General features: G+C 39.7%; 3 protein-coding genes and 1 long non-coding RNA gene across 11 annotated transcripts; 3 read left to right on the forward strand and 1 right to left on the reverse strand.

Moving 5' to 3' along the window:
• Nucleotides 1-238: 238 nt before the first annotated feature.
• On the forward strand, nucleotides 239-114,070 carry WAPL (WAPL cohesin release factor). 4 transcript variants are annotated; one of them, XR_010920637.1, is made up of 20 exons: nucleotides 239-318; nucleotides 5,762-6,282; nucleotides 44,663-45,709; nucleotides 52,818-52,936; nucleotides 77,910-78,005; nucleotides 84,099-84,251; nucleotides 84,511-84,647; nucleotides 86,285-86,396; nucleotides 91,270-91,497; nucleotides 95,516-95,627; nucleotides 101,318-101,415; nucleotides 101,831-101,907; nucleotides 103,276-103,451; nucleotides 103,781-103,896; nucleotides 104,975-105,136; nucleotides 108,144-108,351; nucleotides 109,817-109,905; nucleotides 111,125-111,220; nucleotides 111,627-112,109; nucleotides 113,942-114,070. XR_010920637.1 is itself a non-coding variant. In XM_067552520.1 (19 exons), the coding sequence occupies exons 1-19, from the start codon at nucleotides 248-250 to the stop codon at nucleotides 111,690-111,692; spliced, it is 3,684 nt and encodes a 1,227-aa protein (XP_067408621.1). In that variant the 5' UTR covers nucleotides 239-247; the 3' UTR covers nucleotides 111,693-114,070. The 4 variants fall into 4 exon arrangements, 3 of the variants coding, with proteins under 3 accessions (XP_067408621.1, XP_067408622.1, XP_067408623.1); XM_067552520.1 differs by having other exon boundaries at nucleotides 111,627-114,070; XM_067552521.1 differs by having other exon boundaries at nucleotides 280-616; nucleotides 111,627-114,070.
• Nucleotides 114,071-128,375: 14,305 nt separating this feature from the next.
• Nucleotides 128,376-130,058, reverse strand: LOC137156198 (pancreas transcription factor 1 subunit alpha-like). Its single transcript, XM_067552935.1, has one exon. It carries the CDS (start codon nucleotides 129,970-129,972, stop codon nucleotides 129,295-129,297), a length of 678 nt encoding a protein of 225 aa, XP_067409036.1. The 5' UTR covers nucleotides 129,973-130,058; the 3' UTR covers nucleotides 128,376-129,294.
• Nucleotides 130,059-138,372: 8,314 nt separating this feature from the next.
• Nucleotides 138,373-145,061, forward strand: LOC137156200 (uncharacterized). The gene is made up of 3 exons (XR_010920692.1): nucleotides 138,373-138,436; nucleotides 144,009-144,121; nucleotides 144,951-145,061. It is a non-coding gene; the product is annotated as an uncharacterized lncRNA (long non-coding RNA).
• An 83,375-nt stretch (nucleotides 145,062-228,436) lies between these two features.
• Nucleotides 228,437-938,855, forward strand: GRID1 (glutamate ionotropic receptor delta type subunit 1). 5 transcript variants are annotated; one of them, XM_067552528.1, is made up of 18 exons: nucleotides 228,437-228,660; nucleotides 231,070-231,225; nucleotides 518,400-518,684; nucleotides 624,031-624,236; nucleotides 773,735-773,788; nucleotides 790,305-790,478; nucleotides 804,434-804,595; nucleotides 805,679-805,798; nucleotides 866,167-866,268; nucleotides 867,409-867,606; nucleotides 869,149-869,473; nucleotides 871,286-871,424; nucleotides 904,244-904,439; nucleotides 914,828-914,994; nucleotides 916,798-917,038; nucleotides 917,267-917,353; nucleotides 927,050-927,085; nucleotides 937,541-938,855. In XM_067552528.1, exons 1-18 carry the CDS (start codon nucleotides 228,582-228,584, stop codon nucleotides 937,967-937,969), a joined length of 3,156 nt encoding a protein of 1,051 aa, XP_067408629.1. In that variant the 5' UTR covers nucleotides 228,437-228,581; the 3' UTR covers nucleotides 937,970-938,855. The 5 variants fall into 5 exon arrangements, with proteins under 5 accessions (XP_067408629.1, XP_067408625.1, XP_067408627.1 ...); XM_067552524.1 differs by lacking the exon at nucleotides 917,267-917,353; XM_067552526.1 differs by lacking the exons at nucleotides 917,267-917,353; nucleotides 927,050-927,085.
• The last annotated feature ends 214,578 nt before the right edge of the window (nucleotides 938,856-1,153,433 follow it).

Below are 1,153,433 nucleotides of genomic sequence, written 5' to 3' on the forward strand. Positions count from 1 at the left end.
GCTTGCTGGCAATGTCACTAGCCATCAATCAGCCCTGCAATGTCACGGCACTCTCCCACTTTCCTCCTTAGCTAGAGGCAATGCCCAGAGAGGTAGCACGCAACAGACGTGCTTGAGCACTTGGCAGCACTGAGAGGAGGATTTACATTCCTGCAGCTCACCCCCCACGCCAAAGGAAAAAGGCATTGGAGACTCGGGGGGAGGAGCGAGGAAATTCCCCCCCCCATTTTCTAAAACTACAGGTCCCATGATGCTCCGGGAACGCGTGCGCATTGACGTTCAAGCGCACTTTCGGGGCGCATGCGCTGCGGCGTGCGGGTCGGTTGAGTAAGGCGGGGTGCGATTGGCTGCGGGGAGGTGGCCGAGTGTGGGAAGCGCAGTGACGGAAGAAGTGGGGGGCAAATGGCGGAGAGATGGTCCAGGGCCCTGTTCAAAGAGCAGCGATAATCCTGGTGCGGAGAAAGCGGCGCCGTAGGAGGCGGCGCCGGGGGCCTTAGCGCCAGCGCCCACCCCCCACCCCGGCGAGGGAGGCTCCGCTGGGGGGAGGGACGCGGAGGAGTCGCGTTGGCGAGCGCGTCCGCAGGGCAGGCGAAGATTCGGGGCCGAGGAAGCCCAGGTAGCCGCGTTCTCGGGGGCGAGTTCAGAAAGTGTCGAGAGCAGGAGACAGGCCCCCCCCCGCCGCCTCCCTCCTCCCTGGGTGAGCTCGAGGTAGGTACCGAGCGGCAGCGAGAGACGGGGGTGGCTGCCCGGCTCCTCAGGCCTGCGAGGCCTCCAGCCCTAGGTGAAGGCCCCATTGCCCCTTGTACCGGGGCTACTCCCCTCCCCCCCCGTCTCCTGCTCTCCGTCGCGGGGGGGAGCTGTACCGCGAGGGGAGAGGGGGCTGGAGAGTCCGGGCCGCGGGGGAAGGGGCAACTTTCTTTCAACGCAACACCAGATCTCTGCGAGCCGGCCAGGCCCGGAAGTTGGCGGGGCGGGAGGTGGGGGGAAGTTGAGGGAACTTTCCCCACCTCCCCCAGCAACTTGGAGCCTGGCTTCTGGTGCTGCTGGCCGTGGTGTGCGGAGGAGCAGGTGGCGCTTAATCCGAGGTGGGTGGCGGAGCCTGCTGTTGCTGCTTCCTGTTCACTGGGTGGGGAGCCTCCTTCGTCACTAAATACTCTGGGCAGCTACTTTGGTTCCTACTGCTTGGAGGTGAAGAGGCCTGGGGTGCAAGGGCAGGGAAGGGAGGGGGCACCACATCTCCAATGGAGTCTGTGTGGAGGCGGGATGATGATGTCTCCCCAGCCCCTTTAAAGGAAAAAAAAAAGCCTCATGACATTTCATCAGCTTCATATGTCTGGTATTTAACCTATTTTTGTTTCCTTTGATTATGAAGGGAAATGATAGGCAAAAGAGTAGCAAATAAAGAGAAGTGGGCTACTTTCCTACTTTAAAATGCACAGTCAAGTCTGGTTGGGCCTCAGAATTAGATTTTCAGAAAACAGTATTTAAAAAACCACATAAGGAATAAGGTTCTTAAAATTGTTTTTAATTAACAGATTGCAATGGACAATTGCTTTGCATTTATATTGCCTGCATTATTTGTGGCCCCAACGTTGCACCATTGTGCTAGAGTAGGAGAGCTAGAAAGGGCTATAGCATAGAAATGAGAGAGTGAAGCTGGAAAATATATTGTTGAAGCTGAGTGAAAAGCAAGAAGAGAATCAGCATTAATAGATGAAAGTTAAATTAGTTTTTAAATATTTTGTATTAATGAACTAAACAGGTAAGGAAATGTTTTTGATGTATTTTATAAACTGATTCTGAACCTTAAAGATGGGCCTGGTATTTATAATGTAATGAAATATTCACTTAATACTCATCTGTTTACTTATTTATATTTAACTAATTGAGTAGCACAATGCAGAATTGCTGTATACTTGTTTAGTTTTATACATTTATTAGAATTTTCAGATAAGACAATTGAGCATATATGAAGCATAACAGTACATTTTATTATCAATATAAGGAGGATAGTCCACAGAGTAGGGTTTTATAGTCTGAAATTAAATGACTTGGTAATTTGCTGCTTTTTAATATTTTTGCAGTGTTAAAATGTAAAGTGCTATAAATCTTTTAATTAGGGTTTGACAGAACTTGTGTTGTTGGTAAATAAAAAAATATTTTTTCCTAAGTAGGAGCTTTGTAAGTTATCAATTTCTACAAAATTCAGTTTATTTAAATATTTTGTTTCTAGACCTTATGGTTGTAAAGATGGCATTTCAATTATGAACTGCTCCTGTACTGCCTTTTTGAGTCTTCAGACACAGATTAGTTGCCTCTCCTGTTACTCATTCGTGAGCAGCAACATAGTAAAACTAATAATTCTGGTAAGCTTTGCTGCTGTTGTTTTCAAACATGTGGAGCAATTAGTACTGAGGATCACCTCAGATTCACTCAGCTGCTTGAGGGGAAAATGGAACAGCAGAGGCAAATATTGAACTATTTACAGAGGAGACAAAAATGAGTTTTAGAGAGTGAAAGGAGAGTAGCTGCTGCTCAACAGCCAGGAGGTTCTAGATGGGTGTGAAGGGGGAGAGAGAATCACAGAGCACTCTAATTCTACCAGTAGCCAGAGGTGTCAGTTTCAAATTAATCCTGCACAATAGCAGAAGTGAAAGATGGAGCAAAGTTCAGGAGCAACATCTGTAAATCCTGTTATCATCCTCTGTATTAACTATTATAAAGATGGAATTTTCAAGAGGATGTTAAAATGATGTGACATTAACAGTTTGTAAACTTCTTGAATTCTAGCATGGTGTATTTTTAGTTGTTTTTGGCCAGGAACAAAGACTCTGTTTAATAGGTACAGGACAAACACAAAATGTTATCTATTACCTTTTCTGGCCATAAGTGGTATCTTTCAAATTATGGTAAAGGGTTTCAAATTTGTAACTATTAAGAAATGAGGACACTTCTCAAGGCAACTTAGGCCAATTTAGGATTTGTAGGAACAGATTTTTACCTAAAATCAATGGAAATTTCCCAAAGTTTAAAACAAAACAAAAAAATCAGCAAGCTGTTTAATCCTGTCCCCCATATCATTTGCAGAGCTGAAGAGCTGTGTTTGCAGAGCTGAAGATGGACTTAAGTTAAAATTTACTGTAACAAAATCTAACTCGATCTATTATCAGTGTCCACGCTGAGAAAATCAAAAAATTAACGTATATAAGGAAAATAAGTTTTGTATTTTTAATAATGTAACATATTTTTCAAAAAATAGACAAGGTATTTGTTTAATTTTTTTTACCTGTCTCCATCTTCAAATTAAAATATGGGCAGCAGTGAAGCAGAGGCAAGGAAACTGTTCAAATGTATTTTCCATTTAACCTGTTTTTATAACTTTGTTCACTGGCCATTGTGGATGTGGCTAAGTTGTTTCAGGTACACTCTTACATTTCTATAATGGCAAGAGCATTTAGGGCTGGAAGGACCTCGAGAGGTCATTTAGTTCATCTTTCTGTGCTGAGGCAGGACCAAGTGTACTTGGACTATACCTCTTAGGTATTTGTCCAACTTGTTCTTAAAAACCTCCAGTGATGAGGATTCCAAAACCTCCCCTGATAACTTATTCCAAAATTTAACTTTCCTTATGATTAGACAGTTTTCCTAATAGCTATCCTAAATCTCTCTTGCTGCAGATTAAGACCATTGATTCTTGTTCTCCATGTCCACTGAAGGTAGAACAACTATTCCCTATCCTTTTTATACCATATTTGAAACTATTATGATGTTCTCTCTCAGTCTTTCTCCAGTTTGTCCACATCTTTCTTAAAGTATAGCGACCGAAAGTGGACACAGTACTCAAGGGGAGGCCTCACCAGTGCCGAGTGGGACAATTACCTTCTGTGTCTTACATTTTACATTTCTATTAATGCAAATCAGAATATTAGCCTTTCTTGCAACTGCATCATGTTGTTGGCTCATGTTCAATTTATGATCCGGTATAACCACCAGATTCTTTTTAGCTGTACTATCAAATAGCCAGTTGTTCCCCATTTTGTATTTGTGCATTTGATTTTTTTCCCTTCCTGTAGGATTACTTTGCACTGTATTGAATTTACTGAATTTTATCATGTTGCATTCAGAGCAATTCTCCAATTTGTCAAGGTTGTTTTGAACTTTAATCCTGTCCTCCAGAATGCTTGTGACCTTTCTCAGTTTGGTGTCATCCTCAGATTTTATAAGCATACACTCTGAATATGCCATTATCCACGTAATTATTGAAAATATGAATATTATCAGAATCCAGGACAGATCCCTGTCAGACCCTACAAGATAGGTCTTCTGTGACAGCCCACCATTGATAACTACTGCTTTCAATCAGTTGTGCACCCACCTTAGAGTAATTTCATCTAACCCTCATTTCCCTAGTCTGCTTATGAGAATGTCCTGTGGTACTATGTCAGAAGCCTTACTAAATCCAAGTATGTCATGTCTGCTACTCTTCCCCCCATTCACCAGGCTAGTAACCCTGTCAAAGAAGGAAGTTAGCTTGGCTTGGCATGATTTGTTCTTGACAAATCCATACAGGCTAACACTTATAACCTTATTAACATCTAGGTGCATACAAATTGGTTGTTCAGTAACTTCTAATATCTTTCCAGGTTTAGAAGTTAGGCTGATTGGTCTATAATTTCCTGGATCCTCTATTTCCCCCTTTTTAAAGATAGGTACTATGTTTGACCTTCTCAAGTTATTTGGGACCTCATCTATCCTCCATGAGTTGTCAAAGATAATCTTTAATGGTTCTGAGATTTCTTCTGCTAGTTGTGTTAAGTACCCTAGGGAGAATTTTGTTAGGCCATGATGACTTGAATACATCTGATTTACCTAAACATTCTTTAACATGTTTTTTTCCTTATTCTGGCTTTTGTTCCTTCCCCCTTGTTAATATTAATTGTGTTAAGCATCTGATCACAATTCACCATTTTAGTGAGGTTTGGGTATCCTGAACAGTATTAGAAATGTATTCAGCTAGACTGGTATACTTTGTTCCTGGATCATGCAAAAGATTATTTACAAGCTATACTTTACATGTTTGGGGATTATGACAGTGGTCTTTTTCCAGTTAATAACAGTATTTGTCTTTACCTGCAAAGATAGGGCAAAACACATCATAGCACTATTGCTAACTAAGTCTTGCTTCAGTATTGTGAAATGAGCAGTAGAGTGAAGTTGTCAGGAAGGCAACTACAGAAATGTGAAATATTAACACTTTTCTTATACTACAAAAACTATCTTTTTAAAACCAGATAGAGAAGTTAGAATTAGTGTGTCTAACGTGAGCTGCACATATAAATGAAGAATGAAAGTTAGGGAAAATCCACTCAACCTCTCTAATTTTTCATAATAGTAATGCCCACAAAACTTGGAAGTAGAGGTATTATGTAGGAGTTATGATATGAGAATAGAGCAATACAAATATTTATTCATAGCACATAGTTTTTACAGGCTTGGGGTGGTGAATTTCTACTAAATACATGGGGACAAGTAACTGACATTTAAATTGATAGGCATGACACCTGTTGCAGAATTCACTTTAAACAATACACATGTACATGAAGTGAATTATGCTAGTCAAAAATAAATAGGCTGCTGTGTACTGTAATAACTTAAAAATTAAATTTTCTTGTGTGCGCTGATAGAGTGGAAAAATAATCACTTGTATTAAAAAGCAGCAACATATAAAAGCTAGTTCATCTTATTCTTTCTCTTCCCGCAGAGAATATGAAACAGTTGTCAAAATGACGTCCAGATTTGGAAAGACATACAGCAGGAAAGGGGGAAATGGCAACTCAAAGTTTGATGAAGTCTTTTCCAATAAACGGACCACCTTAAGCACAAAATGGGGAGAAACCACATTTATGGCCAAATTAGGACAGAAGAGGCCCAACATCAAACCAGATATTTCAGAAATTCCTAAAAAACCCAAAGTTGAAGATGAGGTAACAGAAGATCCATTTGGATTTGAGAGTGATGAAGAATCTCTGCCAGTGTCTTCAAAGAATGTGTCTCAGGCTAAAAGCTCCTCTCAGCTGGAACCCATTGAAGCTGCTCAGTCTGAGGACTTCACTTCTCTACTTGAAGCTAATAGCAGAATTAATCAGCCAATCAGCGGAGACAACATTGTGTCCAGCAAGAGCATATCTTTTGACAATACTGTTCATGGCTTAAAAGAAGAGAGCACAAACAGACACATAGAGGATGGGGAAAGCAAAAGCAGCAGAGTTAAACTCATAACAGGTAAATTTAGATGACAATGTAATAGTACTAATTCAAACATACTGTGATTTTTAGTAATCTGTGTACAACTTTTTTTTAAATTGCTGCATCTCCTGAGGTTTGGTTAAGTGTTCTAATCAAACTGAGGCCAAATACTCTTGCATGTTGAGAACAAAAGCTAACTATGGATACAGAGAGGCATAGTATTTTTTATGTATCAAGCATAAGTTAAAAAAGCACATGCTGTCTTGATAGTAATAATTTGGGTAAGGAAGCAGCTACCACTCTGTACAAAGACTAGCATTGCAAGCAGTTCTGAGGTTTATTCTTCCTTCAATATGCATGTATACTTTCACATAGCAGCTGCCTTCAAGTGCAGTTAGGAGTTGCTTTGCTTCTTGCATATGTGATATTATGAAGGCCATGTAATTCAAGGGATTGGTGACAATCTTTGTTTTTAGGTAGCCGGTTCAAATTTGGTGCAGACAGGTAGTGATAAGTTTTACATCTGTCTGGCAACTGACTTGTATGAAGAGTCAGTGCACTGAATTTCCTACTGCACAGATGTATACATCACAAAACCCTTCAGAATTGGCATATTAGTGTCAATGTGAGAATTAGAGACGTGTAGATTAAAGTTCCCTCTAACCTTTGGCCGTTTCAGCTCAGGATTCAGGTAGCATAGAGGATCTGGCATTGTTTTTGGCTGAATAGACATAATTCTTTGGAGCACAATTGATAAGCACTATATTCACTTTTAAAATGTTTCTTAAAATGATCTTTAGTCTCACTTCCATTTACTTTAGAGTTTTGACATAATTAGTTGATCAGATTACAACTACTAAATCTGCAACTTTCTTTTTACCAATTCAAGTTTTGGACAACTGTGATTCTTAAAATGTAATAGGCCATACTAGACCAAACCCTATCAAGGTGAAGCCTTGCTATATTATCTTTACTTGGAATATCTCAGTACCTTTCTGTAAAAATTTGAGCCCTGGTATGTAGTTAATTTTCATTTATTGTTAACTGACCAGAAAAATAAATGGACCCCAGTCTGTTTGCCATGCAGTAGACCAAGATGGTATTTAATGGCTTAAGATGAGTGTAGCTGAGGAGTTTGCAAGTGAGACACTAGTATTGATGGCAAGGTAGAAAAGAAACAAAATTAACATAGTATTGTCTTGTTGGGTTTTCTGCTGACAAATATCTATCATTTTCTGAGGGAGAAAACTACTTGGCAAGAAGCAGTAAACTTTCACTTAGATATACCGATTGCGTAATGCTAATTTATATTTGCGATGACCCAATACTAAAACATATTTAAAGTCTGGACTTACAATATGAGTTTACTACTGTAAGTTAATGAATGGATTTTTCCCTAATATTGACAAAACATTAGGACTGTGGATAAACTGAAAATTCTAAATATCTCATTTTATTGGCTATTGACTAAATTACAACAGACAATGCAGGCCCAATCAAACCAGTTGTTAATTATGTAAATATCCTAACCTGCTTCACACTTACTATCTGTATTTTTAGAAATGTAACTCAATAAAGTACGCACCTTAGCAAAATAACCTGTCATGGGGGTATTAAATAAGGTTGAGGAAACCAAGACAGCAGAAGCAATTTGACTTTCAGGGGTAGTGTTTATTTTGGCTAGTTACTGCAAATGAAACAGATAGTTGAGCAGCCATTATATTTGTATATGGGTTTATCCAAAGCAAAGAAAAGTGCACTATGCAAACATCAGCTAGAGCATTGAGCCAGTGTAGAGAGAGTGCAGACAGCCACTATAACTACTTTAGAGACTTGCTTGTTACATTGATTACTTAAGTAAGAAAACTTGAAGATATAAGGCTGCTTTTTGAGCCCAGAGAGCTTATTTTATTGATCTTGGGACACTGAAGCAAAGAAACTTGCTTTACTGTTGGTGACTAACCTGTAATCACACTTGAGACCTCATCTTAATGTGCAACAAAGGTGTTTTTCAGTCATGTTAGGATCAGAGTTTAGCACAACTGAAAAGCCCTCTTAATGCTTTTTGAGGCTTTGACTAGACTAGGATTTAAAGGTGTAAAGTTAGCATGTGTGAGCATCACACCTTTAAAATTTAGTCTAGATGACCTAAAATGCAGGCTACCACAGTAGACACCATGTTGTTTAATCTAAAACACTGTCAGCTAACTTGGCTTCAGATGTTACCCTTTCTTAATGAATGTTAAGAATCATACAAGAGAAGACTTCTAACATACTTGATTGAGCTAACATACTAAGGTGGAAAAGAGCATCATTTTTTGCTTGCTTTAAAGTTGTCTGTTTGCTCACAAATTTGTTGCATTGTAACTCATTTTTTACTTGTTATGACTTTAGTAACCTTCAGATAAAAAGGTTGTTGAGGGCTACTAATGTGGTAAATCCCCTTGTTATGATACATTGATGTAAAGATGGGATGACTTAATTCTGCTTTGAGGAATGTTCAGTAAGACTGCAGTATATTGAACTGTAATATAGGGATTCTAACAGAAAACTTATGGGTAAAAGTTGCTATTATGTAATAGATATAAGTTTTGTCAAAATATACTTATGCTTGAGAAGATCAGCTTTGGGTCTGTGTAGAAAAAGCTAATTTTAATTAGGGCTTTACTTTTTAAAGTAACGTGGTATAAAACACTAATCCATACTAAGGAAAAACCAGTTGCTTAATGATAGTCAGAAGGTAAACTTGTATTGGGATCAGATAAAATCCCATGGAGCAGTACTTACCTGGGTTCCTGACATACTTTATAGAATAACATGTAATCACCACCTTCTCTAGGGCACAAACCCAAAATAGGTATTGAACATAAAATGTACATTTATGTGGAATGTTAATATTAACGTTTTAAAACTTAATCTTTTGTCGCTGGAATGACCTTTTTTATTAAAGGTTGTACATGAGGCTCTTTGTTTTCTTTAATGTTGAAATATATTGGATTTTCAGATGCGATTTAAAATGAGATCCTGATTATTTGTTGTCAATAAATATTCTGTAGCACTTTTCGCAAGAGGTGATGGTATTTGTTAGTATGTTAGTCATGGGTAAATTCCAATTTGTGTAATTAAATTATACCTTCCTTAAATATCCCTGTAGCTTGAAATGAATGCAATATTACTTCCTCCCTTAAATTGTTGTGTAATGTTGTTTGGTAACTTCGCATTTCAAATCTGTGGTGGATGCACTTCACTAGTGGCTGAAGAGATTATTTTATAGTAAGTGTGACAGCTATGACAATATCCTGAACAAACCTTAAGGAATTAAGATATTCCTTATGGAATTAAACTTGATTTCAATAAGGTTTAATTTGAGTATTGAGGAAGTTCATTGTATTGAAAATGAAAATGTATGTGTGCTATTGTGAGATTGTACTTAAAGTAAGTTAAGAGGAAGGAAGAATTAATGGAATCTGTGGGAGATATTAGGAATTTCAGAGGATAGTTTAGGACAATAAATGTGAGGTAGATTTCCTAAGAAATAGCTGGAGGGTGAGGAGAATACAAATGACCCACCTGAAATCCATCATTTTGAAGCTGCATTTTGAGCAGAGATGCATTGTCTGGCTGTTTACCTATTCATGGTCTATTCAAAGAGCCAAACTGGATAAATGAGTGACTCTTACGCATGATTGTTCTTGTTCAGAGCAAAGGATGTAATGAATTGAAACTACAGGAAAACATGTGAGTCGGAGTTGAAGGTATGTATATTGCAGTTGGGATGGTCTCTGATGAGCTTGTTAGCATGCACATAGGTTCTTTTATTATTTTCTGTATTGCTTTTAATTTAAGAATAAAATATATTTGCTGAGAAAGAACTGTGGTAATTTTTATAACTGGGCAATTGCACTGTGTACCATGTCTGAGGAGAGAAGCAAAGCAGGCCGGCTTTGGGAGGGAATAGTGACGGCAGGGAACTGTTCAGACTGGAAATACATCACTCAGAAGACAGAGAGATTTCGGTCTCCATCCAAGAGAGGAGACAGCTGGGAAGCTGGAAGCCTAGAAGGGGTGCCCTTGCTGAACCATAGGGAAGTACAGGTGCAGTTGCCCTGAACTGTGACAGTAAGTAAATCTCTTTATAAAGCTTTTTTTCAGAAGTGGCTGATGCATATCGTCGTCTTTTAGTTACCCACTTCTGTAATGAGATCTTGCTCATTTTGATTACTCAGCATATAACTGGACCATTTCTTAAGGGATTCCATTGAGTTGTTGAGGGTGTCTTTTACAAAATATTGTGGCCAGCCAGCTTCCGTTTTAAGTTCTGTTTTAAATAAATAACTTTTTTGTAGTTGTAGCTGGAGTAAGATGCACTTCAAAATGAAAACTATACTTCTTCAAGCTGGTCAAGAGATTATTTAAAATGTGATAGAACAGTGTCTCTAGAATTTCTTACATTTGTCTCTGCAGACTATAATACTGAAGAGATCTTTGTTAACTTAGAGAAAAATCACACATCTGATTGTACATCAATTGTTTTGAAAATATTTCAAGTGAAGAACTCTTAATAGGACATAGGCCTAGTCTAGGTCTGTCTGATCTACTTTACAGCTAATTGGTTTAAAATCTTCCAGATTATAAAAATAGAAAAATAAGATGATAAAAGTAGTAATGTCTTCAGAATCTACAGAAATATAGTAATGCATAACTCCTCTACCTACCTTGCAATATTTAACTATTCCATCTCCTGGAGTTGTTGAAATAGAAGCTGTTGTCCAGGCAACGTCTTTTGATTGAGGTAGTTTGAGTATAGAGCAGTTGATGCATACACATGCAATATTTTTGAAATGTGTAGTAATATCTATTTTTCCATAAATTGTTTTCTTTATTAGATGTTCTGAAATGGGTTCCAGTTCTGTCAATATTTCCACTCCTGGTTGTGTAAGAAAATATTTTGCTGGTGGTGTGTAATCACTTGTAGCCCAGCAGATATTCTACCTGGAATATTCAACAATGAACAAACTGCTAAGAAATCTTAATTTTTGGGCAGTTATTTCTAACGTCCCCATTTATCAGTCAAGAATTATGCATTCCTGCCTACTGGCTCATTGCCTCCTTCCCTGCACTGCCTGTGCACACAAGCATAATGGCATAGCTGCACTTAACTGCTTTTGCACTTAGCTCTTATGCTCTTAATACACCTGTAGCTCAAAAAGAGTATTTGAGTTAATTTCAGTGGTGAATACTTCACAGAAAATGGGTGTAGCTCTGACGAGGAGGTAGTTGAAAGTCAAATCTGTTCCCTACTGGCTCCCTTGATACTGTGTGCACTTACCAGGGCACTGCCTTCTGCATTCTGTTTGTGTGGGTTGGGGAACTCCTGTCTTTGGTGTTCAAGTTTAAATTCAGCAGATGAAACTGAGTGCTATTTCATAACTCTCTTGGCAATAGAAGGTTTATTAGATTCTTATTTTTAAATTGCTTCATATCTTGAGTTTTTTGTTTTTAATTATGGCATGGGCACATAGGTTCATAAAAGTAAGTAATTAGACCTATTATATCATCTACTGCCATCACCCTGTTACTGGCATTGTTTGTTTGATATAGTTCACTTTCTAATGCTTTGTCCAATCTTTCTTTTAAATGTGTAGTGGAGAGGTGAAAACTGTTTAACTTAAGACACTATTGCATAGTGTAATAGATATCACTGTTGGGAAGGCTGAATACCTGGAGGGCCATCATTTTCTTATAATGTCATCTCATTAATCCTTATTTTTTATGGGCCTCTAAGATCTCTTCTCTTGAGAGTGGGGGCGATCTTTGTTTTAAGTGTATTCTTGGCCACCTAACTTTGTTACATAGCAGTTAACCTTACATTTTTCTACACTTCCTGAAATAAAAAAAAAAATCACACTAGCTGGAAGTATGGGGAAGGAAAAACAGAAGCAGAAATCTGAAGGATGTTGGCAGAGTGGGGTTGGCTGTTCAAATGATAGCTGGCAGCTGCCATGATTAAAGAAGGGAACTGCATCTATGCACTGGCTGGTACAAAGCATGAGGAAAGGTCCCCAGTGGGATGGGGAGAGAAGTGTGTTGAGAGGGAAGATTGCAGAGCTAGCCAGGTTATAGGCTCAAAGGATTTTGGGGCTCTGGGAATTGTTCCCAATACACCATTTTAGTCAGAACTAAGCAGTTAGATTGGTAGTACAATACACACTCTCTTCTGGAATTTTTTAAATCCCCTCCATTTGCTTTGTGGTGTTTTCCTTTTTTGTCCCCTCCACACCACTTTCCTCCCCAAGAACAGCCAAATTGAGGCTGCTATATTAGTATGAAACTGACTATTGTTCAGTTTCAATCTGATGCTCCTAAGATAATTCGCTTTGTAGGTTTTTCTTTCAAAAGTGTGCTGAGAATGGGTTAATGACTCTACTGAATTTTAAGCACCTGTTCCTAAAATTTAGTGTTATATTAACATAGGAAACAAATTTATCTACGTTTTAATAAATTGACATAACTATGGCAAGTATTTGTTCTGTACAATATATATCATGTAAACTACTTTATCAAATGTGGTTGCTTTGTTCATTGGCTTAAATTAATTTATGCTTAATGTTGCAGAAAATACTTCAACAAATTGCTGTTACTCCTCTGTTAGTCTAGAGCTCATTTAAGTTGTGAACACTTCATTATTTACCTAAGCTTTTTGTTTTTCTTTCTCTACTGGTATGGAGATTCTTTTCCTTTGTCAAAACCGGTATTGTAAAACCATTAATTTTAAGGGGCTTGTACTTAAGGGGCAGTTAAGTTTAGGAAGACTAAATATTTGACTGCTTCCTCGCTTCTTTTATATTTAAGAAGTTGATATGGCTTTGTTTCCAAAATAGTTATTCAGTGCTTCCAGAAAAATTAGTTCCATTAGCTGTACCTTACAATAACAGGTCAGTTTGTGCACATTAGAAGAAAAACAACTTGGTAAAAAAATCATTTCAGCTCCAAGTTGTCAGGATTTTTGTGTGAAAAATAGTGTGTTCTAAAATTCAGATTTCATTACTTCATGTGGCTATTGAAGACCATCTTTAAGTTTAAAACTTTCTAATATTGGAAAAAAGTTTTTTTTTTTTCTAAAATGCAGAAGCACAGGGATATAGTTCCCCAGCGCTATACAGTTAGCGGTTAGAATCATTCTACTTGTAAGTAGAACAAGTGGAACTTTTCCTTTGACTTATTAGGAATTTTCCTTATGTCATGTAATACATAGCAGCACTAGTGTCTTCATAACTCTTTCTGACAAGATGGCTTATGTTACATAAATCCATTAAAAAATGGCAGTTTTCTTGGCATGTTCCAGCTTCTCAGGTTGTCTCGTTGCCACTTTGCCTTGTGTTTTCTTCACAACAGGGGAGTCAGCTGGCTTCCTGGATCTCCTTCCTGCCACTGTGCTAGAAGACATTGGGGAATGTCCTTCTGATATTCAGAACAGCAGTGAAGACTAATATATCTGGCCGCACTAGATTTTTTCAGTGGGAGGTGGCTATGGGGCAAAATAAATTGGAGCCCCTAAATAGTTAAGCTAAACTTCTGTGGGATGTAGCAGCTCTGCCAAACAGCTGCTTTGCTTGCTGCTCATCTTCTAAGAGTCCTGCAAGGAGCCCTGTAGCTTAGGAAGTGGTTGCTCTTGCAAGATTTATATTTTGCTGTAATGCAAAATAGATTAGTTATTTCCACTTTTTGGGGTATTTTTTGTCAATAAAAGCAAAAGTTTTGGTTTATTTCATAGTTAATATTATTATGCAGTTTCCTTAGAAACTGGAATTGGGCACCTTTATTAATTTAGGGCTGATGTGCCACGTATTACTCTGGGCTTTATTACAGATGATAAAAAAAATGAGGGCCTGTATACTATATACTTTATATATGTTACGATGTTCTTAAAGTACAATGTGAGATGATAAATGCTGAGAGGATAAATAAGGAAGGTGAAGGCGATGGGTTAAACTAAACTAAATATCCTGTAGATGATATGATTAGTTAAATGTGCATTTTAATGTTTTGATGAATTAAAAAAAGTAAAATACTTATACAGGGAGATGAGAGGGGTAAATCTAGGATTTTAAGGCGTTCTAGAAGGTTTAAAGAGAGGATAGGAGAACAAGAGATGGAGGCATGACAGACAGGGTCACCCAATGTTCTAGGCATAGGTGAGGTGAAGACAAACCATGGGAGTGGGTAGGCATGCAGCATAGAGATAGTCAAGGGTAAAGTGTGCATGATCTTGTAAGGAGAGGGTTTTGAAGTTGGAAGATAAGAAGAAGCCAGTGAAGGAATCTGTAGAGGCTGGACGCTGCCGTTAGTACGCAAGTTAGGATCCTCTTTGCAGCTGTATTTTGGATGAGTAATTTTTGTCTTAATTCATTTGATTTTTGAGAAGATTTGTAGCAGTCTTATACTGCCTATGATAGCTAATCTTCATAAAGTAGCTCTTAGTCATATTTTTTTCAAATTTAATTGTGCACTGAAAAAAGCTGTGTTGTTCAGAGATTTTCATCATTCACCTAGTGCCAAGCTAAAAATGCATTTATACTTTGATAAGTGGAACGAGAAAAATGCAGTATTTTTTCAGTCAAAATAATCCTGACTTTTCTTCGTGTAGTGTTTCTCATTGAATGAGGGCATATAGTATTTATCAAGGATTTGAAAATTGAGCAGCTAATGGATTCACCAATACTAGCACAATGTCCAGCACCTCAGATCAATTTCAGGCATATGGAATGGAAATAAATGCTTATCATGGGTTTGGAACACTGCACAATCAAATTAAGACTGTATTATCACCCAACAACCAGTTAATGATCACTCCTAGTACTCTATTATATATCTAGAAGAAATGGTTGCATTGAGTTCAGAAATGGGCTCTTTAGAAGGATTACCGCATGATTTGGGGTGCGTCTTACACTGTTTGGTTAGCCTCATGACTATTTATGGAAAGTTGAGTACTGCCAATTAAATGGACTTAGATTCAGCTTAATTTGCAGCTTTTCTGTTTGGAAGGTTCAGCTAGATTGCTGAGGTTTGGAATAAGAGAGTGAAAGGAGAACTGAAGAGTCTGAAATCAGTTGTTTTTAAGTTCGGGGCAAGATAGAAAGGAGTTCAGTTTGGAAAGAAGTTAAATACATTTGAGGAAATCCTAAGACTTACAATGCAGTATGGAGCAGTGTTTAATAGCGTGTATAAACATGTTAATTGTGTCAGAGAACTCTTTGATAGAGTAAGTTTGGAAAATCTCAGTAAAAGTTGTTCACTCTCCTTGAATGGGACATCATTTTACATTTACATAGCATCTCTTATACCACAGACTGTGTAAGGATATGCTGGAATTGGAAGATACAGTAGGATTCAGGCTTTATTTCATATTCGATAAATCTTTCTAAACAGTGACTTTAGGCTTTTTTAAAATATAATTCCTTTAGAAGTACAGGTGTTTTTTTGAAACCTAGTAGTTGAACATACAAATCATTCTTACAAGAGGCTCATTTTAAAAAACTCCATGAAGAGTACAAATTTGAAATATGGTCACTTCAGAATTATCTACAGGACTCTTGTATGAAGCAAGACTCTTAGAAATTAAGAACTTCCTTTTGTGCAATATCAAACACTATCCTGTGCAGAGCTACATTACATGTAAACTTGAGGGGAATAATTTTAATAATAACTAGCTATTTTAAAAGCTTTAATCATAGCTATGTGGCTATCTTGTAATTAATGCTCCAGCTCAATGGTTCTCAACCTATTTACCACTGTTGTGTTATGTGGGCAGCATCCATAAAATATATAGTATATGCTACCTGTACATCACTTAACATCACTTAAGTCACTTCAAAACTAGCTCAATCTATTTATTGAAATAAAGGGTTTTTTCTGTTCACACATCGGTCTATACAGGTGAGGGCTGTCTGCGTGTGCATGTGTATGAGAATGAGCAAGTGTGTGTGTGAGAGCCAGGGTGTGAGTCATGGGAGACACACTACCAGGTGCCATGATATATAATACTTTGCGGTAGAGGTGAATCACTGGAGTGCTATCCAGACCAGAGAGGGTCCTGATTTGGAGGGCATTAGAACCCTGTAGCAGAGAATGCAGGGGAGTGGGAGAGGGCTCCTCCCCTCCCTGCCTGCTGTGGCTGCTCGGTTGGGCATATGTACCTCGATGTCTTCTCCCAGACAGTCTGGGGTAGGGATGATCCTACCCACCGAGTCATGGGGAACCCTAGCTGGGAAGCTGCCCATGGGACAATTTTCCATCCCTCACCAGCTACACTCCCACCTCCCCCTGCGAGACGGGACTTTCATGGCAGCCTCCTGCTCTAGCTGTGAGCTCTGGGTCTGGACATGACCAGCAGAGAATGGGTAAGTGAGTGCTGTCTGCTGCAGGCAGCCCAGGGCATGCTACAGCCTGCAAGATGCTCATCCCTCCTCCCACCCCTCCAGAGGCAACATGTAGCTCGGGGGAGGGAGGCACTTGTCCAGATGACTGTCACGGAAGCCCAGAAGCGAGAAGGAAGTGCAAGCACTCCCCTTGGTGGCAGTACTTCTCCTGTCATCCCCTTCTCTTTTCTCAGCCCCCTTCCCTTCCCCTTTCTGTCCTTGCCCCATACCCTCCACCCCACTTCCTCATTCCCTTCTCTTCCTGCTGCCCCATCCCCTCTCTCTTCCTTCCCCTTGTCCTGCATCCCCACAGGCACTCACCTTGTACAGGAACAGGATCCAGCACAGCTAGAAGAGGTCAAAGATGACAGTCACTAAGACACGAGGCAGTGTCCAGGAGCTGCCATCCTCATCTGGGAAGAGGGGCCAGGCGAGCCTCCACCCTCTCCCTCCCCCCACCCCCCGCCCCAACAGGCTAAGCAGCCTGCTGGCAGGGACGGCTCAATCAGGGCTGCACGGTGCGATTTCTCCCTCAGCCGGCCCTGCTGCCTTCCAGGATCTGGAAGCAGCAAACTTTTTAAAAATTTTTTTAGCAGACAGCTAATAATTGGGTCATGGGTTGAGAACCATTGCTTTAGTTATTATGAAATTTCAAGTAGGCCATAAGAGTAGTCTTGGTCTTTAGAATTAATCTTTTGAAGTTCTCAGGTGTTGTATGTATTTCTGCATTTTTACAGGCAGCCCTTCATCTCCTGATATTACAAGGGTTCAGTGGGCAACAGTCAAGAGAAGAGATGCGTGAAATTTGCTTGCTACTCAGAACATTAGAGGCTTGTGTTCTGTCAGTTTACTTCTCCAGGTTCCCTTGCTATACACTTCCAGCTATGGCTTGGGAAGTGAGGGAGACCTGGATATATGGGGTCCAGTTTATAGCCATGTCCATTCTCTTTACTACCAATATTAGATTGCCCTTGTTGCAGGAATGGAGTGGGAATGATGGAAACTACAGTGGGTTCCACCCCTTCCCTGGGAAAGAAGCCACTAATTTCCATAGTGGGAGAAGGAGCTGTTTCACTTACTCTTCTTCCTCCCCATCTCAGAAGTGGGTGTTCATCTTTTATTTATGCTATTCTCTTTTAGGAGTGAGCAGAACACATGCACCTAGTGAGACATCTCCTTGAGGATAAATCTTAATTGGCTTCTCCATAGTGGGTCTAGTACTTCGATTTTTTTCTCCTCTTTTGGCAATGTCACAGTGGCCATAATTTGCACTTCAGAGGATGTGTGATGGTACTGAGGAGCATGGACAGGGATGTAGAACAAGCCCAGGCCATTCAAGAACCACGGGCAGAGGAGTGCCATGATAACATACCTATACCTTATCTGAGTTATGTCCTATCGGGTCTCTTCTGGCATGCAGGCAACGAATAAATGGATGGAATGTCCTCGTAGTGTTGGGACTCTGCAAGTAGTGAGAGTCCCTCTATTGTACCTCCATTTACTTCAAGATCTCCTTTCTTTCATAAGAACGACATTGCCATTCCATGTGCTCTGGCTTCTGCCTCTGATCCTGAGCAAGTGGGAGAGAATAGAGTTTCCCTTTGAAAGAAAGGAGTGCTCTAAAAGAGGGACCAGCATAGGCCCTGATCCTTTGAAGACTTGGCACTTATGATTAACCTTGTGCATGTCACCTTGAAGTCTATAGGATTACTCACATGCTTAAGTCTTTGTAAGATCCAGGCCTCGCTCAGAAGATGGCCTTCCAGTGTATATTCAGTTATTATTTATGTTGCCTTTAGTATAAAAAGAAGACTTACTATTTGTTATGCTGTCAGTTGTGAAGAAACACAGGTGCATGAGTGAATTGGATTATTTTCTGGTTCACATCAACATAATTGACAAGTTCATTATAGGGCCATCTGTGTAACTACGATGTCTTTGTTTACACTCTGCAGAGAGCTATAGGTTTTCACAGGTATTACTTTGTATATACTTTGATGGCACATGTAAATGAAGGTGGTGTTTATAGAAAGTGATACCAAAAGCAAAGATAGACTTTGATCCAAAGTTGAGTTAGTGGTACTGATAGTTAATGTAGAAAAACCCTTTATTTGTAAACACAGTAAACTTGATGTGAAAACTGAACCCACATATACAGAATCCATAGTGCAACTCATAACAAATGTTCAGAGTAGAATTTCACTTGAAGACGTAAAATGTTTCAAACAGACCATAGTCTGTGCCCAGTATAATTTTTCCTAATAGCGAATGCTCATGGTACTATAAGAAAGATCTCTGTGGCTGAACCTAGAGCAGAGGCGTAGACTATTCGTGTTTAACTGCTTCTGTATATGTATAGCCCTGGCTATGAAGTGCCACTCTGACTTCGGGCAGTTGTAATTGATGTCTGTTTTTCAGACACTTACTATTAAGTCTAGTTCCCCAAGTGATTGTGTACATATACATTCCACTATAGGTGTATGTACACCCAGTACACTAGAGTCAGATTTGGGCCAGCAGTACCACTAACTGAGACCCTGCTCTCATGCCTAGCTAAGGGCATAAAAGGGGCATGACAGTGGCCTCCTCAGTTCCTCCCAGCTGCCTGTGGTAAGACTTGGGGCTCCCTGTTGCTGTTTAGCTTTGGTTCACGAGCCTCTGTAAAGAGAGCATCTCATTGTATATAGTGGTAGTTAGTATATGTGTTTCAAGACCTGATGGATTTAAAATAAAAAAAATCCCCAAGATTTAAACTGTGCCAGTTGCAGGGCTATGATAGCGGTCACAAATAGGCACAAATGCTGTTAGTTTAATTCCTTTAGATGAGAGACAAATGCTTGATTTGTACCTCCTTGTCTACCAGAACAAAGAAAACAGGGATTTCCACCTCAGAGTCCACCTTGTTCAATGTGTCCCTCTCTGGAATCGCACCCTACCACAAGAGGATGGACTCTTTGTCCACAAAGAGTGTCTGTCTAGTTTTAAGGCCTGAATTCAGGGAGAGATGCTGCTCCTCATCCCTAGTGGCCTCTTCAAAATGCTCCAAGCATTTATTGTCCAAGGCTGACAGACAGTCAAAGCCCTGCACTACGCCTCACAGAATAGTCTCTAGAAAATCACCTTGTGCTAAGTCGAGGTCTGGTCACAGGTTAGTTAGAGCTAGATATGAAACAAAAGGGGTGGGGAGGAGTAAGACACTCACCAGTGTTAACTCACAGACTGGGATCTGCTATTAGTGTGCTCAGGAATTGACACGACTCTCGTTCGATAATGACAGAAAGGCTTTAATTACTATACTTATAAACATATAAAATGAGCCCCCAAACCAAAAGTCCAGTATATTTTAGCTGCAAAAGCAATTATCCTCACCAGTGTAGGCAAGAGGCAGTGATGGTTTCTTAGCAGCTTCCCACCAGAGCCTGGATCCCTGGTCTCAGAAGACAGCTGGGCAAAATGGCAGGTCTTGTCAGTTTCTTGTCCAGAGTGACTCTTCACTCTTGAAGCTTGCTTGCCTTGCTTATTTCCATTGCATCTCTTATATTCTTAAATTCAATGTTTTTCAAAGCATTTTGGTAATTTACATGAGTAAACACAGGAATTCCTGAAAACAATACGAGAGAGAGACCCATATGTTTTACTTATTTAAAAGATGCTATCCACCTAGATTTGTTGTTTAGTTTCTGTGTTCCACCCTTCAAACAAAGGGATATTGGGGTTGTTGTGATTAAATTGAGCAATACCTGGGGTGGCATCCAGCCATGGGCTTTGATCACAAGGTATTTTGAGAGATCTGGATCCATGGAGGTCTAGCACGCCCTGCATTTAACACATTTCTGTTTACTGCATAGATCAGTTACTCCCAGAGGATAAGTTCATTAGAGAAGATGGCCTAGACAAGAGAGGCAATTAATAAGCAGTTATCTTAATGAAATACCAGGCATACTTTGAAAATGGAAAGACAGCATGGGTGTGTTGCAATGAGAAACAACCACCCCTTTTCAAAAAGGACTCCAGCTACCATTTCGCATACGCAATATGCAACTTAGTAGTATTTGGTAGCTTAATTTTATAAATAGGCCCAGCCTAGCTGAAAGTTCATGGTCTACACTAGTGAGGTCTGGAGGTGGTGTCCTAACATCTTATGTTCAAGGAAGAAGAATGCTAGGATTTCTTAAAGTGTGCTACCCATGACCTTGTTTGGGTTCCATCTTGTATATTATAATTTAAGTTGTAGGCATCTGGAACTTGAATCTAAATCCACTACTTGATACTGGAAAGAAGGAATACTGTCTTCTCAACTTCAGAGGCTTCACTGGTTTAAAGGGAGGGTCTCCATTGCTTTACTCCTCTCCCAGAGCCTCCATTGACTTCTGTGAGAAGTGAAAAGAAGAGATTTCTATTACTTTTCTCACCTCTCTCCCCCTGTCCATTTTTGGGTCTTTCTTCCCTGTGATTAACTCCTGTACTGTTGCTTGGAGGCCCTTCTAGAACAGAGATCATGATCACATTTAAGTTCACACAGTTGTAAATGCCACATAGGGTGAACCATGACCAGGAACCAATGTTTGTCCTAAGACAAATATTTGGAATGTTTATTTGTATTTGGCATGCTACAAACATTGGTTCCTCGTCATGGTTTACCCTCTGGTTGAATTTTCAGTTAACTTGATTTAATTAGCAAATGAGTAACTAGAGTTACAAGATGACAAATTCTAGGATAACAAAGCCATAGCTTGTCTAGCAGCAGTGAAATTAACACTTTTTTTTTTTGACAGTTTCGTTGTTGCACAAGAAGTTCCGTAGCAGCAATGAAACTATCCAAGCTAGTGTTAGGTTTGCTCTACCTCTGCTTGATAAAACTAAGGAGCTGTGGAGACTATCAGTGATCTAAAGGTTCAGTTCAGAGTGGGGTGGTGATATTTGGATAGATGAGGGCAAGAAATTTCATCCAAATGAAAGCTTAAATTCTGGCAGAACTGATTACCCCGTCATGGGGTGAGACTGGCCTGTTATACCACTTTCTGGCAAAGCATAGCACTTCAGCTACCCCCTGCTTCAGTTTCCCCTCCCCTGGGTTTTCTGTTGCTCCCAGGGATTCACATGGCACAGCGTTCCAGCTGTGTCACTTACTTCAATCCTCTTTTTGTGGGCAACACAAGTCCAAATAATCAAAACACTTTTGCTTTACTTGGGCTCCTCTTTAGCTTCCCCTCCTGCCTCAGTTCCCACTCCCTTTTATGGATTATCTTTCTGTCTCTGGCTTTGGGATAGAGTATTGACTCTCAGGCTACTTCTCTGGAGACTTCCTCCAGACTCTACTTCAGGGCCTTCCACAGGAGTCCAGATTTCTCACTGTGGTTCCTCCCCAGACTGAGTTTCCTTCTCTTTTGAGGCTCAAGTGTTTAGCAGGTTGTCACCTGAATCCAAGTAGTCCTGTCCTTAGGTTGTTAGGCAGTTAATTATGGTAGAAGTAGACTGATTAAACAGGACTGGCTAGCCCCAATCCTCCTATTCCTTATGAGACTGGCCCTCCTATTACACTCACTAGGGAAAGCATGCTGATTTTTCCCTGACTTGGGTAGTAGAGGAAATTACAATTTGCAATCAGGTGCAGTAGCAAAATATCTTACTTACTTCCAGGTTCTGGAGTGACTTGGGTCAGTCTCCTCTTGAGGCTTTAAGAACATTTGTAGGTCTGACCTCACTAAGTCTTCAAGTCAGACTCAAAATGCTGGTGGTGAATTTAAGAGCTTTTATAGCTGACAACACCCAAAATTGCCACAATTATTTAAAGACTTTGTACATGGCACAAGTGATTTCTTAGGCTGCCTGACTCCCACCACATTAGTCTGACTGTGATGGGAGTGACATCTGTACCTCATGTTCACCCCTTTTACAGTACTATGATAAACTTTGTACAAAATATGCCTTGTGAGGTAACATTTGAAAACTCATAATTTGCTGATCCATGTCCTGGTGAAATATGCAATGTTGTCACACGTAAAATTATAAGATTCCTTTGTATATTATTACTAAGACATGTTCCAAGTCTGGGGGAACAGCCACAAACCAGTTCCCCAGAGACAAAAGGCTAGTCAATGCCTCAGTCAGGTGTCAACAAAATCAAATGGACCATCATCTCGTTAAGTGGCCATTGTTTGGTGGAAAAGAGGATGTGGGCAAAAATCTACATCTTGACAAAGAAACAGCAGGAGGGAGGGAGGTTCCTGTCCACGCAGACTTTGTTTCCTGAACCCCGGCTGGAATAATTTTCAAAGAAGAGAAAGAGCTATAAGGAGGAGGAGCAGAAAACCAGATTGTCTCCCTTTCTCTTTACCCACCACATAGACAAAACTTGAAGAACAAAGGAAGCAGCATCGGTCGGGTGGGGGGTGATCTTGACTGAAAGAAATTCAGCCAGTAAGACTGCTGATATGTGATGAGAGAAACCTTTGCTCTGAATTCACTTGGTTTGTTAGCATTAGTTGTGTTTAATTTTATTTTCTTCTAACCGGTTCTGACTTTTATTCCTCATTAATTATAATAACTTAAAATCTTGTCTTTTTTAGTGAATAAACTTGTTTTATTGTTTTATCTACACCATTGTGTTTGGATTAAAATGTTTGGGAAACTCCACTTGGGATAACAGGATTTGTACATATCATTTTCTGTTAATAAAATGATGGACTTTATATGAGTTTGTATTGTCCAAGAGAGTGCTGGCAGTACAAGGTGTACATTTTTTGGAGTAAGTCTGGGATTGGGAAATTGCTGGTGTTGCTCTGCATTGTAATTCAAGAGTGGCTGGTTATAGCACTCACTCACTATAACTGGGAGTAACTTAGATGCTGAAGGCTGTGTGAGAGCAGACCTGGAGTGGTAGCTCTCAGAGCGAAGCAGTGTAAAAGGCTGGAGAACTGAGGGGATGCTGCTGTTCATCTATCCAGATTTTACCCTGGGTAATGTCACAGTGGGTTCTCTGTAACCTATAGCAGTCATGGGTCCTGCAGCTGTGGTGAGTAGGTCTTGGGAATCTGTTTACTTGCCATCCCTGTGGTCTGCCTTACTCTTCCAAACTGGTCATTGGATGCCATGGCTCATCACTTCTTCATGAGGTGTTGAAGGTGCTGGTATGGTTCTCATCTTCAAGACAAAAAGCAAGAGGGAAGTTGTGGTGGGTAAGTTATGAGATGCCTATGTTTTTTGGGTTCTAAAACAAATTGTTTTCCAAATGACTCCAAAGCAAAACCTTTTTCATCTCCATATTTCATCTCCAGTTGTACACAGACAGGACAAAAATTAACCAGAATTACAAGACTTGTAAATATAATTTGATAGTCAGAAACCAAAAGATGGTCTCTTAATGGTCTTTCCTTCAGCAGTTAAGATCATTCTCCAGCTCCCAGAGTACAAGAACTCCTTTAGAGATTTTCCCCATATTGGGAAAAAACCTGCATTAAGATCCATAGTTCTGTTTATATTGTACAGGTCAGCCTGCTTTGATTCCTGAAAGAGCTAATAAACTTTCATGTTCAGTCTTAAAACAGTAGCTTTAAGATTTGTAAGATAAATAAAATACAAATTTAGTAGCACATTGTAAGTTGTCGTCATACCTGACGTTAAAGCGTTGAGTGTCTCATTAACAACTGATCTGGTTTTCTTGCAACACCTGTACATCAATCTATACTATGGGTGACTGCAGGGAAAAATGTGTTTGTTGTTTTACGATATATAAAAACAGGGTTGAAAGGCATTAACAGCTTTTCTATATGTACCTTGCATTAGAAATTCTGGTTTTTGTGTATGCTGTCATCAGAGATAGCAAGTTCTTTAAGTCAGGGGCTGTTGAATGTTTGTATAGCACCTAGCATAACAAGGCTGTGATTGTTTGGGGCGTCTGGTTGCTACTAGAATAGAAATGAATGCTACTTTGGGGGAAGACTCTGGCCAACTGGAGAATTAATAGCACTGACTTTGGAATCTGATTAAAAGGGGAAATTTTATTTGGATTTAAGTAGATTTTTAAATCACTTAAACTTTAACATCTGAAACAGAATAAAGTATGTATTTGTTAGAGATTCAGCCACTCTTGCTCTAGTTGACGTCAGAGACATCCCAATTAATCTGAGTTAATACTCAAGTCCTGCAAAACCAGAGAAGACTGGCTCGACACTTCCGATAGTTCTAATGTAAACAACCAGAAAGCTTTCATTAAATATCAGGACTTTATCTTAAAGGACTAAAGTATAGCCCCACCTTTTTTCCGTTGCAGATCATCTTAGGTACAAATGAAAATACTCATATCAGGAAATGCATATGTTTGATTCCCATAGCTACATTACTGAAGCCAAAATTCTGTTGGGGTATTGCACTGGGCTTCAAAATTTGTGTTTCCTAATGGAAAAGGCCTTGAATCTGCAGTTGAGATTCACCACCCCAGTGTACATTGGCCTGACGTGACAAGGAGTGCACCTCCTGCCACGAGGCCTGAATCAGGAGCAAAGGTGTCTTCCCCCACAGATCCCTTGACACGGTCTTGTTGGGAAAGCAGGGAGCATTCTCATAAGCCTAAGTCTTCCTCCACATCCACTTCGAAGATTGGATCCAGCCCAAGAGACGGTAAGACATACTATGTCTCAGATGCATGGTAAGAGAGCCTGCAAATTTAGTGCTCTGTTGGCACCAGATTGCAGTCTGGTGTTACCAGTGCTTCTGGTACTTCTGAAACACAAACCCAGGATCTGCCATCACACATTAAGACCAATTGCCAAGAGCATTGGCCACCTGTGGTTCAGTCTTTGTCTCCAGTGGCTGTGATGCACATTCTCTCTACTCTGGCTCCAGCAGTTCAGGCAGACAGGACCACTATCACTCTGGGAAGAGCCAAGACCTACACTCCTCATAAGGACATCTTTGCTGTCCCAAACCCAGAGTCTCCTACTCCTTCTGGTCCCTCTCTTTGGAGTGGGGCTGACTCCATGATGAGAGCTGGCCTTTGGAAGGAGTTTGTCTCCCATTCCACCTTCAGGCTATGTTTTCCCTTCAGCAGCACTCTTTGTAATGCTGTTGGATCTGAAATATGTTTTCTTCTCAGGAGATTCTGAATGGCCCAGTGAAGTGTTATGCTCTCCTCCTACAACATGCATCTTTCCAGTCAGAAAACTTGGGCCAGCTTGTGACTAACAATTGTTGCCTCATCCACCTTGGAATCCTGTGCCTTTGGGACAACTACAAACCCCATTAATTCCTCATGTTCTGGGCTCTGGGATCAGTACCATTTCACAGAGTCTGTCTGGTCTGCTAGGGAGTTGCCTGTCTCTCCTTTTTGATGGGAGCTGACCCTGGATCGTACTGAGGAGTTACACGCTGGATCTGGTGGTTCTACTGGATCCAATAAGACTGCAGTCTTCATTGCCACATGAGATGGTGACTCTCCTCCTCTCCCCCTCCCTCCCTCCTCTTCCCCCCCCCCCCCCCCCCCCCCCGTTCATTGATGACTAAGTGGTTCTAGGAATTGATTTGCAGGAGAGTGGCACATTGCTCTTGAGAAGGTTTGGGATCCTCAACACAAGCTCCTGGACATCCTTCATTCCTCCAGCTCCAGTTGAATTAATCAAGCCATCCTGGAACCAGTTAGTGGTCTCACATACCACAACTCATACCTCACAGAGGATAGAGAAATGGTATTATATCCCAGCAAAGGGGGTGGAATTTGTTTTCTCACTGTTCGTAATTCTTTAGCTGTCTAAGCTGCTTCCAATTAGGCAGCGACATCCCCATCTATCCTGACTGATAAAAAGGGCAAGTGTCTCGACTTACTAAGAAGGAAGGTCGTCTTCTCGCCTCCAGTTCAGGATAGCCAATTATCAAGCACCACTGGCTATGTAAAACTTCTTTAACTGTTCAAAATTTGCAGACTTTATTGACGGTCACTGCCACAGCAGGACAGAACTTGTTTCCAGCTCTCATAGAAGAAGGCAAAATGGTTATCAGGACGGTTCTCCAATCAGCAGTAAGTGCAGCTGATACATCTTCCAGGGCAATGGCTACTGCCATGGTGATGCACAGGGAGTTGTGGCTCTGTTTTGGGATTTCCCAGAGAGGTCCAGAACACCATTGAGGACCTTCAGTTTGATACTCATTTGTTTAATCAGAAGAAGGATGAGTCCTTACTTTAAAGGACTTCAGGGGCACTGTCCACTCCATTGGAATATATACACCTGCTTAAAAGACAAAATTCCATTGGCAACAATACAAGCCTAGACCAGTGGCTCAACAGTTCTTCCACTGGAGATTTTATGAGCCACCCTTTAAAAGGCAGAGAGCTCAAAAGCCCCACTCTCCTCACTTTTGGGCAGGCTCTTAATTCCAATCCCAGCCCTCAGCTAAACATGACTTTTGACAGATGCTCAAATGCTGCAAACCACTCAGTCCAACACATCCCAGTTCCCATGCACCATTTAAAAAAAAAAAAAGGGGTGGTCAGTGTCATCCATTCCAGCTATCACTGTTTACGATCCTACCCCCTACTACACCTCCTCTTGGGGCCACTCTCCCAAGAACATTCTTAAGAAGTGGAATCTCTTAAATCAATGAGTGATAGAGCTGGTTCCTCTTCAGTACCAAGGGAGAAGTTTTTACTTTATTTCTTTAGTCTCCCAAAAGAAAGGCGGTTGGAGATCCATTCTTGACCTCTGCCATCTCAACTGCTTTATTCACAAACTTAAGTGTCATATGGTAACATTGCCATCTATTATTCCATCCCTGGAAAAAGACATAATTTACAGCTCTCGACATGGATACATATTTTCATGTGGACATTCACCCCACTCAGCGACATGTTCTCAGGCTCATACTTGGCTTTGACCACTTTCAGTACAGAGTACTCCCTTTTGCCATTGCTGCTGCCCCAGTGTCTTTATCAAGATGTTCTCTCTGATAGCAGCCTGGTTTTACAGTCTTTCCCCTATCTTGACAGTGATGCCAAGAGGCTCAGGTGTTGACTTTGACAGTACTACAACTGCTTTCTGGGGGATCAGCATGAACACTGAAAAATTCATTCTCACCCCTGCGCAGATTTTGGACTTCATTGGGGCATCTTTGAATTTAATTACAGCAAGGGCTTTCTTGCCGAAAGACAGGTTTCAGGCTATGAACATATCATAGATCAGATAATAACCAACCCCTGACTGCCTGTCAAGACTTACCTCTTTCTTCTAGGCCATATGGCCTCATGTAGTTATGCCATACCTTTTGCAAGACTCCAACTTTGTTGCTAACAAGTGTGGCTTCAAACTGTGTACATGCCAAACTGACAGGGCAATCAATGTTTTAGAACTATGAGGAGTTCAGAGGGCTTACAAAACCTTTCTCCTGTTCACTCAAGGTCACCTGCCCTCATAAAGTCAGACAACATTATGAATTTATTTTACATCAACAAATAGGGAAGAGCAAGCTCCATTTCCCTGTGTGCAGAAGCCGTCAGTTGGTGAACTGGTGCATTGGCAGTCAGATCATCCAGTCTATCCCTCAGGAAACCAGAATGTGCTAGTGAACTCTTTTAGCAGACACTTTGCAGTTGATCATTAGTGGGAACTTCATAACTTTGTGTTTAAACAGTATTTTTTGCTTTATGGGAGACTCCCACAGGGACCTGTTGGTCTCCCAAACAAATACTATTCCAGAGGAGCCCTGGGTTGCCCCACACAGGGGTGATGCTCTACTCATTATATGGTCAGATCATCTGAACTATTCCTTTCCTCCACTTACCACTCCTGCTTTAAATTTTGCACAAGATTCAGCAGGACAGGACACGAGTTATTCTTATTGCTCCAAACTGACCCAGACAATCTTGTTTCCTGACTCTCCTATGCATGTAATCTTGGGTACTGATTATTCCTACATTTCCTGATCTCCTCCTCACTCAGAGGAATGGCAAGATCAGGCATCCCAAGCCATAGCCACTTCATCTCAGAATCTGGTTTTTGTCCTTAGACCCGTCATGTTCTAATGTACAAAACACCGTTTCTAATAGTAGAAAGAATTCCACTAGGAAATGTTACCTAGTCAGGTGAAAACGTTTCTCTATCTGGGTACATTAAGACATATTTCTCCAGAAGCCAGACATTCACTTCGTTCTGGACTCCATTCTTTCCCTGAAGACGGCAGGTTTGCCTGTCAGTTCCTTTCAGGTCCCCTCAGCAGCAGTCAGTGCATACCATTCATCTTCACTGGGCTACTTGATCTTCCCACTCCCTCTGACTAGCCAGTTCTAGAATGGCCTAATCAAAACCTTTTTGTCTACTTTAAAAAAAGCAGCCTACTCTTCAATGAGACTGGAACCTTGTTTTCTCAGTAAACCTCCTTTTGAAACATTAGCTTCTTGGGAGAAAGTTTCATTACATTTACACCCTATATTCACCCACAAAAGTCTGAGGGTATGTCTTCACTCGTGGCGGCACTGTTAGTGCTGCCAGATTGATTCTTTCGGGATCAATTGAGAAGCAGTGGAGACTCACTCAATCGATCCGTAAGTCAACGACATTAATCCACCCCCACAAAAAGATTAACGCTGCATCTGATGGGAGGGCATTTAACATGAGCTTAGGAGGGAAGGCTATGAGAGTTAGAGGCACAGCAATAGTGACCCAAAGAATGGAGGAGCCCATGAAGATGACTGGATGCAGAGCCCAGGAGAATAGGAGATGACTCACAGAAGACTGCAAGTAAGAACAGAAATGTGAAGGCCTGAGAGTCATATCAGCACCTAGAAAAGGCAGATATATGTGACTGGGGCCTCGATATCCACAAAAGCAGTGTGAACAGGGCTCTTGAATTCTTGTGCCTTCTCAATAAACTAATGTGCTACAAAGATTTGCTCTGTCATAGAACAGCATGGAATAAGGCCAGCTTGTGGTGGTCTTCCCTTGCTCCTTAAAGTATCAGTGGTTCTAGCCAACAGTACAGAAGGAAAAACTTCCCCTGGGAAGGATAGAAAGGAAGTGCCATGATGATCTCATTTGCTGCCTTTACATTTCCAAAGTGGTAAAATAATGTTTTTCTCATTCAGCCGTGACCAATTCTGTTCTCCAGGTGATACCGAACAGCATGTGCAGCCATAAAAGAATATCTAATCCAATGTTTAATGGTTCTGTAGAAATTCCACAGCTTCCTGACACTTTACTTCTGTCGTGGAAAAGAATCACACTGCTACATTTTAGAGTTGGATCGGGTGCAGCTTTAATTGTGACACACACAATCACATAACCATAGCTATGGGGAATACTATAGCCATAGGGAAAACCCAGGTGGCTATAGGGAAGTCAAGCAGCATGTCTGGATGCTGGGCAAATGTACTTCACCTGGCTACCAGATACAAAAGACTTATATAGGGGTTGCTTAGGTTCATTTACACATTGATCATATAGTGGAATTTGATTAACAGTTTATACTTAACAGGAAAGACAATCACAATGCACAGTGGGGCACACCAGATGCCCTCACAGGAACGTCCAATGAGTCACTTGATTATACAATCAGGTTTTCAGGGACCCTGGCTAACACCCGAAGATGGGTGGTTACACAATACCTGTTCAAATGCTAATTTCTATGGAGTAAGTTTCTATGGGGCCAGTAAGACAAAGGGGGGCAGGTACTGGTACTTATCAAAACAGTTGAAGTCTGTTCAGACTTCAATAAGGCTTAAGGCTCATAACAGAGACTTGCCTCTCGGGTGTGGTTCAGAGACCTCTTGTGGGATTTTAACATCTTTATCCTAATTTCAGTTGAGGCATTCTGTTAATGGTTTAGCCTGGGGCTTCTATTTCAGTTTCAGGCTACAACTTCAGGCCAGGCCTTCTATGACCAGTTTCAGACCAGGCATTCTATTAATCAGTGTTATGATTAATTCTTTGATTCCACACTTCCCTTAAGCTTTTTTACATCTCTGTGGATTTTCATTCATAGTGAATTGGCCAGGAACATCTTGTGCAGAATGGGTCAATTTGGCAGCAGCCCGAAGAAGGTGAGGGTGCATTTAGCAGCTGGCTCAAAGGTTTACTCTAGTGTCCCATGCACTTTGCTTCTGTATTGATTAGCTGGCCAGAACTGGAGTAGACCACACTGAGTGAATTACGTTTCTTGTCAGTAATGTCACACAAGTGTTTTATGGAGGTGATGTCATTTCTTGCAAAAGGATCCATGAGTGCGGTGACTTTGGCTTCCGTAATAATTTGTGGTCAGTATTTATTGCTTTATTTACAGGTGCCATGTGGCTTACAATGTGTGACATCGCCTCTCAAATGAGCGGTGTGATGGTGAAGGCATTCATGGAGATTTGGGGATTCTTTGCTTTTCCTTTTTGACCAGGCATGATTGTAACACATTGATTATCTGGGATCTGAAGTCCATTCAGGCAGATTCAATGTTGTTACGCTCTGGCAGGCCCTCAGACCAGTTCAAGATCTCAACTGCAGAGCAATTTTTGAATGCTATCAATTTTTAGGATAATTACTTCAAAGTTTTGGTAACCCAATTGTTTTGCGTGCACTTTTCAATCTCGGAAATTTACAGAGATTAATTTATCGTTGGTGCTGCTTAGCTTGGCAGACCAATAAATTCTGCAGTAATTAATCTGTTTTTCTTTTCTGGCTCATAACTGAACAGCAATGGTTTACCATATTCTGTGACAATTGAGGGAGCTGGTTGGAGAACTGGAGGGACAGTGATGAAGGCAGTTGTTCTTGATGGACGGTCAGAATGACCGAGCTTGGGTTTTGTAGTTGCTTATGTGTTGGGTTGGGTTTAAAAAAAAAAAAAAAAAACAACAAAACAAGATTTATAAGTAGTGGAACATGCTGAATGTAAAATGTGCCACACCTCTCTCCATTGAAGAGAAATTGATGTAATGGAATCTGAACTGTTGCACAATCCTAAAATTGACCACTGTTTGTAAAATCCATGTTTTCAATTAAAATATGAAATAGTGTGTACTAAAATACTAATTATTTACTAATATATGTTTAGTATATTTATCTATATGGAAAGTAACTTTCTCTTCATTTCTAAAATACTACTGGAGAGTTTCACACTTGGTTGCATTTGCAGGTAGAGCTCATTTTACACACCAGAGGTTCCTTGGAGTCCTTTTTTTAGTCTGTGTTTATTATAGTAGTGCTGAAGGCCATCTGACAATGGGATCCCATTGTGCTAGGTGCAGTAAAATAGAGGCGCAGATGGTCCCTATCACTGAAGAGCTTATAATCTAAATAGACATGACAGACAAAGGTTGGGGGAATGGGTATAACGCAAGCAGAGTGAACAGTGTGATGGTAGCAGATGTCATGTTAGTTCTGTGATTCTTATTTTTTTTTCTGGGTGGTTTACTTAAGAGCAGTGTGCTAAATGGAAAGGAAAGGAAAGGGGGCAAAAGGGTTACGGCAAGGGAGAAGAGAGCAGGAGTGGTGGGTGTGGAGTGAAACTGTGATGAAGACTGAGGGGGAGAGCAGGATAATTGGAGCAAACAACCACTTAACAAAGCAGAGAAAAGCCAGTCACAGCTGTAGAAAGCTTTCCAGCTGGAGAGATCCAAAGGTCCTGCTTTGGCTACTGCCACCTTTATTGGCTGGACTCCAATGGTTGACTCCTCTCTGCAGCTCAGATGGTGGGTTAGTGTATGTGGTGGGGAGTAGCACACAAACTAGGTCTTATGTGCCAAGGATGAGAGGCTCTCCCTTGCAGTGTTCTGAGTCCAGGAGAGTTGTCAGGGCCACTCCCCATTTATACACCCCTTTCCCCACCCCCCAGTGCAGCAGTCCCTATTTTGGCTGCTTCTTTCTTTACTGGCTGGAGTCTCTGACTGGTTCCATTTCCCACCCAAGGTCTATGGGCCACTTTCCCATGCCCCTCTATTCCAGGGACTTCCTGCAACACTTCCACTCCTTTTTGCATGTGTTTCTCATTATTCCTCCCCTCCATGTCAGGGTCCTGCATTGTCCCCCATACAACAGGCTGTGTGTGGCGCCCTTCTTTCTTCTGCCATGTGCCTGGGCTCTATGTGCGCCCCTCCTTCCCCCCCTCCCCCATTCCTTTTCTCTCCTAGACAGAAAAGAAATGAGAAGGGGAAGAAGTTATTCAGGCCAGGTCTACACTACACACTTGTATCAGTATAACTTGGTCACTCGGGTGTGAAAAATCCACACCCCTGACTGATGGTTATATCAGCCTAACCCCTGGTGTAGACAGTGCTATGTGGATGGGAGGGCTTTTCCTGTCCACATAACTATTGCATCTCCCAGAGGTGGATTAGCAATGCCAATGGGAGAAGCTCTTCTGTTGGCCTAATAATGTTTTCACTAAAGCACTACAGCTGTGCAGCTGCACCAGTGCAACACTTCAAACAGTATAGGAAAAAAGAGTAGAATTGACAGGATGGGTATTGTTACGCTGGAAGATGTTAATGGCAGCCAACTGGTAGTTTTGTTATGTAGACAATTAACAGAGGTGGTTGAAGATGCCGGCTCTGCCAGTCAGATGCTATGGGCTGAGCATGTCCTATTTCCTCCTTTTGTTTTCTGATTTTTTCACAAAAATCAAGATGGTTCTGCCCACTGATGCCTAGAACATTACTTGAAACATTGGAATTGATTGTGTGGGGCATTCAAATTTATTGGGTTACAGACAAATGCTATCAAGTTGAGTTAAACCTCACTTCACTTAGCCAAAAAGAGAAAATGTTTTATCTGGCATTTATTTAGATTGGTTTTCTGGTTTCTTGCTAATTAAGTTTGAGAGTTAAACAGAGTAAGCAAAATAGTCTCACAGATGGATGCTGTAGGAGACATTATGGTTCTCAAGAAAATTGTGCTATACTGGACAGAATACTCTAGCAGATTACGTAATTATAAACTTATCAGTGATCTAAAATTACTTGGAAGACTTCATCTAATGTATGTGCCCTAAAAAAGCTTTAATTGCAGTTAAAATTGGGAGGAGAAATTACATAACTTTTTTTAAACTGCAGAATCTGCAATCATATTGTTCTGAATTTTTTTGTGCTTTCTGCTTCAGTAAGTAGAATGAAATAGTATATGTTTTGTAATGTCTCTTTAGCATCAGTTATAATTGTAAGTTCAGGCCGGATCATTTTAAAAAATATATAGTCTTGAGATCTGGATGCATTTGCGATTAATGATTTGACTAGTTGCTCACTACTCTATTCCTCAAATCTTGTGTTCTATGAACCCATAGTAAGGGCTCTGGACCACTTGTGGCAGAAGGCCACAGTTTGAGAACTGTTCTTTAATATCCAGATATTATTTATGGTGCTGCTGCTGCTTCTTCCATTCATGCACTGTAATAATTGGTTTAAATTAAAAGACGAATTTTCTAAGTTTTACAAAGGAAGTAAGTTTAATGGCAAATTATCTAGGAACCCTTCCGACCTAGAAATGACCAATGTCTTATGCTTTGTACTTCAGAACTCTTGGTAACAGTAGTATTGCTAGCATGTTACTATAACTTCCTTAAGGCATTTGCAGAGCAGAAGGAAGGCACAGGTTTAAAATTTTTAAATTGATTTTTTTGTGTGTCTAATAAGATTGAACAAGTGGCAGCAAATCCATGCTTTCCTGTTACTTCTGACTCTCATTGATCTCAAGGTAATTTAATTCAGTGTTTAAATTTACTGTTTTGTCATAAGCAAAGAACAAGCAAGAAAGTGGCAGGTTTTTAAACAAGATTTTGGGCCCATCAGACACCTGATGGGTACATTAGTCCTGATTCAGTAACAGGACAACTGAAACAATATTTTGATATTGAATATGCTATTAATGATGCATTTTTGACTGTTAGGATCACTTTTTGGAATTGCTTTGGACATTGCTTGTCTTTCTGATGAGGCATGCAGTCCACTTAATTCTCCTCCAAAGTTATCTTAAAATAAAGAATGCTCTGCAGCTTGTATTTGAAAAAGTAAAGAGAGAAACCACAAGAATCCCACAAAATAGGAAAATTCTAGGGAGAAAAAAGAATGTGGGAAGCCTTATGTAATAGTTGGAACATGGTTGATATATTCTCCTTAATATTTTAGACAAAAAGGAAAGAACTTCTTCTTTTCCAGACCTTCTTTTGCAGGTCACCTTTTTAAAAAAAAAAAAAAAAAAAAAAGTGTTTTTTTTCCTTCCATTTTGTTACTTATCTACATAATAGAGAAGGCTTCAGTAGCTTGTTCTTTTCTGCTTAGTTGGAGGATTTGTTAGATGTCTGAATGTTTCATGTGATCATTCATACTTTTATTGAAAGGCAACAGTTATTGAATCTTTTATTTTAAATAATCTTTCTATTCAGAATGGTAGTTAAATGTTAGTAAAACAAATTTTGGATTCTGCTCAGGTTTTTATACTGCACCTGTTGCTGTTTTATCTGAATGTTTAAACAGTGATTTAAAATCCCTTCTCATTTTTACAGTTTTCATTCTTGACTCATTATTTTAACATTTCACTGTCTTCTGGTTATCTTCTTCCAGGGAAGGCCAGACGTAACTTTCTAATGGCAGAGTCCATTGCCTTCATATAGGGATGTTAGTCTGGATCGAGACTCTGGGAAGTTTTTGACCCATCCACCACCCAGATATGACTACCCAGGGGACAGACTGATAGTACCCACTGCCTTGGGCTCATCTCCCATCCTGTTGATCCTTCATACTGGCCCTATTGGGACCCATAGGATCCCTATTCTGGGCACTCCAGTTCTCTGTGCAAGTTCCGCCAGCTCTCCCCTCCTAGCCAACACCAACTGGCACTGTCAGAGTTCCAGTGGAAGAAACTGAGCTAAGTCCACTGGTACCCAAGGGCATGTCATTCTCCTTACCCAGTGAGATAAATGCCCCAACCCTGCCTTATGACCACAGGCAATATCACGAGTTCTTGCTGAAGGTGGTCCAGGGGTCGGTCCTGGGCCTGGTTTTGTTCAACATCTTTGTCAGTGATCTGGAGGATGGGGTAGATTGCACCCTCAGCAAGTTTGCAGATGACACTAAGTTAGGGGGTGTGGTAGATACCCTGGAAGGTAGGGATAGGATACAGAAGGACCTAAACAAACTGGAGGATTGGGCCAAAAGAAATCTGAGGAGGTTCAACAAGGACAAGTGCAAAGTCCTGCACTTAGGACAGAAGAATCCCATGCACAGCTACAGACTGGGGACCGACGAGCTAGGCAGCAGTTCTGCAGAAAAGGACCTGGGGGTAACAGTGGATAAGAAGCTGGATATGAGTCAGCCGTGTGCCCTTATTGCCAAGAAGGCTAATAGCATATTGGGCTGCATTAGTAGGAGCATTGCCAGCAGATCACGGGAAGTGATTATTCCCCTCTATTCGGCATTGGTGAGGCCGCGTTTGGAGTATTGTGTCCAGTTTTGGGCCCCCCACTACAACAAGGATGTGGACAAGTTGGAGAGAGTCCAATGAAGGGCAACAAAAATGATTAGGGGGCTGGAGCACAGGACTTATGAGGAGAGGCTGAAGGAACTAGGCTTGTTTAGTCTACAGAAGAGACGAATGAGGGGGGATTTGATAGCAGCCTTTAACTACCTGAAAGGGGGTTCCAGGGAGGATGGAGCTAGGCTGTTCTCAATGGTGGCAGATGACAGAACAAGGAGCAACAGTCTCAAGTTGCAAGGGGGGGAGGTCTAGGTTGGCCATTAGGAAAAGGTTTTTCACTAGGAGTGTGGTGAAGCATTGGAATGGGTTACCTAGGGAGGTGGTGGAATCTCCATCTTCAGAGGTTTTTAAGCTGCGGCTTGACAAAACCCTCGCTGGGATTATTTAGCTGAGGTTAGTCTTGTTCTGAGCAGGGGGTTGGACTAGATGACCTCCTGAGGTCCCTTCCAACTCTGATTCTGTGATAGGCAGCATAGACTTTGGGACATCTGGCTCCAGTAATAGTCCACTGGCCCCAGTAAGCTGGCCTTTGCAGTAAGCAAGGCCATCATGGAACTAGCCAGAGCAGTTTGGCTTACTCCTGCTTCCAGCTGCCCCACTCTGAAAAGAGCTGAGAGGCAATATTTTGTAGTAGCTAAAGGACTGTTTGTCAGTCATCCTGCCCCAAACTCTTTAGTGCAAGCAATCCTTAGAGATCCAGCCTGCAGCACTCCCAAGGAAACTCCTGTGGGCAAGGAAGCTAACTACCTTTACCTTCTAAGGAAGAAGGTATTTTCATCCACAAGCCTTCAGTTTATAATTGCTAACTATCAGGCGCTGTTAGCAAAATATGATTTCACAAATGACTTCAAATTCTTGGAGTTCAAAGACCAACTCTCTCAAAAGGACAGGACCCATTTCCAAGCCCTCACTGAAGAAGGTGGACTGGTAGCTAAGACTTCTATTCAAGCGGCAGTGTATGTTGCTGATGCTACGTCTAGAGATACAGGTACAGAGATACAGGTGTCACAAGTAGGTCCAGAGTACTGTGGAGAACTTGCTCTTTGTCAAGTCTGAATTCTTCAACAAAGACTGAAGAGTCTGTATGCTCATTAAAAGACTCCAGGACAACCCTCTGCTCCATGGGCATTTATCCGTGGCCTGGAAGAGAGAAAATCACAAACAGGTGTATAAATCAAGATCCTTCCCTCAGCTGTTCTATCACTGGAATTTTTACAAACTGCCACACAAACATCAGAGGATACAAGGACACAGATATGCAGCTTCCTTCATCCCAATGGCAGCTACTGAGCCCCACTTACCAGTCTGGGGTTACTTTTGACAGGATGTTCAAGAACTGCATACCATTATTAAGGTTAAGATTTTTGTCAAGGTTATTTTGAGTAAAAGTCACAGACAGGTCATGGGCAATACACAAAAATTCACGGAAGCCATGACCTGTCCGTGACTTTTACTCAAAATAACAGGGCTCGGAGCTGCCCAGGGAGAGGAGGCGGCGCAGCTGGGAGCTAGGGAGCCAGCACAGGTCCAGTGGGTGGCAGCTGGGGGTCCAGGCTGGGGTCCTCTACAGTAGCTTGGGGTTGCAGGGTCCCCCAATTGCAGCTGGGAGCTCCAAGGACCCCTGTCCTCAGCCACCACGGGTTGGTGGGGACCCCAGAGTTCAGCTGCCGTGAGCAGTGGAGGGGCCCCGAGGCTCTGTCCCCCTGCTACCTGTGGCTCAGAGCTGCGGGACTGCTGCCTGCACCAACTTGGGGCTTTGGGCTCCAGGGTTTCCCCATGATGGTGCATTCCCCTGCCGCCCACTCCGGCTAGAAGCCATGGGGTCCCTGCCATCAACCCCACCCACCACCACCAGTGGCTCAGAGCCCCAGGGCCCCTGTTGTCCCTCTCCCGCCCCAGTGCCAAGCTCCAGGATCCCTGCCATCTGTCCTGGCTGATAGCATTCCTCGATCCTGGCTGGGGATCCCTGCAGCTGCTGAAAGTTGCTGCTGTTTGAGAGCTCCGCAGCCCCCAGAAACTGACGTCTTCCGCCCCACAGCCCAAGGTCACGGGGTGGAAGCTGAAAATCTCAGAGACCTCCATGAAATTAGCCTTTTCAGCATCCAACTCATGGTAGTCTTATCCCTAATTAACCAATTGAAAAACCAAAAATTGAAAAACCAAAAAATTGAAAAACCTTTTTTAACCAATTGAAAAAAGAGAACCTTTGGGGTTAGTGTCACCTTTTCGGTAAATAGCCATTCCATGTAATGTGACACTATCTACTTTTAAACTTCGATTCTTGTGTAATGTCTGATTTAAATTTTTTTGGAGGGAGAGGATTCCTGACTAATTTCTCTGCACCAGTACAGTTAGTTGTATGAAGGAGCTGTCCATTATCTAACATCTGTAATCACTTTGCACTGTATTGGTGTATCACTGTATTGGTGCCCCGAAGTCAGCCAAGTTACTCCCTTTTCCATCTCTTTAGTTCTTGTAAATACAGAGCAGCAGGATTAACCTGCTGTATGTGCTTCAGCTTACTTCTTTTACTGTGCTTCCCTTCCTGCCCCTCACTAATTCTTCTGATTTTGCTTCCAGCAGAGCAGCAATAGCAAGCAGAATATCTAGAAGACTAGAGCAAACTCTAGTTGCCTGTTGCACAGTACAGATAACATATCCAGTAGGGAACTGTGGTGCTGTACTATGGCTTCTGAATAGAGCATCACCTTTTGAGAAATCAAAGTATACATCAGGGTGGCCAAACTCTGGCTCGTGAGCCTCATGAAACTATTTTACAGTTGAAGTGCAGCTTTTGCAAAGCCTCCTGTGGTGGTTTCCCCTCTCCCCTTCCCCACCTACATCCTCCAGACTGGGGTGGAAACCTCAAAACTTCTGCTCTGTGGCAGTGTGGCTTAGAGGGAGGTTTTGAGTAAGTTTGGCCACCCTGGTATATATGAAACTGCAATTAATTCTCTTCTGGCCAGTGCCATTTGGGATGTGTCTGCAACCCAAGGGAGACAGTCTCCTAGTCTCCTGGGTCCCTAGAAGTGAAAAAAAAAAGGAGATAACTGAAGAAAAGATACAGGACCCTCATCCTAAGAACATCAGTTAGCTGGGTAAGGCAGAGCACTGTTTCCCAAAAGCGTTGGTCTTACTCAACCAGCTGTCTTGTTTACCTTTTGGATACTTTTCCCTGGCCTTGCTACTTCAGTACCCGTCTGTTCAGGGAAATTAGTTTGTCTCAACCATAGGGCATAGAGTTTTGGCACAAACTCTGCATGTATAAGAATCCCATTCAGCTGAAATTGTGGCAACTAGGCACATAGGGAGATTTTTCATATTTGATAATTTTGTGCTCCAGTTCTAGTACAATTCCCTTTCTTACAAATTACAGGATTGTGTGTTGTATTTCTTAGTCACTAGTAAGGTAGAGTTGAGTTTCAGTTCTGGAAGTCCTTGGTGGACTGGAGAGAAAAAGGATCCAAGGGTGTGACTTGCAGACAAAAGGCTGCCAAAATCTAGAGCTTCTGAGTGTTGGTTTGGCTATGTACCTTCTGGATGGAGAAAGGAATATGTTCTGTTGCCCATCTTTAAACATTATTTTTACTTGGTTTCTAATAAATTTAAATGGGTATGGCTGCTTATTTCCTTGTTTGTGCATCAGTGTCATAGTGGCAGGGTCTGACACAGTTTAAAGCAAAAATTATAGCAAATATTGTACTGTAATTTACATATTTACTAAAGAACTATATAAAAAGGAATTTAGGTCAATTTTTAAAGTCATTTTGTCTCTACTGAATGAGACTTTTCTCAGACTATGGCTGCCATTTTAATGTTACAGCATTGTTATTGCCCAGCAGGAGAGCCTTCCTTTCAGGCAGATAAGTATTGAGACCGTTTCAGGTATAACCAAAATCCATTTGAAATAAGTTTTAGTTATTAAGTAAATTCATCTTTAAAAAGATGTAACTGCATAAAAACAAACTGTTAGCCCCAAATTTAAACCAATTATGGAACTTAAAAAACAAAAAAACCTTGTGAAACTCTTTATTTCCAAAAACTAGAGTCCTGTAGCACTTTAAAGACTAACAAATTTCTGCAGGCATAAGCTTTCGTGGGCTGAAAACCACTTCGTCCGTCACATGCATCCCAGATGCAGACGAAAGCTTATGCCTGCAGAAATTTGTTAGTCTTTAAAGTGCTACAGGACTCTCGTTCTTTTTGCTGTATACAGACTAACATGGCTACCCCTCTGGATCTTTATTTCCATAACTTTCTAATGCGCCAGCGTTTTCAGGCCTAATCTCCTTTACAAAACTTTCAGAAAGGCAGCTTCTTGTTTGCTCCATTTATAATTTACACTTAAGAAATTGTATACGAATTTATTCTTAGTAATTAAAGGTAGAGATAGGTATAATTAACAGCTTTCCAGCAATGATGGGGATTTCACATTTCTTTTGCCTTTTCTTGTTATGGTGTATTTATAATTGTTAAATACAAATAAACATAAATATATACCCCCCCACCCCCAAAGTACTTTAGAGTGGCTTGTCCCTTTCCAGTTTAGTATTTTGCAATACCATTGTAGGTAGCATAGTTTTTGCTCCAGGAGTCCTCCTTTAAAACAATCAGAATCCTGCTGCTGCTTCCTCACTACAATGGATGTAGACGTGACTTGGGAACTTCGTGCTGCTCCTACGGTGGATGGATTTCTTTACTGAACAGAGCCAAATATAATGGGATATAGTTGATATCTTTTTAGAAACTGTGGAGATGGGGGATTTAATTTAAATGTTTGTGGTTATGAATAATACTATTAAAGCAGTAACTATTGGCAGCTGTATAGAATAGAAGCAATTGCAGTTTGGGACTGTAAAGAAAAAAATTTGGTGTAATTTTTTTCACATTGAATTTGAATTTTTAAAAACTCTCAAGTCTAGATTTAAAGCCACTTTACTACTACTAATTAATATCCAAATATTAGAAAAGAACTTGGTTTTCTACACCCTCAACAACTTGAATGGATGGAATGGTCCTTCATAGCAACATGCTTGCAATCTGGACAGCTACTTTAGGGGTCTTTCAGGGCCTCTTTCCTGTTAAGTTTCTTTACCAGGGTTCTTTCTTCCTCTCTTTATGAATGGTACTTTTCAAATAAATATATGAGGAAAGGATACTTACTCTCAGCCATGTCCCTGGGCTCAGAAAACAAACCTGTGAAATCTGAGGCCTATCTGAACTTATGTTTACCGTTTGGAAAGTTGGGGTTAAAAATTGTGTACTGTAGAAAACACTGCTTCTCTGGAGGAAGAGGAAATTTCACTCTCGTCCAATGGTGTAGCAGAACATCAAGTGGCAAGGAAATTTAAGGCAGAAGAGTTGCTCAGCCACTACTTTAAGTCCTGCATTTCTCTTCACATTCAAGAAAGCCTCAGAGTGATGACAGTGACCTGTAAAAGTTCTGCTGAAAACTAAAAACCCTTGTGTGTAAAATTCCCAAAGAAGGGAGGAAATGTAATTCGACCTAAAAATGGAGACAATAGCCAGTCAGCGATATCTTGTATAACACATGGCTTCCAGATTATTTCTGGATACAATTCAAAGTGTTAGTGATGATTGTTAACCAAGAACAAAACAGGGCTTTATCTGTGAGATTTTACTACTTGTAATAGGACAAGTAAAAGCAACCATAGAGCTCATACAGAGTGTCTCTAGTTCTGTATGGCTGGAGGAAAGGATGCTTTTGGTTGAGGATCCTCATCTTTAACTTCTGAATTCACTTCTGAAGTTTTATTCAAAACTTATTACAAATATGTAATCTAAGTAGTTCTGCCTCTTTTATGAGCCACCACTTTGTCTGCTTGTTATAAATATTTACTTTTCTAATTTACAAAGTGTGAATTTTTAACTTTACAAGACAACGTGTTTTAGACCATCTATGTAAGGAAGGCTTGCAGGTTTCACAGGAGGTTTTCTGTCACTGAGCAGTTATAACACTTAAAAGAAAAATGAAGTTCTCAAGCAACTTATTTAAAGCTGAAGTAAAGATTGACCAGATGTACTGCTTTCCTTCTTGGAGAAACATCTTGAAAAACTCAGCTTTGGAAAACCTGTAAAACCAAAGTTAAGGTTTCACTTCAAACAATCCTTCCCTCACCACAGAACAACCAGAAACTTTTGACAAATTTATCTGCCAGGAGCACAGAGATGAGGCTCATCAATGACCTAAGAATTAAGAAGAAATCTTATTAGAAAATACTTTATTCTTAATCTTACACTGCATGCTGGAAGTATCATTGAAACCATAAGAAATGAAAAAATATTTTTAAAGTTGACTATATTTTAAAAAGTGTAGGTATGAAGGGAAAGACAAGTTGAAGATGAGTGGTTGGAAGTAATGTGTGGAGATATGAGGTTGGCCTTACTTACACTACCTCTGTGTTTGTCATTAGAAAGCCTGAAGTCCAAAGAAAACTCCATATAAACTATAGATTTTTAATAAGGCATCTTTCGTTTGAGCAGATTTAATACTACCCTTTTTAGGAAAATCCGTTTACCTGATGTTTTGTAAAGGCATTTTTAAAGTTTGAATAACAACTTGGGAATTTTCTATAGGAATTAAAGTGGGTTTAGGGTAATCACATTCTAGGCTACTTTAGTCTTACGACATTGTGGTTAGTTAACGCTACTGTACAGTTCAGAGCCCTTTTCAAGTAGAAGACCTCATCCTAGTCAAAATCGAAAATATCGAACAGTGCACCCTAAATAGTTGACTAATTCAAAAGTAGGAAGTTGACAAAGGTTTTAAAAACCTGTTTTTATTCCCGTTCTGCACCTTGTATGTCTCCTTTCCTCTTGCTCTTTGCAGTATTCTCTCCCTTGCTTGCAACTGCCCAGGTTTACTCCTTTGGTCCCCATCCTTATTAATGGACATCATCCCACTTGAAGCAAAACCTTGTGTATCCACAATTTTCTCCCTGCATCTTCATCAGCTACTTAGGTTAATTTTGTATTAAAAGTAAGCAGAAATGAAAAGTTGGTTGAATAGTGAATTAATAGTGCAGTCACAGTTTTCTAAAGGTGACTGAAAGAACAGTGCAAATTTTCAGAAAACAGGGGTTTCAGTACATTGTGGACCTGCTCAGGAAACTCTCAAATACACACTTCAGTGTTCAGGGGCCTCTTGTTCTCATGTACAGTATTACTGTAGGAGACTCAGGTTTCAGTTTCATGGACTGTAAAATGGATACAGAGTCTTTCTCAGAGTGCTGAAACAAAATTATGAATATTCTATGTAACTTAAATCTATTAAATGCCTTTAGATTTTAAGTATCACTTCTATCAGAACTAGAATTAACTGCAGCTCAGTGAATGCTGTTGTACTGTAAAATGAAAGCTTGCATTTGATCAAACAGAGGAAGAGTAGAAGTAGAATATTAGGGTGTTTATGGCCACAGGAGCACTACTATGTTTTAAAGTTGTCAGTTCTTTAGTTGAAAGTATTTCAGAGGTTTTTTGTATCTTCCTTTCAACTCCCACTCCCTTACAATATCACTTGAAGGCTCCAGCCAAGATTGGGGCCTCATTGTGGTAGGCACTATCCATATATATGACTTGTCCACACTCATAGTGCATCTTGTTTATAATACATGCTAGCTAACACAAAATTAATCACCACTTAACATTCAGTGTAGACAAGGACTGTTGTATTTTTGAATGTCAGCTGGTTGATGTTGACCCTAGGATCTAATGTATCTTCTCACGTATTTTAAATTCTCTTCAAGATACCAAAGGATAAAGCGCATCCTATAATCAAAGTTTAAACTTCTGAAGAGCAAATTATGAAACTCCCCTTGTTTATCTTCAGGGAGCCTGACGAAGGTGGTTTTTTTGTGATCTGGTTAGAAACTCCTCTAGGATTGTTCCCTTCCTCCCTCACTCTTAAGCCCTTATCATTCATCTTCACAAGATATTTCAAAGGTGTATGCGTAGAGAAATTTTCACATGGAAAACTAAGTTGATGATAAATTAAATTCTGTTTCTATTGTTTGAACTTGATTTAATTTAAAACACTGAGATTATACATTCATTGTTAACTGTGTTTAACTGGATTTATTACTGATTTTCCTCCTCTTTCCTTTTAAGCCATATAAATGGTTGACTAGTTACAAAAAGAGGATTTTTAAACATTCTGGTTTAATGACAAGAACCTCATGCAGAGAGCTAACATTTAAGTTGGCAAAGTTATTCTTCTATTAGGAAATTACTCATTAGATCAGTGTCATGGGGAAAGAATTTTGCTATATAAAAAGGGAGAAGTTTGTATATATTTTGAAGATTGGAAATAAATAAATTTTTCTAAATCTTAAATTTGCTTTAACTTATTAAAAATCAGTAATTTTTGGATAATTTCATTGGGACTATGACTTCATTGTTTTTTATGCTACAGAGCGTTGAAACTTCCTTCTGTTACATTGAGATGAGTCACGGCTGTTCAGCTTTATGTATTGGAGTTGATGGTTATAATATGGCTCTATTTGTATTACTTGTATACTAATAATTTCCCTCCTTTTTTTGTAGATAAAATACAGATTTTTAGTGAAGATAATGAGAACAACAGTCACTTCATCTACAAGAATGCTGAAGATGGTGGTAAAACCAATGCTGAAACCACAGACATTTCTGGATACAACATAGAAACCAAGTACTCACATGACTCTTGGGACTCCTGTATTGGGAAAAGGTCAGACTCTCCATCAGAAATGTCTCAGACCAAGGGGCCATTAAGAACTCATTTGTATGACTGGGAGGATGAAGTTGAAGACTCCACAACTGGAGAGTATATGTTAGATTTTGATAGTGAACCTTTCTCAGAAATTAAGAACAAGGATGACGAGTTTGATAAAGAAGATATGGAAAATCCAAAGGAAGCCATTAGTGAAGAACTTGTGCAAACTGTTCTTAGGCCAAGCAACTGTAGGACATATTGTAGATCCAACAAAGCAAAACAAGGGGCAACAAATTTTGATAAGCTAATGGATGGCAGTAGCCAGTCTTTACCCAAAGCAAATAATGAATCAAATAATGATGGTCTGAACCCAGCAAGAAAAGCTGCTTTGAGTAGTGGGACCAGTTTTAGAGGGACAGTTGGGCGGACTAGAGACTACACGGTTCTCCATCCATCTTGCTTGTCAGTTTGTAATGTTACTATACAGGATACAATGGAACGTATTGATGAATTCACCACAGCAGCTCCGACTGACTTGGGAGAGGCTGGGCGTCTAAGAAAGAAAGCAGACATTGCTACTACCAAGACTACAACCAGGTTTCGACCTAGCAATACGAAATCCAAAAAGGATGTCAAACTGGAGTTTTTTGGGTTTGAAGACCATGATGAAGGTGGGGGAGATGAAGGAGGCTCCAAAAGCTCTGGGAGTTCCAATTATAAAATTAAATACTTTGGGTTTGATGATTTGAGTGAAAGTGAGGATGATGAAGATGACTGGCAGTTAGCAGAAAGGAAACCTAACAAAAAACGAAATAGAACAGCACCATCTTCCTCGTTTCAGTCAAGTTCTGATAACAATGAGAATTTTTCCCAAGACACCCAATTGAGCGCTAATGCAGGTAAGCAATATTCTTTGGGATTTGGTAACATTTTAAGGCTTAAATCTACTTAATTTTACATTGTTGTAACCTGTTTGTGATATCCTTAAGATTCGTAGTGTCTTGAATTACAGTACTCACTAGTTCAGAAATAGTAGGAGTTTAGCTCCTGTTTGTGTCTGTCATGGGTGCCTGCTTCTTCATAGTTATCACAAAAATGGTTTATCTTCCTTTTAATCTCATGCCAGAGGAAAAGATTATTCTTTTTCCTACAATCAGGTTCCACCTCCTAGCATATAAACTATACTGCAGCTATGTTACTTTCCTACAGTTCTGTCTCTATGCCTGGAAGGCAGAGGTCTTTCTACTAATGCCCAGGTTCAGCCACAAGAGTTATTGGGCTCAAGACAAAACGTTCTGTGTAAAATTTTGTGCCCTGTGCTACACAAGAGGTCCATTTAAATGATCACTTCTGGATTTAAAATTTATGAATCTAGGTTCACCTTTTGAACTCGGAACTTGTTAAGGGGGGGAGGGGAAAGCCGCCTGGATTTTCTTGCTGGTCCCTTCTACCAGACTGACACTACATTGAGGAAGAAGGGACAGAGATTTGAAGGAGCAGGAAAGGAAAGCTGTGGAGGTCCTTAGCATTAACAATCAGACCCCTCTACTGGAGATCAAGGGGTTAATGGCTTCTGTTCCCAGTTTCTGCACATGAGCTGGCATCTCCCTTTTTCTCACAAATACAAAAAATATATTTTCATTGTTTGGGTCAGGATTTGGAGAGCACTGGTGTCCGGTCATTTATTTATTTTTTTTATTTTATTTTTTTTAAACCAGGCTGTCTTTCTGATAGTCTATGGCCCCATCTGATGAACAAATTTAAACTTATCAAACTTAAAGCTTTTTGCTGATATGCTGAATCATTTTGAAGACAGGGACAATCATATATACCCTTACAGTTTAGACTGTCCTCTGCAAAGGAGGAATCATCCACAAAATATAATCAAGGCATATCATTTCATCTGTTAGCAATAAAATAGACACTGGACAGACTGAGAAGCACAGATGTGACGATTTGTTTCAGGAAGCTTGACATGCAGCAGACCCTAAGACACTACACGTTTTTCAGAGCTCAGAGCACTCAGATTTTTCCTTATTGAATCTTCAGGGTCATAATCTCCTAGAGATCTCAAACATTTTAGTAAGTGTGAATGGAAGTGGAGTATATCTTTCCCCTCCAACCTATAGCAGGAGACAACATAAGGATTTCAGAACAGTAGAATGTGGCTTAGTTTTTCCTTCAGACACTAAAAGTGTGAACTACATTGCTTAGCATTGTTGTCATCTCATAAAGGTATTAACTCTAAAGCTTAGTGGTACTTGGATGTGAGATTTACCTGTTCCATTGCTCATCATTTGAGCAGGGAGAAGCAGACGGGAGTGAATCTCAATGGGGTATGGACACTGAATATTGTTAGAGAATGAAATGCAGAAGAAAGAATGTAAGGGAGATAAACAGGAGGGTGAAAGAGGAAGAAAAAGATAGGACCACTGGTGTTTCTGCACTAAAAGTGAACATATTTTGCCACTGATATAGAACAAGATAAGGTACTGGGGGAAAAAATGCCCCATACTGCAGACAGACTATATTACACCCTGACTTGGTGCAAAGCTCCCATTGGCATCAGTGGGAGTTCGCTGTGAATTGAAGGCAGTATGTAATATTGAATTTTATACCCCAGTTAACAGCATATTTAAAAATTGAATTTGGCTCTCTACCGAACCCATGCAACACTTCTACCATGCTCCAGCTTGGTTCCTGATCTGTCTAAACATAAATGCCATTGGTTTTGTAAGACTTCAAACAAAAATCTGTGCCAAATTACACAACCCTAGAAAATATTCTTAGAATAACATTCCGACTAAGTGGAAATGCACTATTCCTTTCAATTAACGTTGACAGATGGAAGGAAAAAAAACTTACATGCAGTACTATAAACTTAAAGGTCTCTGGAGTTATTCCACTGGAAATAAGATTTAAGGTAGTACAAAAGACTATAAACAGGCAATATTAGTGCAAAAAGGATTCACAGTGAATCAGGATGTTTTCCTGAATCAAGTCCCTTCCAGTTATTACTCTTATTCACTTCTGTACCTGAAGAATTGGTCCACCTAAGGGCAAAAAACACTAATGGATAAATCTTCCAGGCTCCAAATTTCTTGTCCTTTCCGTAGAAACAATGTTTTCCAAACTCTGAGGCATTCTGGAGTTGCTTTAAGCCTGAGATCGAGTATCTCTGCTTTGACTTCCAGTTAAGAATTCCATCCTGTCCAGTTCTTCAGTTGCAGCCCAGGATGAGAGGCAGTCTAGCACCAGAATGGAGAAACCTGCTTTCACTCCCAGTTGTCCTACAAAATTGCAAAAGAAAGATGCTACCTGATTAACTTCACCAGCAAGAAAGTAAACAAATTGTTTGCTTTCACTAAACCCAAAAACCCATCATGTTAAAACAATGCCAATAATATTTCAATGGCCAAAGTACAATGTAACTTTATGAAGGCAGTGCACCTAAAATGCTGATTACCAGGACGGATTGGCTACACAGGTTGAAAATCAAAAGAAATGGTCTCTCAAGCAAGAGGAATTTTAGTTACTCACTAGGATAGGCAGGCCTTAATCAAGAGGAATTTCAGATTCTGAGATTAAGAGAAAAATGAAACTAAGCATGCTGTCTCACAACTATGGAATTAATGTCTATTCTTTTGTCCTTCCATAGATTCTACGAAAGAGAAATTCCTGAGTTTTGGAAATTCTAATACTGCTATAGGAGTATTATTCAGCTTTTATTTTCCATTTCACTTTGTAAGAGTGTCTCTTGAAGATTTTCTTTCTCTTCCCCATATTCCAGTTTCTCAGTTTGTTCTGGAATTTTGTGAATTGCAGTGGTCCTTCAGACCATACAGAGAAGTAAGAGAAACACTCATTTGGGATTAGGAGGATTCACATTTCCCAGGGACACTTTTCCAAAGATGTGTGAGAGAAACAGCCTATGAAAATAGACCTTACATAAAATTGAAATCATACATTATATATGTTTTTACTTGAGATGCTTTGAAGAAACTTTCTATCAAGATGAAACTTCAGGAGATAAGCTTTTTTGACTGATAGCCCAGTTCTAAATGTTACTGTAAACTTGTCATCTTCCTCAAAAACAGGAAAAGTTGTTTGTAAATTGGTTCAAATTCAAAAATGTTGTTTGCTTGCTGAGCGAGTATTGCTAAGAACTTTTAAAAAATACTGAACTTTCCATCAGTGGTGACTCATCGCCTCAAGCAAGATCTTTTACCATCATAACACTGTCAGCTTTCTCAGAGATTTTCATGTTTAGATTTTTGATATTTTGAGAGCAGGGAGTGTCATAGGTTTCAGTCTCTGGTATGTAAACTCCCAAATATTTTAAAAATCAATTAAATGAGACTTTTCCAGAATTGACTGGCTAAAGATGGCCTAACTTAAATTTCATTGGATGAAGTTGTGTGGTTCCAAGGTAGGCATTGTGCCTGATTTGTCTGAAGACCGAGGGAGAGCTGTGCTACTAAATAAACACAGTTTGTAAACTATAAGAATCAAGGGAAGAGCAGAGGAAGTTTTTGCCTTTTGATTTAAATGAGCTGTAGAAAGGCGAATGTTCCTTAAATCCTAAGCTTGGCCACCTTGGGGAGAGGAAGTAGAGACATCGACAAATGGGCTACTCCAGCCTTTGACCAGTCTCTCTGCATATGAAGCTGTTCCACTAGTGTGAAGTGCTGTGTCGGCAACATCATCTGGTTTCTGGACCATAGTCCTAACTTCTGCTCTGCAAGAGTCTAGAAGACTGCAAGAGCTGAGGAGTTTTATCTTAAGATGTCTTTCCCCTTTTTATTATGTAGGAGATTGTCCCCAGGTTTATTTTTTTAATTATTTAATTTTAAGATGAGGATGTGTGTGAGAGTACCTGTAAAATCCACCCAGGGAAGGGGCCAGAGAGAAAGTCCTTCCTCAAGTCTAAATAGCCCTGAAAATATCATTTAATGTAACTACTCCTTAATGTTTTGTATCCTAGAAGACCTAATTTCAGTAACTGAGAGTTGTCAAACTTCCCTTTATCAAAGGTGTTGTGTTAGTCAGAGATTACATCATCTCTTTTGGTGGGTAGATAATGGGAAGGACTAACCATCACAAGAGAAGGAGGCTTAATTGGTTTTGAGATTGTGGTTCTGATACTGATTTGGCCACAATACTGAGTTTTAACCTGCTCTAAGTCATACATTTTATTGACTTATATAGATTGTTTAGTCAGGAGTGACAGCTGATGGCAGCAATCTTGTTAGCTTTCTCTTTAGAATTTACAAAGATTGACTATTTCTAGAACTAATCTGCTGATTTAACTCACTTTGTGATTTAATTCTAGTCCAGTGCTGAGGCTAATTGGTAGACTTGACCTTGATTTCGTACTTAACCAACTAAACAACTAAACATAACTATGATTTTAACATTAATAACAACTTAGCTATGGTGAGATATTCCTTAAAATTTCTAAAAACATACTATCTCACTTATGTTAGTAAGCAACAACTAGTCATAAATCCTTGATGACCAGTGGATATTACATTTTCAACCTGAAAGTCCAACTAGTTTTACCCAATTATATATTCTTAACTGCAAAATATTGGTGATACTTTTGCACTGCATAACTGAAATAATCTGTAATTTAAGTCTGATTTGTGTAACAGACTGTATACCTGCACCTGTTTAGATATTGAATATAGATAGTAATGTCAAACATGTACAGTAACTTTTAGTAAACACATCAGAAAAAGTTTCCTTATTTGCTGACATTGACAGGCACTAGCTTGGTGGGCTCCTTGAATACTATCAACTGAAGTCATCTTGAAGAGTGAATGAAAACAATCACAAACTTCAAAATGCACTTAATGGAGCACCAGTAAAAAAAACCAAACAAACAAACTAGTATGTTGGATTTTTGATAAATGGATCAAGGAATATGAAATGCAGATGAGTTAGTTTTTCTTTGTCTAACTAAATGCAGTTTGAAATTGAGTTGGATCTCTTAAGATGACCTAATTAGGCAGTATTTGGCTTGCTTTTGATGTTTATCAGATTACCTAAGAAATTGACACCCTTTCAGATCCATTTACTGGTTATGTAGTTGCACAGAGAAGGTATGACAACGTGATCATAATCAATGCCATTAGAATACATCTGTTATCATGGAATCCTGCTGGTATGAAACTCAGTGCATGCTCAATAAGCCAGCCGCGGTAGCAGCACTGCAGGCTTAATGCTTGCTTTTTTTGCTTCTATTACTATAGCTATGATTGTATAATTGCCTACCAAGTGGCAAATCAGTTTTTTAATGGCACATTAGGCTCATTGATTCCCTTGGGCTAATGATGAATTTTAAGACTTTTGTATTATTATACCATAATGAAAAAATATTCATAGAATCGTAGGACAGGAAGGGAGTTTGACAGGTCTTCTAGTCCAGTCCCCTGCACTCAAGGCAGGACCAAGTATTATCTAAACCATCCATGACAGGTATCTGTCCAACCTACAATACTGTATTATTGAAGGACTTAGATCTCTAGTAGAGTGGAATTAGAATTGTTTCAAATAAGATTATATTTAAAGAAACTATTTTGCATGTATCAATTTAACAATTTTCAAAAAGCATCTGAAAATGTTACTGATCTCTACATGCATAGTGAGTTCAGATACATGTATCATGGAAAACATATTGCCTAGTGTTCAATACTTGGTGTGTGGGTGTGGAAAAGCAACAGTTGTTTAATAAAAGCAACTGATTCAGCATGTTTTACAGTTTATGTATTATAGTTCTAAAATATGGGTAGCTCACTAGGAATAAATCCATGATTAGTTGTTTTTATTGAAATTATATCAGTTTAATTTTGCTTTCTCTGTTCCTGCATCCCCTTCCTAAGTAAAGTCTGTGATAACATCTGGGTAGCACCAAATCAGAGAAGATGTAGACTAGTTTCCAAGCCTTTATGCTTAGGACACTACACCACAAGTGAAAATTCTTGACTCCTATAGACTCCAGCTTGGAGAGAAGGTCATATCAATTAATTTTGGAGGTCTTCAACTAAAACTTTGAGTAGCAGAGGGATCTGCACAGCAGAGACCAAGTGTACTGAAAAGAGAACCCTGGGACTACTGCCAACGGATTCCTTCCATCCACAGTGATGGCAGCACAATTTTTCTCACCTATTTTCAACAGGTTATATATTAAGAGGGAACACCACTAGAAATAGTTAAAACATTCAAAAGTACATCCACTATACTTCAGAGTAATATCTGCTTTCCTCTCAAAATTGAGGTATGAACATAAATTTGTATAAAAGGTGAATTTAAGTAAAGCAATTTTTTACAAAGCTTCAGATTAGTGACTAATTTAGAAACCTTGCACAAGAATATAAACTTGTATGGTCCTAAAGTGTGGAATTACTAATTCCCGCACTGAGTCTGTGCCAAAAAAACCTGTCGATATGAAAGACCAAAGTCAGTTTTGAGGTCTGGTATATGAATTCTGAAGTCACTCTTAATTGTTAGTTTTCCTGTAGTGTACGTTTGTTTCCAACCTTTGCCCATTGCAAGGTAATGTACTTTAAAAACATTGACTATCATCTTGATTTATTTCACTTCTTTTCCAGTATACCTTCCATTGATCTTGTGAAATATTAGCTTTATGAAGAACTTAATTTCTGCTATTCTAACAACCTGTTAGAAACAGTATAAATTCTTTCAAGATTGGTTAACCTTTTCAAATATAGGTCTTGGGACAGAGTTTGGGTAAAAATTTGAAATGAAAATTGTCTCATTCAATAACAATTATAAATTAAAACTCTTTCAATATGAGGTTTTTGGCAAATGTTTAAATATTGTATTGGGGTCTCAAGCAGTTTCAAAAATGAATATAAATTTGAGAATGATTAACTAATGTATAATTTCAGCACTTGTAAATGCAGCAGTCTAGGTACAAGAAACAAGATTTTGTCAAAAGTGGTTAACTGCTATAATATCTTTTCATTATATTTACCTTTACAGATCTATTGGATTTTTCAGAGGATTCATCTGGTATACCTGAAGGCAATAAGAAATCCGCAAGTAAACAAGGTGATAAATCTAAGGAAAACACCAGGAAGATTTTCAGTGGGCCAAAGAGGGTAAGTGGTATAATGAACTTAGGCACACTTTGTTTTGTTTTATTCATCACTGTGGTGTTAAGAGCCTCTTGTAGTATATGAATGGTAGGACTGGAAAGGGGCCCCAAGAGATCATCTAATCCAGTCCTTTCCATTTAAGGCAGGACAATGTATTATCTAGATTATCTCTGACAGGTTTTTGTCTAACCTGCTCTTAAAAATACCCAATGACTGAGATTCCACAACCTCCCTAGGCAATTTATTCCAGTGCTTAACTACCTTGACAGTTAAGAAGTTTTTCCTAATGTTCAACCTAAACCTTTATTGCTGTAATTTAAGCCCATTGCTTCTTGTCCTATCCTCAAATTGTTCTCCTTAATCTTTCTCCCTCCTCCTTATAACAACCTTTTATGTACTTGAAAACTGTTATGTTCAGTCTCCATCTTCTTTTTTCCAGACTAAACAAACCCAATTTTTTCAATCTTCCCTCATAGGTCATGTTTTCTAGACCTTTAGTAATTTTTGCTGCTCTTTTCTGGACTTTCTTCAAATCATCCACGTCTTTCCTGAAACGTGGTGCCCAGAACTGGACACAATAATTCATTTGAGGCCTAACCAGTGTGAAGTAGAGCTGAAGAATTAATTCTCGTGTCTTGCTTACAGCACTCCTGCTAATACATCCCAGAATGATGTTTGGTTTTTTTGCAACAGTGTTATGCTGTTGACTCCTATTCAGCTTGTGATCCACTATGACCTTTTGATCCCACAGTACTCCTTTCTAGGCAGTCATTTCTCATTTTGTATGTGTGCAATGGATTGTTCCTTCCTAAGTGGAATGCTTTGCATTTGTCCTTGTTGAATTTCATGCTATTTACTTCAGACCATTTCTCCAGTTAGTCCAGGTCATTTTGAATTTTAATCCTATCCTCAAAAGCACTTGCAACCCTTCCCAGTTTGTATCTCTAATCTTATCCCATTTGGTATCTTAACCTGGATGTGGACTTTGGATGCAATATTTAATGCATCTTAAAATTATTATAAAGCACCTAGGATTATTCAGTTATTAAACAATTTGATTACCTGTGTATTCTGGTATTCTTTTGAGGTCTTTTTTTTCTGGATTGATGTCACTGTGTTTTAAGGACCTATCTTTGACTTTAATATTACAGTACAAAACAGTTTCCATTATAATGCCCTTTTTCATGTACTCATGGCTTGAGATTTTTAATATTTGGGTGGCAATTTTTTGTGTGTTTGTTGCCTGAAGGTATTCTTCTGTTTCAGAAGGCTAAAGCAAAACCTCTTCAGTTATTGTGCTGAGTTTGGGGGAGTGGAGAAGAGACTACTTTCCCTGTTATGGTGCTTATTTATTAAAAAAAAATGTTTTTAGTCATGCTTTTCTGAGCAGGGCTATGGAAATAAAGATAGAAGCTTGAAATGTAGCATAGATTTTGTCCTCAGTTCTTCTTGTTTTGTTTGTGTGTCAAAATTACCAATTAAGTTTTTAATGAAAAAATCACTATTCAGAATGCTCAATAGGAATCTCTTTTAGCAGAATCTAATAAAACTCAACTTCTTTTGCAACACGGTGTACATTTTTCTTGTCCAGTTAGTTACTGTATTGAGTATTTTGGTTTCTGAAAATACACCTGGAAACGGGAGTTATCTGTATGAATAGATGAAACTTTAGAACAGTGAGAGTTAATAGCTTCTATTAATGAAGGTCCCATATCTCCTGACTTTCAAGATGTCTTTCTAAGGCCTCAATCCCTTGGCATATGCTCTTTTTCTCCTGAGGAGTTAATGTTATATTCATAGAATCCTAGAAATGTAGGGCTGAAAGGAACCTCAAGAGGTCATCTAGTCCATCTCCCTATTAAGGTGTAGGACCAAGTATATTTAGACCATCCTTACAGGTGTTTGTCTAACCTGTTGTTAAGTCTCCAGTGACTGGCATTCCACAACCTCCTATGGTAATCTAGTTCAGTACTTAACTATCCTTTATAGTTAAAAGTTTATTCTAATCCCTAACCTAAATCTTCCTAGCTGTAGATTAAGCCTATTACTACTTTTTTTTACCTTCAGTGGACATGGAGAACAATTGATGGCCATTTTCTTTATAACAGTCCTTAACATATTTGAAAACTGTTATCAGGTCCCCTCTGTCTCCTTTTTTCAAGACTAAACATTCACAGTTTTTTAACCTTTCTTCCAAGGTCAGATTTTTCTAAAACTTTTATCATATTTGTTGCTTTCCTTTGGACCTTTTTCTTAACTGCATCACACTGATGGTTTGTAGTGAATGTGTGATCAATTATAACCTCCAGATTCTTTTCTGCAATACTACTGCCTAGACAGTTATTCTCTATTTTCTACCTGTGCATTTGATTTTTCTTTCCTAAATGTATTGTGCACTTGTCTTCATTAGATTTTATCTTGTTGATTTCACGCCAGTTGTTGCAGTTTGTCACTGTCACTTTGCATTCTAATCTTGTCCCCCATGCACTTGCAACTTCTCCCATGTTGGTGTCATCTGCAGATTTTATAAGCATACACTTTCTCCATTATGAAAATATTGGATGGTACCAGACCCAGGCCAGATCGCTATGGACCCTATTTGATGCATTCCCCTTCCCTATCCCACTTGGTTGAACAGCAGACCATTGATAACTACAACTTGAGTATGAACTTTGAATTAGTTGTGTTCTCACTTTTATAGTAATTTTGTCTAGATGCCGTCATTTTCTCCAAAGTTTGGCCTTGTCTACACTAGCACTTATGTCCGCAAATCTTTTGTCGCTCAGACAGAAGACACCTGAGCAACGTAAGTTTTGCTGGCATGAGTGCTCATGCGTACAGCACTGTCTGTGGGAAATGCTCTTCTGCCAGCATAGGTAATGCCACTCATTGAGCTGGTTTTATTTATGTGGACGGGAGAGCTCTCTCCCATCAGCATAATGAGACTACATGAGTGCTTCTGTTGGCAAAACTTGCATGATTCAGTGGTGTTTTTTTCACAGCCTGAGTGACAAAACTTTTGCTGACATAAGTGCTAGTGTAGGCAGGTCCTTTTTATTTTTCAGATGACAAATTTATTAAATAACATACTTATCTTTGTGGACTATCCACTGCCCCAGATGTACTCAGTAAGGAGTATGGAAGACAGCACAACTGGGAGGGAAGTACACTCATGGGAATGTAGAGGGCAAGAAGGAATGGAAAGCTGGAGTTATATGCACATCAACTTTGCACTGCTCCATAGTGGTAGAAAGCAGCTAGAGCATAGTGATGACTCTGACCCTAAAAGTTAAAATAAAAAACATTGTTTGATATTGCGTAACTTGATTAGAAATACTGCATGGTAACATTCCCGTGTTTGTGTTTACTGTTGATGTATGAAATTTTCAATTAAAAATAAAATGCTCAGCAAGTACATTGAATACATATCAGTAATTAAGGGTAGAATACCTTACAGTGATGTTGTAACTTTCTCTATGGTGTTATAAACCCAGGGAATTTAGAGTTAAAAATAAACTTAATAGAAATCCAAAAATTTAGAGTATGGAAACAACCAACAACTCCTCCTTCCATTGCCTCCCTGGTATCCTTATTCATAGACTTTTTAAGGTCAGAAGGAACCATCTGATCTCCTGTACATTGCAGGCCACAGAACCTCACCCACCCACTCCTGTAGTTAGAATGCAGAATTTACTAGTGCCATTCCATTGTAATACTTTGAGTAATGCTACCAATTTGGTTATTTGCATGGTTGCACTAAAAAGCTTCTAGTGCTTGTTTTGAGGACAATTACAATATCTATAATGTATTTTACCTTAAATTACTGAAATATATATAAAAAACAGTAAACTCAATTCTAATGTAACTTTTTTTTCTGGCAATATGAAGATGGTTGATCCTGAGTAACAAATTGATATATAAAGACCTGTAAAATTTCACCTGTGCTGTCAAGATTTATTTTGTGCTGGAATTGTGGAATGTCAAATACCAAAAATGATGATTTGTACAATAGAATGACACTTTAGAAGTGATTCTTTCCAGAAGACAAGTTTGTCTCTTCTCAGGTTTACAGCATTTACACCACTGCATGGTTTAGTTTTTTCAGCTTCAGTTAACATCTTAGGAAGTTGATGAGCAAAATTTGAGGGTGTTTTCCATGTATCCCTAGGCTTGCCATAAACATTAACCCTGTTTCAAATGGAAAACTATTGTAAAAATGAAACTTAGTGGTGATCCATGAAAATTGTTACGTTGAGTAGCTGTGCTTACCTTTTTACTGAATTTCAAAATTTGACTATATATCATCTGGTATCTAGGTAGTTATGTTCAGTGAAATCTGGCCATTGTATCTTGTCTGGAATACAGTAGCATTATAGGTACGTGCTATGCAGTTTACTAACAAGGCACACTTCTTGTACTTCAGTGCTGTCACAACATGACAGGGTGGTCGTGCATTAATTTAGGTAGAATGAGTCCAAAGAGTCAAAGATGTTAACATAACCTTGAAACTGTGTAACATTAAAGAGCTTTAAACAAGGTTTGTGGGTTGTCTTAGAGACTTCAGTTTGTGTAGTTCTCTGGCAAACATGCTAAAAATATATGCTAAAGTTTGAACATTTATTGACTATGATACACCAGAGAAAAGGGGCTAAACAAGTCATAAAGCACTAAAAAACTGAAATACATTTTGGCTAAGTTTTTGTTTTACATAATCTAACTCCCTTTTTAAAAGTGAGGATATCCACTAGGGACGTAAAGTATCAAACAGTTAAATGGTTAACTGGTAAGAATTTCAGGCTGTGAACCAAGAAGGATAGACAGTAGGCTCAAATTCCTTCTGATGGAAGAAGCACTTCGCCCAGTATTTGGCTGCCAAACTGAATCGGCACCATCCACAGCCTCAGCAAGAAGCACCCTGTCCTCAACCATGAAACTCCAGCACAGGTCAAGATTCCTGGCACTGGGACCCACTTGGCACCAACTTCCCTTGCCGCCACTGAGGAAATTAGCATTAGCAGAGCAGCACTGCTCAACATCCCTGGTGCCGTTAAAGAAGGCGGGGAAGACAGATGGGTCACTCCCTGTCTAAGAAAGCATGACAGGTGAGATCTGTGCCTCGGGGCCTTGCCATGGGCACCATTTACTCTGGCTCAGACTGAAGAGCCGTCGAGTCCGGTATGTCGGGACTCTTTCTGGGAGGGGGCCTTGTGGGGGACTCTACCCTTGTTCCCCCCACTACATCTGAGGCATTTGAGGCAGCAGAGAGCCTGATATCCCTCCCAACGCCTCTCCCTCCCTCCTCTCCCCCAACCCCCAGAACTGCTTACTGGGGGAACCGGCCCAGATGCCACAGAACCTTACAGGGTTGAGGCAAGGCCTAAGTATGGGGAAATAGTCTACCATGATGAGGAGATGATTCCCTTCATGGGAGACCTTTAGAAATGGTCCCTGACAACACTCAAGGTGTTGCTCTGGGTGCTCAGGGTCTAGGTGCCGGTCACAATCAAGACACCGTTTGAGCTCTTGGAGTTATCCCAGTCTTTGACCATGATCTTGGCACCGCTCAACTTCAGGGCCGTGCTCCACTGCTTGATACCTATCGGACTCATGATGCTGATCCATCTCTCAGCACCACTTTTCTTGATGCCACTCTCCATCGTGGTACCAAGACACATCATGACACTACTCTGCATCAGTTCAATGCAGATCGACATCTCAATGCCCCATAACACAACGGCACCATAAGGCACGGTGCCCCCATATTCTAGAAGCAGATCCTCACTCTGGGTTTATTGCAAGATCCTATGTATTGCGGAGAGAAAGGAGGCAGGCACTTATACCATCGTGGCTATCGCCTCAAAAGCAAGCCCCGTCACAGTGGCCAACTTAGGCCCAACAAGGCTCAATGAAAGGGCAATCTCAGTCAATGCCTCTGAGGGCAGAGCACCTCCACCATCACCCTCGGAAAGGAGCTCAGTGATGGAGGCAGAGGTGTTTGGTTCCCCATGTTGTACCGGTGGACAATACACCAGCCCAACAGGAGGTACAGGATTCTGAAGTACCCAGGGCCATATCCTCCTCCTCCCTGGATGAGGCTATATCGGGTACGACACTAGAGCCGATACAGGATAATTCTAAGTCACACTAAGAACTCCTATGGAGACTAGTTCAGGACCTCGGATTAAAAATTGAGGAGATAGAGGAGTCAACCTTGCTTCTAGTGGACAGCTTGGTGTCCTCAGGCCAGTCTAGGGTAGCCATACCACTAAATGAAGCCATTGCACAGCCCATCAAGGCGTTATGGCAAACGCCCGCTTTCCTCCAGCCCACTGGTAAGCGTGTTGAGAGGAAATACTTCGTACTTCCTAAGGGATACGAGTATCTATACACCCCCCACCACCAACTGCAGCCAACGAGAGGGAGAGGCAGGGACAAGAAGGTCCCTCACTGAAGGCGAAAAACGCCAAGAAATTAGACTTGCTGGGGAGGAAAATCTACTCCGGGGATGCCTGCAGTTAAGATTTGCAAATCACCAGGCCTTCATGAGTAGATACGATTTTAATTCTTGGCTCGCCATATCTAAGTTTAAAGAACTCTTGCCAGTGGTGTCCAGAGCTGAGTTCAGAGCACTGGTTGATGAGGTCAGCGCAATGGATGCAGCAGCCTGGGTGATTGCAACGGCAGTGGTCATGCACCCCAGTTCATGGCTTCAGTCTTCTGGTCTACCCCACGAAGTCCAGCAGACTGTGCAGGATCTCCCATTTAAAGGGCAGTTGTTCTTTTCTGAGCAAATGAACACATGCTTACATAGTCTAAAGGGCTCCCATGAGACACTGAAATCATTGGGGTTGCACAACCCAGCGCCCTCCAGAAAGCACTTCAGGCCCCAACCTCTGGGTAGCTTCTACCCACCTCACCAACATCACAAGTAGGACTCTAGAAGGAGAGGCAAGAAGGATTTTTGCAGGAGACCTCAAAACTCTGCAACCTCTTCCTTGGAGCCTGTGTGACAACAGGCAGGACAGAGGCAGAACTTTTGAGGGTGCATCTGAGTATAGCACACCAGTCAATACCCTGAATCCACTCTCCATGTTTGGGAACTGTTTTTATCCCCCTTTTACCATGTCTGGTCCAGTATTACATCAGACCAATGGGTACTCCGCACAATAAAGGTAGACTATACCATCCAATTCAATTCCTGTCCACCCCTCCCCTCCTGTTCCTCTTCAGGGACACTTCTCACGAGAGACTTATCACAAGAAGTGCAGTCCCTCCTAAAAGTAGGAGCGGTGGAGGCGGTCCTGACAACTATGTGACTGAACAAACTAGAATGAGCTTGCTATCTATCCTTATGGGGATTAAGAAGCAGTCATACAGGAGAGCGTACCTCACAAAGTGGAAAAGGTTTACGCTATGGGCAGTGTGAAAAGGTATCCCCCAGGCAAAATGCCTCCCCCTTATTCTGGTCTACCTACTTCATTTGAAAATGAAAGGCCTCGTGCTTTCATCCATAAAGGTCCACCTCACCATGATATCGGTCTTCCATCCACTGGTGGATGGTCGCTCGGTCTTTTTTAACCCGATCTGTTTGCGGGCTCTCAGCTCCCTTTTCTCCCTATTTTAAGTAGGTGGAGATGCTTGTGATGAGGATGCACTCTATTGACCCAAGGAGGACAGTGGCTGTAAGTCAGTCTGTTAGGTTGACTTATTTTTCTAGTGTAGACAAGGCCTTAGTGGGGAAAATCTGCAGATCCAGCCCACTCTGAACAAGGATTATTGTTCTGAAAGAGATTTCAAGTGTCATCTGTCATATGGTAGGTGGTGTGGAGTTTGAAGTTCCTCTGTAGGAGAAAGTGTTGATGAATCTCTTATTCTATCTAATTAGCTGTGAAGTAAACTTTTTTAAGGGTTTAGCTGTACTAAGTAACGTTAGAAGTGTTGAAGCTGGCTGGGTTTTTAGGGTTGTGGCCACGCCCAGCCTGCTATCTTGACAGGTCTGGTTTCTGTCTCCAAGGAACAAGACCCATTATGATTAAGGATACAATTCTGTCACGGAGGTCGTGAATTCTGTTTCCGTGACTACTTCAGAGGCAGGGCTGGAGCAGCAGCAGTCAGCCCCAGTAGAGGTTTGTTTGTCTACCTCTCTTACCTCTCCTACACTGCCCCAAAGTATTTTTAGTAAAAGTCAGGGACAGGTTACAGACTTCTGTGAATTTTAGTTTATTGCCCGTGACCTATCCCTGACTTTTACTAAAAATACCCGTGACAGAATCTTATTTTTAATTATAATTGATCTGCAGACTTTCTAACTACAAGAAAGCAAATTTTCAGGTAAGGCAAGATAAATTTTCCTTTTCTGCTTTTTGGTAGTGAAATATACTGAGGTTCATAACCATGACAACAGTTCAATAAGAAATGTTTTAGTTCTTTGAGTGCAATGATCAAGATGAGATGAAGTAAGGACAACATGCAATCTCCTTCTGGGGTATTCTCTCTCTAATTTGCTTAGTCAGATGTGAAATGTAAAAATAGATTCTGGTTAGTGATTTTAAGTTAAGGTATATTCCAGATCAACATTTTCAAAAGTTACTAATTATTTTGATTGTCTCAATTTCTGGTTGTCCAAACTGAGACACCTTAAAGAAGTCTTACTTCAGAAAATGCCAAGCACTTGCCCTCTGACAGTCCCTTTAAGAGGTTTTAAGTTGGGAGCTCAAAAGTCAGTCAGTTTTAGAAATCTTAGCCCTTATCACTAAAATGTGTTAATAAAGGCATGGTCTTATTTTGTCATGTTTATTTCATAATGCTTTCAATTAACATTAAGGCAGAATGTGTCTTAGTTTAAAAACTACCATTCCTTTGCACATGGAGCCTTTCATTAAGGATTTCAAAACATTTTAGTACATGCATGGTGCATCTGCAGCTGGGTGTATACATTGTCTTTCCCCGTATGAAGAGTGGTGAAAGGCTGTGTTCTCTCTCACACACGGGTTGCAGTAACGGTCACAGAACTTGTTACTATTCAGTGATCTGGAAGGAGTTTTGTTTTCCCTCAGGCCGCTTACTTGAGCTGAGCACTGTAACCAGGATTTTCTCCATAAAGCAAAGCACTTAATTAACTCTTTTCCCAGTGGTATTGATAAGTAGCTATTGATAAGTTATTTACTGTAGCACCCACAGGTCCAGATCAAAATGAGGACCGCATTGTGCATCTCTGTCATAAAACAGACAAAGCGGTCGGGGGGGAAGGGGAGGATAAGTATCCCATTTTTATAAACTGAGATACAAAGATTGATGGTTTGTTCCTGCAAAGACTTATGTGCATTTATTTGATTAAACAAGTAGTTCCATTAAAGTCAGTGGGGCTGCTCACAGGAATATCTTTAGTCACATTTGTAAGTCTTGCGTTGGGGCTTAAGTGACTTTCCCAAAATCACATATGAAGTCTGTGGCCAAGATGAGAGTTTAGCCCAGAGTTCTTGAATCCCAGCTCAGTGCCTTAACCACATAACCATTCTTCCTCGGGCTTTTCAAATACATTTAAATTTCGTATCCAAATGGTACAAAAACTTGCACATTTATAGAAAGTCTTGACTTAACTAACTTTTTGTGGGCCAGTTCTGTAGCTCATATTATGTCCCTAGCATGGTCCTTGGAGGGCTACTTGAAGACTGATCCAGCAATTTTACCCTATTTGTTTAAGTTGCCAAAGATATTTATTATCTGTAGATCTAATTACATAGTGTAAAAATAAATGTATTATTACCTCTGGATTGTCTTGTTGGTCATAGACTTTCATGAATTTGTAGTCTTGAGTTTGAGTCCTAGTATTAAGGTTTTTAGGCATGTAAACCTTTATTTCAAGGATTGAGATTTCAGAGGTATCATTCTGTTGCCACTAAGCAGATTTGCCATGACAAGAGTTCAGGTAACTTCTTTACATTAAGATTTGTAAATGTCATTTAATTCGGCAGTACTTCAAAAGGAATCCTAATTGGTGGAAAAGACACACTTCAAGTGTTATTTTTGTAAGTAGGTGTACCATTATGCAGGTGGCAAAGATTTTGTTCCTATTAATTCATTTCATTAATTCATTTCAGACTTTGAAATACTGTGTGTAGTCATTTGAAACGACACAATATATAGCTTCAGGTAAATGAGTTTGTGGTGCTATGGATATGTAAACAACTATATAAATGTAAAGTACAGCATGCATGCTGGCACATTTGTAGCTCAGCACTATTATTTAGTTCACCTGTTCAGAAAACTGAAAATACATTTTAAAAACTTTCACTACTGTTTTAAATTTTCTTGCAGACATACATTGGAGTGTTTATTGTTCACACACTTTCAAAGATGAGGTTGTAAGAAATTCAGACCTTTTGGCTCCTATTGTGATTTTGTCATTTAGGTCATAACTGTTAAGATATACATGAACAACATACGTAAAATAAACCCTCAGATGCTAGAGACCTACAAATGAGAAATTAAAGGATGCATTGTAAAATCCATAACTTTCTAATTGCTTTAATTGGTTACATTTTAAATTTTAAAGCATGATGTCTAATGTTTTTCCAATAATTTATTCTTTTTCAAGTGATATAGCACATTTTCATTCAATTCTTGGTGTGCGCATGCCCACACACAGTCACTGGAAATTTTTCCCTCCGTGGTACCTTTTGGGGTGGCTTGGGCGCCCTCTGCTGCTGTGTGCCACTAGTGCTGGTATAAAGCACACAGCTGACCCTGAAACCCCTCAGTTTCTTTGCTGGAACTGCTCTTGCCTTCCTAAGTTTTCTCAGTGCACTTTACTCTGTATATTGTAAGTAGTTTAGAGAACTTATTAGTTATCTCTGTTTATCACTTTTTTTGTCTGATGCCTGTTGCCGAGGGATGCCTCAGTCACTGTGCTTCAACTGAGTCTCCTGTACTAAGGCTATGCCCCTGAGTGACCTGCAGTCAAGGTTTTTGAGGTACTTGGGGGAAGTTCATACTGGGCACCATTGCCAGATCTGTAAGGACTTTAAGTCTCAAATGATGAAGAATGGGAAGGCCAGGCTAAAGTTCCTGCTCATGGAGGAGGCATTGAGATCTCCATCTGAGCCAGGCCAGTCAACAGATGCCTTCTTACTATCCTGGAGGGGACAGCTTTATTATTGCGCACCCTTCTCTCCCCAACCAAAATCCCACTTCATCACAGAGTGTTATTAAAGATAAAGTGGAACCACGCCTGCGTTAATTAATAGCCCCCAGCATGGTCCCATTCTGTGCTCTGCTAGACCTCTCAGTATTGACACCAGTCTTGCTCCCATTACATCTGGATCTGATCTCTCAGGACTACAGTCAGCTGCTCCACCCAAATCTAAGCTCTTCTCTTTTAAAGGCCTGGAATCTCTATGATTACGTACTAGAGAACAGGTTTGCTTAGAACAAGTTTGCCAGGTCTTACTAAGATGCCACCAGGGCCTCCTGCCTGTCAAAATGGAAGCAATTTTTGGTCTGGGCTTCACAAACCAGAGTCTTGCTGATGCAGTTATCTGTTAAAAATATACTCAACTATTTGTTACACCTGAAACAGCAAGGCTTAGCAATTTCTGCTATCAAGGTCCACCAGGCCCTCAGGTGGATAACTGGTCTGTTTTTTCAAAAGACAGTTGGACTCCTCAAAGACCTACAAAGATTGTAACCTCAAGTAAGGGAGCCTGTATCCGTCCCCTTCTTTCCCCTTTCCGTCTCGTCCATCCCGTCCCCCCACCCCCAGCCTATCCCCCACCAGACTTGAACGTGGTCTTGTCAAAACTTTTATGGGATCACCCTTTGAGTTGCTAGCAACATTCTCCTTACTATTCCTCACCTGGAAGGTGTCTTTTCTAATTGCCATCATTTTTGCCAGAAGAATCTCTGAACTCAGTGCCCTCCCATCGGAGCCACCATACACAGTCTTCTTTTTAAAGATAAGTTGTATTTATATCCTCTCCCCAAAACCTCATGCAAATAAGGATGAGCAACAACTCCATTCATCAGATGTTAGATGGCCTCTAGCATTCTATATAAAAAGGACTAAACCATTTTGGCAGTCCACTTAACTGTTTGTGGCTATAGCAGACAGAATGAGAGGTCTTCCAATCTCTTCACAAAGGATTTCATCCTGGGTAGCTTTGTGTGTTACGATCAGGCATGTGTTTTGCCACCAAGTAACCTGACTGCTCATTCCACAAGGTAACAAGCAACTTCCATGGCATTCTTGGTGCAAATCCCTATTCAGGACATTTATAAAGCAGCAACTTGGTCATCAGCAAACATGGTATCCCATTACACCATCACCAACTACCCTTGAGACTGCCAAATTTGCTTGGGCTGTGTTACGATCTGTGTGTACATGAACTTCAATCCCTCTGTCTATATCACTGCTTGGAAGTCACCAAGAGTGGAATGAACATGTGCAGTCACTCGAAGACAAAATAGTTACTGACATTTTGTAACTCTTCTTTGAGATGTGTTGCACATGTCCATTCCACGAGCTTCCCTCCTACCCCTCTACATCAGAGTTTCTGGAAAAAAGGATCTGAGGGGATGTGGGGCCTACTGATTGCTTTGTGCCAGTGCTAACAGCACGGGGCAGCAGAGGGTGCTTGAGGCACCCTGGTGAGTACCACTGAGGGAAAAGTTTCCAGCGTGGAATGGACATGTGAAACGTATCTCGAAGAACAACAGTTAAAAAGGTCCATAACCGTTCTTTTAATTTGCTTTAAATGGGACCAGCAAACCTTTTAAATAGTTTCAAATTGTCTGATGTTATGGTAACTCCTGTAAGTGATACTGTATCTTTCTCTTAAATGTGCAGCTTCTTAAAACCATATGCCAAGTCCGTAAGGGTATGTCTACACAGGGATAAAAAACCCACGGTTGACCCAGGCCAGCTGACTCGGGCTTGCGGGACTTAGGCTCCTTGGCTGAAAAATTGATATAAAGATGCTTGGGCTGGAGCCGTAGCTCTGGGATCCTGTGAGAGTGGAGGGTCTCCGAATGTCTACCATGTGACTTTTTTTTTTTTTTTTAAAAGCCCTGCAGCCTAGAGCCCTGCAAGCTTGAGTCAACTGACCCAGGCCAACTGTGGTCATGCTGCAGATCTTTTATCCCTGAGTAGACGTACCTTAATTTGTGTAACAGTCAGGAAAAGACCGTTCTATAATCCAAGGTAGTGTACAACTTTAACCCTTTTCTTTCTATACTATGTAGCTGGAATACTATATTTCAGACAATTGTTTTGTGGTACTTTAAAAAAATTACATTAAATTTTGATTGATGGGGAAGATTGCTGGTTGACTGCTGCTATTTTGACTCCAGTGAGGAATCAAGCTGGGTTCTGACAGGCAAAATGCTCTCTAAACTGTAAGCTCTTTATCTTTTTTGTTGCTGTAGCTCTTTATCTTTTTTGTTGCTGGAGGATGGCATTAAGCCAGCAGTGTACTTTATCAGCAGTCTCTGACAGTGAAAGAGAGAGACAAGATGGTGGTCAGAACTGGCAGTTGGTGACAGTGCACTGCTTGTTCTAAAGGACATCCCTTTCATGTCGTAGCTATGTTTCTGGCAAATGGTGTGGCCAACCATTAGATTGAGAGTTTTGGACATTTGTCTAGAAAGTATGTCAGGATTTGATTAGATGACTGGTAATATGTTTCTTGTAGCTAAACTATTGACCTGTGCCCTTCTGATTCAGTTCATATCCTACATAGCCTGTGTTCTTTAACGAGCATCTTTTCTATTGCCTGATTAAAAATGAAGGCTGTCTTTACAACGATTTGGTAAAACCACCGAATCATATTGACTTAACTATGAGTACAGGTGCCTCTGTAAGGAAACTCCATTACATGTATTACTAAAGGGTTGACTATTTGATCATTTGGTGATGGTTTTAATTATATAGGTATAAATGGACCCAAAGCAACCACAATAAGAATTAATCGCTAATTGGTTTTTAGAACTGGATTGAGCAGGATTGTATTCAGGATTGACTGAATTTTAAATTAACTATCTGATTGATGATTGTGTAATATGAAAGTAACCTCTGCACTTCTAATTTATGTAACTGGAGAGTAACAGCTACGAGCTGTCACCAAACAATAGTGGGGGCCAACAACTTTTGTCTATTAACAGGCTAGGTAGTGTTTTATTGGTTCCATACAGTAGGTTCTATTGTTTCCCAGTTCTTCTTATTAGGTTGGTGGTGAGCAGTGTCTGATGTGTTGCCATTTGTCCCACATTCCATCGGCTGAGTGGAGGCAGAGTTGAGATCCTCCTTGCTCTGTATGTTGAACTGGTTCCCTTCCACACCTTCCATAAGCAACTATTGCTCAGAGCTGCAGCAATGCTATGAGTAGCGTTGTCTTTGTACTCCCCCACTTGTGTAGACAAAAACATTATTAGCTGCAGCATTGCTTGGGTGTAAGGAGAAATGGGGCAGGGAAAGCCAACACATGGGTGACAAACAAAGATCACACATGGAGCAAGAGAGCAAAGATAATTAGATATGGACATCCTCTCATCCTTTCCCCTCCCCCGCAAACCCTGCAGGATAGGGGAAATATGGGGGTAAAGGAAAATGGAAAGTGCTTTAACTTGTGGTGAGAATTGTCTATCTTTGAGCTATTAATAAAATTAACCTTTTAGGATGAGTAGCTAAAAAACTCAATTTTTTTCCTATACATTTGAAAGTGGTTAGGAAAGGAGATGCCTCACCCCACACCTTCCAAAGACAAAATAAGATTAATGCCCTTGAATAGTGTCAATGTTTGTCATTTAGAAGAGAAGAAAATTAGTCTGGGGGAAAAAAATTAGTAAGATAGAAAATAAACTTCACATTCTTCAGTGAAATATGAGATTTGCCAGCTAGAGTAATTAAGAAAACACTGAACTACGTTAGGGCTTCTGTATTGAGAAGATAGTATTTCATTTTGAAAAGTGAGTGTTCTCAGTCCTAGTAACACTATTTAACAGTTTGATATTAGCAAAATCTTAAGTGCTTTAATTGGGTATCTCTAAAACGTATCTCCCAACACTTAAAGTAACTAAACTAGGATGGGTCCTGTGTGTGTGTTTCAGAGGGGTGTAGACCAAGACTGCAGCTGTGGCTCCTGTCCTGTGGGACTTGGCTCCCTACTCCAGGTGTTGCAGCCTGGTCCACGACACACAGGATTACAGCGCTGCTCAGGGTAGGCCTGCCCACCCTCTCCTCCCCTCGATACTAAGGCGGTGGGGGGTTGCTCAACAGCCAGGCCAGATTTTGAGTTAGCAGTGCTGCCATCCTGTCTGCAAGCGGCCCAGGTCATAGCACTTGGAGCAAGGAGCCAAGCCTAGCCAGCCCTGTGGGACAGGATTTACTTCAACTGGGACAGGAGTTTTTGTGGGTCAAAGCAGGGCAGCTGCAAAACGGAGGACTGTTTGGAGGTGTACTTAAAAACAAAAACAAAACACAAACTCCAAAACAAATCAGGAGCAAACTTAGTTTGTTTTTTCCATGATATCTATTAGATACATGGCAGGGAGGAAGATCTTAGCTGAATTCACTAGGAATCCTGAAAAAAATACAAGCTAACTTTTTGTTCCAGATAAAAATATTCTGCGCTCTTTCACAGAGGGAAAAGCAAACCACTTTTTACTTCCATTGGGCACTTTTCGGGTAGAACTGAATTTATGAAATACTACTACGTAACCTGTGTCAAAGCATAGGGTTGCTAGGTTCACTGTTTAAAAATAGTCTGAGGCAGTTTTTTCCCCAATTGGTGATATTTGGCTATAAATAGTGTAATATGTGGTAGTTAAGTGTAGGCACTTTCTTTGACTTCTTGAGTATAAATAAAAAATAATTTAAAGGTGACATACACAGGAGGGGGGTGAAGTGGTGACCTTCTTTTCCCAAATGCCTGGCACAGTTTGTCATGCAGTTGCCAGAGACTCATCACTGCAGGCTCTTCTCACTCATGTGACCAGACTTTCTGCTTTCTTAGAGAGGGAGTCAGCAGCTGATAACTTATAATGTGAATAGAAATATTACTTTTGTCTTATTATAAATTGTAGTCTGAGCTTGTGACTAGCAGTGCAAGATGCAGAGTTAAGTAATTTTGGGCAACATGAAGTTAACTGGGGAAAATGCTCCACTGCATTAGTCCTTCCTTAAATTGGGAATGCCAAAATGGCAAACCATCTAAGGAGAAAACAAAAAATGTCTTGCTGTACCCTTAACCAGTCTGTCTAGGCTTACTTAACGGAGCAGATGAATGTATAAAATTCACTACTTACAAACTAGTTAGATGTGTTTTCAGGACTCCAGAAAACCATCCATGGAGCACTTGGGCTCAATTATTGCTTAGTCTATAGCTTTTAGAATCACTCCATCTACTTCATCCTAACTGCAGTTGCCAAGAAATAATCCCTCAGTAAGGGAGTAAATCAGGATTGACTAAAAGAGCCAATGGGCTAAAAACTGGCAGGAATTCCTTCAAAAGTTATTAAAAGGGAGTGTTTGACAGTGAGGAATGAGGCCTACATTTAATGGGATTTCATGTCTCTTCTAGTTTAGTTCATAACCTTCACTGGGAAGTCAATCAGACCTGACCTTTCTTACTACTATTCTCCCTTGTCTTTGCAATTTCCAACAAAAGGAAGTATTTTCCAGTCCTTTGGAACATTTCTCATGTGGACTGAGCTTCTCTCGTATTAGCTGGGCTTCTCCCTAATACGCATTGTACAGACTGCTTCTCTTAGGCCTTGTCTAAACACTAACTTGCACTGGTTTAAATAGTGGTGTGTTTTTGTGTGTAAAGTAGACATGTGGAGGAGGCAAAGCAACAGGCAATGAACTAGTAGAAAAGACAGAGAAGATAGAATGTGGGGAGACGCATGGAGAGCAGATAGCCCCGCGGCTAGAGTCAGAGAGAAAGTGAGGGACAGCATTGGAGAAAGTTAGAGCAATAGTCAATAAAAAGAGAGAGTACACTCTGAACTAAGGATGGAATAGTGAGAGAACCTCAGAGTCTAGGAGATGGCACAGGAGTGTCCCTGCCACTGCCCTAAATCTTGCTGGAAGTGAGTCTGACTCCTCCCTCCTTAGTAAGTGGAATTTTCCCAATATGTTGCCTCTATATGGAGTTAACCCTTTCTCTCCCTCTTCACCCCACATTTCCCCATGTCTTCCTCATGTCTTTCTGTGTTTTTGTTTTTTCTTTTGCTCCAGACAAGTTGTGTGGAACAGGATTAATGCTTTCTGATCATTTTGTTTTCGTTCAAAAGCATGCATCTGTGGCATATCACTGGCTCTTCCTATTAACTGCTTTCACTGGTTCTGAGATCCACATGGTGAGGTGAATGCTAGTTACTGAGAAATACATTAGTTTTTCTTCCTTCATTGACTCAAATCTGTGTTCACTAGATTCTTTAATAACATTAGGTCTTCTTTACAGGTGTCATTGGTATTCATGGAACCAATATATGTAATGATACATACTTTCATTTAGTACAGGCTGCAGTTGTGAATAAAAGTTAAAGAAAAAAAGCACTCTCCTATTTTCACATTATTTTTCATATGGAAATATCATTAAAGCTCTGCCCCTTATCATTAATAGCAGGAATAAATAGATATTAGTGCAAAGTTTATATTTGGTCATTGGAGGAATTACCTGTAAGATCTGATAGTTTTAAATGTTTTAACTATTCTGACTCGGGAAAAACTGGTTTTGCTTGAGGAAATCTGAGTCCTGGTCTACACTGTGCGGCTCTGTCTATGCAAAGTACATCAATTACGTAACTGATCTGAACGTACCTTTCATCGAGCAGCTGCGCTGTCTTCACTATGTTGACAGGAGACGCTCTCCTGTCGATGTAGCATACGCTTCTTGTTCTGGTGGAATATCAGAGTCGACAGGAGAAGCACTTGACAATCGATTGTCTTCATTAGACCCGCTTGATGCCACTGCATCGATGGCTGCGGCGCTGACTGAGCTGCCTAGACATGCCTAGAAGATTGGTGTAGACTCTGTGATAGTAGTTGAGAAAGAGAGTGAACTTTGTTATGATGCTGGACTTCAGCCAAGGTGTGTACACTCAGCTATGTAGTGCTGGTCACTTCGAACATCACATCCCCTTAAGTTGAAGCATATACATTACTTTACCATTGTGAACAGAATTCCACGCTTATATGGTACTTTCAGGAAAACATCAATATTGGTTCAAAATATTAGTTTTCGTTACAAAGGTTTTATTCAAAGACTAATACATTAAAATTTACCTTGACACCTCTTTATTGGCCTTTTTTAAAATAAATACTGTGTTATAAATACTGTTTTTATAAATACTGTGTTATAAACCTCAAAAGAGGTACCTGCTATCAATTAGTAGTACCTGGCACCCAAAAAGTGACTTTGTTAAACATCATTCCTCTACTTGTATCCAAATAGTGAGATGAAATTCACGTTTTGACCTCTTGAGATCAGCAGTCAAACTTTGTTTTTATATCATTGCTGGTAGCTGCTAGCCTAAAAGAATTATGTCGGCTGAAGAATTCACAGTATATATTGCAGCCCAACTCTTCAGCCTATGCAGTGTCAGTGTTCTGTTTTCAGGTGGTTTGTTCTCTTAGCACTGAATAAATGTCTGTTCACTTCATAAGGAAAACTGTGCAGTGTGAGCAGGAAATGAGTTGTTTGCATATTGCTTAATATATTTGTGATTTTTTTTGTTGTCTGCAGGGTAGTGGATGCACACAAGATGACCTCATGTTTTAAAAAGAGAGAAAATAGACAATTATAAAATCCTAACTTAAATAATTTAGCATGTTAGCTTATGAAATGTCTTGTTTTGGATATTAAACATATAATTTTGATGAATGATTACTGTGTGGTCTTATCAAGTACTCTAACAGAAACCAAGCATTTATCAAGCTACATGTTTATTGTATACACAATGCAGTGGTTGTCTCCTGTATCTGGAACAGTGTTTTTGTTTGCCAATAGTTGCTACCTTTCTTTTTTTGCCAGCATTTTCAGCATGACTCATGCCACTGGTTTGTATTGTCTGCTGCTGTTACATAGTGAATGTCAGGCTATGCTTCACCAGGACGTGTAGAGTGCCAGCTCTTGAAATTTCTGTTCTGAAGCTTTTGAGGGTTAGGGATTAAGTATGACCTATAGTTTATGCCATTGGGAAATGATTTTTTCAAAATGACAGCCACAACTGCATGTTATGAAATCCTTGGTATTAGTTTTGCTTTTGCACGCCAACGCATCCAAAAAATCCAAACACACACAGCCCTAGAATAATATATTTTTCACATCCTCACTGAGACATTTATATAGGTTCAAGCAGCAATTTGTCTGAAAACAGTAGCTGTCTCTCTTATAAGCAAAGAGTTACACAATTTAATGGATGAAAAAGGAGAGAAGATCTCTCCACTCTGCTCTTGAGCAAAAGATACAGCTAATACATACAAGATTGCACAAATGACAATGCCCCTATTACACAACTGTAGGCTGGTGGCACAGTCCAGCTGGGGCGTCGCGACCCTTCCTCGGGTCCAAGCTCGGAGGAAAGCCACAGCGCCTTCCTTTAGGGAAATAAACAGTGCCTGTTTACAAGTCTTTAGCCCCAGCCCCCAGCGGGGTGGGCTAGCAAGCGGTCTGGTGCCCCCAACCCTCGGGCAGGGCAGGGCAGGCAAGTAGTCTATATCCCCCCAGCCTTCCCACAGGCAGGGCTGGTAAAGTGGTCTGGTGCCCCCGGCCCTCAGGCAGGGCAGGGCAGGCAAGCAGTCTATAGGGCCCGGCCCACAAGCGGGGCCGGGCTGTTTGGGCGGTCAACAGCCCCCAGCATTCCCACAGGCGGGGCTAGTAAAATAGTCTGGGGCCCCTGGCCTTGCAGGCAGGTGGGGCCAGTAGAACTCGGGATCCTCTGTCCCCCAAATGCAGAGTGTAGCACTCCCTCCTGGGTGGTTAGGGAAGGGGAATTCTGGCCCACCCGACTCCACTGCATCCCAGCCCAGGGCCCTATCAATGGCGGGGGTCCAGCTGCAACACACTGACAGGGTTTAGCCCCTGACTCAGCCACTTGCTAGTTGTGTGTCCCTGGGCCACTTCCTCCCACCCTGTCCCCAGGTACCTGCAGGAAGCAGTCTGCTTCCGAGTCGCTGGGGTAGAAGGCGAGCAGCAGTTCCACAAGTCCCTCACCGTAGACCAGCAGCAAGTCCGGGAACTCCTCTGTGGCGTCAGCAGAGGGCAGCTTCTCCGGGTCCCAGGGGTTCCTCTGATCCACCGGGTTCAGTCAGCTCCCGGGGGTCCCTGGTGTCAGGCAGCTCCTCCAGGTCAGGGCCAGCCTCGGGGTATTTCCCACCCAGGAGTCTCGGGTGCTTGTTCCAGCTACTAGGGCCTGGCGGCCCCATCCAATCACTAGGGCCCGGAATCCAGACAGGTTTTGGATGTGGGCTTGGTGGGGCAGTTGCTCCAAACAGCTGCCGGGTCTGCTTCAGGCCTAGGCCGCAGTCTCCAAGAAGACACTGCTGCCAGAGGCAGACACTTTTTCCCTACTGGGCTGCTAGGCTGGCCTTTTATAGTTCCCACTTCCTGCCTTGGCTCCGCCCCTTTGTTGCCAGGCAGTTTGGCCTGTAGAGCCCTGTTCTGCCCATCAGGGGCATCGCAACCCTTCCTCGGGCCCAGGCTCCATGAAAGGCCACAGCGCCTTGCTACAGCAACACTAAGATTTTTTTATAAATATCAGTGGAGATAATTACAGCACCCCAAAGTCCCAAACTAGTTTTTTATAGGTGAGACAAAATCAAGTATTAATGCAGATAGGACAAACATTACAATGCTGTCACTTTAAGTCATCTTAGATATCAGTAGATCTTGTAGTATCCTTCATGTAAGTAAACTGAAAAAATGGTGGGTTAATCACTTTGTAATCCTGTAATCCCTATGGATTTGTTATAAAGACTGTGTTCTATTTTGGGGAGAAATTAGAACAGGTTCACAAATTACCAGTGCAAATAAAGTCAGTGTTGTAACAAGACTTTTCTGAGGAATCTGGCATTTTGAACTGTTTCAACAGGTGAGGTTTTTTTCTTTTCCTTGATCAATCCCTTTTAAATAGGCTTGCCTTAGCAACATCACTTAAGTATAAGTGAGCTGTTTCTCAATTCTAGTTTTGCTGTATAGTAACCTGAGACAAATCTCCAAGATGAAAGTCAGTCTGGTTTTTATGGTCACTTGGTGATGGCTCATGACTTCTTTACAGCTGATTCTTGCTCTGTGTTGCAAGGAAGAGCCCGGATGCCTGTAGAAGCAGTGGTTAAGGGGGAGCAAATATGGTAGCTTCCACTAAGACGACTTCAGTTATAAAATGATGGAGAGGGTCCAAAGCACCAGCAGAACTGGAACCAACAGCTGACAAAAAGTATTTAATTGGAAAATGGTGCTCTGGAGAGGAGAGTTGGAGCTATGCAGGAGTGAATGTACCTGGATCTGTGTTTCTGCTGAGCTGTTTAGCGTTAACATGACACATAATAACCTGGACCAGGGACTGAAGGAATCTGGGGAGCTCATGGTGAAGAATTTAGTTTGATAAGTGTACATGTACAGATTAATGAAGTACTAGAGTTATCCCTGGGAAAGTATGGCATCATAAATGGGATTATTTAGAGGTTGAGATAGCAGGTAGTCTAAGAGGCATGAATGGTCCAAGATAGGAAAATTTGAATAACACATTTTTCAGTTCAGACTCCTGGCTGGGAGTACATTAAAATGAATATTTCCTTTTGCTTTAGAGTAGCCATTTTATAGTATTTCGTTAATCCATCTGTCTGTCCTTTCTATAATTCAAAACTATTGTCACTAAGTTTCATTAATGGAAAGGTATTAACAGGATTTTACACACACACTGGAAGAAACTTCATCTGGGGAATCAGTGTTTCTTAACATGTTTATGTGAAGTGCTATTTTCCTGTAAATTAAGACCAGTCTTGCAAAGTTATGTAGAATCATGGACTTCCTTTGCAATTCCAAGATAAAACTGACTCTAAATACATTCTGTACCAAAGTGCATGTTCACGCACACTCTTTTTAGAAGCAGGTCTGTAGATTTGAATCTAGGAAACTACATCTCACATGTCTTCAGTCACAAATGACAGTTTTTGCCATATTGTGGTTATCTGTGGACTACTTTACATCAAAGTTACCGCACCTTCCTGTCTTGATTAGTAAACCAAATTTCAGAAATGTAAAACTGGAAATACAGAAGGTTACATGTCAAGATTGAATTAGAGGTGAAGGAAAATCTGCCACATCTCCTGGCAAGCTTCAAATAATCCCTTATTTTTCATGAATACCCAGTTCACTTAAACTTTGAGAAAATAAAATGAATCTCCAGAAAATGTCCAATTTTTCAGAAAATTATTTACTTGAATTGGGCTACTTCTAACAAATGATTTTTTATTATGATCTTGAAAATGAGATGTGAAAATGTGAATGTATTTTATTGGTTTTACTAGTTTTGGTCAGTACAAAGCAGTACATGTACTGGGCTCCATTTTCTTAGATATTAAATCCCAGGCTTGTAAATTCATTTTACCAGTGTCTTATGAGTAGCTTTCATTGGAAAGAATGGAACTGCAAATCAGTTATCTGCAGCATGGGATTTCATTTTTTAAAACTCATGGTTACACAAATAGCTTCCCAAATATAAGCTGGTGCAGTGTTGTCTGAGGGTATGTCTGTATATTGACGGTGGCACTGTTGGTACCTCCAGCTTAATTCTGCGAGATCGATTAAGTGGCAGTGGAAACCCACTCAATCGATCTGGAAGTTGACGCTGTTAATTCACCCCAGCAAGAATATTAATGCTGTGTTGAAGGGAGGGCATTTCCTGTTGGTGCAGCGTAGTAGGGATGCCGCACTACATAGAAATTAGGAAGTGGATGGGAGATATGCAAGCTACTCTACGTAGCTTGCATATCACCGGTTGACTCCTGCTGAATTTTGCCGGCAGTGTGGACCAAGCCTGAGTCTGCAGACAGTTTTGGGTAAGTTCCCCATGGAGGAATAGAAAGGCTTTGCAGGAGGGAAAAGACGAAGCTCCTCCCTTCTGGGAAGTAGAGGAGTGAGGGTATGAAGCTTTATTTATCTCAGAGAGATTTCAGAGAAGATGGACCCACTAAGCAAATTCCTGGAACAATGCCCCCTCCCTCCCCTTTGCACCGCCCAACCAGCAGCTGGGCCAAGAGGGGATCAGGCTTCTCAAAAGGAAGTTGCTGCTGGATCTTGCTGGTTGAATACCTCTCACCCTCTTTTTCCATGTGTCTGATAAATAGATAATTTTCTTTCCATTCTCACTAAATTTATCTCTGCTGAGGAGCAAGTTTTTTTTTTCTGGAGCAACTTATGTGGCCATGTAAGGTTATGTCTACACTGCAATTAGACACTTGCAGCTGACTCGGGCTTCTGGGGCTCGGGCTGTGGAGTTGTTTAATTGTGGTGTAGACGTTTGTGTCCCAGAGCTCAGGCTACAACCTGAGCCAGAACATCTACGCTGCAATTAAACAGTCCTGCAACCCAGGCCCTGCAAGCCTGAGTCAGATGGCATGGGCCAACCATGCGTGTCTAATTGCAGTGTAGTCATACCCCTAATCGCATAAATGAAGCCCTAGTTTCAGCTATTGTTCTTCTTTTTTCAAATCCTTTCTTTTTCCTGTCTTATTGTGTTTGATTTCGACTGTAAGCTTTGTGGAGCAGGAGCCATCTTTCTCTTCTGTAAAAAGTGATGAAAAATTGTGGTGCTATACAAATTTCAATAGTAATATAGCTAATTGGTGTACATGCCACCTAATAAAAATTTCACTTCTGACATGAAATAAATTTGTTTCCAGTTAACATTGTTCCTAACCTCCCCAAAACTCCTTAAATTTGTGATAGTAGGAAACCTACCAATGTGTATAATGCCATGTTTACTGCAACTTCAAAGTGTGTGTGCATAGTCCAATAAGAACAGGGTTTTTAGGCATAAGATTACATTACTTTTTTGGTACAAGATTTTTTTTTCTTGTGCACGGCTTCCCTTTTGCTCACTTTTTAAATTCTAAAAATAGTTTTAATACAAGAGGGAAAAGCTACTTCACAAAAGAGGGGGCATATCTAAAGGGAAAAAAAGAACATACAGTTTACTGTTTGAATTTTATTTATGAAATCAAGTTTCCAGGCACATGTAAAAGAAAACATATTAGTATATTTATCTTTAGCTGCTTTTTCCTGTGTTAAGCTGTTTTCATTAAACTTCTGAGGAAAATTTTCATTTCATGTATCTTTTTTGGTTTGTCCTGATGTGTGTATGGGCAGCAATTGGAAATAGGTCTACTAACTTTATTAACACATGGTTGTGTCAATGGGATAAGGCATTTCATTTGAGAATTTCTATCAATTTAAGATAAATGACAAGATCCAAGTAAGTTGGTTTTACATTTTTAACCCAACCTTCAGTGTATATTTCTTCTGATAAGGTGGTGTATGTCCCTAAATCAGAAGGGAGGCTGAAAATTTTATTTTAATTAATAGAAGTTTTAATGTTGACACTCTCTTAAGAGGATATTTACTTTGAAGTATGTATTTATGTTCTTCAGAAATTCATGCTTTTACATCTAATAACATGAAATGAATGTTACCTGTCATTCTTAAAACTAGAATGGTCAGATGTCAAATCAAGTTAAAGCCATGTCAAGAAATTGGTATTGAAAGAGAAATTTTAATAAAGTAAAACTCCTGTGACATTGCAATGGGAACATGAGGAAAAGAGAGAAGTTTAATTTTGAAACACTTTTTTTTTTAAACTACATATTAATAACTATAAAATGTTAAGAAATTAGATTTCTTCTTGTTTTTAAAATATGCATTGATAAGTACTAGATTTCTACTAAAAAAATATAAAAAGCAATTATTTTGTTTTTCAGTCTCCAACAAAAGCTGTGTATAATGCTAGGCACTGGAACCAGCCAGAGTCAGAGGCTCTACCAGCACCACCAGTATTGAAAACTCCAGCCATCCCAGTGAGTAGGCTTTTTTTTCTCCAAAGCTTTATCAGTTCTCCCTAAACACTGACCAATATTTGGAAATGATCAAGACAGACTGGCAAGTATAGTAGTAACTCGGAATAAGTCTAGATGGTCATGTTAACCATTGGGTATAAGAGCCAAAAGAAATTGGATCAGAGAGGGAAGGGGATTCCTGTAGTAAATTCTAAAGGGAAAAACTTACTTTTCTCCTTTTTAATATGAAAATCAAGTATTATAAATTATCTATGTGAATTGTTCTAACCAGAGTTGTATAAAACAGATTTAAGAAACAAATTTTCTGCTCTGCTATCTAGGCTATATAGGCTGAACAAATCAGACATAACAAAAATGACCACAAAAATTGTTGATGAGTGGGGAGGGTGCTAAGTGCCATGAATCATTTTAAAAAAAAAAAATTCTGAATACAGTCTGTTCAAAAGTGTGCGGTGCTTTCCGACCAGGATTGTATCAGGGGATTGTGATTGAGAGAAACAAGAGGGCTGGACAGATTTGTCAATTTTCAGTGAAGAGAATTGTGTTGTTGCTAGATTGCATTTTAGTGACTGTGAGCGTGTCTACACTAAAAACTTACGTCTATCTGTTAGGTTGACTTACAGCCACTGCAGTTCATGTCCACACTACCCTTCTTCTATAGGTAGTGCGCATCCTCACCAGAAGCGCTTTCACTGACTTAAAAGAGGCATTGTAGGGGGCGGAGAGCCTGGGTGCTCAGCTCTGTGCAGAGCTACCTGCCAGGAGCTAGGCTGCCCCTGGGTGCTGCCCTGAGGCTCTTGGCTCCTCACCCCACACAGGGAGCATGGCTGCCTGCTGGGTGGCTGCCATGCTCCTGGGTGGTGAGCCAGGGGGTAGGGGGAAAGGAAGGGAGGGGCAGCTGTGTTTTTCACAGTGGGGCGGGGGCACCCAATGGGGTGCTGGGAGCACAGGAGGTTCAGCCCAACTCCAAGCAGGGAGACTGGGTAGATCCTGGCAGAGAGTCTCAGGGCAGCACCCAGGTTCTGGGTGGATCCCAGCAGGGAACCTTGGGGGGGAGGGATGGGACCAGTCTGGGAGCCAGGAGCTCCCCACCAGTCTGGCTTTCTTGTCAATTTCATGGCTTTAGCATACAGAAGTGAAATTGACAAGAATGACAGCCAATAGCGGATATAAGTAACCGAACAAGGCTGCATTGACCTAACTACACCAACATAAGCCCTCTTGTGGAGGTGGAGTTATTGTATTAGTGTAGCAGGGCACTTACATTGGTGAGAGCAAGGCTATAGGGTGTACACTGACACAATTAGGTCAACATAAGCTGCTTTATATTGACCTAACGCTGTAGTGTAGACCAAGCCTGTACCTTTGTTTCATGTTCCGGCAACTCAAGCAATCAAAGTGTAAATAATTTAATACTACTACCCCCCTCAGCATCCATTGTTTTCACTTATTTTCCACTTGAGCTTCTCTTTTTCCACCTTTCTATTTAGAGGTTGACAACTTTAGTCCATTGGATTTGGACTCCTTTTCATAATGGAGTCTCCCTCTAATGTTAACTACATTGCCTGGGAATTTTAAGTCACTCTTTAAAAGTAACTCTTAGTTATTAGCATTGTTGGGAAAAAGGAGAAGGTCTCAGAGCCATCATTCCTTCAACAAAAACTGTAGTGAGGCACAACATTCATAAATCTAAATTGAAGCTTATCCTTCACTGAATACACTGAAACTTTGTTTGCATAAATTAACAGAGTCAACCCTGAAGTCAGCTACTCATGTTGCAGCAAAACTGATTTCTTTGTTGTCCATAGCTCTTCATATATACAAAATCTTGGAGGCCTCCAAATCTTTCTATAGTTTTTAAAATAGAGGAGTAAATAATTAACATTTTTAATCTGTCCTCTCCAGATAAGGGACAGAGAGCTCAGTGTATGGGAAAGGCTTTTCATTTCCATCAAACTTTCACTTCATGTTTGGGATTCTGGCAATCAAAATATTACTTCAGCAATATGGTAGAGGTCTGATTAGTCTCAGTCCTTTAGAGGAATTTGTTGTTGGGACAAGAAAGTGAACAAGTCTTCCACGATCCTAAAGGTCTGTGTATATATTGAGTCACTAGATGAGAAAGTGTGCTCCCAAATGTGTTTTTAGTAGCCACATTATTGGCTTTATTTTTATAGCTTATATGGCCAAGGTTTAAGAATAGCCTCGGGATTCCCCTTTGGTCTAAAAGTTCATAAGTGATTTCTGGACTGCCTTCTTATTTTTGGCAGTTACCAGTTATATGGAATGCTACTATAGATTCCATAGAATGGTGGTGAGAAATGACAGCTTCTCCAAGTGCTTGTTCCTATGTATATTCCATATGTGGGTGCGCATGTGCCTGAGACTGGAAATTTTGTAGCAAGTTGTGTCAGTTGGATCATGCCTGTGCAGTTGCTTCCCTTGTGCTCTGAACTGAGGTTGCTCAGATTCTGAGTAGGACAGGAGCACTACCAGTTCAGAGTGCTCCTGTTCAGACTGGCAACAGCACCCAGGGTCTTCACAGTGGTCTTCTCAATGTTGGCAGCCCAGATGACATGAAATTGATACACTGTCTTTCCATATCTGGACAATTGGCTCCTGATAGGCAGATCCAGCCAGGAGGTCCAGTCAGTGATACTATTCTTGCTTCATTTTCTTTCATCCTTGGTGTGTGTCTGTGGAAACAATGAAAAGTTCACTTTGATACTCTCAAAAACCATAGACTTTTTATAGATGCAACCCTGAACTTGATGTCAGCGAAGGTCTACCTTCCTATGAACAGATTCCAGGCCACAAACAGCTTGATAAGGCAGCTGACCACAGATCGCCATCAGGGTCCATCTTTCCTAGTAGGGAAAGACACACGGCTGCATATATCTATGTAATGCCATTAGCCAGGATTCACCTCTGTTGCCTGCAGGCTTGGCTCTGATCGGTTTACTCACCAGTTAGACAATATGAATACCAAGGTGAAGATGGTGGACAAACCAGGATCATCAGGTGCATTTGGGAGTCTTTCCCTCCACCCACATGGGATGCAACCATAATCACAGGTGCATTTTCATAGGATGGGGAGCCTACATGGACAGTCGCACTACCCAAGGCACATGGTCTCCTCAGAATGCCAGCATGCATATTGACCACCTGGAGCTGAGAGCAGTTTGCCTAGTGTGCAGTGCGTTCCTTCCCACTTATATGGTTTTGTCACATCCTGATAATGTCAGATGACAAAGTGGAGGAAACAAGGTGGATCAAAATCATCTTCTTCTCTGTATAGAGGCAATCAGTTTATGGAACAGCAGCAGACCTACCAGGTGCACAGAATTCTCTGTCAGACAATCTCAGCAGGGAGTTTTCCACAGACCACAAGTAGGAGATACACAATTCCATCCTGAACTACATCTTTGCCCAGTGGGGAATGCCATCCTGGGACCTGTTCACCTCACAGATGGATAAGAAATTCTCAAGAGCAGCATAAGACTGGGATTCCAGGCACCCCTTCTATTATCCTGGGCAGAGACCAGCTGAAGTATGCCTTTCCACCCATCCCCTAGCTACCTCAGTGTGATAGTTTTGGGGATGCCCAGGGCTCCAAGTCACCTTGCTAACCTCCTGCCTCCAGCAAGAGAGAGGCTTGCTTATGCTTAACAGGATATCAGCTTCCTGACACTTCCATCTATTTAGCCACCCAAACAATCTCTTCTGGACTCTGTCAGCCTTTTCTTTGCCTTGCATGTTAACAGTAGTTACACTCCAGCCCCAGAGTGCCTTTGAAATGTTCCCCCTATAGTGTTCAGCCCATATCCACCATACACACTCAGTAATTTCAGGTCTGCTGTCCCCAAGGAGACAATTTACACACAAGCTTAAGTGGTCCAACTCAGTATCAGCATTTAATATCACAGCCCTGAGATATATTTATAGTGAAAACAATCATAAGTTTATTATTAAAGATTAAGATTTAAGAGTTAGTAAGGATAATAGAAACAAAAGGTTACATATAAAACAAAAATATGAAATGCTTTTTAGAGATTAAACTTAACTTTGATAAGCTAACCATCTCTCTGAAAGCTGTCGTACATACATGTCCTTTACAGTACTTCCAATAAGGGTGGGTTGGGATCCTGTTCTCATGAATGTAATCACAGTGCCTCGATTACTTCCTCAAGTGCAGGATAAAGAGGTGTCCCTTTGCCTTCTCCTTATATCCCCCAAAATTCAGTGTTTGTTCCGAATCAGGAAGCCCTCCTATGGCCTGTGCTCTGGTGTGCTGACTTCATATCCTTTCATTGACTTTGCATGTAAATGGAGTTTGCATTATGTTGGCTTACAATGCTTAATTTACCTGTAAACCAAGGTGAACAGGTCAATACACATACTTATCATTGTGATCTTGGCTCTTGTGTAAGACCTCACAGGATATTCTTTGTGGATAAATACTATGACAGCAGTGTGCTAGATGTAGTAAGTTTTCTAGGCCTGTCAGGTGTTGCCATTACAGAACAGTGAACCTTTTGCCAGCTGGCATTGAAGGATTCTTAGGGTCATGCTCAGGTTCTGCAAAATATTTGTTACAACAGGGTTGGGGGTCATTCTCATTGCATCCAATTGGCCCAGACAGTTCTAGTTTCAAGACCCTTCTCAGAGTGCTTAACCCATCATCCCATTGGACTCTTTCTGGACCTGTCAACTCAAGAGACCGGCAGGATCAGACATCCTACCGCAGACCCTTTTCACCTTACAAAGCCTGGTATTTGGATGAGTGTCAGATCTAGAGCTTTCTTGTTGAGAATAGGTTTGACCTATTCTAAATCCCAGCATAAAAGTCTCCACCAGAAAATGCTATTGCTAGCTAAATGGAGATGTTTCTCTACTTGAACACAAGAAGACCAGTTATACCTGCTATCTCCTATCTCTCAAGATGTCGACTTACCATTAGTTCATTGCAGGTTCACCCTCCCTACCACAGCTTTGATTCCTGAAAGGTCTTATGGACTTTTCCACCAGTGGTAAAACCCATACCTGTCTTTTTGGTTATGTCATAAGTCAAATCTAGGGTTAGGCCAACAGAAGCAGCCTGATGACAGGCTGGCATTGCTGCTTAAAGCAGCATTCTATTAAAATATACAGAGTAGGTGAGGAGGAAACCTGTAATACCATCCCAACGAGACAGCCAGGAGGCTGGGGATTTGCCAGATAGCTACAGTGAAACTGGCACTCCACTCCCCATTACTTTTAACAGTCGCACGCATGTACAGAGAGTAAGTTTTGTTATAGTTTTGCATGTTGTAAAATGTGTGTGCGTAAAATATAAATGTGAATAAATATAAAACCAGTGCAGGAAGAATAGCATTAATTTGCAAAAGCATCCTATATATATTGAAGCTTCCACAGTGCCCACAACACTTTCCCTCTACATTTTCTCTTGTGCTAGGGAAGAAGCTGGGAAACCTGCTACCTGCAGACAGGAAGCATTTTCTGGGGTCAAATGGCAGGAGAGAAATCTTCTGCTAGCAGCAGCCACAACCAGAACAGCAGCCTCTAGTAACTAGTGATGAGGATTGTAGGTAATATAATTTCCATCCCAGTCATGTTGGGACAGAGGTAAAAAATAATTGTCAAACCATAGATTAAGACTAGTTGAAAGTGTGCTAATAACTGAATATAGCAACCAGCTCAGTAATGCCTGGAGCCTCCAGGAATTAAGATGGTCAGTGCATGGTAAGAGGCAACCAAGATTTTTAATTATTTTGAAAAAACAAACTTGGTAATTTTACCTATCCTGATGATCAGCTAAAGTGAATCAGTGTGCAAAAGATTCCATCTCTTCTTTTAATTTTGAAATCCTACCAGACCATATCTTTTTTTCTTAAATGAAATGTTATGTTTAAAACAACATTTAAATTATCTGGCATATTCCAAACTTGAAGAATGGTGCAGTACACCTCGGGGGTCTCAGAAAACCCAATATTTTAATTTGACAAATGCACACACTGTTCTGTTTCCGTATGTATTTAGTGTATGTTTGTATGCTCAAAACATCTGCCCATTTTAGCACTTCCTTATTGATAGGTAAGGCTATCTTCAAAGGAAACCGTTCATAAAGATGATGGAGTTTTTAAGGCTCCTGCACCACCTCCCAAAGTGATAAAAACTGTGACAATACCAACTCAGCCCTATCAAGAGATAGTAACTGCATTGAAATGTAGGAAAGAAGACAAAGAAGTAAGTATTTTCAATACATTTTTCAGGTAATTATTGGTAATTCTTTTATATACTGAATGAACGGTGTCAAAGTGAAAGTTTAGCTTTCATCATTAAAGTTAATGGTTTTATGTCTAATTAATTGAATGACCTAAGTTGTCTTCAGTAAAATGTCATCAGTTAAAATCTGATTAGTTTTTTAAAGATAACATTAAGTGTTAATTTTATAATCCATTCTGACAGCAATTTATTGCGTTCAAAATATCTTTGTATCTTCCAGTTATACACTGTTGTTCAACATGTAAAGCACTTCAATGATGTAGTAGAATTTGGTGAAAATCAAGAGTTCACAGACGATATTGAGTACTTGTTAAGTGGACTGAAGAGCAATCAGCCCCTAAACACACGTTGCCTTAGGTGAGATATTTTAACATAAAAAACCTTGTATATGTTTCTTGTATTCAAAGGAACAGAGTGCATTAAATATATTTCTGTTAATATGTGATGTTAAAACATTAGTAGTTACCTGGTGTTTCTCTTGGCTGGAACAAAACAAATCTGAAAATATTGGAGATGACATGGACAGTGTATCATGAGTGTGAGTGTATAATGTGGGGAAGGATAAAAGAGTGCAGTAAAATTTTGTGCAGTAAAATTACATCCCCAAAGTTACTGTTATACTACTTGAATACAAATTTATTTATTGTAGTCTTTTTTTGTTTCGATATGATTGTAAGTGAGGAAGCATCTATGCACTGATCTTTAATAGAAAATTCAGTTTTTAAAGAATTATGTAGAAAGCATCCCCAGACACTGACTGTGATAATACATAATATCATGCTGAGGTTTCCTTCACTCTGCCAACTCTGTTCTTTATTTCCTGTTGAGAATACCATAGCCAACACTGGTGCTCCCTGCAGCTTTTGTAGGCCTGGGGTTAAGTAGCAATCCTTGTTAGGATTCTGGAGATGTAAAACATGAGCATTAGATTATAGTAATTCTTTTGTTAAATTTCGCCCATCTCTAGATTTGCATCTTGCATTGTGCATTTAAATCCTGTTCTGGATGAAAATGGAAATAGATATACGAATTCTCATTTTGAAAATGTTTTTTCATGCTCATTATTGTTTGTTTTCTATAGTTTTAGATCTAAAAAATATCAAGGAGAATGGTTCTATAGCCTTATCAAAATCCCTTTTATCTTCCATCCTTGTAAAATTCTTTTTTGTGTACAGCTGTGGCAAAACTACAATTATTGTAGAAGAAGAACTTGAACTGTAGATTTAGATTTAGGTGGCACAATCCCAATCCTAATTAGAGCTATGAAAAGCACTCTTTTTTTAAAGAAATTGTGTGTGGGGGTGGCGGGCAACAAAAAAACCCCAAATCCATGACTACCCATTCTAAGCAGGCATTTTGAACATTGAAGGGGGGAAGGCGAGATCTGAAGTAAGAGAGAGATGTGTATACCTGATGGTTTGATTGCCAAAGCAGAGCCCTTCTTTTCCTCTAGTTCAAAAATGACTTGTTGGGTTATTCCAAACTTTCCTCTCAAATCCTCCTCCTGGCTTCAGATTTGCTATGTAAAACTTCAGGCTAAAACTGATATTTCACAATATTGCCTGGGAAAGAGGGATTACAAAGAGGCATATAATGGAAGCAGTTTAACCTTAACTATGGTGTCTGTTTTCTTGGTCCTCTTCACCAAATTTGTATGTCTTACTAGTGAAGGTTTTTCTTTCAACTAAAAGTTGTTCCCAAAACACTTGATCTTATTCATTTGCAATCCTGTTGTAGCTGACGTTAAAAGAAGAAACCAGACTTAACCCAGCATGAGAAAGCAACACTAAAATAGAATGCTTCATATCTTTTCCATTTGAGATTGGAGGTAAACCTTACGAGAATATACAGAACAAGCCTTTTTATAAGCCCACCAGCAGTTGGACTTTCTGATATACACATTTATGTTTCTTAGACCTGTTTATTTAACTAGGCTTTTTCTTAAATAAATGTAGTCACTTTAAAACACACTAATGCCTGTTTGTTTTTTCCAGTGTTATTAGCTTGGCGACAAAGTGCGCCATGCCCAGTTTCCGAATGCACCTGAGAGCACATGGGATGGTAGCCATGGTCTTCAAAACACTGGATGATTCCCAACACCATCAGGTATTCAAATTTTGTGTATCATATGTAATTGGTTAGTTTCAGGTCACATTGGGATGGCGATACATAAATGACTGGAGATCATGGAAGTATAGAAATGCATATATTAGGTTTTTTAGGTTGATTATATTTTTTTAGTGTTTTTCTGGAAATAATGGCTTGACTTTAGAAGTCTACACAGAAACATAGCATGAGAAATTCAAGAGAATGAAGAGAATGTACATGATCTCTTGAATGCAATCAAAAGTGGCAGAAACTCTTGATTCTCCTCACGACACCTCTCCCCATACATTTTTGGGGCTTGATGAAGCTTATTTAAAATGCATAATCTTTTAAAAGCTTTTGTGCTGAGTTTAGGTTTGTGATTTCAAATCGTCTTTATACATTGAGTTTCATACTATTTTTATTCATCACATTTAGCTTAAAAGCAGTACTTAGAATATTATTAACTTTTCTAGTTTTCTTTCCAATTTCATTGTAATAAAAATAAAGAAGAACCTAGATATTTATCACCATACTTAAACTCTTTAGTATAAAACAGCTTAGATGTAGATGCTGTCCTTTTTCTTTATAATTGTCTATATTGTGTGCATCCTACACTGGTATTCTTAAGCAGTGCTGTAAGTTGTAGGATGGCACAACGTTAACTGTCAATGAAACATATTCTTGTAAGGGTGACCTGTTTACTTAAGATACACTAACCAGTGGGATGAAACTGAAGCTATATGAGTTTTCCTGTTACCCCAAACCTCACAAGTTGGGTTGAGCTTCAGTGGAAAACATTTCTAAGACTAGGGGCTGCCATTATTTTTTTCTCCCTAGACTTCTGTGGAGTATGCCATGAGGAGGGATGGTTACAGAAGCTGATTTTAGAAACATCCATTGGATCCTTTGTGTAGTTAATAAATCGCAAAATCCAACCATCTGTTTTTGATCTCTATTGTATTTTGTCAAGTCAACATGTGGGAACAGTGTTACATTTTCTGTCTTCCTGCAAGCTATCAAATAGTGATGATGAGTGGCATGGAAATGCTAATGAGTACATTTTAAAAGTAACAATCTCATACCTTTGTAGTCATGACACCAAGGCTAGCCAAACACAAGCCATTTCTGTGTTACAGGAAACTTTTTGAGGGAATCACTTGGAGCTCATTGTTTTGGCTGATGGGTGGTCCTCATATGCAATAATGTCTTGGGCTATGTTGTTTTTAATTGTTGCCATCGCTAGTTTATTTTCAGATGAACTAAAACACCAGTTTCAAAAGAGTACTTGCAATATTTGATTGCAGCAAAAAAACCATTCAAATTATTACTTTTTTCGAGAAATGTATTTGACCAATTCAACTTTCAATAAGTTGAAAAGAAAGTTAGGTTTTCATATGATGTCTTTTAAATGTATTTTAGATATAGGAACTACAATGTTCTGAACGGCTATATTCATATCACACAGAATAATTGACAAAGTCATTCTGTAACTAGAGATACATGCTTATACTTTAAATGAAATATCCCTCTGCATACTTTCTCACTGCTGTTGCATACCTTTACCATTAAACATTTGTGTTTCACTAACATTTTTAATTTTATTCAAATAATTAGAAATAGATTTTGTCCCTAAGTCTCAACACGAGTAACACAGATCTCAGGCCAGTCCAAAAGAAAATGGGGAAACAATTACTTCAAAATAAAAAAAATGAACTTACTCTTACCGTATGACCTGGTGTCCATTTGATGATCTGGGTAGTACTAGCTTCACTTGGATTTAGAAAGGTTTGAAAAAGGAAACTTGATATATGCACATTTTTGTAAATATTTTTAGTAAAATAGTTTGGGAAAGAGAGAAGCCTTTTCTCCAAATGACATCATAAATGGAAATAAATATGGTTGATCAATTACTTCCACTGCAACTATACTTTATTATGGATTTGAGATAATAAGATTGTTTGTTTACCTTATGAAGGTATGAAACAGTAGTTGCAATGAATAAATTATTTTGAACCCAGTAGGCACAATAAAATTACCACTTATCTGAGTTATCCCCAAATACAAACTTGCCATTTAAGTGGAATAAGTATTTTTCAAAGATGACCATTTGTATTTAAACTGCAGTTTCTTAATTAACTATCTTTTTCAGAATATGTTGTGAACGCTTCAGAGCACTAAATCAGTAATTTTAAAAACAAACGGTTTTTATGAAAATTGTCAGCAGTTGCGTACACAAGTGTGTTTCTAATCTTCAACATGTGACTAATTCAGAACTAGAGAATAAATTAAAATACAGTGCTGAACCTTTGAAAATAACTATCTGTTCCCACAAGCTGGAATATAAATAGAATGAGCAAGAGGAGACAAAGATCAAAATTATTCTGAGTGGGAGTAAGTGGCTGCAGTTTTTGGTGTGTATGTAACAAGAGCTGAAGACTTTTTTCCTGAATCCTGTTATGAAGGCATCAATTGCAATTCCATAATCAAGGTTGCCTTCAGATGTCTGTCATAAGCCCTATTTATTTTACCTATCTCACCATCTCTTCTCCTATTTCCCCTCCCCAATGTTTGTTAGGAGGAGTCTGAAAATCCTGCATTATTTAAGTAGCTTAAATCTAAAGAATATTTTCTGGGAAAACTTCATAGTCCAAAAATTCAAAATATATATATTGTGATGAATCCAAAAGTAGGATTTTATTAAATCTTGCACCAGTGACCCCCTTTCCGTACTCCCCAGCATCTCTTCTCAGCATAGGGTGGTGTTCAGAACTCTTAAACTGACACGGGTAGATTTCTGTGTGCATGTGCAGAATATTTTTCTGACATTGAGGCTGAATTTTTTAAACAAATCTTCAGTATGGACCAAATCCTGGTCAGGCAGGCCAGTGTATAAAGATGTACACATGATGTGACCGGGATCCATAATCTTTTTGAGGTATAAAATAGCTTTCCTTTATTAGCACGTAGTAGTTTAAGGAGGTTCCCATTACGGGGTTTTATTGTCCTAAGGTCCCCTGGCACCCATGTTATCTTTCTGCTTATTTCCCACATGGCCCCTGCCATCTCACCTACCTCTCTGCATTCCACATAGCTCCCAGCCTCTTTGCTTGCCTACTTTACTGAAGTCTTTTGGAGGCTTATCAGCTCCCTTTGCAGACTCATTAGCCTAAATAGGCTTTCTGTGTGCACATGCACAGAAACCTCCAGCTCTTCCATTGCCCTTTTCTCCTTGAACCCGCCCAACTCTACTTCCCTGTGCTGCTCAGTGACACCTCTCAACATATCTACTCTAATGCAGTCAATACCACCTCCCTTCCTTTACCCTCTTCCCCAACCCTCCAAGCTGTGTCCTTTGTTGTGGTTCAGTTTAAACATTTAAAACTGGACTGGGGAGCTGTAGAGAAAGGGCAGGAAATAGGGTGTGAGAATGGAGGGAGGGGACTGGTGCAGCATGGGTAGAGAACAAGCTGAATACTGGGAGTCCACTGGAGGGAATGGGCAGCAAAGGATGGCGGGTTTGCAAGAAGGCTTTTGAAGTTAGGGGTGACTAACCTCACAGAGACCTTAGCATGTCTGTAGATCAGTTGCCTTTAGGTGGTGGTGTAAAGGCAGTCACCCTGATCTTTTTAGGTCTGTATATGAACAACCAAGCCTTTAATTTCAACAAATACTTAATTCTCTATATTTCTGTTCCACCTGACCCAGCCCAATGTTGATCAGTTCCTTCCCCTTCAGATGTCAATAGAGTCAGCATCTTTTTTAAGGGTTTTTGGAAGGTGTCTGCCCAGCAGAGCTCTGAGCTCCATAAAAGGTTCTGCTTGTTGCTTGGAGTTCCACTGGAATGATGGACAACTAATTACAAACTCAAAAAAATGCTGACCTTGCATGATGAGAGGGCCAGGTGGGATTGGTAACCAATAGACTGACCTTTTTCATGTTTACTCTGTCCCTGCCTTCTATTCTTGGCACCCTGGCCCAAATCCACAACAATATTTAGGCTTCCAACTTCCACTGATTTCAGTGGGAGTTAGGAGCCTAAATATCTTTGCATCTGAGTCCTTGTGGCCTCCCTCTGCTTTTGAATCCCCATGAGGATTTACTCTTGTGGGGTTCTTGAGGACAGGTGAGGTGGTGTCCCTCTCTTTTCACCGAGGAGGAGCCATTGTTCACCCCCAGTTGTCCAGAAGGTGAAAACATTAGGGGAAAGACATTGGCTTTTTCTCACCTAGTGGAGGATGGGTTTTTGCCTGGCCTCTTATGGGCAAGATTGAGGAAGCTTTTACCCCAGTGGATAGGATAGGGTTTCCCTGGGTGTGAGGCTCTGTGCTAGGAAACCCCAACCATCTATAGACAGTGATTCCCTGCTCACTGGGGTGGTGTTTATATGACCCGAAGCTCATCCCTGCAGCTTCTTCCATTTTCATCTCTATCTCCTTTCTTGTATTCCTCCTAGCTAACCAAAATTTCACTCTCTGCCAGACAATATCCCCAGCACCCCTGCCGCCTCCCCTTCTTTCCTGTCCCTCCCATAATTCCCTTCCGCATTGCCACCTCCCTGTGAAGTTTCCACGTGCTATCTCTCTGCACCACTAACTGCTTTGGGGTACTTTCAAAGGCCTTGTTTCTCTAGCAGGATTTTGTAAAATGAATCATGTGATTTATGCTTTGCATACATTGGCCAGAGAAACTGTGTTAGTATCTCGCTAGAAAGAACAATATTCAGACACAGTTATAGTTATTAGCTTCAGTACTAGTTTAGGCAAAATCTGACCAATTTCTCCCCTAAATCACCAACTTTGTCTAATAAAAACTCTTCATGTTTAAGTGTTTGTGCATTCTTCATCTAGCACAGATGTTGCTACAATTTTATATTTGTCTTTTTGTTTTCAAGAATCTGTCACTTTGTACAGCGGCTCTTATGTACATCCTGAGTAGAGATCGTTTGAACATGGATCTAGACAGAGCTAGTCTAGATCTGATGATTCGACTTTTGGAGCTAGAGCAAGACGCTTCTTCTGCCAAGCTGCTTAATGAAAAAGACATGAACAAAATAAAGGAAAAAATCCGGAGACTCTGTGAAACTGTTCACAACAAGCATCTTGATCTAGAAAATATCACGGTAGGTTTCATGATTGGGTTTGAAGGATCTTTTTTAAAACTTATCCAAAGTGAAATACTTGGTAAATCGAAATTTATTAACAGCAACCATCTTTCAATTCCAGTCATAACTAAGTATTTACCTTGTGCTTTGTGATACTCTATAAGGATCCAAAAGTTGTCTGAAACTTCATATATTTTCTTTGTAGAATATCTTACGTGCAGTGCATGCTTTTTCATCCTTAAATTTTCAAATTCTTCTCTATTAAAGGGTACTCTAGTTTTGTATAGTAAACTACAATAGTTCAGCACTTGTCTGCAATTCACCAATTAATAGTCCTATCGTAGCTAGTAATAGATTAGTAATTTAATAAAAATAAATTAACATGAGTTTATAAAATTTTGATAACAGTATTTGGTTCCAGACTATTTGTGTCCCTGAGTTTTGATCTACTGTATACAATTAATATGTCATGTATCCAGATTAGGTAAAATCGGTAATGGTTGTGCTGTAGAAGGGGTAAAAATCACAATGAAAGCTGAAATTATTTTCAAGCTGCTCCAGGTGTGTTATCAAGTAGTTGGATAGCAATACTCAGGCATAATGTGATGAGGTAAAGATTTTGATTTCCCTTCTAAATATCTTTGCTTTTCTGGATCTTTTAAATTTCTTACAAAGAACTATCATCCCAGATCAGACCAGTGGTCCAAGTATTCCAAAGTCCTGCCTCCAATAGTGGCTAGTACCAGATTGTTCAGATGCTTTTTCCTTTGTTATGCAGTGGTGGTAGAAAGGCCAAAAAGATACTGAACAAGGAGGAAGGGGAAATTGTTTTGCTATTTGTATAGTGTCCAAATGTGTTTTGTCAATGGACTGACCAAGATTTAGCCAGCCCTTCTTGTACTTCTAATACACATTTCTAGCACTTTGAAGTGGAGAATATGTATAATTTTGATTTGATATAAAAACACGTGACCATCTTATACATCCTGTTTGATAGCACAGAATATACTGCAGTGTATTCATAAATTGTGTAGATATATAAATAGCACCTTACTTAGGTTTTTAGAAGATCTTTGATTACAACTGAACAAACTGATTTTTTTTTTTAAATTAAAATGATTAAAGCTGCTGGCTGACACTTCTCTTGCTAGTTTCACCCTAGAGCAAATAATAATGGATAGGTTATAAAGCTTTCAAAAATGTTAAGTTTAAAAGAATTGCGGACACACTGATTAGGACATTGGACTAGCTGGACCACTAGTCTGATCTGGGACAGTACAACTAATAGTATATTACCATTAGATGGTAAAACTAATATAGCCTGCATTTCAGTGTAACAATTGTTACTATAAGCTTTAGGTTTTTCTCAATGTTACATTGTGTAATGCATTCTCCTTAATGCTTTTTGAGTATTTTGTTTCTGAATTTTACTGCGGTTTTTATTAGTCTGATACTTCGTTTTTAATCAGTTTTTGTCAAAAATCTGTAGGTTGAAGTTTTTAGAGGCTTTATCTCCAGACATAATTTTTTGTAATATTGTCATCCTTCCACGCTGTTTCCTCAAACTTTCGTTTATGGAACAAATTGCTAAATTGACATTAGAAGACAGTATTCTATGTCAGTGAAAAGAGTTTGTTTTAAGGAAAATAATCTGACCATATAGCTGCAAGCTACAGTTAAGGGGTTTATGATGACATAACGCAATATGGTTGGCATTTTAATTTTAGGTTGATTAGAATTTCATAGGCTTTTATAGCACATGGTTATGGACTTTAGGAACATCTGAATACTGGAAAATTTTGAGTGAGGCTGAATTTGAGGTTGATTTTATTGTTTTAATTTGGCTGTTTATTTCACAGCAAAATTACCATCCTTAAGATATTGATGCTGAATAAATTGAATTTCCATAAACAACATCCAGTCCTGAAACGTCCAGCTACAAATTAGTGGCATGCTCAGAGACCTATTCCAGGTCTGCTCTGACACCAAGGAGGCTGATTTGGTTGACATAATTTTGCCAAAAAATAGTGCAAATTCTAATGGATTAAATTTTGCACTGAATATATGATGCCTTGTTTCAGGTGTCAGTATTTTGACTTAGAACTCAGTCTTTTAGGGCGAAGGAAACATTGATAAACATACCTTTGGAACACTTCCATCACAGCAATCTGCAGGACTGCTATCTGAAGTTCTCTTCAGAATTTTACACAGCATTACTCACTCCATTTGTTGTGGATTTGGCTTGCTTTGGAAGGGCAATTCTATATTCTTTGTTTAAATAGAACTCATTAATTCACCTTCCAAAATATTGTATTACTATCTTAACTCTCACCATTGAGACTATACGGAGGCAATGTCAAAGAAGAAAAGATGGTTATTTTGCCTGTAACTAGCTCTTCGGGAGGGGTGATTCTGTATATTCACACTAACCTACCTTCACCTCTTCCTTGAAGATCAACACTTAAAGAATGCTGGGCTTCAGTGGAAGCATCTAGGGACCCATAGGGTATGTCTGCACAGTGTTTTGGAGCCTGTGAAAGCCAAAGTCTTCCAGCCTGGGTTGACAGATTTGGGCTAGCGGGATTCACTCTCGCACTCCAAAATGCTGTGCACAGAATACCCCATGTAGCCCAAGATCATTCCACTGTAGAGTCCCTAGCAGTATCCATTCATTCATAGCTGCATAAACATCAACGTTTTAGCTCAGGCATGAAACTTAAAAGTGGAGTGGTCTGCAGTTATCTCCACTGAAAACTTCTCTTCTATCCTGCTCTTTTATTTGTTGTATTTATGTGGTATACATGAAATTATTAAATTGGTTTATGGCCTAGGGTTTGATTTACCTGCATCTTTAGTGTATGATGTAGATATCATTATTGTTTGTTGTCCAGTTCTGTGTAGCTTTAAATTATCTCTGCAAGATATGTAACCTGTCTTTGTTTCTGTTCATGGTTGCATTGACATTAGCCTTATTAAGGCAATCAGCAAAATAAAATCTAATATGGTTCAGCTCATGGATGCACAGGTTTTGGTAAGAACATGGCAGGAAGTTATTATTTGGTAAACTTAACATTTTTTTAATCTAAACTTTTTTATGGTAGGAATGAGGTATAGCGGTAACCCTCAAATTTTTCAGTGTTTGTGGCATTTCTGGTGTGTCCTAAGTATTCTTTAGTCTAACTATAGAAAATATTGTAAATGCTGGTCGGTTTTTCCCAGTGTGACTTTATTATAACTGGTGCCTGTCCTATTAATATTTTTTTGAATAGTGTAAAATCAAAATGCTTTCAGCAAGAGGGGAAAGCTAACATATCTGGAAAACAGAGAAGCAGTGTTTTCTGTGGCTTTTCTTATTTTCTGCTGCTGGCTGATTTGGCCATTTCCTTTTTCAGCTTGGTGTTTTGATAACAGGAAGTGCAACTGAAAGGAGACAGTTTGACTCTTCTAAAATACTGGCAAAATTAAGAAATATAAAAATGAAAGTGCAAAAGTATTTTTGCTCTTCCTTTGCCATTCAGTCAAGCTTCTTTTAAAGCCTTGCCAGTTTCTCTTGCTCCCTCTGGTGGCTGCTCTACACAGAAGAGAGAACTTTTCTTCAGTTAGGTCATGAGACTATAAACTTACAGTGAACTTATGGAGTTCTTTTAGTTAAACACTGAAATGACTTTATTTTGACAGTAGCCATGACTTTTTTCTTAAGTTCCCTGAAATATAGACTTTGAACTACAGGATTCACTCCGCACCTCTCTAGTTGTGATACTGTATTGATGGCTTCCAATAGACTTGTGGTGTGGATACCTTTGGGGGACAAGAGAGACGTTCATAACACTTGTCAAACTGTTGTTCACTCAGAAAACTATTTCCGTAGCTAAATAGTAGTACAATTTCTTCTTAACTCATGGATTCAGAATTATTGCATATTCTAAAGGCTCTAAGATTATTTTTATATAAGGTATTTTTCATGTGCTATGATGCAGTTGTCAATAGTTGTTGGTGATGGAATTACTTTACTAATTCTAATTTCTGATTTTTTCAGACTGGGCATTTGGCAATGGAGACATTACTGTCTCTCACCTCAAAACGAGCAGGGGACTGGTTTAAAGAAGAGCTGCGACTTCTGGGTGGTCTTGATCATATTGTAGATAAAGGTATATATTGGATATGTTTCTTTTTGACGCATTGAAAAGTATTAATGAATTAGACAGGGATGTATGAGGGGAAGATTTTTCTTTAAGTTGCCAGCTTTTCTGAATTTCTTTTATCTGGTGAGAGGAAAGAAAAAATGTATATCTTGTACTTAAACTATCAAAAAGTACTTAAAATTCCACATCAGATTGTTGTGAAAAATTAATGCCTCATTAAAGTATAGCATGTTGCATTGAAAACAGATTAATTACTAAATACATAATGGGTGTATGTTGTTATTTCAGCTGGATAATAGGATACAAGTGGGGTAACTTAGGAGTTTGGGTTTGGGGGCATTGTCTTTCTTATATACTGTGTATGGGTACTGGAATTCTGTTACTTCACAAGACACCAATGATACCCCCTTTTAGAATATTGTCCTATTCCAGGCTCATTTTCTTCTTCTTTGAGTGCTTGCTCATGTCTATTCCCAATTAGGTATATGTGTGCCACATGCACCAGTGCTGGAAATTTTTTCCCAATGGTAACCGTAGGTCAGGCTTTAGCACCCACTGCAGTGGCGTGTGTATGCATCAATATAGAGGGTGCTGCCAGCTCCCTTCCCTCTCAGTTCCTTTTTACTGCCTGTGACAGTGCTGGAACGTTCTCTTGCTGCGGCAAGTTCTTCCAACCTAGTTTTTCACTGTTCCTCGGTCTACATAGTTTAGTTTATTTGTTTAGTGTTCGTGTGTTAGTTTTAGTATAGTATTATACTATATATATAATATATATATATACTATATATAATACAATATAATACTATATATATATAATATTAGTTTTAAAGAAAATCAGCCCAGTGACGGGGCATGCCCTGGTGCAGGAGTGGTGCAGAATTTGTAAAGGCTTCAGGCCCTGCACTAAGAAGGATCGGGACATTAGATTATAGGCACTTCTAATGGAGTCGGCTTGGCACTTAGACCAGCATTGGAACTGTGCTGGTCAGACTCGGTGCTGAGTAAATCAGCTTCGGTGTGGAGCACCCCTCCCCGCCCCCAAAGCACTGTCTTGTTCCTGGCATGGATCACCATCCCCAGTGCCACAGAAAAGATCAAAGAAGCAATTGTCCTTGTGAACCCATGGCTGGATGGAATCCCCATGGGTTCTAAAACTGCCATGGCATGGGCCACTGCCCTTGTGGCCAGATTCCCATCGGGGGTGCCACGGGGAAGCCTGCAGCTGCAGTAAAAGACTGCCCCTTGTCCAAAGAAGATGCATAGTGAGTGGGGGCACTTGCCAGCACCAAAAAAGGATAAGAGAGGCACAGGAGACCATGTGAGACCTGCATCCGGCCACCAATCACTGCCGGTCCTTGGGCTGGGGGTGGGAGGGTGTCCTAACCCGTCTGGCCTTCAAGCCTTATCCCAGACCAACTGCCGACTCCTGGGAGAAGCAAGGGCCTTTGGTACCTTGCGGTGTCCACTACACTGGAGGCATTCCAGGCCGTAAAGGACCTTCTGGCAATTCCCATGCCCCCGACATCTTGGGAGGGGCAGCCTCCTCACTGGGACCAAACACCATCAACTGTGGGGCTATGCAGGGAAAAACCTGCAATGAGACCACCGCAATGATCCCTGACACCAAGGCATTGGTCTCTGACTTGCCAGTGGTCACCAGACCCGCAGCGCTGGTCCCCAGAACCACACTGTGGTTCTCACCACCAGTATCCGGACCTCCAGCACTGGTCTTCGGAGTGCCACTGGTCCCCGGAGCCCTGGCACGGGCTGAAGGACTCCAGGGCTACTTTGTGCTCCGTGAGTCTATACATCTTATCATCCGCCAGAAGACGCTTCAGGCCCCAGCAGCCGCAGAGGTTTGGGAGTCAGTTCCGAGGAGATCATACAAAAATAAAAACAAGTTATAAAAGGTACTAGGACAAATCCCCAGTTGCTGCTCCCAGTCAGGCTCGAGCAGTTACGCTAATGGGGGCAAACAGACCTTTTGAAGGTGCCCCTGAAGGCGAATTACCAGCCACTACCCAGGATCCAGTCTCCTGGATCTGTTCAGCCTAAAAAGATATCTCAAGAAGTTGAAGTTCCATATGGTCTCTCTAGCCTCTATAATTCCCTCTCAGGATCCGGGCAGCTGGTACGCTGCCCTCGACTTAAGATACCTACTTCCATATTTCCAGGCCACAGGAGGTTCCTCTGCTTCATGGTTGGAAAGCAGCACTATCAGTTTGCAGTGCTTCCCTTTGGCCTATCAACTGCACCGTGCGTGTTTACCAAATGAATGGCAGTTGTCACAGCCTACCTACAGGTTTTTCCTTACCTGGATGACTGGCTCATCAAGGGTTGCTCCAACACAGCATTGACATTGTTCCGATCACCTGCCAAGCACTGGGCCTGTTAATAAACAAAGAGGAATCAGTGATGATTCTGGTTCAGAAGATGGACTGCACCAATAAATTCTTAGACTCCACCCAAGCCAGAGTGTTCTTACCAGAAGCCAGATTCTTGGCCATATCGGAGCTCATAGCCCACCTGCTTACCACAGCGAGGGTGTGCCTCAGGCTGCTGGGTCACATGGCAGTTTGCACCTACATGGTCCAGTATGCCAGGCTGCACTTCAGATCTCTGCAGATGTGGCTGGCAACGATGCACACTTAATTTGGGAACCATCTGAACGTGGTCCTCATGGTCCCTCCACTGATACTTACCTCCCTATCATAGTGGACAAAGCCACAGCACATATGGGAGGTGTACCTTTTGTGGCTGCTTTTGGACATGTCAGATGTAGGCTGGAGGGCTCACCTTAATATCCTCAAGACCCAGGGTCCCTGGTCCACAGCGGAGCTAGTGTTGCATATAAACATCAGGGAGTTGAGGGTTATCCAACTGGCCTGTGAAGTGTTCCTTCCCCAACTGTCCGACCAGGTGGTTCAAATATTGATGAACAATACAGCCTCAGTGTATTATATCAACAGGCAAGGGGGAGGCAGGTCCCTGGCCCTTTGTCAGGAGGCCCTACGGCTGTGGAGCTTCTGCGTGGATCACCAAATCCACCTTGATGCTGTGGACCTTATGGGGGTCAGAAACACATTAGCAGATCACCTCAGCAGATCCTTTTTTTCTCACCACGAGCGGTCCTGGCACCTGGAAGTGGCCAACTTCATTTTCTAGAGACAGGGCACCCCCCGAGTGGACCTATTCACCACCAGGTAGAACAGGAATTGCAACCACCTCTGTTCCCTGCAGGGGCTCAACAATGGCTCGATGTCCAACTCCTTTCTCCTGATATGGTCGGGTGACCTCATATACACCTTCCCACCAATGCCACTGATCCACAAGGTCCTCATAAAGATCAGGAGGGACAAGGCACAGGTCATCCTAATAGCCCCTGGCATGGCCACATAGCACTGATTCAGGACGCTGCTTGATCTGTCCGTAGCCCGTCCTGGGCACTCCCATCTTGTTCAGACTTCCTCTCTCAGGACAACGGCCAGCTGCTTCATCTGAACCTAGTCTCTCTGCACCTGATGCTCCCTGGCTCTGCCAGGAAGAGCAGACTTGCTCCACATATGTCCAACAGGTCCTACTAGGTAGCAGAAAACCTTCCACTAGGTGTCATACCTGGCTAAGTGGAAACACTTCACCTGCTGGGGAACTTATTGCAATATCTCCCCATCTAAATCATCTATCCAAGCTACCTTGGACTAACTTGATCCATCTAAACCAAGAAGGTATGGTCTTGTTATCAATTGAAAAACACCTTGTGGCCATATCAGCTTTTCATCTCTCTGTACAGGGCAGAATGGTCTCCTCTCATGAGAGGACAGCCAGATTCCTCAGAGGCCTGGAGATGCTCTTTCCACCAGTGTGGGATCCAATCCCTCAATGGGACCTCAACCTAGTTCTTTCCAGGCTTCCTGGACCCCACTTTGAGCCCTTCGTAGCCTGCTATCATATGCACCTATCCTGGAAGGTTGCGTTCCTAGTGGCAATCACATCGGCGAGATGAGTCTTGAGACCAGGGCCCTGACCACTGAGCCCCCTTACATCGTGTTTTATAAGGTGTGCCCACAACTGGCATTCCTGCCAAAGGTAGATATCCCAATTCCATGTCAACCAGGCTATTTTTCTACCGGTCTTCTTTCCGAAGCCCCATAATTCCAGTGAGGAGAGGTGTCTCCATACACTCAACATCAGGAGAGCTCTGGCTTTCTACATCAATAGGACCAAGCCTTTCTTTAGATCCACGCAGCGCTTCGTTGCAGTTGCTGAATGGATGAAAGGGGTGTCATCCCAGAGAATTTCATCTTGGTTCACAGCTTGCACCCAAGCTTGCTACAAGCAGGTGGGAGTCATGCCTCCGGCTTCACTGATGGCCCACTCAACAAGAGCCCAGGCATCCTCAGCAGGTTTCCTGGCTCCGGTCGCAATACAGGACATCTGTAGAGCTGCAATCTTCAGTGATTCCTTCGCATCTCACTATGCCATTAAGCAGCAGGTCCGAGACGATGCTGGCTTTGGCAGAGCAGTATTACAGTCAGCATGCCAATGAATTCCTGCCCACCTCCGCAGATACTGCTGGTGAGTCACCTAATTGGGAATAGACATGAGCAAGCGCTTGAAAAAATAAAAACGGCTACTTACCTTCATAACTGTTTTGTTCTTCGAGATTGATGCTCATATCCATTCCACAACCCACCCTCCTTCCCCTCAGTCAAAAGGAACTGAGAAGGATGGGGGCTGGCAGTGCCTTATATACTGGCACATACACGCACTGCTGCAGAGGGTGCTAGAGCTGGTTCTACATATACCCCTAGGGGAAACATTCCCGGCATTGGTGCATGTGGTGCACATATACATAATTGGTAATGGATATGTTCTTTGATATGTTTTGCTCAACAGTTACGAAGGTAAATAACCGTTCTTTTTAAAGACAGCCCACAGAAAGCCAGCTCTTCAAGAAGACATGAATTTGAGCTCCTTTTAGATACCTGTTGGTTCACTTTGCTCAAAGTGTGGTGAAAATTTGGGAAGGAAGGCATTTGTTGAAACAAATGTCAATGAATTGAAGAAGGCTAGCTCTTGGAATTGAGTAAAAGAAAATAAAGCAATGAGGTGGTGCTGAGAGTTTAGAGATGCAAGCTTGCCAATTCTTTGTCTGTCTTTGGTTTCACTTCAAAGGTTTGTATTGTACATTGTTGGATATCTCTGCTTCTGTAATAATATAAAATGTGCTGAGTAATCTACAATTCTGTGCCGTGGGAGTTTGCTGCAGAATCTCTTCTTGGTCAATAAGAAAATAAACTTAGGTTTGTCATGAGGAAAGGGAAACCATCTAAAGTGTTTTCCACCTTTTAAGTAGTAGTATGGAAGAGTCTGTATTCACATCAGTGTTGTTGGGCAGTTGATGTTTTGTGCTACAGTGGCACACAACCATAAAATGTATGAGACCATATCAAAAGTGTTTCTTTAAAAAGACTTTAATCAGATAAATGAAACACTTTTTGAAATACTAATTCATTTGATGATCATGCTCCTGTTAATAAAGCATCTTTGTAAAGTGTGACAAATAGGGTTGATGAGGTATTGGGAGAATTGCCATTAGTGTCTGTATTGCTGTTTGTACTTTTCGAAGTAAAGGTTTTAGAAAGGACCTCTTTAATGCTGCTGATAGTGTAACAAAGCCTCTCTTTGTTACCTAGTCAAAGAATGTGTGGATCACCTAAGCAGTGATGAAAATGAAGAGAAATTGGTTGCTTCATTATGGGGAGCAGAAAGATGTTTACGGGTCTTAGAAAGTGTAAGTATGAACAGATATATACTGTCTTCCTGATGGGATAATGGATGATTTTTTTTCTGTTCCACTATGGCACAGAGCTGCTCTGTTTGATACCAGAGATGGACTTGTGTGAGAATTGGTCTTCAGCATGAGATGGTGGGGTTCTGAGATGGGCATTCTGTGGTGTTCTGTGGGCCAGATACAAGAAAAAACTTGGGACTACTGTCTCCAAAAAAAAAAAAGAAAATGCACTTGGAGCATGAGATCTTCAAATAGCAATTTCACTCTTGCCTTCTGACTGTAAGGTTTTTGTAAATACTGATGAGGAAATAAAGTAGTGAGTAAAGAAGAGAAATATTGCATGTTCACTCTTCCTTCCCCCTTCCAGCAAAAGGTTAGTCCTAATACTCTAATATTGTGTTTTTTTCCTTTGTAGGTAACAGTACATAACCCAGAGAATCAAAGCTATTTGATAGCATACAAAGACTCACAGCTCATAGTCTCATCAGCTAAGTAAGTTCTCATAAAAAGACATTTCAGGCATTCCTGTACATGGTATGACAAAAATAAATACAGGCCATGTCTACACTGTATACTTATTCTCCTAGAATTTCCCAGTATTGCCACAACCCATGGAACCGAAATGGTGATAGCAAAGTGAATATAGACAGAATACTAACAATTGCCTGGAACTCTCTCTACACTAATGCTTGGAGTGGTGGGAAATTGAAGGCGGGGAAGAGGGGGAACAGGCTAATGTAAACATAGCTTAAAAATACTAGTGTTTTACTATAATTTTGTTTAATAGTTTAGAATAAAACTATTATTGCTACTATTTCTCTTAATAACAGAAGTAGTAAATATTATGTGCCAAATTCCTTTCTGTGCCAAGACTTTATTTCTGAGCATATGTGGTATGGGGCTATTAGGAAGGCAGTTCCGGTTACCTGAATTGCAAGCTGCCTGGGTTCTGACATAAGTAAGAGCAGCTGGCTGTGTTCCACAGGAAATCACATACCAGCTTTACAACTGGCATAGTGGGATTCTGTTCTTCCCTACACTTTGCCATCTGTGGAATTGGGAGAAATTCTCAACTGGCCAGTTGCTGTTAGATTGCATCTCTTTCGTGCTACTCGGAGGGTGCAAAGCAAATAACTGGGCTGAGAATCTGGCTCTAACTTAGCCAATGGAAGCATGCTTTGATATTAGCATTTCAAGCATTGTTGGTAGGTGAATCAGATATCTTGAGTACTTTAAAAAAAAAAATCCACTATGTAGTGTTACATTTAGACCTTTGTGTATTTTTGATTGAGGCCCTGGTTTTCCACTGCATTTTCCCAGCTTTGTCTGTAACTCAACTGAAATAAGTGAAATTTTGTGTTATGCCAAAATGAACTTGATCTAATGAAGTAAAGAATTAAACTTATAGTCTAGGGCTATGTTCAGACTGACGGCGGCAAAATCGCCACCGCCAGATCGATCTTTCTTGATCGATTGAGCGGTCAGTGAGACCTGCTCAATCGATCAGGAAGTCGACTGAGTAAGTCCACCCCCTCAAGTAGCTTAGCGCAGTGAGAACAGCGCGCAGAAAGGAAGCAGAGCAGTTGATGTCAGTTATGCAAACTACTCTGCGATTAAGTGTATTGTATCCTGGTGGAAAGCCAGTTGGTATTTATTTCATTATTGTGAAATGGAGATAATTAATTCTGACAAATACAGAACAAAAGATTGATTTTAGTGTATGTTTAGATAATATAGAACACATTTTGCATATATTTCACACTTACACCATTTTCTTCATCATGCACATAGTGCTAGGGCATTTTACCTTTCCCAATGTTAGTTAGATATTTATGTCTTCTCTGCATTTTCCATCCTCAGGGCATTGCAGCATTGTGAGGAATTGATCCAGCGATATAACCGTGCTGAAGACAGCATCTGTTTACCAGACAATAAGCCTCTGCCTCACCAGAATGTAACTAACCATGTGGGTAAAGCAGTGGAAGATTGTATGAGGGCCATCATTGGTGTCTTGCTCAACTTAACAAATGATAATGGTAAGGGATCTTTCCATCGCTTGTACTTGTGTATCAAAATAGTATAAGATAGGCCATTCCTACCAACTGTGTTCAGCCGCCTAAGCTTTACAGTAATTTGCTCATGTATGATAGATCTTAGCAATGAAATAACCAGTAATCGTCACCAGGAATTGTTTGGGGACTGGGAAATAGAGTGTTATCCTTTGTTAAAGGGACTTCTCTTGTTGCCAGTTGATTTTTAGAAATGATTTGTTTTGTTAATGTTTGCATGATATTTAAAAAACAAAACCTTAAATTTGTTAAACTTAGAGACCTGACCACCTTACTTTTTTTTTTTGCCCCCACAGAGTGGGGCAGCACAAAAACGGGTGAACAAGATGGTCTGATAGGCACAGCTATGAATTGTGTGCTTCAGGTTCCGAAGTTCCTACCTCAAGAACAGAGATTTGATATTCGGGTGTTGGTAAGATAGCATTCTTTAAACAAAGAAAAAGCCTTTCTTTTTCATTAATATAAAGAATGTGTTTGCCCTAGTCCTATGTATATTGAATTACTTCAGTATTTCACGGTGAGGGCCGTATCCTAAAGTTTTCTTTACTGAGCCTTTACTCAAGAAAATGTTGCATGGACGTCAATAGAAGTATTACTTGTGTACAGTTTGAGCAAACACTGTTTAATGTCTTAAGCATTTGGTGCCTAAACATTACCCAAATTATGAAAAATAAGAATTTCAGAAGTAACCAACACTGCATTTGAAGGAATAAACTGCCGTTGTAAAAGGATTTTTAAGGTGCCCATTATGTGACTACAGTCTGTAACAAAGCTTTTACAAATTATTCAAATTCTATGTGCACAAAGAATGCCCAGCAACTTTTTTACAAATAGATGTTTGATGGTACAAAATGAGAATTTAGAATGAAATGGGAGCCCTGCAATACAAAATCTTCTACGTAATCCTTATCTGTTCAGTGTGATAGAAGTTCAGTTAATTGAGTCAACAAGAGACATCATCTTACTCATTTTCTAAGAAAATAGCTGTCTCGTTTCAGTGTCCATTCCAGTTTAAAAGTACAATATATGTAGTCAGTTTGGGACAGGTTTTGTTTGAGAAATCTGCTTTGCCTCTGTTTTCACAATACTGAAGGAAATCTACGTGACATAAACGGCAAAAGATAAAATGCATAGGCCAAGTTTTTTTAAAAACGTAAGCCAAACAGTAGGCTCCTAAATCTCTATTATAAATAAGGGGCCAGAGCTCCAGAAGTGCTGAGAGATGCTTTGTACTCAGCATTCTTGAAAATCTGGTCACTTATACAGGTGCCTAAATATGGATGTAGGAACTTAACTTCTGACTTTTTTTTTTTAAATTTGGCCCTATTCTGTACGTCACATCTTTTGATAAGAGTGCATGTACCTTGGTGAGCACCAAATAGTTAAAGTATAAAAATGATATTTATCATTATATGTGACACGTAAGATTCTTTTATTTGGATGCTTTTTTTTTCATTGTATGTAATCTTTTTTTACTTTGATTGTTCCAGGGCTTGGGTCTGCTGATCAATCTGGTAGAGTATAGTGCTCGGAATAGGCACTGTCTTGTCAATATGGAAACATCATGTTCTTTTGATTCATTCTGTTCAGGAGAGAAAGATGATAGCATAAAGATAACTGGGCAGATTGATGCTGTCCAGGCTTTAGTACAGGTAAGTAGCAATTTTAGTCACAAAACAGTTCTCTTCGTGTAATATTGAAGTTATTTGGTTATGAATCTTTCATGGAGGAAGTGTGAGTTAAGTGGTGGTGTCCTATCAAGGGTTTTTTTCCCTGTGAACATTACAAAATACTGAACATACTGTAGCTTTTCCCACAGCTTTCACTTTGTTACCCACTTACGATATTTTCTGTTTTTCATTGCCCTTTATTGCAGAAATAGTTTTTCATATAAAGGACAATAGTACCATTATTTCTTTCATTCACACTACTGCTTTTTTTAGTATCCAATTTATATCCAGTTTTGTTTAAACCAGTTGTAGTTCTCATAAAATATTGTGAGCTATGTTTGTCTTGCAGACCCCACTTCCATAAACGGCTTTTCAAAATTCTATCTTTATTGAATTTTAAGAAATTTATTTTGACATGTTATTTATCAGTATATAACACACATCACAGTAGCTTCAGAATATCAGTTTCAGTGCATCAAGATGTGCACATTACTCTGTTGCCGATCACATTGACTAAATCATAAAAACAAAAAACCCATGAAGAATTATTCTATCATGAAAGAGGCTCACACTGAATATTGGCTTATCAGACACACACTAGAGCTGAAGTAGCTAAATGGATTTTAATTCACACCTTTAATTATTTCAGTGGTAGTCTGTGTGTGGAAAGTTTAATAGGACACTCTTAATCTGAAATGTCTGTATACAGACTTCCTCTGAAATAACTAAAGGTGTGAATTAAAACCCATTTAGCTATTTCAGCTCCAGTTTGTGTATAAACAAGTCCTTAGGTCAGTATCTGTACAAAGTGAAGTGTATATGTTGCGATAATTTTGGAGGTCATTTTCAGATTTTTGCTGTTTCTTGCGGGTTGATATTTTCTCTCAGTTGTGAAATTGAAGTCAGTTTTGTTTTATTCAGAAACCTATAGTGTGTCATGTGGGTACAGTACAGATACAACAGCCATCAATTGTCAAGGTACTATACAGAGTAATAGAAAAGAAGAGTGCCTAAATTTACCTCTTTGCAAAAGGCTGCTCAAAAAGATGTCTTGTGCTATGATCTAGAACAGTGGTCCCCAAAGTTTTTAGGTCGTACACATCTCCTCCCTCTCCCCGGTGCACGTGCGCGTGCAGCTGGGGCCGGGAATGGGGCCATTATCGGTCACTGAGGCCGCAACCCTAGCTGGGCCATGGCTGTGGCCAGGTGCTGCAGGCCGGACACCAGGGGCTGTGGCAGCTGAGGCTGGGAGCGGGACCAGGGGCCAAGCCAGTGAACTGCAGCCGGCAGTCAGGTCAGGAGACGGGGCTGGGAGCTGAGGCTGGAGCCATGACTGGGGGTTGGGGCTGGAGCAGAGCTTGGGGCAGAGCAGAGTGGTGCTCCCTCCCCACCTCCTATGGGGGCTGGCCCAAGCCCTGGCATCCTCCCAGCCCCCAACATTTCTCTGCACCCCTCCAGGGGGGCCGGGCCCCACAGATTGAAGACCTTTGGTCTAGAGGTTAACAGACTTAGAATTCAAGTACAAACAGTGAGTTTACCACTTACCCAGTAGCCCCAGTACAGAACTTGTTAACTGCACTTCGCTGGTCTACTCATGCATGGAGTGGATCTTTTTGGAGAGCTGGAGCAAGCTGGGGGGAGGGCAAAAAACTGACATAAAAATAAACTAAAACAGGAATTAGGAGGGAACAAAAAGGAGAATTTACAGAAAAAGGTGATGATGTTCCTGGAAGTAAAAGGAAGGATGGGGGAGAACAGGAAAAGAAAGTCAGATGCAGAGATTCCTATAAGAGCAGTACCATGCTGAACATTTTACAAATTAAAAGTGCAATTTGGGTATTCTAGTGTGTCTCAGAAAAATTTGTGTTTGTTACTCAGGAAAAGGTTTGACTCAATTAACCTGTTAATATGTATTTTTACCCTTCAAAGTGGTGAATTGGGTTGCCTTTGATCTTTTCCATGGGGCATTTCACCCTGATTTTTCATGAATGTATATAATCCTGTATAAAAGAGGATAAAAATCATAAAAATGTGGGACTTGAGGGAACCTTGATAGATCATCTAGTGCAGTCCCCTGCACTGAGGCAGGACTAAACCACCCCTGACTAGACCACTATCTTAGACCACCCCTGACATGTCTCTGTCTAACCTGTTCTTAAAATCCTCCAATGATGTACATTCCACAACCTCCCTAGTAATTTTGTTCCAGTGTTTTTAACTACCCTTACAGTTAGGAAGTTTTTCCTAATGTCTAACATAAATCTCCCTTGCTGCAATTTAAGCCCATAGCTTCGTGTCCTGTCCTCACTGGCTATGGAGAATAGTTTGTCACCCTCCTTTTCATAACAACCTTTTATGTTCTTGGAGACTTATGTCCCCTCTCCATCTTCTCTTCTCCAGACTAAACAAACCCAATTTTTTCAATCTTTCCTCAGAGGCTATGTTTTCTCGAACTTAAATAATTTCTGTTCTCATCTGGACTTTCTCCCATTTCTTTCCCAAAATATGGTGCCCAGAACTTGACACTATGCTCCAGTTGAGGCTTTATCAGTGCTAAATGGAGTGTGAGAGTTACTTCTTGTGCCTTGCTTACACTTCTACTAAAAGATCCCTGAATGATATTTGCTTTTTTGCGACATTATTAGATTGTTGACCCATATTTAGTTTTTGATCCAGTATTCTACCCAGATACTTTTCTGCAGTACTCCTTCCTAGGTAGTCACTTCCCATTTTGTATTTGTGCAATTGAGTATTCCTTCCTAAGTGTAGTACTTTGCATTTGTCCTTATTGAATTTAATAATTTATACCACTTCTCCAGGCATCAAGATCGTTTTGAATTTTAGTCCTGTGCCCTAATGTCTTTAGTAAGACAAATATTGAAGAATAAAACCATGAGAGGCTTTAGGCATGTGAAGGGGAAATGACCTTTCAAAATATTAGCATATGGGTTGGCTTATAACTGAATATCTCCTCACATTTTCCTATTAGCTATTCCTTGAGCGTGAACGAGCAGCGCAGCTGGCAGAGAGCCAGACAGATGAGTTGATCAAAGAAGCTCCTACTGCGCAGCATGATAAGAGTGGAGAATGGCAAGAGACAAGTGGGGAGATTCAGTGGGTCTCCACAGAAAAGGCAGATAATACTGAAGAGAAAGATAAGAAGGAAGAGGATGATGAAGAACTTGACCTTAATAAAGGTGTGTCAGTTGGTTTCGGTCGGCTGAAGGGAGGGGAGGAGCAGCGTGATTGCAATATAGCTGCCTCTGTAGTGAAGATTGCATAAGAGTTTCCATTCCAATCTCCGCTTTCCAATGACATATAACCCCTTGGGCTGAAATTTCCTCAGATTGGTCTCTGCCCACCTGTGAAACTTTTCTGAAAAATTTGAACAAAAGCATTCAGTTGATGTGAAAAGTATGAGGAGTGAAGGAAGCAGTCGTACTTTGTTCACTTTGCTGGATCCTGATCTCAATTCAGATTCTTTTCTGAAGTCTTTGTTTCATTGACACATTAATTCAATAATATTTCCTGTGTAATGTTCTGGTGGCCCTTTGCATACTTGCCTGAACTATTGTTAAACTTGAAATTGGCCTTTCTTTCTCTTTTCCCTTTATTTAGTCTCACTTCCTTCTCGTTTCCGTTATTCTCTTTCCTTTTTGGTTTTCTCACTTCATGTAATTTTTCTGCTCATCTCTTTGCTTCTTCTTTATGTCCCATGTTTATTTCTCTTCCACTGTCTTGTATCTCCATTTCCCTTTTTCTCTATTCCTTTCTGTTCCCACAATATTGCTTTGGCCCTCAGAATCTTTCTCTCTCCCTACTCACTTTTTACAGCAGATCTCCTCTCTCCCTCATCCTCTCCCAATCCCCATCCATTTGCAGGTGCAGCAAGGATATGTATATGGAAGTGTTTTAAGGCCTGGTGCCCTCTGTCCTTGGGGAATGACTCCCAGGAGCTCTGGTATTTTCAGGACCAAATGGCCAACTACCTGCTTCATCTCTGAAGAATGAAGATCTTCATTCATTTGGCTATCCCCCACCCGCTCATTCCTCCCCCTCTGCCTGTCTTTTTTGTCTCACCTTCTACATTTCCTCCTTGTCCTCTTCTTCCCTTCCCCCAACTTCCAATTCTGTCTTCTAGTGCTTGGTCCAAGGTGTGTCCAAAAGTCTTCTGGGGTGTCTGGAAGACACTATATTAATTATATTAAAGAAAATTCATGAAGGATAATGACATTTAGATTAGTTGGGGGGCAGATGGTATATCCTTCCAGGTTTACATGTATTCCTATATTTGTATTGTGTTGTATTGTGTGTGTACCTTACTTGTATTATTATCAAGTTTATAATAACGATATTTAGAGAGCTTTTGAATAACCCTGATGTTTGGGCCAGTATTCTCCCTCGGTAATTAGTTCCAATATCCAAGGCCATGTGTGAAATTGCTGAGTATGTGCTGGATGCCATGTTTAAGTATATATTATATTTTTCATCTAACTTAGTTTTGTAAAGTCCTTTGAGATACCTGGTCTGTGGAAGGAATTTACTTTTGTTCTATAATAATTCTTTGAAATGACACTGAGCAATTTAGATATATTTCTAATAAGAAAAAAATTTGCTTTATGAACAGTATATACTGTCTAAGCAATTCTCTTACTTTTGCAGCCCTTCAACATGCTGGGAAGCACATGGAAGACTGCATTGTGGCCTCATACACAGCATTGCTTTTGGGCTGTCTCTGCCAGGAGAGTCCAGTAAGGAAATGAGTTGATAACTCATTCTAAAATGGTTGTAAATGTTCATTGAAGTAACCACTGGCAGTCATGAAGTGTTTTTGTTGAGAGGATTTTGGGGAAATTCACCACTGCAGTGGGAGGGTCATGTTGGTGCATATGTAGCTCAGTGAAAGGTTTGTGGAAGTATTCCATTCTAAACCAGTCTTCACTTACTATATACTTTTAGTTCAATAATAACTGATGATCATGTTGGGGGCTGACTTTCTTGTGATTTGTCTCAGTCGACAGGTGAATTTATTCAGGAAAATTAGAAGGAAATAAGCCAAGATGTTTATAATTATAAGCTTACTGTGTTTCAATATGAGTTAAATGTTAGAGCTTTTCATAGTGTGCTGTCATAGTGCAATGAATTTCATTTTTGCCAATGATTTTTAGAACACCAAATTGTACATGACCACATTCTTTGAGGATGATTACCTCTATCAGATTGGGAAAGAGTCTGCAGAGCTGAAATTTAAAATTTAGGAATTCAGAGACCTAAATATAAATTAAAATTGTATATAATTGTATATAATTATAAAATTATATTTAAATAATATTTAAATACTAATTAAATAGTAATATATTTATAAAAGTTATATTTTATAGTTATAAACATATTAAATGTTTAAATAATATTAATATACTAATAAATTAATATGCTCAGTTGTCAGTTGTGTTCAGAAAGAAAAGAAGTGAGTGACTTTTTGACTAGATACCAGATTTGTCAAGATATACAGTGAGATTAGATATGGTCTGAAGAGCACTGTTCTGCAGCTTCTTGCTGATTTATTACGTAATTATCAGTTCTGGAACAGTTCAGGTACAAGGGTTAGTATTTCTTAGCTCTTAAGAACGAGAAATGTTATACAATTGGAAAGGATGGTTCTCACCATGCCAGTAGGATACTTTTGTTTGTCTGTCTGTCTAGCCTTTGAAAATCCTGGGCAGTCTGGTTTGACTTAACTGTTAAATATAGAAAACTGTAGCAACTGCGGTTGGCTAACTTGGCCATGAAAAGTCATCCACTGCCAGTGGAGATTGTGAGCACATCTTATGTGTAGTGAGAGACTTCAAATATAGACATGACAGCAGTAAACAGCTGAGGAAAACGTGTGTGTGTAAGAGACAGAGAGACTATTATATCATGCATACCGACCACAAATGTTAACTTAAAATAAATGTTTGACTTCCTTAGATCAATGTGACTACTGTGAGGGAATACTTACCTGAAGGGGACTTCTCAATAATGACTGAAATGCTCAAAAAATTTCTCAGTTTCATGAATCTTACTGTAAGTAGTGCATATATTTAAAATTGCCAGTTGTAGTTACTTTTCTTACTTTAAACTGCTCTTTCATTTCCAATCTCATACACGTGTGATGATATTAATACTGATAAAAGCATTCTAGCACTTCTGCTAGTGAATTGGGGGAAAGAACAAGGTGATATCTCCATATTTAATACAGAATGTCCATTTGGCAACTTTTTATTTTGCTAGTAAATGGAAAGGAAACTAATTTCTTATTCCACTTTGAATGTGACCCCTCAGTGGAAAATATTTCAGAAGCAGAGCCTTAAGTACATTTTATTGTCTTACTAACGTGCATTCTAAAATGAGCATAGCTTTTTCAGATTTTTATAATGTGTTATATATGCTTTTTTGTTACTTTCTTCTGTTTTCTGTTACTTGTTTTCAGTGTGCTGTTGGAACAACAGGCCAGAAATCTATCTCTAGGGTGATTGAATACTTGGAACACTGCTAGATACTTAACTTCCGCTGCAGGCACTCTAATACTGGAGCTACCCTTAGACAAAAGAAGAAATCATGAAAGAAGTCCTTGAAGATACACCAAGACCATTCATCTGTGTCATTCGTGTTCGGATTTTTAAGGCTACCTGGTCTCTTAACCGTGCATTCAGCATTTTCTAAAAGACAGTTACTACATCAATCTGCAACTATCAAAAATGAGGGAAATGGGTTCTGAAGAAAATAAATATAGAATTGATGCAGTGCAGTATTTAAATATTTTTGGCAGGGTTTGCCCTTCCTTTTTTTTTTTTTCTTGCTTTGTTCCTGACAAGTTTAAAGGGGAAAAACTTGCTGCTGATAGTGCAACTGCTGTTTACTGTTGAGCCACTGTTTCATGCCAGCCAGGTGCAAAGGCAGCTTAGCTACTGAGGTATCAAACAAATGTTCTAATAAAGAAGTTCTGGACAGCAGTATCGCTCCTATTTGAGTTTAATTTGCTCTTGCTTTTTTGTTACGCGATTATTCCAAAATCATAAAATATAAATTTTTAAATACTTTTGTGATTTTAACTACTGTCTATATTTAAAATTGTTGGAATCCAAAGAGGCAAGGATTGGATTGTTTATATTTTTATACTGTTTTGATTGAAATTAGGTGGTTGAACTACTTCTCAGTTCTAAAACTGTCATGGCCCACATACTGTAAACTGATAGTCCATAACACTTCATAGTTCTAAAAGGCATACAAAAACATAAACCCATCAAGCAGTTTGAGGGTATATTATCAAAAAATGCAGTAACTGTAAAGAGTTGTGCCCTGTTAAAGGACATAGTGAAATAATGTTCAATCCCAGGGTAGTTTACACTTCATACTAAGCAAAAACTTTGAAATGCTGTTTTGATTTGTTTCAAGGGAGCATTTGAGATATATTTTATAATACTCAATACAAAGAAATTGGATGTTTTAGGGGCGACTCAATAAAGAAGCTAAAACACCAATGGGGATTAATGTTTCCAGCTGACATAATCTTTCTATTTCATTCTTCTGTAGTATGGCAAAGTTAAATGCATACAACACAAAGCCTTAAAATGCTGATATAGCTAAGATTTTGTTCAGGCTGAGGTCTAGTTCACAAAGCATTGTGTTTGAAGACTTTAGTGGAACAAAAAATCCCAGAAAATACATTTAGATGTTTTTTTTTAATATTAGTGTTTTTTCTTGCACTCATTATTCAGACCAACAAAATTGGTAATTATTTTTATTATGCTGGTCTTGAATATTTGCAGACTCTTCGGAGGTCTGCATCATCAACATTTTTAAATACCTGTTTAGGTAGTTACATCATGTTACTCCACTGAATTTGTAAAACTTGAAGCCATAAAAATACTAGCTCTATGTATAATGAGGGGGAAATAACAGGAAATCTAACCAGCTTTTAGATCTTGTGTTATTTTCATGTATAAAGTTAGAAACTCGTGCTTTTGTATCAGTGCCAGCTGTAAATTTTTTTTACATACAGTGGCTGCCTTCTATGTCTTCCTATTTTTGATAATGCAGATTGTTGGGAATTCTGTAAGGAAGTAACTGATTAGAGGCAAAAATCCTATGTTGGTCATAACTTTTTGCATTTTCTCTCATCACCTTCTGAAAATTTAGCATACCAGTGTAACTTAGAAGAGATTTTGAGGTTGTGTTTCCCTTTGGGTAAAATCTTCAGTATAGAAAGAGAAACATAGTAAAATGATATACGTAAATGATTTCTAACAGGATGAAATTATTGGATATGTTTTGTCCATTTAGTCTTATGATTTTAAATTAATGGGTTTTCATTTACAGTTAGAATTCAAAAAGATTAAACAGTTACGTTTCTGTGGATAATGGCAAAGGATAATAAAATGATAGATGTAATACAGAAAAAGTCAGGGGCGACTATGTTTCTCTGTTACACTGGTAATTATTTGAATGGGAAGTGGTTTACCTCAGTGTTTAACAGTTGTTTTTTTTAAAATAACTAATTGTCAAGCACTGACAAATGCAGATTTTTTTTGAGGGTGGGGGGAGAAATCACCCTGTGAACTGCAGTGCATTTTTGTGTGTTAAACCCTCAAATAACTCTGCATTAAAGGGTACTTGAGGCCAACTTGCAAATTAAAGTTTTAAAGTAACTTTTTTCCATTGTATATATTTGTGTAAATACTCTTAATTGGAAATTAGAACAGTAGAGTACTTTTCTGAATCCAATCCTATTTTTATTTTATACAGTATTTCTCAGCTGTGATCTTTGGAGCAAAAGCCAACGGCAGGAAAAATAGTTTGTACCAGTTTCATGAAGTATGTCTTTGGGTTTTTGTAAATAATTTTAACTCAAATAAAATTGCTACTTTCAATACATATGTTGTCTTTTAACATGTAATAAAACATATTATCTGCATGAGAAATTGCAAAAGGAGAAGAAGGGCTGTCTCAGGTGAACTGCATAAATGAATGTTGGTGATGAGGCCTGATGATAGTGCTCCATTCTGCATTGGCATGTGAGATAACATCATTCAGTTGACAGTCCCAGCCAATCATTACCCAAATCTGCAGGAATTGAAGTGCTCTGGAGACATCACGCTTGGTTTCGTAAATTATGGAGTTCCTCCCACAACTCAATAGCAACTTTGCAACTGATTGGGAAGCAGCACATTTGAGGGAGTTGTGACGAGAACAATGAAAACTCATTAAAGCATGGGGGAAAATAGGGCAGTCCTCACTATATCTTCATGGATTTTACTGACTTCCTCCTCTCTTTTCAGTGGGAAGTAGGGACATTAAAATCAATATTGCTGTATTTATTAATCTGAATTATGATATTCTGATTTGTTCAGGATGGATTTTCTCAAACACCTCTTCTGTTAACTGATGCAGCTAAATCATTTCTGTCATACAACTGCAAAGTGCAGTAAAAATGAAAAGCTTGAGAGAACGTGCGAATGGTGTTGTCATCTCATTACCACTCTATTCTATTAACTAACATCAGCATAATGACATTTTCTGTTTGTGCCATAAAGAGCTGTTAATAGAGTTCCAAGTGCTGGAGCCATCATTCATAGACAGTACTGTAAAAGGCAATCATATAGTTATATAGTCATAAACGTGTCTCTAGAAATTCTTAGAAGATTCACTAGGAGAAATATTTCCACTCTGGTTGCTTTATATTTAGATACGTGTAATGGGAGCAGTAGATTTCTGAAATAACCTTGAAGAGTTTTTTCCGAATTAATAGCGCAGTTGTGAGTATCTTATAGAAGAATAAGATGTAATAGCCTATCAAATAAATAGTTTCAAGATTGAGGTTGAGACAGCTTTGCAACTTTTGATTTATATCCTGAGAGCGTAATGTGGCGCACTGTGCATACTTAATATAACAAAGGTAACATAGGGATTAATCCATCTCATTTTAACCACATGACCTCAGCAGTCATGTATCTTCTTCTTGAGTCCTTGTTTGACTGTGAGGACTTCCTCCATCCTCTTCTTCTTTTGTATCAAGTAACTTTGCCTGTGCTGCTCTCACAGAAGATCAAGATTTTCTCCTGTACCTGTGAAGAGGTGAGAATATTCTTCTGACACTATTGTTCTCTCCCTCTCCTGACCAAAACTAGACTGCTTACTTTGGAGGGCATGGAGAGAACCATACCCCTGAGTGTATTTTAGACAGCTCTTCCGGATAGGGGGATCCTTGTCTTTGTTAGAGCACCAAGCACATGTTTGGTGCTAAACAATATACATTAATCCATACTAGGGTTTTCCCTCTATATCAAGGAAGAGGTTCCAGGAGTGGTAAATAGTAAGTATGGGTCTCTATTCATAAGGATAGTGAAATGAGTCCTTACTCAGATCCAGTATCAAACCCTCATCTTCTAAAAGTCATACACAAGGTATATGGACACTAATAACCACAAATGCTGGAGCTACCTACTGTATAGAAGAAGTCCAGAAGAACAGCTCTGGCCCCAGACATCGCAATTGAACTTCCAAACTAAAAGATGCATCAAACAATACTAAAGGTATGATGAAGTCTTGTAGCAGTATCACTCTATGGTGAAAACGAGAGTCCTGTAGCACTTTGAAGACTAACAAATTTAATTTCTGCAGGCATAAACTTTCATTGGCTGCAACCCACTTTGTCAGATGTAAGGACTAGAAATCAAATAGCAGGTGTATATATATATATATACACATATCCAAGACTAAGGAACAACAATGGGGAAGTAGTTGAGGCCTATTCATAACCATTGATTAGGAGGTGAGAATGTGTGAACAGTGACTATTACTACTTGTAATGAGAGAACCATTCCAGGTCCCTATTTAGACCCATTTGATTGTATCAAGTTTGCAGATCATTTCAAGCTCAGCACTTTCTCTTTTAAGTCTGTTTTTGAAGTTTTTTTGTAGAAGTATGGCAACTTTCAAGTCATTTATAGAATGTCCTGGGAGACTGAAGTATTCTCCGACTGGATTATATATGTTGTTGTTTTTTGTTTGATTTATGTCCATTTATTCTTTTGCATAGTGACAGGCCGGTTTGGCCAATGTACATGGCAGAGGGGCATTGCTGGCACATGATGGCATATATTACATTAGTAGATGTGCAGGTGAATGAGCTCTTTATAGTGTCTCACATTCTCATCTCCTAAGCAACGGTTAGGAATAGGCCTCAACTACTTCCCCATTGTTGTTCTTTAGTCTTGGATATGTGTATATATATACCTGCTATTTGATTTCTATTCCTTACATCTGACGAAGTGGGTTGCAGCCAATGAAAGCTTATGCCTGCAGAAATTAAATTTGTTTGTCTTTGAAGTGCTACAGGACTCTTTTGTATACAGACTAACACGACTACTCCTCTGGAACTCTATGGTGAAGGGCTGCTTTCCTCAGTAGAGGGAGTAATAGTTGGAGTCTTCACAGGGGCTTGGTATTAGGTCCAGCATTTTTTCTGTTGCTGAGAACTGCATTTCTCATTTTTTTTCTGTACCATGACTGCATATTACAAGAAAACTTTGGGGCACCCATGAAAAGGGGGGTGTATCATGATTCCTAGTTTAAGAATCTATGATTTAACATACTAATTAAGTATGAAGTTATCAGATTGAACTAGTACAAACTAGTAGAAAAACTGACCCAACAAACACTTAATAGGAAGGATTAATAGATATTAGGTGATTGACTCCACAGGGTCTCAAGATTCCTTTCCACACCATGTTCATATGTTCCCAGAGTATTTACCTTGGTAAATCCAGTATCTGCCCTTTTTCAAGTAGATAACAATGTAAGTGTCTTTACCTCTGAGAACAGAGGCTAAACAGCTGGATGGGAGGAAGCACTAATGGAGCAATACCCTGGAGTAAAAAAGTTTAGTGAAGGCTAGATCAAAAGTCACTTAGGGTAATATAATTTCAGTATGGGATAGCACCTTAAAAAGAAATGTTCTCTTTCTGTTACAGGATCAAACTTCTCTGAGATCCAGCTCTTTCAATAACAAGTTAAATTTGCTTGACATATTGATTGCTTTTTTCTGTTTTAACATCACCCATGGAAATTAATTAAACCCTATGAAACTTTAAACCCTGTGAAACTTAACAAGAGGTGGTAAGTTTTTCTGAAAAATTAGATATCGCAAATACCTTAATTACCTGATCATGACTTTTCAGCTGATAACTGGCAAAATTGAATGATTAACAAACTACTCTGTATGATTGGCGACAAGCATGACACTGTTATGCTGTAATTCTGCTGACAAATAGTGGGTGTAGCTCTCATTTGATTCCTTTTTGCATTCCAGCCCTATAGTTGGTAAGAAATCTGTTTAGCATGGCCAGCAAAGGAATGTAATTTAGGGATCAAGTAAACAAGCTTAAAAAACAATGCGTATTTGATCATTTATTACTATTTGAATGCTGTTATCAATGTACAATAAAACCATTCAATGGAAATTGAGGTGAAGTTCATTTGAGGGGTGGGAATGGGAGGGCAGGGGAAAAGTGGTTGACTTGTTTTTTTGCACAATTGATAGTTTTGAGCACAGTTGTGGGCCCATAGACATGTACCTCACATCCACTGGAAATAGTCTGCCTGCTGAGGTAGTTGGTTATCTTCTGTTTTGTTGATGTGATGCCACTGACATTTTGTCAAGTGTGTTTTGCTCTTCTAGGCAGTGAGACACAAATACACCCAGTAAAGTAACCGGTTTGTGCCATTTGTATTTCAATATGCTAATTTACTTTATAGTCTGTATCTGAGTGAATGGAATTTAAATACAAACCAGAAGGAAAAACTTATTGTAGGAAATAATTTGTGCTGTAACTTTCCTCCGTTTATATATCAAAGTTCCTAAATATTTGCCTTGAGCACACTGAGCCATAACTTACAGATAGTTTAGCAAGGCTTTTATATAACCTGTTACGTTAAAATCTGATGTCATTTTACTGCACTCAGCTCCCATTGTTTCTGTATTATTTTCTCCTGTGGGTTTCAGCCAGCATTTTGAGGCTGAGGCTATGGCTACACTGACAATGGCAAAGTCGCTGCTGTCAGATCGATTTCTCTGGATCGACTGAGCTGTCGGTGAAGACCTGCTCAGTCGATCCAGAAATCGACATACTAAGACCACCTTCAAAAGTGTCAGTGCTGCATCGACGGGAAGATGGTTCCCATCTGCGCAGTGCAGTGAAGACGGCGCGCAGAAGAGGAGCAGAGAAGTCAACGGGAGTTGCGCAAGTTTTTTGCGTAGCTTGCGTAACTCCCGTCGACTGCCGCTGAATCCTGGAGGTAAGTGTAGACAGGATCTGAGAATACCTGATCCAAAAGGAAAACACTAGTGTATATATATGTCCAGATAAAAAAAAGCTGTGGTGAAGTTATATTCAGATGGGTGGGGGGAAACAACTTCTAGACAAAACTGCCTTAATAAACCATTCAAAAAACTTCTGTATGAATGCCTTAGCTATTTATACATTTAAAACCTGGCAAATTTGTTTTTAAGATGAAAGGTTTGATGCTGCTATGAAACTCAAATTAGAATTCCTATATGTTGAAGAGGCCAATGAGGTTCTACAGCTGATCTTCAATTGGAGCCTGATGCTGCAGAGTAACCCTTAGCTATGGCACTAGTGCCACATACGATTGACTATAGTGGGATTTCTCGCAGGAGTAAGGGATACTATTAATGAGGGTTTGCAAGATCAGGTCCTTGGTTTGAGCCTAACCAAAATGCTACAGAATCTTTCCACCTATCCATTCACTGTAGGTTATGTTGAACAAAGAAATAGAAACTATAACAGAATTTAAAAGAACCCAAACAACTAGGTCCATTGCTGGACAATAGGTCCATCAATGGCTATTAGCCAGGATTGGCAGGGATGCAACATCATACTCTGAGAGTCTCTAGCTTCTGTTTGCCAGAAGCTGGGAGTGGAAAACGGGATGGATCACTTGATTGTTCTGTTCATGCCCTCTAAAGCATAGTTTCTCAACCTGTGATACGTGTACTCCTGAGCTTAGGTGAGACACAGCACGAAGTACTTGGGGGGTGGGGGCAGGGAGAGAAGGGGAGGCAGCCAGCACGTGCCGACTTCTGGGGAAGCCTGGCGGCAGCAGCCCACTTCCCACCAAGTCCCAGCTCCTAGCTGGGAGATGTGCGGCAGCCCCTGGCTTCTGGGGAAGGCAGGCGGCAGTCCCCCCACTTCCTGCCCAGTCACAGCTCCCAGCTGGGAGGCAGGCAGCAGCCACTACAGTCCCAGGCAGCTGGGCTGCAGCTGCCTGCTTCCCGCCCAGTCCCATCTGAGGACTGGTTTACACTGGTGGCTTAATTTGAATTGATTACTTCCGCATCTACACTTGTGCATTGTTAATTTGAATTAAGTAGCCTTTAAAATTGAATTAATAAAACCACCTCTGCAAGCGGATTAGCGCCTGAAGTGCATTAGTTAATTGGCATTAGTGTGTGTGGGGACGCAATGGGACTTAATTTGAATTAATTGGCCTCCAGACTGTATCCCATGATGCCCCATTTCAGTACCCTCCCCCAAAGCAGCCCCTGGAAGATTTAAATCTTCATTTCCTGAGGTGAATGGGTTTAAAATCCAAGCTGCGATCACCCCCCCCCCCCCCACACACACACACACAACAAGCCCTTTGCAGGGCTTTAAGGGTTTGAAAATTTCACACACACCCCCACCCCCCGCATGGTGAATGCGTTTTAACTGCCCAGCAAGCCCTTTGCAGTTTGTCCCTTTAAGATTTGTCCCTTTGAAAGTTTAGCCCTTTAAAATTTGTCCCTTTGAAAGATTTCACCACCCACCCCCCTCCCGGCGTGGTGAATGCGTTTTAAATGCTAGCAGTGAGAGGAAATTCTTTGCTACATTGTTTCAGTGGCCAATCATGGAAATTGATACTTTAAGGGTTTATTCACAGTGCTGCATGTGGATACATTATATCATGCTTTCCATCAGTGAAATGGAAACATTTGTATCACTGTATTAATATACTAACTGACTCCGTTGTTATTTATCTTACATTCTACAGACACCTGTAGAATCAAAATCAAAGGCAAGCAATATACAGGGGATGGTAGGGGGAGCATAAATGGCAAACAGCATACAGTCCTAAAGTAATCCAGGATAAGCTGCAATGTATTTGTCACAGTCAAAATGAGAGCATAGTTCAGCTGGCTCCATGCGTCTGCAGCAATGGCGATCGGGGGAGTAAAAATACAGCATGAAAATCCTTTTCCTGTTTGTTTGGGGGTGGGGGAAGAGGGTGGGGGAAGCAGCACTGCATCCTGGGATGATGACACTCGTCACAGCAGCCTCTATGGTTAGTTGCACTGTGGGATAGCAGTGCAATGTGGGAAGCTTTCTAATTCGAATTAAGGCTGGCCAGTGTGGACACAAGAAACCAGCACAAACACTGTAGTGGGGACAGTCTGCAGCGCTTTCTATAAATCGCTTTCTGTAATTCAAATTAAGCTAATTCGAATTAATGCTGCAGTGTAGACATAGCCTGAGAGGCAGGCGGCAGCCTCCGGCTTTTCAGGAAGGCACGCGGCAGCCCCCAGCTTCCCACCAGGTCACAGCTCCCAGCTGGGAGGCAGGCAGTAGCCACCAGCTTCTGGCGGAGGTGGGCAGCAGCCCCCTGCTTCCTGCCGGGTCCCAGCTCCCAGGTGGGAGGTGGGCGACAGCTGCAACAGTCCTGGAAAGCCAGGCTGCAGCTGCCTGCTTCCCGGCCACTCCCAGCTGGGAGGCAGGCGGCAGCTGCCAGTTTCCTGCCAGGTCTCAGTTCTGAGCTGGGAGTGGGCAGCAGCCCCACACTTCCCGCCTGGTTACAGCTCCCAGCTAGGAGGCAGGCAGCAGCCGCTCGTTCTGGGAGAGGCGGGCAACAGCCCCCCACTTTCTGCCAGGTCTCAGCTCCCAGGTGGGAGCCTAGTGGTAGCCTTCTGCATCTTGTCAGCTGGGCTCACAGCTGGGTGACAGCCACCCGAACCTCGGCTCCAAGCTGAGGGACAGCCTCCAGCATCCCAGCTTGAAGATGGGCAGCAGCCATCTACCCTTATCTCTGGGTCCCAGCCGGCGCAGAAGCCTCCTCTGCCCCAGCTTGGATTGGGTGGCAGTCGCCCACCTCCCAGGCTGGCAGCCAAGCAGCAGCCGCCTGCAACTTGCCCAGGGGGCGGCCCCTCCCCCTCCCAAAGCCCAGTGCCCAGAAAACTTGTCAATTTCACTGCTCTATGACAGCCCCAGATTTTACCAGTTGCCTCTTTTCCTGTGTGTCTCTCTCTCGCCTTCCTTCCCTGTTGCTCTCTCATCCCTTCCTCCTCTCAAATCTATGGCAAAAAACTTGGCACGGTGCTTTATATTCCCCAGCATTGGCATGCCGCTCAAAGCCTTGTAGCTGTGGCCAACATCACCTCTAGCCCAGGTACGTACTTGAGTTGTGCACCCCAGGTGTAAAGGTGGTAACTACCTACACTAGATCTGACATCTGTCATATCACGGCCTTATATACTCAGCCCTTCTTCCAACATATGGTTCACATTAGTCTGTAAATATAAAATCCCATGGAAAATTGAGTGTTGGGGTACTTACTAAAATTTTCAGAAGTTAGGGGGTACTTGCTTCTTAAAAGGTTGAGAAACACTGCTCTACAGCACCTTGCTTTAGCTACCGTTGGAAGACAGGGTATGGGACTAGGTGGATTGTTGGCCTGACCCAGTATGGCCGTTTTTGTGTTCTAATATATGGCTAAGACCTTGTAGACAAATGTGAGTATCATGAAGCATTCCCCTTATTATACCTGGACATTTTAGTAGAACACAATATAATATTTTTGGTATGGCCTCATTCTTTTAATGGAATATTCCAGAATCTTAGGCCAGAGGTGTCAAACTCATCCTGTGGAGAAGGCTAAATCTTATTTTTAATTACGATCTTTTGGGCAGGGTATAAATTTAGAAATATCTACTACTGTCAGTCTACAGAAGGATCTCCACAGAAGGTATACACAAGGATTAAATATGTCTTAACTTAAAATTGTATAGTATTATATTGTCGTATGCAATATCCCTTTAGAGAAAACTGGCTTATTTAGGGCCATCTCTATTTCTACTCATTTCTTCCTTCCCCATCCACTTTTCTGTGTGTGCCCCATCCTTTGGGTGTCTCCTTCTGCAGTTCCTTCCCTTCAGTAATATCTAATTCTCTTCCCTCATTTCCCTGGTGTAGGATTCGCTCCAGCCCTGTTCCTCATCCTATCTGCTAAAATGATCACCAATTAAATAGTTAATGCTTACTTGTCAAGTCACCATTAGACTTGAACATTCTCATGATGGAAGTTTAGTGGGACTGGAGGAGTTTGCTACTCTCTAACATAGTTTGAAGCTGCCTGCTGACTCAGCCAACGCTGCATTAGTTTATGCTCAGCTCATATTTGGAAGACTATTTTCACAACTATGAGGGCTAAACCCTTATGATGGAAACTTAAATTCTGCAATATTTATTTATACTCTGTGGGCCACATAAATATATCATAGAGGCACTGTTTTATGTTCTAATCTAGCATATAGGACTAACACAGCCCTATTATAGTTTTCCTTGAAGTCTGGAATTTTACTTATGTTTACCAGGACTACTGTATTCTGCACCTAGAACCTTTAACACCTCATCATAATTCAGTGCTTTAACATTCTGATCTACAAAATCCTGGTTCAACTGTACTACACAGAATTTGAACCTGATCAGTATTGCTCTTTAATCAACCTTTTGGTCACTGTATGTGCCTTGGCATAGATTAGGTGAGCAGAAGTGCTGGCACCATTTGTCTGGGTCAGTAGCTACTTGTACATTGTACTTCACAATTGTCAGTGACTGGTACTGAGCTGCCCAAAGTCATTCTGAAGATTTCCCAGATGAATCTCATGGTAATGATCTCCAACAAGGAGACAGCTCTAATGGGAAATGGCCCTCAAGATAATTATGCAGTCAGCAAGCCTATTGTCAATCACTAGCTCACCTAAAGGCACCTGTTTAGCAAATTTTGGAATTGTTTAAAAAAGCCAAGACATGGTGCCAGTTTCTTTAAAAATGGCACAGAGGCTCGGACGTGAAAATACGGGCACTACTGGATTTAAGCGAGAGAGGGTCATTTATATATGGTATTACAAAGCACTGTATGTATCATTAGAGAGATGGCCAGTAAGGACCACTTACTTAAATAAAATCTAGCATGCTACATTATACCTTGAACTGGAATGTTGAGTATTAGTTAGCTGTTTGTTACTGCTGATACAATAGAGGCATATCTGTAAACTTGCAATGAATCCCTATGGTTGTATTACTTGCCCACTTGTACAGCACATCTCAGTCAGGTCGACGGTTAGGATTAAAGTAGTCATTATACTTTAAGGTTTTTTTAACTCATAGTTTCTCAACCTATGGTCCGTGTACCCCTGGGGGTATGTGAGACACAAGCAGGGGGGTACATGGCAAAAAACCCAGTGAAGAGAGGTGGGTGGCAGCTGCCCACTTCTGGAGAAGCCAGGTGGCAGCTGCCCATTTCCCACCCAGTCCCACCTCCTCGCTGGAAGGTAGACGGCAGCTGCCACAGTCCTGGGAAGCGGGGTGGCAGCTGCCGGCTTCTTGGGACACCAGGTGGCAGCTGTCGGCTTGGGCAGCAGCTGCTGGCTTTTTGGGAAGCCGGGTGGCAGCCACCCATATCTTGCCCAGTCCTAGCTCCCAGGTGGGAGCCTGGCGGTAGCCTCCTGTGCCCTGTGATCTGGGCGACTGCCACCTGTGCCCCTACTCTGAGCCGAGAGACAGCCTCCCATGCCCTGGCTTGAAGATGGGCAGCAGCTGCCTGCCTTCTGCCCACATCCCCAAGTCCCAGCATGCGTGGAAGCCTCCACTGCCCCAGCTCGGATTGGGTGGCAGTCGCCCATCTCCCTGGCTGGCAGCCAGGCAGCAGCTGCCTGCAACTTGCCCAGGTTGCAGCTCCCCTTCCCGGCTCAAAGCCTGGTGCCCAAAAAGCCAAACAGAGAGCCCAGCAGCTTGCCCAGTCCTGGAGTCGGGCTCTACCCGCAGGCTTACTTGTCAATTTCACTGCTCTGACAGGCCCAGATTTTACCAGTATAAAAATCTTAAGAGGGGCCCACACCCCCCTGCTGATGGCATGGGGAGCGCTGCTATCCACTCTGGGCCGCTAGTGCCTGCTCATACCTCACAAATTTCCGCCTGTGTGAGGAGAACACCACGTGACCCTGCCATCAGGCCATAGTGATTGGCTGGCATTGACCTTTGCTTCTATGTGGAGGAAGAAGAATGGGAGAAACAGCAGAGGGTTTTGTGATCTGCCACAGTCACACAGCACTGCAGAACTCAGAACTCTCCTGCTTTACAAGAAATACAGTCGTCCAGCAGTAAAGGGGAAAAAGACTGTATTTCTCAGAGTGAAAAATTGAGTGTTGGGGTACTTCTTAAAATTTTCAGAAGTTAGGGGTACTTGTTACTTAAATGGTTGAGAAAGAACTATGATCTTTTTAAAGGTGCCAACACAAATAGAGCTATATGCAAAGTATTCTGTGACTATTCCCCCATTTCATAGTGAGCCATATTGTACTGAGCATGTGCTGTTTGTTCTCTTCACAGTGAATGGAAGCTGTAGGAATTCAACCCCTCTGAAATCCATCCATGAGCTTTGCTGTAACCTGAAACATGACATATAGGACCAATTTTATCCCGGCTATAAATCCATCAATCACTGAGTCACAGTAGGAAGGAAATTGTCCCACAGTAGCATGTCTCTATCCCCACAAAATTAAAAGTGTTCAATTGAGTCAGCAGTGTGCCCTGGTTGTCAAGAAGGCTAATAGCATATTGGGCTGCATTAGGAGGGGCATTGCCAGCAGGTCACGGGAAGTGATTATTCCCCTCTATTCGGCGTTGGTGAGGCCGCATTTAGAATATTGTGTCCAGTTTTGGGCCCCCCACTACAAAAAGGATGTGGACAAGTTGGAGAGAGTACAGCGGAGGGCAACAAAAATGATTAGGGGGCTGGACTACAGGACTTATGAGAGGCTGAGGGAACTGGGCTTGTTTAGTCTGCAAAAGAGAAGAGTGAGGGGGGATTTGATAGCAGCCTTTAACTACCTGAAAGGGGGTTCCACAGAGGATGGGGCTAGGCTGTTCTCGGTGGTGGCAGATGACAGAACAAGGAGCAACGGTCTCAAGTTACAGGCGGGAGGTCTAGGTTGGACATTAGGAAAAAGTTTTTTACTAGGAGGGTGGTGAAGCACTGGAATGGGTTACCTAGGGAGGTGGTAGAATCTCCATCCTTAGAGGTTTTTAAGCTGAGGCTTGACAAAGCCCTGGTTGGGATGATATAGTTGAGGTTAGTCCTGCTTTGAGCAGGGGGTTGGACTAGATGACCTCCTGAGGTCCCTTCCAACTCTAATATTCTATGATTCTATAAGTTAAAAGCAAAAATAATTGGCTGTGGGATATCCTCTAGCTATTTTGCTATTCAGAGTTTATTTGGTTTTTAAATGGAAAAAATTTGCATTGTATTCCTTTAAAGAAATGCAGTTTTTGCACAGATGTTAAGTTTCGTCAACAAAAAATTCAAAGGCCTTCTACATGCAGACGTGAAGTAAGTTTGACCAGCTATGATTCATCTGAGAGCAAGGTATTATGCCATCCTTATGTTGTGTTAGTCTCCTCTCCTCACCCAATCCTCTGCAGTACCTGCTTTTAGAGCTGTAATTGTAAGTCTGAAAGTCTCTTTAGGGCAGGGACTTTCTTCCTCTTTGGTAAGTGCTTAGTGCATTTTGGGTGTTACTGCAATAATAAGGGCTTGGTACTGATCTGTATTAGGTAGAGAACTCTTGCAGCAACAGAATTGTTAACTAAGTTACAATGGGTGAGATTCATGAAGGTACTTAGGGGCTGCTGTCCTATTTATAGGCACCACTGCTATCCACAGAACTCCTAGACACCTAAGTTTTTGCAGTAAAAGTTCCCTAAGCGCCTATGTTTCTACCTACATGCTGCCTTATTCTAGGTGCCCGTCTCCCACCTAAGTCCCAAAGCATTCCCCAAGGAATCAGGGAAAAGATGGGCACTTGAGTATCTAAGTCACACATGGGGCCCGGTCAGGTAGCTGTGCTCCAAGCCCTCCTAACTCCACTCAAGCTAGCAGCAGGTAATGGACCTTCCTTACCCCTTTATTTAGACCAGTGGTTAGGGTACTCACCTATGCCCTATATTGAAGTATCCCTCTGTGGGAAGTGAAGGGATTTGAACAGGGATCTGTCCCGTCTCAGGTGAGTGCCCTAACCACTAGGCTATGGAACATACTGGGTGAGTATCCCTCCATCTGTCCTATTGAAGTTGATCCACTTTAATTAAATATTAATTGGGCAAGAGAGAATTTGACTATGCAGCCTAGTGGTTAGTCACTCATCTGACAGGTGGCAGATCTTGGTTCAGCTCCCTTCTCATCAGACAGAAAGGGGATTTGAACCAGAGGTCTTCCACATTCTGGGTGAGTAATCTAACCCCGGGGCCTAACAGTTATAAGGGAAGGCTGCTTTGTGTCTCCCCTCCCCTGAGTGCTTTTGTGTGGGATTAGTGGCCTCTGAGCCTGGTTTGTGGATTGCTAGCAGAAGTAAGTGCCTCCCTGCAGCCCAGACTTTGGTCCTGAACTCTGCAAGAGGGTCAAGGCTCAGCATGCACCTGCCTTGCTAGTTCTCAGAGCAGGATTTTTTGGGGATGGAGAGAAAGTGTGTAGGTCAGTAAATTTGATCTAGAGTGTGATGAGGGATGGCCCCTTATTAAAACCAAGGGGTGGGATAGGATGATTTTCCTTTTTTTTGAGGGAGTTGGCTAAATTGTCCCTGACCATTTACTGTGGGTTCTGTGGTTTTCTGTGCTGTGTCAGAATTTGGGCTTATAAAAGTGCTGGGGAGGAGCAAATATTTTGCCTGTAGGATAAACCACATAGTATTAAGTGCCATGATTTTAAAAATTAATTATTGTTACAGGATCGGTTTAGATTTGCAAAAAGGTCTGTACTGGGCTCCTATCTCTGTATTTTAAATTCTCTCACTGAAACAGTGGACTATAGTTAGCCTGTTTTCAGGACCAGAGTGCAAACACTTTCACTAAAAGCACTTAAAAAACACTGGGGCAGGAGTGCCTCCTTCAGTTGTGAGATGAATTTTCCCTTTACATAGGGAAACAAAGTAAAAGAGCCTTTTCCAGCTCCACAGAGGAATGATAGTGCAAGGCTTATCCTGGGATTCATGCAGGAGACCCAAGTGCCTTCTCTGCCACTGAGTTCTTTATGATCTTGAGCAAGAATCTTAGTCCCTCTGTGTGTCCAATGCCCATCTGTAAAATGGTATGATCATACTTTTCTACCTCAACAGATGGTGGGAACATAAATGCATTAAAAGACTGTGAGGTGTTCAGAAACTATTGTAAAGGGAGACCTTCCCTCTCCCTTTCTCCCTAAGTGCACATTCACTCTTCCCCATAGGGTTTATCACAGCAGGAATGTGGGAGCCCCTCATTAAAGAAGAGGCATCACATAACTGAACTGTAAATATATGACAAATATACAACAGGCAACGCATCTAGATCCCTGTCAGTTCCATTTCAAGTCAAGGTTCACTGGAGAGCTGCCTTTTACTGCTGCTTGAAGATGAAAATGAACTGTGCTGCTTGTCATCACTTTAGTTTCTTTAGTCAATTCACCCTTCTTTGTGAACAATATATAAATTGTACCCTCCTGTGCCAGTCCACCATGGGGGACTTAATGTTGGAGAAGGGTAGGCTACATTTGCCCTGCTGCCATCCTTCAGCGTTTCGCATGGAAAGGGTGGCTTTAAAAGCGCTGCTAGTGGGGCCTACCTGGGACACATGCTGAATCAGTGCATACCTTTTGTTCCCTCCTCGGTGACTGTCACTCTTGCACAAGCTAGCTCCACTTGGGCTACACCGGCAATTACAGGCAGTGCACCACTGCAAATTCTTTCCAGATGACTTTCCTCAGGCCAGAGCTCCTGGAACCTGGATTCAACATGTGGAAGCTGATCCCACCCAGGGCTGAGTCTAGCCCATAGACAGCTCAATGAATACAGAAATGAAGATAAACCACACACAAGTAGGGTGAAGTAACATTTATTAAGTGTCGTGATTTTTGCCTGTTCTCTGCATTGTCTTCCTTCCAGTGCTGAACGTTACTGTTCACTGGTGGTAGGAGAACTGCCCTTGCATTTGTCAGAAGCCTTTCCTCATTAATGAGACGTGACAGTGCTTGAACCATGTTTGAATTCTACCTGGAGCTAATTGGAAACAAAACGTTTTCTCCCTCCTGCTGTGCCAAGTTACTGAATCTGTTAAAGGGAATTCTAAAGTGACAAGAGGAGGTGAAGGACAATTCTCTGGAGAAGCCTCTATGGAAGACAGCTGCATGTCTAATTAGAGGCTGCTGGGCTACTACTTCTAAAGGAATGTAAAAGTTACTCCATACCGCCAGAAAAGCAGCAAGAGTGTTTTTCTCCTGGAGAAACAACCCGACCGAACTGAAAACAGCAGTAAGTGTGTGTGTTTCCTTTCGGCCTGGCAAAACCATGCTCCAGCGCCCTCTCCACACTGGCCTAGTTTGTCTCCTACCTGGCTCGTTGGAATCAGCCAGCGCTCTGGACAGTGTCCGAGTTGTTGAGTTTTTCCTAGGGCTCTGCTCCGCAGTCCGTCCCGCTGGCGTGTGTCGGAGTCCGTCCCGCTGTCCCGCCACCTCACCTGTCCCGTCACTTTCTGCCGATGCGGCGGTAGCCCCGACTTCTTTATTCTTCCCGTTACTGACTTTCTCTGAACGTGCCTGAGGGTTTCGTCCTGGAAAGGCCTCGCGACGCTTCCTGCGGCCAGCTGGATCGCGGTAGCGGTGGGGGCGGACGGGGAAAGCTAAGCGCTATCTCTGAAGGCAAAGGAGGCTTGCGCTGCCTGGCCGGGTCTGTCTGGCCCGATCTCGCTGGTGTCAGGACAAGGCAGGCGGGCTCTCGGCTCCACTGCAGCAGGCCGGAGTCAATTAAGAGCCCGGCGGGAGTTCTCGGCTGCTGGAAGTACAGGGCAGGGCTGGTTTCTCTCGGCGCTGGGGGGCGCAACCGTGCCTGTGCGCTGGGTGCTTCCCCCCTTCTGCGCGCCCAGCCGCTCCCCAGCGCCCCGCGGGCCGCCCGGGCCCTCTGCCCCCTGCAGCAGCTCGCTCAGCATGCAGATGTAGATCTTGGCCATCTGCAGCGTCTCCGCTTTGGACAGTTTCTTTTCGTTACGCAGCGCTGGGATGACGCTCCGCAGACGATCAAAGGCCACGTTCAAAGCCAGCATCCGCCTCCGTTCCCGGGCATTGGCTGCCAGCCGCCGGCGCCGTCTGATCCATGCCCCAGCTAAAGAATCGTATCCGCGGTCGGCCCCGGTTCTCTTCCTCCGGAGCCCGGCCAGGCCCCACGCTGCATCGTTTCCCCAGTCGGGGGTGCGCAGTGCCAATCCCTCCGGAGTCAGGCTCACGGATCCCTGGGGAAACCGGCGGTCGGTCCGTTCCCAGAGTGCAAAACCGGGCTGGAAATCCCTTGCCTTTCCCTGGAAACCTCTCCCCGCCGCCGCCGCCCTTCGCACTCGGGCTTTGCAGTGACAGGGCAGCGCCGAGCAGCTGTAGCTCGTACAGCCACCCACCCTTACTGGCTCGTGACTGCAACGGGCTTTCATTTTAGTCCGGAGCGGTTGGAACAGAGAATTTAGATTTTCCCTCCTCCCCTCTCCTGTCTCGGAGACACGTGCAAGTGTATCCAGAAACCTTGCAGGCTGGATTTGTTTATATTGCAAATGGGACACGTGGAGCGGCGGAAAAGGGTCCCTCCCCGGGCGGGGAAAAGTAGCTTTAAACAAAGCTCGTGCTCAAAGCTCAACCGTGAATAATTTGTCATTTATAAAAGAAAGAAAGCCTATTAAATACATGCATTCAGTGCGGATTAGTTTCTCTCCAGTGATCCCTTGAAGTGTGACACCAGGAATCAAAGAGACGTTAATCCTGTAATCTAAAATGCAATTAGATCAGGGGGTATCTTTTCCACTTGAAAGGCGCGCACGGTTCAGGTCTGCGGTGCAACAATTTAAAAGTAGCCTTTCCTCTCCCCACCCTCGACAGGAACAAAATCAATATTGGCGTTAACACGCTAATGATCTCCCGATCTGCCTAAGAAGGCATCTGGAGTTCCCTGGAGGAGACTCGCTTTGGATGGGTCTGGAAAAGGATTAAATAGTTTCGTGTAGTTTTCAATAATCGCATGTTTGTTTGTTTTTTTTAAAAGAGCCTGCAAAGAGTTCTGAAGCAGTAAAACAATGCTGCGCATGGTAACAGCTTCTGAGACACGCAGCCTAATGGGTCTGATGGGACTTCTGTTGCCTGATAGCTGAGCGGCTCCATACAATTGCCTGGGAGTTTAATAACTGAAGTTCATATGGTACAATAGCGCAAAAATCAGTGAATGTGTAGCAGTTTGGTTGAACGTTTATCTTTTCAACGTTTCTTCCCCAAAGGGCTTTGTCTCCTACTGGTACAAAGATGAGATGTATTAGGACTGTGTTATACTAGCAAATAAACCCTGCTCCTCACCTACCATTTTTTTTGAGAATTTAGTGTGCATGAAAGGTCCCAGACTGAGAGCCCTGTAGACTGAAGTCCCTCTTTCGGCAGCTGGGGTATAGTTCAGGTGTGGCAGTGCAAGCTTCTCCCACATCATCCTGCTAGCAAACTCTAGAAGACAAAGGGCAATAACCTTCCTATGCCAGTTTAGTAGTGCTCCGTTAATGACCTTTAGGACACTCTGCAAAGCACATTTGTTTTGTGGGACCGAGAAAGACACGGAGAATTCTGGTGAGAGATCATCAGATATGTTTTTAGCTGCTAGATGATTTATGTGACTTACTGGGGGAAGAGGTACTCCTAGCATAGTCTATTTGTGTAACTATTTTTAAGGGATCTGAAGATGCACATAAAGCAAAAGATAGGCTCTCCTTTTGTGGAATGTGTGTCTTTGCTGTCATTTGTGCTGGCGTTTGCACTTGTCCACAGGGACCTGGACTAAGACTGGTCCCCCTAAGTCCATTGAATATCTATAGGTATTAACTTTTGGTCATGGATTTAGTAGTGAGAGACTTCACATCTTATTATTCATCCCCTGAGCCATCTAATACATATATGTGCAGTGTTACCAACTCCACATATTCAAAAATCATGAGCTGAGAAAAAAAATCTCGTGTGGTTTAAAAATCATGGGATTTTAAAATAATAAGTATTCAGTTCTTTTTATTTGCTTTATGGTGTTTGAGCCATTAGGGATCATGTTTTCAATCTTAAAAACATAAGAACGGCCATACTGGATCAGACCAATGGTCCATTTAGCCCAGTATTCTGTCTTCCGACAGTGGCTTGTGACAGATGATTCAGAGGGAATGAGCTGTATCGAGTGGTCCATTCCCTGTTGTCCAGTCCCAGTTTCTGTCAGTCAGAGGTTTAGGGACACCTAGGACATGGGGGGTTACGTCCCTGACCATCTTGTCTAATAGCCATTGATGAACCTATCTGCCATGAACTTTTCTAATTATTTTCTGAACCCAGTTATACTTTTGGCCTTCACAACATCCACTAGCAATGAGTTCCACAGATTGTGTGTTGTATGTATGAAGTACTTCTCATGTTTGTTTTAAACCTGCTGCCTATTAATTTCACCTGGGTGATGATGATGCTATCAGATGGCTCAGCACACTGTGTATATGCTGCGATTAATTTAATTGGTTGACCCCTGGTTCTTGTGTTATGTGAAGGGCTAAATAACACTTCCCTATTAATTTTCTCCTCACCATTCATGGTTTCGTAGACCTCTATCATATCCTGTCTTTGTCGTCTCTTTTCTAAACTGAACAGAACCCGTCTTTTTAATCTCTCCTCAAATGGAAGCTGTTCCACTCTCTAATTATTTTTGTTGCCCTTTTCTATACTTTTTCCACTTCTAATATATCTTTTTTGAGATAGGGAAACCAGAATTCATGGTGTACCATGGATTTATATAGTAGCACTATATTTTCTGAATTCCTATATCCCTTTCCTAATAGTTGCTGACATTCTGTTAGCTTTTTTGATTGCTGCTGCACATAGAACAGATGTTTTCAGAGAACTGTCCATGATGACTCCAAGATCTCTTTCTAGAATGGTGACACAGCTAATTTAGACCCCATCATTTTGTATATATAGTTGGGATTATGCTTTCTAATGTGCATTACTTTGCATTTATCAACATTTCTCTGCAACCACGAGACAGAGAAATTTATACTTCATTTTAAATTAAATCTGAGATTCTTATATAATAACGTGACTCAAAGAACTGGGACTTACCAAAAATTGCAAGACTTGTGATAAAATTGTGAGAGTTGGCAATACTGATTCATTTCTTTTCTTCTTTAAGGTGTTATCAGACATAAAAGACCAGCTGGACTGACTTTGTTCACCATTGCTGTTCACCGGATTCTCCATGTATCAAGATTTTCCATTGTAGACCTGGCACTTGTGGTATATTCATTAGAGCTGGTCAGAAATTTTTTAATGAAACATTTTTTGTTGTTAGAAAATGCCAATTCATTGAAACTCAAACTGTTCTTAGGGAAGGGTCAGTTTTCATGAATCTACCTGTCATTGGGCAGGCCTTCAGCTACACACCCACTTGTGGTTAGACATCTTTCTCTGCCTCAGTTTCCCCAGTCAAGGGGCTTCTTAAATAAACTACATCTAGGCTTTCAGGAGCCCAGGGGCAATAGCTCTCCTTAGGTTCTGGTTTATAAACTTAAAGTTCAGAAACAAACACAAAAGGCTTTTCCCCAGCCTTAAACTGGGCACAGCCCCAAACTCCACTGGTCTCAGGGTCTTTCTTGAAGGAGCTTTTCTCACTTTCTGCAGTTTTTCTACAGCTTTCTGAGCATCCCCCAGCACTGCCTCCCTGCTGCCTTTTGTAGGGAAATCAGGTGATCCCTGTTAAAATGTACCTCCTTAGTAACTAGGATTGGGTAGCCCCAAGCCTCTAGCACTTAAGAGGCAAGCACCATTTTCAAAATGCATTTTTTATTTTTGGTTTGAATTTCAGTATGAAATTTTAGTTAATTGATACTTTAAAAAAGACTTTAAAAGGGATAACAAAATAGAAAATGTCAATCAAAACAAAACGTTTAGATTGACTGATTTGAATTTTTTTTTAAATGATTGAGTTCATAAAAGTTTTCAAGATTTGGGCTTTTCATCCAAATGCAGGATGAATTTTGAAATCTTGAAAACTCATGCATTACGGAAAATCCTTACTGACCCATCGCTAATAGTACTTAATATTACCCTGAGGCCCTCAGCTCCTCCGTGTTCCACCTGGGAGGAGTGAGTTTCTGCAGCAGGTAGAACCTTTATCACGGAAAGCTTGAAACTAGGGTTCTTTCCCTCTCTGCATAGCACAGTTAATCTGTGGTATCCTTTGATGGCTAACACCAGGATTTTTTCTTTGATATATTGTCTGCCTGCTATAGGAGTTGAGTTGATGTGTGAAGAGTTTATGTGGGGCTCACACCTCCTTTTGGGGGCATGTTACTTGTAGTTACCTCTTGTGAAGGAATGCAGAGGTCCTTGGGTGCCAGCACATTCCAATGTAGTGGTATTAATATTACTTCTGTTATTCCTTTAGTCCTCTCCCCCCCACATCTACAGGTTCATCTTTCTCTCTAACATGCCTGTCGTCCGTGTCCCGTCCCCCCCCCCCCCCCCCCCCCCCCCCCCCCCCCCACACACACACACACACACACACACACAAAAAACTCCTGTATCCCATTCTTGGTTGATACCAGTAATCATCTCAACAGGAACTCAGCCAGCCTCCTACAGAAATTCCTTTCCTGGCATTGTAGGAAGCACATCCTTCACTATCTCCAAAAACACAATCAGTGTCTAGTGCAGACTGTCTAGAAGCTCATCAAATTTGGGCTATTTCAGACCAACGGGAGGGGAAGCAAGTTCCAGAGTCTCAAATCCCTCACAGCACACCCTACCAGCTAGCCCCTAGCTTTTGCAATGAGGGGATCTGGCTGGAGCACTGCTGCTGTGGCAGTCTGGCCTGGTGAGAGGTGATCCCTCGAGTGGATCTGTCCCAAGCTACTGAGTGATTTATAGGTCATAACCAATATCTTAAACTCTGTGCTGAGACCAATGGGCAGCCAGTGCAGATCCCGGAGCACTGGTGTCATATGCTCCCAGCAAGATGCCCCTCTTAGTAGGTGAGCTGCTGCCTTCTGCACCAGCTTCAGTCTCTGAACGGTTTGAAAGAGTTGTTCCATGGAGAGCACATTGCACTAGTATAATATTGAAGTAATAAGACTATGGATAATGGTGGCAAGGACTATACCTGAAAGGAAAAGTTGAAACCTCCTAGCCAAACACAGATGGTAAAAAACTGACTGGGTCACTGCAGTAATATGGTCATTCAGCAGTTGCTGACAGTCTAAAGTTACCCCCACGTTGCAAACCTGACTAGCTAATGGCAGATGTACTCCCTCAATCAAAGGGCTTTACGTGCAGTTCACCCGCCAAAACCAACCTACTACCCCGCCCTTCCATTAATGGCTTTCAGAACAAGTTCTGTCTCTTCTGTCTCAGAGTGTCTGTGTCTAGGAGTTCTGGGCAAGGAGCAGCTTGGAGGTAGCCAGGGGACTGGGAAGCCTGGACCATTGGTAGATTTGGGGAGCCAAGCCAGGGTACCAGGGAGAGCAGAGAGGGAGTTTGAATGCAGCAGCGTTGTGAATGTTTCTGAGCAGCTGGCGGCAATGGAGGGTCTGGGAAAAACTGGAGCCTTAGGTGTTGCAGGGAGCAGGAAGCTTCTTGGTGGCCTGAAGGTTCTGTGGTATGATTTGGGAAAGTGAGGGTCAGAGGAGAATAGATGCTTGAGCTAGTCCTCTGAACAGTGAGTGACCAACCATTGTCATCCTCCCTTCACCTCCCCTGTTTTGGGTGTTTGCTGCTGCCTGGAGGCCAGCAGGGATAACAGTGTAGGCAGGAGCAGAGGCAGCCAGGCTAACATAGACAGTCATCTCCACATTAGCCCTACGTGTCTGAGGGGAGGCATTGAGGGAAGCCCTGCAGCCTCTGTGTAGCAGGGCTGGCCGCCCTGTCTCCCTATTTCCCTGGGTTTCACCCTTTGCACCCTTTGTTGGTTTTTCTGGAGGGGATGTGTTTCCTTTCCCTCCTACAGTTACCCTCACAGCTCTTGCCTACTTGTAATTAAACATCTCTTGGGACTTTTTGCAAGAACAAAGGTACTAGCTGGCTATGGTGTCCTGGCCAAGTTCCTGAACAGGATCATTCCATTCTAACTACTTAAAATTTCCTCTGTAAATCAATAAGAGACATCCACTCCCCCTTCCTGCCCTACACTAAGGTGTCCTAAACAGTTGCCTTGTCTCACTTGAGGGTTGGACAAACTGATTCATATGCCTATGGCCTGTTTCTGCTCCCACTGGAATCAGTGGCAAAACTCCCCTTGACTTTAGTGGGGGCAGCATTTGGACTATAATTTGTAAACTATTTCAGATTCTTAAGGATGAAAGGCACAACATGCCATACGTATAAGATCACCCTAATCTATTTTGATTTTTATACAAATGAGCCTGCAAATGTTTATCCTTTTCTGAATCACAGTCACAGAGCCATGGAAGGGCAGAACAAAGAAAAGAGCAAAATTGTATTTTCTTTCTCATGCAGTTTGCTGAAATATTGTAACTACAGACTTAGGACTCTGCAGGAGTCTAAATTCACAGAAGGGGGGTCACGCTCATAACCTTATTTTGTATTAGCCACTTTTAGCTTTTGACGTTTAAACAGGTTTCACCCTCACTTGGGTCATTTTCTAATTTCTGTTATTAAATAAGTCAGTAGGATACATAACTTGGTTTGTTGCTATTTCCTCCATCATCTGGCATGTTGACTAGAGAATGAAAAGGACCTTGACTCTGGGTGAGTTGCTGCTAACATTTAGACATGCTTTTCTATTTTTAAACTAGAAGCGTGTTGGATTTTTTACACTATATTTCTGCTGACTTGGCTGCAGCTATTCATAGTTCTTCATCCTCTGCCCAGACTGCTTTTAACTCTAATGTTCTATTTTAAAGAAAACTATATCTAAGCAGAAATATGTTCCTAATTTAGTCTTTCTTTCAGTGAAGATGGAAATTAAAATTGGTCTTGATGAGGGCAAGCACCTAGACCAGAACAACTCAGTGGCATTATAGCCCTATAATTCACTGCTTCCTGTGTCTTTTTACAGAAGTCCAGGTTGTGACTGTAGTTCAGGTTGAAATTAATTTTTCCACTTAGGGATTTAACTTCTTTGTTTTGTATAAAGATATACAGTATTTTACCCAAGTTTACAGCACAGATTATATGAGTGAAGACTGAATTTTCTAAGGATTTTAAGGTAAATCTGTTAGTTCGTTAACAATAATTAAAAATAGAGGTTTTCTTTTTCTGGTGAATCTCACATTTTTCCTATGTATCTAGCTAACAAACAATTTGTTACTACCTCTTCACACTTTCCATATCATTAAATTAGTCTAAAATGATTTTTTTAAAATTAAAAGTAACAATTGAGAGAGCTCCATGAGAGAGCACAGAGTGCATTTAACCTTTGGAACAGTCTGCGGCTACTGTGATAACAAAATGGCTGTTATCTTCGCATGCAAGCAGAGTTGTTAGAAATGGAAAAGTTCACAGAAAACAAAGTCAGCATGTTTCATAGCTACATCCACCGCAGGGTCCTCTAGTAAAATAAAGGTACCCTTAGGGCAGATTGTAAATCTGCATTGAAGGCTGTACTTTGCGATTCTGCATTGCAGCCCACCCCTACAATTTTATGCAGTGTCTTACATGAAGACAAGTGCTTCATCAGTCTTGCAGCAGACATCAAAGATCCAACATTTGAGATTTCTTTGCAAGTGGTGGGGAATGGAGGAAGTAAATACTTCCCAAGAAAAGCTTTGCAATTGCTTTTGTGACATGTAGTGCACAGTAAAAAGAAGAAGCAGATGTTTTTGAATGATAGCCATAGATTCTGAAATGAAGCACAGCAGGAAGGAAAATTCTGCAGAACTTATGAAAGATATTATATCCATCCACTACAGCAAGGTTAGCAGGGGCTTTCTTAAGCCTTTCAGTGCCATCTCTTTACAACTTAAGTGTTATGACATACTGTAGCTGTTTAGGAGAGACATGTCTAGCAATATTTTCCAGTTCTGATGAGCTGAGATGCTGGTATACATCATTTTATTACAATACCGAGGCAGAATGCTGGAATAGGAAGCCATTATCTCAGGAGTCCCTGATTTCTGTGCACTTAGCTGAGAAATTTTTTAGGGATTTTTGTTTGTGTTAAAGTGACACTGCCAGAATTATTAGGCTCAACATGTGATTTGTTGTTGCCCCTCTTAAGCTGCTTTCCTTTCTGAAAATCTTGTTGCAGAATTCCTGTCAGTCTTTGGGCCAGATCCTCTGCAGGTGTAAATAGGTGTACTCCATTCATTGTGATTTACACCCATTGATGATCTGCTCTTATGTGTGTAGTTATTATGTTCAAAGCACATACTTCAAGTCTTATATAAATAAAATCAACATCCAGTGGGAGAAAGCAATCCTTCAGTAATAGTCTTTTCAGTGCAAGTGGACACTTGGACTAAGGACAAAGATTTCAGTGTTCAACTTCCAAGGTATTCGTATGAAGCAGTAAAATTATTATAAACAGTAAAATTTTGGGGGTCAGGGAATTAACACCCCTATAGATGTTTTAAACATTTCTGCAATTATATTGGACTGATGTTCACAGTCGTATTACAATTTCTAAAAATACAGTTATGGGATCAGAGTCGGTGTTTCTAACGTATCAATAGTGGAAAGTGGCTCTTGGGATTAAAATGTGGAGCAATGTCCACTTTCAGAGCAAGTTTACCGAGATGCCTCTCCCCAAACAAAGGCTTTTTTAAACATCATTACATATTATTCAAGGTAATTTCCTCCTTCCAGCTGCATGAAGAGACTCTTCCGCTGGCTAAGCTGAGTCACAGAGAGAAGTTGGACAGCTCCTTGCTGACTGTATCTGAGGTATTTACCTTCTTTATGTGGACCTGTTCCATGGCAGTCAATGGGAATTTTATTATTGATGTTGAGAAGAACAAAACTGGCCCATATGTGTGGATATATATATATATAGTATGGCTGTGTTTCTCTCCCCTCCTTTCCATCTCTCACTATCTCTCTCAGCTGCCAGCCCTGATCATCAAATTGAATGACATTTTGCAGAGAAAATAGATACAAAATGATGCTAAACTAACAAGCTGGTTGGTAACCTGCTTGTTTTGAGCAGACATTGAAAAACTAATTGGTGGAGAGGCATGAAGCAGAACTGGCTGCCAGAATGCCTTTCATCACCCTGCCCCATGGCCCTCTCTGCCTCACTTGGAAAAAGAATGGCAACTTGTATCCACAGCCTTCAAATTAATCCTATTAGACGCTCTCCAGGAAGAAAACAAGAGACAGCCAACATCCACTTTGATTAATCCAATGAAAATCAATTGTCAGGATACTCCCCCACCCCCTTCTGCTGGCTCACATTTCCACATGCTTTTGAATGGAAATGAGCACAAGGTGGGGGGAAGCCTGGTTTGTTTCAGAGGTGTGGAAAAGTGGGGTGGTGGGAGGGCGATGATAGCCCTAGCATGCTTTGCTTATTCAATTAATAGACTGTCCAGGGAAGGGGAACCTCCCAGGAGATCGAAAAGGAGCTGTCACTGGCCTCCTTGTCCCCTGGTGGGTGTAATGCTTGAGTAAGAATAAACTGTTCACTGCTGGAGGTGAGGAAAAGTCCCCCTTTCTGCTACTGAAACATCCCAGCTGCTGTCTGTCCAAGCCTGTCCTACTCCCCAAACACCAATGCCTTCCTCAAGCAGGTGATGGTCTTAGGGGGGTAGATACGTTGGTCAACACTGTCCTTAGGCACAAGCCTTGCAATTATCCAATTGCTGTCTTTCTATGTATTAAAATATAACAAGGCACTGTGAGATCTTTGGATGAGAGGCACTCCACAAGGGCCAGGTATTATTCTTCAGGCCCTATATGCTACATCCTTACATAATTGACAAGGAAGCCTGCATTCCACAGTCACATGGGACATGGCTGCCCAGAATGGATTCCCACAGGCATCAAGAATCCTGAATGGGGTTTGTCTGTAACTGTCATTGGCAAAGAATGCTTGCTATTGAAATCTTTGGTAGTTTGCAGGTGCCAGTGACTCAGGAATTAGAAAACCTTCTTTCACATATGGCTATGGCGGTGGAGCCCTAGAATATTCCTACCAGAAATGGGCTGTGGAAGAGGATGGAGGGTTCTGTGACAGCAATGAACAATAAGGGGAAATGAGGACTTCAGTGACTGATACTTTCTAAAGTCCTGAAAGAAACGCATTATTTGATCATGTAGCACTTTAATGCAGCTCTGCTAGTTTCAGAGGAGTGGAGGATGCTTTTTCTTTATGCATTTAACTGAAATAATAACAAGAGGGACCTCTACTGGATTTCTGTCACTGAAAATAGAACCTGGCTGTGTTCCTGCTGCACGTTTGTTGCTGGGACTGTAGAAATGGTAGGCCTTGAGATGCTTAGACTGAGTTAATGTTTACTAATGCCCTCTAGAAGATCTCCAAAACACCACACCAGCTTTTTAAATAAATCACAGAAATAGAAAAAATACAATATATCACATATGATATAAGAGTAAATTCTATACACAAGAAAATTGCAAAGATGCTCACAAGCCAGTGAGATTAATTTTTCATCTCTGAATGATACATTATCGCCTCTTTAGTGCTGAGTGCTAGAGTTGCATAAACAAAAAAGATATGCTAGAACAGTGTTTTAAATAAACACAAGATTGTTCTGATCTTTCATTCGCTATGTGTATCACTAGATTTGCCTTGTTTGCTTAGTGAGGATGGAATAAAAAACGTTTCTGTTCACATCACATCACAATATGGTGCTTCATTCATTTTTATTAAGCCCAGCTCTTGACATCTGCCAAGCAACATTATTTTAAAGTAAATTTAGACCCATTTCTGATGGGCTAGTACTGTCTATTTATATAGACTATAATATAATCTAATTTTGTTTTGAAATGAGGGCTGTAGGAGATCTGCAGAGCTGGAAGTCTGCAAAGCAGTTTGGGTATTGTGCACACAGACATTAAGGGCCTGCTCCAAAGTCCACAGAAGTTAGGAGAAGACATTTCTATTGACTTCAGTGGGCTTGGGATCAGCCTCTTGTACCTGTTATTGTTAATCCACTTTAGGACAAATGCTTCCCACAGCCTCCTGCATATTTGTGCGGAGTTTAGTATGCCCCTGTCAGTCAATTTGTAGAGATAAAGACCAGGCATGAATCTGGATGCTTTTGTATCCAGGGTTATGGGCTGGACCTGTCTTTCAGTATAAAAAGAGATTTTAAACCTAGGGTTAGTATGAAAGGAGAAGGTTATTAAATCTGGTTTACAGTGGTTTAGCTTGTCCCTGTTAAATAACAGATGTGACTGTGGTTGGGTGTACTCCCCACACTGGCCCTGAGAGAGGAAATTAGGCCCAATTAACCTGTAGGTGGCACCTGGAGGGCTTGATTAATCAGAAAAGAGGCTCAGCTGGACAGGAGCAGATGAGGCCTGTATAAAGCCAGGTAGCTGGCAACAGAAGGGAGCTGCAGGAAGGTAGGCTGCAGTCACTCCCTGGGAGGTGTGTTGGGATTATAGAGGGTAGTTCACAGCTCCTTCCTGAAAGGAGGGAGTTGAGAGGTTGGCAAACCTAAAGAGGGGGAAGCCAAGAAGTTAGAAGAAGGCTCAGGGGGATAGCAGCGCAAGCTTTGGCTGCTAACTAGAGGGTCTCTGAGGTAGGACCCAAAGTAGAGGGTGAGTCTGGGCTCTCCTGACAGCCACTGGAGATGCAGCACATACTATGCAGAGGACAGTGGACTGCCTGGGATCATTTCTTCTGGAAAAGACTCTGTTAACCACCCACACCCACCCCTCCGGAAGGGGGAGCTATGTAGTGACCTAGCTGGAACGCTGAGCCACAAAGAGGAAACTGCAGTTCCTGAAGTGAGAGGGGCTGCAGGGTGAGAGGAGGATGGGAGAGACAGCACCAGGGGAGGGTGCAATGCCTGGCTGGAGCTAATTCCCAGGATGGCCAGCAGGCGGTGCTGCCGGCAATGAGAGTACCTCATGACAGGAACTTACACCTTCTGGGCACTTCAGCATGGCATTTACACAAACTTGAATTCACAGGCCCCACTTAAATCCATGGCAAAGCTCCCCTTGATTTCAGTAATGCCAGGATTTTACCCACATTCCCTAAACCCCTCACCGAAGTGTAAGTTACACCGTTTTATGCATTGCCTCCCTGTCTGCCCACTGAGTCTAACCTGTAGTCAATCACAATGAGGAGAAGCCAGAAGGGAGGGTGAAACAGGATAATAAACTAAGAGTAGGCCCTAATAAGGATTATGTTGAAATGTGATGTGTCTGATAGCACAGGACATTCTATTGCTTATAACTCCCCAGAAGACCATTGAAAATCAACATTTTTGTTAATCAGGTCCAACATCTACCACATAGATTTATCCATATTATTCTACCTTTTGGACCTGAATAGCATGTCGTCTTTTCCCCAAAGGGCTTAGAAGTTAGCTGGCTGGTGGTTTCCTTTTCTCTATCATTTAGATGAGTAATGAAATCCTTATGTGTTTATTTTTAAAACTCTCCAAATACCATTGTTCTGTGTTTGTGTTTTTACAAAAGCTGCCTATTGGCATACAAAAAAGACAAAAAGTACAAGTGGAAATAACCATATCTATCATGTTGCATCATTAAGTGAACAGGCTGATAAAATGTGTCATTTGGATGCCTGACAATTATGTAGATAAATTGATGTTGACCTTGCATCACCTTCAGTGACTCATCCTTCTTTTTGGGAAAATGGGTAAGAGGAATTTTTCTTTCAAGAAAGATTTATTGTCGTGTAGACCACAGGCAGGGAAAATGAGAACTAGTCTATTGCTATTTATTCCCTGATCACTTTCAATCCTAAGGCCACTCTATAAAGGCTGCATTATCCCATTCTTGCCAGATATTCATTTTAGGGTTTTTTCAGTGTAATCTTCCCTGAAACAGTGAAAATGTATTTATTTTACTGACTCTGTGTTAACATTCACAGAACACACAGTTCCAGGGCTTGGTTTATTAATAATGGTGCTAATGTCAAATCTGGGAGGACCTAACAAAACAAATTAAGATTAGGATTGTATTTTGGAAGGTTGGATCATTACACTTTCCCCCCATGCATCCTAATGGGTAAATCTATCACAAAGAAACCTTTACATCTAAGTTATAGCTGTACCCTAGCCACTGTGAACAATATCAGTGATACAATTTAAACCAAAATAGCCTGTAGTATAAAGGCCCAAATCTCAGATGGCAGCTATGGTGACAGGCTTCCCAGCCATAATGTAGACTTGCCCCAATAAATTAACCAGTAAATTGAATTCTGGAATATACCTCAATTCCATCTCTTCTGGACTTCTTAATGGAACAGAATACAGACTTTAAAGAGATTGCTTTCCTGGGATAAATGAATCTCAGAATTTTGTTACATTTTGTTCTTTTAATATTTTTCTATCGACAACACTAATTTACCATATAGCACAAGGCACCCTCCTCTTCTATCTCCCCTCTGCAGTCAGAGAGATAATAACATAATTTGAAATGCTTTTCATTCTTTACCTCTCCCACAAGATGAAGGAGGATCAATGAAAAGATGTATAGCAGGCCCAGCTGGTTTTGTAGTCATAATGTCTACCGATTGAACCAGCTGAAATTAAATCACTGTAATCACTCATCAATCACAGTCTTTTTTAGGAGCCCTGCTTCACAAGACATTCTCCCACTTGAATGCATTTTAAAGCAAAGGCCACAAAGCACTTTGTGGCATACGATGAGTTTCTTTGGCACATGGATGACAGCTGATCGCCATAATGAAACATTCAATAACTGCATTGAATTGGATGAACCCTGATGGTCCCACTGGGATCAGTTACAGAATGCTAGTTATTTGCAGCCAAGTGGGTGAGTAAGTAGTTAATCAGGCATGTACACTAATAATAGGAGACCTCTGTGTCCAAGGGCATGTAGTGGGCCTTGTCCCACTTGAATGGCTCTTCTATTAAAACGGCTGTATTACAATTAAACTTTTCTGAGCTTGTTTTCTTTTACATCAATATCCATTGTGTTTCTCTTGTCCTTTAATGACCTTACAATTGATCTATTTCCTCTTTGATCATAGTGAGCTGACCAGGGGACGTTGGCATTCTGTTTCAGTCACTTACTTGTGTATTTCAATTGTTTCAACATTTCCTTGGGCCATTGTTACTAATTTCCCTGGATTTAGTTTAAATTAGCAGATCAGAGGCAAAATTGCATCTCAAATCCTTAGTGTTAATTAGGAGGAGGGAAAAAAGAAAAGCTTCTCATATGAGCTATAAAAAGCATTATACAAACGGTGATCCAAAATAATGAGTGATTTTTTTTAAACCTATCATAAATTGCTGAGATCATTTCAGACTTGTTTGTATTTTTGAAACAGATGGCTGAATTCGTTTTGCTGAATGCTCCTGGCTGCTGAATTAATTCTGTATTTCCTGTAGGAAACCACATTGAGACTATTACTAATTCGATCATATGGTTAATCACTCAAAGGTAGGAAATGCCAAAGGTAAGGCTGACCATGCATGAACTTAACTCTGTCCCTGTGCGTGTGTTCATTATTATACTCTTTATAATTATAGGCTCACATGCTGTTTCTCAAATGTTAAAATTGTATACGGTTTTTTCTACAACCTTATATACCTATGTGTAGCATCTTGTAATATCTTTTCTTTATGTATGCCTCATACAAATTTAATTGTATGGGCCAGTTTATTTTTAGTAACGCTTTTTATATGAATTCTAGTTTCTGTTGACTATGGCCCTGATTCAGCAGGGTACTTATGTGTGTGCCTAATTTTAAGCACATTAGTGGATCTTTTGACATCAAAGAGTCAGTGGGAATATTCATTTGCTTAAACATCTTGCTGAATGAGGGTTTATGAAGCTAAATTAGCTATGTATTTATGAGTAGTATTTTTCCCAGCAAATTTTCGCTAACGTGCTTAATATGTACATTTTGTTCTTGCATTTTATACACAATTTTCTTATGATGTCCATGGATTCTGGAGTGCACAGAATGGTGCACAGTGCTGTAAGATGCTCTGCATGTTCATGGAAAAAAACCGATCTGTTGTATTTGACAAATAGCATGGCATCATAATGGGCCAGATCCTCAGCTAGGCTAAATAAGCTTAACTCCATTGGCTTCAGTGGAACTATTCCAGTAAACACCAGCTGAGGATCTAGCCCATAGTTTGTACAAATAACTGACTTTGGCTTGAAAGCTCTCAGGCCAGCAATTAATTTTATTTTTGAAAGTGAGATGCAAAGAGGCCAAATATGGGGATAATAATACTTATCTCCTTTCCAATGATTTCAGATCTATGGATGAAAAGCACGATAGAAGATACTAAATAATAACTAATATTTTTGGGCTCTGAATATTTAACACGTTTGTTTCTTGTGTGAAGTGTAATAAAGATGTAACACGAAGCTGGCTGGCTTGAACCAGCTCTGAACATAGAAGCACGTTTTAAACCCAATGCCACTCTTGAATAGTTGAGCTAGGTGCTGGGGGAGAAGCAAGGTAAAAGGGTGGGGTTGCATAGTAACTCCAAGCACACAGAGTAACTCCTTTGCTACTTTGGCCACATGGCTAGAATAGCTTTGTGCACCCCCAGTGCAGCCCCCTTGTAGGCCCGAGGGTGGAGGAGGAGTGCAAGAAAAGATCAGTGGTAGATCCCCATGGTCCTTCTCCAACTCACTGATGATCCACCACCATCAGTCCTCTGCACAGCTGGGCTCTGCACTGTGCAAGGCATGATGAGCCCCATCCCTTACATACCTTGGTTCCATTGTCTGGGGACTGCTGCATTCATGGAGATGGGGGTGGGGGCTAGACCTGTCCCTCAGCTCACTGTAATTTGGTGGATATTTTAGGTGGGCATGAGTGTTACCTAAAATAATGGTTAAGAATCATTGTAGACTGTCGGGTTGTATGCAGGGAGAATCTAACACAAACTACAATATGGTCAAGTGAATGTTGCATTATCAGATGCCTAGAGATGTGCTGGCCAAGGGGGCAGCTTCAAAAGCAATGTACCAATCCCTGCCTTCCTGTGCCCATTGATAGGGGAAGATCCCCCAGTTCAGTGAGTTGGGGTTACTAGACATCAAAAACTGCTGTTCAACAAAGGATTGTTAGAATAGTGAATGACACACTGAGGGGTTTCTGGGTTCATCCATCTACAGAGCCTCGCACTCTTCCCCTTCTGCTACTAGGGTGGTCAAGAGGCAATCCCTGCTCCATCTGCTGAATCAGAACCTCCACTAGGAGTCCTAGCTAGGATTTGGAGCTGCCTTTTCCCACTGCTCCAGCATAGTGCCTCCACTGGCACAGGAGAGTATTAACTAGACCCTTCCTTTGCACCCACAAATGTGAATTTGGACAGCTGTGTGCTGCCCCCCCTTCTGAATGGAAGTGGATGAGTCATTTGTTTGATTTTGGTTCTTGATCAATTCCTGAACGTTCTGGTTACAGATCACAATTTTCTCAAATTTATAGGTAATTATTTAAAATTACCTGATGAATTATTTTGATCACTAAGTCCTGGCCTCCGGTGTGTTCATGATCAGTTTGTGGTGAGTACTCAAGAGGAGACATTCAAAGAGTTTTGACTGGATACTTACGTCACATGGTGTGTTTCAGCTCCTTGATTTGGAGGAGCATAACTTTTAGAATTGCTTCCAGTGTGAATCCTCACATTTAATAATTCAAAATTCAATGAATTCCATGAATATTCTCCACTATTGGTTAAAATATACAATTTCTGCAAATATTCTTGTTCTGTAGAATGACTGTGGAAAGTAAACATAATAGGGGCATGAACACAGTCAAAGCAGATCTATCTAATGAAAGCCTCGAGCGTTAGATTTTTCAAAAGCACATATGGAACTTAGGAGCACAAATATAATTGAGTCCATGCAACTTATGCTCCTAAATCTCATACATGCTTTTGAAAATCTCCTAAATGAATAATCATAAATCTGAGTATTCAGCCTGCTTTTTTCTTCAGAGTGATCTTTCAGTAACAAACCAATGTTCTGAGCAAACCTTTGATAACAAGCAGTCCTGAAGAAGTCTTGTAATAATAAATCAGTGTGCTCACCATGGAGGGAAAACAAGTTCCAGAAATAAATAGGTTTCTCTTTCAAGCTGACACAGGATGATTATAAACAGCAGGAAGAAAAAACTGTTTATGAAAAATACTTTTAATGACACCTTGTTGTAAACTTGTCCTTTATGATGGCTAAGGACCAAATTCATAAGATTAAAAAATAAAGGTTGGATTCTTTTTCTTTGCCTTCTGGTTTCTGAGCCTGCAGGGTGCACTTGCTTTACAATTTCAAGTTTTCATCCACAATCACGAGGACTAGAAATGTAGGGCACCAAGGGATTTAGGTGTATATTTTATTATTTATACACAGTAATGACAGATGGTCCAGTGTTCCCTTTCAAGACCCTTATAAAGACATAGCCTGCCCAAAAGGGCTGATACTCCAGAAGTTAGGTGCAGAGAAGACAATAGGCCTCTAGGAAACACTGAAGAAAGTATTAACTTTGCACAATTTCCTTTAGTTGCCTTGCTCTAAAATGATGAGGTACAAAGGGCAGGAGAATTAGACAGGGTAGTGTTTATGCTGAAGAAGTGAATTTTCTAGGAAGAACTGGAAAGAAGATAGGGTGGAAGGGCTTTTTTCACCAAGATTGGCAGATACTAACTGTGTCTGCTAATTCTTTAAGGCAGGCCACAGACCCAGTACAGCCTTGGTCTTAGTCCAGTCCACCACCAAGATGATGGTTGTACAAGGCGGTTGTAGTTCATAAAAGGATCATGAGAATGCTGGGAAAGGAGGCAGGGCTATAGATAAACTCCCTTTTGGGAGTGAGAGAGTGGGGAAAATGAAAACAATTTTGTGAACAAGATCGCTGTATCATTTTAGTATAAAGCACTTGGTGGATGCAGGAAAAGGCCTAAAAAGACAACCAGATGGCTAAATAAGGGAGCCTGATGGAGATGTTACTTTGGGTAGAGAGTCAGACAGTCAAACCTTGAGAGGGGAATTAAGAAATGGGCAGAGCAGAGGAAGTAGCATTGGGGAGAGCTGGTTGTCAGACCTGATGCCAGCTTCTCTTTTAGGGGCCCCCAGCACTGGAGCTTGTGTGCTCCCTTCTGATGTATAGGAACCAATAAGGGCTGCTATTGCTGTATCTCAGATGGGGGATAAATGAAGATTGGCCAACTCTCCAGGGAAAAGAGTGGGTGAAGATTTCAGACTCTATTAGACTAGTTTAGACTTTTGTTTACCCCAGAATGTGTGTAATTTTTATTGTTTAGCCAGAATAGGGAAATTAAGGCAGCAACTGCAGTCAGATGAGTAAGAGTAAGCAGACTGCTACTGAGGTCATGCTATGCATGTTCTACAATCCTTTATGTATCCCTTTATTGACATTTATTTAGAAAAACAGGTTACTTCTCAGGAGATATGAGTTTATAAATGCTCACTTTGCTGCAACAGGACTCTAATTCAAAGCAAAGAGACCAACAGAAGTGATCAATGTTTAAAGTGCACAGGAGCTAGAGACAGATCTGATCGAAAGAGCCAAATTCTGCACCCATGTGACTCAAAAACTGCAGTTACTAGAAAATGATGCATTTATGAAGTGGGCTTTGAAATGGGAAAAAAAGTATCTTTTAAATTTGTTTTCTTGTGAGAGGTGGTTAATTTGACAGCTCTGGAGCCTGAAATCATGTTTATGTATAGACCAAATCCAGCACAGCATGCAATAGCACAAACTTAACTGAATTAGTCTATGAATATGCCTTTATCCTAGTTTAGAAAGTAGGATCCTGGGTAGAGGTGAAAATGTAGTTTATCCTCAAGCCTACCCTGCCCTTGGCCAACAGGGCACCAACTAGTGCTACCTACAGCGGTGAAGTGAGACCAGGGTTGCTGATCTTGCATTTTAGTTTTTACTGACATGAAGATCTGAAGTTGATTTTTTTTACTGACATGGTAAACTTTTTACTGACATCACTAAAAATATCATAAACAATACAATAATGTCACAAAAGTGTATACTCACTTGTGATATTCTGTACACAGGAATTCAGAATTACGCAATTGTTTTAGCTGCCTTTAATTGATCAATCGGGTTCTTTGGGTGTGTGCAATAATAGAAAACAGGAAACTGATAAAGTCATGATCAGTAGATTTATAATACAAGAAGTGATTCTGAATGACGACAATCAATGTCAAAATAAAATATGTTTTATTTCTCCCCACTTTCATGGACATTTTCATTTATTTATGGGTTTATGGACAGTGTTAAAATTGTACATCTTTTTACTGACTGCCCATAAATTTACGGACGGTTGGCAACCCTGATCTGAGTTGCCATATATGTAAGAAGTACATGCAGGATTAAGGATAGGTAGAGGTACATGGGTATGTATATCAGAACTCTTACTCTCTATTCCTATCCATTTGCTACAGTCATGTTCACACCAATTATTTTTGTGTGAATTGTTGCTCAGCAAAATCAAAGCAGTTCCACCATAATTTGTGAAATTAGTTAAGAGGCCCTAGTCTGAGGCATCCAACACAAATATAAAGCTCCTGGCAAAAATTAAAGAGAAATGTAACCACTTTGTCCTCCTTAAATCTAAGGGAGGAAAATGCATGGAGAGTGGCTGTAAAATAAGCGGCTTTTTTAGAAGGTAAAAAAGCAGTAATATGACATTTTGGAGCTACAATTTTTTAAACAATGCAGTATTACTCTCAAGATCACTGAAGTTTGAAATGGAGAAAGCCTATTAATCAAGTCCCTTCCCCCGCATGTGATGGATATAATTACCTGATATAGGATACAAGATTTATTAGATTATAGCACACTTGACATTGGAATCAGACTTCTAATATTATTTATTTATTTTTTCTATTTCCATAGTGTTTAAAAGCCCTAGCCAGGGAGTAGATCTGTTGTGCTAGGATTAGAAAGCTGGAATAATAATGCTGTTTTTCCCTGAAGCAAGGCAATATTTACATGTTATGGAAGCTTGATGGTCATACCACAGACAAGTAAAAAGAACAGACCATTGAAATTAATGTTCGAAACAACATGTAGTGTGAAAAAGACATTTGAATGTAGTACCAATACCTAGCTGTTATGTAGATCACTGTAGATCTCTAAGTGCTTTGCAAAGGAAGTAAGCATCATTATCCCCATTTTACAGATAGAGACTGGCACAGAGAGGAAAAATGATTTGCCCAAGATCACCCAGTAGACCAGGAGCAGAGCTGGGAATAGAATCCAGGTCTGACACCCAGCCCAGTGCTCTATTCACTAGGCAACACTGCCTCCATGTAAAAATGCTGGGTTGATGCCCTGTACTATTGATTGAATCTGTTGGGGGAAATCTGGGTCTAGCTGTGTCAATTCACAGCTCTGCAGGAACTTTGAAAGACAGAAGTGAGGAATGGTTCAAAACCGGAATCTCCCATTAGAATTTCCTTCAAATAACTAGATGTAGCAAACAGTGAATCGAGCAGTTTAGAGAGTGTGTATGTGTTTTAAGAGGGAGGGATATAAAGGTAAGCTATAATAATTCATTTAAAATCACATTTATTTTAGTAACTGCTTCTGCTGACTTAAAAATTACTTTTACACTAATGCACTGCCTTCTTATTAAATGCAGAGATAGCTCTCTTTCCTTTAGCAGGGAACTTCTCTGACCCATATTCTGCTCTTGTTCTGGGACTGCAGCTCCCATGACAGCATTGGGAGTTGCACGTCACTGGGGCCAGAACCGGGAGGTCCAGGGGCCCATGGCATCCCACTTTTAAAAGTCCGAGGGCCATGTTCCTCCCACCCCCAACTTTTTAACAAAGAAACATAAGCGCAGAATTCATGTCTCCCACAGATTTTTTTTCCCCCAGCAGAATATTTTCTGCTGGGGAGGTGCTGCAATGACACCTTTCTCCCACCAGGGGCTGGTGTGGCACCAGACGAAAGGGTAGCTGGCTTAGCACTGGAGCAGCCAGCCGTGGAGAGGGAGGGGGCACTTTGGCCTTGGTCCTCCCACTTCTATAAACGTTCTGGTGCCCTTGGCACATGTACATCAAGGGCCAGCTATGGTTGTATCTATCCTACTGTTTCTCTCTTCTCTGCCCCTCAAACTTTCTATAGTTGCTATAGATGATCCAGTTTTCAACACATTTTTCCTGTCAAAAATCAAATTTAACAAAAAAATTCATCAAAAATTTGGAATTGGGAAAATTTTGACTAGCTTTAGATATATGTTTGTACAGTACCTAGCACAATGGGCTACTTGGCCATGGTTAGGGCTTCTAAGTGCTATGGTCATATAAATAATAATAGTCTAACACAGTTTTAAGTTGGGAGCCTACAATAGAAGGCATTCAAAATCACGAGTCACATTGGAAAATCTTGGCCTTAGTTTTTAAAGCCTGTTTCTTATTTTCACCCCTAAACACACATGCGCACAATCATGGGGATCTGAAACAGTTTTGTTTTGAAAGCTTTGCTGTTCACCTCTAAGAAAGTTAGTTATAGTCATTTTTCCCTTTTTTCCTCTTCCTAAAATAAAATCAAAAGGAAACATAGGTACACAGGCTGCCTGATGTAAGGTAGTTCACTAAGCTTCCTTTGGCCGAGCTGTATTTCTTTTAGAATTTTAATCTCTGTAGTATTTTGTGTGTGTGTGTAATATTCTGCAACAAAGAAGTGCTTCACTGGGGCCATTTATCATCCTTTGCCTGCAGCAAAGTCTATACCATTATCTTTGTGCTTGTGATACACTGTAAAGTTTTATAATCCTGATATCTGCAGGCTCCTGGAACATATGCTGTGCATAGCAGAGGAAGAAGTGTATTAGAGAAAATGCATCATTGCCTCTGAAAATCCATCCTCAGAAGTTTACTTCTCTTTTAAAAAGTAAATTGTTTGTAGCCATTCATACTCCCTGCTTTAGAGAACCACCGACAAGTTCCTTTAAAACTGCACATGCAGGCTCACACTCTCTGCTACCTGATCATTCCTTTGCTACTCTGAGTTAGAAGCTGACCGATTGGTGTTGTGTGAATAGAGCCAGCACTGGACTGAAATAGAGCGATAGTCATTGGCTAGATATTCAGAACACTGAAGTCAGATAGTTTCAGCTGACTGAGTCCAGAACACACTGGATGGAATTCATCGGGTAGGAGGGCTAGCATGAGGCCCCCAGTGTTATTTAAGCTGCACATTGCAAGGAGGGGGAAGCAGTGGACGGGAGCTTTAAAGGCACTGAGAGAGTGCTCTGTGCCAGTCCTGTATAGGTAATGCAAAGGGCAATGATGGAGAGAAGCCAGGGAACGGGTCCCAGGAGGTAATGTGGATGCATAGCTGCCTCATGCTCCACCAACTGGTACAGAGGAGCTGAGGCTACTAGGTTAGGGACCATGTATTTCACCCCTCACAAAGTCGTCAGCCACACAAATAAAGCCTGAGTATTTGTGTTTTATGTGAGTGAAGTGAATATCACCCTCTGAAATAGGTAGAACTAAACCTCATGCTTCAAAATTGACAGCAGATTGTCAGTGAGTTTTGGGAGATCCTTCTCAACAATATTGTGACTTGGCCTATGGCATTAAAGGTGGTGGAATGAACAGGGATGTTTGTTACAGTCTGGGGGGGGCCTGATCATAATGTTGGTTGAATGCATCTCACTTTAATTCACTTCAGTAATCAAGCCCTGTGTGCAAGTTGGGTCAATAATATTTTTCAAATTCCAAATGTTTGAGAATTTTTCTGTTAAATTACATTTGTTGTGGTGGGGGAAGCTCAGGTTTCTTTTCTTGGACAAAAGATGTGTTGAAAATGTGCAGGGGTAGACTTTTTCTAGTCATCCTAACAGAGGTCTATATAGCAAAGTGGTGTAAGGTGTATTGATTTGGCATTCAGTGGGAGTGTGAAATGAGCAGCCCATATTGACTGGGTATTCTGTGTGGCCATATTCAACTCTGGAGGAAGCTAGTGAAATTCCCATTTAACTCAGTGGCACCTGATTGCACCAATGCTTACATCAAAGCTGGCATTCACCCTACTTTATTTTTGACTTTCCTGTAAGATACTTTTCCTCCTCCATTCCTTCCCTCTGCACGTTTGACCCATTGTTTCAGTTTTTCTGATCTCAAGCTGGATCATATATAATAAAAATAAATAAATGCAATCAACAAACTTTTACAGTGCATGGTTCAGCACAGGAATTTTGACTATGCGATTTCAGATTTTCATTTAACTTATAAAAGATTAAGTGTTTTTTGTAGCTTGGCATAGCTGAGCCAGTTAGTGATATGGATTCACTTTATAGCTCCTAGAACTGATAGAATGTGGTCACAGCTGGCTATTGCAGCCATTATAGCAACAGAAAACCAATAGTGTGGAACTGCTGCTCTTTGTGTTATTATGTAAAAGTTGCTGTTGTGCTGGAGGAGGATGTTGTTTAAAGTGTTCTAAATTGTGAAACTTTTGCCATGACAAGATTGCTCCTGAGGTTTTGACTTATTGAATCTGAAACATCAGTTATGTCCTGTTTGTCATACATTTATCTAAAAGTTCTTCCCAAAGTCATCAGCTTGGTAACAGGACCATCATTCAAACCAAACAGTTGGCTAAATACCAGCATTGAACTGAAAGACAGGTCCCAGAATACTCCCTGCTGTACTATGATGCCACATCCAAAGTGTTGCATGAGGATGCAGCTTGAGTTGATATATCTATGGAACTAGAGACAGGCTTTGAAAATGGATCTTCTCCAAATACCTCCTTTTTCCTCTAGAAACGTGGATGTTGAAACCCCATCTATGCCACTTGTCTGATCAAAGAGGAAAGACTCTCCAGTGGTTAGGGCATTTAGCCTAGGACTTGAGAGACCTGAGTTTGACTTCTTTATACAAGTCAGCTGCCTCTTTGTCTCAGTTCACAAACTTTAAAATGGAGATAAGCGCACTTCCTGACCCCATAGGGTTTTGCAAGGATAAATACTTTAAAAATTGAGATGCTCAGATACTCATATATTGAGCCATATAAGATAGATCTCGGTTCTCACGGCAAGTACTATTCCCCTTGTTTGGACTGTTTGTATTCTGAATTTAGTTAGTTAAGTAGTTGTTAAGTATAGTTAGAGATAAGGCAGTCCCAGCTGGGACTTCGCGCGGCTGGGGCATGCCCTGGTCGCCGGGCTTCAAGCCGTGTGCCTCCTGTGGGAAGGCCTTCCTGCTCAGCGACCCCCACGACAGCTGTCTTAAGTTCCTGGGGGAAGCCCACAGAAAGGATAAGTGTAGAATCTGCAAGGCTTTCAAACCAAGGACTCCAAAGGATCAAGAAATCCGGTTGACAGCCCTGCTGATGGAGGCAGTGATCCGCTCGGCGTCTGAGCCAACCTTGGTACTGAGTGTGGCATCGGTACAGAGTGCCGTTGGCACCGTCTGCAACTTGGCACCGTGTAGTTTCACCGGTACCCAAGAAGAATAGGAAGCAGCGCGTAGAGCGCGGACACTCCCTTGCGCCGTCGGTACCGTCGGGTCAAGTATTGAGATGCACCAAACTTGACCCATCGAGACCCTTTCTCCAGTGCCTGCATCTCCGAGCAGGGAGCCTCACCTGACTCCTGGGAGTGGGAGAGTGCTGCTGCCGATGCCGTCGACACTGGAGGCTTTTCAGGGAGCAAGAGCCTTGTTGGCCTTGCCTCTGCCGCCTCCGCTGCCTCCGCCTCCCTCTCTGCCAAGGGAGAAGGGGCCGATGTCATAGGGGAAACCCATGTTGGGTCCCCCTGAATGGCGGGGGAGATCCCCAGTATGGGGAGGAAGATCTCCTGCTAGACGGTCACCTAGGGTAGAGCAGAGCCGCTCCCCCAGTAGTCGCTCCAGGTTGGTGTCATTGAGCTGACCTGCACCAACATGGGATGTGGAATCTCCCACTCGTTGCCAATGTCGATCCCCAGCACTGGAAGCAGCGCAAGCCAGGAGGCAGCACCGGTCAAGGTCTGACAGGTGGTGCTCGGACAGCTCCTGTTCCTGCTGTCCGGCACTGATGAGTTCGCTTGCATCCAGGTGGTGCAGAACCCGATTGTCGTCATTGGAGGACCTGGCATCGATGAGTTCGCCTGCGTGGAGGCGGTGCAGAACCTAGTTGCTGGAGTCTGGCTCAGTACTGAGGAGTTTGGGACAACGCCGACCTTGGTCACAGAAGGCTGTTACAGAGTCGCAAGGCAAGCAGTGCCGGAAATCATCGGTACTGAGGCGATGCTCTGGTACTTCGAGCTCTTCAGAGCGCGACCCCGCTTGTTGGCACTGCTTGCGGCAGCGGAGGCAGTCATCGTCTTCCAGGTCAGATGCATCTAGGGGGTGTTCCCCGGCATGGAGGGGTGCCTATGACCTGGGACAGACATGGTATCACAAGTCCAGGGCCTCTGCCTTTGATACTGCTTTGGGGTCTCCCGGGGGGGCAGTCATCCAGGCAGTCAACACCCACATAAGGTGCCAGAGCCCATGGCACAGTTAGCTCCCGGCTGGCCCCAAGGACAGTGGCTACCCCAATGGCCTTATTGGGCCCCATGGGGTCTCCAGGTGGAACCTGGGCCCATCCATTAAATCTTTGGCAGTGCAGTCTGTGCCTCCGGTGCCGGAAAAGGCCCATCGGCACCACTCCTCAGTTGAGGAGTCAGACCCCCAGGAGGGAACCTCAGCAGGTACAACTGTCCTCCAGGAGGGGCCACACCCACGGGCTGCACCACTGCAATCCTCCTCCTCCTCACCAGATGAGGCAGTCTCCCAGGATCACTCTGCTCCACTGGATGATTTCAGGGCGCACCAGGAGCTGCTCAAGAGGGTTGCCTCCAACTTGGGGCTGGAGGTGGAGGAACTAAAAGAGACCGCAGATAGCCTCTTTCATGTGCTGATGGCAGCTGCCCCAACTCAAGTGGACCTCCCAGTCCATGAAGGGATCCTTAAGATTGTGAAGGCCCTGTGGCAAACCCCTTCCTTGGTCGCCCCGATGTCAAAGGTGGCCAAAAAGGAATATTACATCCCGGACAAGGGGTTTGAGTATTTGTTCACCCACCCCGCTCCAGGAACCCTGGTAGTAGACGCTGGGAACCAGCGGGATAGGCAGGATCAACTCAGGTCGACTCCTAAGAACAAGGACAATAAGAAGCTAGACTTGTTTGGGAGAAAGATTTATTCAATGGCAAGCCTTCAGTTTAGGATTGCCAACCAATAGGCTCTCCTGGGCAGATATAATTTCAACCTGTGGGACTGTCTCAGATGGTTCGCTGAGGCCCTGCCCCAGGATCAGGCCACAGACTTTAATACTATCGTGGAGGAGGGTACCACGGTAGCTAGAGCAGCACTCCAGACGTCCTCAAATGCTGCTGACTCGGTGGGCAGGGCTATAGCCTCTGCCATTTCTATGCGAAGATGTTCATGGTTGCAATCCTTGGGGCTGTCCCAGGAGGTGCAGCAGTCCATCCAGGACCTCCCCTTTGATGGGTTGGCCTTATTTTCGGACCAGACTGATGCGAAGTTGCATGGTCTGAAGGACTCCAGGGCCACGCTTTGCTCCCTGGGCCTTTACATGCCCCAGTTTTCTAGGCGTCAGTCATGCCCCCAGGCGCACCAGCAGCCAACGTCTCAGCCCAGACCTTTCCAACCCTATAGACAACGGGACAGAAATAGGGGGTTTAGAAGAAGGAATCAGCCCCATAGCTCGTCCTCAGTCCCCCAGCAAAGGCTCCCCAGGAGGTCGGGCAACCAAAGTAGACAATTTTGATGGTGCGCCCGAGGGTGGCGCCCCAACTGCTTTCCTGGATCCATCCCACCCCTTCCTAAACAGGCTAAGACCCTTCTACCGTGAATGGGCCAAAATCACTTCAGACCATTGGGTCCTTGGGATAGTCTCGGGGGGCTATGCCCTGCAGTTTACATCTACCCCCCCAACAACCCTCCCTCTCTGTCCCTCTTCAGGGACCCCTCTCATGAGCAACTCCTCTTACAGGAGGTGGATACCCTCCTCAACATAGGAGCGATGGAAATGGTCCCTCAAGGCAGAAAGGGGAAAGGTTTCTCTTCGAGGTACTTCCTCATCGCCAAGACGAAGAGGAGTCTGAAACCCATATTAGACCTGCGTTATCTAAACAAATATGTCAAAAGACTCAGATTTTGCATGGTCTCCCTGGCTTCTATAATCCCTTCCCTGGATCCAGGAGACTGGTATGCCATCCTTGATCTCAAGGACGCATACTTTCATGTGTCCATCCTCCCCAGCCACAGATGCTTTCTTCGCTTCATGGTGGCTGGCTCCCACTACCAGTTTACAGCCTTGCCCTTTGGCCTATCTTTGGCTCCGAGGGTGTTCATCAAGTGCATGGCGGTAGTGGCTGCCCACCAGAGATGAAAAGGTGTGCAAATTTTTCCTTACTTGGATGATTGGCTGATCAGAGGCATGTCCAGGGCCCAAGTGCAGGACAGTGTGACCCTCACTTGCTCCATGTGCTGTAGAATGAGGCTACTCATAAATGAACAGAAGTCCACATTAACCCCCAGTGCAATGAATAGAGTTCATTGGGGCTACCCTGGACGCTTCCCAGGCCAGAGCCTTCCTGCCTCAGCCATGTTTTGAGGCGATGGTCTCTATCATCGCCCAGCTGCACCGATGCCCCACGACAAGAGCCAGGCACTGCCTACAGCTGTTAGGCCACATGGCAGCCTGCACGTATGTAGTGAGACTCGCTTGCCTGAGACTCCCCTCTATTCGGCATTGGTGAGGCCGCATTTAGAATATTGTGTCCAGTTTTGGGCCCCCCACTACAAAAAGGATGTGGACAAGTTGGAGAGAGTACAGCGGAGGGCAACAAAAATGATTAGGGGGCTGGACCACAGGACTTATGAGGAGAGGCTGAGGGAACTGGGCTTGTTTAGTCTGCAAAAGAGAAGAGTGAGGGGGGATTTGATAGCGGCCTTTAACTACCTGAAAGGGGGTTCCAGGGAGGATGGGGCTAGGCTGTTCTTGGTGGTGGCAGATGACAGAACAAGGAGCAACGGTCTCAAGTTGCAGGGCGGGAGGTCTAGGTTGGACATTAGGAAAAGGTTTTTCACTAGGAGGGTGGTGAAGCACTGGAATGGGTTACCTAGGGAGATGGTGGAATCTCCATCCTTAGAGGTTTTTAAGCTGAGGCTTGACAAAGCCCTGGCTGGGATGTTATAGCTGAGGTTAGTCCTGCTTTGAGCAGGGGGTTGGACAAGATGGCCTCCTGTGGCCCCTTCCAACTCTAATATTCTATGATTCTATGAGACTCAGACCACTTCAGGCTTAGTTAGCCTCGGTATATGTTCTAAGCAGACACCCACTGGACTGGGTGGTCACAGTATCCCTGCCCGTCTTAGCCTCCCTAGACTGGTGGCAGACTCCCTGGGCAGTGTTGAAGGGCATTCCGTTTGAGAAACTGGTCCTGTCGGTCACCCTAATTTCTGACGCTTCAGATGAAGGTTAGGGGTGCCAACATCAACGCCAACCTAGGCACTCAGGGGTCTGGTCGAGAGAGGAGAGGCATCTGCACATGAATGTGAAGAAGCTGAGTGCCATTCGCCTAGTGGGCAAGGTGTTCCTCCGATTCCTGACAGTCAGGATGGTGCAGGTGCTGACGGACAACACCGCAGCCATGTTTTACATAAACAGGCAAGGTAGGAGTGCGTTCCTCAGCCCTCTGTGAGGACGCTATCCATCTGTGGGACTTTGCCATGAGGCACGATTTCCACTTGACTGCTTCTCACCACCTGGGAGTGAGGAACGATGAGGCGGATCACCTCAGCAGGTTGTTTCTACCCCGCCATGACTGGTCGCTACACCCAAAGGTGGCATCTATGATCTTCCGGAAGTGGGGTGTTTCCCCAAGTGGACTTGTTTGTGTCGGCCTGAAACAAGAAGTGTCCAAGGTTCTGCTCTCCCTGGGGTCGAGAGACCAGGTCGATTTCCGACGCGTTCCTCATGGACTAGATGGGGAACCTCATGTACGCGTTCCCACCCATTCCTCTCCTGCTTAGGGTCCTGCTGAAAATAGAGGGATGGAGCAGACATTATACTGATCGCTACAGCCTGGCCGAGGCAGCACTGGTTCAGCATGCTGCTGGATCTTTCGATCGCCCCACTCCTGGAGCTCCCAAGGCGGTACGACCTTCTATCCTAGGACCATGGTTGCCTGTTGCACCCGGACCTAGACTCCCTGAACCTCACGGCCTGGGGGCTCTGTGGCTGACGGAGGGAGAGAGAGCCTGCTTGGCAGCAGGAAGCCTTCTACATAGGTTGTGTATCAGGCTAAGTGGCGACGATTTACCTGTTGCGCGGAGTCCTGGGGTATCCCGCCTAGCCTCTCACCTATACAGGCGATCCTGGAGTACCTGCTCCAACTAAAGCTCCAGGGTCTGGTGCTGGCATCACTGAAGGTTCACCTGGCAGCCATTTCGTCCTTCCATCAGCTGCTAGAGGGGAGATCACTGTTCTCCCATCCCATGTCAGTCAGGTTCTTCAAGGGGGTGGAGAGGCTTTATCTGCAGGTCCGTAACCCAGTGCCTCCCTGGGATCTCAATCTGGTCCCCTCAAGACTCACGGGCCCCCCCTTCGAACCCATGGCTTCACGCCCTCTGCTTCTGCTTTCATGGAAGGTAGCCTTCCTGGTGGCCATTACCTCAGCTAGGAGGGTCTCTGAGGTTAGGGCCCTGACCTCGGGGCCCCCTTATATGATGTTCTATAAGGACAAGGTTCAGTTGAGGCCGCATCTGGCTTTCCTGCCCAAGGTGGTTTCCCAATTTCATTATAAACAAGATATTTTTCTCCCTGTGTGTTTTCCCAAACCTCACGGTTCGGAGGAGGAGAGGAGATGGCACTTGCTGGACATGAGAAGAGCCCTGGCCTTCTACATTGAGTGTACAAAGCCGTTCCAGAAATTGACACAGCTCTTCGTCGCAGTGGCTGATTGGATGAAAGGCTCACCTGTCTCCACCCAGTGCATCTCCTCATGGATTACATCATGCATCAAGTTCTGCTATGAGCAGGCGAGGGTGCCGCTTCCGGGAACCATCACAGCGCACTCAACCAGAGCTCAAGCCTCATCTACAGTCCACCTGGTCATCGGTGCATACCTTCATGTTCCACTATGCCATCATCCACCAGATGAGAGAGGAGGCGGGATTTGTGTTGAGTGCTGAGGGCAGCTCACCGGTAACTCCGACCCACCTCCGAAGGTATTTCTTGGTAGTCACCTATAGTGGAATGGACATGAGCAATCACTCAAAGAGGAAAACAAGGTTACTTACCAGTAACTGATGTTCTTTGAGATGTGTTGCTCATGTTCATTCCACAACCCACCCCCAGTCCCTGCCGCCAGAGTTGGCAGAAAGAAGGGACTGAGGGGTGTAGGGCCGGCAGCGCCTCATATACTGCGGCATGTGCACGGGACTCCAGGGGGCACTGGAGCCGGCCCTACGGGATCTGCTAAGGAGAAAAAAGTTCTGGGTAGCCATGCACGGAGGCATTCACACACCTGTAGTGTAATGGACATGAGCAATACATCTCGAAGAATAGCAGTTACTGGTAAGTAACCTTGTTTTTCTCGATACTTATCAAACAATGCACGTGTTCTGGAATGCCGTATTCAAATCCCTCTCAAAAACTTGGTGTTGCTATCTTTTCTTCTCCAAACTTGTGTATTTGAAGGGTGCTGGGTGAATTGGTATTTCCAGTGAACATTAAGAAATAGATTGCAGTTAGGATTTTAGTGGCCAAAAGTTATTTTGAGAAAGTGGAAATCTGCAATTCCTGACTTATACACAGACTGGCTTAGTGAGTTCTCCACTACTGCATTAACGGAAAAAATTACTCGGTCTAATAGAAATGCTTGGGGAAAAATATGAGAGTGTCTGGTTACCCATGAAACAATTATTTCATACTTTTGCAATTTAGTATATATTTGTCACCTATACTCAGAGGTGATGTTCTCACTTATTTATCTAATTAGTCGTTTTAATAATTTATGCTACCCTGCATGACCTCTATGGGTTCAGGTTTTTTGTTTTTCTTTTTTGTTTTGTTTTTGTTTTAGATTTTACTAATAAAGTGCTTTGAATTTTGTTATCTATATGCTATTTCCATCTTGTGCATGTATTTATATAGGTATGGTTCATTATGTGTTTATATTTTATATAAAAACAATAAAAATAAAGTTAAAAAAAAGAGTAAGGCACTTCACAAACCAACAACCTCGCTTGAACGTTAGTTAAGGTTACCCAGTGATGCTCCTGTGCACCTTTCCAACAAGAGGCAGCACTTAAAATAGATTCTTTCTTTATCACAGTGATGCTTTGCACTCATAGAGCATCATTATTCAAGGAGCATAAAATGCTTCCCAAATATTAAGTCCCACTACACTCTTGGGGAGTAGGAAAGTATTATGATGCTTCATTTTACAAATGAGGATGGCACAATCTGGCTTAGACCTTCTTTCTGGATGGACATAAATCTGTTGTGATGGGATCCAGCTGCTGAATTCCACATGGTTCTAAGCCCCAGGTCTGAGTAGTGAGTGATCACTGTTCCTAGCTCGGTGTCTCAGGAGCACTCCCAGTGTCTGATACCTTTCTTGGGCAGTGGGACCCCACAGTCTGACTACCAGCAGCCCAGAAACAGTTCTACAGCCCTCTCCAATCTCCTGATGCTTAGAAAAAATTCCCCAGAGTTCATCTAACTGTGGGAGCTCTGGTTTTCTAGTTACCTCCTTCAGGGACAACATAACAATAAAGTGAAAACACAGTGACTTAGCAGAGGAACCTATTCACAAACACTTCCTAAGAGAATAACAGACCCATGGAATACAATGAACTAAACGTAATCCCCCTCAGTGTCTTAATCAGCCTGTGAATCCTAGGTTTGGCCTGAATCCTAAGGCCAAGCAGGCATTCTTGGCCCAGCCATCTTGCTTCTGGCAGTGGAATGGCCTCCCTTGCTTAAACACGTATTCCTTTTAAAACCAGCTTTGTTCCCTGTTTGCCCAGGTGCTGTAGTCTGTGGGAGAGGAGGAGCCATGTCTTCCATCCCCCAGGCTTCTGAATATAGAGACATTCAAGTCAACAGCCCTTCTGGTAGAAAATTCATTGATCCAGTAGTGAAGAGTCATTTAATGTTGAGGGCCTTGACTGCTCTGATGTGGTCTGTCCACTAGATATAAAACCTCTGCTAGAGAATGGATCCTCCAATCCACAGTGACGGTTACAATCATTCACAAAACGGAATGGAATTCACAAGTTGACACAGACATATCCCTAAATTTCACAGAGGAAACTGAGGCTATGTCTATACTAGAGACCTTACAGTGGCACAGCTGTATCTCTGTAGCTGCGCCACTGTAAGGCCTCCCATGTAACTGCTATGCAGATGGGAGAGAGCTCTCCCTTCGGCATAGTTAAACCACCCACAGTGAGTGGAGGTAGATAAGTCGGCAGGAAAGTGTCTCCCACTGATGCAGCACTGTCCATACCAGTGCTTCTGTCGGTAAAATGTATATCGGTCAGTGGTGTGTTTTTTCACATGCCTGACTGACAAAAGTTTTACCAACAAAAGTGCTAGTGCAGACATAGCCTGAAGCCCAAAGTTTAAGTGACTTGCCCATGATCACACAGTGAATTAGTGGCAGGACTCTTGTTCCCAGTCTAGACCACACTCCCCTTGCCCTTCCCTTCTTTGTCAAATGCTATTTGGGACCAGATACTTTTGTTAGCTTTCTAATTAAGCACAGGGATGGACTCCCGTAGGGGGTGGAATATGCTTTCTAGGTTATCTCCTCTCCCTCCTTGTGTGATCTCATTGACCTCCTCCTTTTCCCCCTCCCCTTCTAATCCGTGTTCTCTGCCACAGCAACAGACTTCTCAAAGCATGGTTTAAATTGTGTGTCCTATTACAGCACCTGCTTCTCTAACAAAGGAATAAAGCAGCCTTCCAGAGACTAGATTTCATGAACGTGTTGGCATATATACAGATCTGAAGCTCTCGTGTTTGTTTATTTGGGGAGGAGAGACTGAGTATGAGTATATCCAGCAGAATTTAGGCAAACTTTTAAAAAGGTTCCTTAGCAAAAGAGCCCCAGACATAAAAGAAAGTAATTAAATTGCTGAGCATATATTACTGCTAGCAATAAACACCTTGTCACAAGAATTTCACATCTGCTAGAAGTCCTATTTCATCATACAGCCATGAATGTCCTTAAGGAGCACTGATGCCTCCTGGAAAACTTTGAAAAGCATTCTTTTTAGAGGCCATTCTACAGAAGTATCATATGTTCTCTTAATTTCTCTTCTCCCCATTAATTTTTTATAACCAGATACACTTGCATGAAAACAGGATCTTAGTTTTTAAGAGTTCATCTGTTCCTGCTGCTTATTCCCTATTTGAAGTCACAATCAATGTGTGACATCACAAACGGTTGCTGTAGAAATGCTTGTGTCACAAGATGACTTCAGGTTAGTTATAATTATACTGTTTCCATGCTAACTGCCTTTGTAGTATGAACAAGACATATACGTAGTGGTTAAAAAAGATTTGGTAAACTATCCTAAACTAAACTCCATATTCCCCAAGTGAGAAGTGGGTAAGTCTTCCGACAGTGGCCAGTGCCCAATGTGTCAGAAGGAATAAACAGAAATAGGCAATTATTGAGTGATCTATCCCCTGTTGTCCAGTCCCAGCTTCTGGCAATTAGAGGTTTAGGGACACCCAGAACATCGTGTTGTGTCCCTGACCATTTTGACTAATAGCCATTGATGGAACTGTCCTTCATGGATATATTTAATTCTTTTCTGAACCTAGTTATACTTTTGGCCTTCACAACATCCCCTGGCCTCAAGTTCCACAGGTTGATCATGAGTTGTGTGAAGAAGTACTTCCTTATGTTTGTTTTAAACCTGCTGCCTGCTAATTAGTTGAGTTACCCCAGGCTCTCATGCTATGTGACGGGGTAAATAACACTTCCTTGTGCACTTTCTCTGACAATGTATTACCCTGTGAATCCTGCTGTAGATGTTAGCAGGCACTGGTGTAATAATTATGTAAATCTTTCTGTTAGCAGGATATCATCACATAATGCAGTAAAAAAGAGGAGCAAAATGATTGCAGAATACCAGACACTGCAGCTTTGATTATAAGGAAACCAAATTATGGCTTTAACTTTGATTTTAAGAAGACAGCAAAGCATTCTGCAGCGTCTCCGATGAATTAATCACAACAGGGGAGAAACCTTGCAATACCTTCTCATGCATTCGTGAGCAAAACACATGGAGATACTCCACCTGCCCCCTCCACTAGTTCATTGTAAGTAGAATAACGAAAGTAGTTCTGGAAGGGCTCCTTTAGCCCAGCATTCAGTGTGTCCAATTAGCAAATATCCTGCATCACTGATTTTAGAATTAATGTGACAATAGTCCTCTAACTAGTTGCAACATATTGACTACCTCTTGAAGAGAATTAATTTCCAGTTGGCTGGGGGAAAATACGTGGAACAACAACAAAAAGGGTTTGCATGCATTATTGTTGCGGGCTTCTTTCAATGAAGATTTAGTCCTGTGCATCTGTCACACAATGTGACCTAATTTAAACTGCTGTAATCTACTCTCATTGCCTCACATTGCTCTAAACTGAATTACTGCCAGTGCACCTAATGTGGCTATTGTGAATGTTATTACAGGGACTCTCTCCCCGTATTTGTATTGTCAGCAGATGTCTTCTGAGTTTGTTTCTTGCTCTAGATATATTTATTATGTGGGGACAATAGATCCCTTATATCAGTGGTTCCAAACCTTTTTGGCTCGAGGGCCACAAATATCAATTTTACAACACTGAAGGACCACCAGTCTATCAACTCATTAAAAATGTATTGAGGACTACAAATCACTACATATTTAAAGTAAACATTTTGATGCTACTGTGCTCATTTTTACATTCACTATTTTACACCTACAGCTTACTCACAGCATGTCACACACTCACAGACAAAGCACTAGTGTAGATGAGTGGCTGTAACTATACATTAAAGCAACTGGCGTGGCAGCTAAGTCACAGTGGGTGGCCTGCTAAGTGCAGGTCAAACTGGAAGGCTCTGATTTTTAGAGTCCTGTCCCTCCTTAAGCATGGTAGGTCCTGGCTGTTCCACCGGCAGCCCCCTTCCACTCCCTGCTACAGCCAGATGGAAGGAGTTCAGCGAGGAGGCTGCCTCCTCACTGCTCTCCCATGTCCCTGTCTGCAGCAGGGAAACCGCACGCGTCCTGTAGCCCTGTGTGCTCCACTTGGGTCCCTAGTCAGTGGCTCCCTTCTGCAGCCAGGGGGACAGGAAATCAGTGCTGCCTCCCTCTGGCTCCAGCAGGGACCCCAGCACCTAGGGACCCAGGAGGAGCACTTTGCAACAGCCAGGGGGAGGGGAGCGCTGATCTTCCATTCCCTTGGCTGTAGCAAGGAGCCTGCATCCGTCTTTTAGGCCTGTGGCAATGCGCTCTGCCTGTGTCTTTAGGCAGCGGCTCCCTTCTGCAGCCAGGAGGAGGGGAGCGGCGGGCCACTTTGAAAGCCACTGTGGGCCATTTTTGGCCCCCGGGTCACAGGCTGGGAACCACTGCCTTATATTGATCTTCATAGACCATAGGAGGGATGCTTTACTGCATAAGGCATGGGGATTTAAGAAACAAGATTTTGATTCCCTGTTTAATCACAAACTTGTTCTGTAGCTATCATGTGCTTTAGCTCTCCATCTGTAAAAGGGGGATGATGATTCCAAGCCTGACGGGTACTGTGCAGTGCAATGATGGTGAGGGCTGTATAAGTACCTTAGTATATAGGAAGGATATATATTTAAACCTTCAGTATCTTAACCCAGTGGGAACACATGGGCCAACAATGAGGATGACAGCCGTTGAATTTTGGAGATTATTAATCTTCTGTTTGTGGCAATCCACTAGCCCCTTACTACTTCCCATTAAGGTAGCCTAGGGTTTTGATAAACTCAGTTCTTTCAATGAATCTTTTTTGTGCTCCTTTATAGAAACTTTGTTTAAAAATAAAAGTATATCATGTCAATGTGCATCCCTCGTAACCCTTTGTTATGTCCTCCCAGTATTCGCTTTTGTTAGTTTTAATCTGCCTCTTATGATCCATGAGTCCCAACTTTTCCAAATTTCTATGTAGAACGCTATGACATATCAGGGCAGCACTTCAGTTCTTCATTGGTCATTATTTCATCTAAATAGCATGCGTGAGGATGTCAATGTTTTGTCAAAATCCAGTGACATTTTACAAGTATCTAGAGACCATAGGAGTAAAAAATAATAATAATAAAAATTGGCTACTTAGTATTGAACTATCAACCTTAAATCTACAGTGCTCTTGAGTACGTTATTAGGCCACTTGTCCTTTGCATGTAATGCAGGATGTAATTCTAGTGATAGCTACTTTATGTATGCTTTTGTTCACTTAATTTCAATTTAATGATCCCACTTGTACTTTCTCCGAGGCCTCCTCTTTCAATTACTTTCATTCCAGGCGATTTCTTCCTGTTCTTATCTCATCTCTAGACAGACTATGTCCCTCAAGACTTAAGTGCCATTCATATTGCTTTTGCAAACATATTTCATTGAAGTCCAGGATGTTGCAGTTTCCTCTGTGCATAGATTTCTGATTCCTTTATTTTCTTTCTAATTTTGCTTGCATTTGGATACAGTCCCCTATTAAATAGCATAAGGTGCTTTGAAGAGTGGGGAAGGAAGGTTTAGACTAATTACATTATTTCTCTCTCAATTAATTAGAAGATAGCAGCAGGATGAGCCTGGATCACAACCTGGTCCATAGCTCCCCAGCATATTTCTTAGACCCTGTAACTGAGGTTGAGAAATCCTTCTATTTGTTTTTGTTAGCCCCTTTAAACTCCAACACCAGATAAACAGCAGGTAGAAAAGGGCATCTTTGTTAAATATTCAAACCTCCACTTCTTCACTTAAGGGCTGAGAAGCATCCTACTCCACATCTCTGGCTTGTCCAAGAAAATCTATAGCCAAATCAGGGAAGACCAGACCTGATGGTCCTAGTATTTTAAGGTAAAAAACAAGCAACATTTTATTTTTTAAAAAAAACCTTTTAGAATTGTTTTCCACATTATGGGAGGACAAGGGGCACAAACCTATTTCCCCCCCTTGTATAAGTTGCCTTTAAGGAGTTAAAATTAAAATACTTTGTTTGATTAATTCCTCTAGTTGGTATCTGTGTTATCTCTTTTCACTTATTTATAGACCTTAGAGAGTTTTGGACTGGCCACTACTAGCAGAGAGTGTTGTTTGTTTGAAAACTGACAGATGTTTCAACATGTTGATAGGAAGACCTTTGGCGACCACATGTGGTGCATGGACATAAGTATGAGAATCACTGAGCTACAGCATAGCTTTCCCACACACAAACTCTGTAATCATGTCAGCTGCCATCATGACATTGGTTTTTCTATGGGGGAAGCAGACTTAGACAGGTAGTAAATGCTACCTTTGCAACTGGCAAAAATGGTGCTGTCCTGGAGTCTAACTGTTCTCACCCATTGCAGGCTTCCTCTTCCTAGCATGTATTGAGCACTCAATTTCAGTGCCTCTGAACTGATGATAAAGTCTGAACACTGAGCATGTGGAGTGACTGACATTCATAAAGGTAAACATGGAGACTTATCACGCAGATGCTGCTGCTGTAGATTACATGTTGTCATCTCCCTATTGCAATGTCAATTAAAGATCAGAGACTACAATGTACTGGAAAAGAGAGTCCTCTGAACATGGATCAGCTTGTAACTGACCATAGTTTAATAGCTCTGACATGTACGTGACTCAGAGATGACTGGCTAAAAGTTCAGCCAACACATCAATTAAAAAAATTACCAAACTGCTCAAACAGTCTGAGAACTAAAACCATTTGTCCTTTCTACCTTCTCTTAGACTAACTGATTTTTTTCCTAATGCATGCGAATATTCTTATTTTTTACTAGACTGGGGATGGAGAATAATTTTGCATAGCCTATAGTTCAAGGGGCAATTCCTTTTTACACTCTGGCAGTTGGTTCACTGTACAGGACTAAGTAGCAGGTAACCAAGTTTTCTAACAAATGAGTGTTTAGGAGAAGAAACCTCTTCATCTACTGGGTTTCTTTTTAGCAGAAACTCCAGCACTTGGAGAAACATTGGATGTTGCTGATCATATCTGAGACACAATGGCAGTGCTGTAAATGCAGGGGAATGCTCAGATTTCCTGCCGATCACTACACCTGGCTTTGGCCTGTCCTGCTGTCCCTGCTCCTTAATGAATCACTCCCAGTATTCCAGTTCAGCTGATATGGAATACATGGTTAACCAGAGCTGGAAGATTTGAATGACACTGTAAACTCAAAAGTCAGAATTCTGATGAAATTTAAAGTGAAATAGGTAAGTTTCTAGAAGGAATGACTATCTTGTGAGGGAATTAAGTACTGAGGGGTGGAGTAGCTTTTGTTTTTCTTTCTTCTTCTGAGAACTTCCTGAGGGAGAGAGAACTTTTAGAGAATTTCTACATAGTATGGCCAACAAGAAAGAACTTTTCAATATTTTTGTTTTAAATGTTTTAACACTGGAATCTCTATAGTATACTTTGAACTTACATCTAGCATTTAAACAGTGCCATTTACCTCCTGGTTTTCTTAAGCATTGAAACAAACCAATATCACTACCTTACAAATACGCATGTGCTTAAATTTCCTCCCACAAGTGGTCCTAGAAGTCAGACAAGTTAAGCATGTTCATAAGTGATTGCAGGACTGAGAATTGGGATTACTACTTCATCCACCACTGATCTGTACTGATGTGTAAAATGCAGTACCTGTATAACTGGACCAAATGATGTTACACAACAAATTAGGGCAGGATTATAGTAATCCCCCCTCCACCCCGTCTCAGGGAGGGGACAGGAAAAGGTATCTCCCTTTGTTTTTGATTTGTAAATTTGTTTCTTTTTGTTTGGTGGAGGAGCACTCCTTAGACCTGCCCCAAGGCCAACCTGGAAAATACTGATGAGTGTAAACAGAGGGGGGGAAGACAAAGTGGACTGATTTACCTTAGGCCCTGCTGTGGCCAGAGAGGGAAGTGATAAGTGGTAAGACAGAGGAGGTGCCTTGCCACAGCACCTAAGTTTTAGGCCCTGAGGCATGTGCAGTGCTGTCTTTCGCTAGGTTCCTATGTATCTAATCCCCAGAGGAACTAATAAACGGGGGGGGGGGAAGGCATTTGTCCACTAAGTAGCATGCAGGGCTAATCCATCTGGTGGATTATGAGCATGTCATCTGGAGTGGTTCCCCTTCAAAAAAGAAAATCTAGTGGGGGGTGCTACCATCCCCCTTATGGCTTTTAGCCTAGTGGTTAGCACACTCACCAAGGCTGTGAGAGACAGAGTCAAATTCCCCCCTCTCTGCCACAGGAGGAGGGGATTTGAATAGGCATCTCCCAGCTGTCAGGAAGGCACTCTAAACAGTGAGCTACAGGATATTCTGATGTGGGCAATCCCACAATCTCATGTTGAAGCTTTTTCACTTTACCTAAATACTTAAATAGTCATTAGGTGAGGGAGTAGTAATAACTCTGCAGTCTAGTGGTTAGGGTACAGATGTGTGAGGCGGGAGACCCTGCAACCTCTCTATCTGCTCCAATCACTCTTTCATTATTTATCCACAGTGGTAAGTTGCTGATAATGTTCCTGTGATGGTACCACAGTAGCTGCTATATGTAAGATTGCAAACCACAGTGTGATAGAACTCCTCCATTGTCACATGCCCCTAACTTCCTGAAATGTTCCATGTTCTGGTTCTGCCTCAAGTGGGAAACTTTTAGGCAAAAATGAGTTAAACCTTTCTGGCTGTTAGTCACAAGAGAATTGGGAGGAGAAATACATTTTCCCCATATAATGAAATCTTGTCATGAGCTTCTGAGCAGGACAACATTACAATAGCTAGCACAGTGTCCAAGCCAAGTTTCATCCTTCTGCACAGACTATGTTGTTTTGTATGGAATATTATGATGGGATGTGCATCTTGTCAAGCTGTCCTGCAGTGGTTCAAAAGCATGAATACCAACTTCAGGGCAGACTGTTAAGCAGCAGAGCACATACTCCAAATTGGTTGTGAGTTCTGTACTTAGATTTTGCCAGCCTGTAATCAAGTGTGAACTCCTCAAGCACTGTAACAGCCTCTACATGGAGTCACACACAGTCCTCTTGGGGACTCCATTTTATCTTGCAACCCAGGTAAGCTTATCTTTGTGATAGATGCTCCCTTACACGAAAGATCACAGCAATATTCAGCTTACTCCCAGTCCCAAAGGGCCAGACACTTATCCCAGGTCACGTGCACCTTAGAGCTTACAACAAAGACAATGCTTGTAGGCAGTCCTATAATAAACTATATGAAGCTTTGTTAACTAAGAAAAGGATAAGGAAACCTTATTTACAAGGTTAGCGTATGTAAACATAGATACACACAAAGCAGATCCTGTCTTAAGTTTCAAAAGGTAATAGAAGTTTCTATAGTAAACAAGGTGTGTCTCTTAGAGCTAACCCAGACCAAGCATTAAAGCTATTTTGCTTAGGCTTCGTATCCTTACCCTTCAAAGTATAAGCAGTATAAAAGACACAGTTTCTGCTTGTTAGGGCCTTTTATTCCTTCTCCATCAAGTTGCAAGTTCAGCTGTTGAGAGGAATTCAGTGGCAAATCTCCTCCTCGTTGGAAGAGGGAACTATCAACAAAGTCTTTTATCCTTTGATGTTCTACAATGGTTCATCTGATGTTGATGGACCTTCTTTTGCAGGGCAGGAGATAACACCTCCTGTGGCAAACTAGTATTTCACAGTTGTTAATGCTTCTCTCCTGTCTGGCAATTTACAGTTACAGAGCAAACACTTAAATGTTACCCTATGACATGGGCTAGAGATATTATATGTGAGATTAATGCATGCAACATTTTACAAGCATTCCATAAAGATTAAATATGAAACACGTTTTTATAACTTCTACTACTTATTTTAACAACATTAACACACAGGTGAGCCACACTGATTTCAGCTCTGTATTTGTCAGTGTTCAGCTGAGGCCTAGGCATAAACTGGCACCTGGTCTGCCAGCATCACACTGCTCATTTGGGGCTCACTCGAATGAGTGGGGTTATATATGAACCCCATTACATTACACAATGTAGGGCTGTATGAAGGGGTTAAGAAGTAGCCAGGGTATTTAATGACACAGGTGGCCTGTTAATTAGCCCAGCCTGAGCTCTATAATAACCTGCGGCTAATCAGGCACAGTTGTGTGAAGAACTCTTGCTACAAGAACTATCAGGAGAGGGCTGAATGTTGTTGATTTCTTCAAGTTGTTTTCAGTGAAATGAGCATCTGATCTGTGACACCAGGTTTAAAAAAAAAAAAAAAAAAATAGAGGAGGGGTATTTTGCTGAATGCTGTTTTTAAACCTCTTGAGGACAGCTTTGTTTTCAGTCCTAGTTTGCTATAACTGTGCCTGCTTCTAATGAAGCCCTCCATGTGTTTTCTAGAAAGCTTTGTACATGTTTAAAAGATCTAAGAGATTAAAGTGACTTACAAAGTCCAAGATAGCAATAGATGAGTTTAAACTGCAAACCCTTATCCAGGCATGCTCAATATGTTGAGAGTGCAAGGAGTCTGGATGGTTTCTTGAGTGTCTTAAACTCAAGGCTGTGTGGAAAGGCTCTCCATTCTGTGTTCAGATCCATGTAGGTGGACCTTTGTACCCATGTGAAGCTCCGGTAACTTCAGTGAAGTTTTAGTAGTAGCCCTGATATCAAAGTATTTGTTTCTGCCAGCTACAGCATGTTGAATCTAAAAGTGCCTGGTTCAGTAAAGAGGTTTTTTAAGTGCTGACTAGGGAATTCTATTCCCCACCCCCCCACAAATGACATTAACACAATGTTTTATTTAATCAAGGGGTAATTTGCATGGTTAAATGCTTAGATGGCAGGAATGCATAAGGCTGAATCTGTATGCAGTATAGCTGTAGCCATGTTGGTCTCAGGATATTAGAAAGACAAGATGGGTGAGGTAATATCTTTTATTGGACCAACTTCTGTTGGTGACAGAGATGCTTTCAAGCCACACAGAGCTCTTCTTAGGTCTGGGAAAGGTACTCCCAGCATCAGAGCAAAATGCAAGGTGGAACAGATTGTTTAGCATAAGTAGTGAGCACCTACTGTAAGGGCCGATTCAACGCAGACAGCCCCGTTAACACCTCTGCAGTCATTCTACCTTGAATGGTCCCTTGCAAGATGTGCAAACTACTTGTGCTGAACAACCTATTTCACCTTGCCTTTTTCTGGGAGTACCTTTCCCAGACTGGAAGAAGAGCTTTGTGTGACTCAAGGCTTGTCTGTCTCCCCAACAGCAGTTGGTCCAATGACCAATATTGGACCCATCTTGTCTCTTTAAAGTTGGATTTGCAACTCTAACTTTGCCCCTTTGCATGCGTACTTTACGATAGTCTTCAAGTTCATACTTGTTAAGTAAATGCACACTGTGTATTCAAGATGGCAGAAAACCTGTTTTGTTTTTGTTTTGTTTTGTTTTAAAAAAGGGAGTTAGAAATGCTCACATAAAGATCACTGTTCTAATCAAGGAAGAGGGTTGTGGTTTCATATTCAACTTTCTCTTTCTGAACTTCTTTGCTTCCTTAATTGTGCACTGTTAGCACCATGTTAACCTAGTTTTTTTTATTCAATAAATCAACATCATAGCGATTCTATAACAGTTTTCTATTGTGATCATGGGCAAAAATCACCTTCAAAATGCTGCTTAGGGTCTTGCTGGGGCCTGTCAAAAGCCAGATACTCCAGAGTTAAACAGGAGCTTTCTCCTTTAATTTTTTGACCCGTCTAGATATTTCAGTAAATAGAGTATGTAAAATCATTACTATATGAGAGAGACTCTTGTACACGATATGAATAACTTTCAAGTTTTTGCTTTGTCAGCCCATGAACATAATTTGTCTGTGATCTGAGCGCTGTAAAAATAAGAGACTTAGAATAAAAGCTTTCTTGGAATTCTCAGAGGACTGCTTTACCCCCAGAATAAACCAAACTAATGTGAATGTTAAAAATTCAAGTGTGGGAATGCCTTGGGGAATATGTAAATATAGTACCTTCATATTTGGCAGATGAGAGATGCTAAACATGGGTTTTTGTGTTTTTTTGCTGTTTTGTACTTTCTTCATTGTACAACTCAAAAAGCTCTTGAAGAGTGAGCAGGATTCTCTTTGTCTTCATGCATAATCAATTGCATTGTTAACTAAGGTTCAACAGCAGAATGTTTATGTCAAGGTGTACATCTCCGTGCTTCTTAATTATACTGCAGCAGGGTCAGGTTTATGGATGATCAGCCAAAAAGGACACAGCCTGACTTGCAAATCTCAGGGTGAGTTTGTATAGCTTTTTGAAAAAAGATGACTTTACTTATAAACAAAACAAATATGACAGGCAAACTGATGAGACGTAATAAAAGTTGAATCTCATGATGTCATTTTGAATAACTTTTCAGAGTGGAACCAAACTTCAAGCTAATTCTAGACATCTGCTATCTCTGGGAACGTGAGAAAGCTGAGGAAATAAAAAAAGCTGCACAGATATCAACTGAGTTAGCTGTACACAGTACAAAATACCTAGAGGGCAATTTATATTCTTATTTCTGCAGAAGCACTAGTAAAAGCTGCTGCATCTAAACAGTGGGATTATTAAAGTGAACGCTGTCATGGTTTTATCAAAGATTAATTTTGTCAGAATGGTAATATGACCTTAGACTACTGTGAAATTGTTACTAACAATGCAATTCATTCGAAATATTAATCTCTTACTACGTGATTGAATTTGTATGCTGGGTGTGTAACAGACTCCTCAAATCTCTGAAGTCAATAAAATAGCCGCTAAGGGTATAATTCTTTTTGTTTTGAACTTTCCTGTGGGTTGTTGGTGCACGCTGAGCCCTTGTTTCTTGCATGAACTCCTACTGACACTTCATATCACCTCTTCTGTTTCTATTTCTAAAATCAGATGATGAAAGCACCTTCTGAACTGCACCTGTGTAGAGTGTAAAAAGTATTGTTGTATTAACTCCTCACACTGACCCCAAATGTGGCATGTGTGTCAAAGCAGTCTGTTGATTTCATGGTTTCTCTTGCATTGACAAAGGGTGTTCCTGGAACAGCATACCTGGGGAGGAGAAAGTAGAAAAGCAAAAGCTCCCAGCAGTTATGATTTTACTTTTTAAAAAGAATTCCCATTTCCAAAGAAGAATCACTTGATACTGAACATCTTTGAGTGCAATATAAAGCCACTAGCATAGGAAACAGAACCCCTGTGATCTATAAAGTAATGAGATATACAATATAGCCAGAAGGCAGTAAGTATACTGCACCGTCCTAGTGTCTCGGGGGGTTAATTTAAAAAATGCCTTATGACTTCCTTTTTTATAATAAGATTTAGGACAATTGCTAATTGGGCTTTTAAAAATGAAATCATGAAAGAGCCAACTAGATTTCCCTCTCCTCCTCAAAGAAGGAAGGAAGTCCTTCTATATTTCAGAAATAGCTGGCAACATTGAGGACTGTGCCTGGAGACTCTTGCAAATGCATGCCAATTTTCAAATTTTAACACTGCTAGAATTTAACTATATGAGTATCAACTGCTCCAAACCACATCCAGGAACAGAGTATGGACATGCTGAAATTCCAGTTGCATTCTGTAGCAGAAAAGTAACTACAGAAGCTTTCTGAGGCCAACAGAAAGCAACAATACTAACTGTGGTTATGAAATCTATTTATTGAAAAAGCTTATTTAAAAGCTGACCAGTTGACTCTGCCACAGCCAACTCATCACTCCTGATCTGCATTACATGGCTTCTCTAGAGCAGAGACCAGGTTGGCTGTATGGCTTCTGATGGAAAGAAAGGTGGTTGGAAATTTTTTTTTTCTAAATGTTTTTCAGCCAAATAAAAAAAGCCCTTCTGTCAAACTGAAACTCTTCAGAAGTATCAATTTCAAACATTTCTGGAGGGAAAATACTTGCATTTTAATTTTTCATTATCTTTATTTGACTAACATCATGTGTCAGTAATAGCTATGCATAACACTGCTGTCATGTCGTTATATAATAGTTGAAATATTTTTCTTTTAAATCACAAAGGGCAGCTGCTTCTTGATACTGATTGATTTTAGAATATAAAATCTTCAAAGTTTCAGGAGAAACTTTGATTAAAAAATAAAATAAAATACTTTGATCAGTAGGTAACAACTACCCTTAATGACTTGAAAAATAAAAAGCGTATTTCAACTATTGTCTCTTCAGTTGTAGTGCATAACCTGTAATCCTGCTAATTTACAGTATTTCATAATATAATAAAACATAAATGAGATCTCCATAAAAGCAAAACATAATTTCAGAATTCTTAAATAAAAATCAATTTCAAAATATTGACTCTTCCAACTAAACAGAAATTCTGAGTTTCAGCCAGTTCTGTTCTAATGTGCATTAATGGGCATATGTCTCTCTCTCATTAATGGGGTCTCTTTTAAAAAAACCCAAACAACTATTAAACTGTTTTATTTAAATTATAACCTGATGATTCAGAATTTCAAGCCCTGGCTCCAGCGGGGAGTTAGTGCATGAGGTGGCAGCAACACAAAAGTTTTCAGTTCCCATGAATGTCCAAAACAGCTAAGTATGTGGATTAAGGGGTGAGTAGGACCCCACTCTTTTTTAAATTGAATTACTTCCTATCTTGTTTTAACCGCTAATGGATTGTTTATTTTGAACACCTGTGAATGGCACTTAGGTACTGGCATAGAGAGCACACTTACAAAACTTGTGGACAATACCAAGCTGGGAGGGGTTGTAACCACTTTGGAGGATAGGATTAAAATTCAAAATGATCTGCACAAACTGGAAAAGTGATCTGAAGTAAATAGCATGAAATTCAATAAGGAGAAATGCAAAGTATTCCACTTAGGAAGGAACAATCAGATGCACAAATACATACAAAATGGGAAATGACTGTGCAGGAAGAAGTACTGCAGAAAGGGATCTGGGGGTTATAGTAGATCACAAACAAAATATGAATCTACAGTGTTACACTTACATTGCAGAATGATGTTTGCTTTTATTGCATCAGCAGCAGTGTTTTGTAAGCAAGACATGAGAAATCATTCTTCTGCTCTTCTCCATGCTGATAAGATCTCAACTGGAGTATTGTGTCCTGTTCTGGGTGCCGCATTTCAGAAATGGTGGACAAAGTTCAGAGGAGAGCAACAACATGATTAAAGGATCTGTAAGGAAAGATTGAAAAAATTGGGTTTGTTTAGTCTGGCAAAGAGAAGACCGGTGGGGGGGGACATAATAGTTTTCAAGTACATAGAAGGTTGTTACCAGGAGGAGGGTGAAACATTTTTCTCATTCACCTCTGAAGAAAGGGCAAGAAGCAATGGGCTTACATTGCAGGAAAGGAGGTAGGGTAGTTAAGCACTAGAACAAATTGTTTACGGAGGTTGTGGAATCTCTGTCACTGGAAGGTTTTAAGAACAGGTTAGTCAAATACCAGTCAGGAATGGTCTAGTTACTACTAATCCTTCCTTGAGTACAGGGGACTGGACTAGATGACCGAGGTCCCTTCCAGTCCTATACTTCTATGACTCGATGAGATCTCTTGGCTACAAATGTTCTATATGGAGGTATGTATTGTATAAAGAACTTGACCCTTTAAAATTTGCTCATGAAAGGCAAATGGGTTAAAACATTAATTTGCTACAGCAGATTTTCATGATGGAAAAATTCAAACAGTCTTCTATTGAGCTTTTCAGGTCAGGTGAGAGGTTGAATACTGAAATTAAAATAAAAAAGGATTCTTACATAATGCATGAATTGTGCATGACTTCAAAGAGAACTTTCCTAGAGCAAAGTCTTCCTCTGTTCTCGCCCAAATCCTGCTTCTGGGGGTGGCAGATGGGGAATAGGGAAACTGAATTGTTGGGAGGACTTCTAAAGTGATACAAAGTCTTCATTTCCACAATAGGTCATTAGTTTGAAACCACCAGAACGCCTAGTCAGCTGGCTGTTCAACAGTTTAATGGTGTGTTCAATTCTTTTCCTGGCAATAAGATGATGGCATCACAACAAACACTGATCTGGATTTGGAATGGGAACAAAAATTTGGGGTGAATATCAGGAAACTTTCTGACTGTGAGATCTATCCAAGCTGTGGAATAGCCTTCCAAGAGAAGTAGTGGAAGACCAATCTGTCTGACTCACTGTATCAATCTCCATGTCAGTTTATTTTAATCTATCTACTGTTTTCTTTTTCACACCCAGTCTTGCCATTCTATACAATGATTTGCCCCTGCTTCTGGAGGTTTCTGGGAGGCAAAACATTGTGTTCGTCTACCCTGAATCAGCAGATCCTCAAGGATCCAGGCAGGACATGATGTTTTGGTTCATTTCAGTATGAAGGCTGCTCTGAAGAGGAGTGGGGAGACACTGAAATCTAAAGTTATTTAAAAAAAAAAAAAAAAAAAAGTGGAGTTGAAGGTGCAGGACCAGTTCTCAGCTGGTGTAGATTAATGTAGTGTCACTAAATTAATAGATCTAACCTGATTTGCACTAGCTGAGATTCTGACCTGCAGAGTTTGTAATTGTTTTGTCATATCTGTCAAAACCCTTGACGTGAATCCAGTAGTGAGAATGCTGTCTATTTTGAGTCAAACAAAATGTTTCATTTGACTCTAAACAAAACAAATATTGGGGTGTTGTGGTTTTTTTTTAGCTGGGGGTTTTGCCACCAAACAAAAAATCAGTTATTTACCCAGCTGTAACAGGTGGTGTCTAGTCTTTATGTAATCCCAGCTATTTTATACTGTGCACTTGAATCAGTATCTATGTTAAAATTTACTTATTTCCAGTATCACAAACCAATCTGTTACAGAACCTTATTTTGTAAATTTATTTAAAAGTGCCAGAAAAGAACTCGATTGATCATCAGAGCTTTGCCATCCAGCTGGTCATTCATGAATGTATCTTGTTTTTGTGTGTATTTTCCCTTTGAGCAATGAATGTTACTCGTATAAAATGGCTGTTTTTTTCTGCATGGTGTAATTTGCACCCTCTGTGCTGGATGCCATTTACATCGTTTTATGATTGCTTCTGTGTTCATTACAAATAAACCTGCTCTCTACTTTTTTGTTAACCATTCTGTTCAATCGTCATGCCTTTATTTTTAATTAGATGCACTTTATTTTGACTTTGGGAAGTACAGATTTCAATAACCTTGCAGATATCTGCTCTTTGTGAAGTCAAGGTCTTTCTTGCAATAACTTAGCTTTTACTTGGTTAGCAGTTGTAATATAAACAATCCAGTCTCTGATTGGCCTGTCTGTTAGCCATTCAAATTTATGTGGCTTTAGCTTCATGTAGGTCTTGTAATATAATGGACTATCATCTCACCTGGGTCAAGGAAATGTACCTTTCACATGTGACCTTTTGGCAGAGATCAACCTACTCTTGAAACTTTGGAATAATTTCATTGAGCAGTTTGTCATTCCTTTCATACTCCCATTGGAAGGTATCCTAGACCTACAATGCCTTTGGACTTGCCACATGTGGTGGTGTGAAGGGTTTCACTCTCTCTGATGATCATTCTAAAAGCACTTGCTTCCAAGAAAGGCTGCAGTGCTTCCAAGTTTTCTCCATACTTCTCCGTCAGTTCTCTTCCAGACTGAGATGTTCCAGTGGCTTGACTTGGTCTGTTTTTGGCAAAGATTTAGCTTATTTCTGATATCGAGTGATAAAGATGTGACACAGGATCGCGAGGTAAGACTGATGGTTACAAAGGTCATAGAAATGTAGATCTGGAAAGGACTTCTAAAGGTCACTTAGTCCACTGCTCTGTTCTGAGGCAGGACCAAGTAAACCTACACCGTCCCTGACATGTGTCCAGCCTATTCTTAAAAACTTCCAGTGATGGGGATTCCACAACCTCCCTTGGATGCCTACTCTAGAACTTAACTCTCTGTATAGCTAGAGAGAATTTTTTTTTCTAATCGCTAACTTAAATATCTCTTGCAGCAGATTAAGCCGATTTCTTCTTGTTCTATGTTCAGTGGACGTGGAAAGCAATTGATCACTCTGTTCTTTATAGCAGCCTTTAACATATTTGAACAAAGCAAGGTCTGGGTTGAGACAGGGCAAGTGCAGGCAAAGCACCCCCACTGTAAACAGCTGTGCTGATGCACTTCACTCCTGATCTGAAGCCTCTGCTGCTCTTATTCCAGTCTTGCCTCCTGATATACAGCATGCTCTGCTCTTCTGATCCCAGGCAGCCAGTTTTATGGTAGCTTTCGGATGTGGATGTGTGCCCTATAGGTGGGGAGCTGGTGGGAAGTGACCAGATGACCCAATTTTATAGAGGCAGTCCCAATATTTGGGGCTTTTTCTTATGTAGGCTCCTATTACCCCTGTCTGTTATTCCACCCCCTTTTTTCCCCACACACACACATTCACCCACTCAATCCTGATTTTTCAGACTTGCTATCTGGTCATCCTAGGAGCTGGAGACCAAACCAACTTAATTTGTGTTCTCAATTAAAACAGGAAAAAACATACATCTTGTGGAATAGTTGCATCCAGCCCTGACATACTTACCATGAACCTTCAAGCTTGTGTATGTGACCCTTGGAGTTCAAGGCTCCTGTCATGAAAGAAAGGTCAATGCTGACTGACTCAAGCTACCTCTTTCTGTAATTTTTCTACTTAGCGACGCTATCCCCTCTCTTCAGTCTGTCTGTCTATCCAAGTAACTTTTCTGGTTGTCATCACCTCGGCACAAAGGATTGCACAACCAGGACCTTTGTCCAGAGAATCTCAGTATTGTGTGTTTGACTCTGGCGCAGGGGTGTCTCACTTGGATCCTGTCTTCGTTCCTAAATATGACTCATGGTTCCATAGATCCTCTTGTTCTGCTCTAGTATGAACTTTCTGAGGGCATAGGGTAGAGGGGTGGCACAGCTTGGATGTGCAGAGGGTGCTTAAAAATGTACCTCACTCGGTCTTTTGTCTGTTACATCTCCTATGATCCCCGCCATTGGGGGAAAACAAAGTATTAAAAATGTCTATTGCTCACTGGTTGAAATCCTGAATTCCCTATCTCATGCCACTGCTCAACAGCCTTGAAGGAATGTCCGCTCCTCTTCAGTGAACAATCTTGCAGTTTATGGGAAAAGAACATGGAACTTGGAAATGGATCCATTTCCCAACTGCTCACAGCTCTGGGTCTGCAGAGCTCCAGCTGCGCAGAATGCCAGAAGAGGGGCTTCTGTAGGGGTGCAAGGAGGAAATGGTACGTCCTGGCCAAGTACTCCTATCTTCTGCTCCCCTCAGCTCACATACATAGAGAGTATTGGGTTTCAGAAAACGTACTTCAGGGAATAATCCTGCACTAACAAGGGCAAGGACTAGATCTCCTAATGGACATCAGTGATGACAAAAAATGCTGTGATTTTTGAAATAGACAAAATTTTGATTTCCTCAGGTGTTCTGCCTCTTGATTATTAGAAGAAGCCAAGAACTGAACAGGCTTATAGACCAAACTGTGTTTTGCCCCTAGAGGGGTTTCTCCAAAGAGGACAGATGTAAACTTGGAGCGAATAGAATTGGGATGCACACATGAATGCTCACCGTGCTGTGCTAGTGGATGAACAGAGGACTCCATTTTCTGTTATGATAAAAGATGCCAGAGTGCCTCCTGTTTCCTTCTAGAACGAACTGGAAAGTGGAAAAACACATTCTTTTAGAAATATTCTATTTTCTGCAATAGATGTGTCCAAATAATGAGAATTGTTCATTCTGTTTAAACTTAAAATCAGAAATGAAACTTTTTTAAAGAAGAAATCTGTCCAGAAATGAGAAATTAAATGGTGGATCCTAAATTCCATTTTCCTGCTTTGACAGCTATTGTGCCAATGATCATCCTAACTCTGTTTAAAAGAAATTCACTTCTAAAGCATAGTTGTAAGATAGCTTCATGTTACCCAGGAACTGGGTATCATGCATGTAATTTTTCAAATTAATGACAAGACTTGGATGGAGTGTGTGCTCTTAGAACAAAAAATGGCTTGTTAAAAAGCACTGTGTTTGGACAGCTTGTAGCAAAAGGAGATTAAATTGCTGGATCGGCCTTTTATATGGCTTGATAGATGAGAAAACTATGCTGCTGTATTCATTGTTTATCAAATGTCACTTGGCCAGCAGTACTAACCAAAACTAATATGTATTGGATGCAAAATAAATACTGATATTGCAGTAATAAGAAGTGTGATTAGTTCCAGTAAAGATTTCCTGTATTTCTGATGATGTAAAAAGTTAAGGAATAACCAGTCACGCTGCATACTGGAACAATCGAAAGAGTGAACAATCTTTTGGGCATTTAAAATGCTGCTGCTTCTTCAGAATTTTTTCTTTTCTTTTAAGGGTATTGCAAAGGTAATTCCTATATCTGTGCGCACATGTGTGCTCTAGCAAAAACAATTAAAATTCTCCATTGTAACTCTCCAAAAATTGTTTTATATTTATTTATGTAAAAGATGCTGTCCGCATGGGATCATTTAATTCCTCATTAAAGAGAAAATGGAAGCCTTTCATTTTAAAATAAAAATGAATAACCATATGCACTGTAAGATACTATTCTGGGTTACACTATCAAAATGAGAATTAAACCTCAAAGAGCTGAAAAAATAGGATTATAATGTGGTCTTCTCTCTTTTTAAAAGTTGGCACTTGTCAAGTATTGGACATACTATAGCTCCCCCCTATTTCCCTCCCCCCCCACTTAGAATTGGAGATCTGTTGCAATGGTTTGTACTAGCTTTTCTTGTAGCTGGAGCAATAGAAGTTATGGAAAAACACATTCTATGCTCTTGGACAAAAAGCCGTGTCTTTTCAGTTAGTATTTTCCCTCTTGTTCTTTAAAATACTGATTTAAATTTTATATGGATAGAAATAAGACTAACTATTGGCTGCACATAGGTATAATGTTAAGGAAGCACTGTGCAAGTTTCCTCCTGTTAGTCTGTCAAGAAACCAGCCCTAACCTGCAATAGCTGTTACCAAGATAGTGTGTACCATTCCAGTCTAGGCCGAACAGATTAGCTTTGCTTGAACTGTTTTGTTTAGGGTTTCCCCCTCTTCCCCGCAGTAATTCTGAATATACTTCTATTTCTGGGAAAATAAAGAAACTCACTTACAGTAGCTAACTTAACACATGGTAATTACAACAGTTGGTAGTGAATGCTTCATATTTCAAAGATTGAGAGTTTAAATTTTGTTTAGCTTGTAGTTTTAGAAACATTGCAATGTGGTGCTTTTAGTCTCACCTCTGTCCCTCTATAAAGTACTGGTGCTAAAGCCAAAAAATGAAGAAAACTCGAACATAAACAATTAGCACTAAATTGCTCACCCTCCTTGGGGCCATGGGAGCTCTGAAATGGGGAGGGTAGTCCAACAGTGTCCTCTTTAACTTGACTGTTTTATATGTCTAATCCTCCTCCAACATGCCTGTCTTCATTGCAATTGCATGTTTTTGGTCACTGATCCTGCAATGAGATGCCTGGGCCTCCAAGCAGCTCATGGTAGGACTGGGAACTTAGACTGTAAACTCAGTGGGCTAGGGAATGTCACTTACTGCATGTCTGTGCAGTGCCTAGGACAATGAGACTCTGACTTCAATGACAAATGTTGCTGAACAGTTCTCTTTAACCCTGGTTTCTTTGTATAGTTCTGAAGCAGGTATAAAAACCAAAAGTGGTGATTTTAAGAGGCCGTGTGACAAGATAATTTGGCAGCAAAATGGGACACAGGGTACAAAATTCAGAAAACATTTTTCCTATCAGGGGAGAGAGAGAGAATATGCTGTATACATACATTTGGTAGCAGGGCTGTATGAGGGTGACCAGGCATACTATCAGCCTCTTAATTGCTGAGCAAAGAAATAGGTCAAATTCCACTGCAGTTTCAGAATGTGAAAATAGCTTATTTTGTAAATTACGTAGTATAAAGAGATTGGCAGATAAGAGAAGATTATTGGCTTCACACAGCAAAATGCTGCACAGAAACTGCTGTTCCAGCTGACTCAGAGTGCGTTAAGATGGGCTGCATCAAGTGTTCCTCATGGTGTGTCATCCCCCACATGAACAGCTGCCAATTTTAGATGGTTTCAGGCATCTTCTTTTAAAAGAATGAGGGCACTCAATATTAAGATAAACATCATCTAGTCTAGACACGGATAAGTCTGCAACTAAACTGAATTTTAGCATCTTAATTTCTTGTGGGTTACCTTGTTCTTTTTAAAAAGCCACTTGGTCAAGTTAGAATAGCTTTTTCTTTTTAATAGTATGGATGTGCTCACCGGTTTGCATAATAGAATAAGAATCTTCTCCCTCAGCAAATATTTGTCTCACCCTCAAAGTGAACATTTGAATCTGGAAAAATATCCAGTTGAAGTGCTGGTTCTTATCTGAATTCCATATGTGGTGTGATGAGCTGGAACTTGTTTGACGTAGTCTCCATTGACCTGCGTGCCATGCGTGGTCCATCTGGTTGAGTGTGAGGTTTTATGAGGCTGTATGGGTCCATGCCCCCGACAGTTCCCTCTTACCACTGCATGCCCAGAGTCGGAACACTTCTCCTCTTGCCTTCGAAAATGGAGTAGTGGGGGGAGAGGGGAAGAAAATTGAATAATAGTTCGTAGTTCATTAGTAAAATTGTTTGTTAATATAGTAGCTATCGTCGCTGGATCTTCTCTGGGCGTCCCACCTGTTTGGGGGACTATACCCTGGAAAGTCTGGTTTAAGAACTGTTTCTTGCCTGCATTCCTTTTTGGTCAGTGACAAACATAAATGCTGCCTCTGCTGTCTGGGTGAGACTCACGTCACAGCTCAGTGTTCCATTTGTCTCTCCTTCCCAATGAGACTCGTCAGGCTGGGGAATTGAGGCTTCACAAGCACCTCATGGAAGAAGCATTGCATCTGGGTGCGCACACTGGAGTGGCACCAACAGACCCCTGGAATGCCTGGTTGCACGTCCGTCCCTCACCAGTACACCACTGGCATTACTGGCAAAAACCCATCCGGCCCATAAAAAGCATAGCCATGGGCAAAAGGGGGTCTCCCTGGACTGGAGAGCCCCCAAGTCCAGTGGTCCCTCCCCCATCCGGGTGAGAAGCCACACGCTGACCCTGAGGTACCAGGTCTGAAGGGATCAGAAATCAAAACACCCGGACAGACCATAGTCTGCTCCCACCTCAATAACCAGCACGCCGCCAACAACTGCAGTCCCATCCACTCTGCTGGGTCTGTTTGGGCCTGTTTCAACTGGAGCCAAGCACACCCCCGGTGCCTCACATGCTGGGCAGACTTTCACCACTGACACCCATTGCAGAGTTGCTTCTGCCGCAGGACAGCTTCCTGCCATAGCACAGAGTGCTGGAGATTGGTTGCCTTCTTCTTTGGCGGATGAACCGCTGCTTCTACAGGTGCTGCCTCAAACAGGCGCAGACAGTTTCAGCACCACCAGCTCCATCGATTCCAACAGCTCCACCCTTCCCAGAGCATACTTGGATTTGGACTGGTCATTGGACCCGGAACCATCCTTTTCATTGGTGCATAGCCATTGGTATGGTCACCAAATGTACCTACCAGCATACGTGCTTCCAGCAGAGCAATGGTTCTGGTACCCAAGCGGCCCGCCGCCACAACAGGACTGGCATGCCTAGTCCTATTGGTATCATCGGGACCCCTATCGTGGCCGAGGAGCACCCACCTCAATATGGACACCCCCGCCGACACCCCCACCCCTCCCCACGAGTTCATTCCCTTGGCCTATGAGGATCCACAGAGGACTGCTAGGCCTTCAGTACTGTTGGAACTGACAGAGCCAGCAGAACTGCCTGTACCAACTGGTGCATCATCATCCCCAGATGAGGCATTTATTCCTCCTGCCCTCTCCCAGCCAGACGATCAAGGGCACTACCAGGACCTCTTATGCCGCCTGGCAATGGCCCTCAACCTCCTGGCGGATGCTGTGAAAGATCCCCAGGATGAGTTCCTGGATATTCATGGATTGCATTCCTCATCCACAAGGCAATCCTGCAATCAGCTCAGACAATTTGATACGTGCCAGCGTTATGCACGCCAACACAGAAACGCACTACTTCGTGCCTGTAAAGGACATGGATTTCTTTTTGTCTATTCACAGATCAACTCTTTAGTGCAAAGGGTATGCACCATGCTAGGCAGCAGCAGTTCCAGTCCACTGCCCTAGAGTAAGCAGCCAAGAAATTGGACCTCAGTGGAAGAAAAGTATAATCCTCCATAGCCTGCAGTTCCGTATTGCTAATTATCAGGTCATACTGTCAAAGTATAACTTTGTGTATGACCTAAAGTTGGTGGAGTTCCACGCCTCTCTACCAGAGGACAAACAGACAGCTTTCCAATCCCTCATTGATGAGGGCAAGCTGGTAACCCAGGTTGCACTCCAGACAGTGGTAGACACAGCAGCGCAGTCCCTTGACTCAGGGGTGGTGCTCAGATGGGACTCCTGATTTCAAACTTTAATTGGGATTCCCAGCGGAGGTCCAAACCTTGCTGGAAGACCTCCCATATGGTAATCAGAAGCTGTTCAGTGACAAGACTGATGAAAGCCTGCACTCTCTTAAGGACTCCCGGGCCACTCTGTGGTCACTCTATGCTCTAGCCCCCATCCGCTGTCAGAACAGACCATTCTTCAGAGCATGGTACCCCACACGACCTATCTACCAACCTTAGCCACTGTGCCAACAAGACCAGCTGTACGGCCATCAGCGATCCCAACAGCCTTGATTCTCAACTGCCTCTACCCCTACTATGTCAACCTCTCAGCAGTGCTCTTCAGACATCCCTTTTGACTCCTACATAAAGAACCATGGACCCACCCCCAACCATTCCCCGGTTTCCCTGATCATTTTCAGGGGCCATCTTGCTCTGTCTTGCCCACAACTGGAGCAAGATTATCACCGATCAGTGGTTGCACTGATATCATACATAGGGGATATTTTATAGAATTCTTGGACTCCCCTTTAATTTTCTAACCACTTGCACTTCCAGCCTCCAGCCAAGGTCAGAGACAGCAAGATCCTGTGAAAGAGGAGCTTATTCATCCTGTGTTTGACCCAGACAGAACAAGATGTTCTAGAAATCTCCTGGAAGAGATTCTGTTCTTGCAAGACTGCCCTTTCTCTGCCTCCAGTATCTAAACCTCCAGAGGGTTGGGGCAGAGTGGATGTTGATAGCAGAGTTTGGATAGTTATTTTTGGAATTAATTTCATCCCCCCATTCCCTTCTTATGAGATCTTCTGAATTTGGACACTTGGAACAGATCAACAGACCCTGATAGGACACTGAAATGATACTGGACTGAATCAATAGAACGTGTTTAGGGAAGGACGTCACAGTAAGTCAAACTGTGTCCTCTTTCTCTAGGCTTTTGTAATATGCCCATCAGCATGGTACCTGTGTTTCATCTAAGTTAATAGCTTATAGAGAGCTCTGATTTATTGCCCATCCATCCCTTCTTCCCACATTTCTAACCTTGTTCTGTGGGAGGTAGGAGCAGCTGCAGGGCATCAATCACAAGGCTTTATATTCTGTCTGACAGAAGGACTCTTCTGAGACTGGTCCTCTACTCCTCTTGGGCTCAGGAAGAGAGAACAAAATGCAACTAATATGACAGCTCTACACACACTTCAGTAGGATGCTGAAAGATGGGCAGACAAACCACACAGTGATGGGGGGAGGAGATGGGAGGGAAAACTCTCTCAACAAGGAAGTAAGAGAGTCCATGAGCAAAAGGCCATTAAAGGCAGGAGTCCAAAGGAGAGGAAATACTCTCCTTCTAACTACCACATCTTTAAGTACCACACTGACAAATGTGACTTGTCTCCACTAGGCCTTCCATCTTCCTCACAACAACTCCTACAGGCAGTTACATATTCTCCCATTAAATAAAATCCATAACTAACTCAAGTTGTAGCAGAACCCCAATATAGGAAAATAGCCGCAACCAGATGTGAACGGAATTAAATATTAAAGTGAATACCGGTCTCTATTGGTTGGAGAGCAGTGAATAAGTGGTAATTGACTCGTTAAAATGCTTAGAATATTTCAGTTATACGTTTAGGGTTTTTCAGCCCCATCTCTCCCTTTAGCTACCCTTACTTAGACATTCTACTTCCTTTCTGGTTCTGTTACACAAAGTGAACTCTGATGTTTATGCTCAAAAGACTAAACTCAATGTACCATAGTCCGTACTACCCCTGAGTTTTCATTTTCCTGGCTAGCTCACTGCTGGGATAAGATGAGCAAAGGAAGTCTATTGACCTGAATACTGAGTGAGATTGAGCTGTGAAAGACGGATATGCCAAAATCACTTGCACAAATCTTGGGGAAGATGGATGAGACTTCTTGGAGCAGGGGAGGGTGTAGAGAACCATTACAGAATCAGTTTGAGGTGAGTAGGAAGGTCAGAAATGTAATGAGTCAGATCATATGGACCCAGCAGGAAAAGGGGGATGGGGCCGTAAAGGGGAAGGACTACTATATGACAGGATTTGTGGCTGCCTGTGGATGGAGAAATCCTATACAATCCCTGGATGGGATATTACTAGGTAGGCAGTTTTTCCAGGTTCAGGTCATGGCAGAGAGCATTTCATACAGATGCTATACTATTCAATGCTTGTAGCCTGATAACTTTTATCTTGATCAGCTAGGCTTATGTTTGATCCCTAAATTCAGCCACATGTACACCATTTAATTCTTATTTGCAAACATTCTCTCTGATTATAGAAACCAAGCTTTATTTACAGGAACTTTTAATCTATCTACTCTTTCTGTGGGAATAATTGCTGTCCGTAACTTCTGGGGAAGTGAACCTCTAGCCTCAGAGAGGCAGAAGGCACCAGTTAGAGTGTTCAGACAAATGTGTGCACCCAAGTGTTGTGTTCCAATAGGAGCTGTGGCATTTGAGGGGCTTGAGGTGAAATGCAGCCACCCACATTTACACGGATAGACCTTCTATTCTGAAATACACATTAAATGTGCATATATCAAATCATGACTCTAAGTTATCCACACATCAGAGGGAACTTTACAAGGGGGAAGAGTCCCTATTGACAGCCTCTATAGAGAAGCTGCGGAACTAATAGGTTTAGAGGTTGGAATATCTGATCATCCTAGTCATGATTCTTAAGATGAAGGACAAGTAGGTGATATGGGGAAGCTTGCACTGCTTTGCCTGTTTTGTCTGTTCTATGGCTAAATAGAACTTCAGTTTTCAGGACTATCAGTCTGGCACTTCTCCAGTGAACTAAAATGCATGCCAAAAAGGTGAAAAGCTAAATAAATTGATAGATGTATATAATAGAGCTCACATTCTGCTTTTATTTTACAGAAGCAAATACAGTTTATAGCTACTTAGCTAGGAGCTTCCTGCTGCCATCTGTAGAATTTAGCAATTTTCTTTCCCTCTTGCTCTAGGAGCTGTGAGTCTCAGCAGCAGAAGAATTGTTGCCTGGATACTCAATCTTCTTTCTGCAGTTACTGATGGAAGTGTGTGCTCAATTTTGGTAACTTGATCATCACGACTTTTTTGCATAGATCTAAAAGTCTTTAGGAAAGGCAATTTCTTAAGTGACAGTTTAAATGCGGCAGATACACAAGAATTGCTTAATAATCTACTCAGAAGGAATGGAGCTGTGCTGCTATGAACATTTTGTTGATATAATAATTGTGGCATAAAATAAATTGCATGGAAACTAACCTATTATGAATCTGCCGGTACTGTACTGTCTCTACTTCTCTTCTCCCTGGAGACTAGACAACAACCTATCAACAGTCAGGTTGCTATCACCTGATTTGACCCATTTGTGGGCAGCTGAGTAAGCTTGTTTAATTTTTTTAACCTTGCTCACCATAGTTCCTTGCTTATTTTCTAGCATAACTAAGCTTCTAATAACTGATTTTCTGTATTATAAGTTTAAATCAATGTTTCTGTAGGTGACATGTTAAAATGTGTCAGTTGGATTTGCTGTGTTAAATGTATTGGTTTTTTTAATCTTTGCCTACAAACAAACTAGTTAGAGGTGTGCGTTTGGGGAAGGAAGATAAGAGTGGGGGAGAAGGTGCCTGAGTCTTAATGGGTCTAATCTCTTGATATATAGACTCAAACACTGAAGAAGCAAAACCTTTCTATCCCTCACACCTTAAAACCCAAGAGTTGAAGTCAGGAGTTCATTCTTGAGATAGATTGCAAATACTATATGGAGTAGTTTGCTTACCAACTCTATTTCCCCCCCTCCCCCCATATGCTTAAACTTAAGCAGGTGCTTAAGTGGTTTACTGGATTTGTGTGGCTGTGTCTGTTTTGAGTTAGGAGTTCCGTGGGACCAGAGGGACCCTGAGATGAGAAGAGCATAGTTAATGACTGCTAAGTCGAGTCCTGAATATTTTAGAAGGCTCTCCCTGAATATTTCATCAACTTAATTCTCCTATTTTCCCATCACCTGAGGAGGATGAAGAATAGAATCCAAACTGATTGGAGACTCTCTTGGTTCTGAGCAGTCTCAGGGACACGTCACCTTTGTCATGTATTTGTTTTTACTTCTCAAAGGGACTGACTCCTTCATTCTTTTCTCTCTTACTGCTGCTCCCTATGGGAGAGGATTAGGGGAGCTTGTTCACAGATTGGCAGAATGATTTTTGAGGGAGTCTTAATATTTGGTGGAACGCTGCTTTGTTTGAGGGTGTGTGTGTATCTGTTGCTTTGGTTTTTGTTGCACTGCCTAGGTTGACGTGATTCTGCAAAAGTTCATAAAATTCTCAAACACTGAACTTGTATACTGATGTCTTTTGGAAAACTAAAGAGAAGGTAGGTGTGTGGAGAATGTGGAACACCTAGAGCGGTTGTCTTTTATTTTGTCCATTGTGTAGTGCAGCACAGGAAAATAACAGAGGAAAGCCACCAGCAGACACATTCAGGATTCCTGGTTTATGAAGAAAACCTATAATAATACACGGAGTTGGAGGTTTTTGGGGTTTTCTTTCATTGCAATCTTATTTTAATTATTAGTTCATATGTTCTGTACTCTAATTCCACGTCAAAGAGTTGCTCCTGTGGGGCCATTTCTAGAATATCTGCTAAATAATTGAACACTGAATAAGTTGCCAGCTTGGGATGTGTGAAATGGTAGATGAATGTGCAAAATCAGCAGATGTAATGGTAGCTCCATAAACAAAGTGTGAATGAAGGTGATTGATAATCAAATTTAGAACCTCTTAAGAATAGTGCTGGTTCATTTTGGTTTAAATGGAAGAAAAATATCCGTGTAGCACCACGTATTATGTTTTCTCACATGTTTTAGAAATGAAGGTTTCAAGGCATATTCAAGTGCTTTCTACAATTGATCATCCTCAAGAACAGCTTTAGGAGCACTATTCCAGGTTATGGGATTTGGAACATATGATTGCAGGCATTTCTCTAGGAAGAGGTTGAATAGGAGCTTCTTTGGGTCTGTTCGCTGTCCGAGTGTGTGTTCGTTAGTAACTTTGTCTAGGAAATGTCTAACCTGTAGATACCTATAGGAATTATGAGAAGGTAGATGAAATAACTCAGTGTGTAAATTTTAAGTCCAGTAATGCACCAGAAAAAGTTTCCAATAGCTGATTAATCTTTGGCATGTCATTTTTAAAGTGTTTTCCTGTCACTGCAAGAAAAGCTGGTAACCTGCATATCTGAAGAGTCCATGCCAATATCTCCTTTTTGCAGAGTAGACACTAGCGCAGGATGTTTGGTCTCCAGAGAGACCAAAAGTGCTCGGTCCATAAATTAGGTTGCAAAGAATAATAATACTAATAATAATAAAAAGCAATATGCTGTTTCAATGCTTTGCCATAAAAGCCAGTTTTTGTGTTTCTGTAAAATGTAACCACTTTCAAACATACTGAATTATAGCTGCCCAGTTACAGAATTTCTGGTTGGGGAGATTAATATCACCTTTTATTTTCTGAATATTTGGAACCTGAACTAGCTGATTCTTTGTCTCTCTCCATGCCATTTAAAATTCTCTCTTCTACCAAATAGAAATACTGGGAGGACTTGAAATGCAACACAGGGAAAAGTATTCACTTTTATCCAGTTGACTTGACCAAACAGAGAGAAAATATTTTCCTAACACCATTTATTAGGCTTTAAAATCTTACTCCTTTGTTTTTAGTACTTGAACCGCAGGGTGTCTCAATCCTCCAATTCCCCAGTTTAATCCAAAAGAAATATTGGGCCATATATAGAATAGTGTAGTTTCACTGACAGTGATGTGAATTTACAACTACTTAGAATCTGGCCTGTTGTCCTTTTTGATAGGTTCCAAACCACTGAAACAGGGTTTTTAGCCCCATCTGCGGGGAACTGAGATATGGGAGGTGTCTTGGTTTGGAACTCACTATTGGCTCTTGCTGTGTGATTGATTTTGTGTAATAAAAAAAAAAGTTGTTGTGAAGAATGGAGTTTACTTCTGGGCATCATGAGCTTGATTCTCCACTGCCTTCCACCTTTTATAGTTGTGTAATTGGTAAGAAGCAGAATCGTTGCTTACCTAAAAAGTGGTAGGGCTGCCAAGAGGGGAGTCAATTGGGACTTAAAGTAAAAACATGATTTGCTGAGAAGGGCAAGAAGCGACTTGTTAGATATATTGATTAAAATCTCTTGCATGGATCAGATGGGAGGGAATATACTCCAGTAGACAGTAAAAAGTGTAGGGTTTTGTTTTAAAACCCTTTCAACGGGGAATAAGCAGTTTGTTTTTTGCTTTCTTCTCTGGGACCCTCTTGCTTAGCTACAAGGCAAAATTTAAAACCTCTTATTAGACACTGCCACTGAGAAATGGGACTGTCTTGGTCTTCCTTGATGCTGAAAGTAGAGGAAGTTTAACACAGCTACTATTCCAATATGTTGGCATAGAAAGGGAGATGATAAATTGAGGATAATGCCACTGACTGAGACCAATTGTTCACATTCCAAACAAATATCCCAATCCTGTGAAGACTGACCATATACATGAGTATCACCTTATGCACATAGTTTTCAGTGACTTTAATGGAACTCCTCAAGCATAATGTTAGGCAAGTACTTCACTATTTGCAGGATTGAAACCTAAATGTTGTATTACTCAGGTGCTGTGACTTTTAAGGATACTTCCATGCCTATAAGGATTCAACTAATTTACAAAATACATTGGACGCACTGCAGAAACACAGTAGGCTCATTTTGCCTTTTGAGCCTACATGATCGTGTATTAGATTAGATGTAAACTAAATTATTGACACCTCTTCCCCTGCACATCAGGCCTTGAAAATCCTATGGCACGTCTAGCAAGAGTAGGGGTCTTAGTCCTGTTGGTTTTGGTTGTGCGTAGCTTGAGAGTGGAAGGCTTTTTTTTTTCTTTGTGTACTGCAATTTTAAAACATTCCTAAAAGGTTCCTAAAAGCTATACTTCGCTGCAGCCATTTTGTTCGTTGAGTTGCTGCAGCCTATTTTGCTTGTAGGCTTTCTGAAGCAGGGACTGTTGTCTTTTTATTACGTGTTTTATGTAGCACGTAACAATGGGGACTCAGTTCATGAGAAGGACCTGTGAGAGCTACAGCAATAGAAATAATTAATTCAAAAACACAAAGGAGATACGCACACTATGCTCTGCTGGATATTTGACTTTTTATTATTCTCATTGGCTTTCCCATGAACTGATATGTCACTTTTTATATTGCATAACACCAAATTTTAATGAACATGCCAGCTGAGAACTGGACCCAAACTTGTCTTCTTTTCACAAACAATAAAACCTAACCTTGTCCTGTCCAAACTGAATTTAGTAGGGAAATGAATACTCTAAAACTCAGACTGAGGACAGGAAATACTATTCTTCGCTTCCTCACAGCAGGGGAATTTTGAAAGAGCTTCTGCATTTCACCTCTGACTGTCCCAGTGATTCTTGTATTTGCAGTCTGCTAAATTGACTGAATATTATAGGATCTTTGTGTGGTACCATGTTTATGTGGTGACAGAATTTATTATAATTTATTTAACATTTATATAATACTGTATTATTTACAGAAGAGAGCAAAGATAAATTCTGTCATCACAATAACAAATTTAATTTCCATACTGATCTGATTTGGTGCTACAGTTGTTTTTCACTCTATCCTGATCTGACATGTCCTTCTCGCTCAAAGTGCAGAGAGCAAACTGTTTGTATCAGAAGAGGTATACCAAGGTCTCCTGATTACTGCTGTTTGAAAATATTATCATGTATCATCTGACTACTGGAATATTTTCTATGCTTTTCAAAAACCTAGATTATTTTACTATAGCTGCTGTTTCATCTCTTTATGAATTTCTAAATGTTAATCCAATCTCTCTGACCAGTTTCTCATAATCAATTGTATGCACAGGATGAGTCACTTCAAATAAGGAAAATTCCATTGGTTCCATGTAGACCTCTGTATTGGCATTTTGACCAGTGCAGAAAAATACATTGTGCTATTCATGGATGGAACTTAAAACACACAAAAGATTGGCAAAGGTAGCCATTCAAGTGGCACATTTAATTTGTAAGCTTTAAAATCTCCGCAGTTTGTGTCAAGGGAAAAGCTTTCCCTGGATGTCCCCAAATGTGGTCTCTCTGCTGTCTAATGAACCCCCACACTCAAATGTTTTCCATGGAAAAACCAATATATTCAGAGTTCCTTCTGTGCCACATGAAACAACTATGATGTTGACCTGTTGTAAATTGTCATCAGCTGGCTGCTATTCCTCAAAAGCAGGTTAGAAAAACACCTGTCAGGGATGGTCTAGATGATTAGTCCTACCTGGAGTGCAGGGGACTGGAGCAGAAGACCTCTCGAGGTTCCTTCCAGTCCTATGATCATCTGATAGGAAGCATAACCCATGACCAGTACCTCACTTTGTAATGCAGTTTGTTCCATGGTTCCCATGTTTGTGATACAATAGGTTTTATGTGGTCTGATCTTGGATAACTTACTATTGCTCCTCCACAGATCAGTAGCAGATTGTTGGGGCTTTCAGGTCTCCTTCCTGTTAGAGGAGAAATCAATGATGCAGAGTCCCAGTATATTCTTAGTATAAAATAAATGATTTGTACTATTATATCCAGTCCTCGAACAGAAGGGTCACAAACAGCAGGCAAGCAAACTTCCCTTTCAGGAATCCAAGTCAAAACACCAATGTCTGGTCCTGAAAGAGCAATTCTGCTTCATGAGATTAAGCCAGAAAGCAAACTCTCTTGCTGCTTGCTACAGCTCCTGACAAAAGAGTTTGTGATTTACATATCATTTCTGCAAAGAAGGAACACGGCTCACCTGGTGACAACGAGAACTTTATCAGAACAACCTGGTGACTCCTACCATAACAATCTTCCCCCCCCCTCTCCAAGTGAGTTAAAAATGCTGGATTTACAATCCTGAAATGTGTGTGGCTTTTTTGGTTTTTTGTTTTTGTTTTGTTTTGCTTTGCTTTTCTTCTTCTTCCCCTCCACTCTGTGGATGCTGTGCCAACTTCCCCAACAGACTACTCCGCTTTCTCTTTCTTCCTTCCACATTGCTGAGACTTTCAGCAAAGGGACTGTCTACACTAGACATTTTACCTGAGGTTAATGGATTGCCAATTGGTTCAAGGTAGTTAATAACTTGTTTGTTAAACCTAGGGTAAACGCTACAGTTTTGGGGAGTGTCCACACTAGACTTTACAAGCATGTTAATTACCTTGGAATGGAATGGTAATCCAATTAATTTGAGGTAAAGTCTTGTGGACAGATCCTTAGAGCTAGCTGTGATGTGGCCACATGTCCACTACAAAACGAAGTCCAATTTGTTTAATACACTTTCAGCAGTTGGATATTGGTAACTCCTCTGTTTGTTCTCAACCCAGGCTGTATTTGAGTAAAAGATTAACCAGTCAACTAGTTAATCTAGATATCCCCTGTCAATCCTAAACCATCCAGCTCCTGTGTCTAGAATGTTTTAATGTGTTATCGCAGTTATGCCCCATGAAATCACTTTCAGTATGAGCTTTATGCTAATCATAACTGTATATTGGAATTAGAGCATTTAAAAAAATTGAAACTCGTGCTGAATGAGTATCTATGAGATTACAGAAGCATCCCAAAACTGGAAATGGGAGGTCTGAGACCTCTTGGAAGAATTCTTAAGGAAAGCTGGGGCAGTGGAGTGAAATAAAAGTTAGGCTTTCTTTCTGGATTTCCTTAAATGCTTTTCTCCCATTGCTTTCCATGCATCTGATGCCTTTTCTTCTTAGAGATGACTAGAGAAAATTGTGGAGTAGCTGCATGAAAGCAGCAAAATCTTCAGTCTTTCTGCACCAGCACTTATCTAATTAAATAATTGAAATAACCATCATTTCTGAATTCCAGTGAGCTTGTGCTCTAAAGGGTTGCATCCCCATACTATATCAGAGGAAGATGTACAATGAAAATAACTATTTATTTAAAAAAAAAAAAAAAATCTTCTGACCGCTTTTAAAAAGAGATATTGGACTCTGCTGAATGAAGATGATCAGAGCAAGAGACTTGATGAGCTATGCAGTTTTAGGGTTCCCTTAAAGTCACAGTGTAATAATGCTTGAGACACCAAGATTTCAGTATTCTGGAGGAGACAGAAGACTAGAGCTCCTGGGAAAGAGATCTTGCTATTAATCCAGCCTTCCAGTCTAATGTTCTACTGAAAGCAGAGAAGGCTGGAGAGAGCTATGAAAATAATCCTAGTTTCAAATGTACTTAATATTGTGGAGACTTGGGATATCAGTGTTCAGTAGTATAGTACTTTATGTATAGCTGTTTAGAATTTTGTGATTGAACACTTCTATTATTTCCTTCCTCCTCCTCCTTTTCTCCTCCTCCTCTCTTCACTTCCTCCAATGGAGGCAATTTAGCCTGGTAGCTGAGTTGTTCCTAATTGCAGTGACCTTCCTCCTAAAATACAGAATCTGCTTGCAATTCCATTGCCAAGCCCAAGGAATCGGTAATGGTGTATGACTAATAAATAAATCACATGACTACATTTGGGTCAGATTGCCCATCAGACTTTTGATGTGGAGAGAAAGAAAGTAATGGAAACTGCTAAAATCAGTCAGAAAAAGGCGTTGTTGTGTGCCTACGCAGCCACATCCGGCCCTTCCCTCTAACCCCATGAAACCCCTTTGTGAATTCTATGGCTCCATTGATTTGGACATATGGCTCTGTGCAGCAGCATCCCCTAACAAGACTGCAGAGAACTTCTTTATTTTCTGCATCCTCAGATGCACAGGGCATCCACCAGATTCTGCCATTTATTTTGGTCTTGCGCCGGTCTGTTCAGGCTTCTGAGTGTCATTTTTGAGAGATCTGGCTTCTTTCTCTATAGTTCTGCATAATGTTTTTCTTGGTTGCCATCTTTTTCTATATCCAGGTGGTGTCAATATTATCACTTAGATGTTTTTCCTAAATTAGAGAGAATCAGGTAATATTTTTTATTGGACCAACTTCTGTTGGCAGAAGGGAAAAGCTTTTGAGCTTTGTTCTAAATATGTCCATCATCATCATCTTGCCATATTTGATGCTTTAGATTGGTTTGCTCTACTTAAAATTTCTGATGCAAGAAACTCTATCCAATGGACTCTGAAGCTCTTCCATAAGCATTTACATTGGAATGAACTGATCTTTTGTATGGAATGTCTGTTGTAGATTTCCATAATTCTGCTCCATAAAGGAGGACAGACATGATGTTGATGTTAAAAATTTGTATTTTTGTGTCAGTGTTAATCATGCTACTTTTCCCACATCTTTTCAAGTTATGAAAGTTGATTGATGCTTTTGATGTTCATTGTTTGACATCCAGCATGGTGTTGCCATCATAGATAAAATGACTTGCTTCTAATTTTTTCTTTGTCTACTCTAATGATGTCTTTTGAGACGCTGATAGCAAAATATTTTTGTCTTCTCCTTGTTGTTGATTGAACAAATCAACTTCTTGTTTTTGTGTCTGCCAAAAGCTTGGTATTCTTTCCTATCAAGAGATGTGTTGAACTAAGCAGGACAATGTCAGCAACATAAACAAGGTCACCAATTGTGCTTTATCATTTGTCCATAAAATTCCTTGGTTGCTTTCTGCAGTTATTTTTCTCATGATATAGTTAATGACAAGTACAAACAATAGTGGGGACATAATACCCTCTTGTCTTACTCCAGTGTCACTACAAATCATTGGCTGATGTTGTCACCACCTCTGACTGTATGTTTAGCAGTATCATACAGATCCTTAATGATTCTAATTATTTTTGATGGTGTTCCATAGTATACAATAATTTTCCAAAGACTGTCTCTCTCTAAAACGCTTTCCAGAAACCTATAAAATCTATCACTAGAGGTGCTTGCCACTCTACATAATGTCTGAGAACAACAATATGGTCTGCACATATCAGTGGTCTAAAAACTGCTTGTTTCTCTCTGATTTAAAGGTCTATTTGTTTCCTGATATCTTCTAGAAAGTATGATTTCCTCCTCCCGCCCTCCTGCCAGGCACAGAGTAATGCAATTCCTCTCAAGTTATTGCAACTGTTAAGGTCATCCTTCTTTGGCAATTTTATTCTAAGGCCTCTGTTCCACTGGGTTGTGTTCTTTTACCTCACTTCCTATTCTATCCAAAAACACAAGGAAAGTCTGGAGGGCTGTTTTGTCACTTGCTTTAAGCATCTCTCCAGTAATGGTATCCTCTTCAGCTGCTTTCCCATTTTTTGAATTTACTGTTAGTTTTTTCTAACTTCTTCCATTTTAATATCTCCCAAATCAAAATCAAGATCCAATGGTAGGTCTTCCTCACATATTTCTAGAAGTTCACTTGAGCTTGATTTATTTAAAACAGCCTGAAAATGCTCTGCCCATTTTTTCTTTGCTATTCTGTACTAAGGGTCTTTCCATTTGCACCTTTAATAGGGTTTCCAGTACTACTAAAGTTTCCTGTTAGTTGTGTGTACAAGACGATCAAGGTTGTCAGGTCGCCTCTTTGCCTAGCATCTTCAGCCACTTGATGTTTCCTATCAGCATATGACCTTTTTAATCTTTTTTACTTCCCTATTTAGAGCTTTGTATTCTTCTTGCCACTTGCTTGTTTGTTCATATGTCCTAGCAGTCTCGAGTTTTTGATTTACAAGTCTTTCTTGCAATGCTGCCCAAGTAGCATCACTAGTCCATTCTTTGCTTATGTAGTTCATTATAAAAACTATCTTTGCACTTTCCAGTTTCTTTGTTTCTCTTTGTTTCCCCAAAGAGCATCATTGTCTTGGTTTTCTACAGGGAACTCAATCAGAACACTGAACTTGTTCTTCAGTTCAAGCTGAAACACACCTTTTGTGTTTGGATCTTTTAATTGTGTGCTGTTGATGCATGGTCTTTTAACTTTCCTCATCTTTAGCTTGATCTTCAATTTAGTGATACAAAGGTTATGGTCACTATCCATGTCTGTTCCCCTGTACTCATGTACATCTGCCAATGAGCTGCAAAACATTCTTGAAATCTACAAGTGATCTACTGGTACTTTGTAGTACCCTATGGGGAGTTCATTATGGATTTCATTGAGGAAATATTTGTTTCACCTATCACTATGCTGTGCACAGATCCATTTTGATTTATGTACAAACCCCTGGTGCACTTGCCCATAACTTTATCCAACTTTATCATTGTCACATCCAACAACATGCTTAGACAATGGAGGTCCAGAGCACCGATTTTCTCCATGTACAGCTTTATTCCAGGTGCCGAGGAGCTCACATGGTTATTATTGATCTGTTGCAGTCAGTTTAACTGAAAGCCACTGCATTATTTCTAGCCTTTTTGTTTAAATCATTCATAGTGACTATGTTATCATGTTTTAGGACTTTGGTTAACACACTGTGTAACAAATCATAAAAAGCATCTTTTTCCTCATCTGCCTCTTTGTTAGTTGTGTTACTGTTAGTTTGAAGAATCTAGTCTGAAAGTGAACTCTAATCAGTCTTCCATTGACTGACTGACTTCCCACTCAGTCAGTGCCTGATCTGCTACATTCGATCTTAGGACTCCTGTGCCAGCTTCATATCTACCATCCACATTCCCGGAATAGGTGATAGTATTAATAGTTTATTTAAAATATAGTTTTGTTCATGCCTTCCATTTCCACTGACTGTTTCCAAGGACATTAGGATGGTATCTATTCATTTCTTGAATTACTTGAGCAGTTTTAGTAGCTTCGTAGATTGTTTTCATGTTCCAAAATCGGATTTTCATTACTTTTCCATACCTGGGGTTCTTTATGGGTTTGACCAATGCCTGTCATATTCTTCGCGTGAAGTTGATCTTATGTTCAAGCCTGCTGCATGCTGCTCTTTGTGTTAATTTCTGTAGTCCGTTTATGTGGTGGGGTTACCAGCCCCATGCACAACCTTAGGCCTATGGGTCCTTATTCATTATTCATCCACACATGGACACTTCCCCATCCACTACCCAGGGGACATACTTGGTGGCTTTGGATGCTCCAACCTGTGGAGAACTGTCCCAGGTCTAATCCTGAACCTTTTATCATTAGTTCCTATAGACTCCTGATCTGTATCGGCAAATTCTGTTCTGGTGAGGTTCTTGTACTGTCCATCACTGTGGTATCAGAGTGCGTAAGGGGTAACGGACTCATTCACAGAGGCAAGAAGTCTCTGGAGGTATTGCTCCAAGTGGCTCTATGCTTCCAGGAGGGTTGGGAATGGATATATCCAAGAAGTGGTGCAGAGGGACCAGTTTTCTTTGTGGATATCTTGAGATTGCTGGAATTTCCTTGTGGATTTTAGAAATCCTATAAGTTTGGAGTACCACACCTTTCTGCTCCGTGCAAAGAGGGATGCACTCTCCTGCCCCATGCAACTTTTATGCTGGATGACTCCCCTAAAACGGAATATTACCTCAAAACTTTTTGAAGTTTCTTGTAAGGGTTTTTTTTTGTTTGTTTTTTTTTAATGCAGCTTGCCCTTAGTTGCTAATCACAAAGAAACTCATTTACAATCAGCATTCCACATGTGCAGCAAGTATCATGACCCTTCCGGTCCCATTAAGATGCCTTTATGTAAGTGCTTTTAAGTTGCTGTTCTGTATAGATCGAGCAGGTATCTGAGGAGGATTTTAAGCCTCTGCCTTTTTGAGAGAGAGACAATGATTTCTGTGAACAGGGGATGGCACTGTTGCACTGCTGCTTCTTAGCCTTCCATTCAAAATGTCTCTATTTATGAAAGGGCTCTGTACTTGCCAGGAAGGGAGCTGACAAGCCAGTTGTATTCTTGAAAATTCTTCTTGAATTGTTTTGCATAAAGTATCAAATCTAGGTTATTGGGAAGATTGTAACTTGCTAAAAACCCAAAAGAAAGGTGTCAAGATGTATTGGGAATCGAATGTTAGCAGGTGACTTGGTTTATGTCTCTATTTATTTAGGTTTAAAATAATAAAAAGATACCTGTCCAAGGCTGAAGGCACTTTAACACACATTAATAATACAATACAATACAATGCCAGCAATATTGAAGTAATTTATCTCAGTGGGAACAGAACCAGTCAGGCATTTTTTAGAAAATTCCTTTGCACCTCTTCATAATTCTGAGAAGCTAACTCTCTGCCGTCTCCAAAAGCCCTATCAAAAAGGTGTCTTTTGCAAAGCACCTGGAAGGTCACCAAATTTGGGAGGAAGCAAGTTCCAGAGAATGCCCTGCCAGATGCACCCTCCTTTTTCTAACTTGGGGCTCCAGCTCAAGCATTTTGGTTGACCACAGCTATGGCAGTATGTCATATAGGATGAAGGTAATCCCTTGGATTGGCCTGTCCTGGGCCGTTCACGGCTTTTCATGTCATAACTAATATCTTATACTCCACCTGAAGATGGGTGGGTAGCCAGTCCAGATGCCAGAGCACAGGTATCCTGAATTCCCACTTAGTAAGTGAACTGCTGTGTTCTGTACCAGTTTGTCTCGGCATGGTTTTAAGATGTAGTCCTATGGAGAGTGCATTGTAGGAGTCTAATCTTGAGGTAAAGAAGGCATAGATAACCGTGGCAAGGTCCACATCTGAAGGGATAGGTCATAAGAACATAAGATTGGCCATAATGTGTCAGACCAATGGTTTATCTAGCCCAGTATCTTGTCTTCCAACAGTGGCCAGTGCCAGATGCTTTAGAGGGAATGAACAGAACAGGTCAATTAGCAAATGATCCTCTTTGTCATCCAGTCCCAGCTTCTGGGAGCCAGAGGTTTAGGGACACCCAGAGCATGGAGTTGTGTCCCTAATTGTCTGGCTAATAGTCACTGATGGACCTATTCTCCATAAACTCATCTATTTCTTTTTTGAACCCAGTTATAGTTTTGGCCTTCACAACATCCCCTAGCAACAAGTTCCACAGGTTGACTAGTTCATTGTGTGAAGAAGTACTTCCTTTTGTTTGTTTTTAAACCTGCTGCCTATTAATTTCATTGGATGACCCCAGGATCTTGTGTTAACCCCAACTGTTGGTTGAACAGAAAGCATAACAGAATGGCACCTCACTCTTTGAGAGCTCTTTGGGAAGAGTAACTCTCCACAACTATCTGTTGAGGTCTGAGAAAAGAATGAAGCCATTGAAGGCCATCCACACCAGCCAGGGCTGCTGGTGACTCAGCATGTGAACTATCAAAGGCAGCTGATCTAAAAATGTCAGCATGGACAGCTGCTCTTCATCCATTGCGGGGAGATAGTCAACCAATGCGATCTCTCTTCCAAATCCAGCTCTGTATGCAGATTGATAAGGATCAGGAAGATCAAAGGCATATAGGTATTGGTGAGAGGTATCCCTTCTTGGGGAAGATTGTAGAGAAACAATATGATGATACTGGTCAATAGTTTGCTAAATCAGTAGTTAGACTGTAAGTGCCAAGTAATGATTTCTGGAGCAAAGGCTGCACTAATGCTTCCTTCAAAGCAATTAGCAGCTTGCCCTCTTCTGAGAGGTGTTGTCCCCAAACAAAGGATTCAGCATTTCACCCTGGATCCAAAGGACAGATTGTGTACTAAGTCCTTTCAATACTTCCAGTACTTCATTGTGTATCACTGGCTGAAACTTTAGCAGAGAAGATGAGGCCCTTGTTTCCCTCAAGACCTTGCTCTGCCACTACAGTAACACAGCCCATCCATAATATGATCAATCTTGACACAAAATAAAGCAATTTTCTCCTAACAGGAGGGACCAGCTATGGAGCTGAAACACTCCAGATTCACCAGGCTATTTACTACCCAAAACAAATCTGCTGCTCAAGATTTTGCAGATGCTATGGTGCAGGATGATAACTTCTTTTTAAAACTATATGCTGCAGCTGATCAGTCTGAACACAAGACATCTGCCACCAGCACATTAACGATCTTCCCTCTTGCTTAATTTGTCTCGTATCCTCCATAATCCAGGGTGACCTGTGGGAACAAAACTGATGAAGAGAGCATGTGGAGGCCACTCTATCAATGGTGGAGGACAAAAGAGTATTGTAACTGGTGGAGGGCACAATATTTTGGGGACTAATAGTTTATTCACCAAAAAATCCGTTTTTAGTTGACCTGAAACTAATTGTGAACTTGACCCGATTAGTTTCAGCTGGGAGAGTTTCCAAGGCTAACTGCAGAAAAATATAAGTTTCCCCCTTGCAACCTTTAGCTTGGTCATTCGGGCACTTGCCTGGGATGTGGCAGACCTGTGTTTGAGTCCCTGCTCCAGAGCAGAGATTTGAAATCTGATTTCTCAGCTGAGGAGCCTTCCCTCCCTCCCCCACACGTTTCAACTTTGTATTAATGTTTAATAAATATATACATAAACCTCTCCTGATATATTAACAATTTGCTACCTAACCTTAGTTATACTTTAAATATTTAATTATATGTAATATGAATAGTTAAAATATAAATCAATTATTTATATTACATGAGTTACAAACAAATTTTGTTTATAAAAATCTAGAAACTCCAAAACACTAGTTAAAGAAAAAATATTAAAATAAGATAAAGAATAGAAGCCAAACTTGGGGGGGGAAATAGAGATGGGAATGGGAAGAAGTGGATAGAGAGGAGGTGAAGTGGAGGGGGCCATGAACTTAATGGGATCATTCAGATACCTCCAGGAATGCATCCCATATCTTTCTTGAGTACGGTATGCACCCGTTTTTCTGTTACAGTATGCAGTTCTTTCCATGGTAGCCACACTATATGATGTCTATGCTCCAGTCTTCAACTGTTGGTCGCTTTTTCAATTTCCATTTTTTTAGAACTAGTCTTTTAGCAATTACTAGAGCTCTGCTTAGTCAAAGTCATTCAGATTTCTTCTGTTTGCAGTTAACATCCATTAGGTTTAAAATGACATTTTGTCTTTTAACATGATTTTATTTGATAGGAAAAAATTAACTCTTTAGTTCAGTTCTGCCCAAAACCTATGGGCATAGGAGTTTTGCTACACCATATGGGTTAAGTTAGCACGTGTTGAATCCCAGTGCTAGACTGCATTTTCCTAGTTTATGAGAATGTCATGTAGGACTGTGTCAAAACTCTTACTACAATCAAGATGTATTACATCTATTGCTTTCCTCCTACCCGCTAGGCCTGTAACCCTCTCAAATAAAGAAATTAGGTTGGTTTGGCATGATTTGTTCTTGACAAAATACTTTTAACTTAGGCAAAACTAAACAAACACGGAAATCCCTTCTGCTGAAATAGCAGAGGTTACAGCATGCTTTAATTTGACAAGGGATAGGAGAGTAAACATAACAAATATTAGCAAGGCTAAGCTGAATCATGACTATATGTTCCTTCCAAAGAAGTGGAAACAGGATCTATTAATGGTTGTGTTTGCATTTAAGGCAGAGGATTTGTTGGCTATTTACAACACCTAAAAGCAACTGCCGTTCATTTAAATTAATCTGAACAAAATGTAAAGTATGGGCACACTGGTAAATTACAGGTAATGTCTTTCAATTTACATCTTAGAATTAGTCATATGTCCTGAAAAATTTTTTCTCTTGGTTCCCACATCCCCCTCTTATCGTCACCTTTGTTGTACCACCTCTTTTTTTGTTTTGTTTTGTTCCTTTATTAGATATTAAAAACTAATTAAGGCTGGGCCTGGGCTGTGCTTGAATGGGAGATGAAGATAAAAGAAAGCGGTGACTTTAATGATTCAGAAAGTGGCATTTCGTAGAGGGAAATGTTTTGCTGCAAGTGGTACTGTTTTTTGGATTAGAATTACAACTGAAACCCTAGCTACTTGTGATCATAAAGATTCTATTATACCTTTCACAAGAGTAGAAGTCTGCAAAATCTATAAAATCTGTGAGTTGGCTCAATCTGTGAAGATTGGAAATTAAAACTTAAAATAAAATGAGTTAGTTACAGATTCCAAATTTGGCTTACAATCATAAAAAGCTTCTAAGTTTCAAGAGAACCCTTTCACTTTTCATAGAGTCCATGGAGGAATTTATGGTTTCATTAAACTCATGTAGGTATATCAGGATTTGACACACAAAGAGGAAACACATTGTTTTTGGAAGACTTAAATATTTGGGTTCATTCCAAGAATGTGAATTGAAATAAACAGAAAATAATCAATCACTCCTATCACATCTTGAATAATTGCCCTGGTGTCCTGGCCAAATTCCAATCTTTCCTGTGAACTGTCTCTTTTAAATGTGAGAAGTGGTGTGTCTGCTTTGTGGGCACCTATGTGAGGTGATTCAACATGGCTGCGGTTAGTGAGTTGTATGCTGTATCATGAAGTATTTGTGTTCATTTCTTGTCTGTTTTCCTTAGACTGACTGAGTTCAAGCTGAAAGCCCATGTTGCTCTTTGTGTATGGGGAAGGGAGGAAAGTGAAGGTGAAATTATGTTCAGAAATTATCCTTCCACTTTTTATTGGTTATTGTATTCTTCAACTTCCGGCCCTCAGCATTGGGAACTGTTAAACAGTGGCCAGACTATACTCTAGATAATATGGCTGAATCTTTACCATGGGTAAAATGAATCCTGCACCTGTAATATTTGGGAATCTTTCTGGGATGGGAGGAATAGCCTAGCACCTCACTCACCAGAGCCCTTTTGTGCTACATGATGTACAGACGAGTAATAGACCATCCCAGAGAGTGGACCACCTAGGTATTGGACAGGATGTGCCAATGTCAAATAAAGTAGGAGCTGGTTGGAAGGATGAGATAAAAAAATGAAGAGAGTTTAACAGAAACCAGAAGTCACAATTGTATACCACTAAGAAACTGGTAGAGGAAAATGTATCCAATACAATGCATTAGAGGGACACCTTTTTCAGAGTTGACTGTTTCCCTGAGCAGGGCTGAGCTCCTGCAACTCATGTTGAAATTGGTCAGAATTAGACCTTTAATGAGAGAAATAACCCACTCCAGTTTTATGATGATATGAATACACTGTGACACAGTGGAGCGGAGGGAAAAGAATCTATCACTATTTCATTACTGCATTAAAAGAGCAATTTATGTTCAAGGGAAACTAAGCTGTGAAAATGGGGCCATTCTGATAAGATTATTAAGTACAGAAGTCAATGAAAATCAGGCTTATTAGTTTTGATACTCTGTTGCATTCACCTTCATAATCATCGCCTTGTTCTAATAGCTAACATTTGAGAACAGGAAAGCCATGTGTCTATCGAGCCTAATTTGTAAATACTTCAAATGAGTTAGCTCTTAGAGTAGATGGATCTTGCTCAGAAGGTATTTATGCTTTTAAGAAGTATACTTTTTTTTCCTTCCTGTTTTTTTGTAAAGACTTAAGATCTCAATAAGAATTGTCACCATTTTGCCTGTGGTAGTTTTACATCTGATATGTGAGCTTTCCTCAAGAGACCCATTCTCTTTCAGAGATCAAAGAATAAATCCACTTCTGTCACATTTGTGGGTCATTGAAATATATCATTTCAGGTCTATTGTGCTTAGGAAGAGTCCTGTATATTTGAATAGTGATCAAAATCAATTATGTGCAAATGGTAAATCGCTTCTAAATAGATTAGGTTCAGAAGATATACAGTATATCTATCTATCTTATATGTAATATAACTCTTGATGTTTAATGACTCCACTATTCCTAACCAAAGGATGCTTTATTATTATATGTAGCATTCTTGGTGCAGAGTTGCAATTCCTGAACTGTCAGAAATCCTATCCATTGAAAAGAAACCAACAGATGGCATTTTATAAACCCCATGCTTCATTGTCCTACAAATAGAGATTATCAAGTGCATAATGAACACACAAGGAATAATATTCCTTGACTGTTAGCTACATCTATTAATCATAAGTAGGCAAGTAATACCTTTCTTTGCCTCTTACGGGTAATTCTATTTGTAACATACACAGTATTATAGGGCTGTGTTCCTTTGAGAGTTCATGTCTAAGTTTGATAACAACAATGTAACTAACACCCACATTTTTGCCTTTTGATGATTATGGTCCTATAATGTACGGATACTGGTATTATGATTGCATTGTTTCTCACTAGGACGTCACATGAAGGATAAATCTCAAGCAGCTGGAAATCCATGCTTTTTTTTTCTAGAAGGGAGGGTGGTAACTGGCAATCAAGTTTAACATAGATCTTAGTTGAAATGCAGTGAAAGAGATTGATTTTGAAATAATAATAATGCTAGGTAGACAGAGATTGCTTTATGGATGATGTAACCAGCTGTGTAGCAGAAATGTCAAAAGATTGTTATGGGACTACTTGGAATGTAGAAATACCAATCTTAAAGTGTGTTAAGATACAAAATTTGTACATATTATGTTGTAGCTTTAAGAAAATTATCCTATGTTCCCTCATTATGAGGTACTCTTGCTATAAAGCTACCCTACCTTTCTTCAATATCTTAAAATTACTTATAGCTTCTGGTAAGGAGAGAGCAATATGCTTTTTTAGCCAGGTAAGATGTAATCGGAGAAATCATCCAGCTAAAAGGTAATAGAATGGCAAGTCAAAAGTGTGCTTGTGAACAGAGAAATGAGGTAAAAATGGTTCCTCCTTTCCCTTCAGTCAGAAGATCATCTGCCTCTGCATTCAGAGTCCTGTCTGCTTGCATCAGGCTCTGTGCAGGCTATATCCATGTAGATAATTCCAGTTTGAACTCTCAGCAATTCCTTAGTGATTCTTAGTGAATCGGCCCCTCCAAAATAAGCAGATCATCTGAGACGCACACAAAGCTTTTGGGGAACTCTGGTTGAATTGTTTCCACTTGATGAGGTGGTCCTTGTTTTGGAGGCTGCCATTTTATACTCCAGATATATATATACAATAATATTTAAATTTAAGTCTGCATTGCTTAAGAGGCACAAAGAGACCCTTCAGATTGTGAACTTTGTACAAAGCAATGCAGTGTTATCTGCAGACTGAGGCAGACAGCGTGAAACCAATCCAGGTGCATGACCTAACGTATGCATTCTGAAACTTTCATTCTGCTGTTCTACAAGATGTGGACATGGGGTGCTGGAGGGATGGCATTCAAGCAATTGACCCTGTTCCGAGCAGAGGCTTTAGATCAAGGGTGTAATCCCAAAGTCTATTCGGTTTCAAATGTGATGAGACGTATCAAAAACAGGGCCTGATTCAAAGTCTATTGAAGTCTATCAGAGGCTTTCCGTTGGTCTGGTCCCTAGCATCCATCATTAATCTTATAATTTTATTAATCCATCATTAATCTTAATCTCTTTTATACTGGGAGTAAATTAAGAGGTTTTTGTTTTTTGTTTGTTTAAAAAAAAAAAGCCAAATCATAATCAGCGTTTATTAGCATATATCTGGCATATAACATTATACAAAACATACTATGTTACTTCTAGTAAACTGGCTTTGAGTCCCGTGTGAACACAGTATCATACACTTCTGTATTCTCTGAGAAACGAGTGAACTACCTCATTTGTATCAATGGGGTGTGAACGCTGAAGCTGGCTATTTCACTGCTAGACCAAGCACCTGAAGGGTGATCATACAAATGAGGCTCTGTACAGGGTACCATGAGTGGATAGAATGGAACTTAGGGGTGAAACCACTTCTACTTCCTTCCGAGCTGAGCACCTGTTGGCAGCCCCACGTATGTCTTTCCTGTGGGAGCTATGCTGCCAGGGGCTCTCACACCGTTTGGTTTCTCTAGAAGCTAACTCTGGGGAGGGATTTCACATTGTAGATGGGAAGGAATTTCAGCATTAACTTAACCACTCGAAGTCCAATAGTGTTGGTGGAAGAAGGGAAACAATGCCCAGTCCTAGATGCTAACTATGCATTTTCCCAAAGAGGTGTCTAAGGGGAGGAGGAGGAATGAGCCCACATTCTGGGATCTGCTGGGTTTTTTACTTCTGCCTACGGAGCAGATGATAAAGCCTCAAAGGAACGGTTGTCTTTTAAGATTCTGTGGTCTTTATAGAGTACATCTGAAACTGAATAGATTTTGGGATTACATCCTTGATCTAAAGTCTCTACTCTGAACAGGGTCAATGGCTTGAATGCCATTCCTCCAGCACCCCCGTGGCCACATCTTGTAGAAGAGCAGAATGAAGATTTCAGAATGCGTATACAGGAAGCTGAACTCTTTTCTGTTTTATGCATCATCAAAAGAATTGTTAATACAGTTCCAATGCAGGGTTAAATTCTCTTACCAGTTACACTAGTGCAGTCCCACTGGAGCCATTCAGATCTTACTGATGATGATGCAGGAGAGAGTCGGAACACAACTTGATTTTCAACTAGGGTGAGTTTGTCAGGGGGCAGCTTTTTAAAAGAAGAGTTTTTCCTTGCATATAGATTGTTACAGCTGGGTGAAAACAAAACTGAAAAGGCATGTGGGTGCTAAATCTATTGAGCTAAATTAAGTCTTGACTTTCAGATAAGGCAAATGGACTTATGGGGGGGATGAACGTTTCATAGGTATCTATTGGTGTAAAGGATCTTCTGTTCCTCATTAGGTGGTAACTTTTTTGCTGTCTGTTAGGGAAAATCATTGTTCCAGTGGTATACCCATTGCACCTGTAGAATAATGCTTGTGAATATTATGGCTCTTAAAAAAAAAAAAGGCAATAGCAACCATGTGGTTCATCCATGACTGTAGATAACTGAAGCATTGTCTCCTGCACTTCCAAACCTGAAATCTAAATGTATAAATATTTAAGTTTACATACTCTGAGGTCTGAATGCCAAGGCCCAGTAAAATGCGATGGAGACTATCAATAAAAATTTTTACAATGAAGGCAAGAGGAGAAGCCATGGATTTGTTCCAGTATCCCTGGCTGCCAGATATCGTGGAGGAAGAAACAGATGCATACACTCAGCTTGACCTTGAGGCAGGAAACATGGCCATTTTGTTATAAGAAATGAGAAGCAGTCACTGCACCACTGCTAGGCAAATTTCCAGGCTCAACCTCAAGCTGGAGGCACTTAACAGAAGAATTGCTCTAGTGCAGATGTGAATGACTTATAGGGCCAGGATGCAGCATCCTTGCTGGAGATTCAAGATAAAAAAAAAGATGTTGGCTAACAAAGACCTAGATGTGGAAAATCAAAGCAGATGTTTGAGTCTTCATGGTTAGTGGTAGCTTTTGAAGAACTCAATGCATTTACACAGGCTGGTCAGCCCCATATTACCCAGAGACCTTAACTCCCCAGTCTCTGCATTCTAGTTGGGTCCGTGCCTGTGAGATTTGAGGAAAAAGAGAAGATCCTACAATCAAAATGAAAGGCCTAAGATTTTGGGACAAGAAAGGAGTAGCTAGAACATTGGGCAGCCTGGACTATAATGGAAAGTGACTAACTCTTTTTTTCTCACAGCATAGTACAGATGGAATTCCCCTCTTCTCATTTTAGTAGCTTATCTGTCATGATCTGGGACCAAACTGACCTTGGTATACACATGACTTTTGTAAGCTGACCTTAAATGGTCAAGAAAAGAGACTGTTTGTTTGATCATTCTTTCAACATATTGCCAGACTCAGTTAATGCACAACTTATTTGTGCTCCAACTTTGGATATGATGGGATGGAAAAACAAATGCAGAGGGGGGAAAAGGTGCTAATGTGAAGGACCTGGCACTGGGAAAACAGTGTGTGTTGACTGGGTTTATTGAGGCTCTCCTTATAAGCTGATATAATGGACCAGGAACCATGGTTTTGCAGAGGCGGGTATGGTGAGCTACATAATAGAATAAAGGATTTCTGATGTGCTATGTGGAAAAAATTAGGGACTAGCTTGAAAGCTGGCTGTAAACACATGACTGTTAAGGGGTTGTTCTGATACGTATCATATGGTGGTGATTGGTCATTAGCTTGCACAATTTAAAGCTTTCGTGCTTTCAGAAGAAAACACCTACTTGGTCACTTTGGCAAAGAGAAGATCAAGTGACGATAGCAAATCAAGCCAGAAATTGCTCTCCAGCATCTGGTGGTGCTGAGATGGCAGGTCTGGGAATAGTCAATACACTAGAATGGGGATTCCCCCAGGAAATGGCATTCTAGTTCAGGCCTAACTTGATTTTAGTCTTTTGTCAAACTGTTGAAGGCTCCGTCATCCCTGCAAGGCTATAATCCAGTACTGAAAAGGGTGCAGAACAACACTTCTGCTGTGAGCTCTAGGATGGACTATGCCTATAGCAGGTTCAGCATCTCAGAGGCTGCCAGAGTTCAGGGGACACATGCCCACTGTGGCTCTTGTTTACAGTGGGGTGCATTCTATGCTCCTTGCTGTGGCCATTCAACTCAGCTGGCCTATATAAAAGTTATGGTGGGGATATGACTATGGCCTCATTTGTCTATTTGAACTGACCAGCATTTGTCTGGGGGTACAGCCTGTGAGCTGCATAAAAGGTGAAGGATGGGGAATGTTCTTGCCTCCCGGCTCAGGGCTCAACCGCAATCTGGCCTAGAGAGAGAAGGGCTAGTTCCAGACATGGCCTAGGAACGTCAGGAGTTGGTTTAATAGTCAGTCTGCAGATTCCTAAAAAGTCAGTATCTGTTTTTTAACGACTTTGTTGAACAAACATGTAACCAAATTATTTCTTTGGGCCCTGACCTTAGGTGAGCTGCTCTTTTAAAGGAAGCTTGCATCAGCTGTGATGTGCGTGCCCCGTCCTGGGTGGTGAAGCTGAAACTCTGAAAATGCAAATCAGATGTGGATGGTAAAATATAAATGGTTTATAAAGGGTAAGTCCATCAGAAGTGCAAGTGATTAATAAGAATCCTGACTTAGAGATGGCACTCCAAATGGGAACTGAAAAGGAATCTAAATTTATTGTAACATAGTACCACAAAGGTTGCTGTGTATTTGAGGAATTAGTGTTCTTGGTGCTTATAAGTTTTGAGAATGAAAATAAAGTTCTCGCTTCGAGTGATTGCTCATATGCATTCCAATATAGGTGAGTGCGCGCCCCGTGCACGAGTCTCCAGAAGCTTTTTTGCCCTAGCAACCCCCGCAGGGCCGGCTCCGGCACCCCCTGGAATGCCACGCTCATGCTGTGGTATATATGGCGCCGCCGACCCTGTGGGCCCCCAGTTCCTTCTTTCTGCCCGTGACGGTAGCTGGAACGCTTGCCCCTTGCTTCACTCAGCAAGTAGCAATCCCCATTTTCTTCTATTGTTATTGTTCTTACATAGTTAGAATTAGTGTTAAGTCAGTTTATAGTGTTAAGTAAGTAGATTAGAGTTAAGTTATAGGTAGTTAGCCCTTAGGGGCTTGGACTGAGTCATGCCAGGCTCGACGGGGTTTAAAGCCTGCGTGAGCTGTGCAAAGGCCTTCCCGGTCAGTGATCCGCATGACAGATGCCGCCGAAGCCTCGGGGAACTGCATCACAAAATGCATGGCGGTGGTGGCTGCTCACCTCTGCCGCAAAGGGGTTCAGATCTTCCCCTACCTAGACGACTGGTTAATCTGGGGCAGGTCCAGGGATCACGTTCAGAAAGAGCCTGGCACTGACGTGCGCAATATGCACCAGACTGGGGCTGCTCATAAACGAGCAGAAGTCCACCCTCACATCTGTACAATGCATAGACTTCATTGGGGCAACCCTGGATGCTGTTCAAGCCAGGGCCTTCCTTCCACAGCCCCGCTTCGAGGCAATGACCGCCATAATTACAGATCTCCACAGGTCCCCCACAATGACAGTCAGGCATTGCCTTCAGCTGTTGGGGCACATGGTGGCATGTACTTACGTGTGAGGCTGGCTCGTCTCAAACTCAGGCCCCTCCAGGGTTGGTTGGTCTCTGTATACGCCCCGGCCAGGCACTCTCTGAACAAGGTGGTCACTGTCCCGGCCCAAGTACTAGTGTCCCTCAGTTGGTGGACAGACCCAAGGGAGGTATTGAGGGGTGTCCCCTTTGCAGACTTGACACCCTCCATAACCCTGATCATGGATGCTTCCAATGTGGGTTGGGGGGCCCATATGAGCAGCGACCTCAGCACACAAGGACTGTGGTCGACACAGGAACAACGCCTCCATATCAATGTGCGGGATCTCTGGGCAGTCCACCTGGCCTGCAAGGTGTTCCTCAGGTTCCTGAGGGGCAAGGTGGTTCAGGTCCTGACAGACAATACAGCAGCCATGTTTTATATAAACAGGCAGGGGGGAGCTCGCTCCTCGGCCCTTTGCCAGGAGGCGGTGCAACTTTGGGACCTTGCGGTGAGGTACGACTGCCACTTGTCTGCCTCTCACCTCTCGGTGGTCAGGAACGACGAGGCAGATCGCCTCAGCAGGTCGTTCTTACCCAGCCACGACTGGTCACTGCACTGGGGGGTGACAACTTTTCTTTTCCGCAATTGGGGTGTTCCCCAACTGGACCTATTCGCGTTGGCATGGAACAAGAAGTGCCCGAAGTTCTGCTCGCTCCGGGGCGCGAGCCAGGCTCCATCTCCGACGCCTTCCTCATAATGTGGACAGGGCCCCTAATGTATGTATTTCCCCCCATTCCGCTGCTGCCCAAAGTACTCTTAAAAATCAAGAGAGACAAAGCAGATGTCATCCTGATCGCACCGGCTTGGCTGAGGCAGCACTGGTTCAGTCTGTTGCTGGACCTCTCCATAGCCACGCCAATACCACTTCCGAGACGCTACGACCTGCTCTCCCAGGACCAGGGTCGCCTGCTGCACCTGGACCTGGACTCCCTCCACCTAACAGCATGGAGGCTCTGTGGTTGATGGAGGGAGAGAGAGCCTGTTTGGCGCAGGTCCAGCAAGTCTTGCTGGGAAGCAGGAAGCTGTCCACCCAGGTGGTGTACAGGGCTAAGTGGAAGCGCTTCACTGTTTGGGCAGAGTCCCAGGGTATCCCACCAAGCTGTTCGCCCATACAGGCGATATTGGAGTACCTGCTCCACCTAAAGATGCAAGGCCTGGCACTGGCCTCCCTGAGGGTACACCTAGCGGCCATCTCGGCCTTCCACAGACCGATGGAAGGAAGGTCAATCTTTTCACACCCTATGTCCCTTAGGTTCCTCAAAGGGGTGGAGAGGCTATATCCGCAGGTCCATGAACCGGTGCCTCTCTGGGATCTGAACCTGGTGCTCGCCATGCTGACAGGACCCCCCTTCGAGCCTATGGCTACATTCCCGCTGCTTGTCCTCTTATGGAAGGTAGCCTTCCTGGTGGCCATTACATCGGCTAGGAGGGTCTCCGAGATAAAAGCATTGACCTTGGAGCCCCCCTACACGGTCTTCTATAAAAATAAGATGCGGCTGAGACCCCACCCAGCCTTCCTGCCCAAGGTGGTGTCTCAGTTTCACTGTAACCAGGGTATCTTCCTCCCCATGTTCTTTCCTAAACCACACAGTTCGGAGGAGGAGCGGAGATGGCACTCGCTGGACGTCAGACAAGCCTTGGCCTACTATATCGAGCGGACCAGGCCATTCCGGAAGTCGTCGCAGCTGTTCATGGCAGTGGCAGAATGGATGAAAGGCTCACCTGTTTCCACCCAGCGCATCTCCACCTGGATCCCTGCCTGCAAACGGACCTGCTACGAGCAGGCGAAGGGGCTGCTCCCAGGACCTGTCACTGCACACTCAACCAGAGCCCAGGCCTCATCCGCGGCCTTCCTGCAACGAGTGCCCCTGCAGGACATCTGCAGAGCAGCGACCTGGTTGTCGGTTCACACCTTCACATCTCACTACGCCATTGTACAGCAGATGAGAGAGGATGCGGGCGTCGGCGGAGCCGTGCTGAGAAGGGCTACTCGCCAGTGACTCCTATCCACCTCCAAGGTATGGCTATTTAATCACCTACATTGGAATGCATATGAGCAATCACTCGAAGAGAGAAAACAAGGTTACTTACCAGTAACTGTTGTTCTTCGAGATGTGTTGCTCATATCCATTCCAAACCCGCCCTCCATCCCCGCTGTCGGAGTCGGCAGAAAGAAGGGACTGGGGGCCCACAGGGTCGGCGGCGCCATATATACTGCGGCATGAGCGCGGAACTCCAGGGGGTGCCGGAGCCGGCCCTGTGGGGGTTGCTAGGGCAAAAAAGCTTCCGGAGACTCGTGCACGGGGCGTGCACTCACCTATATTGGAATGGATATGAGCAACACATCTCAAAGAACAACAGTTACTGGTAAGTAACCTTGTTTTCTATGACAGGAGAAGTAGAGACTGGTTTTTATGATGCACTAAATTAACATGCTTAGGGTTCAGGGGAAGGTGAATGGAATTACACTGAGTAGAGTAAATTGTAGGACCCGATGCTCTCTCCCTTTGTGGAGGGGAGAAAAATGGTCAGTGTGTGTAAAAAGGAGCAGCTTACAAAAGCCATTTTTCCCATTAGCACTATCATCTGTGGAAAGAGTGGACACAAGGCAGGGTTGTGGCTTCAATGCCACAACTATATAGGAAGAATTCATTTGGAGTTGATGCTACAAAGAATGGCATTAGCTCCAGTTCTGTGTCCACATACCCTTGAAGGGAGTACAGCAAGAATTAGTTAATGGCAGCATGGCTCTAAAGGAAGACCAACTGATAGGGAAAAGCTCAGCATTGCTATAGAACCAGTCTTTCCATTGAGTTAATGCTTCTTTCCCAAACAGACTTTGAAGGTTGCCTTCCTACCTCCTCCATAACTTTTCCAGGGTGAGCATTAGATAGGAACACTGCAAGGAGAAATTTCCTGAGCCCTGTCCCTAGCCATGGAAAATGGGCCATGCCATAATCTCTCTGTTACCATGTTCTAAATCCTATTTCTAAGCAATCTTAGAGATGTAAGTCTGGAAGGGACCTTGTGAGAGCATCCAGTTCATTCTCCCTTGCACGGAGGCAGGACCAAATATACCTAGACTGTCCCTGACAAGTATTTCTCTAACCTATTCTTAAAACCCTCCACTGATGGGGATTCCACCACCTCCCTAGGTAACCTCTTGCAGTACTTAGCTATCCTTATAGTTTGATGATTTCCAATAGCTAACTTAAATCTCCCTTCCTGCAAATTAAGCTGATTGCCTCTTGTTGTATCATTGGTGGACATGCTGAACAATTTTATCACTCTCCTTGTTATGGCAACCTTTTACATATTTGAAGACTTGTTATGTCTTCATTCAGTCTTCTGTTCATTAGACTAAATATGCCCTATGTTTTCACTCTTTCCTCATAGGTCATGTTTTCTAAATCTTTTATAATTTTTGTTGCTTTCCTCTGGACTGTCCTACTGGTTCACATCTTTAAGGAGTGGTACACAGCTGAATGCAGCAGTCCAGCTGAGGCCTCATCAGTTCAGAGTAGAGCAGACCAGTTACCTCCTGTGTCCCACATATGACATTCCTGTTAATACATCCCTGAATGACATTTGCCTTTTTTTTTTTTTTTTTTGCAGCATCCTACTGACTCTCATTCAATTGGCGATCCAATATAATCCCAAATCCTTTCCCTAATGCTACTGCCTAGCCAGTTTATTCCTTATTTTGTATTTGTGCATCTGTTTTTTTCTTCCTAAGTATACTACTTTGCACTTGCACTTATTGAATTTTGTTTGTTTAATTTCAGACCAATTCTCCAATTTATAAGGTCATTTTGAATTGTAATCCTGTCTGTCAAAGTGCTTGTAACTTCTCACAGCGTGGTGTTATAAAATTTGAGGATAAGTATACTTTCCATTCTGTCCTCCAAGGTGCTAATGAAAATGTTGAATAGTACTGGACCCAGGACAGATGCCTGTGGGACCTGTCTGAAATGTTCTCCCAGTTTGACAGAGAACCATTGATTACTACTCTGAGTATAGATCTGCACGTACCTATGTCACATGTAGCTAAAGAGCTAAAATGGCTAACGGATAGCCTGGAGAACTGTACAGAAGAACTAGTTCAATGGTGTACTGGAGCAGGGCTGCTGAAAGAAAGAGTACAAATCAGAATTGGCAACAAGTGATTTTTCTGCTTATTGTAAGAAACCCACCTTGCAAACCAGGAATGCTAGAAGCTGCCGACATGATTGGCCTACATAGGAATAAAATAGGAAATTTCTGTAGTCTTGGAAGCCAGGGAGTACTCTATAGCTAAAGCACAAGCCACAGGGAATCCCCAGGAAGCTGAAAGTAAAGGAAAGAGTTTAAATCTTTTTGGAATGGAGGAGCATGACACCAAATGAGGCTGGTCAAATAGGGGGAATCTTATTATGATGTCAATAAAGCTGGAGGATCCTGGAGTAAAACTGTTGTAATGGCTTTATACTTTAAAAAGTTAGGGTTTAGTTGGTATTATTGAGTTGGTATTTATTTGGTATTTAGGGTTTAGTTGAAAATTTGTCTTTTTATTTATTTTTGTCTCTATGGTTAATGGGAGCTGTCCCTTTTAAGGACTGGCTAGGTTTTGCAAGAGTCAGAGCAACATGTGATCTATCTTGCTTGTGCTTCCAGAAAGTGGAAGATGCTGCTTGCATATGCTCTAAAAGGTCGAAAACTCAATTTAATAAACTTCTCTCAAGAAAACAAGCCTGTTTCCTGAAGGTGTAACACCTAGCAACCGAGAGCTCAGTAACATGCAAAAGAAAGTGGTTTCTATAATGAAAGAGAGAAGAGCATGCTGCCAGCCTGCATTTCCCCTCCTAAGAACTTGTCAACTTCTAAATTAGCGAGCAGAGTGAATTTAACCTGTTTGTATCAGACAGTGAGAATTGGCCTTCCAGACTAAAGACTGGCACACCGTAAAGGACATGGATACTAACATGGCTAGTACTCTGATTAACCAAACTTGAAGTATCCAGAACTCTCTTATCTGAAACATGGGTGTGTCTCCCAATGTCTATCACTTATGCTGAAAATTCACTCCTTTATTCAAAACCTTGATTATATGAATTTATTTGATATCCCAGATGACATTTGGATAATCAGGGTTCCACTATATTTCCAGAAGGTCAAGAGGTGTATGAGGGGCAACCAGCTCATCATCCTTGACCTTCCCACTTCCCATACAGGTAATGAATTAGATAGCCAGCACAAACTGTTGACGTCATCTTTGGCTAATGCTAGGTCATTCACTTCATCTAGTTTATATACATCAGTAGCTCACATTCTTTTTGAACAATTATACTAATTTACCAGACTGAAACGCTACTGGATCTGCGCGTGCTAGCTGACATTCAGTCTCCAGGACAGGTTAGAATGTGCACAATTGCATAGGAGATAGGCAGCAGTGATATGTTGTTGTCCAGTAAATAGACTTATACGTTTAAAGAAGGGTAAAGGACACATTAACATCAAGTAGTGCTTGAAAACTATTTTCCCTCCTATTTTGCATGAGGAATTGGATAGTATATGGACTTGTTGGAGCACTTTTGCATTCAGAATGAGACTGTTTCTCCTTCAGGGGCACATAATGATAACTGCTTGACAACTGCTATGTTAAATCCACAAAGCTTCAACTTACAAGGTGAATGACTTCCCTTGAATGCTGGAATAGGAAGCTGTTAGTATGGGAACTTTCTAGGGTGATCATATGTCCTGATTTTATAGAGACAGTCCTGATATTCGGGGTTTTGTCTTATATAGGTGGCTATTACCTCCATCCCGATTTTTCACACTTGCTACTTGGTCACACTAGAACTTTCACACACGTGAACCACAGACTTATCTAGGGATGTCACTCTTGGACTACAAAGTGCATTTGCTGTATTTTAAAATGACTGAGCTGGATACCAAACCATGGCTTCAACTCAGGAAACAATCCCGGTTCAGAAAATGACTTAAGCATGTGCTTAACTCTCATTGAAGTCAAGGGGACTTATGAACATACTTAAATGCTGTCCTGAAGTAGGATCTTTATTTTGCTGTACCTAACTTTCAGCATGTGGGAATAAGCTAATAAATGGGGAAACCATTTTCTTCTTACTGTTGCCTGGGAGAAAGGGGACTGCCCAATGTTGGAAGATGTTCAGTAGTTGGGTTTACCTCTTGATATAGTTCCCTGAAAGGGAAAGAAACTGAAGGTGCAGAGTTGACTTTAATCTTTGAGTCATCTGAACATTTAATGCCCTCTTGTGTGTGCTTTTTCTCTCTCTTTTAAGCATTTTTAAAGTTGTGTAAACGTGAGGTGCTGAGAGCTAATTTTGCTCGAATTATACAAATATAAATCCTGAGTATCTCCACAGAAGTGGATGGAGTTACCCTTGATTTATCTACATCTCTGTGAGAGGAAAACTGCTAAACTAATGCAGGCCAAATTTGGCCTTGGAGTACCTATCTTCCATAGGCCATAAGCTGCCTTCAATTTTTTTAAGTGGGACTCCCAATCTGTTTAATTACGGGAAAATCAATATAGCTACATGTGACAAAATGATGACAAATCAAGCAATAAGAGCTGCAAACTTGTATTCAGCTCTATAACAAAATACATATTAAGTCAAGAGTACATTAAAATATATTTAATGGTATGGTTAAAGTTTTTTTTTTTTCTTTTCCCAAATATTAAGTTAATCTTAAAAATTTAATTTTTCAAAAAAGTGGCCACTGAAGCCCTAAACTTGGGCAGGTATGATCTCAATTTACAGACTGGGTAAATGAAGGTGACTTCTGCCTGGTCAGTGTAGGAGTGCTGCCTGTTGCATTGTTTGTCAAACTCTGCTCCAGAGTTCAGTTTATAAACCACATGGCTTTTATTTTAAAAGTCTACACTGTGGGTCCCAGAGCCTTGAAGTACAACCTACTTTCAGTCATAGTGTGTTAGGAAGGCTTTTTAGGTATATTTTACATCCTGCTCCATTGCCACCCATCCTGTTACCCCAGGTTCACTTAAGTTTTGCTGGGCCTCTGAGTTGGCTTATCTCAGGCCTCTTATACCTTTCCTCCAAGAGTAGGTGGATTTGAGTACATTGTGTGTAGAGTAATATCTCTACTTCCAAATTCTACCCAAAATACAGTACATAGAAGGTGAATGGGCATCAGTTCCTGAGGGCAGTGTCATCAAGAATTCCTGGGCACAGCACACCACATCTGTAGTGTTTATCCAGCTAATAAGTCTAAATATTCTTTTGACTTTTTAAATGCACTTGCTTCTTCAGGATTGTGAGCACAAGCGTGTGCACTATAGATATTCTAGTGCAATGTTATCTAAGCAGGAGCCTGTGAGAGCTAGATGATCATTGTGTTCTGGTTCTCCTCTTGTGTCTACTTGCTAAGCTGTAACAAGACGACAAAACTGAAAAGTTATTTAAACACTTTTACTTTTCCATGTAAAGGATGAAGTTATGTGGGCATGAATGAGAAAGGAGAGGTTCTGCACGGTTGTCTGACTGGGGAGACCATCTCTCTCTTAGCATGTGGTCTGAACTATGAAAAATTTGTGAAAGCCTGAATGAGCTCACAGCAGGAGTGTCTGTGGAAACAGCTAATTTTAAGTGTAGAATGCTTATGGAAAACCAATTTGGAATTAGTGAATTTACCAGCACTGCAAACCAGACTAGCAATTCTACTCCTCCAATCATGGAGTAGAAACATTCCATGTTACCTAGGTCACATCCCTAATAGTCAAGTTGTCTTGCTAGTTTTAATACTCATACCCACAGTAAGTACTCCCCAATGAGCTGCAGTCCAAGCACTATTTGTTGACTATTATTAAAATAATTTCAACAGTAAATGAATCTGAGAAAATTGTGGAAAAGAGGCTAAATTAATACATTACTTGCTACTAAGTGTCTGCCCAGCTGTCCCCTTCATACAGTCGTAGCCTCCCTCCAGCCTTGGTACGCTTCAATCTGTGAGGCAGCTAAAGGTCCTTTGTGTTCTAGTTTGCCCTTGAATTAGGCTCCAGATACAAGTTTCATGCAGAAGTCCATCCCATTAGTAATAGTGAATCAATGACTGAGGTGGTGATAGTCTGGGAGTCCTGGCTCCCCTGCTCTCTCTGCTAGATTATGCTTTCCTTTAAGGAAACTCATTTTTCAATATTGTAGTTAAGAAACATTATGAAAGTTCACCATACAGTTGAGCTTGGGTTTTTTCTGTTGGAGACAGAAATACAATAACTCAAGGCCTTTTCTAAGATAAGTTTTGAAGTCAGGCATACAGTATGAGTCAGGCTGATGTTTCTATTATAAAACCTCCACTTCATCCATTTTTTGAACCAATGGCATGAATGCTGAACTTGATGAAGGGCAGCCTTAAACAGAAGGAAACAAAAATCCCTGAGGGTATGGTATAGTCTCCTTTTGCTCCACATGGTGACTGCCATTATTGTTAGTGGAGTTACATGTGAGCACTGAAAGGAAAATACAATCCTGTCTGCACAACAGCTGTGAAGTAGGTGCTGCAAAAACTTACTGAAGAGAGAGAAGACTACACAACATGGCACTACCAGTCCAAAGAGAGACCTTGTCAGATTGAAGTGGTCTACTATAATAGTCAGAAAAGACAAGGTATTTAGATTTGACTGTAGGAGAGGATCAGATTTACCTGACGTGGAGGTGAAACTATTGTACACTTACTGTATCTTTCATGTGAAGTTTTCAAAGGACTTTGTAAATATTAACACCACTCCCGTATGGCAGTATATCCAGTTTATAAGTGGGCAAACTAAGGAATAGCAAGGTTGGGACTTGCGCATGCTCCAAGAATAAATCCAGTATAAATTAGAATGACTGAATAAATACTACTAGTACTACTAGTGACCTGCTGTTTGCCTGTAGACAGCATAGTCACCCCATAATTTAGATCAATCTTAACGTAATAACTGTTTTTAAAAATAAATGCGCACAAACAGATTTGAACACTATGATTTTTAAGGTGGATGACATTCCTTCTGTAGGAGGAAAATATTTGATGAAATGTGTATATGAAGTGAGGTAGGTGTCAAACATAACATGTTCTCCCTTAAGTAGAAACATTGATCCCATGTGAAACTGGTTGATATGAGTCAGAGAATAAATGGTATTGTGTGTGTGTGTATGTGTTTGTGTGGTTTTTTTGTTTTTGGCTTGGTTGCTGAACCAAAAAATTCATTTTTTTTTTTTGGGTCAAATGAAATGTTTCATTTGAAACAGTAAAAAAACACATCCAAAAATGAAACTTTTTCTTGTATGTTTTTTTAGCCATAAAAAAATTTAAATCTACCTCCTTTAATCTATGGCAGACTTCTAGGACAGGTCAACACTGATGGCATTAATGGTACTATATGGACAAAAAAGGCAACAGTATCAGGCTATAGTTATGGCAATATCAAGGTCATAATTTACAGCATGAAGAGTATAAGCCTGCAGATAAAGGCTATGCTTGTAGTGCTGTATAAAACATACTGTCAATTTTGATGATTTAATAACAATTAGAAAAGCCTATCAACTGCAGTTGGTAGACAGCTCTATGAAACACCATATACATGGTTGTGAATAAACATGCTCTTTTTGAGTTTCCTCTTTATCTAAGTGTTTCTAAAACACACATGCCTAAATGGAGATTAAATATATCACATAAAGCCATGTACTTCTAGACCTAAATTAAGCATCTGTTTATGGTCCTAGAAAAACATGGGAGGCTGGAAGACTATATATGAGAGGGCCAATTGTAAAGATGGCTGCTTTAAAAAAAATAGGACAGCTTGAGGAGGTGATGGTGGTGGGGAGGAAAAATACTTCAGAGCATAATGCAATAAATATTGAATGGATGAAATTAACCAAACAGAAGTATGAATTAAATCAAATACATGCTAAAGGCAAGTACGCATACTGTTGAATCAAACCAGTTAGAAATCTAAAAATAAGGTAGGCAAGCTGCTATCATCGTAAAAGAGAACATCTCAAGAAGCATAGTGGTTGTAATTTTCATTTTGTTAGTAGACACAACAAATATAATCAAAAAGTCAAGCATCCTGTTAAAAAAAAAAAAAAAAAAAAAAGTCAGAAGCCTCTAGCTCAGAGAAAATCCAGTCCATTACTTCTTCTGCAAGATATATCTGCATGTGCATATATATAAACATAAAATCTCCCTTGACCTTGGAAAAAGAAAAGAGGGGTTCACCAAACTAAAGGTGGGTGCAATCAAGCAATTTAAAATCAGGATAATTACTGGAGGAGGACCTCGGAAAATACCAAGTATCCCGTCCCTCAGACTTGAGGCTACAGAATGGAATTTTGGTTGCTGCAGTACTGTCCCCAGCCAGGAATAAAGCTTTTACTGGGAAACCCAATAAAATTCTAATTTTTAAAGTAATTATAAGCCTATTTTTTGTTTTGCAAAAGTAATTAAAATGCGGTAAACTGGATAATCTTGGTTTGTTTAAAAAAAAAAAAAAAAGAAGAGGATTTATATCCTAGAGAACAAGCAGTTAATAAGTTGGGATTCTTATTGCGTAAAGTAATAGGAATTGCTACTACTAGCTTCTCTTCTCTTTTGATGAGACAGAGTGGGGTATAGAATGTAAACTTTTTATGGGTCAGACCCTGATGTCCCAGTCAAAGCTCCATAGCCTAGCCATGGTCTGTGCCTCCACCTTATTAGGCAAATCCCAAAGGGCAGCCACCCCTGCTAACTCCCACTTCCCAGCAGTAGTTTTGGAGCTATTCTACAGCTGATCTATCCTTTTCCTGGAGCTGGATTCCTGACAACGTCCCCTGGTATATGTCAGAGTGGAATTATCATTGGGAAAGATGATGCTGCCTTGATGTCTCAGGATGTTGCTAGTCTCCTCAGGTAAGTGAGAACTAGGCAGTCTCCCCTCCTGACACTGTCCAGTATCTGCACCAGAGCTCTGTTGGCCAGAGCAAATGCTCTGTTGGCCAGAAGAGCTCTCTGATGGCAGTGGGGGAAGCACATTAATTTGAATTAAATTAATTAATTAATTTGAACAATAGAGTTGAGTGTGTGGGTGAATGGAAGAAGGGGTAAATTGGTGAATAAGGTCGAGTGTTTGGGAGGAATTGGTGGGGTGCAGGAATCAGAGGTAACTTGTGGGTAGGAAGACAACAGGGGGAGTTAGAAAAACAATTCTAGATTGGATGGTGGCAGGCGGAGGGTGAGAAGTGAGGTCTGGGACAAAGCTGTGAAGGAACAATAGAGGGATAAATAGCATCTTCTCCTACCACTGCCCTTTATTCTAAAATGTTGCAGTTATTCATTCAGGGAGAGGGTAGTGAGAGAGGGAAAAGTAGGATCATTTCTCTCTTCTTCCCCCTTCCCCTCCACTTCCCAACCAATTTCCATAATTCACACCAAACACCCCACACCGAACAACATCCCTGTTTTCATGCTGGAAATTTGGTTCAGCTATAGGATGAGAACGGAAGGTAGGAAGAGGAGGAAGAAGAAGCTGAACCTGCAGTCGCAACATTTACTTTTAGGTGTTAGGTGCCATATTTTTGCAAGAGTCTGAAATTGCTGTCCTCAAGTTGCAGAGCTCTCTTTCATCAAGCAGCTTTGTGCTCACTGTGGAGCAGGCTCAGTAAACATCATGCTAACCTGATGGGCACCCTGTGCAGTTGCAGGTTTGGCAGAACTATCTGAACTAGCTCTAGAGACCAGTGTTGGCATTTCCTGTGGCAGGAGAGAGAGAGAGAGAGTCCTGAATTCCAGACCTCTGTGGCTGGGAAGCCTTCCAGTTCACCTTTCTGAAATGTTCAAGAATTCTAATTCAATGAATTTTACAGAGCTTCATTCAAACTGTGCTTGTAGATTAGCTTAACCCATCAGCACAAATTTCATTTCACATTCATTCTGACAACAGAACTAAGTACAGCAATATCTCATGATGGGTTAGCTTAAAATCACCAAGGTGGTTTGCAGAAGTAGGTGAGCTTTATAACGGCACTCAGCACCTGAAGCCTCTGTTGCCAAGGTATTGAACTTTGAATAGTGAGTAGTGCTTGAGTGCAGGAGCTGCATTACCTATTTCTAACGGTATGCCAATCTTCCAGTGATACAGTAAATCCAGTGTGGTTCCTTATGTAATATGCAACAGCTCAGCCCCCTACAAATGATGATAGAACGTCAGGGTGAGTCATAATATTCTTACTATGCAAAATGCCAGCAAATGGATTAGCTTTTTAGTATGTAATGCTGTGGCTGAACTATGTATAGCCATTGCAGAATGTGATGATGAATGGAGGAACTGAAATGATTTCTTCCATTTATATGGGGCCTAAAGAATTCAAAGTCTGATGTACATAATTGTAATCTCATTGTTTCCCTTTGTAAAGAGCATTGTGAAAACAAAGCAATCCAAATAGAAGTTAAATATAAGCTGTGTGTCAATAATTTTAAATGTTGATTTAAAGCAAGCAAGTTAAAAAAAATCCAACATCAAGGTCTTGATCTTAGAAGTCCTCCAATTGCAGAATTTCTATTAAATCAATAGTACACCTCTACATGGTGGGCTAGCAGGAGTGGACCCCATCAGACACATCTCATGAAAGAGGCAAAGCATGTTAGCTGTGGAAGGTTCTGGGAAGACTGAATTAATCTAATATAGGCTCCAACCCTACACTGGGCTTTATGTGGATAGAACCTGGCACCCATCTAGATCCCCACTGACCTCAAGTGATGGGGCTTGCAGGTTCTGCCTCTTCTATTTCCCCCTACCTTCTGCCTTCTCCTTTTAGGCTGATCAATTTTCAAAGGGAAGACTGGGGCACTGAGATCCAGGTGCAGGTTTGGGGCCATAGTTAGCAGTCTGAGCACAATTTCAATTTGAGTTCGAGTTTCCTTTTTTAGCTGAGGTTGTACATCTACTTAAATTTTAGAGCTGTTTTTATGGAAGTCCATAATGATGAGCTGCAGATATCCTTTCTTTTAGGCATTATTTCTCATTCACGTGGTCATCCTAAATAAGACAAATATACGTTTGTATTCACATCTATTTCAGTTGGCCTATTTTTGTATAATTTGGGCTCCCTTATTTTATTTCCCTACTCTTCCCTGTTGGGAATCAATCCTTTATGTGAGTGAAGTAGTTTGCACTTCGATTTCCCTTGTAATTTATTTGGCTGGTTGTTTTTTCTTTAGTTATAGTTTAAACATTCTACATTACTGTTTTATTATTTACTTATTACAGAAGTGTCTAGATGCCCCAGCTGAGGTCAAAGATCCACCATACTAGTGCTGTGCAAACACAAAGTAGATGATGACCTTGCTTCAAAGAGCTTGCAGTCTAAATGAACAGTATTTGGATGCCTTTATAAATAGATGAGATGATATTTGTAATTCTATAGGATCCCACAGCACACAGTGAATTGCCACTCTCACAATGCTATGTTGTTAACCGCAAATGGAGGGACTAAGGCAAGGACAAGGGTTACACAATGGAATTATTTTCTTCCCATAAATCCCATATGCATACTACATAGTGTAATACACACGACTGCAGTGAATATGGAGTGTTTAACTTCATAAGTAACTAGAACAGCTCAGTGCCCTTCTTCACAGCATCAGTCAGTAAGTGCATATTGATTTGAGACAAATGTAAATTAGACTTAATTTTTACTTGCTAAAGTAATCAGATAAGGAAAGTTTCTATTGATCTTTGTCCCAGAAGCCAATTATCTGGATTAAGTGTTTTTATTACATGGAATATTGAGTATGGTATTTAATCGTTTTGTATTGATCAATGGGAAATTGCATGTGTAAAACCAAAACACAGTAAGTAAGAATAGTTAGTATGTGATTTATTTTAAAAAGTATATCTTGTTTCATTTACCCCCTGCTTCTTCCTGATCAAAAGCTGTGACTATAACAAACTCAATAGCAGGCTGACACAAATCGATGAGCAGAGATCCTCCCTGGTGCCATTTCAATTTCATCTTCCTTTTCTTTTGCTCTGTTCCATCCATTTGTGTGTTTCCTCCTTCCCCCACGATTGTAAAGCTTACCTGTTTTAATTACCTTTAGTGTCAAGCGTTTTTGCCTTGCTACAGAAACTCATTGCACCAATCCCTCTGGCAACTAGCCTGAAGTATCTGGAGAAACTAACAATAAACGTACAAGGTATTGGTTATAAAATGTATGCTACATTGATCTGAAATTACTGGTACACTAGAGGACAGGGGGAAATTAACCATTGGCATATGATGCTAGCACCAGAAAAGCAGTAGTGTGTGGACAAATTCCTTGATAACAAACAAGCAGGGGCCAGATCCTGTTCCCATTGAAGTGGGGTGGGAGTTTTTTCATGGACTTCAATGGGAGCAGGATCTGACATTAACGCTTTATTTCTAGTCTCTGCACTTGCAAGATGACCTCCAGTAATCTTGGTTCCGCCTCATATTGTCCGACCGCTGTCATTATACGTAGCTATTGCTAAAGTAGTTCAGGCTTCAGCCCCACAGCGATTTAATAATCTTGGTAACATCCTGCTCTCAACTCATTTTCCTGGCAATCGTTTTAATTACGTCTCAGGCTCCTGAATGAATTTGTTTTCCCGGGATCCTTGGCGTATTTAAACTCACATCACGTCTGGATGCCTGCAATCACTGATGCATTTGTTTTAGGGGATGAATTAGTCTTCTGAGTCTGAGCATGTCCAATTTATGAATTAGATTTCATTGAAAGCTTAAACAAAACTGAGAGAGAGAGAGAGAGAAGCCAGATCCGAGGTACCGCTTTTCCCAGCACAGGGGTAAATATCACGTTTTCGGTTAGATGGTCAAATGAAAATAAGATCCCGGTTCTGAGATTAGAAAATGAAACCTGGGATTTCATACTCTCCGCAGAAGCATCTTTATTACACCAGCCAAGCGCTTTTCTTTCCTTTTTCTTTTTACTTTGTAACACCAGATCATTTTGTCACGGAAGTTTAAAAACCAGGAAGTAAATGTTAAGATTTTTCTAAATCTGCTGCTTCCATTTACTCTTGCCTGTCCCTCCGGGCTTTTTATTTTTAATGTTAGTGACGCCATTGATGAATAAATTCCCCCCTCCCTTTCCGAGTGAAGCAGAAACCCTACATTTTTAATGCAACCGATCACTCCAGCTTCAAACTTTTAACCAGTGCTTCGCAATGTGAGGGGGTGGACTGGGGGGACGCCGACGCCAAATAAAGCAGCAGGGCTGAGATTCACAGGCGAAGTATCCAGACGGCGAGGGAAAGGGTCTGTAAGATTTCCAGGTATTTCAAGGAATTAAACTCACTCCATTGAGACGCCCAGATCTTCGTTGACGGCGCTCTTAACTTTAGAGCCCCCCACGGTAACGCAGAGGAGGGGGACACAGCCTCCTGGGGAAAGACTAGAACCAGCATCCTCTTCAGCCCCGGGAAAGTTGGATCCTATTGAATGGAGGAGCGTGAGTATATATCGTCTGCTGGGGCTAACGCAAGCCTGTGCATCTGGTGGCTAGGTGCATCTCCATAAATCCCGCGCTAACCTACGGGGGGAAAAGCTGTTCCTCTCAGATGATGGTGGATGGAGCGCTTTCTCCCTTCAACCCGGGAGCTGCTGGGATCAGCATCACCCCCCCCCCTTTATTTTAGAGCACCTCTTCTCCCCCTGTGCTCTCTGCTGTTCCGGTTGTAGCTAATGTCACTGATCTGGCATAGATCGCTCTCTCTCTCTCTCTCTCTCTCACAAAACCCCCTTCCTGTTGGAAGCCTCCTTAGAAGACCCCCCCCCACCCCTTTGTCCCCACAGGCCTTTTCTCCCATCCTGTGCAATCTGAGCTCTTCTCTCCCCACCCCCTCCGGCCCCCTTTTTGGCTAGCCTCCTGGGTGGAACTGGGCTTCACTGTTCCCTCCTCTACGCTGCTCTCTCCATCGCTCCGTGTCTTTTGCCCAGATTATATTGAGTGGCGAGGCTCTGCAATCACGTGGTCTGGGGAGGGGGCGGGGGGGAGAGGCGGTTCTCCGCAGTTTGCTGTGTGCTGGGGCTCAGACGCACACAGAGTGGTGAGGAGCTGCTGCTGCTGCTGCTGAAGTCTCTGCCCTGCTGCTGCTTTCTCGCGGCTACCCAGGATCTGTCTGTCTTCATCTGTATTTTAGCCCCAGCCTTTTTCTTCCGGTCGTCCCCCCGCCCCGGGCTCTCCATCGTCTGTCTGGGAAAAGCCTTGGGGTTTCGGGGCTGGGATTTTCTGGTCTGGTTGGTTTTGGTTTTTTTTATCTGGGGTTTTTCTTCTTCTTTCCCCGTACCTCTGTCTCTCCACCAAACCCGGGCTGATGCGCTGTACGAGAGGCTGGAAATGGAAGTGGTGATGCTCTGGCTTTTCCCCTGGATATTTCAGTGCGTTTCAGTGCGGGCGGACTCCATCATCCACATTGGTAAGCTGGGGGGGGAAGGGGGGGAGCAACAAATAAAAGAAAGGGATGGTGTCTCGTTAAAACCCACTAATGTCACGGACGGAGGGCGAGCGAGCCCCATTCGCTCTCCAGAGAGAGGGGCACAAAACCCACCCGCATCCGTCTAATCGCGAAGTTAGCAGCGAAAATGAAGTGACGCCGGGATTCTTTCTGGGTGCACGGATGCCGGGAGCACGTTAGGGCTGAATCGCGGCGGGGGTTTCTCCGGAGGCAGGACCCAGGTTTGCTGTTGCCGTTCGCGGCGGTGTAGTAGACTCCGGGCTGAGACCTGTTTGCGTGCGAGGTTTGCTCTCCCTTCCCCCGCCGCCCCCCGCAAACAAGACAAGAGAAGCAGAATATGAACCATCCCATAGGGGAAACTTTCGAAAAATCCCCCCCCCCCGCCCTTCCCAAGTCATAGCAGATGCCATAGCCCCGACGTGCGGGAGGAACAAGTTGTCTGGGAAAGGGTTAGGAGAAGCAGGTGTGGGAGGAAAGGCTGGGGCAATGAAGCGTACTGGACTGATCAGAACTTGTGTGGCTCCGAGGAGCAGGGTCTAGTAACGTCCAGGGAAAGTCTGGCAGGCCACATGCAAAGATCTGCAGTCACCCTTTGGCTGGCGTTGAAAGGTACCGGCACGCAGGCAGATGAGGGTGGGGGAAAAGAGAGGGATGAAACCCTCCACAAATCACTGAGACAAGGAGGAGATGGAGAGTGGCGATTCCCATCCGCCGTTGTGGGGAGGGGGCAGGGAGGAGGAGGAGGAAAATCCTCAGGGAGGAGGGACGCCATGGAGGCAGGGGAGGCGGGGTGGGAGTTTAGGCCGGAGCTGGAGCGAGCGCGCGGGTGTGCTGATGGACATGCGATGTAACAAGTTTCACCGGAGAGGAAGCTCCTGCAGGGGCCACATGTGACGAGGCCGGGGCAGGTGTGGGAACGGATTTTGAACCACCTGCTGTGGCGGCGGCGGGGGTAATGAGGCTGCTCAAACGCCAGCCCTTTAGGAGGCCGAGGGAGAGGGCCAAAGCAGCCAGCACTGCGGATCTATCAAAGAAAGAGCCCGAGGCAACTTTGACCGCTGTGTTAGGAAAACCCGGAGCTACCCAAGAATCCCGAGGGGGCGAGGGGGAAGGGCGCAGAGATGAGGGGAAGACCTAGTGGCGTCTCATCCTCTCCGGCACTGGACACGCGGGATTTCAGCTGCACTATGAGCGCGTCATTTACCTTGGATGCAAACTCCAGATTTCTGCCTTTTTCACGATTTGCTGAAGAGGAGGAAAACGCTCCCCATTTCTCAGCCGTGGAGGTGGAGAGGGGGAAGAAGGCCAAAGACATAGCAGCTGGCGGAGGCAAAACATTCTTGAAGCCTCTGGCCCTTTGCCCCTCTCCTGCCAATGGGAAATGTGAAGGCCAGCTAGAGACATTGGGCTTTTTTACCTGCACAAACTTCAGCCTTAGTGATACAACTTCTTCCAGAAATAACGGCTTCAAAAGATTGAAGGGGAATCCGGAACCTGTGAATTTACACGAGAATCTTTGTCAGACTTCAGGACACAGAACTGGTGTGAATACGCAATATTTTGTCAGGGTGGGAGGTAACAAATGTTTTTATTTTTTAACTTAAAAGTCCTTGATCTGCAGAACAAGCTAGTAAATCTAATGTGCACGGGTAGAGTATATTATGTAACACAACTCGCCAGATGTTTTCATGTTAGTGCATAAACACCACCCTGAAATTAGAAGCTTTCAGGTTCCTGAACACAAAGGCTGGCTCTACGTCAATGTGTGTGTGTGCAGCAGAGAAGCAAAAACCAAAACAAACTAGGTGCACAGCAGAAAAGCACTGAGCAAAGTTGGGTGTATTTCTAACACTTCTCTCTTTCGATTACGTTTACACTTACAAAGCACGGTTTCCTCCCCACTGGATTTGGTTAAAAACCAGTAAGTGCTAGGCAGAGAAGTATACATCACCTCTGGGGGAAGAACAGCCTTCATGGTGCAATTCTAGTTGTGCTGCACCTCTCCATTGCAGGCAGTACACGTGGAATGAGCCCTGGGAGAGAGATTGAATCCACCTGTACAACAACGATAAACCCGGGAGCGGGGAAGCTGGTTGTTGGTAACTTGTTTTGAAACGCCGAGCTAGACCCTGGCTCAACAGTGCTCTTTCCCGGTGTCCGCTGGAGCTGGCCGTGCTAAAACATCCTGCAGGCTAGGGGAGAAAGGGGAGCGAGGTAGCTGATGTATATACAATGAAACTCTGTAGGTACGGAAAAACAACCAAGAAAAGCGATGGAGCCTTAACTCTCCCCGTCTCCCCCATTACATTCCCCACCCCCCAGTCCTCGTGGTGGGAAAGATCAAATTCTGATGTGTTCATCCCCCAACAGGTGCCATTTTCGAAGGAAATGCTGCCAAGGACGACGAAGTCTTCAAGCAGGCGGTGTCCGATCTGAATCTCAATGACGACATATTACAGAGCGAGAAAATCACTTACTCCATCAAGCTGATAGAAGCCAACAACCCCTTCCATGCGGTGCAGGAAGGTAAGCGCGGCCGGAGCGCTGCTCCCAGCAGCGGGAGAGAAGCCTCCCTCCGGCCAGACCCTTGCAAGCGCTTCACCGCCCTCCCCCCGGCTGCTGTGTCGGGAGACTGTAGTGTGGGGGGGTGGGAACTCTGCGGCAGATGTTTGCCACAGGATCCAGCTGTGTCCCCGCGTGGGGACGTTATTTTCCCCTCCCCAGACTAATAATAAACGGGAATTGGGTGGGGGGAAATGTCGGCTCCGAAGAGCGGTTTAGGCCCCCCCGCTCCTGTCTTTTATTGCCAGGCCTGGCTGCTGGCGACCTGCGCGATCGGTTCTGGCTGCGCCTCGCCCCTCCGGGAGGTGGCCGAGGGGAGGCGGGTGCAGGGAGCCCCCGTGGCCGAGGCTGTTCTCTTCCGAAGGCGCAGGCGGCGGCTCTGCTGGGCTGGAAAGTTTCTCTCGGCCGAAGGTGGGCGCTGTTTTACCAGGAACGAGAGCGCAGAGCAGAAAAGGCTGCCTGGCATCGTGGGGCCTGGGGGAGGAGAGCAGCTGTAGAGTTCGTGCTAAACTCCCCCCGGGAGCCGGGGCCGCGTGTGTGAGCACAGCCGGCCCGCACGGTGCTCGTGTGCACGCTAAATACAGCACGCTGGGCTCTCGGGGCACACCGCCCCTCCGTGCACGCGGTCCCCCACCCTGCGTTTGCCTAGGCAGCGGCGCGTCTTCTCTGGCTGCAGAGATCAGTGGCAGGCTGGCTAGGCGGGCTCCACGTTGTCACGTTGCCTGGCCGGGAGTGAATGCAGCTCAGGCCCTGCAAAGGGGCGAGCTCTCCCCTCTCCTGCGGACTCTGGAGCAGGGCGATCCAGCCGAGCCGCCCTTCCTTGAGGTGCTTGCGCAGGGCTTTGGCACCTGTTGAAACTCAGAGAGGACGGGCACCTGTGGGGCCAGCCCACTTGAAATCTCTGCTCGCTGACAGAGGCTTCGGGTGTCCGGGGCGGGTGTGTGTGTGTGTGTCGGTGTGGTGGGGCACATCCAATAATTCTAAGGTGTAAAGGCAATGTAGTAAGAGGCAGTGAATTCTACCCAGGAGGGAATGGTTGGGCGTGAAGTGTGCGAGTGTGTAAGGGAACCGTGCGGTTCTACGGGGATAAAAGGCGGCGGTTACTATGCGATGTCTCTGAACGATTCATGCAGAGGGAGTGTGAGTTGAGCTTTTTTTTTGGGGGGGGGGGCACTCTCCTGTCGTTTGCCTCCTGAGTTGAACTCCCCATACACGCAGATCGCCTTGGATGGGCGCAGAGCAGGGGTGCTTGTGCATGCAAGAGAGACAGTAGCTCAAAAGGCTGCTTCCAAGAATCGGAATGGTCAGACGCAATTTGAGCGGTCTGGTTAAGAAACCAAAACACGTTATTGGTGCCCAAGCGTTTAGGCTGTCCCTTTGCCCCGTTGTGCCGTCTGTGAGGTCCATCTTATCGTATTGCGGGTAGAGTGAGAGCTGGAATGGAAGGAAATATTAAACATCCCGTCACTACAGAGGCGCGGTGTATCCTGAGTGTTAGAATGCGCAATGTGGGGATACTGCAATACATGTGAAACGTTGTGCAATGTCACCGGCCTTAAATCACCCACGCTAACACTTTTTTTAAAGCCTTTTTAAGGCTTTTTTCCCTCTGTGTCTGGAAGCGAATTTTGATTCAAAGAGAGAAGGATAGTCTGATTTAAAAACCGAGGCTACTGATTTTGAATATGTTTAGATTTTACGAGTCACAGGAGAGGATCAGATACAGTTGGACTATAAAAGAAGGACTAGCTGAGAGATTTAGAAATCTGTTTGGAATGGAGACGATGCTGTCCTTGTTTTCAGTTGCGTTTAATAATACTTTATGAGTATGTTAACTCCCTGTTGTGTGGATGAACGGGGAAGCAAGTTTTTGAAGTAGGGAGAAAACTGGGAACGTCGTTAGAAAAACAGCTGTTTTATTTCACTGTTTTGATTCCACTGAGGTTTACCTGTGTATTAAATGGGGTAGCTAAGTAACTGGCTGAACATTTTCCTAGCGTTTATAAGATCTGACAAGTACTTACATAGGTAAATCATTTCAATTAGCTTTTTTTTCAAAGGAAAATGTTTGAAATTAATCAGCTTGTCTTTACAAATAAGACTTTAAAAAGATGTTATTGGGGTTTGATGAAGAAGCCAAGGTTGATTATTGCCTGTTATTTCAGCAGTTATGCTTAGGAGTAATAATTATTCTAGAAAAGAGAGCTATTTATATACCCCGACAAGAGTATTTTTTAAAATGATTCATCACTAGTCTTACCCTTAATATTACAGAGCACAGGGAAAATAATTTTTTCCTGTGTGAAAATTTGCATTCATACATATGTATTTATGTGTAACTTGTGTACATGCAAATTATGGTTATAAAATTGCATCAAATATTCATTTTCATAAATCTCAAACAATTCCTTCTGATATCTTTTTGCCCCAGTGTATGCTGCTTTGCTGTCACGTAAATTCAAGTCAGCAACAAAATAAACTTGTTTAAGGGATTATTCCGAAACCCATTGACATAAATGGCATTCCTTCAATAAGCTTTGGATCAGACCTTAAATTCTTGAAAAGGGAGTAAGAAGGGTGTTTGTGAATAGGGAAAAAATATATATTCACAAACTGGAGAGAAAGAAAACCCCCTAAGGAATAGTAGGGTTCATTATTGGCAAAGACTAACTGAAGGATCATCTCTCCCTACATTTGCAAAATCTCTGTGTCCTATATTGGAGTTTATTCATATTCATGGAAGTGACAGTAGTTGGCTGGCTGAACAAAAAGTAAAAGCTTTAAACTATTTTGATCACATTGGGCTATAAATTGACAGTCTTGTGGACAGCAAGTCCAACTGCTGAGCTTGTTCTGAGAAACTTGACCAAACTAGAGAATACTACTTGATTTAGTAGTTCTCTTATTTTTCCTTTTAATCCTGCAGGAGTAGCAGTACCTTCAAGAAAGAAGAATATTACCAGAATAATAAATCACTGTGAAAACTGTGCATTGAAACAATAGGAAGGATTCTGGTTAGACGTCAATCTATTTGGTACAGATAATTAGGCACCACAGCATACCTTCAATGCCTGAATAAGTGTAGGATCCAGATTTTCTTGGAAATGCCCAGTGATGGACAGTGGGCACCTAAATTTAGAATCATTTCCTGCAGTTCTGATCATATGCTGGAGATCAGAGGAAATGTAGAATGAATGTTACAATTACACTGAAAAATCACCCACTGTGATCTCACTGTTAAGACTTATGTAGTCCTCTTCTCTCTGGGACCTCCAAATGATCCTATCTTCATCCAGTGTATGTCAATAACTTGCCACAATGGCTGAGTTAAAAACAGAGTGGCAGTGTTTAATTCAGTTTCATGGCTTTTTATTGGTTCAAGTCAGACCCGCACCCCTTTTTTGGGAATGAATTTCCTTCCTTTGCAACTGTTATTCAACATGCTGACAGAATGATGCATGGTATGCACCAGTAGCCATGCCCTTTGTACTACGCAGTATCTTTCAGCACTATATTACATGGTGTCATTCTTACTATTCAAAGTTTCATTGTAATCAGTTGTGCAGATGCCCTACCCATTTCAGTAGGACTTTGCTTACAGTAGTCAAAATAACCTGGAGCAAAATCAGCTGCTCAAACTGCTCACAGAGCATTGCTATTACTACATAAAATGCACTGACAGCCATGCTATTCTTCATGCACAGTGTCTTTCTAAGTGGTGCCATGGAAATCAGTGTTGTAAGTGTAAGTTCATTACAATGGAACTTTGTGTAGTACAAAACAATTTGGAGTAAAAATAATCCGGTGTGATATTACTGCCAGAGTAGCTCACAGAATCAGACAAGGCACACACTATTATTTTTGGTTTCAAGTACTTTTCTAAACAACATTACCCTGTAACATTGTGAATTATTCTTGAAGTCCTACTTAAATCAATGGTGCAAGCAGGCACTTCATTTCAGTGGTACTAAGGTAATATTATGAAAAAAATAAATACTCTATATGACAAGGCTTATTACACAGTAACAGGAACTTAATTACTGATAATATTTTTTTAAATGCACTTGGGCAATTATTTAATATATTAGTAAGATTGTTTTCATGGGCAGGAAAAAGATTGAAAAGCAGCAACTGCAGTATTTTCTCAGTAGGAGCAGTTCACTTTCAGGAATAATGGCTTACTAAAAGTATTTTATTTTCCAAAACCAAGCCATTTTCAACACTAGGAGATCTACAGATATACCTTAGACATTGGAAAAAGCTATTGGGACCTTTGCTCAAGAGAGTACAGTGATGGTGAAACCCCAGTAACTGTAATAGGTAAATGAGAGCCTAGTGTCTGTCTCTCTCTCTCTCTCTGACCCCCCTTTTTAGGTGGACTTCTATGCTAATGGGTTTACAGATGCCTGAGCATAGCAGTTAACAGGGAGCCTAACTCTAAAACATGATGCTAAGTGCTTCTGTAATCCCTGTCTGCTTAGTGTGGTTCTGTCTCCCTCTAATGGCACCTAGACCACCTAGATCTTGATGTCTTCTAGGGCCTTAGCTAAGTGCCATGTGACTTTTAATTCATGCAGTAGAGGCTCATACGCTGCTTCAGAGGTCCTAGGTTGGATCCTGCCCATTGTCAACAGGGGCTGTCAATCTTGTGGGGAAATCTTCCTCTTATCACTCAATAATAATTTGTATTACAGTAGTGCCTCATTGCCAATGGTTAAGGCCCCATTGTGCTAAGTGTTGTGCAAACAAGCAGCAAAGAAACAGTCCCTGTACCACAGAACTCACACTCTAGTTTTATAACAAGAAGATGCAACAAGTGGATGAAACAAACAAAAGAGGGCAGGGGAGGAGTATGAGATAACAGTGAAATCTAGACTCTTCTGTGTGTACGTTGAATAGGACTTGATTGTATATTTGTGTTCTTGAACTGGAATTACGCTTTGTGGAGTATTGTCTTTTATGCGTATAGCAATTAGTTTTCACTGAGGGAAAAATTCATTGTAAATAGCTGGCAAAAAATCAAAACCTGAGAATGGTTATTCTGGTTTGGCTGTTGTGTAGAAATCCGCAAAAGCCATATAAGCAATGTTAATTTAATTGTTGATCTCCTATGTTCTCTTCGTTGTAAGGAAATAGTGTGCTAAGTTTTAAACCAACATCTGTAAAAGTGCTGAGAGGTGAACTAGTGCAAGTAATTTTTTAATCAGTGACCATAGCAGTTCCTTAAGGTGCTGCTCATTTTCTTTCCTGAGCTAAGAAGTTTGAAAGCTCAAAGGTGTAAGAAACTCTTCTACTGATGAAACTATGAAATATTTGGAAAATAAAGTTTTCAATTCAAATTGTCATTTCTGAACTTGCTGACGGAGTGGCCATGTTGAGGAAAAGTGAGCGTGTGTTTGAAACAGGAGTCTAAATACAACTGTAAACCAGTTTCTATCCTATCTTGAAAATACAACTGTTAAAGGTTCAAAAAAAGTGTGTGTGTGTGTGTGTGTGTGTGTGTGTGTGTGTGTGTGTGTGTGTAAAATAGTTAAGCAGTAGATCTAAATGTTCTTAATCACAACTGGGGCATAGAGGTTAACAGCACAAAAAATGTTTTACCAACTTTCACAGCGCATTGTGGGGAGAGGATCTGGTGGAGGAAGTTATTCAGAAATCTTGAAACTGTTTTGAAATACCTGTTTCTTAATGAGTGTTGCAATACATATCCATGCAGCTAGAATTGCAGCTTGTTGTTCTGTTTTCATAGACAGTAGGTCCTTTCAAATGAATTATTTCTAATTTTGGCAACCTTGGTTGCTTGTGGAGGGAGGTTAAAAGGCAGTCAGCACCGGAAAGTGGAGCACACTTCGGAATTGAGATGGAGCATGATGTTCTATAGATTGATTGATTGTTTGTAGTTATTTCTTTATGCCATGAATGTTGCAGTGGTATATGACTCTCAGCTGCTTACTTTTCTTTCTTTTTCTTCTTTTTTTTTTGGTGGGGGGGAGGGTCAGGTCATGTTGTTGTGTACCTTGGAGTGAAGCTATTCTCTTGTCTTTTGCATGTGGGATTTAGTGAAGTTGGGGGGCGGGGAGGGGGAGTTCTCAAACTGCTGTAGCCATGTACATATGTTTTAAGTTACAGTTACGGCAGGCATTGAGAATTTTTGGTTGTTTAGATGTAAGTTGAGCTGCATGTAGATACCTAAATGTACAAGTGAAACAGGAGCATTCTTTGTTGTTCTAGGATTTGTTTGCCCAGCCAAAATTCAAAGCAGAACCTAAGCACATGCATAGCCTAAGGGTATAGAACTGTGGAGGCCAGGGACATGGATCAGCGTTCATGTTGGCTCCCCGGAACTACCCGGCCCGGGTTGGGGAAGCTAATGATCCAACCAGCAGACCAAATTCAGTGTTGAATCCTGGTCACGTGCCACCTGAGGCATGTTGTGCATATGGTAAGATGACGACTGTGGAGGCAGTATACTTAGTGAATTTCTGTGAGATTCTGGGTCTGTCTCCCCCCACCCACTCCCTTACAACTTTGGAGTTTATTTCAAGGTAGTGAAAGTGATACTCTGAGTAGAAGCTCATAAAGGAGGCAGAAGCTGTATTGCAATTACCCCTGGATAGAGCCTTCAGTTGCAGGGACTGCTTTCTCCTTGGGATGAGAGCAGATTTAAGTGCAAATGGCCATAAATAATAACTGGAGAAAGGCCTGCCACCCATGGTGAAAGTGCCCCCTCAGTCTTTGAGCAAGCTTAGGATAGTTCAATATATAAGCCTAGAAGAAAATTGGTGTCATGTAAACATGAAATTTAGGCATTCTGATTTGTTTGATTATCGCTTTTAGATGAAAACATGGCCTCAGAGGTGAAAGTCTGTTGTTTTGTTATGTTTTATATTTTCAAGATGTTTGGTGTCCAAAATGGGGAGAAAAAAGCGAGGTAGAATTGCAAACCATAATGGATCTCAGGAATCCTAATGTATTCTAGTTCCTGGTTTAAAAATATAAGATTGTATTGATTTGGCTGCCTTGGATGGGAAAATGTATTGCTTGGTTAAAAAATACTATGATGCCTCATACTTCAGATTCAATATTTAATAGTAAATATAGAAAGGATTCTAGCTCTTGTCTGCCAGGCTTGCAAAGGGTTGATTTTTATTAATGTACTCTCATTTAATTTTTTTGCTAGTTGTTTTTCATGTGTCTTTCACTATTATATAGCCTCTCCTTTATCTGCTATTCTCTTGCAGCTCGCCTGAACACAGATTTCAAGCTGGCTTCATTGGGATACAGTGTATTGTTTAGAACTTTTTGACAGCTAAACTCTGAGTTCTCCAGAGTGAACATATTGTTATATACATCATCTCTAGTTTCATTCTGAGCTTTCAACGCATTCTCAAAACCAGCCAGATACAGTGTAAGCAGGGGATTGCTCCCGTAGTCGTAGAGACCTGGCTGTGTAACTACACATTTTCTAACTAGTCTACTGTGGTTAAAAGCTGTTGCTCAGCCGGGTGAATGTGCTTAACATTTTTACCTCCTCATGCCTTCCGAGACCAAACTGAGACTTGTTAAGGACTGCCACAGTGAAAGCATCTGTGACACAGTCGTCTCATTCTGTCTGTGCTATTATGCTCTTTAGCTGTATGGCTCGATACAGTCTTTGGCTAGAATATTCCACAAAATTAAAGAAAACAATGTTTTGCAATCTCCCTCTTTCCCCACATGTGCGTTTTTGTTACGTGATGTTAATGGCAATGACCCTGTGGTTCCTTCAGTTTGAAACAAATATATGCCGATATTTCATAAACGGGAGCAGGCAACAAATACAAGTACCTCTAATTACAGCTGGGTATTTTGAGGCATAGCTGCTCATGTTAGTACTTACTGTTCAGTTGTAGCCTCACATTTTTGCACCTATCTTGCACCTGAGAGGCTACCATGCTGAAAATGTATCCCAAATATTTTTTATTTTTGTTTTGTAGAGCGCATATTGCCCAGGGATGAATTTACTTCTCTCTCAATCCACATCCTTCAATAGCAGCCACATCGTTTTGGCTCTGTATCACGTGTGATGTAATGCATTCATGCCTGTGCAGATCGAGGGGGAAATTGAATTTCCAGTCTTCTACTGCCCCCCGCACATGACATCAGTGGAGTTTCATGCTTCGGCTGTTTCTACGTATCAGTTTTGGGAAATCTCCCTGCTTTTCACTACTGCTGGTGCAGCTGTACCAATGATCATGACAGTGGGAGTGTTATCTATGCAGGTCAGGCACTTTCACCACTAGGTTGCCTAACTTTATTTAGGGTGTGGTGAAAAATGGCTGTGCCCATGAGTTAGTAAAGAAATTCTTCTAACTTATTTAGAGATCAAAATTCATTTTAACCGGCCCACTCTCCACAGTATCAGTACTTTCAGCTCAGGCACTTTTTCTCAACTTTCTAGAAAACTGATTTTATACAAAAAGCTAACTTTAATAGGAGTGATGGTGTGTTCTCACTTAGGAAACAAAAAAACTTATAACTAATTTATATAAATCTTTACAGACAGCTTTCCTAACAAGAAAGTGTCCATATATATGACACACTGGGAAAAGGATGTCAAAAGATAGATTACCAAGAGGAATGGGGTTTGAGCCATTAAAAAGCACCAACAATCTCAATCTGTAGCACAATAAACGAAAATTTCTTTAAGATACTGTTTCAGTGGTACTTTACACCAGTCAGGTTAAATATGTAGACTGAATGGGGGGAAATTTTGGAGAAATTGTGGTGAAAGAGGAGATTTTTATGCATATATGGTGGGTATATTCAGTTGTTAGAGAGTATTAGCTAGCAGCTACTTGGCTATTGGTAACCTCTCACTGGAAAAATAAAAATAGCCCAGCCATTGGGGGCTGGTTCAGAAAATAGGGGAGGCTGTGATTATGGAAAATTAACACACTGATTATATATCCAGTAAAATGGAAAGAAGACAGGTAGATATTTGGTTACCTTTTATTTAGTACTCAGACAAAACACATTCACCTGCCCCCCCCCCCCCCAAAAAGGCACATCTGTCCATTTTTAAAATTAACATTTGATAGACACACCTGCTCTGTTAACTATGTGCATATAGAGACTTCACTCAATTTAATAAAATCACTAGAAATGACATTGGTATTATAATGATGCTCACTCTGTAATATGGTAACACTGTTAAATGTCTATATTCCTGTGTAATGTCTCTTTAAACAAAAGCTACCTGTTGTAATGATTGTTTTGTTTCTGATATTTACAGGCAAGGATTTGTATACTTGTTAAAACTTACTAAATAGTTTTTTGTTTTTTGTTTTTTTTTTTTAAATGGCAGTACCCCATCTATTCTAAAACTCCCACTGTTACTATCATGGTGGAGTTCCATGAATGGCAGTATAACCATGGTCCTTGTTTACAGTGGGCTTGTTTCTGTTACACAGTTAGCTACTCTTGCCAGCTGTTACTAGCCAGTTCAGTAGAGCTGGTTTGCCAAGATGGTGGCTGCCTTTGGCTTCTTACAGCAGGTCTACATGACATGACACAGTGGTTAGAATGCTGAAGGTGCCTGGAATCCTATCTGCACTATTACTGTAACCCAAATGGAGCTGCATCCATCTTATCTGTAGTGGAAAAAGCTTCTAAAAAGTCTAGAGTAGACACAGTCTGGGTGATTTCCTGGAAAATGTTAGCCAAGGCAATACAGAATGAAGGCAGCATATGACCTACAGATGAACAAGATCAGTCTGTAATATAGGCTCTTTTCTACCTGCTAACACACAAACTGCTAATACCTTGATTTAGCAACCACTAGGTGTGAAGCAACCATAGATTTCAAGTTAACTTAATTCACTGAGTGGCTGCAGGATTGGCTCACTGTTCTCCTAGAATACCAAATGGTATCACCCTGCTTTTCATCAAAGATTTAATACCAAGAAGCTATTGTTGGGTGTTATACTACTTCCTTTATTTATACAAAATATGCTACAGTATTAATTAGCATACTGTGAAATATCATTTCAAATCAGAATTAAGCAGTGTTTATAAAAAAGTAAATGAACATTTGTGTCAATGAAGTTTCTTTATTTAAAAGAAAGTCCATTTTTTCTTGATCATTTGCCCACTTTGGTAATCCATGATGGGTCACCACACTCACTACTGTAAATTAGCGAGTTCTGCTATAAACGTGAAATGAGTTTTGAAGATATTCTCTCCCTGTACTTGTGCACCCTTGGTATTAGAATTGCTAAATCATATAACCCTAACTATTAAAATACACTGTGTATATGGTGTGTATATATGCAAATAATTTAGATGCTGGATATTATAAACCTCTTTTGCACTGAGTAGAAAAATGTCTTGAGCTTATCTCTATTCATACAGTCTAACTGCCAGAGGTGATTAAAGGAATCCTGTATTCCAAGAATGATATTTTAAATTGCATCTTAATATATAAGGAATGGGTGGGGTTTCATATTTTGATGTGATTCATCATTCTGTGGTCCAGACAGAGTGATAGGAGTTCAAACTATAGCTCTTTGAGCAGAGAGGCTATTACCATGTTTATTAAAATCATGCATGGCTTAGTGTAGTTGTATATCAAAAGATAAACAAAACATAGTGATGAGTTCTTCTCACAATAGCGAGCTCTAAGTTAATGTTGTGTTCAATGAGCCTATGGCTAAAATGGTTACTGAAGATGTAAGCAGAAGTTGATACCCTGGGGTCCCAGAGATCTCTTTTTTTGGATAAATAACTACTTGCTTGTCCATGACAAAGCAGTTAAAAAGGACATTGTTCTATGCTTTCAAATAAATGATATAGACAATATAAAAAGAGGTCTTCTCAGGTGGCAGGCACAGCAATATTAGGAGGCCAATTGATAAGCAGAGCCTCTCAGTTGAAATGTCAGAAGTTGTATCTTTTGCCATTTTAAGTAAAACATAAATCTTGTGTTGGACTTTCCTCAGCTTTTCTTGTAAAAATAAAAAGAGATATTTATTGATCGCTAGATAGATATAGGTATAACTTGCCATACATTTATCTAAAACTTACTTTTCTGGAAGGTTCTAAAAGGAATAGTTGCTGTATTTTTATTAGTCCCCTATGGAATGTTGTTACCTGATGCTTCTAATCTAACCCTTAGATGCACCTTCGCTAAAATGACTGACTGGAAGCATTGCTGCCATACAGTAGATTTTGTACATTGACTTGAAATCTACCTTTTCTTAGAGGAGGTTTTCGTTTATCTAAAACTGCCCAAGCAGAATGGAAATGGCCTGTTGAAAAATCACCCTTTGTGGCAATGGTCCCAGTTTCACACATGCTTTCCACAGTTCACAATGATGCATGCATACATATTTGCACATATCCAGTTTTATGTTTGGCAGCCTTCTCATGCACTTGAGCATACAACTTCTGTTCATATATCCAGAAATAAGATGCTTTTTATTCATTTTTAGAATTTAGTGCAGTTGTAAGGTGCTGGACTGTCAGGCCTGGAGACTGAAGTCAACTAGTCACGGGATACATATAGGGCATGAAGACCTGCAATCTTCCCTATCCAGTGCATTTCAACCTTGACATGTGGGAACAACCTCTAGAACAGAGAAGCCAGTTCATTCTCTGTGTCCCTTCAATTGCTGGTCTCTTGGGGTTGAGACTCAGAGCAAAGGGTCCAATTAATGCCAATTGTGAAAGGAGTGTTTGGTGATGTGATACTTGTCTGCTAGGGATTGGAGTGAGGCCACTAACTAGCATGCAACATTTTGAAAATCTATTTCATAGTGCATGAAGATGTGTCATAATTTCAGGAGAAGATTATAATGATATGTTAATATGCCAAGATTTCTCTCATTTACATAGCTTTAAGGCAATAAGTACATAAAATGAGAAACATGTTGAGAGGGTTTTCTTTTATGTACTTCCTAATGGCTTGTGTTTAATTATAATTTGGAGACTTGATTGCTGTGCTTGAAACTATTTTCAGGTTTGTGAGTTTTGAAAGCATTTAGTCGACTTGCAAGGTTTGCCTGATCAAAAACATTACTCAGGTTCTCTGGCGGGTAGCTTGCCCCACACCAGTGGTTCTGCTCTGAAATTCTCATTTGATTTTGTTGTGGCTTCTTGAGTACTATCTATTTCCCACCCTCCCCTTTTTAATGTTAAATATTCAGTAAGAAATGATATCTCAAAGCACTAATGATCTCCAGTTAAGGGTAAAAAGAACCAAGAGGCATTAAATTAAGTAGTGCTGTTTGGCTGCATTAAACCACCCAGCAGGGTTTCTACTGCTTGACCTTCCGGAGATCTACTCCCTTAGCAACCTTTCAAAGAGGGGGGAAAAGGGACAGTTAGAAGGAGGACCTGAAACTATTTCCCCTTACATTCAGCTGAATGATGTCTGAGGAATGACTTGCACTCTAACCGTCCCCCCAAACTACCCAGTGGGATCCTAGCTCTTGTTATTCACTCAGTATCTTATTTTAACTCTCTGTCTCCGTCTTTGAGATTTTAGCCAGCAACATCATTCATAAAATGCTCCGTAATATCATCATCTTGATCACGTTGGCCCTCTGGCTTGCTCTTATTTAGAAAATGAATAAATAAAAGGATTTTATGTCTGTAAAGTTAATGAGAATTGGTTTTGTCAGCAGGTGAATGCATCTGCAAGACCAAGGCTTTATGCTGTTGGCTCAGGTTGTGACTGGGAGGCGATAATCATCTTCCGCTTGTTTCCACACAGTATATATAGAACACGTAATGCTGCGGTGCATCATTGTCATTGCCCTTTGGGATGTCAGCATTACCCATGAGTAAGGGGGAGGGGGTGAAACTCAGTGGTTTTGGTTTATGGTGGATTTGAACCTCTTGAGTTCCATTCCATGTTGGCTTTACCCTCACCTGAATTTTGCTTTGTTTTAAATGAATCTTCCCAAACTCAAAGGAAAAAAAGGGAAACTTGGCTGCAGCTGATGAATTTTGCTTGCTTTTGTGTTGTTGAAATCAAGTGAAACAGAATTTTGCTTGATATGCATGTGTAACCACCGTCCAGAGGAGGAGAGGGTGGAGGCATAGTAGTATAGGTCAGAGGGGTTTCAAGTGCAATGGGGTGCATGGAAGAAGACACAGAGGTGAGGAGTGGTCTCTCCCTATAATGTATGTCCCAACTCCAATCACACAGCAATATACATTTTATTTTTACTCAGTGCTTGATCTTTTGTAGTCTCTCCCGTTTCTCTCTGTTTTCTTGTGTCTGAAGTACTTCAGTTACTATGGAAACAATAATGTTATTGGTATGGGTGGAGCTTTGTGACACCAGCAAGAGGAGACTAAAGCTTACTTATTCCATGGTTTGCTCAATATTCCATAGTGGGTAAGGTGACTGTAACTCATAGAGCTGGACTCGTAATGTGGCGCAGAAGGCCAGGGGAGAATACCTGCCTGCTAAGAGGAAATCTCGGCTAGTGTTCAGCTGGAGAAGGCAGCTCCTTCAGCAGCTGACCCCTGTGTAAGGGGAAGGAGAGAGTATTTCATCAGGGCATGACTGAGTGATCTCCATTATGCCTGGTCCTCTATTGGTGTAAGATCTCTGCCCCAGTGCATCCCTATCTTGCATTTGGGGGTGAGAGGCTCCCTGTGGCTGCCACTCTTGCTAGATCATAGTAGAGCATGAGGGCCTGTATCCGGACTGCATCATCTCACAAACTGAAACACATACAAAAATAACAATCTCAGAATTCATTGCTACTTGACTGGCTTTGAAAGAAGGGCTGAGAGGAACATGAGCATCTGTGAGAGCTACCATGGAATGCTCTTCAGGAGGAAAGACAGAAGCATGAGCTGTCTTTCAGTCAAGCAGTATCCTGAATGAGCCACAGCTTGGCACAACCTGACATACAGTATGTCATTCCTGCTAACGGCAGGGACTTGGCTCAGCTCAGGCTCTCCGAGAGCCATTGGAGCCCACAGGCAGAAATACTGTGAAGCATAATGAAAGGTTGAGTTATTTTACCAGGATGTGGTAGTCATCTTGCTCACCTCCCCACAATTTGATCCAGCAGCAAAGCCCATGCAGACAGTAGCACTGCTATTCTAAGAGAGGTTACAAAATTGAGAAAGGTCAATTTACTTGGGCTCTAGTGGATACAATTACATCTTGCTTTTACAAAACACAGACAAATGCAAATAGAACATAAAATCATAGCCACCAGCTAACAAAGCCCATAGCTAGTGTGAAATCATGTCCCTGCTGGAAAATCAATGCGAATTTGGCCATTGTCTTCAATGAAATCAGGGTGTCATCCCTAGGATGGAGGTCAGAGTGGACAACCCCTGAGATATGAGGAGATACTTCCGTTTTTTATTGGACATCTATTAAAAACTATAATTCCAATCCTCAAAGAGCTTTCTGACCACCTTGCCACTTCTTGTTCTCAAACCATCCCTTCTGCAGTGCTCTGCTCCTCCACTGGGAGCGATCTGCCTCCTGGAGCCTGTGTCTGCTGCTCCTGGCACTCTCGTCAACAGAAGATGTCACTTCAGCCAGCTCTAGTGTCCTTGCAGGCTACATAGAAGCCCTTGTGGCAGAGGTCTCTCTGGAGTGGCACTGATTTGGTGTATTTCCTGGCTATCTGAGGCACACATCCTCTATCTTGAGCTCTTCTCATTTGGGTGGCACTGTCTGAGCAGCCTCCCCATGGTGGACTTTCTGTCAAGGACCCTGTGCCCTAGTTTATACATACAGCAGATCCATCACCATTTTAACTCTGTGTCTCAGATAGATTTGTAAACTAGTTCTCCTAATCCTGATGTCTTTTTCCACTTTCTTCCTTCTTGCTATATCTCTCCTCTCGCCTCTTCTCACTCAGTAGCTTGGTGTGTCTCTGATTCTCTCCCAACCCCCATCTCACACTCAGTGCAATTGAATTTATGAACATGCTCCTTTTATGACTTACTGGATTATTATATTTCAATTGCATTTTAATCATAATTATGACAACATCTGTTGGCAGCAGTACACAGATGTTTTTCAGAGCACATTCCCTAGGATTTGGAAATGGTTATATATCTATGCTAGAGACAGCACCACACATTTCTTCCTTTTTGCCATTTGAACTAAAAGGAATGTGATTGCATTATAGGAAGTGGAAATGTGCCTTTCGAAAACTTGTTGCCTTGTTCAATGGCTTCCATTGCAATACTTTCTTACCTCCCCATAGCTGCCTTCTGGTTTATCTATACCAGAGAACCCTAGCGCTTGAATAGTGAAAAGCTTAAGTCCTCCTCCTCTTCCTTTCATTTACAAAACACACTCATTTTCTTTTGGTTTAATTTTGCTTTGGAAGCTGCATTTCTTTGACTCCATCAGAAAAAGGAAAGCATACACTTACAAACAAAACCTCATGCATCAATACAATACCCAAAGGAGAGGATCTGACGGTAGATCTACGGAGCAATTACCGTCAAGAAAAATCTAGAAAATAACATTGACGGCAGCAGTCAGTTATGTTTTCTACATAGCATGCTGTCCGCATTGACCATTAATTTCATGCAAATTAAAATATGGATTGGCCACTTTGATAAAAAAAAATACTTGATAACATGTCACTAATTTGATTGCATAACAGAAATACGTGCCTTCCCTTTTCTTTTCCTTTGTGCCTGATGGCTTCTGTATTGAATAATCCTGTATGTCTACTTTTGCTCTTTTGTCTCTTTGGGTTTATTGTCCAGCAGTCAAGTGGTGTTTTTGAATTCTGTGATTGTCATTTAGGCAGAACAGTAAACAAAGAGACTCCTCGTGGGTATACAATAGCTATATTTTGTCCAGCAAAGAAGTGGAGGTGGCTGGATGAAGGTTGAGTGGGGATATACTGCTGATCACTCTCTCATTCTGTGGATTTATGCCCTGATTCTGCAATGTATTCTGCACACTTGCCGGCGTCTACTCATCTGGAGTTGGTTGCAGGATTGGGGTCTTAGACAGTTCTTCGCCAGTCCTACCAACCCGTCTTCAATTCTTCACATCGACAGGGGACAGACTTCTGAAACCGAATCAGTCAGCTGGCCCAAAGGAGTCAAACTGCTTTAGATTGTTTCTTGAAGGCAGTGAGAGTGGTATCGTTTTTGAGGGGAAGACTGAAAAGGGAGACCATGAATCTTTGGAACAGGATTGGTTAGTTGTAATCTTGTGGCCCTGTTTCTGTTTGTTTGTTCAGACATAGCTTCATTTAGCTTTTGTAAAAATAAATAAAGAACAAATAAACATTATCTAAGTTAGTACATAAAGAAGAGGATTATTTTGGAACTGTCTTCTTCCCAGTTTATGAACAGAAGAAGAAATGTGTTTGAAAAAGCTCAGTGCCCTTTCTGCAAGCCAAAATGACAAAATTGACCTTGGAGTTCTGTGATTTGTAGTATGCCGGTTTTGGATTATAATCCCTATTAGTTGTGGCACTTTGTTTTTATAAACTGTAAAGTGTGCCCAGTGCTGTACAGGCACAATCTACCTTTGCCAAACAATTTACAATCACAAAGCGCAAAGTACAGACACAGTAAAATACAGTACAGAGCAAGTGCAGTGTTGTGTGATTTTGAAGCATTCTTTTCTTTTGAAATAGACTCTTATTGTGATGTGTAAATATGAGCAGCATCATATCTTAAGCTGTGCAAACAAATGATTCTTCAGTCCAGTGGCTGAATTGAAAAATAAAAAGTTTTTTTTTTTTTTTTTTTTGGGTTAACCTGAAATGAAAATGTTCCAAAATGGTCAGAGAACCGAAATGCTGAAAAACATTGTTTCATGCCAACCAAAAAGGTTTGTATTGATCCAAAATGATATGTTTCTTTTTGAAGTTTTAAAAATATTGTTTAAAATAAAGTTGAGAGAAATAAATGAAAAGATGAAATGTATTATTTCAGAAATGCTAAAATAAACCATTATTTCCAAAAATTTTTTGAGTGAAACAATTAACTAAAATTGACCCAAATTTGCAAACTTGTTTCCATTACCCCAAATATGCAGTTTTTGGTTAAAAAACGTTTCATAAGAAAAATTTCACTCAACTCTAATCATATGGCCTTGGAGAAGCAATGTGTATGGTAAATGCAAATGACATTTTGCCCTGATAGATTCAAGTGAAGCTAAGTCATAAGGACATGATGAAAAGAATGGGGGACTAGAGGGTGAAGCAGAAGAAAAAAGGCTCAAGCCTTTGTTACTTGAATTTGGTTGACTGGGAGATTTAACAAGTCAGGATTGGATTTCACAAAGTAAAAAATAAAGTAGAAGAAGTTTATTTGAATGTAGAAATGTGCAATGGCAGCTGAAAAGACTGTTGGCTTCAATAAATTTTGATTCCTAGTAGACAGGGTCAAAAAATGGGAACTTTTTCAAGAAAATTGCCCATTTTTGTTTTCGTCAAAAGATCTAATTTTTCTGACCAGCTCTACATCCCATCAAATATATGACATCACTAAATAAGCTGTTAACATCATGAGACCACAGCTAGATCTGAATATAGGTGCATATCTGTCACGATGTCATGAGACGTTCTTTTAAATAGGCAATTCATTGGATTGCTTTTTAAAATATAGACGTTCCTATATAAACTGCAATATGTCCAACCCAGAAGGTTTACAGGTAACACTCCATCCACAATTGGTATCCACATTTGCAAATAATGACTCACATGGGAAGTATGGCCTTCAATATAGAAGATTTTGAGCTTCAGTGCTTAACGAAGAAACAGCCTGCAGTGCACCCATCTGGAATAATCCCTAGATTATAGCCGAAGACAGGAAAAATTTGCTGGCAGCACTGGGTCCTGAGGCTGTCTTTTTCTTATTGAAATGCTGATAAAATTATTAATGCTAAAATAAAAAATATTTTGGAGGTGGTTTACAAATAGATTAATTGGTATAAGAAATGGACCATTTTCATCCTCTTCATCATCCCTTCCCTTTTGATTAGTTTTCATAGAGAATTTACCTTTGTCTATCTCCTTTTTATGTAGAAAAAAACATTAATTTGGGAAGTAAACATGTCAAAAGATTGGTTATCTTGGCACCTAAGCTTTAGTTCACCGCTAGTTCATATGTTTGAATCTGACACGATTAGTTAGTAGCTGAGAATCATTATCTGAAAACTCTTGGGCAGCCCATCTAATGGAAAGAGTAGTTTCAATCAAGTTTGTAGCAGAAGTGCAGAACTCCCTAAGTATGGAACATAAATATACTAACTCAAATTAACTTTCTGCTATTTATTTTCTTTGACATGGCCTGACATACTATTTAATTTGGCTGGGTGGTTTGCAGAGCTGAAGGTCTCTGTCACACCACTAGCCAATTACAAGGACTATTGAGTTTGACTATTTCTTTGTTGAAGTACAAGCAAGTATCCATGTCCTGGGCCTTGATGTAAACTCGCCCTCCTCCCCATACTTACTATTCTCAGGTACATTCTATAGGACAGGGTTTCTCAATTAAATTTCCCAGCGGAACCCTTTAGGCTCCGCGGGGAAATTACACTCATACTCGATACCCTCCGCCAAAAAATCCGGGACATCTTCCCTTTTTTGGCGGTGCGGAGAACAGCTGCTCTCGGCGGCGCGATATCACTTTCTCGTGGAACCCTAACAGTGTTCCTGTGGAACACCAATTGAGAAACACTGCTATAGGATAATATAGTCCAAAGAAGGACTGTTGTGATTCTTCAGAGGTAATGGACCTTGATGAAATGAGGTGGGTATAAGAATTCAGGAAATCTGACAGTTTTAAACTGAGATGCCTTTCTATTTGCTAAGCATAACTGGTTCACTGTCATAATGCAGACTAAAAATCTTAGATAGCTCTACTTCAATGCGAGTAAGCTAGTGATTGATTATTTTATCTCCTGTTTATATCATTCATCAAAGCATACGGTGTTGAGAAGGCCTGGAAAATTCTCAAGGGCTTTATCTCTGTTAATGCAGCACATGACAATGGAAAACATCTCATACTAATAGCATCCTCAAGAATTTATAATATCATATGGCTACAGTTGCAGTAATTTCATTGAATCTTATAGGTGATGCCTATTTCTCCCCACCCCCAATTTCACTGAAATGGTTGCAGGCAAATTCTTGAAATCTTCTTCCTTCTGTATGTTGCACTTGAATAATCTAAGGGAAAATGGCACATGTTTCTTGAAATCTTCTTCCTTCTGTATGTTGCACTTGAATAATCTAAGGGAAAATGGCACATGTTTCTGTGGAAATTCAGGCCAATTTCGTACTTAAAATTTTTTAAAAAAGATATTGTTCCTACCAGGCTCTTGATCAACTGATAACTCTGTATTTATATTTCCCAAATTCTAAAATGAAATCACTGTGTATAATAACTGTGTGTTTCTGTTAATTTTTTATTCTTCTCCCAATTATTTTTTTAGAAAAGTTCTTGCTGCCCAGTTTAATTCACAGAAGTCTAATTGAAAATCACAGTCTGCTTTCTTCCAGTTCATAGGTGCTTTGCTAAAATAGAATTTGCAGAAGTAAACTAACTAATTTGCTGTGCCTTGGAATCTAAACCCTATCACAGCTGAGGTTCTGGAGCATGAGTGATTAGTTTTAAACCCTTCTAAACTGTTTGAATCTCATGTACTTGATGGCTCAAGCTAGTTGGAAGTTTGGACATGGAAAATTCTCCAGATGTCACATGCATACGACCTTTTGAAGATGGCATCCCACAAATCCATGTTGTAGGCACTTGTAATACAGAGTTTGGGATTTTTTTCCTTCTGAGTTAGTCTGGTTCTTTAGAAAGAATCAGTGAGGGGGGCACAGAATTTACTTTAAAAGGACTAAATGCATGAATTTATATTGTTCATGTCTGTTCATTGCAGTCTATAATGGCATTTAGCTTTTCATTTGGGGCTTTTGTCAGTGTCTGTTGAATAACTGCAGTTTACTCTTTTAGGGCCAGATTTTACATGTGAGTTGATTCCGAGTTCCTTGTATGCATAATTGTTTGCTGAGTTGGGCCCATATTTCCTAAACAGTCAAACTGATGGAAAAATAGTTGCAGCTAAGCTGTATGGGCTAGCTCCAAATCCCACTGAAGTCCATGGGAGCTTTACCATTGATTTCAATGGGAAGAGAATTAGGCCAATGCTGAGTGTTTTTTGAAAATTCTACTCTAAAAATTCACATGCAAATAGTCATGTCACAAACATTTGCACATTCAGCCAGCCAGGGAATAGAAAGGATAATGTGTCACTTATACGACCAGTTACATTTAAGCCCTACACCTCAGATTTGCAATATTCCCCATCTGTTTGTAGAGGAAATGTATGTGAAGCGATTGATATCTAAATATGCAATTTGATAGCAGATATTCTATGTGCAGAGATAAAGACTGTGTGTGTTGAATAAATTATTTGTTGCAAATTATTCACTTGCTCTCCTTCTTAATATAAATTGGTCAGTAAACGTATTTGAATGTCTTCATTAGTCCCAGGAATGTTTATTGCAAGTCTGTTGCCATGAAACTCAAAGTGGATAAATGTTACATCTAAGTTATAGAATGTATAGTCTATTGTAGTAGTGTTGGGAAATGGTGCAAAGTCTACTGCTTTTAAAGGGCCTGATCCTGTGATATCTGAGCACCCTTAACTTCCATTGATTTCATTTGGGGCTGAAAGTATCCAGCCCTTCCAAAGAGGTACTTGGCAGAATTGAACCTATATCAGATGTTTTTCTCAGATGATAGCAGACTCTTACACAGAAGAAATCAAAAGCCAGCCAGAATTTAAGTGCAGATGACCGTGGAATTGCAGTAGACAATTCCACACAAGATTCTTCTAAGCCTTAGCGACAGCTGAATGATCTTACCCTACTGTTTTCCGTTCTCAGGAATATCCTAAAACTGTGATACAAGACAAAGGTTTCCATTGATTACAAATGCCTGGCTGTGCTTAAAATGATTTGATGACTTATTACTGCTTCTGAAATGGATACAGTTACTGAAACTCTTATGATTCCCTCTAAAAATAGCATCTTACCCTAGATATTAATATTCATTTGACAACCAATAGCATACTTGGCGCTGTACAGAACATAAAGGAGACTGGCCCTATGTGTGTGTATACATCGAATGTGAAAGTGTTCCATCGTATTGCATTGTTAATTATAAGTGTAAATTATATTGTTTAATTGTAAATTAGCTGTATAGCTCGGAGTGTATCAGCACTTTCATTAGGCAATCAGTACTATGAGAATAAAGCTGACTGAAAAGCCTTTTTGATCTCCCCCAAGAAAAAAATTGTTTGAAAATGTTCATGGTTTTTGTAGGAAATTTCAAACCAAAGTGAAAAATTTTAGTTTTGACTTTGGAAAGTCAAAGGAAAAAATATAATTCTTAATGAAAAAATATTTTTTATTTATAAACTTCCTGCTAGGGAAAAAAAAAGCCTCCAGACTTTTGTTGCCTGACATTTTTCTTACCAAACATTAGTTTTCAACATACCCTCTTTTTTGGGGTCAGAAATTGTTTTGGTCACACAACATTGACCAGCTCTACAGGGTGATGAGTACAGTAAAAGTATCCAGATAAATAATGCTTTCCTATATTGGGAGGGTCTGGGCAGTGTCAATCAATAGGCATGAGGCACCACTTGGCATGGGCCCTTCCCCCCATGTTAGATCTATTGTAAAAGAGTCCGAGACAGAACAATGAATCTATACAACATACTTCTTTTCTTGGGTGTCAGGGCTCCTTCCATCATACTTTTTAAAAGAATCAAACACATGGCAAGTGTGTTTCAAAGCTGTGACAGGCTTTGCCTTTACAAAAACAAATAACAAGGAAACTCCATAGTTGCAAAGGCCTTTCCTTTCAATCTCGGGGCCAGATCGTGGGTAGGGTTAGGGAAGCTTTCTACTGTTCCACCAATGGAAAGCTGGCTTAAAACAGGCTGGACCCTTGATTAGCAGATCTTCTAGTGGTATAGCTGTTTGTGTCTTTTCTTGCAACTGATGAATGGGGAATGATCAGGAGAAGAGGGATGTAGTCAAGATGTCCCTGTGTCTTGGCAGTTGCTGGCAGCAATAGTGACCCCTTGGAGCCCACAGAAAGCTGGCACAGGCTAGAACAGCCTACAGAATGCATTAATCTGAGCCAGGAGACTAACCAGCAAAAGCATCTCTAAGCCATCTTTACAACTCCCCTTCAACAGAGCTGTATAGAATAATTTTTTGCCAGAGTTGAGGATCTGGTCTCTTATTCAGCGGAAGGATCGCTGAAGTCAGTGTATTAGTAAAGTTAGGTGGAAATTATGCATAAGCAAAGACTGCAGAACTGAGCCCAGCAATAGAAAGCTGGGACTTTGGGCAAACCAATGACCTCCCATATCCTGCCCTTGTGGTGTTTAAATGTTTCATTAGCTAGAGAGAGGTACTGCCAGTAAATACCTTGAAATTAATGATCTTTGACAGAGTGTCAATGTAGAGATCTATGCTAACATTTGAAACTTCTCGTGTTCCAGGAGAAACTGGTTTGGAAATGGTGGAGATCATGACAGAGGAGCTAAAGGTGCTCACCCCTAGACAGAAAATGGGAACGTCAGATAACTTAACTCTATCCTCATTTGGAGACTGGCTGCTGAAAGACAATAGACATAAAAAGAAAAGCTACACTGAGATGTCAAACATCACTCTCTTCAGAGCTAGAAACTCCTTTCTTTTTCTGTAGCCTCTTACTAGATTCAAGCAGGTTTTTCAAATCCGGGTTCTGTCACCAAATTGCTCCTGAAATATGTGCTTTGTTAATGTTGTGAGATTCCATCAGAGGAGTCTCTTGATAAGACTCTAGCAGTTGAACTTCAAAACAGATAGATAGGCTGCAGCTGCCAGGAGGAGAGGGGGTTGTTAGATTCATAGCCTCCCTGGCATCTCAGAGTTGCCTTTCCTGACATCTGGCAAGCTCATTTTTGTTCATCTACAGGTCCTGGTGCCTGCAGCTGCTTTGACAGGGATCTAGTGTCGAAAGCATTCACAGACACACACTTCGTGCCCTTAAAAAGATTTCCTTTCTTATTTGTGCACAGCTATAATTACTTCAATATATTTTGGTAAGAGACTCCGAGAACCATTCTGAATGATTGTATTTATCATGAACTATTTATGAATGATCTAGTGTAATACCCACTGAAAATCTCTCTCTGGGGAGGCGTGTCCTGGCCTTGCAGAGGAGATGGACTCTATACTCTAATACATGTAAGCTCTAGTCCATTTCTAGTTGGAGCCTTTGAAAATATAGCTCTGATATATAACGCCATATGTGCTATAGCTTGCTGTGAAAGGAATGACTTACAATGCAGTGGTACAGGAGATAATGATATTTTCATGGAAAATATTTTCCTCTTGCTCTTTGCTCAGCCACATAGTCCAGGAACACTTCCTACAACTTCAGTGAGGATGCTATTGGCTTTCATACTGAAGGTCAGTAAAGGGGTTCCTGACTTATCATAATCCTGTTGCTAGATACTTAGATGGATAACTCTATCTAGAGAAGCAGATGGTCTCTCTCTTCAGATTATTGTCCATTAGAGAGTAGCTGTCTTGTAGGCTTCTCCAGATATAGGATACCTGCAGAGGGGCACTGATGGTTGATTGTGGTCATAATCAGTATATTCAACTTTCCCAGAGAAGCACATTAAAGGGACGGTGTCAAGGCTGATGGGTCCCCAAATGTAACCTAGTGTCTCTTTTAAAAACACTAGGTTAGATCCTCAGCTGGTATAAATCAGCATAGCACCACTAAAGTCAACTGAATTACACTGGTTTATAGTGGCTCGGGATCTGGTAAATTTGAATTACACTGGTTTATAGCAGCTCAGGATCTGTTTTCCCCCTTAACAGAATCCCTAAAATAGAACTCCAACAGAAAGAAAATCCCACCAGCAACAACAGACCCAGGTTTCAGGAATTTCTCTGTCATCCAAGGCCTTTTTATCAAGTCCATGCCTAGTGCACTATGTCATCTCTAAGTCTAATCCTCTCACCTTCTCCATTCATGTTAAAAGGAATGCAGTGAAATGTGCACAAACCCTGTTTTCTGTGCTTACATATTTGAGTGCACACTGGCTATTGCAAAACAAAACGGATCCAGTAGGCAGAATTTGGGACCTTGTCCTTCAGATTGTGTTTTATTTCCCCCATGGAGAAATACATGTCCTTTCCCAATTTAATGGGGCATGTTTAAATTCCATGAACACACACCTCTCCATGTCTGGTAATGACCAAATAATGTTTTTTTCAAAAGGCACTAGAAATCATTTGTGTATGCATTTGAAGAAACAATGTCTGTGATCGCTTTTTAGGGTTTTTTAGATCTCTATTTTGAAAAATTTCCAAGAATTAAAGGATTCTCCCTCTTCTGCACAGAGAAGAATGAGCCATTTTGGGCTCATTCTGACAGTTCTTATCTGAGATTGAATTAATACTCTCCCTGTGGAAACAACAGGTTACGTAGGTGCTCAGAAATTGTACTATGGGGGTGAGTGTAATAGAAACACCTACACAGATGAGTTAAGGGCTGGATTGTGTGCTCTTGACAGAAGCTGTGCTGCTTCTATTATGACATTACTTTCACTTTTGCTTGGGTGCTTTGGGGATGGGGCTGTTACCTGGTTCTCTCTGGCACTATTCCCTTGCTCAGTCTGGGGATTTCCCCATGGAAATCGTATCAGGAGGTAATGCTGCTTCAAGCAGCATTGATATCTGTGGACTCCCCCTTGATGGCTGTTACTGAGCAGCTGTAGGTGGACTCAGAAGGGGCAACATGAATCTGTGAAAACCGGAAGGATCTTTCTTCATATATTCCCACTTTGCAGCCCCTTCACAGCCCTCCCACCTGAGGGAATGTTTCCCCAAGAGCTCCGTGAGGTGACCAGCAAAGCGTTTTCAGATCCCTGTCTGTGAGAGTGGAAGATCTAGTCAAAAGAATAGTATTGCAGGACAGTGAATTTTTCTCATCTCCCCTGATGGTTGGGAATGACAAAGCATTCGAGTCGGTCTATTGGAAAGAAGGAGGCGTTTGCTTAGCCCAAGATTCCTGCTCCGGATAAATCCCCTCTGCGTTTTACATAACGCTTGTGTCAGTTCACGTTGCGTGAATCTAAAAGGGCTTTTATCAAGAAGGATTTAGATGAACAGTGAAAGGCAAGGCAATACCATTACCCACTTACTTCACATGTAGTCTTTGTCATTTTAGCAGTGTCAAAGTTGGTTACAGTCTAAATGTTTCAAAGAGACAGAAATATGTAAATACATTGATTGCTCAGAGTAGTTACAAGTTTCAAACTTGTCAAGGAGAGTTTAAAAATATCAATCTTTATTCACTGTAAGCAGCCTGCTGAGTTGCTTTCCAGTAAATCTGCATTTTAAAAAAAATTGAAATATATTTTAAACATATTGGAGTGTGTTTGATTATCCATTAGTGCATGAATATCATCATGATTGTTGTGTAGCTATAAACATAATGCATTCTGCCCTACCTTCTTTACAGGGGCATTGCGAGGATTAATTAGTAAGAGCTTGTATAGCATCTAGGCATCATAAAGTACTGTATTGTTGCTAGGGATTTTGATTTCTTAAGCATTTTGCAAAGAAGGTTCATGTTTTCTCTAAAAGAACCTCTCTCTTCTCCCCTCCCATACTAGAATAAAGAGTTAAATGATGTGACACCTCTACCTGAAAAATAAAAGGTTGCAGTCCTAGGAGTTGATTTGCATATATCCTTCTGTTGCATTGAGGGCATATCAACAGGGGATAAAGAGCTGACTGGAAATACTCCTCTTATTACCCCTCTGTGGTTTTGTGCCTAACATTTTCCTCTCTTAGCCATGCCTTTCTCAATGGCTGTATTTAATTTTTCCTCCACCAGATCTTGAATCTGAAAGGGAATTGATAGAATTCAACATGACCTAGCAAATGAAATAGCATCTTGGAAAGGTTATCTGTTGAAGTCTGTTGCCGCCGGGCTTCATGCTGATAACTGGTAGGAAGAGAATTATTTTGGGTTTTTTTATTGCAGTTATATTAATAACCAATGGTACTGGATATGTTTACCTAAACAATGAAAATAAATAACAAGTCAGAGAAACCGAGCCAGGGACAGCAGCAATAGGATCACTGTGTTCAGCAGCATAATTGTGTTTTAAACAGAGGTGGTGCCGGTCATCTCACCTTTCCCATTACTAATGCCTCTGCTATGCCCCTTTGCCACCTGCCTTTTCCTATGTCTCCCTGTGGTCAACCACTAGGTTTAGATGATCTTTATTAGTCAGAAAGCCTGCTGAGTGCCGGAGAAAGGCATGCTCTCAGACGGCTGGTATTTATATAATACAGACAGTGGGTTAGCTATCCTGTAAATCTCCTTGTGGGTGGTTGGCTGCTGTTGTTTGATTACGAACAATCCCTGTCCAATCCACCCGCCTTTTTAAATTCTCCTGAATCATCCTCCCGTTTTACTGCAGCCTCTCTCTCTTGCGCTCTCTGACTTCAAGGAGTTGCATCTGCTTACACCAGGGCAGAATTTGGCCCGCAATAGCTGCCTGAATCTCCCCAAAAGAATAAATTAAGACTGCACAGTTTCAGTTTACCTTTTAAACCGATCTTCATTTGGTACATATCTTTGATAGCTGCCAGAACGCATTGCTGGCTTCCTCAGTCCCTGAGTTTATCTCCCTTCAGATCTCATTATGATCTGCACCTCTGCTGCCCTAGGAAGCAAATTTATTTATTTCCATCATATCATCCTTTCTTCTTTTGCCAATATCACCGCAACTCCTTCCTCTCATTTCTCAGTGAGTGAATAACTGCTATTTCCCAGCACCTATTCACTTCATGTTCTGCAAATCAGTACTTCCCAACTTTCCTGGGTTGGAGCTCTCCTCATGGGATGGATTGATGCCTGGTTCTTCTAAGCTTCCCCGTCAGTCCCCACATCTTTGTGCTGTGCTATGAAGTGTTATCTGTTTTTTCCACCCCTCTCTCCTCCCTTCTCATTCTGTATCTTGCTGGTCTTGCTCACTCTCTGCCTGTTTTTTCAACTTTGCTGTTTTTTTGTTTCTGTTTATTCCTCTCCCTTCTCTTGCCCACTTCTGCTCTAAGTCTTTCCTCTCCCCACAGTAGTCTTACCTTGTCCCACTTCTCTGCCAGTACTGGAGCTGCATGATCTCCAGGTTGTGTGTTTTGTTTTTTGTTTTGGGTTTTTTTTAAATACCTGCAGCTGTGCTGCAGGCTGCCTGTTGCTATAGTGCCCAAAGGAAGCCTCCAGGAAGACATATCATTTACTGCCACCTAGGGAAGTCTGAGCAAAAGTGCAGCCAGCATTTGGCCGCTGCCTGTAACAAGCCATAAGGATGGGCATCACTCCCCATGGAGAAGTCTGGCAGCTCTCCCCAGGCTGGGAAACATCACTTGCTCTCGTCTCTGCTCTTAATACCCTCTCTTGCTTTCCCTTTTTGTCCTTGTTTCGTTCACTCTCGGATTAGATGTGTACAAATATGGCTAATATACTGGGTAAGACTACAATCCATTTAGAACTGACACAGGCCATCCAGACTTTTTGACATCATTTGTGCTTTGAGATCTCATGTATCCTCTCTCTCTCTAGCTTGCATTACCTATTTACAGCAGAAGAGCTGATACTTCTCATAAGAGATTTTTTTTTCTCAGTGTATCATCATGGCTAGATCTCTGTAACTGATATATTTCAAATGAATGTAGCATTCTTGCTGTTGCGTTTGTTGGTACAAATAATACTATAGTCACAAATAGGCTTTCACTATAGTCCCCAGCCTGGCTCTCTATGCCTCCCAACCCATCTTTCATTTCTAGTGTTCAGCTTACGCAGTAAATGTTATCTATAGACACAATGAGGTGATGGACGCTTTAGAAATGTATGTAAGAATAATGATACATTGTGCGTGCTATTCAGCATGAAATGGTAGCCCCTTTGGAATCTGTACTTCCATGTGAAAAGGGTGGCTTACAATATAAACTCTACTTTAGTGAAACAAATTCAGTTTATGCCAATTTTTCAAAAGAGTGAGCAAGTGTTTCATGTTATTAAACTGGCCTTGTGGGTTTTGTAAGTAAACATTAAATGCTCCGTTATTCTCTTGGAAAATTGAAAAGGAATTGTATTTATTTTGTTGAACCAGGAGGTTCTGTTACTTAGGGGGCACACTTCAGAAAATGTTAAATCAGAATGAATTGTATGGCTTCAAAATTTGTCACTCTCTGAGGTTCCACTCAGTTTAGAAAAACGTCTCTTCAGAAGGACAAGAAGGTGAAGAGGGATCAGATGACTAATGCTGATGTTTCTGAGATGAATCTCTTCCTTTTGCAGTTGTTGAAGTCCAGCACACTGTAAACTATGTCTGAGATGGATTAAAGTGGCAGGAGCACATCTGGAGAAGGGTGAGGCTCATCTCTAACCTGGTGGATGTACAGGGAGATGAGGATCATCTCTGCAGAGGCTCTCTGCACCCATGGCTGTTCTGGTATTACCTGGCTTCCTGGTAGTTCAGTGCCTTTGGGATAGTGCTACCATGAACTTATAACTGGGGGTGGAACACAAATCCAATTCTTCATTGGTTTTGCTGTAGAAATAGCAATAATTCCTGCTCCCTAACCTGTGTGTAACCTGGTTTCCTGATGACAGACCTTTTTCAGAAGCAGGCGCAGTAGAATGGGGAACACAGTATGTTGCCCTATGACATGTCAATTTTCTTTCTTTTACAGAGAGGTTAAAAGTCAACTGCATACTAGGGCAGGGGGTGAAATCTTGTTATGATCAAAAGTTATTTACTGTGATATTAAAATTATTAGAGCTGTTCACCGGTTTTTGACCCAAACATTTTCCTGTTGGAAAATACTGATTTCGACAATGTTTTCTGATTTGAGAAAATCAAACTAAAAAATTGTGTTGAGGCATTTTGATAGAAAATGTCAATGTTTTTAATTTTGATATTTCCAAATAGATTTTTTTCTGTGAAAATTTTTGATATTTAGATTTTCTGTTTCCGTTTGGGATGAAAACAAATGTTGAAACATCAGAATTTCCCATGAAATGGATGTTCTGTTTTTCTACTAGTTTAGCATTCATTCCATCTAAACACTTAGGACTCTGTTTTAAAATAATCTTTGTATTGATTTTAATAAGCAAATGCAACATCAGAAACCCTCCAGAGACTGAGAGGAGAAATCAGATGTAAATGACACATACTGTACAGACGAGGCTTGAAATTATAGATTCTCTTTCCTGTTTCTTAACACTGCTAGCTTCCCTAACCACATCATTCTAGTCTTCTGCTCTCTGTACCCAATTAATACAGAGCGAAATTCAAGGTCTGTGCTCTTAATATTAAAAAATTTCCATGACATTGGTCTCAGCTACCTATGCAATCACCTCTCCCTCCATGACAGCTATGTTCTATTGGCACCAGCGACCAATAGTGGAGTTTGGGAGATATCTGTGGAACTCACTAGAACAAGAGATAGTAATGACAATGGACCTTACCAATTTCAGAAATGAGGTCCTCATTCAAAGCCCACCAAAATCATTTGGAGTCTATCCATTAATTTTTTTGGATGGGCTTTTGGGTAATGCCCTGTATGCTGACCTCATTTCTCCAATTATCTTTGCTTCAATACATTTTTTACAATTAAAACCAAGCAAGCATACAAAAAATCCTCAACTGAAACAGAAAGAAAAATGCTATAATCAAAGCGGGTAGTTTATCCCTGCCTATGAGGAAGGGAGGGAGAAAGAATGTTGATTCTGACTAATTTGTGATAGGCATGGTGGATAAGCTCTAAAGGTCTTAAGGCCAAAACTAATACTGGGATAAGTAAGCACAGGTTAACAGAACTTCCCAGCATGCTTCTTTTCACACAGGCAGCATGGCATTTTAATGACATCTTCAGAGAAAAAGAATATGCGTTTGTTATGAAAATCGTGTTTGTCTGTCTGCTAAAAGTCAGTATTAAAAAATTAACCTTTATAGCTGCCAGAAATAGAGTCCTTTCATTGGCACATGCCTGTTGTACCGCTAAACATGCTTCTTGCTAATTACAATTTCACTGGCATTTTGGCAGAAGAGCAGTTGTTGCAGAGTTTCACCTGCACTGTGATTAGACTTATACGATCTGCAGAGCACCCGGAGAGGTCTATTGAACCCTTCTACATTTCACAGCTGTTAAGTGTTGGCTGAATTATATTGACAGAGAGCTTCTTTGCAGTTTTTTATAACTGTTTTTGGTCATGCCATGCCTGTTTGAGTGTAGTTAGACTCCTTGGACCTCTTTACCTATCATGTCTGTGCATTTATAAGTAACGGGAGTTATGATCAAGGAGACCAACTCTCCCCTACTCCTTTTCTCCTGGCCGGGTTTTCAGAAGAGTATTTCTATGCAGACAGTGTGCAGTTAACGTTAGGAAGGATTCTCCTGTTTTTCATCCTTCTAAAGACTCATTCCTCCCAAACAATTACTTTTTCACTGAGTGGCCTTTATTATGAGCTTGGCAAACAAACAAGCAGACAAAAGCAATGCAGAAGCTGACCAGTGCCCTGCTGAATACAAAACGGAAATTGCAGCTGCTCAAGTTGTAATAATCTTTCTTTTCCCTCATTCTTTGGACATTTTTATCTTCTCATGAACCATGAAGTGATCACTCTCTCTTCCCTCTCCCCTCTTTGCATCTAATCCATCAATCCACTCCCAGACAATACTATGTGGAGAAGGGTATGTTTTAAACACAATCTGAGTTGTAAAGGCTAAAAGCGTTTGACTGTTCCTGCTAGCGCAACACACCAGTAAGATCTATCCCATATACTCAGCTTCACCTACCCCGGCTCAGGGAGATATACCAAGTAGATAAGCCCTACCTATTTTTTATATTGGACTAGATAGGGGATTTTTATACCTCTCTATTTTCTCTCTCTTTATATTGCCACACTATCTCTTCCAGACATGATTTTTAGTCTTATTTTATTAAATTCTTTATTTAGTGTTGCTTGTGAAAAGCAGTTTTCTCCCCTTTGGAATATATCTGGCAGACCCAATTGGCATATACTTAGCAAAAGATTTCTGTAGAATGAGGTTCTCTTATTCCTTTTGAAGGACTTTGTCCGTCCTCTTTCCTCTCCAGATTACTTTGAACACTGGCTCTAGCAGTATAGAAGATACATCTATGGTTGTACATATGGCCTGGGTTGTCACCTTATGTCCTTAAATTCTGTTCTCATGGATATATCTAGTCCAATACTTTGCAAAAGGTAGTCTAAGCAGGTACTTTTTGTGCTGTTAGAGGGAAAAAAAGCAATACTTCCTCTTCCTAGAGAGCATGTACCTTTTCTATCCAACTTGCCCCTTTCTCTCTGACCCTCTCAGCAGGGTTGCCTATCAGACACAGCCTGTAGTCTATAGGTAGATGTATTCTCTCCCCCCTTTCCCAGACTTAGATTTCTCTTATTTCTTTGATGTGCCTGGTTTACTATCAGACCCTTTTGCCCCAAAGGTTTTGTCTAAACTAGGGTGTTTTAACAAGGAAAAAAAAAAGAAAAAAGATTCCCACTAGTGCTACTGTAGGTTTCACTAGACCAGTGGCAGTTTGTTGCTAAAATTCCTATAGCAGACAGAGCTAAAGGAGCGTAACACAGTGACTCTGCAGAGGGTGGATATTTACTGTTTATGGCACATGTTTTTCAAAGTCCTTCACTATTGTAACCACCTTTTTGGATAAGCAGTTTAGGCTCCTTTTTTCTGTATTACTTTTCACTTGCTATTTCTAAATAAGTACTTCCAGTGCATCTGCTCTTTATCCCAGGCTAGTGACCTTGCCGTGGCCTATAAATTGTCTGGGCTGAAGGTGTCCCAGCTCACTGTTTTGTCTCCTATGTGAGTTTAAAAAGACAAGGCTATAATTCTTATAACTTTCTCTTAACATTAATTCCACTCTCTCATACGTAAATTATTGACAGACCAATGCCAATCTGTTCCATCTGCCAGCTGAAAAGCCACTTCATATAGCAATTTTGCAATGTGGTAGGCTTTCTGGCTTCCTTTCTGGCTCATCCATTTGCACTAATATCTCGGGGACCTGGGGATAAATTGAAAAAAATTGACATGCTTGTCGGTGCTTAGAGTTTTTATTTGATTTGCATTAATTCAGAAAGGTTTAGGTGAGAATTGATCACTGTAGCATTCTTTTCAAGTTACATATTTCTCCTAATTAGTGCTATGATACTGCAGTTGACTTACAAAAGCAGGGATTCAGTTTTGTCAATTGTGTTGGTTTTCACAAAACCCCACGTTTCAGTTTAATCTTATAAATCTGAAGATAAGTGCGGAATGTTCTCCTATTCAGGTCACTTTCTAATTAGGAAGCAAGTTGTTTGAGACTCAAAACTGATTACAGGCTTCCAACTGTACTGAACAGCTCCAAAACTTTTAACCCACTGATTTCCAATTCAGGTTTCTATTCCCCAGAGAAGCACTTTAATTCACCTATTGGAAGAATTTCTTAGCTATTATTCAGGAGCATCTTTATGCTTCTTAATGAAATATAGAGAAACCGAGTGGAAACGGGAACTGCAGAATTACTATAGTCTGAGACAGTTTGCAGTTAGCTTTATATGAATCCAAGTTGCCTTAAGAAATGTTTGCTGTAGTGTTCTCTGCTATTAGAGGGTTTTGTGTATTGACTGATCTCTTAGAAGGCAACCTGAAGGGGAGTGGTGGCAACCTGCCAATGTTTTCTGTATTCACTGATGTCTTCAGAGGAGGTACAGATTGGAAGTGAAGAGAGGAAAAAATGCTTTGTGTGCTTTTAAAATGATCCACATCTACAGCCATATAGAATGCATCATCACAGGAAGGGAGGGATTAATGGATGCCAGGTGTCCGTGGTGGACTGATATGCTGTTTAGTTTTGGAAACCAGTGATAGTTTGAAATAAGTGTCAGACTCACTACATACAGAGCTAGAAAATTACCCACTGCGATTGTCAGTAAAAGGTCAATTTTTGACTCTCAGCAGCAATGCAGTAATTGACATACTATAGTATTTCTCTATCTTTTAAATTGAAAAATAACTGCAATGTCTCAAACTGTATGTGAGTAAATGTAAATATAATAAAAATTACTTTTGCATTTTGCATTTGCAATAGTTACTAGGAAAAAAACCTGATACATCCTCTGCTACTGCTGTGTAGTGAACAGCAGAGAACTAACTTACTTTTTTATGTCACTACGTAAAGTTATATCCTTCATACCTTTTTAGTTATGAAAAATTTCCCATTCACCTCAACAGGATTTTGTGTGTGAGGTGAGCGGGGTTTGGTTTGTAACGTATCAGAAGATTTAGGTTATAACCTTCAAATTGTTGTGGCTGTTAGTCTTTTATCCACGGGTAAAGATGCTGTTATCTGTGCAAAGGTTGGTCAAAGTATGGGAGCTTTTCTAGTTGACAGCAATTGCATAATATGGTGTGTGACTTATTTATTTTTTCTTGAGTTAAATATATTGGTAGAAGGATGCTGTTGATGGGCCAGATACTGCATTTCCTTTGTCTAAAAATCAGTTGTCTTTTCAAAGAAGGAGATCAGGTTGGACTGGCACCATACCTTTTGTAAAACCATGTTGTATTTTATCCCAATTACCGTTGACCTCTATGTCCTTAACTACTTTCTCTTTCAAAATTTGTTCCAAGACCTTGCATACAATTGAGGTCAAATTAACAGGCCTGTAGTTTCTCAGATCACTTTTTTCCCCTTTCTTAAAAATAGGAACTATATTAGTAATTCTCTGGTCATAGGGTATGACACCAGAGTTTACAGATTCATTAAAAATCCTCGCTATTGGGCTTTCAATTTCATGTGCCAGTTCCTTTAATATTCTTGGATGGAAATTATCAGGGCCCCCTGATTTAATCCCATTAAGCTGTTTGAGTTTGACTTCCACCTCAGATGTGGTAATTTCTATCTTGTATTCTCATTAGCCACCCTGCCACTATCCCTAAAGTCGTCATTAGCCTTACTAAAAACGGAGGCAAAGTATTTATTTAGGTGTTGGGTCATGCCTAGTTTATGTTTAATCTCCACCCCATCCTCAGTGTTTAGCAGTCCTATTTCTTTCCTTGTTTTCTTTTTTATTTACATGATTATAGAAATTAAAGTAACTCCTGCTGGAGTAAGGCACTACTCAGCATGAGTAAGGGTGTCTGAATCAGGCCCAATGATATAGAACCTCAAAATTATTCCCAGGGAAAATTCTCTGTGGATTTAAAAAAAAAACCCAACAAAAGATAGGATGCTTTTATGCAGCTCTCTATAAAAACACAATGTTTTGAGCCTCCCCCGCTGGTCTTGCAACAGTAATTGCCAAAGCAAAGCAAATACAATAGATAGACAGCATGCCTGTGCAAGTATGCACTGGTGGATGTTATGCTATATAAGTTGAAGTTATTCAACAAAAAATAGCCTTGATAATTTCAGTTCCATTCATAAAGGGAAGATAAAATCAATATTCTCAAGACTGGAAAAAAGGACAAAACAGGGATAAAGAATTCACTTCAGACTTTGAAGACGATATTACCAGCAATTGAGAGAGGTGAAAAGATCCTTTTTTATTTCAGAATCTGTCTCTTATGTAAAAGTGTGTGTTTGAAGTTAATTTGAGTAAATTATAATTTTGCAGAATTTGCTTTTGCTATTAGAGTCCCCGAACAGAAACAGAGAGAGCTACAGAAGCAGATACTGACAACTTTATTTTATTTTTACCATTTTGGCTTCATTTGCCATCTTAGATTTCAGTAAGAATTAGTAATTCTTTCCAATATCTCTGTTGAAGAGAAGTACTCCTCCTAATACCAAGTTATGAATGGAACAAACATAGGCCCCGGCCCTGCAATTCAATCAGTGTGGGCAGACCCCTGGACCCAAGTAATAGCCCATTGATGGGGTTTCACGCTGTTCTAGATGTCTGTGTGGATCCAAATGCAGGAGTGAAAATGGTATTAAAGGACAATATTGAGGAATCCTAATGATAAAAATATGCTACCTCCTCCTCTGATTTCTCAGGACTGCACCTTGTGATGGCTTTTATTTAATGAAAATATTCAGGTCTGATTTTATAAACCCTGAATATATATAGTACAGTTTCCCCCTTGATGGACTTTCATATGGGATTAGCATTAATGTTAAGTGAATAAACCCATAGGGACCAATTCTGCCATCAGCTGCCCATGCATGATTGCCATTGAATTCAAAGGACAATACATGCCAGAGACTGGGTACAGAATCTGGCTGTATAATGTAAATAAATTGGCAAAGAGAAAAGATGAGGATGTCATATGCTAGATCAAGAGCAGTTGCAGGCATCTTTTACTTGAGCTAGGATAAGAGCCTATTTTGTTCTCTTTAGGTTCATAATCCCAGAATTACTTTCAACAAAGATTGCTTACTGGAGCCAAATTCTGCCTAAATTTAGATTATGCTTTTTACAAATTTTTTAACTGAAGATGAGAATATGACTGAGGCTGCATTCAGTTCATTCAGAGCCTTTTAAATTACCAATTAACTTTGGCTTCAGTAGTATTAAAAAATGGATGATGATGTGCATTCTAGTGACTAATCCAGTGAGTGTTCCAGTGTTTTTATACTCTTAGACAAGTTGCAGTTCTAATACTGTTTGCGTAAACACAGTACATCTATTATTGCTTATTTCTGTGCATGCCCAGGGTAGCAGAATTCTGGAACTTTGAAATGGATGAACCCTTCATCGCATGGTAAGCATACAGGACACCTGCTGATTCTAAGGCTCCTACCCTCATGGTATCTAAACACCATTCAATAGTTAAGAAGCACTGTGTGTGCCCCCAAGGGCTATGATGTCTTTCTCTCCCCACTTTCCCAACAGATTTTTTTTTTTAATTCCTGATTAACAGTGGGATACATGAGAGGAGAATCAGGCCCAGGGTGTGTTACCAGCCTAACACCATGTTTTTGAGGAGAGTTTTCCATGCAACAGATTAATAATTTCCGGTTTGCATCATGTAGCATTGGTTCTTAGTCTTCTGGTCCAAGATCAAAAAGAGGGAAATTTGTTCTTTCTCCAGAAGTATAATTTAAGATTTTGTGGATTCTTTTCCATTCTCCCAGGATCTCACTTTTAGGGGGTTAAGCTTTAAGTGTCTCTGGGTGGAGTCAGGCTAGGATGATTGTTCTTTGTTCCTTATGAAAAGGCTGACCGTCACATCAACTGTTGGAGTTAATTCTGAGGAACTGATTACAGGCTGTGAGAATTCAGTTTTCTAAATGGCTATTTCCTCTATGGAGTAGAATTGGAATAAATGAACTATGTAAATCTTGTTCATACAGTGAATATTCCAGAAACCAAATATAGAAGTGCCAACAAATATCCCTTTTAACTTGTATTCATTTGCAGGCAGATCGTTGATGAATTCAATAGGTGCCCTTTTCTGTTCTTATACAAAAATTCAGTGTACATGTTTAAATGCAAATATCTTCCTGAGGTTGGTTAAACAGTGGCACTGATTCATTTTTACTGACTTGGAATTGCTGCTGATGTAAGAATTGTCTGCCTTTATGTATATAATTGCTATTCAGAGAGCTACATTATAGTGTGCTAATGCCGGAGACCAAGTTTCCGCTCCAAAGGCAGGTACAGTGTGAAGAATGGTGTTTACTGCTAACTACTCTTAGTTTGTAATTCTATCACTATATTGATTGGTACAAAGAAAGGTATTTGACATGCACGGCCCTTATTAGGCATTAAAAGCATATAGTCCATTGAAGGGATACTTCACATGTATATTTCAATTCATGCTTGGAAAAGGGGCACTGGCTGGGTTATGCTTGAGCATGATCTGTTACACTGTAATACTCTGTCATTTGGAAGATAAGTCTCAGAGCAAAAGTAGATGAGAGTTTGAGAGCATACTGGCTTTTTTAATTCTTTGGGATTAAAACACCATAGAAAATGAGGTGTTAGAATTTTCTCATCCCCATTTTGAGGAAAATGTAGTGTCCTTGTGCTCTCAGCGTGCTGTTTGCCTCATATCACGTTTACACTATTGTAGCTCGTCTCAGTCAACGTTGGTCCTCCTCACTTACACTAGAATCAGGCCCCAAGGTATACATACGGCAACACTTTTAAAAATTGATTTTAGCAATGTAAGTAAATAGACAAAACTTATCAAGAGATGTTCACATAGGTCCTATGTAAAATATCTCCAGAACCACTACCATACTAGGAGCAAAGTTCTTAGTACCTCACATGAGACTGTCCTTATTTTTAAAAATCTTTTCATTTCATTGAGGGTTTGGCAATGTAGTATAGACCTGGTAATAAGACTACATTAATAGCTTGTCAGCTGCTATCTCATTTTAGTGTGTGCTATATACACCATAGTTAGTGACTGGTACTTTAAGCATACCAGTCAAATACTGTCTGAGGCCTAGTAATTATGCTGAAACTGTGATTTAATACCCAAAGGCCAAAGACATTGCTTCACAAACAGTTTACCTTCCTAATCTATGGGCTACATTATACTGTGTTGTGGTTCAGTTTTATACCAGTTCCTGGTGAGGTTAAATGCTGTTGAAAGAAGTAAATGGTTAGTCTGCCTGTGTAAATTAAATTGTACAATGATTTTCAGGTTTGAAATAAAGGTCTGACATTTTTCCCATTTGTGCTATGTGTGAAATCTTCGACATCTTGCTTGAATGTTTGTTACTGAGGCATCTGTGATGCCACTTGAAAGATATTTTTCCAGTCTGTAACCACACCAAGTGAAAAACTAAGACCTCTGCCTTGTTCGCTAACCTCAGAAATAAGGTTTTTAAAGAGTCACTTAGGGCTTTGAAATTCTCGGACCAGTCTCTGCAGTTCTCAGCCATTAATTGTGCAGCGTCATTTAATTTTGAGAACTGAAATGGCTTTATTGAAGCTGCAAGGCAGCCAGATTGTGAAATGTGAGTGGCACTATTCTGAGCTGCCCACTGAGGGTATGTCCGAGAGCCTAGGCTCCAGCCTGAGCCTGAACGGCACACTTCAATTTTATAGCCCCACAGCCCTAGCCCCACAAACCTGAGTCAGCTGACAAGGCCAGCCATGGGTGTTTTGTTGCAGTGTAGACATGCCCTGAGGGTATCTCTCAGTGTGGGTAGTCAGATATGTGCTAGCTCTGCTTATGCTAGTGTGCAAAAAATAGCAGTGTGGACATCATGGCACGGGTGATGGCATGGGGTAGCTATCTCAGTAGAAGCCCACCTGACCCCCCGGGTCTGAGCTCAGGTGGCTAGCCTGTGCTGCCACCTGGCTGCAACGTCAACATTGCTATGTGTAGCACACTAGCTTGAACAGAGCTAGCCTGTGTCTGTCTGGGCTGGGAGGCACACTCCCAGTGTTACACAGGGTTCCTCAACCCAGTCATTTTTAGTCTCTGCGAGTTGGTATCAGGAAATAAACCAAGAGAAATGTGGTACCTCTGCCTGCTATATATGAACCAAGTGTTTTTAATTGTAAAGCTTTACTTAATGGTCCTCAGCAATTGGAATGCTTTCACTGGAAGTCTCCACTTATTAGTCTTAAGCACATACACATACAGTAGATATGAGAGTACCCCACATGTATAGTTACCCCTCAAGTCTGACGCAGTCTTCGAGTGAATCAGTCACAGATTTCAGGATGGCCGGTCCTGTTCCGTCTGTTCCTGCAGATCTTTCAATGTGTCCACGAAGTGATCCACCAGGCTCAGACTTGCTACCTTCCTCTTATACCCCAAAAGTTACAGAGACATGTCAATGAAAAGTATGACATAGCTAATCAAATGAAAACAATTGTGAAGCAAAGCCAAAGGTTCCAAGGAATGTCAAAACAGGATGCAGTTATGTGGTTTTGAGTAGTTAGTCTGGCAGATGTGCCAACTACCTGCTTTTTACTCTCATGCACAAAAGGGCATCGAGAATCAGGTTCACTGCCCCCACTCCCCTTCTGGCTTTGTCTTAGCTGAACTTGGTCACACACAAGAAAATCTACTGAATGACTACTCCTAAAAATAAGCAAATAAGCAAAATAACTGATAGTTCATCTCAGTAGCTGGCAATGGCCTAGGCACCTGGTGCTTTGCTAAAATGCTCCCCTTCACCACCTGCAGTGTAGACCTACCCTGTTTGGGTAGTTGTATGTATCCTGGAGATCTGGAGTCTGATGTGAAGCTGAAGTTTCTCTATGTTCTTTCCTTCCCAAAGTAGACTTGTTGTAGGTAAACTGAGTTTACTTGCCCCCATCTTTAGAAATATCCAAAATCTTTCTCTAGAATGAAATATCTGAGATAGGTTTAACCTTTCTTCTTTTGTCCAGTTCTTGAAAGTAAACCTAGTAGGAGATCTTGCATCAATATCCTGTAAGGTTTTATGACTAGAGCTCTATCTCTGCTACATTTTAAGAGAGGAGTTACAAGCCTCTAAGTTCCATTGAATTCCCTTGTGAACTGCCCCTATATTATACCCAGGGGAAAACTAATATAAATGATATTGTATGTGCAGCATTAAAGGGAAGATGATAGTTTTACTTTCCATTTAAAATACTGGAGAGCAAAATATTTCGTGTGCACTTGACTTCCATTAACCCCTTGCATGTCTCCCTGTTGTTCATGTCATTTTACAAGGCTTTTTTGAAGTGTGCTTAGGATGCAGCATGTGCTCCTGGTCATTCAAAGACCATTTATGTGTTGCTTTGCTGGAAGCAGTTTGTACTTGCAGGTTGACTCATAGCATTAAATAGTTAATGTTCTAAATGTAAATACTAAGATAGTAGGCAGTACTGAGCTCGTAGACTCTCTGTTTCTGTTTGGTTGTTTAGAATCTTATTTTTATTTACATTGCCTAATTGTGCAGTATAGTTTAAAACCCACAACCTCTTCCACTCTAAACTGTTCCACAATAGGCCATTTATTTGCTGGAGAAGTTTGTTGATCAAGCCAAACAGCTGTAGTCACAATCAGCTTGGCATTCATCTCATTATCAGTCTGTGTTGATTATGACACCCTTCAGAGGACTCTCATTTCTGGATTAAAACTAATTGCACACCTGGATTTAGTCTCTTCCAATGTGAATGCTGAAGTATAGTTATCAGTGTTGGGCTGGGAGGATGAAGATGAGGAGAAAGTTACTTCGCTGTTCTTCAAAAGTGTGTTTAAATCAAAGACACTTCTGCAAATCACTGGTGAATGTTCAAGTGGAAGTCAAAAATCTTATTACAATTTGTAGAAGGAGTAAGTGATGGTCTTGGTGTATGAGTAAATGTTCTCTGTCAATAAAACAGGTTCTAATTTCCAAGGATATGTGTTGTGCTTCAGAGCTGCCAAAAATTCAGAATTATTCAATCAAGTATTTAAATGAATTTCTTTGACTTTGTTCATGCCCCTTCTGTTAGTGTCCTGCAAATATTCTAGTGAACAATGTTAGCAAAGGGAAACTTTCAACAAGTTTGGAGAATATGCACAAACAGCAAATTTTGAATGGATGAGCCTTTAAACTAGAAACATCATTCTAAGAATTATGCTGATTTAAGGCTCGATCATGCAAAGTACTGAGCACGCCAGCTCTGATCCAGCAAAGCAATGAACTATCTATTTAACTTGCAGAATGTGAGAATGCATAAGAACAGTTCAAGTGGCATCAGTTGCTCATGTGCTCAAGATTAAGCATGTGCTTAAGTGCTTTGCTGACCTGGGAATCTAGTCTAGACTAGATTACTCCTTGTACCTTGCATATTTGAGTCACCAACTGGAGAATAGAAATATACCATGTGGCCTATCTGTCCTGTCACTACTAACCAACAGAGTTTGAACTAGGAGTATTACATACTTGTAATGAACTACTCTAAAATCAGATACAGGCCAAGAATTCTTCACAGAAATAATTCACCAAAATATTTCCAAGTATCTAATAAGCCTGAGAATTGTGAGGTGTCCCCTGACAATTCACAAACATAAAATGGTACTGGAAAACCTTACAAGCCTTGTTCATTTGAACCAGAAAGTCAAAATGACTCTGAGCATCAGATTGGCCTCCAAACACAATGAAATTCAGAAGTAAAACAGGAATGTTACAGATTGTCTGGAATGAATATTTGCACCTGTGCCTGCCCAGTCACCAGGCAGCCTATGAGCACAGCTGAGCCACAGCAGTCTTTCCTGATTGACCACTCTGCCTGACTGGCCCAGGAAATTAGCAAAACTGCTCCAGACCAACAGCAATGCCTTAGCTGTTGCTACTAGATTGTACATGTTTGCAGCTATGATCTCTCCTCTGCTTGCCCTGCTTTTAGCCTGGCTCCAGCTCTGTTCCTAGTCTTGCTCCTGTCCAGTCCACTTCCAGCCTTGCTTCTCTGAGTGGTTCCTGATTCCTGGTCTCTAACCCTGGCTCTGACCCTTGGTGCCTGTTCCTGGCTGATGACTCAGCTCTGACCACTAGTCTTGACTGCCCACGTCCTGGTTTGTGACAGATTAGAAAAAAGAAACTTAAAATTCTTTACAAAGCATACTGACTGGATTAATAACATAGGCAAATATCTCTTTAATATATAAGAATAAATTGTATAGTCATACCTGCATATGGATTTTCCATTGATTTCATTAGCAGTTTAAGGGTAGGACTTGACATATGACTTTTATTTTCACAGTTTCTTTTTAATAGCAGTAACCAAGTGTCAGTGAGGTATATCTCTACACTGGAGCAATATTAAAGTTAGGTCTATCCTGAGTTCTACCTACAGATCAGTAGGGAATGGTCAAAATGTGGGATTGTTTTCTGTTTAGTTATTACTGGCAAGTACTTTTAGAAATGTGACATTACCCCATGAGTCCAAAGAAGAAATGCTGTGATTTTGTGTGTTTGGTATCCCAGAATTTGCAATCTTTTTTTAGTCTAAAAGATTAAATTCTGTGTGGAGACTGTGTACTTCATTTAAAAAGCAATTACTGTAACTTCTGCCATTATGCTAGTCTAAAGGACTAATAGCTTCCATTTTTCCTAGCATGAATCTAACCACTTAAAATGAACTCTCATGGAATTTTCATAATAAAAATAATTCTGAGATGCTATCTTGCAAAGTAGCAGCTTAAAAGATGAAAACTGCACCTCAAGGATTGCTGTAATTCCTTGTGATTATAAGCGTGACTTATTTCTGCTACTCTCTTTTCACCAATCCTTTTTACAAGTCCCCATCCCTACCAACAGAGCCACAAATACAGAGGTTGCTATAGGTATCCTTGCCTCAGTTATGGAGACATTGATGTGTTACAAGATTCAAGTTTTCGGATATCTCAACCTTGAAGGGTGATTATGTTTCATAAATATGTAAGGCTCTTAATTCATGAGTGCTGAAGGTGCCAATGGCTTATTCAAGTCTTACTCATACGTGAAGGAGACATAATCACTCCTCACTTGTGCAATATTAAGCTATGAGAATAGATTTGCCTTTTCATTAGAAAAGCTAGTCTGTTGGTGCTATGTGCTTTCTGAGTTAGAATCAACCCTTTAAAACGTGTATGCATCATTAAGGCAGAATGAGCATGGAAAGTAAATGTCCTCACTGTACCTTGGGGAATTGCTGGGTGGGGAATTGCTGCAAAGGATTGGTGATTTAAGGCTTTCAGCTACTTGCTTTGTGGTTGGTGGGTTATGCTGCATTGTGCTGCTGTCCTTGATGTTTGTACATCAGTCTTCTTGTTGTGTTTTAAAGTAATGCCAAGGACATCTAGAGCATATGAATGGCTGCCCCTTTCTAGCTTTATGTATGTCTCAATAAATGGAGTTAGAGTTAGTGTGAGGATCAAACTTTTAAAGCTGAATGACAAGAGACTCAAATCAGTCTGTGGCGCTGGTAGCTATGCAACTGAAAGGAAGATGATGATGCTATTCTGTTTTCTTTGGCCTTCACCTTAAGGATAGAGAAGTCTATTTCCCTGTGACAGAAGCAGCCTGCTATTCAGTTCCAGTTTATCATGTTAGTGCCTCACCATCGTGAAGATGTTATATTTGTTCTTTTTGTTCTTTTCTTAATCTGAAATGCAAGATGTCCAGACTGTAAGAAGGATGAATTATAGTTACCAAGCAATGGTTTTGAACAAGTAGACCTTCGCTAATGTTGCTGCTTCTTTGGCCACCTATTTGGCTTGGATCCAAAATCATTGTTTCCTGTGCCTTGCTTCTTTTGAAATAAAGCAGCCTCTGTTAAGGATACCCAGGAGTATTTGTTGTAAGGTGTGGCGGTTTGTTTTCACATTGAAGTGTGCTGCCACTATTTTTACCAGTTCTACCAGTCTTCGTACTAAATTCTACCCCCGTATGCCTGAGGGAAGTTCTTATCGATGTCAACAGTAATTATCTGCATGCATCTAATAAAAGAATTTGGCTATAAACTTGTCCGGTCATAGGTGAAACAGGAAAATATCTGAAGCCTGAGAATCAAATTTGGGTTGAATGAGGATCATAAGATGCTCATAAGACTAACGGATGAGTTCAACCAGTACCCAAGAAGCATGCTGTAATGTGACTGCACATTCTGGAAGGTATTATGACATCTTTACAGTGGCTATTTTCATGTTTTGGCTAGCAAGTTGTGGCTGGTGCAATTATGATCTCCTAATCACTTAGCTCAGAATCATTATGTGCTATTTTAGATTGCTCTTTCCTCAGTTATTTTATAATTGTCAGACCTCAAGCATCCAAATACATTCATATGGTTATTTGACGATAAAAACATAAAATCCTATGGTTGGATTTATTTTCCACATTAATCTGTATCATACTAGCTTTGAATGCAGTAAAACTCTAGGATGACTAAGTACTGTCTGTTCACTGTGAATTAGTGCATTATGCATAGATTGTAACATTCCCTGAGCTGAATATCCTCTACATGTATCAAATCCTTTTTCCAATATGGTCTTCATTGTGGGAGTTTAAAACATCTATTTCTCTCTCCCCTCCTCGTCTCTTAATTGTTTTTCTGGAGTCATTTGAAAAGAACTTATAGCAGGCCACTCTCAAGCTTTTATATGTACTGAATCAGTATTAAGTGCATTTAAGTGACTAATGCAGTTTTAATCTCTGTTAAGCTTCTAATGGTTTTCCATCAGCACTGTCCATTTTCCTCTGAACTGAAAGGGAAATCTGGATTACAGAACTATCAAGTGCTTTTATAAGTGGGGGAAAGGTATGTCTGTGGTAAGATTAGTGATCATAATGAAAAGTGGATAGTGATTTACCTGTCTTTGGCTATTCAGTTAGAATAACAGGTTTCACACCTGCTGTCATACTGTACCAAGCCTCATGGAAGATGTACATTGGAAGTGATTTTTCTTAATAGACTGAGAAAATGCTTAAAACCCACACTTCTCTAATGAAATACATTCTTGGGGAAATGTACCGTTGATTCAGGATTCACTACTTCCTTTATGCTCAAGATAGTTAGAAAACAAGAAAAAATTGCCAGTATGACTGCAGCATTCACTGATGAAGGGAGAAAGGGTCCCTTTAAATGAACCCAAAGGTCTTTGAAATAGCACATTGTTAATGATCAAAACTGTACAAAATTGGCTGTATGTAATAAAAAGGTGTCAAGCTACTTAGCTGGAGCTCAGAGAATTAAATTCATTACAGGCAGGAAAACTAGATCTCCAATGAGCACAAGCATCCACTGATCAATATAGTGTGCTCTAAAGGGTGTAGGGGAAGGATCTGTTTAGAATGCTAATGCTATGCCACCTGCCAGAGAGCTGTTTCATGCTTCACCATGTATATCTTCTGCAAGCCACAACACAGTACAAAGCTAATAGCATGAGCCTAGTACAAATTGCATGTAAAGCTGTGCAGAGGGAATAGCAGATAACTGGAGGAGGAAAATGACCACTGAGGAAATAATGTTTTCTGTTTTTCCCATACAAGACTGAATTTTCCAACATGGTAGGGTTGCACCATTCCAGCACTGTAAAAGTGCCCTGGTATCAAAGTGACTCAGGATCTTTGGTTTTTTATTTTTCCTCAGATACCGGAGTGACTCTTGTAATAGCGGAATTAGGTGCCGAACAACTGCTGACTTTCAGCAGGAGCTAGGAGCCCAAATGCCCTTTGTGACTTAAAAATCTCACCCTCCTTTTTTCAGGACATGTTTACAAACCCATAGATTCTATCTCGTCTGCCAGACTGACTGTGTCTGACAGTCATCACTAATTTGCAGGAGGCAGACTAAAATTCTCCTTTGGTTAAAATGTAGCATGGGAAGTGGAGTCATTAGGGCAAAGTGTTTTGCACTGATCAAGCAGGAGACACATTTGGTCTCTGCTGCTTACCTCTGGGGAGTTGCAAGAGGGATGTGACCTTTCCCCTGCAGCATCTGACTTCTTCTATGGAGTGGGGGCATTTCCACACTAAACTATATGGATTTGCCAGTAACTGCTTCCAATTCAATAGTAACAGGTTGTTTGAACTTAGTGGTTTGACCCACTGGAAGCTGAATTGGGATTTATCTGTCTGGTTTCATCTGGTCTATCTTATCTAACTCTTGGAGCTTCCATTTTCATTGTAAGTGCCAGCACATTGTAGCAGCAATGCAAGTTGTGCTTCAATCTAGCTAAGACTTAATGGATGAATAACTTTACCCATGTGAGTAGTTCTGTTGAATAGATTGAGGCTACTTTTGAGCATAAAGTTAAACAAATTGCTTAAGTATTTGTAGGCTCAGGTCCTTGACTGGTTGCTAAGGTTTGCATTCATTAATACTAAGGGGTATTGTTTGTATCGATTGTCATTTGTGGCGCTCCACCATATTCAGAATATCAATATCTGGTGCAAAAATTCAAAACAGTAAAACTAGATGAACACCTTTATAAAACCTCAACACAATATTCACATCTCAGTTGTGCTAGGTGCTGTACAAATGCATAAAAAAGTGATCTATATTCTGAGTTTATAATCTCATTAGAGAGAAGGAAGAGAAAGTGAATGAGACAAATAATAGAAGGGAAGAAGAGAATGAGAATAACTTCTGCAATTAGCTAGGCTAACTATATGTTTCATCCAAAGCCCATTGATATCCATGGGAAGACTGGGATCAGGTCCAATGTATCCAGCTACATAGCTGATAATTACCAGTCATTTATTGTAATGATTAAATACTATCTACCAGAATTTCCCCTCTATCTTGCTATCATTAGTTGGCTGATTCTTTATAGGCATCCCAGCAGACATCTTTAGGAGAGAAACAAGGTATGAGCGTGTGATGGAATATACCTTACACACTGTTGTAATCTTTGTACACAGTATGCCTTGTAAAGCATCATTTGAAAACTCATAATGTGCGGGTCAGTATTGTCCTGATAAAATGTGTGGCAACATTGTACGTGAAGTTTATAAGAATTTCCTGTTTGATATTGTTAACACATGTTCCTAACCCCACATCCCTGCCCAGGCAGACATAAAGTCTGTCCTAAAAAAAGGAAGGAAAGTGTGCTTGCCTTAATTTGCATTTATGCAGTAAACACTTATCAAGCAGGAAGGGAAAACAAAGGAAGTTCCAACAAGTGGAAAAACCCAGCAGGGAATAAATATCCTTCCACACATCATGTTTTGGCTCCTGGTTCTCAACTAGAAATGTTTTTTTCAAGAGGGGGACAAAACTACAAAAAGAAGGGACAAACACCCTAAGACACCTCTTTCTCTCTCCACACTCGAGGCAACAAAAGAAAGCAGTCGTTGGATTCTGAGGGAGGGGTTTGGCCAGTAATCTGCTGGAGCATGTGGTGAGAAACTTCGCTCCAATCTAATATTATTAAGTTAGGTATCAGTAAGTGTGTTATCCTTATTTTTCTTGTAACTGTTTCTGATTTCTATGCTTCATTACCTGTACTCACTTAAAATCCATCTCTTTGTAGTTAAATGAACTTGTTTCACTGTTTTATCTAATCCATTGTGTTTAAGCTGAAGTGTGTGGATAACTGTTTAAGATATTAAGCCATCACATTATTCCCTTAAAGGAACAATGGACTTTGTACTATTCGGGAGAGAGCTGGGTAGTACAGGATATTCAATTTTGGGGGACTATCCAGGACTGGGGGTGTATTGGAGTCACTCTGCAATATAATCAAGGCTGGTGAGAGCCAGGGTGTAGCTGAAAGGCTGTTTGTGAATGACCAAGATGGGAGTGGCTACAGCAAAGAATTGTAAGGCACCAAGGTTGCAGGACAGGGGTGATCCAGCCCTCCCTCATCAGTCTGGATTGTGCTCTGGTATGTCTCAGTGAGGTATAACTTTAAATGGACCAACTTCTGTTGGTGAGAGAGACAAGCTTTTGAACTCATACAGAGCTCTTCTTTGGTCTTGAGGAGAAGACAGTAGTCTTACATGCCACTTCAGGGGAACATTCTGTACATAACAGCTGGCAAACTCATCAGCTATGGTCTTGTTCAGTTGGTAACATTGTTGAATTCTCTAATGATTGTGGTATAGGTAGGTGGCAATGCTGAATATGTCAAACTTCTACAAACTCCAGAGGGCATCCCAACAAGCCTACCTGTCTCAGCAGTCATGTTAAGATTTTGTTGTTGTTTCCAGTGACCAAGAATGTGCTAGCTGCTTTATAATAGATTTGATTTAATGAACACTGTAGTCCTAGGTCCTGATCTTGCAATTAGTAGGGAACTAGTATGCAAATATGAGATAAACTTCTTACTGGGGCAGAAGACTTAGTTGATCCAGGCTAACAGGGACAACACTGAACAAAAATGCAGGTGCAGTGGAGGACAGAAGCAAAAGAGATCAGGGTCAATTAGTTGAAGTGCTGAATCCACATGGGGATGATCCTGTGTGCTCAAACTGTTGTAGTGGAAGGAGATAGCAATTGGAAAGAGCTTGATTCTGAAGCTTCTAGCTGATAAGTGTTCCAGATGGCCAGGAGTAATAAATAAGTAAATGACGACTGGCAATGGGGGAAGAAATGATTAAGATATTGAACTGTAGCACAGTTCAAAGTTTGTGTGAAACAAATGACCTTGTAGTCCTGAGTTTTGAAGTATCTTAAATAAAGTGACAGAGACAACGGGCCTAAGTCTTCCGTGCCTTGCTTCTTGTGTAGTCCTTTGTAACCAAGTGAAAAGGGTGCACCATATTATCAGATCAGAATTCTCCACTCACATAAGTGGTAGCATTTTACGTCTGCTTTGCACAGGTGGAAATGACTACACAAGGGAGCAAAGCAATAGAGACTCAGGCCTTGTGTAGGTGTTATAAGTAATCTGTAGCCTAACTAAATTTCAGTAAATTGTGTGCTCCTTTGCAGATATAACCTTGTCAATATTTTGTTCAGTCAGTATAAATATTTTCAATGTAATATCTTCTAAGGTAAAATTTGGTGCATTAATGTTACAAATATATTGTGAACTGTGTTACGGGGTCCTGGGTAAAAGCTATCAATTGTCAAAATTGCAGCTTTTGCTTTTAATGGGCCAGATCTTTCGCATAGAGCAGTAGTCAAGTACATACTTGTGTGGGAGGTGGTGGTGGTGGGGAATTTGGTGTTTTTTCAGGAAATCTGTATTTCTGACATTGATTCAACTGTTAACAACAGCATCCTCTGAAGAAGAGAAGTTTCACTATATTATCTTCATTGTGTGTTGCAAACTTGTTCACTACAAGGATGTGATGTTAATATTATAGCATATAAATCTTGGCTATTAAGTGTTGAGAATAAGAGGCTTGTGTAATAGCACAGACTTATGGAAGGAACATAACATATGTGAATGTCTACAAAAGGAAGAGTCAAATACTGCCTATGTTCTAGGTTATTGATTTAAGTGGAAGGAAGTCTGAGGCTTTCCATGGACCAAACCGTTTCTGCAGGCTTTCTTTCATAGTTGTGAATTTCTTCACTTATAAGAACTTTCAAGAATTGTATTCATTAACTAAAGGAATTATTTTCTATACTTTTGGTTAGTATATAACCAAATTCACAGATCTGTGAGATCTTGATGGATATAGCTCATGGGGTTGGTGATCTTGCAATATTTTCAGATAGTAGAATCTAAAGTTCTAAACTGAATCTATGAAATTATCCAACTAGCTAGCAACCTGCAGTTTCTTTAAAATGGTCTGATGTGAGGTGAACCAAATTGGGGGAGCATGACTAATGTAGGAGCTGTTTCTACCTGGTAGTGTTTGGAGTGATGGTATGATCTTAAATTTCCCTTATTAGAAAACCTTTGGGGGGGGATTTGGGAAACCAGACATTCCATAATTCTGCATTAATCCTAGGCTAAATCTGCTAATAGAAGCCAAGAACTTGTATAGAGGAATGGTGTCAGGAGGTTAAAAAATCTTTAAAAATTGCATTCTAATTTATAATAAATGAATTCTCTGCTAGAATAAGCTATAGTGAAAACATACAACAGAAGTAAATCTGGTGCTGTAGGGTGCTGTATGCAAAATTCAATTGGAACCATGTATAATATTGAAGGAAGAAAGAGATGCTTTCTGTCCACAAAGTTATAAATTAAGATTATGGGGATATGCCATCAGTAATCCAGCTATCAGCCATATGGTGCCTCAGTTTATAAAATTCTTTTATAGCTAATATTGGCACTTACTGGGCACATTTTCATATTTTCACAGTAATCAACAAAGCACTTTCCTGGGTTTATTTTAATACAAATAACTATATTAAGTGGAACAACAACAACAACTACTCCGTCATAACCAATTGGATCTTGATGCCAATAACCTTAGCAGACCATTCCTTAGGAATGGACTGTTGGTAATTACAGTGGGGCTAATTAAATAGAAATACTTTTCCTGTTTCTGCAGAAACACGATTGCTTCTGGTCCCTTTCCTAATCTTGTAAAAAAAGTCCCCTGACAAGTCTCATTATACAACCTTGTTAGAGGGGGAGGGGGGGAGAGAGAGAGAGAGAGAGAGAGAGAGAGAGAGAGAGAGTGTGTGTGTGTGTGTTAGGGAGAGAGGTTAACTTTAGTCAAGGATAGTGTCATGTGCTACAGTTGCTAGGGTTTTTTTCTTTTTCCCCTTTACTCTTGATTACTTTCATTATGTGTTCCTGTTGTTCTGCTGCCCAAAACAATAGATGTGAGATGAGCGATCCAGAGCCAGCAATTCATCTACTTTGGTTGGTTTTTATTTAATCTGTGATGGTTTATTGAATTTAATTATTTTTAAATTTTTACCTTAAGATGAGCAATGCTTGAGGGAGATAGTAACCCCGAAACAAGTGCCTTGTAGTCATGTTCGTGAATCATGCCATGTGTTAGTTCTTACTGTAGAATATTAGGGGGATGTATTCTCCTTTGGATTCGTGGAGGTTTTATACAAGGAGCTCCCTGCACATCAAGCAGACTATCTATCATAATATTAGCAACAACAATTTCATATATGGTAGCTTCTCACATACCACGGTGAGAATATGACTTTTAGCCTTCGAAACAACACGCTGTTGGAGAGATGTTGAATGACCCTCATGTGTTATAAGGCTGAACATTTGTATGACTTAACATATTAATATGAAGTAACATATTTATAAGTGTCAGACACTATGCTTATAGGTTCAAGGGATGGTCTGAAAAGGGAGTCAAGTAGCTTAGCAATACCAGTGACTAATAATGTGTTGTTTAATTGACTGAAAGTGCAACAGAGGGTCCAAACATTTGTGACCACCAAGGAATTCACATTTGTTGCTATATTACAAAGCATACTTACTGAAACCTTCATGGAAACACTGGGAGCAGAACACAGGCCCTTCCTTCTTGAGCCAAAGGGTGAGTCTCTAACTATTAGCTGTATATGTTTATGACCAACCATTGAATAGTTCTGGTTCCAGCCAATGGAAGTCTACTAACCATTCCCTTAAATTGTTTTAACAAAGCACATTACCTGAGCTTCAGGTTAGTGAGTGTTTCTGGGTTATGGCATGGTGCAAGAGAAAAATACAGGCAAAGCCGTTAGAAAAGCCACTTGCTTATTAGTTAAATACATTCAGTGTGGGGTTATTAAAGTGAAATATTTCTCACTTCTAGGTTAAAAGCTCTCCCCCACCCCTTTCTCTATCTCTATCTATCTCTATATAAAAAAATTTCCCACCACTGTGAATTAACTTTCTCTTGGGTGAATTCCCTATGTCACGTTTTACAAATCTGAAAAATGTTTTGTTTTGTGTTTTTGCTGAATATGTATTTGGTAAAAAATTGTGGAATGCCAGCTTTCAAAGTCAATGTGCAAAGTGAAAAATCTTTAGCTTTGCACAGCTCTGCTCAGAAGGGAAAAGTTCATAACAGATTTAATGGGGATTAATTTTATACTAGAGCTAGTACTGTAGCAAATCTATTTTCTTTCCGTATAAGGTTTTAATAAGAGGTAATATGGGATTATATCTTCTTCTATTTTCTGTCTTTCTGCGCTTATAGGCTTTCCAGACATAATTATGGAAGTATGTATTTTTATTAGCTGGGGACTGATCTAATGCACAATGAGGTCTATAATCTTCAGTGGATATTGTATCAGGCCTCTAATGCTTGACCGAGAATAGAGAGAATACTATATAAAACTCTGAATCCAGTCACTTATATAGAGTTTAACAGTAACATGTATTAAAAAGGACTCCAGAGCCACTTCTGATGTTTCAGGAAAGTAAATGTCTACCTAAAATCCAAAGAGCATATTATTTTATTTGATCTTGAGTATCTGAAAGTATGTACATACGTATACACCCCCCCCCCCCATGGGCATGTTTTTATAAATTGTCAGAACTTTATTGGCTTTCTTAAAATAATTACAATAATAGTAATTAAAACACTTTGCAAGGGGTAGAGAGAATGGGAGTACTGTATCTCTGACAAGGACAAGCAATGCTAGAGGAGAGAAATGCAAAATATATTAAAATAGCTATTTAAATGAAACCAGGTCTTTTTAGGTTTGACAAGGAGACTGGTCCTGGTGTCCTTTCTGCTACCACCTTTTCACTTTGGTATCAAGTTGATATAATTCCACCATGCAGTCAAGGCCCTTTGAAGTAAATAGGAGCTTTTCTACAGGCTTTAATAGGCCCTGAATCAAGCCCTGAATGATGATTTTGATGGATCTGTCCAATTTGTCATGATGATTTTATTCAGGGCTACTGTGTAGTGTCCACTCGTCTTTTAACAAGTGTGGCAATAGATAAGAGTATATAGATAAGAGTTAATTTAGAGAAACATAGATTGAGATAATGGAGTGTCAAGATCCAGGAGGTGGTTAACCTGTAGAAGGATTTAGAGTGTACTAATTGATGTATTTAAGGAGTTGAATCAAAAAATTGTAAACACTACATACAAAGAAAACATGGTTTGGGGGGGGGGAACAGGGGGAAATAGAACACAAAGTGTTTTTGGATGTGACTGGCTAAGTTTGTTGATTTCAGGTGCATGTTACCTGGTACATGATTTCTGAGTGATATCTGAGAAAATATGAGAAGTGCCCTAAAAGCAGACAAAGTAAAAATACTTTGCTAAACACAGTATTTCATGATGACAAGATGATACTTTTTAGCTTAATTGATTTAATTTTTAGAAAACATTTTATAGAGGAGGAATGTCTTTTTAGGTCCACTAGTCATTTTCAGTGAAATTCTAGGACTCAATCTTGCAGTCCACACTCTAATTAAAGTCCTTGGGAATTTTGCCTGAATGAGAGCTACGGACTCAGACCCTTAATTATTTGATGTAAAATCTATTTGATTTTTTAAAACTTGAATACCTGTTCTTTTGGGCCATCCATATTCATTGTGTGGTAATGTCATGATTTAGAGCAAATTTCATTCTAGGAATGAATTCTATGGCATGAGACTAGAGGGTTTTTACATTGGTATATTTTCCTATGAATGGCTTATGTCATGCTGCAGTTTGCCTGTTTTCCTTTAAGGAAATTGAAGGTACATATACACTACAAATGATGGCCTGATAGTAGCATTTGCAGGGGCTTCAGGGCAGGCTAGCTGCCCCAGTATGTACCCACGCTCTCCAGCAGCTTGTACTGCGGAGGCCAGCCAGCTCTGAAGCTCAGACTGCCACATGTTTGCTACTATTGTTACTCATCCTAGTTAGATTAAAGCTAGTGTGGGTGTGCCTGCCTGCACTACAGTCACACTTTATTTGCTGTGTAGATGTACCTTAAAGGGAAAGGTTTACAGGATAGTGTTCTTATGAGTTAATTATATATTGGAGCTAATGTGTATGAATCTCCCAAATTGTACTTCTCAAAGCTTCATTTTTTAATGGTTGGGACTCAGATTTATCCCTTCCACTCTTGTGTGTAGAGAGGATATTGCTCAGGCAGATCACCCCAGGGAACACAGGAGCTGACTTTTCAGAATTGTGCTCTGCTCCCAACACAGGAATCTGAAGAAATTCTTCCATGTGATTTTGGGAGGTAGGAGTGAGAGGATGCACTGTTGTGGAATTCTCCCCTGCAAAAGGGGAGAATATGAAGATGAATATTTGTTGCCACTACCTCCACCACAGACCTGCTTTTGAGAGAAGACTAGATAGAAACCTTGAAGGTTCAATGTCATGGAATTCCCTGCCCCATCCCTTATGCCCCCTTCAGATATTTTCTAATTGGTGCACTTTTTGCCCTAGTTCTGCAGAGAGCTGCTCCTCTTTCTTCCCTTTTATTTTTTGTGTCTCTCTCCTCTAAACCCCTTTAGGTTTTGTGGGGAGAACGTGATTTTTAGGCATGAAGACTTCTGGGAAGAAGAGTTAATGGAGAGCAGAAGTATGAAATCTACATTTATGTGCTGCAGTATCCTTGTTTATGTAGTCTCAAAGTTTTTCTCCGAGCATCACAGGTCTATTAGCCTTCAGTTATTTAAATAACAATTAATTGCCTATTTCATAGTGTGGCATAAAATTAATTTTCTTGCTGAGTGGAATAGTGTCTGTGAAGCCTGCCATCAAACTGAAGTTAGCTTTGTTCACAAACCACAGATAGAGATATGCACTTGATGCACAGCCCAGCTCTCCTGGCTTCCATATCTCTTTCTCCCCCCTCCCCAATGTAATGTTATACTCCTTTCTTTCGTATTTCCAAATACATACATACACAGCCCCTCAGTTTGCTCTGGTTCTTTAAGGGGGCTTTCTTCTCTGACTGCTTCAAGTGACTGCTTTCACTGCTCTCATTACTTGTGTATGTCCATACACATACGTGGTGCTTTGCGAATGCACAGAAAGCAAGGTCCCTGTTCCAAGCAGTTCACAGTGTAACTTGGGCCTGGTCTACACCTAAAACTTAGGCTGACCTAGCTATCTCGCTCAGGGATGTGAATTCACACCCCTGAGCAATGTAGTTAGGTTGACTTAAGCCCTGGTGTAGATACCATTAGGTTGATGGAAAAATTCCTCTGTTGACCTAGCTACTGCCTCTCGTGGGGGTGGATTTAGTATAGTGATGGGAGAAACAATTTCTGTAACAAATGTCTGTGCTACAGTAGTGACAGCACTGTAGACATAGCCTTAGATGTGCATGAGACACAGGGTCACAGTTAAAGCAGGGAAGGTGATGTATGTCCTTTGAGATCAGGGTTGGAAGCCTTCAACAAATATTTGTCTTTTTTTTAGGAGCAAAGGATGGGCACATTGTAGATGTGAAGTGAGAGGTTGATTCAAGTGTGGGGGCTGGCATGAAAGAAGGCACAAAGCTGAGAACAAGAATAGGAAACAAAAGTATATGTAGGAAATACTGGGGGGAGAAATTCACTGAGCAGCTCCCGAGATAGTGAAAGCATCACAGTGCCAACACGTAGAGGGACTATGCATACTCCATATAGGCCAGTGTGGAGGGACAACTCAAGGAGGGGGTTTGGCCACTTAAATTGCAATTACGCAGTTAGCAGCCATAAACTGTGTGTGGTTAAGGCCTTGTCTAGATACATAATTGTATTGGTTCAACAAACGGTATGGCTTTAAAAATTATTTAGACCCCTGTGTATCAATTCCTTGATATAAGCCAGGTTTAAATTGTGTCATCACAGGATTTGCACTGGTTTTTAAACTGATTTTAAGGTTAAAGGAGTATAACTTTGAATATAGGCAAGGCCTAAGCATTATCCTTACTCCTGCATGGGTCAGTGGTTAGAGTACACTCTGCTAACTTCCAAGCTTCCAAGACGGAGCCATCTTGCTCGCTTGTAATGCAGTGTGAGGTGGGGCAATTCATCCCCAGCACAAGTATTATGCACATGTTAGTGGATTAACCGGGGACTTCAATTTCCAGTGTTCCCATTGCATAGCTTTCATGGGCACTGAATTCAATGATAAAACGCAGAAAAAACACCTGAGAAGTATTTCTGAACAGTAAAGACTTGGAAGAGCTGTCATGGACATGCAGAGGAATAAAAACAAAAGGTGTTTTTTGTTTTCCTTCCTGGAAGATAGTTGGACTCGACTAATGGGTGTTTCCGTTCTCTGCCTGGTGTATTGTGGTGGTGGCAGGTGGGCAGAATCATATATAATGGCTGCTGCTTTTTTGTTAAGCAGAGTCCCATAGATATTCTGACCGTGAACATATGACTAGTTGTTCTATGGATAACAACAAATGTTTCCCCTACCACATATTTGAATTTTAATACACATCTGCTACTTCACCAAAAGTTGTTCATGTGCTGCTATATGTAATCCACAGAGTTGGGTTTTTGAAGCAAATGTTTCCTATAGGCCCTTGCTTTCATCTCCGAGTACCATAGGGTGTTTATAAAATGTCTGTATCAGTAACTTTTTTATGTGATGCTTTGTTTACATGATGCTGAATACAATAGCATCCAGATGTTTTATAATCCGACCATTTTTGTAGCAATTAGGAAACTTTTATTGAAACTACTTGGATGAAGACTGAGCCTCTGGCCTCTTGCACTTCTGTGCAAATTGTGGGTACACTGCACTTTGCAGGATCAGGCAGTAAGATTCCATCACCTGCCTGTGCAAAAATTTTATGACCATTAAATCAACCTTGCAGAGTCAACTAAACCCATGTTAAAGGGGCACTGCTAAATTTTAAAGAATTAATCTCTTCTGGGTTTTGAAGACTATTGAATAGAAACGGTGTCCAGGTGCAGACTCACAAATGATGCATGCCCGACATTGAAAACAAAACACTTGAAAATCCATTCCTCCTCATTTCTTTGCCAAGACCCCAGCACTGAATTCCATGCTGTCATTGTAAATGGCAACATTAATATCTAAAGCATAGCCAAGGCACTGTTTTGGCTTTCCAGCTATTAAAAAAAAATCTTAAAAATAGATACTACCAATAAAAACCCCTTTTGATATTCATCTTTAAGAGAATATAAATTATGAGGCTATCAAAATGGAAAAGATTACAGTTCAGGACTCACGCCCGCCTACCAGTAATATAAGTATCTTGTAAATGAGCTAAAATTTGGGCCACATTCTGATTTCAGGGCTTGATCAGCTCCTTTAGAATATAATGGAAGTGAAATCCTGACCTCCTTGAAGTTAATGGGAGTCTTGCCATCGGCTCCAAAGGGGCTAAGATTTCACCCTCTGAATCTTGTGAATATGACTTCTTTTAATGGGAGCAAGCTAAAGCTTTCAGTTTCCATGGTTTAAATCTAGACTTCAGTAGAATTACTTTGGTTTTACACCAGCGTAACTATCAAAATCTGTACCTAGCCCTCCACAATATACCACAGTAGCTTTAATATCTAAAGTAGTGCCCCATCGTGCCTAGATAGAGGCATATTTGTTCTCCATAAGGAAAAGGTGAAGGCATTTTTCATTCTTAAAGCCATTTTCATACTCCTTGTTAATAAAGATTCCTTTGACTCCAGAACTCGAATTTTGTATTTTTATAGAATTAGATTTTTTTTAAACTTAGAACTATTTTTTTACTTTGTAGCACTTTCAGGCTATGGGGTTTTTTTCGGTTTTTTTTTTGTGTGTGTGTTTTTGTTTTTTTAAATAAAGGGTTTCTTAATTAGAAGACTATGTATAATTGCAAGGAGACAGGTGGAGAGATTTCGTGTTTGGGTACTAATATGAATGATGGACAGTTTTACTTTAATTGTGAAATTTTGTCCTTTTGGTGAGCTTACTTAATCCTCTGTTGTAAAATAGCATTTTTGTTGTAACCTCCCTTCCCCCCTGGGTGCTTTTTAATATACAGCCCTAATTTACATAATGAGCACAACTACATTTAATTATGTCATCCCACAGATGAAACGTGTAATTACAGCATTACAGTGAGCAATGACATCTAAAAATCCATATGAAACTTGATGGGGGGGGGGGGAAATATACTGGTGACACACAGCAGATAAATTTTAAAACAGCAAAAGCAATTAGGGCCCTGTAGGAAGGCGCAGTGGCCTTCCTCTGAGCCTGGGCCCGCGGAAGGGCCTCAGGCACCCAATCAGACTCTAGACTTGCCGGCAGCCCAGTCTGCCCGGCAACCAGGCCGCTGGGCCCCGATAGGTCCTGCCGGGCGGCCAACCCGACAGCAGGGGGGCGGAGCCTTAGGGAGGGCGGCAGCCATAAAGAGCAGGCCCTGCAGCTCAGAAAGGGAAAGGCTGCTAGCGGAGACAGACGCACTGCCTCCCCGGCTGCAGCAAGGGGCCGAACCACGCCAGACCTCCGCCTCAGGTAACCCTCTCCTGGCCTTGCGGCCCCCGGCGACCCGCCTCTAAGGCCTGGGTTGGGCCTCCGGGCCCCCTGGACTGGCCGAAGCCTACAGGCCTGAAGCACTGGGCCCAGCCTCAGGCCCGCAGCGGCTGGGACGAGTCCCCTGAACCGGAGAGCTGGGAGTTCCGCCCAGAAGCCGGTCCGGACCTGGAGGAGCTGCCAGACGCCCAATCCCTAGAGGCAGGATCCGACCTGGAGGAGTTGCCGGAGGCTGAACTGTACCCCCAGCCCTGCGATCTGGAGGAGCTGCCCCTCGCTGAGGAGCTTCCCAGTCTGCCCCCCATGGACGCAGAAGGACTGACTGGCCTACCCCGTGCGGTGTACCCCGACGACCCAGAGGAACCGACAGACACAGGTACCGGGGAACCCGGGGAGGAAGGAGCCCAGGGACAGCCAGAGGCGTGGCTGTACTAGGGGTAACGCCCCGTCGGCGTGTTGCGGCAGGAGCCCCGCCGACTGAGTGGCAACAGCCGTGCCACTGCTAGGGCCCTGGGCTGGGACGCAGTGGAGTTGGGTGGGCCTGCGTCCCCCTACCCTCCCCCCTGATCCTTGCCAATCCCCAAAAGGGAAATAGCCTCTACCACCCGCTGGACTTGAGCCCACTGCTCCTTGCTCGCCCGTCCTGCCTGAGGGCCGGGGCGAAAGACTCCTTGCTCGCCCGTCCTGCCTGAGGGCCGGGGCGAAAGACTCCTTGCTCGCCCGCCCTTGCTCGCCCGCCCTGCCTGAGGGCCGGGGCGAAAGACTCCTTGCTCGCCCGCCCTGCCTGAGGGCCGGGGCGAAAGACTCCTTGCTCGCCCGCCCTGCCTGAGGGCCGGGGCGAAAGACTCCTTGCTCGCCCGCCCTGCCTGAGGGCCGGGGCGAAAGACTGAAAGACTAACATTCCCCTGTTGAGTAGGAAGGCGCAGTGGCCTTCCGCCGAGCCTGGGCCTGCGGAAGGACCGCCAGGACTGGACCGGGCAGGAGCCCATCCTACACGCCCAATCAATTGTTTTTTTGACACTGATTTCAGTGCAGATAGGATCAGAATTTGCCTTTTTAGTCCAGCAAAATGTTGGGGTGCTGGGTTTTTTTTCTGTTTGAATTTGAAAAAGTGAAAAGGTGTCTGAATCTTGTAATTTGGGTGAGGTAAGATTTGGGAAGGGGGGCTGTGCAGGGGGAAAAATAGAAATGATGCTTGCATTTCAGAGAATTTAAATAAAAACATGTTTGAGGACACAGTGGGCTATAGATATTCTCTATTACCTCTTTTTTAACACAAGCAGCTAGTCAAAAGTTTAGGACCCAGGGAATGATCCACTTGGGGGTAGAAAATGATGATGGAGACTGGTATTTTCTTTTATGCAATCTTGCTTATTTACAATGAATGTATAAAGAATTAGTACACACTGGTGACTAGATATCAAGGAGGTACAGAGCCAAACCAGCATTTGGTGACTATTAAAGGCATTTTGTGCTGCTAAGGATTGAATGGCTGCATCCAGCTGAAACTGACACATTTTAATAGGCCCATAGAATGAGTGTCAAAGGTGTTAAGTGGGATGCTCCAGGCACTTCCGTTATGTCATAATCACTTGTGGCCATTCTTGTTCTGAAACATGCCACCTGTGCATCTGTGAAACTTTCCACCCACCCACACACACACTTCTTTGAAGTAGAAAAAATAGAATAACGTCTCATGACTAGGACTCTGCTTTGAATAATTTTATTCAGGTAATTTTTCAATATTCCATGTTGAGGGCTAGTACTCTATATATTTTTGGCTCACTCAGTCTGAGTAATGTGCTGCTGGTCCTCCAAGCTAACACCTGAGACCCGATTTGTCCTCTTTACAGTGGTGTAAATCCACTGACTTCAGTGATTTTTATGCCTGGAATAAGTGAGAAGGGAATTGGGGCTATTTATAATGGAAAATATTCAGTGCAGGCTGTCCTGAGTCCTTTATGACAAAGCACGGTGGGCAAGAGATGGGGGGAAATCCTGACTTTTGGAATATCAGGGTGAAAAATGCCAGAAGTTCTAACTATCCAGTGTTGGTTTAAAATCCTTTTTAAAAAACAATGACAGTTGCTTGCAGTCTTCTAAAGGAAGCAGAACTGGCCCAATTCCACCTTCTAACAACCCCTCTTCTGTTGCCTCCTGAGAGCTTCTTTTGCCTCATAAATGCAAGGTCAAAGCTTGATCTCATAGTGAGTTATCTTGTGACAGATAATCTTGTTCACAGGACTGTCTTTCTGCAGCACAGCCTTGTCAATAACCCCCTCTTTGAAGAATACTTCCTGTGATTCATTTTGCAGTTGCCACCCAGTTACATATAAATGGGCTTTCTCAGGCAGATGCTGGTTGTGCTAAATCCCACAGCAGTTAGAATACATAATAACTGAGCAAAGGTGGACTCTTCAAAAATAGACGGGATTTGTTGAATTTATTTATTTATTTTATTTGCTAATAGTCACAAAGGAAAAATGCCACACAAGGGTTTTACCTCGCTCTTCCCCTTCTCCACTCCAATCATCCCCTAGTAACTGACTTGGGCTATGTGCCAGCTGGCAGTTGGCATTTTTCAACTGTACACATGAAGTGAAACCTCCTGAATATTTTCAAATATGGACTTGATTTCATACATTGCTGTAGTAGGAGGAATATGATATGAGGCCATCGTCCATCACCATGTGCAAGCTATATGTATCAACTTCCTCTATGACAACTTCAGGATAAACTGGGAGCCTGTCTCTATCTCTTCCGAGTAGATTAGATCATAAAGAGCTTGGTGGGGGCAGGGGGATGAGGGAAAGGAGAGGGAGAGAGAGCTCAAGGCACACGCAGAACCTTATTTTCCTGTACAGTTATAAAATTATGGTTCAAAGTAATCTTCTAACAGATCAGGTTGAAAGCCTTTTGTTTGACCAAAATACCACAATGGGGAACAAATGATAGACACATTTAACTCCACAGATGTAATTAGATAAAACACACTGCTAGAGCATATGTTTTAAGACATGCAGCTGAGTTTTATTTTGTGAGAAATGTAAATTGGATTCACAGACCCAAGTGATCCAAGATTGATGTTTGAAATATCTGGGTTTGGTCTGGTGTATTTCCATTGTTTCTATGAAGATTTGACAAAACTTTTCTTTTAACCGTTCTTGGGAGACATTGATGACTGAACAGCTCTTAGATATTTAATGCTGGCTGCAAATTAGTCAGCCAAGTGAGTCTGGTTTAAAACATATATACACCCTTCGCGATTAAGAGGATTGTGTAGGGGAGGGAAAAGCTTTCCTCAATGAGTATAAGTATGAATGTGTAGACTGCTGTACATTTCCTCCCCCACACCTTAAACGGAGCACAGGACTCAGAGGAAGCTGCCACTGAATTGCTGTGTAAACTTCAGCATATTATTTAACTCTTCTGTGTCTGTTCTTAATGGATGAATGTAAGCTTCCTAACAGAGGGGTGCTTGTGGGAATTGTTTTCAGAACATCAGGATGTTCAGATGCAGTGTGCTAGGGAACACCAAGGAGAGTGAGTGATTTGATTAATTATTGATTAGACTATATACTCCATGCCAGGGAGTAGGAAGAGTAACAGTGTTTCTTATACCACTTGACAAGCTATCCAGGCCTGGGGCCAGGCACACAGGAGTAAACAGCACAGCTACACCCCTACTTACTCCCTGAAGTAGGTGGGTGGGGAGTCGGAGGGAATGAGGCCCAATCCTTGGGTATTTCCTCCCGTCTCTTACTCAGTTCACGGCTCAGTGCAGCTGAGCTTGCGAATGGGGTATCATAACAATTCCCTCCCTGCTTCTTCTTGCTGCAAGAGGCAGAGACTATGACTCAAGGATGTCTCTGCATTCTAGTGTATCCCATGCCTTATTCTGGGATTGTGCAGGTTCTGCACCACCCATTGCTCAGGGCTGTGCTTAGAGTGAAAATCTAGCCCATAGAAATTTGTTTAAAAAAAAAAAAAAAAAAAAAAAAAAAAAATTGAGACAATTAAGCTCCAGTATTATCTATGTGCTGTTCCCTAATTCTTTATCATGAAGATTTGCAGGAAAGCAGAATTTCTCTTTCTTAAGAATTAATCTGCACCATTTGTTTATTCCTATCTCAAATCACAAATTGAAGGTTATGATACCTGAACTGGCAGTTGTGGAACTTTTGATACCCTTACAAACAAGAAGTTGTTCTTCTTTCAGATGGGTAATAAACTTAAGTGAGCCGATGAATACTCAAGGAAACCAAGATCTGGTGTTCATGTAAGTCTCTCCAGTAACATACAACGATAGAGAGGAGAGAGAGAGACTATTAGAACTAGGTGAACTCTCCAGAATGAACACACCTAAACATCTGCAGGAGTAAAAACCCTTACATTTACTGTGCTGTTTATGGCTTTGTTTCTTTTTGAACCCATTTATACCAAAGATTTTACATTTACTTGCAAGAATGCTCATTGGAAGTGAAAGTCTCTTGAATTTATCTTAGTTCATGCAAAGGTTCATGGTAGAAGTGATTTCATGTTTGTTTTGAAATCTTTAATTACAAGAAGGGAAATCAAAGCTTAAATCATCCAATGAAGGAATAGAAAGAATGCCAACAGTGAAAGGGGAAAACTTTCTGAATAACCTGAGGCTGATGTAACTTCACATAGTTTTAAATTAAAACTTATACTGATGTTTACAAATGTCTTTTTTTGTTTTGTTTTTGTTTTGCAGGGAAGTCTCAAATATTTGTTGGATAACTTATTCATTAGAAATAGTTCACTCAGCTGTAAATAATATAATTAATAAAGACTTTTTCCTATGTAGTACATCTTTCAAAGTCTTATAATGTGAAAGGGTGCAAAATTCATGTGTACAGTGACAAAAAGCATATTACAGGTTCTGTTTTAGCTCTTTAATATTGAAAAATAATCCACTTACTTAGACATTCAGAAAAGGGAAAGGGAGTATATAAGATGTGAGAAGGTATAATGTATATTTTCAGTTGGTTTGCAGGTCTTTGAAAATGACATTTCTCTGAGGGGATGTTTGGAACGTCTCCCTCTTGTAGCTGCTATATTTTGTGTTCCAAGTGGCAGTACATTACTTCCCTGACTTGATGTGATATTGACAGTCTATCATGCTATTTCCCGGGAGACCATGACAGGTTACTTTGTAAGAAAGATGTGCCCTGGTGTTGGGTGATAATGTAAAGCTACGTTATTTATATTCAGTGACAAGTATGTGAGCACCAGGCTCTCAGACCAGATGCAGTACTTGAATTTGGGTTCACTGGTGGTTTAAGGGAGGCTATAGGTCAAGCATGGCCCAGTCATGGTTCATCATGGAAGAAGGTAATTCTGGGGGTTGTAGTCTCTAGAAAGAAACTGAGAATTATAGGTTGCTTCAAGGCATGCTGTAAGGAGTGCGAGGAATAGAAGAGCAGCCTTATCTCAGAAGAAAAGGAGACCACGAAGAGGTGGATCAGGGTGTAGTGCTACTCCAAGAATGTTGTGGAAAGAGTCCAGAAGAGGCTGTGAAATGGCCTCGGGAGAGGCAAGAGTCTGTTTATCCCTGCATCAACAGGATGGAAGATCTTCAGTCTCCCCAGGACAGACAAACATTTTGTGTTTTGATTGAGACTCCTTTGGTTGACACAGGAGGACAGGAATTTTGCTCTGGCTAGAGGGCAAATCTTCTGTGCTCTTCCCCCCTCAATCCAACTTTTAAATCTGTCTTATTACAGGAGGGAGAGTGCAGATCAGAAAGGAAATCGAGGCACAGCTCCAAAGGGTAAACCAAGACTCCTGCACATCCAACTCCAGAGAGTAAGAACCTACCATGCTAGAGAACAGATTAGGAATGTTGAGAAGCAAAGTGGATAGTTAGTATAAACTGTGATGTTAGCCAACACAGCCATATCAGCTAGTGCAGGACAAAGTCCTCTAAACCACTGCTTCTATTAGTGAGATGAGAACCTCATCGCACTTATTCAATGAGGGGTTGGTGAAGGTGAAGTATGTTAGTCAAGTTCGTCTTTCTGCTGATCTTACTACTAAGATTGAACCTGCCATGAAATAGTGTTCCCTAGTCAAACTGTATTAAGAGATTCCCCCTCCCCCCACCACACACACACAGATGTACTGTGCTCTTAAGATTGCTCGGCTGGCTGCTAAAAGACTTGATATTAACTACTCCAATGTGTTTGCTCCTTAAATCAGCTAGAACCTGGTCCCAAGCCCACTGAAGTCTGTGGAAGAAGAACTTCCACTGACTTAGCTGAAGTTTGGAGCTGGGCCTTAAAGAACCCCTCAACTCTTCAGCTGTCTTTTTTTTAGACATGCCAGACTAGTATAAAACGCTGTTAAGTGTTACATTTGAGTGAAAGAAAGCTGGACTGAAATATGCCAAGGATGATAAAATTCTGAGGCATTATGGCTTGTCAGGTATGTAATACCAAGAACTGAATATAATCAAATGTCCAACATAGGAAAATGTTAATGTTTCAGATCAAGTGGCAGTCTCAAAATCCAGGTACAAAAATAAAACAAACTGCAAGTTGAAACAGGAGGAATTTAAAGAAAAGCTATTACATCACAGAGAAACTTTCATATGCAAATCTGTCTTCTGCATCTCCTTGAACTTAAATTAGTCATGAATGCCTTCAACGCACCATCTTATAATAATTTCATCTCTCCTTGAACAGGTGCTGACAATTTACTTTGTGTTAGGGATAGCATAATGAACTATATACGTTGTCCTACATCTTATTCACTGTGTGACCTTGAGAAAGTGGCTTCAGTTCTCTGTTTTCAGTTTTCCTATCTGCAAAAGGGCAAACAACTCCCTTATTGGGGTGTTTCTTGTGGAAATAATAACCTCTGAATGCATCTTTGGGAAACATTCTCAATTCTTTGTGTAAAAAGCAATACAGTGTATCACATTTTAAAAATCTATTCTTACTCATCCTTAGTTTTTGTGCTCTAGACCAGCGGTTCTCAACCTTTTTTTCCGGAGTACCACTTGACCTGACTGTACCTGACCTGAGTACCACTCGGGGAAAAAAAAGGGGGGGGACTTTTGGCGGCGGCGGGGTTTCGTGGCGGGGCAGGACTTGCGGCGGGGTTTCGCGGCGGGAACAATGCCTTCTGCTGTTTGCCCCTTTTCGGCGGCAGGGTTTCGCGAGGGTGGGTGGGAGGGCACTTTTGGCATCCTGGAATAGCTCACGTACCACCCAGCCTTCTATGGCGTACCACCGGTTGAGAACCTCTGCTCTAGACAATTGCTCCTCCTGTTCCTTGTTATGATGGATTGTGATGATTTAAAGCTAACAAATTTTTCACCATGACAGGGTACACTTGGTGATCTGTGCACATAAAATGGGGTCTATCTATTGGGGTCTTTAGATAATTATATATATGGTGGAAGTATTTACCCCAGGCAAAGCTAATATTAAATAAAATTACTGTCAGTCAGTTTTCAGGCACTTCTACAATATGCGGAGCTGTTATGATTGGGTCATGTATCCTTGTTTATTGATGTCAAATTCTGATGTATTGTGTGAATAAACTGAAAGAAAAATATTAAATATCTATTATTAAACATCTAAACTTCAGTGGACTATGAAAGAGTATCTAAGGGTAAAATGCATTATTTGAAGTAAATATACCTGCTCACATAAGTGTATGTGAAATCCAGTAGCGAGTTGTCATGCATCCCCCTCCTCCCCAGTTGTAATGCTAGAGAACACTGGATAATACCTGGAGAGAATTATGTTTTTAGACAAACAAACTCCCTTCTTGTTTGAAGGACATATTAAGATGAATCAAATAGGTTGAGCATAGCTTCAAATAACAAATATTGACTAGCAGAGGTGCCATGCTATTCAAGATGTAGCTTTGGAACCTGAAGTTTTGATCCATTCATGTTGGGATAAGTGGAGACAAATACCAACACATTACCAAATGATGTTTTTTGAATCACTTTCATTTAAAATTTACTTTTGTAAATGAGTACAATACTGAAATAGGCCAAAATCAAAGTTAGGATTAAACATCATAAAAAAAATATCCCCACGAATTGGGATCCTCTTGAGCTACTTGGGGCCCTAAGCAATTGCTTAGTCCGCTTATGTCTAGTGCCACCGCTGGAGTTACCATCTAAGGTAAATATTACCCTGCAGCCTGTGCATCAATGGGGACATAGAAACTTCTACTGACTGTAACGCAGGGTACTGCACAATTCTGCACAATTGCTTCCCTCTTCTGTCACTCATAAAAATATGCTTCAGGACAGCACTGACTAAAGAAAGACTATTACCCAAAGGTTTGGTGACCCGTGTAGAGTATCGTACACTGGATTGGCACCACTTTTTGGAATTCGTATTATTTTAAATGAAGGGATAAATATCTGAAAGGATAAGACCCACATCCATGATAACAGCCTCATTACTGACAATGCAAAACTCTGAAATAGTTAAATATTGTAGAGAGATGAGAGCTCATTGTAAGATCAGGGCCCAAGGCATTTCAGGCTTTTGTGGCTGTTTGCTGTACCCTTAGCTGTGTGGTTTTCATCATATTATACAGGGAGCATAGCATCACAACACCTGATAACACCATGACTGGGAGATGCCCAATGAAATTCCTGCTCAGAATGCTAAAAATGCAGAACATCCTTCATTGTGGTTATAAGTACATATGGTGGTTATATGTGGTTATAACTAAATCTTGCACTTTATAGAATAAGATATACAGTTTTTTAAAACCAGTTTTTTTTTGTAAGTAAATTTTAATGCTCATGAAAAGTGAGTGAGTGATCACTCTCATTAGAGCTAGAAATAAAGCATGCACTGTACAACCTTCCTTTTTTTACTGTTCTCTCAATGCATCTTATTCATGAGTTTATTCACAATTCAGTATTCCAGTCCTGGGCTTTTATGGAGCCAAGATTGCATGTGACTAGTGGTTTTGTGATGTAGCCAAGTGATATCTGATCCTGCAGTCTTGAACATCCACTGAATCAATGAGAGTTCCATCAAGTTTTATCTTCAGATGGATTTGCAGGATCAAGCCCACAGGGGCTAAGCTTAGCTTGAGGTTGCTTAGCTACCTTTAAAAAAAATTCTGCTGGGTAGAACAGGACTAATATCCAGATGTGAAAGGCCATTGCTGTTCTGCTGTGCCACCTATCTACCCCTTGCTTTTTAAAAAGGATAAATATATTGTAGGGGTGTGCAAAGATGAGGCCATATTGGTGTTTGTTTTACAGAGCACAGGGACATTTCTATCCTAAAGACACTTTCCCAATAATATTAAATTGCATGTTTCAATCAAAGCTGAAGTGGGGGAGATTTCCAAACTTGAATACCAGGGATCTTTTATTATTATCTCCATCTGGTAGACCAGTAGGGCTACTCTAAAGCTGGAGATTGGTTCACAGGATACTTAAACTGATCCAAGAAGAAGAAAGAGTGAGTGAGAGATTGAATATAGGAGATGAGTGGGGCCCTTCTAGTCAACTGGCTGACTCTTCTTATTTATTGGGCAAATCGTTAAAATGTCAGAGAAGCCTAGCTCAAAAGATCATGCAGCAGAGCCCTGTCCGGAGAAGTTAAGGGAGCTTGCTTGTGAGTGTTTCGTTCTCATTATAGTACAGTTTCTCTTCAGTTGCTCAAGCAAGCTTTTATGTTGGTATATTCCTTCCACACAATGTAACAGTATTCTTAATAATGTCAAACCTAAGCTGTGGTGCATTACCATTAACTGGGCAGTGTTTTTTCTGTTTTAATTATGCATCATATCCTAAACTATTGACATGAAAATGGAGGTTCAAATAAAAACGAATTTAAGAGAAACTAAAACAATAAGCATGCCTTTAAAGCCAGAGATGAAGCTTTGTTTCAACAAAAATCTTTACTGCATACCACAGTAGACATTCATAAATATCTAGCATATGCCACATCACAGCATAACAGAATATTCAAACTAGCTTTCATAATTTTTTGCTAGAAAATGTCATAGACCAGCAGACTTACTTCAAAAGCTACATTTTTCACTCATTTTTGTTCAGCAGATTTACTGGGTGACATATAATCTTCAGATTCTCAATGCAATTTCTAACTACTATTCAGTTTCATGAGAAGCAATTGGGCTGCATTTTCAGGTTGACACTAAGGTAGCTGGGCGATGTGCATTGCCAAGAAAGTGACTTTCTGTATAATAACTACTCTCCCTTCCATAGATCCGAAGGTTGTGTGAGTGTTGTAAATTTGGCTTGTCTCTTTTGAAGCAGCTACATTTTCTCTGCGATAGAGAATTGCTACTAGCCCATTAGACTATTTCCTGACTCTTTTATGTGGTGGTAATGTGCATGATTCTTAACTTTTTTTGTCGGGTGAACAGGAGATTAAATTCATTTTCACTTAAATAACAGTCGGATCTGCATGAAAACAATGTTAATCTTGAGAGATTTGCCCCTTTTAAGTTCTAACCCAACACATATTACTGCTCTGGGATCTTATTGATAAGATTTGGCAATTTACTGAAGTCAGACTTGAGTTATAAACCTAGTATATAATGTACTAGTGTATGGTCACCTTTAGGACACTTTTTTGCTTGTACCTTACCTGGCTTTTGGTACTGCACTTTTCAGGTCTCTGGAACATCTCTAAGCATTTTAACATCTCTGATGTCAAAGGCCAACACAGCTAGACTCTAAGTTGTATAATGTCTATTTACTGAAATATTAACATAGCAATTAGCTTGGGGTGAGGGCAGACTGCAAAGACCAGAAGTCTAGTTTCTGATCAGTTTGAAAAATATGTTTCTTTGTTCTATCCCACATCTTTTCTTGGTACTCATTCCTTTTCTAAGTGCGGCACTAATCTTTGATAACAGAAGCTGTTTGGACGTGTATGGATGTGAATGATCTCACCCTATGTTCTCTCAATAGATAGTGGGTTCCATGAGGGGATTTGCCTCCAGAAATGGTTGTGTTTGATTTGAAAACATCAGTGGTACAGAATTCAACTCCCTCACCCCCTCTGGATTTTACTGTATGGAGCACTAGTACTGAAAAATTAGAAGCTCTATGGATACCAGAATAGAGGAATGGGTGTTGATCTACTAGTCTGTCACCTTTAGAGACATAGCTTCAAAGTATAAAAAGATAATCTTCAACTTGTGTCCATTGAGCTGGCGCCGCAATGGTAGCTGGCTTGTCCTCCAATTCCCCTGTAGGATTGCTCTAAATTATGCTAGTTGAAATTGGCCATTAGGGATTGTTTGCCATGATAGGATTTGATGGAGTGAATTGCACTCCACCTTTGGCCCCAACCCTTCCTTCCATCTCCAGACAGGCTTTACTCCAGTACAGGATTCCCTAATGCTGGAAGAAACCTTAACTGACCTGTCAGGGCAGCGTTAAAGTAATGTTGTGCTCCTGGAGTACAAAGTGGATTTAGAGGATCTGACTCATTAACTGCTTTCATTGGTTTGGACTCAGCATAGTGGTGCCAATGATGTATTGTTCAGGCTTCACTCTCACATGCAGAACCATGCAAAATAAATATTTCTGTACTTCAACACTTCAGCAAACTTCAACTTCTGAACACGTGATCCTAGGCAAGACTAGATCAGTTCTGCAGAGAAAACTTTCTACAAAAATAGCATTTTGTCAGAAAAGACTCATTTTCTGCCTTTAAATACTGTCTTTGGCTTTAAGTAGGATGAGAACAAAAATATTTTGCTTTTGTCTTGTGCTGAAGTCCAGGAGAACAAATTTCTGCTTCTACCAACCTTGCACAGAGATCTACACACCAGTTGTTGCTGCGCCTCAAGCCTGACCTTTAATAATGCCCTCTGCTGGTGTGCTTTTGTGTGGGTAATGTTGAACAGTGTCAGCTAATCGCATCAAATGTTGCGAGTTATATGATGCTTTTGTGATGTGAACAAAAGGGGGCAAGAATTATCTCCAAACTCATTTTAACTGAGGATTTGAACCCATTTTGATCTAACTGCTTTGCTGAGTTCCCTTTGTAAATATACTTTCAGGAGCATTGGATTTTACAGAACTTTTAGAGTAACTTGAAACTGGTTTGATTTTTAGGATAGGTTCTCAGTGGTGGCAGATGACAGAACTAGGAGCAATGGTCTCAAGTTGCAGGGAGGGAGGTCTAGGTTGGACATTAGGAAAATTTTTCACCAGGAGGGTGGTGAAGCACTGAAATGGGTTACCTAGGGAGGTGGTGGAATCTCCATCTTTAGAGGTTTTTAAGCTGCGGCTTGACAAAACCCTCGCTGGGGTTATTTAGCTGAGGTTAGTCTTGCTCTGAGCAGGGGGTTGGACTAGATGACCTCCTGAGATCCCTTCCAACTCTTTGATTCTATGATTCTAAGAAAAAGTAATGTAGAAATACTCCCAGTGAATTCAGCATTCTTAATTGGTAAACAACAGAGCTGTAACATTTTTATTTTGATTATATTCACTAACTGAGTAATTATCATTTTAATTGATATATATGAACAGGTGTTTATACTGAAAGCAGTTTCAAACTGGGATGTGTTATGCTTAAAAAGTAGCTTGGGTGGTTGTTCTCCTTAGCCAAACAGATGGCTGGACGTTTGCTTACCAATTTTATGAGGAGAGGATTATAATCCAGCAATATTTTACATAGTGTGAAATATTTATAAATCAATAAAAGATGAAATTTATGCTTTATAATAGTGGAGAGTAAAAGCACACAGCATGCTGGGGAATGGCATATCACTGATAAATATCAAACTACTCTTGTAATTAACTCTTCTGGAGGGTTTATTTTCAAGTGCAATGAGGCTAGAACATTGTCATGCTCAGGAGAATGCAGAAGCAGACCTTATCTTGACTGATGGATTTTAGTACCTAGCCTTGGGCACCTTGCATTTATCTATTTCATTCTGTTTTAGTGCCTTTTTTTTAAATGGACATGGGCTTCCAAAAAGGAGCTCTTCCCTCTCCGGCTGCATGTCAATGGGGCCCATGCTAAACAGTTGACTTGTGTGCTTTGGCCTGGCTGAAGATGAGGTTGTCTGGGGCGCCCAAGACCCTTAACTCTTGGCTACTATTTGTCTCAAAATCCCATCCTTTCCTCACAGAAACGTAACCCACTACTGCACTGTAGCAGTGTTGCTCCATTTGTGAGTGGGGATTGATGAGCCCTCTCATCAAAGTCAGGGTGTCATGGGCGTGGATGCCAAAGGGAGGTAGGCACTGTGACGCCGAGCGTCACAGTCCTTAATTTTTAGGTGCCCAGAAAATTGATGGAATTAGCAAAGTTGGAGTTAAAAACACCAAGACTCCCTATACAGTGCAAGAGGAGAGACAGGTGCCTTGGAATGCAATTCACAAAAGTCAGCTTGCTGGGCAGTGAGCTGTCTAAGGTAGCTAATGGGAGAGGCTGAGTGGAGTGTATGCTAAGCTCTGTCCCTCTCACAGAGGGAGACATCAGGAGCTCTCTTAGAAGTTAGGGCGTATGCTCTTTTTGGGTTGGGGCAGAGGAGGAGTACCTCCTTTTATCCCAGCAGTCAGGGCATTCAGGATGTGGGGGACCTATTGGTTCAAGTACCCACTTCCCTTGAGCCAGAGAAGGGATTTTACCAGGGATCTTTTCAAACCTCTGAGCTGTGGGATGTTCTGATGTTGGGTTCCCTCAATCTTTCCTGTTGAAGCTGTTCCACTGTGGATCAATAACAGTCATTGGCTAGAGAGAACGAGTGCATAAGCATGAGAATGACTCTGTAACCAGGTGGTTAGAGCCATTACCTGGGAAGTGGGAGACCCATATCCAGCCCCCCTGCTCCAGTGACTCTTTTTCTTTATCCAGAGTGCAACAACTTCAATAGAAGAGACTGAGGGGAGCCCCCCATCAGAATATTCCATAGCCCAGTGGTTAGAGCATTCACCTCAGAGGTGGTAGAGCCCTGTTCCAATCCTTTTTCCCCCTCAGACCCAGGGAAGAGTTGAACCACAGGTCTCCAACATCCTGGGTGAGGGTCCTAACCACTGACTCATTGTTATAAGGGAGGAGGAGCTGTGGCTGGTGTGGCAGTAGCATGTGAACTCATCTGAGGGGCCCGATCCAGAAGTTGCCCTCTGAGCCTGCCTAACAGATCAGGCCCTGCACGTGACTTAAGTGGCCAAATGCCTGTCTTCCCTTGGTTTGTGAATTGCTCTAGGGCTTAAGTGTGAGATAGGAACCTAGGCACCGAGAGGGGGAGGAAGCAGTGCACATACCCAGAGGCAGAAATGTAGGCACCTGAGGAACTTTTACTGAAAAAATGTAAGCGTCGAGCAACTTTGGGCACTTAAGTGAAAGTCTTGTGAATCTCTTTGGAGCCTAAAACTGGCACTTAGATTTACAAAAGTACTTGGGCACCTAGGCCATAAACTTTAAGCCATAAAGAACCTTCCAATCGTCTAGTTTGAGCTCCTGTATATCACAGGTCACCAACACCACCTAGCACCAGCACACTAAACCCAACAACTGAAATTAGACCACAGTATTGCAGCCCTCAGGAGACTCACCTGTTGTCAGCCTGTGCGTCATAATAGGTGGGACAGACATGCACCAGTGCCTGAGTCTTCTGCAATGGCAGGGAATTGATTCAGGTGTGGTGATGACTTTTGCAGTACTACTGACCCAATGAATAACTCCTTCCATTGGATACCCTTTAATTCCATCTCCTTGCATGCAAATACACTGTGCTACATCAACTGCACTTGTTCTTTAGTCTTGTGTGTAAAGAGCAGTTGATTCAGTACTTGAGGGAATTTTGGAGACCAGGGAGTGAGAATTAGCCTGCTCCATTTTGTGTTTCTCTTATCTTGTTCTGAATTATCAGGGATATATTAGCTCAAAATCAGGCCTTTTGTTTCCAGGCAAAGTTACATTGGTTTTATTCTCCTTTGTCTTCAGTGGAGCTCCTCCTGATTTACACCAGCAGTAGACTGATCAGAATCACGTCCAGGATCTCTGCTTTTTGTGGCCAAATTACACTGTATCAAAGGTAAATTTATCACTGATTTGAGGGCAAAGTTTAGCCCTTTTATCAGTTTCTAGTACTAATTTCCCCACTTGAATTCATCCAGTGTATTTGCCATTGCAATCATTTCCAGAAGAAATGACTGCAATATCCAAAACAGGAGTTAGACTTTTTAGGTGGGGAAAGAGCAGCTGGAGCTCTTAAGAAATGTAGGAGTTCTCAAGAAAGAAAATGTACATTGCGTTTGTAAATGTCCCTGGTAATGAAATGCTGAGGAAGAAAATAAATAAATATATAAATAAAGGCCAAATGCCCTATGAAATACATCATGTAAACGATGTTTGCTTCAAAATCTTCTGAGACATCTAATTTTTTTAAAGCTGCAGTATCCTTGTTAGATTTGAATTACTTAAATAACCCTATGACCAATAAGGTGGGGGCAAAGTTGCAGGTATGGCTTAAACTTGGCACCAGAGTGTGAATTTTTAGCTGGGCCACTGATACCTATCTTAGTTCTATATCTTCCCATTAGTGAAAGTGGCACTCAGTGCCATGCTCTGGCTGTCAGGCTGCTCAATATAATCTTGTTGTTCTCCTTTGCGTTCTGCTGTCTACATGACCAATTTATGTTGGTATAACCACGTTGCTCAGGGGTGTGGAAAATCTGACTTAATGTACTGACTTAATCAGTAGACAGGACTTTGTTGATGGGAGGGCTTCTCCTGTTGACATAGTTACTCCCTCTATGGGAGGTAGAGTTACCTATGCCAACAGGAGAAGCTCTCCTGTTGGCGCAGGTAGAATCTTCACTAAGCACTACAGTGGCGCAGTTGTAGAGCTGTCTGTGTAGACAAGCCCTTATGGAATGTGTAATATATTCTGGAGCACTTGCACCAGGTAGTTGCTTTGTCTGGAATAGATACTTTGTTAAATAAGCAGCTGTGAATGTGCCAGGGGATTGGGTGAAGATACATTTATTTTAACATGAATTTACATTCTCTCTTTGTTGAGTTGGTGCAATGTCCCAACTGGTACAGGCTCCAATACAGCAACGTGCCTGTACAGCAATGTTTTCAGAAAGCCTGTGTTCTTGCTCAGACTTTGCAGCTGAGACTCAGAATTCTTTTACTTCAGCCAGATTGCAGTGCATACTCATAGTGCATCTAAAATACGTCCACCTCCCCCTCAGCAACTTGGTGCCAAGAAATAGGGCACTTTCATGTTAGCCACTAATGCAAAAGCATTATTGGTTCTGAGCAGGATTCCTCCTGGACTGACGGTGCCAAGGGGTTAAGAGCAGTAAATCACACCAACACATTTTCTTATGTTTTAGCTGTAATAAAAAGGAGGTTTTATGTCCTGCACTCAGAAGAAAAGGCAAAAGCAAATGCTAAAAATGAGTTGTTTCAGTCAAAATATGACTAACAGTCCATTTTTCTAAAACTCGGTAACAAATCATTCTGTCAACAAACTGAAAGAACTTGGCCTTCTAAAGGGGATGATTGCCATGGTAACAATATAACAGATACTTGATTTTTCCCCAACCCTTTATTCATGTCATAAACAGAGTAGGAGGCCATTCTTCTTGTATTGGAGGAGGAGGAATATTTTCATGAAGGCTTGTTTCCTATTGCAAGGTCTTCACCGTCTTTGCATGTGGCAGGGAAAGAGCTGATAGGGCATATGATCGTACAGTATATGTGTCTATGTGTAGAGAGACTTAGTGAGGTAAGAGGTGGGACCAATTCTGTAAAGCATTTAAACAGTCCATAATGATTTATGAATTGCTGTGGGGAAAACATCGTGGAACTTCTATGTACAAGTGCTGAAAGATAAAAGCCAACTTTCTGCAAAGCTGGTAATCTTTATTTCCCATGGTGAATTTATCATCTTTCAAGGGCCCAAAGCTAATAAACACACACCTGGCTTCTTGAGTCATAATTTGTGTACTGAAGCCTCTCAATGCTAAGCTACTGCACTAGAGTGGGGGAGGTTATTTACCATTAATCTTCTTTTTGCTTGCATTTAGCATCTCCTTGCATTTCATCTGCAACTCTGATGGGCCATCTGTAGCAGTGAGATATGGGTAAGGGAGGGCAAGATCAGTAATATGTACCAGTGATGCCACTCTTTTATAACTTTGGTCCTCTTGGAAAATCCATAAAGTGTAGGCTAGGGAAGCCAATTCAGGTGGGTGGTGGATCTGCAGCAGAACACGTCAAATCCAACAGACACTTTAGAATAATTTGGATTTGGCTCTGAAAGACGGATAGAATTTCAGGCCCATCTCGCCAGTTTTATTTAAAATAATCCCACCAAAGCTTTCATTGTAACCAAGAACAAATTTTGAGTTTAAAGTTGATAAAAATTCACTTCACTTTTTTTTGTTTCATATCTGTTCCCCTCTATGACTCTGGCTCTGATGGGGATTTTGGGGCAAAACTATTTGAGGAAAAGCTGTTCTTGGCCTGGCCTGAAGCAAGAAATTAGCGAAGATCTCATGAAGGAGTCCTTGAGCCATAAAAATTTTAGGCAAAACTGGCAGTTCTAGTAGGCTTTGATCATGTAAATAAGCTACAGAGATGCATCCAAACATTAGGATGCTTATGTGAATCCAACTCTGATACTTTGGCATTTACTCTTCACTATGAACTGATATTTTAAAGGCATGCAGTCTATATAAGTGTTAGCACAAAAATGATTATAAATACTGTAGTTTGTGCTTAAGTTGAGCGATGAGTAAAATAAACAGAGAAAAGGTGAAAATTAATTGGTCTATTAAAATTTTTGGACAAATCCATCCTTTTTGAATTCCACAGAAATCAGTGGAGTTACAACAGAGATGAATTTGAATGTTTTTCTCTTAATAATAATAAAGATGTTAAGATGTTGCTGGTCATAGAGAAAAGGAGATTATGCTTGATGGTGTTCTTTGAAATGTGCTCTTCTTTTTTTTGGTTCCTTAACCATAGCATTTGATAGCAAAAAGCTGTCCCTGAAATTTCCATTTTTAAGCCCTTCCATAAATTGGCTGATTAAATTTAAAATAAAATGAAAGAATTAAAGGCATTTTATACTTAAATTAAGAGGTAAATAAAAATAGAAGATTCTTGTTGTGAGTTTTTTTTTGTTAACAGATGGATAATGGCGTCTGTTTACGAATAAAAGCATGCTTGGCAATAAGGGGTAGATTTTGGGCGTCAGATCCCCTTTGGACCTTTGAAAAATCTCCTCCTTAGTCCATAATATGTTGAGTAAGTTTAGGTTATTTAAAATTCAGTGCAGATAACTCTGTCCCAAGTGCAATATTCAGCTTCCACCAAATAGCTTAATCATCTGAAGCTGAACAGTTTGGCAGAGATGTGTATTTTGGGGAGAGCATCTGCACTTGCTGTGCCTTCTCTCTCCTTCCTTATGGCCAGTGCATGTGTCACTTTTAATCTCATTCTGGTCCCCAGTGGCAGGTCTGTCATCTAGATGTCATGTTTGCTGTTGTCACTTTTGTCCCAACCCTCTCTCTTAAAAGCATCCCACCCTCTCAGGAAAGAAGCCATGAACTCTGAAAGGTTGCAGGTTTGAGGTGCTGCTATAGTCTTTGAGGAGGTTACTCCATTTTATGCCTCACTTTGGTTATTTGTATCTCATAATCAACAGTTTTGCCTAATGAAGGCAGACATGATGATTATAAAGTAGATTTATTATCCCAGCCATCCAGGTCAGTAATTTAATCAAAAGAGCATTTGGAGCCAAGGTCTTCAACCTTTCTGGAGTGCATTAGTCCAGTTTCTACACAAATTTAATTGAACGATTTGTCTCTATTGGGTAAAGTCTGTTGGGGCCATTAACTAGAGCTGAGTGAATAGCTCATAACAAACAATTTAGTGGAAGAATTTCACCTCACTTTCTCTTTGTAAGATATCTGTGAACTGATCAAGATAGCCTCAGATTTACTCACTATTTGAAATTATACATTGAAACTTCTGGTGAGTTTTGTTACTTTCTATTTGAAGTCTGAAATCTAAGCTGTGTTTAGTTGTGGTTAGTCACACTGAATATTTTCGGATCCCTAAGCATGGTTCTAAGGAGATGCTCTTTTTCTTCAAGTCTTAAGATCTTAAAACTCACTATCTGTGAGCAGTCATTCTAGTTAAAACGAGGTCTGATGTGGAAAGTGAACATTTAAAGGGGTCTGAATGTATCTGATTGATTTTTTTTTTTTAAAACAAGTATGTGGAGACAATATTTTCCCCTCTTCCATTGTTAACAGGAATGCAAATTTTTTACCCACATATTGCAAGATTACAGGATATAAAGCTTAATGCTTTACATATTTGGCCTCTATTGATCTGGAATAGTTTTGTTTTGCCTCTGAGCCTGTAAGATAAACATAGTTAATCAAATTCTGTCTTCATTTATACCCAGGTAATCTTAATGCAGGGTTAGATTAGATTGATTACATAGAAAATTACTTGGTCAGGTAGATTTAGTTGGACCTTGTGCAGGTAAGTAAATGCCCAACTTGGCCTATTACATTTGAATTAAATCATTCCATTTTTACATATTTTCTTTCCATGAGGAAAAATAATTTCTGATTTCTTCTCCTATTTAATCCATCATTTGATTACACCATTCAGGGGTGTATTTACCACTCTGATAAATATTCCAGATCTTCTGTACAAACTTGGACTTGACAGGACAGGTAGCTGAGGTTTTTAGGCAGGCCCAAGGTTGAAACATATTGTTAAAATGCCGTTTTTCTATAGAGAACAAGGGTGGATTAAAAAGCCAATAGTTTGCATGAATTAGTCAGTAAGAAATCTGTTTGGAGGAAATTAAAATATATTTTTTAGCTGTGTGTACCTTTTGGTGATTTTTGACATTGTTTCACAAACATCTAAATTTTTTTCTGGAGAAAAAAAAACTGATATTACTGTATTTGAATTGCCAATTTAATGGCAGTATTTGCTGCTTCTTACTGATCTTCAGGTATAGCTTCAAAATCACTTTTTCAGATTTTGGAAAAAAAAACAAAAAACCTAAAATTAAAAGGATACAATGATTTTACAACTTCTGAGCATAATGCCCTGGACATATCCCCTTCTGTTGCAGGTTTCTGGATAGGACTTTGGAACAAGCAAAGAAGAAGCTACCCAAAGAGAATCCATCCCAGGTTCTACACTGGGTCCAGGGACTTGAGGAATTTTAGTCCATTATATATGGATACTTGTAAAATGTAGACACCATCAATAAATGTCACAATCATGTATCTATCAAACCCCATGGTTATGATTTGTGGAGCTCCCAGCCATCTGGGACACAACTCTGATGTTATTGTCCTTTTTGTTAAAATCAAGGTAAATTGGGTTCATTATTTAGTAGGACTTAAGCATGTAGCTGCTAATTGGGTAGGAGTTTAACACTTTAATATGCACTGTGTTTGGATATTGGAACAATTGTAGCTTCTTGACTGGGTACCAATCATTTATGGATAAGGAAAACTGATATTCTTTCTCTTCCTTTACACAGTTTTGCCTGGAACCTTGCTCATCTACTTCTTCCAGGCATCTAACTTATAGATTTAAAGAAATGAATGTACATAACCTTACACATCCTACCTTTTTGCTTTGGTTTTCCCCATCTTCTATTATAGTGCCCCTCTCTATGGCATGCTGTAATTGCCTGAAACTCTGTCTTTTATATCTCACTCTTTAGATATTATTTCTCCTTTCTAGCTTCTATCTATACCAGTTGATCTGTTGGTTGAAAGAGTTGACAGGAAAAAGAAATAGAAACAAACTTATTTTCAGAGAGGTCCCCAAAAGCCCTTTATTCTCCATGTATGCCACTGTATTTGCCACATAACACAGGATTGGAAAACAATTTCTCAAAGAACCTTGTGGAATTTGATATCCTCAGTGCAATAAAAGAGGTAATAAACCCATGTTTGAAGAAATCTTTACCACCTGAGATCTGAAAGTGGTTCGTCTTCTTTTAACAATTTGGAGGAATTTGGAGGACAAAAACTCAAGAGGACCATTGAGTCTGAAGGAAAGGTCTTGCCTTAAAAGGTTACTGGAAGTAATGCAGCAAAGAATATCATTCTCAAAAAAAGCTTTAGCAAAATCCAGTGACATGAGAATTGCATAGGGTAAAATGATCATTGATTTACTGACTTTCCTCCCCGCCTCCTGAAAGCATTAGAGAAATGATCATAGTGCTTTTTAAAATTTCTTCTCGTGCAATCCACTCTTTTGAGCATTTCTCCTACATTTCATATATGGGTGCAGATTGATAGCACTGTATTTTTCGTATTCAGTCCTTTTTCAGGATCAAACTGAGTACGTAAATGCCATTGAAGGTCTACACTTACTAATAGTTATTACATCACTACAAGGGGAACTGGTAACAACCCCTATATTTTAAATTGCCTTACATTTTCCATTCTAAAAGTTTGACTTTTTTTTTTTTTTTTTTTTTTTTGGAGAAACGTTAACACTTCCATTGTTTCAGCAGACATTTGAAATTGAAAAGGAGAGAGCCCTCGAGCTAGAGAACTGCCTTTTTTTTGTTCTATGAAATTCCACTGCAGTCCAATTTTGCTGAATTATAAACTTAAAAGTGGCTGTTTCCCTTCTCTCCCTTGTGTTCCTCACAAACTTGTTAGCGTCCTGTCAAAATAATAACTGAACTTGAACGTTCTAAAGAGTCAAGCCACATTACCAGAGCTGCAGTAGCAGCAGCACTCGTTGCCCTGGGAATACCTTGGGGAGACAGAGAAGCTGTACTGACAATGTGGGACAGAACTCGACTGCCCCTCTCAATCACACCCCTTGACCTGGCACGTGGCCCTAGTGCCCCATTTCCTGTCTCTGGGGACATAACATATGCTAGTAGCTCCTCAACTCCTGTAGGGAGAAGAACGTGAGAGCTGAGCTCCTCCTGAACAATCCCAAGACCCAGCACTTGACAGTATCCGCCAGTGCCCTGACTGGAGATAAGTCTTCTGTTCCTGTCAACTAATGGAATTGGTCTTGTAGCTCATATGGTAAAGTCTGTTCTGCAGCACCAAGGGCTTCATGTTCAAACCTGTTGCACGACTACATTTTGTTTGTTACAGTTCTACATACAGTAGCTGAAATTTTTTTTAAAGAAAAACAAACTAATTATGAAATTGCATGCAAAGAGCCAAACAAAAAACAGTTAAGATATTAATTTAGGTGGTAAAGTCCGGCACTTGAGCTATGAAATGCCAGATTTATGGTTGCCTAGGCAACTTAATTCTGTGCCTTTGTGTGTATGCATTATGTTAGTGTTAAATTACTTGATCATATACTGCTGTTTCCATGGGACCCTGCCTCAGCCAGTGCAGAGGATGGATGTACAAAAGGGCAGAAGGGAGATTGCATGAGAAATCTAAATCTTGCATTTCCTGACTTTTAAGTGCTTGACTTTGCTGCCAAATGTCAACTTTCTTTTAACTTAATTGTTTTGTATATAATATTAAAAATAACACTTATTCTAAGCAATAGGGAAATATCAGTGTCTTTAACACAACAGCATGTACTTCACTGTTAGTAAATCTTCACTTTTTAGAAGTGACAAGGGTACATGCAATGAAGTTAGCCATCAGTACTTACATGCATTATGTGATTTAATTTAGGGATTTAATTGGATTTAATAGCCTCGTTATCACTTGTTAAACTGTTGATTATTAAGACCGTATTGATCAGTTAACCATTGTATGTAAAGTAAATGTCTTAACTGTTAAACTTCATTAAATGTTTAATATATAATTGACATATAATTAACATATAGTAACAGCATGATTAAATCCAAAAGGATAATAGATCCAGTTAGCTGAACCCCATTCACTTGCTTCCCCCTCATTATGTTAGTCCCTGTACTATAACTGGTTTGCAGTAATAATTATTTGCATCATAAATACCACCAATTTTTTCATCGTATACAATCTCTGTGTGCCATTTCCCCACAGAGGTTGGTTCCCACCACCATGAAGTGCTCTTTTTGAACTCATGCTGTAAAACATTTGTAAAGTTCTTAGGTATGTACAAATTATTGCCTACTCCTGATCATTAAACATGCGTATATTGAGTTTTCAGTTTTTGTTCTAAATGGCCAGTGAACTGAATGGGGCACTCACAGGTTGGAGAAGGGTAGCATGAATGTTAATTTGGCCATATCTTCTTGAGAATTATCTATTATTTGTTTACCTACCTGTATGCAACATTTTACTTATTTTACATAGGCTGTAATTACTTATAGGGAGCAGCATTCTTTCTTTTCTCATTTAGTGCATTGCCAATCGTGGTTGGTTCCCCCCCTTCATTCTGATCCTTTCTTATCACAGCCATACAGCTGCCAAACTTCAGCATCCCTGGTCTACTGGGCTTTGCGGCCTCCTTTCTCCCTTCTCCTTCCCTCCATCTCTAACTTCTAACTATTCTTCCTTACCCTCTCCTTTTACACCAATCCCTTCTGTCCCATTCGTCTCCCTGACTTAAATCCCCAAACCCCCCTAAAGCTCTCCGAAGTACGTTCTTCATAATATAAATAAGGCTGCAGCTAAAAAACAGTGCGCTTATCATGTTGACTACTTTGCTTGTATGTTGTAACCCAGTGATACTCAGACCTCAATGGTTCAGGAGCCAAATTAATAATCAACATTACCCAAAATAGTGTGAAATCATTATTTAATTTACTATAGTACTGAATATTCATATTTAAACAGTACGATGAGAAATATTTAGTTTTTATATTTATAATTTATTCTCACAGTAAAATGGCTGACCAAGCATTATTTTTTCAACTACAATTGGTTAACAACATAGTAAAAGCATCCTGATTATTTAATAACTTAGATTAGTTAATAATTAAATCACACAGTGTTTCATTATTACGTGCTGAGCCTCAGTCTGAGTATCACTGTCCCATCTCCCCACCCTATGTATTTTTGTCTTTTTAGATTTGTAAGCTCTTTGGGGCAGGGATGTGGTCTTCCTATACCTGTACAGTGCCTTGCATCATAATACAAATAATTGTTCTGCCCAAAGATAATGAATAGACTCCAGAAAGTCTTTTATTCAGCATAACAAAACAAAATTCTTATCTAAACCATATTTAACTTTGTGCATTCCGATGTATATATCACTAAAAATTGTCAGAAGACAAACTACTCTATTCCACTTCTACTGAGCGATTGAATTCACTTATCAGTTACAGTGACATTTTACCAACTCCCATGCTGTTTCTGAATCTTTCATGCAGCTGTATTTTTGATTTTTGGAAGATTAATTTGTATTGGTTTGTTGCTTGGTTGGAGGAGAATGAGAGCTTGTGTTTCAGTCAGTGGACAAGGAGTCAGGTAGACATGTTATATTACTAACTGGGCCCACAGACTCACAAAATGACTGGGCAGGGAACTTACCTTCTCTGTCTTGGCTGACCCACCAATAAAATGGGGATAATAATGTGCTTCCACAGTAGGCATCATGGGATTGTTTGAGGCCAATACTCTACTACCCTTTTATTCAAGGATCTCAAAATATTATGTGTTTCAGATGACCTAGTTATTGCTGTATTACAAAAGGGGCTGCTTAACCATTCTCTGGTATGGTAATATTAATGTTAAGGGAAAGAAGATTAAAGTTAATGACATTAACTTTTCTGTTTTCCCTTTTTCTTTCTTATCTTCTAAACCTGGCAGCAATATTTAAAAAGAAGTGTTTAATAGATTAAAAGCTGGCTAACTGATAGGTCTCAATGTAATTGTAAACTGGGAATAGTGTTTCCAGTCCTTGGCCCTTGGCCCTATGCTGTTTAACATTATTATCAATAACCTGGAAGAAAACATAAAATCATCACTGATAAAGTTTGCAGATGACACATTCGTTGGGAGAGTGGTAAATAATGAAGAGGACTGGTGATTGATTCAGAGTGAACTAGATCCAGCCTTTTTTCATATGCAGATCCCTAAAAAATTTCAAATGGAGGTGCAGATCCCTTCGGAAATCCTAGACACACAGTCTGTGGATCCTTAGGGGTTCACAGACCACAGGTTGAAAACTACTGATCTAGATCACTTGGTAAACTGGATGCAAGAAACAATATACATTTTTATATGGATAAATGTAAATGTAGGCCATACTTACAGGATGGGGGATTCTATCCTGGGACTCAGTGACTCTGAAAAAGATGTGGGGTTGTGGGGAATAATCAGCTGAACATGAACTCCCAATGTGACATCATGATCAAAAGGACGAATGTGATCCTGTGATGCATAAACAGGAGAATCCTTGAGAAGTAGTAGAAAAGTAACTTTAACTCTGTATTTGGCATAGGTGCACCCATTGCTGGAATACTGTGTCCAGTTCTGGTATTAACAATTCAAGAAGGATGTTGATAAATTGGAGAGGGTTCAGAGAAGAACCACAAAAATGACTAAAGGATTAGAAAACATGCCTTATAATGATTGATTTCCTTGAGTCTATCTATTTAGCTTAACAAAGAGACAGGTAAGGGGTGACTTGATGACACTCTAATTTCCTACATAGGGAACAAATATTTAATAATGGGCTTTTTAACTGAGCAGAGAAAGGTCTGGCATGATCTGGTGCCTGAAAGTTGAGGCCAGACAAATTCAGAGTGAAAATAAGATGTAAATTTTTAATGGTGAGTGTAACCACTAGAAAAATTTACCAAGGGTCATGCTGGATCCTCCGTCACTGATGATTTTAAACCAAGATTGCATATTTTTTCTAAAAGATATACTGAGAAATTATTTTGGGGAAGTTATATGACCATGTTGCACAGGAGGTCAGACTAGATGATCATAATGATCTTTTTGGCCTTGGACTCTTTGAATATAGAAATGACTTCTGGTCCTTTTGAGTAACCATTTAGACCATGCTTCCATCATGACTTTTTTTTTTTTTTTTTTTTTTGCATGTGCAATAGGAGCATTCATATATTTTGCAGATGTGGATTAGTTGCTGAGTGTTGAAAATCTATTCCCTTTTGAAGAAAGCAATTTCATGTGGATCCCAAAATATTTGTTTTATTTTGTAAAAATAGAGCTTCTATAATTCTCACTATCAGTGCTGTATGTCTCATTAAGAGGCTAATTGTTAAATTCCATTATTCATTTGGCTAGTAAAGATTTAAAATATGATTTCCTTCCCAATTAATGTGACATCCCTAATCACCTTTCAGTTATCTAGGGGACTGATGATTATATATTGATTTCTGCCTAAAAAGTAATAGAACTAGGGTTCAGTTCTGCTTGTTTAATTTTCCAATTAAGATTGTAAGTGTATAGATCTTGTTTTGAAATTCTAATATAAGATATTCCTAAAGACAAATCAAACTTCATTCTTTAATAACAGGGAAAAGTTTTGCATCTATTTCTTTTAGGGGAAATTTTAAAACAAAACAAGCAGCCTTTGATTAGTTCAGGACGTTGGCCTTACCTCTACCTCTATCATTGTAGTAGTTCTCACTGGCTTTGTCTAATCGGTGAGCAACTCTGATTTATAGGAGTTGAATTTCTAGTTATTCTTTGGAAGTTGAGGTTTGCATGTGCTGGACTGTCATCTCTGGCAGAATTAACACTATTGGAGCATGGAATCTGCTTTTGAAAATTCTTTGGTGAGAATTCCTCAGTATGGTGGTTGTTACAAATTTATAGTAGAACAATAACAGAAGCAGCCAGACAACACCTATTAAGCCACAAACCAATAAAAAGCCTATGGCATAATGAAATAAACTGACAAGATATTTTATGTATGGATAATACAAGCAAAAACGGATCTGATCTTAGGACTCTATAAGCCCCCTGAGTGGGGGAAATAAACACACAAATGGGCTTCTCAGCTGACATTTAAAAAAGAAAAACTTAAAGGGTTACAAACTTTTCTTTGTGAAATGTAAACTTAAATAGTAGGGTTGAAGGGAACAGTTGAATTTTTCAGTAGGAGGAAGAAGGGGTGATTCTAAAGATTACTCCTCTCTTCCTCCCAGTTCTTTCATTTTGAAGTGAGCAAACTAAATTTGTGTGTGTAACCCGCAGAACAGTCACTCAAACATTCACCAAAATCTTTCTATCTAAAAGACAGATTGTGGTGTTACAAGAATGGATGGGAATTGATTAGGTTTAGAGAAGGGGAATAGTGGCAAAAGATTGCTTTGCAGGTCTTTTTACAGGTTTGGATGGTAGAGGAGTGAGGGAGAGAATTGTGGCACAGAGAATTAAATAGACTTGTCTGACCTTGGCCAAGTATGTGGAACAAGTTGGGAGTGGAACCCAAACTTGTTATCCCATGTGTTTAGCCACATAACCACTCTCTCTTTATTTTTCCTTTCACTTTCCTTGTCAGTTCCAATCTCTTGCTCATCTCCTTTTGTTTTTCTCCACCGTGTGTCTGTGTGTCTTGATCATATCATCTTTCTTTTATTCCTTGAGCAGCTATGGCCATAGTATCTAGGCGCCAATTACAATATGCAAATAGAAAGAACTGTTTGAAAAATGTAATTCCTATCCTGTGGGAAATTCAGAGATTTCAATATTTCGTTTTGCCCCCAAATCAGGACAAAAAGTAGGAATCTCGGAACTTCTTGAGAAACAAAATAGTGCAAAAATTTGTTTCAACCTTATCAAAAGTCTAACTTCTATAAGGGTAAAGTGTTTCATTTTGACTTATTTTAAGAAATAAAATAATATAGTTAGTGATGGTCAAAACAAAATATTTCAATCTTATAAAAGAAACATTTAAATATTTTCCCATAATTTTTTTTGAGGAAAATCAATATGTTGCACAAAACATTTCATTTTCATTTCATTTTCATCATCTTCCAACAGAAAAACATTAACGTTTTTGAAGAAGCTCCGCATATAAGCAAGCACTCTTGCACTCTTGTTGCCATTAACTCATAATAAGCTATAAAATTATGGCCAAAGTGTAAATAAGAGAGAGACCCTCAGATATCATTGGAAACTAACTGCTTTGGGCAGGACTATGTGCTATAGGGGATTGATTTCCTTTGTTCATTTGTCATTACTGACCTCGTGGCAGATTGCTACATGATATGGTGCTTTCTCTACCATCTTTCTCTCTTCTTCCAGAGTCAAGCAGATTTTTTTCCTTGTCACTTTTGATTTTTTTTTCTTTTGTGATTCTTGATCATTTGATAAAATATCTTTCTCCTATTTTCTCCTATTTTGTACATTAGAGTAGAAATGGCATCTCTGTCTCAATCTCTCCCCTGGCACACTGCACAATTGCCCCTGGGTTTGCACTGTACTTTGTGCCTCCTAGTTGGCAATCTGTTTTGCTTAGCAGCACATTCTCGTGAGAAGGCAGACTAGAGATACCATTAATTTTTACATTTCACACAGGCTGTGTGGTTTTATTTTTAAAGTGAAATTTGCCCTGCAGAAGATTAAACTCTTAACACAGTAGCTGCTTTGTCTTCATTTTTTTTCTGTTGTGCACTTCACTAATCATCAGAGTTCTCTTTTTGTGTGTGTCGAACAATAAAAGATTTATAATTCCAATTTCAATTTTTGACAGTAAGGGGGAAAGTCTCAGGCTTTTGTTGTCTATTCCATTCCAGTGGGGGGTGGAAGATCTTTTCCGAATCTTAGGTTATGCAATTTTTATTTATTTAATAATTAATGTGTGAACCAGAGCAAAGTAAGATGAAAATTCATTCCCACCAGGACTAACAGAAAGGTTTGGGCTCTAATGTGTACTACAGCAATCTGTGAAGCAGAGTTTTCATTGTGCCCCTACTGTATCTCCCCATTTTCAACTTGCCCATGCTGGCTTTTCATTGAAATAATTCCTGACACAACTACACCTTCTTTTCGACACCGAAAAGTGTCTGTTTCATTTGAAAAAAAATTAATTGCTTTTATTATGGATACTGCTGGGAAGCGAGAGTAGTTGGCGATCATTCTTGACTTTTATACTCTCCATTTTAGTTTTTGTAGCAACTAATTCCAAATAGATGAGGGAGACAATCCAAGGAGAAGCTACTGAGACGCTTTTAGAGCAAATGCTGGAGGATGGGCGATTTTTCCTTTCAAAAAAATGTGGCTTGCCAATCATATGATGATATGCTAAGGAGCGCCCCACTTGGCGATGTTTTCCTCTGCGGATTTAGGAGCAGAGAACAAATGTATCGCGGGGTGTGGATGTCACTGAAAGGGAGTGATTAGTAGTTGTTATAGTAGTTTAATCCCTCAGGGAAAGGTAACATGCTGCCTACATGAGTCTAATTCCCCTCTGTTAATGAGAATTATGTGCCAGTGTCAATGGAAGAATGGACCCTATATGTAAGGGGCTAGGAAGGGCATCTTTAGTCACAGGCAGGTGAGGGAGAATGGCTAAGTGTCCAGTGCTGCAGATGGTGTATCATTGCTAAACTGAAAATCTTCCTTTAAGATAAAAAAGTAGATTTATTGCAGCTCTGACATCTGCTTAAAAAAGGTCTAGACTTACAGAACAGGACCAGATGCTTCTAGGATCCCCAAGAAAGCAGGATCCTTTTCCTTTCAACCATTCCCTTTGCTATGATTGAATACGTTGCTGTATGTTGCGTTACTACCATCTCGCTCATCTCCCTTGTGGGTGATACTGCTGTACGCTATTCTTGTGCTCAAGACAAGCTGGCAAACTGATTAGCTCTGCATAGTGTGTTCCTTAGGCACTGAGCAAGACTCCAGTGATCTTTTCAGCTTGGGGAGCATTTTGGAAGCATAGATATTCTTTCCCCCCTCCCCTAAAAAAGGGGGGAGTTTGAGACTGAGCAATACCTGTCTGTCCTATCAGCCAACCTGGGGGTTTTGCGTGAAGGCAAGTCTAAAGGAATCATACTTTGGTTATGTCTTTTACAGCCTTTTGGCAGCAGGATTTTTTGGCTACACTTGCTGGCAGCCCCAAATGTTCCGTAACCTGATCGTGTCAGTGTTGATCTCTGGTAGCGTAGCTGCTGTGGGCAGCGAGAGATTGAAGGAGGTGAGTTTAAAGTGGTGGCAACCGGTGCAAGAGCTTGTTTGCTACATAGTGATTACACAGAAGGTTCAATCAGTCCCTGCTGTGTTTGATTCCAGCTTGTGTCTCTGGCTAAGTCAGGAGAAGCACGTGTCCACATGCTCAAAAGTAGCTTTTTCTCTTTGGGATGACTCAGTTGTTGGGTGCCCGGCTGCCTGAGGGCTTGACTTTTTTCCAGACGTGCTCAGCACCTGCTGCTCTGATTGACTTAATTCGGAGTTGTGTGTATCCAGAACCTCTGAAATTCAGATCCTAGGTGCCTTATGTTGGGCAGGCAAAACATGGGAGAGGAGAGGAGTAGAAGCTCCTGTAAATGCAGTGCTTTTCTAATTTTAGACGTCACTTATGCTGGGCAACGAAGGTGGCTTCTTTACTCTGTTTTACCTCCTGTTGAGTGTGGAGTCCTGTCTAGCAGTTAGCACAGCTCTGAAGAGAGAGCTCGACCTTAGCCATCAGACACCTTGAAAGTTAAACGTATTGTGGCAGCTGCTCTTCCCTCTTTCTCAATCGTTTCTGCTTCAGACAGCCTAAGTTATAAGGGAAGAGGAAGCCTCACCAGTCAAATGATTAGTTTAACGCCACACTTAGGGGTATGTTGTAAACAAAATGGGAGTCCTGTAAGCTGAATGAGTGTTTGGCAGTGGTTCTCAGCCTTTGGCCCACGGGCTGCTTGCGGCCCAATCAGCAAACAGCTGCAGCCCACGTGCCATTCTCAGGGCCATACAGGTAGTGTATGCGGCCCACATAGCACATTGTGGGCCACATATACGGCCCATAGTGGTAAAAAGGTTGAGAACCACTGGTGTAGTGTGTGCCCCATTCACTTTTCTTTGTCTAATCTCACTGCTGTTCCAGGGCAGTTTCCAGACTCAAACTGAGAAAACGAAAAAATGGTATTAACAAATAAGCATTTTTACATAATATACCATGTATCTTCTCTGTTAACATGAAAAAGCTGCTCTCTGTTATGACATGAAAAGCTTCACTTGGGCTGATTAATTTTTGCTGCATTATACTTTAAATAGCATGCAAAGTAGCAATGTGTGGATGAGACAAGCTGCTGACAAGTAAATTAGCTCTTTGGTTCATGAGCTGTGGGCATGTTTATGTATCAGATTATGGCGTGAGGTCGCTGGTAATAGTTCAGAATTTGTTTTTTATACAGCCGTGCTAGAACTCATTCTTCATAATTGTGAAATCCCCCCGTGCCTCATAAAATAATGAGGTTAGTTACCAGTTACGTCATACATGTTCAGGCAAGGGTGCCAAGCACACAATGCCAGTCAAGACATCAGTTCTGAGACTTTACTTACAAGTCCTCTTTCTCTTTTCGTCATCTGCAGTGCTGTCACTTGCACTTTGTTCCTGTTAGATCTCACAAGCTAAGTGGAGTTGGGATAGGAAAAAGGCAGTAGTTGGTCCTAATCTTCATTATTTTTATTAATGCTGAAGAAGGAAACTCTGCACTCAGCCTTGAGACAGTGTAACACAAGGTGAAGTCCTTATTATGTTAATCCCAGGCAAACTAATCTTTAGGGAGCACCAAGCTGATTATTTTTGCCACATTTGGCCCCCTTGCCCCCCAAAAAAATAAGGTTAATAGTTGAAAAGCCCAAAACATAACCTCTTATAACAATAAAAAGCAGATCCCTGGGTAATGGGTCTAAATGTGAACTGATCCCTCGTTTTGAGAGTATTTGAGACTAAAGCTCATCATAGTTCAACAGTCCAAAAGTTCTGTACGCTAAAAGTTTTTTAAGCCACATGGCATGATTCAACATTGTGGAAATAAATGAAAAAAAAGCAACATGCAAATTGGCAGTGGATGGGGCCCTCTCTCTATTTTGGAGCCAGATCTTTTAGAAGGCCAATGTGCCAAATTCTGCTCTCCATTACACCCTTACAGCCCCATTAACTTCAATGGGGTGACATGAATGTAACTGAGGGAAGAATTCAGCCTCGTGGTGTTTTTTTTGGCAGGGCTTCTGTCATTAGTGAGGCTGTTTCCCCATCTTCCAGTCATTTTTATAAGGACAAAGGAAATGTGGTTTAAGATGCTGGAGCCCACAACACATTAACTGTTATAACGGCTTGATTGCTGAAATAGAGACATTTACTCAAGTTGCTTATTGTAATTGTTATGTTGTGACCATATGGTTCTAGCTCAACCACCTTTTCAGCTAAGTGCACTAAAATGAAATGTTAAAGGGCTGAACTGGTACATTGCTATTCCTAATCTCTTTGGGGCTTCTCCGATAAACTGACATTTTCAGCGTGGCTGGAGTGAAATAAATGACCTAAGAGAAGAGCTGTTCAAAGGCCAGAATGGCAGGTTGACAGGGAGTGGCTTGTGAAGAAGGGAGGAATTTGTTTCACTCTGTATCTTAAAAGATAAGAAGTGTGGGTTAATTTCAAGGGTATTTTGTGGCCCTGTAATGAGAGTGGTAAGCAGCACTGTTCTGCAGTCGAATGATGATCTGGAACTGACATTGTGAGGTCACGACTGGTTGCATTTTTACGTGCAGTATATAGTGGCACACTGGGAAATCCAGACATTGTTTGGGTTTCCAAAAGTCCGCGGGTAAGGTGTTTGATGCTGAAAGACATGCCAGGTGGTGGGAACAGAAATAAGGCTAACTTACACAGTTTGACTAACCCCTCAAAAGTTACTGTCCTGAAACTGGGAAGATCAAAGCGTGACATACATATGGTGGCATAGTGACAAGTATTCCCAAGCCCAAACATGCAATCATTAGTCAGGTCTCAAATCATGTCATTTGGCTTAAAAATCTTGAAACTGTTTAAAACAATACCTTCTGGGTTATTTCTATTTCTCTTCTGGCGTCTGAGCCTTTGGGGTACATATGGTTCAGCTTTTCAAGCTTTTCTCCACAGCCGTGAGGGCTAGAAATTTACTTTTTTTTTTTTTTTTTTTAAAATGAAAGCTGAGATTCTTACCCAATAACCTGCCTGAAGGAGCTTTACGAAAAATACAGATATTTTGTGACTTGCAAGAAAATCACAAGTGTTTCAACACTGAGTGTCTGTGTGTGTGTGTCTCTCTCTCTCTTTTGATTTTGACACAATCAAGCCATGAATTTCTGAAAGCTATGAGCATTGTACAGGATACAAAACATGCAGGTTACCTGGTGTCTAGATTAATTTATTATTTTTTATATAGTGACCAAAATGTTCCAGACACTCTAAAATATTGAAAAGGATGGGGTCCCTATCCTAAATTCCTTGCAGTCTTGGTTCAGATAGAACAGTACAAGTGATAAATCAGATTTGATGTAATTGTAAAAAATTGTATTATAATAAATTGAGTTTAGAATATCCAATAAGAATGAATGTGCACTTTTTTTTAAAAAAAAGCCCAGTGGGCTACCTAAAGAGCTAAGATTCTAAAACAAATCATTACTTTTAGGGTCCTGTATTTATTGTTTAATGATATTTATTGAAGGGCAGGGAAATATATATTGGCCAAATCTTAGACTTTTCTCTACTCTATGGTCTTATGATCTGTTGGTCCTCTCCCCTGCCACCACTCCCTCATTAGAAAAACACTTTCTCCAAGCAGCACCCATGTTTGTTTTCTAAAGCAGACAGGTTATCTTCCCATGATTAGTTAGAGAGAAAACTACTGAGACAAACTTGTATATATTTCACAGCATGTGGAATCTCTCTCCTACTCAGTGCTCTCCAGGATCTGGTTCCTGTTTTGCAAAGTGCCTCCTGGGAGGTGCTGAATACCTTCAGCGCCTGTGAACTTCAATAGGAATAGGACTGAGTTCAGTAGAAGTTGAGTGCTTAGCACCTTGCAAATCAGGCACCAGAATATATTCACATCATCTTAGAAATACTTGGGTTTTTTTTTAAACTGACATTGACAAAATTAGCAAGCCCTATAAATTTTCTCCCTTAGCCATTCTTTTCACTTTCCTTGCATATCTATGTGGCCCCCTCATCGTGATTAAAGGATGTTAAGTGCTACAAGCTTATGGGTTTGGGCCAGGGTGTCTTGAGCTTGTGCCTTTAATAAAAGGCTGTGGCAAATCAGGATTTGACTGTAGCTGTAACACAGTGTATAATAGTTGCTTCTGAATTTTATGCTTTTAGTCAAACCAAATTGGCTCAATTTGTGACTTGCTCATGCCCAGAAAATTCTGTTTTGATTTTTTACAGATGGAAAGGTTAGGTTTCTGTCTTGCCATCAGTGGAGCATGTCTTAGGGTTACCTTACATGTAGGCTGAAAATGAAAAATAGCTGTATCCATGATCTTTCATCTGTAGGTTTTCCTTCATACCTTTTCACGCAAGGGTGCTCCTTGTTAATCTTATGGTGTATATATAATTGTAGAGCGGGGGGCTGTCCCTCCCTATCAGTTTTGGAGGGAGGCCACACCCACTCCCTACTCTGCTCCGGCGGGGATTGACCCAGCCTGGGCCAGAGAAACAGTCTCCGGTCTCGGGTGGGGCAGCCCAAAGACAGTAGCCTGAGACCCAGTGGGCAGCAAATAGTTCAGAGACTCCTGGGGTTGTCAGGGAAGGGGGAGGGGGACGCAGGCCCATCCGACTCCACTGCATCCCAGCCCAGTTCCCTAGCCGTGGCAGAGGGGTATGCCACAGAGTCAGCAGGGTTCCAACCGCAACACACTGACTCACTGTCCAGTCCCCTACTCCCTGGACCGGGTGTCCCCTCCCTTGGGCTACTTCCTGCCCCCTTTCCCTTGGGTACCTGGTGTGCCACAGGCCAGTTGACCTTGTCGGAATAGTTGCCCAGGGGCAGGTTGCAGAACCCCTTGATATCATCGGGGGTGGTAGGTCAGGCAGCTCATCGGGGAGGTCGGCGTAGGGCAGTTCCTCCAGGTCCAGCCCCATCAGGGCCGTCACCTCATCATCAGCCTCTGGCAGCTCCTCCAAGGGCAACTCCTCCAGGTCCTGGACCCTCTGGATCACTGGGTCGGACGAGGGGTTCGGCTCTGGGGGTACCTCTGGGCCCCTGGCCACCCACCACTCATTCGCCAGCGCCCAGATCCAGGTCCTGGTTTGCTTACCCAGGTACCAGGTCCCAGTCTGCTTGCCTGGGTAACATTTGTATATCTATTTATATTTAAAGGTAGGGGTATTCTAATTCAAGTTGCTATTTGTAGCTTAGCCTGTTGATTGCAAAGCCTCTTTTTCTTTGTACAGCAAAAAACAAAAGAGAAATTCCTGTTACAGTTCCAGGTGACTTCACCTGTATTTCCCCTGAGTTATCCGGCAAGGGCATGCACTCTGAAACTTCCCAGCCATTGCCTTTTTGGGTGGAGATCCACGTCTTTCTCCCTTCTGGCCAGGGTATTTCCAAGTTGCGCAGTTCCCTGCCTTTGCGGTGTTATTCCCAGCACAGACAAGTTGCCCGAGGACACCTACTTGCTTTCTTCAGAGACTTTTAACAGGTGTAATTGTTACAGTTACAAGGTACCACACAGAATGTCCTATGCAAGCCTACTTTACTCTTAAGGTAAAAAGCATTACAGAGAAAACTATATTAAAAACAATAAAAGAACCGATGCACATGCTAATAAGCTTACCAGAGTTCACTATAACATGGGTTCTCACAGGAGCAGTCTTTCACCTCTCCCTCCCCTCCACCCAAGAGGTTTCCTTGTGGTTATAAATTCATAACTGCTTCAACTCAGAACAAGCACTCAGCCTTTTAAGGTCCAGTCCTTCTAACTCTACCCAAAGGATTTGGGGCCTTCAGTGGACCAGGAGTGCTGTCTGTTTGCTGGATCAGAAAAAAGGCCAGGAGCTAGTTTATACACCAAAGTATTTAATCTAAACTCTTTCTTTGTCTGTTGGTCCTGTCCCTGGATAATTCAGTTTGAACTAGTATATGCCAGCTTCTCTAGGGGCTTCCAGGGGCTGATAATGGAGGAGGTACCTTAGCATCTCCCCTCCCTAATAGAGAAGGTTCATACACAGCCACAATAACATATTCACAATTCCATTTACCCTAATTCAATCAGATTTAATTTACTCAAGTAACATTTATCTTAACTCCAGAACAAACATCATGGATATTACAGGATATTGTCAGTCTGTTCCAATTCCAATATCAAGCAAAAAAAAAAAAAAAGCCATTTTCACAAACTCAACTTGTCATAAAAGGTCTTTATTTTTCCACTTGTGAAAACTGATATTTTTTAGTTGAAATGCTGAGCAAAAGTGAACAATGCTCAATGTTCTTTGAGGGGAAGTGAGAAGGGAGGAGGGGAGATGTGTAATTTTTTCCCCCAAAGGGGTATGTGTGTGTGGGGAGGGGATTGCACCTCCTAGTTCCAGCTAAATATTGGATTGCCATCTGTAAAACAATAATGATATCTCGCAGATAATTTTCTGAAATCCAAGGGTTTATCTTTTCTATTATTTACACATGCTGCCATAATTAACACATTTTAAGATCACCAAGAAAATCTGCATTTTTATGCAGATACCCTAAGAAAACAACAATGCAAGAATGCACATATACTTGGTGCAAAAGTTTACCATGGCATAAGTCAACCCTCTCTCCTCAGTACTGCTGCTTTTGATTATTCCATTTTCTACCACCCCTTCTGCAGCTCTCCTCTTCTCACGTACCATTAAATCTTTCTCAAATGCCTCAGCTCACCTTCCGACATGAATTGCCTCTGTGACACAGTTCTTAGTTTGGTGTGTTGCTCTTTACAATGTGCAGTGTATCTGTCTGTGTTTAGAGTACAATTTTCTCTGCGCAGGGACCATATCATCTGATGTTTCTGAAGTGCCATATGTATTAATGCACTTTGCAAATAACACTACAGAACCCCATTGGCACTGACTTTTCTCCCCCCCCTCCACCCTGAAGTGATGTGTTAAAATGAATATTTGCCCCTGCACTATAAAGATGAACTCAGGAAATCAGAAGCATTTCCATATTCTCTGATTACTGGCCATCTGTAAAATATATTTTTGTGTTTGATCAAAGTGATACAAGTGCTGCAGAACTAATTCATTAGGAAATCATTTTGATGTGCATACAGGTGCAGTCATTTAAATGTCACTGACTTAATTTAACATCACCCTGTGATATTACAGAGGCTGCCAACTCAACAAAATCATATTTATTGTTAAATTTATGTTTACAGCAGACACTTGGGGTTGCTTTGCAGATAATGTGTTTGGTTTTTTATTTCTCTTTACAGAGATTAAAACACATCTTTTGTAAAATAGCAGAGGTTAGAGCTTTTTGAAGGAGTAGATATTTTTTAAAACTTCAATTTTATATCCACGGAATAGTAAATAGGAAAAAGGGGAGACAGCTTCCCTGAAAGCAGCAATATTTAGATAGAAAATATTTCTTGCTACCATGTTGTATTTTAATAGGTGAACTCATATTTCTTAAAAGCTTCTTTGTAATTGCTCACCAGATCTAAAAATTGTGTGTGTGTGTGTGTGTGTGTGTGTGTGTGAGAGAGAGTGTGAGAGAGAGAGTGAGAGAGAGCAAGTGCAAGAGACTAGCTAAAGTACCGTGCATTTTTTGTAGAAGTATTTTAAACTTGATTTTCAAATCTAATGTTAGCTGTAATCCAGTCTTTTAACTGAATGTTTGCAGACCTTAAAACATGGACTGCTGCACAGTGGGCCTAATAACTTTGTCTACACTAAGTGGTGAGAACGAATGTAAAGAGGTGGCTACTGTGATGGATTACTTTTTGTGGCAATGTTCTCCGTTTTTGGTATATATTTTTGCTGATTAAATAGTGTTGTGAATTTATAGCCAGTTTGTTTTACTGACTTCGTAATGATACTGTTCCTCCGAGTGCTTTTTCCAGAGTGTAAACACTGTTCTTTCTCCGAACACTTTAAGAATAATTGTACAGGTGTAGTCAGGAAAATCTTTTTATTTCCCTACTTAATTTAGGGCCAAATACTGTGGTCCTTAATTGATCAATACTCCTATTACCTTCCATGAGAATTTCACTCATCTAAGGACCATGGAATTTGTTTGTTAGTTATTCAAGACCAGTTTCTGCCCCCTTCACTCTCGCTGAGTGGTATCTTACTCTGTGACTAGTTTCATGTGATTAATGGGCCTACACCTATGCTAAAATTAAACATGCATCTTTCTGAATCAGGACCAGAGTGCTCAGCACCTTGCAAGACTGCAGCCTAACAAAATTTCACACCAGTTAAATTGAAATAGGATTTCATTTTTATTATACTATGTGGGAATCACATATGTCAATATCTGCACATTGTGATGCAAATGTTTCAGGTCATTGACCTAATTTTTATTTAAATCTGGTAATTAAGATGTATGGAAGACCTTGTAGAAATAGCTATTGACAAAGAAATAGGTAAGGAAATACTTGGAAAATATGAACATTCGTGAAACAGGTTGATATGCATCCTAGAATATTAAGGGGTTTAGCAAAGGAACTAACTATATTATTTTAAATGTCATGAAAAATGGTAGGTATCAGAGAAATGGAAAAATATAAATGTCATACAGATTTTCAGTAAAGGAAATGTGTGATCTGAGCACTCATCGTCTTAGGAAAGTAATGGAGCAACTGTTAGGAGGCAAAGTCACTCTGGAGCATAATGGAACTATGGTCAAGAAGCATCATGGGTTTATAAAGAATAAATCTTGCTTGAGAAATGCCATTTATTGCAGAATTGTCAGGTGAAAAGAATGCTGTAGATGGTATATATGTTTTGATCTCAATACATTTCGTACAATCTCTCATGCAATTTTATTCAAAGGCCTTGATTCAGGAAAACACAGAAATATGTGCTTAACTTTAAGCACCTGCTTCATCCCTATTCAGCAAAGCACGTGCTTATAGTTAACCATGCGTATCAGTACATCCCTAAATAGGGATGCTTTCTGGAATCAGGGCCTAAATTAGTTCAAATTCAGTTGGCTATGGATGTCATGATTGTCATGCTGTCCGGACTGCCTATGTCAGGGCAGATGGTCCGAGAACAGGGCAGACAGCCCAAACTGGTGGTGTGGTCTATAATTAGATTTCACCAGTAACAAACGTGAACTGCTGGATCACTATACCAATCTTACCATGGAGTAACAGACAGTCCCCTTAGACTCTCCAGTCTTTCTTGCCACCCATTTCTTTGTGATAAAAGGTCACATATGCCAAAAATCACACCATTCAGGTTGCTCCCAGTTCCAAGAGACCAGTCACTTATGCCAGATCAATTGGTACCCTAGATCTTACATCAAAGACAATGCTGGTAGCCAATTCTATAGTAAACTCAGTGAAGGTTTATTAGCTAAGAGAAGGAAGTAAATTATTGAGAGGTTAAAGCAGATAAAATATATGTATACGTGAGTCACAGTCTATAATTCCAACTGGTAGCAGAGATGATAATCTGTCAGTTTCCCAAAAGTCTCTCAGCGCTACCCAAAATAACTTTGCAGATCTCCATCTTCTCATACAATTATTCTATCCTGTTAGATTCCAAACAGTCCAGAGATGAAAGATCTTTTCTCGAATCCATACTTGTCATAGCTTCTTCTCACAGAAAACAAGCTGACATGGTCACTACCCATATGGGCTCTTCCTTTGATGGAGAGTGAGGAATGCAGTTGGTCTTTCACCTCTGATCATCTCAGACAATGACCACTTATTTTGAAATTGGCACTTTTCTGTTAAAGTTCTTTATTTGCATTCCACAAGGCTTCTTTCTCATTTGATGGGTTATTTAGTTACAGGGGTATACACAATGTAAATGTTTGCTACTCTATTATAAGGGGATACAAATAAGTGAAAACACACAAGTAACATCCCATGAGTTTTCATGATGTTTAAATACCAAATACACTCTTATACACTTAACATCACTTTGATGTATACTACTACACAAATGAATAGGCCTGGGGCTTTGGCATGAGCTGGCACTTGGTTTGCCAACATCACAATGATAACTGATGGAAGGAGAATAAACAGAGTAATGGTAAATAGTGAAGTATTGAACTGGGGAGATGTCTTGTGGATAATGCAAAGATTTGTGATAGGTCTTGTTTTAAGTATCTTAATTTATATACAAGCAGGTTGAAAAATGTGAAAGCAATTCAATAATGAAACTAAGTGGGGAGGTCTTGCAAACATCGATGAAGAAAGAGAAGTAACAAATGGAGCAAATGTGGGCAGAAAATAACAAACTAAAGTTCAACTTGGAAAAAGTACAAGTTAATAAATCAAGGAAAAAATAATCCTGAACACAGACATTCATTAAGAAGAAGAAACCTGAAAAACAGTAGTGCTGAAAGAAACCTGTGGATCACAGGGAACGACAAATGAGGTAGAAGCTTGACATGCAAGAAAATGTCAGTGCAGTTTGGGGCTGTGTTCTCAGTAGCACTGCATCACTGATCAGAGAAATACTGTAATAATCTCTCTTTTTTTTTTTTTTTGAGGTCTGATACAAAGCCCATTGATGTTTATGGGTGCCTGAACCTATGGTACCTGAACCTGGGTAGTTCAAACCCAAAGCTTATATCTGTAAACCATCCCCATCAAACTGTTTTGCCCATTGCTAGAAACAAATTATTTAAACTAAAAGAAGAAGGCAGAATTGTAAGAGACATTATCATGTTTTCTTTTCCTAACGTGCACTATGTTAATATCTGAGCGTGACTGATGTTGTGGGTCAGTAGAGATGCCACAGGGGAACTGGACAAAGAGATTAATGGAGTGAGATTAAAGTAGGCTGACCAATTTGAGTACTGTGGCTAGGCTATGGAAGACTGTCAAGTTTGAAGGTGAGGTGCAGTCCGGATTGGGGTGTAGGTGATGAAAGAGTGTGAAATAACATCTCAGGGATGGTGTATGACAAGCGTATGCCACTGAGATGATACAATTGGGTTTTTAGAACAGTGGTGTGCCCTGCATTGTGTATGGTGCAGAAACATGGGAGACAGATGTCTTCATGCCGTAAGAGGAGTTACAGGAAGAGACCAATTTCAAAATAAAACTACGGTATTAGGATAGAAGTCAGTCTGTTACGTGGCTGACAAAATCCTGGAAGCATGACTTCTCTGGTGCGAATGCATGCTGATGATGAATGAAGGAGATTTGGTGAAGATAGCATGGTAGCAGGAGAAAGTGGTAGGAAAGAGACCTGACGGAAAGTTGAAGTGAAAGATGGTTTGCATCAAAGAAGATGGTAAGAAAGTAGACCTGAGAGCTGTCTCAGATAGATGAAGATGGTGGATGCTTGATCCGAGTTGATGGGAGAAGAGAGAGAAGAAGAAAAGTACTGTGTAATACATATGTAGTATAGCTAAATAAGAAATGCAATACAATATATTTGCTTAAAACTTTACTTGGCTGGAATGTTACAATCAGCTTTTCTGTTTTCGATACATTATCTCTTTTGCTTCATTTGCAGCCCTACCCTGAATATTTCTCTCTTGTCTCCCTATAGTGAAGCTGTGATCTTCCTAGCTGTAATTTGTGACCTACTGTGGTCAGTAATTTGCTTAAAAATTAATGAACAACTCTCCACACTGCATTATCTTCCTCAAAATGATGCAAGTGCAACCTCCTTGCCTACTTCCCAGACAAAGGGGGGGGGGGGGGGTTTCCCTTGCTGCACCAGTTAGTTTCTTTTAATGCTTAAGGGAATTACATTTGTACACTAAGAGAAGAACAAACCTTGTAGTTCACAAACATGATTTTTTTTTTTTATCTCTGGTTTGACCATTAGAGGGCCAGGCTGGCAGTAGAAACTTGCAAAAAATTTTCACTTTTGCATGCCAAATCAGGGATTTTTCACAAATTTCACAAGAAATGTCAAATTTAATATAATTATTAATGGCATTACACTAGTGCCTTGAAACATCAACTGAGATTAGGGCCTCATTGTACTCCATGCTGTACATACATGTAGTAAAAGACCGTTTCTGCTTAGAATCTAAAGAGATGAGAGGCAAAGGGTGAGAGAAAGGAAGTATTACATTTTACAGAGGGGCAGCTGAGGTGCAGAGAGACTAGCTCACTTGCTGAGCATCACACGGGTTTATGTCAGAGCCGGGAAGTGAACCTAAATCTCCTGACACCCCCACTTTAACCTCCCCTTTGCCCTTGGCCAATGCCTTCCACCATCAGACCATTCCTTTCCTCTAATTAGGCTTGTTCTGAAACTTCACTAGTGGAAATCCTGTATCAAGTTAGCCATAATCTGCTAGTGTACATATGCATGCTTTTCTCTCCCCGTACCCCGCAGGAAGCGTCTTTCTCCACTTCTGTAGTTGTGGAAGGCTGTCATTCTGCTATGCGTGTGAAGAATGTGGGAAGCCTACCTGACAAGTTTATCTGATGCAATGGCAGTTTGGGAGTGAGTTTGAGGTGGTGGCTTCATTACAAGTCTTCATAAGCCTCGCATGTAGCTGGGAGGATGAGCATGGGTGTCATGGAAGCTAGACAAGTCCTCAATCTGAAGTAGCAGCTAATGAATAGTTTCCTGGTGTCTCTGTAGCCCATAGGTGGGGAGGAATCTTGTGTTCTCAGCCTCTCCCTCACCTTCCCCAGTAGAATTCTCCATCACATAACCTGGTTATTTGGTTTCTACACTGGGAGTTGGATTTGTGCCTTACTGAATAACTCCTTACTGATGTCACTGGGGGCTCCGTGTGTAGCTTGAGGATAGTATGTAACTTAGGGGATGCAGCAGAGAATGACCACATTTCTTCTAGGGACATACTGTAACTTTTCAGAGATTTGGATAGGCAAGATTTTGCACCTGTCTTGCAATGACATTCCTATTTTGTGGGAAAATGTTCTCTTGGTTTTCATGGGAAAACAGTAGAATACACAAATACGTAAATAAAACATTTTAGACAAAAGCATGGCATTTTGCTTCTATGTGAAGCTGGCAGAGATTTTTTTTTGCCTGTATGGCCCCCCACCTACCTCCCAAGAGTGAGAATTCTTATTCACCCAGCTAAGTGCCAGATAGGTTCTGTTACTGCTTAACAGTATGTGATCTTTAAAAATGAAAACAAATTAGATAAAATTTAGTAGAGGTTGAACTAAATTGACCTGTGACAACCAACTCTCCTGATGTTTTAAAGAAATCTAGGAACTTGGCTAGTCTAGATTTGACTGAAAAGAAAAGTGTTTCATCCTTCTGCACAAAATGAACTCTTAGCTGAACCGAGTTTAGTTCCAACATTAAAAGCATCCTTTTTAATCCTCTGGACAATTTATAAGCTCTAAAACCTCTTCCCAACAGATGTATCAGAAAAGCTACAGACAATATTTATAAACCAAATATATACACACACAGAGCATAGAATAATCTGCTTGTATCTTTGTGGAAAGGTTTGGTCACACAGTCATTTTTGATTTTGTCACGTTAGGACAAAACATACAGTGCAGGAAAGCGGAAGGTGTTTTTCTTTTCTGTCAAGTGACCAGCAAACCTTTGAAGAGTTAATTTCATCAGTACAGGAATTTAATCAGAATCAAATAGCCCTAGAGCTTCAGCTCATTTGGTGAGATTCATTACAGTCAAAAGTCAAGCATTGTTTTTTGACAAAGCTATATTGATTTGTGGGAATGAGACAGAGACTGAGCAACTCTAGTAGGAGCTGTGAGTGTTCAGTCTCTCTCAAGATCAGGACCTAGGTGACTCATTCCACATCTTTTATTAATATGCACCCATCTTGTTTTTGTTTCTACCTTAGAATTGTATTGATTTCCAGGCATTCCAATTTTTAGGTGCAATACACAGGCTTTCCCAGGTTTATAGACTACAGGTATTGTAGATTGGGGTATATTTTTCTTGCATTATGAAGGGCAAAAGACTTGTAACTTAGGCTGTGTCTATGCTACAGAGACTATACTGGCACAGCTATGTTGGCGTAGCTATGCCGGTATATCCCTGTAATGTAGACCCAGCCTATGTTGAACGAAGGTTTTTTCCTTTGGTGTAGGAACACCATCTCTTCAAACGAAGTTAGCTATGTTGATAGAATCATTCTTTCATTGACATAGCTGCTTCTGTGCTAGAGTTTAGTCGGGCATAGCTCTGTCAGTCAGGGATTTGTTTTGTTTTTCATGCCCCTGACTGACGTTGCTATGTTGGCCAAACTTTTAAGAGTAGCACAACTCTTCAAATAGAGAGGCATGCTTCAGAAACAGTACAACCTCCATGTTCTCTGATTCCCCTCAACAGCGATAGATTAATTTGAACTGGAAGTGGACCTAAGTATTAGGCAATAACACACAAAGGGCAGCATCTAGCAGTCAAAAGTTTAAGAGAAAAGGGATGCACAGATTTTTTTCTTTTAACTAAAGGCTTGATCTTTTGCACAATTGAAGTCTGTGGAAATTTTGCCAATGAGAGTAGGATCAGACCATAACTGAGTTCATTTCCAATTAGGATTCATTCCTCTGCTTCGTTCTGGTCTGGTGGATACTCCTGGAATATTGTGTCCAGAGCCACCTCATCCATGCTGGAAATTTTGCCAGGCACCCTACCAGGATAGAATGAGAGTTTGGCATTGCTTGCCCTCGGATGCAGCGCACCGGAGATGGCCCTTTTAATCTCAGCTCAGGATGACAAAAGGATTGATCCAACAATGCTCCTAATGGGTTAATTCCAGTTTCTATTTGGGGTATTCCTTTAGAGATTGGTCACTTGTTTGACTAAGAGGGGTTTGAGACCTATCTGCAAGCAATTGTAAGGTGTAAATTCCAGAAAGAAAGAGAAGGGATTGGTTAGGATTGTCCTGGGGGTCATAGATAGGAATGAGCAAGAGCTGAGCAAAGGGAAAACTTAGAATGCATGTCAAAATGCAGGAGGGTTGTTATACAGTGGTGTAGGCTCCTAAAGGAATTGGTGGAAACTACATTACTTACATCATTTAAAATGGAACTGGACAAAGCTGTACATTCTACTGTAGGGAGCTGGCTTGCATTGACAGGGAAATGGACAATGTAATATTTCAAACCTTTCTCACTGTAAGAGGTTTTCAATCTGTTTTTTAAATGTGCTTTATATAATCATGTGAAGCACCTAGAGAGATAAATAAGCCCTTAATAAATCTAATCTAATAAATACTTTTTTGATGGAAGCTGATTGGACATGAGGTAGACTGACTGCATTCCGGACAGCATTACCATCTCAGAGAGGGATCTCTACAGTGGCCATGATTTTCACATGGGACTAGTAATTTTGGGTACCCAACTCGAGAGATGCATCATTTATTGAAAACCAGGCTCCTCTGAACTGCCTCAAGGTGTACCAAAATCATCAGTCATATTTGAAAAATCTTGGCCAATGTATTTTAAGTGAGTTTCCATTGCTAAGGTACTAGGGAGGTTTGAAGCAGCAGTCTATGATTTGGTGCAGACCTTTCATAGATGGTTAGAAGCTGTGGAGAATTCTGGTCAATTATTGGTGATTATCAACACTTCTCTTCAGGAAGGCAAGGTGCTGGCCTGTTCATCTAAATTAATCAGAGGTGAAAACTCAAAAAAATAATCTCTTGATGCTCACAAGCATGAAATGTACAAACAGAGCTGAGTGGGAAATGGTTCACCTGTCCCACGAGAATTTTCAAGATATTTTAAAATTTCCCATCCAAAACTGAGTCAAAATCTCAAATTTTCACAAACTGGAAATCTGAAAAGAATTATGGATGGGGTTAATGAATGATCAGTTTTGATTTTGACCTTTTACTTTTTTTACTGTAAATAATTATTTTCATTTTAAAATTTAATCTTTCCAAAATTGAACTTTTTCATTGAGAAAATGTCAAATGAGATCTTTTTTTTTTTTTTTTCCCCCAAAATAGGAAATTTGTTGAAAACAACCCTTTCCTGCAAAGAGTTTCAGTGTTCATGAATCAGCTCTGACAAACCTATTTGGATGAAAATTTCCTGACCAGCCCTATATATGAATACTATGGTTCGTCTGTTTGTCTGCTAGCTGACAAAAGTCATTGAGAACACAGCTGTGAGATGACTGTCTGATGTTACCTGGAGTCCTTATATTTTCTTTACCTTTTTTAAGACTGGTTTTAGACCTGTGTATGTAAGACACTCTTCATGTCACTTGAGTGTCCCCATTCTTTCCTCTCTGAGCAATGTCAGAATGTGCTATTGGGCAGCTTTTATCAGCTCAAAATGCTCTTTGCTTTGGAGTGGCATAAACTCTATTCTATCACCCTCCTACTCAATGTATTTTGAGACCCCAAGTGGAGATAGTTGAGACCCTGCTGTTAATGTGGTGGTGATACATTCCCAGCTCCTTGTCATCAGACCTGGTGATATAGAGTCACTTTGAATTCCAGTTCTGATCTAATTGCCCAGGGTTTTGCCCTGAGGGAATAAATGTAAGATTTGAGTTCTCCAGTTCAGGGACTCTTGAAAATTTTTGTTTTTATAAATGAATGTTATCAGTCATGTTAATTGTGTACTTTTTTCTTAAAACAATTTTAGTACATGCACCTCAATGTCATGATTATTGTATAAATTAAAAAATAACTAGAAGTTCTAACTCTGATTTTTCCCTCTTTCTCCTTGCCTGATAATAGCTCAGGTACCACGGATATAATTTGTAATGGGTTTCCAATTGGCCCTTAGAACAGTGCAGTAACACATGGACATGCAGTGACATTTCAAAAATGTCCTCCGATGTTTTAGTATTATGCCCACTAACTGTTAAACCACAAAGCTTACATTGCCACTGCTTGGAACCAGCATTTCATTCTCCATTACTTGCAGTAACCTTTTTTTTTTTTTTAAAGATACTGGCCCCATAGCACAATCAATTGGCTTTGATTTTAGGGGATATTGTTTAGAAATCATCTTTATGAATAATACTCAAATGTCACCTTGCATGTTCAATGTAAATGTTGCATAATTGCCATGGGTAAGTGAACATAAAGGTCCAACCTTCTGAGAAAGATGCTTTAGTGTTGGTGATCTTTAACCAATTACATTGGAACACTCTTTGAGAGAGCTTTTTTTTTTCCTTTTTCATTAATGCTGTGACACAGAAAAGTACTTGTGCTGTTTAGAAAAAATGAAAAGGAAATGTCAAAGTTTGCCTTATTAGTGCAACAGTGTCCATGTACCCTGCTGTTGAAATTGGGCCACTTGAGTCCTTTGTGATAATAGCTACTGAGAGAGAACACATGCAATACCTTTGCACTGATGGAGTTATAAATATTTCTGATTTCTGAATATGCAGAGGTTGTGAGTAACTTTCTCCCCAGATGCCACTCATAAAATGCCTTTGCTGTAATGCATCCCTTAAAGCACAGGCTATGACTCCTAACCCATTGGTAGTTTGATACTGTTTTCTTTCTGTTAAATTGGTCAGTGAATTTGTTGCTTAGGAGACAATGGCACCGGCCACAGTGAAGCACTGTATAGATGAGCATCCTGCAGACAAGCTTTGTGTAACCTTCTCCACAAAGCTCCACTAATAAATCTTAGTGCTTTTCTGCAGAGTCCCCTGCTCTTCAGTGCCAATCCTGAGTCTTAGCAAAAACTGTAAGTTATGCCATGTCATATGGTGGTTTTGTGAAATAGGCGCCCCACTCATTCAACTATGATCTTTGCCAGAAGTCAGATTTGCTTCTCAAGAAGCAAAAGGTTAATGCTGTATCTCACTGTGCCATCTAGCTCCATTTTCAGATCAATTTTAAGACACACTCTATTAGTAACAAGAAATTCTTCGCTAACTTCAATTTCAGAAGAGCTCTGCAATTTACTTGAGTATTGTAAACATGAACGTGGGCATGTCCAACCCATATTTTGTTGATGCGTATCAAAACCAAATTAGAGCTAGCTCAGAAAGTGTGCAAAGCTATAATGAATTGCTTAACATACAGCAGACAGCGTCTGCTGTCTGAAGGGTACTGAAGTGTGTAGCTCTCTCTTGGTCTGGGTTCTTGCTTCAGGCTGCTAGAATGTTGTCCATCATCAGTACATGTCCAAGAGCAGGCACTGTAGGCATTTATGGAAAGAGTTCGTAGGCAACTGCCTGCTTCAGACAATTCACTTTTAACCAACTTTTTCTTTAAAAAATGGTTTAGCATTATGCGTGCTGGTTTTGGAATCTGGTCCAGAATGCAGATAAGAGCTTACAGGAAATGCCATGTCCAAAGCAACAAGCTTACACAAAAGGCCTTACAAATCCAGATCCCATAATTTAAACCCAACCAAAACAACACAACCCCCTCCCCCATGCTGCCTTAGAAGAAGAGGGTTCACTCCATCCATCTTGGGAGACGAAATGAAAGTGAGCCCCTCATTGCCTGTGGATGTGTTTTGTTCCTAATTTATTATGAGTATTAACTTACTAAATGAGCTAAGCTAAGAATAATAGAGGCCCATGTACAGAAAATAGCTATAACTAGAAAACAGCAAAACCAAAACCTGTCCTTCTCTATTAATTTTTATCTGAAGAAGTGCTCTATTTCTGAAAGCCAAATGCCATACATATTTATGGTGTTTGCACATGGTATGCTACGTGCAGTTGGCCAGATTCTCTGTTGTGGCTGCTTTGTCACTCTGCCAACCCAAAGTAATCGGTCAGTTAAGCCTGGTTTAGGGCAGCTTTTCCTAACTGAAAGGGCACAAAGAAGCCAAACTGTACTCATGCATCTTGACCACTAATTATTTCCAAAAATGTATATCATGTGCCTAATAGAGGCCTTGACTCTCCTCTCATGTGCATCAGTTTTGCACTAATGAAGTTTATTAACTTCATTAACCTGTAAGGACCTGTAAATGAGTAATATTTTCTTTTTATCTGTTGCGATAGTAAGGTATGGGGGCAGGGACAGTCATTTGCTGCATAAACGAATAGCACTTAGCACAATGGGATCCTGATCTTGGTTGGATAGACACTACTGCAATTTACAGAGTAGTACCCCCTCTGTCAAAACAGTAATGGCAGATAGCGGACTTTGTTTCCAGGTAAGGCCTTTTGGCCCATAGCTTACTCTCTGCCCCTGTCTGCTGTGTGCAGCCCCAAACCATTTAGGATTCTGCCTCTGTGGCTCTTTTTTACAGCATGCTTTTGAACATCTAATCCCCATATATTCAATAGTTCAAAGCCTAAGGGACCTGTTTAGCATAGACAATAAAATATTCATATTCCCTTCAAACATTTATTTGTATAATATTAATATATTAGGCAGGAATGTGACCTTCATTAATAAGGAGGACAGTTGTCTGATACAACAGAACCTCTAATAGGTCTTAAAAAAAGAAATTACAAGAATCTAATACTTGGCTGCCTGTTTCTGATTTCTTTGTTAATGGTTTTCTTCTTTCAAGGTACTGAGATTCTCAAAATCAGTTTCAATCCTTGTACTCCTATTTCTTCATTGCACTTACTTTGAAGCCCTCATAATAGGGAAGGCTGACTGGCAGTAGAATGGGATTTTTCAAAGGGGGGTTAAGTGCTGAAATCTCATTGAAATTCAGCGTTCCTAAATCTCTTAAGGTATGCCTACACTGCCCAAAAAAAAAACCACACACACACCCCACAGCAGTGAGTCTGAGCCCAAGTGACTTGGGATCATGCTCTGGGGCTAAAAATAGCAGTGTAGATGTTCCAGTTCGGGCAGCAGTCCAGGTTCTGAGATCCAGTGAGAGGGGTGGGTCTCAGAGTCCAAGCTTCAGTCCCCATATCAAGTCAGTTGCCCTGGGCTCTAAGACTTACATGCTGTTCCATTGTTTGTTTGTTGGGTTTTTTGCAGTGTACACATACCCTTAGCTACTTTTGGAAATCCCAGAGTCGGCCTGTACTTGGGACACTTAGCAGCAGTCAGCAATTTTAAAAAGAGATGTAGCATCTTTTTCTCTCACAGCACTGTAGATAGAGTTCCTCAAGCATGTTTGCTAGCCCATTACTGAAATCAATAGCAGTTCTGCATCAACTGGCACTTCAAAGTTAGGGCTTACCCTTGTAAAGGAATGTCTCTTATTTAGGAGAGTTATTAATTGGTGAATTGAATAGTTAATTGTAATAACTAAAAAATTCAAATGTTAAAATTTTACAATTTAAGAGTTATGTTTTCATGTTCCCACACTGCAGAATGTATGTGTGTTGAAGTCAGTTTAGTTTATATTTTGTCAAAAGTATTTCTTCACCATTTAAGTTTTATGTTAGGATGTTTAATAACTGTTCCTCACTTTGCTTATTAGGGCAGTACTTAAAAATATTTGACTGTTATACAAATGCTTGGAATGAACAAGGAATCTGGAAAGTCCTAGGTAACTACAACTATAGAAAAAACATTCAGATCAGTAATTTTTATCCTGTCTCAAAGAACAGTAGAATCCTCTTCCCAAATCTGCATAGAAGATTCTTTGCTCTACATAGATGTATACAAGTCCCATTGACATCAGCTGGAGATTGTCATAAATGGGGAACACAATATTGGAGTTGAGATCTACTATGTAGTGCAGAGAGGAGAATTTATCCTAACTATGTCCACAAACTGCACTAACATCTGAACAACATCTGTCACAGTACTGCTCTGATCCTGCTTGGAACAGTGGTGCTAATATAAATAATTAAAAAGGTACTACTCCAAAGAGTATTGAAGTCAGTGGAAAGACACTTGTTGATCTCAGTGGGCTTTTGATCAAGCCCTAAGGTGCATTGGAATTGAAGAATAAAGAATATCTACAAAGATAAAGTAACTTTTATCTTCTGTGGGAAGGTGACTGAATAATAAACAGCTTTCTGTTTCATAATTAAAACCCAAATATCTGTCATTTTGTTTTATGTGGCTCTTAATAAATCACTTTTCTTTAGTTAACAAGCAATATGGCATAACTGTGAGTAAACATCTAAGTATAAGAATAAAGGCTGAGTGCAATCAAGGGAAAATAAGGTCAGTTTCATGCATTAACAGGAGCAAAGCTGTGAAGGGAAAACAAACTAGTTCTGAGTAACCAAGAGGTGCCAAAACTATATTAAAATATAGCTATGGCACCACTCTTAGTTGCTCAGTACTAGAGTTTGTTTTCTCATAGCTTCGCTCCTGGTATGATATTAATGAAGTGGTTTAGGGCTTCCTAGCTGAGTCCATTAGATAAAATTATAAAAAGTGAAAATTGCTTAAGAATAATCTGTGTAAGACAAAGTAGCTTGATCCTTGTGCCCCACTCAAATTGCTTAGGTGTCTCTTACATTGATTATTCTGGACCCTAGATGTTTCTAAATCTGGCAAGCAACACTTAAAAAAAAATTAGAGTAGAATTAAAAAAAACCCCTCTCTATACTATTGATACTGGTCCTATTTAAACCCCTAGTAGTATTATGAAATTTTTATTTCAGTCTTGTCTTCATTTAATATATTCAAAACTTCCTTGAAAATTCACTTAGCAGATTCAATGTCTACTGTTCCCCATAAATGAAACATACATTTACCGTTTGTTGTTGAGACCATTATAGACTGATAACAATTAAGAAATGATGTAAGTAATTTATCTTCCAGTCAAGTAATTGAGGGGTACTCTAGTACTTCCTATAGAAAATTGATTCTCTGGTGATGCCAAATCTGATTTGTGACCTTCAAGCTTCAGAAACTTTTCAATCCTTTATGGCTGGGATTTTAAAAGGAGTTTAAGGGAAGCTCCATGTTAATGGACTTTGTGTGGCTAATTTTCTTAGGCTCCTTTGAAAATCTCAGCCTATGCAAAACTTTACAAAAATAAAGTGTGTTCTCTCCAAAATTCCTTCCAAAGATGATGTGCTTGTTGTACAATCATAACCAGTCAATTGTTCTAAGCAAAAGTTTCCTGTGTCTTCATGCCAACTCCTTAAAAGCTTTTTCTATCAACTGGCTGTAAAAACTTATTTCTGTTTGGAATTTCACTTTCTTTTTTTGGAGAGCAGAAAGTCTTTCATTAGAAATTGGGTGGGAACTGGAATTTCTGTGCCATGCAAAGTTATGCATATCTGAATTGTAATGAAAAGTCAGATCTGTGAATTTTTTTGTGTGGGGGACACTTAAAAAAATAAAAAAGGAGAGGGGGGAGTCCATTTCAGAAAAGCTGGTCTGCCTGCCGGTTTCCACTGAAGGTTTTGATGGAAATGACATGTCCACACGGAACACTTTTGATTCTGTCTAATTAGTATTTACCAATAGAAAATTTTTGGCCAGCATGCATGCTTGCTCTCACCCCCCTCCATGGTTCATGTTTTCATTTGGCATTAGATCAGTCTGTGTCCCAGAGAGTCCTTTGTAATTGGTTCTATGCTTGCATTTACCGTTATTGGAGCCCTGCAAATCCACGGCACGGATTGGATGCATACACAAATTTTGTAGCCAGGCAGGACTCTATTAATTGCCCTATCAGGTCAGTTGGGGAGGGAAGCAGCTGCTTCTGCAAAGTCAGTCAGGAAGCCATGCTGACTTACCTTGTAGAAGCAGCTGCCTCCCTCTCCAACTGACCTGATATGGCAATGAAGTTGGGAGAGCTTTCCTGCTTAAACCGCGGCGACAGGAGCATGGACGATTTTGCTGTCTGTCTTGATCTATCACCTCCCCTTTTGCTGTATGTGGGGGGGGGGGGGGGAGGGGAGGGAAAAGAGGAAATATAGGATCTCGAAGATGGGAAGCAGCCTCATAGGCTATGAGCTGCAGATAGCTGCTTCCCTGCCTTTGAAATCCTATATTGTTATTCTTTTTAGTAAGACTGAAACTTGAGGGATATGTCAAGGCTCATTCAGTCAGAGCCATGGCAGTGTCAGTAGCCAACCTCCGGGCAATCTCACCAGACTAGATTTGCAATGCTGCAACCCTGAGTTCTCTCCATATATTCACAAAGTATTATTGCTTTGACAGAGTGTCATGGAGCGATTCAAAATGTGGCATATTTGTGTTGCAGGCATTATGACCAGGTAGTCCCACCATACTTAGCTTTGTGTTACCTTTATTTACAGCTCCATTTTCTGTATGCTCTTAGGATAGACTAAGTATTTGTAAGACTAAAGGGCAGTCCAAAGGGTCAATGGGATTACTTAGTGAGTAAAGTTCTACTCAAAGTAAGTTGTTTGAGGCACATTCAATATTTTAAATCTTTCAAATGACTAATAAAATATCTTCCTTTTTTATGTTGATAGCACATTGACTTTGTTATTGCTTAAACTAAAAATCTTTGCCTGTCACTTCTCAAGGCATCTCGACAAAATGGTAGTAAATTATTCTGTAGCCTGCTTCTTCACTGGTTTTCTACAAATTTTTACGGCTTCATAGGAGCACTTAGCTTTTTTGATCTCCCTGAAAATGCAGCATTGTGTGCAGACCAGAAAATGGAAATTTGTGCTTTTTAAACAAACAAATTGGTGTCTTTCCAAAATAGAGAGAATTCTCTGAACATATCAGTCCTTACCACTTTCTGGTTTGTCCAGGGATGGCATTTCCTCATGTTTGCAGCAAAAACTTGAGCTTGAGGGTTTAGAAGTGTGAAATCTAACCCATGAGCAAATCCTTGCACAATGATGATTTCCTTTGCCCCACGTGCATGCCTATGTCTGTGTAACAAACAGGAGTTCCATGGTGCTCCAATAATTTTTTTTATGTGGCAGTTAGTTACACTAGACTTTCAGAAACTGTGAGCCTAAAAAAATGGATCCTTTCAGTGACAGCGTTTTGTAAGCAAAGATTTCTAGAGGTGGGTATGTAAACCCATTCCTCACTTGCCTGATTATGCTCCTCCTTTGTATGCTGCCACGTTTGAAAAGAAGTGAGCATTCCGTAAAGGCTTAACTGTAGCTTTTCACCTTGTGGTGGAAATCAATCTACAAATCTCCTCCCTAGAGGTGTAGTGTCCAGCAGTGTCTCCATAGAGAAGTCCTATTTTTCAGGCAGAGAGAGTCTGTTCTCTGAACATAGCAGTGAATCTGTTGTCATTTTGCATACTTTTGTACCTGGAGTAGTGGTTGACCTACTTTTTGGCTTTGGTTTAAATGTACTCCTTTCTCCTGTAATTTTTCTTTCTTCTTTTATAAAGAGTTACTGTCAGTTCATCTGGCATGCTGGTGCCGATATAATCTGGACTATGAGTTGACTGACTTTTTTTTTGCGTCCTCTGGGATTTTAACTACCTGATATGGCATGTGGTGAACTATGCTGAAGTACAAGCTATGCTTCCAGAGGTCGGGCTTTGTTCTACTTTTTGGCTCCAACAGAATTGTTGACCGGAAACAAACAATAATAACCCCCCACCCCCACCCCCAAACAAAAGCACACTCAGTAGAATTCTAGGATGCCTCTGGGGACATTTCAAAGACATTGGCACTGATTCATTTTTGGATCAATTCTTAAAGCTTTTACAGAAAGTAAGTATAATTAACCTTTCTAGCTCTTATCTTTGTGGCACACATCCTGTGTAAAACTATATCCCTGTCTCCTCTTATTTATCTGGAATATATGAGATCGTCATGGTCATTATAAAATGTATTTTATTTCTAGGGGCAAACCCATGTCGAATGTGACCTTGGTTAATGACTCATATTAAGGTGAAAATGTTAGCGCACTCAGAGCAATTGAAGGAGACGTCCTCCCCCCTTACTATTTTAGTCTCCCTTGATGTTGCTTCTAAAGCCTGATGCAGTCTTATTTCTGGTGGGCCATAATTATTTATGTGGTTGCACTGCTGCTAACAGGCGTGATTCTTAAAAGGAGCTGAGCACCTCCAATTTTCATTGAGCTCAACAGGACTTGAAGGTGCTCACCAGATAGCAATATTATGCTGATGTTTTTGAGTGGTCGTCTTTTCCTTTTGATCCACATGCATCACCTCTATTAACGTTAGGGAGCACTGCACATCCACAGGAAGGGAAGAATTAGACCAATTTATGTATCAAACAGCAACAATTATTAGCTTCAGAGCATACTATATGACCAGCTTTTTGGTACAATGTTGCTATTTTTAAAAAGGCCTAGGCTTTATCGATGTCACAGAGAGAAATAAGATTCATCAAACTCCATTAACAAGGTTTGCAAACATTCATGACAAAAATACTGTAACTGCAATAGCACAAAATCATAGGCTCTCCATCTGTCACTGTTAGGGTGACCAGATAGCAAGTGTGAAACATCGGGATAGGGTGTGGGGGTTAATAGGTGCCTATATAAGGAAAAATCCTGAATAAATCCTATAAATTGTGACATCTGGTCACCCTAGTCTCTGTACACATTTTTGATTCAGGTATCAGACTTCTTGTGTGTGTGTTGAGTTTCTCTTTGGTTATAATTAAAAGGAAAATATGAACCTAGTACTGCTGAACTAGTAAACCTGATTTTGTTCTATAGTCAAGTCTTCAGTAATTAAAAGGGTTCAGTATCTTGGCACCGTATATTCGAGCGGGTTTCCCTCTTAGAGGTTTTACTATCCATTTAATTCCCTTTACTGGTACATTGCCTAATAAATCATTAAAACAGACTAGAATAGAGGGTCAAATGCAGATCTTGATCCATGTTTCTCCATCACATACTTGTTGATTATTATTTATTATTGAAAAAGAGGTTGTTTAGTGATGACAATGACAAATGTCTTAGACACCACTTTGACAAATGAGCTTCATTTCTGTTCTCTGCTTTCCTTCAATAATGGATAATTAATTCTGAATTCATACTAGGTATTTGTCCATTCCACAAAGTAGTGTGTCTTCCTTCCAGCATAACCTATAACAAATGCTACTTTGACTAGATACAGCCACATGACTTTACACTGGCTGCAGTGCGGTGATCCCATGTAGCTCTACAGAACCGAAGGCAACACAAACTATGTGCTAAGCTTAAATACCACATCCTTAGAGATGGAATAGATGCTTGATAGTGAGATGATTGAAATGTTACAAGTTGTAGACATGGTGAAGAGACTTTGATTTTCAGGCTTTATGTTTTGTCAACAGAGAGAAATGAAATGCTTCATTTGACTGAGTTCTGTATTAGATTCTACAAGTTGTGGGGGAGTAGGATATCTTAAGGGACTAGGAATCGGAGATTTTCAGCTCTGGGTCACCAACTCAAATCCAGCTCAAGTCAGTATCACTGAAAATCATTACTGTCAGACTGCTTTTTGTCTGTGAAATGAGTTGGGGCTCTCAGTTCAGTCTCAGATAGGATGTTTATCCATATTACTCAAGCCACCATTGTAAGGATGGTAATTATTAGCAGTCAAAGAAAGGAAGTGTGAAATCTGAATGAATATGGAAACTACTTTCTTATCCCTAAAGAATGGCTGGCTAGGTCAGCAACAAGGCAAAACTGGCAGAACAAATAACCTTGCTCTACTGCTATTTGCTATGTGTTCATTCTTAATGGTTAAAAGAAGACTCCATTCTCCAGAGCTGTCTATCTGGCATCTTTCATTAGCACTCAGTTCACCCTAAATAATTATTCAAGTTGCTGCTGAAGGAAATTGGATGTATCCTGGAGAACAGAAAAGTCTGTTTCCTGTGATAATTCAAAACCATTTGTCTTGACCCAATAGTCCAGATTTCTCTGAGTGCTCCAAATTGTCTTGAATTCTATGGCAGAATAATTTATGAACTGGTTCAATGAACCGGAGAAGAATAGGAGAAACTGTGCATAATTTTTTTTCATACTGAATGAGGGTCAACCATCACCTTCCCATCCCTCTCTGAAATTGATCTTGCTTAGTTTTTTTTTTGTGGATGTAAGAGATGCATGAATGATTTGGAGCTCCATTGTTTCAACTAGTAAGAGGCTTCCTTGTTAGACATGCCACCTAGAAGTTTCAGCCATGGGAATGTGTGGGGTAGATGCATGGTACAGCCTGCACCAGATGGAAAACTTTGCTAACTGATGAATTTTGCTTTAGTGTCTGGCCACTTGTTGACACCACAGCATAGAAGGTTCTGGATATATTCAGGAAGGAAGCTTCTGCTTTGATGGAAGAAGCCTATTTCCTGGTGATTTTTGTAACTTTATCTTCAAGGCTCCTCCCTTTTAACTCTGCATGGGTATTGTGTACTTTTTGAAGCTCAATTTAAGTTACAAAAGTTATTTTCCTTCATAGTGAGATCTGATACAAGTATCAGCCTCAGACTTGAGTAATAGCCATTATTATTATTACTTTTATTTGTATTACAGAGATACCTAGAGGTCCCAGCTGAGATCAGGATCCCATTGTGCTACACAAACACATAGGAACACAGTCCCTGCATTGAAGAGCTAACAAGACAGAGGGTAGGAGAAAAAGTATTATTTTCTGAGTTTTACACATGGGGATCTGAGGTGCAGAGAGATTTGAGATTTACCCCAAGATCACACAGGAAGTTTATTGGATTGCCAGATCTGCCGAGTCCAGTTCCTTAAGCATTAGACCATCCATCCTCTCTAACTTATGTCCATATAAGTGTGTCCCTATGATACTTTCTCAAATAAGGACACCTTTAACAGGCTTTCCAAATGTTTGACTATAAAGTATTGGTTTAGAAAATGGACATTTTTATAAGATTAAAATGTCTTCTCTCATAACAGTGCATTTGTGAGGTGTGGAAAATAGTTGTAATCAGATCATACGATCAGTTGTTACGTACCCATTGATATAGAGTTACAGAAAAATGAGAGAGGCACCAGAATACTGTACGCAGGGGAGTACAAAAACCTAGGCCAGGCTGAGCATTCCAAACTAAGCACATCCCTCTATTTCAAGGCCAACTAGAACACTGGCATTTTAGCAATGTTGAGCGTGTTTTCAGTTGAATCTTTTGCCCTAGCAATGTTTAAAGAAGCACCGAGGAGTTCTAGATGGAGGCTTTGCTATGGGTCATTTAATGGTGAGGGGAAGTAAGAGTCTCTCTTAAAAATCCTAAAGAAAAACATGTGGGGGAAAAAAAATCAATTGCCAGAATGTATAGTACACATGGGGTGTGTGTGTGTGTGTGTGTGTGTGTGTGTGTATTATATAGATATGATATAATTATTTAAATTATGTAGCATAGAACTTCTAATATTTGTAGACGTTTGCAGATAACGGACTAAATATTTATTGAATTTTCTATCCGCTCCTGTTTCTCTAGGGCACTTAGCTGTACCAGTGGGTGAGCCCAACTACAGTAAATTTGCATTTTTTAATTCAACATCATATTTTTTATAAATTCCTGCAAAAATACTGCTGCTCTAATGGGAGTGGGAGAAAACAAACAAGCTGTATTCTGCAGTGAATTCAGTGGAATGATTTAAAAGTTCTGAATTAAAGCTGGAACTGAGGCATTTCAGGCAACCTTACAACCTATTTTTTTTTCCTGATTATACAGATCAGATACAGCAGAGAGTGTGCATGTGTGTGCGTGCGCGTGTGATATATAAAAAAATAAATAAAAGGGCTGGGTGCCTTCTCTTCCTAACTATTGCATATTCATACTGCAGAAACTTGAACTGTGGCTTACATGATCAGAGGTTTCAAACTGGCACATGAGATGGACCACATCACCATGCCAGCGTGCCTAAGCCCAGACCTTTGCAGACTACTAGTAGGGATGGGAGATTAATTCAATATCCCTGCTCATTCAGTCTCTTATCTCTCTGAGACTACCAGCAAAGATGCCAAACATAGTATTTTTTGTGACAGTGGACACCAGTTCAGTAAGATCTGAATGGAGAGCACAATAGTCATTTCTCATAGGTCACCAAGATAAGATCCTTTTGTCATATTGGCCTGAGCTGAGTTTGAACTGACAACCTAGTGGGTAAAGACTTTCTATACCCATACATGTTCTCAGAGCTATCCATGTCTGCAATACCGTCCCATGTTTATTAGTAGTTTATCTGATTTACAGTTGTTATAGGTGGCTCTGTTCTCTGTGCCCAGCAGTTTTCAAAGATTTCTAAGATAATTAGTAGTGTCACCAAAAAATGGTAGACACAGCATAAAAGGGCAACTTATCTACTCTGTAGCTGTAGAGCATGATATATACATCTTCCTGTCCCTTTCTTTATCAATAAAGATGTGAGATAAAGGGCATCCTCTTGCCAATCACTAATTAAGTTGGCTACTACCTATGCCAAAAGAAAATCATTTTGTTCTTTTCTACAGAAGAAAACAATGAAGCACTGGGCTAGCACCACCAATCAGTTGTCATTTTAAGGATGAGAAGACAGAACACATGTCAGCAGCACCTGCTTCTCAAGGACTGAATACTGCTTGTAGCTGAATAAACACCACAAAGCAAATGAACGATTCTAGAAAAGGGTTTCCCACTCTACTCGGGTAGTGTAGCCAAACTGGAAAGGATCTTGGTTAGTGGTGTGATGGCTTGTGGGATGAGGAACAAAGGGGAGAATTTAAATATAATAGCCATCTTAGTCTTTGGGATATTTCTCACTGCAGTGGTCAAGATGGAAAACTTGCTTCTCTATGATAGTTTGGGGTTTCTAGTTGATTAAGACTTGATTATGGGCACAATCTCCTTGGGATGGTTTGACTTTAATCATCCATGCATGTTTTAAGCAGCAGCTCGTGGGTTTGTATTCTGCTTTATATTCTATTCTTTAAATGCTTAGGGTCCATCGCTACATGTAGCAGGAACTTGCCATGCAGCACACCTTATTTTCAGTTTAATCTGTTCTTTTAAGATAAAGCCTACATTTCAAATTTTGAGTTTGAATTGTGCATTAGAAATCATGCCTCCCTTCATCTTTATTCTGGTCCCTGTAAATACATGTAAGATGCAAGTTCAAAACCCAGCAGTGTCTCAGAATGTTGTTCTGACATAGCCTAATGCAAAGTCAGCTGCTATTGCTTCTGGTCCTGCTTTAATTTCTACATTCTTTGGGACTGATCTCTCATCCAAAACTTAAAAGAAACTAGGGACATCTGGAGGCTCTCCTTTCTGTGCCCTAGGAGAAAGCCAGATTTGTGCTACAAGAAATTAAACTGCTGGTGCAGGAAGTAACCAAACACCACAGCTTGCTGCATGGAGAACTGCCTAAAACCCCGCTACTGTCGTCGTCGTTGCCGCGCCCCCCCTCTCCCAGGGATCCTGTTAATGTTCTTGTCGACTGTACAAAATGGGGAGGAACTAAAACACCAGAGGGAAGAGAGCTTTGAAGAGTTAATCTAAAAGCTGTTTATCTCACACATTCTCATTCCTGTCTTGAGGATGCTTACAGCAACTTTCCACTCAAGCCATACAAGGTGCATAAAGAAAAATAGAATTACTTACAGGCCAGCTACATAACACCTTTTAAAACAGAGGGAATGCTATAGTAGCTCCCTTTAATGTTGTACATGACATTAGCATTGTCTAGCTAATGCTACCAACATGTTTTCTGATGAAAGCATATGATATGAAAGAACACTCTGGGAAGCCTTCTAAAATTCAGTCAATAGTGTATTTGTTAATGTTTTACAGTTGTATCACACATTAGTCAGACAGTGGGACTGAGTGCCACAGACATAGCCATAATAGACAATATCTGACAAACACCATTACTGCATTTAAACATACTCAAATTTTCATGGCCAGCCTAGAACTGCCTTCAATGGATTAAAATCATGAGGAAGATCTGCCACATAGTATAAGAAGTGGGTATCTAAAGCTTTCTCCATAAACTCCTTTGGAGATGCCTTTTCTCTTTTCATGTCTTTCTTGATTGCAAGGAAGATTGCTACTGCTCAGTGACTATATTCTGTACCAGTAAATAGGCAAATACTTTAAAAAACGAATTACGATCCCTCTTGTAGGTAAAATGGAAAATGTTAAAGGCTCTTAAATAAGGTCTGCTTTGTTTTGTTTTGTTTTCCTTCTCCTATGCATGGAAATCCTTCTTTTTTTAAAAGAATTCACATTTAGAGGTGGAGTTCCTGGATCCTGATCATAGAGACTCCTTGGATTTGTAGACTGAAGAGGAAGTTACCTTATGGACTTTCATATTCATGTGTGAAACCGAGGAAGATATACCACAGTGATGGCCTTAGAGAAGAATAGATAAAGTATGGGTAACTAGCCACTCCCATGTTATCTAAGAAACAGACACCATGGGACGTCATTTGGATTATTTATTCTGGCCCTAAATCTTTTTTCTATTCCAGCACCATTTGGCTTTGTCTGGATCTCCCAGGACTTGTCCTCTTGCTTATACTTCAATGTCCCATAAATCCCTTTGGGGAGAGGCTTTATTTCAGAATGACACACCACAGGATTAGGATGAAGGCAGTCAAGTAAGGGGGAGACAGGAATAAGTAGTGGTATGACCCAAGGAAAATTCTCCAAATGCAGTATCTTGTTTCTGATACTATCTGTGTGTCTATTTATTCCTTGCCTGAGTTGTTCAGGAAAAAGCTCACTGTCCCAAAGAATTTTTTTTCGTTTGTTTCAATATTTTTGTGGAAACGTATGAATTCAAGTTGAACATAGTGAATCTGTCACTCCTAGTAAATTTGCTGCTGTTGCGAAGTGTCTGAATGCATTGTAGCATGCCTCCTAGGATTCAGACTTAGTTGGCAGACTTACTATATCTGTTACCCTTAGGACAGAACTGATTTTTTTTTATTTTTAATATAATTTTTTTAATATACAGACAGAACCTCAAGCACATTGTGCAATACAGGATTGGAATGACTTTGCCTTGACCTCTCTTGTAACTGCCCAGGAAATAAATAGATCACAACATTAAAATGACTCTTCTACCCAGATAGACATGTTGGTCATAAATGGTCAGCCATTATTCATATGCTTATTGGTTTGTCCTCTCTGTTCAACATTAGTAAAGAAAGTAAGGAATACCTTGCTATTAACCATTCGGCTCTCCCATCTAGCATGAACTAAAGACAACTTCCTTCATCACTGATTCTTTTGCTCTCTATAAATACCCTTATAAGGAATGAAGATGCATAAATGTATATATATCTGTGTGCACAGGGCTCTATAAAATACATTAGAGAATGAACAATGTGTATAAAGCGAGATTGTATGTGTATATATGCCAGTGGAACATTTTGTTCTCCTTTGATCAGTTGCTGTTTTGTATAGACTTGCATCATGAGCTACATGAAATATTGAATCAGTCGCCACTGTCATTACAATGGTACTGCTATCAGGAGCTCTGTGCTGGGATAACCAGGATTTAAATGGAATCCTGAATTGGTGATGAATGTGCCAGTGGGAGAAGAAAATTAATTAGCAATTAAAAATGATTTAGCAAGTTAAATATTTATTAACTCTATATTCATTATGCAGAATAATATGGGGAAAACAAATTTGAACACTTTAAACATTTCAGCAGATTTCTAATAAAACTATCACTGTAGTAATTTACATAATGGCTAAAATAGTTGCATAAAATGCTTTTTATTTGCATCAAAATTTGTAATTGGGTACTTTAGCATTTGTTACTTCGAATTTAAATTTCCTATAGGGATAATCCATGTGCATTGAAGTGTGCTTCCATCAGTAAAATAGATATTCATATACTTAGCTTTCACATGCTTCACTACTTTCTAAATTATTTTGGTTTTCTGATGAACTTGCTGTTTCCTTAAACAAAAATAAGTAGCAGTAACAACATTTAGCTTCATTATATTCTCTTGCTGTTTTATAACACACAATTCTTAGATTAAAAAACAATGGCTATGTACTCTCAACAGACAAATGTAACAAATTATGTCCTGGTTATAAACTTCAGAAATATTACATTATCTGGATGGTTTGTTATAAATGTGTGTTTTCTGCAATATTTTTCTCTCCCACTCTTCCACAGAACTGGTATTGAGATATCACCCAAAAGCTATTTCTTTAAACATATACAAATCTATTTAATTTGTGTAACCTTCACAATTTAACAGAAGGAAACTTTATTGTTATCCTTTATTATCTTTTTCATAAATGTTACATGATTACTAGCTAGTGAAAATAATACAGCACCTGAGAAAACACAAAAGATTTAGAAGACCTATTTTTGCATGACCAAACTAAAGAGTCATGTTTAAATCGAGGTTGATAAGTTAGATTCCTCCTGTAAAAATCTGGAAATTCAGTCAAGGTTCCATTACCAACCTTAGCTTTGCCTCAGTATCATTTATCAAGTGAAATAAACCCAAGTTTGTCCCATTACATACATGAGTGACAAATGCATGGACTTAATGGTAGCTAGTATAATAACCCACACCTAGCCTCTTACTCCACATCCAGAACAGGGGATTCTGTGGCCCAAACTGGGAGGCTGCATGGTATATTGTGGGGTCAGCAGCCGTGTGTTGAGAGTTTATGGCATACAGGTGGTGCTCTGGCCTGCATTGGGAGAGACGGGTCTCTGACCTGAAGAAAGATGGTGAATGAAGTCAACTTAACTCTATATCCCAGTTGAGTCTTAAAAATGCAAAAGCATCTTGTTTTCTCCTGCTTTCTTTATCGACAGCTTCTCACACTCCTGCTAGTGTTCTCAAGTATGCATGACATTTGCACTTAATTACTCATGATCTTTTCAGTGAGTTTTAGTATAGCTTTCTGCTTTGCTCCATAACACTATGTACCCAACAAATGCCGTTCTGTACTATACATATGCTCCATACATTTCTGTACAAACATGGATGGCATAGACTCCATATGACTAACACTCTACATATGGATCCTCATGGTTTACAAAAATAAAATTACTAGTATCAGCTTTGTAAACTCAGAGAATATAACTTTAAGGCTCATTGTTACCGTACTGAGGACGGCACAGTACAAAATTTCCCACACTAATTGATTGCAGGTAGATTTAAAAAAATACAAGGTGGGAGAACTCTATTGGTGAAATCTTGCTCTGCCAAGTAGGAGACACGTGTGGCAAGTGCTCACGTATCTTGTACAATATACATCCTGCTGGTACAGGGCAAGATATCTCTGAACATGCAGCCCCAATATGATGCAGCCCATATAATGCTGCTGCTTTGCAAAGGAGCAATATGCATTCCTGAGGGCAGGATCATAGGGGCCATAGTGCAGTAATCCAGGGGCTGTTCAAATGCAGGGATGGCTGGGGCAGGGTGAAGGTGTGCTTGTTGTGTAAGGGCTTGATCGAAAGTCGATTTTTAAGCCAATGGAAATGCTCTCTGTTCACTTCTGCTGACATTGGATCAGGCTCTAAATATCTGCATTTATATGCCTGTGCTTACTTGAGCATCTATATGTAGCATGAAGTCCTATGTGACCACCCATGTAGAGAAGGTATGTATTTGTGCTTTCTCCATGAGCAGCTTACACCTCGATCCAGATGTGTGCTTCACTGATGTTAATGGAAATGCCATGTATGGACTGAAGGCCTCAAATGGGTCTCTCTATTTTAAAATATGCCAAATATCCCATAAAACTGGCAGGGTGTATGGTGCTTTGGCTTATGAAAGAGCTGCATACTAAACTGTGGCTCTGATGTGCTCACAAACATCATAAGAGTGGGGTAAATGTGAGACACACTCTTTTTGGGGCAAATTATACAGTGTAAGCAATGACATTTTATTTTTTTAAAGATCAGTTTGCCTAAAAGTAAAGAGTGCTGCATGGAGGCACAAGTAATAAGAATTGGATCTTGGTTAATAATAGGAGATAGGTATAAAAGACTGGTTAGTAATAGAATGGGCTTCGAGACACGTTGGAAGGGATATGTGGGGAGAGATCATCCATAATTGCCTAGCTTGTATCTGACTTTTAGATGAAGAGAAGTTTCCAGCCTCCTGAACTATCAATTCAGAAAATTTGACACGTATATTTTTTGGTTCAAAGCTATCTTTTTTTTAAGGACCAGGTTGAGGCTCTTTTATAGTGAGATGATGCAGTTTTTCAGTAACCTTGAAGAGTGTAACTCACAAAATGCATGAAATAGTCTGTCTTCTAGTTCACACAGTGAATAAAAGGAATAACTCAAATCTGTTCCCTGCATTCAACATGATTTTCCTATGAACAGCCTGCTGTGTCTGCATGTTAATATAGGATGTGCATATTCAGATTTCTAAGTTAAAAATACTTTTTTGTTAGAAATTATTTAAAGCTTCCAAAAATGATTTTCCTTTTAGTGTTTAGAGTACTACACATCTCAGCAAGATGGGTCTTAATACATTATAACATAGTGCAAGTACTGTGCTGGTAACATACTAACTCTGCCCATTCGTATGTGTAATTAATGCAACATATCACAGTGTGAATACTTCTTCCAGGAAATAAAAATGTGTGTGAGATGCTGGTAGATAATTAACAAGTAAAATATCCTGCAAAGAGTTGTAATTTAACTGTTACCCACTGGAACAAACCATGGCTGTTGAGGATGTAGTAAAGTACATCTCAGTAGTAGTAAAGTAAATTCTCAGACTTGCCGGCTAAGCAGCTGGAGCAGTGGCTTTAAAAAAATAAAAAGAATTGGAGGTAAAAGGATGCAACTTCGAAAGATCAGAAAAATTAAAACTCCACTGGGGTAGGGAAAACAATGAGGCATTATTTGAAGGTAGCAAAGGAGAAGAGGATTTGTTGGGACCTGAGACTTGGAGAAACTTTGCATCACTGATTTGGTTTTTATGTAGCCATATATCTCCTGCATGATGGAGATATTAAGCTTTATTGGCTATGTTAGCTAAATAGAGTACGCTTTATGCTTGTGTCTTGCTATTGAGATTTTGACATTTGGTAAGCAGTTTTGGAAATTGCCTTGCAGAGCTTATAGAAACACTTGAAATTAGCATTTGGCAAGAAGAGGGGGGGAAAAATCTCGTTTTGTGTTCAGAACATGGTGTTGCTCATCTTTTGTCAGATTGACCGTAAACGGTATAAAATTTATATATTAATGGGGGTTGTTGGAGTAGATTTGTTTCTTAACAATTATTAGGTTTTTTCAGTTCTCAAGAGTCTGTAGTTTTTTACCACTCTCTTTTCCTTACCCCCTCCCCCAGGACAAAGGCCAGGTATTCACATAAAATAGGAAAGATTGGGAGGGGTTGGGAAGAGGTGACCATTACCTAGCCATGTTCTTGCCCTGTGCAGCTGTTGGACACGATTCAATAGCCAAACAAAATATTGGGCCAGATTGTTCGCCCTTTGGCCCATGTGCTGGTCTCCCTCTTTCCTCATGGAAACAAGAGTCTACTACCTCCCATTGCACTCTCACCATCTCCACCCTTGATGGAACTCTTTCTGTGCATCCAAGGTCCATGCTGGGGGAGGGAAAGGAGGCTTAGCATGCCTTTGGAGAGTGCTGGGAAATGTATACTATTCTCCTCCTCCAGCCTTTACTTAGAAAATGTTGTATAGCTCCATCCCGTCTTACCTTTTTTGTGTAGTACCTCCTCCCTCCAGTCTATGGGGCTGTTGCAAGCAGAGGGCAGTCTGGATGTATTGTGGACTGTACAAACACATAGAGACTGGCCAAGTCTCAAAGAATATATAGCCTAAGACAAGACTCAACAAAAATGTTGGACATAACTGTCCATGGGGGGAGATAGGGAGGGAATAATTTCACTCTCTCAGCAAGGGAACTGGAGTCCTCACCAGTAGTTATTGTTACAGATCTATAGGCACCATAAAAAAGCTTCAGAAAAGGGAAAAAAGGTGCAGGTCAAGAAGGCTCCCCTTCATTGGGACACCAGATGCATTGCTTCGGGCTGCTCCCTGCAAAGCCTTCCAAAGCCTTGTTCCAGTAGCTGGGGATCACCAAACTGCACAGGTGCTCCAGCCACATGCATTTTCCTCAGCCACACCCTCTGTGCCCTGGAGAATACTCAACTGGCCTTGAAGTCTGGTTTGTGCCATCAGCGTGACACAAAGCAGACTTAAGGGATCCAAAGATCTGGCCCCAAATCTCTCTAACAGAAAATACTTCTGCAGCTACTGATGTTTTTTTCCTTTTAACATGTCTTAAGCATGTTTCAGTTCTTACAAAGAAAGGGATTTCCAATTAAGCAGAAGTCTTATGTGAAACTCCACTGGGAATCAAGAACAACTAAATAGGGAAGAACATACCACAGTAGTTCCAGTATCTTGTTGTTAAATGCTAATAGGCCTCAGTCCTTATCCCAAATTTTGAAACTTCACTTATTTCAGTGCCACTACCTTATGCCATAAAACACCCCCTGCCCTTCAGAGACGTACTAGTTCACGAGGGTAACTTGGATGTTTTTAAGGAGAATCTACTTCAAATTGCAGAAACCACTAAGCCCCTTGTGCAGATTAGAATAGCTGGCACGTCACATACTACAGATCAGACAGAGAATTTAGAAGTCAGAATTCCCAGCTAGTAAAGGCGACTTCAGTAAGCCCATCCACTGAAAAGTATACTTGAATAAGGCAACACTTCATCCTGATAATGCTAGGGGACTGCTTTAAACTGCCCAAGGGAATTCAAAGTAAAGGCTGTCTTCTCTATTTTAACCTCATGCTGTTTCAAGCAGGCATTGCAAATGTGTTAGAACAAGGGGAACACTTACTACTGTGAAAATGGTGGCAAATTTAAAAATGAAGTTGCGTGTCCTGAGTGCTCATGATTGTATTTTATATATATGGCAAGACAAGAAAGAATACATTGCAGTGGAAGAGAAAAGCCTAAATCTATTTCCTAAGAAGTTACAAGTATACAGATTAATGATCTCTATTGAGAAAACACTAGAATAGGCATTGTAGAGTACCATACATAGAATGAACTATTCTGAACTAACGAGCTGTAACTTGTTCTACCACAATGTCCTATGTTCAAAAACAAACACAAAAAATCCTCCCTAAATGTGCAAAATATTTTATATATGAAAAAATCCATGCTTACTACAGTCAGACCCACAGCACTTTATTAAGTCAGACCACTTTATATAGGTTTGCTTCTTGTTTTGTGATCTAAAGGGAAAACTGCAATAGCACAAGTACAATTTTCAGCTGGTGCCACATGAACTGTGTTTTACAATATCAAAGCTACTTAATCAGGTAAGGTTTTATTTGTCAGGGGTTGCTAAACCTTTTGGATTGGAGGCCAGCAATCATTAAAGTGAACTTCTGGTGGCAGCTATCCCAAAGGCTACAGCTTCTTTCTGTCTGCCTAAATGGTCTTTAACAGTGGTGCAACCACATGAAAGAAGTTGGACTTGGACTATAAATAAGAATGCATTGGTTCTGCAGCTGAATGGAGAGAAACAGAAACAGGATAGCGTAAGTATTTGTGTGTGTGTGTGTGTGTGTGTGTGTGTGTGTGTGTGTGTGTGTGTGTGTTGGGCCAGACATGCTACTTCCTTGTTGCTTCCCAAGTGGCTGTAGCTCTATTTATGTATTAAGGTTAAAGTGCTTTATAAATACTAATCTTGTACTACTTTTACTCTCGCACCCAATATAGGTCCTTGTTCAGCAAAACACTTAAGCATGTGCTCAGCTCCAACTGAAGTTAATGGGAATTAAGCTCGTGTTTACAGTTAAACACGTACTTAAGTTCTTCGATGAATAGGGATGGATTTAGGTGTGTCCTTCAGTGTTGTGCTGGATTGGGGCCAGAGTCTATATCCCTTATTTCCATTTTGCATGCTAAATACTGCTATTTTTTCTTTGTCCTCTATCTGTGCCTATCCTTAATAGGGCCTGTTATGTTATCTTCACTCATGGTGAGCTGTACTTCACTACACAATAAAAGGATGGTGGCAGAATAGGGCCTTTTATGTGGTAGTACTACAAGAATCAACAGAAGCAGGTTATTTTACACTTGGCTGCTCTGCTTGGCCCAGCTACTATGCAGATGGCTGAACACGTGAACAGCTTGACTGTGATGATCTGTCCGTGGTCCTAGAGTCACACTTTGGCCATCTCTTCTCTAACTAATTAAAAAAATTAATTTCCATAGTCTGGAACTCTCAGCAATCCATTCGATCCTCCACTTCACCAAAGAGCATCATCACAATTGGCATTGTGTCCTCTGCACCAGCTGGTCAAAGAAAAAAAAAAAGGGTATGTAGATTTGAGCTAGTGCCTTGGCCCTGATTTTGTGCCCATATTGGCAGGGTGACTTGGGGCGCTTGCATTAGCGCTGCCCTGTTGATTTTTGATATGTGGAGAAACACCCTCAATTTCCTGTGCTGTCAATCTTAGCATCGTTCATGCATTGTAAATTCAGTATATTTAAAGCAAAACAAAAAAAACCCTCTATGAGAAACGTGAAGTTTTGATGCAACATCTGCCCTCTGTCTGAATACAAGTTTAATGAATGTACCAATTTTAAAAAATCCTATTTAACTACTATTCTTTAACCCCATATTTTCATGGGTAGCAAGGGATTTGTTGCAGTCCCCATCTCTTGTTTGTTATTCAGCTTATGTCCTAGCATTCAGTACATTTGACGACAGTGTTCAGCTGTTTTCCAAGAACAGCTAGATTTATTTCTTCCAGTTTAAAAAAAAAAAAAAAAAAAAAATCAGAAAACAGGAAAAATATATGCAGGCTATTGGCTCTTTTCTATACTGCACCCAGAAATATGAGCAATTTCTCCTTATTGAGGTAGGGTTCCAGTCAATGCCAATGATTGAAGGAATAGCATTTGACAAAGGAATAATTTTAATAATACACTTTAATATGATTGCTGTTATTAGTTACAGAGTAGTTCTATTTCAATAGCAATTTGTCATTTAATATTGTAGTTACAAATTTTTCAGTATGTTGATCAACAACTGATACTCAAAATAAGATGACTTTAGTTTAACTGAGCTCCCCCCAACCCAAAAAATTGAAACTTACTTAACTGTTTAAAAAATAATACATTTTGTTTTTTCAGGCTCAGCTAATATAAAAATAGCTAAAATGAGTGCCCCCCTCCCAAACATTTACTTTTGGGTGGAAAATGAAGAGAAAAAATTTAGGCAAAAATGATTTTCTCATATTCCCCCGCCCTCATGTTGTTTTAATACCAATGCTTTGCTCTGCTCTTTCATCGCAACTTCTGTCTGAGGACTTCAGAGTCATTAATTCATTAAAATCTCCAGCAGATCTGTTAGGTAAATAGCTATTTATTTCGCAGATGGGGAAACTAAGGCAGAGAGGCTAAAGACCTTGCAGAAGGTCATACAAGAAGCCTGTAGCACAGCTGGAAATACAACCTAGATAGATCCCCTGATTACTCATCCTATGTTTTAGCCTTTGGGCCAGCCTCCTCCTGTCCCAAAAATGGTCTTATAAACATCTGAGTTATAATATTTTTAGCAGGACACTGATAGTTTGTCTGGTAAAGTGACTGAGTATCAAAATGCACCTTGAAACTACATGGTCAAACAATTTTGCTTTCCTTATACTGTTTTTCTCTGCTTCAATCTTTTTTTGCTTGTATTAGTTATATATCCTACTGTCGGATGGTTGAAAAGACCTCAAAGATAAGATGACACATCTATTAATAGTTTCTACTTTTTAAGGCTCTTTTAGTCCCTCTAACCTAAAATAGCTATCTCCAGCACTTGAAAAAGTAACCTATGTCACATCACTCTGTTCTGTTGCATCCAGACTTAAGTGAGGGAAGAGGGCTCTTTCCCCACAGATACCCCAGTAGTTAAAGGTAACATGTAAGGGGAACTTCCCCAAACTCAGCCAGAACTCTAGTCAGTTGACTCCACTTCCTTCTCAGTGCACTAGCTGCAAATCCATTCTTATCCCTTGTGCTGAGTAAGTACATAAAGCTAGATTTTTCAAATGAGCTCAAGGCCAGATTTTCAAAAGACTTCAGCTTGCATTTAGGTACCTAAATAAAAGCCATATTTTCAAAAGTGTTAGTACCTAGCAGGTCCTATTGTGACACTTACAACCAGAATCTCAGCAGAGCTCAACACCCAATGCACACCCAATATACTGCTCTCTTCTGAAAATCAGGTCCCTCTTTTTCTGGCATCTAACATGGGAGCTCACCCCTTCGGAAAATACTGGCCATATTGTTCTTATAACTTAGCACCATATGGGAATGAAACAGGACTTGGGGTATTTTGTGGTTCACAATCTACTGAGTGTGTTCCCTGGGGCAAGGATACCTGTCCACATGAAAGCATCAAAGATACATTGTAACATAACTTTTTGTGTGTGAGTGTGTTTGTGTGAGACACTGACTCTGTAGAGGATGGCTGCATGCTATCGAAAGAATAAAAGCCTTGTTACTATAGACACTTAATAACAGACATCCTCTTTGTGCTCAAGTGGCAGAGACCTGAGTACTTGGAGTGAAGGTGGTAGGCTGTTTCCCTAATGCCAAAACTCTGCAGTTCAGCTTGCAGCTGTGCTGTTTGTACCTATCACTGCATTACAGGTGACTAGCCAGCTGCTGGATTTGAACTGGTTTGAGTTCCATACTATCAAGGATGCGGTTAGTCTTACTGAAGTGTATTTGCACATTTGCGGTAACGTGAAGCGGGGACAGATTTCAGTAATGTACAGGACTAGTTTGTATGTATATCTCTACGTTCTTCTGGACAGAATGTCTGTCTGATCTGCTGAAATAGTCATGTTTATATTGCTCTCTGGTAGTTGCTGTCTACCAAGCCTAAAAGCCCTGGTAACTGGAGATGCTCCTTTAGCTGCTGTGGAAGGAACCTGTAGTTATGAAGCAGAAGGCTTGAGTTCTATCCCTAGTGCCACATATTTGGGATTTTAACTGCCATCATCTATCTGTTTGAGGATGCAGAGCATCGTAAATCACTCTCTGTTATGAGGGCTGACCAAGCGCAGGAACTGCTGTTTTAGGCTTGAATGTTGCTGTTTTCTTTAGGCATAAATCCTCACTTCGTACATTTGTTTAATGATATTTTAGGCTCTCTCTCCCTCACCAAGAAAATAACTTATTTCAAAACAGGCCTTCTGACTTCAGCACAGTTAATGGAATGTCAGGCTGCACCTGTCCACCACAGAAGTGGTGGGATAAAGGAGAACAGAGTGGCCCTTTAAAACCAGGTTTTCATTATGTTACAATGAAACAGTAACAACTGGCACACAGATTAATCCCCTAAAGTGCACAGAAATTAAAATGGTAAATGGCAGTTAAAGTGCAGAAACCATCAAGGGAGATGAACCTTTCCAAGCTTCCACCTGCACTCCCCATGGATTCTGCATCCAGGGTCATTCTTGGACATGCAGATATCACTTTCTTCCTCAGTGCTGTCTACCCTACAAATGCCCAAGCAGGACAGGAATCTATTTTAAAGGCCCCCAAATCCTCCTTTCCCCCAGAATGCTTTGCCACGGTATGAGGTCTTGACTTTCTTAACTGTAATACCCGTCTTCTTCCTTGGTGCTATAGTGCTATAGAGCACTGCTTGGCTTCATGCATGGCTTTGGACTTCAAAACACCAAAGCAGGGAAGGATACAGGAATTATAGCCAAAAACCTCTCCCTAGCTCCTTTGGCAGAGTGCCTGGGAAGGAAGAAAGAATATAACATCAAAAGAAATTGCAGGAATCAGAAATGAATTAAATTAGCCCCAAGAAATTGCTTTCTGTTTTTATTAGTGATTCGTGATGATGAGGTCCCGTTGAGAACTCTTCAGTGCTGGTCACTTTCTGATTTTTAAAGGAAGAGAAATATAAATGGAACATAAGGGCATGAGGAAAATTACTGGTACCCAATGTTTACTTATTCAAAAAGTGAGAACTTGAATCCGAATGCTTTGTTTAAGAGATGATCTTGTTGTGGGGTATGTCACGGTGCCTGGAATGACTCACAGCTGAGAATGCTAGACTCAGGACAGACTGTGATATATTATATTATTATTATATATAACTGGTGGTATATTCTATCATTAGATTTCACTAAACGAGCAATAAAAATGTATTCTTGGACAACTATACTAGTTTTACCGTGGAATTCGGACAGTCCCCTTGCGTTCCAGCCCCTTATTATCGTCCAGACAAACTGGACTTTTTGATTAAGGTTTATTAAAACAAAAGTTCACCATACACTGGGTTCTTCCAGTCCCAAAGGACTAGTCCCTTTCTCAAGTCAAAATATACTCCAGATCTCCTCAAAGATCATACTAGTAGACAATTTCTTTAGTATCTAAAACTAAAATGTATTAGCTAAGAGAAGAAATGAGAGTTATTAAAAGGTCAAAGCAGATAAAATACATTACAGCTGAAATAGAATATAGGAGTCCAGTTGTTAGCAGAGATACCATGTCTGTTAATTCTCCATAAGTGTCTTTGAGTCCTTCCATGAATCTTTCAGAGCGTCCCAAAATGTTTTTTCAGGGATCTCAGTCCGATGGCTCAAACTCCCCCTGTTTAGATTTCAGCAGATCAGAAATGTTGGATCAGTCCCATCAATCCATATTTATAGCTCTCCCACACAGAGAGCAAGCTGACGGGTTTCTTCACAGAAAACCCCTCACAGCATGTGCTTTCCTCTGACAAACAATAAATACTTCAACCTATGAAAAGCCCCAATGGCACTTGCTTTGAAGATTGACTACTTCAGCCTTAAGGCCTTGGTCTTCTAAACACAGTGTGATAGCCAAATAATTCTCCATTAAGTAAATTCACACCTAAATGCAAAATACATGACCTTTGATCTAATGACAGTTGAGTATAGTTGTATACATAATGTAAAGGTAATATAGAATTACAAGACACGAAAAGGATTTAGCGACTACAGGTTAATTTGGTTATGCTGGTATACATCTAACAGGACATAGGTAAATACAATTAACATCTATTTTTTATTTTTATTAACACAAGTGAATGGTTTTATGCCTACTAACCTATTTACATTCCTTTCTTAACCACACACCGTGAATAACTTGTCTTTGGGGTCGTGCCCTGAACTGGCTAGCTGCCAGTGCTACAGGGTTCACAATCCCAAAGGGGATGAGAGAAATGGTGCTGCAAGTTGTTTGTTCTTTTTTTTTTTTTTTTAGAGCTAGTATTCAGTGATAGAATAAAAGGGTAAGAAAAGCAAATGAAGGCCTACATCTGGGCAGAACCTTTTGCATAGAGAACAGAAAACTTAATGAACTTAAGGCTGGTCTGTACTACAGAGTTTTGTCAACAAAAATCAAGCTTTTGTTGCCAAAACAGCGCATGTGTACAGACTAAAATGCTCCTCCCACCGATGTAACTCCCCTGCTATGCTAACATAATAAAACCACCTCAGTGAGAGATGTAGGGCTTATGTCGGTGTAGTTAGGGTGACGCAGTGTCAGTGTAGACACTGCATCCCTTACATCGGCTTTGGGACTGTCATTCTTGTCAATTTCACACCCCTCCCCCCCACACCGCCCCACCCCCCTGGGATAGCTGAGCATCTGTTTCCTGCTCAGGGCTGAGCCATGAAATAGTTTGGCTTCCAGCTGGAAGCAGGTGACGGTGTGTGTGTGTGTGTGGGGGGGGGGGGGGTGTTGAGAAGCCAGGGCAGCTGGACCACATTCTCCAGGGGTGAGAAGCCCCGGGTGGCTTCCCCTTGGGAATGGGGAGAGAAGGGGCAGCCAGCGAGAACCCCACACTGAGACCAGGCTCTCAACTCCCCACACTGCTCTCCTGTTGGTGGGTGGAAGTGCTGCTGGTGAGGACGCACTCCACGGACCCAAGGAGGGCAGTCTGGACATCAGCCACTGCTGTAAGTCGACCTATGTTAGGTTGACCTATTTTTCTAGTGTGGTCAAGGCCTAAGGCGACATCTACGCTTGGAGCTGGGGATATGATTCCCAGCTTCAGGAGACATTCTCATACTAGCTCTCATCAAGCAAGCATGCTGTAAGCAGAAATGTAGCCATGGTAGCCTGGGCAGCAGTGAATGGTGGCATGGGTTAGCTGCCGTGAGTACAAACCTGTCCAGACCCCATGGTTATGTACTTGGGATGGCTTGTCTGTGCTACTATGCCTATGTGCTATTTTATCATGCTAGCTTGTGAGAGCTATTTCTAATGTCTACCTGAGCTGGGAATCACACCCCCAGCTCCAAGCATAGACATAGCTTTTCTGCCAAGGGACGCAATAGAAAGCATTTATTCTTTTAGAAAAATTGGATGAGTGCAGGAATTACAGAAAATAGCACAAGGCAAAAGTAGAAAAGCTGGTCCTGGAGGGGACATATTTAAACAAATTTTGGATTCCTTTAGGTCCTGCTAATGCTTCTTAACTAGGACTGGACCTAAGCACACACTGTGTTGGCATTGAAAGCATTATTACACTTTGTTTTGTTAAATGGCAGCCACTTCAACTTCGCAGAAGGTAACTTAGAAAAGTCCCTGCATCTTGTAGAATGAAAGTGGAGTCCACTTGTGTTCAGATGTATTAGTCATCTGCACAGCAAATGACCAATTAATTCTGTTCAGCAGCAATATCCAGTTCTTTACATATTTTAAAACATCCAGATTATGCTTAGGTAGATTCTGCAATTAACTGGACAATCAATTTGTGTTTTGTTTCACCAGTTTTGATTTCAAACAAATTCACCAACAGAGAAAGATTCAGTAAAACTGAATATTACCCTTATTAGATTACCTAAATGGTGATGGCACTCTGAGCAGAGCATGCTATCATTGGATAGACCAGCTGATACATGCTAAATGTATGCATATCCCACCAACTACTTTCCTTTGTTATCCGTTAACATAACTGATGTTGGAAGACTCTTAAGGATATCATTGCCTTTTGTCATCTCAATACTCTATTACATTTCAACATCTGGACTTAGATTATGGTTCTTCATACTTAATTGTTTTATCCATTTGTATTTCCTGAAGATGTCTTTCAGGAGCAGAAATTATGAATAGTTTTTGAGTTATTTGCTTGTCTGGGAGCTTAGGAGCATCTATTCCTTGTGTATGGAGAGCTGTACTTGGAAATGTATTGCGTGATGGTGGGGGGGAATAGATGTCACAACTGTCACTGTTTGGATCTTTCACCTTTGTTCAGAAGGTCCTATAGTGCTTTTCCTCCTCCTTCCTGAGGGTTGAGAACTCCAAAGAAGGAGGTTACATAAGTTCAGTGTGAGGTGAACACTGACAGTCAAAGTGTGTCTGAATTGCACTCAGTCATGCAAATCTGAACAGGATACTTGTCTGGTATACTCATCAACTTCAAAAATGATTATAGCTAGAGGGATTGAAGGTTGCATAGTGAAAGCATAGAAAGCCATCACTAATGTCTTCTAGATACAAGGATCTTTATGCTAGGTTAGATTGGGACCTTGGCTTTGATTCAGCTGGTTTACAGCATCTATGAAGTAATTAATGTACATTAGTCTTCGTTATGGATTTCCCTCAGAGCTGGAGGATAACAAAAGAGTGCATCAGCAGGAACAAAGCATTTATTGGCGTATAAAACACAAATAGGATCACTTCATTCACATGGACGGTTATAATCCAGTAGTTATTGTGCAAATGCATAAAGTGCAAGGGATGAGAATTTGGGGCAGAGAGCATTCACCTCAAAACTCTAAAGGGATCTCCTTGCAGTTTTATAAAATCATTAATCTGGGATTCATTTGTAGCTGTCAGAATCCATTTCTCCTCATCTGTTGTTTTCTCAATAATAAATATTTATGTGAAGAGAAGGCAACCAAGAAGGCACTACAAAGGCTTTATGTGGATGAGTTTAAAGTTTTTATACAGCAGGGACCTTGTTTATCCATCATGTAACACAACTGCAGTCAGCTAGAAGGGACAGCCCTCAGTTTTTTTTGACTTCTTACATAAGTGGGACTGAAGATATATGCCTAACCTCCCTTATTGGCTGTGACTACTAAAGGCTTAGTCTACTTCTGCTCTTCAGGGCTTCCACTGCCAGATTCATCTATCATCTCCCTGGCTGCTTTATTCCCTCTTTCTGCAATCTCAGGCTTCAGCAGAGAGAGTTGCTTCATTTCTTCTTGGAGCAAGGAGTAAGGAGAGAGAAGAGGCATGGTGGGGAAGGAAGGAAGAGAGAGAATTCCCCTGAGGGGAAGACATTGAGAGAAAAAGAGGGAGACAAGATGGGTGGTGCAGAGAGGAGGAGGAATGGGATTCATTATAGGTAGGGAAGAGAAAAGGTCAGATGTTCGCTGGCAGAGGTGGAAAGGAACAAGGAGCTCTCAGAGAGAGAGATTGAAACGTGCAGGCCTTCGGGAGAGGAGGAGGAGGAGATGGGCCACAAAGGTGCCAGATGAAGAAAATAGTCTTAACCACTCCCAACACATCAGAGGGAATAGCAGGCTACCAGGCCTCACCTCAGACCATAATAGACAGAAGAGAGCCGGACCCTGTTGAGATAGATAGGAATGTGTGTGCATGTGCACATTGAGGTTAGGGGAGGAGACGCAGAGGGGGAGGCTCTGGGATTAGGGGAGGACTATCCTAGTTTAGGTAGGCGTGAAAATATAGGATTTTTCTGGGTCTTTCCCATGATGGGTTTTGTAAGTGTTTTTAACATATAATGATTTTGTAAGTTTCCGTAGCTTGCATCATTGTCGTGAAATGTAATTGTACATCCTGCTGTGTTGTTGTGTGAACACATGGGACAGAGGAGATATGATTTTGGTCTGGTAAGAAATTCTTTTTAAGAACTACCTGAAATCTTTTTTTTTTTTTTTTTGAGGCCTTGATCATTAACATAGCCATAAAAATAGTTGAATGTTCATCCCAAAATACATGCAGCTGTGGCAACCCCCACACTTCTGTTTATTTGGAAAATTATCCATGCAAAAATGTCGTCTTTTGTAAGCACGGTGGTACTTAACACATTTTAGAATAGCCTATGTGCAAACTAACCTAAGTAACTTAGAGATGAGGGAATATTTTATTTAATTTTTATGAAAAATAAGTGAGATAATTTGCAAAGAGAGAAGGGATGTAAGTTTTATTGAATGCATACACATTTGGCTGGATGCAAGAGATTAATAATGTATGTGCTCTCCTTCCTCCAAAACAAATAAATAAATGTAAATAAGTGGCAGAGATTCCTACACAAATTAACATACATAAATAACGTTTTTCCTCAGGTGCTTATGTGGCTTCCACCACCATTGTATCTAAGTGCTTCACAATCTTTGTGTTTAGCCTCCTGACACTCCTGGGACATAAGGAAGTGCTGCTCTTCCCATTTTATAGATGGGGAACAGGGACACAGAGAGACTGAACAGCTTGCCCAAGGGAAACCTACACTTTCAGCCAAAACCTAAAAAGGGCTTTGATAACAGACAATTGCCAGCCTCTAGATTAAGGCTGCTGCATCCGGCTCTACATCTGCTATTGGGATGATGTTACAAAAGTAAAACCTTCTCGTGTGATTCTTCAAAGTAAAATTCACTGATCAGTTTTCTGCCTCTTATGCAATCTTCACTCCTCCTTAGATGTCGTGTAGAAGATGGATTTTTTTCCCCCACTCAAACTCCTTTCAACAATGGATGAAGGAGAAAATTGTCAAGTAACCATCAAGCCAGAAACCAGAGTTGTATTCTCTGTGGTGCTAAGATTGGAATAGACTAAGATGGGACAGAGGTTAGGTTATCGCTCAGCAGTATGTACTCACACTCTCAATTGTAGGAGTTAAAAGAACCTTAAATTGTGTTCAGTCAGCCTCCATTTGGAGTCCATGTTGTGTCTGGCAGAGGTGCAGGGTTTGGCTCTGAAGTATCTGTCCAGTTGAAGTATTCTCATGAATTTCTGAATTAGACAAATTTACACTTGGATATTCTAACAGCAGGAGGCATCTTGGATGTTATTGTAGTACAGATAGCATTATGTAAGGAGAACTGTGGAAAGGGATTTGGGGGACATAGTGGATCACAAGCTAAATAGGAGTCAACAGTGTAACTCTGTTGCAAAAAAAAGAAAAAAAAGCATTCTGGGATATATTAGCAGGAGTGTTGTAAGCAAGACACGAGAAGTAATTTTTCTGCTCTACTCTGTGCTGATTAGGCCTCAGTTGGAGTATTATGTCCAGTTCTTGACACTACATTTAAGGAAATATGCGAAAAAATTGGAGAAAGTCTTGAGAAGAGCAACAAAAATGATTGAAGGTCTAGAAAATATAACCTCTGAGGGAAGCTTGAAAAAATTAGGTTTGTTTAGTCTGGAGAAGAGAAAACTGAGGGAGGCTATTACAGTTTTCAAATACATAATATATTGTTACAATGAGGAGGGAAAAAATTGTCCTCATTCACCTCTGAGGGCAGGATAAGAAGCAATGGGCTTAAATTTCAGTAAGAGTGGTTTAGATTGGATATTAGGAAAAACTTCCTAAATGTTGGGGTAGTTAAGCACTGGAATAAATTACCTAGGGAGGTTGTGGAATCTCTGTCATTGGAGATTTTTAAGAGGAGGTTTAGACAAACACCTGTCAGGGATAGTCTAGATAATACTTGAGTGCAGGGGACTAGACTAAAAGACCTCTTGAGGCCCTTCCAGTTCTACTCTTCTATGATTCTATGATACTGCAATCCAGGGCCACTCTTCTGTCATGGAGAATGAGGTGCCACCCAAACTATCTGGATAATCTCCTCCTTTTCCAAATGCATTATTGTTTCAGTGATAGGTTAGGTGGCTTGGTGGGCTATATTATAACTTATCCCTGAGGAGTTTGGGGCGTTATTTGTGGTTATGACCCAGATTTTTAGGTGTTAAGGGCAGTCCCATGCAAGAAAAATGAACATGGGCCTAACTCCTAAGTCTCTTCCTACAACTGGCAAGAGTCAAGTTAGTTGGATATCTGCACTCTGTGCACTTGCCAGTGTACCCCAATCTGAGTCTGGTTTCAAAGTCACAGCAGCCAGTCCAGAGAATTTAAAAATGTAGGCGTCATACCATGATTCTGGGTCCTAGTCAACTACAGCTGTGATGATGGTGTTAACATCAACACAATTTGAACATTAATGGACTAATGCCCTTATCACTTTTCATGAGTAGCCTTAGCAGCTGAGGTTGGTCTGCAGGAAGTGCTCTACAGCACCCAGAATGGATGGAGAGTGTGTCATGGTATAAAGTTTGTATATTGGCACTGACTTTCCTCAGTGGGGGCAGGCTGTGACTGCTGTGAGTCTGAATCCTTACAGAGTTCTGGAATGGTTTGGCAGTTGACGCTATACTGGTGTAATATCTCCATCTCCGATACCCACAGGAGTCCATGCTCATGACCTGTATATTGTGTTGAGAAGGAAAAGTTTGGACTCCAGACTAAGGTCCTTCCTTTCTCCCTCTGCCGCACCTATCTCTCAACACCTAAGGTTCCCCCACAGTGTGGGAGGGTGAAATGGTACTTCCAAAATATCCCAGCTGAGTGTTCTAGGGAAATGAAAGTGGGTGCCTAAGTGCTTCCATTTATTCCTTAAAACTTAGCAGTGTAACAGGGCAGTATCAGTCAGCTGTCAGCTGCTGCAGACTTGCCCAATGCTGGTTGCTTTTGGTTCACTTTGGGACACAACTTTTGGATCTCTGGACATGCTGATTTGTGACCCGGTGCCAAGTCTGGAAATCCCATACAAGCTCCTAATATTTTGGTAGGACCCACAACCGCTTCCAGGAAGGAGCGACTGGTGCCTAGGCATTATAGACATACATTTCCATTTTAAAAGTGCTCAATAGTGCAATTTTTTCACTTGCTCTTTTTTTTTTTTTTTTTTTTAAAACAGGAACATAAGACAAGTTTAAACAAGCACATCTTTTGAAAATACAGCTGCTTTTGTCTTCTTTTTCCCCAAGGTCGAGGTATTCTCATTTAGTATTAGAGTAAAAAGTGTGATGAGTTATTGAGGTGAAACAGACATCCACAGGCATTTCACCTGTAGAGAAAAGGCTCATGCAGATAAGTTGTCTGTGTAACAAGTTAAGTATCAACTTCTCTCAAATATTTGGTGCTTTTGTCCTAATGAAACTGGTGATTCAACATTTGAGCGGGTGCAATGTCATCTTAACATATAGCTCTGAGTGTAGGGAAGTCAGAAAGATCATACATGAGCAGTAAGAGCCAGATGAACTGGGACTTTCCGGTCCAGCAATGTCAAAGTGTCTATATATGCAGGCAAAAGATATAAAAGGATATATCACGGATACTTCAGCTCTCAGCTAGATTAATTTTTAAAATCAAAACAAGATTTCTGAACCCACTTAGCCTGGAGGTCAGAGAAATCTGGATTTGTAGTCCACCCTCTGTTAGAATTAGCTAAAAATAATTTCATGGGATTAGAGCAGGGGTTCTCAAACTGGTGGTCATGACCCCTCAGGAGATTGCGAGGTTATTACATGGGGGGTCACGAGTACATGCATGAAACAGAGAGCAACTGCTATGAAATATATAATTTAAATCTAGTGTTTTAGAAAATTGCACACATTCTGTCACAATGTAGTGCATTGACTTTAAAAAGTATTGTGACTGTATAATGCAGTGATCATTGCTCCTAAACAAAATATATATTTGTATTATCACCACTTTAATGAAATTGGACTTGGGGGATTGCAGTATCGTGCATGCAGGTTTGTTGTTTTGTGACTAAAAGGGTGGGACTGAGGCAACATTAGAGGGCTTGATTGTTCAGCAGCTGAAGAATTGTATTAAACTGCAGACCAATCAGAACAGAGATCGGCAAAAAAAGAGTAAGTTATACTTTAACAGCTAGACACACAGATGGGGCAGCGCTAGGGGGACTATAGCCACCCCAAACTTTGCCATAGCTACTCCTCCCAGCGCAAAGGTCAAACATTACACAGAAGTAAGGGTGGCATGGTGTGGCATTGCCACCTTTGCTTCTGCAGTTCTGCACAGCTGCTGGCAGTGGAGCTGCCTTCAGAACTAGGCGCTCGGCCAGCAGCTGCTGCTCTCCGGTTGTCCAGCTCTGAAAGCAGCGTCTGCCACTAACAGCAGCGCAGAAGTAAGGGTGGCAATGGGGCACTAGTAAGTCTGCTGTGAAAAGTGATGTTGACACAGTTTCTTTATACTCCTCTAGTATTAAACAGTAACTATTTAAAAAACAAACAAACAAAAAAACCGAAACACTTTTCTGCTTATAATAATAAAATGTGTTTTAATCTTAATTTAAAAGGGATGAGAAAAGGTCAATTCATTTTAAAAAATAAAGATATAAATTTAGCATTTAAAATAGTATTAAATATAAAAGATGTCTTTTTAATGTATAAGGGGGAGGGGGGCACGCTCAGAGGCTTGCTGTGTGGAAAGGGTCGCCAGCACAAACATTTGAGAGCCACTGGATTAAAGTGTATATTAAACAGATTGGTTTTTTTTAAATATGAGTGTCCTCATAAAGAGCTGAGTCAAAAGAACTTTTAGGAGAAGTTACAGATATATTAGCACTGATCTTAAAAAATGAATCAGCATGACTGGATGACTCAAATGATTGATGATACAGTATGGTATGTTTCATGTCTCTGTCACTGGTGTGAGTCCATGGCAGATTACTAGTAACCCAAAGAGGTTAATATCTTGAGGATGGTTAGATGGCCTGGGTAAAATGTGCTGGTAGTTTCAGTCCAGTTTCTAATGAAGATTTTAGAATAGACTAGAGACACAGTGGACTAAATAAATAATTTAAATATTAAAGTTAACGAGGGGGAGGAATTTAAGGTAAGGATATCATAAGAAATAATTCACTGAAACTGGAAAATGAATCTTCTATAAACTTTCTAAAGTAGTTTTTCATAGTATAACAGTGAATACCTTGCTAAAGTAGGTACTTGAGGGGTACGAAAGTGGGTTAGATGGGAAAATATATAGTAAAGGGAACAGTACTACACTATGCAGGGGATTGGAGTAGGTTCTTCAAGAGGCTTTTTCCTGCTACATCATTTATAGGTTTGAGGTTGAAAAATACCCAGAAATGGTACCTGAATTAGGGCTAAGCGCCTTCTAATTTAGGATGACCAGATGTTCCGATTTTATTAGGACTGTTCGGGGCTTTTTCTTATATAGGTGCCTATTACCCCCCACCCCGACCCCAATTTTTCACACTTGCTATGTGGTGACCCTATTCTAATTACCTGGAAAAGAGCAGGCGTTTTGTTTATAATCTGCGTCTTGATGATACAAGTCATATAGTGTGCTGGAAATACCCTTCTCCTCTAGTTAATTTTGTTGGGGATGAGGTTCTTGATCTCACTTAGACCTTGGCTCTTATATTTCCTTCTTTCCTCGAAAAGATTCATCTTTATTTATTTGACCTTCTTTAATCATTGCAAATATGAACAGCTTTTTAATTGAAAGGAACATGTTGTCTTAGTTGTCCAGATGGTGCACAAACACATTACTATTGATTTCCCATTAGCAAAACCTCTGAATTAGTTTCACATATCTGTATATGTGAGCTTCAGCTCTCGCTGTGCTTAATTTAGTGGTGGCCCAATTACACCGGTCAATTCAGCTGAATAATACTGGTCAAAGGCAGGATTGTAGAAGATTTTTTCCTCCAGGCTTTGCTGGCAGCAAATACTAATTTTTGTGCTTGCTGTCAAAACTAACATCCAAATCTATAGCAGTATTTGTCTGTTGGGTTTTTTTCTGGTATTTGAGTCTTGCTTTTTCTGTGTCAGGTTTTGTTTCTCATTTCCAGTTGCCTCTTACTTCTCACATTCATCTTCATTTCTGCAATGCTTACTTTCTTCCCCTCATGATGATTCTCACTATAGCTTATTTCCCCTTAGATTGATAGGCAACACTGTGATGTATACATGGTACATGATATAGGATTTTTTTTTGCTAAATTCGGAGCGTTGATTAGGTTTTCTTCAGCTAACGTGGCCAGTTGCTTGGTCTAAATGTCTATTTGGAGAATAGAGACAAATGTGGCAGCATTTGTGGAACCCCCAGAGTAAAGTTACTGTTTATTGAGTGCTTTGAAGGTACCTGTAAAGTTGGGAGCATTTGTAATATGGACAATACTAAAAAGAGACAAAAGGTGAAATAAAAGTGACCTTGATCAGTTAAATTGGCACAGTCCACTTTACAAGCAACTCAGTTAATGTTGCACTAAAAGAAACTTTAGGCCAAACTCATCCCTCACATAACTTCAATAAAGTCAAGTGAGTTACACCAGAGATGAATTTGGTTCATTGTTTTGAGTGCATACCGTTGGGCCTGTTTTATTACCAAACTCTATGGAATCCCTCTGCTTGTCTTTTTTCATGTGCTTTCTTATTTCTGGCTTGCTGTACAATTCTAGAAGCCTGAAGAATATGCCCTTCCCTGATAGACTTTGATCGTAAATTGCTGCTGCATGAAACCTATGCATCACTAGTGTTGCATTAAATGTGATGGGCCAGATGTATCGCTAGTGTAACTCCATTGTGATAGGTTGAAATTCCTCTGTTCTGCTTTGCAACTGCGTTTTAGATGAAGGCTATGAGAAAAACAGAAATTAAAATGAGGGACATGACAATGTCTTCTAGAGACAGATGGTGTTAATTGAATTCAGTTTTTTCTTCACTTGCTTTCGTAAACAGGAAGTCAATAACCCATCCTTATAAGGAGAAGAATGTTCCTTATCTCTGATATTTAGGGAGGTTAGTTTTAAAGCCCTGTACGTTAAAGATCCTGAAACAGGATAATACATTAAGTGCACAACCTTAGAACATGAAGATTGACAGGACTAATGGGATAATTTCTACTTGGTTATCTGTAAGCCCTGGTTGTAGATTTTATTCACAAACATAACCAGAGCTCCTTACTATGCCACATGAATTCAATTTTATTGCACTTATTTAGGTTCTCTGTCAAGGATAACTGAGCAAGTGGCATCAGAGACAGTAAGTTTAAGAATGTGGGGTTAAAAAAAACAACGATTCTCTTATGAAAAATCTTTGTCCCTTTAAAAATAAAAATTTGACGCTGTGCCAGAATTAAGCTGGAAGAGCTAGTGCAGATAAAATAACTGAGTCAAACAAGCCTCTGCCACAACCTGCACTGATATCTTTTCCTTACATGGGAAATGCGCATATTTAAGTAACTACTTCTGGGATTTTGTTTTTGTTTTTCTCTCTTGTACCTCTCCCCCCTCAAGTATTTTTCAGTTACTGCGCTTCTTCTGGCTCAACTGGCAGCATGAAATGTTGGAATATCACCAAAAAGTCTGTTGTGACATTTCCAGCCTGATTTTACAGATGGAAGAGGCTTAGCTAAGTTTCTAAACTGTTGGGTGGTCTATTTGGACTGAAGCTCCAAATATTTTGCATTCACCTTGGAAAGTTGATATGTGGGCTGCAAATGTAACCAAAAGGGGTTTATCCCAAGTATGTGCCAGAACAGAGGTGTAGCCAGAACTGATTTTTTGGCAGGGCCTGTGGTTGACGAAAGTGGGCACAAGCCTTGTGTCACAAGCGAAACAGAGGCTGATAAAAATGCCAGATGAATTGCTTAAAATCTGATTGCGTGGGCCTGCTTTCAAAGTGGCCCACCCAGGCCCACCCGTAGCTATGCCACTGTGCCAGAAGTGGAGGTGTTTGCAAAGGTGGGCTGAAGTGAAGATCTGTGTTCCTTTCTCCATTCTCCCATTCCTATGTCTTGTCATGGGAGAGGATGAGTCCCTGCAAGTGTGCATACCCCTAAGATCTGTGGAGCAATCCACCGATTTTAGTGCTGCACAAGAATACTGGGCCGAGATTGTAGTTTTATGTCTGAAATGTAATACTGAACACAATAAAAAAAGTCTTTAACATAGAAATGGCTTTGAGAGGGTACAAAGTGATCAAATGCAACTGCATTTCTTATTCTCAAGGTGCTGTATGACAAAATAACAGTGCTTAGCTCTAGATTTAATCAGTAAGACAATGAGTTGGAAAAGCTGCGTGTTGGTGAGAACCCCAGTGGCAGTGTTGTAATTCTTGTAAAGATATCAAGGAAATAGATTTAAAATATAAGGCCCTGCTGTAGTTCAGAGGAAAGGGAAATCGAGGCATGAATCATCACTTCAGTGTTTCAGTAAGAAGTAGAAACTGAAGTCTCAAGACATTTTAGGCATAGTAAAATGATGACCTGCAAGAAGGTTTTGTATATGTGTGAGAGGATGAAACAGACAAGTCAAAAAAGGGACTCATGCCACATCTTGAATTTGTCCTTCAATTTTGTTTGCATGAGCCTTTGCAAGTGCAAATCTGCTTTTGAAAGAGAGCTCCCTGATCCATGGGCATCTGCTAGCAAACCACAATGCCAGATATGAGCATCTTGCTATTTGGACCCACAACTGAGACATTTTAAAAGAAAAGAGAGTAGAAATTTAGAGGCTATTTCTGAAAAACTGGCACACTCAACCTGCCAGTGTGGCATAAACCATTGAAGTGCGTCACAAATGACTGAAGTGTGAAAAGCCTATATTTGTTGTGTTACTATTGGAAGATTGGTTGTGAAGTATAAAACCAGTTTTTAAGGATGTTTCATTGCTGTGTGAATTAAATTAACTAATTTTATAATCATTAACAGATGAAGTTGGAGTACAGAGGAGGTCCCTGCCTATTTACAGTTGCTTTGTAACTTTGGGAGAGTATCTGCTTGTTCCTCAGGGCAAAAGGGAGAAGATGCCGACTTGGGGAACAAGGCAAGGGCCACTCCTAAGACTACAATATAGTTGATTCAGACCCCCTACTCTTCATTTAAGACAGCCCTATCTATCTGCAGGGCTCCACATCTGATGGCCCTAAGAAGGTCTTTGCACCTGCTCCTGGGTCCCTGCTCCCTTCTTTCTCCGCTCTATAGATCAGAGAAAGGGCAGAGATGCCATTTCAGATGGGGAGAAGGAGGGTAACTTTTAGGCACCTGAAAACTAGATTTTTTGAGGAATAATAACTTAGAAATTAGCTGTATCTTATTCCTATATAAAGAATGCAAATTAAATAAATATTTGACCCACTGACCTCTAACACTAACATGTTCTGATATGTTGTGTCAAGTCACTTAAGGGACACTGGTTAAGTTTAAAATTGTAATGTATATTTTTACTTTGTTACTAACTCTGGAATACAACAGTTGAAACAATTGTAGAAATATCTAAATTACGTTTTATCATTTAGGCTACTTACTTTTTGCAATTCACCAAGCCTGGAATAGATCATCTAACTTTTGGAAAAATCTTACTAGACTAGGACAAGGCCCATGAATTTATATTGCACCTGCCTTTTACAGTGGTACAAATAATAGACGAGAAACTGACTTTGAACAGGAATGAAACTGACACTTTAAATCGCTTTCACAATATTGTCAACCCCAAATGTTCCAAAATAATGAGACAGGCTCATCAAAATCATAAGATTGGCTTAAGAATCATGAGATTATGTAAAAACGATAGATTTGACGTTATTTGCCTTCTGCTTTTTGAGCCTTTAGGGTGCACTGGGGTTACATTTTGAAGCTTTCTCCACAGCCATGAGGGCTAGAAACTTACTTTTTCTTTAACATTAAAGACTGAAATGATTACATAGCCACTTGACCTCAGGAGCTGGGTTTTAAGGAAAACAATAAGTATCATGAGACTCATGACAAAATCATGAGAGTTGGTAATGCTGTTTTCACTTCTGTTTAAAGGTTCGTTACTTTCCAGAAGGCTCTTAAACACAACACTGCAGTGATTGAGTTGCAATTGTCAGAAGAGAATATTTAAAACCAAACAACAAGAAAATTCCACATTTTAAGGTTGAGAAAAAAAATGGAGTCTTCTGAGGTATATCAGGGCCACTGCAGGCAGGCAAAAGAAAATAAACAGGCACAGCAGCTCTGTGCAGCTCTTCCTCTTGAAAAAAAGTTGGAGGGTCAAATTTTCCAGTCCTCAATCAAGTAAAACTTCTATTGCCATCAGCGCCTCCACTCGTAGATATTAACGTGCTCAATAACTATACACTTCATACTTAAATATCTGAGCTATCTTATCCAGGGCTACACATTTTTATACATGTTGGCCCAGGGACTACATTTTCTGACGTACTCTGAACAGTGCTGAGCACACAGGTGGTGCCCAGTGAATAATACAAATCATGACAATAATCATCAGCTTTGTGGATGCAATTTCTGTTCTTTGTTCTGGAATTGGCCTGAATACAGATGAAACCCCGCCCCCCACTTCCTATTTCACAGGCTGATTTAAGACTTCCAGATCCTTAATTTAATCACCAGCCCTTTCTTATCTTAATCACCCTGCCTCTGTTTGTAACCAAAATACTGATTCCCTGGCCCAGGGGCACAAGCTGGGCGCAGCAAACTCACATTCCACACTCAGGCTAAGAGCTGCAGGTAAGAGCTCTAACTTGGGCTAGGATGTGGGCCTGGATCATACCTCCTCGAGGAAACTCAAGAGGAGGCAGGAGCCGCCCCCCCCCCTTGTTCCCTGTAAATGGCACTCCTGGGAAAAACAACGAGAATTCTGTAGCACTTTAAAGACTAACAAATTAAATTTATTATAACAACATCCATAAACCAGTCCGAAGAACACTTAAATCTCCCAGGGCACTCTGTCACTGATCTGAAAGTTGCTGTACTTCTCCAAAAAAACTTCAAAAACAGACTTGAAAGAGAAACTGCTGAGTTAGAAATTATCTGCAAATTTGACACATTCAAACTGGGTTTAAACAGGGATTTGGAATGGCTGTCTCACTACAAGAAGTAATTTGCTCTGATCACCCTTTCTCCCCTCCTACTTAATGGTTGTCATTAGGACTCAAGTACCCGGCTTTTATCCACCTACCCCATTGTTATCTATGCCTTTGGATATGTAAATGTTGCCTCCTATATATGTTATCTATTTGCTGTATCATTTCTGCCAACTGCATCTGTGGAAGTGAGCTGAAGCTCACGAAAGCTTATGCCTGCTGAAATTAAATTTGTTAGTCTTTAAAGTGCTACAGAATTCTCGTTGTTTTTGCTGTATACAGACTAACATGGCTACCCCTCTGGAACGCCTGGGAAAGGGTGTCCAGGAGATGACTTCTTTTCCAGATGGGAAGAACAGAGGGAGCAGCCTGGGCTGTAACATTGCTCTAGGAAGGAGGGGGAGGAGGAAATGTTCTAACCTGTGAAGTTCCCACCAGCTCAGGGCCTGCTCCTCCTCCGTCTTCCTCCTCCTCCTGTGAATAACATAGCAGCCAGCTTCCTTGCCCCCTCCCTACTCAAGAGCCTGTTGGCTGGCTTCTGGGCGCCCTCCCCACTTCTTGGAGGGAAGGAGAAGGGCAGAGAGATGTACAGAAAAGTCTTTCCCCTTTTTCCCCACCAGTCAGCTGCTGTGCCTCAAAACTCTGTAGGTCAGGGGAACAGGTAGGCAGAATGTACTGCTCAAGTGTACCATATTGTGGGGGTCTGATCCTACCTGAACCTGGTGGGGTAATACTTTGTGATCACATCCTTTCTCTTTCTGCCTCATTTTAAATTTTCTATCCTTGTTGAATGTCTTGCACATTATTTAATAAAGAAAATATCCCATGTGACTTAGAAATAATCTTTTCTCATTTATCTTATTAGGATACAGTATCACTGTAGCCCATGCAAATTATGATTAATAATATGACACAGTTTGGCTAGTTTAAGGATTTTGCTGGTTTCTGAACAAGCTAAAAGTGTGATGATTAGAATATTATGGGTTTATAAAGTAAAGCTCTGGATCCGGGAGGGAGGTGAAAAAACAGACAAAGAAGGGAGAAAAGAGAAATACTCCCACCGACTTTAACAGATGTTGGTCAGGCCCTATAATGTAATCATTTAAATTTGTGGATTTAAAAAAATTCAGTGGGAGTTTTAATGTGAATAAATTTAAATGTGCTGAAGTGTGTGAAGGATAAGGGCCTTGGATTGTAAACTCTGTGGATTAGTTATCACATTACATATTTGAAGAGCTCCTACCTCATTCTTGCTTGCTGGATATTTGGTAATAGTAATAGTGACTGTGTCTCAGAAATTTAATATAATACTTCACCCTTCTGTAGCAGTTTAAGTCTAAGGATCTCTGAGGACTGTGCAAATACAAACAAATTAACCCTCACAACATCCTCATAGGGCAGAGTATTGTTTTCCGTCTCATTTTACAGATAAGAAAATGGAGACAGAAGAGGATAAGTGATATTTGCCAAATCTGTGGTAGAAGCAGGACTAAAAGCCAGATTTCTTACCTCTCAGTTGCATACTCTAACCAACCACAAGACTACTTCCTTGGATTTAGAATATATGAAAACCTCCAGCACAACTCTTAATGTCTTTTCTGTGCTGCTGACATTGTAAGAGGTGTCAAAGTACATAAAAATCATATTAAATTATCTGGGGAATATAATTCTGAAAAATAAAACTGTAAAGATGGAGAGAACGAAAGGAGGAACTTCCATTGTGAGAAGCGGAAGTGGGAGCAGCAGACTCGGAAGCTGGGGCTTACCGAGGGGAAAAAGTATGTTCTAACATTATACCAACATATCCTTGAAATATGTATGTTAGAACAATATGTCCACCTGAGTGTTTTGGGGAGTAGGCAGATTACTTGACACTTGTTTTTAAAAAGGCCCAATAGTCTGGTAGATAAAGCAGAGGATAAGAGGTGTGAACTCAGGTATTCTAGTCACTGCTCTGCCATGACTGTGTGACTATAGGCAACTCACTGTGGTCAAACTCAGGTCCGTGGGGTACCTGAATCTCTAGTTAGGGACCCAGAATAGAATCTGAGCATTTAGTGGAGACTGTGGGTGTCTTTGGAAAGTAAAATCACTTCTCGTTATATATGCATATGGGTTTAGTTGCCTACCTTTAGACCAACCATATTTGAACACTTTGGTCTTACTCTGGTGTATCTGTTTTCTTGTCTGAGAAATTGGGGCAGTAATGCTTACCTCACCCAACAGCATTTTGTGAGGATTTGTTCATTTTCAGTACAGTTATGGATGCATTTTGGCCTAGACTGTGACTTGGATTATGCGCCCACTTGGGAGTAAAATGTGGCATTAATACCCTGGATGTGGGCTACTTAGAACTTCAGTCTCGTGCCTCCTAGGGCTGTCTCTGTGAAGAAGCAGCCTACGTCCCATCCCACTTCTCAGGGCTGTATCTGACGTCAGAATTTAGTCACACATTTAGTTATTTATTAGATTTAATATTTTATATTTCACTGGCTATTTTCAGAATCTTGACAGAATTACAGCATTGTGTATGCTCAGGAGTGCACTAGTTTTACACAGATGAAGACCATGCTATGTACTCTCCTTTTAAAAAATTAAGCTATTTATGAAGAGCAAACTTCTTCAGGAGGCTAAATGTTATTTCAAACCCAAATTGGAGTGTTTTTTGCTACTTCCTCCTGGAAATGAGCCATGTTTTTCAGGTGCAATCGAGCCTCTCAGATGCAGTTCAGGTTTCATTTTCTCCATCAAACAATACATCTTGACCGCTATTAAATCTGACAAACTTTAGAAATTGAACTTGCAGATGAACAGGTAAACAATTGTCTGCATTTGTTTGGTAGGATGGATTTAGTAGGATTTTACACTAATGCATGATATGTAAAGAGATTAGATTTCTGTCCCTTCTTTAAAGTTCCAGTCTCTTTTTAGACTCTTCAGACAAAAATATTTCACAGCAAGGATAACAGGTAATATATATTTTAATTCTCAGAACTATTTCCAAAGGTTCTGCAGTGAAAGTGATCGGGTATTGCATATTTTTTAAAAAAACATTTGACCTGTTTGAGAGGCAGAATATGACTTTGCCAGTTGAAAAACATTGGCTCATTTTTGCATCAGTGAAATCAGTAGCAAAACTTTGACTGATGTCAGTGGGAACAGGATTGGGCCTGCTGTAAGCATGGAAATGGACTTTCCATGGGATGTTCAGGCTCCAGACAGATATTTTAACATTGTGGAGGAAGATGTGACTGTGTATCTCCCACAACTCTTCCAGCTGATCTGTTTGCTTGTTAGTGAGAGAACTGATTGTTCATGTCTCTATGGGCTCTGTCCACCCTGGAATTATCTCAGGTTTCTCACATGGGCCTGACACATTCCTATTGATGTGAGTGGGGAATTTTGCTATTGACTGCAATGAGAACTGGGTTAATCCCAGAACCACCTGGCCCTTTTAGCAGATTATACTTTTCTTTGGTTGCCTCCCTGTGTTGTTGAATCATTTCTCTTGGTTTTACAGAGCTCAGGAAAGGATTGGCTAAGGAGCATGTTTATGGGCCGGCTGATGCAGGCTAACCTTAATAAAGAGGTGAGGCAAAGAGAACAGAGAATCTGCGCAGGCGTGATTAGTACCATGAGAGCCAGCTGTCTTGGAGCTTTAAAAAGAATATTTTGAACACCCGAGTTGCGGCAGTCATCACATAAAGCAGCTGGAACAGAAAACTTGGCATGCTTGTGAAACATGTTCGTATGCTAAATGTCAGCCTTCAAATACCGCCCTCTAAGAAAGAAGCATTTCACCAGCATATATTAGAACTATGTGGTTAACAAATCAGACTTAATTACTGCTTTTACTAATTGTAAATACACTCTTTTTATTATAAATACAGAATGCAATTAAAGCATAGCTCAGCAAAGCATTAATCATTTCCAGAGCTATCCCAGAGCAATAGGGCAACCACTTACCACAGTGAAAGGGGCTAGATGCAGGCAACATGAGGCGTGAGCTGAAATACTTGGGGAAATCCATTTTTTTTGGTTGATTCAATGCATTTTGGCTTTTGTGTTGAATTTTATGCTCCTCCTACTCAGAAAATGTGAAGGTAGAAGATAGTGTCTGTTGTGTTTATGTTCTGGAATTATATGTAAGAAATGAATGATGCTATTTCTCCTTTAAATGGACGATATGGATTGTGGGAATTTTGAGAGGCCTGAGTTTAATCCAGAAGTTGCTGATCTAGTTTTATGCTGTGAATCAAGCCCCTGGCTAGGCCCATACAAAGTACATTTATGGCCTGACACTCCCCTGACATGCGCCTTGTGTAGTTGTTTTTACCTATGCAGAGTGGGTGTAAAATGAAAGCAGCAAATTGAGTGCTAGAGTTGTACACCTGATTTCAGGGGTGTGATTATATATCAGGTGCAAGGCACTGAGTATTTTATGCATTTTTATGCATGCAATGCAACAATAGCCCCTTCTGAGAAACTGGAAGAAAAACAGCCAGTCAGACTGTTTGGGAAAACTTGATTGTTTTAATTCCAAATATAATTACTAAGGTATTGTATTAGGAAACCAAGAGCAACTTTCTTCAAGCACCAGTTGTGCTCTGTTGTTATTTTTAATGAGGTACATCTTTTTCTTGCAATTTAACAGGCAGCTAATTTTTATTCTCTCTCTATTAGATATCTTATTCATACAAATTACAAGTGTATGAAATTAAACAAGTTATACATTGCAGTGCCCTTATAATTAGCTCTTTGTGAACAGATTTCTTTTCATAGACTTATTGCAAATCTTAGTAATTAATTATACTGTGAGATAGTTTTGCGCCTGTTCTGGGTAAACTATTTCACCTTTTGTGGACATAAATGACATGTTGTGAATTACGGGATGTTGTTGTATTAATTTGTTTCACAGACTGTGGAAACATAAATATGTGTGAGAGGTCTATTAGATAGAAACTGAAGCTATGAGTTCTAAAACTACCTGTGCTTACATAAGCTCTTACAATTTATTCTGTGAGTTCTCTAATGTACTATACTGTATATACTTCCAACTGTGAAAAGTTTAGCATGGCTCATACTCGCTTATCCTAGGAGATTTTGCTCACATGATACAGCCACCATTTTTGAACTGCTGGTTTAAGTCCTGACTATGCACGTACACAAGTGTAGCCGCTGAGCCCTGTATTTTACATTATTTATAGGAATCACCTGTATGCTGCTTTGTAAACTCTGAGCTACAGTAGCCATCACTGATGGTCAGATGAGGAACATTAAACTACACTTCCTTTCAATCTGTCCCATTACGATTCATCATAGCAATCTGCATCTCCTGCCAGATCCAAGGAATGGTTTCTGCAATTATCAGTGATACCTACTGTAACTGGATTTGTGAGGGGGATGTCACTGCTAAATTTTGGTCTTCTAAAGCCAAATTTGCTAATTACGTGCACACAACTCCTTTTATGATTTGCACTCATTTTACTCTAGGGCTGAATTTGGCCCCAAACCTCTAACCAGCAGTTTTTATTCACAACAGCGTCCACACTTGCTCTGAGGAGAGATATTGAAAACTTTAGAAAAATATCTACAGTGCTATCCAGAACCTTCCGGTAGATAAGCAATTGCAAGATGCTTCTATTAGCAAGGGAGTGCATCGCTATAAACAATTCTGTTCATTTGAAAAGTCAGCCAGCAGCAGACTCAAGTTCAACAAACAGTTGCTCTCCAAAATTGCCTTTTTGCAGCCTTTTAGCATTTCCATGCCATGTGATTTTAAAAGGTTAGAATGCAGGATAGGAGATAAAGCAGATGCTAAGAGATGAGGCTGATGATAATGAAGAATTCTAAGACTCTGATGATGTATGAGATTTATGCCTTTGCAGATGCCAGTTTACATGGTTTATGTTAGCTGACGAGGATGTATGCAATATAAATTAACCCAGGAATACTGGATATGGTCCAGCACAAGAGGTCAGAGTTTCATTAAACTGTGTCTTGTCCAGTAATGGGAGAATGACTGGTTTGGAGACTCAGTGCAAACAAACAGTATTTTATTTTTTCTAGAACTGAATGTAGTGTAATTTTTCTGTCAAATTCATCTTTTAATAATCTACCAGGCATTTTCATTTGACGTCCAACAAATTGAGTTAAAAATTGTCTTCACTAGTGCTACATATTCTCTTTTTGCTAGTCTACACAAGAAAAAATTATTAGCGCTTCAATAATTTCTAGTTTTATTTTATTTGATACACTGCAGTACATATATAATAAAACTGACAGAGCTATTCTTAAGTTCCATAAGCAAACTACTACCAAATCATTACATTCACCCTTTCTTGAGTTCTTAAAGTCTTGTCAACCATGGTGGATGTACACAGAAAAAGGGGCTTTCGCGATAGCAGTTTTAGCAGTTTTCATAGCAACAGTTTCCTAACTTCGTAATGTCAGTCAGAATTCATAGCTTGTACATAGGTTCCCCAAATCATCACACAGGGTAAACAAGAATCCCTCAGAGTGAAAGTCCCACATGAGTCTAAACCTCCACTTCATGCTGCAGGGTTTCACCAGTCTTAAACACACAGAATGGGACTAATTTGATGGGTTTCCTATGCTGGTGAAAATGTGCAACGATAGATTACAGAGCCAGAGGTTAGGATGGCAGACAGGCTTATTTTGATTAATGGATTTTGACAGAGCAGCCAACTCCTCATGTAATCCCATAGGAAGTTTCTCTTTATTCAGGAAGAAAAATCTAGGGTAGTATAGCCAGCTACTCCCCCCAGCATTTTGGTTTTTTTTTTTACTTAAATAAAGCATTAGGTCTTAAAGTCTCTTCTACACAAAGTTTCCCTTTGTTCTTTCTCTTCTTGTATGAATGGCTTTTCTCTCTTTAGCTGCAAAGTTATTCAAGTTCCTGATTCTTCTAGAGGTAAAGTTCTATCTAATAAAAATGGGGCTCAGACACTTTGAAACTAAAAATGCAAAACCATCTTGCATTGTTATGTAATTTCTCTTCCAAATACATGGTAACTTTGAATGGAAATATATCCTATATAGTATAAAAATGATCCAGAAATCAACAGTGTATGCACACTGTTTCTAGTTATTAATTAAAAAAAGGAGAAATCTGTCAAATAACTTAATTGGCATCACAGATGGTGGGATAAGACTCATGACTGGTTTTTGGTAGAGAGGGGTATAAGTAGGGCCTACCAAATTCACAGTCCATTTTGGTCAATTTCATGGTCATAGGATTTTAAAAATAGTCCATTTTACAGTTTCAGATGTTCATGTCTGAAACATCACAGGGTTGTAACTGTGGGGGTCCCAACCCAAAATGAGGGTTGTAAGGGGGTTGCAAGGCTATTGTGGGGGGTGGGATCATGGAATTGCCCCCCTTACTTCTGCACTGCTGTTGACGGGGGTGCTACCTTCACAGCTGGGCAGCTGGAGAGCAGCAGCTGCTGGCTGGGTGCCCATCTCTAAAGCAGTAGAAGCAGTAGCAGTAGAAGTGACGGTCACAGGGTATGGGGTTGTGGGTTACCGTACCTCTGGGTTTTCTCGGCAGCCTCCTGCCTGGGTTGGGAGCTGACAGCTGGGGTCGTTGGCTCCTGCCTGGGTCAGGGGCTGACAGCCATCCTTACTTTGGTGCTGTCTTAAGAGCTGGGGTCCCAGTCAGAGGCCGCGGAGCTTACTGCAGCTCGGAGAGGATCCTGGAGATGGGATTGACCTGGCTCTGGGAATGGCCCCTGCAGGGGAAGAGGAAGTCTCATCCCTCCCCAGTTGGGGCTGGGACTAGTAGCTAGAGCCCTGCTCCTTCCCTACAACAGCCAGATTTCACTGGGGAGATCAGATTTCACAGTCTGTGATGTGTTTCTCACAGCTGTGAATGTGATAGGGCCCTTGGGATAAGTTGTTTTTAGGAAGGAGAGGCAGGAAAAAAAGGAAAGAGGTTTGCATTATACCCTTGTTCTGAGGTCCAGAAGGAGGTGAGAAGCAGACCAGTTGAAAGTCTCTGGGTAAAGATAAAAGGGGTACAAAACAGGGATGATGTCATGGTAGGGGTATACTACAGGTTAGGAAAAATTATAGGACATTAGATAAACTTCCTAATTGTCAGGGTAGTTAAGCACCAGAACAAATTACCGAGGGAGGTTGTAGAATCTTCATCATTAGAGGTTTTTTAAGAACAGGTCAGACAAACACCTGTTAGGGATGGTCTAGATAATACTTAGACTTGCCTCAGTGTAGGGGCTGGACTACATGACCTACGGAGACCACTTTTAATCTTACATTTCTATGGTTCTGTAATCCACCAAATCAGGAAGAGGAAATAGATGAGGCATTATCCAAATGAGAAATATCCAAAACACAAGACCTGATGGTAACGGTGGACTTTTACTAGCCAGATATTTGTTGGAAAAGTAATAGAGCAATACAGAATTTCCAGTTTTATTCTTGAAACGTAGTGAGGACAACTTTTTATTTCAGAAAGTGGAGGACATACGAGGGGAACAGCCATTTGACTTGATTCTGACCAACAGGCTGAAATTGGTAGCGAATCAGAAGGTGGAAGGCAATTTGGGTGAAAGTGATCATGAAATGATAAACTTCATGATTTTAAGAAAAGGAAGGAGAGAGCGAGAGCAGCAGAATAAGGATAATGGATTTCAAAAAAGGAGACTGATAGACTCAGAGAACTGGTAGTAGGTAAGATCCCATAGGAAGAAAATCTCAAGGGAAAAAGGAGTGCCTGGGAGCTGGCAGTTTCTCAAGGAGACCGTATTAAAAGCACAACTCCAACCTAATCTGAAGCAAAGATAAGAATAGTAAGAGGCCAATATTGCTCATTAGAAACTCTTTAATGATCTGACAGTCAAAAAGGAATCCTACCCAAAGTGGAAACATGGATGAATTGCTAAGGAGGAGCACAAAAGAATAACACAACCATGTAGGGACAAAATCAGAAAGGCTAAGGCACAAAATGAGTTAAACGTAGCAGGAGACATAAAAGGCCATAAGAAGAGGCTCTTTAACTACGTTAGGAGCAAGAGAAAAATGAAGGAAAGTAAAGGCCCTATACCTAGTGGGGAATGAGAGCTAATAACTGAGGACATTAAGATGGCTGAAGTGTTTAATGCCTATTTTGATGTCTTGCTGCTACGGCATAAGAAAAAGGATCCAAAGTATAAATTAGTAAATGTTATTGGAGTGTGTGTGAGTGCCTTTTGTCAGGTAAGAATGTCAGCTCATGAATGGTTGTTGGTAACAAAACAGTGAAGCAAGATGATCAGTTTTGCCATGCATAAAGCAAATGCAACTGTACTAACACACAGTAAGAAATAACCAGGCCCGCCGACAGGAGGTGGAGGGTGACAAAGGGGGCAATTGCCCAAGGGCCCAGAAATTTAAAAGGGCCCGGGGCCTCTTCTGCCTGCAGCCCTGCCCACACTCCACCTCCACTCCACCCCAGGCCCAACCCAGCTTCACTGCTTGCTGCATTGCTTCTTCCACCCCCGCTTGGCCTCTCCACTGTTGCTCGCTTCTTGCTTCCCTCCTCTGTCTTCTTGCTTGACCCCTAGCCTCTGCTTGTCACATCCCTCTTCCCCTGCTTAGCCCCCTCAGCTGTCACTCACTGCCTGGGAGAAGGAAGAGTGTGGAAGAGAGGAGGGGGACGCGGAGGGGGGCGGAACCTGAGGTGGGGACGCAAACGGGAGAGGCGGGATAGGACAGTTCTGTCCTGAGGCCCGGAATTGCTGTCGGAGGGCCTGGAAATAACCTTCAGTGGCATTTAAAATTGTCAAATGTTTTGGGGCGCTGGGGAAAGGAGAAGAGCAGTTTTAAATATTTTTGCATTTCACTTCAGGTACAAACACCTGTGCAATAATAGTATACTCCAGCCAGAGAGAACTTAACCATCTCATGAAGCAATAGGGGATGTTCTGGGTTTCTAAGAGTGTCATGGAACAAAATACTAGACTGATTAAAAATGTTTCAGAATGTTGGAGAAATCTTGGCTTCTGAAGTGGCTGTTAAGGTGCTGCTAATGACTTTTAACAGAACCTAGGATGTACACCATGCAGCTTATTTTTGTGCAGCGAACTGGCGCATTCTAATTACTTACTATCTGGAAGCTGCACTTATAATTAGCATCTTATTTACAACACATTAAATCTTAGATACAATATTGGAAGCTAGATTGTACTGTTCTCCATTATTACTGTATTCTCTGGGAATGCATATGGAGAAATAGATCTATCACAACTTGCTTGTAATTACCACATTTCCATCGTCTAAGTGTGAAAAGAAACAAACCACAAAGGTACTGATCTTCACTGTATTCTGTCGTCTGCTGAAGAAGGCAGAGGCACTTGAGCACTGGCAACCGTGTGCTCTCAGTGGGAAGGGCTGCTGGGCAGGAACCATGTAAGGTCTAGATCTTTGCTATATGCTGAGCACTTAGGCTCAAATCCTGCAAAGCATTTAAGTGCATGCTTAGTTTTAAGCATATGAGTGATCCCATTGAGGTCATTGAGACTACTTGCATGCTTAAAATTAAACACTTAAGTGCTTTGATAGGGGCTGGAGTGCTCAGCACCTTGCAGGATCAGGGCCTAAATGAAAGGAGTCATTCAATTTGGCCCTTATTCAGTATGTGAGTAGTTTCATTAGTCAGTGCAACTACTCATATGCTTAAACTTAGCCATGTACTTAAGTACTTTGCTGCATCGGGGACTCATCGAGTCAGAAGGATGTAGCTGGTAGCTTGATTTAAGCTGTGTGGTGAAGCCAACTGACTACAAATTTTAGAGCAAAATAAAAACTTGTTGCTGTTCCCTGTATGTTTCAGCCATCTCCCCTCAGCTTCTATTGACCTCAAAAAAGGTTGAGGGTGCTGCTAACTGACTTGCTACATCAGTCAGTTGTTGAATACAAGAACTCATGTTTGTTAAGGGGTGATCTTCAGGATGACTTTCACTTCAGTGTCTTTCATTATTTCAGTTGGAGCAAGAATAATATGTTTTCTTTTTATGGTGGTTGTTTTGTTTTACACTTAGGTTGTGTCTTTTATTTAGACCGGAAATAACCTTAATTTGGAAATAGTTTCCAATCTATATGTTGCATTAAGCTACTGCTCTTTAATAATAATATTGGTTTTTATTATTTTATTATTTTATTATTATTCGTAAGGTAGATAATAGTGGGACCTATTTCTCTCCCGTAGTCTTGCAAATGTTACATCCATACATCAGTATGGATGTTGCATATCAGTAAAGAATCTAAATCAATTTGACATACAACACAGTTCATTTCAAATGATGAATTCCTTTGTTAGGAAAATGCTTCCTCTAAAAAGTAGTGTGCTTCAGCAATCCAGAGCTTGATTAAAAAGCTGTATTTACAGGTGAAGGTAGCTGTTTTAACTGCAAATACAACATGCTGATCAGCATCTATAGGTTGCAACATCTAGACAAACTACTGTTAAAATTAACTTACTTGAAATATAAATATATTGCAATGTTAGCTTTTAAATACTGTATAAAATACACATAGAAAGCTGGTGCAGTTTCCCAATTTTTTTAAAAAGCCAACTTTAGTTATATATTATAAATTAGTCTCCTTAGAAGACTAGAGGGGAAAAAAGTTAGGAAGATATCTATAAATATATATAAAAATGAAGTACCTAAGAATTTTAAAGCCAAATAAATAAATAAAATTTAAAAAAAAATTAGATAAAAAAGCACATTATTTTTTATCAAGTATAAAGAAATTCATATTTTATTATAACATAAACACCTTAACTCTGACCCAAAAGATATACTGTTCTCACATCAGTAATCTCACAGTATAAACACATTGCCAGGCTATTCTGAAAAAGAAACATATTGGTAAGTCTCAAATCCACATACATAATTGGAGCTGGCTTGAAAAAAGACATTCAAATATTTACTATGAAAAAAGGGATACACTTTTTGTGAAAAATGTTGTGAAGTATTTTCCCATTTTCAACCAGTTCTGTACATAATTTCACCATAAATTAGTAGTTACTCATTTTCCTATGGAATTATATAAACGTTATAAGTACACTGCAATTCATTTTTGTCTATAAATGTATTAATTGATGTTTCCCATATAACATCCCATTAAAATACTTATATAAAGAAATTAACATGAGAACATTAATTGAAAAAAAATTAAACCAACATGGAACGTTAAAGTTGTTATGATGAAATATGAACACTTGAGAATGATAATGTGAATTTTGTCATTATTTGGGCAGTGAAAGAGTGCCTGGGTTTTGAAAATTAGGGCATACTGAGAGGCGACATTGTTTTCACTTAACAACCTTAAATTATTTGTTAAACAATATTTGTTTCAGAATAACTTTTTCCTTGTGTTATATGTTGAGAATACATGGGACATAATGATTTTATCAACATGTTTAGGATGGATGCATTACCCATGACTGACAAAACCAGGACATCTAAAATGCATGCCAATAATCCAGAGGTGATATAAAGGGTTATCATGTATTCTGTGTATGCAACACATTTTAGAGAAAAAAGGAATAAAAAGGAATGTTTTATAGTATTATTTTTATTGGGTCAATTTTTCATATCCTTCTGCCTACACAGTCAGGCTGCCTTAGTATCTGTACTCTGAGGGAGGGAAAAATTAAAACTTATAAATTGTTAAAACACCTCATGACCTAAAACAGCCTCACAATCTATAAAAATGTTACAAGTTGTAAGTCCAGTATCATTGGACATCCAGAGTTCGAACTAAATTCTATGTCTCACTGAACGGTTCCCATTTTTAATTCTGCAAGGTTATGTGATACCAAACCTTAAACTTATAAGTGGAGTGGGACTAAATATTGTCTTCCATAGTTTAAAGCAATCTTTTCCCCTTTCCCTTTTTTTCTTTTCTAAGGTGGGAGGAGGAAAAGAAATTCCTCTTTTGGGGGCAGGGAAACATTTTTTTCAAAAATTAAGTTTCTTTGAAGCTGCTCAGGAGGTTAGAGTGTTAAAAGATGTTTTGGGGAGATGGAATAATGTGAGAGAGGTGGTCAAAGGGGCATGATAAAATGTGTTGCATTTACCACATTCATATAACCTCCACATGGTGATGTATAAGTAAGTTTATATACAGAAAACACATGGACACCTAAATGCCTCAAGCTATAGGATTGTAAATAAATTAATTATAACTAGTATAGATGACTTAACTACTACGTTAATGGTAAGTACAATTTAATTGTAGAATTAAAATGAGTTTTCCTTATAATGCTTATCTGTTATTCTTGCTGACTTTCAGTTAATATACAGTGTAGGCTGTTTACATTTTGGGGGGTTATTTGCTTTTTATTGTGCGAATTATAGTGCTTTTTATCAGTGAAAATTGCCTGATTGACAGCCGTGAGGATTGCAAGCCTCTCTCAATTCCTGATGCAGGTTCTCCAACAAAGCTTGGTTTATATGCCACAGCTCTTTTTAGAGGAACCACCAAGAGTGGGAGGAGGGTTGTGCAGTTTCCATACACATTCAGTCTTTGGCTTCTCTGCTGAGAGTGTCAATAAAGGGGACCAGTGAAATGATGGTGTTTATGTGCATCTGCTAGAGTGCTAGACTGAGTTCACCCACCCATTTCAAACATGTCATCAAGTGGAGTTCTGGGATCCAACCCAATGAGATGCTCCATACCATCAGAGGCTGAGGTTGCTTAGCATCTTACAAGATCAGGCATCAGATGGCAACAACTTTTGCTCTCTACTGAACTGGACTAAGTTCAAACTAGTGACCTACAGAAGAAGCCATTGGCATCTTTTGTAGAATTTTCAGTGCCAAGATATTTCTCTTCAAGCGTTGGCAATCCTGCAGTCACTATTTTTGTGTGTGCTGCAAGCACAGCATCAGTCTTCCCATCATTTGTGTGATGTGAGGAGAGAACAGGGCATGCAAGATCAGCAATTGTGCTCGCCAGGACAACATTGCAGTATATTTAGAATGGAGAAGTAAAGCTCTAAAATGACCAGAGAGGGTGTGGAATTCAACCTAGTCAAGTCTGTATATTAGCTTCTAAGAAATTTTGTCTCTCTTGACTATGCAGTTCAGTAGGGAGTCTTGATAGCAATCAATTTCTTGCTATAGGGCATACATCTTAATTTTGGCAGATTTTTTTTTCCATTTGACCATATGGTAAATTGTAGGAAATGGTCATCTTATGCAAGGAAGAAAAATCCCTGTGTGCCTGAAATCCTACAGGAAGAAACAGATGACAGTTTTAAAGGGAACATGTCTGTGTCCCTGTTGCAGAAGTGTCTTTGTTAAATTTGTTAAATTAAATAGGAAGACTGCTGCAAGGAACAAACGCTCTCCACCTCCCCTTCCATTGTGAAAAGACCCTTGAGAGCTTCTAGTTCTTTCCAAGTACTGCAGTGACCAGATTTGGCATCCTTTGGGCAGTGGAGTTTTGGGTACAGTGAGGGGAAAGTCCTGGCGGTTGTTTGAGGAGGGTAGAGGGGACAATGGGATTCTGCAGCTCTTCCAGGCACTTAATTTTCTCAGGAGGCCCTTTGCACATCAGTGAATTCATGGTGGTGGTTGACAGCACTGTTGATGCAATCAGCTAACTCTGATGTGAGGACTGAGCTTCCCCCGTGTCACTCAGCTCATGTCACCAGCCCCAATCGGATGTCAGGAAAGGCGTGGTCTCAAAACTCTCTTCATGGAGAGACCTCTGTGCTTGCTCCTCCAGCCCCAGGATTGGAAGGGGGCTCTCTGGAGCTGATCCCAGCTAAGCTGAGCTTTGGCTGTGCTTGGCATCCCCAGAGCAGCCAGGGAAAGGACTGACCCAATGGGAGTCTTGCCATGGACTTCAGTGGGAGCCAGGGTCAGGCACTCTGTAAGAAGAGTAGCTTTTATTGAAGGAGTCTTCTACTGAGCCCACTTCAGACATAAGAAACTAATGGTTATTAGGGATTTAAAGCCTAAAGCTATCATCCTATTACTCTGTGCAAGTGTTAAATGATGTGATAGTTTATTTTCAGAGTGTAGTATTTAGCTATACATATACTGTACTTGCTTTGAAAAATAATTCATAATTCACTGTTTAAAATATTGAATATTGATTTATTTAATATTTGATATATACAATATAATATATTTATTTGCTATATAATATATTTAAAATACAGAATCTTCTCTCAGGCTATTATCTGGATGCTTGTAATCTTTCTAGGATGCTTTGGAAGACAGTTTAGAGTCTTCATCAAATTTGTATTTACAGCTCCCATTGGCCAGCTATGGCTTTTTTGCTGTCTTATCTAGCTTCCGACACAGCACATGGCTGTACCTGAAGCGAACAGGTCCAAGCTCTTGTATGTCTACCATTATTATTAATGCAAGCCTAATGTTACTGATGATTTTTAAAAAATCTAGAGAAATGGCTTGGGAGAAAAGGGCTGCAAAAGCTGTTCCCAGAATAAAGAATTCACTCTGATCTTGCTGGTTTTTTTGCCTTTTTGGAAATAGACTATATAGTCTCACATCCAGGCTGCTGAGAAATCAAAAAAAGAACATTTTTATTTCCATCACGTAAAGAACATTGAAGAACTCTAAAGCTGATACTCCAGTATGTTTGAAATAAAGCCCCAGTAAAGTTTGCATTGCTGTGACAAACCTGCACGCCCTGCTGCAAGAATAGAAATAAGAGACAGATGAGCCAAAAAGGTTAATTACTTTCCATTTTTCACCCTTACATATTTGTTTCAAATGCCCTTCTGTTTCAGTGCCTGAAGGTGGCCAATTAATCTTATGTACTTTCGTTTCTACCAAGAGAACTACTGCGGCACGTCTCGCTGTTCTGTATAAAGGTGTGAAAAGTTCTGTACTGTGAAACAATACCAAAAAGGACAGAAAGCCGGTGTGTTTCTCTATGGCTAAATGACTTGGATAACAATAGCTTCTTTTTCTTTTTCTTTTTTTTTAACACTCTTTCTGACACTTCATCTTGCTAAATTTGGTTTGTATGGAGAAGAATGAGGTTGTGCTCTGGCTACTGTCCCACATTTTTTTGTATATCTTCACTCTGGTTTTACAGGCTCATTGCTAAATTTTGTGTTGCGTTACTTCAAAAGCATATCACATAGTGTCTCCTTTCCCTACCTTAATCTTTATGTACTTTCCTTAAATCCACATAATTGCTCAAAGAAACAAAATCTCATTGTGGACAGGAGGCCCTTCTCCCACCTAATCCCAGTTAAACTAATTATTTGTGACTCCTCCATCTGTGAGAAACTGGAATAAATAATACATACCAGTGTGGCATTTGAATGGTTTATTCATAAAGAAGAGTCTGGAGATGTTCCAGTGTGAACTTGGAGAAAAAAATATGCTTTTGAATTCCTTTTTAAGTCTATCATCCAAGTGATCAGTGGCAAATTTAGCTTTGCCTTTTAGTTGTAAAACTTCGTACAAACTATAGATAGAATCTAAGGAGGCAGCACTGTTACTTTTGCTACATTGTTTGGAAAGCAGCAACGTTTGGAGAGGAAATTAGACTAGTTGAATCTCAGATTAACCTTTCCAGATATTTCTTTGTTTTTTAAAATGCTAATTGTCCTACAACTTTGCTTGCACGAAGTAGTGTTGCAGCTGCTCATTGCTCAGTTTCACAAGCCATGAGATTACTCTAGGTTGACAAAGAATCACTGGGATAGCAGGAAGCAGTATTGGAATGGAGCCAGCTCCAAGACTGATCTGTGAAGGACTCCTGGTGTCTTTAATAATGGGAGGTCAGTAGTCCTATGTCTGTTAGATGAACTACAGAGTATGGTGATGAGGTCTCATGACTCATGCAGAATAAGCATTGTGGTCTTAGCTGACTGAACAAATCCAATTTACAATTTGTAAGAGTCCCTCCTGTATTTTCAAATGGGAAGTTTGAACATTGCTTTCCCCACCCCCATACTCTCGCTTGCCTCTTGCTGCGCAGAACAACTGATGATTTATCATTTAAGACATTTCTAGATAAACTTAACTAAAAGGTAAGAACTCTAACAATATCTTGATCTGCAGTTTTGTTGTGGCCATGTGACCTGAAGGAAAGCTCCATGTAGCTCAAAAGCTTGTCTTTTTCACCAACAGAAGTTGGTCCAGTAAGAGTTATAACCTCACCCACCTTATCTCTCTGATTTGCAATATCTTTCCTGGTTTCGCCTTATAGATTGCATCAGTGCAATTTTTTAAAGTGAGAATAATGAGAGGAGAAATGATCAGTGAACTGAACTTTTAACGTAACAGATTGTTTTAAAAAAAGGTAACCTTGCTAACGCCTAAGTGCAGTCATCATTTTGGATATGTGGAGAATATAGGTCAAGTCATTAACAGGCTGTTCACTCAAAATACTGCTTCCTAGGTACTACAAATGGGAAAGTTGGGGGTAAAGAGGTGAGAGATTGAGCATTCAGTCAACTAATGTAATTTATATGTGCAAATGAGTCCAACAGTCTTTATGGTCTTTATATCTATTTTTTATTTATTTTAAAGTCTCTAGTCTTTTACACTTTAGGAAAATCCTGGAGTAGCACTGACCTTAGATTACTTTTGGTTACAGCTTCTACATCATGGGAGTAGCTGCCATTTTACCAAAATATTCTTAGCGTGGGCTGCTTATGCTAACAGGCTTTTAGAACTTGATTCTGAGCCACTGATGTCGTTGTGAACTTTGCCAGTGACTTCAATGAGTGTAGGATCCAAGCCCTTAATGAATCCTGTGGAGTGAGTTCTGACAATTTAACTGATCTGTTGAAGAGATATTGGGCCTGCTTCTGCTCCCATTACAGTCAACTAGGAAGTAACTTGCCGTTGGCTTCAATGCAGGACTGTCCTAGTGACCAGAAGGATTAGTCTGAAACCCTGTGGTTGAGCTAAACAGTAGAGTGGAGAATCTGTTTGCTTTTTTTAAAATAAGAAATCAGGCACTTTGACCAGGATAATCCCTACAGTTATTTCAGTGGGTTTCATGGGCCCATCTGTGCCCTTGCTGTAGCCTCTTTTTGCTACTCATGTGGTGCAAAAGGAACACAAGTCTGCATTAACAGTGCAGCTGAGGATTTCCCTTGGGCAGGGAAATCTCTAAATGGTGTAATGCTAGTGTAGCTAGTTCTATGCCCTACCCTCACTCCTGACCCTAATGTAGGGCAGGTTGGGACAGAACCAGAGCACCTTTCTTTCTAGCCATGCCTGCCAGAGTAGTGGATCCTAGGGAATGTTGCAAGCTGGTGCAAATTAGAGCATCCTGGAAGTTCTCTAATTTGTGCTTGGAGCTGAACCAGCCTTCAGTCGCACCCAAGATCTTAAGGTGTTCGATACCTTCTCCCTGCCCACTTGCCTGGGCCAATTGGAGGTCGGCTGGATCAAGGGAAGTATACCTTAATATATTCCATGTCATTCTCTCCTGCCTACTCCCATGCTGAGCAAGATTGATTTCATATATGGTAATATTCAAGGGCTAATATAGAGGTCCCTTCAGTGGCTGATCAAGAGACTGTGCTCTAGTTCTCTTCCGATATTCCTAGAATTCATTTAAGTGAACAAGTTTGAAGCCTTGCATCCAAATTAAAAGAAACTAATAGTATGAATGTCCAATTCAGCATGGTGTAGAATATGCATTGCATAGTTGCCCTGTCTTTGTGGGTGATGGCTTCAATGCAGCTGGTGAGTGTCTCTTGCTGTCTTATTAAAATAGCTACTGTGCTGGCAGTCAAGTCTGTGTAAAGGTTTTATAAAGCTGTTTATTTTCCAAATATATTATAAGCTGGAAAGGGTTTTGTATATTTCCAGCTGTAGCTTTATGCTTTGGGGCTTGCCTTACTTTTGAAAGGTCCTTTCTCTTTGTATTGCTTATAATCTGCGTTCCTAATAAGTGGGAGAGGCAGGTTCTTTCCTTATAGCTACAATATTTGGCCAGATTTGTATCTGTAAAGTGTTCCTGTTTCCTGATATTTCCATCTGTGTTAGCCTCTTATTGGTAAACACTGTTTGAGTTAAAATTCTATAGTGTTAAGGGGCGTTAGTGTAGGACAGTAGATGCTACACTAGGTTAGGATTCAGGAGACTTAGGTTCTGTCACTGACCCTTTGTGTGACCTAAGGCATAACCACTGCATCTTTCTGTGCCTCAGTTTCTCCCTCTTTCAAATGGGCATATTCAGTGCTGCGTAAGAGCTAACATTACTGTGCTTATATTAAAATGTTTCCTTTAAAAATGAGGAGACTCAGTTGGACAGCACCAACATCAGTCACTTTTAAAAAGTGTTTTTCCATCTGTTGCATGATTCAAACTCTTACACTTAATTCCTGGTGCCGAGAGCGTCAGTTTTCAAAGCAACAGACATTATTGCTTCTAGCATCCTGAACCCTCTGATTTCCTAAATTACAACAACTTCTTCTGCTGTGGCTGCTTTACCACAAGAGGCTGAGGTTGCCTCAGTCTCTCATTGCCCACTCTTTCCACACAGCCACTTGGACTCAGTCCATCTGATCCATGGTTTGGGTGAAGCTGAGGCGAATGATGCTGTGAATTAATTGTTCCTCTCTTCAGCAGGTGGTGTTGAGCAGCCTTCATTACGTGGGGCAGGCATGAAAAACATTCTGATTTGAATCGGATACCATTGCTCTAGTTTTTGGTCATCTTGCATTCTGGAATAGAGACTCCAGATTTTAATGCAGTGCTTTTCATAGCGCCTCCAGCAAGGGGTGCTGAAGAACCCACCATCTGGAATATGGTATACAGTGATTCTAGCTATATTTCAGACAAACTAAGGAATTGGGAGAACTAAAACTGAAGGAGGTGTTGAGTGGTGACAGAGTCCCTGAAGAAGAGAAGCAGCAGTGACAGGAGCATTCACATGGCTCCGTACAACAGTTGGTTACAGCGATGGAGGTTTATCACTGTCCAAGATCACTTGAGAAGAAGATGGAATCTAGAAATATGGAGGCATTATTACAAACAATCTTTTTTTTTAAAGAGGAATAATTTGTTTACCCCCATCCCAACTTGAAAATGTAGAAATTTCCATTTTAACCCTGTGGAAGGAAGTTAATCACAAACTAATGTGTGATGGAGTCGATGTATATTTATTACATAACCATTCAACACATTTTAATTTGCTGTGTAACACACAATAATTACTTTATTCAGTTTTAATTGAATGTGAAGTCATGCATATTAGAAACTCAATTTGCAGATTACCTTTCTGTCTGTAATGATTCTAATATGATTTTTCTGGGCATTTTAGCCTGTGTAGGCAAGATCCAGTACTAATTGTTTTGCTTTCTGTAAGGATTTGTGCTAGTCTAGTTCTCTCAGCCGATCAACCCTTTCTAACATACTGTACAGTAGGATTTGTAAGGCTGCAAAGCCAAGATTGAATTGTTAGGCAATGCCACTCAGAAGCTCTGCCAGGATCTACTTGGTAATCCCAGAAGAATTAGGAAAAAAGGGGATGAACCATGTCACATTCATTCACATCATCTCAGCTTGTCATTGGGTCACAGGCTAACGGGAGCAATTACAGAACTGCTAAGGCAGGCATGGTTCACATAGTCATTAAGGAACTCTGAATCGGACTGGCTGTTCAGCTATGTATGTGTACTGTCCTCAGTACCAGGATGGCTGCAAAGATCTTTGTATACAGCAGACTTTAAATTGTGGAATCCACCATTCAGAGTGATTTTTCAAATTCTACTCTAATAGAGCCAGATGGAAAATTTTTGAATAGGACTGCAGATATAATACTCTTGGCAGTTCAACAGTGTTTGCACAGGTTAAACATTCTGGATCATATGCTCTACAGTGGGGTAACAACTGAAGTTTATCTATCCCCTTATGCTTAAATACCTCCCACTACAGTAATGTTTTAGAGAAATTTTCCCCCACAGAGACTGTAAATATAAGTTAGTATTAAGAGGGCTGAAAGTTCTCTGTATTTGAGAATCCAAAGTGGGTTTCTGCAGTAGCAAAAATACTTGTCACATTAATTCATAAGCTTTTGAGGTTTCTTGCTAACTGAGCGTGCTGATAGAGGAAGAGTTTTGGAGACCCGTTGGCAGAAGATTGGGTATGGGGAAATATAATGGTGACTCTGAGCTTTAATTATTCAGATCTCTGTTGTTCTGAACTTCCAGATGGTATGTTATTCCATTCCTTCCAATGATGAGACATAACCTTTTGGGAATTTCCTTGGTGTGGAGAAACAGGTGTGAATCTGCATCCTATTCTCATACCCTGAATGCACGCTGTAAGCAAAGCAGGCTCTTTTTTCTGGTTTACAGATACAGTGAATTAGCATCTTGGATTAAGATTCCACATACCAAACTGACTTAGTTTCATTCAGCAGTCCCAAAAGAATTTAGTTAGCAGGCAAATGCAGTTTCATATTCAGAACAATTAGCAGACAGCATGAAACTCATCAAGTGTCAAAAGCTGCATTCTGAGGTACAGCCAAGAGTACTAACTGTTCTTCTGAAACATGGTTATCAACCTGACTGGAGTCACAATTCTGTGGGTAGCAGCAAAGAGGCTGAGGCCAGGTTTCAAGGAGCTGCAAGCCAACAGGAAAGGTAACCTGTGGTCAGTCAGAGAAATCTGGTCTGTATTCTCCCTTCTTCTCCCTATTTCTATCACATGCAGCATAAAAACTGAGTTCCTTTCTCACATACTGTACATACTAACGTGTGCACATAGGCATACACATTTCATAACCGTTATGCAAGATAGAACTAAGCCAGCTTTAGCTGAACCAACCAAAAATACTGTACAGTTCCAACCAACATACAGAAGTGAATACAGAATACTAAGAATGTTCTCTGGACTTGAAGAACTTCTGCTCTTCATGCTAAATTTTTTACGGAGCATTCTATTTGGAGACAATTCTGCTGCAGTCTATGTATTTTCTATTTTTCTTCCCTTACTCATTCTTTCTCCTTTGTTTATTGTTTTTAAATACTTTGTAAGGAAACAGGACCTCTTCTGCTCTGGAATTCATCTGCTCTTACTGTTTACTTCCCATAAAAAGCCCTAAGAATCTGTGTGAGGTCACAATTAGAGATAGAGTTGTGGCTAATTGTGATCTCACAAACAGGCAATTATGATTTTATAAGGGGAAGGCGTAACTAGAGCATAAACTCTTAAGCAGCAGAGGTCCTGTTTTTATGTATATGTCCTCAGACTAAGAGAGAGAGGAGGAATACTGATAATACATGCTATTCCATATCAGCAGGATTGGCTACATAGAAAGCTTTTCAGTTTTCAAAGAGGTGCCAGAGGCTATTTAGGCAGAACCTGTAATCCCAAAACACACATTCATTTCCCCACCCCTGAATCTCTTTCTTTCCAATATATGGTTGATGTGGGTTCCCAAACATGATTTTTTATCCTTCAAATTCAATTAGTTGGCAACTGGAATGGCTGTGCTGTCTCCAGGTTTCCTTTTAATGGGGGAATTGCTTCTAGCTTGGAGATAGAGCCTGCGGCATGGAAAGCTGGCTAAACATAAATTAACTGAAGCTATAAAATAATGTGACCAAGTGTCCCTGAGAGACTGGAAAAGTCTTTTAACCATTGGCTATTTAATTTTTGGATTTCTTCCATGATCACATCCTGAATTTTTTTCTCCTTCTAAAGAACAAAATTGAAAAGAAACAAGTATTTTTACTGGGTAATGAGAGCCCTCTATTGTTGTCCATTTTACCAGCTCTCCTCTCCGCCCCGACCTCCCGTGTGATTGTATTTTGTGTCTAGGACAGAATTTTGCTTTTTCCCTTCTAGCAAGATTTCAAAAGCAACCGATCTTCAAGAAGTCATGTGGATGTGTGGCACGCAGGGTATGCTGTCCATGGAAACGAATAGTTGTTGAGTGAAAACAACATGGATGAGCATACATATCCTTGGTAAATTCTCTATCAGTTGGACTTCTTAAATCAAGATTGAATGTCTTTCTAAAAGACATGCTTTTGTTCCACCTCAGGTTATTGGCTCCCTTCAGGAATCACCGGGAGGAATTACATGGTCTGTGTTATGCAAAAAGTCTGAATAGATTATTATAATCTATGGCTTTATTAATCAAAGTATATATTTGATTCTTGGAGACACAAGTTTTAAAAAAAAATACCAACAAAAACCAAAACTTACATTACTGGTATTTTATATGGCAAATTAATTTTATATCAAGAAATAGTTTTTAGTTTTCTTTTCTACAGCCAGCCCTCTGTTCTAGAGGGTTGCTGTTGGGAGCTTATGTGCTTCTTTCAGTGACTAAACCTGAAGAAAAGACTCCACGCTAAGGTCCTGAAGAATTCATGTTTCAGGGAAACTAGATTTTTTAAACAGTGCAGCACTGGGAAATAGTAGTGCACAAAGAAGTAAAATTCTTTTCTGACTACCAAAGGGATGAGGCCAATTAAAAAAGGATTTGTGTGACTCCAACTGTGCACCAAGCATAGTGCACTCATTTACACACTCAAGAATGATCAGTTTTTTAATAGTTTCAGGGAGAAGCTTTTATGCCAAGAATTGCACTCTGATCAACAGTTTCCCATTAGCATAGAAGCAGCCTCCTTTTTTTGTTTTTATTGCCACTATGCATTTTCTTCTGACAGTGCCTTTTTATTTCTCTTTTCAAGCAAAGGTCATTGTAACAGATGAAAACATACAGTGGGTGTGAGGTTATTTTTATTGACAGCGAGACCAAATTGTGTAACTTAAAATGTGAGACTTTCCTTCTTCCCTTCCAGACCCTGAAATGCCTCACAGGTGTTTCTTAGAACTTGTCATGCCAGGCTCTAAGATACCTGCTCATGCACAATAGTTCAGCACCAACCCTTAGTCAGTCTAATTTATTGGCACAATAAAATAAATCTTTCTTAACCCTATCACTTGCCCTATGCATAGTGTATTGCAGGATTCACATGGTGGGGAGTGTAGGGATTTACACAGGTAGGTTTTGTTCTGGATTTACTTAGGGCCAAATTAAGGCTCCCAAGCACCTGCATTAGGAGGCAGGAAAGAACAAACACTTGAAAGAGGGATAGAGAAGAGAGGGGAGAGAGGAAGAGGAAGGGGAAGGGCACCATGTGAGCAGCAGTGGCTGGGTGCCGATGACTGGACCATCCTTACTGATGTTATAATAGATAGCTTCCCAGTAGGGTTTGTTCTAGATTTGATAGTGTGCTTATGTATGGGGTAGTGTCTAGGAACATAGAGAACTCTACTTTCAGGAAGTATTTGATGAGATAGGACCATATGTGGAGGAAGGAATGAAGTCTGAATGTTGCCTGTCTTGGCTCTCTCCCTTTGTATGCTTGAACACCGGACCGGCAGCCTTTACTGTACCTTTGGAAAGATGTTGCCTATGTTCACTCAGCCAGCCTTATAGATAGTAGGCCTGGGTGCAGTACAGAGGGGCTATAACCACATATTTCACTATACCTAGATGTATCCCTCTGGGGGTCGAGTGCTGCTGGAAGCGCTAGCAGGCTCCTGCTGTGTCCAAGGAGTTCAGACATCACTATAATAGTTGCCTCCTGCATGGGATCACTGGGGTAAATGCCACTCTTTCTCCTCCTTTTCTCTATGGCATCCATGCTTGAACAACAGTCACAATTTGGTCCTTAGACTGTGCCATATTAATTGGATTGGGGCTCTCAGCAAAAGAGTATGCAATGAGATTTGGATGAGAGAGAAGTCTTTGCTAGGTCTGATTTACATTGAGCCAAGTTGTCCTATGCTGTTAGGGTTATGTAACTTGTTCTATTTTTGGTTTGTTTTGGGCTTGCTGGGGCATTTGACTGCTTAACGAAAAGGCGTTGATAAACTGGGAATTTCACAAACAGCAGTGATCAGATGCCTCTTTCACCAGCTTGACTGGAAGGAAATAGGGAACATTAGAAACTTGAAAATTCTGCTTACGAGAGATTTCACAGATTTGCTGGTTATAAGGGTTTCAAACGTTATGCTTAGCAACATGCTTCTCAGCATATGTTGGCCATTTAGTGCACTAAGGGCCTGAGTTTCTTCAGAGGGATTGAGGACCCACAGCTTACACTGACTTCAGTTGCTGATGCAGGTACTTAGCATACCTGAAAATTGGGTCCTGAATGCCCAAACCCCTACTGATTAGAGAGGGAGTTAAAGGCAGCAAGATCTGATCATAAGATCATTAGTGGAAATCTGAAAAAAAAATTGCTAGTACTATTTAAATATTGTAAAAGTATTTCCTAAATATTTATTTTCTAAGCGTGAGAGAGCAATTTGTACCTTTAATTAGATTGAAAATGCATATGCATGGCTAAATAGTTGGTCAGAACCATCCTCTTATGTTGGCTTTTCTTTAGGCATGCAAGCTGCTTTGCACTCTTAACCACCATCTATTAAATATGCTGTTTAAATGTCTCAGTCTGTCTGCCCTTGACACTGGGAATGCAACTGCACATTTTGTGTATGCAACTCAGGCACATCATTTTGTAATGTAATCCAATAGAGTGTAAATTGGAATGTGTGTGGCTGCTTCCAAATTCTTTGCTGGAGAGAGACTTAAAATAATGCATAGTGGGGTGTTGTTTCCCACCTGATACAGTTCAAATCATCCTCCCCTCTGCTGATTCTTTCTTTCATGTCAACAGTTGTAGTTGCTACTGTAGATCAGTAGAAGTCTGTTGCACTTGGCAAAAATCTTCTCTAAATTTATCTGTTTGTGAAGATACATGGGCCTCTGCCTCTTATAAAGGCAACAAAACTTAATGTTGAAACCTTTCTGGACTTGCTGAAAATCCTGCCACAGAAAGGGAAGCATCTCCTTTGCTTCCATAAGAACAGTCGACAACTTTGCTTGAAATACACAATATACTCCATTTAATCTTATTTAAGGATTCATTTTGGGCAGGGGAGTAAAATTCTCATTCATGGTGTTACTTGATCAACACTGTCGGCAGATCCTGTGGAGGAACAGGGGCTGTGTGCTAGGCACCACTACTACTACTTTTCAATTTAGTTAGGTAGGGAGTAGACGGAGCCATGGCTCCATCTCCAACATGTTGGCCCACACAGTAGCATATTACAACCTCATTGAAGCAATGTAGGAGCAAAGAAGGAATTCTGCCTCTCTAGTTTGAACTGGAGTGGAAGTAGCAAAATGTGATGTAGAAGAGATCTTCTCTTTATATATCTGACCTGTCCAGAATGCCTGTTCTTGTGAGATTTCCACACAGCATATAGACCAAAGTGGCTGAGTTAAGCATCTGTACCTTTGGATTGACAGAATCTGAATGAATCCTACAAGTTTTAGTCTGCCAGGTTACATAAAAGAGCCATGCAGGACACCTTTCCTTAAAGTGGCCAGAGGCCAATCAGTGCAGATTTGCTAGGATGTTTGGATTCTATAATGTCTATAAAACACAAAGGGCACCTCTGGCATTGAATAAATAGTTAATATGGCATCGAAATCAATTTGTAAATTAGGGAACATGCTGTGACCCTTCCATGCCTAGGGCAGCTACCTGAGAATGCCAAGGTCAGGGCAGGCTGTAAAAAGGGAGCAGATTCTCCCTGCTGGTGGGTGGCACTGAAGGCAGACTTCCCAACCAGCCTCAAACTGTGCTTTTGACTTCCCACACTGGTTATCAAGAAGCCAGTATACAAATACACACAGCCCCCTTTACTGCATTCCAGTCTCCGGCTTCCCAATCAGCCACTAGGTCCAGTAAAGAGACCAGTTATTTAAACTCTATGCTCTTTACTAAAAAGGTTCCCTCTGACCCCAAAGGGTCAGCCACAGTACCAGATCAATATAAGTTTGGATCTTACCCAAAATGCCACACTGTCAGCCAATCCTTTAGTAACTAAAACTAAAGGTTTATTATAAAAAGAAAGAAACAAACCATAAGAGAAATGTTAAAGGCTTAAAGCGATCAGATACACACAAATGATTTGAATGTCCATATACATCAAGTTTCTAGAAGAATTGTTGAGTTGGCAGGCTTGTATAGTTCCTCTGGTGTACATCCAGTACTTGGATGGGCCTCAGTCCTTTGTTTCACAGTTTCAGTTGCAGATTACTTGATCCAGAGGTAGGTTGGTAGCTGAAGCTGAATCTCGACTGAAGAACAAAATGGATTCCAAAGCCTTGCCTTATATACCCTCCTGCCCCTTATATGCTGCTTGTGGAATTTTACCAGAACCAAACTGGAGTCCTGGTGACTCCTCAGGTCTGTCTTTGGTCTCCTGCCTGGGCCCCTGGACTCTGTGAGTGTCTTAATGGGCCATTGAGCAGGATATTGTCCTGCCACCATCCTGTCTAGGGTGTGTCTCAGACATTACAATTTGAGATACAGGTATATCAAAAATATCCATAACTTCCATTACATATATCACACATGAACATAAATATTATCATCTTACCTAATACATTTTAACCTTTCTAACAGTACCTGACATGGCATATCTCACATGAATTATTATGATTCTGACATATTGATGTTGAACCATGTACTAAACGACACCCCCCTCCCTCATCCCCCAATCTAACCAGCGTGACACATGCCTCTTATACTCTTGTGTAAGGGAGAATTTTGGATGCCCAATCAGAAAATGAAAATTTCTTCCTTGTATGACTTACACACCTCCCAAACAAGGTCTTGTTCAGCTATTGTATTGTTCAATTTAACTCTCTACTACAGCACAGTTACAAGACGAAATGCATGAACATTTTTGAGTTATGTAATGCTGCTGTTTGTTGGATCAAAGCACCAGTAGATTTTCTTAATAGGCATAAACCATTATAACTTACACTATATGAAAGTAATTAAATGAATTTCAATTGTTTGCAGAATATTAAATGAACAGGTCAGGGAGGAAAGCTGTAATTACTAAGTGTCTGCAGTTATCCATACTCATTCATTCTATAGTGGCCACTTATCATTGAGGCAGGGTCTATCATCTTGGTTACTCGTCTGTACAGTGCATAGGACAATAGGGCCACGATTCTTAATTGGGATTCCTAGACACTATTACTTCAGAATCAATAGTTTAATAATAAATAATATTATTCCTTCCTGCCTCATCCACCTTTGTGTCTGAACAGCAACAATTTGGAGAAATTGAGGGTGAGCGCAGTCTGCAGTTCGCCAGTGTTAGACTTGTCAGTTTATTGGAACATTATTATTTATTATTTGTACTACTATCGTGCCTGTCAGCCCTGCATGATCAGGACCCCACTGTGCTAGGTGCTGTGCAAATAAAGAACAAAAAGACAGTCCCTGCTTGTGAGACAAGGCGGGTGAGGTAATATTTTTTAATGGAGCAGCTTCTGTTGGTGAGAGAGACCAGCTTTCGAGCTACATGGAGCTTGTGACCTGAAGAAGACCTTTATGTGGCTCGATAGCTTGTCTTTCTCACCAGCAGAAGTTGATCCAATAAAAAAGTATTACCTCATCCACCTAGTCTCTCTAATATCCTGGGACCAGCATGGCTACAACACTGCATAGGTCCCTGCCTCTGGCAGGGTCAGGGTGCACAAACCACTCACTGGAATGGAAGGGATCAAAGAGATCACCATGCAAAGCATGCATGGGCTGGAGGGGGAGCTTAACAGGGGAGCTGAGCAGCTCAGTAGGGGGCAGATAATGGAGGTGAATGGACTCCTGAGCTCCTGGGAAGGAGCACTGCAGGAGGCCCTGCTACGTGAGGCTTTCGCTCTAGTGACTTTGCCAAACCAGCAGAGAAGACACTTAGAAGGTCTGAGATTTTGTTTGATTTCAGTTATTTAATGATTGTGCTTTAACTGGTGGGAAAGAGGAGATCCAGTGATAAGAAGTGATCCAGGATGGCAAAAGTAAAGCACTTTTTTGGGTGGGGCTTAGCTGCCTATCATTGGGCCTTGAATCAGCACCTGGTGGTGTGGGTGGGTCCAGGTTCCCCTCCCAACCCCTAGAGGTGCAGAAGGCAGAGAGCTTACCCCAAAACAGGGAGTCTAGATGAGAGAAGGCCCTGAAGGCAGAAGAGTCAAGACCCTGGAACCTTGACCCAAGGGACACTTCGAGCCCTTTGCCTAACCCCGTGGGCTGGAATCATTATATACTCTGAAAGGAGTATACACAAACATATGACCTAGCTAGAGAGCTGAGTCATAGAAGGACAGACCACCACAGGGCCAGAATGACTGTCGAGAAGGGTTACAGGGAAAAAGAGAGACTGCTATACCCTCGCCTGACCACTATGTGACACCTGCTGTGAGTGATCTCTTTTACATTGCCCCAAAGAGCTTACAATCGAAGTAGAAGATCAGAGGCAACAGGTGAATACAGACGGGGTGCACTAAGGAAACAATGAATCAACATTGGTCAGCAAGAGAGGCAGTAGTCTTAGCACACTAGATGCCTAACTGGGTGAGCAGCCAGTATGAACTTAATTGGAGCAAAACTATCATGGGAGAAACTGAGTAAGTTGACAACTGTGGCTTCACATAATAGAGTGAATATTGCATAAAGGGAATTTCAAATAATCAGGGTTGAGCCGTAAATGAATTAACCAAAGTGCTTTCCTTTATCAAAGAAGCCAGGACATTTTTTGGTTTCAGCAAGAACGGGGAAGCCTGTCAGAGTTTTGGAATTTGTGAACCGATCAGATACTTCTTGTGGTTGTGCACAACACTTATTTGGGAAGCATATTTTCCTTGTACTTTGAAGCAAAGGAGCCCCAGCAAGGCTGAGGCTATGTCTACACTGACGGCGGACAAGTTGCCGCCGTCAGATCGACTTCTCTGGATCGACTGAGCGATCAGTGAAGACCCGCTCAGTCAATAAAGAAATCAGTGTATTAAGACCACCTTCTTAAGTGGCGTAGCGCTGCGTCGATGGGAATGTGGTTCCTGTCGGTGCAGTGCAGTGAAGACGGCGTGTAGAACAGAAGCAGGGAAGTCGACTGGAGTTACGCAAGTTTTTTGCGTAGCTTGTGTAACTCCCGTCGACTGCCGCCGAATCTCCGAGGTAAATGTAGACAAGCCCTGAGATGGAAGGAGGGAAGAGGAGAACTGCCAGGTTCCCTCTACTCCTGCAGCAGTGGCGAGGGGAAGAGAAGAAGCACTGCTTGAGTTTTCCTCCTGAGTTTTCATGGGCATGCTGTCAGCTCTTGGCTTGTAGCTCTACAGCCTTAAACAATCCTGCGCACTCATCTTACCCCCATCCTCCCACAGAATCTTGGCTGTGCTCCTCCTCTTGTCGCTGCTGCTACACCGGGCAGAGTGAAGAGGAAACACTATTGCCCTATTACTGCAGAGGTAAAAAGGGAAGAGAACTTATCCATTAAAATGCCACGCTTCAGTTACAGTGAAACTCCATGTACAATAAAATCATCCTGTAAAAGTAAAATAACTAATCAACCAATAACCTTCTCTCTCCCACAGGCTTTACTATAAGCCAGTTTTACTGTGTGTAGTCTCTCCTATACAGAACAGGAACTCACTAGTGTTGGTCTGAATTTCAAATCCAGTGTTAGAATAGATTCAAAGTAGGTATCGGTCACCAATCACCCAGACCAATCCTTGATAACGTTCCTTTAAAACAGCCACCCTAGCTGGGATTGTGATCAAAAATACACAGCCATGACTCTTCCCTAATTATGATATTCCATATACTACGTGCAATAAGAGATGCCAGTTGTGTTGGAGCTTGTTATGTAGGTACTAGTGCTTCAGCACAACTGACATCTCTTATTGCACGTAGTATATGGCGAATCATAATTATAGATTCCATGTAACCTCTGCTATCATAGTGACAAGCAGCTTGAGGGTTTCCAAAATGTATATAAGGGAAAGGAACTCTTTAGGGAAGAGTCATGGCTGTGTATTTCTGACCACAATCCCAGCTTTCCCTAAGCTCAGGGTTGTTTGGAGCCAGGGTGGTGGTTTTAAAGGAACGTTATCAAGGGTGATGGGCCCCAACTTTACACAGCTCCTAAAAAATGACATCTTTTAAAGTATTTCCTCATTAGTTTCTTAACCTTTCAAAAGGAGGCTGGTTTCACGGTAGGTGAAATCTCGGCTTCTCAGCAGGATGACCAAGCAACAGTAAATCTGAAGTTGTTTTTGTGTAATGCCTGCACGTCATGTGGCCCGCTCTGTCTTCCAGCTTTGTTCTTGTGAGCCAGCAGGGGATGTGTAACTTACAAGAATCAAGCGCTCAAGGGTACTTACTAATTCCAGTCTCCTCACAAGAATGGAACTGGCACACAGAGCAGAGCGGATAGTGTCATGTGCAGGCTGGAAGATCAAAGCCAAACTGGTTTTATGGTTTGATCACAGGACTACCAGACTTGATCGTGTTGTGAAGTGTGCATGCATGGAATATCATGAAAAAGCAATGGTTAGCCAAACTCTTTCAGACTTGAAAGATTGTCCTGAATTTTGGTTGAATGTGCATTGAGGAGGTGGATTGCTTATTTTACCAAACCATTTTAGCGATCTTCAGTGCCAAGCATGATGGGAGATTTCATTATGACAGTTCCTGTTGGCTCTGAGTATTTCTGCTGATCAGTACGCTGCATATAAAAGTTCTGTGGTTATCTATTCCTGGGGAATTTACAGGTGAAACTCCCTGGCAATCAAGATAACACGCTCTGGTATAAAGTAAGAGTGGGGGAAAATACACAGAAAATGAGAGATTTAAAATCTAGGGAATAAATCCTGCTTTGGCCAGAGCTGAGGGAGGTGAAAGTGATACTGGCCATTGTGGCTTCTGCTCTCCAAATCCTGTCTGTTTTTAGGATTTCATGGGGGATAACCAAGGCGTCACACAATGGAGTCTACATCAATACTCCTTGTAAAAAGAACTGTATGCCCTCCCAACTAATGTGCACTTGCAGGGTTGGAGATAATCCCTACTTGTCAGACTGCACCCCCTTTGATGTTATGCTAGTGAAGGAACAGGTACCTGTCATTAACTCTTTATTGAATGGTAAGTGAGAATCCAGCATGGGATGTGGGGGGATGAAAGGAAGATCACTGAGCGGCTTTCTCTTGTATCCTAGCCACTCACCAGAGGACAGAAATCTAGCCCTAATGGTTTAAAATCTGGATGATAAAATAGGACAAACAACAAAGGGGAAACAGAATTATCAATGAAAGGAGGGTATTAGTACCTAGAAATGAGCTAAGGCAAGAACAAAGAGTAAATGAGAGCTTTTTTGGAACTGAGAATATGGATATGTTGAGAATGAATAATGGAATATGCAACTGTGGAAAGAAAACAAAATGAGAAATCAGATTGTGAAGCAGAGTTGTCTAATGCATTGTGCAGTTTCTACAGGGTCATGTCATTTTTAAGGCAATGTATAGTTACTCAGCGTAGAGCATTTGCAGGAAGACAGCATGATGACAAACCTTCCTGTGCTAGACATTCATCAAACCAGTATAAAACCCATTATACTCCTGGATTTGTTTGCATTTGTTATAGAACTATGGCATTTTGAAGATGCTGCATATTACTGTTGAAATTTCTGCTGGGGTTTCAGTTGTCATCTGTGAACCCAGTTAAAGGTCAGAGAAAGGAAACTAATTAATTAGCAACACAAGAATAACAGATAACATTTCTCAAGGCCTAAGCCTTAGCATTGTTTGTAAAAACTGAACAATTAGCCATAATTCAGAAGACTATTTTCCGAATCCCACTATCTCTTTACAGTTGTTTTCAGCACACATTGTAATTCGGGATTCGGATCACAAATTATGAGGATTTGCTGACATTTTACTGTATTCTTTGGAGTTTCTAAAGTTCACACCGAGGATCCTGGTTAAATAAAACAAAATGAGGTTCTTTATTTTCATCCACTTTTCAACAAATGATGTTGCAAAATTGCTTTTTCAGTATCTATATTTTAAAATGAGAAGAGGAGTCATGCTTTTGTCTGAAAAGAGCAAAGTGGTTTGGTTACCAACTTACCAAAGAGAGAGAGAGTCTGCTGTGCAGAGTTTTTTGTTTCCCTTGGGTTTGTGGTGTATTATAAATGCGCTACTCTTGCAAAGCAACAAGTTTTGGTTTCCCCTCTCCCCCACTGGAAATATAATTGATTTATTTGAGACCAAGCTTTTATTTTTGTTATGCTTCCCCCAAATGCCATAAATTTACACTGTGCCCAGAGGCTATAGCCTTGCCTGAGAACAATCCTACCTCAGGTTAAGAGAAGCAAGGCGGAGTGTGACTACAACATAATACAATGGAACAGGGATACACAAAGGGAGCTAATGAAATAACCATGAGAGCAATTGCATTATGGAGGCTTATATGAGTCTCTCAAACAAAATATGGAAAGGGTCCAATGAACAAAATGCAAGTAATGTCACACTTGGAATAAGCCTTCCTCTGTCTGCCATGCTGTAGACATGACTCCCAGTATCATGACATGCCTTAACTAACCTAAATTGTAAGCTGCTTGGGGTTAGGGCAGGTGACTTATTTGTCCATAAAGTACCATGCACATCTGTTGCACTATATAGAGAATAATAATTTGGTTGAAGGCAGGGAGCCACCACAGCCATTAGAATTCACTTAGCAAGTGCTATTGGTACCTTGTGGCCAAAGGGTGAGGCCTACCCCCCCTTGAAATAGGGAAGGACATTAAACTTAGGAAAGAATAATCAATTGCACAAATACAAAATGGGAAATGACTGCGTAGAAAGGAGTGCTGCAGAAAAGGATCTGGGGTTTATAGTAGATCACAAACTAAATATGAATCAACAATGTAATCCTGTTTCAAAAAAAGCGAACATCATTCTGGGAATATAATCTTAGCTGGAGCATTGTAAGCAAGACATAAGAAGTAATTCTTCCACCTTATTCACACTGATAAGACTTCAACTGGAGTTTCTGTTCAGTTCTGGATGCCACATTTATGAGAAAGATGTGGACAAATTGGAGAAAGTCCAGAGAAGAGCAACAAAAATGATTAAAGGTCTAGAAAACATGATTTATGAGGAAAGATTGAAAAAAATTGCGTTTGAAGAGAATACTTGGGGGTGTGTGGGGGAGAGGACATGATAACAATCTCAAATATGTAAAATATAGTTATAGAGAGGATGGTGATAAATTGTTCTTAACTACTGAGGACAGGACAAGAAGTAATAGGCTTAAATTGCAGCAAGGGAGGTTTAAGTTAGACATTAGGGAAAATTTCCTAACTGTCAGGTAGTTAAGTATTGGAATCTAAGGTTGTTGTGGAATCTTTGTCACTGGAGGTTTTTTAAGACAAACAGCTGTCAGGCGTGGTCTAGATCAGCAGTTCTCAAACTCTGGGACTCAGGAGGCATGAGCTGTGTGCCTTTGCTTGGCTTGTGCAGAAGGGCTGTGCACACCTAGGAGGTGGAGGGAGGGGATAAAGGGGACAGCCCAAGTCCCACCCCTTGGGCTCTCCCTCCCACCCCACTTCAATCCTTCACTGGTAGGCAGCCTGGGCTCAGGCTCTCCTCTCTCTCCCCCACCCCTCCATCAGTCCCTCATCGGTATAGCCCGGGCTCAGGCTCTCTTCCCTCCCCCATCATCAATCCCTCACCTGGATGCGTTGGCAGGGCTCCAGCTGTCAGCCCTGGGGGTGGGGGCAGCAGCAGCGCAGACGTAAGTGTGGCAATGGGGTGCTAAGTCTGTTGTGAAAAGTGATGTTCACAAACAGGGTGGCAATGTGAAAAGGATATTTGTGAATATCACTTTTCACAGCAGACTTTGTGCCCCATTGTCAGCCATTGCTGCTCTCCGCTCTGCCTGGATGCTATCTATATATACTTGTGTGGTGGGAGTTGGGAGAAGGGCATAAATGACTACGGACACAAAGAAGGGGATGTGATCAAATAAGTTTGAGAACTACTGGTCTAGATAATACACGGTCATGCCTCCAGTGCAGGGGTCTGGACTAGGACCTTCCAGTCCTACATTTCTATGATTTCTATGTGCTGTCCTCTACAAGTTCTCATGTTACTGTAGTGTTTGGGCCAAATTGAAAGATCAGAGTCCTCATTTGTCAGTAGCTTCCTGCATGAGGCAGTCCGTGAGGACTTCGTTTCTTGTCTCAGTGCTTCCTTGTGTGTGTCTCAGTCTTGGGTGCTGGCAATAATAATAATAATAATAAATTTAAAAAAAAAACCAAATGTAGGAAATTGACTATGGCAGACACTCAGTTTCTCTTTGCAAAAAGGTGTTTGGTCTTCTGGCGATGACATCCACTTTTGTCATGGTCAGTGAGGTTTACTAGGGCAGGAGGAGTGCAATTTCTTTCAGTTAGTAATGATGATGGGTCTGAAGAGAGCATCAAAGAAAACCTGCAGGGAAAAATGTGTCACTGTACAATAAGACAGATGTTCCTCTGAAAAGCTTCTAAAATGGCAAGAAATGCATACAGCACGCAGCGTTCAGTCAACTGTGATGCTTCCAGCTTGAATAGAGATGTGGCAAGCTACCAATATTTGCTCCACAAAATATTCACTGAGCTCAAGTTTTCTTTTCCTGCAACTTGCCCTAATTGCCTTACTGTATTCATTCCTGCTTCTGGTTAATGTTAGACGGTTTGAAGTTCAGCTGTGTTTTCCAATTGCAAATTCCCCAAGTGCGTGTTTAATCTTTGAACACATTTACGTGCTAATGAGAATGAGATTTGAAAGTGGGAGGCTGATAGTTTATGGGGAAAAAGGCAATTCTGGCAACTAAAGTGTTGGTGCAAATAAACAGAACTGTCTTGTTGAGGGTTTATTTTGAGCCTACGGAAATGTGATGATGTATCTCATTCAACACTTGCAAATGCCTCCTCTCAGTAGGTACTAGGCGGGACACTGGCAGATTAAGACTCTCTTTTCAGGACAGTCAGGACGAGGCTCCAAGGGGGTTGTAGATATCCTTCCTAAGGGAAAATAGTTAGATCCAGATTAAGGTAGAGCAAATAATGCAAAATATTCAGTAGAGCTGCTAATTTGCGGTGCGCAACAGCTCAATGGGGCTGATGCACCAGGGAGGAAGGTAGATTAGCCCTGATCTAGTCTGTGCCAGTAGTTGAAGTAATCCTGAGCAACTCAAGGAATAGCAGCCAACTATTCTCCCTGCTCTCTCTGTGCCAAACCCTGTACTGGTGCAGGGAAGAACATGGCCCTTAGTGTGTATTTTATTCATTTTGCATACCCACTGGATGCCAAATCAATGCAAGTTATATCTCTTTGTTTCTCAGATGCATTACACCTGTTTTTTGACCAGTTTACCCCTATTTCTAGTTTATGCATCAAATAGATTGATCTTACTAAGTTTTAGAATTTTTCTCCTTCCAACAGTTTCTGAAAAGGAAAAGCAAAACTCACTTAACAAACTAAGAAGCTGTAACATGAATTCATAGTTCAGAACTAGCCTTTTTTAAAACACAATGGAATGTGCTGAATTGACAGCCTCAGAGACTGGAGTATTTTATTTAGTCACAGGACAGGTAAAGCACAGTGTGGATTGGAACAGTGGCTGTAGAAGTTTACTTGCACAATTCTGCTGTGTGCCTTCACTTGGAGGGTGCTTTAAAAGGAAGAAGAGAGGCTTATAGATTAGAGCTACGACTTCTCTGCAGGGATGGGTAGAAAGACTGGCCATGTCGATTGTTGAAGTGGATACCAGTCCACTAAGAACTGGACTGAAACTGCCAACACATTTTCCATAGGCCCAGGAAACAGTTGGTATTGAATTCTAGTGATCATTGAACCCAGAATAATTGGATTTGAATTAGTCAAATAAAGGTGAAAGCTTTGTATTCCTGAAGTCAAAAATACCATAAAGTGTAATCATTCAAGAGTGCATATGTATAGTATTAAGAGCTCATTTGAATGAGCACATATGAGTGATTCATAAAATGCAACCAGTTATAAACATTTCAGGGCACATGTAAACAGTTTTTAAAAATGACACTTTAAAAACAAGAATTCCTGTGACAATCAGGGTCCAGACACCCCAAGGGTTGAACAGGGGTTTGAATCCCAAAGGATAAGCAGTTGAATCAACTGATTGTGTACAGTGTTCTTGTGCTATAAAAATATGTTGATACAGTCTTTTAGGAAAGCTTGTAATGTTCTAAACTTATGCATGCTGAGGTGTATACAGGCAAGGGTTATGAATTTATATATTTGTGCGTCTAAAGAGCTGTGCTCATAAACTTTGCTTCCACCTCACAGCAGGACAGTGAACAATCAGACAGGGAGAGGCACCTCCCAAGCCAGGTGATTCTACAACACCAGACTTGGGTAACGATCCATTGCACAACCCAGGAAAAAACAAGGATGGGCCATTAAAGAAAATGGAAAGACATTGAGACACCTGCCAACTACTCCACTGACACTGTTTGGGGATCACTTAGACCCATAATGGGTTTTGTCATCACTTGCCTTTAACCTTGGGTGCCTTAATCGTGTGCTGCTATGGCTTAGATCCCTGACACCAGTAGCCTGCTCACAAGTACAAGGTCTCACCCTCACTTCCTCCAGCCTATTTACTCCTTGCAGGATGACACCAACAACCCTTCCAGTGTGGAGTCTCCCCAAATCTGTCATTTCCAAATTCATAACTACCAGACATTTTGACTTTTCCCTTCAGGTTTGTCACCTATGAAGAGGTGAAAGCAGTCCCCACTCCTGGATACCAACTTACCTTGGCCTTCACACAGTTTGCACACCAGAAACCTACTTGGATAAACATGAACAATAGGTTTATTTAATAAAAAAACCCCACAGATTCAAAAATGAAATCGTAAGGGAGGAAAACCATATACAAGTTACACAGGAAATAAACATAAAGACGCAACCTCAAGCTCTATACTTCCATATTAGATAAAATGCCCCTTCCAGTACAAGTTGCCTATTGTCTTTGAACAGTTTCCCAGTGTACCCCAGAGGTAATCCAGTGTTTCACAGACAGTCTCCTGTCTAGAGGTGGTTCTTCTGTTTCTGGATCCCTTTCACTTCAAGCCCTTTCCATTTTAAAAGGGTTTTTTTTTTCCTTCAGTCACAATGGTAGTTATTCAAAGTGGGGAAATCCCCAGTTGTCTCAATGTCTTTCCATTAACTTTAATGATATGTACAGTGGATCATTCCTTGAGTCTGGTTTTGTGTAAATAGTTGGCTTGGGAGGTGCCTCCCCCAGTCTGGTTGCTCACTGTCCAGCTGTGAGGTGGAGCCAAAGTTTGAGCCCAGTTCTCTATGTACACAAATACATAAATTTATAACCATAGGCTGTATACATCACATAAGGCTTTGAGCAGAGGGTTGGACTAGATGACTTCCTGAGGTCCCTTCCAAACCTAATCTTCTATGATTCTATGATAATGATTATTAAGGTTAAAAAATTACAAGCTTTCATAAAAGATCTTACTTGACATATTTTTATAGTACAATCTTATTGTATGCATTTAGTTGATTCAACTGTTTATTCCTCAGGGTTCAAATGTCATGTTCTCCCCTTGGGATATCCTGAATGTCACACTCCCCAAAATGGAATTATGCAGCCAACCCCTGTTCCCCTCAGGCTTTGCACTGTGTGCCATTTAGTCTCTAGCACTAGTGAATTAGTGTAGTAAGTGAATTTTACAGTGAAAGATTTCCCACTGAGAGCATTTGGCTACGCGCCTACCTGGAGTTCACCTTTGGGCACTGTTAACTTGAGTGGCCCCAGCACAGTACAGGTCAGGGGTCGGCAACCTTTCGGAAATGGTGTGCCAAGTCTTCCACACACACACACACACACACACACACACACACACACACACACACACACACACACACACACACACACACACACACACACACACACCCCCAAGTGATGTGACATGGGCCCAGTGCCCTGGCCAGAAGCTGCTCCCAACACCACCAAAACTTATACAACCCTGGTGCCAATGCTGACCCCTGGTACAGATTTTACTAGACAAGAATCCATGTCAAATGATTAAGATCTCTGGGGAACACTTTCTAAGGCCAAATGGGAGTTAGGTGCTCAGTTCTCTTTGACTTTTAGTGTAAATTGAACACCTAACTCACTGCCATTTGTGCTTTTGAAAATCTCCTCCTCTGATCCTAAATAATTGGCTTCTGCATGTGTTTTTATCCCCTTCTGTGAAGCGTATATGAACAGGAATGAGGAGGAGAGTGTTGTGGGAAGCATCGGACCTTTATCAAAATGGACATCTGTGTGCTGGCAGCTAGCTAGATGTGTGTCAGCATGCTGGATGTGGATATCAAGCCGTTGGAGTGGGAGGGATGAGAGCAGGACTAATTTTATGCCAGTTACAGAAATGGCCTACACAACTGTGTAGTAGACAGGTAGAAGTTGCATTAATTACAAACTGTAGACGGCCTCCTCACAGTTCTTATTCTGCTGATTGTCCCCAAGGTAACAATCCTGATATTTGAAAATTTCTTTCTCTAGAATCTAGATGAATCTTAGCTGTAACATTCAGCTCCAGGATTGGGTCTAGATTTTGTTTCTCCTTCAGGTTTTAGTGAAACAGTTTACACGTTATTGATTCAGAATGATGAAGTAGGGTGAGGAACCCAAAAATCTTTGGTGGACTGGCCTTTGGGCTTGGAAACAGGATTGTAAATGGGTATTGAAATAAAGTCTCATATGTTTCCTCAGTACCTTGATATACTTTCCTATATCAGATAAACTTTTTTAAGACTTGCACACCTGTTTAGTAGCATGTAGTTGCTCAGTATGATAGGCAGAGTTGGTAGCATTGAATTAAGACCCTATTTTTAATTGCTTATTGCTTTGCCAAACTTGAAACACTCAAACTGATATTTTCCATACCAGGTGTCTGCCTCAGGCTGAATAGTTTTAAAAAAAAATTCTGCCAAAAAGGTTCAGCCATTTCTGAGAATAAGGCTCATGGAAAATACATAGTTTTATTAATGTTAAAAACTTTTGTAAACGTGTCAGGGGATTATAGGAAGGAAAAGGACAGTCTCACAATTAAGGCAGCTGAATGCTGCCCTGAAGGACTGGATTCTATCCCTGCCTCTGCCACAGAGTTCATGTGTAATGCCGGGAAAGTCATGTAAACCAAACTTCTCACAGATAGGGTGGCCAACTTTCTAATCTGAAAAAACTGGACACTGAGTGCTGGAGCCTTCCCCACCCCTGCCCCACCTCTTCCCCAAAGGCACCATCCTCCTGTTCTTCTCCCTCCCACCAATGCTGGCTGTTCTCTCCACCTCCCTTCCCCTGCCAGCTGAGCAGGGCTCTAGGACTGGAGGCGTGACTGGAGCAGGATGTTGGAGGGAGATTTGCACTCCAGGGATGAGTGACTGGAACAAGACATGGGAGGGTAAGCAGAACACCAGGAGTGCGGGGAAGGGGGATGAGTGGGGCAGGGTGGGGGAGCCACCAATACCTTTCTTTGCTGGAGCTAGGCACTTCCTGAGTGCTCCTCTGGGCTCCAGCAGCAGCAGCTACTATTCCCACCCCCCTAGTGCTGGAGGCCAGTTACTGCATGTAACCGGACTTTCAGCATCTGGTCAGCACAACTGACTGAACGTTGCTAGGTGCCCTTTTCGACTGGACTTTTCAGTTGAAAACTGGACACCTGGCAACCCTATTCTCAGGTGGTCACTGATTGTGTCTTCCTCATTATCACTTGAGACCCAGGGGCCTGATCTGAGTGCTGAGAACTCACAGTTGTAACTGAAGTCAATGGGAGCACTTTATATATAAAGTGCTATATAATGCTAAATACTCTGATAAAATCGGGTCCTATGTGTCTCAAATTGGGCACTCAGAATTAGTGGATGTTTTGACCTTAATTTCTCTGTTCCTCAGGTCTCCATCAGTAAAATGGGGATATTATAGTCAGGGCCGGTTCTAGACCAAATGATGCCCCAGGGGAGGAGTGTCTTTTCCCCCCCTCCATTTGTTAACCTTTTCAATAACTTATTTTTTGTAGCCATTCCATGGCTTTGATGCACGATTCATAGAATCATAGGGCTGGAAGGAACTTTGAGAGGTCATCTAGTCCACTCCCTTGCATTCACAGCAGGACTAAGTAATATCTAGACCATCCTTGACAGGTGTTTGTCTAACCTGCTCTTAAAAATCTCCAATGATGGAGATTTCACAACCTCCTTAGGCAATTTATTCCAGTGATTAACCACCCTGACAGTTAGAAAGTTTTTCCTAATGTCCAACCTAAATCTTCCTTGCTGCAGTTTAAGTCCATTGCTTCTTGTCCTGTCCTCAGAGGTTAAGAAGAACAATTTTTCTCCCTCCTCCTTGTAACAACCTTTTATGTACTTGAAAGCTGTTATCATGTCTCCTCTCAGTCTTCTCTTCTCCCAGCTAAACAAACCCAGTTCTTTCAGTCTTGCCTCATAGATCATGTTTTCCAGACCTTTAATCATTTTTGTTGCTTTTCTCTGGACGTTCTACAATTTGTCCACATCTTTCCTGAAATGTGGTGCCCAGAACTGGACGCAATACTTTAGTTGAGGCCTAATCAGTGCGGAGTAGAGTGGAAGAATTACTACTAGTGTCTTACTTACAACACTCCTGCTAATACATCCCAGAATCATGTTCGCTTCTTTTGCAACAGCATTACACCATTGACTCATATTTAGCTTTGGTCCACTATGACCCCCCAGATCCCTTTCCGCAGTACTCCTTCCTAGGCAGTCATTTCCCATTTTGTATGTGTGTAACTGATTGTTCCTTCCTAAATGGAGTACTTTGCATTTGTCCTTATTGAATTTCATCCTATTTACCTCAGACCAATTCTCCAGTTTGTCCAGATCATTCTGAATCATAATCCTATCCCCCAAAGCACTTGCAACTCTCCCAGCTTGGTATCGTTCGCAAACTTAATAAGTGTACTCTCTGTGCCATTATCTAAATCATTGATGAAAATATTGAACAGAACCGGACCTAGAACTGATCCCTGTGGAACCCCACTCATTATGCCCTTCCAGCCTGACTGTGAAACATTGATAACTACTCTGGGAATGGTTTTCCAACCAGTTTGCTCCCACCTTATAGTAGCTCTATCTAGGTTGTATTTCTCTAATTTGTTTAAGAGAGGGTCATGCAGGACAGTATCAAAAGCCTTACTAAAGTCAAGATATACCACACCTACTGCCTCCCTCCCATCCACAAGGCTTTTTACACTGTCAAATAAATCTATCAGGTTGGTTTGTCATGATTTGTTCTTGACAAATCCATGCTGACTGTTACTTATTACCTTATTAGCTTCTAGATGTTTGCAAATTTATTGTTTAGTTATTTGCTTCATTATCTTTCCAGGTACAGAAGTTAAGCTGACTGGTCTGTAATTCCCTAGGTTGTTTTTATTTCCCTTTTTGTAGATGGGCACTATATTTGCCCTTTTCCAGTCTTCTGGAATCTCTCCTGTCTTTCAAAACTTTTCAAAGATAATCACTAGTGGTTTAGATATCTTCTCAGTCAGCTCCTTGAGTGTTCTAGGATGCATTTCATCAGGCCCTGGTGACTTGAAGATATCTAACTTGTCCAAGTAATTTTAACTTGTTCTTTCCCTATTTTAGCTTCTGATCCTGCCTCATTTTCACTGGTATTCACTATGTTGGATGTCCAATTGCCACCAAACTTCTTGGTGAAAACCGAAACAAAGAAGTAATTTAGCACCTTGGCCATTTCTGCATTTTCTGTTATTGTTTTCCCCACTTCCCCCCATCGAGTAACGGGCCAACCCTGTTCTTGGTCTTCCTCTTGCTTCTAATGTATTTGTAGAATGTTTTCTTGTTACCCTTTATGTCTCTAGCTAGTTTAATCTCGTTTTGTGCCTTGGCCTTTCTAATTTTGTCCCTGCATACTTGTATTATTTGTTTATATTCATCCTTTGTAATTTGACCTAGTATCCACTTTTTGTAGGACTCTTTTTTGACTTTTAGATCACTTAAGATCTCCTGGTTAAGCCAGGGTGGTCTCTTGCCACACTTCCTATCTTTCTTACGCAATGAGATGGTTTGCTCTTTTGCCCTTAATAATGTCTCAGAAAAACTGCCAACTGACTTCAGTTGTCTTTCCTCTTAGACTTGCTTCCCATGGGATCTTACTTACCAACTCCCTGAGTTCGCTAAAGTCTGCCTTCTTGAAATCTATTGTTTTTATTTTGCTTTATTTTGCATTTATTTTTTGCATGATTTATCCCTGTCATATAAGATAAACCTAAATTTGCATGCTGGGATCTGTAAATCTGTATTTATTCATGCCATATATTAGCAAATAAAAATTCCTCTAAGCTTATAGAATCTTTAATTTTAAGAATAACTGAAATGTATTAACATCAAGAGTACATCAAGGCTACTGTCTCAAGCCCAGTCTATGTTCTATTTCAGATATTTTCCTATCAAATTTGCCCCTTGCTGCAAACTAGATTGCAATTGAGCTTTTGACCTCCTATACTGAGCCTCCTGAAGGCTTCTTTGGGGGCATTTTTTATTTTCTGTGGGGGAAAACAGGGAGTATTAGGGAGAGCAAAAATCTATGTTCTGCAGTCTTAAAAAGTCATCAAACATTACATGCTAAGCATGGCAAAAGAAGTAACAGTATTTATTTTGTATTGTTGTGTAGATAGGGGTTCGATAGATATCTCTGGCGTCTCATTAAATATGTCCTTTTTTAGTTGCTGTTTACACTCTTCAAGTCTTAAAACACAAGTACATTTTCAGAAATACACAATAAAACAAGGTTCACAATATCGTAGCTGGGCTCTCACTTCACTTTGTTCTTATATCTCACTGAGTGACTGGTGACGTCCTATCCCTTATATACCCATGAAGGCATGACTGACCACAGTCTAGGAAGTGCGAGGAAAATGTAGTTCTCAGAAAGTCTGGAAGGTTCCACAAAATTCTACAAAGGTCCAGAACATTGTCCCAGGTTAGTGAAAAATGAATCCACATATGGAATACCTGAAACATTGTACTTCAAACATTCTATTTTCCCTTTTGGAGCTAATAACATAATTGGCACCCCCTAAGTCCAGCATCCCAAGTGGTTGCCTGTGTCATCTGTCCCTAAATCCAGCCCTGATTATAATGATGAGTGCCACAGAAATCCCATGATGAAATTAATAATTCTGTTTTCAGAGAAGAGTTTAGATAGTGTGCAGTAAATAAGGCATATAGTCACACACTGAACAATGAGGATAAAATAAAATATTGAATAGCTGTTTGTTAAGTGAGCATTGTCCATTCTATGCACTGAATGAGTCAGGATTCCTCTGGGGGAAAAATAGCGTATGATATGGAGTTAAAGACTGTATATGCAGATGCAGAAGGGGGCTCAATTAACCTGCACAGACAGCCTTAATTCTGGCATTTCCTAAATTCTGAATGCTTGATTTTCCAGCCTTATGTTTTTAATGTGGCTTTGTGTCTGTAATTCTATTGCACAAGTAACTCTGAGCTCTTTATAAGCATTAATTAAGCCATGTAACTCACGTGAGTCAAGTATTATTATATAGATGGGTAAACTGAGTCACACAAATGCTCACATGCTGAGTTAGTGACAGAGCTGGAATGAGAACCCAAACTTTCTGATCATTTGCTATAATCATTAGACAATATTTCCCTTCTAATAAGTAACTTATTTTTTATTAATCTTGTTTGTTACATATATGTAGAATACTGCATTTGTTTTCTATGAAATCTTTAGGAAATGGATTTTGAGTGATTTTGTATGGCTTCTGGCACTTAATTTAATGGCCACTTAGCATTTTAATTTGTTGACACTATTGATACTTGCAAAGAAAAGAAATGGTGGGGATGAAGGTGCCAGGGACATCTAAGTGACTAGTCAGATTAGTACAGTGTAAGTGAGACGTAAATGGGAATTGAAAAAAAATCTATTTCTGATCTGGTTTTTTGCATTACATAGGTCAGTAGAACATGTAGGAACTTACTGAGCAGGGTTTCCAAGCCTAAAATACAGGGAAGCTTTAAAAATAATGATAACCACACCTGAGGAGCCGAACAATGGGCATTTACGAAGCTGAACGATTTGTTCAAAAATAGAAAAACTTGATTCTAAGTATGCATGCCTGTCCTTCTACAGAAAGGGAATATAAAAACAACAAAAACACTGAAATGGCAGAGAGGAAAACATAGTGTCCTCTATGAACAAGTGGTTGGTACCAGGGGGTGGTCTGGATAGAGCCATTGGCATGTATTTAAAACTGTATGGATCACAGGCTGTATATGTGGGTGTCTGCCTTTCTCTCTCTGCTGTCTGGGGCCCTCTTCTCCAATGGCCACCAATGACTACCTGTCAATTGCAATAAACTATCTCCTCCTCCCAGGAGGGTAAAAGCTGAAGAATAGCACTTCATGGTGTAGTGTTAAGAAACATAGTGATTTGCCACATATCTTACAGGTGGCTTCTCTGGGAGCGTAACTTTTAAAGCAGTTGATCTTGAACATCATCCCTCATCAGCTATCACTGTCTCTTTCCCTCATCAACAGCTGTGTGTGTTTGATATTCTCAGAGGGGCTGGTGGGGGTTAGAAGGTGAGGGTAACAGGCAGTGTGTAGTGGCCATTCCCCTGCTTCAACAGCATGGTGTTTATGAGAATTTGTTCTCCTTCACAGAAGAAATGTTTAGAAATGGGTTCATTTTTAATCAATAGGCACATACACAATGAGAAGCCTTTGCATGACTATAGGGTAGTCAAATGCATTCAACATAGAGCAAGAGGTCCCTGAAGATCAAGATGAGAAGGAATGATCTATGGTTAGGGCACAGGACTAGGAATCTGGAGACTTGTTTTATTCCTTTCTTCTACTGTAGCCTCTTTGTGTCTTGGGAAAATATCTGTTCCTCAGTCTCCTGTGTCATGGTTTAACTAACATTTATAGTGTTCTTTGAGATCCTCAGAGGAGGAGTTATATAAGAGCCAAGCATTATTATGGAATCTTAAATTGCAAGAGAGTCTTCATGGCCTCTGTTTTTTAAGACAGATTAAGAGTTAATAGAGTCTTGGCAGGTAGATAAACTACCACATTAGCCTTTCACTTCTGGAAACCTGCATTCAATTACTGGCTGATCAGAAGTGAAAATGATCTTCGTATCCTCTTTGTCCCACATCCTCTTTGTCCCATCATTTGGATCAACAGACTGTCCTTGCTCAAGGGAAGCCCAGGACTGTGACAGCAAAAGGGTAAACAGGTCAGGATTGACAAGTTTGTGGAGAAGTCGGTTTGTAGCCTGCCTGTGGTAGCCTGGCACAAATTACAGCTGCTGTTCTCCCTCTTTCTGAAACAGTATCTTGACTCTTAAATCTTAAAATACAGAAATGTTTGCAGTTAGCATATCTAACATACACAGTGGAACTGGGCATTGTGCTATATCAAGAAATAACAGGCACATAAATTATGTCCACATAACTAGAGGCAATGAAAAAGCTGACCGGGTTAAAGTGTCCAGTATTTCCAAGTGTAAAGTCCCTCAGCTACAATAAAAAGAGTAAAGCACACGGTAGATTTGTAATAGCTTACTTCAGTGCACAGAGGAGTATTTCAACCTTTAAAGTTCCTGGTTTAAGAAGCCTGTTTGGTACCTGATGGACTGTAATTGTTGAACGTCAACTTCTATAGAAGTGGTATAAATCCTGGCAAAATAAAGCTCACTTTGCTGAGATCTAGGACACAAAGCTTCGGCTGAGCAAAAGCCACAATAAGTAAAGTCCATTGGATTGATCAGAAAGCTGAGTAGAAACCCACTTACCTCGTGTTGAGGGCTTATAGCCTCTGCTGAACTGGATCTGGACAAACAAACCTTGCACCTTTAAAAAAACAAAAAAACAAAACCCTCAAATCTTTTTGTGTATTCCTAGAAACATTTTGCTGTGGACTGACATTGGAATGTTACTGGGATGCGGGGATGTTTCAAACAAACTTCCTTAGCAGCAAACCCAAACATTCGGATTGTTGTCATTAGAATTTGCTGTTGTGGGTCCCCTCTCTCCAACTATGCCTCTGATATATAGACAGTAGACCACACTTTAAATCATGAGAAATATGAACTCATTTGTAGGGCTGGTGGAAAACAACAAGCAGAGGGACTGAGGGTATGTCTATGCTGCATTTTAAAACTCATGGCAATGAGTCTCAGAGCCTGGGTCTACAGAATAGTAGTCATGAATGGATTGGGATATCATACAGGAAGATCTGGATGACCTTGTAAAATGGATTAATAGAAATAGGATGAAATTTAATAGTGGAAAGTGCAAGGTCATGCATTTAGGGACTAATAATACGAATTTCTGCTATAAGCTGGGGACACATCAGTTGGAAGTGACAGAGGAAGAGAAGGACTTGGGTGTATTTTGTTGATCACAGGATGACTGAATCGCTAATGTGATGTGACCATGAAAAAAGCTAATGTGGTCCTAGGATGCATCAGGCAAGATATTTCCAGTAGAGATAGGGAAGTGTTAGTACCTTTATACAAGGCCTTGGTCAGACCTCATCTGGAATACTGTGTGCAGTTCTGCTCTCCCAAGTTTAAGAAAGATGAATTCAAACTGGAACAGGTGCAGAGAAGGGCTACTAGGATGATCCAAGGAATGGAAAACCTGCCTTATGAGAGGAGACTCAAAGAGCTTGACTTGTTTAGCCTAACCAAAAGAAGGTTGAGGGGAGATATTATAAATACATCAGAGGGATAAATACCAGGGAGGGAGAGGAGTTATTTAAGTTCAGCACCACTATGTACACAAGAACAAATGGATATGAACTGGCCATCAGGAAGCTTAGACTTAAAATTAGATGAAGGTTTCTAGCCATCAGAAGAGTGACGTTCTGGTACAGCCTTCCAAGGGGAGCAGTGTGGGCAAGAAACCTAGCTTATTTCAAGACTGAGCTTGATATGTTTATGGAGGAGATGGTATGATGGGACAGCCTAATTTGGCAATTGACTGATCCTTGACTCCTAGTGGTAAATATGCCCAGTGGCCTCTGATGTGATGTTAGGTGGGATGGGTTCTGAGTTACTACAGAGAATTCTTTCCAGGTGTCTGACTGGTGCCATATGCTCAGGGTTTAGCTGATTGCCATATTTGGGGTTGGGAAGGAATTTTCCCCTAGGGCAGATTGGCATAGGCCCTGGGGGTTTTTCATTTTCCCCTGCAGAGTGGGGCATAGGTCACTTGCTGGTAGATTCTCTGTACCCTGAAGTCTTTAAATCATTATTTGAGGACTTCAATAACTCAGTCTTAGGTTAGGGGTCTATTACAGGAATGGGTAGGTGAAGTTCTGTGGCCTGCATTGTGGAGGAGGTCAGACTAGATGATCATATTGGTCCCTTCTGAACTTATAGTCTATGAGTCTATGGGACTCAGGCTTGCAGGCTTCATACTACAACACTAAAAACAGCTATGTAGACATTGCAGCTTGGGTTTGGCAGCCCATGGAGGGAGGTGGGTTTCACAGCCAGAGCCCCGGTGTCTACATAGCTGTTTTTAACACCATAGTGCTGATCTGAATTTGTAGAGCTGGTCTCTGAGACTTGCTGCCATGGGTTTTAAAACGCAGTGTAGAAATACTCTAAGAGAGTGTCCAAAGCATGCATATGTGCTCTAATGCCCAGTGGTTAGGGTGTTGGCCAGGTATGTTAGATAACCAGGTTCAAGTCTTTGTCCTGCCATCTCGACCTGAGAAACCTTTCCCATGAAAACTGATATGCTTTAGGAAAACATTTAGACTTGGACAGAAAAACATTTAGTCAAATATTTTTTGACCAGCTCTACTGACATGTTAAAGCCAGTGTTTGTGATACTTCCTACAATGGTTTGTTTGTTTACAACTTGGCAAAAAGCACTAGAGGGTGTTTCATTTTGTACTGTGCATTATTGTGTGTGTGTGTGTGTGTGTGTGTACACAAATGCACAGTATATATGACATTTAACTTTCTGTTAATGAGATTATCAAGGTTGGTAGGTTTAAAATTCTCTATAACTTTATTTTGTTTCATAGTCTAGATAATTTAATTTTATTTTCCAAAGAGCATTAGTAGCCCCATCATTACAAACCAACTCATTTTTATTACCAAACAGTTTTTAGTTTCAAGCCTTCAAAGGGCCAGTGAGTAATTAATTTAAAAAGAAAAAGGAAGGAAAATATCTTTGAACTGTGAACTATTCCCTTTCCAAGTAGGCTGAATCAAAAACTTCAATGTGACTTGTTTGAAATCCAGAGGCAAGACTCTGCAAATATGTATGGAAGTGAACAACTTCTCCCTGGGAGTACTTCCAGTGATGTCAATAGGACTACTCAGGTGTGTAAAGTTAATCAGTTGTGTTTATAGGAGTGGGCCCAAGATGTGAATTCACTCATCCCTGCTCTGATTCTCTCTATTTGCATGTTTTGTGGAAACACACAAAATTCAGGAGCTAGAGTATCCATGGGGTGAAATGAAATTATAATGGGCCCATATTTGTCAAAGCTTCATATAAAATTTCCCTTCACTCTCCCCAAAAATCTTTAGCCCTTTAGACAACAGAATGAAATGTGCCTTCTGGCAAAATTGCAGCAACAAAACAATGCCTATGTCTCTCCTTTTCCTGGAGTTCCACTTATGGGGTATCATATAATCTGGGAGCATTGACTCCTGTCTGACTCTTGTGCTGGTAGCAATCAGCAATGTACAGTGTTATTTATTGGTCACTGGTTCATACCCTAGGATCATGACTCTATGGCCAGGATCCCAAGGCTTCTGCTTTAATCTGAACCTTTTAATATCAGAGAAATATGACTCCTGATGTATATTTTGGCATGATTTAGGAGGCACTGTAGGTTTCATGATGCAGAAATCTAAGATGTAGAGGATTAGTGGAGAACATTACGTTATTGGGGCTGGATCATATTCATTCTAAAAATAAAGATTTTTCTAAAAGTTGATACATAATATAATTTGATTCTTAGCCATCAGAGTCCTTCATTCCTAGATCAAAATAGTCTGCAGTATTCAATAAACCACTGGCAATTGTTTTGGTCAATTTAAAAATAGCACAAGTTAAGATCCATGGGATCATAAAAATCTAATTCCCACTAAAGACCAAGACATTTGTTCCATATTTACTTAATATTACCAGACCCTACATTGGTCAGATGAAAAAGGGTGCCCAGAAATCACTTCTGTACACTAAACAATTCTCTTCCACAGTATTTTGGGTAAGCCATGATAGACAGTAAAGTCTTAAAGGATCCTGATGATTTTCCTGTTTTAAGTTTATAGATCATTTATAGATATTGTCATTTGAATTGCTACTTCTACTACTTGCATTATAAGGGGTTGAGTAGAAATTAATTGATATAACCAGAAAATAGTTGACTACTATAACAGTAAATCCAGGTGCATGCACACAGGTACAAGGCAAATAGTTTTATTACTCGAGCGGCAGCACTTTATTCTGCATGCTTAACAACTCCAGTACAAGCCTAATTTACAACAGTGCTAAAGTTCTGATTATCACTATACAGTGGCCTTTCGGGGACAGATCAGTCTTCCCTTTTATATTTTGAAATTAACCAAGAATCTCATCTCCTTTTCCAACACTAAAGAACTGGTGGTACTGTGTTGATCTGAAGATGAGTTCTTGAGACCTACATTTTCATTTAATTAAGGATCCTTGATCTTCTTATTTTTATATCTATATCATATAGATATTAATGTTGGTGTCATAAATGGAAATGTTACATTACTACCCATACTTACAAATTTACATGTAGAAAAATCAGGATAACTCTATCTCTTGAAATTTTATATTATCTATTTCCATATAGTACTGCCAATCCCAAGCATTTAAAAATCATGAATCAGGCCTCCCCCAGAATCATGATCTTGATTTAAAAACACATCAGATTTTTGTTTTGAATGTGGGTTTTTAATTTGTCTTCTGGTGTTTGAACATTTGGGATCTTTTTTTCAAATTTTTCACTGCAATGTGACAGCTATAATAGTTTTTTATTTATATGATTATATTTTTATGATTGCTGAAATTCCCAAATACAGGACTCCAGCAATTGCAGCTTTAAGAAAAACTTCCAATATCAAAATTCTTGTGATTAAACTCATGAGTTGGCAACATCATAACTCATTTAAGTCTGAGCTGAACAAATACTCCCTCTGTGGAAACTGAGCTTGGCTGGGGGAGGAAAGTTTGCTTTAGGAAAGCGTAACCTAAAATTAGTAAATATATCTCTCAATTTTTTTACACACTAAAATACAGAATGTTTTTACTCAGTGCTGTCCAAATAGAGACTTAGTGCCGGACTAGGAAAAGTCATTAACATTTTCCCACTGTTGCTAATATTTGTTCGGGTCTGCTAGTGTCAATAATATTTGAAGCTTTAGCGTAGATGGGCTGCTGGTATTTTTTAGATGTGTCATCTAAACCTGCTCAAAGCAGGTCTAATTGACATCAGGTTAAAAAAACCAGTTGTAGCTGGAGGCCTTGTTATGCTGAGGCTGAAAACCCTTGCTAATAATGATAGAATTTAACCAGTGTTAGCAATGGAAAATTTCCCTAGTGTATACAGGGTCTTCATGATTAAAATGAGCAATGTTTATTTCTGAGTGGATAAAAAGACTATTCTAAATAACTCCCTTTCTCTATATATAATTGTTTATTTTTTTTAAAGTGTGGTTCCACTCTGAAAAGGAATAATGGCATTGTTGTGTTCTATGGGTTTTAAAAAAATATTATTAAATTATCTTTTTACAACACCAACAGTTGTGCTAAATTGCCTCAGTGTGCAAATAAGAAGACCTGGTCGCTGGCCTGAAAAAGACTACTCTCTAATCTCAGATATGCTGAAATGAAGGGGGTTAGAGAAGCGAGGGGAAGAGGAAAGGTGTGAAGGATGAGAGTTACAACAGTGGGGTGCTGAGTTTACTCAGCAAAAGGTAGGTGCATAGCATGGTGGAACAAACTAAATAGCTATCTTTGCTGACACATCTTGTATCAGCATCATGAAAGAAATCCGTTTCAAGGAGGAATTTGAATGAGAACATAGAGGCTTGCTGTTCCAGCTCAGAAAGGGCATTCCATGCCTAGAGGGCAGCATGGAACATCAAATGGGATTGTTGTGGGAGAAGTGGAAAATCTGAGCATGGAGCATCATTGGTGGTGGGGCAAAGTACAATGGGCTTTGGATCAACCTCTTAGAAGTCAATGGGAGTCTTCTTCTTGACATAATTGAGCGTCAGAACAGGGATAAAGAGAGCAAGGTGGCTATATGGGTAGAGCGCCATGCATATCTGCGGTTATCCACAGATATCCGCATCCATGGATGTGGATAACCACGGACCATGTTTGCAGACTGCAGATCGAATGCGGATACACATTTTATATCCATGCATGGCTCTATATATGGGATATATACAGTTAGGACAAGAATTTTGAAGTTGTGATAAAGCAAGGGAGCCAGGGGAGGAATTTAGAGAGAGACACATGGTCCTATCAAGAGACATGAAGATAATCTTAGCAATTGTATTTTCAATAGACTGGAGATGGAATGGGTGTGTGTGTGTGTGTGTGTGTGTGTGTGTGTGTGTGTGTGTGTGTGTGTGTGTGTGTGTGTGTGTGTGTGTGTGTGTGTGTGTGTGTGTGTGTGTGTGTGTGTGAGAGAGAGAGAGAGACGGGCCATAGAAGAGAAGGTTGCTGTAGTCAAGGTGGTGGATGATGAGGGCCTGGATGAGAGTTTTAACTTGGACTAAAAGAAAAGGTCAGATCTTATGCACTGTGGTCTTTGTCCTTTTAGTTTTGCTCTGACGGAAAACTCTCTATATGAGATAGTAAAGGATGAATGTTCTATGTGGCCCGTGAAGAGTTATGTGGAGATTTCACTGTGTTAAATATACAGGAATATGTATCAAAATGAAATCTGAGTAGATTACAAATTGAAGAGTTGAAGCCAATTATGAAAATCAAGCATGATGTAATAGTTAATGAAATCAGCATAGCAAACACAGTGAATTATGCTGATTGCCAAGAACATCTTGCTTTCACAGTACTTCTATAACAGTAATGGAGTGCCTCACAGTAGTTTGTCCATTTAATAATAATCCTTTTAGGTCATTTGAAACTCTTTTCAGACCATGCTGTACATAATGCTAACTGAAAAGTTGTCAGATTTGTGCTGTTTAAACATTACTTGTCTGGGAAGGTTTAACACCACTTGCAGAATTTTTCCTCCACATGTTCTATGCTTACCTCTATTTTATTGTCCTCCCAAACTATGACTTACCTGCCTTGTAGTTCATTTGCACAGGGAAAAATACAGGCTAGTGAGAAATTTTACTGTTCTAAAAGTTTGAGTGGAGGATGTCTGCAATTGTCTTTCTTGTCTTGTTTCTGTTTGACAATCCACATTTAACACCATTGGGGGAAAAATGGATTTTATTGCAGTTCTGTAATAAGTGTCTGTTCTCCAAGACTTCGTGTTTTTAAAAAGGGCTTTAATTTGGAGCTTTGTATTAGAGCTTGAACTGTCAATCATCTGTTTTTCCAGACTGGATAGTTCACTCGTAAACTAGAGTTCATCTCTGAAATCCTAGCTTAAGTGAAGTCAAAGTAAAAAAAGCCTAGTGGACAGAAGTCTCCATTTAAAAAGGGATTTGGTTCTTTGAAGACTGATAGTAGGAGCTTGCTGGCTAAGGGACCCCTTTTATCAGTATAGAGCTGGTTTCACACATTTTTGAAAGATGCTTTGATTATAAGTTTATAGTGAAAATTGGTCTGGTGATAAAGGCACTGGACTGGGATTCAGGAGATCAAGGTTCAATTACTAGTCTTGCACTGGTTTTCTTTATGATTTTTTTATTTTGGACTATCATTTAGCCTGTCTGTGCCTCAGCATATCCCTCTGTAAAATTACAGAAGTATACATTCAAATGCTCACGTACTGCAGTGACAGGGCTATTGCACAGAAAGGGCTATAAACAGAGAAATAAAACGAGTACCCGTGGGTCAATATTTTAATGTCACCTAATAATGGAATCACACAGTGATGTAGAATCTTTTGGATTCTCCTTGTTTTAAATCCGTAGGAGGGCTAGCCATACTTTAAGGCCTCACAGAGTTGCTCTAATTGTCATGCACTAGTGATTCCTCCAGCCACTCTGTCCGTCCTCTCCTCCTTCCCCTATGGGACTCTTCAGCAGCCTTTTTGAATGAAATAGTCAAAAGACAGTTACACTGATCTGGCTAGTCCTTCTGTCCCCACCCCCCAACGTTTCTGAAGTTCTCATATCCCTTTGATTAATCAGGTGAACTGATGCTGCGTTAACTCCAGCACCATTCATGTGCTTCTGCCTTATCTTCTGTGTCAGAAAAGTTCTCTGTTTGTTTGATGATCCTGAGTTATTCCAATGAATGGTGTGAAGCAGCCTCTTTCTTGTATAAAACACCCAAAGAGCTATTGCTGTGTTTAATGTTCATCCCATAATTCAGGCCTTTTATAGGCTTTAATGCATTATTTGCAGACTAACATGATCACACCCTACATTCTTGACCATTATCTCACCTAAAGGAACAACAAAACAACTGAAGAGTCCCTGTTGACAGAAGTCCAACGTGTGCTTGTGTCTGTTATGGAAGCCTCAGCTACTTTCATGACTTGGGCAACGCAATCAATGTCTTCCTTTTACATGCACTGTCATCTTTTGTCTTCTGCTGAACCACATTTGTTCTCTTCCATAAGTAGCCAAACTCTGATTGCATCAGTTACATCCATGCCAGATCCAAAAGCCCACTGGTTTGGGATTGAATGGTGCAAGAGTCCTGCCAGGCAGCAGAATAGAGAAAAACCAGTGCATGGAATTATGCTCATTTCCGGTGGAGTGAATTAAAGGACAGGCTATTAAGTTAACTTAGAAGGCCAAACTGTGATCCCTCACTGGTTTTATGCTAGTGTAGTTCCTGATTAACACTGGTGGTTAGAGGAAAATTTAAGGGCCTGAGTTCTTCATGTTTCACAGGGTATGTTTACACAGCAAAAGCTGTGCATGCCTTTTTTGCCTCTGTCTTCACATACAAGGTCAGCTCCCAGACTACTGCACTGGACAGCACAGAATGGGGAGGAGGTGAACATCCCTCAATGCTGAAGGAACAGCTTCAGGACTGTTTAGAAAGATTGGACATACACAAGTCCATGGGGCCAGATGCAATGCATCCGACAGTGCTGCAGGAGTTGGCAGATGTGATTTCAGAGCCATTAGCTATTATCTTTGAAAGCTCGTGACAATTGGAGGAGGTCCCTGATGATTGGAAAAAGGCAAATATAGTGCCCATCTTCAAGGAAGGGAAGAAAGAGGCTCTCAGGAACTACAGACCGGTCAGCCTCACCTCAGTCCTTGGAAAAATCATGGAGCAGGTCCTCAAGGAATCCATTTTAAGGCACTTGGAAGAGAGGAAAATGATCAGGAACAGTCAACATGGATTCACCAAAGGCAAATCAAGCAAGAGCAACCTGATTGCCTTCTATGAAGAGGTGACTGGCTCTGTGAATGTGGGGAAAGCGGTGGATGTGATATACCTTAACTTTAGCAAAGCTTTTGATACAGTCTCCCTTGGTATTCTTATCAGCAAGTTAAAGAAGTATGGGTTGGATGAATGGACTATAAAATGGATAGAGAGCTGTCTAGATCATCAGGCTCAACAGATAGTGATCAGTAGCTCGGTAACAAGGAGAGTGCCCCAGGGGTCAGTCCTGCGGCCGGTTTTGTTCAACATCTTCATCAATGATCTGGAGGATGGGGTAGATTGCACCCTCAGCAAGTTTGCAGATGACACTAAGCTAGGGGGAGTGGTAGATACCCTGGAAGGTAGGGATAGGATACAGAGTGACCTAGACAAATTGGAGGATTGGGCCAAAAGAAATTTGATGAGGTTCAACAAGGCCAAGTGCAGAGTCCTGCATTTAGGATAGAAGAATCCCATGCACAGCTACAGACTGGGGACCGACGAACTAGGCATCAATTCTGCAGAAAAGGACCTGGGAGTTACAATGGATAAAAAGCTGGATATGAGTCAGCAATGTGCCCTGGTTGCCAAGAAGGCTAATTGCATATTGGGCTGCATTAGTAGGAGCATTGCCAGCAGATCGAGGGAAGTGATTATTCCCCTCTATTGGGCATTGGTGAGGCTGCATTTGGAGTATTGTGTCCAGTTTTGGGCCCCCCACTACAAAAAGGATGTGGACAAGTTGGAAAGAGTCCAGCGGAGGGCAACAACAATGATTAGGGGGCTGGAGCACAGGACTTATGAGGAGAGACTGAGGGAACTAGGCTTGTTTAGTCTGCAAAAGAGAAGAATGAGGGGGGATTTGATTGCAGCCTTTAACTACCTGAAAGGGGGTTCCAGGGAGAATGGAGCTGGGCTGTTCTCAATGGGAGTAGATGACAGAACAAGGAGCAATGGTCTCTAGTTGCAGTGCGGGAGGTCTAGGTTGGGTATTAGGAGAAAAAAATTTTCACTCGGAGGGTGGTGAAACACTGGAATGGGTTACCTAGGGAGGTGGTGGAATCTCCATTTTTAGAAGTTTTTAAGCTGCAGCTTGACAAAACACTGGCTGGAATGATTTAGCTGAGGTTAATTCTGCTTTGAGCGGCGGGTTGGACTAGATGACCTCCTGAGTTCCCTTCCAACCCTAATATTCTATGGTTCTATGACTCTATGTGCTAGCCTACCATTGTTATCTTGGATTCAGCTGGTGCAGGTAACAATAGTAGTGGGTAGACAGCACAGGGTAGGCTTCAGCATGGGTTGTACAAGCTCAGCACAGACCCTGGATACATCCTCAGGTTGCTGGCCTGCTCTGAAGCCTGCCCTGGACTGTCTTCGCTATTACTGCTACATGCACTAGCTGGATTAAAGCTTGCTCAGGTAGGCTAGCCCATGCACATCTTTTGCAGTGTAGATGTATCCTCATTTTGAAACAGGACAGACACAGGAAGATGAAAAAGGAGTATCCACAAGCAGCTACATATAGAAATAAAAATAGTTCTTAAAAAATTATCTCTAGATCTTCTGGGCCTGAACATTTTATACTTCACATTGTAACAGTGAATGTTTAAGAAGGCTGTTCAGTGTTTTGCAACATTCAACAGGCCTTACTGGATTTTAATCTATGGTCATAAAAATTAGATTTTTTTTAAAGTGCCAACAATATTCTGTACAAATTAGGACCTAGAGAATGTACAAATTAGGACCTGGATGCCTATTAGTGTGTATTTCAGTCCACAGACAAAATGAGCTAGAGTAAGATTAAGAGTATGTATCAGTAATTTAGAATAAAGCATTACAGGGAATGTTGTAATTATCCCAAAAAAACCAGTATTCTAAACCCAGGCAATTCAGAATTAAGATTACATTTCAATGCAATCCAAATTTGTTAAGGAAAAAGATACAGGTAAGGCACCCACCCAACATTAACTTTGATGCCATGTAATAACTGTAAGATTAAGGCATTTTAGTGATGCCATTAAACTGATTTTTAAGGACACTAAATATTTCCCTTTTTTCCCTCCTCACTCATTGCATTACTACAGTAACACTGAGAAATCTTAAAACTCATTTAGACATGTGAATTCTTTTGAAACGTTTAGATCCAACAACTTTACCACTAATCTTTCATGAATTGGCTTTAAACTTGCAGCTAACGGAAGAAAGTTAGCATTTGTTATTTTATGTCAATTTTGTAAATCACTCCCTCTTCCCTCCCTTAAAAGGTTCACATTTTTTTCTTGTCCCTTCCTCATAAACAGACCAAAAACAAAAACAAAAAAACTGTAATATGGGACCAAACCTGGACTGTTTCTGGAATGCTGGAAGCCTTCATTGTATGCTGCATTAACTAGATACAACATTTTTGGGACTATAGCATTCACATAGACAGAGATTTTATGTTGCTTGTTTCTATAGCTACAGTAAATGTAATTACCAAAGAGTCAGAGTACCTTTTGCAAATTTTATTGTTACCTCAGATAGCTAATTACATTTACTTTTTTAGCTCTCTAGGACAAAATGCTCATTTTGAATTTAACACAAGTAATGCCATTTTCCATCATAGTTATGTATTTTATGTCATAAGACTTATCTCCACAGAGCCTGAGGTTCTGTCTGTAAATATATTACAAATATTATTACCGCTTATTTTCTGGATGAAAGATAAAGTACTGTATGTGCCCAGAGAAGCATTTCTCTTCTACTCTTACTGTTTGCTCCATACCACTGCAAATTCTGCATGAAATCACTGCAGAGATAATTCATACTATTCTCTAGTATCTTGCCCTAGACTAGAGACACCTCAGAGACTGCAACATTATCTCTGGGAATACAAGCTATGTAAATATAGGCTTACAACACAGGGTTATGTTACATGTTAGCCTGTATAATTTTGTTAACAACAAAAGAGAAATCAGCTAAGGAACATTGATTTTTTTTTCTTTTGCCATGAAAACCTGAGTTTCAGCCAACTGCCTTCTGAACGTTCTGTGGGAGGAAAGGAAATGCATTCCCCTTTCCCACCCCATTTTTTGTGGGAACGCCTTGCTGAAAAATGATGCAGTAGGATGCAAGCTGAACAAATAGTTTAAAATTGTGGAACCAGAGACATTTGCAAGGATACCTACAGTAAAGCAGTGAGAACATTTCAAACCTGAAAAAGGGATTCAAATAATAATCTGAAAATATGGATGTTTAGCTGAATCTCTGTATTCTGCAAATCTAGAAACTTGACTTGAAAAGTGAGGGTTCAGGTTTTCCTCATGACAATTCTGATCTTTTTTGGCCTGGTTGGATATCAGAGCAATGAATTTTTTCTTACTTACATATCTGCTCAAGGTTACAGATGGGTCCAAACCAAACCATTGGATCTGAACTCCCTGTGTCAATGAGAAAGTTCAGATTTGGAGTTGAATTTATTAGACTGAACCAAGCCCTAAATGCAAACACTTCTTAACCTTGGGAAAGTTTTTTAGATTTTGACCCAGACTTCAAGCCTTGGCTCATCTGAACTCAACACTGGGGAGTATGGTGGCAGTAGTGTTTAAAAGCATGGGAAAGAAAAGGGTGAACACAACTCTGGTGAGCCACCAAATATTTTTGAGATTTCAAAGATTTGGAGAAACATGGTCAAAAGTTTGACCAGGTGACCATTTTTGTCTCTGAAGGAGCAATAACTACAAGAATTGTAGTTAGTTATTTGTTTGGTTTTTTTTGCATGGAAGTAACTTATACTTTTTACACACACATGTACACATGCTCTAAATTATAGAAAATAGAGAAGGAAAAAGATTATTGATCCATTCTCATAGTCCTAATGCAGGTTGTTCATCACAGGATATTCTCAAATGCTTTATCCAGTCCAATTTGCAGTGACTAAGATAATAGAGTTTACCCTGGGAGATTATTCCACAGTGTCCAACCTTTAGAATATGTCCTTGTATTCATCAAAACTCCTTTCTTCTCAGTTTTACTCCACTGCTCTTAATTTTACTATACAGAGTTCCTTTTCTACTGTGATACTCACACCCTTCAAATACTAGCAATAGGCTATCCTATTTCCCTTTTAGCTGTTGTGCTTACAGAGTAAGAAATTCTGGATATCATGGAATGAATATGCTCACTGGACTTGATTATCTGAAGTGTTGAGTTTGGGTCAAGTTGTTTATAACAAATAAAGCAAAACATAAAAGTGAATAAATACTATTGAAAAATGAGAGAAACAAGGTGGTGAAAAACTGGAGTGCTCGAGGCACCAACGGGGCAGGATTTTTCTAAACATTTTTGGGCACAAAACATACACAACCAATGTGACAGATTATTTGTTTTTCTTACACAATTCAGCTGAGAAAAAGAGAAAAGAAAGGAGAGGGTCTGAGCCTATGCCAGGCAGAATCCCATTTCCCTCATTTTGGGGTGTGTGTGTGTGGTGTCGTGGGGTGCACTCCCAGACACACTTTAGACAGGTGTGCTTAGTGAGTGAGGCAATCTTCAGCATTTTCTCACAAGAAAAGGGACCTGTTTTCAGGAAATGTTTGGATATATTCATCTTGTTTCTTGGTCAGCTCTAGTATATAAAATATTTTCACTATATTAGCTACAGGTTTTTTTGTCTTTTGCAATGTAGATCATTTTAAAAAACAACAAAAGCATAGAATCATTGAGCTATCAGATGTATGCAGTCAAGGAATCTTTCAAAGCAGCTCATTTTATACATTCAGCAGCTTCCACAGAGCACTTACACGTTAACAACCTTGTCTTCAAGGTTTGCTGAATTCTCAAACTGCGTGAATTGAAAGTCCTTTGAATTGTTTTAATGCTAGTTGTTTTTAAACTAAATACAAAATACATGGGAACACAGATAAGCCAGCTTTTTCTGACATAGTCAACTTTTACATTTAATCTCATGGTTGCGCATCTTGTATTTTTTCTGTGACAATAAATTCCAACACAAACAAATGCCCAGTTTAATTTCAAAGTTCAATGCAATTAGAACTGGTCAAGAAGTTTTCAACTATTTTTTTTTTTTTTTTTTTTTTTTTGCCAGAAAATGTCAGTGTCTTGAAACTGAGATTTTTCACAGAAACATATCAGTTTCAATGAGATTTTCTCAGCTCTAGGATGGTATTCTGGGGATCAAAGAGCAATTCCCAGAATAGCTAACAGCCCAGTGGTTAGAACACTCACTTAAAATATGGAAGGCCCAGATTCAAATCTCTCTTGTTTCTTACAAAAAAAAAAAAAAAAATTCAGAAGGTCTAGTTTTGTTCCAATGCAAATGAAAACAAATGTTCAAATCCTGATTTTTTTTTCATGAAATGGAAAGTTTGTTTTCAGGCCAGTCCTATGTGGCATCCAGCAAGAAGAAAAGTGGGTACAGCACTAGGTTGTTACTGTGAGAAAACTTTTTTTTTAATAAAACTTACATAATTGGGCCTGATACTGTATTAACGGTGTTAAAATCTATTGAGGAACCGCCTTTGATTCCTAAGGAGCTTCCAGTTTTAGCATGTAATAAGTGTCTTAGATCCCTCGTGTACCTTTGATTAAATTTTGTCTTTGTTTCCTAAGTAGAGACAGGTTGTAGTACTACATGAATGCTTATACTCAGTGAGTGAAGAAAAGAGAGAGATTCAAATATTAGTAATGTTTCTTGACAGCTTCTAGGATGATTGAAATGAATCACATTAGAAGCTTTGCAAGCCTCTTGTTTTCAGTTCAGTGTTGTAGTGTAACAACACCACGTTCATATGAAAACCAGAATAACTTTCCTCCTCTTCCAGGGCACTGACCCACAGTGTCATTATTCCTGCAGCCTTCCCTAGCTATATGGATTGAGGTAAGTAGGACAGAACTTTTCAATGGGGAGCAGGAGCAACAGAGACTTCTCCAGAAGCATTGGAACTGGGAGGGACTTGAACCTTCCCAGCCCCTGCACAACTCCGAGTGCTGTCAGGTTGCTTTTTACAATCTGAACTATGGGCATTTATTTTCCATTTGTTGGATATTGTTCACCCCAGTGTCTTGCAAGTTCCTCTTCCTCACTGTCCCCTAGGCTGCCAGTCTCACTTTCCCTGCCCTCCACACTCTTCCATCTCCCCTCTTTCCTCTCTTTGTCCTTTCAGTTCCACATTTCCACTTCTCTCCCTCCCACTCAATGCCACTCATTAGCACTCTTTATGAGAGAAGCCAAGAACTGAATTGCTCCCTTTCTTTCCTCCTCCTCTTGATCTGACCTGCTCACTCCTTCCCATTCTCCTGGTCTCTTTGTCCCTACAGTAACTAAATAAAGTGAATAAATGATAAAGAAATTAAACTAACAAGGTATCCTTACCCTGATCACTTCACTTTTATGTTGTATCCCTCCCCACTCACGAGGCTTTTTTTTGTTTTTTGTTTTTTAATTTAGCCTGTCTTTGTATGTGTTTAGACAATACCTACCACAATAGGGCCTGATCTTATTTGGGGCCTTTGAGTGTTTATGCAGTAACAAGCGATAATAACTCCTTGGTAAAGGTAGTTGTTGTTTTCTTACAGACAGTACAGGCTAGATGTTCTGGTTTGGCTCAGAACAGACTGGAAAGTTATGGGGAGCATAGGGCAGGGTGCAAAGCCATATTCGAGGCACTTGTATCCTGTAGCTGGTTCTGTGTTGGCCCTGTCCCCAATACAGATTACAGTAACCTCAGGGCTACTTTAAACGACGTTGGCTGTCAACTGTTCTGGAATCCAAGGACCACTTAGGGCAGAGACACCCTTTTACTCTAGTAAAACATGCTAGACAATGAACTGAAAAGAAGCTCTGTGCCACCGAAGGAGAATCTTCAAGGGGCCAGTTAATCTGAGTGTAAGGCTGCTTTGTATACACCAGAGCACTGCAAAGCAAGCTAGAGTGAGATGGAGGATTTGGCCTTACTTCTAGAAAATGACCTTTCATCAGATAAACAAACCTAAACCAATTTTGTCTGTACATGTATGAGTATTTGAAGGTGACAGATTGTGGATAAACCCTTCATAACAAAGCTCTTATATTTTTGAAGCAAGCAAAAGACTGTCATTTTTATGTTGTAAGAATGACAAATGAGAGCCAATGATGAGGAAACCAGGTTGTAGAGATATTAGAAAGGCATTTAATAAGCAAGCAAAGTAGTTTAGTAAATGCCAGTGTAAAGTGGGAATATATTTTAGTAGGGATGACAGCATTTTCTATGACCATTAACCTTTTTGCTGTTGAAAATTAATTTGAAATGCAAAACATAGAAAGGGCAAATAAGCTAGCAGTAGCATATCTGGGAAAATCAAATGTCTTCCATTGCAAACAGCTATGTAAAATGGTTAAATTGAGGCTAAATCTTGTTTTCTGAACTGGTATGTGTGTATCTTTGACTTGCATGAAGATGCATTTCTGCCATTCAATCTAAGAGGTGCCCATTCTGCCTAGCTTAGATGCCAGTTAGCATTCTTATGTTGATTTCAAATCCTTTATGACTATGATGTAGAAGGGGAGAGTGGCAAGTTTCAATTTCCCTTGTCGTTCTGAGTATCTGCATAACTTTCCATTTATTCTTCTACTTTTCTTATTTGTATTCCAACCTGATTAAGGCTAGAGCCTTGCATACCTGACTGAGTTGCTGTACTACAAATTATATCAATAGGTAAAAACCATATTCTTCTTCTTAAGTGAATGGGTGAAAGGAGCCAGGTTAACAATTCTGGCAGATGTAGTCCTCTTTTTATAGAACAGCAAGTGCAATGCAAACATCCCCATTCCAGCCTGCCAGATATCAGTCTTGACATGGAGAAGATAGCTCTGGGGGAAAGAAGGTAGCTTGGCCTTCCAGGTCATTCCGTTTTTTACTTCTCTGAGATGGTCTACAAAGGATGCTAAGTAATGCAAAGGACGCACCGGCACCATCTCAACAATAAGTACAGATCTGAGTATCTCTGGTAGATCACTGAACAGACGGCAGGTGATTAGGTACACTAGCTCCATTCTGCTCCTGGTCAGTACGCATAAATACTTAGAGGTGAAAGACATGAAGAAATAATAGTTGAATATGGGACATGCATTTATTCAAGCCTTTTTGTTTCTTCTTTCAAACTCTGAGTAAATTTAGACTTACATTTTCTGTTCAGAAAAAGCTTCAGTGGGACATTGTTTTACCCAACTAAGCAAAAAGTTAAAATTGTCACCATGTCAGTAGAATAAAGCTGTGATGTTACCAGCATTATTTAAATGGGTTGGGGGAAAAATAAACATTCCCGGCCTAACTCTGTTCCCATGTAAGTCAGCATGAGTAGGATCATGACCTTAAATATTTCTCTGGAACTTATAAAAACCTGAATAAATCAATATCAATAGTTATAGTACATGTAACCTTTAACTGCTCCTGGTTGGATACAATCAGTCATGTGACAAGTCATTAAGTTTCAGTGTTCAGCTGCAAAGTTCAATTATTTTGTTGTCAGAACGGTCAGTAGCTAAACTTCAGAAGAATTATTGACCTCAGGTGCCAAATGTAGATTGTTTGAAAATAGCCATGTGCCAGTCTGAGGTGGTGTCAGATGCTTGGGCTAATATTTAATTTTGATGCCAAATGCCTCGCTTACCGGGGAGTATCATCCAGTCTGAGGCTAGTATTGTAGAATGTGATCCTGAGGCCTATAGTATGCCCTGGACTCTCATTGGCTGCAGTAAAACTTTGTGTGGGTAGTGGGAGATGACTAGGGAATGGTGCTTCTGAGCCCTTCACCCACTATTTGCTTTTACATGCCAAAAGCCAATTGAATTTCATTGGGAGATGAATGCTTAATTCCCTGGGGTGCCTTCAAAATTCCCAGCCTCAAAGGTCATTCTTCATTTTGATCCAGCAATTTGGCCAAGGAGGACAGAAAGCTACTGCATTCAGAGCCTGTAGCCAACAACCTGGTGGCAGGCAATGTCTCAAACACACTATGAAGCAGTCTTGCCTAAATGAATGAATGCACCACCACTCCAGGACACCCAACCTCCAGCCATCTGGACCCAAACAGTGACCTGTCTGGAACCAGCATCCATCACAAAACTACGTGCTACTCTGTGACTTTGCTGGGCTGTCTCTGTAAGATTAAATTATATTGAATTCCATGCCACAATTAATTAATATTTGTACTAGAATGTAACAATACATAGATTGACCACTCATTTTAGCCAAAAATTTAGATTTCCTGTATCTTGAGGTACTATATATCAACCTCAGTTTCACTTCTGTCAGTGTTAACCTGTCAAGTAAACACATCAATCTTTCCCTCAGTAGAATTTCCTCAATAGAATATTTGCTAAATGTTCAAGTGTTGAGTATTTATTTAGAGAACATTTTACTGGTTTACGGCTCAATCACCGTTTCCTTCTCTCCCTTTCATGCCTTTTCTCTGCTCATATTTGATTGCTCCTCCCCGCCACCACAAGTAAAACAAAAACCCACGTGAAAATATCTTCAGCAACTTTGTACTTTGCACTTCCCACTTCTGTCTAAACTATTTTAGCTATTTATTTGTCCTATCTTTGAAAATATTGGAGGAGGGGGATAGTCTTTTGGTGTGATAAGAGTTGAAAAATAAAAATAGTTTGCTATAATGTGTGTTTAGACTGCCTGTCACTACTGTACTTTCTTATATGGACCCCATCACCATAGTAACTGAGCGTCTCTGACATAATTAAAAATAGTTGTGTTCTTTCACCCCTCCCCCCCTTTTCCTAGCCTATATAATAGATACAGCTTGACTAGGTGTGTGTGTCTGTGAGAGAGCAAGTGAGAATGCATGTGTAAATTATTGTGGTAAAGCTAAGTTGAAGAAATGTCTTTGGTGGTATTTATTTTCTGCAGAAATGAGTTCCATAGTCTAGGTGCAGCTGATGTTAAAGTTGCATCTCCCACATTTGTAGCAGTTTCAGTAGCTGCAGTTTATTTCAGGTAGGTAGGTAGGACAATCCTTTGGAGGGCTTTGAAATGGACTTTGAAGGGCAATAGAGAGCCAGTGCAGAAAGTGGAGCAGAACTCTCCGGCTTAAACTTATCCATGCCTCTTCACCATCACACAAAGACAACATATATCTCAGAATGAGATCATGATGAGGGCTGTACAACTCCTGCTGATTTTGGATAATGTGGATTTTGCAAAACAAATTGGCCACTTAAGTTTGTAGGAGTTTATTATCCTTCAAGTTTGCTTGGAAATTTAGATTTTATAGAAACCTAGAAAAGGCAAGCAAGTCAGACATAAATCTGTGGGATACTTGTGAGTTTCATCACCTTCCTCTATTTCCACAATTGCCAATCTAACTGGCCCTTGGACTCCCCTTCCCAGATGGGGTCACTTTCACACTGATGGTTTCCCAAATCCACACGACAAAATAGTGTTCAGGAGAGTGCTCCAGTGTATTACAAACCCTCTGGCTTTCATGCATTCTTGTGGAGGGGTGGGGGGGCTGTGAGGCCTGCTTCCCTTTTTCCAGTTTTCAAGAATGCTGCTTGGAGGGCTCCCTGCCCTTCTCATCTCTCTGTTTCTCTTGAAGGGTTCCAGGCATGTTGCTTTTTCACCCCATTCTCCAGAACTGGGAGGTAGAACAATCTGCTGCTCCCTCTGCCTAATTGGCCTTGGCCCCTAAAATATAACCCCAGACTCCACCTTGTGGCCTCACCTAAGTCCATGAATCTCTCATTCAGATTCAACCTCTGGACATACAGTTGTGCAGCAAGTTCTGGAACCAGGCCATTGCAAAATTTCTGACTCAGCTCTCATTATGACATAGCAAACATTTTACAGGAATCCTTTTATTTCAGCAGCTCTTCGGTTAGTTTTCATTTTGTGTGCGCGCATGTGTATGTGAGTGTTCTCAACAGCTCATATCTTCCTAGGAGGTCTAATGGCTTAATTTGTGCTGGCAATTCAGGAGGGACAGATTCTTGGGTGCACTAGAGTAAACTGGTAATCGAAAGCTCCCGAATGTCAAGAGTTTTCTTTTCCAGGGATTTGCGGCTCACGTTAAATGAACCTTTAACAGGTTTCGGACCTGATGTTCGGCACCTGCAAATTTCATTTATCCCTGCATTAGTGCCCACAACAAATTGTGGAAGCAAATATTATTAGATTAAGTTAAAGTCCATCTGAATATGAAGCCCAGAGTATTCATTATCCAGCTCAGACATTGTGAGAAAGCAAAGGACTTAATGTAACATTGTGCATTAAAATTAATCTATTTCCCTATCTGATTCAATTTAAAATGCCCTTGTGGGAATATCCTCCAGACATGTGAACAAGGAAAATGTTCACCTCTTCTTTCCAAGGAAGATATATTTTTCCCTGTAAAGTTTTCCCTTGACTCCTGCTCTTTTTGTGCTGTTGAAATTCTTATGTGACTCATACTTGGCTGTGAAAGTAGAGAATGTGGTTGTCCTAGAAGTTGTGTTACTGCTAATGCAGAAGTCAGAGTAGTCAGGCCATAGCACTTCACATGTTCAGCTATTTACAGTACAGACCTTTATTGATGTGTTAGGGCTCTAAAACAGCTCCCCCACTTGAGCTAAAGGAGAATTTATATTTCTCGATAAGTAGGAACAGTATAGTAAGAACAGCAGCAGCACACAGGCCTTCTTTGAAAACTTCAGTCAATAGATTGTGATTACTCCCATTTAATAATAAGGGGGGACTCTGATCTTGAATATTCTCACTGCTTTTACCACTTTAGAAGTCCTTTTAGGGTGAAGAATATATACAAGATGGCTCAACGCAGTTCTCCTTTCTCTTTGAGTTTTATATAGGAGCCAGTTCCAGCCTTAAAATTTAAACAGGATCAATGAGATGTGCCTAATTAAACAAGCTAGAACTGTATTCCCAGGAATCAAACCTGTAATTTTCAGCACTACTGCTCCCTTTAATTCAGTGTGCTTAAATATGTCACTAAAATGGTGAAAGAAGATCTTCACAAATGTGAAAGTACTTCTGTTGGAATGTATTAGAAAATTCATTAGACTTTGGCTCAGCAAGGCATGGAATGTACATATATAGATTTCATTAGCTCAACTCACATAATTTACAACTCCATTTGGTTATCTAAAAATAATCTTCTAAAATGAAGTACATTTGTGTTACTGAACCTCTCTATTGGTGTGATAAGTGAGGAGGGTTTTTCCTAACCAGTCTTTGGTTCCAATTTATAGACCCATGTTGAATTTGGGAAAAGTCCTTGAAAAATCTCCTTATGTTTTCATGTGGGCAATATACATATGCTAATCCATTGCTAAAGTTCTGCCAGAGATGATGAAATATAATCAAGGTTAGACTAGACCACGACAACATTGTATTGGGTAACATAAATAGCAGAATGTCTAAGCAGATTTCAAGTTACACAAGGTGTAGTTTCTTCTTCTCAGTATCTATCTTATTTAATCTAACCTACCCTATGTATCAGTTAGAGAAGTCATATACATAACATCTAAATCATTGTTGCTCTTAACCGTCAATTACTTTTCTACTGACTTCTATCTCCTCTGCAATACAGTTTGTTGTTTGCTGCTGGTCTGTTTAAATACCCCTCAGAATTCCATTTGAAATAAGTGTATGTTCTTTTTCAATTTCAGCTCATGTCTGTGCATTAGACTTGTCTCAAAAGAAAAAATGGATTTTGATAACTTAATATATCCACATTTTTCCAGTTCTGCATATCCTAGTTTTTCTTGATCTGATTTCCATTTTAAAGTATGTCAGTGACTCCTGAGAAATTGTGAATTATTTTTAATGCCATTATTGTGGTCTATGATCAGTACAATGCTTGACTTCCTGCTGCATGTTGAGGAGTAGACCTGGCCAAATAACTGCTCTGCTGGGTGACTGCCCCAATACACACTGTCCAAAAATATTGAAGTCCATTTTATGAAATCATTCTTTAATTTTATCATACAATTTTTTGCTTTAGCCTGGTAGGATGGATCCACTGATCCTCTTATGAAATCACTTGGGTACTTATGCATCAGCACACAATGATTAGCCATAAACTCGCCCTAGTTAATACCCATGTTATAGGAAACATACATTTCCTTACATTGCTTTAAAATTTCAGAGCTGAGCAATGATCTCAAAATCAGAAAGTATTAATAGTTTCCATGTATCTTACACAGAAGTAAACAAATCTATCCAAATGTAGTACATACTTCTGAGTAATAAACATGAACATATTAATACTTGACACTGAGATCAGTGCTCAGATTTGAAACTTCCAGGCAAATCCAGATAAGTTAACCAGATTTTATTTATGTTCGGGGAGAAACTGTTTATGCTGAATGTCCATTTCTGAGTGAGAGAGTACCACTGTTAGTAGTGGAATAACTAGTCTGGATTTTTGGCAAGGAGACAAACATGATTGTGACCCCTCCGTGCCCAGGGCAGCCACCTGAAAATGCCAAGATCAGGGCAGGCTGTAAAAGGAGAGCAGATTCTTCCACACTGGTGGGTGGCACTGAAGCCAGACTTCCCAACCAGCCACAAACTGCACTTCTGAATCCCCACAGAAGCCAGTACACAAATGCACACAGCCCCTTTTACTGCATTTGAGCTCCAGGCTCCCAAATCAGCACCAGGTCCAGTAAAGAGAACAGTTAGTTAAACTCTATGCTCTTTACTAAAAGGGTTCCCTCTGATCCCAAGGGGTCAGCCACAGTACCAGATCAATATAAGTTTGGATCTTACCTAAACTACCACGCTGCTGGCCAATCCTTTAGTAACTAAAACTAAAGGTTTATTGTAAAAAGAAGGAAATAAACCATAAGAGAAATGTTAAAGGGTCAAAGCAAATCAGATACATACAAATGATTAAAAGTCCATATACATCAGGTTTCTGGAAGAAATGTAGATTTGCAGGCTTGTACAGTTTCCTCTGGTACACATCCTGTACCTGGATGAGTCTAAGTCCTTCGGTTCAGTTGCAAAATGAATTGATCCAGAGGTAGGTGTGTGTCTGCAGCTGGACAGGAACATAGACAAAATAGTTTCTGGGGTTTGATCTTATATACCCTCTGTCCCTGGCCATGCGGTCTGTGGAAAGTTACAAGAACTAAAATGGAGTCCAGAGTCACATGGGCCAATTTTGGTGACTCTTCAGGTATGCCTTTAGTTTCTTCCTGGGCCCCTTGCATCTGTGAGTGTCTTAATGGGCCATCAAGCAGGCTATTGTTCTGCCACCTCTCTGTCCGGGGTGTGTCCCAGCCAGCCCATATTGACATACAGAAATATCAAATACATTCATAACTTCCATTTCACATATAATACACGAACATGAATATTAGTATCTTACTCAGCACGATATATCCCTTCTAACAGTACCTGACATGATATATCTCTCACGAATTATCATGATTCTGACATACTGATGTCACACAATATATTAAATGACCCCCCTCACTCAAGCCAGCCCACGTGACAATGATAACCAGACATAGTCAGTGGGCTAGTGACAAATGTTGAGAAAACTGTTTTTCTCCAATAAGGGTTATGAAATGTTTGCTATGTTACATGATGCTTTATGGAAAAGGTCTTTGGAATTCAATAGGGATGAAACCAATAGGGTTATGTAGAAGTTATTTTGAAAAAACTATACAATTTAATAGAGAATTATACCCTTTCAATACATTTGTTTCTAACAGTGACTTCTATTTTAAAGTTTAAACATATACAGTAGAGAGAGAGATTTTGAAGAGCAGCTAGCAAAAGATACCAATTAACAAATTTTCTGAGCATCAGGAAGCCTGCCAAACGGTCAGTGGGGCCACTGGATGATTGTGGTGCTAACGGAGCACTCAAGGAAGAAAAGGCAGTTATGAAGAAGCAACTACTCATGTGCTTAAAGTTAAGTATATCTGTAAATGCTTTGTTGGGGCTAGAGTGCTCAACATTGCATTATTGAGCACATTATGGGCAAAATCTTGTGCTTATTTAAACCCATTGGTAGAACTGCAATGATGGTGAATGAAGGCCGCATTTGTTCCATTCAATTTATATGTAATGCAGTAGAATAACTGCAGTCCCCATTCCGTGCAAAGATGTACCATATCCCCTGTAAATGAATGGGACTATTTCTGATTTCTCTGTACTGTTAAATTACATTATTTATAAAACAAACCTGTATTGGTTTGACTTCCTCCTTTTTCATACAAAACGAAGTTTTTACATGTTGCTAGCTAAATTCAGTGCACCCGTTTTCATGCTGTAGTGCTTCTAAAACACATGCTTTTTTCCATGATTAAATAAAAGCATCTAAAACAAGTCCATAAAGATGTTATTTTTTTATTGGGGAGGGTGTCTGTAACGGGAAGAGCACAGCAAGTATGCTTGTAAAATGTGGACTTTTACATAAATACAGGGATCTGTGTTATTTTCAAAACTTATGAGAATCCCTAGGTTTCAGAAGTTCTGAACACCAAAGACTTAAGGGTCCATATTTTTCAAAATGTGGCCTTTATGTCATACAATTATTTGCACTTGCAAATAATAGGATTCCCCTCATTTGCATTTATGGGCTCCTCTCTGATTCTGGGTTTGCAGACAGCAACAGTGACAAAGAATGTCTTTTCTTTAATTTGGTTGGCCAGAATACCGCAAACTTTTCTTTGGGACCGAGACCTAGACATGGTGATCAGTGCCTTCATCATATATGGGAAAGGACCTTACATCCCTCTATATCTGGAACTCAGTTTGATGGTACTTTGTTGGGCATGCAAGTGTAACAGGACGGCATACCCCTTTGTGTGAGGAGGTCTTGGGCCAGTCAGCCCTGTTCAGTTAGCCCTGCCCCACTACACCTGCTTTGGATGTTGGACTCAAGAAGAAGGAAGTCTAGCAGTGGGGAGCTAAGAAAAGAAGGCTTTGAGGTGCTAGAGCAGGGGTTCTCAAACTGGGGGTTGGGACACCTCAAGGAGTCGTGAGGTTATTATGGCATTATGAGCTATCAGCCCCCGTGCATGCCGGGACTGTGGCTGTCAATCCTGTGCATGGCTGACAGCCAGAGCCCTTCAGAGCTGGAGAGCAGCGGCTGCTGGCCGAGTGGTCTGAAGGCAGTGCCACTCCCGGCAGCAGTGCAGAAGTAAGAGTGGCATGGCATGGGGAAGTGTGGCATGGTATGGGGAGGGGGTTATCACTTTTTGGGAGCGGTCATCCAAGCCTGAAATATTTTCAAAGGGAGTGCCAGGAGAAAAAGTTTGAGAACCCCTGAGTTAGAGAAGAGCACAAGTCAGACAAAAGCTGTGAAGACTCCAGGAGGAAGGCTTTGGAATGGGAAGAGCAGGGTGCAACCCAAAGAAGCCCAGGAGGGGCTGGCAGAAAAATGGAAAGGAGCCCGGGGGATGAGTAAAAGCTGAGCTCACAACTGAAGTCCCTGTTTGAAAATTGAACTGAAATATTTTCATAATTTAATAAGCATGTCAGCGCTTGCAGAAACACTGTGCTCATGCATAGTGATCAGAAATTTAAACTATCTAGACACTGGCCATTCTAGTTTCACAACACTGAATCAAATGCAAAACACAAACAGCCTAAGGATGAAAAGTAAATTACATTTTAAAATGCTTTGTTTTAATAATCAGAGTTTCTAGTAACAAAGTTAAAGATTGTTTTAAATATGTGATTTGCTATCCTCCAGACAGTTCCCCTTTTATTAATGGGCTAGGGCCTGATTCTTCACTGCCCTGCAGCTCGTGTGCTCATTGACAACAGTGCAAAGTGGGTGTAAAACACTTATTGCTTTGATTTGAAAAAGTTCTACACCCACTTTGCATGTCAATGAGAACATGAGCTGCAGGACAGTGGCAATTCAGGACCTTGGTGTAACTGAGCTGCAATAGTCTAAATGGATCTTCTCCTTTACGGGTCACTAAGTGACCAATAACTGGTCACATACACAGGCATAAGTGTCTGTGATCTTGGCTCCACTATATCAGTGGTTCCTACAGTGATAAGAGCTGTCTGATTTAACTTCTTGAGTACATTTTATATGCACTTGGAGCATGAGATTCACTGTGAGCCATATCATAGTGCCAGATACTTTAGAGGTAAATGAAGACATATAGACTTTGATTCCATTGTTAACATTTTTACCCCAGTGTGACTCGGTTGCCTTCAGTTGAGTTACATCTGATTTACACCAGAATAAGTGAGAGGAGATTTCAGGAGCATAGTAAATATCCACAGAGCTGCTTTTTGTAGGTGTTAGCACCTGGCTTGGGCTATGAAGGGCCTGGCCTACTATGTAATGGAAGTCAGCTTTAGAGATTATTATTATTTTAAGGAAAATTATGGGATGAAATTCAGACCTGGTGAAATTGTGCACAGGAGTTACACTTGCTTACACCAGAGCTGAATTTGGCCTGTAGCACATTAATTCAGACATTGGAAATATTTGACGTGGGTTCAATTCCCACTCTGCTGCTGTCTTCCTTTGTGATGTTGGGCAAGTCATATAATTTCTCTGTGCCTTAATTCTTCAGGTATAAAATGGGGCTAATAATACTCCCTTTCTCTTACTTTATCTATCTTTTCTGATTAAGGACTGTGTGTGTGTGTGTGTTGAAGTGCCGAGCATAACAAGCCCTGATTTGTGCTAGTGTAATACAAATAATAAGAAAAAGGCATCATTCACACTTAACAGAATTCTAAACTCCATGCATTAGCCCTTCCAACACATTAATTCTGCTCAAACATACTCACTTTAAATTCAGCAATATATCTAACACCACGTATACATATCAAAGAATTAAAACTCTCACTACAGCACACAACCTTAATTTACCATTATCTTAATCACAATCTTAGCATCTTCACATAACATATGCCAGACAGAAAAGAAATGTAAATTTAATTACATATTCAAAATAGTTTCTTATCAAATACATACATGACTTTAGATTGGAGGGAGTGACAATATTGTTGCATTGAATGTAGCAGGCTTGATGGCATTAGTATGCTAGTGTGATTGAGTATAATATTGGGCTAGCACCTGGGGACTGGTGGTGTGTTAGGTGTGAATGTTGCCTTATGGTTCCTAGCTGTTTGATGTTTGTGTTCTTGTGCGGAAATATACTGGAGCAACCTTAAGTTTAAGCTTCTAAAGTTCTTTGTGGGGGAGTATGATGTGGGGTTGCCCTCCGCTAGCCCTGCAAGAGCTGAATTAGGCCAGGTGGGCTCAATAAGCTAATTAGGCTGCAAACAGGGAAGCTTTAGGCTGGAGGCAGCTAATTAGAGACAAGTGGAGCCTGGGAAAGAGAAAAGTTGTTCCATGGGCAGAGGGAGGAGTGCTTGGGGCTGCAGAGCTGAGTTATTGAAAGTTACTCCCTGGGGAGAAGGGAGTGAAAGAAGTGGCAAACCCAAAGAAAGGGGGAGGCCAGAAGATATGGAAGTGGCTCAGGGAAAGGTAGTAGATGCAGGGAATGGATCTTGGCTGCTGTGTAGAGGCTCCCTGATCTGTAGCCTAGAGTGGATGGTGGCCAGGGTTTCCCTGCCAGCCACTGCAGAAATGGCACAGTGAAGTAGAAGGTTGCCTGAGACTGCTGGAGAAAAGGAACCTTGATGCATCCTTCTCCCCCAAGGGGAAATCACAGTAATGACTTGGCTGGAGGGCTGAGTCATGAAAAGGACAGCTGTGGTTCCTGAGAGTGAAAGAGGGGCTGCTGGTGTGTAACTGCTGGAAGGGGTGGTGGCTTGTCTGAGCTAATCCCCAGAACCACCAGTGGTGAGTAGAGCAAACCCCTCACATAGAGTTTGCTAGCTTTTAAAACAACTTATATAAATATTAAGAAGTGAGCACCCTAAGGCTGAAGAAAAAAAGCTACTCTAGCAGTGGGGCATGGGAAATGGTTAAATGTTTATATCTCCATAACTGTGTGCGAGTTAGCTTTAACCACTGCTCCAGCTACTTCTGCCTTTTCATAGGAAGTGACAGTGTCCTGAAAAGATTTGAACTCTGAAGGTAAAAAAGTTGAGTGTTATTTAAAGCTTTCTCCTCTGTGAATTTAATAACTTAAGCAGAGCTGATATAATTATTTCACTGGCTCCCTGGTTTTCCCTTGCTGTGCTCCCTGGCAAGCTCAGTCCCTGAGGCCATCAGCCAGAATCCACTCACTATTTTAAGTCCTAGCCACAGCCCTGCCTATAATTCCCTGTTTTGGTACAAAGCTAAGCACATTCAGGAGATGGTGAATGACTGGTGAATTCTAGCACAAAAGGTGTCCTAGTCTTTCTCACACATTCTGCTCCTGTATTAGGTCTCCCATCGTTCAGTTCTCTTCCCCATTCCTCATTTGCATTTTTGGGAAAACCATCTATTTCTTAGAGGTTGACAAGTCTGACCTGAGATCTGGAGGCTAATGTGACCGTCCTTGCTGGGATGTTTTTCATTCACTTAAGGAAGTGCTCTATGTAATAATATTTATTTAAGAAGTTGCCACATTACAGCTTCATTGATTTTTTTTTTGGGGGGGTGGGTGGGGAGGGGGATCTGGTTTAAGTTCAGCTATGGCTATAGTGAAGATGTTTTGGGGTTGGACTCTAAAGCCAGCACTTTTAAAGCCCTTTTATGGGCAGCTTACCTATGAAGTTCTGGTAAGGAGGGACCTGCCAAGATGGAAGGTCAAATGGGGGTTGTAACAGGATATTAGTAAAGGGGGAGGTCTTGCTCAGGAAGCAGCCCCCATCCTTAAGCAGATCTGCCAGATAGCAAACTCTTTCCCACACTTTCTTCCCTCTGTGAAGTGGCAACTCTGCAGCTCAGTCTCCTGGGAAAAAGAGAGGCAACTGAATGCTCTTTTAAAAGTTGCTAATTACAGAAATAAAAAATTAAAGCAAATCCTTTTTCAAGGTATTACATAGAATGGCTGTTAAAATGTCTCTTTTGGAATTGCCCTGTGGTGTGGTTGGTGAAGGGTTCTCACTGCATGTTCAGTGTGAGAACTGTGTGGCTGATCAACTACACCATTCTTTGACCACTCAGCTCATAAATATTCAGCTACACTGTAATCTGATCCATCGCTCCAGGTGTAATCACAGTATAGTATCCAGGAGTGGCGCCACTTTGAATGTCTCACTACCAACAGTGGTGAATTTAGGGACCTTCACAGGAACTACCAGGAAGAAAAGGATCCTTGAAGAATGGTTCCTAAATCAAAACTGGCAGCAGCTATATATCTATAGTGAGTTCCTTTCCAATTAGTGATGCGCTGTTGGGGCAACCTGTTTTACTGTGCTCTGGGAAATAAATCAAGTCACATCGCATAATGGGATTATTAGGCTATTGCACATCATATGGTATGAGTGTCACTATCAGGTGGTCCCAGCCACTACTTAAACCAACCTGAAAGGTGTTATGATGCTCTGTCTCATTGTTTTCTCTGACTGTCAGGTGCTATCCTTGTAAACCCTATACAGGACAGTGTCCTTTATCCTTAAGGCATTCCAAAGCACTTTTAAAATGAAGAGTTAAATTCTGGGAGTGCAGTGGCTGTGGGGAAAATATAGCAGCCATTACAGTACCCATTTTATGGATTGAGGCAGTGTTGGCCAGTGCACCAGAATTAATTCCCTCTAGTTGTTTTGAAAAGAATCCTGGAGTCCCTAACTTCCATGTAGATAACTACTGGAGATGAGTAGAAGAGACCTAGTTTTAAGGACTCGTCTGAAAGATAATGCTTCTAACTGGGCAGCTGAAACTGTTCTCATCCTCATGATATATAGGAGGCCAGCAGGGGGTATTATAAATCTTTTAACACATGGTGTCACCCTGGCCCAGAATCAAGACTGCTGTCAGCTGAGCTGTACTGCTGCATATCTGAGTTAATGTTGTTGAGAAAATGCTTAAGACTATACTGTATCAGCACTTCCAGGTGCTTTTGCTGCTACTGGGAATCCTAATCTTGAAGAAATGTGGAGAAAGAGGAAACCAGCTTGAAAGTCATTCCTTATCTGACAGTAACTTCTTTGAGGAGTGTCTGGTTTTTACAGTAGTATCAGTTAAAGACAATTCATTTTGACTCATTCACTGCTCTGATTCTGATATCTAATAGGTTTGATAGTCCATAGTAGCATTAATGACCGCTGCCAATATTTTGAGGTAATGTAAATGAGATATCTAGGCAGTATACTGGCTAGGCTTTTAATGCCTCACCCTCTATACACAAAAGAGGATTTACATGTAAATTAAGCCTAATTTCAAAATACGTAGGCTGGAAACCTGTTGGGTGGTGACTGTGGCACATTTATACACAACAGTGTAGTGTGTATGTCTGTTTCTATGGTCTAGCTCACCATCTGCTTAAATTGGTGAAGTTCCATGGATTTCAATGGGGCTATGATATTTACAATAGCTGAGGAGATCTGGTCTCAAAACTTTGGCTATGAAAATTGCTTTGGCCTGGCAATGATTGGGTTTCTTTTGAAGCTTAAAGGATAAATTTTTCTGCAATGATTAAAGACAATTGATCAAATGGTGTTGAGAGACCGGTCATTAAGAATTTACCATGGTTTGATATTTTTTTTAGTCTCTAATGTCTCTTTGGGTCCTTCTAGATCAAAAAATTGCTTATTGCTGACCCTTCCAACTTATCATTAGATCTCCTTGAAAGCTATAGAAGGACATTACTGGAGAGTGCCTTTGAGTTCAAGTGGTAGAGGCCTGACTTCTTGGAGCTTAGGTTAAGGATTCTAGTCAAGGGTCTGCAACCAGGTGTGGTCTATCTAGTAATTGTGGTGGTTTGTTCACTGGTAGTAATAGATTCTTTGCAGCATGGCATCCATCTGGGTTTTCCCTTTATGAAAAGAATTACTGAGATTGTAGCATCCATGGTAATAGGTCTAAGGTTCTGTTATAAACCCTATATACAGGAGACTTACACTTCCTGTGAAAAATGATCTTCAGCTGAGAATTATTTTCAGGGTGTTCTAGCACTTCTTTTGAAAGTTTGACAGCAGTTATTCAAACTTACTTTTTAAACATCCAGAACATTTAAAAAAAAAAAAACAAAAAAAACGTTTAGGCTTTAGTCAAAGGGCTTGATTCACTCTGACTATAGCAGGGTTGGCAGACTGGAGGATCTAGCAGTGGAAGCATGCTGCCAAGAAGCCAGAGCTTGGGAGATAGAATGAGCTTGGTATTTTGGGGTTGCTGCAGAAGCCTGGGTCTTGGGGACTGTGTGCTTTCAACCAGAGATCCACAAGTTCTGGTGGTAGAACCCAGTGTGTTCTGTAGGAGCTAAACCCACCTCACAATCCCATTCTATGGATTTTTTTCATATCCCCTCAGGAATTTAATTTAGTAGCTGTAACTCCTCAATCTGTGATCTAATCTTTGGTCTGTCAGTGCTAAATGGGGTAGCAAACTCAATGCTTACAAATTTCAAACTGTTTGCATTCTCTAATAGTCAAATCCAAATTCACGTAAAAAATGCTTACATCTCTTTTCTAAGCTCTACAGCCCAAATTATGCTTTGAAACAAATATATACTCTTTAGAAAAGGTTTGCTTTGCTACATCATCAGTACAATTCTTGGGCCACTTACCCTAGCATGGAGCCAGCAGTAATATTTTCTTTGTAAACAATATGAAGCAATGCTACTGAACCACAGAGATATTGTAACATTAGGGGTGCACTGTAAAAAAGAGCCATTTATCAGCTTTACTCTGTGATTATTAGATCCAATCTGAATTAATCATACTGAATGATTGTAATGAAAACCATAAAACAGTAGTCACTGTGAGGCTACAACAGTTGTAAATAGCTGCTGTTAAATTTACTCCTAAATTTTGTACTGCACTTCCTCTCCCAAAGAAAAATCACAATCCCGCACCAGTAGCAACAAAAAACTCCCTGTTTGGATAAGAGAGTCTCCATCTTACTAAGGCTCTGATCTCTTCAGCGAGCTCTTGCATCATGGTGGTGCCATGAGGTTTGTAGTAAAGCTATCCTATCCTGCCGTAGCATGAAACATACCATTTGTGAGTTCTGTTCATCTTGATACTGCCCAACTGATAAAAAATACAATTGTATCATACCATGGCATCCTTAACAGACAGCTTTGCAAATGGATTTACAAAGACTCACTTAAGATTTTGGATTAAACAGAAAAGGAAGACTTTAAAAAGTGAGATTTAGGCCCTAGTTTTCAAAAGAGGCTCAAGTCCGTCTCCAATTTAACACACATTCTTGTGCTTGCCAATAATTGCAGGCGCATTTGATACCACATTGAGCTCAATTTACCTTATTTGGGAGCAGTTAAGATTATTTGTGTCCATGTATGTTTTGCGCACACACAATAGCCTGGTAAAGAAAGGAGGCAATGACATGTGGCTTGGCAGCACAGTGTAGGCTCCTCAAGGTGGTCATTACCAGCTCTGTTTTGAGTCGGTACTTGTCAGACTGCGCACCCCTTACCGCTGCATTACTCAACTGAACGGTGTCTAGGAGAGCACTCGGGTGAGTTGGGTTCATAATCTGGCTCTAAATATTTATCTACTGCTGTAATTTGGCCTGAGTTTACCTTAATATTTCATTGTTACCTATTTGTTTTCAGCAGACATAGCCTCCAGGTCAGGAAAAGATGAGGAAGTATAGGCAATGCCAAGCATAGGGTTTATGGGCCCCTCTCTGGAACAATGTTTTAGCACCTTCCAGAAATGTAACAATTCCAGTCACGACCATACTGTTATGCATAGGCTATCCAGAGAGTTTTGGACAGGGCCAGTGAGAATTTTGGGGGCAGGGGGTGGGGATTATGCCCCGAATGTGATGGATTCTCATTATATAAAACGTGTGATTGAGGGGAACTCTAATTCCTTCTACCCCTAAACCTCTGCAAAAGTGAAACCCAATTCTTTGTTCCTTTCAGCCCTTGCAATGTGTTTAGGCTTTTCACAAAGAAAATGCCTAGAAACTTATTTTTTTCAAAAAGAAAGAAACCAACATTCTTCATTACTCATTCAGCTTTCCAGGTTGGTAGGGGAGGAAAGAGAGGGGGAGAATGGGTACAATTTTTGCAGGGCTCAAAAGTTAGGACTATGCACAGGTTTAAAAAAAAAAAAAAAAAAAAAAAAAAAAAAAAAAAAAAAAAAATCCACTTCAGAGAGCCTCTGGAATAATGAGAGAGAAGATGAGGAGTGGAAGGGGAGAATAACCAAGTCCAGAGATACCCTCCTCGTCTTCGAATCTCTCTCTTCCTTTTTTTTTCTTTTTTTTTGGGTAATTTTGGTTTTCAAGGTGAATGAGAGTGCACGGCTCAGCTTCTTGGAGTGAGAGGAGCCATGTTGCAGTATTCTGGACTCCTCTTGGCAGGTTAAAAAGCATCATAATTTAACAAGATCATTTTAAAGGAAACTTCAGTAGAAGTGACAGGAAGTGATTAGAGTTTGAATAAGGATTTTAGCAGAAGTAGGGTCCAAGGTATGTATAAATTTTGGCATCTTTGCTGCTGCTTCTCTTTCCATGCTGATGGTTACTTATGCCCAGCACCTCTCTTCTTGCTGGGCATGGCAAACTATTGCTTCTACATCTGGTGCCTGTGACAGATTAGGCCAGCTGGCAGGGAAAATACCTCTTCATGGGATGAATGGCCTTGTCCCCCTGGAGACTGAATGTGCATGCTGCATCTGCTGACCCAGTGAACAACGGGCATTCTGTGACTCTCCTCTCAAGCTTGCAATGCTCCTGGCGTGGAACACTGGGAAGCCTCACCAGGCTCTCCCACATGGCTGCTTTGCCAAGAGCAGTATTGTAAACTCCTCTCTTTGAAGTCTAACAAACTAGGGGCATTTTCAGAATGGGGAAGTGTAGGTATTAAGAGGTCATGTTTCCAGGCCTCGACTGTACAAATATCAAAGGCTACTTTTAAAGTTGCTGATCATCTGTCATACAGTAATGAGATGCACTGTAAACCTAAAACCCTTTGATTTCTTCATTAGTAAGATTATCTGCATGCATGTCAATGTTGTTTTCCTGGCCCTAGCCTTAGGCTTTATACAGCTATTGATTTTGCTGGTTGTTACAACATTAATGCTTATTCAGGTAAAGATATTTGTTGTTTTTCACAACACAGACTTGCTACTCATTAAGGAATACGATGGATTTCTGGGTACTAGTAATAACTACTTTAATTCTAGCAAACACAGTTTCTGACAGGCAGTGGATTAGATATTCACAGTTAGTCCCTAGTTCCATTTTAGCAACTCCTCCTTTTATTCACTACAGCCAGCATTAGTATTCAAAAACAGAAACAAGCTGGGTGAAAGCTACCTAAATATTTATGGAATACTGCAGAGGTCAGAGTAACCAGGGCAGCAAATGAAATTAAAGTTTTACACCATGAAACAAACTGGCTTATCAATCAATCTTTGCCAAGTTGCCCATGCTGCTTGAAGAAAGAGGTTTTCTATGAAGCTACTTTTCATGGATTTCAGCATGAAATTTTTATCCAGAGCTTGACATAAATATCTGCATTTTTCCGAGCAGTTGGGTGGATGGCAAAAGACATTGCATGATAGACAAAGCTAGATGTTGCATTACCTAACACAACACTAATACTTCACACTACAATACCTTTCATCTGAAGATATCAAAGCATTTTACAAACTTTATGATCACAACACCCCTATGAGGTAGAGACCTAAATGGGGAAACTAAGGCACAACGAGGCAGTGGCTTGCTCGCAGTCAGAAAGTCAGTAAGTAGCAGAGTCAGGAATGGAACCTGGGAGCAGAGCAAACTTCAGTCTGGAATGATCGGTTCAGTTCGGATTGTATGCTGAGTTTTGAATAAATGTGGTCTGAATTGTGATTTTGGAGGATTCTGGCACCTAGCAGTCAGCTTCTCTAAATGCTTAGTGACACTCCTTCACTCTCTTATGCAAAATATAATAAATTCTGGGTGGAAATCCCCCTGTTGGTTAAAATGGAGACCTCTGAGCACACATTTTCAATAATCTGAAAAGGCAAGAATTTAGCAGTGCTTTTTTCCCCCCCAGGGATTGGAAAAATAATCAGGTGGAAAAAACTGACGGTTTAGTGCAGGGATGGTGGGGGAAGGGGTGGGAGGGAGAGGAAATGCTACATTTCTCTGTGAAATTTTACAGTTTTGCAGAGGGTGAAATATGTACATTCACACACATTCACCTTTTACTTTGTGAAGAATTGTTTTAAAATGTTGTTTCTCGCAATTAAGAGTGACTATACAATCATGCATAAACGTGCACCGGTTGGAAAACAATAGCTGTATAATTGTGGCTCTAATTAGGTAGGTGTCTGCTTTTTCTCATGTGTTTTAGCTAGAGATGGGTTGAAATAAAGCCCCAGGAATGGAACACACCCAAACTTTATGCTTTTCTCTTAGTGCAGCGTGTAATATTTAATTAAATCAGAACTTTAAAATAATAAAAAGGGAAAATAAAAACAAATAGGGTATTTTACTACAGTGGACTGATAAATGAAAAATTGTATATTGTGTGTATAAGTGTGTACAAAAATGCACGTGTACACAAATATATTAAAACAGTTTGGGATATTCAGGTCCTTGAGGTGTTAGGCTAAATCAATGGGCAAGTTAGGCCAAGACATGAAAGAACAATTGTACATCCCTCCAATTACAATCACTGTAGTAACATTTGTGTTACCTAGGTACTGACTCTTTTCACAGGGTCTATATGCTTATATAGGAAAACTTATATATAACCCACCCTGTTGTCTCACACTTTAAGGCCCAACATTTTAAATCTTCACAAAACTGGCTTTTTTTTTGTGATGGCTGCTTTAAGATGGTTTTAATTACCCAAAGGGGACTCCTAGAAAGCTCTCTGCTTTGAGGAAGAGACATTCTGATGTCTGGTAGGGAAGTGAGAGTACTAGCATTAGTATTTATTGCAAATATTTATGTGCATAGGTAATTGTATTTTTGCTAAATTCATGAGAAGATCTGCTTTACTGAATTGTTCTGGCCTCACACTGTGTCCTAAGAGGGGAAGAATGCCTGTGAAAAGCACACATAGATATTTGCATTTTCATTATTTGGGACCAATGTTTTCAGATACCCATGGATGGATTTCAGAGCCTGTATCTCTATAGAAGTAATTTAACCTTCAGATATGCTGAGCATCAGCAGTCACCACTGAATCAATTGGAGCTGCAGGCTCAGCACTTCCAAATTTCAGATCACGGGAATTTCAGCAAGTACCATTGAGTCAGTGTGCTTGGTTGGATTGGAGTCTTCCAACGCCCCTTGAAATTAATGGGAGTCTTTCTACTAACTTCAGTGGGTTTTGAATCAGGCCCTAAATAGGGAGGAGATGCCTATTGTTAGGCATTCAGATTTTGGCCTCGCTTCTGCATGAACTTGAATACGTGGCTGTGTCATCTAGTCAGTAGAGAGAAGTTCCGATACTTGGGAGCACCATTCTACTTCCTCTGGCTCCTTAATACTGGATTGCAGAAATTCCAACATTTTCACCCACCTGGGGAGGCCCCCAGCTATTTTAGCATTCACAGACACTCATTTAAACATTAGCCTTTCTTCTTAAATTGTATGATCTTTTCCCTACTGACATAGAAAAAGTGTGCTGTTACAAAATCTGCCTGAAATATTCCTTCTGTTAATCTATGAAAAAATGTTTGAAGATATTTATCACTAGAGATCATTATTAATAATTTTTTTAAAATCAAGGGATGAGCTTAGTGTGCCGCCTTTAACTTTTGGACTCCCTGAAATATCTAACATTATATTCCTTTGTTATTGCATCACCTAAGAAGGAAAAGCCTCCTGAAGTTAATTGCTATTTAATTTGTTATATGAATTGGTTTATTTTCCCTGTGAAAACTGAGTTACTTCAGAGCTTCCTCCCTTTTAGTCTTAATTTAATCACTACAATACTGCATCGCTCTTCTAGCCAAGACAACACATCCCTGCCTATGGCATCAGTGAAATACTTCATTGAAAAGAATAGGCTGTGGTGTAATTTTAACCAGAATGGCTACCTAGTATCTTCATAACTATCCTAGGCCTTTGAGAGGTGTAAAGAAATGTTGCACAAAGAGCAATGTAAAAATGAGTTTCATGTCTTTGGGCACTTGAGGCAGTAAGCCTAAATCCAGACAAGTTTGATAAAAGAATGATTTCCATAAAGGTTGATGGGGAGTTTACTGTACTTTAGCTAACTGTTTTTTGCCAGCTGAAATCTTTGCCTGATACTACAGTTATAGTTAGTCTGTGTATATTATTTTTTCACTTCATTTCTGAATACAAAAAAATTAATGGGACTGAATTTGAAAACCCGTTAGAATTTAAAGAGGAAAATATTTTTAGATGTTTAAAATGTATAATTAGCTCTGAGTCTATAGACCTCCCCCCACCACCTACACATAGTTCATTTGCCAGTATTATGTAATATTGTCCCTGTTTGTGGATTAGCAGTAGTTTTGACCACTCACTTATGCTGTCCGTGGCCACCCCTTCCAAGTGACAGGCTAGCACCTGCACTTCTCTCAGGGTGGAATCCCATGACTCAGCCCACTCTGATTGTTGACCACACTGGTACAACATCCCTTTCAACAGTGCGTCCTCAGCGTTTCCAGCTGGGTTTTGGCCTCTGCTATAGATTTCGCTTCAGGACCCTGTGACCAGTAGATATAATGCAGTAACACAGAACAGCATCTTCAGAACAAAATATTATTTATTTATCCATAGGAACATAATGGAGAGAAACCTGGTAAAACAACAAAAGGCCTCTGTGCATATTCTTTTACCTAAACCTTAGCCTTTCCTTGCAAGTTCAGGTAAGTCCTCCTTGTCTCAGGCCCTCCTCACCCACCAGTGTTGTGGCTGGGCAAGACAGCATTCAGCCTCTTTCTCTGTCTCACCCTGACTCTCAGACAGGGTGTCTCCCCCTCTGAGTTTACAGGCAGTCTTTTTTTTTTTTATCCTTTTAAAAGTTTCTTTGTCTGTCCTGGAACCCCTGAAGCTGGTCAATCCAGTTTCGTGCATCTGACCAGGTAGACTCCCAGCAATAGATTCACTGTTGGAAATGTGTTAAAAACACCCAGGATTGAGTTGACTTTGCCCTCATGTAGCAAATAGCATGAGAGCAATCATATTGACACAGGCACACGCTATTTATAAATATAATAGACATCTCCTACACTCTTTGTAACGATTTAATGTTAATATTGGACCACACATTAACTTTAAAGAGAGATGTCAATCTTAACGCCAAGCAGACTCTGTGTGTTGTCTTTTATTAAGGAGTTTGAAAAGAATTTTGATTCAGCGTGCACTAGGCTGGTCTTGTGAATAAGGTATTGGATTGGGGATTTAGGAGACCTGGGTTCAGTTCCCTGCTCCGCCACAGACTGGCGGTGTGCTTTAGGCTAAAGCACTTATTCTATAGTCTGTGCCTCATTTCTCTATCTTTAAAATGAGGATAATAGTTCCTTTCTCCCATTCTTTGCCTGTCTTGTCTATTTAGATTGCAAGCTATGCAGGGCAGGGGAGACTGGCTCTTACTAAGTTGGTGTACTGTGTTTCCTGGTATGGGACCCTGGTCTTGGTTAGGTCCTCTAGCCACTCTTTCAATATAATAATTGTGTACAATTTCAGCCTTCTAACAAAAAAGCCTTATAGACTGAAATGGTCCTCTGTTGTGGAGGAAGAGTGGTACTGATTCAATTAACCTGATATGCAACTATAACTATATGAGGAAGCCAAGCCATGGTAAAATATGAGTGAATAGGAGTGTGCCTCAATCAACTCGTATTTCAGAAATAATAGTATGTGTACAGGCGGCAGGTGCAGGATATGCCCTGACAAAGTAGGTGGCTGGGGGTGGTGGTGAGAGAGTGCAACTCTATTTAATGTCTTTGAAAGATGCTGTCCACTTCCTCTCCATTGGCCCTGCACCAGTGGAAAACTTGAGGAAAAAGCTCAGTACAGAGAAGACCTTAGGATAAAATTTAGCCTTTAAGTCTTGAAGAGTTTTGATATTAAGCAAAATATATTCGCATACAATGGCCAGTCAAGCCTCTTTTGTCTTTGCTAGAGACTGAAACCTAGAGTTCAAAAATCTTCTTATGTGCTAGTTATTTCCAATCTGCAAATAGGCAGTCTGTGTGTGAACAACATGTGCTCAGCTAAGATTTTAGGTATTCTTCCCTCTGCAAGGTAGTTGAAAAGTGGGGGGTATTGCTGCATTGGGCAGCCCTAAAGGTGTGTAGTTGTCCTGTCTTGTTCTCTCTGCATTACATTTCCATGATGGCTGATTTCCATTGGTTTACTGAAAGAAAAGTGGCTAGAGGTATCACCTCCTGGGATGAGCTTTGCATTTGGTGTTGAATTCAAGCATGATGCTTTATGCCACAGGATATTAGACTGTAAAATGGAACAGTACTTGCCAAATATTGGGATTTTATGGGGACTTGGCAAGTTGTTAGTAGAGAATTTTATTAATCATATGTCTGCAGCCTGGTTTTCAGGGACCATTGAGTCTGGCTTGTTTGATTTTTTTTTGAGTTTCTCCTTCACTAAGTTGTTTCAGCATAACATGATGGCAAATGCCTGTTCAATGACAAAAAATATTATTTGAGGAACAGGACATTTAAACAAGCCATGGTTTTCTACTAAAATGTAGCTACAGGGGATTGGTAATGGGATACAAATCCTTTTCTACCCGAGGTCATTACTTTGAAACTGCCTAGATCAGTCAAGTTGTAGTAATTGGCCTATGAGAAATGAGCTTGGGATTTCAGCCTGCTTCCAGTTAGACAGGTGTCTATGTTACAAAACTGCTTTCGTAGCATCCTTTATTGGCAGTGTCAACAAAGGAGCTGAAACTGAATAGGAATGGCAATGGAATTATTGTCTTACTAAAACTGGATAAATGCATAATGAAGAATTCATTCAACAAGTTTCAACTCACTTTGTCTGTGAAGTGTGCATGAACAGATAACAAATGTATTACTTCATATTATTGCAAATTAATTTCATATTCAGAATAATTATTATAAATACTAATCTTTAATCACAAATTGAGGAAAGTGACATTTTCCCCTAAATAAAAGCAATACTGCTCTATAGGACTATGTAGAGATGTTGAGTAGACTACATCAGAACCAGAGTCTTCGCTCTAGCTCTGTTATGGCCCCATTCTGCAAACTGCCACATCAATGGGACTGTAGATTTTCTGTGGATCCTGAGGAAACTAAAGCTGAGAGCTGGGCTATGTTATGCCCCAATTTGGCTTCAGAGATTTAATAGTTGTTCCAACAATTTCAGAGTGAGTATCAGGATGGGAATGTGTGTGTCAACCAGGGAAGTTTTAACTGAAACTCTTGCTTTAGCTGAATTTTTTGTTTGTTTGTTTCAGCTCTTCAACTCGTGATGTATGTTGTTCAGCTGTGGCCATCCTTGCGGAACTTTGCTTTGAACAAAAATACAGGTGTGCAGCCAGAATGTCCTAAATTTAGGATAGGTTACAGAATGGTGGCTGGCTGTGACAACTGGCCAAGGAATGCTGAAGGGATGTGTAAAAGGAAGGAAGTGCAAATTGGAGGTAGTTGTTTCCAATTGTATACCATACTGATTAAAAGTTAGAGGTGGACCTGACCCAAATATCCGAGGCCTTTTGAGAAGTTCCGATATGGATTTAAACTTCTGCAGATTGGACCCATCTTCTTAATAAGTTTGACAACTGTGGGTAGGATAGTGTTGTATTTAAAGTGTGGGGCTATGAATTGGGAGACGAATTTTATTCTCAGCTTAGCCTAGGTAACACAGTTTAGCCTTTGGTAACTCCTCTTTAGCTCTCTGGGTTAACTCTCGGTCCGCTGACATCCATGACACAACTCCCAATGACTTCAATGGGGACAGGATTTCATCCTCTCTTTTTCCCATCTGTAAAAATTGAGATTATAATTGCCTGTCTCACGAGGGTGTTCTCAGAACTAATCTGTTCCTGTTTCTAAATGCTTTGAGATCTTCAGATGGAAAGAGCTGTGGAAATGCAAAGTCTGAGACAGTTAAAGCTAGACTGGTGAAAATAATGCCAAATACAATGTAGAAAAATCCTGCACTGGGAAAGAGGCAATGAATTAGATAACTTAAAGAATCCTTTCTATCTCTAATTTCTATTCCTTTACTTTCACATTCCTTCATCATGCACTGATCTTGGCCTCTTTTATGGTAGTTTGGGAACATTGATCTGCAGCTATTTCTTCAGAAGAAGAAAAACACTGAATCATTTGTCTCTGAAGAACAAAATTTTATGTAAGGAACTAAATGCATTTTGCATTTACTTGTAAGTCAAAAATATGGAAGGTCAAATTTTGGGCAGCCCAATTTTGAGAGTTTCTCTTTGTAAAACAGAATCAAATGATGGGTAACACTATACAAAGTGTGAGTAATTACTGTGTTCTGCAACTATTCAAGACCTAATTCATTCAATATTCTTCTCTATTTCCATACCTGCATATGGTGACAAACCCTCACTAAATGTTAGCTCATGCTTACACAGGAGCCATCCAATGATTGTATTAAATCTGGCCCTAATTAAGCAGGACATAACATGGGGCTAGACTGGTTTTTAAACCACAGTGTGCATTGTGAGTGACAATGACCAGGCAGCTGCACTCTAATGGCAGCTTCTCTCAGCATTGTGCCTGAGGTTGCTACACCATCTCATGGGAGCACTGAGGGAGGATCAGTATCCTCTCTTAAACTCCTCTACTCCTTTGACAGAGTGTTTTGCATGTGTTCTTCTGGTGCTGGCCTGGCTCCGTTCATAACTATGGCCTCATCCTCAGTGTTGTTTCTCATCATGCTGTCAGCACTACAGTTCCATCCAGTCCTTGAGTGCTGGGATTGAAAGTAACTAGATTGGGCCTGGCAGGGTCATGAAGGATTTATGCTCTTTTCTCCCTATTCGTGTGCATCTGTGCAGGTCTAAACTCATTCTAGCCCATAGTAATCTTTATGTGGGTAAATTGTATTTACAAGCAAGATTTCACAGTTTGAGTGGACATTTTCAGACTTGTGCCTCTCCTTCACGCTTTGGTACCATGTCCATTCAGTATTTGGCAGTCTGACACAGAGGGGATACCCTACATTGTACCCTTGTGTACAGTCTCCTTGTCTTGTCCTGGATAAGAATGGTTTTGTTATGCATGAGGCAGGGTCTGTGATTCAAAGACTCTATGTATCTCACTAATGGGGTTAGATGGTTGTATTCATAATGTATAGAATGTATTTAGATTACCATGTTTTCAAAAGATCCTCTAAAAGGATACATCCTTAGGTATGATACAGCCGAAGGCTGATAGCCTGTAATAGCATGATTTACAAGACAAAGACATAGAGCAGAATCAACCTGTCTGCCCACTTCACTACCTCCAAATAAAAATCAGGAACTATATACCCCAATGAGGGCATTGCCAGAATCCCAATCACAGATTATTCAAGTGTGATGATTCCATTCTGTCTCTGCCCACTTTGTTTTATTCTCCACATGCAGGGATGCCCATTTAGAATACCACTCCTATGTAAGTCAAAGGCACCCGTGGCTCCCTCAGCAGAACACAAGGCTTAATTTTTGAACCTCTCTCTTTTGAATGCACTAGTGTCTGGCAATTGCTTTTTCAAGGGGGTAAAGTGACTGCAGCAATTCTGTGTGCAAATGGATGCAGAACTCTAGGTGAAATTGCCTCTCCCTTCTTTTTCACTGAGAGCCTCTCTCCAATTCCATATACTGCTTGAAGCCTGAACTTCCTTATGTGGGGAAAGGTGGCAGCTGCTTCCTATAGGACAAGGAATCTGTCTTTTAAGGGAACATTGTGCTAGTTGCTGTCCAGCTAGTTTGGAAGTTTTTGTAGCAGAGAAGGAATTGGTTGGTGGAAGAGTTTTCTTTTCAGGGAGCAGAGGATCATTTTCTGGCTAAGTTGCTTTACAGTGTCTCTAATTTGAAATGGGGGCTACAAAGGCATGACATGAGAGATTGCATTCTAATTACTTATTTGTTACACAGGTGCCTCAAAGTATTTAATGGACTCTTCACTGGAAAGACGAGAACTTCCATCAGAGGGTCTGTTTTCCCCCTTAAATGCCCATAACTCTCACTAATGTTAACTTGTAGTTGCATATATTTATTGACTCAGTCCTGAAATGGGGCTTGCTTATTGGCTTACTTATGCTAAGAAAGGAGCTTTAATGATTTTAACTTAATTTCAGCAAGCTCCTCTAACTAATTTCATTTCTACATTTTAATTAAATCATAAATCAGATTTATCACTATTAACTTTGATACTTTTACTATCATACAGTAAATCAGAGTTGCCATGATCTCTTAGATGCTGAAATGTCATGGCCTGCCTGTAATTTCACTCATTTAATAGCAATGACATCCATAAATAAATGCATCTTATGAAGCTGTCTGTTACAAAATAGTTTCATCATCGGGTAAAAATTTAACATAAAGTGCTGCTTGTTTTTTTGGTAATTGAAAGATGTGGTTTTTAATCAGTTTATATGGGAAAGTCTTATTAGTAAAGATTGTCAGGGATTAAAGAAGCAGAGCAGAAGGGATTGCAATTTTATTAGTGAAGCATCTTTTTTTCCATTAAAAGACTTCTTTACATTTTTACCGAATGCACATGGAGACCTCTAGATATATGGTGACAGGAGGAACAAACAGTAGCCACAGTCCTATGCAGCACTGTACAATTGTTATACTTTTTTCATGTTGCTTCTGATTACATTACATATTACTTGATTACATCACTTCCTATTATGTAACCCAAAGTCCCAACAATTAGAGGGGGCAGGGAAATCGGTCATCTGATAACACATGACTGAAAGAGTTCAGCCACCCAAATATTTTTCAGAGTAACTATGGATGGGAGGGCAGTCAGTGATGCAGCTTTAACAGCCTTTGCAGCTGCAGCACTAGAGTTTTTCAATCTCAGGGCGAAATTACAATCATTTGGTAAATATCATTTGCAAATTAGCTCTTTTAAAACTCAATCTTCACAGCAAGTATCAGCCACATTTGAATATGGAGAGTAAAAAGATTTAGATAGTAGTTTGGTATTTTTTTGAAATTACATTTTGAAAACATACCTTATGTACTAAGGTGCTATTTCACAATCGGTGAAATCGATGTGATAATCCAAGTGACTCTCAATTGCCTTTCATTGAAGTACCCAGAAGCACTATATTTCTACTATATCTCTGACAGTCCTTGTCATTATTTATACAGTTACTTAGGTATGCGTGGTGCTTTTCAGGAGAATAATAGGCAGGGTCCTGATACTTAAAAGCCCCACAATTTCAGGGCCCAGTTCTGTGCACGCTTACTCATGCCAGTAATTCTTTCTCATGCAGTCCTTACTTTCATGAGTAAACTCTACTGGCATAAGGGCAGGTTTGCAGGATCCTTACACATGTCATAAGGCTAGCTGACAATGTTCAAGCGGGCACCAAGATTTACACCAAGTACAAGTTGCTTGTTTTTGACATGTATGCATTACAGTAATTCCACATAATTTTTATTTCTAAACCGTACTTGTGTAAATGTCTCTAGCTAAGCCAGTACAAAGATAGATTTTATGTATATTGCACCCATCATTATCTGCACTACCCCCAAGCAATATTGATCCATTATCAAACCCCCTCCATTGTCTATCACTGCTTCCCATCTGATAAAGTTAGCACCCTCCAGCCTTGTATGTAAAGTCAAAGCTAATGAATACATCTTGCAGTGCTTCCTAAAAAACACCTAACTTGTGCTCTGGCTTCCACTAAGAGGCAATGAATTCCAGGCAACAGGGACTTTAATGGAGACCATCTATGTACCCACTAGCAGGACTTCAAGCCTATGGGCAGACGAGAGCATTCCAAGAAGTTCTATGAGGGGGAAGGGAGAGTGATAGTTTCTGAGATAGCCAAGGTCCTAAATTTATTCAATATTTTTTTTCTTAAATGGAAGACTTTCTGAATGCTACTTGGTGATCAGAACTTGGTCACTTTCTCCATGGTCTGGCAGGGGTTTAGCATGCTACGGAGTTATGGCATTTAGATTTCAGTGTGTGGTGGGAGTGAGGTCAGTGGGTAATGAAGCACCTTGTGTTGCTTGGTCGACTTTTCTGAATCTAATCCAAGAGTAATTTGTGGCCCAGTTTACCAGCCACTCAATGCATGGAATTACTGTTGGAGTTTAATTTAGTGGCATAAATAGGCCTGGTGTTGGGGTTTGCTGGGAGTCAAGACCTGTCTTCCTTGATTAGAAGGACAGGCCCTTCTGATTAGGGGAATTAAGAGGAAAAACTCTGGTTTCTAGTGCTTTCCCACCACAAATAGAAGATCTGTCTTCTGCTTTATTTCTGACTGTTAATACCTTGAAATGTCTAGAGAGCCTTAAAATACAACTTGCACAAAGCTGTTTTCAGCTATGCACAATTTGATGTGGCTGAGAAGCTGTATAAAAGCTGGCTTCTGCTAGGAAGTGGGTGAATTTAGAGTAGTTGGCACATAAAATAAATACCTATTGAGAAGCACTTTAGATTTAATCATAAAAAAAAAAAAAAAAAAAAAGGCCCGATGCCCACAAATCTCAGGGGGAGTTTTCACTGACATTTTTTCTCAAGGTCAAACAGTAAAAGTATATAAAATCTTCTACATCAGTGAAATAAGGTTTAAGGAGGACAAGGCAACGTATTGGCCATCTAATCACATTATAGATTCATAGGTATCGTCAAAGCCATCAATACAGGGTCCCACAGATTTCAGTTTTTGTTGTTGATGTTGAACTGTTTTCAACCGCCTATTAAGGGAGTCTTTGTTGATAAAGTCAAAATGAGATGTTTTGACATTGATTGATTGATTTTCATTTGGACTGTTATAATCATTAAAATATATATTTTTATATTTGATATTATGTATAACTTTTAATATTTGCTGTAATGTTTTAACATTTGTAAAGCAAAACATTTTAATGGCTCTGATTTTTTAAAAAAAATTTATTCTGTGGAAACTTCTAAACTGGTTTTTTTATTCAGATTTTTAAATGAAAACACATTTTGAAATTGTCAGAATTTCTCTTGGACTGGAAGTTCCATTCTCTGACCAACTCCATTTCATGAAAGGCTAACAGTATGTTAGGAGCTATTAAGAAAGGGATAGAAAATAAGATATAATGCCACTATTTAAATTTGTGGTATTGTGTCCAGTTCTGGTTGCCCCATCTCTAAAAAGAATATAGTGAAACTGGAGAAGGTTCAGAGATGGACAGTGAAGGTGATCTAAGATATGGAAGCCATTCCATATAAGGGAAACTAAAAAGATTAGGATTGTTCAGTTTGGAAATCAGATCACTAAGAGGCGATATGAAAATTCTATAAAATCATAAATGATGTAGAGAAAGTGAATAGAGTGGTGTTTATCCTTTCACACAATAAAAAAAAACAAAAAAACCCAGGGGTAACTTGATGATTAATTGGCGGCAGGTTTAATACTAGCAAGAGGAAGTATTTTTTCACTCTACATACAACTAACCTTTGCAATTCATTGCCATGTGATATTGTGATGGCCCAAAGTATAACTGGGTTCAAAAGAGAACTGGATAAGTTCATGTAGGATCAGTCCATTGATGGCTATTGGCCGAGATGGTCAGGAAGGCAGCACCATCCGAAACTTTTGACTACCAAAAGCCAGAAATGGAAGATGGGTGGATCACCCCGTAATTGCCTAGTTCTGTGTATGGGCTATTGGAGCCTGGATACAGGGCAAGATGGACCACGGTTTGACCCAGCATGGCAGCTCTTGTTTTGTGACTTGTGTATTGTCTGAAACTATAAAATGCAGAGGACCATGAAAATGAAGAGGGAGGAAGAATAATTCCAATTTAAAAAAATAATTGAACCAGCATTTTCAAGAAAGGTTTGATTTGGATTTTCATTGAAGATTTGGGTGGGGTTATAGCTTCAAGCATAACTCACCTACCCCTCTGCCCCCCAGCCTACATAGATTTAAGCCTAATCAATTTTTTTTGTGTGCAAGCATTAGAAGTTTAGGTGTGATAATCCAAAACAAATATCTGGGTGAGAGATTGAATTGGACTGAACTTCTTTTTAGAATGACTTTTAAATCTAGCAGTAGGAGAAAGCTGGTCATATCACTTCTGCTTTCTGATTAAAATGTTTAATTTTTTTGTTGTCTCACTAGATCTCTTGTCCTAAGGCAATTTGGTGTTTTATCATCTATTGCAAATATTTGTTGCAAACAACAACTGAAATATCACTATACTGTTTCGCACTGTTAATAACATAATAGTTTCTCAAATTTGGAGTTCCCATGAATTGCAGTTTGAGATAATTACATTAGTGAGATGTAGAGAAGTTCATTCTGTAAAATGCTTTGACAAAGCAGAACTGAAGTTCTGTTATCCACAGGACTTGGCCATTGCTATATCCAGTAATAAGTCCTAATATTGACCTCGTAGGACCACTTCTGTGAGTGAAGCTCAGACTTCAGGGACATCGATTCTTTACCTTCTCTTTTAAGATTGTCACCGTTAATGTCTCTCTTTTGTGATGTACATGTAACTGGTCTAAGACAACCAATTCATTTCACATAGGTTGCTGAATGGCCATCCTATGGTAACTGCTGGCTCCAACTGACTGGTGCCTGACTCCATCTAGTTATGGTTCTGGTGAATTTGTGTATATCCTTTTACCACAGCTTTCAACTGTTCTCTCAAAATGGCAGTTTTTCTATGTATAGTTTGAGAGAGACCTCTCTGTAGGGAATATTCTTTAATGGAGAATATCTTGACTTTCTTGACAGTCTCTATTTTCAAACGTCTCCCTTTTGCTGTCAGTCGATTATATCCAGTTATCAGACTCCCCTTGTCAAAGTTGAAGCAGATGTATGTGTGACCCCAGTCTCAAGTTCAGGCAAGACACAAACCATGAAGCTCTTTGTTTCCAGATGGCAGATACAAAAGATGATATAAAAGGGCAAGAGGACACACACAGGTTAGCCTAACAAACACAGAACTAATGAATGAATAGCTTCATTAAGCTTCACATCATTAAGGAGACCACAACATATTTGTAACATGTAACATCATCAACACATGCAGTATACATGTTGTTTAAAGTCATGAGCAATGTTTTATCTGAAGAACCCATGTCCTTCACTTGCTAAGGTTCACCCTGTCACATTTGGGAAGGATGGACAGATTTCTCTTTCTGGAAATAACTTTTGATGAGTAAGCACTTTAAAAATTGATATTAATGTGACGCAGCAATTCCTCTGCCTTGAGTTTGGAATTTAGCCCCTTTGGAATCTGAGGATTTCTGCTTAGTACCATAGCTGTGTGCATCAGTAGTGACCAGACTGTGTACACAATTTTCCATGACATTGCAAAAGGCTCCTTGTTGGCTGATTCCTGAAAGCCATCTGTGTCCAGAGCTCTCAAAAACATGGCAAAATGATTTACTTTATTAAGCTAGTTGACATTATTGTGACAGCAAATCATGATTTTAAAGTATGGGCTTGGATTGGATGCTGGGTGAACTATGTTCAGTTTACTGAAGAGAACAGGTATATGAATGACCTTAAACTTAGATTTTTAAGTTAGGATCGGAAATGAGTCAATTTCCTATCAGGTTTGTTCTAGTTGGGAGATACTGGGGTAAGAAAGGGGAAAGATACTTCTAAATTAAAAATATATTCTGAAATTTTAAACTATATTAGCAGTTTTTCTAGAGAAAACAGTCTTCCTCTGCCTCCGATCTAGACATTGGATTTTACAGAACCAAAAATTCATGAGCTGTTGTCGTGAAATAGTGGAAATCTAGTGAGCTGCCATTGTGTGATTTTTGCAAGCTAAGAAGCAGAAAATATGCCTCTTTCTGTTGGAATATAGGAAGAATTCATAGAACCCAACATCCAAAGGTTTGACTTTCTAACCCCTCTCCCTGAAATTTGAATAGTTTTGGATTAGTACTTCTAGGTTTGACCCATCTCTGGTTTTTACTATCCTAAAACATTTAAAACCCATTACACTGGTTACATGGTAGGGCCTAACATGATCCAAAGCACTTCCAAGACAGCTATTTCCTTTTCATCTTCAGTCTTCTTAGGCATATCAGACACTCAGAGAAGCCAGTCCATGGCAACAGTAACTTGAGAACAAGGTTGAGGTAAAAGAATCTATTTTCCTTCCCTTTAAAAGCAAGTGTATTTTTGCTAATCTACGTATTTGCTCATGTTACAATACTTAATAATATAATAAGGGCCCTAGTTTGCAGTGTTGTACCCAACAGCTTGCACACACATTTTATAATTAAAAAAGAGAGGCAGAAGAACCTTTCATTGTAACTTTCTTAGGTTTAAGGCTATGTTGAGATTTCCATTATTACCCTCTGTTTTCACATACTGTCTGAATATTTCTGTTTTGACTGAAATTTCCTATGCTTACCCTCAGCCCAAAGTTGATTTTGCTTTTTAGTTTCAACAAAATCCATTCATCCATTTTTGAGTTACGCAAGGGTGAATGTAAGGGGAGTAATAGCCCTTTAAGAGAGAGGAAGGCGGTATCTCAGGCTTTGTTGTCCTGTTCCAGGGGTGGTTCTGCAGTCACAGACACAAGTAACAAAGGAAACATCCACTGGGGGAGAGGAAATGCTCCCAGGATGGCAGTTTGTGGTTTGAGAGATTGCCCAGGCTGCTAACTCTTAAGGCCTTGAATCAGTCTTGGAGTGTGAGCAGGACAAGTCTCCCCTCTCTCCCAGTCAGTCAGGAAGAATCCGAGTAGTGCCCAAGCTGCCGGGATGTGTCCTTCAATGTGTTCCCAAAACCATATATTTTTTGAACTTCAGATTTGTGGGAATTTTGAAATAGCAACATTTCCATGAACTGGAAATTCTTTGTTTTGGCCAGCTCTAGGAATTCCATCGTTGGACAGTGACATCTAGCATACTTTTGGACACTGCTTTATTATCAAAGCAAACAAAGAAATAAACAAAGCCCATCTCTACTTAAAACAATCTCTCCTTCTTTATTCTGAGACCACTAGATCTTCCAGTACCTTCAGAAGTAAGGGTTTCCCCGTCCCATTTCTGTTATGATCCACATAAACTGCAAGGGAAAATCAACCTGTTTTATTTTTGGTGCTCCTTAAAGTAAGTATTGCATTGCATATCAGACTAACAAGCATACTTCCTAAGGAGGGCAGATGCCAAAGTAATAGAAATAAGTCCTCTCAGCATTGACACAGTGATTTGCATCATCTTCTTCTGCTGTTTTGAGCAAGTAATGTGTCTACTGTAAACATAACTTTTCTTTGTAGCCATCAGTGATGCATGTTTCCCCTCTCTTTAAATTTACCAGTCCTTCAATCTGATTACATACAATGAAATATAATTTATTGGTCTATCTACACTTAGGAGGTTTGTATTAGAATAGTGAATATTTAAATTATTTTTGTTAACCTCTTCCTGCTTGCTCCATCACACTGAAGGCCATGTGCATTCTACACAGTGCTTATTCCTTTTTAGATACCCTTTGAAAGGCTGGTTAATGGTCGACACTGATTTATTATAATGTATTTTATTCTATATTATATAAAATAACCTATTTTACATTATGGGCATAGGAAGCAGGTTCACTCCTTCATATCTTTTGGAATCCAAATGCCCAGTAGTAAAAAGACAAGGAAGTGTTGCATGGCAGACTACTGCATGCTGAGGAGCATTGTGAAAGATTTGATGGGACCCAGGGCTGGAATAGTAAGTGGTGACACAGCTCTGAATTCAGGTGCACTGGCAAAACTGTGAGAGTGTTCACGTGCAGCACACTGTAACCAATACCGCTATTCTCCTACTCTTGGTTTACATAAGACAGACACACACAACCCACCCCAAAAGTAGTTAAATGCTGACACAGATAGATATATAATCCTTATAATTTCTATTTGCTGACTGGATAGATCTTGCCGAGGTGATCTTTTCTGCTTTGTACTAGTCATGTTTGTCACATTTAATGTACTTTACACAAGGAACACACAACATAAGTAGGCTATAATTCTTGCAACTCTTATTTTGTATTCAATTTTCAAGTTAGTTGAAGACTAAATGGGCTATGCCAACAAAACGAGGGCCTTGAACTGGAAAATAAAACATTCCAGCTCTAAAAGGCAAAGTATGGGGAAAAGTTTTTAAAGTGATACATTTGCCTAAGATATATTTAATGGTAACTTTCATCATTTAAACAGAATATAAAGCAACTGTCTCAGGTACAAATCCTACAGTATCCAAGTTTTCCCTCTTCAACCATGAGAATAATGCCAAGTCTATGTGGTATCTTTTGTTTTTGTTTTATTTATCTTATGTGCTCTGACAACTTAGGTAATGTGAATAGGTGTTTTAGAAATAGAAGAAACAAAATTACACACTTGAGATGGGTTGGAGTGTTTCCAGTTAAGAAGTGTTTTTCAGGTGTGGATCTTGCCACAGTCAATTAAGACCCTTCTGGAATGTTATTGGCAAGTTTATTTGCAGCCCCAGTACTTCATGCGAGCAGGAATGTACAGTAATCTACTTTCTACACTGGCAGTGTTGAGGCAGCCTGGCTGGCAGTGGAGTCAAATTTCAGTGTTAGTAATCTATTGTTTGTTACACAAGACACACTGACATAATGAATCTACCCCCAATACCCATGTTGTTTAGCACCTGATTATATGAATGGTCCTATTGATTTGAGTGCCCCATCAGTGAAATAATAATCATCATGAGTACGTAAGAATGACCATAATGGGTCAGACCAATTGTCCATCTAGCCCAGTATCCTGGCCAATGCCAGATGATTCAGATGGAATGAACAGAACATGGCAAATATTGACTGATCCCTGTTGTCCAGGCCCAGCTTCTGGCAGTAAGAGGCTTCAGGACACTCAAGCATGGGGCCGTGTCCCTGACCAGCATGGCTAATAGCCATTGATGAACCTACTGTCCATGAATTTATCTAATTCCTTTTTGAATCCAGTTTTACTTTTGGCCTTGACAGCATCACCTGCAATGAGTTCCACAGGTTCACTGTGCTTTGTGTGAAGTACTTCCTTTTTTTTGTGTTAAACCTGCTGCCTATTCATTTCATAAGGTGATCCATACTTCTTGTGTTCTGTGAAGGGGTAAATAAATCTTCCTTATTCACTTTCTCCATGCCATTCATGATTTTATAGACCTCTTTCATATCCCTCCTTGTCTCTTCTCTAAGCTGAACAGTCCCAGACTCTTTAATCTCTCCTCGTATGGAAGCTGTTCCATACCGATAATTATTTTTATGGCCCTTTTCAGTACCTTTTCCAATTTTTATTTTATATATAAAATAAATGTGGGGGTGGGGAGGAGGACAACCAGAATTACACGTAGTATTCAAGATGTGGGCACACCATGGATTGATTTAGTGGTATTATAATATTTTCTGTTGTATTATTTATCCCTTCCCTAATGGTTCCTAAAAATTCATTAACTTTTTTTGACTGCCACTGCACATTGAGCAGATATTTTTGGAGGACTATCCACAATGACTCTAAGATCTTTTTTGAGCCATAACAGCTACTTTAGAATTCATCATTTCATATGTATAGTTGGGATTGTGTGTTCCAATGTACTGCCTTTGAGTAAGGGCAGCAGAATCTGTCTCACTAAAGAATCTCCAGGCACTTTGCAGTCAGTGGGCCATGTTCACTGAAGTTGCCATAAAGAGGAATAAGTCACAACTCTCCCCACCCTAGTGGGGGCTCACCCAAAGGGAGGGCAAATGATTTTTCATCAGGAATGTGGTAGGTTTAATTTCTGCCCAACGTTCACATTTTCTTTCTTAGCAGAAACTGCAGAAGGGAAGCATTTTGTCAGGTGATACACCAGGAGAAACTTTTGTAATCCTGAGGTGAATCTGACCCATTGTGTATTGCTTATATTAAATCTATAGTAAATCAAAGATTAACAAAACTTTTAAGAGAGTTTTGCCCATGTTTTTCTTTTAATGCTTCAGAAAGAAGCAGCTGACAAGTGAGGAGAGTGCAGTTGCCCTGCAGCAGGATGTGCTGGGCGTGTGTCAGCATGAACTTCTGATTCATGAACATGGTGTTGGAACCATTTTTATAGTGGGGCTGCTGAAAGTCATTGAACAAAACTGTAAATCCTGCATATGATGGAAACCATTTTAAGCCAAAGGGTGCTGCTGCACCCCCAGCACCCATAGTTCCAGCACCCCAGCATGAGCAGAATGTGGGGGCATACATAAGATGAGTGGGACTGGTGTTTGTGAGGTAATTCTGTTTTTAAGAAAAAATGTACATAGAAAATGCAAAGGAAGTGCATATGAAATGAGGCATAGAACATAAAGAGCTAGGGAAAAATAGCAATGTAGCTGCCTTTTTTTTTTTTTTCTTCAAACATGCCATTTTATCTGATAGTGAAAATCATAGCCTCTGGAGGAACTAAACTCTCAGTTGGTGTAAAATGGATGCATTTCCACTAATGTCAGTGAGCTGTGCTGATTGATACCAGATGAGGATCTGGCATGTTAATTTCTAGGGACTCCATATTGCAATGGGTTTTTTGCATTTTATCTCTTCTCCATAGATCTTATCTTCAAAAGTAGCCTTGTGTCTCCATTACCGTAAGACGAGAGTATGGGTCCTGTCCACGGCCCAGTAGTGCTCTCATTGAAGTCAGTGAGACTTTTATAATTGACTTCAGTAGGAGCATAATCAGACTTCTTGTTTCTAACATTACTACCAAAGCAAGTGCTGTTTGTTTTCTCTCTTCTCACATAGATGCTAATGACTTCAATGATTTTTTCTAAATTAGGCTTCAGCCTGGCAAGAACCAGGTCTGTGTTTAACTTTAGCTTGTGAATAAGGACTTTTTCAATCATCAGCCATGCAAGAGGTGGGTGTATTTTGAAATGGTGTCCCTTGAAAGTAAGCTTAGTCTTTGTATTTTTCATGTCCTTTATTCCTTTTGAAATATAAGATTGTCACACCAGGAACAATACTGGAGTAATCTGGAGAGGTGTGTGTGTGTGGGGGCCGGTGGGGCGTCTTAGGTCAAGAATGAAATGTATAGATACCGCTGTGTAGGGTTAAGCAGTTTGTACAGCACGAGCTAATATTGAGTCTTTGTCCAGTGCTTTCAGTCCATCACTTTCACGAGCTCCGAATTCACACTTACAAATAAACGTGTGCCTCCTAATTATGTTTGAATTAAAAGAATGAGCCTCCAGGTGCAGGCTTACTCAGTGTGAATCCCCAGCCACTTAAACATGCATCTTCAGAACCAAGAATGAGGCCAGCCAATGACTGAAAAGAGCAATTTGCAACTTCTCTCGATTCCACTATTTTCACAGCTTGACCTCAGAAATGGCCATAATGTTTGGCTTCTCCTGGAATCAAAAAGAATCAAAAGTTGTTTTTATTTGTTAAAGGACCATATATGTTACAAGGAACTAACAGGTTGTGGTGCCAAGTTGGTGTAGATTGAAGTTGATTGCATGCAGCTCTGTGTTTGGATGTGTGGGTTTATTTTAAGTTGCACAAAGGAAGCTTAATCATTATATATTCGTGTACATACTGAATTGTAATGACTGGGTCGGCTCTCTAATGTGGGAGATCAAATTTAAACAAGTGCAATCCATGCAGATGCAAATAAGATCTGATCCTGCCCCGATACTTCATCGCATATTCTCTTCAGTTTTGCAAGTACAGTGCTTTTGCATTTTGCAAGCACAGTATGAGGAATGTGAAAGTTAAAAGTACAGCATGAAAGGCATATGGAACTTGATTGCTTTTCTGATAGAATTACCAATTGAGTGGATGAAGGACATGAAGTAAATGTAATATATTTGGATTTTAGTAAGGCATTTGATATTCGCTCATGAAATCCTACTTGAAAAATTAATTCAAATTGATTCTAGTAAAGACTCTGTCATTTAAAAATCTCACTATAAACAGAGTACTGATAAATAGATGTAGTTGGAATAAAAATGGGAGGTTTCTAGGGAGGAGATGGTGCTGTATCTGATCTTTGTATTTAACACTCATTAATGATCTGGAAGGGGGAATAAACAGCATTAATTAGATTCAGTGGTGATAGTTAATTGGGAGGAATTGCAAGTGAAGTGAAAACAGATAAATAATACAAAGGGACACCTGAGAAATTAGGAACATGGACCAAAAATAGCACAATGAGATTTATCTTCCAAAATTCAGGCTAATGTGTCTTGGACAGCATCATCTGAAACATGGCTATTCTCTGAAAGGGAGGAAACTGGAAAGCAGTAATATATAATGGACAGAAAATTTAACATGAGCTTGCAACAAGATTTAGAAGGAGAGGAAAGGATTTGCCTATTCCAGTCAATTTACAAAACTTTCCTTTTGGGGTTTTTTCAATTGCAAGTTCAGAGAAGAGTGTTTCTCTGGAGAAAACAAAAATCTGTGTAGTACTTGGCTTGAAAATGTACATATTGCATATAATATATATACATACATGCTATCTGCAGACATTGACCAGTAGATGGAAACTACCATATTTATTCTCTTCTCTGTTCTGCACTATAGTCTCTTTCCCAGAATGTGAATCTTTGGTGTGCATTTTACACCTGTTCAAGGCACAGGCATTGACATTAAATGGACATGCTATGCGTTGCTCAACCCATATGGAATATGCCAGAGAATGATGCATACAAATTAGATCCTGAAGTTTGGAGCAGAGGCTTGTTTCCAATAATACCTAATATTACAATTAATAACAAACTGCTAGCTTCTTTGTAGAAGGAAATAGGCTGGGATTTTTTATTTTAATGATTGTAGTGATATGTGATACACAACAGGGAGAATTTCATAGTATAAAGGAAGCTTGGTCAAATAATGTATTGACATTAAATACTCTAAACTTTGTTGAAGAACCTTGTGGATGAGGCTTTACACTGTTCATTGCCTGTGGTACTGGCAGCGTTTGGGAATTGATTTTAACAAAGTGAAAGTCTTTTAGCTCCAAAACCAATGAGAAGAAAAATTGGCATGCTCATTGCCCATTGGCATTTTCCTCTAGTATTGCATCCATTAATAAGTTTTGCAGTTGGCTGAAAGTTCTGTTAGAAATAGTCTGAAACCAGATTATTTGTGCATTTCTGCTTTGTAGTTGCTAGAAGCATAGCCCTTTTCTGAGATAAGGCTTCATCTTCCATATTACTTGTTAAGTGTGATTGAAATGGATAGCTGGGAACACCACAGCAGCAACAACTGAAGGCACTTACTTCATTACCTGAGTCTTTTGTCCCCCAAAACTCTTGAGGTGATGTTTCTTAGCTGACTGGCTTGGCTGGAGGAAGAAATCTATGAATGAATGTGACTTCAAGGAAGACAGTATGTTTGCAGAATTTCCTTTTGCAATTCCTTTAGAGAGTATTGACATTTTGAAGCGCAGTAATGAGAAGACAGAGAAGCTTAAGATGCAAAAACTTTGATCGCCTTTCTTAATTCCCCAATCTCCTAAATATTTTTTTAATGTTCCCCCAATACAAAGGCAACTATTCCTTTGAAGAGAGAGCAGCATTTTCTTAGCTGGACAGCGCACTGCCACCAAACTCAAAAGGCTGGATTTGTTTTGGCTGGAGAGTGTGCAAGTGACATGGGGTCAGAATCTCTTACTGTGTGCTGCACTCTGCTTGCCACTTCCATTCCTATGAGCTGGCAGTGTAGTGAAATGTACAAAAATCCTGTGCTTCCGTGTTATAGGTTTCCATGCCCTGCTACATAATGAGAAAAGAGCTGGCAAACAGAGGTGAATAAGTCTGCCTCTCATGCATGACCCACAAGCCAAAACCAAGCTGATAGGTCTCAGCGGGCTACCAGCTTTGAAAGTGTCCCTTAAAATACTGCAGTGTTTTTGCAGTTAACTGAGAAGTAAAACTGGAAGAGCAACTATGGGCTTGCACTATTTGTAGTCTGTTTTATGGCCCACTGATTAAATAGCACTGGTAAATATACAGTCAATGGGTAACAATAGAAGAAATAGAAATTGTCCAATTCTTCTCTGAGTTAAGATACAATTCAATATACGTGTCTGTTCTTTAAATGGTTTTCTTTCTAGATCTGAATAAATAAATCTTGGGTTTAATACTTTTTTCTATGAGATGTTTGACAAAGTGAATATGAATAAAATGCATAGCATTAAATTTTCTCCTTGCGGTGTACACATCAAATAAAAGAAAATGGCAAGGACATTGTATATTAATTCTTTGTGTTATCCAAAGCTAACCTTTTGCTGTATTGTATCCTAATTAGTATTTGCAAACCTGCTGAGATCTGAAAATAAATCCTGGAAACATTGCACCTGTGAATATGATGCTAATTTTTTTTTTTTTTAAAGGCTTGGATGTCTCTGGTCAACTCTTAGACCAGAATTTCTGCTTACATAATTTTTTAAAAAAGTGTTCCTTAAGTGAACACAGTAGGCTTTGTTCTTTTCTCAATTACCGACGTTTGCCTTCATTGACTTAAACAGACTTTTCTCCTGGCTTTCGTTCATGTAAATGCAAGATGAAGCAAGCTTAATACTTCAAATTTAACAATACTATAAAGCTTGATTAGTGATGAGAAAAATGGCTGTATGTTTTTATAGAGTAAGATACCTAGAATGCACAATATCCTGTTTAAGAGCCTCATCCTGTGTGTGAGAGAGAGAGAGAGAGAGAGTTGACGATCTACGATCTCACTGAACATGATTTTAAAGTAGTGGCTCAGAGGTATGGATATATTTTATGCAGAATACCGTTTTTAAAAATCAGGTGAATATTTAAAATTCACCATTTGCTGCAATCTCTTCATTCTTGTTCATTTGCGTACGTACAGTAGTCTATTTGACTTCAGTGAGTTGACTTGTATTCCTTGTAGCAAAGTCCTTATAGAACTTAGTAGGGATGAAATCGTAGAATTCAATAAAAACTAATACATTTCATAGAAATTAATCTAAAAACCAATAGTATTTGCTAAGGATTTTAAATTTTGCTTTAGATAACTTGATAGCAAAATTATCATTCTTTATAAATTCTGCAGTATGGTTCAACAAATCTACAGAGAGGCTATAATTTTCAGTTAAATAATATAAGAATTTTCCATATGGGTGGCTGAAAGAGGTTTGGGACAATATTACCTACTTTTCATTAATCTGTCAAACCATATTGTGTTCAGATACCCATACTGAAAGTGATGCAAGTTCATATATTTAGGAAAACAAAATGCAGGCCATGCTTATAGGCTGGGAGAATGTATTTTGGAAAGCCATCATTCAGAAAATAACGTAGTTGGCTAGCTACTGTGACATCTGTGATATGCAGTGGCTAAAAGAGCAATGCCACCCTTTAGTGAGAATACTGTGCAGTTATCTACACTTAATGAAGGAGCTGACAAATGGGAAAGAGTTCAGAAAAGAACTACAAGAATGATCCTAGGGTTGGGAAAATTTGCCATTTCAGTGTGAGACTAAAGAAGCTCAATCTATCTAGTTTACATAAGAAAAAGTTAACGTGATCCTGTTCTGTGAGTATTGTGACAAAGTGGGAATTTTCTGTAATATTTTTTAGTCCTGTGTTCCTCAGTTTCCGCTATACAGCATTGTGACCCAGTAGGTTGGAAAAGGACTGTTTTCTCTGGGCAGGCTAAGAGACATAGGCTAAGTGGGGATAACAGTTGGCTGATGAAAGGAGTCAAGGCTCTTATCTGGACCCTGACCAAAGAGGTGGAACTGAGAGACAGATGGAACTTGAACAGTGGGATTCATTACAGCTTGGCTGGGCTTTGGGCTAACCAGAATTGTCTGTGCTTTGACTTTCTCTTCTCTCTGCTAACCTAAGGGCTTTCTATGCTGTGTTCTAGTTGACTAAACACCTTACTGTTTTGATTATGCTGTTTGAGTGTCACTGCAAATGCTTGGTGAGTTGCATTAATCCTTGAAGTGTGTACAAGTCTCTACCATGAGACTCCCAGTTGGACTGTCTGAACAGAGCTTGTAATGTGAAGCAGGCCTGCTGAAGGCCCAGAGATCCAGTTTGAGTTAGTGTAGCCACATGTCTTAACCTGGAGGAAGAGAGGGACCCGTAGGGTTCCTTCTACGGGTTCCTTCTAGAGACTGTTACAAAGCTTGGGGCATAGCACTGATCCTGTGGATCCATGACCATGCGTGTGGGGAGGTTTTTCATCCTAGAAGGTTCTTTAATCTAGGAGACAAAAGCAGAACGAAATCCATCCTGTGGAAGCTGACACTCTATAAATTGTGGCTGTGGGATGGAGGAGTGTAAATTTTTGACAGTGGGGGTAATTCTCCCTTGGAACAACTTAACTAGGGGTGTGGTGGGGAGTCTCCATAACTTGAAGTGTTTACATCAAGATTGGATGTCTTTCTAAAAAATAATCTGTAGCTCAATCAGAAGCTTCTGGGCTCAATTCAAAAACTACTAGGTGAAATTCCATGTTCTGTTTTATGCAGGAGGACAGACAAGGTGATCATAATGGTGCCTTCTGGCTTTAAAATCTGTGAATCAGAGTATGCTTTTTTTCAGTTAAACTAATGATTGTAATTTTTGAAGGGGGAAAAAGTGCTATTGGCAGTTTAATATACTTCCATCAGATTCTCCAAGTGGAGAAAGACTAGGCCTGAGCAAACTGGTTAGGACAAATGAGAACTGTTCCTAAATTTGACATGAAGCAATTTGAGGAAATTTAAGCATAATTGGGCTGAGGATGGAAGGGAGGTGAGTAGAGTATAAAAATGCATCCAAGGGGATATCATTTATGTGAGTCCTGTATAAATACAAAATGTGAGGGTATAATCCTGCAGCCTTTGCTCATGGAAATAGTTCTCTTAAAGTCACCATGTTCTATTATTTTGCCTTGAAATAAGGTACTGTTGCCTAGAGGAAGGTTACTCAAATGGGGGTTGGACTGGGTCCTTATAAACTGACTTCAGTTTGGAGTCTTTCTGTAGAGTTCACTGACAATTGGATTGGGTCTGAAAGCCAAGATTTTCAGAAATATCTGAAAAAGGCCTGATTTTCACCTACTCTAACATCAGACAATTGTATACTTTGTCAGTTATTGCCATTAGTGTGTGTATATACCGTACCAATAAGAAGGAAAAGTGTTATTAAAACTGATTTATTTTGCTCTATCCAGCATGAATCCAAAGAAGATGAAATACATAATAAAGGATTTAAAATTGTGACACTGATTGAAATGACAAGTTAGATCATCTAGTGGGTTAAAAACAACGTGGCATGTCAAAGTACTTACAGAATACACGATTATGGTGGTATAGTGGATTAATGTTACAGATTGAAATTTAATATTCTGTACATCAAAAACATGTTTCTTCATCAGTTTCTTGCATCCCCAGTCAGTCTCCTTTTGGTACTCATTTAATTTTAGAGTGCAAATTGCATTTTTTGGCATTTTCTATATTAAAGACGATTTAATAAGCATGTTTCATTTGGCAGATATATTTTGATGGCAACAGGGTTATAATTCCATGCTGGAATCCTGCCTCTATTTTAATGCAAAGACAGATACTACAGCAGCAAAAAATTAGTGTTTTTGGAGTTTAACATTAGCTCTGAGAGTCCCAATTTATTATTTTCCTTTCCTTTAAATTAACTGTTTAGATGGGGTATTTGCTCTGTAAGCAGCAGCTTTGCAGAATGTTAAGAAAACATTGTTCCAAGAGGGGCAGTGGGAAAATCAGCTTTTCCTGTCTTCTGTGGCTTTTAAAGTAACTGTTGCTTTTTGCCAAGGTGGAGTGCCTCGCTAATGTTAGAGTTCATTAGCTTCTATTTGTTGTTTATGCCATTCCATTACACCCTGAGCCCCTCAGTTTGCCCCACTGTAGCTAAGTGCATGACTGAAAAAAGCAGCTGGGGGTGAAAAATAATGTAAAGAGAAATCACTCTCCATTTGTGCAAATAACTTGCAGTGACAAGTTTGTGAAATGAAGTAGCGAAACGGATGATAGATGTTCTGATATTGAGTCACCAACTAGAAAACAAAAGTTATTGCACAGTGGATGAGCAGATCATTATAAAGTACCAATGAGGTAGCATTGCCCAACTGGGTGCAAATGAAAGCACGCCTGGATAATCAAAAAACACAAATAGAAAATCCCAGCAAGGAAATGATTTGCAGTACCTCATAATATGCAGTTGATTTCACTGACTGGTAAAGATGTTCACCATGTGTTCTGGGGGGAAAAATACAAAAGCAAACAAAGATTAGGAATATAAAGGTGCTTAGCAGTAGTTATTTGATTTAGAAGGAATTTCTTCAGCCTGCATCTTTACAGGATAGTTTTTTCTTAGCTTTCTATGCATCCCTGTCAGGAATGTATATATCCAGAGTAGTGGTATGCAAATTCACATACATTGAGTGCATGATATGTCCATACCATGTATAAGAGTGAGGTCTGTGATATAAATTACATGTACTGTATACCAGAGGTGTCAAACTCATTTGCTATGGCAGGCCAGATTTGAATTAAATGTACTTCAAGTGGGCCATACATACCATAAATCGAAATACTAGGCACTTTTGGAGCGCTGTGTCTTGCGCACACAGCGCTCCATGCGCTGCTGCCAGAGTACACAGATCTCGCGGCAGCACATGCTGCTGCCAGGGACCAGACCAGAAAGGTTGGTGGGCCGTATCTGGCCCGCAGGCCGGCTGTTTGACACCCCTGCTGTATACCTTTGACTACCGCCTCGGCACTATGCCCAGTAAGGGCCTGAATTCGAAGCCCTCTGAAATTGAATTGGATAGAATGCTATTGCTTTCCATGAACTTCAGCTCAGAACCTAAGTTGTCTCCACTGGGACTTACTCTAACATTCCAAATCTTTGGGCAGCTTCAAATATTTGTCATACTTCGGGTGTGGGGTGTTTGTTTTTGTTTTGTTTTTTAAAAAAACCCTGCCATATAAATGTTTCTCTCCCTATTCATAGCACTTCTCCTGTACATTAAAGATTATGAAGTGTCTTGAGAACTATTGATGGAAAAGGTGCTATATAAAACAATTACACTGACCTGAGGCCCAGACTGGGCAATATCAGTCCTTTGAGATTAACGGGTTTAAGATCTGAAATCTTGTGACCTTTCAGGACTTTGTATCATTGGAAAGGATAGATATGTAGCTTTTCAATTGGATGCAAATAATTTTCTTTTAGCCATGGAAAGTCCTGAGACTACAACTAAGAATGTTAATATGATGAATAAAAAAAATTGGTAATTTTTAGACCTTTCTAACAGCTTGTAAATTATAATTTTCCTCTCCTTCCGAACCCCATACTTTTCATCATTATATTCTACATATACATGCACATACTTAGTTTATATATAATCTATTTGTTGGTCTAATGTGGCATGGCATTTTTTGTGTTATGTACTCAGCATATTATATTTTCACTGAGAGGCTTTTAAAAAACCTTTCCCATTATAACTGGGATGTGTTTTGTGTATTTAGCTATGGTTCTCCGGAGATGTGGAGATTTTAGTCTTCATAAGGTCTAAGAGGCAGCCATTTCTGCTTCCATGACTTGACCTAAAAGAGCCATTTTGTCTTGTCTGGCCTATGTGACTGGAACTGTGGTTTATTTCTAATTGATATATATTAAGGATACATTATGAAGCACCTATGGACTCATTATGTAAAATGGCATTTTGTATTGCCTGTTGTTTTTGAGTCTTAGTCATTGTAGGCCACTTTTTGTGATAGGAAATGAATTTCTTATAACTGTTGCACTTCAGCTTAACTGTATTTGCAGAATTACTCCTGACAAGTGACCAGCTGTTTGCAATTGGTGTCTTGTTTCTGCCCTCCAATTCCATCTTAGAACTTCTAAAATTCATCTTAAATTATTCTTTCCAGAACCAGTACTCCATCCTCATTCTACTTGGCCTGTCAGCCATCTTTGACACAGTTGATCATGCTTGTCGTCTTGAAATCTTGGCTTCCTTTGCCTTCCATGAGTGTTCTATCCTGGCTTTCATCTTACCTTTCTAATTGCTCCTTCAGCATGCTCTTCAATGGATCCTCCTCATCTCTCCTAAGCTCCCACTCCAGGTTTCTGTGTGGGTTCCACAGGACTCTGTCCTGGGTCCCTTTCTTTTCTTCCTCTACACCTTATTTCCAGGTAATCTCAGATGTAAACTCAGTCAGCTATCATCTCTGTGCTGACGATTCAGAGATCTACCTTTGTCGCCTTCTGCCCAAACTAAAATCTTGGCCTGTGTCTCAGACTCTTTCCATGGATTGTCTAACCATCAGCTAAAGCAGAGCTCTTGATCTCCGTCCTCCAGTCCCTCCCCACTTCCTCCCTTTCTTGGTTTCTGTGGACCATCCTCCTCCTTGTTACTCAGGCTTGTAACTTGGGCATCATCTTTGATTTGGACCTCTTTCTAGATTCTCATATCCAGGCTATATCAGAATCTGCAAGATTCATTTTGTATAACTGTTATGCCAGGCACCGCTGATCACAGCTGCCTGCAGGTTCTGGATACCAGGTGAGGAATAAAAACACGCCCACACCAGGTAGGTACGCTTATCTTTAATCACGGCTTATGCTCCAAACAGCCACGGGAGACTCTAGGGCACGCTGTGGAGCGGGCTGATGGGGGATTCTGCCTTGCAATCCAAGTGGATTCATGGCCGAGTCTCATTGCGTAGTTTGCTGTTCCCTAGAGAATGCTGTATAAAAGCTTGAAATGCAAGCATTGGCTAATTTATAGCACCTGACCTTGCTTCCTCCCTTTCCTCCTCTTTTGGCACCACAGACAAATTCACACGGACTTGCACAGCCTCTTTATCAAGCTGAGCAGTGCCTCTTATCAAACCGGTTCTGACCAGGTCCGTCAAGCCCCTATCTCTGTCCAACACGTTACAAATATCTTCCGCGGCTTACAATAACATCTCTAAAATGTAACTTTTCTATCCAGCCATAAGGCTAAATCTTTCATTCAGGCTCTCATCTTGTGTTTCAAGTACTGCAACATACTTCTTTATGGCTTTGACAAGTATAATCCATGTATACATATCCATTCAGAATGCTGCTGCAAAGATCATTTTTCTCACCTGTTGCTCTGAATATGGTACTCCTCTCTTTGCTGGCACCACTCTCTTTGCTAGTTCCTCTTTCTCTATGGCATCAAACATAAGTGCTTGTCTTCACTTTCCAGGCCTTCGCTATCTATCCCCATGTTATCTATTGTCTCTCACTTGCTATTGAGATATAGACTCCTGCCTCCGAATGGCCCATGATGCTAGCCTCCATTGGCTACTTATTAAACTTTTTAAACCAATACCTTTTGTGGTTTCTCCTTTTCTGCCTCTCCTGGTTGGGAGGGGTTCCCTTAAGCATCTGCAAAACTAATGCATTATCCTTCTTCAAATCCCACCTTCCAACTCTCCTTTTCCATGATGCCTACAAAAAAATCTTGACAATGGTAGGGCTTCTGGTGTGCTGATCAATGTTGCCTATTCTGACTGACATTGTCTCACTGTCTGTATCCATCTGTTGTCTTATACCTAGACTGTAAGCTCTGTGGGGCAAGGACTGCGTTATTGCTAGGTGTTTGTACAGCACCTAACACAATGGGGTTCTGGTCCATGACTGGGGTTCCTAGATACTATAGTAATACAAATAATTATTGTTATTAATTGTCTGAATTTCCCAAGCACAAAGCCAAGAGCCTCTCCTTGCACACTACTTTCTGCTGCTGAAGTTTCTCTCACCATCTGTACATATTTTATGGACTATTTGCCATTCTCTCTTCCAATGATGGGAGAAGCTGGGAAAATGCTGCTGTTTGGGGGTGGTTTCTATATCTCTAATTGTCTGGATGCCTTCATGGATGACTCGGGCTGGATGTGGCCTGTGAATTAGTAACATTCTCAGAGGCATATCAGTCGAGCCAGATAAACTAATTTTGATCTCGCCTGTTCTGGTTTTATCCTGATGCAACTCTATTGACTTCATTAGGGCTACTCCTGATATACATCACAGTAAACCAGTCTGAATCAGGCTTTATTAATATGTTTTCACACTGATACTATGATTTCTGAAGCTGAGGAGGTATTCTGCAAATCTGACAGGTAACGTACATAGAATAGGATATTGTCATTAAGTGATAACTTTTGCTAGAAGATGGAATCTCAGGCCACACTGACCAAAACTTATGATGAAGCAAAGTCTGAGAAGTTTTGCCTTCACATCAGAGCCCTGAACCTATGACAATGTTTTATTACCATGATTTTCTTTCTATTCTGTCAAATGGTTGATGTGAACCTAATAATTTTATTTGATAGATGTTGAGGCAGTAGAGTGAACTCAGTCACTCTAATTTGATCAAAAATACTAAGTTGGTTATCTGATAACCAACTTAGTATTTTTGATCAAATTAGAGTTCATCCATAAATGTACAGTTTAGTTAGCCTAAAGTTTATTCAATTCTATAAAGACACGAAGTGCTCTGTCTATGCTTATGATATATACTTTTAATGGATGTAGGCGGTTATAATAAGTTGGTTTTGATCTGTGGTTTTAACCTTACTGGAGTAAAAGGGTAATCTAAAGAAAAATCTTCTACAGATATATTAGTAAATCATGTGGCATATACAAGTCTCACTGCGCTGTTATGAATTGGTACACTATACAAAAATTGCAAATAAAAAGCATGGGCTTAATACTTCCTTTGACATAAAAGGTAAAACTCCCAATGAAGCTAAGAGCAAAACTGGATCCAGTGTCTTTGTAGATGAAAATAGAATCCAGCACTCATTTATATAAAACTGCTTACATCTATGTATTCTAAAACTGCATTTTTAGGTGTTTGTAATGATGTCATAAAAAATGAGATGTCCAGTCGTCAGAACCCCTGAGGTACAAATACAACCTACTGTTATGTACATTGTGGTTATCAGCATTTATAATGCTTGTCAGTCAGTAGAACCCAAAGAATCCTTATGTACAACTTTAAGAGCCAAACCCCGATAATCTCTGCCAAACATGAGTATATAGACTTTGTAAAAGGAACCTATGGTGATGGTTGGGGGAATGGAATCCTCCCTCATGAGCTAGGGTGCAACCCTTATAGGAGAAGTCCTATAGAATTAAATAGCAAATATTATTTCCTGAGCATTTTTAAAGCACCCCATGGGATTACACAGCAAGGACAAAATAGGCTATTAAATCTCAGTTTGGTTTAAGCATTCTATAGTATGGATAACATTCTCTTGGAAATTGAATAGGCTTTTAGAACAAATTCTATAGATCCTTATTTCCCTCCATCCCAATTACAGTCTACAGGACTCTTCCAAAGAAGAAAGCACCGGTACAGCTGCTCCAGACTCTGCTACAAATACTTCTATGGAATTTAACCATTTTCCAAATGTTGTGTATGCTGCCATCGTTTTGTTACATGGACAGGGCCCAAGCATAATTTTTTCGGGCCCAGTACAAACTTGTAACACAGGCACCCTCCCACACACATAATGGGGGTTACAGCCTGGGCCGGGCCTCCGAGGGTCTCTGGACCCTGGTAAAGTGTACCCTTCCCGCCCTCCCCTCTTGGGGGCCCTGACAGTGGACTACTGTTCTGCAGGGAATGTAAAGTTGCCTTGTACAGAAGCACAGAAGAAGTGCTTGCAAGAGGTGTTAGGGTTTGGCCTTAAATCTTTAGGAAGCTGAAGTCATTTTATGGCCCCCTTAATATATTTTTGTATGCTTTTTATCTTTATTTTAGAAGCTGAATGAGGGGATCTTTTGTTGCAATACAGCATTGAAATTCCATTTAGAAATTGGAGTACTGTTGCGATTTGTAGACCTTGCTCCAGATCTTGCAATCTTGACCAAGGCACAAACTATAAAACCTCTAAATAAACAAATGACAGGGATAAATCATGGCTAAGGTTAAGATACTGTCTTGGGTTTCTTAATAAAAGTCAGGGACAGGTTGTGGGCAGTAAACAAAAATTCACCGAAGCGCATGACCTGTCCCTGACTTTTACTAAAAAAGTACCCTGGGGGAGAGGGGAAAACAGAGCTGCCAGGGCTTGCATCTGCTCTAGCCTCACTGTTGCTCCTGTGGCAGAGGCTGATGGCTGCTGCTCCAGCCCTGGGACCCAACCTGGGCCGCTGCTCTGGTGGGTTGGCTGCTGGTCAGCTTTTTGGGGGGCAGCTGGCACAGGAATGCTGGTCCATCCCCACCCCTGAGGTCACAGAGGTCCTGGAAAGTCACAGAATCCATGTTATCTGTGACTGAATTGTATCCTAAATAATAACACTATAATATTCTCAGTATTGTTTTCTAGCCCTTTCCTTATAAATCCTAACATCTCATTAATCTCTTTAAACCAGAGAAGAGGCTTTCATTGAGCTATCCACAATGACAACAGGGTGTTTTCTCTGGAGTGATTACAGTACATTTAGAATTGAGCAACACAAGTTATTTTTTGTGTGTTGCTTTGCATTTCTCAATATTGTTTCATCTGTCATTGTGCTGCCCATTCACCTAGCTTTGCTACATTTCACTGTAGTTCCTCACGCTCTTCTCTAGTGTAGACCAATGTTACTTTGTCATTGGCAGATTTTGCCGCAACTGTGCATTCCTTTTTCCACATAACTGATGAATACATAGTACAGAGCCTTGAGGGACCCCACCATTAAGGTTTTGCCATGTTGAAAATTGAACTTTTATTCCTATTCTTTGTTCTGTGTGTCTCAGCCATTTTCAGAATATGACAATACTTGACCTCTCACTCCATGACTACTTCATTTCATAGCTTCTTCTGAGGACTTTGCCAAAGTTATGAGGGCTTTGTCCTCATTATGAAACTCCTAATAAATTAAATTAACTGGTTCTCTTTATCTACTATTTTGTTGATATACTCAAAGATTTGCAATAAATTGGAGTCATGATTAAGAATACAATTCAGTCACAGATTCCAGAACTTCTGGGACAAAGCTGGAGCAGCTGTCAGCCCCGGGACTGTCCCGGAACAGCTGACCAGTGCCTTTGTTTTCCCCCATCCGCTAGGGTATTTTCAGTAAAAGTCAGACAGGTTGCAGGCTTCCATGAATTTTTGTCTATTGCCCATGACTTGTCCCTGACTTTTTTGTGTTTAAAAAAAAAAACAAAACAAAAAAAAAAAAAAGCCATGACAGAATCTTAACCTTAGTTATTATATAAATCCATGGTATTTCTTCACTTGGAATACTGTGTTCACTTCTGGTCACCCAGTCTCCCAAAGGATATGTCAGAAATAGAGTGGGGTTCAGAGACAGGTGATGAAAATGATTGGAGACATGGAAAGACTTCCTTATAAAGAGAGAGTGAAAATTTGGGGCTGTTTGGAGATTGTGATGGAAGCATATAAAGTAGCAAATGCTAGAGAAAAGGCAAATCAGGTGTTTCTATTTTCCTTTTCATGTGATGCAAGGACAAAGGGATATTCAATTAAACTGACAGGCACCAAATTTAAGACTGAAAAGAAATACTTTTTTCAGATCACATAATTAATCTGTGGAACTCACTGTTACTAAACTCTTGACTTCAGTGATATATTGTAGGATTTTAAAAAAAGATCTGATAATTTTTACTGATAATTAGAACTTCCACAACTACATTAGGTGGGATTAAAAAATTACAAGAGATGTAAACCCTCATGCTTCAGGACATAAACCAAGCATAAAATTACAGTGGTTAAGAAGAAAATTCTCATAGGGCATAACATTATTTCATAATTGCCCACTATGGGGGTTTCTTATGCTGTCCTCTGAATCTGTTACTGGTCACTATCCCAGACAAGGTACTGAGCCACATGGACCACTAACATGAAAAATCCGGTGTTCCTAAAACTCATTGTCGTCACTAAAGAGTTTCTATGCATATGTAGAAATTGAAAGTTTGAGGGGTGTGTGAGAGAGAGAGAGAGAAGAAGAATGCAATGACAGAAATCATTGTATTGGCTATAATGAAATTGTTCCAACAGAAACATTTTTTAAAAGTATTTTGAATATTAAGCGTGACAATAGCGGTCTTTTTCAGTATATTCTATCATATTTTGTAATTAGAGGACATAATGACCTGTTTATAATAGCTCAGGAATCTGAATTAGTCCAAATGACTTGGTATTTACTTGTTACATTCACACTTCTTTGCCTTTAGGAAATGAAAAAATAATAACTAGATCAGGTTCCATCAAGGATCTGAAATGTTACAACAAGGCAGGATTTCTCATAATGATATTTTGGACATATAAATAGCACCCCATAGCATGGAATAAAACTTGTGGAAAAAATACACAGACAAAAAACAAACATGTACAAATAGTAGAAACTACAGTTGGTGCTACAGTTTAGAAGGCTGTCTAAGATATCCATGTGTGATGTATAAAATTTTGTCTGGTTTGTGCACATGGAGAAACGATAAATGAAGTGTGGTAGTTATCGGTTTAAAGTGAATGAAAATACAGCGGCACTAAGCTAACAAAACTTCAATTCTGGCTTGATTCATGTAGCCTAGCTTAATGTACTGTGCTTGTTGTGGCATTATACCAATCTCTAACACTGTGAAGGTGATTCTTATCTCTTGATGGAGTAGGAAACCGTACCAGTTTAGACCAAGATTCCAGTTGTTGCTCAGAGTGGAGTTGTAGGGGTAAGAAGTGGCTGTTTTAACTACTGATTGCAACTCATTGAGCTTCAGAATAAAGGGTGGAGAGTCATGCACATGGCCTTCCTCTTTCCTCTACCATTCCTTTCTGGATCCTAGCCTCTCTGCCTCCCCCAAAGCTGTGTGGCATCTCCTGTAGCTGTGGGTTGACGTGGCTCCAATGGAGCAGTCTTTGGGGAGAACACAAAGGACTCCATGCCGGGCTCATTCAGAGTCCCACTCCAAAACATGACCTGATGGGTTAAGGGGCTTGACTTATGGGTTTAGAGGGGGTCACACTTGGGGGTGAATTCCCTCCAGTTGCATTGCAGGGTGAGGAGAGAGAGTCTTGTGGCCTGATGGACTCTGGTTCCCAGCTGACAACTACCTAAGGACTATTGCAGTGCTCTGGTCTAGGAGCCTGTTCAAGCTGTGGGTTCACTGCCTGCAGGGTTCACTGCCTGCAAACCAGGTGGGTTTGCACTTGGTCCACAGTGGATTTGCCTCTTACCATTTGGCACCAACAGAGGATATAGTAGGTGGTGGGTATGTTGTGTGTGTGGGGGGAGGGAAGGGGTTATTCTACCAAATGTACATGGGAGCCAGCAATAGTCTATAGGTGACTGTAAGAGTGGCATTTAACAGTACAGATTTACTTTGGAAAGGATGAGAAACACTTTGTAGATGTATCCTTATACAGGCATCACTGCAAATCAGTGTCATGTTTTTTTCTTAGGGGCTTCACCTAGAACAAGAACCACTGAACCACAAATTACTTTTGTTTGGGTTTTCCAATGCTGGCTCCAAAGGAGGGGAACATATGCTAGTACTTCCTGTTTAAAAGGGATAGTTAGACCAAAGGAGATTACAGGCTTATATCTGTGGGTGTGAGCTCAATCATTGTTTCACTTCTCAATTTCAGAATCGAAACCAAATAAAAGTATGTGCTGATTTTTCTTTGTGAAATTTAAAAGAAGGAAAAAAGATGGTGGCTGTGTTAGTTTCAGTGATTTTTCTTTAATTTCATACTTTCCTCCATTATGCCTAGTACCATGTTGATCTATGTTTCATGTTTAAATGATTTCAGAAAGGGTCAGTGGGCAAGAAGCTCTCACTTGAAAATGCTTATTCTTTTAGAATGTCATCTGCTTTTCAGTACATTAGCACATTATTGGACACAAATAGACTATTTAGCTGCTTATCTCATACAAGGCTCTGAATGCGTCCAGGGTGCCTGTAGTCACTAGGAAACGGTACTGGCCAATCAGCTTCTGGGACTTCGATAAAGTCCAGCTGGTTGGATACAGAACATCTTGTCCTGAACGGTAAAAAAGGTGTATCCACACTATGCAAAAGTCTTCTTTTAATTAACATAAAACAGAGACAACCCTAGACAAATACAGGACAGGCTTTGACTTTTCTTTTCTCAATACATTTATATCAAAAGTTCTATTAATCGAATTTACTGTCACCTCTAGATACAAGTTACTCATCAACTATCCGTGTACCTGAAGTCTGATTCTAATATTAAATTTTTAATAGATTTATATGTGAACAGGAACACATCATTCAGAATAGAAGTCCTATATGTTCTGCTCTATTTTGCATTTGGGATTTACAATAAAATCCAGAGTGGCAAATGACCTTTCTTTATATGGTTCACCAAAAATCTTGTTTAGAGGAGATGTATCTGCTGTGTGATGACAATGGTATGTTCCTAGATGTATTTGCTGCCTTCTGGGATAGAGAATAATTGATCTTCTTGATCAGAAGTGACCTGGGTTACTCAGATTTTAAAATATTAGACATCTGGGATACAAAAATGTTTCTGAGAACTTGTTTCAACTGTAACTAAGCAAATAAACATATTGAGGAGAAAATCTCTTGGTTGCAAGATTTGAATTCAAAATATGTAATAGGACACCTTATTTTAGACACGAGATATGGTGATTTGTGCTTACCTGTTAGACTAAATAAATATTTGCATTCGAAAGTCCCAAGTGTACATAGATGGTCAACTGATGCAGAGAAGTAAACGTAGCTATAGAAAGCTGTGTGTAAAATGTCTGAGCCTAATTTGTCTGTATTTTTATGATATTTATCCTCATTTTAAAAATGTGGAAGCTAATAAAGATTTCCAATACAACTGTATGAGACCTCTCTAGTTTACACACCATTCCACAATCTTTCCTATCAATCCAGTTTGAGAGCAGAGACCAACGAGCTAATTCATACGGTTCCTATTCATATGAAGGCAAAACTGTTCATGTTCAAACAACCTCTGATTATTAATGTTACCTAAGAAACGGTGGGCATTACTTCTTACAGATATTAAGGTGTAGCCACTACTAAAAGAACTGAATCTGCGTGTGAGCAGTCACGGGTCAAAGCAGAGCAAATCAAACTTTTTTGCAGAGGCGGCAAGAGCTAAACTTGCCTTATCCAGCAGGCCATCACAGAACTTTCAGAGTAAAACAGCAATGGGGCATGTGTGGCATATGAAGTTGTCAGTGGCATCTTGGGGGAGGTGGAATAGTGCTCCTCTGAATAATTATTGTGTTTCACAAAAAGTGTAAAAGAGAGAGACAGACCAAGTACATTAATGGGCTCTTTACCTAATAAAATGAAGTGTGTACTGTAGGTTCATGAGCTAGCTAGCTCCAGTTATCTACAGTTCTCAATGTATTATTAATATACCCATCACTGTTGTACCTGAGTGCAAGCAAATCTACGTAAATGTTAAGTCAATAAAACTGTATTCTCCGCTTGTTCCTTGCGTTACACTGTGAGTTTGTGTTGGGTGAGAATATTTTTTCATACTCTAGCCATTGGGAGGAAAGCTAATGTAAAATCACACTCTCTTGTTCAGGAATAATATATTACACCACAGTCTGCTGCCACAAGAGATTTCGTGAATAAGGGAAATTTCCTCTTGTAAAACTGGGAGATCAAACATTAAATTATAATAGTGCAAAGACACCTTTCCATTAACTGGGGGAATTGAAGAGATGGCCCTGATTCAGCTGTGCTTTAAGTCTGCTTTGAACCCTTTCTTCTGGCACAAAGCAGATATAAATCCAGAGGATCCTGCCACTGCCCATGTAAGGGGATCTTCTGCTGGTGTAGAGAAGCTATAGTGGCTGCATGCCACCTCTTGTTCTGGCACAAGTGTAAGGGTATGGCCATGGGAAAGGGGTTTAGTGAGCACATCCTTATGCTCTGGATACTGGAATGGTCTCTGGGGCTTACTAGCTACTGTTACTTGCACCTGGGAATCACCTCAGCACCAAGGCAGTGCCAGGATTTATGGCTATTTTTTGTCTCCCATAAGCCACATCATGCATGCTTTAGGAGCAGCACAGGATGTTGATCGCAGTGTGCATGGTGTATAGAGATGAGTTTGAATTGCAGAATTTGGATCCAAATTCAGATCCAAACTTCCCCAAAGTTTTGAGCATGTTTGGATCTGGGCCTTGGTTCAGGTCCTCAGTAGTGTGTCCAGGAGTAATATATTATGCCTGAGGTTAATAGAACAAAAGAACTCTATCAGTGAACAAATTTCCTCTTGTACAACTGGGAAATACTTGTCAAGTCAAATATATCATAAAAATAAGACTCTTCCTCATGGAATTAGAGGGTAATAAATGTACAAGGTCACTGTCTGCCAGAGTTAAGATGTGGGTTGGGACTACGACAAAATATTTTCCCCCACATAGCTAGATCAGGGAGTTTAACTGACGTACAGCCTCTCTGAGAAATTGGTGGAAATGACTTATGCAGAAGCTGGGCAGATTTGCTTGATCACCCAACAGTGGCACTGAGTAAAGACCATGTGACTTACCCAAGGCAAACTGACAGTAGCAAGCAAATAACACCCTTAATGAGTTCATGGATATTTTATAGCAAACATTAAGTATACAGTACTGCTACTGCAATACTTGAGACAGGTATAGAAGATCAGTGAAGAACTTCTTTTAAAGGTATACATTCCTAGAATTTGTCACTTGACTGACATTTTTCAAGACCCATTTTTATACCGATTCTTTTATCCTATTATTTCTGTCATGGCAGGACCCGAAGGCCCTAGTCAGGATTAGGGACCCTCTTGTACTGGGGACTGTCCAGGTGCACAGGAAGAGACCATTTTTGCCATGGCTTTACGATCTAATTTAAGATGAGACACAACAGGTGAATGTAACAAAGGCTGAAGGAGTGGAGTGAGAATAATAACAGATATTTAGATAAGCTGTTAATGTGCACAATTTGATAGTTTAGGGCTGTGACTAGAGGTGACTGAAACTATAATCTCTGGGAAAGCTATAATTTGCATGAGAAAATGTGTTTTCTGCCCCTGTACTCTGCCCTTTTTTAAACACACAAAAAACAAGTAGCTCTTTTGTGTGAACCCACTGACACTTGATGGTAGGGGTTGATTTAAATAGTGATAGGAATTTTTGTCCTATTCTTATGGCCACATCATTTCATAAAACATGTTAGAAATGACAGGAGAAGGAAAAATATAGAAAAGTATACAATAGACTAATTGGGCTATGGTGAGATGTGCAACATCCATTTAGGAGTTTACAGCTGTCACTTTGCAGCATAGCAGAGCCATTCATAACTTCAGAGTAGCAATAGGGACAGAACTTGTATTTAGGACTTGTCAGAAAATTTCTGGCAAAACAATTTAATTGGAAAACGCTGGTTTGTTGAACCTGAAATATGTTGCGGAAAGAGTTTGGGTTTGAGGAACTTTCATTAAATCACCATTGCAAATGGTTTTGGTTTCCATGCCTGGTTACCTGCCAGTTTACCTGGTTGGGTTCTGGGGAACTTGAGCTTGTAGGTTCTGCAGCTCCAGAACCATGCAGACTGCTCTGGGATGGAGCAACCCTGGGCTCCCACAATCCATACTTCTAGGGCAGTTCCTCCATGTGGGCTACTCCAGGGCTTCCAGACTCCTGAGCCAGCTGGCTCTCCATACTACCGCATTCTGGAGCAGGCAGCCTGGGAAGCCAGTTGGCTCAGGAGTTTGGAAGACCTAGGGCCTCAGGCCTTGGGCAGTCTGCATGGTGGGGCTGTCCCAGAACCCCAGACCCTGCGAGCTCTGGCAGCTGCTGAATGAATTAGATGTTCCTATCAATTTCACCGCTGACAAGAATGTCAGTTTGAATCAATAGCTTCTTAGTCTATGGAAGCATATTTTGTTTCAGAAACACCATGTGTCGCGGTTTCTGAAATGAAACATTTTTGATAGCTCTGGTTTGAGATAAATTTTAAAAATATGGTCTTGTTGCAATCAGATTTGGAATGACACCAAATTCTGAATATAAAAATTTCTTGCTAACTGGAAATCCCGAGTTTTGGCCAGCTTTACTTGGATTATCATCCTCCAAAAACACAGGCCCTTAACTTGAATTGTGGGACAATCGCCTTTAACTGTTATCAGTAGAGCCCTATGACACACAGTTAGTTGTCCAGTTCTGCTTTCATCCCCTAGTGGGCATTGGTCCATGTACACAATTGTCAAGTGATTACACTGTTGCTTGGATTTTTTGCCTAGCTTTTGATTTGACTTTATCATCTCAAGAATGCTCATGTGATTGTAATATATAGTCTAATAAATTCTGCATGATCAAATAGCTAATATGCACTTGGAGATGTAGTGAAAAGTCTTTAAAGAGAAACTAGTGAACATAAAAACAACTCCCACTCCTAATGATTCTTCTGTTTACAAATCACTTCTGCTGTATCATTTTTATTCATCAATTGGTGAAAAGGGACTAGGTATTTGTAAGTTGGCATTTATTCAGTCTCCCTTGTCTCTGCCCTACTGTCTGTGTCCATTTTTTTGAGGGGTGCTATCTCTCTCTTCAATTGATCTCCCTGCATGTCCAGATGGGGAGTTGGTATTTTTGGCACTCATTTCATTGGGCTGTATGTGAAGTCTCTGCCAATCTCCTAAATTTAAGCATTTATCTTCCATCTGTGTCTGAGAACTCTAGTCTCCATACCACCATTGATGAATGGGAGTATAATACAATGTAGAAAACAAGTTTAGTAGGATCTGCTATTAAAATACATATTGGGAAAGTAATTGTCAAAAGGTATGTGCATATTTTTTTTCAGGCTTGCCTTTCTTGGGCCTGTTTCTCGGAGCAGAGCCTTTATTTAACTTCCATGGACCTCAGCAGGAGTTCCTCAAGTCTTGTGGTGAGAACAGAGCCCAAGACATTTTTGGTTTTATTGAGAATAAGTATTTAGGGCCACATACATTTTATGATCTCAAGGCTGTGTATAAAAAAGCAAGAAACACTGCTTTGGGTATAACCCTCTTTTTAAGTCTTCAGGGTTTGCTGGGCTTCACGTTACTGGAAAATGTTACCTTTAGCTTGATCTTGAGGATTTATTGGAAAGGTATTGAGAAAGAAAATATTGAAATACTTCACTAGTAATTAGTGAACGATGTCATAGTTTGATCAGCACCCAACATGCGTCGTCATCTGAAGTTCCCTTTGAATGTGTAAGGAGACCTCTTAGAGTAGGGTTATTGTATTAAGTTTGAAATACATCTGAGGGTCACCTCATCCCCAAAGCAACAATGAAGATTTAGTAGTGGTCCATCACAGGGGCAGTGTAACTTACTCAGCAGATGAGAGCTGGGTGTCCACGTGTTATACTGAGTTGAGAAGTTATTTAATCATAGCTAAGATAATACACTGGTTGGGGGGGGGAAACACCCCAAAAACATTTAAAGAAAAAAAAAAGCCCAACCCCCCAAAACAAAACACCAATTCTCTTCTTCCTCCCCCCCCCCTTTCAATATAACATGGATTTTATTTAAACTAGAATACAGAAAACTGGATTCCAGTGACTTACAACATTAGATTACTATATATTATAACACGTACTGTAGCTTACTAAATGTACTTAACTAAATATAACCCTCTAAATAGAGAAATATCATTTCTCTCTGTATACAGAAGGTATTCTAGGTTATTTTTAGTTCAAGGTTCCCCTTTCCCTAGCACCCAGTGAGATATCTAACTCTCATAACTTGGATGAAGGTGGCCTGACCCAGTTATCAGATCGAGTCTGAGCCAGGCCAGGTCAGATACCAGGAGGTCGGAATCTGAGACAGGCCAGAGAGCAAACCGAAAGTCAGGTCTCAGGAGGCAGGCAGGGTTTGGTTACCAGGTGATCAGCAGGTGGCAGTTGGAGCAGGTATTGCAGGGGAAGCAGACTGAAGCAGGGGGAACCCAGCTGAATGGACAACTTCCTGTTCCTGTTCTTGGTTTAAATAGATGCTGGGACCCAATCAAGACCCCGCCCCAGCATTCTGCCAAACTTTTGTCAGAGTTTAGCTTCTATTCTGACAACTGTTCGCAGGTCACTGAATGGCAGTTTGGCACTTCTTAGCTCCTAAAACCTTGTGGACCAGGGTTCAAGACCTGCAGCCCATGATATTAGCATCCAAGTCAGTCTTTGAGCTTCAAGTGCTTCTCATGACTTCCTGAAGACAAGGACTCAAGTCCAGTGATGCTTGCTTGCAGGAATGCCTATTAAACCAGACCCACTGGATTTGAAGGACCTTTGATTCTCCTGCTGTCTGGGATAACATGACATCAAACATGGACTGACTTGACCAGCCAGCTTTAAACCAAAGGGAACCACTTCTGCATGTGTCTGTCTGTCCTGCTCAGTCTCTCCACTCACTCTTGGTTTTTCTCGGTCCTGGTTTCTCTTTGGCTGCCCCCTCCCCTTGCTCTTTCCCTCCATCTCCCTTTCTCTCAGGCTCTGCACTGCCTGCCTCTGTTCTTCCACCATTCCCCTCTTCTCTTCCAGCTGTCACTTCCCCTTCTGCTGTATTCACCCTGCACACACCCTAAATCATATGTCCCTTTATAGGACCGAGTCCCTTTTCCCATATTTACAAATAGTTGGCTCTTAGTTAGAAGCCTAAGTGGGTGCTGAGGTCTTGAAAATCTATCTCCACCTGTGGGTGCTCACCTGTTTCAGAATGTGGTCTAGTGAGCTCGCATGTGCAGGGCTCAGAGAGATTAAAACTAATAAACCTAAAACCTCTCTAGAAACTGCCTCTGCTTTAATAAGCTGTGAATTTAAAGTCTGATATCTAAGGCTTTGCCAGGGCTAGAAGCAACTGTTGTACTCCTGGGGAAAGGAGGATCTCCATTCACAATGGTATAAACGCTTCTGTTTATAGCCCAGCATGGTCACAAGGCTTCAGACCTTAAAGCTTGACATTTTTATGTCTAGAAAAAGCTAGCTCTGGCTCAGGACAGAATCTTTCCTGTTGTGAGCCTTGTGCCAGGGCAATTTTGGGGACATTCAACGGGTAGGGAAGAAGAGAATCATTCCTCTTGCAAGTTGATTGTAAAAAAACAATGGTGACTGTTTTTTAAACTGTGGATGGGTCTGGAATGTTAGAATAAGTCTCAAGAAAATTATTATTAAGCAATTCATTTAGTCAAAGTATGTGATACTTTGCACAGGCCTTGCAATATATCACCTGGCTAGCATCTTTTAATAAAGGTATACTGTAAATACATTAATAAATGAAGATATATCAAGTACTAATCATAGAGTGCTATAAATACCTGTGCATGTGCCTGTTAATTGCAGCTCCTCAGAATGCCTCCCCAGCTCTATGAACAACTCTCCGGTTCTCTGTACGGTTTACATTATTTTATTTTCTATCCTCACTTTGAAAGGTACAGCGAGGTTTGGCCAACATGCCTGGTTTGTCATTACTTCTTTGAATCTAAGTAAGTTTGCTGTCTGATACCAAATAACTAGGTTTATCAGCTCATCTGGAGTGTCCACATTCGACTGCTTCTTGCAAATGACAGAGTAGTATTCTGTTGTGTTGTCCTAGTAATAAGCCTGGACCATTCTGACATTATGATAACACTTATATGTATGTATAATAGTTCCCAAAGAGGAGGTAAAGTAAAACATCCCTAATAAACACACATCTTTTCAGTGTGAGAGGCCAGGAAGGACATTGTTTTGGTCACAGCATAATCGTAATGAAATGTGGGTGGTAGCAGCAGAGAATGGGAAAACACTTGCTTTGCATTCTGTCTCAAATTAAATGGGAAAATAGAAATTTAAATAAATTACAGAACTTGATAGGAGTGAAATCTGAATATACTTTATGCAGAAAAGCTGTTGTGTATATATCCTTTAAAATCATTTACCACTAATCCTGCCTTAGAACTGGTATTTAAGAAAAATATCAGTTTATTTTGTACTGTCTAATGCTTTAAAATAGTATGTTAATCACATTGTGATTGATCTGCAGTTCTGTAAAATAGTTCTACATTCTAAATGATCAGAAACACTCATCAGTGTGTTAAAAAACACGAAGATGTTTCTGGCAGGAAAATGTTGCTAATGGGATTATCGTCTGTTGGCACAACAGAAAATTGAGAGGGGTTTCTTACTACCAAACACCGTTTAGATGCTTTAGCTACTTTTTTTTAGTACTACCACAGAAACAGTAGGAAAGATTGAACTGCTGTAATGTTTCAAATTCTAAGCTACATATATAGCTGAATTACTACTTTAAAACCATTTTAAATTTTAAGCCCATACATTATCTTTACTAGATCAATTCTCCAATTCTATCACACTGTAAAACCACAATAAGAATATAAAATAGTGTATTATTTAGACATGGATTCTTGCCCCACAATATTTTTCCTGTCCTCTCTTCTGGAGATAGATGAGGTGTTTCTCTTGCTTTGTAACACTGGAATGTTTTATTCTTCTATTCCCCAGTGTTAACTTGCTTTTATTCAAGTGAAATGAGTTTTATATTTAAATTTATGGTGATTTTTCACTCAAATCCCGTTTGTTCAATGAAGAGTAAGAAAAGCCCTGTTGGAAGACAACCAGTGCATTGATTGGCCACTTGATGGCATCACTCTGCTGTATGGGAATTGTATCCACTTTACCAGTAAGGCTATTCTCCTTCTGTGCTTGGTGTAAGAGAACTTTCAAATGCTATTCCGGAGTAATAAAGAATGAATAGAGTTGTTATTAATATGCTTCAGTTAGTGAAGTGAAAGTCATAGCTCTACCTTCATAACTTGGTTCCCTTTCTCTGATGTATCACTTAGCGCCCTTTATAGTTTCTATTTACCTGTGTAAAGAAGACCATCAGAACAACAAGCTAAATTTCCTTCCCCTTTCTTTACTTGCTGCTGTCCTTCAGAAATTTTGTCAGGTTAATGTGATCATGAAGAACTTGATTCTTTATTACTTGTTGTGAAACATTGCTTTCTTCCTTTCAAAGCAGTAATGGAAAAAAATCTCCATTTTCAGCATTCCAGGTGGATTTTAAGTGCTGGGTAAAAGGAATGATAAGACTTAAACTCATTTGTATTGATGATCTGATAAACTCTTTTCAGGCAAACAATTTTAAATCTTCAGTTGACACATCCAATGAGCACTTGGGGGTGGAGGGCCGACGAAGGGTTGCATGGCAATATTACGGGAACGTTTCATATAAAGGAGGATTCTTGGTAATTATTCATGCCACACTTTAGGTGGTGTTGAGAGAGATACCTGAAACATCATTTTATTACTAAAGAGGTGAAACATTAGGGTGAGTCTGGAGAGCTCAGTGGACTGGTAGCAGAAAACAGAACCTTGTGACTAGAGTTTAGAGAACAAGGGCGGAGCCTAGCCAAACTAGTCATAGTTCAGTTGGAGTTAATGGAGCAATGACATTTGAGACCAGCTGAGAATCTGGCCCCCAAAATGATTTGCCATCAGAAAGTAGGTAATTTGGTGGTCAATATGAAATGAGTTGAAGATCTCAAACCAGTTTCTAATAGACAGTTCTTCTTACCACAGAAGTTATCTTAGTAATGGCAACAGGAAATAATGGGCACCCTTGCGAACAATCTTGGCTGGGAGGCTAAGAATCTGAATAGGCATGGAAATAGAGTCAACTTCCCACCTGGAGAGGTGATGACTTCCAGTCAGGATTAAGGCTCTTTGGCAGGATACGGTAGGGAATAGGAAGCTACTGCTGCTACCCGTGATGTAGTTGTTCTGTGGATAAGTTTTCATTTCCTAGGGATACCAATCCTGCAATTCTTGCAGGCACTAGATTCCCTTCTCAGAAGTTTAAAAAAAAAGATAAGTACCATTCCTTTTAGTTTCTATTTTTTTCTTACTGCTGTAATTTTTAAATGTTTTGATGGAGGGGGAAAGAAAGACGCTCTCAGTGAAAAATTATGTTCCATTTTTTGACTAGCTCCTCCACTTTCTTTTTGAAACATTCAATAACCTTAGCTGACAGCTGTGGTTGTCTTTTAGCTCAGGCAGTAGAAGCTGATCCTTTTAAAGCAGGGATTCTAGGTTTGATTCTGGCTGCTGTGACCCATCCAGGGGCATCCCTTTACACAGTTGAACCACCATTGTGAACACCTCAGAAATGGAGGTTATTTGTAATTGTGAACAAAACATTATGGTGGTTCTTTTAAAAGTTTACAGCTGAACTCTGACTTCATGAAGCTTTGAAACTTTACTATGCAGAAGAAAAATGCTGCTTTTAACCATCTGAATTTAAATGAAATAAGCACAGAAACAGTTTGCTTATCAAATATTTTAAAAACTTTTTTAATAGTTTGTTTTACACAATACTGTACTCTATTTGCTTTTTGATTCTACTGCTGCCTAATTGCGTACTTCCGGTTCCAAATGAGGTGTGCGGTTGACCGATCAGTTTGTAACTCTGGTGTTCATAACTCTGAGGTTCTATTATACTGAGAAATGATTAAATAGTCCGGCACAAAACCTGATGGTCCACTGGTGATGTATTGTGTACCGGTTTCTGAGCTTGGCCCTCCACTCCTGGGCTGGCAGAGGCTGAGTGCAATTGGGGGGGAAAATGTTAAATTTCTGGGAATAAGCGCTTTGTTCTGCTCTAAAGTGAAGTCCAAGTGAGCCACCATGCATGGCACTGATGTGTTTCAGAACAAGGTGTATCTAGCCTACCTTTTCTAGAAGGACAGGTTGTATAACATGAGTCCTCTGAAGGGGAGGACTTTTTTTTTGAGAAACTGAATGCATCTTGGGGTTTTCATGATTTCTGTGTAAGATACAGATCGACATGGTTAACTTGTTCTGCATGTATAATATGTTTCTCAGAATCCAAGTAAGATGGGTTTCCCTTTTGAAAAGCATTTATGTGCTGGCTTATCTACACTTCTGGGATTCCTGTGTCTGATTTTTTATTTTATTTATTTTTTTTTTCTGATTGGAAGGGACTCCTCAATATTCAGAGGGCTGTTGCGTTAATCATTTGAATGCTGGAATATTCACTAACATGCTCTATAGAGGCCCTTTTGACAGTGCATTACTATGCACAGGGAATAGATTTGTTTTTCATGTCATATCTAGTAGAAGACCTGACATTAGAAGCTTTACTATTGAATGATGTTGAGTAGGGGCAATACTATGGCAACTGAGAACTGCACCAAGGATGAGCAAGATTTTTCTTCTGTTTCTGAAATAAACAATCTTGACCGGGAATGTGGGACTGAAAAATGTCAAAAGTTTGCTCCAAAAAGCACCAATAATGACGTGATCATTTTAAATTTTAAGAGGACTGTAAGAAAATACCCCTTGGATTTAAATACTTTTGTGGATCTAAGGCTGGATTGCTCAGATAGGTGTTCTTGTGTTTTTGGAAATTGAAATGAAATGGTTGTACAATTTGCTTTCTGGTTCTGGAATAGAGCGTATTTCAATTGAAAAAGTAATGGGTGATAAGGTGACATGCTACCACTTCCTTGACTAACTATATAATAGGATACAAAAATAAAAACACATGGTGTCACACAGTTTTTTTTACCACTAGTGCCAAAGTATGTTTAATCTATTTTTAATTTTTATTAACACTGGTGCTGTTCTGATTAGCAAGCATAGGTTTGTGTATGATTTTAAGAATTGAGAGAACCTTTTTTTTGGTATTTATAAAAAGGAAGAGAGGGAGAAGTTGTACAAAATGTACATAAAACCAGACACACAAAACAAAAGAAAACAAAGATACATTGCTAAGTATCTAAAGAGAAAAAATTGAATGCGGGTAGTAAAGCCCATAATTTGCAATGGCATGGTAATGCATGAAAAAGGTGTCACTACCTTTCTCAGGTAATAAAGCAAATTTAGGAGGAAGATGAATTTTGGGTAAAAGCTGAAGACTTACACCTGAGGTTGAAAGGAAATGTTCAACAGGAGACCATGTTCTGTGAAATTTGACATGTAGGGCTTAGCTGGTCAGCAAATCTCTGAACAAATTTCTTCATGGCAATAGTAAACTAATCCAGTGATAAACAGGCATGATGTTTCCTGTAGAGAAATACTTTTGTTTTATGAAGATTTTATTAAATAAGGACATGAAGATTGTTTTATAATACTTTCATTGTAATAAAAATATTTAATTAGGATTCATCGAACTATGTCAACATTAAACTGCATTTCCCTATTGTCTTGTTGGAGTTGTAGTTCTGTAGCCAATTGTTTTTCTTATGGGCCAGGCTGTGTGGCTGAACTACATCTCCTATAATGAACCCAGAGTCATTTGCTCTCATTATGGCTATGCAGAAGAAGTCAATTACGTTTTTCCCCAAGTGTAAGGTGAAAAACAATTCAAGAGAGTTGGCAGTTTTTCCAAAGAGACATTGTTAAGGACAAAAGAACAAACTATCCCATAGTGTAGGAAAGATGGGGGGAGTATGGCAAGAAACCATTCTGGCTTAACCAGGAAATCTTCAATGATCTGAAACTCAAAAAAGAGTCCTATGAAAAGTGGAAACTAGGTCAAATTACAAAGAATGAATATAAACAAATAATACAAGTGTGTAGGGACAAAATTAGAAAAGCCAAGGCACAAAACATGACTAAATTAGCTAGAGACATAAAGGATAATAAGAAAACATTCTTAAAAATAGCAAAAGGAAGACCAAGGACAGGATAGGGTTGTTACTCAATGAAAGGGGGGGGGGGGGGCGGGAAACAATAACACAAAATGTGGAAATGGCAGAAGTGCTAACTGACTTTTTTGTTCCAGTTTTTATCAAAATGGTTAGTAGAGACTGGACATCTAACTTAATGAATGCCAGTGAAAATGAGGCTAAAATAGGGAAAGAACGAGTTAAAAATTACTTATACAAGTTAGATGTCTTCAAGTAACCAGGGCCTGGTGAAATACATCCTAGAATATTCAAGGAGCTGAGTGAGGAGATATCTGAGCCATTAGCAATTATCTTAGAAAAATCATGGACGACAGGAGAGATTCCAGAGGACTGGAAAAGGGCAAATATAATGTCCATTTATTATAAGGATAATCCTGGGAATTACAGATCAGTCAATTTAACTTCACTACTGAGAAAGATAATGAGCAAATAAATAAGCAAACACCTAGAAGATAATAAGGTGTTAAGTAACAGTCAGCATGGATTTGTCAAGAACAAATCATGTCAAACCAATCGAATAGCTTTCTTTGCCTGGGTAACAAGCCTTGTGCATGGGGGCATGGGGAGAAGCAGTAGATGTGGTAGTATATATTGACTTTAGTAAGGCTTTCGATACTGATTCACATGACCTTCTCATAAATATAGTAGGGAAATACTACCTAGACGAAGCTACTATAAGATTGGTGCAAAACCATTCCCAGTGGCTCAGTCAAGTTGGAAGGGCATATCAAGTGGGGTCTTGCAAGGATCAGTTCTGGGTCTGGTTCTATTCAATATTTTCATCAATGATTTAAATAATGGCATAGAGAGTACACATGAAGTTTCTGGCTGATACCAAGCTGGGAGGGGTTGCAAGTACTTTGGGAGATAGGATTACAATTCAGAATTACCTAGAGAAATGGTCTGAAGTAAATAGGATGAAATTCAATAAGGACAATTGGAAAGTACTCCACTTAGGAACAATCAGCTGTACGCATACAAAATGGGAAATGACTGTCTAAGGAGGAGTACTGCAGAAAGGGATCTTGGAGTCAGTGGATCACAAGCTAAATGAGTCAACAGTGTCACACTGGTGCAGAAAAAGCAAACATTCTGGGATGTATTAGCAGGAGTGCTGTAAGCATGACATTAGAAGTAATTCTTTTGCTCTGCTCTGTGCGGATAAAGCCTCAATGGGAGTATTGTGTCCAGTTCTGGGGCACCACATTTCAGGGAAGATGTGGACAAATTGGAGAGAGTCCAGAGAAGAGCAACAAAATTGATTAAGATCTAGCAAACGTGGCCTATGAGGGAAAATTGAAAAAATTAAGTTTGTTTAGTCTGTGGAAGAGAAGACTGAGGGTGAACATAAGTTTTCAAGTACATAAATTGTTCTCATTAACCTCGGAGGATAGGACAAGAAGCAATGGGCAAGTCAAGTAAGCACTAGAATAAATTGCCTAGGGAGGTCGGGGAATCTCCCTCATTGGAGATTTTTAAGAGCAGGTTAGACAAACATCTGTCAAGGAGGGTCTGCATAACTTAGTCTTACCTTGCGTGCAGGGGATTGGACTAGAAGAGCTCCTGAGGTCCCTTTCAGTTCTACAAATCTATGATTCTATGGGAAATACAGTCCTCCAGTGTTCTGATGCCTTCCTAATATTCTGGCTTTTCAGAAATAATTGTCACTAATGTAGTGTTAATTAACTAATTCATCTAATACTTTTGGATGCATATTATCAATCCCCTCTGATTTTTCTCTTTACATTTTCCAAGTACTCCCTACTAACACGTTATTAATATCTGTTTTCACAAGGTCATCTTTACTTCCTAATCATCTAAACTATCTAAACTATTTCTTAAAGTTGATTTTTTAAAAAAGAAATTGTTTCTAGCCATGTTTGAACCATCATTAATTAAATTCCCCTCTTTATTTTTAATGGCCCTCTCTTAGCTCCATAGATTTTCCTTTAATATATTGATAAAAGGTGTCTTCCCTTTAACCCCTTTTGTTAGAATTAGTGTGTTTTACTTTTGCTAAATTTTCTTTTTCTTGCAAGCCTTAATTAACTGTTAGAATTATTCTTTGGTTGCTTCATGCTTTTATCTATCCAGACAGAAGAGTTTTTTCTTTTAACCATGTTGTAATTGCTTTTCTCAGAGGAATTGTAGTCTGTGCCTTCTTTTTAAAATGCTATGATGGGGTGCTCACTTCATACCAGCCCTGGAAGGGTTAAGCTGTGGGAGAAACTGGCTAAGGTATAAAGCCGGGAAGTTTGCAGAAGAAAGGGGCTGCAGTGTGGAAGCTGGTAGTCATTTTCTGGGCTTAGAAAGGGAAAAGGAGGAAACCTAGGGAGAAAGAGAAGCCTGGGATCCTGGCCCTGAGGGAAGAGTTTATCCAGAAGGGTGGAGAAAGGAGCAGTGAGGTTAGAGGTTGTGCAGACCTTGGCTGCTGGTTGTAGGGTCCCTGGGCTGGAACTCAGAGTAGCAGGTGGGCCCTAGGTTCCCCTACAAGGCAGTGGAAAGTGGGGCACAGGGTTGTTGGAGATAATGACCGGACATCTGGTCTGGAGGGACTTTGATACCTTGGAATAAGGTGTCAGGCTGGATGAGCATTTTAAAAAGAAGGTACAGATTACAATTCCTCTGATCCTTACGTTGCTGTGTTCTGGGAACCTATCCATTATTGAGGCAAATACAGATAAAATTGCCCTCACTCACACAGTGTTCCTCTCTTGGTAAGATATAGAGGCAGGATGTCTTCTCCTCTAGGTGCATTCTCTATTTTATGCGTCATAATGTTGTTGTTGCCTTCTGGATACTGTAACTTAGAGAATTCCTTGACAATGCAAATGAGGCTGTTATTCAACAGGTGTTAGTGTAGTTTTAAATTCCCTATGAGTATGGCATCCTGTGGTACTGCTCTTGCACAGTAATTAGTGGTGAAAGAATGTTTAATTTTTGTTCTTTTAGATCTAGTTGTCTATAGCAGATACCTATTGTTTCAGTTTGTTTCCTTCGGTTATCTCTACCCAAAGAATTACACTACCATACTTTGTTTTGATCTGTTTTTGGTGGGATAGTCTTTTTCATGTTACATCACCCCCTCCCTATTTATCCCTTTCTAACATTACAATCAAGTAATACCACAAATTTTTTAAAAAACATTGAAATTATTGATTAAAAGAAATATGAATATCTCTATGTATGTCTCCTGAAAGATCTTAAGCGTTTGATTAAACATATAGCTTTGAGTTGATAAATACTGATCTTTTAGCTCTTCACTGCTCTTTAAAATTATACAACCCCCGCCCCCCCCCCCCAAAAAAAAAAAAAACAAAAAACCAACCAACCAAACAAAAAAACCCTTTCCATTATACAAATGTGTCCAAATTATCAATCTAATCAGATTGAAAAGAGCTGGACAAAATTTTTCTACTGAATCTTTTTACAGTGAAAAATGCAGATTAATCATACCATCAATTCATGTCAATTTCACCGAATTGTTTTTCAGCTGAAAACAAAACCTAAGAATTCCAAAAAGTCAACATGTTTGTTTTGACACTTTCAAAATGAAACATTTAGATTTTCTAATTTGAAAAGACTTTATTTTGAATTTTTAAAAAATTAACAACATAAAGGGAGCTCAACATTGAAACACAGCATTTTGTTTTGGATCAGACAATATTTTGTTTGACTTCAAATTAACTTTTTAATTTGACAACATTTTTTAAAAACTCATTTTGGGTGATCTGAATCAATTTTTTTCTAGAATTGTCTATGAACCCAAACCACTGTTTGCACAGTTCTTCTTTTGAATTGCTGATTAAAATGTATACATTAGTAGCAGAGCAGCTGATTTCCAAGTTTCGATTTCTTTTGTAATTATTTAAGTTTATAAGCATACTTTTATGTTTTGGTGAAGTATGTAAATATTAGGGCTAGTTGGAATTAGCTCTTTCTGGCTCAGTGGGTAATACTGATACAGTGTAAATTACCCCTTGGTTTCAGAAGTTTGCATGTTCAAGTCCTCAGCCAAGACTTGGATTCCTGTGCAGTAGTTGATGTTTTGATACATCATGGTTGGGTGCTGATGTTCCAAAAAAATGCCTTTTGCTGACCAGCTGGCACAATTTGAAACTCAGGTATCAGTTTGACACCAGTGTAATTCCATTGACTTCAGTGACGTTCTTTCATTTACACTGAATCTAGTCAAGTATACACATGTTCCAATTTCCAGTGTTTTCTCCAAATGAAAATAAAAGTTCCTGTCATTTCACAAAAAGCTCCATTTTCCACTGTATTTATTCATTCTTAGTAAAACCAGATTCAAATATCCAAGTGTTCTTTATGAGATGCTGTTGAACAAATAACTTAAGCCTGTTGCATTTGTCATGGTTATTAGTAACTTAGTAGGTTATTAGCTAGCTATCTACCTTTGACTGTATAAATCTGCAGGCATGGATAATCCATGAATTCAAGGGATTTAACTCCCCTGTGTAGATTCTCCCCCTCCCCCACAGATTTTACTGTGTTCTTTGGAATCTGAGCTTTCATTTAATAAACAATCCCCAAATTTCCTAGTCCTTCTGGTTTATGAAGATAACCTTCTCGATGCAGAAGTCTTCAACCCCGAGTAACTGAAATTATAGCACCAAAGCAAGTGGGAACTCTCCCTGCTCCACCATGCTCATTTCACTGGGGTGCTAGATATGAAACCTAAATCCACACACTTAAATGCAACTTTGTTAATCATTTCCTTGCAGAGTGTGGTGGATGTATGCACAATTGCCACATGTGAGATCTTTTTCATTTGAAAGAACTTTCTGAGCAACGAGGCAGCAAATTCTCAACATGCAAATAGACAAATATTATAAAATGCAATATATTTGTATAAGGTGACTCTCATAAGCCATATCACAGATAGCAGTAAAAGGAAAGAGACTCAGAAATGCAAGTGAAAAGGAAGGGTTTAAAAGGTTTAACCTTTAAAAAGGAAGAGGTCCGTATCCCAGAAGGAATTAGGGAAGGGGACCAAGATAGAATTGGCAGCATAAGTAGAAGTGAGCTACTTTAGAACAGAGCAGAGGGGATATAAAGGAGTTCAAGATTGGAGAGGCAGAGTGAATTATAGAAGTTGGATATATTGTCAGGCCAGAAATGTGGTGGGAACTAATCTATTGATAATTGTGGAAGCAAGAGAGCAATTTTCCAATCATATTCTGAAATGAATGAGAAACTGGTGGAAGGGAGACTAGAAGTTGATGATATGCCCCTGTTTCCTGGAGCAAGATAGTAGCCTGGGGTTTAAGGAGTTAAGGGTTTTTTTAGAGATGGGCCTGAGCCAAACCCTATAATCCAAACATCCCTGAGCTTCAGGGAAATTGGTTCTAAATCCAAACTTTACGATTTATATTCATTTTTAGAAATAGGATGGCAATCCAGGAAGGAATAGCAGCAGTGATGAAACAAAAAGTAAATAGATATTAGGCTCAAGATAAAGAATAATTCTTACATTATTCCAAATAGTGCATCTGCTGGTGTTTATGATTGACAGGGAAATATGATAGGAAAAAATAAGTGTAAGATAAAGGATCATCGCAAGATATCTGGACTTCCAAGTTAAGGTGTAGTCTGCATGGAGTTTTATGGAACTGCATGGAAACGTGGGTCAATGAAGTAGTGAAAAGTGGTCATGTACTCTAGCCAGGGCAAAACTATCAAAATAGACCGATCAAGAAGAGTTAAAGACAGCAGTAAGTGATTGGTATCCAAGATAGAAGCTAAAAATGAAATGTCCTAGGAAGAGAAGATGCGTGTAGAACATGACCAAGGACAGAGCCTTGAGCTACTCAGTAATGGAGGAGGGGATGCTGGAAAGATGTAAAATCTCCTTTAGAAAAAAGCTTATGAAAGCAGAATTCAAAAGAGATTGTAGGAGATGGTTGCTTCTTACTCAAGGTGTACAAATTCTAGAGTGATCAATAGTTTTGAAAGCCTCATTAAAATCAAGTAGGAGGATGATAGATCTGTGAACAGAGGCAAAGGTAGGTCAATAAGAAACTAGAAAAAAGATTTCACTTAGTCACATCAATTATGTACAATATTGTCCTTTAGAGAAGATGGCAATAGTGTATTCATATTGCCATCAACTAATAAACTGCAGGAGTCCTGCAGTGTGGTTTGAGGGATGTGAGAGCGTCTGTAAAACAGAGACCATCAGTAATGAAGGCAATACAGTATAATAAACTAATCTTACTGTTTATGTATCAGTGAAATGCTGAGAGCAGGTCATTTAAAATATTCTGTCTTTCAACTGTGAGTCTCGACTTTCAAAGCATTATTTGATGAAGTCTCATAATATCCCTGTGAGATAGGTAAGTGCTGTTGTAACAGTTTTAGATGAAGCAGTATGAGTGAAAGGAACTGGGGGTCAATTCTTAGAGAAGAGGACTTAGGGTCAGAGTCATGGATTCTCTTCTCCCCAGTGCTAGTGAGTCATTTTGTGACCTTGAGCAAATCACTTAAAATCACAACTTCTTATTGTTTCCCATTTTATAGCAAATGATTACACTTTTTATAAGGCATGTTGACATCTTCAAATGAAAAGCACCAATCATGTGCAAAGCATTTTTAATATTTTATATATGGGTGAGGTACAGAGAAGTTGTGACTTATTCAAGGTCAGATAATGAGGTAGTAACTGAAATCTGTGTATAACCCAGGATCCATGAGGCCCGATCATGCTCTAACCATTAGTTTGCACTACCTGCCAATATCAGAAAGTAGAATAGGAAATAACAAATCTCTTTATCATAACAGGAGCTGGGGGAGAGCGGATCCTGACAAATGTTCCCAAAGTTGCTGTCAGATTTCTTTTTATTCTTGGTCATATTTATTCACTGTTGCATACTGATGGATGGTAATGCATTTGCTCTTACTGTACTAAATCCTAACCATCTCTTCAGGATGGTCAGTGTTGCAAAGGTGGTTGAACTCTTTGGACTCTACCATATTGTAATATATACAATAGAGGTTTTCTATTTTAAAAAAAGGCAACAGCTTTGTTTCACATGTTTACGTACTCTTTGTAGTAAGAAGAGGAAGTGACTAATACAATGTACAATCACATTGCTTAGAGTTCTCCCCCATTTTTGTATCACCCTTTCTGGTTATAAGGTCTCAAACTTTAAACATGGCATATAATGAAATTACAAAATGTTTTAGCTTTTGTGAAAGCTACTAGATTAACAGCCCTGTATACAGAATTCTTCTGCATAGCCTATCAACATGTACTGTAGAGCAGCAGATCAAAATCCCCCAACTACACACATTGCATTGTCCATATGCTCTGGGTATCCTGAGAGATAGGAGGGCCATGTTTTTCCACAATCTACTGAATCAGTGGCCTGTTTGCTATCAACAAGGGAGCAGTTAGCAGTTAATGCCCATTACTGTATGAGGTTCTCTTTTGGTACATGGATATTTGCCCATTATTAGCAGCTTTTCTGACCTTAAAGTCTGAGTCTATGAACTATACTGCGAACACCTTCTCATTTCACTTAAATCACCAAGCAACAGTCAAATGGTAAGAATTTCCTATTGCTACTGACATAGGTCAAATTTTCAACAGTTGATTGCTTTTATATTTTATTACCTATCTCTGAGCCATGATGTTTCCCACAATGCACACTGTTAGGAAAAGGTTTTACTTTTCCTCTGGCTACTTTTACAAGTAGAATTGTAGATCTGTAGATCCAGGCATGTTGTTATCACCTTAGATGACACCAGAGCTCTCGAGGCGTTTCTCTTGGCTGGACTATTCTCTTTCCTCTGTCCCCACTTCTCTCTTCCCTGGGCCCTCCCCTGCTGTGACTAAATGAATTACCTACGTGACACTTGCTCTAGCAAGTGGCCTTCGAAATCAAATCTGTTACCAAACCTGCATATCCTGTTTGGCAATGCAATGTTTGTCTGTTGCTAAATCAGGTCAGCTCTCAGGAAAAAAAAACCCCAACAGTTTCATATAATTATAATTAACACAGAGTAAATTTAGATAATGCAGATGACACATTTATCATAAGGACCATCAAGGAAATGGTTTTAAAAGCACTTCACCTTTCCACTGTTTGATTAGCTTACATGTTGAGCATTCCACATACAGTGAAGTATGTATATCTGATGTCAAAGTGAAATCACTGCATTTTCCATACCTTTTTAAAAAGACTTTATGTGGAATAGTTAACTGGTTGTGTCAATATAGAATTTTATGTATGTAATTACCAATGATCCATACAGATCCTCTTTTTCTGAGAATCAAGGGAGGCCAATTGGCTGGATCTGGCATGTTTGGAAGGAATCAATAAAACCCTAAACAATTTTTTCTTTATTTTTTTCCCCCAACCTCTCTGCACTTTATGGTTCCAGCCAAGACCAAAGTGGTCACACAGGAATAGCACAAGAAGCCTGTTCTTGTTGTATGACCCGAAGCACAAAATATAACGAGAGCATGTGTGGGCTTCAAAATACAGCACTTGTTTAGGGGTGGTGGTGAGGCGTACGTGCGAACTCCAATCCGGTGTTTGCAAAGGGCTCTTGTCTTTATAATGGACTTTATTCTGCCTTTAAAGTCTTGCTTTTTGTTCAAAATCCAGATCTAATTTTTGTGGCTACTTTTACCCTGTTTGTATAATGAATGTTACAGATTAGAAGGTGTGGTGTATGCAGTTACTTGAGCATTGTACTCTTCGCACGGCACCTCTACATTTCTAGGGACATCCTATCTGCCGGATGGAGATTGAATAAGGGCCCTCCACAGCTAAGATCGTGAGTCTTTACAGCTCAAACACGATAGCTGTAATCAATACACCACCTCTGTTGATCAAGCAGAGTGTGGACACACAACATGCAGAGCCCAATAGGTTACATGCTTCCTGTGGATAAAGGAAGCTCATCAGCACTTGGAATCTTGGATGACTCCCTATTTATATCATCGGCACTATCTTAGAGAGGAAGGTGATGGTACTATGATTAGGGTACTAACCAAGCGCATGAGAGATGTGACTCAGTACCTTGTTCTGCCACAGGTTTCTGAGAGACATTGGGCAAATCACTTACCCAGCTGTCAAATAGGAAAAATGGTACTTCCTTACCTCAAAGGGCTGTTGTAAGGGTGAATGTATTAGAGTGAGATGCTCAGATACTACAATAATGAGGGCTATGTAATTACCTGAGACAGGTGCTGTGGATTGAATTAAAGCTGAAAGCATGGATCTTTAGAGCTTGGTGGTTTAGCTAGGGGGTATAACAAACTCTTTTGTAGACTGGGCACAGAGGGAGATTGCATAACACACAGACTGGTAGGTTACCGTGACATTGTGTGCTCACTCATTGAAACTTGATTTTGATCCTTTCTTGTTCTTTCCTTAATCTAAAATAAAGGTAACTTAGACTGAAAGTACATGGTTGGAAAATATAACAGATGTATCACTTGCACTTTTAAACAAAATAATAGTTTGCTAAATTGGAGAGCTAAGGGCTAGATTTTACAAGCTACAGCTATCTGAATTTAGAATTTGTGTGACACTCAGTTTTCAGTAGCAGATGGTTTGAAATTTTGTTTTTAAATTGCAGCTGCTCTTCCAGATTTTTTGAGACAACTACAGTGTTAACAAATGCTTAGTCATTCTTGCTTTTCCCTTCATTCTAAAACATACTTTGAGGGTCGTCTTGCTTAAAAAGACATCAGTTTTGGGGGGGTTCCTTTTTTTAATTTTAAAAATCCTACAGATTTGTGTTTTGTAAACCAAATGTTTGAGGCTGAAATCTCTTTAGGGCCCCAACGTTTTGATCTCTGCAATACAGATCAAATGAAGGATGGTTTTGTGGAGAAGCCACTGGACTGGAACTCAGCAGAGCTGAGTTTACTTCCTGTCTCTCTCAGACTTCCTGAGTGACCTGAGGCAAGTTGTTTAATCTTTGCCTCCATTTCCCATCTGAAAAATGGGGATATTATCTTCCTCATGCCCTCGGTCCGTTTTCTCAGCATACATTGTATTAAGGTAACCAGATAGCAAATGTAAAAAATTGGGACACTTTTTGGGGGCGCATAGTTGTGTATCTAAGACAAAGCTCCTAATATTGGGATGTCTTGTCACCCTAGATTGTAAGTTCTTTGGTGCAGGGGCTATGTGCAGTAACTTGCTCCAACCGAGAGCAAGACTCCACTGGACTATGTGGCACTACAGTAGAATGAAGAACCACAGCATGTCCTGCTCTTCAGGGCATAAATTGTGTCTACCTTGTCTATAGTATTTAGCTAGACCAAAGGAATTTTTGAACTTGCTCTAACTCTGTTTTCTCCCTTCTTCTCCTCAGCCTGTGATCTGATGACCTTGGGGATCTTAGCCTTAGTGACATCCACTGGTTGTGCCTCAGCCAATGCCCTGCAGTCCCTGACCGATGCCATGCACATCCCACACCTCTTCGTACAACGCAACTCGGGAGGCTCCCCACGCACTGCTTGCCACTTAAATCCTAGTCTTGAGGAGGAAGAATACACACTAGCTGCCAGACCGCCTGTCCGCCTCAATGACGTTATGCTGAAACTCGTCACCGAACTTCGATGGCAAAAATTCATAGTATTTTATGACAGTGATTATGGTGAGTGCAATGGATCATTTCAGAAATACCACAGAATCTCTCTTGTGTTGAGCTGGAAAAGGCAATGCAAACATATGGTTTTGGGACATAATTGTTTGGGCTGCTCGTGGGTTAAGAGGAAAATGTTTTGAATGGACGCAGATCTGTAGTTTGAGTGAAAGAATGCAGTGAAAACTAATTCTCAGACAGGCAGCAAAGTTGCTTAGCAACACCCTATCAAGACAGCTGAGGTTTGAATCATTTTACAGGATTTCAGTAAAATATTAATAAGTTGTTGACGTTGATTGGCAGGGTTCATATGGGTATGCAAAGGAGTACAACAAGAACTCTACATTAATCCTTTGTAATACACTTTCTGTCAAAGCTGAGCACTGTTCCCTTTAAAAATAAATTTTCAAAATTTCTATTACTATAACTTCTCTATATGGTTCCCTCCATGATCCTCTGTTTGGAGCGTGTATCACAGTGGTACATTTCATGACATTTATAGTAAAGGTTAGAGTTAGCATTTCCCATGTGTCTGAAGTGAGTTATAGATCTGTCAGCAAAATTTTACTCTAGGCTGAAACTTGGGAAACCTAAGTCTTAGCTTGAGTGAATTAGGTATTCCAAGGTGGAAATAAATCAGTCTATGTGTTGCTGAACTCTCACATTGCAAAGAAAAAATCTAAGTTTATTATTTTTGCACTCCAGTGATGAAAATATGGCTTCATTTATTAAACTGATATTGTGTTCATTGCTATCTGCTTATAACCTGGTTTCTGCAATAGGGATCAACAGACTTGTTTTGCCTGATTTCAACCCCTGGCAAGCATTTTTGTGTTTGGGGTGGGAAATAAGGAGAGGGAAAGAGAAACATCACAGTGGTAAATTGTTAGATGTATATGTTATAGGTTGTATATAGAGTGTCCACTTATGCCAGCATAGCTCTCTTGTTCTATTCCTGTTACACAGCACAGGCTTCCCTTTAGCTAGCTGTGGAGAAAACACACCTTTTATTTTATTTAAATGGAATCATTCTTGATAAAAACTAAATATGGGTTTAAAGTTAATTTAGATTTGAGTTCAGGCTAGTTTTGCAAATCCCAGTAACTATGGTCCCTCCTCCAAATGTTTGTGAGGAAGGTTCACCCGTTCCGAAAGGAACAGAATGTGACTGCTGCTGATTTTGTTCAGAAATTCAGTTTAGCATTCAGAAGCATCATTAGTTCTGTAGAAATGTCTCATGGGTGGATTCAATCTGCAGATTTACATTACGCTTCTGAACTTTTAGATGATCTGTAGGGTCAAAAATCCAATGGCCCGATTCCTGCAGGCCTTACTTGACAGACTGTTTTTGTGCAAAAGGCTTAATGAAAGTTCAAGGGAAACCTGTTGGTCTTCTCCACTTTGTCTCCATTGTTTATTTGTACAGGTGTTTATTCCCTTCCAACTCTGTAAAGGGATGGGAGCATACTGATCAGTCATTGCCATCTTTGGGGGAAAAATATCCTATGCATGACTAGGGAGAAATGAACAAACATGTGGAGCTGTTTTTCCAAAACTAAATACTGTTCTTGAGACCAGTGATCATATGATTCTGGGGTAAATAACATACACTTTTAGAAGCTTCAATAATGATTCTTTAAACGTAAACTGAACATTAAAGAATATATGATATTAAATAATAATACAGTGGAACATCAGCCAATGTGAAGAAATTGGAAGTAAGTTTAGAGTAAAAGTTCACCTTTCCTATCTTTATTTTGTTTTACTCCTCCCTACCAGTGTGAACTCAGGTAGGAGGGCCATCTAAGTTCGGATTTCTCTCTCTCTCTCTCTCTCTCTCTCATATGAATCATCTTGATGCTAATTACAGTGGTGAACTTTCTTGGTCAATATCTTTACAATCTAGAATTCCATTTTCACCATCTGTATGTTCAGTGGAAACAGTTTTGTGTTACTGTATAGGGAACCACATCTCTGCTGCATCCTCAGTGCAGTACACCATAGTCCATGAGCTGCTCTAAATTGCATCAACTGGCTGTGGTTCCCTAAGGGCCATATATTAGTTGAGGATTGTTTGTGCTTTGCTTTCTGTCTCTTTATCTGTACACTCCTGGTTGGCCCTGTCATGCTCCCTGCACTGGAGCTGGAGGGAAAGGAAGAGAAGAAGCCAGCTCCAGGCCTGCTAGAGATTCTCTTATGCTGGAAGCGTCCCCAGCAGGGGAGTTATGAGAGGTTTCAATTCCATTGCCTTCACTTTGCAGAAAAAATTAAACTGAGAAGGCCAGAAAATCTGGTACTGAAGGCTTTTTGGGGCTGGGGAAGGGAATGAGAGAGGGTTTTTTGGAAGATACCAGTAGGTATTTGCAGGGAAAGGGAGGAAATTACATTGAAGAGCTAAAGACAGACTACCACATACCTAATTGTGGGTCCTCTGCCATCTCCTTAGTTTCTCACTAGACCTGTGCTTTTGCACTTCCAGCTAACTGACTTCTCAGCTCTGCATTCCTGATTTGGCTTCTGAGTCAGGTACTGGCGGTGAGGATGGAGGTCACTTGGAGAACATGTGCTCATGATCAAGGAGGGTTTCCAGTACCAGGCATTTGTGACCATTCTAGTAAACAGTCCTCTTCTGTGCAGTTTTTGGAAACCATAACTTTTCCCTGTCACCCACCTAGAAACTCAGATTTTTTTAGGACGAAATAATGTCAAGGAATCTTGTTTAATTAATAAACCAAAATCTTTGTTTATAACTTCATGCAGACGTTAAAGCTGAAGTCTATTTACATATCAATTATCTCTCCCATTTCTCTCACTTCTTTTGCATTGATCTAGAACAAAAATAATCCAATGTATAATTGATATTGCAAATATGTACGCATGGTAAGTTGAATGTTTGCCCTTAATCACCTCTGCAGTGCTCTCTTATAGAGCTATGGCTATGACAAAACATAGCTTGTTTGACATTTTTGGCACAAACTTTAGAGAGAGAAATTTCTATGCGCAAACTTCGCAAAGTGCAAGATGTTCCTTTTTGGTAGAGTGCCCCAAAATCATATTTTTAAACTTGTGACATGAAATAGAAAGCTAGGAGTGAAAGTAGCAAATTAGTGAGAAATTGCTAAATGGAAAAGGCAAAAGTCTGGTTCAATTTGTTGTTCACTCTGTGTTGAAACTGGAGCTTTTAAATTTTGCCATTTTTGTGGGGAAGAAATGAGTAATAGCCTCTTTTAATCTAGTGAAGGGACCTTTTCAAAGACCTCCATCTTGAAGGTTGAGACATAAAACCTTTTCTCAATGACATAGTATTCTCCTACTGGGCTGTACTGATGAAGAAAAGTTCAGTTGACATGTCTCCATATTGCTTTTGTTCATTTGTGGAAAGAAAGTGGGAGATTTTCTCCATACATAATGCATTTTATGACTGCTAATCCTCATTTTCAATATTACTTTCCTTATTACTGGTATGTGCATAAGAAGTGTGTAACTTCAGAAGAGACGCGGAGAACTAGAAAAGCTGCATTTGCTGCAGCCATGTATGCGTAAAAAGAAAAAAGGGGGCAAAGAAAGAGTAGAATGCACTCTTGAATGTGCACTTCTCAGTGACACCAGTGGGAGCTGTGCCTGCAGAATGAGGCATGGAAATTGGCGCAGTGTGTTTATGATAACTTAGCTGTTTTATTAAGCTAAGTCTCTTCACAGTCTTAATTTCTGGAGTGTGGCTGAGCAGTCTGAGCATGGGAGTGGAAGTGAGACAGTGTGGGTTGTGCCACTTTCTTGATTTGTTGTCTCAGGATGGCCATTCAACTTCTGTATGCTTCAGTTTCCCTGTCTATAAAATGTTTTTTTTTTAAAAAAAAACCCAAAACCATCCTCTCAGGGAATCTGAGAGACTTAACTAGTATTTGAAATTCACTTTGAGGCCCTCAGGTGGAAGTCACTGTAGAACTATAAAGTATTAATTGGCAATAATGTAATTATAACATGTAAGAATTTACCCGAAAAAACATGGTCGTATTAAGCGCACAAATTCTTAGGATGATTTTTATAAGGAAAAGATAAATGACTATAATTGGCTTGAATTTCTGAAAAACTGGTATTGGCATTAAACACTTTTCTGGTTCTTCTGCTGTGGTCTGTGGATTTGTTGCCATCACAATGGAAGAATGTACAGTAGGAATAAAAGGTGATTGTGGCATGTTGGAAAATTCCAGTTTCACAGGTGAGTGTTCAGATTGTATTCTGGGCTGTTTTGTATGCCTGCAAAAAGTCTGCTAGCAAGTCTCTTTTTGTGTTTTTTGTTTTGTGGGTTTTACTGATAAAGATTAATCAATTATCAAATTCTGTCTGATACCAAAGTTGGTGGGGTAACAAGCATAGAGAAGAACCTAACCAAACTGATGTGTGACCTGGGGCTGCATGCAATAAGGGGAGATTTGGTACTAAATCAGTGTGAAATGCTGTTACTAGCAAGAGCAAATAAACAGCGCTATAACTGTTATAGAGAAGTACTGTGACTGGGTGGGAAAGGGGAAGCCAATGGAGTTTCCCTGAATATAGAGTGCAGGGTTGGGCTTACATGCGGCATTGCCGGTGCACCACTGACAGACCAAACACCACCTTAAATATATACTAAATGTAACTGATAATAATGTGCTTAGCTGTGAGGAATAAAAGCCATTCTGTTTCCCAAGAGATGATGAGTAATAGTTGTGTTTTTAGGTTAGTCTTATGATTGGAAAACATTTCTCTCTTGTGCTGCGGTTTCATCTAAAGATCTCTATGTTTCCATACACAAACATACTTACGCAAAACAATTACTCATTTTGAGCCCGAAATTGCCACTGCAATGGCACTACTCATGTGAAAGAGGGCTGCAATTCTTGGCTCTTAAATCTGTGTTTCAAAGAAGTGACTAATACAGACTGGAAAATGGCAATTATTTTCCATGAACATTTTCAAATGGGGTGTGTGTGTGCGCGCACACACATATGTTTAGGTGGAAAGGGAGTTGTTGAAAAATGGGTAAAAAAAAAGAACAACCTTTTTTTTGTTCTGAAAAAAAAATTGGACACATTAACCTTTTTTATATGAAAAATATCAGCCAGCTTTAGCAACTATGGGCCAAGCCCGTAACCTCTTAGCAGATTATTCTTTCATAGGGGACTGGAAACTCATTGACTTTCCATTTGCTGAGTTTCCTTGGAATCCTTTAGAGGTGGGTCAGATTTGCCTCCCCCATGAAAGAGTAGCATAATTTCCATCCTATAGTTCTAGCTCTAGGGGATCCATTGTTGGCCAGTGCCTGCTGTCATTGACTTTCAGCACTGCTGCTGTCCCACTATGGAGGTGGATTTAGCAGAAGTTATTGTATTGTTAGCTTTCCCCCAGGTACAGAGAAATTAATATCTAGCAGAACCCAGCCATATAGCTCCCTGGCTGCAGAATCCCATGGAAACCCCATCTAGGTGCTACTCTGCCTTTCATGCCTCCCTAGCTGGGATATTGTCTTCTGTTTCAGGGAGTGTAGGGGAACATTAAGTCATAGATAAAAAATGGCACCTTTAACATACCTTTTCCACATTGTGTCTTCAACTTCTGGCTGATTTTTTTTTATGCTGATCTGAGTTAAGAATGAGCTAGTTTTTCTTCTGCTTCCTCCATCATCAATAGAACTGTGTGAATAATTGACTTTTTTTGGTTTGCTGGCCATTCTGAAAAATATGGAGGGACGACCCTTCTGGGTCAACCCAAAACAAAAATTTTTGAACTCTTTGAACTGAAGAGTTGGGGGGGGGGGGCCGCGAGAAATCATATGGGTGAAAATAAATATTTTGTTTATCTCAACTAAATATTTTAGTTTGATGTTGAGCATTTTTAATGTTTTTATAAAAATTGAAGGGAGTTTCAAAAGTCATTTTGCATTAAAAAATCAAAATATTTCAGTTTATTTTCTGAATCTTTATTTCAGTCCAAGAAAAAAAAATTATCTGGCGAAATGTTTTTCGACCTAAATCAGTATTCCCCCTCAAAAGGTTTAAAAAACAAAACAAAACAAAAAAAATACTCTCAGCTCTATTATCAATTAAGTTGTTAGTCAATTGTCTACAAATCCCTGTTATTACTGCTGAAGATGTTAGGAGCTGCTTCTTCCCTCCTCCGCCCCCCCCCCCCCCTTCCAGATCCCACACTGAGTTTGCCATGCGGGCAGATAGAGAGAAGAGTTAACCTTTTGACTTGTAAATTGAGTAAATTTGATATGGAAGCCATTGAAGAAATGGTATTTTGTATTCCCATATTTATCCTCTGTCACTCTTCTGACTGTAACAGCACTTAATACAATTGGGTTACTTAAAATAGGAGTGGATTTTTGTTGTTTTAGTATTTTTATTTAGTAATGCATTACAATACATAACACTAAATGTAATTGTACTTTATTTAATGTCATTTCATATTACTTATACATAATTTTTAGTATGAACATTAAGTAATATAAGCATTCATTTAATTATGAATAAATATTAGAAATCAAAAGGAATTCTCCTTCCACATGTGGCATTGCATACCAGACCATATGAGAAGTTGGCGGCAGTTACTTCTTTCTCTAAAGCATTAATTACTGGAAACTCCCAGGAGCAGCAGCATAGAAATGTAGAGCTCAAAGGGCGCTTGAAAGACTATCTAGCACAATTCCCTGCACTGAACCAGGACCAAGTAAACCTAGACTATCACTGACAAGTTTGTCCAATGTGTTCATAACTACCTCCGATGATGGGGATGCCACAACCTGCTTTGGACGTTTATTCTAGTGCTCAACTATCCTTTATAGTTAGGTTTTCCTAATATCTAATCTAAATTTCACTTGCTGCAGTCCATTACTTCTTGTCCTACCATCAGTGGATATGTAGAACAATTGATCACCATCCTCTTTCTAAGAGCCCTTAACAAACTTGAAGACTGTTATTAGGTCCCCCCCCCCCCCCCCAATCATCTTTTCTTAAGGCTAAACATATCCAATTTTTTTTAACCTTTCCTCATAGGTAAGGTTTCCTAAAACTTTTATCATTTTTTGTTGCTTTCCTCTGGACTCTCTCCAATTTGTTCACATCTTTCCTTAAGTGTGGCACCCAGAACTACACACACTACTCTAGCTGAAGCCTCACACAGCCAATAGGTATGTCAGTGTCTTACATGTGACACTCCTGTAAATACACTGTGACAGAGTGTAGGGTTCAAACAGGTGAGCCTGCACTCTGTTCACTCAGACGTTAATTAGTTTCCCTGGAAAAAGCTGATGGAGGCAATTAGTCAATCAGGCTGGCTGGCTGAGCCAATTACCCCATCAGTCCAGGGCTGATAAGAGGCACAGGAAGGAAGTGCAGGGGGGAGAGAGAGGAACAGGGCTAGCTGATTCTAGCCACACAGAGGCTTGAATTAAGGAGACCTTGGTTTCCCTCAGGCCCTGGTGAGAGAGCCAAAAACTAGGTTAACTTTGTAAATATACTGTTGCATGGGGATTGCTGTGAAAAGGATGGAGGGAACTTAAAATAAAAGGACATGATGAAGTCACAACCACTGGAGTCCATGCAGTTTGTGGGGAGAAGGCAAGAGAGGAGCCATGCTCAGTGACAACACTCCAGAATTATATTGATCTTTTTTGCAATTGCATCATGTTTGTTGACTTGTATTCAATTTCTGATCCACTATAACTTCCAGATCCTTTTTAGCTGTACTGCAACCTAGCCAGTTATTCCCCATTTTGTAGTTTTGCATTTGCTTTTTCCTTCCTGAGTGTAATATTGTGCACTTGTCTTCACTGAATTTCATCTTGTTGATTTCAGATGAATTCTCCAATTTGTCAAGATTGTTCTGAATTCTAATCCTGTCCTCCAAAGGGCTTGCAACCTCTCCCAGGTTGGTGTCATTTGCAAATTTTACAAGCATACTCACCCCTCCGTTATCCAAGTCACTAATGAAAATATTTGAATCATACTGGAGCCAGGACAGACCCCCTGGAGGATATGTCCTCCCAGTTTGATAGTGAACTATTGATAACTACTCTGAGTATGGTCTTTCAACCAGTTTTGCACCAACCTTATATAATTTAATCTAGAACCCATTTCCTTAGTTTGCTTATGAGAATGTCATGTGGGACTCTGTCAAAAGCTTCAAGAATCAAGATACACCTTGTTGACAGTTTCTGCCAGTCCACAAGGCCAGTAACCCTGTCAAAGAAGGAAAATAGGTTGGTTTGGCATGATTTGTTCTTGGCAAATCCATGCTGTCTGTTCCTTATAACCCTAGTAGCCTCTCGGTGCTTACAAATTGATTGTTGAATAATTTTTGTTCTGTTATCTTTCCAAGTATCAAAGTTAGGATAATTGGTCTATAATTCCCAGGGTCCTCTCTGTTCTCCTTTTAAGGATAGGTATTATGTTTGCCTTTCTCCAGTCTTCTGGGACCTCTCCCATCCTCCATGAATTGTCAAAGATCATCATTAACAGTTCCAAGATTGTTTTAATTCCCCAGCATGAATTTCATCAGGTCCTGCTGACTTGAATACATCTAACTTACCTAATATTCTTTAATATATTTCCCTAACCTGGCTTGTGTTCCATCTCCCAGGTTTTAAATATTGTTTGTTAAGCAACTGGTCACAATTAACCTTTTTAATGAAGACTAAAGCAAAATATGTATTAAACACCTTAGCCTTCTTGTTGTTGTTCATTATTAGCCTTCCTTCCCCACTAAGTAGTGGAACTACACTGTTTTCTTTAATTTTTTTCTTGCTCCTAATGTATTTATATAACCTCTTCTTGCCTTTTATGTTTCTTGCTAGCTGTAACTCATTTTGTGCCTTAGCCTTTCTGATTTTTTTTCCCTATAGAGCTGTGCTATTCTTTTGTACTCCTCCTTAGCAATGTGTCCATGTTTCCCCCTTTTTTTTATTTTCAGGTCATTAAAGAGCTTCTGATGGAGGATCCATATTGGCCTCTTACTATTCTTCCATCTTTCCTTTGTATTGGAATAGTTTGCTGTTGTGCCTTTAATATTGTCTCTTTGAGAAACAGCCAGCTCTACTGAACTACTTTTTTCCTTAATTCTCTTTCCATGGGACATTCCTCCTACCAGTCCTCTAAGTTTGTCTGCTTTTTTTTTTTTTTTTTTGAGGTACCTGATGTGATGGACCAACTATCTGATCAGTTATGGCAGATCCTCTTTTCTGTATAAAAAGTTGATATTTGAGTTAAACATCCAGTACCCACTTGCTCAATCTCCTGTACGCTGAATGGCAGTAAATATTATAAGTATGGAAGGGGTCAATTTTTGAGTTTGCCAAGGTGCCAGTTGAAATCTAACCAACTACTTTTGCCAACTGTATAAGTGTTATAGCCACTGTATATTGGAATTTAATAGGATAGCCCAGGGAGCCTTGGTTTACTAATTTTAATGTTGGATTTTCACAGCAATTTTTAATTTGAACAGTATTTCTTAAATTAGGAAATTTCCTTATTCTTAATCCATCAACAATTTATTAATTCATCCAGAACCACATTAATATACAACTAATAGTTCACCACTCAAGTGCAGATACCACCAAAGTTCTAGGTGTGTACTACACACACAATACAGTCTTGCAAGCAATTCTCAGACTAAAATTGAGGCTCAGTAGTTATATCAAGGAACAATGCAAATTTCCAAGTTCTCAAATGTTAGGTACTAGCGAATTCTCACACTTCTGAGGATGCACTTGTTTTTTAAGACACTTTTTAAGAGTGTTGTTACTCCTGTTTGAATGGACTGATCCAAAAGGGACAGGTTTAGAATATTAAAAGCAATTTCTTAAAGTTACTGTTTTCAATCTTAGGCCAATTTGCTTGGATTTAAAGGGGTTAAAATCTAAAATATGGTGATTGAAGTCTCACTAGAAAGTGTAGACTTAAGCAAGATAACCTAGAGTTATTTATATTAAAGAAATAGAAGGGGAAATACAATCTTTGAAATTAAATCTCACCATTTCTTCTTATCCTCTTAACCCTGGGATGGGGAAGAGTTGTTTTCACATGGCTGGTCTCAGTGTTGGTCACTCTTAGGATTCTGTGGCTTTATGTTGTGTTCGGTCAACTCTTTAGTTCCACATGGTGACCTCACTTTTATATAAATCCCAATCTTAGGGATCAGTGGAGGGGGGGCAGTCTCTGGTATTTATTGGACACGTGCCAAGTGAATGCTCAGATTTAATCTGTTTCTCTTCTGCTTCCATTGGCATCTAGTAGATGGTGGTGATGAATAACAAATGTATTCAATCCTTTTCTTATTGGAAGCTTTTTATGTTTGATTCATTTCAAGGATTGTATTTCATTATCTCCTACGATCTAGTGAGATTCCCACTCCTCCTAGTAAGAAATTTCTCTTAACATTCCAAAGTTATACCTTGGTTTATATCTTTTAACATTGCTTCTTCGTTGTGCCAGATAATTCCTATTGCTTCTAGAGTGCGACAGTTATTTATAATGAAAAGGAATTTAGTTGGTTACTTTCTATACCATACGTTCTTTGTATACTATACATTCTTTGATTATACATAAGCACTTCCAATTATTTAGGATTTATTATAGAAAAAGAGACATTTGCATATAGAATATATAGCTTTGACTCACAAGGCATACAAATGTGCAGCTTCTAATTTGGAGTAAATTTGGTATCCCTGGTATATTTGATTTACAAGGAAAACCCTGTATAGTTTATAATTTAGGGAGGAAAACATAGTTTGGATTTCTTGACGTAACAGGAAGTTTGCCTACTTGACTCTTCAGTCTTATAGACTGTCATTTCTAGTTTGCGAATTTCCGGTTTCTCCACCTATCTTTTGATCCACTATCAATGTGCAATGGCTGCTGCTTTGCATAAAAAAGCAGTTACCCCTTCCTTGGTCCCTTGGAGTTCTGTTTTGCTAGGTTATGAGGGAGAAAGATGCATCATCTATTTGTAAATTAAGAGATTCTTGCCTAGTTGATGAACAATACTTTCATTTGGCTATGTTAGCTTCTATTCTTGAGGAGAGGAATTCCTGATCTTGGCTGATCTGTGGGTTCTTAGGCAAAGTGAATCATTTTCTTATTATCTTTACTTCCTAGGTAGATTCTATTTTGGGATAAACAGGGGTGAATAACGTTTTTTCTACTTTTCTGAAGGAATCGGTGGTTATTAATAAGTCAAGGTATATCTGTATATATAAATAATCTTAAATTATGAACCTCTCTCTGTTCTCCACTGCTGCAGAGGTGTTCTCATTGGCAGGCCCTTAGTTCTGGGACTTTCTCCACCTGTTGGTTCTCCAGTGCCTGAACCTGCTGACCTTCAATGCATATGAGGCATATCTATCTATTAAAGCATTTGTGAGAAGTGATTATTGGGATAACATGGAGTTATTTCCTGGAGGGAATCTGTTTTAGTTCAGTTTTATTAGTGAGTGACTTACTATTATTTTTATATTTTGTGTGCACTTAGAGCTTGTTCAATAAGACGGTAGTTGAAAATTAGGTAGGAGTGCATGTGCGTGCAGACTTTCAGGCTATAGCACCAAAATGTAACACAGTTGTGCAACTTCTCTTGATGTGAGGAACTTCTGTAAATTTCTCTGCAACACACTCTACCCTATGCTGGGTTCTTGCAGCTCATGGTAGGTGGGGTTGGAGTAAGTCCTATGGGGAACTCAGCAAACAGCTATTTCTTGTAATTAGCTCTCCTCTCCCACCCACACATAAAAACATGGATTGGCCAGGGTGGGGATGTACTTGTGCCATAATGCTAGAGAAGAGCTCTGCTTGGTCTTCTGCCCTAAGCTGACGAAAGGTGTGGTATGGCTTCTGCGCACTTTTCATTCTCACTTTGTCTCTTGCTTGTGATGAGATTCTTCAGCCTTTTCTTTGCTGTGTCTAAGCTCAGGCCCAGAGGTGCCAGTTTATTCTGTTTCCTGGTCTTCTTCAGTGTTTTTCTATGGTGAAAGACTAATGGTCAGCCCAGAAATATCCACTCCCTTCTCCTCACCTGACCCATGCCAAGATATCAAAGGAGATACTCAAAGTATTTTCCTTTTCTTGAGCCCCTGCCATGAGCATGGCTGAGTGGAGAAACTGCATGAGTAGAACTCTGTCTTCCCCAAGAAGGGGGCACCGTTGGGCTGTCCCTTGAGGACAAAGCTAATGGAATGTCTGTGTGCCAGGTGATAAACCTGTAAGTGCTGAAGTGACCTTAAACATGTTGAATGCACATTAAGTAAATGCTTTTTCCCTATCCCGGTGTTGAGATATTTATGTGTGTAACTCATTGGCATTATTATTAGCATGCACTATAAATACACACACAAAGATGGGGATATTACCTATGTTAGTTTACATGCAGAACTGCAACTTTATTAGACAGAATTACAATTTTCTCAGCACCGAGGAGCCAGGAAATTACAACGTTAATTGCCTTCAAATGTAAAACCATAACACAGTTGTATTCTGAAAAGACAGGTTGAGGTTTTAAATGGCGTGTGTTGCAATGATCTGCATGTGATTAAAAATGTAAAACAATTCTGAATATGAAGAACAACTTTAAAAACAAAACAACCAAAAACCCAAGTTTTAAGTTTTACAATGAAAATGTGTTTTTGGATTTTGTAGCAAGATTAAAAAGGAAAACTTTATACTCCCTAAAAGGAATGGGGTGAAAAAGGTCAAAAAGTGATAATTATTTATGATGTGTTAGGGTTACACCAAGGAATCCTTGTCATGAATCAGGACCCCATCGTGCCAGGCATTGTGCAAATTACATCTGCAAGCAAAGAAGGATTTTGTAGTGTGTCCAAAAAAGTTAATGAATCTGGCTATGTGGAACAAGGAAGGAAACGAATTCCAGTCAGGGAACTCTGCTGCCATTTATATTGAGAGAATGCCAACCTGAAATCTTTGTTTTGCAATTAAGTCAGTATGGTGTGGGGAGAGACTGCCTTTGGCAATTGGGTTCAAAACCACCTAGAGTTCTATAAGTTAAGACCAGAACCTTGAACTCCAACCAGAGATTTCCAGAAGCTAGTGCAGATGTTGGAGTTATGAGTCATTGGTGTTTATATGCTAATTACATGAAACACTACTCCACAAACTTGACATTAAAAGCTTGTAGGAGCTTCTATGACTCAAATTGATATAGTGTCTGAGGACTTCACCATTTTTTTAATGCATAACTCTTGTGAGGTAGGGAAGTGCTATTATTCTCATTTTACAAATTGGCAACTGAGGCATGGGTAGGCCAAGTGACCCACATGATCTGGAAAAAGAGGTAAACAGTGAGGCAATAGTTTGCAGATGATACAAAATTACTCAAGATAGCGGAGTCCCTCTCACTCGTGTGTCAGAAATATTGCCCAACTGGGTAGAATAGGCACTTTCATTCAGCTAATGTGGAATGTTCTGCAAAATCTAGTACACTTGCCCAGGTATAGATTGGAGCAAAAACCCCATAAAGGGGATTTAAAATACTATACAAGGAGTGGAACTGGAATAGCAGCAGCTGTGTATCATGCTTCTTTCCTTGGGAGCTGGAAAGAGCCCCTCCAAGGCAATCCAAGCATTAATGAGGGATACTGGATACAAAGGTAGGGCCAAGGGGAAACTACTCTATTCAGAGTGCTCCTTGCGTAAATGCTGTCTTCCTGATAAAATTCCAGGTGGAAGTAAATTTTCCTAGAAACTATACAAACTTCAGAGCCACATCGTCCTCATCACATCAGGAAAGGAGAGGTGGCCAGTACCCCATGATAGAAGAGGAGCCTGGAGTGGAAAGGGCACAAGTCACCTGAAGATCCTTGGTTTACACTAGTTCAAAAGCCCATGCCTTCTGCTCCCTCTGTGAGCTGGTAAACTCTATTTTATAGTAATAAGTATTCAGTGGAAATTCTGCAATGTTCATTTCTCCATATTTGCAGAGTCCTATTTCACCTTCCTGCAGATTTCACAATAGGGAACCAAGTTACTTTGCAAAAGTTGCCATGCAAGGCAAGGTTTCAAAAGTGTCTCTTATGGCCACACAACTTAAGATCCCCCAGGTGCATGCTTCTCCCTGTATGGGAAGATGGTGTCAGATTTCCCAGCACTGATTTATTGATGTGAGGCCTGCAGTAGTGCTCCTTGATTACATTGTCTAGTTAAGTTTGTATTAAGTTTCCCATCTATAAATGGTTTATAAAGGGTTCTGTTCAAAATAGATTCTTATATTGCACTCATCACTGTTGTATCTGAACAACTAACGATCAACAAATGATTGATGATGATGTAAGCATTAGGCACGACTAGTATGCATTGTAGATGGCTATAATCACATCAAAAGAAGCTATTATAAATACTTGCTGATCTGTGAGCTCTTAATGTGTCTTGACACTTACACGAGCACCGTCTTAGAAATATGGGAGCAAAATGAGTTTGGGTGACAAAGTGAACTGCAAATGGTTGCAGCGCTACAACAGAAACCTTGCCTCCTATGTCAGGAGAAGCTACTGGGGTCAGGCACAGGAGGTATCCCCTGAACTGTGACGAGGGGTCATTTAGGAGTAAAATTCTCTGTGATGGAGCATTAGCCCTTACATTTTATCATTGAAAATTTTCCCTCTTCCTCACCCCCCATGTTCAATGTTTTACTGTGCACATTTGGTTAATCATGCAAGCCCACCTATAAATACCTATCTTTTAAGCAACCCATCACGCCAGAGGTGAGCTAGGAAGTGAGTTTCTCTCTTCTTCCCCACCATATTCCTAACCCTACATTTATAGAAAATGAGGCTTTTTACTATACCTACCAAGGCTTGTGTTCCCTGCTCAAAGTGGGGATAACCCTTCCCTCCATAGTTTTTAGTGGAAAGTGATGAGGGAAAGAGATTTTCAGTAATGTTGTGTCCCCCTCTCCACCAACATCTTCTCCCTGAGTGGGGTTCCTAATGGAGCTCAGATAAAGACTCCTTCCTCTGGCCTTTTAAAGCCTTTTAAAATGTCTCCCCTAACCGAGTGGAGGTTACGCACAGAGCATCCATCCAGCGTCCCATTGCAAATGGGCTGTGAGAAATCTGCAATCTCTCCTATGGGAGGGAGCCAGTCTTGGATGGCTGTGTGATATGTAAATTAGAATACAGTGCACCTCTTAAACAGCACCTCTTAAACAGAAACCAAACAAACAAAATACAGGCCCTCTGTGTATGTACAATTCTGGCAGACAATTTTTGGTTGGAGGGTCCTTTCTTAGCAGTTAGCAATACTTCTGCTATCTTGGATGGTATAATGTAAACATATCATGGCTGATTTTGCTTAGCATCTTCTGTGTGGGGACAGTAGCGAGTAGTGGCATTTCTCTGAATTTTGACATTTCAAAGGTGATGCACCAGGCAGCGCTGGATGTGTGGCTTTTTGCATGAAGAGATTCGCTCATCAACAACCATGGAAATGTAGCACGGTATGGTTTTGTAGGGTGAGTGTTAAGCTGCTCAGTGCCCTTCGAGCTGTTGCTTCAGAAATCATTTGGGTCTTTTAGAAGACACTGCTAGTGGAAAAAATTCATTAACCATAAATGCAAGTGTAGAGCAAAAAGTACAAAGTTAGCAACAAGATTTGTCTGCCTGTCTTTATGGGCTTAACTGACGTGATAAAGATGATAAAAGGACTTAATTTCACCTATTCAGCAACTTCAGTGCAGGACATAAAAAATAAACAAACTGGAAAGATTAATAAAGCTAGCAGTATCGCAGGGTTTTTTGTATTAGATTAAAATTTATTTTATTCTGTGTGCTCCACTGCAGATTAAAGTAATTTAAATCAGTTTGGTTTAAATTAAAAAAGTGTAAAAGAGGAAAACTATGTAATCATTCCTTCCACTGCGAGTTTGTGTACTAGGTTATCCGAAATGTTCCCTGATCATGTAAACGACGGTACATCTGAGTAATTTTACACGTATCAGTAGCCTCCTTGAACGCAACATATAATAGGCAATTGCCTGATTAGGTTTGAGGTTCTCTGGCTCTGTCTGAAATCATTAGGATAGGTTCAAAGTTCTAATGCAGCCACAAAATATCCTCAAATGCATTTGTTTCTAAGCATAGGAACCGTAACTGATATGTTGTGACCTGATGCTGCACAAGTGAAGTTAGTGGGAACAGCATGGGCCTCCACAGTCAAATGTTTTGTTCTCCTGCTTGTTGTAGACTGGAACGTAGGAGGTCAGATTTAGTGGTCCAGGCAATGGTGGTCATGAGGTGAGTCAGTTTCAGGAATCAAGACAAAGGTTGGAGCTGGAATCAGTAGCCAGGGTGGGGCATAGAAGCTGGGATCTGGAACAAGGCATCAGGGCAGGAACAGGACAGGAAGGCAGGAATTGCAAACATGGCAGGAGTCAGGCAAAAAGGCAGGATCTGATGTAGCAGCTAGCCAGGGATTCACCTAGTTGCTCCAATCTTCCTGCACCTCCTTCTAGCTTAAATAGTGAGTCTGAGCCAACGGGAGAGATCAGAAATGTCCTCCAATTGGGAGCTTTGTGGGCAGTGCCTCTGGTCAGCTCCCTGTTGGTACCAGTGAGCTGCTGGGTGTTGTTGGCTGAGGTCTGAGACTTTCTGGGGACCTGGGTTTAGACCTGTGATCCCTTACAATGCTCAACTTTTGGTTGGATAGCAGGATTTAAAGAAAAGCAAGTCTGTGTGTTTGTGTTTGTTTCCAGGATGGGAGTAGGTAAGAGTTGGAGGATTGGTTGGTCCCATTGTTTAGTTTTAACATTTGTTTAATTTCTTTTTTCATGTTAGTTTACCTTCTACATTCTTTGGGGAAAACCCTATATTTATTGTGGTAAATATCAGGGAATAGATAATCACTTACGTCCTCCATGTCAAGATTTGTCTTTAGTAAAAAATAATGGGTTTGGGATAGTGTAACAAGAATATCTCAGAATATACTCTCTCTACAGCAGTTGTTTCTATCCAGAGACGTGACAATAATATTGTGGAGTACTCTTATAATAATTTGGGCATGGCTGCCCTATTGCTTTAATTTCTCTTCTCCATTTTATGGGGGTGGTATTTCCTTTTCTTTAAACTTCATGGATTTCACTGTGCTGTATGCCATCACAATGTATAATTCACAGATGTGAGGTAAAACTAAGATTCTGGTGTTGTGGAAGGACGGGTCCCTACCACCTGAGCTAACGGAGAATCTCCTCCATTAACAGTTATGAATACAAAAATGAAGTTCTGACTCTAACCAGAAGAGGGCAGTGGAGCACATTATTCAATTCATTACTGCATTTACATAATGCCATTGGGTCTAAAAAAAATGAAAAATTAACATATAATTTAGGGGAAAAACAATTAGATGTTTCGTTATTAATACCAATAAATATGAGTGTTAAAACTTAGACTAATAGGAAACCCCACTGAGGATTTTAATATGGTCCTTTAGAAAACATTGGCAACTGTATAAAGGTAAGTTTCCATTTATTTGTGATTAATATCTTTTTAAATGCTGCTGCTGCAGTGTATCTGTAGGGACACGAGTGTTGATAGCTGATCTGTTAGAAAATTGGGATTTAATCACACCTTTGACCTGCAGGTAAAATTGAACAGTTTTTGGAGAGGAAGGCATCAATTGAAATAGTGTTACTAAATTAAGGGGATGTTTGTTGTCACTTTATCCACCTCTTTGAAAAAAGGCCTCTGGCTGAAATATCCTTATTCGAAATGAAAGTGGCATGAGGATTCTCTTTAGCAACATATGCTAATAAAAATTAATAGCTGAATGTTATGATTTAAAGAACGGAAACTGGTAAGCAAAAGGAGAGCTGGGAATATATATATGTACATAGACCTCTCCCCCCCCCCTACTCCCACATGTCTTGTGTAGGAAGATGGTGGGTTATTTTATCTGGTTTGTTCTTTATGTATCAGAGGGATGTTTTATATAAGAGAAAATGTCACTTTTAGGTAAAAGGGAAGATTCTGATTCTGACAGCCTCAAAAGGGGAATTGAAACATGGTTTTTGTTAATTACTACAGTAACAGTACTGGCAATGTAGGATGTCCTCTTGGTTAATTTGACTGGTGAGATGTGCCAGCATAGCCGGAAGATGTGCATTAGAAGGCTTTTGATACGTGGTGCAGTCATGTTTGACCCCAGTGGACTGCTAATGTCCATACATGTATGTGTTGTCCTCATCAAGTTTGCATGTTCCTGGGCCCAAATCAATCAACCAGATTTTTGTGCAAATGGCCTCCATCAATCAAGTTAATTGAACCCAGTTGCCTCCAATTATAATTTCAAAAATGACACTAAATCTAATATTCTCTCCCCTCCCCACCCCACAATAACTACTGCTCCATTTCACCAGTTTTCCTCAGGTCCACCTCTCTAACAAGTTTTATGTAGCTACACACAGTTTTTTCAAGAGATATTGTTCAACAACGAAACTACGGTGGCCAAGGAAAAATTCAGCCAGAAACAAACTCAGAGCTTCCTAATAAAAAATGTATTAAGAGAAACCAAATTAAAAACTACATATAATATTTACAGGACTTAAAAACTAGTCCTATGTGAAATTTCATACTGAAGAACCACCTACTTTTAGAGGAAAGACGGGAATTTGTGCCCCATTTCAAGCCCGATTTGGAACACAACCCTAACAATGAATTCACTACCAGATGTTTCCGTAATACCTTTTAAGATATTCTGGAGGCTCTTCCTTTTTTGTTCTAGACACAGGGCTGCAGTGTTTATTCAGGCAAGATGGTTATTGAATCAGCTGGCATTTTGCCTGAGTAGAAGCTTCAGCAGTGGGCCCATTGCATGTACATTGTTAGATTTCTCTAGGTTTCAAGACTGAGGAAATTAGTTCAGTATTTATTAAGTGTAAAGATAGGGAGCTTTTGAAAGACAGCATCAGTACCCACAGACAACATTGCTGTGCCAAAGGACACTGTGGAGAAAGACCGAGATTCAGGGGCAACTCCTGGAGGCAATACATGTTTTGAAGGCTCTGCAATAGCGCATGCTGCTAGTGGGCACATGGACAATCCAGTGCCTTCAAATAGGATCCAGCCATGTTCTGCAGCCCCTGAACAATACAGGGTAAGAGGAATGCAAGTATACGTTCCCCACTGTACCTTCACAGCTGTGCTCCCTGAGGCCATTCCCCTTGCTGGACCGAGCTCAGGACAGTAAGAACAATTGCACCAGGGAGCTCAGTTCTTTTGAGCCATTTAACACCCCTGGTGACTTGGAGCCCTGACACTCAACACCAGATGGCCCAAGAACCAGGAGAGGCAAAGCCAAGGTGGGAATTTGAGGCCCCCCCGAACTCCATTGGTGGTTTTGCCTCCCCCCCCCCCCCCCAATTGCACTAAGACACTTTAAAGTATTGTCCTTGTCACTTTAATTAAGAGTTTATTTCAGGTTGTTTTTTTATTAAACAATTTATTATACAAACCATTAGAAATACATCCATAAAGAGTTGGCAATGCATTTTACACAGAAAATCCAAACATTTTGCATGTCATAAGTTTTTACAAAAGTGTAAAGGCAGAGACCCAAGCTAAAGTAAGGAGAGCCACAAAATGCCATTTCTATCACCCATAAAAGAGACAGCATTGCTCACAGCTTGCACCCCTTCCCCAATCTCGGGATTACAGCTGGATGGACAGGTGCACATTTTCAGGCTTCGGTCTCCAAGAAAGAGCAATAGCCAGTATTGCCCTGTGTAACAGGCCTGATGCTGCCACCTCCCTCTTCCTTTCCCCTCTGGACCAAAAAAGGAGGTGAGGACCCACAGACTTGCAGTCACCTGTGGTTTATTTACAACATAGTTCTGAAGTACTGACCACTGTACAGCCCATACAGGGGCTGCTCAGAGCCAGGGAGATAGGGGAGGAACAGAGGGATTGCCTGACTCCTCTCCCCTCTCTCTCTTGCCAAACCCTCAGGACTGACTTGTAAGCCGCCTAGGGCTTCTTGGACAGCTGCCACTCATGGGCTAATTACTCCCCTGGGGAGCTGCTCAAACAGTGCTTCTGCCCAGCTGCCTCCCCTCAGGCAATCAACCCCAACTCAGCTACCTGCTCTGCTGCCCTTCTGCTAGCTGCCCTAGTGTGGCAGGGGGCTGACAAGGGGGTTCATCCCCCCACCCCAGCACCCTGTCACACTCTGGCTGTTTCCATTTTCTGTTGGACAACTTGTTGGTTGCTCAAACTGCTGAGCAAATCTTTGCACCTCAGCCTCCCACCCATTCAGACTTTTTTCTCCCTTACTCTCTCAAAAACTGTGCAAAATACACTATGCAGCTATAATCTTGGGGTTTTTTTTTAAATCTGCAACTTCCAACTTGTTTTACAAGAAAGTCACCTTCCCTTCAGAAGGCCAAACATGTTCGCTGTCATTTTGCAACTACTGAGACATTAAACAGTTCAATCCTTCTGTCCAAGTGACCTGGCTTCATTAACCAGGACAGGAGAGGATAAGTCCGGTCCTCCAAGATAACTGGAGCAATCTCCACACCATTAATGACCATAGTGATCTTGGGGACAAACTTTTATTCATGAAAATAAATAGAGTTGAATTCCAAAAGAATCTACCATTGTGAACCTTTCTAGACCACCCTACATTTATGAATGTAAACTAATTACAGTGGTCATGATGGAGAAATACTTCTTTCCGTTTACAAACTCTGATCCCTGGCGTGAGAGGCAAATGATAATAAGCGTGCAACTCCCATTAATTGCCTCAGTGCTTATGCATGTCAGCACACACCTGCATGACCATGGCGCCAACAGTCCATCTAACCACACAAATTGCTTGGCTATAGGTTGGTAACATTGAGGGACGGCCAGCTTCCAGAGGGCAGTGGTGACTTCTTTCTCAATGAGCATGGGGCATTGCATGTTTGTAGGCTGCTGCTGCAGCTCCAGGGCTAGTTCAGCACATATATCAAGAAAGGTCATTTTTGGAATCCTGAAATTCTCTTGCCATTGCTGGTCATCCCTGCAGAATCATCCCTTCCGAATGGTTGACTCTAGTTTCTGGAGTCCGGAAATGATGCTGCTCCAGGAACAGTTCCTGTAGTAGCAGTTGGCCAGCGTCGTTCTCATCTTCCTTGTCTTGCTGTGGCAGCCACATCTGTGCTCAGTGGTGAGGTGGACAAAATCCAAAACTGAAGCCAGTCAGCTTAGAGAACTGAAGTACCGGCCAAGCATCCTCTGCAAATTCGTGGTTGTCGGCATAGCAGCCCGTTCTGTCCAACTTGTCTGAAGCCAATTAAAAAATAGCACTAGTCCGCTCAGAAACATGGGCTGGAGAGAGTGGAATCATGGGATTTATTTGAGTTTGACCCCCCCCCCCCCCCCCCCCCCCCCCCCCCCCCCCCCCCACATTCCAGATTTCCACTGGCTTCTGCTATAATATACCACTATGTGCGCATGTGAGAAATGCATGCTGCTCAGCAGGGAACTGAAGGATCATGGTGTACCCTCCATGAATGCCATGCACTTAGTGCAGTAAGCCCCGCCATTGTATACAAAGTGAGAGAGGGACAGAAGTCCTGTGTGCACGCTGTAGTGCAACTTTAATATTGTGCATTAACTGAAGCACATCACCTCACTGTGGATTAAACGCCCCGTGTAAACAAGCCCCTTAATCCATTTGTGGCTCATTTGACAGTCATGTACCTCTCAGTTTGAATATCTGTTTAAGCTATACTCTTTACTCTCTCTACACTGGTTTCCCACAGAAATTGGCAGTGGAGAAATAGCTTCTCCAGCATTTAAACTATTAGAAGTAATTGGTGAAAAGCCAGAACTACTATAACGCTACACAGTAAGGTTTGTATGTATCTCACTTGAATTGCTGAGGATGCATATCAATGTCTTAAAAAGGTTCTGCCCTTTTTCCTTTGTGATCACAAATTGCATTATAGACTTCACATAAATTCAAATCTCCTGCACTTTATCATTTTGTCTACCTGTCAGTTATGAGCTTTCTGATACTTCCCTCTTTACAGTTAGAGCTGTGGAGGTATTGGGTCATGTCAGTCAGGGGAATAAGAATGATTAAATCCTGTTCCATCCCTTTAAATCTTAGTGAATGGGTGATGCACCTCCTCGATATTATCACTTAAACTATTAGTCAAACTGAAGCAGCAGATAACTAACCAATACTTGTATTTAGGGAAAATCAGTACATCAGATGGTGGCAGTGAGCTGTTTATCTATGTAGCCATTCTATAAATCTTGACACTTGTTGTTAACGATAGTTGAATTTGAAAGCAGATAAATAGAAAAAAATATGGTAATCATTTTTTTAAAAAGGAGCAAAAATGATTTTGGCTCATAGCTGTGAACCAGGGGGCCACTTGAAGATTGTGATTAGATATATAGAGGAGCATAGAGAAAGCGTAAAGTAAATCTTCTAGAATCAGACAAGTAGTCTCGTTTGCTTTGGTTTGATATCCTGAACGAGGGATGGGTGAACCTACTGGGATAAAATACAAATCTGTACCTTTGCGCAAATCAACCCAAAAGTTCCTTAGCTTAAAAATAATTAAGTGCATTGCCACACAGGAGAAAGTTGGAGTCTGGGGAATCAGTGAATCTTCTTGCCATTACATCAATATTTTATACTATCTTGTTGTCATTAGAACTCCTGATAGAGCTTACAATTTCCTCTGTTATGTCCTTTGATTATACTCAGCATGTGCATGAGGTATTTACACTATCTCTGCAGGTGCATATAAATATAATACATCAAAACTGGAGTTGGGTAGTGCCTGCTTTTGTTCAGGCTGTGAAACACCGTTTATTATTACCTTATTGTCACATACTCAGAGCTTTCTAGAAAATTCAGGTTTTAGGCTGTAATTTTCCATACTTGTTTTCTCCCAGAAAATACGTAATGTTAGAAAGCTTAAGCTATGTATGGAACTAAGAGGGAATGTGTCGATTCACTGAACAGATACATTCCAGTGGCAAAACCAAATGAGTTTATAATCATTGCAAGCTGATTACCCCCAGCTATTCTTTTCTTGTTCTCATTTTTCCTGTTCTGTTTACACACACACACACACACACACCCGAGTCATAGTAAGTGGAAAAACTAGCACTAAAACAACATAACATTAGTGAGATCGAGCACTCAAAAATCATGCAATTACCAAAATTAAGGTGGCTCTGGTGTCACTGACTTGGCCACATAATGGGTGGGCATATGTAGTATTTTCTATTGAGCTTTCCCTAGTTCAATGCAAACTTTGTGTGACACATAATACACAATGGGGCCAAATCAAGGTTGCCATGGCTACCTCCATATTTGGAATTTTTTTAAGACACTTACACACTGAGGTAGCCTAGGTGCCTATTATAATTAAAGTGGAAGTAGCAAATATAACAATTTCTGGTTATAATACTGATAGTCATTTTAGAAAAAGTCTTAACCTACACAACATAGAGGTAGAATTCACTAAAGGACTTTCCGTCTCAAGGTGAAATTAAACTTCTCTTCGGAGGATTTAACATATGCCCTGCTTTTAAATGGGAGATAAAAATTATATATGACATAAGACATTTGAAAGATGTGGGTTAGTGGAATGTTTTTAGTGTGTACTTAATCATGCTGTCAAGGACTTCCACCCTTTAAATAGGTAGGCTCTGTCTCTCTGTATTAATCAAGAAACTGTTTGGGAGGTGTTCACCTGTAAATAGACATCACATCACTATATTCTTCCATTCTGAGCATTTTTGATAACCTTTGGAAAGTAGAAAATTTCCTCTCTACTTTTTTCCATGTTATTCCTAGGCTAGTTGACAAAAGTTGTACAGCCTTGCAAAGAAATAACTTTAATAAAGGGGGATAGAAATGGCAGCATAGTCCTTTTCCCTAAGACATTTGGATAATTGAAATGCTGTTTCTGCTACACAATTTTTGTTAAAAGAACAATGATTACAAAATCTTTGATCCTGCTGCTCCATATTAATTATGCCTTTACACTACATCTGCCTCTGTTCCAATATTCTTTGATACTCATATGGCAAACTGCTTCAGTTAACACAGTTTTCGCTAAAGAATGTGGCTGTATATTGACTATTAAGCATTATCTATGTGTATATATAGAGAACTTTCTTCTTATATGAAAGCTGCTGTGTTTTCTCTTGAAGGTGGAATTTGTGTAGGTAGGTTAACAGTTTGTTCATGAAAGAAGATGTTGCTATGGAGATAATATGCTGCTGAAAGGGGGTTATTTTAGAGACTCTCTGTAAGCCTAGAGAGGGCCAAGAATGCTTCATGACACCTTCAGGACCATTTGTATGGTAGAATTTGATGGAATCAGTTGCATTAAATTCTCTCTGCCAAGACGATAGAACAGGAATTCCCAAACTTTCTGCTGGCACAACCCCATTTTAATGAATTATTTCCTCCTGGGACCCAAGGCAGCATGGATGCCAATTTGAAGAGTAAAATAGCATCCTTCATTCAGCATGACCTCGTGCACACACTATGTGTATGGAGGACACCATTTTGCTCTACATAGCGTAACTTTGTACATATGGGTTGTGCAAGGTCATACTGTGCAGAGGATCCTCAATCCATCCTGATCTCACATGCACTGTACATGCAAGGCCATACTGTGCAAAGCATAATGGTGTCCTCTGCAAACTAGGTACCTCTGCATCCTTATCTGATAATGGCATGACACCATTTGGGGTTGCAACCCACAGTTTGGGAACTGCTGCAACAGGAGAAATAGATCATTATCCATCATCCACAGCCACTGCTAGGAGAGGGATCTGCCATTCTTGTGTAGGAGAGATGGGACTGTGTGGCTGTTGACATCTCCCTCTGGCAGTAGATGGGTGGCAAAGGTGAAAAAGGGTCAGATTTCCAGAGGGACCTAGTTTGGTGTGACACCACCAATTTAGGATTGCAGGCTGGAGACCAAGCTGCTATCTTGAGAGAATCATGGAACACCAGTCACATTGCACACTTAATAAAGCTCTCTTTCACAAGTGAATCTGCCTGTCATGTTACTTATTAATAATGAAACAGCTCCTAGAGCCACTGCTGGCAAATTCTGTTGGCAGGTCAAAATTGTAATGCCCATTTCCAGATTCATAGTGTTAACCTGCATTCATGGCTATCAGAGCAATGAGGTTTTTTCTTCCCCACTGTTGGGAGGGGAGTCCTTTGCATCCTGTAGCATCCTCAATCAAAGCATAAGGTCATAGCTAACAAACAGTTCTTCCAATGTAGGGGGTGTAGGTGGTCCTGGGAACCCAAGAACCCACAGCTCAGTCAGAGTTGTTGTTGTTGTTATTGAGTAACATAAAGCACTCCTTATTTAATACATGAGCTATTTTTAGCTAACACTACATAACTCTTAACACAATAACAACCAGAGGCTAAGGCAGCCTCTTGCAGATCAGAACCCCAATGGAAGATGACCTTTGACTTATGCAGATATCCATGGCACCCTTACATGTCATTAGCAGCTGCTACAGGCACCCAAGACTTTGTCCACTCCTGAACTCCAGAAGTTGAATACTCCCACCGAAGCCTCAAAATGTGAAGTTTTTGCATTTCATTTTATTTTAAATATTCTAATCATGTAGGAGGGGGAAATGTACCCTCTCAATTTCCTCATTTTCTTTAAAAAAAACAAACAAAAAAAACCCCAAAAAACCCACTCGTGTTTATTTTTCCAACAAAAAAGCCCTCAATATAAGGTTTTAAAATTACATTTGGATATAAATTAATTATTTTTACATCAAAATATGAAAATTTGAAAGTTTGCATGTCTTCACGAGATATCAGTTGTGAACAATTCCTCATAAATTAGCACTTCCGGCCTGCAAAATGCTCTAGAATGGAACTGTCAATATCTTTATTCTTTTCATGAAACTATAGGCAAAAATGCTGAGAGAAGTTTTTTTACTGTCTCTATCACAGAGGCAATGTAGTAGTCTCAGACGTCAGTAGATTGGGGGATTGAACCCTATTCCTGGTAACCAAAACAGTCTCTTGATTATCCTCATCCAAACGGGCCACTACAAGGTCAGCCACATCCCAATGACCAATGGAAAAAAGTAAATAAATACACTAGCATGCCAGAAACATCAGCTCAAAATGTAATGGCTTCTTTATTTTTTGTTTGTTTCGGGGTGTAATGTTTGTTATTCTTGGACATTGTACATAACGTACTTTAATATTGGTTTATTACTGGAAGTAAAACTATTGTTGTTTCATATGTATCTTTGTGATAAAACAGCCAAATTAATTTCAAATGCAAACATCCTTCTCAGGGCAGTAGTAATGTATAATGCAGTTCCGAAGGCTTGCGAGGCAGGCATTTCACTTTTCATTTCTCTTCTGAGCTTTTCTGTCTTTTTTTTTGTACCTGGTTAATAAATGAAAAAGGTAAATGGAAAATGTTTATTTTCAATCTACAGATTTATTCCTCCTTGGTTCCTTTTGTCAACAGGAAAGCTGCAGAGGCACTTTGTGTTGCTTAGCTGATTGGAGTGGTACAGCTATTGACAAATTGTTCTTTGTATGCACCAGCCAATTAGTGCAAACTTTACTGACATTTTAACATTCTATTCCTTGTTTGTCTGCTTTTAACCCTTCCTCTTATGGGAGCAGCCTCCATGCTGAGTACATCAGACCCTTCAGTCTTGTTATGATGTGTTCCTGCTCTATGGCGCAAAATTGGAACTTATCTGAAGTCTTGGAAAAACATACTATCTACAAACTTTTCATAGGATTTAGTTTAGTGAGCCTGCTAGACAGTCTGAGATCTTTTAATTAAACTTTTATGTAAAACTTCTTATATAAACAATTTGGAAAAAATTTATTTGTGAAAATGAGGGAGCTGATGGCATTTGTGAAACTGAACTATAGTGCAATTCATCTACTACTTGATACTAGATGTCTCTCTCAGCTTGTGCCATTGTTTTTCACAGCTTGGCCATATTCCCTGTTGATTTTTCTGAACGTTTTTGGTTTGAAAATTAGGTCTGAGTGCTTCATGAAATCCATGGATTCTCACGTGACTTCAGTACCACTTTTCCAGACTGTGTGCTAAGTTGGAGTTGGTTGAAAAAGAGTAAAACATTGGGGGGGAGGGGAAGTATTTTTATTTAATTTAAAAAAGTGTAAAATATCAATTGTTGAAAAACTTTGATCAACTCTATTGGGGATCAAATAACTTAATTTTTTATGAAGGCTTTTGTAAAAAATTTCCAATTTTTTGTTTGAGTTTTTATTGATGATTGAATTTGAACCACAGTGAGCTGAAGTGAATGGAGCTGCAGAAGAACTGATGTTGAGAGGGGTGTTTTGCGTGTGTAGATGAATTAATATGCATGTTGATTTCTTGGTTGTATGTTTTCATCTCCACATACTTGAGTGAACTACCCTAAGGAAAATTCCCTGGGTGCACACCCTAATGAAATGTGCTGCGCATGCCAATCGTGTGACATGATGGGTGGGATTGAAACATTGATGTGGTTTTTTTGCCAGGCATGTTATCTGGTATCTGGCACATCTGCAATATTGCACCATGATAATGCATATCATTTTTGCTCTGCTAAATCTCAGTGAAGAACAGTTGGAAGCTTGTAGAAAAGTTCCACAGAATTAAGGGAGACAAGTAAAGTCACATAATATTGAATACACTGATATTATACAGGGATATATCTTCACTTAGCTTAGCTCTTACAGGTCTTAGATCTTCAAAATGTTATAGAAAGAAAGAGAAATTAAATATACAGAGCAATGAAAAGCAGGAGTTCAAGATCTGCTTGTATATATTACATGGATTATGTGAAGACATAAATCAATGTCTGTGTCAGTATTTTCCTCTGAGGTATATGTCTTTAAACTTTTAGGGCCAATTCTATCCTCAATTATTGGTTTATAGGGATTGTATAGGTGTAACTGAGGGCTGAACTTGGTCTAGTGTATTTTAACACTCTGAAATTTAGTTTATATGAATAAGATGCCTGCCTTGTTGATCACAGTGAGATATTGGTAAAATCTGAAGAGTCAGTGTGGTCTAGTAGATAAGGCACTAGGCTGGGATAAGACACCTGGATTCTATTCCTATCTGTCACTTGCCTGCTTTGTGACCTTGTGCAAGTCATCTCACCTCTTCCTCCCCCCCTTATCCTCTATATGTAGACTATATATTGCGCGCGCGGGGGGGGGGGACTGTCTTTTACTACGCGTTTGTACACGGCTTAGTACAATTAGACTTGACTCTCAATTAGGACCTCTAGGACTACTATAATACAAATAAATAATTTACCTAGTAAGCATGTCACACACAAATGGTGGCTTGAGTGCATCAAGTAGTGAAGAGAGTATAAAGTCCAGATCTTTCAGTACTATCTATTTCCCTGGTTTCATTGTGTTTAAGTAAGACACATCTCATTACTGAGACAAAACACAAGTGGCATTGTTGGATGATAACATGACACTAATAAATGTTCTGCAGGTCTCATTACTACAGATTAGTAGATCTTGTGAAAAATCTTTCAGGAAATAGCCATAGCTATTAAACTCATGCTGGTTACTACTCATTACTAAAATATGTTTTAGTAGTTTAATTTCCTTTTAAATATTTATTTCTTACACATTACATTACATTACAGAAAGTAAGTAGAATTGCTAAAATGTAAGGACGTGTCAGAGAAACTGAGAGGCAACAAGGGGGGAGCCTGTTTCCTGATTAAAGTAGTAATTAAAGGCAGGTTGTAGTAAGAAGACATCAAAGAGGAGTTCCCGCTGTTAATCATGGAGAAGCCAGACTACATTTGGACTTTCCTATGAAGCTGGATCTCTGGATACTGCGTAGCCAAAATAATTGCAGTGAAAGGCTGCAATTATAGCACATTTGGTATTAGACACTGAGACTAAATATAATGCAAAGGAGGAGCCTAACAATGCAAGGATTGCAAGGAGAGCACCTGAAGGGGGGGAGAGAGGTGTCAGCCCAGCTTGCAGTCATGAGAGTTAGAGCAACACTTGTGGGACAAACGAGCTATGATGGTAAAACAAGGTGATGGGCAAGGACCAGAATATAATTAGCACAACCAAGGAACTGCCAGTCTTGGAGTTAGGTGAAAAATGTCCTGTCATGAATTATTCCCAGAGAACCAGTCTCTCTCATCTGATAACCGTTTATACTTGGTTAACATATTTTATCTTGCCGCTGAAGCTTCCTTTTGGTCTCAGCAGCTAAGCAGTGCTTAGGTGAGGTTAGTATTCAGATGGATTAGTTTTACAGGAAGACCTACTGGAAGTAGTGGTGTGATTTGGGTAGGTGACATTATTCTGGTACATGATACCATGATACTGATAGAGAGCACGCTGCTTGTGGAACTATGAGACACAATAAGTGCTGGTCTGATTGCTTATTGTCAGTAAAGATCACATGGCCCATTCTGTAAGAGGAGAGTAGGTCTGTTCATGCTCGTGTTCTAGCCAAATTCCAACTTGCATAATTGAATTCTACCAACTTAAATCCCCCTTGTGGTTTTAATTGGAAAAAATGCTCTATTTTCATGTTCCACATTGTAGAGTGCTGTTACCGAGCTTTATTTAAAGAGCTCCAGATTACACTTCAGCAGTGATTGCAATTTAATGGTGGATAGGGTTTGTATATTTGTTTGCTTGTGAAGTACAAGATTCAAGGCACAAACTACAGAACGTGTTCATTCCTCATTTACGATAGTTACTTACATCACAGACTGGAGTGTGTGATGTATACTGAATAGATTCCCCTTAATCTGTAGAACAGAGGGGTTGGAAAAGGAACATTATGGAAGTGCCATGATCTTCTCAATGAATGAAATCCTGCAGGTCAGGGATGTGGCCACAGGTTGATAAATCCATGAATTACAAGGAAACATTATTTCAGAGCAACTGTGGAAGATGCGTTCCTTAACACTAAAGGGAAACATGTAAATCAACCAATTGACAGTATGCTGGTAGAGTGAGTTTTGCTCCATGTGAGGCCATTACTCAGTCAAAACAGCTCTCTTTCATTTCATTTCCCAAAAAAGAAAATAAAGCTCAGAATTAGCGTAATTAGCTAGGCAAGAACTGTGCTTTTTTTTCCTTGTCTGTATAATCAACTGCCGTGTGCGTGACAGTTCACACCGATCTGGCTGATCTGGAGACACTGCATCTGTTACACCCAGAGTTTGGAAATCTTGGCCCTTATAGCTCAAGCTGTAGCAGCTCATATTCTTAATCCTGGAGCTCCCTGGTTCAGTCCCCTAGTGTGTCGGGCAAGTTGACTGCTGTCCCATTTGCACAACACCTAGTACCTAGTTGTCACTACTATACTTGTGGATGTGGGGAAAGTGGTGGACAGGATATACCTTGACTTTAGCAAAGCTTTTGATACAGCCTCCCATAATATTCTTGTCAACAGATTAAAAAAGTGTGGGTTGGATGAATGGATTATAATGTGGATAGAAAGCTGGCTAGGTCATCGGGATCAATGGGTAGTGATCCATGGCTCGATGTCTAGTGGGCAGCCTGTATCAAGCAGAGTGTCACAGGGGTCGGTCTTCAGGCTGGGGTGGATTGCACCCTCAGCAAGTTCGTGGATGACACTAATCTGGGGGTGAGGTGTGGGGGGAAAGATATGCCTGAGGGCAGGGATAGGATACACAATGACCTAGACAAATTGGAGGATTGGGCCAAAAGAAATCTGATAAGGCTCAACAAGGACAAGTGCAGAGTCCTAAATTTAGGACTCGTGCAGCTACAGACTGGGGACCGACTGGCTAGGCAGCAGTTCTGCAGAAAAGGACTTGGGGGTTATGGTGGACAAAAAACTGGATAGGAGTCAAAAGTGTGCCTTTGTTTCCCAGAAGGCTAATGGTATATTGGGCTGCATTAGTAGGAGCATTGTCAGCAGATTGAGGGAAATGATTATTCCCCTTTATTCGGCACTGATCAGGCCACATCTGGAGTGTTGCGTCCAGTTTTGGCGCCCCCTTCTTCCCCCAGGAAGGATGTGGAGGAATTGGAGAGAGTCCATCGGAAGACAACAAAAATGATTAGGGGGCTGCGGCACGTGACTTATGAGGAGAGGCTGAGGGAACTAGGCTTGTTTAGTCTGCGGAAGAGAAGAGTGAGGAGGGTTTTGATAGCTGCCTTCAACTACCTGAGGGGGAGTTCAGGGGAGGATGGAACTAGGCTATTCTCAGTGCTGGCAGATGACAAAAAAAGGAGAAATGGTCTGAAGTTGTAGTGAGGGAGTTTTAAGTTAGATATTAGGAAAAACATTTTCAATAGGAGGGTGGTGAAGCAATGGAATGGGTAAATTAGCGACGTTTTTAAGGCTTGACAGCCCTGGCTGGGATCATTTAGTTAGGGTTGGTCCTGCTTTGAGCAGAGGGTTGGACTAGATGGCCTTCTGAGGTCCCTTCCAACCCTAATCTTCTGTGATTCTATGATATATAGTAAAACTATACATAATCCATGTGTATCTCATAAAGAGAAGAATGACAGCTGGATCTCACTGTGAAGATTAGGGACTGAAACCAAAATTGATTACCCCAATTATTATAGATATTTGAGGATGTACGTGTGTCACAAATAAAATAGCATAATTAATACTAGGCTCCAGTGCATTGTTTGTTTGCTGCTTCCTATACTGATCACTGCTCTCTGCTAGCTGTTGGGCTTTACCGGAGGAAGGCAGAACAGAGCCTGATCACTTTCTGTCAGTCTTTTGAAAGAGAGAATGAAATATCAGCCACTTCCTGTAACTGGTTAGTTTAGCTATGCCCTGATACAAAATAGAATGCACATTTTTGGCACCTACAGCCCCTAAAAATACTTTTCTTTCCTAAAGTTAGCCCTGTACATCCCCTTTTATTTTTGTACTCTATCAAATATTCATCACCAAGAAAAGGTAAAACGCACAGATAATCCAACTCTCCTTCCTCCCAGCTCACCCCTGATAACCCATCTTCTCTCCACTGAGCAGAGAGAGGAGGAATGCACTGCCTTTCCCCCTAAAATCCCACATACCTTCTATAGTGATGGAAGGCGAGCAGTGTGCCCCAGCCATCAGGTTCAGTTGCTCAGTTTGAGCAATGCCAAATATTTGGGTTGTGTCTCACTTAATCCAAACCTGTCCACCCCTCTGCAGCATTTATACTCTGTATCTTTGGGGAAAAAAACAGTTTATTGGGTCTCAAGTTTTTTCTTCCCTGCTGTCTGCATTGCATGTGTTTTAGTGTATCATGTTAGGTTTCGTCAATGAAAATGAGCACTAAAATCCTTGAGACTTCTCCTATCCTGCCATAATGCAGTTTTCCTCCCTGCATAATTCTTTATTTGTTGCAGCAGTCCCTGGATAGGGACATAGGGCTGGGTGGGGCAGAAATGTCTTACAAATGTGTGAGACTTGTCTGTTTTCTATTCAACTAAAAACTGAAATTTAAAGCTGCTGCAGTATCGTGAGTCCCAAAAAGGAGTTATTCAGCATGTGGCCAGATACTCATGCATCATGGGGAGGAAATACTGTAGATGAGGGGGTAGGAATACAAAGTGGATTTTTATTTTGATCTTATGGTTTGGTTTAGAAAATGTGCACCATCTAGCAAACAGAAATGCATGGCCTGATTCTCCTCTTATACCAGTTTTAAACATGTCTAACTCCGTTTGCATTCTCTTCTCACTTACACTTGTGTAAATGAGGAGTAACTCCAATTATATATCACACAATATGGAAGTGAGATTGTCAGAGAACAAATTTATATGCTATTTACTATCAGATTTAATAGTTACTTTAATTTCTATAAATATCCTTACATATGTATATATTGGAACAGTATATTCCAAGCTATTTACATTATCTAATTGCCCAGTGATATATTCAAAGCACTTAAAATAATGTATCCAAGGATACAAACCCAGCAAAAATGCAGTGTTTTGATTACTTTAATTTTGCAAACACTTCATACTATGTTTTTTTCATATTTGCTTTATTACACTAAGTTGGTGTGTAAAATAGAAATCATCTGTTCTGCTTCGGTCTCTTCACGTTCTCCAGCTTCAATCAGCCTTGTACTTTACTAATCTACCTTTGTAATGGGTTAAAGAACCACATTCACTACTGAGAAGTAATAATTCAGCCATTCCACAATGGGGAGCTAATTATGGGTTAACACAAGTAAAATGTCAACACCCAACTACACAGGAACATGGTGGTGGTAAAAGTCTACAAATGTCCTCTTTGAGCAATAAAGTAAACTTCATAATACTTGGAAGAGATGAATAGTAGAGTTGGTCAGCATTTATTTTTATTGAAGGAATAATTTTTAATCCCAAATTATATTTTTCAAAATAGAAATTCATGATTTTTTCAACATTGAGATTTTTTTCCCCAAAATTCCAAAAACAAATGTTTAGTTGATTTTGTTTTTTCTTTTTTCAACCTTTCTCTTCTTTCTTCTGTTCCTCCTTTTTCAGTGGCAAAATAGAAAAAGGAAAATCTCCAAAAAAGTCAAAATTTGAAAATGAAATTTTCAATATTTCCTGAACATTTTCAAATACAATATGTCATGATTCTCCCCTCTATGCATAGATTAGTCATAAAACTGGCACTTGGGTGAGGAGGTTTTTAAGAACCTATGTAAAAGCCTGAGCCAATATTACATCTATGTGGATAATGCCAAGTATTGTGCAGTAAATTATTAATCTGTTTCTTGAAATGGTAAATGAACTTCCATGCCGCAGGATCTGAACCCAATTAAAAATAAACCTTTTCATTCCCTTTCCTTTGTTTGTATTCTGTGCTGAAAAGCTCTATCCCTCAGTAGCTATCTCCTCACCTGATTGCTCTACACTTTTAGTCACAATGCTTTTATAAAAGAGAATAAGGGTAGGGGATACAGAGACATGAAGTAAAAAATTGGGGAACTGTTTTGCATAAAAAATGTATACCTCCTCAGATCTCCATCCCTTTTAGTTTGTCTGAAGTATCTGAGAAAAAATTGTTTTTTTCAAACATAAGGCAAGAAGGGGCGGGGTGTGAGACACATTTTAATCTGATACAGGCCACCAGAATATCAAAAGGCTGAGGTTTGGCTGCTGTGGGAGGATAACAACTAGGTCCTGTGGTGCATTGTGGTTTTAGAGTCACGAGCAGTTTGGTTCTGACATTAGCATGGCCTCCCCAAACCTGCTACAGCACATCTGCAGGTGACACAAGCCACTGGTAAGTGTCAATAGGTTCTGAAGGCTGACTTTCTGCAGTACCTACATGCCATATTTTCCTTTTATTTGTCAGTTAAAAAAATATTTATTGGTCAGATTTTTTACATGTTTCCATCTACACAGGCCCAGATCTCTCTCTCCAACTTCAAAGGCTAGATGCCAAATTGGAAAAAATTGGACGGAATGTTTATCAGCAGCAGTGTTAAGTTTGTGAAGGGCTTGTTATAGTCCACTTTAAAGGTTTTCATTGTGAGTAGCTTTCCCCTGAAAAAATTAATTACCAGAAAGAAACGTTCAAGTTATCAACAATTGCCTCTTGCTTCCTAGTGGGACAATGGCCAGTTTCAAAGCTCACTCTGCCTTTGTATCTGATTTATGCGACAGAAGCAAGGACACAGAGTCAGGTTTCCAAGTGAGACATCTACTGCTTGAGGAGTTGCATTGCACTATGATGGCAGTAAAAACACTTAGCACTTTTATATAGAATCTTTCATTGGAGGATCTCTAAACTCTTCATACATTAATTGATATAGACTCAACCCCGGAGAGAGTAAGTGACTTGTCCAAGGCCAAACAGCAAGTGTATGATAGAGCTAGGGGTAGAATCCAGATGTCTGGCCTTCTCATCCTGTGCCTTGGCAACAATCATTTTTCTTCAGGGTTGGCGTTCTCCAGGGTACCATTTGATAGGGATGGCAAAGGAGTATTATGTGGGGAAAAAGGGTTGTTTGGCTCAGCTGGTCGGCTTGCGGAGTTGCCAAAAATGTTTTCTGCCCTGGTGGCAAAAACCTTAGGACTATCCTAGAGTCCCTGGACTGGAACCCACTGTAGAAGGTGAGCCTACATTTTCATAGCAGCCACTGGTGGTGTGAAGCCCTGGAGATGGGGATATGGGCTATTACAAGCCCACAGAAAAAGGTACATAGATCAGTAGGCTCAGAATTGATGGCAACAGACCAAATGGATGGACTGGACATTTGTTTTTCTTACCCCAGAAGGGTTGGGACTATATGTGATCTGGCCACAGGGCTGAGTCAAGAGAAGAGGTAGACTACAATGGGCCTGGAGTGACTGTTGGCAGGGAGTACTACAAATGAAAGAATCTGCTACATCACACCCAGCCCTGAGATGTCACTCTAGTGGTGAATTTGCTTTTCTGCAGAATTCCTCTCTGTTCTACCACTCCAGATTCGCCACAGTTGAATGTTCACTTAACTTTTACAACTAGGAAGAATTTTGCTCCCTCTTGCCACAAATGGCTTTTTCATTCAAATTGTGTACTCAGACTTCCCTCATAGCTTTAGCCATGACACCCACACTTTGTTCTTAATCTTTTCCTCCACTATTCCATTCTTATCCTGTTACTTGTCTACAAAATACTGCTTTTTACCACTTTTAAATGTATTGCTCTTTTCTTCTATTCCCTCCCGTTATGTTTGTTTTGTCTGACACTCTTTAAACTCCTCTCTGTAGTCTTCTTTTTAAAGCATTTTGAATATACTGTGTGAATAATTGTATAAACATCCCTTGAGGGCCTCTGGATTTCTTAACAAAATGTAGGGGCAAGTTTAAATTGAACACGAGTGGCAACACATGAGCCATCAAAACATCAACCCATAAAATGGCCCAAAATTAATATGAGGCAAATTTAAAAAACATCCTAAATAAGATTGTGACCCTTCAATCTGGATGGGACAGTCCTCTTTATTAAAAAAAATAATAAAAAGACTGCCCTGGTCATATTGGGTTAACTGGTTACTTTCTACAAAATTCTTGTGGTATGTGAACCAGTTGACAGGTGTTGGAAAAGAGACTGGCTCTTTGTCTTCCTTTTATTTGTGAAATGTGAGTGCCATGTATTGGTAGGTGATCCTTGAAGTTTCCATGAGAAGATTAATATTGTATTACTGTCTGCATGGGTAATTATCCTAGTATTATTCATTATCTTGAATGAGAAGATGTATAGAGTGGGTGGACTTTCAGATGTATATAACAAAGAGCTAATGTAATAGCCTCAGGCAGAATGTTTTTTTATAATTGAATGCAAAACAGTACAAATGTACTACCAACCATTAATATGCATCTACCTTCTGTGTTACCTCTCCTGGGTAATGAGGTAGAAATTAAAAGGGATTGTTCCAAAAAGTCGATTTGTTAAGAGATTGCTACCTAATAAAGACGTTATTTAATCTGTGTTGAGTGGGTTTTGGTTTGTTTATTTGCTTGGTACAGACCTCTGTATTGGTGACTTCTCTCTTTTATTATATACCACTTGAAGCTGACCTGTAGTCTTCATTATTTGCATAGATACTTCAAATAGTAATGGATTTGAGAGGCTATTCTTATCCGTATGGTTTTACAAGAGCCTCTGAAGGTACATCAAGATTAAATCAGAGTGAGATGATATCCTTTGCTGATACTCCCATAACGCCAATTTCTTGATCTTTCTTGGAAGGTCTCCACAAATTGTCTTAACTTTCCAGTCCTCCTCTTCTGGAAAATAGTAATAGTTAATATTATGTAACAATAAAGCCCAAAATGTGGTAAGCACCATGCAGACATGCAGGAAGACCGAGTCTTCCCCCAACCCAAATTTACCATCTAAAGCTCACAAGTTGCAATCAGGTCTATATGGGAGGACAACTTCATCCATGTGGAGCCCTATTTATGTCAGGGTAGCTCTTTAGGGGCTAACTCTTACAGATTTGCTTGTAGGATTGGGGCCTATAAACTAGTGTTTCCAAAAAAAAAAAAAAAGGGGGGGGGGGGAAATGCCAATTCAAGAGAGAAGTAGCCTGAGAGGTGATATGGCCAGGACTTAATTCCTTTTTAAAATATATAATTTATTCCAAATGCCCATTGGTATTGCCTATTGTCAGCTCCTTATCTGTTCTGGTAAATGACGCTATTTTTATTGTTACTTAGTTTTTAAAGCCTTCTGTACCTTTTTTCTTTAACTATTGCTTATTTTCCATTTTTAACTTGAACCTTCCCTACTTATTAACCATGCCTCTTTTATGTACTTTCACAATGTTTGCATATTTAATTTATTTTAACATGTATTTTCTACATATTTTTAACTAGTCTATTTCATTTAAAATTCTTTTTCCATAATGGACCCACTGAATTTCTACTTCTGGGTAGATTCTTGGTTTCCTATTGATGCATAGAGTCTTACTGGACCACAAAGCTGGCTTTAGGGCTCTTGCCTTAATCTGCTCCTAGGACCTGTCAGTTGAAGATCATGTGTTTATATTGTCAGTTGAAATGTGACATCGTTTTCTCCCCATCTCCCCACCATCACTACACACTACTCTGAGACAAATGAGAGGTGCTCTGAGTAGAAAATGTTGGCAGCAAAGTGCAGATTGTACAAAGAAGAGTGCTTGAAATAAGGTCAGTGGTTTTAGTGGGCATTGGATCAGGCCCCTGATGAGTTGAGAGATCCTCTCTACCAGTTTTAAAATTTGTCTTTCCCTTTACACTGAGGATATAGAATGTTGCCTTGCTTATATTACTGTTAACCACAACTTAACACATCTCAAAGATGGATGCAGTTTTTCCTGGTGGAATAGCAAATGACGCCTTCCTTGCTGTGAACTGCTGGAATGGTTCATCTAGTGTGACACTGAATACAAGGGAATTTGACTGTTCACTTTCTCAAGGTATTTAGCTTAGATTCTCCAGCTGGTTTGCAGCCTCCTTGCATCACTCAGTGAATTACCCTTCTGCAAGGGAACTACCTGCTGGTGCATGAGAACTGCTGTCAGACCCTGCATCTTTGCTCTCTGCATCTTGATGCAGTGGGGTATTGTGGAAAGAAGGGATGTTAGGGGTGTGACGGAGGTATGGCAGAGCACACCAATCCTCCACTGCTTTTAGTCCCTACATAAGTGACAGAAGATAAACGTTCCTTGAAGCAGCTTTAACTTATGTTCAGACTGTGATACTGACGTGTTCCCAGCTCTACTGTTCTGTGCTGAACAGAGATATGGTGAAGGAGCAAATCAAGCCCTTTATGTCCTGACTAACAATAACAAACTGGTCTGGTGTTGCCTCCAAAGCAAAAACCATAAAATCTCAGTCTGGGTTACTGCCTCCATCCTGAAGTGACTTCATGTGGAGTCCTTCCTCTTACAAGACTTCTCTGCCTTTGTTTCTGAAGCAACTACTATTCTGAAGTTTCCTACCTTCCTCCAAGGGAAAGCGATAGCTTTGCTGTCTCCTGTTGTGCCTCATTATCTTCCTCAAACAATGGGGAGCTGAGCAGAACATTAGACTCCTGTTTGCTGATGACAAACTAAAATTCCTGCCTTTTGCTAGATATACACACTTATCAGATGCCAGGGCCAATCAATCAAAAATATCTGAATAGCCCTGTTCCAGCTACTATAGACAAGGGTCAGACAGCAGCCCCCATGATGAGACTAGAATGATTTCTACCTCAGATTGGAATTGAATTTTTAAAATTAAACTTGGCTAGACAGGCCTCTGCCTGTTGGTAGTCTGCACACAAATTCACAGGCAGTATTTTGTACTGCTTTATCAAGATATAAAGAAATGATGCACATTTTAAAAAGCTTATGTTAAGAAATCCTTGGCCTAGCCCTAGAGTATGAGTTTCAGAATTTCTAATTTCAAGTGGCAGCAAATTTTATGAGCAAAGGGCTCAAGAAGAAAATCTGTAACCCTATAGGACTTTTGTACAAATAAAGGAACAAAAAGCTGTTGCGATTATCAGGAGTGTAGTGTTGTATATTTTGGATATTCTTGTTGATTCATTAATCCTAATTAGCTTCATTTTATACCTGTAGTACACAATAATATTGTTTGAAATGTTGAAAACTCTTACATAAAATAGAGTGTGGAGAAGAAATTAGTGTTAACTATAATCCCAAAGTACTTAAAGGAATATTTTTTTCATATGTGTTTGAATAGCCAAGCATTAATCGAATTACAATAAATTATGAGCTGAATTGGCACAATATGATGGCTGCTGAGGGGAGAAAGCAAAAAGAAGGCACTTAGTCAAGTAATCACTTAGGCCCAAGAAAAAGCACTTCAGTTTTGTCAGTGTCTAGTTTTAAAAATTATTTGACAACCACAGTTTCACAGCCAAAAGACAGTAGCTTGCATTCTGTCATCCAAGATATATTGCCACAGAGAGGAAAGTAGATTTGAGTGTCGTTGGCATAACAATGATAAGATTACAGTGATAAATTACAGGATGCAAAATCACTGGAAGATGCCAGGGAATTCTAGATGCCTATTTTTTTTGTATGTATAGTTATCTAAACACTATTTTTTAAAATGGAAATTCTGCCAACATTCATATACAATAAAATTTAATATGGAAGATGCTATGTATAATATTCATAAAATACATTAGAGCGAGTTTAGTGATCATGCAAGTGAGGAATCAGTGTCAGTGACTTGAGAAGTGATGCTCTTTGATACAATAGTCCCAATCAGTCTCTTATTTCAGTCCTGAGAGTCTCTTGAATAAAAATGACCAAATGTACAATGTTTTGTTCCATGGACACATGACTCACCAAATTCTTTTTCAGATGTAAAGTAAATTATAATTTGAACCAAGCTTGCTAGAGATGTCATGCTGGTGCTCTAAGGCCCTGATCCAGTAAAGCAGCCTGATTCAGAGCCCCCTCACTTCTATAAATATTGGATCTGACTTTTAGTCACCAAGTCTCTTTATTCCCTTCAGTATAATAGTGTTATATTCATCTAATAGCGGTCATTAGAACTGCAGATCTTCAATGATAAATCCCTTCTTTGGGAGGTAGACCGGGTTAGTACCAGCACACAAGCAGATGGAGATAAATATAAAAACACCTTTGCTGGAAAATTTACATTTGTCCCTTTTAGGCAGTTCCAGGAACTAGCTGGGCGCACAGCTCTGGATAGGGACTCGCACATCTATTTATTCCCAGATGTCCTGGAACCTTGACAGGACAGCCCATCCCACCATAGCTCAGAAACACAAGCTCAGAGAACAGTCTCAGGTTCCAGTCCTGAAAGCTGATATTTATAAGTGGGATCCCTGCACTCATGCAAGGGCTGGCAGGATTGAGGCCCAAAATACCATTTGATATGCTATGCTTGGCCTTAATGGGACGGCTTAAAAAGGGGCTAATCCTTGAGTCACGCTAATTTAACCCTGGTGAGTAGGATGAGGATCACACTATATTCATTTCCATTTTTAACCTCAGCCAGTTTTTGAAACCCAGGTGTTGAGTGGTGATAACCTAGGAACCGCGGTTCTCAAACTTCATTGCAGCACAGCCCCCTGTTGACAACAAATTACTACATGAGCCCAGGTGGAGCCTGATCTCTGCTGCCACCCCAGGTGGCGGGTGGGAGGCAGAACTCAGGCTCTGGACCCCAGTTTGTCTAACGCTGGTTCTGGTGACCCCATTAAAATGGGATCGCAACCTACTTTGGGGTCCTGAACCACTGACTTAGAGCATTTGTTCAACTGTGCCATCTTCAAATAATAAAATGCTTGTGAGAGAGAAATTCGAGTTATTAGTACTTAGCTTAGATCCAGAACTACAATATAATGATTATAAGATGTTGACTGATTGTTCCTTTTAACACTCTCCTACTCCTCCAACCTTCTCCTCACTAAACTTGCTGCTGAATCTTGCTTCAGGTGTGCCAAGTACTAATCAGGGCTGTCTGTAGCTGTCCAGCAGGAGGCCACTGATGAGCTAAGAGGCCAGTAGAGACTCAGCCAATTACTACTTGGGTTTGATGTCATCAGCCCAGTCCCTGGAACCCTAACCTGTTCTCATTTCCAGAACTCTTATTCCACAAAACAATGTGTTGCTGTCAAACTTCGCAGCACTCTCTGTATATGAATTCCTTTTTCGTCTACCATCAAGTGTCTTACATTTCCCCCCAAAGTACTGTCTTTTGCAAAATAGTGTTTTGAGTACAAGGATATATGTTGCCCAGGAAATTTGTGATTTTAATGGCCTTGTACTAAAGTCATGGTTGAAGAAGCACTTTGTAGCCATCTGTTTTATGTTTAACTTTCCAAAGAATTATTACTCCTTGAGCTGGAATTTCTTAATATTGATCTCAGTATGAAGGAAAATCTTTTTAATTTGGTGAAATTATGTCATTCCAAGATTTGCACTATTCAAGCATAAAGGTCCTGATCGATAACCTATGAAAGTCTTTCCATTAACTTCAATGGGCTTTGGATTAGACCCCAAAAAAGCATCTTCCAGTAACTCAGACAGGGTATTTAAAAAAAACAAAACTTCAAGCATACTATGGCTGCATTCTTCAGTGAGGACAAGGACCTTTTTGGCACTTTGGAAATAATGAAGTCGCAAGTGTTAGAAAATTTCATTGCGTGTGTTGCACACTGCATACTTTTTAAGGAATCAATGCCAAACAGAAAAACCTCCACGTGTACTAAGCTTGTGAACATATGAAGCAATGTACACCATTTCTGTCTCTGAAGGTATGCCTGTTGGCGTAAACTCCGCTTGTGATTCTGTGCATGGCAAATGCAATAGCACTCAAATGTGCAAAGTGCTTTGTTTCAACCTCCCATCCCATGTTTGAGTAACTGCATGCAGTGTATTTAATTGAATGGGCAATCATTTGAATCTCACACTGCACATTCAAATCATAGTGTTTGTTTTAATGTGCAATGAATGTTTTCTTTTTTTTTCTCTATTAAAAAAAACAACAAGGAAATTCAATGCCAAACTATTTTCTAAAAAAGGCAGAATATTCAGCTTTATGGCTCCCACAGCAATTGTAACTATATCTCATTGTACAAATGTATGCAGGCATAAATTTAACATCCTATACAGTATGATAGAAAATATGCAGAAGCCCAGTTATGGTTGCTATAGGAACCACTACTTTGAATTCCCTACTTTTGTGTACTTACATTCTCAACCATAAAACTCCACTTATATAGCTATGTATTTTAAATATACTGAGGTGTATGTTAACTAAGTGATGTGGACTGCAGGCTTCAATACAGCTAGAGCACAATAACTTAGAATCATAGGACTGGAAAGGACCTCAAGAAGTCGTCTAATCCAGTCCCCTGCACTTATAGCAGGACCAAGCATTATTTAGACCATCTCTGACAGGTGTTTGTCTAACCTGCTCTTAAAAATCTCCAGTGATGGAGATTCCACAACCTCCCTAGGCAATTTACTCCAGTGTTCAACTATCCTGACCGTTAGGATGATTTTCCTAATGTCCGACCTAAACCACCCTTGCTGCAATTTAAACCCAATGTTTCTTGTCTTATCCTCAGAGATTAGTCTCTTCTCCAGACTAAACAAACCCAATTTTTTCAATCTTCCCTTATAGGTCATGTTTTCTAGACCTTCAATCATTTTTGTTGCTCTTCTCTGGACTTTCTCCAATTTGTCCACATCTTTCCTGAAATGTGGCACCAAGAACTGGATACAATATGCAGTTGAGGTCTAATCAGTGCAGAGTAGAATGGAAGAATTACTTCTTGTGTCTTGTTTACAGTACTCCTGCTAATACATCCCAGAATGTTGTTTGCTTTTTTTTGCAACAATGTTACACTGTTGACTCCTATTTAGTTTATGACTCCAAGATCCCTTTCTGCAGTACTCCTTCCTAGGTAGTCATTTCCCATTTTGTCTGTGTGCAACTAATTGTTCATTCCTTAGTGGAGTACTTTGCATTTGTCCTTATTGAATTACATGCTATTTACTTCAGACTATTTTTCCAGTTCGTCCAGATCTACCACTTATATACCACATCTACCGCTTCCTCCCCATCCACAAGGCTTGTTACCCTGTCTAAGAAAACTATTAGTTTGGTTTGATATGATTTATTCTTGACAAATCCATGCTGACCGTTACTTATCACCTTATTAGTTTCTAGGTGTCAGCAAATTGATTGTGTAATTATTTCCTTCATTATCTTTCTGGGTGCTGAAGTTAAGCTGACTAGTCTGTATTTCCCCAGGTTGTCCTTATTCCCCTTTTTATAGATTGTCACTATATTTGCCCTTTTCTGGTCCTCTGGTCCTTTCCATAATTTTTCGAAGATAATCACTAATGGCTCAGATATCTGAGTAGCAAATCTAGATCAGGCAGATGCGTAGTAATTCAAGTACTTGTCAGCCTCCTAAATGCAAAAAGACTTGACTTTTTTTTTCTCTGACACCAGTGTAAACTTGGAGTAATTCCCTTTAGTCACTGGTCTTTCATCCCTTCCTCCTATGGAGGCAGAAGGGGGACCTGGCCCTTAATGAGTTGCTCACTACAAATGTACAATACTTGCAAATTAGGCTTTGTAAAAGTTATGCCAGACCTTTTAATTTGGAAGGTACTTATTCCTACACAATAGACAGTGGAAACACCTGCTCTAGAGAGAGGTGATATGTATTTTCGTTAAAGCTAGATGCAGATCATTTAGATAATGGCAGGAGCTTCTTATAAAAACACAATTCTCTGTTGTCTGTCCAGAATCATTTTAAGGATTAGCTCCCTGTTAGGTCTTTTATACATTGTCTGGTTTTTATCAATTAAAAAAAATAAAATCTCTATCTTGTGGTTCCAGGACAGGCTACTTTAAAAAAATTTTTTTTTTTTTTTTTTTACTGCTGCTTGAGAGCCTTGTGGGTTTTTCATATTCCATTTTTCTTGCACAAGTGCAATCTCTATTTCCCACCCTCTCAAATGCCCCTATCCCCTTCTCCTATACCCCATTTTGCTTCTACCATCTCTTCCTTCCCCGGGCCTTGCTCCCCAGTGTCAGCTCCTCTTTTCTCACACCTGCCACTCCTCCTCCTTTTTTCACAAAATTATATATTTTAAGCCAGAAGGGCCCATTATGATCATATTGTCTGACCTGTCCTGCATAGCACAGGCCAAATAACTTCGTCCAATAATTTCTGTCCCCATAACTTCTGTTTGAACAAAAGAACCATCTTTTAGAAAGATGACCCATCTTGAATTAAAGTGATGGATTAAGTGATGGAGAATCCACCATCTCCCTAGGTAAACTGTGCCAATAATTTCCCCATCCTACTGAAACCTGCATCTTATGCCTCTGATGCAGACAGTTCTTGGTCCTCATAAAATCACCTTCTCTGTCCTTCCACTGCCTTCTCATCTTACCCTTAGTTTTTATACTTTTGTGGGGAGATCTGACCCTCTATGCCTCTTCCTGTATTTCCTGGATCTCTAAGTGTCATCTAGCTGCCTCCCAGATTTCTAGAGCACCCATGTTACCATAATTGCCTCCTCCTCCCTGCCTATATGGAGCTAATTTCTCTATGCTCTGGTCTATTTCTATTCAATGCTGATTGGGCTCAATGTGTGTTGATGAAGTCAGGGCAAGGGCAAGACTTTCAAGAAAGACATCATGTGGTTGGTGAAACAGGAACTTCCAGAAAATTGCTGCTGACTTTCAAGAACTTTATCCTGGGCCTTTGAAAACTCTGTGGCGGAGAAGAAATGGTAGGTGGCATGATGGGAGTCCTGTCCTATAGCCCGTCAAAATTGAAGTGCTTCATAAAATGAAGTCCAAATTAGCCTCACGTAAACCACAGTGGTTCCTTTTCTCCTGAGCATTTAAAAACAAGTGAATTATGCAAGAGACACCACAGAGCATGTTTAGGTTTTAGTATTATTGCTTATAGGATGCTTTTGCTGACATTGTTCAGAATGAGGTGTTAGACAACTGTCCCATTTTAATCTCTGGGGTTTGATTATTATTGTAAATTGAGTTGGTCAGACTTCTGTTGTCTGTATGCTTTTCCTTTCAAAAGATGGCAAATCTAGTGCATTTATGAAACTAGTGAAAACTTTTTGCTGGTGTCTAACTGATAAGGATTTCAAATGTTTAGATCCTTATTCTAACTTGTATCTACATTTGTATTTATTTTGTTGTGGATCTTATCCATTCTAAAGCAGCTTCATTAGCTACACAGTATAGTGGGCCTTTGGCTTCTGTCACCCGAAAGGCACAACTCCCACCATCTAGGCAATGTATATTCAGACAAATATTGACGTCAGTTTCACTGTCTGCTCCCAGAATTTTTATGTAAAGGCTGGAATACATCATCTGAATACAAGTGGTGTCAGGAAATAGATAAGAAGGAAATGGGAACTTGGGAATTTTTTTATTGTATCATATAATGTGTTCTTTTCACTTTAGCAAGAGAGGAGAAGAAACTGATAAGAAATGATGTCTAGTGGCTAGAGCAGGGTTCTGGGAATCAAGGCTTTTTAGTTCTGTTCCTAGCTGTGAAACTGTGTGTGTGTGTGAGATGACAGGCAGAACATTTAACTTCTTTGTTCCTTAATTTACTAGTGTAAAGAAGTATAGTAATACCTGTTTGGGGTGTTCTGAGGCTTGCTTAATGTTTATATATTGCTTAGAGATCCTTGGATAAAAAGTATGTTGTAAGTGTGCAAAATTTGAGGCATATGCATACATGATGGTCTAGTAGAAGACCAGAAATGCATAATTCAGTGGCCCATGCTGAGGAAAAATTGTGACATACCAATCATGCTGGGATCATCTATCATTTCCTCCCTGCCTCCCCCCGCCCCCACCCCATGTCACCCTCTAAGCCATTTCTCCCCCTTCCTCACCATTTGTATTCTTCTCATTTTTCACTTTTTCAATTTTCTCTTTTCCTGGGTCAGGTCAGCAGTAGCAGCTGCTATGGAATAGTCATAAACAGGATACTTACGTGCACAAATGCTGTACTGTACAAATTCTATCAACTACTCTGCAGCTGGCTCCACGTAAAAAATGCTGCTTTCTCTGGAATGCTGCTCCTACCCCATTACAGCCACTTCTGGAGTTCCAGAGCATTATGCCACCCATGATGCATCCCAGGAAGAAGGCTGGCTTTCAGTGTGTAAACATGATTATTATTCTCACAGGAGAATGTGCATTGGATATGCCACTCATAAGTGTTTTTGTGGAAAAAGGAAATACTGCAGTCTAACCAGTTGTTGCTTAGAAACAGGAAAGTACACACCATCTAATTCAGGATACTGTGTTCCAAGTATAGTAGAAATTATAGTAACGTTTCTTTGTTCACAGAACAGACTCTCTATGTTGAGAATCACACAAGACAGAGTTGCAATATGCATTACATTATAATGTACTGCAACAGTTCTAGACTCTAATTCTAGTAGATTACTACATCAGGGAGACACTGTATCAGAGCTTCTCTATGAGAGCATTCCACTGTATAAAGAGTAGTGCTAAGAGTATTTGGTAAATGGTATTTTATGTCCTCATACCTCTTTCCATAGGAACCTCGCATTATTATACAATTGGTTTAGTGTGACCTTTGGAAAAACTTTGTAGTTCACCCAAAGTACTAGTAGGGGGAAAGTATTGTTTTGAAAATACTGAAAAATACAAGATCAGCTGCAAATGTGTGGGTTAAATAGTGATTTATCTAAAATGTGGTTGTCATATAGACACCTGATAACATCTAGTGCCCTGAGTAGTTTGATGTACTGATTTAGCTTGAATGAAGTGAATTGTTTTTCTCATAAATTACACTGTAGTCTATTGAATTGTACAAAATGAAGGAGCCATACCTTTGAAACGATAAGACTATTATTCTTTCCTAAGTATTCTGCCATTTACTTCTGCACAGAGAAATAGATACATTTTTAAATAGCTTTTTCCAGGTTGGTATATCATTTTTAGAAAACAACTGTTTGCCTCAATTAACATTGACACACAACCTTGAATAAAGGAAAAAGGACTAGACATGGTTCAAGACTGGTATACAGAGCCTTTCCTCAGTAACTTATTAGTTCAAAACTAGGCCAGGCAGTTAGGTAGATATGATAAGTTGCTATATTATGATGGCTGTTTGTGAAATAAGGAGATTTCAGTGCAGTTCCTAGTTAACAGATGGCATATTTCAAAATCCTCTGTGCAGCACCAAGGCTGAGTAGAAAGGATCTTAGGAAACAAACAAAGTGAGAGAAGCCTACATGGGGTTCCTAGCAGAGACATAGCTAAGAGCACTGAGGCCATAGTGAAGACTTCCGGAAGATGAAAGAGAGCCTTGAAGAAAGAGCATCTAAGCAGTGAAAGTACATTGATGGCCAAAGGGACCAACATGAGGAAACATTTCCAGCTACAGGGGATGTACACTGGAGTGTGTTCTTTTGTTTTTGTACTGCATTCTGTTGCACTGAGGTCAATAGGAATTTTGCCATTGTCTTCGGTTGGAGAAGCATGGAATCTTGTTGAATTAGAAAACACAGGTTTTTGGTGCAGCCGTTTATTTTGTCACTCTAAATGCATAACACAACTCTACACTTTTGTTTTTCACTGGTGATTAAATAAAGCTGTATTTGGGAAAACTGTTCAAGTAACAGGTTCTTTTGTAGAACTGGCTGAGTCAGGAAACTGATAATGCAATACAGAACCTTTTCGTAGTTGTCAATCACTGACTTGATTACTGTTCAGTAGCAGGATACATTGTTACCATATAATGGCTGTATTGGTAATGGTTTTCTAGTCTGTTCCTACTGGACAGAGGTCTATGTATACAAAACAAACATAACCCCCGAACTACTGGCACCTTTACTGACCACTTCAACAGGCAGACTTGATATCCAATGGGCATGGAAATGGAATAATCCCTTCTCTCTAAGGATGGTACTCACTGGTTAGGGTTGAAGCATACTGGTTCATATTAGAACCAAATAAACACTCAACAATTTTCAGTGTTATCAATTTGACACACACAGCGAGTTGTACACACACAACATCCATTTTGTTTAAAAGGGGAGGAAAACCAAATTTTGCTGGCACAAAGTATTGCACTAGAGATTGGGATGATAAACAATATAAGTAGAAGTTAGGGGAGTATTGTTTAAAAAGTTTTTTGCTGCAGAGGAACGTAGCAGGAGGCAAATCCCAAAATTGGAGTAAGATACATTTTTCTCAAAAACAAAGGGTATAGGATGAATAAAATACCCGTTTCTTTTTCATGTGTGTATATATATTTTCAAGATGTCAAAGTAAGAAATACAGAATTTATTTTGACTGTATTTGGATTGGATTTAGAACACCATATTTATTTGAAGTAATTTCAAAGGCAGCACTGCCGCTTTTAACAGACATGGGAAATCACAGAGAGAGGTGAGGGATTTGAGGCTGGTATATAGGGTACTGGGTATTATTATTGCTTGGCTAATCATTCTGATTTCTCTAGCCCTTTCTGAAATGTGCTAGTGGCCAAGAGGAAGTCAGCTGCACCTTTCCTAGAATAACACTGCTCTGTTTCTGGCATGGCCAGCTAAAACCTAGGGCACAAATTTAATTGATGATTGGCCCTAAATCCAGAGTTTATACACTATTATCTCAAAATCTCCTTCTGACATTTTCTCTGCTCTTCACGTTTGGAACAGAGGACTCTTTCCCTATCCATCTCCTCTTGCCCCAGATAAACTGGTCACCATGATATTCTTTCACTACGAGTGTCCTTGTTTTTGACTTGGTAAATCTGCATGGGTAAGGTAGGAGGCTGCGGGTTGGGGAGAGGAAGCAGTGCAGGCCAGGCTTAGCTGCAACTGGTGGGAGGTTAGTTCATGGTCTATTCTTGCTCTATCTGTGTCCTCTCTGCTGGGACTGCTGACAGAAGTGTAGACTGGGAAAACTCTTGACCAAATCCATTCTACAGTGGTTTTAGTTTGTTCACTAAAGGCCTAATCATACTCCCACTAAAGTCCATAGATTTCCTACAAGCTTCAAGGAATTCAGGCTCAGGCTTTAAACCATTTGGGTATGTCTACATTTGAGCTGAGAGGTGTGATTCCCAGCTAACATAGATATACCTACGCTAGCTCTGCTGAAGCTAAACCACTAATAATAGCAGGATAGCACGCACAAAGACTCATGTTAGCTGCCGTAGTCCATACCCTACATGCTTTTAGACTGCTCATTTGATTAAATTTCTTCACGTTCTGTTTGCTGACTGTATATTCTGCTGCCAAAATGATTCACAATGAAGAAAAAATGTCATGCAAAATCCCTGTCCGTGACAGATACTCTCCTGAGCTCTGTTTGCAACTCCCACTCTGTCTGACTCATGCACCCTGGCTGAGACACTCTCCCACTCAGAATCATCCCCACAAACAGTCTAGTCACACACTTCCATACTGGCTCATGGACTTTCTTCTGCTCTGAGTCACTCTCATTTTATTGTGTTTTTTGGCTATTTTTTCACATCCGCGGAGCTGATTGCAGTTAGGATAATGTCTCTTGATGACATTTTTAATGAACATGAAAAAAATGCATTGGTAGATCCTGATGAACTTCTTTCATTGTTGCTCATCTTTTGGAATACCTAAAAATAGCCATCCCCAGTCACAAAGCACGCATATATATATATTTATTACAGAGCAAGGAGGAGTAAAGTACTAAAATATATTTTGGGAGCAGGGCTATTAATCTGTAATCTTCCTTACATGGGTGTGTAACAGCTGAAACGCTGATGCCAATGAAAAGATAAAGATAAATGTAGGCGTTGGTGTCACAATTTGCTGGCTAACTTTTTTTTTTCTTTTTTGGCTTATATTTAACAAAGGCAGTTTATTTATACATATCCTGTGAGTTTGTATGTGTACTCACACACACACACACTAGGGGCTAACACACACACACACACACTTACCGTGCGATTCGGCCACAGTCGACGGGAGTTACGCAAACTACACAGAGTAGTTTGCGTAACTGACACCGACTGCTCTGCTTCCCTTCTGCGCACTGTGCCGATGGGAACAGCGTTCCCGTGCTACGCTACTTGAGGGGGTGGACTTACTCAGTCGACTTCCTGATCAATTGAGCTGGTCTCAGTGACCACTCAATCGATCAAGAAAGATCAATCTGCCGGTGGCGATTTTGCTGCCATCAGTCTGAACATAGCCCTGAGCACAGATATTATTATTAATCTAGTGCTATAGGTGTTCATGGAAGTGGACAAAGCTCAGATCTGACAGCACCTTACCTCCAAGGGGGTTATAATCAGAGGCCTAATCCTACCCTAAAGGACTGTTCCTGGGAACCAATATACCTGATGCTGAGCATCTGCAACTCCTCCTGCTGAAAGTGATGAGTACATCTCAGGATTAAACACAATGTTGTACTGTAGAACTGATTTGCAATATCTTTTTAAAGGAAGTAGACCTGTTCAGGGAAGATTTTGATCTACTGTGTACTCTTTAAGAAATAAAAAACTACACCTCTGTTTCAATAACTTTTAATGTTTTTTTTATTAAAACTTCAAAAAATGTTCTGAGATAGTGTGGTGGTGATACCGTGGGGTTAGTGATGCTCCAGTAAATCTTGGCTTGCAGTACACATCAAGGTGAGGGGTTCTTTTTGTGTCTCATTCTCATTTGTGCACATTAGTTTTGCCAGCTCTCATGATTTCATCATGAATCTTGTGATATTTGGTGTTGCTTTTCAAGACCCAACTCCTGGAGTTATGGGGTTATGTGGTGTTCTCAGTTTCAATTAAAAAAAGAGAAAATAAATTGTTTATAGCTCTGGTGGTGGCAGAGGAAAACTTGAAAATGCATAAACTAACAGCTCAAAATAACCTCATGATTTTTTAAGATAATCTTATGATTCTTAGAGTTGCCTAACTCATGATTTTTGAATACTTGGGGTTGGCAATACTGATGCCATAAAGCTGAGGCTTAAAATATTAATATTTTTAAAAAGATGCCAAGAATGAAATGTAAATGTTCTGATGATCTCCGGGAAGCAGTTACAAATTCTGTGATAATGACAGATGCTGTCCCAGCTATGTGTAATCTGCTCAGGCAGGAGCCAGGGAGACTCCAAGATACCTCTCCTCACCTACCATCTACATCGCTGCCTGTTGAGGTCCTGCTAAGCAGTAAAGCTTCTTCACTGCTTCCAGAAGTGGGAGCAGCAATAGGCAGGTTTATGCCATAGAATTAGTTTTCTATGCATTTCAGTTGTCTGTGTAATATTTCTGTATTTTTGAGGTACCTATTCCAAAAAATTCAGTGAACATTTGCAACATTTCACTGAACATGTGTGTGTCACTGCCTGCTTAGTTTTTATGTTTTGCAAAGCCATCACACAATTAAGCCATCTCTATCCATGAGATAGAGCACTGGAATTGGGGGAGGAGGGAACGCAGTAGTGTAGGTCAAGACTGAGATGCATTAGCTGATCTCAGTGGGGTGGAGTGTATAAACTCAGTGGGTGTGTACCTGACGTGGGGGAGGGGGAATTGTCCCTTGCTCAGTGCCTACCTGCCCTATCCCTGGCTCTATCTAATGCTGTTAGTCCCCCTCTTGCATGATCACTAAATGGTTGACAAATCTTACAAAATCATAGCTAGTGCTTCATTGTAATTCTCCTGATTCAATGTGGTAATGGTCCCGACTCAACACCTCTGCGATGTGTTTTATTTGGTACAAAACACCCCTGTCACTTTACCCACTGAGAAGTGGAAATTACTCCAACTTTATGTCCGTTGCGGCGTAATGTGTATTCACATCTTGGCCGACCAAGCACATGTTACAACATGGCCCTTTCAGTGAGCATCAAAATGAGTTAGAGCTGAGACACTGATAGTTTCCAAAAAAAGCCATGACTGTCATAGTTTGCGCCTACCCAGATTTCCCCCAGAGACAACAGACTGCACTGGAAGTTCCTACTTTATTATAGGATTGATCTATGTATATTTCATTTGTATTCCCACATGCAAATTTTTGAATACTATAGGTGATTAACCCTCGCAAACCCTCCTTTCAAGAAAAGTTTAGCAATGATTACATACGACCGTACCAAGAGGATTTCTTCAGAGATGATGCCGCTGTTCAGTTGGATAACATTGATGTTGCAATTTTTTTTGTCATCTGCATCATTGATCATCACCAAAATGCAATCATCTGAGCACAAGACTCTTAATAACCTTAGCATTAACTGGAGTTATGCAGGAAACATGCAGCACCAAAAGGTGAATGTGAAATGACTTTTGCATGTGGTAATTTCTATGTGGAAAACCTTGGACAAAGAGTTGAAATGCACAGTTTAAAGTCTAGCTATATCACTGGGTTCCTTGAAGACATTAAAATCTCTTAAAAGAGCAAAAGAATAGCGTGGTCTTTTATCCCATTTTTCACTATGGAAAAAAGATGCATGTTAGCTGATTGATTTGTCAATGCTTGTATAATAAATCTGACTTCAGTTCTGTGCAGAGGAATATCTGATGTAAAATAATTTTGAGTTATGAAGCACAAAAGCACTGCTGAAAATGAGAGGCATCCATTTTACTTCCTTCAGTGCACCTTTGTGTTAAAAGCAGTGGAGATCTAATATCAGGCGTTCTTTTAAGGCATGCAGATAAGTGAAGGCATTGGTAAGGATGAGAATGCAGGATTTAATTTGTATCTAGGTACATGGATGATGAAGAGACTTATGAGCCCTGTTGTTCAAATGCTGAAGGAAGCACTCTTTTTTTTTTTTTCAGTCTAACTATTGGCCTTTTTTTGCTAGCTAAGGGCCCGATTTTGACCCTGTCTGTGCTCCCATGTAGGGGAGTAAAAGAGGTGTAAGGAGCCTACTGACTTTTCTATCTTGACTCCCCATTGTGTTAGTAGCTGGGCAAGAAGGATAGTAGCCTCTCTGGGTCTGGTACTCTCCATCTTGTGCAGATGAGCAGGTTCCACCTAACATGCCAGCCAGTGCAGTTGATCCATCACGGGGAAGGAAATAATCTGTTCCAGGTAGAAGTCAGATGCAGATTGCGGTCTCCTCCTGCCATAACCAAGGGCCAGATTGCTCAGGGCTTGTGGCAAAGCCACAATCTAACCCTAAATTTCAGGCATGTCCTGAGCAAATGTTTTGAAGCAATGACAGGCTCATAAATAGCTAGAGACTGAGCTGAGAGAAGCCACTTCAATCATTTTGATTTCTTAGTTGCCTGGAATGAGATTCTACCAGTGATTTCAAATAATAAACAAAAGCTGTATTTATTTAGAAATCTCTGCCTAATTAAGAATAATGAAAACAACTTTTATATGTATCAGTGAAATTAAATATAAAAAGGGGTATTTAAAGTGCGATAATAGAATTAAATATGCCCATAATTTGACTGAATGCATGGAGCATGATGCTGTTGCACAGCAAGACCACTGACATTTCTGTTTTCTGTTCAGCTCATTTCAGGACTTACTGTAATTGGGTTTCCTTCATGCTTCATTTGGTTTAAAGAAATATATATTTTTGGAAGAAAAGACTAATTATCATTCTGAAGTTTCATGGAGCAGACATGTTAAAGTGGGCTATGCACTGCTTCTCCAGATTTGTCCTTTCTTATTTCTCAGATGTAAAACTTCTAACAGGGTCCACAGCGTTCACAGCTTTACTTTAATGTAAAAAAAAAGGGGGGGGGGGCGGGGAGAGGTGGGGAAGGAGGCAATGTAATGCAGAGTCAGTAGGCTCATTTTCTTTTGCAAGCTTACTTTTTGATTGCCCACTTAACGCTAGCCAGCAAATTCATCCCCCTCAATTTAAAACAAACAAAACCCATTTTTTTTTGTAGCCTGTGCATCACCTCCTCTTGGCTTAATTACATATCTCTTGATTGGGAAAAGCAGCTGCTTCAACTGCACATGCAGTGTGATAATATCTTCTCTGCCAAGGAATAGGCATTGTTCACAAAGCTTCAATTGAACTGCTAATGGCGAAAAGCAGACTGGGTTAAGTGAGGGCTGAGCCTCAAATTCCATGGTCTTTAAAATATTGACGTTTGAGTACTGTTAATAGGTCAAAGCCAATGCCTGATAATCAAGGACTCTTGGCCTCTACCCTCAGCTTGGTCACTGATGTGCTCCATGACCCTGAGAAAGTCATTTGACTTCTCTAGGCCTTACCTTACTCACCTGTAAACTAGTTATAATTCTTATGTTACAGAGATGCTGTATGAATGAATTAATGTTTGTAAGGTGCTTTTGAGAGCCTTGAATTAAAGTTACCCTATAAATGCAAAGTTGTAGTTACATCAGGCATTTGATGTAATCTACTTACTTTGTCCCTTAAACTCATCTGATGTGATACACCTTGGGGAGGGAGTGGGATTCTTAAGGTGTCTACTTGGGGTGGCGAGGGGGAGAGCGTAAGACAAAGCTTTGTGATGCATGTCTGGTAACTTGCAGTATTCAGATTGTTCCCGTGATATGTGAGCACACAACACCTGTTCCATTTTCAGTTCACATCATGTGAACACACAGTTCGCTGTGAACTGAGAGCACAGCATACTCAGAGGTATCCATGGTCCTTTGCTTAGCTACTGAGCACAGTGCATCCTCTGATTGTTCTTGTGAATTGTGGGAAGCCAGGTGAGTTCAACTTTAAAAAAAAAAAAAAAAAAAAAAAAAAGTCTCATGTTTCTGCTGTCTTTGCCTCATGCTTCCTTTCTGGGCTAGGTTTGTGCCATTTAAGAATTGCTCATGGCCAGCACTGACCATGCTCCACATTGCTATGGTGACACACATGAATATGCAGAAGCTGCTTGGGCTGAATTATGACACTCAGAGCTGGATGAATTTGGCATTGGACGTATCCCATCACACCACTGAGCAGATGATGCAGGAGCAGAATAACATTCTATGGCAGAAGCTACAGCTCCACTGACAGCAGGAGGATAATCTGTAGTAGTGGCAATAGGACGGAGCAGAAGAACAGGAAGATGATGAGCTGTTGGAGCAAGAGAATGAGTTCCTGGATCACCTACACAGCGGTCAATGCTGATTCTGGGCCTGGAAAACCAGTGTGTATTGGTGGGAGAGGATCGTTTTGCAGACCTGGGATGACCAGCAGTGGCAATAAAACTTCAGGATGGGGTAGGCTACCTTTTCTGAGATCTGTGCAGTATTGGCCTTGGAGCTTCAGCGACAGCAAACCAACATACAGTGCCTAGTACCGTTGGAGAAATAGGTCACCATTGCTATCTAGAAGCTGACCACTCCAGAATGTTACTGCTCTGTGCCCAATCAATTTAGCATAGGAAGATCATCTCTTGGGGCCATTCCCATGCAGGTCTGGTATGCCATTGATAAAGCACTGTCTAAGTGGGTCAGGTAATGTTCAAGAGAGGATTGATGGCTTTGCACTCAGTTTCCAGACTGTATTGGGGCAATTGATATAACCCTCTTGCCTATCATTTGCCCCACCCTTCCCCCCAGTTGGGTGCAGAATTTATGAATAGAAAAATCTCCAGGGTGCTCCAAGGACTGGTGGACCACTGCGGCAGGTTTACAGGCATAAATGCACAAGGCTTCATCATAGTAGGGTTTCAGAACTCAGTTCTATTTAATTAATGGGAAAAAAACTGTTTGCCCTCAGCAGCACTTTGAATATTAATGGTGTGGAGATGAGCCCAATTATTTTGGGAGACCTGGCTCATCCCCTGATGCCCTGGCTAATGGAGCCACATACAGGACGCTTGGACAGAAGAAAGGAACGTTTTGCCTATTGCCTGAATAGCTGCAGAATGGTAGTCGAATGTGTGTTTGCCTGTTTGACAGGCAGACAGTGCTGTTAATGGAATAGGTTGGAAGCAGCAAAAAAAAAAAAAAAAAAAAAAAAATCCAACCATTACAACTGTGTTGTGTTGTGTTTTGCACAATATTTGTGAGATGACGAGGGGAAAGCCTTGTTGATGGGTGGGAGGCTGAGATGTAGAGAATTGCTTGGAGGTTTGAGCTCCCCTAGGAATGCTGTCAAGGATGCCAACTGTTCATATTTTAAGTTACATGCCTGAACATATTAACCTGTGGAGGGGATGCAGAGGATGAGAGCACTGGAGTGTTGTGTGTGGGTGGTTGAAGATGAACTTTCCCTATGTGCTTCTGTCAAAACCCTGTGAATTATTTCAGCATTATTTAAAGGATTCTCTGTATTAAATGCAATGATGACCCATAATGGATGTACTGTAAATGGTTTTATTCTGAAACAACAATAAAAACCAATAATAAAACTTTAATAAAAGCAACGGACAAATTAATGTCTTTTATCTGGAAATGCATTTAACAAACCAATCTTCTTAAGTAACCAACTCAACACAAAACCTTTAATTACTGCAGCACTGCCAACAAAACTCAAAAATGCAAGTAACATTCCAAGCACAACAAAATGTAGTGTGGGATTAAAGGCAAATATATCTCTTGCTTTTGGCTGTTCTTGACCATGTGGGTTCTCATGTAGAGTGCCGTGGCTTAGAATTTTCAGGGACATTGTAAGGGCTTGACTCCCAGGTGCTAGTTCTCTGGATCCAGAGGTTTCATCTAAGAGGTAAAGAGGGTGCTGCTGGGAGTACTGTTGTGGGGATGCAGAGGCTAGGAGTTACTATGGGTCCAAATAGCCAGCACTGTCCAGGGACTGAAAGACATGGCTGGGTCCCAAATTATGGGACTGCAGAGCCTGCTGGCCTAGCAGGAGCATGTTTTGCCGGAGGGCGTTCTGACTCAGCATATGTTCATGAGCAGCCTCTGCATCTCTTTTTTCCCACGCTTTCCTTCACCATGGTAATGCTGTCCTTGGCCACAGATGCTTTCCCTGGGCCATTGTGGTGCTGTCCTCAGCCATGATCTTCTGGAAGAGCTGTATTTTTCTCTCCCTCTGGGTCCTTATGTATAGTCTCCATTTCTCAACCAGCGGGGCTTTTCTCTGTGTTTCTGCCATGAGTTCTGGAAACATCTTGTCCTGAATCTGCCTTTTTCTCCCCCTAAGACTGGCCAGCCTTTCAGCCGTGCATAGGGCCCTTGTCCTCGACAGTCTGGCTGTTGCAGGTGCTGTGACTGTGGGAGTATTGGGCGGGGGGTGGGGAGTTGTTTACTGTTCATGTTACAGGCAAATCATAACTTTTTAGTGCATGTAATGTGACCTTTCCTCCCTGAGACTCCTCTCATTCATGGGGGAACTTCTGAGATGTTAAGTGCTCTGCATGTACAGAGCTTGCTAGGTGCCTTTGGATTTCAGTCTGCTATGTCTGTTTTCATGCTTTCCAACCACCTCACCCTACCCCAGGTAGATTTTTGCAGTTCTGTTTGTGCACTGGTGCTGCTACTTTGGTGTTGGAGTTGTAAAGGTGGGGCGCTATGGGGGCCAACTAGATCATAATCCCCCCCACGTCCCTATAGGCTGTCCTCTTTCAATGACATTATACTGAGGCAATTGCCTACGAGGCAGAGAATGGTTTTACTCAAACAGGCAAAGGCAAGTCAGCTAGATTTGCTGTGAAGTTATTCACCAGGGCGATCCCCAGAAGTGCTGCAGGTGTGGAAAGAACTTACAAACTATATCAAGGGGATGGGGATGAGGCTATTTCCCATATTGGGCTAAACAAAATCGAGCTCTTTCTCAGTCTTAAGTTCTGCTATATCTTCCTTGCTGCCATGTAGAAAGGGCTGAGAAAAATAGATAGGGTCCTGCCATGATTGTCAATTACGATGCGTGTTACAGAGCATTTGTATGTCAGCAAGGAGCAATATTGTTTGTCTTGACGGGGCTTGCAAAGCTCATGTGAACTATGAAAACTAACCAGATTTTTTTCTCGGTAAGGACTATCTCCATAAACTTGATTTTGGCACAAATGAATGCTTTCGTTATTTGATTCTGCCGGAGGGGTGTGGTACAGACTATACCTGCACCATGCTGGTGGGCAGCACACTGGGAGCTCCTAGGTCTCATCTGCTGAGAAGAATAAATTGTAAACAAAGGAAGTAACATACCGAAGTTCCCTCCAGGTGATCTGAGTCTTTGGCTGGGATTTGGGCTCAGCCAAAGCAGGGCAGGACTGGGGCTGGCTTTTCAGCTGGCTGTCAGGGTCCCGAGTCACAAAAAGTTCCTGGCTGTCAGCGGGCAGCTCCTCCTTCGGTATTTGCTCTCTGCCTCTCCTCCCCTGCTCCTCCCCCAATAGGTCTTGCTGGTGGTTGCTGGTGGCAGGGAGAGTGTGATCAGCTGGCTCCGAATGGAGTCTTGGGTGGGTTGTACTATAATTTGTGTAGAATCCTGGCCAGTTTATCAACAAGTGGATGGGTCATATGTCCCCTATCAGATTTCAGTGTATGTTCTACTGAGGTGCTTGCTTGCTCTTTATCTGGTACTTGTCCGTGTCCCAGTCATGACCCCTCACAGACATCTCCTTTGTCATGTCCACAAGAAGGTCTTTATTCCTGTGGTTAGACATGAGAGCTTCCTGACCCGAAGCATCTCCCCAGCTGGCAATGAGATCCAGGGTCTCGGCAAAGCTCCAAGCAGCTGTGAATGGTGTCTTCTGGGACTCCTGGAGTGCTATCATGGTTGTATCCCCACAATAATGATACACTGGGATCCAGTAGCAAAGGGGCAAAATTTGACTTTGTGCAACCTTTTAAAGAGGGGAAGCATCCTTCTGGAAACTTGATACCAGGGCAGGGAGGGCACACAAATAAATAAACCCAGTCAGTAATGGTTAACCTGCAAAGCGTTGTGGGATAGCCATTGGAAGCATGCAAAAATGCACAGCAATTGCATGAACGACCAAAAGGCAGAACTATTTCAGCTCGAAGCAAACCTAGTCCATCTTGCAATGGGACTCCAGTGTTACTGATAAACATAGACTTAGTGTGCAGCGATAGGTTGTGTTGTGTTTATTCAGGCATTTTCAAACTGGATTAACTTGATCTGATCCGGTTTAAAATCCCAATGTATACGAGCCCTTAATGTAGTTTGTTTCAAGCTGTTAATGACTGATTGGAAGAATTACTGTTACTATGGTGTCTGGAAATTCCAACCAAGATCCTAGCCCCAGAACTAAGCACTGTAAATACATACAGCCATGTGTGTAACTGATTTGTCAGTTTGCTGGCAGTTCCAAAGAGGAACAAAAAATGTTTCACATCAACCTGAAAAAATAACTTTTTCAAAACTTTCAGTGAACTGAGATGTTGAAAAACAAACTGCTTCAGGTCAAACTAAATGTTTTATTTGTTCCAGAATTGTTGATTTTGAGAGTTGAAGTTTTTTTAAAAAAAAAATTAAAATTGAAATTTCAAAATAGGAAGTCATTTCAAATAAAAAAAAGGAAAATGTTTTGAAAATGTCCAAAAACAAAAACAAACAAACAAACAAAAAAAACCCACCTTTGTCTGATTTGGTTTTTTGTTGTTGCTTTTTTTGATGCAAACAAATGCACTGGACATGAATTTTTTAAACGTTTCACCCATCTCTATGTGTGTATTTTGTAACAGGCAGTCTCTGCTTCAGAGACCTAAATCTGAGTTCCTGTTCACTTGCCATGTAAGATCCTGTGACATTTGAACAAGAATAACAATATTAACACTATTGTCCTGGCCAATTTCAGCGTGGATAATTTCATTCTGCCCACCAGTGCTTCCACTGCAGTTTCAAATTGATGCATGTACTTCTTTACTTCTATCCTAAACTGTTGTGTAGTGCTGCTGTATGCTGTAGCTGTTCCATCCAAGTCATGGCTTCACTACAGAGTGAAACAATTCCTGAATATGAAATATTTGTAAGATGATATGGAACCCTGCAGAATGAAAGATGGTTTATAAATATTTTGTGTTCTTTTATAAATGTTTATTACTTCTCAGGCTGTCTGGAAAAGTAGAATCTGATCTTTATCATACTTTTTATATTTAATGTATTGTAACCCACTTAACATATTTGTTAGGTGTTCGAGTGATTGTATAAGGAAATGGGACAGCCAGTTTGTGCAGAGCAATTTATTATAGCATCCATAGCTGTCTGGCACTTTGCAGAGAAACATGAATTTACTATAAAGACCTGATCCAATGTCTAGTGAAGTCAGTAGAAAGATTCCAGTTGACTTCAGTGAACATCTCATCAGACCTTAAAGCCCCAGTCCTACTTCCATTGAACACAATGGTGTAGGATTAGACTCTAAACAATTTGGTAAACAAATAAGGACACAAGATGACATTTACCAGAAAGGGGAGGGATAAGGAAGGACATGGATTACCGATGTGTGATTAGGCAGATACTGTATTTTAGACATATGTAAAAAGTGGCAGTTTGGTTCATACACAGCTTGAGGGATGTTAGCTAGGACCTCATTTTCATCCCTGGTTATGTTTGTAAAATTTGATAGGATCCCTGTAAGTTCTGCCTGGACATAGTGACTGATGCAAATATGGCACATTTAACAATGCAGCAGCTAGTATTTCATAGCAGTATCGATAGGATACTCCTATAGGATGATAATTGGATTTGAACTACAACCTGCTGGTCCACAGTGCCACTTCTTGAAAAATGTTTAGGCTTTTAGTAAATTGTCATTGCTTTGACAACCACCGACAGTTCACAGTTCAGAAATGCCTTCTCAGTGTGCAATCCTGGTATTCAACATATCAAGTGACTCTCATTAAAAGTAAGTACAACTTGCCTGTTAACAAAATGTTGTTAGATTCACATTAGATTGTGATAGATGAGGGTGAAGTCTGTGAAAGACACTCTCTCCAGTTGGTGAATAGATTATCTGGTTCAATTATTTTATCTTACAATGACATTTGTATTGTAAAAGTCAGCACACAAAAAAAATCAATGAATTTTAAAGGACAAAATTCAGTGGTAGATACAGACCAGTGAATTGAAGAACATGCTTTAAGAAGCAGATATTTTTGCTATTAGTGCATTTCCCAAGAAGATTCTATTAGCTTTTAGATTAGCCTTCAGTTTTCTATTAAAATGAAAGAAATTTCTCTGGTGTAGTATATTAAGAGGAAAATCCAGTTACCTTGACTTTGAAAACAGACATAATGATGATATTCCATTTTAAACTTCAAGTGAAATACACAGCCAATTCTAATACAGTTTTTGGTATAAATGATTTTATTTGTGATATTCTGCATATAAAAAAATGACCTAAACACACAAAGTGGGGAGGAATTGGTGAAGAGAAATGGACCCTTTCAATGTTTATTCATTACTGGAATTTAGAATGGATTGGTAATGATTAAAATGTGTTACCGTCTTACAGAAGTCTAGTGGCCTATTAAAAAAATGGTGGTTACCATGTTTTCTGCTGGACCAGTGTCTGTCCAAAAGCCATCGTTAATATGAGGAAAATCTCAATCTTTTGCAGCATGTCTAGACTAGGATTTGGAAAATGTTATTTAAGCAACAACTGTTACTGGTATAGTATAGACAAGGCAGTGTGCCTTTAACAGATGCTGAACTGCATGAGTTAAAGCCTACTACACTATTAATGGGTGTTAGCTAACATCTTGCAAATCCTAGTCAGACCTGGGTTTGTCTGCAGCTGGAACTCATCTTTCTCCTCTAGTGACTTTTCCTGAAGAGGTTTGAGACACGTTTTGGGGATTAGTTTAGACCAAGCTTGCCTTGATATTGCCCCTCATTTGTCTCTTTTGAAGGTAGTCAGAGAGCTTTATTTTCCATTGTTGTTAATCTGGTCCCTTTCACTTCCATTAAATTCAGTTAAAATTCATCATAGCCAGCAATGTCTGTCTAAAAGAGCCTGAGGATTGGAACAGCTGGGACTTTTCAGGTCAAGATTGAGGCACATTAGCAGAGCTGTCTTACAGGAAGCTGCTGGTCTTTTCTATTCCTGGCTGTAGACAATGCTGTTGTTCTCACAGTTATAGCAGATCTGATAGTTTAAGACAGCAACAATTCTTTTAATATATTATCCACAGTCCTTTACAACTGACACATGACTCATGTCTTGTGGCATAAGTAAGAGCAGGGAGAGTGTTTAGTTGTAGTTTGTAGTTGTACTGAAAATAATTAAAAGGACAATGTTCAGACATTTAGGTTCAAAATATGACCCAGTTTAAAATGATTAAATTATGGATAATGCCTTCCAACATCTAAATAACCTGTAATATAGGAACCACAAATATATTCTTTACATTAAAAGATATTTAAAACTTGGAAGACAAGTGTGTTGTGTACTTTTGATCTTTCTCTGCTGTCTGGCCAGCAGGAGTAAATGAACAGACAGCAGCCTTAGAGCTATTTGATGATGATGATGATGTCTGTCTTTAATAACATAAGTTTATGGAGTGCTTTGCCATAGATGAAATAGCCAAAGTAGTTTTCTGACATAAATGAATGCTGCTGGGACACTAATAAGGAAGTAAGCAAAATAAAATTACTTTCAAGCCAAATTTAGACAGTGTGGGAAAAAGGGTTTGACAAATTGCCCCAAAGAGTAGTTGTTACAGTGGGGTAGACATTTATTTTCAGTATTCAGAAAGGAGTAAGAGTTTTGGTTCATAAATCCTCCAAAAATTAAAAATATAGAATGTCTCCTTTTTCCCCCTCCTTTTGCATAATTCATATTCCCTTCTTCACAGTCCAATTTAGAATATTCTCCTTTCACATCTCATCCCTTCACTTACAGTGACTTTGGAACATCTTTCATTTTGGGGGCAGAAGAAATTTAGATAGATTTGAATTGTGAAGAAAGGTGCCTGCAGGTGGAAGCTATATCCATAACCAATATTCCTACCTGCACTTGATTTCCAACCCTTTCTTTGACCTTACAATATTTTTTTTGCCACATGTGTCCGTTAACAGAGGGGAATCTCAGGACTGTCACTTTTTCTGCTAGGTTTCAGACAATATCTTTGAACTTCCCTTTGTCAGTGGTGAAATATAGTTCATATTTGGAACCTACTAGACCTCCGACATTCACAACATTTGTGAAACAGACTTCTTATGTGAGGGAGCAAAAGAGGGTGGGTACTTCATCATTATTAAAAAGAATCTAACATACAATTGGTTCATTTTAAGATTTGAATTAAAATTCAAGCTTTCTTATTTTCCCTGAAGTTATTTTCCGAGCTCTACTTGAGAATGTACTTGTAAAATGTTCTTTTGTTCTCGGAGCTGTTAGGAAGAATTAAATATACTTCCTGAAGCAACCATAATTGGTGGTATGTTTGTCTACATTTTAGCAATTTGAGCCCTGATTTCCATTTACCTTTGAATCATTGTCATTTTCCACATATTTTACAGCAGTTTCATTAACTGGTTATTCTTCCTACAGAATTGATTCCACTATCCAGTCAAACTCTGAAAGACAGTATGGTTTTGCCATCTGTAACACTGTGAACCAAGCGTCTGTGAAAATTTCAATTCATAGTTTATTTAGACATTTGGCACAAATAGTGCATGTCTGAAACTGTAGTAATGATTTATAGGTGGGTAATTTGGTTATGGTTTAATCTCGGGCAACATTCTTTGAGATTCAATTTATATAGAACCATTCCCATTAAGTCAGTGGGAGTATTTCTATTGATGTGCATTGATCAGGTCCTCAAAAGAGAAGCTTTGGCACGATGACAAATTAGGAGATTTTTGTAATACGAGAGTTTAGCTAACACATATTATTTCTTGCCAGTAATTTTCTCTCTTCCCTTGGTGGTGGTGAAATATGTTTTTTAAATAAGAAGCTTCGCTCTCTCAGCTGGAAATGGTTCTGAACAATATCTTAGATGCAAACATCATGAAGTTTTACATCCAGACTGGGATATAGTGTCTCCAAGTCAAACCTGCAGGAAGTTCAGATTTGGAGCTGCACTCTACAGCAGATTTCCAGCTCTACTCATAGCAAATTTGATTAAATTCTCCTTTTTTTCCCATTTGTGTTCAATTGTCCATAAACAGATCTTAAAATGTTGACATGTATTCAGAATTTTTTCTAATTTCTTGAGGGATTGAACCTTGTGATCCATTTATAAACCAATCTATGAATGATCACAGTTCATGTGTTGCCTAGTTACATAGATCATGAGGTAGCTTTTCTGATCTCTGATTGGGATGATTAACCTGAACCTTTTGAATCGCCAGTTGCAAATTTTACCAATTGCAAAATTCACTTTCAGTGAATATTTGAGAATTCAAGTTTCAAATTTTACTTTGTATGACACTTTTTTAGCAGAAGTAAAGCTCAAGTGCTTAAATGATCATGGAAAGTGAAAACAAAGGAGTGCTGAACATAATGAAATCCAAACTTCTTTGCAATTAGAACAAATAGTTACACATTTTTCTTCCCTATTTGGTCATTCAGCAATGCTGAAAATCCAATTTCTGTTGTATACTGTACTGAAGACGTACTTATTGTTGATAATACTTAGCTAGCACACTGGGGTGTTAGGATGACTTTAGTTAATGTTTTTACTATGCTTTCAAGGGCTGAATATTATCATTATAATATAATCGCTATTGACACGAATGATTGTGGTGTCACAACTTCAGCAGAATAGGCTGTGTTCTCCTCTTGTTGCACATGCATAAATGCCATTAACATTAGTGAGTGGTGCATGTACTTTGGAAAAAGGGAATAATGGGATTTCACTGAAGATTGGTTGTTCACATACCCCATAAAACACAATGCTTTTGATTAGCAAAAGTGCCAACAAAAATAATGTAAGAAAGGAGAGAGACAAATAATTTGTTTATGTGGGGGTGGTATTTATTTGATAGATGGTCTTGCCTTATTGTGAAATCTTAAGAACACAGAAATATTGAGGGTAAAGGACAGGAGGATTAGTTGGTGTGAGGGAAATAGTGCCATCCAGTAGTTGGTTAAATCAGTTTTCCTATTTATTTTTCTGATCCTTTGAGAGATTCCAGATTTTACTATTTTAATATCATTCAAGGTACTGTCATTAATTGTAGTAGTATAAGATTAGTTGGAATTTAAAATAGGGCCATTAAAAGCACAAGCTCATGGATATGTTGGATTCTGACTGAGGAAATGTATACTTGTGGATCGTGTGCCTGAGTAGACCAAGCAGATAGGGGTTCAGTATGAAAACACTGGACACTTTTCTCCTACAGAAGGACTGGTGGTAAGCTCACAACAGGCTACCTCACCGTGTAAAGTTCACTATTTTTTATGTTGGTTGAACATTAGTAGAATAACTTCTGATGTTGTGTATAAATTTGTTGTATGTCCTCCACCCCCAGTTGCTTTTTTGCTTTACAGTTTTGTTGAAGTGCATGATTTTTGGTTGAAAACTTGAAGAAATATGGATTTTCACTTTTGAGGTGGAAGTCTTTTCTGCTAAAAATGCACCCATTTTAACTAGATGACTTCACCCTAGCAGTTTGCTGTATTCTAACAATGGGAGGGGATGGGGGGGAAATGAGGAGATTGAAAGTAATTCTCAAGGGATACTGGCCCTGCTCACGTTTCCTTTTGCCACAATTGTGTTACTCCAATAGCAATAACTAATACACAATGAAATAAACCAGTAACAGGAATTGTATTTGGACATAGATAATATTTTCCACATACTCATCTATATGACCCATTTCCACAAGAATCTGCTGAATATGCCACAAAAGATTGCAATTGCTTTTTGGTCAGCAGAAGATGTAATTTCATAAAAGTGGGCCATGTCAAATGTATTATCATGGGCTCCTTTTCTGCTGGATACTGCAGTAGTGCTATGTTTTAAAACTGAGCATTTATAGGATGCAATGAGCACAACTTATAGACCTGCCATGAGGCAACCTTGTCTTACATTGTGTATCCTCCTCTTCAGAACATTTTTGAATGTGCAAGTATGTTCAGAATATTGTTTGAATTTTTGACTGAGTGATTCTAGCTTTTTTTGACTGCTACTGAGAGAGAACTTCTTTTTATCCTTCAGATGAGATCCCTTCTGTTGGTGACTGCTGCCCACATGGAAGTTAACTATCTTGGTGCACTCTTTAAAAAAGGATAGGGATGAACCTGGTGTCCTGGCCAATATTCTCTCTCATTCAATGAAGTTCTAACAGCCAAGGCTGTGAGAGAGCTATTGTAAACGCATAACTACTTGTGCATTTGCTTTTGCTCCCAGCCATTGCTAGCATCTATCATTTAAAAAGCACTCTGGATCAGGTCAGATCTGAAAGATGCAATATAAAACCTAATTTTACTTGTGAATTTAGCAAACTCAGTGTTTATAAAGAGGACTCTAATTCTTTTCCTTTCTATTAGTATTTACAGAAATCCCACTTAAACACTAATTGCCAAATGCTGCCCTCTGCTATAAAGGCAGCCACCATTTTAATAGGGTAACTGAATAGCACTTGTATAACTGACAGCAGTTAGTGACAAGAGAGAGACCAGAATTTGGCCTTAACCTTTTTAGTGTCTTGAGTTATTCTGTCTTCTATGTTTGCCCCCTTTTTTAAAGTGCTAGCACATTTTCATTGTATATTATGTACTTCTTCACAAAATAGAAAAATAACATTTACACTAATATTTGAAAGCTTTTTTTTAAATCTTTGCTAAGACTTTTATAAAGGCTCATATACAATAATGAGCAAGATGTCTAGACTGAAAATAAGTGACAAATACATCAAAACACAACATTCCTATCAAAATCCTAATGTATCAACATGTGTGGGTTTTTCATAGCATAGTTTGCAAGTGTCGTCTTTTACTTCGGGACATCTGGTGCATAAATTTGATCTCACTCTAAAACTAGAGTAATTCCATGAAAGTCAGTTAAATTACCGTAGTCTAAAACTGATGTAGGTAAAATCAGAATCTGGTCCATAGTTTTCAGTTGTGACTTATGGGACAAGTCAACAGGGATTCTGGAACAATTTTTATAGTGGGGGTGCTGATGATGGAAACTGTTTGTTATTACTACTTCAAGCCAAAATGGTGCGGCAGCACTTACTGCAAGTCAAAGAATGTAGTCTTACTCTTCTGGCAATTTGTGTCTAATATAAACGGACCTCTATGGATAGTAATTCCTATGTATAGTAATTCTATGTCTGAATAAGAAGAATATGGCAGTAGGGATATACTATCGACCACCTGCCCAGGATGGTGGTAGAGACTGAAATGCTCAAGGAGATTAGAGAGGCTATAAAAATAAACTTAATAATAATGGTAGATTTCAACTATCCCCCATATTGACTGGGTACATGTCATGTCAGGATGCAGAAATAAAGTTCCTTGACACCTTAAATGACTGCTTCTTGGATCAGCTAGTGCTGGAATCCACAAGAGGAGAGGCAATTCTCGATTTAGTCCCAAGTGGAGCACAGGATCTGGTCTAAGAGGTGAATATAGCTGAACTGCTTGGTAATAGTGACCATAACATAATAAAATTTAACATCCCTGCAGCCCACCCTGGTATCATTTAATTTCAGAAAGGGGAGCTACACAAAAATGAGGAAGTTAGTTAAACAGTAATTCAAGGGTAGAGTGCCAAAAGTGAAATCCCTGCAAGCTGTATGGAAAATTTTAAAGAGACCATAATAAAGTCTCAATCTAAATGTATACCCCAAATTTAAAAATATAGTAAGAGGACCAAAAAAGTGCCATTGTGGCTAAACAATAAAGTAAAAGAAGCAGTTAGAGGGAAAAAAGGCATCCTTTAAGAAGTGGAAGTTAAAACCTATTCAGGAAAATATAAAGGAGCATAAACCTTGGCGAGTGAAGTGTAAAAATATAATTAGGATGGCCAAAAAAGAATTTGAAAAACAGCAAGGCAAAGACTCAAAAAGTAACAGCAAAATTTTTTTAAGTACGTCAGAAGCAGGTAGCCTGCTAAACAACCAGTTGGGCCGCTTGATGATTGAAATGCTAAATGAGCTTTAAAGGAAGATAAGATTATTGTGGGAAAAATTAAATGAATTCTTTTCTTTGGTCTTCACGGCTGAGAATGTGAGAGAGATTCCAAACCTGAGCTATTCTTTTTAGGTGACAAATCTGAAGAACTGTCCCAGATTGAAGTGCATTAGAAGAGGTTTTGGAACAAATTGATTAATTAAACAGTAATAAGTCGTCAGGACCAGATGATATCCACCCAAAAGTTCTGAAGGAGCTCAAATGTGAAATTGCACAACTAACAACTGTGTTATGTAACTTATCATTGAAATCAGCTTCTGTACCAGATGACTGGAGGATAGCTAATGTGATAGCAATATTTTAAAAAGGCTCCAGACGTGATCCTGGCAATTGCAGATGAGTAAGCCTAATTTCAGTACCTTGCAAATTGGTTGACACTATAGTAAAGAACAGAATTATCAGACACATAGATGAATATGATTTTTGGAAGAAGAGTCCACATGGTTTTTGTCAAAGGAAATCATGTCTCATCGATCTACCAGAATTCTCTGAGGGGATCAACATGCATGTGGACAAGGGTGATCCAGTGGATATAGTGTACTTAGATTTTCAGAAAGCCTTTGACAATGTCCCTCACCAAAGGCTCTTAAGCAAAGTTTGCTGTCATGGGATAAGAGGGAAGGTCCTCCCCTGGGTCAGTAACTGGTGAAAAGATAGGAAACAAAGGATAAGAATAAAAGGTCAGTTTTCAGAATGGAGTGAGATAAATAGTGGTGTCAATCAGAGGTCTGTACTGGCACCAGAACTGTTCAAAATATTTATAAATGATCTGGAAAAAGAGGGTAAACAGTGAGATGGCAAAATTTGCAGATGATAGAAAACTACTCTAGATCGTTAAGTCCAAAAAAGACCGTGAAGAGTTGCAAAGTGATCTCACAAAACTGGGTTGACTGGGCAACAAAAAGGCAGATGAAATTCAATGTAGCTAAATGCAAAGTAATGCACATTGGGAAACATAATCCCAATAAAAGATGGGGTCTAAGTAAGCTGTTATCACTCAAGAAAGAGATCTTGGAGTCATTGTGGATAGTTTTCTGAAAACATTCACTCAATTTGCAGTGGAATTAATAAAAGCTAACAGAATGTTTGGGAATCATTAGGAAAGGGATAGATGATAAGACAGAAAATATCATATTGCCTCTTTATAAATCCATGGTGCACCCACATCTTCAATGTTGTGGGCAGATCTGGTCATCCCATCTCAAAAAAGATATTAGAATTGGAAAAGGTACTGAAAAGGGCAACAAAAATGATTTGGGGTATGGAAAAGCTTCCATATAGGGAGAGATTAATAAGTCTAGGACTTTTCAGTTTGAGAAAGAGACAACTAAGATGGGATAGGATCGAGGTCTATAAAATCATGACTGGTGTGGAGAAAGTAAATTAGGAAGTGTTATTTGCTCCTTCTCATAACACAAAAACTAGGGGTTACCAAATGAAACTAATAGGCAGCAGGTTTAAAATGAATAAAGGAAGTATTTCTTCATACAACGCACAGTCAACCTGTGGAACTCCTTGCCAGAGGATGTTGTGAAGGCCAAGACTATAACAGGGTTCAAAAAAGGATGAGATAAGTTCATGGACGATAGGTCTATCAATGCCTATTAGCCAGGATAGGCAGGGATTGCTATTTGCCAGAGACTGGGAATGGCTGATGAGATGGATCACTTGATGATTACCTGTTCTATTCATTCCCTCTGAAGCATCTGGCATTGGCCACTGTCGGAAGACAGGATACTGGGCTAGATGGACCATTGGTCTGACCCAGTGTGGCCATTCTTATGTTCTTATGACCTTGCCCAGTTACAACAGTCAGGCAAGGCTGTTGTAGCACTTGTGGGGAATGCCCTAGCTTTCTGAGGTACACTTGACATAGACCTCAGTTCACTTGAGCATATCTATTGGGTGAAATTTTATAGGTTGGCTGACCAAGCCTGACACCTGTGCTTTGAAATGGGAGTTTCCCTTCTCCTAGGTGAGCTGCTGACCAGGGCTTTTGTTATAGGGCCTGTGTCATTTTCTAGAGGTACACCCCACCTGCTACCCTACCACATGATGTGGAGAGATGCTGCCAGTTGGTCCACAATGGGACATTGGATGATATTTGCAGCTGACTTGCATCTGCAAGATGTTTCTCTATCCACCACCTGCGGATATACCCGATGCACTATCGCTCCTTCCTTTTATGTTGTTTCCCATATAAAATCATCAATAAGTGGTATCATATGGCAGTAAAGGGGACAAAGATATCATGTATATAATTATTGAGGAAATTCTGATTCTGTTCCTGCCTCACCTTTTGTGTGTTGTTTGTCGTCTTAGACTATAAGCTCTTTGGGGCTTTTCTGCAGGTGTGGCTAGGCCTAGAACATAGTGCTACTGAAATACTACTACTACTACTAATAGTCAATAGAAATCACTGATGAAATGCAGCCATCTCTGAGGTGAAAAGCAGCAGCAGTGCATGAGAGCATTTTTTAGAACTGGATGTGGAAAAAATACTAAATGCTATTAGCTATAGAGTGGAATTAAATAATCTGTAGTATAATATAGCTTTTCAAGATAGAAAATGACAAGGACACTGGGGTTATCACTTCCATGTTTGGGAAAAAATGCCATGATCTTGATAGTCTGCAGTGATTACTTTGGTGTTCCCAGTCCATAGTGTAGCTAGCTATCTGGCTTGTTGTTCGTACAGCTCAGGCCAGGGAACATAGCTAAGTGATGGTACTCTCCTAAGTGCCACCCACTCATAGTGCCCCAAGGAGGTGTCTCACGCATTTGGAGACAATAATCCTGAGACAGAAAAGCACAGAAACTACAGGCGAACACAAGAGAATAGGATCTTGGCTATTTGGCATTTTTTCTCTCTACAAATATCAAAGGCAATATGGTAATCTTAAGGACAGTCACTCACATTTAAATCAAAGCTCTGTCCAGCTGAGTGAAGGGGAAAAGATCATCTTTGACTGTTCAACTTTAATGTTTTCACTAGTATGACTTTAAAACTGGCTAAACAAACTTCCCCTAACATGTGAAAAAAAACAAAACAAACAACATATATTTCCCCAGACAAGGATATTTTATTCCAAGTTTTTAAGTACAGCCCAATAACTTTAAAAAATGTTGTTGTATGTTTTTACTGTAAAAGGATTCTGCCATTTGGTAAGAGATAGAATGAAGGGAGAATAGTTTACAGAGCTGAGAACTTTGTCTCCAACAGGCACAAAAGGAAAAGCAGGTCTGAAGAGCAAAAAATGCTGAAACTTAAGTTCTTGTAAAATATGCTTTTAATGAGATTGCTGCGCTCTAGCAGTCATCTGTATCATAAATGAGAGGGTCAGATAGCATGTATCTTCCTTTCGTTAAGAAGTTCAATAGCAATGAACGTGACCTGATGCATTCTTATTCAGTCCCTGGCCAAAGCCTTTTTAAATCAATGGGACCTGAGATCAGGCCCTGCTTGCACCATAACTATTACATTTACATTTATGTCTTGTGCATAAAATAGATAACAGTGAACATTGCAAATATGTCTGTATGTTTGACACATGAATATTGCTCTGAGCAATATATTTTTTGTATTGCCAGACTTCAGCTTTTAAGTAAAGAAATATAAAAGTGAAGGAGAATGTTTCTTCCTTTGGTTTGTTTTGTATATGGGGTAATTAGTGCTATGCCACTCAAGGTAGCTGGACAGGTTTCCTCTACAGTGGTACCAATGCAATTCAGTCTTCTCTTCCCTGCCCCCAATAGTCCATTCGTGGACAACTTCTGAGCTGATACCAGGGATTGAAATTGTGGGCTGCCTATAAATCAAACTCCACCTACTTGCGATGCTAAAATAAAATTCCATTTACAATAAATTATGTATTCAGAATATTATGCATGCTCTGCTAGGCTCCTCAGGCTAGATTTACAAGAAAACATAGGCATTGTGATGCTGAGTGTCACCACACCTAGCTTTTATGCACCTAGAAAATCACTGGGATTCATAAAGCCTGTGTTAGGTGCCTAGGCTCTCTATACAATGAATGAAAAGAAATAATGATTGGGAACAGTAGTAAAGTTGGGAAACTATTTCTAAATCTAGATCGGTCTGTAAAACACAAGCTTCCATTTATTTATTTATTTATTTGATCGATGGTGTTATTTTTATATATATATATATATATATATATATATATATAGTGTATAGACAGATGTGTGTACCGATATTGAAATTGATTCAAACTTTGTTGGATGAGGAGAGGAACATTGGCTTGAATAACAGAAAAAAAACTTGTCAATCTGAATAAATATTTTGAGCTCCCCAAACATCTCAGAGTTTCACAAATCTGGATCCCACACAGTTCATACATCCTGAATGTTTACATGCAGCTTTCCTGGATATTAAAATGTGAAAATATGCTTTTAGTGTAAATGTAAGTGTGTGTGTGTGTGTGTGTGTGTAGTGCTCGTCTATAACGAAGACACATTATTTCTATGTTAAGTGTGCGTGCACGCACATATATAAATGCAAGATAATATTTTATATTTAATCTTGTAGATCGATTGATGATAGTCCAAAACCAAGTTTTAGTTATTTTGAAGATGCAGAGCCAAATCCACAGCTGGTGTCCCACTGACTTATAGGAGTTAAGGATCTGACCCTGAATGTGCTACAGTGCCAATTTGTATATTGTTAAATAATACTGACTTTGCATAGAGTAGATTTCATATTCTACCAACTAAGATTAATAATTGTTACTTTTTATAATAGCATTAAATTATATGAGTGCTCAGAATGGTCTAAATCCTACTCTTCTAGAAGTCAGTGGCGCAGGATTGGAGCCAATATAGTGGAATTAACATGGATTTAAAATAAGCAAGTTAACACTTTTGTGTGTGTTCCTCTTTTTATGTCTAAGTTTATACTTTGTAGGTCTTTCATAATAGTGGTCTTAGGACCAAGAAGTTAAAAAGTGTTTCACTTTATTTTCTACGCTGATTTGATTGCAGCATTGAAAAACTCCCAGGGTACATGTATGTGGTGTATTTGATATTTCCTGGTGGTTTCTAAATGGATGTTCACACTGGAGTTGATTCCTTTTATTTCTCTACATTCACCATAGTAAAAGACATTGAGTTTTGTCACTGAAATTCTTACGTTTGTATTAAGCACTTACTCAGTCTTGGCCTCCCACATATAGGACATGAAAAAGCTTCCAGTAGGTAGACAATTAAGTTCAGAACTAACTAAGAATGGTTGGTGACTTATCTGGCTGTCTCGATTCATTTCCCAGTAGCCAATTCTCTACTGCTAAAATTTTCCAAGTGCCTAAATGATTTAGGAGCCTAAGTCCCATTTTCAGAAGTGACTCTGGTGCCTAAATATATTTAAAACTTGGTCCTAAGTGTCCAAGGATGCAGACAGTGATGGCCACATTTACAAAAGTGCCTAAGTCACTTTTGAAAATGAGACTTAGGCTTCAACATCAGTTAAGTCTTCTGGAATTACCACCTCTCGTCGTTAAAACCACTGTTGCAGCTTGGCAACTTTGGATTCCTTATGGGGAATTGTGTTCAGTGTAAATACTCACGTGTGTAAAATTAAACCTAGGATTAAGTGTGTGTAGTATAGAGGCCTTACTGGGCAGGATGGGCCTCTGTAGATGGTCCTTCTGGGTCAGGCTTGAAGCATTCTGAGCAGTATGGAAGAAGCTTGCACTATTTCATTCTGTACTTACCGACTCAGTGAATAAATGGAAGCCTTGAGTCTCTAGGCTATTCCCGCCGCCCCCCCTCTCCCCTCCCCCCCCCCCAATTTTATGATTCATTGCAGACTCAAATCCTGGGCCAGATTCCTCACGTTCACAACCTTTCAGTGAGCCTGGGCTGAATTTTAAGGAAAACTGGGCCAAGTCATGTTTTTGAGAGGAACCCATATGAAATTGTGGATTTTGGACCCAAACTGGGCAAAACATAACAGGTTCAGCTAACTTTCACTTGAGATTTTAAGTTCAATTGAAACTGAAAGTCAAAGCAAAAGTGAGTGGATTTGAACTCGATTGACAGGAAACTGAAAAAGATTTCTTTAAACATCCTGTGAACTAAAGCCAATGCGTTTTCCTAAGCTCTGTTAATATAATCAGCTGCTGGTGCTGCTTATTCTATACCTGAAGTCATAATTAATTTCACTTTGTGGCATCTCAGTTGTTTAGAGAAAAATGACTGACCATGTCAAAATACAGGAGTATAAGTTCCAGAGGGGAATAAGCAGTATCAGCAGATGCTGGCCTCTTAAAGCAGATAATGTTGTTCTGAAAATGTCCTTTGTAAGAATAATTTAAAAACCAAACTGTGGTGAATTTTTGGGGGATGGTAGATCTCTTAAATATGATTAAGGTAGAACTGTTTCTAATTTATGGTTACCAGGAACCATCAGCAGTCTAATATGTAAGCTGGTTTGTCCCATGGTTTACCAAGCAGAACAGCTTTTGTCGACCTTCTGAGGGTCTGGGCTTTTGTGCTGGTTGGAGATGCTGCGTAATGGAGCTAATGGGGTTAGTCTTAGAAGGTAGTGGTTTGGCTGCTTCATCCCAAAGCCCTTCAGACTAGACAGTCAAATGTCATTGCTTATTTCAAATATAATCAATCATTCACCTCTCCTTTGAGCTGGATGTCTGAAGTTTTATGCAGAATCCTACAACAGAGAGGCACGTTTTGTGCTGCGTGAGAAAGGATGTTTAGGGTTTTTTTAGATCTGTTTGATTTTAGGCTAAGGACCATTACATTGTATTGTTTAAAATGTGGCTGCCTTATATGACCTTCTATGAGAAACACTTTTAAATGCAGTTTTTTTAGGGTTCTGTTTTTTACATAGTCGTCAAAAGACTTGGGTTCTTCCTCTGATCATTCAGAAGATAGTCTTTAGGGGCTGCCTACTAACTTTAAAAGTAGAAACAACCACTGTTGCACAGAAAGAGCAGGTGACAGCTCAAAAAGCCTGTGTGTACAATTCGTAGCTGTCAAACGATGTGTATTTTTCTCTTCAGACTCTTCAGCATTGAGTGACTTTTACATCCTACACTGTCCACATTGCAAGAATGTTCAAATAAATACAAATACAATACGAACTTCAAATAGATACATGAAATAGAGATCAGCCTGAAGTAAAACCCTGGAGTTAAGCACCCTCAAACTTGTAGCAGTTTAGATCTACATCTATACTTCATGTCTGGCTTCAGCCTGTAAAGTAGGCTCTCTTGACTGGTCATCATGCTAATGTGGTCAATTTTCTTCACTGGTTGGTTAGTTTAGCTCTACAGCTACACTGAACCTCTACTCCTTCCAAGGTAACATGAGTTCTAATTAACAGAATTACAAATGCAAGTCTGAAACTTCATCCATGCTCTGTTTCTTTGGGTCGCATCCTTCCCTTGAGGGTCTGAATCAGTCTTCACCCAGTCATTCTCTAAGGGGATCCCTCACTAGTGAAGAGGGACTCCCATCTTCCTTTTTTCACCGGCCTGTGTTCCTATATAACAAAGCAGGCATCAGGCCTAATCCCAGACTCTCCACTTCCTTCCTTCCTTCCCCATCTACGTCCTTTGGCTCTGTTACAGTCCTTTTCTTTCTTTTCTGAGTTTGGTTTATGTCTGGCACTCAGCAGAACAGCGCTGAGTCCTTAGGATGCTTTAGACACATGTAACTCTGGCCTCCTCCCAGGTTGTCTCCCAGGTTTCCTCCTAAACCTATACCAGGTTCTTTAATTGGAGAAACCCACCACTGGACTTGCTTCCTTCCTAGTTTCCATCTAGTCTTTTAACTAGAGAATCCCACCAGCAGGTCCTGCTCCCTCCTATGCTGAGGAAAGTGAGTTGCTTATATCCCTGTTCCCTTTTCCAGCATGCATTGCTTTGCCCATCTCCAACTCCCAGGCACATCTCTGCACTTCAATTCCCAACATGCCTTACTGTAGGAACATGGCAATGCCTGTCCATGGGACTGTCTTAAATGGCTGATGTTCCCTTTCATGGGCCAGCCTTAAATATTGGAGACGTTTGCATCTGGATCCAGGCCCACCTCTAATAACAAACATTATAAGCTCTTCCAGATTCTTCCTATATGTTTTATGATTATCGCATCCCATGATGTCTTACATAGATGCTTAGCGCTGAGGTGATTTCAGACGTGTCTTTGTGCTAAGTGGTTGCCTTTAGTGCCCGATAATTCCCTTCTAAAATTTTCAGCATGAGTTTATAAGCAGAGGTCAAACTCATCTTCACTATGTCTAACCCGTTGTACTGTTGGTGCAGTAATTGAATGGATGTTGGTGTGAATAATAGGAAATGAATCATGCTTGTTAGTATTTTTTCATCTCCTTGCCAGCCTTAAAAAGAGAGAATAGTCTTGCAGAGGTTAAATGTATGGCTTTTCTTTCTCTTGGCTTCTCCTCCGAATGAACTTTGCGTTCTTTTCCTGATTGCTATGACAGGGCATAAAAATAATAGATGCAGTAGCCATATTCTAAAGATTCTAAATTGCGCTAAGTACATTGGAAGCAGGACAGACCAGCAAAGAGAAATATGAAATTGAGTAAACTGCCTGCTGAACCTTGTTGACAGACAGTATCTGTTGCAATGAAATACATTCTTACCTTTCTGGTTATGTGAATTGAGTGGTTCAGTAAATCAAGTTAGGGGGGTATGAGTGTGCGTGTGCGTGCCCTATTCCCATGTTCTTTTTGAAATAGTATTGGCCTCTTTTTTAAAAGACACTATTAAAGTAATTCAATATTGCAGACAGGACAAAACCATAACTGTCTCAGGCTGGTATTTTTGTATCTGGCCGGGTCAGATTATAGAGAAAGAGAGAGGGATTTAAAAGGGATTGAATTAGTCTGTGTGTGGCTGCCATCTGCTGCAGAAACATTAGCCTGAATCCATGAGAGAGTAAGGAATATAGTGTATAGAGTCTCTATTGAGGAGACATCAATAATGGGAAAGCATAGAGCCTGCACTAGGGTGATGTCAGGGGCAGGAAGTCAGGGAGATTATGGTTTCAATAGACCCATAATAAAACAAAACAAAAAAAATCCCATGAGCATGAGTATATTTGTCTTTGTGTTCTAGAGCTGTATATCTGGTTATCTACACTGTTCCCATAGAACATACTGCAATTAATGTTTAATATTTTATCTTTCGTTATTATTATTATCTGCTATTTACTGAGCTTTTTAGGATGGTCAAATTTATCTTTATGGTCAGACACTTTAGAGTGGGTAGTCTCTGAATTAATAAATTATCATACACTTACTGACTTTGGTGCAGCTCAAAGAATAGGGGTTTCTGGGCTGGTATATAGATGTTAAGCCATAAATTTTCAAATCATTATATGAAGTTTTGGCTGCAAAACTCCCTTTAAAATCAATGGGAATTGCATGGCTAAACATACACAAGCTACTATGAAATGTTTGAGGTATATGTCCTGCATCACAAGCAAAAGGAGTGGCTCTGAATGTATGTCAGATTGTAGAACAAGCAGGGATAAAATAGAGTGGAAAGGAGGAAGCATCATAAAGCATTTGTATTGGATACCACATTGACAAGTATTGTATAAATACTTAGATGCAAATCGTTAGCTATTCACAGTACATCCTGTCCGTGTATGCAAGACTTTTCTATATTGAGTGCCCTTGTAAGTTAAATAGTTTGAAAAAGCAACAATGAGACATTTAAAAAAATACTTTTTTAGCCTTTTATCATTGTGACTCTCATTGCCTCTAAATGGAGTCTCTTAGTTGATACTGTGTGATACTTAGTTGGTGTGTTTGGAAAATTAACCCATACATTTGCTGTTAAATAAGTCACTCTCTTTTAATTGAATACATAAATGAAACCTGAAGCAGAGAATGTCAGTAGTGACCTCCCCAGAGTCATATTCCCAGCAGTTTTCTATAAGATTTTGCAGGGAATTGCTTCATTCCTTGAGCAGAATGAAATCATATGACCTGCGGGTGCCTGTAGAACAACCCAAGAAACAGGGATGTGTTTGGTGGGTGTCGCGTCCTATATATCTATATCCTAATTATACTGCTTGTAGGGGTAGGATTTGCTATTTATGATTCTATCCACATAAGAATGTTTTCAGGGACAATCCACTTAGAATTGCCCAGTAAGTCTAAGCCAATTAAGGTTTAGGCATGCAGACAATGAGAAATTATTTGAAAAGGTTCCATTTATCTGTTGTGCTCATTTCAGGCAAATTAATAAAGTAGGAAAGATGATGTGAGGATTGAAGAATCTAAATTGAGGGAAAATTAAATGCCTTATTTTCTCCTTTATATGAGAGACATAACAAGTATAGTTTTAAAATATTTGAAGGGCACTGATACATTTGCTAGAGACATTTTTCCCATTGCTGAGAGGTTCAAAGAGTAGGGGATCTTCAAACATTGAGAAGCTAAGGATAAACGTGGATGACTGGCAGAACAAAGGATTCAGACATATTGAAGGTCTTGATTCAGCAATGTATATGAGTAGTCCTACGGACTCTCATGCTTTAAATTGTACATGTGCTTACGTACCTTGCTGAACTGTTAGCAAGGAAAGGTATTGAAGTAAATGACACTGTCACTTTACACCAGCTGAGGATCTGGCTCTTCAAGTACATAGATGAGTTGAAGCAGGAGGAATTGTTTATTTCAGAATAGTGCCGATATGCCCATTTCAGGACTGGGACCCCATTGTGTTAGGCGCTCTCTGCCTCAAACAGCTTACAAGTGACAATGGTGGGGGAGAGGGATAAAATCAAATAAATGCAGTTTACATTTATGAGTATATGAACACGTCAGTTTACCCCATCTCCCTCTTGTCCCCTCACTCTTGTCATGAATTCTTGGATTTCTTATAGGCATCATGGCAGAGGCAGGTCTTTACTTGGAGTAGAGATTTAAAAGAGGACAATGTAGTGAGCCTACAGGTCAGTTTAGAGAGGGTGTTCCATACATGAGTGGCGGTACAGAAGAAGCCACAGAGAAGTTTGTGTGAGAAGCTGGCAATGTAGTGGATGAAGCTGAGATTTTTGATGAAGCACAGAAGGTGAGGTGTGCTAGTGTAAGAAACTAGAACAGACCAATACGGAAGGAGAAGGGTTGTGAAGGACCTTGAAAAACTTGATGTAGTGAAGCTGGGGGAGTCACTGGAAGTATTCACATGGAGATGAGGTGATGCGGTCTGAATGATAAACAAGGAAGGTGACCTTAGCAGCTGCATTTTGTATGGACTGGATAGCGTGATGTGGTTGTTAAGGAGGCTGGAGAGAAACAGGTTACAGTATTCAAGAGGGGAGATAATGAGGGCCTGGAGAAGAATATTAGTTTTCTGGACAGAAAGAAAAGGACAGTCCATAAAACATTAGGGAAGAAGAAACAGCAAGTTTTAGACACAACATAGATGTGCTGAATGAGAGAAATGGAGGAGGTGAGGTTGCCCGTGATGTTATGGGTGTGATGTTAAGGAAGAACGGTCATGTTGTCCGCTCACTTCTGCCAGAAAACATGGGGAGTAGCAAAGGTGTCTGAGAAAAGATAAGAAGTTCAATTTTGGCCAAGGGACACCTAGATTTGATTCTAGGTGAGTGGCCAGGAAGGTAAATTCAGAAAAGTAAGAGTAGATTGAGAGGGTTCCTGATCTCTTGATGGGATTGTCTAGCTCCTGTTAACATTGGCAGGAATTGTAGTTTACAGGAATTGTAGCACAGTAGTTAATTGGAGGAGGAAAGGTTTGAAATGATGCTCAGTCTTCTCACTGCATTTCTGTGTTCCATCTCCCTTCAGGTGTCTGATCCTGCATTTGGGAAGGGAGAGGTGGGCTGGTCTATTTGCATACACAGGTTCTACACTTCCTTGCTTCTTTAAAAATCTGAGCCCCTGTTAATGCTTGCCATTTAAAAGAATATATATGACTACTAAATTGTCTCCACAGTTATCACTGATCTGTAGGCTATGAAGGAAAGCAGCAAAGCTGGGATTGAAATTTTAGAATTCACTTCAAGTATTTGACACCTTAGTCTACCTAGTGAGCTACTGCCAAGTAAATAGACAATTGGATCTTTTTTTCCCTCTAGATGACAAGATTGGAAATGAAATAATCATATTTCACTCCTAACTGAATTGTATTGCTACTTCAGAGAGGTAGGATTAATTTTGAATACTTTCCTGGGTATTCATGTCCTTCTAAACTAGAAATCACTGTAATCAAAATGAAAACTCTTGACAGTGAATTTGAATTTTACATCTTCTGTTTCATATCATAAGTTGGTTTAAAAGACATCTGCAGTTTACTGAAGAAAGATAGTTCTGATCCCCACAAGAAATGAATGCAATTTATTCACTCAAAATGTGTAGCCTGCATTGTGCTACTTTTCAAAATGGAGATCAGACTTCAGTGTATGCCTGTGTACTGTAAATTAGAACAAGACTCCAGAGAATGATTTGTTGCTCAAAATTCATTCTGTGGAATTTCAAGGTTTTTGATACATTAAATGAACCATATGACTGTGCACTGTAAGGAAAGGAAAGTTTAGCAAGATTATTGATTTCTTTGTTCTAAGAAGACACAAGGGATAAAATCATCCATCCTTTTAAATTCTAGCATGAGACATTTAACTAAGGTCCCCGTCTGCCCATCTTTGGTAGCTATCCAAGAAGATGTAAAAGGTCACCTCTGGTTTGTTAGGGCAGCTAGGAATGTCCAAACTACTGTTGACAATAAGATCAGTTGCCTGTAGGTACGTAAGGATTGATCTAATCCTTGCCTGGAGTAATTTAGAAAAATATCATCCATGTCCTTATAAAGTGAGCTTTTTGGTTATGCAGAATAAGACTTTGTGAGAAGGGCTAGTTTGGAACAGAACTGCTTTACAGCTCTGATTTGGCCATGTACTTAGGCATATGCCTAGATTTAAGTATGAATAGTTGACAATTTGTGCTTCAAATTGAGCACATGCTTATGTATTCTGTTAAATTAGAGCCTGTAGTAGATTATTCAATCTTCCTCCTCCCACTGCCCGCCTGCATCTCTCCTCCCCCTCTCCAAGATTCTTTACTTGAGGCTCATCCACAATTAGCTTCTGGAAATTCGGTATTTTTTCTACTTGAATAGCTCCTCTGAGCTTGAACCTTCATCCAAGGTAATTTACTTCTTATGATGACAGGCTTTTAAGTTCCAAAGTTTAAATAATCGGCATCTCCCATTCACCTTAGGCAATGCAACTTTCTTCAGTTGAATTTCTTTAGGTGTTTTGTTAGTTTTGATTAGCTGGTGTGTAAGATTTTATTAATCCTGTGCATTCTATTAGTGCTAAATTCACTATATCGCTACCAAGTGTAGTGTACATAATCTGAAATGTTTAAACTGTACATAGGAATCCAAAGGAATGGTATTGCCCTCACATGATTGATTATAGCTGGTGAATCATGGTTCTGATTTACTATGGTTCTGGGCAGTGATTGTGGGTGATGGATCATGGTGGCCATGATATTTCAGAAGGAAAATGTAAATTCTATTTTGAAAGAATTTTCCCTCCCCTGAAGTCATCTCATTTGTAATCCTCCCTTAGATGCTATGGAGCTATATGATTAAGCTGTGATTGATTCTGCCAGGATAACATTAGACTAGCATTATTTTGCCCATATAGCTTTTTAATTAGTATTTTTAAAAATTATATGGAAGAATTGATTTTTTAAGGCTTGTTGGTGGTGTGTTCAATAAGTCACTGACCACCAGTTTCTCTGTACTAAATTACATCATTCTGACAGTCAGCAATATTGTAGAGCAGCTCCTGTAGCATAATCAGCTTTAATCTGTGCAGAGACTTGAAATACCAAATGGTATTTTGTTTGGTTTTCATTTTTATTTTAACTTAAGTTTTCCTGGTAACTCTTTTTTTCTTTTCCTTTCCTTTTTTTTTAAAGCTGTATTGATGTTGGTGTTTTCATCCTTGCCTCTATCGGTGCTGGTTTCAAAATCACCCTGTCCTTTGATAGAATGGGGAGACATCCAAGAGAAACCCTGGATTGGAATAGCAAGTGGTATTACAAGTCAGAAGAGAGGTGCAGCAGAATAGTTTTACGGTTGCTGACAATACTTGTAGGATTTACAGGTCAGAGCTGAAGCCCAGACCTGGATCTATTTGTGTGTGAGGGGAAGGAACAATATTAAAAAGAAATATTGGTCTTGTTCTGAGGTGTAAAACACAGTTCATAGGGACAATAGAATAGAATAACATAGTAGAAGCAGAAACATTCTGCAAAGTGCACCACCATACAAACAGTGACTAACATATAAGTATGCAATGTGGAAAGATGCGTGACAGACCAGACAAAACTACATACACAAACACATAAGGGGAAAGCATATGTTGTGGAAAATTGCAAGAATATTTTACAAAGGGATTTTTTGTCATTTGCATGAAGTTAGCAAATGTTTATCTCTTTGCCAGAACTACATGGGCATGAATAATTTGAGTGTTTCTGTCAATGTTTAAAAGTGAAAAGTAGGTTTCAGTAAGTCCTTTCTCAAGCTATAAAATAGCTTTGTTCCTTCTGAGGAAAACTGTACAAAGATTGGGCTTAGTTAGGTTTCATAGATTTGGAACTGAATTAAAATAAGCCTTCTGAAGGCTTCTGATCCACTGAATCCCACCTGGTTATCTGTTTTAGGAACTTATATGGCCTCCATCACTGTAGTGTCTGAGTTCATCACAATCTTTGATATTTTTATCCTTGCAACATCTTTGTGAGATAGGGAAGTGCTATTATCCCTATTTTATTGATGGGGAACTGAGACACAGAGAATCTAACAGCCAGATTTAAAAAAACTATACAAGTGTCTAAAGATGCAGATATCTGCACCGTTAGGCATCTTAAATACCCTTTTAAAAATTGGCCCTAAGTGACACTTCCAAGGTAACAGATGAAGTCTGATGGAGCAGGGAATTGAACCCAGCTCTCCCAAATCCCAGGCTAGTGTTCAATCGCTGAACCATCCTTCCTCTCTTGTATGGTATAGATCCTTACCTGGATCCATTAAGAGGCTAGTGAAGTGTTTTTTCCAATTGGCAGCTTGCTTAGTAAGTCGTAGTGCATTTTACTAAAATTCCCATTAATGGATGTGATGTAGCCACCAGCTTTGTTTAAATGAGGAGTTAAGTAAACCTAAAATACTGGTTTATCCCTCTATCTTTCTTCTGAGATCCTTCCGTTGTGTAATAGTAAACACTTACCACGCCACTTTACATCATGCAAAACATCATTGCATGGTCCTTTCATCTCATGATCAACATGTTATGAGACATTGGGCAAGTGACTTCAGTTCTTTGTACCTCCCTCTGTCTCCCCCTCCCCAAACTTTCGGTCCTATCTTTTTAGATGATTAACTCTTCTGGGTACAAACGTTTTCTGTGCATGTGTGCGTACACGTGATGGGGGCCTTAATCTTGTTGAGGCCTCTAGGTTTCACATAATTTGACATCACAAGACAACCTAGGAGAAGAGAGGCCAGATATTTCTAGAGGTAGTATGTCTTGGGTATCTGGAAGGATATAAATATTATGTACATAACTTATAGTATCTCACTGAAAAGACTAATCCCCCATGAAACATCCCTTCCCTATCAATTAGAGTTGGCAGACTTACACATCTGAAAAAGTAATTACAATTGCCCTTACTTTGCAACATTACAATTTCAACATATAAAGCTTTTATATGTCTAAATGAATTGTGATCTCTTTTTCTGTCTCAAGTTTTTCAGGAGTTATGGGTTTTTCCTGAATGTAATAATCACATGCCCATTTATTCTGCTAATAAAAGATCAAATTTAACTTTGTAGTGTAACAATTATTAAAACTTATTAAATATCTGCTAATGCTATATATTGCATTTAAATACATTGTATTTTTGTATTTTGTACGTTTTCTAACAGTGCCACAGTTGGTGGCCAAAATATTTGACTCTCTCTGCATATGCTGTATATAGCTAATAGGCCAGATCCTCAGCTGACTTAAAGCTGACTTAACTTCATTGATTTCAGTGGCAAAAGATTTCTGAAGTATTTGCTGACAATTGCTCCACCTATTCCACATTGGCCCAAACAATCTATAAAAGCTCATATCAGATTTTTTCTCCTGAATTTTATATATGTAACCACACCTTCCTAGATTAGTATTAGTAATGTCTGTATTCATCTAATACACCAGATTTAATCAGCATTATCAGGCTCAAAATCTGCAGGTACCAATGGCCTTCCTGCTAGTGTTTTCCTAACATCATAGCTGTCTGGCAGAGTTGGAATGTATTTGCTGGAATAACCACCTACAGAAAGATTCAGTACTTCTGAAAATGACATTACTGCATTCGGAATACAGATTGACTGGTGCAGTTGGCTACAAATGATTCAGGACTGAGGCAGCAGAAAACATAAAAGAATATGCTCCTTCATGAAAGGCTGGCATTTTCTACCTTTTTTAATAAATATCCTCCCTCCATCCAAACAGACTTGCCATAGACCATGTCTTTCTCCATCTGGGAACAGTAGACCAAAACTGTCTTAATCTTCGTTGCTGTCAGGTAGGTGGGAGGGATGAGGAAGGTGGTGGTGTGTTTGGAACAATAAGCATTTAGAGTCCAGAAGTGTGAGGTAGCAAGACATTTAGTTCAGCAAGAGTTTAACCCAATTTCACTTGCTCCAGAGAGATCTCAATGTTTTCTGACAGAAATTCACCTGTCCAATTCTGAAGTAGGATATTAAGTGATAACACACATATCCAATGAAAGACCAAGGTAAAAGCATTTCCTTATCAGAATGAACAATTCTTGCTTGAGCATGCTTTATTTGTATTTACTTCTAAAATCCACCTTCCCGAATTAACCCTTCTCATGAATGTTGCGTATACCTCAGAAGTCACTGCTGTGGTGGTTCAATCAAGAGTTGAGCATTCAGCCTTTGAATCACTCCTAGGTCACTGGCTTAGCACAAGGTTACATCCAAAATGTCAGTTTAAAGGCATGTCTAAGAAATATGTGACCGTCAGAACTCCTCAATGAAAACAGTAAAGGGGGTTACAAGAATATCATGATCTTGGTATGTACCTCCTGGTTCACCAAAGGATATAATGTGAGGTCTTAAATGAAAGCCAGTGTCATGGTGGTCACTAATATCGTTATGAAAAGTATGTACATATACTATGTAAGAGTTACATATGTATGCTAAATATTCATTCCTAAAGTCTGCATTAAGTCTGCATGGGACTGTTGGCAAACAGGTTTCTGTCAGTCAAAGGATGTCTTTGTCACTGTAGGTCCACATGTACATTGAGCATTGTAAGTTAACACAATGTGGAGTCATTTACATACGAAGTCAACAGGAGGATGTGAAATCAACAGGAAAGGCAAATGAGGGGGGTTCCATTGTCTCTGAGGACACACAGTGAACTTCAGGGATATTAGTAGAAGGCAAGAAGGAACCCCTTAATGCTGCACCTAGGAAGTAATTGGGAACTGCAGTTACATTAATGAAAACAGGATCTCAATCAGGTTTGGTTGAAATGCTGTAAATTTGGGGTGAAAGAAACTTATTGAGACCAAAGATTAACTATTGACTTCAGTCTCGGGGTTTCGTGTTATGATTTTGTTTTATATGTAACCTTTCTGTTTCCATTATCCTGACTCACTATGCCTTAAATATTAATCTTTGATAATAACCTTATTGTTTTCACTATAACTATCTCAGTGCTGTGGTATTATACAAGGAGCTGATCCTGGGTTGAATCATACAAGCTGATGTGTACACTGCTCCTTTGGGGACAGCAAACCTGGTATTTACTGTGGGTGTTCAGTGGTTAAAGGGTTGAATGCTACAGGGGGAATGCTTCAACAGGAGTATCTAGGGTGCACCTATTGTTAACCTGCAAGGCAAAGTAAGGGCTGGTGTAACCCTGACAAGACTGTTTGGGTAGCTAATAGACTGGAGGTGTTAGGGTCTGACACACAGTTATGCATCAGCAAGTCTCTCTGTTGCTGGAGGCAAGGGGACAACAAGGTGACTCTCCATCCTGGGTACAATATAACATTGTCTATTTGTCAGAATTAAAGTATGAACAGCAGACTTGTCCCTTTCCATAAGGTGTTGCTTAGAAAACTTAGATGGTACAATTTTTATCTTAATGGAAACTTGGATGGAGCTTGAGGATTTAGATATTTTAATTTTAAATCCTGCAGTCATGATTTACATCATTGTCCAATAAATCCTAAAAAAAAAAAAAAAAAAAAAAAAAAAAAAGGGGGGGGGGGGGATGTCTTGAAGACTGCCTTTTAATCATCACATACAAAGTGTCTATATATACACTATAGAATTGGAAGGGACTTCGATAGGTGCTCTAGTCCGATCCCCTGCACTCAAGACAGGACTAAGTATTATCTAAACCATCCCTGATAGATGTTGTCTAAGCTGCTCTTAAAAATCTCCAATGATGGAGATGCCACAACCTCCCTAGGGAATTTATTCTAGTGTTTAACTACCATGACAGTTAGGAAGTTTTTCATAATGTCTAACCTAAACCACCCTTGCTGCAATTTAAGCCCATTTCCTTTTGTCCTATCCTCAAAGACTAAAGAGAACAATTTTTCTCCCTCCTCTTGTAACAGCCTTTTATGTACTTGAAAACTGTTATCTTGTTCCCTTTCAGTCTTCTCTTCTCCAGACTAAATAAACCCAGTTTTTTCAGTATTCCGTCGTAAGTCATGCTTGCTTGACCTTTAGTCATTTTTGTTGCTCTCCTCTGGACTTTCTCCAATTTGTCCACATCTTTTCTGAAATGTGGAACGCAGAACTGGACACAATACTCCAGTTGAGGCCTAATCAGCATGGAGTAGAGTGGAAGAATTCTGTCTCTTATCTTGCTTACAACACCTGCTAGTGTTCCCAGAATGAGGTTTGGTTTTTTTTGCAACAGTGTTACACTGTTGACTAATATTTAGCTTGTGATCCACTAGGACTCCCAGGTTCCTTTCCCCAGTACTCCTTCCTGGGCAGTCATTTCTCATTTTGTATGTGTTCAACTGATTGTTCCTTCCTAAACGGAGTACTTTGCATTTGTCCTTATTGAATTTAATTCTATTTACTTCAGACCACTTCTCCAGTTTGTTCAGGTCATTTTGTATTTTAATCCACATCCTCCAAAGCACTTGTGATCCCAACCAGCTTGGTATCATCCACAAACTTTATAAGTGTACTCTCTGTGCCATTATCTAAATCATTGATGATATATTGAATAGATCCTGACCCAGAACTGATTCTTGTGGGACCCCACTCAATATGTCCATCCAGCTTGACTGTGAATCACTGGTAACTACTCTCCAGGAATGGTTTTCCAATCAGTTATGCAGCCACCTTTGTAGTAGCTCCATCTAGGCTTTATTTCCCTAATTTTTTTTTTTTTTAGATGGTCATGCGAGATGGTATCAAAAGTCTTACTAAAGTCAAGATGCATCACATCTACTGCTTCCCCCCATCCACAAAGCTTATTTTGTCCAAAAAAACCCAAAAACCTATTAGGTTGATTTGACATGATTTGTTCTTGAAAAATCCAGCCTGACTGTTACCTACCACCTTATCTTCTAGGTGTCTGCAAATTGATTGCTTAATTATTTGCTCTTTGTCTTTCTGGGTTCTGAAGTTAAGATGACTGATCTGTAATTCCCCGGGTTGTCCTTATTCCCCTTTTTATAGTTTGGCACAATATTTGCCCTTTTCCAGTCCTCTGGAATCTCTCCCATCTTCCATTAGTGATTATCTTCTAAAAGTCATGGCTCAGATATTTCCTCAGTCAGTTCCTTGAATATTCTAGGACGTATTTCATCAAGCTCTGGTGACTTGAAGACGTCTAACTTTTCTATTAAATTTTAACTTTTTCTTTCCCTATTTTAGTCTCTGATTCTACTTCATTTTCACTGGCATTTATTAAGTTAGATGTCCAATTGCTACTAAATTTTTTGGTGAAAATTGAAACAGTAATTTAGCAATTCTAACATTTCCACATTCTTCTCCTCCCCCCCCATTGAGTAACGGGCCTTGTTCTTGGTCTGTCTTTTGCTTCTAATGTATTTGTAGAATGTTTTCTTGTTACCCTTCATGTCTCTAGCTAATTCAGTCTTGTTTTGTGCTTTAGCATTTCTAATTTTGTGCTTCCATACTTGTGGTGTTTGTTTATATTCATCCTTTGTAATTTGACCTAGTTTCCATTTTTTGTAGGACTCCTTTTTGAGTTTCAGATCATTGAAGATCTCCTAGTTAAGCCAAGTTGGTCTCTTGCCATACTTCTTATCTTTGCTACGCAGTGGGATAGTTTGCTCTTGTGCTCTTAATGTCTCATTAAAAAACGGACAACTCTCTTGAACTGTTTTTCCCCTTAGACTTGCTTCCCATGGGATCTGATCTACCAACTTCCTGAGTATGCTAAAGTCTGCCTTCTCAAGATTCTTTACAATCTTGAACTCAGTCATTTCATGATCTTTCACCCAAGCTGTCTTCCACTTTCAAGTTCCCAACCAGTTCATCCCTATTTGTCAGACTCTAGAATCTAGAACAGCCTCTCCCCTAGTGACTTTCTCCACCTTCTTAAATAATTGTCTCCAATACATTCCAAGAACTTGTTGGATAATCTGTGCCCTGCTATTTATTTTCTCAACAGATGTATGGGTAGTTGATGTCCCCTTAGTCCTAGAACCAAGTCCTGATTGTTGGATGATATTTTTTTAGTTAATGAAAAGTCTCATTCCCCTCTTCTTCCTGGTTAGTTGGTCTGTAGTACACGCCTACGATAATATCACCATTGTTTTTTACCCATTTCATCCATACCTAGAGATTTTTTTCAACAAGTCTGTCTCCTATTTCCATCTCAATCTCAGTCTGTGTATACATTTTTACATATAAGGCAACACCTCCTTGCTTTTCCCCCTGCCTATCTTTCCTGAGCAAGGTGTATCCTTCTATAACAATATTCCATTTGTATGTTAACCCACCAAGTCTCTGTGGTGCCAACTGTGTCTTAGTTGTTTATTAACTAGAATTTCCAGTTCTTCCTGCTTATTACCCATACTTCCCGCATTAGTATACAGACATCTAAGATACTGATTTGATTCCCCCATTATGTTCTCTCATCTCTCCCTTGGCCCTCCCATAACAGCCCATGCTCCTCCCAGATTCTGACCCTTCTCCCAGATCTCCATGTTTTTGACTTACCTGTGGGCTTTTGTCTCCTGCCCCTATCGAACCTAGTTTAAAGCCCTCCTCTCTTGGCTAGCCAGTCTGTATTAGGTATGAGAGAGCCTTACAGAATGCTTCATAGAAATAAAGTAAAACTAAATCTCTCTAAAAAGAGGATGAAAGTAATCCTGGGTTCTTACATTCTCTGTACTATTATTTCCCCCACCTAAGCTCGCCTGCTGGAAATATTTCAATTATGTCAGTATAACAACTGAAACTAAAAGCCTGTGTTGAAATAACATCTTGAAAGGATGTGTTTGCAGTTAATGCTTGTCATTCCTGTAACAATAACACACTAAAATAAATACTTAATTATAGATGGAATAAAGGAAAGTTCCAGACCCTTGTTGTTTTGAAAATTCTGCCAAATAACTTATTACTGAGGGTTTTTTTAAAATATAATTCTATTCAGCTGACTGAAGGGAATTGCAAATCAAAGTGACTATTTATTGCAGTGGGAATAAGGGACAGGTTAAATAAAAATAAAGAAAAAACAAACTGAAGATATGAAACATCAAAGACAGAGTGGTAGATAAACATCACAGAATTTCATCCAAAATAGTAAATAATGAAATCAGAGTCAAGCAAAAGTTTGTGAACAATTATTCTATAAATGTATTTTCATCATAACATGAACACAATGCAAATTCTGATCGTCTATTTATTTAATTTTAAATCCAAGAACATGGAGGTTTAATAATCCAGTCTCATCTGTTTTGGTTAGACAGCTGGATTAAGACAATATCTAGATAATCAGCTTCTATCTTCTCTTACTACAGAGCATTTTATACACTGTGGGGTTCTGGTTATGTCTGATGATACACATGGTAAGGTGTCTAGGTGAATGGCTGCTGGTAGTGAGGTTTTAGTGTCCTCTCCTTTCTTGGATCTTCTCCATGTGTTCTTCCTCTTTTTACTTCCATGAGCACTCTACATTAGCTCCTTGAATTGATGAGATGGAAACTTCAAAGAAGCTTTTTGCACATGGTTATAGATATGCAGTCGTTTCCTCACCACTATGCAGTATTACTGAGGACATGCTTGGTTTTCCACTTATCTGTTCCAGTTTTCAGATTCATATAATTGTCTTGTTCTTTTTTTCCGTCTTCTTTTAAAACAAGCAAACAAAAGATATCAAATAGTTAATTAGATTTAAAGGCTATCAGGGACTATTTGATCATTCAGTCTAATGATCCTACATAACAGGAGACAAGCCTCACCCATTAATTTCTGAACCAAGCCCCCGAACTTTGATTTAAGCAAATTCATGTCTTTTAGAAAGACATCCCATCATGATTTAAAGATTTCAAGTGATGGGGAATCCACATGCCCTTACATAAATTGTTCCAATAGTTAATTACCCTTTCTGGTAATTATAATAATAATTTTAAAAATGTACTCCTTATTTCATATCTAAATTTGTTTAGCTTCATCTTCCAACCAGTGGATAGATTTTCTGCTAAATTAAAGAACAGTCTATTACCAGAAATCGTCTCCCATGTAGATTCTCATTAGATGATGGTTAAGTTGCTTTTTAACCTTCTCTTAAATAAATGAAATGGATTGAGCTTCTTTAGTCTCTCACTATAAGGTACGTTTCTGAAATTGCTAATTCCCCTGTTTATACATGCAAGGATTGTTTGCTCTGTTGCTATAGAATTGACTTGGCAGCTCATGTTTAATTGATTATCTGCTCCTAAATCCTACTTCAAATTCAGTAATAATGACCTGTTAATATTAATTAACTAGTATAATGATACTTTTATACTCAATTTAATACTCCGCACTTCAAAATTTTCTGGTATGATGGGAAGAGGGCACCTAACTGGAAATGCCCACTAAAGTAGAACCTTTACTTTTCCCAGGTTTTCCTGTGTGAGTGTGCCTGGTATAGGAATATAGTAATTGTCAGACTGGATCAGGTCCATGGTCCATCTAGTCAAGTCTCTGACAGTGGCCAGCATCAGATGCTTCATAGGAAGGTGGGAGAAACCTTTAGCAGGCATATGTGGGATAATCTGCTCCATGAAGGTTTTATTACTAATCCCTAATAGTTAGAGATAGTTTTAAACTCTGAATCATAAAGTTTTAAATCCCTTCCTTAACTCTTCTTTTGGCTATTGTAATTCTGGATAGTCTTGTTATCCATATCGAAGTCCAATCCCTATTTGACTCTTGCTAAATTCTTGGAATTTTGTATATTTTTGTCTCGTAACCAAGAGATAACTTATCTGACATTTTACACCACAAGCCCCACAGCTTATGCTTGGTTTTGAACACAAGTCTAAAACGCCTTTACCTTTTTTCTTTAACCTCTGCCCTACTGTCCAAGTGTTTGCATACAGTGTGGCTATCAAGTTTGTACTCTACTCTTGGTGGCTTTGTCCTTGATAGTTTCCCATTATGACCATTTCTATTTATTTAGTAGCATTACCAGTGGAAATATCCTCTTTTCTGCAAAGCAGACTTGAAAAAAAGATGCTCTTGCTGTTTGGATTATGCTCATCCTTTACTTCTTCCATGAAAGCCAATTCAAAAATGTAAATGTAACCTCAGACATTCAGCCCTCTCTCCCTATTTCTGTTCTTTACTAGTTAGTGAGAGAATTTGTCTCAGTATTCTCACTGCACTCTTTAGTGTGAAGCCAGTGGATTTTGACAGTAGTTCAAAGACACTTCTCTACCTCTTGTTTACATCCATTTCTTCCATGGGACTGTGCACTTCAGTAATTTTGTTGTAAGATATTAAATCTCTTTGGAGTAGCTTTTATCCTTAGTGTGTTCAGTTCATAGTCGATGGACTGCAATTTCTTTATATATATAAGATACTCAATTAACTAGTCCACATTAGTTCTAATCTTTCTTGAGTTTCCATGTTGTTGGTAGGACTTTTTTAGCAGCTAGTTGGAAAAAGCTCTTATTTAGATGGACCTAGTCCTTTCTGTATGTCATGATGCCATTTATATAATTTATAGAATCTCTTGTAACCCATTATGCTCAAATAAACTGGTCTGGCCACATTGGACATAAGACTGAGTGGGTGCAATCACAGTGATTTAAAATTCCTTTTTACATTTTTGGGCTACTGGAAACTTGCCCTGATCTCCAATTTCCACTTAAAAACAGCAGCCTCCAGGCCTCTCTATTTTCTGTTAAAGACCCCCTGAGCCATCATGGTAGCTGCGGCTGAGCAGGGGCAGCCTGGGTTGGCCATGACCCCATTTCTTGGAGATGAATCCTGCATCAGCAGCCAGATCAAGGGGGGACCTCAGAGCATTTTTGGTAGCCTTATGCCACCATCTGAGGGAAACCACAGAGGGCAGACCTGCTGGATGTGTCAGCTTTATGCCAGTGGCTAGTGCAAAGCATACTTTAATAAATGTCATGGATATGACATTACTATTCAACTTTACATCACACCATTCACTTATGATCATTTTAGAATCAATACGCAGTCACTGGCTTTAGGCAGGAATGCATGACTGATGAATGTATTAGGAGACTGCAGCTGCTTACTCCATCTTAAAATTCCCCTTTTCAATTGTTTGTCAAAGTGATATAATACAACACCACAAATATTAGATGTGTGGTGTGATATATCCAGGGTAGAGGGTGGCAGGAGAGTCTCTGAAGGGAGATATATCAGCCCCAGGATGATCAGGGCTTTATTCCCTGCAGCCTAATTGGAGTCATGAGGGGGCAATTAGGAGCCAGCTGAGGCCAATTAGGGATCAGCCAGGTGCTCCATAAAAGGGCTCCGCCCCCCAAACACACAGTGCACAAGTTGGAGGAAGCTGAGCAGAGTTGTGCTGAGCTGAGCGGAGCAGCAGATTGGAGAAGCGAAGTGGGGGAGAGCAGAAGAACCCCAAAGGAGGTACTGAGCCCAGGAAGGGGCAGCAAGGACATAGGGCCGGAGAGGCCAGAAAGACTGAGGGGGGGAAAGTAGCCCAGGGGAAGAGGCTGCAGCTCAAACAATACAGAGCCAGCAGTATACCGCTGTGGTTCATAGGGCCCCTGGGCTGGGACCCGGAGGAGTGGGTGGGCCCGGGTCCCTACCCCTCTCCCCCAGGGAAGACGGGGTGACGGGCACCTTCCTGGCCCCCAACAGGAGTGAAGCACGAGATCCACTAGGGGGAAGCCGGCCATCAGCCACAGTGGTAGGAAATTTTAAAGAAAAGGAGCTACAATATACACAACCTAATTGGATTAGAAGAAAAGGCATGTAAGGGGATACTATATTTGGATAGATGGATGACTGGTGTATAAATAAGGGAAATAGAAATACACAGAAGAAAGAGAGAGGTAAACTTAAAGTCCCTGTGGAAGCTAGTATTGTCCACTTAGTGGATGAATAGAGTAAACAGGCGCTTGTTATATATTTCACTTGTGTTAAGGTAGCACCTAGAAATTAGTCAGCATTTGGATCTCACTGTGATAGGCACTGTATACATACATACACACACACACACACACACACACACACACACACACACACACACACACACACACACACACACACACACACACAATGAAAAGATGGTCCCTGCCCCTAAAGAGTTTACCCAGTACCCTCTTCATTCCCAAAATGCCTAAATCCCAGCTCAGTTTTTCTGGCATTAAAGCACATTTTGCTGGCCATTCTTTCCACTCTTCTGAGGAACAGATCTTGTTTGTACCAACTCTGAAAACTTATTTCCAGGAAACAAGAATGATTCTTTTGCATGCAAACAGTGAACTAGAGCCTTGGAGGTGGCTCAGATGTGAAGTTTCGACTACTGACACCAGATGAGAGAGAGCATCAGTGGTTCTGGGGACATCTCAAAATAAATAGAGTGTGAAACTGCAAATGCAACCTCTTGCCAGAAGATTTTGAAGTGAGGGTGTTTCCAACAGCCTATAGGTTTTTCTGACTCAGTTGTTTACTGATATATTCTCGTGCCATTGTGGAAGGCATGGTATTTTATCTATGGAGAAACACATCTGAATAAATTTTAAAGGTGAGAAAGTTAATAGTGGAAAATGTTTAATATACCAGTAACCAAGAGCAATCTTTATGATACTAGTGAGACTGATTCTAGAAATGAGTGAAGTGGTTTGGAAGAAATATCTGAACTGGAATGAGCCTCATCCTTGTTACGCACTTGATGTGGTCATGAGACACAATAAAATAGAAGAAAAAAATCATTAAAGGTTTTTCTGCCTTCTAATGATTTCCAGCTGCCTACCTGAAGAAATGTCTTTGGCTAGATCGCAGTCTATCTGGCCTCCTATCTAGTTACCCTACCCTCCCAGAGAAATATTATGAATGAATGAGTGAATATCATGAATGAAGCACACTTGGAAGCATGACTCTGTTCTTGCACTCCATGGTCTGAGTACCTCTTTGTGCAAATCTATTATGACTGATCTTTAGATTCAAGACCACCAAGAGGGGTCCAGTGATGTCACTGTGCATTGCCGTGTTGTCAGAATGAGACATTTGGTTGTGGGCATTTCTCTGGGGGAAGAAGCTTCATATCACCACCATATGCAGTACGTGAAGATGAATCCTGGAATGTAATTCTCTTGGAATAAATCTGGGTGTGTGGTGCTTTAAAGGGATGGAGGCAGGATCAGTTTAATTTTGCGGCAGATGTAGGGTAAAAGTAGAAATAAGAAAGACCCTAGTGACTTAGATAAATCTAACAAGCTTTTACTTTTGTTTGAACATTTCTGTTACTTCAGAACCACCTTTAACTGGTTCATCCAAAGTTCAAATACACTTTTTCATTATTTTATGCTAAATCCACTTGCATATATTATTCATGATAAATTAATAATGTCATGAACTCTGCAGAGTTAGGCTTTTCTCAGAAGTTAGAAATACCAAGTGAGGTAAGTAAAATGTGTTAAGCTACTAGGGGTTTTTTGTTGTATTTTAAATCTCTTATCTTTTTGTCACTGCATTTTGAGTGATCTAATCTGGTGTACTCTATTTCCCCCCTCCCAGAATCCAATACAAAAGTATTGACCTTTCATTTATTTCACATAACTACCTTTTTTAAACTTCCCATTGTTTGTTTGATATGTTCTCTCAAACCTGACAGCTACCAAACAACTTTTCTTTTTTGGCGCAACAATTTCTCCCCTATGTTCAACCCATTGTTTGTTTGGTTTTTTTTAAGTAGCTGAAATGAACACAATTTTCACTTCTGTTTACTAATTTGGGCATCTGGAGGTGACACTAGTATTGCCAGCAAACTGTCAAGAATATTGGTACTTTGGTACTGGAGAGCCAGAAAAAGGATCTCATCTTTGTGATCAAAATGGTATATTTCCTTGCCAACATTGTAGAAGACATTAGCCTCTTTTCCTCATATTTAGAAAAGAGCAGAACTCTCCATTCGGGACTTAACATCAAGATGTATTGGGCATAACCTACTAAAGAGTGATTTCTTAATTTGAGAAACTCTAGACATTTCACTGAGAGTTGAAATGATGCTTTTGTTCTAAACCCATAGGAATGGTTCTTTGAAATCCAGGGGATATGCTACTGATATTTGTAACTGAAGCATGTATAGGATGCAGCTGTATCCTATATTTTATCATTAACAGAGACTTAGCTGTGGTACTTGAATAAGTGTGACCTTTCACATTTTCGCTGTAAGTGCACTGAAACAAAATGAATAAAACTGTTTGACAGCATTTTCAGATTAGCACATACCTCAGTTTCCAGAAATATTTGTGTCATTGGTATAAAAAGACTCTCTTCACTTTGATGTATGAAACAAAGTAAAGAAAAACCCTGCAGATTTCCCACTTCAGTCATCACCAACTTCTATCTGCACATCCAGTTTGGTTGTGGCCCAAGATTTCAGAAACCTCAGTAGGGGCTTGATCCATCTTCATTTGGGAGTCCTTTTTTCATTGACTTCAGAGAAAACTAAAGTAAGCCCTGGAGCAGAAGAACCTGTGAGTTCCACCATTTGTGGCTGAAACCTGGAGAGGAAAATTTATCAGATTTTGGGGAAGTTGAATCTAAATCCTAGCCTTGGTGTGTCCTTAATTCAAACTCCAATCTAACCTTAATCAGGATCTGATCTTTGCCTCTTGAATCAATCTCTAATACATTCAGGATACATAAAAGTAACCCATGCATTTTAAGCTTGCGGGCTCCAAAGGATTCTATCTAATCACATTGTGATGCCTTTTTTTTGCGTGTGTGACTGCTGTGAATAGTTCTATGCTTTATGAAGCTTTAAGAATCAGATGGTACTATTTCTTTACACCACCTTTAATCTCTCAAATGTTCTGGAATGCCGAGTTTAAAGACTTGTCAGTCAGTTGTATCTGGAGTTGTTGAAGACTAACTTTAGGAAAAAAGAGGAGCTAGGTGTGACTTGTAGACAAGGGACCCTCTCATTGTGCTAGCATGGCTACTTTGTTGTTCTGATCCAATTAATGATGCTTAAATTTAAAAGACGTGGCAGATTCATGAAGTCACTGAGACCCACAAAAGACCATGTAGTCTTCAACATTTTATCATTATACTTTTATATAGTTGTACCATGTAATGACATTTTAACAAGAAAACATTATAGATTTTTGATAAAATTTATTTTCAGTGATGGTTTCAGAGATACAGAAGAAACAAGCTGAAGAAAAAGCTGCTTTGTTTCAAGATAGTTATTTTAAGGCTGATTTTCAGGTAGCAGAATTGTGGTTTCAGGATAACCTAGCTAATAATCATCATGCTCCCATATTTTCTTAAGTGTGCATGTATAAAAATTTGCAAGAACAATTATTGCACAATAATAGTAACTGCATATGAAAATTATGTGCACATGCCATTATGAAAATGTAGGCTTCAGTTTACTATCTCATTTGTGTCGTGCATAAATTATTGTTAAAATACTGTTCTTAAAAAGTCTCTCAGAACTGGGATCACGGACCATGATGATAATAATGTCTGGTGGTGTGTGTGCCCCTCCTCTACATTTCATCTATTTGCCTTGATTTGCATCTTAAATAAGGATTAAGGTCCCAATCTAACCCCATGTATAACTTTACTCATGTTCTTTTGGCTTCAATGGATTACTCACATGAGTAAATATATGCACATGCTTAAATATTTGTAGGATTGGGGCCTGAAAATCTTATTTTTCAATCAATATCTGCCCACCCTTGTATTTTATTTATAATACGACTTACCTCAGGATGTCATATTTTACTAATGCTGGTCACATGATGTTGTATACTAGCTCAGTGGTACCCACCAATTTGTTTAATCAATGACTTGTTCCTTCTTTATTCCCCATAGCATAGGGTTAACTAAGGGAAATGTGCATTCAGTCAAATTTCAGCCAGTGCCATAGTCGTACAATTCATGGCTTCCTTTCGTCAGCATGTGATTTGACTTTCTCCTTGGGACCTCTCACTTTCAGAGAGAATTGAGTGCTTATATCAAGCTCTGATATATCTGACTCCCAGCCCTTGTTCGGGGTTCTAACCATTAGGCCAGGCAGCAGCTCTAATTACTAAGTCAAACCATCCATATCCTGATCCCTGACAAAGAGAGATGCTTAAGAAGGTCTTTAGGACACTCTTAAAATCAGTCAATCCTATAATTTGACCTGCCTTTTATTTATTTTGTGTTTTGAAGTGTAATAGCAGTGCCATTAGCCTGCCCAGCACTCGAGTGACCTATCAATAATAAAGTTGATGGTATGTGCAATGAAGAAAAGAAACAGTTGGTGAGAAAAGAGATGCAACTTTCCACCCTCTATTGGGGTTATTATCATGACAAACAATGTGTAAGAAACTAATTGAAAATACCTGACTATTGTCCTTTTTCAGATATTGGGAAAATTTTATAATTTGTGTATGTTTATTAAAAGGTATGTAAATGTTAAAGAGCCTACACACCTATGCTACGCATTTTCAACATTGCTTAAACATACAAGCAAATTAATACTCGGAAACAGGAAAAGAGCAGCAGTATGTTTGATAGAATCCACCACCAGCAAACCAGATATCTCAGAAGCTCAAATTTCCCTCGCCACTTTGTTATTTCCCCTCTTCATACAGTTCTCCCATTTTCAAATGTATGTGTTGAAAAAAGGATCTTTGTAGCACATTTTAAGTTAAGCTTATTGCAAGTAATACAATGCAGGCTGCTTTAGATACTGTAGATCAGATTTTCTGGTTTATCCAAACAGTCTTCAGTGACGGTGGTCCAAAATGAAAGGATGAAGAATCGGTGGCTTCAAGACTCCTAAGCTAGCATTCTTTTTATTCTGCAAAGCCTATTCTAATTTACTTCCTGCTGTCCTCAGTCAGGGATTATCAGAGTATAGGTTGTTTTGGCCACAGCCTCCTCATTTGGCTGCTCTCTCTTCAAATGGGGATGGAAGGTGGTACCATAAAGCCATTATGCCAGCTCTACACAAACTGGGGAGATTACCTCACACAAGGGCAATCCTCAGGGGGGCCAGCTGTGCCAACTTCAGAGTTGCTCTGCACTACTATTATAGTGAAAAGCAGGTTGTATCAAGGCTGGAAATCTGGTCCTACAGTTTTATGAGATGGAAATATTACTTTTGACAGCTCAAGTTATTTTTTACATAAACAAAATGTAAGAAAGGCAACAGATATACAAGGTGAGAGTACAGTAAAGCGAGCACCATACGTTATATGTTACAATAAATTGTTCTTTATATTGGTTACTATCATGGCAAAAAGTTATAGCAATGATTTTTTTAAAAACATCAACTCATCCTATTTCTACCATCTTACTTCAAACAGTTCAGTTTTTAACCTAAGCACAGGCAGGAAATCATCTTTCTCAGTTCTTACTTTACTAGGAAAGCTGCTTTTTTTTTATAGTGGACATTTGTTTTAAAACCACAGTGACAAAATACGTTTACGGGATGCAATCAAAAGCATTGTAAATGTAATTATTTAGTTTCAGTACATCGATATCACTAAAGTAACAGGGATCGAACCCTGAAAATATTTTTTCATCAGATCTGAAATCTTGAAAACTAGTATATTCCTAGGAATAAGGAAGATGGTGCTCTGGAACATGAAAATACTTTCACCATACCCATTTTAAAAAATTAGAGAGACAACTTTGCAAGAGGCTATAAGCTGCTTTTAGCATGAGACTTTACTTGAGTTTTGTCCCAGATCTGGCTTGCTCATTTCTCATTAATTTTGCTGAGAGAATACTTCACCCATGGAGAAATTAGCACTTTGCTTAATAGAGGAAATCCTACAATGCATCTTGCTTTGGCTGGGCATATACACAAAACCATACTTTTCTGTAGTGTTTTGTTTCCCAGGTGGTAAAGAGCCTGTAAGGAGCTGATAAATTTATAAGATCAAATTTTCAAAAGCTGTCTCTGCCTTTTTCCCCATGCATGACCCCTGTTTATTTTGCATGCACAACTGGTACATTCTTCTGCAACTGATCACTAAACAGCTAACTACTTGCACATGCAAATATAAGTTACTCCTTGAGTGAAAATGTGTGTCTGGAAAACTGAAGTCAAACAGAAGCTATACCTTTTCAAATTTGTCCCACAGCATGTAGTTACAGTATGTTGCTGTTCATTCATGAAATGTTTGAAACCCAAGTTTTGACCTTGATTGAGTTTGAGTTGATAGTCTTCCTATGACTTGTAAATTAAATGGAGCTATGGCGATCAGTTTTCGTAATATTTTTTTCATGAAATGTAATGTAATGCCTGAAATAAAATCTCTAACTAAACAGACACTGTCAGAGACTCAATGAAATTGATTAGTTGGCAATATTTATAGAATCCATTTGTTTCAATTTTTAAATCCAAGCAAATTTTGAGTTACCTTTGCAAGTTCAGGAAAGTTAAAGCGGTATGGTCTAGAGAAAAGTGAAGGGAAGACTGGTATTATGCTAGGTTTCTCTCACATACACAGAGATTTTCTTTTGGGCTTTCCTAGATTAAAGACAGTTCACTCTTCTGGATTATAGGATGGTTTTATGATCTACACAAGTGGGGAAAAGAATGAGACAAACCAAATTCACATTATCATGTAACTTGAGAGAGAATTTAAGGTCTGACCCTCATTGGTTTCCCTGGTCTTGGGATCAGATTCTTTAATCCCAAACACTGGGTATTCCCATTATCCACATCTACGGAATTATTTAAATGTTTGATGCACAGAATTATTCTAAGTTCATAAGAAAGGAACCAGAATTAATTTGAATTTGATGTACATTTAGTACTATACAATGTAGTTTATTACAGAAAATCACCTGTATGTTGACACACAGATGTTCCTTCATGTATGGGTGCATGTGTAAAATAAAATATATGAAAACTTCTGGCAGATTCCCAAGAAAAGTTACCTAGTCGCAATAGTCAAGATTTTTTAAAAGAACAAACAAGGTGGGTGAGGTAAACCAATAGTGTTGGAAGAGACAAGCTTTTGAACCTCACAGAGCTTTTCTTTAGGCCTGGAACAGGTCACCAGAGTGTCACAACTAAAAAATACTGTGGTGCTCTGGTGACCTTTTTTAGACCCAAAGAAGAGCTCTGTGAAGCTCTAAAGTTTCTCTACCACCAACAAACGTTAGTCTAATATCTAATCTGCCTTGTTTCTCTTATAACTTGGGACCAATATGGCTCCAACAACATTGTAAACAAGATTTTAATAAGTCATTCATTACTTTTTTAGGTGCCTAAATATTTTGGTGCACCTTCAAAGGACCCCTTTTTCAAAATCGGGGCCCCTTTAAGTTTCCTTAAGCTGGGCATCCAAAATCATTACTCACTTTTGAAAATGTCCCTCTGCTCCAAATTCCACATGAGCTTCAACAAGGAAAAAAAAATGCTATATAGGGACAGGCTTGCCAACATTCAGTCATCAAAATAAATTAAACGATTTCAAATTGTGAAAAACTGATATGTTTTTATGCAAAAATTTGTTTTAGGCATTTTCTCACTTTTGTAGTTCTTGCTGTTTCAAATTTGAATTGAAAACACAAAAACATCTGAATTCTTGAGTCCCTTGGAAACAGGCTGTTTTTTCACTTTTAAAACAACCAACCCTCTTCCCCCCTCCCTCCACACAACCTCCAGTTTCAAATAGTCTTACCTTGTGTCATATTTTACACATCTCTACCATTTTATTGTCTTTCGATCCAGTAGTTCAGGAGGTCAGCTGAAAACAAGGAAAAGTCAATCCAAAACAACAGCGTCACAGTTAATGTCTTGCAAACTATTTCTCTTGCTCAGGTGTAATTTTAGATACTGGTATAAAATGATACACCATAAGTAAACCAAGAAAGAGGATTTTCTTAGTATTTGTCACACTTTGCTGTAATCTTGAAAGACTAGACAGCATTCAAAAATCAGTCTCTGTGTTTCAAGCGTCACCAGCCCAGAAAGTGATTGAACAAAAGGTATAGTAATGAAGGCTAGTTTACTGAATTTAAATTGGCAAAATCCGAACCATAGTTTGACAGTATTAATAAAATATTTTTGCGTGTAAACAATGCTGCTTTGTCATTGTCGTTATTTTGGCATGTCTGCACAATGCAGTAATTATACTGTGCTCCACTATTTTCTGGAAATGCCTGCACAATATTGTCTTTTTCCTGCTTCCCCAGGCTCTTTTGGAACCTAAACAAATACAGTAGACATGTAGAAATGTGATAGAATTACTATAAGGCTCAGTTTCTTAAGTCACCAAAAGAACCCTCTTGAGTACACCTTTTCTGGTGCTGGAATTGATTTGGGTGATAATCGTATCAAATAAACCTGAGCTAAACATTAAAGTGTCTGCTGCAGTAGGCACATCCCTGGCCTCATTTCTGTTCCTTTCTGAGATTTCTCTGTAAATACAGGTTTTCTGAAGCTAATGTTTCATTTTAAATAAATATATGTAGATGCAGATATAAAAGGTACTTTTTTTGTGTTGTGTGTATTCTGGATCTTATCTGTTGGATCACTGGCCATTATGGACTGCAGTCACACATGTGGTAAGATCCTCAGCGGGTATAAATTGGCATAACTACCTTGAAGACACGGGTTGTGCAGTGTTTTGAAGACAAAGTCCCACAAAAGTTCTAAGTAGTATGATACAGTCAGTGTGGTTCTATGATTGTCTTAGAACATACCTGGTTTGAAATCCTGGCCACACTGAATCCAATGTCAAAATTTTCATTAACTTCAATGGAGCCAGGATTGCACTTCTGGAACCTTTGCAAAAACTGGGATATGGGAGTCCTTCAGTTGCAGATCTGCTCATTTAATGGATTTCAGTCTTGCAAAACTCAGGTGTTGAGATTCAGTTCATCAGAGGCACTTAGGAGCGCTACAAAAACTTAGATTCAGATTTTTAGAGCTCCTAAATTCTGTGAGATGAGAGCTGTTGTAAAGTTTCCTGCCAAGCTTTATTCAGTGCAAATAGGATAGATTTGATTAACCGGGAATTTCAGTTAAATGGAGTTCAGAAAATTGGGGTTGCACTACATTACTGGAAATATGCCTCCACTATGGATTGTTGTCAGGCTACATTTAAAAATTATTTACTCAGTTTAATTACGCTGTCCTGGTCCCATATCATCATGTTCCTTTTAGAATTCTCTGTTGATTTGATTGCAGGAGTAGTTAAAGGAAATGCTGTATGGTGTCTATTTTTGTTTTCATAGCCAAGATATTGCTAAAAAATATTGTTGCCGTTAAAAATGCCTCCTGTTGCAACAGCAGGAGGATATTTCATCAGACCAGCAGGGAATAGACAATCTCCGGGGTACTGAGAGAAGGGGGGAAAGAGAGAGGCATTCTCAGACCTTAGAGAATGCAGCAGCCACTCTGTGGCTGCTGTCCTGCCCTCTTTGCCTCTTAGATTTGTTAAGTTCTAGTTTGAACTGTTTCCAAGATCCTGGGGGGTCTGACTAATCAGCAGTTTTGGCGATCAGGAAGGAATTTTTCCTTCAGAGCAAGATTGACAAGAAGCCTGCTGAGATTTTTCACCTTCCTCACAGCATCCTGTGGGCTTGAATGAAGGTTAGTAAGGAAAGGAACTTAAAATCTTTCCATTTGTAACTAGAGTTTGCAATTTCATCACCAATGTGCAGTGTGGATGAGTGATTTAAAGGGGCCAACTCCCAGAGGTAAACATGAGTAAGAGATCCAGGAAATGGCTGGGAGATGCTATTAGGCTGGAGCAAGAAGGGGAAAATCTTAAATCCTTGCAGTCAGAGGTACCTTTCATGTGTACTCCCATTCTACTGCTAGGGGGAAGGTGAGAAGATTCAGAAGAGGGCTGAATCGTAGGCTGAACAGGTCCAGCCCTGAATATTGATTGTTTGTCATGAGGCCGTTTAACACATCCCTGGAGCCAAATAAGTGACTAGTTTAAATGTTAATAGTGGTGTGGTCTTCCACTTTAAAACCCATCCCTCTAACTGTTTCATTCTCCCACATGTCTTGATCAACTCAGCATTTGCCAGCAACACTAACTTGATATTTCCCCCTATACCTAGAACAAGAAAGTGATGTGGTGTCTGAGTTTGTATAACTGAGTTTGTCTGCTGGCAAATGTTGACTTTTAAATGGCAATCACTGCAAATCAACAATCATCAGTAGTAGATAGATTGACTGGGATCTTGGAATCCATTTTATCAGCCAACGGATGTCACTTAGAAAATCTGGTACAAAAAATTTCATATATTTTTAAAAGGACAATAAATGACTTTTTTTTAATAAGCTACATATTTTGGGGAAGTTTTCTTTTCTTATGATGCTTTCTGACAAGTTTAAAAAACTGTATCTTTTAAAGATTTAATCATTGGAAAAAAAAGGCAATTTCCATAGCGTGGGAGGGAAGGGATAGGGATAGGGAGTTCATTTTTGGTCAATTTTTCACAAAAACTGCATACTGTTTTCTGTTCAGCACTAATCAAAGAGTTTTAGACTTAAAAACAATTGTTGATTGCCTGGAAGAAAAATAGTGAGAGAACAATAACCTGTATTATACAGGAGGCCAGACTAGATGACCACAGTGGTCCCTTCTGGCTTTAGAATCTATGAATCTGTAAGATGTAACTAATTATTGCTAACTAGTATTTTTTCCCATTTACTTTATGGAAAACTTAGACTAGTTTTCACAACATTTCCACCAACTTGATTGAAGTATGTTTAAAACAAAATGCATTTGTTTGTGGATGAGATTACTCTCAGATAAGGGGCTCACACGTTGATGATGGTTAACAGTGGACTGCCGGTATAATTGTCAACTCTGTTTCTATTTCATAGTGATGCCAGTTGTTTCTATTGTTAACCATTGTGTTCAGAAGGAAGACCGTGTATAAAACAGTGAAATTTAAGCTTTGTCACTGGTCACATTCTGCTGTCAGATGCCTCTGCACATCTCATATGATTTTGATGGGAGCTGCAAGTTTTTAGCTGCTTTTATTCGGTGTTTGTGGATTGGAGTGAATATGTAGGAATGATTCCGTAACTTTTGCTGTAACACTGCTCCAGGATCAATAAAGGGCATGATTGTACCATTGCTGTTCATAGGAAACTCCCACTCAATTCAGCAGGAGTGTGGGATGCATATCAGCAGAAACAAAGCCAAGAAGCCTATCTTCTAAACTCCCTGTAAACATCTTCAAAACTATCTCCTCTTCATTATCCTCCTCCTAACCTCCTTTAAAACTGTCCTTTTCTGCCATGCCGACGAAAAACTTGTCAACAATTAGGCTGCTTATTGTGCTCAGACCACTGCCTCTGATGGTGACTGGTATTGTCTGGTTGTTTCCTTGTATTCCTTTGTCTGTTTGCGACCATGAATTGTCTCTTGTTTTATACTTAGATTGTGAGCTATTGGGGTAGGGACTATCATTTTCTTCTGTTTGTACAGTGCCTAAGACAATGGCTTCTTTGTCCATGACTAGGGCTCTGAAGTGCTAGGATAATACAAATAATAAATAATAATAATTAGGAACATATTACTATTGCCTCTTATTTGGTAAGGTTAAAAAGTCAAGACTCAGACTATGATTTTATTCCTGTTTTATAGATATTCGTGGGTTGCAGGGATTTCTGGACCAGGCCTCAAGACTAGGACTTGATGTATCATTACAAAAGGTGGACAGAAACATCAGCAGAGTTTTTGCCAGCCTTTTTACTACCATGAAAACAGAAGAGTTGAATCGCTACCGTGACACATTACGAAGAGCAATCTTACTTCTAAGCCCAAGGGGTGCCCAAAATTTCATCAATGAGGTCAGTGCATTGTTCTTTTTAGAATTGTGCATTATGATAACTTGCATGATATTTTATACAGTATTGACCAAATTTTCCAAAGTGGCACATTCTGAAAATGTGGACCTACATCTGTCAGTTTGTTACTATGTATCTTAGTCAATCTTCAGTTTCACAGAAATGATTATAATGTACTTCTGATTACATACATATTGCAAGTGATTTGCAAGGCCCATCTATAATCTTAGGAAAGACACTATATGTGTTTATCAGTGATTGTCTCCTTTCCTGTGGACATTCCCAAATCCTTGCTAAAAGGAATTAACTACAAAGGTCTATGGAATACGCTATCAGTGTGGTAGTGGAATCCCAGTATTTGTACTACAAATACAGTAGAAGGTATTTGTTACCTTATCTCTTAATGGTTTCTTGAGATCAATGAGACTAATTAGGAACAGGACATAGTGGTTAGGTAAAGATGGAAATAACACTGTGCCATCGGCTACTGTTTTGACATTAATGAATGTTTCCCACCTTTTTCCAGTATGATGTGAAGAATTACTCTGAGGTGCTTACTGTGCTGAAAAGCCTGAAATCTAAGGGTCATATCCTCAATAGGTGTAAATTAGGATAGCTTCACTTATCTACACTAACTAAGAATTTGGCCTTAAATGTTGTACCCTTTTGCTTTGTCACCAGAGAACTGAACTGTGAAATTCAAAAGTTTTAAAGGCCTATCTCCAGTTATCAGTGTGTTGCTACATGAATATCTGCTATATTAAATAATAAAATCATTTTAAAATTGAATTAGTTGTCGCTCTTTACTGGTTTTCTTAGATCATAGCAGCATTAATAAACCTTTCATTTTTTTGTTAAACTGTGATGATGTCTAATCTTGATGAATATGGTTAATTTTTAGCACTGATTTTTTCCATTGGAGGCCCACCATGAAATAGAATTTTGGGTTAGTTTTCAGATCTGTCCAAATGAAATGTCCCAAATTGGTACTAAGCTGTGACATCAGTATTTACAGATCACTTAGATTTGATATCTGATTGAGGTCAATCTCCTTTCAATATACACAATTCCCAGAAATATTAATAAGAGTTATATTGAAAGGACAAAAGCCCTGCAGGCCTCTAGAGTTTGAGTAATGCATTAAACCTTTTTACCACTCAGCCTTTTCTCAAAGCAGTGTAGTATTATAGGTATTAGAGCTAATTATCCTGATATTTTCCCCAATCCCTACAGGAGTATAACTGTGGACAGAAATGAGAAGTAATGAATTTGACAATCTTCTATTGAATCTTGATTGATTCAGAAAAGCTTTATGGAAGAAAATTTAAATAAAAATAAACTCCCAAAAGTCTTGAGACACTTGAGTATATGCTTTAGGGAAGAATCTTGCAAGGGCAGGGAATGAACTTAAATGGGACTCAATATGTCTCTTACATTTCTAGTGTCTATATGATTCTCTAGAGCTGCGTACTTCTATAATGCAAGGTATAAAACCCTGTATTGTGTACAATCTATAATGCGTATTGAGTTGCAACTTTCAGATCAAGAGTTTTGTATTTAATTTACAGAAATAGGGTACTGAAATCATACAGAGGGAAGAGGAGACTAAAATGAAGGCAAGAAACCTAAAATTAACAAATTACACATATAGAAGGAGTAATATCTAGAAAGAATGGGAATCAGTTTTCCTGTCCTGCAAAAAATTTTCAAGTGCTGAAAAAATATTTCACTGAAAAATTTTCAACCACTTCCATTAACATCAATGAGGATACTGATAAATTCCTGACTGAGTGCAGGATTATGTGTGAGCCCACAGACTCACTCAAAAGTCAAGATATATTAAACTTCTATTATTGTAAGAATAATACTGTTCAATGAGTGTGGTGTGAATCGTTGTAACATCATTTTATATAGGTTCACAGACCTCTTCTAGTTGAAATAGGCACATATTACTCTGCCTGTTAATCACGGCAAAAAGAGACAATCTTTATTTTCATTAGAGAAGGCCCTGATCTAAAAAATGTGGCTCTAGATTACAGCCCTAGTCATCTCATCTTCTCCCTAAAGTTCAAGTGTGTTCAATAGAAAGAGGGGCCAGCTTTGGAACTCAGATCCCTGGCAGGGTTACAAAATGCCCAAAGCTCAGAGGTGATCAGCTGTAGGGTTTTATTTCAGGCTTATCTCTAATTGATTTAGACATCATTTCTCCTCTATTGGCTTAGTATTCTTAATGCCTGGTTCTGTGGTATTCCATGTTCACTGCAGCAAGGATTGTTGACACTTTCATAGGTTTTTCAAGCTTTATTATTCGGTCAAGACTATTGTACTTGAGAGGGATAGGCAGACATACCTCTTCTGGGGAAGTGAAGATTGAAGTTGTTTGCAGAAAACTGAATATAGTGTTGCTTGACACCTAAAATGTTTTATACACATCATCTGCTGCAGATATTGCACTTCAAGCTCACTTTTGGGGTTGAAGCAAACCTAGTTTCTATGTAGTGAGCTTCCTTTTGGAGCAAGCAGTAAATTAACTTGAATAACTAAGGGGCATATGCTCTCTTCTACATATGTGGAACTTCCTCTAACTGTTGCACAGTCAGTGTGCAAAAGATGGGCTGGATTAGGGGGATGGGCACATATAGGAAAAGGAACCTTTACATGGTCCCTGTGTGCCAGTGCACCGGGGGGGAAGGGTAAAGAGGGAAAGAAGCCAGGGGATCCATTACTATGCAGATCCTCTGGTTGTTCCTTCCTTTGCCCCATCCACTGGCAGGCAGGGCCACAAGGGCTATCTCAGGCTCTGCAGCCTGGGATGGGGAAGGATTCCTTTTCCATAGGTCACTGGTAGAGAAATCCAGAGTCTAGCCTATTACTAGGGCTATGTGATGGGTCCTTGGATTTCATGTTAAAGAACAGTACATTTGAAAAATGTTATAGTTAAGGGCTCTTCCCAACATAAAGGCATCAATAAACTGGAGAGAATTCAAAGGCGGGGGGGTGGGTGACAAAAATGATACAAGGATTGGATAGTATGACATATTCAGAGAAGTGTAGGGAACTTGCTATATACAGTCTGACTAAAGAGTAACAAATACTTAGAAGAAATAGCATGAGGAGGAGGAGAAGGAATTATTTAAGATAGTTATGGGTGGCATAACAGGAAGTAATGACCTTAAACTAAAAAAAGGAAACTTTCTAACAATGTGGTTAATTAGACAATGGAACCTCTTGCCAAAGGAGGTGATTGAGGCATCATCACCCAAGGTGTTCAAAAATAAACTAGATGAAATGCTCAAAGACAGTGTAGAAGTCATTTCTGCACAAGTTCAGAGAATGAACTAGATGACCCTATGGTCTTTTCAAGACTTTCCCGCTATGATTCTGAGAGAGAGAATGCAAACTGGTGAATTCTGAATAACCACATATGTGATGAGGAACAAGAGATATTATCAGAGGGCTAGTCTACACCAGAAGAACTAAACTGGTACGGCTGCATCAATGCAGCCGCACTGCTGTAGCGCATCTGGTGAAAATGCTCTATGCCAGCAGGGGAGCGCTCTAGTGTTGGCATAATTATTCCACTCCTGCGAGAAGCAGAAGTTATATTGTCGAGAGAGAGACTCTTGCCAACATCGTGTTGGTGTGAACGGCACTTAGGTCACTGTAACTTGCATTGCTTAAGTAGGTGTGTGTGTGTGTGTGTGGGGGGGTCTTTTTCAGGCCCCTGAATGACGTTAAGGTTTAAGCCATAGTGTAGATCTACTCATAGTCTAGTATCCCATATGTGTACTACTGGAGATGTACAGTAACTTGTGTGTGTGTGTGCTTTAAAAAAAGGCCCAACTAAATGTAATGTATGTGTGTTGAGAAAGATGGAAATATGTATTTGACCTACAAAGATTGTTTAAAAAAAATAGTGTGCAGACTGTAATGAGCTGGCTATAGATGCATAAATACTGGATAGAATCAGAACTGCTCAACTGTGTGTCATGAGCCCACCACTGATACATGAAGACTTTCCTTGATTTACTTAAACAATAAAATTCTGCACCTTTGGAGCAGGAGGAACTGAGCTCTCTTCCTGATGTCACTATAGAATTCTGATAGTCATGTGAAATGACAGCTGTGAACGTCATAGATAGTTGTAGATCTGGTAAAACTGTTTTTGTTTCTCTCTTTCTGTGCTTTCCCTATGTGTTCAGCTCTGATCTCTTATTGGAGTTCAAGTATTGGTCTCAGTTTCCTCTTTTATATTCCCCCATGTCTGATGCTCGAGTCAGTGCTGCCCTGAGTCAGTATTAGAAGTCAGTTCAGCGTGGTATATCATACTCCCTCCTTCCTGCCCCTCTGTGCTAGCTTGTGTGCAAGAAACTGAGTTTGTTTTTCTAACTTCCCCATGAAGTGACAACCTATCACCCAAATGGAATTATAAAAATGATATGTGGTATCTAGAACATTCTGTGCTACCAAGGAAAACAATCTTGCCTATATGAAATCCATTTTTTGAAGGAAATAAAGATCCTCTATCTTTTATAGTAACTTCAGCAGGAAATTACGTTTCATATTGATAAACTTAATATTTTGGCTTTTGGCATTCATTTTTGACATCTGCCTTTATATCTCTGTACCTAAGTACACATATAGATATCTATGTATGTGGCTATGTATATGCTGTTTATACAATGATTTATAATGACAGAAATCTTTTGTGAGGAATTTGGTCTGCAAAGTCGTGTGTGTCCCCCCCCCCCCCACCTTTTTTTTTTTTTTTTTTTAAATAAATTAATATGTTTGTTTAAACAAATAGCAGTGATTGCCTAATTTTGTGTGGCTAATTTTAAACCATTAAAATTCTGGGAATGGCATAATTCTTCTTTGAGTAGAGCTAGAAAAAACTGCTGCACCTGTACTTTTTGTTTAAATCCAACCTGCACTGTGCCTCCTTAGAAACTAAAATCTCTGGCATTGTTGACATTTTGGACACAAAATGGGTTTTTTGGATTCAAAGGAAAATAATTAAAATTAAAAAAAAAAAAAAAAAAAAACCCACACAAAAAACAAACAAACAAACCCCACAACCCTAAACTGAAAGTGAAAAGTTAACAAAGAGTAAGTTAAGAAAGTTGTTTCCTGATCTTGGGTAAATTGGCTTAAACACAGCTTCCTTTTCTTTGGGGATTTAACAGAAGAATACAATTTGTCTCATTACTAGTAATCCTAGATGCAGAAGCACTGCAAAAAACATAAGAAAAAAATCCATCCAGAAACATTTGTTTGAATTTTAATATAAATTGTAGGCAATTTGTGAAGAGGAAAAATTATTTTATATGAATTAGTCAGCAAAGTCTATGTATGACACCTTCCACTTTGTTTCAATTATGTTAAAGTGATTATGTTTTGAAGTTCTTTTTGTTGGACTCAGCTGTGATCCATCAGATTTTGAAAATCATTGTAATGATTATGAAGGGGAAAAACAAAGCAGCATCCATTCATACAACTTTAATAATAAACAATAACAAGTCTCTGGGTGTTTAGGAGATGAAGATGGGAAAACGACTGGCTTGTGGAAATACAAGTACATTAGTAGGAATTGAGGGTGACCTTCATAAGGCTTAGAATTTGCTGTAGTATTATTCTTTTTACATTACCCTGTATTCTTTTTACATTACTCCCTGTAAGGGAGTGATAATATTGGCTGGCCTAAAGAATTTAGATGTTTGCTAGCATTTTTAATTTGATAAGTGAACACTTATGCATAGGTGTTCAGATTTGTTCTTGGTATAACATCATTGGCTTTCAATGGAGTTACGCCATTGATGAATTTGCCCCTTACTAATTAACTGTCAGTTGGTTAGGTGGTTTTAGATACAAATAGTAAAATTAATCCAAACGCACGTACAATTAGATTTCCACATTCCTCATTCTCTAATTCCTTTGAACAAAGTATTTCAAAGTTACCTAGGAGTGGTTGAGGAAATGCTGGTCAATTTTCTGATAATATTGCCTGCTAAATTAATCATGAACAAGTGCAGAAAGCTCTCACAAATCTCATTTTCAGCATGACTAAATATAATGTGTGTAGCTATCACATGAAAAGGTGGCAGCACAATATGGTAAAGATTGCATAAAGTTAGAGGGATACAAGATATTCATTAAACACCCTTCATTGAAGTGAAAACTCGGAAAAAATCATGGGTAGGCTTAAGAATCTCACATGAATTTTGATATGGCAGACATTTATTTTACTCATGCATAATCTTTCTTGATGTTAACGTGAATACTGACAGTAATACTTTATGTACCTGATTGTTGTGGTGGTGTATTTTTTTTAATTTTCACTGCTATATTTTTGTTATAGGATTTGAGAATTTTTTCATTAGTCCATGGTGTTATTGCTTGATATTGTTTTCTCCATTACATTTCTGCATTTGCTTATTTATTATAAAAACAAAGAGCTATTTGGACTTAGATCTGAGACCAAATTCTGGCCAGTGCAGGGAAATTGGCATAGCCATTTCTCAAGTACGATGTAAAAGAACTGTTTGTTTGTACTGTGTCTTCACCCCAGCAGCCCAACTTACCCTCATGACCTGCTTAAAGTAAAAATATGTGCAGACAACTGTGTGTGGAGATGAATGTGAGCAGACATGTAGACAACACGAACCCAGGCCTTAACCCAAAATGCACCTCTTGACTCCTGCAATTAAGGACCTGCAGGACAGCTTTCTCAGAATTATGGGCACACACAATTCTGGCTGACATCTGTCCCCTTCCCACTGCAGGCCGTGGCTTTTCTGGCATGTCTCTCTTCTCAGTGCATTGGGTGCTGAGGATTGCCATATTTATTTTGTATGATGGTAGTGGATTTCTTCATTTTTTTGCTACCACTTTTAAAAATTGTTGGGTGTTTTTGGCTAAATCTAGGCCCCATTGAACGCTGTGGGCCCACTCTTTGATCCTGTGGATGGCAAAACATTGGTAATGAATACAGATCCTTGCACCTTCAAGCTGGGTTCCAATGCTTGTTCCCTTTACTATTAAAAAGGACACTTCTTCCTGCCAGAGATTAATGGATCTATGACTGTGGGATTTCCCTGGCACTTCTCCCGTCATGCTTTCTTGTTCTATCCTCTGATTTAAAATATATGATTTATAATTAATTAGGTTTTTTTTAGTTGTAGTAGTTGCATGCATGAAGGAATTTTTTAACTGACCTCTGCGTAAGTTTCTTGTAGAATTCAATTAACATATATTAAATTCTAAACCGATATTGGACCAAATTAATCACGGGTGTAATCCCCCTGGAAAACAGTGGAGTTATACCAGCAATGAATTTGGACCACAGTGCTTAATTTTGCTACACTTCATTTTCCATACATTACTAAATTGTGTCACACTATCATTTCCAAATGCTCCAACTGTGCTGTTCTGATAGTTTCATAAATATCTTTTACAACACAGTGTACCAGAAGATACTTTATCATATAAAATTACTTCAAGCCATAATAGTTGGATCAGCTTTATTATGGCTTGTACTTTATTAAAACTGACAACTTTCCTAGAACTGTTTATGGAACATGCTCATATCACTTGCATAGTTTTGAGGGGAGGGGGAAAAAACACCCAAGTGTGGGCAGTATGTTTTGTAGCTAATCTGTATTACTTGTCTTATTAGAACCCTTTTTCCTCTCTCTATTCCTGTACATTTTTTTTCAAGTTTAAAAATAGATACAATAATTTTGCATTAGCAGCTTCCCCTTCCTCTCCCCAGTGTGCATATGCGCACACCTACATTACACAACACTGTTGGATTTTGTTAATCAGCGGTTGAGCAGGAGGAAGAGAAGATAGGGGAATGGTTACATTTTTGCTGAGTCACCTAACCATGAAAATGACATCTATGAATAGTTGAGTATGTTCAGCTGACAGGGTCTGCTTTACAAAGAGCTATTTGGCAGACAGCAGCACCAGGTTTTGGCACTGTTATATGCCAAACATTTGTATGGCTGTGAATTACTTGTAACTTTCTCCTTAGTGCCCTGCAACAGAGCAAATGAAATATGTTTGAGTAGTATGTTCACTGTAGTTGTTTCAATTAAACGTTCTGGGGCAGATTCCAGTTTGTTGTTCTATTAAAGTATGGGGCAGCTCCTAACATTTGCTGTTCTCCAATGATATATATCTGTGTTTATTGCATGGATGCCAGCCCTATTGACATCCATGAATCAGACAAGTGGTTAAGTATCATGGCTTCAACAAGGGCTGGTATCAGCTTTTTCAGAGAGAGATGGTGCAAGAAACCATGCAATAGTCACTTGTGTGGGGTGCTAGGGACAAAAAAAGACCTAAAGGAAAGTTTTTCTTAATGACCATTTAGTGAAGATTGGCTTATGCCCTGAAGCATGAGCTTTTATATCTCTTCAAAACTCTTATTTAAAAAATCCTTACTATTGTAGCTCTGAATGTTCTTGTCTTCCATATAATTATCCAGTACTATTTGTAATCTTGCTAAACTATCGGCTTTAATGAGCTTCTGTGGAAATGAGTTCCATGGGGTGATTATGAAACAGCATTTCCTTTTTGTAATCTGTGTTAAATTTGCTGTCTTTTTGGATTCTTTCAATATCCCTTTGGTTCTTGTATTATGAAAGAGGGCAGCTATAAGAATCTGGTCTACCTTCACTCTGCCTTTTTTGTAGAAGCAGCGCAGCTCTCAAATGTAATTCTGAAGTAGTAAAATTAACTCTACAGAAAGGAATAGAACCTGAAATATATCTGGACTTTGAAAGTGGTAGCTCCAACCTTTAGGCATCCTTTATGAGAAAAGACATTATGTAAAGTAAATGTTAGTGTTCTTACTTATTCAGTACGTCTTGAGGTCAAACCTATTTATTTTAGAAAATTAATGTAGTGTTTGTTTGAGTAAAAAGTATAAAAAGTGAACTGAATTTTTTTATATGTATGCATAGATAAAGACACGCCCATACCCACAGAGTAACAGTTTTTGTTTGTTGTTCTTAGCCACTGCATTGAGGGATGCAAGAGTAACCTTTAATAAATGTACAAGATTTATTTTCTTTTCAGATCATTTACTTTTGTGGGTTTGGCTGAATGTATGAGCTTCCTGCAGTTTAAAGATAAAGATTTTCAAAAATGAACTGGAAATCTAAATTAAGTACTCTGACATATCTGTGGTCAGAGAGCACATAAATATATGCAAAATGTTTCTCTATAAAATACTGTAAACCTTTAGGCAATTACTTTATCATTCATAGCAATGATAATTTTGAACAATTTTAGAATAATTTACCAGAATGCTTGAAATAACTAATTAATTATGGATGATTAATTTTTAAATGACCCCATATTTGCATTTCATTATCCCATTGTTCACCGAGCTTAAAACTTTAGCAGAAGTACTACATATGCCTAAGGGAACCAGTTCTGCCTTGTAAAATCTGAAAAATATAACAACTAAGTGCATAACTATTTAAAGAACTTGCTGTTTTCTGACTAATTGTTTTTTACTACATGTATTGGAAAACTCAGATGATATAGACTCCAGAAAATATAAAACTGAAATACCACTGTTATTTTCAATCTTGTGATGTTTTACAATGCCTTAAACACCACAGTATATAACTACGGATAAATGTGTGAGTTTTTCATGGCAACCACTGTATCTCTCAGGTAAATACAGAGGCTGACATAGGATGTCTTTCACTAAAAAAGCCTGTCATCCCTCCCTCAAGATTTAGTCCTGCTATTGTGGATTAAGGAAGTGATTTCCTCATTTATTCTTCCCCCCCCCCCCCTTTTATCCTGGAAAGGGATAAGTAATGATAGTTACTAATTTGCATTTTTAATTTTGTACCTTCTCAAATTGTCATTTAAATCACTATTAGTGAATGAAATAAAGTGATATTTACCCAAGTCAGATTTAGTTCAAAATTAATTTAGAAAATAATCTAAGTCTTGAATAATTATTTTGGGAATATGGCAGAGTGTCCTTTGCACACAAGATAGAAGTTTGGGCAAAACTTACCTTGAAAGTTGGAGAAGACTCATCCCAGGAGAGTGAGCTCTATTTATTTGGTCTGTTCTCCTTGTTCAAGTTAGAGTAGGTCATCTGTGCCAGCTGTGAATAACCCTAAATACCTATTGTCTTGGGACAATTGTCTATTGGCTGGGACTTACCAGTACAAGAATGGCCTGGCTTTCCTGTGACCGTATTCCTTTTTTCAGCAACAGTAAACAGGATGATCTAGAAACCACCTATAGCTGCCTTGTGCCAATTGAAGTTCCATCTACACTCGGTAAATGGTCTAGGGCCTGGGTCCATTGGGTTTAGGTTTGCTTTACATTCGTGGATTGGTGCAAAGTGTCCATCGGACAGCATCTATTTAAGGGCCTAAGATCTTGACAGGTTTTTTATGTTCAGAGTATAGGTTTTTATAAAAACCTCAAGGGAGCCCATTGAAAATTAAAGTGAAGAAATATTTGGGAACCTTGTTTGTCAGGGGCAAGCACTGAGATTCGGTTAAATCATGTTTATAACTGAAGATGGTGCTATAATTGTGCAATAAGACTGTGTTTCATCAGGCAAAGAGTATTCTATGTCAGACAAACAGAGCAGTACATCATCAGCATGGAGTGTGATGTCTCAGTTGCCTTCATTCATGTTTATACCCTGAAGGTGTAAAGGTCAAATACTCAAAATATTTATGGCAAGAGGTTAAATGGAAAGGACCTGAAGAAAGGCAGGTAGAGCACTGTCCTGAGAGTTGCCACTATAGAGAGTAAAGAGGTTTCATAAGTAAGATGACTGACATTGGGATGGGAATAAAATGCATTGGGAACAATGAGGAATTTCTACAGAAACTAGTTCTGGGTAAAATTTCACCAGATTTAGCTTCAGATGCTTTTCCAAATTTTTGTTTGCAAAGTTGTTAGAAATTCTGTAAGAAGGGATTTTACTGTTAGATTTCTGGTACACCTTGTTTTCATATGGTCTAGGAAACAGAAATAACAGTGTTTTTAATAATAAATAAAAATTTAATAAAATAGTGTTTTTCGTAGCATTTCATAGTGTGTACCAAATGCCACCAGAAAGCTTAGAGATCTGTGAAATAACCGTATCCTCCCCCACAAATTTATATTCATCTGAATATTTTCAAACCTCAGCATATGCCTGGCTGAGTTTTGAGCAAAGTTATCTTAACTACGTTGGTTCACCAATGTATTCTGAAAATCAAAAACTTTAGACGATGCAGAACACTAAATTCCGTTGGACATCAGTGACAGCCATGCTGACTTCACCAGCACCATGAAAGGCTCAGGCACAGACATGCAGACAATACACAGGAAGATGTGCTGTGTTCTTGGAAGTATGCCCAAAATTGAACTAGCCAAGAATGCTGATTATCATTAATTATTTTACAGCTCTGGTAGTGCACACAGAGATCTAAATCTATGTAAGACAGGTCCCTGGCTTAAAATGTTAATGATCTAAGTGCTATTTTGTAATTCTGATAATACCATCATGGCAAAGATGTGTGCAGAGGTGCCAGAGGTTGGGAGTTTTGTGCTTGTGGATGAGGGAGGCAGTCAGGATGTGCTGTAAAGTGATGATTGCATGAACTTTCTGGAGGTGTAGTGTTTAGTCCTTGCACTGAAAAACAAGGACCATACTTCAGTTTTGCTTATCTTTTACATCCTTATAAAATACACAGGGTACCTAGTATGCTGTTCTTTTACTATCCTGCATCCATTGCAAAGCTATATATCAGCATGTTGTAAAGATTTTTCTCCTTCTGGGTTTTATGAGGAATAATGGATAGGGCTGTGTAGAAATCCCTACTCTTAATCCTATCTAGTGAAAGGTCAATATCTTTCTATATTTGTACACTGTGGATGCCAGTGCAATACAAGTAATGAATAATAGCTCCCATACTGTGATCTATGTGGCAACATGGAAACTCTGTAGCAGAGAGTGTCAGAAACTATGGGGGGGATAGTCAGGCCTAGTGGTCAGAGCTGTGGCAGTTGGGCCTAACGGCTGGAGCCAGAATCAGGAGTCCAGAGCAGTGTTGAAACAAGGCTGGGCAATAGAAAGGCTGGAACAGGACTAGAAACAGGACTGGAGGAGGCTAAGGCTTGTGGAGTCTGTTAGCATTATCATAACATGCCACAAAGTGACATCGAGCAGACTGAACTGCTGTTTCTCCTGCAAGACTTCTATACCTGCCCTGAGAGTCACCAGATCAGCTCCTGGCTTGGGCCGAGCACAAGAATGACTCATCAACGTGGTTTAATCAGGCTATAGTTCAGGAATGACTCATCATCCTGCAGAGGGTAATTTCTGAGACCTTTCCTGTTTCCAATAGGGACATCCAAGAAACTTCTACCAGCTGAACTCTTCGTGCTTCTGTAGTAAGGCACATGCTACACTATTTCCAGCTATGTATCTGCAATGCTTCAGCCCATTGATGCGATTTTTTTTATCACTGCTCCCATTGCCATCTTTCAGAGTTTTGCCAGAATTTCTTTGCAATGCAGCATGATTTTTTCTCCCAGAAGTTATTTAGTTACTGATTTGTATCGCAGTAACACCAAGAGGCCCTAGCAGAGATCGGGGCTCCATTGTATAGAAGTCTGTGCCCCAAACCACTTACAATCTTAATAGACAAGACAAACAAAAGGTGGGAAAAGGAAGCATTTCCCATTCTACAGTTGGGGAGCTGGGGCACAGAGGAAGTTACACAAGGTAACACAAGAAGTGAAGGTTGAACCATGATCTCCTGAGTCTAGTCCAACACCTTAACCAAAAAATCATCCACTCATGGAACACTGTCAGCTATATCTGTTTCACCATTGACCCCTAGCCACAGTATTTGAACTTACTGGAAAGTATATATTCTCTCCCAGTCCATCACTCCAGGGATTTGGGGTCAGACTGTTGCCTTTGGCTAATTCACTCTGGGTCAAATACTATAAACCTCTTCAAATAACAGAATTTGTTTTTAGTTTTATTTTCTAACTAGCTACGTAACCAAACTTGCACATAAAGTTTTACATGGCATTTGAAGAATTGCTCAGGTAAATTTTTTTATTTAATTAGGGTCCTTTCATTGTAATAGACTTAAACTTTGCTGTGGACACACTCAGTGGATGAGATCAGTTTGTTTGGCACTGACCCATCCATTCAACTTGAAGCAATCAGATTAAAAAGCTTTGCACTTTATTAATGTGTGTGCAAATGGCAATTGAGTTCCAAGGACACTCTTTACGAAAGCACCTTGAATGATCAATCTTGGTGTGTAATTCATAGTTTACTTTCAACTTGCTCGATTTCTTTTCTAAAGAGAAAAATTCTAGTTAAAATTGTTTTTCGATCGTATCAAGAAAAAAACAAAATATGGATTTTGATTACTTCTTGCTAATGAAAACAACATGGCTGTAGGATATTAAATGTTGCCCCAATACAGTGTCCAATAAAACTGGAAGATCATATAGAATACATCATGTGGACTAACAGATGCAAACATTTCAGTGTTCAGTTTCTAAACCCTTTTAGTTTTGAATGTAGCACTTGTCAAAGTCATTCAAGATTACATGTATAACCAAGAGGCACCCTAAAGTTCTAAATATCAATGTGAAATTAAAATTGGGTACACCTTTCCAGCACAAAATGTGTGTATTTGTGTGTGGGGCGGTGGAGGGGGTTAATATGTCTGAATCACAAAAATATGTTTGCGCCTCACTAGTAACACCAGCAAGAAAAATAACAGGTAAAATAATGACAAAATAATTTTAGGGACTTATCCAAAATCCACTGAAGTCAACGAGAGTCTTTGGATTAGGGTATTCAATCACTACTGGCTTCTGCAGAAATCCCAAAATGGCTGAGGTTCTGCCGTAAGCATCAGAAGTGGTTCTAGGCATTTGGAAAATGTACAGGCACACACAGGCACCCCAGCAGCTAGCACTCCTGCTACTCCATAAGAAATCATTAGAGAAGTACTTGTAAAGATCTTGAGGGTTCATTAAAGAATAAACTATTGAATGAGTAAGGAATAGAACTTTAATAACACAGATGGGAGTGACTCTCAGGTGTGCAGCTGGGAGTAGCCATGTTAAATCTGATATAGGGCACATCTCCCAATTCACACAACACTGTCAAAATGTTTTATGGACCATCCTGTAGAATTTAATAGAAAATCATGCCCTTGTTTACAGAATTATATAGGATAGCCTCTGGTTATTTGAACTATTATTCTCTATAGGTATTAGAACCTTCCTGGTTTAATCCCACTAAATTCTACAGGACTTTTCCATGGGGCCTATGACCACATTCCATTTTGAAAGAGGTATTTGGGGAGGGTGTGGGAGAGGGAAGAGGACCCATATTGTCCCACATTAACAAGCAGCCTGATCCAACCCCTCTTTATTAAATGTTGGAACTCTCCTTGTGCCTCCCAGGGACTAGCATTGTCATCCTCTACTTAGCCGAAATCTTCTCCAAAATGTGCTGCTTGGATTTCTGATATATAGCTCTGATATATAGTGTGTACATGCCCACTCTCACATTATAGGCCTATAAAATGGTAGGACAGTTATTCTGAGAAATTTGATGTCCTTATAAATGTCACCAAATTTAACTCAAGTAAATTATCTTCGTCTTTGGAGAAGTTAGGATAAAGATATTATATAGGGCTATTTGGGAAAGGGATAGGAATGTATGTATGTATGTACATGTGTGTAATCTTTATCCTAACTCCCCCAAAGAGCAAAGGCCTTGTGGGAAAATGCACAAGCTCAGAGTGTATGTACTGTAATGCAACTGGGAAAGGAAATTGAAAAAGCTAAAATATTAGAGAGAATGAGAGTTTCTCTGAGACTGTCTTCTATTTTGATGCTTTCAAATGACCAAAGTTGGGAGTGACTCTAATACTTCCTTATATTGTAAAAGAGAGGCAGCCTGAGTTAGCTGATTAAGCACATCTTGCAGACAGCTTCTATTAAATTCTGTATCTGTTCCTTGTATCTGTAAGCAGCAGTATTACATATATACATATCAACCTCATGCAATTATGCTGTAAATAGAAGATGACTTCCTTCTCCAATGTTGTTGATTTGGTATTTCACCGGCACTAATTTTTTCAAAAGTGGACCTGATTAATACTTTCTTTATATATAATATATAAATAAAATGTATCATGTCCTTCAAATATTCAGATGTACTATTTGAGAGTTTGTCAGGACAGGTATATACATTATTGTTTTCAAGTACTGTCATTCAAATGAGTAATCAATATCAAGCATACTTTAGAGTTCAGTTTGTTCACCTTTGTTAGGGTGGGTGAGGTACTGCTCGTCTACAACAGCGATCTCTACTGGATCCAGTGTGAGACCCATAGAAGTGCGTGTCATAAGCTCAAATACTGCTGCAGCTAAAAAAAGATTGCCCTTTAACTTAAGTGGTCTAAGCCTATGCTTATGGAGTAGAGTGATCTGATTCCTAGCCCTGTTTGTTCATGAAATTCCAGGGTACAACAGATTTGTTACACAGCGAAGAAGCAAAATTCAATTTTTTTTGCCTCCAACTTTTTTGGAGGATTATCTATAATAGAAATTAGGAGTAATCCTGCGAAAGTGTAGGATCATTATCAAACTAGGTCAATGACATATGAGATTGGAATGAAGCTACTTAGTTTGCCTTTCGGTGCTCAAATCTCTTGCATATTTGAGTTTGTGCGTTTTTGTAGCTTGCTGGAATTTTTGGTTTAATACCTTATCATTAGTGCCATAATTCCAATCACTCTGTTGGTATTGACTATGGTGTCAGCACAAACTAGAAATACGAGACCTGGTGTAGGACTTCTACTTATTTATTGCTATTGAGGTGAAGGTGCGTCACGCAGGCTACATGCATAGCTCTGGGCATGTTCATACCAATCCGGGTAGGCAACCAATAGTGTTTTGATGGTAACTTTTTTGTATGCTAGATCTATGAGTCACAGTAATGTATCCACAAGTAGCTGTATGCAATATTTCATCTCTTTTCTAGATTCAGTGCTTTTAAAAAATGAAATTCAGCTTTTTGCAGTGAGGAGGATCTGTCTCTTGCTCTCTTTCTCTTTTCCCTCCTCCCAAATAAGTCTCTTTATGGTAAATTTGTATTAAGTGAATTCTTCTGAAAAATAGATTGAGTTTGAGATCTTAATTTTAAATAATGTTGGTGGAGATGTTAAAATGATCTGCATGGATGTTTAATGAGGCATGTTAACACTGTTGTCATCACTAAACTAAAATTAGAATTAAGAGTACATATAAATCTTTACAGGGAAGTAATGGCCCAGTTAAAAGGTTGTCATGTGAAGGTGGTCTGCTTATGTATAAAACTGGAGCCAGTTCTTTTTCACCTTGACCAAAAATTTGTCAAGAAAAAAAAAATCTTCCAGAACTACTGAAGCTTCCATCCCAACAGTTGTAATTAAAAGTGAACACTTATGTCCCATCTGTTTACCACATCACTGAAGCTATGAGCGCTGTCAGTGGCTGTGGGCAAACAGATAAATCAACAAGCTAGTGGGCTGCTTTAGTGCGTAATGACACCCACCAAATTTCCCACTCAGCTCATTGATATTGATTTGCAAATGAGCCTGCCTGTTTGTTTATTGGAATCGCGTCATTACTCCAGCAAAGTATTCCAGCCAAGATGTAACAGCTTTCTAGGGGCTCTGGATTTCATTATTTATCACTTTCATTTGCCTGTGAAAGGGTCAGGAAAACTAACAAAGGGGACTTGCGATAATTAAAACTACCAGAAAGTACTGTAATGGAAGAATTTTTAAATCACCAGAATGAAGCTGTGAGGTAAAGGAAAGAATAAGACAATACCACACGTTTCTTTAACTCTTTAATTAAAAATAGTGTGGAACTGGAAACAGTTATCTGTATGTCACTGACTGCAGTAATGCCCATTAAGTAGTTCCTTTCTCTGAAACTGCCTCTTTATTGATGTATCCATATCCCTCAAAATCCTGCAAAACTTTCCCCTAGTCCTCTAAGGAAATGCAGGAAAGGGAATGGAGTTTGTTTTTAAAAAAGAGAAATGGGGAGACTGACATCAAAGTTAATTGAGGCAAGAAAGACAGAACTGAGTTTGTGTGTGACATTTGTCCTTCCGCTCATCAGTTGGATCTTTTAAAGCATGTCAGGATGTTACTGAAGAAAACCCCGCAGAAAATTCCTCCAGCTCTTTGTTGCTTTTCACAAGAGTACATGAAGTCCTCTTATGTGCAAGTGAACTGTGTCAAAATGGCTGTTACGCATTTCCTGCTGTTAATTGGCAGGATGGTGGCTAGAGAGGTTAAATTAGAGTCCATTCAACCAAAACTCTGGCAGCAACAGTAGCCAGACTCTCACTCAGTGCCAGTCCCCTCTCTTGAGATTGACTTGCTTCCTACTGGAGCCCATTCCATATTGTACTTCTATGTATTTCAACAGTAGGATTATATTTGGTAAGAATTCTATGTTCAGGTTGGTTTCAGCTATTTTATCAGGTCTCAGCTGCATCTGGAATTCTGGATTTGAGCTTTTTGAGTGATACACTATCTTCTTCTATTGCAGCTTTTTGCAACCCTCCTCACTCCTAAATGCTTAACTCCGAGAAATAGTGTTATGTGAGGACAGAATCAAGTTTTTTGTTCAGAGGTATAATGAGTGTATAAGTTATTTAAAGGATAATCTCTCTTGCTTTATAGTATATAAAGCAATGAATAGCTCCTGAGATGGATTAAAAACCTCAGCTTTGTTTTGGCTATTAGTCAATCTCAAAAGCTGTTTATTGTGGGTATATAACAGAGTAACAGAGATTATTACTATTACGCAATGTAACAGGACAGGCAAAATAAAAGAACCCCCTGTGAAGGTTTGGAAAAGCTGAGATACCTTTCTCTGACATTCAATGACATCACAGTGGGGCAAACCTGGATAAGTAAATTAGCGGGGAGGGGTGAATTTAAATAAGGATACCTTACACTTTTGCTGCCATGTGACTTAATGTTTTGACTGAGGCAAAGTACCATGTAAGCTTGTGGTTTTTTTTCTTTTGTTTTTCTATAGCTAATGTAAAGAGAAATCCTGTTATAAGGACTGATTAGGACAATCCATGTTTTGATTGTTGTAGTTCTTATTGAATGATCACTCCATCCACATCCGTAAAACAATGAATTTCCCAATATGGACACATGCATAGAAGCAAAATCTCCATTTTACAAGAAGAAAATATTTTAATGCCAAGGAAGGTCAATCACATTATAATTGGATGCAATTCATCCAGCTGTACACTGTAACATTCTTTACCTGTATCAGAGAAGCTCTCAAATGTGTGATACTCTTTCCTATTTTTGAAGTTTAAAATAAATTACTTCTATGTGATCCTTACAACACAATGAACCACTCATAGGCATACACAAAAGGCAAATGCATCGACACTAACAGAAAATGCTTTTGGGAAGTAATTTTTGATCCATAGATTAGAATAATCATTACAAAGGATGATCAGAACAAACAAATTCTGCAGTATCTGTTTTTAAATCCTAGTACGAATTGTGTGTGTTTAGAAAGGTAAATAATCAAGTGAAAGAAACGGGTTTAGGAAAAGTGATGTGGTTAGCTATGTGGAGTGCCAAAAAAGATTTCAATGTGTCTTTTGAAAAGGGAAATTGGTAGCTTTTTTCTGACTTGTGATTAACTGAAATTCTGCCTGTCCAACTGCCTTTGTATTGCTTTCCACCACTGTTGTTTGAGTGCCACACAGGTATTAGGATGGCATAGTGAGATCCCTAATAGATTTATTGCATTCTTCAGCTCTTCTCCCTTCTCAGATGATAAAATGACCTACTTTGTGCCAGTGGGGGAGGGGAATCAGGGAGCGATATGGTGGCAGTTTTGTAAATGTTACTCTGGTTATGCTGGAGATTGGTTGTATTTTGAATATTATTGTTCAAAGTGAGCAAGTTGTTTGGCTTCTTATTAAATTCAGGAATGGGGGGTGAGGGATTATCCTATTAGTGTCTTGATATGACTCCTACCCCAATAAACCCATTGAGATGCAATTGGAGACAGCAACTGCTGCGGAAAGCCCAAGAGCACATGAATGTTGCCAGACAGTCAAACTTCTTGGGCTGGTTGCTATAGAAAAAGCACAGAGCATGCATGAGTATTCAGATTGTGGATGTCTAATCTGCATGGTGGAAACTGAAGCACAGATTAAGAGCAGAGGGTAATTTCATAACTGCTGCAGAACATACAGAAAGGTCACATAACCTCGATGGGAAGAGGAAAGGAGACTGCCTTTTGGAGTCAAGGGATGGAAAGCCTGGAGGTTCAGCTAAGCCTAATATACAGGGTAAAATACACTTCTGTGCAGAAGGCCAGCATAACAGGATGTAAATGAGGGCTCGAGCTAACCACTTCTGCAAGGGTGAAGTTTTAGCCTCATACTTTTAGAATGGAGTCAAGCCCCTAAAATGCTGAGGTTTTCTTGTCTAAAGTCTGTCATCTGTGGCTGACGGCAAAGATTTCAGAGCAGACACATGAAAATGTTAAATATGATTCGGTTTTGCCTTATGGATATGCTTCCATTTGGCAAACACCATTGTCATTTTGTGGAAAAAAAGTAATTTTTTCTGTGGGATAAAATGAAAAATATTGTGCTGAAAATTCAGCTGATAAAATATAATATGCCTAACTTCAAGTTCACAGGATGAAGCGCAATAATCTTTCAAAGATTTTGAGTGTAAATGGATGCTTCAGAAGTTTTCTGGAAATATCTTTATCTACACAAAAGCTTGCCTGGATCTATTACGTCAATTCTGACATGTGTTTCTGCGTTACTGCGTTACTTTTTTTTTTCCTCTTGAAAGAAACATTTAAAAGAGGATATAATTTCTGTTTTTTCACAGTTCATTAAAATAACCATCAGGGGTTTGTCCAGGCTGCCAAAGGTCAATAAATCAACAGCGTAAAGTTGAAACTCCATTCCTAACGACATGATATGGCAAGTCAAATCCCCCACTTTTTTAGTAATTTGCAGCAATAACTAAGAGCAATATTGATTATGGTGAGCATTTCAGTATGATCATTGAACTTCCTGGGCTGTCTGTGCCGTTTATTTTATTGTACTTTGTATTGTGAATCTATTATATGTACTTTTCCATAGAAAAAGGAATACCTAAGATGAAAGACACAAAACCTAGGACTGGGGAGAATGTTCAGTGACTTTTTTTAGATGGAGTGAATTTTTTGGGAGTTATCTTGCAAGGTCACTCTTTGCATTTAAGATAAAAACACAAATTTTATGGGGAAAAACTGAGCTTTAAAACTGATAATATAGTGCAACAAGGCTTATGCAAGTGAGCCACTAATCCTGTTGGTGAAATAAATGCACTCTTTTAAAAAAAATCAAACAACCAGAAATGACCTAATATGTGCTTTTACATATGAAATAAATAATAGGTTAAAATATACCGCACTAGCTATATTACTAAGTGACAATGGCGATGGCCAAACTTTCAGCCAGCCTCTACCCAGTTTATAAATGTGCACAATCAAATTTTGAAGGGAAGCTGTTTTGCATGTATATGTAGTCACAAATCAAGTATTTGGGCAACCCACGTGTGGGTAAAAATGTCTGTGTGTTCAGGTGTAGTAATTAATTATGTGAACAGTAGGTTACATAAACAATTCTGTGTTTTTTTTTTTTAAAGAAAAAAAGGCGGGTCCCTAAATTGTAAGCTATAGTTTAAGTGCTTTCCAACAAGTAGGTCATGTATCCTGAATCATTCATGAAAGATATCGTGCACGTCAAGCTGAAAAGACATGATAACTTTAACATTTATATTCAGCCTTTGCAAAATCTGAAGATGGGGAAGGGTAGGGGATGGGAGGAGGGGAAGGTTGCCTGCCAACATATATAGGATCTAGCAGCTGAGTGAAAATGAATGACTTCTGTATGGTTGATCTGGTTAGTGGTCTTTTCTTATCACACTTGCAATGGTCCACAGACCTCCCTAGTTTGATCCTATCCTGGGACCTCATTGTGTGCTTTCTCGGTTTGCTTTTCTTCATATTGTGTATTGAACCTTGGGACTCCTAGAGCTCATCTATCCCTGTCTTCTGTTTTCTTGCATTTTTGTTTCGCTTTCCATGCGAGCAGGATCTTCAAAATATAAAAATTTTGTGTCCAAACTCCCCACTGCACTTCCTTCTGATGTTGAGTCAAATGGGCTTTGGTACAGCATAGTTCATGACCTGCCCTCAAAGCTTCCTATTTCAGAAAATATCCCGCTTGAGCAAGCAACTATGGGAAACAGGGAAGAGAACACTGTGTATCACAATTCCTCTGTAATCTTCATAGGCAAGTGTCTGTTACTTTTCTTATTTCTCTTGGGGAGAGAGGATGGTAGAGAGGTACAGAGGGTGTTTATGAAGAGCTTTCATGTAAAGGCCTTGTTAAAGATCATTTCACTGGAGATGGTTCAATGAAAGTAGTCAGTTCTGTGTTCCATCCAGTGAAATATACAGGAGAATTGAAGTGTCTGATTTTCTTGGATTCAGACACTTACTTGCATTTGTCTATGTTGCAAGGTCTGGTCTGACCTGACTGAGGAGGCCAAATCTTCCATTCCCCTTGACTGCTTTGAATAGTTTGGTATTTGGAATTGTTACTTCTAGCATTAGACATCAAGAAACTTGCACAGGGCAATAGGTACAATAAAGGCTGTCTTAGTGCTCCCTTATTAACATTGACCCACTGATTTTCTGGGCCAAACTGTGTGACTCTTCAAAGATTGCTATTTCCACTATGTAAACCACAGTGGGTAATAATGCAACATGTTAATAATTAGTTATTAGCCAGCCCAGTTGTATAAAATGCACTGAACTCAAGCTGCATGACTGGTGGGAATACCTAAAATGAAGTCAGACTGTTCTACTATATGTAAAAGTTCAAAGCAGTCAAAAGGAAGAAACGAGGTCTGTAATAAGTTATCCTAAAAAATGAGTGGAAAAAATAGCAGGAGAAATTCATGGTAGATTTTCTTGTGGTCATACAGATAGCTTGTACCTTTTTATTTTGATGTTGCTTTTTAATCACAGAGCATGTGGGACGCTGGTTCTAAAGTTAACTTTTTGAGGTTAGATTATGTGAGGCTAAGTAATCTTTGATCAACTTTATGGTTTATTATATCTGCCCCTGGCCTGACTCTCAGCTGTTGTCTTGAATGTGTGGCTGTGTCATGGCTGGGTGTGGGGAATAGCATTTCAACTGGATATCCAAGAAAACACACACATTCAATATGTGTAATTTTGAACTGTACACACTCATAGTATAAATGACTTCAGTGGAATTATTCTTGTTTTTGATAACTAGTATTTGGATTACAAATTCTATATGTATTTTTTAGCCAGGAAAGTTCAGCTGAGATACAATATCTGGTTTTCTGTAAGGATCTAGGTATTGCACAGTTCTATTGCGTGTCTGTCTGAGATCTAAGAAGGTGGTTTATGATTTGACTAAAGTCATAACCCAGCGACCGGATTATAATCCCAGTTCTAGATTTCTAAATGATACGCTGCCGTTGAAATATATATGCTTATTCTGCAAGTGAAACTGGGTGAAGCAGAAAAGAGTATTTAATAAAGCAGAAGATTATCATTTGGTTACCCAATCTAATTCCACTCATTTATTGTATCCAATCAGTTAGATTCTTTTTTAAAGGATACTAAAGCAGATCTAGTGTGACACAGCAGATTACTGCAGAATCAGCTCTATGATTTTCTATGGGAGAAGAAGGTAATTGAAGAGACAATCCTGCTCATTAGTTCATCCAAATGAAAGGCCATTGGGATAAAATCAGAGATAAAACCAGGGCTGGGTTAAGACAATCCAGGATCCTAGGCACACCACAACATGAAGCTCCCTTTGACTGTTCCCCCATTTGGAGGGTCAATGGCAGGGAACTCTCCTTTCAGTTTCCCTGGAAAGGTAGGAGTGGCAGTAGTGGGCAGTTGGGGCAGGGATGTCAGCTCTCAGTACTTATCTCAGCAGCCAAGGCATATCTGCTTGGATGAATGTCTTCACAACACTCTTTCCTTCCTGCCACACACAGTCTCTACGAGGCTGGTATTGACAGCTCTTCCACCCTGAACCACACCCAGACACAGTGGATTTTAGAGTTAACATCCCATAGAGAGGCACAGGGCAGTTTACTCTCCTCAAAGCTATTACTTCAGGCTGCGTGCAGGTTTTATATAATGCAAGCTTGGATTTGGATGTAATCATATGACTGCAGGACTGGGGCCCTAGACATGGACGTACCTATTCCTTAGTCAGGCACTGGATGGACCTGCCTTATAAAATTCAGATCCAGATCCCCACTGTTTCACTCGTTCTGATCTGGAACAGTGTGTAGAGATAGCTCCCAACTCAATCTGCACAGGTTCTGGTGGGTCAGAATTTGCTCCCTTCCTAGGATTTAGGAACTCAAAATAAAATCCAGCTCTAGATCTTCCCTTTAGTTTGACTGCTCTGAGTTCTTCTTCAAAGTTTGCTCGACTCACACATGAAGTCCCCTCCAAAGAGCCTATTCCATATAACAGAGTCCCTTCTACAGCAGTAAGAGAACAAAATATGCTTAACGTTTTCCCTGCAAAATGATCATCTTTGAACAAGTTTGGGATTTTCGGTCAAATACTTGCCAGACTGTTACAGACAGGTTGACGTTGACCAAAGGTGAGATGTTCAATGTTCTTTGTAAAATGAAGTAGTCATATCTGTTCAGATCCTGATACACTGGTGTCTCTCTTCCTAAAAAACATCAAAACTATCCATAGTTGCTAGAGAAGGTCTTGAATGAGTCCTGGAGAATGAATATTCTAATTACAAGGCAATCTCTCCAGATTGATTGAAATGTCCACTGATGGGGAATTTTTTGCACTGCTGTCAGAGTAAAATAGGAATTTCTGACCCAGGAACCATCTTGTCTAATATCCTGTCTCTGATAATGGCCAGAAACAGATGCTTCAGAGGAAGATGTAAGAATCCTGCAATAGGCAGATGTGTGGTAATCTGCTCCACATAACCTGGTCTCTGATAGAGACTAGTTTAAGTGCCAAAACATGAGGTTTTAATATCCTTTCCAAAATGTTTTTCATTAATTGTGATAATTCTGGAGTTTTTTTACTTTTGTATTTGTCGAGTCTGTTTTTGAATTTGGCTAAGTTCTTGGCCTTGATGATTTCCTGTGGTGATAAGTTCTGCAGTCTCATTATGCATTGTGTGAAAAAATATTTCCTTTTATTAATTTTGTTTTTTTCCACCTTTTAATGTCATTGAATGTCCCTTGTTCTTATGTTATGAAACAGGAAGAACAGAAGCTCCTAGTCTGCCTTCTCTAGACCTTTATATACTTTTATGATGCCCCCTCTTAGTCATCTCCTTTGTAAGATAAACAATCCCAGTCTATTCAGTATTATTCATATGAGTTTTTCCATACCCTTGATCATTCTCATTGCCTGTTTCTGAGCCCTTTCTAGTTCTTGTGCCTACGGTGCATTTGCCCTATATCTAAATAGGACTTCAGTCAAACTGGCACCTCTCATGAGCTCTAGACAGGCACATCTTTGGTATGTTTATAAAACAATCAAAACTCTACGGAGTGGGTGATCTAACAAGCCATTATCAAACCAACATGGTTGGATGTTGATGTAGTACAGTGATGCTCACAAAACAATGCTCTTGAGAAGATATACTATGGTTGGGAAAATGGACTTACTCAGCCAATCAGAGGCCACTTCAAACTTTTAGTAAGTGCTGTTTCAAATCATGTAATTCTGTAAGTACAATTGATTCATTCAGATGAAGTATTTATCATTGGTGCATCTATCAATTAATCAATGTCCTTTGTCTGTCTGGCTGACACTTATTTAATTCGGTATAATGTATGACACAAGGAAAATGCTTTTTATTTTCAGAAGTGAAATGATTGATTGGTTACTATCTTTCATATCTTGTCTGTTACAATTCAAATTTTTCTACACTCATCAAGTTTACTAATAATGATTAAAGATTGTCTTAGATTAATCTTTGGTGCTGTCAAAAATATAAGCTGCCAGCAATGTATATTAGGAAAGGATTCAATCTTATCTATCAGTGATCTACCTTTGCAAGTTATCTCTAAGTTGGACATAAGGAGACGTGTATAGTAAACCAGATTTATTGAGTACATTTGGAATCTGAGTTGCTGACTAGTAGAGGTGAGTTAACCTAATACAATATATTTTTTAAACAAGTAATTATAGGGCTATGGAATGGTGTTTAATGCTCAATAAAAAATTGGCAATACGCTTAAAATGACATTGATTTAATTTCAACAAGCTATTACATTTTAATGTAATAACAATTTCAAATTAAAACTTACAGTATATTTGCAATAAAAACAGAGTTCTGAAAACTACACTAGCTGGATACATACTTTTTTGGGAGGTGGGGTGGAGGGAGATTTCTAGTGTTCTTTAAACCTAAAGATGTGAAAAACAAAACTAACGCTATTGAGCAAGGAAACTTTAAAGTCCATTTAAAAAACTAAATAAAAAATATGTGCACCACTTAAAACCATTGGGAGAGGTAGCAAGACCTAATAGATACAGCATTAGGTAGGATTCAGGAGACGTGTGCTCTATTCCTGGCTTGCCACTGGCCTTCTAGGTGCTCTCTTGGGCAAGTTACTGCCACTCTGTGCATCTGTTTCCCTACCTGTAAAATGGGGATAATGATATCTCATATTTTTAAAGCACTTTGAGATCTATGGCTGAAAAGCGCTTTATAAGAGGTATATATTGTTATTTTTCAGTGTCTTTAGTTTTTACGACTTGGGTACCTTTAGCATAGCATCTCACCTGGAAGGATTAGTTAAGGTTTCACCAACTGGTATAAGGTAATTATTTTATTCTACCCAGTAAACATATGCAGTACATTGTGTGGTCCTACTATGGTACTGATAGTCCCCTCTGTTCTGTTGCCATTTTATAATAAATAATATAAATTGCAAAATGTTCTTGCAGTGATTAACACTTCTAGTTAAGTAGTTTAAAAGTAAAAAAAAAAAAAAAAAAAAAAAAAAAAAGTGGCTTTTTGTTCTAATGTAAAAAAAAATCTGTTTTTAAATTAGTCTCATATTTTATGCCATATGGTATATTTTATAGGCAAACTTAAACAAGTATTTCAAAATAATATATTTTAATCAACAACATATTTTATTCACTAGATAATCTTTGCTAATTGTTTCATGGATAGAGGAATAATGAACTAACACATCAGTTCTGTAAATGGTTAATATTTTTTCTAAAGTAGCAAAATTCTGTGCTTGACTATAATAAAAACTAACCCTATAGACTATAAAATCGGGATTGTTTATATAAAGTGATCTGGGCTAGATGACTACTTCTTTTTTGTATTTCTTTCAAGTTCATACTCAAATTATTCCATAATTCTTGAATTTTGCATTTTAATAACTATGGCTGTTGTACAGAATGAGATGCTAGGGCCCTGCATAGAGATATGGATCTATTCTGTTGACTCACCCTGTCTACCAAGCAGGTATGTCCTACATAGCTTCAGTTCAGGATTCTAAAAGAGTTCCATCTGTCTCTGGTAGACAAACTCTTTTCATTCAGAATTTCATTCAGGTCTACTAATAGCAATTCATTGGACCCTATTAACCCTTTTCCACAGATTCATAGAAGGGCTGGAAGGACCTTGTGAAATCATCTAGTACAACTTCCTACACTGAGGCAGGATCAAGTATACCAAGGCCATCACTGACAGGTGTTTGTCCAACCTGTTCTCAAAAATGTCCAGCGATGTCAAAAATGTCCAGAGCTTAACTACTCTTATTGCTATAAGATTTTTTTTCTAATATCTAACCTAAATCTCCCTTGTTGCAAATTAAGCCCATTACTTCTCATCCTACCTTCAGTGGACATGGAGAATAGTTGATCACCATCCTCTTGATAGCAGCCCTTAATGTATTTGAAAAATTCTACTTATTTCTTTTCTCAAGACTAAACATACTCATTTTAAAATCTTTCCTCACAGGTCAGGTTTCTAAACTTTGATCATTTTTGTTGCTCTTCCCCTGAACTTTCTCCAGTCTGTCCACATCTTTCTTAAAATGTGGCACCCAGAACTGGACACTGTTCTCCAGCTGAGGCCTCCCTAGTGCTGAGTAAAGCAGGACAATTATCTCCTGTGTCTTACATACAACATGCTAGTTTAAACACCCTAGAATATTAGTCTTTTTTTTTTTTTTTTTTTTTTTTTTTTGCAACTCTTTCATATTGTTGACTCACATTCATTTGTGATCCACTATAACTCTCAGATCCTTTTCAGTAGTGCTACTTCCTAGCCAGTTATTCCCCATTTTGTATTTGATTTTTCCAGGCCAGTTATTCCCCATTATGCATTTGATTTTTTCTAAGTGTAGTACTTTGCACTTACCTTTTATTTAATTTCATCTTGATTTCAGTCCAGTTCTCTAGTTTGTCAAGGTCATTTGAATTAAAATCTGTCTTCCAAAGTGCTAGCAACCCTTCCCAGTTTGGTGTCATCCACAAGTTTTGTAAGCATATTTTCCACTCCATTATCCAAGTCATTAATGAAAATATTGAATAGTATCAGAGCCAGGGAAGAGCCCTGCTGGACCCAACTAGGTACATCATTTGACAGTAAACCATCGATGAGTGCTTTTTGAGTATGGTCTTTCAACCAGTTGTGCACCCACCTACAGTAACTATATCTAGACTGTATTTCTTTAGTTTGTTTATGGGAATGTCAAGTGGTATTGTGTCAAACTTTAATAGTATCAAGATATATCATGTCTATTGCTTCCTTCCCCCCCCCCCCCCAATCCACTAGGTCAGTAACAGTCAGAGGGAAATTAAATTGCTTTGGTATGATTTGTTCTTGACAAATCCATGTTGCCTATTCCTTAGAACTCTGTCATCCTCTAGGTGCTTACAAACTGATAATTTCATAATTTGTTCTGGTATCTTTCCAGATATCAAAGTTAGGCTGACTAATCTATAATTCCCTGGATCCTCCTTGTTCCCCTTTTTAAAGGTAGGTACTATGTTTGGCCTTCTCCAATCTCCTGGGACCTCACCTGTCCTGCATAAGTTCTCAAAGAGAATTACTAATGGTTCCAAGAGGATTTCAACTAGTTCTTTACATACCCTAGGATAAATTTCATCTGGTCCTGCTGATTTGAATACATTTAGTTTATCTAAATAATCTGTTCTTTCCTTATTTTGTCTTGCATTCATTCCCCCTTATTGTTGATATGAATTGTATTTGGTGACAGCTTATCTTTTTAATGAAGACTGAAGCAAAATAGGTATTACGTTACCTCTGTTATGGAACAGGACAACACTCACAACAGAACTCAAGTTCAGCTGCGGCAGCATCAGAGTTTATTTTGAGAACACATCTCTTAGTTGGTAAGGAGCCAGGCAGCAGTGACATTGAGCAGATGCTGACTGGCACTCACTAAGTTCTCATCACCAGCATGGGTGGCCTCTGTTGGGCAGTGATGGTAAACTATACTAATTCAGTTACAAGCTCTGCACAGGCTATATGAGTTCCTTACAGCCTCAGCCTTTTTGACATCATCTGTTGTTAGTTCTCCTTCGCCACTAAGTACTGGATCAACACTTTCCTTCAACTTTCTTTTGCTCCTGATATATTTAGAAAACCTCTTGTTGTCTTTTATGTTCCTTGCTAAGTATAATTCATTTTGTGCCTTTGTCTTTCTGATTTTGTCATTACATGCTTGTGCTGTTCTTTTGTACTCATCCTTAGCAATTTGACCATGTTTCCACTTTTTGTAGGATTCCTTTTTTATTTACAGATCATTAAAGAACTTCTAATGGAGCCATATTGACTTCTTACTAGTCTTCCTATTCTATGAGAAATCTCTGTGATATTTTCAACTTTCTTCATGATAGCTGGCTTCAGCCTTATGCCACTGGCTATGAGTTGTATGCATTTTGGTACATTATGTAAAGGTGTGAAGAGTTTACTGTAGCTTACAAAGCAATCTGTTTTAAGAGGGTTCACCAGCTGAGTAGTAAAGGACTGGACTATACCATTGCAGGTGCGTGGTATGCATACATTAGGTATAAATCTAATCTCAGATACTATTATTATCATTGTTGTTGTTAAAGAGAAAAGTTATAGTAAGTTTTCCAGGCCCGACTGTAACAGCAATAGGAGGAAAAGACTGAAGGTGCAGACTTAGATGGGCTTTGATAGTAGGTAGAGAAAGGGACAAAGAAATAAAGAGGATAAGTCTATGAAGAATTTAACCAATTAGAGAGGAGGAGTTTCACAGCAGGAGTTGCTGCCTTGGAATAGAGTGGAACAAAACACAGGCTGCCAAATGATTGAATAATTGAACTTTCAACTCAGAATCCTCAATGATATTGCCTGTATTTTGGGTTTAACTAAAGTTCTTGCCTTTTGAAGCTCAGGTCATGTGCTGCTATCAGTTTTTATCTAGAGCTCTTACAGGTTTATTGCTGAGTCAGGCTAATGAAATATACACAGATTAATGGGTACAAAGGTGATTTTTGTTTCGGTTTTGTTTCTTATAGGAAGGTTTTGAAGTACCAACATGTTTGATGAAAGGAGCTGCAAATTGAGACCCAGTTGTGACAAATTAACAAAATACACCTCATTGATTAAAAAACAATCTTTCTTTGCATTGATTGCAAGATCAAAAAGCAACCCACAGATGTTTAACAGTTTAAATGATTTATGGATAGAAGACAGATGAGCAAGGCTCAATCTTAAATTTTCATCAGCCTCATTTTTGTTGGCTTAAAAGGCAGTTCTTCATTAAGAGATTTTAAAAAGGAGAGATTCACAGCATGTGTGTCTTCTGTCATGTTACACAAGGAACTAATCCTGATTGTGCTGCTCAGCCTGCTGCTATGATCAACCTGTACGTTTTTCTGACTTTGTTCCTTGATTTGCTATTGTAGTCATCTTCATAGGCTTCTTTCTCTCTTTTTTAATTTTGTTGCTAGCATTTCTTATTCATTAGAATTTTAGAAATGTATTTAATTTTGGTGTAAAGGGGATGATGCACAACTTCATCACAAACTAATTATGCCACTAATATCCTCACACTAAATAAAACAGAGGGGAGTGTAATTGGAAATTCTTGACTTGACATTTACAGCTTTGAGGAAAACAGATGTTCACTTGAAGATCTTGGAAGAAAAAATCACACCCATAACTCAGCAATTGCCACTGGCCAATAAGATTTGGCCAAGTCTCATAACATGTTACAGGCCAAAATTTACCACTGATGGAAGATTAGTAAATCCATTATATTCAATGGAGTCGTCTTAGACAGTAATTCATTTGGCTCATTGTATCTATTTTCCATCCCTTCTGTTTGTTCCTGATAACTAGAAATGAAAGATCCTTTCGCACTTTTCAAAAAGAAAATGGAAGAACCCATTATTCCACCCAATGTGTGCTCTTAGGTGTTGTAACAGAATGATGACAGTAAAGCCAGTTGTGCCTGAGCTCCCTCACCATCTTGGAGAAGGTACTAAACACGTTGCAGGATCAGTCCCTAATGCCTAGGCTGCTTGAGCTATTACTAATGCATGCTCCCAGTACCTAACTCATTGCTTTGTAAAGTGCTTTAAGATATTCTAAGTATAAAATGCTGTGGGGGCGGGCAGGCGGAGGAAGAAAACCCTTCTATTTTCAATCTGTCTAAACAATGGAAAAAGACTTCCTTTACTACATTTCTAAGTGCTAACAGAATGATAACTACTGTTCTCAGTTACACCCATATAAATCTGACTTCAGTGGAGTTACTCCACAGTTACACTTGTCAATTTGTCTTGGTCCTGAACGAGTAGCATATAAAACTCTAGAGAACAAAATTCAGAAAGAAATTGTAATTGACTCAATGCTGAGGCTTTGATATCTTACCTTTTTAAAAATTGCTTTCATTCACGTTTTCCTGTTTAAATATGAGCTTTTGTGAAATACTGATAGTTTAATTTAAAAGAAGAAAGGCAAATAATTTTTAAAGCAAAAAGGAGCACCTCGATATTTCTGAATATGGGGTGGGTGGGTGTGTGTGTGTGTGTGTGTGTGTGTGTGTGTGTGTGTGTGTAAAGCAATGCTATTAGAGGAATTGGTATGGAAAAGGTGCTTGGGAAGAACACCTCTAAAGGGGAATGGATCGTGAAGAAAGATAAGGCTAAAACTGAGCCACATTCAGGAGCATCAAAATAAGTAACAAACTTTTTTATAAAGCTGGTACAAGTCGAGAGAGAGACTGCTACATAAAAGAGAGGCAGGGGAAGTTCAGAATGTGAACCATTCAGGATTTGATAAAAACTGCTGCTTCAAGAGGAAGATAGAGGTAAATTTCAGCAAATAAAATTATGCTGCAATCATCAAAAGACTAAGGATTTGGGTAGAGGGCCCTTATTAGTACAGAAGAGGGAGAAAGTGAGAGATTATGACAGGGAATTGGGAAGTGATCAAAGACAGAAATGATAAAACAAGAACCAACACAGACCAAAACATTTAAAGAAAACAAACCAACCTGAGAGATGAATGAATTACAGGCAAAGAACTAGACGCAAAACAGTTTGGAAGGCCACCATTTAATAACTGCTGGTTAAAACTACATAAGTTTGACGCCTTTAGATACAAACGACTTAAGAAGAGGCAGTGATTGGCAAAGTTTTGGAAATGAAGATACAGTGTACTGAGGACCAGGCAAGATCATATGCAGTACAAAACATTTAAGTGGAGTTAAGTGCTCTTCACCATTCCACTTATGCCAGTTCAGTGTCAGGTTGTTTTCAGAATATATCAGATTGATGGTACTCACTCCAGAGCCTATATAGAACACCTTCTTTCCAAACAAACACACACATCCATCTTTCTAGTTTTCTGTAAATCAGTCTGGTTATAAAGGGAGTGATCACTCACTGTGTTGTTTGGGTAGATGAGTTTTATTTAAAGACAAAATAATGGGATCTTCCATCATTAAGAGACATCTTTTGGAAGTTTATCTACAGCAGCCATGGAACAAAAAGACACATCGTTTCTCAGGCTGTACTTGCCCTCATTATTTGTTCTCTATGTTGATGGCATGTCCTGTTTTTTATCAAAGTAAAAAGGGTCCATTTATTTATTTTTAGCATAAATCTCATCAAAGGTCAAACCTCTTCTGCTAGGAAGTAGAGAGAAAATAGTTCTCTCTAGTGCAACCCCTTCTGTCTTGTCAATGAATCATAAAGACATTTTTTCCACAGGTATTTGAAGTATATTAATATCAAGGCCAAGTTCAGACATGGAGCACAGGGGAGTTGAAAATCTATGCAAAATATATGTTCAGACACAATTCCCGCTCAGAGTCTTTACTCCTCCTGAGAGTCTTTGGAATCCATCAGTGTCCTTAGAGGAAGGCAAGGGCCTTCCTGCCCCCATTCCTCCAGATGTGTCTTCTGTTTATGGCCCCTTGCTTAGAGAGCGTGTTACTTCTAAAAGCAATCTGTGATGCTGCTTCTGTGTCTGTTCTTCTGACGTGTGTGGGTAGTTTTCATTGAAGAATGCATCCATTGCTTAAATTTAGGCTTCGTCAAACTCAGTTTTTATTTTTTTTTTAAATAATTTTAACAGACAATATTGATGCTTATTTTTAAGCATTTTTATTTTTATAGTTGAAGGAAATTAGTGGGGGGATAATTCAAGTGACATTTGATGTTGAGATTCAAAAAGGTAAGCTTTATAACTTCAAAAACACACAATGTCAACACTGCATATCAAAATATACAAAGTAAATATCCTTAAATCAAACTCTACTAGATTCTCAAGCAGCATTTGTCTTTCTTTGAGCACGTTTATCATTTTGTGTGTGCGCCGTGAAATTGATGTTCACCAACATTTACATCTAGTCCTTGCAAGCCTATTTATATTATTTTTTGCAAGGTTAAGCATTTATTGGGATTGGGCTCAGAAACTGAAATGAATCAACAGGTAAAACTTGTTGTAAATACGATTTAGTTACTGGAAACATAAATGTACTCTTGAATGGTGGATTCGTTTGAATGGCCTCCTCTCCTCCAAAAACCAAATGTATGCTTGCAGCACCAACTATTTGTTTGGTGAACCCTTTAAGGTGCTGGCTTTGATGTTTAGTGAGAACTATTACTGGTAGCAACTCTTACTACTTTTTCGGAAGGGGAGGTGTCCAGTCACACAGGCTGTCAGCTTTGAAGACAAAGAGGAAGCCTTGTCTAGATGCACTAAGTTGCTACTGAATCAATGCCCTTCTTCTGGTTGTAGCTATTGTTGTATTTTGAAAGCTACCTTAAAAGAATGTTGCACCCATTTGAGTCAGTACAGATTTTGCTTCATATGTACAAAAGGTCAACTGTATTAAAATTTAAATAATCGTATAGAAAATAAACCTTTATTGAAGATTGATGTTCCTAGACAGATGAGTATTCCAGAAAAGCATTGAAGTTAACATGTTAGAGTAGGGGATCTTGGAGTTAGGATATCCAGAGTTCCATATAAAGCTATGGCACTGATTGACTGTTTGGCCTGGGTTAAGTCACTTAACATCTCCCTTTATTTTATCTATCCGTAAACTGCTATAATTAGATGCCTGGCAAGGTTTTGTGAGGCTTCATCGATTAATGTTGGTAAAGACCTTTGAGATCTTTGGAGGTGTTTCATGTTGTAGGGGCTTGTTTCTGCACCATGGAAGTCAATACTAATTCTGCCATTGATTTCATTGTGGGCATGTTCAGTCCCTAACTGATCGTGATGCCACGGTATGAAGTCCAGTGAAAGTGAATGGAAATTGGTTTCCATCCCACTACATCAATGCTGCCTTTAGTGGTCAGAAGGTTGAACGCTGTAATTTAAACATTTAATAGTTTATTCAAGTTCTTCTGAGTGATAAGTTTGTCTTGAAGCAGAATGGAAATTATTTGCAAGTTTAAATTTCAGTCATATTATCTGATGGCCAGTAGAAGAAAGCTCCAAAAATCTGATTGTAATTCAACATGTCCTTTTTTATAAAAAACAATATGGACTTCCTGAATGTGACAGATTTATCAGTATGGGAGCTTTCGGAGCATGGTACTGTGCAAAATGGGTACAATGATCATCCAGTTCCAAAGGGTACATCGTTGTAGTGAATTTAGATGTAATTACTGTCCCCCCCATTTCAGGAAAGAAAATTAGCTCTTCCAAAGAAACTGAGTGGGGAAAAAAAGTAATTAGCAATTGTCACATTTAATTTATTGATGGCAGATTTGTGGCAGAAGAGTAACAACCAGCTAGTGGACTACAGGGTATTTATTAATTCCCTTTTCATATTTAAGACTTCACAATCTTAGTTCGCAACTTTCACAGATTGTCTTTCAGAATGTTGAAAATACACTAATAAATGTCTATTTTTTTCAGAACCAGATGTCTTTAAGAGCTCATACAGTGTTGACTGAGTCTGTCAGTAACAAGACACTGGACAAATAACTGCATGAGTGACCTCTAAAGCCTCTCCTAATCTTTTTCAATCTAGTTTAGTTCAGTTCAGTTTACTGTTATTACACATGTTTATGTGTGGCGTCCATCACTGCAGGGATTGTGTTTTGGAGAGAGCTTTATATCAGAATATTTTCCTAATGTGATTTATTATCCCATTGACTTGAAACTATGATTTTGTTAATGAATATTCCATTTTTATAGCTTCCCTTTTCCCTCTGAGGTTGAATTGAGGTTGCAGTGATATAATGAAATTATTTTGTTACCATCAGTGACATAGAAATTGACTAGCTACTTTTTTGGAATGTTCTTTAATAAGGTACTTTTAGTCTCCAGCCATAGCAGCCTTGGATTTGGTCATTATTTGAAAGAAATTTGTGATGGCATGTGTAGACAGTCAGGAAAGAGTTAATAAATGGTCCCATTACCTCTCCAGCTGTCACGGAGGGCCTTATTAGTAGCTCCTGGCACAAAAGGCTGCAACTCAGACAGAGGCGTTTCTGCCAGTGAGGCTGAGTGTGGCCTTGAGGAAGTGCCTCAATAGCCAGGTAAGAAGAAGCTGCATGAGGAGAGAGAACTCCAAAGTAGAGAATGGGCCTGAGTCCCCATTTCCCTTCCCTGCCCCACACACTTAGTAAGAGGGGAAAGACAAGCCTGAGGACTAAAAGTGACAGACTGATGTCTCTTGGATAGGAACTGAAGGGATGGCCTACAGGCTACTAGACTTTGGGTTTTTTCTGTTTGGACTTTTGTTACCCTGAAAGGTGGCCTGCCCAGATGGTCAGGCCATAGAAGCTGCAGTCTGTACAGCACCAGATGACAGAAAGCAAGGGTTGCTACAGCAGAAGAACCCCTGCAATGCCACACCCTGATGTGAGCGGGGTGGAGAGTTTGCCCTGTGGCAGAACTTCTCCAAAGAAAACTCGGATACTGTAGGAAGTAGTATTCAGTAGGTGACACTTTTTTGACCCAATGCATCAGTTTTGTGCTTTTGAGATATCTAATGAGAGATTGAACATGACACTTTCTGCAAGGTTCTAATGTGTTCCAATTTCGGTATCTAGATTCTGCTTACAGTACCTATACCCAATAAACTCCAGGAGGGATTGAAACTCCGTATCATACACTGTTGTGCAGTATTTCTGCATTCGGATCTCCCAAGCTATATAGGGTTAAGGGAAAGGGTTAGTGTCCTAGAGGAGTGCCTCCAAACCCTCTTCCCTGAGGAATGTTCCCAGGAAAACATATCTCCTTGCCAAAAGTATTACTGCAGGAGGTGTGACCAATTCCAAAGTGTCAATTCAGGATTATAATTCCAGGGCAAAATGTAGTAGATGAAGCCCAGCTATGTGGAAGTACAGAAAACTGTTATTTAAAAGCACATGTCTGGAACAAGTGAAAAAAGAATAGGGGGGAAAAGTGAAGGAAAATGCTTTTTGTACAAGTTCCTCCACATCTGTTTGATCCAATTTTAATTTTTCTCTGTTTCTCTTCCCTGCTTCCCATTAAGTTTATTTAATTTAATCTTTGATTGAATTTCTCAATCTACTGCAGAGACAGTTGCAAAGTAAAATAGCCTGCATGGAGGAAATTTGTATGGTGTATTAAATCTTTCACAGAACCAAATACATAATCCCCTGCCGTTTCTTATACTGAATGATGTGCAGAACTTACTGGCAGGGAGCCCTGCGCAGATGGATGTCAGCACATTGGCGTACCTATTCCCTTAACTGAGTTAGCACTCTTTTATTTTGGTGATGAAAAGAATGGAGATTTTTTTCATTGGCTTGGGGGGGAAAAAGGGGGGATATAAATGCTTCCTAATGTCTGCTTTCTTCAACAACAAAAAAAAAATCTCTAAATATATAAGATGCTTTAAACCAATGTTTTGATAGTAACAACTAGGAATTCAGGTGTGTGACACCTACAGGAAGCAATAAATACATACAGAGTTTCATGCCCACTCTTTGAAAATGTACCTTTTCAATAAATATTTGCGTATTGCTGTTTGAATAGGTCATATTGTAAATGACATTACCGTGTAAAAGTGTCCATGCCTTCTGTTGTACAGCTGTGTGTGTATTTGTGCATGTGTTAATATCAAGAAACATTTGTTTCTTTATATTAATTGGAAAGAAGTTTGTATATAATATGATGCCAGATGTGCAGTCCCAACACAAATCACTCCAGAAAAAAAATCAGGCATGATTATGTGAGGAAATAATGAAGCTAAAAGTTTGTGAGAGTAATTTGTCAAGTAAATGAATCTCAACCTGAACTGTATGAGCATGGAGTGATACTTTATCTGTCACAGAAACCTGTTACCTAGTGGGAAGGATAACTCCTTGCTTTCTTTTATTCTTTCGTAGTCACATTCACCCATCTTAAATATATAGTAAGACTTTTAATCCACAGTGACACGTGTGTGAAAAGGGAATAATACTTTTTCTGGATCTCAGTGGAGCAAGTATTGAAATAAACTCAAACTGGCATAGCATTACCCAAATTCTTTTTGTAACTATTAAATAGAAGGACATTTTCAAAATGTAGTAGGTTTTCTTTTTAATTATGAAATATTACTCATTATTAGAAGTTTAAAACCCTATTTAAATTCTTCCATTTGCATTTTTATTTTCAAATTAAGTTTATCTGTGAGTACTGAAATGCCGACACTAAGTTTTACTTTGAGGAAAAACAGCAAAACTCGTATTTACATGAGAAATAGCATGTAGTTGTCATTTTAGAATACAATATTGTATTATAACTACAATACAATATTATAATTGTAGATTTTATAATAATGCGCAAGAGGGCAAAGTTAAGGAGGCACATTCAGCCTTCAGTATTTCTCTATGTCAATATGTTTAAGGCCTCATTTCTGCAAACTTTTACACATGGGAGTAGACCCAAACTCCTGTGTGTAATGTGTAAGAGTTTGCCAGATCCGGGCCTTAAAACACTCATGCACATGCTTAACCTTACATTTGCTTCAATGGGACATTAGATGGGTGCAGCTGTCCATCCACATGCTGTGAAGTGCAAGATTGGGGCCTCCATTGGTAACATGAATGTAACACAAATATATAGGTTAAAAACTTGTATTTTCCTATTAAAGTATGTGAATAAATAAATCCAGAATTATCAGGTTAGAGGACACTTAATAAAAAAAGTATCTTCTGGACAGTTTTCAACCCTGTCAGGCCATGGGAAGTTCATAAACTGACTCCAGGCCAGATGGGCTTGTCCACAATGTAGAAATTCCTGAAATAACTTATTAGCTTTATGTGTAGCTGTTAGCCATGATGCTAGCTAGCTACAATTTACTAAATTATATGGCAGTTCCTAGGGTTAATACAAGTTATTACTGAAAACATATGCACTTGAATTGTTAAACCCCCATAACATTTGCCTGTTTTTTGCTTGTTTTTTTGCAAACAAGAAATGTGCTTAGTCCTCAGTGGCCTCACTTTTACTAAGAAATTGAATCCAGTTTAAACTCTTGCTTTTAACAACCAAGTAAGCTGACACCATGCAAGACTATTCAGTGCAGATCAGGGCAGTTTCTTTTCAGCATTGTGCCAGCTAGTCATGAGTAAAAATTATTGGGACTAGGATTTACTCATGATTAGCTGACATAATGCTGAACAAGGCACGTGACAGTCTGTACTAACCAGTCAGTCATGGTCAGCTGCTTGTCACTTTACTCGATTGTTAAAAAGTGAGTTGAACCAGTATTAAATTTTCTAGTGAAGATAAACCCACTGAGTTCCTGCCATGACATTCCCATTTGTAGAGTTTGGTAGCTTGGTAACTTTTTAATTAAATGAGAGCAAAACATTAATTTAAATTACACTAAAAATGGGGAAAAGTATATTTTATTTTCACTGTTTCATGACTGAGACATTTCTGAAGTGTGCTTACTATAACTATAAAAACAAGACAAAATCACCTCTCTGCTGAAACCAAGGCTGGAGAATTTCAGCCCAACAGGTTGTATAAAGGGTAGTTGTAGCCATGTTGGCCCGAGTATATTAGAGAGCTAAGGGGGCAGGGGTGAGGTAATAACATCAGACCAACTTTGTTGGTGAGACAGACAAGATTTTTGGAGCTCTGAGTCACTTGAAATCTTCTCTCTCTCTCTCACCAATAGAAGTCGGTCCAATAAAAGATGTTATCTCATCCACCATGACTCTCCAGTGCCAAAGGTGACATTTTAGGAAATTTTTGAGCAACCGAAAGAAAGGGATTATAATAAGATTTGTGATGTAACCTAAACTATAGAGAGGAAGCGTGGTCCAGTGGTTAAGGCACTAGTCTAGAATTCAATTTCCTGTTCTGCGACAGACTTACTCTTTGACTTTGGGCAAGTCACTTTGCCTCCTTGTGCCACAGTTCCTGATCTATAAAATGGGGATAGTACTTCCCTACCTCACAAGTCATGTTGTCTGAATAAAAACATGTGAGATGTTCAGGATCTACTAAGGTACTCATATGAGGGTCATATAAGTGCCTTAGATAGACCTGTAGCAGATTTAAATATGGGGGCAGGAACTGTCATTTAATATATGGTTGTACAGCACATAGCACAACAGGTCTCTTGCCTGCTGTTACATCATTGTAAGTGTGTAATAATAATAATAATTAAGCACCCATGATAACACATACTTTCCAAACCATTACTAACTTCAGTGCCAGCAAGCATAATTTCACAAATCAATGACAATTAGAGTTGCTGACTTTCCATTAAAAGAAGGGGGATATTATTTAATATGCATCAAGGTTGAAGCGGACAAAGTTGGCTTAAAAATAGAAAATTTCAAATCTGCCAACCACTCTTCCTGGAAGTCAGAATCTAGGCATAACATCAACATGTTAATTAAGCTGCTTGGGTACAGATTTCATTTAGTTTTGATAAAAAGTTATTTCCTGTCAGTAATTAGCTGTTCTATGTTCTTCTGGTTGTTGTTCAATAGCAGGCCAGATCCGGACTGGCCCTAATGCAGTCACTAAAGGAAAGTAAGGCAGAGTAAGGCACTCACACAACAGCTCCTTTGGAACTGGGTGTGGTAATAGGGGGAGAGCAGGCTATGTGACTGCTACTTGTAAGCTGCTGCTCAGTAGCAGCCCTTGTCTAGCTTTATGGGCATACATAGGACATCTACATTTGCATTCACACTTGTATCGTTACAGATACTTTCTACTGTAGCTGTTCAGTATGTAACTTCATATGGTCATTTCTCAAGTCAAAATCAATCTTTCAAACAAAGCAAAACTTGCCCAGGCTAAGTTTCAAACCTCAGCTGCTGTTGCTGCAGCTCAGTTTAAAATCAAGTGGTGTTAGCATTTTCCCCAAATGATGAGAAAACTATCCAGTCTTTTTTTTTTTTTCATTCACCCAAAACTCGGAAATAACTCAAGGGATATTTATAACCTTAAACAGGGAAGAAAAACATTGCCCTTTGGTGGATTTCAGCCAAGAAAGAAAATGTTTCAGAAAGTTATGATTGTGTGAAATGAGAATATAATGGAAGCTTTATTAAACCCTTTAACTAAAATAGTCATTGCTGGAGACAGCTATAATAGATATAAATGTGTTTTAATCTTAGCTTATGTATTGTTTAAAATCAGATGGTATCATTAAGCATTTAGACACGAGACCAACTTTAAGCATCACATTAAGTTTTTAAGTTAAATACTTTAGTATTTATTGCATACTAAGTGAGCATTGAGTTGATGAACAGCTATTCTAATTCACCAATGTCATTTTTGCCATAAGAACATAAGAAAGGCCATACTGGATCAGATCAATGATCCATCTAGCCCACTATCCTCTCTTCCAACAGGGGTCAGTGCCAGGTGCTTCAGAGTGAATGAAGAGATCAGGCAATCATCGAATGATCCATTCCCTTTCTTCCACTCCCAGCTTCTGGCAGTTAGGGGCTTGGGATACCCAGAGCATGAGGTTGCATCCCTGACCTATCTTGGCTAATAGCCATTGATAGACGTATGCTCTTATCTAATTCTTCTTTTGAACCCCATTATAATTTTGACCTTCCCAATGTCCCCTGGCAACAAGTTCTACAGGTTGACTGTGTGTTGTGTGAAGATGTACTTCCTTTTGTTTGTTTAAACCTGCTGCCTATTAATTTCAGCGGGTAACCCCTGGATCTTATGTTATATAAAGGACTAAATAACATTTCCTTATTCACTTTCTCCAAACCATTCATGATTTTATAGATCTTTATCATATCCCCCTTAGTTGTCTCTTTTCCAAGCTGAAAAGCCCAGTCGTTTTATTCTCTCTCCTCATATGGAAGCTGTTCCATGTCCTTAAATCATTTTTGTTACCCTTTTCTGTACCTTTTCCCATTCTAACATATCTTTGCTGAGATGGGGTGACCAAACTGTATGCAGCATTACAAATATGGACATTCCATGGATTTATATAATGGCATGATGTTTTCTGTTTTAGCTATACCTTTCCTAATGGTTCTTAACGTTTTGTTCGCTCTTTTGACTGCTGATGCACATTGAGTGGATGTTTTCAAAGAATAATCCGCAATGATGCCAAGATCTTTCTTGAGTGGTAACAGCTAATTTAGGTCCCATCATTTTGTATGTATAGCTGGGATTATGTTTTCCAATGTGTATCATTTTGCATTTATCATCACTGAATGTCATCTCCCATTTTTTGTGGCCCAGTCACCCAGTTTAGAGAGATCCCTTTGTAATGCTTCACAGTCTGCTTTGGACTTAACTATTTTAAGTAATTCTGTATCAACTGCAAATTTTGTCACCTCACTGTTTATCCTTTTTCCAGATCACTTATGAATATGTTGAAAAGCATTGGTCCTAGTCCCTGGGGGACACCACTATTTACCTCTCTCCATTCTGAAAACTGATCATTTATTCCTACCTTTGGTTTCCTGCCTTCTAACCAGTTACCATGAAAGGACCTTGCCCCTTATCCCATGACTTTTGCTTCAGAGCCTTCAGGTGACAGACCTTCTCAAAGGCTTTCTGCAAGTCCAAGTACATTATATCCACTGGATCACCCTTGTCCGCATGCTTGTTGATCCCCTTAAAGAATTCTAATAAATTGGTGAGGGATGATTTCCCTTTACAAAAGCTGTGTTGACTCTTCCCCAACAAATTCTGTTCATCTATGTGTCTGATAATTCTGTTCTTTACTATAGTTTCAACTAGTTTGCCTGGTACTGAAGTAACTTATCAGCTTGTATTTGCTTCCTGTAATACTTCCTGCATACATGCAGAACGTTACAATGAGTTGCTGATCCAAGAAAACACAAAGAATCATGAGACCATAGTAATTGGAGCTCAAGGCATTAACAGGTATCAGACTAAATATTTGGACAGCAAGTTCTTCTTTAAAGATAGGAGTTGGAGGAGGATCCAGGAATGGGATAGGACAGTTTCCAGGGTGCAATTGCCTCATTAAGAGTTGTTAGTTCACGGGGATGGGTTTGGGCAAGTTTTTTTGAGAAAATGAAGTTTTTATAAGGAAAGGAATTATGGCTACAGCTGTTCAAAAAGAGAAAGAGAGCTTGAAAAGTTAAATGAATTCAGGTAAAAATCCAAATATTTTGAAACTTTCAGAGCTTACTACATTTTGAGGTTCATTCAGCATTGATTTCTGTTACCACACACAACTCTGCTGCTTATTGTTTCGCCCACAATATATGGCAATCAAGCAAAGCTTTAAATACTCTTCCCAATTACATACACTCTTTTTATAGTAACACTCCAATGAACCAATTATTACTTCACAGTTAGCTCCAGTTAGCAAAAACTGTCTACTGAATTTTCCACTTTACTGTGGGACTTACTGACCTATCTTGCTTGTGCAGTCATTCATATTTTACAATTTAGAGCCAGTTTAATCAGCTGAGGATATGTCCCTTTATGTTAAGAAATGACCCAAAAGTCAGATTCTAGCTTCCGTGTAGACTGTGGAAGCAGCTATAAAGCCAGCGTATGCAGGTACCCAATGATTTCCCCCATATGAAAACCATTCTGTGCTGTAGGACTGGCATAGCCCTTTGTCACTTCTGCTTACTCTTTCATTTGGAAAGAGAAGCTGAATGCCAGTTAAGCTGAATAAGCAGAACTTTATTAAATCTTGTGCACCGTCCTGTCCTGTCCATGTGCCTGAATTGCTTCCAACGTAGCTCCCTGTGTTCCCTGTTTTCCAGATGTTCCATCACTCCAGGGAACATGGGACCCTGTCTGCCGTTCCAGTGATAATACATCTTTCCTATTTTACAAAATTTTTATTCAAAACATTAAAAAGCAAATAATTACCACCCAGTCCCTTTGGCCAAAAGTTTCTAGCTCATAGCAGAGTTGGAGTCTCATCTTTCCAACAGACTCAGCTAGTTACATAGTCTTTGAGATAATTTGGTGACCACACCAACAGTGACCTCTGTCTCCCTGTCAACAGTGTCTGAGTTTAGCAAGCTATCCCTCTGTGCACTGTCCTCCCTCCCTGTCCCCTGTGGGGTTGGCCTCTGAATGACTCGGTCTGTGTTTCATGATATCTGTATCTCTATGGACTCTCTGGGTATTGTGTCTGCTGGCTCATAAGTGACTGCTTTTCCCTGTTGTGTAGTTACCTTGTATGGCCTGGGTGCTACTGCACCCATCACGACTTCTTTAATCCATTCCTTCTGGTGTGTCTCTAATGGCTGGATCCACATGGAAGTGCCTGTTTCCAGGGTTGGTAGGTCCTTGGCTGACCTCTCGTAATGGTGAATCATTAGCAATCCCTCGATTTGAGGGTCATCTCTACCACAAATTTACATATGAGTCCTGAGATGACTCAGGAGTCCAATCCTGGAACTGTCTGCAATATGTACAGATATTTCCTAATGGGTCAGCTGCCTGCTGGTAGAAAATTTTCTTTTTCCTTCTCTCTTTTCAGCTTTGAAGGCAAGATGCTTCTCCTCAAAGCAGGCCACTGTCTGATGGAGGCTATGGTGCCATTGAGATCGGTTAGTGGCTTGCTCCTCCCAGCTTATGACTGAGAGTCCCAACAGGCCTTCGTTAAATCAATGAAGGCCATGTACAGGTCCTGATTTTGCTCCCGAGACCGTCACCTTGTTGTGGTGAAGGGGCTTGCTTTTTCCAGTGATCCTCAGAGCTAGATGGCTGGGAGATTTGTGCTCCTGGTAGGGTTACCCAAGGCATGAGGTGTGGGGGGAGGTTCCAGACAAAACACGGTGCAACCCCCATCCCCTAAGTCCTCCGTGGTGGATTAGGTGGAAGAGATGCTTTCGGTATCTCAACGGCTGTTAAAGTGGATGAAGGCTGATGCAAGCTGGAGATCTCTAGTTGTGTCAGACCTTCCCCTGCCACTGGGCTTCAAATCTCCAGCTTGTCATGATTGTGCGTTCACTGTAGGTGCATCAGCCTCCCCACATTAAAAGAAATCACACTCAGGCTTCTACCACAGCAAATAATAATCTCCAATCCTCCAAGTCCTACAGCAACAGATTAGTGGTGATGGGCAAGGTTTAGCGAATCTGACAGCCTCTACCTATGAATCTGCACGTAGTCGGCAGTAGTTAGACGGTCATCTGGCATCTGAACTGAGACAGCTGCAATTTGGCAGCTGCTAAGGTGACTGAGCAATCCTTTTTAGGATCCCCTCTGCTCACTCCATATGGGGAGAGGGCTAGAAAAGGTGCCCCAAATCTATACTCTCACCCACTCCTGGCAGAATTAGCGCATCCAGCGGGATCACTCTTCCTGCGTTCAAAATTATAAAAAGACAGTGACTTTTCTTACAAGAATGTTTGCACCTTCTTGCATAACAAAGAAAATGTATGAAGGAGAACTGCTATCGTTTCCATGGAGCTTGCCAGATGTAACATCGAAGTCACTGCCCGGGTGAGACAAGGTGCCTGGATGAAGGTCAACTGAGAGAAGAAAGTGGAGGTTACAACTTTTTCTGGAAAAGTAAATCTGCAGAGGAGAGGCACATTTCATGATGTTGGCTTTGCAATTCAGAAGACATTTGTTAAGCAGCACGCAGAACTACTGTAGGAATCAATGAATGCCTTATGACTCGCCATTTCAATCTTAGCAACAACAAGTTTGTCGTTGTCATCAGCGCATATGCCCCAACACTTGATGCTGACAAGAATACCAAAGAACAATTCTACCCCGATTTGACTGAGTCCTGACTAATACTCCCAAGGAAGACAAGATTATTCTCCTTGGAGATTTCAATGCTAGAGTCAGGTGAGAGTCAGATCTTTGAAATGACACTTTTGGAAAAGAAGGAGTAGGGAAGGCAACTCCAACAGTATCCTCCTCCTGTGTAATGCATGGAACATGGCCTGGTTATCACAAAATACTATCTTTAAACAAAGAGAGAAGTATAATTGAATACGGTGTCTGGAATGCCATGTCTCGGCAAGTAGGCCCTCAGTTTGCCAACCACTGACTTGCTTCGTGACTGGGGCAGGGCATCAACCTCCCAAAAATCTGAGTAATAGTCAACTGTAATCAAGTACTCTTTTTCTTTTAAAGTAAGTCAGTCTGCTTCTGTCAGAGCTTATACAGAGCTCTTCTTCAGAGCTGGGAAAGGTACCTGGGAAAAGTACCTTTCCCAGATCTGAAGAAGACAAGCTGTGTGTAGCTCAAAAGCTGTTCTTTCACCAACAGAAGTTGGTCCAATAAAAGATATTGCCTCACCTATCTTGTCTCAGTCAAAAGATTGTCATTTGTATAAACCTAGGGGGCCTTTCCCATGAGGCAAATGATAGGCTTGTGTCTGATGCTCTAGACTGGGATGCAGTAAAGAAGGGTTCCATTTCCAGCTTTGCCACAAGCTTCCTCAGTGACCTTGAGTGTGTCAATCTCCCTCAGTTCCACATCTGAGGAGGGTAGAATGTTATGTACTTGGTCTGTCTTGTTCATTTAGACTGTTAGTCCTTTGGAGCAGGTGTGGTTTTGTACAATGCCCAATAAAATGGGGATCCAATCTCAATGAGCCTCTAAATGCCACTACAATACAAATCTCAATAATATTGGGGGAACAGATAAAGTCTGAGGTGCTCCAGACACTTACATCATGAAGCGTAACAAAAGCAGGAGTAAGTTCAACTAACATATTCAACTCTCACTCGAAAGTGGTTGCTCCTTTTGTGATTCGTGACTGTTGTTTGCATCTTATATGAAAACATCATGCCATGTGGTGTGGTGCACTGTATGAGACAGGAAGCACTTAACAGAAAATTCAATGTTTCATCAGTGCCTTTTACATGCAACTCCTTCTGGAGTGTCACTTTGATACAGTTCTTTTTTTTTTTTTCTTCCCCAAACTCCAGCTATACTTCAGAAGCTTGCATGCATGCTTCATTTATACATCTGTCTTTCTTTCATTGCATGTTGGTTCCTCCCAAACACAGGCAATGCTGTATTTACTGCAAGAAGTAACATAATGTTCCAAGAAGTGGTAAACTGTTAACAACAAAAAAAAATCTCATTTTGTTTTGCTACATGTACATAAATTTCAATGGAGATGGGTCAAGGTAATAGTAATGTTGTGAGTATGCTAGTCACAGGTGGTCACCAACCTAACCAATGGGACTGACTTACTTTTTGGTCAGAAATAATCAGAACTTGTTGATCTTCAGGGCCAGTCTCATCTATCAACCCAAGATCTGGGGGAGAGGAAAGTATAATAAGAGCTGGTGTGTGTGATAATGGAGGGCATTGATGATGGGGGTTTTAATATTTTGATTTAGTCTTTGATTCATTATTCAGGGAGAAAGAAGAGTAGTAGATGGTTCAGTCTTTCTGTGCAACTCCATTTTTAGTTTATGGCAAAGTCACAAACAGCCTAGCAATAGGCACACTTTTATAATGCATTTGAAACAGAAAGAAATAACCTAAATGAATATGCAGTATTACAAATGGGAAAGAGCTGTCTGGAGCTCTGAAGGGGTGGAGTGGACTGTGCTTCCAATATTAGTCTTGTAATCAAAAGTGTCTTATTAACGTAGGAAGGAGATAAAGGCTGATCATTCCTGTACTAAGAATTCCCATCTTATTGTGACAATGGGCCCATAAATCATCCTAGACACATTATTGAAAAACCTACGGAAAATTAGGTTTTCAAGGAGATATGGGACAGTTTTCAACTCCTAATCATTTAAAAGATATTCAAAGCAGACTCTTCATACATACTGAATCCCCAGGTTATATTATAAAATACCACTTTTATCTGACACAAACATTATCCTGTTTAATAATGTGCAAGATGTTACATAAGGATCATCTGGTTATCTATTACATCATGGTATTAAACAGCTGTTAATCTTCTTTGTAAACAGTCTATATAGAAACTTTTCTGCTTATGGAACGTATTGTGTTTCTTTTGCCTCGTTACTTTTTCTAAGTATTCTTTCTTGGTAAAGAAGATATTTGTTTCTCAAAAGTTTCTCTGCTACTTCTTATCTCTCTCTTCTGTTTGTGAAATATAGAAGTTCCTAGTGATGCCTCACAGGATTATGACTTCAGGTGGGGAATAAACATAGAAGTAGATGAATATTTAAAAGAATCAATCAATCAACAAATAAGGTATAAGCTCTTCCCTGGATGTGGAAAGAGGCTGATAAATGCAAATATTACAATAAATATCAAGTGGAGTAGAAGTTGGCTATTCTGTTTTATCACCTTGTCATCGTGTTGCTCATATTCTATGGTGATAAGTGTGGTATACAAACATTTGCTGTTGCCACTAGGCTGTCTTCATCAAAAGTTAGAGGAAGGTTTTAATTTTTCATCCTTCACAAGACTTTGAATTTGAAGCAGCTAATAGAGACGGGAGAGGACGGTTGGGATGTTGCTTGGAGTCTGATCATCTCTTATACAATAATTTAATGTAGTTTTATGAAACAGCCACCATAGTGGACAAAAGGATCTAGTTTTTCTAAATCAGACACCACATGCACACAGAAAACCCCCATCCAGTTGAACTCCTCTGTGTAGTGCCCTATCTGACTAATGTACATAACTTCACTCCATTAGTATTTCTTTCAACTAATTGCTGTGGTAGATGTGGTGATACAGAACAGGGTATGGTTAGCTGATTTAAGTGGCAAGTTACCTTGAAAATTTGCTGTAAATTACAAGATTTCCTGCATGTTGCAACACAGACTATATGTATATTAGCTTCCACTGCATATCTTGTATACCCATCAGAGGGGTCACGTGACTGCAACTCCTGGCAGAAAAGCGATGCCAGTACACCAAGAAATGTAGCTGGTTTCTTTAAGATGTGATGATAAACCTGGAACAAGCTTGGAGAGGTAGCAGTCTGTGCGTGTGGTCAGTGTTTTTGTTTAGTATCTGTAGTTTGCATTCAAAGATCTCTGACATACTATGCCTGCTGCCCCTTTTGCAATAATGATCTGCGTATGTTACAGGGTGACGTTGTATATCCACTGACCCTTTGCATTTGAGTTCCTCTTCTATACAGTTTTGTTTTAAAGGGGAGGGAATCATGTGACAAATTTTATTTACATCCTTAAGTCCATAGTAATATGGAAAAAAACCCTAATGTATGTATATATATTAGAAACTATTAGAAAGTCAACATTTGCCAACCATAGGGAAGACTCTCCTGTTAATTTCCAATAGTTGTAACCTTTGGCTCATACTGACTTAAAGGTGATCACTGTATTTATAGATGCAGAACTGTTGCTTTAATAAAGGGTCTTCAAAGATGTGCATGCTGGTGTGTTATCTTTTCAAATAACCCAATAAAAGTGCATCCAAAAACAGTTGTTCTCCTTTCGGATCTGTTCAATGAATTAATAATTTACTTCCTAAACAATTACATCTGGAACAAAATGTGTTCAAAATCTCATGTGGAAGTTATTTATTTTGTTATAAATGACTAATTGTCTCACTTTTGCTGTTTTATTTTGTTTTTTGTATGTTAAGAGGTTTTTTCATAGAGTATTCTTTCAATAAGTATTATTAAAAATGTAAACTATCCTGTCCTGAACCTTTGGCGGAATAATTATGTACATTTAAACGTTAGCTCTGGAGGAATTTTAAGATTGCACATTGGAAGGTACTTGCTTTGTTAATTGTCTGCACCGAAATATTGTTACACTAACCCAAAAACAAAACAAATGAACAAACAAAAAAAATTGACTCAGTGTTGTGAGAATAACTTGCATCTCTATGCTGTAGAGGTTGTGCACATTTTTACATGTGGCATAGCTTATGAGGGTATCAGAAAGATGGAATCCTAGGAGGGAGAATCCTTACTGTCTTATTTATTTCCTTAGATCTGCATTTCAATGTCAGTAGCTTTGTGCAACTTTATCAGTGGAATGAGCCAGATTCCATTCAATGGTAATGGAGGAGAACTGTCATTTAAAATGAAAAGTTAGTGTGGAGTATAATATTGCAGGAGGTTTGTTAGGCAGAGGCCAACACTAGAGGGAACTCATGCTTGGCATCACTTTATCTTAATCTTTACTCTCTTGCCAGTCGAAGACTCCTATAGACTTTCTTCCTTCTAGGCAAAAGTGGAAAAGCCTGGAAACCTCTTGCTGCTATTTACTGTGTTACCCTCCATGTAAATTTCATATCTCAGAGTTAAATAGAATTGGTCAAATAATATTTGTCAAATATTCATTGATATGTTCAGGGACTGATCCAAAACCCACTGAAGGCAGCAGGAATCTTCATGTTGATTTCATCAGGATTTGGATCGGACCCAGATTATTCACAATTTTGCTTTTCATTATTTGACCAGTTCGTCTGTTAAACCTAAAAATCTGATCATTTTTACATGGATTGTAACTCCCTGAGACTGCTCCCAAAAGGGGACATTTAGGAAAGCTCGGAGAGAGGGCAGTAGGTGATTATGTGAAGATTAAGAATGTGCACCATAAATTAAATTGCATCCCTGGCCCCCATCAACACCTCCTTTTTGTTCCTTTTAATCTTCCTCATGTATTTTACACATCTTTATTTTGTGTGTGTCTTTTCTTTTTTTCCCTGCTCTTTCGCTGTTGTCTCACTTCATTTCACTCTCCATATTTTCCTATATTTATTCTGTCCCACAAAGTTCATTCTTTGCTTTGAGCTGGTGGTGGGTTGCTGACCTCTGCTGTCTCTAGCGGAAACCTTATTCTTGTATCTCATGCAAATCCTGCAGTTGCATCACAGGTTAGCACAGCAGAGACTAGCCTGGAAGTTTGGCACAACATTCACACTGATAAAACTGTGATTGGGTGAGGAAGCTGGGGTTTTTTTTTTTTGGCCTTTTGTCTTGTGCACTTGATATCTAATTACAAAGCACTCTGTATAGTGAACCATACGAACGGCCAATTAAGGGATCCTGTAGTTGAGCCACTGTATTACACTGAAGCTCTTTTCTTTTTTGCCTGCTGCATTTATAAAACAATACCAAATATCGGAAATGATGAGTTATTTAGAACCTGATTTTTAAAGATTCAGAGTAAAGCTTTTGCTGGTGCTTCTATGCTCAGCATTTCTGAATAACAGGCTGTTCGTTAATAAAGCCCTCCTCAGTTCTATTGCACTGTGGTGTTATTGAATGTAAACAGAAAGGCAAGGACTAAGTCTTTTGAATTGCCTCCTGATTTCATACAAAGCTGAATCATGGAAGGTGCTGTTTCCTGAAACTTCAAAGGGAATGAGTGGATTTAGCTCACAGGCAGCATCTGAAATCTTTAAGAGATGAGAGTATGTGCAGTATAATATTCATCAGCTAGGCAGACAAGAGCCATGGCTGCCTATGTGAAATGCAGATAAAATATCTGGTGTCACTATTATACTATTTTTAGACAGGGTATCAGCTAATTACGGGTAATTTGTTCACTGCGGGGTCTGTTTCATTATGTACGTCTTTTTCTATTCATTCTGTAGGATTGTTGGCTACTAATTGATTTTCCCCTAATCTCAATGCCTGTTACTGATGAATTTTGTAGGCATTTGAAAAGTTCTGTCCATTTGCCTTGCAGTCTTTTTATTCTAACTAGAGACAAATAATGTGGCACTTAAAGGTCTAGCCATTTAGCTCAATCCAGTCAAAAAGTTAGAACTTCTCCCTTTTCATGAAGAAATTTTGGTGTGTGCTTGGAAATACAGTCAACTCTCTTTAGCCATCTACTAGTAGCTTTCATCAGCCTTCAAAGGGATCAGTCTACTTTATGGCACTGGCAATTTCTTCCACACAGTCTCATTCACTTGCATGACCCTCATGAACATTTTGAGAAAGTATTTAGGGCTTTGACTTTATATTTACTTTGACAATTGTTGGGCAAAATTGCACAAGAGTCAAACAAAAGTGGGTATGCTATGGGGAGGCAAGACAAATGTAATTGGGATCCTTCTCCTTGCAAACTGTAGAATATCAAGTGCAATTTCTTGATTAGAAGACTTTAGACAAGGGTTTTAAGCAACCTTAAAAACTAGAGGAAGCCTTCCCTCGAAATGAGAGTTGGAATGCCAGTCGGAAAGTATATTGCTTTAAAATACTAACAAATGTGTACTAAAACCTCCAAACTCCAATGGACTGCTATTGCTCTTATTTGACACGCACAAAATGCAAACAACCGGATCCTCTGATGGTGATCTCTGTCTAGCCTCTTTCCCCCCCAACCCCTGAAAAAATTAAAATATACTTTCCATGCAAGTTTTAAATGCACTTTTACTAGACTATTTTGCTTTTAGATTACTCTGTCTGCAGAAAACAAAAACAAATGGCACGTGAACACGACAGGTAAATTTGATTAAAAATGGAATACTAAGATAAAACTGCCACAAGGGAGACTCAGCAGCGTGAAAAAATGAAAGAAGCTTTAGCCCCAGTTTTGGACCTTCCTTCCCCACTTGCCACACAATTCCTCCTTCCCCTATAAGGCATAAGTTACCCCACAGGCCTCTTGGAGCAGAGGCCTGGCAATCTGCTATAGTCCTGCAGAGGAAGTGACTCTCTGTAAGGTTGATACTGAGTGACACACTTCGCCTCCTGGTGAGATCCAGTCAGTGCACTGTTGGGTCCACTGATCTGCCTCTTACAAAATTTTCAGTGCATATTGGAATATGTGCCCTATTGGGCCCTGCAAGGGTTGTTGAATTTGCAGAATTGGAGCAGGTTTCACGCAAATCATTCTTCGCTGAGTTACTCGCCTCCCTCCATGCCAAATTTGAAAAAACAAAGCCCCTAAACACCGTATCATAGCCATGCCACTATTTTAAAAAAGAGATTCCTTTTCACACAATGTATAATTAAATTGTGCAACTCATTGCCACAGGATATCATTGAGGCCAAAACCTAACAATATTAAAAGTGGATAGGATAGCTATATAGAGAACAAGAATATTTTGGTTTATAATACATAATTTTAACCTAAATATGTGAGGAGATATTAAAACTCTGGCTTAGGCCCCGTCTACCCCTAAAAATTAGACCAGTGTTACTCAGATGTCAGTGAGCCAGATTAGTGATCAGCATTACCCAAAAGAGTCACAGTAATGTGAATTAATTGTTTAATTTACTATATTATATACTGATTTAAACAGTATGACAAGAAATATTTAGTTTATATATATTATTCTCACAGGAAAATGACTGACCAATGACTGACTGTATTTTATCAACTACAGTTGGTTAGTAACGTTGTAAAAGCATCCTGATTGATTAATAACTTAGATTGGTTAATAATTAAATCACACTGTTTTAATATCATGTGCTGCAAAGAGCTGCAGGAGACATGTTAAAGAACCACCTGAGGCTCGTGAGCATCAGTCTGAGTATCACTGAATTAGATCAACCTAGCTACATCACTCATGGCTGTGAAAAATTTCATTCCCTGGCCAATGTATTTAGATTAACCATAACCCCCACTGTGGACACAACCTAGCTACCACTTCTCAAAGAGATGGATTATCTACATTGATGGGAAAAAAACCCATTCCATTGATGTAGCAAGCGTCTACACTACAACACTACAGTGGTACAACTGCAGTGCCATAGCTATAGTGTCAATGTAGTGTAGACATATCCTTAAACCCTAAAGCATATCTCGAAGTACTAAGGAATAGGATGTTTCTTGCACCTCCTTCTGAAGCCTCTGATGATGACCATTGTTGGAGATCCGTGGGTTTGATCCACAATGGCAATCCCTATGTTAATAAAAAGAAAAAAAAAATGTCCTGCCTCACCATTTTGATGCACAGAAGAGTGAGAGGAGTCCAGACACATGCCTGCTCCTTTTCTCTCTCTCCACCCTTCAATGTGTGGCTTCTTTTTTACTTTAAAGATTTGTAAACTATAATAAAGACAATAGGAGACTTAGAAAGGTATAAAATAGTCTTATGTCTGATGTTTATGCAATGAACTACTCATTTGATTTATACATTAATGACCCATTTATACTCATTTATTCTTTAGTTTTTATACTGTATCTGCTATAATTTCTGAACATCTTTACATGCTTATAATGCCCAGAAAGGATGCTAAAGTAAAGTTAAAGATGTGGCATGAACTGAGAAGCACTTAATTTGTTAGTCACTCAATTTTTCCTGGGCTTTGCATAGTAAATGAAGCTGGTGTAATAATTCCTATGAGGTACAATAGTCATACACTATGATCAGTTGAAGCCTTTTCAGAGAATCTTAATTTTGCAACATTTCTATTTAATAATTGTAATGGAAACAACATTCTGGCCTTGAAACCATATTAACTATTTCTTTAAAAGGAACCACTGGTGAAGTAATAATACTTAACCCTACAGCAGTTTTTATCTTCTAAACACTTTACAAACATTAATTATTCCTCAAACACCTCTCTGTGATAGGAAAGAAAGTATTAATATGTGATGCCCTTAGTTAATAAGAGACACACTCAGACTGTTGAGAACTGCAGTGGCACCTCTAGGGATGTTAGCCTTAAAAGCACAATTAATTTTTATGGTTTGCTTTCATCTGAAAATGTATCTGCCATTGAAGTTGAACTGGTTGATCTACTGAGATTAAGGATAAATGAACAGGTTTAGCCAGTGAAAGGAAGGGAATGGTGTGCTGAAATTTTATAACCTGACAGTGCAGATTTGTGGGGAAGCATCAATCTAGCAAAATGTAAAGTCAGATCAGTGGTCTTTACAGGGAGGTCAATGTGGGGGGGGGGGGGGAGGGACACAACATGCCAGCTCATCAAAGAGACAACCCAGTAGGAGCAGTTCTTCAGGACATCCTTGTGGTCCGTGAGGGGATGGGCAACATGCTGGCACTGGAGAGCAATAAATCAGGCAAGATGTGGTAACGGCATATTAGAGGTTGAGTGTGTTGTGGGAAGGTAGGGACTGTGGCAAGAAGGATCCCACCAATAGTTTTGGTGATTGTTATTCACTTAAGCGCTTATCCAGATAAAACCCCTGAACTCTTTGATTTTCGCCAAACACCAGCTGAGATGGTAGTACATACTTCTCACAAATTGTTACCGGTTCACCATAGATGATGTTAATCAAGTCTTTAATTTGTGGATGTTTAGAAAATTCTGGAATCCTTACAAACTTGTGTTTTTCTTTTTCTAAATATAAGAGAATAAATGTTCCTGATAGTAGAATGATCAGCAATGCTGCTCCAACTGGACGCAGTGGGGGTGAGCAGTACTAACTTGTTCTATGCACATCTCTTCAAATCATCTTAGTACTGACCTTGTAGTACTTGTTCTCTTATTGTCTTTTCAGTTTTCCCGAGCAAAGACAAAATTCCTGAGCATTGGACAAAATTGTGAAGTGCTTTTGTGATGTGCTCAAACAAGAACTAGAATGAGATCCACCAAACTCATTTGAATTTGGAATTCAATCTGAGTGATCAAAGTTGAGAAAATAAAATAACCAACTCAGATCACAGTGCAAAAGGTTTTCCATTGTACAGCATTGCACAACTGATTATGAAGCCTATACTGGATTAGAAGGACCAATAGTTTGATTTGCTATGGCAGTTTCTACTGTGTATTCTCAAATCACAAGCTCAATCAGAACAATAACTTTGGCCAAAGTGCATCTTTCTCATTTCATAGCTCAGGTGCATGGTTCGGTGTTCCCAGTTGCTGGGCACCCTATTGAATACCAGCTGAATATTTTCGAAGATAAAGCATCACTCACATCGTTTAAAAGTTTTCCATTTTTTCCTGTGTTCCCAAAACTGGTTAGCCAAAACCATCTACAGTGTGCTCTAAAGAGGGACCTTTGAAAATCCACCAGCATGTAGCTTATCTGTGGCAATGAGTTCCCTACTTCCTAGACTTTGTTGTCTCCTGCTGGGCCTGTTGCTGAGAGGGAGTTGAGAATTACAAGAAGGAAGAAGTAGATCAGCAAGAAAGGAGAAGCTGGCAATTATAAGAGAGGATAAGAAGCAAAGAGGGAAGGGTAGGTGTGGGGATTGAAAAGGGAGACCTTGAGTTCACTTGTTAAAATTGCTGAGCACTCTGGGCCTGATTCAGCACAGCACTTCAACACTGAAGTCAAGTTTTTCAGAGGGTGTAGAAGGTTAGGTCCTGTGCCATTCATGATCTTCACATCCCCACAACAGCCATTCAAAGATGATGCAGCTACCAGACCTTTGCTCCTTCCATCACAGGAGTGAGCTGAAAGATGATTGGGTAGGAAGCCTCCACACAAACATATACAGGCCTGGACTAAGGCAATCCAGAACCCTGGGCGTGCCCCAACATGGTCCCCACATTGCCCTACACTTATGCTCTCACCCTGCCTATGTGCAGGAGCAGATAACTCTTCTCCCACTTAGGAGAGACAGGGATAGTGGCAAGGGGCTGCCCTCCATCCCAGGTGCAGTAGAGGAGGAAACAGCCCTCCCTCCCTCTGTTCAGGAGGAGGAAGGCCACTCTGCTCTCTGCCAGAGTACTATTGGGAGGTCCCTTCAGAGCAGTAAGTCTTGAAATCAACATCCCATAGAGATGAATTGGGACGTTGACTCGTCTCAGAGCCTTATTGTAACAGGCAGTTCAGAGACTCAAGCCGACATCACTGCATCAGTCACTATCAGGTCATACTTTGAAGTTTTCTGTGCGGTCACGAGAGCTAGACACTGACTGTGGGGGATTTTTTTGTTCTTTTTTTCAATGAAGGCATAGTTACATCACTCCAGAAGCTGGAGCCCTAAGCATGGACCTGAAGTCCATTGCTTTAATCCAGCCCTACCGACAAACACGCATAGTTCTGGGACCATACCTGAGGAAAAAGGGGACAGTAGAGAAGAAGCTGCCTCATCCCCCTGCAGCCTGGTCAACCCCTTCCCTTCTTGGGTAATGAAGTGACCATTTACACCAAGTTCTGGCCCTGTGGTTCTTTAGTTTGAAGAATGCAAACCCCTAGTTTTTTGTCCTTGTGCAAAGCAACAAAAATTGAAACTACATTTTTCTGTTTTGTTTTTACAACAAACTTTTGATAAAATGCAAAGTGTGGAGGTCGAATGGCACTTAGTGGATTTTTAATAGAATGACCTAATTCTTCCTCCTTGTAATTCTCAGCTCCCTTTCCATCAACATTGAACCTTTCACCTCCCAGTTACCAGGGTGATTTCAGCCTCCATCTTTACTTTGAAAGTCCCTAGCAGTTGTCAGGTGGCTGGTTCTTAGTGGAAAAGCATGCACACCACCACTTGGGATGAAGAGGTATCTGATGTCTGCTTCAGCTGAGAGCCTAGTAACGAAGGGCCAACGAGAGTAGAGTATCCTCATTCCTATAAGTGGTTTTGCTATGTCAGTGTTGAGGGACGTTGATGGTCAAGCCTGGGGGTTTGGCGGGGTGGGGGTTGCACTGTCATCACCCTTACTGTAGCTGTGCATAAAATGAACTCTGGTTTCTAAGACTGTTATAAGCACAAAATTCCCTGAGTGTTCCCTAGCTGGACCTTTATGTGCTGAGTGTCTGCCCGGCTCACATTTTTATGATTATTTTATAAGCCCTTAATAAAAAGAGGTTCTGATGGAAATGCTGTCATCCTTAACAATAGCATTATGAACAAAGTTACTGTGAGGATGATGTGGTCAGTAGAAAGTCAATGCCATTAGTGTACTGTGGTATAGTAATTCCCCCAATACTCCTACAATACTAAAGAAAAGACCTATAGGCTACTGGTCATCTGGAAGGTTCTAATTGCATTGCACAAAGCCTTCATAATGCACATTGTGTGTTGCTTTAACAACAGATCGTGCCTGTTTAGAATTCTGCTCACATTTCTCTGCCACATTTTGCAGCCATCACATTATCTGCAGAGGCAGACACAACTACAAATAGTATCAGAATGGAGCAGAGCAACTACTGACCTAGGAGACTTGCACTGTCTGCTGAGCCGATTAAAAAAAATAAGCAAATACACAACCAAAACATCTCCCCAACAAATATATACACTTGGCAGGTTCACATCCGCTTCTGCAGGGAATTGTCAACACAAATCAAACAGGAATAGAAGAATTGGGGGGGGAGGGAACAGAATATGACAACATTCACTTTTTTTCTTTTCTTGCATTCCTTGGAAACCATATATAAGCCAATGTTGTTCTATATGTTCCAAAAGTGTAAGAAGTAATGGACTTTGCTGTACAGAGGCTTTACCCAGTTTAATACACATAAAAGCATTTGACTACTGCAAACTGTTTTTTGTGATTAAGATGGGATCTGTAGTTATTAATGCTGTCTTATTTGCTGAGTTTCACTTTATTGATTTTATTTTGATTGGGGTGACTCTGATTGCAGCCTTGGAAAACAAAGTTGTCCTTGAATGACACTATTTAAGGATTACATCCCCCTGAACATTCATTAAACTACACTTTTTAATTAAACCTAAGTGTAGGGATAAGTGTCAGAGGTATTGTAACAGAACAAAAAAGCATGGACCTGACAAGCCTGAGGGCTTATTCTTTTCCTCTAGAAAATGGTTAATTCATTAGGGAAGGAAGGAGCCAACTAAGTTTTTGGGTTCTCTCTCTCTCTCTCACTCACTTTCACACACATGAAAACCCTGTTCACTGTCGTTCTAGGCAGCTCAAAACATTTTTCATATTTTTTTTTAATGAAAAGATTTACCTAGATGGCAATGGGATGCTGGATGAGTAGATTGGCCAATTTAGTAGGCTCCTGGACTAGGACTCATGAGGTCTGTGTTCTATTCTTGGCTGTTGCTGATCTGCTGTGTGACCTTGGACAAGTCACTCCATGCCTTTGTGCCTGTTTATCCTCTCACCCTGTGTCTGCCTTGTCTATTTTGATAGTGCCTGCTCCCAAAATGTACCATCTTACTAGGTGTGTACAGTGCCTAGCACAATGGAACTCTGATCTTGGTTGGGGTGTCTAGGGGCTACACTAATGTAAACAATATTTTTTTCCTGTCTCCTATAATCCCTATTCAATCCTATAAACTGTTTTCTATAAGAGCTTTTTCCTGCTCACTGTTACTACAAACACATCTAGTAAAAGAGGTGGTGTGTTTGACTATAGAGCATAGATGTGGCATATGGAGTGACAGAGCTATGCTGAATCATTCACAGCAAAATATTTGTACACCAGGAGTGAAATCCAGGCCCCGTTGAAGTCCATGGCAAAACTTCTATTGACTTCAGTGAGGCCAGAATTTTCATCCAAGGGACCGATATGAAAAATCATTCTGTTCTATAGCGGGGCTAAGAGAATACTCTCCAGGGCTCTCAATCTCTAGCTATACTCACATATGTTGCAAGTCTTCTCTAACTAGAATAGAAAGTAGTGCTGTGACCTCTACATTCACATGAGACCCCAGCTTTACATGGATGGCAATTAGGAAAAAGAGGTATTTGGGCTTTTGGGGGGGAGGGGAGGAGAGAGAGATTAAATAATTTAATTGTATCTTGTGGACACTAAGAAATACATGTAAATAAATACTTAAGTAAAGAAACCCCCAGACAATTGTGATAGTATTCTCTCGGTGTCGGATCTCCTGGCATGGCTCTTTTATCCTTTCCTCCCTTCGTCTCTTGCCACAGCACACACTCTGTGTGCTCTTGGGATTTTTTAGCTTCTCTTATTGCTTTGGCATATTTCACACTACTCCATTACCTACCTCCATACTACTACTCTTTCTCCACTCTCATCTATGGGGTTCCTTTTGAGTACCTTTACTCCAGGCTCTGCTTTCTTGTGCTCCTCTGACGTCTCATAGACAGATAAAGAAAGGTGAGAACGATAACAGCACTTTGAGATCTGCTGATGAAGAGTTCTCTAAGTGTCTCATCTCCATTTTGCAGGTGGGGAATCACATAGCAAGTCAGTGGCAGAGTTAAAATTAGAAGCGTATATTTTTTCTGGTTTGCAGTCATGTGCCATATCCTGATGGCTAGAAACCCTACAATATCTATCTGTAAGCAGATGCCATGATGTTTGAAGTAGGGGAAGTTCTCTGAGCTGAACAAGACTGTCACTAATAACCCACTTGCTTCCCTCAATTAAGGAATTTATTACCTGGTGGAAAATGTATTTTCTAATATTTCTGCTTGACATATCTGAGTATTTAGGAATAATACTGACATAGCAAAACAGCTGTAGTCATCAGTTTTCTAATAAACTGTAATAATTCTGATGAATGTGAGATATTTTGGTAAAATTGTTGGCTATTGCTTAGTGTTTATTATTTTATGCTTATATAGGCCACCTGTGCTCCTGCCATTAAAACCCTTTGCATAGTAAAATATTGTGTAATCTGAAGTTTGGACTCCTAAAATAGGACATTTAGATTAGAAATAGAACAGAGATGATGATAAAAAAATTAACCAAAACAAAAAAATCTGCACGAAGTGCTTCAGAAAGAATAGCGATACTTTGTGTTTTGCTCTTTACTTATCACTGCTCATTCAGGTGATCAAATTCAAATTTAGCACTTCTGGAGCTTTAATTTACCAACACTGCTAACTGTAGACAATGCAATGTATGTAATGAGACAGCCCTAATCAGAATTTACTAAGGTTTATTAACACCTTATCAGAGCTTTGGAAGGCTCAGCACGTACCCACTCTTCATTTCCATTATCTCACTTCATGAAATTTGAAAACAGTCTAAGCGGAGGCATCCTCCATGGCTCATTAGATTTTCAGAGCTTCTGCAGTTAGAGGAACATCAGTGGGATAAATCAACTACATGTAATATTACAAAAAAAAAAGTCTAATATATTTATATTTGAGTTTCAGATTTTAATTATCCAGCTATCTTCAGAACTAATATGAGGGCAGTGTATTGGCTAAAGAGGCAAGAGAAGTTGATAGAGCTATCTCATGGCAATGACGAATACTGTGTGGACACTAAAGGTATGTCTACACTCCAACTGGGATTGCAGCACATATTGACATACTCGAGCTACCTTTGACTGAGGTAGTTTGTTCACAGAAGGAAAAGAGTGAAGCTGTGGCAGCATGGGCAGTGGCACAGGGTTGCTGCCCAACCACAAGCCCACCTGTGGCTCTGGGTACCTATTGTGGCAGTTAGCCTGTGCCCCTGCCTGTGCTGCTGTGGCTTCACTGCTGTTTTCAGTAAGCTAGCAGGAGCACCTACACGTGCCACAGTCACCCATCCTGACTGAAGTGTAGACAGTCTTGGTTTTTTTAGTGAAATTACACTTGAGCTACTGAGTAACTACTGTGACAAAATATTGTACATTATTTGGTGGCATTATTTAGCATCCCAAGGAATGCAAGTAAAGTAAAGAAGAGAAGTAGCATGGGTGTGGGTAATGGAGTAGTGTAGAAAAATGCTAAAGCAAGAGGGAGAAACTAAAAAACCATCAAGTGCTGAGAAGCCCACAGAGAGAGAGAGCACTAGGATAACAGACAAGAGAGGAAAGGATAAAACAGCAGTGCCTGGAGATCCAACATCAGGAGAACACTCCAGTGATGGAGTTGCAATTGTCTGTGGGTTTATTGTCATGTATTTCTTAGCATCTGCAAGATGCAATTAAATGTGTGAATGACCTGATTCTCAAGGAGCACAACTTGCAGATACTTATTTACAGGAAGCCCCTTTCATGTTTAAGGGGAAGTATGAGAAAAGTGCGCAGGGTGTTCCTCTTATCTGAGAGGAGTTGTTAAAGTGGAGCATGCAACCTTAACTTTAGCATTTTCTGTCTTTTAGCATTAAAATTAGTAACCTTAACATTCCATTAATGTTAGCATTTGTATTACAACTTCCCTGATTTTTCTTTTTTCCAAAGGGGAGAAGGTTAGTTCTGGTGATGCATAAAGATTTCCATGCATAATCTATTGCCCAATTATGCTGGAAGAAGGACAGGAGACCTGGATGTTTAATTAGACTGCACCTTTATTTCTAAATGTCTGGGAGTACCCGGTTGATAAAAGTGTACAATGAACGTAATTCCATAATCATTTACATCTACCTGGGGGTGGGGAGAGAGCAGCTGTCAGCCATCCTCCCCCCAGCCATCCTGGGTCCATGGCAACCTGCTGCAAGAACCTCATCTCCCCCTGCTCAAATGAGGGTTAAGGGAGACTATGAAGGTGTGTGTGGGGGGGGGGAGGGGGGTGTTGGCTCCCTGCCTACCATAGGAGCCTCCAACCCCTCTTTTTTCCTCTCTTTTAAAGAATACCTCCTTTAAATCTGTTACCAATGCTTTTTATCTGATCTCTGTATTCTTTCCCTATGGAGTACCTGCACTGGATATCCACCAAAGGAGGTGCCAGCAGTTAGCTTTACTGCCTTCCCCCTCATATCTAGCTGGGTTCCCAGTCATCTACTAATGTCCTTTTTTAAATATAGGCAAAAATATGTAGCTAGGTGGATCCAATTCTCCCTGAATAATTCTGGTCCTCCACAATGCTATCTCTGGGTGACAAATTACTGATTACCCCATGCTTCCCAATTTCCTCATGTTCTGGCCACCCATGGCCACTTGGGCCCCTCATTGTCTGGCTTGCTCTGCCTCAGCTTACTCTGTCAGCACCTCCCTGTGCAACAGTGACAATACGTCTACATATTCACCTTTCAACATTTTATCTTTAGTGATACTGAGGAGGTGAACTCCCATTGGGTCAGCCATCTAGCATAACCATACTTGCGACTGACCATTGGGACACCCTCTATGCCCTGTTACCCCTCAGCTGCCCTGGGGCAGCAATTCAATCCCACAAATTCACAGTCCTTATCAGTGGGTGAGTTGTTGGGTGCTCATAAATCACACCCCCGCCACACCCATTAAGGGTCCTGGCCCCTGGAGAGTGGTCAGCCTTGCCTGACTATCTTCTGTCTCCCAAACTCAAGCCCATGCTGGGTTTCCATGATTACCATTTTCAGATTCTGCACCCCCATCACAATCCATGGAAGATCCTAGCTGCTGCAACAACTGAAGGTTGACTTGCAATATTTGTGTAATGCCATTAGCTTCTGTAGAAGGTGTGTCCAGACATCCCAGACACAGCTCCTGGGACACCAGATTCCTCCTCCCCCCAGCAGCCTATTTTCTAGTTTTGCTACCCTGCTACTTTTGGTGTCTCTTGCCCTCTGGAGAAGGGGAGGGGTAAGTGACCAGCCCCAGTAATGTCCCCTTACAGACACCCATTAGAACATTGGACAGAAGAGACTCTTTCACACTTTGCAACTTTTACATATTGTGTAAAAGAATGCATTTTGGAAGACTTGTGGTTATTTAGGCCTGGACTCTTGAGGAAGTGATATGGCTGTGCTCTGGCTCAGGAACAACGCCAGTTAGACTGTGCCTCAGAAAGGCCCAGCCTCTTCAGGCCTGCTCTTTGAACATGGCTGGTAAGCCTTTTGAACCATTAGGTAGCAACAGAGCCTCTAGGTAGAGACTAATTGGAATACCTTCTGTGTTTGTACCTGCTACATCTTTTGAAAGATGTACCAGAGGACCCTCACTTCCACCAATCCGCAGCCCAGCCTGTTCTGCTGCTCTCAATTTCGCGCCATGCACTGTACTGCTCTGTTCCCGCAGGGTGTTCTATGTTGCATCAGAGCTATGCATCCTCTATTGCACCCTGCCCTCCCAAATTCCCTACTCATTCATTGCATAGAAGAATTTCACCAGTTCCACTGCCAGAAAGCCAAGTGCATGTGCAAGAGGAGGTAGTGGTTTTTCCCAAATGCAAGTAGTGGTATCTACAGTGGAAGGAATATTTATCATCTTCACCCAAAGACTGGTATTTTTTTCAATGGCTGGTCTTTGGGCAATTGAGCACATCTTTCTTTTCACTCCTTCCCGATTTCCTTCTAACGTTCACCAATTTTTTCATCTTTAATAATGCCAAATGTTTCTGCACGGAACACTCTCTAGAAAGTGAGTTTGAACTTTCAAATTCAGTTTGGATTTAAATTATCAGAGCACAAAAAAATGTGCCTTTATTTTTATTTATGTATTTATGTATTTATTTTAAGGAGTAAAAATGTAGGATTTCATGCTCTGATAACTCCAGAAGTAACTGAATGGATTTCTTCAAACTTTCCACACACACACAAAAATTATCAGTGGCCTGCCTGAGACCATGGAAGATATAATGAGGTCCAAAAGTTATGTTTGGGAAACTTATGAGCATCTGAGTGTAGGTGCTTTTGATTAAATTTACTTTTTCAACCATTACACTACTGTTGTTACCATGATATTGCAATTAATTTGTTTCAAGGCAATTAAAATTTTACGTTTTTTTTGTTAAAGTCGTTATTGGGAACGCTTTATCTCAGTTTCCCTAAAATAAGCTTTTTGCCTTTTACTGATTTTGGTTTTGGTTAGAGTGACTGTTCACTGAAAAAAGAAAAGAATAGCTGCAATCTGTTTAATACAAATTAAAGCATCGATAGGAGGGGCTTTTGAGCTTGATGATCTGATCTGGCCCTTTAAGTGTTACTCAGGAGGTGCAAAGAAGCTGGAAACTAGCAGCAGATAGCCAGTAAAGAATTCCCTTGGGATAGGAGAACTCTTTGATAGTACCAGCTCTGGGTCTTTTCCTCTGCTTCCCCATCCTGGTGTAAGGACATGCTGGGGAAGCGGAAGAGGTAGGGAGGTGGTGATATACAGCTCTGCTCTGCTGCTTATCTTCCACTGATGTATGGTATATTTAGGACCCTAAGCAAGTGGCAGAATTTAGAGCTGCTTGTCAGAGATAACATTCTCATCCATATGTCAGCAGCTCTATGTGGCATTACGGTCAGGACTAGGCCCGACAACCAGGGAGCTGGAATCGAATCTCTGGCCTTGCCTCATTCCATCCCTGTACAGAGGCGGAGTTCTGATGCAGGGGAGAATGTGGCCTGGTATGTTAATGAGCAACTAGTTGATGATAAGCATACAGTTGCCTATATACTCTTCCCCCTACTGTTTTTTTTAAATCTGATACTTTGTACGTGCAATAGTTAGCTGCAAGTCTGTGCACAAAATATCCCTTTCTCTAGCTTCACTAAGCGCTTATATTTCTTGTGAAAAGATGTCTTCATTTATTTACATAATTGCACAAAATTTGCATTTCAAATTCAGTTAAAGTTTTTTGCCCTAAGACTTTAAACCAAATTGTTGGCTGGTGAACAGAAGAATAGGAAGAGCTAATGGGGGAGAAACTTACTAATGGTGAGATCTATTAGATTGTTTAAAAAAAAAAAAAAAAAAAAAAAAAGGCAAGATCCATTAGACTATAAAACAAAATGAAAGTAGTGGACATTACTTGGGACATTTGAAACTAGACTGGGCAAAGTACTAAAAGAGTAGGAAAACTATCCTGCTCTGGCAGAAGAGTGAACTAGAATGACATACTAGACCTTTTCCATCTCTAGCACTTAGCATTTATAATGTCCATATATGGTGTGCAGAAGTTAGGAGAGTGATTAAAGGTGCAAACAAAGTAAGTTAAATGTAATGATAATTAATTTTTAATTACGGCAGGATGGTCAATTTATTCATTAATCGTAATTTACTTCATAACAATAAAAATGTCAGAAAGTGATAAGGTCAGGAACTCTGTTTAGGATGTTTAATGGTGCAGTCCACTAAAAGTCCTAATTAACCACCAAATTGTACATGCTGTCCTTCGGTAACAAGTCTTTTAACTTTCCTATTCAAAAGGAGTAATTGCACCATTTCTCAGGGCTGCTGCAATGTCGCAGCAAGGGTCCAACACCATTAATCATACTAATGCAGAATAAGTGCTTTTAAACTTGTTTTAATCAGGTGTGCCCTGCTCATTGTATATGCAACCTGTGCTGTGTTTACTTCTGTGTGTAAAGCTATTCCCATTCCTGTATGTTAGCTGTGGAATTTCCACCATAGCTAGATACAAGGAGGATAATAGTCTCTTTTATAATACTTTGCTTATTTAAATCCACTTATTTGCTTCCGGAAAGCCGTTTTGTTCTCCTTTATAAACTAGAATTTTGTATCTTTAAACACCGAATGGAGATGCTGTAGTGTATTTAAAAAATACACTATTGGTGTATATACATGATTGGTGACAATCATGAACAGCTAATTAGGCTAAATGTTAATTATTTGTTTTAATATTCAAAGATTCGGACACCAAAAGAAATGAAAGCTCTTTAACTATTTGTTAATGCAACTATGGCCTTTTTTTTAGGAGCAATAGATCAGAAAGCCAGAACTTACTGGATTTTACTGATGAGAATTACACTATTGGCACTTAGTGTTTAATACAAGTTTCAAAACTTGTGCTTCTTTTTTTTAAGAAGTGTTATTTTTAAACCATGCTGATCTTTGGCTAAACATCCTTCGCCCAAACCCCCCCCCCCCCCCCCCCCCCCCAAAAAAAAAAAAAAAAAAACCTGTGGTAAAAATAGTTTTCAAGTATTGTATATTTGACTAAGGCACAATGTGATAACTATGAATTTCTGGTCATTTTGATTTTATTCTTAAAAATTAGTTGAGCAAAATAATTATAGGATTGTCCATCTAATCATTAGAATGAATTGCAATTGTGTAGAGCCCAGCAACACTTTCAAATGTCAATAGCAAAGGCTGATCTATCTGAGAAGGTGTTATAGCACGTTTTTATTATTTTGCCCCTTCCTAATGCTGCTCTCCTTTTTTCCCTCTCATCCAGTATTTGACATTCACTATTGATTAAATGGCAACGTTCTGTTGCCTGTTATCAAGTTCTTCAATTAGTCCTGACAAAAGGAATAAAAAATAAAGAGCTAATACTGTGTGTTTGCAATGTAAATAGTATGGTTCGTGACACTTTGGACAAAATGTAAGAAAATTGTGCATACAACAGAGCATAAATTAAGCCAAAGGCACCAAAGTTGCAAAATTATATTCCTACACTGCATTTATATTTTTAAAAGTGTAAACAAGAATATTTTGTGCAGTCTGCGCAGAGAAGGACAAAACTACAATGTATCTAGGCACACTAATTACCATAGTATCTAAACTCCTCGTGGGTACTAATGATGATGAATTTATCCTGAAAATAACCCTGTGAGTGAAGGAAGTGTTGTTATCTCCCCTTTATTCATGGAGAGAAGACACGTCATCCAGGTCTATACTTAAATATTTGGTGGTATAGCAATGTTGGTTAGAGGTGTGATTTTTTTTTTTTTTTTTTTAGTGACAGCACAAGTCCACTATAGGCAGAGTTCTACAGACAAAAGAGTACTTTTGCCAGTATAGCTTATTCTATTTGGGGACCTGATATAAGCCACAGCAGCAAAATCACACGCTTGCTGATATAAGCCATGTCTATGTTAGGGGGGTTTGCTACCAGAATATCTATACCTCTCTAAATTTATAACAGCAAACTTTTCCTAGTGTGGACTAGACCATTCAGAGATTAAATGTTTTACCCAAGGTCACACAAGAATTCTGTGGCACTGCTGGAATTAAACTTGGAACTTCTCCTTAATTCCTGTCAGGAGACCTGAATTCTGTTTCTACCTCTGCTGTTAACTTGCTATATGACCCAGGGCAAGTCACTTCACCTCTTTGTTTCCTTTTCCACCATTTCTGTCTTGTCTGTTCAGATACTAAGCTCTTCAGGGCAAGGCCTGCCTCTTACCAGGTGTCTCTACAGAGCGTGGCACAGAAAACACTATTCTCTAGGTGTTACAGATAATATAATACAGATAATATTAAAGGACATTATTGTGACTGCTTATAGTTTCATTTTATTTCATCAGTACAATTTGGAACAGAGAAACACCTGAATGTTACTATAGATCACAAGGATTGAGGCCATTCCTGATATATGTCATCTACAAAGAAGTTTACCAGAATAATAATAAAAAAAAAACCCTTATTTTTTATACTGAAATATGGCAACCATATTTTGGTATAATAATGAAATTACCTGTAACATATATAATCAAACAACCACCTTTAATGGTTTTTTTCCCTCATTACTGTAAGGTGCTTTACTTTCTTTATGTAATTACTCTCTGAACATCGGCTACTGCTTTGTTAAAATCTGGTAGACTATTTCAGTCTTTAGTGACATGCCTGTGCTTAAATTGATGTAAGATTATAAAGAAATAGAAAGAGCTTGTCTGCCACTAAGCAATATTGCTAGGGAGACCAAGTACATTGTCTCAGCATGAAAACCTGCTTATTTCTTACTATCTCTTTTCCTTTTAGGGGGAAATTCACCTACAGTGCGGAAAGACAGTGTACAGTCTTAGAGCACTTAACCCCTTAATTCAGGCTGCAGAGCATCCATGAGCACAGCAGTCATGAAGAGGTGCCTGCCCTCACAGCATGAAAGAACATAGGGCTGAGATGGGAGTGGGCTGGTGCTGGTCCAGGGAGTAGCCGTGGGATCCATGATTATGTGGCTAGAGTAATCATAATACCCCAGATAATTAGTATGGTGGGATCTGTAGCCACGACTCCAGTCTGTGGGCTGCAACTGAGGGTATTGTTTCACCTCATTAACTCAACCACACTTCTCCCACTTGGAGCCCATTATTCAGCCTTCATGCACAAGAAGCGGATTTCATTCTTCAGAGCTAAATGCAAAGATTTTTTTTCTTTATGTAGCATCTGCATGGTGTCTGTGTTAATGAACTGGCTTCAAATGCTGAAATCACATTTAAAAAAAACATTGAGATCTGTTTTGTTGCCTATTTAAAAGTAGTTAGGTCCTGATCCAGCACAGCACTTAAGCACTTGGGGGGGGAGGATTAAAAATTGTATATCAAGAAAACTTTGACAGAGAAGTACTAGGTTGTGATGTGAACAGTCTATCTAGGAAAGTGGTGGAAACCCACTCACTTGAGACTTTAAAACTAGACGTGACAAAAACTAGTAAACGTACTGTAGATCACACAGACGGATGGGAAAAGAATAAAGATAATAGAGCTTTTTAATCTCTAACTTCTGTGATTTTATGAAAGACAAACCAAATTGTGTCTGTATAGAAAGTGTTTCCTAGATTTCCATATGATATCAACAGGTCTTTAAAATAATCCTGTTCACACAGTGAATTCTTAAATTGGATTTCTTTGTTTCCTTGTTCAGAGAACTTTAATCAAAGGTTACCGAATTCTACTATGCTGAATATATTTGTAAAAACCCTGTGTCCATGTTGCTCTGGATTTGCTCATGTCAGATTGTGTAAAGGAATACTTTCTTAAAGCAATTTCAGCATTAGCTTGTGAAGTGGGTTTTTTTAAGTATCTAGTTAATGTATTGCTGGACTGTCTATTACCATTCCTGTACTGAAATCCGGTTGTATTGTTGGACTGAGTCATCTGAGCTAACACGAAGTCAGTGCCTGCTCTGCATACCAATAAACTAACAGCAATGCTTGTGCATAAAAAAATGAAAAAAATCATGTCTGATGCCAGGTAGCATTTGTAGGGTGAATGAAAATAAATTGCCCCAATATGAAAACCTGTTCATTTCTGATAGTTGGGCTGTTTCAGCCTTTTTGAATTAAAGAAGCATTAGTGTATTTTTCCTTGATCATAACCCTATTAATGAATCAGATGACACTGTTAACTGCCACCGTAATATTCTTTGGTAAAAGTTACCAAAACACCCTCTTCACAGCATAAATCTCATTTAAAATGCTTCAGTTACTTCACTTTCTAGCAAAGCTACCATAGCCAGCCTAGAAACAAAGAAAACCATTGTTTCTGGTGCCAAAAAAAAGAGGCTTTTCTGACATCTTTTGATTATTCAAGTTATTTCTACCAAAATATCTAAACGAGGGAATTGGGATAGCTCAGAAAACTAGTACTGGGATAAGGAGCTTTGGACCTCTAGGAAACCACCATGACTCTTGCCTACATTAACAGTGATAGAAGTTGTTGCCATCTGTGTGTTTTTTGGTGGTGAATGTGAAATAAAATAGTAGTCTCCATTCACTTTTTTTAGTGGACCAGTGTTCATGTCATAAAAACCTAATGACGATCTTGGAGAACGCAGTAGGGAGGGCAGGGACTGGAGAAAGTTTGGGGCTGGTCTACCTTCTCATCTCTAGAGCATGGTGAGAGCTGAGGCACATTGGCATTTGGGAAGCTTGCATTGCCACAGCCCATCCCATCCCTGTGCTGCTTTTAGCCTCTTAGGACTGTCAGTCAAACTGAAATCACTTAAAATGGTCAGAAAAACATTTTTACCAGACGTGCAAGTACCTTAGCTCAGGGCTAAGCTATAAATATGATTAAGGCACTTAGTGCAAACTTGACCTGCAATATAAATAGATTTGTCTTTAAAAGTGCTTCAAAATAAAAGTGCTGAAAGTAGCTATATTTAGTGGTGTTTTAACCTTTAATGTCATATTCATGAAATCTAATTTGGGGCATCTTTGTATCAAACTCTCATTCTTGCACAAAGGCTGTGGAATTTTGCCTTGACTAGAAATTGCACTGGAGTATATTTTTTCATTTGCATTTCCTTTTGCTCTCCTGCAGTCTTTTCTCATGCAGAAGTCTCATTGGCTGCCTTTCGCATTATACAGATGGGATGTAGATCACTCTTTGATGTGTAAATTCAAAAGACAATGAAAGGGACAAACAAAGGCCTTTTTTGGTGGTGGCAGAGAGAATTCAGTAAAGTGTATTTTTAAAGGGTTACGTTTTTTCCTCAGTCGTGGATGGGGTTTCAGCTGGCTGAAAGCCCTGTTAAAGCTAATGGGAGCATCATGGCTGAAACCCAGAAGAATGCTCTGAAAACAAAACAGATTAATATTGGACTGGCTGGGGAGGTGATGTTCAGATTTGGATATGATTTGAGGTTTAGATTAGAGGCTAAGGCCAGATCTACACGACAAACTTATCTCGGTATAGCTACGTTGCTTAGGGATTTGAACACCCCCTGAGCAACATAGTTATACAAACGTAACCCCTAATGTAGACAGCGCTATGTTGACGGAAGAACTGCAGCACTCTACGTGAAGACACACCTTATGTCTGGGCTAGGGTTTAGGCTTCAGTTCAGATATGAAGACAAAAATCTCCTGAGTTGATATTGTGAGATTTTCTCCATTCTGAATTGGAGAAATCTCAGTGTCTTTCAGCTGTGATTGAACTAGTGCTGTAAAATAGCCTTTTTCTGGTTGCGGTTTCTGCTTTAGAATAGGTTCACCTCTGAGGATACAAATTCTAGCCCACTAAAATCAAAAGGCATTTGTTAAGAAATTCCAGTCTTGGCCCATCTCTTCTGAGGGCTTTTTTATAAAGTGCTGTTACATGGGGTGTGATTTCTAAAGCACATTAAGGTGCTGTGCATTAATTGCTCCCTGTAGACCCTGCTGGGATCCCCTAAAGGTTCCCTAGTGTGCTTGAATGTAGTTCTGTTTCAAACAGCATTATGGTAAAGCGCACCAGCACGGCTTACACGGACCAATGAATATGGAGCATATTAGTGTGCTTTAGAAATCACACCCCTTAGAGTGCGTTATCCCACTGTTTAGACAAGCATTTAGTTATATGAGAATAATATTAAACTGTACTTGAAATGTATTTAAAATACCATTTAGAAGGATAAAGGAAGAAAGAGTAGTAGCCTTTTCCTATGAACTATTCATTACTAAAAATATTAAAATAAATATGCTGTTAGAATAAAGGAAGAAAAATGAAGGATTTGTGGGCCACATACCTCTCAATACATCATTTTGATGGACATCACTAATTTTAGTCCCAAAGCTACCTACTTTCTGCATAGATTTGGTACCCCCTCACTGTTATGGTTTGAAAATTATTTATATAAGAAACACACTTTTTAAAGAATCACCTAACTGAGGTTATAGAAAGAAAGAATGGCTTGCACTCAAGGACTGAACTCCACATCAGTGTATTTTCTGCACAAATAATTTTTTGTCTCCTTCAGTTAGGGCTTTTATCACTTATTGTGGCCTGCATTTGGCAGGTTAAAATGTAAACTGGGCCACCACCTGCCTCTGTTCCATTGTTAACTCTTTGTGTAATCCCTTTATTGATTTTCTCTGATCTAGAAGTAAATCACACACATCACAGGTACCTATGGCCCCAGGTGTTTGGGGTCTGATCCAAGCCCACTGAAGTCAATGGGATTGCTCTGAATCAGTGATATGTCCTCTTCGTTATGTACCACTCTCCCAATTTTTGTGTTATCTGCAAACTTTATCAGTGAAGATTTTATGTTCTTCTTCCAGGTTATTGATACAAATGTTAAATAGTGTAAGGCCAAGAACTGATTCCTGTGGGACCCCACTGGAAACATACACAAGTGATGATGATTTCCCCATTTATAGTTACATTTTTGAGATCTATCAATTAGCCAGTTTTAATCCATATAATGAGTGCCATGTTAATTTTATATCGTTCTAGTTTTTTAATCAAAATGTCATGTGGTATCAAGTAAAATGCCTTATAGAAGTCTAAATTGTCAGCACTATTACCTTTATCAACCAAATTTGTAATCTCATTAAAAAAATCAGATTAGTTTGACAGGATTTATTTTCCATAAACCCATATTGATTGGCGTTAATTAGAGCATAGGTCCATAAATAGCTATTAGCCAAGATGGTCTGGGACACAACGCCATTCCCCTGGTGTCCCTAAACCTACGACTGCCAGAAGCTGGGACAGGAAGACGGGGGTGGATCACTTGAAATTGCCCAGTTTTTCTTATTTCCTCTGGAGTATCTTGCACTGGCCATGGTCAAAAGACAGGATGCTAGGCTAGATAGACCATTGTCTGACCCAAAACGGCCATTTTTATATTCTTACTTACATTATTCTCTTTTGATTCTTTATTAGTCGAATCCTGTATCAGCCACTCCATTTTCTTGCCCAGGATTGATGTCAGGCTGACAGGCCTGTAACTACCGATTACCCTTTTTAAAAATTGGCTCAGCATTAGCTCTCTTCCAGTCTTCTGGAACGTTTCCACTGCTCCAAGACTTACTGAAAACCAACACTAATAGCCTCACGAGCTCCTCAGTCAGTTCTTTTAAAACTTTTGGATGCAAGTTATCTAGACCTGGTCATTTAAAAAGTGTAATGTCAGTAGGTTCTGTTTAACATCATCCAGATATACCATTTTTCCCCAAATACAGAATAGAATTATTTTGTGAATACTTCTGCCTTTTCTACATTATTATTGAATAGTAATAATTCCACAACTTCCATATAGTAGTGCACCAATATCATCATCAGGATTCTTTTTGTTCCTAATATATTTTAAAAACCTCCTCCTTATTGTGTTTAACTCTGCTGGCCATAGATTTCTCCTTGTGTCCCTTTACTTCCCTTATCACTTTTCTACAATTCCTAGCTTCTGATTTAAATGTGTTACTATCAGATTTCCCTTTCTTCCATTTGTTACATTATTTTTTACAGCTGCCTTCACTTCCCCTCTAAACCAGGTCAGTTTTTTAACCAGCATAGCCTCATTCTTCAATTGTGGAATTGGGTTTTTGGGTTCCTAGTAATGTGTTCTTTCATGATTCCCAATTATTCACATTTTTCTGATTAAATTCTTCCTCTGGGCTGATTTGGCACATTTGATTTTTTTCAGCTTTGTGAAACTGGCGCTATTAAATACCATGTGTGTGCATGTATATATTACTACTCTGGACTTTATTCCACTTGCACATTATAATTGTGATCAAGTCATGATCACTTTTATCAAAGCTACTATTAATTTTTAGTTCTGTGATCACTTCCTTTTTATTTATTAAAATAAGAAGGTCCAATAAAGAATTCCCTCATGTTGGTCTCAATTTCTCAATGCCTTTTTCACATTTAGCCTCCTTCCAGATGACTTCCAGCTGTGTCTGAACTGAATGCATCACACATTCCACATATTTCTTTTGTTTGTCTTTTGTACATCTGCAAAATGGTAATGATGACATTACCTCCTTATTTGTAAAGCGCTTTCAGATCTAATGATGAAAAATGCTACATAAGAGTTGGCTATTATTATAGCCATCTTTTGTTAAGATATAGCTATTCTCTCATGAATTGACATTAGAAAAAAGATGAACAGTTATTAGAGGTTGGTGGAAAATATGTGGGTTTCTTTTTTTTATGGAGAATTTTGTATTTTCATCAGAAAATCAAAAAGTTTTGAACAGAAAGTTTTCAGTTTTTGTTTTTTGATGAAGAGTCTCTAAATTTTCTGCAGAAAGCAGATACATTTTATTAAAAGTTTTATTAAAAAACCTAATTTTTTCATCAACCATTTTGTTGGAAAAATGTCAAAAAGCCCTAATATTTAAATTGACAGAGATTTGATGCTGGATGGCAAATCTCAGGTTCTCTCTTGAACTATTACTAAATTAGCATTTGCTCCACCAACTCCATACCTGCTAGGAGTCAACATGGGCCATCTCTGAATCTGTTGTTCGCTTTTTTCCACTAACCATCAACTCAAACTCTCTGCAAAGGACTCTGAGTTCTGTTGTAACTTAGTTTCTGTGTCTTCCTCATAAATTTCACTTATTGGGTCACATAAGGAAAAAAATGGCTGAATAACACAAGTTAGTTACATTACTCATTTTAATAAAGCCCGTAATTAAGAAAATATTTTCTCGTGTTTTCTCAAAATATGCTAAGCACTGTTTCTGAGGCCATACTGAACAGTGGTGCTAAATAATTTGTTAAATAATGGGTAATTCTGAAATGTAATATTGCATATTTATAGGTGTGATAGACTGTATACATAAGCATTGTTTCATTTCTTAGATACAGTATTAAAATGTACAGTATAAGCAGGATGGTAGATGGAGCATGATTTGAGGCTGTCAGGTTTCTCTCACTGACAAAACAATGGTTATTGTACGTCTGTATAAAATAGTGTGATATCTTGTTACTTCGCTTCCTTCACTATCAGGGACAATATGCTCCATGATTATAACTCTGAAAACAATGAGTTGCTCTAACCCAAGTACAAGAAAAAGGCACTCAAAATTTAAAAAAATAATGTAAAGTAGTTGTGAAAGGGATTTTTGTTTTTTAAAATTAAACATATATTTTACTTGTGGAACTCACTGTCCTAAGATACTGTTGAAGGACTCTGTCTTAGTGTGAGGCCAGAATTTTCCACTATGGAAGCCATAACTATAAAGCCTGGTGGCTCAGATTAAATTTATAGCACTACCACATGCTTCTAGAGTTCAACAACAACAACAAAAAATGTTTGCCACTGGCTGAAAATGGAGGTTTGAGATTTCAGCCAAAAAAAGAAAGCAAAAAAGGCATTTTAGTTATGGGTAAATGTGGCTTTTCTTCTCTCTCCCATTCTCTCCAGATTTTTTAAAACATTTTAGGTTTTTCTATCCTTTGAGAGCTGGTTATGTTTCCCAGGGCAACCTTCTAATCTTTCCTATCTGAAATTACGGCACACTCCAATCAGCCAGTGGTTTTGCCTGCAGTTTCTTCACTTGGAAAAAAAAAAAAAATCCTAAAATCACGAAGGGTTTTGTTTTTGCGCATTGGCTATAGTGTGTGTTTAGGGGGCATTCAAAGAAACAGTGTAAATAGGGCACATAGGGCTAGATTCAAAAAAGGATTTATATGCCTACTTACCACTCTAGGTGTCTCAATACCAGATTCAGGCCCCACTGGGATTCACAGAATTCCTGCTCAACTGCCGTCAAACTCACTCAGTGTCTGAATTTTTGCTGGAAAATTTCCGTAACTGAGCACATATGCTACATCTCTATGCCAGGAGTCTGGATGCCTACAGGCTGGGGGAAAGTAGGAATTCCTCTGCCTAACTTACAAGCAGACTTGGTCTACTGGGTCAGGTGAGCTTACACAAAATGGTCGGTGGTGGTGGTGACGATTGAAACCTTATAACTTTTAACCCAGTTGTTAGATCACTCACTTGGGAAGTGGAAGATGTCTGGTTCAAGTTCTCCATCCCCCTGAGGGAGAAGGGATTTGAATGGCATTGGCCACCTCTTAGATGAGTGCTGTAAGTACTGGGCTATAGGATATTCTGATGTGGGTCTTCTTCATTCTCTCCTGTTGAAACTGTTCCACTCTGGATAAATAAGAAACGGATGGGGGAGAGAGAGAGCACTCATGAAAATGATGCCTGAACCTGGTGATTGGAACCAGGGAGGTGGGAGAACCAGGATCCTGTGTCAATGACTTTTTTTATTTTTTAAATAATCCACAAAGGAACAGCTTCAAGAGAAGAGACTATCCCATAGTCCAATAATTAGGGCACTCACCTGAGAAGTGGCAGATCCCAGATCAAATCCCTTGTCTCCCTCCAATGGAGGGGGGACTTGAAAAGGGGGTCTCCCACTTCCCAAGTGCATGATCTAACCACTGGGCTAAAAGATGTAAGGTGGGAAGCACCACCTCCTCCTCAGTTTCTTGCTAAGATGGTGTAGGTGCCTAGGAATCCCAAGTAGACTTAGGTGCCTCCCTGCAGCTTGGCTTTAGGCACCTATCTCCAAAAGAGGGGCAGGCAGAGTTAAGGACTCACCCCTTGGCATCTCCCATTGGCTGTCTTAGCCTTGGCGCTACCTAGTGTGCTGACCTTTGTGAATCCCATTCTGAGGTGCCTGTTTATCCCTACTCATTCTATAAGGAGCCGAGGTGCTGAAACCAGACTTGGTGAATCCTGTAATTTTCTAAATGCCGAAGTTTCTTTGCATGTCTAATCCATAGTTTGTGCCTTTCTATAGGAAGGCAGGACATAGATGTCATTATTCCTTGTGCGTGTGCAATGCCAAATCTAGTATGATTCTAGATGCTAAATCTGCCAGGGTGACCAGATGTTGCAGTCTTCTGGGAACGTCCCAGTTGGACAGGAGCACTCTTAGGCTTTCATCAGTTGTAATGACAAAGGTGTCTTGTCCCTGTATAAGCACCTCCCTCCAGCTGAAAGTCCACAACACAGCCCCCCAGCCATGATATGATATGGCACATCTCCATAGAGTGTGTGTGCAATCTAATGTCCAGTAGTGGCTGGGGCACTCTGAATCCTAGCTTTTTGTGAAATTGGGACTTAGTGAGCCCCACATTCTCCTGAGCATCACAACCCATGACTATTAAGTGCATTTGTAATGATAAGGAGGGAGTTGTGGGTAAGAGAAGGATGTCTGGGGTTTGGGAGGGAAGGAGCCTGAAAAGTTAGTGGGTTAAAGAAGAAGGGGAAGATAACAAGTGTATATCACCGATGACCAGTGTCCACAACTCAAACCCTACTCCCAATTGACTAAGCCCTTTTCCAGGCTCTTTTCAATTGTTTTCCAATTGCTCTTTTCCAGCCCCATGAAATTATTGAGGAAAGTGTTTGTTTTCGGTTTTAAAAATCTGCTCACCTAATGCCTATGTATCTTGCCTGCTGAAAAACCAGAGCAAACTGCGCATCACTGCAGCTGGGCAGAAAATGTGTGTGCCAGCTGAGTCCAAAAGCTCAGGATAGGGTCTATATTTTTAAAATGGGTACACAACAAAAGCAAAAGATCACTGAGGCACAGAATCTGAACAGACTACAGTGAAGGGGTAATAAAGAATGGTGACATAATAAGTGAATGATGAAACTAAATGACTATTTAGCCAACACTTTGGGTCTTTAGAGAGAACTGGGGTGTCTCATCATGTCTATCTAATAGCTACCATACTGATACCTTTAAAATCAGTTACTTGGACATTAATACCTAATTACAAAGAGATTTTTATTTTTATAGTGTTTTTGTAGTTCAATGGTCCAAAATTTAATAACCTCCAATCCAAATTATGTAGAATTCTGAAAATGATAAATATAAATAATTTTCTTCCTTAACAAGACTTTTTCCTTATTAATTTAATTACAGTGTATAGACTGAGCAATCTGTATTTTCTGTGGAGCAAATAAATAGCACACAGACGAATACATGAAGAACCTCTATTGATATCCATATGTCTCCTTATATAGTTCAAAGGAAATAAAACTATTTCCTTAAAATACCAGAGACAAGCTAGAAAAGCATGCAGTATATGGAGTAGTAATAATCTTCTTTTTGGGAACCAACAAATAGTCTAGTTTTCAGTCATCAGTGCACTAACAATGGCTTAATTATTATTTATTATTTATTTCTGTTCTGGTAGTGCCAAGGAGCTCCAGTCAAGGTTCAGACTCCATTGTGCTAGGTGCTGTACAGACACAGAAGAAAAAGACGGTCCCTGTTCCAAAGAATTTACAACCTAGCTGTAAGACAAGAAAAAACAGATGGATATAGACAGATGGGAGGGTGCAAGGAAACAATAAGACAACATTGGTCAGCCTGATAGATCTCAGCACACCAGATGCCTAGAAATGGTAAATGGCAATCTATCTAGTTGTGAAGAGGCATCAAGTGGGAGCTGTAGGGGTCAGCGTTAGTTCTAGTTTTATTTATTAGCTTCATTATTCATCCTGAAGAAGGGATAAACAGCGTATTAATGAAATCTGCAGTTCATACTAAATTGGCAGGTATTGCGGACATCACTCATAAGCCTACCTGGCACGCGTTTATGGTCTTTAAGGAGACATAACAAGACGCTAATGTACCTTTTACATATACACAGAATATATGTACAGTGTAAAACCTGTATCAAGGATCTAATTAATGTGCTTAGAATATTTTGCATCAGTATGCACCCATTTAACATGGCATCTTAAAATGTATCACATATAACCAGCAAATGTTTAAAAAGTAAAGGAATATTTAGTACTTTATTTTAACACACTTTTAGATATTTAAAAAAAAAAATGGGATCAGTCTTGTAGCCTTTCTGCGCACTCAACTCCAGTTAATTTCACTGAAAATTCTGTACATGTAAGAACAACAGAATCTGTCTTTGTCTTGCATGCATGCTCACGCATGCATACAGGTTAAGGCAACATGCTAGTTCAGGTTTATGGACAGATGCCCAGTTGATGTAAATTTGTACAGCTCCATTGATTCAATGGAGCTACATCAGATTATAGCAGCTGAGGATCTGGTGCTCATAGTTTGGGCTTGACTTACAGTGGAGTTAATGGAGATACTGAATGATTTTTTTCACTCCCATTATGGGCCTGATTCAGATACCATTGAAGCTAATGGCCAAATTTTCATAGTCTGAAATGCAGTCTGTCCCCTATGCCTAGAAACTACTAGGACATGATATCTTATTCCTCCATTTGGGGACCCTACATCTTGTGCTGCAATGAAGTAGTTTAAGGCTCCTTTGAGCCTTCTTATACTTGTCACTGTTTTCTCTTTGTATCTCCTCTTGTGGTGCTCATTTTCCTATGATATTCTCCAGGTAAATTTTCTTTTTCTCTTCATTTGGCCTTCTGCCTGGCCCTGTTTTGGATATAATCAGCATCTTCTCCAGACAGTTTCTACTTTTGCTGGTTTTAGATTGCTGTGCCATTTTGACCATTAAGAAACATCCCAAAGTGATTAGTTCATGTTAGCAAATAAGGTCATTATGTTGCACATGGTCCTGATTTGAAACTAAGCAGAGGCTTGGGTTTGATCCCAGATTAGTCTTTTTCATCTCAAGGTTCATTAGCCTATTGGGGTGGCTATCCAAGAGCATGTTCGCAGCTACTGAAGGTCAATAAACTGAACACAAGGATTCATTGATGTGTATCTGAAGATTTCAATTATACTTGTGGTAAAGCAGGTTGCTCCTGCCATGAGGTTAGGTGATGGACTAGCAGGGGAGATTTTAAAAGGTACAAATGGCAGCGAGGGGCCAGCTTTCTGAAGACATTTGGGCACCTAGGATCTAAATAGGAGTTTGATGCCTGGGCACTTTTGAAAACCCCACTAGGGGCCATCTGCATCATTAGGCTCCTGAATATCTTTAAAAATCTGACCCTTGGTTTGATTTCTCACTGACTTTCAAAAGGAGTTAGGAGGCCCACTGACAGCAATTCCTGGCCCCAGGGCAGAACAGTCAATGGCCCCCCTAGAAAGGAATGGCTGAGGTCCAAATGGGCTTCTGCTGGAAAATTTTACATATTTATTATGTGCCATGCAGGTTCCCGAGCAGCTGAGGAGGTGGTAACTGCTACTTAACTTTCTGGGTCCATTGAACTCCCCAGGGAGATTACTGATGAACTCAGGAAGCTGAGTAGCAGATACCTCCTCCTCAGCTGCCTGGGAACCTGCATGGCACATAATAACTAAGCTCAGGTCAGCTCAGTGGATGGGAGGAGAGTACAAGCCTCAAGGGGTCTTGGGGGAAGGAGGAGTGTGGAGGAGAGGAGATACGTATCTATCCTCTCATCCGCCTGGGCTCTTTGAAGTCGCCGGGCCCCTGGGCAATTGCCCCCCTTTCTCCTCCCACCCCATCAGTGGGCCTGGGAGTTAGACACTTACCTGTCATTTGTGCTTTGAAAATCAATTCTTAGGTGATTTACTGCACACCAGCAAAACTTTGTTGTTAGGTTTTCAAATATTTTGTTTCACAGTATAATATCTGTAGTCTAAATATTTAATTTGTCCAAGAAAAACAAATGTAAAAATTTCACTAACATTCTGCTAGGATGCAGTAGCTTTCTCTGATGAAGCACTTTTAAGAGCCAACATTTTAATAAAAAGGCATTTAGTGATGGAGATTTTAAAAACTAACTGACTCCTAAATGGTTGGTGCAGTTACAATTAAAGTGGAAAATTATCATTTTGGCTTTAACAAAAGCAGGACACATACATGTATTTTATATATTACCATCAAATATAAAAACACATCTTCAAATATTTCATTTATATGCAAATATTTTGGAATGCGATGTGTATGTGGCCTTTCTATAATAAAATATATGTAGCCACTATGGATCTTTTGCATATATTTAAGCTAATTGCCACATGGATTCATGATTGGACTTGATGCAGCGTGTAGACTTAGATACAAAACAATAAGAGCATGACAAGCAGTGTCAGAACAGAATTACTTAGAAAAGTTCTCTTGGAGATCAGTATTTACACATCTGCTGTTGTAAATCATCTTCTCACAGGGAGCATTGCCAAGCCAGTTAAAATACATGGAGCAAACAACATTAAGAAAGAAAAGGGATTAAAAAAATCAAATTTAAAAGGCGTGGTTTTATTGGATGTTACTGATATGCAGTGTTTCCAGCAAACTGAATATTTGTCAATTGGGTGTGTGTGTGTGTGTGTGTGTGTGTGTGTAAGTAATGTGAAAAAAGATACTACAATCTAGCCCTATCTACATGTCATTTATATAGATATACATAGGTATCTAGATATACATCTTGTCGAGAGAGAGTGTAAAAAATCGTGTTTGCATGTATCAATCTCGAGTAGAACCAAAACTTTTAATTTGATTTGATGTTTTTTATCTCTATTCTTTCTTCATTTTGTTTGCCTTGTACATTTTAAGTAGCTTGGCAATATTCCTCCGTGAAGATGATTTACACAGATTTATACATTGATGTTGGGCCAGTCAGTACTGCCTTTTTCACACTGAGTACTAAGTACCTACTACTTGTACAGTTCCAGTAAAATGTTTGGGAATTTGACGGATTAGTTACTATGCAATGTGAGTAAGGGTGGCAGGACCTAGCCCTTATTTTTCATTTAAATTTGTGCAAATTCTTTAAAAGGGCACTTACCCACATACTCTAGGCACCCTTGCTATAACCTTAAATGATGTATCACAAATAATTTTCTATGTACAGTAATAATTAGGGTGTGTGTATGTGAGAGAGAGAGAAAATTATTTTGCTCAAAGACGTAAAAAAAAAAAAAAAGTATAAAGAAACAAGGGAACAAAAGTATAAAGAAACAAGGGAAACTTCAAAAGGAGCTTCAGCATAATGGTAGATACTTTCTGAATGAATTAGAATATAATGGAAAAACAATTTCAAAAGCCAACAGAAAGCAAACATAATTGCCTGGAGCTTGTCTTGTAGAATCTAAGCCCCAGGATGGTGTGATGAGAATGGACATAAAGGTTTCATGGTGAATATAGTGTTCCATTTCCTTCACCTCACAAACAAAATTGTCATTCATCGTTTTGTCTAGTTTTGCAAAATTTAAGTTACGGAAATGTACTGGGGAAAAATTATGATTTTTAAAAAAATATCTGATACATAGTGGTTTGTTGTGGCTACTGGGGGAACATGCAGCACATCAGAAAGCATATAATTAGAACAAAAACAAAAAACGTACATGTCTCACCCTGCTACTCCTTAAAATGCTAAAGGAAGTATAACGTAATACTCATATCTACTCACACGTTCCATTCAGAATATTAGCTGTCATATCTCTGCCACAAATACAACCTTTGTCAATGGATATACATCCTATTTTGTTTTTCTTTCCCCCAAGGCCCCTCTGCTGGCTCCTTTATAGAGATCATGAATGTGTGAAATTGATCTCAAAGGGGGATTGGATGGCTCTGTTGACAGATAACAGGATGTGAAGCTTTTTACCCCTGTCACATGTTTGAATCTGATTCCCCAATCTATGATGATTGAGCATCTTTGCCATTTGATAGTTTTTCAGTATGTGACTGAGTTTCTTAGGTCATTTTTAGTGGACAAATATGACAATCACCAAAACCAATATTAGAACTATGTTTATTTGGCAGTCTCATTAGGGAGAATGAATCCTACTATTCCTGGTTAGCTGAAGGAACTAGTCTCCAATTCTTACAAGCAATTGCTTCAGAAACGTTTCTGGCACATCATTAAGGCAATTCGAGACAAACAACCACTGTTGCTATCTATAAATATTCTGTGGCTGTATAAAGATATCCAGAACTATTTATCCAGCTCTTCTGTACTCAGTCAGTTTTCTGTATTTCTTAGGGCAGGTCTACACTGTCGGCAAAATTCAGCGGCAGTCGATGGGAGTTACACAAGCTAGGCAGAGTAGCTTGCGTAACTCCTGTCGACTTCGTAACTTCCCTTTAGCATGCCGTTTCCACTGAGCTGCGCTGATGGGAAATGCGTTCCCATCAATGCAGCACTATGCTTTTTTTGGAGGAGGTTTTAGTAGATCTACTTCCAGATTGATTGAGTGGGTCTTCACTGCTGCTCAATTGAACTGGAAAAATCGATCTGACGGTGGGAAATTTGCTGCCATCAGTGTGTACGTAGTTTTAGAAAGAAGAAGAGCAGGAGAGGGAAGAGAAAAATAAAGAAAGACATATACTGGATAACTGACCTTTTTAAAAAGTGTTTTTAATAATATCATTCTTTACTATTTATGGAATGAAAACAATAATAATTGTACCTTCTAAATTAGAATAAGCTATATCTAAGGGATAAACTTATTAGGTAGAAATGCAGGAAGTTTTGACTTTCACTGTTTTTCCATGACTTATTTACAGAAGCAAAGTAGACAAACCACAACAACAAAAAGAAAAGATCTAGTTTATTCCTAAACTAGAACATGGAAATTGATTGAAGTTTAAAGAACCATTACTATGTTTAAACTATAAAAGGTATCTTAGTATTTGTTTTAGTATGAGTGGGATACTGGTGAGGTAAGGGTGTGATAGTCAAATACATTCTGTTTTCATTCCAACACAGGAAGGAATTTATATGGAAGCTCTGTATCATCCAAACTTCTTCCCTTTCCACCTACAAGAGGGAACTAGAAATTCTGGTTCCTGCACAGCTCAGCTCTCTGCCTTTGTGGATGTAGTATGTCAGGAGTGAAGAAGAATGCAATAACAATATTTCTGTGAGAATAAGCACAGGGGTACTAGGACGGTGTTGGATTTAGGGTGTGTTTATTTAGAAAGATTAGTGACTAAAAGTGTGTAGCCCATGGAGAACAGCTGGTTCTTGATGAGATTTCAGGACACCAAAGTGATCAGCTCAGTTCAGACAAACCATTGCAGATGGTGTGGCCTTCATGAATGAAAGCTCTGCCATCAGAGGAAGGATTGGAAATGAAGAAAGAGGGTTTAATACTTAAGGAAAAAGATGAGTCTGAAAAATAGGTTGTGGGGGTATTTATATAACCTTAGCTTCACGTCTGAGTTAAGGTAACATGCCTTTACTTTTAAACTTTTTTCTTCAAATTTCTTTTCAGGTGACACCTTTTCAGCATACAGTTTCATTTGTCCAATAAAAGCCTATTATTTAGCAGCTCTGTGCAGGATAGATTTCATTATAGATGATCAGGTGAGGCTCAGCTTTTTGAGAGAGAGACTGATTAGATACCATTTCTTTGAGAAGCCCTATAGCTTGATGTTACTGTTAACTTTTATTGGGCATGTTGTTTTCTGGTAGCTCTTTATTCTTAACTCTGAGGGAATGAATGCATAAATAACAATTTCCTGAGCCTCTGTTGCTCTCTGCCATTTAAATTGCTATTTATCTCACTCTAGGATGCTAGACAGGAAACTTAATGCTGAGCATTGGTTCAATAAATGTCAGGAAGAGCGGGCAGTGTGTATCCTCTTTTGCAATAAACATTTAGTCGTCCTGACAAGGATGAGATCAGAACATTGGGGGAGGAGAAGCTAGATTAGAAGCCATTGCCCCTTTTGGATTCTGAAAATGAGGGATTGTATTTGGGAATGTTAATAGAGATCTATAATATTAGGTTGAATTTCCATATGTGGGTAACATGCTGTCAGTGCCTTTTATGCTAGATGTATGTTTTTCTTGTTCTCTGGACCAGTTTTGATCTTGCAAAAAGTTGTCTTCCTATCTAGATATTGTATAATTTTGAACACTTCATGTGAGTAGTCTTTTTACTTTTATGCTGCTTGGCATGCCTTGTTTGCATTACCATGAAAGGCAATTGCATTTCAGATAATGACCAGTTGGAAACTTACGGGACTAAATTCATTGATGGTGGTGGAGTATTAGTCAGTGGCAGAAGTTCCAAAGGAGTTTAAATAGCATCAGTATAGGATTCAAAGATTTTACAACTTAGTTAGAGCTTGAAAGGAGTATGCTTGGTTAGTCAAAAAGACCGATTGCAGGGGTTGGTTTGTTGTTACTGATTGTTTGTTTTGCAGTAGAACTTAGAGACTCCAGCTGAGACTGGAACCCCATTATTCTAGGGGTTGTATACCCACATAGTAAGAGACTCAGTCTACACCAACTAAATAGACAAGATGTAATATGGATGAAAGGAAATAATATTCCCATTTTACAGTTGGGAAACTGAGGGACAAAGATTAAAGTGACTTGCCCAAGGTCACTGAGGAAGTCTTTAGCAGTCACAGAAAAGAAACCAGGTCTCCTGAATCCCCAGTTCATTGACTTCATCGCAAGACTTTCCTTCCTTATAGGCTTGCCAAGAGACTTTGGAACTTACCCAAGAGAGTGAAAGTCCCACCAAGGTGATGCAGTGGTAGTGCAAATAGCCCCAAAATGACAAAGCTGTCTTAGCTAAATCTTTGTTTGTCTTCATCCTCAGACATCCCTAGTGTTTCTGGCAGCTCCCTCAGTGTCTCACACAGGTCCTCCAGTTTTGTGCAAAGTTCTGATGTTCAATCCAACAGCATTCCCACACTGAATATACATATACAAATGGGTACCAATTTCAGAACATAAGCAGCACTTAAAATATGTGCTATTTTGAAAAATATGAGCATCATAGCAATGGAAATTTATAACAAATATTGAGGAAAGAAACATTCATTTATTCACTTCATGTAACAATACATTATTTTCATTTCTTCACTGATAGCAAATGTCTAATGCCAATGGCCCATAATCATTTTAGATATACTTAATTGAAAGTTACCCTCAGCCTTCATCCTTGAGTTCCTCATGTTCTCCTCTCCTCCTGGCTCCAGTATTTTTGAAGATTTTTTTACTGCTATTTTTGGTTGATATTTCCCTGGGATTTTTGCTTTTTGTGGCATGGTAAGCTTAAAAAGCAACAGAAAAACAAGATGACGTAACCCACAAGCTCTATTCAGTGTGAAATAAGTTGACAAGCTTCAAATACAGGGTCTAAATGTAGTTTGCGCCGGCTTTTCTACTTTCAGTGAGGCATATGGTCTTATATCAACTTATGGGTAGCCAGACTATAAACAAGTTAACCAGTTAAGAAGGACAATAGTGCAAGACTATTTTAGATCAGATACACTCTGATTGCCAAACATAATTTTATTGTGTGTTTATGAATATGTTACATATACATTCACCCAATGAGTTAATGTAGATAGGCTATTTGAGCGTTTATCTTTGAGCCAACAATGTGAGTCTTGTAGAAGTAATGGTTCTGTTAAATAAGGATCACATTATGTTATCATTCAGGCATGCCATAAACTCATCTGCCAAGCACCATCACCTCCTTTTCCCCCCTATTAAATCTCTTGGTACATCTTTCTCATAGTTTAATAACTGAGACGTGTTTCGGTGAATCTTGTCAATCAGCATACTCAGAGCCTTCATCTGCTGAGGAGTAACACAAACTCTCTCAGCCCAATATTGAATGTTAGAAAGTTGATACTAAGTAATATTACTTTTTCCTTCTCAAATTTTAATGTTCTTGAAGAAACTAGATTGAAAGCTCTGGACTCTGAAGTCCTCTCATTAATCACATAGCAAGCAGAGCATAGCAGGTAGCAGCAGAGCAAGCTTTCTCATACAGCTCCAAGTACTCGCTTCAGCCCTTAACGTGAAGGAAACTCTAGAAGTGACATTATTTTTCATTTCTCGTTCTCATGCAATCTTTCCAACAAGGGTGACAACAGTTTTGATGCTGGTTTGTTTGTTTGTTTGGTTTTTTTTTTTTTTTTTGGGGGGGGGGGGGTTGGTTATTTATTTATTTTTTTGTGATTTGGGCGTGTCTCTGTTATGCATTTGACTGACACTAACTCATTGCAGGTAAGTCACTGAAAAGCAGTTTTCGGTCACTACTGAACTAAGATAGTGTAAAACTTTAATGGCCTCAAACCCTTATTCCACATTAGTGAAAAGATTACAACATTTAGATAAAACACTAAACTGCAAAAATAAATAAAAAATAGTCGATCCCCTCTCCCAAAATAAAAACATCAAAATCTTGGTTCTAGAAACTCAATCTTAGAATTGCTATTCCATAGGGTATATTATGTCTGTGGTATGGCATGTAACTCATACTGACATTTAATAAATGAAGATAATAGACTGTCACAATAGTCCCTTATGGCCTTGGAATCTATGAATTAATAGAAGCTATGGTGCAACTGAAGGTAGCATATATCAACCAGATCTAATTGTAAAGGAGCTTGTTTATGGATGAGGAAGAGTACAACCTCTCCAGCTATTAGAATCTTGCCATTCAGCCTTACAATAAATTATCTTTCAACACTGGCCACTTGATGGTTTGGAAAACTTGCTACTTTGTGGGATGGGGGAGAGTTGAGTATTTGCTGATTTCTGCTCAAGCAAATGTCAGATATAAAAACAAACAAAAAAACCCTCCTCTTGTTTGTTTGCTTGTTTGAGTGAAAACTTTTTCGTTATGGTACAGATTTGCATTAAGGCACACCTATAATTTAATGTAAAAGGGGATGGTTTTGTGATTGAAATATCTAGATTGCTGTGTGCAATACTTCGACTCTAAAGACTTAGATTCAAATCCTGAGGCCTTCAACACAAATCATTGTCCATCTGAGATCAATGGGTTCCATGGAATTTGTTATATGAAAATATTTCTGGTAAAAATGTTAGAGAAAGGGTTCTCTCTGCTCTACATTGAAATATCTCATAACACTTTTCAGATGCAACCTCACTAGCAACTTTTCGCATCAGCAGCCTCCCCTCTCTCGTTGCACTACGAACTGGCTTCAGGAGTTAAAGTGGGGAATGGAAGCATAGCTTCCCCTTTTCGAAAAGGAGCTTCACCTTCCTTTCTCTGTCTGGCAAGAGCTATTTATGCTAGATTCCGCCTCCTTGGTGTCTGGACTGATGATAGCTGCCCCTTGTGTGTTAACCCACTGTAAACACTGCCTGGCTGTCTGCCTGTACCACTCTGTGAAGTAGACATATCTGTCATTGGTGAGGTTGCTCCTATATGTGGATAGGTTTTTGGTTTTTTTTTTAAATGTTTAGAGCTCTTTGAGTTAAAAAAATGTGTCCAATTGTAAATGTTTTGTGCATGCTTTTGTTTACCTGTTCCTCCTTCCCTTGGGCGTGCATGAAGCTAGTGAGACAAGATGTCAAATGATTCCTTGACAGGGCAAATAACTGTGACAGAAGGAATTTAGTGTGTTAAGTAGTGCCTATTTTAGAGCCTGGATTTTTGGCTATGTCACTCTTGAGGAAAAGGTCCTTTGACTCTCATTGAATACAGTATGCACAGTGTTCAAAGTGCAGGGACTGTGAGGGTGAAAGGGAGGAGGCCTTTTCCTTCGCTATCGGTTTCCATTTAAAAAAAATGCAGTTTTACTGTTGTGTAAGATAAGACCAGATGTAATATAATTTAGATTGCCCACTGGAAGAAACACTAAAGTGAACATGGTTTCTGTTGAATAATTTTTATGATCTGGTTTCACAAAGCTTCTAAGTATCTTGTAAAATAGTCTTTCTGTGCAGGATGGCTGTTACTCATTTTCCTTGGGCAGCTCCGATTCTATTGATATTAAATGTGCATGGTTAATAATAGCTTATAAAGATGCCAAGACATGGTATCCAAAGGACCCAGCTGTATTTGCCAGACTTATACTAAATGACACTCACGGGCTTATATAACCACTTAGATTTTTTTTTTTCCTGTTTTTGTAAACTGGCTTTGCTGACTAGTAGCTGATGGCAAAAACATTAGATAAGGAAAACTGATTAAATTGGAGAATTTAAAGCAGAATTGAAATGATTCTTTTTGGAAGGCCTTAAGATACATTTGATGGGACTGGAACTTCCCTTTGAAGAGGAATGGGCATGTGGTGACAAGGATTCAGAGATATTACATAATATCACTGTACATTTATTTGGAGAATTACTCTCTCTGAAATTTGCCAAGAAACCCCATATGCCCCATCTTATGTACCTAGAAAACCAGAAGGTGGAGGTCTAGCTTAACAAATAACCAAGTTTTCTTTTGCATTTATTCTTAGCAGAACTAAGGATCCAATAGCATATGAGGAAACGCAGAAGAGAGATTCTTCTTCTTCAGAAAAATAAAGATAGCCATGAGGAAACTCTGGACTATAACCTCTCAGACAGTTCATACTTCTGAAAGTATAAGCAGATCAGATGGAAAGTCAGAATATCTGGGTTGAAATGGATCTGCTGTGGATCTAAGTGGTTTTAGCCAGTTACTCTTGGTTTGGTTTTTCAGTTTTGTTTTTATAATTTGCCTCTGTTGTTTTGGTTCTTGATCGGCTCCAAAAATTAGAAAAGATAGATTTTTATGCTTTTAGTTCTGAGATGTCAAAAATCTCAAGATTGGCCTTTTTCACAAGATTTACACCTAGGATAATGAATGCTGTATTTACAATTGAAATTTCCCAAGCACATCTAACATGGTCAAATCCAAACCCAAACTGTAGCCTTGGTCTACCTTAAATCAAAAGGTATGCTTAAAAATAGATCCAGCTCCCTATCCAACCAACACCTCCTTGGCTTAACTCTGCTTTAAGGCATCTCTAAAGGCTTGTGTACATGGGGATATCAAGGAAAATAATCCAGGTTAAATGAGTGTGAATTTCTAGTGGATTAGTTATGACATTAAACTCTTGTGGAAACGCCCTCATTCAGAATTAAAGTAGCTTTAATTCAGTTCATCTTAATTAATTTTAGTTCATTTGGATTCATTTTCCTGGATGTTCCTATGTAGACAAGCCCTAAGATTTCTAGTACACGTGCGTGGGTGATTTCTTTGCTGCTATCTTAAAATAAATTCACTGTATATAGTTTTGCCCTTCAGCTAGCTCTGTATGGAATCCCTGCCTGGTTGTACAGGCCATTTACAATAGGAAGATTTTTCTCTCATACATTAACTAAATACACAATTAGTGCACTAATGATTAGTGAACTTAAACAGGTTAAAAAGTTAGGTTCAGGTAAACATCTAGAAGCAGTATTGCCAACTTCAAGAGATCAAAAATCACATGCCGGACCCTCAAAAATCATGAGTTTGGCCCCAAATTCATGACATTTTAAAAAAAGATTATATTGTGCTTTTTTAAGTCACTCTTGATTTTTGAACTCCTCGTGCGCATCCTCAAGTTGTGTGCACATCACAGTTAGTGTTGCCCACTCTCCCACGTATAGTGAATACGGTGATTTTGGCCCCTTGCTGCAGGAGCTCTCATCCACACATATGCCCAACTTCTGCCCAAGAATTAATCCTGTCCCCCCAGTCTCCCTCAACAGTTCTCTCCCCACCCAATGCCCCTCAGTTCAGTCTCCCAGTCCACATCATTTCCACCCCATCAGTTCAGTCCCCTTACTGCTCATTCACCCTCCCAGCACTCACTCCATCTTCTCAGAACCCATCATCAGTACAGCCCCCACATCCCATCAGCGCTCGCCCTCCTCACTTCAGCCCCACTGCAAGCCCCAGGCCATATTTCAGCTCTCCTAGCCTCACCTCTGTTCCTCTTAGGGTTATTTACCCTCTTCAGGCCTGCGGGAGCTGCAGGGGGTCCCCTCTCCCGCTTCCCAGGTTGGTGGGGGAGCAGTTGCCTGGGGCAGACAGCTGGAGCCCACAGGGCAGCTGACAGCGGGATCCCTGAGCATGCCCGGAGTGGCTGACAGGATTTCTAAGTAAAATTAAGCCTCACTTTCAGAACTCTCAAATATCAGGATTTTCTTTTTTTCAGCCACAGCTGAAAAAAAACATCCCGACATTTTTATTGCAAGATCATGAGTGAGGCTTAATTTTACTGAGAAATCACGACTCTCACGATCAACTCATGAGAGTTGGCATGTCTGCAAAAGCTCCGTTCCCTTGTGTCTGTCTAGTGATGGATGCCTCAAATGGCTTTCTGTCCTTGCTTATATCTCCCAAAGTCCAATGACCTTGCTTCGGGAGGCAGGAAGTCCTCCTGTGTGCTTGCCTGCTGGGCCTTCTTTTGATTGGCCACACATGTTAAAACATAATATTGATGAGTATTCATAATTCCTCCTATAGTGTTTAATACAGACATTTCACACTGATGTTAATCACCAAAGACCTTGCATGATATAATATTAGTGTATTCAATCAATTCATTCAATTGCTTATTTGAGGTTTGGCTCTCTCTGCCTTTTTTATATCTCAGATGAAGTTTCTCTTACCTGCTGGAGTGCAGCCACGCTGTCTCTTCCCCACCACTTGTTAGCGTGATAGCTTTGTTTGTTTGATATGTAAATGAATTCTCATTGTCTTTCCTAGTACTTTGGAAGTAACTGCTCAGTGGAGGATGGGGGCAGCTCCTGTTTGACTGTAAACACATTTTAAGAATGTGCCACAGCTGAAAATAAAGAAATCCTGACATCTGAGAGTTCTATCGCGAGATCAGGAGTGAACTTAATTTTACACAGAAATCGCGACACTTGCAGTCAATTCACGAGAGTTGGCATGGCTGTAGAAGCTTGGTGGTTTATCTAAATCTCTGTGATCTGCCTGGGAAGATTTTGGTGAGCTTGATACAGAGCTGGCACTTGAACCTTCTCTCTCACACTTCTGGTGAGTGTTCTAACCAACAGACCATAGGCTATTCTGGGGTGAGAGGTTCATGTGTATGTGTCATTGTGACCAGAAGTTCCATCCTGAACCTTAGAAAACTTTCTTGGCAAAATGGATATGTTCCTGTGAAAAGCTTTGGTTTGGGAGGGTAGGGAGGCGAAAGGCATTTTCTAACAAAAAAAACTATTTTATCAGAAAATTCCCAACCAGCTCTATTACATAGACTTTGGGTATTAGCGCTGATGAGAAGTTTATATGCAAGAGGTGTGGTTTCTATGGCTGGAGCAAAAAGGCAATAATTAAAGGAATACTGTCAACTCAGATATTGCCAATATGTGTATTTTGACGAAACTAAGCTTTCTTTTCAAAATCTAAGGCGCATAGAAATGTTCTGTTTTGTTCTCTAAATTTTAATGGAAACATTTATTTTAAAATAAATCAATACTTTTGTAGTGTTGCAATGGGAACATATCTGTAGAGAAAACCCAAGGGGAAATGAGTTCACTTTGGTTCATAACCAAAGTTAATTGATTTTTATTGTCAAAGATGAGAGCAGTGTAAAAAGTGAATTAACAGTTACCATAGACAGTGCCTTTTTATTTGCTTACAATATGATTTTTAAATTGGTATGGTCTCTTAAAGCGCACTGAAACATCAGCTTACTTTTTCTTTCTTGAAATACATCTAGAAACTTATGCCCTGTTTATTTTGTTACTCCCTGCTGTGACTGATTTTCTTGAATTGCATTAAAATGTCTCTACCCAGAATTTTTACTATTATATTACAATCTCTTAATGTACAATATAATTTTCCATTTTTCTCTTCTGCCTTGCTTTGGTCTGTGGGATAATTTCCATGAAAGAGGATTTTATTTCTTAACGGCTCACCCACTTGTGCTACTCAATCCCCATTATTGTGAGATCACAAATGGAGCATTGTCATTGGCATAAACAGCAGGAACAAATAAAATCTTATGAACAAAAGATCCTATTTTAATGCAAATTTCATTAATAATATGGAACTAGTGAAGAAAAAGGCCAAAAAATATAGAATAAGCCGAATTGTAATTTCTCTGCATATGAGAGATGTGTACACTCCTCATCCATGGGAGGATTGCACCTCTTCTCGGTCTGTTCTGGGGAGTTAGTTTTGGTGTTGTTTGTTTCACTTTGGTTAGCAGATCACTTCCACACGCGATATCCTCTGGCAACGTCTACATGGCTAGTAGAAGAAGAAAGCATTAAATCTTATCTACACTTTTTGTACAATAGATGTCGCTTTCATGCCAAATTCATTATTTTGAACTCAATACTTGAGTTATACAGATGACATTAAGGTACCCTGAAGGCCCATATAGTAGAATATTATTCCCTCAATTTGTTTACCTTTCAGAGTATGTCTATGCTACAAGCTAGGGGTGTGATTCCCAACTTGTGTACACACCCTCGTTCTAGTTCTCATCTGAGATCTGAGCCAGTGAGCTAAAAATTGTAGTGTAGGCAAGACCGTGTGCATGGCAGCACGGGATAGCTGTTTCGAGTACAAACCAACCTGAACCCCACAGGTATGTACTCAGGATGGCTAGCCCATGCTGCTCCTGGCTATACTATATTTTTAGCATGCTAGTTCAGGTGACAGCCAGTGTGAGTGGGTCACTGCTAGCTCATATTGTAGATGTAGCCTAATAAGACTCAAAACCTACCTATTGTCAAGTGATTCCAAAGGAGAATAAAAATAGAAAAGAGAGAATATTCTGAATAATTCATTGGAAATCTCAGCTCCCTGATACAGGATTTGGAGACCTATAGGCTCAGCGTTCATCTTGTCTAATTACAATTCATGTCTTCATTATCTTGTGACACTGAACATATAGAACCAAATTTTGTCTAACACCCTTTCTTCTACAATCTCAGCTACCACTTTGAGGATGCTCTGATACCATGATAGCAAAAGCTATATAAATGCTGAGATAAACTCTGTCCATAACATACTTTCACGTATCCAGCCACCAGTTCCATCTGACAAATGTAAAGGCTGTGGAATATGGACCTTTCATTGGGGAAATGGGAATGATATTGCATATGTTTTTAATAGGTCCGAAGTTGTCAGTAATGTGGGGGAAAGAGTTCAAGTGTTCTAGTACAGGAGTTCCCAAACTGTGGTACATGAGCACTCATGATATGTAAGCTTGATGTGCCATCAATTGTCTTTGCAACAGTGTTTTAAGAAGATGGTATGTGAACCCATAAAGTTTGGGAGCTGATGCTCTAGTGTTACCTGTGGCTTATCAGTCATTGACATACTGTAGAGAGTTTTTTAGGCTAATGAAATAGTGATGAAAGACACATAATGGCCTTGATTACTGAGATTAAAGGCTCCCAGATTCCCATGTCAGTAAGCAAGACTGCCAGAAGATAAATAATGATGACAATAAAAATAAAGTGAACGTCATACTGCACCAGTACACTTCTGTCCTAACAACTTTTTGTGTTTATTAAATTCAGTGTCACATTCCCTTTTTATGGCACCCCTTCTGTAAACTTTCAATTACTCAACTGAAAGTATTTCAGAGGTTTCCTATGAAGCAATCATAGTAATTTAACTGATCTAAATAATCTAAGTTCTGAGACATTTTTAGCTTTGGTGCATCGGCTATCGTTGCAACCTTATTAGCACTTAGGCTGTAGTCTTTCACCATCCACTATGTCTTCCAGACACTGAACACTTGCTTATAAAAACTGCCACTTACCTTGATAAATACTGACTCCGTACTGCTCTGAGTGATTAAACTCTTCCTAAACCAGAGTCTGTTAGCGATTGTCTGCTGAGATTCTCGGTTATTAAATGTGTTGAGAAAATGCATTTGATGCCTGCAAGATATGGTGCATTACAGTCAGAAAAACAGGTGGTATTCAGTATTTACATGGCCCTGATTACCATAGTATCTGAGCACTTCACCATCTGTGATGTACTGATCTTCAAAACACACCCATGAAGTAGGGATTCCTATTTTATGGGTAAGGAACAAAGGCACCCAAAAAGCCCTGATTTTAAAAGCTATTTCAGCATTACTGCGCTCAGTGTCACAAGGCCTAATGATTTAGGAGCCTAAATCTAATTGCCAATAGAAATGTAGGCACATAGTGCCTAGATCCCTTCTGAAAATGATATTTAGGCTCCTAAATCAGTTAGGTATTGTGATGCTGGTGCAGCAATGCTGAAATAATTTGAACATGTGGGCCTAAATGACTTTACAAAGGACAGCTGTAGCAGAGCAGGGAATTGAACCTGGCTCTTCTGCATCCCAAGCTAGTACTACAATTGCCAGACCATCCTCCCTTTTCAGTGCAATGAGGCGTGTGATCACCAGTGACACAACCTGCACAGGAGTTAGCACTAGACTGTGGAACTAAGAACTTGTAGGAGATAAGAATGACCACAGGCTCTCACCAATTTCAGTACTGAGTACAAAACGTATCTCGTTTCCATGAGTAAATTCTTCCATGAGTAAAATCTTGGTTTCCATGAGTAAATTCTCTCTCCTCATCCCCCGCAGATTACAAATTTATCACACTATTTCACTTTCTTCTTGGAAGAGAGAGTGCTGTTTCTGTTTCTGAATTCTTTGGCCAGTTTTGGACCAGCTGTGTGTTTGTACAGTGTTTAGCACACGGGCTAGGGTCTGAAGGTAGTACGACGAGAAATAATAAACACTATTTAAAATAGTAAGCATCTCTAGTGATATAGAAGGCAAGGGGGAAAGAATCCCATACTATTGAAAGTTTGGGGTTAAAGCGGGAGAAATCAAAGAGACTTGCATAGAAAGGAAGGGATTGTTGGGACATGGTGGGAAGGGATGCACACCACAGAGGTGAATGTTTTGTTGTGGTTAATATTTATATTGCAATAGCATCTAGAGATCTTCATCCCGCTGGGATCCAAATGTGTGAGGCATTTACAAATATATAGCAAATAACAGTCCCATTTAATTTTCAGGAACTCTCTGATAAATTCAAAGTTGGCCATAGCTCTCCACGATATAGCCACTTTTCTTACAATTAATAGGGACATTTATTTGCTCTTGCACATGCATATTTCTCTCTTGAATGTGTCTAACTGCATTATGTCACTTTACAGTAGCAAGTGTGAGAAACTATATATGGTTTCTGATGTGTTTGCCCCTGTTTTAAACTGCCTGTTCACAGGTGCATCAGCCAGGCAGATTTTTAATGCGCACTCTTTTTTCCCTTCACTAACTGTAATGTGCACAAATAGTCCTGAAAAATTAGTCTCATTCTAGCTGGAAACCAGTTTTCTTTTCAATATATTGAGCAACAGCTAGACTTTTTTTCTTATAGCTCCAAGCATTGTCTGATTTTAAAAAAAAAAATCTATATGTATCTGTTAGGCATGGTGCTCGCTTCTCATGTTCATAATGTTTTTTGTGCATGGTCTGGACTTGCATCTCACTCCCTTAGAGTTGTTTTCCTCATGGACGAATATTATATTACTGTGGAGATTGGTAGCAGAAGCACTTGGTTTTGATTTTAATGCACCAAACGTTCTATTCACACCAATTTGTATGATGTTTTTTCCTGCCAGTTTCCATGTAGTTTTCTTGACCGTCTCCATTGCTAATGCTATTCCATAGGGCAAACTAGAAAAGCAACATCTTTCTCAGACAGCAACTTTTTCTAGACTCACTGTCTTCACAACTTGCAAAGGCATATGTCCCAGAGTGCCTCATTTAGAAATATTCCAAACATGCTCTCTGTATATAGTTGCTTTAGAGACAAAATAATGTAGAGTCAGAATCTTCATCTTTCATATTTCGATAGTGAAATCGGAACTGCTCTACAGTGATCTGGTTTGGGTTTATAATGGCTTATCAATATTTGAGTGAGCTCATTATATGATCTATCTTCTTGTTTATCGGAAGCCCCTATGTTCTGGGAAATGTGGAACAGAATTGCTTGTTTATCAACAGCTATATCATTAGTTGATAAGTTCAGTGGTGTTGTCTTTCCAGATTGGTAAACAAAATCATGTTAGTTTTCCTGTGACTTGGTCTGTGGTGCTCAGGTACCATCATGAGGATTACCTTAAGCTATGTCTTCACTGCAGAGTTAACCTGAGTTATCTACACTCCTCATGAGTTATGCTAGCCCTATACCACCTGACAAGCTAGCTGACTCTACTTGAAAGCACTGCCAAACTCAATTTAAGTGTCTTGGTTTATAGGAATCAAGTTATAACTCAGATTAACTCTTCAGTGAAGACAAGCCCTTAGAAATTCCTGAGAGAGACAGTAGAATATTTTGCTTTGTTGTTTCATTGCACTCCCCCACCTCAATTTTCACTATCTCATCACCAGATTTCTGGTATATAGCATGTTTGTCGGCATTCATAAGAAAAAATATTGAGATCTGCTGATAACAGTACAGTTATTTTCACACACATGTTTTTCCCCCATTGCAGATACACAAGAACAAATGGATTTTTTTTTTCAGAAGTTGTCACTCATTTTGGGTGTCCTAGATTTTGGGGTGCCGTGCATGAGAGGCTTTGATTCTCATTTTCAGCTCCACATTCCAGCTGGAGGCTGTGGGAGCTGAGGGTGCAGATGTTCCCATTTCTGATCATGCATCTTGGTTCACGGGATGAGAAAATGCAGATGTTTAAATGAGTAAATAGGAATGAAACCAAAGTACAAGATGCTACCTGACTTCGTTAGAACTTCAAAGATTTGTGGAGCTCCTTTACATAATCTAACCCGTTCTTCTGTTTCCTAGTCCTTACTTGGAAGAATGTCTACTTTTGTTTTCACCACTACTCTTACTGATTTCTTTCTTTGGAAAATAATTTCTGTTGCTTGCCATTCTAGCTTGATTATTGATTCCTCCCCCCCCCCCTTTTATAAAACTAAATTAAATGTTGATCTCACCTATAAAGGTGTATCTTTATTGCAGAATTAACCCAGACTTTTTACTTGGGTGTTGCCTCTAACCCTCCTCCTTTCCACACAAAAAATCCTCTCATTGAAGTTTGGTTGTGTTTCACCTTCAGCTACCTGGCCCATCTAGGAATGTAGGTTAAAACCGGGGTGCTGCTTTCTCTTGGGCTGATAACCTGCTTACTTTGAACCACTCCAGTGCTGATAGTCCTTCATTACCTTCCCACAACAATCCCCATGTGCCCAGAAGGATAGACAAGTTTTTTACAATTCACCCGAAAGGAATCAGAATGATTCAGCTTATTATGGTGCTAGGATCCATGGCATATGCCTCAAGTAGTCCAAGCAACAGACACACGGGTGAGTACTGCACGAGTGAGGACACAATAACTTGCTTTGCAGTGTGGCTGCTCACACCCAGGCTAAGCTAACCTGAGTGCTTAGATTCAGGTGCCGATCACCCAAGTTAACCTGCAGTCAAGGCATACCCTAATTAGAGAAGAGTAGAAATTAGTCTATTTATAATATAATAGTGCTCTGGAGTGGCTGAATGGCAGAGGCACCGTGACATTCACATATATAGAGTACATATCCAACACTCTCCCGCTTTCTAAGGTTTGCCTTTTATTCAACAGTTACAAAGCCATAAAGCAGGCAGAAATATTTAAAAATGTGTTTCTCAGTCTGACCCCCTGACCCTCATTCAATATTGGATGTTCTTCTAAAAGATCTGTTCCAGAAACTATTCTGGAGAAGTTCTATGGCCTGTGCTAGGCAGGAGGTCAGACCCCAAAGGTCCCTTCTGGCCTTAGAATCTATGAATATTTCCCTTTGTCAGAGAGCAATTCAGAATTGCACATCTCTGGTTTGGAGCTACTCAAATTGCTTCCAAGGTGAGTCAGGTACTATCATCAGTCACTTGGTTTCAAAAGTCAGTGGCCTTGTTTGCAGAATTCTGTTGGAATGTCTCGTAGGTGTGGAATTGCTGTTATATGCAACTGAAGGGATTCCCCTCTCCCCCTTGTTGGGTGAGTTTGCTGTGAATCTGTGGTGGATGTCTCTTTCATTATGCTCATTTCTAATGTTTTATTTTTTCCACTGAATTTCTTTTTCTTCATTTCAATGTTCCTGATCCCACAAGCCTTTCATACACACAACTATTATTAACTTTAAATGTTTTTCCAGGGGAGCATGAGAACTACACTGTAGTATTCACTTGGAGACATTTATATATATTTAAAAAAAAACATTAAAACAACACAGGACATTTTGAAAAAAAAAATCTTCTAAATAGAGACATTTTCACTTATGTCCCATAAGCACAATGTTCAGAATATAGTCCGTGCTTACTTTAGCCTTGGAATAATCTTCCTTTTCTTGTACACCAAACAAGATCCCTGTCCACATTCTAATCATTCCTCAAATTCTTCTTCTTCTCTTGAAGCCTTTAAAAAATTACTTTTATAACATAGAAAGATCCACCTTGATCTCCCACCAGCACACAAAATACTGTGAACAAATCCTCAGCTGGAGTCCATCACTGCAATAAATTGAAATCAAGCTTCTAATGTGTCAGAATTATTTTACATGTATCCATACACAATTGTAAGCTCGTTGTGGCAGAGACCATATTTTTATTCAGTTTGTAAAACTTGGAGCGTATTGTCAATGCTCAATAAATAATAATAGTTTGGATAATATCTGGTGTCTTGTTCTCCCCAAAAATTACTATTAGTGCTTACGCTAAACCAGATTATTCCCTCTATAGCTCAGATAATGCTCCTATTAAAAGAGAGTTGGGTCCGTGCTCCAAAAGGTAGAATAAATTATCTGCTAACTATTGTTTGATCCACTCTAGCCCATGGTAATCAAGTACCAGTTATAAAAAATAGAGAAAATAAGGCTTGCAAAGAGGGATGTTCTGAAGAATACTGTCATTTATCAAAGGGGAGTCACTGGTTCTTTAAGATTCTATGGATTTTGATGCCCTCTCATTTTACATTAGTGTTGCATGAGAAGCCTCTGAGTTATGAGAACATTGAAACTTTTGGATATTCATATGAACTGAGCAGAGCCACTGAACCTTTATAGATTTACCTTATAATAAAAGAAATTCTGTTCCTTCTCATTCCTGCTCACTTCCAACATAGCCAGCATGCAAGGATAGATAGATAGATAATTATTTGCAAAGAAGACTTGTGCATGGGAATACGTTTTTATTTTTTGTTTTCTCATACCCATACATGTGTAAGTCTGAACAGCAACCTGGGATGCGTACTTCTACATCCATCTTTAGCCTCAAAAGCTTAGAGTCTCAAGGCGTCTTCCCTAAAAACTTAAGTCGACCTATGTTAGATTGACTCACCGCCATTGCAGTAATTACTGCGGTGGTTCATATCCATGCTGCCCTTCTGTTGGTGGTGCGCATCCTCACCAGGAGTACTTCCATCAACTGAAGAGGGGCAGTGGGCATGGTGGGACTGTGACCCACTCAGCTCTGTGCGCAGCTCCCTAGGGGGAGCTGGACTGCCCCTGGGCTCTTTGCCTGGTGGGGAGCAGAGAGTGGTGTGCGGGACCGCCGTGTTCCTGGCAAGGAGCCGAGAGCCCTGGTAACTGCTATGCTTGGGAAGCCAAGAGCCAATGGGGAGCCAGGAGTCCGGTAGGCGCAGTATGGCTCTAAGTGGGGAGTCTGGTGGGGGAAGCAGGGAACCTGGGGGCAGCTGGAACCCTCCCACCCAGTTTTCTGGAGCATGGAGCCATGAAATTGACAAGAATGTCTGATATAACAACTGATGTAAATAACCTGCAGTGTCCACATGGACACTGCATCATCTCACTACACCGACATATGCCCTCCTCCTCTCGCAGAGGTGGAGTTATGTCAGTGTAGTAGGGCACTTACATAGGTGGGAGCAAGGTTGTAGTGTGCACACGGACAATTAGATTGACGTAAGCTGCCTTATGTCAGCCTAACGCTGCAGTGAAGACCAAGCCTCTGTATTTTCCTCCTGTAGTGGCTTTCATTAAAGCACTTCAAAGCACTTTTCAGCCATGAAAGAAGTCCCCAAAGAGGAGGAACTGAGAGCAAGCTTCAGAGTGCACACATTAGGGCTGCTGAGGAATTTTCTGACAAAATATTTGTGTCAAAAAATGTTGATTCGTCAAAACTAAATCTGCATGTGAGAGAGTCACTTTTGACAAATTTCCCAATTTGAAATACTTTCAAAAAAAGTTTGAAGTTGTCACAATGTCGTTTTTTAAATGAAAAGTTTTTTGTTTTTCAATTTGAAACAACCTTTAGTTATGCTAAAGAAAAAGTTACATTTAGAAGGTCAAAATGGAAACATGCTCAAAATTACTGATGTTATTTTTATTTTATTTTATTTTATTCATGAAAATTTGGGATTTTGACTTTTTGGCCTATTTTGGGGTGGGAAATTTTTTTGAAATCTCAAACTCTTTTAGGACAGGAAAACCAATTCTTGTTCAGCTCTAGAACGTGCATCATGTTAGGATGTTGGTTAAGGGGAACCAGGGAATGTTGGGACCCTGCCACCAAGTGCAAACAAGATTTCACCTCCAAAGATCAAGATATCTTTCCTTTTCACTGGCATGGCATTTTCCAGTAGCATTCACTTGGGTATTAGCTATTTCCCTAAGGTTTAAAAGAACGGTTTAAAATATTAATTGTGTAATGCTTAAGTATTCATTATTTTAAGGTGGAAGTCAATTTATTTTGCCATTTCCCAGTCTGGTGGTCTTATGACTAATGCAGAGCTAATGAGGACCACAGAGTAGAGACTGCATTCTGTATGCATGATGCATGGAATGAAGGCCCTTGGAACACACTTTCTAAAAACTTACTAAATAAATAATGTTAAACACACTCATGAATTTTACATTTGCTTCAGTGAAGTAGTAAAGCATTAAGACATAACGTTCAACTCCAGGAAAAATAATTTTAGAAGTACCTGACTTTTTGAACTTTTTGTGAAACTATAGATAATAAAATGCTGTTATTGATATATTGGCTTGCAATAATCTGACATGAAACCTACACTAAAGAACTGCACCACTGACCGATAGGCAGCACTCTATATTAACTAACTATAATCAGTGACCTCAAAGTTTCCAGCACAATATTGTTTAACTTCTGGTTATAGCCTGTCTCTAGTAAGCAGCTGATTTTTGCTGGTCTCTTGTGTGGCCCCTTAAGGCAGGTTTTCTTCTATTGCCAATTTACTTGCCAGTATAAAGAAATCTGTCATCAGAAAACTCCTTAAAGATGTAGATTTGATGTTAAGGTCTTTGCCTCTTCTAGATCCCTTGGGATCTTCCCTCCACTTTTTCTCTTGAGAACCTTTTTCTTGGCCACCGTTCTCATAACTGAAAAAGACTGAGACACATTCAGAACTTGTCAAATACTTCTGAACTGGCCATAGAGCTTGAGATGCTGATGGTGGACATGGACTCAAAACTTGAGCCCGACATGCCTTGATATTTGCAATGTTTGAGAATGAAACCAAAGCCTCAGATGTTGTTGAGGATTCACCTAGTATAGGTGCAATGCTGTGTGAATTATAGTTATATGATGCTTCAGAGGAGTGCTGCTCTGGGTTTTAGGAAACATCCCAAAAAGGAGGTGATGCCTAAATCCTGGTGCTATTATATGCTACACTGGTACAACTTTGGCTTTATTGACATACCTTTCTAAGTCTCTTAAATCTCTTTGATATGTTCACATCTAAGGTGCTATACAAGTACAAAGCCATATATGCTAATTGTGTTACTGGCTAACAAGTTTTAGTTCTTGAAAGCATTCTTTATCACTCTACAAAATGCTGTATTTTCTATGTTAAGGTCTATGTCAAAAAAGGTTTTGTTTTTTGTTTCTTTTCTTTTGTACTTTGTGAGTTTATTCTGATTGGTTGGGAAGGAGGAGGTTTCATTTCTTCAGCCCTTATGGCAAGGTTTTAAAAAACAAATGTAAGATCAGTGAGTAGGAAAGACGATATTATATGGAGTACAAAGTTTTACATTCGCCCATTAAAGACATGTACAGACTACAAGTTCTAAAGCACTTCTAGGGAGTAAAAGAATTTGATCAAACTTCTTTCCAAAAGGAAGATTAACTTTTACATAGCACTGATGGAAGTTGATTTTTTCCTCTCGTTCTTCAGAATAATTTGAGTTAGTCATTATTTATTATTACAGTTTTCAGTCATAAAAAATTGTCAAAAAAAGAAGCTTTTTTAATCATAGAATTTGCTTCCTCTCCTTGAAGTTCTTATAGACTAAAGAGATATCAGGACAGGAGATTCAAAATTGATAAGACATGCTAAATTAAACAAATACATAAACAGTAAGGAGAGGATGAAAAAGAAAAAATTAACACATTGCTCACTTTTGCCTTTACTCTTTTGATTCTTTTGCTGTTTTTTACAAAATGTTCATTGTATGACCAGGAAAATGAATGGTATAAAGATCCGCTGAATATTTGACATACATAGTTTTATTCATGTATTTGCATTACTAAGTACTGGGGTAAAATCTGGACTCCACAACCAATGGCATAATTCCTCTTGACTTCAATGGGACCAGAATTTTAATCCAGAATGTAGTTCATTAGAATATTAATAATTTGATTTAAATTGACAATTCAAATCTGAAGCCATGGTCTTGATTTGATCCTACACGTGAAACTCTTGACTTCAGTGGAGTTATCAAAGAGGTAGTGGAGCAGAATCAGGCCAAATTCTGCGGTGCCATAAATAATTGTATATGTGACATTTACTGGGAGTAAGACACTTCACTCAGTTACAAATCAAAAGTAACAACTGACAAGTCAGGTTTTTTGTAAGAATAACTGCCATTTGTTGCAACATTGTATGTTCAAAATTAGGAAAGTTGCTCCACAGAACTATTTTTATGAGTCTCAGAAATAGTCATCTCCATCAAGAAAAAAGAGAACAGAATTCAGACACAGGACGGCTCTTAACAGAGGTCAGGGAATTACACCAAACCTTCCTCTAGTCTGGTGGTAGAATTTTAATAAGAGGTTCTTGGGATCAGTCAGTAGTCCCCTAGAGTACATCACTGTCAATGCCTTGAATTATAATCTATTATGACATGACGACACTATTTTATTACACTTAGTAACCCAGTTTGGGGCTGTGGCCGAGCACAGCACACCTGAAGCTAGAACAGGGATGGGCAAAGATTCTGCAGCGCTGTTGTAAGCTAGATAGCACTAACCTATGCCCTGACTGCCACTGTCCTCCAGAGACAGAGTGCAGCATGCTCAGTTCACGTTCCAGCCTTATTCTAGTCACATTCCAAAATGCTTCTGTTGTAAGGGATGGCATATGGCTTTTCCCATGGTCCTATACAAACAGGGAACCATCCTTTAAGATGGGGCTATCCTCCAGTAAGGAGATCCAGCTGGTTTCCAGCACCTTTACGCTGCTGAACACAACCTCTGTCTCTTACTAAGTGTATATTCAGCACCTAGAGTAATGGGACCCCTTCTTGGTTGAGGTCCCTTGATGCTAACCTAATGCAAATAAAAGCATATTTACATATTCATGTAGGGTTCATTAGAAAACAGTTTTTTATACATATTTTAATTACAAACATACAAAAAAGCCTACATTCCTTCAATTTTTTGGAGTTAAATTTCATAAAAATAACAGTTGTAAGTGATAGTTTTAAGTACTTTCTGAGAATCAAGAACTTTAAAATGGCTCGTGTGTGTGTGTGTGAGAGATTTTTCTTTGTGATTTCATTGACCTGACAGAGGAACACATTACAGCACAAAATTGAAAACATAGGTGGATGTTACTGATTACCCTTGGCAATCTCACTGTTATATTTTAGTCTATATACAATGCTCACATGTCATAGTGGTAACTCTTTCATAAGTGATAATAGACTAGACAGCTAGATCATTAGAAAAAGAAAAAAAGAACATGTAAAAAATGGTTCCAAAACCAACCAACCAATCAACAACCCTCTGCTTTTAGAAACCAGTTAAGTTTGCTAAATGAAAACAATGTGCTTGTATCATATCAAATACAAAAAATTCCAAATATGTAAACACCAGGAAATCAGTAGTTAAGGATAGCCTAAAGCTTACACTGCCCATATCAAATCAAAACATAAGAACATGTTTCTTGTCAAGTACAAATAAATGCATGTTTTATGACAGCACAACAACCTTAAGTCTGACACAAAATGAATACTGGTTTATCGTTTGTAATCTCAAAATATAAACACAATATAAAACTCTCCTGGAAAAAAAAATGATCAGCCTTTAATGCCAATCCTCAGACATACCAATGTTTACTATAAATCACCAAGCTAACAAACTTTTCCTGTTAACTAAAAACAAAACATTGTTTGCAATAAAAAGGATCTTAAAAAAAAACAAAAACAAAAAACACACAAACCTCCCCCCCCCCCAAACAAAAGAAAAACACTGAATTATACTTTTTTTTTTTGGTATTCAGAAATAAGTGGTGTTCTGTTTATGTGGCAATGTACTATTTATGACATCCATATCTATTAATTTCCTTGCTTTTAAGAAAGTTATGTGATGACTACATTAATGATAGGAAGTATATATAGCAACCTTAACTGGGGACTTAGTGTTTAGCATTTGCAGAGATGGTCAAGGACAGGAATCAAGGTCTGAAGGAAGCTTATGTAGCAAAGAAGAACATGCCTAGCCCGAGGGACAGATGGGGAAGTTGAGGAACACCTTGTGCAGGACCAGGACATCGGAGATGCTGTTGCTAGATTTGTTCTTTTAAACAGATTTTTGCCACTGGAACCATTCTTATGACTTGACTTATGACAGTGTTGGAAAACAAAACAAGTGTTTCTTGTTTTCTAGTTGGATGCAGGCATATCCGCCAAGTCCTCACCTCCCATTTACAACAGAAGTCATTACATCCTTTTCTCTTTACCTCCAGCTGTTGGATTTTTATATTTGTTTGTTGTTCTTTTAATGTGAATTTGAAATTAGTGAGTATAGAACGGTTTGGTTCTAAAATCAAGTGCTAGGACAGAATTTTAAATTCAAGTCAATATTTAATAAGTAGATGAAGTGGGTTGCAGCCCACGAAAGCTTATGCCTGCAGAAATTAAATTTGTTAGTCTTTAAAGTGCTTCGGGACTCTCGTTGTTTTTGCTGTATACAGACTAGCACGGCTACTCCTCTGGAACTTTTCAATAAGTAGAGTGTTTCACATTTTATTTATTTTTACAATCTATGTTTTGAACTGATACACACTTCTTTAGTTTATCTTGTGCTAGACTCCATGAAAATACAAATATAAGATTGTTCAGTCACAGTTTGGACCTCAGTAAACACTTCAGTATGTGCTTAGTTTTAACCATTAATTGACTTCAATGGTCCAGATCCACATCAGGGTCTAAGGCTCAGTGTTGCAACACTTAACTTCAGATGCCCTGCTTCCTAGTGGAATTCTCATGCCCAAGTTAGGCATGGATTGTATGGAGAGAGTTAGGCACTTAAAGAAGACATTCATAGAAGCCAGTATGCTGAATGGGGAGCTGCCTACTAAGCTAGTACATAGGGACTTAGGCACATAACTTTCTATAAATAAATATTTATTGGCAAAGGTACTGGAACCTGATTCTACTATATCTCAGGTGAGTACCCGAACCAGTGGGCTATAGAATCTTTCTCTCACCTGTTCTCTGGCCCAGTGATTACTCAAGTATTTTGCACAAAGTAGAATGCCTTCAACAGGAGCGACTGAGACACCCACCCTAGAATACCCTATAGCATAATGGCTAGGGCATTCCTGGGAGATGGAAGACCAGGCTTCAAGACTCTGCCCTGAATCAGGAAGAATGGGAACTTGAACCAGGGTCTCCCCTGACCTGGGTGAGTGTGTTGAATACTGGGCTATAGAGTAAATGGGAGACACCACCGTTTCCTTCTCCTCCTCCACTATTTTGTGTGGGCCCTGATCAGGTAGGTCTCCTCTAAGGCTGCCTTAGACCACATTTCCCCGATAGGGCACCATAGGCAGAGAGTGCCTACTCTGTGAATCCCGTGGGGGCCTCAGGCATTAGCTAGGTGCTGATTTGCTTAAGATGTAGTCAACTTTGTACCTGTCCACTGGCAGAAATTTAGGCTCCTAGAGGACTTCACTGGGAAACTTGGGTATCTAGGGACTTCAGGAACCTATGGGGTTAGGTGGCAGCAGTGTGTGGGGGGTGAAGATCTAAATTTTGGACTTAGATGTTTAACAGCCACTTTAGGTTCCTAAATCCTTTTGTGGATCGAGCTTGATGAGACTTAAGCACATGCTAAAATGCTTTGCTGAAACAAGGGCGTGGCTGTCAATTTTGATGGTGATGTGCAAACAGACTGGAGTACAGCTTGCTACCCGGGAGCTGCAGTGTACCCAGAAGCAAGAAATCAGTTTGCACTGTTGTTTCCACAGTATGACTCTCACACAAAACACACCATGGGCAGTGAAAGCTGTCTGTTCTATTGAATCAGTTTGTTGATTGTATCTCCACTTTAAGAGCAAACGAAGGTGTATCAGAAGATTCCCCACATACTTTTACATTTTTTATTACTAAAACACAAAATAATCACAAATATTGTTTTGTGTGGTCTCTTATAGAATCATAGACATGTAGGGCTAGAAGGGACCTCAATAGTCATCTAGTGTAGTCCTCTGAACTCAAGGCAGGACTAAATAAGAACTAGACCATTCCTGACAGGTGCTTATCTCTAACTGTTCTTAAAAATCTCCAATGATGGAAATTCCACAACTTCCCTAGGTAATTTGTTCCAGTGATTAACTAGCCTGACAATTAAGAAGTTTTCCTAATGTTCAGCCTTAACCTCCCTTGCTGTAATATAAGCTCATTGCTTCTTGTCTTGTCCTCAGAGGTTAACAAAAACAATTTTTCTCTCTCCTTGTAACAACCCTTTGTTTACATGAAAACTGTTATCATGTCCTCCCGAGTCTTCTCTTCTCCAGACTAAACACACCCATTTTTTCAATCTTTCCTCATACATCATGCGTGCTAGACCTTAAATCATTTTTTGTTGCTCTCTTCTGGACTTTTTCCAAATTGTCCATATCTTTCCTGAAATGTGGCACCCAGAACTGGACATAGTACTTCAGTTCAGGCCTTATCAGCACCAAGTAGAGTGGAAGAATTACTTTGCATGTCTTGCTTACAACACTTCTGCTGATACATCCCAGATGATGTTCACTTTTTTTGCAACAGTGTTACACTATTGATTCATATTTAGCTTGTGATCCATGTCTGTTTCATAACCCTGAAAATCTTTATTTTCATTCTGCCCCTCCTGCAAAATTCCTGAGTTGTGGCCAGCTTTCTTCCATCTGCTTCTGCTTTTCTTCCAGTAAACCTGCCTCCATGTTCCTTACAAGTTCTAGAAGCAAGAATACGGGATGAGAACCTGGGTTAGGACCAGTGCAGCTTGATTGCTAGGCTGATGGAGTAGTTGGGGGGGGGGGGGGGGAAGCAAACCAAATCATGTTACTGCTATGATCTTCAAAGGATATCTGTTTGATTTTAGACTCTCATAAGCTGGACACTCTGGATCTAATTCTTTATTAATGCTCTAGTTGACTTCAGTAGAATTACTCCTGATTTTCACTCGTGTAAGTGAGAGATGTAGGAAACCTGAGTTTTATTCCTGCCACTGATTTGTGTGACCTTGCTCAAGTCTTCACCTCTGTTCGTTCTTTTTCCCTCCTTATCTGTATCTGTCCTGTCAGTTTATATTGTAAACTTTTCTCTGTGTCTGTTAAGACAATTTGACTGTCACTTACTATGTGTCTATACAGCACTTAGCATCAATCTTGGTTGGCGCCCTTAGGTGCAACTGTAATATAAATAATGATAGTAAGGACTTAGAAGGTGAGGAAGTGCATAAATAAGAGATTCTTTATGATTTTGATTTTGACCCAAAGAACTTTCACTGTGTGAGAGAATATTTAACTTTTTAAAAATAAAATTGTGCGCTTTTTTTACCCAATTTTGTAAATGTCATTCTCTAACAGGGCGGTGATGAGAATAAAATCAGTGTTGCAGTAAATATAGATAATGGAGTGTAGCAGAGATCTCAGTGAGGATGTCTGAGTTGTGAATACTTAGGTAGGAAGTGATATTTATTTCATGAAAACCCTTTATAAGATGCAGAGAAAAGTATTTGAATCATCGTATTAGGAGAGATTAAAAGAGACTTTATAGAAGGGATAAAAAAACTAATAACTCTTAAAAGAAAATACCCTTGGCCCTCTTTTAAAAGAGCTTTAACATTATGAATCATTAATAATATTTTCCTGACTAGTCCTTTGAAAAGTGCCCCTTGCTGTTAAAATGAAAGGACACTGTTTTCAGCTAACTGAAGAATGGGCCAGTGAAGGCCAAAAAACCTCCAAACACACTTACATCATCAATGGATGAATATGATATTGTTAAAGAAAAGCAAACCCCTGGGGATTATAAATTAACACTTTATTTGAGTGATCCATTTTCTAGTCCATTGTGAGAAAAGTAAAAAATCAACTAACTCCAGACAAAATAACAAAGATTTCCAATATATCCCACCTGTGGTCTATCAGATCTGGAAAACATTTTTAAAAGTGTAATGCGTGAACTTCACATAGTTGTCTGGTTTAATTGTTTTTTATTTTGTATTGCAGTAAGCCCTTGAAAATAATCCAATAGCATTTCAGGCAGCTGCCACAGAAATCAGCTAGCTGCATATCCTGCAAATATAGTGCCCATCTACAAAAAGGGAAATAAGGACAACCCGGGGAATTACAGACCAGTCAGCTTAACTTCTGTACCAGAAAGATAACAGAGCAAATAAGTAAGCAATCAATTTGCAAACTTCTAGAAGATAATAAGGTAATAAGTAACAGTCAGCATGGATTTGTCAAGAACAACTCATGTCAAACCAACCGAATAGCTTTCTTTGACAGGGTGGATAGGGTGGTGGTAGATGTGGTATATCTTGACTTTAGTAAGGCTTTTGATACTGTCCCGCATGACTGTCTCTTAAACAAACAAGGGAAATACAACCTAGATGGAGCTACTATAAGGTGGGTGCAAAACTGGTTGGAAAACCATTCCCAGAGTAGTTATCAATAGTTCATAGTCATGCTGGAAAGTCATAACGAGTGGGGTTCTGCAGGGATCAGTTGTAGGTCTGGTTCTGTTCAATATTTTCATCAATGATTTAGATAATGGCATAGAGAGTACACTTATTAAGTTTGTGAATGATACCAAGCTGGGAGGGTTGCAAGTGCTTTGGAGGATAGGATTATGATTCAGAATGATCTGGACAAACTGGAGAATTAGTTTGAGGTAAATAGGATGAAATTCAATTAGGACAAATGCAAAGTACTCCACTTAGGAAGGAACAATCAGTTGCACACGTACAAAATGGGAAATGACTGCCTAGGAAGGAGTACTGCGGAAAGGGATCTGGGGGTCGTAGTGGATCACAAGCTAAATGTGAGTCAACAGTGTAACACTTTGCACAAAAAAAAAAAAAAAAAAAAAAAAGTGAACCTGATTCTGGGGTGTATTAACAGGAGTGTTGTAAGTAAGACACTAGTAGTAATTCTTCCACTCTACTCCGCGCTGATTAGGCCTCAACTGGAGTATTGCGTCCAGTTCTGGACGCCACGTTTCAGGAAAGATGTGGACAAATTGGAGAAAGTCCAGAGAAGAGCAATAAAAATGATGAAAGGTCTGGAAAACATGATCTATGAGGCAAGACTGAAAAAACTGAGTTTGTTTAGCTTGGAGAAGAGAAGACTGAGAGCAGACGTGATAACAGCTTTCAAATACATAAAAGGTGGTAATAAGGAGGAGGGAGAAAAAATGTTCTTCTTAACCTCTGAGGACAGGACAAGAAGCAATGGGCTTAAACTGAAGCAAGGAAGATTTAGGTTGGACATTAGGAAAAGCTTCCTAACTGTCAGGGTGGTTAATCACTGGAATAAATTGCCTAAGGAGGTTGTGGAGTCATTATTGGAGATTTTTAAGAGCAGATTTTACAAACCTGTCAGGGATGGTCTAGATAATGCTTGGTCCTGCCATAAGTGTAGGGGACTGGACTCGATAACCTCTCGAGGTCCCTTCCAGCCCTATGTTTCTGTACCTGTGTCAAGGGAATGTAACTTATCTTCTGCTCCAAGAACGCTGGTCTAGTGACCCATAAATGAGTAGTCCCATATCTTAGCGTGGTACCCGAACAAATCAGAATGCTAAACCCTCCTTCTTTCTACTAAACTTTTATTTTCCCTTTTGGAGATGCTCTATCAACAATTTTAAAAAAGCAGCTGACAATACATGAAGTTGAGACTCTCAGTGGAATGACACCAGTAAGGGAAGATGGTTGTTAGTACTAAGGACATGATAACTTCAAAATGGAGGCTTTGGTTTTGCAGAGTACCCTTCTTAAATAACCTGGACAATGCAAGAAAAATACAAATGGTAAATTCCAGGGTTCAGTTAAATGGACACAACTCCAGCTGAAGAAAATGAGATTTGTCCAGATACATTTGTGGGCTGAATTTAGTCCAGAGTGGTCAAACAGGGATCAAAGTAATTAAGGGAATTTTAGTGCTGGTAGATGATTCCATACTGTGACAGTAGAGACTGAAGTTCTCTTTACCCATAACACTGGTACAGCAGAGCATGTACACCTAGTCCTGCTATTATGCCGCCATATGCTGTTTGGTTTTTCTCCTGAGACTGCTTATAAAGGTGGGAATCATTGTTAAAATGTGGACAGCTGTCCACCAGGAACTGACTGAAACCACTCTTTTCAAAAAGGCAGCCATTGGATTGGATGAGGGTAAAGAACTTTCAGTCTTGAACTGTTCTGGATTTGATCCAGTGTCAAATGTGAAAGGTTCTATGTGTCATAAGTATTTCCTTACATTAGTCACTCTCGACCCCAACCTCACACAAAAAAAAAAAAAAAAACCCCAGTCAAGTCAAATGTACAAGATGCAGGGCTCTTATGACTTGTGGGTACAATTCTTTGGTTCCTCCTCATTTTTTATTGGGAGAAAAATCATGTTACATGATATGTGTTAATGTGTTAGTAGGGTTTGCTGCCCAAAACGCTATCAGGAGGGTTAACAATAACAATTTAACAGTAAATACAAATGGGTTGTAAATTTGGACAGTTCCAAGATCTTACACCTGAAGGAACATTTTTATATATAATGATTAATTTTATACGTCATAAAATTATTTCATAGGCAGAATTAGAGTGAGCAAATATGATTTTTAAAGCAAATGTTATCATACGATAATATATTAAACTTAGCATTCCTTCCCCCTAATAATTAGAGTGTGATGTTGTGGTATTCCTCATTGGTTTAATTAATTAATTTATTTATTTAAAATTTCAGAAGTACTACAACAGTAGTGGAACGGAATACTAAATAGAGGGATCAGAGTCTCTGAGTGAGTCACGATCCTTTATTCCCTTATTTAAAAAGTAAAAGAAAAACACCTCTATTGTATTACAGCAATTCTTCAAAAGGAGCTGAAGAGTTTTGGACCATTGCTAGAACACTATATTAAAGAGGTAAGGTAGTTTTTTCAACTAGTGATGAAGCACTCCTAATTTTACTCTTTAGTGACTTCTTTTAGCTGCCTGGCTTACAACTCGTTACCAGTGTGTGATGGAGTAAAAGCAAAAATAAGGAATATTCAGGATTATGAGACGCTAGGAGACTCTCTGGAGGGTCGGGGAAGAGGAAATCAATGACTTAATCCTAGATCATATTCTGGACATGTCTCATTTCTAGATGCAGTGCCCCCTGTAGTTTGGTTGTATACTACTACCATTGCAGCCTTCAGAGTACAAGAATATATAAAATACTTAGGTCAGCTTACACTTCTGCACAGAAGTTTTCCATAGTCTTACAACTATAACGATGCATCATTTCGTATGTTGCAAGCGTATGGTACTGAATATTAATGCCCTGGTAAAATGTCTATTCAAATATCATGTTCAAAAGATGTTAAATCAAAGACCAACAGGTTTGCTGTGTAAATCCTTATTTGTGCAGAGAAAGTCCTGTAATTTTTTTCTCCTCCCAGATGATGCTGGGGTGAGGGGAAGGAGAAAAAAAAGAAAAAAAGTCTTAATTATCTACATTACTTATTTATAACTTAACAGTGAGACACTGGAACGTCTTGTTTCAATATTTTGTACTGTTTAAATGCAAATCAGGTGGTTTACAAATATTTTCAGAAATTAGGATTTAAATACTGTAAATGCAGTCTATCATTTTATACTTTAATAGACTCCCTCTGCACACCCCAACCCTTCCTCCTATCTTTAGATATCAGCCACAAGATCCATATACACTCTCAACTGTGTAATATTCTTTGGTCTTGAAGTATCTGATTCCTTGGCTATTCCAGAAAGAGTATATGCCTTTTGATCTGCTTTTAGGCTTGTCCAGGCAAGGATTAGCAATTAACATGTGCTTCCAAATTAGAAAAACTACCTTGTCTTCATTTCCTGCAATGGGAATTTTCTCAGGAAGTACATGCATTTCCATTGGTAGAGAACAATCTGTCCAGGTAATATTCTATGTATCATTTTGTTCTTAGAGGGATGTCTCAAGTGTTCTTCATTTTTTCTGTGTGGTCTTACTATTTCTTTGTGAAGGAGGTTTTGTCTGAGTAGAGATTCCTCTAGCCTTCCAGGTGATGAATAGCCCTTCTGAATGTGTGTTTCTTTCAATGCTCCTTCGATTGGGAGTAATTTGCATTCCTTTTAATGGTTTGTATCCTGATAACTTGTTGCACATAAACATCTTTAGAGATCACAATTCAAGCCTTGTTCCTGGATTCTTCTTTAACAGAGTCAAGGTTTTTTGTGGAAATCTGTTAGTTACCGGTTGAACATGTGGGATGGAAAGTTGTTTAAAACAGACCATCCCAGTGCTACATTTTATTGATTACTTTCCATTTGGGTTACTCATCCATTAATCGCTTAGTATCTGTTCAGCACACCCATCTTCTCTTCTCACACTTCCTTGTCAAATGAGATTGAGACATAAAGTGGATGAATTGCATTTTATGAGAATGTTCCATAAAATGGAGGTGAAAGTCTTTGACTGAACTTCCCAGGTCAGTTCTTAATTTCCTCATTAATGGGCTGGACTCCTACCAAAGCATCAAGAACAGAGATGGACCCAAACCTAAATCCCAGGCCAAAATATTTATCTTAAATATTTTGAAGGTTCCGATCCAAACTTCACAGTTTAGGCCAGTGTGCCAGCAAGACTCTTTGCTATAAGTCTCCTTCACGGCAATGTACTCACCTTTCAACAGTTATTGTGCCTATAGAGAGCTATATGCACAATACAGTAGTTGTGTGAAAGCTATGGAAATTTTCTGGAAGGTGGGTCCTCACCAGGGCACACATTCTAGCTGGATATTAATCTCTCCCAGAATAGCAGATGAAGAAACTCACAGGTTATCAGAAGGTATCTGGACATGATTGATTGATTGATTGATTGCATGAAGTCCATTAACATACAGACTAATGAAATTTTGAACCACACAGGCTTTTGCACTGTTCCGTATCTTCAGTCTCCTGTTTCTCATGGTTACATTCTGGGGCACAATCTGGACTGGAGAAGAATTATGTATCTCTTACCCTGTAACCCCAAGTGCTTCTCAATGCCTTTCTTCTGTAGCTTTCTGCCTGGGTTGTCCACAGTCAGTAACAAGCATGCACTCTGTCTGCGTATGGGGCAGCTCTGGTCCAAATCTTTGGATCTTGGCCCCTGCCTGCAATACCACAGACTTCCACTCATTTCCATTAGGCCTGTTAACAACTGATAAGGTGACTCCACCTTCCCCATCCCCAAATTTTCCCAAAAACGTGTGTTCTGAAATGCTCACCCCTGTCTTGGAACAATCAGAAGAATATTAAGGTCCATTGCGCCTTTAAAGACTCTGTAACTAAAATTTCCACTTCATGCATCTGATGAAGTGGGTTTCTGCCCACGAAAGCTTATACCCAAATACATTTGTTAGTCTTTAAGGTGCCACAGGACACTCACTGTTTTAAAGACTCAATATTCAACAGTTTGTTACTTTAACTGGAGTTACCAAATGGTTCAGTTTAAACACAATGCTAGACTGGTGTAGATTAAAAATAAAACAAGTTTATTAAATTACAAAGAGAGATTTTAAGTGAGTACAATTATAAGGCTTAAAGTCCAAAATGGTTAAAAGAGTGGATTTAAAACACTTTCTAGTAACTAAATTTTAACCAGCTAGACTTTTCAAGGTAAAATTCTGAGCACGTTTCCATCAAGATGGCTGACAAAACTCCTGGGTCAGAATTTAGTCCCAAAGTCAAAAGGGTTGGTATTTTAGTAGTCTTAGGTGAAAAATAGATAACTTAGAGTTTCTCAGCCCCTCTCTTTTATAGTTCAATGAACCTTTAAAATGGAGTCTTCTGAAGGATACCTCTTAATAAAAGTCTATTTCTAGCTGTGATGTAGGGAACATGGAGTTTTTCTTGAAGAAAGTTTCCAGCTGTTTCTTCCCCTGCTGGAGTTGTCTGCTAAAATGCAAATGTTTCAGTTCCTGCTTCCTTTGATGCAGTTGAATGTGATTGTCAATCTCTTCCCTTGCTGTGGTAGTGTGAGGTTTGCCTAGACCTCTTGTTAGCTTGATGGGTTTTTTCATATGGTATGTAAATATATTCTCATGGTCTTTCAAAGTACTGTGGAAGTAACTCCCAGGTGAGGAAACCATATTCCTTCCTTACAGTGGGTAATTTCTGCTTGGCTGGGAAACACTTTTTAAGAATTAAAATTTCTGTTTGTCCATAACTTGGCATCAGTTGCTTGCATCTACATTACACAAAATTGTTAATATGGGTGAGTCATGAGCTTTTCATTGACACATTGTATGATGCTTATCAGATACATTTCATAACATTAAAAAATTGGGATACACTTGAACTGGTTAAACCAGCAACAATTCATTACCAAATATCTGGATGCTCTTTGCCCTCAGGCTATTCTCAATGTCACACTCAGCTCTCCACTTTTTACACATATTCAGTAATCTCTTGATTTTTTTTCTCCTTTAGATAAAGCATAATTTATAAGCAAAAACGACGAGAGTTCTGTAGCACTTTAAAGACTAACAAATTTAATTTCAGTAAAGCCAGGCTTACAGACAGCCCCCCAACCTGAAGCAAATACTCACCAGCAACCATACACCCTACAAGAAGTCTAATCCAGGAACCTATCCCTGCAACAAACCCCGTTGTCAGCTCTGCCCACACATCGACTCTAGTAACAGCATCTCTGGTCCTAACCACTTCAATCACACCATAAGGGGCTCATTCACCTGCACATCCACTGATGTTATATATGCTATCATGTGCCAGCAATGCCCTTCTGCCATGTACATTGGCCAAACTGGACTAACACTACGCTCAAGGATAAATGGACACAAATCAGACATTAAAAATAACAACATCCATAAACCAGTCGGAGAACACTTCAATCTCCCAGGACACTCTATCTCTGACCTGAGAGTTGCTATCCTATCACAAAAAAACTTCAAAAACAGACTTCAAAGAGAAACTGCTGAGTTAGAAATTATCTGCAAATTTGACACATTCAAACTGGGTTTAAACAGAGATTTGGAATGGCTATCTCATTACAAGAAGTAAATTGCTCTGATCACCCATTCTCAAGTACCCGGCTTTCATCCACCTACCCCATTGTTGTCTATGCCTTTGGATATGTATATGTTGCCTACCATGTATATGTTGCCTGTATTTGCTATATTATTTCTACCAGCTGCATCTGAGGACTGCAACCCTCGTTGGGATTATTTAGCTGAGGTTAGTCCTGCTTTGAGCGGGGGGTTGGACTAGATGACCTCCTGAGGTCCCTGCCAACTCTATGATTCTAAGTGGGGTGCCACCCATGAAAGCTTATGCCTACTGAAATTAAATTTGTTAGTCTTTAAAGTGCTACAGAACTCTCATTGTTGTTGCTGTATACGGACTAACACAGCTACCCCTCAGGAATAATTTATAAGATTTAGTTATGACAACTTAAAACCAGGCTTTCACATCGGTCATTATTAGTTACTGTTATAACCCTGCTTGACACTCACCAGGCTGCTGTACCAGACCCAAATGTTGGGTCCCATGTGTGTGTGGCTTGTTCTGGGCAGAATTAGGTACTATCTCTGGCTCCAGATCTCTAGGTCTACACTCCAGGTCCTAAACCTATGTCTGACACCTCCCTTGGCAAAGGAGATACCATGGTCCAATTGCTGAGGCCCTGAACCTAGACCAGTTCTCCCAAGCCTTCCCAGTGGCTTCTTATGCTCTGAGACCCACTTAAAATGTGGCAACCTTAGTTTTACTGTTTCCTTCTTTGGCGTCTGACCATGTAAGCAAGTAACATACAGATTCTGCAAAAGGATTTTTAGACATATCCTTTACTAATAGGGAAAGCATAATGGACTTACTGATCCAGGCAAATACAAAAAAACAGCACCCAAAACCCCTCCCTCCAATATCTTTACCACTCCAAGAGCCCTTTTGGTGGTCAGTCTTTTCAAGGTCCCAGGACTTTCCTCTCCTCCTTTTCTCCTGCTCAGTTACCTCCCACATGAAGCTGAAACTGGGGGAGGAGGGGAGAGATTCCTTGCAACTCAGCCTCCCCCAGTTGCCAATTCACTGTATGGCCAAGGAAGACCTATTCAAATATTAGGTCCTGATATTTCTATAACAGCTTTCTAGATAGGGTCAGTGCAGTACCTGACAGTCTGTGTTAGCAAATGGCAGATTCAATATACAGTGAGGCATAATGATACAGAGAGTATATAAAATTAGTCAGAAAACCCCTAACTTTTACATGTGTTGTGTGTTGACCTGAAGAAGACCTCTGTGGAGCTTGAAAGTTTTTCTCTTTCACCAACAGAATTTGGGAACCTTTTCTCTCTAAGTTTTACATAGCGCACAGTTACCAATACCACACAGTTTATATTATAGTATAGTATAGTATTTATCTGCTCTCTATGTACTTTTCTGGCCCACCAAGCTAGTATCTGACCCTCACAAACCTTCATGAATTTATCATCACAAAATCTCTGTGACCTAGGAAATGGTTTACACCCCATTTTATTTCTGGGCAACTGAGGCACTGATAGATTGAGTGATTTGCTTAAGTTACATGTGAAATCTGAGGCAGAGGCACGAATTCAGCTGAGAACTTAGGAGTCACAGGCTATTGCCTTAATCACATGATCATTCTTTTCATGTGAATAGCTTTGTTTTTAAATAAAATATATGCTAAATATACCCTAAACTTATCATTTACTAAAAATTATTTGTGGAAGGAGATGATGAACTCTGAAGATCTCGTCTCCAAAGATAACTTGTATAAATTCTAAAATGGAAAACTAGTTAAATTTTTTCTTATGCTATAGCTGTGGTAGAGATGTGTGCCACCCCAGCGCACCACCTTGTGGCTGGAAGTGATATTGCAGTTGCTCTGCCTCTGTTTTCCCAGTGTCATCTTTGGCTCACTCTCACTGTAGGAGTGACCTGGCCCTCCAGGCAAGCCACATAATAGTCCAACTCATTCTGGGGCCCCAGTCTTTCATTAAAGTCCAACAGCAGAACAACCAAATCTTCAGCCTGGCTGAGCTCAGCTGTTAGTCTCCTTTGCAGGCTAGCCCAAGTTGCAATAAACTGTCCCAACATTGAACCCAGTTCCTGAGTTTCAGCCTCACCATCCAGGTGCTGGTATGCTCTTCCCCTGCACAGGATTTTCAGGCAGGCTGTAGTCCCTGATCAGTCCAACATGTTTGATCACCACAGATATTACACAAATCTTATCATAAATTGAAAGTAAAAATTACACTTGCTAAATGGGAAAACCTTCCCAAATACTTAGTCTCTTGTCACTACGCACTTATCCCCCCAGTGAATCTCTCCCGCAAAGAAAATCTGGGAGAGCAGCTGAGTCTAGTGATGTTTTCTGGAGGTCACCAAATATAGGCGCTAGTAGTTCAGAATCTCATTCCAGAGCCAATAAACTTTCTCTAGGACCACTCTTTTGCCAATCTCCTCTTATTTATACTAGCTGTAAGCTCAGACATTTCAAGTGATCCCAATCACAGCTGCATCATATGAAGCAAAGTGATATTTCAAATGTGCACATCCCAGACTATTTAGCCAACCAACACTTGGAACTTCACTTGGAAATCAATAGGCAAATCATACAGAAAACAGATATAATGTACTCTCTGCATGAAACATTGGAGCTAATGGACCAGATGGCTTTAGAGCACACTAAAGTAATACAATCCTCAAGGTGTCAGAGGCATGGGGTGAGTAAAGAATGCAAATATATTGCTAAGTGCAGGTGACGATAGGTATCTTGGGGATTGTTGCTATAAGAGTGTTCTGAAGTAGGAAAAGATCCGATAAGACTCCTCATGTTGCAAACCTTGGACCCAAATGGCAGGTAAATCCCATGAAATCAGGAGCCTGTGTTATTATTTCTTTCCTATCTTTCAATTTCTCCCTGCCCCCAACCTGTAAGTTATCTCCCTCTTATGTATAATTTAATCATGATTACAGGTAATTATTTTCCATTGTATGAATTTCCTGGGCTGATGTTGTTTATAACATTAAGATCTTTAGAGTGTTTCCAGATGGATTATTGAACAAAGGTCTGAATTTATTTTTAACTCACTATCAATGCAACACTTGCTACTCACTTTCAGCAGAGCCATTTGTACATACTATTTTTCAATTACTGAAGATTTAGGTGTGCTGGCAAAGAAGAGAAATGAAACAGGAAATGGGGAAAACCAAGCCTTTGAAAGACTGCATTTGTAATGCAGTTTATGTGGAGGAGACATCCAATTTACTAAAGGAGGAGCGCGTACACAGGGTGAGAGAGATCTTTGACTAGTCCTTAGATATGAAACATCTGATATACTATAAAGAGTTTCTTTACATGCCACACTTTCTGTCTCTTTATCAAACAATCACAGGCATTTTGCTTAAGGAACTCAGTGCCTTCCAATTGTGAAGTCTTTGCCAAAGAGTCTATTTTCTTCTTAGCATTGCATCAGAGAGATCCTGAGTAAACTTACCAGTAAATACATATTGAATATTCATTCTTTGTGGCAAAAGCCACGCTGAACAATTCATCTGCTTGCATAATGAGTTGAGCTGAAATGCATTTAGACATTTAAAAATTGTGCATGTAAGGTTAAGGATAGAAAAACCTTAATGATAAATATTGACTTCTGTTTCACTGGCAAAACATATGTTTAAAGGCATAGACACCACACAGACACAACTGAGCATCTGGATCCTGTTATGGAAAGATTGAAGCCCCAATTCTATAAATGTTGCTTATAGAAGTCATCCAAGGAAGTTTGGCTTATTCACAAATGGTCAACATTATGGAGGTTCCTTTGAGAACAGCCACACCTGTCCGATCATGGTTTAAATGTCAAATGTCTTCATGATCTTAAAAGACTTGCAAAACTCACTTCTTTTTAAGAAGCATTAAGTGTAGGGGATGTGTCACTCACAAATATAACTGGAATGAAAACTCTTTTGAGGTTAAAAAAAATCACAATTTTTAAATGTTTAGCTTCTTTGAACCATGAAAAAAACAATTCACCACTTTTTAAAAAAAGTTGAAATCTTAAATACACTTTGAAAGGCCAACACACCAAATCTGGATCACAGCTTTGCTGTTCTAGTTAAGTGGGTCCAGTTAACTATTATGCAGTTGTGTAGAACTCAAATGTCACCACAACACTTAGGAAGGGAATATCATTTCCTGGTCTACAGTTTGTATAGTGCTATGTTATGACGAGATATAATTGAAAGGGTGTTTATCTCTATTCTGGAGAAGAAGAGACTGAAAAAAAAGAAACTAAATGAGGGGGTTGTGATGTACAGATTTTAGCTGCATGAATCTGGGATGGAACCCCATTACTTACAATTGGTGAAGCCATTTATTAGTTATGCAGATTGTCAGAAACAAGAAATAAGACATTTACACCACACTCTACACACACATTCTGTATGTGCTGTGTTTCTAGCAGAAATAACGTTTTAGGGAAGGGTATGACAACTGTTTAAAAAAAAATGTGATGGGACTATTATTTGGCTCCTTTTATTCTGAGAGTCCAAGCTCATAGGACACAAAGGGAGAAGAAATAATAACTACTGTAATACAATTCCAAATACATCTAAAATGGAAAGAAAGTAGCTTTTCTGTACATAAAAATGCTATAACTTTAACTTTAACAAAAGGTCAATAGAATAAAATGGAAAATAAAGATTCTACTGGTAGTTTTTAACCATTCTATAGGACAGTCCCCTAAGGATAAAGTGTTATATTGTGGTACCTCCCGGGACCAGAAATCACTGTTGGTCCATAGGAAAGTGAAGAAGACTCCATGCTTGGGGGAAAAGAAGAAAACATTTAGTTGTCACGCTGATATTTTAAATCAAACAGCTTTTCAGAGCTGCTCAGAAGTTTAAAATAGTAGAAGCAGTCCCAGCAGAGACAGGATTAATGGATATAATTAAGGCTGGATTAAGGCATATGCATTATAGGCCCATCCTTAGAATCCCAGCTCCTGGACTCTTATGATTGTTAGAAGCTGAGCTTGCTTGACATTTTCTAGTTCTTTTTTTTTTTTTTTTTTTTTTTTTTTTTGTGTTGCTGATATTTGCCTGAATCTGCAGAAAGCCTGACACACTAAATGTGACTGGAGAAGTGTATAACAGGCCCTTTCTACCCAAACAGAGTCATCACAGCTGCTGGGCTAGGCATTGAGGGGTCTTCCTGCTGCTATTCTTGCCTCTGTGTGAGGGAGAGAAGGAGGCCGCCTCCTACTGCCATTCCGTGGAGTCAGGGAATAGGCCTGGTTGGTGAGACCAAATGAGCAGAGCAACAGGATTCCCATATTATAGTGCACCTATGGCTCCAGATATTCCTTAATCCAGCTCTGGGTAGAATGCAAATGGGGATGTCAAAGATGCACGGTAAACTCAACTGATCACTTTAGGTAAGTGTGTGTGGATTGGGAGTCAGGAGACCTAGGTTCTATTCCCATCCCTGGATTAATGAGTCGACCTTGGGCAAGTCACATCTCTATGCCTCAGTATCCCCATATGTAAAATGAGAACAATGATACTAGCTTCCTTTGTAAAGTGCTTTGAAATCTACTGATAAACTTTTTATGAGAACTAGATGCTGTTGTCACATGTATGTGCATGGAGCAGTGCATGTGTGTGTGTGCGCGCATGTGTGCTGTTAAAATTTATTTATTTATTTTGTATTCTGATATCACCTAGAAGCCCCAATCAAAATTGGAACCCCATTGTGCTAAGTGCTGTATGAACACACAGTTAAATATTGTCCCTGCCCCCAAAAGCTGACAATGTAATTAAAACAAGATATTACAAGTGTTGTGTCAAACTATCAGATGGCAGGAAGGAGGATGAGATCAGGGCTGGTCAAAAAAAGGTAAATAGCTCTAATAAAAAAATTGATTTTTTTCATTTTGTTAAAAAATGTTCATTTTTAAGTATTTATTGAAAAAATAATTTCTTTTGTGTTTTTTTAACTCTCCCATATTTTTCTTGGGGGGGGGGGGGGGGAGGGGATGGGGAAGGGGGGGGTGGAAAAATGCTTTTTTTTTTTTTTTTTTTTTTTTTTCCCCATCAAAACAAAGTGAAAAAAAAATTCACTTTCAATTTTTGCCAAAAAACAGAAAAATCTGAAGAAATCAAAAATATTTCATGAAACATTTTTCAGTTTTGAGGAGGGCAAATTTCAACCACCTCTAACAAATATTAATAAGAACATGTGCTTACAAGGCCAATAAAATAAATATCGGAAGTCCCTACTGACTATCTATTTTATCTGCTTTCAGTTGGCAGTTTCCTGTGGATATCCTAGTTCAAGTATGTCATTAGGGAGATTGTGATCACAGTGTGTTTTTAACATGGGTGTAATATATCTCTACGGGAAAGACATAAAATTCTTCAGTGTATTAAAGGGAAAAAAATCCTAGCATTTAGAAAATCGATCTAAATTTGCATCATTGGTTCCTGTTCCAAAGAGGTATTTGGTGATCTATCATATTTATTGCAACATAGTGCCTCTGCTAATACTGTTCCTACTTAAAGGGTATAAAGGCCTTTCAAATTTCTTTAAAGTACATGTGGTCAATCTTGCATGAAAAGGCCATTTGTTCTTCTCATATTAAAGCTTGTGCTTTCATGTAGGCTGTAATTCTGAGAATTTTCTATTACTGTAAATTAATTTCACTTCATTAAATGGATGGCTCATAGGCAAAGGAATAATAGCATTTGGAGGCACTGAATATTACCAGTTGGAATGATAAGGAATTGGCACCCACCAGTCTGTTCTCTAATATTGGGAAGAAAACTGCTCACTGTTAAAGCTATTTCATTAATCAGATAATCCCATGTATTAGAACTTTTATGTTAGACAAGATAAAATTATTATCAACATTAATAACATTTTACACAGTAGAGCAGTACATCCCAGACTCCTAAGGAGTCAATAGCACAGTGGTAAAGATTCAGTTCTCCATTTTACATCCTTGTTAATTTCAGGTCAGTTTCATTTATTCAAAGTCATTTGTTCAGCAATCACACATTATGTGTGCAGGGCGCAACTGTGAAGAATTGAATTCAAAGCACAGAGGGGTTTATTATTTAGATATTAATTTGCCCTCATGTAAATTATTACTTCTTCTGACAAGACATTAATTAAAACCATCATAATAGGTCTCCCAAAGAAAAAAGATAAGGTCTAATGAAAATAGTTTAATAAAAAACAGATCACTGGTTTATTTCATATTCTTTTATCTAGGGTCTGATCCAAATCTATTGACCTTAATGGAAAGACTCACGTTGTCTTCAATGCACTTTGGATCAAGCCTCTAATCTACAAAGAGACTTTGAGTGAGATACTCACCCCTGCTCCAGGTCTTTCATGACACACAAAAAAGCCGGAACAATGTAAATGAGCCTAACAGCCCATGGTTGCAGCGAGGAAGGATTCTCTCAGGTTCAGACACTGCAAAATTCAGTGGTAAAGCTACCTTCTGAGGAACCACTCCTAAGCCCCAATGTATGGGGCGAGGCCGCAACACACAATGAGGCTGCTGTAATTTAGACAAGCTCCTGGGGCATTCTAAATTTTACTAGCAGTCATTCCAGCTCCAGGATCAGTCCAGAACCAGGAGGGTACAAAAAAGCCTCCATATGCCAGCTCTGAATTTCTACTTTTTTTATTAAATTCAATGAGCAAGATTGCCTGACCTACTCTGATCCCTTTATGATTCTGAAAGCAGGCTGTGACTGGCTGCCTTTCCCTGGCTGGAAATTCCTGTGGTGTGAGGAAGTTCTGAGTAAGTAAAGAGTGGGCATAGGCAGTTCTTATGCTGCCTTCTTCCATCCTCTGACAGCCTCTATACAAGATATGTCAGGCCCTATGGTCTGGAGCCACCGGATGGACCATTAGATTGATCTAAACTCTGCCAGCCTTAGTGCAAAACTGGCCCCCACATCGGAAGCCTTAACCTGATATACTCCAAGAGCTGGATTGTTCTCTTAAAGCACAGATCTGCACAGGGGGGAATGTGGATTCATCTGGCTCTAGGAAAGGAGCAAACAGTACATATTGCAAAACTTTCACCAACATCCCATTTTTCCCATCACAGCCCTGATAAATGTGCCCTATACGGTGTAAAACATGGCACAATTGTTTAGGATCTAAGGGGAAGCACTTCCCCATGTGACGGATGACCTTCATGACTCAGACTGCTCATCTGCTGGAGCATGTGCATCATGCCGCATCTAAAAATCAAAATGTTGAAGATCAAAACTCTTAGTTAGCAGCTACTTTTTAAGTTAACTCTGTTTTTACCAGTTTGCTGATATCCCCAGTCATTTTTCTGTTTCGGGGAGCCCAAAGCTCCTGGGCAATAATTCTAATGGGGTTTAAATTCAAGACCTCTCCATTTATTTCCGTTATTAGCATACAGTTATTGAGCAGGAACAGGTGGCTAGCCCTGCATCACCGTAGCCAAACTTCAGTTTGTAGTATGGAAATTCCCTCTCACTGAATCTGAGAGGTCTCAAGCTGCACAAGGCCTGTTGCTCAAAAACAGGAGTTGAGAGCCACTATGTTCAGCAGGAATCAAGTTGTGTGAGTTAATTGAGCTTGGTAGCCGCAGAGCTGGGTTCAGGCTCCCGTGAAGCCTGACAAAGCTGTGTGACATTCGAGTTGTTTTTAAATTACATGAAGAGTATTTAAAATCCATCCCAGGGGGTGGCATATTTTCCTGGCTGCTACAGCTCTTTAGAGGACTGAAGTTCCTGAACTACAAATTGGGAATAGCATAAGACAACCAGTTAAAACACAGCAAGGAAGACTTTTCGATGGGTTCCTGGCAAAGGGCAGGATGGCAGCTTCAATCTGGGCTGTGTATAGTGCATTTATGTGGGTACATGCACATATGCACAGCTTTTATTCAGAGATTACATGAGTGAGAGACATGACATCTGCAGTTACATTAACTAGGATCAAGAATTACAAAGGCCATACATCTTTGTAAACTGGGGGCAAGAGGAAATATTTTCACTCTTTCTATAACTAGTGAGGTATGTAATTACAGGGTGTGGGGGGGGGGGAAAGGTGGTGAATTGTCCTGTAAGTTGACCATAATGGGAGGTGGTGTGCATGCTGAAAGATGCAAAGTGAGTCCTGCTGTCAGCTCTGCCCTGGATATAAAGAAGGTGGGGAGTAGGGCTGGCCAGAAAAAAAAAACTCTGTTTTGTAGGGAAAAAATGATGTTTTGAGAATAGTTTTCATTCTGCATCAGAAGGAAAAAGAGAGAGAGAACCCAGAATAGCTAATAGCCTGGTAGCTAGGGCATTCACCTGAGACATGGGAGCCCCAGGTACCCCAGACATTCCATCCTGATCCTGAGAAATCTTCCTGATGAATGTTTCCATGAAAACATCTGACGAATTGGTATTTTCAGATGAAAAAACATTTTGTTGAAAAATTCCCAACCAGCTCTAAGGGGGAGTGGCTTTTTAGAGAGGATTCTAGGGTCTGAGGCCATGTCTACTCTACAGAGTTAAATTGACTTAAGTTACACTGACAATCATAAGATGGTTTAATAACATCAGTTGTGCACGTCCACACAAAGCATGTTGTGTTGACAGAGTGCGTCCACAGTTGCTACTCTTGCATTGACAGAGAGCGTTGCATCATGGTTAGCTGTCACACTGTGCAACTAGGTGCTTTGGGAACGAATCGCAGTGCATCATGGGGACGTGTGCTCAGCATCCTGTGATGCAGTTCTTTCCGTCCCATCATTCCATGGGCTTCCATCTTTGTTTGTGCCATTTGTCATCAGCCCTTGTAAACTGTATGCCTGTCATCTCTGCCTGACAGCATGCATCCTGAGCTGCTGACCAGTCTGGTGATGAGCATTATGAACACAACACCGCTGGTCCTGCAGTATTTCATGAGCTGCAAAACAGAGACTGAATCGGTGATGCCTGCCCTGCCTTCTGCCATGGAAACAAATCATTCAAGATTCATGGAACGGCTTGCTGCTGTGGACTGTCAGTATGGGACTTGAGGAACAATCACTGAGTGGTGATGTATGTGTGGGATGATGATGAGCGATGGCTACGGAACTTTCAGATGTGCAAAGCCACCTTCTTGGAACTGTGTGCGGAGCTTGCCCCAAAAACTGTGACACAAAGACACCAGAATGAGAGCTGCCCTCGCTCTGGAAAAGTGAGTGGTGATGGATGTGTGGAAGACGGCAACTCCAGACTACTACCAGTCAGTCGGGAGTCACTTTGGAGTTGGAAAGTCCACCATTGCAGTTGCATTGAGTCACGTGTGCAGGGCCATTAATCGCTTCCTGCTATGAAGGACTGTGACTCTTGGTAATGTGCAGGAAGCGATTGATGGCTTTGAGGCAATGATATTCCCTAACTGCAGCAGAGTGATAGATGGGTGCATCTCCTGCATGCATGTTTCAGACTGGCTCTGTATGCTGCTTGCCTGTGTGCTGCTCTGGTCCCTGCAGAAATAGTTGGTGGGTGACGTGGCAGTTTCTTACAACGAGCTGGAGAAACAAGGCAGCTCTGCCAAGAAACCTTTGGCAGAGGATTGCAGACTACCTGGAGGAAAATTTCCTAGAGATCTCTATGGAGGATTCCGTGTACATCCCTGTGTACGTTAACAAACTCTTCTGCTATGGCCCCGCTGTTTAGATGGACAGGCTTTGTTGTTAATTTCTGCCCCTTATCCCTCCTCTACCATATAACAAAGTACATGAGAGCTCAATCTCCTCTCACCATGCGGTATCAAAGTAATATGAGCACTTACCGGAGCCCCCCATCCCACATCCTGCATGCCAGAGCTGGAGTGCTGGGACTGGCTGGATCTCTCTGGCGCGGAAAAGAGGTCCTGCTTGCTGCGCCACCAGACGATCCTGCCGTGAGCTCCACGTTCTCCTCCAGCTCCACTTCCTTGTCCACCACTTCGGTGTCGGGCTCGAGTCCACTGGCTGCTGCTTCTGCACGGGGCTCTTGGCTTTGGAGGTGAGGCATTGGAGTTGATGGGCAGCTCCTTATAGAAGCAGCATGCATTTGATGCTGGACCAGAGCAGCAGTTGGCCTCCCTTGCCTTCTGGTACGCCTGCCTCAGCTCCTTGATCTTAGTACAGCACTGCTGTGTGTCCCTTTTGTGTCCCATCTCCTGCATGCTACTAGCAATCAGCCCATAAGTATCAGAGTTCCTATGGCTGAAGCGAAACTGTGACTATAGACTCAGCAGATCCAACCGCTCCGGTGTGCTCCTGCTGCAGAAAGCTGGCATGGTCAGCTAGGAAGATGCTGTGTGAACTGTGCATGCTGAGCAAACAGGAAGAGGAATTTCAAAACTTCCCAGGCCTTTAAATGTGGAAGGGGCAAATACCTGGGTACCTTAAGGGCAGCAGAGTTCAAACTGCTGACCAGAGCAGTCAAGATGGGCATTGTGGGACTCCTTTTGGAGACCAGTTAGGGTGACGTAACCAAGCACAATGTCTACATTGATGGTGTGTCACTCCAACAATGTCACAAAAAGCTCTACGCTGCTCGTCGAGGTAGTTTTATTATGTCGGCATAGCAGTGGAGTTATATTGGTGGAAGGAGAATTTCAGTATGTATCCTTCCACTGTTTTGTCAACGAAAACTGCCTTTTGTCAACAAAATTGTGTAGTGTATACAGGGCCTGAGACTGAGCAATATTGTTATGTTTATAAAATAAACAGTAGATCTTATTCAGGGGGACAAGGCAATCAATATGCCCTGTTTTTTGTGAATGCAAACATTTCAAAAAACAATTGCCCCGCCCCCCCCCCCCCGGCAAAGTTCTACAAAGATGGAGTATAGTTACCAGCCTCAGTTGCTTGTGTTAGTCCACTGGCCAGGTGGCTAAGCACAAAGGAGGGAGCAGGGGTTTGTTGGTGCACACCGATGCTCCTGGAGGATGATTGTAGAACCAAACCCAAAGTCCTCATCTTTCTGTCCCCTTTTTATAGGGATAAGCTTTTATGCCACTCGATGGGTTCTGCTTCGTCTTGCTGCATCTGCATCCTGGTGTGATTATCAATCACCCATGTTTTGTGAGCATGACCATTGTTGTTTTTCATAGTTCATCTTGTTTTTGTCCTTCGAGGTGGATCCCAGGGTCATCTGGGTGGGCAGTCTTTGGCCATCTGGGTTGTAAAAGTTGTTATCTTTACTCCCTTGAACATCAAAACTGGCGCCTTTTCCCATCGCTCCCTGGTCTCTCATACACACATCACTCATTCATTTATTCATACCCTAATCTCTTAACATTTACTTAAAACTTGTAACTGGAAGACACAAGTGTTCTTCAGAAACAATAACATTTATTTTTGTCTAAAACATTCACTACTATTACAAAACATCCTCATTTAACATTGAATATTTCTGTTTCAGAACATTTGCTGATGTTTCTTTAAGCAGTGATCTTAAAACATGTGTACTTCAACAATAGCAACAGTTTCACAGAATGATCTTTGGTAACTTTACAAACAGGATAATCAATGACCAGATGTTAGTTTTGGACAACTTATCAATAGTGAACAGATTATCCTACGTACCCAAAATGCAAATGCTCATAGAAACTGCTGTGGTGGTTTGTCATGTACCAAAAGAATTAGGGTATTTCACATAGAATCAATATAACAGAATCAAGCTTTGGGCCTACAACATAAAGAACGGCATCTTAGGAGGAATCAAATCTGGGGCAAAGGCTTAGGCTAGAATTTAGGTTTTTTTCTCATGTTAATTTGTTAATTAAGCCAACCATCCAGATGTGGGGAAGGGATAAGGTTTGACTCTAAAAATCTCTGTCTTATAACAGGCTGAGAGAAATCACATGCTCAGAGTTTAAAAAATCATTTGAATTTTCTGATTGTAGCTGTGATGGTGTACATGAATCATTGGTTTCTTTTGGGAGGAGGAAGGGAGAGGTGTTCAATAATTGACACACAGGGGGATGTGGAAGGCAATGGAGAGCGGAGCGATTCTGCATGTAAGAGCTCCCAATGGAGAACAAAAATCATAGCTGTGCATGTTGGATGGAGGCACTCTAACCAGTGGGTGGAATAAGGGAAGCAGCTGGTAAGGATGTCAAAGAACGGCCAACAGACCTCTGGAGTTAATTTTTGAAGTCCATGTTCCTCTGCCATGGATGGCATTATTTAACCAAGGGGAAGCAAAATAATGCTATGGAATAGTGTGCTGTTGCCTTCTGCTTTCCCTGATCCTGATAGGTTTCTGTCTGACACTTGTACAATACTGGCTGGTGGGTAGGCTATGAATCCTATGCTTGTTGAAAGAGGCATGGAAAGTCAGCTGACAGAGAAACAGCCAAGACATGATTTTTTAGAAGGGTGCTGAAGGGAACTAATGAAAAGAAACAGAGAACAATTGGGGGTTAGGGCAGGTGATATTTGAACACAGTATGTAGCTGCTGGGAGAGGCAATTGGCGTAGAATTCGGTCAGGTGCTGTCTCAATTGACACAATTAACTAAGGTGATGAAATGGGCTTTCCAAGGCAAGTAACAAGCAAGCTTACAGTAGGACTGACTTCCTGTTTCAGAAGTGACACTGTCTTGGGTGCAGACACATGATAGAAAAGGCATCTCTGTTCTAGGGATGGACAAAAGTGATTCAGAAAAATTAGCAGGTTTAAATCATTGCATAAAACTTTCACATGCCAAAAACTTCTCTAGGGGTCTAAAAAACGTAGGCAAACTTAACAAAAAATCTGCTTCTTTAAGTACAAAAACACTAACAAGGGGCCTGGTTTTTTATTGCTTGGTACCTTATGCAGTCATTTACAACTGTGAAGCGTGTGCCTAAAATGCTACTATTCTGATCTGGTATTTTGCACTTTCTCTCTCCAGAAGTAAATGATTATATGAGACACAGGGCAGTAGAAAAATCAGACTTTATGTGTACAGTTCAGTGATTTGAATTGTTTTACGCATGATTATCTAATTTAACTAGTCAGCAACTGATATCTAAATGTGTGTAAACCAAAATTTAAATCAATTGACATAATGTAAGTATAAAATTAGATATTTCAATTTATTTGTTAGTGTAGCTGTTAATACAGATCTGTCATTAACACAACTCTCAGTTCACTGAGAAATCAAAGCAGCAGTCTGCATCACTGTGTCAATCATGAATGTGGCCTTAGGCAATATTCCCTCTCAGATCTACACATTGGCTAGTGTCCCTGATATTCTGCTCTCTCTACATTTGCCTTTCCAAGATGTGGCATGTAAATTGGAGAATTACATCACATCACCACTTGTTTACAAACATAGCGAAAACAATTTGTCGTGTAGTTATAGCATTTCTGGTTTTTGACTTAACATGGAAGCACTGAAATACTAAAATAGAGGCACAGAAAGGCGGAATCACTGGAAATCATGTAACTCTTCCAGATTGATTTCCAGATACAGGATTTAGATAAGTACTTGAAGAAAACCTTTAAACTGCCTGAGCTGAATCTACTTTTCATCAGTAGAGCAGGAGCTGTTCGCCATTGCAATATAAGGTGATTCAGGGGATGTAGAAAATATCAAGTATCTCAGTGGACTTAGGCTTCTGCTGCATCTCACTCAGCCTACCTTTCCCTTGATCTGATCTATTGCTGAAATACATGTGCTTAAACCAAGATGGTCATTCAGTGCTGATCTTGAATTACAGCATTTCTCAAATCATACATGTTCATGTCACCATTAAGCTGCTGGATCAGAGCCCCTGATAGCCTGCTAATAGCAGGACCAGAGAGGAGGCAGTTCTCCATTACCTTCCCCTTCCATCTGGAAAGGCAACTTGTGACCCACCTTGCTTAAGAGACTGCTAATTGTAAATGCATCCCTGTCCCCTCCTCATGTCCTTAACAGAAGGGCCCATCTGTAATGATAATATTGCAGAGAGAGCTGCTTAAATTGCACAAAGGCATATTTAATTCTCGCTGCTGCCTTTGCGGTTAATTTAATTCACGCTATTTGGAAGGTGTTTTTTGTTTTGTGTTTGCTTTTGAAAAATGTCTCTTGGCAATCTACCCGAGGTGGTTTAGAGTCCTTTGTTTTGCTGTGGGTTTACAGTTCTGCATGCATTCTTTGGAAACCAAAAGCATTTCAAAGCTCAATTGGTACAAGCCTCCAGTTGCTAAAGCACAAAGTATCTGAATGTTCCCTTTTGACTACCTGCTTTTGTTTGCTGATTGCGGTAGTAAATGGACACACTAAATGACTTAAAGTACTGTATAGCTCATGGATTTAGACAAGGAAGAAGAAGGGAAAAAAAGAAGTGCTGTCACCAGGCAGTGTTAAGCTGCTCTCATTAACTACATGCCATTGTTTAGTTTGCATTCTGAGAGAGGTGCAGCTGAGCTTTGTGCTGCAGCATCCTGCATTTGAGGTTCATTATAGGCTGGAGCCCTCTGTCAGATAGTTTGGCACAGCAAGCGATCAGAGTGATTGGCTGCGCTTTGTATTGCCACGCAGTTTTCCAGCAAGCTGTCTGTGTAAACAATGCAGACATCCGCTAGGATGGCCAGCGCTGAAAACACTAATCACATTGGATCCCCCTCCCCCTGTTTCATATTTACTCTGTTTTGGTGGCTGTATGCCAGTGTCTGCAACAACAAATGCTGTTTAGCGAGATGGGTAGTGAATAATAATAGCTATGCTGTTGATGTACCTGAGAAGGAGATTTGTAATTCCTTTGAGATATGGAATTTTTTTCTGTTTTTTCTTCAATTCTTTCAAATTGTAATAATTTCTTGGTGTTGGGAAGAGAAGCGTGTAGTAGAACAATCACATCAGAGAGTTAGTAGGACTGAGGGCTGCTTGTTGGATAAGTTAGTATAAATCAGTTCTCCATTCCCATGAGGCAGGTACCTTGTTCCATAGAATACTGTTACATCTGAGGGGGTTTTGTTTTTGGAGCAGGGAGGAGTGGTTTATTCTGGGTTTGGCCTGAAAATACATTTGTGTACCCTGCATATGATGTAGCATGATCTAAGCACAATGAGCAGCTTCCTTCATTTTGAGAAGTCATTTATACATGCAAACAACCCCGCCTCCATACTTTGCAGATGGTCTGTGGTTGTTGTAGTTTGAAATCTTGGCCAGTTGACTTATTCTGTAGTTGTTTGATTGCACAGGGTTGCCATAGGTAACAACATACTCAGGGAAGAGAGAGCATTGGGTATATTTGACTTTGATGTTATTGAAATGAACTTGATTAAATTTTCAAGGGAAGGAGGAGCACTTAGCGGTGTAGCAAAAATTCATTTCTGAGAGTTCTGGATAGAGAGTTTCATGATGTTACATGTTTTACACTAGGCATGCCTGAAGTATGGCCCCAGTGCCAGCTATGGCTGATGGAACCATAACATACAGATCTCAGATAAATAGATACCAGGCCTTTGGGTTCTTGGCATATTGTCAATCGGGCTTTCAGTGTTGCAAAGAGTAGGCACCTCTACAGTACACAAATACTGTCGAGAACAATATAGTTGTTGTGTGTCACATGTCAGAATATTTTGTTGTTTGTCACAACAAGCGCTTAATTGTTGCTGGTTGTATTAAAGAAATACCTTCAAGCTACAAGCAAGATCAGGGCTCCATTGTGCCAGCCACTAGTACAAATACATACTAAGAATGACAGCATCTATCCTAATGAGTTTGTAATCTAGACAGAAAAATGTCTGGAGAAAGGAAGTCTTAATATTGCTATACATATACTTGAATAATACTAATTACTAGTTGAGGAACAGAGAGCTTGGGTAAACTTGACTCAGAGCCTGGAACTGAACCTAGATTTCCTGAGTCCCACTTCAGTGCCTTAACCATGAAACCATCATAGTATGAGTTTCATCTTTGGTAGGGGTTTTCTTACAGTTTTTAGTACTAACCTTACATGTTTTTCTAGAGGCTTTTATATTTTTTTAACTGATTTTGAAAATGTGGAACTCGCTGTAGCAACCAATTTAAAACAATCAAACCCCAGGCTTAATATTAGCTGAAGGCTTGACACAATGAGAGATAATTTGCAAAGGCAGCTTTACTGTGAGACACAGTAAATCACAGATTTGTTTTTAGTATAAGCTCTGGAATAGAGAATGGCATAAAGTTCACAGACATGTCCATGCAAAAGCAGGTATCCCCAAAATAATAATAGTAAAAAAGTGCTGTTAAACTGGACACTTGTCAAAGTGGTTTAATGTTAAAGGTCTCTAGAACTTCAAAAGCATATCTCTGAATACACATATGTTGCTCCTGTGTGAAGATAAAGGTGCAGACTCTCTACTGTCATGTACTCCTTTTGTGCTGCTCAGGTCAAGAAAGAAAATCCAGCTTTTAATGAGGAAGGATGGTTTTGTGGTTAAGGCATTAAACCGGGAGATCTGAGGTCAATTCCCTGCTCTGTCGCAAACTTCTTGTTTGACCTTGGGCAAGTCATGTAATTTCTCCATGCCATAGCTATCTGTAAGATGAGGATAATAATACTTCTTTACTTCCACATCTGTGTTCGTCTCATCTGTGTAGACTGTAAACTCCTTGGGCAGGGACTACTTCTTAGTATGTGTTTATTCAGGGCCTATTTTAAGTAATGTCTACACTTAAAACGCTAGACTGGCACAGCTGCAGCACTTCAGTGTAGACACAGCCTACATTGATGGGAGAATCCATAGGTAATCTAGCTCCTTGAGAGACAGTAGCTAAATTGATGGAAGAATTCTTCTGTTGACTGAGCACTATCTACACTAGGAATTTACATCAGTATAGCTACATCTCTCAAAGGTGTTTTTTTTTTTTTTTTTTAACACCCCTGAGAGACATAGCTATACTGACGTAAATTCCTAGTGTAGACCACTACTGCCTTATGGTGAGAGGCAGTAACCTGGTGGTAGTTTGCCATATTCTAGTACAGACTGTGCAAAAACAGACAAGGAATTGTAACCACAAACAGGACTGAGGGCAGATAATTTAATCTCACATAGGCTAAAGTATACTAGGTGGTCACTAAGACCACCTCATTAGCACCAAGCCAGTTGGAGACCTCCAAAAGGGACAGTAAAATAGGATCCAGGGAAAACACAGGATATATTTTTCTTACTAATTCCTGGATCCCAAGTGATGTGCGTTTCTGGGGTCCCCCCAGCCAGGTGGAAATGCAGTCATAGTGAAAAGGCCCTATCTTTTGCTTTTTGTGAAGTTAACACACATGAATTTATGCCAAAAATGCATATTTTTGTGGAGACCTCAACTGAGACTATTCACTTGTTCCTCATAGATCACTAAGCAACTGTCGGATGGCGATGACTTTGTCCCTCCTAATCTGGGAGACTTCAAGGATGAAATCCTGGTCCCATGAAAGTCAGTGGGAGCTTGGCCATCGACTACAGTGGAGGCAGGAGTTCACCTCATAGCTCACTACTAACCCCTCAAACCACCCAATTGCATTGACTGTCACCAGTGTTTTTGCCAAGTGGTTCCGTTCTGCAATTACTCTATGCCTCCATTTCCCCAGTCCCAAACGCAGGATATAGAAACACCTACAATAAAGGCTTTCTTTACTCTGAAAGTCAAGTTTTAATGAACAATAAAGAGTATGCTAGGTAAGCCTTATCAGAATTGTAAAAGATTGCTATTTTAGTCCTTATTGCTTTTATAAAAAAAACCTCTTTAATCTTTTAAAAACAATTTGGGTTTGGAAAAAGAAATTGCATTGAAGTTGACAAGTTGCTTGCCAAGTTTCAGGATGATGCAATTTGGAATGGCTGAGATATTAAACTCTGAATGTATGATTTTCTAATGGAAATGTCAACTCAATATTAACTCTAGCAGCTCTGCTGCAGTCTGGAATAGTTTAAATGTACATCTTGCATTTCTTGTTAAACTCTGATGGTGCCTTCAGGCTGCTGCTATTGAATTTCTACACTATGCATTGTTGTGCTGTTGTGCAGTGACACCCCTCTTGGTTTAGTATTTATTTTGTACTCCATAAGTTAACAACTTACAAGAAATATTTACCTGACTGTAGTTTAAGAACCTTTTGTGAGAGAGACTTTTTGTGATTTTTTTTTTTTAAATTGAGTTTCACAAAGAAACAGACAATGAAAGGTACGAAAAGGTAAAATGACTTGCAGCTTGTTTACGTTCCCAAATACCACCTGCTTCACAGGATATTTGATAAAATTATGTAATTTTAGAAATTGCAAGACCCAGAAAATGGGCAACCAGTCAATGCTACATAGACATAACAAATTAAAATGAGGGGAGGAGAACAGTAATAAAATAGGAGAAGAGATGCATGACTAAGGAGGGAGGAAAGGAGGGAATGGGGAGAGGGGAGAGAAGGGCAAAAGGGGAGGGAGTAGGTGAAATGGAGGTTTAGCTGATTCTTTGTGCAATCTCAACATTTCATCCAAATGTATCCAGAAACAGGGTCCATATGTCTTCAAATTCATATAATTGCTTTCTACTTGATAAGGTTTTTGTTCTTTGGCTGCCAATTCAGAAGGTCCAAATACCACTGCTCTATTCTGGGCATACGTCTACTCTTCCATTTGTGTAAATTCATGCTCTTGGTGATTACTGCAGCCCTCAAGAACCAAAGATTTTCAGGCAGAGCTAAACGAAGCTTAGCAGTTAAGTAACCTTAGGATATAGCTTTCAGCTGAGGTTTGGCTGATGAAGCTGAGCACTATTGTAACTTGTATCCACCTCTTGCCACAGCTGCCTGACAGTTGGATAGTCCCATAGCATATGCACCAGGGTTCCTCTTCCTTTTTTAGAGCACCAACAAACACCAGAGGATGAGGCCTTTATCTTGTGCAATCTCTGTGGTGTTCGATACATTTTGAATATAATCTTTTGTTGTATCAAACATAGCCTGCAATCTCTCAGTGGACTGGCAGTTCTTACAGCTAAGACACTGGTTAACATATCAATTTGGTCCAGATACCCTAGTACTGCCAGAGGCCTGAGAACTCATGGGAACCTTAGAAAAGCCTCATGAAGTCCCCAGGCCATTGTCCACTATGTATAGTTGGTTCCTGAACAGGAACGCTGTTTGCTGCAGTTCTTTGTGAACGTGTGGGCAGGGGATTTATGATAGCGCTTAAAAGAATCCCAATGGCAGAACATATTACATAATGTTAAATATGCTTCTGTGATCTCAGGCTATGATTAAATGAACTTATTTGGAAAAAGAAGTGAGTGAACAGCTCTTGATTGTAGTTTTAAGGAATTTTAAATGTGTGTTTGTGTGTTGTGCAGTGCGTCAGTATAGATAGATAGTATAGAACACATGCAGAGGTATAAAGAGTTTATTTTGAAAGTTGCTCAACAGTTGGATAAAGTGGCAATCGTGTACAATAGGGAAATGAAGCATTTTTATTATAAGATAAATATAATCTGAATCTAACTTCTGATTTTTAGTTTCGCTTGTATGGAAATTATTCCAGGCTTCAGTTATGTGGCAGGATGTAAAATATGAATTTGGTTGGGCTTTTAGTGAAGAGGCTGAAGGCCACACAAATCTCTCCACGCTTCCCCTTGGTCCTTACCCCACCACTATTCCCACACAAAAAGAAAAGACTAGATGCTTTCCTAGTCTGGAGCAAAAGTTGGACTGAGTTCTATTCGCCTGTGTATATAGTTAAACTAATCTGTTCTTCTTAGCATACTTTGGCATGAACTCAGATTTTAAGATAAATACCCATAGAGTTAGAATTATTTTTCCTCAGTGAGAGATTAGTGGATTAAAACTAAAATACGTGTTCCCTTAAAGTCATTCTGCAGAAATGATACAATATATATAGCATGTTGTTTTTGCTACTGAGGCGTGGGGAAGTTTCATTAGCAATAATGAGTTTCTCTTGTAGATTCCTCTATAAATTGATAGGATAATAGAAATCAGATGAGACATAAGTAAAACACAACATTTAAAAATTAAAAACATATTAGATTAATATTTTGTTGCTCTCAATTTGTCTGAAAGCTCAGAAACCTGGATATTTTAATATAATATGTATATTATTTAGATTCTGTTGCAAAAACAACAAAATTACAATACTTACAACTGCTAAAAATGTTTGTTTCACAAAAGGAATCAAAAAAGGATTTGTACTGAATGTGGTTCTCTCTGGAATTAGTAGAGAAGCAGTTCCTTCAGACAGTGGAGGAAGGGTCAGTTTCAAAAGGCCATTTGTCCTTAACTTTGTAAATACTAGCGGAGATCATGCAAATTAATGGACTGGAAATTGTTCAGATGTATCGAATTCTTTTAAATAAAATCAAATATTTTTCCAGCCTGCAAACTGTTTGGAGAGGGAGAGCTGGTGACAAATCTGTTAGCAATCAAATCTATTCCTACCCTGTTGCTGTAATATTTTTAAAAATGCCATTCTTAATGCCGAATTTCTACCAAATGATTAAGGCTGAAAGTAATATTATTGTAACTAGAGACTTGTCTGAGTCGCAATACCGGATCTCAAACCTATTTCTACAAGCCTTGTGCAAGTGTGAATTCCGATCTGAGCTTTGTGACTGACTGAAGCTCATCGATGCTTTTAGCTGAAATGGTAAATAAGTTTATCAAACATTAGGGGAGTAAAAATCAGTAAAAGAAAAGTGTGTGTGTGTGTGTAACTGTCTATGGTATGTGTCTGTGAGTGTGAGATGTATGTGTTGACTGACCTCGAGCCTCACTTACTACTTTGCAAATCTGTGCATCAAATTAGTGGCACTGCAAACATGTAACTGAGGGCAGAATTTGGTGCGTGCGTGTATGCATTTGTGTGTGTGTGGGGGGGAAGCAGTGATAGGTATATATACAATGGTTGTTGATAACAGGCTTTAAAGCAAACAAATTGAGAGGACTAAATTCTGTTCAATTGACTTCAGTATGGTCAGTGGGAGCAGGGTGCACATACTTGAAGACAGAATTTGGCTACGTATGTCTACAGGCTGTTTCTCAAGGCCTGGTTTTGTTTCAAAGCCATTTGAGGGAGTTATCATTTAACCAGTACACAGGAGATGTGTAGGTGCTATGTGCATTCAGTGGAGTGGAAGGAAAATACTCTTTGCTCCTTGCACCCATGTTCAGGAAGGGTCTTTGAATTCCAGAATAGATTAAAGCAAGATTTCTGTTCTCTGCTCTTTGACTGAAACAGCCTTCTCTTGGAACTATTAGTGAATGGGAAACACATTATGCCTTGGTATTGATGAGCAGGTCTTCAGATCTGTTTAAAATTTATGTATTTATGTATTTATTTGGGGTGTGAAAACAGTGTTTTTAGTAGAAACAGATTAGAAAGTGAATGTGTTTGAGGGCTTGAGTAAGATTAGTGTCCTTTCTTTTCATAAATCCTGTCTGGTTTAAAGGAAAGGGTTTAATGGGTGGAACAGCTCTGACTAGATTAAAAGATGGGTAATGTGTTATGTAACTTTTCACACAGAGCAAGGGTTTATAGCCAGGTTAGTAGTGTTTGAAAGGGTGTGGCCTCTATTTTATGATGGCCTCAGTCTCCATACCACAAAAATTAGCATCTTTGTTATACTACTTCAGAGTGGGACTTGGAGAGGTCCAAGACTGACTGGTAATGGAGACTAACTTGGCCCTCATCCCGAGGATTGGTCCCTGCAGGTCAGGGTTGATGCCATTCTACACCTGTTCTGTTCTGTCAGTGTGGCCAGTAAGGCTCCCCTCATCATTATTAGTCATTTTAAAAGAGAAAAGGTGGCAGACAGAATTATTCTTCACTATTGTGTGCTGCTTGTATATTAGAAAGCATTTATATGATGCTCTAGGTATTGTCTGTTGTATCTACAAATTAGCAAGATTTGAATTTTGCTTAAGATCTGTAACATGATATCTAACTTGCTGCAGCAGCTTCAAGTTGAACCTAAACTATTCTTTGTACAGAGAGTTGAGAAGGCAGAATGCATGAGATTTACATTGCATACTGACATTCATTTTACTGTAAATGTTGAGTGACTATTCATATGAGGAAAAATAGGGCTAGTATCAGGGTAGGAGTCTGCTGTAGACCACCAAATCAGGAAGATGAAGTGGATGAAGCATTTCTAGAACAAATAACAGAAATATCAAAAACACAAGATTTGGTTGTAATGGAGGACTTTAACTAGTCAGACATCTGATGGAAAAGTAATATGGAAAATCTCAAAATTTCCAAAAAGTTCTGGGAATGTATTGGAGACAACTTTTTGTTTTGGAAAATGGAAGCAGTAATAAGGGGACAATCATTTTAGTCTTAATTTAATTGGTAGTGAATCTGAAGGTGAAATGCAAGTTGGGTGAAAGTGATCATGACAGATTTCAAATGAGTCTAAGGAGAGGAAGGGGTGAGAGCACCTGAATAAGGGCAATGGACTTCAAAACAAGCAGACTTTAACAACTGGGGGTACTGGTAGGTAAGCTCCCTTTAGAAGAAAATCTGAGAGAAAAGAGTTCAGGTGAGTTGCCAGTTTCTCAGAGAGACAATAATACAGGCACAACATCAAACTATCCTGATGTGAAGGAAAGATGGGAAGAATCAGGAGCTCTTTAATCATCAGGAAAACCAAAAAGGAATGAAAAAAAGTGCACACATGGCTGCATTGCCAAGGAGGAGCATAAAAGAATAGCACAAGCAGGTAGGGACAAAATCAGAAAGTCAAAGGCATATAAAAGGTAGTAAGAAGAGGTTCTTTAAATGCATTAGGAAAAAGAGAAAGAAAAACAAAAGTGCAGGTCCTCTACTTAGTGGGGAAAGAGAGCTAATAACTGATGACATCAAGCAGGTTAAGCTATTTAATGTCTATTTTGCTTCAGTTTTAACTAAAAAGGTTCATGGTGACCAAATACTCAGCACAGTTAATATTAATAACAAGGGGGAATGAACACAAACCAACATGGGGAGGGAACAGGTTAAAGAATATTTAGATAAGTCAGACATATTCAAGTCAGTAGGGTCTGATAAAATTCATCCTAGAGTTTTTAAGAAACTAGTTGAAGCAATCTCTGAACCATTGTTACCTTGGAGAACTCATGGAGGGCAAAAAGAATTGAAGAAGGGCAAACGTAATGCTGATCTTTAAAAAGGAGAGCAAAGAGGACTTGGGGAATTATAGACTACTTAGCCTAACTTTGATACCTGGAAAGATAATGGCATAAATTATTAACCAATTTGTAGAGGATAATTGGGTAAAAGGAATAGCCAACATGGATTTGACCGGAAAAAATCATGCCAAACCAACCTAATTTCCTTCTTTGACAGGGGTTCTGGCCTAGTGGCTAGGTGGGAAACAGATATGATATATCTTGATTTCAGTAAGGCTTTTGGCACAATCCCACATCATTCTCATAAGCAAATTAGGGAAATATGATCTAGATGAAATTACTATAGGGTGGGTACAGAACTGCTTGAAAGACCATACTCAGTTATCAATTATTTTCTGTCAAATGGGGGTTTGTGTATATCTATTGGGGTGCTGCAGGGGTAAGTCCGGAGTCTTCAATCACCCCTTTCTCCCTCCCATGCTCTGATGGTTCCCCATAAAGCTTGTCACTACAAAGGAGGTGGGGGGAGGAGGGGAATGTGGGGAAACCTGGGCCCACCCAGTCCAGCAGGTCCTGACCCAGGACCTCTCAAAGTGTCCAATCAAAAGTCAATATTTTCATTAATGACTTGGATAATGGAGTGGAGGATATGCTTATAAAATTTGCAGATGACAGCTATCTGGGAGGGTTGCTGCAAGCACCTTGGAGGACAGGATTAGAATTCAAAATGACCGTACATATTAAGGAACTGGTCTGAAATCAATAACATGAAATTTATTAAAGTCAAGTGCAGAATTACTGCACTTCAGAAGGAAAAATCAAATGCACACTACAAAATGGTGGATAACTGGCTAGATGGTAGGGGGGTTAAAGCAGCTCACAAATTAAATGAGTCAGCAATGTAATGCAGTTGTTTAAAAGGCTAATATCATTCTGGGATGTATTAATAGGAGTGTCGTATGGGAAGTATACAGAAGGTAATTCTCCCACTCTACTAATAAGGTTTCAGCTGGAGTACAGTCTCCAGTTCTGGGCACCATGCTTTAAGAAAGATATGGACAAACTGGAAAGAGTCTGGAGGAGAGCAACAAAAATGATAAAAGGTTTAGAAAACTTGACCTATGAGGAAGGTTAAAAAATAACTGGGCATGTTTAGTCTTGAGAAAAGACTGATGGGGACCTGATAAGTCTTTAAATATGTTAGTCTGTTATAAAGAGGGTGGTGATCAATAGTTCTCTGTGGAAGTAGTACAAGAAATAATGGGCTTAAACTGCAGCAAAATAGATTTTGGTTAGGTAATAGGAAAAACCTTTCCAAATATACGGTAGTTAAGCTCTGTAATAGGCGACCAAGGGAGGTTGCAAGTCTGCATTGTTGGAGGTTTGTAAGAACAGGTTGGACAAACACTTGTCAGGGATGGTCTAGACTTACCTGGTTCTTCCTCAGTGCAGGGGCCCTGACAAGATGACTTCTTGAGGTCCCTTCCAGCCCTATACTTCTATGATTCTGCGATTCTTGGGATTGATAGTGACCAATAAGCCTGAAAATAGGTTTGTTTATGCCTGGAAAGCTATCTTTCACACCATGCAGACATTACAAACAAACATACAAAAAAGTTTCTGTGGGGATTTCCTCTATGGGAGACATCATTGCCTGGTGGCTAGGGCATTGTACTGGGTTGTGGGAGACTGTACTTATTTACTAGCTTTGCCACTGGCCAGCTGGGTAACCATGGGAAAGTCATTTCCCCTGCCTCATGCCTCAGTTTCCCCATATGTAAAATGTGGATAATGATACTGACCTCCTTTGTGTGAGGTGTTTTGAAATCTAGAGCTATATAAGAGCTAGATATTATTGGCATCCATAGCTAGTGAATCCTATCTTATGATATTGCATAGCAAAACTTTTTAAAAGCAATGGCAAAGCACAAGAATTATCTCTAAACAGAGAAGTGTGATAGTTATCTCGATTATACACATACAATCCCATTTGCTTCAACAGAGTTGCACGTATTTGAGCACTATTTGATCATTATACGCTTCAAAGACATCTGTGTGTCTTCAACGACAACTTGATGTGTGTCTTTGGTAAAATTCCAAGCACAAGACTCTTGAGAGTTTGTTCTTTAGTTAATGATAGAAGTGTACCTCTAAAGAACTGTTACTTCTTGACAGCTGTGCAATTATCTTGTGTCAATCCTGTACCATGTAGTTAAAGGGTCAACAGTTAACACATATATAGATATGTGATTTGAATGCAGTGGGAAGGTCCGGTGACCAGCTGGTTTAATGGATTAATTAGCTCATGGACTTTCAGGTACTGGTGGTTCAGTCATCCCAGAGGGAACCCTGGCTGCAGCTTCAATCACCCCTTTATCTCTCCTATGTTCTGATGGATCCCCTGAGACTTTGTCACTACAAAGAAGCGGGGGGTAGGGGGGGAGAGGAGCAAATGTAGGGAGATCTGGGCCCACCCACTCCAGTAGGTCCTGACCCAGGGCCTCTCAAAGGTTATGTCTACACTGATGGCAGCAAAGTCGCCGCTGTCAGATCGACTTATCTGGATTGACTGAGCAGTCAGTGAAGATCCGCTCAGTCAATCCAGAAGTCCACGCTATTAATCCACCCCCACAAGTGGCGTAGCGGTTCCCGTCAGCGCAGTGCAGTGAAGATGGCGCTCAGAAAAGTAGTACAGCAGTCGACGGGAGTTACGCAAGTTTTCTGCGTAGTTTGTGTAACTCCCGTCAACTGCCACTGAATCGCCAGAGTAAGTTTAGACCAAGCCAAAGTGTCCAGCCCAGTTATTGAGCAATCCCAAATTATGTAACCCCCCCGGGTACTTCCTGATAGTCCAGAGCCCCTCAGTTTGGGGCATAGCTACAGGCTTAGCAGACTCTCCTCAGTCTCTCATTGTCCAATTGAGTTAGTCAGTCTCTCTCAGGGCTTTCAACTCCCAAAGAGAAGGGGGGAATCCAAGTCCCTGATGCTAGAGCAGCCTTCACAAAGTGATTTCCTCTCCTTGCACGGCTCTTAGCATCTGCCTTGCTTCCTGGTGCCACATCCAGCAGAAGGGGGCAATGAGCTGTGCTACGAGTGTGATTTTAAATTGCTCCTTCGAGAACATGCCTTGTACCTGTTGAGGGGGTAGGGTCTCCCTACCCAGTACTGTTCTGCTCCCCACCTTAGTTCAGTGTGGGGCCTCTATGCCCCATCACTGAGGTAAAATAAGTTCTTACTGATGCTATTGGAAGAATTCCATATATAGTAGTTTATTTTTGTTTACCACTAAATGAGCCTAAGATGAAATGGAATAAGTGGGCACCTATAAAATGCAAATGGAGTAAATGCAGGAGCCCTAACGTATTAAATTAAATTTCAAATGATAAAAAGTAACATAACTACTGGTGCCCCTTTCATCATGCTAATTATTCAAGAACGTTATGGTTGTTCATATGATCAGTCATCAGGCCAGAAAATATTTCACTGTGCCTACGTTAGGTTTACATGTATGCATTTATCTAAAACCCATCCGCATAATAAGATTATGTGGCTAATATTATTTTTTTATAATAGGAAAAGTACTTTCCAGTGACTCAGAACTATTTAGATTAGTTAACTTCTGTAATCTTCTTACTCATCCCCCTCATCCTCTACCACTTCTCTCCCGTTGTTTGTTAAACTTACTTGTGTCTTTAAAAATTGAGCTCTTTGAGGCAGGAACTTTGTGTTTGTACAGCCCCTAGCACAAAAGGGCCTCTGGGAATTAGTTCAGTAAAAGCAATAAAGGAACAGATTTTATTGAAGATAATGTTTAAAAAAATAGTCAGGTACAGAGTTTAAACGGAAGAGTTCCTGGACATCCAGGCATAATGTACAGATTATCAGCGGGTACAGAGTTTGGATGGGAGTCAGGGAGTACAATAAAGGGATAATCTGTGGTATCCTGGATGGAGGGGCGTAATAGGTTTGACAGTTAACAGTACAAGCAATCAGTAATTCGGGAATATCACTTTTTGCAGGGATTACATGCCATGTGGTTAATGGGGTGTAGGTATGTCCATAATAGTGGATTGTCCCTCATTGAGTCAGTTATGTGGTGAAGATAGTCCTTTAATCTATAAGTTCATCGTGGTGGTGCTCCTGTTTACTCGTCCCGGCACTGTCTGTGACCGGTGATGTGCTCGATGTAAATGTCTCTTGACCACCGGATGGTATCAGACACCATGAGGCGCTGCATCAGCCGGGCATAGCGCCGACTGACACCGCAGGCCCGCAGCACACACTTGTTGTGGGGATCCCAAGCGTCCAGGGCTCCGATGATGAAGGTGTGGGTCTGAACCTCGTAGCCCTTTGCTCTCAGGACGTCAGCCAGGGGGGCGTACTTCTCCTTCTTATGAGCTCGGGCTGCATGAAAGGCCAGGGTCCTGTTTTCAAATGGGACCGTGACGTCCACCATAACGATCTTCTTCCGGTCCTCGTTGGTGACAACAATTACTATTGTTGATTACTATTGTTTATTAATCTGAGTTATCAATTCATCCTGATATTATATTAAAAATATAATGCAAACTCCTATTTAGCGTGCATTAGACATTCTAATGATCGGATTTAAAAGCATTGGAACTGTACAAATTGTCAGCACAGTGTTTTGGCCACTTTTTTTCTGTTGCTGCTAATTCGGCATTGCAAACTAGAAAGAACCCAAAAAAACCCTCATTTAGCCCTATTGTCAGTATTTTTGTTCTTTTTTTGTGAAGCAATTTTCCCTCCTGTTTAGTGGAGCAAATCTTCAGTATGGAAAAGAACCCTTTGCATTTTTTTCAAACCTAGAGAAATTTTGGTCCCTGGCACAAGACAGAGCAGCCTGAAGGCTGCTTTAACTGGTACTAGCTGATGATATCATCAAGGAGTATGGGAGCCCCAGCCAGATCCTCTATATGAGCAAGCAGGCTGGGGGGCAGGATTGCGTAGGAGTCGTCATAGCCATCTAACAGAAGAAATCCTCCAGAGTACTGGCTGGAATGTATTCCAGGGCCAGAGCACTTTTTTGAAAATTATCTGTGCAACATTTTTATTACTGATACCAAGACGTACCCTATTTGGAGAATAACTTTCGTTAGTAGTACGGTTAACTGAGGAATAACAGCAGGAGCACATGCATCGTGTTTTAATATTACACATGCATGGGATGACTTTTATCCAAATTTCAGAAAGAAGTGATGTATTTTAGAAATACATATATAGAATTCAGAGTAAGACTTTAATAACGAGTGTGGTGGTGGTGGAGAGACAACCAAAAATGTACATTCCAAATGATGGAGAAATTAGATGTAAAAAACAAACAAAACCTCTTCTGTTTATTATTTCAGTGGTCATTGTTTAAAAGTTAGCATGCACCAAGAGTTTCTGAGATTCCACGATTATTTTCTTTGAAAGTGTAGGGAAATATTGCAGCAACTGCTGGAAAATGTGTACTCACTAATGGTGATCACTGTTCTTTAGATCAAGTTAAAAGTGTGTGCATGCACTTGTGTGCTTGTGCAAACATACAGGACAGGGAATGTGTGGTAAGGGTTGTCACCATTTAATGATTTGGAGTCAAAACGTGTATGGAGTATTTCTCACTAGGTTATAACCATTGTAAGGAGGGCCAGAATAGGTTAACATTTTTCCTTTAATTACTATAAACATTTTCTTGCTTGAAACTAGGAAAGCTTTATTTTCTCTTTCTTTTCATCTATTAACCACCATAGGAGATGTGCCCTATGGGGGATACCAAACCAAGAGCTATTTATTTAAATGCAAAAGAAATTTTTTTAATGAATTACAAGAATTACAATAAATAGTGCGTGGGGCAGGGAAGGGCTTTGTTATGTATGCAAATCACTTTGTGACATGAGCTGTATATTTTTTAATTAAAGGAGTTTCTAGATATATATTAAATATCCTGGGAATGAGATCTGAAACTATCTGTCCCACCCGAGTTGACTTCCTTATATCTGCTATCTCTACTTATTTGTATCCAAGACACACAGAAGATTTCTCAGATACACAGGTACACTTTGATACCATCCAATTCATTGCTGTCACATGCTCCAAACAAAACCTTTGGAAATTGGGCTGTTGCTACAAGTCCTGCTAAGTTTTCCTATTCATGTAGATCCAGAACAAAGCTGTTGATTTCTTTTTTAAAATATAAAAATTTATCTCCTGCTATTGAGCTGATGCAGTTTGAGGCAGGTCTAGCTGAGGTTTATTGTCTAAAGATCCTGGTGAAAGAGTGATTCCTACTTTCTCACTGTAAAAGGTTTAAAAAAAAATTCCTTAAAGTTTTGCTTTAAAAAACCAAAAAGCGCACTTAAATAAAACATGGCTAGGTATATGGTGTGAAGGGAATTGAAGGCTCAGGGGAACTGGTTCTTGGATACAGAGCCTTTCGTCCCTCAGCCGCTGGCTGGAATGTTGCCCAGGTTAATGGTGACTGAAAATTGTGGTCTTCTGAAAGCTGTTTGGTGGAAAATCTGAAGTGAATTTTTAGCAGAAGTCTGAGGATCTTTAGCTGGGATTGAGGACTCCCACAGGGATTTGCAAACAGAGTTGGGAGAGAGGAGGTCCTGACAACCTTCCCTTTCCATTCATTTCTTACCCTCTTGTTAAAATAAAATAAAATAAAATAAATAAAAAATCTGTCCCTCATGGTTTCGGAAATAATTTTGAAAATGTGAACTGATCATGAATAAAAAGTAATGTTTGCATTTGCAAATTTTTTCCCCCCAAAAAACAAAGCTTTTAATTTTCTTTAAGGCAGTTCTCCTTGACTATCTTTTGTCAAACATCACGTTTTCCTTTCATTATTATTACTACTACCACTACTGGTGCTCAGAACTGAATGCTCACCTTTTTTAAATAATTCAATATCTCTCCTTTCATTTCTGCTACCAGAGCAGTTCCATATTTGCTACTGAGAAATCACAAGCAGTGTTGTACATGCACATGTCAATATGTACTTCAGTAGCTTGTCATTCCAGAAATGTCATTTATGCACCTCAGTTTATAGTGGGTCATTGTTTGCATTATAAATCTCTGTTTTCAGGACATTACACTATGGAATCTGGCTGTTAAAATATGTTTGGGGCGAAACAAACGGGCACAAGATATTGGTCTCAGTGTTTCTTTCTATTAAACTTGGAGAAATTACGTGTCTTAGTTTTTAGGCAAAATAGTGAAGATGGAGACTTTGTAGTTTCCAGTGCACTATTCATCTCAAAAGCTGCTTTCTGTTTTTAATAGAAATGTTGCAGGTCATTAGTCTCGAATGGTGACTGTACCCTTTGGGAATTTTATGAGAAATCTACACTCATATACAGTATATAAATGAATGAGTTACTTTATATACTCCGTAATATTTTTTTCCATAAACTATCCTGTAACGTATTTTAGCTTGCTGTGTGCAGAACAGTGCACAATGGATGGCAGTGCTTTTCCTCAACCACAGCAATCACTTGGGTTCCTGATCTGTCTCCTAGAAAATCCCTTACATTTAAGAGGCTGGCTGCAATAGCTCTGTTAGGAAGTGTATGGTGTATATTTTTTTGGGAAAGAAGCAAGAAGTCTAAATAAATATATTACATGTCTTTAACACTATAGCAAGATTTCTAGCAGGTCAAATAGATTAGTTCTTAAGACTGATTGATTAATACATATATTAATAAATCTCAAGATTTATCTTAAGATACTATTGGCAAAACAACCCCCGAAGGGCTGTACTCTCAGAAGCTCCCTAGTTGGCTGCTGCCTATAGATTCTCTCCTTCAGTTTTATCTTGCACTTGTTTGCCATGTAAATTAGAGACTGTGGAGCAAAGTTCTGAAAGGCAGAAAATAGCAAATTAAAAGCTCTAACTCCTCCCTAAACGCCCTGGGAGCTCGGCCTCAAAGGTGAAGATTTTAAAAGCTAAGTGTCTAAAATTAGGCTTCTAAGTCCATATTTACTCAAAGTGGGAAGCATCCAGCAACTTGCATTTACTTCAGTAGGAGGCGCTGGCTGTTCAGCACATTAGGGGCCAAAATATGGAAATAAAAGTCAGGTTTAAAAGTCTTGGCCTAAATGCTGAAGAGACAGTAAAGGAAATTGGCTTTAAATTGCCTGTCTCTTGTTGCTTTAAGTCCTAGCCTTAACATTTACTGATACAAATTGGTCATTGTTGCAGCAACTCACAAAATGAAGCCAATGGGAAAACTCTGCAGCTGAGCATTCTTTAGCTGTGCCTTGCCAATTCTGATAGCACGTGGCTCTTTCTCTGTTAAATGATACAGCACCATGGTCTTTGTCACTAGGCCAATGGCTCTCTCTGTGTAGTACCTTGGGAAGAGGGAGGGGGAATGTCACCTCAGATTTTTGCTGTTATTTTTATTGGAGGCCAATAGCTTTCTTAAAACTTCCCCCAATTATGTGACCTGTGCCTCTACCCTTTCCTAACATCTAAAAATGCATGTAAGAGATACTACTTATCAGAGGCAACTTAAAACTAGTTTTTAAGAGAGGATTGTCTCTAGGGATGTCTGCCCTTTGAACCAACCCAACTACTTTGAGACCTGTCTTGGTTAAAATTTCCACAATGGTATCTTACTGATCAGATAATTTGTCCTTACTTCATCCTCATTTCATTCTGTGGCTCTCCAAAGCTTTTTACGAAGGTGGGTAGGAATTATTCTTGTTTTACAGATGAGAGCATGAAGGCATAGAGTGAGGAAGTGATACCAGACTTGTGTAGGCTGTGGGAAGATGAGATGTGTTTTAAAATAGATCAGCTAACATGCTACTTATCACATTTTTAAACCTCTCCTGTAGACAAAGACATTAATGTTTATAAATGTACTGTCTGACTGTGGTCAAAACTAGCTTGTAACCAAAGCAGTTTTCAAACAGAATTAGGTACCAACTAGCTATGGGGATTACAAATGGTGTTAGTGACTTAACTAGATTTGAGCACAATCAAGTAGAACATTTATAAACACGGATGTCTTTGAGTACACTATGTGTACTATGTTCACAAATGTGTTAAGCTAACATTTTAAAACAGCAATTATTCTCACAGACTATACAAGCCGCACATCTGTGGCAACAGATTGCAGATCTCCTGACACCTGGTTGAGTGCCCTATTATCAACTGCAGCTGTAAAGAACCCTATTATCTCTGGAATGGGATCAACTCTGCCTGCCAGAGGAGTGAAGCAGAGGATAGCTAGAAACTTAATGTGTGCACACATTGGTCAGGCCCTCTCTATTCAGTTCCCCATCACATTAGGCACTGCCTGCTATTGTGTTAGTGAGTCTATTGACTGTAATGGTCTGTCTACATTGGGAGGTTATAAATATGCTAATAAATTGACCCTTATGCATAACATGTGAAATTCATCCCTGTGCATCAGGCCAGCACAAGGCCTGTGAAAAACATAAAGGGGGACTTAAGCAGTACATATGCCTTGTGCTGGCTTTCTGTACAGGGATGAGTTTCACCCAATATGTTTACTGACCCAGGGGTTGCAGCTAGACAGAGATCTGTTTGTGTGTTGATGGGAGAATATTAAAAACATCCTACCCACAGCGTTAAGAAATATCACAGGAAATTTAAAAATGACACGCTGTGGGACATACACCAATAACTTACCTGCAGCCATGGACCAAAGAATGTTAAACGTGCTTCTGCACGTAGATTTCCGTACGGTGGTGATGCACTGCGCTGCTGCAACTCTGGGCAAATGTAGGTTGTACTGTGGCATATACTCAAACCAAAATGAAACTTGAGCAGAAGAGATTTGGTGACTTTCAGCAAAGTAGCAGCAGTATGAATAAAGGAAACTGTCCAAAGGAAAACAGTTGTCAAAATGAACATTGTAATAACACCCTTTTATCAGAAATTATGTTAACTTTGGAATATCTACAATTGGTTTTATTTAGTTTTATTTATGTATGTATGTATTTATTTTTTTTCTGTAGGCTGTGGAAACCAACCTTGCTTCAAAGGATAGTCACTGGGTCTTTGTAAATGAGGTAAGAGAGCCAAGAGATGAGCTAGTTTTGTCTTAGTGTTAACTTTTTCTTCAACTTTTGTTCCTCTTATTTCATACATTTAAACAAATCAGACAGAGGCATACACTTTCCATTTTGCTTTTGGATGATATAAAAATGCAATTGCAAAAGGCTGTTCATTTTTCTCCCACACTGACCCATTCCATTAGCTTTTTAGTGGAAAGATAGCTGCTCAAAAGTTATCTCACTTCACCTTGCAGTCAGAAACCACTGACAACCGTAAAGTGAGGCTAGATTTAAGATCTGTTAATTGCTAGCCATGTTAATTATTAGTAATCTGAACTTGCATGATATATGGTGTATCTCTTCTGCAGAATTATGTTGATTATTTAGCCAATATTCATAACAATATCAATGTAAGATGTGTCAATTGCCTGTCCTGCCCTTTCTTGGGGAGAACCTGCATCTTCTCCTGTCTCAACTATTATTTATTTTGTGTTAACACTGAGAGGCCCCAGTCAGGATAGGTACAGATATGTGTTAAAATACAGTTCCTCCCCTAGAAAGCTTTATACCCTATACTCCCAGATATAATCATTATACACCTCTAATTGCTTAGGAGAAACCATATTATTTTAGACATTTGTGTTCTTTAATAATGATATTGTAAATGAAAAAGTGATAATATCCATTGCCTTATATTCATATTTTATACATAAAACAGCAAGTTTAACTACTGACTCCTTTGTTCACTAGTCTCTTTGCGTCTAGCTAATAGCCTTTGGTTAGACTAGCCTTATCTATTAACAGTAACTATAAATTGCATTGTGTCACTGTAATTAAATAGGGTGGGAGAAGATAAAATCTCTGTATACAAAGGTTTATGAATTTCTTCCCTAACCCTGTTACGTTTGTGTCTCCTACTTTGTCATCTGCTGTAATGGCCCAGTAAAAATATCAGCAAAGGACACTGTGTGTCAGTATTTATATTCACCTAAAGATAACACACTGAATGTTTACACAGCACTTATTATGGGGTATTGTTTGGGATTTTTATTGTTGTTCAGATGTTAAAATTCATTTAATAAAACCTATGTTAAATACCCTTAAATAAACCAAAAAAAAAAGCCCCCACCACCACAACAAATCCGCAGAAGGTTTGCTTTTGTTTTGAGAGCAGAAAATATGCATCTCTCTTGCTGCTAGAAGGTGGCTTGGGAAGCCATGCTGGCAAAATGCAAATCTGAATTATCAATCAGTGGTTCATGAGACAAGAACAAATTAGAATTTCTGTATAACGTAATAAAATCTGGGCAACTTGTTATTGCAGGTACAAATAACAACATAAATATTAGTCAGTGATAAATATTGGTGCAAGAGCTTACACTCTATTAAATCCAATTGAGTTAAAAAAGAAAACTATAAAACGTCTCAAATCCATGAAACTCTGGAATCAGAACATGCAAGCTAAAAGTGGGAGAAATGTCATAATTCTTCTTTTCTAATGGGAATAGGTAGGTGTCTGTTTACTTAGCGGTACTGTGGGTGGCTTACCATTTTGAGCTCCCATATGGATTGGCATGAGTTATTAATGTAAATTCTTCTATCCTCCATCTAGAGAACCCTTAGGGTTTGATTCTAATTTGAGATACACAGGCATGCATTTGTGCATATCTACTCTTTGTGCTTATAGCCATATGCTCAGTGAGAGAGCCTGCTGCCCTCAATCCACATACCAACCTCCAGCTGACATCAGTGGGGATGTCAGGGCAATGCCATTCCCTGGATATGCCCTCACATCTGCCTATGCTTCTCAGATTGGAATCCAGCATTTAATCCACCTCTGGCATCCAGTATTTTAGAAGCAATGGGAGCAATGTTATTTTCAACATATCCTTCCATGAGTAAAAGGCTGAGTCTGATAGATCTCGTGAAAGGCACGTATTGAGGCTAGCGCAGAGCCACTCCCTTCTGGAAAGAGACCCAGGGGAACTCAGCCTGCAAGGGATTAAGCATGCCACGCTCCCTTAGTGGGGGTTTCAGCATACTTTCCTCTTCATGGCCAGCCAGCTCCACTGCCAGTGTAGAAATGGGCAGAACCGTGACAATCCTGGGGGGCACTAGCAAGAAACAGGTCCTAAACTCAGTATAGCACAAAGCCTATGCTATGTCTTGGCCTGTGCTCAGGGAATGCAGAATTGCAGGGGAAGCACCTATATCCTTCCCTCTTGCTTCTTTGCTCATCCAGGTAAAGACATGGCCCAATATGGACTCAATTTTGCAAGGAGCTGAGCACTCTGGTCCTGATGAAACAAAACACATAAGCATGTGCTTAACTTTAAGTGCACCAATGGGAATGTTCACATGTTGAAAGGTAATCATATGCTTAAATACTTTGGCGCACTTGCAGAATCAAGCCTTACGTGCATATTATGATCACGTGGCAGCTCTCTTGCATGCTGCCATGAGGCACATTGTAAAAGCCTTGATGACACCTTATTTTGATGATGAAGACCTGAACAACCATCTGAGCTAACTGACTTGCACTATAAGGGTTATTAGACTTTGAAGAAATCTTCGAAGAACCTAGTAATGGTTCTTTCATCTTTCATATTCTTGACTCATGTTGGGCCAGATTGTAAAACCTCAGCTTGAAACAGTGAGCAGCTAGTGACCTAATTATTCCCACTGTAGACAATAGGAATACTTGTGAGAGTACCTGGTCATCGATGGGAGCTTTTTGCAATTTGGCCATTAATGCTTTGTTTACTGTATAAACAATGGAACCCTGGAGCCAGTATCCCTCCCAAATTCAAATCAAGTTCAAACCAGACCTCAACTTCATGAGTCAGGCCCATCTCTGTACTCTGCTGTAGTATGAATGAGTACGCAGCATTGTTTTATTCATATGAAGTGTCTATTGCAGTTTTGCTATAATTAGACCTGTTTTATCATTTTTTCTGATCACTGAATGGATATTTTGATTATTTTTCATATCCCTATTTCAGACACCACAGGGTTGAGGTTAAACTTTGAAGTCTGAATTTCTGTTTTTCCATGTATTTTAATCTTTTTTAAATAGGTAAATACCACCAAGTCTGAGAGCAACAGGGGACTAGCTTTGAATGACATTGCTTTAATTCAAAGCAATGTCCTGCATGTGGTGCTCTCTAATGACCTGAGCCTCTTTCTTGTAACCGTGTTCAATTTAGGAGTGGCAAAATTTAGGGTTCAAAAGGGTTCCAGTCAGCTTCAAACAAGTACCCAATCCAATTTCCACTGAAGTCAAGAGGAATATTTTAGTTGGCTTTAATAGGACTTAGATCAAGCAAGAGGAGGAAGGAATGCTACAGTGCAAAGCCTTTCACAGTGTGGAAAATATACTGGGTACACAGGGAAAACAGAATAATTACATCCAATATTTTACCTTTCAAATCACCATTTGATGACAATCCTCCCAGCCTCACAAAAGACATTACATAACATTTAAGAAATATCAAGTGTATCTAACTGGTTCCATTTCAAGTATTTTATAGTTTAAAATTGCTGACATGTTAAAAGTTGTAAATTGTTTATTAAGGGGTTTTAGAGAAAAAAATGTACCTCTCAACAATCTCTGATTTTAGACCCATAGTTACCTTATTTCCACTTTTATCTTGGTAAATTACTCAAAAATCTTGAACCTTGAAACCAAGGTTAGGGCTCAAGTTGTTATGTATTAAGAAATGGATCCAAATGGTTTAAAACCTCCTGCTTTATTTATATACATGCACACACGCTCACATATTTAATTTTCCTTTTAAATCTTGGCTTTTGGATGGGCCTTGTGATGATTTGGAGAGGGATGAGTCTAAATACTTGATTAAATCATTCAAATGCCTTTGGAGAAAAACAGACTGGAAATTGTAGTTGTATAAATCTAGCAAAAGCAAATGATCTGTAAAGATAGTAACTTCAGTGTTTTTAGAACCACTTAATGTGTTTTGAAGGTCCTGGTTCCAAGAAGTGCTGAAAACCTGTGACTCCCCCCCAGTGATGGCAGTGGGAGTCACTAGTGGTCATCACTTTTCAGAAGCAGACCTTGAAAAATACCATTTGTGCCCTGCAATTTTTGTTGGAGCCACTCACACTATGGTGGACTAGCAAACAGGTACTTGCTTTCCTGTGTTTCTTGGTTCCATGCCCTGGCTGCTGCTTCTGCTTTTTTCTCTTAATATTTGTTTTGTTTTCTATATCGCTTCTCTCCCCCTATCATTTCTATTCCCCTTTTCTCCCTGCAATTTTGCAGTGGATCTTGGGTTATGAATAGAGCAGGGTGGGAACTAGATTTTCTATTTTCTAGGAAATTCCTCAATTTTTAATTTTTCTTCCATTCTGAAATGGAAAGAAAACAAACAAGTTTGAAACTTCCTGTAAAATAAAATTCAGAAAAAATTCATTTTGGGTTAATTGATACATTTTGTTTTGACAAAATTGAAGCATTTCATTATAGTTTTGACTTTTAAAAACTTTTTATTTTATTTATATATATATATATATATATATATATATATATATATATTTAAAATAAAAACTATTGTTATATTGTTATATATAACAATAGCTTTTATTTTAAAATATATTGTTTCTAAATGAAAAATGGAAACATTCCTGTCTGCAAATCTTGAAACGGGACATATTAACATTATCAAAAATCTTCATTTTTTTTTTAAACTAAGTTTTATTGAAATGAACATGTTTTCAAAATGTTTCAATTTCAACAAAAACAGCATTTGTCATTGAAAAACTGTTTTCACAAAAAATTTCCAACCAGCTATAGTTACGAATTTTTCCTTCTTCCTCCAGCTTCGACCCTGTGCAGAATCCCTTTTGTCCCAGGCCCACCTCTCTAAATACAGCTCCCTAAATACTCTAAATATAGCGGTTTGGTTATACTTTTCAACATCATCAACTTTCTTTCTTAATTTCTGCCCCCCACTGCTATTGTGGGTTGTTTAAACCTTAAGTGCTGTCCTAATACAAATAAATAATAATAATTTGGGGGGTTCCAGTTTGGCAGGATATAAATAAGTCTGTAGTGTGAGTTCCGTGTCTGAGCTGTGGTACTATCGCTATGAGTGACACATCCTGCACTGGAATTTTTGCATGTATCTTTTTCTCAACTAGTGCAAAATATGTATGTCAGTGAAAGTTTAAACAAGAAATCACTGTCCATACTTCAGATCAAATCATTTATTTATTGCTGACAAACTTGAAGTTCATGGGAACTGTGTGTCTTATATTTCATTACATATCAGCTTGGAAATTCATCCTGCTACGTTTTCAGTAGAGATGTAGCTATTGTATCTGAACCACATTTATCCTTGATGTGACTCCACTGACTTTAGTTATAGCAGGGATGATTTTAGCTCCATGTTTCTAGACATCAGTCAATTGGAATGGAAAAGTATATTGTAATTTTACGTAGTTTTGATAGAAAGAGGCACAGCAAGTGAATTGCTGACACTTTCAGTACTTTAAAAATAGATTTAATTATAAGGTGTGAAAAATAAATCTGAAAAACTAAAGGTTAGAGCTTCTACTTGACTGCAGTTTCCATTTGTTGTCCTTCCACTAAACTGATTGTGGTTGATTCAGATTAACCTGAATCTGTTCAGATACAAAAAGGCCATTATTAGTAATTTACAATAACATGTTATTACCCTTCTTTTCCAGTTTTATAATTGACATATATAGTACCTGAAGGAATAACAAGCACTACAATTCAAGCTGCATTCATTTGTTAATTCTGAAAGTGTGAACGTTTGGATGGGGGTGGAGGGGAGGATGGGGATTCAAGGCATTGAATCTTTGCTACCTAAATTATGAAATTATTTCAAGAACTGTGTGCTATAGGAAAATAATGAGTTATAGCAAACATTTTCTCCTATCTTAGCTCTACTAGCTAGATCCGGTGTACTTTCTCTTTCTATAAAGGTTTTGTTAACATTGTCATCTGTGTGCAGATCCTTTGTGGTTTTCACTGAAGCACTTTCAAGATTCCAAATGTGCTTATGTGAAAAATAAAGCTGTCTAAAGAAGGGAGAAATTTAGGCCTTGATCCTGCAAGGGGATTCATTAGCACAGCTCCTAGCACTCATGTAGATTCTTACTAGTGCACTTACTTGTAGGGTGGGAGACCTCAACTTTTTACTGTCTACTGCAAATTGCTTGGGCCTGTGCCTATGTGAAATATCAGAAAAGCAGTAAATATTTGAGATACATATACATATAAGATAAATCTAAAATATCTGAGATACATAGAGGAAGTTAGGAAATGGTGTAAACTGGAGAATAGCATCAGTCTTGCTCTTGTTGGTTTGTCTTTCATGTCCCCTTCTTGTGTTCTCAAAGTATCTTTCAATCTCGTTCTTTTTACAGATACATATTAAATGTCACAAGAAAATTTAATTGGAGCAGAGACCTATGCTTTGGGACAATATCGGTTCTCTGCTATCTTGTGAAAGTAATAGGAGGCAAAGAAAACACTTTATATTGTCTTTCAGCTTATCCCTTCAGCTGACTCAGAAGCAATGTTCTGGGAGCAGATATACATCTCCAGACAGCAGATAGGTTTACCTGACGATAGGTTTACCAGATGGTGGATCTTTGAAGGAAAGAAGGTGACGTGTGGAGCTCCTAGAGCATCTACCCTTTCCACCTCCGAAAAAGTCAAGGGATTAAGCTCACTTATATTTTTGTTGTTTTACTTGCCTTCCTTGGTAGCATACTTAATATGTTCATATGACATTCATCTAGTGGATTCTGAACCCCATCGCAGTGTGAACAGTTGTTTTATTAGGAACATCAAACAGCCATCATTACTGGTCCAGTGGTCCACATGCTTCTGAGGAAGGTGAAAGTAATGTAATAATGGACACTTATGGATGTGCCTGTCCATTTGGAAAATTTCTTCTTAACTTCCATCAGTTAGTAATTGGCATATGCCCTGGAGCACCAGCATTTATCTTCCTTAGGAAAACTATAATTTTCTCAATCCTTTTCATACTTTTGGAAGCTTCTCCTATGCTACCTCAAAGGTTTCAGTTAACTGATGTCCTGGAACTTTTCTTCAGGTCTTAAACTTGTGAGAGAAAAGGTTCTTTTTGTTATCCTACCTCTCACCCTTTCCAGAGAACAGGGTCATGTTTGACTTGCTTGCTTGATGTATAAGCACATATGAGACAAACATCAATCCTGGAGTAAATGCTTTAGTCCAGGTTTGAATTTGGCCACATAATAATGGCGATATTGGGTCAGACCAATGGTCCACAGTTTCCTGTTTTCCAACAGTGGCCAATGCCAGGTGCTTCTGAGGGTATGAATAGAATAAGTAACCATCAAGTGATCCATCCTGTTGCTCATTCACAGCTTCTGGCAAACATCAATCCCTGCCCATCTGACTAATAACCATTCATGGACCTATCCATGAACTTATCTAGCTCTTTTTTGAACCCCATTATAGTCTTGGCCATCACAACGTTCTCTGGCAAGGAGTTCCACAGCTCGACTGTGTGTTCTGTGAAGAAATACTTCCTTTTTCCCCCATATAGTTTACGTGATGAGTAAATTATATGGGGAAAAATTCGCTGTATGATTTACTTAGTCATTTCTTGTCACTAGAAAGAACGTTATGTTACCTGTAATATAAAGAAGAAAAAAGTCAAGTAAGTATTGTAGGATTGGTCACAGATAGATAAATTGCATTCATAGTTGCTCTTGCCAAATAAGGCTGATTGTTGCTGACAGTATTTCCTAAGGGTCCTCCTCCCCTACCTGGTTGTGCTAACTTAAACTTATTAACTATATTGTTTTATATGAATACTTTATTCTGTTTCTTAATGTGTACGTCGCTAAATGTAATTAGAGGCATTTAAATACTTCAGGAACCAATTTATCATAGATGAAAATCTGTGTTTGCAGTAATAAAATCTGATGTCTTTAAGCTAATAGCTACAGGAATAAGTTACTATGAAGGTTACAAAATCCATTGGAAAGCAATGCATCGAATACTGACCTAATTAGAAAATGAAAGAAAGTGGAGTCTATAAAATTCAATAGCAAACGAGACGAGAACCATAAATGGCACGCAACAAGGACAGTGGTCAGGCATTTGCGCTTTTTAATCCACAGAAAATATCTTGGCAGGAAGAACTTGCATATACTAAAGGTGCTGCTGAAGAAACTGTTTGAGGGTAGTGACAAAGAGCAACTACTATAGCAATTGCAATTCTAAAGCACTAGGATAACTTTTTCAAAACCAGGTTGATGTTTGAGAAGAGAAATGCTGTATGTAGTATTGTTGTAGCCGTGTTGGTCCCAAGGTATTAGAGAGAGAAGGTGGGTGAGTTAATTTTTTTTTTATTGGACCAACTTCCATTGGTGAGAGACAGAAGCCTTTGAGCTTACACAGAGAAATGCTGACAGTTCTGGGAAGAAAGTGCCACCTATCATTTGCAAGAATAAGTTTAAAAAGTAGATAGAGAGGGAGAGAAAGAGAATGAGAACAAGATTCAGTTGGAGCAGAAAGAGTCAGGCACGGACTTTGAGAACTAATAGCAAAAATCCTCTCTCTCTCTCTCTCTCAAAAAAAATGCCCAGACAGAATCACATATAAACTGACAGGGTAGCCATGTCACTGGAATACAAATCAGACAGCAGTAGACCTCATTCTTCACTATTATCTCTTCCCAGTTGGGTTGATGCTGCATACCGACTGTCCAGTAGTATTTCTACTATCATCTAAATTTACAGAGATCCATCTGATTAATTTGGTTGGAATAAACATCCCGAAACTGGAAGTTTACCCTTCTTAACTTAACAGCCAAAGCCATGTGCAGTAGAGAGATCTGCTCTTATGATCCTGTTCCCTCTCTCATCCCACCAGGCTCATTCAACTTTTTTTCTCTCCAGTTTCTGTTGGACTATTGATCCAACTCTAGTTTTCACCATTTTCTGCTCCGTTCTGCATTCTGCATGCCCCTCTTCTCTTTGCTCCTGTATTTCCAACTGTAGAAAGCCATTTATTATTTGATGAACAAGGTAGTGTTTTGTAATATCTGCCCTGGTCTGGATTTTCTTACTTTCCATTTCCAGCCTGTAGTTCCATCATTTGTGCCATTTGGCATTCCATCTCCCTTTTACAATGTCAGACATGCCCAGTAACTTCATTGTTACTTGTTCCCTGGCTTTGAGGCTCAAGTGTTTTAGGTTATCCACTTATCAGGCTACATCTTCCTGAAATCTACATCATCATTTTCCTTTATCAAATATTTTCAAAAGGTGAAAAAAATCGGTGAATAAGAGGGAGGGAATGGATAGAAATCACAAATGAAATGAGTCTTGAGGAACTAATAGTTTTTTTTCCCCTTCTCTTGCTCCAACAGAGTATTTTATTTAGCAAATAACATGCCAGCAGTGTTTTGCTCAGTAGAGTATTTGTAGGGAAATCTTGGGAAACCTATGACTCAGAAAAATGATCCCAAAGTGGTGATTATTCATTCTACCCTTTTCAATTTAAAGCAAACCTGCCTGAAGATTTGGATCTAGCCATTCCATATGTTATATGCACATTGTATGAAATAGGAGCCAGATCCTCAGCCTAAATTGGTGAAGCTTTGTTGACTTCAGTGGAAAGTTGATTTCCATCTGGAATTTTAGTGTACCTAGCTGTATGCGTTCCTAAGGACAGTGAAGTTAAAAATAATATAATAATCATTTAAAAGAAAGCTCTCACATTTTCCCTAATATTCAGAAAAAATAAATATTTTTTTCCTTATAAGAAAGCAGGTATTTATTTAAAAAGTAAAATGGAATGTATGCCCTACTTCTTAGACTTTTGAATTAAGAACTCCAAATGCAAGTGAATTGAACAAAAATAATAAAAACTCGCACAAAATATACTGAAAAAACAAGGCAAAATTCAGTACAGCTCAAGAATTTGTTATTTGCAATTATTTCAGATTTAGCAAAAAATGCTTTCCCAAGAAAAATTTAGAGTATCTCTAAAACTACCCCAGCCCAGTTCCAGGTAATATATATTTTATATTTGCCTACAGAAATCTTCCTTAACTCTGTTTCTTGAATGACTAATATATATATATATATATATATATATATATATATATATATATATATATATATATGCCAGATGTGCTGCTTAATTTGAAGGAATGTTGCTTAAGTCAGAGAATCTCAGATTGTAAAGAGCAGTAGTGCTGGTTCGTGCAGAGTGACTGGGATTCATGTCAGAGGTCTCCTTATTCCCAGCTGCTAAAGTTAATTAAACAAAACTAGAAATGCCCCTTTTCCCATGTGTAGGCAGGTTCTGTAGAGAGCGATTGGAGGGTGAGCTGGTCTATGGGAATGCAGGTAGTCCACAAGCAATATCTGTATTAAAATATGGTCTGTGCTATGAAAAGCCTCAAGATCCCTTGCCTTAAATAATAATCCATTTTTGATGAGTGGCTGTTCGTGTGGGATACGTACAGGCAGCATAATGTGCAGATAGATTTCACTAATCTATAGGAGTAGCTGCTGTGACTCTTTTAAAAGCAACTGACAAACTGTCCTCTAGATTTTTATCAGGCCAGACACATGCCCCTTTACAGATGTGCATAGTACATTCATAAGGAATTCTAAAGGCATTGATTCTAGTGTAAAAATCTTGCATCTATCTGCAGCGTAAGTTCATGAACCTCATGGTCTTTGTTATCATTCAGATTAATCCTCTGATTTTCTCAGGGACCTACTTTCTGGAAATCTCTTTTGGTTCTTTAAATTATTAATATAATTTAAAATTTTTCTGTCATTAGTTCTAGGAATATAGATATTTTAATATGAAACATAATTGTCGCATTTTGCAATTTGTGTTATAATAGCTGAACACAACTAAAGTAGATTTAAATATTTCTCTAAGCACAGTGGTGAGGTATTCTAAACAAACTAATTGAGGTTCTTTGTGTAAAAATAGAAAAATGGGTGTTGTTACTGACCAATTCTTGCAGTGCAGGCTTTGCAGTTTAATAGTCTATGTGTACAGGAAGTACAATTTTAAAGGGCAAACATTTTATTTTTTAATCTGGGCTGTGGGTTTTACCTAACAATCTTATCTTTCCTCAAAGATAATTCATATGTGTCAACAGCCTGAATAAAAAAAATGTTGTTAACATTTACATACATTTGCATAACTTTACATAATATATTTAATTATGACACATTATTGACACTGGTATGGGGACTTCCAGCTCCCCACCCTTGGCATGTACGCGATCCCAATGGAATGGGGAGTACGTGCCGGATATTCCTCTGCTGTACTCAAAGCAAGAATGGGAGTGCTACAGGGAGTTGCTCTAAGCACCTTCCCCACTGGGTGAAGCTGGCGGATATTCTTTCCTTCCATCTCTCCTCTTTTTCTCTCTTCAGTCTTGTGTAAAATGGGATGAGAAAGATGAGAATAAATATCCAGGATAGAAAATAGGGGAGAGCCTTGGTAAGGGCCTCCAGCACCATGGTTGTTTCTGGCAGGTATGCTGTGACCACCATTAAAACATATTAGAGATTATATTGCTTTTGATCACTCTGTAAGGCCTCCCTCACTATAGTGTCTGTGTACCAGCAAGAAATTTCATTGTAGCTGTTATGTCACCTGCTCCCCAATGCAGCACATGGACTGGGGAATGAGCGCATAGCCAGCTATCCCTATACCATGCTATGCCCAGCTGCTGAATCAGTCCCTTATTTTCAGCAGTTAGGCATGGGAGACCAACTGACACGCAGTCAACCCGGGATTAGGGGATCAGAAAAGGCCATTTTACACTCCGTTTCCACAGGCTACACTATTTACCTCTGAGCCAGAGAAGAGGGACGGGACCAGTGAGTGCAAAGCTGGTGGAAAATGCTGTGGGTGATATAAGTGAGCGGGTAACTCCAATTTAGTAGCACTTTCCATGGATGGGAGGAAATGACTATTCAAGGGCCAAAGCAGTGGAGACTCAAGTCTTTCATCTTCAGTAGAAATAAACAAACTAATCAACCTTATGTTTGGTAAGGGTTAAGTCACAGCATTGTAAGGACACTGTGGGATCAAAGCTGAAAGCCACTGAGTTCAAGGTTTTGTGTGGAACTAGGCCATATGATAGCATAGGCGTAGAAACCATCATTTACACATCACCATTCCCTGCACTGCAAGCTGCTTTGTGCTGTAACAGCCCTGATGACTCCTCATATTGACTGGAAAATCAGGGTTACATTTCTGTAAAAAAAATTTTAAAAAAATTTTTAAAAAACCAGGGACCAAATAGAGGAAGTGCTCTGCTTAACTATCTGTTTTGCAAAGTAAAGGAAGATTTTGTATTGTGTGCGTGAAGAAAGGCATACACATTACTTTTGAACAACTAACTAGATAAATTAGGGTTTAATTATAAGATCTGTGAAATTGCTTTTTTCTGCCAAGGTGGAAAACTATTTTCTGAGTAAAACACAGTGGTCCTGACTGGTATCAAACAAGAGTCCACTGCACATATTATTTTGTCCTTTTTGGGTTACTTTTTATTTAATTTTCATTCTTGGGAGTCAGATGAAATGTCTGTGCATGACATTTATCATTTCATCTACTATGAAGCTAGAACTGAAAGTATTTTGACAAAAGGGATAAAGTGTCTACCTTTTAAAACACTGAGGTGAGAGTTAGCACCATGGGGTTCTTTGCCTGGCTGTACCATTGACTTGTATGATGACCTCGGGTAAATCAATTAACTTTGCTGTGCCTCAGTTTCCACATCTCTAAAATGGATTTATCCATCAGTTGATATAGATGATTATTGGGTAAAAGATGTCACATGGCTGAAGAGAATTATTCTCCTTCAAGAAAGTTCCTCTGCAGAACCCCACTGTATGAGTAGCATATCCAGACTTATTCACTGTAGTTAAGCCATACATGTGCTCAAGCATCTAGAACTGAGGTTATGAGACCCTGTCTTCCAAATGTCTATACGTCAGTTGGTGCAGGCATGGAACGAGCTTTTGCCTCCTGTGTGGGCTAGTTGAAAGTTCTTGGTAATTTAAATTGGTTTTTTTTTTTTAAGTTTCTTGTTTAACCTCATGCCATTGAAGTTTGTCTGTGGAGGGGCTTGCTCCATGAGGATGACCGATGAGAAAAAGATGAGACAAGAGTTATCCCATGAAAACGTTTCTTGCTCAGACCAGCATGCCAAATGGTTAGGCATCCTGTGTGGCTTGAAAACCCAGACATAGAAACCATTTGCCTGGAGGAGTCTTTGATGCCTGCAGGACCCCTGTGGTGCTTCTTTTCCTTGGTTCCAGGAAAGGTCAGGAACTTGCCTGAATTGAGTAACAAACCTCAAAAGCTCTCCATTCAACTTCTGGGAGAACATATTACATATTTTATCCCCACCAGTTGACCTGCCATTAATTCCAGGAGGCTCACCTTCTGCAAAGTTAAAAATACACGTTCCTAGAACAGATTGGAAATTGGTAGAAAAGGACTAAAATGAGCCAAAGCTGCTGTTCTGGTCAACCCAACCAAGTAATTATAATAGCCCCAGGGTTATTTCACACACAGCTTGAGAGCAAAAATGACATGAAAACAGAATATTTTATTTCTTTCATGTTAAAAATAGCGGATCAGATTCACTTCTGCTGACAGAACACAAGTTGCAGGGCCCCTTGACAGAATGGGGGAAACACAGTGGCATTATTTTCAAACTCAACTCCACGAGGGGCTCAGGGCTGGTTCCTGCATCTTAGAAATGGGGTTGGACCAGCTGTGGAGAAGGTGGGGCCAAAATACCAGGTGGAAGAACTGATTCAGACATGCAAACCCCACTGGTGAGGCTCCTATGGAATGATAGCCAGAATTAAAAACTGTTCTCTTCAAATGGGACACTGAACGGAAGGCAATCAGCAGTACCATTGCTTGTCATTCCCTGTGGGGGAATCACTCACAGGAAACAGGAGTTAACAAATAGCAACCCTACCGAGCAATTTCAATAGTGAACTAAGCCCATGATTGTAAAATTATTTTATTTCCCTAGGAAAAAAATAGTTTTTAATATAAAATATGTAAACCATGTGCAATTAGCTTCAGCTGTAATGTACAGGTACTAGAAGTATCACTTTGTGCTAAGGGGTTTAGGGAGCTAGGACAGAGAAAGTCTGGCAGGGAAACTTTAGAACTAGCCAAGCTTGGAGAGGAAACTTAGGCAGTGGTTTGTGTTTGTGGGTCTCTGCTATTTACCCTCCTCTTTGTCCCAAATTATTCTGTGGGGGAACATGTGCATCCCTAAATTAATTCATTTCTTGCACTTTCTTAAGGCATTCTTTAACTATATGCCTTCATCATGTCATTCCTCCCAATCTGTACATTTACTTTGTAGTGGTGTGGTAGGTGCTTTGTTTAAATTAGCACCACCCAAAAGAAAACAAATGCTCTGTTTCTTCACTCATTCAGGCTGGAACATGTGCAGCATTGTAGAAGATAGTTGTCCTAACAATGGCACCTCATGAGTATCAGTGCAACTTCTGAAACCTGTGCTACATTTAAGCAGATTCAGCATTATTCAGCAAAGCGGTGAAAGCTTTCCAGTTTCCTCTGGGAGCCTGTCCCAAGACAGGCAAGAGTGGTGGTGTTCCTTTCTTCTTCCCCTCGTCCTTTACTTTCTTTCTTCCAAGTGTTTCTGGAACAGTGAAGATACAACAGCATTTATTATTCCCCTGCAGTTTAGCTGATAAACTGAAGCTGAGGGTAAACCTAGCAATTAAAAATGACAGATACACTGAGCAATCAAGTGCCTCCAGCTCACTGTGTCCGTAATCTCACAAAACAGAATTGCTATTAAATGGAATATCATCATTTCATATATCATGGTGTTGCAGCTGGCTCTCGGTGTGTTAATAAAAGGACTGATGAATCAGAAAAAAGACTTAGTTCACCATCATGAAACCTGTTGCTTCTGGAGTCCTGTGTGCGCCATGACATAAATCACTCACCTTACACCCTTGAACCTACAATCTTTTTTTTTGTTTGTCTCTGATGACTGTTGAGGTGGAAGTTGAGTAAACAACTTTGGATTTTCTTTACGTGATCCATTTCTTTCCTCTTTTCCTTCAACTACTTTGTCTTTCTATCCTGCTTTTTCTTTCTTTCTTTTTTTTTAACTTTGTCCTGATCTTTGCGTTTCTATCATCTGTGATGTTGTTAATGTGTAATGAAAAAGTAAAAAGCATTCAGGCCAAGATTTTCAGAAATGGTGCCTAAGTACATATCTAGACACCTAAATAAATGGCCTGACTTTCAAGAGGGCTGGGCACCCAGCAGCTCCCTTTCACTTATATGCAGTATCTAAAACAGAACAAAATTTACCTTTTGACTACAAATGGCACTGTTGGGAGCTCAGCATTTTTAAAAACCAGGCCACGTATTTAGTTGCCTAAATATGGCCCTAAAAGTCCAATTTTAGGCACCTATTTTTGAACATCGGTCAAAATCCAGGAGAAGATTCTTAACTTCCTGATCAAATAAAGTAAAAATGCATTCTAATATCCAAAGCTGTGTGAGAGAAATCACTGGTAGTATAATGCACTTCCAAATGTCTACACAATCATGGGTTATTAACAGAGAAACCCCAAAAGGTCTGGTGGTTACTTCAGAAAATATCCAAGAGTAGGAATAAAGGTTAAGGCAACAATTTTTTTCCTTCGTATAAATACAGGTTAATATATTTTGGGGGTAGTCTAGGCTGCATATTGACTTGCTTAATCAAGATGTTAACCTGCATCTATGTTAAGAAAAACTTCATGGCTATACAAGTTTATTTTACATGTGTTAACAAAGCCTCACCTAAGCTTGACTTCTTTTCCTAATGTGGTTGAACCCTCAAAAATTTCAGATGCTCATCAGAGCTCTCCATACTCTTTAGTTAGCAAACCTGAGCTGTCAACCTCGCAAAACATGGGTTTTCTCAAGAGATTTTGGTTGGGCCACAGTTACTGTAAGAACAGCATTACATATATTATTTTGCCGCTTGTGCTTTTTGGGCCCAAGCACAATCAGGATGTGGCAAGGTGCACAAAATGATAAGATGTGTTTAAAAAAAAAACCCTCAAAAATATTAACTAGCTTTTTTTCTGCTTGAGTGTAGTTTAAATTTTGGGTGAAAACCCTTGTTTAGTCAAGCTATTTTAACTATCTCAGTATTTTACTATGATAAGCTACCTAGCTAATGTATAAGAAGAGCAAGCTAGCTGGGCATAAAAGGTGCTGTATAAAGCTGAGTTATAGTTTGTTTTAAATTATATATATATAAAATTCCCATCAAGATGCACAAAATAGGATCATTTGTCCTAGACTGAATCTATTAAAAAAAAATCCAGAGGCATTCTCCATTCAGAAAATTTAATCCAAAAATGGTGGGAATACAAGAAGTGTGTGTTTTGTTTTGTTTTGTTTTGTTTAAAAGGATTGTGTTTCTCTTCACAGGAAATCAGTGATAATGAAATATTAGAACTGGTACACAGTGCTCTCGGGAGAATGACGGTTATCCGGCAAATCTTCCCTCTTTTGAGAGACAACAATCAGAGATGCATGAGGAACAATCATCGAATATCTTCACTGCTGTGTGATCCACAAGAAGGCTATCTGCAGATGCTGCAGGTCAGTAATGTGTTGATGCATGGGAGGGACCACTGCACATTTATCCTTAGGAGCATGACATGAGATAGTTGTGTGTGTGATTGTGAAGCTTCACAGGAACCACAGAAAGGAAGTAGTAAAATGAATACTTTAAATCTCAGCATGCTGCATTTGAGTGGCATAGTTCCTGACTAACCTTAATTATCTAGCTTCTTTAATTTCCTGGCACTTTAAATCTGACATTGTCTGTATGAAGTATGTATTAGTATGCAATTATTTTAGCTCTTACTTGATTTGAGGCATTTCATCCCATCAGGGACCTAGTTGTATTTATATGTATTTATATGTATAAAAGTATCGTGTTTTGTTATTATGCAATTCCAATTTTGTCCAAATTCTGCATTTCTGCCTATTAGCCAGTTCATGTAAAAGGATTAGTTTGTGAGGCCTGCAGAGTTAAGTTATGTATTGGGATGTAAAACCTTTCACTTCCGTATATCTGGTTCAATCTGTTCTATATCAGCTGTGACTGGAAGTCACTAACATCTAATGGCTACTTGGTCCATGAGAAATGCACTACTGTCATTAGTGCCAGTTTGTAATAGTCAATAGTAATAGTCAAAACCAACATCTCAAGCCTTGTTGGAAGATACCCCTTATTGGCAAGATACAGATATCAAATCCCTCAAAATAAGGTGCAACATCAAAGCCATCTTTTAGTGAATTAAACGAAAGTAAAAAAGTGAATAGGGAATATCTGACTATCTGATGAACAATATCATGAAGATCCAGGGGGACTTGTGCTTGTAAGTCACTGAGGGACTTTTAAAAATCACATCTATAGTACTGGTGAAAGAGACTGGATAGAACTGAAAACCTTTATTTATTAACAAGATAGGTGAAGCAACAGGAGTGGCAAAGCAAGCTGCCCCCCACCCCCACTACCCAGACAACGTGCCATAACACTGACTTGATGGGGCGGGGCAGGAGAATTCAATATGATTGAAAGGGTAGTTTATATCCCAAGTTCATTCAGAACCTGATCCAAAGCCTCATGACGTAAATGGGATTGTCCTTGGCGATGTTAATACTATCCTGCCAATGAGGGTACCAGCTGTAACAAGTGTCACTGACAGCAGATACTGGCCCTGTGAGGGTAATGTACTTCTTGCAATCCAGGCACTGTATGTTTGAATACTGTGCCTCATATAGTCAAATATTGTACAGAAAGGGAGGTACATTATAGTGGTATAGTGGTTAAGTAGATTCAGGCAGTATGATTTTAAAGTAAAGATTTCTTATTGCAGTTAATCGTTTTGAAGCTTTAGAAGTAGGTTTTCTATTCCCTTTTACTGCATCAGTATTCTGTTTTAATTAAAAGGCCCCTGTCAAAGTTCATTGTAATTTTTCTCAAATTCAATATTTACTCATTTTAATCCCCTGGAATTTTGCAATTTTTGTAAACTGTTTCTATTGTGAAAGCTCTCTGATTTCTCACTGAAGGGCAGGTCCCAAGTGCTGGGCTGCTGTCAGGTTTTATTTTTATTTTTATTTTTTTTAAATAACAAAATCAATACTGATTTAAAAAAAGAAAGAAATCCCATAATATAAAAAGGCAACCCATAAAGAATTATGTGTATTTTATAAACAGAGAGTAATAATGAACAGGTGGTGAGATTTTGAGCCTGTATACTGGAACTTGACAGTGTCTCTTTCAATCAAATTAAAACTTCAGCAAAGTCCATTGCACAAGTTTTGTGAAAGAACTTAAGAGGTGCCTTTTCCACAAATGTTAATGACTACCTCTTACTACTCCAAGAAAACTGGTATAACTACTGAAGCATAGAAAACTTTGTTTTAGCATCCTCCAAGATGGATAAGTCTACATTGCCTGGAGTGAGACCACAGGCTGCTTACCTCAGGGAATCTGAGTACTCTAGGTTGTTGAGAAAATCATCTGCATTGCACCAGCAGATCATTTAATTGGGGAACAATTTTACATCATGTCAGGATTTTGAATATTACTGCCCATCTGCTTATGCACAAATCTATTTGAGAGGAGTCTGAAGGACTCCTTTGACAGACTTCTTCTGAGTTATGTGTCAAGACAGTAATATGTTTGCTAGCGTGAATAACCTAGCTCCACAATTCTAAAGCTGTATTTGACAAGAAAGCTACAGGTGTCTACTAAGTAGTCTCCTGACTCCTTGAAGAACTGGTCTCTCAGAGGTAAAAACAGCTACAGTGCTCAACATTTCTAGAGATGAGCAATCTGAGTGCATGGGATGCCCAGAAATCTAGTTATAGATTTTTAGATAGTAAATTAGCCCACTGTGGTACTTGGTAACCTGCAAGCTGTTGCCGAGATCTTATTTGCATTCAGACCAAGCTACTCTTGCATAAATCACCCATATTAATGAATCATAAACGGGATGATCATCTTTGAGAAGGGAGAAAGCATGGCCACTGATTAGAGCAGGGTGGGAATTTTCAAGTGAGTAGTTTATTCAACTACAAAAGGCAATTTTTGTCAACCCAAAACTATTTGTGAATTAGAATAGTTTCCGGCACTTTTATTTTCAGGATTTAAGTGGCATTCACAAATTGGGGGTTGGGGAGTGGGGGAGGGAGGCAGAGAAGGCAGCTGTGGAACAAAGCAGAACAGCTTCAGCAAGGGAAATTGAGAGAGGCCTACACCATAATATCCCATGGTGCAGTGATTAGGACACTCTCCTGCAGCATGGGAGATCCAATTTCAAATTCCTGATCCATGTCAGGCAAAGGAGGGAACTGAATCTGGCTCTTCCATGTCCCAGGTGAGGGCCCTAAACACTGTGTTAAAAGTTACAAGGTGATCACTATCACTTTTTCTTCCTCCTGACATTTTGTGAATCTAGCACTTCATTTGCTTTGCTTTTATTTGAAAAAGTGCTCCAAGGTGATACAATTTGTTCAATCCTAAATAATTTTTTTGTCAAGTTCTTTGATTGATAAATTTTTTTGGCAATAGCAATTTCAATTGCCATTTGGGTTGAACCAAAATGTTTTTCTTTTCAATTTTTGGAACTGACAGCAAACTGAAAAATAAGTTATTAACCCAGTTCTACCTTAGTAGATTTTGGTTAATACAAAAGGCTTGTTTTCAAATTAAAAAGGGAAATGGTCCAAGGGATGATAATGGAAGAGGCTAACAGAATTTCCAAGGAAAGATCATCCTGTCTTCTCATGTGTGTCATAGTCCACCTGAGAAACCATCCCTGTAAATGAAACAGTAATTAAATCTCCATGCCCATTCAATCCTTCTCCCTCTGCTCAAAGGATCAATAAGAGAGCCAAGTGTTGTGGTGTTTTCTTGTGTTATGGTCAATTAGCTACTAAAAAGTTGACTCTGAAACCACCAGGTTTTTTTTTGTTTTGTTTGTTCGTTTTTCCATGACCACTGGAGAATTATTGAAGAGAAAATTGTTAGTTGGGGGTGAAATGTTCTGTGCTCCATTATTAATCCCTCACATCATCCAGTCTCTGTATATTTTACAGAATTTTGTATCTAGCTTTGGCTGACTTGTTGTATATTGCCAATTCTATTATGTACTTTGAAGAAGCAGCCAATCATAGCACGACTTGTGGAGACACATCTAGTAATCATTTCATAAATATGAACACCACATGTTAATTTCAAGTATTCTACATTTTCTATTTTCTTTTTAGGGTAGAAAATAGATTTAGTATCTTGTATAACACCATATCCCCTTGAATTATTTCATATTACAAAACATTCCCTGTCAAGGTTTACCACCAGCCATTGCTAGTTCTTTATTTTATTTTAATGAGTTTGTAAAAGGCAAGCTAATATCTCCCAGCTTCTAAATTTATTTGGGAGAATATAACATTTTAAACAACCTAGTAAAGAAAACAATTTGGGTCATGGATTATTAACTTCGTCCTGGCTAAATTAATGAAAATCATTTTGGAGCAGCTCAGTTCTCAGTATCTTTAGTACCACATCCTAGGAACTTGTTTTTTAGGGGTCGATCATCCTGGCTTGGAGACTGATGAGCTTTAAAAATCAGACTGTTCTGCAAACTCATCAAAAGCTCATCAATTTTGAACCTTTTGTGGAAGTCCTGTTATACTCTGTCAGCATGCTTGGCAACATTTTTCTCATGCCCTTATTCCTAGCAGAGAAAGCATGATTTTAATAAACTCCATTGTGTTTCTGTTTAGAATGGAGAAAGTCCTTTCTAAAATCACCTGCCTTGAAGATTTCATTTGACATTAAAATCATTTGACATGATTCTGTGTCCAGTTCTTCAGAAATTATTTTCTGTTTATGTGCATTTTTCATTCTTGGTGACCTGTGTTAACGCTGGGAGCCAGCATCCGGTGCCTCTTTTAAGCATCAGTCATATCTACCCTGTCTGTCTTCTCTGTCTCTGGATCTCATCTGGAAGGATAATATTTATCCACCTTTGTGAAGTACTTGGAGATTTATGGATGAAAAGTGGTATTAACGTGCTAAGTATTCTTGTTAATCTAATGTATTCCTAATATATCCATCTCCTTGGTACTTAGCTCTTTAGCAACAAGACTTTATACAGATTGAACTTTATTACATATTTAGATTCGGACTTTGAAAATACTTGAACTAATTGTCTAATTCTTGCTCCTCATCTCTTCCCTTTGCTTTATACGAGGTTTGAAAATGTCTCTTTGTCCTTAGAATTGATTTGCGATTCAAATAATTGTCTCTGTTGTAATTCTATTTTTATTTTATTTTATTTGTTGTTGATCACATTTATTCAGCTGATAACTTCGTTTAACCTTTCTGAGGTCCTGTTTGGATTCCAGCGTGTTCTAAAGACCTGGGGCATCTAACAGTACTTGACTTGAGACTAAATATGTAGCAAGATTAAAACTAATGGGACTCAGTACAACAATGCCAGAATTGTGAGGTTATTCCTTAGTATGGTCAGTGTCCCACTTCTTTACTTTAGCAATGTTCCAGATATTATGACATTTTTGGAAAGGATAGGTTAGAAAGCATAAAAGGACATAGTGATTCTTCAAACAACTGCTCTCCTTTCCATGTGTAAATGTGTTTTTTCCTTCAAAGACGTAATTGTTGAACACGTTACCAGACATCAGTTAATGGGCGGCTTCTTCGACAGCCTTCCTTTCCCTATACATTCTATTCTTTTTAAGAGTTACTGCAAGTGAAGTACTATAATTGGACCTTTCATGCAGACTGGTTTAACCCGCGAAATACAATTCCCAGTGTCCCATTTCCCCCCTCAGAGGCCAATCCTGAAAGCAACCATATCACTTTACTCAGTGGAGCAGTCCCATTTTGTCAAGTGAGCTATTCAGCAAATTACTAAGCATTATAGCTGATAGTAAATCTTTACAGAATTAAAGCATTAATTTGCCCTACCAGAGGCCTCCATGAAAATGGATGAGCTATGTTTGTTTCCCTTAAGTTACAAACACACATTTCAAATGTCTTCTCACAAATATGTAGAGACATTGGGCCAGACCCTTGGCCCTAATGAGGCTCCTTTGCAACACTTGGAGGATGAAAAGTGGTCTGAAATTGGCCTCTGTGGCCAGCTCGGGATTCCCCTAGGAGCTTTATCTACTCGTATCACAGCTAGCAACGTAGGTAGGGACATGGCTGGAGCACATGGCACTCCAGCAACCCCCCAGATGGCACAATGACCCATTGTGGGATTTTATAGGCAGCCATGAGTTACAGCAGCCTTGAAGCTAGATGATAAAGATCAGAGGAACCCAAAGGTGGTGTAAAGCCACTGTTTCCTCTCCACTTGGTCCAGTTCATCCAGACCAAAAGGGGCCAGAGGCCTTTGTCATAATTTTTATTATTTTTTGTTTTACTGTGTTTTTGTTTAGTACTTCACTGAAAGACTGACAGCACTTGCCAGTAGCAAACATAGTGCAGGCAGATGTCACCACACAAGGATTTCCTATCAACACATCTCAAATCTGAACTATAGCTTATGTTTATATACAACACAATGTAAAATACCAATATTTTCCCTCTCCCTTGCTCTGCTATTTCTGTATAACTTCACAGCTCCTCCCCAGCCTTCAGTTCTGCCAGTACACTTAAGTTCTGATTTTCAAACCCCTGCTGCTAGACTGAGTCCTCCTCAGATCAGAGTGTATTAGTCATGCCTGATTCTTGAGACATTTAGTGATATACGCTGAAGCCCACAAGCGACGAGATTGAGATTTAAAATTTAGTTTAATTCTGTGTCCCTGTGGCTACTGTTCAACTTTTGTTACAGAAAGATGTTTATTCCGCAAAAGAAATAACTATAAATGGTTGAAGGACACTTGATATTTGACGGATATAAACCATAAAGAGGGAGAAGAATTGTTTCAGAGAGATAGCTCAGTGTAAAGGAAAGAACTGAATATGGAAACAACATATCAGTAAAAATTTCCTGACAGTGAGATTTATGAAACTGAGGAATCATCTCCCAAAAGAATTGCTGGAAGCATCTATTGTTTGTGACGTGTAAAACTTGAATGGATAAAAAACTAGATAATATATTGTTTTAAAAAAAAAAAAAAAAAAAAAAAAAAAAAAAATTCCAACACTGTCAGGGGGATTGGCTAGTTACCCTAATAAGGATCTGTTTTCTGTGGTTCTATGACAATTTTATACATTCTTTCATTTAAACTCAGTGATAATTAATAGCCGTTTGAAACTGACATTTGAGTCCTCAGTGGAAATTTGTTTTCTTACACTGCATGCAACTGGAGCTATTATTTTATTGTAGGATTTCTCATGAGTGCCAGGCTGCTGGCTGTGATTTTGTTCTCCAAGAGCAATGATGCATTTATTTAAAACACATGCGCACATAAAGTATCACATGGGCTTTGCAAACTGATCTGAGAGAATAAAATAGATAGGTCAGATTGTCACAATCAACCTTAACAGCATCCCTTTAAGCCTTTTACTATATATTAAGTAAACCATTGATCATCACCTCTCCTCTTTTCTAAGAGAGCAGATGCCTCCTTGCTTTAGTCACGCATATGTAACATCACTTTTGGCACAACCTGGGCTTTTGGGGGTAGAGGCACAACTGCAGAGCATGCTGGTGTGCAGAAAAACAATCGTATTACTCATTAGGCAGTGCATGTTTCTGTCACTGGCAAGCCCTGTGTTCCAGTTTACCGTCCATCTCCATCTGCTCCATTTTCGGAGCTGACTGCTGTGGCCACTCCCTGAGTGAATTTGGCAGCTGCAGGTCTCTGATGATCATCTTGGGAATGAATTTTTGAAGCAGTGATATCTGGGTGTCAGCTTGTCTTCCCAGATGGTCTCTTTGTTGGCCTCTTGTTGGGCTGGGCTTCTGGCTTTGCTGGCAGCTCTGAACCTGCCCATGGGTCTGGTACAGGGTCAGTCTTCTGGATGGTAGGTTCCATTTGATTAATGCTTGGAAGGAAAGTAAAAGTTATCCCTGTATAGAACTTTTAAAATAAGGTCTGGTGGCAATTTTTCACAAGAGGAATTTTAAAATGTCTCTGTAAAAAGGATGTTTTGCCTTTAATGCATTATGGAAATATCCCTATTGTGACTGATTCCTTATTTGTGCTTCCCACATATTTGTGCATGAAGTAGTACAAGAGAAGGGTTCCCTGTGTATTCCACCTGAAGATAAACTGTGAAGCTTCTGTTCCTTTGGAGAAACATGTTTTAAAAGAAGCAAGAACCCAAATGACTTTCAGAATACATGTGGGTATGCAGACTTAAAAAAAAAAAAAAAAAAAAAAAGTGCAAAATGTACATTTCAAAACACAATATTTAGGTACACTTCCATTTATCAATTGCTAAGTCCTTAGTTCAGAATTTCATGCTTTCCAACTAACAGTTCATGGCATTATTGCTCTCAGATTCCACAGTGATTGGTGTGGTAGAGATAATGTTACTAGACCCCCAAAAGGCATTTAATCAATTCTTTGGATTTTGTTAGGCATTTGTGGTATTCTCAACTCTTGCAGGTCTTAGCAGGCAAGTGAAAGAGGAACTAAAATTTACATTTTCCCCCCTTCGGGTAAGAAAAGTGAAATACTTTTTTGTTCTCCTCTACAAATTGTGGCAGGGTGCACCTGTTCCGCCCTGTGGATCCTGCACTTCACCAGCTACGCCAGTGGTGTGGCTGGGAGGGGAGTGGGGCGGGGGGCCGACCCGGTCCCGCCCTCTGCCCCGGGCCCCCGACCCAGGGACCCTGTGAGGAGTGGTCTCACCCTGCTTAGTCCCTGAGACCGACTACCTTCCTTGGGTCGCCTGTCCGTGGCCCCCCCGGTTTGTAGCCTGCTCCCTGGTACTGGCGTGAAGGGTTGTTCAGCCTTCCCTGGCTGGAGCCTCTCCGTCGCGGTGTGGTAGCAGCTGTGGATGATAGTCCCAAGCCCTGCGGCTGTAGCTAGGGCAGGGCAGGGCAGCACAGCTCCGCTCCTCTTCGCTCTGTGTTGCTTTGCGTTGCTCTGCTTTGCTTTCTCTCCTCTGGCTGTTAACTCCCTTTCAGCCTTCTTGGCCTGACTGAAATGGAGGCTTTTAACTACTGGGGCAGCGTCTTTGATAGGATGCAGGTGGCCTAATTGGCCCAATTGTCTTGAATTAGCCCCAGCTGGGTTACCCAGGGAAGAGGGCTTTATGGAGCCTGGGGCTAATATACATGCTTTCCAGTACCCTTTCATAGCCATGCGGTCTGGCCCTGTCACAAAATGTTCATTACATGAAAGGGAGTTTCTGCAGGCAAAAGGATGCTCCCCCTCCCCCGACATAAATAGGGAAAATTAGCAGTGTTGCAGAGCTCAGAAAGCCCAAAGGAAACAAGTCTATCACGTTGTTTTCATCTCACTGTTGCTTTTCTTCAAATCTTGACTGCTACTCTAAGGCTAATTTCTTAATTTCCTACTTACTCATGCCTGAGACTGCAGGAGTAGTGCCATGGGTAATACTGATAGATACATGAATTCCCTTTTCTGTATCCAGTGGGTTTGGATAGTTAGCTGCAAATTGAAATTTGTGTGGACACTTGAAGTAACCAGTGTAAACAAGTTGGTCTGATGGCTTGTTTTCCTCTTCACAGCATCATCTTCCTGGAGTTTGCAGCACACTTGTGATGTTGCAAATACAATCTACCACTTTTGTAGGGAATGCTAGGAGGAAATCATTTTGCTTCTAAGATACAGTGACTGATGGTGCCATTGAAAGGGATTTAAATTGGCAGTAATATGAAGTTACAAACGCTTGCATAGATGAAGTAGAAAAGGATTCTTGCTGCATGAAAATGAGTGTAATAAAGAAAACAATGGAAATTATTATACAACCATATACAGATAGGTGAATCCATACCTGGAATGCTCTTTTGAGATCCCTTTTATTTTATAGGAAATTATTAATTAGTTATGGCTTCAACCTGAAAAGTTTATATAATTTGGAAAAGAATAATGTATTTGTGGGGTATAAAGGCTCTTACTCTTCTGCCTAAACAAGGCATAAAAAATAATTTATTTTTGTTAAGCAGTAATAGAAAACAACATGGTTGATTTTGGAAACGTTAGGTAACATATGCAGAACACAGGGACTTATTTTTTCATAAAACAATCAGATTTTGGAATTCTTTACCTTTTACAATTTACTGGAAGTAGTAATAGAACAAACCATATAAAGATTCCAATAAGTTCAGCTCCACAGAATAGCACCAGGTATATATAGGATTAGATGGGAACTACAGAGGCTTCCAGGTAAAATTAGCGACAGTAGTTGGGGCTGGCAAGGAATTTTCTTCCAGTGCATATTTCTTCAGGTTTTTTTTGGTCTTCTTTTGTAGTATGGCACAGGAAAACTCGAAAACTTGTCTCTTTCACCAACAAAAGTTGGTCCAATAAAAGAGATTACCTCACTCACCTTGTCTCTCTAAGATCAATTGGCCATTTTCAGTTTTCTGTGACTGCCAGGATCATATTTGGTGGACCTTGATTCTTCTTCTGTGCTTCACACAAGGGCACCTTGTCTTCAAAGAACATTCGGCCAGTGCTGTCGTATGAACACCCTGCGTCCTATTTCGAGACAATAGTGATAAGTCATTTTTACTTTACATAAGGCAGTGAATTTTATATACTGAACTATGGTCTCTGAACAAAAAATGCTGCTTTATTTGAGCCATGCCTGACCCATATTTAAAGGGCAGTTCTGCCCTAAAAAGTGTGGGCTTCCATATTTCTTGTTGCTTATTAATTTCCATATCACATCTGTACAATTTACAAATAAAAAGGTGTTTTGTTTTTTTAATATGCAAACCCAGCCTGGATTCTGGAAGTGAGATAAAAATTCTGCAACTTTGTTAAAAATATTGTTGACAGTGAGAATAAGAATAGAATTTACTTCTTCCACAGCTATATTGGCTCTGCAGTGCTAATAAGAGTAAAATATAGTGTTATAATATATATAATGTTTTTGTCACATAAGTAATCACATAGGAGTGTGACTAAGCAGAAGGAGCTGATCTGCTGGTAAAAGGTACCATATTTACATAGTAATATTTCAGAGTAGACCTACTGTATGAGAAGCTGAGAACCAGCATTCTAGCAGTTCCTTTTAAAGGACAAGCCATGCATGATGATAACCTTTCCATTCCAAGAGGAACTCACCGTGCTAAAACAGTTCTTTAATATTAACAAAGATCCTCAGATTAGTGAGAGAAAGAAACAGAGAGTGTACGATCACCTTCACTTTTTGGAAAATTCTTTTACTGACACACAACTACTGTCATTGCTTCAAAGTAGGAGTGAAGCATACAACGGCGACATTCATCTGTCTTGACAATGTGGTTGTGGTTTTATGTGTCCAGCTAAAAAGGATGGACCAGCTTGGTAACCAAGTAATCCGTGTTCTGCACTACAATGTAGGAGATCTGGGTTTGAATCAGGGTCACAGTCTTTTTTTTTTATTTGGGCTTGCAAGAATTAGGAAGTCCTACAGAGATAGTATATTTAGCTCCTGGCCAGATATGGATACTTGGCAACAATTGGGGCTTGTCTTCATGAACAGTGCTACAGTGAAGACACTACTATGTTGATGGGAGAGCTTCTTCAATCAGTGTAGTTAATCCACCTCCCTGAGAGGCAATAGCTATGTTGCCAGGAGAAACTCTCCTGTCAACATAGAGCTGTCTACACCAGGGGTTAGGATGGTATAACTATGTTGCTCAGATTTTTCACACCGCTGAGTGATGTATTTATACTGATTATAAATCTGTGGTGTAGACGTGGACTTAGTAATAATTGCTGATTTAAATGTAGCATTGTCAGGCTCCAAATGGAGTCTTGGCCATAGAGATTAGGGGTGTGACATGAGACATCAAGGATATTAAATTACAATTCAGCAATTTGTAATTATTATTATTTAATGTTTTGTATTTTGGTAGCACCCAGAGGCTAGGGCCCCGTTGTGCTGGGCGCTGTACAAACATGTAACCAAGAGAGTTTACAATTCAAGTGTATGATGAAATACAACAGGTGGATAGATGGAAGGGGTAAAGATAGGGAGAGGAGCAGAAGTTAAATTGCGGAAATGGGAGAGAGATGATCCAAAAGACCACACACGGTTGCAAAAAGGGAGACATTTCTATGGACAGAGCTGTAATTCAGAATCTGAGGCAGAAGAAAATGCATGTTTCTTTCAAGTGGAAGGTGTCTAGTAGGAAGGATTTTCAAAATAATAATTCTCTGAAGTGTACAGTACATTATACATGAAGTTTGAATACTTCTGAAATAGTACAACAAACACATAGAGCAGGAATACAGTGTACACAAGAGATGTGACAGATTCAGCATGAATTCTACCCGAAAGTTCTTTATTAGAAACTAGGAAAACTATTTTTGCAAATGTATTTGTGATTTTCCACAGCTGGAACAGAACTGTACAGAACTGAGGAAATACATTACATTTCCACTCTGTGGCTGTTCGAAGGAGACTTTAAAATGGGTTGTCAGGCACAAAGTGTGGGTGTAAAATGAAATTCAGTGGGGGACTGAGCGGATTTCTCTCATTTTGACATATAAGAAATTGCACTTTTCCTTATGCATGTGAAATCTATTTATAAATGAGCAAGTCTTTTTTTGTGGAAACCAGCTCAAAACGGAAGAGGAAGCGCACCCTGTTGAATAATAAGACTCCCATAGTTGCTTCATTTGTAAACTGTTTGGAAAATACCTATAGTATAAGGGCAGACACAGCTGAGCAGAAGCAACAAATACATAACCAAACCAGGGTCATGGACACTGGGACCATTCTCATTAACTCTTTAAACCCTTGCTATTGAAAAAAGAGAAGAATCTGGCAAGCAGCTATATTTTGTAAGCTATTTCAAGGAGAATGATAATCAGACAGTAGTAGAGGGGTAAAATAATGAACGTGAATGATGTCTAGCTATTGGGGAAGGAAAAGAAGATTTTATTTAGTGATAGTGTAAAATGGAAGAGCTTTTTACCTAAGAAAGTATCACACATGCTCTTACATGATTAATCAGCCCTACTCTACAATCTATAAATTGGCACCTTCTTTTTAGTATTTTTCTTTTCTGTATCCTACCTAAGAGAGAGCTTTTAAAAAATATATGGATAATGCCTTTTTTGCTAGTGTTCAGCTGTATACCTGTTTAATTCACATTTGATTTAGTCCTGGATTTTGTAGAAATATTAGTTCATCATGAAATACCATGTTGTCTTCAGTAATAGGATAAGTTAACTAAATATGTGGCTAATTAAAATTCATATTTATATAGCAATACATACTTCATGGAAATTAGAGAAGAAAATAACATCCATTGGCATATCAGAAGTAAATCAGCTTTTTAAGGAGTGTCTGCTTATATTTTAAAAATTTTATTTTAAATTATTTTGTTTACCGTTATTCTGGTTATGGCAAAATAGTTCTATTAAATAGGAAGGTTTTGCAGCCCTGTTCAGCATGGTCTGATTCTGGGTTTGTTTAATCTCCTTTGGGGCCTCCAACATTAGGAAACCTGATCTATTTATTGCTTAAAAGATTGGGACTAAGCCCTTATACTGGCCTCAGAAGTTGACTGGAGGTGATAAATGCGTGGATCCTGTAGCCAGCAGAAAGAAGTGGCATTTCTTAGTGAGCTGCAGGGGAAATACACATGTAATCACTGATGTTGCCTGGTTAACCCTGCCTCAGTGAGGAATCAAACAAGATCACTGAGGCTTTGCACAATTTTAATGAATGGGGGCTGTATGGTTTCAGTGGAAGAGATGGCACAGTGTCTAGCTATTTTTTTTCAACCTGTATCACTTCAGTCTTGCCTGGATTGAATTTGAGCCAGCTGCTGTATGTCAGGAGCTAATCTCCTGTAGGCATGGTACATCTTAGTAATGGTAATGGTTGCAGTGGTGGTGAACGATCTACTCATTTGGCTGTTATCAGCATCTGATCGATAGTGGAACTGCTGTCATCTCACTATCTGTTCAAATGCTGTCATACAGAAAAGTGGATATTAAGGACCCTGCAGGACCCTGCAAGCTTCCTCTTCAGGAAACCCCTTCTCAGGGTTATGTTAGAGAGAAATGATTGGAGTCAAAATAATGCTGCTCTAAATACTCCATTTATTCCTGGTAGTAGCAGTACCTTGTGCTCTACTGGGTAAAAAGCGGCAGAGAGGTCTGGTACAGTGAGCATAGAAGATGACAGGGTACTTCATTACGTGGTCTCCCTGCTAAGATCATTGGCAAGGTACCAATGAGTGACTATTTTACAGATGCAGCTATAATCGCCACCAACCTACTGTATTTGAACTGATGCACGTTAAGTGAAAGGCTCCATATTCAACTTTACTGATCCACCTGTGTTTTATTTTTTCAAGTTTCTTTAAGGAAAGCTTAAAGAACACAAATTGTTTTACTCTTTTCATTGTTTGCAGGTTTCCAACCTCTATCTATATGACAGTGTGCTGATGCTGGCCAATGCCTTCCATAGAAAGCTGGAGGACAGGAAATGGCACAGCATGGCAAGCTTGAACTGCATGAGGAAATCCACCAAACCTTGGAATGGAGGTCGGTCCATGTTGGAGACAATTAAGAAGGTAAGAATGGACAGAGTTGAAAGCCCAATGTGCAATAAAGAAACCAAAAAGAACCAAAGTGCTCTGATTGGTTTTCAGATGAACATCTCAAAAATGATTTAACCTTGATTTAAGTTGTTATTAATTAAACTGTGTTGCCATGAAAGTTTGTTCTCTAAAATGGCGAAATCATGGCTATGTTTTGTATATGTCACATGATGATGAATAGTCATATAGCTTTATGCATTTCAACAAATAGATGAATCCCTAAGTAGTTGTCAGGGTAGACCATGAAAAAGGTGTTCATTCCTTAGCAAAACAGCTAACGTGGTTGGCTTTGAGCAAACTAGGGAGAAAAAATGGTGCAATGTATAGTCTAATATCTTGATTCTGATTCACACTACTGTAAATCTGGGGTAAATGCTAAGTTCAATTCATATGCACACACTCTCTCTCTGTGCCCTGGACATACAAACCTCCTGATAAAATGTTAATTTAAACCAATATGTCTCAGTGAAACATCATATTTTAATGAAATTTCATTTTGGTGAAAATGTTCCAATCAACTCCAATGACAGCATTATTTCATTGATAAATTAAAGCAAGGTTAAATAATTTTTAGTTACACCACTTTTAAACTGGTGTGAGCCTTGTTCACTGAAGTTTTAATAACACTGAAAATATGTTGTTGTCAGCATGACTCAGTTGGTAGCACATTACTTGCTGCTTTTTTTTTTTTTCTGAGCCAGAAGGTGATGGCTTCATGTTGCACACCAGAATCTAGGTACACTCAATTATGTTAAAAGTGTTATAGTTTCAGATTCAGTTAAGGTTCTGTCTGCTTTTCACTGGTGTCTGTCTTCATGCAAGTTAAAGATCCCAAGGCATTTTTCAGAACAAACAGTAGATGTGTCTTGGCTAACATTCCCTTTCTCACTAAGGTAGTTTCTTTTGTCTAAGGCTATGTGTGAGCTATTGCAGAGCATATCAGGGCTGCCACATTTAATTTAATTGCAAGCATTTGCAAGGCATGTTAGGATACCTTGAACATGAAAGGTGCTTTATAAAAATTCTATTCTAATATCTTGAACATTGTTTCCTTAGGGCCATATAACTGGGCTCACTGGCATTATGGAATTTAGAGAAGACGGCTCCAACCCCTATGTCCAATTTGAGATACTGGGCACCAGCTATAGTGAAACATTTGGAAAAGATGTGCGGAGGGTAAAGATTCAGTTTTTTTTTTCCCTGAAAAAGAAATACATCCTGCTTATCTGGGGAAAATGCTATCATTTTGGAAAGAATGGAAGAAGTGTTTTGCTCACTGTACAAAAGTCATTTACTACAGAAATAGTATTTTCTAATTTCTCACATACTTAAACCTTGAAAGATAATGCTTTTATACTATCAGAAGGGAAGCCTGCAAATTGTTCTCAGATGTGCTTAATATATTCTATATTGATGCAGCGAGTATAATAGTGAAACAACTCTTCTACTATGTATTTTCAGGTGAATTATGATATAATTGGCATAACTGAGACTTGTTCTAATCAGGAAACTAACTGGGATATTAAATTACCAGAACAGATAAAGCCTTTTGAAAGTACAGTCCGTGTAAGAAGCTGGAAAACTGGAGTAGGTATAGTAATGGGAGAGAAGGAAGATATTATATTTGAAGACAGGAATGACATGTCAAAACCGGCTAGTGGAGCAGAGAGAGTTTTGAATGAGATGGGAGATAGGACTGATAAAACCTGCTCATTAATATGCACTGTCATGGGATGAAGAAACCTAGTAGGAAATGTTCATGCAGATAGAGGGCTCTAAATTAAGGCTAGAACACGAATAGGAATAGTTGATTTGCTTTGGTTTTGACTGGAACAGAAGTTGAGAAATGCCCATGTAATGGGCATATATAGTGGTTGCCATTAAAATATTGCTTTTAAATTATTCACCTTATCATGGTATTTTTTTGTTTTTAATATTAAGCAGAGCAGAGCTAGGAGATTAATTGATTTTTTGGTGCAGAGAACAAATAAAAAAATCAGAAAAAATATTTGGTTCAATTAAAAAATATTTGGAATTTGTCAGTGACCAGGAAAAGTCTGTTTTGGGCCAGCTAACTGGCTGTGAATATGTGTCCATTTATAACCTTTAGTCCACTGGTTAAAACACATGCCTGGGAACTGGAAATTCAGGTTTTAATCCCAACTCTCTGGTAAGGATTTGAACACAGAGCTCCCCTATCCTAGATGAGCAGCTTAATCACCAGGCTATGGAGTTATCCTGGGTAAACTGCTCTTAGGGTGATCAGATGTCCCAATTTTTATAGGGACAGTCCTGATATTCTAGGCTTTTTCTTTTATAGGCATCCATTACCCTCCCACCCCCTTCCCAATTTTTCTCACTTGCTATCTGGTCACCCTAGCTGCTCTCAATCTCTCCTGATGGAGTTCTTCCACATTACTTAAATACTTAAATATTCAGTAGGCCAAATAGAGGACTTAGAATGGCTCTGTAGCCTGGGGATATTAAGGCACTTGGCTGGGAGGTAGGAGAGGTGGATTCAAATTTCTCCTCTGGATCAGGCAGATAGAACAGTACAAGGAGATAAAGGGGACAGATGTATACACGTGGTTTGCTGTCCTGGGAAAAGGTGTTCCCCACAGAAATCAATCGGGTCAAATTTGCAAATAGTTTTAGTCAACCCGAAACTGCAATTATTGGTGAATAAAGTATTTGTCTGAAAAAGCAGAGATGAGTAGAGACAGCATTTCATACTGGCTCTAAGTTTGCAAAATTTTATGTTTTTCATTTGTCTGTTTGCCTGTCTTTGTTTGTTTTTACTAATCCACATTTCTTCTTCCTAAATTTCTCTGCTGGATAAATGAGTAAAGAGACACATCTAGAGTCTTTCTTTAGAAATACAAATGCTTATTAGAAACAAATATGTCCAGAAATTATCTGAAGTTTGTCTGGTTCAGAAATAACATTTTGTTTTTATCCATCCAAATTTTCAGACATTGCTTTCTAATTTTGGATGCCCAATTTTTAAGATACCTTAAAGGATTCTGATTTTCAGAAAGTCAGTGGGAGAACCAATGTCCTGAAAGGGTGATTAAAACAACAACAGAAAAAAAGAGAATAATTTAAATGTATAAGGCTCCAGGATTAGATATTAAACTTTCTGCTTTGCCAGGAAGTATCTCTGAAGAATTTAGATCAGGGTATGAACCCCTCTCTATATTCAAGTAGTAAGGAAAAACTGTCTGCTTTTCACTGGTGGCTGTCTTCATGCAAGTTAAAGATCCCAAGTGGGTATTCACTCCACATTACTGCATGTTTCACATCTCTTCTGCTTGAAATAAGGAATCCTCTCCAAGTCCCCAGCCAGTCGTCTTTTGAAATCATTCTATTTGGCTGATGAAAAATTTAAGATTGCTTTGGGAGGTAGAATTGGCTGATGAACAGAGCACAAAACTGGGTTAGGAGATCATGTTCCATTGCTGTCTCTGCTACTGATTTCTTCAATGACCTTGGGCAGATCACTTAACTTTGTGCCTCAGTTTCTCTGTAGAACTGGTTTCAGATATTTGGATGGAAATCACTATGCAAGTGTAAAATGATTGCCTTTATTATTATTTACACCAATTTCCATCAGCATAAATGCAAGAGTTCCTACAGTGAATTGGAGCAGAACAAACTGGCTTACCTCAGGTGAAATCCATGCACCCTGAAAATAACCAGATAGGTTATTCAGAAGTGACTCCGAGATAAGGAAATAGCTCACTAATTGGATTAGGGGAAGATGATGATGTACAAATAGGATACAACAAGACTTCATGTTTGATCTCCTGATTTGTTAATATGAAAGATTTCCAAGTTTATAATTGATATCAAAGCGAAAGGATCATGTAATAATTTGGGACAAAGCAGCTAGATGGAGGAGGGCTTAAGTCTATTCAGACAGCTTGATTGTTAATGAACACCGGTATCCAGTGCAAAGAATATATTTCTGAAGGAGAGGAACTCTGTGGAGAGCTGCTTATTGCAATATACTGCTTGAGAAAGGAAAGATTCTGAAACCATGTATTTATCTTTTAGCCTAATGTGTGGAAATAGTACAGAAAAAGTATCTGACTGGAAATCCATAGGAGAAAGCAAAGGAGGTGATATTTATCACAGCAATAAGTGCTGTAGAATCTGCATTAGTCTGTTATTTTGATTATTTCTTTTTTTATTCATACTTTTTTTTTCTTATGTGACATCTCTATTACTGGAGGTTTGCAATCAAGGTAGTCCATTCTGTATGATAAACTGCTAATCTCTGTGGATAAATACTCATTTTGATCCATTCAGGGTACCATATTGTCCATCCAAGGTCGTCTTTTTCTACCTCATGTTTTTTTGCCATCAACTTTCCTTTGAAGTGCCCATAAACATACATCCCTCACTGAACTTGTTTAAATGTGCCCTGCAAATCAAATCTTTCTTTTCATAAACTCTCCGATAAGCATTTGCTGTGTGCTAATTATCTCTAATACTTTTTCATTGGTTCCTCTGTCTATCCATGATATTTTCAGAATTCTTCTATAACAACATCAGTTGAAGGATTTCAGTTTCTTTATTATCAATTGTGGTAATGTCTGTGTTACATAGCAGTAATTTTAACACAGACCTGATGTAAGTTTTTAAGAGTCAGAATTTAGTCTTCACATTTATTTCCCTTTTCATCAGATTTTTATTTTTCCAGAATGTCTCTTTCACTCTTGCTGTTCTGGTTCTGACTTCAGTGTCCAGTCTTCCATCTTCTGTAATGATGCTCCTTAAATGGCAATACTTTCTCATTTGCTGCATGGCTGTGTTGTTCACTGGAGGAATCTTGCATGTTTTCCCAGGAATCTTGCAAAGCATAATAGTTTTTGTCTTGTCAACATTTCACTCTTGACCATATTCATATATAATTTCCACTAACTTCATCAGCCCTTCTTTTTTAATCGGCATAGTGATTGTGATTCATCCATTTTCCTTTCATCTTAATATTTTCTTCTGTTTCTTCAATTAATTTCACCAAATGCTTGCTGTAAATGTTGAATAAAGTCGGTGACATTATGCAATCTTGTCTCACTCCTCTCTTGATCTCTGTTAGATTTTCATATTTATCTCCCTCTTTTTTATTATTACAGCAAAAATCTGTTAAAGTTCAAAAATATTTTCAATGGCTTTAAAATTCAAGCTCTTCTCCTTTTAAATTACTTAGGACCAATTCTGGTTTATTTTCAACTGTCTCCATATAACTATAGGATGTCACCCTTTTGGAGAGGTATGGAGGGTCCTCTCCTCATAGATCTCCCTCATCCCATATGTACTGAGACTCAGATTCATCTGTGGCCCTTTCCCTCTCCTGGCCCTGGCCCCATAGAGAGCCCTCATGTTAGGAGTCTTTGACTGAGGGCTGATAGGACACACATTGACTGTTCCAGCTTTGTGGGAAAGCTAGTGAAAAGTTAATGCAGCTTGAGTCTGCACTACGGCCTCCACTCTGTATTGGGACCACTGCCATTTAAGAGTCTTCTAGGGGCAGCTTCTAGCTAAGGATTCCCTGGGAGAATGACTGAGATGGAATCACACTTCATGGGAGGAGAACATGAGGCCAATCAGCCCCATCTCTGGAAGTTAGGCACAAAATCATTTTGTGGCTAGACCTAGACTCCTCGGGGATGTCCTGGTATCTGTGCTGCAGACAAAATAGTTGCTCATTCCACAGGGAGGGTGAAGCCTAAAATTCCCACCTTGCCCTCTCTCAATAAATTATTTCAGGAAACCCAGAGTGAAGGAATCCTCAGAGAGTTTTCCTTCCTTTCCTAATGTCCACTCCCATGGATATTTTTGTGGGGTTGGGGAATACAAGCCTACTTGACTTACTTGGCATTATAACTCCATTTGCCTCTAGATTTGCCAGACCAAGTGAAGGGAAATGCTCTGTTAATTTTTTTTCCAAAACAATAAATAGAATCTCCACAATTTAAAAATCTTTTGGAGAAGTGGATGTTTTGGTTGATGCATATTTAGTGTGTATAAGGCACTTACCTTAGCTTTAGTACCTTACTCAATACGGGTTCCCCTGCCCTAGATAAGACCCAATTGATTACCATCTATTTCCTGTGCATTCTAAAAGAAGACAAAATGTGGGACATATTTACACTGGAAAAGAGGAGGCTGTGATGACCTCATGAATGAATTTTAGAACTTAAGCCTGAGATTTTCCATGGAGCCTAAGTAAGTTAGGCACTTTCATTGAAATCCAGTGGGAGTTGGGAGCCTAACTCCTTTATTCTCATTTGAAAACTCCAGCCTGAATGTTTTACTACATCCAAAGGAAAATTGACTTGATATTAGTTGCGAGAGGAAGGCAAATGCAATTTTAGCTTCAGGGATCATCATATAAAAAGTAAGAAATGGCCAAATCAATCAATCAAAAAGGGAAAATTATAGCCACTGAAGCAAGGTGCATCCATGAGCAGAACCTCTGCTGGTGTATTTTTAAAGCAAAGGAAATTTGAGAGGGAGAGAAATGTGGAGGCAGAGAAAGGTGGTGAAATGAGATAAATTCGCATGCAGAATTCAGGTAAAGCCTAAGGAGCAGTCAAAATGAGTTCAGTAGCCTTTTTCCTTCAAAGTGCTTCATGTCTTTTGATGTTTTCATTGTAGCTGGCAATTGTACTTCTAGGAGAAATGTTCTCCCTGCATCCTTCCCTCCATTTCTTAAGACACCTTTAAGGATGTCTGGTTTGAACTTAACACCAAAGTTAGCTGCTTTTACACTCTGTTACTTGAACCTCACACACTAACTATCATATTCCAAGCTCAGACACACTCATTTACAAGCCTTTTTTTTCCTGTTTAAAATACATTTTTCATCTGTTTTTGTAAAAGCTTATTCAGCAGTTTTTTATCACTATTGCATTAAAAACAGTATTCTGTTCAGTTCCATTTGTGGCCTAATGCAGTGGTTCTCAACCTTTTCAGACTACTGGACCCCTTTCAGGCAGGGTATGTACCCCAAGTTTCACCTCATTTAAAAACTACCTGCTTACCAAAGCAGACATAAAAATACAAGTGTCACAGCACACTGTTAGTGAAAAATTGCTTTTACTTTCTCATTTTTACCATATAATTATAAAAATAAATAGGTTGGAATATAAACATTGTACTTACATTTCAGTATATAGAGAAGTATAAACAAGTCACTGTCTGTATGAAATTTTAGTTTGTACTGACTTGCTAGTGCTTTTGTGTAGCCTGTTGTAAAACTAGGCAAAAATCTAAGTGAATTGATATACCCCCAGGAAGATCTCTGAGGACTCCTATGGGTACGTTTATCCCTGGTTGAGAACCACTGGCTTAATGGATAAAACGCTGGGCTGAGACTTGGGGCAGATCTACACTTAAAATGTTGTGAAGATGCTACTCCCGTTGGTGTAGTTAATCCATCTCTGAGAGAGGCAGTAGCTATGTCCCAGTGACACTGGGGGTTATGTTGGTATTTTTCACACTGCTGAGCGATGTATTTCTACGGATAGAAGTTTATAGTGTAGACCTGGCCTTGGTTTCCATTCCTGGCCCTGTCACTGGCCTGTTGTGTGTGACTTTGGACAAGTCACTTCATCTCTCTGTGGCTGATTTTCCCAAGCTGTAGAATGGGGACAATGATACTGACCACCTTTATAAAGTTCTCTGAGATCTCCTGATATAAGAGATAGGTGGTGGTATTGATAATTTTAAGTATAAAGAATCAGATTACATCCCTAAATCTAGGATATCTTCCATGAAGAGATGTCCCCGTGGGTCATGCTGTACATGTGTGTTACTTTCTCAGCATGGTCTGGTTCCTTTACAATAGAACAGATGTAAGGAACTCCCTGGGTCTGGGTGCTCATGCATGGAAGGAGGCAGGATAGGATTTGCTTTGTTCTCTATCCCACAAACCATGCAGGAAATCTGGAATAGATCTAAATGATCTATTTTTATTCATGAAAATCTCATGCGGGGGAGGGGAGGAATGCAAGGCACTTAGAGATATTACTGCCTGTGCACTTGGGTGAATTCCATCCTATACCTTTCCTTTTAATGATCTAGTGTTGAGGGCAAAGAACAGAGAGTCTGGACTTCAGGATTATAATCCCAGAAAACCATTAATTTAATATGTAGTCTTGTTTGCAGTGTTGCTGCAGCCATGTTGGTCTCAGGATATTAGAGAGACAAGGCAGGTGAGGCAATATCTTTTATTGGACCAACTTCTCTTGGTGAAAGAGAGACACTTTTGAATGTATTTATTCTTCTGAAGTCTTCGACAATTAACCTCTCTCTGCCTCTTTGTCCATGTATAAAAGGAGTATACTATCAATTAACTACCCTCACAGGAGTGTGATTAGCCTTAGGGTTTGTGTACAAGAGCAATTAGACGGTAGCAATCTGGGGTGTGAAGCTATCCTGCCCTAGCTTGCCATGATCTAACTATGTCTGCATGTCCTGCTGGCTCATGTTAACTGTTCGTTAATGCACTTTGAATTAGTCCTGTTTCAAAGGGACTAGATCAAAGTGCTCTAACAAACTTAATAACATTAACATGCATCAGCAGGGTGCAGATGGACAGTTAGATCTTGGCAGGCTAGTGCAGGATAGAGTCACACCTAAGCTTGTCACAGACTAATTGTTTATGAGGAAAAGCCCTTAATTAATGATTGTAAAGAGCTTTGATATTATAATGATCATTGTTGGCAGGAGGATGCTGTGTAAGTACAAAGTGGTGGTGTTATTTGTGGTATATTTTTTTTTTAAAGCAAGCAGTACAATTCTTTCCCAAACTGGCTGGAATGCAGGCAGAACTAATAGTTCGCGCACATACTGTATTTCACAAGAAACACTTTGTGCATAACAATAACATTTACCACTGGTATTCATTTATGTCATTCCAACTATTTTTCTGAAAACTTGATTTTCTTGAAACCTCATCTGCTTCAGAAACCAGCCTTACTGTTTCCCTTTGCACTTTCAGGCAGATTGCAGAAATCACTTTTGGTAGTTCTGTGATTCATTTGTTATTGACTAAAGGCTCACTGGTGAAGTCAGATAAAATACTTTAATTCTAACTGTTACTTTGGGAAGAAATCTTACCATTCTCACATCAATGGTTTGTGTTCCCTGTTCATTAGTAAATGGCCTTCTTTCAGGGGTCTGAGTCATTAGATGGCTGCATCTATAAGATTATAGCAAAGTCACATCATATGACTGCTAAAAGTTTTATATATTGCAGGAAATGACCTCTGATAGTTACTACAGTAATTGAATTAGTTTTACTCATATGAAAAATACCTAACCAAATTGGCTTGGTTTAGTTGTAAAACAGATGCTTACCTCCCATCTGAGTAGTTCATAAACATACTTGGATGTAGGAATTCAGGTTAATGTATGTAGCTACACTTTCTTTCAGATGAGATGATTTTTGCTGCTTGTGGTCTTTAAAGATCCTATGACACTTTTCAGAGAAAAAGGGGTAATAGACTAATGTCCTGGACCAAATCCAATTATTGTATATTTACATTTGGTTTAATTCTCCCTTGGCCTCTTAAACAAACTGAATGTCAAGATTAAATTGGAAAAAGATTTACTATTCATACTATATATATATATATATATATATATATATATATATATATATATATATATATATATATAGGGGCCCAAACTCAATGGGAACTCTAGGATAGTGCCCTGTGACAGTAACAAGCATCCGTTACACTTTTAGTTGTAATTTTCTCCATAAGGCACCTAGATGTTGTTCAGTATGTGATTTAGAAAACAAGAATTGGAAAATTCCATAAAGTGCCTTATTTATGGGGAAAATTGTCTTAAAATGTAGGAAGATGTAATTGTTCTTTTTTAATAAAAAAAAGCTACTTATACTATGGAGTAAACTTCATAACAATTGGCTTGCTTGATATGACACAAGGTACTGGTTTGTTTGAGTTTTGCAACTGATTTTTTACAAATTAATATTTTCTTGTAATTTTTGATAAGTTTCTATGGCAAAATTATAACTCTAAATTCTAAAATAAGATTATATGGCCATGGAATGGATAAGAGTATGGCCATTCATTGAAATGGTTGTGTGTTCCAAACATGTGGCAGTTATATTTTTATTAGAAATTCTTTTTCTTTATATATTTTGGGATAAATTGTTCAAGGGTCCATACTAATTTATATATATATTTCTGCATAAACTATTGCTTGTATGCATAATGGTACTTGTAGACATAAAAGACTGTGCAAATATCTTGCACATATCTTGCAAAATGATGTGGTACCATGGAACTTTATGTATGTGGGGAGTCCCATTGATTTCACTTTGGCTCTCTGCAGGCTAGGTCTGTGGTGGTGAAACCCTTTGCAGGATCTTGTTTATATGCCACTGTATGTGAAACACAGTTAGAGGCTATGTTTTCAAAATGCATCTCTCTCTGCAAGTCCTAAATAAATCATCGTATTTCCAATAATGAGCTACTTTCCCAAGGCTCCTTCACTCCTGCACATATACGGCACTGTCAGTCTTTTGATGCTGGAGCATCCATTGATCTTACAAATGGAATATCATGGCATACATGAGAGGGTGTAAATTCTACAAGAATCCTATCTCCCGCTTTTTCTTTGACACGGACACAAAATCTTAGGATGTTAAAAGGGATGGTTATAATCATCCTTGTAATAGCAAGTGTCTTGCAACCTTAATTGTGGAGTTTTTACTAAAGACCCTGAATGTATTAAAGACTTTGCAGAATGGGGGAAGGTGTGCAAGTGCGGAATTCATCTCAGTAGCTCAGCGTGCATGAAGAACTCTGCAATAATAAACTGATGTGCACCTACCATGGAGTAAAAATGATTTCTGGGGCGAAGCAGATTTCAGTTTTGAGAGTCTATGATCTTCTTATAAAGAGGGGGGAAAATATTGAAAAACACCCTGCCAGGTTCCTTTTACCTCTTTGGAAATTTCAGAACAAAAATTATTTGCGGTTCCCTGTTACACAGTATCTGCCAGGGACAGAGGCAGGAAATTCTCCATTTCGGAAAAAAATGACAGTTTTTCTTCCTCTCTAATATTTCCTCCGTAATGAATCTTCTTGAGTCATGATTGCTATTTAAAGTATCACGAAAGCTGGAAGAATTCTCTGTGTGGCATGAGACCTGCTTTTAACCACGTTGTCTGATTAGCACAATGGGTTTGAAAGATATTAATGACTATGCCATAGAAGCAAAACTAAATTATTTTAATTAACAAATCAAATCAATGTCATCTTGGTTTTAATAAATGCATTAACTAAACAGATTGTATCATCTATTCACTTTTAGTGGAAAATCATTTATTCAGTGTCAAGAACCATTGCAAGGGTTGTATGCCAATAGGCAGGCCCTGCATGCACACGTTCCTTTCTTTGGAGTTGTGAGAAATATATTTAGTTCCTCTAATTATTGTAGCCATTTTGTACCACTTGTTTGGAAACAAAACTGCATATAGTTATAGGCGTAAAACATACTTTATGGACAGGATTATAATCTCAATTATGATTAATCCAATCTAACTCCATTGCCTTTGGTTCTGATACAAGGTTGACATTTGCAGACATAATTAAGGCTAGTTGTTTGTCATGGCAACCCAGGGGAAAGATCATGCTTTTCTTATAAAAGATGCCAAAAGTTCTAGGATGCTTTTGTATTTTTATTAATTTCAAGTAAGTGGCCAGAAACAGAAGATGTAAGTTATTTAAATCTCTCTCTCTATATATATTTCTGCTTTTGTTTCTGCCATTTAGGACTAGATTATTTAACCCTTAAATTAGTAGGCACTTACATGAGTAAGCAAATGGAAGTCAGCTCAAGTTGAGTGGAACGATGATTCAGTGGAGAATGCACTGGTTTAGGACTTGAGAGACCTGGGATCCACTCCTGGCTCTGCTACAGTACCGATGTGATCTCCAATAAACCCCATAGCTGCCTTGTATCTCAGATCTGCATCTGTAAAATAGGGATGATAATATTTCTCCACCTCACAGAGATGCTGTGAGATCAATGCTCGAGCTGGTCAGAAAAATCCAGACAAAACACTTTTTGGTTGGAATTTTCTAATTAGTTGAAAATGATACATGCTTTGAAGATGGCTCAATAACAGCTAAATTGCAAAGGAAAACCAGGTGTGAGTCAGGGTCTGAGGCTCTCGGGCTAACCTTCAGGCACAATATCCCAGAGCTGAAATTCCATTCTCATGCCTGGAGAATTTTGACATTTGAGGCTTTTGGTCCCGATTGAATGAAATCAAATTTTAAAATATCTAAATTCTCCATAAAACAAAGTTACCTTTCTCTGCCCAGCTCGAATAAATGCACCAAAGACTGTAAGGCACTCAGAAATGACGGTGATGGAGCCATATAATATCTGAGGTAGGTTAATGAACTACTAAAATAAGTACTCACCAATGCAGGTAAAGGTTGCAGAATCTAGCCATTGAAAAAAACCCAGACATTTTCAACACCCTGCAAGGGGCACACATAGCAGGAGAAACAGTACCCTGGAGGGGTCTTGTGAGCAGGAGAGGTGTTCACTTCAGACCCTGTCAGGGGGCATAGGCAGTGGAAGAGGTGAAACATTCAGTCCTTTCCATATATGGGGACTCAGACAGCTGGATCAGCATCTGTGGAATCTCAGCCCCACGCGGAAGGCAAATAGCAAGAGTTACAGACACAAGGGTCTTTAAAACACTTGGGAATCACAGAATCTTGGAAATCATGTATTGCTGTGACAAATCACCAGTTTATAAATTAAATTGACCTGATTCAACACTGCAACATTCCAGTTTTACATGGTAAAACTGTGTGTGTGTGTGTATGTGTGCGCGCGCGCTTTTTTGTAATCTACAGAGGTCATATTTCAGAACTTTTCCATTTTTAGAGAGATTCCCTATATTAAAAATGAGGAATCCTCCTGGAATGGATAATCTCTCTCAAAATGGAAGAAATGTTTGGAGTATGTTTAGTATATTACATATGTATATACGGAATCTAAAAACCTATATGGTTTAGCATCACCCTCCCGGTAATATTGCATAGTTGTGATATCATTACAACAAACTATATTTCTTTAAGTAGTTAAAATTATGTTTTAGATGTCTTGTAGCATGTTCTAGCATAACAGAAGTGTGTAGGCACTGTAGAATAATAATTACAAAAGTCAAAATGATTTTAAAATAGTCAGTTCTCCATATGTCCCCCCTAGTTTGAAATAGTCATTAACTAAAACAACATATTATTATTCCGTTAAAAATTAGAGTGAACAACAACAAAAAAAAAACCCCCCACATACACAACCAAAAAATAAAAAAAGCCTTGCAGCAGGAGAACTGAAGCTTGCCAAACTCAGGCCTTGATGGAAAACTATGGGCACTGATTTCCAGAGGTAGGAACCCTGTACTGAACTGTCCTTATTATTTATCCTAGGGAGCCAAGTTCCTGCCATTGATAGAGATGTACATTAGACTGCCTCATTTATGAAATAATTGGGCAATGAGTAGTGTATAAAAACAAAAAAGTCCATAAAATTTAATGTCTCAAAATGACACTATTTATGGCACATAAGATGCGATCTAGTGCTCAACATCCCTTTCTTGTCCTTCTGGACACTGAAAAGTGATTTCCAATGCACTGAAAGTGTCAGAATGTTCTTCACTGACATCATTTTTGTTGGGATATTTTTTGGTCAGGAAAAATTATTCATATAATTGGTTGTTAGTAAGATTAATGTTTGTAAAACTGAGGTTCTGCTTCAGTGCACCTCAACTGATTGAATGGAAAATTAAGACTGTGTCCCAAATCATGTTGAGCTGAAAATATCACTAGCAACTTGTTCAGCATCTGGAACTCAAATGGTTGTTAGTAGATCACACAAAGAATGGGTGTTATTTGCTGATAGTGGCCCTCCAAACTCAGGTGTTGTTTCTGAAGGCTTGGTCAAGAGCTGCCTCAGATCACATTCCATTAGTCCAGCCTAGAGGTGACAGGATAATATGCAAAAGAACTGAAGTCAACTATATCCTGATTGGCCAAATCACTTGTACAGTCAAAATTCTGCTGTGAACCATGATGTAACTGTCCTGAAATCAAATTGCAAGTTGAGAAAGTCTGCAAATTTTATTTCTCTGGCCAATATAAAATTATTATAAATAGAATCTTGCAAAGTATAACGTATGCAAAAGGCCAAAAGAGAACTCTGCCTATAAATGGAAGATGCTGTGTGAACCCTGTGTGATGTTGCTTTCTTCTTATAATTATTACTATTTTTACAGTGCTTTCAGATCATTGGATGGTTTGCATGTACAATTCTTCAGAAGAATTCCGTGAATTTCTCCGGTGCAGTGTATTTGTTTTAAATGTGGCAATAGACCTATAGACTGCCAATATCCAGTTCATTTGAAATAAAATGTTCTCTTTGAAACGTGGATATTATATGTTACCAAATTAGGTTCATTTTACTGTCATCTAGATTGAAGACTTCATAGATACTGAGTTTTGTTGCTAGAAAAAGTGTTAAAAGAAGGAGGAGAGAATGTTTGAAGTCCCGGTAGAGAGACAGTGATGATTGAACCTTTCTTTCAGGACAGGAGAAACATATCTTCATCTACCTTGCCCATGTGATAAAGTTAGAGTCTGGTGTATGTCAGTCAGATACTGTTGAGAATTTCTGTTTACTTGGTGATATCAATTCTTGTGTGTGTTATTAAAACACTAGTGGCTGTTATGAAAAATAGGTATATGTCTACATACCATGCTAAAGTTTGTGAAATACAGTACTTCGGAAGATAGCAGAATGAGTGCACAAAGTGAATGTTTAGTTTCCAGAGGCTTCACAATCCAGAGAAACAGTGAGATACTGGAAAAAGCAGCAATTTCCTGCATGGAAAAGAAGTCTTGGAGCCTATATTAAAAAGAGAAAAATTCAGTTTAAATAGGTCTGGTATGAATTATTAGAGTTTTAAAATCTTTATATTGCAATTTAATTGGCTGAAGTAATGCTAATAGTAGGTACTGTGCAATGTAATGCACTTAAATCCTGAACTGCCACATCCTTTCTCTTCCTGTCTGGTGATACATACAGAGATGCCACTACCATTTCAATACTGATCTACAGGATCACTCTTATTTATTTTGCAATGGTGCCTAGAGGTTTCAGCTCCAGTGTGCTAAGTATTCAACAAATATATAACTAAAAGATGGTGCTGTTGTTCTAGGCTTGCCACTCCACCAGAAAATAACTCTGTTGTAAGGCACAGAGCTGGATGTGCTCACAAGACTGGCCGAGGTGGAACACTGAAAGTCAGGACTGAGCTGATACTTGTAAAATTGTAGGATTAGCAACTGTGGAGCAGAAGTAAAAGATGCATTTTGCAGGCCTGTAACATCAGTAGTTCTGATCCAGGCATCCCACACAATTTTGCCAGTGCATCTGAATCCAGATTAAAATGGTTTAAAATGTTGCAGCCTCACAACAAGATTTGTCAACTGCTTTTTTGCATAAGTTTCTCTGAAATCTAAACATTCCCTGGCATGGAAGCACAAGGCCCCACACCCCCAAAAAGAAGAAGAATGGAAATTTCCCCAAGGCTTTTCATGCCATTGTTTACAGTATCTTGCTTGCTTTGAAGTCCCTCAGTGATTTAGGTGAGCTAGTGTGACAGTGTCATGGCCTGTTTGGCTCTGTGGAATCCATGTTGGAATCCTGTATTTTCAGTTAATCAGCTGAGCATGACACAGGGCGGATGTAATGCAGGGGAATAGTAGGAAATTTCATTCAAAATACATTTTTGCAAAGGAAATATGTAGTAATTCCATTGCAACTATTTCTAATTCAAACCAGTGCAACTGAGGACACAGTTTGGACCAATACAGGTAGTTTTGCATAGTCCTTTTGATATTTTCACCCTGGGTGATGCTGGAGTACAGACTGACAGGCATCTTAAAATGTACTGAATTCTATAGTTATGTGTTCTGAGCTGTGATTTTAAAACTAAAACTAAAAGAAGACAAAACTTTGAAAGGAAGTGCTGAGCATTGAATCAATAAGCAGCAGTTAGGAAGTTTTCTCGTACGAAACTGGCACTTATTTAACAGATTTCTACTTTCAAGGTCTCACTTGCTAAGATGGCATTTCAGGGGCTAGCTTTATTTTGGTGTAGATAAACTTTCATGTATTTGTTCTTTAGCAGACATATTTGGGAAGTGCTAGGTTGTCTGAACTCTGAAGATGCAGTGATTCTATTGCACATTGATCTGGCCTGGATGTAGGCTACATCTCTGGGCTCCCTCCTTCAGTGTTTCACTTTAAATGTCTGCTTGCAGTGCAATGTTGCTCATGCTGTGATCACTTTGTTAGGCAGGCTTCTGCAGTACCCTTTGTAATTAGCTCTCTGATCTCTACTCCCCTTCTTTCACTGACTACCATTGTATGTTTTAGAGGAATCCTCTTTTCTCTTCAGCCGGTGTCGTTCTATTGACTTCAGTGTCGTTACTTATGATTTTCACCAGTGTAAGTAAAATCCAAATCAGGCCTTTTTTTAGGTAGCAAGAGTGCATTTCTGATGTATTTCATGGTATAGACCTCTAAACTGTGCCTGATGTACAGGATGCATCACACTTTGTAGATCCGGATTTGCTTACCTTCCCGCATCCACATGTTCTCTCCTAGTTAGTTACTGTAAATTACTAGCCTCAAATAGCTGAATATTAAAGCTGAAGTTGTAGAAAACATTATACACACAAAAGAAATAAATTGCTCATATTATCTCAATCTCCCTTCTGAAGTGCTTTGGAGATGTGTTTTTCCTATGGATCTCTATCATACTTTTTAAAAGACGTGGGTAAACATGGTCCTCAACAGACTGAGAGCGCTGCATACACAAGGTATAAAAAATATTTTTTTATTTTCTATATTTTACACTGATAAAATGATTAAGATGATCAAAATATGGTTTTTGAGATATCCTGATTGCCGAGCAGAATACAGAATTGTAAGAAAGGAATCCTGGGTAGTAATGATTGGTAAGCGGATACCTGAAAACAGTACACTGTGTTATTTTATTTAGGTAGTTAAAAATTAGATCTACTACTGTCTTTCTAAACCGAGGCACGTACATTAACATACTCTTGAGGAAAAGTCACTTGCCAGCAGTTTACAAGTGATGTACCTCTGTATTCCAGACCTGTCTCTTTCTGTACAAGCTAATATTTCAGCTGTTTGACATCTCCTTGTGGATGGCTAGCCATCAGGTCATATTCAAATGACTAAAATGGAACTCCTACTCCCCTCTCCCTGCCTCCTCCAACCCTTAACAGCTACCTCCTTTTCAATCACTGGGGACAACACCATGCTGCTGCCTGCCACTCTATCCCATAACTGACCCATCATCTTTGATTTGGACCTCCCTCTAGGTTCTCACATCCAGGCTACACCTAAATCTTGCCAATTCTTTCCACATAAATTCTCTAAACTACAGACTTTCCTATTATCCACACATCTAAATCTCATCCAGGCTCTCATCACATGACTTGATTACTGTAGCATCTTTCTCTCTGGCTTTTGACGAATGCAATCTTGCCCCTCTTATACCCACTCAGAGCTTTGCTGCAAAGATCATTTATCTAGCCAATCACTTTGACCATGTCACCCCTTTCTTTGAATCCCTCCATTGGCGGTCCCCCTTCTATATTGTTACAAACATAAGATATTCACTTTCAAGGCCCTTCACAGTCAGTCCCCATTCTAACTATAATCTTTGATTCACTGTTGAGCTGTCAATGCTTGCCTCTGATCAGCTAATATTCAAACAAACATCTTTGTGCTTTCTCCCATGCTGCCCCACACACTTGAGAGGCACTTCCTGAAAATATCCAGAAAGCTACCTTATTATTCACCTTCAAATCCATCCTCAAAACTTTTATGATGCATACATAAAACTTGACAATGGTTAGGCTGCTAGTGTGCAGAGACCATCGACTATCATGCTGACCAATCCTGTTTACTTGTACTCCTTCTTCTGTCTGTGTCCATCTGTTCCCTCTTGTTTTATAGTTGGATTGTAAGCCCCTTGGAGCAGGAACAGTCTTTTTAGTCTGTTTTTGTACGGTGCCTAGCACAATGGAGTTCTGGTTCATGATTAGGTGATAATACAAATAATAAAGACCATAATTTTCTCTTATACTTAGAATGAGAAATCAGTATATCACCTAGCAAATGTTGACTTTTTGATGGCCACTGCTGTATGATGTCCTCAAAAATGTTGGTTTTTTTAGATGAAATGCTTTCTCACTGCTCTGTTGCTTCTTGCCTGCTAATTCACATGAAGACCTTGAGGTGTCTGCACATATTTATTTTCTTTTTCTTTGCGGAAAAAATTATGCAGTCTTGGAAGTGAATTATGATTTAACTTTTTAATTTTTTGTTGGAATAAAGATGGGTCAAAGATAAATCAATGCTTTTACAACAAAGAAAAATAAAAATGTAACTCTAATGTTGTGTTGTACTTACAGGCATTTTGAAGCTTGAAGGATATTATCCTATATTTGCAGTATATATGGTAGAATTCCAAATGGTATTATCCACAGCTGAGACCTATCCAGCTGCCAATATTATTTACTTTGTCTGAAAGAACACATGATGGAGATTGTTAGCAGGGACGTGCTGAGCTATTTGAAAATGTTCTTATTGAACTACTTCTTTTGACTATTATAATTGCTATCCATATGCTATATTAAGAGCAGCACTAACATCCAGGTAACTAGGTAGCATGTTCCCCAATGTGCAAAATAAAATCACGCAGGCTACATCAAGAATATAGCTGGATATCAACTATCTAAAATTTTGAGGATGGCTCTATTGACTGACGCCTCCAGAAAGGCATGAGATACAATTCTACTAAATCATTCTAATGAAATGAAAGAAAAATACAAAGCTTTTTATTTCCTGCACCAACACTGAGTGACTGTACACAGTGAATTTTGCACGTTCTCTTTGAAAACAAAACAGACAACAAGGTGTAAAGTTGTACTCATCTCAGCTGTGTTATTGTACAGGTGGCCAGAAATCAAGTATCTTCAGCCACCTTCGAAGCAGGGATATGCATGTAATATAATTGTACTCTGTGGAGTTATTATTTTTATAAAATGTTTTCTGTTACACATCTATATTAATTGGCTAATGTATTCCAATCCTGTGCAGTAATATTCGATTCATGGGCTGTCTGCAGCCATCTCATCTAGACATTTGTTTTTCCCCTCTTAATGCACACCTTATAACAGAGGATTCTTTATATGTTTTGTGTAATCTGTTGAATTTAAATAATGAATTAAATATGGATGAGCAAGATAAAAATACACTGAATTATTGATATTTATTTAAACCCTCCTTACATCTTTTATGGCAACTGTTGATGTTTAGTGATTAATTATTTTGGGTGCCTCCATTTTTACAGGTCCCACTCGAGACACCTTAAAGGGAGCTGATTTTCACAGGGCAGGTGCTGATCACTTTGTGAAAATCAGCTCCCTTTTAAGGTGTCCCAAGTTGAGCACCTAAAACTGAGACACCTAAAATCATTAATCACTATTGACACTGTCCATAAGAATAATTACAAGTCATTTTTATGATTAATTTTTTATTGATTTTTTCATAAAGAAATAGAGAATGAAAAGTATCAAAAGTACCAAAAATGATTTACAGCTTGTGTATGTTTTCAAATACCATATGCTTCATGGGATCTCCACTGGAATTATACAATTGTGTAATTTTACCACTTGTTGGCAAGACTAGACAATACAAAATCAGACAAAACTACATAGACCTGTTAGGGCAGAGGTAAAAATAATAAAAAAAAGAGAAGACATGTCTGACTAGGTAGAGGAAGGAAGGGGAGGGTAGTGGATGGAGGTGGGAGAAAGAGGATGTGTTAGGGGGTATGAAGGTTGTGACATATTGGGGATCACCCAAACTGATAAAGCGTTCTGCCATGGCCTGCCCTGTAACTTCAGGTCACCTTGGGGCTGTGAGGCTAAGGTTCAAATCTCTGATGCCAGCCCATAAGCATAATCTCTTCCCTAGTTTTTACCAGACTTGCAGAGTGAAACCAACAGCCCTTCCAGTCCTGAGCCACCTTCAGCCCCCAACTATCAGTTTGCTCTGGCACACACATGCAATACAGTTTGCAAACCAGAGATGAGCATGGGGTAAAAATGAACAAAAAGTATATTTAATAGAGAAACCCCAGATTCAAAGATGAAGTAGTAAGGGAGAGCAAACATAAACAAGTTACACATTAAATAAACATAAAGATGCAACCTCAGGCTTTACACTTCCATATTAGATAAAATCCCTTTTCTATTCCAAGTGTATGGATTGCCTTTGAACCGTTTCCTGGAGTACCCCCTTGCTATATGAGGGATTTAGCATTTCACAAATCCCTTTATCTTGTCCCTCAGTTTTTGGATGAAAACTGCAGATTCAAGTTTACTTTTTAAAAGGCTTTTTCCTTTTCCTTTCTCCTGGCATGGTGACTCATGGTTATGCAGAAGGGGGAAATTCCCTCTTAACTGGGTAGCCCTGATTTCTTACTGTCTTCTGATTAACTCTAATAGTCCATCAGTGTTTTTTCCTGGCCTGGACAATGGATGATTTCTTGGAGCTGGTTTTGCATAAACATCTGGCATCCCACTTGACTGCTTCACCACTGTGCTGTGAAGTATAGCTGAAGTTGCCCCATCGTTTATGAGAACAGTTGTCTATATACACAAATACATAAATTCATAACCACAGTCTGTATTCATAGATCACAATGACTATTAAGTTCAGTGCACCACAAGCTTTAAAAAAAGAACTTACTTGATATATTTTCTGTGTAATCAGTTGACCCAACTGTCTATTTTGGGGATTTAAGCTCCTTGGGGTGTTTGGATCTTGATTGTCATAGAGGTCTGGCATTTTTTGAGCCATTTCAACATTTTTATCCAAATGTATCTAGCAATGGGGTCCAAATGTCTTCAAATTCATATAATTGTTTTCTATGGCAATAAGCTAATCATTTTTGTAAATCTTGGTTTGCATCTAGGGATAACTCATTTTCCCCTATCTGTTAGCTTATTCCATTATTCAGATTTCCTGTAGACCAACTTCTTCTTAGTTCTTCATTTATTGCTCTTATTACCCCTTCTCCCAACTGATAAATCCTCCTCAATACACCTCTCAACAGAGGTGATCCATGGGGAGGGCATGCTGGGTTATGTGCCCCCCGAATCCCCTCTGAGTTGCTGTTTGGCTTGTACTGAGCATGCTCAGTAACATCTGCTGAAGCGGCTGCCCTCATTCTGTCCTGACCCCTCCCCCACAATTGGCAGGTATGGGTCATCTCTGCCTCTCAGCTGCTGGTTGCCTTTCCCACCCACACACCCAAATCACACTTGAACTAGACACTCCTTCCAAATGCCGGTGCCAACTTACTCCACATCATTCTTTCATGTCACAGCATTTTTCATTTTGCTCACAGTATCAAAAAGTTCCTTCAGAATTAGAATGCATTCTTTCCAAAAAGGACCAATAAAATCCTTGTGTTGCAATATCCATAGCACAAAAGGACAACTTAGTAGTTCAAATGATTTATTAACTTAATTTCTTTAAAATTCACTGTTTAGTTCTGTACATTTTATATTAATTTAAATGAGCAATATCTGATGCCTCCTTTACCGTTCTTCATCTGGGGAAATTAACATCAGTCTTTTTCTCTTCAGTCTATTTAATTTTATATGTTTATATCTGAGGCCATGGTAAATAGAATCTGAGTTTGTGCCCCAACATTGCTCAGCTGTTTTAGCATTATCTTGATGTTTATTTGCCAGAGGCAGAGGCCATTACTGGATTTTAGCAAAACCCTCTGACTTACTTAATATGCAGTTATAGTTCTATAGACTATGATCTGAACAGATATCACAAGATGCTGTGAGCAGAGTCAGGACTGGTTAGCACTTGAGTGGCAGAGACACCATCTACATGTGTCTCAGGAAGTGGTGCTGGCAGTCAATCAACAGATAGTAGCACATTCCTGTTTGTTAGTGCTGAACCAATGCCTCCACATGGAGTTAGGGAGCATTATGCTGCTGGAGATGCCAGGAAACATAGTCAGCTGCTGCTGCAAACTGGCATAACTCCATGGGAGTCAATGGAGTTACTCTGCTTCACACCAGCCAAGAATCTGGCTTCGTCTTTTCAGTGAGATGTAAAGTTGAGGTCTTGGCCTTTTGTGATTTTTAAAGAGCTCACATGGGAACTCTTTTGGGTTTGGTTCATTTAAGTTATGTGACCTGAACTCTCAGATTTGTAAGGATTTGCCTTCTGACAGAATCTTAATAATTCTCATGGCAACTTGAACCTCCGAACCATTCCACCCACACATGACCTCCCCGTATACCTTTATTCTCTTTGGGTGGCAGTTCCTTCCATCACTATCCCAGGATCTGAGTGTCTCCTGAGCAGCTCCCCTACAATCTTTACTAGTTACTAGTGCTTTCCTGGTCTCTGATCTGAGACGCTAATACTGGAGTGGCACAGCTTGCTGGCTCTCACTGTCTTGTGATTGTTCCTGGCCAACGGGAAACTATGCTCCACAATAGGACCTGGAGTGGTCGTTCCTGACAGTAACCGAAGAGTTTGGGGAGTTACTCAGTTCACCTCTTCCAAAGGACAGTGCCAGGTCAGTCCTAGAGGGACTACCTCTTCCCCGCCCACTCTTCTCTGAAAATGGCCAATGGTATGTGGAAGAGTGGGTGGCTGTAAGTTTTGGGAGGGTGGAAAGGGAAGCAACTTGGCTGTGTGAACACCATCAGCCTAGTTCCATTGAACTTTGATGAATTTGGGCTGATGTTTCAATTTGGGGTAGAGGCCCAATCCCACTCTGATTTCAGGGATTTACATGACATTTCACACAGATCTTATTCCATTATAGTCTTTTTACACTTTCAAGAATGTTTGCTCCAATTTCTGGGCCGCATTAATCACTTGTGTAAATATGTGATTTAAAGTGAAGTGAATTTGGTCCATTGTGCTTAGCTAATTTTTCCCTACGATTTCAATCTCAGCGATATTGTTTCTCACTTTGGGCCAGATTTTCAGAAGTGCCAGGCACCCTCAGTTCCTGAGGAGGTAAATGGGAAGATGCTGGGAGTCCGCAGCTCTGAACCCTGTACCATTTGTATCCTAGGCAGTTGTATACTGCAAACTATTGTGTAGTGTGTCTTCAATTGCTGAGCATTGTTAAACATCTGTTACATTTTACCCCAGAGGTGATTGCATTTCAGTGGTGGTGGAAAAGATGCCTAGATACATGTGTAAAGCAAGTTGGAATCCTGTAGGATGAAAATCACTTTCCAAACTTATTTATGATTAATGATTATCATCTCTAATGAAATTCCAAATTGCATGTGAAAAAGGAGGCAAAAATGTTCAGAAACAATGTTGTAAATGTTTACTGATTAAAATAGCAGACCTCTACCTGAATTCAGTTTTAAACAACCCTGAAACGTAGAGATTTTATTCCGTTATGCCCTCAGGAGCTTATTCTCTTTCCACTTATGATCCAGGGAATGTATGCTTGAACAGCAACGCATTTCTGCAGTGAACAGCACAGCAGACATTATATTTGAATCGATTGTTTAAAAAGCTTTTCACCAATATGAAATAGAATGGCCCAATGTGTTTGAAACAAGATACTAACTTTTAGCTGAAACAAGAACTGTAATAGATGAGAAATATGTTCTTAGGAAATGCAATGAAAAGTAGTAGGTTGCAGATGAAAAGGGTCAAAATTGCTAAATAAAGGCTATTCTTTCAACATGCAAGTGTAGTTATTCATGCTATTAGAAGCTGCCTGGTTAAAATGAAAGGGTGTGTTCTCTCATCATTGTTCTCCCATCACTCATTAGTTTAATAACGATGAAGCATATCATAAGGTCTGTTTTACTACTGATACATGCAGAGAATTTCTATTAATGTTAATAGCAGATAAAGGCATACCATCAGCAGCCTAGATATACTTTTTATTGTGTGTTCCAGAGCATATTATGACCAATGGCAGTGCCACATCAAAATATGGTCTGATATGATGACATAAATTAAGCAATGTCGGTACCTATGTGGCAGGCTACTGAGGAAAACATTTGGATAGTGGTATTGCCAATACAGTGGTCTGAGTTAGAAGACAAAGAACAGCTTTTTGACTTAGAGAGCAATTGTATGTGTTTTGAAGATTTTTGGACCCCGTTTCTCTCTCTCTCTCTCTCTCTCTCTCCAACTCTCTCTCTCTCTCTCTCTAATATAACGGCTCAAAGAATGCGAGACCTGCATTCAACATAACCCCTACCTCATTTTTTCTCTCTTCTTCCCTGGTCTCATCCTTCTCTCCTCTCCCTATTCATGTATGTCTTCTACTATTTTATTACTGTTACCTACCCCATAACATGTTATGTCCATATAGTATTGTCTGATTTAGTATTGTCTGGTCTTGTGGCTTTGATAAGCCATGAAATCAAAGCCCCAGCAAATTGCAATTACTATTTTGGTGTCTGTACACTTCTACTTTCCAGATGGGGCAGAAAATTTAAGTGCCAAAATACCTTAAGAACCAGGCTGTTGTCATGATATTTCTAGCCCAGTCAGAAGCAGGAAGCATTAGAAGTGTTGGCAGGAGAGGCTGTTCATATTGAATCTCTAGCCCAGTTTTGAAGGACGTCTGGACAGTTCTGCTAGTCTTTAGATAAGTTTCCAAACTGGACTACTCTTTTTTTTTTTTTTCACTTGTCACTAAATAAAATCGGGGAGGTGGGGGGGAATAAATCTAGAGAATCCATAACCAAATCCACAGATCCAAATCCTTTTTTGAGGGGCAGGAGGAATTAGTCAGAATTTGATACTATGCAAATTTTATCAGTGAGGATAATTGACTTGGAGTTAAATTGGAACACTATATTTAGGGGTGTGGTCTATTATCTATTAATTACTTTCCACATCTTTAAGTCAAGACTGGATGTATTTCTAAAAGACATGCTACAGTTCAAATAGAAGTTACGAGCTTGATACAGAAATTGCTGGGTGAAGTTCTTGAGGCAATGTTATGCAGGCGGTCATACCAGATGTTCATCATGATCTTTTTTGGCCTTAAGATGTATTAATCTGAATCAGGAACTGAATTTCATAGTTGTCCTCTAACTCTGTAATGTGGGCAGAACCAGAAGCCTGGAATCAAATGCCATACAACTTTGGCTTGATTGGGATTTAGATTTTAAATTTGAGATTTAGACCCATCAGAGGATATAGAAAATAAATGTATATTTGTTTTTCATGGAGACATTTGATTCCATTGGACCCCTGCCTGCCAGGCAAGTATCCAGTCAGCTCACCAGCCTAGCACCTTCCCAGCTCATCTGGTGTGCTGGTGTGGAGCCCAGGGTTTCAGTCTTCCAGCTTTCACCAAGCTGGGCTCCCAGGGGTGCAAGGGTCTCCTGAGTGCTTTCAAGGTCTGTGGCTCCAGGCCAGTCCACCTGGCCAGCTGCCCTGGAACTGACTCCATTTCTTCCAGGGAGAATTTTGAAATTATAAGTTTTCATTCTGATTCAGAACAAAACTAAATTTTGAAATATAGGACTTCTGCGTGAAACAGAACTACTTTTCTCCACCCAGCCCTAATGGTCATTGTTCATAATCAGCATTTTGATTAAACAGCCCATTGGTTAAAAATAACCCAATCACTGGTTTAATAATTACTGCAATGTCTCTTTGACAGACAGGTCTAATATTAAAGTTTCTTTTTTCATTTGAGATGTAATAGGATGTTTGTGTTGTGTCTGTTATAAGAGATTAGGAGGCATTATTGACTGTCCATCCACAAGAAAACTGATAGGAGGAAATGCCCCTGAGGGGAAGAGAGACCCTTTTAGACCAAATGATTAACCCTGTCATATTTCTGCTGGTATTGTGGATAACACTGTCACATGCATTTGAAGCCTTTCTATATTAACATGTTTTAATTAAGTCAGAAAGGGAGAGAGGAATGTGGGGAAAAGGGAGGGTGAAACAAAGAACCTGTTTCTTTGTTTGTTTTTTTTAATTTACCCGTGAGCTTGCAGTACATTTTGAGCAATTTACAGAGCTGCAAACAGCCAATAAATAGTTCATATACGACCATTTTTATAAAAAGTCTCCTTTTACTCTGTATGTATGTCTTTCTTCTATTATTGAGTTGTTTACTGATAGTTGCGTATCTCCTGAGCCTTCATATTTGTACAGGGAAGCCCTCTGACTTTATTTCACCGAACAACTTCATTGTATGTGCAGATTCCCTATAAATGGAATTATTATTTGCCCACTTCAGTGCATTAAAACAATTTATGGCTTTCACTGTGCTTCACAAAAGGCAAAGGGCCTGATTCACTACTCACTTATATTGATGATAAACCAAGTGGGACCCCAATGAAGTCAGTAAAAAGAGTTAGGTTGGTGTAAATGAGCACAGAATCTCTCTGAAAGGGTATTACTCTCACTGAGAACATTGTAAGATGATTTTATTGTGGATAAATTGTGTGTGTGAACTGCCAGAAGTTCATAGTGTAGAAGAACTGTAATTTAAAACAAAGCATAATGCAGTTTCTATTACTAAAGTTGTTACTGGTAGTGAAGAATAAAGATTGCTAGTAGAACAGAGGACCAGGTTTTCAATTGATGCAGGGGCAATGAAGTTAATGCATCAATTTACACCAGCTGAGAATCATGCCTGGAATTTTTTTCCAATAGTAGAAGTAATACAGAAAGGACTTTTGAGTGGTGTTCCTTTCTGCACAAGTGCCCCAATTCAACAAAGCACATGCCTAAAGTTAAGCGTGTATTTAAATACTTTGAATTGGGGCCTATGAGAGGAGCAGTCTTGGAAAATTGCTCTTCTCGTGTTTGTTTAGTCCTCTGAGCTTTAAGTATCATCTTTACGATCTTTAATAGATAAGTGCTTTTAGTTGGGATCCTCAAGCCCACTTAAAACCCCACATTCTCTTGAATTTAATATCTCATACAATTATTGTGAATTTAAAAACTACTCTGAAAGAAATAAAAACTGAAGAAAAAATGTGATGGCAAAAGCAGGAATACTAAAAGAGAGCATATGTACATTGGAGTTTTACAAAAAAATGCTTTCAGATCTCCCTTAGCCACACACACAATCACATTGAGCAGAGTACCCATTTGATCCAAAGCTTGCTGAATTCAGTGGAAAGACTCCCATTGGTTTTAATGGGCTTTGAATTAGGTACTCTACACTGGCTGGAATTTTTTTAATGAAAAAAACCAAAACAAAATAAAAACAAACACCCTCCTTAACAAGCTGGCCTTTAGTCAAACACAGAAATTTTAAAAACATATTTCCATTTGATTTTTGCAAAATATTTTGCTAGAAAATTCAAATGAAAAAAACTCTGGAGAAAGTTCTGAACATGAAAGCAAGAAAATTTAAATCATAACAGAGTGGAAAATGCTTTCCAATGTGCAGAAATTTCCTATTTCCCCATTCTTACCCGTGCCCCCTCCTTCCATTTTTGGATCAATTCTAGTTCCACCTAACAGTAGAATTCATACTCCTCTGATAATTACCAAGAATCTCTTGCCTATGATACAAAAAGAGGAATTCTCCATAGTGTAACGGCTCTGATTATTATGACATGCTGTCAAGGGAGTATGTCTTTGATAAGCAATTGTTTACAAATCATCCATTTTGTTCCCACTAGGAAAGGCATCGGTTCAGCAGAATGACCTCACTGCACATTAAGTGGAGGGGATCTTTTGCCGGGCTGGTTGGAGAAGGTGTGTTGCTTCTTTCAGGGTGGCTAGAGAGCCAGAGAGTTACCTGCCACTTGTACACAGCTCCATATGGGGATGTTGCCCCATCCTCCCCTCCCCCAAATGACTGGAGGAGAAAGGCACTATTTATGCCCAGGCCTGTGCAGTAAAAACCCTTTTTTCCCCTGGCTCAAGCTGAGTAGCGCACCAAGTTTTTGTTATGTGGGAATGTGGGAATTATGCTAATTGCTCCTTTCTCGGGGGCCTGCGAAGGAATTTTTCCCTCACCACCAGATTGGTCAAGGCAAGGTGGGGCTTTTATACCTTCCCCACAGCAGGTTGGGGGCTTAGTGAGGGACAAAGAATGAAAGGGGAGGTAGGCTATGATGTCGCAGCTCATTACATGAGCTTAGGGTTGATGTTCCATGCAGGAACTCCATAGGGAATGGATACGGTGATGAGAGACGATGGATTGGGAAAGGATTTAAAGGAGGCACTCTTTAAAGGAGTGGAGAGAGGGGGTGAGTTTAGGGCTCCAATGACTGGTACAGCAGGGAGTCAACCCTCCCTCCTTTATAGTCTCCCCCCCAACTCTGATTCAAGGTGTGGTGTGAGATCTCCGCAGTGGATTGGCTGGGGACCAGGATGGGTAAGGGAGATGACTTGCAGCAGCCTGTCCACCCTGCCCCATGGTAGATGTAAATTATTATGATAATACCTGTACTGTATAATTTTATCTGTCGGGTACTCCCAGACATTTAGGAATAAAGTTGTGGCCTAATTAATCCACATCCAGTGTTTCCTGTCCTCCTTCCAGCACAGCTGGACAATTACAATAGTGGCAGCAAGCTCATAGTAGTTGAAAGTTCTTGTTAACACTGCTCCCATCTCTCTAAACATCACTTTAGGAAGTGAGTCCATTTCCCTTGTGATTAAACAGGGAGCGAAATACATGTTGGTGTCATGGGCCAGGTGTCTACTAGCAGTAATGTAGTGGCCAACTTCAAACTGCAGACCAACCTCAAATATTTGAGATATGCCAGATCATTTGCTTGCAGCCAATACAAGAGCTTCTTGACAAATGTCGCAACAGAGTTCAATGTTCAAAGAGCAGCAGTTCATATAATAATCAGGGTTAATTCTGACATTCTACCACTGTCTGAAACAAGGGAGAAGATTCCTATTTTGCAGTACATTTTCCAGGAGAATAATTTAGTTCATGCTCAGCTACTGAAGAAATGTGACATTCTGGAGCCATTCAGAACAACATGATGTGTCTTCCAAAGAAAGATGCTGCTTATGTCTCCGAGCTCTTTGGAAGACATAGTACCAAGTGATCCAGATATTCAGTGATGCAAGATGAACTCCCACACTGAAAAGCTGTTAGACGCTTATACAGAGCTTGGATCATATTGTAATACCAGGAGTAGCTTGAAAAATAGTAGAGCTAAGTGACTGTCAGCCAAGTACCAGCCAGCTATAGGCCAAATATCTCTGTCATCAACTATATTAATCCATCAAATGATCTTTGGCATCCAGCTTCAAATTCTGGGACTTTCACAGCTTTGACCTGTGACATAACCCAATGGTCTATCAGGTGTGCTTTCTTTCCAGCTTCTTTGAAGAAAAATTGAGTCTTTCTCTTGTTTTTCTTTTGATGCTCTTGCTGGTTCAAATATAGATTAGTAACATGAAGTTTTAACATGGATGAACATCAGTGCAACTGAACTTTCCCAACCAGCCCTCTTTTCATATCACAATTGCTTAAATTACGGAGGTCGGTCAAAGACCCCCATCATCACAGAGAACCACGTAACTCAGAAACACACCATTCCAGAAACACCGGACTAGAGAACTTAATCTCTATAAAGCAATCAGGCAGACTAAATGACTGTTTGCTAAACCAATGTAATTATGTTACTTAGACTTTAATGACATGCTTAGCAATCATGTGAAATGTTTGTTGGACTAAGTTCCTATTAAAGTAGTCAGTAAATTGGCCATCTGTAATATGTTTTATTGTATTTATTGGTTTGTGTTGAATGTATATAGAAGATATGTAATCTAAAGGGGAAAATAATTCCATTTAGAATACAGACGATCCCTTGCAAAAGCTAGTGAGCTAATGATGCAAACAACTCCAAGCTCGAGTGTGTTCAACTACAGATCCATGTTTCTTCAGTTTCAGTCCCTTTCTAATTTATAATAGAGGTTGTACCAGTACTTTGCACTAGAGGCTACTAGTGGAGCTGGTCAAAATTTTTATGCACAAAAAATTTGTTTAGTCTTAAAAGGCAAACAAAACATTGCAAAAAATTGATGACATTGAAATGTGCTGCTTTTCTCAAATTTCTCAGTGAAATTTTTTTATTATAGTTTATTATATTATTGAAATTCTTCTCAATCATTTATTTTTTGTCTTGTTCTATAGGAAAATATATTTTGCTGATAAACAAAACATTTTTAAATGATTTCAATACAAAATGTGATAACATTTCAGTAGAAGGACATGCAAAAATATCATGATTTTTTTTACTTAAAACAGAACAAGTCCATTTTGAATCCTGTAAAGTGGAAACAACCTCAAATTTTGAAATGCTTTGCAAAATTATTTTCCTGTTTTTTTCTACGAACTCTAGTTACTGATACATAGAAGAAAGTACAATTATAGCATTACTTTGCCACAGAGAGAAAAGACCATAGAGTAGGCCACTTATAGAGATTTCTTCCCTTCTGAACTCAGATGCCTTGATGTACTATAATAATTTTGAATATATCGACTTGATCCAAAGTACAGTGTAGTCAGTAGGTTCTAAATTACCTTATGAGAACAATCTGAAATAACTGTTTCTTTGTTTATTTATCTTGTGTGTGACTATAAATGTATTTAAGCATGGGTTGCTCAAAAGATAATAGTTTCTGATCTTTTTTACCTTTTATAATAGCAAAAGTAGTAACTAAAGTTCAGGAATAAATTAAAGAGCTGAGATTCTGTGGCCTGTGATGTACAGGAGGTCAGATTAGATGATCATGATGGTCTCTTCTGGCCTTAGAGTCTATGAAATATTTCCAGCTTTGACTATATCAAGAGCTGGAAGCTGTGACTGAATAGGTGTAAAATGCTAATCTAGTGTAGTGCTTTTACATTTGAACAACAGACGCTTGAGGGAAGAGCATTCTCAATGGAAATCAATTCCCAAGCAGAGTCCAACTCTGTTAATTTTCAGGGCACAGTATAAGGATTTTCAGGGCACATTATAACTATTTTATCAGGGTTTTGCAGGGAGCAGCAGATTATGGGATATACTATAGACTTTTCCATGGGACAAGAGGTCTAAGGCTCTGTCTACATTAAGGAAATTTGTACCAATGTGACTACGTTAATACAGTGCAAAACCCTAATGAAGACATACTGTATTATAGAAAAACAAGGTTTAGATAAGTGCAGCTTTGGTAAATTACTAGACTGAGCTGTATCCATGTAAACCCTGCTTTTGGCTGGCGCAGGATGTCTACATTAGGGGTTTGCACCATTGTAACTACATTGAAATAGTTACACCAGTGCAAGCTTCTTTAATATAGACAGGGCTCTTATGTTGTTTGTTTATACACACACATATGTACACACTCCCAAGATGTATGTTAATTTTGGTATTACACTAATAAATAGAAACAAAAAAATCAAATGCTGGTATCTGATTAAAGCTTCCATTGTCCTATCCAAGCATGGTTTCTTTGCAAAATTTGACATTGATCTTTTGATGGCTATTTTTGCTCTGATTTTTCCAAAGTCTTAGTGATGGAGAACCATGGCAAGGCTCTTTCCTGTGCATTTCAATGATCTTGAACATATGTAATTTCTGTTGGACCTGCTGGCATTTCCCTCCTGTGGAATATAAACTTCCCAGAATGAGGCTTTACTCAGTTCTCAGACTGGCCCTATGCTCCCCTAGTGACCATGCCAACTTCACGGGGTGCATAACTAAGCTCTGCATCCCCCATCACAGAGGGGCTTGAAGGCAGTTTGTGGCACTGTGACCACTGCAGGTGGCCTGCAGACCTTGGTTTTGCTGGTGACAATTAGGCCCTGAATTTGACCCGTGGTGCTTGTTTACTCAAAATGCATTAAACTTGATTGTAATCCAACCTCTCTGAAAGAGTAACTAGTGCCAGTGGAGTTACACTGACGTTAAACTGGTATGAGAAGAGAATCAGGCCCATTGGTTTTGTAATGTGTTTTCTGGTGAAGGACTTAATTTGTGCAGTATCATGCCAAAAAACTAACATTCCAGTTCTTACTTAATTGAGTAGCTCTGGTGACTTAATTTATATGAGACTACTGACTTGAATGATGGCTGCATGATTAGACTCTTTGTCTAATGAATACTGGCATAGCAAAGTGTCAACAGTTGATTGAATCAATATCAAAATAGCACTAAAGACTGCATGGCTTATAAGAGACATTTTTGGCCTAATTCTCTACTGCCTCGCATATTGTCTCATCATTTACACCTGACAAAGTGAGTACTAAGTGAAAGTAAAGGTCTGAGTGGAGAGGAGAATTTGGATTCAGTAGTATTTTATGTCCATTATGCACAAGCATAAATGATTACATAAGGTAGAGGGCCATGGAGAACCAGACCCACAGTATTTTTTTCCAAAGGATTTTGTATTCTTAAGGAGTAATCTGAAGATTTTTGTTGTTTAAATTTTACTAGTCCCTGGTAGAATTCTCCAGCAAGCTTATGAGATATTTATATTTCCATATTTATGTATTGTTTAATCTTTAAGGGCTAAAGTTCTGATGCAGCAAGGTATTAAATATGACCTAACTTTAGATTCAATGGAACTATTCATGTGCTTAAAGTTATGCATATATTTAAGTACTTTGTGGAACTGGGGCCTAAATTCTACCTCTTGATATGCATATGATCGCTGTTGACGTTAGTGGGAACCCCACGTATGCATCCGAGAGCAAAAGGTCGCACACAATGTCTAAATCCGGTCTCAAAAAGATCTTTGAGGAGGGTTTTGTGAGTGTTCCTATGCAATGCTGTAATTAGCTCCCAAGCTACTTTGATCACGTATAGGCACCTTTTGAAATGAAAAGATAATACTATTTATGTATGAACAGGAGAGAATCACTTCACTTGTCTGCCAAAACTCTGATTAAATTCAAATGTCAGTGCTAATGTTATAGTTAAAAAGCATGTTATACATATTCAAAACTGTCTACATACTGCAAGGTCTAAGAAAGACAGGGAAAGATGTAAAATTAACAGAAGTAGCATAAGAATAATGCATCTGCTTCTCTTTTGCTTGTATATCTATGTAAAAATAAGCTCAGATTGTGTATTATAAATCATAAGTATGCTGGAAGACATTAATGTATGATATTTTATCATTAGAAGTTGAGCTTCATCAAAGAAGGAGAAATGTTTGTGTTAAAAATATAGACTGAGTTCCTTCAAAATAATTTGAGGTAAGTTACGTTATGTGAACTGGAGGATGAGAGGATCTTTATTAGACGATTCACTGAAGGCATCATCAGTAATACTTTGCTGTGACATCTTGGGGCAGCTTTGAAAAGGTAAATAAATGTTCTTTTCCCCCTATATAGTACGTTATAAACATACCCATCAGCCTGTCAGGCTCAGTAGCTGATGCTTCTGGTGTATGCAAGCAAGGAAAATAGGATTTGAATGCCTGTATTTAAGGTGTTACAGGACTCTCATTTTGCCTCCCTGTATTGGCCACCTCTTCCCACACCATGGTCTTCACACTCCTTTCATAGTTCATGCTCTCACCCCTCTCCAATGCCTCTCTGCGGCTTGTCCTTCTTTCCCCACCCTGCCAATACACACACATTGCCTTGCCTTCCCAAACCTGTGGCCCTTCTTTGTCTCTCACACATTCATGCATACATACAGTCTCATTCTCTCTCTCACCACCAATCTATTTTAGGGGTTTATATTACTGTCCATCACCATAATAACTATGTGTCTTCCATGCAAAATCATTAGTAATAGCAAAGTCCCTAGTGGAATTCGTGGAGTCTCTGGCATTTCCCTGTTGTTGTTTTTTTTTAAAAGGCTTTTTTAAAGAGGAAGATTTTGCCTGATTTTGTAAAGGCAGTCAGACTCTGGATTTACCTGATCTCTTCTGAAAGATTGTTCCTTTGCTGGGTCCCCTCATCCAAGAATACTTGATCCCCAAACCCTCGGATGCTTCGTCGTGGGTTGCATGATCTGCATTGTCCCAGAGGAGTGCAGCTGTCACTGTAGTTCATAGATCAAAAATCATTCCCTAGTGTAGCTAGGATTTTATGATTTAGTTACTTTGAAAAAATAAGACCATGTCTTTAAATGGGCTTCAGAAGCTGACTTGGGGGGTATGTCTATCCTGAGTTTTAAAACCCGCAGCAGCGAACCTCAGACCCTGGATCTGCAGATACAGGCTCGTGCTATGGTGCTAAAAAACAGCTGTGTAGGTGCTCAGGCTCAGAGGCCTGAGATGGGGAATGGGTTTCAGAGCCTGGGCTCCAGCCCAGGCTCAGATGTCTATGCAGCCTTCTTTTCATGCAGTAGCACAAGGCCAAGTCTGTAGGACAGGCCTCTGAGACTTGCTGCTGCAGGTTTCAAAGTGCAGCGTAGACATACTCTGGGAGCCAGTAGAGGGATTTGTCTGCAAATCTGGTAGGCTCATGATGGCCTAAGTCATGGAGAAAGAAGGCAGCTGCATTCTGTAACCCACACAGGAGGTGATAAATGCGTTGATCACTGTGGTCAGCCCTTTGTCTGTGAAAAAGGGATGAAGTTTCATAGGAAGATGAAGGTGAAAGAAGGCATTTTAAAATACGGATGCTACTTGGTCATCCAGGCTTGTTGAGGTGCCCAGCTGGACCCCAGTAGCTATGTAACATTCTCCTGTCACACACAGTCTCCTCCCCCATACTTATGTTTGCTGCCTCAGATAGTTCTCCCCTTCCTCTGGACCTCTCTCTCTCACACACACACTCTCTCTCTCTCTCTCTCTCTCTCTCTCTCCACCCACGCCCCTCTACCCCCAGTCTTTTCATAAACATTAAGACCTGAAGAGACCATCATGATCATATCCCCTGATCTTGTTCTTTCTCTTGCTTCCCCCCCTTCCTCTCTCTCTTCTCAATTCTGTCCCTACACCCTGCCCTCCGTCTCTGGCCATATCTTTTCCGGCTGTTGCTGCTGGGCTTGAGGAACTTCAATCAACCAGCACTGGCCACTGCTGCTTCCTCCTCCTGTCTCTCTCTGGTTCCTCCTGTCTGCTTTCTGCCCCCCTGTGCTAACATGACCGAGACCATACTTGGGGAATGAAAGTCAAGCTGGAGGAGAAAGTGGGACAACTTTTGCTCCTGGGATTGCAATTGATACAGCAGTTCCTAGTGGTCAGAAAAAGAAACTGCAGCAATCTTCCTCCCCTCCAAAACCCCCCAACCCTCTACCCCCCTCCCTCCATCAGCCCTTGGGAAATCCATTGGTGAGATATAAAATGAGGCCTCCCACTTTCAGAAGTTGGCATTCATAGCAGTTTTTTCCTGTCTGAGTAGAAGTGTTAAGAGTCTTAGTCCCATGACTAAATTCCTGCCTACATAAAATTCTCCCTGCAGTTTAAATAGGATATAGTCATCTCCACTTCCAGCCCAGAACTATGGGGTAGTTTTGGTATGTGCTGTTAAACAGCAGCTACCTTCCGAACCAGGATTTTGGTAATGGAGGAAATGATCCTTATATTTCCTTTATCTGCCTCACAGTAGTATCATGAAGCTTACTTTATTTGGGAGCCCACATTGTGCAGAAATCAAGCCAAGGGGCTTCTGTGATTCCCTAGTACCACATGCCAGGATTTACCACTGAGTCTTCTTTTTCTAATCAGACCAGATGGTATTCCCGTCTCCATGACTGTGTCCTGAGCACCTCCTGAGGTGTGAACCTCAGTTTCTTGCTCCTTCTGCTACTGCATCAATTTCTATGTCAAGCTTATTTCTTTTACTTTTCTATCTTTTTTTTTTCTTTTCGTCTAATAGAGTTCAGTTGAGCCAGCCAGGATCTTGCAGCACCTTGCTGTAACCAGGTTGACAAGCTGTAATGAATTCCCAAACAGCCTGATCTCAGGTTGTTTTTTTTTTTAAATGCTTTTCTCCCTCACAGATTGGCCAAAGGAAAATAAACACAAGCTAGACAAGTTTTCCAGAACCAGGAGAGTAAAACTGGGATCCTGGAGGGGCGTGTGTGCTGTTTGTGGTTTTCTAAGGACTGCATTGTGCAAAGAACAGAGATAGGAGTTGTATGTTCCTGTCTTTTGCTTTTTTTTTTTTTTTTTTTTTCCTCCCCATTGTCCCTTGGTGTACTTTTGTTTTAAGAAATCATATGATTGGACTTCAATTACAGACCCTGAGCACTGAGTGCTGCCACATAAAGTGAATTTCTTTTTTCCAACAAGAACATTAGATGTTATTTAAGACATTTTCAAGCAAAGGCTTCTCCATTTATATAAAAAAAAAAAAAAAAAACCACTGCGCAAAAAGTGGGGAGGAGGGATAAGAGAGTCAGTCCTGAAATCATGAGAGTCAAGAATCATGGGATTTTAAAAAATAAGTTTTTTTGCAGGGTGGAGGATCGAGGTTATTTGCCTTATGGTGTTGGAGCATTTAGGATTCATATTTTCAGGCTTTTCTCTGTAACCAGGAGGGCAAGACTTAAAAACGAAAATTCCCATTCCCTGAAATATCAAATTTTGGGGATTCATGATAAAATCACAAGAGCTGGCAATGGTGCCTCATGCAGGCAACATGAGAAGTAGAACTGCCAATACTTGGCAGCAGAATCATAGACTTCTGTCCAATTTTGCTACATCATTTTAGCCAGCAAAAGAAACTGATAATGTTTGAACAAATTGATATTCCACTCACCAGGTGGTAATGGTGCAAATGCATACAAATTTTGTCCGGCTTGCAGAACATGTATTCTAGTGTGACTTTCACCTCTAACTTGTTAGGTATTTATAAGGTGCTGATCATCTTGATAACTAAGCACTACCTTGATATCTAAGTGTCTGAAACATCATAGCCCATAAAATCCAATCCCGTTGATTTTAAATGGATTGAACCAATGTATCTCAGAGTAAATATAACAACACAGACTAGAGAGAAGCTTTCTTATTTTATATGCCCTTTATTTAAAAACAATACACAACAGAAATCACAAATCATAATTAGAACTGGTCCAAAATTTCTATCAGTGATTTTCTGATGGAAAATGCAATTTCCACAAAATCAAAGTTTTCTGTAGGATTTGATTTTTTTTTTTTTTTTTTTTTTTAAAAACCCTGTAATTAAAATGAAACATTTCATTTTGGGACAGTTCTACCCAAATCAAAATACTTTGGGGATTGAACTGACATAAAATGTTTCGTTTGAATCTTTTTAAATCATAACAAAACAACTCTGCATTTACCCTATGGTACGTTGGCTTATGGGAATAATAGTTCCGACTCCAATTCTCACTTGTGTGTCCCAGGAGGACTTCTGTTCCCACTATGCATGTCTTTTCTATGCAGCGAATGAAGTATATGACTCTAGGTGCATTATGGGAAATGTAGTCTGGCCAAGGAGCCTGACCCATAAGAGAAAATGGGAACTGGAACTACAACTTCTCATTGGACAATAGAAAAATGTATGTTAATGCTCAAATTTTCAACAAATCAAAATGAAACAGGTTTAGTATATCCATATCCAAATTTTTAGTTTTCATTAAAGAAGTTTAATTTAAAAAGTGTTTATTTCTGAAAAAAAAATGTGAATTTTCATTCCGCAGAAAAAATTGGTATTTGAAGTCTGTCTCATTTCAGGACGAAAAACAAATGTTGAAATTTCCCATAAGATGGAAATTCTGAATTTTCCTCAGCTCTAATCTTAATACCTATTTCACAAATGTGTCGGGAGTTTAACATGGGGTTTTAGGTGAAAGGATCTGTTGTCTTACTCTCTGAAAGCTGACATACTGAACAATTAAAGAAGATGTTTAAATAAAATAATTAGTTTTGTAAGTATCTCACACTATCAATAAAGATTTTTGGGGCAGCAAAAATGGATGCTATTAAGAATTCTTAATAAGTTTCTGCTTCAATTCAGGTGGCCCAATGCAGCATAGGTAACTCATTACCCCAGGAGGATTCTAATTCAGAAGCATTTTACCAGTGAACTACTGTAACAAAGGAAATCTATATTAAAGTGTGCATTAGGGATTTGGGTTATTATAAATTACATTCCTTGAAATCTCATTTAGAACCAGGAACTAAAATGATGTTGGAAGGCTCAGAGGATTAATTCTTCCTGAACAATAGACTGTCACTGATCACCCTGTAAAGTAATTATGCCAAATTTAATTATACTACAAGCACATTGTATGATAGTCATAGTGTGCCCAAAAGAGAGTTTGAAAAGGTGCCACATAAGTGTATGGACTAGCTTTGGGAGCACAGTGGCAAATTACACATGTAATTGAGTACAACTTAATATCAGGCTTTGTTAATTAAGGGTTTGCAGTTTGCGTGGGAATGGAGCTGGTTGGCACACTCCATGCTTTTCAATGTCATCACTATAATGAAACAAACCAACTCTCCCCCCCCCCCCATCATTTTCTGGATGCTGTTAAAATTTACTTTACTTATTTATTTTAAATTTAATGGGTCAGAATAATTTGGTGCTACTGGCATCAGTAGTAGCCAAATTCTCACAAGACCTACAAAACCGTTGTCACTCCTATAGTAGCTGCCACTACAAGGAACACATGTCTCCAGTTATCCAACGAATTCCTATCCTTGTGATGTCTCCCTTAATGTAACCCTAGGACTCCTGCATTGACATTTCTGGTTCTGTCCCTGATTTTTTAGGTGATTGCTCTGTGTTCCTGTTGGATGTTAGTTGGATGTTACTAGATTTAGCTGATCTTTTAATTACAAAATAAAGCACCTCTCCTGCAAGCTGTTCCATCCCAGTGCCAGTCTGGACCCCTGTTGAAGTCAATGAGTACAGAGTTCTGCTTGCTTTGGACAGTTTTCAGGACCATTGGATTAAAGTCATCTAGTAGTGTGTTTGCCAAAGCCAGTCAAACCTTAGAAGAGAGTTAAGTTGTGCAGCAAGGCCTTGGTGGCAGGGAGGGAGAAATAGTTATGTGAGATAGAGATGGATACAATTCGTGCACTAAGGAAAAAGCACAGATGATGTGCTATATTAGCACAGAAAAAGCTGTGGGGACACCAACAAGAGACTGGTGCCAAATTCAGAGCTGGTGTAAATGGATGCATGAGTGAATTATATCCACTTACACCAGGTTTGACTGCGGTCTTACATCAAAAATGGAAAAGTTGAACAAAATAATTTGTAAGACACATTAAAGTCAATGTAGCCAAATATGCCAGCTTTACCCTGTTTTATTTTTTCTTATTTCACCTTCCCTCTCTATTTTCTCCTTTTCTAGAAACAAATCTAGGCATTTCCGGAACTCATTGATACTGTTTGATTGATCAATTTTTTTACCCAAGTCACTTATTCCATAAGGGAAAAATCCTCACACCACCAGAACCCAATTGGTTCTACTGCACAGGGCTCCACCCAGCCAGCATGCAGCTGTGGCATGCCATAAATTCCATAAAATTCCATGCCATAAAACATGGAACCTGCAACCATGCTTTGTTAAAGGCTTTGGGAGCAGATGGAGACAAGGTCTATGGATATCAGCATCCTTTGACCACTCTTCCTGCAAAGGGTGCAAGAATTGCAGAGGCTGCTAAAGCCCTGAGCTAGAATGGCATCCATATAGCAGTTTTATGGCTGATTTGCTGCCAGGTGGCATACACCTTTAACTATCAATCTTGTTCTTGGCACACTAATCCATCTCCCCAGAGATGATTCTAATACTGCAATTCCTTGAGCAGCTTAAAACTAGAGCTGGTCAGGAAAAAAAAAGAACTGACAGTTTTTGTCAAAACAAAAAAACACACACAAAAAAAACCAGACTGAAATTTTTTGCAAAAAAACACTACAGAATTTTTTTGGGTGGGAAGGGGTGGGTTCAGTTTTCTGATTTTTTGTGGACTGCAAATGCTTTCCAGAAAACAACAAAATGTTGAAAACCAAGTTTTCTATCCAAATGGTGTCAGTGGAAAATTTTCAAATAGCTTTCCTTAAAATAAACACCATTTAAATAAAAGGAAGAGGGCATCTTCCCCTAAATGTGGGTAATTGAGTTTTCTAGACAATCTTTGCAGATTTGGTAGAGGATACCTTTAAAAATATTCCCTTTTGTGAAATATGGACCTCTTTTCTGATATTTCTTTAGGTTCCTCTAAATTAAAAAAAAAAAAAAAATTCTACAAATTTTAAATTTTACCCCGTAATTAATCTTTAGAATATTTCAGACAAACACTGCATAGTGAAACTTTTTAAAACTCATACCACAGTGGTTTACCTGAATTCTAAACTGTTTGTCATTTTGTTTGATATCATATTATGAATGTACATATAAAACATATTTGTGGATGGTTTTGTTTAGTAGCATAGTTGATCTGATTTTCAGGTAATAAAGTAAATATATAGTATACGTGGATTTATGTTCTCATATGGAATGAGTATATAGTGACATTTTAATTCTTTTCTTATTGGGTATGCTATGATTGTAATTTTGATACTATAACAGTTATCACATTTTACAATAATATAGTTTTGGAAGGTCAGAGTTAAGTTTGTGGGTTGCAGTCTGATCAGTTTTTGATTAATACACTTAGGGTGACAGTACAATAGAAGTGACATTGAGTGTGTGAGAGAGGGTATTATCTTGTGTGTGATGGAGTGTTGTGCGGATAGTAGTCTAATACTTGGAGATTGGTATTATGTTTGATGTGATTGTCGCCTTAATTTATGATTTCCTTTGCCTTTTAATTTTGTGATGAAAAATACTTGAGCAATCTTAACTATACTAAACGGTAGGCTAGCAAAGTATTTTTATAGGAGAATATATTCATTCTCTCTTCAAAATCATTGTACATTTGTGGGTTCCCAGCAGGCTCCATAACATTGACTGTGATGCAGACTTAAAGCCAAATTTTTTAAGCTTGATGTATATACATCACATGACAGCAGAATTATGTATGCCAACAGCAAACTCCTGTTTTCTGAACAGTCTAATACTTCCCCCCAAGTAATTTGACACCAGTTCAGTCTCGTCAAAATCCAACCTAAATAAATAAATAGTGAAGAAAGCCATGTTAAATAACCATGAAGATAAGCTCAGAAAAGTGTATCAAAGTCAGAAGGAGTAATTTCTTTTTCTCATTTTGTGAGCTTGCTTTAAGACACAGAACTGTCTCCAGAGTAACTGTGAGGTTTAAAGGATGCAATGGAATTAAAAATTAACACTATCTTACCAATGCTAATTGCAAGTGATTCTTTATGTATATCACAAAAGGAATATGTTCCCTAGAGCAGAGATGAGCATATTCCATTTTATATGACAGCCCTGGCTGAACATAAAAAGTGGTATATTTTTAACAGAAATCATTTTAACTTGTTCAGTTTTGAGCTTAGTTAGATGCTTAATGTTGTCACTCAGAAGGGTGAACACAATCTTTTTCTGCTGGTAAAGCTGTCTCTAATTTCTTGGAATGCCACAGATAATGTACACATAAGAGATCACAGCCCATTATCTGCATCATCCAGTGCCTTTCAGACAAGTGGTGTTCACACCAGTTCCAAGTCTACCTCTGATGGCACATGGGGTGCTGCGCTGTTGAATGTGTTTTGGATCAGAAGCAGTCCCAGCCTTTTCTCTTCATATACTTTAAAAACAAATTCAGTGTTAGTGAAGGTACCATAGTGACTACCCTGGATACTTACGTCCTTTGTAGCCACACACTGCAGCATGGGCTATGGCAATGCAAGCTTTCACTTCACTGGCCAATGTTCCTGTTCTGGAAGTAACCACCTCTAGGTGTGAGTTCATTTACCCTGACCCAATGTCTGTTCATTCTCTATGTCCATTTGCTCTTAGGCCTCTGGGCTAATAATGATCATAAGAGTCAATTCTTTAACTAGTTTGCTGTCAGCCAGTTAGCAAGAGAGGATGATGTGATGTAAGTTACCTCTTCTAGGAATGACTGGAAAACCAGAATTTCGTTTAATGGAAAATTTAAAGGTTTTGACATTTGTTTTTGTTCCATGTCAGAATGAAAACTAGACCTTTCAAATGTTTGTGTGAAAAAAGCCAATAGACTGGTGGTTAGGGCCAGGCCAATGGATGGCCAACAGATAACAATGACTTCCAACCATTGGTGCCTGCACTATGCCTGGCTCAAACAAATAAGGCACATCATACCTTGGGGGTGGAAAATAAACAGCCTGTAAGGACCAAGAATTGAGTTTCCTTTAGTTCATTTCACTCATCTCTGAGGCATGCAAGCCAATCCTGTGGTTTACAAGATATCAATGAAGGGCTGGAGCATACTAGGAAGCCTAGCATTCGTGCAACACTTAACATTCTGGCAGGAAAGCAGCATACAATGATGCTGAAAGGCTAAAAAATGCTGCAAAGGCCCTGCAGCCTTGAGGAGAGATGATGTCATGCATAAGAACCGGCTGTGATCATGCCAATCTGATGCATGTCTACGCTATTTTGGGATTATCAGAGGTAAGATATGTTGCTGTGGAGCCAGTGCTCACCCCATTTACATGCGTATGGAAAACATGAGAAAAAAAGTCTAGGTAAAATCCCCAAACAATATCATGCATGTTTCCATTATTTCTCCCAGTGAGTGAAGTTTCTCCCTCCTAGCAGTGTTGGATAATTCTACATGTCACTCTGCATGCACTAGTCAAGCAGTACTTTTCCACTTTCTTACTGTAAGCCTCTTCTCAAAATGCAGTTAGTGTCTGTTTGGCAAGTGGTCTTTGCCCTCCTTTTTTCTTGCTCAGCTATGCAGATTTAATTCTGTAATGCACCATTAAAAAAAGAATAAGGTTTCTGGGGAGAATCCCCTGAACTTCCTTTTAAATGAAGATATTACACAGTATCTGTGAGCCTTCCAAAGTCAAAATTTCCCAGGGGCCCATTTTGACCATTATTTATAATTTCTTTACATCTCTCTGTTGGGCCTGTAGGGTGCCAAAGGGGCTTTTTATTGGCTTCTTCCCCTCCTCCCCCCTTTTAAAAAAAAATCACAATTGAATTACTTACTAGTAGCTGCTTTGCTGACTAACTGGCATCCCCTAGGAGATTTTTGCTGGTCCTCTGAAAACTTGTAAAACCAGCTCTGCTAACCCAATACAGCCTTGTAAACTTGGAGTTATTTGTTGCAAGAAAAGTTAATTGGTCTCTGCATTTATCATATGTCTGAGTCACTTCTCATATGCCACTTGGAGGGAGAACTGTAATTCTGGATAGCCTAGGAAGAGGATAGGGATGACAAAGAAAAACTACTTTCGTGGCCACATGCAAAACAAAGAAGTTTTTAACATGGCACTATATGTGGCTTTGGGAACACTTATTGTGTCTTCAGAACTCACTTCTATATCATGATTTTGGGGTTTCCCTCTCATATAATTCTGTTTGATTAGTAGAGTTGGTCAAAAAATATTTTGATGCAAAAGTTTTCCATAAAAAAATTGTTGTGTCCAAATAAAACTGTTTTCCAGGAACATGTCAATTCTGACAGTTTTTTGACTGAAAGGCATCTAAATGAATCATTCAGATTTTTTCATTTCATTGTGATAATGTTGAAATGTTCTGTTTGGACTTTCATATAACAATAATTTTAATAAGGTAATATCTACAAATATTGTATTTAATATCTGTATTATATTTAACATTTTAGAATGTGTTGATATTAAAATGTTTTTACATTATGAACATGAAATGACTCAACATTATTAAAAGAAAGTTTTTTATGTTTCTGAACTGAAATATTTCAGAACTTCTGTTCTGTGAAAAATTTAAAAATTTCAGCTCTTTGTTCCAATTTGGAACAAAAACTAATTTCAAATTGGTGGAATTTCCCATGGGATGGAAATTCAATTTCTGAATGGCTTTATGGGTTAGTTTGCACTGAGTGCATAATTTTTAAGGAATGTGGTTATGACTGAGTCTAGTAAGTCTTCTCAGTAGTGTAATAGACTCTACCCCTTAGGAACAGCAGCAGAAGGAAGAAAGTGTTCAGGCCAAAAATCTGTGGCTTACATTTGATTCTGAAAGTGTTGTGGTTCATGATCAGCCTGCTCCCTAATAGAGAAGGGATCTGGGTTCTATTGCCAATTTGTTTAACTTCTGAATGGGATATGGCACACTGTGTAACCATGACAAGACACTGTGAAGGGTACACTATTCTTAACACCGCTTAGTAGAAGAATCGAGCCTAGAACTCACCCACTTGGTTCTCATTTATTATCAAAGAAACCTTCAAGGAGAGGAGTAGGCAGCAAAGTCAAAACTGGTAAAAGGAAATACTTTTCAAGTAACAAATATATATATATATTCAGTATCACTTCATTCTGTCATGGGTCCAGATTCAACCAGTTGCTCTTTGTGCAGCCACCGATTTTGGCCAGGCACTTAGAAAGCTTGGCAATGGTGCAATTAATTGCACCTACTGAGAAAATGATATATTCATATTGATGACCTTTTAGATCCTGCTGTCCCCTATCGAACAAGATAGGGAAGAGGAAAGGTCTGTGTGGTACTCTTCGGGGGCCCATCACAAATCTAGTTGCAGTCTAGGAGGAATGAGACACACAACACAATCCCACTTTCCCTGCCACATCTAAAACAGGAGAGTAGTATTCCATGTATCATATACTGACATTGAGTCCAGCACCGTGCGTATGGATATATTTCCGTGGTCCTCAGTGAGGATGCCATCAGTGTCTGCGGTGCCATCTCTGTTCCACATTTTGCCCTAAATCTGTATTGGGAAAGACTGGGGATATTGGCAGTATCAAATTTAAGTTAAATTAGAACCTACGCTTATTGAGGTCCTCAGTTAGCTTATTCAGAAATTGGAGGTTAGATACTGGGTGATAGCTAGAGAGGTCAGCTGAACGAGTGGTGCTGATTTAAATACTGACTGTAATACGATGTTCTTTAGGGTGGATTGTGATTGATTTTCTCAAAGGAGGTTTTAACAACAGCTAGTATCAGTTCCAGATGCTTCATCTGTGCTCTTTTACTAACCACAAAGGATAAGAACTGTGTTTACAGGATTTGCTACTGTGCATTTGTCGTGTGAATGGATCATATGAAGAGAGGGAAGGTGTTGTGTTTGGTTGGAGATGTCCTGAATGGTGCTTTTTGGTAGTTGATTATTTTGGTCTTAGAAGTAGTCCTATAATTATTTGCAGTGGCAGGTGCTAGGTTCCAGATTTTGGAAGACGGCACCAGCCTGATAAAGCACTTCACAGTCCAGAATAGTTCAGCAACTGCTTTGGTGGAAAAGAACTGGGATCTCTGCTTCCTCCATGGTCACTCTTTAAGCTCACTGACTTCTTATGCCTGAATCTGTGTCTGTCTGTCTGTAATCTGCACTGCTGTCTGAGTTTCCTTCTTTGCTCATCATATTTTCACAGCTGTCCCCTTAAGACTGAATAGGTAGGGACAGTCTGAAACCCTCCCAAGAGGAATCAATTCTCTGGAATATTGAAACAAACAAATCTATGTTACTATATTGCACTAAAAGGAGATCACCGATATTCTTGAATTGGCAAATCTGTTTCTTATGAGAAGGAATACTGGATTTTTCTTTAAATGCATAAACAGCTAGATAATAATCACCATAGCAACTGAAGAATGTCAGGTGAGAGTTATTCAAAAAGGATTTAATGAATGTATGATGTTGCTTTTCTCCTCAGATAATCTGCAATAAATCTGCACAGTATTGCTATATCCATATCTATCAAGTACTCCCTTGTTTGAAGGAGCATTACTCATTTTAGTCCCAATGTTCCAAACAGATTTGGTGTGCCCTCAGTTTTATTGCTGAAAATTATTTACATCAGAAATGGGGAATCATGAAGCTGCAGCTGCAGAAGGAGTTATTTACACTAAAAGAGAGAATTCTGTGGCACTTTATTTCCTACCTGAAACTGATTGATTGCCCTGCATTTTGGGCCTCTGTTATATATTGTGTCCTGCAATTGGTCCTCAGCAGGTCAAAGGATATTGTTATCCTAGTTTATTGGGAGATCTTTAAATCAAAAGCACCAAGGCATGATATTGAAATCCATGAACAAGCTGTAGTGATCATGTCTGCCCTCTGTGGGTATGCACATAACACTCACTAGCTTCTAAAAGTCTTGTCCCAACATGATAAAGTGCCATCCTCACAAAGGTTCTCGGAGAGCAATGGTCAAGCCGTGGTCAAGATTCTGTAGGTCATGTTGCCAAGACATTACAAATACATTTTAAGAATAACTCTGTTAACTAAGTTTAGCCAATGATTTGATTACAACCCTAGTTCTATATTAAAAATATTTAAGAGATCAAATAGCCAAGTTTAGTCAGTTTATTAGTCAAAGACAAAGCAGTACAACACAAAAAGGGGGGAGGTGGGAGACCCAAGGACCAGCCCCCTACTCCAATCACTTTTTATTTATCCACAGTCAAACAGCTTCAACGAGAGAAACAAAGGGAGCCTCATATCAGAATATCTCATAGCTCAGTGGTTAAAACATTCACCCGAGAGAGAGAGGAGACCCTTGTTCAAATCCTTTCTCCCCTCTGGCAGAGAGGGGGGAATTGAACTTGGGTGTCCTACACCCCAGGGAAGTGCTCTGACTTTTGAGTTACAAGGTGGTTGGCAGTGGCAGTAGCTCCTCCTCCAAATGCATTTTGAACCTGATCCAGTGGATGGCCTCTGAGAACATCTCCTGGACCAGGCACCAAATGTGACTTAGGTGACCTGAACACCTATCTTTCCTGGTTTGTGAATCCCTCTGGGGTTAGGTGAGAAATAGGTGTCTGGATACCTAGAGGGGGACAGCAGTGTGTATGCCTAGAGACTGAAATATAGGCTTCTAAGGAATTTTTACTTTGAAAACTTAGGTACAAAGTGAGTTTAGGTGCCTACAGGGTTTGGTGGGAGCTTTTGTGGCTGCAGTGGAATGAAAACTGGAATTTAAGCCCCTAAATGTGAGACTTAGGTGCCAAAGTCTGGGGCTTGGGTATCTATGCATCTTTGTTAATCTAGCCCATTGGAGGCACTGCTTTGTTATTGTAGGGTTGCTCATAATTTCAGGGCTGCTGGCATTTTTTTAAAAGGCTAAAAAAGGCATTAAATATGCCTTGGGGGGAAAAAACAGCAAAAGAAAGACACAGACTGAAAACAAAAATAAGGAAAAAAAAAGTAATTAAAATTCACATCACTCAAGGTTGCCAGCATGCCTTTAGGAAGAGTAATAGAGACAGCCAAAGTATGTTGTTATGGACATTACAAATGCTTTAATAGTCATGAAATTATGACATTAACTGTAAACAGAGCAAATTTGTACATTCAGTGCTAATTAGCATTGTGTGTAGGCTGATGGTAAGTGGCTTGCAGAATTCTCTATATGTATACAACAAAACCAAAGGGAGAAAATATATTTGTGAAAGCTGTTTTTAAATTGTTTTCCTTGTAAATTAAAACCATTAAATGCATATAATTATGCAGATGAACATGTATTTTTAATAATATTGTGTACGTTTTATTTTTTTCTTGGAGAGCTAATTACCCGTGGAAGAAGGATCCTGACTTTCCTTTGTACTATCTTCTATATTGAAAAGAGCCCCAAGGACCTAAATGTAGCTGTGTTAAGTACCATATGTAGCAAGACTTGAAAGGGAAGTGCTAAAAATGGGAGAAAAGTACTTAAAATTAAGAATGCATTTGCAACCTTAACAGAAGATTTCTAACGTTGTGCGGATATGGGTCTGTATTCCACTGCTTGTAACATCAGAGCAAGGGATGAAGGGTTCTTTTTTTTTTCTGTAGGTGCTTACGTCCCATTAATTGGGATCAAGGAGAGAATGTATTGGTAATGGATGATTTTCTGAAGACCATAAGTTGGGTGAAATCATGTTTCAGTTGAAATCAATGGGAATTTTGTTACTGACTTCTATCAAACCAGGATTTTATCCCTTGAGTTTTCCTGAAGTTTAGCTAATGTAAATATTGAAGACATCCCAGTTTGCCCTCTCTCACCTATAACTCTCCAATAGTCCTATCTCTCTGTATCTTTCTCAAGATGACCGCACTTTGGGCCATGTTTTTATTCTGTGACTGGAGACTGGGAAAAAGTGAGGGGTAAATAGGACATCATTATTAAGGTAGTACAATTTTTTTTTAAGCTTGACTTCATTGTTCCTGGTTGGCTCCTGTTGGGGGTTAGACATCTAGTTTTTATTAACCTGCCCTCAGTCAGGGAGTTACGTGAACTTTCTATTGGACTGACAACTAGACAGGATGCTGTGAAACATCCTACTAATCACTGAGGGAGATTTTAATTTATTTGTAACTTCTTGTGAACGCCATTCAGTTTTCCAAGCTTCATCAGGGTTGAAATTGCATTGTTGAAGGCTATACGCGTGGGTCCAAAAGGACTTACTCAACTTCAAGTTGTGATGAGGGATGTTGTTAAGATCCTGGTGGATAGGAAGATGTTTGTTTTCCATGATCCTCTGGAATTACTGAAGGGTTGCAGCATTGTGATGAATAGATGGGGGAGCAATATGCTACAGCACCGGCAACCAAGGTGTTGGGGTTGACTTGAGAGTTCCAGTAAGGCACCGCATTGCAGTGCTCAGTTGGACATCCACAAGCTGAGTATGGATACTTCTGTTGCATACCAGTGCATAGGACTCAGCTATTGAGTATACAAGGGCCATCGCTGATGTCTGTAACACTGATGCTCTCCAGCTTGTGCTTGCCAGTTTCTGGACCAGGTTGACCCTTCTCGATGTCTTGGCAGCTACCTTGTTCAGATGGTCATTGAAGGTTAGTGTGCAATCTAGCTTTAATCAGAGATAGGTTGGAGTGGGGTCATGTCACACAGTGTTGCCACAGAAGGTCACTTTCAGGGTGCACTTAGTGTTTCTGTTATCAAGATGGAATGCAGTGACTGCATTTCCAGAAATATTCCTCATGGTGTTTTGGTCTCCGTTCATAGTGGAAACAAATTAACACCTTGTAAAAGACCCAATGCAGAAGGTTCCAGGCTTTGATCTCCCATGAAGCTCACGGGCAACCCTACCTGGCATCCGCACAAACCATTGCAGATGCAAATGAATATTAAAGACTCTCTTGTGCGCGACTGTGGTCACCCAGAATAGACCATGGAACACATAACAACTGAATCCCAGAATCACAAATACAAAGGAGGCAACACAACAGCACATTCTGCTGCTCCAGACACAATTATCTGGCTTAACTATCTGAATGTAAAATTGTAGTTGTTGCTTTACATTTACATCAGTCATGCAAAGAAGACTGAGAGAGATGGGTAGCTCTCTTTCATATTTGGGCCAATAAGATTTAGAATAAGTAAGATTAAGAGTATACCTCTAGAGAAATGTTCATGTTGTATTTTCTTCAGCTGGGGTCCTTTCACACAGGGAGGTAGATTTTAGTCATCCTGTAGCAAATAATTTGGGTGAAAACTCCAATTGTCCCCTCATGTTGTGAATCCAGCAATAACATAAGGTGCCACTGCTCAAAGTTATCATTCAACCCAAGTGTGCCACATGGTGGCAGAATGAACTGTCCACTGAACCGCTCAACTTAAAAGTTCAGCTATGGACAGAGAAGAAAAGAACTTTTTGAGTATGCAGCAGAACTCAAAAAGATATTCCTAGTATAATTTTTTTTAAAAGTCACTGACTGCTAGAAGTAGCAGATATTTTGCCATACTCAGTTACAATTTTTTGATTAATTGCACCAGTGCAGAGTTCACTTGGGAAGTGTTAGGAAGAGATACCAAATATTTAATATTGTATAGCTACAGCCCCCTTCTCCCTTTTCCTCCTCAGAATAGGGTTATAATGGGGACATTATGGCAAGGTGCTCAGATACTAGGGTAATGAGTGTGATGTGAGAATCTATAGAGAATAGAATTTGTATTTTTGGGTTAGTTTCAACTTTTCCAAATGAATTTCCTATTTTTTCATGCAAAATAGCCTCCCTTGTTCACTCTTCCATAGATAACAGAGTAGTTCTGCTGTCAGATGCTAGTTGTTCCCCATGCCCTCATTTTAGCATCTATCTAAAAAAGTTTATCTGTTTGAAAGTTCTTTTTCTTATTATCCACTGATAATTAGCAATGGCAGATGTAGTAGATGTTGTTTTGTCCCTTTCCTAGTTTGATAGCAGCATGCAGAATATGTAGAATTCATTTTGACTCCAAGCAACTGCCGTATATAGATTGGACAACAATTTGTTTGTTTTAAAATCCTGTACAATTGCGAAAGGAGATGAGTTATTTTTGTTTCCAAATGGTTAAATTACTTTCAAGAGGTGATTTTGAATTGTTTCTTGATCTCTTATTGCCTGCACTAATAAATTTGCCACTTGGATTGGTCCAATTTTTATTATTTTTAAAATAATTTTTAAACTTATGTACAGAGGGGTGGCTAGCCATAAAGAATGTCAGTCTGCAATACCATGTAGAGATCTCGGTTTGATTTCCAGATCCTGTCTTAGGTATTTGGAAGCAGAACGCTCAACCTCAGGAAGATAGGTTGGTGGGCAGAGTATGCATTTTGTTGTTCCACAGCAATCCTACTATCTAATTAAGAAGCAGTGTTATTCCAGTGTATGATGATGTCCACTCCTAAGAGGATGGGATGAATGCATGGAAGGTGTGAAGAGGATAAAAAGGGGGAGCCTTCCATTTTTACATTACAGAAACATGTTGGAACTAGTAAGGAATAAAACATTTCATTTATTTTGCAAGTTGTTTTCCATATCTTTGATTTATTCTATTATGAAAATGAGGTACAAAACTTTTATGGCCATGCAATAGTTGCCAATATTATATACAAAAGCCACTAGAGCATAATGTTCTTTTTCATACTGTTTTCCTCTCTATTATGATTGCTTTATTAAATACTGTATCTTACTCAGTACCTACGTTGCTACGGCAGCCAATGTCCCCCACTAATTTCCTCTGTTTCACCATCATTAGCATGTTGCTGTCACTGTTCCTACAAAGAATAGTATTAATTGAAGCAATTTATTCTCTCAGAGGTGGAGATGGCATATTTATACATTTATATCACTAAAATTAACAGGCTAGCTTTACCTTGCCACTTCTGCTTGGTTACTCTTTCTATTTAGTGTGTATTTGGTGCCCCTTATAACATTTTGCTCAAGCTTTGGTCAAAGCATTAGGCATAGATGTGTTTCTTCATTATCAAAGCAGCTGCAGGATCATTAATAGTTACTAGGTTTGGGTTGTTTTTGTTTCTGTCTTGCAGTATCCGATCATCCTGCCTCAACTGTCTGGCCATGGTGATGCTTCATTTTGCCTATCATGTAGCACAACAGTAGATCTGCCACCCCACTATCACATGGGAGCATGCAATTAATAATCAACATCTAGATCCATTAATGTGCGATACAAGTTGGATGACACATCCACAGCATACAACTGAAGAATTCTCTGTGACTGGATGGTGTCAGTGAATGGATTACTTTGTCCCTTGTGATATATATCAATTAGAGCGAATATAAACAGTCAATAGCTTAGATTTATGTGTAGAGTCGAACCTCAGACTTACAAACTATCTGGTCAACCACACACCTCATTTGGAACCAGAAGTATGCAATCAGGAAGCAGCAGATACAAAAAAGGAGAGGAAAAGAAAACAAAAAACAAAACAAAAAAACCCAAATACAGTACCGTGCTGTGTTAAATGTAAACTACTAAAACAATAAAGGGGAAGTTAAAAAAAAATGTGATGAAGTAAGGAAACTGTTTCTGTGCTTGTTTCATTTAAATTACGATGGTTAAAAGCAGCATTTTTCTTCTGCATAGTAAAGTTTCAAAGCTGTATTAAGTCAATATTTAGTTGTACATTTTTGAAAGAACAACCCATAATCAGAGTTATGAATATTTCAGAGTTATGAGCAACCTCCATTTCCAAGATATTCGTAACTACTGTATTCTGTGTGTGATGTACCAGTCACAAATATTGTAAACAGCCCCTATAGCTGACTATACAGGGCTGTCAAGGCTTCCCCTGATATAAATATACTATTGATTATACCAGTCGTTTTATGTTGCAGAGCTGTCAGTACTATGGAAACCAACTGGCTTTAAAGGAAACAAGGCATTTTACTAATTTTAGGTTTGGTTATTGATATCATATGACAACTACTGCATCTTACTTTGTAACATTTTACTCCTCTACAATAATAAATATGGTGGGGCTAGATTCAGTTCTGTGTCACACGAAGGTAAATCCAGATTAACTTTATTGACATCAGTGATTTTATACCACTATAACGAGAACAGAATGTGGCCCAGTGCTTTTAAAGGGGCTTCTGGAGAATCTCAGAAAATTATAGTTTAAAAAACCCTATTAGGACACCTGATCCTTCCCCATCAGACAATGGTGAAGACTGTGCTGTATGGTATATTTTCTAGTGCTGTATCTATTATAGTTTTAAATTCAGTGTGGCTTTCATTGCTCCCGTGGGAGCACTTTTCCATATTCTAAATGATTTTACTGTCAAAAAGATCTTTCTAATATTAATCCACAAATTGTCTTTACTTTGTTTCATCCATTTACAACAGATTTTAGCTGTTTGCACTACCCAAAATTATTTCTCTCCATCCTAGGTTTTGACCACCTACAAATGTACTAGTGCTTTGTACTATGATCCATTTTGTTCCCACAGTGAAGCCTCACTGGGCTGGATCGGTACTTGAACGAAAGATCTCCAAGGAATATCTGTGTGATGGTGATTCAGTGGGTGGTATTCTTCTCTCTTTGACCATATTGATCCAAATTTCTTGCATGGTGTGGGGGTCTTATGTTGCTCAAAATGCTCTCTTTCAGATGAGATGTAGAATCTAAGTCCTGACCATTTGCTCTATGCTTGTCAAAAGAATAGGGGTTTATAGCTATATTTCCTGACTGATTCCAACTCAAGTAATTACGTTTTGCCTATTTAAATCCCTCCTTCAACTTCACTTGAACATGATCCTTCTTTACTTCGTGTCTTATGCTCTTATCCGGCAAACATTTATGCACACAATTGTACAGCTGAGTAATCCAATAGACCTGAGTGGTACTAGTCATGTGTGTTAAAGTAAGAACATGCACAAACGTTTGCAGGATTGAGGCCTTAAACTGTTGCTGCTGAATTGATCTCTGTATGTCCTTTCTTTATCTCAAAGTCTGTACTAAGGCCTAATGAGTATTTTTTTTTTGCACAAACTTGAATGTTTTGGATCCTCATAAGACCATATAAGATCCATATAAGACGTTATATAGATTCAAAGTACTAATAGTCATTATTATTTTATGCCATGTATAATTTCCTCCCTCTCTTAGGGTTTATCTACATTGTTGCTGGAGATGTAATTTCCAACTTGGATAGATGTACATATGTTAGATTTGATTGAGCTAACAAACTAAAAATAATAGAGTAGTCATGGCAGCGCAGGCAGCATGATGGACTTACCTGCCCAGCTACATAGCTAGGCTGTCAGATGTTCCCATGCAGCTGTGGCTACTTTTATCATGCTAGTTTCATCATAACTAGCACATATATATCCACCTGAGCTGGAAATTACACTTCCAGCTCCAGTACAGCCATACCCTTAGTTGTTCTTAGCCTAGCTATACACGGTTAGCTCCTTTAGTCTTTTTGGATAAGCCAGTTCCATCAGCCCTCTAATAATTTTTGTTGCTCTCCTTTGAACTCTGTCCAATACGTCTACATCTTTCTGCTATTGATTTTTCCCAGAACTAAACAGCATTCTGAGTGTGGCCTCACCACAGTGACTTACAGAGAGGGACTGTCTCCTGGGCAATTTACCACGTGCTGCATCCACTTCGCAGCCCCAAAATCACCTTGGCACTACTGCAATCATAGCACATTGCAAACTCTTCATTCATTTGCTGGCCAGGTTCACCCTTATGCAGCTCTTTGGCATTCGTTGCCAGGTTTCTCCCTCCATTTGCATATCTATGTATCTGATTCTTTTCCCCCAGAGGTATTGGCTTGCACTTTTCCAAGACACATTATTATTTAATGCCCATGTTATTAACTGCTCCTTCCCTCTTCATATTACTTTTCTATCCTCATGGTGTTTGCAATACCTTATCATTTGAGGGTATCATCACATTTTAGTTGTGTGCTATTTATTCCCTGTTCCAAATAATTAATAATGCTGTTAAATAAGACTAGACCTGAACATTGGCCCCTGAAGCATCCACTAGATACCTCCTTCCAACTTGATACATTACTCTTAATTGTTCCCCTTTGATTATGGTTCATCAGGTAGTTTGTAAGCTATATGATATTGCTTTCCCCAGGAAATTAATTCAAATTGTGCTAGGTGAGATTTCATGAGACACCGACTGAAGTACACTACTAACATTTAGATACTGGTACAGTATGTTGTCTTCTTTCCTGTTATCTACTAATTTTGCAATTCTATCAAAAAAAGCAATCAAGTTTGTCTAGAATGATTTGTTCATTATAAAATCATGCTGCTTAATGCTCATGCTTCCATTATTCTCTAGAGATGTTTTATTATCATTTATATAGCACCATAAATTTGCACAGTACTTTAAAACAGAATAAACTAAATTCGTTCTCCTGAAGAACTCACGCTCTAAGGGCCATTTACACTGCAATAACAGTGTGAGCACGCATCATTCTCTTGGACAGGAACACAGTGCTCTCTGTCAGATACATTATAGAATTGTGGCAGGGAACCAAGCATTAGCTCGGCAATTCCTGTAGAGTCTTCCTTTCCGTACTCCTCCATCTTTCCCTGCAGAAGTTGCTCTGTGAGAACTAGTCACTGCCTCTAAAGGGGTTACTTGGGAAAGATTTGGTGGCCAGAATCAGCAAAAGACTACTGAGTGGCAGAGAACACATTTACATGATCTCTCTTCCTTGCTCTGCGGCTTGACTGAATGGCTGAACAATTTTTGCAGGCCCCTTGCCATGCCAAGTGGATGGTGTTGTGGATCAACCAGACATCTACAAAGCTTTCTTCCATGGGATTCAGTGGCCTCCATATCCCACATTTATTGCAACAGGAACTGGTAACCTGGGTGTCTCAGATGAATGCTCAAATCACTGAGCTATTGAGTCATTTGCACGTGCTCTCTCTCTCTCTCTCTCTCTCTCTTTAATACAAAGTGGAATAGCTTCAGTTGGAAAGGATGAGAGCAAGTCAACCCAGAGTACCTTATAGACCAGTTATTAGGGCCTCACTTGGGAGACGGGACTTAAAGTTTCTGGGTTCAATTTCCACATTAGGCAGAATGAGAAGCTGAAGGTGGGATCTCCCACACCTTGCGTGAGTGCTTTTGTGAGGAAGAGATGACCTGTCTCAAGCTCCTAACTCCAAAAAAGCATTCACTGCTGTGAATCCCAAGCAGAGGGAGGCCTGTTAGGGGCCTAACTCACTCTGAGGAGTGGGGCTTAGGCCAAACCTCTCTTCTCAGCAGTTCCTATTGGCTAGTTTAAGCAGCTCCTCCTCAGCTTGCTGGCTTTTGTGAATCACATTCTTCGGCACCCAGTGCCGCCATATCCATTGTACAGGGAGCCTAGCACCTAGCTCAGGGCTATGGATTCCATTAGGTGGCAGAGTGCCTATTAGTGCCTAAATATTAGTTGTTGCAATCTCATTTATGAATTTAACTCTGCATGCATATCTTTATCTTTAGGTGCCTAAATCTCTTAGAAAATCCGGCCCTTAGAGTTTGAAATATGTGTCTGCACAGCTTGAGCTAAAGTGCGAGGCTCTGTAGCTGTCTTCTGTAACAGACTAGTATCTTCTGTGGGCTGGGCACAGAGAGGGTATGCGTAGTATATACTGACCAGTGGGTTACATATTTGTTCCGTCCTATGTTGAGTTCATATATCTCTCGGTGAATGAAACGAAACTTCACTATTATTGTCATATTCTTAATCAGTTCCCCTATATTTGTATCACTTTACTTCTCTTCTGGTTGGGTTTTCTGCTTTCTGGATCATAAAACTGTCCTTCACATAATCTAAGAACTGCTTTGAAGTGTTTTTTTCCTGTTTGCCTGGACAGTGAGAGTCTCCCATTAATATGGTTTCTTACTGTTCAAGCATCTTAGGAGCGGATCCAGGAATGTTTGCCTCTTGCTGTCTTCCAGCCCTATTAATCAGTAGCAGATGTGCATTATGTTTCTCCTTTACTTCATTCCTGATGGAGTTCTTAACCAAATTATCCCAGCACCGATCTTGTCATTGTCAGTGAGGTAAAATCTGATGGGATAAAAGCTTCTGACCATATAGTGTCTACCTTCTACCTCTTTCCTTGTTACAGTATATCTCTTAAACTGATTATACCTATCCACTGAATATTGATATTCCAATTCTATAGCTGTTCAGAAGCAGGCTACATCTTTAACATAAAAGTATTGTAAAATAAACTCAGTATATAGTAATATCTAACAGTAAATCTGTTGCAACATGAGTGGGTGGTGTTACACAGTAACATTATATTGGATCAGCTCCCTTGTCAGTCTTATCCAGTATCGTATCTCTGACCTTGACCAGTACCAAATGCTTGAGAGGAAGACACAAGAAACTTCCCAAGTGATCTGTTTAACTTAGCTATACAATATATGACTGGCAAGGTGAACCAGAATAGTCCAACATGTAAATAAGTGAATTTAGCCCAAGAAGACTTTAAAAAAATATCCATAAAATACAAAAATGTATTGTATTGGAATTGCAATGGGCCTAGGTATCCATTTCAGTTAATTTTTAGTCTAATTGCAGTGTCAGGTTACCTGGCTACCCACTTGGACTGAGCTTCCATATTTCTAGGAAACATAGTTTGCGTTGAACTAGAGATCCATGTCTCATGCTCTGAGAAATGACTACTTCACATATATCCCTCTGTTTTGCCTTCTCTCTAGTGCTAAAAGATCCAAAAAGGTCTTTGTGATACAAAGGAGTTCTGAAGCAAGGTTTCTCTATCTCTTGGCAGGATTGAAGATCCTTGTGTTTGGTTGATGCAGGCCCCTTCATGCAATTAAGATGCTTCTGCTAAAAATGATAATGTTTTATTTGCTAAGGGACCACATTTTCTTTGAAACGCAGATCATATTTAGGTGATGTCATATCTAATAGGAGAGTAAGATGATAGTGGCACAGATTATTTTGACAGTAACTACTGTATCCTAAACTTAAATAATATAGATGTGCGTGGTCTTAGTTACTGATGTGGTATAAATATAAATATTCACTTTTTATGTCACTTTCAATTTTTCAGCTGTATTTGCTTGATCAGTGAATGGGACAATTTTCATCATCTTTTAGTAGAAAAGATAAAATACTTATTTTTTCACTACCTTTAAATCTGTTAAATTAAAAATCTAATACATTTAATTGTAACTGACTATTGTAATAATTAGATATTTATTTTTACACATACTTAAGTGAAGTTTATTAAATGTTTACTGTTTAATTGTCAACAGTACATATGCATTTTTTCACTGAAATGGCTGGGGATTTAATTATAAATGGCTTATTGAACATAGCTGTACAATTTATATCACAAAGTACAGCTCTTAAAATAAAGAAAATGCATTTGCAATGGCAGTTGATACATAAGTGAATGATGGTATAAGCATATTATCGGTTATAGATAAGATATGTCTTTGTTACCATACACTAGCTATCTATGCAAGACATAACGTACTCATAACCCATGTGCAGTCCATGAATCCATTACTTATGTGACTTAAAATTATTATTATGAGCAGTCTCACTCAGATTCTATTCATACTCATCAATTTTACATCGGTGTATCTCCATTGACTTCAGTGGAGTTATTCCACATATCCTCTGGTGTGAAAGCACAATCAGACCTGTTGACTTGAATGGGACTAATTACATGAGTAAGGCTGTGAGAGATCAGGAATTATATTAATGTGGAGTTCAATCTGGCCTGTCTTTTGTGTGTGTGGATCTCCTGTATTGGCAACTACTAAGATCTGGCTCATAACTTATTGATGGAAGCACATGGAGTCCAAGCACGCAACATGTTAAATGCCTCCTGAGAGGTCCTGTGCAGTTTAAGCTCCCAGTCAGGAGAAGTGGAAGGCACTCAGCATGTTGCAGGGGCTTTTAATAGCACATAGAATCACATCCTTTACAATTTATCATTAACAGTTTATTAACCTTAGTAGTAACAGTGTTTCATTGTTGTATACGCTGTGTGTGCATGACTATGCGCTGCTTCTATGTATTGTAAAATATAATTTAACTTGTTAGTTTCTTTCCAAGATTTTCTCAGCTAATGTGCTCAGAGGTACAACAACCATTTGAGAAATATCAGCACCCTGGCTTGAGCTGGAATTTTCAAAGAAATTATCATTTCATCAGGATTTTGTAGTTGTTTCTCCAATTTAGGCTTCAGTGATGATTGACCTTTGGTTTTATGAAGAGAATGTAAGATTTGTCTGTAATATGGCTATGCCTCATAGAAGCCTTAATCAGAAAGAGAGCCAAGCTAGAAGGTTTTAAGCCAAAAGCTTTATTAAAAACACATTCAGGAAGCCCAAGCCCTGCAATTCAATAACTTGAGAATCAAGAATATCCTGGATTGCCTCAGCAAATATATTTTCCAGAGACTAGTGGTTTATGAAATTTATTCTACAAGTGGCTGATCCTATGAGCAGTTGTTTGTCATAATCAGATTTAGAAACCATGCGTCTCCTATCAATTGATGATTGTGCTATAACCTCTGGCTTCAGATTTCTAGTAGAAGGATAGCACATTTCTACAAAGAATGAAAACTGTAACTGTCTTATCAAACAGCAGCAGCACTCATTTTGTTTAACAGTGCTGGAAATTAGTTTTTCAGGGACTGATCTTGACAGGTCAGCTGTCAAGAACTGGTGTATAAAACCGTAAATTCATTGATCCTATAAACAAAATTCTGTCTACAAGAACAAGTGGAAGTCAAAATTGACACACTTATGAACACATGAAACGGTCTGAAGCTCAAGGATTCAGAAGAAGAATCCCTTTTGGTAGAAGGTTTTCCTCATGTTCCATTTATCAATCTTATCTGCATCATTTACTTTTTATAGACTGCAAAATTTACCTCAGCATACAAAACAGTATGCAGTTGAGGCTGAAATGAAATAGGGTGAAATCATAAAAATATCTTTGACATATTCACCTCCTCCCTGAACCTCATCCTATTTAATATATGAGAAGCTAGTTTCCCCCTTCTCCCTTTGAAATGAAAGCAATAAAGAAGTAAATCCTTATTTATGTTGGCATATTTTTCAGCTCTTCTTTGAGAACCCCCAGCCTTGGTGAGGAATGTGTTTAGATGATATTCAAATGTATTCATATCTTAGTCTTTTGATAGAGGTTATTTTTAACGGTGGGGAAGGGAAAAGGGGTGGGAGAAGGAATTGTTTGCTAAGATATTGAAAGAGAAGATGGTGAAGTAATACAGGGTTGTGTTTTGCTTCCTACTTTAGAATAAATATCCAGATCATCAACTGGCCTTGCTTCTTTTGAGTCAATTGAGCTATGCTGATTGACGTTTGTTGAGGATCTGGCCTGCTTTGTTAAATTATTAAAAAGAAAAGAAGGAAAAATTCTTATTTAGATTTATTTTGAGAGCAAATATTACATTAAATTTAAAATTAAACTTTCCTGTTAAATTCCAAAAGCCATGGCTGTAGGTGTCCATAGGAGACCATCCCACTGGAATTACTACTATATCCAGAGGGTGGTATTTCCCAAATGATATCACAGTGTGAGAGTATTCAAGTTTGGGTCATTGTGGCTTTTGACAATGTTATTAGAAGGCCTAAAGATACTCACTATTCTCCCCCATCTCTTAGCACTCACAGACATGTAAAGGTAGATGTAGCCTAATTCCTGATTTTCTTATACTGTACCCAGTTTTCATAGGTACATGAATCTTATTGTGAACCTAATGCCCATTCCATTAGTATGACCAACCAATCATCCAACTAAGATGGATCTGTGAGATTATTATTTTTATGTATTCACTGTGTATCCAAAGCACTGGCTGAGGATTTGTTATCTGGTCCCTCTTTATTTGTTGTGTGTCAGCCCAACTTTTGGGGGGTGAATCATAAAATTAAAGTCACAGAAATAAGTCTTGTGGGACATTTAACCAGAGGCATTATCAGCAAAGTACATTCCTTCTCAGGAAGATTTTGACTCTTTACACTAAGGATACCCAACAGGAAGAAGCCACATTTTAATATTCTATGGCCTATGTTTAATTTTTAAGGGGTATGCCTATAGCTAGTAGCATAAATACTAGCCTACATATCTCTAAGTGCAAGGCTGATGACAAACACTGGGGATTTGACCTCAATATCACTTATTTCCATCCAAGAACAAAACAATTCCATGTATTCCATTCTAGAGTAAAAGGAGCAGCCTACTACTGACCAAAGAGAGAGTATTCGCTGTGAAAAATCCAATAAATCTTTTGAGGCTGACTTCCACATTTGACTTCTTGTCAGAAAATGTAGTACAATTTAGTTTGATGTGCTGTATCATATTTAATTGAAAACTAATGCGTTTAGATATACTGTTTCACAAAAGTAGCATCAATAAATATTGCAGGGCTGAGGTTAAGTAGGGTGCATACACTAGGTTTATATCTTATTTTAAAGCTTAGGGGATGTTTCATCTTCAGCAACCTTGGCATTTGAGACAAATGAATGTGATTGTTAGAGAGAGGGCTAGGAGTTCTGGGTCAAGGGGAGAAAATGAGTCTTCAAGTAGGATCTGAAGAATCAATCTCATACACATGGAAAGAGAGTCCATTTCCTATGATGCCAACCATACCAAGCCATTTACTACTCATTGAGATACAAGGTTGTGTAGGAGAGAAAGGAAAGTGGCATTTGATGAGCAGTAGGGAATGGATTGAAGAATAGGAAGAGAATGAGAACAGAGAGGTGGTGAGACAACAGATACTCTTGATGAGGAGGAGGCAATAGAAACTTGCCAAAAAAGAAAAGTCTTATCAAAGTGATTTAGGAGAAATGTTATGACAAGCGCTGTAGATAACAAAGCAGAGTTATTGTGAGATGCATTGAAGGAACCAAATTCAGCCAAAGTACTTGGGCATTTTTATTCTCTTAAACATCACTCATTGTAATCCAGTTACTAACAGGGAGAAAAAATGGCTAATACTCCCGCTTTCCCCCTTCCTCCCCCGTTTTTACTCTCTACTGTTTTTGAATATTACCATTAAGTCAAACAGCTGCTAAAGCATTTTAGGTGAATATTAAAAATATATATGCCTAATATTGCCTTCATACTCATTGTGTTATTTCTGTTTGTAGTTGGCAACATGGGACTCTGAAAAGGGATTGAATGGCAGCCTACAAGAACGACGTCTGGGCAGTGACTTACAAGGATTGACACTGAAAGTGGTGACTGTCTTGGTATGATCCTATTTGAGTTCAGGAAACAAAATACTCAAAAGAAAAATGATGTGTCAGGACATTTGGATGTTTTCCCCCATCATTTTTCATTATCTCTTTTAATCCTGTATCATCTACTTGGACAGACCAGCTGCATAAGCAAGTAAAGAAAGGTGGAGGACTTTTATGTTTTTGTTTGACATTGTTGATGCTTATTAAAATCAGGGGTTTAGGGTACTGAGGCTCTGTGCTAGTCTCAAACAGTTCACCCAGGCTGACATTCACCTCCCTGTAGATGACCAATACAACACCAAGACAATCAATACAACAGAACTTGTTCTGGTTCTCTCCACAGGGGCGAATTTCAGCCACAGTGCTCCTTACTCTGACCTGTAGCATTTTCCTGTAGATCCCATAGATTAATAGATTTTAAGGTCAGTCGGAACCACTGTGATCATCTAGTCTCACTCCTGCATAATACAGGCCATAGAATTTCATTGAGTTATTCTTTCATTAAGTCCATAACTGTTTATTGAGCTAAAGTGTATCTTTTAAAAAGGCTCCTGGGCTTCCTTGGAGAAGATCATTAGGACAGTTTTCTTTCTATCTGTTTTTATCTTTCTTCCCTCTAGCTGGTAAGAGCCGTGATCATATCTCCCCTCCTTGTGGGAGGGTGAGCAGCTCGCTCTATCCAGAGAGGATGTCAGCACCAGTTTGCAGACATGGCCAACAGCAATGATTGTAAAATCAGTAGAGCTGGCATACTTTGGGCAAGTGAGCACACAGTCTGTGTCAGACTGAAACACCATCACCCTGCTAGATTCCCTATCGCACAGTTTCCAAAATGCATTTTGTTAACTCTAAAAGCACTACAGGGCTAACCTGTGTAAGAGCTATTCTTGGAGTGATCATAATGATAAATAATGGAAAAATAATAAAAGGGTTTTCTTGCTATTATTTCAGTGTGTGTCCTGTGTAGATGATCTGTTCATTAGCTTGTGAAAAAAAATCCATAAAATTACATTACATTACTCTGTGCTGGACAATCTCAGTATTCTAAAAACCAACTGCAACACTAGGCTGAGGGGCGTTAGATCCATTATTTTAGGCATTTTCAAAAAAACATCTTTAAATATTAGCTTAGATGTTTTTTTTTCTCAGGAAGAACCTTTTGTGATGGTGGCGGAGAACATACTTGGACAACCAAAGCGCTATAAAGGATTTTCCATCGACGTCTTGGATGCACTTGCCAAGAATCTGGGCTTCAAGTATGAGATTTATCAAGCTCCTGATGGCAAGTATGGACACCAGCTCCATAACAGCTCTTGGAACGGCATGATTGGAGAACTTATTAACAAGGTACAGGGATCTGAAGCAGAGATCTCCAAGCTAACTTTTTAAAAAGGGATTTAATGAAATCCTGCCCAGTAAAATACAAGGGATGAGTCAGAATCAAAATCCCAATTCTAAACTTTCCTGAACTTGGAGAAGTTTGGATCCTGATTTAACTTATGTGCTTTTTGGTCCATCTCCACAAACAAAGATCATAAAATATATAATTCTGTCAGTGATAGCAACTTACTCCCAATTTCAGTGTAAGCTATGTGCATGTAACAATAAACTGTGTATGTTTACCATATGGAAAATAGATACTAAAATGTGTATTCCACTTCCATTCTCATTAGAGGACTTTCTGTTATACCTTTTTCACTAAGTCAAAGCTACTACAACTTCATTTCTAACTGTGTTAAACTTCCTTTGGGTCACCTACTTTATAGAATATGGTTTTATAATGATCAACTATTTTATTCCAAAGGATGCATTGTAAAGAATTATTTTGAAGAAGAAGAATGAAAAGCTGGTGTCAAGATGATCCAGTCAGATAACACTTGGAGGATCAGATTCTTTTCTTAGTTACACCTGTATAAACCTGGAAGTGAACACCACTGAAATAATCGAGAGCAGATTCTAGCCAAGAATCCCCAGGGGAAATGAAATGTGTTTTGCTGGAGATGGATGTAGCTTCTAACATGAAGCAAACAACATCAAAGTAGTGCAAGGACATTGAGAGGAATTAATATCCAATGGAGTTGCCCTTTGCACGAGAAGTTGCTCTGCTGAAATATATAAATCTATGCACTTAAACAATGTTAGTTTCAGGAGGTAAACTGTCCCCGAAACCCTCTTCCAATTTTTATGATTGTACAATTACATTGTCCTAATCCTTTTTTGTAACAGTCTCCCTGATTGTTGCATGAAAATCTTATGTGAATATTGGAAACTGAAAGACTGTACAGAGAAAACAGTGAAGACTAACTATAAACAAAGTGCTGCCAAATACATAAAGTAAACAAAGTGGTGGTGGTGGGGGAAATACAGTAGGGTTTTTGTTTCCCATTAATCATTTTCAGTTAGGGTAATTGCACAAGTTATTTGTAACAAAAGTAGATAAAAAAGTGTTCATGCAGAATGTTTTTTTTTTTTTTTTTTTTTTTAATTAATGGTGACTCTTTCACAATCTTCACAACGTCCCAGTTAGGTAGGGACTAGGATTATTAGCCTCCATTTTGTAGATGAAGAAAGTGAGACATAGAGGTTAAGTAAATTCCCCCCTAAGAGACAATTAAACGCTCTATGCTATACAGTAATTCCACAGGGTACACTTCAGTACTCCACTTTCAACCAGTACATGTTTTCATTTTATTAATTTCTCCCGATAAATTGAAATGATTCTACTGTTTTTACGCATCGAACTAGACTTCAGTTGAAAATTAGATGAGAGAAAGAAATCAATGAAATACATAAACTATTGGCTCCTCTGATAGTTCAGATCTCCCCAATCCATAGCAATATGCTTGCTAGGGGCAGGAAGAAATATGACCTGTTGAATTTCTCTTTCAGAGAGCAGATTTGGCAATCTCAGCTATCACTATAACACCAGAACGGGAAAGTGTTGTGGACTTCAGCAAGCGGTACATGGATTATTCAGTGGGGATTCTAATCAAGAAGCCTGAAGAGAAAATAAACATCTTCTCTCTCTTTGCTCCCTTTGATTTTGCGGTGTGGGCCTGTATTGCAGCTGCCATCCCTGTAGTTGGTGTCTTGATATTTGTGTTAAACCGAATCCAGGCAGTAAGAGCACAGAATTCTTCTCAGCCCAGTTCCTCTGCTTCCTCCACTCTTCACAGTGCCATTTGGATTGTGTATGGGGCCTTCGTTCAGCAAGGTACTGTCAGTATTTTAAATCTTATAATCAGTGCTTTTCAATCTCAGTACAAAAGAGTAGGCCATATATTAAACTTTAGAAAATATTGTTCTGAAAGGTAGAGTTCAGAGTTTAAAACCTGACTGTTATAAGATTACATTTAGACAACAAAGCCTGAATGTTTGAACCCTGACCCCATCTCGCTTCATACCATTTATACTTTTTTTCCCCCCTTTAGAGTCTGTCTTGTTCCTTGTGATATTGTGATACATAATCCAGGCATTTGAGAGACTCTTATTTTCTTTCAAATACATAGCACAAATGAAGAGCCTGATTCCCTCATTCATGTGGGAATACTCATGGCATTCTTCAGTCATGGGAGTCCCACGGAATTCAGTGGAATTACTGTTATTACCAAAATTACTTGTGCAGAAGCGTGTGCAGGTTTTTGCAAGATCAGGCTTTACATTGTGTTTGCCACAGGTCTGTACTATTAATGCTATCTTTTGAAGAGAGGTGTTTTTTTGTTTGTTTTTTGTTTTCGTTTTTATTTTGAACTCTTGTGAGTTTCAAGCTGGTAAAGTTTGGCTGGAAACAGCAAACTACAATACTTTCACTGTGAAATCTCATTAACGTGGCAGCCCTGGTGAGTTTTAGTAAAATAAAGCACAAATGAAATAAACGTAAGGAAGTACTTCTTTCACCCTCTGCACAGTCAACCTGTGGAACTTGTTGCCAGTGGATGTTGTGAAGGCCAAAAGTCTAACGGGGGTTGAAAATGAATGAATAAGTTCATGGAGAATAGGTCCATCAATGGCTATTAGCCCAGATGTCCAGGGATTCAACTCCATGCTCTGAGTATCCCTGAACCTCTGACTGCCAGAAACTGGGATTGCACTACAGAGTCTGGATTACTCAATAATTGCCCTGTTTTCTTCATTCCCTCTGAAGCATCTGGCACCAGCCACTTTTGGAAGTCAGGATATTGGGCTAAATGGACCATTGGTCTGATCCACTGTGGCCATTCTTATGCTTTTTACCATAATCAAACACCAGAGGGACTAGCAAAAATCAGCTGTGTAATAGAGTTTGGTCTTTAACTAAAGGTCAGGCATAATTGTGCTGGAAGCTACATAGAGAAATCTATTGAAGGCTGAAAAATAATAACTTGCAATGTAGCTGATGCCACAATTTCTTATTATTTAATTCAGTTTAAGCAGCATATAGAAGTTTGAACTTTTGTCCTCAGTTTAAAAATTATATTACCCCCCATCCCCACTATATTTTATGATCTATTCTATTCTGATATAGGTCTATTCTGATATACTCTGATTATTGAACCCCTATGTCTTAGATATTCCTCCATTATTATTATTTTTAATGTGTATGCATTTATGAAAGTCATTCTGTGGATTAGATCCTGACAATTCTGGGTAAGGCCTTGTGTGGATTTTCTTGAGAGCATTATTCTATGACTACATGAGGGGTCAGAGGGTGGGAGGATCAGTGTGGACATTTTACAAGATTTCATTAAAATCCATGATTTTAGCACATTTGAGTATTTTTTGTTGTAGATCAAATTTCACCAGTGCACCTGCATATTCCTTAGCTTTCTAGATGCCTGAGCAGTCAGATAGTATGTTTTCATAAAATACCAGACCTCGTTAAGATAGGTCTTTGAACATATTGACGGGGTGGTTTGTGAATGCTAGCTGAACAACAAATAAAATGCATAGGGATAGTTCAAAGTGTCACTTTAGACATGGACCATATCCTGTAGGTGATCTTAAATATTGGTTTTTACAAGAGCTCAGTTTCTCTGCTTATTCGCAGGTGGTGAATCTGCTATCAATTCTGTGGCTATGCGCATTGTGATGGGAAGTTGGTGGCTCTTTACCCTTATTGTATGTTCATCCTACACAGCTAATTTAGCAGCATTTCTCACAGTATCAAGGATGGATAATCCTATAAGGTAAGAGCCTTTCTTTACACAGAGCTGGAAACCTAAATTTCATAGATATGCATCTTATTCTTGAGAGAAGGAGAATATTTTAGGGAATTTTCTACTTATTTTCAGTGTCTGCATTTCTTCCTTCCCCACCTCCCTCTTTTTCTTACATCTGCCAAGCAGTTTTCACATTTGTATTGGGAAAATGGTGGCATTTAGGCGTTAAATGAAAACTTTTGCTGATTTGAAAGGAAAATACAAATCTCCCTAACTGAGAGAAATCTTTTTCTTATGCAGCTTTTCTTCCTCGCTAGCTTGGTTACCTGCATTTGTCAGTCTTAATATTTCTGGTTGTAAAGGAGGAAATCTGAAAGAATGGTATAGAATTTATATCTCTAAAACATTGTGCACCATCTGGCCTCTAGTTTTGCATGTGTAATTTATGTGCACAATCATTTAGGTATGCAATTTTGTGTGGGCTGTCATTTGCACTTTTGAATAGTACTGCCTGAAAATGATTATGCACAGAAAATTCCACGTGCAAAGCTACAGGCACACTCTTAAAATTAAAAGACCAGATTCACTATGACTATTTGAAGAATAAGGTACTGCTATGAAGGGAGAAAGGATAGCAGAATCGGACTCTGAGGTAGTAGATGTAGTAAGAAAGTTGTTTTATTAAATATATATATTTCTCCACATATATGTTCACAGTATCATTGTGATAAATTATGGACCCTGGTGATAAACTGCATTTATCCTGCACCTTTGTCTTCCTTTCCTTGCACTCAGTCCACTAATTCATATCACATGAGAGTATTTTCAAGACTCTGGGCAGTTCCGGACAGCTGCCATTAAAAAAAACAAAATCAATTTGCCAGGGAAAGGTTTCCTTCTTTTTCCTCAAATGTGGACTAACTCCCCAAGTGCCCTGCACTTCATGCCTATGTAATTTTGGGAAGTAAATTCGTATTTGGGGAGAAAGGAGGAGACATTACCTGGCAAGTTAATTAAACAGAAATTAAAATGTACAGTGCCAAAAGTGAAATCCCTGCAAGCTGCATGCAAACTTTTTAAAGACACCATAAGAGATGCTCAATCTAAATGTATGCCCCAAATTAAAAAACATAGTAATAGCACCAAAAAAGTGCCACCATGGCTAAACAACAAAGTAAAAGAAGCAGTTAGAGGCAAAAAAGCATCCTTTAAAAAGTGGAAGTTAAATCCTCTTCAGGAAAATATAAAGGAGCATAAACTCTGGCGAGTGAAGTGTAAAAATATAATTAGGATGGCCAAAAAAGAATTTGAAGCTAGGTAAAGACTCAAAAAGTAACAACAACAAAAATTTCAAGTGCGTCAAAAGCAGGAAACCTGCTAAACAACCAGTTGGGCCACTGGATGATCGAGATCCTAAATGAGCATTCAAGGAATATAAAGTTATTGTAGAAAAACTAAATGAATTCTTTCCTTCGGTCTTCACAGCTGAGAAGGTGAGGGAGATTCCAAACCTGAATCATTCTTTTTAGGTGACAAATCTGTCTCAGACTGAGGTGGCATTTGACGAGGTTTTGGAACAAACTGATAAATTAAACAGTAATAAGTCACCAGGACCAGATGGTATTCACTCAAGAGTTCTGAAGGAACTCGTGAAATTGCAAAACTATTATAGTATGTAATAATACTATTGTAGTATGTAACTTATTATTGAAATCAGCTTCTGTACCACATGACTGGAGGATAGCTAATGTAATGCCAATTTGTTTTAAAAGGCTCCAAAGGCAATCCTGGCAATTACAGGCCAGTAAGCCTAACTTCAGTACCTTGAAAATTGGTTGAAACTATAGTAAAGAACAGAATTATCAGACATAGCTTAATAAGATTTGTGAGGCAAGAATCAACATAGTTTTTGTAAAGGGAAATCATGTCTCACTGATCTACTACAATTTTTTGAGGGGGGTCAACAAGCATGTGGACAAGGGTGATCCAGTGGATATAGTGTACTTAGATTTTAAGAAATCCTTTAACAAGATCCCTCACCAGAGGCTCTTAAGTAAAGTTAGCTGTCATGAGATAAGAGGGAAGATCCTTTCCTGGACCAGTGACTGGTTAAAAGATAGGAAACAAAGGGTAGTAATAAAAGATCAGTTTTCAGAATGGAGTGATGTAAATGGTGGTGTCTGCCAGGTGTGTGTACTGGGACCAATACCGTTCAAAATATTCATATATGATCTGGAAAAAGGGGTAAACAGTGAGGTGGCAAAATTTGCAGATAATAGAAACTACTCAAGATACTTATGTCCAAAGTAGACTGTGAAGAGTTACAAGCGGATCTCACAGAACTGGATGGCTGGGCAACAAAACAGCAGATGAGATGCATGTTGATAGATACAAAGTAATGCACATTAGAAAACATTATCCAAACTAAAACAACTAGAGTTCTGTGGCACTTTAAAGACTAACACATTTAATTTTAGCAGGCATAAGTTTTCGTGAGGCTCAGAAGTGAGCTTATGCCTGCTAAAATTAAATGTGTTAGTCTTTAAAGTGCCACAGAACTCTCGTTGTTTTTGCTGTATACAGACTAACATGGCTATCCCTCTGGAATTATCCCAACTACACACATAAAATAACGGGGTCTGAATTGACTGTTACCACTCAAGAAAGAGACCTTGGAGTCACTGTGGATAGTTCTCTGAAAATATCCACTCAATGTGCAGCAGCAGTCAAAAAAGCTAACAGAATGTTGGGCGTCATTAGGAAAGGGATAGATAATAAGACAGAAAATATCATATTGCCTCTTTAGAAATCCATGGTACACCCACATCTTGAATGCTGTGTGCAGATTTGGTCGCCCCTTTTAGAAAAAGTTATATTGGAATTGGAAAAGGTACAGAAAAGAGCAACTAAAATGATTAGGGATATGGGAAAGCTTCCATATGAGGAGAGAGTAATAAGGACTAGGACTTTTCAGTTTGGACTAAGGGGGGGGGATATGATAGCAGTCTATAAAATCATGACTGGGGTGGAGAAAGTAAATAGGGAAGTATTATTTACTCCTTCTCATAACACAAGAACTAGGCATCATGAAATGAAAATAATAGGCAGCAGGTTTAAAACGAACAAAAGGAAGTATTTCTTCACACAATGCACAGTTAGCCTGTGGAACTCCTTGCCAGAGGAGGATGTGAAGGCCAAGACTATAAAGGGATTATAAAAAGAACTAGATAAGTTCATGGAGGATAAGTCCATCAATGGCTATTAGCCAGCATGGGCAGTGATTGCTGTTTGCCAGAAGCTGGTAATGGGCAAAGGGATGGACCATTTGATTACCTGTTCTGTTCATTCCCTTTGAAACACCTGACATTGGACACTGTCGGAAGACAGGATATTGGGCTAGATGAACCACTGGTCTGACCCAGTGTTGCCGCTCTTATGTAAGGCTTTGTAATTTATCCCTGTGATATTGCCAAAATATATGTGGAGAAATACACACTTAATAAAACATCTTCCGCACTACAGTTACTACCTTATGCACTCAAATGAAGTGCAAGGAAGGAAATTTGCCTTCAGTCTTTCCCCAGGGACAGGTTTATGGTCCAATATCCCATTGCCTATCGGTGAAATGAGAGCTTTATTCCACTGGAAAGGGAAGAGTCCCAGTGTTATGAAGGGACACAGAATCTTCTTCTAACTTTGGTAGGTGCTGATGTAATGAATTGTTGTTTGAGTGGTAATGGAAATGGGGTTTCTCTGCAGGATGGTTGCACTGACTTTCCGAGATAGGGTGAGGGGCTCGGCTATTCGAGAAAGCCTCGGAATAGAGCTGCTACTCCTCCGGATCGAGAGGAATCAGCTGAGGTGGTTTGGGCATCTGATTCGATGCCACCTGGTAGGCTTCCTTTGGAACTATACCAGGCACGTCCCATTGGGAGGAGACCCCAAGGCTGACCCAGTACATGCTGGAGGGGTTATGTCTCCCAGCTGGCCTGGGAACGCCTGGGAATCCCCCAGGAGGAGCTGGAACCTGTTGTGGAAGAAAGGGAGGTCTGGTCTTCCCTTCTCTCCATGCTGCTGCTGTGACCCTCATCAGGAAAAGTGGCATAACCAAAAAGAAGATGATTATATGTATCTCCCACATGCATATACAGGGGCAGGTGGAACTAGAATCCTTGTACTAACATAGCGGCTTCTACTCCGTAAATTAAAGGAGAACTCACATGACTGGCTGCAGTAATATCCCTTTTATCCTCTCTGTAGTCCAGCCACAATTGACTTAATCTCTGATAAGTAATATTGTCATCCCAAGCTCATATTAATAAAACCTTTATACCATAACTCGTCAGTTTATATATACATACTATAATAGTGTGTGTGGATATGACATCGCAAACAGAGAATGCTCCTTTAGGAGATGCCTCATTGGCACAGCAGGTATAAGAAGGCTTTGCCCAAGGTAGACAATGAGTGCTGCAGATTGCCACATTGCTCAGTCCTGACTTCCGTAACAAATTGTAATATGGGTTTGAGGTGGAAGCACAATGTGCAAATCAGTGTTACAGCCCAAGTCAGGAACAATGACCCATAGAGCTTGAAAAATGACTTACTCAACTACTTCTGAATGTTCCAGTTTCTTGTAAATAGAAGGAGTTGGCTGTGCAATCTATCAGATGCTTCCTAAAACTCCTCTGATTTCAGTGGAAGATAAAAGCACAATAGATGCAGTAAAGAAACTTCAGTGGATAGGTAAAATCAACAGCTGATTTTCTATGTTGTTAGTGAAGGTCACTAAGGCTGAAGTATTCAAAACCTCTCAAGGGATTTGGACGCCTAATTCCTATTGAAATTAATTTGAATTGTGCATCCAAATCCACTAAGCATCTTGGAAAATCTCTACCTAAATCTATAGAATGATAGTTCAATTACTGGACCCATTAGATTTTGTCTTGTGACTCAGAAAGCAATCAGCCTTTTATCTTTAGTTATGACATGCAGTGCATTTGCAGAGATGGCCCTTGAAATGTAATTATTGCCAACTGTCAGCAAAATGGCACCTGCCAGTTCCCAATACCAGATTCCTTATGGTCCATGACAAGGCAAAAATCAACACAGCTTCATTTTCAGATACCAGGTTGACCTTGCAATGCTAGCTGCTAGAAAAAACCTTGTTTTGACTGTTGCTACAAACATGTTTGAGACCTTAGCTCCTTCATCTAAAGAGGAGCATCTCAAAATGGCCAGTTCCTTCCCTCTGGCCTGAATAGTGAGGCTAAGATCAGAGAACAACAATAATTGGTTTCCCTCATACAGTACATCTCTCTTACAGCAGGTCACTCTCAGAACTCTGTGGCATCTGATGCTGCAGAGAGTAATTAATGCTGGTCCTTCGTCTTCCTTGCTTTTTGGCGTTTTTGCCTTTCCTGATTCTCCACAAACCTATTTCATAGACACTGGTCGAATGAGTCATCCCATTTTACTCCTAAACTGAATGAAAGATAACCGATAATGAAACCCTCTAACTATTCTCAAAATATCCTATTAAAAAAAGGAGCTAAATGCCCTTGGGAATTTAAGTCTGACATGTCATAAAGTTCTGTATAGTAGATGACACACACACAACCCTAAATTGGCAAGAAATAACTACTTCTTCATATATTACATTAGATTGAAAATATAGTATTCGTGAGCTTGAAGTTACACATCTATTCGGTGACTAATAGAAAGATGTTGGCCCAAATTCTCAGCCCATCTGTCACAGGCGACTCTGTTGCTGCCTGGTGATCCTCACTGCCTGGCTAGTTCAGATGGTTTCACAGTCACAAACACACATCGGGCTCTTTATCTTTCACCAAGGTGTGTATTTTTTCTTCTCTTACATAGTAACACCATGCAACACAGGCTTACAGCAAGCATAGGCTTCCCTGGAGCCCTCATCCCTGAAACCTCCTTCTGAGCTCCTTCTGTACTGCCTCTTGCTTCCTGTTTCTTCCCTTTATATTCTCCCCAGTTACCTTGTTGCCTCAGTGATTGTCACCCAGGTGTTCACAATCCTCCAACAGAAAGTGTACAGTTGCCCTCAGCTAGGCCTGTAACCTTCCTCAGGCTGCAGCAATGTCAGTGATCAGGGGGCTGCTGATAGCGCCCTGTCACACCTTCTATAGCTGTTTTGCAACACTCTGGTGGTGGAAAGCTGGCAGATCCTGTCCTGTGAAGATTCTGGTTGTATAAGGGAAAATCCCTAGATGGTATAGAATCCTGAAACAGCTTCTGCTTCACCCCTCCAAGCCCCCAGTTGGGAGTGAGGAAGAGAAGGTTGTGAGGCCAGGGTGTCCCTACTCCTTAACCGTCCTCAGTTGCTAGAAGAAGCCAAGCACAATTTACAGCAGCTTGAAGGCTGCTCTAACTTATACTAGGGGCCAGACAGCTTAAACATCAGGAAATGTAAAAGTGGTTTAAAGCCACTTGTGTCACTAACTGATTTGGTCCGCTGCCAAGAATCTGGTCCTTTAAGATTTGTGTTCGGTTTTTAGTTAAAGCTTGTAATATCACATTAATGCCATTTTCCCTGAAAGCAATAATGAAAGTGCTCAAAAGACTGACTGCCCTCTTCCATCTTCAATATAATGGAGATGATTCCATGCACCAGTCATTTAGGCACAGCTTTCCTTAAAAATTAATTCATCACAAGCCACAGAGTGAGGGATTTTCCTGAGGCTGAAACTTCATCCCTGCCATATGTTTCTTCTGCTGTCTCAGACCCTATTCTACCAGTTCTCAGATCTTACTACTACTTGATTTCAGCACAGTAATGAATAACATGAATAACTTTTGTCTCCCTTCTGAACTAGCCACTAGAACATTTCCAGACAAGGCCTTTCCTAGATCCAAAAAGGAATATATAAATGAAATTTAAATATATATATTTTCCTGCCCATAGTGAGATTTGAGTCACCATAAATAATTTTGACAATTTTCCTACCAACTGAGTACTATCAAATTCTCCAGTATTTACTTTCAGTGTTAGGAAACTGATCCCTCACACTCTGCATCAATATATGCTGTTATCTCTCTCTCCATAGAAGATTCCTTTGGTGTGCAGTATTGCTTCTGTTAAATTGTCAGCAGGGTGGAAACCAGTATTATGGTGCAGGAGTAGCTGTAATGTAGTTAAATTGTTCATTACAAACCTGATTTTACTCCCCCTCCCCTCCAAAAAAATACTAGCAAAACAGTTTTCGGCTTCAAATTTAGCATGTGTGGTCTGTGACTAGCAGAGAGCTGAAATATGGGAGAAAATAAACAGATGTCAATCATTCTTCTAATAGTCTTTGTTCTCCATATGCCAGCTACAAAATGGCTTGTCATAGAAACCACAAATGGTGTTTGTTAGAAAGATCTTGGTGAGACGTGCGCCAGAGCAAAGTTGAGCTGTTGGAAAGCAAAGTCATTAAATTAAAGTGTAAGATTAAAAACTTCAGAATGGCAGCAGGCTTTTAAAGACCAGGGACCTGATCAGCTTTACAAGATTTGTCAGACCCTTATTGAAGCTCCAGTGCTCCTCCTAAGGTCCACAGAAAGGAAAATTAGCCAGATTAGGAGCAGAATCTCAAGGAGCAGAAAGCACTCCCAACACACCAGACAATGCAGTATCTGAGAGGAGGCTGGAGAAGATGGCTCAAAGACTCTCTGTAAGCCTCAGAACAACAGAAGTTCTGGCCTGACCAAGCCTAGGAATCCTGTAGGACAAGCATCTTCGCCAAAAGCACATAATTCCCCTCTTGTGACTTTCTAAACGTCTCAGGAGTTCCCACACACTGCAGGAGTTTTCCAGCATTCTGGATGTTAGGTAGAGCCTCCAGCCCATCCTGCCTCCCTCTGCTTCCGTATTGACAGCATTAGGGAGGTGCAGCAAGGTATAGAGCTCCAGAAGTGTACTGAACCCCTGCTGTCCATCCTTCACCATCCTACAGTCCCTGGTGAGCTACACTTCATAATTCTGTAACCATCAGCTTTTTAGCCCCCACTTTTTGAAGGCTGTTGCCACATCCCTTTTTCCCCTTCTTCACACTTCTTAGCCTCCTACTAACTCTTATACCTCTCTGTCCATTTTCTTGATCTGTTCCCAGACCTACAACACTGAGCAAGGTGGATGTCTTAAGGGGCACTTTGAAATGTGCACAATCATCAGTGCCCCCTTAAGATCTCAGCATCCGGGGGAATGCTGTAGAAAACAGCAAGGCAATAAGGTCCAAGAGTCTGATTTTCAGAAGTGCAGAGCACTCACATCTCCAGCTGAGTTCAGTGGGTCTTCAAGGTGCACAGATTACCCAGGTTGGGACAGAGGAGCAGGTGAACATAGTGTCCCCTAGGGACCAGATTTGTGGCACTTGGTGAGGAGGTGCTGCAGGAGGCAGCTGGTCTGGAGCTGGGGGTAAGAGACAATGATCCACGTTCTACCAGGATTGATTATTGAGTAATTTTTAAAAGTTTTCAGAATGTAGAGAAATTCTCAGACAAACCTGCTGAGAAAGGCTGAGAGGCCATGTCAGTCCCATAAGGGAAAAAATCTTATAGGAACCTTGCAATTAAAATCAAATGATCACTAGACAATCCCAGGAAAATCCCAAGTGTTCTTTCTTGCCTAGGCCCAAGCGATTCTAATTTACCTCCCAATTGCCAACTTCAGAACAGCGTGTAAAGTGTGGAGCCCTCCAGTGAGACAATCTACCAAAAATGGGTCTAAACTTTTACATGATAGATTTTACTTTGATTTGTCTGTTATATTTTATGGCAACCAGGGATCTGCTATCTGACTAAGCCACCCATTTGTAATTATGAGTTTAATTAGCAATGATGTAACTTCCATCTTTGCTCCTTGTTAGCAAGCAAAATACATGCAGTTCAACAGCTCCATACATATATATTCCAAAACCCAGGTTTAGAAGAGCGTTTCTGATGGTAATTAAGCACCACATTGTAAAAACTAGGGCATAAAGTAGGCTGTCTACAAATTCAAAGGAGTGTAAATTAGAGCTTTTGTCAAATAGGTCCTTGCATCAGACGTTATGAATATTTTAAATACATCTGTACATGTTCATTTGCTCATTGCACATGAAGAGTATATTATGCCTGCTGTTATAATTGCTTCTTGTGTCATCTCATGATTTGGGGTTTCTTTATTTGAGCTTAATTCCCAAGTTTTCCTGTTTTTGTTGTGGGTTTTTGTTTTGTTTTTAGAGCTGAAATTTTACCATAGTTTGCCTGCTTTCCCAGGATGCTGGTAGAAAGAATGGGCCAGTGTGTTGGGAGAAGTTCCTCTTCTGTCACAGATTTCTTGTGTGACCTTGAACAAGACACTTAGCCTCTTTATGCATCAGATTTCTATCTGTGCAAGGGATCGAACAGTATCTCCCTAGCACACAGGGGAGTTGTGAAGATAAATACATTAAAGATTATGAAATGCTCAGGTATCTACAGTAATGGGGGCCACATAAGAACCTAAAATAGACTTGTAAGTTCCATTGAAAAGAAAACACATACATTCAATAAAATCAAGGAGAATGTTCTGTGAAAATCCCACATAGAGAAAATGGAGTGGAAGGCTTACTTCCACACCCCTGAGTACCAAAACTATGCTGACTGACCCCTCAGTGTTGATGCAGCTAAACTGATGGAAGAATGCTTCTGTTGACCAAGCTACCATCTCTCAGGGAGATGTTGTTCCTGCAGGAATCTTGGAAACCCTTTCTGCCACTGTAGGCTGCAGCTATGCTATGGAGTTATGCTGGTGTAGTCCCCGTAGTGTAGACACGGCCTTAGAGAAAAAACTTGGGATTCGGGAATAAAGCAGCAGCTTCATCTGAAATAGTGAAACTGTTATGATGGCTTTTGGTAGCAAGAAAACTTGTAGGAATCTGCACTTGCTGGGATCTTAAATTGGAACTCCTTGAAAGCAGCCCTTCTGTTAATGATGCCACAAGATTTGGCTTTTAAATATTGCATTTGGTTTTCTTATATGGTTAATTTTGTTATGTTTATTTTTACAAAGGGTCTATGCAGCACCCGAGGCACATGGGCAAGAAGCGTGTGTGTGTGGGGGGGGGAATTATAAAAAATCATCATCATTTAAGGCCAGTAAGGAAAGGCTTCAGTCATTAAATAAGCAGATTAAGTACCCCATGAGAGAGAGATGGCTAAAAAGAGTACAGGACTCAAGTGAGTTAAACACCACCAGCAGTAGTGCAATAGTTGCCTCTGAGACTTCTGGCTGGCTTGCTTTCACTCCTAGTGCACACAGAGGAGACTTCTTTGGAAATGCTTTGCAGCCTACTCACCATGGCACAGAAATTCAAGGGGAAAGACTCTAGATCATCCTTCCTGCCAGTACCGTTCTTTCCCTACCCCAGCGCTAGCCACAAGCAGAAATGTAATAAAGCTGCTGCTCCCCCCTTTCATTTCCTCAGTGTTGATGCCAGCAATAAAGTGCTCCTGGGAAGCCCCAGACTACACAAAATTTGGAGCTTCTTAGGAGCTGTCCACACCAGCATCTCTTTCTACTAGTGAATCCCCATAGTTCAGCAACAGATGGGGATGGATACTAACCTCCCATGCCTGTTGGGCATGTGTGAAACTGTATAGGGACAAACACTAGCATTAGTCATTTTTGTGAATGCAAAATTCGGACAGTGCAATTGAAAGCTGAACATGCATTACACATCTCCAGCTGTTGTTTGAAAAATAAGGGTTATAGCAGAGGCTGTTGGAAGACTCAGGTGCTGGTGGAATTCTGTCATTTCCTGTGCTGTAGTGTAATCTGTGTGTCTATTCGTTCTTACTCTTATTGGGAAGTTCTGTAGCTGAAATGGATTGAGGAGTCAGTGTTGAGATCCAGATTAAGTTTAGATCAATGTTTGGATTAGAGGCCAAACAAGGACAGTGATTTGGAGATGACTACACCAAAACTCATTGTCTGGGCTCTTGATCCTTTGACTCACAGGGGTGACTATTCTGCTAAATCTTTTGATTTTTGCATGGTTTCTTTCCCTCATCTGGAATGGTGGAACTCTAACAAGAATAGCAGTTGTTATGATATTTCAGCCAATATTCAATGGGTTGGTTTGAATCTTGGGATTTGGAACCTCTCACCTCTCTGCTTCTTTGAAGTTCTTGTTTTATATAGTCTACTCTTTTGCAATCTCAGAAGCAGAACTGCTGTATGCATTCTGTGTCATCTTTCATGAATATAGTCTACTCTTTTGCAATCTCAGAAGCAGAACTGCTGTATGCATTCTGTGTCATCTTTCAGCTTCCTCCCTCCCTCCCACCTAATCATTGGCTCCATTCACTGCTCTATTTATATTTGGTTTCTTTATATTGCAAGAATCATTCCTCTCAGTAATCCCACCTCCATATGTTTTTTTCTGTTATACTTTTTTCTGTCTGGCTGCTACAGGAGGACACAATGCAGGATGCAGTGATAGAAGAGGTTTTTTTTTCCCCAATAGAACAGTTTATTGTTCCATTGGCTCTACTGTAAAGATGCTGATATAATGCCCTGTATGAACCAATAAAAACTCTAATAAAAAGGATATTAAAAAAGCATAGTAAAAATCACTACAACAGTTCAGACAGAATAGGTCTTAAAGTTAAAAACATTTTCTAACCATAAAGATTACCACCAGCCATCATTTTTAAGGGCCAAGCCAAGAATAAGAAGAAAGACCGTGTCTTCCATTATGAAAATCCGTTCTAGCCTAGGAACAGCCAAATGCAAAGCAAACTAACACCTATACTTGAATTTTTGTGTTTCACCATTGCAAGGAATGGGAGTCTATCCTTTATCCACTATACCATATTCTATCTAGATACTTATAAGGCCTACAATCCCTTGTAGTAAGCTGAGTGTCTTTTCCCCATACAGTGTTTGCATATTGACTGTATTTGCTTTTCTTTTGTACAGTCAAATCTTGTTCCATCCACTGGATATATTCATCCTTAGAAGATATCAAGAATCTCAAAGTAGGATGCCATATAGAACCTGGGACAAAGGATAGCTATTTTCATGGAACTACCAGTAAAACTGATCCTCTCAGAAAAAATATAATTAAATTAAAATAAATTTTACTATTATATCATTTCTCTGTGCTATCCACAGTTGTTAATATAAGAGAATAGCTCTTCCATGTGAAGGATCCATATTCTCCAGTTACCCATTTAGTGCACAGTCTCATAAAGGGATCCAAACTAGCAGGGGTACAGGATTTCACAGAAGAGCAGCAGAACTCTGAGATGTACTTTCAAAAGTGCCCATAATTAATCAGCATATATTTAGCTAAAGTGAGCTGCAACTCCACGGTCCCTCTTAAAATATGGACCTAGATCTGTGACTAGGAACTATCATCGAAAGCCTGTTAGGAAAGCAGAATTCAGCTTTCTTTCCTGGATAGCAGTATTTTGATTTGCTATCACTTCAGGTAGAAAATATCAGTATTTCTTTCACATCTGGCGGCAAGAGGGATATATCCCAGTTCTTTTCTGATACCATGTGCTCAATGGCACCAAGATGAGTATGAGAATCACCGTGTGCCATTATAGTACTATTTTAGTTTAGAATTTATATCAGAAAGATGCAGGAACATCCTATAACATAAGGGAAGCCTTTCCCTGCCATTGCTCTAAACAGCTGAAAATATAAATATCTGCTATTGTATTACTAGAGCAACACTGGCTAGTACCAGAGTGGTGAACAGTGACTAACATCATAATACTATAGGTTTGCTTCTATTTCATATTTAAAGCTTTGAATTAAAGCTCAGAAGTTCAGTTCATATAATCACCCCAAAGTATGGTCTTCCAGGTCCTCAGTTTGATTAACTTCAGTGCAAAATGAGAACTCAAGGTAGTATATGACACTTTCTAGCTCATTCAAGATATGGAGCAGTATTGTGCACATATTTGAAACTTCGGAGGAACTTTTAGAATTCACTGTAAAAATTCACATTATGTAGTGGCAAACATTAAAAGTGGAACCACTCAACTTTGTTTATTGTTAACAGATTTAATGCACAAAAATACAAACTGTCTGGCCAGATTTGGTGGATCCACCCAGCAAAGGTGAAGATATGGAACACATTACCCACCTTGAAAGTGTCTTTACACAATTTTCCTTTCCAAGTGTAACTCCTGTAGCACTGAGATCCCTTTTATTCTCCTTTCTCAAATGGACATTTCTATTGGTTTTCCTTGGGAACTCTTTTTTTCTTTTCTATCTCTATTGTCTGACACAGCCTACTATAACCTTCACAATCCTTGGCAAGTTTCTCTCAGCATAGGAATGACTAGCTAGTTGTAGAGGAAAAGGAGGTTTTGGGATTGGAAACAGGGTTTATTTGTTTTTCCCACGCTAATCACCGGCTGTGTCCTCCATTCTCCACCAGAAGCTTTCAGTGTTCTTTTACATTCCATCATGGATCATGACTAACTTTTTACTCACAGAGGCTTTTAAAATCTTATATCCTCTTAAGTAGAGTTGGAATTATTTGTGTTACTCCTGCTTGTGTCAGACATAAGACAGACTATCTTTAATGTATCACATTTTAAGGGATTTTTATGAGATGGGAATTGGTATTCTTTTTTTTTTTTCTTGTTAATTAATATGCTGCTGAAAGCTGTCCATCACTTTTTTTTTTTTCAGGAGATGGGAAATGTTTTTGATGTTTTAGGTTCCTCTCCCCCCCACCTTCAGAATCCTTTTTTGCACTGGGATCTTTAATGAGTTATTACTGTGTATCACAAATGGTTTACTATTAGGGAGGACAGCTTTCCTGGAAGGAACAGTCTCTTAACAATGGGAAGCTGGCATACGTTAACTTCATTTCATGCACTTATCTGCTTTGCTGAATAAAACCTGATTTTTCCGTGTGTGTACCTTCTTCAGCTGTTCAATTGAGGAGTGTTTCCGGTCTCATCTGTGTACTGGAGGAGAGTGGTATTACCCTAGAGAAGCTGTTTTGGCACAGTTACAAAACCTACCTTAATAATCATGTGCAGTTAGGGGATTTGCATCCACTCCCCTACCCAAAATGTTGGAGTCAGTCTAGGAAAATAAATCATTGACTTATTTTCACTGATTTATGACTATGTATATCCAGCTAATGAAAAATAGAGAACAAACAATAGTTCAGATGGCAAAAAATATACTGTTTCTTAGTTATGGAAGTGATGACATTGGCATGCTGCTATTTTAAGAAAAGTGATTAGTCTGGCCCAATAAGAATAGATATCATCAACACACGGAGAGGCCTATTGATTTTGCTACAATGCTTTCAGTGATACCAACATCAGACCCACAAATAAAGTGAGACTGGTGTTGAAACTGATGGAAGAGAGCTGGAGAGCAGTGGGTCAGGCTCACTGGACATGAGGGACAGGGAGAGTTCTGAGTACCAGATGCTTGCCATTTGAATCCCGAGAGTGAGAGCTGGTTGTCCTATTTTTAAATTATGCACATGCACTCAAAGGTGTAATTGGGTGCATTTGTAAATAAAATAACTAAGCATATGGTAAATAATGTATGTTCAAAATGCTTACAGTATTCAGGAAGCACCCTAAGTTTTGATCCCCTAGAGTACACAGTACATATTCTAGCAATCAGGAGCCTGTTTAGTATTCCTCTCGTTTTTCTCCGCTTTGTCAACATCTACTGCTTTTTCTTGCTTCTCAAGCAAAGAGCAAAGTCAGGAAAACATACTGAACGGGCTCACTTAATACCAACCCCTCTGGCAGATTCAAGGCCAAAGTAAGCTTCAAAAGGATCCCTTTCCAGTCCTCCTTGGCCATGAGATTAGGGTAGTGATTCAGGCCAGGCCCCCAAGTATTTTGCAGCAAGCAAATCCTAAAATCGCTGGATTCCGCAGTGCTCCAGGTTTAGCAAATTTTAGATTATGTGGCAGTTTCAGTAAACTCACACACAAAAAAGTTGAGTATTACCTTACTCCAGTAATCTCATTGACTTCGATGGAACTACTCACAGCATTGAATACGGTACTATTCAGCATGAGTAGGAGAATCGCAATCTAGCATCAAGAGACCAGGTGTACTCATTCTTGACACAATTTAATTATCTATTATTATTATTGTTGTTATTCATATTACCATAGTGTGTAGGAAACCCAGGCACGGACCAGGGCCCCATTGTGCTAGGTACTGTACAAACAGAGAACAAAAAGATGATCCCTTCCCCAGTCTGGCCAAAAACCTGTTTTTCATTACAAAATCACATTGCAACAACTTCATAATGAAGTACAAGACACTTATGATATCAAAAGAGAAGAATGAATATATTGTTTTCTTGATCATAGTTATTCATCTCCATAATGATTTTTGCTTTCCAAATATGAAGGTAGAAGAAATCAGTAGGGTGAATAGTTTAAAAACACATCTGCATTAGAAATAGAGGTAGTTTATTTTAATTATAGGTGAAAGCATGTGTCACTCGCCAGATGTGTTCGATTCAGACAATATGATTTTCATGCCAAATTTATGATATGTTTGATTTAGGTAAAGTGACAGAAACCTGCTGCTGGGACTGAGTAGTTGTTAAATACCAGCTGCAGTTTTAACTTTAATTAATATTGCAAGAAGTAGAATATCTTGCTTTCAAATAGAAGGCATGATGGCATAGTGCAATGGTTTTAAACCTGTGGTCCGTGGACCTCTGGGTGCCTGCAAAAGATTGTAATTACCATAGAAAAGTGGTTTTCAACCTGTGGTCTGCAGACCCCTGGGGTGTTTGTAGACTATGTCTAAGATTTCCAAAGGGATCTGCACGTCCATTTGAAAGTTTTTAGGGGTCCTCAAATGAAAAAAGGTTGAAAACCACTGGCAGGGTGGATTTTTTTTTTAAATAACCCAGCGTGGACTTTAAAAATCTGCTGTTTGTTTTTCAGAAACATTGCAGCCAACTTTACAAGGGCTTCTCATTGACTGTAGATGCTAAATTTTCTGTATTTCGTTTCCTTCCCAATGATAAATGAAAGGTGGGTCTTGGCCCAGGTTCAGATGAAGGGATCAATGCTATCAAATATTGGGGATTGACAACAGCTGCCCTTTGGATCTAGCCATTAGTTGCTCCTGGACCCCTTCCCAGCCTTGGACTTGGATCCATGGGCATCAAGATGTGCCCTGGGACCAAGATTTTAAATTGGTTAGTACTGAAAACCTGGCCAGTCATTGAAAAGCCTAAATCATGGTCTAGAAGTCTAATTTTAGGCTCCTGTTTTTGAAAATCTTGGCCTTGATCTGCCACTGCCCCTCTGCTATTTTTATGTGAGGGATACAGCATTAAAAATAAAGTTTTTAAAAATGCTTACCACAGTGGGAGCCCTAATCTCATGTGGGGCTTGTAGGTGTCACTGTAATATAAATAACAAGTACAAGTAACAATAGTAAGCAATCATCATTGTGGTGGACGAAGAGTAGAAAAGATGACTTTGTGGTTAAAGTATGGCTCTACTTTGAAAAATAAGCATGTAGAAATGGCTTCTTTTGCAACTGAGCTAGTCTGTGTGTAGTCAGTCAGCTGAGATTACTTTAGTGCCAAAATTCTGTTACCCTGACTTGTTTTTTTAACACCAGTTTACCCTGAAGAGTCAGAACAGAGATGAGAGTGGGAGCTGCTTTTCAGTCCTCCTTATGCAGTATCAGCAGAATTGCTCACTAAGGGCTTGAAAGGCTCTGAGAGCACGCTGTCCCTCATCCCTGCAGAACTCTTAAATACATTCTTAACTTTAATGCTTTGACTTTAATGAGACTGTTTATATGCTGAAAGTTAAGTGCTTGTTTAAATACTATGCAGGGTCAGAGCCAGAATATTCAGCCCCTAGCAAGATGGAGCTGTAAATTCCATTTAGAAGGGCAATCGGATATACCTGTGGAAACCGCTAAAAAAGAGAAGGATGCCATTGATCAAGTGTTTAGTGTGAATAATTTGAAGATGATTGGGATGGACTGGTGTAATTAAGGGCTTGATTTGGTCTACAGAAGAAACTTTATTCCTGGTGATGATGCATAAGAGGACCTCAGTTTGACTCAGATCTGAGTTTGAGTTTTGAGGGCTGGGAATTGTTTTCTTTTTCTTGTAAACTAGGCAGATTTGTTAAGGAAATGAATGCTACTCTTTAAGTTTGGTTTTCCAACCAGTGTGCACACACCTTATAGTAGTTTTGTCTAGGCTATATTTCCCTAGTCTATGGTGGACCTTTCTGAACGGAAGTTCTCAGGATAGATTTTCTCAGTTAATATTTGAAGTCTAGGTAAAAGAATATGTTTTAAGATTATTCCCATGATGCTAAGAAGAGATATACTGTCTCCTTTGTTTTTATAGAGTTGGATGAAACAAGCATCCTTAAAATCTTGCAGAACATTTTTTTCCCCCTTCCAATAGGGTAACAATACCTTTTACAATCTTTGCAGCAAGTCTTTTGTTTTGCACATTCATAGATTTCAGCAGGTAAACTGTCAGATCCTGAAGCTTTGTTGTTAGGAATCTTTTTGATGTGTTCTTCAAGTTTCTCTAGTGTAGGTTTGGCATCCAGCGAAGTCATAACTTTAAACCTAGACATTTATCTACCACAGACTCACTTGAGTATATCATTCCAGAACGCTCAATCACCTTTCCAGTTGCTTCCCTTTATCAGTTATGATATTGCCATCCAGATCTTTCAGTGGAGCTGTCTTGTTCTTTATCTGCATGAGACATGTTTTATCCACTCTTTTATATGGCTTAGAAACCTGGACAACTTACGCCGAACATTCCAAAAGACTAAATAGCTTTCATATCAGATACTTCTGTAAAATTCTTTGAATAAGATGGCCAGAGAGAGTGTCAAATGTGGAAGTGTTAAACTGTGCTTGTATGTCATTCATGGGAATGTTGATTAGTAAGAAAAGACTCAGATGGTTTAGACAGGTCAAGCGACTGCTGGATTACAGGATCTTGAAGAGTGTGCTGTACTCTGAAGCTTGTGATGAGTCTAGAAAGAGAGGCAGACTAAAGTGTAGATTTTGGGATGCTTGCAAAGATGATTTACTATCCTTTGGAATCTCTGTGGATGATTGAGAAAGGAGTGCAGAATGCTGCTCTGTTTGGCGGAATCGGCTTGTAGCTGGAGCCAGGCAAACTGGATCAAGCTTTGTGAAGACTTGTATCAGAGAAGGAAAGAACCTGCTGCTCAAATTCAGAGCACTGCTAATGTGTGGCTGTGCTTTATCTGTGAATGGGACTGTCACTCATGCATTGGACTCAGCAACCATCAGAGAACTCATTGGAGCATACACCATGCTCTTTGAAGAGTGATGGTGCCACTTACTTTTTCCCTAGTTTGCTTATGGATATCATTTCCACATGTGTGGTATATATATCCATGCCTGTATGTTTGTGAGTCTGGGTGTGGAAATGCACCATTTGTAAAAGGTCATGTGTTGGGAGATGATTATTCAGTTGTATTTGAGGTGATGCTAATTTTCCTTGTGCCATTTGGATAGCTGTAACATAGAATCTGCTGCTACAGTGACACAAAGCTACTTGGATGCAACTTTCTGTACTTACTGTTCTCCTTTTGGGCTTTCTCTGTCAAGGCTTCTGCCAGACATTTGCACCAACTGGTTATACAGAGCTACATGAAATGTTGGTAGCTCTAATCCAAAAGAAACTTGCCAGGATTCTCACACAATATTTGAACAAAGAGTGTTTCATTTGAACTTTTTTCCAGCATGTGAGGCTTTGGTTGTAACTGAACAAAACATTCGGCTTCCTATCTGGAGAGGTGAGGCTCTTCAGATGTTGAATTTTAATGGTTTGGGCCCTGATCTTTCGATTAGTTACCTGTGAGCTGACTTCTGCCCCTGTGCCAAGCACCACTGATGTGTGGATGTAGTAGTCCAGCCACACACAGAAAATGCAGGATTGGACCATTGGTTGGGATGTGAATTGAGGTTACTGTAGAAGGTCTCATGGGTTCCTGTCCGGCAGAGTTTACCCCATGTACATTGTAAATTCTCTTTTAGATTGTAATATGTTTGGGCAGGAACTGTCGTTTATTATATGTCTGCACACCACCTACCATATTGGGGACCAACATGGCTGTGGCCTTTAGGTACCGTCACAGTATAAATAATAATAATAATTAATAATGTAATCAGGAGCATCCATAGCACCAGTTATGGTTGGGGTCTCAGTGAGTGAGGCTGTGCTTAGCCAAGCTCTAATTCCTGTATAGAAAAGCCAAGCCTGCAGATATTGCAGTTTTTAAATAAATGCTTGCACACTGAGTCGTCGTCATCATCATCATCATCATCATCGGCATGACAATTATGATAAGTAGGTGTTTTAGTGTTACTGCCTGCTATGGATTGATTTGTTTTGTTTTAACCATAGGGAAAGTGTCTCGTTGCCATGATTACAGGTTTGGTTTAAAAAAATTTCCATTCCATATCATTTTATTTATAAGGACAAAGGTCTCTGCTCGTTTAAACCACAGTTAGAGCCTGCTCTTGCTTCACTGATGATAAGCTCATAAACAGCAGTTGAGGCCCATATCATTTTTCTTCGGATACTCAGACATATTCAGACGTGGTGTAAGTGTCTGCAGCTCCATTAACTTTAGCAGAGTATAATGTGCTTACACTACATCTCTGTTCGGCCCACTGTGTGTTTGTCTTCCTTGCTAGTATTTCCATCTCTAAATAGAAGGCATTATCGTTATTTTTATTTTGTAGGCCAGAGTTCCCTGCTAGGCCATGTGTGAGTTCCCTATCCACATACATGTCTAGTTCATAATAGTTTCCAATGCAAATGGCAAGGATCAGCAGGAATCACTGCAGCAACAGGAGGAGAGGTGATACCTTGTGCAAAACGCCAGACGGCATTGCTCTCATAGAGGCAACATTCCTAAGAGCTTGGGAGCAAGAGCGTTAATGGCAAACGCAGCACAGTTTCCTCCTCATGTTCCCTCTTCTGACCAGGCGATTCTGACTCTAAATGCCAAGGAACTGTGGCATTAAAAAACTTAGATTGAACTGAACACCCCTCAGAGGGACCAGGCTATCAGGAATATAGGGGTTAGATCCTGACAGATCTGCTGCTGATACAGCTAAAGATGATATGCTGTTACATCCTGACTTAATGAATCGGATGACTTTGAAATTGTTGAAGGGCAGGCATGGAGGGTATCCGTGAGGGTGAGGAGGAGCAGACGGACGTGTTACAGGCTGAAGACGAGCTGAAAAATAGTATAGTTCAGAAGGAACAGGCTGAACGCTTGGCCCATAGAGCCAATGAAGTTTATTCATTTGGAGCTGTGCGTCTGCCAAATGGTGCCATTCGATAAGGGACCCATCTTTCAGCTATGTTGACTCTCTCTATGCATATGCTTTAGCCAGCTGTCAGGGAACAGTGACAATACTTATTGTCAAAGGTCCAGTCAAGCTGCTTCTTGGCCCACACCGCCTCATTCCCTCCTCTAAGGAGAGACCACAGGAAGATGGGGAAGGAGTCTTGAAGAGGAGAGCACTCAGCAGTAAACAAGGCAAGGAATGAAGGGATACACTCCACCAGTGGCAGCAGAGGCATTAGGAGATGCTCCAGCAGGACAGGAGAGGATAGGGAAAGTCACCTCTTCCTGGATCCAGGGAGCTCAGTAATATCAGAGCCTAGACTTTTACATTTGACATTTTGCTGTCTGATTAGGCCAGTGAATCTTCAGGAACTCTCCCCACCAAAACCCTCATTCTGTACCTGTGGAAGCTGAGAAGTCCATTTGAATGTAACAATTTCATCCTCATGAACTTAATAAATGAATGAATGATGAATTTCATCAACATGAAGGCTCTTATACAGTTGAAGTTGGATTCAGAATTTCCTTCTAACCCTCCTCTGCTTGCTGCTGATGACTTTCTCAAACAATTTCTTTTGGGATGAAATTTTTCATGCTTGGTTTCAACCCATAGTTGTTTTGGGGGGCTTGTTTTCAGATGTCAAAATCAATTCAGCTATTTGTTTGGTTTTTTTTACTTACAATTCCTCCATTTTCCTTTTTCTGGTGTGAAAATATGTATTTCCCCCCCATATATTCTGATAAAAATTTTGCACTCAGATAATTTAAAAACAGCTGTAGCTAGAAACCTCAAATGTATCTAATTTCATGGATCTCAGAGAAGTCCAGCGTTTGAGCCAAGTTTGAAGAAAAGCTATTAAGAAGATTAAAAAGTTAGGAGTGTTTTAAATTGGGAATTTGGGACATATGCAGTATACATTTTCTGTTCTTTTTCTGAGCCTCCATTTAAGAAGAATGGCTTAGAACATTGCATGCACTCAGTAGCACTTCATCTTAGAGGCACCCTTCAGCTAAAAGCTTAGCTGCACCATTGAACTAAAAGCTTAGTGTGGTGCCCTGAGCTAAAAGCTTCCCTTATTGGACACTTTGGGATAAAAACATAGCTTAGCAATGTCCGTGCTTAAACTGGATAAGTAGTCAATGTATTTTACTATCTGTAGAAAATCTCAAAGTATGCAGATATTGTATAGCATAAGTTAACATGGTTAATTCCACTTAAAATTATCTGACCTCTGACTTGTAATATTTAGTGATGTGAACAGAGATCATATTTTAAAGCACATTCAAAAGGTGATAGAATTAAGGCTGGTTAGTGAACATACTTTTTTCTTTTTAATCCCTGACTTTTAACTGTTTGATTGCTCAACTTTAACTTTAATTAATACTATTTTTAGGCATTGTATATGCTGAAGCACACAGGAACTAAAAATGTACGTCTGTCAGCATTTTCAAACAATATTGTGAATTCAGTAACTGCTGTAGTAAAACTCTCCATAAAAGTATTGTACTATAAAAAACCTCAGTTCTACAGTATAGAGCATTTGCAGCAGTGAATGCTAATAACAGTGCACCTCTAAATTGAGGATCTGTCGTGTTTCCATTATTGTCTCTGGTTATCCCCTGAGGCTGCAGTCAAGAAAAAATGCTATATTGATTGCTGTGAAATGAATTCTTATTATTTTTATATGACATCACACTGATAGCTGTATAACCTGTTTACAGTAATGGAATTTACACACTTGCACATTTGCATCCAGATGTGCAGCTTTCGCCAAGCCTTTTAAAAAGTGAACTACAAAGAAAAAAAGCGAAGAAGAAACATTTTTACCTTTTATGCTAACTTTATTTTGTGTAAAGGCCATCTCAATGTTAAAGAAACCAACAAAAACAAAAACGGTTGTTTTTCACATGGGAAATATTAGGTTCTCATTTCTCTCCCTTTTTGGAAGGCGGCACCCTGACCTTTGGAGGACTTGCACAGCGATGTTACATGAAGCTGTAACTCGAGTTTTTCTTGTTCTTCCCTGAAGTTGAGGCCCAGTCTAGGCTATACAGTTTTTGGTTTTGTTGTTGATTACCAATTAACTCAAGTTATTTAGGGGTAGGTCTGTGCAGGAAAAGGTTTACCGACATAGCTATACTGGCAAACACTCCTAGTGTTGCAGCAGCAGCTTAAACCACCAAATGAGTGCTTTTGCCAATAGACCTTATACCAGTTCCCTGAGAGAAATAGGCTACATGGGTAAAACCACATATTTGCTGGTTTAATATAAGCTGAATGAACACTCGGAGGATGTGCCAGTATAAAAATGTCACCAAAAAAAATCACATCCTTCACTACATTGCTATACTGGCAAAACTCTTTAGTGTAGACCTGACATAACACAATTATAAATGCTAGTGTAGAAACTTGAGCAATGTTCATTCTAGGACACAAATATTTGTTCCTGGTCATGATGTGCTCCAAGACTTATTTCCCTTTTTTTTAATTCTGTTAATTACAACACAACTGTATCTTTGTGTTAAATTAATGTCAAACAATTGCGCACCATTGTAAAATACATTATATCACAAAATTATATCCTAACTAGCAGGTGAGAGTATATATTAAATAAGTTTTAGACAGTAATACAATTCTAAAACATACCAGCTTGAAATGATCGAGACACGTTTTTGTTTTGATCAACAAAAAAGATATCTACTTAAAACAATTGGTTACAACATCCTTGTCTAATATCTACATAATGGGTTTGTTTATCTACAAATTGAAAATTCTGCTCTGATAATTGTAAATAAAGAACATTGGCTCTTGCTGCTTCACTGGCTTTAACTTTAATCACACTTACAGGCAGTCCCTTAATGGATTATGAGATCCAGTAACTTTGATGGTGGGGTTAATGGGGCCATCCTGCTTTTCTGAACATTTTGGTTGCAAATATTTTCAAGTATTATGTGCTCAAGGCCTTTCTCATTGCAATGGTGAGATATAATGTGGAAAGCTAAGGAAGCTGGATTGAACTAATGGCTATTTAAAAAAGGAAATAAAATCTAAGACTGGTGACAGCAGCTGGCTTTAAAGAATGAAACAAGCCTGAGATTTTACCAGAATCTGAAATTTGATCAGAAGAACATGATTTTCACTAGGAGTGGAAGTATTATTGGCTGCTGTTTGAGCAAAGAGGGATGAAAGTTTTAAAGTTTAAAATAAAAGCCTATGCGAAAGTACTGGGAAAACGGCACTGTGCTGCTCTTAATTCATCATACAAAGCATAGGTGAGAACAGCTTTCTTTCAGCGTGTTTTTGCATCTACCAAGTCTTAACCATCTGTAGGCCCTTGCTTCTGCTGCAAAGGGAATGTTCACCATCACTTTAGGTTACAAGTACACTTGTCACTTTATATAACAATAAAGATTTCTTTGGTAAATACCATGGCCTTAGGTCATCCCCTATTGCAGGAAAACCTGTAGGAGAGGACGTCTGCAGCAGAAGAATCATTTTGAAGATAGTTCTTATCTAATTATGCCATTTGGGAAATGGGTAGAGTTATTATCTCACTCACCCATCCTCCTTGCAAGTGATGCCACAGAACCTGCTCACAAGCTTGGTAGATCCTCAGGGGTTGGTAGAAAGCCAGGATTATCTATATTGGCTGAGTCCTTCAGAATTCTACTGGCTCCCTGCCAGTGTGCTTCCAATGAAACTGTGCTAACAGGGTCTTGCCCAGGCCATGGCTTTTCTCAGGATCCACCAAGTGGAAAGATAAAGAAAAGATAGTGCAGCCCAGTCTGTAACGTCTCCTCTAGGGAATCTCTCTGGGCCAAAAGGGGAAAGATAGGTGTCCTATGGCTCTACCTGTGATCTGTCTACTTCTCCCTCACAGCATGCTCAGTTCCTCTGCTCCTCCTCCCAGGTAGATTCTGGACCTTCAGAATCACTTCTCCAGGCGGTGGAGAACACTGCCGTGGAAGTGACTGCCACCTCTACCCCTTTTGAATGAAGGAGGGGAGATCCGTTCTGTGATGGAATCTTCCATGTATGGAGTTGTAGGAAATGTTCCAAACCCATATTACTACATTTTAATGACGCTACAGGCTGGGGAGGATGATGTGATTTGTAAAACATATTAAATAAAATGATGAAATTTTTTTTGCCGTTGGTTCAATTGCATTGGGATCCCTATTATGCTACAAATGTTTTGGTACAGACCTCCTTACATGTATTGTTTAGATCTGGATGAATATAGTGGGTTTGCCATTAGCTTCTATAGAGCCTTGATTTCACCTTGTATATTTTGCACCAATGCACTGACACCTGAGACTATTTGTTACCAAGGGCTACTTCCCAACTCTTACTCTCCTTTCCCGCAGTGCTAAATAGGTGCCTCAAAGGCACATCTTATGGTCCACTACTAACCTCTTGATTTTAAAGCAGCCATCCATTTCCTAGTTATAAAAAAAATGGTTTAATTATAATGACATTTACAGACTACATAAAAAGACCCCCCTACATTCATGCAGCACTACCAGAAAACACTAGGAAAGGCTAGGTATATTCACACAACTTTTGTTTGACCTAAGACTTCTTTAGAAAACTTGTAGGAAGAAGAAAGGAAACAGAGTATATTTATACTGCAATGTAATCCCAGGGATTGAACTCAGGCTCAAACCTACCTCCTCGCCCATTTACACAGAAATCATGCTGACCCAGGGCTCAGTCCCAGGACCCTGTGGGGATGGAGGTCTGAGCCTGAGTCAAACTGTGACCCAGATTCAAGCCCTATTGCTTTGCAGTGTAGATGCAGCCCCACTGGAGTCATGCCAAAAGTATTCCACAATCCCACAGGCTGATTTCCTTTGTCCTCTGGACAGTGAAGTTTGGTGGATAGTTAAGTGTTTTAACATTGCACCATGAACAAAGGGCTAGAGTGGCTGCATTTTGGGAGGCTGCTAGGAAGTCTAGGATATGGGTGACACTGGAGCCCCAGGTGAGTACCCAGGGTTCAACAATTCCTAACCTGGGCTTTTAAATGAGTGGATGCTCAAGTCCTAGTAAACAAACCCAGGGTCTGCTACCTTGAGTTCTACTAACCCTGGGTTTACATTCCCATGCAGAATACTCTAAATCTCTCCTAATCTCCTTTACTTCACACTCGACCACCATAGTCGAGAAACTGGTTCTCCTGTTCTCATTGATATTGGATTATATTTCTGGAACATTGGTTTTCTATATTTTGAAAGAGCAGTTCCTTCACAAATACTGTATTGCCTGCATCATAGTTGGTAGTTATCTCACTCATACCGTCCAAGAGAAGATGACCTTATCCATAACATGAATCTCCCCCTCTAATGCCTAGAATACTAATGCATTCATTTAAGCCACACTGATCCAGGAAAGCACGTAAACATAAGCTTAACTTTAAGCACACCATTAGTCCTATTGAAATTAGTGAACTGGAATGTTCAGAAAATTGAAGGACAAATGCGGAAAAAAATATACTATGCACATACAAATGTTGGTTTTTAATGGATTATAGCTTGGCCAGATTTTCGTGGGGCAAACAAAAGGCATATTTTTTACCTTAAGACTCTAGATTGCTAAATTTCAAGGTGATGTTCCAAACAACGGAGGTTGTAGTAGAGCTATTCAAATATGGTCAGATAAATATTGTAACATTGGTAAAACACAATTTTTCATTAACCTTGTTCTCAAGGTTGGCCAAACTCTTTTCTGCTCAAACATTTAAACAATATTTCTTCCTGAAAGGTAGAAGTGAGTCAAAGTTATAAGCTTCCAAAAGGACGGGTCTGTAATGGAAAGTGTTAGGCAACATTAACTAACTTTGTCAAAGCTACTCTGCTCACAATGTAATATACACATTTGTATACACACTATGACCTGCACAAAAGACCAATATTATTACGCATCCTTCTGTCTTAAGATTGCCACAAAATACTCCCAGATGTATTGAGTACCCTTCTACTTTACTAGAAAGCTATATATAAAATATTCCTGAATGTAATATAATTTTCACCTCAACCATCACTATAAGGGAGCTGAGTCCTTATGGTGGAGCTGATGAAATCCCTAACTGGGCCAGCAGTACTGTATAATAGTTTAGTATTTGAAGAATAATTTATCCAACTGAAATTACAGAAGAAATTTAGGCAAACCGGACTATATACTTCAGAGTTATGATTATGCTAGAAAACCAGACTAACATTCTTACTCTTTTTGTGTGCATCAGCTTCTTTAATCACCAGCCATTGTTAGTGTTATGTCTTGCCTGAATACAGAGCAACTGAAATAACACCAGGTTTGGGGTTCTTGTGTAACTCCAAACTCATCCCAGGTCCACACACGCTATTCACAAAGTCATATTTAAAGCTGCTTAACAGCTTAAATTGATATAAATCCTTAAAGCAATTTAGGATCTTAAGCCACTTAAAATGCTTGAAGAAGCTTAAGAGCTTTAAGACTTTGTAGGGGTAGATGCCTTGTGCCGGGGGGGACGAGGGAGAGTGCGGGGAGGGGACCTGTTGGAGAGAAATCCAAGTGGACTGGAGTGTGAATAAGTCTGTTTCTGGGGTGGAGTAGAGGTATTTGTAGAAACCAAATCTGAAAGAGTGGAGGTGGTAAGTGTTTAAACACTGGTGATGATAGAGATATAAGAACCTACACAGAACTACTTGTTCACATCATAAACTGATGGAAACTGGCATAGCTCTGTTGACGTCATCTGGCCCATAGAGTGGGGCTGCTAATATGAAGGTGCTCTTCATAAAAAGGAGTTGCAGATCTGAAGTGAATAATGTTAAAAAACAAATTATTTAAAATTCAACTAGTAGAGCTGCTCTCATGTCCTATGAAGATGTGCCCTGCTTGTCTGACCACTAGAAATACACTGAATAAATACTAATAGAGAGGAGGAAATTACCATTTCAAATATGCTGGATAAAAGCAGTGGATTGGCACTTTGTGACAGTTATATATTAATTTTGTAGTGGCTGGCACTGCAATAATTTAGAGCGGTTCCATATTAGGCTCAACTGTGTAATTCATTCTGATGCTCCCTATTCATCAAAGATTTATTTATTTTTATATTGCCATGAGAAAAATAAAAAGTATGGAAAAGATCATCTCCCCCCACTTTCATTAAAAGAATATTATGACAGAGTAACAACTCTTAGGTCTCTTGAAGCAAAAGAACATCTTGCTGCAATTAGATATAATTAATGAACAATAATTAGAAAGATCTCTTCACTGAATTTATTATTGTATGCTTTCTTTAATCTATAACCTGTTAAAATGAGCACTGATTGTACGCTAGTGCTATATGTGGATGCTGTAGGAGACAGCTCTTCAGGTAGCATCCTTGCACAACATACTTCCTACGTGTTTGGCTCTACAATATAGCATTGAGTGAATATGGATTTATCATTGTTAGTATTATTATGTATTAAGTCCTATTTGAACTATAAAGCATCCTAGGTATAAATAGTGGATCCCCCTCAATATAACAGAAAGGAAAGTGGCAGTAGAGCATTTCCTATCAGGGGACCTCAGCAATGGATCAAGCTTCAACTATTGGTCTGAAATAGCTTGGAATTATTGATCTTTTGCAAGGCCCATCTTTTTGCCATTGTGGTTTAAAGGATTGGAGGCTGGTGGGAGTGATTGGTTGAGGGGGGGTGGGTAAGGATAGTTGATGGGAAAAGTCCCACTCATTGGGTTGTGTTGAGGAGATGCTTTTGCCAGAGGTTTGTTTTCTGTTTTTGTGTTACTGTTGTTTTTAATAATGTCAAGGGCACCCAGAGCAACAGTTGGGTGCTTTGTTATGTGGTGGTATAAATTTCCATACAAAGTATAAATAAGGCTGTGGCACAGAGGCCCACCCTGTGGTTCACTAGTGGTTCACTAGTCTGTTTCAACAATTGCGACTCTTGTCAGGCCTGACATACTCACTATACCTCACACATTAGGGCCTTCATATTTACTGCAAAACATGTCACGTAACATGTAATATGAAATCTAATAACACACTGGTCATTGAGGGCACTGTGAAATGCTTTTAACTACTCTGTAGGTAGAGTTATGGATTCTCTCTGATATTATGATCTGGAGCCTCTAAACAGACAAAGGTGACAAAAAAGTTTTCTCCTTCTATATATAAAGGGGAATGAAAATATGATGGCAGATGCTTCGTCCAGGAAAGCAGGTTCTGATCTGCTGCTGCTGGGTCAGCCAGTGGCTAACCCTCCTGCAGTTTTGTTAGTGGGGAGGTGTGACCCTAAGAGCATCGGAATGTGGAGGGCAAGGGGCTTATGGTATCAGGTAATGAGCTTCAGCTGGCCTGACCAATGCAGTTACCCCAATTCACTAAGGTTATAATCTCTATTTAACATGTGTCATGTAATATGCCATTGGAAACTAGTAACTCAGTGATCATTAATATTCTTGTGTTGTATGTATGTAGTATGTAGTAAGAGTTATGAATATATGCTAGAATGTTGACTAAAATGTATTTTAACATGGGATGTTGTGAGGAATTGGTAAATAGATCTTCCCTAGACAATGGAAAGTGTATTTGCTTCTCTCACCAGCTTGGTCATCAGACAGAGACAATGAAGGTCCATTTCATATTAGGTAAACATAACTAACAATTGGAAGAGGAGTCAGCATAGTGTCAAACCCAGCAGAAGAGAGACGCTTAGTCTGGATTTTACTTTTCAAATAATGCATTACAAAGGTTTATTGGTCTATAAAGACAGGGAGATGAATCTCAAGTGATGAGCACTTGACTCAATTGTATACAATATTACTATATTGTAAAAGTATTATGAAAACGTATACCACATTGGTAATTAATAGCATTGTGAAATGTGTGTATTAACACTATATGAGGAATTATGAATACTCACTGATATTATGCTTTCCAATCTGTGATCAAACAAAGGGTGAAACAGGCTTTTCCCACTGACAGGAGGGAAGGCAACTATCTACCTGTCTCCAAAGAAGTTAAGCAAGGTGTGACCAAAAATAATGGAAGCCCCATTTGCGGAGGAATGGGAAACCCACAGGAAGGGAAGAACAGCATGAGGTCATCCTGCCTCTTGAAACAAGGTCAATGAACTTTGGAAGATATAAGCAAGGACTGAAGCCATTCTTGGCATCCATCACTAGACATTCACAAACGGTTCAAGCTCTTGCAAGCTGAGAAAGATGGATGCTTCAAACAAGAAGGAGTTGAAGTCTCTGGAAGCTGAATGTAGATGAGAACGCTGCTTAGACAAAGATCTTTCACTTAAGAAAAAAAGGGAAGCCAGCATCTTGTACTTCTGTGGGAGATCCTGACTGAGGGAAAGTAAGCCATGGCTGGGAAGAAGAATGACTGAAGAGAGAAGCCATTTTGAACAAACCTGTACCTTCCTAGGTTAAGGTTTAGACTTTCAGATGCGTGTTTTCAATTTTATTTGCTTGTAACCATATCTACTTCTGTTTATTTTACTTGGTATCACTCAGCCTATGTCCTAGGTGTTAATACATTTGTTTTGTTTTTTACTATAAACCAACTCAATGCTGTGTTTGAAGGGAAGGTTGTACTTACCCCAGTTAAGTTAATAAACTGTGATGTGCTTTGGTCTCTTTAAAGGGGCAATGAACCCTATTATTTCTCTGTTCAGGTGAAGCTGGACAATTCAGGGCACTTGGTTCTGGAGAAATTTGGGACAGGGACTGTGCTGGAATCACCTTGCTTGTTGCAATGAAGGTTGATGGCAGCCAGGGTGGGGCTGTAGACAGGCAGCTGGGATCAGGGCTGCTGAACCAGGGCTGTGTAGCACAGAGATACTCGGGGTGAAACCTGTGTGCTTGCAGGCTGGCTATGATCATCCGAGGCTGGAAACTCCAGCAGCAAAGCTTTTTAAAGCACCAGGGTTGCAGGGCAAGTGGTGACACAATCCCTTGCTGGTCTGGATTGCACCCCTGTGCCTCGTGAACTTGGTGTAATCGAAACAGGATTTGCACTTAGCTTGTTACATTAACAAAGGTTTACAGTTTAAGCACTGGTGAAATATGTTTAAGTTATTCTCAAGTGAAAGAGCTGGGAACAGTCAAAGAAAGGTTACAGTTTGATTGTTTTCTGTTTGTTTGTTTGTTTTGGGAATAGAACAAAGGAAAGTAAAGATGAGCAAGAAGCTGAAAAGGCCAGAGGAGCAAAGAAGCAGGTGCTGAGCTCACCAAGCAGCAGTTAGAAAAGCTGGGTGCATAGTGAGATCTGTCAGCAGCTAATCAGAGCTAGTGGTCATGATGCACTCATATGTCACAAGTCAGGGCGAGGCACCTGTTCCAGCCCATGGGGCAAGAAGAGGGGTCCCTTTTCCTTCTAGGGCATGCAGGAGACCAAGCAGTAGAGACATCAGCCACGGTGAGAGGTCCAGAGCTGTGGAGGTTGCAGTGGACAAGGCTGCTAGTGGTGGAGAGATGGATAAAGCTGAAGGCCAGGTGTGAATGAGAAGGCAGAGCTGAAGCAATAGAAGCTTACTGACCAGGACAAATGCAGGTACCTGAGACAGAAGATCAGGGGCTAGCAAACAACCAGATGTGGGCATGATGGATCCTATCACTCTGCCTATAGCCTTTACTATGAACACTAAGGTTATTCTGGGAGTCTGACACAAAGAAAGTCAGCCATGGCTGGGAAGAAGGTAAAGTGGTGAAAGAAACCATCTTGAGCAAAGCCTGTACCTTGCTAGATTAAGAATTAGACTTTTAAATGTGTGTTTATTTACTTGAAACCATCTCTACTTCTGTTTCTTTTACTTGGCATCACTCAAGCTCTGTCATATTGTTAAGAAATTTGTTTTATTTTTTACTATAAACCCACTCAATGCTGTGTTTGAAGGGAAGAGTGTATCTATCCCAGTTAAGTTAATAAGCTGTGATGAGTTTTGGTCTCTTTAAAGGAACAAAAAAACCTTTTTTCTCTGGGTTGTCCAGGAGAGGGCTGAACATTGCTGATCATTTGGTTGTGGGAAAATGCTGAACTAGGATCGTGTTGGGGTCGCTTTACTGTTTGTAGCCAAGGCTGGTGGAAGCCAGAGTCAGGCTGTAGACAGGCTGCTGGAGTCAGAGTTGCTGATCCAGGGCTGTTTAGCACACAGACACTCAGGGTGTGACCCGTATGCTTGTAAGTTGGCTGTGAGTATCTCAAGCTAAGACCTCCAGCAGCAAAGCACTGTAGGGCACCATGGGTTGCAGGCAAGTGGTGACCCAACCCTTTACTGGTCTGTATTACACCCTGAACCCTGTGATAAGTGCTTATAAAGCACAGGTAGAATGGTCCCTGCTCTAATGTAAATTGAGTGGATAGTCTGGCTATTTCACATACAGTGGGCCTAATTCTCATGACGTGAATGTTGCTTTACACCTCTCTGGCAGTGCAGAGAGCCCTAAAAGGGGTGTCAATTATATTCTGCATGGCTGGACAATGAATGACACTTATACTCTTAACTCAGTTTGGGTATGAACATACCCAGTGTGGGTTAAGAAGGTATGTCTATATTGCAGCTGGGAGTGTGCCTGGGTAGAGAGATGAATGCTAGCTCCGCTTGAGCCAGTGTGCTAAAAATTAGAACATGGATGTTGCAGCACAGGCTGCGGCATGGGCTAACCACCTAAGCTCATACCCAGGGGTTGGGCGGACTAGTACTTGGGAAACTAACCTGTACAACAATGTTCATATCGCTATTTTTAGCAAGCTTGCTCAAGTGGAGACAGCCTATCTCTGTCTATCTAGGCTGGGAGGCATACTCCCACCTGCAGTGTAGACATACCCTTTAAGGCCCCTTTGCACTGCCAGAGTGATATAAAGAAACCTTTGAGTAAATAAAAATTAGGCCCAGTGTGTGTGGATGTGAAAATTGCCGATTTGGGGGAGGGGTGTGGGGAAGAGACTTGGAATGTAATGCCCTATATACACGTAAACTTTGTATTGATTTACTGCCCAATTTTGCACTGGTGTAAATCCAGAGTAATTCCACTAATTTCAGTGCAGGTACTCCCTATTCACGCAGGTTTAAATGAGAGCTGATTTTGGCCCTGTATCTTTAAACTTTGTTTTATTCGTGCTTCAATAAATCTTTCTTGCTCTGTGTTCTTGTACAAGCATAGCAACATGATTTCAATATGTGGATGGGCATCAGAATGTGTTCTCTCTTCCAAATAAACCTCTTCACTAGAAGAACTCAGGTAAAATTAAACCTCATATGATTTCAGTGCAGCTGAATTACAATTTGGGTTTCTTTTATGATAAAAAAGAGACATGCAAATGAGACTGACTGATGGTGGGTGTTTTGTTTCTCTCTAAAGACAACCATAGAAAGAGATCATTTAACTAATAAGAACTCTCTATTGTACCAGATAACACTAATATTTCAACATCTCTTGAATTTCAGAACATTTCAAGATCTGTCCAAACAAATGGATATGTCTTATGGTACTGTCAGGGATTCAGCAGTATATGAATACTTCAAAGCAAAAGGGACAAACCCTTTGGAGCAGGATAACACATTTGCTGAACTCTGGAGGACAATCAGTAAGAATAATGGAGCAGATAACTGTGTATCGAACCCTTCCGAAGGCATCCGGAAGGTAAGAATGAATTAATAATGGAGTTTTACTTTAAATTTTGTGTTATGTCTATGCATGAAGTTAATGAATTAAAGTGATTGTCATGTGGTAAAGGCAGGATTTAAATTTAAACTATTCCAGTCCTCTGTTTTTTTTAAGTAAAGGTTGCAAATTGGTTTGGGGACAAAACTGCTTCGGTTGCATTATGCTTCTACTAAGGACTACACTTTTTCCCGACAAAATCATTTCAACTTTTGGCCAGCTCTCACATTTGGGAAGGCTATTGTTCTAGTTCACCTCAACTTCTAACTCTTTTGTACCTTTCCCATTGCTCTTTTTAAGACCATACGTACATTAGACCCATGTTTATAGTCTATGTCCCATTGACTTTTAATGAGACTTAGGTTCCTAGATACATAAGTCACTTTTGAAAACATTACCTTGGGTCTTCTTATATTTTCCCTTGGGTGCTGAAACTTGTCCTTTACCCCATGAGTATTGCTGAGTCAGTGGATTAAATTGAGGCCTCCTCACTTCAGCAAAATTATGCCCACTCACATTAGGGAAGATGTATGAATCAGGTTTTTTGGTCATCTTTGTTTATGCAGTGCTACTCCAGTTATTAAAAAATTCATCTACTCACTCACATATTAACCCATCCATGCAGTTATTCAATGCCACTTTAATTCGCTCACTACAGTGTTCTCACCTATTTTCTCTCTCTCTCTCTCACACTTATTTTTAAGTGAAATTAACTCTTCATGCAGGATTCAAGCAGCTGATGTAGGGTGGCTCAGCAGAAGAGCCTTCATCTTTGTTCAGGGTCTTAGAGCCAATCACTCTGTAATAGTTTATTTTAATTGTGACTTCATAATTTGAAATACGTTGTCTCATTGGTACATGGCAGTGATGGAATTTGACCTAGGATTCTGACACAGGAATCAGATTCTCAGCTTTCAGCCATTCAGTTGCTTGGAAGTGTACATACATACAAGCATGCATACACACATTTCTTGTGGTGATTCCTGTGCTGCAGCTCTGAAAGTGAATGACAAGTGAATTAGAAGTCAATTACAGCAGATAGGATGCACAGGAAGTCAAACATTTCTTTAGTGGGGTATCATAGTCTCTTTCTTTATCAGTCTTTTTATTTTTAAAAATAAAATATTGTAAGCTAGAATCATTGATCAGTTGCTTTTGGTGTAAACTGAAAACCAGAATCTCTTGGTGCACAACTGTGTTACAAGTTCTTTATGCTATTGAAAAGGTGAGACTAAAAAGCAGACTTTTCTATATTATTTTACTTTTCCAATGTTTTATGTTTATTTTTCTAGAAGCTCAAAGAGAACAATTAGAATCTGCAGATTTTAAAAATGTCAGAAGTTGAGTTAATGGGAAAGAATGGACTCCAGGCAAGGGATATTCCTTCATTAGGGGAAAAATAAGTGTGGATGCTCAACCAAAAATGCTTTATTTCTAATCTAATTTATTAACAAGTATTTACACTCTTGAACAGATTTTGATGGCAAAAAAAGCAGCCTAGTTAAAATATCATAAGTGTAATTCCACGCTCAGAATTCCAGCAATTGCAGTTGTGTTAGAACAGCTGCATCCATCTTGCAGAGGTTTCTCTTTCTACTGGTTCAGCCAACACACTGTTCCCAAATTATCTCTAAACTCTACCTTCAGATATGTTGCTGATCCTTTATTATTAAAGCTATTACTCTGAAATAGCTACTGTCAAATAGTGAAGGAGACACCACTTTCACTTTTTACATATGAAACCATTTGGGTAACCGTTTAAAGTACTTATAGAAGTAGAATTTATGTGTATGTTGCACGTAAATATATATATTGGAGTCTTAAAATAAATTTGCTTGCACCATTTTTCTTTTTTACTTCTGCAAATATAAGTACAATCTATTTTTGGCATAAAAGTAGATCTCAAATTTGCATGTACAAGAATTTGTACAAACCAAATTCTAGATTCACAAACACTAATGCTTTTGTTGGAGGTACTTGCACACTGTCCAGTAACAGAACAAAAACAATATCATGCGACTTGTTCGACTCCTAGCAGCTAACCAACCCAGCTCCAATAGTGACTATTGCATGCCCATTGAAAACTGTTCAGGACCAGTCAGTCCAGAGAGTTTTTAAAAAAAAAAATCAGATCCTTTCAGACGATGAATCAGTTCTAGGAAATGGTGTTGAGATCGCAGAGAGATCCTAGGAGAATGAAGTGAGGCTACGTCTGTCAAATAACACGCTCTTTGAAAATGATTCTCTCGGTTCTGCTACTCATGATATTGAGCAGGATGCAGTTGGGAGCCATTGACCCCTGCTCTGCCTGAAAGACTGAGTGAGTGTGCAGTGTGTGCCTAAGACAGCATGAGGGTGAAGAATAATGTGTCCTGTACCTGAGGCCTGATCCAAAGCCCACTGAAGTCAGTGGGAAGACTCTCTGACTACTATGGCCTTTGGATCAAGCTTGTATTCTCTCTCTGTCTCTCGTAGGAATATTATTATACTAGTAATGGTTTATCTGGGTTGAGTCCTCTTGCTTCAAACTTCATCTATTTTTTTGTCTTCCTCACAGTTTAAATGGGTTTTGCCTCAGACTTTAACCACTGTAAAAAATTAGGTTGACTTTGACAAGCCGCCTGCCCTTGACCCAGCCACTACTTCTCCCTATTTTATATGTACTGTCACTCATTATATGGGCGTAACAAAATGCGCTGGTGTATGATTTACTAACTGTTTAAGGTCCGTGTGAAAATGAGACATCTATTTCCTGAGGCATTCTCAGCGTGAAAAAATAGTAAAACTGAGTACATAAAATATAGATAAGCATTCTGTCATAAGCATTGACATTTAAAAAAATTAAAACCATTTAACTTAGAAAAATGCAGGATGTATTTAAATGTATTTTTCTTATATCACTGGCATTATGTCATAAGATATTCAACAACAGTAAGACTGTAAATACCCATATTTTATAAACCTATTACAGGCTTCCATTTATTATAGCTAGATTTACTAAGCCTCAGGTTTTAGCTTTAGATTGGCAAAATGTTGAGAATACCAATTAGAGTAACTTTGGGATTCAGTGTAGAGTTGGCAAGTGACTCAAATTTATACGATAATAACTGTGTCAAATTAAGTCTGATTTTAATGTGCTGGCGTGATATATATAAAACTTGATCGACTCCATCAAATAACATGGACTATAATCCAGTTTCTCTGCAGTCCCACAGCTGACCTCTGCTGCCATTTGATTAAACATTTACTAATTCAGAGATAATATTTAATAAAATTGTCAAATATAATAAGGTGTTTATAGTTTAAATGTCTCTCTTCTCAGCTCATTGACCTCCTTGAACAAACAGACAAGTGCGTTTCAAATATCATGTCTAGAAATTTTTTGTTTTTTTTTAAAAGAGAAATCAGTGTTAGTATATGAAACTGGACTTTTAATCTACATTTTAGTATACATTTCCTAGAACACAAAAGTGACATATAAATGCAGCCTTAAAACTCTAATTTGTTGAAATGTAAAATCTAAATCTCTTCATAGCACAAAATACAAATATTTTAGTGGATCTTTCAGATCAAAGACTTTGTCAGCACAATGAAAAAAACATGACTTTCCCCTGAAATCCAAATTTCTGTGAGTTCTCTCTGTTTCCCAATTATATTGGATTATAAAATGGATGTTAGTTCCCAGTGCAGGTCTAAGAGAAGCAATGCCAACTGCAGTGAGAAGCAATGGAGAGAATCTGGGTTGTTTTTTTTTTACGGATAAGTGCAAGACGTCGATTTTGCTCTATTCCACTCGCCTCTCTTAATCTGGCTGAGAAGTTCCTATCTGCTTCTGCAAATTGAACTCTTTAAGCAGCTCAAAACAAAAAGATAAAGTGGGGGATGGTTCTAAAAGCTTTCATGCATTTCTGTTGCCATAGAAAATACATCTTTTCATATAAGATATGGTCTATACATCCATAGTGACCATCTAGCATTGTCTCAAGGCACAGCTTTTAAAAACATAGTTGGCAACCACACAAAGGATATCTGTGCACTGCAAAACACTCAATGACACAAATGTATTTCAGATTTGCACTCAGAAAGTAAAGTGAGGTTTTGTTTAACTCCAGAGATGTTTGAGGAAAGTTGATTTGGACTGTAAGTTAGGTCTCACAGGTTCCAAAGTCTCTCATGGTAACACAGGAGGAATTACTCTGCCAGAATAAATCAATGATTCATATAATACAGTATTCTGTCATTGAAAATGGCAGTACTGGTACAAATTTCCCAGAATAAAACTAATTCAGCTATACTGTTCTGTGGGGGAAATTTCCTTCTGACTCCAATGATGGATTGATCAGTGTACACTAAGAAGCATGAGGTTTAGTAGCTCCTGTAATTTTATCCTAGGTAATGTAACTGAAAACACTATTATTTATAATATACATTTTTAATCCATTTGTGCAGCTTAGTTAGCTATTTGCCTGCATGATATCCTGTGGCAATGAGTTCCACAGGTTAATTGTATGTTGTATACAAAATCTTTATTTTTAGATATTTTATATTGTTGCCTTTTTTAATTTTGAGCATCTGTTCATACTAGAGGCAGGATAAATAGGAAGACCTAATGAGTTCCCTCTATACCACCCACATAATAAACCCTCTTTCTCTTTTCCAAACTAAATAGCAATAATCTTTTAAATTTCTCCCTTGTTGGAACCCTTCCTTTTCCTGATACTAATAATTCTCGTTGCTAGTCTTTGAACCTTGTCTATTTCTTCTATGTTTCATTGGTGATGAGGTGACCTACACCAAATATAGTATCTGAGTCAAGAATGTATAATTGATTTATATAATAGCAATATAATATTTTTCTATATAGTTCTCCCCTTTTTACTGCCTACTAATATCTTGTTCATTTTTTAAATCATCATTGAATCAGGCTTTTAAACACATCAATGTTTTTCTTGAAATATTACAAAACTTCACTCAAAAGTTCAGTGCATAGGAATAGTTTAAACTATTTTTTTCCAATATACGTCACCTTTGTTCATATATACCATTGTGCTGTCCAATTTCCGTACACATTTTCTTAGGTCCTCTGGAGTTCACACAGCCCTCCTGTTCTCTTGACCAGCCTACATTCCCTGTCATCAATAATGTTGACACTTCACAAATCATACCTTCAAGTAAAGCAATACCAGTTCTCACATTGATCTTTGGGGCACCTTGATATTTAGCATATAAAGAGTCTAATAGTAATAATTTATTCCTACTCTTTGCTTCCTGTCTCTGAAACATTTTATAATCCATCATAGGACTTTACCTCTCACCCCCAGAGATTACAAAGTTGCCTTAATAGTCTCTTGCAAATGCCTTTGAAAGCCTAAATATTCATTGGCTCCTTATCCGTTATTTTGTTAACTCTTTCAAATAGTTACAACAGGTTAAAGAGCCTTGTTGTTTCCATATGCAAGTCATGTTTTTTTGCCATTCTCTGATACCAGCTTTGGTGTTTTATAGTTCCATCCCTATGGATTTTCTGATTTTTTCCCCTGGTACCAGAATAAAGCAAACTCCTCTACATTTCCCTGGTACAATGTAAAGATGAGTAAAATGTTGGTGATCTTTTTATCTGCCAGTACATTAGCTACATTAAGAAGTGATATGTCTTTGTAATGATGAATGCAGTATTTTGTTTGTAATTCAAGATACTTCATGTGTCTGTTTCATCAGAAGTTTCAGATGAATTCCGGCCACACCTGGTGTGTTGTTTGAAATTCAATTGTTTTCAAGTTGTTTCATCATTTCTTGTTTCAATCTCTTCTCTAAAAGAGCCTCACTTCACCACCAATAAACCCAGGCCCTGTGACAGGTATTTTTCCAGTCTTCTTCTGTAGTGAGGAATAATGTAAAGCAATCACTTAGTCCTCCTCTGCACTCTCCTTATCCCCTTTGGTTTTCTTTTTTTACACCCTGGGAGTCTTAAATGCACTGACTCTCCCATGGGCTTCTCACTTTTGATTAATGTAAAGAAGAAATTTGTTTTATATACCTTTGGCTTTTTTTTTTCCCTTCAGATTTACTCTTAACCCTGTTAGTCTGCACCCTATCTGTCAGCCAGGGCAATTGTCCTATCTCTTAGAATCTGCTGAGCTGGATCTCCATTTGAAAGACTGTTTTATGGCCTGGAAAAATAAATACCACCACTACCATAGTTTAACCAAACTATTATTTTATCTCCTGCTAGTTTTGATATACAATCTACATGCATTCTGGGACTCTAATCAGGGGCATAATATATGTGACTGGGTCAAATTCAAATCCCAATCCTTAATACATACATTTTAGGGTATTTCCTACTCCACTCCTAACTTCCTGCTTCTCCAAACAAACCTAGCCCCTTTCTTGCCTGGTGTCTGCCCCCTTCCTTCCACAGTCCATACACACACACATCTTTCTACTGACAGCTGATCCTGGCACTTCCAGATTTCATTTTGGATCCCAAATACCATGAAAAAAAAAGCCTTAATAGTGGCACCTTGACCCCTCCATTTCTTATATTCACTTGGATTGGGAAATGTTGAGAAGTTCAAAATATAATGAAAACAAAAGTTAACAGAACTTTTTCAAAGTCTTCATTTAAAGTTTGGGGTGAAGGTTCCTGTCCATTCCTATTTTCTCTACCTCATTTCACACATTCCTAATGAAAAGTATGCAAAAGGTAACTATATTGCATATATATTTCAGTTTTCCCAGTGCGATAGACCTTCTTTAAATTGCACAAATGATACTGCTTACCTGTCACATTGGATATTAACATGGATTTGAAGTGTGCTGAATTTAGATTGCAGCCAAATATTTGATCACAGGAAGCTTTTTATGTAATATAAATACTAAGAGGAAGGAATCACCCTCTTTAAAGAAGCAAATCTTATGAAAGTAGAAGAAACTGCAGAAAAGAGAGATCTTGGAGGCCTCTATCTTTGGCAATCAGAGAAAGAAAACAATTTTACTTCCTCCAGAATTTCTGGAGATTGAGAAGTGTGCATAATTAAAGGTTTAAAACTCAGTTGTCTGTTTAGGCTAAAATCCTGAGGCTATCAGATAAATAATGCTGTACAGTTCTGATGGCACTGGGCAGAATTGGTTGTGTCACAAAAAATACATAATTGATACACAAAAGCCCGGTGGACTTTATTGACTGTTTTATAGTCTCACAGCACAACTCAGGATAGCAATATCATAAATGACAGAGAGAGACTGACCTTGTCAAAAGGCTTCCCACCAACTGTAACTCAGAGTGAGAAGCTTTCCTGGACAAAATAGATAAACTCGACAGAGTTCCCCAGGGCAGCTTGCGTAGTAGAGGCCAAAGCAGCGTGATTCTTCTCCAGGCATTGCCTTGTAATGGAAATTGAATGCCTGAGGAAGTTAATGTTTCCCCAAGCGGCCCTGGGACAAATAAGAGGTATGCTATAGATATTGGCTTAGTTCCCCTTCTGAAGACTGGAAGCTCAAGAGAGCTGTCTGCAGAACAACTCTGAAGCAACAAACACATACAGATGTGAAAACCAGAAGAAAACAAGAGTGTCTCAGACTCCATCTCTTATGAGTTCCATCTCTCTATTTGCACTAAGCCTGTTATTGCACTACACTCATTGACTAAATTCTGTATGGGGGATACCAAATGAACCTTCTGGCCCCGTGTGTAATTGCATATATATGCAGTAGAATTGCATCTTTATATGTGGCAAAACAGGTGCATTATTTATTATGGAGCTTGGGCTTAGAAATACATAAATAGGCTGTCATGGAAGTGATTATAAAAGATGCATGTTGCCCAGAGCCAGAAATCCTGTCAGAACTGTCACAGTTGTGGAAGTAAGGTCCTGCAGTGGACACTCCTGCTAACATGAAAGTTGAACAGTCAAGAAGGACACAAGCACATTCACAGGTAGAGCAGAGATTGATATGGACAGGTTTGTCACTAACACCAATTGACTGAGGGTAGAGGATCATTCAGTACACACATCAATGGCTGTACATGTTTGCAGAAAGACATTTTTGTGTTTCCAGTTATGTGTGTTGCCAGTTGATTTTATGTCATGGCTGCTCTGGGCAAGGCCTACCTTGCATTATTGTGTTTGTCTTTTCGTTAGTAGATTATGATGGTTTCCCTAGATATCGTATGGGATAAATGTTTGTTCTTGATTCCTTCCCCATTCACATCAAATGCTCTCGCTACCTAATTGGAATGTAGGCAGAATTGTATGTGATATTGGCCATACTAGTATTCTGAGGTTTTTCTTTGGTGTGGTGTCATATCACAGGAAGCCTTTTTAGGAACTGGAGGTTTTTTTGATAAGAAGTTGTTGTCATTCTCTGGCTTACTTCATGGTGCTGGCAACAGGCTCATATAACGTTCATGTCCTTCTTCTCTGAATAGTCCATACTGTATTTTGGACTATACAAAAGCTTTGTACTAATACAACAACAGTCACCTTAGCCTCTCAAAGCATGTCACATGAATTAATTATTTTAGCCTACTGAAAATATGTATTTGTTGTTTAGCTGCCTTATTGTAGTTGTTTGGTGTGACGGGATAGATTTGTCTGGAACTTGCTTTTTGGCCTGGGATAATGTTCTAGGAGGCAGGGTTATATGGGCAGATGAGAGGTAGTGGGAGTCCATCAGCATCCCAGAAAACTAGCCTGGAACATATAAGAGGAGGCGAAAAAAGAAGTTCTGGACTGGTTGTAGGGAATGGCTGGAAAATTACACAAGCTATGCTGAAGGAAGCCAGATGCCTGCCAAGGAAATCCTTCTAAAAACAATTTGTGGGGTTTATTTAAACCCTGAAGAAAGGGACTTTGTGATTCCTGCCCCTCTTTCCTGAAACAAAGGAAGAACCAGATAATATGCCTTTGTTTAACCCAGAAGCCAGGGATTTTTCAGGACTTTTATTTACTTTGACCAAGAAGAGGGGGAATGATGGGACTTGATTTATGGTGAGTATAGCAAGAATTGTTTTTTCCCTTTCTGGTTGCTTGGGTTCCTTTCATGGGAGGGCCACTCACTCACATTTGGTTTATTGTCCTGTTTGAACAGCCATCCAGGAGTTCAGTGTACTGTGATCACTTATTTCCAAACATGCTAAAATGAAATGAGTTTAATTTCCTAACCTAGATGCCAGCAGGCCACAGCTGATATAAAAGAACTGAGAGAGTCTTGTCTTGTAGGTCAATCCAAGGCTGAGCTTACATGGAGATGGAAAACACCCAGAGGAAACAGCTGATGGTTAGAAATGAGGCCATTAGTTGAGGGTGCTTGAAGATATAGTCTTGTAAACAAACCTATGTAGAACATCAGCTTCCTGCCTTGCCAAGGCTCTAAACCTGATGAGAAAACACAAATCACCCAAACTTAAAAAAAATTAAGTCTTGGAAGCCTGCATCTATGATTACTCATTTATTTGCATTAGATTCTCCAGCCCATCTGTTCCACTGTGCTTTGTATGTTCACTAGAGACTTAAAAAACATATTACTTAAATGCATTAGGAAATCAATTATTACTTTAACCAAGCAAAATGATGACTTTTTTTTTATTAAAATCCCCATCCAGAGACATTTCTTACATCTTATGTTAAGTAAAGTGATTTACATTCATCATGCGCACTGCACTCAGGCACTGGTTTGAATCCAATTAACGCTGACATTTGAGGACAGCTGTGGAGGTGTGTACTAAAATAAATCAATATTGGTCACAAACAAAGCTAGTGGGAGAATCTGGCGACTCTTCTCTTCCACGTTAAGGGAGGAAATTATTCTCTAAAAATTTTATCCTGCCTTTTGTTGCAGGACTAGGGCAGCTCTTTTCAAATGGCGTTTTCTTTTGGTGAGCTGCCATTTTGGTGGCTGTGCCTGCTAGAACATATCATACTGTGTTTGTAATGTATCCGCCCAGGTGTGTATATGTGTGGAAATGGAAGAATTAGTATGTGCTCATTAAGCAGTGCTCCCTAGGAAAACCATATCAAGTAATATCATTTAAGGTAATGTCTTTAATTCATTATTAATCATTATAATTATGTAAAAGACCATTGTGAGGCCTGAAGTTGGCTACATTGCAAACATGAAGTCTTTGACTCAGGCTACTGTGCCACCCTGGCTCATTGAAAAAATGGGAGTGCTCTCAGGGGGTATGAAGTAGAGGAGGAACTGTTGTGGGGGCTTCAGAAATGTCTGAAGATGTGAGGGGTCTAAAACGTTGTTATGAACTAATGAAATGCCAATACTGGGCAAGCAAAGTCAGCGTGACTTTGAGACCATTTTAAGCCCTAGATCAGTTATATAATTTAGTTTTATTTGTGGTACATTTACAGGCAAAGAAAGGCAACTATGCTTTTTTGTGGGATGTAACAGTGGTGGAATATGCGGCGCTGACAGATGATGAGTGTTCTGTGACCGTCATTGGAAACAGCATCAGTAGTAAAGGATATGGGATAGCACTCCAGCATGGCAGCCCCTACAGAGACCTCTTCTCCCAAAGGTAACACAAAACCATACTTGTTTCATAGGATTCTCCCTGTAACAAAGAGAGAATCCTGTGTTCACTGCTGATTAACTTTGGCAATATCTGTTTATTAAAGGAATCTCTGTCTTTTGAAATCAGTTGTTTGAATTCTCTTCCTTTTATAGTAGCGTAGGGCAGAGGGGCGAGGAGCAACCTCAACAGAGCTGTTACTTCCTCTCCTGTGCATGTGGTAGGTAGGAGGGAGATGGAAATGGGTGGAGTGTTGGCTGTGTTCCCAACACTCCACGTAGCACATACTGTGCCTGGTATATTCCCCAGCGCAGTGGGTTAACTGGGTAGGAGAGTGTAACTCTCTGAGTCACAGTCTACTTCCCAGGCTGTTTTTGGGGCAGTGAAACAATCCACTGCCCCTTACACGGGGCTTGTGACAAAGCTAAAATTGAGCCTTTTGACTGGGGTGCATTGATCCAACTGAAAGATGCAATGCTGTCTATTATATGTCATAATATAAAGGTAAATAATAGTTGCTGAGTGATTGTGGGGGTTTAGGAAGATGGTGACTCTACTGTGTCTGTCACAATTCAGTGATCCCTGTGGCTAACAGTTTATCAGTATCTTTTAAAAGTATACATGTGTGCTTCCCCCTCATGTTAAAACAAACATGTGCACAGTGGTGTAGATACGTGCGGCCTTAGTAGAAATTGGCTGAGCACACAGCTACCTGCAGGAAGCCAAGGCAGACTTTCTTTCTGTGGATTATTTGTAAGGAAGCCTTTTATAAGAAGCTATAAAACACCAGCTGCAGTCAGCCAGGATTTTCATGATAACCAGAGACAAAGCTGCCTCAGAAGGAAAGCTTGTTATTAAATAGTGAAGGCAGTTGTCAAACCAGACCCAAAATGAATCATTCATGGAGAGAGGGGACATTTCACAAATGGGAAACAATGATGAATTAGTAATTGTTAACACACTAGTTCAAGCGTAAAGTAACAGCATTATAGTAAAATCTTTTTTGAATGAGCTGCATTTGCTTAGCTCAAAGAAGAAATAAGCAACTCTATTGCTGCTTAAATTGTTTTGTATTAAGTACTGTGCAAATGGTGGCATGCTTGTTTCCAATACAATTTGAAATTATTATGATGGAGTATACATGGAGTGGAGGGGGGGGGGGGGGAAGGTTGAGTCTTTTATGAGCTATTTCTTCCTGAATAATAACCCATGGAAAATCCACTATAGCCCATTGGAAATCAGACTACGGTCAAAATTTTAGATGGAGCCCTAGCTAAAGCTTTGCTTATTAAGTGTAGTTTTTAAAGTCACACTTGTTTCTAAAGCTGATCAGTGAAGTCTTCCGGATGCTCTGTACTGGAATATGCTGGATGCAGTTTGGTATAATAGAGTAACTCACTTCACCCCTTTCCAGGTGGATGTTTTTTGGATGAAATTACATTTGACTAGGAGGCATTTATCAATCTTGTTACTTACAGAAAGTTATGCTTGTGAAAGTGGCACTCTTACAACCACTTTAGCGTTTGAGGAAAATGTACAGTGAGTATTTGATATGGAGAAAATATACCTCACTGATTGATTATAGACAGAAAGCAAGAAAGTCCTGCAACTGTAGAATTCACCAGTCCTGCTAGAGATGCTCTGCCCTAGAAACAAAATCCCACTGATTAACACTGAATTCCTACAGAAAGGTAATTCCTGCAGGGCAATTGTAATATAAGGATTCCAGGGCTACAGAGTTGTTGATAAATGGATACACAATATACAGAAATCAACTGAAATAATGCCTATGTTTTAAAATTTCTGCAGGATCTTAGAATTACAAGACACTGGAGACTTGGATGTACTCAAACAGAAATGGTGGCCACGGATGGGCCGTTGTGATCTGAATAGCCACACCAATGCACAGACAGATGGGAAGGCACTGAAGCTTCACAGTTTTGCAGGCGTCTTCTGCATTTTAGCAGTAGGCCTTCTTCTCGCATGCTTGGTAGCAGCGCTGGAGTTGTGGTGGAACAGCAACCGTTGTCATCAAGAAACTCCAAAAGAGGTCCATAACTTTTATTCTTATCACAATTAAGAGTAGAAAAAACAAAATACAGAGAGCAAATGGAAGCTGTGGGATTTAGGTGCTCTCATACAAATACATTCACTTTATTTTGATTGGCAATACTAAATCATTACATGAAGTTTGATTTTTTTTTAAAATGTGACTTTCATGGACGGTGCCAAATTGACAGCCCTGGAGACTAAAGTCCTCTATTTATTTATAGAGCAGTTACAGCATGGGCAGCAGCAGTCCAAACTTCCCTACGTTGTCCCACCAATGTGCCTCAACCCTGACCTGGAGAGACCAGCTTTAGGGGTAAGAGAGTAGATGAGACACCATGCCCTTGGCCTCTCTGCTAAGACTGACAGCAGGGATACAAATTGGCACCAGCTGATGTTTTTTGTAATTTGGACCCTTATCTAGTGGGTTGTGACCACCAGCTCATTCTACACAGCTGCCATCAGAGGGCAACAATTTTTGGTCACAACCAATCTAGGCCAAATTTGAACAGGTGACTTAGTGATTAAAAATTAATTATCTTAATTAATACAATAAACCATCCAGCCACCAATACTGTTTAATAACTGTCTTTCCTTTTATTTTTTTGTAACCTTTTTTGTTTGTTTCTAAAAATGACTCTTCTGAGCAAATGCCTTCCATATAAAATATTTTACCTAGAAAAATCCATTGGAATTGACTTGTTTGCAAAAGTTTTCTTGCAACAGTGCAAAGTAATAAATAGTAACATGATGGTAGACTAAGCAGTCCATAAGCAGAGCTATCTTGCTTGAAGCCTGTATCTATTTACATCAATTAAAAAGTTTAACAAGCTAACCTCTGGAAATTTTTTAAACACTTAAAGACACTTAAGACACTTAAGATTAAGACACTTGCAGATTCTTATGACTTGAACAGATATTTGTTACAAGCAATTAATAGGCAGAACCACAAGTGGAAAAGAATACAAAGGCAGAAAGCCCATCAATTCCAACCTTAATTTCTAGGGTTGTCGGGAGTATTACAATACTTGACATGCCAACCACATACAAACAGTTGTGGTATATGAAATCTGAAAATATATGTTGTAGTCTGTAATGTTATCAAATATTTGTCAATAATATTCCATTCTCTGTGTTCCCTCTTCACCCATTTTAATTAAATAATTAATTATTTATAAAATATCCATATCATGCTTGTGGGACAAACTTGTGAAGTCACTTGCACACAACTCCACAATATATATTGCTGAAAAGGATCATTTTGGTGATGGAAATTTTGTATCCATTTTTCTTAGCACAGTATAGCATTCTGAGTGCATGCACAGTGAGGACAAATAGCTTTGCCTATAAAGAAACATGCATTCATATCTTGGATGCAAGCCCTCAGCCTTTCCCTTACTACACTGTAGACCTCATCCCCACCAGAACTGTGGAGGCCTACTCCACAATAACATTGCTACTTAAGGCTCCTACTCTTTAAGGAGCTCCACACAGGCAGTTTTCTTCACCTTAGGGGAATACCTTGAAGGATCACGGACGAAGGTGGTCACTGTTCAAAATCCACTAATATTGTGTCTTCACACAACCATTAGCCATGTTTGGGTATGACATACTCTGGGGGTGTAGTCTCCTCTCAATGCTCAGGGAGTCCAATGCATAAATCTTTGTAGACTTAAATGAGCATATATCCAAAAATCAGAGCTAAATACAGAAAAGGTAAAATAAGTGTTAGATAAGGTCAGTCACTGATTTAATTCAAGATATCCTAAGCTCTATTTTATTTCCATTTTCCCATCCCTTGGGGAAGGTCTGTGTCTCTGATCTTTAATATTCTGCTTCCTTTGCTCCTGCTTCAACTTTTTTTTTTTTTTTTTCTTTTCCTGCCTTTAACTGGAATTCTTACTGCATTCAGCATTCCCCTATCCCACTTTTCTCTACCAGAAATACAATGCTTTAGGCTTTTACTGTTCTAAATTATGGCTGCCCTTAAATTTCTCTCTTGGCATGCTCAGGGTCTTAACATCCTCACACAACAATCTGTAAAATACTGCATCAAACTAAAAAAACAGATGGCTGTATGGTACAGCATTACTCCACTCAAGTGTGGAAATAAGAAAATGTGTGGGAGTAAGTGGTTCCAAGTCTGAGCAAAAAGCACTTCCAGGTAGGGGAAAACAAGACAAACTAAACTAAGACAAGACACAGGTCGAGAAAGTGAGGGTATGGAGAGACTGTGGGAAAGAGAATAAGGAGTCCTGGAGGAAGTAGTTTTTAATTTTGGGGGAGACGGGTGCTGCATGGACAAAATGTTTGAGACTTTTCTGGACGTAGAGCGTAGAATAGATGAAGGCACAAAGTTGAGAATGGGAGAAGGAGATGAAGAAAGCAGTAATAAGAGGTCTTGGAAGAAGTATAAGGAGGAGACATGGGGTAAGAGGAAATGAAAATAGTGATTATATAAAGCCCTGAAGAAGAGGACAATTTGATGTAGGAAACATTTAATGTAAAGTTTTTATTGAAAAATATTTATTGAAAAATTTTAATGAAAAATTTAAATTTGATGTAGGAAAAATACAGGAAGCCAGTAAAGTGATTCAAGGAGATGGCATAAAAAGGTCAGAGGAACCAGAGAGAAAGGTGACTTTAGCAGGTACTCAGATACAATTATGAGAAGCATGGTATGAATTCCCAGATGGATTAGGTTGCAGCAACATTTTGGATGCACTGGTAGGAGCTAAAGTGAGAAGTGGGATTGCTGAAGAGAAGTTATGTAGTCACAGTAGGAAATGTCCACCAAAGAGGCAAGTGCAAGTACTTGAGTTGGTGTGAAAAGAGAAGATTCTGATAATGTTAAATAGAAAAATGTTTCAGAGTTATGTAGGGACAGGATATGGGGGAGGAGAAGAGAAAGAGGAGTCTAATATGACATCAGGGTTGCAGATGTTGCAGATGTGGAAAACAGGAAGGATAATGGAGTTGTCAGTGGAGTTGACTAAAGTTTGAGACTATTGATGCAGGTATCTGTATATTATCATTAGCATTTCTAATTACTATAATGTATAAATACTATGCATGGATTACAGAAAACAGTGAAATTTCTCCCACTGGAGCAATCAATATACCATCCAAATGGGTAATTTAATTAACAGTTTCTATCTTTGACCATGCTGCTGGATTTTTCTCTTCTTTGGCTTTTTGAAAGGCTTTAGCAAAGACATGTGACTTGCAATGTGAGCTGAAAATGATGAAAGTTGGATTTTTCTTAATCACCTTTGGGGAGGATGTTCCAGAGCCTCGGATGAGCATAACAACATAGAACAGCTATACTGGGTCAGACCAATAGTCCATCTTGCCAAGTATCCCATCTTCCAAGAGTGCCCAGTGCCAGATGCTTCAAAGGGAATTAACAGAACAAGGCAATCATCAAAAGATCCATCACCCGTCATCCAGTCCCAGCATCTGGAAGTCAGAGGCCTACTAAAGCATGGGGTCACATCTCTGACCATCTTGGCTAATATGGATCAATCCTCCATGAACGTATCTAATTATTTTATGAATCCAGTTATAGTTTTGGTCTTCACAACATCCACTGGCAATGGGTGCCACAGGTTGACTGTGCATTGTGTGAAGAAGTACTTTCTTTTGTTTGTTTTAAACCAGTAAAATAAAGAGTGAAACATCAAAATTAATAATAACCATTTTAGACTTTCAATTAGACCATTCCCTATCCCTTTTGAATAAGTGAGCAGTTGAGGAAGGTTAGTTTTGGTTCCCTGAAGATTATACTTGGATTCTGCTAGTCACAGGGTACTTGGCAATGAGTGTCCTTGGCTTGTCATACAAAAGAGGCAGTCCTTCAGATATTATGACTGTATTTCATTAATGGGTTTGTAAATCAGTTCTAGACACTTGTGATGGATCCAGGATTAAATCAGTTCAGGTTGAGGAACACTGGCATAACATGAATGGCTTGATCCACTCAGGAGATTGAATTCTACACCAACTTCTGTTTCCTTGTGAACTTCTTATCTTGGCCCAAGAAGAGGGAAATATTCTGGAGATGACAAGTGCACAAACCACGTTGGCTAATTTACTAAAGGAATGGATAGAGTCTTCTTGCTACTTGGAGAGGGGAGAGACCACTTTTAGTAACTGTTGCAGTTTGTGTTTCCAGGGTCAGTACTGAGTCCAGTAGGACACTAAGGCTGTGCGCAATCTTGACTTCAACTGAGGATGAAGTACTGATATTTACCAGTTCCTCGAAGCATTTTCCTCTTCCACTTAACATCACTTCTGGGTATTTTCTGGGTTCAGTTGAGCTAGTTCTTCATGTACATCAGAGTAATCAAGTACTCAGATATCTAAATAACATAAATAATTACAGAGAGGTGGGTGAAGTAATATCTTTTAGTGGACCAACTTCTGCTGGTGAGACAAACAAGCTTTTAAGCTTACATACTGCTCTTTTTCAGGTCACTTTGTCTCTCTAATATCCTGGGACCAATACAACTACAACAACACTGCATGCAAAAAAAAAATTAGATGCAAAACAATGTGTTGGTACCACAAACTGGTTTTTGGAAAGGAAGACTAGCCTATGATGATATTAGAAATATTTGATATTTGCATCACAATGACAGAATCTTCCATTAGGATGCACAATTATAGTTTATTAATGCTAGAAAGGCATTTAGAAACTTTTAAATGGCCTTGATTTACTTCTAACATGGGAAAATACATTTGGTCTTCCTTCAATGAGTAGATTTTCTAGAATTTATAGTTAACCTCTTCCAACTTTGACTAGATTTTCTGGAATGTATAGTCAACCTCTTCCAATTATTTTCAGTGGCAAGTTCTCCTACACTGGTCATGAATATTAGAGCACCTCCACAAATCTCTGGACCTATCGTAAGTGGACCCATTAAATAGAAAGCTGTATTCTGAAACTGTAATATTAGTCTGTTTCTTACAGATCCACAATAGTTTATACCTAATATTTGGATGCTAATATTACCTTTAGAAGCTTTTCAGTGAGTGAAATAAAGAGTGAAAAATCCAAACTAATGACCATTTTGGACTTTAATTACATTATTCTCTGTCACTTTTGAATAAATGAACAAGTAATGTATTGGTCCCTGACCCAAAAGTGTGTCTGTCAAACAATCACTTAAATATATTGAAAACTGAGAATCTGTCTCATGGTAACATAGAAATTCTGAAAAAGAAGAGTTCCTCCTAAGTCTAGTAATTTTTTAGTACAATTCCTAATCATGTCTTTCACAAGCTCAATAAACTCCAATATAATTTGGATCCGTCAGTTTGTGTGAGGGCTTTCCCACCACATGGAGTCCAGGCTCTATTTCAATGCATTTGAACAGCCTGAAAGATGGCTTCTAAATGCTCATTGTCATTACAATCCAGCATGGTTGCTAACTGTATTGGATTTGGCAGCCTCCATTGATACTTTATCAGCTCTGCCTTTTTGCACTCAACTATCTCCCCCTGTAGAACATTCCTCTTGTGCTATCCTCAAAGTTATCATGCCATTGTAGCCCTCCACCCCCTTTTTCCTTACCAAATGTTACATTCTAGAATAACTAAAGCTTTGAAACTGAGAAGAATAAAAAAATCAAGCATGGAAATCCCATAAAATTCTCTGCATGAGCGATCTAATCACAGAAAACAAATTGTGTCATCTTCAAATTAAGGAGAAATAGCAACTTCAGGCTAGCCATAGACCCTACTCAACTATTTACAGAATGATTCCTTTGCCAAGAACTGAAATGTATTGCTTCACTTTTAGAAGATAAGATTGACACATTGGCTGTTTAGCCACATCTTGTCACCATTAAAACTTGCTCTTCAAATTCCTCTTTCAATCTGTTTTTTATCTAGAATGAAGTGGATTATAAAACATAAACATATTTTATCTGAAGAGACTGGAACACTGCTGGCACCAAGCACAGTTCTAATCCTGGTGTACATGGAGCCTTAATTTCCAGTTTACTCAATTGCAATTAAGATATTGCAGCATCTCTCTCTTTTTAGGACCCCAAGACGAGAGCTTGATCTTTCATGCCATATGTTTGCAATTCTTTAACTAACTATCACAGTGTGAATTAAGGCTGCTTAGTTTATAGTTTCTCATCATTTTAATCAGCCCATGTAAAATCATTCTACTGAGCAGTGTTTTTTTTACTTTTTTGGCTTTTCTTCCTCCTGTCCTCAGTGTTCTCCTCCTCTATTCTTCAAGTTAAGAAGGCCAACTTCTAATACTTTGTCCACAGTGGGAGCAGAACTGTACTAACTGACTCATATATCTATAACAGCATCATGTCATCATTACTGCTTTCACTCTGTTTCAACAAAATAACATCTTTAACAGTTATTGAATCCCCACAAGTCACCACTCTGCAAAACTTTCTAACTCTCCAGGACTGAGTAAGGTGATGAAACTGCCCTGAAATATTGTTGTACATACTTTGGCCTGTGGAGAGGGGATAACAAAAACCAACAACCTGTCTCTCTGGGATGTGCAGCCTTATATCTTCTGCCTTAAGATTCCTTATAGTGCATCGTATATCTGTGCTGGATGATAACACACCAATTTTAACCTACCTCAAAAAAATCTGCGCTTAGAGCTTTAGCTCTTTAGACTTTCTCTTTGGCATTGAAAACCTGAACTCCAATGTATCTCAGAAATAGAAATATGAGATTATTAATATGATCATAATGGGTCAAAGATTATTACTTCTAAGACTTCCAATCAGAATCAGATTTACCTCACCTCAGATCTCCGACAAGATATTATTAAATAGCAATGTAGGCCCTGGCACATTTTGTGTCAGTCACCTTTTTTTTTGTTATTAAAGGTTCTGATACTTACACCAATTTTTATCTTCCTTTCTTCTTTCTTTTTCTTACCTTTCTTTTCCTCTTCTCTTTTTTGTCGTCTTTCTGTCACTATCTTTACTTTTTCCTGACTATTTGATTCTCCCTGGGGACAGTCACTTGTGATGGTGAAAGAAAACACAGGATCATTGAACTGACATTTTATTTTCCCTTCATTGTATGTTTTTTATATTTTATGTTGTTTTTTTAAAATTATTTTTTATGTATTTTGACATGTCTGAAATCTTTGTACATTGTTTGCTCAGTTACATATAAATGATCATCTGTTTGTACCATTGTACTGTACTCTATTTTTCTAAGAATAAATAAAGTTATTTTTTGTTGGTGGTGGGGGGGGGGAATTTAAACACAAACATTGGCAAAATAGTGTATTGTAATGCCACCTAGAAAACTCAGGTTCAAGACTGACTGAACATAAGAACTGGCAAACTTCATTTAATAGCAGCTTTAAACCAGCAATAAGGTTTCAGAAGCAACCATCAGTGACTCCAGGCTGCAGGTTTCATGCTGGTATATTACAAAACACAAAGCTTGAGAGAGGAGGTACAGAAAAGGAGCGGGGGGGGAAAAGAGAAAAAATATCTGCTGTATTCTCCCTTGTACAGATACTGATAAAAGTTGAGAAATTATGAGTTAAATGGCCTTAATTCACTTGCTACTGGTTATTTGCCCAACAGCAATATAAATGGTAGGAAAACTCACCTCTTCTTTGAAGAGAACCAGATATTCTACAATACCTTGTCACAACAAATGGGCTGAACAAAAGCCCATTGGAGTCTATAGGAATCTCACCACTGACCACAATGGTTTTTGGATTGGGCCTTAAGTGAATTGAGGATGACATGTCATTCCTTTGCGTGCTGACTCTGGGACCAGAACTGTGCTAGCTACCGTGATATTTAAATATATCTGTTGCTAGCTCAGTACCACTAAAGTTTTTCCTATCCATTTGGAGGCAGTGGTTTCATGTCTGAGAATCATATTAGAAAATCCTGCTATAAGATTCCTATAGAGGTAGTCTAGTCTAGAACATGATTTAGCAGCATGTTTCTTAGAAAAAAAAAATCCATGTACAAAAATGAGCATAAAACAACCCCTTTGGAGTGAGGGGCACACCGTTAGAAACACCACCATTTAAAGTTCAGCAAGGAACTTAAGTATGTGCCTAACTTTTATTATAGAGTGTTCCCATTGTAGTCACTCATGTGGCATGTTGGCATGTGCTTATATATCTTGCTGAACTTGGGGCCTATATACGGTTGTAGTGAGTTAGGTTCCTGACACTGTGCTTCCGGGGCCTTTTTTGGTTTGTTTTATCTCAGCTCACAGTGATATTCCCAAGTTGATTGTTTTGGCGGTGAATGTTCAACGATAATTAAAGCATACATTTGAATCAGAATAAAAAAACATTGTAACAGTGTTTCCCTCAGATTTGTCTTTCAACCTATTGTGCTTTGTAAAGCCTGAGGCCTTGAGCCAACAAATCACTTAAGCATGCACTTACCTTTAAGTGCATGAGAAGTGTCTTGATCCTGCTCCCATTCAAATCAATGGAAAAGCTCCCATTAACTTTAACTTTGGAGGCTCAAGCCTTAGGTACTTCGAAGTCAGTCTAGATTAATCATGTACTGAAAATTATGCATGTGCTGAAGTGCTTTGCTGGAGCAGGCCATAATTGCTTTGTGGCAAAAAAAAAAGTTATAGTGTGCAATTGGAAACACGTTTTTTACTTAAATACTTTGGGTATTTTAAAAGCTATTGACAACAGATTTCTAGGAGCCACTTAGAAGGTAATCAGGCCTGAAAGGTTGTTTTTGAAAACAACATATTTAGAGCTATACCTCACTGCCCCAAACTTTCCTAGGTCTAGTATTATTGTGACCATTACATTTCATATAGCATCACTACCAGTAAGAATAATTATATTATGCATTTATATAATTAAATTCACAATTATATAAAACTATAAAAATTATAGCAATCACGAGTCACTTTCCAGTCTTTGTGATAAGTTATTTTTTCCTATCCTAAACACAGAAAAATACTGAAGAATCTCAGCTACTAACATGTAGTAATTGTTGGTAAAAGTTGACGTCTAGGGCTTGATTTTCAAAGGTGCAACTGAGGCCAGATTTTCAAAAGAGCTCAGCCCCCAAAATAAAGGCCTGATTGTGAGAAGAACTCAACCCCCAGCAGCTCCCGTTGCAACTTTCAGTGTGCTGAGCTTTTTTTAAAATCTGCTATTTCTGTTGGTGCCTAAATGGGAGCAGAGTTGTTTTCAACATCTAACTGAGATGGTGGGTACTGAACATTTTTGAAAATCTAGCTTTTATTGGAGACCACTATGGACGTTAGGCTAGATTCCCCAGTTCACCAAGATCAATTTGTGCCACATAAGTTCAAAGTGGCTTTCAAGCAGCAGGAGATGGGTAGTGGAGTATGAAGTATATGGAGTATGGCTGTGCAGAGAATCTCTCCATGGGCATAAAGCTGGTGGAAGAGACTCCTCGGCATCCTGTATCAACTGCCTCCAACAATTACTGGCATACTGGGGTGTTTCAGCGGTGAGGCCTGGAGGGAATGGGGAGGGAAAGGGGAATAACAGAGCACAGCTTGCTATGTTGGCTTCTTCACTGATGTAAGTCAGGGTATACAGTTACAGCCCTAACAGATTGCCCTTTGTATGTCAACATCCAATGGTTTAAGGCATGACACAAGGCCCATTGAAGACAATGGAAAGACTCCAATTGATTTCAATGTGTTTTGGGTCAGGCTCTTGGTAAATGTATATTTTTTAATACCAAAATGGAGGAGTTACCTATCAACTTAGGAGTTACCTATCAACTTATATAATCACCTTGCAGTTGTAGATGGTCTATGTATTGCCTCATGAAAAATTTGCTTTATCTTAGCAATTAGCCATGGATGCAGTGGCACCACTTGCACTAGAGTATGATGTACAGTGGCTAAAACAAACATCAAAAGCAGATATATGGCAGAAAATGTTTCTTAAAAAGAGTAAAGTATTAAGTACACTACTAGCCTCACTATTTTGAACCATTTTTTTCTCCCTGTTTTTCCTTCCTTTTCCTATCTGGAGATGGCCAATGAGGTGAGGCTGGGCCTCAGAACTATGGTGAGATTTTATTCAATAAAAAACCACATATAAATATTTGATTTATTGTTGAAAGTGCCTGCACAGTTTAGCCCTTGCTAACTTTCTCATCCACACCCTGTGAAAGCCCCTTGAACCTACCCTTCCTATTGTTGCAAATGTCTATAGCTACTGTAGACATAATGTGCACATAGTAGCTATTTTCTCAACATGCAACTCCCTCTACCCACAACAGTCCATTTCCAAAGACATTGGCATGTTCATAAAATACGACTCATTTGATACTGCATTTTCCTGTTGCTTGTGCTGGAAAATGCTTTCATGCAGCCTCCATTTGTGCTTTTTATTTTAACTTATTGAAAACTGTGGACATACATATGTATCATGTGCCCAATCTTTTTTTTTTTCTGTTTAGAAAAGGCCAGCACTCTAATAGTTGTGAATTAAGATTGGTGAAGACTCAGAAGCCTGGATGCCCCAGCATGAGGTTTAATGGACCTCTATAGCAGTAACAAATTAGTACTGTGAGACTTCCTTCCTTCCATCTTCTTGGGTTTGACTCAACCATTAGCAACAAAGACCATCAAATACATCACTATTACTGCCATTAGATAAGGAGTTGTGATGGGTGTGGTATTGGATCTCTGCAAATGGCATAGGGCATTAGCACGTCCACCAGCAATCGCCTAATTTGCGATAGACTTCCCACATGTATTGTATGTTCTGCATAAGTATTAACCCTGCACCATACAACATGGATGTAAGGTGATATAGAGACAAATATAAAAAATGGAACAAAGTCTTGAACAGTTTCAACTGGCAGAACTTCATTGGCTTAATGGAGTTACATTGATTTATACCAGCTCAAGATCTGTCTTAGTAATTAGTCTATGGGACAGATCCTACAAACACTGTAGGAATAATCTTCTGGCCCAGGCCCTCAGACATGACACAGGGCTAGAGGGCAGCAGACAAGACGGGAAGAGGAAGGAAGGGATATGTCTTACACAAAAGAAGGTCATAAAATTACTTGCTTTTGTAGTGTAAATGTTATGTCAGTTCCATGTTATTGGTAATTTGGCTTTTTTTTTTTTTACACTTTATTTCGCTTTAGAAATTATTTGTATTAACTTGGTGCAGCAGTGTGAGAGTCAACTCTGGAAATGTAGTTGAAAGATGACTATTGCACTGACTACTTCTTGCCAGCATCCTTTTGCTCATTACTTTTTCCTATTTTCTTTCAGTTAGGAGTGAAGAGTAATAAGAGTTTCTCTTTTACGTGAAGTAAGATGTACGGTTTCTGCTATTTAATTAAGCAAACCAATTCCTAATGAATAAGATTGTCTCTACCAAATAGCTTCAGCTGAAGTTTTTGTGTTCTGTGGAGATGTTGACACATTTGTTGAAAATAATTTTATAATGCAAACTCATCTAATTTATTTTTCCTTTCTATTGGATAAGAGTCCAATGGACCTCAAACAATATCAGTCTCAATGAGGTAGTCTTGTTTAGTTAATTACTATTTTAAAATACATAGTATTGTTTCCACTTATATGAACAGAAGTGTCAAGGTCTGTGGAAGACTGGTACCAGCAACTGGGACATGGGTGATCTGGCTTGGTACTATCTGTCACTGTGTTCGGGATCCAGAGGCCAATGGACAGGTCTGAATCAGGAGCCAGGTGTCAGAGCCAAAAGTTGGAACCAGGGTCAGCCAGGAAACAGGAACTGAGGTTCAGTACTAACTGGGAAGCCAAGGAGCCGTACCTTAGTGTCGGAGCCAGAACAGTCAGAAACCAGGGCAACAGGGACTGGAACAAAGCTAAGGGCCCCAGGAACAGGGCATGGTGAACGTTAGGAATCTGAGATGAGACCATGAGTGAGATAGCAGACAGCGGGGTCAGTAGCCATAGTAGTCTTGTGGCATAGACAACTTCCTGTGTCTCTTTGTAACTTAAATAGTCTACCTGGCCTAATCAGGGACTCTGGAGCTCCTCCAATCAGGTCCCTGTGTAGTTCAGTGTAAGGCCTTGGAGCTTCCAATGCTCCAGTCACTGGTAGAGCTACTGGGTGGTGGTGTGGAGGCAGCAGTGGTCAGAGGGCCCAGGTTCAGAACCTGCAGCAGATCCTCACAAGAAGTTTGATTGCAGAACTTGGTCCATTTATAAAGGCAGACTTGAGGTGCATCTAGATTCCTATTTAATAATATACAATAGTGTTCTTATCAGCATGCAGCAGAATATACTCTCACAGTCAGCAAATTTTATGTAACATTAAGTGCTATTTGACTAGGTCACTTGCTTCCGGTAAATTAATAACAGCAAAAATAGATCACGGTGTCAGTTTATACATCCGTCTGCATATCAATATTTCTGACTAATGAAACCTAGAATAATGCGAGTGTTAATTAATTTATGTTAAAAATATTATTTGTATGAGCCTAATATAACATAACACATCAGGGTTTTTTCCTCCTAAAATATACTGAATTACATATATCATTTATGTTTCTTTCCTTGAGCAGGCCAATTTATAGCTACTTTTTTTTAACCTCTCTTAGAGCCTGATGGAATGAAATAGAATTGTTGTGGCTTTACAATTGCATTACATGAAGCCAAAAGTAATAGTGAATGTAGTGATTTCAGGATTTCAAAATGACTCCCCTGTTTGTCATACTTTATACACATCGGTTGTCCTCCATTCAGGTCTCAGAAAACTACGTGCTTGAAAAGTTTGTCTGATAAAAACGAATTCCTGGCATTTTTTAGTTGGTTAGGGATGTTGTTTTAAAAAATGAGCTAATTGGTGCTGAGCCAGTAGTATAACCTATGGATACTAGAGCATGTACATCTGCCTCTTGGATTTTTGTGTTTTTTAATCAGGTTGTTCATCAGGCCATAAAAGTTTCTCAGAGTTCATTTTCCACCTATCTGGATGTTTATGTGGGCACCATCACTCTGAGTGTTTCTCAACCATTAATACTCTTATTTTCAGCATGACCTTATGAGCTAGGGGATATTATTCTCCCCACTTTACAGCTGAGGACTAGAGAGACTGACATGTGATTTAGTCAAACTCACACAGGAAGTATGTGACAGAAGTGGGGATTTAACCCAAATGTCCTGAATTCGGTTCATTGCCATGAACACAGTCATCCTTGCTTCTTTTTTCTTATATTTCTTTTACATGATGTAAATTGCATATTTTTATTTTATTCTTTTTGGTCACACCTCAAGAGTTGTCCTTCCATCACATTCCAAGATGAGAGATCGCAAGAGGAAAAAAATTGGTCCATGAATGATGTTTGAGGGCTCGGATACACTTGAAAAGCACCAGTAGCACAGCTGCAGTTCTATAGAATTTAAGCTTGGACCCTTCCTATGCCAACTGGAAGGGTTCTTCCATTGGCATAGATAATTCTTCTCCTGGAGAGGCAGTAACCAAGTCAATAGAAGAATTCTGCCATCAACGTAGCACTGTCTACACCAGAGGTTAGGTCGCTCAGGTCTGGATTTTTCACACCCCTGAGTGACATAGCTGTGACAATCTAACTTTTAAGTATAGACAAGGCCTAGTCAAATTATCTTAAAAAGATCTTAGGAAGCTTTTACGCATACCTCATGAGGCATATTAAGAACTACATTACCAGCACTTTAATACTTGAGGTACAGATGTCCGCATATGACGTAGAGATGTCAACACATCCATCATAGTCCCTCAATATATGTGCATGTTGTTATTCTAAACTTTTTGTTCGATACTCAGGGACCAGACATCCTCAGTCTTCTGCTCCACCCTTCAGTCCAGTGTGGTTCTGTTAGCATATGTTTGATGTGAACATGCTTTATCACCGCATTAGTCATGCATTCCACCAACTAAGCCTTCCTTTTTCTTGGCTTCATCTGCTTGTGACTTGTTTAAACAGCTTCACCAACCTTTCCCTGGTCAAGCAGATTCCACTGAACTCAGTGATAAGGTCTGAGGAGAATGGGTAGAATAAGGAAGAGGTGTTAGTTTAGTTAAAGAAAAAGTTCTCACCTAAAAGCCCTCCCTCCAGGAATTTTCAGCTTCAACCATGCTTCTAAGAACTTAGACATTTTATTAGTTGTGTTCAGGAGGCCTCAGATAACTTTCCAGACATCCTTCACCTAACAACTCTTCTCTGACAATCAATGAGGCATTCCTAAAGACTGCTAATGTCAATTAGCAAAAAGTTTTCAAGGTAATTCTCATGTTCGTCCAAACTCTGCAAATACTTATGCAAAATAAAAACTGAAAAAAAATATATTTATCTGTACACACCAACATAAAGAGTCTTAATTACTCCTTAAAACTTGCATATTACATGGTGGTTATATCTGGTTAATGATCACAATCTTGCTCAAAAATAAAAAATGATACCTTAGTTATCCAGGGTAGAGACTGTAGTTGCTCTCATAGAGGATTAGTTGTTTCAAGGAATTTCCTGTGAGCAGCTTTCAATTCTCTGTAGGGAGTCACAGCTGTGTACTTCATCAGTGAAAGTACCTATAGTCACAGTCACAGGACCCCTCTTTCATGATCAAGTACTTACAAAATTTCAGAAATCTGCATTTCCCTTTCCCTTATAAAGCTCAATTTATTTGGGGAAAGAATGAAATTCAAATTGGTATTTATGAAAGAGATAATTTGCTTATCTAGCAGAAGTGGTTGGTTAGTTGTTTTTCTCAATCTGGAGGAGGATAGGCACTTATTTATATTCATCCTCCATGCATATACGTGTTTTGCTCCATTTCGCTGATCATTCTCTTCAGATAACCTGCCTGGAATGTAATAATAATAGTAATAATAATAATGAAAGAGAACATATTGAGAGAGTAAAAGAAAATGACAGTATATGGTTGACATTGCTCTGACATTAATGGCACCTAATAAAAAAGTGTTTGAGCGCACACATTTATTCTAATAGTGTGTGTGTGTGTGTATATGGATACAGCATACATAAACAGTACATATATAGCTATGGAATACCTACATTGATAGAAATATACATCATTATAGATATAACTTTTGTCTATACAATATGAAAGAATATACAATATTCATATTAAATGAAAAATCTGCAATAATTTCACTGTCCCAGCCTCCCAACAGTCATTTGTCTGGAGTGGATTTATTCATCTTTGGAAGTGAAATGAATGGAGATAGTCAGAAATATGTGGAAAGAACAGAAGCAAAGCTTCCAGACTAATAACCATACTTCAAGTCCCAGTGTGAAACACAGCTCTCTGTTCAAAATTTCCAGCCAAATTGTTTCTCCGTTTTCTGCTTTTCCCAGCACATCTGCTGACTCCTGTGCCTCTGTCTTTATTCTTCCCCTGACTTATTAAAAATCCCATTGTAATAGCACCATTACAGCAAGCCACAGATAGGAGGAGCTGAGTTGTGCACCGAGTTGTTTACCCCTGTCCATTACACTGTTTCTCCTGCACAGCCTCAGAAAATTAGCTCAATAAAGTTATTGAGCAGCCATTACTAATTATTTTCCTTACTGCAATAGTGCCTAGAAGCCACTCAGGTTGTGTCACCTGTGCGGAACTGTATAAATATAGAGTTGAATGATAGGCCTTATCTCAAAAACTCTTTTTGACTTTTGCTACACGACATTAAAATTGCACAATTAAAATCACAATGCGTCAGGAGATGCAAAAGTTAAGGATCCAACAGCAATGTTAACCCACCATAGAACCTGTATATTTTATGGTAAACATGGAAAGATATAGCATAAAATGCAAAGCCTCATATTTAACAAGAATTACAGAGAGAAAAAATAGCAGCAAGTGCACCGTGGTCGGGTTAACAAAGTGGCTGGAATCTTAACTTTTGCCTGCCCTGGCTTTCAGCCTTTCAATGATAATTTACCATTTCAACAAATCATTTTTCTCTATTTAATTTCCTAGGTAATCCTTAAAGAAAAAAGAGAGAGAGCATTTAGTCCTGATTAAGCTTAAGTTTACAAGTTCTGTTGGCTTCATTAGTGGAGCCTGTAATTTCCTTTAAACTTCATCGGAGATGCAGTTTTTTTTTTTTTTTTTTTTGGGGGGGGGGGGGGTGTCTTGGTTTTTCCACAAAAGCAGCACTGTGTTCCTGTGGCTTTTAGCAGGGCTGTGGTTTGGAGGAACTTTGGACTCCACAGGGGTGGGGCCGCTGTGCTTGGAAGTGTAGCAGGTGTGTAGGCATTGGAATGCTCTGCTGGAAGACCAAAGAGCTCTACATGAGCTGGCTGGAATCCTGGGGAGTTTAAAAACTCCATTTGTTTCACCAGTAAAGCTTGCGCATTTCTCTATAACCCCAAATTAGCAAAGCACTTACGCTCATGCTTAAGTCCATCCTGATTCAATAAAGCACTTAGGTATGTGCATAACATTAATTTTGATGGGACATAAGTATGTGTCTAAGTGCATCACTGAATAGGGATTGTTTGAAGAATCAGGATCCAGCTGCACATATGTGCTCAGTCTGTCTGTCCATCCTTCGATGTGTAGCTTAGTTATAACTTAAAGAAGTGTTCTACTGTGCCAGCTTAGGCTCATGGCTTTAAATAACTTCATAACTTTTTTTAAAAAAAGGTTTGGCAAATCACCCATTCCTCACTGATAACTTTTCACATGCCAATTTTGAAACTTCATTGTTCAGCCGTTTTTCAGTTATTTCTCTGGAGGGGAAAAAGAAGATGAGCAGATTTTTTTTTTAAAAAGTAGGAAAATTATTTCTTTTCTCTCCCACATCACTCAGAGGCAGAACTAGTTTTCATTAAACTTTCCACACAGAACATTTTTACTGTAGAGTGGAGACGTAGGGTGAAATCCTGGCTCACTGAACGGCAAAACTTCCATTGACTTCAATAGGACCAGGATTTCACACCTAACATAGAATTTTTCAGAGTTTTGAGTGAATGGAACTGTGGAAAAGAAGGGTGTTTGTTTATACTTATACAATGATCCAAATTGCAGAAGTTTCTGGAACTTGTACAAAAATAACATTGTGCCTGATCCTTGAAATCAATGTGAGCATCTGCAAAATTAAAAACAAATGAATTTCAAAATGCAAGCATTCATCTGTCCACACCCTTTCAGAAAAGCACCTGCAAAAGGAGATGTGTTATACACTGTGTCATGAAGGTAAACAATTTCAGCCTCTGTTAGACCAGTTTGGGATGTGATTTCCAGACTAGATGATCACAATAGCCCCTTGCCTTAAAACGTATGAATTAAGTCTCCTCTACTGAGAATGCCCTGTCTGTAGCCTCTTGATATTTATATCTCAGATGAGCTAAGCTGAATATATCACAAAGAATAATTTATGTGCTGAATTTCACCTCTTCTTCACCACAGAAGTTTTGAATTTATTCATAATTCTAGATTAGTCACAATTTTGTTTTTGCTCTTCAACAAGCTCATAAACTGTTTGCTGCAAATATTAGAACTTTACTATTTTCACCCTACTGGCTAGTTATCCTAGTCACATTATTTCCTGATTTTAGGGTAACAAAGCAGCACAGAATAATTATGAATATTGCAATAAAATACCAATAATGTTGGTGTATATTTTTGCTTAACATTAGGTTTCCATGAATACGCTCACTAGCAGAGATCAAGCGAACATGAATGGGTCATGAGCAAGCACAAATTAAAATTCATCTTTGAATCTGAACAAGTATTCAGGGAAAAATTTTCCAGCACTCTCTCCACGCTAATCTGGGTACTGTTAGCTCCAATTTTGCAGCTGATTAAAGCAAGAACAGTGGGCTGCCAAATAACCAAGCCCTCAGCTCTTTAGACCCAAATCAACAGCACCTTTCAAGTATACTCTCAAGTGAATATGAATCCAGGGCAGCTCATGAAGAATTGGTGTAATAAGCTCTCTGTAGTTAGGATAGCCAGACAGGTAGCTCATCATATGTTGCATTAGATGAAGCTTGCACTGGTAGCCCCAGGTAGGATGTATAAGTTTCTAATGAAAACAATTTAGCCATCTTAAGTACAGCAGTTGCTTCCCAGTGGCTGCTACAATACAAACAGACAGTCCAATGATGATTTCTTCCCCATGCCCCAAGTCCATTTTTTCAAGGGTTTTCTAAATTGACAAACGAGTGGTGCATTATAGTGCTTCCTTTGAGACTTTGTATTGCAAATCCTTTGGATATCCAGCTACTGTGTGTGCGTGACAGAACACACAATAACTTAGACCTAATGTGTCATCTACCTTCATGAATGAAGAGAATGATAATTCAAGTATGGGAATAATTAAAAGGGTCTGTACACTCCTGGAAATGTAGTAGATATCTTCTTAAATGTAAGTAGGGTAAATTCTGTTTTTGCCATTGGTGTTTCTTTTCTATTTTTCTATTGATTTTTCCTAATTTGGGATGACATATATAAATGATTTGGCAGATAAGATTTCTTTTCCCTAAATACTTTGGAGATGCTTTCATGGTGTGGCAGTCTTCATTGTCACTTTTCTAGGGACACCTATGAAAGTTTGACATGCTAGAAAAAACTCTGGTCCTGATTAAAAAATAAATAAAATGGCAGTCAATAGGAGACCTTCCACTGTTTGTAAAGGGCTTTGGATCAGGTACACGCAGTCCATGCCTTTAGTCTTTAAACACACAAAACTCCCAATAGATTCAATGGGAGTTTAGTCTGAGCTTGGCCTGCAGCTTTGTTCTGATCTTCAGGCCTTTGGGAGACTACCAAGTCAGTTATTACATGGTAATGAAAAGTACAGACTGACCCAAGTCACAGAGTTAGTGTTTGACAGTGTTTGGAATCCAGGATTTTGATTTGGGCTCATTTCTAATTAAAAGATGGAGATAAAGACAGATGGCAGGTGATGATATAAGAACTGTTATGTAATTGGACCAGACTCTCTAGTCCAGATGAACTTTGCTTGGCACAGAACCATAGGGAAAAAAAGGCCTGGAGCCAGTTTTACATTCCCCCATTCCCAGGGCCACGAAAGACAGGGTTAGTTTTTGGCATAAAACAGTGCAGCTGTAAGGCTGCTCTACCTAGCATCCAGCCACCATTTCACCAGCCAGGGAATCCTCTGGATGCAGAAGCATCACATGCATTCTTCCCAGGACATTCTCACTGTGGCAGCTCAATACCACTTTAGGATTCTAGACTACAAAAGGAATCTTCTAGTATCCAGAGCTTGTGGGCTAACAGATTCTTTGTTCAATGAGATCAAGTAATCAGATTCTGTTCTTTGAAACTATGACATGCTGTAGGTCTGCTTTATGAAATCTGGGGAAGGTATATAATCTCAGTGCATATATAGTGTCTTCTATTAAATCTCAGACATACATCGCCCCCGTGCTTGCTTTCACCATGCAATTCATGTTGCTTTTCATTCTACATGTGGGAAATACAGTAGTGCTGTAGTAAGCAGCCCATTTTAGTTCCTGGCTGGTTTGTGTTTTAAAGATCTTCACCCCTCTTGTGTTTTTATCTTGGTAGCTGCAACCTGCTGCAATGCTTGAGCTGACAGTCCCTTCAGAGGGCTTGAGGCAAGGAAATCTCAGAGGAAGGCCTCAGCTCTGGAACTAAGTCCTTTTTTTGTTCTGATGCAGACCATTTTTGTTGACCTTCAGGTCATATTGTGATGTTAGCTATCTTGCTCAGGACTAAAATTGGGGGAAATATAAAAGATGAGCATACTCTTCCAAGCTTCTCCCACAAAATAACCTCCATGTGAGTCAACAAAACGAATGAGATGCTGATCTAAGGAGATCATATGAACCTCCTGAATGTGGCTTACCATTGGTGGGGCTGAAATATGCCCAAAGGATCTCCTAGGCTTCTTGGGCTGGGCTCCTTCCTGACTGGTGAAAAAGTATGTAATTGTATCCCCCAAATGCTTCCCACCTCTGGCACCAAAATGAGCCATCACTCAGTATATTGTACAGCTCTGTGATCCTCCTCTCTTTTCATATATGAGGAATGAAATAGTTAACAAGGTTGATATTTAGATTATCATCAATGAGCATCTGAGTTCATCTCACTGAGATGTTCATACCACCCAGTGCTATTATTCCAGGCTCTCTTCAGACATCTCCACATCCATTACACTCAGTTCACATTTCGGGGGCTTCTTCACAACTGTAACAGCTAGAAACTTGCTCTTTACTCCAGAATGAAAATAGAGGTTCTGGCAGACAAGATGGTAGCTTGAGGGAGCTGCTGGTGTGACATTTCCACATGTTCTGGTGGAACCAGAGCTCAGGTTTTGCTTCAGTGAGTGGTTTGAGGTGTTCAGTTGTGGATTGCCACTGAGTTGAGTATTTTTTGGTATGTTTTTCAGACTGAGTTGTACCTAGAGCTTTTGCATAGGCAAATCAAATTAAGTGAATGAATAAACAGTAGCTCCCACCACATAGTGTGGGAAAACAGATTTTTGTTTGGACTGATCCCATTGTTTTTACCTCAATAGGATAAAGAAGTAAATCTGGAGCAGGTCCACAGACGTATGAACAGTTTAATTGATGAAGACATAGCCCACAAGCAAATCTCTCCAGCGTCCATTGAAATCTCAGCCTTGGAGATTGGCGGCATGCAGTCAAGTCAGACCCTGGAGCCAGTGCGTGACTATCAGAACACACAACTTTCTGTCACCACCTTTTTACCAGAACAGACAACTCATGGTGCCAGCAGGACACTCACAACTGCCTCGGGTAGTAACCTGCCATTGCCCCTTAGCAGCTCAGCCACCATGCCCTCTATACAGTGTAAACACAGATCGCCAAATGGAGGACTGTTTCGTCAGAGCCCAGTGAAAACACCTATCCCAATGTCATTTCAGTCCGTGCCCGGGGGAGTCATTCCAGAAGCCATGGAGCCTTCCCATGGAACATCCATATAATGAAAACAAACACAAAAACAACCAGCAGAGCTTTTTAATACAATCTGAAACAAAAACAAAAACTTTTACATTTTTCTTGTACATATCTGTAAATAATGAAAGAATGAAGTGGGGTAAAAGTGTATTTTGAATATTCCCAATTTTCGAAGTCAGTAAAAAACAAAACAAACAAAAAAAAACCCAACAAAAACAAAAAATGTATGAATGACTTTGTAAATTTTGTTCTATATGAATAAAAAGGCAAACTACTTGTGATCGTTCTCAAGTGCCAAAGAAGACCTGTTACTGGGACTGAGGGCAGTTAAAAAAAATGAATTTCAACCTTTATTCCATATTTGTTCTATTTTTGTTTTAATAGTTTTGTTTTTAAAGCAGTAAAGTTATCCATTGCTTGCTGAAAAAGTTTACTTTCCTCAGCGCTCTCTTCTCAGAACCCTATTTCATAGTCACAGTGTCAGTTCACTTGGAGAATTTAACAGCAGGTATTATCAAAGCAGTAATAAATATTTTAAACCTGAATTATAGCTATATACAAGGAAACAATAAAAAAAAAAAAACCTACTGAATTCTTTCCTTCTAACAGGGATTAAATTTCCACACAGTTTCTAAACTGAAGCACAGGTTTACTGAATTGTGTTTTATGTGCATACTGTGCTGTGTGGCTTTTTTAGTTTAACCATATGTGCTTGATATATATATATATACACATATATACATATATATGAGATCATGTATATATTTTATATATATATAATATTTGATAAATAAGGTTATGAGTAAAGCTATCAAGCAAAACCTGTGATCAGCTGTTTCTTGTGTCTTGTGTGCACAAATTAAAGTGGAATGAAACCAATGACTTAAAGGAATAAAACAAAGCAGAGCTTTATTTAATAGTGAGGCAATGATTGTATTACAATGACTATAACCCTATGGTATGATATCTTTCTTTTATGTTTCAAGGACTACTGTATAATGGCGGCAACATTCTCTCTTGAAGTCATATCTCTGAATGATAGGGCTAAACTCATGACTATAAGCACAGCTTTTGTTTTTTTCCATTGATTTTTTTTTTAAGAAGCATTTTATGGTCATGTCCATAATCTTTGTGGAATCGACTATAAAATGCCTCTTTTTTTTTTTTTGCTGTGAAACTCAATCAAAGGAAAAAGATAGAGCAACACATATAGCTAGCTTAATGTATTATCTAAGAACATTACCAGTTCAGTTTAGCATGAAAATTTCAGAACCATGGTTTCCTTCCCAAACAGTGGCTCAAGTGCTCATGTAAGAGGATTTTTTTTTCTTCCTTTCTGATGCTCCTGGGCAAAAATTAGCTTTCAGAATTTGAATAATTTAGTAACCTCTCAAACGTTGTCACAATAGCCGAGGTTGCTATTTCCATTTATAGCTGGATTTGTTCACTTTATTAGAACACCATCATTTGGAAAATGCAGTATCACTGGGTGAAGTAAAAAGACTGCTTACATTAAAAACAAAATAAAAAATGACTGAGCAAAAGTAAAAATGCATACATATCTCCAAAAGGAAGCAGACAATGTGGGTTATGCTTTTGGAGAAATAAAAAGTTAAATGTATTGTCTCATATACTGGCTTGCATACTTACTCAAGTAGCTATGGGGTGATAACTATGAAATAATTGTTTTCTTTAGGAAAGCCCTGCATTAAATGATTAAGCAGTGGAGAAAAACTAAAACTGAATCAAATAGTGATAGAAAAACTACCCAAGGGAAAAAGTGTACTTACAACACTACTTTTTAACCAAGGAATGTTGACAATTTGCTGATAGAAGTATTCCAGTGGTGATTAATTCCAGCATCTCCAGTCAAGCTGGTGCCTGATGTAGACAATAAAATTCTGCAATCTAGCACAAATTGAGCTTCCTGCATCAAACTAATTAAAAATGAACACTAATAATTTTCGTCACTGGATTTACACCAGTGATAGATTTGGCCCACTTAGGCTCCCCACCACCATTCCAAAAACCATTATTTTTCTCAGTGTTTGTAACAAGTTATGAACATTTGCAGCTGAATTTAATTTTTTTTACCAAAATTATTGTTCATCTGCCATGTGTACACTTTTTATTTTCATATTGGTCATACTGAGATGCTGTGTGTATATATATATATAGATATATCTATATATATATATGATTTTACAAAAGGAAAGCATTGAAGCATCTGTTCTGAAAATCTCTCTCACTATCACTTCCCTGTCCTCTTTTCCCTAATGTACATTAAAGCCCAGATCTTCAGCTGCTTCTGAGGACCAGAAGAAGCCACTCTCGGTCTCCCCAATCCTGGGCTGTGTGTGTACAGAGATGGTCTCCCAGCCCTGTAGGCTGCACCCACTTGCAATGCCTGCCAATGATCCCATACAACAGCAGTTGAGTATCAGCTGGCTGTAGGAGTATCCCAGCCAGGACCGGTCTCCTAGGGCCAGGCCTCCAAGGAGTAGGGGTGATGAAGGAGATTACTTTGTTTTATGACACGAGAGGATCCCCCACCATGATCTTCCCTTAGCTGGCCATAAGAGACTTTAGGGCCATGTTGAGGTGGCAGTGCAGTATCATAGTGCAACCATAATGCATCCCTGGATCTGGGCCAAAACTTGGGCCTGAGCCAATGCTATTACCAAACAAGAACAGAAGAATCTTTCTAATTTGCATCCCTTAGACACACACAGAAGGCAATATTTACTTCTTTGCAGTAAAGATCAGAGTAAAGTCTCATTTTACTGAGAAGTCATTACTTTCACAAAACATACTTGCACTAGTATACCTTAAAGCATCATTGTAAGTAATTTAAATTATACTACATTTGTGAAATGAATGAACAAAGTACATTTTGGGCATCATTTAATTTTTTTTTATTATGTGCTTACTTTCTTTTAGCTTGACCCTGTAAGGTGCTACAAAGCACTTAAGTGTGTGGTTGACTTTGTGCACGTGAGTAGTCCCATTAACTTCAATAAGATTATTCAAGGCTTAAAGTTAAATACTTGCTTAACTGCTTGGTAGGATGGCGTACAGAGCACCTTTCAGGATCAAGGCCATGATGTCCCTGATTTAGCAAGTACTTAAATATGTGCTTAAATTTACACATGTGCTTAGGTTTCATTGAAGCCAGCTGCTTTAATGACATGCTTAATTGTTTTGCTGCTGAAGGATGGGTTTAAGCACATGTTTAAAGTGAAGCACATGCCTAACATTGCCATTGACTTTAATGGGGCTAGTCTACTGCTTAACGTCAAACATGTGCTTAAGTGCTTTGCTGCATCAAGGGCTCGATTGTGAAATTAGCAGTTCACAAAGAGTCTCCCACTCTTTAGAGAAGTTTAGTTGCTTAAAAATTGAAGAGTGACTTCCTGAATCTATCAGCCATGACGGAAGCCTTTTAAATCTCTCATGTGTTGATGTTTCAGTTTCATGTTATTTAAATAAATCAACAGGTTCTCTCTGGAGAATAAAAAATATTTTTCCCCAATACATTTCAACTTTAAGTAAATTCAGAACATATTATTTCTATGCTTCAGACTCCTGTTTTACATTTCTGTTTTAATTTTAATTGTTCAAAGCATTTTATCTATGTTCACGTTATATGCATACACCATACACTCATGGATTTATATGCACACACAGACAGAGTTATTCACAGCTGAATTAAAATATAAGTGAAGTTTTCAGGCCACATCCTCAACTGGTATAACTCAGTGAAGTAATGGAGGTATGCCTATCTATACCTTAATTTTAAATATTTTGCAGACATGAAGAAGGAGCAAGTTGCATAAGTGTGTATAAACTATGAAGGCCATGTTGTGCCCTTGAGTTTTAAACAGAACACCCCAACCAGTGTACCAGAGTGTTCTGCTTAAAAATGGGGATAATCTATGGTCCCAAGTATTCCAGGTCCTCCAAGATGTTTACATTGCAAAGCTGGTTGTAAGTGAAATTGAAATTGAGTGCCTATACCTTCTTTGATTGTGCTCTTTTACTGATGAATTTCTGCTAATGTGACATCTGTGACACATCACTTATAGTGTTTCTTATTCTGTTCACCCATTAGTTTCGAACCAATACTTTATTTTCATAAAAAACTGTGACTCAGTTTCTTAGATTTGCTGGCTGTCCACTAGCGCTGGAGAATGCATTGCTGTTATTTCTGAATAGTGTCTCGTTTTTCTGTCACAATGAAACAATATTAATTGTGCTTTTTAATTTCAGAGTTAAAACTTGATAGGACCTTTTTAATGCTGAGTTATAAATTACTTGTGTGCAATATTTGTCTTGCAAAGTGAAATTCCCAACATTCTGCCTTGCTTTTATAACCTGGCATTACTGCACTCTTTGTGAAGCCTAAGCAGAGCAAGAACAACCCACCTTCGCTTAGTCTGCTGGTAGAATAAAATACTCAGGGCCTGATCCTCAGCTGGTGTAAATCAGCATAGCTCCATTGACTACACTGGACCCATCTGATTTAAACTAGAGAAGATCAAAGCGGGTTAGATCGAAGTGCACTATGGAACTTTAGTGAGTAGTGGCAGGGTCCACACAGATGCATAGTGCATGGCAGGTTAGTGTGAAGTAGGGATTGCCCCAACCCCAGCTTGCCACGAGCTCAGTGTTCATATCGACAAGCCCTTAATGTTGAGCTTGAAAACACTGCTTCTTATAAATCTGTATTCTGTGCTGATTCTGAAAAGAAAATGATATATGTTAATGCTAAAAAGGAAACTCAGATAGCAACTTTGTTGACCAATTAACATGGATTTGAGTTATAGCTGATGGATGAAATAGTTTAAGCACAAATTTCTTCTCAAAGCCTGTTCAAAATTAGGTTTGCATCGACTTTGACACAGGTTAAAAGTTGGTGACATAATGCCAAATGGAGCGTTTCTTTTAAAGGAGACTACATTCCTGGAGCAGTATAGTAACTACAATGTTCAGCCCATATTTTATTCCTTTCACTGATTTGAATTTATGTTGTGAATGTCTAAAGGAAGAGCTAGGTATACGCAGCACATTTGGGGCCCCTACTGGAAATTTCCCAAAGAATCCATATCCTTTTGCAACAGTGGGAAAAGGCAAGGGGAATTGTAAAAGAAAAGGCTATGAAGATAAGCCAAACATTAGGTAATAATGAACAGGTGTTGGGGGGGGAGGGATTACAATGCATCTAGTTGATATGTCCAGCAGAACTATTATTATAATATTGTATCAGAAGCATAGATTCCATTATACAAGCGGTGGCCTCATTTATTTTTTTTTTCTTTTTTCTTTTTAGAAAAACAAAATAAAAGCAGCATTTGTTGTACTGGATAAACGTTGTTATATTATTTAAGAGTTGGGACTGTTTACTTGATAACGCTCTAAACCATTCGCCAGATCCTCAGCTGGTATCATTCGGTTTAAATGGAGTCATAGCCACTTACTCCTGCTGAGGATATGGCCCCAATCTTTTGTATAAAAACTCTACCAAGTTGAGCTTTACCACTACATGCATCCCTGATGTAACTGTGCTAGGGATAAATTATTCATTTGTAGTGTGGTAGCAAGTCAGAGCCCCAGTCATGGCCCATTCTGCTAGGCACTGGACAAACCTAGAACATAAACACAGTCCTTGCCCCAATCTAATTAATGAATTAAGTAACCGGAAAGATGTTGGCCCATTATTAATATTTGTATTGCCTCCTTCCTGAATGCCTGCTTGCTAAACAGCTCAGTTTATTCCCAGCATAGCAACAGACTACCAAGCGGCTGATTTTTCTCTCATAATTAGTTGATGCACTTGAAATACCTTGTTTCGATGTATGAATGAATTAATGCTGAAGGTAACTGAGTTTGATGCTGGAATGGGGCATCCCAACCAGACAGTTGCCTTTGCCTCTCTTCTTGTAAATCTCCATGGAAGGCTTCTCTCACAGCAGCTGTCAAATTTTTCATCACAGTTGTAAAACCTCCACTGTTGTGCATGGACAAAGTTCTGTCTCTGTTCAGGACTTTACATAATGTAGTGAAGAAATGATCTCTCCGCAACACTTGATGTAGTTGCAGGGAGATGGGAGGGGACGTGCAGGACGAAAGAATATATCTGTATATCCTGGCAAAGCGTTAACTATTTAAATACCTGGCAAGGGTAGCAGAATGGTAATATATTGTGAATGACCATGCAGTAGCAATACCCTGAATTGCTTCAGGGTAGGAAATGTCAAATCACAACACAAATACAGGCCAGCTTTTCTTAAGACAAAACATTATCTGCCTTGGTTTGGGTTTGTTTGGATGATCCCGCCGCCCTCTCCCTACAACACGCACTGTGCCATCTTTGGTAAAAATATATGAATTAAGGAATTACAGTTCCAGAGTAGCTTTAGTTATTTACCAGGATATTTTCACCTGGTATCTTCACCTTGGTGTCCTCTATGAAGTCAGCTGCTTTTAGAGCGTATGGAGCGACCATGTGCAGCTGGGGTAATGGAGCAGTTAGGAATCCTTCCTGTAGGTTACTAGGCAGCATGGGCAGGCAAGGCAGCTACTTCACCGTAGACGAGAAGAAAAGCATGCTCTCTCTCCCAGTGCTTTCATGATGGTGGGGTAGAGTCATTGGCCCAACCTCAACATCCCATTCCCTCTTTGGGGCCCCTAGCACCCATGGTGAATTTAGGAGGAACTAGCGCCTGCATGTTACAATGAGCTGCTCACTGGCACCTGCATGAGATACAAGTAGGGGATGAAGCTCTTTATGTCCTCCCCTTTCCTTCCACATCCACTTAGGTGTTGGGCAGAATCTGTCCTTAAAACGCCAGAGCACATGCCAGAAAACCACCTCTTCAGAGGCGGTTCTGTTTATCTTTTTAGAACTTAGGTTATTTGCGGAAAGCAGGTGCTTTGTCCTCAGGGATTCAGTTTTGTTGCTGTTTGTCCCCCAGATGGAGCCCTAATCTCCTCTCTTGATGGTGATATAATTATTTCCACCACAACTAGTTAAGAGAACACCAATGAAGACTGCAATTTCAGGTGAGGCATGCAGCAGGAGGAGCAGATAAGCATGAACAATGGCATTGACTCAGTTATATTAATACACTTCTGAAGAGCAAAGATCACATTTTCATGCATGCTGTATTTGACTAATAATACAGAATAGGGAAAGACAGGGAGAAGATATATCTCATACACACAAGCTTCCCTAAAGAGTATATTTTCAGGGGTTTTTCATGTGGCATCAGCACTGAAATATTTCAGCACAACAAAATGGTGAATTCTTTTTTATTTTAAAGATATAGTGACTACCGCCCTCCTGACACGGTGGACCTGATTATCCACCTCCTTGACCTGGTGTAGTCTTTATCCTTCAGCTCAGGAAAACACAAACATGCTTAAATGTGTTATGGATAGTGATATGGTTGACCGCATGCTTATGTGTTTTGCTGAACTGTGATTCTTATGTCGATGTCGACGTACGAAGATTCAGCAAACACTGTAGGTTGACAGGTATATGCAAGGTCAGACTAATGCAAGTACAGTAAACATGGTTACAAGTCAGACAGATAAGCTTGTCCACGACCATTGCAGAATGTTGTATCCTTGCTTTGCACTGTTTATGTTTGTCACACGAAGTGTTAATGAGTCTTGCATCAAAGCGGCTAATGGTGACATGATAAATCTGATGACACCTTGCTCTGTCATGGGCTGTTGCTTCCAGTTGCTGGGGGTCAGCCTGCCATGCTTTCAAATTTGATTTCAGTGTGTTGTTATGTTGTTTGTACTGGCCGCTATGGGAACAGGTGAAGCTCTTTAACAGACCATAAAAATATGACTCTGGGTAGTCGCGAGTCAGCCTTACAGACAAGCCCAGACCAAAGCAGCTGAGCTTTCATGAACTTGCTTTGAATCTGACAACAATTCAGGCTTTCTGTATTGAATAGTCAATATTGTGTAGGTATATGTAAACTGTCACCACAAAAGAATGTTATAGTTTTAAACAGGTATAAATGACTACACGGGATGCAGTCAGTGGAGAATCAGGCCCAGTGTTTATAATGGTTTTTCTTTAATACCTGAGGCAAATAATTCTGGAAAACATTCAGGTACCACAATACATAGAGAGTTATCTGAGAGCAGAATTTAGCCCAGCTTCAGCAAGGTGAATTAATGTGGATGAAGTACATTTGGTGGCTGTGACCCTGGAAGAGAAAAAAGACCAAAACCACATTTCCCCCTAATGAAAACTTAGAATTTGCAGAATATTTCAGTATGCAGAAAAATTGCAGAGCTCCCCAATAGTCATGAGATCCAGATGGGTTTGCAGACTCATGATGTTTCCCTGTCACAGTGACAGGTAAATTCTACAGGCGTGTCTACAATGAGACAGTTTGTAGACGCCTTTGCACAAATATTCTGAAAAAATTCTGAACTCAGTAAGTTCTGTTCCTGCCAAGTTGGACAGGGAAAATGAAAAGTGATATCACTTCATTATTCTCTGTGGAAAATCTTGGCAGATGCCCGTATTGCTAAGAAGTGATTTTTTAGTAACTTATAATTTTTTTATTTTAATTTCCACCACCTTGAAAGTGGAAGGTAAGGTTAACAGTAAGGCAAGCATATCTTAGCATAATGAGCACTAGTTATGGTATCGTAGCAGAAGTGAGTTTTAAGGAAGGATTTGAAAATAGATGTGGTAGAAGCTAGACAGATTTTGCTTGAAAGCTTTCGCCCCATTCAGACAGGTTGACCTGACAGATGAGTTAGAAAAGCTTACTGATAGAAGGCCAGGAATACTGGTGAATCATACATGACAATCAATGTCAAAATGAGTTAATAGAACATCTCGGTTGAGGGTTAGGGTTAGAGTGATATTCAGCCGGGAAGATCCCTAGAGGTGAAAAGAAGAAGATTGTATTTGATATGATAGAAACGAAGAAGTCAATGGAGGGACACAAAGAAAGAGTGATATAATTGGAATAACAGAAAATAGTTTAAGCTGCAGCATTTTGAATGTATTGAAGGGTGAAAGGTTGGCTGCATGAAGGCCACAGAGCAGGAGCATACAGAATGCAAAATGATGGTGGTCTGGGAAAACAATACTGGAGATGTGAACAGACAGGAAAAGCTGATTCTTGAGCTGTTATTTAGGAAGTGTCAGTAAATTTAGACATGGGCTGGACGTGTGGGTGTAGGGAAAGTGCTGAGTCAAACATGACACCCAGATTAAGGGCCTGAATGAGAGCCTTATGGTGGTGACGTCCGTAGTTATGAGAAAAGGGATGGATAGTAGAGGCTTTGGCAGGAAGATCAAGAGCTCAATCTTGGAATGTTGTTGAGATGGGGGCTGGACATCCATGAGATATTGAAAAGCCAAGATGAGATTTTTTGTTTGGAATGAAGAAGACTAGATCTGGATCAGAGAGGAGAATTGGCATGTCCCCAGAGATAAGATGTTCAGGGAGAAAAGTGGGCCAAAGATGGAGCTGAAGAGGGAGTAAAGAGGACCCACTAAATAAGACACTGAAGGAGCAAATAAATTGGTAGAAAAAAAACTAAGAGATGACAGACGCATAAAAGCCAAAAGAGGATAAGATTTCAAGGCTATGTAAAACCTATGTCTATTCTTAACATGGCCAAGACCACTAATTGCTTTCAGGCCAATTAGCCATCACAAGATTTTATAATTTTTTTGTGTAATATATTGAATGCTACAGGTCTTTGTGGGCTTTTGAGGGGGATTTCATTAGCTGTATGGGAAGGAGTCGAAAGACTTTTTGTTTGTTTTTTTAGCAGTATTTCCAGTTCAAGCTACTGTACTTTGATTTCAAGAAGAGCAACTGGCACTTTCATATTTGTAACAAAGACAGAAATATTAAAAAAGGTTTTAAAAAAAATCCACACTGCTTGATTTCAAGTCCCATTTTGTGTCGTTAGGTGAGTTATGCTGATAATCGCATGTCTCCTCTGAACTATGATTAGTAGTGCAATATATTGCCAAGTATTTGACGGGGAAATCTGCTGTTATAAAATGAGGGCATAGTTTCCTCTCTCACATTTGCATTCCTGACATTGTTATGTCAAGCACATCAAAATGGCAGGCAGAGATACATATGCTTTCAAATGGAGTTTCTTCAAACCATTTGGATCTATAACTGTCTGCATATTTGTAATATCTGGCACAAAAGGAGATGAAGCTCCATCAATTCAGTGGGCTTAATAAACCATATTTTGTCTCAGATGTAGTTTGTTTCCATCCACTGAAAGAAAAAAAACAGTGCTTTGGGTATAGGTCTATTGTAAAACAAGTCCCACCTCTGTTTTAGAATAAAAGTCTCATCTTTTTTATGCAGCAAACAAATTCCATCCTGACTATCAAAGGTGTGAAATTCAGAGATCTGTCAGTCTGGGAATCTGACAGCTCAATACAGCCACTGATCACCCTCGCCAGCTCTGAAGGCCTATTCAAGTAAAAACTGATTATTCTGAGAAAATACATGAAAAACTGCCAGCTGATCAGAAGACAAAATATTTGACTGCATACTGCAAGAGGTCTAGCACATTCCATGCTGGGTGTTCTGCTACAATCTATGGCCTTAAACAAAAGCAACATTTCAAAGAAGTCAGTGAAAGAGTGCTTTGCTTCTTATTTGGATTTTCTGGTCTTTTTGTGAATGGAATTCATCTTGTAAGGACATGACCTCATAGTACATACAAGCCAGCAAACGATAGGTGAGGAGAGTGAGCAATGGGTATGTGACAAAGAAAATGCTAGAGAGAAGTCCACGCTTCTGACTTGTGAGTGAGTTGCCATGGACAGTTTGGAGTGGAATGCTCTGTGTGAACAAGACATGCAAGCCAGACTAAGGAAATAATAATATATAGGAAGAAAAGCACAAAAACAGGGTGCTGCACTCAGGATGTGGAGGGTGGGTTAGTCTGGTTTCCTATCTTTATACATCCAAGGAAAGGCGATGCATGGGGTGGGGAAGCATGCAGTTTCACATATCTCTCCCCTCCCCCGCCCCCCCACGATTTGCTGCTTGGCTTGTACTGAGCATGCTCACACAAGCTGCACATGCTCAGTAACCCTGCCAGAGCCAGCTGCCTTCACTCTGCCCTCCTGCTATCAGCAGGCACGGATCATCTCTGCATTCAAGTGACATAGTCCAGTGTCAGCAGCTACCACCATTCAGAACACTGGTGATGATGGTCAGTTTCAGACAGAGCTCTCCCTTGAAGGGAAAGTTTGTTGTGAATCCAACAGATGGTTCAAAGAAGTTCCATTCTTTGTTGTTCCAATACACTAGTAGCAGGATGAATGTGGAGGAAGGAGGGAAGCTGATGGCTCCACTGAGGCAAGGATGAAACAACTTTGGTTTATTGCCTCAACAAAGTTATCAATGTCAGCTCTTTTTTTGGAAAGTGGGGATTGAGAGAAAACTCTTTGGGATCAAGCTTAACTCAACATAGCACCCAGAAACAGCACTAGCAGGTTGTGTTGTACAACCAGTATCAGAGGTATGCATTCCGGAATGAGGTTTTTAAATTAACATCTATCCTGATTCCTAAAGCATTAGCAACTTGAGGAATAGATTTCTACCCAAATTGTCATTTTATCTCAGGATCTAGTTCCCGTCCTCACTGCCTGGTGAGCTCAGTAGATTGGAAATATACAGATTTATTGATGTGTCTTTTAGTGAGGTAGCTGCAATGAATATTCTTGAAGCAAGATGCCTGGAATAAAAGGCTGAATGTGTAAAGAAAAGAAAATGGAAAGAGACAGTTATTTTTAAAAAAGAAAAACAAAATCCACTTCCAAATACTGAGTGAACTGGTAAAGGATGAAACTGAAAATGAAGAAATAAGAAATCTCTACTGACCTTTGGCACTGTGGAAAACCAGATTACCATTTGGAAGAAATCGGTTGGGAAGAATATAGATAAATCTGACAGGCACAACAGGTTAGAGTTTTCCATCATTACTTGTCTAACTTCCTTAGGAAACAAGGCCAGATTTTCCCCTGCATCAGAACTCCATGTTGTGCAGCAGATGAGAAACCTCAGAGAGTCAGGGCCAGTGTGTGTGTCAGCCCCGGTGATAATTACAGCAACAGCTGGACTGTTGTAAATTATGCTAGTGACATAGGGTCTTTAATGGACCCATCTCCTGTGGAGTATAGGTATAATGATGCTCCCTTCTACCATTTCCCATCCCCACCCTTCATATACCAACTCCTCCTCTTTCACATTACCTGTGCCAGAAGGGGGTGATGAAGACACAGGACCTCACAGCATCATGGAGGCACCAGCTGGGCAGTTCTCTCTAAGTGGGGAATTGTGGATGACACTGTGTAGCCACAGATTATGGCCCTCTGAATGGCACAAAGGGCCAGTAACTTGGCTGAGAGTCTGGACATTTATATGTTTTAGTTAAGGCTGAGAAAAAACTGTTAGAAAACTGTTCAGCACTTTTTTTGTGATCAAAGTTTTATGATTCTTCTATAACCTATTTTGTAGGCATAATGGTAAACTGATGAGTATAGTAATGTAAGGTAGGAGCTCCCAAGTAGTTTTGTCAGTAGCCTGTCCTCCATATTTGTACCACAAGACAAGAAGAGACCTGTGTGGCTGACGCATTTATCTCAATTCTAAACATTTGTGTTCCCAGGAAATCCAAGCACTATATTTGTTGGCTGTTAATTCTTAGTATGGGCTCCTGAGAGTGAGTTTATACAGGGGTATTTACTCTAGAACAAAGGCAAAAAGGTGGACCAATCAATCTGGCAGGTAAGCATCCAAGAATGTATCAGAGAATATATGATTTATAATTTTGCATTTGCTTTCCGTCAGTATTTCCCCTCCTCCCCCATCCAATCCAATCCTAAATTATGTTCATCCAGTTAGGAAACAGAAGCCTACTATATAACTTTGATGGCCAATGACACAAATTTTGACCATCATATATTTGCAATGGACATTCACTAAATGAGCTATAGATTAAAAGTTATTCATAGAAATTATGTAATGAAAATTCTTGAAAAAACAAATACAGTCAAGAAAATTGCCACTTTGAAACTCAACAGCAGAGTGAAATTTATTGAATGCATAATTAGTTGTAAATTACTCTCCCAGCTTTAGTTATGATAGCTTTATTAATCACTATGAGAGGTTTAATAGTAGCACAAGTTGAACGTATCTAGATGTTTTTTCAAACACTGTAAAGAAACATCCTTTCTTTCCCACCCTTGAAATACCCACTCCTCCCCTATCATGCCACCTAGCACAGAAGGGTCAGAAGTCTTTAGCATAAATATTAAAGCTGTGATTTTTCAAAGAAGCCTAAGGAGTTAAGGTATGTCTACACTGAAACCAACCCTCCCACCCCCGCCTGCCGCAACAGTGAGTGTCAGAGCCCAGGTCAATTGACTAGGGCGTGCAAGGCTCCTCACGCTATGGGGCTAAAAGTAGCAATGTAGACTTTCCTGCTTGGACTGGAGCCCAGGCTCTGAGCCAAAATTCAGTCTTTGTTCTGTGTGTGTGCAGTGCCTAGCACAACAGGGTCCTGGTTCACAACTAGGGCTCCTACGCACTTTGGAAATACAAATAAATAATAATAGAGAAATAAAAAAACTTATATTTATGAAACTTTGATTGCACCTATGGTTTCAGATGCACCCCTCCCCCCAAAGATATTTAGATAATAGGAGTTGTTAGTATTCTGGTCTTCTATGTGTACTTTTTCTAATTAAGAAGAAAAATATTTTTATCCTAATACGGTGGAATTACATCGTAACTTTATGTACTGCCACCATTCACCAAAGTCCTGTCTTCATGCTTTCTGATTGAGAAGTAAAATTGCCACATTCAGAGATATACTAGACTACATCCATTATTATAAGCAGGTTGAACACTTGACAAAGATATTGTAACTATGTCTAGTATTTCACATCTGTCTTTCTGCTGAATCATCAATCAATTAATCCACCCAATCCTTTATTTTTAGCGTGACCTTATTTTCTCATAGATAAGATATAATGGATCTATTTAGCAACAGAATGATTTGACATATCAACACTTGTCTGCTTTCGTCAAAATTTGTCAGTTACATCAGAAAATTAAAAACTTTTAGCACTGATTTTTCATTTTTCAACAAAAATTGTTTCAATCTTCATCAATTTTTGTCTGAATTTTTCTTTTAGTTTTTGGTTGCTGAACACTGACCATTTTTTTTTTCCATTTTTGGGTTTTCAGTTTTTCAATTTAAAAAGCTCTTAAAATACATGCTTTCAGAACAACTTGAAAAGTAAAGTATAATATTGCACCTAATATGGACCAACAGACACTGGTGGTGCACCATAATCACTTAAAGAAATGTTTTAACTTTTCATAGATCCGAATCTCAAACTACCTAAGATTCACTTAATAAGTGGGCAAGGTTCTGGTGAGCACACGGTGAATTTAACTTGGCACGGACTCAGACCCATTCTAGCATCGCAGTACTTCAGGTATTGGGTATTCTGGTATACTTAGTTTCTGTATTTTTCTATTATGGTTCAAAGAATGATATTTATGATGACTTTAAGTGTCATGAAGAGATCAGCCTGTTCATAAAGCTTTCACCACATTCAACAATGAGTCTCTTTGACCCCAAAGATCCAGATGAAAGAGAACACATTTCAAGGACTTTTTCTGAAGCGACTGTTAATTAAACTGTATCCAAATATCTCTTATATTCTTTTAATGCTAATGCTGTTTGTATTTTTCTTATCTCCTTTAGTTAATTTAGTTCAATATTTCATACTGCATCTGCTGTCTTATTAAACTAAGTCTAAACACAGGACAACATTATGCCTTGCAATGTGATAAGGGAAAGAGAAATATTTACCTCTTTATTTTTAAATGTATATTTATTAATATTGCACCTATCAACTACTCTGGTGCAGTAATTGAAAAGCACAAGCATTTGTTAGAAACAAATCTAATGAATAGAGCTGGTGAAAAAATATGGATTTTTTTTCTCCAAAAAATCCTCTCTCTTTTTGCTGAAAAATATCAACATTTGAAATTTTTTGTTCAGCTCTATATTTGGTAAAAAAAATGGGATACGTTTTCTGGTGAAAATTTTCAGAACAAAGTGTGCCCCTGTTTTTCATCAGAAATTTCAAAGTACGAAATGTTTTGGCGAGCTCTGTTCACGAACACCGGAAAAGCAAACCTCTTAAAAACCAACCCCAGGTCTTTCCCCAAGCAATTCAATGAATAGGGAAGACTGTACTGTATTTTGGAGCATTGTTAAATAAGCATGGTTTCTTAAAATAAGGTTACAGCAGGAGGAGGAATAACTGACCATACCAACCTGTTGCTTTTTAGTAAGATCGTCTGGAAGAGGGATGTGAAGTGTGAGAACCATTCTTCACAAATAGGGCCAGAATTGGTCACCATAACTCAGCATGCTTGAGGCTAGAGAGTTCACTTTAAGTTTGCCTGGATCCCTTACTTCCAGCTCTGGCACCTTCTGTTAACCAGGGCCCTCTCTCTCTCTTGGTCAACTCAGTTCTTAGATTGCATGTGAATGACTCCTATACCTAGGTCAGAGTAGTTACTTTATACTGTCTCAAATCTTCTGTGTTTTTAGATTTCTTGAACCTGGTCAAATCAATATATGCCATTTCCCTAGGGTGTGAAACTTTCACAGCTTTGTTAGCTGCATTAGGGATTTGTATTACTTCTCTTGCCCCCTCCCCCAGCCCAGGGAGCATCCTATAGCTCACCCATTGAGTCAGGAATACAATTACTATAAAGCTCATAACATTTATAAAGTTGATACAATAGTATCTGAATAATCCATGTCTCCAAAGCATCACATCCGTCATGTCTCTGTTTAAGTCAAGGGAGCTATATTGATTTACACCAACTGGAGAACTGACCCTTTTTGTTCACAGGAACTTAGAGACCGCAGTTGCAAACAGCTTCCCCAGGTCCACAGACCAACACCAATTTTAGCTGCATTTCTACAGGGTATTGTTTATTCAGAGAAAAGAGTTGGGAAGGGAAACATTTACTCTTATTCTCATGGAGCCATAGCTGTAGGAAGCTGCAGTACTATGAGCTAGAAAACTGACATTATAAAGACCACAGATTAGTAATGGTATCTTATATGTTAGCTGTGGCAGTATCTCACAGTAGCTCTCTGGAGCTAGGAGACTCCCTGCTCATCCAAAAACTAGTACATCTCCCCCAGGAAGAAGGCACTGTTTCTCATCTAGAGCAGGGTTGTCTCTGTTTTTTCCTGAGATTCAATTTTATGTAGGTATCTGGATCCAGTAGCTTCAATAATTCCAATCCTTTTACTTCTAGTTCCCCTTTTCGGGACCTGCCTATATGGAAACTTTGCTTTCTTCTTAAAGGGAGTGTTCATTATTGCACGTTTAGTATTGGTAGTACTTGAATTATATCGCTTCAGATGGATACTTTTATTTATCAAAGGGAAACTCAGTACCAAAGAACTATTGGGTGCTGGCTGGATACTGTGTGCATACACAATTCTAGGAGGAAATAAATAAATAAATATAGCTTGACAGTAAATAGTAAAAGCCTCTGTTAACCTGAAATCCCATGCTCACGGATAATTATATTTTGCTACTACAAAGCTAAAGTTTTGTCCCTTGGTTTTTATACAAATATTAACAGCTTTGCATTCAAATAGTCTCCATTGTGAGCAAGAAATGAACAAAGCTCTGTTTCTCAAATTAACCTTTTTATCCTTCTACTACTTTGTACCTTTGGGTCTTCCTGTGTATCAGATGCTTTGTTGGAATCCATTTCAGCAGGGTAGGATAGAATTTTAGCATGAGACTTGCCTGTGAATGATACATGTGACCAGTACTGAAGAAAAATAAAATATTTTTTTCTAAATAAACGATCAAACATCTCAGGAAATAGCAATGGTTCCATTATGTTTGGCTTTTCACTTATATTGTAATTCATCACCTTTTCATTAACTATTGAGCATTCCGTCTCATTTGGAAATGCTGTTCTATCACTGACTATCAAAGGCCACATAGATACTGTGACTGAGAGGAGACTTTCTTCTTCTTATTATTATTAATTTGCATTTACAGTACGGCATAAAGGCCCCAACAAGACTGGCGCTCCATTGTGCTAGGCATTGTACATACACATCATAAGAAAAAGTCCCTGTCCTAAACAAATTACCAGCTAAATAGCCACTGGCACTCTAAACCCCAACCTTTGTGTGAGTTTTCATCAAAATAGACAAGACAACAAAGGATTGAAGAAAATAATAATAAAAATTATACAAATGAAGGACTGGAAGTAACCTCTATAGGTCATCTAGTCCAGTCTCCTGCATCGAGGCAGGACCATGTATCTAGACCATTCCTGATAGATGTTTGTTTAACCTAGTCTTAAACTCTCTAAAGAAAAAAATTCCACAACCTCCTTAGATAATTTGTTCCAGTGCTTAACTACCCTTACAGTTAGGAAGCTTTCCTAATGTCTATCCTAAATCTCCCTTGGTGCAATTTACTCAGTGGCTAAGGAGAACAATTTATCACCCTACTCTTTATAACAAGCTTTTATGTACTTGAAGACTGCTATCATGTCCATCTCAGTCTTCTCATCTCCAGACTAAACAACTCCAATTTTTTCAATCTGTCCTTTTAGATCTTTAATCATTTTTGTTGCTCTCCTCTGGACTTCCTCCAATTTGTCCATATTTTTCCTAAGTATTGTGCCCAGAACTGGACACAATATTCCAACTGAGGCCTTATCTGTGCTGAGTAGAATGGAAGAATTACTTCTTGTGTCTTGCTTACAACATTCCTGCTAATACATCCCAGAATGATGTTCACTGTTTTTGCAACAGAATTACATTATTGACTCATGTTTTGTTGGTAATCCACTATAACCTCAAGATCCTTTTCTGCAGTACTCCTTCCTACGCCGTTATTTCCCATTTTGTATTTGTGCAATTGATTATTTCTTCCTAAGTGCAATACTTTGCATTTGTCATGATTGAATTTCATACTATTTAATTCAGACTATTTCTCCAGTTTGACAAGATCATTTTGAATTTTAATCTTGTCCTCCAAAATGTTTACAACCCCTTTCAGCTTGGTCTCATCAGCAAACTTTATAAGTGTACTCTCTATGCTATTATCTAGATCATTTATGAAGATATTGAATAGAACCCAGACCCAGCACAATCCCTGTGGGAGCCACTAGATATCCCCTTCCAGCTCAATTGTGAACCATTCATAACTACTCTCCGAGTATGATTTTCCAGCCAGCTTGCACCCATTTTATAGTAAATTCATCTTGGCTATATTTCTCTGGTTTATTCATGAGAAGGTCATGTGAGACAATATCAAAAGCCTTACTACTGTTGAGATATGACATATACTGCTTTCCCCCATCCACAATGCTTGTTGCCCTGTCAAAGAAGGATATTAAGTGATTTGATGTGATTTGTTCTTGAAAAACCCATGTTGACTGTTACTTATTACCTTTAAGGTGCTTTCAAATTTATTTTGATTATTTGCTTCATTAATTTCTTGAGTACCCAAATTAATCTGATTGGTCTATAATTTCCTGGTAGGTACTTTTTCCAGGTAGGTACTATATTTGCCCTTTTCCAGTCTTCAGGTATCTCTTCCATCCTCCATGAATTCTCAAAGATAATCACTAATGGCTGTATTCTAGAATGTTTTTCATCTGGATCTGCTGACTTGAAGACATCTAACTTGTGTATGTAATTCTTAATTTGTTCTGTTCCTATTTTAACCTTTGATCCTACTCCATTTATATTGATGTCCCCATGTTAGTCATCAGATCACAGCTAAATTTTTTGGTGAAAACTGAAACAAAAAAGGCACTTAACACTTTGGTCATTGCTGCATTTTCTGTTATTTTCTTTTCTTCCTCATTTAGTAATGGGCTTACCCTTTCCCTGGTCTTCCTGTTGCTGCTCATGTATTTGTAAAAATGCTTTCTTGTTACCCTTTATATCCCTAAATAGTTTATTGGCCTTTCTAGTTTTGTTCCTATATACTTGTTATTTTTGTATAATCATCCTTTATAATTTGACCTACTCTCTACTTCTTGTATGGCTTGGTCTACACTGCCATCAAAATTTGGCGGCAGTCGACGGTAGTTACGCAAGCTACACAGAGTAGCTTGCATAACACCTATCTACTTCATAACTTACCTTTAGCGTGCCTTCTCCACTGTGGTGTGCTGACAGGAAATGCGTTCCCGTCAATGCAGCACTATGTTTTTTGGGGAGGTGGTTTTATTAAATCTACTTCTGGATCGATTGAGCGTGTCTTCACTGCTGCTCAATCAAACCAGAAAAATCGATCTGATGGTGGTGAATTTGCTGCTGTCGGTGTGTACATAGCCTGAGACACTCTTTTGAGTTTCAGGTCATAGAAGAACTCTTGGTTAAACCAGGGTAGCCTTTTACGTATTTCCTATCTTTCCTATGCATTGGTATAGTGTGCTTTTGTGCCCTTAATAATGTCTCTTTAAAAAGCTTCCATCTCTCCTGATCTCTGTTTTCCTTTAGATTTCTTCCCATGGGATCTTACCAATCAATTATCTGAGTTTGCTGAAGACTGCCTCTTGAAGTCCATTGTCTTTATTCTGCTATTACCCCCTACCATTCCTTAGAATCATGTACTCTTACAATTTCATAATCACTTTCACCCAAGATGCCTTCCACCTTCAGAGTCCCAATTAGTAACTCCCTGTTTGGCAGAATCAAATCCAGAATAGTCTCTCCCCTAGTTGCTTTCTCCGCCTTCTATAATAAAAGTTGTTTCCAATGCATTCCAAGAACAAGATAATCTGTGCCCTGCTGTATTATTATATTGTTTGGTTAGTTTAAATCCCCTATCACCACCAAGTCCTGTGTTTTGGATGTTGTTTAAAAAGAAGTGTTGTTATTACAGCTGATCAGGAAGTGATGGTTTATCCTATGAAAAATATCAATAAAAATTAAAAATTAATTAATTTTTGTCAAAATTTCCCCTGAAAACATTTGGGTTTTGTTGAATTACGTTTTGTTTTGTTTTGTTTTGGCAAAGAAAAAAAAGTTTCAATTTTCAACAGATAAAAACTGAAAAGTTTTCAACTTAAAACTGAACATTTTTTACTCTCAGTTGCCAAAAAACAATAAATAAGAAAATAAAATTGGTTCTAAGATTTATGTTTTTTCAATGGAATTTTCTATGATATCTAATTTTCTATGATATCTAATTTTTGCAGAAAAAAAAATCATTTTGTTGGAAATATTTTTGACCAGGTCTAGTAGTTATTCCCATTTAATAGATTGGGAGCTGAGGCCAGAAGAGATTAAGTGACTTGACAAAGGTGATATAGAGTCATGATCAGCTCCTGTCCACTGCCCTAATTTCAAGATGGAACTCATTTTACTCTACCATCTGGGCCTGTCTAGTTCTATGGAAATTAGAGCAGTCTGAAGGAACTGATTATGCCCTCATTTTGTAGATAAGAAAACTGAGACAGAAGTTGTTCTGTGTTTCTAGAAGAGTTAACATCAATTGAGAGGTGGAAATAGTACTCAAGAATCCCTGGCTCCCAGTTCTTTTCTCAGACCACCACATACACCTCACGCTCAGAAAAATGCAGTTTATTATTTTTCTCAGGCCCACATGGTCCAAAGAAAACAAAACGGCATAATCCTGCTCCCATTAATGTAAATGGCAAAACTCCCATTGTCTTCAGTGAGAAGAGAATGGAGGCCAGAATGTTCAAAACATTCCTTGAAACCTTATTTTCTAATTTTAATATGAATTTTGTTGTGCTTTTTAGAATTTATGAAAGGTAATTATGAAATGCAAATAAAGGCACAGATTAGCTACACATCTCCATGTGTTAGTGAGTGCATGTGCAATAAAGTTCAGTCTTGTTTGCACATGTTAATTTGTTATATACTGGGTAGCCCAATTTGCATATATAAAATGCACAAGTTTCAGTTATGTGACCTTTTAAATTGTTTGGCTTCTACATGTAAATTGGTTCCGTGTCAGACAAATATTACCTTAATTAGAAAACAAAATATGCATCCCAGCACCTAATGTTTCCATTAGATTGTTTAAATAGTCTGCAGTTTTGGAATACAGCCATAATGTTTATTCAGAGAATATTTTAATTGGATTATTGGTACATGTTAATTGATATATCACTAATCCACTATTAAAATATAAATGTATTTGAAAGAGTTCTGATATGTCCCAGTGGAATTAAATTGAAATGTTCTATCTGATACAGATATATAGCGTATACAGAGGTATAGAGGTCTCTTCCCTCCCTAGGCAATGACCCAAACCATTTAGAATATATCCTCCCATATAGTAGGTCAACTGTCCGATTGTGCATTAGATATGGATTACTTTCTCATGCATAGAATATAGGTTATATTCTCCTTAAAAATATAGAAAAACGTAGAAAAAATATCATGCTATTGATGATATATATGAAGTAGTACTGTGCAAATGCTTGATATATATATATATATTTGGTTTGTTGGCAATTCCAGACAACTGAAGAAAATAAATGGTTGACATGTCCCAAAACCAATTATTTTTTCACAATTTTCAGTGAACTGAAAAGTTAAAAAAAAAAAAAATCATTTGGGGTTGAATGAAATGTTTCATTTTGCTAGAGCCCTTTTAAAAAAATTAAATGGAAGAAATTTTGGAACAAAGTCATTTTGAATTGAAAAATCAAAATGTCTCATTCTGAACATTTCAAAACAAACCGTTTAGGTTTCTTCAGAAAACTTTTTTTTCTGCAGATGAAACAATTTGGTGAATTTGACATGAACTCATGAAAGGTGTTGTTTGACCCAACTCTGCATTTTTGACTGAAAAAAAGGATTCTTTTGAAAAATTTTGCTCAACTCTAATAAGAAGCCATATTTTAATCTCTTTCTTCTTGTTTACCTGCAAAACTAGGAGAGCTTGATCCTCCTGCCTCTTGTGCTAGTTTTATACTAGTATAAATCCATTGGGTCAGATTCTTCATTCTTCTAAAGCCCCTTCATGCTGCTCTAGTGGTGCAAAGTGGCTTTTAAAGGAGCCAGAGTTCTCTGTGTAAAGGGGCTACCCAGCCGGCATAGAGTTTTTTAGCAGCCATTTGTCAACTTCATTCATAATCCCTGATATATGGGGTATGTTGAGTGTGAGCTAGAGCTAAGGAACTAGAGGGAGGGTGTGTGATCAGAATGTACTGAGCTCCAGGTATGTGTATGCTAAGACCCATGGGGTGGGGGTAGAGGCAATGGGAAGTAAAGCATAAGTTATACCCAAGGTACTCTGGTCTGCAATTAGACTGAGAAGCTAATTGCGTGATTGACCTCTGTGGATTTACATGGGTGTGAGTGAGATCAGAGTCAGGTCCTGGAGTAAATGGCTGCAGTTCACATTGACTTCAGCAGGAGTTACATCTTTTTTAGCACAGGACTGAATTTGCTCCATGCTGTCAATTATTGTCAATGTTCATTAGGCTACATTTAGAGGTGATACATAAGGTGATGAAAGGTATACTGAGGGTTGGGAAGAATAAAATTTGTTTTTAAAACTAATAACGGGCCTTATTCTCTTCTCTTGCTAGTTTTACATCATTGAGCCTTCACTGACACCCAAGCAAATTAGAGGAGGAATCAAGCCCACTGTTTTCTTTTTCTTTTTATCCTTTTCCAGGCCTTAGAAGCCCCACCCACTGATTAGAGTTACTGTCTAGAGACTGTGAGCAGGAAGCAGTTTTACACCATCTCTGAAGAGCAATCTAGCCAGCGCTGTGTAGCTAGGTTTTGAGCTAAGGGGCTGATTTCCTTTGAAGTCCTTTTCTCTAAATATCAGTTTGGTGTGCTGGGAGGAAATAATCACACCCTGTCACTCAGCTTTTTTTCCCCTTGATTTTGGAATGAGTAATGACATTCCACAATGTTTGTTTTGTGGTGGTGTTTCTTTTTAATGAAACAAAAATATTCAGCACGTCAGTCAAGTTAATGATAACTCATTGCAAGCTGTTGCAAGCATAGATTTGTTTTCCTTTAACTGTTTTTTGCCAGGTCAGAATTAGGTCAGTGGTTTGGAACTGTTATATTAACAGTCCACGGCCTGTCAGAAAACCTCCATGTGCCATTACCAAGATTTTGAACGCAGTGTAGTTAAGTGTAAATAAAGGGGCTCTAGTAAAACTGACATCAACTCCAGCAAAGGGATCTCTCTAGCTTATTATTTATCTGTATTACCATAGCACCTAGAAACCCCAGTCATGGACTAGAACACCCATTGTGCTAGGCACTATACAAACATATAACACAAGGACAGTCCGTGCCCCAAAGAACTTACAGTTTAAGGAAGAGACAACAAGAGGATCCATCAGATTCAGTTACTGTGGTCATTCCAGGGATGTTGGGATTCAAGGTTGGTAGCCTCTTTTTCCACACATTAATCATTCACTTATGACCAGCAGAAGTACTGAAGCTGGAACCCTCTCAATATAAATTAGAGTGAGATGCTGACAGGGTATTTCTCAAAACCATTCTTATGGGAGGAATCTCTGTCAGCCAGCACTGAGAACATCAGAGAATACTCCATTGTGGAATTCTCTCTCTTCTCTCTGTGCAGTTGGATTCACATCACCCAGCTTGCTTTAAGACTAATGGGAAGTTTACGGCAGCCAGAGACCATTCATAACTGCTCCCCTATTTTTAATGCCCAGGTGGCACAATGAAAGCTAAAGCCCTCTGTATAGCCATAGAAGAGGCTACTCAGCCACACTGCACTTCAGCTCTGACACAGAGACTCAACCTCCACAGTGAGAGAGCAGTTCAGCCCATGCCATTTCAGTCCTTTGCATTTGTAATGATATTTGGGATGTTGGATTTTTTGCAGGTGAAGTGGACAATTTTCCATTAGCAGTGGAGGGGAGGACAGCTTTTCCGTTGTGACCAAAGAGCTGTTAGACTGTAATAACTTTAGGTTAGTACTTAGGTCCTGATCCCACAGTCTGATCCATGCAGGTGCACCCTTGTTCCTACAAGATGCCTCAGTAAAATCACTGTGCGGGTGCAGTGGTCTGACCACATGGATTAGATTGCTAGGTCCAGGTCTATGGCTGGATTAGAATCAGTGACCAAGAGGTATGAAAGGCTGTCTAGAAATTACTCTGTTAAACTCTGTGCTCAGCTGACCTCTTTAGAAAGGTTTCTCTCTCTCAGCAGTCTCTACTTAATTAAATAAATTGCTTGGTACCTTGATCAAAAGTGTGCTATTGCTATTTTGATTTCTGTCTATTTAATATTAACCTACATTTTCCTGATTTCTTTCCCATTCACTGCTTATCTTATTTAATTAGTTACAAATATAGTAGCATAGTGGTACCACCTTTAAGTATCTAAAACATGCAGCCAACCCTTCATGAATGTTCCCTTTCTGCCACAATGTCTTAGCTACACATTTTAAACACTCTAAAAATATTATTCTGTTACATTAGCTGTATTCTCAATGGAAGTGAAATGTTATAAGCATGTGCTGGGGGTTAAACCACTCACATACCCTGTCTTATCAGAACAAGCTTTACATTTATTGAATGTGAAGTCTGAAGATAAACTCAGACTATAAATAGGATAGTTAAAAAGAAAAGAAATGCTTCTTAAAAAGTCTGTGATAATGACCTTGATGGGATCAAATTAGCTCCAGTGTGTCTAGATGTTATTCTTTTGCAAAGACAATCTTTTGAAACATCATGTGGTGCAGCCCAAGGACATAGGAAGTTTGCACAGATATGGGAAGGACAATATTGCAGTTTCATAAAATATAAAACAGAACTAACTGTTCTCTATAAAAATGAATGGTGGAACAGATATGCAAAGCAGTTCACTGTAGGTAATCTGTACATTTATCTGATCAGAGTTCCTATGAAAAATGAGCTAGTTATGCTGATTTACATCCATTCAGGATTTGGCTGTGTATGGGAGTATTAATGTTTGTTTTCCAACTCCATGCATAGTCCAATTGGGATTTCTCTCTATCCATCCGCTCTCCCTCCTACTCTTCTTTTCTTCAGCCAGCCAGCCATCCTCAGTCTACTTTATTAATGCTCATGCAGAGCTAGTGTAGTAACCCTGACCCTGGCACTAGCGCCTGCTGCAGCTGTGATGCAGCAACATATAATGCTGTCCTGGGAAGCAGGAGAGCCAATGAGCAGGAGACGGGACTCAGAATCCACCCGAAGTGGAAGTTGGAAACAAAACTGTCAGAGAAGAGGGAAAATTGAGATGCTGAGTGGATAAACTGGAACCTCGGTAGGAGGTGAGGTGATAAGATAAAAGAACAGGAGAATAAAAGTAGGGGATGGGGAAGTGAGCAGAAGGAAAATAGGAAAGGTTTCAGGTCAGGAGAAGCAGAAAAAATCCAGACCTGGGGGTATGAGCAGACACTGTTAGAGAAGAGAGAGAGAAGGAAATAAAATCTACAGACTTACCAGAAAGAGAGTGAGTATCCAGAAAAAATAAAAAAATACCTGTAAGGAAATATAATTGGTGAAAAAGGGAATTGATCAGAAAGCTGCTAGATAAAAATAGATCTAGGAAACAGTAAATGAGAAGCCCACCCACAAAGGCTCTAAAGTATATGAACAGAGAGACTGACTGTTTGAACAGCTACTGAAGGAATACAGTTCAGGGGTGCCTATATGGACAAGTGAGGGCCCACTAGGTGGAGAAACCACTCTGGTGATGAGCTCTGTGAAAGGAAGCACAGCCACAGGAGCACTTCAAGCCGAAGAGAAGCAAAGAACAGGACAGCAAGAACAGAGCAGGACTTATAACCAAGGAGAGGAAAAACTGATTCTTCTCTGAAGTGACAGCGTAGTGTTGAGTAATCTCTTGTTCATCATAATGCGTTTGGTATTATCTGCACAGAATAAGGAAGAGTAGCATCTACAAGCTCACAAAGGTTAATGAGATGGCAGCCTATAGTATAGTATTAGCAGTAGTAAGTATTTGGTAATGATCTCTACTTTTTGTGCTCTTGGTTCAATTTTGGGGTTTTCCCTTATAAAGTTTGAAAAATGTAAAATGATCCCTTTTATCTTAGTTTGCCTCTGCCTCTCCACACAGTTAGCCTAACCTAGCCTACCTGGGTCACCATGCTAGCAATCTTTTATAAAGGGGGCATATATTTGTTCTTAACTGATATTGCAGAAATGTCATTAACTTATCTCTCCTGGCAGGCTGCCTGACCATATTTCTCATCACTCGAAAATAACATTAGGTGTGAGAGGAAAAAATGCTAAAAGCATGAATGGGAAAGATTAAGCAATTTATTATTGTGCAGTTATAAGATAAAGAGGACTGCTGTGCATGTTACAGAGATGACCTCATAGTTATAGCAACATTGTCCCCATACTTAGCTGGTTGCTGATCTTCATAGCAATTCTGGCAAACTTAGAGCTTCCGAAAACAGTGGTGAAGGCCATGTTCCTATAGGCTGGAGAGCTGTGTTCAGGCTTGTGATACCATCAAAAACTGGAAAACACAAGAAAATGTACCCCCCTCCAATGGAAATCAACAGACAGATTATTTATACACCATAAAATATCATCAAGAAAAATAAGAAACCTTTAACATATAAAATGTAGCTAAACAAACAAACAAAAATCTCCTTTTCTTCATGTTCAGTAAAAAATGTTACCGAGTTAGAAAGCTTAAAGGGATGGCGCTCTCTGCTCCCCCTATAGGAAAATAAGTGAAAAAGTAGCCGCTGATAGGCATCAACATGATTTTGCTTACTCACAGTTTCGTATAGTAGGTTGTGCTGCATTATTTGGAGTTTGTTTATGTTCTGTTAATAGACAATAGTTTGCTAATGTAACCGTTTTTGAAAGACATATATGTATTGTACAAGATATATACCCTGTAGTAAGTAGGTCACCCTGAGCTGACAGATAGCTGGACTCTGGTAGATAGAGAAATCCATGCTAAATGAGAGGCTTTGAAAGGCTCTGTCTGACAGACCAAGGACTCTGTCCACCCAGAGATACTGATCCCTGTGTAAAGCTCACAACAGTACGGAACTGGCAGCAATAGAAAGGGAGCCAATTTAGCAGAACAGGACAAAATTGGTAGTAGAGCAGCTGATTGCAAGAGTTGACTGGATGGAGAGCAGGGGAGCTGACTGTGCAGGACCGGTCCAGAGACCGCAGGTTGGAGCAGCCCTAGGGGGACTGGATTGAAACAGGCATTCTGTCTGCATCCCAGTGTCTGCTTAACCACTACTGACTTTATTTAGATGTGAGGGTGAGGTCATAGCTAAATAGGATTGTGTGCCTTACACAGAGTTTTGGCCCCAACATGCTGGTCAATTAGTGACTGGGCTCAAAGGAATTGCCTCACTTCTTTCTGGTTTTAGTAAAAGCTTTTTCTGTATATGTTCAAAAGGACTATTTTGTTATTGCAAAACTAGAGATAATCTCCTGGAAACGTGGCCAGGAAGTTTAAATTATAAATTGATAGGGAATGGACAACATTTAATTGATTGGGAAATGGGTGGAATAGAAGCAGAAGGGAGAGATTCTTTAAGGACTGATGAATATCCCTGGAGGTGAGGGATTCAGGGTTAGAGAGTATATCTGGGAACATTGTACAGTGTGTGGAGGGAGAAAGAGGTTAAGTTTCTGGGGGCTGGTTGGAGTGATATGAAGTTGAGGGTCCCTAGAAGGGGAAACAGATGTTTCATTCAAGGATTGGGTCCAAGGAGGATGGTCTCACAGGGATGGGCTGGGAAAGAAGCCAGAGATGGGTGTATATCTGAGGGTGGAGTTGCTGACAGCAAGATTTGATAAAAGAAGCCATCTTTTCCCTCTCTGAATCTCGCTGGTAATCTGATAAAGCAGCTAATCAGCTTTGAACCTAAAATCTAGTGTTGGGAGGTTTGAGTTAGGCTCCCAATTAATTTTCTTTAGAATTTAAGAGAGAGGAAAATGGGAGTTGGAGGAAGAAAAATCAACATTAAACTGGCTTCCTGATTGGGTCCCTTGGCATTCTGAAATAATATTTCTGGCCCTCAGCTGAAAATGCTGAACATCAGGGATATAGAATCCATCCCTTGGTCTTTTGCAAGCAGTTTGGAGTTGGTGCTTGATAGATGGGGTTTCCTATCACTTAACAGTAACCTCTTTAATTAATTAATGAGCAGAGTAAATTAGCTCTGAGAGGCATCCTATCTAGGTCTCCATATATACAATCCACTGTGTGAAGTGGGAATAAAGAGTGTGTGTGTGTGTGTGTGTGTGTGTGTGTGTGTGTGTGTAAAAAAGAGAGAAAGAGAGTGAGGGAATGAATTAATATAGTGGCTCACTGGATGTGTATGAATACTGAAAAAAATATTACACTTTGTACTTCTGCTATTTTTTTCTGAAAACAATCATCTAAACCTCCCTATGCAAACTGGAATTTTATTATTGGTTCTTCTGGTATCTTAGAGTATATATCACTGTTTGTCTTGAACTGGATGCTCATAGACAGCAGTGATGGGTGCTATAAACTTGTTATGTTTGTAATTCTGCCCAACAGGCTGCCAACTCAAACCAAGGCAGCAGGCTAATTCACCTGCATGCTAATAGAAACCAAAGAAATGTTGAAAGGTCATAGTATGTTCAAGCCAATTCACTCATAGCATAGAACAAAGGGGGATGTTATCATATTACATCTACATGGCATATGCCTGATAATTACATTTGCCCTAAATGCCTGAAAACTAGTGCAATGCTAACGTGCAATGCTTCGCTCATCTGAAACTTGTTGATTTACATTGTACTTAGTTAACCCTAGATCTGTTTTCAGCTATGAGAATGAACCCTGGCAATGATCCAGTATCTCTGAACCGATGGATTCTGACAGGGGGAATCCTGAGCGATTGGACGGAGGCCCCCAAAGCTATCTTGGGTAACCCTGAGAGACTTATGGAAAACTAGCAGACATTACATCTCGGCTATCATTTGGACTACAAACTTCGACTCGCCTGTAATGTATTTTACCTGCTTTAACCTCTCAATAATTCTCATTTGTTTTTCTTAGCTAATAAATCTTTCATTAGTTTACTAGCAAAATTGCCTATGGTGTTGTCTTTGGTGAGATGAAGAGTATCCATTGAGCTGGGGTAAGTGACTGGCCCCTTAGGGTCAGGAGTAATTTAATAAATGGTGAATTTAGTTTTAATAACCTTTCATCATAAAATCCAGTTTATCTGGGTGATAAAGTGGAGCTTGAAAGCTTAAGAGGACAGTCCGTGGCTCCATGATAAGACTAATACAGTAGTCCAGGAGTGCACATTTGGTACTGGCTTGATGAAATCTAATTATAGAATATGCCAACAGGTTGTCTGCCCTGTTTTCTGATAGCCAGATCTGAGACTGGCACACTCAGCTATAAGCTGTACCAGACACTGTGATAGTGGGATCTCTATTGTTTTTTACGTTTTGTTTCCTCATACACTGGGTTAATTTGCAGAATCTTATTGTGGTTTGTAGCTGCAATAAATGAGTATTGTGACATAAGTGGTCGAAAACAAGCAGTAAAATTGATTGCAGGGATGTAACAGTCAAAACTGCACAATAAAAAACAAAGCCACAACAGTAAGTGTCTCTTACTAGTTTGAAATTCACTTCCTCTGCAGTCTGCCCACAAGCACTTGCTGTTGCTTAATCTCAGTCCCAACAAATATTGATCAACAAAATTACTTTCCAAGGTCATCATTCTGGACAGAACATTGTGTCAGAGATAAGCCTTGCCTCATTCACAGACAGAAGTGATACACAAGATAGAGTTTGTATGAGCAACTCTTTATTCAGCCTTTGGACACTGTGACATGCCTTAAAAATTAAAGCTTCTGTCTAGGGTAGTTCAGATTACTGAAATTCTTTTGAATGTTAGTCTTTGACTCTGTTAATTTGAACAGAGCAGAGTATCCTGAGTTTTCATTCATATTTAAAGTGACCATACGTCTATGTTTTTCATATGATGTCCTGGGGACTCTTTAGGTACAACTGAACTGTCCTGGTTTTTCATTTCACTGATCAAAATGTGGTTTGTTTGTTTGTTTGTTTGTTTGTTTTTCATTCACAACTAATATTTTTCTTTTTCAGAAGATGTTGATATATGAAGTAGAATTTGCTCTGTTTTCACCAAGAACAAGTGATCAGTGTGCTGAGCAATGTTTGGAATGATGAGAAAAGCCAAATGAGTGTGGCATCTATCAAAGCGATCTTTTGGTCAAAGTGAATGTGAACAACACTTATTCAGTGTTTCACAGTACAGTCACTAGGAAGACTAAGCTTCTGGAGAGAACCTCCATTTCATGAAATATTTGTGGTGTTGAGTCAGAAGCTGCCACTTTTTTTGTGTGTACTTTTATTTGAGCATTTCATAACCCTAAAAGAATGTAGGCAGAAATGTGCCCCAGATTCTGATTTTTCAAATCTAATAATCTTTTTCCAAACCAGACTTACGTTAGTTACCATGGCTTTGAAAGACAGAGTGCTGATCTCTATAAGGCCTATCTTCAGAATTTGCTGAGCAGCAGAGGAGATGCTACCAAGTGCTTTCTTGAATTTCCACTGTAACAGGGTGTCTTGCCTGTGGGCTGGAGAGCCTGGGGCTGATTACAAGATGAGCCCCACCTGAGAGGAATCAGGCAATTCAACTGAAAAAGGCAGAAGGATGCTGCGGGGGAGGGTGTGGTTGAGACAGTTGCTGTGACTGCAGAGCCCTAGCCAGGTAAAGGCTGTGAATGGGTTTTAAAGAAGAGAAGATGAGCTGAAAAACTCTGTTTTGGACTTTGAGGGTTTTTTAAATGACAAACTCTTTTGCCAGCTTGAGGAGAACTAATGAAGAGTGAATTAAAGAACTGAGCATGGAAGGTTATTGGAGACTGAGTGAGATCTTAAAGGGGTCTGGATGAAGAAAAAAATAGAGACAAGATTGCCACAGAAGCAACCCTAACTATGAGGGGATTCTTGGGAGAGAGCTACATCGATACATGGTATGGATCATAAGCCATGGCTTAAAATCACAATGAAATGATGACACAGTTCTTGTATTAGAGGAATGTCTTGTAGCAAACCTAGGGCTACCTAGACATTCATTGTTCTCGCTGTGCTACATACAAAGGCTCTTGTCATTCTGCTCCTGCAGTACAGGTTCCCACTATTTGCACTATGGCACACAGTTGAACAGTTCTGATTCCACCCAATGGAGGGCAGACGTACACTTACCTACTAGCCTGCTCATTATAATCTAATATTGATTTTTACATAGGGGGACAAAGACAAACACTTTGAAAGATCAAGGCCCTGCTCACTTAATTTCACCAACAGTAATGTCAGTTTGACCGTGTTGCAAATGTGCAGTGTTTTTTTTCTTTTTGACTTTCTGGTGAAATACATCTCTTTAGTGTTACTCTTTGTGTTGCAAAATGCAAACCATAGAACATATAGGTTGTGCAGCCTTGAGATGCAAGACATGAGATCCCTTGGTTTTGAACTTCTTATTCCCTTGTGATTTTTTGAAACTGCTACCTTAACATAAATAAAAAACAAACAAACCATAAATCTTATAAATACATAAAAAAGACTTGGATGTCAGCTGCAGTCTGACCCCCAAGAAGGCTTTCAATTCACAGTCGTTAATCTCCCTGTAAGTGCACACACCTGGATTTCTTCACCATACTCATTACATAAAACCAATACTAGAAATTAAAATATGAGAACATGTGCAGGAAGTAGCTCCTTGTGACACAGAGAGAATTCATCCTGGTGGATGGCAGGTGGTGCTCTACTCCTCACTGGGAGTTTTCAACAAGGGGACTACTTCAACTCCTGCAGGGGCTGCATTGTGGGAAATGTTGAGGGGAGGCACTCTATTGGTTCACTCTCTAGCCACTTTGACCAAGCACCCCTTCCTAATGAGTGCTGCACAGTTTTCAGGCTTGCAGGTTCCCTAATCCCAAGTTTAAGGTAGGATACTATGCTGCCAGAACTTTGATCCATTGTGGCCTTCCCTGCAAAGATTTTTCAAAGCTGCCTAAGACATGTGGATGCCCAATTCTCATTGAAATGTATGGGAACTTGGGGTCAAAACCTGACCTGCTGCTGCTAGTGACATCCAGCAAGGTACATAGGAATAGATTCTGGCATGAATCTGAGCCATAACTGCTCCCAGAGATTAGGAGGCAAAAGAGCAGAGGCAGGAGAGGACCATAGTTAAAAAGTCATGACACTATTTTTGTTCATATCGGGGTTTGCAATCCCCACATGCACTCGGTCCCAAACTGTCTGGGCCTAAACTACCTGCCAGTGTCCCTGTAAAACCAAGCTGAACTTTGCAATCTTTTATACCTAAAACTTTGAGCCAATCCCAAACTTCTTAAGTAGGCCTATGCTGGGTGATATTGATGTATAATGAAAATCTGAGGATTAATTATTGAAAAGAAAAAGAACTGAAAGGACAGCTGATGGATGACATTTATATATAATCTACATGCTCTCCTCATGTTACCGCTAAAGTCAGACTCTTAAATAAACTCTCCATTCTTCAAAATATTTTGAAAGTAGAAAGTCACCTTTATTGTCAGTGCTCTAAAAGATAGAGCAAAGTTGTGGGAAACAATATTGAACCTTTTCTTATATGGGTGTGATGGGTTATATGCCCCCTCCTGGCTCTGAAAAGGTTACTGTGGCCTGACCAGCCAATTAATGCTCCTGGCTCCACCTGGAGGGAAGGCTGGCTCCAGTTAAAGATGAGGCCAGTTGGGGAAAGGATCTTGGGTGACTATAAAGAAAGCAAGTCTGTAGGGAAAGGATGCTGTAGGGAGGAAGACTGCAGTCATGCTTTTGGTGGTAGGGAAACATGGAGAGATCTATAGTGGTGAGCCCTGATAATGCAGCATGATCTGAACTTCTTAGGAGACATTCAACTGAAGAACAGGGAGGGGTGAAAGGTCAAGTAAGAGGAGGGCAGAAGTGGATTTACATTAGTACCCTTAATTTGGGACTTTCTCTGGGATTGTAGGGAAGAGCCCTCTGACTCCTGGCTCTGAAAGAAGGGTGAACTTTGAGAGGCTGTGGGAGAGGTCTGCTGACAGACTTGAAAAGAAGTCATCCAGAGAGGTTGCATCAAGGAGTCTGGCAGAAAAAATCCTAATTGCTTGGTCTAGAGTCCCTGGCCTGGAACCCACTATATGGAAGGGTCAGAATTCCCCTTCTAGCTCCAATATGAAGACCCTGCAAAGGGGAGGTGGACTACTGGAAGCCCAGAGAAAAGGGTGAACAAACCACCGGGCCCAGAAACGAGGACAGCAGATCAGATGGAGGGATCAGATATTTATTTTTGTTGGACTTTCTGTTGTCTCGGCAGGGGAGGGACTAAAGCATGACTGGCTGGAGGAGTGAGCCATAAGAAGAAGCAGATCAGTTTGGGACTGGAGCAGTTGTCAGGAGGGGAGTGCTAGATGCTACACCATACCCAGCCATGAGGAGCGGGGGTATGCTAGCCGCGAGTCCACTCGTCCACACTGGGCAAACCCCATTGTAGCTGACATTTGGGGCTGTTTCTGAGCCAAGGGTGCAAATATTGCTTTAAACCACACCAGCCTGGTATAAGTTAGTGCAGCCTCAATTTATGTTTGGCTGCTCATGTCCCTAAAGGGCATTATCAGTAGCTGGGCAATACTTGGGCACAGGGAAGCTCTGGTCATGCCTTCTTGCCCCCCAGATATGCACTATTCCACAGGACCTAGAAGTGGAGGTGATGTGTGAGCTATCTGAGCATTCCTCATTCTAAGATGGTAAAATTCAGTTAAAACTATAGCTTGATGTAAAACTAATAGATTTTTCTAATGCAGAGAAGTCATGGGTTATAAATGGTTTCCATCTTTGAACAAGTTCTGAGTTTTTTTGAGCTGCCAGGCTAGATGTCAATTGTGCTCACATAATTGCTGTACTGAAACTCTGATGAGTTGAATATTTCACAGTTTTAAAAAAAGAAATGCGTACTTAACTAATAAAGGGGAAGTGTGTGCGTTGCTCCTCATTGTAAGTGCCTTATCCTGATTATTGCTAGTGACATTTTTATTCTCAGTGCCCCGGTTATTTTATAAATGCAAGAAGCAAGGGTTGCCACTTTTAACCTTTGGCTCTATGTAGTAATTTAGGAGAACTACAGGTAGGTTTTTTTTTTCTTTTCCCAATTGATTATCAATCTTCAGTATTCTTGCAAGCTTACTCTTCAGCTCCGAGACTGCCAATTACAGAAGATGCATACTGGAGCTGCTTTGTCAATTATGATCTCAAGGGCAAATAGAAATGGGAAGTGACCAGTCCATTGTGGGTTTGCCTGTACTGAGGCAGTCAGGAAGCCCTTTAAATCATTTAATCTAGCCTCACAGAAGAGCCAAAAAATAAAACAACAGTCCCTTACTCAAAGGCATAGCAAGCTTTTTTTTTCTCTGCTGCTCTAGCTCCCCATCACTAGATTTTCTTTTTGTCTATTAAATAATGTTAAAATACCAATGGCTTTTGTTCCTTCTGTTTCAAAATGATTACTGTTCCCCTAAAGTTACTAGGATATGTGACTAGACTGAACATCAAGGGCCCGCTCTGATTGAAAACAATGTGAGTCTTTCCACTAAAGTCAACAGGAGTTGGATTAGGGCCCAGAAGTGCTATATGTTGTGTCTGTGTACACACAGACACACATTCTATATTTAAAATGTACTGTGTGTGCTCTCCTTGAGGAAATCCTATTCTTTATGTAAATTAATAAAGATTTCCAAAATAAGATTAAGAGGCTAGTTAAGAAAGAAACAGGGAAATTAAGCCCAGGGAGTATTATGTTAACGAGCAGCTGAATTAGCTGACCCAGTAAAGGTATTATATAAATATGAGCTCCAGGACATAGTTCCACTTGCATCTCTGCTCAACAAGAATCAATTGATACACCTCATTTAAAACCATATCTTGCATAGAGGAAAGTGGAATTAGATATATATCACCTCTTGCAGGGAAAAAAAATAAGCACTGATATAATTAGATCTCATTTAATGGGAGGAGGGGCTTTGTCTCCCTCAACTGACATTTGCTACATGAGATGGTAAGATGGGGTGTTCACCCCACACAGTAGTAGAGGTTAACGGAGCTGTTGTGGGCCTGCCACACCCAGAAAGGAGCAGTGGAGGTGAGTTCTCCAAGTGACCTAGAGACGCTGCACAGGAAGGAGCCAATTGGGGAGAGGCTGCATGCAGCAGCCAATCAGGGCACAGCGGGCTACTACAAAAGGACCTGTAGGGCAGATCAGAGATCAGTTGCTGTGGGGAGTTCAAGGAGTAAGGACTGTGTTCTTAGCAGGCTGCAGTAAGGGTAACAACATCTTGGCCAGAGCAGTTACTGGCAGGAACCAGAGAAGCTTCTGGTCAACTTCTGGGACTTGCTAGCTGAATGCCCTGAGTAAGGGCGAAGAAGGTGCTGGGGCCTGGGGAAGTGGCCCAAGGAATTGAAATAACATAGAGTTGAAGAGATCAGGACCTGGAGTAGTGGATGGACCCGGGTCCCATTCCCCCTCTCCCCTGTTATCCACTGGGGAAGTGTCCAGGATAATGGACTGAACTCTGGAAGGGGAAAATATGGACAGAAACCAAGTCATGAAGTGGATACTGTGGTTCCTGGACTGAGGCAGGTCTGCAGGAATACGACAACAGGAGAGGCACTACCTGGAGAAGGTGCACTGTCTGGCGTAGCTAATCCCTGTGATGGCCACTCACCACAGTTGTGCCTCCTGCTGGCCACCATCACAGATGGAAACTGAAATCCACACTTTTAAAGGCAGCCAACTGTAGACTAAACACAGGAATCTGTCTCTTTTTAACAATGACCTTGGCTTCCAGCCAGAGGGCTAGTTTTCACAGAGAATGGGAGACTCACTTTATACAGATGAGAAGCAGTTCCCCATAGAAAATCTTGTTTTGGGGTAGAGGAGTTGGGTGTTCTTAAGGGCACCTAAATTTTAGTATTAGATATAAGGAGCTAGTAAAGAATACACCATTAAATGTCAGATTATAAATAGGTGTGAGGAGTGGAATCCCAATAAATTTGACAACAGCAATGTTTTATCATAAAGGCAATAATATGATGCTAATTAAGGTATTCTCACTTCTAAAAATGCTAGCTAGGATATCCTATGCCCCCCCAATACCCACATGCCCTAAATCCTCTCTCCTAAAACCTTAACATTTGATTTGCAGTTCTTGCCTTGTCTACTACCTTACATTTGGCAATAGCCTATGGAATCTCTAGTTAGTATCTATGTGTAGGATTTCTAGGGTTTTATGTTAGGTTTCTTGGGAGGGGGAGGGAGAGAATATGAATGAATCCATCACTTGTAGCATCCACAGACAATTTAGGAGTTCCCCTACCTTTCATTGGAAGGTAACAGAAGAAAGAATTGGTGGCATTAAATCCAGGTACAGCAGCTAAGCAACAAGTAAGTACCTAGGGTCTCATATGGGAAAAAACTCACCTGCCACTCTTGCTTCTGTGGCTACACTTCTGTTTTCAGTGTGCTAGCTCAATGAGATCTAATTTGAGTATGTCTACCTAAACTGGAAACTAAACCTTCTAGCTCAAGTGTAGACATATTCTTAGGTTATATGTGGCTAATGTAGAGTAGACAAGTAAAGTTTGTGGTGGTACTTGCTCCTAGTGGATAGGTTAGCCCCATATTCATCTCTGCAGAGCTCCTTATCCATGCCATCATCTCTTCTTGCCCTGACAATTACAACTCCTTTTGCTTTGCTTCCCTCAAGTTCCAGCTCTCCAGCGTTTCTACTACCTTCTAGTACACAGAGAGAACACTGTCAGGCTTCTTAATATCTCCAAACACCTTCACTAGACGTGTTCAGATCCTAGTTGAAAATTGTCCTAAAATCCTCAAACTTGCCCCCTTAGAAAACCTAGTTGTTTCCCTCCGCTCATGTAGAGTTGGCCTCCCTTCTGGTCATCATACAGTCTCACCACAATTAATGTAACAATTCTCTTTGGTGATGTAATCCCCTTGCTCCTGAGTAGTGATTTAAGCTTCCTCCTTTTTCTCTTCCAGATGCTTAGTATCACCACTATTTTAAGCAGCTTCTGCCCTCGCCTCTAGCAGGTTGGGTCCTGGCTTTTTCTTGGGGCTAGGTGCCTCCATTCAGTGACTCTTCACTGTGCCAGACATGCCATAGTGCTGTCTCTTGAGAAATCAATGATACTACTACAAGCTGGAAAGCAGTGTATGGCCTGGTGCACAGGGGACAATAAAGTAAGTAAAAAATAAAGACCAGGAAAGGAATGTCACACTAAAAATGAAATAAGGGGGGACTGTATTGGGAACAGGAAAATAGGATCTGGAGAATGAAGGCGTTATAGTTAATAAACCAATTCCCCAAGAATAAAAAACTTCTCCAATTCCATCCTTCTGAAGCAGATGCATATTCTGAGATGAAATGTTGCAGTACTGGGGGAAGTCACCTTGCTTTTCTTCATCCTTGGGTGGGATAAGGATCACTCCCTACTCCAGCCAGGCTTGCTGACTCCACTGGGCTGGAATCCTACTGGGGTCTCTGTTGGCTTTGGATTGCTGATGCCAAACTAGAGCTCTCTCTCTGTTGATGCTGATCTCTGTAACCAGAGTCTCCGAGAAGTACATACTCCCTTTCTGAGGAATGAGAAGTTAGCAGGGACTCTCTGAGGCACTCTGTCCCTCCTCCTGCGTCCAAACTTAAAACTCTTTCTCTACAATCTGTCACTCCTTCCCCAATTGACTTAATGGGGGCTGTGCTGCCCTGGCTTGTCAGTGGTCCAATGGATTGTTTGTTGACCCCAGACAAAATCCTCCCTAACTGGCCACAGAAGGGGGTTTTAATTGCTTATGTCCCAAAGCCTGAATCCAAGCATGCTGGGAATAGGTCAGAAGGCTTTTGTAGCCATCTGACTTATAGCCTTTTTGACAAAAGCCCCCAGAGGCTCAGCCCAGAGCTACAGGAGATGAGAATTCCCATGTGTATTTTCTGCACCTGGAACAGGCTTCTTGAATAGTTAAATACTGTTGATTCTCTAATTTGAAATGTCATCATGGGAAATATTTTTTGTTGTGCTTCTTAATTTCTCTCTCTCTCTCTCTGGAAAGAACTGCAACTCTAGTTCTATGTCTTAGAACATAGACTGGGTGAAAGATGCTATGCAATGTAAATCTGCTGTGATCCAATTGCACACACGTGGAGGGTAAAAACATGGTTTCTTTAACTTGTCTATTGAGCAATCAGTAGGTTCTGGTAAAAAGCTGGGTGTGTTATAACTAAAATAATTGATGGAGGAAAAGAGCATTTTGAATTGTTTTGGCTTGGTTTACAAGCTGAAGTGACATCTCCCAAGCCCACAAAAGCTGCTTTTGATTAAAATCCAAACAGAAAGGGGCTGGAAATGATTAGCCCTATTAAGCTGTTGTTGCTGCAGAAGAGTCTTCACTAATATTGTGCACTTGTTTTATACGAACAATGGGATGAGCCAGGTCCCTGGTCACTGGTTTGACTCCTACTCTTCTATCTCATGATGAAAAGGGATTGTAAGACTGCCGCAACCAGAGAGCTGAGGAGTCCCTGAGTATGGAGATATACTGAGGTTACACGGAGCCATGCCTGGGGATGGGACATGTATGAGCACTGGGGCTGTTCAAGTTTTAAATGTCAAAATCTAGCTTTATGGGTTTGTTAATTGTGAGATATTTTTTGAGGGCGCGCTCATGTGAAGTGCCAGGGTCAGAGACCTGGAGATTGAAGTCTTCTGCTCATCCACAGCAGAGGTACAAAAGAGGCAGCAGCAGAGAAAGCAATTCAACACTAGGCCAGATTCTTAGCTGGGGAGAATGGCTTACGTTGGGTGTAAAAATCAGAGACTTCAGTAGAGCTACACTGACTTACACCAGCTTCTCAATGCAGCTTGGCACTGGCCCAGAGGGACGGTGTCTCTTTTGTCTGTATTGCACCCAGTCCACTTTGGTGCACTCAGTGAATGATTCCTAAATAATCATCATTTAGCAGAGAAAGGAGAGGCTCCATGTCCAGTTCTTGGTCTCTCTGCTGCCCAGGGTGCCAGCTGTAATTTTTTTAAAAAAGTTATGTAGCCCCTTGTTGACTGGGATGACCAGATTCATTTCACATGCATCAAAGCCTAGCTCTTTCGAAGGATATCTAGACATGCCCATATAGTTGATGGGTTTGAAGGGCAGTAGAAGAATAGTAGATGATAAAAGATGATTGCTTGGCGAGGGAAAACATATCTGAATACATGTTCACTAAAGAACTATGTTCTCCCTGGTGTAAATTGGCATTGCTCCAGTTAACTTAATGGAGGTATCCTGCTCTACAAAGCTGATGATCTGGCCATGTCTATACCTTTTCTAGTCCCCTTTTCAGAGCCATGCCTGGGTTTCATTTAAATGAAGGTTTGGGAAGCAGTTCTTTGTGCAGTTGCTGGTACTTGCACATGAATTAGTAGATTCACACAATTTAGTAGCTGTGCCACAAGTGATTGCTCACTCATCTTTACACATGTAGGCTTTGTGCATTTGGGAGTGAGGATGTTGGGAAGCAGGAAGGAAGCAGAGGAAGTTTTTAAAGGCAAATTCTTTTCACAACACAAACAACGTCAGCATGAGGAGGGGAGGAGAGAAGAGAAAGGAAAATGCTTGAGCAGCAGGACGTCACTTCGCTGGACCCACACTCTGAATGTGTCCCGTCCCCAAAGTGCAGGGCAAGGTGTCTGTAGAGTAGCCAGGTAATGGGTTAGAGGGATGAACACCTTGAATCAAGCACTCTATGCGTGACACAGGGCCAGGCATAGTTCAACGTTAAAGAACTGATGGTACCAGGAGGGTCATTTGTCTCCCTGCCATTGTCAGGTAGAAATGAGGGGTCAAAATATGCAACATCAGTTAAAGTCACAGTGACAACAGCAACAATTATGTGCTATGAATGTGAGGGAGACACTGAATGTGAAGTCAGTTAGACAATCAATACATCTTATCTGTTTTTCTCTTTCCCTCCTTCCTCTGGGCAGAAGGAAGGAACCCAGCTATCTTAAAATCTAGGATACACATACCACTTAAAGGATGATCTTTCTTGTGCAAAAGAGAAAGTAAAGATTTAAAATGTCCTAACAATTTCCTACATCTTATCTCCTGATATTCCCCACCAACCTAGAGAACTCCCTATTCCTTTCCTCTCAAAACCCATTGATTTCTTCAGTAGCTGCTCCGGTTTATAAAGATTGTTGTCCAGTCAGGGAACAGAAATCATGTCATGTGACTCAGGTGACCAATCACACTGACCAAATATCATATGCTTGAAGGCATTCATTAGGAGCAGTTTGCAAAAATCCCGTAAACTCAAATGCCTTTGTAAAAACAGTGTATTGAACAGCATCTGAAGTTCTAGCCTTAAATCTGAGAACCTTTCATGAATCCAAAACTGTGCATGATGGTTTATTACTGTAGGGTTATTTATGAATCTTCTCATTCTTAAAAATAGTAATAAAAAGAACGGACTTGTTTTGAAAACCAAACAATAACAAATAATCAACATCCAGTAAAATCATGATCAAAATCAAGCCTCAGAGAGAATTGCAGTACAGGACTTTGTGAGGCTATGTAAGAAAATGGCCCTGGTAAATCACAGTAACTAAAAAGTGAAAATTAAGTAGATGTTTTGTGCCCAAATTTTCCCAGGCAATTGTTGTGTAAAATCATCATTTAAAGGTATGCATTTTTCCTTACTTGCAGGTAAGGTAGAGCTGAGACATTTCTACTCTGTCTGGCATCATTATTACACACAGCTAAATGCTAACAATAAATACCACCCATTGCTTGTAATTATTCATGTCGCATACCAAGTTCAAAACATCGAAACTGCAGCTTCAACCTCATGTATAATTAAGAAAGAGAGGATTTAGAATCAGAGGAAGGTGCTTCCTAGTCCTTCTGTTTGCTCTTTAAGCAAAAGCATCAAGTAGGTAACAGCCCTTGAGAGACAGAACATATCAAGATAGATTACCAAATATTTACAGAGTAGCTGAAGTAGAACAGGAACTTTGTTTAAAAAATATTATATTAATGCTCTATCACACAGATCTCACTGCTGTGGAATATAAATAAATAAAGCATTGTTTGTTAAATAGAAAAGGTAGATATACAAATTAAGGTGCATTTATTTTAAATTTTATTTTACAAATAAATCTGAACTTGTTTTTGCAGATGATACACTTGGCATGTTTTGCACGCCTAGTGAAGTGTTCTTCTTAACTCAGGAAGGTCAGCTGATGGAAAAACTATGTTTGCAGAGCAACCTTGTTAGTACAGTAGTGCCATTATCTGCTGGCATCGGAGTATATGAGAAGATGAAAAGGTATGATCATATTTTATATTTATAGCGAAACTTTCATCCCATGGAATCTTCCAGTTAATCACAAAGCCCCAGTGAAATTCTGCCACATCTGAGGTGGAGGGCAGGAGATAGGCAGAAAACTAGTGTGTCACATTGTTTCATGTACCACATGCTGGGTTATAACACGATGACTCCATGTTTCTAAAATTAAAGTTGCTTTTAAGAGAACCATTTATAGAAGTGCTGCAACTGCAGCTAACATTCCAGCCACATGCACGCCGACTAGCTTCCTGATGCCTTCTCTAAACTCTTCCCTCCTGCAATATGTGCTGTTTCATGTGGGTTGCCACACACGAGGATCAACAGTGAAAGGGAGGGCAGAGCTTTGACAAATGGTACTGGAGCTAAACTTCTACTCTGATCATCAGATTGATTCTGCTTCACTGACATCTGTGGGAATGTTGCCAGTGATTATAAATGGGAGCAGACTCAATCACTATGAGCAGCTGGGATATCTCATTGAAGAACCAGGGAGGGATTAGTCAAATATTCCTTACGCCAAAAAATAAATTGAGAACAAAAAAAAAGACCTGCACTACAAAGGTAAAACACTGCCTTCCAGTATAAGGAGTTACCTGCTAAATTTATAGTACAAATAAGCATAAAAACTCCTGTTCTAGACCATAATGCTAAATCCAGGTTTCTGTCTGCTCCCACATTAGCTCTATTATACAAAGCCTCCCTGTCTGTTCAACTCAGCCTTCTTGATAGGAGATTCCCTTGTTTCTGGGGCTTGTCCCAGTGCCCGTCTTGGTTTACAAACAATGGTGTTTTGTCCTCTTTGTAAACGCCTGAAATCTGGTTGCCTAAAGGAGCTGTGATGGTGAGAATGACCGCAGAGTGGCTCAGTACAACTGCACCTGAAATGACCTCCCCCACACGCCTTCCCTACCCCTCCCTACTAACAGCCTTTCTTGGTTTAGGCTAAGTCTAGACTGAAACTGCTGCATTGGACTCCACAGCTCGACGCAGCAGGATTGATTGAGTGGCTAGTGGGGACCTGCTTAATTGATCCCAGACGTGCTCTCCGTTCGACGCAGTAACTCTGTTCCCTGGAAAAGGGTAAAGCTGCATCAACTGGAGGGCATTTCCTGTCGGCGCAGCGAAGACGGTAAGGGAGCGTAAGTAAGTCGATGGGCGATCCGCAAGCTACATACTGTAGAATGTGTATACCCTGTCGACCTGGTGCCGCCATGTAGACCAGGCCTTAGACAATTTAAGGGACTGTATTAAGCAAGCACTGAGCTTGGAACAGAAGCATGTTTATCTCCCCTTATTAAAAGAAGACAAACGTAGTTGGCATGTACCAAGTTTAGACTTGAAATTACACACAGGTTTCTAACCATCAGAGGAGTGAAGTTCTGGAATAGCCTTCCAAGGAGTGCAGTGGGGGCAAAAAACATGCCTGGCTTCAGAACTGATCTTGATAAATTTTTGGAGGGGTTGGTATGATGGGACAGCCTAATTTGGCAATTGACTAATCTTTTACTGCTTGTGGTAGATATCCCAATGGCCTGTGAAGGGATGTTAGATGTGGTGGCTTCTGAGTTATTGCAGAGAATTCTTTCTTGGGTGTCTGGCTGGTGAATCTAGCCCACATGCTCAGGGTTTATGCTGATTGCCATATTTGGGGTCAGGAGGAAATTTTCCCCTAGGGCAGATTGGCAAAGGGTCTGGGTTTTTTTTCATCTTCCTCTGTAGTATGGGACACAGCTCACTTGCTGGTGCATTCTCTGTACCTTAAAGTCTTTAAACCATGATTTAAGGACTTTAATAACTCATTCATAAGTCAGGGGTCTATTACAGGAGTTGATGGGTCAGGTTCTGTGGCCTGCATTTTGCAGAAGATCAGACTAGATGATCATATTGGTCTCTTCTGACCTCAGAGTCTATGAGTAATATTTTATGGGTTAACATTAATTTTACAGCCCCTAAACCAGCAAAGCACTTAAGCATCTGCTTAACTTTAAATCCATGAATAATCCCAATTAGATCAGTGGGACTGCTCATATACTTAATTTTAAGCATATGAAAGTGTTTCGCTGGATTGGGGACATAATCAGAATCTTATTTGCAGTCCTCCAGAAAGAACAAAGCATTTCTTAGCTTAAGAATACTCTGAAAAGTACAGAGATCTTTATATCCAATATTATCCATTCCACCAGGCAAGACTCCCATGTAGGAGAACCAGACATCCCAATATTAAGGGTTTTGTCTTACATGTGCAACTTTATCCCCACACCACCCTGCCAATAAAAAGTGTCCTGATTTCTTACACTTTCTATCCGGTCATCCTACTCCCATGATTTTGGAATTACTCCAGGGCTTTCCATAACCAAAAGTACAAACTTATAAATTAAGTAAACTTGAGGAAATTCACTGGGAAATGCACAGCCACACACACACACTATCCAATGAATTTGTACTTCACCCACACCCTTGTCAGAGGGATCAGGTGAGAAATAGGTAGACTACTTGAAAGTACAGATTCAAATCCAACCAAGGTCAACTTAATGTTTCCGCTTCCTGACACAGATAAATCGAGTTCCTGGTATGTTTGTGGTAGGGGAAGGTGTCTTTCAAGCGAGACCTCAAAAACATAGGTGCTATCATCTATAGGACTTTCACGAGCCAATCTCTTAGAAACTGTTGTGAAAGGCTTAATTTCAAAGTACTGCACGTGTCCAACAGGCTCCTTCATTACAAGGGCAATTGTTTGTTATGTTGGCATCAGCAGAGAAAACGGCAGGTAATCTCAGTAATCCCTCTGAACTGTTTATGCAGCACATATTTATCTGTTGTAAATGTATGTTTGACAGGGCAGGAGTTCAGCAAAAGTGAATTGGTCCCTAACCTTGTAATGGAATTGTTTCAGCCAAAGTAGCTCTAGAGACCAGAGGTCTCTGCAACCTTTTAGTTAAATCTTCCTGGGAGTTATGTTTATGCAGATGTACTAAAAAATTAAATTAACCTTCAGTGAGGGAAAAAATCTCTTTACTGAACACATGATTCAATAATTTGCTGTTATCTGTGGTAAGTAAAGAATGAGGGAACTGTTGTTTTTATTTTTTAAATAGGCACCCACTGTGAGCATCTTGAGTCAGCTCAAATAACTGATCTGAACCCGCCCGCAAAACATAAATTGAATATTAAGTTTTCAGTTAAATCAAAGCTGTTTTATACCTGTTATAGAGGTTATAAATAATGGGCTTTGTACACATATGCACGTGTGTAGAACACATAGAAAGAGAGAGAGAGTGCACTTAGCAGGACCCTAGAGAGGGCTTGTTAGGTCCCAACCTGCACCAGCCCAGTTATCCCCAAAAGATGATTACCATTTTTATTAGATGTATTTCTGAGGTGTGAATTGCCATGCTGAAGTAAGTTGGTGAATCTGTGAATTGGAGTAGAAAGAACAGTCTGAATGCAATGACCAGTGCATTGAAAGAAATATATTGAGGGGGGTGGCAAGGCATAGATAAGACTGGGAGCAAGAATTCCATTTTGTGAACGATTCTGAAGTTTGGACACTGGTTTTTATTCTCTTTTGTGAGAAAGAGACCAGCCTCCCCACCACTCCCAGAAAACCAATAGCCTAGCAGTTAGTTTGCTCACCTAAGCTGTGGGAGTCCCAGGTTCAAGTCCCTGCTCCAAAGCAAGGTTGGACTTTTGAGGCTGAAGGACCTGGGATCCTCAAGGATCATCATTCATGACTGAGAGGTCTGCATATAAGCACTCTTGAGTTCATTATAGGCCTAGTCTATTGGCTTCACTGGGCTTTGGATCTGGCCCTATATCATGATCTCCTCGAGAGGCAGCTGGATAAATATCCTCAAATAAACTTTGCTAAACACAAAGGAAACACGTCAGGTATGGTTTCATTCTTGGGTTGGCAGAAGGTTTAGGCTGTTCTAACCAATTCCCCCAGCTTTGTGTATACAAACAGAGAAGTTGAGAACAGAACACCAAACTCCTTTTCACTTATAACAGAAGAGAGGGTTTGAAATTATGTCTTGTGAGATAAGTCAGTAACTTGAGCCACTGCTCATTCCAGACCCATTATTCTCTATTTGGAAGGATGCAGAAGAGAGGATTTTACTTACAGATAAAATGTCTGAGAGAGTAAAATTTGAATACCTTGGTGAAATGTACAAATCGGTCCAGAAGAGAGCAATGGGTGTTATAACCCACAGGGCATGTTAGTCTAATCTGTCATTTTATAGCAAGCTTCAGTTATTCTCTAGTAGAAAAAGAGATGCTTGACTGAATACATTTCAGCTGCTAGTATGTGGCCTGACCCAGGGAGGTACTGAGTGCCACTGAAGTTGTGGTTACTCAGCACCACCACAATTCCAAAGTTGGTTGTGGATATCGATCTAAACAGTAGCTGTCTCAAGACTCTGCTGGTTTATCATTTACTTACAAAATACAGTAATACAACATAATCCTTGAGATTTAAAAACTTATCTGTTTTATTACTAGAGGTATTTTAAAGTTACAGTTGGCATGCATACTGAATACATCTGGAAAAACAGCTTCAATAACTGCATTATAAGGAGACATGGCTATTATTTTATTGTTTCCAGTTAACTCCCCTCTATTGTTACAGTAATAACCCCCCTTTTTTTTTCCTGGCAGGGAAGATTAAGAGATCTTTTTGCTCATTGGTAGTTGGTGCATGGAAGGAAGTAGTCAAAATTGCACTAATTTGCCACTGGAGCAGAAATGTCAGAAAGGATTGTGAAAATGTACTGATGGTAGTAATTATACTGATAACGTAACATTCCCAGAGGCAATGGAATCAATCCTGCACTGACAGTACTGACACATTTCTACGTATATAATAAAGAAATCAATATTTGAGTGATAGAAACAATTGTAAGGAGTTTAACTTGGGAGCTTTATTTTTCTTTCTTCCCTTGGCCTCTTTCTTTTCATAGCTCTTTTGAAAACAATTTATTTCAAATTATTGTGAACAGGAGTGTTAAGATCAACTTCAAAAGCAAGCAGTGTCATTAGAGATGCAAAGTGGGGACTTGGCCAAAATGGTTTCATTATACCTATCTCTTGCATTATAATGGTTTTGACATTTGGGAAGTGTGCTGCGTGTGTCAATGAAGAGGAGTATGGAGGGTCACATTACTGCCTCTGAGTTATACATTTCTCTGACAGCTCAGCATGCAATTACTGTAGAAAAAAATTAACTTTGTCCTATGTTCATTAAGCCTTATGGGTTATATTGCTGTCATAATATGGGTACTCCTTTTTTGTCCACATGGTGCCTCTTCCCCCACTGCCACTTTGCAGGTCTGGGAGGTACCTGGAATTAAGCAATACGATTTGAGAGTGAATGTCTGGTGTAAACTGTTTTAACTCCATTGAAATCAAGGGAGCTATAACTATTTACTCTAGCAGAGGATCTTCCCCTGAAAGTGTGGTTTCAAAGCCTTCAAAGTGTCAACAATCATATGTGTAGCCCTGTTTTTCATATTAGCTTCTGTATTATAATGGGTTGTACTTTTGCTACAACATACGGGAAGAGAACATTCACCTGTATCTTACTGAATCAGTGAATAATCAAAATCATCCCTTCAGTATCACATGTTCTTAAATTCTGTGTCAACTCAACCCCCCACGTAACCCCTTCAAAAAATCAAGGATTCTCCAGTGGCCAATGGTGTCTGAGTTTCCTGAAGTATTTCCATAGTGAGGGAATTTGTCCCATCTCTTTCCTGAAGGGTTCCTCTTGGCTGTCTGGAAAGTACATGAGAACTTCACCAAGAATTGGTCCTTTGAGACAATGGTAACTATAAGGAATTATGTAAGAGTGCATCATTGCATTAAATTCCTATTAGGATGCAAGTGACTCTTGCCGTTGGAGCCAGTGGGTACTGATGAGGATGGGGATTTTTTGACAGTTTTTTTGGTCAGAAAATGCTGATTTATGTAACCCAAAACAATTTGCAGGAAAGGGTCAGTTTCAACAAATTTCCTAATTTTTTTTTTTTTTTAATTTTAAATGAAATTGTTGAAATGTCCCATTCTGACCCTTTGGAAACAAACATTTTAATTTTTTTGCTTCAGTGTGACCTTTTGTTTGGAAATTTAAGTTAATTTACAGTGTAAAAACATTTTTTAAAAGTCAAAATTGAAACAAAACATTTCAAAGTTGTCAATGTTTTCAATTGATCTGCCCCCCCCCAAAATTGTGGATGTTCATTTTGTGAAAATTTTCTAGATTTTTTTTTTTAAGTCTTCTTCCTGGTTTTGGATATGAAAACTTTCCTGTGGTGGAAAAAGTTTCTCACCCTGCCCTAATACTGACCCCTGTACTATGACATTAGGGTATAACCCTTTGTAAACCTGAATCACGTGACTGATATCAGAATATAAAGTTCAGTCTCCTACTAGCACTCTGTCACATCCTTAGTGCATATTAATGCAAAAAGAAAACAAAATCTCTGGCAAAAAAGGAACAAATGAAGCCATGTGAATCCCATCAGCCTGGCAGAGAACTGGAGGAGGTGATGACAGCATTTGAGTTAAAACCAAATGGTATTGCATAACAATTGAAAAGGGTGAAATCCTCTACTCTATTATATGTAGGAGGCCCAGAGGCATTTATGATGTAAAATATATATTGTACTGGGAGCATGAAGTAGGGCTGGAAATTGCTAAATAAAATGTTTTCAATAACGCTTAAGAATATATTCATAAAAGAAACTAGCTGCTGCGGCAGTGCACTGACTGTGTTGCAAATCCATATAATAAAGCTAGGTAATGTGAATCTGCATGATTAACAAATGGGCTACCTGGGACTGAATTGTTTGTGATACAGCTAATGACCAGGTCAAAGCCAACTTATTGGAAGAAATGGCCATGTTTTTTGCAAGCAATGTGAAAGCAGCTACAACACTGTGCAGAGATATCCAGTGAATCCGTGTTGCTCTCAGCGCAAAGTACAGAGAAATATAAATAGCAAAAAACCTTGATTTTTAAGTAAGCCCTAGTGGATTGAAGAGATCCATTCTTAGCATAGCTAGAATATTGCAACATTCCTCTCAATGCTTAATTAGGACCACCAGTTCAGAGACTCATGGAAGGGCAGAATCTTTAATGTCAACGTCTAACAAGCTTCTTGAGCCAAGAGAGTTAATCCTGAAATAGTTACAAAAAAGTTATGTACCAAGAAGCTAGAATAGAAGCAGCAATTATTATGGCAAGAATGCCAATCAGTTACCCCCACTGGAAGTGGGAGAGGAAGTTAATCTATTTTGCCAAGGTAACAGCTGTAGCAAAGTCATACATCTTAATTGCTCCTTTGGGTCAGTCCTACAGCAGAAACCAAAGGCCCCTAAACAAAACCAAGGAGACCCAGAATGCTACTCCCTACTCCTGTGGTGCTACAGTCTTTCTTTTAACAGTCTGCTGATAACAATGGCATGTAATGACATTTGAAATAGTTTCAGTAGCAGAAAAGGTCTGTTCAACCTGGACATGACTGGAACATTCAGTGGCAACTGAAGAGTTAATTTTTTAACTTTTACTTTTCAGCTTTGTTATCAGACCTCTGGTTTTCCCTGTGCCCCATGTACCAGAAAACCCTTTTTGTCACAATGGAGAGAGCCAAAACAAAAGTCCTTCTTGCTGAGTGAATGCCCAAACTTGACTGTGTACCTTAAGTTTAGAAATCCATTCCTTTCTCTCAGGGCACCCAACTATTGTTCCCAACAAAGCCACCTACACCACAAATTTCAGTTGCTGTATCTTGCATAACAGCAAGGTTTATTTGGCAATGGGTGAAAAGTGAAAATCAGAATATACGTTAAGCAGAATATAAGCACAGCTAGTCCGATCACTGGGAAACATGTCATTAGCTAGGCTCTAAGCTTAAGGAATATTAATTAAGCAAGACCAGATGCATTCAGTGTGCACGTAAACTGTAATTTTAAAATATCTCCTGTAAGTTAAGCAAGATCAAAACTTTACATATGAGAAATCTTTTTCTTATCCCCCTGTTGCAAATATGTCTGTCCATCATTGACCTAGCAAGGAGCATATGTTTGAAGGCCAAGGAAGTCTCCGTATGTGAAGGTGGGTCTGTTGGTTTGGCAAGAATATCATGATCCATTGTTTTATCTCAGGCACCTTCATCTCTTGTATCTAAGTACTCCCATTACATTCTAGCAGGACCTTATGAACTCTCTGACAAATTCTGTGGTAAAATTAATTTATTTAGATTGTAAATTCTTTTGTGACAGAGAGAGTCTTTTTGTTCCGCATTTGAACAGCACCTAGCACAAGGGGATCCTGGTCTGTGATTGGGCTCCTAGGCACTACGACAACAAATAGAATACATTAGAATAATCATTGCTGTTTATTATCTCATTAAACACCCGTCAGTTCTATTCCCCCACCATCACACGCAAAAGTCTCACTGATTGAAAATACCCATTGATATAAATTGTTGATTATTTGCAGCAATCACTATTCACAAGGGATGGGTATTTCGTTATACTGTTCAAGCCATTGTCTTCTAAAGCTAATGTGGAGCTCCCTCATCCAGTACTCAAAAAGCATAGCCAATAGCCAATATTAGAAGTGGACAAAAGTTTTTAAAACTTGGATTATTGATCTCCTCCACTTACACAGGGGAAAGACTAAGAAATAATTACTTGGGAGACTAGAGAAAGTTGAATGCCTGTGCAAAGACAGGACTCCACATATGAGGTCATAGTTCTGGCTTGAACCATAGGCTGAAGAGTTTGATAGCTTTTTTGCTTATGCTAATTTATTATGATTTCTGGTGATGAACGATACCCCTTGAGGAAAATGTCTTTCCTGACTGCACCTCTGTTTTGCTTCTGCTGAGTCATTCCAGCACTATATAGCCCGATCTCCATGCCCTTTGGACCTGGAATGAGTTCTGAATCTGAATGTGCCCCAAAGTTGGAGTGTTCTGAGTCAGTGTTCAAGTCCAACCAATGTGCTGTAGAAACAGGACCAACTTACAAACTTCAGCTCTAGATCTCAATTCAGCAGCAAAGTTTCATAGATTTTTAAAACCAGAATGGACCATTGTTTATCTAGTCTGGCTTCCTGTATAACAAACTTCCCCAAATTAATATAAATAACTTCCCCAATAAATAAATAAATAAATAACTTCCCCAAATTAATTCCTGTTTAACCTAGAGCATATCTCTTGATTTAAAAATCATAATGATGGAAAATACACCACAATGCTTGGTAAATTGTTCCAATGGATAATTACTCTCACTGTTAAAAGAGTGTGCCTTATTTCCAGTCTGAACTTGACTAGCTTTGATTTAGCTGAGGTTAGTCCTGCTCTGAGCAGGGGGTTGTACTAGATGACCTCCTGGGGTCCCATCCAACTTTATGATTCTATGATTTCCAGCCATTATATCGTGTTATATCTTTGTCTGTTAGACTGAAGAACCCATTATCAAAATTTTGCTCCCATGTAGGTACATATAAACTGTGATCAAATCGCCTTGCAACCTTTTCTTTGTTAAACTAACAGACTGATCTCCTTCAGTCTGTTGATATAAGTCATGCTTTCTTAGCCTTTATTCATTTTCAGAACCCTCCAACTTGTGAACATCCTTTTTGAATTGTGGATACCAGAACTGGACACAGTATTCCAGTAACAGTCACATCAGTTCCAAATACTAAAGTAATAGAAGCTCCCTAATACAACCCAAGGTTCCCCTGTTTATCCATCCAAGGGTGCAGTAGCACTTTTGGCCACTACTTCACACTTGGAGCTCATATTCAGATGATTATCTACCATGATTTCCAAATCTATTTCAGGGTCACTGCTTCCCAGATTAGAGTCCCGCATCCTCTCAGTATGGCCTACATTCTTTGTTTCATATCTGGTGTTCGAGCTAGGGCCCATCCTCTCTGACTCTTGTAAGTAATATCTGCATATCACTTTCAGAGCATACGGATGAATGGTGCTTGAGAGCCATGGGTCATTTCTTTGACACCGGCAATTTGTACATCTATGCAGAACTGTTGGAAAGCAGCTCTGACTGAACACAGAAGCAGCTTTCAGCTGCAGCACATGAACTCCTAAGAGGTCATTCAAAAGCAGATATAGCATAGTTTTCCATATGTTGTATGCCTTCCTAAAGCACTGCAGCCTTGTAACACAATGTCTTGTAGTCAGGCTAGATTTAGATGAAATTCCTTAAATGTCTTTTTCTTTTTTCTGGCTTTAGAAATGATAATGTATCTTGCTTTCCAAACTATTTTTTGAAAGTTTGCCACAGGCTTCATTGCTTTTAAGAACAATAAAAGAGCTCCAATAAGTTACAGAATCTATCTGAAGCCTGGATCCTAAGCAAGGGGAAAAAATTCATAGGGAAGAACTGCTGATCAAACTGGGATGAGGAAGCATCTCAAACAAGTTATTAAGAGAAAGCAGAAAGCCTACAAGGAATGGAAGGAAGGGATGGATCAGCAACAAAGGTCAGAAAGTGTAGGGAAAAAGTGAGAACTTCTAGAAGCTAAGCAGAATTAGACCTTACAAAGAAAATTAAAACCAATAATAAAAGGTTCTTTAGCCATATAAATAAAAAGAAAACAAGGAAATATGTGGGACCATTAAGCACTGAGGATGGAGTGGAGATTAAAGATACTTTAGGTACGGCCTAACACATAAATAAATATTTTACTTTTATACAAAGCTGAGGCAATGAGGAGCTTGGGGGCAGTGGACAGGTGGCTAAAGGGAATAATTGTATGGAAGTAGAAATGATCACCTCTTAGGTGGAAGCCAAACTCAAACAGCTTAATGGGCCCAAACTGGCAGGCTCAGATAATCTCCATACAAGAATATGGCATATAAAATCACAAGCCCAAAAGCAAGTTTGTGTGTTTTTTAATGACTCCATATACTCAAGGTCATACCCTATGACCAGAGAATTAAAAATACAGTACTTGTATTTAAGACAGGAAAAAAGCCATCTGAGAAACTACAAATCCACTATTTTGACTTCAATTGTATGTAAAGTCTTAGAACAGATTTTGAAAGAGGGAGTAGTTAAGGACATAGAAGTAAACTTTAATTGGAATAAAATACAACATGGTTTTAGAAAAGACCAACATGATCTCTCTTTGAAAAGATACCTGATTGAACAGACAAATGAAATGCAGCAGAGCGAATCTACCTGGATTTCAGTAAAACATTTAAACACTTCCACCTTGGAAATTATTAGTTAAATTGGAGAAGATGTGGATTAATAAGAGAATCAGAAAGTGGGTGAAAAACAAATTAAAGGAAGACTACAATGGGTCATGCTGAAAGGTGAACTGTCAGGCTGAAGGGAGGTGACTAGTAGAGTTTCTCAGGGATCAGTCTTGGGACCAATGGTATTTTACATTTTTCATTAATGACCTTGGCACAAAAAGTGGGAGTGTGCTAATAAAATCTGTGGAGGACACAAAGTTGAGAATATTTTCAATAGAGAGGAAGACCAGAATATTGTGCAAGAAGATTTGGACAACCTTGAAAACTAGATATTAGAAATGGAATGAAATTTAGTAGTGCAAGTTCATGCATTTAGAGACTTAACAACAGTATTTTTTGCCATAAAATGGGGACCTAACAGTTGGAAGCAACAGAGGAGGAGAAAGACCTGCGTGCATTGGTCAATCACAGGATGACTATGAGCAGCCGATGTGAAACAGCTGTGAAAAAGGTTAATACAATCCTAGGATGCAAGAGGTGAGGTATTTCCAGTAGAGATAAATAAGTGTTATTACCATTGTACCAGGCACTAGTGAAACCTCATCTGGAATACTGTATTCATTTCTGGCCTCCCTTGTTTAAGAAAGATGAATTAAACTGGATTAGGTGCAGAGAAGGGCTACCAGGGTGATCAGAGGAATAGACAACCTACTTTAGAGACTTAAGGAAATTGGATTTTTAACCGAACAGACAGAAGGATGAGGGGAGATGTGATGGCTCTATATAAATACATCAGAGGGATAAACACCAGGGAGGGAGAAGAATTATTTAAATTAAGGGCCAATGTTGGCACAAGAACAAATGCATACAAACAGGCCATCAGCAAGTTTAGGCTTGAAATTAGACAAAGATTTCTAATCATCAGAGAAGTGAAGTTCTGGAGCAGCCTCCTGAGGGGAGTAGTGGTGACAAAAAATACACCTCATTTCAAAACTGAGCTTGGTAAATTTATGGAGGGGATGGTATGACAAGATTGCCTATGCTGGAATGTGGCCCATCTGTGAGTGCTATTAGCAAAAATTTTCAGTGGTGGAGATGAGACACTAGATGAGAAGAGGTCTGAGTTACTTCAGAGAATTCTTTCCCATGTGTCTGTTTGGTGGATTTTGCCCACATGATCTAGGTCTAACTGATCACCATATTTGGGAAAGAATTTCCTTCAACCTTAGATTGGCAGAGACACTGGGTTTTTTTTTGTTTTGCTTTTCTCGGTAGTCTGGAGCATGGGTCACTTGCTAGTCTGAACTAGAGTAAATAGTGGATTCTCTGGAACTTGAAGTCTTGAAATTAAGAATAGAGGACTTCATTAACGCATCCAGAAATTATGGGCCTATTACTGGAGTGTGTGGGTGGGGTTCTGTGGCCTATGATATGCAGCAGGGCAGATTAGCTGATCATGATGGTTCCTTCTGGAATTAAGGTCTAAGTCCTTAGCAAAATTACCCTACCACATGGTGTATGAGCTCTAAGAGACTGGCCCACCTGATGCACAGTAAATTCTTGAGGGGAGAAGGGAGAATTGCTGTATTTTGACGGCTGAATTTATGATAGTACTTCTGAAAGTGTGGAATGACTGCATCATCCAGTGACATGAATTATACAGGCAAGTACTATACAAGCTGCTTCCTCCCCCAGTTCTGCTAATGCAAGTCCTTTATTACTCCAGTTCTGCTATTCCAGCCAATAAATCTTCAATTCTGACCTGTAAATCTCAGTCCTGGGCTGCTCTTGAAGAGAGCATCCTCAATCATGTTGATTTATTGCAATCTGTGCAGTATTTTTATGATGCACAGTTGAGAACCAGACTGAGATCACCATGCTTGTATCCTAGAGCAGGGTTTGAACTTGGGGGTTAAAAGCCACTGCACCCCTGCCTCTTCTCCTCCTCACCCCAGAAAATCTGTGGGCCTGTTATTTTTCCCTGTGCACTTCTACTCTACTCCCTGTTGTGAGTCATTCTTGTTCTTCTGCACCTTATTAACCCAGTTAACACTTGAGTTTTTACTCTCACATACAGCTTTTCTTTTGAAAGGAAGAACAAAAGCAAAGTGCTTGATGGTTTGACTTGTGGGCCCAGTCAGAAGGAAAGTGATGACAAATGACTGTGTTTACTGGTAAAGCTTTCATATTTTAGATTTGATGGTACTGTAAGAGTTTTTCGGCAACAGCATCTTGCAGTCTCAAAGGTTCCCTTGACATTGATGATCAGCAATTGTTAGATGAAATGGAATAGCAACAAGTGATGCAGAACTTCAAAGCAGTGTTCCCTGAAGTGCAAAGAAACAAAACATCAAGTGAGGGACTCTGCTTGTGGCCCAGTAAAAACAATTAACGATCTGATGCTCATTGCACTTTTTTTTTAAATGTTATCACAAGTGGGACAGAAATGGTAAAATACGTGGGCAGGGTTTTAAAAAATACTTAGAAGTTAGGCTCCTGAATCTATATTTAGATTCCTAAATAGCTTGTTTGATTTTCAGTGCTCCAGAACTAACAACTCCCAATGAAGTCAATGGGTGCTCAGTTCTTATGAAAATCAGGCAAGCTGTTTAGGTGCCTAAATATGTATTTAGAAGCCTAATTTAGGCTCCTTTTAAAAAAAGATCTCAGCCCAGGAGCCTGTTACTTCCAGGATGCTGTATGAATTCAGCCCATTTTGGCTATTGTGAGGGCTTTTTAATGTTCTGTGTGACATGAACTAGTGTTTTCAATTTGTTTTCTAGTAGACCTATGCCCATATAGCAATAGCCACAGTCTCAACTGGTGCTGAGAGGCCAAGTATAATGAATGGGTTTTGGAAGTGAATTGTCCTTACATCTCTGTAGATCAGGGGTGGGGAACCTCCGGCCCGCGGGCCGAATCCGGCCCGCGAAAGAACTTGATCCGGCCCGCGGGCGGGCGGGAAGTGTGCGCCGCCGAAACCCTGCCGCCGTCTGCCCATTTTCGGCGGTGGGGGGAGTCCGGAGGCGGTTACTGCCCCACGGAACCCTGTGGATACTGTAAAACCGCGCCGCCGAAAAGGCGGAAACGGCGGCGGCATTCGGGCGGCGGGTACCGCCCCACACGTAACTCTGCCGCCGCCGAATCCCCCCTGCCGCCGAATCCCCGCCCGCCGCCAGGTCCACCATCAGGCCCTTGGCAACAAAAAGGTTCACCATCAGGCCCTTGGTAACAAAAAGGTTCCCCACCCCTGCTGTAGATGGTGCCTCAGAATGAGATGTGAAGCTCTTTGGCAGGGAGCAGTGTGGAGAAGTTGTACTTGTTTTCTTGATAAGTAATACATTTCAATCTCCAGAGCTGTCATTTCACCACTGTTGGCCAGTCTGGAATTCAAATAGGCCAGCACCATATATACAGGTTTAAAATGAACAGAGAGGTAGCATTGTCTAAGTACATGGAGCTGAAGGCATCCTGAGTTCTAATTCTAATTCTAGCACTACCACTGGGTGTAGTTGGGCAAGCCACTTAATTTCTCTTTCAATTTTCCAGTCTGCAAAATGGAGGTAATATTTTCATCCCTCACAGTGGTGTTGTGAGGATTAAACAACTAGTTTAAACCATACCACCCTTCTGAAAATGTAGAATAATAGGGAAGAACTATACTTTTAAAAATAGTTTAAAAGTGATACCTTTATATTTCAAGGCTAGCAATCTTTTTTTCCTTAAAGAAGAATATTGTATTTTCCTTGTGGCTTATAGGCCAAACATGGAGGATAAAGATTTCTGAATGTTATCCCAGCTGTGACGTAGCACATTACGTTTTTGTTTTAATCTACTTAACTTAGTTCTTTTTTAAAGTCTACAACAGTCAACATTTGATGATAAGAAGGAGGTGCACTGGACTGGGACTGAGAAAATCTGGTTTCAATACCTTAATCTGTCACAGATGTACTGTGAAACCATGGATGAGTCACATAATTTCTATATGTTTCTGCTCCCTAGCTGCAGAATGGAGGTGATAATGGTTCCTTTGTCTGTCTTACCTATATAGACTGTATGCTTTTTAGGACTGAGACTTTGTTTGCCCAGAGCCTAATATAATGGGTCCCAGCCTGTATGGGAACTTTAGGCATTATTGCAATACAAAGCAATAACCATACATTGAGATACTGTGAACTCAAAGGAATGTGATAGCACCATGTGCTGAGTGCAGTGGAACATGTATAAGATATAACAGTAGTTTCACTTACAAGCCACCTCCATTCTCTGGATCACTCCTCAAATGACCAAAGATTAGGAAAGAAATAAAGGACAGGATCTGGACAGATAAGCCCCGAATGGCTTTGTAAGCATACGCATACATACACTCATGCACAGACTCCAAAATGGAAACAATTATGGCCTGCCCATGTACCACAGGATGATGTGTTATAAAGTGGTGGGAAGTTTAAAGATGACATCCTTCTTTCATTCTCTCAGATATTTCTCGCAGAGATACCAAAAAGGCACTGAAACTAGATTATTGAATCTGCTGGAGAAGGGCCCAAATCTGCCACCCCTCACATTTTGAGGTTGTTTCCTCTGCAAGTAGCCCCATCAGTGTCTGTCTTTGTAAGGTATTTATATGACTCACATCACTGCAGTATCTGAGCATCTCACAACAATGTGGGAGGTAGGGTAGTACTACCATCTCCATTTTACAGATGGATAACTGATGCACAGAGGCTAAGGGCTAGATTCCCCAAAGGACTTAGGCACATAACTTCTACTTTAAGCATCTAAATCCCACAATCAGGCACCACAAATTCCCCACTCTGTTGCTGTTGAACTTTGTAGGTACCTAAATGTGCTTAGTGCCTATGTTTTTGCAATAAAAGTTGCTTAGGCACTGTGACAGGGTCAGACCGGATGACTACTGGAGAGTGCCTAAGGGGAGAAGCCACTGGACCTGGGACTCAGTTGATTTCGGGAGTCAACTAATGAGAAAACAGGAAAGAGTGTGAAGGCCAAAGGTCTCAGTGAGTTGGCTTTGGCTATGATTTTTATAGTCTGTGCTGAGAAGTGAGACGGGACGCCAGTTCCAAAGGTCCCTGTTCTTGGGCAGCATAGCGAAAACGGCCCACCTGCACTAGAAGGGGAGCACTCTTCTAACTGCCTTTGAACTCGGCCCAGATGATGGTGAGGTCTGGGCCGAGAACATCCCAGAACACATGGTAGATCTCCACAGTCAGCCCATCTATGTCCGGAGATTTATTCATGGGCATGAGACAGAGGGCTTTCGAGAACCCGGCCAGAGTGCAAGGTAGCTCCAGAAGGTTACGGTCACCTGCACTAACTGCAGGGAGTTCATGCCAGAGCACCTTGCAGGCAGTTGCTTCGGTCGAATCTGGGGAGAAAAGGCTAGCGTAGAAGGCCCTGGCCCTTCCACGCATCTCTGCCAGATCCGTGAAGGGGGCGCCGTCCTCTGCTAGAAGATAGGTGACATTCTTTTTGGCTCCCCTCCATTTCTCCAGGGCGTAGAAGAGGCAGGAGACATGATTCATCTCCCAAAGGAGACGGATGTGGGATCGAACGAAGGTGCCCCAAGCCTGAAGGTCTTCGAGGGCCCGCAGTTCCTCCTGCTTCTCCCAGCATGCGCTGCAGAGAGATGGATCCTCGAGGCTGGCAGCCAGATGCCTCTCCAGCTCTAAGACCTCCTGCTCCATCTGCTCTATCCCTGCATCCCTCCGCCGGTTGGCCCCCTGCAGAAGAGCTGCACCGAGAGAAAGGCATGCCTCTGCCCCCGCCAGGCCAGCCAGAACTCCTGAACGGACACCATGAAGCCCATGTCCTCCAGCTAGCTGTTGTTAAAATGCCAGTAGGCCAGCCCCTGCCCCTCCACCGTGAATGAGGCCGTCATGGTCACCATATAGTGATCTGAAAACGAAAGATGGTGATGTGATAAATAGATGCAGTCCAACCGGAAGTGGTGTGACCGATCGTCCCCCACCCAGACAAAGGTGAAAGTAGTGATGTCATCCGGGTGCTGATCGTGCCAGATGTCCACCAGGGAGTGAGGGTTGATGAGCTTCCAGAGGATGTCTGTGGTGGCCTGGCACTGTTTGGTTCCCATTCGGTCTCATTCCTTGAGGATCCCACCCAGAACCAGGCACTCATGAGGATCCAAGGTGCCGAGGAAAGCACACAGCTCATCCCACAGTGCAAGGGGTTCTGGGGTCAAAGGATCTCGGCCATCTTCAGGCCAGGTCCCCATGGCTGCCCTGTGGCCAGCTGAGACAGGCTGGGGGCTGATCCCTGATGCAGGGCCGATGTTGTGGGTGCTGCGCTGCCCAGCTCGGCCCCTGGCACAAGGGATGGCAGTGGAGGGAAAACAGCAACTCTGAGTGGAAAGGGGAACACAAATATCACTGCCCGGGAATTGTCAGATGGAAGGGGGAATGATTCAACCCTGGGGGCGGCAGCAGTACAGTGGGTGGATGGGGAAGGGACAGGGTGGTATCAAGGGTGGGATTGGGGTCGGGGCAGTGGCAGGGACAAAGGCAGGGAGGCCACCAAGGTGCGGCTCCACTTGTGTCAGCATAGAGGTCAGGGGCATGGGATTGGGGGAAGGACCCTCACTGATGCTAGGCCCAGGTGCTACGTGGACTTGGCACCCATAGCCACAGAAGTGGCTGCAGGTGAAGTGCCATCAGAAGCTGGACAGGTGGAAGGGACCCAGAGGCCAGGGAAGGAACAGTGGTTTGGGGAAGTGGGGAGTACGGAATAGGAGGGGGTGGTGCAAGGAGGTTGCTGCCCAGATTGAGGCCCTCTGGCAGGGGGTCATCCTCCCCCTGGGTGACCAGGGTCAGACCCAGGGACTCGATCTCCTTGAAGATGAAGCCAAAGTCCCCCTCCACCACCACAGTGGCCACCCTGCTGGAAGCCGAGATGGCAATCGACTCAGTGCCAACAGGGGGTGCAGAGAACAAGGGGGCAGGGGCAGTTCCCTCTGAGGCCTCCTCAGGAAGGGAATCTAGAAAGGCCTCCAGGAGGGGGGCTGTGCTGCCTTTCTTCGCTGTTGTGACTTCCTCCTTGACCAGCACCACCTGCTGGACCTTGTTGGGTAGGCTTCCTCCCTGTCTGAGGTGGCAGGGAGTTTGAGTCATTTTTCGCTTGCCGCACTTCCCCTCGACGAGCAACCAGCCCTTAAAGGTGTTAGTGGAGGGCTGGCCAGTGGGGACGGGTCGAGGTGGCAAGGGCTATGGCATCGGGGGTTGAGGGGGTAGGGACGGGGTGACAAGGGGACAAGAGTCTGCCCCCTGGGGTGAGCTCTCTCCAGGGCCCGCAGCCAACCTGGCCGCCTTCTCCTACACAATGCCAAGAGAGGGTTTGCAGATGAGAATCCCAAGCAGATGGAGGTAGCTCCCTGAAGCCTGGATTTAGGTGCTAAACTCCCTGAGGTAGTGGGGCTTTGCACACATCCCTTTTCTGGCATCTCTATTGACTAGTTTAGGTAGGGATCCGCTTAGCACGTTGGCTTGTGATTCCCATTCATTGTATAGATAGCCTAGGACCCTAACTCAGGCTTTGTGAATCGCACTAATTTTCTAGGCTGTGGTGACAGTCATGGTGATGCTAAGTAGTTTTCTTTGTGAATTTAGCCCTACATTGCCTTGCCCAGGGTCACACATGAAGTGTATAGCAGAACCCAGGACTCAAGTTCTAGGCTAGTGTCCTCCCCTGTGGATCATCTCTTCCCTGAGTAAGATATTACTCACAGCAAGTAAGGGTGATAGAACTGGAATCTTAGCTTGTTTAACAATGAGTAATAACTATTTGAAAACCTGTCTCAGATCTCCGTGATTTACAGCATTGTAGCAGAAGTGAAAGGCCTCATCTGCTTAGGAATCCAAGAAAAAGAGCCAGCAGCCTGCATATGTTTGGTGAATGTGTACTGCTGATTACAACAAGGAGAAAGTTAAAATAAAAATAAAAAATGGTGCTGTGGCACCTGTTTGACTGCCATACATAAATCCCTCACCAGCCTTAAAAAATATGGAGAAGGCTGAGGAGATAAGGCAAAGCTTTGAACAACAATTTAAACTGTAAACGAAAGCCACAGGGGCTAGTAAAAGGGAAAAGAAACAAAAAAAGTGCACAGCTTTTGATAGTGCCTGGTGCAGAAGCAGTCGATATGTACGCATAAAGCATTTTGTACAGAGGAGAAGAAAGCTTTCATTAAGTAATGAAAAGGTGTAATGCTCACTATACACCTTTAAAAAAAAAGTGCAATTGATACAATATTTCTTTCCCAGAAAGAGGAAGAGAGCATGTGACCACAAACATAATAGTTAAAAAAGTAAAGACAAAGTTTATAGGAACCAAAAAGCCATGGGAAATGAAGAAGGAAAAAAAAGCACAATAAGGAACAACATGTTAGCTGGCAGGCAATAGGGTAACTGGCAAGTTTACAGAAAATGTCCAGTAATGAGGTAAAAATATGGGAACTATAATAAGCCTCAACCACTTTTTTAGAAATATGTAGACAAAGCAAGAAAATGCAAGGCCTAAACCTACATGTGAGGCTTCCTCAAGGGACGGAGATGATCCATTCATAAACGTAGTATGAAAAGATACTATAAACTGAAAGGAATGCATAAGTTAAAAAAAAGTAAAAGTACACATAAAAGTATGTGTAAATGGCCTGCATGTGCCATACAAAATAAACACTGAAGCACAAGTTACTGTAATAATAAACATTAAAACAGCATGATTCAAAGACAATATAAAGCTAGAAAAGTCAAAGGTGAGATTGAACTTCCATAGTGAGAAATAAATTCAGTTTATGGGAGAGTACAAAGGCACAACAATACTTTTAAAAAAATGGGGTGGGGGGTGTGTATACAGTAGTAAACAAAGTGAAGCAACCAGTCTGGGCTTGCACACCTATGAGGTGCTTGACCAAGTGTGGTAATAAACCTGGCTGAACCAACATGAAGGGGCTAATTGCACTAAATGAAGATATCTCCTGGTGACATTCAAGATATGGTAATAAGATACAAAGCCTGTTATAAGAGCAGCTCAGAACGTTCCATAAACCTTGAATAAGAGACTTGAGGAACAGCAGCAAAACATGTCAATGTAATCACCACTTTTAGAACAGAAAAACCAAAAGATTAGGTTCTCTCAGATCACTCCTGAGTAATGTTAGATGGGAAACAAAGAGTGGATGCAGATGTTGCATTGACTCTTTGAAGCTTAAGAAAAGCATGAAAAGGAAATATTTCCACCTGTACTCAAAGAGCACATTAATTAAATTAGCAGTGAACAAATTCTTCAGCAACTCAGAATTATTGGCAGATTCTCCTAGACCAGTAGTTTTCAAACTTTTTTCATTTGTGGACCTCCTACAAAATTTTGAATGGCGGTGTAGTCCCCTTTGGAAATTTTAGACATAGTCTGTGAGCCCCCCCAGGGGTCTGCGGACCACAGGTTGAAAACCACTGACGTAGATACACAAAGCTCCAAGATTCCCTCTTTCAGTGCACAGGTTGGCAGATACTTCTTCTGGAAAATGTATGTCAGGGTGTGCTCAACACTGGAAATATTTCATCTTACAGATGCTAGAAACTCTGACAGGAGTGCAATTGTATATTGCTAACAAATGACTGGGGCAGAACTGCTTTTGAGCATGAGGGATCATTGTGATGATTACTGGAAATCATAAGAGGACACGACCTTAAATTGTGCAAGTCCAAGTTCAACTTCAAACAACTGAACTTACATGTTTAGGAGATAAACTGACCCCAAAGGGACTAGTGGCTGATGATTCAAGATAAGAGTCAAGGATTAGTGAACATGCAGAGAGACCCAAAGCTACATAGGAAACTGGAGACTGAAAGCAATGCTGATTTCTGCCAGTAATTTTATATCTAACTACATAACTTGAACAACCCACCTAAAATAGGTATGGCTGCTAGAGTATGAGAGTGATTTCACGGATTTGAACCATATACCGACCTCGGCACTAATGCTACAGTTCTTTGAAAGATATCAAGCTCTTGACAGCTACTTTGAAAGGGGGGTTGGAAACTGTATTGCTACAGAGCTATGGGACTGTAACATATGTGGATAGCCCATAACATTGCCAGAGCAAATGCATTCAGAATTTGCAAGAGAAAAAAAAAAAGATAGTGGGGCTTGCAAGTGGCTGCTGCAATTCTCAACATTTTCATAGCTTCAGAGCTGGAGCTGACCATAAACTAGTGGTTGCAATGCACCAAAAAAGGATGTCAAGGGTACAGCCATTTTTTTCTGAGTACCTGAGTATGACCCTAGAGCTGCAGTCAGGACATAAGCTAGTGATTACAGACATGCTTCTAAGAGTATGTGCTCCTCTTGATGTCACACAGCCAGCTAATCTTGAACAAACTGCAACAGTACGTGTGAACTAGCCAAATGCACTAATGTGCTGTATCAGTGGAAATATGGGATGAGCTGGAAAAAGAACGAGCTAAGGATGAAACTCAACAAGCAGAAATACCTAAAAGGCAATAGATGGAGAAATCAGTGTTTCCCACTTGCATATTCCCAATATAAAGATAATCAGAGAATTTTGTGAGAATTTGTGAACGGTACAAAAATAGCAGTCGCTGCAGTTAGCCAAATGATTGAAAAAAATTCCTGCAGTAATGGAGTCAAAAAGAGATGTTGGAGAAGGTGTATTCTAGTTGCAGATGAAGAATGTTATTGCTTAAGGTAAATAAGGTAAGGAATTTGTCTAAGGGTCTGTAATGAACAATGGAAAGAAGCTGAGATACCACATGCACAGCCTGCGGCTCCGTGGAACTATTTCCCAATTGATTTGTTTACTCTATGATCACTTGATCATAATAAACTCCATATGCCAGTAGTAGAGATTCTTGGAGATGCCACAGTCTCATTATTGACCAGGCATATTATATCCCTATTGAAATCCAAGGTCTGTAAAAACAGACAATGGGCCACAATTGAAAATTAAAGAATTCCTGGACTTTGCTAAAACATATTAATTTCAACCTAAGACTTGCAGTCCTTGATCAATACAAGTGAATGAATTAGCAGAATGTGGAAGTCACAGAGTGAAAAATTAACTTAAAGAACAAAGCAAACAAATAAAAAATTGATACAAGAAAAGATCCGTATTTAGTGCTATTCACTTACAGGGAGCAACACCATTGCAATGTGAACAGTCACTGGCAGAGCTTCTAGATCAGTGTTTCTCAATTAAATTTGGCCACGGAACCCTTTTGAACTCGATAAATAATTGCAGAACCCCCCCCCAAACTCTTAACAGTATTTTTACATATGGGGCCAACAAAAATGGCGAAATAAGCAAATTACATGCAAACAACTAGGTCAGCATTTCTCAATTAAATTTCCCTACGGAACCTAAATTACACTCATACTCGATACCCGCCATCGAAAAATCTGGGCCATCTTCCCTTTTTCGGTGGCACGGAGAACAGTTGCTCTCAGCGGCGCGATGTCACTTCTCGCGGAACCCTAACAGGGTTCCCGCGGAACCCCAGGGTTCCACAGAACACCAATTGAGAAACACTGTTCTAGATCCTTAGAGTGTAAATGATGTTGTTATAATTAGGCCTACACATTTACTCTAATTGTGAATTCAAATGTAAAAGTATGTGAAAGTTCATAAGATGTTACAAATGTTAACAGGAAAAGGTATGAAAAGGAAATAGACTTAATTAGTCTAAACAAAAGGCTCTAATATGGTTCAAGAACTGTTAGAATCATGCTTGGTAAAAACGAAAGACATGGAACCATAAATTAATGGACCAAAATGGGTGCGTTGGATATTAGGTCTAGTTAATGGGCAAAATAATGAGGGGATGAACTATAACACTTCTGGGATTCTTAAAAAGAGACTTTGAGAAAACATTTAGGCTATGTCTATACTGACGACGGCAAAGTTGCCGCCGACAGATCGATCTTTCCGGATCGATTGAGTGGTCAGTGTAGACCTGCTCAATCGATCAGGAAATCGACTGAGTAAAACCACCACCTCACGTAGCGTAGCGCTGCATTGACGGGAACACAGTTCCCATCGGCGCAGTGCAGTGAAGACACCGCGCAGAAGGGAAGTACAGCAGTCGACGGGAGTTACACAAGCTACGTAGAGTCGAATCGCCAGGTCAGTGTAGCCCAGGGCTTAATCTCTCTCCCATCCCACTTTGTATCCCAGTTCAAGCCATCCCAGCTCTCATTTCCCAGATCACCTTGACTCATCTTATCTTCCACAGCCCCAAGAGAGAAGGAAGAGGCCAGAGAAGGAATTTCTTCTCTAGAGAAAAGGCCAGCAGGCCTTGCTCTTGTTTAAGGAACTTTGTTTTCACCCATGAGTTCTGAAATTCATCATATCTTGACATCAAGAGCCCATTCGTGGGGATACCTAATTGCCAGCACCACAGAGACAACAGGTAAGTTCATGTTCTGTTTCCTTCCCTGCTGTGTTACTTTCTGCCCCATTTTTTCCTCCTATCCTATCTGTCACTCTTGACTTTTCATTGAATCCTGAAATCAGCTACACTGCATCAGCAGAGCAAGATGATATGACTACAATCCAGCCCTGTTTACAGAAAAAAGGCTCAACCAGATAACATCCCCTAACTAGAATATGACCCACAGTCCAAGCAAGAGGAGTTGTGGCTGACGTGCCTGCTAAAGAATCCATTCGTAAATGACCAGCCTTCTAGTATTCCAAAAATATCAACAAAAGCCATATTTCTCCTACTTTTTCTATCCTGTCTCTTCACCTTGTATCTGTTTGTTAAAAACAGGAGAAGTAAATACCCTTTATACAGTAAAATTAACCCTTTCCTTTCCATCAAAGAAAGGTTGTTCATAAAAATAAGAATGACATTTTGCCTCTATACGGAGAGAAACTTTAATAGGCTTTGATTATTTGTTTTGCATAATCACTCCATTCCAGTTCAAATACAAATGTTTGTTTTCATTTCTTGTTCTTTCTCGTGTTTGATAAATACATTTTCAATTTTAAAATCAATCAACAGCTCTTTGGGGGTAAGGTCAGTCTTGTTCTGTTTGTACAGTATCTAGCCCCCTTGGGTCCTGATCCATCACTGGGGTTTTGAAGCACCGCAATAGTATAATTAACAAATAACAAGCATAGATATACTCAGTAATCAGATGAGATGTAACAAAAGGATGACAGATAGTTCTGTGACCTTGGAAAAAAGATCACACCAGTCAGAAAAACTAACTATTGTAACCATTACTAGAGTTAAAGAACAAAGACTCTGGCTGGGCTTTTCAATTAGAGGCATAAGGGAGTTAAATACCAAAAGTCCCATTGATTTTTAATCGGAATTGGAATCCTTTGAAAATTTCAGCCTTGGTTAGATTATGGCAAGAGGGTCACTGTCTCGAACAAACTACAGTGATTTAAAGACGTCATCTCATTATTAGTTTAGTGACCATGAAGAGTGAAACCATTTTTATGATTGTTGCAAACTGTAAACATTTACTAAAGGTACCTGATAATGCAGGTGAGAAACAAAAATGAACAACTAGCAAAGAAGAATGAAGTGAGAGCAGATACGCTGTAAAAATAAAAGACCTCATGGACTGATCCTGTTTGGACTTGTGAAAGAGACAGGAAGGACTTTAAAAGCCAAGGACATGACTAAGGACAGTGGGCTTTAGACCAGAGCCAGAAGATTGTAGAAAAAGGGAAATCCTGTAAAGAGTTAAACTTCAGCAAGCATTGTAAAGTTGTCACACTGACAAAGTATTTTACTGGTTCTCAAGCAGAGACAGGCATAACTGAAGAGGCTGAGACAGAGAAAACAGCCAAGCTAGGTTACAGAAGCATCAATACTATTTTTACTTTATATAAGCTATTTCTTGTTAGCTTAAAATAAGCTATCTGAAAAACTGCCTCCTTCACCTTTGAAACATTACGGATACTACTAAAACGACAATTTTCTCAAAAGAAGTGTGCGAACTGCTCAGCCTATCTGCTGACTAAAAGCTGTATTTTGATAGCAGTTGTGGTGGAAATTAATTTCTTTTCAAATAGGCCCTTTCATGGGAAAAGGGAAAAAAAGCACAGCTAGCTTACAATGAGATACTTCGCAAAGATAGGGATGGCTAAAGTAAGTAACCAATTTGCTATGTCACAGATACTTGCTGAAGGAACACTGATAGTCTACAAGATTTGAACAATTCTTTTAAAAGCCTAATTAAAACATTCCATTTGTTTCGTTTTATTTACACAAGGCACAATCACTTTCATGCCAGATAGCATGAGAATGGTGGGCGATTGAGAGGGGAAGGAGGAGAAAGTATATGCTTTCTGTCTATTCAGCCATTGTCCATTTTCAACTGCAGTGTTTTCTGTAATGTGCTTTGAGATATCCGAGGTACGAAAGGTGCTACTGTGTACAAAACTACATTCAGTTCTTTATTCAGTAAGTATAGAGTTGGTGGCAAAGCTAAAGACTCAATTTATTTTTGTTGTGAATAGGAATATATTTTTCACACCCTGTTGAATGATGATGAGGCCTTTCAATGCAAAACTAAATGGAATTTTATTGGCTTTGTTCATTCAAATACAGAATTGCAATGCTGAGTTTCTGCTACTGCCCATGGCTATTTATACACTGTGATAAGCTTCAGCAGTCTCAGCTTTGGGCTAATTTCTGCCAAAATGCAGGCATTTGGAGCTGCATACATACACTGAAGTCAAATTATGTTTATCCATATCCTTTCTGGAAGCAGTCCAGCGTAGTATTGCAATTGTGTGTACAATGCATCATAAGATGATTGATATGATTAGCACTGTGGATCAGTATTGAGTTCATAGAATTTGCAATTAATATTAAAAAACTATATTAATGTAGTGGTTGATATATAGGTTACTTGTTCTGTACTGAAAGTAATAAATGAAACAATTAAGAGTACAGTAGCAGAAATATACTTCCTTTCTAGAGAGGTTGACAATCTGATTTGGATGACATCATGAAGAAAAATGATCATGCACTTGCTCATATTGAGTAATGTCTCATGCCAAAAAAGATTCACTAATTTCAATAGGACTACTCATGGAGTAAAGTACTATTCAGGCGATGAAGTATATCTGAATATGCCCAAATACAAATAGATAAATGTCAATAGCAAATAAAGCAGAGGTTTGGTTTTGTTGTTTCCCCCTCTCCTTTTATGTTGCTTGGAATTTTCTTATTTGATTGGGAAGTGAAGAACTTTAGAACATGGATCTGACACCTTGCCTTTGGCATGCTGCCATGGAGGTCCCTGCTTAGTAATCCAGCTCTGGCATCTCTCCTTTTGGAGTTGCTGTTTTGTTAAACACTTATCAGTTGTGGAAATGGATGTCCATGAAGGATTGTTTCTGCAGAGACTGAGCTCTTGATTCATATGGTGACTACCATGAAGAGACCTGGCAGAGGGAACCTTTGGTTAGATGGGTATTGACCCCAAAGAAATGTGTCATGTTGGGTGCCCAGGAAATCATCTGTCAGGGTCTAATATCTTTCTATTCATGATGCGTAGTATAAGGGTATTGTTGTTTAATTTTTATTATGGTACTGCCTAGAGGCCCCAAGCAAGACTGAGGCATCACTGTGCTTGGTGCTGCACAAACACATAGTAAGAGACAGTCCACTGAAGAGCTTAATTCTAAAGCTAATGAAAAGTAGCAAAGGACATAGAGGCACAAAGAGGTGACTTGGATTAAATAAGATCATACAGCAGAGCTAGAAATATAACCTAAGTGTGCTGGTCCCAATCCAGCTGCCCTATCCATTCAACAATGCTGTATTTTGGCATCTGTTATCCATGGAAGTCCACAATTCTCAAACATAACTGAGGTCTGGTTGGTTGAGACTACTGATTCATTCTTAGTAAATCTGACATCATGAAGAAAAATGATCATGCACTTCAGATGAGCACTCAGTGTGGGATGAATAAAAAGAGGGTGGGGGTGATGGGTTATTTGTTTTACTTGCAATTGACTTCTGATGCAGAAGCTCCATATCAGATTTATTTGGGAGTGTTCACCTAGTGTGTAACTCCAGGATAGGCATAAGGCAGGAATTATGGTCACTCCATTCTACCATTGAGCTCCCATGGGAGCTGATCAATTTTTTGTCCCATGACACTGGATTTGCCAATGCTTAAAATATAACCACTGCATTTAACTCTCTTAAGGTTTTTTGTTCGTTATGAAGAAAGAGGAAAATGTGGTGGAGTGTATAAGGCCCAGTATTTATCAAGGACAGTGCAGTGAATTGACACCTGTGGCACTAGAGTGAGTTTCAGCTGTGGAGAACTGTCAAGCCAAATATAACAAAGGAGAAGGGTTAAAAGTTATTTTCTTGCAGAAAGGTAGAGTAAATGCAGGACTGGTCTCTTCATGAGACAAATACGTAAGAAATCTTCTAGTTCCTCCAGTTCCATAACTCTAGTTGCAGGAAGTTTTAGTTTTATCCAAATATTTTTGGGGCAAATTCTGCCCTCATGTGTCAAGTCACTGACATCAATGGGGTTGCTAGGGGTGAGGGGAGAATTTGGCCCTTTGATTTTAGGAAGCACATTTGGGGCCAGATTATCAGCTAGTATAAATCATCATGGCTTTATTGAATCAGCTGTGTCAAATGACACCTGCTGAGGACCTGGTTCATGGGGTCAAAGACTTTGGTTGACGTGTGATTATTTTGAAACTCCAGCTGCATTGAGCCTTTTGCTTTGCAGTTGGATTAGGGTTTGGGGTGTCTGAATTTAGTTGTGCTTTTATGACCAGTTGCAACAAGCTAAATAATTCTTGCCTTAAACCAGCAAGTCCTTCAGGGTATGAACTGAGGGGCCTTTGAGTGCTAAGATATTGTAAATATTTACTACTAGAGAAGGAGATGGGGAAAAAAAGGAAATTCCAATATATTAAAATATATGTATAACATATATATATATAATATATCTATTATAGTATAATATAACATGTAATTATAGTATAATAGATATATTATATAAAATTTTGTGTGGCTACAGACAGCTACCCCCCCCCCCCCCCCCAAAGGCTCTTCTATAGCCAGGACTACAGCAGCGTGCGGCTACCCCCCTGTGCTACCCTATCGCCTTAGTCTGGGGAATCCACAGCAGGCTCATTAAGGTGTCTTCTACCTGCTACTGAAGAAGCACAAAGCAGGTGGCCTGGGAGACCAGGATCTGGCTCATAAAATTTAGATTGTTTTAAATATTCTTTTATCACATCACATAACTCCTACAGAATTAGCTTTTTGAACTATTTATATTGTGTTGTGCATTCACCTCTTTCTCTCCTTTCTCTTTCATTTTCGAGCTGCGAGTGCATTTTTCTCCTCCCTATTCCTCTGAGTCTATGCTGCTTTCCTCAAGCCCAGAGGTGGCTAAAGTCTTCTACCTCCTCCTTTGTAGTTTACCAGGGCTTAAATTCCTGTTAAATCTCCCTAGCTGGGAGCTGCCCTCCGCCCCCACTTGAGTTTTTCCAGAGGAATTTAAATGAAAGAGCTAATGCAGCCTCAGGAGGAGTTCTGGTTGGGAAGAGGGCTGCAAGGGTGACCCACAACCATGATCCAACTTTAGAGAGACAAACAAAAACTGTTACATTTCAAAGGGATTCTAAAGCCACGACTCCCCCTTACTGCTCTGCAGCAGCAATCAGGTCTTTGGTTTAAATTTCCACTGCAAAACCCAATGGTGAACATTAAACAGCTCCCTACTGGGCTTTTCATTAGAAAAAGAGTAGATTGCTGAGCGGGGAGGAGAGCAATAAAGGGCTCCATAAGAGAGCAGCAATGTATAAAAGACACAGAAAAGGGTCAAGAGAAAGAAGGGAAGAAAAAGGCAGCAAGGAACAAGAATGAAATACCAAAGATATACAGAATGGGGAGAAGGTAGGGGATTCAAAAAAGGGCCAGTGTAAACTAGTCTTTACAGTGTATTTGAGATATTTTCCCAACAAACCATTTGTGCATCTGTCTTCTGCTTGAAAAGTCATCCTGAATTGTGTAGTGTTGCTGAACACCTGTATGGACACATACTGGGTTTAAGTGATCATCATCCAAGATCAGAAGACCATTTTACAATATAAATGACCAAACTTTAGGTTTCGGACCATGTGTCTGAGTTGCATAGCCAACTTGCTTATTCTCCCTGTCTCCACACACCTGTCCTGTCCTTTGCTTTGACTTCACATTTATTTCCAGTTGCTGGTCTGATCTGCTGGGGAATGTTGTCTGCTGTTCTCTTTAGCCAACAACACAATTTTGTCTGCTTTATTAAGGATTAATTGCATGGATTGCCTGACTGGTATGAGGCACGTGATGCTCTCAGCATGGACAGAGAAAACATTCTGCCAACTCCACTTTAATTTTTTAATCCATTATGTTCTTTTTTTATTACCTGTCATTGCTCAGCCTCTCTTGTTTTACATGAAGCCCCTTTCCCCAGCAGGTTATCAGGTTCTCTGGCAGGAAGATGGAGGTTTCTCTAGACACAGAAGTCAGTGGAACAGGAGGAGAGTGGCATGAATTTGGCAGTGTTTCTTTTCCCCCCACTGTCTGCACAAACAATACCTTGAAAGTCAATGGGCTTGGGTTCCAGGAGCTCATTTAAGCATCCCTGAAATTTGAAAGGTAGCACTGCCGAAGGAAAATTTTGATTCCACCAGTGAGCTGGAGGCCTATGTAAATTTCTGGGGAACAATATCATCATGTCTTGGGAAAAAAGCCAAACTTTTTTCCCCCCCCCCCCCCCCCCCCCCCCCCCACACACACACACAATGCAGCTGTATTACAATCCAGTTGTCTGATTATGCTGGAACTCTGATAGCAGAGGGAAAAATCAGATCAAAAGTCAATATGGGCATATCTTGAGTTTCTTCTTTGAGTGATGTCCCTGTGGGTGCTCCTCTTTAGGTGTTGTCATGTCCCTTGATCTGAGATCTTCTCAGCAGTAGTCGCTTGGGTCCTGCGCGCGCAGTTGCTGTCTCGCAGAGCCATTGGTGCGTCTTCTAGCACGTGTGACCTGAGCCCCTCAGTTCTTTCTTGACCATCCACGGTCTGAGACAGAGCACTCGTTAGCAGTTAAACTTTATTATCTTTTAGACAATTTAGAGTTGTTTATTTAGCTTAGTTTAGTCATAGTTCAGCCTCTTTTAGTTAGTTAAAAAAAACTCAAAAAAACAAACTTTGTCAAACTTATTTTTTCCTAGTTTTTTCTTCCTCCGAGCAACAGAGTTTGTAAGAATAAAAGATGCCAGGTTCCCCTGGTTTTAAGAGATGCACTTCCTGTAGGGAAGCAATGCCAGTGCAGATGGACACTCGCTCTGTGTGCTGTACCTGGATTTGAGATTAAAGCTAATCCTGATGGAAAAGTCCCTCAGACTTGCATCTGATCTGGGACTGGACAAGCCTAACACTGAACACTCACCGACAAAGAGAACTTCATCGCCTACCTCTAGTCCTGCGACAAAGAAAAAATGTTCTCCTACGAGGCTGTCCGCTAAACCAAATACCAAGGAGGCAAAAGGATCCTACGGTACAACGTGACCAGTGCCTTCTAAGGTCTCGAAATGTCATGGTCAGGAGTCGGGTGACTTAAAAAAACTGTCCTCCTCCGGAATGGCACCAAATAAACACACGGTGCAGAAACATGCTGACCAACTACCACTGGTAGCTACGCACCGTCATGCCCCATGGTACCTAAAAAGACTATGGTGCTGAGGGAAACTATGGCACCTATGCTGGCACCAAGACTGACCACATTGCCGACCATAGACAATATGCCGATCACAGCACAAGTGTCCGCTATCGCACCAATAATGGCACCAATCTTTAATGTGGCACCGACCTTACCGTCGGCTTCTGACACAGCACCTATCCCAGCATCGACCACTATAGCGGAGCTGACTGAGACCACAGCACCGACCTTGGCACTGTCGGGCAAAAGAAGGTGCAAACAGCATCATATCGAACTGGTTCATACTTTATCCCCAAGATCTGATACTACCAATGGTTCTGCCATACATGTTTCACATGCCGAGGCCTTTTTGCCAATGTATCCCTACAGCTCTGATGACAGCAGCGCAGAGAAAGCTCAATTCTCATCTGAGCATTCCTCCCGCACCAGACTCTCAGTAGAGCCTAGCCATTATTCCCAACATAGAGGACACAGGCCACTCCCTTATTACGGTCCACCATGGTTCGCTCCTATGCCATACCACATGCAGTGGCACAACTGGGATGCCTGCTCCTCCTACTCCCAGCCATACGAAAGACTTGCCAGCTCCCATGTCAGCAAAACTAAATCTGTTAGACCATTGACCTCAGCCTCAGTGGTTCATGAGGAGAACAGAATTCAAACACACACCTCTTTTGCACATCAAGGGACTTCCCCTCCCATGAATGAATCGTTCTCTTCACCTGATGAGGCAGTCATCCCACCTACACTGGCTGTTATAGACGATCCCAAACAGTTCAATGACCTCTTCAAAGATCTCCCTGGAGGAGGTAGCAGAGTCACAGCATAAGCTGTTAAAGATCGTACACATGGCAGCTTCCTACAAAATCACCTTCTCAATGGATGAGTCTTTGAGGAGCCTGCTAATCTAATATGGATGACACCAGCAAACATTCCTCCAACCAACAAGAGGAATGACAGAAAATACTATATACCAGCCAAGGAAATGGAATTCTTATTCACCCATCCACCCCTGAATTCATTAGTTGTAGATGCGGCCAACCAAAGAGGGAAGCAGATGAACTATAAATCCACTCCACAAGACAAAGATTGGAAAAGACTTGATTTATTGGGTGGAAAAGTATACTCATCGTCCACCTTATTAATGAAGGTTTCCAATTACACAGTGTAATTGTCCAATTATGATCATAATATCTATGACAAATTGTCCCAATTCACAGATGACATTCCAGAACCTAAAAGAGAACAATATAAGAAGTTCATTAATGAAGGTCACCTCAAAGCCCACACATCTCTACAAGAAGCCGAAGATGTGACAGATACAGTGGCTAGGACGACAGTCATTGCTGTTGTCATGCTTAGAGCCTCCTGGCTCCATAGCGCAGGTCCTCCTAGAGATCTGCAGACTAAAATGGAGGATCTACCCTTTGACAAGACATAGCTCTTCTCTGAAAAAACAGATGAAGTCCTGCATTCTATGAAGGATTCCAGGGCAACCCTCAGGACATTAAGCATTTACACACCTGGAACAAAAAAGAAACAGCACAGGTTCCAGCCTTACCCTTGTAGGTACCCATTCCAACCACAATATAGACAATATGAAACCCAAAGGGGAAAGCAGATCGCAGCACCGCAGACATCCCCAACAATCATCTGCCACCTCTCAATCTTCACAGCCCAAGCAGCAGTTTTGAGGGTTTGATCAAGGGTCTGAGAAGCCCTGAACAACATGCAGTGCCAGCCTCAGTAAGGGAAAACTTCAAATTTTGCCCAAGAGCCTTTTATCCCATATGGTCATCAATAACAATGGACAAATGGGTTTTAGAAATAATCAAGGTTGGATATACCATCCCATTCCTATCCATCCCCCCCACCTATTACCTTTCTCTGTCCCTTTTCAGGGACTCATCTCACGTACAAGTGTTGCTACAAGAAATAGATCATCTCCTACAGATAGGGGCAATAGAACATGTACCACCTCAACACGTAGGAAAGGGATTCTATTCCAATTATTTTGTAGTACAGAAAAAGAGCAGGGGATAGAGGCCCATATTAGACCTCAGGGCATTGAACAAATTCATAAGAAGGCAAAAATTCAAGATGATCACCCTAACAACAATAATACCAGCACTCCAGAGGGGACTGGTTCTCAACCCTCGACCTCCAGGATGCTTATTTTCATATTACTATCCACCTGGCGCACAGGCGCTTTTTAAGGTTCATGGTCTCAGGAAACCACTACCAATACAGAATTTTACCATTTGGCCTATGTATGGCACCGAGGGTATTTTCCTAAGTCCTTGCTGTTGTGGCGGCACATGTAAGGAGGCAGGCAATCTCCATTTTCCCATATTTGTACAATTGCCTCATATAGGCATCTACTCAAAGCCTAGCCAAACACGCTACCGATCAAACCACGGCAATATTTCAGAAGCTCAGACTACAAATAAATATTGAAAAGTCCACTTTGAACCCGACTCAGCATCTCGAATTCATAAGAGCGGATATGGACTCAACAATAGCCAGGTCACCATTACCAATGCCAAGATTCAGAGCTATTATGCACCTGACATCCTTAGTAAAGAAAATTCATATTGTGACAGCTCATGTTGCACTATAGCTCCTAGTCCACATGGCAGCTATGAGTTTCATGATGTGAAATGCACGATTGCATATGCGATGCCTCCAGGGATGGCTCATCTCAGTATACAAACCAAACACAATCTGGGCAGATCGTTGTCAATACTAGACAAAGTAAAAGTTTCCCTGATATGGTGGAATCAGGAAAAGAACATCATGACAGGAATTCAATTTTCCCAGATTCCACTCTCAATCATGCTTACAACAAATGCGTCACTCTTAGGATGGGGAGCACATATGCAGGGGTACACTGCTCAGGGCCGATGGTCGGAATCAGAAACTTACCTGCACATAAATGTATTAGAACTTTGAGCAGTGCACAATGCCTGCTGACACTTTTTACCACACATAAAGAACAAGTCAATAAAAGTAATGACAAACAATGTAGCATGTATGTTTTACATAAACCACAAGGGGAATAGCCAGGTCCCACTCCCTGTGCAGCGAGTGAATGAAACTTTGGGACTGGTGTATAAAAAACACAGCGTTAACATATCGGCGGCATACATACCTGGCAAGCAAGATACCATTACAGACAATCTAAGAAGACAGTTTACATGCAACCACGAGTGGCAGTTGAACAACGGACTCCTCAAAGAAATTTTTCACCTATTGGGGCATCCATCGATAGATCTATTTTCCATGAAACAGAACCACAAGTGTCATCTTTTCTGCTCAAGAGCAGGAATAGGATTACGATCAATGGCAGATGCATTTCTAATCAAGTGGGACAAAAGACTACTATATGCATTTCCACCCATTCCAATAATACAGTCCTGCACAAAATCAAGACCGACAGAGCAACTGCCATAATACCAGCTTGGCCAAAACAAACATGGTTCTCACATCTCATGAGCATGTCAATACGCAAACCGATAATGCTTCCCCCGTCATGCAATCTCCTTCACCAGGACGTGGATTGGATTACCATCTAGAAATAGAAAGACTTCATCTCACAGCATGGCTAATAAGCAGCTGTGTCCTGAAGGGTTAGAGAGCTCAGAACAGGTTAGGCAGATACTAATAAATAGCAGAAAACTGTCAATAAGAAGGACTTACATGCAGAAATGGCAACAATTCCAGTCCTGGTGTGAAGAAAGATGAATCGAGGCAACATCTTCCTTTATCCCAATAATTCTTGAATACATACTACAACTGAAGAAATCAGGTTTATCAATTAGTTCCTTAAGAATTCACCTATCAACAATCACGGTCTTCCATGACAAAGTAAAGTACATGACCATATTCTCTCACCCTGGTGAAAAGATTTTTAGTGGGTCTTCAGAGAGTATTTCCAATCATCCATACCCCCACACCATCATGGGATCTAAGCCTAGTACTCAGATCCATTACGAGAGCACCATTCAAGCCTCTAGCAATCTGTTCATTCCTTCACATGTCTATGAAGGTTTCATTTTTAGTTGCTATTACTTCAACCAGACGAATAGGCAAGATGAATGCGTTGATGGCTTACCCTCCCTACACGATTTTTCACAAACATAAAATCACACTTAGACCACACTCAAAATTTTTGTCAAAGATAGTGTCAGACCATATCAACCAACCTATCCATTTACCTATCTTTTATCCTAAACCACACGACAATCTGCAGGAAGCGGCACTCCATACTCTGGACACCAGAAGGGCTATAGCCTTTTACCTGGAGAGAACAAAGGAAATCGGACAAACTTTTCATATCTCTAGTGGAGCTATCGAAGTGCAGAGCAATTTCCAGTCAAAGAATATCAAAGTGGATTTCAACATGCATTTAATTATGTTATGAACAAAAGGGTTTACAAGTTCTATCAGGGACCAGAGCTCATTCTACAAGAGCGATGACCACGTCTCTAGCATTCCTGAACTATGTCCCTTTAATGGACATATGCAAAGCTGCAACATGGGCATCATCACACTTTTATAAAGCATTATGCTATTGACCAAGCATCTGCCAACGATGCTTCACTGTCTTGTCTAATACAAGGTACTGCTCTATAGTCACCTAAATGAAGCACCCACAGGGACATCACTTGAAGAAGAAGAAAGGGTTACTCACCTTGTGCAGTAACTGGTGTTCTTCGAGATGTGTGTCTCTGTGGGTGCTCCACTACCCTCCCTCCTCCCCTCTACTTTGGAGTTCTAATGACAGACTTTACGGTAGAGAAGGAACTGAGGATCTCAGGTCATGCATGCACTAGAAGACAGCAACTATACTATACTATAAATACTATAATTAGCTTAATTTTCAAAACAAAATGTCTTATCAAACCCCCTGTAATGGGGCACTCTACTCACCACCAGACTGGTGCTCCTGCTGGAGGACTGGAGATTAGCTCCAGGCCAATACCTACCTCTGCGGTTTGGGCATCCTCACGCTCTTGCCACAGCTGGCCTGTAGCCCTTCCCGCAGCTGTCTGGAACCACAGCATCTTCCTGACTCGGCCCTCTGGCTGAGTCACAATCTTGTTCCCCTTCTGAGGGAGATTTGGCTCTTTGGTAGTCCAGCCACTTTCCCAAGGGCGACTGCAATTGTTCTCATCCTGCCACTCCCTCAGTGGAGCCTGCAGGGACTTATACTGCCACTTCCCAGTGGCAAGTGGGAGAGGGGGTGGAAACTGGGCCTGATCACTACTCTGGGTCCCAGCCCATGGACTCTGTGGATCACAGTCTTCTGTTGCGCCCCAAGTTCCTCTTCCTCCAGCTGTCTTACTGGGCCGCTTCCGGCCTTCTTCACCCATCCTCAGAGCCAGCCACTACTTGCTTTCAGCAGCCCCTCAGGAGCTTCTCCTCCTGGCAACCCCAGTCCCTGCCAGCAGTAGCTCTGCCTCTGGTTCTACAGGTCTCTCAGGACACAGACCATCTCTGCTCTGCTCTGCCCCGAAGCTCTTCTTATATGGGCCTAGTGAGCCCTGATTTTGCTGTTGCTCACAGTCTCTCTTCTTTTGGCTTCTTCCTGCACAGCCTCCCCAGGGCTCTCTGAACCCTTTTTCTGCCAGTGTGGGGCAGCTGCCCCATCACACACCCCAAATGGATTTGAGACATTTTGTCAATTTCAAACCTTTTTTGAATTTTTTTCCAAAATGAGAAATTTTTCAAAACAAATCCTTCCCACAAATGGTTACAGCTTCCATGAATCAGCACTTTCTGATGGGAAAAAATGTTTTGTTGAAAAAATTTTAATCATCTTTAATTCAAGTGCAACTGCTGATATTTAAGAAACAAACACACAATCATACCTGTAACAAATAAAGAGACTCATATTGACTCTCAAGATTGTGAGGCATTTTCAGACCTGGTTTTAGCAGAGGCAACACCACTGCTTTCGGTAGTGCATCACGTGCTTTCACCAGGTATGCATTTGTGATTAAATTAATCATTGCCCTGCACCTTTAATGGCCATTTACATTGTTCAAGGTGGATGTAAAATGCTACCAAATCAGAATAACATTTTACACTTTTGCAAGGTTCAAGGTAATGGAGAAGAGAGAATTTTGGCCTTTAGATGCTGTGAACCAGTTGTAACTCAATGTACTTGCCATGCCACACTGGCCCTTTGTTTATAATTGTAAGAACACCCCACCCAAAAGGAAAATCTTTCAGCATTTTAACTATTAAGATTGCAGCATGCCAATTAGTTAGATGTACGACAAAACCGATGGCATGACCACTCCTGACAAAATCCCACCATCCTACAATGGCATGGTTTGTGATTGTTTAAAAATAAACATGTACAAATAAACCCTGCCTGGTGACAGACAGCCACAAAGTAAGTTGGCTTTAACATGAATCTTTGACTGCCTTACCTGCAAACTTACCACAAATTCATTTCCCCAAGACCTACCTAAGCATCTTCAAACAGCTACTATTTCCTTATAAGATTTGCTTGACATAAATATGTATCTCTTATTCTTAATTTTGAAAGTTTCCTCTCTTCCAGAAAATTACAATGGGTGAAGTTGCAAGATGAGCAATATTCTGTCCTGGATTTCATACATTATGTGACCTGCTATGGCTGGAAATAGAAACTTTATCTCTTTGGAAAGGGGAGACTATCCAATGGGATAGCACATCTAGCTCTGGAAGTTTCCAAGTTCTGAGATATTTAAAGATGCAGTGGATAATTTTTAGATGTGTTTTAAATTTTCTCTCTGTTGCACCTTGCACAGTTAAGCTTATTTTAATTAAGGTACCTGGTTTGCAGTTAGAAGTATAGAAGAAATAGTCCCAATATAATTTTTAAGATGCTCTAAAAAAGTGTCTTATACAGTTTTCTTTCTTTCTTTAAAATCAGTGGCATATGTAGAATATATAATGAAGTGGTATGAAGGTTTTATTGGCATTTGTAATGTCCTTCATAACTAATAAATTTACTGTTTGTAAGTAATTTGCTCATCCCAAATATATTCTGACAAAACTTTTATACCATAGCACTCTACCATGTATTCCATATGTTGGGTGAGTTGGATAGGTAGGTAGATAGCACTTTTAACTGCAGGATTAAAATAGAATTCTCTACTCAAGTGGAAAGGAAAAAAAAGTGATCAGAACAATCTAAGCCTGTAAAGACAAACTGCTACAATGAATGTATGTTTGTTTTACTTGTGACCTGTTACAAATTATATTATTTTTAAAGTGATAGGATTATAAAGATTTATGGCTGAGATGTGGGCATTTATTAACCATTGCTTCTTATCTCTGTAAGTCACTTTTCTCTCTGACCCTGTTTAAAACCAAGTGAGTAGCAGTAAAACTGTTATTCATGTAGAACTAAAGCTATATTGCACTGGATTCTTTATGACCTCTAAAAGTGTTCAGTAGGGGATTCTTCCATGTAGTATGACATGGATTAGATGTAAACCTACTATTACATTGTCTGCACATATAGTAACCATTCTTTTGTAAATCTAGGTTGACATAATCCTGTTTTTAGTTCTGTTGTACAGTATCACAAAACTAACTCTCTCTAGGCTATCTGCTGCTCCCACAAAAGATGAGTACTCCCCTCTTTGGAAAGCAAAGATTATAGTATTTATGATATAGCATAATGAGCCCCGAGAGTTGTACATGACATTTTATAACCAAGAGACCAGTAAGTGCTATAGCTTGGAGGTAGGATAGTGATTACCATTTATTTTATTTCTTCACTACTTAAATCCATTGCAGGAAATTTCTCATATTCAGAGCTCTTTTTGTGATCTGAGATAGCTTATGTATTATAGTCCCTAAAGTACAGGGACTATAGTCTATAGTCTAAAGTATATAGCCCCTTTAGAAAATATATCAAGTAGCATATACTATTGAGTCTCTTCTCTATCGCACACTGTTAGGTGGATATACTGCATTCATCCATTTATACAATACAAAGTAGACTGCCTTATCTGAATGTCACTCCCCACCCATTTCAAGGACAAATGTTACTCCTTCTTGTTAGAGGGTCCTACACAAAGTGAAACCATAGTGATTCTGGTGCACTGAGCTGGGAGACGCTGAAAAAAGGCTTCCTCTTTCTTTTCTCCACTTGTAAAAAGAAAAGAGGCATACACTGTGTCAGGCTTGATACAAAACTAAATGGAGTAATTTATAGATTCACAGATTTTAAGGCCAGAAGAGAATATTATGATCCCCTTGTCTGATATAGCATAGGTCTTAGATTTTATTGAAAGATTTCAATGGGCTTTGGACTATGCTTTAGCCAGCTAAAGTACCAATGATGACCCAAATGCTATAAAAATGCTTCCCCCTCCCCGCGAGTAGAAAATCCAAGAAGATTTTCATATTGATTAATTTGGTAACTTCTCTGATGTTAATTCTGGGGCTTAACTACTCCATCCTTAGAGGTTTTTAAGCTGAGGCTTGACAAAGCCCTGGTTGGGATGATATAGCTGAGGTTAGTCCTGCTTTGAGCAGGGGGTTGGACTAGATGACCTCCTGAGGTCCCTTCCAACTCTAATATTCTATGATTCTATGAATGTCATTGAGTCTCCTAACTGTAGAAAGACTCTCCTAGTGTTGTTTGAAAGTCTTGTTTACAAAATAAGACCTTAGCACCATGGCTTATCTCTCAGTTTCCAATTGCAATGGAGAATTAATACTTTCTCTTCATTCCACTGCAGTACTAGCTACAATTTCTATCCACCCAACCCCAGACATTCAGATGATCTGCATAGTTTTGTAATTTGGTTACAAACAATGTTGCAGACATTTCACATATTTAAAACGTTCTCTGATATTTTCATCATGTGGTCAAACTTGGGCACAATTTGTTTGCACAATCCATAAACAAACAAGCCTTTATCATCTAAAATCTCCTCTGAGTTATCTTACACACACACACACACACGCACATCAACCATTCATATACCTTCATCTTCAAATACACATAATAATAGGGCTGTTGTTATCTTTTTGACATTTACAGTGGGTGTAGCAGAGGCTGCGTGGATTATGTCCTCTTTCTGTTGAAAGGCTATATGTAGGGTGGTGTTGCATACTGGGCAGTATGTATATGCCAGTATAACTATTATGGGTTTAAAAATATATGAAATAGCATTAATAACTACCTTAATTGCAGTGTAGTGTAGTTTACTTGTCTGTTTAATTTATATCATTTGTCCTTGGCTCTCTACATTAGTAGTGTGCATTTCTCATAGCTATTTGCATTGCACCTAACAATCAGTTAGACTCTCCAGCACATCTGCATGGATATTGTGGAGCTCATATTTTTACACCCTGCTGCTAGCATGATAATCTGATTGTCAGTCCTCCAGCTGTACAGGTATCATTTGCAGGTTAAAATGACTCCAAATTAATTATGTCCTTCTAGAAAGAAAGAAAATAACAGAGTCATTATAATGCCTGAATCAGCCCTGTTCTCTCCTAGAAGGATTATTAATTTTCACCACCTCCCCTTCCCAACTTCTTCTTAAAATCATTAAGAATGATACTTCTTCCAACCAACAGAAATGACAATCATACTAGGGGATGCACATTCATCTTGTTTCATGATTTTTCTATTTTGAATATTGTATTTTTAAGTGTGTGTCTGTGGGTGGGTGTGGGAAGCTCATTTGAAAAATGATTTAGTATTTTTGGCGTGTAGGGAATCTGCTAAGAAAATGATGTGGTAAATACAGTCAAATGATCTGATTGTTTAGTTAATTTTGTGTTGACTATGCTAAGGGAAGTGTTGAGAGTATTTCCAATATGGTTAGTAGGGAAGAAATTATTAACAGAATTTTTTAAAGGGCCTAAGTGACTTAGGTGCCTAAATTCCATTGAAAATCAGTGGGATTTAGGCATCTAAGTCACTCAAGCATGTTTGAAAAATTTATCCTCTGGCAAACTGAGCTATCCTTGAGATTGAAGCTGTTACCTTTGAGTAAATACAGAGGTTGCTGTATAAAACACCAGTTTGGCCTTGGTTCTTAACAGAAAGAAACCTGCACAAAATTTAGTGATTTTGGTTTACAGGGAGTTTAATCTTAACCTTTTTTGGGGTTCTGATGAGTCTGAAAATTCAAAGTGAAATTCAGGTGAAATCACATGGTTCTGGATTGAAATAATAAATACTTTTCTGGCACCTGTGAGAAAGGAGGCTTTGCATGAAAATTAGCCCAGGTATGTCAAAGGTCACTGAACTTTTCATTTTTGAGTTTCTTTCATATCAACTGTAAATGGAGCCCTCTTCATTTGGGTTAGTAGGAAAGATAGGGTGTAAATACTTTAGGTATAAAGTCTGGATTACCTACAGAAAAAAGTTACATAAGAATTTTTAATTAAGTCTTTAGGAGGTGATAGGAAGTTTCTTGTCTCTCAGATTCCTTGATGGGCACAATATAGGTAGATAGACATATTCCTGCTCACCTCACTCCTGGTTCAAGTAAGTGCTTCTGTAGCTAGTCTCTCACTTTCATGAGTACCAAATCATGCAAAACTGCAAAATAAAAACAAATAAAAACAGTAAAATCAAAGACCGAAGGAAATTGAACAGGTCTGTTTTTGATGCCTTCTGTGTTTCCATCTGCTTGTGTTGGTCCTCCCCCTGGAGCCCATGTTAGATCACCTTACGTGGCTAAATTGACAGTTGATTTGAACACTTGCAGAATTGTTGTCTCTACTGTATTTGACAGCTATATTTTTGTTCTCTAAACATCTGGGAAATCCCACTGGTATAGATGTTTTGAAAATGTGCTCAAACCTTTTCCATGTTCTGTAGATTTCAATGCTCATAGCTGTAATGTACCTCTAGCTGAGATGAGGAGTGACTGTTGCAGCTAATCTCATTACTGGGTTAGACCTTGGCAACCAATTTCTTAACTGATTAATACACAGAATTCAGTGTTAACTAGAGCAGTGTGGGAACTGGAATGTCCATTTCAGAGGACATTCCTTGATTTTGTAATTTGTTTAGTTCTGAATTGGAACAAAAACCAAAGAATTTTGTTACTTCTCACAAAATGAAATTTCCAGAAACAATTTCCTTCAGGTCAATCAACATTTGTTTGTTTGTTTGTTTTTTAGAAAAAAATAATTCATTTAGAAAAACATTTCATTGAAATTTTGATTTTTTAAACATTTTTTAAAAAAATTTTAGTGTAAAATTTAAAAAATTCAGAATGAATAGTCATTTCGATATGAAATTGAAATGTTCCATTCCAAAAATGTCAAAGAACTTTTAAACTATTTTTCCTTTGAAACATTTCATTGAAATTGATACAGAATGTTTCAGTTTTGATGAAACATTATTTTCTGACAGAAAAATCATTGTTTGAAAATTTTCAACCAGCTGTATATGTTTAACTCTCCCTTTCCCCCAGTATAGCTTTCTCTGATGGTGGACTTTCACCAATCCCCTCACCTCATTTTCCCAACTAGTAATAGGACATGTTTCATTTGTGGACTGTCACCTACTAGCTAACAATGTTTTCAAAGAGGTAATCCTGCGGAGTCAAAACTCGGAATTCTCAAATAGATATGGAACCAGACCAACCTAAGAGCCAAACACTCCTGAACTTCAAAGGTGCAGGGGACGTTCAATATCTGCATATGGATTCAAATTTTGCAAATAGCTCTCCCTTACAAAATAAATAAATAAAATAAAAGAGTGAACCAATCTAAAATCCTGTATCAAGTTATCTCTAGCCAAATGCTTGAGTATTTGGAATTCAGAATTTATGGGTTAGGCCTAATCCCAACACATATTGGCCTGAATTCTCAGGAGCAATTTGTGATTTTGCATGCCTCCATGTTTGGGAGCCCAAAATATAAGACACTTTAAAAGGGGCTTGATTTTTAAAGGTGGACACTCAAGACTTTGGAAAATTAGGCCCCTGTAAGGTGTCAGACGTGGAAAAAAAAGGCATTCCAAATCACAAGTCACTTGAAAAATTAGGTCCTTGATATTTTAAAGCTCTAGCAGATGAAAGATACAATGAGAAGTATCTGAGAGTTTATTGGGGAAAATAATTAGGTATTTTATATTGTCACTTGTCTTGTAACTTATTAAAATGCACTGCATAAGTATAAGGAGGCTGCTTTTTCATGGTAGGTATAAGCTATATTTATTAGAAGCCAGTCACATCAGAAGAAAACAATATCCTTTGTCATTCTACATGTATCTGTTTTTGGCTGCAGTTTGAGAACAATAAATAATGGTGTCAGCAGATTTCAAAGATTTCAAGTTAGTCTGAAATAGCAGCTTCTTTCTCCACAGCGCTGCAGATGTGTGTGTACCTTCAGCTATTGCAGGTACTGTGTAGCTGGTAATATTTCAGCTGACTGGAAAATGGTTTTTTTCCATGGAAAATCTGGATAAAAAAATGGGGGGAAAAATCATTGAAATTTTCCATGGAAAATTTTGAAATGTCAGCAAAAAAATTTAAAAAACCCTGAAACATCTCAGCTAAAAGCTGAAATATTTTGATTCTGAAATGCTGTAGAAATGCCTCTTGAGAGTTATCATTCAGGTGCCCTCATTCTCCTTTATAGACTGGTCTCTCTGGTCAGACAACATTTTCAATGATGCACCATGCTTTCTACTTTTGGTGAGAGGAGGCCGTATATCATGGCAGATGCATGGCCCTGATGCATGTAGTGCTGTGGTCTAGGTAGGGAGTCTGGTCCATAGAGAAGAATGGGAGCATGAGACAATCAAACTACAACTCCCATGAGGCACTTTGACAGCATTTCAGAATTGAAATATATTGGTTTTTAGCTGAAATATTTTGTATTTTGGGTGTTCAGTGTTTTTATGCGAAATCTAAAATTTTTGTTTTCTATAGAAAGCAGATACTTTCATTGAAAATTTTTGTGTAGTAAAAAATGTGATTTTGCCATCAAAAAAAGAGTTTAAAGAGAAAATTTTCAACTAGCCCTAGTAATAATACTATGACAGTTTGGGATCTAACAACTACTGGACAGACATTAAAAGAAAACTTTGAAAATGATAGAATTTCCTATCCTGCAGAATGCAGTCATGCTAATATATTTTTCTGTCAGTGAGAATGTATGAATATATTATCCCACTGATGAAATGAATCATCCTGTGAACAAATCTTTCCAGGCAAACTTGAATGATTTTGGTTTTACTATTTATTTATTTTGCTACAGTTTCAAAACTAATATTTGAAGAAAATACATTGGGCATTAAATACTTGGGACCTAAATCTCCTATTTTCACTGGCACAAATCTTATGTAACTCCATTAAAGTCAAAGGAATTACATCAATCTAAAACTGGTGTAAGGTCAAGAGGCCCTTGAAATGTTAGTAAGATGTCTGATACAGTATCTCATCAAAGAGTCTCTTAAAATAAATTCAGATTGGCTTGAATACAAACACTGTCATATGGACTGAAAAACTGTCTGGAGGACCAATATCAGAGAGTATCACTGAAGGCGCTGAATTAGCCTGGGAGAAGGTGTCTGGTGTTAACACTGATTCTTGTACAACACTAATTTTATTTAGCATTCTTACCAATGAACTGGAAGAAGAGACTAAACAGAAGATTAAAGAAACTCATAGATATTTGTATTGAACAGCTACGTCTGGACATCTGATTTATAATTTTGTACTAAACTTCTGAACCATTTCACTTCATCTTTTGATCAGAGGCCTGAACCAAAGCCCATTGAAGGCAATGGAAAGACTCCCATTGAATTTAATGGGCTTTGGGATCAAGTCCGAAGGGAGTACTTACGTGTCCAGACTTGTATTCTAAACACTAAGAAAGAAGAGTCAAGAAGAATAGAGGTATGTATAGAATGTTATTTGATGACAATTAAAATGAATTGCCTTTCCAGACAGTAAAAGAGGCAATCAGAAAGGAAATTTACTACGAAGTGGAATTTAGAGTGAGGTAATACCATAGAAAATATTTATTTGTGTTCGTTCAACATATATGCTATATTTTATTTACTTTTACCATTTTCTGTGTTTCCCTCCTGTCTATAATTTTTATGAATCTCTGAACTCAGCAGCCTCAGGGCTGCATTGAAAATCATTATAATTAGCTTAATTTTAATCTTAATTTACTCAAATTGAGGTAAGAAGTCCTGGAAAAGATTTTTCTAAGTGTCAATTAACTGTGAGACATAGATAGTCGACGATTTATGCAACACAGGACAAATCACTGCCTCCAGTGAATGCAAAACTATAAAATCAATGTTGGCTCGCATTGTTCTATAAAACAATTAATACAAACAATTTGACTTAAAATGTCTCCTATCTCATAAGCCATTGGATCATTAGCCTTAAAAATGTCAACACATCACTGTCAATTTAACCTGAATTACAAGCCAAGGTAACACCATGGAGTACATTTTAGATATTGATATTTTTGGACTGTTAATAGACAACTGAAAGGACTTAGGAAGAATTCAATAGATATAAGGAAAGACAAAGTGGGACACATACATATATTAGCCTATTATAGATCACGGTAGGCATGTCAGTTCTCTCATCTCTGCATCTGAAGGTACAAATAAGGTATATATGTCCCCTACTTGAACATCAATTCAAATAAATAATTCATCAAAGCCTGTTATACAGAAATATAAACTTTCAATAAATAACTTTCAATGTGTGTCCTGTTGTCCAAGGAGATAGCAAGTAAAGCTATGCAACACTGAGACTCTTGCAGTATTGTCAATCCCAGATGTTCAAAAATCATGAGTCAGGTTCACCAAAAATCATGAGATTGGCTTTAAAATCATGAGAATATATATAAATAATAGATCTGGTGCTCTTTTTATTTGCCTTCTGCTTTTTGAGTTGTTAGGGTGCAGTGGGGTCACATTCTGAAGCTTTTTCTACAGCCACAAGGGATAGAAACTTACTTTTTCTTTAAGAATGAAGGCTGAAATCATCACATATCCATTTGACTCCAGGAGCTTGGGCTCTAAGGAAAACAAAAGTTATCATGAGACTCATGACAAAATCATGACTCTTGTATAACTAAGAGAAACTTTCTTTTAAGTCACTAATTCTGTTCACGGCATGGAAAATGTTACATGCCAGTATTCACCCCTAATCAGGAAAATACCCACATTGTACCTTGATCTTTGTTTTGGTAGGATAGGCTGTATTATTAGGGTTAGGTATTATGATTTACTTTATTTGTATTGTAACATCTCCCAAACACATCAATGAACACTAGGCACTGTATAAATAAATAGAAGCTACAATTCATACACGGAAGAGTTTACCAGCTAAGGCCCTGATCCTGTATACTCTTCATTTATGTTTTAACTTTGTACACTGTGAATAGTCCCATCAAGACTATGCGCAATGTGTAACTTAAAGTATGTGTGTTAGTTGCAAAATCAGGATCTAATATAAGATCAAACACAAATGAGAGACAAAAAATAGGAGGAAAGATGATAACAGTAACAAGATCAAACAGGTTCATTGGAAAGCTATTGGACAGTTTAGTAATTCCAAACCAAGTCCATTATGCTTAACTGCCACTCTACCTAGTCATCAGTGGTTGGCTGATTTCTTTTGGTAATCACAGCAGAGGTGGGATTTGAAGGAGGAGAGTATATTCATGAATAAGGATCAGCATGAGAAAGCTTGGTGGCTTTTGTGGGAGAAGTCAAATGATCACAGAAATTTAGATAATTGATATACCAATGTGAATGAAATGTGAAATTTAAGATTGGCCTAATTTTTGGCCTCTTAGCCTTGATGGTACCCCTTTTACAGCTATGCTCTATAATTCCTTAGAAAGAAAAATTCATCTACAAAAATACAGAAAATGTTAAAAAGAAAGCATGATATATAATCCAGCACAGTGCATGTGATACTAAAAGCACTATGTCAGATATAGATGATTAGAGAGAAAAGAAGCAATAACAAAAACAAAGAAAAAAACCCTAGTTACTTCCAAGGCTTGCAAAAAATTACGTTAAAAGCAAGATCTGTAGGTATGTATATATATCAAGTAATGGTACTTAAGTGCTGCAAATGTGCCTGCTTTTTCAGCTAATCAGCAAAGAATCACAGATAGCACAGGATGCTTGATAGGAGCGATTAGAAAGTGTTTTGGCTGTTAACTTTGCCTAAAGCAATTACATTAATGTTGGTTTTCTAAGTGTTTCACATGGTGTCAGTAAGTCTGCTTATTGCCTTATAGTTGATAATGGGTACCCTGAAGTCTCTGTCTTTCTAACCACTTCTTCATTCTTTTATTTCCCCTGGAGAAAAATGCTATAAAGAAGATCTGCCACCGAAAGCATGGGAAGCATTCTAAATGCCTTTTTCAACATTATGACAGACGTGTTTCCATGACCGTGGATAAGCACAAAACCCTGCCATTTCCTGTATATATTTTTTTAACCACTGTCTTTGACAAGAAGTAAGAAAGGCCACAAGTAGTAAGCAAAAAGAAAGAACCCCCCGCCCCCCCATCAAAAAAAACCAACAAAAAAACCTGTAGCAGATTGCATTTACTGACAAAAACGGTATGATGTAGGAAGGAGAAAAGCTATTGTTAGGGAAGTATCACATATGGCTAAATTACCATATGAATTCAATTGGCAGTCTTCATCTAGTTTACAGTGGACAATGAACTGAATGAGTTGATAGAATAGGCACAGGGGCCAAAGATCAAATAAGCATAGAGAGAGAGAACTATCCTACCACATCTAGAGGTACTCCGTCCAGGCCAGGACTGAGGGTTGAGTCACATTAACAGGACATTGTGGTGGAAGTATGTATTGGTGTTGACATTGTTATACCTGTTCTTTGGTTAAACATCTGCACTTCAGTCTCCAACATCTGCATTAAATTAGTATGTTCATTTTTAAACAAATGGAAGAGGAGAAACAGTATGCTTTGATTTTTCTTTCTGTATCATATCTAGCTACTCACCTTTTGCTCATTCCAATTCATCATTGAAAATATAAATGTCGTTCCTGCTTTACCTATAGAAGTCCCAAAATACATTTCATTCCAAGACTTAAAGTCACATAGGAATCAGACATAAGTTTATTTTTCTGTTGGTCTATGTGTAATAGAAAAATGTCTGTGCAGTGGTAAGTCAGCTTGCTTGTTATGCTCTTTTGCAGATCTATGACCAGATCAGATTCCACCTCATTTTATTTTGGTTTGCGGGGTACATCGACAATCAAAAGTTACCCTGGTCATGGGACACATGAACATCACAGGCAGATAAGGGGGCATGCCATAATTTTATTAGAGTAACACAAAGCATTAATACTACAAAGCCATGCAATATTTTTTGTTATACCTTGACACATAGAAGACAACTTAAGATACCTATAGGCTTTCCAGTGAATTTTCTGAGAAATTATATGAGGTACTATAGCATAACTGCAAGCAGCTATACAAAAGATTTCTCTATAAGCTTTCTTAATACCTTATTACTTGTATAAAATATCACTCTGGATTTCCCAGTGCTTCCTTATAATCCTTTCCTTAGGGCTTCTGGAAGATTTGTATGCATACAACACCTACAGAAAGTTTCAGATTCAGTTGTATATACACAAATATTCTACACTGCATAGAGAAATTATTTAAAAGACACCTATTGCAACTGCAAATTTGAGTTAGATTTTAATTTTTACTTTTAAATTTGCCTAAGCATTACAAAAAGTATACAAAAGAATTATAAAAAATGTTAGTCATACACACATACCAAAGTAATAAAAGTCATTACTATAATCAAAATTCAATTATCATACTCCATAGCAGAAATAATTTTTTTTCTGAAACACCTCAAGAGAAAAAAATCTTGAATGAAAGCAGAATTTACAAGATGACTGATAGCGCTCCCATCTTTCTCTGCAGTAATAAAATGATTCATTTGAGTTAACTTTAGACCATGGCATAAAATGGTTTCCACCTCTCTGTGAAAATTTTCAAGATTTTTAAAAATTTCATGTCCTAAATCAGAAGAAAATATTTCACAAAATGAAAATTGGGCGGGGGGGGGGGGGGGGAAGGGAAGAGGTGGGACTGAGTTCGAGTCAATTGAAACATTTTCTTTAGATAATTTCAAAACGCTTACTTTCAATTTTGACACTCTTTAACCAATGTTAGCTTAAATTTCAAAATAAAAAGTCATTTTGAACCAGATGAATGGAAATTTTGTTTCCAAAATGTTAAAGTGAAATGGTTTTATAGCTTTGAAAATTTTCAAAAATTTTCCAAGTCAAGAAACGTGGCAAAACTGACTCTTTCCAGCAAAAGACTTGAACGAATCATTGAAAAATTCCCAACCAACTCTGTAAAGTATCCTATCACTGTAAAGGATTTTTCCTTTCCATTGACGTGCAATATACCTCAACCATTACTATGAAATATCTGCAAATACTTTTTTCTCTTGAAGTCAGACATTTCTGCTACATTTCTAAAGTATGTGTCCTAAGCGTCAAGTCATCTATACTGCAGACTAACATAATTTTCATAGCCAGGGACAAGATATCCTGTAATTTGACAGGCAGAGAATAACACTTTTTTCTTCTGTAATCAAAAATCAAAACAGCGACACATGCATGGTCAGGGTTTCCATTAAAGGCAATAAAAGCCTTGCTTATGCTTTGGAAAGCAGAATTTAGCCAGTAATCTCTTAAGAGTTGAAGAAATTTGTTAATAATTATGTATATTTACCTCATTCTTGTATTTATGGAAACAAATATCTTTCTTCCTACACTTGGGCTACTTCTACTCTGTGCGATGGAGTGTGAGTCTCCTACTTGTGTACACATATGTGCACTCTCATCGAGGCTAGCCTGAGCATAAATAGCAGTGTAGCCACAGAAGCACTGGCAGTGGCACAGGCGGCATGGCTGAGCTCTGCCAAGTACAAGCCCGTCAGAAACTGGTAGGTATGCCATTACCTGTGCTACCACCGCTACACTGCTATTTATACTCATGCTAGCTTGATGACAGCTAGTACGTGTATGTATACACAAGTAGGGGAATCACACCCCTACCTCGACATATAATCATACCCATAGCCAATCCATAGCCAAAACTGGGACTTCCAGCATGATCTCCCTTTTATTGAGGACTAACTATTGTAGAGACATTTTCAGTAAACAGTTTATAGTTATTTGTATTTAGAAGCAAATACTGTTCAAGGTGAGATCAGGGTGCTAGGAGCTGTACAAAGACAAAGTAAGAGACAATCCCTGTCACAAAGCATGCAATCTAAATAGACAAGGAGACAGATTTCCCATTTTACAGATGGGAAACCGAAACAGAGAGATTAAATTCCTTGCCCATGGTCACTCAGGAAGGTTTCCTAAGTCCCAGTTCATTGATTCAAGTACTTAACCATCCTCTCTTTCTCTCTAAATAGAGAGGGAAGGGTGTGTGTGTGGGGAGTGAAATAGCTGAAACCGAAAATAGTTGGTTCATGCTAAAGTAAAAGGATTACATACATTTTAAGATGGAAATCTATACCCTAAAATAAATCTCCTTACTTTCAGCGATTTTACAATTATTCAAGTTCCAAGTTAAAGGTGTTCTATTCCTCCAGTGGACTTTTGCTATTAATTACTAAGAGATTTATATGCCAGAAACCCATACCAGAAACTAAATCCCGGGCCTAGCTGAAATGGATTACATTTCTAGATTTAGTACAGAGTCTTTTAAATTGTTCACTGTATATACTTTATCTGAAGTTATCTGTAAGAATAAGAACTTGTTATGTTGAAAATTCTGTTTTTAGACGCTGCTAAAACTTTACTAAACTATCACTTAACCTTTATACCCATTTTCTAATTTGTGCATGATGAGAGAGAGAATCATTAATATTTGTGAGTCTGATCTTAGAAGAAACGTTGGTATTTCTTCAGGTGAACACAACTTTTCTCTGCCACCAGGGGGCTACAATGTAAATCTCTGAGAAGGTTTGTGGAACTCACAACACCAGGTAGGGAAGCTTCAGAAAGCATTGTGAATTCAGTTGAGACACTGAGCTTTATGGCGCATCATGGAGGCACACCCATTGTACCACAACGTAGTATGTTGCAGTCTGCGCTCCCCTGCACAATGACCTAGTTCCACTGGCTGGTGATACAGGAGGGCATTGCCCAATAGGTGCCTTGTCCCTTTTGGGGTGACTTGTCTGTTCTCAGGAGAATGCAAGGACTTTGGGTGTGGCTGCCTGCTCACTGCACACTTCAGTATGTGCTCAACACTTATGCTAAACAATCTCTTCCACCTTGTGTTTTGTTGTAACACTGGAAGTACATTTCTCAGACCTGAAAAAGAGCTCGACGTCTCTCAAAAGCTTGTCTTTCTCACCAACAGAAGTTGGTTCAATAAAAGTTATTACCTCATCTACCTTGTCTCACTGCACACTTCCACAGGGATGCCAATGCCAGGGACAAACTGATCCTTGGTGAATTTCACCATGGATAATATCAGGACTTTTTGTGAATTGCTCGTGGGGGAAACATACTGATTTGCTTGCGGATATTTTTACTATTTTTATGGTGAAAACTGTATTTGCATGAAAGTAGCAAGTTTCTCCTTTATGGAATCGTCCTTTCATTGTCATGAAAATCAGCCTGAGAATCAAGGTGAACTTAAAAAATATTTCCTATCTTTGTGATGTATTTTGTCAGTTCCTCTGGCAGTGAGGAACTTTTCACACAGTTCTACTTACTGTTCCTCTTTCAGCACATTTTTTCCTACAGAAGCCCATGGTTGTAAGATTCCTACAGGAGTTCTCCATGAAAACCTTCCAAAGCCTATGAGGTTTACTGTGAATCAACCATGCTAGGGTACTAGTCTATCACAAAGAAAACCCTACCTAGAGGCCTGAGGTTTCCATCTTTATTTTGAATAGAATTTTACCCCTCAGGTAATTCCACTGGACTGCATTCTGCTATCATTAGTACCTTCAGCTGCAGTGGGGCTACTTTTGACTAGATTTTGTACAGGTAACAATATAGTGCAGTGTTTTCAATGCAACTATTTAGGATGAGATTTTGACACCGACTTTAAGTAGCACCTTATTCCTCTACTAATCCCATTGAAATCAATGGGAATACTTGTGGTGTACGGTCCTACTCACCATGACTAATGGTGCCAAAGTCTGTTCCTGGAGGAGGATGGGTGTCAGAATTTGGCACAAAGATTGCCTCCGTTTTTAATCTAAGTTTATGATGTTTTCAGTCCTTTATAAAGAAAGGTCATCCTTGATACAAAGGGAAAAATTCTGTCCTGATTACAGGGATATAAAGCTGTAAAACTTGGTCCTAAAAGCTGTTCACTCATGTTTAGCAATGGCTAGATTGTGCCACATGGGCACAGTTAATCTCACCCCAAGATCATCTCGGGGCAGAAACTGTGATCCAGTAAGCCACAATTCCCTCCCTACTCCTCCTTACTCTAAGGGGGTAATGATTTGCTGCTGCTCTGTAGTAGAAGCTAATTATGGCCCCATACAGCTTCAACTCTGATGGCTAGGACATTGTGGGGATGGAGAAGATGTGGACTCAAGATGCCACACACCCGTCCCCATTCCAGCAGGCACACCTTACTTACTGCATGCCCTAACACAAGATTGCTTGCACAGAGCGGTATTTTCACCTCAGTGCAAAGGCTGAGGGCCAATCTAGCCATGGATAAAAGGCAATTTTTAAAGCTTGGGTGAGTTTAGATCTCTTGTTTAGTCAAAGGCTATGTGCACTCTTCGCTTTTCCTTCGGGTTCTAGGAAGGAAAAATTGAGGCCTGACATCTTTTAAAAATAAACACCGGGGTGAAAGTGCTATTTGTGAGGGGAATGGCACAGCTGGCTTCATTCAAATGCAGATGATGATACATGTACTACCTGCAAAATGATACTATTTTGCATGCAGCACGCTGCAGAGGCATGCAGTTATTATCAAAAGGATAATTTCTTGGAAAAGGTGGTAATTCATTACAGAAGGTCACCCCAGGGTAACTGATATCAAACTGGTAAGGCAAGATGAATGGAACTGCAATCTTGTTCATGATTATGTTGCTCATATGGAGGAGTGGATTTTATTAAGACAAGGGGCAAATGAAAGCAGAGTGTTATTTCTCCATCTCTGAAGGGAGTCTAATGTTGGTAAGAACTACCAGAACAGAATACCTTGGGTGACTGAAGTATTATCAAGGAAGAAGCAATACAGGTTTCACCCACACTGTCCCACTAATGTACATCTACCATGAATTCATTCTCCCAAATCACTTAATTCTCTGTGTTGAGATAGTGCCAGTTGTGATGGCAGTTTTTGTGATGTGGATACCTATAAGAACTGGACTGAGATAATCAACTCATTTAGCAGAGGTCATTACATGACCATCAGATGGTAATTGTTTTTAGTCACTACCAATTAGGATTGGAACTTGAGCCAGGGAGCTAGAGATGAATGACTCCACAACTTATTGCCACTAAAGTCATCCAATTCAAAGCAAGGGTCATATTTGCTGCTTCTGCCGCTCTCACCTCCGTTTAACAAGTTCTCAAGCAAGCTGTGTGGTGTCAATTGTTCACCGGTGGGAGCTCTGATCAGTTCTGCTGCCATTGCTTTTGAAGTTCCAGTTTAAAATCCTCTCCTGCTTTGAGAAATAGTCCAAATATTATCCTTTTGACACAGACCGCATAACTACAATGTGCCTTTAAGTAAAGGGGGGGACACAGAAAAAAATCACACTGATGTCTGAAAACGTTACACCTTCCCTCGTTACAAGTTAAAAACTAACTGACAGAGAGAGTAGAGAAAAAACACTTGTCTTTATTTCTTCAGTTTCTTTATGCATTTGGCCACATGTTGGGCCTGATTTTTAAAGGAAACTCAGTGCTTAAAGATGCAATTAGGCTCCTAGCCACTTTTGAAAAATCTCACGAGGTACATCTCTGCCTCTTTAGATGTCTAAATACCCATGGTCTGTAATTCAACAAAGCATTTAAGCAGGTGATTGAGTTTAGGCATGTACTCAAATCCCATTGGCATCAATAGGATGTAAGTATATTCTTAAGTGCGCTGCACAATGGACTTTGTGTATAGCTGTGGTCATAGTTCCTTTTCTGTAGGCAATTAGTCAGGGTCTCTGGCTGTTTTCATGGTGTTTCTTACAACAGTGGGAGCTTTGTAAATAAATAAATAGAAAATGCAATGGTAAAACTATATAAAAAATTAGCACTCAGTGATATGTGTAGCATCAGGAACTACTTTTAACACTTTTTTTTTCCAATTAACTACGTTTCAAATTGACTGTGTCCTTTTAAGTTTTGTGAACGCTGTCCAGAGGCTATGAAATCTGTAGCCTTCCCTGAGATGGGAAGATGTGGACATGGATGTAAAAGAGGATGGCTGAAAAAGCTGAAGGCTTTAATCTAGGCAATGATGAGAACTGGCAACAGCCTTCTGCAGTCACTTCATATATTCTTGCTGTTTAGCATGGTATGAAGTTCACCATTGGCATATTTGCTCACATTGTGTTTCCTCTTACAAGTAAAACAGATCAAAAAAAGGCCTTGATGCAACAAATGTATGCATCTGACCATTGCTTCCACTTTTCTTGACAGGTCTCCCCTAAGATATTGTGGATTGTGTGTCACTTTCTTAGTAAAGGGTGAGATGTGACTATTCTGCAATATTAGTCACAGGCTATGTTATCCCTTGCCCTACGTGAGGAACATAAAGGAGCCCCCTTCCTCCTCTCCATGAGTTATGTGTCTGGCAGGGCTCACAGTGGGGGTGAGGGAAGAGTAGCCTTTGCGGGTCCACTCTTCCTTTCACAGAAATGAGCTAGGAATAGGCAGGCAGGGGCAGGAAACAGAGTCCAGGCTCCAGCCAAGCCCACCCCAACCCAGCAGCCAGCAGAGGTGAGCCAGTGCTGAGTGGTCAGTAATCTGCTGTTGGTCTATTCCTGTTGTTTATATCAGTAGCAGAGTACTTTCTCCCTCCAGTAAATGGGGAGCCCAAGGAGACTTGTAACTGAGCGTCACAGTTCCCCTCCCCTTGGGCTGTTTCTGGGATAGTGCCCATCACTCAGGGCAGATTGTAATTTCACAATATGGCCCCCTATGACTTGCACAAAAACTACAAGAATACTGACTAGTTCAGTTGCAGCATACCACACCATGAAGCCAAATATCTGGAGTACTGATAAAGGAGTGATTAACTCCCCATTCCTGCTTCGTGGATCCGTCCCAATTTAGAGGATCTTTTGGTTAAGCAGAAATTATTCCTTTTCTTAACCTCCGCATTGAGCTCTAGGCCAAAGAGCAACAAAATGCATTGCAGGTCACAGAAGGTGCATTGGGTCCCAGTAGCGTACTTTCTTTTTAGCAAAGCTGTCAGGGGTGGCTACTAAATGTGCATTACTTTGGCAACCGAGGAAGGACACTAATTTAGCATCTGAATGCACTCAGAATCACCCACCCAGTGGCCCCCATTCCCCTTAAGAAACTCAAATGATGCCCCACCTGCCAAGGCATTTGAAAGAGATTATTGCAGATAGTGTGTACCTGTGTACTTGTGGGGGTTTTTTTTATGGGATTATCTGCAGTCTTTATTACAACAATTACTAAGGCTCATTTGACTGTAAAAGACATTTCTCTCTCTCGTTATGAATCAGTCAGTCATTAACCTTAACAATATCAATGTGTTCTCACTGTGCATTTCAAGTAGATTAATAAACAATGGAAGAGTTAAGAGCCCATTCCACACACAGTGATGGATTCCCGCATTATTGGTTCTATATAAATACAGTGACGCTTCATTGTGTTGTGAGAGATTTATGAAGGAACGACAATATGGCTGAGAGGGAGAGAAAGACACACACGCACACAATGACAGTGAAACAAAGATAGACAGACAAATAAGGGAGACACACACACGTGCACTCCATCAGCATACAACTGACAATATATAGACATTCTTCTAGATAAAAATAACTTTTAATTTATTAGGTTTATGTTGCTGTGAATCTCACATAGTTTAATAATTATGAGAAAAACTAAACAGTGGCATGAAGAAAAGAAAAAGAACACTGGAGAGTAAATCTACTTTCTTTTTGAGAAGGGACCAACCTTCAGGCCATATAACTATATCTCACCCAAAGAATAGCACCAGGTACTATCATGTTCAGACTTACAAATTTCAAAGATTTAATTTTTTAATTTAAAAAAGAAGGAGAAAGCCGATTCACTCAGGCAATAATGCGATGACCTGCCAGGCATGGGGATAGTTTTTGAAATGGCTTTGGGGATTTCTTATTAGGAATATTAGCTGGAGTGTTGTAAGAAAGACACAAGAAGTAATTCTTCCACTGTACTCAGCACTGATAAGGCCTCAACTGGAGTATTAAATCTAATTCTGGGCACCAGACTTTGGGACAGATGTATGCAAACTGGAGAAAAATCCAGGGGAGAGCAAAAAAAGGATTAAAGGTCTAGAAAATGTGACCTATGAGGAAAGATTGGGTTAATTTAATCTGGAGAAGAGAAGAAAGACTAAGGGGGACATAACAGTCTTCAAGTATATAACCGGTTGTTATAAAGAGGAGGGTGATAAATTGTTCTCCTTAATCACCAAGGACAAGACAAGAAGTATTGAGTTTAAATTGCAGCAAGGGAGATTTAGATTATACATTAGGAAAAACTTCCTAACTGTAAGAGTATTTAAGCACTACAACAAATTACCTAGGGAAGTTGTGGAAACTCCATCACTGGAGATCTTTAAGAACAGTTTAGACAAACATCTGTCAGAGATAAGCTAGATAATACTTAGGCCTGCTTCATTGCAGGGAACTGGACTAGATGACCTATCAAGGTCCTTCCAGACCTACATTTCTATGACTCTTTTCACCATCCCCAGCAAATGCAGGCCAATAACCACATGCTTCATGCTGTAAGGGTGGTGATGTGCAATCCCCAAGAAAGAGTGGGCCATGACACTTTGCCAGCTGATTCTCCTAGCAACACTGTCATCTGTTCAGGTGGTGAGGTTCCATAATGTCAGCCAGAAATTAGGACAGGCTGAGAGAATCCACTTTCATTATCTGATATCTCCTGGATGAACAAGGAAACAGATGTGACTATCTCTGTAGGTGATTTTTAACTCATCAGTTCTGCATGCTGTAACATTCCATTTTAGCAGCTAAACGTATCTGCTTTAGCAATGAAGAAACGGCACTAACAGTTCTGATAGCTAAAGAAGGCAGCCAGAAAAACCCATTTCAAGAAGCACATCTGTATTATCAACCTGTAAATATCATGTAGTGTGATGTAATGCCCACCATACAATATATAGCCTATATGTGCATGGATCTGCATGTTGCTTGCATAACCCTACACATGTTCTAGCAGATGTATCATTTCCTGTGAGCAATGGGGAACAGAAAACTGCCCAGATGGTGCAGCTGGAAAATCTGCCCAGTTTAATGCCCAGACACTGGTTATCCTGGAATTTGACAAATCACCAGAGCACTCACATGCTGTAGTTTTCTAATTTCTGACATATGCAGAAGTTCAGACATGACACAATTAATTTAAGAGTATTATTGAGAGCTGGGCCTTTATATCACCCAAGGGCCTGAGTTATGATTCAACAACAAAATAAGATCTCCCACTCTGCTCCTTCATTTAGTTTCAGAATCAAATTCATTTTTGGTATAACCCTACTGAAATCAATGGATTAAACATGGGAAAAACTTGGTACACCATACGGCCCCTTAGCCTGCTCTATACAGGCTCAATCCTGCAAGGAATGGAGCACGACTGTGGCTTGTTGAATGCACTGCCATCAATAGGAGTTGAAGGCCCTCAATAGCCACAGACAAGCTCACCACCTGACAGGAGTATGGCCTATAAGAGAGTTCAGAAGATGTCTGTCTTTCAGAGCCTGAGCCAAAAACTGTTGAAGTCCATGGATGTCTCTACACTGATTTTAAAGGATGTTGTTTCAGGTCCCAAGTGAGGACTCATGCGATGCCTTTCTGCTCTCTTCTCATTTATATGGATTACCAGTTTTCCTTGCAAAACTTGCAGATGCAACTAAGAAAATCCATTTTAAGGCACTTGGAAGAGAGGAAGGTGATCAGGAACAGTCAACACGGATTCACCAAGGGAAAGTCATGCCTGACCAACCTGATTGCTTTCTATGATGAGGTGACTGGCTCTGTGGATGTAGGGAAGGCGGTGGATGTGATATACCTTGACTTTAGCAAAGCTTTTGATACGGTTTCTCACAGTATTCTTATCAGCAAGTTAAAGAAGTATGGGTTGGATGAAAGGACTATAAAATGGATAGTGAACTGGCTAGAGCATAGGGCTCAACGAGTAGTGATCAATGGCTCCATGTCTAGCTGGCAACCGGTCACAAGCGGAGTTCCCCAGGGGTCGGTCCTGGGGCCGGTTTTGTTCAACATCTTTATTAATGATCTGGAGGATGGGGTAGATTGCACCCTCAGCAAGTTTGCGGACGACACTAAGCTGGGGGAGTGGTAGATACCCTGCAAGGTAGGGATAGGATACAGAGTGACCTAAACAAACTGGAGGATTGGGCCAAAAGAAATCTAATGAGGTTCAACAAAGATAAGTGCAGAGTCCTCCACTTAGGAAGGAAGAATCCCATGCACAGCTATAGACTGGGGACCGACGAACTGGGCAGCAGCTCTGCAGAAAGGGACCTGGGGGTAACGGTGGATAAAAAGCTGGATATGAGTCAGCAGTGTGCCCTGGTTGTCAAGAAGGCCAATGGCATATTGGGCTGCATTAGGAGGGGCATTGCTAGCAGGTCACGGGAAGTGATTATTCCCCTCTATTCGGCATTGGTGAGGCCGCATTTAGAATATTGTGTCCAGTTTTGGGCCCCCCAATACAAAAAGGATGTGGACAAGTTGGAGAGAGTCCAGCGGAGGGCAACAAAAATGATTAGGGGGCTGGAGCACAGGACTTATGAGGAGAGGCTGAGGGAACTGGGCTTGTTTAGTCTGCAAAAGAGAAGAGTGAGGGGGGATTTGATAGCAGCCTTTAACTACCTGAAAGGGGGTTCTAGGGAGGATGGGGCTAGGCTGTTCTCGGTGGTGGCAGATGACAGAACAAGGAGCAACGGTCTCAAGTTGCAGGGAGGGAGGTCTAGGTTGGACATTAGGAAAAAGTTTTTTACTAGGAGGGTGGTGAAGCACTGGAATGGGTTACCTAGGGAGGTGGTGGAATCTCCATCCTTAGAGGTTTTTAAGCTGCGGCTTGACAAAGCCCTGGTTGGGATGATATAGCAGAGGTTAGTCCTGCTTTGAGCAGGGGGTTGGACTAGATGACCTCCTGAGGTCCCTTCCAACTCTAATATTCTATGATTCTATGAAAGGCTGCTGAATATTTGGCTTTCATTCTGCACAGATGTTATATTACTGCTTTGGGGTTTTAAACAGTTTTTACAGTACTATTTTAAATTATTTATATTCAATTTTAAATGTTTCAGATAGGCTCTTTTGCCCTAAATGTGTTATATAATCTGTTTTCCTAAACATTTCCCTGGTTTTTGGATCATGTGACTCTCTCAAGCCAGCTGGATTGGTATTGACTTGTGCTCTCTCTCTCGCTCTCTATTGTATAAGTATTTATAGAGTTTGTATCTATTAGAGCTGAGTAATTAAAACAAATAATTTAGTTGATGAATTTAGCTTCTTTTCCTTTTCATGGCATTGTCATTAGAAATCACTATTTCCTTTAATTTTTTTTTAATTATTATAATATAATTTTTACTGTGTGGATTGATTGCAACAGTCCTCTGTACATATCTATTTTTTGTTTTGGTTTAGCTAATCAAGCTGTATTGATTAAGTGTTAGTGCAGAGAAATACTTATATTATGAATCTGACCAACTGAAGAAGTGCACAAGTACTTCTGGTGTGAACATTTACACATGCAAATTTAAATTTTTTTTTTACCAACAGCTTTCCCGGAAGCGTTGTGTGCAAAGCTCAATTTCTGAAAGGCAACATTTTCAGTTGCATTCACTAATTTGGGGTTTTTCCCTTCCTGTGTGACCTTGAGACCCCTCTTGCCTGATTTTTCAAAGATGTGGAGGGCCTGCAGCTCTCATGGAAGTCACTGATATCGTTATGCTTCTCAGTTGCTGGATCCCCGGCTTGTGACACCTTCAGCTCAAATCATCATTGCATGATTCCAATTTTATGCCAATAAAACTGCACTTAAGTCAGGAAATTAGGTTAAGGAGATGAAGTCAGTGAGCATGCTTCCACTAAACTCTGCTACAGAGTGTCACTGGATATTTTCATAAACATTTCCATTTCATGGATGGTGTTTTATACTTTAATCAACTTGAACTAGAGCTGTCTTTTTGCCTTCCATTCCTGATGCCAAACTTATTTTTTTCAACTTGGTAAGTAGCTGAGCTCACAAACTAACTAAACTATAGTAGTTCTAAACAAGCCTCCTCAAACCAGAGATGGACGAGAATAGTAACTTCCTGAGCTAACTGGAATGAATTTGAGAAGAAGGATGATCTTGTGGTTAAGGCAGTGAACTGGCACTGACAAAATTCGGTTTTAGTGTTTGGCTCTGTCACATATTTCTTGCCTGACTCTGGGCAAGTCACACAGAGCAGGGCTCTCCCATCTACTAAGGCTGCTTTTCACAAAGACAGTAGCACAAAGTGACATTAAAAATCACCAGAGATACCAAAGGAGATTTGTTGTGTTCAGTGGAATGGTCCACTGGTGTATATCTGGTGAAGGTGGCTTTGCCATCTCGTACACCAACTGCCCTCCCATATCAAGCATAAGAAGGCTTGTCCAAGCTTTCCAGAGGTGTGGTATGGGGCAAAGAGGGTGATGATGTAGTTTAGTGGACTTCCACTATACTCAATCCTTGCTTTGAGCATGGTACCTTAGGACATGGTGGCTCTGAATCAGGGAGCCAAAATGTTTCACTGTAGCTATTTCTCTCCACTGAGTCCAAGTACACTCCATTGTCTCTCTATGCCTCAGTTCCCAGTCTGTGAAAATGGCATTAATACTTCCTTTCTTCCGCCCCACACTTTCTCTATCTTGTCTGTTTTCATAAGCCTTTTGTGGCAGGAACTGTCTCTTCCTATGTATAGTTACAGCATGTAACACAACAGAAATGTGATCTCAATGAGCACTTCTAGCATCCCTGTTATGCAAATTAAAATTATACTAAAGTATCTCAATAGGTTTTGGTGGAAGAAAAAAGTTAAATACCTCATAGAAATCTTTGAAAAGAAGGAAAGTTAAGCCTAATGTCCTGAATAATGGCTACAATATTTAAAAACAACAAGGGGCAAAGTAAAGGCACTACAGTGCATGACAAATAACTTAACAGTATCCTTTTAAGGACTACTAATGCATTTTCAAAAGAGAACAAGGGAATTAGGTGCCCAATCCTCATTAATATTCAATGGGAATTGAGCACATTACGCACCAAGATCTCAGCCTGCATATATGTCTCTGTGCCACATAAAAACATATCAAACATTATTTGTGCAGTCTCAGAAAACTTCTTAGTGCAAACTTTTGGCAAAAGACAGGAGCAATAGATTATGAGGATGAAATTGTGAACAAAAAAAAAAAAAGAGAGGCACCATCACAGCTACAGAATTTAGTACCATTTGTCCTGGATGTTGATAACCTTTGCTGGAGACGCTGGGAATGAACAACAGAATAGCAGAAGCCGTGTTTCTTATTAATTCCCCATAAGGACTTAGTGACTGTCCTTGGAGATTTGAAAACTACCCTCGTCTGAAGAGGGACTTTGTCACTGAATTGTTTATCAGATGATCAGCTCCTTTGTAATGATGCACAGAAAGGGCCCTAGTATCAGCAGACCGAATGAGCTTTTCCTCAAAACCTAACCAAACAGCAGAAGTGTGAGGAAATAAATCCAAGGGGGAGATAGCAATGGCTAAAGACAACTCTCTGTGAGATCATTCAGAGCACCGATGAGGAGAAGCCTTTCCTGACATTCTTGGGGGAAAAAAGTAAGGGAAGGGGAAAACAGTGAAAGAAAATGAAATTACTATAGGAAAAGAATAAAAGTGTGAAGTGTTGATCTTATGTATTTTCTACACATGGTAAAGATCCTTAAAGCCTGTCAGCATTTTAATTAAATATGACAGCTTGACAAAAGGAGCAGCTAGGTGTGAAATGCATATATCGCTGGAGGGAAGCTTTCCGCACTACAATGACCTGAAATCAGGAAGTCGCCAACTGCGACCTTCGCTGTGCTTTGCAGAGCAGCTGGAGCTGCAGGCAGGGTTGTCAACTGTGCATTCCCTGAAACTGACACACCAGATTTATTATTGCATGATTCAGAAAGGCAAGGAGAGAACACAACCAATACCATTCGCTCTATGTATTACCTTGCATGAGCAGAAAGAGACATTCCCCTTCCCATGTTGTGGAAGTTTTATTTCTTACTGCTGTCGCACCTCTATTCAACGACCCTTATGACAGTGCATGTAGAAGAACCTAGCATGGAAAACAGGCTCAGAAATGAAATCTGACATCATTTTTTTCTTTAAAAAACTTCATTTGTAGGATTATGAGAGTTAATCTGATTCTTCTCTGAAACTGGCTGCAATTGAGGCCTATAATTGCATTGCTTTTTATCTTTACATGGCTTTTCCATTAGATACTCCCTCCAGTGTAGGGCTGCCTAGCTAGGTAACACGTTGCTGTATTTTAAGTGTCTCCGTTATTAATTCATTGCTATTCATTGTAATAAAACTAATCATAATGAATTTATTGAGCATAATGTGGATATTTTATGTCCTTTCACTATAATTCCTCTACAGTGTCAATTAAAGAATTTGTCTGATACCAGGAGAGCTATCTTGTGGTTTCTCACTCAGTCTTCTCAGTGTTTCCGTGTTAGCAGTGGGATCATTTGTACCTGCTACCAGAGCCAGCTAAAGTAATGATTAGGAGAAAACCTCTAATCAAACTCAGGATTGAGAACTGGGACTTCTTAGAATCATCAATCCTGTGTCAGATTGTCAAGAAGTGAGCCAGATTAATCCCTGGTGTAAACCCACTGAAATCAATGCAATTAAACCGAGGGAGAGTTTGGCTGAGGTGATTGTATGTCTCTTTCTCAAGCTGTGAGATGAATGTAGATGTCTTCAGTGAGACAGATGCTATTTTGCAAGAGAGTTACTGATGTGAACTTTGTCTGCAAACTTGTTGAAGGAAAACTCACCCTCGCCCACTCATCAGAACATATGTTGAGGAGATAGTGCTTTCATTTAACACTAGACATGGACCCGAGCTGTGAAGGTCAGATTCATATATGAATCCAAAATTTGTCAAAGTTCAGGGCTTTTTATTTGTATCCAGAACTGTGGTTCAAATTCATCTCTACTTTGAACATTTATCCTGCCTCATGTAATCTATTCAGAAAGTACATCTTCTTTAACATCCTGAACCAGAAGAGGTTGGGATCTGTACAGGAAAATTTTAGACTTCTTTTCAGTGTTTGTACTTTAAAAACTGAATTTAATGCTCATTAGAGGTGTCAGATTAACCACGCTGGGGAAGAGAGTCTTCTATTTATCTATCAGGGAGGGACAACCTGGCCACAGTGAGAGCATCCTCTCAATCTGTTCCAGCCATGTAATAATTCACCATTCACCATCATCCCAATGGATTTCTACCTTAATTTGGCCGTCTTATATCTTCTTAAAAAAATTAACAGACATCAGTGTAACAAAGTACAGCCATGAAACACAGACAGTTCTTTGTAATGAATAAATGTAACATCATGCATCAATATCATGCTATTCCTCACTATGAAGCAGTGCATACATTATTTTCTTACTGCCACCACCATAAAGCCCACACAGTACTTAATGGGAAAAAAGTTCCGGTTCTAATCATATATTACTACTCTCCCCTTCAACAACACACTGTTCTGTGATTAAACTTGTATAAACAGTACATTATTGACTGAACACCACGGACCTGATGCTGCTACCACTGAAGTTGATGGGAGCTTTGATGCTGACGTCTATGTCATCAAGATTGGGGCTGGAGCCCTTATTGCTTTACATGGCAATGGGTCTGAGTATCTGTGATTGGGCAGAGAGGCTCCACACCAGCAGAGAAGGGGTTAAGGATAATCTATGGGCCCAGCTAGGCCTCCCCCACATTATATCTACAGCCTGTGCCAAGACTGGAGGGGAAATAAATGGAAAGAGCCTTGCTCAATTCAGGGCTGACTGGCCAGGAATGAAGATGGAGCTCTACCTCAAGGGACCTTTGTCTGCAGCATTGTGTTGAGACAGTCCTTGTAGCTGGAGCAGCCCCAGGAGAGAAGTAGTTAGAGCAAAAGACATTATGAATAAAAGACTGTTGGGGGAACCAAGCCTGAAGGAAAGAGCAAGGGCACCCCAAAGAAAGGCGGGTGGGTGGTTCAGTATTGAGTTGTTTTCTTTTTATTTAGAACATTTTGGGTTTAGACCCATACAGCTGCCCCCTCAAACAGGGGAGACCTTAAGAAACAGTTAGCCGGTGGGCCAGAGCTCACCTCAGTGGACAGAGACTTCTTCCCTCCAGGATGACTTGTAGTCACATAGTGGCACTGGGAAGGTCCAGAAGGAACAGCTGCTCCAGGCACACTACTATGATCCCTTACTTGTGAACATCCAGCTCTCCTGCCATTGAGGGATTCTTTTTACAGTAAGTATCCTAAGCTGTTTGAACAATATAGCAAAAGTTAATACTATTTCAACCTTGACTGCTTTTTAAACAGAGGTTTTTTTTGAGGTGGTCGGAATGTCATAGAGTTGGGCTCTTTAAAATGTTTTTAATATTTTATCTTGACTTATGTATTTAAAGGATTGAAGACCAGATCATGTCCTCCTCATGGAGGGACTCTCTTCATATGTGGAGCTACACTTTCCCACATGGGAAGGGCGAGAGGAAGTGAGCCACCTCCACGTCGGCTTTGCCCCCAAACACACACTCATTCCCTTCCTCTGGCTGCAGGTTTAGGAGTCCATGTGAGGGGTGGAGGCAGGCAGCGGGTAAACTACTGACACTGCTTTTTAGGCTAACTCAGTGTTAGCCTAAACTGTTAGTAAGTCAGTGCTTCCTAGAAACTGGAGGATACCTTTGCTTCTGGTTCCTGAATTTCTTGCTCCTCCCAACCCTATTTCTCTATCTTAAAGCACAGACAATTCAAGTTTTTTGGGTGGTTTTCCCCTTCTTCCTGCATATACATGCATTTACCTGTGATTGCCCTTGTGCATATATATTTCCAAGGGTATTTGTACCAGAAATGGAGCTATCTTGAAGCCTGTGTGTGTTGGGGAATGATCCAATCAGATGGCAGAAACAACACATGAATAACACAGCATGAATAGCAAATATATGAAGCTATAGGCCTAAAAATAATTTGTAAACAATCCATATGCTCAAATACACCATTCTTTGAAGAACTCTGAATAAAGAACAAATTTGTCAATTATGTCTCTGCAGATAATTCATGAACAGGAAAAAAGCACTTAAGTGAGTAGAATAAATTTTTCACTAAAAATGGTTTTCCCAGGTCTTGTCCTGAGCACTTGTACAGGAGATAGAATGAGGCTATAGTAATTATACAGATTAGCCTATTTTGTGTGGCCAAGTTGAGATATTCCTTAACAGAGGATTGTTTAATGGTGTTTGGATTGTTCTGGTATTTATGTGAAAAATCACCTTTAATCTCTATAAACTCTTTATAAATAGTTGAAAAGAAGAAGGAAATAGTCTGTACCAGTAACAGCCTCGTGTTAACCTTATAGCATAGCAATATTAGCAGTTTGTCATTAATTTAACCCTCTGTTTCTTAAAAGTATATCTGTTTGTACAATGCCTAGCACAATGGGATCCTGGTGCATGACTAGGTATCCCAGGCTCCAGGGTAATGCAAATAGTAAATAATAATATTTTAGTGACTAATATCTATAGTAAAGCAAAGCATTAGTTTAATTATGCATATTACATGTTCAAAATGACATTCTCTTGTCACGTTTATGGAGACATTGCTGCAGAGTCAGAGCCTAATCTGCAAATTGCTTTCTTTGATTCAGTACATTTATCCTGGATGGTGTTTCCTTCAGTTAATAGGAATTAGAGGTCTATAAAAAATTACTCTTAAAAAGCCTATAAAATTTGATAGAGAATTTTCAGCTTTCTAACTGAATTCTGTAACTAATATAATTCTCATAGTTTATAGAATAGTATAGGTTCAGTAGAAAAGTTCTCATTTTCTATTCAATTCTATAGGACATTTTCATAGGAGCCCTTCATAGAGGTAATGAAACCTCCACAGTCTATTTTGAAAGATAAGGGAATTGTGGATGGTCACAGTGGAACACAGCGATTGCCTTTCTGCATCTGAGCCAAGGACCATCTACTTCAGTAGCCTGTTTTCAACACTGATCATTACCAGATGCTTCAGCGAAAGGTAGAAAGTGGGTAGATGTCAGTTAATCTGCCCTCTCATCCTGGCCTCTAATGGTTAGAGATTGGTTTAAACCCTGAATCATGAAGTTTAATATCCCTTCCAAAATTTGTTGTCAATACTTATGATATCTATGGGTATTCTTGTTATCTCTATCTATGGCCAATCTCTTTTTTGAAAATTGCTAAAAGTTCTTGAATTCAATGACTTCGATCTACACCTGTCTTAATTCACTGTATTATGTAATTTCTAATATAGGCGATAAGTGACAACGTATATCATTCTCCTTCTAAAGTAGTTGCATAGTGTTTAGCATATCATTAAATCATTAATAAGTAAACAATATTTTATAGTACATGAAAATCTATGCTATGTACAGTGGAGCAATGCCCAGTTACCACTACATCGTCATTGCTCATCACACAGCACAAATTGTATTTTAAGGGCAAATAACTGCTGTAGCCTGAGCTGAAAAGAACAAGTGGGGGAGAGGAAATCTAGGAACTGTGAGTTGTAGTTGGCTGTGCTGGAACTCCAGATTTGACATAGCCATATTTCAGACTATCATCTGCTTTTTATTTTACCCTTCATATTTAACTGTGGTTGAGATTGAAAACACAAACAATTCTCTCCTTTCCCCCCCCCCATTTGCTTCTTGGATAGGAGGGGAGAAGAAATAAACACAAGAAGGCCCATGAGGGAAATGGAGTTTAATTGGAGCACTTTCTGATAGAACAGCTCTGGCATCAGTGAATGGGCATTTTTAAAAATCTGCTGCATGTTTAATTGGACTGAATCACCCTATACAGTTCTTTTTATGGATCTTAATGCCACATTTATTTGAAAGTCAGACATTTTCCAGGAGCTGGAAATAAATATAGCGGTATGCGTGCTGAAGAGGGTATTAATGGAGGTCAAATGCCATTTTATCTGCTTAAGGATGGTCCTATCATGGTTTGGCAGGTCATTGTTACGGATATGTGTCTGTGTTTTCTTTTGTATTCAGGCTTATGTGTGCACATGTATACTACTGCCTTCATCTGTCTGGAATTAGACATGGTGATCTACACAGAACACAGAGCCTAATACTGTATTAATGATACTTGATGGAGATTCCCCTTCAATTCCAGGGGTGAATATGGTAGCTTTGTGGTTGAAAGTTAGAGAATTCTATTCCCAGTGCTTGCTCACTCTCTGAATAGATGTTTTGCTGGTGAAGGTGCTTTTATACGTGCATGGCTAGGGACTATGGTATTTAATACAGAGTCTGATCTAACCCATTGAAGTCCATGCAAGGAATCATATTTACTTCTATAGTCTTTGGAGCAGGTCCTTAGTCACCAACATTTTGTCTGGACTGAAACTTGAAATACAAATTTCAGGCAATTATGGTCACTTGTATTTATTCATGTCTTCAAAATAATAGGTTGGCTCCTTTTAATATAGCCTAAAAAATTCTATAATCCCTTCTAGTGTCTTGAAATTACAAATAGTCAAGGTTTTGCAATTGAGAAACGACAGCAAGTATGCCCTGTACACAGGATACTTTATTCAAGCATAAGGAATGATTCTGCTATCTATCACCACACAGAATTCCCCTGAACTGAAGTCAATGATTTTGCATGCAGGAAGTTTGCAAGATCCAATTTGAAGTCAAAATCTTGCACAAACCTATTCTTATCTAATGTGTGAATTCTACATTTTATAAATAAAATGGTGTTCATGTATGTTTCTGTTAAATTGGAAAGTTCTAAATTAATGTTGACAAGAATCCTGCAAAGAAAGATTAGATCAGGGAGGCTCTGAAGGATCTGTGTCAACTTTTTAGTATATAACTAACATGTGGAATTATGACCTTGTCAGGATACAAAACCTCCCCAGCCAACATCCCCAATTTACTTACAGTTAGCCTGAACAGCTTTCCATCAGCAAATGCAGTTTTGTAGAAATTAAGATACTTTGCAGGAATGTGTCAATTCCAATGACATGTTTGAGGGGGAGGAGTTGAGAGAGTTTTCGTAGAGGGTAGGTATGTTCTGAGAACCCCTCTGAGATCCTGTCCCAGAAGTGAGGGGTGGGGTGGGAATGCCTATTTCAAGAATCATGCTGGCACATAGGTGCTGAGCTGGATTTAGGTGGCTTTGCGCATGCTCACTGGCTAAAATGTAGATGATTTTACTGGTGGAAATGTAGATGCTTATGGGGTGAGGAAGAAGCTGAGTGCGGGTTTTGAGGATCTAAATTTTGGACATAGATGCCTAAAGTGGCAGTCAGGCACCTGAAGCCTGTTGTAGATTTGCCTTCAGTGACTTGCCCAAAGCCATACAAAAGTCTCTGGCAGGACTAGGAAACGAGTCCTTGTCTAGTGCCTTAACTGTAATATCCATCCTTCCTCTCTAATTAAAAATATAATTGAGAAAAATTAGTATTTTAAAGCACTTTTGGCTTGGTACAGCCTCTGTTCAGGGTCCGAGTGAAATTGTGTAAAAACTGATATTATGTCAACAAATGTGGCTTAAATAGTAAATCATGCCCTTAGTTATGTTTTGACAAGCTCAGTGAATTTGATGAGGCTGCAGAGGTGTAGCTCAGGTCCAATTTTGCCCACAATCTGGTAATTTATACTACATTAGGGGGAAATACTTTTGCAAATGAGCTGGCTATTTTTTTTTACTGACATGTACATTTTTAATTGACTTCTGGCAGTCTATTTTTGATTATTATTTTTTTTAATGACAGTTAATGAACAGATGTTTGGCAATGCAGCTGCCTCATCATGCATTTCCCTGAGTGGAGCCCTTCCAGACTCTCAAGTAAATCAAAATAATTTTATGAAAATGCTAATTTGGGACAAATTCTTATCTGCAAGCTGAGTAACAGGGTTTTCTGTGCAAGGCCTATTCAGGGGCTGGACTAGCTCTCCATCCTACCCTTGTTTTACAGCCTTACACAGTTATGCTGCCTCTTCCAATACAGACAGTAGGTTGCAGATCTATTCAATGTCTGCTACTCATCCCTTTTCATGTGGCCTGTATATCCCCAAAGGTCACAGACCCACTGGACACGCTCCTGTCGCAGCTCTAGCACAGCCCTTAATTTACATCCTTACCATGGTGGAGAGAACCACATTGGAACATTGCTGCATGACACCCGGATAACTTCCAGAATTCCTCTGCCTATTTTCTTTGTGACCCAGTCCTTCCCATCTCATACACTGGAAACAGGCTGGTTCCATTAAGTACTAGAGAGGGACCAAAAAAAAAAAAAAAAAAAAAAAAGAGCAATCTTTTTTTTTTTTTTTTTTTGAAAATTCAGGTTTTTATTTTCATTTTGAAGTGCTCAAAAAAGACAAAATTTAAAAAAAAAATGTTTTTTGTTATTTTTTTCAATTTAAAAATGCTTAAATCAAAAACTTTATCTAATAAATTCAACAGTATCAATGTTTGTTTCTCAGAAACTTGTAGTTGAAAAAGTCCATTTTTTCTTTGAAGCATTTTGACCAGCTCTGCTTTTTGGGCCTGAAGTGCACATCCCCTGAGTGGGAACATTTACCCTTTATGTAGTAATTAGTGATGGGCAAATGTCAAACAGAATTAAGCTTCAGTAAGAGAGAAGGGCCAGATACTCAAACATATTTAGTCACATAACTCCCAGTGATTTCAATGGGACTTAGATATCTAAATACTTTTGAGGACCTGGGCCTAATTTCCTAATGTGTACAAGATTTATATGCAAAATAATTCCCCCTCCACCACCCTTTTCCATGGCTAATTCCTTTTCCTATTACGCTGTCAGTCTCTCTCACTCTTCTAAGCTCTCTGCTTGTGATAACTTAGCCTCGGTCTAAACCAACATTCACTCTAAGTCCAGACAACTGTGTGTGCATTTTTCAAAACTGGCTTGCAAGGTCTCCCAATGTTCCACACATATCATTAAATCATCAGCAAACTGCACATTCCAAGGCATATTCCAACTGCATAGTCTCACTTATCACATCCATGACAACTGCAGACAAAAAGGGGCCAATCTTGACCTTTGATTAATGCCAATGTTTACTAGAAATTCTTTACTGTAGCCCCATCTCGTTTTGACTATGGTAGTCACTGTGTCATACATATCCTGGATGAGGTGGTTATCTCAAGTCCTTCTGGCACACTTCTCTGTTGCAAACTCCACCAAACTAATTCACTTGGTACATGATTATACACCTTTCTCAGGTTCACAAAGACTGTGCCCAGTTGTTGTCTCTTTTCTCTGAACTTCTCTATGAGGATTCATGCTGTAAATATGGCATTAGTTGTGCTCCTTCCCGACATGAAGCCATACAAACCCTTCAAAATTTCAGCTATTGCACACAGATGCCTTTCAATAATCTTCAACCATATTTTCACATCATGTGACATCATCTTAACTAGGTGATAATTAGCACACAGTGTAATATCATCTTCCTATGTAAAAATAGGCCCCACAAACCTTTTACATCATTCACCAGGTATTTTCGCTTTCTTAAGAACAGACTTGTAAACAGCTGCGGATTACGTGCCCGGTGGCCCCAGCCAATTTGGAGGCCCCCACAGGAGTGCTGGAATCTGTGTAGAAGTTGTAGAGGGGTCACTGGTGCTGGAACTACGGCTCTGCCTCCCACTCCTCCTCTTGCCCCCAGGGCCTCGACCCCTGGGCAGGCCGGAAGTTGGAGCTGGGTTGTAGTAAGAGCCATCCAGGGAGCCCAGGCTGCTGTGGGGAGCCCCCCAAACCCTACATCTTCTCAACACAATTTAACACTTGTCAGTCAGCCTGACTTTCTGGTAACTTCTCTCACATGCCACATGTTCCAAACAAATTTTAAAGTAGTGAAAGAAGTTGTGAAACATAATTGTCCTCTGGTCAGCTTTAATGCATTGGTGCCAAATACCTAGGGATGGTTAACTGGTGTCGGTAAAAATGAAAATTTGGCATGTGAAGAGGTTGATTATGGAGCCAATATCCAAAGTGAAACGTTTCTGAGGTTCAAAGAAGTTTGGTGAAAGCTTATTACTTTTCAATTCTATGCACATCTACATATTCTGAAGCGAGAAACACATGAATCTACCCTTGCATTAATTCTCACCTGTCTGAAATCAGTAGTACTAAAGATCCTGAGATATTCCAGTTTACTTTCTAGGCTAAAGAAGTTTGGATAAACTTGACAAGTGTGTATACTTTCAGATGTTTATCCAGACAGACCATTTTAGGTCATCTTTCACTACTTAGGACATCACAGAGCCTGATACTATGATAATGAGATACCACAGATTCTGTGTTAAAAATTTTCTGTAAGATTAAGCAGCAGAAACCTAGGAAATGTGGGAGAGGAATCCTTGTTGAAAATGAAATATAGAAGGAAAATACCTATTAGATCATTAATTCATCTTCGAGCAAGGGAAGGGTATATTTCCATGATAGAGGACATATGATAATTAGCATTTAGAGGCAAACTATAAGTGCAAGGATTTGTATTTAAGAAGGATATACATTTCTTTTATTCTCAGTGGGAAAGTCCTTCTTCAAAGCATTTATTGAAGAGTTTTAAATTAATCCATAATAGAGTAATTTTGCCAGCAAAATGCTGTCTTAAAAGCTGTTGCCTATTTTGCAATGCATTGCTGTCTTTTATAGTGATAAAAACATCTAAATGTTACAGGGGGCCTATCCTTATTTTTATACATAGAATGTCAATATCCTTAAAATGCGGCTGAAATGTTGACAGCATCGGTCTGAGTCTTTCTCAGTGAGAGATGTACAGTATGTACTATTTTCCAGTATGCCTAAACAGAGAGACATGCTTGTGCTGAATCTCTACAATCTACAACATCTTTTTACACTTAACAACACTAAAATCTACTTGAAAAACTTCTAAGAGTTGTGACCACTAATTATAATTAGCCACTTTTTTCCTTATTTCCAACAGATGGGGAAAGTCAAAATGTTAAGTAGCTTCATATTCACTCCAGAGCTCTATCAAAAGCTCTAAACTTCTGGATGGTATCCAGCATAACGGTTAGGTTTTTCTTCTTGTATTTAGTCCCTTTAGCTCAGAGGACAGAAGAAAGCAAAGTTAAACAGATCTCCTGTTAAGCTGCACTGCTGTAGTCCTCTGCTCAGTTGATGAGCTTTTACTCAAGGTAGGTTGATAATTTCAATACGCATTAGGTTCCAAAATTAAAACTTGAGCTGAGTTGCAATTTTCAAGCTGTCAGCACTAACCCATTCAAGGAGTTACTCAAAACCATAAATGGCCTTTAAGAATATGTCTAGCACATTTTGATTCTGAGTTAGGACATGCTGTTTGTCTGTCTATCCACCAAATAGGATATTAGGTATTTTTAAATAAAAGAAAAGCCATAAGGATTTTAGCCCTGTGTTGAGTTGTTTTTTTCTTTCTGACATGTGACATTTACATCATTGGCTAAGTGACCAGAGGCAGCATGTTCTAGTTGACTGTCAGTGGGACATAGGCTCCTGTATCACTTAGGATACAGCCACACAGCTAGTGAAGATGGGAATATAGCACAGTTTAACATACTGGCACTAGCTTTAATCCAGCTAATGTAGATACCGATAGTATTGAAGATGTGGTGGCAGGACTACAATGTGAGCTAGTTCCCCCAGTACAAGTCTGCCAAGGAGCCTGGGTAAATGGACATGGGTTGCTAGTCCACTCTGAAGGCCATACAGCCACATATAAATGACGACTGTTGCTGCATGAACTATAGTAATGCCACCATGGCTCTGCCTACCCACACTACAATTAGACCATGCTACAATCAGACCTTCATTTTACCTGACAGAGCCTTATACAGCACTAAATACTAGTGGTGCATATGATGATGGGCATGAAATGGCTGCCAATTGAATATAATGCACCAAGCTTTGGAACATCTCTTAATATGCATCCGAAAATCAGCCAATGCTTTAGATTATGCAGCCTTTCAGTCATATCTAGTTATCGTACAGCAAACGTGTACTGCATAAAGAGCATGGCCTTTAACTCAGGGTGAAAACTGCTCAGACCCCTCTTTTATATATTGTAGAGCACTAAGTATATTCTACATTGAAAAAATTACAGGCACCATGGTAAAATGTAGCTCAAAGAGCACTTGCTCAATACTTCAAACTGGTGCATTTACTGGTCTGAATAAACTTGATGTTGCCTAATTTAATGCTAAACAGAGGTATTATTAGTAATTGGAGGGGTGCTATTATGAGAATAACTGGTAGGTGTCATGCTTCTCTATGATAGTAATAGCCAATATCAAAGGGCTGTGATTTGTCAGATCGCATAAATTAAACAAGATCTCAGTCTGTTAGAGCTTGCATAGGAGTCTTCTAGGAAAAATAGGAGGCAGTGGGACATTTTTCATCTGTGTAGCAAACTGCAGGTGCTGTTTTCCTTAGTTCTTGTTAAACTTCTACACCTTGCTATTATATTTACTTGTTCATTTGTCAGATGTGGGAGGGCTTGGAACAATGGGTCTGGGTCAGATTCAGCTGTAGCAGTTAGGAGGAGGCAGGGCACAGGACTGTTTGTGCACCAGAGTAAGCGGGAAGGGGGGTTAGCTTGGATATTTATCATCGTTTCTCTTCCTTTTTCCACCTTTTCACTTTGAAAATGCTTTTTACATTCAAAGTTAAGTTATAAACTCTAATCACAAAAGAGTCTCATAAGTACATTTTCTCTGCACTGTATTGTGAAATTATATGTCAGATTGGTTCAGTGTCCAGGATGTTGAATACTCAGATATTCACCAATACGTATGTTAGCTCTTGTTAGGGTGACCAGATGCCCTGATTTTATAGGGCCAGTCCCAATATTTGGGGCTTTGTCTTATACAGGCTTCTTTTACCCCCGACCTCCTGTCCTGATTTTTCAATCTTACTATCTGGTCCACATGTGATGTGTGTCTTTATTAGTTGTGGTCTGCTTTATTTCTTCACTGGTAGTATCCCCCTTAGGGAAGGCTATGTAGATTTCTGGGAGAATATGCTAAAACAATTCCACAGATATTGGTTCAATTGCTGAAATGCAATTGCTTTGACTTTGTTTTGCATTGGCATTTGGCAACTCCTCTTGTAAATTTTTGTCCTGGACAGAAATGGTTGTGCAAACAGTAAATTTTGAATTTGTAAGTGCAAGAATGTGTCTCAAACTTGACCCTAACCATTGATCCAAATACACTGGAAGCTACAAACGAAGAATCATCCACACACTTTATTTGGTCTCAAATAACCAACGTGTTTAAGAAAATCTTGATCTGCACGTGGGCAATTTTAAACAGAAAAACAGTCCAAACTGGCTGAATAAATGCTTCATTGGAAATTATTTGCTTAGCTCCACTGTGCAGGCTTTCCCCTGCTGTCTGTAGATATTTCTTAGAGGAAATTCCATGGCCCTTTTCTCTCAAATAGATGGTAATGATGCTTGGCCTCCTACTATACATTTACAACACTCTGGAGATCTGGACTTCCATAGATATGCTACGTATCCTTGGTCACCTCTGCTGAACAGTCTCCGAAAGGAGCTGTAGTAGCTCTTAAAGACAGCATCCAATGAACCAGTGCTAAGCCCCAGAAGTGCTTTTCTGTATCTGTTTTTAGGGATATGCAAAGCTTTTATTTGCAACATAGTGTGGCCAAAGAGGAGCATCTACCTCCATGCACAATAAATAGCCCGTATAGCATCACCGTCGTCCTTTGATGCATTTCAGGGACTGAGGCTGTAGGCTAAGCTAGCTTTAAATGTAGAAAGTAATACTGCAGCTGTTTAGCCTCTGAGTAATCCCACTGATAGTCCATGCATGTGTTTCAGGGATCAGAAGCTTAGGTGGCATATATATGCTATGAAATGTCATTGCTATTCAGTGTTGTGCATTAAACACAATAGTATATTGTACACAACAATGTATCAAAGTGTAGTAAATTGCCATGTTAATGTGGCTTACTGAGTAATTCCCATACATTACTTCTGTGAATTCTCACAGCACTGCAAGGTTCTACACATGTGCAACCAAGGCTGTCGGCATTTTCTAAAATATTATATTTGAAAAGACCAGATCCTCTGCTGGTGTAGAGTTGGTGGGTTGTTTGGGTTGGTTTTTTTTGTTTTCATCTTTCCATTGTCATTAACATCAGGATCTGGCCTTACATCATAATGCATATGAACAAGGGTGTAGAGGTAAGATTGCACATGTGACATGAACCACCATGGCTTTGGAATTTTGAGTACCTAATCATACAACCTTTAATAAATTTACAACAAAAAGTTCTGTAAAGAAATGTAATTTAAAACAACTGCCCTTAAAAGGTAGTCTAGGACTTTGAAACTCTCATGGCTTGCAGCAAACTGATACTAACATGCATAAACTCTACAATTTTTAGCCATATTGCTAAGACATTGTTGAAGCATACTGTCCTGCATATACTAGGACATCTGTAGGTGGGAGCCTCCCACAGTATTTTAGCACTTCCACTTCTGATCCCAGACAGAGATCAGAAGGCAATAAAAATGAAAAAAAAAATTAGTGGGAAAGAAAAAGTGTAAATGAAGATCAGGCCCTTCAAAAAAGTTCACTAAGTCCCCTTTACACAACTCTGGAAGCATAAAGAGGCCAAATATAATTTCATCCACTTTAAGGCCCCTTACATGGCTAGATCAGTGTACTCTGTCAATACACTGAATGGAAATAGGTTGGGGGAATTATTAAATGTTTCCTGCCATCCTCTTTATCTCCTTTTGCTGATCTGTATTTAAAATGTGGAGCTCTCTCAAATCCAATGCATACTCCTTATCCATTTTGTTATGGATTTTGTGCCCTAAGACTATTCTCATAAAGCAATGTCCTCCAGTTTAGGTGATATTGTGTTATGAGGTGTTTTTGTTAACAAGATAAAGGCATTGTACAAACACATAATGTTAAAAATAGCAAGTTCTAGCTGTGACTAGCATTACAATAATAATATTTATCTCACAATAAATGTATTAACTTGAGTTAGTCTCCACTGTAATATTCATAGGAAAAAAGGGACACAAGCATTAGTTAAACATTTACACTGACAATAAAAGACAGAGAAAAAAAGTATAGGGCTAGGTCCGGAATGGCACAAAGGGACCATAGAGATGCCTCAAAAAGGAACCTTTTGGCTGGTATTGAGCCAGCAGAGCAACCCCAATATCAGTCCGTCTTTTCTGCCTCCTTCCCAACTTCCAGCACAGTGTTAGAGGCAAGAGGGGCATACTGTTACTCCTGGGCTCTTTATAAGCCAGAGTAAATTGGAGCAGCTCCAAGGTTGCTCTAAATAATTCCAGGGCCTGCATCACAGACTGGGGGAACATAAAGGTGCTTTCGAACCACGTTTGTCCTGTCTCAAATGAAAATCTGACCATAAATGGGAAAACAAAGATCTTCTTCCTCCATAGGCTGGTGTTTAAGATGAGCTTGTCACAGGTCAGGGTGTTAATAGAAGCTGGGTTGGTAGAAATTCTGGTGCACTTTTACAGTTAGCTCATTACATTGTTAACATGTACATCAGCTATGATAAAAATGCATCTAGAGCCACCGTTTCTATCTCTGGGAATATGTAGGATTCCTTGGCTGGCCATTACTTGAGCTAATTATAGGGAGTTGAGTATATTCCTTGGCTTCAATCTTCCAAATATTCATCTGGAAAGCCCTGCATGTTGTGAAATGAAGTCTGAAACAGGGCTCTGATGAGCCTTTTAAAACCAATACTTCACTCTACCCACTCCAAGAAAATTGGACTGAACCATACAGAAGTGGTGAACTAATGTCTCATTGTCACAATCATCAATTAGGGTCAAATGAACACATCATAAGGAGATATATTGAGTCAAGGTGGACACTGAAAACAAACCATAGCCTAGCTGGGGTTGTCCCCATTATCGTTAGCAGGCATTTAGGAATGCATACCTACTACATGCAACAAAGTGACTTCTGAAGCTTCAGAATGTTGCTCAGAGAGCAACAATCACAATAGCCTGATTTATCACAAAAGTGAAGCTAAATCTTTAAAACACAAATGGGTAAAATTAAAATAATTATATTATTTAGTTTTTTTATTTCTCCTTCTATTTGATCTCAAAAGAGGTGTTCATGTTCCAATTGGCTAGCGTGCCATATTGCAGGTCCACAAAGAAACTTAGGTGCCTAACTACAACTTTAGATGCTTAAATCCAAAATTTAGATCCTCAAGATCCTTGGAACTTGGGTCTCCCAGCTGAGTTCACCAATCACAAGGCTATAGCTAGAGTCATTCTCTCTCTTAAATAGCTAAGTATTTATGCAAAGTGGAATAGATCCAACAAGAGCCTGTCTCTTTAGAATAGCTTGTAACATGGTTGTTAGGGGCTGAACAAAGTTCAAATGAAACCTGATGCTTTGTGCTATCAGAACTATTTCTTCTAACTGCTAAAGACCCATTCCCTGTCAGTTCCCTATTTTCTTGTTTTATTATTTTATTCTGTGTTTAAAAATAAAAAGTAGTTTGCTTGTCCTCCCAAACTTTATTTAGATTCTTTCACTGACTAATGCCTTTTGTCATCAGTGAAACAGAAGGACCTGTTTGGTAATGAAGATCTCTAACCCTCTTTGGAGACAGGTGTGATACTTCAGAGCACCATTTTGAAGTGACTTCAGTACCTGTAACAAGTTTCAGAGTGGTAGCTCTGGATCCTACAGGCACAGCACAGACAAGTTTTTTCACATCGTTCCATGGTACAAACTGTGGTCTCGCTAACTTTCACATAAGGATGAAATGAAGGCATATTGATAACCTACCATATACTTTTCCCACTTATATTATACCCCTTCCTTTAATTAATCTAATCTTTAATTAAGACCATAGGAGAAAAAAGATTTGCAGCTGTTCCAAAACTCAGGTGGTTAATAGGGGAAAACCCATGCTGATCTGTGCCAGCAACAGTAATGTCATTTCATAAAAAAATTATAAAGTATAATGCATTTCAATAAAACCCTCATATTTGCCATTTCTTCTCTTTGGCATCTAGTCAGGCAGATAGCTACAGCATTGGTTGCAAATAGAGCATACAGGGGTCATTACATTCATTCTAAACACTGTTGCTTTCATGATTACTAATGTGGTAGTTGAGTGTCAGTGAGTCTTAAATGTCAGCTTTAGGATCCATCTTTACCCAACTGAATCCTGTGACTGCAGCTCTTGTTTTATCAGTGTTCTTAGTACAGAAGGTAATTCTTTGCTGTTAATCTAGATGGCGAAACAAATAAAAAATTTCCAAAGGCTGCATTTTTCTGCAACATGTTTAATTGGTGGGAGCACAGAGGCAGAGGAACATTTCCATCATTACTTCATTATTAATCAGTGAAAGATGGATGCAATACTGGAGGGAGCTATTGAACAGCTAAACAATTTACTGTACCTTTCCTCAAAGAAAGCAGTCCTTTGGAAATATGAAACGCTATTAAAGTAAAAACACAATGACAATGACTTTCTTCTTCAGTAAGAGTGATTTTCATAAAAAGGGGAGGAGGGGGTCTATCCATAACTGAAAGCCTCTGAAGTGTTTAATAATCAAATGGTATTATTTTCTTTTTCTGTGCTACAAATTTTGCTAAGCTTTCTTAGATCTTATATTGATATGAATATAATGTAGTAATCCACACAGTCAGTAAATTTCCACTTATTCCTATTCTACTTCTGTACATATAATACAAATGAAACCTTATGCTTATGTAGGGGCACTTTAATACTGTACTCTGAGAAGAGTGTCATTGAATACTACTGTGTAGGAGTGGCCCATAGTGTCTTTCATTTAGAAATATCCCAGTCTGCTTTAAAAAAATGAACAGTATGTGTTAGATTTTCAGAAGAGCAACATGCTGAGTTCTTTGGAAAATCTGGCCTGAAGGGGTTTCAGTAGGAGCTGCTAGGTGGTGAAGTCTTGAAAATCTGGCCCTTATAAATGGCAGCTGAGCTCTCCGGAAAAATATGGCTCTGACTGTGGGTGCTGAGCACCGGAAAATCTGGTTCTGAAATTTTAGAAATCTGGTAAATAGTGATCACTTTCCTATCCCTGCTACAGAGCCATCTCTTTGGAATCCAGCAGACTGCAGGGATGAGTGAACAGGTTGATGTTTGGGTCTGGATGATATTTGTATTCAAAGTTCCTAATGTTTTAATACTGTTCAAAAGTTACTTTGATTACAAGAATCATTCCAATGTGAAAAGCTGTAATGCTGAGAACTGGCCAGCCCACTCCAGACAGTTGCTTGCTCCTTTGCCCTGTTTTCTTCACATAGTGCCTCTACGATAGTAGCTGACTAAAATAGTTATAATGTGTGATGGATGACCTGAAAATACCCACTATCCACTTTTCTATCTCATAGGATTTATTATATCAGCACTGAAAATAAAATAGAAGGAAACCCATGAGACAGTTTATTGCTCCCCAGTTCAGCTCGACAGTGAAGGGAGAACAATTTGGGTATTTGTTGTCCACTTAACAATCGGAATAGCAAGCAATTGGTTAACTACATGAAAACACCTCTTATTGTACTAGGGAGTGCATGCTAAACTAAATTTGAATGGACTATAAATCCACCAACCTGGGCTTTAACTTGTTAGCGGGAAATTTAAACCAATTTCTTTTTAATAAGCATACACAGATTGTTCAAAAGACAAGCCTTTTCATAGAGAGGTTAGATGCTTTTTGCCCCCAAAGCATGTGTTTACAAATGTTTATAATGACCTAATAAAAATGATTAATGTATTTACCTCATCCATCAAGAATATCCAGGGGTTATTGTCAGCCCTGAGCCCTCCCTTTCCTGTTCTTTCTTCACCTCTCCCTTGATTCAGTCATTAATCACCTCCAGTCCACACTCTCCTACTCTTGATTCCTTTCCCCTCCTCATCTTGCTACCCAGCCAACCCACATCTCTGCTTTACTCCAACATCCATTATTATGCTCTTGTTCTCATGCTGCTGACTGAGAAAGTTCCCCAAACAGGGTCCTGACTTACCTGGCCCCAGTCTCTGCAGTCCCATTGCCCATCGCTGCATCCAATCTGTCTTGTGCCCACAGTCTTAGTAGCCTGCAGCAGCCAGGAGCAGCAATTGTAGAGAAAGTCCTGCTCAGCACCTTCAGAGGTGGGCTAGTGCAAGTTCAGTGCAGATGAAATCTTTGGAGAATGTATCTACCAAATTCTAAAAAGTCTCTACAGACCATGTGCAAAATGAGAGGTTTTCATGTCTTATAATTTGGCTAAATTTGGACATTTTTTCTCCACAGGAATGGCAAGAGGGCACATTCCTGACACAAAGGCTGAATATCAAGTTCATGCTCCAAAACAGGGGTCCCCAAACTGTGACCCGCAGGCCACATCCATCCCGCTGACACATTTTGACCAGGCCGCTGAGTCCACTCCCCACTCCCGGCCCCAGCCCTTCCCCCCACCCCTCTCCCACATAACATGGCCCCAGTGCCCTGGCCAGGAGCACCGTGCAGCGGCCTCTCCCCCCTCCCAATCCCGTCCCTTCCCCTCATCATTCTCCCACGTGACATGGGCTTAGTGCCCTGGCCAGGAGGAGCTGCTCCGGCCCATCATAAGAGCAAGACTGAGTGATGTGGCCCTGGCAGCTGAAAGTTTGGGGACTCCTAATCCAAAAGTATGGAGGTCTTGGAGTCTCTTAATGAAACAGCTTATAAAAAACAACAAAATAATAAATTTTTTCTACACTTATTCTTGGAAATTACTGAATCATATTTGCTGATACATTAAAAAAAATCAGTCTAAGATAAACACCTGCCATGGAAAATTTCAGTCCAAACAGTTAAAGTTTGGCAATGTTATAAGCAACTGAAAAAAGAGGGTCTTATCATAATAAGCATCTAGGTGACATTGTCAGTTCCACTTATAATACCATATCCATCAGCACTCCTTTGAAGGTGAATCAGATCTATAGCTGCAATTAATCTCTTCTTTCTTGTTATTGTAAATATGTATGATACTTTGCTGACAAATGAAAGACAATAGGCTAAATTCCTTTCCGATGTAAATCTGGACAAGAGAATTAGTCTGGTTTCACATTGATGAAACTGAAAGCGGAACCTGGTCCAGTAGTCCACCTGATAAGGCTACCAATTTAAGGGCTTGATCTTGCAACATTTCTTTAAATGGAGTCATTTATATGAGTAGCCCTATTAAAGTCAGTGGGATTATTCATGCGAAAAATGGTCACAGTGTGTTGCTTATACCATGGGTAATTGACATTTATGTCCACTTGAAACCCCTTCCATCTGTTTCCTGTAACTCTCCTTTCATGTATTCAGATATCTTTCCTAGCAAGACAACAAGTCATTGCAAGTATGTTAATCTTGGGAATTTTCATCTCTGAAGGAGTGAATGAGGAAATGTAGCCAGTGATTTCCCATGAGAGCAAACCATCAGCTGAAAGCGTTCTTGTGGCTAGTATCCAAAATTACTTTATATGTTTATAAGGTCTCAAGCTTTCCATAATGTCCATTTTTTGTATTTTATTTTTGCTCATTAGACATAAAACACAAACAGATGGGAGAATGCAATGGCTACGTGAAGGAAGAAAATAAATGAGCTTATAAAACCTTTACATAGGGAGAAAAAAAGTCAAAGGTCCTTGGAAGTTGCAACATCATCATTTCTTCTGTATGATAGTCAAGTTCTGTTATATTGCTTCTCAGAAAAGCAATGGATGACATGTAACAATTTTGTCCCTGTTTCTTTGACATATATTTCATGACCACACACCATATGGTTGTAAAACAAAGATCTTAAAGCCTTATAAAAAGAATTTCTTCTCTTTTTTGTTACCTAGGTTTTGGAGGATTAGGTCTTCTCTACCCTTAGGAACATAGATTCTGACATATGAATTTAATACAGGTAGCCAAGTGGAGACTGACTATTTAATTAGCTTTTTCTTTTAATTACAAAATTATTGATGCTTAACATCTTGTAAACCCGCATGTATTTGGAATTAGCATTTCAAACCTGCACGTATCTTAGTTTATTGGATTACAAGTGTCCAAAAAGAAAAAAGGAAAATTTTTATTTAGTAGCCCACCTCCAAATAATGTTTTTGACATGCAAAATTATTTTTTTAAATGATCTTCTCCTTCGATACTGTGATTTGAACATGAAGCTGTGAATCTACTTGACACATTTTAAATTGCAAATTAAAACAGTGCCTCGCTGCTGTAGATAATGGGAACCAATTAAAATATTAGAGCATATAAAACCTTTATTATGAATGATACAATGTGACAATTGAGATTCTCAGGCAGCCATAGCCTAGAAAAATCAAACACTATTGTCTCATTAATGAAGCTGACCTTAAAGTCTTATTGATCCTATATGTTTGTATTATTATCTGTATAGCAAACTAAGCATCCGAGGTGCTTTACAAAGACAAAGGAAGACCAGGTCCCTGCTTCAAGGAATTTACAAGCAAGATGCCTATGTGCACTCTGCTCACAGAGTTCCAGAGGGGTAGCCGTGTTAGTCTGTATAGAGCAAAAACAATGAGAGTTCTGTAGCACTTTAAAGACTAACAAATTTAATTTCAGCAGGCATAAGCTTTCGTGAGCTTCAGCTCACCTCCTCAGATGCAGTTGGTAGAAATGATACAGCAAAAATAGGTAACATTTATAGGAGACAGTTACCTCCTATATATGTTACCAGCAGCTTATGCCTGCTGAAATTAAATTTGTTTGTCTTTAAAGTGCTACAGAATTCTTGTTGTTTTTTCTGCTCACAAAGTTCCTATTCTTTTCAAGGGTCGTTCTGGTTAGGGAGCAGTGACATCATGGAACTTTAATGTAAGGTCGGTTTTCCCCTTTCCCCATGGCAAGATCCCTGGAATGGGGGTGAAAAGAAGGCAAACTTAATGAGCTCTGTTCATGGAGTTTCACTCATCTTGCTCTGTCAGGTAGGAGTGGTTCCCATTCTCTGCAGAATGAGTCATGGACCTGTCCTCAAAGGTCTATGACTCATGGAGTATCAAGGCTTTGCATAAAAAGGTATATCCACTAACTCTACAGATCCAGTGGTCTCCCCACTGCTCTCTGGCAGCATGACTCTTAACGGGGAGAGAGGTTCTATACCAAAGAGAGCCATTAACTGAATTACCTTCCTGAGCTAATCTCTGTAGGGTCATGTAGGGGTAAGAGTTCGTTGTCCATGATCCTGTACCACCCACATAAAATGTGACTGCCCTGTCCCTTAGCCACAACTTGCCCAGTCTTCACCATCCTTTCCCAAATGGATTCAAACTCACCAGAGGGCCCAACATTCTGGGGAGACAGAAGATACCCCTTTTTAAGCAGGAGGGGTGAGATTCATGATTGGCTCACAGGGTGCAATCTGTATCTGTAAGTATAATGCAAACTAGTAAGGCTCAGCTACAACTGTGGTAGGAAAACAGGGCTAGTTCCACAAAGGGTTTTAGGCACCAAACTTCAAAATGTAGTTCCTCAAAACTCCCATTGAGCTATCCCAGTGGTTAGAGCACTCATTTGGGAAGTAAGCCACCTACTTAGGTCCCTGCTCTGAATAAGGCAAAGCAGGGATTTGAACTCCTCTCCCCCTCATCTTGGGTGAGTGTTCTAACCACTAGAATGCAGGGTATAAGGGAGGAGGTGTATGGCACCACTTCCTCCTTGGTGTTTTGTGAGGAAGGCCTTAAAAGCCTAACTCAGGAGAGAGAAGGGTCAGAGCTATAAATTCCCTCCAGCCCAATGTGAGGCACCTAATTCTCCCTGAGGGGTGGGGTTTACAGCCCCTTTCCTCAGCTTTACCTACTGACTAGTTTAGGTAGATTCCTGCTAATTTTTCTGTTTTTTTGTTAATTCCATTCTAATGCACCAAACTGTCCCCAGGTATTGCACAGGGAGCTTGAGCACCTGTCTCAGGGCTGAAGATTCCATTAAGCATCAGGGCTCTTAAATGTTAGGTATTACAGTGAGCCTAAATCCCCTTTGTGGATCTAATCCATACAGTGTCAGAAGTAAATTAGTGCTAGAATACCTAGCTGACTTGCATTCAAGGAGAGATTTGTGTGAAAAGATGGAGATCACTTGTTTTATAGGGAGAGAGAGAGACTGTTATAGGAACCATGAAAAAAATCATGAGTGTGTGTGTCCAGTGACAACACTTCTATTCCAGATAAGCAGTTACCTTTAGCATGCAGTTCTGTTTTAAATGAATCCCTACTCAGTTATCTTCTTCAGCCTAGCCCCCAGTGTGACATCAGCAGCAGCTCAGAGAAAGCTATGTTTTATGGTTTTCAATCCTGTAGGTAGGAAAGAAATAATATTTTTGTCAATATTTTTTGTGTTTTAGTTTATAGGATCCCATTATTTTATCTTTTCACACACATTGCTGCTGCAAATGCATCTGAAATGACCATCTTTTGCAGTTATCAAATGCCTCAGCTTTGCTTCTTTGTTCAAGGAACCCTCAAAAGCCATTTACTGCATTGTATGCTCTTCTGCTATGAACATTATCCCTTAATAATTCTCTAGGACAAAAATCAATCTTGCCTGAATAATTTCCCCAACTGAAGTTTTTACTGAAAATTATTAGGACCATTGGAAACTAGTCAGGAAAGAACTATTGGTCCAGCCACTCATTCCCCAGCTGTCCTTTAGCACCAGTCTGTCTTTCAATCGTTATCTGCAACTTCACATCCATATGGAATAAAGTCAGGCAGGACTTGGTTTAAACTGTATTTATCGTTGTTAAATTAGCTCATTTAAATGGTTAACCTAACACACTTAATTTTTTTCTGTTTTCCTCTGAGTATGGATTTGGTTTAGTTTATTGCAGTTCATCATGCACCCCAGCTGTCTGTAATTTTATTAATTTATATACTTTTACGGCAACTTAGATTAACTAATGTTAATTAACCAATTACAGGGAATTTACTTTTTATGATTATGCTCTGTAACTGAAACCTAAACAGGTAATTCTGTTAACCTTAGTCAGTTAAAAATAATCCTGTTAATTTACAAACAAATTACTGCATCTAGAATATTGTCAAGTCAAACACACACAAAATTAACCATTTCACTGTAAATGAGTTATCTTTCACCTTGTTTTACTTTTTTCTTTATTCGTGGATAGAATAGGATCCCTCCACTGAGCTGTGACCTACCACTGCATGTATCACACAGTTATCTCAATTCTTCACTAGCCCATAAATCTCAGATTGTCAAATGCACAGTACCCATAACTGAGCATGGATTTTCAAGCGAGTTGAGGTGCTATTTAGGCCTCTCAGCGCCCAGATTCTGCCTTTAGAGTCACACCCTTTAATTCCCATTAATTTTCTCTTCTGGCTCAGTTTGCCTTGGAGAGCAAAGATTTTGCTATCTACTGTCATTGATGCTTTGAACATGCCTAATTTTCAGGCTGGTTTTAATGATCTAGCCCACATCAGCTTTTCCAAAGTGCTTGCCCTTCAGTAATGAAGTTGATTTAGGAATCAGTTCAGACACTAACCAATGTGAAGAATTCCCACGTGGAGATTTCCCTGAATATTTTTGCTGCCTATTAACCCAAGAGAATTTCAGTTCTGGGCGAAATCACAATAAACTTGTACATCTGAGTGAAAGTAATGAGTTCTCGTACCTGCAGATTGAGGATTACACTTGTTACTCTAATTGGGAAGACAGAGTACAACTGGGTTATATCACTCCCACACCTTGGTTTCCCCAGTGGAGTTGTCATCACTCCAATGCATTCAGTGCCCCCAAAACTTTGCATAACACACGTGAAATCATTAGTCAAAGGATAGATATATTTTGGGCAGTTGTTCCTCATCTGGGGGGGACTACCCCACCCTCTATCCTAGTAGGGCCTGTAGACTACTTCAAGGGTGTGTGATAACAAGGAAGATTAGTGTGAGTGGAGAAAACAGCAGGTGCCCAGGTCCAGACCCAACGTTCAGTCCTTTCACATGTACACTGCATTTATGTTTCTGTAAAGTAAATGAGGGTTCTTGGAGGCTGCCCATTTTACCTTGCTCTCACTAGAACCCCCTATTGCAGCTAGCTGCGGGAACATGTGACATGTATAGGGCTGCAGGTTCAGATCATTGTTTCTGCAGTACTCAGATCAGCCTTGGGCAGTCCTCACCCCCCATGTCACTTAATGTTCTGAGGACTGTGGGAGGGATAAAATACCTGAAAGAATGAGAAAAGAGAGAGAAGAGTCAGCAAGAAAAAAAAAACAGGATACCAAAATCAGAAAGATGGAAAAGAAGCATGAGAAAAAACAGACAAAAGGAGAAATGTTGGGACATGGTGAAAGGAGACAACATGAAGAAAAGAGATGGTTGGGGAAAGGATTTTCCATCAAGCAAAATATTTCAAAATTTTAATATTTTTTCACAAAACAAAATTCTGAAAAACAATTTATTTTGGGGCAATCAAAATGTTTTGTTTCAATTTTAACCTTTTAATTTTTTAAAATATAAATTAAAGGAAATTTCAAAAAGAAAAATTGAAACTGTTCATTCAAAAATGTCAAAATGGGACATGCCAACATTTTCAAAACATTTTTTTCTATAATGAAACTTTGTAAAAATCAATATAATTACAAATCCCATCTCCCTCTTGCCTCACCACCACCAGTCCCCCAAAAACCTGGTTGTGGTGAAACCTGTTTCAATACATTTTTTCTGACCAGTTCTAAGGCAGAGAAGTATACATCCCCAAGCCATCCCAAAAAAGGGATTGCAACAGAAGAAAAGTTGGGAAACACTAACTCAAGGGCAGCTCTCACCTCCCCTGAAATCATTTGTGACATGTATTAGCAATACAAATAGCATATAGAGGTGAATGTTGGGACCTCTGAAGCTCACAAATGAGAGGCCAAGGTGCAGGGAATCCTGACTCCTCATAATTTACTCTAGATAAGCAATTATGTTTTCTTGTTGCATGCACAAAACCTCTACTGGAGATACGAGTATCTATCCTTTTCATTATTGATTGGAAGCTACTCCTTCATTAAGGTGGCAACTATGTTTTCATTATTAATGTGATTTGGCCTTTGTCCCATTAAAGCCACAAAACCCATTTAATAAAATAATAATATATATGATACTATTGTTATGGTAAAATAGAATATTTAAGAACCTTATATGTATGTGTATAGTACATATTGTGTATGTGTTTCTGGTTCCTATTCTGCTCTTATTGTGGCCCTGCACAGAAAACAATTGCAAAATGTGTGATACAGATTTGCAAGAGGAGATTTATGTAAGTACATTCAATTCACCTATCATTGCAGTGCAACCACCCCTGAAATGGAACACAACACTATTTAACATTAAATCAGAAAAATTTGGGCAATGCTCATACTTCAGAAGGACTCTAAAGGGCCCTCAGAAGATCACTGTAGACAGGGAACTGAGGAATTAGCAGGCATAAGGAATAGTTTCGATGTATTTTTTTTAAAGAAGTTGGTACACTACTTTCAAAGTATAATGGCATTCTTTTAAAATATACTGACTTGTCTGTTAAATAAATCTTTTCTTTCAGTTCACTGAGCTAAATGCACAGAAATGCAGCAAACTCTTCTCATTTCAGAAACCATAAATCATGTACAATATTTCAGTATTATATAGCTTCCATCATGCCCACAATCATGTTATTAGCGCCTAAGCTAGCATAATCATTAGCCAACATCGGGCTTATCTTTCAGTATTCTGGGGGAACGGGAGCTGTAAAAAACACACACACTCATATTCAGCAATGATTTTATCCATAGAGAAATGAGTAGCTACTAGAAATCTTACTGTTCCCAACAATTGCTGTGCATTTATTGCACGGTCCTATCATTTCTGGGACACATACATTTCTTGTTTCCTTATGGTATAAATTAGTGATATGGATTACTCCAAAAATGGTTTAGTTGTTTGGCTATCTCCTACTCCCCCACAAACACACACACCTTACCCTAAACCTTGAGATTTCCTTTCCCTCCAGACCCATTCTCCACCTCCCACATAGACTTCCACATTCCAAACCAGACCAATTTCCCCTTCCCCTAAAAATCCTTCCTTTTGTTGCTCTGACACCCAACTTTTATTTCCAGCTGCTTCTAATGTCATCCTAAATAGGGCCCCCAGACCTCAACCATTCTTTCTTTGCTCAAGAGGCCATTCTATTGTCCAACAGACTTTATCCTGCATTATTATAAATGTTTATATTATATAGTGGGGTCTGGCTTTATCTCTGTTGGACTCTGGAAGAAAGTAGTCTCTCAAACCTTTATTCTTTTTAATGTGTCTGAGTTGCCAGGAATGCCCTGAAGTTCCAGTCTCATTCCAAGGAAGTGCCAGAACTAACAAGACCAAGAGAGAACAGCAGAGCTGCTGAGACTCTGAGATGGATCCGAAAAGAAGTAGGGAAGACCAATGGGAGAAAGAAGCAGATATCTGAAGCTCTCAAATCTTAGAGGTTCAGTGGAGCTACACTCATTCACAGCAACTGAAAAACTGAAATTTGGGTTCATTTGGGAATTTAGACTGGTATTTGTATTTATTCTTACTTTTTCTGGATGAGCTCCTTTTTCCCTATTAATATTTTTTCAGGCTGCGGGTTATTTTATTATTTGTATTTATTACTATATTTACCCCAGACTATTGTAGCTTCCAAGATTTTTGAGATACACATATTAGAAAGAGAATAAAAACTGTAATGTAAATGTCATGCCAGTACAAATGTGCTATCATCGTCTAAACTAACAGGTCATTCATTGACATGCCAGGCAGATGCTACAAAAATGGTGAGTCTGTTTGCTGTAGCTAACAATGAAGACTAAAGTCAGAGTCCTTGTAGGAGGTATTGGAGCTGAGACAGGGTTCAGGTAAAGTGTTTATCACTAGAGGGCTGGGATAATGCTGGACACATATCCTTTCTCTATTCATGCTAGCATGACCTCCCTTAACTACCCACCGGTTAGGTCTTTCCCACAGCCCATTTCTCACACTGTTTGGTCTAGTGTGCCATCTTCCTGAGGCCATGGTAATCTCCTGCTAGTCTGCTGAAAATAGTGTCTGTGCTGAGCCCATTTATTATTATTTGTGTTATCATTGTTTTATCATTTACCTTATAGGGCCTAGAAGGCTCAACTGGAATCAGAGCCCAATTGTGCTAGACACTGTATGCATTGTATACTTGCAAGTTAAACAGACAAGACTAACAGGAACCACTATTATCCTTTTTTTGTAGATAGGGATGTGAAGAAAAGGGGAGTTAAGTCCTGTGCCCAATGTGAGCCATGAAGTCTGTACAAGAGATGGGAACTGAACCCAAATCTTCTAAGTCCTAGTTAAGTGTTTTAACTACAAAACCTTCCTTCATCATAACGTGCAAAATTGAAAGGGAAGAGCAATCCCCTAACACAAATGCCGCCCCTTCTCCACACTGCTCATTATAGGATGAAGGATGGTCTTGTGGTTGAAGCACTACTCTGAGCACTCTTGTGACCTGATTTCTTTTACCAGTTCTGCCATACCCACTGGCGTGATCTTTTGGTGAAGATAAATCAGTTCATGTTTGTGAAGCATTCAGATATTATGGTGTTGGGGCCGTATAATTGGTGGGTATTTGAATGAATACCTGAAATCTATTCATAAAACCTCTTCCCTTGCTGTAGTCAAATCTCTCCTAAAAAGTCACCTTTGCACATTGTCTACAAAAATGAGAGAATATAAACTTAAAAAAAAAAAATCTCTGTAGGACTAAGGTCTAGTCTACACCCAGAACTTAGGTCAAGCTAGCTACATCTTTCAGGAATGTGACAAATAGACCCTTGAGTTACATAGTTAGGTCAATCTAACCCCCGCTGTAGACACAGGAATCTTCTGTCAACCTCGCTACTCCCTTTCAAGGGGTGGATTTTACTACAGCCATGGGAAAAAATCCCTTCCATCACTCTAGTGGCTGTTATAGCACTACAGTGGTGTATCTGCAGCATTGCAGTTGTAGCACTTGTAGGGTAGATGTAACCCTAAAATAGATGCTTGACTAAAATGAGTAACTATGTCATCATTAGCTCTTTAACCCTGACAGTCTTGTCTTTTCCCTTCTTAGGATGAAATCCTGATCCTATTGAAGTCAATGACAAAACTCCCATTAACTTCAATAGGGCCAGGATTTTGCCCTCTAGTGTAAATCCTCACTTGACTGTCAGGTCCATCCTTGATATTATAAGCTCTTTGTAGTAGAGCAAAAATCTGCCTTCTAGATATTTTTTGTTCACTACACAGCACATTTGTGAGCACTACAGGTTAAATAATAACAATATTTGTATTTTTATTTGAAGAGACACAGGGTAGGAATCTGGGCAAAAATATTCCATGTTAATTACAAAAACAAACCTTACTCTTGAGATTGACATTCCAGTCCATCATTGATTCACAAATGAAGTTATGTGAGCAATTTGGCTGTACCTTAGTTGGGCTTTCTTTGCTCAAGAGCCTAAGTTCACATAGGCTTAGTGGCAATCTCTCTCAGATGTTATATTTTAATGCCTTTATCATTTCGCATTATGTGCTATTCAAAGCTTTATACATCATCCTCATTTAAACTTCTGGAAAAGCAAATTTTTTTCAGTAGTTTGAAGGAAATAATCTCCAAACTCAAGATAAAAATGAAATGGCTTAAAATCTGTCCTTGATTTTATTAAAATACATGAGGCATCTGGCTTCATGTTGCTTATGTACATTTCCTTACACAGTTGCACACCATGTCCAATACATTTGAATGAACTGGCGATAAATTCCTATTCAGTGCGCTCAGAAAACTGAAATTTATTTAGGTTTCCACATGCCGTGCAATTGAACACAATTATCACAGGAGCAGAATGACTCTCAAAGTCTTGTCACAGTTTCCATTTCTCTTTCTGTGTAAAAATTAAGAATGTGTGTGATATCTAACTGTATACTTGTCTATATCACATGTATAATATGGCTATAAACTAGTATTTATTTTAATGGGGGGATTATATTCCCCTGATATTAAATAGCATGCACCCATTCCTCAGACCTCTCCTAGCAATCAGTTTTCTTCCAGAAAAGCTCTTATCTATATCCTTCTGTTTCCAAGAGAATATTTGTGCCTAAGAGAATTGGGTTTAGTGGCTACAGCTGGTCCAGAAGAAAGTGGAAAATGGGCAATTTATAGGGCATTGGTTCTTTTGTCTCTTTCAGCCACTGTAATCAGAATGTTGCTCAGTATGACACAGGATAAGATTTTTGCTCTCTTTGTCATGTCTTCCACAGATTAAAGGAAAGATAACCCATCTGATCATCATTATGCACCACCAAAAACATATATAGAAAAAGACCCATGAGCATCAGATCCACACATCTCCAGGAAATGTGCAGAGGAAACAAATGACCTTAGTGAAAATGGATAATGCTTCACAAAATTGGTGCCTTGGAACCATATAGCTAAACTAACGGTAAAAATGATCCATTCTTTTCAACATGAAATTAGTTCTCTGCTGAAATATAGAAAATATTTTTGGGCAGTTTTACCACCTGCTCCTCAACTCTAGGATCTGTTTATTCAGTTTTTGATTTATGGGGAGTGAGGGAATTTTAAAACCTATATTTCAAGATTGGGAAGTTGTTGGCTTTCCTTCCAGCCTTATTTTTTGTCTTTTCTTTTTTCTAATCTTAGCAAATTTTTACATGTTTTGAGACACCAAATGTTCTGCTCTTTTGAATTTTTATTACTGTCCCTCAATCAAGAGATTATTGCTAAAACTGTGAAAATAAACCATTAGATATACAGTGTGAACAACATAAAGATAATCTGGACAAGATTTCAATTACTAGTAGAGTGTTTTCAGCTTATTTATTTCAATGACTTTTTGTGTAATTTTTAAAATGCTCATAAAAAGTTTTAGATTGACTTCCCTTAAGGCTGCATTTATTACTTTGACTATCCCCTGGTACAGGATGGGCAGTAGCAGGGCGATCTTCTCTACTGACTCCTTTTTAGGGCTATGGATATTCATTTAGGGCCAGACTTTCAAAGGTGCAAATAGCCATTTAGTGGGATTTTCCAAAGCATCTGTGAGCGTAACTCCCAGAGACTTCTAGGTGCTTTTGAAAACCCCACTAGGCACCTATCTGCATCTAAATGCCTTTGAAAATTTGGCCTATAGCCTTGCAGGCAGGCAATATCGCCTAGTGGCCATAACGCTGTGTTGGGACTCAGAAGGCCTGGTTCTATTCCTAGCTCAACTACTGTTTTGCTGGATGACACTGGGCAAGTCCTGCAGTTTTCTCATTTGTAAAACAGAGATAATGATGCTGACTTCCTTTGTAAAGCACTATGAGATCTCTGGGTGAAAAGCATGTTATAAGAACTAGGCATTATTATTAACTTGACTGCTGAAGCAGCCCAGTGGATTACCAGTTATGATGTGGGCAGTGGGGTATTAGGCTAAGGCCAACAAACCTACTTCACAAAGGCCTACTATTTCAAATATTCCATTGTGTTATGGCAGTCATTATCAGAGTTAGCTGGGTCTGGATCTGTTGCATAAAGATGGAAAGCCCCAGATTCCATGAATGGTCCTCTGAGCCATCCAGCCAATTTCCATCCCTTGTCTCAGCTAGACATGTGACCACCATGGGAGTATCAGAGCATTCAAAATGAAATTTCTGACTAATGCCCACCAGCTATTCCTGTGAGTTTTCCTCTCTCTTCCATGTTAACTCACGCTGTAGTGGAAGGCAAAATCCCCTAATATGTTACCAGCTGTCTGCAGCACTGCCAAGCTTTAATAGCATTGCAATCAATCTTGTAATGTGGCCAGAAAGTAAGGCACTTCAGGGTATTTTTAAATATGGGGAAAGTTAGTTGAAATACATGTCTCTGTGTGACGTATTTACAAAGCAAGATTTCCTAATGCTCTTTTTCAGGCTTTTGTATTAAGACATTTGTTATAACAGCCAACATATATGGAGTCTCTGTTGTGACCACTATTAACATGTTCCACCGTGCTACAACAAAATTATTTTTGTGCCTCAGGTAGGGTATCTGCAGAATCCCTCTTGGAGACCTGAGGAACTTCTTTGTTTCAGCCCTGCCCCAGCTTCATATAATGATAATTTCCCCTATGGTAGATAGACCTGGTTTCCTTCAAAGCCTACTACCATTGCTCCTTGTATAGACTAAAGGAGTCACTGAAGGGGATATCAGCAGTGATCTCAATCCTGTTGACCAAGGTACTTATAATTCAGGACCTGAATTCTGACTCACTGACTAAAAAAAAAACCCCAACAACATGATTAGTGCTTTACCCTAATTATATAAATCAAGACTGTGACTGTAATACTCACTTCCATCAATGATTATACGAACATTCCACTTCAGGCAATAGAACAGTTTATTTGAGTAACTGCTGTCCAGTGCAAGTAAACGGCTCATAATCTGGCTCATAATGTCTATGAAGAGGGATTAACGTAACACCACAACTGCTATAAAATACCCAAAGAAAACTCCACCTTCTTACACCCTGACTTATTCATGCAGGAAAGTGAGTATGAAGAATTGGACCAACGTGTATTATAGGTTATTATGTTATATCTTTTTAATTGGCTGGTTTATTTTATCTTGATTCAGTAATCCAGGAATTTTGCCAGTTGAAAAATTATCAAAATTAAGAAGTGTGAAAACACCATACAAATCAACACAAATGTTTGTTTCTGGAGATACTATCAAATGAACGATGCAGATGCAGATGGCGCTATGCTAGGGGGAGTGGTAGATAACCTAGAGAGTAGGGATAGGATACAGAGTACCTAGACAAATGAGAGGATTGGGCCAAAAGAAATCTAATGACATTCAACAAGGACAAGTGCAGTGTCCTGCACTTTCGACGAAAGAATCCCATGCACTGCTACAGACTGGGACCAACTGGCTAGGCAGCAGTTCAGCAGAAAAGAACCTGGGGTTACAAGAAGCTAGATATGAATCAACAGTGTGCACTTATTGCCAAGAAGGCTAACGGCATATTGGGCTGCATTAGTTAGTAGGAGCATTGCCAGCAGATCGAAGGAAGTGATTATTCCCCTGTATTCGCACTGGTGAGGCCACATTTGGAGTACTGTGTCCAGTTTTGGGCCCCCCCCCCCACTACAGGAAGGATGTGGACAAATTGGAAAGAGTTCAACGGAGGGCAACAAAAATGATTAGGGGGTTGGAGCACATGACTTATGAGGAGAGACTGAGGGAACTAGGCTCATTTAGTTTGCAGAAGAAAAGAATGAGGGGGATTTGATAGCAGCTTTTAACTAACTGAAAGGGGGTTCCCGGGAGGATGGAGATAGGCTGTTCTCAGTGGTAGTAGATGACAAAACAAGGAGTAATGGTTTCAAATTGCAGTCGGGGAGGTCTAGATTGGATATTAGGAAAAACTTTTTCACTAGGAGGGTGGTGAAGCACTGGAATGGGTTACTTAGGGAGGTGGTGAAATCTCCATCCTTTGAGGTTTTTAAGGTGTGGCTTGACAAAGCCCTAGCTGGGATGATTTATTTGGGGTTGGTCCTGCTTTGAGCAAGGGGTTGGACTAGATGACCTCCTGAGGTCCCTTCCAACCCTAATCCTTTATGATTCTATGAACTGAAGTCATATGCCAATGGATATTTTGGTATTCATAGAACTTTAGACCTAATTAGATTGGGATCAAATGTTTATCCACATTTTTGGATGTATTAAATGGCTGGTGATATGTAATAGAGAGTTTTGAAAAATCTATTATTTTTAATAAAGAAGAAAAAAATATACAGCAAATATGACATTTCAGCAGAATTTTTATTACTCGAGATCATTTGCATGTAGTTCTTAGTGGGAAAAATTTATCTGCTCAATTTCAACCTCATATGAGATTTGAAGGTAAATATCAGCCACATACAAGGACTTGTGAATACAAATTTCAACTGAATCCAAATAATGGTATCTTTATCTTGTTCCAGCACTACTTTTTTAATATGTACTGAGCAGTATTTATAGCCCAACAGCAATACCATAGGCTCTAATCAGAAATTGCACTGCCTGATAGTTAAAATTACTTTTCCAATCTAATGGTCAGTAAATTGAGAGATAGGATGAAGAATTCCTGCCCTGAAGAATCCTCTGCTGATATAGTTAACATCACAGTCTTTGAGTATCCTTTGTGAGAAAAGTCAGCTTTTTGAAGCTTCTTACTGCAAATCCTGGTGCAACAGAAAAATGAATATTGATGTTGTTTGAGGCTGTGAACTTTGGAGTTTTTTTTCTTTTGGAGACTTTGTGTTGATTTTTCATCTTTCCAAATCTAGAGAACATCAGATGCATGACAGATATTCAGGTCTTCCAGTGGGAATGTGTGAGAACGTGGTTTAGATTTGTTTTCTGGGGAATACTGGCCTTAATTGCTCTTAATATTGAAATTTAGTATAGAACAACATCTAGATTATTTCCTCTTGAGAAACAGAAATTATATCAGATAATTCTGATTAAAAACATTTTGCATTCTTGGATAATTAACTTGAAGAAAGACAAAAAATGTAAAACAGATTCTGTACAGATAATATTTAGATTTTTAGCTTTACTAATGACCTTTATTTGAACAATGAACAACAGTGCCATTCTTTTAAAAAAATTATGTATGGTGTGTGAGTATAAATTTTAATATACATTTAAAAACCGTTAAAGCTCTGACCTTTGCACTGTGACTAATATATGTCTGCATTAAATGTACTGTCTGATCCTGAAATGTTTACTTGGTCAAATGTTCCGTTAACTGGAACTTACCTCAGGAATTTACCTGAGAAATGATTAAATAGAACTTCAGACTGGACCCAATGATAGTATTTAATTACATTAATCAATTTATTTATTTAGTTTTGCTTGTCACTAGACTGTCTGAATTCTTAACATAGGCAGAGAAATGATCACAGAGCTGATTTTGGTCATGGAGCAGGAAATTTGAGCTCTCATTACTAGCTACTTTGGAAACCTGGTCTCAGCCAAAAACAGCTTCTCCAAAAGAACAATGCTTAATAAAATTTGATGTTGGCTAAAAAGTGACTTGGGAGAAAATGCCACTTAATGAATCATCACCATAATTGCATACAGTAACTGAGGACCTATCTTTTGTCCTGAAGATGTCCCAGCTAGTTAGGGCCTGCATCAACAACTACTCAAGTCAAAGGAAAGTCTTTCACTGACTTCAGTGGAAGTTGGATTATGTCCTTAATGACTAGTCTATTGTGTTTAGTTTGTGATAAATAGCAGAATCACAGTGTGAATTGGTACTGGCTGACCATACAAACTCCCAACCTCAGGCCAACTTGGAGACAACATATTTGCTAATAATAAGAGTGGGATCTACCCATATTCCAAGATACGTGAGACTGTTAACCTGCTCCAAATCATTACCTGATGCTGTTTTAATAATTAATGAGGCAGTTTCTTTAATCTGGGAATACTGAGAAGTTAACATGTTTTCTGAGAAGTGAGTATCACTTTTAGGAGAGGAAGTAAGTGTACAGCAGACTCAGGCTTAATACCTTATCCCAATCTATTTTTATGTATGTATAATTCCTATATATAAACTTTGTGTAGAAACAGGTTGTTCAGACATTCAGAGTTACAAAAAAGGTTTTTTTCTTTACACAAGTTCTTGGACATTGCCCATCCTAAAGCTAGATGCTCAGCCTTGTAAGTCCTGACTTTTGGGCACCTAGAAAATTACAGAAACCACACTGCCCATCACAAGATCTGAGTTTCATTCCTAGGCTTCCTGTGCAAAGAGTGGGGAGAGATAAGTGCCTTAGAATGTGATCCACAAAACCAGCCTGCTAGGCAGGAAGAAGCCTAAACTAGCCAATAGGAGATACTGATGAGAGGGGTGTATGCTAAACCCGCCCCTCTCACAGAAAGAGACACCTACATCTGGGCTGCAGGGAGTGTTTATGTCTTCTAGCAATCCACAACTGAGACCCCTTCTCCTGGAGTCAAGAGACTAAGTCATTGCTTATGAGAATGAGTTAGGCACCTGCCTCCCTCCACACAAAATAGTATATGCATGTACCTTATAACTTTTAGCCCAGTTGTTAGAGCACTCCTCCGGGATGTAGAAGACCCAGGTTCATTTCCCTCTTCAGGAAGTGGAGGAGAAAGGTGTTAAATAGGGGTCTCTTACACTTCTCAGGAGAGAGCTCCAACTATTGAGCGATTGGATAGTCTGACAGGGGGGTCCTCTTAATTTTTCCTGTTGAAGCTGTTCCACTGTGTACATATAATTAAAGAGTAATTAGGCCTGAGCCAGAATAACAACTCTGTAGCCTAGTGGTTACAGCACCCACCTGAAAGGTGGACAATCCAGCATCCAGTCACCCAGCATGTTAATGCTCTTTTATTTAGAAGTATAGGAAAATACTTTACTATTCAAATAGGCATTCAGGCACGAGTGATATCACACAAATAAAGAGTTTGGGGAGGTTATTTTGTTATAAAAGTGCCTAATGCTATTTAATTCTTATTGTCCTCACAGCTTCCGTACTCCCTTTTTCTTGGATGAAAGAAAATTGCTTGAATCCTTAAAAGATGAGGGAAAACTGCTAAGTGGACCACAAAAGAGTAATCACAGAAAAGAGAAAAAGACTCAGTCCTTTACATGGCATGGGTCACTACTCGCTGGTGAGTTTTCTTGACTGAAAAATAGTTATACAATTGGATGAAATTATTTGGGGTTGATATTCATTCAATGAACCCAATGGAATTATTCATTAAGGGCCATGTTCTGATTCAGAATAATGCAAGAGAATAAAATTTCTCCCCCTCCCTCCTTAAATTGCTGGTCCTAGGGTCTAGCCATGTCAAAGTACCCATTGCAGCTCACCTATTTACATCCCAGAGCAGGTGGAGGAGACAGTGTGGAGGTTTGGGTAACCAGCAGCATTGTTGCTCCACCCCACTGCACCAGTGTGGGTAATAAAGTAGTACATTTACTGCTGATTTAGGCCAGCACTAAATTACTACTCTCCCCTCCCCCCAAAGGAAGGAAGAAGCATGGGAAGAATTGTGACACTGCTATGTATATCAGAGTCCTGTATTCATATGGCTCACACATAACCCCGTGTTCAGGACTGTCCCTAATGTCAGAATCTGACCTGGAGTAAGGTACTACTTAATATGAATAAGGTGGCAGAATCAGGTCCTTTAGGGAGAGGGAAGGCTGATGGGACCACCCTGGAATTATTAAATGAAAGGTATGGTTTCTAAACTGTCATATATTACAGTCTTGCAAAGGATTTGTCATCCATTTTATATGGACATCTCTCGTTTCCACTTTCTTGCATGTCTACTTCTGGTGAGTAATTCAGAGAATTCCAATGTTGTTGTCATTCTTTTTTAGTTCTTACCCAAGTCACATACATCTTGTACAACAGCGATACATATTACCATTTTCTCTAACTTGTTTAGTCCTAGTTCTTTCATTGGAAACACCTGTTTGACATAATAAGTTTAAGTAAGAGAAACCCAATTTAGCAGAAAATATAGCAATATTTTTAATGCATACCCTTTTCATTCACTCAGAATTAAGACTGAACTTTTGTACTCAGAGATGAAATACATAATATTTCACTAAGGGAAGGTGGGTGAGGTAATATCTTTTATTGGACTAACATCTGTTGGTGAGAGAGACAAGGTTTTGAAAGCTTGTTTCTCTCACCAACAGAAGTTGGACAAATTAAAGATATTATCTCACCCACCTCGTCTCTCTAATATTCTGGGACCGACACGGCTACAACACTGCATATAATATTTCACTGTTAACAGACATGTCTGACGCTCCAAGGTTCAAATTATACACAAATCTTCATTTCTGTTTGCATACTAAAAATAATGTGAAGTGCCATTTCATTTTATTTGATTATATTATGTTCTACTGGACCAAGAAGATTCACTGAAGAAAGTGGAAGGAGCTTTTTAAAAAGTGTGATGATGGGGGAGGTAGTGTATGTCATTGCTTATCATGCTTATGGCATGTTATCATGATCATTGATTTGTTTAGCTTAGAACATGGTTTCTCAATCTGTGGATTGCCATCCCCGCAATAGGTGTTAGAGGTTTGCAACTACCTTATCTTGGTCTTATTGCTAAATGGGAGGGAGGTCCTGAATAAATGGGAGGTTGACCTGGATGGGGTTGATCCTAGTGTGGAAAAAGTTTGCGAACCGGTGGATTTGGGAATTATTTTTTATTATTTAAGTTCGAAGAAGCAGAGGTAACCGTAAAACAGTGACCCTCCAGCTCCTACATTCACCTCTTCTTGATGCTAATACAATTCCAAATTAATACCAGAATTATACTGTGGTTGCCAGGAGACACCTTGTCGCATTAAGACAAAAACAAGCTAATTAAAGAAGGAGATCACTACTATTTAATCCATGTACCTAGAATGTACAATGTCAAAATATCATATGCAAATCTCACCTACTGTTGCGCAAGCCTACTGAAGTCACAGAAAGTCAGTCTTTTGACTTCAGTGGACTTTGGATTAGCCCATGGTGAGCCTGTTTTGCAATTGCAATTGCATTTCTCTCCCCTGTTTGATCATCAAACCAGAACTTACAGACTCTCCATTTTATTCTCTCTAAAAAAGTTCTTCCCTGAGATTTAGGAATGAAACAAGTTAGTAGCAAGTTAGAAGTGTTCCATAGAAAACTTTGGGTTTTTTTAATCATTTGATTCACTTGCATAGAACAGTTAAAAAAACCTATAGAAAGGTTATGATTTTCTATTAAATTCTAAAAATACCTAACTTCACAGCAGAAGCATGCAAGAATGCATGAATGAATAGATTATGATCTCAAAACTACCATTGCTAACTTCCCTCAAAAATGCATTTTTAGCTCCCCAGCTGGAATAAACCTGTGGTGTGTTGGCAATGCAGCAGATTATATTGGGTGGGACGTTTCCAGATTGAAGCTTCCCATGCTTCCCATGTTGAACAACATAGGGCTTCTGCAATTTTCCCTGTCTGAGCAGTTTTTCATGACAAATGTGTGATCTTATAATCATAAATCCCAAGTTACCCCCCTTTTAAATATATTATATACAAACAAAATGAAAGATGACATAATGGATTTGTAGGTACAGACAGACAGATATTGTGTTTGTCCATTAAACCAAACCTATACAGCTGTGGTGATGGAAAAATTCAGCTTGAAAACCTAAACTTCTAGTAATTTAAGTTAACATAGAATCTCCCTTATCTAATCTGTAACTTTAAAGAGGATTTTTGCAATATAGTGTGAAGATTGCAAGACGTCCATGTTACAGCCTTATTAACATGAGACAACCCTGGGGAAGACGTTTAATAGCAATACATCATTGTGCTCTAGCACCATCTAGCAGACTCCCAGAGTAACTCACATCACACCAATGAAGGGGCAAGAATGCAACCCCTTGGAATGGTCTTCAGGAAGATGTATTGAACATTCTTATTCCTATCTGTTTTTCATGTTGTTATGGGTGGTGGCTCCATCAGCATTTAGAGAAATCCAGTATGTAGAGACTGAAAGATCTTTATTGGTGTGGAAGGCAGCAGGGAATGTTGAAGTCAACATTCTAAGTCTGTGAGCAATGTTAGAGTGAAAAGCCTAATGTTTACTACACAGTTTCAAACATTTACGAACTAATCCGATATTTCCAAAGTATCTGAGAACAAAAAAAATCTCTTCAGATTAATAAAATAAAATGTAATGATTCAAGCGAGTTGTTTTCACGGTTAATGTTGGCAATGAATGCTGTGGCAGTGGTGAAGGTATTGTTCATTACTGTTTGCTCAGTAACGGCTAGAATCCCCAACTCAGGTTGTGGCCCCTTTTAGTTAGAATCTGTGCAGTCACATACTTGGAGACAGATGATCAGCCCAGGGTCACGAAGTGAATGCATGACAGCCACAAACTGAATCTAGATCACTTGAATCCCCATGCAGTTCCTTAACCATGAAACCAACCTTCCTCTCAGCAGTATGTGGTGGGGCACTTCTTACCCCAATTTCCCCTGTTCAATCTCTGTTCCCATTACATTTTGAATTCTTCTCTGGAGGTATTGCTGCAACTCATGATTAGACTTACAAGTCTTTAAAATTCCACACTGCACTTATCAAGTCTTTGATGACATCTATTTAGGTAATCTCTAAGGTAAGATTTATTCAAAACTGCCAAATTATCAGTTTATTCAGATAGATTCCATTTTATTTTTGTCTTTGGATGATTTAACATAGAAAATAAGGTTAGAGAAGGCTCCTGATACACCTTTTCTTTTAATTTTTTTCTCTCCTCCGCTCACTGCCTCTCACTCATTGAAAGAGAAAGGCATCGCAAAATGACGCAAGAGCCATTGAGCTGCTCTCAATTCTAAAAATAAAGGCAGCTTTTATTTTATATTTGGAAATGGAGTTTAGTTTTTTCTGTGCATACTTGTTTTTTCTTTTCTGTTCTTTTTAAAAACTAATTTGCATTTAAAACATCCATTTATCGTGTTTTAAGTAACTTTCCAAATTACCATCACTGAGGGGCATTTAAAGCAGAGTGCATTCGTGTAGCTTTGGTTTAGAGATGCCAACCAAGGAAGCTGCAGGTTAATGCCTACAACACAACCTGAAACACAGATAAATAACTGGTCTTACAGTGAGCTACATGTGGGCATCCCCTGGCACCCAAGAGCTCCAATAAAGTCAGTGGTGCTCTGGCTAGGAGCAGGGGCTCTGCATCCTCAGATGTCATTGAAGAAATAGGGTCTAAGAAGTACTCCAAAAGCGAGAAAGTACAGCCCATGGATTAGGTGGACTGTAGTTTAAAAATAAGTATTTTTATAGCAACTAAATTATGATTAATAAAACCCTAACGAGTCAAGTCATCATGTACCTGGTCATAGACACAAACTAAGAAACGAAACAAAAGAGCTCATGCTTTGAAACTCACCAAGGTTGCACACATAGGAATAAATTCTAGGAAGAGCATATAAATATAATACAGACAAGCAACTTGATCTACAATGAACATACACCATATTGAGTTGCATATTAAGTTTGGCACAATTAGTTTGTACCTCTGGAGTACAACGTCCTCATCTAAGTAGGGTACCTGTGAAAATGAGTGTGCTGGACTTGTCCCACTAACAAAATTGCTGCATTTTTAGTACAATCCTTTATACAGTACGCCTTGCCATTATTGGCAGTCTCTGAATAAGAGATTGGGATTGCAGAAGTGTTACATGACTAGAATTAGGTGAAATAGCAGAGTTGTGTAGAGGCCCAGGACTAATGTAGCAAAGGCTGTTTCAGGGCAGGAATAAAGCAGCATTGGCAAAAACTGCATGAGAGAACCAAACCTAGAATAGCATGGCATGTTACAAATTAGGAAGTGAGTGAGATGCACTTAGAGACCTGAATAGTGAGGTTTGCATTGCAGCTGCCCACACACTATGTCTGACTCATGAATGTACTATTAGTCCCTCACTTTCACATTCACTCCCTTTTTTTCCTCTTTTTTTTTTTTTTTTAAGTATTAGGCGAAATATTTTTTAAAGTGACATTTGTGGTACTAAAAGTAGAACTTGCTAATTTTGTAAACCAATGCCATGCGAACAAACTAAACATCACCCATTTAGTGTTATTGAAATATGCTTCCCACTTCAAATATTATCGCTGGATTTTTCAGAAGCTTGTGGGGGTGAAAGTGGCTTTTTGCACACTCCTTCGGATGGAGCAGAGCACAAAATAAGCTGTGTACTTTGAGATCATGTTGAACATTCAATAATCAGCTGCTGCCCAGCTTCCTTTTTGAAAATTGCTGCATTCCAGAGCAGCCTAAAGGTAGGGCATGACTTTTCTGCTTTGAGCTGTTGCTTTTCAGAATTCAACTATAGTCTTCGCAAGTCTGCTCTTCTCATGGAGGAGAATCAGGTTCTGGCAAGAAAGGCTTTTCCGAGAAAGATCAGTGGCTTGTCAGAGAAACTGGGATCAATTCAGCAACCTCCCTCATATAGCATGTATATGACCCAATGCAATATGTGCTATTTTCCTTCCATGAGACTTAATAAACCTATCATCTCTCAGACAGCCTTTAATCCTTCCAGCAATAAATGCTTTTGAAGATGCCCCAATCATTGAAATCTGATTTTGGCAGTACTTGAAGTGGTTGGTGTGTGTGGGGCGGGAGGAGGAATGGTAGTGGTGGGGTCATCAGCCCTAAGGAAAGCAGTTTTTTATTTCTGAAGCCGGGGAGGTCATAGTGGATGAGCATCAAACATTTCACACAGCAAAACTGCTTTATTTTTAACTGAAATTTCCTCTAAAATGGAGTATTTCAGAAAGCATTGCCTTTAAAATCTGCCTTCAACTCCCCAAACCTGAGTTTGCTGCATTTCTCAGCCTTTCATGGCATATGGGTGTTTGCAATATGCAGGCAATATTTCTTTTTCATTCCTTAACCCTGGATTTATTTTCCACACACCCTTTTTCTCTTTTAAACTTGTTATTCTGGGCCTCTCAGGTCAACACATTGTAAAAAAATGTGTCACCTTCATCCCTTGAATTTTTCCATGAGAAAAGCAAGTTTCATGACTCTTTCATTCTCCCATGCCTGTTGATAAGGAGATGAAAAATATGTCTACTATATTTTTGCTTTATTAATCAAATAACTGTCCAGTGATAATCTCTTCTCTGCACAAACTGAAGAAATGATACAATACTGTGATAGAAAGCTGATGGGGCTTCAATACACTCAAAAGGAAATGGAAAGATCCATTACTTTTTTTTTGTTTTAAATGAGCAAAATGTATTCCTTATGATTCAGCACTCCTAGACATTGCTTGGTATTAGAATATCAATTTCTTTGATAGCTATATTAAATAAACTCTTGAAATAAGTTGCTGGGGAAATGTTTTATCATGCCTTTAAGCCCATTCAGCAAACATTCCAGGATAAATGTTCAAAGCTCTGATGTGTTTCCCTAGTGGGAGATATTATTTTAGAAAACACAAGTTTACATGAGAAACAGTTTGGAGAAAGATGAAACAACAAGGGCTAATTCCACTGACAGCTCATAAGAATGGCAAAGAAATGCACTGTAGCTGGAGGTTTGCTCCTCTCTTCTTTTAAAGGACCATTCCATTCCCAGCATTCAGTAGGCTCTTCTTCCCGAGTGAGAGTGAAAGTTGCGAGTGCAAGGCTGAGAGTTCAGGCCAAGACCTGAGCAAGGAGTGATGTGTAAACTGCACCAAGAGAGGAATGTCTCTGACAGGCATAGTGAGTCCGCCATCCACTTCTGAGTCAAAATCCTCCCCTACTTCCTTCGTGCTATGGGGGTGAGGACGTTGTGATTTAGCACTTCTCGCTAGCAGCATTAAATTACTAACTATCCATCTACTCTGAACAGCAAATAGGGTCCTGCCCATTCCCCATACCTCTCCTTTCACTCCTCACCCACTTGCTCCTGCAAGGTAAATAGCTTGCTCTGTCTTATGCTACCAGTCAAACGTGCAGGTAGATGATATAGGAGTATAAAGATTACTTACTCGGTCCTAGGGTGTCTACAGTGGGAACTGGGGGTGTGATTCCCAGTTTGCATGGACTTGTTAGGATGATAAAAGTAGTAGTGTTGCTGTGGTAGCACAGGCAGCAGCATCTAGGCTAGCCTTGGTAAGCACATACCCACAGGGCCCAGGCTGGTTTGTACTCAACATGCAAGCTGGGAATCACACTTTTAGTTCCAAGTGTGAATGTAGCCTTCCTATTTTGTGGAGGCATATAGTCCAGGGATAACCTTTTCAAAAGCACCTAACTGACTTGAAGTAATTCCAGAAGACTGGAAGAATGATAATGTTGTGCCAGTATTTAAGAAGGGCAACTGAGATGATTCATGTAACTAAAGGCCACTTAGGTTGCCCTCAATCCAAAGCAAAATAATGGAAAAGCTGATATTGGATTCAACTGACAAAGAATTAAAGGACAAAATGATAATTTATGCCAGTCAACATGGTTTTATAGAAAATAGGGCTTGAGTACAGTTGAGTGACTAGCTCTATGGGTTTTTTTTTTTGGTTTGGGGTTCAAACCAAAAACTAAAAAATCATTTAGGTTTGAATTTAAACTGATTTATTTTCCATTTTTTCCTTTCTGGGAAAAAAAAAGAAAAACGGTTTTGGTTGAATGAAACATCACTTTTATTTAATTAACTACATTTCTAAATGAATCACCTTTATGAAAGAAAAATCAAAATGTTTTGATTCCAAATAAAACATGTTGGAAAACACACCTTGAAATGTTTCGTTTCAAAATGGCCAAAACTAACCACTGACTTTTCAAAAAATAAAAAAAATAAAAATCACCTTTCAAAAAGTGTTTTATGCATTTCTGAGCATGAGCCCCATTGACTCTCAATGAGACTTAGGCTCCTAAGTAATTCATCAAAGTGGAACTTAGGCACTTTGGAAAATTTTACTCCAAATCACAACCTAGTCCTCAGTCTTTTCCTGAGTTAATAGGTCCCTCATTATAGTTACATAAATGATAGGTGTCTGTAATTATTTAGTGAGTAAATTAATGAGAAATTCAAAATTCAAGAGAGTGTATATTGGGCAATTCAAGGGATGAAAGTCTGTATTCAAACATCTGGTTACAATTAAGATTTACTGTACAATTCGATTTTGCCAAACGGAATTACTTTCAACTAAACAAATCTCATCATGGGTGATTGACATATATACCATGAACCATTTCATTCAGGAAGCAAGAATTAGGTGTCTGTACTTTTTGCAAAGGGGAAGAATACAGTTGTCCCCGGTTACCATATAACATAGAAGACAACTTTTTGTTACAGCCAACAGACTTCAAACAGAATGCAAGACATATTTATTTAAGTGAACTCCCATCACAGGGCAGCATTTTCTGTTGTTTTCATCTATGCTGTCTCTTTTCCCAGGTTTTATGCCAATATACTATAATTGCACTGACTACAGTTTTGTCCTTACTCATTGTTAGTCAGCTGTATTGATTGAGAGAACTACTGAAATGGGAAGAGGCCGATGTCTATCATAAGTGCACTATGAGAGAACATATTGCAGTTAATGCTTTGCCAATGTTAAAGTCAAATAATGCTGATTATTTATCATTTGTCTTGAGGTAATCATGGACCAGGGCCCCATTGTGCTAGCTGCTGTACAAACAAGAGGAAAAAAATAGTCCTTACTCCAAAAAGCTTCCTTGCTAAACCATGGACGCTTAAGCACAATAATGTCTGTAACTACTACTGTCAGCATGTCACCTTACCAGACATACAGCTGCCATTATTGAGGCAAGTTATTTTGGAAAAAAGTACGTTCCGTATTCTGGACCCAATATTTACTAAAGATTAGCTGCAGGCTGACAGTATGTTGACACTGCAACTGGAGGTGTGACTGCATCATGCGTAGAGATCCCTGAGCTAGCTTTAATCTAGATAGCACCACCAGCAGAGAAGCTGTAGCAGCACAGATTTCAGCACAGGCTATAAATATGTACCTGGGCTTCCCCACTATGGGTGATGGCTTGGGTGTACCTGCACATGCCGCAGTCACCCACTCGGGTTGTAATATAGATATAGCCTGAGAGATTAGACTGGCTGATACTGGCAATTCTCAAACAGGATTGGTTTTCCGTTCAGTGATTTCCCATGCAGAAGGTTTTACTTCTTGACAAAAACATACCTCTCTAAAGATACTGTGAGAAAACCAGTTTCTTCAGCTCTGTTTTATTGCTGAAGAGCCTGTAGATGACTTGGCAGAAGGTATGGATAAACCTCTGAAGTTACGCTTATCTAAACAAAACCAAACCTCTAAACATTTTGAGATTTGCCCATTACTATTAAGAAGAAATTTGAAAGAATCACCATTTAGTGTTCTATTAACGATAGTTTGCAAAAACAAGACAAACGTAAAACCCACTGTAAATCTTGTTATTCAGATTCATTAGGGAAGTAAAACGATAAGGAGGGGACGTAGGATTCTAGCAAGATATGAAGCATGGACAAGCAGCTGGGCCTATATTTCAAGCATATATTTCTTTTTTAAAATCTAGCCTCTTAAATTCTTGTTTACAGCACCTCTCTACAAGAGGTGCCAGATGGCAGTAGATGATGTAGGTGCTAATAAGAGCACTTAGGGGACAATTGCACTCTCTGGTTATCCCTTTTCCAGTCACTCTGGAATCATTCAGGTCTGAGGCTTCTACCTGGGGAGAGGTTAGGGTTGCTACAGAATTTTCCTGGTAGCACACAGGTGCGTGGGTGGCCATCTGGCATGTGAATAAATATTAATCCTATGCAAAGTATGTGTCTTCGGAAAAAAATATTACAAAGAAGCTTTTTGATACTGATGATTAAAGAAAGGCCTCAGGGCATGCAGGATCATGAGTTCTCGTCTCGTCACAATGAATCAATGCATGACCATGGACAAGTTACTTCCCCTCCAAGACTCTTAGGCTATGCACACACTGATGGCGGTAAATTCGCCACTGTCAGATCGATTTTTCCAGGTCAGTTAAGCGGCAGTGAAGACATGCTCAATTGATCCGGAAGTCGATCTAATAAAACCACCTTTCCAAAAAGCATAGTGCTGTGTCAACGGGAATGCATTTCCTGTTGGCACAGTGCAATGGAGAATGCACGCTAAAGGGAAGTTACGAAGTTGATGGGAGTTACACAAGCTACTCTGTGTAGCTTGCGTAATTCCTGTTGACTGCTGCTGAATTTTGCTGGCAATGTAGACCTGCCCATAAAAGACCTATTTAAAACCACATGCCTTATCTTAGTCTTGGGACAAATCTATACTGCTGGCAAAATTCGGTGACAATCGACAGGAGTTATGCGCAAGCTACACAGAATAACTTGTGTAACTCCTGTCAACTTCATGACTTCCCTTTAGTGTGCCTTCTCCACTGCACTGCGCTGACAGGAAATGTGTTCCCATCGACGCAGCATTACGCTTTTTGGGGAGGTGGTTTTATTAGATTGACTTCCGGATCAATTGAGCATGTCTTCACTGCCACTCAATCGAATTGGGGGGGGGGGGAACTATTTGACCACGGCGAATTTGCCGCCATCAGTGTGTACATAGCCTCATCTTAGTGAACTACAAACTATGCTGCAAAGGCAACCCACTCCTTTCTCAATTCCTAGCAGTCCTGTAGGCACTGCATAGATATTGCCTACATAGTCGGCTATATGCTGTAAGGATAGCTCTTCTGGATAACTCTGAGATGAGCCAAGTTTTTATGGTCTTTTTTACTTTGTAATGGTTCAAGCCATCATTTAGGTTAGAATACTGATGTGTCTGAAAGCTTTACCAGGTATATTTACCTCATACGCCATCCTTAATCATTTTCATGAAAGTATAGTCCTAAAAAGGAGATAAATAGGTATCCAATATTTAGTCCTATGGAATGAACACTTTCAGTTCAATAACTAGCCTTGGGGAGGAAATCATTGCTCATCTTGAACAAACAGGGCTCAATAAATCTTAATCTTGCTAGAAAATAATTGTGAGAGGAACAGAGACAGATTATAGTTCATTCTGTGTCTGCAGCCAAGTATTCTTACACTTTCTCTCTTTTACTATAACCCCTCTCTTGTCTATTGTTCTGGATTTATTTTTAATGCAAAATTGTTTATATCTATCAACTTAGTGTAAAAGTAATTTAATCCCTATTTTAGACCTGAAATGTTGACTTCATAATCCCTCCAATCCATTTGGTTTGTCTTTTCAAAGGAGCTGTACATTTCCCAGTATATTACACTTTCCTTTTTGTCATAACCACTCACCTTTGCCATCAGTGAGAATAGCTCATTGAAAAAGTGGCATTAATCCTTCTGGTTGGTGCTAGATGAATGATCTAGCAGTCTGTATAACTGGGTTCTATTTCTAGATCTGTCAGAGACTTCCTCTATGAGCACGAATCTCTGTGCCTCAGTTTCCATATCTATAATATGGGGATAATAATATGCCCCAAGCTCATGGGGATATTGTGGGGTTAAATTGGTCAGTATTTATAGAGTACTTTGAGCTACTTAAATAGAAGTTCTTATAAAAATGCAAAGTAGTCTTATGATAGTCTATCACTCACCCTGATTTTAGAGGACTAAAGCACAACCAGCACAGTTTGGAGTTTCAGTTATGGTTAAAAAACTAAAGTCAATGACACAAATTTTGAAATTTTTTCTTAACCTCTGCTTAACTTTAACTCTACTTTTCCCTGAACCTTTGTATGGTTGACTTTTTTTCCCCACACAAATATTCATGGAAAGCCAATTTCAATCTTGCTCTTATGAGTTCCCATGTTGGAAATGCTCCTACACTCTTCTGGTCAGGGAACATAAACCAAATCATGTGACTTGTGTGACCAATCACAGCTAAGCAGCATAGCTACAAGAGAGAACAGTAAATATCAAATATTACTGTTTGTCTTTTAATAGTGCATAGACCTCTGCTGTACTAAGCACCATACAACACCCGAGAAAAAGATGGTCTGTGTCCCAATAATCTTGTAGTCTAAATAACAGAGAAAAATCTAAGTGTAAGATGAGAAAATATTTGCAGAGAACTGTTTGCAATCAGTCTATTATGTTAAAATATACATAGAAAAATTAATTGAATTATTTTGAATAATGAATACACTTGAGGAAATTGCAATCTGCTCACAGATACAATGTGATGAGAAATTAAGGATAAATTTGCTGAATTAAGATTTTTTTTTTACTCATTAAAACAAATGTGCTAGAAATCTCATCAAGTATCAATGTTTTCTTGTGATATAATTAGTACAGTAAACCCCCTCAGAAACAGACAGGATTAGGGCCCACTTTTCTGGCTATTATAGCACTGGTCGCCCAACACAATGCTAACCAAATAGCCACCAAAGCAGCTATAATTATGCATGCACTTTTATGTATCTAATCACAAAATAGGAGAAAATTCACAGCAAAAGAACAGATGTTTTATTTTAGCCTGTGAGTTGAAACAGACAAAATTTGTACTTTGTATCACTCTGATATGCACTTCTGATAAGCTGTATAGCACAAATAAATTGAGCAAATAAACTATGGATGACACACTGCTCAATGTACCTTTACATAAGACAGTGCACAATGCACTTGTGCAGATCACAGAATTAAAATGTACCATAGGAGACAAAGTGGTTGATACAAGAGAATGTACATTCAATTGGTTTTGTTACCCCAAAATTTGTCTACTGTAACTTATACTGTGTGGAGTGTGGACATGACCGCTACCAAAAAACTGAAGCTGGGACAGCACGCAGCAGCTTGCCTCATTAGCCACACAGCTTGATGGGAATGCATTGCACCTGTGCTTCACAAATTTCACTTACTCCCCATTTGCTTCAGCACAGAGTTCAAAGTCCTGGTCCTAATCTACAAGACACTTAATGGACTGGAACCTATCCACTTCTGAAATCACCTTCCCTTCCATGTTCCCTCAAGATTACATTCCACAGGGATAGTACAGCTGTATAGGTCCAGTTCTGGCTATCATGCACTGGGAACAGAGTATTCCCAGCAGAAGGAGAAGCCTAGCTGATCAGTGACTTGCTGGAAGAGATCAGACTGAGCATGAATGAAGGTGTTCAGATCAACACAAAATTTTTCAGTAAAGCCTATTGCTCAGAATTACTGGTCTAAATAAAAACAAATAAAAAAGTCCACCAAATCTACATATGATGTTACATTCCTTTAGGGTAAGCAGATGTCCAGATTTTATAGGGGTAGTCCTGATATTTGGGGCTTTGTCTTATACAGGTGCCGATTATGCCCCATCCCCCATCCTGATTTTTCACACTTGCTATCTGGTCACCCTACATTCCTCTGCTTTAGGGAAGCAGAGGAAGAGAAGCCACCACACCTCGCGTCTCTGTAGCCTTTGTATACCACAGCTTACATATCTATATATATGTAAAATGCTCATCCAACAAGCAAGGACCAGATAAAAGGGAACTTCAAAAAGATTGCAGACACTACAAACTGGATGGGAGACACCAGACCAACTGAGCAACAAACAAACAAACAAATCTATATGAGCCTTGTGCAAAATTCTGAAGTTTGGGTTCAGTTTCATTTAGAGGAATATTTAACATGTTGCATTGTTTCTTCTTTTTTCAAAACTCTTTTGCTAATCATGAGAATGTGGGTACCAGTTACAATACTGAGCCTTTCCCAGGCAATACAATACAATGCCCTGGATCAGAACAAATTCAGTAAAACCATCAAACAATTAATCAAATTCCAGAGTCAGAGATGTCTGTGCTTATCTCAAAAACAAAATCAAAGGCTTAATTGAGAATGAGAATCTGAACTTCTCCCATATGCACAAAATTGCATAGTTCTGGGGATATTCAAGTCTCCTGTGACTCTCTGGAGAAATTTAGTCTGTCTTTTCTGTGTACAGGGAAAAGACACAGCCAAGCTAGACACATGTTTTTGCTCCTGAATACTCCTCAAACCAACACTGTTGACTTATTCAACAAAAACATTTGCAATTTAGAGTGTACCTATCCCCCCCATGGGCTCTCCCTTGCTAAGATTATGTGTGTTCATGTCATAAGTAATTGCATGGGCATCTGTAAGGGAGTTGGACAGGCACTGCCAAGATGGCCAAAATATGGCTCTTTTTGCAGTATTATTTTATACCTGTTTTGAGACAAATGCATGACAGAACATAGGAATTACTAGACTAGATTAAACCACTAGCTATCTATATTGGTATCTTTTCTCTGCAATTAGTCATTTCTAGATATTTCAAATGAAGGCCCAAGAAAGTCCTTATGGACAGTTATAGAATGACCATCGATAGGGGAAATTGTTTCATAACAGAGGTCATTCAGTTGTTGGTTGATATCAAAAATATGATGGCTTTTCTTTCTCTCTCTCTCTCTCTGTATATATAATTATCTCCAATATAACTGGGGATGTTCTCACTACCCATATATATGTCCAATCTTTTTTTGAGTCCTACTAAGCCTTCAGCCTCAGTGATATCACTTACTGAGAGTCCCATAGGTTAAATATTCATTGTGTAAAAAAAAGAATTCACTTTTATCAACATTAAATATGTTGCCCTTTAATTGAATAGAATCTCACTTGGTTTTTGTCTCATAAGATACAAACTGAGCATATTTATACCATTCATTATTCTGTACAACTCTATCATGTTTGACTGACTCAAGTACTCTATACTAAACAGACCTAGTCTTCTCAATCTTGCTTCATCTTTAAGAAGCCTCATGCCAGTCATCATTTTGTTTCCATCTGTGAATTTCTACTTCTGCTATTCCTTTTTTTGAGATAGTGAGAAGAACCAAACACAGTATTCCAGATAGAGGCATAGCATAGATTTAAACAAGCACATTACACTATTTTGATGATTAATACCTATTCCATTCATGTGCATATTAACATTTTGTTTGCCTTTTTGACCACCCCTGTACATTGAGCAGAGGTCTCTCTTACACTGTCCACAGTGATTCACAGGTTTATTCCATGAGTGATTAGTTAATTTAGAATCCAGTAATGTGTATTAGCAGTTTATATAATTCCTTCCACTGTGAATTACTTTGTATTCATTGCTGCTGAGTTTCATCTATCATCTACGGGTTGTCTTTTTTTTATATATATATATATTAGTCTGAAGCTCCTCATATGAATACAATAAATATTTTTGTGTCACCTGCAAATTTTGTCAATTTTATCTTCTTTTAAGATCTTCAATAAATATTAAACAGCACTGGTCCCTAGAATTTGTTTCTTTATTAAGAAGTCATTTCTACTGGACTGTGTTTGCGCTCTCCCGCAAAGATTTAAGTGGGTGCACATTTAGAATACCCTACCACATTGCAAGGAAGACCTGAGCTTCCATATTCTCTACAGAAAGAGCATTGAGATGAAGAATGCAGCTGTAGTAGAAGACATCAATGTTTTTCCTGCAGCCATCTGGAGTTTCTTGAGAGAATCCATTTTTATGACAGGCACCAGGGTTCTTTAAATACTTTGTGAGCAAGAGAAAGATGAAGGAAAGTGTAGGTCTTCTACTTAGTGGGGAAAGAGAACTAATAAGTGATTACACCAAGAAGGCTCAGGTGTTCAACGCCTATTTTGCTTCAGTCTTCATTAAAAAAGTAAATGGTGAACAGAAACGCAATACAATTATTAACAAGGGAAAAGAAACAAGTAAAAGAGGGAAAGAACAGATTATTGAATATCTAGATAAGTTATGTGTATTCATGTTGACATGGCCTGATGAAATTAATCCTAGAGTACTTAAGAAATTAGCTGAAGCAATCTTGGAACCATTAGCAATTATTTTTGAGAACTCGTGGCAGACAGGTGAGCTTCCAGAGGACTGGAGAAGGAAAAACATGATACCTCTCTTTAAAAGGGAACAGCCAGCCTAACTTCTCAATCAATTTGTAAGCACCTAGAGAATAATAGGATTATAAATAGCCAACATGGATTTGCCAAGAACAAATCATGCCAAACCAACCTAATTTCTGTCTTTGAGAAGGTTACTGGCCTGGTGGATCTGGGGGAGGCAGTAGATGTGATAAATCTTGATTTTAGGAAGGCTTTTGACACTGCTCCACATGACATTATCTTAAGCAAACTGGGGAACTGTGGTCTAGATGAAATTACCATAAGGAGGGAGCACAGCGGATTGCTAGACCATACTCAAAGAGTAGCTATCAATGGTTTTGTCAAACTCAGAGGATGAGTTGATTCCTACAGGGTTCAATTCTGTGTCCAGAACTATTCAATATTTTCACTGATGACTGACAATAGCATGTAAAGCATGCTTATACAAATTGAATGAAAGTCAAAGACAAGTACAACATGCTTCACTTATGAAGGAAAAAACCAAAAGCACATCTACAAAATGGGGAATAACTGGCTAGGTAGTAGCACTGCTGAAAAAGTTCTGGGGGTTATACTGGATCACAATTTGAATACTAGTCAACAATGTGATACAACTGCCAAAAAGGGTAATATCATTTTGGGATGTTTTAACAGGAGTGTTGTATGTAAGACATGGACAGTTATTGTCCCACTCAGCACTGGTGAAGCTTCAGCTGGAGTACTGTGTCCAATTCTGAGCGCCACACTTCAAGAAAGACAAACTGTAGAGACTAATAACAATGATAAAAGATTTAGAAGTCCTGACCTATAAGGAAAGTTTAAAATAACTGGATATGTGTAGTCCAGAGAAAACGACTGAGAGGGGACCTAGTAACAGTCTTTAAATATGTTAAGGGATACTATAAAGAGAATGTTGAGCAATTCATCCAGGAAGATCTGAATGACCTTGTAAATTGGAGTAATAGAAATAGGATGAAATTTAATAGTGGAAAGTGCAAGGTCATGCATTTAGGGACTAATAAGAATTTCTGCTATAAGCTGGGGACACATCAGTTGGAAGTGAGAGGAGGAAAAGGACCTGGGCATATTGGTTGATCACAGCATGACTATGAGCTGCTAATATGATGTGGCTGTGAAAAAAGCTAATGTGGGCCTTGGGTGCATCAGACGAGGTATTTCCAGTAGAGATAGGGAGGTGTTATACAAGGCGCTGGTGAGACCTCATAGTGTGTGCAGTTTTGGTGCACCATGTTTAAGAAAGATGAATTAAAACTGGAACAGGTGCGGAGAAGGGCTACTAGGATGATCCATGGAATGGAAAACCTGCCTTATGAGAGGAGACTCAAAAGAGCATGGCTTAGTTAGCCTAACCAAACGAGGGTTGAGGGGAGATATGATTGGTCTTTATAAATACATCAGAGGGATAAATACCAGGGAGGGAGAAGAATTATTTAAGTTCAGTGGCAGTGTGGATACAAGAACTAATGGATATAAACTGGCCATCAGGAAGTTTAGACTTGAAATTAGACACCAGTTTCTAACCATCAAAGAAGTGAAGTTCTGGAATAGTCTTCCAAAGGGAGAAGTGAGGGCAAAAAACCTACCTGGCTTCAAAACTGAGTTTGATAGATTTATGGAGGGGTTGGTATGATGGGACCGCCTAGTTTGACAATTGACTGATCCTTGACTACTGGCAGTAGATATGCCAATGGCCTGTGAAGGGATGTTAGATGGAGTGGGTTATGAGTTATTACAGAGAATTTTTTCTTTGGCTGGTGAGTTTTGCCCACATGCTCAGGATTTAACTGATCGCCATGTTTGGGGTCGGGAAGGAATTTTGCCCCAAGGCAGATTGGCAAAGGCTCTGAGGGGGTTTTCGCCTTCCTCTGTAGCATGGGGCACGGCTTACTTGCGGGTGGATTCTCTGTACCTTGAAGTCTTTAAACCATGATTTGAGGACTTCAATAACTCCGTCATAGATTAGAGGTTTATTACAAGGGTGGGTAGGTGAGGTTCTGTGGCTTGCATTGTGCAGGAGGTCAGACTAGATGACCATATTAGTCCCTTGTGACCTTAGAGTCTATGAGTCTTCTCCATATCCATTGAAGATAGGACAAGTAGTAATGGGCTTAACTTTAGCAAGGGAGATTTAGGTTAGATATTAGAAAGCTTTGCCTAATAAGAGTAGTTAAGCTCTGAAATAAACTTCTATAAACGGAGGTTGTGGAATCTCCATCACTGGAGATTTTTAACACCAGGGCTGGAAAAACTCCTGTCAGGGATGATCTTGGTTTATTAGGTCCTGCCTCAGCACAAGTGGCTAGACTTGATAATTTCCCTTCTAGCCCTACATTCTCTGATTTTAAGATGTCCTGGGGAAGGGAAATGTCGGTCCTCTTGTTTGGCATCAATGGTTGTTGAATGACCAGGGGAATGCTGGAAATGACATCAAAACAATTTTTATTAAACTGAATTTCAATGTCAGTCGTGCTACAAAGCCTTGTTGGTGAAGTTCATGTCTATATCCCTGTGTCCTGCATATTACTACTCCAAGAACCAGACCTGAGGGACTGATCTAACCCAACACAAAATTCAAAGAAAAGGCTCCCTTAGACTTAATAGGATCACAGTCTAAGTAACTTTTGCTCACTTTAATCCACATTGCTCTTATGAATCAATTCAATCCTCTCAAAGGAAAGCTGATTTTGTGGTTAAGTCACTGGACTTGGTCTAAGGAGATCTTTTTTCTGTTCTTGGTCCTGCTATAGATTTCTTTTGTGACTTGGAACATGTCACTCAGTCTCTGTAAAATGAGATAATAGCCTTCCTTACTTCACAGGTGTGTTGTTTGGATAAGTTTCTTAATGTCTGTGAGGCGCCGAATTAGAAATAGGGGACAAATTAAAACTTAAATAAAACAGGTCAAATTCCTGTCTGATATTATACATTGATGTTTGCATGGGGTTTGAATATGAAACCTCTTGAAAAAGCAATAAACACATCGAATGACCTAGATTAACAGAATGCTTTATTTTCACTGCTTTCTATGCTCAGGGAAAACTCTGACCTTGAAAGCTGAACAGAAGCTAATCCATTATTTCACACTAGAGTTAGTATCTTAAATGACTTCTCTGCATTCCCAGACATCCCCTTTCCATTAAATAAGCTTAAGGCGAGGATAGGGAAATGGGTACAAAATATTTGGCAGTCTCCGATTCTCTGCAGTTCAGACCCATTTCTTCACAGCTCAGTATAACCATCAGTGGCAATGCTAATGGACATAAACATAAACATTGTCTCCAGTGCTGTTCAATGAAACCATCTAATGGGTTGATTGTCTGGAAATTAGCTTGACTCATATCTGAAAATTGCCAGTGATTAACTAATTATAGTTTGAATTGAGCTCGGATTGCCACAAAAAGCTACAGAAGTCACATTAAAATATATTCTGCTACATGATGCCTCACATTGCTGCCAGCACTCACATTAGGAATAAAATAAAGTTCTATTATCACATCACAGTGATGGATCTCTCTTTTTTTCGTCTTAATATTCATTCTTCCTGGAGAGCTGTCATTTTTACTTTTGAAACTGCTTACCAGGTTAAACTTCAGCTAACAATCCAAGACATCATTAAACAATGGGGATGGCACACTAAGGACCTTTTCTATAAGTGAAACTGTTTCCTGCCTCTTACAGTGTTATTATAATTACAGAAGAAGAAAAGTGGTTGAGTCTTTCTGCATTTTTAGGAATCTTTCCTACCTGGAAATTATATGTGGCTTTTAAAATAAGCAGCTTTAAATATGTCAGACCCCAAAGCCAAAAAATGCTGATGAAAATTCATTCAATGGGAAAATAACCATCTAAATATAATCAGGCAGTGCTTTGACGTACAAATAAAAATTTGGGGCGGGAGATTAACTCAGTAGGATTCTCCAAGAGGTAAAGTTCTTCATACAAATGACAGAAGCACTTATTGTTTGAATGTAAAAGTAAAAAACTGTGTTAGGATATGCGGTTTCTTTTTGCTGCAAACAAAGCTATTTTAGCTTCAAAAAATTAGTTCTGCTGCTTTGAACAAACCTTGGATTGTTTTAAACCACGCATTTGTTCAGAAACCTCGAGCTAGATTCTAACCCGCTATGTGATGAGCACAGTCCCATAACTATAGAATTAGCTATAGCTAGTAATTTTTAGGCCCCACTTGGGCAAGTGAAGCCAATGGGTCTATGCATATCTTTACAGTTAAAGAGGTTCATATGTTTTTGTAGGACTCAGTCATGAATCTGCTTTCCTAAAATAACAAATGGGGTATTTATAATGTTGCCAGTTCTCATGATTTTACCACAAGCCTTGCAATATTCAGTAGGTTTGTTTACTAGACACAGATTCTGGAATCATGTGAATATATAATAATCTTATATATATATATATTTTTTTTTTTGAAATATACATTTTCCACCTTCATGGGTGTGGGGAAAAGCTTGAAAATTTGACTTGAGTGTACCCTAAAGGTCCAAAAACCAATAGGCCAATAAAAATAATCCGAAATAATCCCAAATATGTTATTTTAAGAACAAATATGATTTTAAGTCATCTCACGGTTTTTGTCCCGACTCATGAGTTTTGAAAACAGAGTATAAGATAATGAACTGAATAATCAAAACATTTCATAGACTAGAGACTATAAGATCATAAAGGACCATTATGATCATCTAGTCTGAAGCCATGCAAGTGAAGCCAATGGGTATTATCTCTTTAATGAAGATGATATGACTTTACATGACTTCTAAGAGCCTTTAGGTCCTAATCCAGCAACACACAGACATTTGGATATAACTACCCACATATTTAAATATACACACACATTTAAGTGCTTTGCTACGATTAGAGTAACATTGATGATCAGAAAGAGACCCTTAGAAGGCAAGGAATTCAGTGTTACCATGATTGACTTCCCTACCGAATGGTTCATTATTATTAAATAGTAAGAAAGGGATAGAGGAACATCAGGTAGCCCATCCAGGTTATTGACTTTTATGATGAGTCAGCAGTTGAACTCCACACTAGTTTTCTTTGTGATTAATGGTCTAACTCCTTTTTAAAACTATTTATATACATTGTTCTTATTGCTGATGTTTTTAAAAGAATATTTTGCAGATTAAGTTGTGTGTACAAATGAATACTGCCTGAATTCCTTTAAAGTTTGACTCTTCCTTTGCTTCAGTTCATGCCTTGAGTCTCTCTATTTGACACAAGCTCAAATAGTCTTGTTTCAGCTCTCCGTTCTAGTACCTTTAAAATGTTATGTACCACAGAGTCACCTCTCATTCTTCTCTTTCCATCAAAAGAGAGTCCTAGTTTCTCAAGTCTTTGTGTAACGAAGTTTCTTGAGTCACTGAATCATTCTGGTTATGGTCGACTGTCTTTCCTGTAACATCCCTTATTTAAATAAGAATTGAGCACAATATTCCAAATATTAACCCACCTCTTTGAATAACTTCCTTTGAGTGGCATTCAGTAGTTTTATTCATCCATCTTAATATTTTCCTTGTTTCTCCCCATGCTAACAAGCACTGGGACAATACTTTCAGATTTTTAGTTACAATAATCCACTAACCCCTTGGTGTTCATCCATTCAGGGCCTTCCCTGTGAGGAATATACTCCTCAATTATGGCTCATATCCTTCCCTGAAATGCAGGTAGTTCTTCCCATGAAGTTTATGTAGAGCTCTCTGTGTGTTTGAGAACAGAACTTTACCATACACTATTAACTAGCCCTCTCCTTTAAGTATTGATCCTAACGAATTTCAGAAACCACAGTTATAGCATGGCTATACTTGGAACAACTGGCCCTTTTCACTGTGTTTCTTAAGTCAGTGTCTTTTATAGACAATAAAAAGATCAAAAAAGTTTCAGGACAAAATAGGTTGTAACAATTTGGACTACACTCTCAGCTAATGTAAATCTGCAAGTATTTATTTACATACATCAAAAGAAGACCAGACCCTTTATCTGGAAAGGTGTATAAAATAAATTGGCCATTAAAATTCTTATCCTGATTATAGTTCAACTGCAAGTTATTGGGATGAATTAAAGAAATCAGTGGGTGAAATTCTATGGCCTATTACAAAGACATATCTGATACACCAGAGTTTCTCTCTAGCTTCTCTCATGACACATGACAGAGCGATAAAAGCAGAGGAAATCAACTCAATTAGATGAACTCTCCTAACCCTAAAATGATTTGAACAGCACAAACTAGAAAGGTCAGTTTTTCATAATTATCACCAGCTGCAGTGGTTCATAAAAACAATATCATCCTGGGAAAAAACATGCTTAGTGATGTCCACACTGAAAACCAAAATGAGAAAACTTAGATAAAGAGGCATATTTAAAGGACTAATTGCCAGATTTTATGCAACTATTTTTGGAGTCAAAAGTCACTATGAATAAGAGAAATCTGGGAATTATAATGCCAACATCCCCTTAAGAGAAGAGTTTTAGAGAGAAAAGTCTTCCAAATGTTTCACACATCACCTTCCCCTCATCAGGTTGGAGACAATTCCAATGGAAACACACTTCCCCCGCCCCCAGCATGCTAGCTATCACTAGTAAAAAGCAACTCAGACACCATAGATCTCTTTGAGAGAGGTAACAGTCAGGTTGGTGACCACACACACTTCGTGATACTGTCTACATACACCACAATTTCTGGTCATGCACACAATACCTTCACCACAGTTCATGGGATTCGATAGACATTGAAGCCAGTTCTTTACCCCCGTGGAGGTATCTATACTAGATTGTATTCTGAAAAGTATCCCATTTGCTAAAACCAGCATAGTTCCACCGGTGGTTGTACTAATGCAGTCAACACTCCAGGCAGCTACTGCCATTTTAACCACTGTACTGCCTGAACACACCCAGAATCCCTCTGAATAACGTGATTGCTAATACGGGGTAGGTGCCAGTGCCTTATCTACATCGGTGCTGTCCTCCAGTGTTACCACCAGAGGAACTGACCTCCTCTTAGCAATGATGGGATATTTTAAAGTGTTAACAAATCTTAGGAGATAACCACTATTAGCCTCCAACTTCAGGCTAGACAATAATAAGTATGATACTCTAACCACTGGGCCAGAAAGGCAGCCATTTAGCAACCTTAAATGTTTAATTCTGAAGCAATAAAGAGGTCATTTAAATAATTTAGTTCTAGAGAATGTTCAGATGCATCACACTACCATAATGTTTTCATTTTGTTTGACATGAGCTAGAAAACTAATTATATAAGTGAAAGAACTGAATGAGTCAAACTGTGGTCCTAGCTTTTAGTGTCTTAGATTGTCCTTTTGACCTGGACTATGTGCCTATCATATGTAATGTACTACATAAAATACTCAGATAACTCATCTAAATATACTTGGAATGAAAAAAAAAAAAATCTAAGGGCAGAATCTCTACTGTTTTGCACCTGATGTCAATTTACACTATTACAAAATGGGACATAATGCAATGTTATTTTGATTTTGTGTCAGTGTGATTTCCTTTAGCACTTTGTGGTGTCATTTATACCTGTGAAAGGCAGTGGTTTCTAATCTCTCTCTCTTTTTTTTTTTTAATTGAGTGAACTCTGAATAGAGGATTTTATTTTTAAATTGCAAATTAATGTAACTAGGAACTAAAATCTTAACTGGAGTGTAGGATTACATGTATTTGGCATTGACTCCATTAATGCCTGGCATCTAAAAAGCTTTCTATGCACATTGTTAATCGTATGCACACTGTTAATTATCTCAACATGTTTAATTACTGTTTTCTTAAACAACTGCTAGGCCACATGTAAATGATCTTAAAAGCATTAATGTTTCCTTGTGTGAAAAAGTAGAACACAACAGATTGCATGATGGATTACACAGATTTAATAACTTTCTTGAAGTTTAGACATTGAGATGGAGTTGAAATATTAGCAATTCGCAAGGAAGATAATCTATCAAGTTGAATTCTGAATTACTTACAGATAAATTAGTAACTGCTAGCTGATGAGAGGGTGGAGGTTAAGGATTCCCTGCCAACAGCTAATCAAAGTCTTTAGTGTTTTAAGAGAATCAGTCCACTTACATGTCAGCTAGAGTTCACACCACTTTGACGTTCTTGACCAGATTATGAGCCTAAAGTGGCAGTTGGGCACCTAAATCCTCATTTTTAATATAGCCCTCTCCCATCACAGACTTTTTCTTTTTTGTTCACCTGTTCCTTTAAATCTCTAATCTTTTTTGAAAGCTCCTAATTTCTTGACCTCAGCGATACTCAGAGGCAATGAATTCCACATGTAAATTTGCCATTGTAGAATACATATTTCTTGTGATTAGTATGAAGTTAGTTCAGTTTCAGTCTTGTTGACTAGGCCCTTATTCTTGTTGTCACTGCTTCTTGGGGTACTCTCTTGGGGGGTCTCAGTTTCTTCTGACTGACCTTCCTTAGTTTCTTCTCAGTCAGGTCAATTCTTGGACCCACAGCTTCAATTAAGCCTGTCAGCCCTTCATTTTCTGGGCTCACAGTCTCTTGGCTGTTTTCTTGAAGGGCATCTAGTGCAAGGCTGGCATCCTTCTGCTATCCAAGGCCTTTCTGCCTTCCTTTCGTTCTATGCATTCTCCCCTTTATAGCAGGCCTTGTTTCCTCTATTGCTTGCAGCTGTGGGTTCCTGCCTCCATGATTGACAGCTCTGGCAGCTACATGGGATTGTGATTAAACTGCTTGCTTTTAAACAGAAAGGACTCGCCTCCCCTCTTCTGTCTATGTTCAATATGGAGTTTGTAGGCCCCATTACACTTGTATTATGAAAAAGGGTAAAAAGGAGCACCCTGTTTACACCATTTGTGGCTGGTTCAGAAGACCATAGCACTCTGAAACACCACCTGTGGAGTGCTAGCGAGTGGAGAAGTTCTGGTTCAAGTTTGCCAAATTAGCTGATCAATAACATTGCCCAGACTCTGGCTTCTCTTTCTGTCTCTATCTTTATATGGCAATGTCAGGATCTGTATAACAGCATCCTTCCCAGGACCACATTGTAACGTCAACATTGACTAGAGGCCTGCAATGGAATTTGACCCTATGCCCTCCTATCTCACAGAGTATGGTCAGTCACTTGAGTCATACTGACATTGTAAGAAGTTTTACAGCCCTGCATTTTTATATTAGTTTAACTCCACTTTCATTAATTTCAGTTCATGTTCCTGGACTTCTAATCTTAACATAATGGATTTGATCCAATTCAGAGGCAGACCCTGCGACAGAAGAACAGGAATCTGACATATCCATCACGTGGCTACTCAGAAGATAGATAGAAACTGCATACTGTTTGCATTCAATATATGTGACACTACCCAGGGTACAATCTGGATAGTTGAACAGCTGTGTCCTTTGAACTGCCCAGCCTGGGTTGCCTTTTACACTCCTGCCCTGTTCACATACAACATGCAAAAAATCACTCCCAGTTGAATGATATGAGTGCTCTGGCCAGTCACTCCTGAATTATATTGCAGAGTGACACCAGCAACTGCTCAGTCCTAGACTTATCACCAGAAGTGTGTGTCCTGTACTGCTCGGCTCTTTCCTTCTGGACAATAAAAACTCATAGAAAGTTTGTCATTTCAGGCAGCTTGGGTTTTGTTGAGGAAAGTGAATCAGGTCCATTGAATATCTTTTTCAGTCCCACTAGTTAAGCTCATCAGTGGCAGGCAATAAAGAATGCTCCATCCTGAGTGATGACAGTCTAAAGCCCACTTTGCAAGGCTAGTTTTAGGATTATTGCTGTTTTTTCCATTGCAAAATCCTTTTGCTCTGATCAACCACACCACCAATCTGCAGTTTTACTTCTAGCTCAGTGGTGTTTCAGGAGAAAGGCTGAGTTATGAAGGTGCCTTTGGACTTACATCAAGTGTATTTCTTGATGAATTGCAACCTGACAAATTATTTGGAAGCTTTTGGAAGCAAAGCCTATTAGGCCTTTCAATGAAATAACGTAACACAGTGCACTCTTTACTCCCATGACACTAAATATAACAGAGCGGTGTATAACAGAGAACATGTTGCATTTGCTTCTCAGTCTTTTTTGTTTTTCCAGTATTGTTTTCCCTGGGAGCTCAAAACCCTAATTAAATTATCATGGCAATCACCAAGACAAGCGCTCGTGTTCTTCCTCTTTCTGCCAAAGAACATTGGTAAAAATGGCTTTCCATAAATCTAGAGCCATAATGGCCAAAGTACTGCCCATGGGCCAAATATGAATAAGAGGTCTATAATGCAGGCCAACAATCATTTCGTCTTTCCAATGGAGTTGGAGTCTAAAGGGACTACAGATCCCAACATCCAATGTTCTGTCTTGAGCAAACTGGCCCATGTCAACCTATAACATTACACAATTCATAGATATTAATGCCAGAAGGGACAGCTGGGATCCTCTGTTTTGTCCTTCTGTGTAATACAAGTATGGAATTTCAGCCTCTGATTTCTTCATCAAACCTATAACTTCTGGCTAAGCTAAGGCATTTCTTTCTAGAAGACCTCCTATCTTGTGTTAAAGGGAGCATAACGGGCTCTATAATTAGATCTGGACAAATCCTACAGATTCTGCTAGTGCATTCTATACAAACCAAACTCAAGAGCAATTTGCAAGATTTGGTACCAGACCAACTTTGCAGGTTAACTCAATGTTGCAAGTTAGAACTTGAACCTCCAAGAATACTCTGCACACATGCAACTTCAGCAAGCTCACTTAGGTGTAGGGAGAAAAGAAAGGCATGTTTCCCAGTGAGCACTTTTACAACCCCATTTAGGGTTTTTTTTTTAACTAGATAGAGTTTTGGAATTTTCATCTGCAGATGAAGCTAGTGAGCTACTGAATTGATGGATTTATGGTTGGAAAACATTTGAATCACATAGTACCACCTAGAGACTGCAACTGAGATTAGGGTTTAGACATTGTTCCTACACATAGTAAGAGACAGTCCCTGACCCAAAACATTTACAATCTAAATAGCTAAAATAGAAAGTAAATTTCTGCCTGGGACTTTAGTCTCTCAAATCCCTCAAAGAAACTCAGAATGAAACACCACAGAGTCCAGTTAAAACCTTGTCTTCAAGCCTTGACAGCTCCTAAGGTTCTTCCCTGAGGATTACTCAACCTACACTTTACTTCCTCTCTAGAGAGAGAACCACTAACATTTCCAATAGGGTAATGAGCCACTTGCAAGAGTGAGTTAGCAAAAAGCATTTAACTTTGCCACCTGCAAACAAGGTGGGGTTTTCTGATTCAGTCTCTACAGTATATGTCTGTCCTGTATTAAGCAGAAATCTACAGGAGAAATAATTTCTTGGCTACTCAGTCAGAACTTTTATTTTATCAGGTTAAGTCCTTTGAGACCAAGCTTTCATTTACACTGAATACACAGTCAGAATGGCTCACAAACTGTAGTAGATAAAGAATCATCCAGACAGGGTCATATATCAATGAATAAGCTCCCTCAAAACATTACACAGGGAAAAAAAATCAATTATATAAACTTAGGCATACTTCAAACAAAATAATATAAAATAAGAGGTCATAATAAAATCTAACAATGTCTTAAATAATTATAGTACAATGGTTCCCATAAAAATGATACCTAGAAAGCGGTTGCTTTGTGGGCAACATTAATTTAATGTCTTCTAATACATATTAATTTTTTTCTGCTTGCTCAGTGTAATAGTCAAGCCAAATAGCAGAAAATCAAAGAGGGGGTATTTTTTGGGTAAATCATAGATTTTTCTCCTTGAAGTATCATACCTCATTTGTCATATGCCTGGGAGAATTCATATATATCTTTAGACCTTAAATGCAACCCATACATTATGCCACTAAGATACGCCCCCTCTTCTGAAGTGGCTGAACTGTGATCCCCTAAAGACTCCAGACAGATGCTGTGCATTTCCCTCTACCTCAAAATACACAAATTGCAGCATGCTGCGCTATCATGTTTGCAACACTTGATGTAAACAGTCAGACATCAGCAAGATAGTTACAGGATGATTAAACAAAAACATTCTAAAAGACTACAGGCCAGACTCTCAGCCAGTGCAAATAAATGCAGCTCAATTGAAGTCAATGGAGTTAGACCAATCTACGAGCTGAAGATATGGCCCCACAAGGTTAAAGACAGTAAGGGAAGCAAAATAACAAAATTGTAGCCTCAGGCTCTAGCGGTTAGGGAGCTACCATCTGTTGTTGTATGGGGAAAGAGCAGGCAGAAGACCCATAAGGGCAGGGGCTCTCTGCCACCATCTATTAGTGAACATGAGAATGTACAGATATAGAAAGAGCTTATTCTCTACTCAGAAATCCTCCAAGTGACAACTTGGGGAGTTACCAAATGGAATACAGCTGGTTAGGTAGTAGGACAGAACTGAGAAGGAAAGAGGCAGAGGGGAAAGGGTCACTTGGTGGCAAGGAGTGCACCCCTGGTGTCAAGGGTCCTGTATGTCATTGATCCCCTTCCACTGAATCCTTGGTGCAGAAGTGACTTCATGGTGAGAGGCAGCACCAAGGGGGCTCTTTGTTGAGGGCAGCAAGAGAGCCGAGTGATCTCCGATGTTGGCATCCCTACCAAGCACCAATAAATGTTAGACCACTCTATATCGGTAGGTAGTGGAGCTTCTGGCTAAGGGTGGGCTGGAGACAGAACTTTCTAAGTGCACTCCTGGGCTCTGGGATTAGGCTACCATCTGGCATGGGGGGGAGGGGTGCTGGAGGGAGACATGGTATGTTAAGAGGACATTTGCTTATTGGACATTCACACTTGTGGGTGGAGAATTGAGGTGAATGACTACTTTGAAAGATACCATGGAAGTAGTGGGTGTTTTATTTATTATTCATATAGATATATTGTTTGTTTATTGCTGCTGTGTTTTCCCAAGATGATGCTGTGTCCCCTTGTCTCCTGATAAAGCTTTCCCTTGTTTCATACACATATAGAGCACATGCAAGTCAGGAATCATTGCCTATTAAGGGTGCCCAGGGAAGGTGTTGAGTTTTCCCAGGTGTCTGAATAGCAGTTTAAGCCAGGATGTTTCTTAGTTTTAAGAGGAATATCTAGATATTTGAATCCAGCCGTTGCTACTGACAACAGTTGGCAGAAGCATAATTCAAGGATTAGCTCTGGCTCCCATCCCACGTACATTACGCTTCTAATGGGATGTAATTTACTAGTTGATGATCTGGTCTTTGCAGTCCACAGGTAATATTTCCAATGTACTGAGAGCATAGCAAGGCAATTGGAGAAATCTTTGGGAGCTGTTATGATTTCTGACAGGGACAGTAGCTAACAATGCAAACAACAAAAAGATTGATGGAAATATACAGACACAGCTACTTTTGGAGCACTGCTAGAACATGGAGATACAGAAGAGAGGTCTAGTGATAAAGGAAGAAAGTGGTATGGAACAGATTAAAGCTCTCTCTCAAATAGCTGACTGACCTTTCTGTCCACCAGTCAATCACTGCCTCCTCAGATTTTTTTTTAGTATTTGCTTTCAACCAGTTCAGGAAGAATTGCTAATATTTGCATGGTGACAGCTTGCTTAACTCAACTCCACTAAAGTTCCATAATGTCCATCCCCTGCACTTGTTAAATATTCTTTGAATGTGAAAGAATCTTCCACTTCAAAAAAGAACTAAATAAATGTACAGTCCTTGAGATGAAAAGGGACAGACATTGCTTTTATTCTCAACAAGAAATGATTGGGGCTAAGTTTGCTAATGCTGAACACTTAAAAGAAATGAAAAAACAGTTACGGGATTTCTAGTGAGTACCTCCAGGGAAAAAGAATTAATGGTTCAAGTAAATATACTGTCAATACCTACAAAATTCCAAATGCTGAATGTTCTGTATACCTATCAGTGGGCAAACTCAAATGCTAAACACTGTTAAAAAGGTTACATATCGCCAGGAGGCAGAAGTCTTAATGAAACCACACATTCAGTATGTACTAATGTCAAAAAATCACTCCCTGTACCTCTGTGGTCTTGCAGTTTCCTTCCCTCTCCCCCACCCCCTTTGAAGTAGTGGAAAACTTACATGATATTAAAGATGCTAGCCTGAGGTCTAATCCAAACTGCACTGGAATAAACGGAAGAACTCCAATTGACTTCAGTGGGTTTTGGGTCAGACTCCTAGTGCATGCACACAGGGGGACAGAATTAGGTTTATGCAGGCAACATAATGTTGACTTATAAATGCTTAACTGTTAAATATTAACATACTGTGCCATTTATATGATGATTGTTCATATATCCTACAAAATATAAGCAGCAATTAATGTGTCTAATTCCATGTGGTCCAGTCTGGCAGTCCTTTACTTTCCATGGACTTCAGTTAAGGTCAGGAAATTAAGCTACATATCATTGGCCAAGTAAACTATATAGAACAGCTATACTAGGTCAGACCAATCATCCATCTAGCTCAATATCCTGTCTTTTGACTGTGGCCAATGCCAGGTGCTTCAGAGGGAATGAACAGAACAGGTAATCAAGTGATCCATCCCATCGCCTATTCTCAGTTTCTGTCAAACAGCAACGTATATAGAAACTATGTATATAAAAACATGCATTTATAATGTTTTCCTCTTTGAAAAGAAACACTATCATAACAATCACTTAGCTATAAATTCATGCTGAATATTCAAGCATGTCAAACATTTTCTTCTTTACCGAATCAAGTTTACAAGTCTTCAGATTATTAGTAAAACATTTTTCCCTCTTGTCCTTCTGAAATGCAGACTTTCAAACTGATTGTTGAGAAAAAGTTGTCATTCCTTTTTATATTCATCTGAAAATAAAATGTAATTGGCCGTCACTGCAACTTGTGGTACTAAGAGTATGTCTACTCTGCAATTTAAAGCCAGGTCTTTGGGACCTGGGCTTGTAGACTCAGCACTTCCAAGCCTGTGCTTGAATGTCCACTGTGCATTGTAAACCTGGGCTTACAGTTCCTGGGCCCAGGTCTCACAGCTGTACTAACTCAGCCATAGTGCACCACACAGACCTTCTGACTCAGATTTGAGACATGAACTGCATTCACATTGAAAAGTGACAGGGCTTGGACCCAAGTCACAGCAGGATTCAGGCCCTGGCCCATCCCCACTAGGAAGGTCCTGGGACCTGGGTGCTGAGTAATTGCTGACTCGAGTCAGACTGAATTGGGTGTGGACAGAAAAGGGGCTTGGGTTTAGACCTGAATCACAATCCAGGATTAGGGTGCAGTGTAGACATGCCCTAAAACTCCTTATATAGCTCCAAAACATTTCACACCTTTGGACCACATACTAAGGATACTTACAAATACCCCATTAGGTTCATACAAAAAATTAAGCTACTCGGTTTAAAGATCTCTAAATTAATAAATATTGCCATGGAATAGAAATATGATGATGCCATTCCAAAGATGTGTAAGGTTGGATGCCAGCAAGTAGATCTGATACCAGCATGAGCCAGTCTAAGGTTTAAACATGAACATAGATACAGTTGCAGGAATCCATGTCCTTTATTGTATTATACAGCTCTGATTGTAATACACACACACACACACACACACACACACACACACACACACACACACACCCTGCCTGTCAGGGATGATTTAGATAATGCTTGGTCCTGCCATAAGTGCAGGGGACTAAACTAGATGACCTCTGGAGGTCCCTTTCAGTCCTATGATTCCGTTTGCTATAATGTGCGTGATCCCTTTGCCTTTGGAGTATCCATGGCCACTTGTGGGCTAAAACTCCCTCCTGTGCAACCAGTGGAATCCCAGCAGTCCCATTCACAGGTGCACAAAGCCAGAAGGCCCGCTGTAAACTCTCCCCCACACTGCACACCTGCAATATATGGCCATATATAATAAACAATTCAAAAGAGACCATTACATTGAAGATATCAGTTAAACTTGTTACTCAAGCAATGTTCTAGCACACACTTTACTATGTAGTCAAAAGATTATGTAATTTGTTCATGAAGCTATAATCACCACAGTCATTTCATTTTAAATGTAAGTTGCCCCTTGTACATTAGATCCTATGAAGTTATCTGCCCCTTTCCCTAGTGGTTGTTTTGGGGAGTCCTGTACTCTCTCCATATATTTGATTAAGTAAATTATGTGACAATGAAGGGATTGTTATAATAATTAAGGTCACTGTGATAAAAATAGCTGGAGTTGTACATCAGCCCTCCTTACCGTAGAAGGATTTATAGTGAGAATTATTAACTCTAGCAGCTATTTTATCTCAAAGCCAGTGCATGAAATAGGGTGACCTTTTATCTATTTCCTATTGGTTTTATGGTGGCTACAAGTTCCCGAATGATGAGTTTCAGACCACAACTAATTACACGTTCTATTTATATCACATTCATTTTTTCTGTGGAATTGTTTGCATAGGAGGTTGGAATGACATATTTCTGGCATGTGAATCTTGGGGATCCTTGGATCATTCTCAACCAGTCAAGGTATTCATCAACTCCACAGAGATCCAGAACATTAGGACAGGGAGCTGAAGTGTCTTCTGGCAGGAAACACAAAGATTTAATGTTTGTAAATATTTCATTCTTTGTAGTAGTAAGCTCACTTACACATGGATGAGATGAGATCTGTGTGACCCAGGGAGTCCCTCAATGCCAACTGGCAGAGGGCAAGTCATAACATAATTCACATCAGGCCTGACACACCCATTCCCTCACACTGTTGTCATAATCTGAATCAAAGAGATCTCCTGGGCGGTATGATATGCAGACTGATAACTCATTGGTCATTAGTGTGTGGTGTATATGCAGGCCGTATATAAACAGTTATAGATGTGTGCTGGAAATCATTCTTAAAAGGTGTTTTGCAAGCACTGCATAAGCCCAGTCTATCCCAAACAGAGGAATGTTGTTTCATGTGTTTTCCTGAGTTTCCATTGTAAACTGAATCAGGTAATACCTCAGAGACCAATGAAAAGTACATCTGCATAGATGGTAAGCAAACCTATCAGGCTTAATGAGCTGGGGGGAAGACTGTTTAAGGATCACACTGGGATGTGGAACCTGCACTCCCAAGAAGCATTCCTGGTCCTTGAAACCAAGACAATTTGGGAAATAGAAACAAAGGTAGAAAGCCTTTGTGGAATTATCACCTGGGGGACGCAAGAGGCTAGAGCTGGATCCTTCAGCCAAGGAGGTTGAAGTGTCTGGGAACTGGCTATAGGTGAAAAACCTGCTTAGACAAAGATCATAATTGAGCAAGTTAAGTTTTAGTCACTAGAAAGCATGTTTTGTTTTGTTGTAACCATATCTAATCTTACTTATCACTTAAATATCTGCCCTTTATTAATAAACTTACTCTTGCTGTATTACAAAACCATCTCAGTGCTGCATATTAAACTGAGTTGTGAGTCTTTAGCTCATCTAATTGGCTGATGAGCACTGTCTCTTTGGAGGCAGCAAACAATTATTTTTGTGATTATTCAGTGAGAGCGACTGGACACTGTAGGAAGATGCAGGACTTGAGGTTCATTGATTGTTACCTTCAAGGCAAAGTTTGGACTGGCAGAGTCCTGAAGAGTTTGCTGGTAAGACTGACAAGCTGATGTGACAGGGAGCTAACACACAGCTTAGCAGCAGCAAAGCTCACTCTTGCTAAGGCAGAGCAGTAACACAGTGGCTCACAGTTCTGGGTAACCTGAGCAAGATATCACAGACTGAAGCTAAATGTCTCAGGAACAGTTTAATACATTTGGGCCAGCATGAGTCTAATAGGTTGATTTTTGCTCATTAAGATTACAACTGTGGGAGTTTTGGAAAAATCTGCCTACCGAACAAGCTGTCAGGGTTTTCAAAAAGCTGAATGACCATAGGTCGCTGACTTTCAGTAGGTCTTCCAGTTCACATATTTATCAGTCTGGATTACCACACAGCAGCCATCACTGAAATGAAGTGGCAAGATTTCCAAAAGTGCTCAGCATGCAACACATCCAATGAGTACTGAGCTCTTTGGAAAATCTGGCTGATTATGGGCACATGCAGAATCACGTATGGAGGGCAAGCAGTTGGCATGTTATTTTACACACATAAATACACTGATGCCCCCACATTTCAGAACATTAGAATGAAATCTAGAAAGTCCGTTGGGAACTTGTGAAAAGTCCTATAAATGACATCAGTAGAAAGCACAATAGTGTATACATACACACACACACACACACACACACAGAGCTGTGATGGCTACAGAATAACCCACTGAAAGTCTATTACAATGAATTCTCCAGTCCATCCCATCAACTGGACTAATTGTGTGGGAGAGATCTTTGAATTTCTGAAGGGTCAGAGCCGGAATGATTGATTATAGTAAATTATACCTGAATACTTGTACGGAAGCCCGTTCCCATTGGAACAGGGTTGAGTCGTTAGAGGCAAGTGTATTGATTGGCTTCAGTGAGAGGAGTCATAGATAGAACCATAGAAGTTAAGGCCAGTGGATGATCACCAGATAATCTAGTCTGACCTATATCATAGGCCACTACCACCTGCACACTAAACCCAACAACCAAAATAAGACCAAAGTATCATAGCCTACAGGAGACTAAACTATTATGTGCCATAGGCAGAGGTGCACCAATGCCCAAGGCCCCTTAGGTATAATCCCAGCAAGTGACTGCACCCCATGCTGCATTGGAAGGCATAAACCCCAAAAGCACTGCCACTTTGACCTAGGCAAAAAATCCTTCCCATCCCCACAGTTGGCAATCAGTTAGACTCTGAGCATTTGAGCAAGAACATTAAGAACATTATGCACATGAGTGTAATAATGCTTGGATTCACCTCGGGACATTGCTCTATCTTCAGCCATGGACATCTCTGATGCCTCAGAGGAAAGAGAATCCACAGAAAACACTGTGGGTGTGGGGAGGGAATCCCTTACAGACTCCTGCAGATGACCAACTGAAGTCCTGAGGCATGTGCTTTTAAGAACATAAGACAAAATGGAAGAGACCCCCCAAGGTGGCAGAGCCATGCCCCCCACCATCACAAACAACCCCATCATATAATCCCACTAATACATTTGTCCAGCTCCCTCTTAAAAACTACATACGTTGTTTGCTCCCATGACACCTATTAGGGGCTATTTCAGAGCCTCATTAGATACAATATGTTGTTAGGTACAAAATTGTAATATTTACATACGCCAATATTTTTACAAACAGGGTCTAAATGTAGACTCCTAAGCCCTTATTTACTGTGTCAATAAGTGGCTTGGATTTGCCAAAGTTCTGAGCAGCTGGCAGTTCCCATTGACTTTATACTGTGTAGGGATAGGATACAGAAGGACCTAAACAAACTGGAGGATTGGGCCAAAAGAAATCTAATGAGGTTCAACAAAGAACAGTGCAGAGTCCTCCACTTAGGAAGGAAGAATCCCATGCACAGCTATAGACTGGGGACCGACGAGCTAGGCAGCAGTTCTGCAGAAAAGGACCTGGGGGTAACAGTGGATAAAAAGCTGGATATGAGTCAGCAGTGTGCCCTGGTTGTCAAGAAGGCTAATAGCATATTGGGCCGCATTAGGAGGGGCATTGACAGCAGGACGCGGGAAGTGATTATTCCCCTCTATTCGGCATTGGTGAGGCTGCATTTAGAATATTGTGTCCAGTTTTGGGCCCCCCCACTACAAAAAGGATGTGGAGAAGTTGGAGGGAGTCCAGCGGAGGGCAACAAAAATGATTAGGGGGCTGGAGCACAGGACTTATGAGGAGAGGCTAAGGGAACTGGGCTTGTTTAGTCTGCAAAAAAGAGAAGAATGAGGGGGGATTTGATAGCGGCCTTTAACTACCTGAAAGGGAGTTCCAGGGAGGATGGGGCTAGGCTGTTCTCGGTGGTGGCAGATGACAGAACATGGAGCAACGGTCTCAAGTTACAGGGGGGAGGTCTAGGTTGGACATTAGGAAAAAGTTTTTCTCTAGGAGGGTGGTGAAGCACTAGAATGGGTTACCTAGGGAGGTGGTGGAATCTCCATCCTTAGAGGTTTTTAAGCTGAGGCTTGACAAAGCCCTGGTTGGGATGATATATCTGAGGTTAGTCCTGCTTTGAGCAGGGGGTTGGACTAGATGACCACCTGAGGTCCCTTCCAACTCTAATATTCTATGATTCTATGATTATACTAATTCCAACAATATTTCTGCAGTTCCTGAAACAGAATGTGCTTTTTTTAAACCATCTACACTGGTGGTTATGATTTTGTACACTGATGAGAGTTTTTCCCCAAAGGAACATTGCCAGGCCTTAAATATTTCTCTTTTTAAAGAAAAGTCAAGTCTGCATAATTTGTACTCCATAACACCACAACTGCACACAATCTTTGCTGAGCTATTAGTGTTACACACTGCTGCTTGTCAGCAGTGGCAAGCTGCTGGTTATTTTAAAACGAACTAAATTAATTTACAGCTGTCAGTCATGTAGGCTAGATTTGCTTAGATTCTGAAATTTATTGACAAGCTATAATAACTGGCATTTGAATTGTCTGTTCTCATTGAAGCAAACACGTAAGCCTGAGAGCTAAAATATGACATTTAATTTTAATCCCTGTTGAAAGTACGAAAAAAGCATTTACTACCCTTTTAACATTTCCATTTTAAAGGGGGCGTTCTCAAATGGATAGTCACAAAATATAATATTTGAAGTTCTTAAAGTAACCTCCTTCTGAAAGGTTGATATCTACTTTACAATTTCCTTGAATGCTTTTTTTTCCTTCTATCTATAAGCTGGGGGAAAAGAATGTCTAGATACCCTATCTGATCATTAAACAGTCAGCATGAGAGGAAGTTTAGTTCAATTGACACAGCACTGCTCTGAGACTCAGGAATCCTGAGTCCATTCTGCTCTCTGCTACTGATCTGCAGTGTGACCTTGAGCAAGTCAGTTCATCCCTTTGGGTCTCTTTCCTCTCTGACTCTTTAATCTGTCTTATAGAATCTTAGAAAATTAGGGTTGGAAGGGACCTCAGGAGGTCATCTACTACAACCCCCTGCTCAAAGCAGGACCAACTCCAACTAAATCATCCCATATTATTCTTTTAGATTGCAAGTCCTTTAAGGCAATGACTGTCTTGCTTTGTATTTGTACAACACTTAACAAAATGGGGTCTGGATGTTGATTAGAGCTTCTAGAATAACTATAATATAAACAATAGTGATAATAAAACAGAAGTAGCAAACCAACAACCTTTTTACATACAGAAACAATACATCCACAACAACCAAATGTTCGTCCCTTCACTCTGGTATGAAATGATCAGAGAGAGTGACCTGGTTTCCTCTTTCTGTATCAGCTTCAATTTCTGGCTTGATTTAAGGTGGAGCACCTTAGAGAGTACATAACAACAATGCAATTCTGCACTGACAAAGGCTTAGCAAGGCGAATATCTGAGAGAAAGGGGCATTTGTATTTTCTATATTTTAGTACTTCAGTGTTAAAAAAAATGCCAGCACTCAGCACTCCAGATTAACTCTACAATAAACAAACCAGTGTGGAAATAAGCAGTGATGGGCAAACTCTGAAAGATTTAGCATTCATGTTTGGCTGAGTCACAAACTCAGAAGTTCAGATTCTCTTCCAAATCCTCTCTCCTAGGGCAGGTCTACACTGCTGGCAAAATTTGGTGGCAGTCGACAGCAGTTATGCAAGCTACACAGAGTAGCTTGCAAAACTTCCATTGACTTTGTAATGTCCCTTTAGCACGCTGTCTCCACTGCGCTGCGCCGACGGGAAATGCATTCCCATCGATGCAGCACTACACTTTTTAGGGAGGTGGTTTTATTAGATCAACTCCCTGATCGATTGAGCAGGTCTTCACTGCCACTCAATCGAACCAGAAAAATCAATATGACGGCGGCAAATTTGTTGGCGTCAGTGTGTACATAGCCTTGGATCGATGAAAGACATCTCATAGGAACAGGAGATCTCAGAGTTTAGGGCACTTCTGTTTCAGGACAGAATCCAGTGGTGTGCATATGAATGCATGGGAAGTGGACTTGAACTAAAATTAGCTAGAAAAAACCTAACAGAACTTTTTTGTGCGTTTCAGGAATTCTCCAGGGAGTCTCAGTTTTAAATGGAGCTCTTGAGCAATCAGCAGCTCCCAGCTGTGGGTTGGAAATTTACCTGATTAAAAACAAGAAATTTAACCCAATTATACTATGAACATATAATTATACGTGCTGGGCTGTATATTTATCTAGTGTAATTACCCAGAAAGACAAAATATATCTTGTCCAGTATAGCAATGCATGGGGAGGAAGAAGAGGGAAAGCCTCTACATACACAGATCCTGATCCAGGAAAGCATAAAGGTAATCCCATGATCAGGCCCTAGCACACCTGTGCAGAAGATGAAGGGGTGAACCAAGATCAGAAATTGTTCCCTCGCAGCCCCCAGAAAAAAAACAAAACCTTAAACACCTATGCACTAAAATCAGAACTGGAAAACAAGTCTTAAATCTTGCTCTACAGAAATACCCTTCTTCCATCCCCCTCGGATAGTTTTTTTGGGATGTTGACTGTTTCAATTTCAGTGATTGCAGCTGCCATTCATATCAAAATCAATTCCTCATGTAGATTGCTCTTGTATGATTACAGCAAAGAGATTCTCCTCTTCAAATAAAGGGTTAAATGCTCCTTAAGGCATAAATTGCCAGATTGGTCTGGTGCTCACATAGTTGGAATGCTGGAAAAGTGATTGCAAAAATCAGAATTAAACCTGCTGCATCTCCCACGGACTGACTCCATTGTCAGAGCTTAAAGAACAAAAAACTTCTCGTTGCCTTAAAAAAAAAGTAACATTCTCTTTTTTAGAATACAGGATACATTTTAAAAAAGCAACATCTGATGCTAGAAGTCCTTCACTAGTCCCTTAATGATGACCTACTGAAACATTAAAGTATTCTTGGCTTCCCTTCAGGCCTTTAACAACTCCAGCTGGTCACTAACTACTCTAGTAAAGGACCTCTGCAGGGGCCATTTGTACACGATATGGATCCTGCAGGTTCTGGAGCCCTGCAGTACCATGATGCTTCCTGTGATGGCTGTGCCCTGCCTTTCATGCAGTGTCATTATTTTTATTATATTTTATTTTTTGCTGGTTTCTCTGACTTCTATTTTTAATATTCAGTTAACTCTGTAGAAAGTAATTATATTCTGCTCATTCTACACCAGCTGGTATTTACTTCATCCTCCATCAGGCATCAACAGAGCATGGGGCTGCAAGACAGAAATATTACTCTGGCAAGCATAAATATTTCATTTTTCACACCACAAATGCGTTGATGATTTATTAATTAGCCTGAAGGCCTGCTGCTTCTGCATAGCTGAGTAGCAAAATCATTCAGCTATGATGACTGAGAAAGTCGAGGGCTCACATCCCATTGGAAAGGCTTTGGACAGCAGCACATCTGAAGGCTAGAAAACATTTCCAATGGGCCAAGATTAAAATCATCAAGATAAATCTTGGCTGTTACTACCTTTGGCCCAGCTTTGGAGAAATGCCTTTCAGAATTTCAAACAGCAGGAGCTCAGATGCAAGCCTTTTGTAAGTACTGGAACGAGCACTAATCTAAATGCTGTCAAACACATTCTCAGTAGAAAGGATACTCTGCAACAGCTGGAAAAGTCACACCAGCCAAAAAGTAGGAAAGCTGAGTCACAGCGTATCATTCCTAGGGGACTACTACTTCAGTTGTGAGCTGGCAGGACCTCTTGGGAAAGGATCACCTGCATTCTTGAGTTAAAAATCTTCCCATCCTTCCTCTTAATATGGTATTTCCAATGGGGTGCTGTGAAGAAGGAATAGTCGCTTTAGTGTTTCTAACAACCTTCTTTTATTTAGTCATTCTGGGAAAATGCCCATTTCTATTATTTAGATTACAAAGCCTTTTGGAGGAAAAAATAATGACTAAAAAGGTTCTTGACACCAAAGCCTCTCTAGGGTAAAAGAAAATGTGAAGGCACTGTTGGGCTCAATGGTTATTTCTAAAGCTTTTCCTGCTCTCTAGCCTATCATTACACACGCATAAGGGGAGGTGAAAGGGAGTGTTCTGTCTCGGTTATCCTTGCCTCATTTACATGCTTCAGGCAGAATACTGTGCACAGGCAGGTCAGTCATACACAGGAGCACTTTAACCCCTGAGTCCAGGTCCTTTGCCAGGTCTGGGATGACATCTGGCTGGCATGCTCTGGCCTCCTCCTAAAGGTCTTCGTTCATGCCAGGATGAGATTACGCATTGTGACTTAGCCGGTCATTCTGGATATGACAACTATCTCCTGGAGTTTAGTTAATGTCAAAGCTGCTCAAGCTTGGAATCAATTAGACAGAAACCAAAAAGAAAAAAATAGGGAAAAAAAATAGTAGGGGGTTAAGTGACACTTTCAGGAGAAGAGGGCGCTTTAATTTTACAGGGCAGAGGCTGATTAAGATTCAGCCATAAATTTCCTGCTGTCTTTGCTGGTCTGTTTGTGACTTGAATGTAGTGGAGTATTTCCCCAGAGTGTCGTCCTTTAAACGTGATCTCTCACTATCAGATCCTTCAAGATCCCAAAGGATCCTGTAAGCACATCCCCTGGGATTCTCTAAAAAAGACCCAAAGGCTCCTGGTCAAGTATCACCATTCTCCCTGCAATGCCCAGTCAAAACATTTCTGATTAGAACTGTGCAAATAAATGATTTTGGGACTTAGTGAACTGAAGTAATAACAATTGTTTTGGGTTGCACAAAACTTTTCATTCAAGCAGAAACTAAATGCTTTGTTGCATTTGAGGATTTTTATTTATTTATATTTTTTATTGCTTTTTAAAAAGAATTAACAGAATTGAAACAATTCTAAACAATTATTTTAAACAAAGTTTAAATGCAATGTTTTGAATTTTTTTTTTTACCAAAACAAGTTAGCAACTTCAACATAAGTTTGCAAAATCTTTTGGTCATCCCTAATTTGCATTTTTCAGCAAAATAGTTTCATCTGAAAAATTTTGTCCAGCTCTGTTTCCTCACACATTTCATTCCATTCCATTACAGAGAATTTCTAGTCCATTGTAATGAAAACCTGTGGTCTCCTTATTGACAGAGAGGCAAGGCACAACCAGAATTTTCCTAAGGAGGAGACCCGGGGTACCTGACTGGTAGCAAAGGTCACTACATTCCTAATTTCCTCCTCATTGTGATGTTACTTTATACAGTCCTTGCATTCCAAGATGGGTGCTTGTATCAGCATGGGGTTCCTCCCCTCTGCTTTATGGCACATGTAGGTCACTATCGAGCCTCCATCTCTCCTTCCAGATCAAGCCTGGTAGCGTAAGAGATAGAGAAGACAGCATAAGAGATGGTGACCTGGGCCAAAGTGGTCCTGGGGATCAGATCCCCAGGAGGAGATACTCCACCCACTCCAGGCCATGCTGCTTATCAACATCTTAAATTGCTGCTTCTCCCCTACCTCCAAGGACAGGCCCTGAGTGAGAGAGACTGGATGGGACTTTTCTCCCTGCTTCCACTGAAGAGACCAGGACTGTAAATTTGTAGTAGCATCTATGGCTGGGGGAAGGGAGCAGGAAGGGAGTCTGGCCCCTTGCATCTCCCATCCTCAGTTCATTGTGCACCTGTTTAGAGACCTAGCAGCCTAAACAAACTTAGTTTATGCAAATCTTTGGATTCCATTTTGTTCTTGTTTTTATATTGTCATTTTTACAAGACTTATTTAGTAGTTAAAATGGTCTTCTGTCACCTTTAACGCTTTAACTTTGACTCAGCAAAGCTTTATCAAATCCAGTAAGACTTAAAGGAACCCCAACATTATGTTTCAACACAAAGAGGAGCCATGTCTGTATGTATTTACCTCCAAATGTTGCTATCAAAGAGCTTTCAAATACTACTCTCTCTATATATATATAAATTTTAATTTATTTTAATCCATTAATTAATAGAACTGCACAACATTCCTGTGATATTATTTTTTCCTTTTACAATACAATGGAGAGCAGTACAAAGAGCCATGTTAATGTACCTGCAACAGCAAACACCAACTACAATAGGAAGTTTCCAGTTAGCTTCTTAAACAACAGTGCTACCAATTAATCTTTACATGGAGAGACAAAAGGTTCAATTCCTGAGGTAGCATCCCAGCCCAGGGACCCTATGTGTGTGACAGCCTTTCACTGCATCTCCTCACAACTCCTCATTGGATTTCCCTGGCCACTTCCCCACAGCTCTAGTACCTTCTCCACCCTTGCTGCAGGGCATTCAGCTCTGTTGAGTCCCAGAAGTCAGCCACTGCTCTGTCCAGAGTGCTAACAGTCCTCCCTCTTTAAGCTTCTGGGAGTCACTCCCCCTTGCTCTGCTCTGCAGCTCCCTTTTATACTGGCCTTCTGGGCCCTGATTGGTTGCCTCTCCACCCCTTCCTACTGGCTACTTTTCATGCAGCCTCTCCAAGGGCCCACTTAACCTTTTCCAGGCGATTGAGCATCAGGGGCCATGCCACAATGCACAATAAATGCTGTTATTTCGAAATAATTTTTTGCTCTGTATCTTTTTTTTCAATGCAAAAATACAAATATTCATGACAGTTTGGGGAAAATTAACCCAAAGACTTTTTGATATTTCACACCTTTAAAGATGGCCATTTTGCTAGTCCTGTAGCAAAGAAAAAACTAGTCCACTTCGTGAATCTAGCCCTAGGAACTTGCTCTAACCTCCGAAGTCAATTGAAAAGCACTTTCCAGCAGAATAACATTGCAATCCTAGCAGGCACTTTCCAGCTGAATAACAGACCAATGCACCATATTGAGATTTATAGACAAACATTCCACATTTTTCACAGATTCACCTAAAATGTATTTTTTGTGTATGTGTGGGGGGAACAGAGGGGGGCTCATTTTTCATGTACTAGGTTTTTTCTGTGGCTTGTTAGATTTACTATGAAGTCTGTTTGTTCTGAACAGGTGCATTTGCTGTCACTGAAAAACATGATAAAAGCTTTCAAAAAGAATAAAACAACAGATATAGGACAGGAGCAGAGTTCTGAATCAGCCCTGTCATGGACTGATAGGGTCTGATCTATGCCTCAGACTGTATCCAGTCACTTGGGAGTGACCCTTTTAGTGGGCCCCAAATTACACACTGTTCCATAGGGGTTGGCCATAGCCTCCAAGAGTCTGAGAATGGGTCTTCAGACACCAGCAATCCTTGGTTGCCTGTAGTGAATCCAGCTAAGTAGCACTCCTGCCAGAGGCTTGTCCTGGATCCCTTCAGGGTGCAATATTTTTAATGACAGCGGGCAGTTTTTTCGAAACAAGGTAACAGTTTATTAGTCACCAGGCATACAGAATCAGAAAGTCCCTAGATTAGCAAATAAAGGCAAAGGTTAAGCCATCTTGGCCAAGCCAGTGCAATGTGCCAGCCAAGCTGCTATGAACTCCATTTCCATCTCTGTCTTCCTCCTTTGTCTGTGGACCCAGATGAGAGCTGCTGAATCACTTTTTAGGGCAACCCTTATTCCCACCATCTGACACTTCCCCCCTTTGTTCTCTAGCTTAGTTCCACCTACCAGGGTTTCATGCTGGTAGGTGTCAATTGTAGAGGATTCTCATTGTCTTTCCAGATCCTCTGTTGATATGGGTCAGTTTCAACCAATTCTTTACTGACCCATTGAGTCCAGCCAGACAGGGGTGAGACACACATCTCACGTCTCCTGTGCTGTTCCAAGAGTAGTCTTAACCCTTTTGTACCCACTGGGTAGCAATGCAAAGTACAGAAGGAAAACAAAGTGCAGAGCCTAGAATGTGGGGGATCCAGGGAAAATGTACCGATCATAATCTATAATCTCACCATTTTCTTCTTGCAGAATGTGGGACTGTGTTACTATAGCCTTGTGCTAAGAAAAGAATCAAAATATATCCTGTAATGCAATCTCTGGCTAGGTGAACTTTCACCCTCTCAAAATAATACCACAGCATTGACAAATTCCAAAATGAGGAATTTTTTTTTTGGCCACACGAGGGGTTGAACAAATAGGACTTTTTCATGTTTCACAAAATCCCCTAAAAAGCAGTCATTAAAGCCTTCAATCTTTTTATGTTATAACTGTTTTCAAACGATGTTGGTGTTTAACAAATTGAGGGACAGAAATCACTGGCATAAGGTCTCACTACATGACAAACCCTTATGGTCCTCACAAAAAAACTGGACTGGCTGCTAGGTAGATGTGCGGGAGCGGGAGGCTGCAGAACTTCTGTGGATTGACTCCAAAGAGGCTACCAGTATTTGAGCTGATTGGCTGAAGTGGCCTTCACACCAAGACACAGCAGACTCAAGAATCCATACATTGGCAAATCCTCCAGCCCCATTCCCATCTAATACCTGTGCGCAGGGAATTTCTGTGGAACAGGGCTCAATGCTATGCAGAGTGTACATCCCCTGTGGGGCCATCACAATACCACACCAGTTCTGTTGCAAGGGGCATCTCTTTGGCTACTGACTGACATTGGGCATTGAGTGCAAACAGCTGCTGTGAATGCACTTTGGACAACTGTGCTAATGCTACTCAGTCTTTCTCATTGGCCACAGTACTCTCATTCTGATCAGTAACATCACCTGTTCACTGCCCTCACCTTACTAATTATGCCAAACTGCAGAATAGTTTTATGATATGGATAAAGAGGAATGAGGAACAGAATCACTAAACTGAATTCCACATGTGGCCTAAATCGGTATCTGCATGAAGGTCTCCGTGTGTTAAAGGATAGGGCTGTGCTTCACAGCACCACTAAGCCCACGACAGCATGGGTAGTGGTGCTATCCTATTAGTTATAAGATGGGTAACTTTTACAGGTTTATTTTTCAAGTGTTGGATAGAGTTAAATTACTTACACAGCTCTTGTTGTTTATTGTTTCTGCATGCTAAGCTTAACATCTTTCTACCTTCCTTATCTCACTTCCCCTCCAACACAAACCAACAATATTTTGGCAAATATCCCATTTAATGATCATCTATTGATATCTTCAAAATTGGAAAAATACATTTTCATAGAAAGCACCCACATTTTTAACTAATCCTACTGTTTCCTTGATACCATCTGGAAGACACAATAACAGAATCCCTAAGCTGAAGAGATTCATAGGGATAATATTGCTGTTGCATTATGAAAGTTGATAAGTTCACAAATATTCCTCTGGGAAAGATCAGTGTGAGCCAATCCTACTGACTGCACAAGCTGGAAATGGAGGTTTTTGGAGGAGTGAATTGTAACACCATATGTTGATGAAGGGCAGACTGTTGTCTGAAGTATTTTTATTTTATCATTCCTTTGCCTCCTAGTTCTTAATTCCTTGTTAATGCAAGATTTTTTTTTTAATACAGTGGTTTCAAGTCTCAGTTCCTGGGGTCTAGCTGCTGTGTATTTCTAAGAATGTGGCCAGAGAACTTTCCTAAAGGGGCAAATTGGGATCATTTAGTGAATAATTTAGTGTCTTAAAAACTGGTGTAAGTAGTTGGATGCCACCTACTACCCCTTCTTTGTAGGGGGCCATATTGGGGGTAGATGGGGACATGGCTGGGGCTGGGATTGGGTAGGAGGGACAAGTGAAAGAGGCAGGTGTGGTATCTTTGGCTAGTGCAACAATCGCTATGAATCAATCATAATGTAGAACAGCCCTTATGCTTGTGGAAGCTGGGGTTTTGACCTAGTATATCTACACAAATGCATTGTACTGCTGAAGAGCCTTTCTTAAGAACCTAAGGAGATTACTGTATTCTAGCCTGATAGACAACGTTAAAACCACAGACTATAACTGGTGAGCAGGGGTCTCTATAAATACAGGTGGAAAAAAGTAAGGATGGTATATGGGAAGCTGGGAATGTTACTAGAGGTTTTAGACTTTGGTCGCTAGATTCCTGCATTCATTACAGGGTTGGTAAGTCTGTCCATGATTAATGTCACCTATGAATATGTAGGGAGGTCAATACTTGCTTTTACTTTCAGATTTTTGGGTCAAAATAAACGTATTATTTGTTGCTTTCACTGCTCCTTCTGGAAACATTTATCATAATTGTTTCAAAGGATCACACATTCACAATGCTTGCTAAGTTATTCACTCTTCTTTATATATCTTTTTTGTTTGTTTATTATTCATGTCATGTTTACTCTTTTATTATTTATTTATAGTTTGTTGAAGCAAATCTCAGTAAAAAACACTTGATATGTCTACATCCAAATATAAATGTGAATATTCAGGCTCATGAATTTGCCAGACTGAAAATATTATGTGCTGTGCAAGCCTACCTAGTGTAGACAGTGGTGAATAAAAGGAAAGGCAAAGAAGATAAATGTCAAAGGGATATGTGTACTAGGGGTGTAGAAGATGGGAGGAAAAAGGAGATTCCATTTCATCCACCAGACTTGTCTTGCTTTTGGAGACCCCAAGCTTCTTTTGGTATCTTCTACTTCCTTAAAGCCCAGACACCACAAGTTGCACCTTCTCTGCATTTCCACTTGAACTATAACATTTATCCTTCCTTGCCAGGGATGGTCACCCACCATTCCTGTGTAACTTAATGCAACAATGAGAAAAATCCCTATAGTAGATAGGCATTGGAAAAGAATTACTGTGTAGCCAGGCAGCTACTCACTGTGTTTCAGTTCACTAAAATACTGTGTGAACCCTTTCTGAAATTAAGTTAGCGGACGATGGGGCATAGGTTCCACTAGGGAAAACATCAGTTCCTGAATATGAAGTAGAAGAAATGAAACAGTAGGGTAAGAAGTTTCACATAGAACATTTTTTTTCCTTTGGCACAACAGTGGGTTGTCTGAATCTATGAAGTTTTCCAGGCTTATTAAGATAACAAGTTAACCCACTAAGACTCAAGTAGTTCTTTTGTCCCACTGGTAGAGAAAAGTGCCTTTCTGTTCTAGCTAAAAATTGACTCTGGAACATGTAGAAGAATGCCAGACTCTTTGTATTTCTTCTGATTCATAGCCCTCTTTGACCTCAAATTATTTTTATGCTGTCTACTGAATATAAATTGGATATGTTAGTTATATCAAAAAATGAGCCAAATTCAGGCTGATTATATTTATATGTGAATATGATGTGTGGCATTTGTGGCAACTACTTCTTTGCTAATCACCCCAATCCTGGTTCTAGAGTTGGTTTAAATTTTGCAGTCAAAACTTTACATACTTTTCTTACAAACAAAAATGTCCTTTTTAAAAAAACTTCCACAAAAAATATTTTTCTTTGAATTTTGTAATTTTCCATTGAAAGAGAAAATTTAGAAATTTCCATTTTTTTCTCTAAATGTAATACAATGAATGATCTTTCTTTCTTTCTTTCTTTCTTTCTTTCTTTCTTTCACATTTTCATTTTGCCTTTGCCCCTCTAACTTTTCTAAACATCCAAAAAGTCATCATGGCAAAAGAAAAACAATCTGTAACTTTTCAAAAGCTGGAGTAGTTTTTGAAAGTGACCGTTTTATTTTCTTTTTTGCCACTATAACTTTTTTCAAACAAATTGCCACTATGAAACAAATTCAAAAGTTACAAAGCAGCAGAAGGAAAAAGGATAAATGGAAAAGTGAACAAAATATAATGTTATTACACTGAGTGACAAAAAGGCCTAAGAATGGGTGTTCAATGTTTTGAAAATTCAATGACTTTGAAATATCAAAAATTGAAAAGATTTTAAAAAGTGAAAAATTTGAAAAATAAAAACAAATAAAAGTTCCATTTTGAACCCTGCAAAATGGAAACAACTTACACAATTCAAAGTTTTGAGATGAAATCTTTTGATCCACTATAACTGGTTCCATAGATTATCTCCAGCTTGCAAGGTAAATGCCCATCCACATGCCCTCCTTTGGGCATAGTGGATAGTTATAATGGATGTTCTATTACATTTATATACTAAACTACTGTATTCATATTGGTTCAAATGTTACCAGTGATTTAGATGGGTGCTGTTTTGTGAACATGTGAGTGATTTTTTTTGTAGGCACAGTCTATGAACACCTAAGTTTCATATACCCTGAGTAGATTCATTCGTTTAGATGCTGACAGCTCTTCTGCAGGCTCAAGGTGGGGAATAAGGCCACACAGAACTTTATGCAATTGTACAAGGGAAGTCAGATCCAGGCATTTGTGTTTCTTGAGCTGAAGGTATGGGGAAACATGGGGTATGGGGTATTATTTGGTTTCTGCTGCAGCCCACCAAATTACAGCAGGGAACAGGATGACTGGCACATTATGCAGCTATCTATAATGTGTAGGGAAAAAAGCTGCATGATCCTGCAAGACTTCACTTTAAATGACGTATGCTGGAGGTCTCATCTGCCAGTACGAAAACATCCTTGGAATTTCTAAATATTATAGATAGCAATTTCCTAAATCCAAAAGTGTTGCCAACATTGGGGGAATTTTATTATTAGACTTCATCTAGACAGGTAAAGACACATAACTAAACACATTAATGGTAATTAGCTAAGGGTGACCATGGCTTGATCACATTTATAATGTGAAAACAGAATAAAGCCCATACCAGTGATATATATACTTGAAGTTTAAAGATGGCCAATTTCACAAAGGTGAAAGCTGTTATGAGCCAAATCAGCTGGGAGGAAGAATTGAATCAGAAAAATGTGAATACCTGGGAATTATTTAAGAACATTTTAGTAGTTGCCCAAAAAGCCACAATCCAACAACGAAGGAAGAAGGCTATATTGATTTTAAAAAATGATGGGATTTAGAGGGGAAGTGAAGGCAGGATAGATAGGTAGATAGATAGATAGATAGATAGCAAATGGAAGAAAGGGGAAGTTGATAGGACTGAATATAAATTAGAAGCTAGGAGATTAAGAGTTGTAGAAAATTGATGAGGGAAGCCAATGGGCACAAGGAAAAAATTCTAGGTAGCAGAGCTAAGAAGGATTTTTAAAATACACTAGGAACAAAAAGAATCCTAACAATGGTATTTATCCATTACTAGATGGAAATGGCAGAATTATCAATAATAATGCAGAAAAGGCAGAAATAGTCAATATATATTTCTATTCTCTATTTGGGAAAAAACAGATGATGTAGTCATATTATATGATAGCACTCTTTCAATTCCACTACTGTCCCAGGAGGACCTTAAACAGCAGCTACTAAAGTTAGACATTTTTAAATCACCAGGTCCGGCTAACTTGCACCCAAGAGTTTTGAAAGAACTGGGTCACTGATGCTGATTTTCAATAAGTCTTGGGACAGCGGGGAAGTTCTTGAAGACTGTAAGAAAGCTAATGTTGTGCCAATATTTAAAAAGGGTAAATGGGATGATCCAAGTAAATATAGATCTGACATCGATTCTGGGCAACATACAGAAATTGCTGATATAGGACTTTATTAATAAAGAATTTAGAAAGGGCAATATCATTAATGCTAATCAAGCTGGTTTATGGGAAATAGATCTTGTCAAACTAACTTGATATCTTTTTTGATGAGATTATAAATTTGGTTGATAAAGGTAATAGTGTTGATGTAATAGACTACTGTAAGGCATTTGACTTGGTACCACATGGCATTTTGATTAAAAATTAGAACAATATTAAATTAAAATGTTAAATGGATAAAAACTGGCTAACTGATAGACCTCAAAATGTAACTGTAAATGGAGAATAGACATCAAAAAGTGTGTAGGGTCTAGTAGGGTCCCACAGGGATTGGTTCTTGGCCATACGCTATTTAACATTTTTATTAATGACCTGGAAAAAACAAAAAATCATCACTGATAATGTTTTCAGATGACACAAAAAATAGAAAAGAGGTAAATAATGAAGAGGAGGGATCACTCATACAGAGCAATCATTATTGCTTGGTAAACTGGGCACAAGAAATAACAATCATTTTAATATGGTTAAATATAAATGTATATCTTTGGATAAAAAAATGCAGGCCATAGTTACAAGATGTGGGACACTATTCTGGGAAGTAGTGACACTGAAAAAGATTTGGTTGGGATCATGGTGGATAACCAGATGAACATGAGCTCCCAATGTGATGTCATGGCCAAAAGGGCTAATGCAGAATCCTTGGTTTCATAAACAAGAGAATCTTGGCGAGAAGTGGAGAGGTTATTTTACCTCTGTATTTGGCACTTCTGCAATTGCTGCTGGTATACTGTGCCCAGTTCTGGTGTCTACAATTCAAGAAGGATGTTGACAAAGTGAGGGCTCAGAAAATCATTGCAAAAATGATTAAAGGATAAGAAAACATGCTTTGTTGAATGATAGATTCATAGGTGCTCAATCTATTTAGCTTAATAAAGGGAAGGTTACGGAGTGACTTGATTACAGTCTATAAGTACCTAATGGATTTTTCAGTCTAGGAGACAAAGATATAACATGCTCCAATGGCTGGAAGTTGAAGTTAGACAAAATCAGACTGGAAATAAAATGTAAATTTTTAACAGTGAGTGTAATTAACCATTGGACAGCATATCAAGCTTCATGGTGGATTCTCCACCATTTACAATTTTAAAATCAAGATTGGATGTTTTTCTAAAAGATATGCTCCAGGGATTATTTTGAGGAAGTTCTATAACCTGTGTTACAGGAGATCAAACTAGATGATCTGACCTTGGAATCTATGAATCTGTTTATTAATAGTGCCGCCAGCAGCACTACATACCTGTTGTAATAATGAAAAACTTAAGAGTCAACAAAGCTCAGGTTGAGTTTTATGTTCTGTTATTATGTTTGCATTACCAGTACAACCAACCCCAGAAAGTGGGTGACACTAACTTGGGGTCTGAGTGCTTTACTGATGAACAGCTAGAGATACAGTCTATTCACATTAAGCCTTCAAAGATGGAAAGCTAGTACATTTACGCACCTTGTTACCCATTGAACCCTCGAAAGTCTACTATTTTCTGTTTTCCTTTTAGACCTATGCACAATGGACAAAAGCATTTAACCCAATCAGCCTAAATTCCAAAGAGCAAAGAAAAACACTTTCTTGTTAGAGCAGAAGGGTTACAATATTGTTTTTTCATTGCAGCTGGTCTAGTCTGGGGCTATTAACTTTATAGAAGGGAAAACCCAGCTGTTTAAAATAAAAACACAATGATTTTGTTCTGTTTGTTCTGCTCTAGCAGCATTGTGAATTCTTCCAGATGCCTTTCCTTCCAGAGCAAGGACAAGATTCCTAGAGTCTCAGGAAATTTTGAATTATAGTTTGAGTGTAAAAAGGTATGAGATTGGAAGGACTGGGCTGAGATGAGAAAAGGTAGGTGGCATACCGGAATAGACCATTTTCAAGAAGGCTATTCATAGTGTTATATAGTTTTCAAATGAAATCCTTTTGACAAGTGCAGAAATCAAATGGAATACATTTAAGAATGTATTCCTTGCTCTCCTCAAAAGAGAGGGAAAGCATGTATATTAGAGATGGGTGAATAATTTGTAATGAATAGTGGAGTTGACGAATTTCACCTCCGCTTGTGTGTATTGTCATGAACACATCATGAGTTTTCTATTGTTTATTCATTATTCAAACATTGTTTGCCAAACAGTTTCTGTGGGTAATTTGTGCTCAAGTTTACCTCACTGTGGGTAAAAATTAACAATTAAGAAAAAATGTCTTGACCAAATTCAGGGGGGGTATGTTACATGTCATGTATTAATTGTCAGAACACATGGTAAATTAGTAATACCAGCCTCATAATGGCATTCAGTGAATGAACAAAATGAGTGTGACTTACATACTGAGAGATGTGTACTAAGAAAATCAACTAAGGGCTCAACCTTGCAATGTGCTAAGATCTCTGGCTTCAATCCAGCAATATTGACTTCAGTGGGATTACTCACATGCTTAAAGCTAAGCACATGTTTAAGTGATTTTCTGGATCGGGGCCAAAGTTTTATCTCTTAACAGGATTGATTCCCTATGTACAGAGAAGTTAAGTGACTTACCTAAGGTCACACAGGTAGTCTGTAGCAGAGCATAGAATGGAATCCAGGTCTCTTGATTCCAGGATAATGTCCTAATCACTAGATCATCCATCTTCTGATCTTGCTCAGCTACTTGCACCCAATGACCAACCATTTATGTGACCTCTGAAATTTGGATCTAATATCTTATTTGTGCCATGATTTAGACGAGATGGACCAGACTAGACCAGACCTTCCAAAAACCCATGAAAATCAAACACAATAGGTGTTTGGAAAGATGGATGACTGGCCAGTAAGGGTCACATGTGTAAATTGATTTTATATTGCTTTTATTATGGAAAATGCGTTAGAGGGAAAACAGACCTTGCATCACCTTCTATCAGCAGATTTAGGACTTGCTGGAATTGATGAATGCACCATAAAATCTGATCCTGTTAAAATGAAAGAATGTTCATGAATGTAGAGGAGAAAAGAAAAGACAAATCTCTGTGGGACTAGCTGTTTTAGGAGACACCACGTTTCAGAGATAATTCCATGCAGGCCATGTACAGGGTGAGGAGCAAGGAGATTTAAGTCTGGTTTTATTCACTTTATACATTACAATTAAGAATTTCCATATTGGTATTATTACTTGGTCCATCCAGAGAGGAGTTTCCTTGTCAATTGTTGTTTGTTTCAGAAAATGAGCACATTGGTTGACTTAAAGTTCAGTATTGTGAAACCATAAAATTCTGTGATTCAGTACTGAAAATAATTGGAGAGCTTTATGAGACCCAGGACTGGAATAGAAAGTGGTGTTGAGGGCCAGAACTGAGGTGCATTGGTAAAGTTGTGGCGGGGAAGCTTGCCCAAATACTTGCTCTACTCGATGCCTGATTCAGTGCTACTATTAGCTTTCACATCTACGAAGACCATGTATATACTCTTAAAGAGGAAGGGAGTCTAGTCTAAGAGATGGGCTCAGAAAGAAACAGATAACCCAGTGTTTATTTCTGGTCTTGATTCATTGTATGACCTCAGGTAAGTAACCAACGGCCAAATTTTCAAAAGAAGTCACAGCTTAAGTTCCTTAGGTTTTGGGGTCCACTTTTAGAAACCGTGGTCCAGATTTTAGAGGTGCTAATCAAACCTTGGCCCTGATTTTAGAATTGCTGATCCTTCCCAGCTCCAAAATGATGTAAACGGGAGCTGCAGGTTCACAGCAACTCTGCAAAAAGTTAAGCATCCCCAATGGTAATACCTACTATAAAGACATAGCTCCTCTACCTGGTTGCTCCTGGGTACATACTGATTCCCCAGGAATCTTTAGGTTTGGATGGGATCCAGGAATCATCCTGGGTTTAGGGAGACATATCTCTGGACCCTTCACAAAGACAGTCAGAAATAAATTCCGCAAGAGGATCCTTAGATAGGTTTCCTCCTCATATCCCTGGGTTTTGCCACAGGGGAGGGTATGATCTGGGTTTGTAGAAACCTTTTCCTTGTTCCAGTTTCCTTAATAGTCTATTTCTTTTACTTCTCTCTCTCTTGTTTTTGGTTGATCTGATGTCGTCTGCTTAGACAGAGAAAGCTGTTGTACAACTGACAGTAGCTTTCCCAATTGAAAAGTTGAAATTTCCCGAGTGGAGTTATATCAAGCAGCTGCTGTACCATTCGTTACCTTTTAAAAGATAGACTGCAACACTTCCCTTGGTCTGAAATTGTATTTTCCAGCCCTTCACATATTCTGCCTTGAGTACAAATTATTGTTCAAGAAAGCTTCTCCGGAGTGTTTTGTCATTCTTATGTGTAATAATCTTTGGGATTTGGATATTCTCCTCCATCTCATCTCCTGTTTTTGGCATCAGAGAGCTCTGTATGCTCAACCAGACATCTTTCTCAGAACATCTCCATCTATATCTGTCAGGTCACAGAACTGTCTTAGGCCTAGTCTACACTTACCCAGAAATTTGGTGGCAGTTGACAGGAGTTACCCAAGCTACATAGAGTAGCTTGCATAACTCCTATTAACTTTGTAACTTCCCTTTAGCGTGCCGTCTCCACTGCGCTGCACCAATGGGAAATGCATTCCCATCGACGTAGTGCTATGCCTTTTGAGGAGGTGGCTTAATTGAATCGACTTCCGGATCGATTGAGCAGGTCTTCACTTCCGCTCAATCAATCCGGACGGATCGATTGGACGGTGACGAATTTGCCGCTGTCAGTGTGTACATAGCCTTAGTCCCAGCGGAGTTAGTCTTGCTACCAGTGGAAATGCTTTTGGTAAAATACAGGGGATTGTTTGTCTGGCCTGGCAGAAAATTAGAAGTGAATTTTAATAATCTGCTGTAAACTCTAAGAATTTGATGTTTTCAGAAGTGGAGGCCAACATAAAAAGCCACATTTCATATATATATATATTAACATGATGTAAGGTACACATTGAGGATGAGGCTGAATTTTCAAGTGTGCTAATAGCAGTTAGGTCATTGACTTCCAGTGGGAGTGGGGCACCTAAAATGCTGTTTGTGCTTTTGAAAATCTTCCCATGTGTAAATTTGCCAGGAAATGTTGTAAACTGTGAAACAGAGGAAGCAGCCCTGATTTGACATTCAGAGATTGTGCAAAATGAGTAAAGTTATGCAACTCCTAGTAAAACTTCTGGAAGTGAAACCAAGAGCCAGACGTGAATTTGGCTCTAAGAGTGTTAAAGACAATGCAGATAGAGTTAAAGCTGGCTCTTCTCCCCATTGTCTGACACCCTCTTGCTAGCTGCTGAACTCCCAGCTCTTGGTGTGGAAATAATATTAATTTTATGCATCCATATTGATTCAAGTTATGTTACTTTGTCACTTAGATCCATTTACACCAGTTTTCTGAGAAATTTGTAACTGACACCTTCATACATGGCTCTGCTGATTTTGGCCTAGCATAGAGACGTTTAAGAAAGTTGTAACCACTTTTTCTAGGCATTATTTGCCTGAATTTGGCTCAGTGACAGCATCTTCTCTTTACAGAGTCCGGAAAAAATAGAGGAACTCCTTATGCCCTAAAATTACGATACTATCAGAGTTTATACTTAATACAATTTTTCAAGCTATGAACGTTCTAGAGACTGACCAGACTCCAAGCTCTGTCTATCTTGGCATATATGGCCCACAGAAAGATTGAATATGTCAATTTTGGGAATTACATTTATATTTCAAATGCTCAACTTGCCTAGAACTGCTGCCTCACAGTTGGGATAATTATTATTGGGATAACTTCCAATTTAAAACGTAGAGTCTCCTGAATTCTTCAGTTATCTAAGAAGAATGGGAATATTGAGAAATCAATTCCTTTATTGATAAGATGTCAGATAACCAGGTTCAGTTTAATAGATAAAATGAAACAGCACAATATGGAAAGGTTAATACTTTACCAATTTGGCAAACAGTTTTACAGTAGTTACAGCTCACATGCTTCTAATGTCCCAAAACAATCACAGTTTTATACCTTACATGTATGTAACATGTCTACCTACTTATTCCTGGTTTTGTGGCTTTTGTTCAGTTTCACAACCTATTCTTCAAGTAAAAGAACCAATCACATTTTGTCTAACACTTGATAGCACATGTACCACACCAATAACTTTTTATGCTTAGCTTAGCTGCAAAGCTTCATGGGACTTTGCTCAGGTCTGGAACCTAATTCAGTTCCACCAGTTTATATTGTAAAACTTGATTATGTGGTTAAACTACCCTATACAGCTGAGAAAATAGGTCATGCTGTAGATAGAAAAAATTGGTCATGCCCTAGACACATTTCCATTCCTTTTGTGGGCATATCTTACATGAATTCAATATGCTTAGAGTCACATAACATTTTTTAGTTCCCTTTGACATAACCATAGGAGATTCTGGGCACTTTAGGCCTGTATGACAACAGGCATGAAAACTGCATTGTCTCTCACTCTTGTTTTTTTCATTCTGGTTCTGCCTTCTTAGTTTGTCTGGTCAGATAGGAAATCATGTGTGCAGCCAAGGAACAACATCAAAATTAAATTAGCTTCTTGGATTTCCATAGAGTTCCCACTTACACAGAACCCTATCCCTTCCCAGCAAGCCCAGCTGACTCAGATAACGTATTTTCATGCCCTTACTCTCATTGATCTCTCCCTCTTTTCTTTTCTTCATTAAATAAGACAGATTCCCAATTTAAAGCAACTACCTAATAGTTAAAAACAACTTGTGGAGGCTAAATAGCAACTGCAAGTGACAAAATTTCCTCTCCTAGTACTTTATCTATGTCAATAACATTCATCATGGGTGAACGATCCATTACTTGTACAATGGGTAAAGGCTAGAATAACACTTTTGATACGTTTATACTACAGAGTTAATTTGGGTTCTTACATGGGTGTTAGCCTTAACCCATCTACTGTCCACACAGAAAAACATCTGACCTTGGTTTGGAAGTGCTTTCACCCCAGGCTAGCTGACCTAGCTGCGGGTGTGGGTTAGATCCTAGGCTTCACTAGAACTCAGGCTGGAACTTACCCACTTTGCAGTGAGGATGCAGGTTAAGTCATTGGAGTGCTGAATGCCCTTCCCATAGCTTCCCCGGAAGCAAAGACAAGTTCTCCCACAACTGATACAATTGACTAGGAAAGACTCCTAGAGCTTCTCAGTGCAAACAGCTTGAGGTATGCTCCAGAAACACATGGCTGAGTGCAGAATTTTGTACTTTCAGTGGTAGCTTTGACACTTTGGATTTTTCCACACTACTTGTAACTGTGCTCTCTATTCTGCTTTCTGTATATATACACACAGAAATGCAGGTGGTTTACAATACATCCAAGCTTCCTCCCAACTGCTGCTCTCCTTTTCCTGAGACTTAAAATATAAAATGTTGTTATTTAAAAAGTTTCAGGTAGCATTAGAACTTACGTAAGAGAAGTTAGTCATTTGGCATCTCTCCCAGATTTAATAAAGAAAACATAATTAAGTGTAATTAAAACAATAATAATCACTAAATAGCATTAAGTTTAAACCAACCAAATCCATAAAACACCTTCAGCTTAATTTTAGACACAGTTAAATAATCTTCTATCATGTTAGGCAGAAAAAATAGTCTTCTGAGGCATGACGGATAAAAACTGAAACATCAGCATCAATACCTCTTTGTTATATCCCCAGCTATCTCCCTAGATGATAGTTAGTGATAAACATTTTAGGTGTGGTACTTTTAAGTAAGATTTAGCTTCGCTTTGAGTTTTTTGCTTCATTAGAAAGTGAAATTCAGAGTAAATCTGAGGAGTGGTAAATCCAAGAAGACAAAACAAATAATATTTTTGCACAGATCTTTGCAAATAGAATTTGTAGTGTGTGTAACTTTTGATTTTTTGCATGTGTGTTTACTACACCTTTAAATCTGTAAGTGACAGGAGGCAGTTGATGTTACGTGTTCAGTTCAGTGTAGCATGGTAAAGAGGATACACACACACTTTTGTCTCTTAGGGAGACATTACTTTTGTTCTTTCTTGTTTTGTAATTTTCTCTTGACTTAAATTAAAAGACATTTAAAAACAGAGTATGTGTTTGGCCTTTTTGTGTCGTCTAAAAACACAACAGGAACCATACAGTTTTGCAAAGGTCCCACTGGAAGGTGCCTTCAGTAATCTGGCAGAGCAGTCTGGGACTAAAATATCAAGACTGTTTTCAGGGCAGAGACTGGAATAACATATTTCAACATTATGCCTGATTAATAGATTTTAACTCTTTACTTTAGTGAGAACTAAGCTCTGCCAGAAAGTTTAAATAAATACATTAATTTAAATTTTTTGAAGGTTTTATTAAATATACAGGAGTAAATGAGAGGAAATGAAGATAAAGTCCTGACATAAATCGATAAATGTGAAGTCATTCAAAGTGCTTTGCCTTCAATGTTTTCCTTGGTGTTTACAGGGATCTTCACACACTAAAGCAACTTCAACACTTAGACAACACAAAGTGGGTTATCTATGGATCAGATTTGTCTAAACTCTAAGGGACAGATCCTCCATAAACATAAGTGAATGGATCTGTGACAATGGGCTGTACTTTAAGGCAGAATCACTGAGAAGGGAGCTGTAGTTACAGAGGAGCATGAACCTAGTGGGAGCTCCTAGAGATTTTGTGTTTGAAAGAGCACAGGTCAGAGCTTTCAAAAGGTGTAGCACATGTCTCCATCTTGCTGGTCAGTGTGGAGGAAAGATCACATACTGGTGCTTCCTCTATAGCAAACCCCAAGCATTCAAAAATGACAAGACAGGCTTCAAAATCAAGAGATATTTAAATATATATATATATAGAGAGAGAGAGATTCCTTTTCTTTGCCTTCTTGTTTCTGAGCCTTTCATATGCACTCTGATACCCTTTTCAGCTTTTATCTTCAAACACAAGGGCTAGAAACTCAGTGGGTTTTTTAGTGAAAGCTGAGATTTTCAAATAATAACAGGAATCCAGGAGCTGGGGCTTTGAGAAAGAACATTAAGTATCAAGAAAATAATTATAAAATCATGAGGATTGGCATAAATAGTGCCTGCCTGACCACATCCTTATAGTGTGCTCAAGAGGTGCAAAAACTGAGATCATGATTAGCTCCTGCCCAGGACCCAAATGGTCATGGACAGGGAAATGGCTTTTCTACTCTCCTCCTCTCCTTTTCACAATATGCCTATCCCAGGCTTGTCACGGTGTCTCAAGCTAATTAACAAATCCTTCTACACCCCAGGCATCATCTTTTACACTGTTTTCAGGAAAGAGGGCCACTACAAGTATCTGTTGTGTTCTAGTGTATTACTTGTGTTGCATTATATTATATTTCAATGAGGGATTCAATTCTATGTGGTATTGTAGCTTCTTTCTTTTCTTTTGTTTTGTGTTCTATTGGATTATACCATGTCCTGTTGTGCTACATGTCATGTGGCAGTCAGCATTTAAAGAAGTGACACATTCTTTAGTAAACAGTAAAGAAAGAGACTGCTGCTTCAGTGGATTTGTTATGGAAAGTGTTCTGCCAGGGATAAAATCAGCCCTGTCAGCTGCCATGATTCATATTCCTGTGCTCCATTCTCGCTTTGCAAAAGAAGGTGCTTTTACCCAGACACTTGGGTAGGCTTGTCCCTCTCAGGAGCCATTTCTACTGTGCTTTCATTTAGATCCTTGCTTTCCATCACTTTTGCTGGTGTCTTAGGAGAGACACTATATTTAAGCTGACAAAACGTTGGCTGTTAGACACTTAGGGGGAACCATCCCACTGTTCAAGGGGTCATGTGCCAGTTTCTATGAATAACAAAAATGGAGTCACTTTGAATAATTAACTTGTAAACCTGCTCCATGCTAGGAAGGGGCTTTTTCTTTTCAACACTTGCCTAGCTCAGTAAATGAATCTTAATTCTAGAGAATAACCATTTTGCCCAGAGGGTAAAGCTCCACGAATAACCTCCCACTCTGAATAGGCTTAATTCATACCCAGTGTGAAGGGGTGGTACCTTCAGCCAGGGATGCTTTATACTGATGCTAAACCCATAAGTATTTTATTAACTCCTATTGCCAAGACTATTCACTCACTCTACAAAGATGTGATGTGATGGCTTACTAATAATGGCCCAGTCTTAGAAGTATCACCACCGGGAGATTCAGTAACACCATATTACTGACATAGATTCCAGTTTAAGACATTCAAATTCCAAACCTCTAGCTGTGGTGTGCTGCAGGATTAGAACTTGCTTTCTGGTTTGTTTTCTCGAATAAACCAATGTGCAGGACCTTGGCCATGTTGCATGTTTGAGGTTTCGCTAGTATCTAGGTATCTATTGGAGATATTACTGCAACTATTCATGATGCACATCTATTAGGAATATTGCAGCACAGTCCTCAGCTCATGTTGAATTAATGAAAATGCTCATGGGGATCAGGCCTTTAGTGCTAAGTACAATTCTCATAGGATTCCAAAATTTGGTTCAGTTCAGATTGTCGTCAGTGGTCTTGCATGCCTGTGTTCTCCCCCTATGCTGTCCCAGCTCTGCACAGCTGGCTGGCTCATCATACCTTGATGGAACTCTTGGAAAGACCACAGATTCAGTTCAGTGGTGAAAGCGCTCAGCCAGGTTTATTGTCAATGAAGCACGGAACTAGTGCCCCATAGATATTACAGATACAGTAACACATGTATGCCCATTGCAATGGACCAGGTGAGTCAGTGGTAGGACTCTCCACTGCCCCCTAGGCTGGACAAAGGGTTAAGGCAAGGTAATCAGACATTTATAGACTGGGATAAACAACCTAAGTACCACCATATGTGTTTCATGACATCTGCTTGTTATGTCCATTTGTATCTTGCTCCAGATGTCTCAGACAATACATCCCTATTCATCACTTTTGTCAAACCCTCTTATCTGATGTTATCAGGATGTACCTGGGCTAATCTTTTGCCGTGTGTTCACATACATACCCAGCATCTGTTGCTCCTTAGGCATGCCTGAGTTTTAGCAATGCTAGCAGTGGACTTGCCAAGTTCATGTATCGGGTAGTGAACTCTGTAAGCATCTGCTTTAGTGACATGGCCTAAACTTGCTGACTATGGCTCAGGCCGCAGCTCTTACGCCAGGTCTAGTGCTCCAGGCTCTCTCTCTCTCAATCTCCTACACAGATAAGACCCCAAATATTAACAGTATCATATTAACTGCTACACAAATGGACTCTGAACACTTCATGAGAACAGGACAGTCTTTCCCAATGTAGACAGGAAGTTAATGCCTTTAAACCAAGCATTCAAGCAATATGTGAGGTCATCCCATCATTATACACAAAATTTTGTCCCCAAATTAGGATTGCTTTAATTTTAACCCTAGTAAATATAAATTCCCTGGATGTGTATGGGTCACTATGCAAATACTGTATCTTTTTCTGATTTCACTCTGTAAGTGTGAAAGCGCCATCTTACCCCAAACACACTACCTACTTTTGGCCTAGCTGATTGACTGAAATATCTTTTAATGGAACGAGATGACTCACCTCACCTTTAAATTACATTAGCTTTCTTTCCATTTACATTTGTCAAACTACTGGGCCTATCCATCTTTGCCCAAGACATGTTATTTGGGATTGGTCATCCCTGTGTGCTACAGTAATATTGAATTCTAGTAATTTCCACCTACTGCCCCCTCTTTTCTATGGGTTTAATGGGAAAAAATTGCCAGATATAATGGTCATATCATAGATGCAGTTTCTTCCTCTCTTCCTAACTTTAGGAAACCTGCCTTTTTGAACCCTGACAATGTTTATATTCTAAGTGGCTTTATCCTAGTTATAGCAAACACTAATTAGGGTCTGAATTCATTCTAGCCCCAATTGCTGTTTGTTACATAATCTATGTTTTTATTTTATGCATCTTCTATTTGATTTCTTTCATTCTTTTTTTATTCCCCACAGAAAAGCAAGAAAATTGTCTGAGACTCTCCCTGGGCTAAATTTGTGCTTTACAGAAGTGGCAGGTGCACGCACAGAATTTGACGTAATGTGCATTGTACGTAATGTGCCAAGAACCAAGGAGGTTTGACAGCAGACTGATGCCTCAGCCACTGGCGCTGCTGCCTGTTCTTTTAGTCATGTGTGACTTTGACACTCACCTTGAATGCCCTGACCCTCTGTTGAGTTTGTATGCTGCACACCTGTGGTATTTGTAAAGTAAAACCACTGTAATGAGTCCCAGATGCAGCTTTGCTGACCTCATCTTGGAAATCACTCATTCAGCATGAACTGCTGCAGGAGTAATGTTGACTTTTTACCCACTGTCCTGCTTCCTCCACCTTCTCTTCTCTAGGAAGCGAATTAATCATATTATTTTTACCTAACTCTGCCCACCATCAACTCTTATTTCTAGCTTTTTTGTGTTCTTTCAGTAGATTTCCATCAGTCTGGCACATTGCTAAGTGAACCCTTCATTAATGTATGTAATTATTTAGAATTAATAAAAAATGCATGGATTTAAATTGCCTCCAGCTGCTACCATGGCACTTGGAGAATTAAATAAAAATATCCCAAATAAATAGAATAATGTGAAAAAGAATAATGAAATTAGACTGTTACTTTATTACCAAACATAAAAGCTTGATTTCCATTTACAGTAAGGCCCCACTCTGGTGTTAATATTTACACCTGCTTTCAGGTCCCTTTTTCAATGCCAGAATGATGAAAAGGGATCTCAATGTAAATGAAACTCAAGCTGTTGAACTGGAATCAACCTTATATCTTGCATTTAATTTGACACCAAATGATACCTAAACTCAGGCTCAAAACCAACCCCAAAACCATCAATTACGGCCACTCCTATCTGGGACTTACAAACCAGCCCCGAATCTCTCCTTTAGTTAGAAACAGAAGAAACAGCCAATCTTCAGTACTTGTCTGGGCCCACAAACTGGACCATTGACCAGACCTCCATACTAATCCTGGTATAAACCAAGGAACTGCTGTCAATCCTAACCTTAACCTGGGTTCACAAACCAGCCCCGCAGTTAACTTTAGGATACATCCATGAAGTGACACTGAAACTACATAGTTCATGTAAAAGATTTTAGTTCTAATCTTAACTTGTCCCTGCAAAATTACCCCATGCTGGACCCCCTATCTACACCCTCACCCTACATCTAATCTAGCTAGAGCCTACAAACAGGCCCTCAGGTTTATTGCATGTATTATCCAATCCTTTAACTGATCCCAACCTTAAAGCCTGAAAACTAACTTAAAACTCAACCTATGAAATGGCACCAATTCTAATTTACACCCAGGAATGAACAATTATTATGTTATCAAGGTCAATATTTCTGGTTGTCTTATGACAGTCTTCTAATGGTTGAGTGATCTTAACAGTGGCAGCTATAGTCCTGTAATAATGTCATTCAGGGAGTGATTTATTGATATTTTGAAAGTGAAACTGTAGGAAACAAAACCAACCATCTAATTCAGACGAGGCATTTATGAAACTGCTATGATATTACTGACAAAATATCAGAATCTTCCATTTGTGTGAATAGTTGCAAAGTCATTTCTGAAATGATGAACGTGAAGGACTTGCTCCTGAGATGGGCTTTAATGGGATGTGCAAATGCTCAGAAACCTTTAGAAATGAAGCCCTAAACATGGGAATATGGATTGCTAAGTATGTACTTAGGGAAGATTGATTTTTTCCTAAAAAAAAATTGATTGCTAAAAAATGTGAGCAGACAAGAACAAACACAAGAGAGAAATTAAAAAAAAAAAAGGTCATAACTGAACTGATCGCATAAAATCTGTCATAATACCGATAATATGTATTCTTGTTAATTATATGGCAGGTATGTAACTGTGCAGATCTGTGAGCAGGAATATGTATACATAGGAGTGCCAGTGTCCACTGATCCAAGGATCATCTGGAATTGACAGAGTGTGGAAAGTAGCTGTGTATATAAACTGCTGGAAAGCCTCAGCTGAGTTATTTTTTGTCTTAGCTGATTTTTTTGGGTTTTGGACATATTTTATTTAAGGCAATTTGCTTGGCTAGAAATATGACTTTTTTGGTCTGACTGTGTCTTAAATAAGTCAGACAGTAGTACTAGCCAGTGCTCAATTTTGACTGTTTGCTAGCATGATAAAACAAATAGTAAATGGCATGCTTAAATGTATTCAGTATTTTCCCTAGCTTGAAAAATGCCAATCCAAACTAAAAGGCAGTTTTTTAGAGCAGCCCTTTTTATAGGCATTCCTGTATCTACATGGGTATTTGGTATGCTCAGTTGTGCAGTCTTACTGGAGTTGTGTGAATAACTGATTTTTTGGTTCGCTGGAAGTTCTGAAAAATTGTGGTGGAAAAATTTGGTTTGGGTGGACCCAAAAATGAATTTTTTTCAAAACTGCATGGATCGCAATAAAGAAAAGACCTAGGTGGTTGAATGAAACATTTCAACTCAATTTTAAGTTTGTTTAAAAAATAAAATAAAATTGAAGTCAATTTCAAAACATAAAATCATTCTGAACTGACAAACCCCAAATGCTTTATTTAAAAAATGTCAACATGAAACAATTCAATTTTTTCAGCTTTTTTTTGGTTGGCTTTTTTCCAGCCTAGACAATGTGATGAAAATTAGTTCATTAAATGTTTCAGTTGACCTGAATCTGCATTGTTCACCCCCCCCCCTCCAAAAAAAAGTTTAAACTGAAAATGTTTGCCCAACTCTAACCCTTATCCAGAATGCTCTTCCAATTTAGAAATTTCATAACAGTGCTGCTGCCCAAAATCTGGGAAGAAATTGAAAGGTTTACAAGCTCATTTGTTTGTTCTGACAACCTAATCCTGGAAGATTAAGCACTTTCAGATCCGAATGACTTCAGTGGAAACTGAGGATGCTCAACACCTCCCTAGAGACCCTCACCGTCAAAGGAGTAGGTGGATACTTCTGCCTCCTTATTTCCCTATACATATGCACAACCAGGCTTATGACTGAGCCCTCAGAAATTAAAAGGGGACTATACTTGCCCTCTGGTATCTGGTCCTTTATCAGCATTTCACTCAATTATTTTATACTTAGTTTCCACAAAGAGCAACTGCTGAACTAATTCACTTCAGGAACTATACCTCACAGGATAATTTTAAAGAGTTCATATTTCACAGCAAGAATTTTCATGTAGTTCCAACACCTTCATTTCAAATTCTGTAAGTTTCTGGGTTTCCATTGACAGATAAAAATGTATTAACCTTTTAAAAATGTTGTGAAGCTTTCATTTTCTTGAATGTAAAAAGTTATTCTTCCACCCCCTCCCACACCCCATTGTGTTGGATCTTTCTGGACTCTAATGAAACACACTGCTTTTCAAATGTTAGCCACCTCTTTTACGCCTAAAAGCAATTCTACGCTATCTATTTCTCCTCACTTTGAAAGTTGCTGTTTTATTGGTGAATGATACAATGTGAGAGATGTAATATATTCAGAGATTTGGTGCCAGGTTTTAAGATCGCCTTTTTATAGTTAAGCAAATGCTTAAACTTTCTGCTTCTTGAGTCATCAGCTATTCTTCTCCCTAGATAAGTGGATCAGATGAGTGGATCAGAGAGTTAAACAAAAGCCCCAGACCTCCTGAGCATCTGCTCTGGGTTTCTGACCACAACACAAAACATACCCTTATCTCACTTTGTGATTTTGAAAACTATAGTTGGACAACCAAATTACCTTTCCTCTGAAAATATAAAACCCTGAAACCAACTGATTCTCTTCAAAAATGTATGGACTTCTTGTGTTCTTGTTTTCTTGTCTCATAATGAATAATTATTTATGCATCTAGTTCTGTTTAACATAGACTCAGCAACTTTACAGCAGCCCCCAACATGGCGACAAAATAAAGAGGACGAGGGGGAAGAAAGTCTAAATAAATTTGCTATTCCAGCCACAGTTCTTCTTTGCTAACATATTGGTTTATTGGCATTTTGCTGCTCTGAATAAACTGCTCTATTTGAGTGTTACATTCAGGAAATTATAAAAAGGGTTTTCTTTATTAATTTTATGCATTTATTTGTTTGAAGACAAGTAGTTTTCTATAGGAAATTAATTAAATTAATTTCTGAATTAGTGAAAAGTTGAAAAAGCCTCAGCATTAGAAACAGCATGAGAACTGTTATAAGGTCTGATAATGTTCATTAAGTATTTAGTTATTTCAAAAGTCCAAATGAGTTGTTAAGAGAGCTGTTTGCAGTGTTAAGATAATTCTTATTCAAGCAAAAATCTCACTGAAACTGATGGAAGTTTATACTCCTAGCCTGCAAACCCAAAGCTGCAATTTCCACAAGCAAAGACCGACCTATACCAACTTACTAAACTAAATGCAACTAATGGAGATCACCACATACATTTAAATTGTAATTTTTAACCCTTATTTATTCTGACAATACTTTCAATGGAAATGCTTCTGAGGTCCAGGGTGAACACATTGGCCAATTCCAGAGAGAGAGAGAGAAAGAGGAGAGAGAGACATAGAAAACCTGACACTTTTTATCTGAAAACGGACATTTTGATTGGTTTTTGTTGGTTCCATTCTGAGATGGAACAAAAACAAATGCTGAAATCTCAGAAGTCATCATGAACCAGAATTAGAGAGACAAGATAGGTGAGGTAATATCTTTTACTGGACCAACTTGTGTTGGTGAGAGAGACAAGCTTTCGAGTTACACAGAGCTCTTCTTCAGATGTCAGTCTCTGGCCTGGTCTAATACTGGGTGAGATGAAATGATTTTCTTAGAGAGAAATCCACTTACATACCACCATATAATTTCCATTTCAGTCATCAAAATAAGTTTTAAATTATGCAAGTATTGGCCCACTGCGCTGGGTGAATTTTTCCTGAAGGTCCTGATCCTTTAAACCCTTTAGTACTTGTTTAACTCAATGGGATTATTTATACTCAGACTTGTTCATGTACTTAAGTGTTTCCAGGAATGGGGCTTTAGAACAAAGTCTATGCATTTTGTATCATAGTCACCATTTTACAGATGTGGAAAATAAGGCATAAGGAGGGAAGTGACTTTGCCAAGATCACCTAGCAAACCAGTGGCAGAGCCAGAAATATAACCCATGTCTCCTGTGTCCCAGTCCAATACCCTATCCGCTAGCCCATGCCGACTCTGAAGTCATAGTGGTATTAGAACTAGAGCTGGCTGGAAAAACTGGGAAAATATTTTTGTGAAAAATTTCAAAATCTTGAAGTAGATTCTATTTTGCTGCGTTCCAGATGTACCCTTTTGCTGGCTTTGCACATTTTGATTGTGAAATATTAAATTTTAGTTTTAACTGAAACCATTTTAAAACTAGTTACTACAATTTTTCATGGAAAATTTTGCACAAAATTGAAAGTGTTGATGATGGTGACAATTTTTTTGGGTGCCATTTTAAAGGCCATTCATTTATTTATTGGGGAGGGAAAATTATTGTGTGTGGAAAAATGTTGGCAGCTTGAATAAAAACCAAACTAGAACAGAACAGGATAGAACTCAATGTGAGGTTATTGACATGCACCAAGTTAAGGATAAATCATCACACTAAATTCTGTTCATCATCAGCTCCCATTTCAGCCTGCTTTTAAGCCCCCAGGAGCCACACAGAGCTCATTTGGTATAAGGAGTAATATTCCCGTGAATAAGTGTTCTAAACACGTAATTATGGAAACTAGAATTTATCAAAAATGTTAACAGACAATTTTTTAACAACAAATCAGAATTTCCATTTTCCAGCCAGATGTAGTTGAAACACAAATTGCAATTCCACTGCAGGTGCCTTTTAATATCTGGGATTTGATTTCTATGGATCTTTATGCCAGCATAAAACTGGAATAAAGCAATATTAAATCAGAATTTAATTAGCCTCCAGATTTTGGGGCCTGATCCAAAGACAACGGAAGTAATGGAAATCTCATAATTAATTTCAGTGGTTTTGAATTAGGCTCGTGTTGTCTGAAGCTATGATTGAGTCAAATATCTTTGTATAGATTTTTAAAAGGATAAGAAACTTATCTGAATAAGAATGCCATTTTACCACAACAAAGTTAGACTATTCTTTGTTCTTGTTCAGATACATTTCTTATCCTTTTAAAAATCTATACTAACTATACTATCTTTGCCTCAATCATATCTTGAGGCCAAAAATTCTGGAGGATAATTATATGATACATAAAAATGAGATGATTTAAATAAGCTGAGGTTTTATTTGGATGTCTCCTTTAATTATGGGAAAGGGTAAACAGGAACAAAAAGCTAATCTCTGTGTGTGCATTAAATTGCATAACTCTTATAATTTTGTCCCATTCATAAATGCATATCTGTATTTACCCACTGATATACACTTATTTTCTAAGATGCTCAGCACCCGTACTCCTCTTTGAAGTAAATAGGAACAGCAGATGCTCAGCATATATATGAAAATTACAATCTAACTTGGAAAAGTCACACCCAAGTTCTTTAAATCTTGTTCTGCTTTTTGTTTCTCTGTGTTTTTCATGGAAGTCCCCATCTCATTTCTGTAATCATTCCTGTTGCTCAGCTCTAGACCTTTTCTGTTTCTGCTACTACATGTCCTTTAGAAGGTGAGGTGGCAAAATTGTACTCAGTATTCAGTGTTTGACTTATGCATGTCATAAGTTGTTCACTGATACATTTGAGCATACATGGTCAGTTTCTGTAATGGTATTGTTATATTTCTCTTCTTAACACTGTTATTGGCCTAACGTTGTTCACAGTTGTTGCACATTGAAGTGAGTCCTTTGCAGAGTCACCCAAAATGACAGCTTGCTCTCTCTCCATCAAAGATACGGCTTGTTGCAACCTATTTCCTACAGTTTTCATGACACCTTGCATTCTTCCACAATGAGTTTGACCTATCATCACATTTCCTAACACCTAGGTCACGTCTACACTAAAGGTGTGGTACAGTTATGACACTATAATATCATAGAGTAGATGTTTCCTACAGCAACAGAAGGATTTTTTCCATTGCAGTGGGTGATCTGCCTTCCTAAATGGCAGGAGTTCGGTAGCTATGTCTACACCAGGGTTAGGCTGGCGTTGCTACTTCTGTTAATGGTGTGAATTTTTCACTCCCCTGAGGGGTACAGCTATGTCAATCAAAATGTTAATTGTAGACCAGGCCCTAGCATTCTTTATGGAATTCTTTATAATCCTTCTTAGATTTAACTACCTTAAATAATTGTCTATCTTTGAGAAATTTGCCACATCACTCTACTGTGTATATGAAGGCAGAATCTGTGTTTGCCATGCCAGAAGGACTATGCTATCTTGAATAAAAGAATGCTGTACAACTACACCTATATAACAAGTTTAAAGGCAACTCAGGTCAGCTGTGGTGAAAAGTTAAGGATACCTTTTATGGCATCTCAGTAGAGAGGTCAATTTTTGAACAGCCAAGGACTGCTTCATGTCAGAGCTGACTGTACAAAAATAAAGTTCAAACAATAACTAGCAGAAAGTCTATTTTGAAAGAAATGAATTAAAAAGAGAGAAAAATGCCATTGCATTTCAAAGTAAGGGACAGATGTCTGAAAGTAAGGAAATGATACATTAATTTATTTATCAACATTTGTCTGGAACTAGGTACATCAGCTGTGAAAAAAAGAGTTAGTTCCTTAAGATACACAACAGGTGGTCCACCTACACAGATCAAATTATCTGAAAATAAAAAAGTCACTGGATGTCACTACTTCTGTGCAGAAATCCAACTGAGGTAGTGTTTTGCTCCATCTGGTAGTAAAATAGACCCACAACGAAAGAATTTTGACTGTGATCACTTGGGAGAGATTGTGACATACATCTCTAAATGTGGAAAGCCTTCCATGGAAAAGATGAAATTTAGTTTTTTGCATTTTTTTCGCCATTTATTTTCTCCTTCTCTTCCCTTGGGGGCAATTTCCTTCATCATTACAGGTTGGTCTGAAGGCAGTGATATTTCCTGACCCTGTCAGTTTTATCTCTAAGTGTCACCCTATCTCAAAATTCACTTATTATCCAGCTACGTAATTTCAATGTAATTTTTGGTTGTAATTGTGGTGTTAAGTGGCATCTCATTTTCCTCTTCTCTCAAATATTCTTGCACAAATCTGAGATGTCTTAAATGTTACCCATTTTTCATTTCTTTGTCTCTTCTTCCCCCCCCCTCTCTCTACAGTAGAATAAGAATTGGAGAACATCACATCCTCCCTAAGACACTTTGTCTTTGATATATTCTGAGTATGGCCTTTCCTTTGTCATATTCAGTTTTCCTTCTTGCAGCAACTTTTAACAATTGTGATTGATATATTTGACTTTTCATGTTTTTACAGTGAAAAACTCTGATTTTCCTGCTGTTACAGTCCTTCACTTTCCATAACTTGAAATATTTCTGTGAGTTGACTCAGTGATTCTTCATGACTCATGGTTAGAAAAATATCTTCCAAGTCTCACTTTTCCAACAATCAATAATAATCAAATACATGAACAAGGTTTCTATGTGTCCAGATGTGAATTTAGGTAATTCTGTCTAATATTGTGCCAGAGACAAATACAGCTACCATAAACACATTGAAAAAGGCTTCCAACTGTTGCTTTCCATGTCTCTCTTCAACTGAAATAAAGGCTAAAACCTGTTATCCTTAGGCCATATGCTATCTTCCAGCAAAAAAGCTAGGTGACAAGAACCAATTAATGCCAAAGTTCAATGGTTCCAATGGGACGATGGAGTTTATATAATCTCTTTTTGTCTGCAGCATCAGTGGAGATGTGTCATAGGGTGGACCCAAAAAGGCCCTCAACCCAGGAGATCTCAGCTATCTTGGTGAAGGGACTTCCACTCTGCACTCTCTTGCAGGCCTCTAGAACTGAGCCATCCATCGAGGGTACTGCTATGTACCCCCACTGAGTATCTGACTGTCTCACAGACTCTAACGTATTTATCATCACAGCAACCCTGTGAGTTAGAGAAATATTATTATCCCCATTTCACAGATAGGAAACTGGAACAGAAAGGCTGTGCCCAGCACATAGGAAGTTTGGGGTGAAGCAAGGGATTGAATCCAGGCAAGCACCCTAACCACTGGACCAGCTTCCTTTCTGAACACGGATAGACCAATAGCCAGACAGCAGTTGGCTCACTGAGCCGGTTGCACTTTGTTTCTCCATAGAAGGGAATAGATAGCTTTCTCTCTGCTAGAGGAGCATGCCACAGTTTGGGGAGGGAGGCAACATACAACTTAACACAGATCCTCCTACCAACCATTGGCCTTTCCCCTTTAGTGAGACCACATGAATATTTGCAAAAAAGGCTATCTAGCTACACAGAAGTGGGTCAGCATCCTACTTAGCTCCTTTCTCTAACTTCAAGGATACACCACATCTGCCCCTGCAGATTTTCTCACCTCCACACTGTGCAGCATATAAATCTCAATTCTTTCTCAAACAAAACTGCAGGTGGTTCAGTTGGAATTATGCCTGAATAAGAGCACTCAGAGTTCCTGCTTTAAGAACTTCAGGACTGGCTCCAAGTCAGCACCAGCTGAGCCAGTATCTTTTCTTACTGATGGGAAATGCTAGCTCCAGTACTATCAAATCAGCTTGGCCAGAATGTGCAATATTTCAACAGCTTCTCATCCAGGATACCTAACTGTTGAGCTCTGGTAGGAAAACAAGACATTGAGTGCATACAGGGATTACAGGGCCTTCCCTCTGCCTCTCAGGGGCCAATATGTGTTAAGCATCCTCTGAACCAGCATGCCTGCTTACTGAAAATCTTTTACACCAGATTAAATTTGAAAGGGAAAAAGTTGATTAAAAAAAGCAGTTTATTGGGGCCAGTCATGATTTGTTTTTGTTGGTGGCACTGAAGATCTATATATTTGAAGAAGAGTTTGTCATTGACACAAAGCAGCTTCTCCATCCTGTGGGGAAGAAACTGCCCGCTCTCTGTGGTATCATGGCTAGTGGCCTTAGAAATGACTGTTTTGTAATTAATAGCAAGCACTCAGGAGGCTGGTCACTAAGGATAGAGGGAAGAGAACACTGTTATTTACTGCATAACTGATCTTTTATTGTATGACAATTAATCTCAGGCTCAGGCCCATAGTTTGTGAAAGTGCAAGTTATCATCTGGAAAAGGAAGTGTTTAAGTTTACTTTTTATTATTTAAAAATTTCTTTATAAAAATAAAACTTTATTTAATATTTATTTAATTAATACCTCATGATGAAATTAAAATCCTGTTTCTGAAGCAATTGGCTGTTTCTTTATTTGAATTTTGTGATATTTCAGACAAAACAGAATACTGATTTATTTTAACGCAAGATCGAGAAAGGGCAAGAGAAGGGGACAAAGAAAAAAAATTAATAATTTCAGATAACCCAACCATGATATGTGGCTATTTGGAACTGAATAAAATGCCCAGGTGTCATTGCTCCTTCATACAATAGGATATAAAACTCTGAAATTAAATAAAGGTTTAAGTAAAGAATGAAAGGGAAAGTGCCTTTGCCAACCATACACATCATCTAAGCAAGCAGAATCTCTTTAATGAAAAAGGATTAGATCCAGGAGAGATATTTAAAGTTGGTTTTGGTTGACTGAAAAAGAAATGCAAAAAAATTGTTTCATTTAAAAATATCAGGCTGGATCCTCAGCCGGTGAAAATGTGCTCAACTCCATTGAAGTCTGTAAAGTAGGACCCATTTAAACCAGCTGAGGAATCTGGCCCATACTACCAAGACTATAAAGGAAGGAGACAATCAACTGCAGTTGATCATGATAAACCTTCAATTATAAACTGAACAAAATCTGCAGTGTCCTACTCCAGCCATTATGAAGATTTATTGACTGATGGGGGGATTATTCAGTAGAATTGAGGAAGGACCTGAAAATCTGCTTTCCATTTGCCTGGAAGGGTGCCATTGTACTCTTTATTGTCCTTACAATAATTCCATGTAGCTGATATGGAAAACAGTCGTCTGTATAATCCAAACCTTTTAAAATGTATTTCTAAAAGTTCTTAATTAAAAAAATAAACTGTTTCCTAAGCAAATCTCCATTGTAAATGAAAATGCATTTTTGTTGGGCCAAATCCTGTGGTCTTAATTAAATTACAATAGTCCCTAGAACCCTGGACAGCTTCCTATTTAAAGAATACAAAAAAGTGGGAGAAAGCATTATTATCCCTACTTTATAGATGGGGATCTGAGGTACAAAAACATTACGCGACTTACCCAACATCACATAGAAAGTCTGTGGTAGAGCTAGGACGTAAACCAAGATCTCCTGAATGCCAGTCTAATGCTTTAACCGCAAGAACATTCTTCCTCTTGCTTCTTATTTTTTACTAAATCCTTAACTCAGGCAAACGCCTATTGAAATCAAGGACTGAGGAAATAGGGGTGTAAGGGCAAGAGTAAAGAATGTGCAAGGAACAAATCTGCTTGGCCCAAAAGTCTTTTCCTGATAACATAGAGAATTTTATCAGTGCTTGACAGGTCATTCAAACCTCAAAGAAGATTCAGATCAGGTTGGACTTAAGCTTTGAATAAAGAACAGAGTCATTTCTTCTTTTATTTGAATGATTTACCAGTCTATAATTGTGACTGACAGACTTAATTCTTCTAATCATCCAGTAGTTCAGTAGAGGTGAAGGATGAGTGACACAAGTGCTTTCCTCATCTTGGCCAGAAATACAACTGGTAGTGTGTAGCTTACAAGTAGGATGACCAGATAGCAAGTGTGAAAAATCAATACAGGGCTGGGTGATAATAGGCACTTATATAAGATAAAGCCCCAAAAATCAGGACTGTCCCTATAAAATCAGGACATCTGGTCACCCTACTTTCAAGTGCTTTATAATCCACACACCGCCTCCCAACTACTTTAATCAGATTTGTTAAATTGCTCTGCTTCCAGCATATCAAGGGTAACTGGCAAGATAAATCTCTTTTCTTAGGTTACAGGGCAAGGAGTATGACTTGTCTGCATACCCCTTCAATTTCTCAACACTTGGACTGACAATCACGTCTAAGAAACCCCAATCGCTGGTGGATCTGATGGTGTTATTATGAGGAGGAAGGACCAAGTATCTACTGGGAGTCAAACAGAGAACGCTAAACTTTCTATCACCACTGTGACCTCAACTTTCTTCTAAGCTGAGCCTTCAGCCCGGAAAGGGTAATTTATTCAGTCATTGGGGATTTCCATTTCAGCGGTGTAAAAAAATCTTATTCCTACAGTAAATAAGAGCAGGAAGGATAATCACAGTGTGAACTACAAACACCCCCACAAATCGCTGAGCTCAGTTCTGCCTCCCTCGCTCACACTGAGTAGTACCTTACTTCATGAGTAGTCCCAATGAAACTAGTTAGATCAAAACTCTGCATGACACACACTCGCACTTATCGTAGCTAATGGAAATAAGTATGATAGGCACAGATCAACACATATTCTGTAGCAGGCTATATTATTCCCTTTATAGTCCTGTCTACAGTAAATCTTACATACTTATCTTCTAGCTTTTTAAAACATATCATAGTATCTAGCTCTTATACAATACTTTTCATCCAGAGATCTCAAAGGAAAATACAAAAGAAAGTGCATGTAATCATTATCACCATTTTATGGACGAGGAAACTAATGCACAGGAGGTGAAGTAGTTTGCAACCTGGGGAACTCAGCAGGTTAATGGCTGAGCTAGAAATAGAATCATGAGTCCTTACCCAGAGCACAATCCACTGGACCAGCCTGATTCTGCCACCTTTACTCATAATGACGTGCCTTCCTACTGAAATGCTCATCTGCCAACTCACCAACTCCCAGCATGTATCCATCCAATTGTTGGGAATGTGATGAGAAAAAAGTTGAATGTAAAGACTGCCAACAACAAATAATTATGTTTTATATCTTTGTCCCTTTGTCAACTCAGCTTTTAAAAGTTGGGTGTCATGTACATAGTCACACTCCATAATCTTTCTTGTGCAAAAGAGGACAGAAAATATTTCAAATGACCGGTTGTAATTCCTTCGGTCTACTTACCTCTATGATATTGTCCCTAGAGGTTCCCCACCTATTTCCTGAAAGACTCAATGCTCCTATGGTACTGCTCCTATTTATAAAAGTTAAAATATCCAATCAGAAAACAGAAACCATACTGTGTGACATAATGGCACAAACTGAGTACAGAATTTTGAATACCAAATACAGCGTTTAAGGGACACTTCCACTAGACAATTTGCCAAAAATGAAAGATCCAGTTGTGGTGGAAAAACCCCAAACTTGAATCTTCAGGAATGTCAACACATTTTGAACAACAAAGAAATACACAAAAACTATAATTGGTTTCTTGACAATTCAAAGGCAGGAAAAAAGACCAGAGCTGACAGATACATTTGCACAGCTCTATTCATGGTAATTAGGCCAAGTGCTATCACAAGTATCTCTTGGTCTGCCATTCTTTTCTGTACAGTGGGGCAGGAAAGAGTTTTTCCATCCTGAGAGTCTTTTCAAGATTTAATTTTTTCCTATTCTGAGTCAGGACAAAAAGTCAAACTTTTGAAAATTTTCATGAACTGAAAATCTAAAAAAAAAAAACCAGTTCAGATCAGCTTAATCACAACATTGCTGTCTGATAATTTAAAAAAAAATGTTTTAATTTTTAACTTTATTTTTTGCATTTTTTTTACTATAACTTTACTTAAGTTTCTAAATAGAAAACTTGTTTCAAACTGAAAAACAGAACTTATATGCTTAGAAAATGTCAAAATGGGACATTTAAACAGTTTTGGAACTTTTTCCCCCCAAAAGATTTCAAAACAGGAAATTAGTCAGGAAGCATCCTTTTCTGCAAAAAGTTTTAGTTTTCACAAATCTGCATTTTCCAACAAAAAATGTTTAATCAAAAAATTCCTGTCAGGCTGTACTTTCAGGGAGCATTTTCCATAAATAAATACGCTCTCTACTCTGCCACAGGACATGTTCCCAATCTCTCAGCTGTGAAGGAGGAGAGAAGAACAACCCTTGATCCTGCATATAGGAATAGAGGGGAAAAAACAAGCAAGGACCTCCTTCAATTCCCTTCTGTAGGGAGTGAAAAGGAAAAGTCTACTTCCACCACTGACTTTTCTTTCCCTTCTCTACAGTGGAGGGGCAGATATGGAATAATCCTTATGGGGAGGACAAAGAGAAAAGATAATTCAGGAAGATAACAGGAAGAAGT

This window comes from Emydura macquarii, unplaced genomic scaffold, assembly GCF_026122565.2.
Source record: "Emydura macquarii macquarii isolate MOO-44397 ecotype Brisbane River unplaced genomic scaffold, CSIRO-AGI_Emac_v2 contig_1390, whole genome shotgun sequence".
Classification (NCBI taxonomy): Eukaryota; Metazoa; Chordata; order Testudines; family Chelidae; genus Emydura; species Emydura macquarii.

What these genes read in the sequence shown, in the direction of transcription:
- GRID1 (XM_067552523.1), top strand. Translation starts at nt 229,821, where the DNA reads ATGAGGGGAAGACCTAGTGGCGTCTCATCCTCTCCGGCACTGGACACG. An exon ending in TTGGAAAAGATGTGCGGAGG is followed by an intron (nt 805,799 to 866,166) that starts GTAAAGATTCAG and finishes TTCTGTTTGTAG; the next exon opens with TTGGCAACATGGGACTCTGA. An exon ending in ATCAAGAAACTCCAAAAGAG is followed by an intron (nt 917,039 to 937,540) that starts GTCCATAACTTT and finishes TTACCTCAATAG; the next exon opens with GATAAAGAAGTAAATCTGGA.
- LOC137156198 (XM_067552935.1), bottom strand. Translation starts at nt 129,972, where the DNA reads ATGAAAGCCCGTTGCAGTCACGAGCCAGTAAGGGTGGGTGGCTGTACG.
- WAPL (XM_067552520.1), top strand. Translation starts at nt 248, where the DNA reads ATGATGCTCCGGGAACGCGTGCGCATTGACGTTCAAGCGCACTTTCGG. An exon ending in TTGATCTAGAAAATATCACG is followed by an intron (nt 91,498 to 95,515) that starts GTAGGTTTCATG and finishes TGATTTTTTCAG; the next exon opens with ACTGGGCATTTGGCAATGGA. An exon ending in CTCATAGTCTCATCAGCTAA is followed by an intron (nt 101,908 to 103,275) that starts GTAAGTTCTCAT and finishes TTCCATCCTCAG; the next exon opens with GGCATTGCAGCATTGTGAGG.